The sequence below is a fragment of the Molossus molossus genome, unplaced genomic scaffold (genome assembly GCF_014108415.1).
Source record: "Molossus molossus isolate mMolMol1 unplaced genomic scaffold, mMolMol1.p scaffold_m16_p_2, whole genome shotgun sequence".
Lineage (NCBI taxonomy): Eukaryota > Metazoa > Chordata > Mammalia > Chiroptera > Molossidae > Molossus > Molossus molossus.
Genome location: NW_023425355.1, coordinates 18,592,100 through 19,745,532, shown reverse-complemented (window position 1 = coordinate 19,745,532; position 1,153,433 = coordinate 18,592,100). Strand labels below are relative to the sequence as shown.

Here is a 1,153,433-nt window from a genome sequence, read left to right as displayed (position 1 = left end):
CTGAGCACCCTCCGAATCCCGAGTGTTCCGACACAGTTCCAGTCCAGTCCGCCCTCCCTCTGCTGGAGCCCAAGGTGAGTGGCTGTGGCTGTTTCAGCCTCTGTCCCGGCTGAGCTGTGGAGCCGCCTGGGAGTGTGACTCGAGGGCGCTGCTCCCAGCTAAGGCCGCTGCCGAGCTGCCGACCGTGGGCTCCCAGCCCCCGTCTCGCGCCTTCGCAAGCCTACCGGGATGGAGTCAATGTCACTCGTTGTCTGGTCCTCCAAGCTGCTTTTCTGTTGGTTTTTCCTGTTGATTTGTTTGTGTTATAGTTGTAATTCCAGTTTGGTTCTGGGAAATGGTTTGTGTAGCTTCTGTACACTCCACCGCTATTTTGGAATCTCGTCTTATTCTTTTTCTTATTTATTCCTCACCCAAGGACCTTTTTGCATTTATGTTCCGATAGAGCGAGAGGGAGAGAGAAACATTGATGTGAGAGAGACACATCGAGTGGTTGCCACGCACACAACCTCAACCAGGGCTCAGGACAAACTGCAGCTGAGGTACGTGCCCTTAGCGGGAACCAAACCCGGGAATCTCTGGCCAGCATGTCGATGCTCTAATCGCTGAGCCAAACTGGCCAGGGCTCAGTTCTTATTCTTATTGAGGCTCATATTGTATATTGTTTGGCTAGTGAGTCTGTTTAAGTTGGCACTTGTGTCTTTTTGATGTAACTCTCATAGTCTTTTTTTAAAAAAAATTGTTTTCTTCATTAATTTTAGAGAGAGAGGGAGGGACTGAGAGATTGAAACATTGCTTAGAGTGAACACCGATTGGCCGCCTCCTGCATGCCCCCCACTGGGAATCAGGCCCACAACCTGGACATGTGCCCTGACTGGGAATCAAATTGGGGACCTCTTGGTGCATGGGTTGATGCTCAACCATTGAGCCACACCGGCAGGGCTGACTCTCAACGTCTTTGATAGTTTTCTTGCTATCTGGCATGTCTAGGTCGTCCAAACTCCTCACATATTTGCTGGTTCAAAATTTGAATCCACCATTTATCTAAGAAGTCTGGTTTATAAGTGGTATTTCTGGTATATGAAATGGTATTTGAACTTACAGTCTGGACTCTCGGAATGCTCATTGATAATAGGTCAGCCATTGTCTCTAGGCATTTTCATATAAAGGAGTTCTAGTAAGAGCAATGAGTTCTGTTGTCTGAGCTGATTTAGTTCATGTTTAAGTATCACCTTTTAATGGTAAAATGAAATCTGAAGTCATAGGTAGTCTGATCATTTCTTTTTTTCTTTTTGGTATGACCCCTCAATAAAAAGAATTAAATTTGGATTGTCTAAAGAAATTTCTAGTAAGTATACATGGAATATGGATGATTCTTAGGCAGAATCTAAAAGCTACATGTTTTACTGAGAATAGAAGTAATTGAAGTGGTCTAGTGAAGAATAGTAACATAGGAGGGAAGAAATATGAATTTCTCATTCAATGTAAGTTGGTTTTCCAAGGAATTGTCTTTTTTTCTTCAGCAAATAGCAAAGATTGTACATCATAATGGATTATTAGTTTCAAAGAAGAGCATAAAAGTATTAAGCAGAAGCCTCCACAAATATGTTGGTCGTTGCCATAGCGTTGAGAAAAGTAGGGTATCAAGAAAGAGCTTGTGATAAGCTATCAGTTTTGGTGGTTTCTATGTGGTCAAGTCAAAACACCAAGGACCTAATCAGATCATTCCTTAACAGGGTTAAAGGTTTACACGAGTAAGGCAGACTGGGCAAGGGGGTTGTTGAAGAGCTAACTTTTACTCTGTGAAATTCATATTTATGTTTAGGACTTCAATAGAGGACTTTTTAATTAAAATATATTTAGGTCATAAAAACAAAGCAATTTTAGAAAAGGTAGGATTTCACTGTCTAAAACAGACAGGAAGACCTAGAAATATCCTAACTTGTCTTTGAGTAACTAGCCTCGGGAAGATTTGGAGGGCTTATAGTTGATGACAAGTATGAGACATCACTCTGAGATAAATCATGCTCCAAATAATAAAACTTGCTGACAAAATTGTAATTTTTCCTTTGGCATCTTTTGTTCTTTATGGGGTAAAAGAATTCAAAGGTACATAGAATTCATTTTAAAAATACCTTTATTGCCCTGGCCGGTTTGGCTCAGCAATTAGAGCGACGGCCTGTGGTCCAGAGAGACCCAGGTTCGGTTCCCGCTAAGGGCATGTACCTCGATTGCAGTTTGTCCCCGGCCCTGGTTGGGTTGTGTGGGTGGCAGCCACTCGATGTGTACCTTTCCTGTGGATGTTTCTCTCTATCTCTCTCTTCCTCTCTCTCCCTCTCACTCTATGTTTACAAAAAATGAGAAAATGTCCTTGGGTGAGGATAAAAAAAGTAAATAAATAAATAAAATAAAATAAAAATATCTTTATTTCTGGAGCCTAGTAAATCATCATTCACATATTTTGTGAGGGGAAAATTATGAAAGAATTAGAGATCTTTCAGAACCTGTAAAAATAAGCAATAATCTAAGTGAATCCTTGGGCCATGAAAGTCCATTTGTAATGTTTCTTCCAAGTGAAGGTGAATAAGTATTGACTGTCTGAAAACATGAGGACATTCAAAAAACCAGAATGTATATGTGTGTGTGTGTGTGTGTGTGTATGTGTGTGTGTGTGTGTGTGTATTCCTCCTCAACTCTGAAATTGGTGTCCTTAGGTGAGATCATGGAAAAAATAGCATTTGTCTTTAGCACCAATGGAAAGAAGGCTGTACCTATCCTTTTGATAGCCTTAATATCTTAAATGATTCTGAACTCTTGCCCATTGGGTTTCTCAACTGGCAGGACAGGATTATCACAAGCACCAATGTAAACTATAATGGGCTTCATTTTTTTTGTTTGTTTGTTTGTTTAGTTCATCTACTGTGAGCCTTAATTCTTTTCCATGGGGTATTTTATGCAGTTTGTGATAAAAGTATAGATGGGTTAAACTGAACCTTGTTGGGATCAGTCTCATTAATTTTGCCAAATATGTAGAATTTTTAATCCATGCAGAATCTCTTTCTCCTGAAGATCTTCAAATTGTGTCTGACTTAGTCATAAGGATACCAGTAATTCTGCATTCAAATTAGCTAGGGTCTGATTATGATCTCATAAATCCTTGGGAATTTCAAGTGGCCTACCAAATTACATTGATTAGTGTGGAATCACAAAAAAAGAAAAATCTGTTTTTCAGTCAAAGGCTTGGAGACAGGTGGTAGATGAGATATTTTTGGCTATGGTACCATTTGGCACCATTGGCTCCAAGTAATGGACACAGTGGTAGGTTTACTGTACAAAGTGTAAGAAGTGTAACTGCAGGAGACCTAGGAACTTAGATGTCAACAGTGAATGACAAATCTCCTTACAAATTTAAGGGAAAAAATGGAAGCTTGGTGCTACATTCTCTTTCTGACCCATTATTTTTATTGGATTTATCTTTGCCTATTAATTTTTAGCCAACACTGGGAAGTTGTTTGTTTAGTACCCAATTTGTTTAGAGTAACAGCTAGTATCCTTATCAAGAGACCCTTGTTGGGGGAAGAAAACAGGAGGATATGGGGTCATCCTATTGTTTGATTTGTGAAGCTATTAACTTATTTTTTTTTTTCTCAAAATAAGTTTGATTTTATTGTAATACATTTTTGAAGGTTCCAGATCAAGTGTGTTATGTGAACTATTTCCTATTCTGGCCTATGGTTATAGGTACTCCAATTTTAGCTTAAATTTTAAGGGGAACAGAATATACCACCCCAAAATATGCCTCTTTGGAATATTGCTTGTCTTGAACTTTTTGAAAAAAAATAGTAGACATAGGAGAAGCTCTGAAAATTGTGTAGAAGTTACCCTTTTGTAAGAGACCTTTTACATTTATAAAGGAAATATCTATTTGTAAGGGTGTCTTCCCCTCTGAATCAGGAAAAGGAGGATACATGGCCATTTTAGCAATGGATAAAGCAGAGATTTAAGTCTGGAGAATAACCTTATTCTTGGTTAGTGAGCTCTTTCTGGTAATCAGCCATAATTGTCACCATCCTCCCAACATTTTCTATTGTCTGTAGCTGGAGATAGTATATAAAGTGATGGCTAGGTCATTTCAGGGACTAACTGGGTTTTCCTGAGTCTCACCCATGTATACAAGAGATATACATGTTACTAACCTTCTGTTTGCTTTTCTCCTGTTCATCTATCTTTTTATTACAGTGGGGTCTCAGCCAAGAACCTAGAAGGGTAGAGGAAAAATATTTTTTCCCCTATAGACAGTTTACCAAAAAAACAAAAATGAAGACAGTGTGGCAGAAGCATCTGCTTCTTTATATTCTCTAGAATGTTTCTGAAGGTATTAAAAAAGACATTCATTAAAATATCCAATGGATTTGTCTTTTGTTTGCTTGCAAGACTGGGATAATGCTGGCTTGGTTTTTTTTTTTTCCTTCTTTTAATTGAGGTAAAATGTACTTATGATGAAATTCACAGATCATAAAGTATTTTATGACTTTTGACAAGTGTATACACTCATGTAACTCTAGACATAGTTTGAAAACCCCAGATATTCCCTGAATGCCCCATCCCAGTCAATTATCATCCCTCATTATTCTGACTTTTGTTGGCAAATATTAGTTTTGCCTCTTCTTGGGATTTAAATAAATGACATCACACACTAAAGCACCCTTTTGATTCTGCCTCCTTTTGCTCAGCATGATGTTTTTGAGATTTATTCATTCTGTTGCTTTAATCATTAATTCATCTCTTCGCATCTCTGAGTAATATTCCATTGAATGGATATACCACATTTAAAAAAAAATTGTTGTTTGAGAGAAAAAGAAGAGATTCAAGATGATTAGAAATGATGAAAGTCAGGGGAAAAGATGTGATAATTTTTAAGAAAGGGAGAAGATTTATTGGCAGTTGGGGAGTATAAGGAGAAAGAAATATTGTTTGATAAAGGGAATGACTAGAGCAATATATCTACAATGGAACCAAACGCCAGATTATCAGGCTGTAGCTAAACATCTTTTTCTTTATTATTAATTTATTTTTGTTACAGATGTTTCTCCTTGTCCCCCCTAGACACCCTCCACCCCATCTTGCGCCTCACTGTCCCAGCATTGTTGTCTATGTCCATTGGTTATTCATACCTGGGTGTAAGTTCTTTGGCTTATTTCAACCATCTCCCGCTTCCTCTGAGGTTTGTCAGTTTGAACTCCTAAAAATCTTTTAATGAAACTGTTTTGCAATTCAATTTTATTTAGAATCTTCTTTTTTTTATTTATTTATTTATGTTTAATTAATTAATTTATTTTTGTTACAGATGTTTCTCCTTTTTCCCCCACTGATTCCCCCCTCTCCCTCCCTCCCCACCCTGTCCCAAGTTTTGTTGTCCATGTCCACTGTTCATGCATACATGCATATAAGTACTGTGGTTTATCTCTTCCCCACCACCCCTCTTCTGGGGATTGTTAGTATGTACCCCACTTCCATGTCTCTGGGACTACCCCATTCCTCAGACTGTTATGTACATTATATTCCACAAATAACTGAGATCATATGATACTTGTCTTTCTCTGTTTGGCTTGTTTTGCTTAGGAAAATATTTTCCAGGTCCCTCCATGTGGTCTCAAAGGATAAGAGATCTTTCTTTCTTACAGCTGCATAGTACTCCATTGTGTATATGAACCAGTGCTTTTTTATCCCTTCATCTACTGATGGATATTTGGGCTGTTTTCAGATCTTAGCTATTGTAGATAGTGCTGCTATGAACATGAGGGTACATATATTCTTCCTGATTGGTGTTTCAGGCTTCTTATGGTATTTTTCTAGAAGTGAGACCACTGGGTCAAATGGAAGTTCAAGTTTTAATTTTTTGAGGTAACACCATAGTGTTTTCTATAGTGGCTGCACCAGTCTGCATTCCCATCAGCAGTGTACAAGAGTTCCTTTCTCTCCACACCCTCACCAACACTTGTTTGATGATTTGTTGATGGTGGCCATTCTGACAGGTGTGAGGTGATACCTCATTGTTGTTTTAATTTGCATCTCTCTGATGATTAGTGATGTTGAGCATTTCTTCATATGTCTTTTAGCCATTTATATGTCCTGTTTGAAGTGCTGTCTAATTCCTCTGCCCATTTTTTAATTGGGTTCTTTGTCTTCCTTTTGTGGAGTTGTATGAGCACTCTATATATTTTGGAAATTAACCCCTTATCTGATATATCATTGGCAATTATGCTCTCCCATTCAGTGGGTTGCCTTTTCGTTTTGATGATTGTATCTTTTGCTGTGCAGAAGCTTTTGAGTTTGATGTAGTCCCATGTGTTCATTTATTCCTTTGTTTCTGTTGCCTTAGGTGATGTATCAGTGGAATTCTGCTGCATATGATGTCTGAAATTTTGTTGCCTACATTTTCTTCTAGGATTTTTATGGATTCATGAGTCACATTTAAGTCTTTTATCCATTTTGACTTTATTCTTGTGTAGGGTGTAAGTTGATGGTCTAGTTTTAATTTTTTTGTATGTAGCTGTCCAGTTTTCCCAGCACTATTTGTTAAAGAGGCTGTCTTTACTCCATTGTATGCTCTTGCCACTTTTGTCAAATATTAATTGAGCATATTGCCTTGGGTCCATTTCTGGGATCTCTATTCTCTTCACTGGTCTATCTGCCTGTTCTTATGCCAGTACCAGGCTGTTTTGATTACAGTGGCTTTGTAGTATAACATGAAATCTAGTAATGTGATCCCTCCAACTTTGTTCTTCTTTTTCAAGATTGCTGTGGCTATTCGAGATCTATTTTGGTTTCATATGAACTTTTGAAGTATTTGTTCTAGTTCTGTAAAGTATGTCATTGGCATTTTGATGGTGATTGCATTGAATGAATAGATTGCTTTGGGTAGTATAAACATTTTGATGATGTTAATTCTTCCAGTTAATGAACAAGGTATGTGCTTCCACTTTTTTATATCTTCCTCTATTTCTTTTTTCAATGACCTGTAGTTTTCTGCGAATAGTCCTTTATTTCTTTGGTTAAGTTTATTCCTAGGTATCTTAATTTTTTTGTCGCAATGGTAAATGGGATTGTTTTCTTAGTTTCTCTTTCTGTGAGTTCATCATTGGTGTATAAGAATGCCATTGATTTCTCGATGTTAATTTTGTATTCTGCTACTTTGCCAAATTCATTTATTAAGTCTAGTAGATTTTTTATGGAATCTTTGGGGTATTCTACGTATAGTATCATGTCATCTGTGAATAATGACAGTTTCACTTCCTCCTTTCCAGTTTGAATCCCATTTATTTTTTCTTCCTGTCTGATTGCTGTGGCTAAGACTTCCAGTACTATGTTAAATAAGAGTGGTGAAAGTGGGCATCCTTGTCTTGTTTCTGTTCTTAAGGGAAATGCTTTTATTTTTGCCCATTGAGTATGATGTTGCTGTAAGTCTTTCATATATGGCCTTTATTATGTTGAGATATGATCTCTCTATTCCCACATTGTTGAGCGTTTTTATCAGAAATGGGTGCTTTATTTTGTTGAATGCTTTGTCAGCATCTATTGATATGATCATATCATTGTTATCTTTCATTTTGTTTATGTGGTGTATCACATTTATTGATTTGCGAATATTATACCAATCTTGCAACCCTGGGATCATTGCCACTTGGTCATGGTGAATAATATTTTTGATGTATTGCTGGATTCGATTTGCTAATATTTTGTTCAGGAATTTGGCATCTCTGTTCATCAGGGTTATTGGCCTGTAATTTTCTTTCTTTGTAGTGTCTTTTTCTGGTTTTGGAAATAGAATTATGCTGGCCTCATAAAACGAGTTTGGGAGTCTTCCTTCTTTTTGAATTTTTTGAAATAGTTTGAGAAGAATGTGTATTAGTTCTTCTTTGAATGTTCAGTAAAATTCCCCCATGAAGCTGTCTGGGCCTGGGCTTTTATTAGCTGGGAGAGTCTTGATTACATTTTCAATTTTTTTTATTGTTATTGGTTTGTTCAAATTTTCTATCTCTTCCTGGTCCAGTTTTGGGAGACTATGTGCTTCTAGAAATTTGTCCATTTTGCTTAGATTATCAAATTTTTGCCGTAGAATTGTTCATAATTTTTCTAAACATTTTTTTTTTTATTTCTGTGGTGTCAGTTATTATTTCTCCTCTTTCATTTCTGATTTTGTGTATTTGGGATCTTTCTCTTTGCTTCTTGGTGCGTCTAGCTCAGCGTCCATCAAGCATTTTCATCTTTTCAAAGAACCATCTCTTTGTTTCATTGATCCTTTGAAATTTTTTTTTTTGGTCTCCATGTCATTTATTTCTGCTCTGATCTTTACTATTTCCTTCCTTCTACTTGCTCTGGGGTTTTTCTTTTTGTTTGCTTTGTAGTTCTTTAAGTTTTGAGGTTGGATAGTCTACTAGGGATTTTTCTTGTTTCTTGAGGTAGACCTGTATTGCTATGAACTTCCCTCTCAGATCTGCTTTCGCTGCATCCCATAGATTTTGTGTTGTTGTGTGTTCATTTTCCTTGGTTTCCAGAAAGTTTTCAATTTCTTCCTTGATTTCATTGGTAACCCATTCATAGTTCAATAACAAGCTATTTAGCCTTCATTTGTTCAAATGTCTTTGCATATTCTTATTGCAATTTATTTCTAGTTTCATGCCATTGTGATCTGAGAAGATACTTGATATGATTTCAATAATCTTGAACTTGTAGAAACTCAGTTTGTGCCCTAACATGTGGTCTATCTTTGAGAATGTCCTATGTGCACTTGAGAAGAATGTGAATTGTGTGGTTTTGGAATGTAATTCTCTGTAGATATCTATGAAATCCATTTGATGTAGTGCCTCATTTAGAGTCTGTGTTTCCTTGTTAATTTTTTGTCTAGAAGATCTATCCAGTGATGTCAGCAGAATATTGAAGTCCCGTGATATGATTGTATTGCTGTTTATTTCTCCTTTGAAGTCCTCTAGAAGATTTTTAATATATGTTGGTGCTCCTATATTGAGTGCATATATGTTTACCAAGGTTATATCTTCCTGTTCGAGAGATCCTTTCACAATTCTGTAGTGGCCGTCTTTGTCTCTAGTTATGGCCCTCATTTTGAAATTTACTTTATCAGATATGAGTATTGCTACCCCAGCTTTTTTTTGCTTGAAAGATTTTTATCTATTCCTTCACCTTTAACCTACCTGAGTCTTTTGCTGTGAGGTGGGTCTCTTGTAAACAACACATATATGAGTCATGCTTTCTTATCAAGTCAGCTACTCTGTGTCTTTTTATCAGAGCATTCAAACCATTCACATTTAAGGTGATAATCGATATGTACTTTTTATTGCCATTTTTGTTTCGTGTGGTTCTATTTTTTTTTTTTTCTATTTCTTCTACTAATTACAGCAGTCCTTTTAGCATACTTTGCAGTGCTGGTTTGGTATTAATATATTCCCTTAGCCTTTTTTTTTTTTGTCTGGAAAGTTCTTTATTTGACCTTCTAATTTGAATGATAGCCTTGCTGGATAGAGTATTCTTGGATTTAAATCCTTGTTTTTCATGATCTTGATTACTTCATGCCACTCCCTTCTGGCCTGTAGTGTTTCTGTTAAGAAGTCAGCTGAAAGCCTTATGGGGTTTCCTTTGTAGGTAACCTGTTGCTTATCTCTTGCTGCTTTTAGGATCCTCTCTTTGTCTTTAGTCTTTGGCATGCTAATTACTATGTGTCTTGGTGTGGACCTGTTTGGGTTCTTCTTAGTTGGGGTTGTCTGTGCTTCTTGAACTTGAATGGCTTCTTCCTTCACAAAGTTAGGAATGTTTTCTCTATTTCTTCAAATATATTTTCTAACCCTTGCCCATTTTCTTCCTCTTTGTGGACTCCTATAATGCGAATGTTACTACGTTTCCAGTTGTCCCACAGTTTTCTTAAGCTGTCTTTCTGTTTTTTAGTTGTTTTTTCCTTTTGGTTTTCTGATTGGTTGATTTTTTTCTACCCTGTCTTCTAATTTGGTGATCTGATCCACAGCTTTCTCAACTCCGCTGGTTATTCGTTCCAATATGTTCTTTATTTCTGCTATGTCATTCTTCATGTCCACTTGGTTGGTTTTCAATGTTTCTATATCTTTACTCATGGTGCTGATGTCCTTACTCATGCTGTTCAGTTTCCTCAAGATCACGGCTCTGAACTCTACCTCTGGTAATTTGCTTAGCTGCATTTCATGGATCTCATGTTTGATAGAATTCTCTTGTTCTTTCATTTGGGATTTGTTTCTTTGTTTCACCATTTTGGCTATTTCAGTGGGTTTTGGAGCCTGCCAAATTTTCCCTGTTTGTTTGGTGTTCTTGTGTTTGTGGCTCTCTCTAATGGGTTTGGATGATCCTGGGTGGGCCCATGTAGACACCACTATCAAATCTTACTTTCCTGGGTAGATTTGCAAGCCCAGGAAAGGTTCAGTTATCCTCTAGCTTTTTCCTGGTGGCTAGAAGTCTCAGTTAGTCAGTGCCTTGGAATATATCCCTGGTGTTCTGCATAAGATAGATGCTGGTTGTTAATGAGCCTCAATTTGTATTTTTTTTTTTTTTTTGCCTCACCTGGGAAAGAATGAATCTCTGAGGTGGGTGCTGCTGCTTTTCCCCACAGCTCTGGAAAGGAGCACACAGGTCACAGTCCTTTGTGGCTGCAACTCAGCGAAAACTCTGAGTGCCCTCCAAATCCCGGATTTCCCCACAGAGTTCCAGCCCAGTCTGCCCTCCCTCTGCCATATCCCCCAGGGGAGAGGCTGTGGCCATTTTAGTGCTCTGTCCATGTTCTCTATGCTGTGGAACATGCTTCATCTTTATTCCCCAAGGGTGCTGCTCACAGCTAAGACTGCTGCTTTCCATGGGCTCCCAGCCCACCACCCTCTCACGCCTCCACAGATCCTACAAGTGTCCCTGGTTATATGGTCCTGTCCTGTCCTTGTTCCGTTACTGTTGCTTTATTCTGAGGATTTGTCTTTATTGTAGTTGTAATTCCCATTTGGTCCTGCGAAATTGTCTGTGCAGCTTCCATTCATTCCACCTCCATTTTCACATCCTCTATGCCTATCTTGTGCGCAGCTGGGTTGCACATGTTTCTCTGGTGTCCCCGCACCCTTCAGGTTCTACCGGTACCTGGATAGCACAGTCCTTTTGGGGACCCGGCTCTATACCTATGTTATGGGCTCTTGGGTCACAGAGGCCTCTCTGGTGCTCTAGCACCCCACAGGTCCCGTGGGTAACTAGATGGCACAGTCCCTGTTGGGTCACACAGGCCTCTGTGGTTCCCTTGCACCCTGCAGGTCCTGTTGGCAGGCAGCTGGATCGCACCAGTCCCTCTCAGTCTCTGGCTTCCCACCATTGTTGTGGGCTGCTGGGTAGCACAGGCTTCTCTGGTGCCCCAGCACCCCACAGGACCTATGGATGGCTGGATGGCACCACTCCTTCTAGGGCTCTTGCTTCGCACTGTACCTGTGAGCTGCTGAACAGCACAGGCCTCTGTGGAGTCCCCAGTCCCGCTGTTGGTGGCTTGGGAGTGCTGCTGCCCTGTGGGACTCAAGTCCTGCTCAGCTATTGCTGTAGTTTTTGGAGATGGGTCTCAGTTGCTGGTCTGTGCTTCTGTTGCCTAGAGATGGATGTCTGGTCCCCAGCCTCTGTTGCTCAGGGTATATCTGGACTCTGATTGGACTGCTACTATGGGGGATGGTGCTGGGCTCTGGGCTGTCCATTGCTTCCGTGACTGGCACCTTGGGAGCTCCACTACTGTGCACTGGTCTGTGTTGACATAGAGTGTCCACTCGTCTGATGGTGCCAGGTACACTGGTGGGTTCAGGTTGCTGGGCCCTAGCGGCTCCCTCTGCCTCCTCTCTTGGTGGGACCTCCCCGCGGTGCAGGGAGAAGCGCCCCGAAGGGCTGCTTACCATGGTAGCTCACCGCTCTGGTCCACATCACAGGAACCTTCTGCTCTGTGGCTCTGCACTGCTGGGGTTTGGTTGTCCACCTTCACATCCACTCACACTCTCTCACACATTCACTCACTCTTGTACACACTCACCCTCCCTCTGGTCCTGCCTGCCATCATCTTCTGTTTTTATTCTTGAATCTTGTTTACAGCAACTTAGAAAAACAGACCATTGAATGGAATAGTCTGGCTTGGACTGAGGTAGCTCAAAGAATGTTATTTATTTATTTATTTATTTTTTGAGAGGCAATAAGCATTTATTGAGATAAGTTGAATAACTATTCAGAAATCATTATTTCAGGCAGAAGCCTAAATAATCTTTTGATTAGGAGGCAAAGGCAATGGGTATTTATGAGAGTGAGAAGGGAGACAATTATATCAGTAGAAGGAAGGCATTTAGATTAGTGCAGATAACATAACAGTGATGTTAATTATAAACAATTTTTAAAAAATTTTTAGGCCAGTAATCATTAGTCTAGTAGTCTAGTAGTTATAATAACTGTTTTCTTATTATCTTTGTGAACAGTTGTTTTGTTTTGTTTATGAGAAACAAGAGTGTTTAGTCCCAGTCCAAAGGTTATTTTCCCCTGTTTTTTTAACATTTCAATGAATGATACATAGGACATACAAGACTGTTCCTATGGCATGGCCGTTCTGGTTCCATTTTAAAGGGGCTCCTTCTATATTATTGTTTACAAGAAAAAGGGGAAAAATTGAATGTTGCATTCACAGTTACGCAGTGGCCTGAAGATGCTGACCAGTCACCTTTGAGGTCAAAGTATGTTGATAATGGTCACTTGAAGGTATTGCTTTTGTGTCTTATATCTCAGGTCCCTTACCAGAAGTCAGGCATCTCTAAACACAGACCAAATAATCTGTGTCCCCTAAAAGATCTAGTGTTTTAAGGTTTTGTCACAGAAATGGGATCAAAAAAGAAAAAAAAAAGACAGAGTTTTCAGGCTTTTGGATGGTGGCCCTGTGCAAATTCCAGCTGTACAATGGCCTGGCTAACTCTTCAACTTGTGAGTGTTTATGCCCAGTGTTCGGTCATTGACTTACAATTCTGTGTGTTTACCTTTATCTGGTCCTTTTTAACTTTGTAGACTAATGGGTGTCACAACAAGATAACATAAGACAAATTTGAGATTAGATGAAGAATGCCATTTCTACCAAGTTTTAGGAAGATAAGTCTGATGAAAACAATAATGAATTTAATGAGTAATGTCTAATTTTCCTTGGCTAAGATAAAGCTCAGTAATTGTGACCTTCAGCAAAATCTTATCTCACAGACAGCATATGATTCCTCTATCTGCCTTGAATTGGGACTTCAAGTGGAAGAGATGCAAAGGTCCTCAAGATACATGCACAGAAGGGGTCTGAATCAAAGTTTCCAGTCTAAAGCAAGGGTCTTGAAAGTAGAAAGTAGCACTGTTTACAGTTGCTAAAATCTTGAAACAGCCCAAGTGTCCATCAGTAGATAAGTGGATGAAAAAGCAGTGGTATATATACACAATGGAGAACTATGCAGCTGTAAGAAAGAAAGATCTCTTACCTTTTGAGATGACATAGAGGGGCCTGGAGAGTATTATGCTAAGCGAAATAAGCCAGTCAGAGAAAGACAAATAGCACATGATCTCACTTATTTGTGGAATATAATGAACAAAGTAAGCTGATGAACAAAATAGACCCAGAGACATAGAAAGGAGTACAGTTCAGACTGACAGACCTCAGAGGAGGAGGGTGGGGGGTATGGATGCAGTAAACCAAAGAACTTATATGCATGTGTGCGTAACCAATGGACATAGACAACAATGCTAGGGGGGGAAAAGGAGAACCATCTGTAACAAAAAGAAATTAATAAAAATTGAAAAAAAAAGAAATTAAAACAAAAATTTGCATATATACTTATTAATTTATTTTAAAATAATAAGTCTGTTAAATGTTAGCAATGATAACATATGTTTATTAAAAATAACTGTATATTTTTTAAAAAAGTAAGTTGAAAGTTGGGTTAGACAAATTTTGAAAATCCCCCCCTCAAAGTAATAATTATATAATGAAATCAGCAAACTGATTTTATTCACTTACTTTAGTAAGGGAGAACACTATACCAAAAATTCTGAGATGATCTCTTTAAAAAAGTATTTACGATAATGAGTTTTCACATTTTTTCTCGTTATTTTTGGTCAAAAAATTATCAAATAAAGCTATTTCATACAAGTTGCCAGGGAGGAAAAATAACTTCCCTTCTACATTTCTGAATTCTTTTGGATAGACCAATAACCAAAATAACACAAGACAGATTAAGAGGAGAAAATGCCCAAATTTATTACATATGGTAGACAAGAGGGTGCCATGAAGACGCATTGAACCTGTACCCTTAAAGATTATATGCCATCTTGAGCTAAAGAGAAGTGTGGGGAGTTAGGGTTTATGACTTCAGAGGACAGGAAGGCAATTCATATGGTAATAGAAAAGCAAATGTTTGGTAAATAAATGTTTGCTGAACCGCCTTTACCAATGTGCCACCAGAGAGGACTGTGATCAAATGAACCCTGCTGGGTTCCTTCCTGTCTAGCACACAGAATTCATATGTAATTATAGTTATCTCTGATAATAGCTCCCTTTCTGGAGCAGGTCCTCCATCTAAATTCTTTTCAGTAGTAAGGAGGAAGGACATTCAGAGGTTGTAATTGCATAAATGATAGGAATGGTTATTTGAGTTATCTAGAGTTAGACATTGAAGAAATGAGGGGGACACTATGAATTATTCTGGACAGCTGCTTATAAATGGCCTCAATAAAGTGAAATGTGAGCAGAGACCTAAATACTATGAAGGAGACAGCCTTTCAAACATCTGTGGCAAGAGTTTTCACGGTATGTAAACCCAATTAAGATCAGTGTGGCTAGAGTATAGTTAGCAAGGGAAAGAGTGGTAGCAGACGAAGTCTGAGCATTAGAAGCCAGATCTAGCAGAGTCTTGTAAGCCAGAGTAAAAGCTTTCAATTTTACTGTTTAGCTCAGTGGGGGAATTATTAGAAGGTATTGAGGTGAGGATTGATGTGATCTGCCTTACATCTTATATGGACAATTCTAGCTGTTATATTAAGAATAAATACAGGGCCCTGGCCAGTCTGACTCAGCGGTTAGAGCATTGGTCCATGGTCCTGAGAGACCTGGGTTCGGTTCCGCTAAGGGCACGTACCTTGGTTGCAGTTTGTCCCCGGCCTGGTTGGGGTTGTGTGGAAGGCAGCCACTCGATGTGTTCCTTTCATGTCGATGTTTCGCTCTCTGTCTCTCTCTTTCTCTCTTTCCCTCCCACTCTGTCTGAGCAAAAATGGACAAATGTCCTCAGGTGAAGATAAAAAAAAAAAAAAGAATAAATACAGGAAGACTTGTTAAGAGTTGTATCCATCAGAGTACCAACAGAAAACTAATGGCACGATCTTAGGGTTTGATTACAGAGATATTTATTTATTTTATTTTTAAATATTTTTTCTTTATTGATTTTAGAGAGAGAGAACGTGAGAGGGAGAGAAAGATAGAAACATCGATGAGAGAGAACATTGACTGGCTGCCTCCTGCATGCCCCCACTGAGGATTGGGCCTACAACCTGGGCATATGCCTTGACCTGGAATCAAATTGATGACCTCTTGGTACGTGGGTTGATGCTCAACCAGTGAACCACACTGGCCAGGCCTAATTGCAGAGACATTTAAAGAGATGTGGATGGGTTTCAGGAGACCAAAATGAGTTGGTGAAGCACCCACTGAATGGCAGTAGCAAAAAGACATCACCACTCTGTGCTGATATTTTTTATTTATCTCTTCAAATGGACTCTCGAATCTTTTCCACCCAGCTTTGTATCCTATGCATCTGGTCTATATAAACTCTAATCAACAAGCTATCTTGTTCCGTAGCCTCTGTTTGGCAGATGGGTGGCAATGGTAAAAATCCAGGAAACAAGAGAAGCACATGATGGAGGTATCTGTTCCCCCGGCCTTTCATTTACTGCCCACCCCCAACTCCCACTGAACCAAATGTTAGTGGTGGCTACATTCCTCTTCGGGTTACAATCTCTTACTAATTCAGGGATTATGCTACATCCCTTGTTGATTTCCATATACACTAAAAACAGCTTTGCAAATAGTCCCATGTAATAATACCCATTATTGAACTGACATTAAATTCCCGAATTTGAATGTATTCTTTCTTGCTGAGTGCATCCCAGCCCTGTAGTGTTAATAACAGAATATTTTACTGGAACACAGACTTACAGATGATAAGGAGCTGTGATCCTAGAGAAATATAGTCACTGATAAAATCTTGGAAGAGTAGAAAAGGATTCCAAGTCATGTATATCCCGACTTCTCTCCCTTTCTACCATACAATCTCTTGCTCATGTCTCTCATAGGGTGAAACCAACTTGAAACTCAGGGAAAAGAGGGCCCAGGCAATGGCATTCATAGTAGTCAGTCCCCTGATATCGTAAAGAGGGCTCAGAAAGTGAGAGAACGACTCTGGGAGAGGCAAATGGTAATTAACCTCTCACAAAACTACTGTAGTAGGCTAGATATCAAGTATACAAGACAATCGCATATTGTGATGGGAACTGCAAAAGAAATAAATCTGGTGATGATACAGAGTAACAGAAGGGTGCCATTTTTAGGAAAGATAGAGAATGCCTTTTTTCAGAGGAAGCATTTGCGTTAAAACTTGAATGATGAGAATGAGCAAGTTTTACATACAGCTTGAAGAAGAATATTGTAGGCAGAGGGAACGGTAAGGGCAAAGGCTTGATGATAGAAAAATGAATTGGAACTGCTCTAGGTCTTTGGGATACAGTGGTGAACACAACAAAGGCCTGGTCTTTATGGAGTTTCAATCTAATGAGGATGGCAGAGATTAAACAATAAAAAGATTAAGCTCCAGTAAAATGTCAGATAGTAATGAGTGCTCCGGATAAAATGAAAATTGGGCCAGAAGACAGAGAATAATGAAGGCGGTGGTGACTAGGTGGTCAGGGACAGCCTTTCGGAAAAGGCTACATTTGAGCAGATTATAAAATTAAGTAAAAGTTCAATTAAAATGATCAAATTGGCCACAGTCATAAATAGAGAAATGAGAAAATGGGTAAAATATACAAGCAAACACCAGAGTTTGCTGTTCGAGATGCAACTGGTCAAAGCTTTTCTCCCTACTTCAAAGGAGTTAGAACAGTGATTCTCGGTTGGTTGCACATTTGAATCACCTAGAATTAAAAAACAAAACAAAAAACTTACTGATGTCTGGGTTTCACTCATAGAAATTGATTTCATTGGGCTGGGAAGCTGCCTGGAAATTAGGGTCTTTAAAAGCTCCCCAGTCCATTATAATGTGCAGCCAAGGCTGAGAACTTTTGAATTCTAAAGGACTCAAGAAACTACAACTGAGATTGTTATATTTAACATTAATCACTTCTCTCCATTCCAATCTGCTTTCTGGTGAAGATACTAATGATAGGTAAAGTAGACCAAATATAGATCAAGTCTGTAGAAGGATATAAAGATGCTTAGATAATTACCTGGAACAATTAAGAATTAACCACACTGTAAACTTTATCTTTTAAACACAGAAGCAATAACATAGAAGCAAAACCCAACACTGAATATTGTTGCCACATGTCTTGAATGTCCTTAAGTGACATCTGCCTTATTTGATTCAGTTCCAAACGATCAAGACAATGACTTTGTCCATCTTACTATTATTGTTCTTCATCTTGAGTCTATCCCAGGGGCTTTAGGGACTTTGTGCTCATTGGAATCTTTGAATCTTTTGGCACTCACTGAAAAATCAAAGTAGTCTATAATCTGAAAAAGGTCATTATTATTATTTTTCAAATATTTTTTCTTTATTGATTTTTAGAGAGAGAGGAAAGGAGAGAGAGAAACATCAATGAGAGAGAAACATCAATGAGAGAGAACATCGACCAGTTGCCTCCTGCATGTCCCCACTGGGGATCGGGCCCACAACCTGGGCATGTGCCCTGACCGGGAATCGAACCAGTGACCTCTTGGTGCATGGGTCAACGCTCAACCACTGAGCCACACTGGCTGGGCAAGGTCATTATTTTTTCAAGACACTATTCTTTTTCACCCAAGACCAGACTCTAGAGTACAGATGGCTAGAACATCATTTCAGACAAGTCATGTGTCACACATAGAGCATGTGCAGTTTTCAAAATCTGTTTTCACATGTTTGGAGAAAAGTGATTTGAAGATGGGCAGCACCTGGTTTAAACTTGCATCATTAGCTCTAACTTTCTGAGTGATTATCTCAATCAGGCATAGGATGGGGAGAAAATTGACTCTAATATTCCAGTGGGTGGGAGAAAAAGATGGAAAACAGCTGGAAAACAGCTGTTTTTTCTATAGGCTTCTTAAACCAATGGATTCATTGAAAGCTTTCTGATATTTCAGAAAGATGTCCAAGGTATCGCCCAAACAAAATGAGATGTTATTAGCATCTTTATTTGACTAAATGCACGTTGCCAAGATAGTAACATAACACTATATTTTAAGGTATACCATGAATATCTCTTAAGCGATGTTTTCAAGATAGAGCCTATGATTATTCTGAATAAAAAGAAAAACTCATCTCTTCAGATGTGCTTTGATGTCAAAAGAAGTGAAGTTTAAAAATGTAAACATATAATCATTCTCAGTAGTACCCATCAGTCTTGAAAATGTCAGATATAGACTGTACTTATTTTTAAACCAATTAATAACCTTTCTCTTTCAAGCTAGTTAATTAAAAGGAAGTCTGTGAGTTTTTTTTTTCCTTTTAAAGACTATTTTGAGCTTAGTTAGTAAAATGCTAAGAAAAAAAAAATATATATATATATATATATTGCTTTTCTGACTGCATTTCTCTCCTGCTGTGCAGAAAATATGTTGTAGCTCAGCAACTGGGTTCTCTAGCTTTTCCTCTCCCATCTCTTTATCTGGGACTTAAGACTTTCAAAATACATTTTTTTTTTAAATCCTCACCTGAGGATATTTTTTACATTAATCTTCAGATAGAGCTGGAGAGAGAGAGAGAGAAAGAGAGAGAGAGAAAGAAAGAAAGAAAGAAAGAAAGAAAGAAAGAAAGAAAGAAAGAAAGAAAGAAAGAAAGAAAGAAAGAAAGAAAGGAAGAAAGGAAGAAAGAAGGAAAGAAAGATCTATGAGAGACATCGATTGGTTGCCACCCACATGACCCCAACCGGGGCCAGGGACAAACTGCAACCAAGATAAGTGCCCTTATTGGAAACCGAACCTGGGACTCTGGTCTGCGGGCCGATGCTCTAACCACTGAGCCAAACAGGCCAGGGCTCAAAATTCATTTTTTAATGAAACATATCCAGAACATTAACTAAAACCTGTAACTATGTTCAACCCAAAATATATTACCTTAGAAATCTGTAGAATCAACAGAACAGAATAAACAAACAAACAAAGTAGAAACAGACTCATAAATACAGAGAACAGACTGACAACTGTCAGAGGGGAGGCGGTTGGGGGCCTGGGTGAAAAAGGTGAAGAGTTTAAGCAAAGAAAACAACAACAACAACAATTCATAGACAGAGACAACAGAATGGTGATTACCAGAGGGGAAGAGGAGCTAGGGGAGGTAGAAGAGGATAAAGGGGTAATAAATGGTGATGGAAAGAGACCTGACTTGCAGTGGTTAGCATATAATACAGTGTACAGTTGATGTATTATAGAATTGTATCCCCCAAACCTATATAATTTTATTAACCAATGTCACCCCAATAAATTCAATTCAAAATTTATTTTTCTTCTACAGTGATAGAGGCATCTGGACAAAAGAATGAACAGTTATCGATCACTTATTCATTTTAAATTTTTATTTAATAGGTGAGGAAACTAAGACTCAGAAAATATATCTTATCCAAGGTTCCACAGTCAGTAACTGGTAGAAATAACATTCAAACTCAGATCGAATGGGCTCCAAAGCCCAAACTGATGCTCCTTCCATTGTACCACAGGATCTTTGAATATCTTTTTAATTTCACTGGCAAACTCTGGGTAGATTAGGAGGAGAGGAGTGGATCCTAAATACATACAACCATTGCAATTCTTAAATTGATTCTGATTTTATTCCCTACCAATCTAGAGATATGTATCCTGTTTTGACATCATACTTGTTAAAATGTGTTATAAAGTCTATTTTTTTCCTTCTTTTTGTACACACACACAAACACACACATATGTATATTTGGCTTTTAATGCCAGTTGTATTTGTCTACTGTATCTTTTACAATGAAAATTTAAGTCTTTTACTTTTTCTCAGTATTGCTTCCAACAAAATTGAAGTCTAAGTTAATTGAGATCTAATACCATTTAAAATAGTTTTTGAAGTATTAAAAAAAATTTTTTTAAATTGATTTTAGAGAGAGAGGAAGGGAGAGCGAGAGAGAGATAGAAACAGCGATGAGAGAGAACATCGATTAGCCGCCTCCTGCATGCCCCCTACTGGGAATCGGTCCCATAACCTGGGCATGTGCCCTGACCAGGAATCAAACCAGTGACCTCTTGTTGCACGGGTCAACACTCAACAACTGAGCCACACCAGCTGCAGTAAATTAGTTTTTGTATGTGCGGTTATCAGAACAATGGCTGTGGTAGTTGATAAACATACGGATGTACAAACACACAACTTCCTTCACATTTGAGTGAAACCACTAAGATTCTATTAAGACAAGCGATCAACTGTTGATCAAAGTACATCTAGACATTCTTTGCTCTGCACTAATTATTGATGGTTTTCTTAAGAAAAAAACATCTTCTGCCCGGCTGGTGTGGCTCAGTGGCTGAGTGTCGACCCATGTACCAAGAGGTCGCCGGTTCGATTCCCGGGCAAGGCACATGCCCAAGATGTGGGCCAAATCCCCAGTGGGGGTCATGCAGGAGGTGGCCAGTCAATGTTCTCTCTCATTCATGTTTCTATCTCTCTCTCTCTCCCTTCCTCCCTCTCTCTCTCTCTCTTTCTCTCTCTCTCTCATATCTATAAAGAAAGGAAAAAAGAAAAAAAAAAAACTTCTATTTAATACTTTCCAAGAATTCAAACAGCATAACAACATAATTATGTCAATTAGTTGGAAATTAGTATTCTGCTTCATATAACTGCAGGGTGGGGCAAAAGTAGGTCTTCAGTTGTGAGTACACAAAACACAGTGTTTATTCTTGTATTATTATTTATTATTATATTATTTTTCACAGAAACAACTGTAAACCTAGTTTTGTCCCACCCCGTATATTAAAAATGTTAAATTTTGTATTCACCACAAAAATTTTCTAGTGATATAAAAGGCCAAAAATGTAACATTGCTGTATTAAATTGGTCATTTTAAACACATTTTTTTCTGGTATAAGCTATAGTGAACAAAATTAAACATTTCCCTAGATTAATAATAAAAAAATCTTTAGTTGCAAAATATGTAACTGTGTTTTATAAATAAAAATCATGAAAACACTTCACAAAAAATACTACAATAGCCTGGCCGGTGTGGCTCAGTGGTTGATCATTGACCCATGTACCAAGAGGTCGCTGGTTTGATTCCTGGTCAGGGCACATGCCCAGGTTGTGGGCCTGATCCCCTGTGGGGAGCATGCAAGAGGCGGTCAGTCGATGTCCTCTCTCATTGATGTTTCTCTCTCTCTCCTTCTCCCTTCTTCTGTCTCTAAAATCAATATAGAAATTTTTTTTTAATTTCTTCAATTATTCGCAAGACAAGTTTCTAAACTGAAGTACTGCATATGTTGACCCTTCAGATAACTTTATTATTAACAAAACTGTGACCATATTAACTTGCAGCAATGGTGACAAACAGGCACATTTTCACCTGATCCTTTTTATAGTTTCATATTTTTTTCCTAATTCAAGAGCATTATTCTAGGTTTTTATTCTTTTTTTTTTTTTCTTCACATTTTCCCAAGTTGCTATGAATTTACTGCCTATGTTGCTGTGGTAAACCCACACAGCTAATTTTATTTCATATATAAATAGCATGTTCACATATTTCAAAATTCAAAAAGGGAAAAGTGGTATAATGATCATTTTCTTCTCCTGTCCCCACTTACCCTCTCTCCTCACATGGTACAGATATTATTGTCACTTGATTTATGTCATTCCAGTAATATTTACTTCAAATAAAAGCAAGTTTATGCTTCTATATCTTAATCTCATTCCCCACAGTTTTTATACAAGTGGCCATATACGAATCACACTGTTCTGTACCCACTTTTTCTACTTAATCTCTTTTGGAGATCTTGCTACTGCCACACAAAAAGCATCCCCCATTCTATTTTATGGTTGTACAATATTCCATTATACATATGTATGATAATTTATTTAACCAATACTCTCTTGATGACTGTAATGAATAACTTTTTATATTAGGTATTTCACACATATATAATTATATCTATAGAATAAATTATCTGAAGGACATTGCTGGGTATAAGGTTAAATGCAATTATAACTTGCCAAGTTGGTTTTCATCCATGTTATCTCAATTAATACTCTCTCGAGTCATGTATGAGAGTCTGTTCCTCAACCCAAAGGCAGCACATCTTTGCTGGTCTTATAACTAATTCCTTTAGCTATTCATCTGAAATTATTGAATTATCTTTGACAACTCCTTTTCATTTATGCATCACATGAAATTCGTCAGGAACTTCTGTTTGCTCTATGTACCTTAAAATTATAGGAACGATCTGACCACTCCTTACCACCTCCACCCTGAGCCAAGCAACCATACATTCTTATTTAGATCCCTGGGAATGACTCATCATTGGTTTCTCTGTATGTCTCAACCACCTACACAAGTCTTTTCTTAGAATAGCTGGGATGATTTAAGCCTAATCATATACATTTCTTGTGAAAAACCCTTAACTTGCTTACAATATTCCTCAGAAGAGTTAGTTTTTTGAAAAATGGCCTCCGTGATATTTATAAGGACCAAATCTAGCTATTATCCCTCTTTTGGACCACCTGCTCTTTTATGTGTTTCTCTTCAACATCTGCTTTTTTCTCCTGTTTTTCTATGTAGATATTCCTTCTTCTCATCAATGCACATGGCCTAAAAATTGATGCCTCAGTTCTTGTAAAGATTCTGCTATTAGCAGCCTACAAATTGATTAGTTTAGATTATAAGGAAAGAATTATATTGGCTTGCCTATATAAAGGGGTGAAAACTATCTCTTAACTGGAGGTATGAAGTAGACTTCCAAAGGAAAAAACACATGAATTTGGCAGGCATTCCTTCCATGTCCACCACAGACTGAGGCATACTATCAAATCATGATTTCTTCCGTGATTCTAAAATGGTTTTAATTAAAAATGCCTCATCTCGCCCTGGCCAGTTTGGCTCAGCGGTTGGAGCGTCGGCCTGCGGTACAGAGAGACCCGGGTTCGGTTCCCGCTAAGGGCACGTACCTCGGTTGCAGTTTGTCCCCGGCCCTGGTTGGTCGTGCGGGTGGCAGCCACTCGATGTGTCCCTTCGCGTCGGGGTTTCTCTCTCTCTCTCTTCCTCCCTCTCCCTCCCGCTCTATCTGAACAAAAAATGGAAGGGTGTCCTCGGGTGAGGATAAAAAAAAAAAAAAAAATGCCTCATCTCTATATATAGCTCTTTCAGAAACTTCTGCATTTTACCATGTTCTTACCTCAAAAGAGCTATTATCATAGAAAAATAAGGTATTATGAAACAATCAGGAAAAAGCAATAAGACTTAAGACTGGAGAAAGTTTAGTTGATTTTTCTATAACCTCCACTGTACATAGGAATTGATGATCACTAATATGACAAAATATGCTGTGTGTCTGATTTTCACAAAAATGTGTAAGAAATTCATTGGCTTTTACAGTGTGGATTTGGTATGATGTTGCCTAGAGTTGGGGGAAATAGAGATAATCTTTCAAGTCATTTCTTTTTATTATTATTATTTTATTTTACCGTTTACATTCAATATTATTTTGTGTTAGTTTCAGGTGTACAGCATAGAGGTAAGACAATTCAAGTAATTTATGATTCCACTGATTTAGGCAACATTTGAAAATATGTATTATGAATTATTTAAGATATTTAAAGAAGTATAAAGGATGATTAAATGAACCTCCATTTATTACCTTAGAAATAAAATACTATAAATAGAGTTGAAAGCCCTTCTGTCCTCCCCTCCAGTTCCTAATACCTGCCCTCCTCCTGGAACCAGGGTAATCACTATTCTGAATTTATTTATTTATGTTTATTATGCAATCTTTGTAGAAAGAGACCATTGTTTATCACTATAGATTTGTTTTTTCCTTGCATCAGCCTATTTTATCAGAATATATTTCTCTTTCCACTTTGAAATGAAAATCATCTTTTAAAATTAGCTTTACTCATTTTTTCTTTTAACACCTTTTAAAAAACACAAAGTTATTGCAATAAATTGTAATTATAAAAAAATATTTTTCTTTCTCTGCTTGGCTTGTTTCACTTAGGATAATACTCTCCAGGTCCCTCTATGTCATCTCAAAGGATAAGAGATCTTTCTTTCTTACAGCTGCATAGTACTCCATTGTGTATATGTACCACAGTTTTTTTATTCATTTGTCTACTGATGGACATTTGGGATATAATTTCATCTATTGGTTATTGTTTCCTTTTGGTCTCAGCTTAAATGAAAGTAGGAGAGACACAAGCGGTTTATTGGACTGACTGAGATTTACATTTTATACTTATTGGGTGAGATGTGATAACTCAGAAGAGGCAATAAGAAGAGTTAGTAATTGAATTTTTTTTCTGTCCTGTAGGATAAATAAAATTTTTATTCTAGTACACCATAAAAAGTATATTTTTTCCAGAATATAAGAACTAGGTTCCAATTTTTCTTTACTCTTTTGTAAAAGCTATATTTTTGGTTGTGTTTTGTTTGAAGGTATCATTGACGATTATATTGTTTTGCCTAAATATGTTGTATTTTTAAAGCTTTGTTTACTGGTTTGCATAATGGTTTAGTTTAGATAACTTTTTATTTACTATGTTTTTTTTTAATCCAAAAATGATCAATTTACTAAACTGTTTAATTCACATTGTCATTATTTTCTTGGATTGGAAAAATAATATTTCTGTTTTTATATAATAAGCAATAGATATACAAATGTAAATATGTGCTTTATAGCTATGAAGAGGCTTATGATGATGATGATGATTATATTTATGTCCTGTAAAAGGTTATAACCAAGATATATTATAGATATTCTAAATTAAGATTTCCATGTAAATAAGACATCATTTACTTTTGCAAATTTTTTCAGTCTCTAAGAAACAATATCCTGGTCTGTTGCTATTTAGAATGTTCATATTCAACACACAATTTTCATTTCCGATCATATGGTAAACTTTCACTCTTTAAGATTGTCAAAGATGAATTTCCACTCCAGCATGTCAAGAGCTTAGAACTTGCCATTCCAACATAACAAGTAAAAAGCTAACCAAACCAAGAAATCAACAAGTATTTTAGATCTATCAGAGAAGTGAAGTTACAGGGCAAATTGCTTCTCTAAAAATTGGAAAGATGGAAAGGTGGATACAAAGAATCCTAATTTATGACAGCAGAAAACCACAAGCAGAAATCTCCACAGGGACAAGACATGGGATAGGAAAACGAACTGAACTGATGAATTGGTGTAGGCTCAGTGTGGACAACTCTGGGAAATAAAAGTTCCAAAGAAAGCCAATATTAAGTGGGGGCCCCCATGCTTTTGTGACTTTTACCACTAGGAGCTCTATCAGGTCTGTATGGTTAATATTGGAGAAATATCCCCATGTGTCCCTGACAGTGAGAGTAGAGAAACAACCATTATGAAATATGCCAGAGTATTCTGTTCTTCTAAAGATGGCTTGCCCTCAGAAAATAAAACTATTTTACCAGAATCTAACCTGCTAGGGTTTTATCAGAAGCTAACCTAACAAGGGGAAAAGAAATACTCATCTCCAGTTCCATCTAGCCTCTCATATGAGGAAAAAGTAATACTCTCAACTTCAGTCCCCTCCAGGCATCCAGTCCCATATAAGAGGAAGGAAATCAAGCAGAAAGCATGTTTGAAGTTCACAGATCAGGGGCACAGGCTCAACAAAAGAAAGACATAATCACAGGACTGTAGAATGCTTCCTTTACCCCCACACCCTACTACTACATTACTAAATGTCTTTTTACAGCAGTTCTTTTATTACATGTCCACATTTCAACAAAAAATTAAAAGGCATACTATAAGGCAAAAAACACAGTTTGAATACACTGAAAAAGCAACAGACCTAGAGTCATATATATAAGGAGTGTTAGAATTATCAGACAATGAATTTAAAAAAAATATATAATTAATACACTAGGGATTTTAATGGAAAAGAGTAGACAGCATGCAGGAACAGATGGATGAAGTAAACAGAGAGATGAAAATTCTAAGAATGAATCATAAATAAATGCTAGAGATCAAAAACACTGTAACAGAAATGAAGAATGTCTTTTACGAGTTCTTTACTAGACTGGATATAGATAGGGGAAGAATCTCTGAGGATATGACAGTAGAATCTTACAAAACTGAAAATCAATGAGAAAAATTGCTGAAACAACAGAATAAAATATACAAGAACTGTAGGACAACTATAAAATGTGTAACATACTTGTATTAGGAATATAAAAAGGAGAAGAAGGAAACACAAGTAATATATGAAATAAGAATGACTGAGAATTTCTCCAAAATAATGTCAGACTCCAAACCACACCTTCCAGAACCTCAGAGTATATCAAGCAGGATAAATGCAAAACAGCTACACCTAGGCATATCATATTGAAATTTCAGGAAGTCTAATAAAAAGACAAATCTTAGAAGATTATTTTAATCATACATCATTAAAATGTCCATACTACCTAAAGCAATCTATAGATGCAATATAATTCCTATCAAGATACCAATAGCATATTTCACAGAACTAGTATAAATACTTCAAAAATTTATATGGAACCAAAAAAAGACCCTGAATAGCCTCAGCAATCTTTAAAAAAAGATACAAAATGGGAGGTATCACAATACCTGATATCAAACTATACTACAAAGCCACTGTAATCAAAACAACCTGGTACTGCTCAAGAACAGGCATATAGATCAATGGAATAGAACAGAGAGCCCAGAAATAAACAAACACTTTATGATCAATTAATATTTGAAAAAGGAGGCAAGAGCATACAATGGAGTAAAGATAGTTTCTTCAGTAGATGGTATTGGGAAAATTGGACAGGTACATGTAAAAAAAAAAAAATGAAATTAGACCACCAACTTATAACATACCCAAGAATAAACTCAAAATGGACAGAAGATTTAAATGTAAGTCACAAAACCATAAAAATCCTAGAAGAAAACAGACAGTAAAATCTCACACATCTCACATAGCAGTATTTTCACTGATACATCTCCTAGAGCAAGAGAAACAAAGGAAAACATAGATAAATGGGACTGCATCAAACTAAAAAGCTTTAGCACAGCAAAAGAAACTATCAACAAAATGAAAAGGGAACCCACTCAATGGGAGAACATATTTGCCAATGATAATCAGGTAAGGGGTAATTTCCAAAAAAATATAAAGAGCTTATATAACTCAACACCAGGAAGAAAAATAATCAAATTAAAAGATGGACAAAGGACATGAATAGACACTTCTCCAAAGACGACATACAGATGGCCAATAGATATATGAAAAAAAAAAAAAAAAAAAGCTCAATAGAATGCTATGTGGCTTAAAAAAAAAAAAGGCAATCTTAACTTTTGTGACAGCATAAAGGGGCCTGGGGATTATTATGCTCAGTGAAATATGCCAGTCAGATAAAGACAAATACCTTATCATCTCATTTATATGTGGAATTTAATGAACAAAATAAACTGAGGAACAAAATATAACCAGAGGCATGGATACATGGAACAGACTGACAGCTGTCAGAAGGAAGGGGTGTTGGGGGATGGGAAGAAATAAGGTGAAGGGATTAAGCAAAAACAAAACAAAACAAAAACAAAAACCTAGAAATATTTATATATAACACAGACACAGACAACAGTGCGGTGATAGCCAAAGGGAAAGGAAGGTGGGACATTAGTGAAAGTGGAAAAATGGGAGAAAATGGGGACAGAGACTTTGCTTGGGGTGATGGGTACATGAGGCAGTGTGCAGATGATGTTTTATTGAGTTGAACACTTGAAACCAATAAATTCAATTAAAATAATAAAATAAAAAACAAAAAAATGCTGGGAATAGAATAAAGAAGAGCACACTAAACATAAAGCAAGCAAATGGAAGGAATTAATAAAGTCTATACTGGAAATTAATAAAATAGAGAGTAGGAAAAAAACAACAAAAAAACAGAAAAAAGCAACAAAACCAAAAGTGAGTTCTTTGAAAAGTTCACCAAAATTTAAAAACTTTGAGGTAGATTAACCAGGAATAAAAGAAAAAACATTAGATTATCTAAATTAGAAATATAAAAAAGGACAATACTATAAAATATGCAGAAATTTAGAGAAAGACTTAATAAAGAATACTATAAACAACCGTACGCCAACAAATTCCAAATAGATAGAATGAAAAAAGTCCCTAGACAGACACAAACTACAGAAAGTGATGCAAGAAAAAGTAAATAATCTGAATAGAAAAATAACCTATCCAGAAATTGCATTAATAACCAAAAATATACTCACAAAGCAAAGTCATAGTCAAATGGCTTTACTGTATATTTTACCAAACATTGTACAGAATTGATACCAATTGCCACAAACTCTTCCAAAAACAGAATAAGAAGGGACAATTCACAACTCATTTTTTTTGCTTATATTTTATTTTATTTTTTAAATTTAAATTTATTGGTGTGATTTGTTAATAAAATTATATAGGTTTTAAGTGTACAATTCCATAATACATCATCTATATATTGCATGGTGTGGCCACCACCCAAAATCAGGTCTTCTCTCATTACCATATATTTGACCCTTTTTATCCTTGACTACCCTCCATCCCCCTTCCCTCTGGTAACTACCATATTGTCATCTATGTCTATGAGTTTTTGTTTGTTTTTCTTGTTTGTTCCTTTCAGCGTTATGTCCCACACATAAAGTGAAATTATAAGGTTTAATTTTTTCTGTCTGACTTATTTTACTTGAGATCCTAATATATGAACCAAAGACACCACAAACAAAACTAAAAAAAAAAGACTACAGACCAATATCAGATTTTAAAAAGCGTCAAGAAAGTACTAGCCAAGTGAACCCAACGGCATATTAAATGAATTATATACCATGATCAGCCGGGATTCATCCCAGGAATTCAAGGTAGTTTTGTCATCCAAATATTCACTCAATTTAATACACCAAACTAATAGTTTACAAACAGAAACACACAATCAGCCACAGAATTAAAAAAGCATTTGATAAAATGTAGTACTGTTTCATGATAAAAAGCACTGAACAAATTAAAAATGGAGAATCCTATGACTTGACAAAGCTATCTACAAAAAACCCATAGCTAATATCATACTTGATGGTGAAAGACTGCATCCAAATCCCCCAGGATCAGGAATAAGTCAAGAAGGTGTGCTCTTACCACTTCCATTCAGCAATGTCCTGGAGAGTCTCATTGGGGCAATTAGTCAAGAAAAAGACATAACAGGCATCCAGATTGGAAATGAAGAAGTAAAATATCTCTGTAAAGGACCTGATCTTGTATCTAAACATCTCAGGGAATCTAATTAAAAGTATTAGAACTAACAAACGAATTCAGTGAGTTTTCAAGACATAGGATCAATAAAGAAAAATCAATTGTATTTCTATACACTATCAATGAACAAATGGACAGTGGAATTAAGAAAACAATTGTATGTACAATATAATACATTACAATAATTTTAACAGAAGTGCCAAATTTGTACCATGAAAGGTACAGAATTTCTTTGAAATAATTTAGAGATTTAAATAAATGGGAAAATGTTTGAAATCCATTGATCAGAAGACTTAATATTGTTAATATTGTAATCCTCCCCAATCAACAGAGCTAATGTCACCCTACCGGATTCTAAAACAGCTCAATTATAGAAACTGACAAGCTAATTCTAAAATTCATCTGGAGTTAAAGGAAGCCCATAAAATCCAAAACTATCCAGAAAAGAAAAAATAACATTTGAGGACTCACAATTCTAATATATATATACAACATAAAGCAAAGAAAATATAATCACAACCTTGTGGTATTGACATAAGAATAGAAATATAGATCGGTGGCTGATCAAAAATATAGATCAGCCCATGTGGCTCAGTGGTTGTTTGTCGACCCACGCACCAAGAGGTTGCAGTTTGATTCCAGATCGGGGCACATGCCCAGGTTGTGGGCCTGATCCCCAGTGGGGGGCATGCAGGAGGCGGCCAATCGATGTTCTCTCTCATCAGTGTTTCTATCTCTCTCTCCCTCTCCCTTCCTCTCTCTCAAAAAATCAATAAAGAAAAAAATTGAAGAAATATAGATCATTGGAATAGAACCGAGAGTCCAGAAATAAATCCTTACATTTACAGTCAACTGATTTTCAACAAGGGTGCCAAGATAATCCAATGGAAAAATAAGTCTCCTCAGCAAATGGTAACAGAACAGTTGGACATCCACATGCCAAATAATAAAGTTGGACCCCTTACTTAACACCATATTAAAAAATAAACTCAAAATGGATCACAGACATTAATGTCTGGGCTAAATGTATACAATTTTTAGAAGAAAATATAAGTAAATGTATGCAATCTTGGATTAGGCATTGGTTTCTTAGATGTGACATCTAAATCACAAGCAACCAAAGAAAAAATAAATTGGACTTCATCAAAATTAATTTTTTTTATTGGAGTGACATTGGTTAATAAAATTATATTGATTTCAGGTGTACAGTTCTATAACACAGCATCTGTATATTGTATTGCGTTTTCATCACCCAAGAAAATTAAAATTTTTGTACATCAAAGGACACTATCATAAAAGTGAAAAGACAACCTACAATATGGAAAAAGTATTTGCAAATAATATAATATATCTGATAAGAAACTTATGTCTAAAATATATGGAGACTTTTTTATAACTCAATAATGAAACGCAACCAACCAAATTAAAAATGGGCAAAAGATCTGAGTAGGCCTTTCTCCAAATAAGAATGACATATAACAAATAAGCACATAAAAATATGTTCTAGATTACTAAGATATATCTCTATCTATCATCTATCTATCTATCTATCTATCTATCTATCTATCTATCTGTATATCTATATCTATATCTATATCTATATCTATATCTATATCTATATCTATATCTATATCTATATCTATATCTATATCATCTATATCTATATCTATATACCTTCAATAGAAAACATGGGCTGAAACAAATGCTTCTACACCAATGTTTATTATTAACTAAAGCCAAAATATGGAATCAAGCCATGTGTCCATCAACAGATGAATGGATAAACAATTTTTTTCTCTACATTCAATGGAATATTACTAAAGATATTTGGGGTTATTTCTGGACGCTAAATTTGATTCCATTTATATGTGTCTATCCTTATTTAGTACCACATTGTCCTGATTACTATAGCTCTAGAATATGTTTTAAATTTTTAAAAATTCAGACACAACTCACATATATTAAGTTTAACATTTTATCACATGCAAGTTAATAGTTTTTAGTATATCACAGGATTATGCAACTATCACCATAACCTAAATCCAGAATATTTTTATCACTCTAAAAAGAAATCACAAACGTACTAAAAGTCACTTTCCATTCCCACCTCCCCCAACTCCTGGTACCACCATTAATGTACTTTTTGTCTCTATGGATTTACCTATTCTGGACATCTCATGTAAATACAATCGTGTAATATGCAGCCTTCTGCTCTGGTTTCTCTCAATTAGCAAAATGTTTTTGAGGTTCATTCATGTTGCAGCATGTATCAGTACTTTATTACCTTTTACAAGTAAATAATATCCCATTATATGGATATACCATATTCACTTTATCTATTATCAGTTCATACACATTTGAATTGTTTCTACATTTTGCCCATTATGAATAATGCTGTTTATGAAATTTTTCATGAACATATTTTAAAAGTTTGGGGCACTTTGCCTAAAAGTGGCGATACTCTTGCCCTGGCCGGTTTGGCTCAGCGGTTAGAGCATTGGCATGCGGTTCAGAGAGACCCGGGTTTGGTTCCCGCTAAGGGCACGTACCTCAGTTGCAGTTTGTCCCCGGCCATGGTTGGGTCGTGTGGGTGGCAGCCACTCGAAGTGTCTCTTTCACGTCGATGTTTCTCTCTCTCTCTCTGTTCCTCTCTCTCCCTCTCACTCTATCTGTACAAAAAATGGAAAAATGTCCTCGGGTGAGGATAAAAAAATAAATAAATAAAATAAAATAAAAGTGGCAACACTCTTGGTTCACATGGTAACATTATGTTTAAGTTTTTGAGGAACTACTGATCAGTTATATACATAGTCTGTGCCATTTCACATTCACACTAACATCTTTTCTCTACTATTGTTAACAAATTTTATGGTCTGTCTTTATGAATATAGGCACCCTAATGTTTGTGAAGTGGTATTTAATTGTAGTTTAATCTGCATTTCCCTCTTGACTAATGATTTTCAGCAACAACTTTTGTACTTAGAGTCACCTTTATATCTTATTTGGAGAAATGTGAACTCAAATATTTGTCCATTTTTGAATTTATTAGTTGGCTTTATTTTACCTTTGTTGAGTTGTATATATATATTCTCAATAAGAGTTCCTTATTAGATATATAATTCACAAAAATCAAATATCTTCTATCATTCCATAGGTTGCCTTCTTTCGTTTTTAATTCTCAACCAAGGATATGTTTTATTGACTTTTTTAGAGACAGGAGGAGAGAGAGAGAGAGAGAGAGAGAGAGAGAGAGAGAGAGAGAGAGAGAGAGAGAGACATCAATCTGTGGCCTCCTAGACACATCCTAGAAAGAGATCAAACCCATAACCTAGGTGTATGCAATGACTAGAAATTGAACCTATAACTTTTCAGTGTATGGGATGATGCTCTAGCCAACTAAGCCACCAGCCAGGGCTATAAGTTTTCTTTTGACACATGATTGTGTCCTTTGATGTACAAAAGTAGTTCATTTTGATGAAGTCCAATTTATCTACTTTTTCTTTGATGGCTTGTGTTTTAGGCATCATATGAAAGAAATCATTGCTAAATTCAAGGTCATGGTGATGTATCTCTATTTTTTTTTTATGAGTAACATAATTTTAGCTCTTAAATTTCTTTGACCCATTTCATGGTAATTTTTGTACATGATAAGATGGAGTAGTACAGCCCGGCCAGTGTGGATTAGTGATTGAGCATTGACCGACCCATGCATCAAGAGGTCACTGGCTTGATTCCCAGTCAAGGCACATGCGCAGGTTGTGGGCCTGATCCCTTGTGGGGGGCATCCAGGAGGTAGTAAATCGATGTTCTCTTTCATCGATGTTTTTATCTCTCTCTCCCTGTACCGTCCTCTCTCTCTGAAAATCAATAAGGAAAAATTTTTTTCAAAAAAAGAAGTAATAGTACAACATCATTATTTTACATGTGAAAATCCAGTTGTCTAGGCACTATTTCTTAAAAAAAAATATTCTTTTTGATTTATTAATTAATTTTTGTTACAGATGTTTCTCCTTTTCCCCCCACTGATTCCCCCCTCCACCTCCCTCCCTGCCCTGCCCCCAGCTTTGTTGTCCATGTCCAGTGTTCATGCATACATGAATATAAGTTCTGTGGTCTATCTCTCCCCAACCACCCCCTCTTCTGGGGATTGTCAGTCTGTACCCAACTTCCATGTCTCTGGGACTACCCCATTCCTCAGACTGTTATGTTCATTATATTCCACAAATAAGTGAGATCATATGATACTTATCTTTCTCGGTTTGGCTTGTTTCACTTAGGATGATACTTTCCAGGTCCCTCCATGTCGTTTCAAAGGACAAGAGATCTTTCTTTTTTATAGCTGCGTAGTACTCCATTGTGTATATGTACCACTGCTTTTTTATCCATTTGTCTACTGATGGACACTTGGGCTGTTTCCAGATCTTAGCTGTTGTAAATAGTGCTGCTACAAACATGGGGGGTACATATATTTTTTCTGATTGGTGTTTCAGGCTTCTTAGGGTATATTCCTAGAAGTGGGATCACTGGGTCAAATGGAAGTTCAATTTTTAATTTCTTGAGGTAACACCATATTGTTTTCTACAGTGGCTGCACCAGTCTGCATTCCCACCAGCAGTGTACTAGAGTCCCCTTTTCTCCACACCCTCGCCAACACTTGTTGTTTGATGACTTGTTGATGGCGGCTATTCTGACAGGTATGAGGTGATACCTCATTGTTGTTTTAATTTGCATCTCTCTGATGATTAATGATGTTGAGCATTTCTCCAGATGTCTCTTAGCCATTTGTATGTCCTGTTTGGAGAGGTGTCTATTTAGTTCCTCTGCCTATTTTTTAATTGGGTTCTTTATCTTCCTTTTGTGGAGTTGAATGAGCACTCTATATATATTGGAAATTAACCCCTTATCTGATAATATCATTGGCAATTATGCTCTCCCATACAGTAGGTAGCCTTTCCATTATGATGATTGTATCTTTTGCTGTGCAGAAGCTTTTGAGTTTGATGTAGTCCCATGTGTTCATTTTCTTCTTTGTTTCTGTTGCCTTAGGTGATGTATCAGTGAAAATTCTGCTGCGTATGATGTCTGAAATTTTGTTGCCGGCATTTTCTTCTATGATTTTTATGGATTCATGAGTCACATTTAAATCTTTTATCCATTTTGAATTTATTCTTATTTAGGGTGTAAATTGATGGTCTAGTTTCATGTTTTTTGCATGTAGCTGTTCAATTTTCCCAACGCCATTTATTGAAGAGGCTGTCCTTACTCCACTGTATGCTCTTGCCACTTTTGTCAAATATTAATTGAGCATATTGCCTTGGGTCCTTTTCTGGGTTCTCTGTTCTGTTGCACTGGTCTATATGCCTGTTCTTGTGCCAGTACCAGGTTGTTTTGATTATAGTGGCTTTGTAGTATAACCTGAAATCTGGTAATGTGATCCCTCCAACTTTGTTCTTCTTTTTCAAGATTACTGTGGCTATTCAAGGTCTTTTTTGGTTGCATATGAACTTCTGAATTACTTGTTCTAATTCTGCAAAGTATGCCGTTGGTATTTTGATGGGAATTGCATTGAATCTATAGATTGCTTTGGGTAATATGGACATTTTAATGATGTTAATTCATCCAATCCGTGAGCAGGGGATGTACTTCCACTTTTTTATATCTTTCTCTATTTCTTTTTTCAATGACCTGTAGTTTTCTGCAAATATGTCCTTTATTTCTTTGGTTAAGTTTATTCCTAGGTATCTTACTTTTTTTGCTGCAATGGTAAATGGGATTGTTTTCTTAGTTTCTCTTTCTGTGAGTTCATCATTGGTGTATAAGAATGCCATCGATTTCTTGATGTTAATTTTGTATCCTGCTACTTTTCCAAATTCATTTATTAAGTCTAGTAAATTTTTGATGGAGTCTTTGCGGTTTTCTACGTGTAGTATCATGCCATCTGCAAAAAATGACAGTTTCACTTCCTCCTTTCCAATTTGGATCCCTTTTATTTTTTCTTCCTGTCTGATTACTGTGGCTAAGACTTCCAGTAGTATGTTAAATAAGAGTGGTGAAAGTGGGCATCCTTGTCTTGTTTCAGTTCTTAAGGGAAATGCTTTTAGTTTCTGTCCTTTGAGTATAATGTTGTCTGTAGGTCTTTCATATATGTCCTTTATTATTTGGAGATATAATCCCTCTATTTCCACATTGCTGAGCGTTTTTATCAGAAATGGATGCTGGATTTTGTCGAATGCTTTTTCAGCATCTATTGATATGATCATGTGGTTTCTATTCTTCATTTTATTTATGTGGTGTATCACATTTATTGATTTGCGAATATTGTACCAGCCTTGCATCCCTGGGATGAATTCCACGTGGTCATGGTGCATAATTTTTTTGGTGTATTGCTGGATCCGATTTGCTAGTCTTTTGTTCAGGATTTTGGCGTCTATATTCATCAGGGATATTGGCCTGTAATTTTCTTTCTTTATAGTGTCTTTTTCTGGTTTTGGAATTAGAATTATGCTGGCTTCATAAAATGAGTTTGGAAGTCTTCCTTCTTCTTGAATTTTTTGAAATAGTTTGAGGAGAATGGGTGTTAGTTCTTCTTTGAATGTTCGGTAAAACTCCCCCGTGAAGTCATCGGGGCCTGGGCTTTTGTTTGTTGGGAGAGTCTTGATTCTTCAATTTCTTCCGTTGTTATTGGTTTGTTCATGTTTTCTATCTCTTCCTGGTCCAGTTTTTGGAGACTATGTGTTTCTAGAAATTTGTCCATTTTGCTTAGATTGTTGAATATGTTGCCATGTAATTGTTCATAGTAGTTGTTAATGATCTTTTGTATTTCTGTGGTGTCAGTTGTTACTTCTCCTCTTTCATTTCTGATTTTGTGTATTTGGGTTCTCTCTCTGTTTCTTGGTGAGTCTAGCTAAGTTTTCATCCATCTTGCTAATCTTTTTGAAAAACCAGCTCTTTGTTTCATTGATCTTTTGAATTGTTTTTTTTTTTTTTTTTTTTTTTGGACTCTATGTCGTTTATTTCTGCTGTGATATTTATTATTTCCTTCCTTCTACTTGCTCTGGGGTTTTCATTTTTTTGCTCTCTAGTTCTTTAAGTTGTGAGGTTAGATTGTCTATTAGAGATTTTTCTTGTTTTTTGAGGTAGGCCTGTAGTGCTATGAACTTCCCTCTCAGAACTGCTTTCACTGCATCCCATAGATTTTGTCTTGTTGTGTCTTCATTTTCATTGGTTTCCAGGAAGTTTTCAGTTTCTTCCTTAATGTCCTCAGTAACCCATTCATTGTTCAATAACATGCTATTTAGCTTCTATGTGTTCAAATGTCTTTGTATGTTCTTCTTGCAATTGATTTCTAGTTTCACGCTATTGTGATCTGAGAAGATGCTTGATATGATTTCAGTCTTCTTGAACTTGTAGAGACTTAGTTTGTGTCCTAACATGTGGTCTATCTTTGAAAAAATCCCATATGCACTTGAGAAGAATGTGAATTCTGTAGTTTTGGGCTGTAATTTTCTGTAGATAGCCACTAAATCCATTTGGTCTCATGCTTCATTTAGCGTCTCTGTTTCCTTGCTAAATTTTTGTCTAGAGGATCTATCCAGTGACGTCAGCAGGGTGTTGAAGTCCCCTGCTATGATTATATTGCTATTGATTTCTCCTTTGAAGTCCTCCAGAAGATTTTTGATATATTTTGGTGCTCCTGTATTGGGTGCATATATGTTTATGAAGGTTATATCTTCCTGTTGGATAGATCCTTTCAATATTATGTAGTTGTCTTCTTTGTCTCTAGTTATGGCCTTCATTGTGAAATCTATTTTATCAGATATGGGTATTGCTAACCCAGCTTTTTTTTCCTTTCTGTTTGCTTGTAAGAATTTTTTCCATCCCTTCACTTTCAACCTATGTGAGTCTTTTGTTGTGAGGTGGATCTCTTGTAAACAACATATAGATGAGTCATGTTTCTTATCCAATCAGCTACTCTGTGTCTTTTTATGGGAGCATTCAAACCATTTACATTTAAGGTGATTATTGATATGTACTTATTTATTGCCATTTTTGTTTAGTGTGGTTATATTAAAAGAATATTGTTGCCTTGGCCAGTTTGGCTCAGCGTTTTGAGCATTGGCCTGCATAACAGGATGCTCTGTTTTGGTTCCTGCTAAGGGCACATACCTCTGTTGCAGTTTGTCCCTGGCCCCTGTTGGGGTCGTGTGGGTGGCAATCAGTTGATGTGTCTCTTTCACATTGATATTTCTTTCTCTCCTCCTCCCTCTCTTCCTCTTGCTCTGTCTGAAGGTGAATGCAAAAATGTCCTTGGCTGAGGATAAAAAAAAAAAAGACTATTCTTTCTCCCTTGAAATTTTTTGACACTCTTATGGAATATCAATTGAGCATAGATATATTGGTTTATTTATATAATTACAATTGTATTCCATTAATATATACCAATTATTTATTTGATGATATTAGCCGTGGGTTCATCATACTTGAACTTTATTATGTTGCAGTAATTTTTTTTATTTCCAGTTTTTTGACAAGATTTACAATGAAATGGTATTTAATTTAGGCAAGCTTGTTGGAAAAATGTTTAATTGTTTGATTATTTTATATAAGAGGTTGACAAACATATGGTATAGGTAAAATCTCACCTGTTTTTGTATGCCACGGAAATAAAGATTTTTACAATATTCAAGGTTGTAAAACAAAAGCAATAGGAAAACAAGACAAATAGCAAGGAGAATATAGGCTGGAGGCCATATGGCTTTTAAGAGTTTAAAGTATTTGTTATCTGTCGGCACTTTACAGAAATAGTTAGCTGATCCTTGTTTGATACACATTAAGGTATATTCCTGTATTCAGCTATATTACAAAATATGCTTTACAATTGCTGGTAGAAAGTTTAAGCCACATTTGCAGCCTGTTTCTAAAAAATATAGCACATAATTTTAGCATGTATTTATATAAAAATCACATTTCTGATTTCTTATTTCTTTATCATTTTTTCAACACTATTCCAATTTCAAATATCATCTCGCCATATTTATTTAAGGTATGATAATTTTAGTTAATTAGTTTGAGCCTCTACGTCTCAGTGCCTGACAGATTATGGATTAATAGTATTGCAAAATTTTATGACCTATGAAAAGGTATGAGTGTGCTCAAATGAATCTTCTCTTTTTGTGGTTAGACAATCTATACAGAATCTATTATATCTGTACCAAATGGAAATCCAACACAGGGGAAACAAGGAAGGGCTGATATATGAATCTTCTCATGCAATTCCAAATTCTTCTTCTTCATCAAATATTGAATATTCTTAACCTGGGTTCCATGCATGTTTAGGGGTATAATAATGGATGGTGTCTAATCTGTGAACTACCCTGATATTGTGTGCAAAAGTTGTTATATACTTGAGTATTTTTCTAGAAAAATGGCTCATAATAGAGTTTCCCAAAGAAGTCTGAAACTCAGAACATTTATTTAGAAGTCAGATTACGATAAAAAGTTGCCAGTCAAAGCCATAAGATCCCACCTCTCAAGCAGAAATTAAGAACATTCTTGAGGTTCTCTGTCTGAACTGGCCTCAGAGTCCTGACAATAAGAAAACCTTTATTTTAGACTTGGAATCAGATTATAGAAGGCTTCAAACTGCAGGAATTTTCTTGTCTGTAGATTCTCTTGGGAGTAGGAAATAACACATGTTTGGATTATTATTTTTCTTTTCTCCAGTATGAGTTCTTCTATTTGTTACAAGTGATAACATTCTGTTGTGGTGGTGGGATATTAAGGTATTTCATATGTTTTGGTCATAAACTCATCCTCAGGGTACTCATTTTCCTTTTTTTTTTTCTTTTTTAAATTTTTTTCCATTTATTGATTTTAGAGTGAGAACAAGTGAGAGGGAGAGAAAAATAGAAACATCGATGAGAGAGAACATCGATTGGTCGCCTCCACCATGCCCCCTACTTAGGATTTGACCCACAACCTGGGCATGTGTCCTGACCAGTTTCATCCCTGGTGCATGGGTTGATGCTCAACCACTGAGCCACACCGTCCAGACAAGGTACTGATTCCCTTAGTTTCTTAGCCCAGGTTTTCCATATCGGTGGGTAGTTTTAACACTCAGCCACAAATGATGAAGCTAGGGCTAATGATCCTTACAGATGACTTACTGACATCCAGGTTTCAATAAAGATTTTCACTTTTAACACATTGTTTGGGGGCCAGAAAACAGAGTCTTTTCTATCCATATGTAGGGTCTTACATGTGAGAGCTTTTTCCAGGTTTTTTGTTTCCTGTAGAAAATCAGTTTTAGCAACCTGATGCGCAGAGACTGCAGTCTCAATTACCATTCCCACATATATGTAAAAAGCCCTTTCCCGTAAGTTATTGTTTCTCAGTTGGAAATATGATTTATCAGCACAAAGAAGTAGTAGAGTATGTCACTATGTTATGGGTAGATTGGGCTATCATCTTCCCCACTGAGTGCTGGGGGTGTAGTCCTTAATGATATCTCGAGAAAAACAATTTTCTGAGACTCTCATGGGAGAGTGAGTGATTTTTATTTGCGCGGAATTCTACTTCTGCATTTCCAAAGTCCCATTTTCCTTAATCCAGTCCTGGAAGAAGTGTAGCTGGGATTCAGTAGAGCTAAAATCAAAACCAGTGTCTAGAATTTCTTTTCCACATTGCAGCTGGGTCCAGTTCAGCATCAGGCTAGTTGCAGTCCATTAGTCAGTCCGTTGTGCATGGGGGTCGGCATGGCTGTGGGCCATGTGGGAAAATGCCAGGAAGCAGGAGCAAAAGCCCTGCAAGCCAGGAGTCAACTGAGACAGTGAACTCCTTTGTTTAGGGAATTAAATATCTCAAATGTCATGCAATGACCTGTTCCCAGGTGTGACTGACAGCAGAAACTTTGCTAGTCCCCCCAACTTTACTCGGTATGCATCTACATCTCCCTGTCCAGTTCCTTCCCCCAGCGATCAGCAGGGAATGGATGGGTGGCTCCCTGGGGAGTATAAAGCTTTAGCTTCCTGGTGACGGTGCCAGAATCACATGCCTAGAATATTGGCCTTCTTTTTGCTCCTTTCTTGTTATGAATAACTAAGTGAATCACAATGCTATCAGCTACAGAAACCCAGAGTTGAGAAATCGGTGAGCTGCTAATGCTGAAACTAAGACAGGAGAAAACGGAAGAACCTAACATTCATAGAAGCCCCTGTGAGACAAGCCCTGCAAACTCCCTAAAGTCTTTTAGAGAAATCAAAAGGCAGCCATGATGACAAAAACAAAACAAAACAAAAAACAGAGAAATGCTGCATTCTTACAATTATTTTTACCTCATTGTAAGTTTGAGGGGCAGAGGATCACAGCTTAAATGAGAGAGGAATTAAGGAGGTAGGGAGTATGTGGACTCAATGTAGCAGTTCATGTTTTTGATATGATTATAATGCTAAAATGTGCATGTAGGCCCAAATGCCAGGAACCATTTATTTATTTATTTATTTAAAATTTTTCCCTTCACTGATTTTAGAGAGAGGAAAAGAGAGAGAGAGAGAGAGAAACATTGATGAGAGAGAACATCAATTGGCCGCCTCTGCACGCCCCCCACTGAGGATTGGGCCCACAACCTGGGCATGTGCCCTGACCAGGAATCGAACCAGTGACCTCTTAGTGCATTAGTTGATGTTCCATCACTGAGCCACACCGGCCGGGCAACCAGGAATCATTTAGAAATAATTAAAATTCTACTATAATAAAGTTAAAATAGTAGGACACACTTCAGAATTATAATTGCAGTAGCCCTGGAGTATGCAGGATTATTTTTTGGATATACATTTCTTCCCATTGTGCTTCTAAAATATTTTCATGATAAACACATTCTGTTTTCACTGTGAAAATAAATTTTTATTCTGATTCAAAACCTAAGCTGTAGCCTTACACTCTAAAATCCAAATGCCCTGTATTTTTAATGACCTCGTTATTCCTTTAGCTTTTTTTAATGAAATATTATTTTAATGAGAATTTTCATTTTTAACACACAATCTTCAACTTGGTTCAGTCAAATCAGCATTCTGTGCTACTGTGACTCAATAAAATGTCAGGGAATTTGGGCAACTCTATTCGTTGAGACAGAATTGAGGCGGATAGAGGGAGAGGAAATTTCAACCTCCCTTATCTAGAGTCAACCTTTATAAAAAAATTAAAAATAAAAATATATTGAGTGTCTGTCAAGTAGTTTTCATTTATATAAATCATAAAATCTAGACATGAGCCCAGCCAGTGTGGCTCAGTTGTTGAGCATCCATTCATGCCTCAAGAGGTTACCAATTTGACTCCCAATCAGGGCACATACACAAGTTGTGGGCCACATCCCCGGTGGGGGGCATGCAGGAGGCGGCCAATCAACGTTCTCTTTCATCAATGTTTCTGTCTCTCCCTCTCCCTTTCTCTCTCTCTCTCTAATATCAATGAGAAAATAAATAAATAAATAAATCCCTTCACCTTAAAAAAAATCTAGACACGATTATGACACAATTCTCAAATGTTTTGCTGTGAGGTATGTTAAAACACATCTAAGACAAAATTTATTTAATAATTATAATGTCATTGATGTACTTTTTAAAATCCTCACCTTTTATTGTTTTTTAGAGAGAGGAAAAGGGAGAGAGAGAGAAAGAGAAACACCAATGTGAAAGAGAAACATCAATTATACAAGCCTTGACTGGGGATCGAACCTGCAACCTAAGTATGTGACCTGACTGGGAAATAAATCTGAAACCTCTTGGTGTATCGGATGATGCTCCAACCAACTGAGCCACCTGGCCAGGACTAATGTCATTGATTTTCAACTACCCAAAGGTACTGAATGCGTTTATGGCATTGATTGTGGTGATAGTTTTACAGATGCAACTTATCTTTAAACTTGTCAAATTACATATATTAAATATGCACAGCCATTTATATGTTAATCATACCTGAATAAAATGGCTTATAAAAATGAAGAAGAAAAAAAACCTGAGGAACTGCAGAGCCTTTCAACCAAGGCAACTCTTGTATTATGCAAAACAACTTTATCAGATCTTTTCCTACCTCCTTAAAAATCTTTACAATGACTATAACTCTAGCACTTCTCAGGATTTGAACAAAAGAAGTCTTTAATGACAACTTCAAGTGCAGAATCCCACTGGTAGCTAGATAAATTATTGCTTAAGATTAACTCTGCAGTCAAATTTGGTTAGTTATAGACTCAACACAGCACTTTAAATTATACTGGGTAAATTGAAGAATGATTCTTTTACTGTAAAATAACATAAAAGAAAAAGAAATTGTGAGCCTCCAGTGAGGATGTCAATGAAACAATCAGTTATGGCTCCTGGGCCAACCCAAGGTGTTTGCTGATTGTGATCAAAGGCTGAATTATAGCTTTATTGCTCATTGACCTGGGCTCATTGTCAGTTGAGAGCTATCCTTCAGAGAAGTCTCTCACAATCACCTTGTAATAACCATGAGGCATTTTTTCTTTTAAATACAACAAGAACTCACAGCCTATTGTGGCCTGATCAAGACTGGCACTGGTACAGTATTTTAGCTGAAAATGTCTCGTGACCAGTAAAGAAAAGAAAACTTATACAGTATAATAAAGATCACATATATTAGAAATTGGTCTTATATGCCTTATCTTGTCATTTCTAAACATTGATCTCAATGTTTCTATTTTACCCCCATTCTTTCCTAATTCCTCTCACTATCCCCTTTGTTGTCCTCAATCTGTACCTGCCTTAGTTCTGATTCTTTTTTTTTCTCTTTATTGATTTTAAAGAGAGAAGGGAGAGGGAGAGAGAGAGAAACATCGATGAGAGAAAACGTTGATTGGCTGCCACTTGCATGTCCCCCACTAGGGATCAGGCCCACAATCTGGGCATGTACCCTCACCAGGAATCGAACCGGTGACCTCTTGGTGTATGGGTCATTACTCAACCACTGTGCCACACTGGCTGGGCAGTTCTGCTTTTTAAGGATTCTATTCTCACATGCTTTATATGACAAAAAGTAGCACGTTGAATGGATTAATTAACATTGTCCTAGGTAACACACATTTTAAAAGAGATCTCCTGAAATCAATAACTTAGATATAGAAAACTAACCAAAAAACTGTTACATTTTAAACTAATCAGAACACAAGTTTTAGCGCTATATACTAAGAGGAGGTTGAAAAATCTATAAAATGCATAAAAGAGGTCAAGGAGGATAATAAAACTCTAAATTCCATATCTGATTCCAATGCAAACTAGTTATATGAACTTGGGTTCTTTACTTCTTTGAGTTCCCTCTCTGTAAAATATAATTAATAATGGTACTTAGTCATCATATCAAATTGTTGGTAAGAACTGAATAAAAATATTTACTCAGCTCTCTCCTGCTACTGTTTCTTGAAAGTAGTAGGTGCTAAATTCTCATAGTTTCCCTTTCCATGTCACTGAAAATGATCATCAAAAGTTGAATGATTATTATTTTTATACTCTTTTTGTTAAATATTTTTCCCCTTTACTTATTTTAGAGAGAGAGGAAGGGAGAGGGAAAGAGAGAGAGAAACGTCGATCAGAGAAAACATCGATTGGCTGCCTCCTGCATACCTCCCACTGGGGATCTGGTCCACAACCTGAGCATGTGCCCTGACCAAGAATCAAACCAGCAACATCTTGGTGCATGGGTCGATGCTCAACCACTAAGCCACATCAGCCAGGGCAAAAGTTGATTGATTATTAAAACTGGAAGTAGAACCAAGGTGTGTGATCTAATGACAAACCAGAGAACAAAGGAGGAATGTGCTTTTATAGAGGAAAGAGGAGGATCAGAGGGGCTGTTTTGAACAAAGAGTTCATTGAAGAGAACTGCGAGTTTGAAGTCTAGTGGTTTTCATTGGCTGAATTGTAACAGTCATTCATTGGCTGAGTGGTTGCTAGATGAGTGGTTCCTTCCTGTTGGAGCAGGGGAGTAGAAAAACACCTTCCTATTGGAGATGGAAAGTTCATCTCTTCTCGTTTGGGGTAACTGACATGAGTATTAGGGTGTGAGAGCTCCCCTTACAGGCCTTCCCAACTTCAATTTAAGTGAGGCTTCTATTTGTTATTTTCCTCACAACATTTATTTGCCACACTCAACTTTGTTTGTCCTGCTCCAGTTCCAAACTCTCTTTGGCAACCTGGCTCACTATTGAATTGTGTGTTTATGAAATATTACTGTCAGTACGTACTCTCTTCTTCATCCAGTCCCTGCTTCAAAAGCATTAATAGGCTCTTTCAGGTGTTTGGTACAGGGATTCCTTGTTATGGGTCAAATTTCAGAAGATGATTCCTAAAACTTTTCTGTATACCTTTCATATTTTATATAAATATATCAGTATGTACTATATACATATATTACTATGTACTATTTAGTGACTAAGAAAGACACTTGGAGTTAGAGAGACCTTATTATGCTTCTTATATTATTCTGCATGGATAGGAATTTATTGTATTATAGATACGCACAGGCTCATACTGTGTAGAAATAGCATGCTGTTCCTGAATAGGGATAAAATCCATTGCCCAAGGTAGTGGTTTCCAAATGATTTTTAAGTAGAACAAATCTTTATTCTAGTGAAAAGTTAAGTGAAAATAAATCGACTAAACACATAAAAAATTATGCTTTGTTGTCAAAGAGGGAGAGAAGTCAAGCTCCCAAACACTTGGCTCCCACTTTAACATTGTCCCTCAAAGGGAATGGTTACTTCTAGGAACATTGTATCTCCCAGAGCCATCTGGGAATATGAGGCATTCTTGAGGATCAATGCTAGGGTTATGGCTAGTAGAAGAGAATTATAGCAGGAATATGAATCCCAGATAATTAATTTTAAAGCCTCTATCTATATGAGCCAGAGATAGCCTATATATGAGGTCTTAATTGAGAGAGAATTATTTTATTTCAGCCTCCATTACTTGATATTTTTGTTTTATATACCTGAATAAAATCTGTCTGATATAGATCTAGGCATTTATAAGTGGAAGTCTGCAAATAACAAAGCCTGAATATGGAATTGACTCAATGGAAGAAATGTGGCAACCAAGATTACTCTATCCTGCAAAGCTATCATTTAGAATCTATGGACATATAAAGAGCGTCCCAGACAAGAAAAAGCTAAAGGAGTTCATCACCCATCACCACCAAACCCGTATTATATGAAATGTTGAAGGGCCTTCTTGAAGGAGAAGAAGAACAAAATATGAACAATAAAATGGCAATTAATACATATCTATCAACAATTGAATTGACAAACAAAATGAGCGAGCAGAACAGAAACAAACTCATAGATACAGAGAACCTTTTGTTGCTTGCCAGATGGGTGGGGGCTAGGGGGATGGGTAAAAAAATTGAAGGAATGAAGAAGTAGAAATTGGTTGTTAGACTGAGGAACCTCAAAGGGAAGGGGGAGGGAGGGTGGGAAGATAAACCAAAGACCTTATATGCACACATGCATAACCAACGGACACAAAAAATAGTGTGAGGAAGGCAAGAGGGCGGCGGAATTGGGGAGGAGGGAGTCAATAGGGGGAAAGAGGAGGGACATCTGTAATACATTCAACAATAAAGATAAGTTTAAAAATAAAAAATAAATAAATAATAAATAAATAAATAAATAAATAAATAAATAAATAAATAAATAAAATAGTTAAAAAGGAGAAAAACAATTTTTAGATAAACAGGAAAGCCCTGTACGGCAATGGCAAAGCATTTGGTTCATCAGTTGCCTGTTTTTCCTTGGGAAGTAGACTGTGTGCCAATTGAGATTGTAGGTTTAGAAGGGATAGTAAAAAAAAAATTAAATTGTGGTTTGAATATTTCAGGCTCTTTCTTCCTACTTTCAGCAATGTCCTGAACTTATAAGTTCTGGCATCATAAACTTAGACTAGAGCTAGCCAATCCAGTGTTTCTGTTAAGAAAGATGCTCTGCTAAAGGAGGAACTCTTGCTGAAGTGTACAGTGGAAGTTGACACAGGCTTGTGATTTGAAATTTTGCACAGTTGAAAAAGCCAACTGTGTCTATACCACAAGCTGAAAGAGTTTTAAAATAGTGGTTGCTATAGAGCAGCCTTAGCAGGAGATGTAGTTGAGACACTAACCATGTAAAAAAGCATCTTCTGCCCTGACCAGTTTGGCTCAGTGGTTAGAATGTCGGCCCACAGACCAAAGAGTCTCAGGTTCAATTCCCATCAAGGGCACATACATCAGTTGCAGTTCAGTCCCCGGCCCTTATCAGGGTCATGCGGGAGGCAACCAGTCAATGTGTCTCTCTCACATCGATATTTCTCTCCCTCTCTTCCACCCTCATTCTGCCTGAAAATAAATGAAAAAAATATCCTCGGGTGAGAATTTAAAAAATAAATAATTAAAAAGGCAATTTCTGTTAAGTGTTCTCTGGTGGAATGTTGGAGTAAGTCCAGCTGCAAATATCAGAATAAGTTTTATTTCTAGTGCAAACAGTATCTTTTGTCGCAGTGAATTTTTAATTGGTTAATTGCTATTTTCTGTATGTTAACATTGTATCATGCCAACCCATTTCTTTCTTCTTCATGTCTTCAATATCCTTTTTGGCTGCTTCGTTAACCAAAAGCGATTTAAAATAAAATCATTATTTTTAATTTCCTCTGTATGTGTGTGTGTGTGAAATGTCTTTTGTTAATCATTCAGATGATGTAATTTTGTGTAACTTCTAGATTTATTGGGTTTTGGTCAGGGAATGTGTTCTGGAAGATATTTTACTTTTGGGGATTTACTGAGATTTTATTTATTTAATTAATTAAAATTAATAAATGGTTTTATTCAGTGATCTAAAGGAAATCTATTGAGATGCTAATTTGTGGCAGTTATTGTGTAAGATGTTAGGTAAACAAGGATGAACATTATGGGTTTCCAGTGCTGTTTCTTCTGCCTCATGTAGTCTGCTTGTTTGCCTTTCTCCTCTGTTTGAGCAGAGAACACCTACTTATTTTTAAAATCTGTGTACAGCCTGACGTGTGGCTCAGTGGTTGAGCATAGACCCATGCACCAAGAGGTCGCCGGTTCGATTTCCGGTCAGGACACATGCCCAGGTTGTGGGACAGATCCCCAGTGGGGGGCGTGTAGGAGGCGGCCAGTCGGTATTCTCTTTCATCGATGTTTCTATCTCTCTCTCCCTCTCCCTTCCTCTCTCTCTGTAATATCAATAAAAAAAATTAAGTATGTGTACCTGTTAGACTTCTCTCATTCTCCCAGGGGAAAACCAATAATAATGTTTCAATCTGTAGCGTCTCCATAAGACCTTATGCTTACACATACAGTATTATATTTATTTTTGAATATTGAGAGTTTAGTAAATACTTGTCAAGAAGAAAATCCAATCTCAGATAGATTAGATCATAGTTGAACAAGAGAAATACATAAACAACCAATTAAAAATTTTTAAGTGCTAAAACCAAGGTGGGTACAAATCCTACTCTTCCCCTCATCTATATATATTTTCTTTGCTATTTTTCCAAGCTCATCTCACAGAATATGCAATTGTACAGATTTGAATAATTAGGATTGATTTCTTTATGGGGGTTGGTGAGAAGACAAAATCTCTTCATAGAGAAGGCAGTATCTATGCTGGTCATTCCTAGGTGGAGAAGGGATATATCCTCTGTGAAAGACCATGTTCCAGGGTCCAAGGGGAATGGGATGGTGGGAAAAAGGGAGCCTGGAGGAAAATGGGAAACATCTGTAATAATGTCAACAATAAAAAAAAAAAAAAAAAAAAAAAGGAAATCTGGGTCAAGTTTCAAAGTCTTGTTAGGGAATTTGTAATTGTAATTTATTCTTTTTTTTTTTTTCTTTATTGATTTTTTTTGTGGAGAGGGAGAGAGATAGAAACATGGATGAGAGAGAACATTGATTGGCCGCCTCCTGCAAGCCTCCCACTGGGGATCGGGCCCACAACCTGGGCATGTGCCCTGACCAGGAATCAAACCTGTGACCTCTCAGTCCATGGGTATAGATGCTCAACCACTGAGCCACACTGGCGGTATGGAATTTATCCTTTAAACAAAACAGAGCCATTAAAATTGTCTGACTAGTTGTGAAACTAAATAGGCAAAGGAATACTCCAGAGTGAAATTTGTTACTTCAGTGTGCCTGATTTTCCAGTGAAGCTTTTACAGAGGGTAACACCGTTCTGTTTTTCCCTCAAAGTGTAGCCGGATTATGTTGTTTTGTTTAAAGTATTGATTTGCTCTTGGGCACAGCCAGTTGGGTGTCAAACTGGAACTTCGCTTTAGCAGTGACAGAAAAGAAGGAGATTCATATTCCAAAGTGACAATTCACTAAGTGTGGTTCAATGTTTTAAGTGAATAATTTAAGGAACAGGAAGTACCTACGGCTTATTGCACATCCAGGCAAGCCCTTCAGGACTGGAGTGGCTTTTATATTCTTACTTCCCTCTAAAAGGACAAACGTATCTGGAAGCATATTGCAGGGATATATATAGTGACCATATGGGGACTGTTGGTTCAAATCAAACCATCTTTCATCCCCACCCAATTTCCACCTACTTCTAACCTTATAAAACTCTAAGAAGAATATAATGCTTAAAGGTGCCTAAAGTAGTTAAGTAACATAGCAGTTAGAGGCAGTCAGTCATTACTCATGATTGCCCCATGCCAACTACGCTCCTGTACAGTGTTGCTTGTCACTTTACAGCCAACCCATGGCACTTGCAAATTGCTGGCTATAAAGAGGCAGAAGTGAATTCATAATACAAACTCTGATCATTTTTTTTATAAAAAAGTTTGATATCCAAGTTTTCTTTTGAGTAAGTGATTTTAAGACAATTTATGGGGTAAAAAGAATGTACAATTCTTTCTTTGCCTTGAAGATTATTACATATGCCTTAGAAGAGAAGTACCACACTTATAGGCACTTTAAAAGCAGTAAAAGCCATTTATACAGAACCAGTGACATTAGTTTGTGAAAAAGAGCTTAAATGAGCTCTTTTGCCAGTTTAAAATCTTATCAACTATGTATTTGTAGGATTAGTATTCATCTGAGTATTCTTTTCAAAATCCACCCATATATCTAGAATGAACATGTTGTAATTATACATTTAGATAATAGGAAAATAAGATAATACCATGAATATGGTTTCAAAAGACACAATTAAGTTATCCAAACAGTTCCTCTAGGCTTACAATCCCCCAAATATAATTTGGTGCATATATTTTCTTTGCTATTTTCCAAACTCATCTCACAGAATATGCTATTGTACAGATTTGAATAATTAGGTCACTGGAAGCCCGAAGGGAGACCGGATATTAGAGACAAGTTTATGTAGTAAAGAAGATTGTCTTTTTTGTACTCTGGTACATTTAGGGAAAAACAAAGACCCTTATTTTTCTTTTAATTCAGGAAAATATGTCTGTGTGTGTCACGTGGCCACACTAAAGTGGATTTCAATGTTGTGTATACTCTTCCCTAGGGAGCCATCTATAAAACGCATTTGTGTGTTTGTGTGTGTGTGTTTCTTTCCTAGTTCTGCAGTGTGAGTTTGTGAAGTGCATTTGCAACACCAAAAACCTTATATTGCAAGGAATATTTGCTCTGAAACAAATGCATGAGAGGGAAACAAAAACATTTCTTCTCTGCCATCTGGGCTGACTGCCTGCCAAAGTAGGAAATAGGCGCCTTATCCTGAATGCCTTCCCATCTGAGGGCACCTACTGATATGTTAGAGCTTTCAAAAAAGTCTCCGTGTTCTGGCCTTTGCCCCATTTCTCTTCTGCATTCCATTGTCTTGTATAAGAAACTCCTGTTTGCCCAACCAATGTGGCTCAGTGGTTGAGCACCAACCCATGCACCAAGAGGTCGCTGGTTTGATTCCCAGTCAGGGCACAGGCCCAGGTTGTGGGTCCGATCCCCAGTGGGGGGCATGCAGGAGGCAGCCAATCGATGTTCTCTCTCATCCATGTTTCTATATCTCCCTCCCACTTCCTCTCTCTCTCTGAAATCAATAAAGAAAAAAATTAAAAAAAAAAAAAAGAAACTCCTGCCCTGGCCAGTTTGGCTCAGCGGTTAGAGCGTTGGCCTGCAGTCTAGAGAGACCCGGGTTCGGTTCCTGCTAAGGGCACGTACCTTGGTTGCAGTTTGTCCCTGGCCCTGGTTGGTCGTGTGGGTGGCAGCCACTCGATGTGTCCCTTTCACGTCGATGTTTCTCTCTCTCTCTCTGTTCCTCTCTCTCCCTCCCACTCTATCTGAAAAATAAAATAAAAAATGTCCTCAGATGAGGATAAAAAAAAAAAAGAAAGAAACTCCTTTCTCTCTGTTAGTTTCTCTTACATTCTACTATCTGACAGTGGGTGTTACTCTGCTGACATGATGTTTAATATATCAGGATGCATTTAATAACAAGAAAGGGTCATCCAACTTAAATAACAGGACAACTTTCAGTCTCTCATAACCAGAATTTCAGTTAGGAAGTGTTTCAGGGTGTGCTCAATGTTGTCATCAAAGACCTGGGTTCTCTTTCTTGTCTTGTTATAACGTGCCAGTGAGACAGTCAGAGAGGTACAGCTGAATTGTAAATGAGAGGAGCACTTTATTCACCGGCAGGCTGCAGGGGAATAGTCTCCCAAATCAACAGCAATGAGCATTCTTACAGTCTGCTTACAAAGACCAATACCACATCCTCTTGACTCTGCCTTGGCATCATTAGGGAAAAACTGATACAGATAGGGGGCATGAGGAGCTGTTACTAAGGTCAGGGCAATCATTACTCACAGTATTTTTATGTTTTTTCTGGGTTTCCCAAGGCTATTACCAATCCCTTTATCTATATGGTTCCAGTTCCCTAAGGCTATGGTGTTTAGATGAGTCAGGGTGTGTACATGCATCAGCTGCTGATCAGAATGGAGTTACTTAAGTAATCTAGTTCAGTCTTTGTGATGTTATGGAAAGCATTTGTAGGGGTGTTGTACTGTGTCAAGTTAGTTAGGCTGGCAGTGTGCTTCCCAGAATTTCCTTCCCTGCATAGGTCTGAGTTAGCAAGGGTCACAAGTCATTTTTGTGTGAGATTTGAAAGGCAGAAATAAAGTAGCAGCCAAATTACTTTTATACTTGGGAGATTGATGCCAGGGCACCAGGGCTATTGCATTTTACACATGTTGTCATTTATCTATCGATGAATCATTTTGGCAGGGGCCAGGGATGGGTCTTCAGTTGTTTCTCCTCACCCTGGGTCCTCAAGGTTCTCTGACTGTTGGACCAGATGAGTGTTTAGCTCCTTGATGAGGGGCACCAGCTTCTTCTGTGTAATACCCACATCATAGACATTGGAAGCAATGAGAGACCAACATGAAATCTAGTTCATCTTCATAGATTCCGGCATGACCTTGCTGTCTCCCACTTCATATTCATCCCCTTCCCAGATGACTTTGCTGCAGATTTCAAAGTCCAACACCAAAAGACATAAAGAGACTGTTTAATACGGTTCCACAATTGTATATGTATGAAGTCAACAATTAGCAAACATTAGATTCTGTCTGAAATGTCCGCTAAGATATTTGGTCCATGCCAAAAGGTACTTGATATTTGGTCCTGTCAACGACATCTATGTCGATATTTGGTCCATGCCAAATGGTCGTTGATACTTGGTGTTGTCCTAAATGTCTGCTCTTAGGAAATGTTCTTGGATTCAAACAGCCCATATTGTGTATTTCTACTTTTGGTTTATAGGGTTAATATACTAAAAATGCTATCATATTTTTGATTCAATAATTGTGTTGTGGCTGTATTGCCAGTAGTAACCTTTCTTGCCTTGGTAGCCTACCTGGTAATGCTGACACGTAGTGTTAGCTTGATGGCTAAGTGTGGATCAAATGTGTCCATGGACATTTTAGACAGGACCAAATTTTTTTTTTTAATTTCTTTTTGTTACAGATGTTTCTCCTTTTTCCCCCATTGACGTCCTCCTCTCCATCCCCCTCCCTGCCTGGTTCCCAGGATTGTTGTCTATGTCCATTGGTTATACATACATGCATATAAGTTCTGTAGTTTATGTCTCCCCCCCCCCACCCCCTCTTCTAGGTTTGACAGTCTGTACCCTACCTCTATGTCTCTGGGTCTATTTTGTTCATCAGTTTGTTTAGTTCATTATATTCCACATATAAATGAGATCATGTGATATTTGTCTTTCTCTGCTTGACTTTTTTTCGCTTAAGATAATACTTTCCAGGTCCCTCCATGTCATCTCAAAGGATAAGAGATCTTTCCTTCTTACAGATACATAGTACTCCGTTGTGTATAAGTACCACAGCTTTTTTATCCATTCGTCTACTGATGGACATGTGAGCTGTTTCCAGATCTTAGCTATTGTAAATAGTGCTGCTATGAACAAGGGGGGACATATATTCTTTGAAAGCACTACATTTCAAGGACCTTTTGGTGTGGACTAAATATCTCCATGAATGTTTTAGATAGGACTAAATGTCCTGCAAAGGGTCAAACATACATACAGAAATATCTATAGATATAAAATATATCTATATAGTCACTACTGGTCGTGGTTTAGTTTCTCTGATCGAACCCTAATTAATGTAATGTGGCTTTAATCTTAAGATCATCATAATTATAAGTAGATGTTGCACAGGATTTCTTAAGCTGAAAAATATGAGAGTCTGAGACAATGATAAATACAAGAATGAAAAAAAGACACAATAACTCTCTACTTAGTATGGCAAGAGCCTAAAAATGTTTGAAGTAAAAATAGTAGATGGGCTCGATGGGGAAAGTGCAGACACAATGAAAGAGAAGCAGTGTAGCCCAGTCTATGTGGCTCAGTGGTTGAGCGTCGACCCATGCACTAAGAGGTCGCTAGTTTGATTCCCGGTCAGGACACATGCCCAGGTTGTGGGCCCGATTCCCAGTGGGGGGCATGCAGGAGGCGGCCAATCAGTGTTCTCTCTCATCAGTGTTTCTCTCTCTCTCTCATATTTCATCTCTCTCTCTAACATCAATAAAGAAAAAAAAGTTTTTTAAAGAAAGAGGATCTGTGTCGTGTAGGGACTAACATAGGTTCTCGCATCAGATTTCTTGGGCTCAAATTCTGGCTCCAACCTTTACTGGCTGTTATCTTGGAAACATTGTTTCACCACTCTTGAGCCTTAATTTTCTCATTTAAACAAAAAATCTCACCAGAGGATATTTTCCCATTTATCTTCAGATAGAGTGAGAGAGAAGGAGACAGAGAGAGAGAGAGAGAGAAAGAGAGAGAGAGAGAGAGAGATTGATTGATTGCCTCCTGCATGAACCTGACCAGGGCTAGAGACAAAACCACAACTGAGGTTATGTGCCTTTGACTGGAATCAAACCCTCAATTCTTTGGTCTGAGGACTGACGCTCTAACTGCTGAGCCAAACTAGCCAGGGCAATATTCTCATTTTTAATATAGGGATAATGATATTAGGTCTTCATTGGATTATTGGAAAGATTATATCAGATAATATGCATGATGCAGAGAAAGTATTCAATAAATGCTAGCTATAATAATTATAATGATGATAATAACCATAATAACATGAATTCACTATCAAGTTAGCTTGAGCAACCCTAAGTGTGTGAGAAAGTGTATCTTCCCAGTATTATTAAAAATTAAATTTAAGGAAATACATATAATCAATAATATGACTAGAAAGTAAAAAATTACATTGTAACTTAACTGCTATGTTTTCAAAAATTTCATTAATTTAGGCTAGATCAAACCCTACCTTCTTCCTGAACAACAATCTGTTATAAATGATATATGCCTCAGAATATTGGTATAATTGGTATGACATAATTTGTACAGAGAAATTCTGTTTTTGAGACCATTACAAAGAAGTAATTGACTTTATTGTCATGACATTTAAAATTTTTTTTACAGTTGCATAGTATTCCATTGTATAAATATACAACAGCTTTTTTTATCCACTCATCTACTGATGGGCACTTGGGCTGTTTCCAGATCTTAGCTATTGTAAATAGCTCTGCTATGAACATAAGGGTGGATATAATCTTTCTGATTGGTGTTTCAGGAGATCTATTACCCTTTGAGATGACATGGAGGGACCTGGGGAGTATTATGCTAAGCAAAATAAGTCAGAGAAATACAAGTACCATATGATCTCACTTATTTGTGGAACATAATGAACAAAATAAGCTGTTGACCAAATGAGATCCAGAGTCACGGAAGTAGGGAACAGACTGACAAACCTTAGAAAGATGGGGTTGGGAGGGGTTAAAAGAGATAAACCAAAGAACTTATATGCATATATACACAACCAACTGACATAGACACTAGGCTGGGGAAGGCAGGAGGGGGGTGTGAGTGGGAGGGGGGGGTGAATGGGGGGGAAAGCAGGCATCTGTAACACTGTCAAAAAAATAATAATAAAATAAAATTTTTATGGAGAATACACTCTCTTTTTGCCTTTGTTGGAGATGGACTGTTCCCACTACCCTCAAGGAGCTTACAGTCTTGGGGTATAGAACATGGGTGTGAAATTTTACAAAGCATTACAAGATAATTTATAAGTAAATGCCAACTGAAAAAAAAAATTGCATATAATCTAGGACTTAAAAGGAAGAGCTCATTGTGGACCTAAGTTGTTAAGAAAGGATAATTAATGAAGATGCTATTTCAACGCATCTTAAAAGAGAAGTGAGGTGTAAATAGGTGGAGAGGTTAGATAAAAGAGTTTTGGAATTGAAAGGTAAACTTGAAATAACTGGTTAATACATTGTTTAATGTTGAACAAAAGGCACATAAAGTTTAATTTTTATGACCCACATTTTTCTAGAATATAAAAGATTTCAAAATAGATACTAGATTTATGAACCTTATTGAGATAAAAAATAACTTTGTGAGTCCAGCCAGTGTGGCTCAGTGGTTGAGCTTCGACCTATGCACCAAGAGGTCACTGGTTCAATTTCCGGTCAGGGCATATGCCCAGGTTGTGGGCCTGATCCCCAGTGGGGGGCATGCAGGAGGTGGCCAATCGATAATCTCTCTCATCGATGTTTCTATCACTCTATCCCTCTCACTTCCTCTCTCTGTAAAATCAATAAAGGGAAAAAAATAAAATAAAAATAAACTGTGAAAGGCAGAAAAAAAGAATGACAGATTTGATGTTAGCAGATTTTGGTTGAAGACCAGGCTTGGCACTTGCTATCTGTAGCATTAAGGGAAGTTATTGAGCATTTCCAAGCCTCTGTCTGCTCAACTGTGAAGAAACCGGATAACAATAGCTTCTTCACAAGATCATATGAGCAAATGTATGTAAACAACAAGCGCCTAATTACTCGAACTTCAAAGTTAAATTAACAGTCCACCTATTTTTCTCCCATGCTTTTTCTACACTTTCCTGTTTTAGCTGTTGCTGCTGAGACAATTCTCTACAGTTTGACTTTCCTGGGCCAGAGGTATGAATAGATGAAATCCAAGACGTAATTCTAACCAATCAGAAGCACAAACAGGAAAGGGGCTTTATCTAAATAGAAAACAAATAAAATGAAACTGAACGTTTGGTTTTTAAAAGATGATGGGTTTATGAGCAGCTTTTCTCATGTGCTTTCCCAAGTTGCCCTTGGGATCAATATAAAATACTCAGCTTGGCTTAAGACTATGAGAGGTTTTCATGAAGAAATGTTTCCCAGTGGAAACCAATTGGAGTTTAAGAGTTCTGAATTGCATCCTTGGTCTTCTTAGCACTATGCTGCAACCAGTGGAGGAAAAACGAGAGCTGGCAGAAAGAATATAGGACAAATATATTGGATAGCTCTGTGCTGGGAAAATACAGCTCTTTGTAGACTAAATCCCACTCTAGGAACTTTAAGTTGACATTGTAACAACAGAAAATAAGGAGCTATTACTCTTTTCTAGGCTTCTGAGGATAATGGTCTGTTCCTTAAGTATACTTAAATTCTGTTTTAGAAAACTGCTCTAGCACTATTGTAAATAGGGAGGCGCTGGCTCATAGATTGAGTTCCTCTTGAAGGGTTATTGTTGAATAAATTAATAAATGTAACTAGGAGATACTGGGTATTATAAATGAGTTTGGCTAGAAAGATTGAGAAAGCATTGTTGGGTTTTAGGGAGGTTTGGTGGGGTTTTTCTACACTTTCCTGAATTAGTTCTCAATTTGTCTTTTAATATCTTCTTGAAACTATGTACTACATAGTTGTTTGTGGCTTAATATCCCAATACTTAGGGACTTTCCAAATAAGTTTTTGTTATGTCTTAGTTTAAATAGATTATACTGTCTTTTATTCGTGTTTCTTCTGTTACATAGAATCTGTTATTAAGATTACTCAGTTATTTTGTCCAGGCAGATACTGAATATTTTAGCCCTGGAACATGTGTACTTTTTATACTTTTAATTGCTCTAATGAGATTCCTTGTTTGATTCTCATTATATTTAAGTTTTCCTCTAACCCTTAAACAAATTCATAATAGCTACTTTCTTTTCCTTTTTTATATTGGTAGTACTAGAGATGCCCCCCCATTACCGCCTAACCCAGCCCCTGCCCTACCCCAGGCCTCCACCACACTGTGTCCATGGGCTATGCATAGGTGCATGTAAGTTCTTTGACTAATCTCTCCTTTCCACCCCTCTGCTGAGATTTGTCAGTCTGTTCCATGCATCCGTGCCTCTGGACCTACTTTTTGTTTTTCCGTTATTTTATTATTCTATTCTATTTTATTTTTTCCATCACCATTTATCCCCTCTGTGCCTTCTTCAACCTAATCCCCTGCAATCACTACACTGTTGTCTATGAGAAATGCAAATTAAAACCACAGTGAGCCCTGGCCAGTTTGGCTCAGCAGTTAGAGCGCTGGCCTGCGGTTCGGAGAGACCTGGGTTCGGTTCCAGCTAAGGGCACGTACCTCGATTGCAGTTTGTCCCCAGCCCTGATTGGGTTTTGCGGGTGGCAGCCACTCGAAGTGTCCGTTTCACGTCGATGTTTCTCTCTCTCTTTCTCTTCCTCTCTCTTCCTCCCACTCTATCTGAACAAAAAATGGAAAAATGTCCTCAGGTGAGGATTAAAAAAAACAAAAACACAGTGTGATATCACCTCACACCTGTCAGAATGACTGTCATCAATAAATCAACGAACAACAAGTGTTGGGAGGATATGGCGAAAAGGGAACCCTCATGCACTGCTGGTAGGAATGCAGACCGGTGCAGCCACTGTGGAAAGCAGTATGGAGTTTCCTAAAACAATTGGAAATGAAACTGCCTTATGATCCAGAAATTCCACTTCTGGGAATTTATCCAGAGAAACCACACACACTAATTTAAAAGAATATATTTACCCCTATGTTAATTGGAGCATTATTTACAATAGCCAAAATTTGGAAACAGCCCAAGTGTCCATCAGTAGATGAGTGGATAAAAAGCTGTGGTACATATACACAATGGAGTACTACTCTGCCATAAAAAGAAATAAAATTTTACCCTTTGCAACAGCATGGATGGACCTGGAGAACATTATGCTAAGTGAAATAAGCCAGTCAGAGAAAGACAAGTACCATATGATCTTACTCATATGTGAAATTTAATGAACATACTGAACTACCAAGTAAAATAGAAACAGACTCATAAATAGAGAGCAGGCAGACAGTTCTGGTGGGAGGGTGTTGGGGGCAGTGAAGAAATTGAGCAAAATATAAAAATAAAAAAGAGAAAGATCTCAATTCCATTATATCTGTCATATCTGGGTTGCTTTTCATTTTTGATTTTTTTTTTTTTTTTTTTAGAGAGGAAGGAAGGGAGAAGGAGAGAGAGATAGAAACATCAATAAGAGAGAACATCAATTGGCCGCCTCCTGCATGCCCCACATTGGGGATCAGGCCCACAACCTGGGTATGTACCCTGACTGGGAATCGAACCAGTGACCTCTTGGTGCATGGATGATGCTCAACCACTGAGCCACCCGACCGGGCACAGGCTGCTTTTCTTTTGATTAATTATTTCTTGTTATAGGTCACATATTTTTACTGCCCCTTTTTTATGAAATATTTTTTTGCATGTTGAACATTATAGCTGCTACATAGTTGAGTGCCTGGGCTTTTTTTTCTTCATTATCTTTATCCATTAATAGAATGATAAATGTGTTTTGGCAGAAAGTTAACTTATTTGCAGATCACCTCTACCCTTTTGAGGCTTGTTTTTAAAGCGTATTATGGTGAGCCTGACCAGTGTGGCTCAGTGGTTGAGCGTCGACCCGTGCATCAAGAGATCTCCAGTTTGATTCCTGGTCAGGGCACATGCCCAGGTTATGGGTCCAATCCCCAGTGGGGGGCATGCGGGAGGCGGCCAGTCAATGTTCTCTCTCATCGATGTTTATCTCTCTCTCTCCCTCTCCCTTCCCCTCTCTCTAAAAAAAATCAATAAAGAAAAAAAAAAAAAAGCTTATTATGGTGAGCCCAGGGTAGCCCTTACTCTAGAACTATATCAGTTCTATTCATAGAGCGAGGCCTTGTGAGGTATCCACTGAGCTCCCAGGGTGTTCAAAATGTCTCTCCTTTGTTAATGGTCAACAATCACACATATGCCAGTCCTTTGGAAGCTCCTGTAATCACACATGACTCCCTGGTAGTTCTGTATTCTCAGATCATTCTTGCTCAGCCTGGAGGATTCTCACTGTGCCCCTGCAAATGCACATCTTAGTTTTTGAGCAGAATAAAAATAAAATAAATAAATAAATAAGCCAAAGACTCAAGGGGTCTCCTGTGCAGCTTTTTAAGACACTTCCTGTACATACCTGTCCTCTCTCTGATAACCTGCCCTAGAAAGTCTAGTTACTTTGGTGGCCTAAAGCTCTGATTTCTGTCTCCTCCTATCGCTGAGATAACAGTGCTCTTGGGGGGCTTTCTATTTCTGCAAAACAGAATGCTGGAGGCATCGTGGACTTCACCTTGTTTGTTTCCCATTTTTTGTGTGGATCGTTGTCCTTTGCCCCCTGTTGTCCAACATCTGAAAAACAGTTATTTCATAGATTTCTTTCTGTTTCTACATTTCTATAGTTGTTTATGGGGGAAAGAATATCTCAGAAGTAGATAAGCTTTCACAGCCAGAAGCAGAAGTTTGAATCATTCATCAAAATAAATGTTTTAACCTCGATATTAACTTGGCAATTGAAATCAGTGGGGAAAATGTGGATCATACAATAAATGATGTTTTCACAAATGGGCTGTCATCTGGAAAAAAAGCTATATGGTATACCTACCTCAAATCTTACACTGAAATAAATTCCAGATGTATTAAAATTGAAAAATAAATCAATGAAATTTTAAAATTTGTAAAAATGGAAGAATTAAAAATAATTCATGCTAGTAAGCGTTTTTCTTTTAAAAATGTTTGAGTATGCCTGGCCAGTGTGGCTCAGTGGTTGAATGTCTACCCACGCACCAAGAGGTTGCCAGTTTGATTCCTGGTCAGGATACATGCCCAGGTTGTGGGTCTGATCCCCAGTGGGGGGCATGCAGGAGGCAGACAGTCAATGTTCTTTTTCATCGATGTTTATATCTCTCTTTCTCTCCCTTCCTCCCTCTATAAAATTGATAAAGAAAAATACATTTTTAGTTGGTTAAAAAATGTTTGAATATGAAAAACTTAAATATATACAAAAGTAGAGAGACTAGTATAATGAGTCACTGTGTACACGTAATTCAGCTTCAACAATTTGCAACTCATAAGCAATCTTGTTTTAGCTATCTATCATCCTCCAGTCCCTACTATGACCCCTACCACACACAGAAGAGATTATTTTAAAGCAAATTCAGACACCATATATTTTTATTCATAAATATTCCAGTGTGTATACATAAAAGATAAGGCCACATTAACAATATAAGTTTTGAAACTTTATCACACCTAAAAAATATATCTCCTTATTATTGAAAAAAAAAAAAATACTATCCATTTTTTTTTTTTTTTTTAGTATTTGTTTAAAACAGGATCCAAACAATGTCATTTGGTTTACATGTCTCTATGTTCCCCATCCCTCTTTTTTTTTTTTTCTCTTGCAATTTATTTGTTGAAGCAACTAAGTAATTTGTCCTACAGCATTTAATTCCATTCTAGATTTTGCTGATTGCATTCCCATGATGTTATTTTACTGATCCTTCTGTCCTTTGCATTTCCTGTAAACAGATGGTTAATAGGACAGCATCAGTCAGATTTGGTTCCAAAGTATGGTAAGAAGAGGTTATAGATGATGTAGACTTCATCAGTATGCAAAGAATGCCTAGTTGCCATTTGGGATGTTAAGTCTGATTGATGGGTTGAGATGTTGCTGCTCTGAACCATCCAGTGTGAAGTCCCAGTGGGCTTTTCATTCACTGTTTTCAACAACCATAATCATAATTGCCTAGACATTTTATTACATGTTAAAATGGCAATATTCTAATTTGATGATTTCTTCACTTATTAGCTAAAAAACTTCTTTGAAGAAGTTTCTCTAATCCACTAAATATTGATGGTACTGTTTGTATTATTGATGTGAAATAAATGCTTGATGTTCCCTTCTTTGTCAGGTCTCAGAATAACAGATCGGTTCTTTGCATCCTCGAAAGGTGATCAATGAGATTGGTATACTATCATGAACTTACACATTTTCCCATATTTTGTGTGCTGCGATCATTGCAGTCTTTTTTTTAATGCTGAAATTTTACCATAATTATCCAGTTAGAGCCCCTTTAAACTGAATAGGGCTCGTGAGTCATTTTTACATCACCCAAGTAGTGTTTAATAGTTTCTTTACTCCTTATTTTGAGAGGTGTTTTAAACTCATTTTATACATTTCTTACAGCAGACTTTGAATTAGCCATTTTTCCAAGTGTTACGGTTCCTTTATGTGGAAAATTATATTTAGAGACCACAATCTATGAGATTATTAATGCTGCATTGGTTAAGGTTTTTGCTCCCCCCACCCACCCAAAGAATAAAGTTAAGAAATGTGCATCATTTAAATAAAATATGTTATGACACACGTATATAGACATACTGATAACTCTAAAGCAAATCTAGAATTACAGGTTTTTTCCCCTTCACTTCTTCAATTCTACTTTTATATCTCTTTATCCTGAAGCTGAAAACTGTCACATTAAATCACTACTTATTTGTTTAAACTTCAAACGCTACCTAATGGTTTCAAAATAACAATATCAACATCATGACTAGCAACATGATTGCTTTAAAAATGAAGATTTATTTTTATTCAAAGATGTGACAACTTAAAACAGGGCACCTGAGTCTCTTACACATGCCAGCATGAGGAGCTTAAACATAGAAACGTTTATGGCAGGGACAGGAGCCCTACAGTTTTAGGTACTATACATAGTTCAGTTAATTTTTCTTTCAATTAAATAAATGTCTACCTGTGTGTTTTCAAAATTCGGATTACATTTTGCATTATTATTATAAAAAATTTACAACGCTAGGTATATTCAGAGAATTCTTTTTTTTTTTTTTTTTTTTTTATCCTCACCCGAGGACATTTTTTGATATTTTGTTCAGATAGAATGACAGGGAGAGAGAGAGAGAGAAACATCGACGTGAAAGCGACACATCGAGTGGTTGCCACCCACACCACCCAACCAGGGCCGGGGACAAACTGCAACCAAAGTACGTGCCCTTAGCGGGAACCGAACCCGGGTCTCTCTGGACCGCAGGCCGACACTCTAACCGCTGAGCCAAACCAGCCAGGGCTATTCAGAGAATTCTAAAACCAATCCTTGTTTCCTCCACCCTATCACTTCTCCTTCCCTCCGTGTATGTGTAAGGTTTGGGGTTTAACCTTACATTTAAAAATATTATTGATTTTTTATTGAATTTATTGGGGTGACATTGCATAAAAACATATATAGGTTTTAGGTGTACAATTCTACAGTACATCATCTGTACATTGTATTGTGTGTTTATCACCCCAAATCAAGTCTCCTTCTATCACCATTTATCCTCCTTTTACCTTCTCCTATCTCACTCTGCCTCAATTCTCTCTGGCAATCACAATATTGTTGTCTGTGTCCATGAGTCTTCCTTTTTTTTCTTTGTTTAATCCCTTCATCAATGTCACCTAGCATCAATGATCACTTACTATGTCCACTAAGTCATGGAATAGCAGTATATATAGGGTCCTCCTTGTTAGGAGGCTGCAGGGGATGGCACAGACCCAGAGCCCTAGGCCACAAGTAGGAACTCCCAGCCCCATAGCCTCTCTCTAAAAGCAATTTAAAAAAGTATTTAAAGAAACAACAACAATAACAAAAACAAGCTCATGGATAAGGAAAATAGATTGGTGGTTATCAGAGGCATGGGGTGGTGGTTGGGTAAAATATATGTAGAAGGTCAAAAGGTACAAACTTGCATTTGTAAAATGAATGTCATGGGGATGTAATGTATAGCATGACAACTATAGTTAATAATACTGTGTTGCAAATTGAAAGTTGCATAAAATCATAAAAGTTCTAGTTATAAGAAAAATTTTTTTGTAACTTTACATGGTGACGAATATAAACTACACTTATTTTTATGATTGTTTCACAATTTATACAAATATAAAATCATTTGCTTTATGTATGAAATTAATATAATATGTCAATTAAACCTCCATGAAAATAAATTGAAACCATCTCTATATACTGCTATTCAATAATTTAATGGACATAGTAACTGAAAAAGCAAGGTAAGGAAATTGTGTATTATATTATATATCAAATAAAAGGGAGTATGGATTCATGTACATATGCCAAAAATTTATATTAAAAATCAATAATTTTTTTTCACTAATTCAAAAAAATATATACACCCTTATGTTTATTGCAGCATTATTTATAATAACCAAGATCTGGAAACAGCCCAAATGCCCATCAGTAGATGAGTAGATAAGAAAGCTGTGGTACATCTACACAGTGGAATACTATGTGGCCATAAAAAAGAAAATCTTACCGTTTGCAACAGCATGGATGAACTTGGAGATTATTATGCTAACCTAGATAAACCAGTCAGGGAAGGACAAATACCACATGATCTCACTTATGTGTGGAATCTAATTTACAAATAAACTGATGAAAAAAATAGAAACAGAGATATAGATACCTGGAAAAGACTGACAGCTGTCTAAGGGGTAGGGGGTTGAAGAAATGGATGAAAGGCCCTGGCCAGTTTGGCTAATTGGTTGGAGCGTTGGCCTGCGGACGAGAGAGTCCCAGTTTTGGTTCCCACTAGGGGCATGTACCAAAAAAAAACACAAAAACTTAAATTATAAAAAAAAGAAATGGATGAAAGAAGGTCAAGGGATTAACCAAAAAACCTATATACATAACACATAGACTCAGACAACAGTGTGGTGATAGGCAGAAGGAAAGGAGTTGTGAGGTAGGTGGAGGTGAGCAAAGCGGAGGGGGGGGGAATGGGGACACAGAGAGACTTTGCTTAGATTGATGGGCACACAAAGCAGTGTGAAGATGATGTTTTATTGAGTTTTAATGTAACCCCAATAAATTCAATAAAAAACTACATACAAATGTACATTAAAAATTTTTTAACAAAGTACAAGTAAGTCACATTTTTCGGTATATATAAGGAATATACATAATAAATGAGCATTGTTCTTACCTGGAATGCTAGGATGTTATAACATGCAAAACTTTAAAAAAAAATTTCCCTTTATTGATTTTAGAGAGAGAGGAAGGAGAGGGAGAGAGAGATAGAAACATCAGTGAGAGAGAACATTGATTGGCCACCTCCTGTATGCCCACCATTGGGGATTGGGCCCATAACCTGCACATGTGCCCTGATCAGGAATCAAACTCTTGGTGTATGGGTTAACACTCAACCACTGAGCCACACCGGCCAAGCACAACATGCAAAACAATATAATAAAACACAGTAACAGAAAAATATACCCTGTATAATCTCAATTGATACAGTAAAAGTCTTTAAAATATTCAATACTCTTCCTTGATGAAAACAACACACAGGAAAAGAAGGAAACTACCTTTATAAATATAGGCTATTTATAAAAAACCCATAGCTAGAATCATACTCAATGGTAAAAAACTAGAAGCTTTTCCTCTAAATCAGAAACAAGACAAGAATGCCTGAATTTACCTCATCTATTCAGCACAATATTGGAAGTTTAGCCAGAGCAATTTTCCATGTAAAAGTAAAAGTTAAATTATTTCTGTACTCAGATGACATGAACTTATGTGTAGAAAACAATAAAAATTCCACAAAATACTGTTAGATTCAACAATAAATTGAGCAATGCTGCAAGGTACAAAATCAACACAAAAATAAGTTGTGTTTCTATACAATGGACAATGTGAAAAGAAAATTAATAAAACAATTCTATTTATAATAGCATCAAAATAATAAAATAAATATAAACTCAAACAAGGAATCAAAATACATATACACTTAAAGCTACAAAACATTGGGTAAATGGCAGTTCAATACCCTAAGAAACCTGAAACACCAATCAGAAAGAATATATGTACCCCTATGTTCATAGCAGCACTATTTACAATTGCTAAGATCTGGAAACAACCTGAGTGTCCATCAGTAGATGAGTGAATAAAAAAAGCTGTGGTACATGTACACAATGGAGTACTATGCAACTGTAAGAAAGAAAGATCGCTTATCCTTTGAGATGGCATGGAAGGACCTGGAGAATATTATGCTAAGTGAAACAAGCCAAGCAGAGAAAGACAAATATCACATGATCTCACGTATTTGTGCAATATAATGAACTAAACAAACTTTTGAACAAAATTAACCCAGAGACATAGAGGTGGGGTACAGACTGACAAGCCTCAGGAGAGGCAGTGTTGAGGGGGGGAGATAAACCACAGAACTTACATGCATGTATGCATAACCAATGAACATAGACAACAAAGCTGGGGATGGGGCGTGGGGGAAGGGGAGGAGGGTGTCAGTAGGGGAAAATGAGAAACATCTGTAACAAAAACAAATTAATAAATAAAAAAATTAAAAAAAAAACTGCAAAACATTGTGAAAAAATTTTAAAGACAGATACATAGAGAGATATCCCATGTTCGTGAATTGGAAAACCTGATTTCATTGAGATGTCAATAATCTCCAAAGTGGTCAACAGACTCAATGTGATACAAACTCTATCAAAATCCAAATGTTGCTTTTTGCAAAAATATAAAACTGTCTATCCAAAAATTCATAAGGAATCTCAAAGGAATCAGAAACAAAATTATTTTTGTTCTCAGATGACATAATCTTGTATGTGGACAACAACAAAGATTTCACAAAATACTGTGGATTGATTTGCCAAACGAATCTCAATAAAGACAAATTTGCAAGGGTCACACTTCCTGATTTAATCCTTGTTTCAAAGCTCTAGTAATAAAAACAGTGCGGTACTGGCTTTAAGACAGACACATCAACCAGTGGAATAGAATAGAAAGCACAGAAATAAACCTTCACATAAATATTTGAATTGTTTTGATAAGATGCTAAAACAGTTTTGTGGGGGAAGAATAGTCTTTTTAGTAACTGGTGCTTGAGAAACTGGATATCCACATGCAAAAAAAAAAAAAAAATTAGGTTGACCCTTATACCATGTATAATATTCAACTCAATATGCACCAAAACCAAAATGTATGAGCTAAAATATAAAACTTTTCATGGAAATATAGGAGAAATATTTTATGACATTGGGTTTGGTAAAATTTCTTGGATATGACACAAAAAACATAAGCAACAAAAGAAAAATAAATAAAATGTACTTCATCAAAATTAAATATTTTGTACATTGAAGAACAATATCAAGAAAGTGGCAAAGCAACAGAATGGGAAAAATATTTGTAAATCATATATCTGATAAGGGATTATTAACCAGAGTATATAAATAACTTCTACTGCTCAACAACAAAACAACTTAATTCAAAAATGGACAACAGACTCAAACATTCTCCAAAGAAGATATACAAATGGCCCATAAGCACATACAAAGATGATCAACATCCCTGGTCACGACAATTAGGGAATGATCAATGAGATATCTCTTCACATTCATTTCAATGGTTGTTATTAAAAAAATAGTTATAGAAAATAACAATTGTTGAAAGGGAAGTGGAGAAATTGAAACCCTGTTCACCATGGATATAAATGTAAAATGATTCAACATCTTTGTAAAACAGTATGATGGTTCCTCAAAATCTTACACATAAAATGTTCATATAATATATCAATTCCACTTCTTGGTATATATTCAAAAGAATTGAAAGCAGAGATTAAAACAGATCTCTGTACACCAATGTTCATAGCAGCAATATTCCCAATTAGCAGCATAATTTCCAATATCCAAGGATGAAAACAACCCCAGTCAATCTGCAAGTGAATGGATAATCAATATCTGGTGCGTATATATACACAGTGGAATATTACTAAGGAACAAAAAGGAATGAATTAATTGTTCACCCAACAGAACAGGTAAATCTCAAAAACCATATACTGAGCAAAAGAAGCCAGACACAAAAGGCTACTGAAGATATAATTTTATTTATTAGAATTTCAAAAACAGGAAACTGATATTTATTGACAGTGTAGGGTGAGAAATGACTGGGGTGGGACACGTGGAAAATTTTGTATGCCAATATTCATAGCAGCATTATTCACAATAGCCACATGAGAAAACAACTCAAATGCACATTTTTTGATGTATGAACAATGAGAATTTGGTGTATACATTTAATAGAATATTATTCTGCTTTAAAAAGGAGTGAAATTCTGGTGCATGCTAAAATACAAATAGAAATTAAAAACATTATGCTAAGTGAAATAAGTCATTCACAAAACAACAAATATTATATAATACCACTTACATAAAGTACCAGGAAGAGTCAAATTCATATATACAGAGAGCAGAATAGTGGTTACGGGGGCCGAGGGGAGAAAGAATGGGGTGTTGCCCTGGCCGGTTTGGCTCAGCGGTTAGAGCGCCCGCCTGCGGTCCGGAGAGACCCGGGTTCGGTTCCCGCTAAGGGCACGTACTTCGGTTGCAGTTTGTCCCCGGCCCTGGTTAGTCTTGCGGGTGGCAGCCACTCGATGTGTCCCTTTCACATCGATGTTTCCCTCTCTCTCTCTTTCTCTCTCCCTCCTACTCTGTCTGTACAAAAAAAAAAAAAAATGGAAAAATGTCCTCGGATGAGGATTAAAAAAAAAAGAATGGGGTGTTACATTGTAATGGGTATATTGTTTCAGTTTGGGATGATGAATAAAACTCTCCAAATAGTGGTAATGTTTGCACTATAATGTGAATGTATTTAATGCTGCTGAATGGCTACACTTAAAATGGTTAAACAGTAAATTACATATTATGTATATTTTAGGACTGTTAAAAAATTATCAAGCACTTGCCCTACCCTTGATCGTATGTTGCATTGGGCTCCGGACCCAAAGAAATACTAGTCTTTTGAGTGAAATGGAAATATATGCCTCTACTATACTCTCATGTATCCTTTTCATGGTATCTTCTTGACAAGAAATTGATATTTGGGAAGGGATTAAAACACTATACATCAATTTGATCATTTTTTAGCTTTTTTTCCTATTCATATATTCTGCCCCAAGGAGAAGTTTTATGATTGTTTTGTCATTCATTTACCATCAGATTCATAGTTGTTGGGTGCTACACTGCTTTTTCATGGGAGATATTCTTACTCTGCATTGTCTGTAGATGTTTCTCTAGGGAAATTGTACTGGAGGAAAAACAAAATAAATTTAGGATCAACCAACAACAAGTATAGATGCCTTTACTGCATACAGACCCTGAATCCCCATATGCAGGTATATAATATATTAAAATAGTTATTTCTGCAGTGTATTTGACACTAATCAGACTGATGTCAACGTATTGTGAAACTGTAACATTTATCATTCAAGATAGAACACATAATCTGACATATTAACACTACTTCAATAATTAAATGTTTTAATCAAACATTGCATTTTAAGATCTTACATCAAATAGTACATTAACTGGGACAAAAAATGTTGCCAAATATGGAAAGGCTGGGTCTCCGGAAAAGCAATTATTTGCATGATACCTGATTAAGTTGATACATTTAGGCAGTCATCCAAAATGTGATTTGGCCATCTACACTGATCAAATTAATCACTATACTCAGTGTAGACAAAGTCAATAACTCTTGCTCTAAGAGAAAAGAAGTTAATCTCCAGATGCCACCAAATGTTAATAAATCTACCTGAATCCAGGAGATGAAAAACAGAATGACAGGAGAGAATATATTACCAACCTGTTATATCATCCAAGCAATCAGAGAAGCTTTTCAGGACTCACCTAAGAGGTTTTTTTGAAATATAAGGTTCTGTCTTCTGATTTGTAACTGTAGCAACTATGTTTTTCCCATAGTCTTACATTTCATGAATTAAATGATGTACTCTTTTATTTCGCAATTATAACTAAACGACGAATTTGATGTGTGAATATAGAGCAGCACATTTTTTTTATTTTTCAATTTTTAGTATTGAACATTCATAACTTCTACTTGTGATTTCATAAATATGTATAACTCCACAGGGATTGAGCTAACAGATGAAACTGAGCCCCGGTATATTCATAAACAAAGATATGACATCACGTCTCCATTGAACATTCAACTTGATTTTTTATGAGCCACTGGTTAGAAAGTACTTTGTGATTTATACTCCCAGATTTAAATTATCCTTCAAGTAATGGTATAAAATATTATGATACATGAATGTGTACAAAACGTTTTTCCTTGATGAACTATTTTCCCCAACTTGGTAGTTTGGAATTAAAAAAAAAATTCTGGGCTCCAGTTTTATTTCTGGGATAAGAAATTCTTATCTTTAGGAGAGAATCATTTTGTCATGCCATGGTGTATTTTTTCTTAATACATATGTGTACAAAATGTAAGCAGCGCAGACGTTATAGAGTAAAAATAAAATTTGTCCCATACCCTTATCTTTGATCTCTTGGTTTCTTCTGTATTTTTTTTAGATATTCTATGCCCATACAAACATAGTATATAGCTTCTTCTTTATTTTACACAAATACACATGGTTTTTAAATTGAACATTTCTTGTTAGTGAATGGGTCTCATTTTCCTTCTACAGCAAATTAGAACCATATTCTGTATATTTATCATACTTTAACAAGTCTTACACCCCTATTTGTCAACAGTTAGATAAGTTAGATAGATCATATCAGCAAAGGAGGGTATGAAACAAAGAGGCACTATGCCACTTGGTAACTGTGACTTTTGGAAGGTCACTTTCTATTTAGTTATCGAAATGAGAAAGTGTTGGACATAATCCCTGCCCTTGAGGAACTCTTATAAACTATTTAGGAGAAAAGATATAGGTATATGAAATAAAAAAATAATACAAAACTGGATTGCTAAAAAATAAAATATATTAAAGAATCCCTTCCATGTACATAATACAATAGAGGTGCTATGTATGGTTTAAAAAGATTATCACTGTTGGCTGAATTTACTTTTCCCTAGGGAGATACATTTTGAAAATGACACTTAAAATGGACCTCAAGCGTGACAGACTTTCAAAAGACATAAAAGAGGGGAAAGGCATTTTGGAAAAATTAGTCAATTATTTACCATATTTTGGACTATGATACTTGAGGAATTTACATTATTAAATGCAAAGGCTTTCTCACATTTAAAAAATTCACTTGACATTTTATTTCCAACTAGAATAAGTTTCCAAACAGTGTTAGACTCTGAAGTAGGCTATTACCAAAATTCTCTCTGTTAACCCTGCAAATTTCCTTCCTAGAGACAGCAATTAAGCAATAATTTTGAAGTCCATGTGGAAGCGGTTTGCAAATTTTCTTTAGTGTTATACAAATCATACCATCTTAAGCACAAATGTCTTCATAAAAAAAAAAAATCACTGAATAAAAAATATTCAAACAACATCAGTAACAGGACATGTGCATATTGCATTAAATAAAACATCAGTGGGGGATCAATTCCAGTGTAATTATCTATTTATATTCAACTATTAGTGATATTAGAACAGTGGTTTTCAACCTTCCTAATGTCATGACCCTTTAATACAGTTCCTTATGTTGTAGTGACACCCAACCACAAAATTATTTTTGTTGCTACTTCATAACTGTAATTTTGCTACTGTTATGTCTTAGGCGACCCCTGTGAAAGGGTCGTTTGACCCCCAAAGTGGTCGCGACCCACAGATTGAGAACCACTGTATTAGAACTCGCAGTTTCAGTGCTATAAGCTTTTCTCAAAAATCACAACTCCTTTCTTCCTCTCTTATAAATTATAGCTGTCTATCTAGTGAGTCAAGAATTAACGTATGTACATGCAAGCTTGTATACTTTGTTTAGTTATTTTGGCAATGGTCCTTGTTTCATAGGATACATTGCATTCTTATTATCCACTTTGGAAGAGTAAATATGACATGTAGCTTTTTCCAATAGTATAAACTACAGGAAATTAGTTAAATGGCATATATGTATGTCTTTACTAGAAAACGATGTTCAGCTAAATAAATTTAGGAAATTTGGGGTTAAAGAAAGGTCTTGTAATTTTTAATTCATGTTTTATTGAGATAATTGTAAGTTCCATGCGATTGTAAGATATAATGCAAAGATATGTAGTGTATTCTTTACCCATTTTTCCCCGATGTTGACTTGTTACAAAACTGCAGTACAATATCAACTATAGTACTGACATGAACACAATCAAGATAGAGAATAGTCCATTAACTATGATACTTCCTCTTATTGACCTGATATAGCCACACCTCACTCCCTCCTTCATGCCTCCCCATTGCCAACCCTGATCCTCGACAACCACTAACCTGTTCTCCATTTATATAATTTTATCATTTCACATAGTTATATACATGGGATCATATAGCACATGACCTTGTGGCATTGCCTTTTATTTCACTCAATATAATTCTCAGAACATTCATTCATTCATGTGTGTATCAATAGTTTGTTCTTTTTTATTGCTGAGTAGTATTCTATTATAAGATGTACTATAATTTGTTTAACCATTTACCCATTGAAAGATTGGATTGCTTCCAGTTTGCAGTTATTATAAATAAAATGGTCATAAACATTTATATATAGGTTTTTGTGTGAACATATCTTTATTTCCCTGGGATAAATGTTCTGGAGCACAGTTGCTGAGTGATATGGTACTTGCATTTTTAGCTTTTTTAAAAAAATATGTTTTTTTGCCCTGGCCGGTTTGGCTCAGCGGTTAGAGCGTCGGCCTGTGGTCCGGAGAGACCCGGGTTCGGTTCCTGCTAAGGGCACGTACTTCGGTTGCAGTTTGTCCCCGGCCCTGGTTGGTCGTGCGGGTGGCAGCCACTCGATGTGTCCCTTCACGTCGATGTTTCTCTCTCTCTCTCTCTTACTCTCTCTCCCTCCCACTCTATCTGTACAAAGAATGGAAAAATGTCCTCAGATGAGGATAAAAAATAAAAAAATAAAAAAAAAAATATGTTTTTAATGATATTTTTAGAGAGAGATAGAAACATTGATCAGAAACATCCATCAGCTGCCTCCTGCATGCCCCCTACTGGGGATCAAGCCCACAACTCGGGCATGTACCCTGCCAGAAATCAAACTGGGACTTCTGAATCCACAGGATGATGCTCAGTCAACTAAGCCACACTAGACGACCATAGTTTTTTTTTTTTAGACATTGTCATGCTCTTTATCAGAGTGACTGCACCATATTACATTCCTACCAGTTATACATAATTAGTCCAGTTTCTCCTCATTCTTGATTACCTCAAACAAATTCTGTTTGGTCATTCTTTTCTTTATTTTTATTTATTTATTTATTTATTTATTTATTTATTTATTTATTTATTGTTTTGTCTTTGCTTGTTTTGGAAATAGGGTAATTCTCTCCTCCTAAAGTGAATAAGGAAATGTTTCCTCCTCTTTTTCTGGAAGATATTGTGTATGATTGGCAGTAATTTCTTTAAATGTTTGGTAGAATTACACAGAGAAATCACCTGGAGCTAGAGATATTTTTTTGTGGGTGCCTTTAATTACAAATTTAATTTCTTTAATGATTATAGGACTATTTACGTTATCTATTTCATTGCACTTGAATTTTGGCAAATTGTTTTTGAGAAATGTATCTATTTCTTCTAAGTTGTCAAAATTGTTAACATTATTCAAAATATTCTCATTTTTTAATGACTGCAGAATCTATGAAGATATTCCATCACATTCATAATATTGGTGATTTGCGTCTTCTCTTTTTATCTTTGTTGCTCTTCCTAGAGGCTCATTCAGTTTAATGATTTTATTAAAGATTTAGCTTTTCATATTAATAATTTTATCTGTTGGTTTCCTATTTTCAATTTCATTGATTTTTACTTTTGTCTTTCATAGTTTCTTCTTGTAGCTTTGAGTTTATTTTGCTCTTCTATTTCTAGTTTCTTGATGTACTAACATATTGTTGCTTTGAGACCTTCCTACTTTCCTAACTGAAAACATTTATCATTATAATTTTTTCTCACAGCACTGACTTAACTGTATTAAAAAAATATTTATTTGTTGTGTTTTTATTTTCATTAAGGTTCAATGTATTTACATTTTTTTTTGAAATTTCCTCTGAATCAGGGGTAATTTAAAAGTGTGTTCCATAATTTCAAAATTTCTAGAGATTCTCATGTTACATGTTATTTATTTTTACTTTAATTCCACTATATCTCTATAACAAATCATTATATTTCAATTATGTTAAATTTAGTGAGATTTGTTTTATGGCCAAGGGCATGGTCTTTCTTGGTGAATATTCTATAGATTCATGAAAAAAAATGTACATTTCCCTCTTATTGTGTGGACTGTTCTACATGTCAATTATTAAATAGTATTTTTATTAAAGGATTTCTAAGAATCATTAATATGCTTATGCATCCAATTTTTACAAAATTTTAGACCAAGTAGAGAATAATTATTTTATTTTCTCTTATGCAACTATTTTTTATTTATTTATTTATTTTTAATTTTATTTTTTGTTACAGATATTTCTCCTTTTTTACCCCATTGACACCCTCCTCCACATCACCCCTGCCCTGTCCCTGGCTGTGTTGTCCTTGTACATTGGTTATGCATACATGCATATAAGTTCTGTGGTTTATCTCTTCCCTCCCCCACGACCCTATCTTCTGAGGGTTGTCAGTCTGTACCCTACTTCCATGTTTCTGGGTCTACCCTATTCCTCAGAGTTATGTCCATTATATTCCATAAATAAGAGAGATCATGTGGTATTTGTCTTTTTCTGCTTGGCTTGTTTAACTTAGGATAATACTTTCCAGGTCCCTCCATGTTGTCTCAAAGGATAAGAGATCTTTCTTTCTTACAGCTGCATAGTACTCCATTGTGTATATGTACCACTGCTTTTTTATCCATTCATCTACTGTTGGACACTTGGGCTATTTCCAGATCTTAGCTATTGTAAATAATGCTACTACAAACATGGGGGTACATATATTCTTTCTGATTGGTGTTTCAGGATTCCTAGGGTATATTCCTAGAAGTGGTATCACTGGGTCAAATGGAAATTCAATTTTTAATTTTCTGAGGTAACACCATATTGTTTTTCCATAGTGGCTGCACTGGTCTGCATTCCCACCAGCAGTGTACTAGAGTCCCCTTTTCTCCACACCCTCGCCAACACTTGTTGTTTGATGATTTGTTGATGGTGGCCATTGTAACAGGTGTGAGATGGTACCTCATTGTTGTTTTAATTTGCATCTCTCTTATGATTAGTGATGTTGAGCATTTCTTTGTATGTCTCTTGGCCATTTGTATGTCTTGTTTGGAGAGGTGTCTATTCAGCTCTTCTACCCATTTTTTAATTGGGTTATTTGTCTTCCTTTTGTGGAGTTGTGTGAGCACTCTATACATTTTGGAAATTAACCCCTTATCTGATGTATCATTGGCAATCATGTTCTCCCATACAGTGGGTTGCCTTTCCATTTTTATGGTTGTTTCTTCCGCTTTGCAGAAGCTTTTTAGTTTGAAGTAGTCCCATGTGTTCATTTTTACCTTTTTTTTCTGTTGCCTTAGGTGATATATCAATGAAAATTTTGCTGCATATGATGTCTGAAATTTTGTTGCCTACATTTTCTTGAGAATTTTTATGGATTCATGGGTCACATTTAAGTCTTTTATACATTTTGAGTTTATTTTTGTGTATGGTGTAAGTTGATGGTCTAGTTTCTTTCTTTTTTTTTTTTTTTTTTGCATGTAGTTGTCGAATTTTCCCCACACCATTTATTGAAGATGCTGTCTTTACTCCACTGTATGCTCTTGCCACCTTTGTCAAATATTAATTGAGCATATTGCCTTGTGTCCATTTCTGGGTTCTCTGTTCTGTTCCACTGGGCTATATGCCTGTTCTTGTGCCAATACCAGGCTGTTTTGATTACAGTCGCTTTGTAGTATAACCTGCTTTCTGGTATTGTGATCCCACCTACTTTGTCCTTCTTTTTCAAAATTGCTGTGGCTATTCAGGGTCTCTTTTTGTTCCATATGAACTTTTAAAGTATTTGTTTAGTTCTGTGAAATATGTCATTGGTATTTTGATGGGAATTGCATTGAATCTATAGATTGCTTTGGGTAATATGGACATTTCAATGATGTTAATTCTTCCAATCCATGAACAAGGTATGTGCTTCCACTTTTTCATATCTTCCTCTATTTCTATTTTCAATGTTCTGTAGTTTTCTGCAAATAGGTCCTTTATGTCTTTGGTTAAGTTTATTCCTAGGTATCTTTTTTTTTTTTTTTTGCAGCAATGGTAAATGGGATTGTTTTCTTAGTTTCTCTTTCTTTGAGTTCATCATTGGTGTATAAGAATGTCATCGATTTCTTGACGTTAATTTTGCATCCTGCTACTTTGCCAAATTCATTTATTAAGACTAGTAGATTTTTGATGGAGTCTTTGGGGTTTTCTATGTATAGTATCATGTCATCTGCAAATAATGACAGTTTAACTTCCTCCTTTCCAATTTGGATCCCTTTTATTTTTTCTTCCTGTCTGATTGCTGTGGCTAAGACTTCCAGTACAATGTTAAATAATAGTGGCAAAAGAGGGCATCCCTGTCTTGTTCCTGTTCTTAAGGGAAATGTTTTTAGTTTCTGCCCATTGAGTATGACGTAGGCTGTAGGTCTTTCATATATGGCCTTTATTATGTCAAGATATGATCCCTCTATTACTACATTGCTTACTGTTTTTATCAGAAATGGATGCTGGATTTTGTTGAATGCATTTTCAGCACCTATTGATATGATCATGTGGTTTTTATTCTTCATTTTGTTTATGTGGTGTATCACATTTATTGATTTGCGAATATTGTACCAGCCTTGCATCCCTGGAATGAATCCCACTTGGTCATGGTGAATAATTTTTTTTGGTGTATTGCTGGATCCGATTTGCTAGTATTCTGTTCAGGATTTTAGCATCAATGTTCATCAGGGATATTGGCCTGTAGTTTTCTTTCTTTGTAGTGTCTTTTTTTTGGTTTTGCAATTAGAATTATGCTGGTCTCATAAAACAAGTTTGGAAGTCTTCCTTCTTCTTGAATTTTTTGAAATAGTTTGAGGAGAATGGGTGTTAGTTCTTTTTTGCATGTTAAGTAAAACTCCCCTATGAAGCCATCCAGGCCTGGGCTTTTGTTTGCTGGGCGAGTCTTGATTGCCTCTTCAATTTCCTTAGTTGTCATTGGTTTTTTCAAGTTTTCTATCTCTTCCCGGTCCAGTTTTGGGAGACTGTGTGTTTCTAGAAATTTATCCATTTTCCTTATATTGTTAAATTTGTTGCCATATAATTGTTCATAGTAGCTGTTAACAATCTTTTGTATTTCTGTGGTGTCAGTTGTTACTTCTCCTCTTTCATTTCTGATTTTGTGTATTTGGGTTCTCTCTCTTTGTTTCTTGATGAGTCTAGGTAAGGGTCCATCAATCTTGTTTATCTTTTCGAAAAACCAGCTCTTTGTTTCATTGATCCCTTGAATTGTTTTTTTTGAACTCTATGTCATTTATTTCTGCTCTGATCTTTACTATTTCCTTCCTTCTACTTGCTCTGGGGTTTTCTTTTTGTTTGTTCTCTAGTTCTTTAAGTTGTGAGGTAAAATAGTCTATTAACGATGTTTCTTGTTTCTTGAGGTAGGCCTGTAGGGATATGAACTTCCTTCTCAGAACTGCTTCAGCTGCATCCCATAGATTGTGTGTGGTTATGTGTTCATTTTCATTGGTTTCCAGGAAATTTTTAATTTCTCCCATGATGTCCTCTGTAACCCATTCATTGTTTAATAACATGCTTTTTAGCCTCCATGTGATCAAATGTCTTTGCATGTTTTTGTTGAAATTGATTTCTAGTGGCATGCCATTGTGATCTGTGAAGATGCTTGATATGATTTCAGTCTTTTTGAAGTTGTATAGATTTAGCTTGTATCCTATCAGGTTGTCTATCTTTGAGAATGTCCCATGTGACCTTGAGAAGAATGTGAATTCTGTACTTTTGAGGTGTAATTCTCTGTAGATAGCTATTAAATCCATTTGGGCTAGTGCTTCATTTGGAGTCCTTGCTAATTTTTTGTCTAGAGGATCTATTCAGTGGTTTCAACGGGGTGTTGAAGTCCCCTGCTATGATTGTATTGCTGTTGATTTCTCCTTTGAAGTCCTCCAGAAGATTTTTAATATATTTTGGTGCTCCTATATTGGCCACATATATGTTTATCAAGGTTATATCTTCCTGTTGGATAGATCCTTTCAATATTATGTAGTGGCCTTCTTTTTCTCCAGTTATGGTCTTCATTTTGAAATCTATTTTATCAGATATGAGTATTGCTACCCCAGCTTTTTTTTTGCTTTCCGTTTTCTTTGAAAAATTTTTTTCATCCCTTCACTTTCAACCTATGTGAGTTTTTTGTTGTGAGGTGGGTATCCTGGAAACAACATATGGATGAGTCATGCTTTCTTATCCAATCAGCTACTCTATGTTTTTTTATCAGAGCATTCAGTCCATTTACATTTAAGGTGATTATTGATATGTACTTATTTATTGCCTTTTTTGTTTAGTTTGGTTATATTTTTCTTCCTATTTCTCCTACTAAGTACACCAGTCCTTTTAACATTTCTTGCAGTGCTGGTTTGGTGCTAATGTATTCCCTTAGCCTTATTTTGTCTGGGAAGCTCTTTATTTTACCTTCTATTTTGAATGACAGCCTTGGTGGGTATGGTAGTCTTGGATTCAGATCCTTGTTTTTCATGACCTTGTTTACTTCATGCCATTCCCTTCTGGCTTAGAGTGTTTCTTGTGAGAAGTCAGCTGAGAGCCTTATGGGGTTTTCTTTGTAGGCAACTTGTTGCTTATCTCTTGCTGCTTTTAGGATTCTCTCTTTGTCTTTAATTTTTGGCATTTTAATTACTATGTGTCTTGGTGTGGGCATGTTTGGGTTCTTCTTACTTGGGGATCTCTGTGCTTCTTGAACTTCAATGCCTTCTTCCTTCACCAAGTTAAGGAAGTTTTCTGTCACTGTTTCTTCAAATATATTCTCTAACCCTTACTCATTTTTTTTTTTTTTTTCGGGGATTCCTATGATGCAAATATTATTACGTTTCCAGTTGTCTCACAGTTCTCTTAAGCTGTCTTCCTGTTTTTTAATTGCTTTTTCATTTTGGTTTTCTGATTGGTTGATTTTTTTCTGTCCTGTCTTCTAATTCACTGATCCGGTCCTTAGCTTCCTCTACTCGCTATTTAGACCTTTTAATGTGTTCTTTATTTCTGATATGTCATTCTTGATTTCTTCTTGGTGGTATTTAATTTTCAATTGGTTGATTTTCAACAACTCTATGTCCTTACTCATGCTGTTTTCTTTCTCACGTTCATGGCTCTGAATTCTAGCTCTGTTAACTTGCCTAACTGCTCCACATTGATCTCATTTTTGGTGGAGGACTCTTGTTCTTTCATTTGGCTTTTATATCTGTGTTTCACCAATTTGTCTATCACAATGGGCTTTGGAGACTGCGAAGTTTTTCCTATGGGTGCTGGTGCTCTGCTGTTTGTGTCTCCCTCTACTGGGTTTGGATGAGTGAGGGAGGAACCACGTTAAGCCCCACTGTCAAGTCTTAGTTTCCTGGTTACAGTTGCTAGCCCAGGAATCCTACTGTTTTTTGCCTGGAGGCTCTCAGTCGATGTTTCTTGAAGAGTTTTGGGTTGTCACTTGATTGAAAAACTCCCTCAGGTGCTCAGGGTAAGGGGATTTTCCAAGGGTGGGGCAGATGCTGGGTGTTAGTGAGCCTTATTTTGCATTTCAATGGCCCACAGGTTTGGGTTGAATCTCCTAGGAAGGGGCTGCTGCCTCTCCCCAGAGCCCTGGGAAGCAGCAAGATGGCCACCATACTGCATGGCCGCAACTCAGCAAAAGCTCTGAGCACCCTCCAAATCCCGAGTGTCCCCACAGTTTCAGTCCAGTCTGCCTTCCCTCTGCCGGAGCCCAAGGTGAGTGGCTGTGGCTGTTTTAGCATCTGTCCCGGTGCTGCACTCTGGAGCCAATGGGAGTTTAACCTGAGGGTGCTGGTCTCAGCTAAGGCGACTGCTGACCGTGGGCTTTCAGGACTCCCCCTCGCGCCTCCCCATCCTACCAGGATCGAGTCAGTGTCCCTGGTTATATGATCAGTGCAAGCTGCTTTTCTGTTGCTTTTTTCCGTCAATTTGTTTGTGTTTTAGTTGTAATTCCAGTTTGGTCCTAGGAGACGGTCTCTGTAGCTTCCATTCACTCTGCAGCCATTTTGGAATCTCACCTCTTACGCAACCATTTATTATTTATTTTACTTACCAGGTACATGCCTCTTTGTAATTGGACATTATTAAAAGATAGCCTGTGTAAAACTCCAAGCTGGATACAAATTACATAGTCAATATTTTTTAAGTATTCCCCATTTTAAACTTTAGCATACTTTATTAGAAGGTTAAAATCTTACCTTTTGCCCTATTATTTAAAAAGTATCATAGTGTCTCAATATCATAAGTTTAAACTTCATGAATTATCTTCTGAATCAGATAGTGATATAACTGTTAAATTTGATCTCCAAATACATATCTTACTTTATATTTTATTTACTATTTTCTGCTAAATGCCCCTCTATTTTATTTGTCTCCTTTTTACTGAACAGGGTGACTTGTTACTACCAAACCTTTGCCAATAGCATTCTATTAACATGGAATTCCTCTAGTTTTTTCTAGCGTCAATCCAAATTAAACTCTCCAAGAGAAAGTTCAAGTCTCATAACCTTTAGGATGTGGTTTATCATTAAGCATATAATTTATCCATTAATTTGACATTATTTATCTTACTTTTGCTTTTTCTTATTCACTCTACCTAGGTCAATGGCTTTAAAACATTTCTAATTGCAACCCACACCAAATAGTACATTTCATATTCTGACCAAATATACACATACACATACTCCTAAAGTATAATTTTTCAGTAAATAATACCTATACCAAGAATGATGCAATTTGATCTTTTCTATTCCATTTTCTTTATCTTATTATATTAACACAATTTTTTCCTTTATTGATTTTAGAGAGAGTGGAAAGGAGAGGGAGAGAGAGATAGAAACATTGATGAGAGAGAACAGTGATAGGCCACCTCCTGCATACCCCTCACTGGGGATTGGGTCCACAAACTGAGCATGGGCCCAGACCAGAAATCGAACTGGCAACCTCTTTGGTGCATGGGTCAATGCTCAACCACTGAGCCACACTAGCCGGGCTATTACATTTTGTTTTTTTAAAAATTACTTGTCACAACCAACTGAATTTATTTTACAATGCTATAACCCTGGGAGTTAGCATCTACTTTTGTAACTTTAAATATACTGTCTTATCTATATATATGAGTAACTCCCAATCTTATAAGTCCTAACACAACCTATCACTGAGCTCCATATTCATTTACCTAGTTTCCTACTTGACTTCCAACCTGAAATTCTGATCTCAAAATTAGCATATCCTAGCCCAACCTGTGTGGCTCAGTGGTTGAATGTCGACCCATGCACCAAGAGGTCATCAGTTTGATTTCCGGTCAGGGCACATTCCCAGGTTGTGGGCCAAATCCCCAGTGGGGGACATGCAGGAGGCAGCCAGTCAATATTCTCTCTTATCAATGTCTCTCTCTCTCTCTCTCTCTCTCTCTCTCTCTCTCTCTCTCTCTCCCTTCCTCTCTCTCTCAAATCAATAAAGAAAAAAATAAAAATATCTTAAACAAAGGTCTTGATTTCTCTCCTACATCCACTGATCCATTCATCCTAAAGATACCTCAACTCACAAACTAACATGATTCCTCTACCTACTAGCTCAAACCCAAAACTTAGTTACTATCCTTCATTTTACTTTTTTATTTACATCTCCCACAAGTTCCTTTATTAAGTCTTGTCCACTCTTCTTTCAAAATGTATTAGAAAACAGTCCACTTCTTTTCATTTCCACTTGTTAAAATACTACCATTTGTTAAAATACTACCAAATGTTTCCATTTGTTAAAATACTACCATCTTTTACATGAACTATTGAAATAAAATTTCAACTAACCTTCCTTCTGACACCACTGTGCCCCCACAGTAATTAGCATCCAATGAGATCTTTTAAAAAATGTAAATCTGTTTATGTCACTTATCTGCTTAAAACATTTCCCTTTGCACTTAAAATTCTATTTCTTTGCCAGGTGTATCAGCTTAAGTTCCCTAGAAAACAGAGCCTAGGACAAAATCTTATTTAAAGCTACTTGGAAGTGCAATCCAGGGAAACACAAATGAGGAAAAAGGGGGAGAGATAAAAGTAAGAAGAGTGGATATAAAAGGTGTATGCCCAAACTGGCTACAATTTTGTATAAGTTGACTACTCTCGCATTAAGTCTTGCTCAATCTCTTAAAATGTCTTCAGAGAAGCTGCATGAACTACTGTATCTCAGAAAAGTTTATCTTAGGGGAAAAAGAACATATTTCCCATTCTTTAAACTTTGCCCAGTGGCAAACCCAACTTCTAGTTTGCATCATCTAAGGTCACTAGAAACCTGCAGCAGAAGTCAATATTTCTATGGGTACATTCGCCATCGATTAAGCAAAATAGTCCTGCTTTGCCAGTTAATGTCATGCATAGAGATGGTTGATCTGTAACAACTTGGCTTCATGACTACAGAAAAAGTACAAGCCATTACTAGGGCTGTGCCAGTCAGAAAGCAAGGTAAATTCATGGATCCTCGATAATCCTTAAACTGAGCCTCTAACACATAGGTTATAAGGTTTTACATGACCAACTGTGTGCCTTTTCTTTGACCCGCTCTCTTTAAATTTTTTTTTCTTTATTGATTTGAGAGAGAGGAATGGAGAGGGAGAGAGAGACATCAATAAGAGAGAACATCGATTGACCACCTCTTGCATGCCCCCCACTGAGAACAGGGCCCAAAACCTGGGCATATGCCCTGACCGGGAATCAAACCAGCAACCTCTTAGTGCATGGGTCAATGCCCAACCACTGAGCCACAACAGCCAGGCTCCTTGACCCTCTCTTTATCATTATTCTTCTCCTAGGCTATACTTTGTCTACATTGTTCCTCAGATAGCAAAGTTTCTAATGGCTTTAGGACAATTTAACTTCCTTTTCCCTCTGTGTAGGATATTTGCTAAATATTTGCAGGGGTTACTCCCTCTTTCCTCTTATAACTCGGCTCAACTAAGACCTCGTCAAAGACCATCCTGGATTCCACAGATAAAACTAGTTTACCAGGAGCTTTCCAGGATTTTATCTAGTTTTATTTTCTCCAAAGCACTCATCACAGTCTTATTTATTTTTGTTTTTCTACCCCTGAAACATAAGTCCATGAAAATAGTGATACTTTTTTCTGTTGACTGCTGCCTTTATAGTATTTATCACAAATCTGGCACATCGTAATCATTATCATCAACAACTATATTTTAAAATCTAATTAATATATTTTTAGTTGATACATGGTGAGCTACTTAGATTTCCCTTCAAGACAAAGTCACTCATTCTTTCACTGGAAATTTTTACTGCTGAAGGCTTACATTAAATTCCATTTCTGGAATTCCTGTCTGCTGAGGAAAGATGCTTCACCCAGGTCATGTCCCCTCCCCAGATGTAGCCTTTGTCCTATCATGTCAATGCAAGAATAAAAGTACCCAGCCTTATTACCTCACTGCACCACATTTCTGAGTGGCCATACCAAGTTCAGAGATCTTTCTAAGATTAATCTTTTTTTTTTTTTTTTTTTAATCCTCACCCAAAGATATTTTTCCATTTATCTGCAGGTTGAGAGTGAGGGAGAGACAGGGAGAGAGAGAGAGAGAAACATTGGCGTGAGAGGGACATATTGGCTGGTTGCCTCCTGCATGACCTGACCAGGGCCGAGGACAAACTGCAACCGAGGTACATGCCCTTGGCTGGAACCAAACCCAGAACTCATTGGTTCGAGGTCCGACACTCTATTGCTGAGCCAAACTAGCCAGGGCGATCTTTCTAAGATTAGATGAGACCTCTTGTAATTGTATTACAGCTAGACTCCCGCCTCTACCCAGTCCTGCTTCTTTTAGTATGTTACAAGGTTGTTTCTAAGAATACTTGCCAACAAACCTCTTGAATGCAAATCTGTCTCATATTTCATTGCTAAGATACACACACACATATATTTAAATCTAGCCTCTCCATCTCAACTGCCACTGACATGTTCTCAGCTTTCTTTTTCCCACTTGGACTATTTCAAGAATCTCCAAATTGTTCTTTTGTCATCTATACCTTATTTTCACCACTTTTAGCATTTTTAGGCCTGAAATTCTAACACAGTATTAGTTAAATGTTATAAGGTCATGGACATCTCTGTAAATATGACAAAGAACTTGTATGCTCCCTCACCCCATTCCCATCAAATAAATGCACTTTAGCACCTATATATAAATTGTTGCGTATAATATTTTGTCTAAGACATCCTAAAACTCATCTGTGAAACTTACCCTAAGAAGAACATCTGTCCAAAGTTTTAATTACAGGAATTGAGAAAGCAAAATAAGTAATTATTATTATTTAAAAACAAATTTTTATTGATTTTGGAGAAAGAGGAAGGGAAAGAGAGATAGAGACATCGATGAGAGAGAACATTGACTGGCTGCCTCCTGCATGCCCCCCACTGGGGATCGGGCCCACAACCTGGGCCTGTGCCCTGACCAGGAATCGAACTGGTGACCTCTTGGTGCATGGGTCAACACTGAGCCACTAGCCAGGCAAATATGTAATTATTTAAGCACTTATTGCTAAGAAAAATTGAACAATAAAAATTGTTTCGTATCTATTGATTCCTTTTTTTTTTTTTTTCTTGTTTTTGTTTAAGCACAGGAGCAACATGAAAAATTACCTAAGGAAAAGAATGGAAAGCCAGGCAAGAATAAGGAAGAGAACGTCAAGAGGTAGGAAAAGGCAGTGATGTTCTTTGGTTAGTAACACTAGGGGGAAGATTGTGTAAACCATGCTTGGAAAAGTCTCATTACTGGGAAATTAGTACTTTTTTAGATCAAACTCTAAGGAGATATTTAATTTGTTTTACTGAGATATAATTGACATATAACATTGTATTTGTTTGAGGTGTACAACATAATGATTTGATGTATATATTGTGAAATGATCTGCACAATAATTCTAGTTAATATCCATCACCACACATAGTTACATTATTTTTTATTGTCACAAGCATTTTTAAGATGTAATCTCTTAGCAATTTTCAAATATACAGTACAATGTTATTCACTATAGTACCAGGCTGTGCATCACATCTCCAGGACTTATTTATTTCATAACTAGAAGTTTGTGTATTTTGACAACTTCCACCCATTGTATTCACCACACACCCTCCACCTCTGGCAACCACCAATCTGTTCTCTGTGTGAGTTCAGTATTTTGTTTAATTTTTGCTTTTAGATTCCACATATAAGTGAGATTATACAATATTTATCTTTCTTTGCCTGGCTTATTTCATTTGGGTAATGACCTTTATTTATTTATTTATTTTTATTGATTTTTTTTTTTTTTTTTAGAGAGAGAGGAAGGGAGAGGGAGAGAGATAGAAACATTGATGAGAGAGAACATCAATTGGCCTCATCCTGCATGCCCCACACCGAGGATTGGGCCCACAACCTGGGCATGTGCCCTGACTAGGAATCAAACCGGTGACCTCTTGGTGCATGGGTCGATGCTCAACCACTGAGCCACACCGGCCGGGCTAGGTACTAACCTTTAAGGTCCACCCATGTTGTCACATAAATTTACCCTTATAAACTTGTCAAGCTTTTAAAGAGGTTTTTTTCTCTCTGAAGGACATTGGTAGTACAGCAGTAATCCTAATCTTTTTACATCAGTAAATAATTCTTCCCTAATTAATTATGTATAATGTAAAACTCATGAATAGTACAGACGGACTAATAAGACACCATTACAAATGGATATTCAATCTAGTAAAAATATAGTTATAATAAACCTGCAGGCCAGCTTTGCTTACCAGGAATGTAGTGGAAGAACAATTTACATAAAAAGTTAGTACAGCCCTGCCGGTGCGGCTCAGTGGTTGAGTGGCGACCCATGAACCAAGAGGTCACTGGTCCGATTTCCCATCAGGGCACAAGCCCAGGTTGTGGGCCCGATCCCCACTGTGGGGCATGCAGGAGGCGGCCAATCTATGTCCTCTCTTATTGATGTTTCTTTTTAAATGTGAGTCTCTTATTGATGTTTCTTTCTCTAAAGTTAATATAATGATATTTAATACATTGAAGTATATGTCTGCCTGACTCATAGTTATTGACTCAAAATCAATGAAAATCTAGCAATTATTGTAGAATATTGAGACCCAACTTGGTTTTTACTATGAAGATGAACTCTTTAGGTACCAAATCAATTAAAAATTATTCAAGAAGCCCTGGCCAATTTGGCTCAGTGGTTAAGCATTGGCCTGCAGACCAGAGAATTAGGGTTCATTTCCTGCTAGTGGCATGTACCACAAAAAAAAAAAAAAAAAAAAAAAATTAATCAAGGAAACCATCTTGTTAACAGTCTGAGAAATTTTATTTGTAATGCACATCTTAATAATAACATTCTGCATTTATTCAGCATTGGTTAGGTTTCAAGAAGTTTGCTACACAGTTTAAATCAACTAATCTTTTTAAGCTTTACAACTACCCTGAAAAGTAGTTTTATAACTCATATTCCTGATGAAGAAAGACTTAATGATTATGTAATTTGCTTAAGATCACACTGGCAGTACGTGAAGAGCCAAGACTCAAACTCAAGACTACTGTATTTCTATTATGTAAAAATCCTTTAAAGAGATCCATATCAATATGCACATTCTATTGTATCAGAATATATATTTTTATGATCCCTGTATCAGTTAACTAGGACTGTAAGACTAACCACCTCAAAACTTAGTGACTTAAAATTATCATTCATTTGTTCACAATTCTGTAGATCAGCAATTTGGATCAGGCTCGACCAGGATAGTTTACCTCTGCTCTATGAGGTGTTGGTTGGGCTCAATATTAAGTCTGGAGCCATAGTTGAGATAACTAAAGTGGCTGATTTTACTGGCCCTCTTTCCTCACTTAGTCTCTTTCCATCCAAACGAAATGAAATATCTAAGCATTGTGGTGCTTGTTGTTAGCAAACTAAAATGGAATAGAATGGACTTTCCAGTCAGGCAACTACAAAGTGTTTTACTCAGAAAATGATGAAATCAGAAAAAATGGATGGCTTTAATACTGAGACAAGATGCCCTGGCCGGTTTGGCTCAGCGGTTGGAGCGTCGGCCTGCGGTCCAGAGAGACCCGGGTTCGGTTCCCGCTAAGGGCACGTACCTCGGATGCAGTTTGTCCCCGGCCCTGGTCGGTTGTGCGGGTGGCAACCACTTGATGTGTCCCTTCACATCGATGTTTCTCTCTCTCTCTGTTCCTCTCTCTCTCTCTCCCACTCTACCTGAACAAAAAATGGAAAAATGTCCTTGGGTGAGGATAAAAAAAAAAAAAAATACTGAGACAAGAGGTAGCACAGGCAGTTAAGACCTACAATGGAAGGCCTGACCAAATAATATCAATCAGACTTCTAGGAAAACCTATGAGCGTAACCATCATTCAAGTCTATGTTCCAACTAGAGGCTGAAGAAAAAAAAAATTAAATTTCTTAAAGATGTTTCCAAGAAGAAATTGTTCACAAACCAAAACAAGACATGCTAGTAATTATAAGTGACTAGAACACAAAAGTAGGAAATAAAATAGAATCAAATGTCATCAGAAAGTTTGGACTACAGGTCAGAAATGATGGAGATTGGCTCGTGGATTTCTGTGAAGTCAACAACTTGTCCATCATGACTACAGAAGAAATATATAGACATTGAAATTGTTAAGGATTTTTATTACTTTGGTTCAGTCATCTAATCAAAAGGAGATTGAAACCAAGAAATCATGAAAATGCTGAGACTAGGAAGGACAGTGATGGAAGAATTAGTAAAAGTCACCAAGAGCAAAACTTTGTCATTAGAGATCAAGGCTAAGATCATCCACACCCTCGTATTCCCAATTGCTGTATATGGATGTGAAGCTGGACAAGGAAAAGATAGGGCAAAAATGATACATTTGAAATATGATATTGGAGGAGATCTCCATGGATACTTTGGACCACCAGAAAGATGAACAAGTGGGTCCCAGAGCAAATTAAGCCTGAATGATTGCTAAAGGCAATGATGAAGAAATTGAAGCTGTCTTTCTTCAGCACATCATGAGAACACCGGATTCTTTGAAAAAGACAATAATGCTGGGAAAAACAGAAGGGAACAGGAAAAAAGGAAGACTAAAGATAAGATATATAGACTCCATCCAACAAGCCACAGGCATGAGTCTACAGGAGCTGAGTGGAGCTGTTGAGGACAGGAAATTGTGGACATCACTCACTCATGGGGTCAACAGGAGTTCACAGCTGACTCAATGGCTTGTAACACACACACTTGACAATTAATGTAGTAATCAAAGTAAAGAGTCTTGACATGATCAAGATAAAAGTACAGCTATCTAAGAAATGCTATCAGTAAATTAATATGCTAGACAAATGTAGTTACTTTGTTCAGTTCTTCAGAATATATTCTCTAGCAAAAATTATTTTTTAAGTTTTGTGTCTTATTTTTGAAGCAACTTTAGAAAATACGTTTTTTATAACCAGTTTCTAATATTTAAGGAAAAAACCATAGGATTTCAAATTTATCACTGCTCTGTGACAGAGTTACAAATTCTTCATCTTTGGAATGCACATTTGAATACTTTGAATTCAGAGAACAGAAGCCGAGATTGAAAAACTGATGCAATTATTTTACTACTAAGTTACAGAAAATGAGACCTTTCTTTAAAACACTTATACTCTGGGAAATTCATTTTTCTTTTAAAGTTTTCCAGTAGGTCAACAAATCACAGTTGACAAAAATTGGTGGTAAAGAAAATATAATTTTTTCTTCATAAAATATATAAATTGGTTTAACTTTTAATATACAAATATTATTAGTCTTTATTTCCCTTGTAGAAATAGTTTTCTACTAAATCAAATGAAAACATTTGGTACAAAGTATTAGCAGTTAGCAAGCCAATATTGCTTTGTTTTCCAATAATTAAGATTAGCCATTCAGATGGTTTCTATTAGAATTTCTTTTCCAGAGGTTAAAAGAGAACTTTGTTTATAAAGTCAAATACTAAGCTTTCTCTTCAGCCTGAATATTGACTTCATCCTTTGTCTAATGGAGAGCAGTAACTTCTATACCACAGGAAGAATACCAAGCATAAGATAATCAAACTGATAAATTGCTGTACTTGTTCTTTATTTATTGACTATCAGTGTTCAGCCAAGATCCAATTAAAGCCCCACATAAAAGAAGAAGAAAAATTAAGAACAGATCAGCAAATACACAAAACTTCTTATAGGATCTAAATAGAGAGATTTGGTTCTGATATCTTGTGCTTAACCATTTGTGAAAAATATATAAGCTATCTTCTCACTCTAGGAAATTAATAGGTTTTAATTTGTAGAATGATTGTATCTTAAACTAAATTAATGTTGGTAATTTCCAACTGAAATCATCAGTGCCCACAATACATGCCCTTTCAAGTGGTAGACATGCTGATAATTTACTTGGTTTTTGTTACTTAGGATAGCTAGTACCAAGGTCATGGGAGGACTGAATGAAGACTCTTGATGCACAATTTAAATTATTTTCAGGGAACAGAGTTTACCAAAAATGATGGGACATTTTTTTTCAAACAGCCTGAAAAACAGTAACACACTAAGAGTAATAGTATTAATATTTATAAAATATCAGGCCCTGTACTGGACACATTTTACTTAATCTTAACTGAAATTACAATTTCCATTACTCACTTTTAAAAAAAACAACTGAGGTTCCAAGAATTCAGTCAGTAGTTATGAAGCTAATATTTAACTTAATTCTCTTTCAAGACTTAGGAGTTCCTTGGGTAGCAAATTATACCAGAGGTTAAGGTATTAGGTTTCACATGAGGGCTTTACCCATGGAAAACATCTAAAGCAGGGTATAAGTCTATTCATGTACACTAAGTCTAAAGAGGAAATTGAAACAAATCTTAGCTCCATGCCCCACTGAGTTCTCAAAATTGACCAGCACATCTTCTCATCTTTGAATGTACATTCTTGTGCATGTCTCTGTGTGCATGTGTTGATCTCTTTTGACCGAGCAAAATACTTCATTAACTATGAGTAAAGTGTAAACCAGAAAACTGAAGTGATTGGGATAAAAATCAGATAATATGCCTGGCCAGTGTGACTCCGTGGATTGAGCATGGTCCCATGGACTGAGAGGTCCTGGTTCAATTCCCAGTCAGGGCACATGCCCAGGTTTTAGGCTCGATCCCCAGTAGGTGATGTGCAGGAGGTAGCCGATTGATGTTTCTCTCTCACATCAATGTTTCTATCTCTCTCCCTTCCTGTCTCTCTAAAAAATCAATAAAAACATTAAAATCATATAATAGTCATAAATTTTAGTTCATTAATTTAATTAAAGATGTCATATCTTTGTATCACTTGGATTTAATTCACACATTGAATTCAAACAGTTCTTTAAGAAAAAAAAAAAGAAAATATTTCTTAGAGTATCCAATATTTCTTAGAGTACGGCAAAGTTCTTAAAAAGTTATAATTATCTTTGCATCCCCGTGACTACTTTGTAACTACCAATCTGTACTTTTCAATCCCTTGGCCCTTTTTACCCAGACCCTCAAATCTCTGCCCCTCTGGCATCCATCATTCTGTTCTCTGTATCTATGAGTCTATTTCTGTTTTGTTTGTTCATTCATATTGTTCTCTAGTAATGGAAACTGGATTAATTCGTTCCAAGCCCCAGAAAATGCCTATTTACTGGCCTAATTTGTATATAATATGTAGAAAAACATAAGTCTCAACAAGAAATAAAAGTGTACAGTATGTCTAAGGGTTAAATTCAGTGTAAAGCGTGACTCTCTCCACAAAGCGTGACTCTCTCCACAAAGCGTGACTCTCTCTCTGCACTCACACTGAGGACGCAAGCAAGGCGCGCTGGGCCGAATGAATGCCATTCGCCTCAACTCGGCTCATCTCGGAAGTTCGAGTTCCAAATATTTGTTCGGATTCCAAGACAAAATTTCTCGAATCTCCTGGTCGAATACCGATTTGGTCGAAATCTGAGGCGTTCGAGAACCGAGGTATCACTGTATAAGTGAGATCATGTGGTATTTGTCTTTCTCTGACTGACTTATTTCACTTAGAATAATACCCTCTAGGTCTATGCATGCTGTCGCAAATGGTAAAATTCATTCTTTTTTATGGCTGAATAATATTCCATTGTTTATATGTACTACTTCTTTTTTTTTCTTTTCATTTTTATGAAATTTATTGGGGTGGCACAGGTTAACAAAATCATACCACTTCTTTTTAGTTCACTCATCTACTGATGAGCACTTGGCTTGCTTCCAAATTTTGTCTATTCTAAATAATGCAACAATAAACCTAGGAGTGCACACATTCTTTCAAATTACTGTTTCAGGTTTCTTCGGATATATTTCCAGAAGTGGAATTGCTGGGTCATAAGGCAGCTCCATTTTTAATTTTTTGAGGAAACACCATACTGTTTTGCATAGTGGCTGCACCAGTCTCATGCCCACCAACAGTGTACTAGGGTTCCCTTTTCTCCACACCCTCGCCAGCACTTGTTGTTTGTGGATTTACGAATGATAGCCATTCTGACATGTGTGAGGTGGTATCTCATTGTGGTTACAAAATAGCCATGGGGAAGCAAACTACAGAATAGGCATATGGTCAATAATATTGTAATAACGATGTGTGAGTACTGGAAATATCAGGGGAGCACATTGTAAAGTATATGACTATCTAACCCCTATGCTGAGAATGGGAAACTCATACAAAATAATACTGAATACAAACTATAATTGAAAAGTATTTTTAAAAATTTAAGAAGTTAGAATTATCCGCATAACTTTCTTTGTGCACTGCTGTTTATATATTTTAGAGTAGGCTATATTTAAGCATACAATACCACTTATAAAAACTATTATTGAACACCTTTTCTCAAAACTCTTATAATTGTAAATGCCAACTTTACATACAAAACCTTCTTCAATACAATTTACACTTTGATATTTTAAATGTCAGCCGCCCATCTTTGATGAGCAGCTTAACAATTCTAGAACAGCATGTGCATTTATAAAAAAAAAAAAAAAGGAAAAATCAGTATGCAGACCAATGTTAATAGTTGATTCTACTGCGTACAAAATGGCTAGTCTTAAAAAAGGTGAGTTGAAACCTAGGCTAGTTAGTGTCCTTTTTCAACCTATAATAATGTCCTAGTTAGTTTAACTATAAAGTATTTAAACTACTGAAGACTCACTGATGCCAAAGCATGAAAAGAATATTGATGCAGCACAGAAAGATGAAATATGAGCATCAGCATGATGTTCTTTTCCTGTAGACATTATATCATATGAACAGATGGCCTGCTTTTTTGCAGAAGAGATTTTCTACTGCCACACAAAATACTCATGGTATAAATGGAAATGCGTTGGACCGGGAATGAGGAGACGTGGTTTTAGTTCAAGCTTTCTCATCATTCTATACCTATGTGATCTGAGGTGAATTAGCTTTAGAAACTGATGAATTTTGGGGAACAGCACTTTAGAGGACCGTTAAATCAGTTAAGTGGAATATAATTAACATACATGTTAAATTTAATTTAATTTAATATTTTCCATCACCATTTATCACCTCTATGCCCTCTTCTACCTCCACCCACCAACTTCTCCACCTCAATCACTACACTGTTGCACTGTTGTTCATGTCCATGAGTTTTCTCTTCCCTTTTGCTCAATCCCTTTATCCCTCCAATACCCCCCACCCATCAGAACTGTATGCCTGCTCTCTATCAGTCTGTTTCTATTTTGCTTGGTAGTTGAGTTTATTCATTAAATTCCACATATGAGCGAAACCATATGGTACTCATCTTTCTTTGACTGGCTTATTTCACTTAGCATAATGTTCTCCAGGTCCATCCATGCTGTAGCAAAGGATAAAGTTTCTTTCCTTTTTATAGCAGAATAGTATTCCATTGTGTATATGTACCACAGCTTTTGTACCCACTCAGCTACTGATGGACACTTGGGCTGTTTCTAAACCTTGAAAGAAAGAAATAAAGTACAGTCAAATAGAAATATTTGTGTCTCACAAATGACAAATAGACACCCTCTGTGAAAGTTCAGTTCAGTAATATAGATATCTTGTGGTCTTTTATAGAGTGTAGAGTCAACCTTTTGCCCCAAGAATTTGGTTCAAACACTGAAACAGCAAGAAAATTTGTGAAAATGTTTATTATTTACATAATGAGGTTTTCTCTGAAGAGTAGTACAGGCTCCCAAGTGAGTCTACTTCTGCTAAAATACTTTAGTGTGTAAATTACCCCTTAAAGTGCTAGTCCCTCTACACTTATTTTGTATTGCCTTATATGATAAAGAAGCAATCTTTTAAGAATAATCGTTTTATGAAAAAGTGTTTCTTGTGGGGGCATTTCAGTATTGCAAGTAACTTTTATTATTGTGGTTGACTAAACTCTGTACTTTATCAATTTGTTTATTTTTTAAAAAATGATCATTTTATGTTTCAAGGTCTCATCCTGTATACCACCTTTATTTAGTTGTCATGTCTTCTTAGGCTCCGCTGCTCTGTGACAGTTTCTTAGATTTTGTTTTTTTGTAAGCTTGACAGCGTTGAGGAGTACTGATCAAGTATATTGTAGACTATTCCTCCATGTAGCTGTATCTGCTCTTTTCTTATGATTAGTCTGGGGTTATGGGTTTTGGGAGATAAAGTATCATTTTCAACACATCACATAAGAAGAACGTGCGATCAAAATGACTTATTGCTAGTAACGTTAACCTTGATTAATTGACTGAAGTAGATTTTGCCATATTTTTTTACTCTGAAGTACTTCTTTCCTTTTCCAGTGAGAAAGTCAAGCCCATAATTTACGATTGGGAGGGAGGTATGCTCCACCTTATTGAGAGGTTACTATACACATTATTTGAAATTCTTCTGGTTGGGAAATGTGTGTGTGTGTGTGTGTGTGTGTGTGTATGTGTGTGTGTGTTACCTCATTTATTAGTCTACATCAGTATGGACATATAGATATTCTACAATATTTATTTTATTGTTGAAATTTTTCCAAATGTGGCCCTTGGGAGCTTTTTCAGTGGCTTCTGGTGTCCCTGTGACATATCCCCATTATTTTAGTTACTTTTTTTTTCTTGATTGATTTTAGAGAGAGAGGGAGAGAGCTAGAAAGATCAATGAGACAGAACATCAGTTGGCTGCCTCCTGCATGCCCCCCACTGGGGATCGGGACCACAACCTGGGCATGTGCCCTGACCAGGAATCAAACTGGCAACCTCTTGGTGTATGGGTCAACGCTCAACCACTGAGCCACACGTCGGGCTCCTTTAGGTACTTTTATGAGCACTTCCTTACTCCCTGGCACTACAAGATATCCCAGACTCCTCTCATATATTCCCTGCCCCAAACCTAGAATCAAGATGTTTCTCCAAGGACCTTTGGGTCCTCTTACTGGAGAATGGAATTAGAAACCACTATCTCGACACTGGATGTGTTTGTTGCTACTGGGTGTCATTGCTTCTAAGCCCTTTTAGCAGATAGAACCAGGAAATATATGTGTATATACTGACTTATGTATACACATATATCTATAAATAATATATATACATATTCAATTATATCTATATTTAGCTTGTATCTATATTGAACTAATCATGAATTTATACTGATGTCTTCAACTCTAATTCAGTACTAAAAGGTTCATTCTAGCTTTTTCTCCTTGCTTATATATAACTTCTCACTCACTCCCACAGTATAATATTTGGTTCCCACTATCCACCAATCATTAGGTTATTTGTTCAATTCCAGTATACATGTGTAATGCTGTTGTAATTGAAAACTCTTATGCACATGGGAGATGCCTTTTTCTTTTTTTATTCATTTTTTTCTTTGCTGATTTTTAGAGAGAGAGGAAGGGAGAGGGAGAGAGATATAGAAACATCAATGAGAGAGAACATCAATCGGCCGCCTCCTGCATGCGCTGCACTGGGGATCAGGCTCATAACCTGGGCATGTGCCCTGACTGGGAATCAAACCGGCAACCTCTTGGTGCATGGGTTAACTCTCAAGCACTGAGCCACACCGGCCTGGCTGGAGATTACATTTTCAATCAAGATACAGTGCTTGTGTGCCATTTCTTTGTCTTTAGTCTTACAGGTTCTATTCATTTCCAATGTTATTTGGGTCAACATCCCCTCCCCTCTCCCCCTGCTACTCTTCAATGAGGTTATGTAATAAATGTGTAATGCAGTTCAGTCTTACTGTCACAGTCTGCATTTCATCCTAGGTCCTTCCAAAGCCCTAGTTGATTTTTAAAATTAACATACTTTAGGGTTTATTCTTTGTGCTGTAAAGTTCTTTGAATTTGACAAATGGATAATGTCATGTATCTGCCAGTAGATACATGGCAGTATTATTAGCCTAAAAAAATCACCTATGAGCCCTGGCCGGTTTTGCTCAGTGGTTAGAGCATTGGCCTGCAGTCCAGAGAAACCCGGGTTCGGTTCCCGCTGAGGGCACGTGCCTTGGTTGCAGTTTGTCCCCGGCCCTGGTTGGTCGTGCGGGTGGCAGCCATTCTATGTGTCCTTTTCACGTCGATGTTTTTCTCTCTCTCTTCCTCTCTCTCCTTCCCACTCTATCTGAACAAAAACTGGAGGAATGTCCTCAGGTCAGGATTTAAAAAAACAAAAAAAATCACCTATGATTCATCTCGTCCTTCTACCCCATCTCAAATCCTGGACAACCATTGATCTGTTTGCCGTCTCTACAGTTTTTTGTTTTCCAGAATGTTATGTAGATGGAATCGCACAGTGTGTAGTCTTCTCATCCTGAATTCTTTTACTGAGCAATAGGTATTTACAAGTCATCCATACTGGAGAGTGAATTAATACCTTGTTTATTTTCATCAGTAATTAGTGTTACATAGTATGAATGTACTAGTTTGTTTATCCATTCTTCTTTAAAAGAATATCTTTTTTGCTCCCAGTTTTTGTTGATCATAAATAAACACTTTTAATATTTACATGCAGGTTTTTATATAGACATGAATTTTCAAATCAGTTGGGTAAGTATCCAGGAGTTATATTACTGGATTGCATGGTAAAAGTATGCTTAACTATGTAAATAACTCCCAAAATGTCTTCCAAAGTAGCTGTGCCATTTGTCATTCTTACCAGAAATGAGTGAGAGGTTTTTTGCTTCATATTCTTTCCAACAATTGGTATTTTCAGATATTAGGTATTTAAGTCATTTTAATAGGTGTGTAATGGTATCTCCTTGCTTTAATTTGCATTTCCCTAATGGAAAATGATGTTGAACATCTTTTTATGTGTTCATTTGCCATCTGTATATCTTCTTTTGTGAACTGTTCAAATATTTCTCCATTTCTAAATAGGCTATTTATTTTCTTATTGTTGAGTCTTAAGAGTTTTTCATATATTTTGGATACAAGTCCTTTATCAGTCATATATTTTACAAATGCACTCTGAGGTCTGCCTTTTCATTATCTTATCAGAATCTTTCACAGAGTAGAAGTTTTTAATTTTAATAAAATCCAACTTACAGATTTTTTCTTTTATGGATCATGCTTTTGGTATCATATATAAACACTCATCACTAAAGCTAAGATCGTGCAGATTTTTCTCTAATGTTTTTATCCAGAAGTTTCATAGCTTTGCATTTCATATTTACATCTATAAAAAGTGCATGCTGTAATGGTTTTTTAACACTGCATATAACTTTTGCATTAAATAGCTGAAAGTACTTTAAAGGGGAATCTATCTAATAATAGTGTGAACAATTTTGCAAAGTGACATACGGATATTAGACTTGGTGTGGTGATCACATCGCAAAATATATAATCATTATGTTGTACAACTGAAATTAGTATTACCAACTATAGTTCAGTAAAAAATGTGACCAGTCTATCACAAGGAATATTGTCTGTATACTTCAGTCTACATAGATCACAACCTTGAACCGTCTTCCCAACCCCTTTCTTCTTTCTGTGTTCATTTATAACATGCAGATATTATAGACTTTTTATATATATGTAACAATCATTTCTGGAAGCACTAAATATATTTATCTTCACAAACCTTATAAGTTAATTGCTATTCTTCTCATTTTACAGAAATGAAAAAGGAAGCACAAAAGAGGTAGTTAAACAGCTTTGCCATAGCCATATATTGGGTTAATAGTAGATTTAAAATTTAAACCTAGTCTTTTTTTTTCTTAATTTCTCCACTCTGATAAAAATATACTGTGATGACATAATAAACCAAAAGCATATTAATATGGTTTATATAATAATAATTATATAATTTAAAATATAATAATGAAAGAAAGTTTTTTAGTGAATCAATGTGTCAATCATTAAACATATATTTTCTGGTCCGGCCAGTGTGGCTCAGTGAATTGAGCATTGGCCCATGGACTAAAAGGTCCTGGTTTGATTCCTGGTCAAGGCACATGTCCGGGCTGCAGGCTCAATCCCCAGTAGGGGGCATGCAGGAGGCAGCCAATCGATGTTTCTCTCTCGTCAATGTTTCTATCTCTCTTTCCCTTCCTCTGTCTCTAAAAAAATCAATAAAAACATATTTTTAAAAAAACCACGTATTTTCTGGTGATACACAACATTTATAAGAATTGACCCTATTCTGGATCATAAAGCAGGTTTCAACAATTCTTAAATGTCTCAAATGTCATAGGAATATGTTCTTTTTGACCACAGTAAATTTAAATTATAAATCCATCAAAAGGAAGCTAAATATAAAATTCCCATATTATTGGAACATAAACAGTATACTTTTAAACAAGTCGTGGATCAAGGACTCAATCATAATGTGGATGGTAAGATATCTTAGCCTGAATAATGATGGACATGAGATTTTTAAAACCTTGCGGGATGGAGCTAAATGTTCGATTAGAGAGAAACTGAAAGCCTTAAATATACATTTTAGAAGTGAATAAAACTTAACATCATTTATTTAAGCATCTATCATAAAGAGTTTTACAAATAACAAACTTAAACCAAAAGCAAGTAAAAGAAAGAAAAGTTAAAAAGTAGACATTTATGAAACAGAAAACAAATAAAACACAATGCTAAATTTTTGATGTTTGAAATAACTCATTATAAGTTCCACTGAGCATGGTCAAGGGGAAAAAAAAGAAAGCAATTCATATGAAATGCAAAAAGTATATCACTGCAAAATAGACATATATTGAAAAGATCATAAATTGTGAACCACTTTATATCAATCAATTAGAAAATTATGCTAAAAGTGGGAAATTCCTAGATAGTACTACTTTCCATACTAGATACAAGAGGAAAGAGAGACTTTAAAAACACCCATGAAGTATTTAATATATTAAAACTGTAATTAAAATCATTTCAACAACAACAACAAAAAACCCACCCTAAATGGTCTGAAGCATAAATTATAAAATATCTGTAGAAGAAATAACACCAATCATAAAAATAATTCTAAGAACAAAAAGACCAAAAACACTTCTCAACACACCTGTTTTATCAAGCCATGTTGATATCAACATTCTTTAAGAAATTTACTCGACAGGAAAATTACAGGTCAGTCATACTTTTGAGCCTAGATGCAAACACTTACAAATAAGATATATGGTATTAAATAGCAATATAATTCAGCAACAACCTTCACAAAGCAAAAATTATAATATGTACAAGGAAAAATATAAACGATAACAGTTGATTTTAGTGCATCTCTCAAAGTGAAAGCCAAGTCAACTTGACAATAATAAGAATTTAGAAGACTTCAACAATACAACCAATAAAATATGATTTTATAGATACATAGCAAACAGTATGTGCCAGTATAGCAGATATGTCTATAAGGCACATTGAATATTTACAAAATGAACAACATATTAGGTCAGAAAGAAAATCTGAAATTCCTCAAAGGAAAAGCAATATAAATAATATTATCTGATCACATTGCAACAAAATTCAAAATTTATGACAAAAACAAAATGGCCCTTCATGCTGAAAATGTATGAATGTGTGTGTAAAAATCTTTTGAGTGAAATAGGTAATATAACCCCAAATTTACCTGTTAAAAGGGGTGATCATTGTGTTATAAGAATTGAGCTATGTACTTCAAAAGGACACAGACTATTTGAAAGAAAAAATGGAGAAGAGAGACTGAACAAATATTAACTGAAAAACGTTGATGAGTTATATTAATATTGTATTAAAGTGAATCGAGACAGAATATTATATTAGGAAAAATGATGAGAGGAAAAATTCACCAGAGTTCAATTTTAATCTTATTTGCAGTTGATTAAAAATAGACTAAGAAATATATGAAGCAAACTACAATATTACCAAGTTAATTTGACAAACCCGCAAGTATAGAGATTTTTATTACATTTCTTTCTGAAATTGATAAATCAAGCAGATGAAAAATAACTATGACTTTAAAAGATTTTAACATTATGATCATGCTTGATTTAATTCTTGAACCCACTAAGGATGATTGAATCAATGTAAAGGGCCTTCATCAAATAGTCACGGCCTCTCTTTACCTTTTCCTCACTCTTCCCAAGGTGAGGTCACTTGACATTTGATTATTGATTTGGAATGAAGAACTGGGTAAACATATTCCAAATGTTTATTTTCTTTTCCTTTTGGGATCCAACCTGCTCCCAGAGCACATACATTTTCTACTCTTCTGTCTATACAGGGTAAGACTGAAATCTTCTACTATTGTTTGATACTGAATTGGTAAGTCTTATTTTGAGGTTCTGCCATCAGGAAGCTGACTTTGCCCAAGTTGTTTATCATATTTTCCGTATCATCTTTACTGATAACAAAAGTTATATTTTATTTGCACTCTAATTTTATCTTTGTCTTTTAAGAGAAGAATGAATGTTATATATTTGGCCTTCCCAAGACTGCAATAACAGTAATTAGAAAATACACAATGCTTTCAAACAAATATACATTAATAAAATAATTGACATTGAACCAGATCACAAAGTCTAAAGATGCTATTATTAAAACTTTATTCTCTAACTATAATGAAATTAACTTAGAAACATATTACAAAATGATTTTTAAAATCCCTCTTATACATCTGAAAGTAAGAAAACAGATTTTATGCATCTTACAAGTCATAAAAATCACAATGTACATTATAAAAATATGTAGAAATACTGTCAAAAATATTTCACTCCTGGTGGAATGCAGCTAATACCACAAATAGGAGGATTTATAGCTTTACATTTTACATTATAAAAAAGATAATTTGAAAATTAGTGATTTAATTGTTCAACTCAAGAAGTTAGAAGTAGGACAGTTGGGTAAATCTAAGGAAACTAGAAGAAAGAGAATGATACAAGGAAATAAATTAACAAAACAAATAAAAATATAGTAGATTGCATTAAAAAAGCTATATGTTGGTACTTCCAAAAGGCAAAAGAGCTAAACCCCTGGCAATACTAATTATGAGAAATATAGAACTAATAGAAATAATGTTAATAAAGCAAAAATGTATGTAAATATATAAATAGATATTTTAAAAAGAAGATGAATCTGTTACCTGAGAATCAAATTCTTCCCTTGCTAGTGCGAGTGGGGTTGTTGCAGGGAAGTCAGAATAAGCATATTCAGAAGCCCCCATGGGAGGATGACATGTGGTAGAAGACTTTATTTGTGTGAAATTATACTCCTTGGCTTTCAATGTCCCATTTTCCTCAATCCAGTCTTGAAAGAGGCGTAGCTGAGGTTTTAATAAGACCAAAAGCAAAGCCAGCAACCAGAGTTTCCTTTCTATGGCGCAGCTGGGTCTGATGTGGCATCAGTCCAGATTCAGTCCATGAATCCATTGTGTGGAGTCCACATAGCTATGGGCCACATGGGGAATGTAGGGCATGGGAGACTTGCAAGCCAGAAGTATGGCGCGGGCAGAGAGAGAGAGAGAGAGAGAGAGAGAGAGAGAGAGAAAGAGAGAGAGGGAGAGAGAGTTTTTCTTTGTCTAGGAGATTGAAAATTCAGGTTTCTCCTGCTTGCAGTTGCCATGCCTCTTCTGGCCACCAACTGGCTTCCAAGGGGAATAGACCTGGAATGTGTTAAACTGTTAGTTTCCCCTTTACTTTTTTCCTATTATATAATAACCAGATTATTGCAACAGCGTCATTACTATGCATGGCCTTGTCTAAGAGTTTTCATAAATAATTACACAAACATGTAATTTGATTGACACACTTCTAGAGGAATCACATCTTTAGACAGTTAATTTGACAAGGAATAATTGGGCCAATTTCTGTCCACTAATATCAGTTTCCAGGTCTGAAATAGATGTTCTAAACTTCTCAAATTTGAGTCAATTACTAAGGTCCAAAAGTTTCATTAATTTAAAAATGTTTAAATAATCTAACATTGTTTCAGTTCACTCAAATCAATTGATATTGATAGTGTGAATGTAAAATGGCAAATGGGAGTTATTGAACTATAATTTGGAAGTTATTGAAGCTTTAATGGTAATATTGTGTTGACTTAAATACAAAAACTAAAGTGCAAATATTTTTGTCCAGGGTTGTAAACATCTATGTTTATAAACAGTGGTTTCTGTTGTGTAACAAGAATAAAACAAAATACTGTCCTCAGATAAATAATTTTTTAAATTTTGTACTATACATTATGATGTGAAATTTAAATTTTCAGGTTTTTAGTTTTGACTTAAATCAAAGTTAATAAATATTCTCATTCTCAAAGGCATATGTCTTTAAATTAAAAAAATTTAATCTCCAATATCAAATATTTTTGCTTTATGATTCATACCTATATTTTGCATTAGTGAAGAATGTTTCTGGCAGTTGATTAAAAAAGAAAATCTAACCCAGTTAGTGCATCTTTGTTAGACTTTGTTGTTCTCTTTCAACCTGGAGTTTGAAATCATGAAAAGCCCCTTTAGACTGAGTGAATCACATTTATGGGCAAATGGGATTTAAATCAACTAATTGTTAAACTACAAAAGATTTGACTCTCTTTACTCTAACAGTGTAAAGAGAATCATATTGATTTGTTTTCCTACTGAAATATGATATGAAAACAAAACTTGTATTTACCAAATCTGGAATAGCCAGTAAAAGCAAGCAAGCAAACAAACAAAAACCAAAAATATACATTAAGGCCAAAGTATATAAATATGCAAAATATATTTGTCTTAGGTTGAGTTCCCTAAAACCAGACCCTGAGATGATTCTTCTTTTTTAAAGGAGAGCATTTAAGGAAACGAGGAAAACAGGAAAGGAAAGGATGGGGAGCTGGGTAAAGAGTTTTGCAATTAAATCTACACGAAATTTGATCCCATGGGGAGATCTGAATTAAAATATCACCTCTGCATCATCTCCAGAATCTTAAGGCAAGGGAGTAAAGATTTCATAGGCCTGTGCCATCAACTAAGTGCTCACCTGGGTGGAAGCCCCTATGCTGGAGCTGGCTTCAATCTTTCAAGGACAATCTTCCAATTAAGGTTTTAGGTCAGAGATGTTAGCACAGGTTGCAACTGGTAAAAGGCATTGTCATACCATCAACAAAGTCTGCTACAGAAGATAGACATCATACGCAGCAGAATTTTCACTGATACATCCCCTAAGGCAACAGAAACAAAGGACAAAATGAACACATGGGACTACATCAAACTCAAAAGCTTCTGCACAGCAAAAGATACAGTCATCAAAACAGAAAGGCTACCCACTGTATGGGAGAACATCATTGCCAGTGATATATCAGATAAGGGGTTAATTTCCAATATATGTAGAGTGCTCATATAACTCAACAAAAGGAAGACAAAGAACCCAATTAAAAAATAGGCAGAGGAACTAAGTAGACACCTCTCCAAAATGGACATGCAAATGGCTAAGAGACATATGAAGAAATGCTCAACATCACTAACCATCAGAGAGATGCAAATTAAAACAACAATGAGGTATCACCTCACACCTGTCAGAATGGCCACCATCAACAAATCATCAAAGAACAAGTGTTGGCGAGGGTGTGGAGAAAAGGGGACTCTAGTGCACTGCTGGTGGGAATGCAGACTGGTGCAGCCACTATGGAAAACAATATGATGTTACCTCAAAAAATTAAAAATTGAACTTCCATTTGACCCATTGATCCCACTTCTAGGAATATACCCTAAGAAGCCTGAAACCCCAATCAGAAAGAATATATGTACCCCCATATTCATAACAGCACTGTTTATAATAGCTAAGATCTGGAAATAGCCCAAGTGTCCATTAGTAGACGAATCGATAAAAAAGTGGTGGTACATATATACAGTGGAGTACTATGCAGCTGTAAGAAAGAAAGATCTCTTATCCTTTGAGACGACATGGAGGGACCTGAAAAGTATTATCCTAAGTGAAACAAGCCTAACAGAGAAAGGCAGGTATCATATGATCTCACTTATTTGTGGAATACAATGACCATAACAGTCTGAGGAATGGGGTTGTCCCAGAGCTGTGGAAGTGGGGTACAGACCGACAATCCCCAGAAGAGGGGTGGTAGGGGAGAGATAAACCACAGAACTTATATGCATGTATGCATGAACAATGGACATGAACTACAAAGCTGGGAACAGGGCAGGGAGGGAGCGGGGAATCAGTGGGGGAAAAAGGCGAAACATTTGTAACAAAAATATATTAATTAATTAAATAAAAATAAATTAATTAATTTAAAAAAAGAAAAGAAGAAGATAAAAGTATTACAGTAAAGAAAAAATATCAAAACATGTTTAGCCTTATAAGAAAGGAAAACATGGGAACTAAAATGAGAATGCAATATCTCCACTTTTTTAAAAACAATTTTTCTTTATTGATTTTAGAGAGAGAAGGGAGAGGAAGAGAGAGATAAAAACTTCAATGAAAGATAACATCAATTGGCCACCTCCTACATGACCCCCTCTGTGGATCAGGCCCACAAGCTGGGCGTGTCCCCTGACAAAGAATTGAACTGGGGACCTCTTGGTGAATGGGTCAACGCTCAACCACTGAGCCATGCCGGCCCGGCAGTATCTCCACTTTTTTATCAATAACATTAGCATGCTTTTAAAAATGATAGTTTGCATTACTGGAATGTGGCAAAGAAGGTGGTGACTCACATCCCTGACATTGTCATAATTATTTGAAACATTTGGGGAGAATATATATTAAGAACTTTAAAATGTTTAAAACTTTCAACCTAGTAATACCATGTTTGGTATTATTGACCTTAACCAATAGTCTAAAATATAAAAGGATGTGGTTGTTCAACACAGTATTACTTATAATGATATAAAATGGAAAACAATTTAAGTCTTTAATAACAATGGAATCACTAAATAAATCTTTTGTACATTTTCTGTGCAGACAATTTTTAGCCTTTAAAAAATGCAGTTGTGTGAATTAAGTTGCAAAATGAAATGGTGCTTATTGTGCAAAGGGAAGTGAAAAAAATGTATATTAAATTGCAAGGGCACTTTGTTTTCCAAAATATCAGTGACTACGTGTAGGTGATTGATTTTGAGTGATCTGTTTTTTGTTTCTCGAATTCCTTTCAACATAAATTTATTTCCATGATTCCAGTAAGTTTATTTGAAAATGAATAGAAAATTTTCTTTTAAAATGAAATCGAGTTCTAATCCATGAACAAGGTATGTGCTTCCACTTTTTAATATCTTCCTCTATTTCTTTTTTCAATGACCTGTAGTTTTCTGCAAATACGTCCTTTATTTCTTTGGTTAAGTTTATTCCTAGGTAACTTATTTTTTTTTTGCTGCAATGGAAAATGGGATCATTTTCTTAGTTTCTCTTTCTGTGAGTTCATCATTGGTGTATAAGAATGCCATCGATTTCTTGACGTTAATTTTGTATCTTGCTACTTTGCCAAATTCATTTATTAAGTCTACTAAATATTTGATGGAGTCTTTGAGGTTTTCTACATATAGTATCATGTCATCTGCGAATAATGACAGTTTCACTTCCTCCTTTCCAATTTAGATCCCTTTTATTTTTTTCTTTCTGTCTGATTGCTGTGGCTAAGACTTCCAGTGTTATGTTAAATAAGAGTGGTGAAAGTGGGCATCCTTGCCTTGTTCCTGTTCTTAAGGGGAATGCTTTTAGTTTTTACCCATTGAGTATGATGTTGGCTGTAGGTATTTCATATATGGCCTTTATTATGTTGAGATATGATCCCTCTATTCCCCCATTGCTGTGCGTTTTTATCAGAAATAGATGCTGGGTTTTGTCAAATGCTTTTTCGGCATCTATTGATATGATCATGTGTTTTTTATTCTTCATTTTATTTAGGTGGTGTATCACAGTTATTTATTTGTGAATATTGTATCAGTCTTGCATCCCTGGGATCAATCCCACTTAGCAATGGTGAATAATTTTTTTGATGTATTGCTGGATCCGATTTGCTAGTATTTTGTTCAGGATTTTGGCATCTATGTTTATCAGGGATATTAGCCTGTAGTTTTCTTTCTTTGTAGTGTCTCTTTCCGGTTTTGGAATTAGAATTATGGTGGCCTCATAAGACAAGTTTGGAAGTCTTCCTTCTTCTTGAATTTTTTTGAAATAGTTTGAGGAGAATGGGTGTTAGTTCTTTTTTGAATGTTCGGTAAAACTCCCCCATGAAGACATCCGGACGTGGGCCTTTGTTTGTTGGAAGAGTCTTGATTACATCTTCAATTTCTTTTGTTGTTATTGGTCTGTTTAAGTTTCCTATCTCTTCCCTGTCCAGTTTTGGGAGACTGTGTGTTTCTAGAAATTTGTCCATTTCACTTATAATTAGCATCATTAACATATCCATACTACCCAAAGCAATCTATAGATTCAATGCAATCTCCATCAAAATACCAACTACATACTTTACAGAACTAGAACAAATACTTCAAAAGTTCATATGGAACCAAAAATCACCTCGAATAGCAATAGCAATCTTGAAAAAGAAGAACAAAGTTGGAGGGATCACATTACCAGATTTCAGGTTATACTACAAAGCCACTGTAATCAAAACAGCCTGGTACTGGCACAAGAACAGGCACATAGACCAGTAGAACAGAACAGAGAACCCAGAAATGGACCCCAGGCAATATGCTCAATTAATTAGTCAACAAAGGTGGTAAGAGCATACAGTGGAGTAAAGACAGCCTCTTTAATAAATGGTGTTGGGAAAATTGGACAGCTACATGCAAAAAACATGAAACTAGACCATCAACTTACACCATATACAAGAATAAACTCAAAATGGATAAAAGACTTTAATGTGACTCATGAATCCATAAAAATCCTAGAAGAAAATGCAGGCAACAAAATTTCAGACATCATACGCAGCAGAATTTTCACTGATACATTACATAAGGCAATAGAAACAAAAGACTAAATAAACACATGGGACTATATCAAACTCAAAAGCTTCTGCACAGCAAAAGATACAGTCATCAAAATGGAAAGGCAACCCACTGTATGGGAGAACATAATTGCCAATGATATATCAGATAAGAGGTTAATTTCCAATATATGTAGAGTGCTCATACAACTCAAAAAAAAAGGAAGACAAAGAACCCAATTAAAAAATAGGCAGTGAAACTAAATAGACACCTCTCCAAACAGGACATACAAATGGCTAAGAGACATATGAAGAAATGCTCAACATCACTAATCATCAGAGAGATGCAAATTAAAACAACAATGAGGTATCACCTCACACCTGTCAGAATGGCCACCATCAACAAATCATCAAACAACAAGTGTTAGTGAGGGTGTGGAGAAAAGTGGACTCTATCAAGCTGCTGGTGAGAATGCAGACTGGTGCAGCCACTGTGGCAAACAATATGGTGTTACCTCAAAAAATTAAAAATTAAACTGCCATTTGACCCAGTGATCTCACTTCTAGGAATATACCCTAAGAAGCCTGAAACACCAATCAGAAAGAATATATGTACCCCCATGTTCATAGCAGCACTATTTACAATACCTAAGATCTGGAAATAGCCCAAGTGTCTATCAGTAGAAAAATGGATAAAAAAGCAGTGATACATATACACAATGGAGTACTATGCAGCTGTAAGAAAGAAAGATCTCTTATCCTTTGAGATGACATGGAGGGACCTGAACAGTATTATCCTAAGTGAAACAAGCCAAACAGAGAAAGACAGGTATCATATGATCTCACTTATTTGTGGAATATAATGAACATAACAGTCTGATGAATGGGATAGTCCCAGAGACATGGAAGTGGGGTACAGACTGACAATCCCCAGAAGAGGGGTGGTGGGGGAGAGATAAACCACAGAACTTATATGCATATGTGCACGAAAAATGGACATGGACAACAAAGCTGGAGATAGGGCGGGGAGGAGGGAGGGGTGAATATTTGGGGGGAAAGGAGAAACATCTGTAACAAAAATAAATTAATAATTTTAAAAAGAAAATAACCTGTAATAAAATAAATAAATTAAAATAAAATGAAATCGAGTTCTTATTTTTTTTTTTCTTTATTGATTTTTAGAGAAAGAGGAAGGGGGGAGAGAGAGAGGGGGAGGATTTAGAGAGAGAGAGAAAGAAGTATTGATAAGAGAGAGAACATTGATTGGCCGCCTCCTGCATGCTCCCCACTGGGGATCGGGGCCACAACCTGGGCATGTGTCCTGGTCGGGAATCAGACTTGCGGTGTCTTGGTGCAGGGGTCGACACTCAACCACTGAACCACACCTACCGGGCTGGAAATGAGTTCTTAAATGTTTAATTTCCTTTACCTTTTAGTGAGTGATTAAGATTTGTTCTTAAAACTTTCTCAAAATTAGTTCTTTGAACCAGTTCTTTTGTAACCACTGTGCTGAAGGATAACGTGAGACAGTCTCTTCTCAGTCCAATCTAGCACACAGAAAATTCTCACTCCTCTCTGCAGAGGATACTGTTAGATTAATACCTACAGAAAGTCTTGGGGGGGAAAAAAAAAACTCCTATATATTAGGTAGGGTTTTTTTGTTTGTTTGTTTATACATAATAGAAAACAGTTCAAAATGACTTCAAAAAGTAAACGTTATATATGGGGTTAGAGATAGGGTGGGTTGCAGAGATGGTTTGAACTGGAGATTTCAGATGCCATCAGGATTGCAGCTAAGTTTTCCTGTAATTATCTTGTTTCTTCCTTTCTCTATGTTGGCTGCATTTTCAGGCTGGCTACCTTCATTTAACTGGGTGGCTGCCAGCAGTTCTCAGATCTATATGCCTTCTTATTCTCATCAAGGGGGGAAGGGAAAAGCATCTCTCCTCCAGATATTGAACAAAAGTCCTAGACTTCCTTGTGATTAGACTTTCTCAGTTTTGTGTTCACAATGAACAAATAACATTAACAAAGTAAATGACTTAAAATATATCAACATTCATAGTTAGGACTAGGTGTAGGTGAAACTGGACAACAAATAGATCCGGGCTGCCTGTCACTGCTTGAGCCAATTAAGCAGAGACAAGGTTGAATCATATATGAGTGTTTATTCCAAAATTGCTGGTAGTATGGGAGAGCAGCCAGGTCATTCTACAAAAATCTGTGCATTCCCTCCATAACCAGTTGCTTATATTGGGTATTGCATGGGGGTGTAGCCAAAGGGAACATCAATGGGTAAAATGGTTGGGGAAATAGGCAAAGGGAATGTCAATGGATAGAATGGTTGGGGAAGTAGCAAAGGGAACATCCATGGGTAAAACAGTCACAGATCGCAGGCATGGGGAAGTAATGGGAGCTGGGAATGTGGGCTGTCTCCAGTGCACGCCTCCAAGGCTCCAAGGGTGTTAGTCTTTCCATGCTGGGGGGGGTGGGGGGGTGGGAGGGAGCTCTCAGGTAAGGAGCATGGACAGCATTCCTGAGGTAAACTCCCAGGGCGTACAGCTCCCAGCTAGGTCAGATGGGCTTTCTTTGATCAGAACAAAGTAATCATGATTAACAGAGCAAGGATGTTCAACAATTTCTTATAACTATGGCTAGCAACTCACCATGTCAGCTCTCCATTATTCTCTCCTGCCCCTTTCATAGGGTTAATCCCATCTAAATCAAATAGCTGCGACCAAATGAAAAGGAATAAAATGCATATTAAGGTGATGACTAATCTGCCTAATAGAAAATGACAGAGTATTTGATACATACTGAGTGCTCAATAACTATATACTTTTTACTTAATTTCCAATACATATCAAATGCTTTCAACACTAAAGAGAAAAAAAAATGATCTTCAAAGGGAATAAAAAAACTTTCTAATTATGCAATGCTACATAAAAGCAAACTATTGGTTAACATTTTATGACTTCATTTATACATCTATTGTTCTTTTGGGTTCTGATGTTAATGTATGTCAAGTGTAAGAGAAAAAGATTCAGAAGACATGTGGGAAAAGGGTGGGTTGCATGCTATTTCCCAAACAGAACATATTTTCAGTCTCTGCTAGCCACCAATGTGGAGAGTCTTTTTCTGAGTAGAATTTTCAATTTCCTTTTCAATCTGTGCACTTAATCAGTGCTTTCTCTCCGTACTACAAGTTGAAGTTTGACATGTTGAAGTTTCTGTATTACATTTTTTATAATATTATATTATGTTCGATAGAATCAGGTGAACTCTCTGATGCACCATACAAATGCCTGGCAACTCTGTAATATGCGAGAATGTTTATAATACCGTATCATTACTCAACATCCATTTCCCTGGAGTTTCCTGCCAACTTACTCTGAAATCATTAAGAAAAGGGTAGTCATTAGTTAGATTGTACTTTTATTTTCTTGATATAATTGCTTAAATGTGTCACTTATGATTTGCCTAAGGGTACAACCAAATGAAGTCATTTTATCCACTTTTCCTGATGACCCAAGTCTGAAAACTTTAAGTCTATGCAAATGTAGTATTTATAACAAATTATTTTAGGCAAGCACCTTCTGAAAAAGATGCGATGAATTTCAGCCTTAGGAATTTTGAGCTATTAGGAAGTCTGGCATAGCACTAATAAAATACAAACACTTATAGTCAAATCTTATTTCTGATGCCGCTAAATGGGAACTTACAGCTTAACATAATAGGCAATTTAGCATATAAATGTGTCCCATAAAAGCAAGATGTTGGCAGTTCAAGGCAATAAATGTTAACCTTCGGGCAGGCTGTTACTGAGGTGTTAAAGGCCCCTGAAATTTTAATGAACTTGTTTATACTAAGAATTTCCTACACTTAGTATCTTGCCTAAATTTACCCACTCGTCCTCATGCCCAATACAGACGGAGATATTCAAAAAGTCAGATCTAAAGTAACTGACTTTTTATTGGATTCTTTTGGAAAAAGTTTTAATTCAACCTTTTTCCTGAACTTTTATGTTTGCATCTGTCATCTATTCTGATAACTTTCTAAGTACATTCTAGTGGCAGTCTATTCCCCAGGATCAAAAGGAGGAAAAAAAAAGTCTTTTTGGACTTGGAGAGCGATTTTCTGTGCAGGTATATCACAACATTTTTTATAATCCAAACAATACAAAGATGGTTTATTTATTTCTCATTTTTCTAAGAAGATATAGATCATGGGCACATCTACCCAAAAGACCTCTGCCAGCTGCTCTAACCCTCAGGAGAGATAAAACTATCTTGACAGTGGAATTCATTGCAAGGGGAACCCGGTTTAAAATAGATTAAATCAGGTCTCCAGAGGAGATACTTCCATGTAGACAGAAACTCTACAACTCCAAAGAATCTAGCAAAAAATGCCCAGCCTCTGCAGCCATTCATTTTGTTGACCAGCCATTTCTTGTCAAACTTTTCTCTTGTTTTTTTGATTCTTCACTGTCCTGTTAGTTCTCTTAACGACCTTACAGATATTTTTCTGTATTTTAGTGGGCTCTTTTTCTGTAGTTTTCTGGTTCCCTAGTTCCTAAAGTTAGATAGTCTCCCAATTTCCCCCTTGTCCCTCTTTGTCCCATTTGTTTCTTGCTATGTTTATTCCCACAGAATTTCTAGTTACTCCTATGAAATGTACCTCAAAATCTACATATTAAGCCGTCCTTATCATTTGAGCTCCAAATACCATTTTCAACTTCCAGCTTTTCACTACTTAGGTAGATTATTAATAAACCAAACATTTCCAAACTCAGCATATCATCTTTCTTTTAAAACCAGTAAATAATAATACATAACATATCAGGTATTATACTAGGTGCTTTACAGAAAAGAAGGCACTATATTCTCACAACAACCTTCTGAAGCAGGTGTGATTTTTACCACCATTCTTGTTTGAAAAAGAATGAAACCAAGGCATAAAAAGTTTCAGTGGCTGCCCATAGCTGGTAAACAGGAGAACCAAGATTTGAGCTTGAAAAAAGCCAGTGCTGGGGTCCTTGCCCTTAATTACTTTGCTTTGCTCTGTTGTATGGTTTCTCTTACCCATTTTCTATTGATTTTACCTCTGTTCTCCTCACTTAACCCTTGTAATCTTTTTTGACTTTTTATTTTAACTTCCTACCCTTCTCCCACATCAGATCAGTTGCAAGTATGAAAATGACTAAAGGGAAACCTCACAAAAATGAAATCAAGCAGTGGAATGGGATTTTCTACACAGTACTGTTACTGGAGGGATGACGGGGCCAGATCCCCCCAAGACTTGTGGAAAGGAAGTTCTTGGGGTGCAGTCTGAATAAGCTTATTCAGGAGCCCTCATGGGACAATGAATGGTTTTTAGTGGTGTGGAATTATATTTCTGGGGTTCCCTTAGTCCAATCCTGGAAGAGAGGCAGTTGTGGATTTAGCAAGGCTAGAAATAAAGCCAGAGTTCAGAGTGTCCATTCCATGATATAGCTGGGTCCAGATTAGGCATCAAGCTAGATTCATCCCACCAGTCTCTGGTGTGGAGTCCACATGGCCATGGGCCACATGGCAATGCAGGGCATTGAGCAAGCAGTCTGGCGCAGGCAGCAAACAAGAGACAAGAGAGAGAGAGAGAGAGAGAGAGAGAGAGAGAGAGCGAGCCTTCCTATATCTAGGAGATTAAATATTCAGGTTTCACTCACTTATAGTAGCCACGCCTATTCTGGCCACTGACACGCTCCCCGGTGCCACAGACAGGTAGTCATCCCCCATGTCAGTCAGACCTCACTGGGCATGTAAACTGCCTTTGTCTAGTCTGGCCAGTGTTGCTCAGTGGTTGAGCGTCGACCCATGAACCAAGAGGTCGCCAGTTCGATTCCTGGTCAGGGCACATGCCCAGGTTGTGGGACCGATCTCCAGTGGGGGACATGCAGGAGGCAGCCAATTGATGTTCTCTCTCATCGATGTTTCTATCTCTCTCTCCATTCTTCTCTCTTTAAAATCAATAAAGGAAAAATAAATAAATAAATAAATAAATGAATAAATGAATAAATAAATAAATTGCCTTTCTCCAGTCCTTTTCCCCATAGATTGGGTGAGGAATAGACCTGGAACATTAAACTAGAGCTTTCTGGCACACCTGTATAAATGTCATGCCCATATCTAATCTCCCCTTTATTCCTTTTCTGTTAAATAATAACCAGATTATTGTAACTGTATCAATTCCACTCCTTGTCAATTACAGATTGTCAGTTACAGTCCCCCACAGAAGAATTTTCAAAATGACAGTATTATCACTTATAGGCCCTAACAGGAATAGGCGTACATTGCATCTCCTACAAGAAATCAGCTAGCCCTGGCCAGTTTGGCTAAGTGGTTAGAGCATCAGCCTGTGGATCAGGGAGACCTGGGTTCGGTTCCCACTAAGGGCACGTACCTCAGTTGCAGTTTGTCCCCGGCCCCAGGTGGGGTCATGTGAGTGGCAACCAGTCAATGTGTCTCTCTCACGTCAGTGTTTCTCTCTCTTTCTTCTTCCCTCTGTCTCTCCTGCTCTATCTGAAGATAAATGCAAAAATGTCCTCGGGTGAGGATAAACAACAAAAATAAAATCAGCTATACCAGTAACTCAGCCAATGAGAAACTGTTACCTTCTCAAAGTCTCTCTTCTCTCCAATGGACTTTTTTCAAAATAACCCCTCCCACCTTCCTCCTTTTCTCCGTAAATAACATTTCTCTCTCTCACTCTGTCTTTCTCTCTCTCTGTCTCTTTTAATTTGGTGAGACTTTCCAATGGCTTTGTTATATCTTGATTATCCTAACCTGCAGTTTTTTTCTGTTCCCAAATAAACCCTTTCTTGCTGGTAAAATAACTGCCTGTTTTATTTTATTTTAAGCTTTTTCTTTATTAATTTTTAAAGAAAGAAGAAAGGAGAGGGAGAAAGAGATAGAAATATAGATGAGAGAGAACATCAATTGGCTGCCTCCTACATACCCTCCACTGGGAATTGGGCCCACAACCTGGGCATGTGCCCTGACCGGGAATCGAACTCGCAACCTCCTGGTGCATAGGTCAACGTTCAACCACTGAGCCACACTGGCTGGGCAACCTGTTTTACTTTTTAAAGTCAAAATTACTTGGTGATCTGAAGTGGGATTCAGAGAAGACCCCCAACAACTCTGAGGCTGGAGACCAAAAAGTTTTCTGTACCCACATAGCCCATAGGATTCCTGCTTTCTCTCTGACCCCGGAGTTTCAGGGTAAGTCTCTCCTGGATTTTAATCTCTCCTCTCTTTGTTTTTTTGAGTTCTTTAGGCCTTATTTGGGATCTACTTAAAGGCTTTGTCCTTTATGAGAGGGCTGGTTTGGCCTTTAGCCTGATTCCTTTTGTAACCAGGCTGTTCCTATTGGACCTATGCCTATTAGAATTGTGCTGGACTTGGTCTGATTCCAGGCTCTTTCTATTGGAACTGTAATGGACGTTGATTCCATTCCTTTTGGAACCGGGCTGTTCTTATAGAAACTGTGCTGTTTAGGAATTCTTCTGCTCTAGAGAAAAAGTGTCTGAGAAATGTGATCCCAGTCATCAAAATACTTTGAGGGTGCCACCAGTTCGGGGACTCCAGCTATTCTTGTTTCAAACCTACAGTTGTTCCACGTGTCCATTTCTAACTAAATGGACCGATTTAACCAAAAGCAATTTAGAATACCAAGGGATGTTATGGGAAATGTCTGAACTCCCTAAATGTATCTTTTCTTAAAACTGAACTGAACAGCCGTGGCTCTCATGTCAAAACTGAATGGGACGCTTATTTCGTTTGGTGTTTTGAACCTTCCAACTAATCAGGAGCCTAAAATTGCCTTTATGCAAAATATAACTTCCAAATTAACTGAGGCAAACAATTAAAGGCAAAAAGCCATCTGAAGCCACTCTCTCCCCTCCCCCATTTTCTTTGTCTCCAGACATACTGCATCTCCCTTATGCTCAAGCCCCACCTCTGGTATCATTATCCTTCTTCCCTTCTGCATCAATTCCACCTCCTCTATATCCTCAGTTTCCCCATTTTAATTCCTTCATCAAACTTCCCTCTTTCCCTGAATTTCTCCTCCCTCCCTGCTCTCTTGAACCTGTCAGAATCTAGCCCTTTAAACTTGAGACTTCTGAAGATCTTAATAAACCCATTCCTTATGTTTCCTGGACTAAGGCTGAATTGTGAGCCATAATTAAAGAGTTTCCTTTAAATAACTGAGGACCCCTATAGTTGTGGTAAATAATTTAACATAATTATTCAAACCTACCAGCCTGCCCAGCTGGTGTGGCTCAGTGGTTGAGCATTGACCCATACACCAAGAGGTCGCTGGTTCTATTCCTGGTCAGGCACATGCCCAGGTTGTAGGCCTGATCCCCAGTGCGGGGCATGTAGGAGGCGGCCAGTCTATGTTCTCTCTCATCGATGTTTCTATCTCTCTCTTGCTCTCCCTTCCTCTCTCTCTCAAATCAATAGAGAAAAACAAAAAACAAAAAACAAAAAAAACTACCAACCTGGTATCTCAGATTTATATCAGTTAGTCCATGATTGTTGGTGACAGTCAAGCCAAACACTGGATGAAACTCGCTTGACGGGAACATCCTGAACAGGATTCAAAAAACAAGCCACTACATTTTGACAAAGTGCAAGAACACTGCTGAAGATCTCCACTGAGCAATCACAGTAGCTTTTCCTACATCGGTTGATTGGAATAAAATTGCGATTTGTGCTCAAAACTTGATGAACTTGTCCATAACTATTATAATAGACTTCAGGTTGTTTACAAAGAAAATTATTATTATCTTTTTTCCGATATTGAAACCACTTGAATAGCCTTTAACTATATGTTTATTAATGGGCTAAACCAAGATCTTAGGTAAAAGGATCAAGATGAAGTGGAAAACATTGACTACTCTAGATTTATTTAATTTAGTTAATCACACCCTAGATAGATTACCTAAAAGAAAGAGCAGTGTGGCTGGTGTGGCTCAGTGGTTGAGCATCAACCCATGCACCAAGAGGTCACTGGTTCAATTTCAGGTCAGGGCACATGCCCAAGTTGTGGGCCTGATCCCCAGTGGGGGGCATGCAGGAGGCGGCCAATCGATGTTCTCTCTCATCAATGTTTCTACCTCTCTCTCTCAAATCAATAAAGAAAATTTTTTTTTTAATCACCAAGAAAGAGCAGTAAAAATTTTCATTTTCCAGTCTGATAAATAAAGGCCCATAAACAAAACCAAAAACTTTACTTCTGGTATTATTGCAAAGAGCCAGAACAATGGGAAAATGATCGTTACAAACTTAAGTTCTGCTCTGTAACCAGCCTTTCCAAGTTTCTCCAAATATCCAATGCCAGGGCTCTGAGGAACCACAGGGGCCCTTCCCAATCCTTTTGTTTTCCTTTTTTTTTTTTTCCTTTTATTGAATTTTAGAGGGAGAGGGAGAGAGAGATAGAAACATCGATGACAGAGAACATCAATTGGCTGCCTCCTGCATGCCCCCCACTGGGATCAGGCCCACAACCTGGGCATGTGGCCTGACCGGGAATCCAACTGGCAACCTCCTGAACCTCACTGGCCGGGCTCCAATCTTTTCTTTTAGTTGGCTTAGAGAAACCACTCTTCAGATTGCTAATGAATCTCTGTCCTGACTGACACTGGAAGTATACTTTTGGTGTTCAACCCTTGCCTTGAAGTACTGAAACAGTCTAAGTAATGGGTTTCTCTAATAAACGTCTAAAGGTTTCTGTCTCTGAACCTATTCCATTTTGTTTAGGCCCTCTGAAAGATATTCATTCTTTTCTGCTTAGTTCTCCTACAACCCGATTCATTCATTGACCTGAGACTTCTTAGAAAATTATCATGTTGAAATTTCTCTTGAAAGTGGGAAATATCTCTAGAACTTGACAATATCAAAATAGTCAGGTGAATTAAATGACACCCTTGGCATCTTTTATTTGCTCCATCTCTGACAACACTACAGCTGAGTCAGGAGTCCTGATCATTTGTCCCCATTGGAACAGGTGCCATCCTCTTTATAGGTCGAATCTTCAACTGATATTGGCAGAGTACCTCCTGTCAAGATCCAAATAGATACCTCAAAATCCCTTTAAAGAATAAATTAATACCCATAAGTAAAGAAGCCCTTCAAGTTCTCAAGCCCATAGTAGAGGATTAAAATGCTCAGGGCCCCCTTATTCCCTACCCTAGTCCCTATAATACGCCTACTCTGCCTGTGAGAAAATCCAATGGCTGGGAATAGAGGTCTGTCTAGGATTTCTGGGCAATAAATAATATTGTTATCCCTCAACACGCTGTTATCCCTAACCACCACGCACTAGTAACATCTATTCCCACTAAAAGTAAAATTTTCACTGTAATTGATTTATGCCATGCATTCTTTACTATTCCGGTTGCGAAGGTTAGCCCATTCCTTTTTGCTTTCACATGGGAAGAAAAGGCAAAATACTTGCACAGTAATGCGACAGAGTCTCACAGAAAGCCCCTCTTCCTTTTCACTAATCTTGAAAGCTGATTCGGATGATATAAAGTTTTCTGCAGGTGCTGCTTTGTAGGAATACGTAGGTGATTTGTTTCTCTGCTCCCATTCTCAAACTTCTTTTGGCCTCAAAGAAATGTAAATCTTAAGGAAAAATTGCAGTTTGCTCAAGCTCAGGTTTGATACTGAGGGCACCCGATCTCAGAACAAGGACTACACATGGATCCTGGTAGGTTTTGTGGCATTCTGAACTTCTGAAAACTGAACACTAAGTGCTAAATGTAAGGCTTTCCCAGGCTAGCTGGCTACTGTGGAAATTGTATTCCACGCATACCTCTTATGGCTCAGTCTCTATTTTTTTTTACTACAAATCAACAAAGCTGACCTTATTATTTGGAGGATTAAGATGACATAGTCTTTGAGAACTTGAAGAAAAGCTTAATGAGACCACCTGCCTTTTGTATGTGAAAAAAAGGGGGGATGTTCTTAGTGTACTCACCCGAAAATGTGGAGACCATCATTGACCCATAAGGTATTTCAGCCAATAAACAGACCCTGTGACATGAGGATACGCCCTTGCCTCAGAGCCATTTTTGCCACTGCCCTTTTGGTTAAGGTCATAGGGTCCATTTTAACCATCTTTATGCTCCCCCCTCATGCAGTAGAACCACTCATCAATTCTGATCACACTCATCACTTCTCAGTTGGTAGTCTCACCTCGCATGAAATCTTCTTGCTAACTGTTCCTTATATAAAGTAACTCTTTTTCATTATAATAAGCTCGATCCTGCTACTCTCCTTCCTTTCTTTACTGATCAAACACCTCATGCTTAACACTGACAGATAACCTTCTGATTCCCCATAATAAAGTCTAATCAATGCATCTTTTTCATAGTTTATAATGATTCTTTTTTTAAAACTTTTTTTTTTACTTCACTGATTTTAGAGAGAGAGGAAGTGAGAAGGAGAGAGAAATAGAAACATTGATGAAAGAGAACATCAACTGGCCACCTCCTGCATGCCACCCACTGGGGATCAGGCCCATAACCTGGGCATGTGTCCTGACTGGGAATCAAACCAGCCACCTCTTGGTACATGGGTCGACACTCAACCACTGAGCCACACCAGCCAGACTACTAATGATTCTTATTTAAAGGGTTAAAAAGGTAAATAGTGTGGTGAGTATGCCATTGTAAAACCTTTTGAAGTTCTTGAAACAGTACTTTAAATTTTGGATTCTTCAGCTCAATATATATTCAATGCTATATACTCTTGCCAGCCACCTTGGACGTTGTTAAACTCCCTGGATGTTTGAAACTTGACTTCCTAGAGGTTAAAGGAAACTACCTCAGTGATAGTTCCACCAATAATTCTGCCCACAAAGGAACCAATGACTAGATCTCTGTCATGGTCCAAAGGGATGCTCCCAAAGATGAAATCTAGAAAAACTTATTAGAAATGCTCAGTCATTGACCCCGGGGGGCGGGGGGGGGGGCATTGGAAAATGTCCAACAGTTGGTTTAATGATAAGAGGGAACTCTGGTTTGGGCCAAATAATAAACAATTCCTTCCAGAAATTCTAAAATCCCTGTTCCTTAACAATGTACATGCAATAAACCTTTGGCCTACTGACAAAATAATGGCATTGGTAAACAAATATTGGTGGGAAAATACTAATAAAGCTGCAAAAAGTGCCTAGCTAGCTATTTCATCAGTCCAAAGTACAATTGGGGAAACCTGTTTGCATGGCTTCTGGAAACTTGAAATTACCTAATGGGTCATTCATTGTTTGGCAAATGGATTTCTAACTAGACAGCTTTCCCAAGATACTTGGACCAGGCCTGTTACAAGTTTCAGGATTCACAGAAGTCTCTCTTTTCAGCTGCACTATGACCTGACTATGAATTCCAGTCCAAATGCATGGTCTCTGAAATTGTAACATTACAGGCTATGTTATGAACACATTTGGTTCAAAATAGTTTTTTTGAAATAATAATAGTGTTTTTAAACATCTTTAAAGTTTTGCTCTTTTTAAAAAAGCTCATCAGCTGTTGCTTCATGTTTGTACCTGCACTGTATTTTCCCTAAGGTACCCAGTTCATTGCTTGTTTCCACGTGCTCTTGCAAATTCTCTATTCTGCTTTCATGGCCACTGTAAGCAAGAACTTCCAGGAGACATGCATGACCGCAGGCTTGCTTCCACAGGAAGCACATTTGCTGCTAAGTAGGCAGAAGTGCCAACAAGCATTCTTCCAGTTGGATACCTTTGGTCCTAGGGTTTTGGTTTACAACCATCATACAAGTTGAAATTGTCATGTTACTTTTTTTTCCCCTATTGATTTTAGAGAGAGAGAGGAAGGGAGGGGGAGAGAGAGATGGAAACATCGATGAGAGAGAACATCGATTGGCCGCCTCCTTCATGCCCCCCATGGGGGATCGGGCCGACAACCTGGGCATATGCCCTGATCGGGAATCAACTGGCCACCTCTTGGTGCATGGGTCAATGCTCAACCACTGTGCCACACGGGCCGGGCTTTATTTTTTAGAGTGGACTCAATTTTTTACCTGACTTGAACCTTTTTCCACTCTAGTTTGGGAGTGAAGAGATTCATTTTCCCATATCACAGTTCTAACGCAGCGTATTAAAGGGTTCTTTCTACTTATCGGGGCGGGGGGGGGGGGCTTTCAAGTTGAAATTTATGGCCCTCCACAATATATGGCCACAAAACACTTTTATAAGCTTGTTATATTTCTAATACATGAGAACCATATATATGCTTCTTACAAGTGCACCTGTGTAACTCTGCTGCAGTTCCCTAGAAATGGCCTTCAAATGCATGGCCTTTCAGAAGCAACCCCCCCTCTCCCCCTGTAAACTCTCCCATTTCCCACTGCTGGCAGTAGGCTTCTCTGAAGTGGGTCACAGGGGAGACCCTATTAAACCAATGGTTATTCAAGTCAATTGCAGCCTTTTCCACATCCTTTTTCCTGGAGAAACGGCCTACACATTTCCAATGAGGTGAGCTCCAAGGTTATCACAGACTTTCATCTCCTCAATTTAAGCATACTTCTCCATTTCTGTAAAAACCTCTTCAAAAATGTCATCAAATGAATGGATAAAAAAGCTGTGGTACAAATACAAAATTGAATACTATGTGGCTGTAAGAAAGAAAAATCTCTATTCTTTGAGACGACATGGAAGGACCTGTAAAGTATCACCTAAGTGAAACAAGCCAACCAGAGAAAGACAAATATCACATGATCTCACTTATTTGTGGAATATAATGAACACAATAATCTGAGGAATAGAGTAGACCCAGAGACGTGGAAGTAGGGTACAGACTGACAACCCTCAGAAGAGGAGGTGGTGGGAATAGGAAGAGATAAACCACAGAACTTATATGCGTGTATGCATAACTGATGGACATGGACAACAAAGCCGGGTATGGGGTGGGGGGGATGGGGAGAAGGGTGTCAATGGGGAAAAAAGGAGAAACATCTGTAACAAAAATAAATTAATAAAAAAATTTTAAAAAATGTATAAAGAAAAAAAATGTTATCATAATGTTCCTGAATTTTGATATCCCTAACAGCACACACAAAAAAAACGATCAGAGACTGAGTTTTGAAGGTTATGGTCAATATTTAAGAGGGCAATAGTCAGGCTAAATGTGGGTTATTGTGCAACGGGCGCATCCGTCTCCATGACAACATGCTCCAATTCTGATATAAAATAAACATTTGCCTATATTGGTGCCTAAGAAGGAGGTCAAGTACTCCATCATTGCCTACCCATTTTTGCGGATTTTGCTGACCTCACAGCCCATCTTCTACAATGGGAATTTAAATTGGCACAACTTTTGGAAAACAGTTGATCAATTTACAACAAAAGCTTATAGCAAACAAATAGAAAACAACTTAAATATTCATCACTATAACAATCACCAAATTAAATATGGTATATCCATTCTATTGAATGCTGTACGTCACTTAAGAATAATTTATATTTATGTGTACTGAGATAGGTCTCAAAGATATATTGCCAAGTGAAAAGTTGAAGAATGATACACATTATATTTTCATGAAAATATACAGATAAAATTCCTAGTACTCTATATTTCTATAGCTAGATTTAGTTTTGTATTATTATTATTTTTTTAATCCTCACTCGAGGATATTTTTTTATTGATCTTCAGACAGAGTGGCAGGGAGGGAGAGAGAGAGAGAAACACTTGTGCAAGAGAGACACACTAATTGGTTGCCTCCTGCACAACCCCAACCAGGGCCAGTGAATAAACCACAACCAGGGTATGTGCCCTTGACCTGAATCAAACCTGGGACTCTTTGGTCTGTGGGCCGTTGCTCTAATCACTGAGCCAAACCTGTCAAGGCTAGGGTTACATTTATTGATATGCAAATATACCAAAAAACTTAGTAATATTAAAATTATATTTTTGTTTTTTTTTTTGTTGTTTTTTTTTTATCCTCACCCGAGGACATTTTTCCATTTTTTGTTCAGATAGAGTGAGAGGGAGAGAGAGAGAGAGAAACATCGACATGAAAGCGACACATCGAGTGGTTGCCACCCACACAACCCAACCAGGGCTGGGGACAAACTGCAACCAAGGTACGTGCCCTTAGCGGGAACCGAACCCGGGTCTCTCCGAACCACAGGCCGACGCTCTAACCGTTGAGCCAAACCGGCCAGGGCTAAAATTATATTTTTAATGCTTATATGCTTTTTGGGGGTTGTTCTTACTCTAAGAGAATATTTTTGGAAGATAATCAGAGAATATGCAAAAATGTATATACAGTTATGTGTGAATTACAATGTGGTAGCTCTAAGGTCTAATATTAGTGCAATTTTGGATAAATTTTGGTACATCCATATGATGCTTTGAAATGCATGTGTAAATGTTTATAATATAACATTACATAAATAAAGTAGGTTATAGTTTCTATCTTCAGTAGCAAACACAGTATCTGTCAAATGAATGTTGAATGAATAAATGTGTATATATTATAATATTAATTAAATAAAGAAGAGATGGTGTTTAGAAGGAAGTTGACAAAAATTAACAATGACTATGGTTATGGGCATAAAAAATATATATTTTTAAATCCTCACCCAAAGATATTTATTTATCTTCAGATAGAGTAGGAGAGAGACAGAAACAGCAATATGAGAGAGATACATGGGTTGGTTGCCTCCCATATGACCCCGACCAGGACCAGGGACCGAACCCTTGACTGGAATCGAACCCGTGATTCTTTGGTCCAAGGGCTGACACTCCAAGAGCTGAGCCAAACTGGCCAGGGCCATAAGAATACTTTTTAAATATTACCCCATACATATTTCTCTCTCACAAATGGCCATTTGTTGTGGTAAGCAGAATAATGGTCCCCCAAATATGTCCAGATTCTAATTCCTGAAACTGGTGGATATGCTGTGTACATACTACAAGGGACTATACTCATATGAATAAGGTTAAGATATTGAAGCAGGAGATTATTCTAGGTTTTCCAGGTGGGCCTCATCTCGCTACATGAGTGTTTTTAAAAAATTTTTAAAAATTTTTTCTTTATTGATTTTAAAGAGAAAGAAAGGGAGAGCAAGGGAGAGAGAAACATCGATTGGCCGCCGCCTGCATGCCCCTACTGGGATTCGGGCCCACACCCTGGGCATGTGCCCTGACCAGGAATCAAACTGGCGAACTCTTGGTGCGTGGGTCGACGCTCAACCACTGTGCCACAGCAGCCGGTCCGACCTGAGTCTTTAAACGGGGAGATCCTTTCCCAGCTGAGGTCATACACTTGTGACAACGTCAGAGGGATTTGACAATACCGGCTTTAAAGAAGGGGAAAGGGAACCACAAACAAAAGAAAGTGGGTGATCTTCAGATGTTGGAAATTAATGCTCACCTAGAGCCTCCAGAAAGGGATGCACCCTTGCTGACACCTGTATTTTAGCTCAGTGAGACCTCTGTTATTCTACTAACCTACAGAATGATAAGATGATCATCTGTGTTGTTTTAAGCCAGTAAATTTGTGGTAATTTCTTATGGCTGTAATAGAATATCAATACACTTGTTGAATAAAAATTCAAAGTATAGATACACAAAACATACTTCAAAACATTTTCCTATATAAGAATGATGCATCTGAGTAAAAGGCAACAATGTTCTTCCAGTTGCTCAGGCCAAATACCTTGGGATCATAATTGACGCCCCCCCCCCCCCCCCCCCACATACACACATCACATTGAAATAATCAGCTCTACATTCATAATAGTCTGACCATTCTTACCACCTTCAAATATTACCTGCTCCAAATCACCACTAGCTCTCACTGGGATTGTGCTTTGATTGCCTCCAAAGTTTCTCCCTGCATCCACATTTATCCTGCTAGTCTGTTCACCACAGAGCAGCCGGAATAATCCATTACAAATATTTATCAGTCACCTTCTAAAGATGCCTGATCTCATTTAGAGTAAAAGCTAAATTTCTCACAGTTGCTTGCAAGTCTCTGCAAGGATGTGGCCCTCAGCTGCTTCTTTGGTCTCATTTCCTTTCTCTGTGGCTCTCAGTCACTCCATTTCAGGCATAATATCCTCTGTGTCCCCGCAGTGTCAATGATGTTCATGAAACAGGATCTTTCCCCTTTGATTCTTTGGCCTACAATATTTTTTTCTTAAAGATGTTTATATGGCTCACTTTTATTTTCCTTAGGCTCCTGCTCAAATATCAGAGTGTCTTTTTGTGACCTTCCTCTATAAAATAACTTTATCCGTCCCATAGTCTCTAGTCCCCACCCTGGTTTATTTTCTCTTGTAACACTCATCACTTCCTGGAACATATTATATATATTTGTCAGATATTTTGTGTGAAATTGTATTTCTTTTTCTTTTTTTTTAAACAGAGAGAAACCCACCTCTTATCCCTCACCATCCTTGGTCTCTTTACCTCCATATCATCCTACCCTTTCCCCTCTTGCTTGAATCTCAGGCATTCTTTTTAAAATATTTTTTTTCTTTCTTGATTTTAGAGAGAGAAGAACGGAGAGAGAGATAGGGATAGAAACATCAATGAGAGAGAACATCAATTGGCCGCCTCCTGCATGCCCCCACTGGGGATCAGGCCCACAACCTGGGCATGTGCCCTGACCAGGAACAGAACCGTGAGCTCAGAACCGTGCATGGGTCGACGCTCAACCACTGAACCACTCTGGCTGGGCATGAAATTGTATATGCATTTTATAAGCATTTGTATGTTTTTTTCTTCTCTTTCCAAAATATTGAAATCCGTTTCCAGGATATTGAAATCTTATAGATATGTGATTGATTACGTATATATCTAAGTTCGTTCATTTACTCTTTAAACTGTGTCCCTCTTGTGCATGGGCTTTAATTATTTTTTTCCTAGATCAAGTCTTTTTATTTTTGTAGATAAGCTAATTACTCTTATATTTATCATTTTATTACATATGTGATCTGACAAGCGTCATTTGAATTTGTTCTCTACTTTTATATTTCCTTGATATTTTCTATGATTTCTCTGTGTTAATTTTTGTTCTTTTTCTAAGAATCTTCCTCTATTCAAAACTTGTAAAGTCTACTTTAAGTTGTGATAACTGTATGTTACTGTCGTTGGGTGCAAACAATAGAAACTGTCTTTTACTAAATTGATCAGAATATGTAATTTTTGGGATGGCATCAGCTGGATCATAAAACCAGTAAGAAAGCTACAGAACTAGAATCACAAAAAAAATATATAGTTTCCAGGGAAGAAATTGGGATCTAGGGATAGATCATACCGACTCAAACTAGAGAAAAAGAAGATGTATAAAAACGTTGCCATTTTATATAGCTACTATCTCATTCTAAAATTGATAACCAAAGAAAAATAAATTTAAGTATTATTTTATTTAAAAATTTATTTTTCATTAAATTTATTGGGATAACATTGGTTAATAAGATTACATAGGTTTCAAGTGTACATTTTTTTTTAGTTTGTTTTTATTGATCTTTTAGAGGGAGAGGAAGGGAGAGAGATAGAAACATCAATGTGAGAGAGAAACAACTACTGGCTGCCTACACGCCCCCTACAGGGGATCGAGCCCACAACTCCAGGCATGTGCCCTGACCAGGAATTGAACAGGGACCTCTCAGTCCATGGGAGGACACTCAATCCACTGAGCCACACCACCCAGGCTCAAGTGTACACTTCTGTGATACATGATGTATATATTGCATTGTGTATCCACCACCCAAAGTCAAATGATCTTCCATCACCCTTTACTACCCTACTGCCTACCTTCCCTCTGGTAACCACCATACATCTTGGCCACTGTGAATAACACTGCAATGAACATAGGGGTGCATATTTCTTTGTGAATAAATATTTTCAAATTTTTCAGGTAGATACCCAGAAGAGGGGTTGCTGGTTCATATGGTAACCCTAATCTTTATTTTTTGAGGAACCTCCATACTGTTTCCATAGTGGCTTTACCAGTTTACATTCCCACCAGCAGTGAATGAGAGTCCTTTTTCTCCACAACCTCCCCAACAATTATTACTTGTCTTATTGACAATAGCCATTCTAACCAATGTGAGGGTCATATCATATCATATAATTTTGACATGAATTTCTCTAATAGCTAGTGACATTGAACATCTTTTCATATATGTGTTGGCTATTTTCATATCTTCTTGGGAGAAGTGTTTTTTTTTTTTTAATCTTTATTGTTGAATGTAAAATGTATTACAGATGTTCCACATTTTTCCCCCATTGACCCCCTCCTCCCCACTCCCGTCCCCCTCCCGCCTTTTCCCACACTATTGTCTGTATCCATTGGTTATGTATATAAGTTCTTTGGTTTATTTCTTCCCACCCCCCGAACCCCTTTCCCTTTGAGGTTTGTCAGTCTAGCAATGAATTTATACTTCTTAATCTCTTCACCTTTTTCACCCATTCCCCCAACCCCCCTCCCAACTGGCAACCAACAAAATGTTCTCTGTATCTATGAGAATGTTTCTGTTCTACCTGTTCATTTTGTTTGTAGATTCCATTGTTTTTTTTTTTTTATGAATTTTTATTTATTTTTTTGTTACAGATATTTTACCTTTTTACCCCATTGGCACCCCCCACCCCACCCCCTCCACCCTGTCCCCGGCTTAGTTGTCCATGTCCATTGGTCATGCATACATGCATATAAGTTCTGTGGTTTATCTCTTCCCACCCCCCCACTCCCCATCCCCTCTTCTGAGGGATGTCAGTCTGTGCCCTACTTCCATGTGTCTGGGTCTACTGTATTCCTCAGACTGTTATGTTCATTATATTCCGTATATAAGTGAGATCATGTGGTATTTGTCTTTTTCTGCTTGGCTTCTTTCACTTAGGATAATACTTTCCAGGTCCCTCCATGTCGTCTCAAAGGATAAGAGATCTTTCTTTCTTACCGCTGCATAGTACTCCATTGTGTATATGTACCACAGCTTTTTGATCCATTCGTCTACTGGTGGACACTTGGGCTGTTTCCAGATCTTAGCTATTGTAAATAGTGCTGCTATGAACATGGGGGTACATATATTCTTCCTGATTGGTGTTTCAGGCTTCTTAGGGTATATTCCCAGCAGTGGGATCACTGGGTCAAATGGAAGTTCAATTTTTAATTTTTTGAGGTAGCACCATATTGTTTTCCATAGCGGCTGCACCAGTCTGCATTCCCACCAGCAGTGTATTAGAGTCCCCTTTTCTCCACACCCTCGCCAACACTTGTTGTTTGATGATTTGTTGATGGCGGCCATTCTGACAGGTGTGAGGTGATACCTCATTGTTGTTTTAATTTGCATGTAGATTCCATTGTTGATAGATATGTATTCATTGCCATTTTGTTTGTTCATATATTTTATCTTTTCCTTCAAAAAGACACTTCATGATTTCATATAATAACGGTTTGGTGGTGATGAACTCCTTTAACTTTTTCTTGTCTGGGAAAGTCTTTATATGGCCATCAATTCTAAATGACAGCTTTGCAGGATAGAGTAATCTCGGTTGTAGGTTCTTGGTTTTCATCACTCTGGATATTTCTTGCCACTCCCTTCTTGCCTTCAAAGTTTCTTTTGAGAAATCAGCTGACAGTCTTATGGGAACTCCCTTGTAGGTAACTAGCTGCCTTTCTCTTGCTGCTTTTAAGATTCTCTCTTTGTCTTGAACCTTTTGCATTAAGATGATGATGTGTCTTGATGTGGGCCTCTTGGGGTTCATCTTGTTTGGGGCTCTCTGTGTTTCCTGGACTTGTATGTCTGTTTCCTTCACCAAGTTAGGAAAGTTTTCTGCCATTGTTGTTTCAAACAGGTTTTCGATTCCTTGTTCTCGCTCTTCTCCTTCTGGCACCCCCAAGATGCGAATGTTGGCACGCTTGAAGTTGTCCCAGAGGCTCCTTACACTATCCTCATTTTTTTGGATTCTTTTTCCTTTTTGCTGTTCTGATTGGGTGTTTTTTGCTTCCTTATATTCCAAATCGATAGTTTTTTCCTTGGATTTATGTTCTCTATTATTGAAGCTGTGTAAATTATTCTTTATTTCAGTTAATGCCTCCTTCAAATCTAACTGCATCCATAATTTCTGACTGGTCCTTTGTTATGCTCTTGAGGCCCACACTAAGTTTACTGAGGTTCTCACTAAGTTCATTGAGCATCCTTATAAGCAGTATTTTGAACTCAGCATCTGTTAGGTTGCTTATCTCCATTCTGCTTAGTTCTTTTCCTAGGGTTTTGTTCTGTTCTTTCATTTGGGACCTGTTTCTTTGTCTCTTCATTTTGGTTGCCTTCCTGTGTTTGTTTCAGTGTATTACTTAATGAGAGGTATGGGGCTCGCTGAGACCAGATGCTGCTTGTTTGAAAGAATTTAGGAAAAACCTGAAGCAGGATCTAAGACAGGCCAAGCCTATGGTTAAGCAAGTGGCAACAGCTTGGGTGGGCCTGAAAGTTGGGTGGGGTGGGGCGGGGGCTTAGGGAGTCACCAGGGCGGGGTTACCAGTGTGAGCCAGGTTGCTGGAGTCCCAGATATGGCTTCTGTCTGCTGCCCCAGGGAAGGGCTCACCAAAGGAACAAAGGCCTCTGACAGCATGTTTGTCCCGGAGAAAGCCCCCTCTCCAGCCCTCGCTCCAGTGCCAAACAGCTCAGTTCTTCCCTGTGTGTCTCTGGTGCCCCTCAAGCTGCTTCCCCTCCAAGCTTAGAGGGAGAGAGTCTGATAAGTTCGTGTGTGGGCCCTTTAAGGAGCTGCCTGGGGCTCCAGCCGCATCAGCCTCCCTGAGCCTCAGTTCCCGTTGGTCTCTCCAGCCAGAAGTGATGGGGATTCTCTTCCTGGCACTGGAACCCTGAGCGGGGCACCTGTTGTGGGACGAGGACTCCTCAGTCCTCAGGAAGGACCTTCCCAGACGAGGTGTCCTCCTGATTTTTATCCATCACACATGGGTGTGGGACCAGCCCGTCCCCTCCGCCCCTCCTACCAGTCTCCTGTGGCTGCTGCTGTGATCCCGTAGCTGTAGGACTGCCATTCAGCTTGATTTCAGGCAGTTTTGAATGATGGTTGTTCTGTAGTTTAGTTGTAACTTTGATGTGGTTGTGTGAGGACGCGATACCGCGTTTACCTATGCAGCCATCTTGACCGGGAGTCAAGAAGTGTTTGTTAAAGTTGAAATTAGCCTCATACAAGTGAATATATTTTTGTCATTGATGGCAGTGGCTTTATGATACAGTATAACAGCTGCTAAAGCAGTTCCTCACTATTTGTATTTTTTATTATTTTACTAGGTATACCCAGGGTTTTACTCTTTTATATGATTAAATTATTTTATATAATCTTTTAAATGATTTTAAACCAATTTTAAGAATTCCAGCCCCAGGACATCTAAGATACTTTCAACAAAAAAAAAAAAAAAAAAAAGAATTCCAGACCCAAATATTTGTATTCTAAATGTAAGTTCATTAAATGCTAAATTAATTTTGTCAGAATTAAAATTTCCTGGTATTGAGTTCCCTTCTAAATCCATGGCATTCTATTCTAGTTTTTTGATATGGTTTTATGTTCTTCAATTTATTTGTGGTAACAGTTCTATTGAGATATAATTTATATACTGTACAATTTACTGTTAGTTTAGTATATTCACAGTTGTGCAACCATCACCACAATCAATTTTAGAATATTTTCATCAACCTAAAAACAACATCATTAAGTGCAGGAATCTCACTGTAGTCTCCCCAACTACCCTAGATGCAAGTAACCAATTCTGTATGTATAAATTTACCTATTGTGAATAGCCAATATAAATAAAATCATACTATATGTAGACTTTTGCAGTTCTTTCCCTTAATATAACATTTTCAAGGTTCAGCCTAGTTGTAGTACGTATCAGTATGTCATTTGTTTTTATTGCTGAGTAATATTCCATTGTATAGACATACCACCTTTTGATTATTCGTTCATAAGTTGATGAATGATTGGGTTGTTTTCACTTTTGGGTTATTATGAATATTATGAATACTCATAGACAAATTTTTATTTGGACATAGGTTTTCATCTCTTTGGGGTATATACCTTGGAGTAGATTTTCTGGGTCACATGGTAAATCTATGTTTAAGGTTTTGACAAACTGTCAGACTACATTCCCACCAACAGTTTATAAGGGTCCCAATTTTTTCACATCCTTGTCAATACTTATCTTTTTGACGACAGCAATTCTATTGGTTGTAAAATGGAATCTCACTGTGGTTTTAATTCACATAATCCTAATGATTACTTATGATGAGAATCTTTTCACATCCTTTTTGACCATTTGTATATCTTCTTTTGAGAAATGTCTACTCAAATTCTTTGCCCATTTAAAAATTATATTATTTGTCTCATTATTAAGTTATAACGGGTATGATTTACAAATAGCCTCTTTCATATTTTATTCCATGCTGTGAATTGTATTTTCATTTTATTGATGGTATCAGTTGCAGCACAAAATTTTAATTTTGATAAAATCCAATGTATCTATTTATTTCTGGGCTTGTGCACAATTGGTACAGTAGAGTCTCCATTAATAAAGGAGGCCATGCTTCAATGTGTGAATACTTTTTAGGACTCTGCTTGTATTTTATTTCACAATGTTCTGTTAGCCAAAGCAATTAACATGACAAGGTAAAGCTCAGATTGTAGAAGGATACACTTATTAACAGGAGAATTTGAAAAGTATTGTGGCTTATTTTGGCATCTATCTCATCCTTAATTACATGAAATGTCTACTGTGATTTTTCACTCCATAAGTACCAACCAGGACTCTGAAACATTTCTAAGCCCATTTCGCAATGCTTTTTTGGACCCTCAAAATTACACTTTAGGCCTTTCAATTTAAAACACATCTATAACTAGCTTGTTTTACTACCTGGCACTAAGGATCCAGAATACTTTCAGGCTGATCTACCCTAGATATAACAGCTTCTAATCACCAGACTTTTTTAGGATACTGGACTTGCTTTAGCTTGTCTTATACTTGTCTTTGCTATTAGATCATAAATTACCCAAGGAAAGGAAAGATGTATAATTTATCTTTGACAGCCTTTCACAAGACCTTGTGTCTTGTATTTTCTCTATATTTTAGAAATCATTGAACGAGGGCCAGATTCTCATTGTATTTTGATTGTTTGCTTAACTTTGTCATATTTCCAGGTCTAAGATTTGGCTATATAGATGTCCCATAAGTCATTGTTAATCACAGTTACAGTTTAGATTAGTCCAGTGTTTGTTGCTATAGATTCCCCATACCTATGGGAAACCTCATTCAACAAACTGGTTCAGGAAGAATATCTGACTATTATATATGTAGACTTTATATACACTGCTGTTCTATATATTTATTTGAAGCAATCACCTTATTGTAGATTATTCAGATGAAGTACAGATGAGAAAATTTTAATGACTGGGTTTCTAATTTTATTTTTCTTAAGGTATTGTTCTTCATTATTGGTTGCTGATGATTTTCTCTATTATTATCATTATTTTAATACACAAATTGCACTATCTTTTGTCAGTGTGAGTCCCTTCAAGTTGACTTCTGTGTTTTTGACATGATCTGAATATTTTTGATAGCTTACTAGCTTTTAGTCATGACAAGATGTTCTAAACCCATTTTGTACATTACTTAATCCATATTAGAATTAGCTGTTTCTCCAAGGATACCTTCTTTTGGTAGTTTAATCACTTTAAATGTAAATAAATTATATCCTCTAATTAAAAGACAAAAGACAATTGAATAGATAAGAAAATAAGAGCCATATATACTGTCTTCAAGAGACACATTGCAGAACAACAACAAAAAGACATACACAGACTAAAGTAAAAGATGGAAATAGATATTTTATACAAATGGAAATTTAAAAAAACTGGGATAGCTATATTTATATGAAACAACATAGACTTTAAACTAAAGTCTATAATAACAGACAAGGGACATTACATAATAATAAATATATCAATTTAATAAGAGAATATAATCCTTGTAAACATTTATGTACTCAACATAGGAGTGCCTATAAATATAAAGCAAATATTGATGGACATAAAGAGAATATCAACTGTAATACAGTCATAGTAGGGCATGTTATCACCCCGTTTCTATTAATGGATACATCTTCCAGAAGAAAAAAAATCAACACGGAAAAAGAAGCCTTAAATGATACACTAAACCAGATGGATTTAGTTGATATTTTCAGAGCATATCACCTCAAAAGCAGCAGAATATACATTCTTTTCAAGTGCACATGGAACATTTTTCAGGATAGACCATATGTCAGGATACAAAACTGGTATCAATAAATTTACGAAGATTGAAATCAAATCAAGCATCTTTTCTGACAATGATATGAAACTAAAAATTATTCACAATAAAAAAAGAAAATAAAAAAATACACGAAAGTTAAATGGCATGCTTCTAAATAGTAAATTGGTTAACAATTAGATAAGAGAAAAATATCAAAAGATACTTTGAGACAAATGAAAGTTCAAACAAAACAACTCAAAATATGTGGGACACAGCTAAAGCAGTCCTAAGAGGGAAATTCATGGCATTATAGGCCTAACTCAAAAAATAAGAAAAATTTCAAATAAGTAACCTAACCTTACACCTAAAGGAACTTGAAAAAGAACAACAAAGCTAAAAGTGAGTAGAAGGAAGGAAATAATAAGATCAGAGCAGAAATCAATGAAATAGAGTGTAAAAAAATGCAAAAGATCAATGAAACCAAGAGTTGGTTCTTTGAAAAGATAAACAAGATTGTTAAATAAATTCTGTGATGTAGTAGAATACAAAATAAATATTCAGAAATTGGTTGCTTTTTTATACACTAATAATGAACGATCAGAAAGGGAAACTAAGAAAACAATTCCATTTATAATTGCATCAAAATAAATAAAACACCTAAGAATAAATTTAAGAAGGATGTAAAAGACCTGTATTTTAAAAATTAACACCAAAGAAAGAAATTAAAGAAGATACAAATACATGGCATCACATACCATGCTCAAGGACAGGAAGAATTAATATTGTTAAAATGTCCATATTACCAAGGCAATCTATAGATTCAAAATAATTCATATCAAAATATCAATGGTATATTTCACAAAAAATACAACAAATAATACAAAAATTTATATGGAACTACAAAAGACCCAACTAGCCACAGCAATATTGAGAAAGAAAAACAAAGTTGGATGTATCATGCTCCTGATATCAAACTATATACTACAAGGCTATAGTAATCAAAACAGCATGCTACTAGCATTACAAAAAACATATAGATCAATGGATCAGAAAAGAAAGCCAAAGCCTTGACCAGGTAGCTCAGTTGGTTGAACTATTGTCCTGATGTGCCAACGTTGCAAGTTCCATCCCCAGCCAGGCACATATAAGAATCAACCAATGAGAACATAAATAACTGAAAAAACAAATCATTGTTTCTCTTTCTTTCCCTTCCTCTCTCTCTAAAAAAAAATCAATAAAGATAAAAATTTAAAAAAGATAAAACACTTGAATAATCCCATGCCTATATGGTCAATTACTATTTGACAAAGGAAACAAGAACACACAATGTGGTAAAGATAGTCCATTCAATAAATAGTGTTGAGGAAATTGGACAGATACATGCAAAAAATGAAAATATACCACCTTCTTACACCATATACAAGAAGAATTCAAAATAGTTTAAAGAGGAACCGAAAAATGGCGGCGGAGTGAACGGAGCTACACACACCGTCTCCCAGAACCAAACTGGAATTTCAACTATAACACAGACAAATCGACGGGAAAAACCAACAGAAAAGCAGCTTGCGAGGACCATACAACGAGGGACACTGACTCCATCCCGGTAGGCTTGCGAAGGCGCGAGACGGGGCTGGGAGCCCACGGTCGGCAGCTCGGCAGCGGCCTCAGCTGGGAGAGGCGCCCTCGGGTCACACTCCCAGGCGACTCCATAGCGCAGCCGGGACAGAGGCTGAAACAGCCACAGCCACTCACCTTGGGCTCCGGCAGAGGGAGGGCGGACTGGACTAGAGCTTTGTCGGGACACTCCGGGTTTGGAGGGTGCTCAGAGCTTTGGCTGAGTTGCTGCCACCCAGGACAGTGGCCACATTGCTCCTTCCCAGGGCTCTGAGGAGAGGCAGCAGCCCCTCCCTCCGAGATCCAACCCCACCCTGTGGGCCATTGAAGTGCTAATTGAGGCTCACTAACAACCAGCATCTGCCCCACCCTCGTGAAAGCCCCTTGGCTGAGCACCAGAGGGTGTTTTTCAATCAACTGACAACCCAAAACTCTTCAAGTAACCTGGACTGCTAGCCTCAGGCAAAAAGCTAGAGGATAACAGTACCTTTCCTGGGCTGGCAACTTGAACCAGGAAAGTAAGACTTGACAGTGGTGTTCAACGTGGGTCCTCCCTCGCTCATCTAAACACAGGAGAGGGAGCCACACCCACAGGGAGAACTTGACAGGCTCCAAAGCCCACAGTGATAGCCAAAATGGTGAAACACAGAAACAGAAGCCAAATGAAAGAGCAAGAGACCTCCACCGAAGATGAGATCAATGTGGAGCACTTAGGCATGTTAACAGACCTAGAATTCAGAGCCATGATCTTGAGGAAGCTGAACAGCATGAGTAAGGACATAGAGACACGGAAAATAAGCCAATTGGAAATTATAAACCAACAAGAAGAGATAAAAAAGAACATATCAGAAATGAAAAACACATTGGAAGGTTTAAAAAGCAGAGTAGAGGAAGCTGAGGACCGGATCAGTGAATTAGAAGACAGGGTAGAAAAAATCAACCAATCAGAAAAACAAAAGGAAAAAACTATTAAAAAACAGGAAGACAGCTTAAGATAACTGTGGGACAACTGGAAACGTAATAATATTCACATCATAGGAGTCCCCGAAGAAGAAGAAAATGAGCAAGGGATAGAGAATATATTCAAAAAATAGTGAGAGAAAACTTCCCTAATTTGGTGAAGGAAGAAGGCATTCAAGTTCAAGAAGCACACAGAGTCCCAAGTAAGAAGAACCCAAACAGGCCCACACCAAGACACATAGTAATTAAAATGCCACAAATTAAACACAAAGAGAGAATCCTAAAAGCAGCAAGAGATAAACTACAGGTTACCTACAAAGGGAACCCCATAAGGCTCTCAGCTGACTTCTCACAAGAAACACTACAGGCCAGAAGGGAATGGCATGAAGTAATCAAGGTAATAAAAACAAGAATCTGAATCCAAGACTACTCTACCCAGCAAGGCTATCATTCAAAATGGAAGCTCAAATAAAGAGCTTCCCAGACAAAAAAAGGCTAAGGGAATACATTAGCACCAAACCAGCACTGCAAGAAATGTTAAAAGGACTGCTGTAATTAGCAGTAGAAAAGGGAAGAAAAATAGAACCACACTAAACAAAAATTGCAATAAATAACTACATATCAATAATCACCTTAAACGTAAATGGATTGAATGCTCCCATAAAGAGACACAGAGTAGCTGATTGGATAAGAAAGCATGACTCATCTATATGTTGCTTACAAGAGACCCACCTCTCAACAAAAGACTCACATAGGTTGAAAGTGAAGGGATGGAAAAAATTTTTCCAAGCAAATGGAAAGCAAAAAAAAGCTGGGGTAGAAATTCTCATATCTGATAAAATAGATTTCAAAATGAAGACCATAACTAGAGACAAAGAAGGCCACTATATAATATTGAAAGGATCTATCCAACAGGAAGATATAACCTTGATAAACATATATGCACCCAATATAGGAGCACCAAAATATATTAAAAATCTTCTGGAGGACTTCCAAGGAGAAATCAACAACAATACAATCATAGCAGGGGACTTCAACACCCCATTGACAGCACTGGATAGATCCTCCAGGCCAAAAATTAGCAAGGAAACAGAGAATCTAAATGAAGCACTAGACCAAATGGATTTAATAGATATCTACAGAGAATTACACCCCAAAACTACAGAATACACATTCTTCTCAAGTGCACATGGGACATTCTCAAAGATAGACCACATGATAGGACACAAACTAAATCTCTACAAGGTCAAGAAGATTGAAATCATATCAAGCATCTTCTTAGATCACAATGGCATAAAACTAGAAATCAATTGCAACAAGAACATGCAAAGACATTTCAACACATGGAGGCTAAATAGCATGTTATTAAACAATGAATGGGTCACCGAGGAGATCAAGGAAGAAATTAAAAACTTCCTGGAAACCAATGAAAATGAACACACAACAACACAAAATCTATGGGATACAGCGAAAGCAGTTCTGAGAGGGAAGTTCATAGCACTACAAGCCTACCTCAAAAAACAAGAAAAATTTCTAATTGACTGTCTAACCTCACAACTTAAAGAATTAGAAAGCAAACAAAAAGAAAACCCCAGAGCAAGTAGAAGGAAGGAAATAGTAAAGATCAGAGCAGAAATAAATGACATAGAGACCAAAAAAACAATTCAAAGGATCAATGAAACAAAGAGCTGGTTTTTCGAAAAGATAAACAAGATTGATGGACCCTTAGCTAGACTCACCAAGAAACAAAGAGAGAGAACCCAAATACACAAAATCAGAAATGAAAGAGGAAAAGTAACAACCAACACCACGGAAATACAAAAGATCGTTAACAACTACTATGAACAACTATATGGCAACAAATTCGACAATCTAAGCAAAATGGACAAATTTCTAGAAACATACAGTCTCCCAAAACTATTCCCAGAAGAGATAGAAAACTTGAACAGACCAATAACAACTAAGGAAATTGAAGAAGTAATCAAGACTCTCCCAGCAAACAAAAGCCCAGGCCCAGATGGCTTCTCAGGGGAGTTTTACCGAACATTCAAAAAAGAACTAACACCCATTCTCCACAAACTCTTTCAAAAAATTCAAGAAGAAGGAATACTTCCAAACACGTTCTATGAAGCCAGCATAATTCTAATTCTAAAACCAGAAAAAGACACTACAAAGAAAGAAAACTACAGGCCAATATCCCTGATGAACATAGACGCCAATATCCTGAACAAAATATTAGCAAATCGGATCCAGAAATACATCAAAAAAATTATTCACCATGACCAAGTGGGATTCATTCCAGGGATGCAAGGCTGGTACAATATTCGCAAATCAGTAAACATCATACACCACATAAACAAAATGAAGAATAAAAACCACGTGATCATATCAATAGATGCTGAAAAAGCATTCGACAAAATCCAACATCCATTTCTGATAAAAACGCTCAGCAATGTAGGAATAGAGGGATCATATCTCCACATAATAAAGGCCATATATGAAAGACCTACAGTCAACATCATACTCAATGGACAGAAACCAAAAACATTTCCATTAAGAACAGGAACAAGACAGGGATGTCCACTTTCGCCACTCTTATTTAACATTGCACTGGAAGTCTTAGCCACAGCAATCAGACATGAAGAAAAAATAAAAAGGATCCAAATTGGAAAGGAGGAAGAGAAACTGTCATTATTTGCAGATGACATGATATTGTACATAGAAAACCCTAAAGACTCCATCAAAAATCTATTAGACTTAATAAATGAATTTGGCAAAGTAGCAGGATACAAAATTAACATCAAGAAATCGACGGCATTCGTATACACCAATGATGAACTAACAGAAAGAGAAACTGAAAAAACAATCCCATTTACCATCGCGCCAAAAAAATTACGATACCTAGGAATAAACTTAACCAAAGAAGTAAAGGACCTATTTGCAGAAAACTACAGGTCATTTAAAAAAGAAATAGAGGAAGATATAAAAAAGTGGAAGCACATACCCTGTTCATGGATTGGAAGAATTAACATCATCAAATGTCCATACTACCCAAAGCAATCTATAGATTCAATGCAATCCCCATCAAAATACCAATGACATATTTCATAGAACTAGAACAAATACTTCAAAAGTTCATATGGATCCAAAAAAGACCCCTAATAGCCACAGCAATCTTGAAAAAGAAGAACAAAGTAGGTGGGATCACAATACCAGATATCAGGTTATACTACAAAGCGACTGTAACCAAAACAGCCTGGTACTGGCACAAGAACAGGCATATAGACCAGTGGAACAGAACTGAAAACCCAGAAATGGACCCAAGGCAATACGCTCAATTAATATTTGACAAAGGTGGCAAGAGCATACAGTGGAGTAAAGACAGCCTCTTTAATAAATGGTGTTGGAAAAATTGGACAGCTACATGCAAAAAAATGAAACTAGACCACCAACTTACACCATACACCAAAATAAACTCAAAATGGATAAAAGACTTAAATGTGACCCGTGAATCCATAAAAATTCTAGAAGAAAATGTAGGCAACAAAATTTCGGACATCATACAGAGCACAATTTTCACTGATACATCACCTAAGGCAACAGAAACAAAGGAAAAAATGAACACTTGGGACTACATCAAACTTAAAAGCTTCTGCGCAGCAAAAGAAACAACCATTAAAATGGAAAGGCAACCCACGCTATGGGAGAGCATCATTGCCAATGATATATCAGATAAGGGATTAATTTCCAAAATATATATTCATATAACTCCACAAAAGGAAGACAAAGAACCCAATTAAAAAATGGGCAGAGGAGCTGAATAGACACCTCTCCAAACAGGACATACAAATGGCCAAAAGACATATGAAGAAATGCTCAACATCACTAATCATCAGAGAGATGCAAATTAAAACAACAATGAGGTATCACCTCACACCTGTCAGAATGGCCGCCATCAACAAATCATCAAACAACAAGTGTTGGCGAGGATGTGGAGAAAAGGGAACTCTAATACACTGCTGGTGGGAATGCAGACTGGTGCAGCCGCTATGGAAAACAATATGGTGCTACCTCAAAAAATTAAAAATTGAACTTCCATTTGACCCAGTGATCCCACTGCTGGGAATATACCCTAAGAAGCCTGAAACACCAATCAGGAAGAATATATGTACCCCCATGTTCATAGCAGCACTATTTACAATAGCTAAGATCTGGAAACAGCCCAAGTGTCCAGCAGTAGACGAATGGATAAAAAAGTGGTGGTACATATACACAATGGAGTACTATGCAGCGGTAAGAAAGAAAGATCTCTTATCCTTTGAGACGACATGGAGGGACCTGGAAAGTATTATCCTAAGTGAAAGAAGCCAAGCAGAAAAAGACAAATACCACATGATCTCACTTATATATGGAATATAATGAACATAACAGTCTGAGGAATACAGTAGACCCAGACACATGGAAGTAGGGCACAGACTGACATCCCTCAGAAGAGGGGATGGGGGGGTTGGGTGGTGGGAAGAGATAAACCACAGAACTTATATGCATGTATGCATGACCAATGGACGTGGACAACTAAGCTGGGGACGGGTCGGAGGTGGGGTGGGGTGGGGGGTGTCAATGGGGTAAAAAGTTAAAATATCTGTAAAAAAAAAATAAATAAAAATTCATAAAAAAATAGATTAAAGACTTAAATGTAACACTCAAAATCATAAAACACCAAGAAAAAAACATAGGCAGTAAAATACCTGACATTTCTCTTAGCAATGTTTTTTTCTGATATATTTCCTTGGGCAATCAAAACAAAAGAAAAAGTGAACAAGTGAGAATACATTAAACTAAAATGTTTTTGCACAGCAAAGGAACCCATCAACAAATGAAAAGAAAACCTACTGAATTGGTGAAGTAAACAACTTTAGTGACACATATGATAAGGGGTTAATATCCAAAATTTATAAAGTTTTTATGTAACTTGACAATCAAATAATTCAATTAAAAAATAGGCAAAGGACTGTCCTTGCCGGTTTTGCTCAGCGGTTAGAGCTTCAGCCTGCAGTCCAGAGACACCCAGGTTCAGTTCCCACATACCTCGATGGTAGTTTATACCCAGCCCTGGTTGGGTCATGTGAGAGGCAGCCACTTGATGTGTCTCTTTCACATTGATGTTTCTCTCTCTCTCCCTTCACCCTATCCGAACAAAAAAAAAAAAAAAAGGAAAAAGGCAGAGGACTTGAATAGACACTTCTCCAAAGAGAACATGCACATATGAAAAATGCTCAACATCACTAATCATCAGGGAAATAAAAACTGAAACTGCAGTGAGCTATCACCTCACACCTGTCAGAATGGTTATCATCAAAAAAATCAACAAACATCAAGTGTCAGTAAGGATGTGGAAAAAATGGAACACTCATTCACTGTTCGTGGGAATGCAGATTGGTGCAGATACTGTGGAAAACAGCATGGGGTTTCCTCTATAAATTAAAAATAGAACTGCATTATGACCCAGTGGTTCCACTTCTGGGTATATATCTGAAGAAACCCAAAACACTAATACAAGGAATATATGCACCCCTATGTTTAGTGCAGTGTTATTTATAATAGCCAAAATATGGAAACAATCGAAGTGCCCATCATTAGGCAAGTGGATAAAAAATTGGGGGTACATTTACACAATGGAATATTACTTGGCCATGGAAAAGAATGAAATTTTACCATTTATGACAGCATTGACACATCTAGAGGGTATTATACTAGGTGAAATAAGTCAGTCAGAGACAGGCAAATACCATATAATTTCACTTATATGTGGATTCTAAAGAAAAATATAAACAAACAAAACAAAAACAGACTCATAGATGCAGAGAATAAATTGATGGTTGTTAGGGGGAGGGGGTTGGGGGGTTGGGTAAAAAGGTGAAGCAATTGAGAAATACAAATTAATAGTTATAGAATAGTCGTGGGGATATTAAGTACAGCATTGGCAATATAGTCAATAATATTGTAATAAGAACTACATCAAACTAAAAAGCTTCTGTATAGCAAAAGCAACAAGCATCAAAATAAAGAGGGAAGCTACTATATGGGAGAACATAATTGCCAATGATACATCAGATAAGAGGTTAATTTCTAAAATATATAGAGTACTCATACAACTCAAAAAAAGGAAGACATAGTACCCAATTAAAAAAATGGGCAGAGGACATAAATAGACACCTCTCCACACAGGACATACAAATGGCCAAGAGACATATAAAAACAATGCTCAATGTTACTAATCATCAGAGAGATGTAAATTAAAACAACAATGAGGTATCACCTCACACCTGTCAGAATGGCCATCAACAAATCATCAAACAACAAGTGTTAGCAAGGGTGTGGAGAAAAGGGGACTCTAGTACACTGCTGGTGGGAATGCAGACTGGTGCAGGCACTATGGAAAACAATATGGTGTTTCCTCAAAAAATTAAAAATTGATCTGCCATTAGACCCAGAGATCCCACTTCTAGGAATATATCCCAAGAAGCCTGAAACACCAATCAGAAAGAATATATGTACCCCTATGTTCACAGCAGCACTATTTACAATTGCTGAGATCTGAAAACAGCCCAGTGTCCATCAGTAGATGAGTGGATAAAATAGCTGTGGTACATATACACAATGGAGTACTATGCAGCTGTAAGAAAAAAAGATCTCTTATCCTTTGAGACAACATGGAGGAACCTGTAGAACATTATGCTAAGTGAAATAAGCCAATCAGAGAAAGACAAATACCACATGATCTCACCTATTTTCGGAATATAATGAACAAAATAAGCTGATGAACAAAATGGATCCATAGATATGGATGTAGTAAAGGTGTGTGAGAGGAGGAAAGAGATAACCCAAATAACTTATATGCATATATGCATACCAGTGGACACAGACATCAGTGCGATGAATGTGGAGGTGGGATCAGGAAGGAGAGGGCCAGTGTGTGTGTGGGGGGACATCTGTAATACTTTAAACAAGAAAGATAAAATAATATTAATAGAGGCTATACATGAAAAGCTTACAGCTAACATTATACACAATAGTAAAAAGCTGGAAGCTTTACTTCTTATATATATGGAGAGAGAGTATAATTTCCTTTTTTTAGTGCTAAATGCATTTTTATTATTAGTCTCACTTTATTACATTTTGCATAATTTTACTTGGCATAATACTCTCTAGGTCTCTCCATGTTGTCTCAAAGGGTAAGAGATTTTCTTTCTTACAGCTGCATAAGCTAATTTCTTTCTATTCCTACATTGTTGCAAGCTTTTATCGCAAATTAAGTTGAATTTCGTCAAATACTTTTCTCTGTTTCTTGAGATGACCATATCATTTTTATCCTTGGTTGTGTTGATGTGATTATTACATTCATTGTTTTGCAGATATTCATCCATCCTTGGATCTCTGGTGCAAATCCCACTTGATCATGGTTTGTAATCTTTTTAATGTCTTGTGGAATTTGGTTTGCTAGTATTTTGTTGAGAATTTGACATCTATGTTCATTGTGAATATTACCTTTTAATTCTCTTTTTTATAATGTGTTTGCCAGGTTTTTATATCAGCATAATATTAGCCTCATCAAATAAGTTTGGAAGCATTTCTTCCTCTTCAATATTTTTTTTTTTTTGGGGGGGGGATAACTTGATAATGATAAATACTAATTCTACTTTAAGTGTTTGTTAGAATGTATCTGTGAAACGTCTGCTCTTGGGCTTTTGTTTGTTGAAAGTTCTTTGATAATGGGTTCAGTTGCATTGCTAATAATAGGTTTGTTCAGATTTTCTGTTTCTTCCTAATTTTTTCTTAGAAGGTGCTGTGTTACCAGAAATTTGCCCATTTCTTCTAGATTGTTCAATTTGTTGGCAGGTAATTGTTCATGATATTCTTTAATGATCCTTTGTATTTCTGTGGTGTCAGTGGTAATCTATTTTATTCATGGTTTTATTTATTTGAGCTCTCTTTTTTTTCTTAATGTGTCTAAATAGAGGTTTGTTCATTTATTTATCATTTGGAAGAACCAGCTCTTAGTTTCATCAGTTTTTTTAAATTGTTTTTATATTCTTTATTTCATTTACTTTTCTCTGATCTTTATTATTTCCTTTGCTCTACTTATTTTGGTTTTCTCTATTTTTCTTTTTTCCATCCTTTAGGTGCTTATTTGGGAAGTCTTCTCTTTCTTGATGTAAGCTTGTATAGCTATGAACTTCCCTCTTAGAACTGCTTTTGCTACATACCATAAATTTTGTAAAGTTGTGCTTTTATTTTTATTTGTCTCAAGGTGATTTTTAATTTCCTGTTTGATTTCTTCTTTTATCCTTTGGTTGTTTAGCAGTATGTTGCTCATTCTATACATATCTGTGGGATTTTTTTCCAGTTTTCTTTCCATAGTGATTTCTAGTTTTATTCTATTATAGTTGGTATTATGCTTCATATAACTTCAATCATCTTGAATTTCTCGAGGTTTGTTTTATGCATTAATATGTAGTTTATTCTGAAAAATGTTCCATGTGCACTTCAGAAATATGTGTGTTATGAATTTTTGGGATGAAGTGTTCTATAAATGCCTTTTAAGTTGATGTGATCTAATGTGACATTGAAGGCCATTTCCTTACTAATTTTCTCTCTGAATAATCTATCCATTAAGGGAAATTTGTTATCGAAGTCTTAAGCTACAGTTTGTATTACTATTAATTTCTGCCTTTATGTTCATTACTATTTGCTTTATAAACGTAGGTTCTGTAATGTTGAATACACAGGTATTTAAAATTGTTATATTATTTTCTTAGATTGACCACTTTACCATTATAAAATGTCCTTTGACTATTTTTTACATTCTTTATTTTAAAGTCTATTTTGTATATGAGTATTGCTACCCCAGATTTTTTTCATTTTTCTTTGCATGGAATATTGTTTTCCATCCTTCACTTTCAGTTTATGTATGTCTTTTCATCTAAAATGTGTCTGTTCCCACCAAGAAACAAAGAGAGAGAACCCAAATACATAAAATCAGAAATGAAAGAGGAAGATAATAACTGACACCACAGAAATACAAAGGATTGCTAATAAATATTATGAACAATTACATGGCAACAAATTCAACAATCTAAACAAAATGGGCAAATTTCTAGACACACATAGTCCCCAAAAACTAGACCAGGAAGAGATAGAAAACTTGAACAAACCAATAACGACAAAAGAAATTGAAGATGTAATCAAGACTCTCCCAGCAAACAAAAACCCAGGCCTGGATGGCTTCACAGGGGAATTTAACCTAACATTCAAAGAAGAACTAATACCCATTCTCCTCAAACTATTTAAAAAATTCAAGAAGAAGGAAGACTTCCAAACTTGTCTTATGAGGCCAGCATAATTCTAATTCCAAAACCAGAAAAAGACACTACAAAGAAAGAAAATTACAGGCCAATATCCCTGATGAACATAGATTCCAAAATCCTGAAAAAAATACTAACAAATCAAATCCAGCAATACATCAAAAACATTTTTCACCATTACCAATTGGGATTGATCTCAGGGATGCAAGGCTGGTACAATATTCACAAATCAATAAATGTGATACACCACATAAACAAAATAAAAGATAAAAATCATATGATCATATAAATACATGCTGAAAAAGCATTCAACGCAATCCAGCACCCATTTTTGGTAAAAATTCTCAGCAATCTAGGAATAGAGGGATATCTCGACATAATAAAGGACATGTAGGAAAGACCTACAGCCAACATCATACTCAATGGGCAAAAACTAAATGCATTTCCCTTAAGAACAGGAACAAGACAAGGATGCCCACTTTTGCCACTCTTATTTAACATAGTACTGGAAGTCCTAGCTACAGCAATCAGACAAGAAGAAAAAATAAAAGGGATCCAAATTGGAAAGGAGGAAAGGAAACTGTCATTATTCACAGATGACATGATACTATATGTAGAAAACCTCAAAGACTCCATCAAAAATTTACTAGACTTAATAAATGAATTTGGCAAAGTATCAGGATACAAAATTAATCTCAAGAAATCGATGAAATTCTTATACACCAATGATGAAGTCACAGAAAGAGAAACTAGAAAGAACAACAACAACAAAAAAAACCAAAAACAAATCCCACTTACCATCGCAGCAAAAAAATTAAGATACAGAGGAATAAACTTAACCAAAGAAATAAAGGACCTTTTTCATGGAAAACTACAGGTCATTGAAAAAAGAAATAGAGGAAGATATAAAAAAGTGAAAGCACATACCTTGTTCATGGATTGGATAAATTAACATCATTAAAATGTCCATACTACCCAAGCAATCTATAGATTGAATGCAACCCCCATGAAAATATCAACAACATACTTCACATAACTAAAACAAATACTTCAAAACTTCATATGAAACCAAAAATGACCTCGAATAGCAACAACAATCTTGAAAAAGAAGAACAAAGTTAGAGGGATCACATTACCAGATTTCAGGTTATACTACAAAGCCACTGTAATCAAAACAGCCTGGTACTGGCAAAAGAACAGGCAGATAGATCAATGGAAAAGAATAGAAAACCCAGAAATGGACCCAAGGCAATATGTTCAATTAATATTTGACAAAAGTGGCAAGAGCATACAGTGGAGTCAAGACAGCCTCTTTAATAAATGGTGTTGGGAAAATTGGACACAGCTAAATGCAGAAAAATGAAACTAGACCATCAACTTACACCATATACAAGAATAAACTCAAAATGGATAAAATACTTAAATGTGACTCATAAATCCATAAAAATCCTAGAAGAAAATGTAGGCAACAAAATTTCAGACATGATATGCAGCAGAATTTTCACTGATACATCACCTAAGGCAACAGAAACAAAGGACAAAATAAACACATGGGACTACATCAAATTCAAAAGCTTCTGCACAGCAAAAGATACAATCATCAAAATGGAAAGGCAACCCACTCTATGGGAGAGCATCATTGCCAATGATATATCAGATAAGAGGTTAATTTCCAATATATGTAGAGTGCTGATACAACTCAACAAAAGGAAGATAAAGAACCCAATTAAAAAATAGGCAGAGCAACTAAATAGACACCTCTCCAAACAGTACACACAAGTGGCTAAGAGACATATGAAGAAATGCTCAACATCACTAGTCATCAGAGAGATGCAAATTAAAACCACAATGAGGTATCACCTGACACCTCTCAGAATGGCCACCATCAACAAATCATCAAAGAACATGTGTTGGCGAGGGTGTGGAGAAAAGGGGACTCTAGTACACTGCTGGTGGGAATGCAGACTGGTGCAGCCACTATGGAAAACAATATGGTGTTACCTCAGAAAGTTAAAAATTGAACTTCCATTTGACCCAGTGATCCCACGTTTAGGAATATATCCTAAGAAGCCTGAAACACCCATCAGAAAGAATATATGTACCCTCATGTTCGTAGCAGCACTATTTACAATAGCTAAGATCTGGAAACAGCCCAAGTGTCCATCAGTAGAATGGATAAAAAAGTGGTTGTACATATACACAATGGAGTACTATGCAGCTGTAAGAAAGAACGGTCTCTTATCCTTTGAGACAACATGGAGGGACCTGGAAAGTATTCTCCTAAGCAAAACAAGCCAAAGAGAGAAAGACAAGTATCATATGATCTCACTTATTTGTGGAATATAATGAATGTAACAGTCTGAGGAATGGGGTAGTCCTAGAGAAGGTGGAAGTGGGGTACAGACTGACAATCCCCAGAAGAGGGGGTGGTGGGGGAGAGATAAACCACAAAACTTATATGCATGTATGCATGAACAATGGACATGGACAACAAAGCTGGGACAGGGTGGGGAGGGTGGGGGAGGGGTGAATCAGTGGGGGGGAAAGGAGAAACTTCAGTAACAAAAATAAATTAAATAATTAAAAAAATTAAAAATTAAAAAAATTAAAGCTTCCCAAAGTATAAAAAATAAATAAAGAAAATAAAATAAAATGTGTTTGTTGTAGGAACCACATAGACGAGTTTTTAATCCAATCATCAGCCGTTTTACTTTTTAGTGCAATATTTCCATTTACAATCAAATTAAATATTGATGGGTATGTGGTTACTGCTATTTTGTCATTTTTCATTTTATTTTTTGTAGTTCTCTGTTCTTTTCTTCTCTTGATCTCTTTTCAGTTTGTGTGATGGTTTTTTGTTGTATTTTGTTTGGATTCCTTTTGCTTTTTTTTTTTTTCAATACTTTTTTTTTTATCCTCACCCGAGGACATTTTTTCGTTTTTTGTTCAGCTAGAGTGGGAGGGAGATATATATATATATATATATATATATATATATATATATATATAGAGAGAGAGAGAGAGAGAGAGAGAAACATCGACGTGAAAGGGACACATTGAGTGGCTGCCACCCGCACAACCCAACCAGGGCCAGGGACAAACTGCAACTGAGGTACGTGCCTTTAGCAGGAACCGAACCGGGGTCTCTCTGGACCGCAGGCCGACGCTCTAACTGCTGAGCCAAACAGGCCAGGGCTCCTTTTGCTTTTTTGTGTGTGTATTTTTTGTTTGCTTTTAGTTGTGGTTACCATAAATTCATACACATCCATCTATATCTATAGCAGTCTATTTAAGCTGATAGGCATTTAAGTGTAAAGCACTACATTTTTACCACCCATCAGTGCTTTATGCTTTTGACATCATATTACATATATACATATATATTATTGTGTATTTCCAGATTATTGCCGTTATAGTTATTTTTACTAATTTTATCTTTGAACCTTTATATTTGCTTTATAAGTGTTTGATTTATTGTGTTTATTGTAAATTTCCCTTTTCTATTGAGATTTTTTTCTTTCCTTTATTGTCTTTTGGTATGCCCTTCTTTTTTCTCCATAAAAAAACTCTTTAACATTCTAGTAAGGCCCATTTAGAAGTTGTGAACTCCTTTAGATTTTGCTTGTCTGGGAAACTCTTGATCTCTGCTTCATTTCTAAATGATAACTTTGGTGGAAATAGTATTTTAGTTGTAGGTTCCTTTCTTATTTCATTTTTAACATCTCTTTGTTGAAGTGTTCTTTGTGTTCCCCTATTCTACATTAAAGTTTGTTGACCAATCTTATGACCTTTACTTTGAATTGTTTATTAGGCAAATTTCTTATCTTCATTTCATGAAGGTTTTCATTTAGGGTTTTTCTTCTTCCTTCTGAGTTGGTTTCTACGAGTTAGATGAAAGTGCTGTCTTGCCCAATCTTGAAAAAGTTACCTCTGTGTAGAATGTTTGCCAGATGCTTTTGGCATGCCAGTTGTAGCTGGGCGGTGGGGTGCATGTATGGTGCCTGGTCTGTCACCTGGTTGGCAGAAGTGAGCTCCAGGCAGAGAAGATAGGTGTAAACCTGTGTCTAGTAGAGCCCCGTTGATCTATTTGGCTGTCGAGGTGTATCAGAGTGATATGTGGGCAATTTCCTAACCTTGTGATCTGGATGAGGCTGTACAGTGTGCTCGTGGCACACTATGTTGCTTTAATTATCTGTTGTCCAAGGCAGGTCTGAGCTGGGCTGTCCTGATTGAACATATTGCAGCTCCCTACTAGTCCTGCACTTTCTCTGGATGGGGCATCCCTTTGTACATGCACCATAACACATAAGTAGTTTCTCACTTTCTCTGCACAGGGGAGTCCTAATGGCTCATGCAGTCACTTCCCACCAATTCTGCACCCTCTATGGATGGGGTAGTCCTGTGGGTGCTCACTACAGTGCCCCTCTATCTCCACATTTTCTCTGGATGGGATAGCCCTGGATGTAGGTACTGCAGCGCTTTCCTAGTTCTGCTTCCTACTAGCTGGGGAGCCCATTGTGAGCATGCAGCCCAGTGCATTCATGAAGCAGCAACCTGCTGGAATAATATCTGTTTCAAGGAGCTCCATGCATGGGCACTATGGTACCCTTTTGTTCCTGCTGCTACCAGCTCTGAGAAGGGTATCTAGATATGCATTACAGAGGCCCTGCAAATCAGCCAGAGAGCATGAATAGAGCTCTGGCCACAATACAAGTGCAGGGGAAACTTCAACAATGAAACTCACAGCTCTTCTGGTACAGGAGAGTTTCCTCAGTTCCCAAAGAGCTTTTGTGCTTTTCTAACCTTCTCTATGTAGTCTATCTATCTTGTTTGTTGTGCGGAAGCTGTTCAACTGGCTCTCTGTTGTCTTTCAGAAGGAATTGATGTAAATATAGGTGTGTTCTTGGGAGGAGTTGAGCTCAGCATCCCCCTATGTTCCATCTTAGTCTCATCTTGAGACAAGATTAATTAACCACAAGATTAATTAACCAGTTAATATCTGTAGGCCCACTAACAAAAGACTGGTCATGCTCAGCTGGTATGACTCAGTGGTTGAGCATCAACCCATGCACCAAGAGGTCACCAGTTTGATTCCAAGTCAGGGCACATGCCCAGTTTGTAGGCCCAATCCCCAATGGGAGGCATCCAGGAGGCGGCCAATCGATGTTCTCTCTCATCAATGTCTCTCTCTCTCTCTCTCTCTCTCTCTCTCTCCCTCTTCCTTCCTCTCTCTCTAAAATGAATTAAAAAAAATTGGCCCAGCAAACATTTAAAGAAACAAAAAACAGAAGACTGGTCACATTTCTGAAGGTATGTTGGAGCTTTTCATTAACTTTCTGGTGGCCATCTAAAAAGAAATAATTGACCACCAGACACCGCAGCATCCTCCTTATACATGAACTCTCCTGACTATTGCCCACAACCAGTGAAAAGTAGTAGAGATTACTTCCGCATATTGTGCACCAATCCTAGAACTACCTCCACTTTACCTTTTCCTGCTCCCTTTATTTATAGAGAATCTAAATTATTTTCAATCAAGTTACATCGGTCTTCTCAAAAACATGATGTATAAAAGAGCTCATCCACTCAGGGTTGGTGGAAATGTTGTCTTTCCCTTCTAGCCCCTCTGCTGCTGATTCAAACTGCTTAGTTATGTGATTATGAGTCTTAGTTTTCTCCTCTGTAACCTGGGATAATAAAACATATTTCAGTATTGGTTTTGAGAATGTGTTCTTTCATGTAACAGATATTTCTTAAATCTTTATACTTTCAGGCTGTGTGGTAGGTACCTGGTTAAATAAGACGATATAAAAAATACACTTGGTAAATGGCAGACGCTCAGGAAAAGACAACCATATACAAGGGGCCTTGATTAGTAATAATAAGCTAACAAAAATAACAGTTATATTTTATTGAATATTTTCTATGTGACATATGTTGTATCACTTACTGGCAATGACCAAAGGAGAAAGTAGATATATTTTAGGTGCTAATCTGGAACTTTATTATTGGGAATTGTTTCCCAGAACTCCTAAAATCAAGGTTATTATTTTCTTTATTATATTGATGTCCTATCAATATATTAAATGTTATTATATTAATATAGTCTGTTATCAACTATATAATATATAATATTTATAATGTACATAACAATTTTTTCTTCTACAAGTTAACCGAAAGTTGAACTTTTCTCCCTAAAGTAACATAAGCTAAAGTACTTGTCTGCTGAAACTGAGCCTAATATTTCTTATAATGGAACATGCTCTTTTGATAAATAATATTTTTAGCTTCTTAACTAAAGACATAGATTCAGGTCTAAAGTGTAATTTCATTTTTACTATCATAAAACTGAAGTAATTTTTAATGGTTGCAAATTCCTACCCATCATTCCCCAAATTTGTCATTTAAATGAATGATCTTGAGGAAAAGTAACTGGAAAATATTATTACCCTATCCAACATTTTTATTTTTTTAACCAATATTATCTTGGTTTATTGGTTCCTTTGATTTTCTACATTTTTTTTTTCAAGTAAGAAATCCAAAGTAATTTCTAAACAAACTATAGGCTATATAGCAGTTTAGAATAAATGATCTTCTTTTTAAATTCTTATCCTCAAATAAACTGCTGACCTTTTATTTTCTAAAGTAGGTACATTAAAGCCTTGCACAGTATGTTTAATTTCTTAAAAAATAAAATAAAATGCTGCCCTGACCACTTTGACTCAGAGGTTAGAGCATCAGCGCACAGACCAAAAGGTTGCAGGTCTGATTCCTGGTCAACGGCACATACCTGGGTTGCAGGTTCAATCCCCAGCCCCAGTGAGGTCGTGCAGGAAGCAACCAATGGATGTATCTCTCTCTCATTTATGTTTCTCTCTTTCTCCCCTCCCTCTCTTCCATTCTATCTAAAACTCAATGGAAAAATATCCTCAGATGAGAATTAACAAAAATAAAAATGCTGCTATTGTAAGATATTCACATTCATTTGTATAAGATAATTTTAAATACGTAATGAGTTGAAGATAAATAAAAGAAGATATGAATGCCCAATATTTGCACAAGCAAATTAAAGCACTTCTAGCTCTCTGAAAAAAAATCCCTCTTTATTAAAAACACTCCATGCTAGAAATACAGGCATACTTTGTTTTATGGTGCTTAAATTCATTGTGCTCCACTGATGTTGTATTGTTTACAAATTGAAGGCAAGACCCTCCACCAGCAAAAAGAAAGATTATGACTCGCTTATTTGTGATACTCTATTATGTTGGTATGCAACTGTATCTGCACTACCTCTGAAATATGCTTGTAAATGATTACCAATGATTTTCTAATTTTATTGTGGTTCCTCAAAAATCTATTGTTGCTGATTGGCTGTGAAATTGCACCCATTTAAATTCAATAGCGACAGAAGATTAATATTAAATCACAATTATTGCAAAAAATCATATCAACAATCAACTTCTCGCATCAAAAGTAAAATATTATCACAAAATATTCACAGTTTAGTTGATTGCATGCAGGAAAATATTAATCATGTAGAGCATGAGTTTGCAAACTTTTTCTAGGAAGGACCTGATAATAACTCTTTCAGACTTTGTGGACCCTATAGTCTCTTGGGAAAGCTATTAATCACCTCTGCCTTTGTAGTGTGAAGATAACTGGGCACAATGTATAAACAAATGGGCATGGATGTGTTTTAATAAAATTTTATTTATTAACACTGATATTTTAATTTTATATATTTTTTTATGTCACAATATATTATTCTGTTATTATTTTAACCACTTAAAAATGTAGAAAACATTCTTAGGTCAGGGCTGTAGAAAAAACAAGTGAAAGGACATATTTTGCCCACAGGATGTAATTTTCTGACCCCTAACTTACTTTCCACAGCAGGACACTCTACATTTATCGAAACAGCAGCTGATGAGATTTAATATAAGATCACACAATTAACCATAAATGACTATAGATTCTAAAGACGGCAGTATGCAATGAATTTATAATCAGAAATAAAGTGGAAATATCACTAGAGTCTCTGGGCTAGCAACATCTCCCTCATCAGGACGCAAAAGCCTGATTGTCAACTTTTGTTTTTCTACAGAATGTAATGGGTGATAAAAATCCCTATTTCCATTTTATGGAAATGAATTTTTACTACAGGCAAAAATTCAAATAATGTCCTCAAGAAATTTTATAGAAGCTGCCAATTATAGGGAAATTAAGTTATTCAAATATTTCTTTTTCTTACCAACTTTCATGAAATTGCTAAGTTATGCAGGCAAGAGATGACTAGTATAGGACATAAATTTGAGGTTTAGAACTATCTACCAATAGGTCACTCAACTGAAAAACAAAAAAAGTGGGCTATGATTGAATCTATTTGCAGAAAAAATAATTAAAAATATAGGGAACTACCCTGGCCAGTTTGGCTCAGCGGTTAGAGCGTCGGCCTGCGGTCCAGAGAAACCCGGGTTCGGTTCCCACTAAGGGCATGTACCTCAGTTGCAGTTTGTTCCCAGCCCTGGTTGGGTCGTGTGGGTGGCAACCACTCCATGTGTCCCTTTTATGTTGATGTTTCTCTCTCTCTCTCTCTCTCTCCCTCCCACTCTATCTGAACAAAATATCAAAAAAAAAATGCCCTCGGGTGAGGACTAAAATAAAGAAAATATATATAGGGAACCATTATGCAACAGAGTTATAAGTGTCTATTATGCTGTGTAATGATTATAAAAAACTAGTTTTGGATGCAGTACCAAACAATCCCAAAATCTCATTGTTTTAAAGCAACAAAAGTTTATTTTTTGCTCATGCTACAAGTCTATCACAAAATGGCTGGAATCCATGTTTCATTTTGTCTTTACTCCGGGACCCAGGCTAAAAAAGAAGCTACCATCTGGGATGATGATGCTAGTCATTGAGATCATGGTTAACAGAACATGGCAAAACCATGTGCTGCCTCTTTTTTTTGTTGTTTGTTTTAGTTAATCCTCACCTGAGGATATTTTTTCCACTGATTTTTTTAGAGAAGGTGGAAGGGAAGGAGGGGAAGAGTGGGAGAGAGAGAGAGAGAGACAGACATCAATGTGAGAGAGACACATCAACTCGTCGCCTCCTTCACATGCCCCAGATTGGGCCGGGGATCAAACCTGCAACCCAGGCATGTGCCCTTGACCAAGAATCAAACCTGAGACCCTTTGATGCTTGGACCGATGCTCTAACCATTGAGCAACATTGACCAGGACACCTGTGCTGCCTCTTAAAGCTTCTACTCAGAAATGAAATAGCATATCTCTTCGCATCTTATTGGTTAAAGCTAGTCCAGTGGCCACATGTAACTTCGTGGGGATGGGGAAGTACAATCTCATACAACTGGAATGGATGAGGAAAACCTGAAATAAATAGTGAAGGACAAGAAGACTACTATACTGTCCTTTGGTTTGCAAAAAATTTAGCTCATTTCCTTCTGACATACACAGTAGCTTCACTACCACCCTAAGGAGGGCAACATAACTATTGCATCTAGTGACTACATCAAACTCAAAGTCCAAGATCTCTGAATTAGGTACTCTCACTCCCTGTATCAGACCCAGATATGACTCTTCCTTATGTGAAAAAAAAAATTGAAATATAAAGAAACATGAAATATAAAAAAAAAATATTTGCTTCCTATGTGTACTCAAATACAATGATCAAGAGAGACAAGATGAGTGTCAATGGGAGGAAAAGAAGGGTCATCTGTAATAAAAATAAATTAATTTTAAAAAGAGAGCCTGGCTGGTATAGCTCAGTGGATTGAGCGTTGTCCCATGGACTGAGAGGTACTGGTTTGATTCCAAGTCAGGGCACATGCCAGGATTGTGGGCTCAATCCCGAGTAGGGGACCATGTGGTAGGTAGCCAATCAGTGTTTCTCCCTCACATTGACATTTCTATCTATCTCTAAAAAAACATTAATAAAAACATATTTTAATTTAAAAAAGTGAGAGAGAGAGAGAGAGAGAGAGAGAGAGAAGATAATACCATTAAACACCTTCATTTGAAAGGGGGAGAATGGGAAACATACCCATGCTGGCTGTAGAAGCTGGCACCTAGAAGTAATATATATCACTTCTGTTCATGTGTCATTGGCCAAGCCGAGTCACATGGCTATATATAACTTAAGGGATTTGGGAAAATGCAATTCTGATGTGATCCTAGTAAAAGAGAAAATCCAAAATAGTGTGCAACACTAATGATTACTATAAATAAAAACATAAGGATATTTGAAGCCACATTAAAAAAAAGAAAAAAGAAGTCTTAAGAACTGTGTTCTTCTATTCCCTGAAATGCAGGCCTTACTTGTCAGACAGTGAGTACATTCAGTCTTTTGATCGGACCACAAGGAGAAATGATGAGTTTATTTCATTATATAAGGCTACTCGCAGGTGTGTTTTGCACGATATTTTTATATCCTATATTAGAGGAACTCTACACAAAAGACAAGATGCTGTGCTAATTACAACCAAGAAAACATCAAGTTTAGAGTGCATCATAAAGTTATTTTTTATATTTAGAAAAACTTTATATTTTTTCTTCTTTGTTTTAATATATCTTCTTAATAACATTTCAGAGTTTTTGAATTTTATAAAACATTACATTGAGCATAAAGATCAGCTTGGATTCTTGTTACATATTCAGCTATTGAACCTACTCTTTGTATGGTGCATCTAAGGAATAGAAACTTTTAGTAAACATTGCTGATTTTTCTGAAGTAGGTGTTCTATGAAAACCTCATTTATAAATGAATGAAATGAGATAACTAAAGTCAAAATAATCAAGGAATTTCTGAACTATTTTGCAGTTGCAGTGATAATCTATGTTATTAATAATAAAATTCATATCCTATATAAATAATTAAATAAATAACTTACAGAACTTAGCATAGTTTATGCTAAAAATAGATAAATCAGTTATGAATAACATTAATTGCCCATTGGAAAATGTAGATCACATTTTGAATCTGATCTATTAGCTTTTGAATTACATATATCACCTCCTATATCAGATACATCATGCATTGAGTAAGTTACATCACCTGCCGAAATAGATGTTCTGCTTGAATCAGATACATTACTTCTTGAATCAGAAACAGAGCCTTTGAAATTAGGTACATAATTTACTGAATCTAATGTATAATACAATCAGTTACCACCCACTAATTCATGAATACTAAAATGAATGTATTCTCAGGTTGCATATATCTTTAAAGAACTAGTATGTGCTCTGGCCGTTGTGGCTTATTGGTTAGAGCATTGGCCCATGAAATGGAGGGTCATGGGCTCAATTCTCAGTCAAGGGCCCGTACCTGGGTTACAGATTTTATCTCCAGCCTGAGTCAGGGTGTGTGTGGGAGGCAACCAATCGATGTTTCTCTCTTTCTTTATTTCTCTTCCCCTCCCTCCCTCCCTCTCTCTCTAAAACAAAATCAATGGAAAAAATATTCTAGGGTGAGAATTAACAACAACAAAAAATCGAATAGTATGTTCCCTGAGTTGTTGCTATGTGAGATTTTACGTGAGCAAACCCTTAGAGACTTTCATTTTATTTAAAACTTGGGTCAGTTTTCTTCTATTTGATGTTTCTAAGGACACCTGTTACCAAGAGGATAAAGAGATTCGTCTCTGCATGAATTACACAAATATATATTTCTAGCTCGGGAATCTAAATGAAGACAATATTGACTGGGTTCTGTTTACTAAAGTTACTCCTGTGTTTTATGTAAAGACTATATCTAAAGTGCAGAAAATGAGTAGAAACTTGTCAGTTACCTGTTTGTTTAATAAAATGTATTTAGTTCGGCTGGTGTGGCTCAGTGGTTGAGCATCACCCCTGCAATAAGAGGTCGCTGGTTTAATTCCTGGTCAGGACACATGCCCAGGTTGTGGGCCCAGTCTCCATCGAGGGGCATGCAGGAGGCAGCCAATGGATGTTCTCTGTCATCAATGTTTCTATCTCTCTCTCCCTCTTACTTCCTCTCTCTCTAAACTCAATAAAGAAAAAAATAATAATAAAATAAAAATAAAATGTATTTAAAGTAGTGATATTTTGGTGGTTGGTAAAGATCTTCTAGGTAGGGTTGTGACTAGTTTAAAACTCAGATGGAAAGAAAATATTGCTATTTAATCAATATATTTAAATGTATGGGTGTGTCTTTAATGTAATTAAAATTGTATCTTAAATTAATGTGATTGTAAATTCAGACCTACTGCATTTGGCCAAAACATAATCTATGCAACTATGCCTAGTTGTCTCTGTATTTTATGATTAATGGTTTTTCAATTATGCAGACTACCTAGGCTTAGCAAGAGTTTCAATAACATCACAATATTCTAATGTAATTTTTGGCAGTATATAGGAATTAATTGGTGTATTTAAATGAAATAATTATAATAAATATTTTTTCAAATATATCACCTGCTATATATTGTATTGCAGTCAATGTTTAATAATTTAAGTTTTTGTGAACTATTTTAAAACATCATTTCAAACAGAAAACAGGAACAGATTTTTAATAAAAAATAATTTTAAACAAAGGAAATAATTTTCTAGGAAAAACCACAAGTAAATCACTTTAATATTAAATTACCAAAAATCTTATTATTCCCATAGTACTCTTGTCATTACTCAGATATTTTCTGTGAAAATCTATACACTGAACTTATCCTTGTAGTCATGTTAACAAACATCACAATCTAAGGTTGATTTGAAGTATTGAAATTTTGCATGCTTATGCTTAGTAACTTAATTACTTCTCATAGAAATCTCCTAAGTTAAGTTAGGAAACATTGTGTCTTTCATTTTATAGATAAATAAAGGATAGAGACATATTTTCATGTTGGCTTATTGATAATATTTTAAATAGGTTGATCTGTTAAAAAACCTTCATATATGATTAAAATATTAAAAAGTAAAAAATGAATTATTATCAAGTTTTTGTCAAGGCAAACTCTCTTCTTTCTTGATCAGGAATTGTACCTTTAAAAATATTTTTAGTTTATTTCTCAATGTGAGAATAATGCTTTTTGCTTCATCTTCTCTCAATTCCATAAATCAACCTTAATTTTACCATAACTCTGTCTCATTTACTAGAAATTCCCTTCAAGCCTATGGGTTCTCTGAACACCTCTTGTATTACTTAACAAATGTAGTAATGGATCTATAGCATGAGTAGGGGAAACCCGAGGCATGAAAGATTATGATTCAAAGCACGGGTGGAAATGTAGGTGGTGAGAAGGCACCTGGTGTTAGAATGGGGAAATCAGACCAGATGTTGATTAAGCAACCTCAGTACTTGAGTTTTGGCTAGGAAGGAATTCAAAGACAAGACTCAAACTATAAGAGATAGTTTATTTAGAAAGTCACAGAGGTAGAAGAAGAGAGCAGCAAAAGAATGGGCCCAGGAAACAAATTACAGAGACCAATGAAGGGGCCCTTGGAGCTTAGGAGAGAAATGGGTAAAGGTAACATGAATGAGGAAGAGAAGGGGTAAGGGAAAGGCACAGGCATGCTTCCGCAAGGAAGAGTGAGCTCAGTCCTTGGTCCTAAGGGCTTTTAAAGGTGGGGATTTTTGGAGAGGTCACAGGAGAGGATCTCAATATAATATTCATTAGGTTTCCAGTTGTGTCCTTTTAGGGTTGTGGACTCCCTACCCTAGGGAGTTATTGGTCGGCACCAGGGCAGAAAGTCATTAATCAATGCAGCTGGTCCTGAGGTCAGCCATGGCATTGCTTATCTGGTTTTGCTGCTTTTCTGGACCTGGTGCTGAAGCACAGCTGAAGCCTAGACTTATCCCTAGGGGTTAATGCTTAAGGGAGTGGTTGTGCAAGGGTCTCCTATGGTGTTGTATGATTGGCCACTCTTTGGCCCCTTGTTCCTCCTCTAAAGGGGTCTACCATATGACTAGTAACATGCCAAGGGAGGAAAGGTCAGGAGAGTGTCCCAACAACATAACCATTGATATAAAACATCATGACCAGTGATATGCTAGGGTAGGAAAGGTTACCCTGGTGGCAAGGTTCTTGTTTTCCCAGTTTTGCCCATTGCAAGAATGTTAGTTTTCTTTATACAGAAAAGGCCATAACCAAAAGTAAGAAAATAAAAAAAATAAATGAATTTTAAAATCTCAGTGGTAAAGGCAAATACACAATAAACACAGTGAACCAGCCACTTATTGCTTATTGTAGCAAAACTAACTACAACAACAATAAGTAACCTAGAGATACACAATTAAAAAAATAGAAAACATGACATCAAAAACAAAGAGTGGGAGGGGGAATAAAAATATAGGGCTTTTATAATGTGATTGAACTTAAATGCTAATCAGCTTAAATAGACTCCTCTTGATATAGATAGATATAAACCTCATGGTGATCACAAACCAAAAACATATAAAAATATATAAAATACAAAGGAACCCAATTAAAACATTAAAGAGAGAAACCAAAAGGAAAGACATCAAGAAAAGAATAGCACAGAGAAGAACTACAAAAACAACCAAAAAAAATGATCAAAATGGGAATAAGCACATAACTATCAATAATTACCTTATATGTAAATGTACTAAATGCTCCAATCAAAAGACATAGGGTGGCAGAAAGTATAAAAAACAACATCCACCTATATGCTGTCTATAAGAAACTCAGTTTATATTGAAAGACATACACAGACTGAAAACAAAAGGATGTAAAAAGATATTCCATGCAAATGAAAAACAAAACAAAACAAAACACTGGGGTAGGAATATTCATATCAGAAATGATAAATATATTTATGTATTTATTTATTTATTCTTTATTTTTAAAATCCTCACCCAAGGATATTTTTCCATTTATTTTCAGACAGAGTAGGAGGGAGGGAGAGAAAAACATCAATGTGAGAGAGACACATTGATTGGCTGCCTCCTGTACTACGCCAACCAGGGCCAGGAACTGAAACACAACCAAGGTACATGCCCTTGAGCAGAATTGAACCCATGACTCTTTGGTCTGAGGGTCAATGCTCTATCCACTGAGCAAAGCTGGCCAGGGAAGAAATGATAAACTTTAAAACAAAGAATGGAAAAAGTCAAAGGAGAACATTACATAATTTTAAAGAAGGTCAATACAAGAAGAGAATATAGCAATTGTAAATATCTGTGCACCCAACATGGGAACATCAAAGTTAATAAAGCAAATATTACTGTATATTAGGCATAAATTAATAGTAACACAATAATATTTAGGGACTTCAATACTCCACTGGACAATCTCAAAGAAATTGATAAATTTCTGGAAACATACTACCTTCTAAGACTAAATCAGGAAGAAACAGAGAAGCTGAACAAACTCACTACTAACAATGATATTGAAGAAGTAATAAAAACTTGCAATAAACAAAAACCCAGGACAAGAGGGCTTCACAGATATATTCACAAAACACTTAGAAAATAAGTAATACCCATCCTATTCAAACTACTCTAAAAATTGAATAGGAGGGAATGATTCCAAGCTCATTCTGTGAAGCCAGCATAATGCTGATACCAGAACCAGGCAAAAGCACTATAAAAAGAATTACAGGCCAATACCCCTGAAGACTATAGATGGCAATTTTTTTTCCAATAAAATACTAGAAAACCAAAGTCCACAACCATTAAAATGGATTGCAAACCACGAACAAGTGGAATTTATACTAGGGATGCAAGTGTTGTTCAACATCTGCAAAAGGATTAATATGATTGACCACAACAACAAAACCAAATATAAAAATAGAATTATCCACAATAGATTGAGAAAGAGCATTAGCAAAATTCAACACCCGTTTATGATAAAAACACTCAACAAAGTTGATTTAGATGGATATTACTTTAAAATGATAAAAGTTATGTATGACAAGCCCACAGCTAAAATCATACTCAATTGTGAAAAGCTAAAAGCATTTTCTTTAAGATTAGGAACAAAACAGGGATGTCCACTTTGGAAACTCTTATTCAACATAGTGCTGGAAGTCTTAACCATAGCAATCAGACAAGAAGAAGAAATAGAAGGCATCCAAATTGGAAAGGAAGAAATAAAATGTGATTACTTGCAGATGACATGATACTATATAGAGAGAACCCTGAAGATTCCACCAAAAAGCTACAAGAACTGATAAAAAAAAATCAGTAAAGTAGCAAACTGAAAAATTAATATTTAGAAATTAGTTGCATTTTATACAATAATGAATTGTCAGAAAGAGAAATTATAAAAACAAACCCATTAACAATTGCATCAAAAAATAAAATACCTAGGAATAAATTTAACTAAGGATGTAAAGACCAATACTCAAAAAATTATAAGACACTGAAAAAAGAAATGTAAGAAGATAAAAATAAATGGAAGCCTATACTGTACTCATGAATAAAAAGAATTAACGTTGTTAAAATTTCCATACTACCCAAAGCAATCTATAGATTCAGTGCAACATTTATCAAAACACCAATGACCTTTTTCACAGAACTAGAACAAATAAACCTAAAGTTTGCATAGAAGCACAAAAGATACCAAATAGCCACAGCAATCTTCAGAAATAAGAACAAAGTTGGAGGTATCATGCTACCTAATACCAAACTTTACTACAAAGTTATAGTAATCAAAACAGCATGGTACTGACATAAAAACAGACACATAGGTCAATGGAACAGAATAGAAAGCCCAGAAATAAACTCACACCTTTAAGGTTAATTAATCTATGACAAAGGGGGCAAGGGCATACAATAGGGTAAAGATAGTTTCTTCAATAAATGGTGTTGAGAAAACTGGAGAGACACATGCCAAAATAAAACTAGACCAATTTCTTTCAGCATATACAAGAACAAACTCAAAATGCATTCAAGACTTAACTGTAAGACTCAAAAGCATAAAACTCCAAGAAGAAAACAGGCAGTAAGCTCTTTGACATTGTCAGTAATATTTTTTTATATATCTCCTTAGACAATAAAAACAAACTAAAAAGTTTGCATAGCAAAGGAAATCATCAGCAAAATGTAAGAAAACCTAATACATGTGTGGAGATATTCACCAATTATTCATCTGATAAGAGGTTAATATCCAAAATATATAAAAAACTCTTATAACTTAACATTGAAAAAGTAAACAATCTGGTTTAAAAATGGGCAGAGAACCTGAATAGTCATTTCTCTAAGGAGGGAACACAGGTGGCCAATAAACAGATGAAAAGATGTTCCATATGACTAATCATCAGAGAGATACACATTAAAACCACAATGAGATATTACCTCACAGATGTCAGAATATCTATCATCAATAAATCAACATAAAGTATTGGCGAGGATGTAGACAAAAGGGAACACTTGTGCACTGTGATAGTGTTACAAATTGGTGCAGTCTCTATGGAAAATGGTATAGAAGTTCATTCAAACATTAAGAATGGAAGTGGGTTATGACCCAACAATTCCACTTCTGGTTATTATCCGAAAAACTTGAAACACTAATTTAAAAGAATATATGCACGCTTATGTTCATTGCAGTCTTATTTACATTAGCCAAGATATCCAGAAATAGACAACTGGATAAAAATTAAAAAAAGCAGTGGAATATATATAAAATGAAATATTACTTGGCCATTGAAAGAACAATGAAATCTTACCATTTACAACAGCATGGATGGACCTAGACGAGATTATGCTAAATGAAATAAGTCAGACAGAGAAAGATAAATACCATATGATTTCACTTATATGCAGAATCTTAGAAACAAAATAAAAAACAAGCAAAACAGAAACCCACTCAGACACAGAGAACAAACTCATGGTTACCATAGAGGAAGGAGTTTGGGGGGCTGAGTGAAAAAGGTGAACAGATGAAGAAATCCAAATGGACAGTTACAAAATAGTCATGGGGATGTAAAGTACAGCCTAAGGAATATAATCAGTAACATTGTAATAACTCTGTATGGTGCCAGGTGAGTACTAGACTTATCAAGGGGATCAGGGTCATAAGTTAAATGTCTAACCACCAAGCTATACACCTCAAACTAATGCAATAATGAATGCCATTTGTCATTGAAAAATAAAAATAAGAGGAAAAAATGAATGACCGTTATCTTTCACTATGTACAAAAACAAACTCAAAATGAACTAAAAGGCTTAAATGTAAGTCCTGAAACTTTAACACTCTTAGAAGAAAGCAGAGATAATAAACTCTTTGATATCAGTCTGAGTAACATCTTTATGGATATGTCCTCTCAAGCCAGCAAAACAAAAGCAAATATGAACAAATAGCACTTCATCACACTAAAAAACTTCTGCACAGGGAAGAAAACAATCAACAAAACAAAAAGACAACCTATTGAATGGGAGAAAATATTTGCAAATGACATATTCAATAAGGGCTTGCTATCCAAAATAGACAAAGAACTTATATAACTCAATAACAAAAAATAAACAACCAATCAAAAATTGGCAGAAGACATGAATCGACATTTCTCCAAAGACATACAGTTGTCCAACCGAACATTACTATCATCAGAGAAATTTAAATCAATACAACAATGAGATACTACCTCACACTAATCAGAATGGCTACTATCAAATTGTCAACAAATAACATGTGTTGGCCAGGATGTGCTGAAAAAAAGAACACTTGTGTTCTGCTGTTGGGACTAAAAATTGTTGCAGACAGTGTTGAAAACATTATGGCAATTCTTCAAAATACATCTACCATATGACCCTCATATTTAACTTCTGGGTATTTACCCAAAGGAAAAAAATATATATAATTTGACTTTGGGTGGTGGGCATACAATGCAATTTACAGATGATGTATCATAGAATTGTACATTTTAAACCTATGTAATCTTTTTATTAATTTTTTCCTTTATTGATTTTAGAGAGAAAGCAAGGGAGAGAGAGAAAAAAACATCAATGAGAGAGAACGTCGGTTGACCACCTCCTGCATGTCCCCCACTGGGGATCGGTCCCACAACCTGGGCATGTGTCCTACTGGGAATAGAACCAGTGACCTCTTGGTGCATGGGTAGACACTCAACTACTGAGCCACACTGACCGGACTAACCTATATAATCTTATTAACCAATGTTATCCAATAAATTTAATTAAAAATAATACATATATCCACACCTATGTTCATTGCCACCTTATTTACAATAGCCAAGATGAATTGACAAATGCACTATAATATTCTGTTGGTGGAAGTGTAAACTTTTACATTTTGTAGGCAGAATATCTATATTTTTTGTACTCAGTAATTATAAGAATTTATTCTATGAATATATCTCTATATATGTGCAAAGAATAGCATATGAACTATGCATTGCAGTATTTTGGTAATGGCATAATATTGGAAATAATTCAAAATTCCATTAACAGAGTCGGCTTAAATAAAGTATGATATAGCTAGCTAGTAGAAAGATATGCATCCTTAACAACACCTTCTCCCCAAATAAGGTTTTCTGTTGACTGAGATAGAAAAATAATCAAGGGAAATTATTAAGTAAAAAAGGCATTGAAAAAACTTGTATAGTATGAGACAGTTTATGGAAGAAAATATATGCTTATAAGCAGACAGACTATCTCTGGAAAAATACACAAGAAAGTGGTAATGTTTGTGGAAACATGATCACTGTATTAGTAGTGAAGGGGCTCAGAATGTTCTACTTCAGAAGATGCCACATTAGTAGAAAGATTACTTTGAGCTCAATGTAATTGAGAAAAAACAGATACAGGTAAAGCTCTGCACTTTCCCTATCTGCCTAAGAGCAGAACATAAATTTCCTTTATGAGGGTGTCTTCTTCTCCTGTACCAGGAAGGGAAGACAACCTTTATCCCCAGAGATGTATATAGTGCCAAGATTAGTCTACATAAACACAACCTTACTAAATGACCCTTGTCTTCCATTAGTTCCTCCATATATTTACAATCACAAAATTTGCTGCTTCTAGAGCCCAATTTCTTTTTCTTGTCTTATCACTTCTCTATAATTTATCACCCTTTAAGATAGTATATAAGGCCCCTTCTTGACCCCTTGACCCCAACTGAACTGCTTCTTTTGGTCTTCATTTCTTTTTCTGTGAAAGCCTCTGTACATGTAATAAAAAAAATGAAATATTAACATCAAGTAAACTTTGTAAACTTTTTCTCCTATAAATCTTTCTTTTGTCATCTAAGTCATAGGTCCCAAGCAAAGAATATAAAGGTAGAAGAAAAAATTTTTTCTTTATGATACACAAATTTTAAAAAATGAATGAATATATTCATATTCATACTCATGCATATGGCACATACTGGGCAACAAATAGTAATTTAGTTCTCAGATAAATACTCTCTTAAAATAAGTATAGATTTTTTTTGCTTGAATATGTGTTTCACTTCCAGTGACTCCAATAGGACTGGAGAATGTATCAACAAACTATAGTTCTTGGTCCTAATCCAACCCATCAACTGTTTCTGTAATTAAAATGTATTAGAACAGAACCACGCCTCTTGCTTTAGTTACTCATACAAATCAACAAAAGGAAGAGAAACAATCCAATTAAAACTGGGCAGAGGACCTGAGTAGACACATCTCTAAACAGGACATACAAATGGCCAGGAGACATATGAAAAATTGCTCAACATCTCTAATCGTCAGAGAGATGCAAATTAAAATGAGTAGGAGGTATCACCTTGTACCTGCTAGAATGGTAGCCATCAATAAAATCCTCAAACAAGTTCTGGTGAGGGTGTCGAGAAAAGTGAATCCTTGTGCACTGTTAGTGGGAATGCAGACTGGTGCAGCCCTGTGGCAAACAATATGGTGTTTCCTCAAAAAATTAAAAATGAAACTGCCACTTGACCCAGTGATCCCAATTCTGGGAGTATATCCCAAGAAGTCTGAAACACTAGTCAGAAAGAATATATGCACCCTTATGTTCATAGCAGTGCTATTTACAATTGTTAAGATCTGGAAACAGCCCAGTTGTCCATCAGTAGATGAGTGTAAGAAAGCTGTGGTACATTTACACCATGGAACACTATGCAGCTGTAAAAAAGAAGGATCTCTTACCCTTTGAGATGACATGGATGAGCCTGGAGAGTATTATGTGAAGTGAAATAATCCAATCAGAGAAATACAAGTACCACATGATCTCACTTATTTATGGAACATAATATATAAAATAAGCTGTTGACCAAAAAAGACCTAGAGTCTTAGAAGTAGGGAACAGACTGACAAAACTCAGAGGAAATGGGGGTGGGAGGAGTGGGAAGAGATAAACCAAAAAATGTATGTACATATATGCACAACCAATGAACACAGACATTAGGTTGGGGAAAGCAGAATTTTCAGTGAGAGAGGAAGTGAGAAGGAGAGAGAGAGAGAAACATCAGTGAGAGAGAACATCGATTGGCCGCCTCCTGCATGCCCCCACTGGGGATTGGGCCCACAACTGGGGCATGTGCCCTGACCAGGAATAGAACCAGTGACCTCTTGGTGCATGGGTCAACCACTGAGCTACACTGGCTGGATTCAACAACTTTCTTTTTTTAAAGTCATGTTTGACTTGAGTTCCTATTTTTGTTTGATTTGTATTTCATTTTATACACAGTAAAATGTACTTTTAATGCTCTATAGCTATATGTTTTTATAATGCATAGTCATGTAACCACCACTGCAAAGTATAAAATAGTTTCTTCACTCCAAAAACTTTGTTTTGCTGCTACTTTGTAATAAAATGCTGCCCTTTCCCAATCCTGACCTATGGTTACCACTAACCCGTTCTCCATCTCTCTTGTGTTACCTTAGCCAGAATATCATATAAGGGAAATCAAAACATAGGTATCCTTTTGGGACTGCTTTCCTTCCCTTCGCATAACACCTTTGAGGTGTGTCCACGTTTTGTGAACCAGTAGTTCATAACTGGAGGGCAATGAGTTGCTTTCGGTCTGTGATAGCTATGTATAAAGCTGCTATAAAAATTGTTGTGACACTTTTTTTGTGAAGGCATTTTAAAAAATATGTTTTTATTGATTTCTAAGAGAGAGAGAAATAGAAACATCAATGTGAGAGACACATAGACTAGCTGCCTCCTACATACCCCCTACTGGGGACTGAGCCCGAAACCCCAGCATGTGCCCTGACCAGAATTAAACTAGGACCTCTCAATCCATGGGATAATGCTCAATCCACTGAGCCACACTAGCCAGGCATTGTGAAGATATTATTTCCTTTGTACAAATACCCTGTGAGTTGGATTGCTGGGTCATAAGGAAAGTGTAAGTTTGCCTTTATAAAAACAAAAAAACGGTCATACTTTCCTGGAGTGTTACTTTGCCTTCCCTTCGGAAATAAATGACATTTACAATGTCTTTGCAGTCTTGACAGCAGTAGGTATTGTCACATTTTATTTTAATCTATTTGGTATGTAGCAGTAAGTACTTGTGGTTTTAATTTAGTTTACCTTAATAAACTACTTTTATTTCATTTATTTTTTTATTGAATTTACTTGGGTGACTGGTTAATAAAATTGTATAGGTTTCAGGTGTACAATTGTAAAACATATCATCCGTATATTGTATTGTGTGTTCACCACCCAAACTCAAGTCTCCCTCCATCATGATTTATCCTCCATTTACCCTCTTCCATCTCCCCCACCCTCTTTCCTTCTGGTAATCACCATACTGTTGTCTGTGTCAGAATTTTTGTTTTTTTCTTAATTCCCTCAACATTTTCACCAAGCCCTGTATCCCCCCTTAATAAACTAATTTTAAAAAAATCTCTTATTCGGTCTGCAATATTTGATACATACAAATGAACAAAGGTAACAGAAGTGTAATTTATAAAATAGGACCCAAAACATTCTTAATATAATTGCACCTTCCTGTGTTTCTCCATCTATCTGGGTGCACTCCTTCCTTTCAAAATAACCTGCACTATTGAATTTGGTTTTTATCATTGCCTTCCTTTTTAAAAATACATATTTGTTATCATTTTCACCATCTTTCAAAAAATAGTTTTGATGTATGTTATTTATTATTTGCATATGCTTTTTTCAATTACTGCTTTTATCTTTCATGTGGAAAAAGCACATAACATGTATTTTACTATCTAAATCATTTCTAAGTGTACAGTTCAGTGGTTTTAAGTGCATTCACATTGTTGTGCTACAATTATTATCATCTTTAGAATTCTTGCATCTGACAAAATTGAAATTCTGCACCCATTAAAATCTATCTCTTCTCAGGCCCGGGCAACAACCATTCTATTTTCTGTCTCTATAAACTGACCAATTTAGGTACCTCTTTTATAATTTTTTTTTTTTTTTTTTTTATCCTCACCCGAGGACATTTTTTCATTTTTTGTTCAGGTAGAGTGGGAGAGAGAGGAACAGAGAGAGAGAGAAACATCGATGTGAAAGGAACACATCGAGTGGTTGCCACCCGCACAACCGACCAGGGCCAGGGACAAACTGCAACCGAGGTACGTGCCCTTAGCGGGAACCGAACCCGGGTCTCTCAGGACCGCAGGCCGACGCTCTAACCGCTGAGCCAAACCGGCCAGGGCTAGGTACCTCTTTTAAGTGGAATCATGCAATAGTTCTCTTTTTGTGAGTTGTCATTTTGTAATATAATATGCTTAGTATACTTACTATGATGTCCTCAAGGTTTGTTCATGTTGTAACATGTGTCAGAATTTCATTCTTTTTAAGGCAGAAGGATATTCCATTGTATGCATACATGACATTTTGTTCATACATTTGTGTTCTTTCATGTTTTAGCTATTGTACATAATGCTGCTATGAACATGGATATACACATATTTTGGGGATTGCACTTTCAATTCTTTAGGTATATAGCCAGAAGTGGAATTTCTGGATCATATATTAATTTTATTTTTTTAACTCATCTTTATTGTTGAATGCATTACAGATGTCCCCCCTCTTTTCCCCATTGACCTCCTCCTCCCCAATCCCATTCCCCTCCTGCCTTCTCCACACTATTGTCTGTGTCCATTGGTTATGCATACATGCATAGAAGTTGTTTGGTTTTTCTCATCCCACCCTCCCTACTCCCTTCCCTTTGAAGTTCATAAACCAATTTGTACTTCTTAATTCCTTCATCTTTTTTTCCTTACCCCCAGCCCCCACCTACCTGGCAAGCAACAAAAAGTTCTCTATATCTAGGAGTCTATTTCTGTTCTGTTTGCTCATTTTGTTTGTAGATTCAGTTCTTGATAGATATGTATTAATTGCCATTTTATTGTTCATATTTTTGTTCTTCTCCTTCAATAAGACTGGTTTGATGATGATGAACTCCTTTATCTTTTTCTTACCTGGGAAACTCTTGATACGTCTATCAATTCTAAATGATAGCTTTGCAGGATAGAGTAATCTTGGTTTTAGGTCGTTGCTTTTTATTACCTTGAATATCTCTTGCCACTTCTTTCTGGCCTGCAAAGTTTCTTTTGAGAAATCAGCTGACAGTCATGGGAGCTCCTTAGTAGGTTACAAACTGCTTTTCTCTTGCTGCTTTTAAGATTCTCTCTTTGCATTTAGCCTTTGGCATTTTGATGATGATGTGTCTTGGTGTGGGCCTCTTTGGGTTCATCTTGTTTGGGACTCTCTGTGCTTCCTGGACTTCTATGTCTGTTTCCTCCACCAAGTTAGGGAAGCTTTCTGTCATTATTGTTTCAAACAGGTTTTCAATTTCTTGTTTTCTTTCTTCTTTTTCTGGCACCCCTATGATGCAAATGTTGGCACACCTGAAGTTGTCCCGGAGGCTCCTTACACTATCCTCATTTTTTTTTTTTTTATTATTCTTTTTATTTTTGCTGTTCTGATTGGGTGTTTTGTGCTTCCTCATATTCCAAATAGATGGTTTTCTTCTTGGCTTTACCTACTCTACTATTGATTCCCTGTAAATTATTCTTTATTTCAGTTAGTGCATCCTTCATTTCTGACTGGTCCTTTTTTATGTTGTTGATGTTCTCACTAAGTTCCTTGAAGGTCTCACTAAGTTCCTTGAATGTCTCATAATGTCCCTTGAGCAACCTTATAACCAGTGTTTTGAACTCTGCATCTGATTGATTGTTTATCTCTATTTTGTTTAATTCTTTTCCTGTAGTTTTTTTCTTTTCTTTCATTTGGGATATGTTTCTTTGTCTCCTAATTTTGGCTGCTTCCCTGTAACTGTTTCTATGCACTAGGTAGAGTTGCTATGTCTCCTAGGCTTCATAGGGTGGCCTATTGTTATAGATGTCCTGTAGGATTCAGTGGCACAGCCTTCCTGATCACCCAGCTGGGCCCTCAAAGTGCACCCCTGGTGTGGACTGTACACCCTTCTGTTGTAATTGAGTCTTGATTGCTGTTGGCACGTCAATGGGAGAGATTTACTCAGGCTGATCAGCTGCAAGGACTGGCTGTGCCCACTAACCACTGGCCTTTGACTACCTTAGAGGATCAGCTCTACCACACAGAGCAAGACTTACTTCATCAGGGCTCTGGTACCCATTTAGTCTGCTCATTAAGTGTGTCACTTGTGGAGGTGATTGGATGGTGGTGTTTCGATGTGGTATGAAGCTGTCCACTCGGTGTGCTGACTCTGGAGCAAGGTCAGCCACTGCCTGTGTGCTATCCAGGGCCACCCGGCATTAGCTAAAGAGTGATCTGCAGATGGCTGCTTCTTGTGCTGGGCTTGGAGGTGCCCAGGAAAAGCCAAGTTGTGAACCAAGGCTGGCTGCTTCTAGCTCCAGGCCTGGGGCAACTCAACAAGAAGCATGGGACTTTCTGAGACCAGATGCTGCTTGTTTGAGAGATTTTTAGGAAACTGAGTCAGAAGCCAAGACAGGCCAATATTATGGTAAATTCAGCCTTTGGAAACAGCTTGGGTGGACCCAAAAGTTGGTGGGGTGGGGCCTCAGAAAATCAGGAGGGCGGGGCCAACAGTGTGAGCCAGGTTGCTGGAGTCCCAGATATGGCTGTTGTCTGCCGCTCCAGGGAAGGGCTCACCAGAGGAACATCAGCATCCACCAGCACGTCTGTCCAGGAGAAAGCTGCCCCTTCAGCCCTCATCCTGAGGCCAAATAACTCAGTTCTTCCCCGTAATTCTCTGGCGCCCCTCAAGCTGCCTCCCGCCTGAGCTCAGAGGGAGGAAGACTGAGTAAGTCCATGTGCAGGCCCTTTAAGAGGAGCTGCCTGGGGCTCCAGAAGCTTCAGCCTCCCTGAGCCTCAGTTCCCGCTGGTTTTCCAGCCAGAAGTTATGGGGATTCTCTTCCTGGCACTGAGACCCTGAGCGGTGCGCCTGGTGGGGGACGGGGACCCCTCACTCCTAAGGCAAGACCTTCCCAGCCGAGGTCTCCTCCTGATTTTTATCCGCCACACGTGGGTGTGGGACCAGCCCGTCCACCTCCGCCCTCCTGCCAGTCTCCATGTGGCTGCTTCTTTAATTTTGTAGTTGTAGGACTTCCATTCAGCTTGATGTCAGGCAGTTCTGAATGATGATTGTGTTGTGGTTTAGTTGTAATTTAATGTGGTTGTGGGAGGAGGCTAGACCACATTTACCTACGCTGCCATCTTGACCAGAAGTTCTGTTAATTCTATTTTTAATTTTTGAGGAACTTTCATACTTTGTTCCCGAGTGGCTGCACCAATTTCCATTTCTCCTGAAGTGCACAAGAGTTCCAATTTCTTCTCAAACACCATTGTAATTTTCTGTTTGTTTATTAAATGTCTGTGATAATAACCATCCTAATGGGTTGTGAGGGTTTCCCATTGTGATTTTTTGTGTGTGTTTACCTGTTATTACTGATATTAGGCACCTTTTCATGTGATTATTGCTGAATTGTATGCCTTACGGATAAATGTCTGTTCAAGTTCTTTGCCCATTTTTAAATTGGGTTATTTGTTGTTATTGAGTTATAAGAGTTTTTTTTTTTTAATGTATGAGGATATAAATGTCTTATCAGATATATGATGTTCAATATTTTCTCCCATTCTGTGGGTTGCCTTTTCACTCTGTTAATTGTGTCCTTTGCACAGAAAAGTTTAATTTTTATATAATCCAACTTTTATTGCCTATGCTTTAAATATCATAGCCCCCCCCCCCAAAAAAAAATCATTGTCAAATCCAATGTCATGAAGTTTTTCATCTCTGTTTTCTTCTAAGAGAGTTATAGTTTTGGCTCTTAAATTTTTTAACTGTCTGATGTATTTCTGAATTAATTTCTTTATAAGGTAAAGATCCAACTTCATTCTTTTGTATGTACATATCCAGTTCCCCTAGCACAATTTATTAAAAAGCCTGTCCTTTCTCCACTGAATTATTTTGGCACCCTGTCAAAAAACATTTGAACATATATGTAAGAGTTTATTTCTGGACTCCTTATTCTATTCCATTAGTCTATATGTCTATCTTTTGGCCAGTATTAATTTGATCATTGTAGACTTGCAACAAGTTTTTAAATCAAGATCTGTGAGTCCTACAAATTTGCCCATTTTTATTAAGATTGTTTTGGCTATTTGGGGACTTGGGAGAGTCCCTATGAATTTTGGGATGCATTTTTCTGTTTCTGCAAAACAACATTGGGATTTTGATAGGGGTTTTATTGATTTTTTTAGATAACTTTGGGTTGTACTGACATCTTAATGTTGTCTTCCAATCCATGAATACAGATTTTCCATGTTTGTGTGTCTAATTTAATATTTTCCAGTAAGATTTCATGATTTTTAATTTATAAGTCTTTTATCTCCTTGGTTAAGTTTATTTCTAAGTGTTTTTTATGCTATTGTAAGTATTGGGGAAGAGCCCCAGAAGTCTAAAATCAGGATCAATTCCAAAGAACTGACATGTAGCCTTATTCAAATTTATAAAAGCTTTAATAGGAGAAAGTTATACACATTGGCAAGGCAGCTGCTGCCAGTGGTGGACAGCCGGAAAATAAAAATGCATCCCTCTCAGGACAGTATCTTTTTATAGGGGATTAATAGTAATCATAGCATGGGTAGTCACATGGACCACCAAAAAGAACAACGCATTCCTGAATTAACATATAACGTCAGGCAGTTATCACACTCTGTACATTCATTGACCTCCTTTTTGTCGGCATGATGATTATCTCTGGGTGGCATTCTTGCTTTCTGGGTAATCAGCCAACCCTGAGGCTACAGAGAATTGAGAGTCCAACGTTTCCCAGATGCCTTTGCTGCTGGATCCATATTGCATCTCAGTGAATTCCCCTATAGTAAATATAACATTTTTTCTAATTTTCTTTTGGATTGTACATTGTTAATTTGTAGAAACAGTGGAATTTTGTGTGTTGGCTTTGCATTTTGCAACTTTACTGAACTTTTTAGTTCTAACAGGTTGTTGTTTTTTGTAGACTCTTTGGTGTTTTATTTTTTTTCTTTAATTTTTTTCTTTATTTATTTTTAGAGACAGAAAAAGAGAGAAGGAGATAGAAACATGGATGAGAGAGAACATTGATTGGCTGCTCCTGCATGCACCCCACTGAGGATGGGGCCCACAAACTGGGCCTGTGCCCTGACCGGGAATTGAACTGGGGACTTCTTGGTCCATGGGTCAATGCTCAACCACTGAACCACACCAATCGGGTGGTGTTTTCTATTTTTAAGATTATGTCATCTGTGAATAGAAATAAGTTTATATTTCTTTCTAATTTGGATGCCTCTTTTTTCTCTTTCTTTCTTAATTGCTCTGGCTAGGACTCCCAGTACTGTGTTGAATAGAAGTAGCAAAGGCAAGTGTCCTTTTTAAGTTCCTGATCTGAGTTTTGAACCACTCAGTATGGTGTTAGTTGTGAGTATTTAACATATGTCTTTTATTATTTTGAGGTAGGATCCTTCTGCTTGTAGTTGTTGGGCATTTTGTTTTGTTTTATGAAAAGGTGTTGAGTTTTTTTGAATGCTATTCCTGCATCATATGATCATATTTTTCCCCCTTTATTTTGGTAATGTCATGTATTCCATTGATCAATTTTTGTATGCTGAACAATCCTTTCATAACCAGAATAAATCCCACTTGTTAATGGCGTATAATCCTTTTAATGTGGTGTTAAATTTTGTTTGCTAGTGTTTTGTTGAAAATTTCTGCATCAGTATCCATCAGGTATACCAGTCAGGATTTTCTTTATGGCTTTAATGTCAGAGTAATGCTAGCCTCATAGAATGAGGTTGGAAATGTTCCTTTCTCTTCAATTTTTTGGAAGAGTTTGTAAAGGATTGGGGTTAATTCTTTAAATGTTTGTGAGAATTCACCAGTGAAGCCATCTAGTTATGAGTTTCACTTTATTGGGAGTGTGTGTGTGTGTGTGTGTGTGTATTCAATCTCTTTAATAGTTGTAAATCTGTTCAAATTTTCTATTTGTTCATGATTCAGTCTTGTTAGACTGTGTGTTTCAAGAAATTTCTCAATTTCATCTAGATTGTCCAATTTGTTGAATAATTGTTCATAGTAAAGTATTGAAAATATTTTATTTCTGTAAAAGTAGTGGTAATGTCCTCTCTTTTAGTTCTGATTTTAGTAATTTAAGAATTTTCTTTTTCCTTAGTTAACATAGCTAATTTTTTAATTCTTTTGAAGAACCAACCCTTGCTTTTACTTATTATCTTTGTTGTGTTTTTATTCTCTTTTTTGTTTATCTCTCCTCTAATTTTTATTGTTTTCCTTCTGTTAGCTTTAGGTTTAAACTTTCTTCCTTATCCAAATTCTTAAAGTTAAAATTCATTTGAGATACATATTTTTTCTTAATTTTTTTCTTCATTGACTTTAAAGAGAGAGGAAGGGAGAGGGAGAGAGAGATAGAAACATTGATGAGAGAGATCGATTGTCTGCCTCCTGCATGCACTCCATGGGGGATCAGGCCCACAACCTGGGCATGTGCCCTGTCCGGGAATCGAACTGGTGACCTCTTGGTGCATGGGTCCATGCTCAACCAGTGAGCCAAATTGGCTGGGCTTCCCTACTATTATTGTAGTGCTATGTATTTCTCTCTTCAATTTTGTCAATGTTTCCTTTATATATTTTGGAGCTTAGATGTTTAGACCATACAGGGTGGGGCAAAATAGGTTTGCATTTGTGAATATGCAAAACACAGTTTATTATTTATTAATTATTTTTCTATTTTCCAAATGAATGTGAGCCTACCTTTGATCCATCCTGTATATGTTCATAATTGTTGTATCCCCTTATTATATTAACCCTTTTATCATTATATAATGTTTTTCCTTTTCTCTTGTAATAGTTTTTAACTCCAAGTCTATTTTGTCTCATGTTAGTATAACCAACTCTCTTCCCTTTAGCTACTATTGACCTGAAATATCTTTTTTGTACTTTCACTTTCAACTAACATGTGGCACAATATCTAAAGTGAGCCTCTTGTGGACAGTGTATAGTTGAATCTTGTTTATTTTTTGTTTTATTTATAATCCATTCTGTCACTCTCTATATTTTTTCACTCTATATCTTTTGATTGGATATTTTAATCCATATACATTTAAAGTAATGATGATAGAGAAGAACTTACTAATGCCATTTATTTAACTGTGTACTGTATATGTTATACAATTTTTGTCCTTTATTTTCTTTTTTACTGTCTTCCTTTGTGTTTAGTGATTTTTTTTCAGCACTTCATTTTGATTCTTTTTTTTTTCCCTTTTGTGTATATTTTGTAGAGATTTTTCTGTGATTACAATGGGGGTTACATAAACATCGTAAACTTAAAATAATCTAGTTTTTCCTTTTTATTAAATTTATTAGGTGACATTAGTTAACAAAATTATACAGGTTTCAGATACACAGTTCTAAAACACATCATCTGTACACTGTATTGTGTGTTCACCATCCCAAGTCAAGTCTCTGTCCATTAACATTTATCTTTCCTATATCCTCTTCCACCTCCCTCACACTCCTCCTTTAAAACTGATATTAATTTAACTTCAATTGCCTTACAAAATTTCTGTGCTTACGGCTCTGCTTCTCATTTTGTTATTAATTTCAGAAAGCACATATTTAAGTATTGTGTACCCTTTAACATGCACTCACAAATATTTTTATAGTCTTGTCATTTAAACCTTACAAAATAATAAAAAATAGTGTTATAAACCAAAATACAATACACAACTTTAATATTTATCTATATATTTACCTTTAACATGTAACTTCATATTTTCATATTGTTTTGAGTTATACAGTACTGTCCCTTTGTTTCAAGTTCAGGAATTCCTTTGCGTTTTTGTGTAGGGCAAGTCAGGTGGTAATGAATACCCTTTGGTTTATTTAAGAATGTTTTGCCTGGCTGGCATGGCTCAGTGGTTGAGCATCAATCCATGCACCAAGAGGTTGCCAGTTCGATTCCTGGTCAGGGCACATGCCCAGGTTGTGGGCCTAGTCCCCAGTGGGGGGCATGCAGGAGGCAGCCAGTTGATGTTCTCTCCCCTCGATACTTCTCTCTCTCTCTCCCTCTCTTTTCCCCCCTCTCTCTCTAGTATCAATAAAGAAAAACAAACAACAAAAAAGAATGTCTTAATTTCCCCCTCATTTTTGGTAGTTTTGCCTGGTATAGAATTGCTGAGTGACAGTTTTATTTGTTTGTTTGTTTCAGCACGTTAAATATATCATCTCATATCCTTCTAGCCCCCAAAAGTATTGCTGAGAAATCTGCAAATATTTTATTGAAGAGCTCTTATATGTTACAAGTCACTTCTGTCTTGTTGCTTTCGAGATTTTGTCTTCATCTTTGACTTTAGGAGTCTTTTGGAGTTTTTACTATTTAGATATTATTGATTTTTTTTATATTTATATTTCCATGTTTTTTCTCAAATTTGGGGAATTTTAGGCCAATACTTCTTTTTTAATTACATTTATTGGGGTGACATTGGTTAATAAGATCATATAGGTTTCAAGCACACATTTCTATGATCCATGATCTGTATATTGCATTGTGTGCCCACCACCTAAAGTAAAATAATCTTTTGTCACCATATATTTGTTCCCCTTTAGCCTTTACAACCTCCAATCCTTTCCTCTGGTAACCCTCATACTGTTGTCTGTGTCTATGTGTTTCAGTTTTATATCCCACATATGAGTGAAATCAATATTTCTTTAAATACGCTCTCTGCCTCTTTCTCTTGCCTTATTCTGAGACTCCCATAATGCATACTTTGTTTTTACTTAATGGTTTCTCATAGTCCCTTAAGCTTTGTTTACTCTTCTTCATTGTTTTTATAGCTCAGACTCAATAATTTCATTTTTATCATTTTTAAATTTAATTTTATTTTTTCCATCACCATTTATCCCTGCTATGCTCTCTTCTACTTCCACCTACCCCCCTCACCCTGCAATCACCACACTGTTGTCCGTGTCTATGAGTTCTCTCTCTCTCTTTTTTTTTCTTTTTTAACTCAAGCCCTCCACCTTCCTCCCACCCCAACATACACACACACAGCTGTCTTCCTGCTCTCTATCTATGAGTCTGTCTTTGTTTTGCTTGGTAGTTTAGTTTGTTCTTTAAATTACTCATATGAGTGGGAAATCATATTCAGGCTCAATAATTTTAAATGAGCTCTCTTCAAGTGTGCTCATTTTTTTCCTGCTTACTCAAGTCTGCTATTGAAACTTGTGTCATTTAGTTCTTTCATTTTGCATCTCTAGAATTTATGGTTTATTTTTTTTAAATAGTATTTCTTTGTTTGATATTCTCATTTTGTCTGTTACTCATTTTCCTTACTTGCTTTAGTTAACTTTCTATGTTCTCCTTTACCTTTTTGAGTATATTTAAGAAACTTGTTTTAAAAATCTTTGCCAATTTAAAGCCCTTGTTACTTACAGTTGGTTTCTGGAGATTTAACTTACTCTTTGAAATGGGCTCTGATTTTCTGTTCCTTTGCTTACCTTGTTATCTGTTGTTTAATTCCTATGCTTTTGAATAAATCACCACCTTTTCCTGTGTTTATGAAATGACTCTCAATAGAGGAACATCTTCACTAATCATTCCTGCAGGAAGGTTCAAGGTCTGCTCTGAACTTTTCTTAGGACGTATATTCTCTGGGCCTGTGAATGTGCCCTTTTGCTGAATTATCCCATTTACACAGCTTTTTTTTTAAAGTCAGCATTTCTCTAAGAGCCTCATCCTTGTTACTGGCTCGTTGCTATTCTTTTAAAAAAAATTTTTTTCTTTATTGATTTTAGAGAGAGAAGAAAGGAAAGAGAGAGAGAGGTAGAAACATCGATGAGAGAGAACATTGACTGACCGCCTCCTGCATGCTCCCCACTGGGGATATGGCCCACAACCTCTGCATGTGTCCTGATTGGGAATCAAACTGGCGACCTCTTGGTGCGTGGGTTGATGCTCAACCACTGAGCCACACCAGCCGGGTGGTTCATTGATGTTCTATGTATCCCTTTGCCTCTAATCTCTTGTCTCCAGGAGCTGCTAGTCTACAGGCCTCCTGTAGTTCTCATGCCCCATTCTGCCCACAACTACTTTCTTGGCCTCCAACCTGATATCCAAACAATGCCACTCTTCCCATAAATTCCCCATGTCAGGCAATGTTCAAGAGAAACCAGTCTTTGGGGAGTCCCAAGACAAGCCAGATCATTGCAAAGAAGTTCAACTCTTTTCCTTCCACCCTAAGGGAGAAACCAGGAATTAGGGGACTTGCTCTAAACCATGCTGAACTATGCCAGGGATGAAGTGAGACATGGGTAAGCATAAATGCCACAAAATTTATTTTATTTCAATTATGAATTTTTCTTTTGGAGGGTTTGCTTGGTTAGTGAAGCTCCTTAACTGGTTTCTAGAATTTCCACAAGGCTACTTTGGTCTATGTTATATAGTAGTTGGTATTTTCAATGTGGTTGTGAGCCTCTGGATCTTTCTAATCCATCATCTTGCTTATATTACTTGCTTGCATTTGTCTCTTATGTTATTGAAAAAGTGGCATAAAACTTAAATTTTTCTTCTGTTTTTCTTCTATTTAAATTAAAAATTATGTCTTTGAAATCCATCAGTAGTATTGTTGGTTGTAGTTATATTTCATTAGTTGTCACTATTGAATAATATTCATAGGGTGAATATACCAACAAATATATAAATAAATATATAAATATATACACACACACACACACACACACACACACACACACATATATATATCCATTATACTATTACAATATTTATGTTAGTCTATGTTTTACTATTTCAAACTTTCCTAATATCCTGTGTACAATGGCTCTCAGCTTAGTTTTTTAGGTTGCTTCATGAGTACATTATAATGAAATGTCTGGGTCAAAAATAATGTCAATGTTCAACTTTAGGAGTTAATGACTGATACTTTTCCAAAGAACCATTGCTAATGTAAGCTCTTTCCAACAGATTATGAAAGTTTTCATGGATCATGTCATTGCTAACAATTGTTAATAGTTGCCAGATTAATGGCTATAAAATGATACAGGTTTCTCCTACTATTAGAAAGTAGAACATTCCAATGAAAACTTTTGTAAGCTGAAATGGTATAAAGCAAAGAGTATCTCCTGCTACCTAAAAGTTTCCATTATACTTCTTCTTAAATACATACATTGTTACTTATTTTCATTAACTGAAAGGAATCTTAAGAGAATTTTCACTTTTACAAAGAAAACCATTACTGTATAACCAAATGATAAACAGCTATGTTGGCTTTTTGATAAAACAACTTGGCTAGGCTGAATTACAATTCCAATGGTCCATTACAGTGAATTCATTTAAAGAAGACTACAAAAAATATTATCTTGTGAGATTTGAAGAACTGAAGGAAGAGCAGTGGACATTTATTTGCATATACACACCTGCTCCTAGTTATTCTATCTAACATTATTCTAGGTATTGCCGTGATGGGTTTTTCAGATTTGATTCAAATCCCTAACCCATTGACTTTAACAATCAAACTAGGAGACTATCCTGAGTGGAACTGACTTAACTAAAAATCCTTTAAAAGTGATCATAGGCATTCTTTGTGAAAAAAAAAAAAAATCCAAACTCCTCTCTTCCTCTTAGACCTTTCTTTCTGATAGCCACATGTGTATAAAAAAAAAAAGAAAAAGAAAGAGAGAAAGAAAGAAAGAAAAAAATACAGTCCATGCCAATGAACTTCCATCCTGAGCACGACCTTCCCTTCTTGACTGCAAGTACAATGGATTTTGTGCTTGCTTAACCCGTCTCCACAATTGCATGACATTCCCTGTACAAAATAAATGTATAGTGTATATATCATAACCTATAAGTTCTACTTCTCTGGTTGAAACCTCACTGATACAGAATTTATGCAGCAATAGATAGATAATACAGAATTTGGTTTCTGTAGTGTGGTGCTGCTGTATAACAAGTATCTAAAAATGTGACAACAGTTTATTTAATTGAGGAGATTTTCAAACAAAATGGTGAAAGTACAGTGTGATTCTTCTTTTTACTTACAGTAAAATGTAAGGGGAAAGAGATAATTTGAGGGAAAACTATTATCACAAATGGAATTAGGACTTGAGGATTTTGGAAATCTCTAGCGTATAGATATGTCAAAAGACACTAAATTAATAGGTTAACGGTTAGAAAATTGTGTCCCAGAGAAAAGGCTGAAGGTGAGTCTACAAATCTTTTCTGAAACCTCAGGGAGATCACACATCAGTGTATTTAGCTACCCAAAAAGCTCTTTGAAGAGATAAAAAGTGTGCCTCACAGATCCTTTTAACAAAATCAGAGGACCACTTGGAAGTTGAAGGGTATTGTTCCTCATTTATATAGCAGGAACCAGCATTATAAAAGGAATTATCTTGAAAAGATTGGTGGGTTTATCTTTTTTCTAATGGAATAAATCCCTATGAAATACATGGAATACTCACAAAGTTCCTAAGAAATTTATTTTAGCAGAAACACTGTCAGCTTGGACTGACAGAGATAGAGAATTGAAAATAAAAATGTTTCCTGGACCCCAAACATTCTACTTGCAGGAAGCAGGCTGAGTTGCAAACAATGCTACTTTACATTTTAAAAGAATGGTTCAGAAGGTAGAAATGAAATGAAAAGTGATGGACAGAGCCTAGAGCCAAAACAGGTTATCCCTCCTCATTGAACCTAATCAAGGAACTTTGGCTGGAGTTTGCCTGTCTAGATTACATAGCTGCCATGGAGCAATGACTGTTTTCACTTGCTAGTTCTTCCTTGTTTGAATTGGGATGTCCATAATTGTTATCCTATACTTTTCACATCACTGTGTGTTGGGTGTTGTATTAGTCTGGATTTTCTAGAGATAAAGCAAAACCAGTAAGATATGGTATGTGTGTGTGTGTGTGTGTGTGTGTGTGTATCTATCTATATATAGATAGATGATTGATAGATGATAGATATAGATATATAGATATACACTCTACCTATATGTATAGTATATGAATACATATGGTATATTTCTATATATGGTACATATGTATATATTTACATAGTATTGCATATACTGTAGTATATGTATACACTCTAATACATATAGATATACTATAGATATAAATAGACAATATATTATACTTATATCTATATTAAAAGGCAGTGATTTTCCACTGGAGCTCAGCAAGAATTTTTAGAACATGCAATACCTGACTATTTAGTCAGGGGACACTGACCTCTTTTCCCTTAGATTGTCAAATAAAAAAAAAAAAAATGACAACAGCCAACACAACAATGCTATCTGTGTGAATGAATCAAAATTACACCAATTTTTTTTTTGGTCAAATCAGCACAAAATATATCTTGTGGTGTGCCACAGAATTTTAGCAATTAGTTTATATGCATCGCGAGACAAAAAAGGTTGAAAGTCTCTGCTCTAAGGAATTAACTCATGTGATTATGAAGGCTAAGAAATCCATGATCTGCAGGCAGCAAGCTGGAGACCATGCAAACTGATGGTATAGTTTTAATCAAAGTCGGAAGACCTGAGAAGCAGGTGAGTCAATGGTGTAAATGCCAATACAAGTGTGATGGCAGGAGAAGACTTCTTTCTGAGCTTGAAAACAATCAGCCCGAGAAAAAGAATTCTTTCCTACTCATCCTTTTATTCTATTCAGGCCTCCATGGCATTGAATGAAACCCTCCCACATGGAGGAGGGAAATCTGCTTGACTCAGTCTACCAGTTCAAATATTAATCTCATCCAGAAACATTCTCACAAATATATTCAAGAAATAATGTTTCGTCAAATTTTTGGAAACCTCACAGCTCATCAGCTCAACACGTAAAATTGTGTACCTTCACATGTCCTCAAGAGAGAGAGGAATTTTGCCTCAGGAAAAAAATAATGGACTAGATGTATGAGACGTTTCTGCACCTGGTCTAGATTTGGTGATGAAATTTTGAACTTTGACTTAATGCTTAAATGGTATGAGACTTTTGAAGATCTTGGAATAGCGGTGAATATATTTTACATGTGAGAGAGACAGAGATCATCAGGAACAAGAAGGTGGACTTTGGCAAGAACATCCCAAGGTAACCCACAATGATTCATGCCTTATGTAATGCCTTCCAATGAGTGTGGCAAAACTGACTTACTTCTAGACAATAGAATCTGGCAAAGTTGATGAGACAGTCATGGACATGATTGTGTTATATAAGGAAGGGGCTTTCTTAGCTTAGTAGAAAAAGAGATTCCTTCTCTGGTTGTGAAGTATGGGAGTAGTTTGATACATAGCAGGAGATTACTGATATTTAGATAGACATAAATATTAATACATAGATACAAATCCTTTTTAAAAAGTCTTCTACATATATCCAGATATTTAATCTTTTTGTTGTTCTTCATTACTTCCTGAAAATCTGAAATTCCATCTGTTTCCATCTGCTGTCCTCAGCCCGGAAAGCTTGTTTTAGCATTTCTTATAGGGCAGATCTGCCGGAGACAAATTGTTTTGTATTTTATCTGTCTCAAAATGTCTTTAACTTCTCTTTAATTTTATAAAAATAAACTATTGATATATAATTTCACATAATAAAATTCTTATACTTAATTTATTGTGTGATAATTTTGTCATAACTATACAACCATATACTATGTTTATCACCATAAATAAAGTAGAATCATTTTCCATCATCTCAAAAGTTTACCATACCCCTTCGCATTAAAACTCTGCTCCCATCCCAGAAAGTAGACAACACTGATCTGCTTTCTCTCACTTGATTAGAATAATCCTTCCTAGAGTTTCATACAAAAGTAATCTTACATCATATTCTCTTTAGTGCTTGGAATATAGTGATCCTGATGGTCATCCATGTTACTGTGTATATCAGAACTTTGTTCTTTTTTACTACTGGGTAGTGTTCCTTTCTCTCGTTGATAGATACTTGGGTAGTTTTCAGTTTTTTCTTATTAGAACTAAAACTACTATTAACATTTATAAACAAGTCTATTTATGCAATTATGTTTTATGTATCTTGGGTGAGTACCAAAGATTGGAGTTGCTGAGTAATAGGTAAGTGTGTATTTAAACTAAGAAATGAGAAGACCGTTTTCCAAAAGAGTTGTATTATTTTCTATTCCCATCAGCATTATCAAGAGAGGCCCTATTGTACCATATCCTTGCTAACACACATTATAGTCTAGTATTTTTTTACTTTAACTTTTCTAGTACATGCATAGTGTCACACCATTTTGGTTTTGATTTACATTCCCCCAAGTGACTGATAATGTTGAACACCGCTGTAGGCAGAACAATGTTATCTCAAAGATGTCCACATCCCAATCCCCAGAATTTATGAATATGTTAGTTTACATGGCATAAGGGTTATACAAGTGTGATTATGTTTTAAGGACCTTTAGAAGAGATTATCTCAGATCATCTGAATGGTTACAACCTAAGCCCATGAGTCCTTCAAAGTGGAGAACATTTCCCAGCTGAGGTCAGGCTCAGGGAGATGTGACTATAGGAGGATGGATAAAGAGATTTAAGGCTGCTGACTTTGAAGAAGGAGAAAGGGGGCCCTACAGTAAGGAAGTGGTTGTCTTTAGACACTAAAAAGGGGGGGAAGGAGTCTTTCCTAGAGCTTGTAGGAAGAAACGCATCCCTGTATATATGTATTAATTTTAGCTCAGAAAGATCCATGTAAGATTTCTAACCAACAGAACTCTGAGATAGCAAATGTGTGTTTCTTTAAACCACTAACTGGTCATTTGCTATAACAGCCATGGGAAATTAATGCCAGTATGTTTGATTGTGTTTATTTACTATCCATATGTCTTCTTTGGTCAAGTTTTTGTTCAAATATTCTATTCCAATATTAGATTGTATAAATTTTTATAACTGGTTTTTAAAAATTGTTTATAATCACTGGACATAAGTCTTTTGTCAATCATGTTGCTATTATTTTTTATTGCTGCATAAGTTATCAAAACTGATCAACTTAAATGAACTTGAATTTTTTTATCTTACAATGTCCACAGGCCAAGAATTTGTGAACACCTTACCTGGGTCTACTTTTCAGGCTAAAATCAAAGTGTTATATGGGGCTGTAATTCTTACCTAAGGCTCAGTGTTATCTTTTATGATTATTGGTTGTTGGAAAAATCTATTTCCTTGTGGCTATAGAACTGAGGTCCCTGTTTTCTTGTTAGTTGTTTTTCAAGAACCACTCTGTGTGCCTAGAGAAAATCCATAGTTCCTTGACATGTGGCTGCTATAAGCAGTTTAAAACATATAAGTTTGCTTTCTTCCAGGTAGCAGGAGCACATCTGCTGCTGATTTTTGTTTGTTTTAAAGATTTACTCATTTTATGGATAGAGGACATGAATAGACATTTCTCCAAAGAGGACATTCAGATCACCAATAAACATATGCAAAGATGCACAAAATCACTAATCATCAGAGAAATGCAAATTAAAACCACAATGAAATATCATTGCATACCTGTCAGAATGGCTATCACCAACAAACAAACACAAACAAGTGTTAGTGAGGATGTAGAGAAAAGGGAACCTTCATGCATTGTCGGTGAGAGTGCAGACTGGTGCAGCCTCTATGGAAACAATATGAAGTTCCTCAAAAAAATTAAAAATGGAACTGCTATATGATCCAGCAATTCCATTACTGGGTATATATCTGAAGAAACCCATAACACTAGTTCAAGAGGATATATGCACCTCTATGTTAATTGCAGTGTTATTTACAATAGCCAAGATATGTAAGAAACCCAATTGCCCATCAATAGATGATTGAACAAAGAAAAGTGGACATATATACAATGAAATATTACTTGACCATAAAAAAGAATAAAATCTTACCATTTGTAGCAGCATGGGTTGATGCAGAGGGTAATATGCTAAGTAAAATAAAATGAGCCAGTCAGAGAAAGAGAAATACCATTATGACTTTACTTATATGTGAAATTTAAAAGATAAAATAAACAAAATTAAAACAGACTCATGAATACAGAGAACAAACTGAAGGTTGCCAGAGGGGAAAGGTTTAGTCATGGTGATACAAAGTATAACATAGAGAATATCGTCAATACTATTGTAATAAATATGTCTGGTGCCTGGTGAGTACTTGAGACATTGAGGGGAACATAATATAAAGTACATAATTATCTAACGATTGTGCTATACACCTGAAACTAATACCAAAGAATCATAAATGTAAACTGTAATTAAAAAAATTTTTTTAATCCTCACCCGAGGACATTTTTCTATTTTTTGTTCAGATAGAGTGGGAGGGAGAGAGAGAGAGAGAGAGAGAGAGAGAGAGAGAGAGAGAGAGAGAGAGATAGAGAGAGAGAGAGAGAGAGAGAGAGAGAGAGAGAGAGAGAGAGAAACATCAATGTGAAAGGGACACATCAAGTGGTTGCCACCCACATGACCCAACCAGGGTTGAGGACAAACTGCAACCAAGGTATATGTCCTTAGCGGGAACTGAACCCAAGTCTCTCTGGACCACAAGCCAATGCTCTAACCACTGAGAAAAACCGGCCAGGGCTAAAAAAATTTTTTTTTTAAAGAATATTTCAATCACAAGATTTGTTGAAGTCAGCTAGGGAATAATACCAAGGTTAGTGTTGAGTTTTAATTTTCCAAAACGAAAAAAAATAAGAAAACCACATTCTTAGTGTCTGCTAGTAAACTTTGTGCAGTGATCCATTTATTTATTTATTTATTTATTTATTTATTTATTTATTTATTTATTTAGCTTCAAGGTGACTATTGGAAAATGAGGAAGTTTTAAGATGGCAGCAGAGTAGGAAAAAGCTGCACTCATCTCCTCCCAGACCCAAACTAGAATTACAACTGAATTGTAGAACAAGTGACTGGAATAACCAACAGAAAAAAAGCTGAACAGAAGTCCTATAGCCAAGGATTTACGGAAATCACATGGAGACTGGTAGGAACGCTGGAGAGACACAAGGAAAGCTGGCCCTTTCATCCACGTGTGGCAGCTGGGTAGCCAGTGGGATATCTCAGCTGCAAAGTCCTCTGCTGACAAAAGTGGAATCTCAACCCCAAACTGGTCACTCCAGCCCCGAGCAACAGAGCCTAGAGGAGGTGCTAACATTGCATCTGGCAGTGGATATCACTGGAGTTTCTGTCCACCAGGGAAAGAGAGAAAACTGTTAGAGACCCAGGTGCCCTCCTGAAGGGCCAGTGCATAGGATTTCCTTTGTAGCCATTTTCCCTGGGATCCTATGGAGGGAGTGCAAGTCAGAAGGGACTAGAGTCTTTTGAGAATGGACTTGGCTCTGTGGCTTTGGAGGGAGAGCTGAGGGGATGGCCACCGAGGTCCTTGTGTTGAGTCCCACTCCCATACCACCGAAAGATGCCATCTTTCCTGGAGGGACCACTCCCCTCCAATCTGCATCTGTATAGGAGGACTGCATAAGCCCCACTCTTGTGGCGCACTGTCACCCCACCTGAGCTCACACCTGTGAAGAAATTTTCTGCCTGAACCTGTGATATAGACTCCTTGAAGGGATTTTGAGGACAAACCAAAGACAGAGCTGTGTTGCTCTGGGGCAGAAACCAGTTCCCCTCCCCACCTACTGTGGGCCAAGGAAGCCCTGTGGAACTACCTGCCACCAGGAGCACCCTAACCCACAGGCTTAGCAGCAGAGCCCACTGCAGGCCTGGAGTACCCCATCAGGAGAGAAATGTTAGCTCGAACCTCTTAACTCCTGGTGACCCCACCTGGCTGAGCTTGTGCTACTCAGTATTGCCAGCCAGGTTCTTTAGTGCAGAAAACTCTACAGAAGATCTGGGCAGGTTCTGGGAAAAACCTATGGGGCACAACAAAAGCCGTCCTAAGAGGGAAATTCTTAGCTATAAAGGTCTACTGCAAGAAGAAGAAAAAAATTCAAATAGAAAATCTAAACTTATACCTAAAAGAACGACAAAAAGAATAAAAAAGCAACACCCAAAGTGAGTAGAAGAAAAGAAACAATAAAGATTAGAGCAGATATAAATGACACAGAGACTTAAAAAAATTTAAAATGTCAATAAAACGAAGTGTTAATTCTTTGAAAAGCTAAACATCGTTGAAAAACTACTAACCAGACTCATAAAGAAAAAAAAAAAGAGAAGTCTTAAATAAATAAAATTAAAAATAAAATAGGAGAAGCATTGACACCACAGAAACACAAAGAATTCTAAGAAAACATTATGAAGAACTATATGACAACAAATGGGACAACTTGGACAAAATGAATAAATTCCTACAAACATACAATCTTCCAAAGATGAATCAGAAAAAAATTGGAAAATATAAGCAAACCAGTGGAAATTAATTGAATCAAAGTGGTAATCAAAAAACTACCAGCAAACAAAAGTCCTGGACCAAGTGGCTTCACACATGAATGTTTACCAAGCTTCGTAGAGGAAACAACACCTATCCTTACGAACTTATTCTAAAAATTTCAAGAAACAGAAAGACTCCTGGGCTCATTTTATGAGGCCAGAATTATCCTAATTCTGAAACCAAATAAAAACACTACAAAGAAAAAAAATTATAGGCTAATATCCCTGAAAAACATAGATGATAAAATCCCTAACAAAATATTAACAAACTGGCTCCAGCAATACATTAAGAAGATCATACACCATGATCAAGTGGGATTTATTCCTAGGACTCAAGGTTGGTACAATATCTGCAAATCAATTAATATGTTATACCATATAAACAAAATGAAATACAAAAATCACATAATTACATCAATAGATGATGAAAAAGCACTTGATGAAGTCCAGCATCCATTTGTGATAAAAACTGTCATCAAAGTGGGAATAGAGGGAACATATTTCATCACAATAAAGGCCATATAGGACAAATGCACAGGTAACATTTTACTCAATGGGGAATAACTAAAAGCATTTCACTTAAGATCAGGAATAAGACAGGGGAGGTCTGCTTTTACCACTCTTATTCAACATCATGCTGGAAGTCATAGTCAAAGCTATCAGACAGGAGGAAAAAACATAAAACAAAAGGCATCCAAATTGGAAAGAAAGAAGTAAAGCTCTCATTATTTGCAGATGACATGATTCTGTTTATAGATAACACCAAGGACTCTATCAAGAAACCACTAAAACTGATAAACGAATTCTGTAAAGTGACAAAATACAAAATTAATATTCCCAAACCAGTTGCATTTTTATATACCAATAATGAAATATCAGAAAGGGAAAAAAATCATTTACAATTGCACTAAAAAAGTAAAATACCTAGGAATAAACATAACCAAGGAAGTAAAAGAACTGTACTCAGAAAACTATAAGGCACTGAAAAAAGAAGTCAAAGAAGATACAAATTAATGGAAGAATATACCATGTTCATGGATAAAAAGACTTAACATTAAACTGTCCATACTACCCAAAGCAATCTATAGATTCAGTGCAATCCTTGCCAAAATACCAATGGTGTATTTCACAGAAGTAGAACTAATAATTGAAAAGTGCATATGAAACCACAAAAAAACCTAGAATCCCCTCAGCAATACTGAGAAAGAACAAAGTTGGTGGTATCACACTACCTGATATAAAACTATCCTGCAAGGCCATAGTAATCAAAACAGCATGGTACTGGCATAAAACAGCCATATAGATCAGTGGAAAAAGATAGAGAACCCAGAATAATTCCACAATTATATGGTCAATTAATATTTGACAAACGAAGCAAGAAGATGCATTGGGGTAGAGACAGTGTATTCAATAAATGGTGATGGGAAAATTGGACAGATGTGTGCAAAAAACTGAAACTACACCAACTCCTTATACCTTATATGAAAATAAACTCAAAATGGATTATAGACTTAAATGTAAGACTTGAAACAATAAAAATCCTAGAAGAAAACAGATAGTAAGGTCTCGGACATTTCTTTTTTTTTTTTTATTAATTCTTTTTATTAATTTGTTTTTGTTACAGATGTTTTTCTTTTTTCTCCTATTGACACCATTCTCCCCATTTCCTTCGCCACTTCCCCAGCTTTTTTGTCTATGTCCATTGGTTATGCATACATGCATATAAGTTCTGTGGTTTACCTCTTCCCCCCAACCCTCCCTATTCAGGGGATTGTCAGTCTGTACCCTACCTCTATGTCTGCATCAATTGTGTTCATCAGTTTGTTTAGTTCATTATATTTCACAAATAAGTGAGGTCATATGATATTTGTCTTACTCTATTTGGCTTGTTTTGCTCCACGTCATTTCAAATGAAAGAGATCTTTTTTTCTTACGGCTGCATAGTATTCCATTGTGTACATGTACCACTGCTTTTTTATCCACTCATTTACTGATGGACACTTGGGTTGTTTCCAGATCTTAGCTATTGTAAACAGTGCTACTATGAACATGGGGGTACATATATTCTTCCTGATTGGTGTTTCACGCTTCTTAGGGTATATTCCTATAAGTGGGATCACTGGGTCAAATGGCAGTTCAATTTTTAACTTTATGAGGTAACACCATAGTATTTTCTATAGCGGCTGTACCAGTCTGCATTCCCACCAGCAGTGTACTAGAGTCCCCTTTTCTCCACACGCTTGCCAACACTTGTTTGATGATTTGTTGATGGCAGCCATTCTGACAGGTGTGAAGTGATACCTCATTGTTGTTTTAATTTGCATCTCTCTGATGATTAGTGACTTTGAGCATCATTTTTATATGTCTCTTGGCCATCTGTATGTCCTGTTTTAAAAAGTGTCTATTTAGGTCTTCTGCCCATTTTTTTTTTTTTTTTTTGTACAGATAGAGTGGGAGGAAGAGAGAGGAAGAGAGAGAGAGGGAAACATCGATGTGAAAGGGACACATTGAGTGGCTGCCACCCGCACGACCAACCAGGGCCGGGGACAAACTACAACCGAGGCACGTGCCCTCAGCGGGAACCGAACCTGGGTCTCTCCGGACCGCAGGTGGACGCCCCAACCACTGAGCCAAACCGGCCTACTCTGCCCATTTTTTAATTGGGTTCTTTGTCTTCCTTTTGTTGAGTTGCAAGAGTATTCTATATATTTTGGAAATTAATCCCTTATCTGATGCATCATCAGCAATTATGGTCTCTCATATGGTGGGTTCCCTTTCTATTTTGATGATTGTATCTTTTGCTGTGCAGAAGCTTTTTAGTTTAATGTAGTCCCATGTGTTCATTTTTTACTTTGTTTCTCTTGCGTTAGGTGTGGTATCAGTGAAAATTCTGTGTATGATGTCTAAAATTTTGTTGCCTACATTTTCTTCTAGAATTTTTATGGATTCACAAGTTACATTTAAGTCTTTTATCCATTTTGAGTTTATTCTTGTATAGGGTGTAAGTTGATGGTCTAGCTTCATTTTTTTGCAAGTAGCTGTCCAATTTTCCCAACACCATTTATTAAAGAGGCTGTCTTGACTCCACTGTATGCTCTTGCCACCTTTGTCAAATATTAATTGGGCATATTGTCTTGGGTCAATTTCTGGGTTCTCTGTTCTGTTCCATTGATCTATCTATCTGTTCTTGTGCCTGTAGCAGGCTGTTTTGATTACAGTTGCTTTGTAATATAACCTGATATCTGGTAATGTGATCCCTCCTACTTTGTTCTTTGTTTTTTCAAGATTGGTGTGGCTATTTGGGGTCTTTTTGGTTTTGTATAAACTTTTGCAGTGTTTGTTCTAGTTCTGTGAAATATGTCATTGATATTTTGATGGGGATTGCATTGGATCTGTAGACTGCTTTGGGTAGTATGAACATTTTAATGATGTTAATTCTTCTATCCACATTTTTATATCTTTCTCTACTTCTTTTTTCAATGACCTGTAGTTTTCTGCAAATAGGTCCTTTATTTCTTTAGTTAAGTTTATTCCTAGGTATCTTAAAGTTGCTTCTATGGTAAATGGGATTGTTTCCTTAGTTTCTCTTTCCTGTGAGTTCATCATTAGTGTATAAGAATGCCATCGATTTTTTGACATTAATTTTGGATCCTGCTACTTTGCCAAATTCATTAATTAACTCTAATAGATTTTTGATGGAGTCTTTAGGGTTTTCTATGTACAATATCATGTCATCTACAAATGATGACAGTTTTACTTCCTCCTTTCCAATTTGGATCCCTTTTATTTTTTCTTCATGTCTAATTGCTGTGGCTAAGACTTCCAGTACTATGTTGAATAAGAGTGGCAAAAGTGGGCATCTCTGTCTTGGTCTCATTCATAGTTTTTGCCCATTGAGTATGATGTTGTCTGTAGGTTTTTCATAGCAACTATTGATATGATCGTATGATTTTTAACTTTTATTTTGTTTATATGGTGTATCACATTTATTGATTTGTGAATATGGTACCATCCTTGCATCCTTGGGATCAATCCCACTTGGTCATGATGAATATTTTTTTTTGATGTATTGCTGAATTTGATTTGCTAATATTTTGTTGAGGAATTTGGCATCTGTGTTCATCAGGGATATCGGCCTGTAGTTTTTTTTCTTTGCAGTGTCTTTATCCAGTTATGGCATTAAGATTTTGCTGGCTTCATAAAATAAGTTTGGAAGTAGTCCGTCTTCTTGCATTTTATGGAATAGTTTGAGGAGAATAGGTATTACATCTTCTTTGAATATTCGGTAAAGCTCCCTCATGAAGCCATCTGGGCCTAGTCTTTTGTTTTCTGGGAGTTTCTTAATTACATCTTCAATTTCCTTTGTTGTTATTGGTCTGTTCAAGTTTTCTATTTCTTCCTAATTCAGTTTTGGGAGGCTGTGTGTTTCTAGAAATTTGTCCATTTCTCCTAGATTTTTCAACTTGTTGGGGTATAATTGTTTATAGTCTGTTTCGATGATCCTTTGTATTTCTGTGAAGTCAGTTGTTACTTCTCCTTTTTTGTTTCTGATTTTGTTTATTTAGTTTCTCTCTCTTTGTTTCTTGATGAGTCTGGCTAAAGGTTCATCAATCTTGTTTATCTTTTCAAAAAAACAGCTTTTTGTTTCATTGATCTTTTGAATTGTCTTTTTGATCTCTATGTCGTTTACTTCTGCTCTGACCTTTACTATTTCCTTCCTTCTACTGGCTCTGGGTTTTTTCTTTTTGTTTACTTTCTAGTTCTTTAAGTTGTAGGGTTAGAAAGTCAATTAGAGATTTTTCTTGTTTCTTGAAAGGCCTGTAGTGCTATGAACTTCTCTCTCAGGAGTACTTTCGCTGTGTCACATAGATTTTATATTCTTGTGTGTTTGTTTTCATTGGTACCCAGGAAGTTTTTAATTTCTTCCTTGATCTCGATAGCAACCCATTTGTTGTTTAATAACATGCCATTTAGCCTCCAACTGTTCAAATGTTTTTGTGTGTTATTATTGTAATTGAGTTCTAGTTTCATGCCACTGTGATCTAAGAAGATACTTGATATGATTTCAATCTTCTTGAATTTGTAGAGACTTACTTTGTGCCCTAACATGTGGTCTATCTTTGAGAATGTCCCATGTGCACTTGAGAAGAATGTATATTCTGGAGCATTGGGGTGAAATGTTATTTAAATATCAATAAAGTCCAACTGATCTAGTTTGTCTTGTAAGAACTCTATTTCCTTGTTAATTTTTTGTCTAGAAATTCTATCCAGTTGTGCCAGTGGTGTGTTAAAGTTGCTCACTATGATCGTATTGCTAATGATCTCTTCCTTGAAGTCCTCCAGAAGTTTTTAAATATATTTTGGTGCTCCCATATTTGGTGTGTATATGTTTACCAGGATTATATCCTCTTGTTGGATTGATCCTTTTAATATTATGTAGTGACCTCTGTCTCTTATTAGGGCCCTCATTTTGAAGTCTATCTGGTCAAATATGAGTATTGCTACATCAGCTTTTTTCCATTTCCAGTTACTTGGAAATTTTTTTTTCATCCTTTCACTTTTAGCCTGTGTGTCTGTTGTTGTGAGGTGGGTCTCTTGTAGACAGCATATATATGGGTCATGTTTTCTTATCCAATCAGCTACCCTATGTCTTTTGATTGGAGAATTAAAGCCATTTACATTTAAGGTAATTATTAATAGATAGTTATTAGTTGCCATTTTAATTTTATGCCCGTTTTCCTCTCTCTCTCTCTCTCTCTCTCTCTCTCTCTCTCTCTCTCTCTCTCCCTCCCTCTTTATTTTTCTTCTTACAACAGTCCCTTCAGCAGTTCTTGCAGTGCTGGATAGGTGGTGGTAAATTCCTTTCATTTATTGTTATCCATGAAGTTCTTTATTTCTCCTTTAATTTTGAATGATAGCCTTGCTGGATTGAGTAGTCTTGGACTCAGACTCTTGCCTTGCATTACTTTATACACTTCATGCCACTCCATTCTGGCCTACAGTGTTTCTATTGAGAAATCAGCTGACAGTCTAATGGGAGCTCCCTTGTAGGTAACTTTCTGTATCTCTTTTGCTTCCTTTAAGATTCTTTCTTTGTCTTTGAGGTTTGTCATTTTTATTATGATGTGTCTAGCTCTGGGTCTTCTGAGGTTTATCTTGCTTGGGACTCTGTGTTTCTTGGACTTGTGTGACGTTTTTCCTTATCAGTTTAGGAAAGTTTTCTGTCATTATTTCTTAAAACAGGTTCTCTGTTTCTTTCTCTGATTCTTCTCCTTCTGGTACCCCTATAATGTGAATGTTGTTACATTTTGTATTGTCCCACAGCTCCCTTAAACTCTCCTCCTGCTTTTTAAACTTTTTTTTCCCATTTGCTGCTCTATCTGGGTGTTTTTCTCTCCCTTGTCTTCTAAGTTGGTGATTTGTCTTCAGCTTCTTCTAATCTACTATTGAACCCTTCTAAGGTATTTTTCATAACAACTATGTCATTCTTTATTTCCTCTTGATTTTTATGCATAGTTTCTACCTCTTTTTTTTTTTAAGTTAAAGTAGTTCCCAGTGAGCTCTTCATAATTCTTGTTAAGTTGCTTGTAGTTCTCACCAAATTGTTTGAGCACCCTTAAAATCATTGCTTTGAATTCTTTATCTGATACATTGTTTACTTCCTTTTCTTGTAGTTCCTTTTCTAGCGATTCCTCTTTTTTTTTTCCTTTGGGTGTTGCTTCTTTATCTCCCCATTTCAGCTGTCTGGTAGCTCTACAGCTGATGAGGGATGTTTGTATGTGTAGGTAGCTCACTGTATATCAAATAAGGTTTCTGTGCCTCACAGACTGTTCTGTTGCGTGTTGCCTCTTGCCTGCTGTGGATCCTGGAGGATTGACTGTTGGAGGCTGGTATTGGTGTGTCCTGGAAGGTGCTGCTGCTGGATTTCATGGGCCACTCTTAAGCTGTGTTTCCCACTGGCTCCTGGTGCCACCTATAGATGTATTGCTCAGGCCCTGCTGGAGCAACACTCCCTGCCTGCACTTTGGGTGGCTGGGTCACATAGTTCCCTGTGGATCACTGGTTCCACACCACTCTTGTAGGCTGCTAGGTAACACAGGTCCATCTGGCACCCCGGATCTGCACTGCTCTTGTGTGCTGCTGGGTAGCATAGGTCCTTCTAGATCCCTGGCTTCCCATTGCTCTTGTGGGCCACTGGGTCACACAGGCCCATATGGATCCCCATTTTCCCACCTCTCTTGTGGGTAGCAGTGTTTCACAGGCCCTGATGAAGTCCCAGGTCCCACTGCTGGTGGCTGGGGAGTGCTGCTGTCCAGTGGGGCTCAGCTCCTGCAAAGCCTTTGCTGTAGTTTTGGGGGATGGGTCTCAGCTGCTGGTCTGTGCTACTGTGGTTTGGGGGGTGGATGTCTTCTCCCCTGGCTCTGTTGCTGGGGGTATATCTCGACTATGATCAGGCTTCTACTGTGGGGGATGATGCTAGGCTCCCAGCCGTTCAGCCGTTTGTGGTTTCCACAACTGGCACCTTGGCAGCTCCACTACTGTTCACTGGTCTGTGTTGACACAGTGTCCACTGGTCCGATGGTGCCAAGTGCAGTGGTGGGCTCAGGTTGCAGGGCCCTAGGCACTCCCACTGCCTCCTCCCAGGGAAGACCTAGGATCTTCCAAAATGTTGGGACCTCATGGCAGCGCAGGGAGAAGCGCCCTGAAGGGCCGCTTACCACAGTAGCCAGCTGTTCTGTCCACAGCACAGGAACTTTCTGCTCCATTTCTCTGCACTGCGTGAGTTTGGTTGTCCACCTTCATGTCCACTCACATTCTCTCACACACTCGCTCACTCTCTCACACACTCACCCTCTCTCCAGTCCTGCCTGCCACCATCTTTGTGTTATCTCGCAGTATCTCGGACATTTCTTATACCAATATTTTTTTGCTATATCTCCTCGGGCTTGGGAAACTAAAGAAAAAATAACCAAATGGGACAACATGAAACTAAAAACTTTTATACAGCAAAGGAAATGAGCAGCAAAATGAAAAGACAACCCTCTGAATGGAAGAACATATTCACCAGTGGTACATCTGATAAGGGGTTACCATTCAAAATTTGTAAACAACCCGTATTACTCAACATCTAATACACAAAAGTTTAATTAAAAATGGGCAGAGTACCTAAATAGACTCCTCTCCAAAAAAAGGCCTACACATGGCCAATAGATATATTCTTTTCAAAAATCTTTATTGTTGAGAGTGTTAAAGATGCCCCCCTTTTTTCCCCATTGCTTCTTCCACCCAGTTTCTGCCATACCCCAGGCCTTCACCACCCTGTTGTCTCTGTTAATGGGTAATGCATAGATGCATATAAGTTCTTTGGCTAATCTCTTCCTATCCCCCACCCCCACTTCCCTCTGAGATTTGTCAGTCTGTTCCATTTTCCCATACCTCTGGTTCTTTTTTATTCATCAGTTTATTTTGTTCATTAGATTCCACATATAAATGAGGTCATATGATATTTGTCTTTCTCTGATTGACTTATTTCACTTAGCATAATAATCTCTAGGTCCCTCTATGTTGTCTCAAAGGGTAATAGATCCTTCTTTTTTACAGCTGTATAGTATCCCATTGTATAAATGTACCACAGCATTTTTATCCACTCATCTACTGATGGGCACTTGGGCTGTTTCCAAAAGTTATATGCTTTTTTTTTTTTAAAGTGAACTGTCACAACTCAATATTAGTGTGCATATACTATCAATCTGAATTTTTGTGTGTGTGTGTGTTTTTTTTTTTTTTTTTGTAGATACTTGGACAAGTTGGTCAGAATACTCAAGATTAAGTCTGGAAGAGCAGGTTGGGGAGGGTCTTAATTCCTGCACAAACATAAGGCAGTTAGATATAGTACTTTCAATTCAACCAAAATATTTGTCCCACGAGACACTGAGGAACAGAAATTTGCAGTTCCAAAGCTCAAAGGGAAGCAACAGAATCAATGTAAATGAGAGAGTGGTCTACCAGTAAACAATCAGGGTGGCACTGCATTAAAAGAGGAACAGTTCAGAAACAAGTATAATCGTTTTTAGACAATTGGTATAAACATTCTGTGATGTCTCTTATTTGTAGTTATGGAACACAGTTGAATTGATTTCTCACACTTGCATAAATGCCTAGGACAAGAAAGGGCTGTGTTCCCATATTCTCTAATACACATTTTCCATTGATAGTGTTACAGGAAAACATTAGTTCATTCTTATTGCAGAGAAAACTGGTCATTCACTAATACACTTTCTCTTCTTTCTTTCTTTTTTTTTAAAACTTTTTTTTTATTTATTTATTTCAGAGAGAGAGGAAGGGAGAGGGTGAGAGAGATAGAAACATCAATGAGAGAGAACATAGATTGGCCGCCTCCTGCATGTCCCCCACTGGAGATCGATCGGGCCCACAACCTGGGCACGTGCCCTAACTGGGAATCGAACTGGTGACCTCTTGGTGCATGGGTTGACGCTCAACCACTGAGCCACACTGGCTGGGCTCTCTTCTTTCTTTAACAAAGAGAATTCAAGTTTTATCTTGCCACACAATCAGTCAACAGATGAAGGCAGAGTCCTAGTCCCCTTTATAGTTTGGTGTTTTTGCATGACAAAGGCATGTCACTTCAGAATTATGCACTTAAAAGGAAAAAAATATGATCCCCTTGCCTTTTATTCTTTCTGAGGAGTAGAGTGCAAACAGGGAAGAGTTGAAGGAATCATATGAAACCACAAGTTGGAATCTAAGCATTGAGGGTAGCAAGAAAAGATAGAATGATACTGGTTCTCTCAGCAAATTTCAGAAGCAGCACTTTTGTACAATATTTACACTTTCTACCCCAGGACTATTTTATGGAACATAAGCAAATTTCTATTTCATTTATTTATTTATTCATTTATTTATTTATCATTATTTATTTATTTATTAGAGAGACAGAGGAAGAGAGAGAGAGAGAGAGAGAGAGAGAGAGAGAGACATCCATCAGAGCGAACATTGATTGACTGCCTCCTGCACGCCCCTCACTGGGGATTGGGCCCACAACCTGGGCATGTGCCCTGACTGGGAATCGAACCAGCAACCTCTTGGTGCATGGGTCAATGCTCAACCACTGAGCCAGGCTCTATTTTATTTAAACCATAATATTTCATTTCTTTTCTTCAGAGATTTAGCCTCTCTGCTAATACACCTGGGATATCTTCTGTTAAAACAAAAACCTCCACAGTCAAAGAAATTTAAATGTTGGATGAAACAAAGTGGAACAGAACACACACACATATGTATACACATACACATACAAAATAACTTTCAACATGCTAATAATATGCATTGTGATTCTCCAATAGAGGAGTACAGTATGCTGAGCATTTTAAATGTCATGAAACATGGAACCCCATTTTTGGAAAAATTTTAAATTTTTTCATGAAGCAAACTAGCAAAATGCTGTGCAAAAAAAAAAAAAAAATGTATCTGGGAGAACCACAGCATTTAGCAGGCACATTTTCTGTCCATCACAGAACCGTGGAAAGAGTTTTATAGTATGCCAAGGGAAAAACAGCAAGAGAGTTATTTATAGAGTAGCTGTAGTGATGACCTACTAAATAATGAAATATTCAGTTCATTGGTAGAAGAGAGAATTATATTTATAACACACCACATACTACACAAAAGTACATACTACACACACACACACTCACACATTGTATATTTGCATATGCATGCACACATACATACACATACAGATATGGATATACTTTAATCCTCACAACAAGTCTTCAGATTAAGCCTCATTGAACCCATTTTATAGCTGACAAAACCAATTTTCACTTAATGAGATGTTAAAATGATATTGGGTAACACCACTAGTGGGGTTGATAAGGGACAATAATAAGTATCTTCTTATCAAGGTCCTTATGGAAAGCTTTTAACTATTTACACCTGCTTTTCACTGAGTGAATTATATAAAATTATGAGCTCCCGAAATCCAATAATAGATCCCTTCTTGGATCACCACTCATAGATAAAAACAGAGACATAAAGTAATGGAAAATGAGGCAGGAAAATTTTGACAGGGCATCAAAAGAGGATGATGTGGTTGTTAGGTCCTGGAAAAGATGGTGAGGAGAGCCATGAGGTCATGGGAAACAAAAAAGTAGACCATTAGAATTGGGAAAATATCCGACCTCTAAAAAGACTAATGTCTTCATCATACTTTTGCTTTGGGTGACTCCAAATAGTTGCCAGTCTCTGTGTTCAAACAAAATGCCGGTCCAACTATCAATCCCGTTGTTTTTATTGTTTCCAGACTGGCTTTTTAAAAAATAATATTGATTTAGTTAAGTAATAGACTGTTCAGTGTCTTTAATAAATTGATTTGTTAGTTAAGTGTATTGATCTGTTTCCTGAGTTTATAGGTTTGTGAAAATTTGATTTGTGTAATAAATACATGGGTGCCTTGGCATTTTAATTATTTTCTGTATGAAACCTATTGATTTATGATTAGGGAGTATTTCTTGGATTATGTATTAAGCAGTGATTACACTTTGTAGGCAGTATCTTGTAATTTGCCTTATGTACTAGTGGGAGGTACATAAATATTCACATAAACACACACATATACCCACACATGTTTCAGTTATAATTAAGGCATCAATTTAAAAAGAACGTACTACAGTGTTATGCATTAAGAAGCCAAAGCTAAGGTCCAGTCACTTTCTTCAAAGCATAGCTGGGGAATAAACATATAAACACATAACCATAGAATGATAAGACCTGTTACAATAAAAGTCTATCATATGTGGTATGAAAGAGGGAACAATTGTTCTCACTGGGAAGAGTTCAGGAAAAATATTTGAATTAAACCTTAAGAACAATTAGCATTTCAACAAACCTTAAAGGTCATTTAGGTGGTGGAAACATAAAATGTTGTTGAATGCCTATCTTTGTAAAGCCACAAAAAAACTGAGGCACCTAATCACGTAATAAAATATTTTGTTCTTAAACATGAATAATCTTTGACCACTTCCCCCAAATTCTTTCATGTTATTTTTTATTAATTAATTATTTTTTTGTTACAGATGTTTCTCCTTTCCCCCCCCTAGACACGCTCCTCCTAATCTACCCCCCCCACCAGGATCATTGTCTATGTCCATTGGTTATGCATACATACATATAAGTTCTTTGGTTTATCTCACACTCCCGCCCCCCGCCCAAGGTTTGTCAGCCTGTACCCTATTTCTATGTCTCTGGGTCTATTTTGTTCATCAGCTTATTTTGTTCAGTATATTCCACAAATAAGTGAGATAGCGTGGTATTCGTCTTTCTCTGATTGGCTTATTTCACTTAGCATAACACTCTCCAGGTCCCTCCATGTCATCTCAAAGGGTAAGAGATCTTTCTTTCTTACAGCTGCATAGTATTCCATTGTGTACATGTACAACTGCTTTGTTATACATTTGTCTACTGATGGACATTTGGGCTGTGTACAGATCTTAGCAATTGTAAATAGTGCTGCTATGAACATAGGGGTACATATATTCTTTGTGACTGGTGTTTCAGGCTTCTTAGGATATATTTATAGAAGTTTCCTCCAAATTCTTAAATTATAATACCACATGCTGGTCTTTTCTTCATATAATTTTGATTCCTTGGTTAAAATATGAAACAATAAAAGTTTTATCCATAGTTAATACACTGTGTTGTCTATCCACTATATATTTATTTATCGAACCGACAACTTTTGGTGCACAGGAAGACATTCAACCAACTGAGCCACTTTGGCCAGACTCCATTTACTGTATTATAGTATTCTTCAAATGTGAGATCTAGAAATAATGACTAGTATGTTTCCAGTTTCATCTCATCAATAAAAATACTTATTGTCCTTCACCTATGCATACAGAACTCTTCAAGGTTGGAGGAAAACTTTATAAAGAAAAAAATGTAAGGCATGATTACAACATTGATTATTTTAGAGTCCTCTTATTGCAAACAAAGTAAACATATATGTAACATTCAGAGAATATAAAAATCCTAATCCAGTATTTAGGATTCATACGTATTACCACCAAGACTTACATTAAATTTCAAGACATTTTGAAGAAGAAATATCATAATATAATGGAGAGAACACTGGATCACACATCATAAAGCTTGGGATTAACCTAACTGCTGTCACGAACATATAATGTTACCTTGATAAATCATTATGAAGTTTCCTCCAGCCCAGCTGGTGTGGCTCAGTGGACTGAGCATCATCCCATGGACTGAAAGGTCCCATTTTTATTCCTGGTCAGAACACATGCCAGGATTACAGGTTCAATCACCACTTGGGGGCATGTAGGAGGCAGTCGGTCAATTTTTCTCTCACATCAGTGTTTCTCTCTCTTTCTTTCCCTCCTCTCTTTCTAAAAAATCAATAAAAACATATATTAAAAAAGAAGTTTCCTTAGATGAGCTTTAATTCTAGTTCAGATATAATATTCTAATATAGACAGAATTTTAGTTCAATTGTTTGATGAATCTATGATTCTAAAATATTGGTTGTTTTAAAGTAAGTCATATATTGTACTAAACCATAGGGGTTCTTGGCCTACTGGGAAAATAAACTTAATGGAATATAAGAAGATCCATAACTTGTATAATATGGAATGGAGCTAGTATTAGTATCAAAGATAAAATAAGTTTAAACAGGTGGGTTAAACCCAGCACGTGGAAGACCATGATAATCAGGGCAGTACTCAGATGCTAGCTAGAATAATATTGTGCTAATCTAGGAAGAAGAGATGGAGAGCCTGACCAGTCAAAGGAGTAGGAAGATATTTAGGAAAAGTGCCCTATCACAGAATCTTAGGCAGCTGCAAAGAACTTACTATTTGTACAACTACATGAAATATAAAGAAGTACTTAGTTTCAAAAATGCCGCTAATGTTGACTTGTATGAGATTGTTTCGTGTTTTGAGGAATATATATATATATATATATATATATATATATATATATATATATATATATTTGGAAAAGGATCCCGAATAGATATTTCTCAAAATCAAAGACATATAAAGGGTTAACAGATATAGGGAAAGGTGCTAAACATCACTAATCATCAAGGAAATGCAAATCGAAACCACAATGAGATATCATCTCACACCTATTAGAATAACTATTATGGAAAAGATGAAAGATAACAAGTAGTAATAAACATATGTAGAAAAGGCAATCCTTGTAGTATTGGTGGGGATGCAAATGGGTACAGCCACTATGGCAAACAGTGTGGAAGTTCCTCAAAAATTAAAATCAGAAAAAAATATTCCAGCCATCACACACACACACACACACACACACACACACACACAATGGAATATTATTCAGTCTTAAAAAGGAAGGAACTCCTGCCATGTGCAATAACATGATTGAACCTGAAGGATGTTGGGCTAAGTGAAATGTCAGACACAGAGCGAAAGTCTGCATAATATCACTTATAGGTGAATCTAAAATAGTCAAACTTATAAAAGCAGAGAATAAGAAGAGGGGTTTCCAGGGACAATATGGTGTGAGAAATGAGGAAGTGTTTGAAAGAGTACAATTTTGCCCGGCCATTCTGGCTCAGCAGTTGAGAATTGACCTATGCACCAAGAGGTCGCTGGTTCGATTCCGGTCAGGGCCCATTCCCAGGTTGTGGGCCCGATCCCCAGTGGGGGGCATGCAGGAGGCGGCCAACCGATGTTCTCTCTCATTGATGTTTCTATCTCTCTCTCCCTCTCTCTTCCTCTCTCTCTCTAAAAATCAATAAAGAAAAAAAGTTTTTAAAAAGTGTTCAAATTTTTAGGTATGCAAGATAAGATTTAGAGATTAATAATACTACACTGAATATTTAAAATTTTCTAAGAGGATCCATCTTAAATGTTCTTACCACACATAGCAAAAAAAAAAAAAAAAGAAAAAGAAAAAGAAAAATAGTAACCATGTGCAGTGATGAATATGTTAATTTGCTCGATTGTGCTGGTCATTGCATACTATATACACATATCAAGACATGAAGTTGCATACCTTAAATAGGTAAAATTCTTATTTGTCAATTATACCCTAATAGAACTAGAAGATAAAAGAATGCTGTAATAATTGGGAATAGGGGACACAAATATGTAAATTGTTATCTGTGGTAAATTATATTTCCCAAAGTAATGATATAGATAAGAAGTGCTAAAAGATAACAAAGAAGATTTTTTTTTTTCTAGGTGAGTCAATCAACCCCAGATTTCTCCTTTTGTTTCTTGCTGAATGTTTTCTGTTTTGTTTTGTTTTTTTAATCCCATCTATCCCTTTGGCAATCATCAACTTACCTCGCTTTTTTATCTAGGGGTCTGTTTTTGTTTCATTTTTTTATTCATTTATTTTCTTTTATTAGATTTTACATATGTGATATCACATGGTAGTTTTTTTTTCTCTGTTTGACTTATTTCACTTAGCATAATAGCCTTTAGGTCTATCCAGGTTGTCAAAAATGTTAAAAATTTATTGTTTTTTATTGCTGAATACTATTCCATTTTATGTATATACATACACACACACACACACACACACACACACACACAGAATAGATATATACTCTAATTCAAAAAGATATATGCACTCTTATATTCATTGTTTACATATCTTGTCCATTACTAATTGTGCTGCAATAAATATAGGAGTGTATATATATCTTTTTAAAATAGTTTTTGTTTTCTTCAGATAAATACCCAGAAATGAAATTATTAGACCATATGGCAGTTATATTTTTAATTTTTTGAGGAATCTCCATACTGTTTTCCACAATGGATACACTAATTTACAGTCTTACCAACATTGTGTTAAGGTTCCCTTTTCTCCACATCCTCACCAATACTTGTTTGTTGATTTATTGATAGTAGCCATTCTGACAGGTGCAAAGTGATAGCTTATTGTGGTCTTAATTTGCATTTATCTGATGATTAGTGACATTGAGCATCTTTTCATATGTCCATTGGCCATTTGTATGTTCTTTTTGGAGAAATGTCTATTCAGGTCCTCTAGCCATTTTTTAATTGGATTGTTTTCTGGTGTTAAGTTGTATGAGTTCTTTATATATTTTAGATACTAACCCCTTATTGGATGTATCATTTGTGAATAGCATCTCTAGTTCATTAAGTTGTTTTTTGCTTTGTTGATGGTTTCCTTCTCTGTGCTGTCTCTTATAAATTGCATATAGATGGGCCATGTTTTTAATCCATTTAGCCACTCTACCCTTTTTATTTGAGCATTTAATCCATTATTTTTAGAGCAATTATTGACAAGAATGTACCAATGGCCATTTTGTTCATTATTTTCATTTTATTTTATCTTTATTTTTTGTTGTTGGTTTTAGAGAGAGAGGAGGGGAGAGGAAGAGAGAGATAGAAACATTGATGAGAGGGAACATCGACTGACCACCTCTTGCATGCCCCCCAGTGAGGATATGGCCCACAACCTGGGCATGTACCCTGACAAGGAATCGAACCAGTGACACCCTGGTGCATGGGTCGATGCTCAACCTGTGAGCCACATTGGCCGGGATTAGGTTGTTTTTATAGTTGTTCTCTGTTCCTTTCTTCTTGGTATCTTTCCTTGTGGTTTTATTTTTCTTTTGTGTTTTGTTTAGGTTCATTTTTCTTTGTTCTTTGTATATCTTTTGTAGGTTTTTGGTTTGTGGTTATCATGAGGTAAATGTATATTATTCTTTATGTATAGCAGTCTATTTTAAGTCAGTAGACATTTAAGTTCAATATATTCTAAAAAAGGAAATATATTTTTTATGTTATACTTTTGATATTTCTGTTTTGTGTCTAACGACTAATCTCCTAATGACTCATTGCATTTGTATTGAGTTTGGCAATGTTTTCCTTTGTAATAGATTTTTAAATGTCTGATTCCCTGTGCTTCCTGAACTTGGATGTCTGTTTCCTTTCCTGGGTTTTCAGCCATTGTTTCTTTAAATAAAATTTCTGTTCCTTTCTCTTTTTCTTCTCTGTCTGGAATCCTTATAAGGCAAATGTTTGAGCACTTACTGTTATCCCAAAGGTCTCCTAAATCATATTCCTTTTTTTATATTCCTTTTTTTCCCCTGTTGTTCTGATTGGCTTGCTCTAGTCTGTCTACCAGGTCACTGATATTTTCTTCTTTGTTAGCTAATCTGCTGTTTATTCTTTCTAATGTGATTTTTATTTTACTTAATGTATTCTTCAGGTCTTCTTGCTTCTTATATTTCCTAACTCTTTATTGAAGTTCTCCCTAAGTTCCTCTGTTTCACTTTAAATTTTTGTGAGCATCTTTATGACTATTTTTTAAAATTCTTTATCAGGCCAAATACTTGTTTGCTTAGAGATTTTTTTTCTGCAGTTTTCCTGTTTCTTTATTTGAAAGATATTCCTTTTTTTTTAACTTTCTTTGTTAAAGAAACTAACAGTGCCACTCTTGTTAGTTTTACCAAAAGTGGTCCCATGTAGGGGCAGCCTGTGTGTAGGCTCTGTGTGCTGGGTAGTTTTGGTGGGTCGCTTGGAGCCCATCAGGCACACATAGCATCTTGAGGTACTAGTCTGCTGGGCTGGAGCAGCTCTTGGTAGGGAGTCCAGGTAGGTGTGGTGATGCCCTGTTTGCTCCCTTTGTGTGGAGGCAAAAGGCTCCAGACAATGTAACTGTGAACACACTATAATAATCTTCTAGGTAGGCCAAACTCCAAAATAAAGCTCCTGCCCACCCTATCAAAGCAGAGGGGAAGGTAAGCAATGCTGTTCCCTGGCTCTTCCAGCCCCAGAGAGTCCTGCATCTCCCAACGGGCTTCCTTGGATTCCAAGCCTTCTCTACTTCATTACTTTTTCTCATTTGTCATTCATTCAGTGCTCACTTATCTCAAAGAGTCATTGCTATTTATATACATGTAATTTTTTATTTTGCTCATGGGAGGAAAGAAGTCCAGCGTCCTCCTACATCACCACCATCGTGAACCTCTCTGAGAAATTCTTCATAAGCTAGATTGAGCTTTGTAAAATGGGTATATATCTAAGAGATATCTAAATAATTGACAATAGATGAAAAGAAGACTATGAACAAAAGTAAAGTTAGAAAAAGTTAAGTAGTGATACAATGATAGTGTGTAACAAAGCACCTCAAAATCCAGTGGCCTAAAACAGAAATCACTTCTTCTCATTAATGCATTTGTGGGTCAACTAGAAGTTGGCTGTTCTCAGCTTGCTTAGCTGGCCTTGTCCAGAAGCTGTACCTTCCCTAGACCAGTACAAAAAATGAAATATTATGGTGATAATGGAAACATAACAGAAAAAGCACAACTTTGCAAACATATCTCAAGCCACTCCTTGTGGGACATCTGCTTATTCACATATTTTAACATCTCCTAGACAAAGCAAGTTATAAATAAAGGCCAAGGCCAAAGTCAACTGGTAGGTAAGCATACACTGAATGAGGTGTGGGAAACTGCAAAATTACATGTTAAACATTATGGATTCAAGGTAGGTGAAGAATAGAGCCAATTATTCAACCTGCTATAGGTGAGAATGCACTGAGCATTTGGAGGTCTGTGATTTTTTCAGGCTACTTTGAATGATGCAAAAGATTCTTATAGGGAAATAGTGGGAAAATCATCTTGAATGATAAGTTGGGACCACACAGCATAATCCATGGATGACAGGCTAAGGAATTTGTATCTTATAAGTAGTGGAGAACCAATAAATATTAATGAGCATTGTAAGAGCTTTATGAAAGTGATATTTTATGAAGATTGCTCTGGAAGTGTTATTCAGATGTGATTAGAGTAAAAAGAGACTATGGTATGGAAAATCGAATAGAGATCAAAAACTCTAATCTTAAAAAAGCTCGAGAGGCTATATTGATATCCGAGAAAGTAGGTTTCAGGGCACTGTATATTAAAATAGAGAAAAAGAAATATTTCACAATGATAAAAGTTAAATTCATCAATAATACATCCGAAGTGTGTGTTTAACAAATAACAGAGTTTTAAAACACATGAAACAAAATATAACTAAAATAAAGGGAGAAAAAAAATATAGTTGACAATTTCCATGTTCCCCGCCCAGGAACTAATAGAACAAGTAGACAGAAAATCAGAAGAATATAGAAAACTTGAACAACACTATCAGCAATTTAAAACTAATATTCATAGATAGAATAATACACCCAACAAAAAAAAAAATACGCACTTTTCAAGAGTACATGGAACATTCACTAAGGTAAACCATATAATTTGCTATAAGCAAGACTCCTTTTAAAGGATTGAAATCATTCAGATTATATTTTCTCACCTAAATGCAACTAAATTAGACATCACAAAAGAAGGCATGTAGAAAATATAAATATTTTGAAATTAAGCAACATAATTTCAAAGAATCCGTGTTTCATATATAAAATACTAAGAGAGCCTGGCCAGCGCGGCTCAGTGGTTGAGTGTCAACCCATGCACCAGGAGGTATCCAGGTTTGATTCCGGTCAAGGCACATGCCCACGTTGTGGGCCCAATACCCAGTGGGGAGCATGCAGGAGGTGGTCAATTAGTGTTCTCTCTCATCAATGTTTCTATGTCTCTCTTCCTTTCTCTCTAAAATCAATAAAGAAAAAAAAATTTTAAATAATAAGAGAAGTTAGAAAAATTTAAGATAAATGTGAAGACCCTGCATATCAAAATGCATAGAATACACCTGGAGGAATAAATATAGGGAAATGTATAACTCTGCATGCTTGCATGAGCAACAGTATTAAAAAAGAAAAGATTTACAGATTTTTGCTTATTAACAAGATGTGGTGAAAGGTACCAGATTTATTCTCCCAACTCTTAGAAAAACTACAAAATCAGTCAAAACTATGTGATTAGTGCCCAGCCGTTTTGGCTCAATGGTTGAGCATCAACCCATGCACCAAGAGGTCGCCAGTTCGATTCCCGGGCAGGGTACATGCCCAAGTTGTGGGCCCAATCCCCAATGGTGGGCATGCAGGAGGCAACCAATCGATGTTCTCTCTCATCGATGTTTCTCTCTCTCTCTCTCTTCCTCTCTCTAAAGATCAATAAAGAAAAAGAAAAAAAATGTTAATAGAAAAAAATGTGATTAGGGCCTGTTCTCATCTTTATGGTTAGAAAACATCAATATTTACAGGAAATTGGGTAGGGTCTTGTCTCAGGAGTGACAAATAACTAGCTGACAACTAACACTGTTCTGACTATCTGGACACCAATGAGAAATAAGTGCTGGAAAAGTCCTCAGTATCACTGATCACCAGGGAAAGGTAAATTCAAACCACAATGGTATTTAGAATGGTTAAAATAAACAAAATAATGACAACATTAAATGTGACAAATACATAAAACAACTGGGACGATCATACATCGATGGGGGGAGTATAAATTGTTTAACTGCTGTCAACTCTCAGTTCTCAAATGTCTCCCATCTCCAACAGTTCAGTTCTTGACCAAGTTGTTCACAAAAAAAAAAAAAAAAAAAATGTCTCATTCTTTTTTTAAAAAAAAAATACTTTCTTTTTAATTTAAAATTGATTTTATAGAGAAAGGAAGGAGAGGGAGAGAGAGATAGAAACATCGATGAGAGAGAACGTCAATTGGCTGCCTCCTGCATGCCCCCCACTGGGGATCAGGCCCACAACCTGGGCATGTGTCCTGACCGGGAATCAAACTGGCAACTTCTTCATGCATGGGTCAATGCTCAATCACTGAGCCACACTGGCTGGACAAAATGTCTCATTCTTTGAACAAAACTTTGGTTGTTGACCAGAGAACCCTTTCATGCTGATACATCAGCATGACAAAAAGTGACTCTCGGGACACATAGGAGAATGTGAGTCAGTTTACCTCTAAACTTCATGCTGTGTACATCTCAGGAAATTGTGCTGTGACTATATTTGTGGGTTTTTTTTTTTGTTTTGTATTTTTGTTTTTGCTTTTGTTGCTGGCAAAATGGACAATTAACACAATTGTAAAACATGAAGAGGCCTTCAAGAGTGCTCATGTTCTTAGGGTGTGAAAGAAACAATGATCACAGGCAATGGAAGAGGTAGAAAAACTGTTGTTGATTTGGATAAAGGAAAAGCACTTAGCCAATGACAGCATTTCAGCGGCTGTAATATGTGAAAAAAGAGAAGATGCTACAGATTGACTCCCTGAAAGACACCCCTGGAACAGTGCTGAATGTGATACCTTTAAAGCTAGTAGGGGGTGGTTCGATCAATTTAAGAAAAAAAGTGTTTGTTTATAGATCAAACAGTACATTAGACATGTACTGTATCTAAGAAAGGTTAAAACTGGGAATCGTTTGGTAGTCTGGAACGAATGAATTCAACTTACATTATTTCTAATGGGAAAAAAAAAAGATTTGGTTTTTGAACAAATCGCTTCTGGAACAGCCTTCAGGAACAAATTAAGTTTGAGAGCTTTTTCTTGGTTTTAAAAATAATTTTCTCATTATCATTTGCATTTTGTGAGCACTAGGTGTAATTAATAAGATAGGTGTTCTATACATACAAAGCTCTGGATACACCATTGTTGTATGCAAGGATCGTGTTTACCCGTACACATTGACAGTCCACGATAGAGTTAATTTTAGATGAAATGGGATAAAACTTGAAATAAGTGCTTTCATTTCTTTCACAAATTGCTGGAAAATTCCTGGTTCATCTTACCATTTGCTATTTTAATGCAGCGACAAGCAAAATGGTACGTTCCTGGTGAGAAACATGTCATCAGTGATAAACAACCCTAAACTCAGTCAAGCAGGTAATGCATTGCAGGTCAAAAACTACACATCTCACAAGACTGCACTTGCAGGTAATACACCGCATGTCATATTTGAAAGAGGGGATGCTTTTTCTACTCCTACATCCTCCACAAATTGTAGTACTTGCTGATGTAGAAATCCAAAGGATTTGCAGAGGTAAGGGAATGCAGTTACAAGTCATATGAAATGCAGCACAGCAAACAGGGAATGCAATTAGGAACCCAAACTCATCAGGAATATTAGCCAAACAATAAATCATAGTAGAATTTAATTATAAATGAGAGTCAATGTTCACTGTAACTGAAGATTAGGTCCTATGGGCAGGAAGACTCCAAATTCAAAGTCTATAAAATTGCACTTGATATTGGTTGAAAGAACATGGACAGGGGATTCTTCATTCTTGATTTGAGCTCATTCTATTTTCTCTCTACTCAACTGTAGATGAATTAATCATGAATATAATAATATACTCCCACTCCACCCCACTCAACTAATACAGATGCAAAAGCAGTGGGAGGGTATTACCTTTAGTGTTTAATTATTTAAACAAACAGAGCTATAACACTTGAATAAAAAAATCTAGACATAGAGGTTATCTATAGCTATCATCTTTCCAAGTAAAATCTGATGGCATTCCACTGAATATATTGGTGGACAAGAGGACTCTATTATTTTTTTCTACTAATAGGCCAGGAAATAGCCATATGCAATGATTTCACAGATTTGGGGCACACCAGATGTTTCTGCCTAGCCTATTTTGGCATAATCACCCTGTAAATCATCAATCATATTGACATGTTTTTAGAAGCTATATAATTGGTATCTTTTATTCCCTAAAATCTATAGAAAATGTAAAAGACAGTTTAGGCAGAATTTATGCATTATTTCTCCAGGAAATTCCTAGAACTACCCACAGAACTGAGAGAAGCTTAGAATTATTAAATTATGTTTACCTATTCTGCTTTAAAAGCAAAATGTAGAAGCAACAGGAAATAAGAACTTTTGTAATAACTAAACCATATGCAGTTTTTCCTTTACTCTAGACACTATTTTAATGTGCCACATAAATTTTATCCTAAAAACTGGCTGTGAAATAAATATTATGACAATCCCCAAGTTATAAATGAGGAATCTTAAGCATAAAGAGGTTACGTATCTTGTTCAAGGTCAAAATCCCAGTTAATGATAGGAACATGATTAGAAGCTGAGGAGCCTGGTTCCAGAGTGTGCATTCTTAACCATTACACTATAGTTTTAAAAGATAAAATACTAAGGAATGACAGGAAACAGCAACAGAGAAATATCAACAACAATCTATTCTCCACTCTAAGACCAGTTTGCTGCACACAGAACAGAAGACTCTGAGAGTTTCACTGTGTCACCTCACAGAAATAGTAAGAGGTAATGACAGTCACTTCTTGGACACAACTACACTACAGATGCTTTCACAGTGTTATTTGCTTTATTTAATTCTCAGAACCTCCCAAAGTGGGTTAAAACCTTGTTAGTAAGTTAAATAAATAAATTTGAATCAAGGACTATCTTCTTCAAATGACATGATTTCGAATCAGGCATGCTGGCCAGTGAGACATATTTTTAAATAATGTTTTCATTGATTTTTAGAGAGAAAGTAAGTGAGAGGGAGAGAGAGATAGAAACATTGATGAGAGAGAACATCGATTGGCTGCCTCCTGCATGCCTCCCACTGGGGATCAAGCCCACAACCCGGGCATGTGCCCTGACCAGAAATTGAATCAGTGACTTCTTGATGCATGGGATGACTCTCAACAAACTAAGCCACACTGACCAGGGCAAAATATATTTTTTCACTGGCCATAGAAGGCCATGATTTTCCAAAAGAAAAGAAAATTGTTCTACTCTATTAAAATGGGATCTGCATAAATTCAGTTTATATATTGTTTTTCTTAAAACTTAATTTAACCTAATTTAATTCAACAAGGATTTGCTTCATGTATTGAAGGTACCAGATTTTGTTATTCAGGGAAAACAGAAATGAATAAGCAATGAGACATCCTGTCTTCACAGAGTTTATAGTCTACTGAAGAAGTTAAAATGGCTGTGCAGAAAAGGATACTGCATAAAAGCATGTACACTTCCCAGAAATACAAAATTAGGGTTTGAATTTCAGTCCAACCAACTGGGAAAGTAAATGCATCATTTTAAATATAGGTAGATAAAAATGGGGGTGGGGGGTAGCCAGGGTTATGTGGCTCAGTGGTTGAGCATCGACCCATGCACCAAGAGGTCTCCAGTTCAATTCCCAGTCAGGACACATGCCCAGGTTGTGGGCCCGATCCCCAGTGGGGGGCATGCAGGAGGTAGCCAATCAATGCTCTCTCTCATCGATGTTTTTATCTCTCTCTCTCTTTCTCTCTCTCTCTCTCTCTCTCTCTCTCTCTCTCTCTCTCTCTCTCTCCCTTCCTCTCTCTCTCAAATCAATAAAGAAAAAAATTTTTACTGGGAGGGTATTCAATTTTAGATATAAAACTTTCAGTGGTAAAGTAAATGTAAAATATTTTTTAAATATATAAATTATATAAACTGACAAAATAGAAGTAGAGGCATGGATACATGGAACAGACTGACTGCTTTCAAAGGAAAAAGGTTTGGGGGCACAGGATGAAAAAGGGTGAAGGAGTTAAGCAACTAAAACATATATATGTATATAAAATACACAGACACAGACACAGACAACAGTGTGATGATAGCCAGAGGGAAATGAGGGTGGATTGTAGGTAGAAGTGGGCAAAGGTGGTGAAATGAGAACAGAAAGAGACTTTGCTTAGGGTGATGGGTGCACGATGCAGTGTGCAGATGATGTTTTTGTTGACTCGTGCATTTGAAACCTGTATGATTTTGTTAACCAATGTCACCTCAATAAACAAATATACAAATGAATAAATAAATATTACTTTGTATTTGTTTCAGGTTGTATAGTATAATGGTTAGATGATCACATACTTTACAAAGTGTTTCCCCTGATGTTTCCATTGCCCGCCTGGTACCATACATAGTTACTACAGTATTATTGACTATATTCTCTATGCTGTACTTTACATCCCTGTGATTATTCTGTAACTACCATTCTATACCTCTCAATCCCTTCACCTTTTCACCCAGTCCCCCAAACCCCTCCCCTCTGGCTACCATCAGTCTGTTCTCTGTGTCTATGAATCTGTTTTAATTTTGTGTGTTTATTTTGTTCTTTGAATTTCACATATAAGTGAAATCACACAGTATTTGTCTTTCTATGACAGACTTATTTCACTTAGTGTAATACCCTGTAGGTCCATTTATGCTGTCACAAGTGGTAAGGTTTCATTCTTTTTAATGGCTGAGTAATAGTCCATTGTATATAATACTTACCTTGCAGGAGAAATACCATGATCACACACACACACAAATAACATTTAAATATCTTAGAGACAAGAGAAGAATAAAAGTCCATATTAGAACTTAACCACATTAGTACTTAATCCAGGACAAGAAGAAAATATTCTGGAGAATAACATCAGTGTCATGCAGCAATAGGATGTTCCTCCTCTATGCCTCCCCCCATTTACAACTAAAATGTGGTCTTTATGCTTGAACCACACTGCATCTGTGTGAGTTATGGCATTCAGTGTCATGCTCTGAGAGACTCAGAGGGTTCTTGCACAGCTGTATATCAGGTCCTAGGCAGGCAGACCTTGCTGTGCACTATGGGTACAGCAGGAGCCTGTCAATCAGCTTCGGTCCCTTCTCCTAACAGTCTGGGAGTAACTAGGGAACTCTGACTTGGGCAGACACCCATAGATTAGGAAACCTTTGTAGAAGGAGAGGTTTTACAACACTCTTTTGAGCCAAAAAACCAAAAATACAAGTTTAGACTTACTGCAGTAGGTAAGAGGAAGTTGGCCCATATCCTTCTCCCAAGGCAGCGAAACTGAGAGCTGTAGAAGGCCAGGGATCTTTCCAACTGAGGTAAACAGAGAGTGGTTGGTGATTGCCCAGCTTTCCCAGATGTGCGAGATGCTATTAAGAAAACCCACCTCCCAGAGTATGAAATCAAGAGCTCTATAGCTGGGGGTTAGCAGGGATGGGGAGAGGGGAGATTGGAAAAGAGGCAGATAAGAATGTTAGAGTGGCCCTGGCCGGTTTGGCTCAGCGGTTAGAGCATCGGCCCACGGACTGGAGAGTCCCAGGTTCGGTTCCCGCTAAGGGCACGTACCTCGGTTGCAGTTTGTCCCCATCCCTGGTTGGGTTGTGTGGGTGGCAGCCCCTATATGTGTCCCTTTCATGTCAATGTTTTTCTCTCTCTCTTCCTCTCTCTCACTCCTACTCTATCTGAACACAAATGGAAAAATGTCTTCAGGTGAGGATAAAAAAAAAAAATATTAGAGTGGTCCGGTCTGTGTGGCTCAGTGGTTGAGCGTTGACTCATGCACCAAGAGGTCACCAGTTCGATTCCTAGTCAGGGCACATGCCCAGGTTGTGGGCCCGATCCCCAGTAGGGGGCATGCAGGAGGTGGCCAGTCAATGTTCTCTATCATTGATATTTCTATCTCTCTCACTCCTCTCCTCTCTCTCTAAAATCAATAAAGGAAAAAAAATTTTTTTAAAGAATATTAGAGTGCATTAAATGGATGGAGTTTCTGCTGACTGCATTTGAACTGCAGAGGCTAGACCACCCATGAGTCACTGGGAATATCTTATCTGAGGATACCCTCACCTGGCCTGCAGGCATCCCCCAATGCCTAAGTCCCAAACTCACACTTTCCACTACTCTGTGGCTGGGTCCTTGTACATGCAGCTAAGGGTGGTGGCTTGTGTGAGCTTGAGTAGATAGGGAGTGTGCAAAAAAATAATAATAATCTAGGGTCTGTGGTAAGGGAGAAACCACAATCTTGAACTGTAGCTCTACCTTCTGGAAAATACAAGAGAGATTTTCAAAAACCAGCCTGGTGAATTATAACATTGAGAAAAACATACAAACTTAACAATTCTGCCACAAGAGGGAGCAGAAAATATGGAGCAAGAATATCCAAACAAGATGGGAGAATACCCCAGATATGAACAAGACCCATGAAAAGTATCTTCTACTGAAGGTAGCTATTATGTATTGGAGGAGGGGACTATTACTTTAAATGCAAAAACAGCAATGCAAAACTTCAAGGAACATGAGGAATCAAGGAACCATGATATCATCAAAAAGTCACAACTACCCTATAGTAACTGAACCCAGTGATATAATCCATTATTTAGTCGATGATGAACTCAAAATAGCTGTTTTGAGGAAGGTCAGTGAGCCACAAGAAAACATAGAATGATAATTTAACAAAATCAGGAAGACAATACACAAATACAAAAGAAAAATGTAGCAAAGAGATAGAAATCATTGAAGAGAACCATGAGAAAATTTTAGTGCTGAAGAATTCAATGAATAAAACAAAAATGCAATAGAGAACATCAAATTCAGAATAGACTGAATAGAAGATTGAATCACTGAGGTAAAGGAAAGGAACTTGGAAATAACCCAGTTGAAGGAGAACCAAGCAAAAAGAATGGGAAAGCAAAGAAAGCTTATATGATCTATGGGTTATCATCAGAAAAATGAATATCAGAATCATTAAAGTTACAGAAGGAGAAAAGAAGGAAATGGGGCAGAAAGTTTAGTTAAAGAAATAATAACTGAGAACTTTCTAAACCTGTAGAGAGACTTGGATATCCAAGTTCATGAAGCTTACAAACCACCCTATTATTTCAATTCAAAGTGGTCTCCAAAATATATTACAATAAAACTCAAAAATCAAAGTCAATGGGAGAATTCTAAACATAGCAAGATAAAAAGATTGTAACCAACAAAGGAACCCCAACACGGCTATCATCAGATGTCTAAGCAGATTCTTTATAGGCCAGGAAAGAATGGAATGGTATATTCAAAGTGGTGAAACAAACAAACAAAAAGCCAGACAAATATACTTTATCCTACAAACTTATCCTTCAGAAATGAAAAACTAAAGACTTCCCCAGACCAACAAAAACTGAATGAATTCAACACTAGATCTGCCATACCAAAAAAAAAAGTGCTTAAAGAATGTCTTGCAGATGAAATGAATATATAATAATTAGTAACATGAAAATATGTATAATACACTAGTAAAGTGAATACACAGATTTAGAAAACACAAATTTTGTAATATATGTTAATTATTCAACTATGCTAGAAAGGTTAAAGGAAAGTATTAACAATAGCTATAGCAAACACAATGTGTTAATGATACACAATATAATATAAAAAAGGTAAATTATTATATGAAAAAATAAAAGAGGTGAGTTACAAGTAAAGTTTTTTTTTTTCTTTATTGATTTTAGAGAAGAAGGGAGAGGGAGAGAGAGATAGCAACATCGATGAGAGAGAACATCTATTGGCCGCCTCCTGCATGCCCCCCACTGGGGATCAGGCCCACAACCTGGGCATGTGCCCTGACCGGGAATCGGACCAGCAACCTCTTGGTACATGGGTTGATGCTCAACCAGTGAACCACAAAGGCCAGGCCTCTTAAAGTTTTAATATGTAATCAAAGTTCAGTTGCTATTAGAATATAATGTACTATTTATCTATAAGATGTTTTATGTAAGCCTCGTGATAACTACAAAGCAAAAACCTATAGTAAATTTGCAAAAGATAAAGCGAGAAGGGAATCAAAGGAGACCGCCACATAAAGTCACTAATTCATAAAGGTGGAGAGCAAGGGAGGAAAAAGGAATAATGGAAATAAAAAAAATAGCCAAAAAGCCCTGCTGGTGTGGTTCAGTGGTTCAGCGTCAACCCACACACCAAGAGGCTGCCAGTTCAATTTCTGGTCAGGGCACATGCCCAGGTTGTGGGCCTGATCCCCAGTGGGGGGCATGCAGGAGGCGGCCAATCGACGTTCTCTCTCATCGATGTTTCTCTCTCTCTCCTTCTCCCTTCCTCTCTCTCTAAAATCAAAACAGTAAAATTATTTTTTTAAAAGCCTGAAAGTAATGATAAGATACCATTTGTAAGTTTCTACATATCAATAATTACTCTAAATGTACATGAAATGAATTTCTCAATCAGAAAGCACAGAGTGGCTGAATGGATTTAAAAAAAAAAAAAGACCACATGATCTCACTTATTTGTGGAATATAATGATCATAACAGTCTGAGGAATAGGGTAGACCCAGAGACGTGGAAGTAGGGTACAGACTGACAACCCTCAGAAGAGGGGGCAGTGGGGGGAGGGAAGAGATAAACCACAGAACTTATATGCATGTACGCATAACCGATGGACATGGACAACAAAGCCGGGGACGAGGTGGGGGGGGGATGGGGAGGAGGGTGTCAATGGGGTAAAAAAGGAGAAACATCTGTAACAACAATTAAAATAATAAATAAATAAAAAAGACCCAACTATATGCTGCTGACAGAAGACTTTAGCTTTAAGCTCAAAGTGAGAGGATGAAAAATGTATTCCATGTAAGTGGAAATGAAAGCAAGTGAGAGTAACTATATTCATGTCAGACAAGTTATATTTTAATCTAAACATGGCAACAAGAGACAAAAAGGGTCACTATATAATAATAAAACTGTTAACTCATCAAGGAGATATAATCACACATATATATGCACCTAACTATATTAAGCATATACTAATAGATCTTAAGGGAGGTATAGATAACAATACAATAAAGTAGAAAACTTTAATATCTACTTTCAGCAAAAGATAAATCATCCGGACAGAAAATCAATGAGAAAACATTAGACTTTAATCATAATTTAGACCAAATGGATCTAATATATGTATGTATATATACTTATATATATAAGTCTATATATAAGTATATATATATAAGTATATATAGATACATATAGATATAGATATATAAGAATACACGTTCTTCTCAATGCAATGTTTTTGGAAATTTAATTGGTGCAGCTCCTCTGGAAAACAGTATAGAGGTTCCTTAAAAAATTAAAAATAGAAGTGAAATATGATCCAGCAAAATCCCACCTCCAGATACATATTTAAAGGAAATGAAAACAAACAAAAAATTATGTACGCTCCCGTGTTTACTGCAGCATCACTCTCAATTGCCAAGATACAGAAACAACTGGAGTGTCTTGCTAATAGGTGAATGGATAAAGAATATGTAGTATATATATACAATGGAATATTTTTCAACCATGAGAAAGGTTATCTTGCCTTTATTGACCGCATAGATGGACTTTGAGGAAGGCATCATGCTGAGATATGTCAGAAAGAGAAAGACAACTAGTGTATGATCTCACTTATGTGTGGAATTGAAAAAAGCCAAATTCTTAGAAACAGACAGTAAAGCAGTGGTTCCCAGGTATTGGGGGCTGGGGAATTGTAGTGATGTGGTTCAAATGGTGGAAACATAAAGTTAGAAGGTGAGTAAGTTCTGGAGATCTAATGCACAGACAGCATTGTGATTATAGTCAACAATACTGCACCATATGCTCAGTTGCTAAGAGGCTAGATCTAAAATGTTCTCAGGACAAAAAAAGAGATGATCATTATGTGCTGTGATGGAGGTATTAACTAATGCTATGATGATAATCATATTGCAATATAGAAATATATCAAATCAACTTGTACAACTAAACATTATACAATAGTTATATATCAATTATATCTTTATTTAAAAAAAAATGTCTGGGGGGTCAATGTTGCCAGATTTAGCAAATAAAAATATAGGAAACCCAGTTAAATTAAAGATGCACATACACAATTAATAATTTGATTTAGTATGGAACATACTTTTACTAATATTGCATGAGACATATTTATACTAAAATTATTTAGTGTTTATGAAACACAAATATAACTGGACATCTTTTATTTCATCTGGAAACCTCCAAATGTTAAGAATTTGTGGAGCCCTGAGTATCTCTAAAAGATTAAGCAATGTCAGTGACAAGTCTCCGATAAAGTAAGGACCAGAAGAGAAACAGGACAGAAGAAAGAGTATAAAATAAGCAGTGGATTTGAAAAGAAGAAAAAAAAAAAGAAATAGAGCCCGGCTGGTGTGGCTCAGTGGTTGAGCATCAACCCATGCACCAAGAGGTCACCGGTTCAATTCCTGGTCAGGACACATGCCCAGGTTGTGGGCCTGATCCCCAGTGGGGGGCATGCAGGAGGCGGCCAATCAATGTTCTCTCTCATCGATGTTTCTATCTCTCCCTCTTTCTTCCTCTTTCTCTAAAAATCAATAAAGAAAAAAGAAAAGAAAAGAAATAGAAAAAAAAACAAGGACTGAGATAAAGGAATACAGATGGTGGAGAATGATATACCATCATGAACTTATGGGAGAGGACCTTATGGGATTCATTCAACCAATGTTGTTAAGCAGCCTTAGAATAGCTAGTCCTTGGTTTGTTCTGAGATAAACTACATGAAGCTGATGTACTTGTCATAGAGAATTAGCTACAATTTAGAAGCTGAAGCTACTAAATTAACTGAATAAATATATACTGTATTTTCCCCAGTTTACCTCTGAAGTAAATGTCCTGGATGGTCAACATGGAAGATAAATGAACTGAGTAGCTGAAACATGCCCCAGCTCATATAGTGTTTTAGAAAGTTAACTAGAACCAGAGCCTAGGTTTTCTGATTGCTGCTTTTTTTTAACCTAGACTTTGACACCTCAGTAGTTCATAAAGAAAAAAAATAACTCAGAACAAAATTAAACAAAGAACAGAAAAGAATTTGATATCTCTGTCATATAGACAAGATAAAACAATCCTCGGAGTTTAATTTCTAGTGACAGGATATAAATAAACCATTGAGCCAAGATAATGATTAACTGGTAAGCTCTGCTAAAGTAGGAATCAAGCTTCAATTCATTATTTTATCCCAAGAACTGAGCACATGAGCTTACACATACTAGGTACTCGATGCCCACTGAAACAGCAAAGTAAGATTTGTTTATTTTCAGTGAATATTAAAGTTTATATCAACTTAGTTAGAAATTTTATAATACTGACAACTAACTCAATAAATATAGACCACATAAAATTTCTGAAAGATAAATTTATGTGTATCATTATATATAAATATATATAAATCATTAGAAAATGATATATCATATATCAGATATGAAAGATTCATGGCCCTCAGTACATGAGCCAGAACTAAAATAGGACTCATGAAGCTATGTTGAATTAATGTGTCATTTTGAAAATCAACACGTTAAAACATCTTTAAAAGGTCTCAAATCCAAAATAAGGTGTGCAGAATTTTGACTTGCCGTCCCATACATTCTTTCTCAAGCATCACCTTTTGTTTGATCCGTGAGATACATAAGGCTTTATTGAGAATTAGAGGGATAAAGAATGTTTCGGCTAAAAAGGATGACAGGTCCATTTACAATAATGAACTGTTATTTGAAAACTTAAGCATGTCCTTATTATGTCTGAAGCCAAAGAAAGACCTGGGGCGTTCTGAAACCTCATTTGTCATACTCAGGAGGTAATTCTCCTAATGACTTTAAGTCCAAACTTTATGCAGTGTGCTTTAAGTGTGTTTTAAGGATCATTTGGTTAAACAATTTCCTAAGGACAACAGATTAAAACTGGCTGAGTGCAACTAAAATTGACATTCGGTTAGCAACAACTTTCATCCACAGTGGATTTGGCAATATCTTTTCCTGGTGGACACTTGTTTTGGGAGCGCAGACTGATCAATGATTATCTCAAAACAAGTAGTCTTGCTTGGTTAGCACCGGATTGTAGCCTACAAGAGGAAAAAATGCTCAAGGTATCAACTGGAAGATATTTTGCTTATGTCTTTGTACTGTAGCATTTGGTTTATCTCAGCCTCTAACCCAAAGGATTGCATTACATAGGATATATGAGAAAACTTGGATCATTTCTCATAAGCCTGTAACTATGGTAGAAACCTACAAGAATCTTAAGCAAGAATGAGGCAGATGTTGCTTTTACAAAGGCCATAATAATCCAACTTATATGAAAAACATAATTATGGTTCCAAAGATCAAATACTGATTATTTACTTCACAGATGTATTATGTATACAGCATGGAAGACACAGTTGCTTCTAATTACTCAAATCTCTCCCACACTGCACATAGGAAAAGAGAATACACATGTCTTTGGGAATTCTCTTTGTTACTAGTGTTATTAGTATGGGACGGGCTAGTCAATAAATGACCATCAAGAAACTCCACATCTAGCAGAGAACTAATTAATAGAGTGTATTTCAATATTGGGCAATGCTATTTGTTAGAAACAGCTGTTCAGTATGGCATTTCTCATGGCGAAATTAGGACTATACTACACTATGAACAAAGGATTTCACCGATTAGGGCTTCTTCGCTGTCACACAAGAGAAATGAGGAACACGTTCAGAATGTAGTATTTAAATGGGTATATCTGAAAATTGCCAGTTTTCAAATCCCAGCTTTCAACTTAAATCTACTCAAGTTTAAGCGACTTCTCTCAATTTCTTCATCTACAAATGGACATGGATTTAGAACCTATCTCATAAATCCACAGAGAGAACTAGGTGAGATAATGTATGTGAAGTGCTTAGCACTGTCAGGGCCAATTCATGTTAGCTATTGCTATTGTTATTATTATGACACTTATGTACCTTACAACATGCTAGGCATTTTACATTTCTTATTTTTTTAACATGACAAGGTGAGAACCTTGTCAGGACAATATTATTCATCGCTTTGTCATATAAGACCTATGATCGCAAGGCAAAAAATGGAATTTGGATAACAGTCCCAACCCAGACACACACAATAGATATTGCACTACTCTCGGAAGTAAAATAGTTCTGAATACAAGAGCTGAAAGAATAGATACAAAAAAAGGTAGAGAAACCACAATGATTCTAGTGATTCACATAACAGGTATGATATACTACTTCTGCTGGGGTGAATTAAAATATTTTTTCCTTTATTGATTTTAGAGAGAGAAAGAGAGAGATAGAAACATCGATAAGAGAGAACATTGATTGTCTGCCTCCTGCATGCCCCCCACTGAGGATCGGACCCACCACCTGGGCATGTGCCCTGACCTGGAATCGAACCAGCAACCTCTTGGTGCATGAGTCGACGCTCAACCACTGAGCCACACTGGTTGGGCCATAGTACTTATGCTAAATAGTCATAAAGGAGGAATGATTTTAAAGTTACATAGTATACTATCGCTTTAAGTCAGACACAAATGCTCCAAATTAAAGTGGTCCATTTACAGCAACACAAAACCGAAGGAAGTTTTAAATGGTAGGATGACAGACGGCCTGCTTAACAAGGAGCCTGCTTCAAAAGCCCCGGGTTCTTTGAAAATGTATATACATCATAACATTTCTAAAACTGTGCATTTAAAACTACTGGCACTGAAGACCACTGGCTTCCAGAAATGAAGCCTTGCTTGTGCCATAAGCACACTCTAAGCACTGCATTTCAGCTCTACACATAATTAGGATTTAACAACATGAACACGGCAAAAATTATAAAGTAGTACCATCAGAAGTATAATAAAGTTGTCCAGTAAGAATAAATACACTTACACTTGTATTAACTGAGGAGCTCAGGGAGTCTCCATAGCCAATGATTTGTATCAAACTAGCCCTGCAAGAGATTTCCATGTTATCCACTTTCTTTGTGTTAAACTAAATTAATCCTCCTCCATCAGATGGTGTATATATTCTGAAAGTAGAACATTCAGCCATTAAATGTAAACTTCCAATTGCTTAAATGTAAGGAAATGAGACTACAGCTCATTTAGGTTTTTTTTTTCTTTTTATTGAGGTGACATTAACAGAAAATAAAATTGACCATTTTAAAGTGAATAATTTAGTGTATGTATTACATTTATATCACCCCAGAATAAGATCCCATACACATTAGGCAGTTATTCCACCTTCCTCCTTCCTCTGGTCCCTGAAAACCACCTACTTGCTCTTTATGTCTATGGATTAACCCGTTCTGGATACTTTATATAAATGAAATTGTACAATATGTAACCTTTTGTGTCCGACTTATTCCACTTAGCATAAATGCTTTTGAGGCATGTATCAGTACTTCATACCTTCATAAGGTTGAATATTTTCCATTTTATGTATGTTTCCCAATTTCATTTTCCATTTAGCCAGTTATGAACATTTGAATTGCTTCAGACTTGTCTATTGTGAATATGATATGATGATCATTTGTATACAAGTATTTTTTGAGACCTGTTTTTAATTCTTTTGAGTACATAATGAGGAGTAGAATTGCTAAATCATATGGTAATTCTGTCTAATTTTTTGAGAAACCTCCAAACTTTACACAGCTATAGAACAATTTACATTCCAATCAGCAAGGTATGAGGGTTGCGATTTCTCCACATCATTGACAACTTTACTTATTTTTGCATTAAAAAAAAACCTTATAATAGTCATCCTAATGGGTGTGAAGTGGTATCTCACTGTGGTTTTAATTTGCATTTACCTCATGACTAATAATGTTGGGCATGTTTTCATGTGCTTATTGGTCATTTGCATATCTTTAGAAAAACTTGTATTCATGTCCTTGGATTGGTTATCTTTGGGTTGTTTTGTGTTGTTGAGTTTTAAAAATTTGAATTGTTTGTCTTTTTTTAATTGAGTTATGAGTTCTTTCCATATTCTAGATACTAGACCATTATCACATACAGGGGTGGGCAAAAGTAAGTTTAAAGTTGTTTGAAAAAAATAGTAGATAGTATTTTAAATTCTTCCTACCTATTTTATTACAACTGAGTTGAAACTGTTTTCACTTTGATTTATAAGGACAGAAATCAAAGGCTAGAACCCTCAATTTCACAGTTGCTTTTCTTTTTTCAGGCATCTCTGAATAAAGATGAGCAGAAAATGATCCAAGTATAGGTCGCTCTAATCCACTATTCAATTTCTACCTCATAAAAGAATGCCAGTAGATGAAATAAATTGCTAGTTTGATCATTTGATTCTCACCTACCAACTTGATGAAATTTTAACCCTATTCTTTAATGTACTTATTTGGCACATCAAATGATGTCCTGACCTAAAAAAACCCAGCTCTTTCTGAACACCTTTCTCTCAGTTCTCACCTGCATTTAATTGATCAGCAAGTCCTGCAATTTCTAAGTCCAAAATATATCCCACATGTCTGTTTTTCTTCCTTCCCGCTGTCACCAGCCTAGGGAATACAATCCTCACCTCTTGGCTTCATTTTGAAATATCTTCATATTTAGTGTCCCCGCATCTAATCTCTCTAGCAATCTGATTTCATTTCCCACACAGCAGTTGGAATAATCTTTTTTTTTAAAATCCTCACCACAGGACATTTTTGCATTTGTCTTCAGATACAGGAAGAGGGAGACAGGAGGAAGAGAGAAAGAGAAACATCGATGTGAGAGAGACACACCAAGTGGCTGCCACCCACACGACCCAAACCCCAAACCCGGGACTCTCTCATCTGTGGGCAGACACTCTAACTGCTGAGCCGAACCGCCCAGGGCTGGAGTAATCTTTTAAAAATGTAAATCAGCTAAATTTACTGTGTGTTTAATCCTCCAATGCCCTCCCATTCACATTTAAAAGGTAATGTCCTTATCACAATTTACAAAGCTCTGCATGAGCTGATCCTCCACTGACTTGCTCAGACCTTCTACTTGATCCCTCCACAGTATGCTCCAGCCCCACTGGTCATCTTTGAAGTCTCAATATGACAAACTTGTTCCCTTTTCAGAGCCTTTTTGCCTCCTATTATCTCTACTTAGAATGCTTTCCTACAATTTCAGCACCTCCATTCATTTGAATCCATAGATTAAGTTCTCAACTCTAATGAAAGTTCCTAAAGCAGACCTTCCTTGACAAACTTGATCTAAATTGATCCCCTGATCCATGACCTGCTTTTTTTTTTTTTAGTGTCCAATTCTTTTCCACAGAAGACTCCACAACATTTATTTGTTTATTTCTTCCATACTAGATAGTCTACTTTATGAAAGTAAAACTCTGTATGTATGTATTGCCACTCTATAGTATGCACATAAGCATATTAACAATTGTCCATGGTAGTGCTGGCTGGGGCTCAGTGGTTAGAGCATCGGCCTGTGGACAGGAGAGACCCAGGTTCGGTTCCCACTAAGGGCACATACCTTGGTTGCAGTTTGTCCCTGACCCCAGATGTGTCTCTCTCACATCAATGTTTCTCTCTCTCTCTTGCTCCCTCTCTCCCTCCCCCTCTATCTGAAGATAAATGCAAAAATGTCCTTGGGTGAGGATAAAAAATAAAATAAATAAATAAAAATTGTCGACTGTATAAATAATTTTTATCTTGTTAATAAAATGGAAAGTGTCATCTTAACTTTATTTCTTCCCACTTAATTTATTATTTCCCTCCCTGAATTTTATAATTTCTCTTGAATGTTTAATGCTTTTACTCAAATATTCCTTTCCCCTCTGTCATACATAAACTCAGAATGGCTTTAACAAAACCAAATTATAAACTCACCTACTTTGTTAAAACATAGTTTATTCCTTAGCCTCTGCCTTGACTGCTAGTCTCAGTTAGATATCTCTGATCTACAAGATTGATCATTAGCGAAGTCCAATGGATATGAACATTGTATCAATGACTTTAGCGCTCCTTCTTGTGAGATGTGTAAGAATAGCTATATATAAATATATTGCCTCCCACTCCAGTCTTACTCCCAAACAACCTTGATTTTAAATTACTGATAGATAATCCTCAGATTTATGAATTGTCCTGAATATACAGTTATCTTGTCCATCCCCAGGTTAGTTCATTCAGTAGAGCTGGGTTTCTGTGTTGGCCTCTATTTGTTGATTCTCACAGATTAGTTTGTTCTCTCAAATTTGTATTCAGGTACTGGAGCCCTGCAATGTTTTTGTTCACTGACTAGTCTCCCTGTTGTTTTGACTTACGTGGACCTTCTGTTTGCTAGAACTGGAGACCTACTCTTTAGTTCAATCTAAGGCCTAGAAAATGAAGAATTAATTATTTCCATTCTATGGAAAAATGTCCTATACAAGAGCTGACAATTCCATAAATGTCCTACAGTTGAGATACTTCTGTTTGAGTTATCTTCTCTTGACCAGTTGTTTAAAAAATTATCATTAGACTTCAGTGAATGGTACAACATTATCACCATTCCATTAATCCTATTCTCATGAAGAATTTTTTTTTTAATTTTTATTTTTGTTACAGATGTTTCTCCTTTTTTACCCCATTGACACTCTCCTCCCCATCCCCCCACCTCTTTCCCGGTTTTGTTGTCCATGTCCATCGGTTATACGTACATGCACATAAGTTCTGTGGTTTATCTCCTCCTTCCCCCCACCACTCCCTCTTCTGAGGTTTGTCAGTCTGTATCCTACCTCCACGTCTCTGGATCTACACCATTCCTCAGACTGTTATGTTCATTATATTCTACAAATAAGTGAGATCATGTGGTATTTGTCTTTCTCTGCTTGGCTTGTTTTGCTTAGGATAATACTCTCCAGATCCCTCCATGTCATCTCAAAGGATAAGAGATCTTTCTTTCTTATAGCTGCATAGTACTCCATTGTGTATATGTACCACAGCTTTTTTCCCTCTGTATTGGCAATATCAACCTGCTCTTTAATTCTTTGTAATATAATTCCTTTCTCTCCCTCAATACCAAAACTATTCTCTAGAATGATCTCCAAATAATAAAACCAATTTCTTAGTTCTCACTAAATGGATTTTCCTGCAGTCAATGATTAACCAACCTGATTTTATTGAAATGTCCTTAAACTTCATGGCCATTCATTGCTGCTTCTTTCCTCTCATCTTTTCAATTGAGCTTTTGTTATTTTTCTAATAATCTCTTTCTTTCCTGCTCTTTAAATATAAGATGCTGTCTTGCTTTCACTTTACTTTGTTTCTTAGAGAATTAATTTACCTCAATATTTCAATTATCACCTCTACATAGTTTATGTACTTAATTAAAACCTTTCTGAAACATTCTTCTCATATTTCTCTTTGGTAGTTGGTTGTTTCATCAAGACCTCACTTTCAATATGTCGAAAAGCTGAACCCCATAATCTAATGACCAAAACCTCATTTCTCCTAATGATTACTACTATTTTTTTTTCAGTTTTAATTATTTTTACATGTTTCTATATCACTCTTTACATCCAACTACTCAGTATTATCAGTTTTTTCAATTACATTGTTTCTCACATAAGACTATATCTAGAGTACATTCTAGAAACCTAGTTTAATCTTTCATAACATATGTATGAACAATAAACAAAATAGAAACAGACTAATAGATACAAAAAACAAACTGAGAGCTATTAGAAGGGAAGGGGGTTGAGAGGCTGGATGCAAAAGGAGAAAGGATTAAGCAAAAAAAAAAAAAAAAAACAAAATTTATACACACAGACAACAGTATGGTGACTACCAAAGGGTAAGGGGGAAGGGAGGTGAGGAGAGGTAGAAGAGGGTCAAGTGTCAATAGATGGTGACAGAAGGAGACTTGACTTGGGGTCGTGAACACACAATACAATGTACAGATGATTTATTATAGAATTATACATCTAAAACCTACATAATTTTTTTAACCAATGTCAGTCATCCCAATAAATTCAGTAAAAAAATTTAAAATCTGCGTAATTGTTTCCTTTATTTTCTATGGTATTTGCTCTAAGGAAGTAATTTCCATATTGATATGCAATAACCCACAAGTACTCCAAATGGTCCATTAGAATTCAGAACAGACCATTAGATATTTTATTTATATTAATTTCATATCTTAAATTAATTGACGTTGGCCTCCTACTCGATTCATATGACATATGTTTATTTGACAATGTCGGGAGTCTTGTTATCTTGGAAAAGAGTGAGTGCCACACTATGGAGGGCTTGGTGCCTTCACTCTTCATGTGCCTTCAGCTTTTATTAGATATTGCTGTTCACCTGTTCAAGTTCAGTGTATTTAGATATTATGTTATCTATTTTTAATGAAATGAATAATCAAGCAATGGCCAAGGGGCCTAAAAATATTTCTGGGATGATACTGAAGATGGAAAATTATATTAATATTACAAATACAGATGAATAATATGAAAACGCAGCACTGACACTTCTAGAAGAAGCACTTCTTCAGTCTTATTACAAGGTCAAAATGGCAATAATTGGATCAGAAATAGGATCATATTAATTTTGTTAATGTTAATACAAATACCCACTACTGTTAATGATGAACCTTTGCCTAAACATGTATATGCTTTGAGGTATTGGACAGTGATAGTGTAAAGCATCAGTTAAAAATACATTGTAAAGTATTATTTATATCATTTAAATATCATTGTTCTTAAATATATATTGTTGAGTATACTTTATAATGTGCATATGTACTATGACAGGAAATATATATAGGTATATATCACTTATACATACTTATATAACCATATATATATATAGATATATATAGATATATATAGATATATAGATATATATACACACACACACACTTTATAACCAAATAGGTATCTGTACATAATCAGTTTTGTTAAGTGTATGACCAAAAACATTAGAGACCACTGTTTTAGTATTATCTATCATATCACAAGCTGATTGTTATTCATGAAGCACTGCTTAAATCTTACCACTTCCATGTCAAAAGTATCCAAAATTTTCCCATCGTTGATTGAATAAACTGTAACCCTTCAGCAAGGCTTCTAGTGTCTGGTACTAGCTAATATTTTCAACCTTTTTAAAAACTATTTTCCATTAGGACACACTTTTATGTACATCAGAAGTCACCAACTATTAGGCAAAATCTTCCCCATAGACCTTGATAATTTGATGCTAACAACATTAAATTGCACAGTATTATTTTAAAGTTCTTTATTTCATGCCAAAAATAATATTTCTTTGAAACATCTGGATTTGGGGCTTGTCTTCAGTATCAGAATATGTGTCAACACTGGGCTTTTACTGTTAAATGGCAACAGGAGACTGGAGCCAAATGTCAAGTGTTCCCTTTGTTCTAAATGCATGTCCTAGCCTTGGCCGGTGTGGCTCAGTTGATTGGGCATCGTCCCATGCACCAGGAGGTTGCCACTCTCAAATAGATATTTCTCTCTTTCTCTCCTTCTCCTTTCCTCTCTCTCTAAAAATCAATAAACTATTCTTTAAAAATAAATGAATAAATAAATGTATGTCCTACAGGTCATCAAATGTACAACCTCTCTCTTTTGTGTCTGTGACTCAAAGGCTAAATGCCAATTGATATGTTCCCAATCTTTTTGTAGTAGTAAAATAAATAAGAAGATTGTAATGTGTTTTGAGAGAAATGGAATAGGGCACCTAAGTGTGTGGAAGAAAAGTATTTCCAGAGTCCTCTAGGCATTTGTAGCTCTTAACGCCTATTTCCAAAAAACATAGTCAATTCAGAATTACATGAAGCAGGTTTAGTTTTCTCATCCTTGTATTTTTATTTATGCTGCTTTTGTTGTCCAGAGAACATTTCTCTTTAATAATTAAAAGATCTATGTAACACTTTTCTTTTTCATTGTAATTAGGTCTTCCAAAAGACACTGCAGCTCTATAAAATCTAAAAGTGTGCAGGGTATTATTTGTGAGATATTGAAGGTCTCGCAAAAGATAGACAAAGGGAAGAAATGCTCATCATCACTAATCATAAGAGAGATGCAAATTAAAACAATAATGAGGTATCACCTCACACCTGTCAGAATGGCCGCCATCAACAAATCATCAAACAACAAGTGTTGGCGAGGGTGTGGAGAAAAGGAGACTCTAGTACACTGCTGGTGGGAATGCAGACTGGTGCATCCACTATGGAAAACAATATGGTGTTACCTCAAAAAATTAAAAATTGAATTTCCATTTGACCCAGTGATCCCACTTCTAGGAATATACCCTAAGAAGTCTGAAACACCAATCAGAAAGAATATACCTACCCCTATGTTCATAGCAGCACTATTTACAATAGCTAAGATCTGGAAACAGCCCAAGTGTCCATCAGTAGGTGAATGGATAAAAAAGCAGTGGTACATATACGCAATGGAGTACTATGCAGCTGTAAGAAAGAAAGATCTCTTATCCTTTGAGATGACAAAAAGGGACCTAGAAAGTATTATCCTAAGCAAAACAAGCCAAGCATAAAAGACAAATATCATCTGATCTCACTTATTTGTGGAATATAATAAACATAACAGTCTGAGGAACAAGGTAGACCCAGAGACGTGGAAGTAGGGTACAGACTGGCAATCCTCAGAAGAGGGAGTGGGGGGGGTGATAAACCACAGAACTTATATGCATGTATGCATAACTGATGGACATGGACAACAAAGCTGGGGATGGGGTGGGGGGTGGAGAGAAGGGTGTCAATGGGGAAAAAAAGTAGAAACATTTGTAACAAAAATAAATTAATTTAATAAAAAGGTGGAGAAAGGTTGAAAGTATTCCTTACCCTTAAAACAGAGAAAGAAAGAAGAAAGAAAAAGAAAAAGAAAGAAAGAAAGAAAGAAAGAAAGAAAGAAAGAAAGAAAGAAAGAAAGAAAGAGAAGAAAGGAGACCTTCAACTGGGAAATAACAAAACACTGTGGTCCAGTTAGGGCCAGAACTAAAGCACAGGGAAGTCACAGATGCCTGAGGCAGAGTTGTTATCTGAAAACTGATTCCTAGGCTGCAAAGTAAAAGGTAAATTTAGACTTAACCTATGAGCTGAGAACCTATAAGGAAGGCTCGTTGGGTCCAGTTTAGTGGTCTAGATTACTGCCTGAATAGAAAAGAATCAAATCACTTCTGCAAGAACAATTCCTCATCTGCATTTAGAAATCCAGAAAATTAATAGGTAGTATAAAGACCTCATAATCAAAGGTTATATTACATAAGATAAAATTAATCAATTTAAATCTAGAATGACTTTAGATATTGGATTATTCCAATATAGAATATACATAGATAATGCATATAATAGTTAAAAAATAAATGACACAATCATAGAAGTCACTAATCAACTCCAGAGTATTGAAAATTGACATATAACTTTGAAACACAAAAGGAACTTCTAAGTATCAAACACAATATCATTACTCAAATTTAAAAACTCATCTGACAGGAGAAAAAGCAGAATAGAAAACTCTACACAGTGTTAATAAAGTAGAAGATGTATCAGTAGAAATTACCCAAATATGAGTTCAGAAAAACAAAGATGTGGTTAAAATATAGACTTGAATAAAAATATTTTTCATATGTCTAATAAAAATAACAAAAAGAGAGGATAAAGTTAATTGAATAAGAGAAAATAATTAAAGTGATAATTGCTGAAAAATTTTCAGAACAACTAAAAATAAAACAGAAACTATAGCATATTTCAGCATCTAGAGAGAAGAACAGAACATCTAAAATAGAGCAAGTACAACATCTTAAAATGTTGAAGCTAGAATACAGTGGAATCATACCTTTATTATTATTTTTAAGTACATTTCATTTATTTATTTATTTATTTATTTATTTATTTATTTATTTATTTATTTTTCTCCTTTATTGATTTTAGAGAGGGAGGAAGGGAGAGGGAGAGAGATAGAAACATCAATGAGAGAGAACATCGATTGGCCGCCTCCTGCATGCCCCCACTGGGGATCAGGCCCACAACCTGGGCATGTGTTCTGACCGGGAATTGAACTGGAAACCTCTTGGTGCATGGGTTTACGCTCAACCACTGATCCACACAGGCCAGAATGAAATCATACCTTTAAAGTTCTGAGAGAAAATAACTGCACCTTGATTATTATGCCATGTTAGATTTTCAGTAATTACCCCAAAATATTTTTTTTTCCTTCCTGTAACCATGTTCTTGTAGTCCTCATCTACTTTGATTTTGGTCCTGTGAATTGTTTTTGCCAAGAGGACATTATCAAATCTGAATCTTAAAAAGTACTTGGACATTGGGGCTTGGCCTCTTGCTTCTTGAAACCCGGCCACTATTATATGAAGAAGATTTAATATAGCTTCCTGGAAGATTAAAACATGTGGAGCAGAGGTAAATCATCTCAAGTGAAGTCATCCTAGATCAATTGTAGTAGGCCAAAAAAAGTCTACGTATTATTTTCAGGTCTGTGTGAATATGTTATCTTACAAGAAAAAAGGCATTTTCCATGCAAATGTGATTAAGTTAAGGACCTTAAGATGGAGATATTATCCTGGATTATCTGGATATCATCACAAAGATCCTTAAAAGAGTCAAAGAAAGAGATGTAAAAATGGAGAAAGAGAGAAGGAGAAAGAAAAGGAGAAAGAGGAGAAGGAGAAGGGGAAGAAAAAGAAGAAGAAGAAGAAAAGGAGAAGAAGGGAGCTGCAGCAGCTACTACTGGCTACATGTGCTACAATGCAGGCTTGAAGAGACAGGAAAGGGCCACAAGGCAAGGAATTCAGACAGCCTCTACAAGCTAAAAAGTAAAGAAATAGATTCTTTCCTAGAGCCTTTTATACATATTTACCTCCACCAATATATTGATTTTTGCCCAGTAAGATTCATTTTGGACTTCTGAGCTCCAGAGCTGTGAGATAATAAATTTCACTTGTTTTAAATGACCAAGATTGTGTTAATTTGTTATGGCAACAGTGGGAAACTAATACATAAGTGTTTCCCAACCAGAGATAATTTTGTCTCCCAAGGGACATTTGTTATATCTGAAGACAAGTTTGGTTATAACAACTTTGGAAGTTCTATTATCATCTAATAGATAGAGACCATGGATACTCTAGACGTCCTAAAATGTACAGGAAAGCCCCGCAAAACAGACTTATTTAATTCAAAATTTCCAAACTGTTATATTTTAACCCTATTAGACCAACAAGCTCATGCTAGTGCTCAAGGTAAATGTAGCCACATGAATGAGCCCTGACAGGGCCAACAGAAGAATCATCCAGTTGAGCATAACCAAATTCATGACTTACCGAATTATCATCAAATAAAATAAATGGTGTTTTGTTATATGGCAGTAGATAATTGACACACACTCACAGAAAATCAATAAATTAAGAATGAAGTTGGAATAAAGACACTTTCAGATGAAGAAAAAAGGGAGTTTACCAATAAGAGATCGGTACTAACAAGAGACCTATACTCAAGTAACTTCTAAGGATGAACAAATGATGTGAGAAGAATAGTCTGAGATTCATGATATTGAGCAAATTAACAGAATAATAAACAAGTATGCAAACTCAATGTTTCCTTTTTAAATTAATGAAAATAATTTATAGTGTATGGTTTAGAAAACAAAATAAATAAAATAACATGCAAAAGTGGCATGTGAGTAAGAATGAAGGTACAGTATTTGAGATTAACGCATTCTAAATTCTTTTCACTATTCAGAAAGTGTGGTAAGACAAATGTACCAAATGTACTTTTTCATATCTATTTTGTTCTGCAGTTAGAAAGAAAATTTAATGGCTGTAAATGTTTACACTAAAAAGAAAGGTCTCAAATCAGCAAACTACTTAATTTTTTTTTCTTTATTGATTTTAAAGAAAGAGGAAGTGAGAGGGAGAGAGAGATAGAAATATCAATGAGAGAGAACATCAACTGGCCGCCTCCTGCATGCCCCCCACTGGGGATTGGGCCCACAACCTGGGCATGTGTCCTGACTGGTAATTGAACTGGCGACCTCTTGGTCGACGTTCAACCACTGAGCCACACTGGCCAGACAGCAACCTACTTTTATACTTTAAAGAACTGGAAAAGAAGAACAAACATAACCCAAAGCCAGCAAAGTCTATGTCTGTTTGTCTATCTATCTATCATCTATCTATCTAAAAGGTAAGGGCAGATATACACAAATTAGATCATGCAAAAATAATAGATGACCAAAGATTTGGTTCATTGAAAAGATCAATAAAATTGAAAAAAAAAATTAGCAGAATTGAATAAGAAAAAAAGAGACAAGACTCAGATAATTAAAATCAGAAACAAAAGTGGGGAAAATACTATCATAACTACAGAAATAAAAGGGTTATATGAGAGTACTGTGAACAATCATTTGCCAAAAAATTGAATGCCTTAAGTAAAATAAATAAATTTCTAGAAAAATAAACCATGAAGACTAAATCATGGAGAAATAGAAAATCTAAACAAATCTCCAACGAATAGGGGTATTGAATCAGTAATCAGAGTGTCCCTACAAGGAAAGTTCCAGAACGTCTGGGTTTCATTGGTGAATTCTGACTATAGTTGATAAAAATGTAGTGTAGTTGCTGTTTAATCCCTCCATTAAATTTTCATTTCATTTACCACATTCTTCAGTTCTATGATTTCTGTTTAGTACTTTAATATATTTTTATTTGTTCAGTGAAATTTTTGCTCTGTTTATGTATTGTTCTCCTGATCTTGATGAGCATCGTTGTGTCCATTATTTTGAACTCTCTTATCAGAAATGACCTTATCTCAGTTTGATGAATGTCTGTTTCTAAAGTTATACCTTGTTCCTTTATTTCTAACACATTCCTTTGCTTCTCCTTTATTCCCCCTCTTTGTGTGGGTTTTGGAACATTAGATAAAACAGCAACCTGTCCCAGTCTTGATGGAGTGGTCTTGTGTAGATCAACTTTGCAAATCAGCCCATTCCTGGTCCTCTCTCAAATCTTTTTGATTGTTTAAGCCACCTCCTTTGTTCTTAGTGGCTCCCAATAGTTGAGAGTGCACCAAGACTTCTTAGTGTCCCAAAGAGGAGAATTACATTCAGCATCTAGATGAATGCTTAGAATCTAGATATCTAAGCAGCAGCTGGAAAAGTATGTAGTTAAGACCCTTCCAGAAAGAAACTGGGTGATGGAAATTTTTGTCTATTTCTGTGCTGAGTCCATTTTAAACCACCTCCCCCCCCACCCCACCCCCACTGTCCTATGGGACTCATGTCTGCAAGCCCCATTCACTATCAGAGCCAGGTGATTTGGGGGCCAGTTTCTCATGCTGCATCCATAAAAAGTAGGCACCAGACATATGTACAACTTCTTTCCAGGGAGACACTGGAAACTTGGAGAGGGAAAAGTCAGGGTATGTATTCATAGCTTCTCCTCTCTTTGAAAAAAAAAAATCATACCTAGCCCTTAGATACACGCTAAATTAAAAGCCTGGCCCTCATGCTGCAGTATTTAAAGTACATAGATGGATTCCTTTCAAGGAAAAACTGAGAAATGGGAGTTTTGACTGTTCCCTTTGTGCTGAGCCCTGGGAGAATAGTCCTGGCAACTGCTCACACCTTATGAAAATTGCTTGCTTCTTTGTTTGCTACTGTCTTGTGGGACTCATGAATGGAAGCTCCATTGGCTATCAGAGTAGACAATCTGGAGTCCTTTCCCTTGGGCATGAGCCATAAAATCTGGGGCACAGACATATGTACAATCTCCTTTCAGAGAGATACTGGCCATTTGGAGGAGGCTCAAAAGAGAAGGTGAGGAACGTGTCTGCCAGTTTCCCCAGTGCCAGAGGAGCATCAAAGCTAGCCTCTAGATGTGTGATAAATTAGAAGCCTGACCCTTATGGATCTGCTTTTAGAGTACGCAGATGGACACCTCTTGAATGGAAATACTGGTAGATGTGAGTTTCTACCTATTCCTTCTGCACTGAGCCCTGGGGAGATATCTATTGTGAGTGCCATCCTTTAACAACTGATCCTTTGCTTGCTATAGTCTTATGAGTTTTCTAAATGCAAACCTAATTGGGCTTCAAAGCCAGGTGTTTTGGGGACTCATCTTTCTGTTTGGAGTCTTAAAAGTTGGGTACCAAATATATGTTCTAAACCCTTTGCACCTCAGGGAGAAACTTAGAGCTAAGGGTCCACTTTCAATTGTATGGCAGTGTGCCAGGGTTGGGGTTCATGGTGCTAGTGTACCTCACTCTTTCCTACCCATTTTGATATGGGTATTTATTATTTGCCTGATGTGTAGTTGTTGTTCAGCTAGTTTCAGGATTATTTTCAGAGGTAATTGCTGTGTACATTCACTGTTTCCATGGAAACAGAAGAGTTCAAGAGACTCCTGTGTCACGGACTTGATCAACCCAAACCCATCCCTCCTATAAACTTGTTTTATTTAAACTCCATTTTTGCTATTTGTTTCCCACCTGCCCCTTTCTCTTTCGATTACTATATGCATGAAATCTTTCTTCATCAATTTCCTTTCAACCTATTTGTGTCTTTGGACAAAAGTGAGTCTTTTGTAGGCAGCGTAGAGTTGGATTTTTAAAATCCATTCTGTCAATCTTTGTCTTTTTATTAGAAAATTTGATCTACTTATATTTAAAGTTATTACTGATAATGAGGGGCCTACTTCTGTAATTTTGCTCTTTATTTTGTGTGCCTTATACCTTCCCTTCATCATTTCCTGCCTTAATGTTCAAGATTATTTCAATTCCCTTCTCATTTCCTTGATGTACATTCTGTAGATGTTTTCCTTTTGGTTACCAGGAAATAAGATTTAACATTTCAAAGTTATAAAACAAATATAAATTTATTGCAGGTTAACTTCAATAACATACAGAAACTTTCTCCAACCTATTCAGCTTTATCTAAAACTTTTACTAGTTATTAATGGCACAAAATTCTGTCTTTATACATCGTGTGTCTAAAACATAGACTAATAACTATTTTTATGCATTAGTCTCTTAAATCATATAAAAGAGAAAATGTAACCTTACAAACCAAAGTACAGTAATACTAGTTTGTATAATTTTCTATGTATTTACCTTTACTAGATTGCTTTATTTCTTTATAGAATTTCAAGTGACTGTCTAGTCTCCCGGCATTTCAAACTGAAGGATTCCCTGTAACATTTCTTGAAGAGTTGGCCTAATAGTAATGAATTCCCTAAGTTTTTGTTTATCTGAAAGGTCTTAATTTTTCTCTCATTTTTGAAGCACAATTTTGCCAGATGAATGATTCGTGGTTGACAGGATTCCTGCTTCAGTTATTATATGTTTTAGTTCTAAAATTACCATTCGGTTCTTTTTTTATAAAGTTTTTATTTGTTTGGAGCATGTTTTTAATTGCCTGTTGATACATTTTTAGATGATGCTTTAAAATGTTTGTCAGATAATTCTAACACATCTTTCATCATGGTGTTCACACATTTCAATTATTTTTACATTTGAGATTTCCCTGATTCTTGTTATGCTGATGCTGTGTGATTTTTAAAAAAATCCTCACCTGAGGACAGGCTGAGAGAGAGAGACAGAGAGAGAAATACTAATATGAGAGAGAAAAATTGATTGGTTGCCCTCTATATGCTCCCTGACTAGGGATCAAACCCATAACCCACCTTATATGCTTTGTGTGGGAATCAAACCAGCAAGTTTCCATGCACTGGGCTACACTCAACCAACTGAGCCACTCCGGCTGGGCTTCTATGTGATTTCCAATTGAAGGCTGAATTTTTTGGCTATTATGTTATGATAGTCTGGATATCATTTTTACTTTCTGTTTTAACTAAGCTTCTCTGCACTACTCCAACAGAAAAATAATGAGGGAGCAATCTCTTGGAAGTAGAAGTGCAGTTTCCTTACCTGGTCTTTCCGTTACTGCTGGGCAGGGGTTGATGTTTTGTATACCCATTAGGGTGTACGGATATATCTCTGTCTGTGAAAGATACAAGTACCTTGATACTGCTCCCCAGGTAGCTTCTACTGGCATCCTGAGTGAAGACAGCCCTATAGTTCTGGACCATGGTAAATGTCCTGATTCTCTACTAGCATTCCTCTGACCCTACTCCAGTAGAAAGGAGGAAGAGTGCTTCCCATCTCCAACCCCTTTTCTTTTTCCTGAACCTGTTGAGATGTATGGGTTCCAGACTTCTTAAACTCAAATCTTGGATATCTGAGGTAAAATAATAATAATAATTCCGGAAACAAGCCACCATGTTTTTCTTTGGATTTTGAGATCCTTAAGCAGTCTGCTTTTTTCTCTTCATATTTTATAGTTTTGTTATATTTGTTTCATATAGAAGGTTTGTAGTATTTTTCTTCTTAGTGAAAGACCTGAGGAAAAATATCTCTATTCTATCTTCTTAGAAATATATTTTAATATATTGAGATTTTAATGTGATATGTTTTTTTCTATTAATCTGGCGTATGGTCTTTATTTATTTTTATTAATATATTTTTATTACAGATGTTTCTTCTTTTTTTCCCCATTGACAGCCTCCTCCCCATCCCCCCGACCCCATACCCGGCTTTGTTGTCCATGTCCATCGGTTATGCGTACTTGCATATAAGTTCTGTGGTTTATCTCTTCCCTCCCCCACTACCCCCTCTTCTAAGGGTTGTCAGTCTGTACCCTACTTCCATGTGTCTGGGTCTACTCTATTCCTCAGATTGCTTTGTTCATTATATTCTACGAATAAATGAGATCATATGATATTTGTCTTTCTCTGCTTGGCTTGTTTAGCTTAGGATAATACTTTCCAGGTCCTTCCATGTTGTCTCAAAGGATAAGAGTTCTTTCTTTCTTACAGCTGCATAGCACTCCATTGTGTATATGTACAAACATTTTTCTATACATTCGTCTACTGATGCACACTTGGGCTGTTTCCAGATCTTAGCTATTGTAAATAATGCTGCTATGAACGTGGGGGTACATCTATTCTTTCTGATTGGTGTTACAGGCTTCTTAGGGTATATTCCTAGAAGTGGGATCACTGGCTCAAATAGCAATTCAATTTTCAATTTTTTAGGTAACAACATAGTGTTTTCCATAGTGGCTGCACCAGTCTGCATTCCCACCAGCAGTGTACTAGAGTCCGCTTTTCCCCACACCCTTGTCAACACTTGTTGTTTGATGATTTGTTGATGGCGGCCATTCTGACAGGTGTGGGGTGATACCTCATTGTTGTTTTAATTTGCATCTCTCTGATGATTAGTGATGTTCAGTATTTCTTCATATGACTCTTGGCCATTTGTATGTCTTGTTTGCAGAGGTGTCTATTCAGCTTCTCTGCCCATTTTTTTTTTTTTATCCTCACCCGAGGATATTTTTCCATTTTTTTGTACAGATAGAGTGGGAGGGAGAGAGAGGAAGGGAGAGAGAGAGAGAGAGAAACATCAATGTGAAAGGGACACATCGAGTGGCTGCCACCCCCACAACCAACCAGGGCCGGGGTCACACTGCAACCAAAGTACGTGCCCTTAGCGGGAACTGAACCCGGGTCTCTCCGGACCGCAGGCTGACGCTCTAACCGCTGAGCCAAACTGGCCAGGGCTCTCTGCCCATTTTTAATTGGATTCTTTGTCTTCCTTTTGTTGAGTTGTATGAGTATTCTATATATATTTTGAAATTAACCTCTTATCTGGTGTATCATTGGCAATTATGCTCTCCCATACAGTAGGTTCCCTTTCCATTTTGATGATTGTATCTTTTGCTGTGCAAAAGCTTTTTAGTTTGATGTAGTCCCATGTGTTCATTTTCTCCTGTGTTTCTGTTGCCTTAGGTGATTTTTCAGTGAAAATTCTGCTGCATATGATGTCCAAAATTTTGTTGCCCACATTTTCTTCTAGGATTTTAAAGGATTCACAGATTACATTTAAGTCTTTTATCCATTTTGAGTTTATTCTTGTGTATGGTGTAAGTTGATGGTCTAGTTCAATTTTTTTGCATGTAGCTGCCCAATTTTCCCAACAACATTTATTAAAGAGGCTGTCTTTACTCTATTCTATGCTCTTGCATCCTTTGTCAAATATTAATTGAGCATAATGTCTTGGGTCCATTTCTGGGTTCTCTGTTCTGTTCCACTGGTCTATATGTCTGTTCTTGTGCCAGTACCAGGCTGTTTCTTTGTAGTATAACCTAATATCCAGTTTTGTGATTCCACCTGCTTTGTCCTTTTTTTTTTTCTTCCCAAGATTGCTGTGGCTATTCAGGGTCTTTTTTGGATCCATATGAACTTTTGAAGTATTTGTTCTAATTCTGTGAAATATGTCATTGGTATTTTGATGGGGATGGCATTTAATCTACAGATTACTTTGGGTAATATGGACATTTTAATAATGTTAATTCTTCCAATCCATGAACAAGGTATTTGCTTCCACTTTTTTATATCTTCCTCTCTTTCTTTTTTTCAATGTCCTGTAGTTTTCTACAAATAGGTCCTTTACTTCTTTAGTTAAGTTTATTCCTATGTATCTTAATTTATTTGCCACAATGGTAAATGGGATTGTTTTTTCAGTTTCTCTTTCTGTGATTTCATCATTAGTGTATAAGAATGCATCAATTTCTCGATGTTAATTTTGTATCCTGCTACTTTGCCAAATTCATTTATTAAGTCCAGTAGATTTTTGATGGAGTCTTTAGGGTTTTCTATGTATAATATCATGTCATCTGTAAATGACAGTTTCACTTCTTCCTTTCCAGTTTGAATTACTTTTATTTTTTCTTCCTGTCTGATTGCTATGGCTAAGACTTCCAGTACTGTGTTAAATAAGAGTGGCAAAAGTGGGCATCCCTGTCTTGTTCTTGTTCTTAAGGGAAATGTTTTAATTTCTGCACATTGAATATGATGTTGGCTGTATGTCTTCCATATCTAGCCATTATTATGTTGAGATATGATCCCTCTATTCCCACAGAGCTGACCATTTTTATCAGAAATGGATGCTGGATTTTGTCAAACGCCTTTTCAGCATCTATTTATATGATCATGTGGTTTTTATATTCTTCATTTTGTTTATGTGGTGTATCACATTTGTTGATTTGTGAATATTGTACCATCCTTGCATCCCTGGGATAAATAAATCCCACTTGGTCATGAATAATTTTTTTGATGTATTGCTGCATCTGATTTACTAGTATTTTATTCAGGATTTTGGCATCTTAAGTTCATCAGGGATATTGGCCTGTAGTTTTCTTTCTTTGTAGTGTCTTTTTCTGGTTTTGGAATTAGAATTATGCTGGCCTCGTAAAACGAGTTTGGAAGTCTTTCTTCTTCTTGAGTTTTTGGAAGTAGTTTGAGGAGAATGGGTGTTATTTCTTCTTTGAATGTTCGGTAAAACTCCCCTGTGAAGCCATCTGGGCCTGGGTTTTTGTTTTCTGGAGAGACTTGATTACATCTTCAATTTCTTCTGTTGATATTGGTCTGTTCAAATTTTCTATCTTTTCTCAGGCCAGTTTTTGGAGACAATGTGTTTCTAGAAATTTATCCATTTTGCTTAGATTGTCGAATTTTTGCCATATAATTGTTCATAGTATTTATTAACGATCCTTTGTATTTCTGTGGTGTCAGTTGTTACTCCTCCTCTTCCATTTCTGATTTTGTGTATTTGGGTTCTCTCTCTTTGTTTCTTGGTGAGTCTAGCTAAGGGTCCATCAATCTTGTTTATCTTTTTGAAACCACAGGTCTTTGTTTCATTGATCCTTTCAATTGTTTTTTGGTCTCTATGTCATTTATTTCTGCTCTGATCTTTACTATTTATTTTCTTCTGCTTTCTCTAGGGTTTCTTTTTGTTTGCTTTCTAGTTCTTTAAGTTGTGAAGCTAGGTAGTCTATTAGAGATTTTTTTTTGCTTCTTGAGGTAGGCCTGTAGTGCTATAAACTTCCCTCTCAGAACTGCTTTCGCTGTATCCCACAGGTTCTGTGTTGTTGTGTGTTCATTTTCATTGGATTCCAGGAAATTTTTTATTTCTTCCTTGCTCTCTTCATTGACCCATTTGTTGTTTAATAACATGCTATTTTGCTTCCATGTGTTCAAATGTCTTCCCATGTTCTTGTTGCCATTGACTTCTAGTTTCATGCCATTGTGATCTGAGAAGATGCTTGATATGATTTCAGTTTTCTTGAACTTGTAGAGACTTAGTTTGTGTCCTAACATGTGGTCTGTCTTTGAGAATGTCCCATGTGCACTTGAGAAGAATGTGAATTCTGTAGTTTTGGGGTGTAATTCTCTGTAGATATCGATTAAATCCATTTGGTCTAGTGTTTTATTCAGAGTGTCTGTTTTCTTGATAATTTTTTGTCTAGAGGATCTATCCAGTGGTGTCAGTGGGGTGTTGAAGTCCTCTGCTATGATTGTATTGCTATCGATTTCTCCTTTGAAGTCCTACAGAAGATTTTTCCTATATTTTGGTGCTCCTATATTGGGTGCATATATATTTATCAAGGTTATATCTTCCTGTTGGATAGATTCTTTCAATATTATGTAGTGGTCTTCTTTGTCTGTAGTTATGGTCTTCATTTTGAAATCTACTTTATCAGATATGAGTATTGCTACCCCAGCTTTTTTTTCCTTTCCGTTTGCTTCGAAGATTTTTTCCATCCCTTCACTTTCAACCTATGTGAGTCTTTTGTTGTGAGGTGGGTCTCTTGTAAAGAACATATAGATGAGTCATGCTTTCTTATCCACTCAGCCACTCTGTGTCTTTTTATCGGAATATTCAATCCATTTACATTTAAGTTGATTATTGATATGTATTTATTTATTGCTATTTTTGTTTAGTGTAGTTATATTTTTCTTCCTATATCTCCTGCTAATTACAGCAGTCCTTTTGATGTTTCTTGCAGTTCTGGTTTGGTGCTAATATATTCCTTTAGCCTTTTTTTGTGTGTCTGGGAAGCTCTTTATTTGACCTTCTATTTTGAATGATAGCCTTGTTCGGTAGAGTAGTCTTGGATTCAGATCCTTGTTTTTCATGACCTTGATTACCTCATGCCATTCCCTTCTGTCCTGCAGTGTTTCTGTTGAGAAGTCAACTGAGAGCCTTATGGGGTTTCCTTTGTAGGTAACCTGTTGCTTACCTCTTGCTGTTTTTAGGATTCTCTCTTTGTCTTTAATTTTTGGCAGTTTGATTACCATGTGTCTTGGTGTGGGCCTGTTTGTGGTTTTCTTACTTGGGGCTCTCTGTGCTTCTTGAACTTGAATGCCTTCTTTCTTCACCAAATTAGGGAAGTCTTCTGTCACTATTTCTTCAAATATATTCTCTAACCCTTGCTCATTTTCTTCTTCTTCGGGGTCTTTTATGATGCAAATATTATTGTGTTTCTAGTTGTCCCACAGTTTTCTTAAGCTGTCTTCCTGTTTTTTTAATTGTTTTTTTTTTCCTTTTGGTTTTCTGATTGTTTGACTTTTTCTACCCTATCTTCTAATTCACTGATCCAGTCCGCAGCTTCCTCTACTCTGCTATTTAGACTTTCCAATGTGTTTTTTATTTCTGCTATGCCATTCTTCATTTCTTCTTGGTGATTTTTAATTCCCAGCTGGTTGATTTTCAACATTTCTGTCTTTACTCATGGTGCTCATGTCTTTACACATTCTGTTGAGCTTCCTTAAGATCATGGCCCTGAATTCTAGTTCTGTTAACTTGCTTAACTGCAACTCATTTATCTCTTCTCTCTTGTTCTTTCATTTGGCTATTGTTTCTGTGTTTCACCATTTTGGCTATCACAGTGGGCTTTGGAGCCTGCCAAATTTTCCCTGTGGGTATTGGTGTTCTGCTGTTTGTGGCTCCCTCTCCTGGGTTTGGATGAGCCAGGGAGGGCCCATGTTACACACCACTCTCAAGTCTTACTTTCTGGGTTAAAGTTGCTAGCCCAGGGAATGGTACAGTTATCCTCTAGCTTTTTGCCTGGAGGCTATCAGTAGTGGTTACCTGAAGAACCTTGGGTTCTCAGTTGAATGAAAAACTCTCTCAGGTGCTCAGCCTAAGAGGATTTCCAGAGGGTGGGGCAGATGCTGGTTGTTAATGGGCCTCAATTAGCATTTCAATGGCCACCAGGTGGGGTTGCATCTCTGATGGTGGGCAGTGGCCTCTCCCCAGAGCCCTAGGAAGGAGGAGTAAGATGACCACAGTCCTGCATGGCTGCAACTAAGCAAAAGCTCTTAGCGCCCTCCAAATCCTGAGTGACCCCACACAGTTCCAGTCCAGTCTGCCCTCCCTCTGCCGGAGCCCAAAGTAAGTGGCTGCTGCTATTTTAGCCTCGGTCCAGGCTCTGCGCTGTGGAACTGTTTGGGAGTTCAACCCAACGGCGCCACTGACAGCCAAGGCCGCTGCTCCCAGCTAAGGTTGCTGTCGACCGTGGGCTCCCAGCCCTCCCCTCACGTCTCTGCAAACCTACCAGGATTGAGTCAGTGTCCCTGGTTATGTGGTCCTTAAAGCTGCTTTTCTGTTGCTTTTCTTGACAATTTGTCTTCATTTTCGTTGTAATTCCAGTTTGGTCCTGGGAGATGGTCTGTGTAGCTTCCATTCACTCCGCTGCCATTTTGGAATCAATATCATGATTTTTGATATGTAGTATCTGGGTATTAAAGAAAGACGAAAGAAATACAGAGTAAACTCTATATCTTAAAAAGAAAGTGTTGCCATGGAAGTAGGGCACAGACTGACATCCCTCAGAAGAGGGGATGGGGGGTGGGGGGTGGGAAGAGATAAACCACAGAACTTATATGCATGTATGCATGACCAATGGACATGGACAACTAAGCCGGGGATGGGGCGGAGGTGGGGTGGGGTGGGGGGTGCCAATGGGGTAAAAAGGTAAAATATCTGTAACAAAAAATAAATAAAAATTCATAAAAAAAAGTGTTGCATTACCAATGTGACAATAAACACACATTTATGCTTTGTTTGTTAAAAACAATTCTTCATTCATATCATTTTAATAAAGTACAAGTCTCATTGTTAAATTATTTTGTGAACATAAGAGGACAATTTTCAGGGCTTTGACCTCTGACATAGTGCAATGTATTTGGTTACACATCTTTGGAATGTTTATTTGATATTAACCCTAGAACAAAATGTGAAACACATGAGAGTGGCACTTGATAATCACACACAAAAAAGGAAAAGCAAAGTTTCAGGAAGATCTCAGAGCACTTGCCATCAAGTTGTTCAGATATTAATAAATATGTAATTAGATCTATAACATGAGGTGGGGAGTATGTCTTTCTTTCATTCATAAAACTTATTTAGAAGGATTGAGAGGCATACAATAGTAATCTTTGTGGTTGTGGAATTAGTTAAGGATTGTATTATAGAGGTTTTTTTTTTCATTACAACCATAATTCAAACAATCAGAAACCACCCTTTTGCATCAGGTCTGCCAAAATTTTAAAAATTAAAAGACAGCCCAGCCAGTGTGGCTCAGTGGTTGAGTGTTGACCCATGTACCAAGAGGTCACCGGTTTGATTTCCGGTCAGGGCACATGCCCAGTATGTGGGCCCAATCCCCAGTGGGAACATGAAGGAGGCGGCCAAGCAATGCTCTCTCTCATCAATGTTTCTATCTCTCTCTCCCTCTGCCTTTCTCTCTGTAAATCAATAAAGAAAAAAAGTTAAAAAGTAAAAGGAAATCTTTATCAAGTCATAAATAACACATCTTATAAGTTATTCCAGAACCAGTGTTTACATATATAAACTATTTGGCTACAATTAATGTACTTCACCAGAAAGTGATTGTTGTTATCAGCCACACTCAGTTCCTGGAGATAAGAAAATCACTACTAGTTGGATTTACTTTTATTTTCCAAAACTTTCAATGTGTTTCAAATGTCTCTAATTCTGGTATCAGAAAATCATTTAGAAAATGGTAATTCTCTTCCAAGTACGTCTATCCTTTTAGTATATTAAAAAAACATTGTATGAAAGATTTAGAAAACTGTCTTAAGTTGACAGAGTATTTACTGTAAATACATCACACTTCTCTTCCAATATTAAAACTCCTTGAGAGCAAAAGAAACATATTTTTCACTGGTGTTCTTTTAGTTAGTACTGGAAAAACCTAAAGTTTATTAGTTACTCTAAGAAAAAAGCAAGAAAGAAAATCACTCCATAGTCATAAAAGTATACTTTGACATGAAATCAAAATCACATATAAAGATGCAGTACAATTGTTGAAATTATTTTTAAAAATATCTCCATATTATGTAGATCTGATAGTAATTAAATGTGACTGTCAAATCTAAAAAAAATATACCTGTTATATACCAAACATAATGGCTAATTAACTTTTGCGACTGCCAGGCAAAATACCAAAAACTTTTCAGGTATATTTTATTTAATTTCTTTAAATATTTATGGAGCAGATAAAATTGTTATTACATTTTACAAGTTGAAAAATTGAAGCAGAGGTTATATAACTTTTATAAATCTTTTTGCCAGTAAGGCTTAAATCTAGATGACTGTTCTGAATCCACAGTGTGTACTTTTAATCTCTATTACTATACTACCTCCTCAGTTGTATAATATACTCAATAAGAAGAACTCAGTTAGCATAATACTCTCCAGGGTAATGCATGATGTCACAAAGGGAAGAAGGTGGTAAAGGGATTAAGCACACACACAAACACACAAAGAAGAAGGAGGAGGAGGGGGAAGGAGGAGGAGGAAGAAGAGGAGGAAAAGGAGAAAGAGAAGCTTCGAGAAGAAGGAGAACAAGAAGAATAAGAAGGAAAAGAAGAAGGAGGAGAGGGAGAAGAAGAGGAAGACCTCATAGACATACAACAATGTGATTACCAGAGGGAAAGGGGGGTAGGGGAGGTAGGAGAGGGTAAAAAGGGATAAATGGACATGGAAGGAGACTTGACTTGGCTAATGAACACACAATACAATATACAGATGACGTATTATAGAATTGTATCCAGAAACTTACATAATTTGATTAACCAACATCACCCCAATAAACTCAATAAAAAAGTAAAAAAAAAGAATACAGGACATACACTGGCACTGATTTGAAAGAATTGAGGTTTTATACAATAGCACAATAACCCAATTCTTTACGTACCAAATCAACTCAATATTTTGTCACAGCTCTGAAGCAAAAGAAGCTTATTATATAATTCTCTATCAAGTAGAGACTAGAATTTAGTATGCTACTAAAAGAATACCTGATACTAATTTAGTATCTAACAAAAATAATATATTTTTCAATGGAAAATGGAATGCATTTTCTTCAAAACTCTATGATCCAAGGATCAACTTTAACCCTGAGAAAACATAACTCAGTAACATTCTCTGCTAGTCTGATTGCCTGTGTACAACTCTGCCATACTCATTCCATTCTTACTTGAGATTCCATCTGCGGAAACTTGACATCTGTTTCCCTGTAACCACAAAGAAAATGTATCTGCATGTTCACATAAACAATTTGAAGGAGGGAATAAATTATCACAGAGAGCACAAGCTGTAATTGAGGCAGTGACATCTGTAGAAATATATAACAAAAAAATTAACTCTCTGATTTTCCGACAGGAATTTTTACTATTTTATTACTATCATTTATTTTCAAAGTATTTTACATGAATTAATTCAAAACACATTTTTAACCCACGACCCCTGATGCTGACAAGTCAACTCCAAAGAACATGAGAGTCGTTCCAAATTTAAGTCATTAAAATATTGTTTTCACAGTAAAACGAGGCCTAATTAAATGGAAATAAAGCATGCTGTGTAAAGAGTTAACTGGAATTATCCTTTGGTTTAGTCCACGTATCAACTGGATGCTTCTCTTCCATAGCTATATTAAATCCATGAAGTCATTCGATGAAAGAAAAAAGTGACAGTTGATTCACAAATGACACCAATACCAATAATAGAAATTGAAAATTCAGAAAACACAAGAAAAAACTAAAAATAAAGTTTTAGCCCAGCTGGTGTGACTCAGTGGATTGAGCATTGTCTCATGGACGGAGAGGTCCTGGTTTGATTCCCGGTCAGGGCACATGCCCAGGATGCGGGCTGGATCCCCAGTACAGGGCATGCAGGAGGTAGCCAATCAATGTTTCTCTCACACATTGATGTTTCTCTCTCTCCCTTCCTCTCTCTCTAAAAAAATCAATAAAAATGTATTTAAAAATAAATAAAGTTATAAAAATTAAGAGGGACAATCTGAGTTCTCTTAAAATATGTCTAGATAGATTCTCTATGACATCCATCACTGGGACATAAAAGTATTCACTGGAAAGTTTAGGATTAACTAAGCATTGAAGAGAATCTGAAGAAAAAATCTTGTGTAAGGGAAGGGATGTAGATGGGTGTGGTATACAATCCAGAGAAAACACATCATGCATTCTGATATCTTTTGACATTGCTATTTAGAACCATTATGAGAATAAGTATAAGTTCACTTATGTCAAAAGCAATTAAACAAGGCTTGAAAGAAATCACATTCTGGGGTAGATTTCTTAAATATCATCATAAATCTCAGTAATGGTGCTGCAGTTCTTTAAGCAAGATTCTAAACTGTCCGATGCCATTATTGTAACATTGACATAATTATAATATTGATATGTTGGATGGGGTAAGAGGAGTTCATCAAAATTATCAAAACTGGTTGATAATTCCTCAAACTTAAAATACAGTCTAGTGTTACTGGTTTAACACGAATGCAAGGCCACTTTACAGGACAGGTGGAATAACAGGAATTTGAGGTTACTTACCCTGCAAAGTTCTTACAAAATATGTTAAATATCATGATCTACAGTGTTTTAATTACAGAAATAATGTCCATGGCCCTGGAGCTAACAGATTCTTCAAACATATTAGAATGCTCGGAGTAACTGGTGTACAGATGAAAATCAATTATGGGCACTATAACCTGAGCCCTAGTGAAGCTGAAATGTCATAGAACAGGAAAAGAAGGTGAATATGGAGAACATATGATAGAAAAAAACCATGTGAATGACAGAAATTATGAGATATGCGGTCATTATCATCACAGTCAAATGTGAATAGGAAGAAAAATATAGAGAGAAGATGTCTGTGATGTGTGGTATAGAAGTCCTTGAGAAATTTTAGTGTAAATATTAGTGGATCATTTAAGGTTGCTGGACAGAGGCAGTTCTTTTAGAAGGTAGAGCATTCTTGGAATTGTAGTCAGGCAGATGAATAAAACCTGCTCCATTGGTAGGTGTGAAAGAACACATTAAAAAGAAAAGGCCATGCCCGGCTGGTGTGGCTCAGTGGTTGAGTATCAACCCATGCACCAAGAGACCAAGAGGTCACCGGTTCAATTCCTGGTCAGGACACATGCCCAGGTTGTGGGCTCGATCCCCAGTGGGGGGCATGCAGGAGGCGGCCAGTCCATGTTCTCTCTCATCGATGTTTCTATCTCTCTCCCTCTCCCTTCCTCTCTCTCTAAAGTCAATAAAGAAAAAAAAAGAAAAGGCCACTCATTGACTACTTTGCCCATACACATCATATCTGGTTTTAATATTGTTTTATCTGATGGCTTTTCAGCAAAATTGCAGAGGTCACTTAACATATTTAACATGGGTGAAAATATTACACAACTTACTAAGTCCTTCCTTCCAGTTACACACACGCTGCCACTGTTCTGGAAGTTCTAGCCATCCACAAGGCCCAGGATTATCTTATTAGATCATGAAACCATGCTGAAATGACAGGCAAAATTTGCATAGATTTAGAACTTGCCACTGGAACTCCAGAAATTTATACTAGCTGAAGAGTTTGCCCAGGTGATTTATTTAATTTTGCATGAATGTGTCCCATAATCGTAGTGACTAAATAGTTTATATATCACAAAGTTATTGTAGAAGGTTTTTACTTTATTGCAGATGGTTTTCACTCAAGTATTATATCCCTGTCCCTCAAATACCATCACCACACACACACACACACACACACACACACACACACACACTGGGTGCTGTGATAAGAGGTTTTGTATGTGTTTAACTCTCCTTGTTGCACTTTATCCTCAACCTCCTGGAATTCTTTTGAATAATCTTAAACCATTTTTCTAACTACTGTTATTTGATTGCTTCAGATTGTGCTTTCTACATCTCAAGAAATTATTCTGCACAATAATTACATTCAACAATCCTACTAGTCATCTCCAATTTAGATTTAACTTTCAACCATTTTTGGTTTACTTTGTCTTTTTCTATCCTGAGATTTTTCCCTCCTGATTTAATTTTAAGTATTGGCAACCATCCGTTTACTGCCTGTATCTATGAGTCTCTTTCTGTTTTGTTTGTACATTTATTTTGTTTGTTAGATTCCACAAATTAATGAAACTATATGGTATTTGTCTTTCTCTTTTTGACTTACTTCACTTAACATAAGACCCTCTAGGTCAGCGGTTCTCAACTTGTGGGTCACGACCCCTTTGGGGGTCGAATGACCCTTTCACAGGGGTCGCCTAAGGCCATCAGAAAACATATTTCTGATGGCGATTCATAACGGTAGTAAAATTACAGTTATGAAATAGCAACGAAAATAATTTTATGGTTGGGGGTCACCACAACTTGAGGAACTGTATTAAAGGGGTGCAGCATTAGGAAGGTTGAGAACCACTGCTGTAGGTCTATCTATGTTGTTGTAAATTGTAAGATTTCATTCTTTTTGTGGCCAAATAATATTTCATTGCATGTGTGTACTATTTATTCTTTATCCAGTTATCTGTTGATGGACATTTAGGTTGCTTTCATGGCTTGGCTATTGTAAATAGTGTTACAATTAACATAGGAATGCATATATGTTTTCGAATTACTGTTTTGGATTTTTTTTTTTTTCAGATAAATACCCAGAAGTAGAATTGCTGGGTCATAGGATAGTTATATTTTAAATTTTTTGTGGAAGTTCCATGCTGTTTTCTGCAGTGGCTGAACCAGTACATTCCCACCAACAGTGCACGAGGGTTCATTCCCTTTTCTCCACATCCTCATCAGCACTTGTTTTTGTTTGATTTATTGATGATAGCCATTCTGACAAGTATGAAGTGATATGTCATTTTGGTTACAAAATAGTCACAAGGAAGTAAGGTACAGAATAGGGAATATATTCAATAATATTTTAACAACTATGTATGATGCCAGGTTAGTACTGGATTATTAAGGTTTGGGGGAATTAGTCTATAAATGTCTAACCACTATGCTTACACCTAAAATTGATATAATATTGCATGTCAACTGTAATTGGGGAAAAAAAATGAATCTTAGGAAAAAAGAGTAAATTGGACCACCACTCATCACGAAGGTAAAGGTGACTATATTTAGAGAATAGGAGATCTCTTTCATGTCTCTTAATATCACTATGCCCTGTGTTTAAGATTAGATAAAAACTACTCAGTCCATTTTAAGCAGGGATGTTAATGGCCCAGACCTTTCAGGAAGAAGGGTTTGGTTTACTCCACCAGATTGGAATAACAACTAGCAGAGTTGCTTGCTGGAGGCAAAGGGAATACTAAATGGGTAGTGGAAGAAGGTAGTTATAAATACCAGCTACAATCACAGGACCAGTGATAGAAATGAAGATTGTGATTGCCATAGATATTTCTCATTATTTTCTTATGAATATCTTTATGTATGTGTAAAAAAAACATTTTGTTTCTTCCCTCTTTTGTAATGCTATTTATTTATTTTTATTATTTCATTAATTTATTTTTGTTACAGATGTTTCTCCTTTTTCCCCCTTAGACACCCTCCTCCCATCTCCCCCACACACATACCCACAGCATTGTTGTCTGTGTCTATTGGTTATGCTTATATGCATAAGTTCTTTGGTTTATCGCTTCCACCCCCATCCACCCTCCTCCTCTGAGGTTTGTCAGTCTGAAACCTACTTCTATGTCTCTGGGTCTATTTTGTTCATCAGCTTATTTTGTTCATAATATTCCACAAATAAGTGAGATCATGTGTTACTTGTCTTTCTCTGACTGGCTTATTTCACTTAGCATAATACTCTCCAGGTCCCTCCATGTCATCTCGAAGAATAAGAGATCTTCTTTCTTACAGCTGCATAGTACTCCATTGTGTATATGTACCACAGCTTTTTTATCCATTCGTCTACTGATTGACATTTGGGCTGTTTCCAGGTCTTAGCTATTGTAAATAGTCCTGCTATGAACGTAGGGGTACATATATTCTCTCTGATTGGTATTTAAGGCTTCTTAGGGTATATTCCTAGAAGTGGAATCACTGAGTCAAATGGAAGTTCAATTTTTATTTTTTTAGTAAGCATCATATTGTTTTCCATAGTGACTGCACCAGTCTGCATTCCCACCAGCAGTGTACTAGAGTCCCCTTTTCTCCACATCCTCACCAGCACTTGTTGTTTGATAATTTGTTGATGGCAGGTGTGAGGTGATACCTCATAGTCATTTTAATTTGCATCTTTCTGATGATTAGTGACGTTGAGCATTTTTTCATATGTCTCTTGCCCATTTTTTATGTCCTGTATGGAGAGGTGTCTATTTAGTTCCTGTGCCCATACTTAATTGAATTATTTGTCTTCCTTTTGTTGAGTTATATGAGAACTCTCTATATTTTGGAAATTAACCCTTTATCTGATGTATCATTGGCAATTATGCTCTCCCATATAGTGGTTTTCCTTTCCATTTTGATGGTTGTTTCTTTTGCTGTGCAGAAACTTTTTAGTTTGATGTAGTTCCATGTGTTAATTTTTTTCCTTTGTTTCTCTTACCTTAGGCATTGTTTCAGTGAAAATTCTGCTGTGAGTGATGTCTGAAATTTTGTTGTCTCATGAGTTACATTTAAGTATTTTATTCATTTTGAGTTTATTATTGTGTTTAGTATAAGTTGGTGGTCTAGATTCATTTATTTGCATGCAGCTATCAAATTTTCCCAACACCATTTATTAAAGGAGGCCGTCTTCACTCCATTTTATGCTCTTGCCACCTTTGTCAAATATTAATTGAACATAATGTCTTGGGTCAATTTCTGGGTTTTCTGTTCTGTTCCCTTGATTTATAGGCCTGTTCTTGTGCCAGTACCAGGCTGTTTGAATTACTATGGCTTTGTAGGATAACTTAATATCCCGTATTGTGATCCCTCCTACTTTGTTCTTCTTTTTCAAGATTTCTGTAGCTATTTGGAGTTTTTTGGGGGGTCCATATTAACTTTTGGAGTGTTTGCTCTGGTTCTGTGAAATATGTCATAGATATTTTAATGGGGATTGCATTGAATCTATAGATTGCTCTGGGTAGTATGAACAGTTTAAATGACTTTGTATGTTCTTCTTGCAATTGATTTCTAGTTTCATGCCATTGTGATCTGAGAAGATGCTTGATATGGTTTCAGTCTTCTTGAACTTGTAGAGACTTAGTTTGTGCCCTAATATGTGGTCTATCTTTGAAAATGTCCCATGTGCACTTGAGAAGAATGTGAATTCTGTAGTTTTGGGGTGTAGTTCTCTGTAGATTTCTATTAAATCCACTTGGTCTAGTGCTTCATTTAGAGTCTCTGTTTCCTTGCTAATTTTTTTGTCTAGAGGATCTATCCAGTAATGTCAGCGGGGTGTTGAAGTCCCCTACTATGATTGTATTGCTATTGATTTATCCTTTGAAGTCCTTCAGAAGGATTTTACTATATTTTGGTGCTCCTATATTGGGTGTATATATGTTTATCAAGGTTATATCTTCCTGTTGGATAGATTATTTCAATATTATGTAGTGGCCTTCTTTGTCTCAAGTTATGGCCTTCATTTTGAAGTCTATTTTATCAGATATCAGTATTGCTACCCCAACTTTTTTTTCCTTTTCGTTTGCTTGGAAGATTTTTTTCCATCCCTTCCCTTTCAACCTATGTGAGTCTTTTGTTGTGAGGTGGGTCTCTTGTAAACAACATATAGATGAGTCATGCTTTCTTATCCAATCAGCTACTCTGTGTCTTTTTATGGGAGCATTCAATCCATTTACATTTAAGGTGATTATTGATATGTACTTATTTATTGCCATTTTTGTTTACTGTGGTTCTATTTTTCTTCCCATTTCTCCTGCTAATTACAGCAGTCCTGTTAACATTTCTTGCAGTGCTGGTTTGGTGCTAATGAATTCCCTTAGCCTGTTTTTGTCTGGGAAGCTCTTTATTTGACCTTCCATTTTGAATGATAGCCTTGCTGGGTAGAGTAGTCTTGGATTCAGATCCTTGTTTTTCATGACCTTGATTACTTCATGCCATTCCCTTCTGGCCTGTAGTGTTTCTGTTGAGAAGTCAGCTGAGAGCCTTATGGGGTTTCCTTTGTAGGTAACCTGTTGCATATCTCTTGCTGCTTTTAGGATTCTCCCTTTGTCTATAATTTTTGGCAGTTTGATTACTATGTGTCTTGGTGTGGGCCTGTTTGCGTTTTTATTACTTGGGACTCTCTGTGCTTCTTGAACTTGAATGCCTTCTTTCTTCACCAAATTAGGGAAGTTTCTGTCACTATTTTTTGAATATATTCTCTAACCCTTGCTCATTTTCTTCTTCTTTGGGGACTCCTATGATGCAAATGTTATTATGTTTTCAGTTGTCCCACAATTCTCTTAAGCTGTCTTCCTGTTTTTTAATTGTTTTTTTTTTCCTTTTGGTTTTCTGATTGTTTGATTTTTTCTACCCTATCTTCTAATTCACTGATCCGGTCCGCAGCTTCCTCTACTCTGCTATTTAGACTTTCCAATGTGTTTTTCATTTCTGATATGTCATTCTTCATTTCTTCTTGGTGGTTTTTAATTTCCAACTGGTTGATTTTCAACATTTCTATTTGGTGCTCATTTACTCATGGTGCTCATGTCCTTACAAATGCTGTTGAGCTTCCTCAATATCATGGCTCTGAATTCTAGTTCTGTTAACTTGCTTTACTGAACCTCATTTATCTCATCTTTGATAGAGGTCTCTTGTTCTTTCATTTGGCTTTTGTTTCTGTTTTCACCATTTTGGCTATCACAGTGGGCTTTGGAGTCTTCCAAGTTTTCCCTGTGGGTGTTGGTGTTCTGCTGTTTGTGGCTCCCTCTCCTGGGTTTGGATGAGGCAGGGAGGACCCACTTTAAACACCACTGTCAAGTCTTAACTTTTCTGGTTAGAGTTGCTAGCCCAGGGAATGGTAGTTATCCTCTAGCTTTTTTTTGCCTGGAGGCTATTATTAGAGGTCACCTGAAGAACCTTGGTTTCTGAGTTGCCTGAAAAACTCCCTCAGGTGCTCAGTGTAAGAGGATTTCCTGAGGGTGGGGCAGATGCTGTTGTTAATGAGCCTCAATTAGCATTTCAGTGGCTGCCAGGTGGGGTTGAATCTCTGAGGGAGGGGCTGCCGCCTCTCCACAGGTCCCTGGGAAGGAGGAAAATGACCACAGTCCTGCGTGGCCGCACTCAGCAAAAGCTCTGGGCACCCTCCAAATCCCGAGTGACCCCACACAGTTCCATTCCAGTCTGCCTTCCCTCTGCCGGAGCCCAAGGTGAGTGGCTGCTGCCAATTTAGCCTCTGTCCTGACTCTGCGTCATGGAGCCGCCTGGGACTTTTAACCCGATGGCGCTGTTCCCAGCTAAGGGCGGCCAAGTCTGCGGCACCAGCCGAGGGTGTAGCACTCAGCCGAGTTCACAGGACTTAGCCGCGGTTGCAGCCAGGGCAGCAGCAGCTTCCAGCTGAGTCCCCTGGTCCCAGCCGAGTTCGCTGGCCCCAGCCCAGGCTGCTGCGGACGATGGGCTCCTGGCCCCCTCTCGCGTCCTCGCAAGCCTACCAGGATTGAGTCAGTGTCCCTGGTTATGTGGTCCTCCAGGATGCCTTTAGGTTGTTCTTTCCTGACGATTTGTCTTTATTTTCGTTGTAAATCCAGTTTGGTCTTGGGAGATGGTTTGTGTAGCTCCATTCACTCTGCTGCCATTTTTTTTTTTTCTAGTATGGACATTCTAATGATGTTAATTCTTCCAATCCATAAACAAGCTATGTGCTTCCACTTTTTTATATCTTCCTCTGTTTCTTTTTTCAATGCCCTGTACTGTTTCTTCCCTCTTTGTTCCTTATGTATCATAATGTTATTGGAGAAAAGTATGGATAGTCTTCTCCATTGCTAGTGGAAGTGGGATCCTCACAATATCTCAAGAAAATGAATTTTCTGAGACTCACATGGAAGGATGAGTGATTTTAATTTCTGTGGAATTACATCCTTGGATTTCTAAAGTCCCATTTCCCTTAATCCAGTCCTGGAAAATGTACAGCTGTAGATTTCGCAGAGCTAGAAGCAAAGCCAGTGTCCAAAGTTTCTGTTCCATGCTGGAATTGGGTTCAGTTTAACATTAAGCTAGTTTTAGTCCATTAGTCCATTGTGTGGGGGGATCTCATGGCTGTGGTCCATGCAGATGAATGCAGGAACATAAGAGCCCTGACAGCCAAGAATCAGGCATGCACAACTAAGAGGCAAGAGAGAGAACCAAGAAGGTGAATTTCTTTGTTCAGATTCTTAACTTTAGAAGATTAAATATCTCAAGTCTTTCAGTGCTTGCAGTGGCCATGCCTGCTCTGGCCAATGACCTGTTCCCAGGTGTGACTGACAGGCAAGTACCTTTCCTATGTCACCCAGATTTTACTGGGCATGCATCTAAACTGCCGTTTCCTGGCAAAACTGCACAAATGGCATGCCTATACTATTTGGCCTTCCCTTTGCTCCTTTCTAGTTATTACTAATTGGGTTAAATTACAGTGGTATCAATAAGATATATAGAACTAATATTAAATATTATTAATTTTACATCATAGTATTTCAGTTACAGATATCAAGGAGAAGACTAAATTTCACTCAAGGACTGTGCCTTCTAGGAAAAGGATCAGTTAGCACCTTTTTAGTCACATGCAAGTTAGTTGTATCATGTTGGATAGAATTATGGATTTGTTATTGTCTTTTTTTGGACATTAACTTTAGTTTAAGGAGATGTATATTGGTGCCAAGTTGACAAGAGGTGGACTTGTGATCATGTTTCATAAGTCAAATTTACTTGGGCACAGGCTTGCCACATGCTTGGTCAAACATCATGGGTGTGTCTCTAGATGAGATTAACATTTGAATTGATACACTGAGTAAAAATCACCCTCTTTTATATGGGAGGATCTCTTCCAATCAGTTGAAAATCTGAATAAAACAAAAAGCCTAAGATTTCCATAAGAGAGAATTCCTTTTGCCAAACTGCCTTCAAACTAGAACATTGTTTTTCTTCTGCCTTCAGATTAGAATTGAAACACCAGTTATTGCTGGGTCTTTCAACTTCTGGCTTTTGGACTGAAATGCATTCTCCTGGTTTTCTAGCCTTTGGATAACCTCTCACCTTCTCTTATTTGATGACTATGGTCAAGACAACCTCATCTTCCACTGAAGAACTGGGCACCAACCCATGCTCAGCTAATCAGATACTCATTGTAATCAGTTCAGTGATGTGAGCATGACCCAGTTTGGAGTGATTATAGTCATGCTTGGGACTTCTTTAGGAAGAGTGAGAAAAAGTGCTCTCTTTCCACTGAGGTCATAATTTCCAATTGCTGTGGCTATGTTGCAACTATAAAAGTCTTTCTGAGAATAATGCAAACACAGAACTGCAATATGGAGATAATAAAATGCTTTAAAAAAAACAACAAAAAAAAACTGAGTTCCTCAATATAGCCATTCTTTAAGTCTACCTTTGAATTTTTAGTACCATAAACTATTTTGGACGGGTTTCTGTCACTTATAACCAAGAAAGTCCTGTTCAATACAACTTGCACAGCTAAAAATATTACTTTTGATCTTCCATATAAATGCTGCCTCGCATGGGTTTCTTCCCTTACAATCACTTTTTTTTTATTCTTTAGATATTCTCACATGTTATAACTTACACTTACACAAATGGGAAATTCAATGACAGCATGAATCTCTTTCTTTCATAGTTATTGTGCTTTTCTTCTCTGTGGGAGATGAGCAGAGTTTCTTTTTTTCCTTGTCGTTTAAAATTTTTTGACATCACATGTGTAAGTGCAGGTATTATTATTTTTATTTTATTATAATTTTTATGATTATTTTTAAATCCTCACCCAAGGACATGCTTAGAGGGAGGAAGGGGGAAAATAAAGAGAAATATTGATATGAGAGAGAACCATCAATCGCCTTCTATACATGCCCTGACTGGGGATTGAACCCACAATCCAAGTATGTGCCATGATCAGTAATTGAATCAACAATCTTTTGGTGCACAGGACTACGCTTAAACAACTGAGCCATTCTAGTCTGGCTGGTGTGGCTCAGTGGCTGAGCATCGACCCATGCACCAAGAGGGCACCAGTTAGATTCCCAGTCAGGGCACATGCCCAGGTTGTGGGCCCGATCCTCAGTGGGGGGTATGCAGGAGGCGGACAACCGATGTTCTCTCTCATTGATGTTTTTCTCTCTCTCTCTCTCTCCCTTGCTTTGTCTCTAAAATCAATAAAGGAAAAAAAAATTTCTAAAACAACAGAGCCATTCTAGCCAGATGCAGGTCTTTATAAATACTACTTCCTGTGATTGTGTGTGTTCTGTAAAGTGAAAATACAATTTTTAAGTTATTTTGGTTCAAAATTCAGTGAAGGTTCATTTGAACTATTATTGCTTTGAAGATAGATTTTTATTCCTCCTTTCCTTCCTTCCTTCCTTTCTCCCCCTATAAATTCACACCCTATTTTATCCACATAATTTTATCATTAACAGTAATGTTAACAGAGATAATAGAATATTAATTCAGCCTTCATTCATTGTAATATAGCCATTACATTAATTTTATTGAAAGACTACATTTATTGATCAAACAAAGATATGACTTCGTGTTACACCCAAAGGCTATCCTCCTTTTTTAGATGAAATTTTGAAATTGGATACTATGACTGATGAGGAAATATGCTGTAAAATGTTATCTGCTATTTTAGTCCCAGATTACTGCGAGTCATAAATGTCACTTTGTGTGTTTCCGAGACAGTAAGAAAGCTTGGCATTGTGGTATCTAAACGTTCATCTAACCTTCAATGGTGCAGTTCACGATAGTGGAACATTTATCACCGTGTCTCTGGGTCATTGCGCTGAGCTACAGAAATTGGGCAGTGTTTGTAGCTGCAGTATAGCCTAGCCTACTCTGACAAATACAATATTTAATGTGATTTTAGGTACATTCTGTGACAAAATAAAATAAAACAGTATAATGGAGTCTGAATAGATAGCTATCTATAACGTACAATGACAAAACATTTGGAAATACTGTCATCTTGGATAAATTGTGAAGCAGAACAAATGAATTTGTAGCAAAGAGAAGAGATTGGAAAGCAAAATAGAAAACCAAAGTGTCAGCAACATGTTAGTTATTTGCTGTGTTCTCACAGTCCAGTATTACAAGAAAAGGGGGAGTCCAGAAATAATTGGCTGGTTTCCAAGCAAAAAAAAAGGAAAGAATAAGGAGGATAAAGAAGTCTGGAAATTGTGGTCCTTTCAGTGCTTGAAAAAACTACTGTTTCTGGGCTCTAAACATAAACGATAACAGTGATAAAGGCTTTAAGGTACAAATTCCCAATACAACCTTTAATCTGACTAAAATTGCCTCTGGGAAGTTCTATGTGTGCAGCAACCAATAGAATCTTTCAATTAAACAAAGTAACTCAGAACAATGATTCCATTAAGAGTGTGTGTTTCCAAGAGAGACTAAGAGCCTCAAGTTAGTCCCTTTTACATTGAGGAAGAGAGAGGTGCAAGAAGAATATATACACATATTTATTTACACGTATAGGAATATATACTTTTATATATTATTTTAGGGTCGGTCAAAAATAATTAATAATATAATTGCTAAGTTTTCCTTTTCTTTTATTACAGCTGTTTCTCCTCCCCATCTCCCTCCCCCAGCATTGTTGTCTATGTCCATGGTTATACATACATGCGTATAAGTTATAGCTACTAGATTTTAAAGTCAATTATTTTAGAAAATTTCAACCATATAGATAATCAGAGAGAATCATATAAAAACACTGTTTTCAGCATCCATCTTATAATTTAACCAACAATTTTTGTTTGTTTGTTTGTTTTGGTTTTATCCTCACCCGAGGACATTTTTGCATTTATCTTCAGATAAAGAAGTAGGGAAAGAGGAAGAAAGAGAGAGAAAAACATCGATGTGAGAGAGAGACATCGACTGACTGCCACCCACATGACCGCTACCAGGGCCGGGGACAAACTGCAACGGTGGTACGTGCCCTTAGGAACCGAACCCTGGTCTCTCTGGTCCACGGGCCAGCGCTCTAATTTCTGAGCCAAACCAGCCAAGGCAACAATGTTTTAATATTTATCTTTAAGATACACACTTTAAAAAAACACATCAAGCACAAAACCTCTTGATCACATATAAATATTTAACAATTTTTTCGGATATCAAATATTGGTGATATAATTTGGATCGAGATCCGAACAGGATCCACACATGATATTTTGCTGGCATGTTTTTCAAATGTATTTTAATCTGTAGGTTCTACATATTTTTTAAAAAGTATAGTATACATTGCCCAGCCAGTGGCTCAGTGGTTGAGCATCGACCCATGCACCGAGGGGTCACCAGTTTGATTCCCACTCAGGGCATATGCCCAGGTTGTGGGCCTGATCCCCAGTGGGGGGACATACAGGAGGCAGCTAATCGATGTTCTCTCTCATCGATGTCTCTCTCTCTCTCCTTCTCCCTTCTTCTCTCTCTAAACTCAATAAAGGAAAAAATATATATCGTATACAAACCTGCAGCATCAGCATCACCTGGGAATTTAAAAATGCAAATTTCTGGGGCCTACCCCACATCTATTATGTAAGAAACTCTGAGGGAGAAGCCCAACAATCTGCTGCTGTACCTCAAAGTTTGAGACCAACCACTGTAATCATATACACTCAAGATTTTCTAGGTTGTATTTTCATGATATCATTTAATATGTTCCTCTCCTATATTTCATGCAAACTATAGTACCCTTAGGTGCATAAGATCTAAAGCCTTATCAGGTACACTGTTTTGGCAATAATATTTCATAGACAATGGGTTTCATTTATTTCACATCAAATCATATTTTAAGGCTCAATGTTTTTTATCTCTGATGAGAAGATTGAGCAATAGGTCAGGTGTGTCAGCTTGGTCCAATCATTAAAAAATTCTCCATCTTCCCTGGCTCGTTTGGCTCAGCGGTTAGAGCGTCAGCCTGCAGTCCAGAGAGACCTGGGTTCAGTTCCTGCTAAGGGCACATGCCTCAGTTGCAGTTTGTCCCCAGCCCTAGTTGGGTTGTGTGGGTGGCAGCCACTCAATGTGTCTCTCTCACGTCGATGTTTCTCTCTCACTCTCTCTCACTCCCTCCCACTCTATCTGAACAACAACAACAACAACAAAATGGAAAAATGTCCTCGGGTGAGGATAAAAAAAAAAAATTCTCCATCAGTGGCCTTGACCAGGTTGCTGAGTTAGTTAGAATATTGTCCTGATAAGCCAAGAAGGAGGGTTCAATCCCTGGTCAGGGCACATACAAGAAGCAACCAATGAATGCATAAATAAGTGGAATAACGAATTAATGTTTCTCTCTCTCTCTCCCTAAAATAAATGAGTAAATAAATAAATAAATAAATAAATAAATAAATAAATAAATAAGTCCTCCAGCAGCTATTCACATAATAGTTTCCAAAGCCCCAATCCATTATTTCACTAGGGTTTGCCACATGGTGAAGTACTAATTCTGTCATTTCTTCATTTATTAGCTGAGGTAATTCTAAAGATGAGAAAATTTCTGCCTTAACTATTTTGTTACCCTTGGGTACATTTTTTCAGAAGAAGCAGGATAAATACCTGACTCTTTTCTTTTATATAACAGTTTTCAGAATAATGTTTGGCTCCCTAGAAATCTGTAAATTAAACCAGTACCAGTTTTTTTTTATTAAATTTATTTTATTTTTTCCATCATCTTTTATCCCCTCTATGCCCTCTACCACCTCCACCCACCCCCTTTAGCCCATAGTCGCCACACTGTTGTCCATGAGTTCCCTCTCTTTTTTGCTCAATCCCTCCATGCCCCCTCAAGCTGTCAGCTTTTTCTCTATCTATAAGTCCGTCTCTATTTTGCCTCAGAGTTCAGTTTGTTCATTAAATTGCACAGGTACCACAGCTTTTTTTTTATCCACTCATCTACTGATGGACACTTGGGCTGCTTCAAAATCTTGGCTATTGTAAGTAGTGCTGCAATGAACATAGGGGTGTACATATTCTTCAAATTTGTGTTTGGGGTTGCTTTGGATATGTTCCCAGAAGTGGCTGGGTGAAAAGGGTGAAGGTATTAAGCAGAGAAATAAAAACCTGTAGACACAGACAATGGTACAGTGATTAGCAGAGGGAAAGGAGGGGAGGGGGAATAGAGGAGGGTAAAGGAGGAAAAAATGGTGATGGAAGAAGACTGGACTTGGGGTGGCTAACACACAATAAAACATACAGATGAATATTAAAAAAGAAATTGTCTTAACAAAAACAAACAAACAAAGTACCTTACTAAGTTTATAAGAGTTGTACTGCCATAGATATCAGAAAGCAGCACTAAAACATGTATAATATTTTGAGTTTTAAAATGTACCTTGGACCATCTGTATTTAGGAAGAAGACTGGAAATGACATATTTCCCAGCTCTCACTTAGCATAGAGCCAGAAGGAAATGATAAATGGAGACTATTCCAGAGTTGAGAGACAAGTCTGTGAAGAATGGTGGACAAAAGAGCTGAAGGCGGGCCTAACCAAGGAGCATTGCCCAACTCCAAGTGAGCTTTATTCCATTTCAGAATTTCTATGCATCAATGACTTTGTATGTATTTATTTCCATTTTTTTCGGTGGGAACAACTATTGCTATTATTCTTTGTTTTTCCACCAGTGTATGTTTGGATGTTTAGTCCAAAACCCTCCGGAATAAGAGTAGCCACATATGATCATGATATAGAGACTATTACATATAAAACAAATTCTGGACTTGAAGAGGAACAACGTACGTTCCACGTGGAAAGAAAATAAACCTGACATTTGGTAGAGAGAAGAAGGGAACCCTGCATGGACTTCTCTGCCACCTATAATCAATTATTCTCCATTTATGAGAGCACACAGGATTAACTTTTCCACCTCTTGTAATGAATGGGATTGGTTGTTACCATGACATGTACAAATGTATTTTGACTTACACATAGGGACTGTACATTTTCTTTTTTGTATCTCTTGTTCTATATTACATTACATAAATACTTAGAAAATAAGTAGAAGTTATTAAAAAACTAGAAGTTACATCTGCCCAGTGTGGCTCAGTGGTTGAGCATCAACCCATGCACCAAGAGGTCACCGGTTTGATTCCTGGTCTGGGAACCTGCCCAGGTTGTGGGCCCGATCCCCAGTGGGGGGCATGCAGGAGGCAGCCAATCGATGTTCTCTCTCATCCATGTTTCTCTCTCTCTCTTCCTCTCCCTTTCTCTCTAAAACCAATAAACAAAAATTGTTTTTAATAATAAAATCTATAAGTTATCATATCAGAAATTCTAGCAGTATCATCACATTGCTTTATGTATTTTCACATTGTAAATATTAAATTTCCAAAGTTTTGAGACCTCTTTTTTTTATTACCATCTAATTTTTTGATCATTTCTAAATAGCCATCTGAAAAGACGGTTTTATTTATTTTTTCTCTATTGGACTTATCCTTTAAAAATTCAATTCTTACTCTACCAATCTTAGTCATGTCTAGGTATTTTAGTGCTTTAAAAATAATACATAAAATGAAAGATGGTTTTGTTTTTCAGCAGTAAAACCCAGCACCTATTTTGCTGAGATGAGTCCCATAATCAGGTGAAGAGCAGCAACAATTAGAAATGGATTAACTGTGCCCATGAGGATCATTCTACTTCCGTGTAATGGTCTGTTTATTCAACTGACAGCTAGTGTTTCCTTTTACAGTGTTTTATACAGAAATACATACAATTTGAGCTTGGTGAAGTACTGATGGTATGACAGAGACAAATGTGTTAATCACTGGTAGCTATATTTAAGAGAAGAGTTTGCATGACATTTCCCAAATTCTATGCTTTTTGAGAGATGCCATTCCTTAAAGTGAGTGTGGTACAAGGGAAGCGGTCATTAAAGCTTGCTGATCCAGACCTGGCCAGTTTTGCTCAGTGGTTAGAAAGTTGGCCCGCGGTCCAGAGAGTCCCGGGTTTCATTCCCGCTAAGGGCACGTACCTCAGTTGTAGTGTGTCCCCGGCCATGGTTGGGGTTGTATGGGTGGGAAGCATGCGATGTGTCTCTCTCATGTCAATGTTTCTCTCTCTTTCTTCCTCTCTCCCTTCTGCTCTATCTGAAGATAAATGCAAAAATGTCTTCAGGCGAGAATTAAAAAATTAAAAAAGCTTGTTGATCCAAAGACACCTGGACTTATATAATATGTAAAGGACTACATATGCAATAGTATTTAATCTTGGGGTAAAAACAGCTGTTCTTTCAAAGTCCTTACATCTAATTTTAAATTAAAAAAGAAAACACATTTGCTCAAACCGTCCTTTAGATTTCCAGAACACTTACTATTTCAAAACTAATTTTCTACGAACAAGATACAGAGTGTTCTGGTCTTAAGCAGACATTCAGTAATTTTGACCTGGTATTGTAAAATGGTACTTTTAAGTTACCTAGTTTCAGAAATCACCTGAAAAAAACTTAGAACTGAAAATCACATGGAGACAACTGCCATGGGGTATTATATTACAGCAAAACTTTTCTTTTTTTTTCCCTAAAAGAAATAGAAGTTGACAACATAATTAAAAAGTTCCATATACTACTTATACTAAGGAAATCACATAGCAAACTTATGATTAACCACTGTAATGGAGTCCAGGAAAAAAAATAAAATTAAACTCCACAGATAAGCATTTTCACCATGAGTTTCAACCATCTAAGCTATTAGTATGTAGCCAATTTTTATTTCACTACAACCCTGGCTTTCCTTTCCAGAATCACAAAAAGACATAGCCAATGTTGAGGAACAAGAGTGAGTTATTAACCAAGCAACACATTTTATTATTATTATTTTCTTTTTTTATCCTCACCCGAAGACATTTTTGCATCTATCTTCAGATAGAGCAGGAGGAGAGAGCGAGGAAAAGAGGGAAACATCGATGTGAGAGAGACACATCAAGTGGTTGCCACGACCCCAACCAAGGCCGGGAATAAACTGAAACCGACATACGGGCCCTTAGTGGGAACCGAACCAGGCACTCTCTGGTCCGTGGGCCAATGCTCTAACCGCTGAGCCAAGCAGGCCAGGGCCAAACAACACATTTTAAACCTGAATGATCTACTGTATAATGTAGGATTCATGATGCTTCTTAATTGAGAAACATGGTTTATGTATGGGGTCAGAAGAGAAAGGATTTGTTGAAAGGACTTTACTTGAGGGCCAGAGAGGGACCCAAGTAAAACTTGCCAGCGTAATAAATGGACAAAAACTAAACATTCCTATCATTTTTACCTGCATGGAAGGTTGAAAATCTTTCAGGAATTCACTGCATCCTTGATGTTTCTATAGACTAGAAACATGATTTTTTAAAATTGTCATTGACCTCTGAAGGTTTATAAATTAATTGATTACATGATTATTATGCTTAATCACATATCATGAATGGAAAAGACTATTTTTTTTTAAATCCTCACTCCAGGATATTTTTCTACTGCTTTTTGGATAGAGTGGGAAGGAGGAAGGGAGACAGAGAGAGAGAAACATCGATATGAGAGAGACATATAGAGTGGTTGCCTCCCGCACGACCCCAACAGGGGCTGGGGACTGAACCTGCAACAAAGGTACATGTCCTTGACTGGGAATCAAACCCATGACCCCTTGGTCCTTAGGCCAACCCTCCAACCACTGAATCAAACTGGCCAGGGCTGGAAAGATTATTTTATTTCAATTACAATTAACATTTAATATTATTTTATATTAATTTTAGGTATATAGCATAGTGGTTAGACAATTATATAATTTACAAAATGATCCCCCAAACAAGTACACACCTGGCACTATACATAGTTATTACAATATTATTGACTATATTCCCTATATTGTAATTCACACACCAATGACTATTCTGTAACTACCAATTTATACTTCTTAACCCCTTCTCCTTTTTCACTCAGCCCCCAAAACACTTTCCCATCTGGCAACCATAGTTTGGAAAGACTATTTTTTTAATTTTTATAATATTGTAACCAGCTTGAAATTTTAGTGACTACTTCTTGTACATTATTTTCTCCTTTTGGAAACTTCAAATTGGTTCTTTTCCTGATATTTAGTTCATTCCAAAAATGATCACTTAACTTTCACCAGTAGCATATTTTACCCTAATTGATTCAAGATAGTATGTCAAAGGGTGATTTAAAATCTTACCATCCATGTCAGAAATACAAGAAGTGGTGAAGATTGGGGTTGGCTAGAGAACACATGTTTTACCCTAATAATACAACTGTTAAATATTTACATCAAAAGCATAAGGCCAGAGTTGCCAGATCTTCCTCTATTTTGAAAAAAGCCATTAATTATCATAGTTACACTGATTAATAGTTTCATCATTTTTGTGTTCTTTATACTTAAAGAATATAATGGCATGGTGTAGGTTTTCTATTCCTTAAATTTTTACTTTTCTTTTTTTTTTTTAGTTTTTTTTTTCTTTATTGGTTTTAGAGAGAGAGAGAGAGAGAAATATTGATAAGAGAGAATATCGATTGGCCGCCTCCTGCATGCCCCCCCCTTGGGGATCGGGCCCACAACCTGGGCATGTATCCTGACCAAAAATCAAACTGGCGACCTCTTAGTGCAAGGGTCGATGCGCAACCACTGAGCCACACCAGCTGAGCTATTCCTTAAAATTTTAAACAGGATTTTAAGGCAACCACTTAGTTTTCATATCTTGCTTCATTAAATAACTATATTTTTAAATTGCCCTTTCTCATTGTCATGTTCTATGTAGACCACAAAGACAAAACATGGTTACTTAGAAGATGTTATTATACAAAATAATTAATTAATGTCATTTTGAATCAGATGACTGATAAATTCTATTTCTAGAATACTCTCTGAACAAACCCTATGATGCTAAGTAGAGAAAGTAAACATAAAATAAATATGCTCTCCCGAGGATATTGATTCCCTTATATCTTAGTGAGCACATACACTGTTGGTGATAAAATAGCACACGGAAACTATGTGTGTATGTTAGAGAGATAGAGAACTCTCTTTTGAAAGCTGTAAAAGAGAAGCCAAATAGTTGATCTTTTATATGTGCATGAATGGAAACACACAGCATTTGATTTTCATGTAGTACCTTTTGTAACAACATGTTACAGAAGTGGCTATCAGTACAAGATTGCAAGATCCAAGCCCTGGCTGGTTTAACTCAGACGTTAGAGCATCGGCCTGCGGACCAGAGAGTCCTGGGTTCGGTTCACACTAAGGGCACGTACCTCGGTTGCAGTTTGTCCCCGGGGCCATGTGGGTGGCAACCACGCGATGTGTCTCTCTCATATCGATGTTTCTTCCTTTCTCCCTCCCACTCTGTCTGAAGATAAATGCAAAAATGTCCTCGGGTGAGGATTAAAAAAAAAAAAAAAAGATTGCAAGATTCAGGAAAAATATTATAACATTTTTGAAGAGTTTCTTTATAAAACTAGCTGGTATTCTGTATACTAGGTAAAGATTGTTTAGCTAAACTTCTGTAATTCAAACATTGAAGAGAATAAAAGATTAAACAGAGAAAGATTTTAAGTCTAGATGATACTAGTTCTCTTTTAAATCCTTAACATGGGAGAAAATGGATTTTTAAATGGGTTTTTATTGATTTTAGAGAGAGAAACATTTGTGTGAGAGAGATACATGAATTGGCTGCCTCCTACATGGACCCCACTGGGATTGAGCCTGCATGTGTCCTGACCTGGAATTGAACCAGCAACCTTTTGGTGCACAAGATGATGCCCAACCAACTGACCCACACTGCCCAGGGCGAGAATAGATTTTTTAGCATATTAAGAAACATAGCAATATTCAATATTAATTTAAGATGCCCATGGAACAGAAATAATAATTCCCTCTCCCCCATGTAATGGCTAACAGGGGCTGATGCTACAGCCTAACTGGACAGAAGAAGATAGATCTTAGAAACACCTGAAAACTAAACTCCCATGTTTTAATTAAAATCAAACAATGTCCCACATTTTTTGTTGTTGTTGCTGTTAATATTCACCCAAGGATATTTTTTTCCATTGATTTTTAGAGAGAGTGGAAGGAAGGGAAGGCCAGAGAGAGAAAAAGAGAGAAACATTGATGGGAGAGATACACATAAGATACTGGTTGCCTCTAGCACATGCCCTACATCAGGGAACAAACTTATAACCCAGGCATGTGCCCTTGACCAGGAGTCAAACTTGTGATCCTTTGGTACATGAGCTGATGTTCTAACCACTGAGCACATCAGCCAGGGCAGCATGTCCCACGTTTTCAGAAACAATATCATGCTCAATATATGAGATTTGGGGCTAAGCAGAACAATTTGACACATGATAATATTAAACTTCTCATTGGTGATAGCAGAGAGCCTAGAATCAAGACAGTTTGCCTGTTGTTTTAGGCTTGGCATTTATGTTATTTGTCATGGAAAAAAAATGACTATGCCAATATATAATTTATTTCTTATCTGAGTATGCTCATAGACCAGATACAATCATTTATAAAGCTGTGAGACAGAAAGAAATTCCCAGTCAAGAGGAACTTCTTAAACTAGGTTATCAATACACAAAAGGGAAACTAACAGTATAATGATAGCCAGCAAACACAGTAAATAAACTAATTTACTTCAGAGGAAATAGAAATAATAAAACAATCTGAAAATGACTTTAAAATGAATGTTTGTTATCTACCATAAAAATGGAAAATGTTGATATCCCAAGGAGAAGAATAAATCGTTAAACCAAAGAAAAGACTAATATTAAAAGTCAGATCTCAATAATTATAATACTTTCAGTTTAATCTGTAATCATTGAAATACAAAATATAATAATATCTAATCAATTTTAGAACCCAGATGAATAAAGAATCAGGATTAGAAGACAGTACTGAAAAACTGGCATGGAATGCATTACAGAGCAAAAAAAGATATTTAAACTGTAAAAAATAAACTAAAAATTATAGAGAATAGTTCAAGATTAATTTCATGACTAAAAGGAATTCCAAATAGAGAGAATGGGGGAAATGACTTAAAGTTATTACTTAGAGTTAATAGTGAAATATTTTTAGAATTGAAGATATGAGTGATGAACTTGAAAAATCACACCAAATGTTGAACTAGATTGTTTTTATTTTAACATAATAAACTGCAGATCATCATGGATGAAGACCAAATCTCAAATTCTATCTGCAAGTCATAATGGCCCAAATCTGGAAATTATCTAGATATCTATCAAGAGTTATGTGCACAAATAATTGTGTTTTAATTACACATTTAAACGTGATCTAGAAATGACAATGAATGAACTAAAATCACATGAAATATTATAAAATCTTTTTTTTAAAGGTGTTTTATTTATTTATTTATTTTGGGGGGGGGCTCCAAATCTAGCTTGTTTTTATTCTTTTTTTTTATTAATTAATTTTTGTTACAGATGTTTCTCCTTTTTCCCCCACTGATTTCCTCCTCCACCTCCCTTCCCGCCCTGTCCCCAGCTTTGTTGTCCATGCCCATTGTTCATGCATACATGCATATAAGTTCTGTGGTTTATCTCTCCCCCACCACCCCCTCTTCTGGGAATTGTCAGTCTGTACCCCACTTCCACGTCTCTGGGACTACCCCATTCCTCAGACTGTTATGTTCATTATATTCCACAAATAAGTGAGATCATATGAATGTTTTTATTGTCTTTTTATAGACAGAGGAAGGAAGAGAGAGATAGAAACATCTATGTGAGAGAGAAACATAGATCGGCTGCCTCCTGCATGCCCCTTAGGAGGGATCAAGACCAGAACCCAGGCATGTACCCTGATCAGGAATCAAACCAGGACCTCTCAGTCCATGGGACATCTCTCAGTCCACTGAGCTACACTGGTCAGGCAAAATATTATAAATTCTTAAAATGGCAACTATTTATTTCTTACTCATGTTGCATGTATATACAGGTGAGTAGGGGAACTGTATTTCATTATAGTCGCTTGGAAGCATCCCTAAATGTGGGAAGTTGGTGGATAATTATCCTAGCTTTCTCACTCCTTGGTTGGTATAACTAAAGGGTTTGTTCCTCACTATCTCCCAGAGATTCTCAGTGTCATTAAAACTGTAGTTGTCATAGGGATAACTGATAATATAAATGTTCTTGGTTTGCTTTCCTTCTCTGTCTTGCAATTCCCTGCTGCTGTTTACCAAGATCACCTTCCAAATAAACTATGAGTACTCAAATTCTTTTTTCAGCATCTGATTCTATGGGAAACTGGTTCAAAGAAGTTTCCCTTCTAGGTAAAAAATGTTATTAAAAAAACGCACCCCTATAGGAAGACCAATTAGAAAGTCATGCTTCCCTCAAGTTTATGTGGCTGGTCACTAGATGATAGGCTTAGTGAGCAAAGTACAGGTTAGATTTATGTTTCCTCTTGCCTTTGTCCATCTTTTTCCTTATGTGGAGTATACTACCTAAAACACACTGGAATTTTGCCCTGGGGAAGGTGGTCCCTTTGATTATCCTCTTCAGTAGGACTACCCGCTAAACCAGCTCAATTATTTTTGTTAACAGGTTATAGAGAGATTCCCATGGAGCAATTAGAAGTTGAAAAAACGTGAGGCTGTAGTACATTTACAAAATGAACTAGTACGTGGCTATGAAAAAGAAGGATCTCTTACCGTTTGAGACAACATGGAGGGACCTGGAGAGTATTATGCTAAACAAAATCAGCCAATCAGAGAAAGACAGTACCATATGATCTCACTTATATGTGGAGCCTAATGAACAAAATAATCTGATAAGCAAAATAGGACCAGAGATATGAATATGTGGAACAGACTGACAGCTGTCAGAGAGGAGGGGGAAGTGGGGACTGGATGAAGGAAGGTGAAGAGATTAGCCAAAGAACATATAAGCGTAGCCCATGGACAGAGACAACAGTATGTTAAATGCCAAGGGTGGGGACCTTGGTGGAGGTGGACAAAGGGAGGGGAGAATGGAGGACATATGTAATAATGTCAACAATAAAAATACAATTTTCAAAATGTTGACTCTGTTGAATGGATGCTAAAGTGTAAGTGGCAAAGCTGCTCACCTAACTTAAGTCATTCTGAAGAGCATTTGATTCTTGGGCTTCAGTCAAAAAAGTCAGCTTTATTGGTCACTTACAAATGGGTTGAAGTAAACACAAATGTACAATACATTGCCTAAAAAATAAAAAAAAAATAAAGATATCCACAACTGTTTATGTTTCTTAGTGGAAGAGGTATAAGGTACAGCAACTCATCATTCATGAAGTTGAGATTCACAGATCTGAACCAATCATGGGGTTGAATTTAGCTCATTTGTTGAAGGATGGCATAAAGAGAAAATTGGCAGGTTTTCTAACCCAAGTATAACCACTTTGATGGAAAACCTCAATGTGAACCTGCCGAATTATGAGCAGCAAAATTAATTTTTGTGACTTCCCAATACTTTTCTTTATTTAAACATGCTTTTCACAATATTGTGAAATGCAAATTGAATGTACTTGGACAACTGTATTAGTCCATGAGGACTGCCATAACAAAAACTGGGTGGTTCAAATAACAGAAATTTATTTCCCCACAGTTCTGGAGACTGGCAGTTCAAGACCAAGATGTTGTCAGAGTTAGTTTTTCCTGAAGCCTTTCTCCTTGGCTTGCAGATGGCCATCTTCTCACTGTCCCTGGTCTTTTTTCTGTACATGTGATTTCTTTTTTTTTTTTTTTAACTTTTTTTCCTTTGTTGATTTTTAGAGAGAGAGGAAGTGAGAGTAGAGAGAGATAGAAACATCGATGAGAGAGAACATTGATTGGCTGCCACCTGCATGGCCCCCACTGGGGATCAGGCCCACAACCTGGGCATGTGTCCTGACTGAGAATCGAACCAGTGACCTCTTGATGCATGGGTCGATGCTCAACCACTGACCCACACCAGCTGGAATGTGCGTGTGATTTCATTGTCTCTTCTTATAAGGACAGTAGTGCCATTAGATTAGGGCCCTTATAACTTCACTCAACCGCAACTGCATTTTGAAAGGTACTATCTCCTATTACAGTGACATTGAGGGTTAAGGTTTGAATATATATGATTTATGCAAGAACACAATTCAGTCCACAGCAGTAACTCATCAGCTCTCAATGGTAGGTGCTCACTTAGGTTCGTTTAAATTCCTTTGTCCTAGGGCATAATGATTGACATTTTCATGAATATAAATACTCTCGATCAATATTAAAATTAGTTTAAAAATAGTTGTGAGTTATTTTTACATTAATCACTTAATGCACATGTACAGGTATTGTTATGGACTGAATAGGTTGAAGTTCTTACACTCAGTGCCTCAAAATATGATTGTATTTGAAGATAGAGCTTTTAAAGGGGTAATTCAGGCTGAATAAGGTCATTGGGGTGGGCCTTATTCAAATAAGACTGGTGTCTTTATAAGAGAATATTAAGACAAAGACACACACAGTGGGAACATCATGTACAGACACAGAGAGAAGAGAGCCATCCACAAACAAAGAGAGACCTTTTAAATGAACAACCCTGTCAACACCTTGACCTTGGACTTTTGTTAGAAAATAAATTCATGCTATTTAAGCTACCCAGGCTATAATACTGTGTTATGGCAATCCTCACAAACTAATACAGATATCTAGTTCTTATAGGATTTTTTGACATTTGACCCAAGCCCCTGTCCCTCTCCTTACCTGGTCATTGTCTGCAAATGTATCTGCTATGGGATTGAGATTCACACCCCTCAATCAACCAGACATTGATGGCAACTAAATTTGGGGGCCGTATGCCCAGATGACAACCTTGCAGGAACTCTGTCTCAAGCACACCAGATTAGGTACAAACTTTAGAGAAATTCTGTGCCATTTATTCCTTTCATATTCTGTCAATTCACTCAAAATGTCTTAGTAACCCAGTAATGATTGAAAAATCTCCCAGAAAAACCTCAATTCCCTTGTCAGTGTTCAGATAAACCCTCTCATTTAAAGTCTTGTTTTGCACAATTGACAGTGAAAGGAAATGTGGAATGCATTTTGGGAACTGAGAATCTCTCTCAATTTGACACGCGCTTATGTTTTAGCCATTTCCTCTGACTAGGGTTGTGAATTGCCTTCTCTCTGTGCCTAACTGTCCTTCCTCTTTTTAAAATGAGTATCTAAAAAAGAAATAAGCCCGGCCGGTGTGGCTCAGTATATTGAGTGCCGTCCCATGGACTGAAATGTCTCAGTTTGATTCCCAGTCAGGGCACATGCCCGGGTTGTGGGTTCCATCCCCAGTAGGGGGCGTGCAGGAGGCAGCTGATCAATGTTTCTCTCTCACGTCAATGTTTCTATCTCTCTCTAAGAAATCAATATAAACATATTAAAAATAAAATAAAAAAGGTATAACATACAGACAATGATACAAAATCATAAGGGTATAGGTTGATGAATTGACTATTTAAATCAATGCATGGTGAATTGCTTCCAATATGTAAGCCTTTTTTGTGTCCCATACATATCACTATTCACACCTGTTTTTGAAATCTTTATCAATTAAGTCATAAAATATATATTCTCTTTACTTTTTTGGTTCAGCATTATATTTGCGAAATGTATCCATGTTGTTGCATGTGGGAACTTGTTCCTCTTTTTAATTCTTTTTAGTATTCCATTGTATAAACCTCCTACAAATGAACTTACTCATTGCTCATTCTACTTATATTGGCAATTAAGATAAATTCTAATTTATAGACATTATAAATAGTTGTGCTTTGGACATTTTTGCATTTGACTTCTGGTGCGTATACGCACCGTTTCCGTTGGTCGTATACCCATGAGTGGAATTGCTGATTCAAAGACTTTTCATATGTTCAGTTTTAATAGAGATTCATTAACAGTTTTTACAATGCAATTTACCACATTGCCTCAATAAATGGTTTCCCATTTTCCTTTTAGGTTGCAGGCTTTTATTAATTTCTAAGAAAAGTGTTATATCTTATAAACATGAGCACCTTTTGTACACAATATATATGTCCAGTTGAAAGTATTTCAAATGTTAGGTCAGACTTGTTGGCTTGCATTTTCTTTATCTGAATGGTATGTTTTGATTAAAAGACATTCTTAATTTTAATGTAGTTAAATTTATCAATCACTACCTTTATGGCTAGTGCTATCTGTCTTCCTTTTCATGAACCTTTGCCTATCACAATGTCATGAAGATATTTTCCTATATTATATTCCAAATGCATTCTTGTTTTAAACTTCGCATTTGGAGTTTGCAGGATCTTGTTAAGAATCACCAGGAAAAAACCAGTAGTCTCAGATAATCAGATGTGTGGACTGACACTACAAGGGCAGGGTATTTCAGAGGAACTATGGAATGTCATTTGACAAGAAGGAGGAGGTAAGAGTCTTTTTATAAGGTTTGGATTACTACTGAAGGATATTGAGGTCAGTCTAAAGAAAGCATGGATGGATTCTAAAGCAGTTGTTATTTCTGAGTTTGGATTAGAAGAAATGCAGAATAAAAAGAAGTGACAAGAGATTTGGCAAGAAGTGACAAAAGTTTAATATTTGGGTTTACCGAGTAACAAACAGAAAATCTAGCTTGGGGGCTTCAATAAATAAAAAAGTAGCAGTCACTCAAAAAGGTGATCTTATGTCATGTTACAGCTATTGTATGACCTTATAACAATGTTTCCTTTTAACTGTAACTGACCTTAACCTGTGTCTGTCCTCCTAGTCTGATTAGCAACAGAAATGCCTGCCCCCTCCCCCCATTTTTTATACCCAGTTGGCTTGATATCAATGTTGGAAGAAAATTTCTTACCCCATTATTCTGATGGGTTAACTTTGAAGTAAATCAGATGACATTATGTGGGTCTGTTTCTGGGCTCTAGAATCTTTACTTTGTTCCAGTGATCTATTCTTTTTTTTATCCTCACCTGAGGACATTTTTCCATTTTTTTGTTCAGATAGAGTGGGCAGGAGAGAGAGGAAGAGAGAGAGAGGGAAACATCGATGTGAAAGGGACACATCGAGTGGCTGCCACCTGCACGACCCAACCAGGGCCGGGGACAAACTGCAACTGAGGTACATGCTCTCAGTGGAAACCGAACCCGGGTCTCTCTAGACTGCAGGCTGACGCTCTAACCGCTGAGCCACACCGGCCAGAGCCAGTGATCTATTCTCATAAAAAAAAATACATCATCTTAACTATTATATCTTTTTAATAAAACATGATTTTCTTTCTCAAACTATTAGGTATTCTTGACCCCTTACAAATGCATATACATTTATAATCACATTGTCAATTTCCAAAAACAACTGGATTTTGATTAGGACTGCTTTGAATCTATACATTGTTTTAGGAAGAGACAACAGTAAACGAAAACTAGATGACTGTATAATGTCAGCAGTTGGATCCATGTTACTCAGGTTGAATGGTTGGCTCATCAGTATTTTGTTACAGTGCCAGGTGGGTGGGGTCAATTTATTAGTGGGAAGGCCAAACAATGTGATGTTGAAATTACCAGTTAAAATTGAAGTTGATGCTTTTAAGTCAGAAATGTTGTTCAGTACAGAAAATCTATTATAAGAAAATAATGCAAAATACTTAGGATTGATACTGTTATAATAACCTGGTTCTTTTTTAACAGGAAAGGAGTAAAGGGGAGACTAGATAATATAGATATACCATTTATACAACTTTGCTACAAAGCTATAGTTAAACACTCCAGGTCTGTTTCCCTCTGATTGATGTGGGAAGGCACTGGACAAAGGCAGTTTAGATGCATGCCCAGTAAGGTCTGAGTAACTTGAGGAGGTGCTTACCTGTCAATCACTCCTGGGAACAGGTAATTGGCCAAAAGAGTTGTGGCCACTGCAAGTATTCAAAACCTGAATATTTAAACTTCTGGAGAAAGGAAGGTTCTTCTTTTGGCCCTTCCTCGTGCTGCTCTCCCATCAGATTCCTGGCTTGCAGGGCTCTCACGTTCTGCATAGTGCATGTGGTCCACGGCCATGTGGACTCTACACAATGGACTAATGCTGCACTGGACGTGGCCACAACATGGAAAGGAAACTGCACAATGGCCCTGCTTATGGCTCTGCTAAAGCCCCAGATACCGCTCTTTTAGGACTGGCTTGAGGGAAATGGGACATTGAAAACCGAGGAATGTTAATTCCACACAAATAAAGCCTTCTATCACATCTCATCCTCCCATGGGGGCCTCTGAATAAGCTTATTTCAGCTGCACCCCAAGAACCTCACTCCCACTAGCGAGGAAATTTGATTTTCCAGTAACAGGATGAGCATGAAAATAGCAGATACTAGCAGGAAAATAAACAAAACAGGAGTCCTGGCCAATTTGGTCTAGTGGTTAGAGCATCAGCCCATGGACCAGAGTCTCGGGTTTGATTCCCAGTCTAGGGTTTGATCCCAGCCTTGGTAGGTGTCATGCAGGAGGCAACCCATCCATGTTTCTCTCTCACATTGATGTTTCTCTCTCCCCTTCTCTCCCTTCTACTCTATCTGAAAATTAATGGAAATACATAAATAAATAAACAAAACAGAAAACTCTGGAAAAGGTGGATATCTTTGCAAACTAAGCATTTACAGATCATTTTGAATATCAGCGAATCAAAAGACTTGGTGCCAAGAATTCAGCTGAAGAAATTTGTATGGTTATGTTAGAATTTTATCTGATATTGGGTCCAATGAGATTGTTTTTCTTTTTAGTTCTCTTCTAATTATCTGAGATCTTATCTCCTACCATTTTCCTCTAGTCATTATTTCTATACTTAACTTTTATCCTTGCTCTCTTCCATAAGAAAACTCCTTCCACCTATCCTTACATACTAGCATAACTTTTCATCAGTGTTCTACTAGGAATCCTGTGTCAGCAGGATATGTCTCACTAGAACACATATAATAAGCAGCATTCAGAGCTCTGTAATGACTCAAAGTATCTGTCTTCTGCTAACACTGAAAGTACTTTAGAGCTAGAGACCAGTTAATGCAAAATACTTGTCTTATTCATCTGCCTTCTTTATCACTAAAGAAGTTTCATATCAGTAAAGTAATTACAGTTCAATGTGATACGATTTATGATAAATCACAAACATTAAGATCACTCATGACCTTTTTTTCTTTGAATTACATAAAGTTGTATGATTTGGTACCACCTAAATCTGCCCATCTTTTCATGTAGCAATATTTCCCACTGTCCTCTTATAGTGACATATTTTAGAAAAATTTAACCCATTAAATGTATCCCACCACCCTGTCAGTTTGCAGTTTTCTACCTCCAAGTCTCCCAGAAAGGAAATTTCGTTGAAAAACATTATCAAATTCTTTGATCAAACATGAATGTCAAAATTGATGTTTTTTAATTATTTAGCAAGAAAAAGGTTGTTAAAGATTAGACAGGAGGAAAGGATTGTTTAAATAACTTCCATTCCCATTTAAGAAATCAAGAGACAGACAGCTGATCTGATTATGAAGTTTTTATGTAACAATATTCCTAAAATGGAGGAAACTAGGAATGCCAGCTCATTCTGGTCCCAGTAAATACTGGGACCAGTAAATATTGGAGAGGAAAGTTGAGACAGAAGGAGAACTAAGAAATCAGATATTAGGACTTTTACCACCCTTATTAGAACAAACAGATAGGATGGAGGACTCAGATGGATAAAAAGATTAGGAGTATTGGAACCCTAGGCAGAGATTGCAAACTTCTAGAAGACTCCTTTCATGCCTTTAAATTCAACACAATTTTTGAGCTGTGATGTTGAAGTGTGAGTATTAGGCAAGTAGTTTAAAAAGTGAAATTCCATGAGCAACTTCCACAGATGTTCTTGGAACCGTATCAGAACTACATTACAATTCCTGTCTCTGAAATTGGGCTACTCTATGGCTCAAAGTTTTCCCGTATTTCTTTTTATATTAGTGCCTATAACTTAAACTCTTTAAAGACAGACCCTGTTTCATGCAACTAGAAAAAACATATATAAAATAAGAAAGCTTTTATCTGTCTGTTCTTGTTTATGATCCATTTATTAGTTCCTCTTTTGCTTGGATTTTTAATATGTTCTAGTGTTGGGTTTTCCTCCTGTGTCTATAAACATGGCTCAACCCTCTCTAAACCAAAAATGTATTTATGTCTTTTTGTCACCTCTTCAACATACTAGCTTGTCTATTTTTCTTCCATATTTCCTTCAGAAATTTCACAATTGTCTTACCTTCTTCAACACCTCTTCACAATTCATTTCTTAAAATAAGTCCCTTTAGCCCTGGCGGGTTTGGCTCAGAGGTTAGAGCATCAGCCTGCGGTCCAGAGAGACCCTGGTTTGGTTCCCGCTAAGGGCATGTACTTTGGTTGCAGTTTGTCCCTGGCCCTGGTTGGGTCATGTGGGTGGCAGCCAGTCGATATGTCCCTTTCACGTCAATGTTTCTCTCTCTCTCTCTTTCTCCCTCCTGCTCTGTCTGAATAAAAAATGGAAAAATGTCCTCGGTGAGGATAAAAAAAAAGTCCCTTTACAAAAGCATTCTACTGAAACTAATTTACTGAATATTACAAATAGACTTCTGGTTTCCAAATTTACTCACCTATGTCAATATTCCTTCTTCCTGACATTTCTGCTGTATTTGAAGTTGTTGATAACTCCATACTTCTTCAAATTCCTTCTCTTTTGGCTTCTGTAAAACTATACGCTCCTCATGTCTACCCAACTAGTTCTTCTATATCCTTGTCATCTTATCTTATTCTTCCAGTGTGCTAGATAATATATACCCCAAATTTTACTACCTTGTTATCCCACTTGCTGACAAATTTTACTCCTGCCCCTTTACAATGGCTATCCTCATTATTGCTCAGCTTGGAGGAATAAGGTCGGTACTATACTCTCAATGTATCTTCGTTGTGCTATTAGGTGTTATAGTCACCCTGCCATTCAGTTAGGACAATAGTACTCTAAGTTTAATGGCTGTTGCTCTGCATAGTATAGCAGGCATTACTCTGATGTGGTAAGTCAGACTGTTGCTTCTAATTTGTTCCTGTTTTTGAAGATACTGGATTCTTTCTACTTGGTCCGCTTGGTATACAGTTATCTCTTCTTGTTGCCAAAGCTGAAAGGGTTTGTGTGACAGTGAGATGGAGAGTAACTCCCTTTCCTTTATTTTACAATTTTAAAATGAATCTCAAAAAAGTGTTCTTATGCTTCCATATATTGAAGAATATTTAGTGAACTATCTATCCATTGGTCTCAGAAAATCCAACTGGAGCTGAGATAATAGACCCAACATAACAAATAATAGTAAGTCTCAAAAACTGTTCTATATACCTACTACATTTAAACTTCTTTAATGACTAAAACAAACTTAAAAAGTAACATTGTTTTCTCAATTATGCTTTTGAAGATGCTGAGGCACTGAGAGCTTAAGATACTTGCACAAAACCGCAGAGCTAGTGAGTGTCAGGGCAGGGCTTCAAACCCACATAATCTGGTTCTAGACACTCTATTTTTAAATTAAATTTATTGGGGTGATGTTGGTTAATAAGATTATAGAGGTTACAAGTATACACTTCTGAGATACATTATCTATATATTGCATTATATGCCTACCACCCAAAATCAAATTATCTAAACTCTACCATCTTATAAAGTCCATGGTGTAGTCCATGTGTGGTATTTGTCCTAGGTTGTCCTTCCCTAAATTAACTAAGGTTTGGTACGAGGTCAAGCAGAGCATTATTTTTTAATTTTTTTATTAATTAATTAATTTTTGTTACAGCTGTTTCTCCTTTTCCCATGAAAACACCCTCCTCCCTATCCCGCTCTACCTCCAAGCATTGTTGTCTATGTCTATTGGTTACAGTATTTTTAAAACTTCTTGCAAGAAGACTTATGTTAGAAGAGCCCACCAGTTAGCTAGACATGTCTAGTTATATCTAAATTATTTCTCCTAATTTTTTTCATGTGGTTTACTTTGCGGGTCCTTCCCATGAGTTATATAACTATTTATAGTTCCTCCTAATCACTTTTACCTATAAGTTGGATCCAGTTACTTTTATATACACCTTAAGATTCTGTTCATGACCTTCTAGTAATTTTTTCTTTAAAATCGATCCTTGGTAAATTCATCTACATCCATAGATTCAACTATCACTTCTATGCAAGTGACCCTTAAATCCGTATCTTCAGTCCTAACATCTCTTTAGAACAGAAGATCAGCAAACATAACTGCTTCACTGATATTTCCAACTCACTGACAGTACAAATCTAACATTTTGAGAATTGAATTCCTCATTTTCTTGCTCAAGACAATTTATTTTCCTGACATTTAATTTATTCCAACAATCCTATTCAGGCATGAATTCTCTATATCATTTTTGATTCCTCCCTCTCTCCTATTCCCTATGGCCAACCAGTTGCTGAATTGTATTAATTTTGGTTTCCACGGGACATCTTTTATCCATGTTTTCTATCTGTTTCCTCTGCTACTGATTGAGTTCAGGCTTGATTACCTAAATCTGGTGCTTTCATAAGGCCTACTTATCTCATTCTCTTCTCTTCAGCTTTTTCATGTCCAAATTACCCTACTGTTCTATTAGAAATTTCATCTTTCAGTAAAGCTTTATATATTTTATTTTTCTACTTGAAAAGTATCTATTGCTCCTCCCCAGCTAACTATCACATTGATTTGAAATTGCTCAACCTTGCATCAAAGACTCTCATCATTTTGTTTCAAATGACCTTTCTTTGGCTTTTATTCATCTAATCTGCTAGACCATCCACAAATTATTACTCCACAGGCATTCTGGTTTGCTTACTGACTGATACTTTTGATTCATCCATGATTATTTCACTCCATCTTTCTGGAATGCCTTCTATATCCACCTCCAATTCCACATTTTAAAATTCTACAATTCTACCTCACTACCTCTGTAATGAAACCTATTCTGATGCCTCTAATTAGATGTGATTTTTATTCATTTGTTCCCACACCATTTCATACCTATTTTAATGCAATTGTCACATCCTGAGTTTTTTTTTAGACATTTTTTATTTATCTCCCTTTCATCCCCATCTTATTATAGCTCCACTTTCAACTTCATCCCAACTACTGTGTAGGCAATTTAAGATCATAGATCATTTTTCTTGTGTTTGTATTCCTTGTAGTAATTTACAGATTGCCTACACATAGAAAGTACTCAGTAAAACCACTTAGTTGAATTAAAATTTAAAATAAGTTATAATTCCTAATGTATGTGATAGAGGTATCTGTTAGTGGACATGAAGGAGAAGGAAGTTTACTAGATTCTACAGTAGGTCACGTGTGACAATAAATACAGCTACACCATGGACTGCCCTCTAATACATTTTGGAGGACACAAAAAAATGCATCATAGACCTTTATTGCACATTAAGTGACTGGCTGTGAAATAATAGACAATCAAATATCTAGAACAACCTGTAAAGCCCCTGAGGGCAGCACATCTTTATTTCCTTCACCATTGCATCCTCTAAGACTGGTGGACTACTTGATGCATTCTATTCCTCAAATATTTATAGAATGAATAAATAAAGAAAATAATAAAAATTGAATGAAGAAAGTGAGAGAATACCATGAGGTAAGTAGTTTCCTTTGTCATACCATTTACATGTTTTTTCTTAGCTTGGTGGGAGGTTAGACAGGGGTAGGGAACTTTGAGTAGAGTGAGGGTAAGGAAAAAAGCCATAAGAAAATTTTAAATATAGTAATTATTAGAATTTCAAAATTTACTGATATAGTTGGTCATCTTTATTCAAATAAAATCAACACATAAATACAAAATTGTATTAAAATTTATTATGATTACATAAAATGTGTAATTTTTTTTTTTATTCTACCAAATGTAATAAAATGGAAAGAGAAAATAGAACTGGTAGTGAAAGGAACTTAGAAATCACCACTTTGTACTAATGTCAGTCTTTTTGTTCTCTATTTCATTCGATTCAGCTGTAATTTTTATTTCCTTTCTTCTGTTGACTTTGGGTTGCTCTTTCTCTTCTTTTTCTAGTTCTTTACCATATAATATTAGGTTGTTTACTTGAACTTCTTTTTGTTTTTTTTGCAATAAGCTTGTAATGACATAGATTTCCTTCTTACCACTGTTTTTGCTGCATCCCAGAAGTTTTGATATGTCATAATGTCATTCTCATTGTCTCTCTATATATTTGATCTCATTTTTCATTTCTTTTTTGACCTAGTCATATTTTTAGTAGTATATGGTTTAATCTCCACGTACTTGTGGGTTTCTCTACTTCCCTTTTGCAGCTGATTTCTAATTTCAGAGCACTGTTTTCAGAGAATATGCTTAGTATAATTTCAATCTTCTTCAATTTGTTGAGGCTATTTTGTGACCCATCATATGGTCTGTCCTTGAGAACATTGCACGTGCACTAGAGATGAATGTATAATCTGATGTTCTGAGATAAAATGCTCCGTAAATGTCAATTATGTCCATTTCTAATGTGTCATTTAAGGTTGATAGTTCTTTATTTATTTTTTGTTTGAAGGATCTATCTAGAGCTGTCAATGGAGTATTAACTTCCCCAAATATGATTGTGTTTTTGTCTGCTTCTACTTTTAGTTCTTTCAGTAGTTGCTTCGTATATTTGATGCTGCCTGATTGGGTGTATATATATTAAGACATGTTATGTCTTCTTGATGTAGTATCCCCTTCATCATTATAAAATGTCTGTCTTTGTCTCTTGTTACCTTTTTACCTTGAAATCTATTTTGTCAGATGTAAGTATAGCTACACCTGCTTTTCTGTGGATGCTATTTACTTGGAGAATCATTTCCCACTCTTTCATTTTGAGTGTAACTTTGTTTTTGCAGCTTAGATGTGTCTCCTAAAAGCATCATAGGGTTTTGTTTTGTTTTTTTATCTAATCTGCTACTCTGTGCCTTTTTATTGGTGAATTCAGCCCATTTACACTTAGGGGAAGTATTGATGTATGAGGCTTTCCTATGGCCATTTTATCTTTTGTTTTCTGGTAGCTCCATGCTCCATTGGTTGTTATCCTTTCTGTTTCTTTTTTCTTTTGTTTAGAGATATTATATACTTATTTCCTCTGTTTCCTCTTTTTTTTTTTTTTTTTTTTAGGTTATGTGTCTCAGTTTTGGGTTTTTGTATGTGGCTACAATTAGGCTTATCAAAAAGAAAGTTTTATATATTCAGTAGTTTGTTTGTTTGTTCCTTTGAATGCATTTGATCTCCATCCTACTTTGCAAATTCAGACCTTCACCCACTCCCCTTATATGTTTTTGTTGTCACAAATTATCCTTGTTTATGCTGCCAATTTGTTGGTGATCTTGGTCATAATTTTGCTACCTTCTGTTATTTGTTTCTGGTGAGATAATGCCCTGTATATTTCCTGCAATAGAAGTCTTCTGGGGATAAATTCTCTCAGCTTCTGTATGTCTGGAAACGTTTTTATTTTATTTCTCCTTCAAAGCTAAAGGATAATTTGCTGGATATATTATTCCTGGCTGGTAATTTTTCTCTTTCAGTAGTTTGAGTATTTGGTTCCATTCTCTTCTAGCTCATAAAGTTTCTGCTGAGAAGTTTGATGATAAACTAATAGGTGCTCCTTTATAGGTTAGTTTCGTCTTTGTCCTGACTGCCCTGAGAATTATTTCTATGTCATGAATTTTTGACAGTTTTAATACAATGTGTTCTGGAGAAGGCCTTTTTGGATTGAGGTAATTAGGTGTTCTGTTTGCTCTTGGATTCAAGGATCTAGCTCTTTCTGTAGGTTTGAGAAGTTCTCATAAATCATTTATTTGAGTAGGCGTTCTTTTCCTTTCTTCCTCTCTTCTTCTGGTATGCCTGTTATTTTTATATTGTTCTTTCTGGTGAAGCCAGATAGTTCTTATAGAGTTCTTTTACATTTTTTTATACTCAAGTCTCTCACTTCTTCCCTCTGAATCATTTCCAGATTTCTATTTTTGATATCACTAATTCTTTTTTATTTGGTCAGCTCTATTTCCTACACTCACTAGTTTATTCTTATTCTCTTTTATTTAGTTCTTTATCTCCAGAATTTCTGTTTGGTTCTTTTTAAAAGTTTTAATCTTTGTGGTAAGGTACTCATCTTGTTTGTTGATTTATTTTCTGATTTCATTAAATTGCCTATCAGTATTTTCTTGAGTTTTCAGAAGTGTAATCTTGAATTCCCCATTATTTATATCACATATTTCCATGTTCTTAAGTTTGTTTTCTAGAGATATTTCATTTTCTTTCTGAGCTGCCTCACTACCTTGGTTATTCATGGGATTTGATGAATTCTTTCTCTGCCTAGGTATCTGTGCATGAGTGACACTTCTCTGGAAGATTAATACAAAGAGGTCTTTCTATTTTTTTTTCCATTGGGTGGTGCTGAATCACAAGTGTTTTAGCTCTCTTGTACTTCCTTGCTTTTCAGATCTCCAAGGGGTGGTACTCCCTGGGTAGGTGGTTTCCTCCCCTGTGCTCTGGTCACACTGGTCCTGGCAGACCAACCCTGTAGGGTATTGTGTTGGAGGATGGGTCCCAAATCTGTGAAATCGTAGTGTAGTACACCACATCCACATGCTGCTGTCAGTATAACACAATGCATTGGGGTGGAGTGGACTGGGAAAACCTGACCAACTTCTTTGTTGTTTTGCTCTCTTGGTAACTGTGACCTTGGACCTTTGCAGAGTCCCCCATGAACTCTAAACCCAGGGCTAGTCACAGAATGCACCCTTCACTCAGAAAAAAGTGATTCTGTACTAGAAGTTCTCAGGATTGCATATGACGTGCTCCACAACCTGACACCAAGGGTGAAGGAAGGCGAGATCTAGGAGGTTAGGATGTGGTCAGCTCCATGCCTTTGTTTCTAGAATGCATACCACCTGACAACTGTGTTTGCAAGGTGCTGTATCCTTACCCAGGTATAGGCTCAACAGAAGCTTATAGTGCCCACACCTGCAGGAATGCCCACCAAATATCTTTGCTCTCCCCCACTGAAGGGAGTGCTGGCCATAGACGGCTTCCTCCTCTCTCTGGGTTGAGACCACCTCAAACTTGCGGCTGCTGGGCTGCATTCCTGACTTGACTCAGCTTTTCTCCCTTCTTGTTTCCCAAGTTTGTTTCCACTTGCCCACCTTTAGATGTTTCAATGCATGGATCTCTCAAGCATGTCTGGGCATCAAGGATGGAATTTTGTTGAATTCTAGCTGTTCAAATTGTTGAAACTTCAAGAAGAGAGACCAAGGAGATTTTTTATGCTGCCATTCTTATAAGATCACTCCTATTGGTGACTTTTTAGATACAACATCAAAAACACCATCTGTGGAGAATTGCCTTGTTTTTGATGGCCTTAGTCTTGATGACCTGCTGTTGTCATTTTACCAGTTCAAGAGGAGTGCGGAAACCTCCTTTCATAGCTCTTCACCATTAATAATAGAATTGCCCTTGGCAGAGATTCCAAAATGGCAGCAGAGTGAATGGGAGCTACACAGACCGTCTCCCAGAATCGAACTGGAATTACAACTATAACACAGACAAATCGACGGGAAAAAGCAAAGAAAAGCAGCGTGCAAGGACCATATAACAAGGGACACTGATTCCATCCTGGTAGGATTGTGAAGGCAAGAGTCAGGGGCTGGGAGCCCACAGACAGCACCGGCCTTATCTGGGAGCAGCGCACTAGGGTTAAACTCCCAAGCGGCTCCACAGCGCAGAGCTGGGACAGAGGCTAAAAAAGCCAGAGCCACTCACCTTGGGCTCTGGCAGAGGGAGGGCAGACTATTCTGGAACTGTGTGGGGACACTCGGGATTTGGAGGGCACTCAGAGCTTTTGCTGAGTTACTGCCACGCAGGACGGTGGCCATCTTGCTCCTTCCAAGGGCTCTGGGAAGAGGCAGAAGCCCCTCGCTCAGAGATCCAACCCCACCCTGTGGGCCATTGAAATGCTAATTGAGGCTCATTAACAACCAGCATCTGCCTCACCCTCAGGAAATCCCCTTTGCTGAGCACCTGAGGGAGTTTTTAAATCAACTGACAACCCAAAACTCTTCAAGTAACCTCCACTTCTAGCCTCCAGGCAAAAAGATAGAGAATAACAGTACCTTTCCTGGGCTGGCAACTTTAACCAGGAAAGTAAGACTTGACAGTGGTGTTTAACATGGGTTGTCCCTAGCTCATCTAAACCCAGGAGAGGGAGCCACAAACAGCAGAACACCAACACCCACAGGGAAAACTTGACAGGCTCCAAAGCCCACTGTGATAGCCAAAATGGTGAAACACAGACACAGAAGCCGAATAAAAGAACAAGAGTCCTTCACCAAAGATGAGATCAATGTGGAGCAGTTAGGCAAGTTAACAGAGCTACAATTCAGAGCCATGATCTTGAGGAAGCTCAACAGCATGAGTAAGGAATAGAGATGCTGAAAATAAACCAATTGGAAATTAAAAACCACAAATAAGAGATCAAAAATGACATATCAGAAATGAAAAACACATTGGAAGGTCTAAAAGGCAGAGTAGAGGAAGCTGAGGACTGGATCAGTGAATTAGAAGACAGGGTAGAAAAATCAACCAATCAGAAAACAAAAAGGAAAAAAGATTGAAAAACAGGAAGACAGCTTAAGAGAACTGTGGGACAACTGAAAAAGTAATAATATTCGAATCATAGGAGTCCCCGAAGAAGAAGAAAATGAGCAAAGGTTAGAGAATATATTCAAAGAAAGAGTGACAGAAAACTTCCCTAATTTGGTGAAGGAAGGAGGCATTCAAGTTCAAGAAGCACAGAGAGTCCCAAGTAAGAAGAACCCAAACAGGCCCACACCAACACACATAGTAATTAAAATGCCAAAAATTAAAGAAAAAGAGAATCCTAAAAGCAGCAAGAGATAAGGAAAAGGTTACCTACAAAGGGAACCCCATAAAGCTTTCAGCTGACCTCTCAACAGAAACACTACAGGCCAGAAGGGAATGGCATGAAGTAATCAAGGTCATGAAAAACAAGGATCTGAATCCAAGACTACTCTACCCAGCAAGGTTATTATTCAAAATAGAAGGTCAAATAAAGAGCTTCCCAGACAAAAAAAGGCTAACGGAATACATTAGCACCAAACCAGCACTGCAAGAAATGTTAAAAGGACTACTGTTTTTAGTAGAAGAAATAGGAAGAAAAATATAACCACACTAAACAAAAATGGCAATAAACAAGCACATATCAATAATCACCTTAAATGTACATGGATTGAATGCTCCCATAAAAAGACACAGAGTAGCTCATTGGATAAGAAAGCATGTCTAATTTATATGTTGTTTACCAAAGACCCACCTCACAACAAAAGACTCACATAGGTTGAAAGTGAAGGGATGGAAAAAAATTTCCCAAGCAAATGGAAAGCAAAAAAAAGCTGGAGTAGCAATATGCATATCTGATAAAATAGAATTCAAAATGAAGGCCATAACTAGAGACAAAGAAGGCCACTACATAATATTGAAAGGATCTATCCAACAGAAAGATATAACCTTGATAAACATATATGCACCCAATTTAGGAGCACCATAATATAGTAAAAATCATCTGGAGGCCGTCCAAGGAGAAATGGACAGCAATACAACATAGCAGGGGAATCCAACGCCCCGTTGACACCACTGGACAGATGCTCTAGACAAAAAAAATTAGCAAGGAAACAGAGACACTAAATGAAGCACTTGACAAAATGGATTTAATAGATATCTACAGAGAATTACACCCCAAAACTACAGAATACACATTCTTCTCAAGTGCACATGGGACATTCTCAAAGACAGACCACATGATAGGACACAAACTAAATCTCTACAAGTTCAAGAAGATTGAAATCATATCAAGCATCTTCTCAGATCACAATGGCATGAAACTAGAAATCAATTGCAACAAGAACATGCAAAGACATTTCAACACATGGAGGCTAAATAGCATGTTATTAAACAATGAATGGGTCACCGAGGAGATCAAGGAAGAAATTAAAAACTTCCTGGAAACCAATGAAAATGAACACACAACAACACAAAATCTATGGGATGCAGCGAAAGCTGTTCTGAGAGGGAAGTTCATAGCACTACAGGCCTACCTCAAAAAAACAAGAAAAATTTCTAATTGACTGTCTAACCTCACAACTTAAAGAATTAGAAAGCAAACAAAAAGAAAACCCCAGAGGAAGTAGAAGGAAGGAAATAATAAAGATCAGAGCAGAAATAAATGACATAGAGACCCAAAAAAGCAATTCAAAGTATCAATGAAACATAGAGCTGGTTTTTCGAAAAGATAAACAAGATTGATGGACCCTAAGCTAGACTCACGAAGAAACAAAGAGAGAGAACCCAAATACACAAAATCAGAAATGAAAGAGGAGAAGTAACAACCAACACCACGGAAATACAAAAGATTGTTAACAACTACTATGAACAATTGTATGGCAACAAATTCGACAATCTAAGCGAAATGGACAAATTTCTAGAAACACACAGTCTCTCAAAAATGGACCAGGAAGAGATAGAAAACTTGAACAGACCAATAACAACTAAGGAAATTGAAGAGGTAATCAAGACTCTCCCAGCAAACAAAAGCCCAGGCCCAGATGGTTTCACGGGGGAGTTTTACCGAACATTCAAAAAAGAACTAACACCCATTCTCCTCAAACTATTTCAAAAAATTCAAGAAGAAGGAAGACTTCCAAACACGTTCTATGAGGTCAGCATAATCCTAATTCCAAAACCAGAAAAAGACACTACGAAGAAAGAAAACTACCGGCCAATATTCCTGATGAACATAGACGCCAGAATCTTGAACAAAATATTAGCAAATCGGATCCAGAAATACATCAAAAAAATTATTCACCATGACCAAGTGGGATTCATTCCAGGGATGCAAGGCTGGTACAATATTCAAAAATCAATAAACGTGATACACCACATAAATAACATGAAGAATAAAAACCACATGATCATATCAATAGATGCTGAAAAGGCATTCGACAAAATCCAGCATCCATTTCTGATAAAAAAAGCTCAGCAATGTGGGAATAGAGGTATCATATCTCGACATAATAAAGGCCATATATGAAAGACCTACAGCCAATATCATACTCAATGGACAAAAACTAAAAACATCTCCAATAAGAACAGGAACAGGACAGGGATGTCCACTTTTGCCACTCTTATTTAACATTGTACTGGAAGTCTTAGCCACAGCAATCAGACATGAAGAAAAAATAAAAGGGATCCAAATTGAAATGGAGGAATTGAAACTGTCATTATTTGCAGATGACATGATATTATACATAGAAAACCCTAAAGACTCCATCAAAAATCTACTAGACTTAATAAATGAATTTGGCAAAGTAGCAGGATACAAAATTAACGTCAGGAAATTGACGGCATTCTTGTACACCAATGATGAACTCACAGAAAGAGAAACTGAAAAAAACAATCCCATTTACCATCGCACCAAAAAAATTAAGATACCTAGGAATAAACTTTACCAAAGAAGTAAAGGACCTATTCGCAGAAAAGTACTGGTCATTGAAAAAAGAAATAGAGGAAGATATAAAAAAAGTGGAAGCACATACCCTGTTCATGGATTGGAAGAATTAACATCATTAAAATGTCCATACTACCCAAAGCAATCTATAGATTCAATGCAATCCCCATCAAAATACCAACGACATATTTCATAGAACTAGAACAAATACTTCAAAAGTTCATATGGAAACAAAAAAGACCCCGAATAGCCACAGCAATCTTGAAAAAGAAGGACAAAGTAGGTGGGATCACAATACCAGATATGAGGTTATACAACAAAGCGACTGTAACCAAAACAGCCTGGTACTGGCACAAGAACAGGCATATAGACCAGTGGAACAGAACTGAAAACCCAGAAATGGACCCAAGGCAATACGCTCAATTAATATTTGACAAAGGTGGCAAGAGCATACAGTGGAGTAAAGACAGCCTCTTTAATAAATGGTGTTGGGAAAATTGGACAGCTACATCCAAAAAAATGAAACTAGACCATCAACTTACACCATACACAAAAATAAACTCAAAATGGATAAAAGACTTAAATGTGACCCTTGAATCCATAAAAATTCTAGAAGAAAATGTAGGCAACAAAATTTCGGACATCATACGGAGCAGAATTTTCACTGATACATCTCCTAAGGCAACAGAAACAAAGGACAAAATGAACACATGGGACTACATCTAACTAAAAAGCTTCTTCACAGCAAAAGAAACAATTATCAAAATGGAAAGGCAACCCACTATATGGGAGAACATCATTGCCAATGATGTATCAGATAAGGGGTTAATTTCCAATATATAGAGAGTGCTCATACAACTCAACAAAAGAAAGACAAAGAACCCAATTAAAAAATGGGCAGAGGAGCTGAATAGACACTTCTCCAAACAGGACATACAAATGGCCAAGAGACATATGAAGAAATGCTCAACATCACTAATCATCAGAGAGATGCAAATTAAAAAAACAACGAGGTATCACCTCACACCTGTCAGAATAGCCGCCATCAACAAATAATCAAACATCAAGTGTTGGTGAGGGTGTGGAGAAAAGGGGACTCTAATACACTGCTGGTGGGAATGCAGACTGGTGCAGCCACTATGGAAAACAATATGGTGTTACCTCAAAAAATTAAAAATTGAACTTCCATTTGACCCAGTAATCCCACTTCTAGGAATATACCCTAAGAAGCCTGAAACACCGATCAGGAAGAATATATGTACCCCCATGTTCATAGCAGCACTATTTACAATAGCTAAGATCTGGAAACAGCCCAAGTGTCCATCAGTAGACGAATGGATAAAAAAGCAGTGGTACATATACACAATGGAGTACTATGCAGCAGTAAGAAAGAAAGATCTCTTATCCTTTGAGACGACATGGAGGGACCTGGAAAGTATTATCCTAAGTGAAATAAGCCAAGCAGAAAAAGACAAATACCACATGATCTCACTTATATACGGAATATAATGAACATAACAGTCTGAGGAATACAGTAGACCCAGAAACATGGAAGTAGGGCACAGACTGACATCCCTCAGAAGAGGGGGTGGGGGGGTGGGAAGAGATAAATCACAGAACTTATATGCATGTATGCATGACCAATGGACATGGACAACTAAGCCGGGGACGGGGCAGAGATGGGGTGGGGAGGGGGGTGCCAATGGGGTAAAAAAGGTGAAATATCTGTAACAAAAAAATAAATAAAATTTTTTTAAAAAAATTAAAAGAATATAAATAAAATAAAGAACTAATCTCAAATTAGCCAGAGAGTAATATTGCTACCTAGAGAGAAACAGCAAATTAAATGAAAGCATATTATTCATCTCAAACAATAGAGATCAGAAGAAAGTGACACAATATTTTTCAAGTGCTAAAGAACAAACTGTCATCCATAAATTATTTATATAGCTGGTGAAACTTTTGGTCAGGAAATAGGGGGATTTAAAACATTTTCAGATAAAAGAGGAGTAAAATAATTTGTCATTAGAACTACCAGAATCCATTAAAAAAAAAAAAAAAAGAGTAAAATAAGTTACAGCAAAAAAAAATACACGATCTTATTTTATGCATAATATATAGTAAAATAGTGCATAAAATAAATAGAACAAATTTCAATACAATTGATAACAAAAATCAATTTGAAAATAAATTAAATTTTTATCCTTTGAAAAGATCAGTAAATTTAACAGACCTCTCTAGTGAAGCTGACAAGGAATCAAGTGAGAAAAAATCAAAATTATTAATATCACCATCAAATCAAAAGATATCACTAGAGATTGCATGAATCTAAAAAAAACAAAAAAGGAATAGTATAAGAAACTATATGTACAAAAATTTGACAACTTAAGTGAAAGGAATGAATTCCTCAAAAAATATAAACTACCACTACTCATCCAATGTGAAATAGTCTTATAACTATTAAAGCAATTTTATTCATAATTAAATAGTTCCCAAAAATGGAATATGTAAGCCCAGTGCCTTCTCTGGTAAATTTCTCCATACTTCTTTATTATATATATATTTTTTATTTTTTTAAATTGATTTTAGAGAGAGAAGAATGAAGAGGGAGAGAGAGAGAGAAACATCGACGATAGAGAACATCAAATGGTGGCCTCCTGCATGCCCCCCTCTGGGGATAGGGCCCACAGCCTGGGCATGTGCCCTGACCAGGAATCAAACTAGCGATCTGTTAGTGCATGGGTCAACGCCCAACAAGTGAGCCACACTGGTTGGGCAATTTTCGCAAACTTTTAATGAAGAATTAACATCTACTCTACAGAGTATCTTTCACACAGACCAATATATCTCATGAATATAAAAGTAAAAGCCATTGGTAAAATAATAACAAATTGAATTAAAAAATATGAAAAGAATTATAAAACAAACAAATGGGATATATTCCAAGGATAAAGGCTGGTTCAATATTTGAAAATCAATCAATCCACCATGATAATAGGTTAGGGAAAAATTATATGATCCTATAATAGATGCAAAAAAATTTAATGAAATGCAAAACTTACTCAACATAAGAAAGTTTCAGGAACTTGGTATAGAGGGAGAAACACCATTACATGATAAAAAGTTTGTACAATAATCTTACAACTAACATTATTTAAACAATTATTCAACAAAAACTCAACATCTGTTCATGATAACAGCTTTCAGAAAAATAATAATAGAGGGGTCTTTTACACTTGATAAAAGGCATCTACAAGGAACCTACAACTAACATTTCTTAAATTTTTTTTGTTCTTTATTGATTTTAGAGAGAGAAGAAGGAAAGGAAGAGAGAGATAGAAACATCAATTGGCCGCCTCCTGCATGCCCCCCACTGTGGATCAGCCCACAACCTGGGCATGTGTCCTGACCAGGAATCAAACCGGTGACCTCTTGGTGCATGAGACGACACTCAATCACTCAGCCACACCAGCTGAGCATTTAATGGTTAAGTATTATATGCTTTTCTGTTAAGTTTGGGAACAAGGAAAAGATGTCTACTGTCACCACTATTATCTAACAAAGTACTGAATGTTCCAGTATATGCAATAGGCAAAAAAATGAATTGAATATATTTTCATTTGGAAGGAAAAAAATAAAATTGTCAGTATTTGATCATAACATGATAGTACACATAGAAAATCACAAGTAATCTACTAAAACCTCCTAAAATTTATGAGTCAGTTTAGCAAGTTTGCAAAATACAAGATCAAAAAATTAAAATAAATTGCATTTCTGTATACTAACAATGAACATTTAATAACTAATATTAAAATCAAAATCTTATTCACAATCACTCTGAAGAATATTCAGTACTTAGGTATTTATGTCACAAAAATATCCACAGGTTCTTAAAATCTTTTTGAAAATACAAAATTGATTAAATAAATCAAAGAAGAATTAAATAAATGGAAAGACATGCCATACCCATAGATTGGAAAAGTTGGCATAGACATTATGTCAGTTCTCTGCAAATGGATCTATAGGTCTAATGCAATTCTAATCAAAATCAGAGCAAAGATTTTAAAAGACTAAAACAAGCTTATTCTAAAATAGACGGGTGGGTAAAAGTACTTTACAGTTATTTGTGTGGAAATGCAATAATTAATAAACTTATTTTTATGGAAATACAATAAGTAATTAATAAACTGTGTTTTGTATACTCACAACTGCAAACCTACTTTTTGGAAAGGCACAGGATTTAGAAAAACTCAAATACTCTTGGAAAGAGAAATTAAATGGGAAGCACCAGTTCACTCTATAGTGACATTGCTCAAGACAGTGTAAAATTGCTATAGAGAGATAGACGCAAAATTAATAGAACAGAATAGATAACTCGTAAATAGACCCACGCAAATATTCCCAACAGATTTTTGACAAAACTGAAAAGGCAATTCAGTGGAAGAAAATTAACCTTTTCTGCAAATGGTTATGGAGCAATTAGACATCCATAGACAATTTCATTTATTTATTTTTTGTTGATCCTCACCCAAGGATCTTTTCCCACTGATATTTAGAGAGAGTGGAAGGGAGAGGGAGAGACAAAGAAACATCAGTGTGAGAGAGAGACATCAATTGGTTGCCTCCTGCACAACCCTGACCAAAGCTGGGGACTGAACTGCAGCCAAGGTACGTGCCCTTGACAGGCAATCGAACTTGAACCCCTTCAGTCCTTGGGCCCATGCTCCAACCACTGAGCCAAACTGGCTAAGGACATAGACAATTTTTAAAAATAAACTCAAGTCCAGCTGGTGTGGCTCAGTGGTTGAACATCAACCCATGAACCTAGAGGTTGCTGGTTCAATTCCTGGTCAGGACTCATGCCCAGGTTGTGGGCCCGATCCCTAGTGGGGGGCATGCAGGAGGCGGCCAGTTGATGTTCTCGCTCATTGATGTTTCTATCTCTCTATCTCTCTTCCTTCCTCTCTCTGTAAAATCAATAAAGAAAAATTATTAAAAATAAATAAACTCTGGTGTTACCTCAAAAGGTTAAAAATTGAACTGCCATTTGACCCAGTGATCCCACTTCTAGGAATATACCCTAAGAAGCCTGAAACACCAATCAGAAAGAATATATGTACCCCCATGTTCATAGCAGCACTATTTACAATAGCTAAGATCTGGAAACAGCCCAAATGTCCATCAGTAGATGAGTGGATTAAAAAGCTGTGGTACATGTACACAAAGGAATGCTATACAGCTGTATGAAAGAAAGATCTCTTACCCTTTGAGATGGCTTAGAAGGACCTGGAGAGTATTATGCTCAGTGAGACAAGCCAAGCAGAGAAACACAAATGTCACATGATCTCAGTTATTTGTGGAATATAATGAACTAAACAAACTGCTGAACAAAATTAACCCAGAGACATAGAGGTGGGGTACAGACTGACAAGCCTCAGAGGAGGGGGTTTGTGGGGGAAGAGATAAACGACAGAACTTACATGCATGTGTGCATGACCAATGAACATAGACAACAAAGCTGGGGATGGGGCAGAGGGAAGGGGTGGAGGGTGTCAATGGGGCAAAAATGAGAAACATCTGTAACAAAAACAAATTAATTAATTAAAAAAAGAATGTAATAAAGATTTTCACTTTTAACTCAAAAATAAATAAATAAACTCAAAACTGATTTCAGATATAAATGTAAAACTATAAAATTTTAGAAAAATCATAGGAGAATATCTTTATGATTTATAGCTAGGCCAAGAGATTTTAGACTTGACACCAAAAGCATAATTAATAAAAAAGATAAGTTAATTAATTGGACCTGATCAAATAAAAAACAAACATTTTTTTTTGAAAGCCCATGTGAATATGATGAAAAGGCAAATCACAGATTTGGGGAAAACATTTGCAATCCACATATCCTGCAAAGGACTAGTATAAACAAAGAATTCTTGAAACAAAACATCAGGGAGTATATGGGAAATCTCTGTACCGTCCTCTCAAATTAGCTGTGAACCTAAAACTGCTCTTAAAAAAAAAAAGTCTTTAAAAAAGTATTAAAAATAAGCAAAGGACTTTAGCAAACATTTCACTAAAAAAGATGTGTACATGAAAAGTAAGTATATTAAAATATGTTCCACAACATTAGTCATCAGCAAAATGCAAGTCAAAAACTACAATAAGGTATCACCATACACTTATTAGAATAACTGAAACAAAAAAATGGTGACACCATCAAATTCTGGCACACATACAGAAAAACTGGATCACATATACATTGCAAATGTGAAATGATATACCCAATATTAGAGAATTTGGAAGATTCTGATAAAAATGACCATGCAATTACCAAACAATCCAGAAATTCAACTGGAGCATTTGTCTAGAGACATGACAACTCATTTCACAGAAAAGCCTGTACATGAATGTGCATAGCAGCTTAATTTGCAAAAGCCAAAAATTTTGGACAACCCAGATGTCCTTCAACTGGTGAATGGTTAAAAACTGTGGTGCATGCATATTATGGAACACTACATCTGCAATTAAAGCAGACTATTGATGCATACAAATACTACTCAGCAATCTAAACAAATAAACATATTGACTCAACTTAACTGCATCTCCTTGGAGTTACGTAGAGTGAAAAAATGAATACCAAAAGGTTACATACCATTTGACTCCATGTATATTCAATTTTTTCAAATAAAAATTTTAGAAATAGAGGACAAATGACATTTTCCAGGAGTTATGGACAAGCACAGTAAGGGAGGTGGATGCATTTACAAAAGGGCAATATCAGGGACACTATCAAGGATTCTTCTGTTGATTGAAATGTTCAGTGTTTTGACTATGGTGGTAGATTCACAAATTCTAGTTGTGATAAAATGTCATAGAACTACCCAACCAGTATGGCTTAGTGGTTAAGCGTCGATCCATGCTCCAAGAGGTCAGGACACATGCCCTGGTTGTGGGCCCAATCCCCAGTGAGGGGCATGCAGGAGGCAGCCAATTGATGTTCTGTGTCATCAATGTTTCTATCTCTTTCTCTCCCTTCCTCTATCTCTAAAATCAATAAAGGAAACAATTTTTTTTTTAAGTCGGTGAACTAAATACAAACATACACACACAAACACACACACTCACAAATGAATACAAGTAAACCCAGTGATACCTGAATAAGATCGGTGGCTTTTATTGTCAATATTCTCATGTGATATTGTATACTTTTGCAAATGTTACTTTTGTGGAAATCAGGTGAAAATGCACAGTATATTTTTGCATTGTTCCTTGTAAATGTGTGTGGATCTGTAATTATCTCATTAAAATTATCTTTCTTCTTTGAGGAAACTAAATCTTTGTTTCTAGTTTTAGCATTAACAGTGGAAGATAACCAAACACCTAGGGAAATAATGAAAAGCTCATTCTGCTGTATGAATACAAAGCATTAGCATCGTGTCTTCTTGCAACACAGAGTGAATGCTCCATAAATGCTACCAACATGCTCAATGACCCTACCTCAGTGAGAGAAGAATGATTCCTGGTAGTCTAATTTGAAATTCTGAACATGTTTTTCAACAGAAACCTTTTTAAACATAATATAATGCTTCATGCTGCAATATATTTAAAATAATACTTAAGGGATCTTAGAAGTTAAGTAAGATGTTCCTGGAGTGCCATAGATATCATTTAGCATACTAAATATTCCCGTGGGGTAAACAATTGATCTTCAAACAATTTACTTACAAATGAACTTTGCAACCATCTCATAAATATTATCTATTTATTTATTTTTACTATTTTTTAATTGATTTTAGAGAGAGAGGAAGGGAGAGAAAGAGATAGAAACATCGATGAGAGAGAACATCAATTGCCCTACCTCCTGCATGCCCCCCACTGGGGTTCGGGCCCACAACCTGGGCATGTACCCTGACTGGGAATTGAACCGGTGACTTCTTGGTGCATGGGTCAACACTAAACCACTGAGCCACACTGGCCAGGCCATCTCATAAATTTTAAACTGTTATATTTTAAAAGCTATTTTGTAAATAATTGTAATGCACATAAATTTTCATATCCAAATATATATGGAAATTTTACTTCAAGAATCATCATCAGCACGTTCATTATTTACATTGCCAATAAAAATTTGATCTATCTCTAAAACATGCACCAATTATTTTTATACATATATTGTCATTTTTAACTGATTTTCTTTCCATATATCTCTATTCTATATTTGTCCTCATTAATTGTTTTCTTTCTCCTTTTTCTACTTACTCAAGTAAAGACTTGGATGTCTTTGAATCAAGTGTCTAGATCTGAAGAGAGAAATGTTTCCTAAAAAAGCTATTGAATATTAGGAAAATCGAAAAAAACATAAGAGATGAACATCCAGACACTTAAATCATGAGAATTTTTGTGACAAAAATACAAATTAGAGTTAAAATAAGAAATATCTTAAAATTATACTGTGGTTATTTTACGTTGGGGAATGTATAAAGAAAAACAAATCAGTTTTGTTTGTTTGTTTTTTTCATACCTGCAAATATTATGACAAAGTAAAACATACACTGTATACTAGTCATATGGCCTATAGAATATTTTAGTTACTGGTATTACTAAACTTCCCTTTACTAAGCAACATAAAAGAGTTGAATCTGTAAGACTTGGGCACCTGCTTCAAAACAGGGTAGTTTAAATAGCCCATTGAAAATGTAGCCCTTCATTCTGATGTAAAAACTTTGGGGATTATAAATCAAGGAGAAGCAGACCCAACTTCTAGTAAAATGAATAGGATGTATATAATCTTATGAACAGTGTCACCACAATAAGTTTAACAAAAAATTAAGTTGGTTACCCCAAGTAAATTGTCTTGTTTTTTTTTCATTCTAGACCTCTTTATTCTGTTTGTTTCTATTACAAGTGTCTACAGAAATACTGTATTAATGTGGCAGTGATATCATTTCAGGTATTTAAGCTTAAAAGGATTATTGGTGATCTTATGGTAACCTAAAGTATGATTAAATATTATCTCTTTCTTTGCCTTTGTTTCTTATATAAAAATAATTCCCAGTTTTTTTGTTTTTGTTTTTAAAGGAATAAAGAGAGAGAGGGTAGATACCTACAAACACTGACCATTTTAAGGCTCATATCATGCTAGTTTGCATGATACATTGAAAACTAACTGAAACTATCAGCTTTTCAATTTTGTATGAGTAACTTAAGATGAGGGTCCGCTGCAGCAAAGATGTACCCCAAGATCAGTCATTCTCAACCTTCCTAATGCCGCTACCCTTTAATACAGTTCCTCATGTTGTATGCAGGCATATCTGCATGTGGGCAGACCTGCCTGGAGACGGATAGAGGAGCGGTGTCTCTGTTCCTAAGACCATCAGAAACATGTGTTTTCCGATGGTCTTAGGCGACCCCTATGAAAGGGTCATTCGACTCCCAAAGTGGTCACGACCCACAGTTTGAGAACCGCTGCCCAAGATGATTTAATAGCAAGAGTGGTTAGATACATCTATCCAATGGAAGAATGCATTGCGTAGATGTAAACCCAGAATCCTTTCTAAGTTCAAAAGTAGGAGAATAAGGGGCATGTGATTTTGCAAGAATGTAGTCCTTCTTTGCCTAAATTAATTAGATTATTTTGTTTTGTTTTTTGCAATTTTTATTAATTTATTTTTGTTACAGATGTTTCTCCTTTTTCCCCCATTGACACCCTCCTCCCAATCCCCCCCCCCCCAGCATTGTTGTCCATGTTCATTTGCTTACACATACATGCATACAAGTTCTGTGGTCGTTCTCTTCCCTTCCTCCCGTACTCCCCCTCTGAGGTTTGTCAGTCTGTACCCCACTACCACATTTCTGGGTCTATCCTGTTCATCGTCCTGTATTATTCACTACATTCCACAAATAAGTGAGATCAATGATATTTGTCTTTCTGTGATTGTTTTTTTTTTTTCACTTAGGATAGTACTCTTCTGTTTTGTTTTGTTTTTAAGAGTCTGGTATTGTATGCTGGTTTTGAAGTTACCCATTAAATGGCAGGAATTAACTGTTTACTTCTCCCTGTAATATTTCTAAATAACTATGAAACCAGCTAGAATGGTTAGTAACCAACAGCATGTGCAACCTCTCTTAATTCAGAAATGATTTATATGAACATGTCTATTTTGATTAATTGCATTTCTTTTGAATGAATGTAACAAGTTTAGTATATCTACTAAGATAAACATGACATCAACTAACACAATAATTCTCATTCCAAGAAAAGAGAAACACAAGTATAGATAGATCAAAAATTCAAGAGGAAGTTGAAATTCGGTTTCCTGAAATTATCCCATTAACATACATTAGATAGAATGATTTTTAACAAATCAACTGATTTAAGTTTTGACACTATCAAAAGCTACCAGTTTAATTTCCTAAATTATGTTGACTCTTTATATATTCTCCCCTTACCCCCACCCAAGGTAGAGTTTGTCTTTTCTTTTTTAATTAATTTTTTTTTATTAATTAATATTTTTTTTCAGATGTTTCTCTTTTCCCCCCCACTGATTCCCCCTTACCCTTCCTCCCCAACCTGTCCCCAGCTTTGTTTTCCATGTCCACTGTTCATGCATACATGCATATAAGTTCTGTGGTTTATCTCTCCCCCACCACACCCTCTTCTGGGGATTGTCAGTCTGTACCCCACTTCCACATCTCTGGGACTACCCCATTCTTCAGACTGTTATGTTCATCATATTCCACAAATAAGTGAGATCATATGATACTTGTCTTTCTCTGTTTGGCTTGTTTCGCTTAGGCTAATACTTTCCAGGTCCCTCCATGTTGTCTCAAAGGATAAGAGATCTTTCTTTCTTACCGCTGCATAGTACTCCATTGTGTATATGTACCATTGCTTTTTTATCCATTTGTCTACTGATGGACATTTGAGTTGTTTCCAGATCTTAGCTATTGTAAATAGTGCTGCTATGAACATGGGGGTACATATATTCTTTCTGATTGGAGTTTCAGGCTTCTTAGGGTATATTCCTAGAAGTGGGGTCACTAGGTCAAATAGAAGTTCAATTTTTAATTTTTTGAGGTAATACCATATCGTTTGCCGTAGTGGCTACTGCATTCCCACCAGCAGTGTACTAGAGTGCCCTTTTCTCCATACCCTTGCCAACACTTGTAATCAAAACAGCCTGGTACTGGCACAAAAACAGGCATATAGACCAGTGGAACAGAACAGAGAACCCAGAAATGGACCCAAGGCAATATGCTCAATTAATATTTGACAAAGAGGGCAAGAGCATACAGTGGAGTAAAGACAACCTCTTTAATAAATGGTGTTGGGAAAATTGGACAGCTACATGCAAAAAAAAAAAAATGACATTAGACCATCATCTTACACCATATACAAGAATAAACTCAAAATGGATAAAAGACTTAAATGTGACTCATGAATCCATAAAAATCCTAGAAGAAAATGTAGGCAACAAAATTTCAGACATCATACGCAGCAGAATTTTCACTGATACATCACCTAAGGCAACAGAAACAAAGGAGAAAATAAACTCAAACTCAAAAGCTTCTGCACAGCAAAAGATACAATCATCAAAATTGAAAGGCAAACCACTGTATGGGAGAACATCATTGCCAATGATATATCAGATAAGGGGTTAATTTCCAATGTATATAGAGTGCTCATACAACTCAACAAAAGGAAGACAAAGAACCCAATTGAAAAAAATGGTCAGAGGAACTAAATAGACACCTCTCCAAACAGGACATACAAATGGCCAAGAGACATATGAAGAAATGCTCAACATCACTAATCATCAGAGATGCAAAGTAAAACAACAAGGTATCACCTCACACCTTGTTTGTTTTTGTGTGACAGTTAAATAATTATTCATGCATTTAAGAATTATACCTTCTCCTTTCCCATATCCATACTAAACTCATCCTTCCCCCAGAAAAATTCTGCGTTCTCCTATACAGCTAGGTTTTGGGACACTGTGCAAACATCACAATAGGTGAAGAAAACACATGAGCGGAGTCCAAAAATACTGCAATGGCCTATAGAATAATATATAGATCTCTAACCAAATGGAAAAAATAGATTGGAATTCAAAAATTTATAGTAACCCTTGGGAAAGCCGAGGTGGTAGTAAGTATAGAGGACTTTGGGGAAAGCATTGTGAAGAGAAACACCTTGAGATGAGACATGAGTTAGCACATTTAGATGTGTGTCATGCACATACCTTACTCTAAAATCATTCAATAATAATTTAAATTGCTTTTCAGCAGTTTGTAGTAGTTGACATTGGGTTTTTGTCTAATGTCACATCATGATAAGGGTGACCATAGTGATTCAGACAAATTTAGATTATGCATATTTTAATTTGTTATAAGTTTTATTTATTTTTTTGTAAATATGGAAGTTGTACCTGCTTATTCTACTAAATGAAAATAACTACAGAAATGTAGAAGTGGCCAGGTCAGTTTGGCTCAGTGGGTTGAGTGTTGTCCCATAGACTGAGAGGTCCTGGTTCGACTCCTATCAGAGCACATGCCCAGATTATGGGCTCGATCCCCAGTAGGGAGAGTGCAGGAGGCAGCCAAACAATGTATCTCTCTCACATTGATATTTCTATCTTTCCCTCCCTTCTTCTACCTCTAAAAAATCAGTTAAAAAAAAAGAAATATAGAAAGTGAATGTTGAAAGAAATATAGTGTTCTCATACATTCTAGTAAGTGTATAAAATATTAAAAGTACATCAGAAAGCCTCTTAACATGGTGAAAATTGTTACATCAATTGTACTATATAATACTTACAATTATTAAACGATGTATTGACATAGAAAAATCTGTAAAGCATGATAACCAAAAAAGAGTTTGCACAAAGTTATGCCCTGTATGATAATTGAGGTGGTAGGCAGCCACTGAGATTACTTCTAATGATTCCCAACTCCTAATATTTATGTCCTTCTGTAATATTATCCCCTCGAGTGTGGGCTGAACATAATAATTTGTTTCTAATGAATAGAATATGACAAAATGAAAAAGGTGAATGGATTAAGAAGTACAAATTGGTAGTTGCAGAATAGGCTCAGGAGATGTAAAGTACAGCACAGGGAATATAGTCAATAATATTGTAATAACTATGTATGGTGTCAGATGGGTACTAGATTTATCAGGATGATCACACAGTAAGATATATAATGTCTCATCACTGGGCTATACGCTTGAAACTAATATAATATTGTATGACAATTATAGTTGAAAAATTAAAAATTATTTTAAAACAATAACATGACAGCATTAATGTGATATTACTTCCTAAGGTAGACTACAAAAAGACTCTGGCTTTGGTTTTACTTGCTCCCTCTTGCTAGCTCTGAGGGAAGTCAGCTGCCATGTTGTAAGCTGCCCTATGGAAAGGCGCATGTGGCAAGAATCTTCAGGAGATGTGATGCTGCCATCTCTCTTGGCCTGCCAGGGGTCGGTGCAATGCAATGAACTACAAGCACATGCTGGTAGGAGTGATGGGGAGCATTGCAAGAGAGAAAAAATGCTCCAGATCGCTGGATGCAGCCCAATTTATTTGTAGAGTGGTTCCCCAGGTTACATATTGATTTAGGTAAATTATTTCCTTGAGATGGAGCCTCTACTGACCATACAGACAAGCCTTGTCTCTTGCTTTTTATGGCAAAAGAGACATCAAAGATAAAAATTAACAAATTCATCCTCACCTGGGCAAGGCCCATTATCCTCTCAGGGTGGTCTTCCAACTCCTTGTCATGCAAACCTTATCTATTCACATGCAAACAAAACATTCAGTACCAAATAGGGCAGTCTTCCTGTCCTCCAAGCAAACCTGTCTGTCCACACACGTTTTGATCCTAGGCTGGCCAGATCATAAGAATGCACATCACAAGGTTACAATTTGTTCATCCACCAAATCCCCATCCCTACATGATGCCTAATTTTATGTGGCAACTTCGGTGGGCTAAGGGATGCCCACATAAATGGTAAAATGTTACATGTGAGTGTGTCTATCAGGGTGTTCCAGAAGATATTAGCATTTGATTTGGTATACTGAGTTAAGAAGATTGCCCTTTCCAGTGTGGGTAGGCATCTTCCAATCCCTTGAAAGCCTGAATGGAACAGAAAGGTGGAGGAAAGGCCAATTGACTTTTTTTGCCTGAGGTAGGACATTTATCTTCTGACCCAGAAATCTGTACTCCTGGTTGTCAGGCCTTAAACTTGGACTGAATTATACCAGTGGCCTTCCTGGTCCTCCAGCTTGCAGGCAGCAGATTGTGGAACTTCTTGGTCCATAATTGTGTAAACTAGTTCCTATAATGATTAACATCATATATTTATAACTATCTCTGTAATACACACCCATCTTATTGGTTCAGTTTCTTTGGAGAACCCAACTATTACAGGAGGCTTCTAGTCAACAGCCAGTGAGGACCCTACTAACAAACATGTGAATGAGCTTGGAGTCAGATGTTGTCTGATGAGGCTGCAGGGTGAGACCACAGCTGTAGTTACCAATATCTTGATTGCAGCTTTATGAGAGACCTTGAGGTAGAAGCATGCAGTCAAACCACACCCAGATTCCTAACCCACAGAAAGGGTGAGATAATAAATGTTTGTTCTTTATATAACTAAGTGTTGGTGAAACCTGATACACAGCAATAGATAACTAATATAATATCACTTATATAAAATTTTAAAGCACAATAAGTTACATTTTTTTTATGAACACAAACATATGTACGACATGAAAAAAATGAATAGGAACAATAAGGCTTACTTTTTGGAATAAAAGAAGAGAAAGTGATTTGGGTGGGAGCGTGCATTGGCAACGCATGAGTGATTTTCAACTGTACCTCTAACAATTTATTTATTAAAAAGTACTTCAGCCTGGCTGGGATGGCTCAGTTGATTGGAGCATCATCCTGTATACCAAAAGGTGGTGGGTTCAATTCCTGGTCCAGAAACATGTGAGAAGCAACCAATTCATGTTTCTCTCTCACATCAATGTCTCTCTCTCTGCCTCCCTCTCTCACTCTCTCTTTCTCTCCTCCTTCCTCTCTCTAAATATCAATTTTATAAAAAGTATTTCAGAAGCAAATATATTAAATCTAGGAGGTAAGTAATTGAGCTATCTCATTCTCTGTTTTCTCTATATTTTGAAAATATATCATGTTAAAATAACAGTAATAATACGGTAAAAATTCTAGATATTTTTGTTTATAAAAACTTATGCTAATCTGTAACTTGATTGTGTGCTTATGAATATAAACTGGACCTTTTATAATGACATCTGTCTTATAATTGCAGAGTGGTCCATTATATGGAGGTACCATAATTTAGACATCGAAATTGATAAGCATTTAATTGCTTCCAATATTTCATTAAAACATTGTCTCTAAATATTATTCACATTTGTGCAAATGCTTTTTAAGATAAATTTGAAGAAATGGATTTTATAATTTATGGTTTTGTGCAATTTACATTTTAATTAATATTTCCATTGGTCCTCTGAATACTCTCCACAAATTTATCCTTGCAACAACGTTATATGAATATGTTCTCACTAACATTTTATATGTTTTATATTTTAATTTACATCTCTTTGATTAGCAATTTTGAAGAGCTTTTTTCCTATTTTATGAGCAATTTACAGTTCTTTTGCTAATTCTTCTTGTGTTCATTTATTTTTATGAGATTTTTTAATTGGTTTATAAATTCTCATATATTATAGATACTACTCTTTCTTCTGCCACATATATTGGTACATGTATTCCCCAGTTTGATACTTGTTTTCTAAATTTGTTTATGGTGTCTTTTGTCACATATATTTTTTAAAAAGTACATTGACACCTGCCTAAATTTCTTTAATATTTTTAATCTTTGAATCATGTTTAAGTACATACTCTCATATTTTCCTTTAATACTGAAAAAATTATAATTCTTTTGTTTTACATTTAAATCTTTTTATCTTCTGTAATCTATTTCTGAAATGGTGATGTGAGATAAATATGTAGCTGTATTATTTTTCCAAATGGCTAATTATTCAAACAATTTATTGAATAATTCATTCTTTCTTTACAATTACTTGAGACACTACCTTTTCTATACAAATTCTTATATATACTTTGATTTCACTTCTAGGCTCTTTTCCATTGATTAGTCTTTCTATATCAGTTAAATACTCTTGACTTTGGAGATTTAAAGTAAGTTCTGATATATTTTATGAAGGTCCTAAAAATGTTTTTCTCCAAATTCCCTATCTATGCCCACACTTTTATTAAGCTATTAATCTAATAAATATTTGACTTTCTAACATGTGTCAAGTACTGCATTATTAGACATATAGTAGTGAAAAAGCTATTTGTGGACATTTCTAAATAGTTTTCTAATTAATATTACATTAGTTAATGTTATTTTTGGTACCTAGAACACAGCCTTGCACTTCATAGAAAGTCAAATTATATCAAACAAATAAGAAACTTCTATTCATAAATGAGACAAGGCTATTGCTAACTTTTTTTTCCTAAATTGAACATGTTTTATTATCAATGTTACTCTAGATTGATAACTAAATTCTGTGGTTTCCTTCTCTATCTATGCTATACAACAATGTAAATAACATATGAATTATTTATTACTTAAAATAAATTGGACTCATATTAAATGTAATTTGGTCTCAGAATATTGAATTTAGGGGTAGCTCTTTGACAAGCTTCCAAATTTTGGGGGGTTTGGGCAAGGTTTAAATTAGATCTGCTCTTTAGCTCTGTGTCTAGGACAAGTATTTTTTAAGTCTTATTTCTAAATGCAGAGAATAATAGTATCAAACATACTTTTTTTTAATATTTAAGAAAATATTATGTGAAAAACACTTAACAAGTGTTTAGAAAACAGTAATTGTATTTGTGATTTAACTAGATGATTACTATTTAAATTGTTTGTCATGAATACTTGAGACTATACATTTTCTGTTTAAAAAATACTGGATAAAGGAAATTCCAAAATGGCAGCAGATTAGGTAGAAGCTACACTGATCTTCCCCCAGGACCAAACTGGAATTAGAACTAAAATATAGAAATCATCCTGAATAATCAATTCAAGCCTAGCTGGAGAAAAGCTTTATACCCAAGGACATAAAGAGGAGGCTACATAAAGATTGGTAGGAATTGCAGAGGTGTGAGAGGACTGGCTGGGTTCCCACAGGCAGCAGCTGAAGCTCCAGAGGGATATCTCATCTACAGGGGGTTCCCTCTGAGAAGCCTGGGCTCTAAACCCCAAATTGGGCTCTGCCGCCCAGAGCACCAGAACTGGGAAAGGTGCCCACATAACATCTGGCTGTGAAAAGAAGCAAGGATTCTGTTCTCCAGGGAGAGATGGCTAGAAATGAGGTCATCCTCTTAAAAGGCCAACACACAAAATTTCATTTGCAGCCGCTCACCTTAGGCTCTGGCAGAAGGAGGGCAAAGTGGACTAGAGCTGTGAGGAGAGTCTGGTGTTGGTGGCTCTTGGAAGAGAGCTGGGAGGACAGTTGCCAGGATCCCTGTGCTGAATCATTCTCCCATCTGCAGAAGCCATCTTTATCAGGTAGACATTTCCCATCCATGCAGCATTGACCTGGTGGAAATCAATAGCTTCACCCACTGGCATCTCTCTCACCCCACCCTGTAGAGTTTATCAAATGCTGAAAGTTACAGCCAGAGGCTAGTAAAGTGACTGAGACTAACAAACAACCTCCAGGCAGAGGCAGATTCCTGGGTGCTTTAAGTTTGTTTATGACATACTCCTGGGGCTGGGACTAGTAAAATCAGATCTTGGTGTACAGCTTGGTCCTTTTCACAAGCACCCAGGCCCAACAGAGGGAGCCCCAAGCTATGGATTGCTAATTGTTCCAAATAGGCTGCTCAGGGCCAAGCACAGATAATGTCTGAAATTGGCATGCATCAGAGACCCTCCTAAAAGGCCCAGAAAGAATATGACCAGTGGCCAGTTTCAAACAACAACTGAGAAGGATCCGATAAGCATCACAAGCAGCATAACCACAGGACACTGTTGAGGCAAATTCTGTTTCATGTGATCAGCAGCTACACAGCAGCCTGTATGTTGTGTTGGGGTTTGAGCCTCAATGTCAGCCAGCCTGAGGGTAGAGCCCATGTATGAATGGGCAAATAGTAATCAAGACTCACTTGCACAATGTGCACAAGGGACATTCTTAAAGTACACAACTCTGGTGATTAAGGAGTCTATGCCACTGGGTCTCACAGGTCATCTACTACATAAGGCTGCCCTACCAAGACTGGGAGTCATAGCAGATCTACCTAACACATAAAACAAAACAAAACACACACACACACACACACACACACACACACACACACACAGCCAAAATGAGAAGACAAAGAAACAGGCCCCAATGAAGGAGCAAGAGTATTACCCGGAGAACTAAATGAAGTGGAGGTAAGCAATGTATCAGATATAGAGTTCAGAGTAATATGATAAGGATGCTCAACAGCATGAAAAAGGATGTAGAAACCATAAAAAAGGCCAATCAGAAATAAAGAATGCCATATCTGAAATAAAGAATACACTGGAAGGAATGAACATCGGGCTCAGTGAAGCAGTGGATCAAATCAATGATTTGGAAGACAAGGTAGAAAAAATACCCAATCAGAGCAACAACAACAAAAAAAGACTTTTAAAAATGAGGATAGTTTAAAGGACCTTTGAGACAACTGAAGCATAACAACATCCACATGATTGGTGTACTAGAAGGAGAAGAGAGAGGGAGCAAGGAATCAAGAACCTATTTGAAGAAATAATGTCTGAAAATTTCCCTAACCTGGTGAAGGAAATAGACATACAAGTCCAGGAAGTACAGAGAATCCCAAACAAGATGGATTCAAAAAGGCCCACATTAACATGCATCATGACTAAAATGCCAAAAGTTAAAGACAAAGAGAAAATCTAAAAGCTACAAGAGAAAGGCAGTCAGTTATCTACAAGGTAGCTCCCAAAAGACTGTCAGCTGATTTCTCAAAAGAAATATTTCAGGCCAGAAGATTTTGGCATAAAGTATTCAAAGTGATGAACAGCAAGGACCTACAACCAAGATTATTTTTTTCAGCAAGGCTATCATTCAAATTGAAGTAGCAATAAAGAGCTTCCCAGACAAGAAAAAGCTAAAGGTGTTTGTTACTATCAAATCAGTATTACAAGAAATGTTAAAGGGTTTCCTTTAACAAACAGAAGAAAAAGAAGAAGGAAAAAAAAAACACAGAAAAACGTAGTTAAAAAAAAAAAATGGCCTGGCCGGTGTGGCTCAGTGGTTGAGCATCAACCCATGCACCAAGAGGTTGCCGGTTCGATTCCCGGTCAGGACATATGCCCAGGTTGTGGGCCTGATCCCCAGTGGGGGGGCATGCAAGAGGTAGCCAATTGATGTTCTCTCTCATTGATGTTTCTATCTCTCTCTCCCTCTCCTTTGCTCTCTCTCTAATATCAATGAAGAAAAACAAATTTAAAAAATAAAATGACAATAAACATATACTATCAATAATCACTTTAAATGTTAATGTCCTAAATACTCCAATCAAAACACATCAAGATTGCTGAATCATAAGAAAACAAGTTCTATGTATTTGCTGTCTTCAAGAGACCCACTTCAAAAAGAAAGATACACACAGACTAAAAGTAAAGAGATGGGAAAAGCTATTTCATGCACATGGAAAGTGGTGAAAAAGCTGGAGTAGAAATACTTATATCCGACAAAATAGACTTCAAAACCAAGGATATAGTAAGAGACAAAGAAGAACACTACATAATGATAAAAGGATCAATCCAACAAGATGTTATAACCCTTGTAAACATGTATGCACCCAACATAGGAGTATTTAAATATGTAAAGCAAATCTTGATGGACATAAAGGGAGAGATTGACAGTAATACAGTTATAATGAGGGATTTTAACACCCCTTTGACACCAATGGAAAGATCTTCCAGACAGAAAAACAAGGAGTGGCAGCCTTGAATGACACACCAAATCAAATAAATTTCATTGACATATTCAGAGCATTCCACCCAAAATACAACAGAATATATACTCTTTTGAAGTGCACATGGAACGTTTTCTAGGATAGATCACATACTAGGACACAAAACAAGTCTCAATAAATATAAGAAGATTGAAATCATATCAAGCACATTCTCTGACCATAATGCAATGAAACTTGAAATCAATCACAAAAAAAAAACTGAAAAACACCCAAACACATAGAAGCTAAATAACTTGTTATTAGGCAATGCATGGGTTAACAATAAAATCAAGGAAGAAGTCAAAAGATACCTTGAAACAAATGAAAATGAGAACAAACAGTCCGATATCTGTGGGACACAGGGAAAGTAGTCCTAAGAAGGAAATATATAACATTATAGGCCTATCTCAAGAAATAAGAAAAAGCTCAAATAAACATTCTAACTTTACACTTAAAGGAACTTGAAAAAGACAACAAACCAAGCCCAGAGTGAGTAGGCGGAAGAAAATAATAAATATCAGAGCAGAAATAAATGACATAAAAACTTAAAAAACAATAAAAAGGTCAATGAAACCAAGAACTGGTTCTTTGAAAAGAGAAAGATTGACAAACCTTTAACCAGACACATCAATGGAAAAAGAGAGAGTATCCAAATAAATAAAATCATAAGTGAGAGAGGACAAGTAACAACTGACACCTAAGAAACACAAAGAATTGTAAGAAAATATTACAAACAACTATATGCCAACAAATTGGACAATGTGGAAGAAATGGATAAATTCCTAGAAACACACAACCTTCTAAAACTAAATCAGGAACAATCAGAAAATCTGAATAGACAGATTACAACTAATGAAATTAAAGCAGTAATAAAAAAAAACTCCCAACAAACCAATGCCCTGGGATGGATGGTTTTATAGGTGAATTTTACCAAACATTCAAAGAAGGACTAACAACTAATCTCAAATTATTCCAAAAATGTCAAAAAGAGTGAATGAAGATTCCCAAGCTCAGTTTATGAGGCCAGCATTATCCTAATTCCAAAATCAACAAAGAAAGAAAATTATAGGCCAATATCCTTGATGAACATAGATGCTAAATTCCTTAACAATATATTAGCAAACAGAATCCAGCAATACATTAAAAATACCTGGAGAGTATTCTGCTAAGTGAAATAAGCCAGTCAGAGAAAAATAAATACCATATGGTTTCACTCATATGTGGAATTTAATGAAGAAACTGAATTACCAAGCAGAATAGAGACAGACTCACAGGTAGACAGCAGGCAAATAGATTTGGTGTGAGGAGGGAGTGGAGGGGTGGAGGGATTGAGAAAAAAAAAGGTGGAATTCATGGGCATGGACAAGTTTGGTGATGGGGGGGGGGGTTGGGTGGATGTGGAAGAGAGCATAGAGGGGATAAATGGTGATGAAAAACTATTTTATTATTTTTTAATTTTTTTCTTTATTGACCTTAGAGAGAGAGAGAGGAAGGGAGAAGGAGAGAGAAATATAAACATTGATAGGGGAAAACATTGATTGGCCGCCTCCTGCATGCCCCCTACTGGGGATCGGGCCCACAACCTAGGCATGTGCCTTGACCGGGAATCAAACCGGCGACCTCTTGGTGAATGGATCCACGCTCAACCACTGGGCCACACCAGCCAGGCATGGAAAGCTATTTTAAATACTAGATAGATGATAGACAGATAATAACTATTCTGCAACTGAATGAATCTCTTCTTATAATATTGGAAAATAAAAAAATTCTACAACACTGGGGACAATTCCTTTTATGTGGAAACCTGAACTTAATTTGACCCTGTATTTCAGAATAAGAGCCTAGAATTTTTTTTTTTTTATCCTCACCCGAGGACATTTTTTCCATTTTTTATTCAGATAGAGCAGGTGGGAGAGAGAGGAAGAGAGAGAGAGCGAGAAACATCAAAGTAAAAGAAACACATCAAGTGGCTGCCACCCGGGGACTAACCGCAACTGAGGTACATGCCCTTAGCAGGAACCGAACCCGGGTCTCTCTGGACCTCAGGCCAACGCTCTAACCGTTGAGCCAAACTGGCCAGGGTATAGAGCCTAGAATTTTTTCAAAAGCTCTATCTTTTTTCTCTATGAACTACTGTTAGGTTGGTCGATTTGACCTGAATTGTGAATTTGAATTCTCTCTTTTGAGCTACTTATATATTGACATATACAGTGATTTCAATTTTGTATTTTATTCCAGATCAATAAAGCCGTAACCTGGGGACTATAGCTCAGTACAATAGATTCCATTTCTAGTTCACCACAGTCCCCATAATCACTTAATGTCTTTCACCCAAAGGGCTTCACATACTTAGCTTCCTGCTTGTTGCCTGATGATTTTGCTACCCCTGGCCTAAATGAATCAGCATTATTAGGGGGTATACGTTCCTTTCTTATATAAATAAATTATTTTTCACATTCTGCCCTGAAATAGATAATCCCTCAACAAGGGCAGGTGGAGACCAGTGATGGGATGGCATATTTTTTTTCGATGCCTGAAGGCTTTGACAGAAATGGAGAGAAATGGCTGTGGATGACTAACTAAGCAAGGTTGAGTGGGTAGGATTTTCCAACAATGTATGTGTGTGCTTTTGGGGAATACTGTTGTATATCTATCTATTCCAGAAGGAGTAAGTGTTAGGGGGGCATAGGCCCCCCTCTTGCTATATAGCTGGGAAGAAAGTTTCCAAAATGAGAGGCTTTGGAGAAATCTCATTATGCCGCTTTTGAAGCTTTCTTATTTAGAATGTCTGCTAATAGGTGTTTGAGAGATAGAACCCTTTTGAGATCTCGAATTGATTTCTTTATATAATTAACCTGATGCATTCCCCAGGAGAACTAAACAAAAGTGTACAGAAGTATTTCCTCATGCTTTGTTTTGGGCGACAGGAGTAGAACTCTTTACAGCTACTGTTCACGATGCACAGTAGGCTCTGAAGCCTATAAATAGGAAAACAAGTGTATTAGGACATTTTCCAAAACAAAAGATTTGTCTATTGAGGTCATAAGAAACTTAAACTACACAAAGAACTGCAGCAGATTTGAGATTACAGTTATTTTCAACACACCCAGCTCAAATTCTTAGATGTGATTTCTTTCTCATAGCAAATACATTTGCTTTGCTTTTCTTGTTCAGAGAATACCTCGGGCATGGTGGATATTTTTCCCAATTTTACACATAAAGAAAGACATAGATGGGAAAAACACATGTAGATATACAGATAAACACACACCGAGTCAACTCCATACGCTTTTTGTTACCTAAAAAAATAAAAAATAAAATAAAAATCAAGACTAGATGAAAATGGTTCAAAGATTTGTTTGCTTAGCATCTGTCATTGTCTAGTAAAGAGCCTTGAAAATGATGGGAGTAGTAGGTGGTGAACGCCTGCTTGACCCTTAAGCCACAGTGAATAAACTGCACAATAAACAAGCAAAAGTCTGTGAACGTAGCTCCAGGGTCCTCCATCCTGTGAGTTCCCGCTTCCCTGTCCTTCCTCTCTGCTTTAGGACAAATTATGCTGTTGAGAAAGGGCATTGTAACCACTTGAGATGATTTTAAAGCAATAGCATGTACACTATTTCCAACCTGCTTTATTACAAGGCTACCACCAAGTTCCTCAGGAATTGATCAAGCAGGAAAAAAGGGAATATCCATTTTCAATGTTTGATTGTATAAAATGTTGACCTCCAAATGAATAATAATCTCTAAGCAATCTCAGGCTTACCAAAAATAAATGTGCAGGAGCTGGGGAAGTTGTCTAGTGGGTATCAAGTGTCACTTATACAAGATGAGTAAGTCTTAGACATCCACTGCAGAACAGTCACTATTGTTAGCAATACCCATAAAATTTGTTAAGAGGATAGATCTCATATTAAGTGTCTTTATCAAACAACAAAAAATAAAAATAAATGTACAAAATTGTAAATTCCACCAAAAGTCATGAGTCCTTTCTTATATGTATGATAAATATATGAAAATGCAAAAATCAATTCTAAAATACATGGATATGATAAAGTTGCATGTTTCCATTTATGGTTTGTGTGCTTCTAATAAATTATCATTTGTTTTGGATAATAATTTGCATTTTTTTTTCAGTGAGAAGGATTAAATACGTTTGCCTTAACTACTTTTGTTTTTCACATCTCAGGAAATAATGCAAATAAGGCAATTTATCTAGCATCCAGAATAAATAAGTAAAAGACAGAAGTCTAGGGCATGAAATCCAAATAAGGCAATATCTAACGAAACGTGTAGAGCTACTTAAGAAACAATTTTTCTTGGACAACATTTATCTTTGTCAATAGATTTTTTCATATAAATCAAAAATTAATTTTCCTTTTTCTTTTCAATTTTAGTTCTACAAACCATGAGGCAGAATATAGAAGGAATGACCCAATTATTATTTGTTCATTTGTTACTACTAATGAATCAATGTACTAATAAAGCAAATAATTGATCGATTAAAATAAACCTTTTTACATAAGTGCTTTAAACTATCTATTGCTTTAACTATCTATTGATACATAATAAATCTCTCCAAGCTAATGATACCAAAGATAATTTATCATCATCATGTTCATCATCGTTCATACTTCAGAGGGTTGATTTAGATGGGATAAACAATTCTTTTTCTCATTCTCCCAGGTTACAATCAGTTGGTGACTGGGATTTGAGTCATTTAGAAGACTCCCTCTAGACACACTCCCTCTTGATACCCACTAGACATCACATGGATGGTAGTTGTTGCTGGCTTGGACCTCAGTAATCACTGCCAGTTGAAGAATATGGCCATGGCTTCTTCACATGGTCTGGGCATCTTCACAGACTGGCAGGTACTTTCCAGGAACTACTGTCTCAAGAAGGAGACAGGTAGAAATGCTGTTATGTTGTCAAAGATATGAAATCTTATCAAGTCTATGACCTATCCTTGAACCTCATATAACATCACTTACACTATAACTGCGCTTCCCCTGAGGCACATAACATCAGTCAAGAATCAACAGCCCAGCTAATTCAAGAGGAGGAACTATAGGTTCTGCCTCTTGGTATGGTAGTTGTGAGAATAGGGAAGAGCATGTGGGAATGTAAATAGTGTCGCAGTTATTGTTGAAAAACACAATCTTCGCCCTGGCCAGTTTGGCTCAGCGGTTAGAGTGTCGGCCTGCGGTCCGGAGAGACCCGGGTTCGGTTCCTGCTAAGGGCATGTACCATGGTTGCAGTTTGTCCCCGGCCCTGGTTGGTCGTGCGGGTGGCAGCCACTCGATGTGTCCCTTTCACATCGATGTTTCTCTCTCTCTCTCTCCCTCCCACTCTATCTGTACAAAAATTAGGAAACATGTCTTCGGGTGAGGATTAAAAAAAAAAAAAAAAAAGAAAAGAAAAGAAAAACACAATTTTCTATAGGCATCTAAAGAAATCAATAAAAGAGATTAGTTAAATCCAGTCCAGTCTCTGACATTTGCTATAAGTATGAGCTTAATAGATAAATTGTTCTCCTTTTCTAAGTTTTGTTTTGTTTTCTATCTGGGAACATAACTCCAAATTTATAGAGCTACTATGAGGATGAAATGGGATAATGAATTAAAAATGCTTAGCAGCCCAACCAGTATGGCTCAGTGGTTGATCATTGACCCATGCATCAAGAGGTCGCCAGTTCGATTCCTAGTCAGGGTGCATGCCCAGGTTGTGGACCCGATTCCCAGTGAGGGGCATGCAGGAGGTGGCCAATTGATGTTCTCTCTCATCGATGTTTCTATCTCTCTCTCCCTCTCTCTTCCTCTCTCTCTAAACAATAAAAAAACTTTTTAAGTGATTAGCATATTGTAGATATTTAATAAATATTAGCTACTACTATTATTATTAGTCATTATTGTTACTTTATAATATAGAGCTACTCTATCCAATATCATTTTCTTTATTGATGGAAATATTCTATATTTTCACTATAAAATATGACTATTGGATTTTTGAAAGCTGACTAGTGCCCCCTTATAAATTAAATTAAAATAATCACTGTTGGGAGAATATTTTCATGGACTTCTTCAGTTTCTACATCTCTTATGAGGGAAGCACTTACTTCCTCTTATTTCGAACTAACTTTTTAAGGATGTTTGTATAGAGAACAGCCTTGGACGGCTGAAGTAGTGTCTCCCTCCAGAGAAAAGGGCAGGAATATTTAGGGCTTATTGTAAAAGATTTGACTTCCTTAAACTCAAAGTTCATCTCCTGTAATGCATCCCATTGTGTTTGCAGGTTTCAGCTGGCTTTCTTTGTATTGCCCTGTGGGAACTGGGGCTCAGGAAACCAGTGTAAAATGTTATATTCTGGTTACTGGTCTTACTATGAGTAATCTACTATTCTTTGTCTCTGATACAGGAGTTTCAGGAGGTAGAATAATATTCTATTCTATTCATATACTACATCTTCTTTATCCATTCATCCATCTACAAATATTTACATTATTTTCTTGTCTTGGCTATTGTGAATAATGTTGCAATAACTATGGGATTGCAGATATCTATTCAAGATCCCAATTTCAATTATTTAGGTATATACTGAGAAGTAGAATCATATAGGAGTTCACTAATTCTTTTTTCTGCCTGGTGAAGTCTGTTATTGAAATCCTCTGGTGAAGTTTTCAGTTCAGTTATTATGTCTTTCAGCTCTAGACCTTCTATTTGGTTCTTTTTTATAGTTTATCTTTGTTGATGTTCTCAATTAAATGCATGTGTTGCTTTCCTGATTTTGTTTCATTGTCTACCTGTGTTTTATTATAGCTCACTGAGCTTTTGGATGATGATTATTTTGCATTCTTTGTCAGAAAATTTATAGACCTGCCTTTCTTAAGTTTAATTATTGGAGACTGTTGTTGTTGTTGTTCCTTTGATTGTGTCAGTTTACTGGATTCTTTGTGTCCCTTAAAGCTTTTCTTTGATGTCTGCACTTTTGATGAAACTGCTGCCTCTTCGAGTCTTTACAGCCTGGCTTTGACATGGAAAGACCTTTAACAATCAGCATGGCTATAGATGCTGGGAGCCATTCAAATATTTTCTGTGGATGTATGTTCTCTGTCCCTTTGGATATAGATTGTGAATTAGAGTGATTTAATGATTTCTTCTTTTTAAAAATTTTTTCTTTATTGATTTTTGAGAGAGAGGAAGGGAGAGGGAGAGAGAGATAAAAACATCGATGAGAGAGAACATCGATTGGCCATCTCCTGCATGCTCCCCACTGGGGACCAGGCCCACAACCTGGGGCATGTGCCCTGACCAGGAATTGAACTGGCGATCTCTTGATGCATGGGTCAACACTCAACCACTGAGCCACACCATCCAAGCTGATTTCTTCTTTTTTCAACAGCCTGTGATACCTTGTTCCTTCTCATGGCTCATTCACTATGGAAAAATCTTGAAATCTGCCCCTCTTTTCCAATTTTGCAGAACAGTGTCAGTCACAACAAGACCCTTTTCACTTAAATTTTTTTTTAGTTTTCTCCACCAAATTAGGTGTGTTCCATCCAAGCTCTAGGTAAGGTGAAACAGAACCCAGCTCCTCTGGCAGCATAGTGAAAGGCCAGGATGTCAGAGGCATTCTCCACTCCTCTCCTTTTCTCCCAGGGGAGAAGGTTCAGGTTCTTCCCTTTCCTGCGATTTCACAGAGCTGTGCCAGCCACAGCAGGCTGTCTGCCCCTTTTCCTTTATTCTTAACTGCTACTTGGCATCAGAACTATGCTAATTCTACCAGCACGCCATATAAGGCAAAACAGAAACCAATTTAAGACAATGCATATAAAGGCCAAGATGTTTCTCTATTCTCTTCTTTCCACCTTTGAAGAAGTTACAGGCCAAGGTGATCTCTCCAAGCCTAGTTGTCCTGGTTTGGAGAAGGGGCTGGCTCAGGTGAAAAGAAATCGTTTTCCTTTCTCATTTCAATATGGCTGTTCTTGGTTTTGTGCTCATCTGGAGTACAGAGACTTATAACTGTATCCTAGACCACAAAGGTAATTTGTTCCATATATTATTGTTAAACTGGAGGGTTTTTTTTTGGGGGGGGGCAGGCTGGGACTTTCTATTTCTCTGTCTTACAGAGACTCCCTTGTTGTTTGAGTTGATGATTTATATTCTGATTTTCCTAAAAATTCACAATTGTTATCTGAAGTGCAGAAAGAGGATCTAAAACCTATTTAGAAGCTCTGTTTAGGTTGATGGGGCTAGTTTGCTGGTGAGCTTTAGAGAGAGCCTTTTGGATTGAACTCAGATTTGGCCAGTATGTATACCCAAATGTTAGAACTCAGAAAATTTTATTCTGTGATAGTTCAATTTCTTTTGATTAGAAAATGTTTTCGTGTTGAAAATAGACTTTGGGAGGTAATACTTCTTTTTTTAGAATAAAGGGAGAAAATGAGAAATTTATCCTTCAGTATTCATTCTTTCAACCAATTCCCTGTTTTCAGCCTGATGTTGTTCTCTAAAATCTCTTACCTAGTAGAAAAGGTAAAAATAAGCATTTCAGAATTCCAAAAGAGCATACATGATGGAAACTTGTTAACCTGACAGAGACATGCAGGTTCTGTCTACAGGTACACCAATAACTTCTTTTTAAATTTTTTCTTTATTGATTTTAGAGAGAGAGGAAGTGAGCATGAGAGAGAGTTAAAAACATTGATGAAAGAGAACATCAATTGGCTGCCTTCTACATGCCCCCCACCCACTGGGGATCGGGCCCACAACCTGGGCATGTGCCCTGACCAGGAATCAAACCGGTGACCTCTTGGTGCATGGGTCGACGCTCAACCACTGAGCCACACTGGCTGGACAATAACCTCTTCAAATATAAATGTGAACATGGGCACTCCAAGATATTTTCTGATTTTGAATGACATCTTAAAATTTTTGTTGCTTTACAGGTTTGGTTATGAAAGGAGTGTGTGTGTGTGTGTGTGTGTGTGTGTGTGTATGTATGCGTTTTTAAATCAATTTGGAAGAACCAATAAAAAGAGACAGAGAATTCTCACAGAAATGGAATTCTTGTTGTGGAAGGAATGGAAGAAACATGTCTTGTCAGGTACAGATAGTGGACTTTTAAGGGATGGCAGAACTGTAATATGTAAATGTAGATAAATGAATTATAATTATGAAAAGGTCTGAGCCGGCAGGGGATCACATCCACAGCACAAAGCCATTGTAGAGCAAAACAGCTTTATTGCATTTGCCTGGGTGCAGGTGGGCTGAGCCGAGAAGGGTTCAGCCTTGAATCAGGGTTGGGTTTCTGTTATATACTCTACTTCTAGCTTCCTCCAGTTCCTGCTGACGTACTCTGCCTGGTCCATTGCCCACTTTGCAGTAGGATTGGTCTGGTATCTTTTCCTGCATCTGCTGGGTGATTCATTGTCTTGTGGATAATCCAGATAATCCTTGTCCTCACTCAACAGAAGGCTGCGCAAAGGTCATGCAAGCAACACAATTTCCACAGTTTCTGCTTTTTGCAAACTTTTACTTTTACCCTTAAAACATTACTAACCCTTTCATTTTCAAGTATAAAAGTAAGCATGGGCACTCCAAGATATTTTCTGATTTTGAATGGCATTTTAAAATTTTTGTTGCTTTACAGGATTGGTTATGAAAGGAAGAGTTTTTTAAAAATATCAATTTGGAAGAACCAATAAAAAGAGACAGAGAATTCTCACCGAAATAGAATTCCTATCATGAAAGGAATGGAAGAAACTTGTTCTGTACAGATACTGGACTTTTAAGAAGTGGCAGAACTATTGTGTAAATGTAGATGAGTGAATTATAGTTATAATGGCACTAGCTAACATTATTGGTTTTCAAGCACTGTGATTTGCATACTATAAATAATTTAATCTCAAGAATAATCCTCTATTTTACTCTAACTCAAAAAACTTTTAATCCTAAACATGATTTTTTTTCTTCAGCATACTGAAATTCAACTCATTTTGCAACTAAAACACATTATGGAATTAACCAGTACCAACCTCAACTCCATTAAGACACATTAGCACATTCATTCCCTAGGTTGAAGACCTGGATCAAAATAAAAACTAGACATTATAAAAGTAGGTTACTTCTAACCCTAGATTCCTAATAGCCTGTAGACGGGAGGCTAACTTCTCTTTTCCTAACATGGTTATGATACAAGTCTAGAACTTCATAAGTGAAACAGACCAAATCAAGTCACTGGTGTTTAATGTGTAGCATTTTCAGAAGGCTACACAATATTCATTTGTTTATTAGCCATTTAAAACCACAAAGAATTAGCCCTGGCCAGTTTGACTCAGCAGTTAGAGCCCTGGACCATGGACCAATGAGTCATGGGTTAGATTCCAGTCAAGGGCACGTACCTGTTGAGGTTCGTCCCTGGCCCTCCCTGGTCGGGTCGGTCGTGTGACATGGAGGCAACCAGTCAATGTGGCTCTATCACATCAATGTTTCTCTCTTTCTCTGTCTCTCTCCTTCCCACTCTATCTGATGATAAGTAGAAAAATATCCTTGGATAAGGAATAAAAAATAAAACGGCCAAGAATTAACAAACATTACTTAATATAAAAAGCTATTCCATTATCGTGGTTTCGTTGATTGAAGTTTGGCATAAAGTCTGGAATGAGATGCTTCGGAATCTGACCCCTTGAGGTTCATTTTAGCACAATAACCTTTTAATGTCAAAGTAGCAGACTTTCTAGTCTGCGTTTGATGTAAATTTTCTAATTTACAAGGCATTCTTTTTATTTTAATTCATAGAGAATGCACCGTTAAGTATTTCATGTAAGAACCTGACTGGTACCTTGTAAAGTATAAGTTAGTGTGAAGAGTGATCTCTTTTGTTAGATTTTTGAATAGAATATTCAAAATATTCAATTTGGGTACAATTTGTATAATTTTAGGTTCTTTGAATAATTCAGATGCATTCATTTGTTCTTGATTAGTAAATCAAGACCTGAAAAAGAGTATATTTTATTTTATGACATGTGGCATTAATAATTTATTACTTCACTCACAAATCTTTCTTTCAGAAAAGTAATAGGAAATATTCAGGGAAAGTAATTCTCAAAATCATTGACATACTAATACCAGGTAGCCACAGCATGTCATGAAGAGTGAACTTGTTGGAATTTACAAGAGAAGTTAGTATTCTGACAAGTATAACCATGTAAAAATAACCTTGTTCTTTGCATTTAGAATAATCCCCCCACCCCGGATTTATCTAGGTAATACTATCTGTGTAAAATGTCTTCTAGATTATGTTTTCTTTTCATAGTGTGCTTAGATACAATTTAATGTTTCTATGCCTTCCATATATATATTATTAATATATATATTATTCCTTACCTGAGGATATTTTTCTATTTATCATCAGATAGAGTGAGAGGGAGGGAGGGAGGGAGGGAGGGAGGGGGGAGAGAGAGAGAAACATCAATGTGGTAGAGCCACATTGACAGGTTGCCTCCCACACGACCCGACCAGGGCCCAGGACGAACCACAACCTAGGTACATGTCCTTGACCAGAATCAAACCTGCAATTCAGTGGTCTACAGGCCAAAGCTATAACTGCTGAGCCAAACTGGCCAGGGCTGCCTTCCTAATATTTTTAACATAGTTGTGCTTCTATGACTGACCAGGCACATTAAATAAAATATAGCCAATCTGTTGCTCTTAGACACCTTAGTAAACAATCAAAAGAGACATCTACAATGACCAAAGTAAGTTAAATTCCATCACTAAGACACAGATTCAAATCCAGTTATATGTGCCTTAAACCTTTCCTAATGTGTTCCAAATATTTGTCAAAGTATATGTTTTATTTTTGTTATAACACAGAATGCATACTTTATGGCAAAATCTGCCAAAAGAAATACAAATCTGAGCAGTTCTTAGATGCATTATAAGAAGGAAGAGATATCGAAAACATCAAGCAATTGTCAGAGAAAAATCTTTTCTTCAGTGAAACGTCAGTGAAATTTGCTTCAGAGGTATACAAGAGAGTAAGGTCAGGTGAGTGAAAAACGATTTCAATGTAACTAAAGTGAACAGAAAAGTAAATAGGATGATACGTGTTGATATGTAGATGTTCTGAGGTAATGTTGCACTGCACTAATGACTGTTTTATGGACTAGAGACTTGTTTAGTGTTTGTTTTGATATTTGTGATTTCTACAAGTCTGTCACTCACAATTCTAACATTACACAAGCATTTTGTGAGGCTTCCTGATGGAAACTGAACACATATGTTTGTCTTCTTGCTCTCTTGAGCTAATATTGCTATGGGATTCATGAGTCTCTGAGAAGATTTTACCTATGATTCAATGAAGATACTGGCAATTCCAAGTTTAGATCGTTGGAGAGGGCCCTGTTTGCCAAAGGAGCAGAATAGTTCAATATATGAGGGCTTCTCTGAAAAATAAACAAATCCATGCCAGATTTATAACAAAAATATTTCCTTTAAAAACCAATAACACATGGTAATAAATGAGCTCATTGATTTTACATTTAAATTTTTTTTTAAATTTATTTTAGATAAAGAAGAAGAGAGAAAGAGAGAAACATCAATGATAGAGAACATGGACTGGCTGCCTCCTGCATGCCCCCCACTGGGGATTGGGCCCACAACCTGGTCATGTGTCCTGACCGGGAATTAAACCAGTGCATGGGTGATGTTCAACCACTGAGCCACAGCAGCCAGGCTGATTTTACATTTACACATATTTTTATAATGATAAGTTTCAAACCTATGGAGAAAGTAAGAGAATTTTATAATAAAACCACAGGGTCTCATTACCAAATCTAAACACTATTCAACATTGGCCTATCTTGTTTAATCTATACATCCACACAGTCCTCTGCCTCCACCACACCTATATTATTTTGACACAATTGGCATGATTATATTATTTCTTATTTAAGTATATACCTCTGCAAGTTAAGGATTTAAAAAAAAATACAACCAGAGTGCAATTATTACACTTAAAATTAACAATAGTTCAGCCCAGCTGGTGTGGCTCAGTGGTTGAGTGTCAACTCCTGCACCAAGAGGTCTCCAGTTTGATTCCTGGTCAGGGCACATGCCCAGGTTGTGGGCCCGATCCCCAGTGGGGGGCATGCAGGAGGTGGCCAGTCGATGTTCTCTCTCATTGATGTTTCCATCTCTCTCTCCCTCTCCCTTCCTCTCTCTCTAAATCAATAAAGAAAAAAAATTAACAATAGTTTCTTAGTATTATCAAATAGCCACTAAGTGTTATCTACTAACTTTTTATTAACCTTTTTGTAAATGTTATAAGACATTTTTAAAGGCTTTTATTTTTAATTCAAAGGTTTGAACACTCTTGAGCTTATTCAAGGTTTGCTTTAGTACAAAAATATCTATAATTTTGTTTTCATTTGCTCTTACTATTTTGCCTGTGCACAGATTATTTCAATTACCTATATGAAGTATGTAGCACAGTGAGAGAAAAAATAATTAAGCAGAAAACAGAAACATTTCTCTGACAGTGTGGTGCTTAATGAAGGGATAATTGAGAGAGAAAGAAAAATGAAACGCTCTTTCTATAGATGTTCTTTTCCTGTTAATTTTTAATAAAGGCTCAACAATATTGCAAGCCAAATCAAGAGCCATTGGAGTAATACTTGCTGAAAAAATTATTTCTCTTTGTTCTTCAATTAAAAAAAATGATTTTCTTTATTGATTTTAGAGAGAGAGGAAGGGAGAGGAAGAAAAAGATAGAAACATCAATGAATGAGAACATCGATTGGCCGGCTCCTGCATGCCCCACACTGAGGATCTGGCCCACAACCTGGACATGTGTCCTGACTGGGAATCGAACCGGCAACCTGTCGGTCCATGGGTCGATGCTCAACCACTAAGCCACACAAGCCGGGCCCTTTGTTCTTTAATTTACTGACATTATCCTCCACCCATTTCACTCATGTATCAGAATATAAATCCTAGGCTTCCTGTGACCAAGTCTGAACTAAAAATGCAAGTATTATTGGGGCCAAACTAAAAGCCAAGATGTTTTGAGTGAATTCCTCTCTGTGCACGCTAATTTTGATCCTCAGCTTTTACTTTACTTACATTCAATAACTTTGCCTTCCCCCACCACCACCACTAAAGCAGAGAGCTGAGATTGCTGACTTGAGTAGAATTCATTTTAAGCAAATGTATCATAATTGGGAAATTAACAGAATGTTAGACTTTTTAAATTATGCACATTATAACATTAGTTTCTGAAAAGCCTGGCGTGCTTTCAAAAATCTCTATATGAAGTAGTTTTGCCATCACTATTACCTCCTGCGTCCCACACAATGACCTCATATATCTAATGAGTCTTTAGTGATTATTCCATTACAGAGATTCTGATGTCTTTGTAAAAATAATTATTTTAAAAGGAATAAGGAGAGCCCTGGCCACTTTGGCTCAGCAGTTAGAGCATTGGCCCTCAGACCAAAGAGTTGCAGGTTTGATTTCAGTCAAGGACACGTACCTTGGTTGTGGTTCAGTTTCCAGCCCTGGTCTGGATCATGTGGGAGGCAAGCAGTTGATGTGTCTCTTTCACATCAATGTTTCTCTCTCTCTATTTCTTCCTCCCTCATGTTCTGTCTGAAGACAACTAGAAAAGTATCCTTGAGTGAGGATTAAAAAAAAAAGAGTGAGGAGAAATTTATTTTTTATTTCTTTACATAATATTCTAAAATATATTTTACTTTTTAAAAAAAGTATGTTTTCATTGATTTTTTTGGAGGAAGGGAGAGAGAGAGAAACATTGATGAGCAAGAAACATTGATTGAGAAAAGAGATGGCGGTGGGCAGGAATGGAGGGAGGGTGAGTGTGTGAGAGAATGACCTAGTGTGTGAAAGAGTGTGAGTGGACGTGAAGGTGGACGACCAAACTCCTGCAGTGCAGAGACGCAGAGCAGAAGGTTCCTGTGCTGTGGACCTGAGCAGCTGGCTACCTCGGTAAGTGGCCCTTCAGGGTGCTTCTCCCTGCACCATGGGGAGGTCCCACAATTTTAGAAGATGCCAGGTATTCCCCGAGAGGAGGCAGTGGGGGCGGCTAAGGCCCAGCAATGTGAGCCCACCAGCCCACCTGGCACCATCAGACCAGTGGACACCCGGTGTCAACACAGACCAGTGCACAGTAGTGGAGCTCCCAAGGTGCTGGTCACAGAAGCCGCAGACAGCCAGGAGCCCACCACCATCCCCCATAGTAGCAGCCTGATCAGAGTCGAGATATACCCCCAGCAACAGAGGCTGGGAAGCAGACATCCACCCCCAGGCCACAAAAGCACAGACCAGCAGATGAGACCCATCTCCAAAAACTACAGCAAAAGCTGAGTAGGAGTTGAGCCTCACAGGACAGCAGCATTCCCCAGCCCCCAGCAGTGGGACCTGGGGCTCCACAGAGGCCTGTGTGGTCCAGCAGCTCACAAGAGCAGAGGGGAGGCCGAGCCCAAGTGGGACTGATGTAATCCAGCTGCCTGCCTGCGGGACCTGTGGGGTGCTGAAGCACAAGAGAGGCCTGTGTGACCCAGCAGCCCATAACATAGGCGTAGAGCCGGGTCCCCAAAGGGACTGTACGATCCAGTTACCCGTCAGACCTGCAGAGTGCGGGGGCACCAGAGAGGACTGTGTGACCCAGCTGCTCACAAGATAGGCTTGGAGGATGTGAAAATGGGCGCGGAGTGAATGGAAGCTACACAGATGATCTCCCAGGACCAAATGGGAATTACAACTAAAATAAAGACAAATCCTCAGAAAAAAGCAACAGAAAAGCAGCAGGACAGGACCATATAACCAGGGACGCTGGTAGGATCTTTAGAGGTACGAGATGGTGGCGGGCTGGGAGCCCAAGGACAGCAGCAGTCTTAAGCTGAGAGCAGTGCCCTTCGGGAATAAAGACCAAGACAACTCCACAGCGCACAGAGCTGGGACAGAGTGCTAAAATAGCCATGACAGAAGGAGGACAGACTGGGCTGGAACTCTGTGGGGACAAATGGTATTTGGAGGGCATTGAGAGATTTTGCTGAGTTGAGGCAACAAAGGATGGTCGCCAGAGTGCTCCTTCCCAGAACTGTGGGGAAAAGCAACAGCCCCCCCCCCCTCCAATCAGAGATTCAGCCTTTCCCAGGTAAGGCAAAAAATGCAAATTGAGGCTCATTAACAACCAGCATCTATCCCACCCTCTGGAAATCCTCTTATGCAGAACACCAGGGCTACATTCCAAGGCATTGAGTAACTGAGACTTCTAGCCTCCAGGAAAAAACTAGAAGATAACTGAACCTTTCCTGGGCTTGCAAATCTACCCAGGAAAGAAAGACTTGACAGTGGTTCTTAATGTTGGCCCACCCAAGCTCATCCAAACCCAGTAGAGGGAGTCACAAACAGCAGAACACCAACACCCAGAGGCAAAATTTGCGAGGCTCCAAAACCCACTGAAATAGCCAAAATAATGACACAAAAAAACAAATCCCAAATGAAAAAACAAGAGAACTCTATCGAAGATGAGATCAATGAAATGCAGCTAAGCAAATTATCAGAGGTAGAGTTCAGAACCAAGATCTTGAGGAAGCTCAACAGCAGAAGTAAGGACATCAGCACCATGAGTTAAGACATAGGAACACTGAAAACCAACCAAGTGGAAATGAAGAATGACATAGCCGAAATTAAGAACACATTGGAAGAACTAACCAGCAGAATAGAGGAAGCTGAGGACCAGATCAGTGAATTAGAAGACAGGGAAGAAAAAATCAACCAATCAGAACACCAAAAGGAAAAAACAATTAAAAAACAGGAAGATAGCTTAGGAGAACTGTGGGACAACTGGAAACATAATAACATTTGCATCATAGGAGTCCCCAAAAAGGAAGAAAATAGGCAAGGGTTAGAGAATACATTTGAAGAAATAGTGACAGAAAACTTTCCTAACTTGATGAAGGAAGAAGGCATTCAAGTTCAAGAAGCACAGAGAACCCCAAGTAAGAAGAACCCAAACAGGCCCACACCAAGACACATAGTATTTAAAATGCCAAAAATTAAAGACAAAGAGAGAATCCTAAAGGCAGCAAGAGATAAGCAACAGGTTACCTACAAAGGAAACCCCATAAGGCTCTCAGCTGACTTCTTAACAGAAACACTACAGGCCAGAAGGGAGTGGCATGAAGTCATCAAGGTCAGGAAAAACAAGGATCTAAATCCAAGACTTCTCTATCCAGCAACGCTATCATTCAAAATAGAAGATCAAATAAAAAGCTTCCCAGACAACAAAAAGGCTAAGGGAATATATTAACACCAAACCAGCACTGCAAGATATGCTAAAAGAGCTGCAGTAATTAGTAGAAAAATAGGAAGAAAAATAGAACCACAAAACAAAAATGGCAATAAATAAGTACATATCAATTATCACCTTAAATGTGAATGGTTTGAATGCTCCGATAAAAAGGCACAGAGTAGCTGACTGAATAAGAAAGCATGACTCACATATATGTTCTTTACAAGAGACCCACCTCACAACAAAAGACTCATATAGGTTGAAAGTGAAGGAATGGAAAAAATCTTTCAAGCAAACGGAAAGCAAAAAAAGCTGGCGTAGCAATACTCATATCTGATAAAGCAGATTTCAAAATGAAGACCATAAATACAGACAAAGAAGGCCACTACAAAATATTGAAAGCACTTATCCAACAAGAAATGACCTTGGTAAACATATATGCAACTATATAGGAGGACCAACATATATTAAAAATCTTTTGGAGGACTTCAAAGGAGAAATTGACAGCAATACAATCATAGTAGGGCACTTCAATACCCCGCTGACATCACTGGATAGATCATCTAGACAAAAAATTAACGAGGAAACACAGACCTTAAATGAAGCACTAGATCAAATGGATTTAATAGATATCTACAGAGAATTACACCCCAAAACTACAGAATTGACATTCTTCTCAAGTGCACATGTTCAAAGATAGACCACATGTTAGGGCACAAACTAAGTTTCTACAAGTTCAAGAAGATTGAAATCATATCAAGCTTCTTCTCAGATTAAAATGGCTTGAAACTAGAAATCAACTGCAACAAAAACATGCAAAGATTTGAAAACAGGAAGGCTAAATAGTATTTTATTAAACAATGAGTGGGTTACTATGGAGATTGAGGAAGAAATTAAAAACTTTCTGGGAACAAATAAAAATGAAGAAACAACAACACAAAATCTATGGGATACAGTGAAAGTAGTTCTGAGAGGGAAGTTTATAGCACTACAGGCCTACCTCATGAAGAGAGAAAAATTTCTAATAGACTATTTAACTTCACAACGTAAAGAACTAGAAAACAAACAGAAAGAAACCCCATAGCAAGTAGAAGGAAGAAAATAGTAAAGATCAGAGCAGAAATTAATGATATGGAGACCAAAAAAACAATTTAAAAGATCAATAAAACAAAGAGCTGGTTCTTTGGAAAGATAAACAAGATTGATGGGCCTTTAACTAGACTCACCAAGAAACAAAGAGAGAGAACCCAAATACACAAAATCAGAAATGAAAGAGGAGAAATGATAACTGACACCACAGAAATACAAAGTATTGTTAACAGATATTATGAACAATTATACGGCAACAAATTTTACAATCTAAGCGAAATGGACAAATTTCTAGAAACACATAGTCTCCCAAAACTGAACCAGGAAGAGATAGAATACTTGAACAGACCAAAAATAACAAAATAAATTGAAGATGTAATCAAGACTCTCCAGCCAACAAACGCCCAGGCCCGGACTGTTTCATGGGGGAATTTTACCAAACATTCAAAGATGAACTAATACCCATTCTCCTCAAACTATTTTAAAAAATTCAAAAAGAAGGAAGTCTTCCAAACTTGTTTTATGAGGCCAACATAATTCTAATTCCAAAACCATAAAAAGACACTACAAAGAAAGAAAACTACAGGCCAATATCCCTTATGAACATAGATGCCAAAACCCTGAACAAAATACTAGCATATCGAATCCAGCAATACGTCAAAAAAATTATTCACCATGAACAAATGGGATTCATTCCAGGGATACAATGCTGGTACAGTATTCGCAAAACAATAAATGTGATACATCACATAAACAAAATGAAAGATAAAAATCATATGATCATATCACTCGACAATGAAAAAGGATTTGACAAAATCCAGCACCCATTTCTGATAAAAATGCTCAGTGATCTGGGAATAAAGCTGTCATATCTCGACATAATAAAGGCCATATATGAAAGACCTACAGCCAACATCATACTGAATGGACAAAAACTAAAAGCATTTCCCTTAAGAACAGGAACAAGACAAGGATGCCCACTTTCGCCACTCTTATTTAACATAGTACTGGAAGTCTTCACCACAACAATCAAACAGGAAGAAAAAATAAATGGGATCCAAATTGGAAAGGAGGAAGTGAAACACGTTATTCGCAGATGACATGATACTATATGTAGAAAACCCCAAAGACTCCATCAAAAATTCACTAGACTTAATAAATGAATTTGGCAAAGTAGCAGGATACAAAATTAATGTCAAGAAATCAACATCATTCTTATACACTAATGATGAACTCTCAGAAAGAGAAACTAAAAAAAATCCCATTTACCATCGCAGCAAAAAATTTAAGACACTTAGGAATAAACTTAACCAAAAAAATAAAGGACCTATTTACAGAAAACTACAGGTCATTGAAAAAGAAATAGAGGAAGATATAAAAAAGTGGAAGCACATACCTTGTTCATAGATTGGAAGAATTAATATCATTAAAATGTCCATAATGCCGAAAGCAATCTATAGATTCAATGCAACCCCCATCAAAATACCAATGACATACTTTACAGAACTACAACAAATACTTCAAAAGTTTATATGGAACCAAAAATGACCTCAAATAGCAACAGCAATCTTGGGAAAGAAGAACAAAGTTGCAGGGATCACATTACCAGATTTCAGGTTATACTACAAAGCTACTGTAATCAAAACAGTCTGATACTGGCACAAGAACAGGCAGATAAATCAATGTAATAGAATAGAGAACCCAGAAATGGATGCAAGACAATATGCTCAATTAATATTTGACAAAGGTGGCAAGAGCATACAGTTGAGTAAAGACAGCCTCTTTAATAAATGGTGTTGAGAAAATTGGACAGATACATGCAAAAAAATGAAACTAGACCATCAACTTACACCATACACGAGAATAAACTCAAAATGGATTAAAGACTTAAATGTGACTCGAATCCATAAAAATCCTGTAAGAATATGTAGGCAACAAAATTTGAGACATCATACACAGCAGAATTTTCACTGATACATCACCTAAGACAACAGAAACAAAGGAGAAAATGAACACATGAGACTACATCAAACTCAAAAGCTTCTGCACAGCAAAAGATACGATCATCAAAATGGAAAGGCAACCCACTCTATGGGAGAGCACAATTGCCAATGATACATCAGATAAGGGGTTAATTTCCAATATATAGAGAGTGCTCATACAGCTCAACAAAAGGAAGACAAAGAACCCAATTTAAAAATGAGCAGAGGAACTAAATAGACACCTCTCCAAACAGGACATACAAATGCCTAAGAGACATATGAAGAAATGCTCAACATCACTAATCATCAGAGAGATGTGAATTAAAACAACAATGAGGTATTACCTCACACCTGTCAGATTGGCCACCATCAAATCATCAACAACAAGGGTTGGCGAGGTTGTGGACAAAAGGGGACTCTAGTACACTGCTGGCGGGAATGCAGATTGGTGCAGCCACTATGGAAAACAATATTGTGTTATCTCAAAAAATGAAACCTTGAACTTCCATTTGACCCAGTGATCCCACTTCTAGGAATATATCCTAAGAAGCCTGAAACACCAATCAGGAAGAATATATGTACCCCCTTGTTCATAGCAGCACCATTTACAATAACTAAGATCTGGAAACAACTCAAATGTCCATCAGTAGACGAATGGATAAAAAAGCAGTGGTACATATACACAATGGAGTACTATGCAGCTGTGAGAAAGAAAGATCTCTTATCCTTTGAGACGACATGGAGGAACCTGGAGAGTATTATCCTAAGTCAAACAAGCCAAGCAGAGAAAGACAAATATCACACGATCTCACTTATTTGTGGAATATAATGAACATAACAGTCTGAGGAATGGGGTATTCCCAGAGACGTGGAACTGAGGTACAGACTGACAATCCCCAGAAGAGGGTGTGGTGGGGGAGAGATAAATCACAGAACATATATGCACGTATGCATGAGCAATAGACATGGACATCAAAACTGGGGACAGGTCGGGGAGGGAGGGGGAGTGGGTATCAGTGGGGGTAAAGGAGAGACATCTGTAACAAAAATAAATAAATTAATTAAATTAAAAAAATTGAATCTACAAACAAAATGAACAAGCAGTACAGAAACTGACTCATAGATACAGAGTAATTTTGATGGTTGCCAGATGGGAGGTGGGTTAGTGGGATGGTTGAAAAAGGTGAAGGGATTAAGAACTTCAAATTTGGTTGTTAGGCTGAGAAACCTCAATGGGAAGGGGAGGTGGAAAAAAGAGAAACCACAGAACTTGTATGCATATATGCATTAGCAGTGGACACAGGCTGTAGTGTGGGGAAGGCAGGAGGGGGCAGGAGTGGGGAGGAGGGGGGTCAAGGGGAAAAAAGGGGAGACATCTGTAATACATTCAACAATAAAGATAGATTTAAAAAAAAATTATTAACTGCCTCCTGTACGCCCCCTACTGGGGATAGAGCCTGTAACCCGAGCATGTACCCTGACCAGGAATCCAACTGAGACCTCACAGTCCATGGGAAGATGCTCAATCCAGTGAGCCACACTGGTCAGGCTATTTTTTATCTTTTATTTGACAACTTTATAACCTTAGATAGTTTTTCTTCTCTGCATCTATTCATGTGATATTAAAACAAAAATTCATTTCATATTCAGTTATTTCCTATAGCATTTACCTTCCCATACAAATATGTAAATAACTGAGATGGCAACATAACCATACCTGTATTTTATTTGCTTCTCCAATGAAAGGCATTGAAATAAATCAGAATCTTAAAACATAAATAAACTTCACAGTTTGCTCTGTATGTTTTCAGTTTTAAAGGCTCTTCTTTTTTGACAAATCTCATCCCCATTCAAATTCTACTCACTTTTCAGATAAGAGGAAAGGAAGTGACATTTTTTGCTTGAATGTGAAGGTCCTTCTCTTCATCTGTCTCTGTATAGCTGCTTCACTCACATGATCATCTCCTTCATGCATGAGGAAAATGAGGGCCAGAGCAAATGTCTGTATCAGAAACAGGAAAGAAACCTAGCGTTGATCCTAAGGTTCGTGTTCCTTATTAATTATATCCTTCTTTTTCCTTTCTTACCTATTATCTTACTCCCAAGAGAGAAAGTGAAATTAACTTTGTTTGGAAATTACAGAGTCTGAAGGTAATACCATGTTCAGAAAAGGTGCTTTATAATGCAAAACCTTCTGGTCCACGTTTTTCGTCTGAAATAGCTTTTTCTGATCCTTCTCAGCATCTAGGCTAAAATTAGAAAAGGACAAAACAGAAAAAATATGGAATGGGGAAATTTAGAAATATTTCACATTATTACTTTTAATTGTGATAAAATACACAGTCTAAAATTTACCATCTTAACTATTTTTTTTTCTTTATTGCTTTTAGTAGAGAGAAAGGGAGAGGGAGAGAGAGACAGAAACATTGACGAGAGAGAACATCAATTGGCAGCCTCCTGCATGCCCCCCACTGGGGATCGGGTCCACAACCTGGGCATGTTCCCTGACCAGGAATCGAACCGGCGACCTCTTGGTGCATGGGTTGACACTCAACTACTGAGCCACACCGGCCAGGCCCATCTTAACCATTTTTATTATGTTGATTGAGGTGCCATTGTTTAATAAGATCATATAGGTTTCATGTGTACATTTCTATGATACATGATCTGTATATTGCATTGTGTGCCCATCACCCAAAGTCAAATCATTAACAGTTTATATGTACGGTTTAATGGAATTAAGTACATTCACATTTTCCTGCAACTATCACCACCATCCATCCCCAGAGATTTTTTTTTCACATGGAAAACTGAAACTTTTTGCCCATTAAATTTTCCATTTCCAACTTCTCCTCAGTCCATGATAGCAACACTTCTACTTTTTAAAAAAATTTTCTTAATATGCTTTTACTGATTTGTTTAGAGAGAAAGGGAGAGAGAAATTGAAACATTTATGTGAGAAACATCAATTATCTGCCTCCTGCATGCCCCCTACTGGGCATCGATAATGAATAATATTTCCGTGGGTAAATATACCACATCTTGTTTACCCGTTCATCTGTTGATGGTCATTTTTGATTGAATTTATTGAGGTGATGTTGTTTAATAAAATTATACATTTCAGGTATACAGTTCTGCAATATATCATCTGTATATTGTACTGTGTGATCACCACCCTGAGTCAAGTACATAGACACTTAGAGTTGCTTTCATTTTTGGCCATTGTGAATAATTCTGCTTGAATGGGAGTCTATGAATAGCTTTCCAGACCTGGCTTTCAATTATTGTGAATATATTACCCAGAGAAGAATTACTAGATTATGTGGTAACATTTTGTTTCATTTTTTGAGTAGCTGACATACTGTTTTCCACAATGACTGCACTATTTTGCATTCCCACCAATGTACACAATGGTTCCAATTTCTGCAAATTTTCCTCAACACTTGTTATATTGTTTTTGTCATAGTAGTCATCCTAATGAACGCGAGGTGGTATCTCGTTGTGGTTTTGATTTGCATTCCCCTAATGATTAATAATGTTGAACATTTTTTCATGTGCTTATTTGTCATTTGCATATCATCTTTGGAGAAATGTCAATTCTAGTCCTTTGTTCATTTTTAAATTGGGTTGCTTGTGATATTTTTTTGGTGTTGAGTTATAGGTGTTCTTTATATATTCTTGATAATACCCCTTATCATATATATGATTTACAAATATTTTCTCCCATTCTGTGGGTTGAATCTTCACTATGTTGAGTGTGTCCTTTGATGTACAATTTTTTAAAAAATTTTGATAAAGTCCAATTTATTGTTTTGAAATTTTATTGCCTCTACTTTTGGTGACATCGCCATGAAATCATTGCCATATCTAATGTCACTAAATGTCTCTTATGTTTTCTTCACAGTTTTATACTTTTACCTGTTACATTTAGGAGTTTGATTCCTTTTATGTTAATTGTGCATATGGTGTAAGTTAAAGGTTGAAATTCATTCTTTTGTATGTCACATCCAGTTATTCCAGCACCATTTGTTGAAAAGACTGTCTTTTCCTCCATGGAATGTCATAGCAACCTTGTCAAAAATCATTTGACCATATATGTGCAGGTTTATTTCTGAACTCTCTAATCTATTCACTAGTCCAACTATCTTTAGGTATTATGATCCTGATTTTATTACTGGAACTCTGCAGTAAGTTTTGAAATCAGGAAATGTCAAAACTCAACTTTGTTCTTCAAAATTACTTTGGGTCTTTAGGACTCCTAGGGACTCCATAGGAAACAATATATTTATATATTGTTTTTATTGATTGGAGAGAGAGGAAGGGAGAGGGAGAGAGAGATAGAAACATCTATAAGAGAGAACATTGATTGGCTGCCTCCTGCATGCCCACCACTGGGGATCGGGCCCACAACTTGGGCATGTGCCCTGACCGGGAATCGAACTGATGACCTCTTAGTGCATGGGTCAATGCTCAACCACTGAGCCACACCAGCCAGGATCCATATGAGTTTTGTGGCGAATTTTTCTTCTTCTGAAAAAATCTTCATTGAGATATTTATAAAACTGCATTGTATATGTAGATCACTTTGACTAGTACTGACATTTTAACAGTAGAAGGTCTTCCATTTCGTGAACACAGATGTCTATACATTTTTTGTGTCTTTAATTAATTTTATAAAGTTTGTAGTTTTCAGTGTACAAGTCTTTTACCTCTTTGGTTAAGTTTATTCCTTAGTGTCTTATTATTTTTATACTACTATAAATGGAATTGTTTTCTTAATTTCTTTAGAAGGTTCTTTATTGCTAGTGCATACAAATTTTGCATGTTGATTTTATCCTGTAACTTTGTTGAATTAACTATTTCTGAAAGTATTTTTTAATCTTTAGGATTTTTTTACATATAAAATCACATTATCTATGAACAGAGATAATTTTACCGCTTCCTTTACAATTTGGATGTCTCATTTATCATTCTTCCCTAACTCTGTCTAGCACTTCCAGTCCAATGTTTAAAGAAATTATGAAAGCAGATCTTCTTGTCTTGTTCTTGATCTTAAAGAAAAAAGTTTCAGTATTTCAACATTGATTATGATATTATCTCCAGGCTTTTGATATATGACTTTTATTATAGTAATATGGTTTCCTTCTAGTCCTAGCTTTTGTTTATTTTAATAATTATCACTATCAAATATTATCTAATTATTTTTCTGGATCAATTGAAATGATCATGTGTTTTTTCTTTATTATGTTAATTTGGTATATTACAGTGTTTTCTTTTGTTTTGGTATGTTGACTCACCCTTGCATTCAAGGAATACATGCCTCTTGGTGATGGGGTATAATCCTTTTAACATACTTTTAAATTTGGTTTACTGGTGTTTTATTTCATATTTTTGCATCAATATTTATTAGGGACTTTCATCTGTAGTTTTCCTTATATTATCTTTGTCTAGCTTTGACATCATGTCATGATAATACTGAACTCATAGATGACTTAGCATGTGTTACCTTCTCTTCAATATTTTGGAAGAGATTGAGAAGGGTTGGTGTTAGTTCTATTTTAAAGATCTTATGGAATTCACTGGTGAAGTGGTCTCCTTCCCAATGATAGGTCTGTTTAGATTTTCTATCTATTTATGAGTCAGTTTGTGTAGATTGTATATTTATTGGAATTTATTCATTTTATTTAGATGGCATAGCAATATCCATAATACTCTTTCATCATCCTTTCAGTTTCTGTAAAATTGTTTGTAATATTTCCTTTTTCATTTCTGTTTTTATTTGGGCTTCTATATTTTTTTTCTTAGTCAATTTAGCTAAAGGTTTGTCAATTTTGTTGACCTGTTTAAGGATCCAACTCTTGGTTTTATTCATGTTCCCTATTGCTTTTGTATTTTTGATTTCTATGTCTTTTTTTTTTTTTTTCTTTCTTGATTTTAGAAAGAGAAGAAGGGAGAGGGAGAGAGAGATAGATAGAAACATTGATGAGAGAGAACACTGATTGACTGCCTCCTGCACACCCCCCACTGGGGATTGAGCCCACAACTTGGGCATGTGTCCTGACCAGAAATCCGACAGGTGACCCAGTGAGCCACACCAGCGGGGTGATACTCAATATGGCAACTCAATATGATCTTCAATATGGCAACACTAGACTCTCATTCCCACCAAGTAAAGACCCTTTAGAGTTAAATAGCAGTTGTTCCCTCCCCCTTTTTAATCTTTATTTTGGAGATTATTACAGATGTCCCCTCTTTTTTCCCCTATTGTCCCCCTCTACCCAGTTCCCACCCTGCCTCAAGCCTTCACCATTCCATTGTTTGTGTCTATGGGAAATGCATAAATTCATGTAAATTCTTTGGTTAATCACTTGCCACCCTCCTTCCCCCCTTCCCTCTGAGATTTGTCAGTCTGTTCCATGTTTCCATGTTTCTGGGTCTATTTTATTTATCAGTTTATTTTGTTCATTAGATTCCACATAAGAGTGAGATCATGTGATACTTGTCTTTCTCTAACTGGTTAAGTTTGTTTAGCATAATACTCTCCAGGTCCCTCTATGCTGAGTTAAAGGGTAAAAGAGCCCTGGCCGGTTTGGCTCAGCGGTTAGAGCGTCGGCCTGCGGTCCTGAGAGACCCGGGTTCGGTTCCCGCTAAGGGCGCGTACCTCGGTTGCAGTTTGTCCCAGGCCCTGGTCGGTTGTGCGGGTGGCAGCCACTCGATGTGTTCCTTTCACGTCGATGTTTCTCTCTCTCTCTCTGTTCCTCTCTCTCCCTCCCACTCTACCTGAACAAAAAATGGAAAAATGTCCTCAGGGGAGGATAAAAAAATAAATAAATAAAGGTAAAAGAACCTGCTTTTTCATAGCTGCATAGTATTTCATTGTGTAACTGAACCACAGCTTTTTAAATCCATTCATCTGCCATTGGGCACTTGAGCTGTTTCCAGATCTTAGCTATTATCAATAGCTGCTATGAACACAGAGGTTCATATATTCTTTCTGACCTGTGTTTTAGGATTTTTTGGATATATTTCTACAAGTGGTATCACTGGGTCAAATGGCAGTTCCATTTTTAATTTTTTTGAGGAAACTCCACACTGTTTTCCACACTGGCTGCACCAGTCTGCATTCCCACCAACAGTGTACTAGAGTCCCCTTTTCTCCATACCCTCGCCAGATTTTATTATTTGATGATTTGTTTATGGCAGCCATTCTAGCAGGTGTAAAGTGATACCTCATTGTTGTTTTTTTGTTTGTTTGTTTTTTAATCCTCACCTGAGGATATTTTTTTTCTATTTATCTTCAGATACAGTGGGAGGGGGAGAGAGAGAGAAACATCGATGTGAGAGAGACACATCCACTGGTTGCTTCCCACACGACCCCCACCAGGGCCAGGAACTGAACCACAACCAAGGTACGTGTCCTTGACCAGAATCAAACCCGAGACTCTTTGGTCTGCAGACTGATGCTATAACCACTGAGCAGAACCAACCAGGGCCCTCATTGTCATTTTAATCTGCATCTTTCTGATTATTAGTGACGTTTAGCATTTTTTCATGTCTCTTGGCCATTTGTATGTCCTCTTTGGAGAAGTGTCTATTCAGGTTTTCCGCCCATTTTTAATAGGATTATTTGTCTTCCTTTTGTTGAGTTGTATGAGTACTTTATATATTTTGGAAATTAACCCCTTATCCAATGTATCATTATCAAATATGTTCTCCCATGAAGTGGGTTCCCTTTTCATTTTGAGGATGGCTTTTATTTGCTCTACAGAAGCTTTTTCGCTTGATATAGTCCCATTTGTGTATTTTTTCCTTTGTTTCTCTTACCCTAGGAGACGTATCAGTGAAAATTCTGCTATGTTGATATCTGAGATTTTTCTGCCTACGTTTTCTTCTATGGTTTTTATGGTTTCATGACTTACATTTAAGTATTTTATCCATTTTGAGTTTATTCTTGAGTATGGTGTAAGTTTGTGGTCGAATTTCATTTTTATGTATGTACTTGTCCAATTTTTCCAATACCACTTATTGAAGAGACTATCTTTTCTTCATTGTATGCTCTTGCCTTCTTTGTCAAATATTAATTGAGCATAATGTTTGGGTCAATTTCTGGGTTTTCTGTTCTGTTCCATTTAACTTTATGACCATTTTTTTGCCAGTACCAGGCTATTTTGATTACATTCATTTTGTGAACTTGATATCCAGGCTTATGATTCCTCCCACTTTGTTCTTCTTTCTCAAGATTGCTGTGGCTATTTGGGGTTTTTTTTGTTTGTTTGTTTGTTTGGGTTTTTTTTTTTTTTTGGTTACATATAAACTTTTGGAATATTTGTTCTAGATCTGTAAAATATATCATTGGTATTTTAATAAAGATTGCATTGAGTCTATAGATTGCTTTGGATCCATGAACACATTATATTCTTCCACTTGCTTATATCTTCTTTTATTTCTTTTTAATACATTTTTAAAAAGTCTTCAGCTAGTGTGGAAAAGCTACCAGAAGCATCATGAGTGGGCCCACAGGTTGGGTATGTTGGGTTCCAGGTAAACCCAAAGGTGCGGCAAATGGTGTGAACCAGGTTGATGGAGACTCAGATTTGGCACCCACCAGTGCCTTCAGGTTGAGAATGGGGAGGGCTCAACAAGGGAACAATTGCTTCTGCCAACACTTCTGTCTAGGGAAAAGTTCTCCTTCCAACCCTGGTCCTGAAGCCAGACAATTCTGTTCTTCCCCATATGATCCTGGCACTTTTTGAGCTGCTGCCTCAGCTCCAGGGCTCTGAACAAGTGGTTCATCAGCCAGTAAGTTTATGTGTGGGCCCTTTAAGAGGAATGTCTTCCCCAGTAGCTGTGGCTCAGTGGTTGAGCATCGGATACCGATGCACCAAGAGAGGTCCCAGTTTGATTTCCAGTCAGGGCACATGCCCAGGTTGTGGGCCTGATCTCCAGTGGGGGGCTTGCAGGAGGCGACCAATCAATGTCATCTCTCATCGATGTTTCTCTCTCTCTATCCCTCTCCCTTCCTTTCTCTAAATCAATAAAGAAAAAAATTGTTTAAGAGGAATGTCTGGGACTCCAGAGCCCTCTATCTCACTCAGCCACAATCTCCACTGGCTTTCACATCCAGAAGTTAAGGGGACTTCTTTTCCCATCACTGAGACCATGAGCTGGACAGCCTGGCATGGGGCTGGGATCCCTCACTCTTCTGGGGGGACCTCAGTAGCTGAGAAACCCCTTTTCATTTTCAACTTCCACACATGGGTGTGGGACCAGCCCATTCTGTGTCTCTGCTCTTCTAAATCTATAAATTTTAAAATTTCCATTGCCTAAGATTTTATATTTACATATTTAATCTGTCAGGAATTTAGTTCTGAATGCAATAATTTCTTGAAGTCCAACTTTGTTTTCCTCCATTATATTTATTGAATAAAATATATTTTAACCACTTGAATAGCATAGCATACAATCTCTCTGATATATTTTGATCTATAGTAAGATCTATGTCTGGGCTTTCTTTCTGTTCCATTCATATTTTTGCCAGTATCATACTGTTTTAGTATGTTGGAAAATTGAAGTTCTTCCTCTGTTTTTCTAAGTTTCTATATTTCTATGTTTTTGGCTACTCTAAGCTATGTGATTTTCCATTTAACTTTAAAATTATTTTCCCAACTTTTGTCTTAAACCTTTGTGGTAGGTTATAATTTCAAAAGATGGCCAATCCACAAGTGCTTCTTATAGTTTTCTTACAATGTCTTTGATTCGCCTTTTGACTATGTTAGATGTGACAATATGTGACTTTCAAAGCTATGCCATAAAATGTGATAACACACTTATTTGCTTTGCTTGAGTTTCTTGTTCTTAGAATCTGGTCAACATAACTATGATACAGTCCAACCAGCTATGTAGGGAGACCCACTTGGGGAGGAACCAAAGGACCAAAGGACCTGGCCAACTGCCCAGCTGAGCTCAGGGCCAAAAGTCAGCACCAACTTACCAACTATTTGAGCAAACAACTTTAAATTGGATCCTCCAGGAAATTCTAATTAATATCCAACTTTAGATAGGTCAGAAATTAGAGAAAAAATGACTTTGAATTTCTTATGGAAAAATAAATATCTGGAGATAATCAGTAACGATTTTTAAGCAAAACTATTTATGTTTACACAATGAAATATTGTATATATAGATTTGGAGTAAAGCAAACAGACTAAAGCCTACTTATTAAGATTAAGTGATGAACTTTTTTTACACATCATTACTATTTACCAATACCCGTTTATGTCCTAACACATTGGAGTATTGCATCACCCCATTCAATTAAAGTGAAACATAGTCAGGTAAAATATTTTTAGCCAGTGATGTTTGAGCTTTCATTTTCCAGTGGAATATTTAATTACCTGTACTGAACTCTCTAGCTTGCTATTCCATTACCATGATGTTTACATAATAGTTGTATAAAGGGAAGAGTAAGGAAGCCTGGAATGATAAAGCAATCCATAACAGAATGCTACCCTAGAGTCACTTGGATCCTCAACACATTTGGTATGCTTTTTAATTTTTTTTTCTTTATTGATTTTAAAGAGAGAGGAAAGGAGAGGGAGAGAGAGATAGAAACATTGATGAGAGAGAACATCGATTGGCCACCTCCTGCACGCCCCCCACTGGGGATCGGGCCCACAACCTGGGCATGTGCCCTGACCGGGAATCAAACCAATGACGTCCTGGTGCATGGGTCGACGCTCAACCACTGAGCCACACTGGCAGGGCCAGGCTTCATGTGTTTTAAACTGCTGAGATATTAAGACTGTTGGTTCACTCAGCATAACTTACCCTCGTCTGAGTATTCTGGTACTGGTACATCATAGAAATAAAGTTATTTTATCTAGTATAATTTATTTTCTTTGCACAGTTTTGAACAAGTAATTGAAAAAAAATAGTTGACCAATAGAACAAAGACTTAAATAACCTGTCTATAAGAAGTATAAATATGTTTACATTTCAGACACATTAGGCTGCCGAACTATCTTAAAACTGATTCTGATTATTCAATAGCATAACCTGAAAACATCAATGTTTCAGACAAAAGAAATATGAAAAATAACAGTGTTAAGAAGAAAAGATGTAAAAGCTATTACGAAAAAAGATAAATTCAACCAGGCAAAAAAGCTTATGAAAACATATTTTTATTTAACATTTGATTACCATATAAATTCCATATTGTTATTCCATACAAAAGCAATCCATGGAACTTGGTTTTATCTGGAATTTCAGGTACTTTTTTTATTGTTTCTAAAACATACAGTTTTCTAATAAAAGTGATTACATATTTTAAATTTGGTAGGTTTTCAAAAAAAGAAAATTAAGTTAAAAACTGTACGTGACAGGACAGATGCCCAAATCTTAGCTGCCAGAACTGCCAAACTGTTAAAAATAACACATGTGAACAAGATCAAATAAATTTAACATTAATTTTACTTAGAAAATTACACAGAGATCTGTATAAAATTTAACGTCTGTGACCTTAACTGATGGCAACTGAAAAATATTGGAATGAACCATGGGTTTATAAATCACATGGGCGACAATAAGATACCTTTAAATTTGTTTCAAATTATTCAAAACCTAACCCTAGCCTAGCCAGTGTGGCTCAGTGGTTGAGCGTTGACCCATGTACCAAGAGGTCGCTGTTTGATTCCCTGTCAGGGCACATGCCCAGGTTGTGGGCCTGATCCCCAGTGGGGGGCGTGCGAGAGGCGGTCAGTCGATGTTCTCTCTAATCCATATTTCTGTCTCTCTCTCCCTCTCCCTTCTTCTGGCTCTAAAAATCAATAAAGAAAAAAAAAAAAAAACCAGCAACCTAACTTTCATCTTTAGTTTCAAAATGTATGATTATTCCTATTCCAATACTCAAGGCTATAGATCATAAAGTTCTAGATTAGCAAGAAAAATAATATTCTTCCACTGGATTTCACAGGAATTATCCTTCCAATCTACCCCTTTATCCATACCAAACTAGTCAGTGCATTCACTTTTTTTTCTTTTCAATTCTAGTTGACCCATGTTACCAGCTACATATATCCTGGTACAATTGAAAAAGATAATTCCATTTTTTAAAACAAGCCTTGATTATTTTGCAATACAGTATTTATATCAGGAAAAATCAATAATCTCTCTATACAAATAACCATTACTGACATAAAATTTAAAACTATGTTACATAGATGCTGAGGCACCCATTTTACTTTCAAACACTAAGATATTTAAAAATAGGCTGCAACTTGTAAATGAGAGTTTTTCCAATTACCTTTGTCCAGGAAGCAATCGTGGCATAGTTGTTATTGACTGTACACGTTCAAATGCAGACAAACAACTGTTCATATTGTCATCACTCAAACTGAGTTATAGACATTACTGTATTATAGACATAGAGGTAAACATTTTTCCATTTTTTTTTTTTTTTTGCATTCATCTTCAGATAGAGCAGGAGGGAGAGAGGGAGTAAGCGAGAGAGAGAAACATCGACGTGAGAGAGACACATCGAGTGGCTGCCACCCATACGACCCCAACTGGGGCCGGGGACAAACTGCAACCAAGGTACATGCCCTTAGCAGGAACGAACCCAGGACTCTCTAGTCCTCTGGTCGACACTCTAACTGCTGAGCCAAACCGACCAGGGCAAAGATTTTTCAAAGTTTTTTAATTGATCACATTATAATTTAACATTAAAATAAAAATTTATTACATGTGCAGAAAAGCATAGAAACAGATCAGGGGTCTTGAATATTATAACAATGAAGTAAACAATCTCATTAATGAAATGAACCCTTTGTAAGTTTAATTACCCATTAGCAGACTGTGAGATGGATGTCAGTGGGCAAGATATTTATTAGGGGGTATCCTTTTTTTATTAATTTATTTTGTTACAGGTGTTTCTCCTTTTTTCCCCATTGACAACCTCTTCCCCATCTCCCTCATCCTGTCCCCAGCTCTGCTGCCCATGTCCATCAGTTATGCATACATGCATATAAGTTCTGTGGTTTATCTCTTTCCTCTCCCCTTTACCCCCTCTTCTGAGGGTTGTCAGTCTGTACCCTACTTCCACATCTCTGGATCTACCCTGTTCCTCAGACTGTTATGTTCATTATATTCCACAAATAAGTGTGATCACGTGATATTTGTCTTTCTCTGTTTGGCTTGTTTCGCTTAGAATAATACTTTCCAGGTCCCTCCATATCCTCTCAAAGGGTAAGAGATCTTTCTTTCTTACTGCTGCATAGTCTCCATTGTGTATATGTACCACTGCTTTTTTATCCATTCGTCTACTGATGGACATTTGGGCTGTTTCCAGATCTTAGCTATTGTAAATAGTGCTGCTACAAACATGGGGGTATATATATTCTTTCTGATTGGTGTTTCAGGCTTCTTAGGGTATATTCCTAGAAGTGGGATCACTGGGTCAAATGGAAGATCAATTTTTAATTTTTTGAGGTAACACAATATTGTTTTCCATAGTGGCTGCCCCAGTCTGCATTCCCACCAGCAGTGTGCTAGAGTGCCCTTTTCTCCACACCCTCGCCAACACTTGTTGTTTGATGATTTGTTGATGGCGGCCATTCTGACAGGTGTGAGGTGATACCTCATTGTTGTTTTAATTTGCATCTCTCTGATGATTAGTGATGTTGAGCATTTCTTCATATGTCTCTTGGCTATTTGTATGTTTAGGGGGTATTATTCTTGGGATCAACATCTGTTGAAAGAAAACAAAGAAAGAGAATTGGACAGAAGAATTTGGGACAAAATTTGCATCTTTGAAAATGCCTCAGCTGTACTCAAAAAGAGATCTGAACCTGGGCTGGTCCTTTAGAATCATTAAAAGTTGGACTAAAGAGAAAGGTCTTTAGGCATTTAGTACAACTCGCCCCAGAAATGGAGTGTACCCTTAAATGCAGGAACTCACTTGAGCCACACAATTCAGAAGAAAGTGACAGCTGAAAGCTGTCTGTCTAGTGGCAATACTCATAGTAGTTGGGAGATTACATCCTCCTTTCCTGAAAGAGAATCAGAAGTGGCATTCTAGTGTCCACCACAGAGTTCATTTTTCTTCCAGTGCAGAAGCAAGGTATTTTAAAAGAGCAAAGGAAGAACACTCCGAGTAAATGAACGTAAGTTTTATTACTGAGATATAGGCAAGGAGTTTGCCAATCACATGATAAGCAATGCAACTGAAGGCAAGAAAATTTCCATATTCCTTGTAATAAATAAAAGAAAATTCTATACAATGAGAGGCTGATATAACCCATTAATATGTAGTGCAGGAATATTATTAAAGCATTGGGTTATCCACAATCATCATTACATTCTTGGGGCATAGTCTAATCGGCAGAATATTTTTTCTTAAAAGTATATAAAATAATATTGCACCTAAGAGTCAATGGCATCTTATATCTGATGAAGTAAGGTATATATATATGTATGTGTGTGATTTTAAAAATCTAAACACTATTGCCCTGGCCGGTTTGGCTCAGCAGTTGGAGCGTCAGCCTGCGATACAGAGAGACCCGGGTTCGGTTCCCGCTAAGGGCACGTACCTCGGTTGCAGTTTGTCCCCGGCTCTGGTTGGTCGTGCAGGTGGCAGCCACTTGATGTGTCCCTTCACATCGATGTTTCTCTCTCTCTCTCTTCCTCTCTCTCCCTCCCTCTCTATCTGAACAAAAAATGGAAAAATGTCCTTGGGTGAGGATAAGAAAAAAAAATTCTAAACATTATTAAGATATAAAATGTAAAGAAAATATCAACTTTTCTCTTCTTTGCCTATTCATAAATCCCTTTCCATATTTTCAGATTTGAGCAAATTATAATTTTTTTTTAATTCTTTACACCAGGTGTGTTCTTCTTCTGGTGGCCTCTTAGGGAAGAAAACAGATACTAAGGCTTGTGAAGGTTATATGGGAGAGCAACATGTGTGTGTGTATGTGTGTGTGTGTGTGTGTGTGTGTGTGTATACACATATTTCCTATGGTGTTCGAAAGTTTGATTCCCCTCTAGTTCCTAAAATGTAATTTCTTATATTCGTTCAGAAAATTAAAATAGCATAAAAATAACCCAATCCATGAATCTTCAGCAGTGTTCAAATTTTTATGAAAGACAAGAAGATTCCAAAACCAAATTTAAAAATTCTTCTAAATAGAGCCTGTCCTGATTTCTCGTCTCCACAAATGTGTGACACTTTTTTCATTGGTCTCCTCTCCTTCTTTCTTCCAGAGAAGTTGTTAAATGGTTAAAAGAATCCTCGACAAAATAGGAATCAACGATTTCTACTTATTTTAACCTGTCTTGGGATTTCAGTCTCCTAAATAAAAATCTCAATGATGCCCAGCCAGTGTGGCTCAGCAGTTGAGCGTCGACCCATGCACCAAGAAGTTGCCAGTTCGATTCCTGGTCAGAGCACATACCCAGGTTGTGGGCCTGATCCCCAGTGGGGGGCATGCAGGAGGCGGCCAATCGATGTTCTCTCATCGATGTTCCTATCTCTCTCCCTCTCCTTTCCTCTCTCTCTCAAATCAATAAAAAATATTTTTTAAACATCTCAGTGACCTTCAAATGGTTAGGTAGGCTCAGTTCCCATGGCTAAAGTGGCAGTCTGTGGGTCAGGCATGATACACAGGCTTTAGCATTAACAACCTTGCTGGCTCACCCTGGACAACTTCTCTGCATTTAATTTGCCTTAATTCCTGTGTAATATGATTAACAAGGTGACCTCCCTCTTTTCTCTTCCCACAAGACTGTAATTTGAATACTGAGTTTAGGGTGAGTATTTACAATTACAGTATTATAATTGCCACTGAGATAAATGCTATGAAAAAGAGCTTGTGATTTTATTAGAGTATAAAATACGGTTGTTAGGCCTAGTATGGGAGGTCAAGGGAGACGATCAATCCTTTTCATCGCCTGTCTTCCCTGGGCTCCATCCAATCCTCTCCGTGTCTTTTCCATCTTCACATGGATAGTGTTTGCATTCTCTTCTCTAGACAGTGACTCACAAACCTTACATGTACCTTCCAGCCCCTGTTCTGTCTCCTGGCTCACACTTCCATCTGTCCCAGGAAGCTCCAGTTCTTGCTTCTCAGGGAAGGAGAAACTGGGCTTCTCCCACCCTCATAATACGTCATATCACACGATCAGACAGAGTTCCTAACAATAAAAAATACTGTCTTATTTTTCTTCATTGATTTGAGAGAGAGGGGAAGAGAGAGGGAGAGAGAAATAGAAACATCGATGAGAGAGAACATCAATTAGCTGCCTCCTGCATGCCCCCCACTGGAGATCAGGCCCACAACCTGGGCATGTGCCCTGACCGGAAATCGAACCAGCAACCTCTTGGTGCATGGGTTGACGCTCAACCACTGAGACACGCCGGCTGAGCCACTCTTTTCTTTTCTTTTGGTGACTGGCTTCTTTTACTCAGCAGTATGTTATAAATCTTGCTCTTCAGAAAAATGAGCATTATTGCACTTCACAGATGTTTCATTTTATTTTACAAATCGAGGGCAAGACCCTCCACAACCAAAAAGACTACAACTCACGTTTATTGTCATACTCACTTTATTGCAGTGATCTGAAACCAAAGCTACAATATCTCTGAGATATGACAGTGATAACTTTTAAGAGGCTATTTTTTCTCTAGAATTAGTTAAATTTGAAATTGTTCAATCTTTCAGAAAAAGTTATAATACAAGGAGCACACACCAATCAATCAATCAATCAATCAATGTTTCTCTCTCTCTCTCTCTCTCTCTCTCTACACACACACACACACACACACATTTGACAGGGCAGATAAATCATTTGAAAATATGTTTCAGACATCTTGATATTTTACCAGTATATACTTCAACATGTCTCATTGAAAACAATGACAAACATAATACCATATATTATACCCCAAATATCTAGAACTGAAACAATAATCATATCAAAAATACAATTTGCATTGAAATTTCTTCAAAATTCAAAAAATATCCTATTAAGTTGTTTCACCTGTCAGAAGGAAATTGCATTAGGCAGAAATGGCAAGAAAGATTTTATTCCAGTTAACTGCAGTAGCGGGAGAGACATGAATACAGAATATTTGAGTTCAACTTCAAATATAACAGGGGCAGCCTGGCCAGTGTGGCTCAGTGGTTGAGCATCGACCCATGCAACAAGAGGTCGCTGGTTCAATTCCCGGTCAGGGCACATATCCAGGTTGTGGGCCCAATCTCCATTGGGAGACATGCAGGAGGTGGCCAATCGATGTTTTCTCTATCGGTGTTTCTATCTCTCACTCCCTCTCCCTTCCTTTCTCTCTGAAATAAAAATAATAAAATTAAAATAACAAATATAACACGAGCAGAGGTGGATTTATAGTCAATGGGAGGGTGAGGGACTCATTGAATAGACGATAACTACGAGAAATTTGACTGGATATTAAGGGGGTGGGGCATTGTCCCTAAACTGTCTTACCAGGAGTCTTGCTGAAATTGGGATTAACTGAATTCTATGACCAAACAGGGCTCAGCAGACCAAGGACAAGCCTCTTAGTTGAAAGAAGGCTTACAGGAGCCTGGCTAAAATTTGATCAAAGAATGAGCCCTTGTCAACCCTCATACCCAAACCAGAATCTAATCAAGAAACACACGTTGCACTTGGTTGTCATTAGGTTCCCTTTTTCAGGTATAGTTACTCTTTACTTACATATCTTTTATTATATTGATATTTGGAAAAGTCCAGGCAAGTTTTATTATTATTTTTTTTATTAATATTTTAATTGATTTTATTTTAGAGACAGAGGAAGGGAGAGAGAGAAAGAGAGAAACATTGATGTAACAGTGAAACATCAATTGGCTGCCTCCTGCACACCCCTTACTGGAGATCAAGTCCACAACAAGGGCATGTGCCCTGACCAGGAATAGAACCAGGATTTCTCACTTCATGGGATGACGCTCAGTCCACTGAGCCATACGGCTGAGCAAGCAAATTTTATTTCAGAATTCCCTCTAATCTAGATATAACTGGTTGTTTTTATGATTAAACTTAGATTAAACATTTCAGTAAAACTATTACCGAGATCATGCTTCCCGGGCACTTAGAAGTTAAGAAACAAGAGTTATCTTTAAAGAACATTATGTAGGAAATAAGAGAGAAGATATTATTCATTGGGAAAATACTAATTTCCTCCTAAAATAAGCACGGCGATTTGGAGAAATTAACGTGTATTTTGGGGTTTATATTCCAAACACAACAAAATCTGTGAAAGCTTCCTATTTCCTTTGTTATACACTAAAATCAACAACTCTGCTACATCCTGAGATATGGTGGCCAACTGGTCAGTGTTGCACAGAAGCATCCCTCAGCAGAGACAGGATGTCAATTGAGGTGACTCAGGAATATTCAGCTAATAACTGGCCCTGTTTGGAGGATCCCAGATGGCCTTACTCACATGTCCATCACCTTGGAGGTCATGGCTGGAAAGTTACATTTATTTGGGCTTCTCGATGCAATCTCAGAACTTCTGCATGTCACCTCCAAAACAGGGTAGTACCATTTCTAATCTAATGAATTCAGGGCTCCAAGAGCAAGTGTACTGCCATGAAGGAAGGAGAAGCTGACAGTCTTTTAAAAATTGGGCCTAGAGTCTGCACAGCATCCCTTCTGCTGTATTCTAATGACCGAAGCCATCAGGAAGCTACTCAAATTCCTGGGCAATGTCATAAACCTCCCTCTCAATGGAATTAATATCGAATTTGTGTGGGCATCTTGAGCCTGTCATATTCCACTGGGGAGATTGTAATATTTTTTCAAATTACAATGAGATGAAAAATGTAGGAAAGCAGGAAATAGGTACTGGCCAAGTTTTATCACCCTTAGAGTTCTTTTCAATGAACAACACCAGTTTTTGATCTCTCTCTAAATCTAAGAAATACCGGATGTTTAAATGTGTCTGGTCATCAAAGCTTACTTATGATGGAAGTAGATGACAGCACTCTGAATTTATCCAGGAGTTAATACTCCGCAAGAAATTTTCAGAGTATGGTCTTAGTGAGTGAAGGGACTATTCTGACACTTGCATATTTTTTGATTGAATTGTCTTTTAATACCCTTTTTCAATTTTTAACAATTCTCTTCAAGTTTAGGATCTCTTTGTATATTATTGTTATTAACTGTGGCTCTGTTAGATGTTTTACAAATATTTATTCTCAGACTATTGTTTATATTTTGACCTTGTTTATGGTATTTTCTCCAAATTACTTTTTCTAGGCAATCAAAATATCCATATTTTGCTTTATGGGTTATGGATTCACTTCCTAGCTTAATACATTTTTCATCTTTAGCTTATACAAAATATTTTACTAAATTTTCTCCGACTATTAATGATAATATTATATTTTATATTTAATTATTTTATGATACCATTAATTATATGATGTGTCATTCTTTTATGCATACAAAGAAGGAAAATGGCATTGTCAATTCAACTTACACAATCTTTTCTTACCACTCAAAACTTTATATTAATGTAGATGTAGATATTATGCTATATCACTCTTGTGGATTTATAAAAAGAGAAATATAAGTAAAATAAATTTAATAAAATATTTCTTATATTTCTTGATTGTGAAGGTACAACTGTTCTCAACTGATTTTCAAATCGAAATTGTAGATTTATATATTTTTCCATATAATATTGACCTCTGTGCCATCAAGAGTATTCCACTATTGTCTTCTGGATTTTCCTAGTAACCTCAGGCACCCAGTGTATATGTTTTAATGAGTGTTTGTTAAATAGCTTTATCACTATTTATCAATAGACTCATATTCTTTCATCAAATGATTTTATATGGTTTATTGAATCAATATTGAAGGAATGTAGCTATGTGGTAATTATATGAGAAATGATAATCAAACGCATACATGTGCAATCAATGGTAACTATGCCATGACTGGTCCTCGGGCTGCCGCTCTAACCACTGAGCCAAACCGGCCAGGGCCCATGACTGTCATTTGTCTACAAGCAACTGTAGGAAACTGAATTGTAAGACACATCTTTTTTTTACTATGTTTTTATTGATTTTAGAGAGAAAGGAAGGGAGAGGGAGAGAGAGAGAAACATCAATAAAAGAGAAATATCTGTTAGGTATCTCCTGCATACCCCCTACTGGAAATCAAGCCCACAACCCAGGCATGGGCCCTGACTGGTAATCGAACTAGCAACCTCTTAGTGCATGGGTCAACGCTCAACCACTGAGCCACACCGGCCGGGCTGTAAGACACATCTTATTTCAGATAAGTTAGAATGTGAAAAATAAATATTTATCTTAAAATAGATGAATTCTACTGTCTTTTTCTTTTTAAGCCTCACTTGAGGATATTTTTCCATTTATTTTCAGACAGAGTGGGAGGGAGAAAGAGACAGAAACATCGATGTGAGAGAGACACATTGGTTGGTTGCCTCCTGCATGATCCCAACCAGGGCCGGGGACTAAACTGCAACCATGGTACGTACACTTGACCAGAATCAAACCCACAACTCTTTGGTCCTTGGGCTAACACTCTAACTGCTGAGCCAAACTCTCCAGGACTATACTGTATTTTTATTACTTGGCATTTAACCCAAATGGTGAATGGCTTCTATATGTGATAAGACTTGGAGATCTTGCTACATTTTTGTCCTGATGAACACTACTGAATTTTAAAAGATCCTTGCATAACACTTCTTCATTCCTCTCTGAACTTAGGAAGCAATTGAGAGATGGATGCAAGATATATACACCTAGTGATAAAAATGTCAACCTTATTACTAACTCAGATAATAAAAAAGAAAAATTCTAGCCCTGGCTCGTTTTGCTCAGCTGTTAGAGCATCGGCCCGCAGACCAATGGGTTCCATTTTGATCAAGGGCACGTACCTTGGTTGCGGTTTGTCCCCGGCCCTGGTTGGGGTCATGCGGGAAGTGGCCACTCAATGTGTCCCTTTCATGTTGATGTTTCTCTTTCTCTTTCTCTCTCTCTCTCTCTCCCTCCCACTCTCTCTGAACAAAAATGAAGGAAGGTTCTCAGGTGAGGATTAAAAAAAGAGAGAGAAAAAAATTCTATAGTTCTTTGGCCAAAAGATCTTTCTAATATTCTCTGCCTCACATCCTCACCCCTGCTGTATATAGATCCTCGCTATCCCATAAAACACTATGTAATGATACAATTATACGTATTTGCACTCTCCAATGGGGTAGCCACTCCTCCACGTGACTGTTGAGCGCTTGAAATATGGCTAGTGTGAATAAAGAAATAAATTTTTAATGTAATTTAATTTTGCCTAATTTAAAAATACATTGCAACATGTTCTAGTGACTATTATATTGGACAGTTTAGATCTAAATTATGCCATTAGCTTATTTCTTTCATTATATTCCACAAATGAGATCATGTGATACTTGTCTTTCTCTGACTGGCTTATTTCACTTACGATAATACTCTCCAGGTCCCTCCATGTCAAAATAGACCCAGAGACAGAGAAGTAGGGTTCAGACTGACAAACTTTAGAAGAGTGAGTGAGGGGAAAGGGAATTGATAAACCAAAGAACTTACACATATAAGCATAACCCATGGACAGATAACAATGCGGGGGGGGGGGGGGGGCAGGAACAGAAGGATGGTGTCAATGGGGAAAAAGGGAGAAACATCTGTAACAAAAATGAATTAATTAAATAAAAGATTATGCCATTAGCTCCACTCAGGCCTGGTAACCACCATACTGTTGTCTGTGTATATGAGTTTGCATTATTTGTATTGTTTGTTCATTTGTTGCTTGAAGTTTTATATACCAGTTATAAGTGAAATCATGTGGTTCTTCCCTTTTCCCTCACACTTTGTTTTGCTTAGCACAATATTCTGAGATTCATCCATGTTGTTGCAAATGGCAGTATTTCATCTTTCCTTGTGACTGAGGAGTATACCACTGTCTATATATGTACTATAATTTCTTTATCCCATTATCTATCGAAGGAAACTTTGGTTGTTTCCATGTTTTGGCCACTGGGAATAATGCTGTAATCAAATGAGGGGTGCATGTATCTTTGGAAATATTTTTTCCCAAAATTTTTAGGGTAGATGCCCAGAAGAGGGGTTGCTGGTTCTTATGAAAACTGTAGTCTTAATGTTTCAGGGAAGCTCCCTAATGTTTGCATAGTTGCTATTCCAGTTTACATTCTGACTGTAAGAAACTGTCCGGCAGGTGTGGCTCAGTGGTTGAGCATTGACCCATGCACCAAGAGGTTGCCTGTTCAATTCCCGGTCAGGGCACATGCCCAGATTGTGGGCCCGATCCCCAGTGGGGGCATGCAGGAGGCAACCAATAAGTGTTTTGTCTCATCGATGTTTCTGTCTCTCTCTCCCTCTCCTTCCTCTCTCTAAAATCAAAGGGTAATTTTTTTTTTTAATTTAACAAATTAAAAACAAATATTTAAATGTTTCAGCAAGGAGTGTAGCCTCCTCCTCAGGCCAGGGTTCAGCCACTGATGCTGAGATATTAAGGGGCATCAGCTGCTCTGCTCCTAGGACTGGTCACTCAGCTTGTTGAGGTCCTTCATCAAGAAAACAACCAGTTCTAGGGATGCAGGGGAAGAAGGAGGTTGGAAGAGGATGACTACAGGACCGTTCCACCAAAAGGAAGATGGCTGCGGTGGAGCAAGAGGATGAATGCCCTTGGTCCCAGCCACGGACTGGATGCACAGCTAAAATCCTGCAGGATCAGCTTGAAAAAAAGGGGAGAAATGTAGTTGATTGGACATATTTTGTCTAAAGGGCACTGTAGAAACAACGTAGAGAGTGGAAAGAGAGGGGGAGTCACAGAACCGGGAGCCCCCCTGGAACTGCTGCTCGGCCCCAATGTTACTGGCTGTAAAGCTCCCTCCCCTTGAGAACCTGGGCACACATCCACACGCAAGGATCTCAAACCCTCAACAGCAGAGACTGGAAGGAGAGCCTGTGAAACATCGGGCACAGAGATCTAGGAAATCTGTCTGCCTGGGAGGGTGGGTCTGGACCTCCCGGATGAAAGAGCATGCCTACTGTCAGCAGTCCCAGCCAGAGTGGCTCACCCGGCCTCTGACTGCTGGAAAGGCTGTGCCACAGTCTGTGGCTCCCGGATAGAAAGGTGCCTGAGGGATGCGCCCAGCAGTGACTTAGACAGACCTTCTGTTTTCCTGAAAGGCACTGTACAGATCCCCAGACAGTGACTAACCTGTGTGGCGTGGGGAAGAGGAAGAGGACTTTCCCACCTCCAGTGCAGGACTGGAACCCCTGCCCCCACCTGTGGAGCACAGGGACTGCTCCCTCCTGTAGAACTGGCTGCAGGGCAGATGGGGATTTTTGACTGGTGCTGAGCAGAGGTGGGGGTAGTGCAAGTGGAGCTGGGATGCTTGGCCCTCGCTTTACTGAGACCAGATGTGTAAAGAGATAAGAGTCCTGCCTTGGCCGGTTTGTCTCAGTGGTTAGAGCATCGGCTTGCGAAGCAGAGAGTCCCGGGTTCGGTTCCCAATAATGGCACGTACCTCCGTTGCAGTTTGTCCCCACCCCCTTGGGGTCAGGTGGGTGGCAGCCACCTGATGTGTCTCTCTCACATTGATGTTTCTCTCTCTCTCTTCCCCCCTCTCTCCCTCCTGCTCTATCTGAAGATAAATGCATAAATGTTCTCTGGTGAGGATAAGGGGAAAAAAAAGATAAGAGTCCTATGTGGGGCTGTCTTTGTAAGTACTTCTGCTTGTATCTGTGGCACAAGCATGCCAGGTCCTCACAAAGCAATGAATGGGGGGGTTGCTTATTTTTAATTTTAGACGGCATCTTATGACATCCCCCAGGAAGGCTTGTATTAGGGAAATGGATGAGAGAGGGCTGGGATTTGTGGCTGCATTGTGGGAGACTGATCTGAACACCCTATGAGATCAGCTAGCCAGTCCTGGGAAGGAGGGGTGGAGCAGGTCTATCTCTATTGCATGTTGGGAACACCACTCCCAACAGGAAAAGGTTTGGATCAGGTCTGTGAAACCCCAGATAACTCCACTGGGTGTTGTCTGGTGGGGTAGGGCGAACAGCTCAGAGGAGGACATTCTAAGAGAAAGACCCTCAGAGGCTATTGTCTGGGACCAGGAAGAAATGTTTAGCCCCCTTTTGTGGGTTGGGGAGACAACATGCTCACTGGAGACTCTTTTTTTTTTTTTTTTAATCCTCATCTGAGGACATTTTTCCATTTTTTGTACAGACAGAGTGGGAGGGAGAGAGAGGAAGAGAGAGAGAGGGAAACATCGATGTGAAAGGGACACATCGAGTGGCTGCCACCCGCACGACCAACCAGGGCCGGGGACAAACTGCAACCGAGGTACATGCCCTCAGCGAGAACCGAACCCGGGCCTCTCTGGACCGCAGGTGGATGCTCTAACCGCTGAGCCAAACCGGCCAGGGCTCACTGGAGACTCTTTAGATCAATTTCACTGACTACCTCCAGGGCAGCTGAAACTTCTGCAGAAAAGGCAGCAGGCTGTACCCATCTGAACCTGCACCAAGACAACTTAGGGGAAATTAAAGTTGGAATTTCTGATAGAGACTGAGGAGTTTGACTTTGAAGCAGAAATTAAATTTCCCTCATTGAGTGCCTGATGGCAAAATCTCTAAGTAGGGAGCCAACTAGCCCTAGCTATGCTAGCCTGGTTCCACCCTAAAGATTCTCTTCAGAAGATATTGGAAGAAGACCAGACAACCTTAAGTGGAAAACAAAATAGCTGACAGGTAGAGGTGGTCCTCAGAGAGCCTCGGACTCACCACAGCTACAACAGGAGGCCAAGAACCAAACTTGAACAGCTCCGGACATTGGCTAAAACAAAAGTATCTCACAGGAGACCTGAAATCAACATACAAAACAGTGAACCAACCCCAGACAACATAAGCTGCCCAGATGAACTTTAATTGGCTGACTTTGAAAATTTTTTGTTTGTTTCTAAGTTATTTTTTTAATATAATTTTAATTTTTTCTGTTTTATTGCTTTGATATTATTTCATATTATTATTGTTGTTGATAAGATTTTTGCTATTTTCTCTCGTTTCTTTCATATCTCTTATTGACTTCCTTCCTTTTCTTACTCTTTTTTTTCTTTCCCTTTTTCTTTTTCTTTCTTTTGCTTTAATTTTCTCTCTCTTCTTTTTACCTTTGCACAACTTTTTTTCTTTCTTTCTCTGTCTTCTTGTCCTTTTTTTATCATTTCCTTTTTCTACTCTCTAATCTTATTTTTGGGGGGCTCCCTTCTTTCTTTTCAAAATCTTTTCCCTACCCCTTTTCTCTACCAGTATCTTTATTTTTTATTTTATTATTAACAATATTATCTTTTTCTCTTTCTTTTTTGTTTATTATTTGTGCTCTTTTTTCTCTTTTCTAATTCTTTTTTCTTTTGTTGTTGTTTTCTCTGTTGTTGTTGGGATCTCTTGTATATTCCTGTTTGTTTGGTTTTGTTTCATTTTACCCTGTCAGCACCTGAACAACAGCTCACAAGATGTAGTAGTGACTGAGCTTTACAGTTGGCCAACCTGAGAGGAGAGCCCACCCACAAATGGGACAACAACAACCAAGACTCAATTACAACAGGAGAGCCCAATAACCCACAGAAAATGGTCATACCTAGAGCATATAGGTCAGTAGTATAAGGAATCTGTACCCTTGGATCCCACAGGACATTTACTACAAAAGCCCACCCCATGAAGACTGGAGTCAACAAAAAGTATATCCAATACATAGATACAATCACAAAAAGGCAACTAAAATAGGGAGACAAATAAACAGTTCTCATATTAAAGAAAAGGAAGACTAGCCAGAAACAGACCTAAACAAAATGGAGGTAAGCAAGTTATCAGACATAAAGTTCAAAGTAATGGTTATAACGATGTTCAAGGAACATAGTGAGAACTATAAGAAACTTAATGAGAACTACAAGGAACTTAGTGGAAGCTACATCAGCATGAAAAAAGATATAGAAATTATTAATAATAACTAGGCAGAAATGAAGACTACTATATCTGATATCAAGAATATGGTGGATGAAATTAAAAGCAGGCTTAAAAGAGCAGAGGATTGATAATTGAATTAGAATAAAAAAGGTAGAAAAAATACTCAAAGCAGCAAAAAGAAAAATATATATATATTTAAAAGCATGAGGACAGTTTAAGGGAATATTGGGACAATATGAAACAGAACAATATCCACATTATACAGGTACCAGAGAGAAAAGAAAGTGACTAAGGGATAGAGAACTTGTTTGAAGAAATAATGTCAGAAAACTTCCTTAACCTGTTGAAGGAAAATGCCACACAAGTTTAATAAGCATAGAAGTTACCAATATAGATGAATCCAAAGATACCCACTCTGAGATACATCATAATTAAAATGGCAAATATTAAAGACAAAGAGAGAATCTTAAGGGCAGCAAAAGAGAGACAGTCAGTGGCCTACAAGGGAGCTCCCATAAGGCTGTCAGTTGGTTTCTCAATAGAAACACCACAGTCAAGAAGGAAATGGCATGAACTACTTAAAGTAATGAAAAACAAGGATCTAAAACCAAGACTACTCTATCCATCAAAGCTATCATTCAAAACTGAAAGTGAAATAAAGAGCTTTCCAGACCAAAATAAAAAGCCAAAGATTATCATCACCAAATCTGCAATGCAAGAAATATTAAAGAAACTGCTGTAAGAAGAAGAAATAGAGAGATGAATATAGACATAAAGAATAAAATGGTGGTAAATAAGTACCTATTAATAATAGCCTTAAATGTAAATGGATTAAATGCTCCAATCAAAAACATATATTAAAAAGATCATAGCCCTGGCCGGTTTGGCTCAGCGGTTAAAGCGTTGGCCTGCGGTCCGGAGAGACCCAGGTTCGGTTCCCGCTAAGGGCATGTACCTCGGTTGCGGTTTGTCCCCAGCCCTTGTTGGTCGTGCGGGTGGCGGCCACTCGATGTGTCCCTTTCACATCGATGTTTCTCTCTCTCTCTCTCCCTTCTGCTCTATCTGAACAGAGAATGGAAAAGTGTCCTCGGGTGAGGATAAAAAAAAAAAAAAAAAAAAAGATCATACACCATGACCAAGTGAGATTTATTCCAGGGATGCAAGACTGGTACATTATTCTCAAATCAATACATGTGATACATCACATAAACATGTTGAAAGATAAAAATTACATGATCATATCAATAGATGCAGAAAAAGCATTTGACGAAAGCCAACATCAATTTTGATAAAAACTCTTAGCAAAGTGGGAATAGAAGGATAATACCTCAACATAATAAAGGCCATATATGAAAACTTACAGCTAGCATCATACTCAATGGACATAAACAAAAATCATTTTGTCTAAGAATAGGAACAAGACAGGGATGTTCGCTTTCACCACTCTTATTTAACATAATGCTGGAAGTCTTAGCCATGGTGATCAGACAAGAAGAAAAATAAAAGATATCCAAATTGGAAAGGAGGAAGTAAAACTGTCATTATTCTCAGATGACATGCTTTTGTACATAAAAAACCCTAAAGACTCCACCAAAATACTACTAGATTTAATAAATTAAAAAAAAATAGGAGGATACAAAATTAACATCCAGAAATTGATGGTATTTTTATACAACAATAATGAACTCACAAAAAAAAGGAACTAAAAAAAAAATCTCATTTATCATTGCAACAACAACAACAAAAAAATAAGAAACTTAGAAATAACTTAACAAAGGAAATAAAAGACCTGTACTTAGAAAACTATAGGATTTTGGGAAAATAGATTGAGGAAGATACAAACAAGAAGAATATACTGTGTTCATGGACTGGAAGAATTACCATCATTAAAATGTCCATACTACCCAAAGCAATCTATAGATTCAATGCAATCCTTATTAAAATACCAACAGCATATTCCAGAGTCTAGACCAAATACTCCCAAAATTTATATGGAATCAAAAATGACCCCAAATACCACAGCAATCTTGAGAAAGAAGAATAGATTTGGAGGGATTACAATACCAAATATCAAGTTATAGTACAGAGCCATTGCAATCAAAACAGCCCAGTACTGGCACAAGAACAGGCATATAGATCAATGGAATAAGACAGAGAACCCAGAAATTGACTCAAGACATTATGCTTAATTAATATTTGACAAAGGAGACAAGAGCATACAATGGAGTAAAGACAGTCTCTTTAATAAGTGGTGTTGGGAAAATTAGACAGGTACATACAAAAAAAAAAAAAAAGAATCTAGACCACCAACTTATGTCATACAAAAGAGTGAACTCAATATGGATAATACCGTTAAATGTAACTCATGGAAACATAAAAATCCTAGAGGAAAATGCAAGCGGCAAAATCTCAGACATTTTATGTAGCAGAATTTTCACTGACATGTCTCCTAAGGCAAGAGAAGCTAAATAAATAAATAAACAAACAAACAAACAAACAAATGGGACTACATCAAAATAAAAAGCTTCTGCACAGCAAAAAAAAAAAACAAAAAAAAACAACCATCAAAATGAAAGAGGAACCTAGTGTATACTAGAACATATTTGCAAATGATACATCTGATAAGGGGTTAATTTCCAAAATACATAAAGTACTCACACAATTCAACAAAAGGAATACAAACAATCCTATTAAAAAATGGGTAGAGGATTTGAATAGATATTTCTCCAAAGAGGACATACAAATGGCCAAGAGACATATGAAGAAATGCTCAACATCATTAATCATCAGAGTGATGCAAATTAAAACAACTATGAGGTATCACCTCACACCTGTCAGAATGGTGGCCATCAATAAATCAACAAACAACAAGTGCTGGCGAGGGTGTGGAGAAAAAGAAACCCTAGTACACTGCTGGTGGGAATGCAGACTGGTGCAGCCACTATGGAAAACAATGTGGAGTTTCCTAAAAAAATTAGAAATGTAACTGCCATTTGACCCAGTGATCCCACTTCTAGAAATATAGCCTAAGAATCCTAAAGCACCACTCAGGAGGAATGTATGCAGCTCTATTTCATAGCAGAATTATTTACAAGAGCTAAGGTCTGGAAATAGCTCAAGTGCCCATCAGCAGATGAATGGATAAAAAAGCTGTGGTACATATACATAGTGGAATACTATGCAGCTGTAAAAAAAAGAATCTATTACTTTTTGAGACACTGTTGAGGGAACCTAAAGAATATTGTGCTAAGTAAAATAAGCCAGTCAGAGAAAGACAAATATCACATTATCTCACTTATATGTGGAATCTAATGAACGACATAAACTAAAGAATAAAGTAGAACCAGAGGCATGGAAACATGGAACAGACTGAGGAATCTCAGAGGGAAAGGTAGAGAAAGGCAAGAGGAGATTAACCAAAGAACTTATATGCATATATGCATTTCCCATGGACACCAACAATAGCTTGAGATGGAGGTGGAAATGGGTGGAAGGGGCAATGGAAGATAAAAGGGGGGGGGGCATCTGTATATACTCTCTACAATAAATATTTTTTAAAAGTATTATTTCTCAGTTTCTCTGAGTGAACTTTCTGGTTTTGGCTTAACTGAGTATTCTGTAAGAGTACAGTCAAGGTTTTGGCTAAAACTGGGCACTTATCACAAAGTTTCACTAGGAGTGGTTCTGATCCCAAGATCATATAGTTGCTGATAACATTCATTTTCTTGAAGGTTATTAGGCTAAGAGCCCTATTTTTTTTTTCCTGGCTAGCAACCAGGGTATGCTTGCAGTCTCTTCTCATGTGGCCCTTCCCATGAAGCAGCTCACAGAATGGCAGCTTGCTTCTTTAAATCCAAGGAGAGAGAGTGTCTCTTTCCAAGACGTAAGTCATAATCATATATAGCATCAACATGGACAAAATAATTCCATATATCCCATCTCTTTTGCATATTGTATTGCTTAGAATTAAGTCACAGGCCCTTTCATCAATCAAGAGAGGGAATTTCACAAAAAAGTGAACAATAGTTAGTGGTGACTTATTAGTGGGGTCCACCTTAAAGTTTATCTCACTGGGGAACTTGTTGAGAATGCAAATTTGGGGCTTTATCTTATTTTATTTTACTTTTGTTTTTATTGATTTTTTTCTTAGAGAGAGAGAAAGTGAGAGAGAGACAGAAACATCCATGTGAGAGAGAAACATCCATCAGCTGCCTCTTGCACGCCCCCTACTGGTGATCAAGCCTGCAACCCGGGCATATGCCCTGACAGGGAATCGAATCAAGACCTCTCAGTCCATAGGACGATGCTCAATCCACTGAGTTGTGCCCACCGGGCTATTCTATTTTTAATTGCATTTTATATTCAATATTATTCTGTATTAATATCAGGTGTAAAGCACAGTGGTCAGACAATACATATACAAAGTAGCCCCTCTGATATTTTCAGTACCCACCTGGCACTAAACATAGTTATTGCAATATTATTGACTATATTCCCTATGCTGTACTTTACATCCCCATGACTATTCTGTAACTACTAATTTTACTTTTTAATCCCTTCACCTTCTTTCATCTAGTCACCCAACCCACCTCCCTTGTGGCAATGGTCAGTCTGTTCTCTGCATCTATGAGTCTATTTCCATTATGTTTATTTGTTTATTTTATTCTTTATATTCCTCATATAAGTAAAATCGTATGGTCGTTGCCTTTCTCTGACTGACTTATTTCACATAGCATTACACCACCCAGGTCCATTCATGCTGTTGCAAAAGGTAAGATTTCCTTCTTTTTTATGGCTGAGTAGTATTCTATTTTGTATATGTACCACCTTTTTTATTCACTTGTCTGATGATAAGATCTTGGGTTGCTTTCATATCTTGGCTATTGAAAATAATGCTGCAACAGAAATGGGGTGCATATTTTTTTCAACTTAGTGTTTTGGGTTTCTTTGAATATATACCCAGAAGTGGAATCACTAGATCATAAGCCAATTCCATTAAAAAATTCTTGAGGAACCTCCACACTGTTTTCCATAGTGGTTGCCCCAAACTGCATTCCCAACAACAGTGCACGAGGGTTCCCTTTTCTCCACATCCTTGCCAACATATGTTGTTTGCTGATTCATTGATAATGGCCATTTTTACAGGGATGAGGTGATATCTCATTGTGGTTCTGATTCACATTTCTCTGATGATTAGTGATGTTGAGCAACTTTTCATATATCTATTGGCCATCTATATGTCTTCTTTGAAGAAGTGTCTATTCAGGTGTTCTGCCACATTATAATTGGGTTGTCTTATTCTGGTGTTGCAATGCCTGAGTTTTTAAAAATGTGGATATTGTGTATATGTACCACAGCTTTTTAATCCATTCGTCTACTGATGGGCACTTGGGCTGTTTCCAGATCTTAGCGATTGTAAATAGTGCTGCTACAAAGATGGGGGTACATATACACAATGGAGTACTACGCAGCGGTAAGAAAGAAAGATCTCTTATCCTTTGAGACTACATGGAGGGACCTGGAAAGTATCATCCTAAGTGAAACAAGCCAAACAGAGAAAGACAAATTTCATATGATCTCACTGATTTGTGGAATATAATGAACATAACAGTTTGAGGACAATCCCCTAAGGAGTGGGGAGGTGAGAGAGGGATGAACCACAGAACTTATACGCATGTATGCATGAACAGTGGACATGGACAACAATCTGGGGAAGGGGCAAGGAGGGAAGGGGGAGGGGGGAATCAGTGGGGGAAAAAAGGAGAATCATTTGTAACAAAAATTAATCACTAAAAAAATAAAAATAAAAAAAATAAAAATGTGGATATTAACCTCATATAGAATGTATCATTGATGAATATCTTTTTCCTTTTTAGTAGATTATCTTTCTGCTTTGTTGATGGTTTCCCTTGCTCTGCAAAAACTTTAGCTTGCTGTAGTACCATTTGTTTATTTTATCTTTTGTTTCTCTTGTTCAAGGAGATATATCAGAAAAAAAAAATTCATACAAGATATTTCTGAGATTTTACTGCCTATGTTTTCCTCTAGGAATTTTATGGTTTCAGGTCTTACATTTAAATTTTTATTTCATTTTGAATATATTTTTATATATGGTGTAGGAAGGTGATCTAGTTTAATTTTTTTGCACGTATCTGTCCAATTTTCCCACCATGTTATTGAATAGACTGTCTTTACCCCATTGTATGTTCTTGCCTCCTTTGTCATATATGAATTGACCATATAGAAGTGGGTTTATTTCTGGGCTATCTGTCCTGTTCCATTGATCTCTGTATCTACTTTTATGACAGTATCATGTTGTTTTCATTACTATAGCCTTGTAATATAGTTTGATATCAGGTAGTATGATACCTCACACTTTGATCTTTTTCAAGATTGCTCTCACTATTTGGGGTCTCTGTGTTTTGAAACAAATTTGAGGATTATTTGCTCTAGTTTTGTGAAAAATGGCCACTGGTATTTTGATAGAAATTGTTTTGAATCTCTAGATTGCTTTGAGTGTTATGCACATTTTAATGAGATTTATTTTTCCTATCCATGAGGAAGGTATATGCTTCTATTTATTAGTATCTTCTTTGATTTCTTTCTTGAATGTCTTCTAATTTTCTGAGTATAGATCTTTTACTTCCTTGGTTAAATTTATTCCTAGGTATTTTTTTTTAATGTTATTGTAAAAGTGATTGTTTTTTAGTTTAACTTTCTGATAGTTTATTATTGGTATATAAAAATGCAATGGATTTCTGAATAATTATTTTGCATTCTACTACTTTACTGAATTTAGTTATCATTAGTTATCAGTTCTAGTAGCTTTTTTTTGGTGGAATCTTTAAAGTTCTCTATATACAGTATCATGTCATCTGCAAATAATGACAATTTTACTTCTTTTTTTTACAATTTAGATAGCTTTTATTTCTTGTGTTTTTTGTTTTGTTTTGTTTTTGTTTTGTCTGATTGTTCTGGCTAGGACTTCCAGCACTATGTCGAATCAGAGTGGTGAGAGTGGACATTCCTGTCTCGTTCCTGATCTTAAGGAAAAAAACTTAGTTTTTCCCTGTTGAATATGATGCTGGTTGTTGGTTTGTCATATATAACTTTTATTATACTGAAATATGTTCTCTTTATTTCCCCTCTTCTGAGAGTTTATTTCATACATTGGTACTGGATTTTGTCATATGATTTTCCAGCACCTATTTATATAATCATATGATTTTTATCCTTCATTTTGTTTATGATATTTGTCACATTAATTGACTTGTGGATGTTGAACCATCCTTGCATACCAGGAAAATCCAACTTGATTATGGTATATGATCTTTTTACTATTGCTAAATTTGAATTGCTAATATTTTGTTGAGAATTTTTGCATCTATGTTCATCAGGGATATTGCCTATCATTTTCTTTGTTTGTTGTGTTTCTATCTGGTGTTTGAATTAGGACAATGCTAGCCTTATAAGAGGAACTTGGGATTCTTTCCTTCTCTTGTGTATTTTGGAATAGTTTGAGAAGTATAGGTGATAGTTCTTCTTTGAAAGTTTGGCAAAATTTATCCAGTCCAAGACTTTTCTTTGTGGGATTTTTTTATTACTGCTTTGATATCTTTGAATGTAATTGGTCAGTTCAGATTTTCTGATTCCTATTGATTCTGTCTTGAGAGTGTCTGTTCCTAGGAAAGTATTAATTTCTTTCTGATACCCAATTTGTTGGCATATAATTGTTCATAGTATTTTCTTATAGCCCTTTCTATTTCTGTGGTGTCAGATGTTACCTTTTCTCTTTCATTTCTGATTTTATTTATTTGGGTCCTCTTTTCCCTTGATGATTCTGACTAAAGGTTTATCAATTACTTTTATCTTTTCAAATAACCAGCTCATGCTTTTATTGACGTTTCTTTATTGTTATTTTTAGACTATTTTATTTATTTCCACTCAGATCTTTAGTATTTTCTTCCTTCTACTCACTTTGGGCTTTGTTTGTTTCTTTTGTATTCCCTAGGCTTGGTTAAATTGTTAATTTGAGATTTTTCTTGTTTCTTGAGGAAGGCCTCTCTTGCTATTAATATCCACCTTAAAACTGGTTTTGCTGTGTCACCTACATTTGGATTGTTATGTTGTCAGTCTCATTTGTCTCAAGGTATCTTTTGATTAATTCCTTGATCTCATTAATCCATTTATTGTTTAACAACATGTTATTTAGTCTCCATGTGTTTGTGTGTTTTTCAGGTGTTTTTATTTTTATTTTTTGTAATTAATTTTTAATTTTATGGCATTGTGTTCAGAAAATATGTTTGCAATGGATTCAGTTTTCTTAAATGTTTGAGGCTTGTTTTATGACCTAATATGTGGTCTATCCTAGAAAATGTTTTATGTGAAATTGAAAAAAAATAATACCTGCAATTTTAGGGTGTAATGATGTGAAAATATCAATTAAATCCATCTGTCTAGTGTGTCACTTAAGGCTGCTATTTCCTCATTGATTTTTTTATCTGGAAGATATCTCCATTGATGCCAATGTGGTATTAACTTTTTTTACTGTGATTGTATTACTGTTGTTATCTCCCTTTATGTATATCAATATTTGCTTTATATATTTAGGTTCTCCTATGTTGGTTGCATTAATGTATACAAGAATAATTTCCTCTTGTTGGATTGATTCTTTTATCATTATGTAATTACTTTCTTTGTCTCTTGTTAGATTTGTTTTACAGTCTATTTTGTTTAATATATACATTGCTACTTGGGGCCTTATTTTAGACCTTCTGAATCAGAAACTCTAGGGGTGAGCCCAGCAATCTGTGATTTAACAAACCCTATAGGTGATAATGTTACATGCTCAAGTTTCAGAATCACTGAAATAACCCACATTTTACCCCCACCAATTTGAAATGCTAACCTTGTCATATATGTATTAGCTATTGCTAGCTATCTGTCAATGTCTGTTTTACCTTTCATCTTTTGTTGTATATCCTTCATTTTTCAGCTGAACACATGGCTACCTAATAAATATTTTATCTTTTAACTTCTTTTGTACTAGGTGTGGCCAGGTGACTAAATTCTGGGTCAGTAGAAGAGGTATGTGTGACTTGTCAGAAAGTGATCTTAAAAGAAGGGATTTTTGCTTTGATTTTTTTCTTTTCTCTTTTTTGCTGACTGTAATCCAGGTGGGATTACTAGAGCAGAAACAGCTATATTGATCATACATGACCTTGAAAATGGAGACTACACAATATGAAACAGTAAAACAGAAGAAGTCAGTACCACTAATACAGTGGAATTGCATATCAGCACTAAATTATTTCCTCCAGAATTATGAGAGAAATAAAATTGTCTCTTTTAAAAACACTGATATTTTGGGCCTCTTGCAATTAAACTTAAGTATAACTAACATTATGTATACACTTGGATCTATTTCTGAACATCCTAATTGTTCCCTTTCAAAGATCTATTTTTCTATTTCTGTCTCAGAGTCATTGCATATGGAGTAAATAGTATATTTTACCATCTGGTGAGGCAAGTCCTCTTGTTACTTTTCTTTATAAAAAATACTTACTTGAACTTTAAAATAATTTTATGTGGTTTCCCTAAAATATATTTCCATTGAGATTATTTCTTGATGCACTAAAAAAATGCACTAACTTATGAAGTAATTATATTTTGGTGGTATTTTGTCTGCCCACCTGAGAACAAGGCTTGGGTCTCTATTTACACATTGATTTTATGTTCTTCTATGAGATTTTCTAGTCTTATTCATATAGAGACTACTTTATTTCTATTACACTTATTACAAATTATTTTGTGGTGATAGCACTAGTGTGAATGAGATATTTTTCTTTTCTATTGGTAATTGTATTGTCTATAGAAAATCTATTGACTTTCTAATTTGATTCTAAACATGTTTTCAACTTGTCTTATTTTTACTAGTTTGTAGAAGAGTCTGTGGGATTCCTAGAATGTTTTTGATATAACTTTAAGTTTTTAGTATTTATTTTAAATAACTTAACATTTTTTTCAATATTTTATTTTATTATAAGTTTTATTTTATTATCTAATTGTACTGTATAAAATCTCCAGAAACAATGTTTACTAATACTGAGTATAACATCTGTCTTCTGACAATAATAAAAATTACTTTTTCATTATTATTTATATTTGCTGTTTAGTGTTATGCAAAATGCATTAATCATATTTTGTAGTTCCTTTAATTTCTATGTACCTACATTTCATTTTAGTTGGATGTTTAATTTCAGCATCTATTGATACAATCATATATTTTCCCTTTAAGTTATTGATAGAGTAAATTCTGTTGATATATTTCTTTAAGAAAAAAGAGAGTTTGATTTACAATGTAAAATAAACTTAGTCATCATTGGACTCTGTTCTCTCAATTTATTTCATAATTTTGTTAACTAATTTTAAAATTATTTTTATATTTATAATTTAAAGTTGTTTAATATTTTCTTCTTTTGTGCTACTTTTGAGGTTTAACATTTAAGTAGTAAGGTTTTCTTTGTTTTATAACATGACTTATAAATATTTTTATCTTTTTCTATTGATGAATGAGTTTGAAAACTATAAGATATTTATGTGTCTTAAAAATCATGTAAAACTGGAAGTGGGGTACAGACTGACAATCCCCAGAGGAGGGGGTGGTGGGGGAGAGATAAACCACAGAACTTATATGCATATGTGCATGAACAGTGGACATGGACAACAAACTGGGGACAGGGCGGGGAGGGAGGGAGAATCAGTGGGGGGAAAAGGAGAAACATCTGTAATAAAAATTAATTAATAAAAAATAAATAAATAATATTTGAATAAGCAAAAAAAAAAAAATCATGTAAAACTGAATTGGAAAAGCATTTAAGCCTGGTCTCTTCCTAAATAAGTTGGTCTCTTATGGTTTTTTTGTCTGTTTTCTATTATTGCTTTTATGTATAGGTATTTGTCCATTTTTGGGTAATTTTTGTTAGCAATAAAATAATTTATTTCCTTCAGATTTTGAAATTATTTCAGGAGTGTACACATTAATTTTTTAAATAACTTCTACATCTGTGATATCTTTTTTTCTCATTTCTCGTATGACATATTTTTAATTTCTGGATTATCCTTACTAAATTTGCACAGAGGTTTATCTGTTTGATTTGTATTTTGTAAATACTGACTTTTGGTTTTACTTGTCATTTCTTTAGTGTTTAAGATTAAATGTTCAAAGAGCTGATTCCAGAATGGCACTGTGAAGACCTTACTCTAATAAAAACAACCATAACTGGTAAAAGTTGTTAATAAAACAAGGAACCATTTAAAATAACTTGAAATTATTCTAAAGGCATACAATAAAACTTGCTTTTTTTTTTTTCAGAAAATCTACTAATTCTTGGTTTAAGAAAAAAAAAAAGAATATGTATATAACATTTGAGATACAAGCCACTTTCTCTTCCCTACCCCAGCTCAGCATCATGAGACCACTTATGGTGGGATCATCCAAGAACATAGGTTTCCCTCTTCCTCCAACTTCCAATCTAATGTTACAGTGTCTTCTTAGGGAGGAAAGAGCTATCAGTATTGTTCTTCCTCCAAGTTTATTTTTTCAAGATTCTTTTTATTGATTTTTTAGAGAGAGATGAAGGGAGAGGGAAAGAAAGGGAGAAACATGGATGTGAGAGTAAAACATAGATCAGCTGTCTCCTGAATGCCCCTACATGTCCTCTACTGGGCATGGAGCCCACAACCTAGACATGTGCCCTGACCAAGAATCTAACTGGTAACCTTTTGCTGAATGGGACGACACTCAACCAACAAAGCCACACCAGCCAGAACTCATTCAAGTTTTTTGTTACAGAATCTTTATTCCAGGCAAGAGTGTCTGAAAGTTCTGAGAGTCTCTTTCTCCACCCATCTTTCACTCATGAGGTGGGTACAAGCCCTTCTCCAGGTATGGTAGTCTGAGGGGACCAGGTTATATTGTCATAATATCAGATGACACATAATATGGAGGTTTCATACCAAGGGAGGCAAACTGAGAAAACCTGATGTTACTATCAAGCAATATTAGGCATAAAATAGGAACCTCAGAGAGTAGTGAGCCACTGTCATCATCACAAGCTCTGGAATGAAGCGGAGCAAAGTTTGCTACCCCCAGTATCTCTTTCTGGTAGTTATTTTCAGCTGGTTATTTTTTTTAATTAATTAATTTATTTTTGTTACAGATGTTTCTCCTTTTCCCCCCACTGATTCCCCCCCTCCCCGCCCTGTCCCCAGCTTTGTTGTCCGTGTCCATTGTTCATAGATACACGCATATAAATTCTGTGGTTTATCTCTCCCCCACGACCCCCTCTTCTGGGGACTGTCAGTCTGTACCCCACTTCCACGTCTCTGGGACTACCCCATTCCACAGACTGTTATGTTCATTATATTCCACAAATAAGTGAGATCATGTGATATTGGTATTTCTCTGCTTGGCTTGTTTTGCTTAGGATAATACTTTCCAGGTGCCTCTATGTCTTCTCAAAGGATAAGAGATCTTTCTTTCTTACCGCTGCATAGTACTCCATTGTGTATATGTACCACTGCTTTTTTATCCATTCGTCTACTAATGGACACTTGGGCAGTTTCCAGATCTTAGCTATTGTAAATAGTGTTGCTATGAACATGGGGGTACATATATTCTTTCTGATTGGTGTTTCAGGTTTCTTAAGGTATATTCCTAGAAGTGGGATCACTGGGTCAAATGGCAATTCAATTTTTAATTTTTTGAGGTACCACCATAGTGTTTTCCATAGTGGCTGCACCAGTCTGCATTCCCACCAGCAAGGACAGAGTAGAACTGAATAGTTCATTCTATGATTTCCTTCTCCATTGATTAGTAAATGATAATAGCTCATAGATGTGAAATATATATAGGTAGGTGTCACTCCAAAGAAAATCTTTTCTCACTTTCTTCTTCATCACACAGTTCTTTCTTTCTCCAATCATAAATTTTAAGTCACATATTGCCATTATTCCCTACAATGTACCTAATATTAACCCTATTTTACAAATGAGAAAAAAGAGGGTTTAAAATTGGCCAGTGGTAATCTAGTTTTCAGATGGAAGAACTCGATTTGAATGTAGGTCATTATGATTTTAGAGTCTGAGAATTCAACCACTGACAATACTGGAGACAGATAATGTTCTAGCTAAATCCACTTATATATCGAAAGAACATCCTTTTCTTAGAACACATATACTGGATGGAACAGCACTTCATTAGGTCTGATGTCGTATGACAGATGATCTTGGTTAAGAATTTTTTGTAAATTAAAATATGTATTAAGTTTCTCAAAAAAAAGTACCAATGTATTATTATATATATATATATATATATATATATATATATATATATATATAATATTATGAAGCTATAAAAAAGAATGAAATCTTTGGGATAGACCTAGGGGGGTATTATGTTAAGTGAAATAAATCAGAAAGAGAAAGACACGTACTATTGGTTTCACTTATATGGGGAATCTAAGAAAACAAACAAACAGATGAACAAACAAAACAAAAAGAGACTCATAGAAACAGAGATCGAATGGATGGTTGCCAGAGGAAAGAGGAATGGGGGAATGGATGAAGAGGGTGAAGGGGAATCTAGTCAATAACAATTGTGATAAATTTGCATGGTGGCAGATGATTACTAGAATTAGCGTGGTGATCAGATTGTAAGGTTAAATCACTGTACACCTATTGTACACCTGAAACTAACATAATATTGTATACCAACTGTATTTAAATTTTTTAAAATTTGTTAAAATTATCACATGTAGTCAAGCCAGTGTGGCTCACTGGTTGAGGGTCAACTCATGCACCAAGAGGTCGCTGGTTCGATTCCCGGTCAAGGCACATAACCAGGTTTTGGGCCTGATCTCCAGTGGGGGGCATGCAGGAGGCAGCCAATCAATGTTCTCTCTCATCAATGTTTCTATCTGTCTCTTCCTCTCTGTTTTCCTTCCTCTCTCTCTAAACAATAATGAAAAAAATAATCACATGTAGAAAATACTTTGACAACAACATCCAGACCAGTACTTGACTAGATATCTGGTACTGTAACATACCCAAGGTTACACATAAAATTAACCATCACAGATTCTCAGTGCTCTTCCTTGGTTATCTGCCAACTCTAATCACTTGAGTTGACTCTATTGTGAAATCTAGTGTGCTATATTTTCACCTAACTGGAAACAATAAGATATTCTACATAAAGAATCCAATCCAATTCATGGATTTCTCCTATTGCTCAGTGGTACATGAAGATTAGCATACTAGGATGATTGGATGCTTCCACCAATGGTGTGGCCAGGAAGGCAAGTACTTGTATTCTTACTCTTTATGCTTAAAGTTCAATTGCTTTCCACTTCATTACTGGGTAAGAAACACATTTGTGTGTAATAAACATTTTCTGGAAACCCTACTGGATATAACTAGGTAAACTCAAATTATTTAGGAAGTTGATGGCTGATTCAATAAATGAATGCTCCCTTCTAGCATGTAACTGAATCATAACATGTTGGAGAAATATTTGCAGTGTTGGAAAATAGGCGGTGTATGACTTGAGCTCTTAGCTTTATTCGGTTTGATCCCATGAATACGTTCAGAAAAAATATCCAGTGACACGCATTATTATCTTTGCACCTAAAAGGCACTCACATGTGTCATCCAGTAATTGATTTCTTTTCTGTTCCTATGAATAAAGAATGCAGTGGAAAAATTTACCTTGGGCTATTGCAGTGTAATTTGCTCTATAAATTTGAACTGTTCTTATAGAAGCATTCTAAATTGAAAGCCACATCTCTTACTTCTTTTGTTTATGAAAAATCACTTCCCTCTGTATATTGTTTGCTAATCCATTTTTTAACTGGTGTCAAAAAGCCAATTGGCTTTGTGTAAAATTAAAAAAAGAGTTAAGGAAAAGGCCAACAGTTTCCCTCATTAGATAAATCTTCAATAGCATTTCTCCTATGACACTGTATAGTGAATATCTCCTAATAGATGAACTTCAAAACATCCATTTTTCGGCCTGGCTGAGTAGCTCAGTTGTTTAGTGCATTGTTCAGATACGTCAAAGTTGCATGCTCAATCCCCAGTCAGGGCACGTACAATAACCAACCAATGAATGAACAAATAAGTGGAACAACAATAAATAAATGTGTAAATAAATAAAGTACCAATCAAATAATAATAAATTTATGTACATTTCTCCACAACTCCAAAACAAGTTAAGCTAGAACCCAGCATTTTTGGTCCTCAACCCCAGAAATAAGGGATATGTACCTATCACATATATTGTATTTGTCCTCTGTCCTCTAGATGCTTAAATTCTCCTTTTACTTGCCATTACAAAAGGAAAAATCTCAGTTCATCTCTTTCTGTGTTTCTCTTTCTTGTGTGTCGCCTTTGCTACTTACACAGAGCAATTCATTTCTGACACATCTGGCCACCAAATGTATGGATGATTTTCCCCACACCAAGCAATTTTTTGTGACCCCAGCTGGCCGTCCAACAATTCATCTCTATTTTGAGACTATGTACCCAGAGATAGCATCAGATTTCACAGGTTAAGGGTTCAGTCCTACATGACTATCCCCCGCCCCTCACGGCATTACTTAGGCATGATGGATTATTAACTTAATTTTTAGTCCTCCTTCCTCAAAAGAATGGAGGGCAGGGCTGAAAAGTCCAATCTTCTTGTCCTGGCTTAGCTTATCTGGTGACTAGCCCTCATCTCAGGGCTATCCAGGACCCATCCCAGAGTCACCTGACTAGAACAAAAGACACTTTTATCACCCAGGAATTACCGGGCTTTAGGGAACCCTGTGTTAGGAACTAGGTCCAAGACCAAATATTCTAACAGAAGATGCTCCAAGTGCTCTTGTCACTTAAAAATTTACAAGGATTTTAGGGACACTGCCAAAAACTAGGACCAGAGACATATACATACATTTACTTATTATTTTCTAGTAATACTGTAGTCAAAATTACCCTATTAGAGACTGACAAATTAAAACAAAACATGAGACCCCCCTAATCTTTGTGATAGGTGAAAATTTGAGAAGAGGCATATCCCGAATTGTCCCAGGGACTTCAAACTCAGAAGAGTCACACTGTGGGGATGTCCTGAGCCTGAGTGCAATGAACCCTTGAAACTGTGTGAGTATCTGATTCAATGGTGAAGAATGAACCGCAAACATAATGTGAGATGATGCCAAACACTATCTGTATAGGTTAAATAATGTCCTAGCATGCACACCTGATGAAATAGGAGGAAACAGGTATGTTGCTTCTGTGGTCTTCCATTCCAAAACCTATAACCCCAGCCTAATCAAGAGAAAAAAAATCACCACTTAAGGGACACCCTGCAAAATATCTCACCAATATTCCTCAACACTGTCAAGGTCATCATTAAGGAGAATCTGATGGGTGGATAAAAAAGTTGTGGTGCATATAGACAGTGGAATATTACTCGACCATAATAAAGAAGGGAATTTTACCATTTGCAACAGCGTGGATGGACCTAGAGGGTATTATGCTAAGTGAAGTAAGTCAAAGAAGTACAAGTACCATATTATTTCACTTCTATGTGGAATCTAAAGAACAAAACAGACAAACAAAATAGAAACAAACTCATCGAAGCAGGGAACAGACTGATGGATGCCAGAGGGGAGACAGCTGGGGAGTGGAATTAAAAGGTGAAGGGACTGAGAAGTACAGATTAATAGTTAGAGAATAGTCATGAGGATGTAAAATACAGCATAGGGAATATAGTCAATAGTATTGTCATAATTATGTACAGAGCCAGATGGGTACTGGAAATATCAGGGAAGCACTTTGTAAAGCATATGATTGTCTAACCACAATGCTGTACACATGAAACTCATACAAAATAATGTTGAATGTAAAGTGTATTTGAAAAATAAAATTTAAATTAAAGAGACATGATGACTAAATGTGATGTAGAATCCTGAAATGGCATCCTGGAACAGAAAAAGAACATTGAGAAAACTACATTTGAATAAACTATAGACTTTTGTTGATAATAATGTATCAATATTGGCTTATTACTTATAACAAATATGGAATGTTAATAATAGAGAAAGCTGGGAGTGGGGTCTTTGGGAATTGTATTATCTTTGCAATTTTAAAATTTTTTATCTTCACCCAAGGACATTTTGCAGAAGGGAGAGAAGGGGGAAGAGAGAGAGAGAAATGTCAATGTGAGAGAGACACATTGAGTGGCTGCCACCTACATGACCCCAACCGGGGCTGGGGACAAACTGCAACCGAGTTATGTGCCCTTACCGGGAACAGAACCAGGACTCACTGGTCTGCTGGCCAATGCTCTAACAACTGAGCAAAACCGACCAGAGCTAGCTTTGCAGTTTTTTTTGGTAAATCTAATACTTTTCCAAAAATGTTTATGAAAAAAATGTAGTATGAGTAGATCCCTGAGTCACTTAAGTCATTTAAAGAATTATTATTTTGATTTTTGCCTTTTGTTTTATTTCTCCCAATTAATTTTAGGGTGCTTTGATAGACAAGATAGGAAGTTAGCCTGTGCACGGGTTAAACTTTAATTGTTTCTATGCAGGTATGGTTAATCAGATACTTGATTGGAAATGGAGTTTGTAACCCAAAATGCAGAGGTTAAATTCTGAACCTACTTGCCTGCTTCATAGGTATTTTGTATTGTTTTTCTCTTGCATTGTTTTGTTTGAAGTTATTTTTATTACACCATCAGCAACTTATTTCATAAATGAGTGTGATTATTTCTGCCAATAAGATCAACAAGTTCAATTATGTTTTTAGTCAATCTAAATATTAGCTCACTATTTTATTCTTATTGAAATATTAGAGACGTTCAACATTCTTTCCCCATATAGCCCTTTTTCCCATTCACAGAATACATATTTATCATATTCACTTTTTCAAGTTTTTAGCATTCTGGCCCAGGTTGTTATGATAATGTTTATATGTAATCTGGTGATTTCTAATCTACATATTATTCACTGCAGTTTGAATTGAGTTTTTTTCACACATGGCTGGAGTTAGGATGAGAAATAATACAAATTAACTTACACATATATTATACTTCTAAAAATGTCCAATCTTTTTTTTTTTTTTTGGCAGAGGTTACATTTTTGCTTGATTTAAATTTTGACTTTTTCTTCCTTCATCAGCTAACCCTTGGTGATAACAAATAAATCAATATCACAATAATAGAAAGGTGGGTAAGCAAAGAAAGAAGACCAAAAGCATCACATTGCATGCTCTGCAAATCTTATCAAACTTCAGGACTAAGGAAAATGCCAAATGCAGTTGAATATTAAGTAATCCTGTGCAGCTTGAGAGGTTTCAGTGTATTGAGATTCTCTCCATTCAGCCAGAGTACAAATGAAGCCAGGAGTGAAGTGATTTTGTTCCACCAATTATTATCAACATTCTCCAGAAACTTATTTCACTTGGATCCTGAAAGATTGCATAGAGAAATTCTTAGGTGGCTTTTACATTAAATGAAGCAAGTAATAGGCTTTTTTTTTTTTTTTTTAATGTGTTGTTATTGATTTTAAAGAAAGAGGAAGGGAGAGGGAGAGAAACATTGATTGGCTGTCTCTTGCACGCCCCCTACTGGCGATGATGGAGGCCACAACCCAAGCTGTGTCCTGACTGTGAATCAAACCCGAACCTCTCAGTCCATGGGAGGACCTTCAATCTACTGAGCCACACCAGGCAGGGCAGCTTATTGTCAAATACAGGTTGGGGCAAAAGTAGGTTTGTAGTTGTGTGTATGTGAAATAGAGAGTTCGTTCTTGTATTATTATTTATTCTTGCATTATTTTCCATACGAACAACTGTAAGCCTAATTTTGTCCCACCCTGTAAATACATATCTCTTAACTTAATCTTGAAAGATGTAAAATAAATATTCTAAAACACCAGAATATTGTTTACTAACTTTGAAAAGGGAGAGAAATGATGTTCATTCAAATAATATATTGAAGAGCCTAACCGAGTAAACAAAAAAGGAAGTTAACACCCAGCCGGTGTGGCTCAGTGGTTGAGCATCGATCCATGCACCAAGAGGTCACCGGTTCGATTTCCAGTCAGGGCACATGCCCAGGTTGTGGGCCCGATCCTCAGTGGGGGGCATGCAGGAGGCGGCCAATCGATGTTCTCTCTCATCGATGTTTCTATCTCTCTTTCCTTCTCCCTTCCTCTCTTTTTAAAATCAATAAAGAAAAAAAAAGTTTAAAAAAAAGCAAACTCATAGAAGTGTACCAACAACAAGGTGTATCTTACTCTATATAAATTTAAAAATCACCTTAAAATGAAATAAAACTGTTGGCTTTTGAATGAACAAACACAGACAATAAAAAGGCACCTTTATTTTTTAGAACTTTATTAATACTTATATTAATGAATATAATAAAGCATGCAATACAGAACCTGAAATAGAACAATTAATACACATTTGCCACTGGACTACATACTGCCATCCTGGGCCACACATATCCAACCTTCTCCCTTCCAAAGCAGGGCTAGAGCTGCTTTGGGATACTGTTCCCTTTCAAATGCTGTATGATGTCACAGAGGAGGGATCTTCTCCAAATACAAACATAAATCTATATTTTCATAAAATTCCAAGTATTTTAAGCAGAGATAGCATAAATTTCACAAATTGTATTTCTACGAATATCACGTACAATCACTAAACAATTGCCTTCATTTTTGTCATTTGTGCACACACATTTTTCTGAGTAGCCTTTTCCTTACTACTTCCGCTGTTGTCAATCTACACTGCTTTTAAAAATCACATTTACTGAAAGCACATGGATTGTTAATGTACAAAAGCTACTATGAATGAATATTTTAAGGCCTCTGCATAAAATTACTCTGGTGTGATAATTGGCACACAATGTTATAAAGGTTTTGTCCAAATACGGTTCAGCTTCTCTTGCTCGTATCTAATGATTATGATAAAAACTTTATCTAAACATAACTATAAATTTGATTGAAAACCAATATGAAAGAAGAAAAGCAAGACATGATAAGCATACTGGAAAATAGGAATCAGAAGAGTAAAAGAAAAAAAAAGCCTAAACAACTAGATATTCATAAATATATACTAGGAGACATATGCACATTCAGTCTTAATGTACACAACAAAAACTAATGTTGAAATATACATGTGGGTGAAATTGACTTGACTTTCCCATGACTGAAAAAGATTTGTGTGTGTGTGTGTGTGTGACATGATTACATTATAAGGACTGCACAATTTGTGATTTTTTTTTAAGTCTACTTTTATCCATTTTAATGAAAGTGTGTGACAAATATTAGTTTGGGAAGGCAGAGGCGCTTCATAACTGTCACCAATACACAATAGCACTAATCTTTTAACAACCATTTTTGCTAACCAAATTTACATTACCAGAAAGAAAATGTTAAAGAACTAAATGAGACTACACAAAATGTACTCTCTAAATTGATTACATTGTTTGTATCATATGTAAGATTGTTTTTAATACACCCACACAGTATTAGCTAAAACTTGAAGATAAAGTTCAAGGAAAAAATGTGTATGCACTTTGCATATAAGATACACAGTGTCTGAATACATACTTATAAATGTGATATAGTAACGCTATAGCTAGTAAATTATTAACCACAGGTAACTGAACATGGCCACAGAAATTGAATAACCAGTCTCACTGAACATATTAGCATACTTGTCATTCAATTTGAAGTGCTAATTACAAACTAAATCAAATCTCTCTCTCTCTTTTTTTTTTTTCAAGGGAATTCTTTTCAACTGATGGTCAAACAAGACTTCTAGTTCTGGGACGAAAATGTTGCACATCAGAATAGCCACCTTTGAGCTTTTTCAACCTATGGCTCCGTCCATCCATGCAAAGAAAGAATTTGTAACGTGATGAGAAAGATCTCATCAGATCTGAAGCCTTGAAAGTCACAAGTTTGCAAGGCCAGACCTGTGGAAGCTTGGAAAGAGAATGCATAGGGGTGAATAACTGGGCTCACACCCCTTGCCTCTTTGGCTACTCCTAGCCTGCTTCCAGCCAAAGCCTCTCTGGTATAAACCCAGAAGAGGGTGCCCAGTCTTTTAGTATTCCGAACACTGTCTAACTCTGACCATATAATCAGAGTTAGAAAGGGCAATAAAAGCATATTTGTTCATTCCTATATCACTAGGAAAGGTATCAAAACTTCACCAATTTTTAGATATGACGATTTAAGAGCCACACTTAAAATTCAGTAAATCACACTATCAGAAAAAATTCCCATAGATGTAATTTTGGTTCCTATTCTGAGTTTCATTAACATCATAATCAATCACATTCCTAACATGTTATTTAATTTTTTAGTTTCTTTTTTATCTCTTTTTTATTTAGTTAATTTTGTGTGTGTAGTTCTTAATGAAAATGTAGAGAGGAAAAAAATGTGAAAAGAACTAAGATAGAAGAAAAAATTCTCACACATTATCTTCGTAAGTTTTAAGAGAAAAAAACAGCCTACATTCTACTGGAAGCTCTGATTTTGTCATTCTGGGTTTCTTTATCTTCCCCAGGTTTAAAATCTTCATTATCAACAATATCAACAGTAATATCAACACCGATGCGTGGTCCTATTTCAATAAACTTTCAAAGATCGTCAGTCCTTCAGGACTGACATGCACCTGGACGACCAGTATGCTCCAAATTCCTCTGAATATTAACAAACACAACCAGAGAAAAAAATATGAATCGTCCTAACTAATTTGAAATGTCACTAATTAACCTCTTGTCATTAAAAGTTCCGAAGTTATTCTACACACCAAATCAAATATGATTGAGAGTTTCACAATGGGAATAATATATTCTCAAAACGCTACGTAATCTGCTGGGCAAAAGAGAAGCTTTCTCAACATTCAGTGGAAACCTTCACCAGGGAAATTATACATTTACCACAGTTTATATTACAACATTTACACACAGTTTAATCATAAATTACATATCTTCAAGTTACACATTACAAAGTCTACATCTAATTTAATTAACAAGAAATAGTCACTTCCCCCACCCCCAATTAATACATCAATTGTCTCTTGGTTTTAGTGTAATACTGAAACAAGACGTTTTCTTGGTTTTGCTATGGAGGCAAATTAAGTCGGTGCTGTTTCTGAAAATTTGGTGAAATGTGCACATAGATGATCATGGCCAGTTAGAAGGACAAAAAAAAGAAAAAGAAAAGAAAAAACAGACAACAGAAGGAAACGAATGTTCCCCAGGAATACAACTGTATTCTTTGCTTAGAACATAGTTTGTTTTCATAGATGAGATTTTTTTTTGGGGGGGGGGTTGTGTGTGTGTGTTTGTGTGTGTGTGTGTTATAGGGGTATTTCTTATCTACCCCAAGAAGCAATCATGAACCTCATTTCTCCCTCTGCACATCTCCTTAAAATGTTATACAGTAACACCTTTCATGTAGATTTATAATTACATCTCTTGAAAAGTTCCTTCCTGACTCTCATCTTGTTATCAGTGGTTTTCTTCAGTAAGTTGAGCTAGAATGACAAAAAATCCCTTAGTCGTATAGGTTTATTATGTGGTTTTATCTACAGTTATATTAATTTGCTTTTTTTTTTTACTGAACATCTTTTGGTATCAGCCTATTCAGCTATCCTATCAACACATAAATCTTCCTGATCGTCTTTAGAAAATAGCAGTTTCCAGCCATAGTTGTCAATAAAACTTGCCTCCAATGCATCCACTGTCCTTGTGATTTTCTAGGCTGTTATATACAAATTTCAGAAGATAAACAGCCAATTAATAATGGGACACAGGCTTAGAATGGCAGATATAATATGATTTCTGATGCACTTTCCACTAAATTACAAAGACACATTTTTTATAGAAAGAGGCCCTTTTAGCAAATACTTGCTTAATTTGGGCACAGCTATTGCACTTCACTGTCTCGAACTCTACTAAAGAGTAGAGAATAGGTTATCTGTACACTGTATATATATTCTTTACTGAAAATGTATATACAAATTATATCAACAATATATTCTTCAAATAAAGGTAGAAAACATAAAAAAGACAGAGACAAAAATATAAGAGATATTTACACTCCTTACTGTGCATTTTTGTACAAACACTAATAACAAAAAAACTAGAGACCAACAACAAATATCAAATAGAAAGACAGACAAAAATATGACCCTACTTATACCTTCTAATGTTATCTGAACAAAAGTTGAGATAAACTAAAGGTATGCTTGGAAAATCAGATAGTTGCTCGTTTTCCATTTGCTACCTACTAGGTCCACAAAAATCAGAATGGAAAAAAATCAGTAATATTGCACATTTTGGTAAAAAATAAATGAAAAAAATCACAGTGCATCAGAAACACTATACATTACATATTAATATCTATCATGATAAGCCTTTCTGTACAAAGGGTGTGAATTGTTCAATTTGTTTTCTTTTTCAATGTACATTCTAAATTAAACCAATTAGACATGTCTTTTTAGCTTTTGACTAAGGGTCTAGCTCGAGTTTATTCTGGTATCTGTTTCTATTTACATAGCTATTTACAAACCTAACAATTTGGACTATTCACTGAAATTGGATCTTCAGTTTTGATTATATACATTCTGTTGAAAAATGTGAATGAGCCATTGGAGCTTTCTTTATAAGGGATGTTCTTCCATAGTGGGAGAATCACCCCGGGAGGGTCTGGCCTTCTGGCCTGGAGTGAAGGTTTTCAAGGGGATGACTTTAATTGCGTCATCACTAGGATGAAGTCTTTCAGACATAGTGTAAAACTGAGACCTTGCACTCCCTTGCACTCCCTGATCGAGACACAGCAGTCCTTCAGGTCCAGCCCCTTCCCCCCAGCCCTGCTGCAGGGTAATGGGGGGCTGTGCAGGGCTGTGGTGGATCGCAGTGGCCTGTGCCAGGGGAGGGCTGAAGCTGACCGCTGGAGCCTGCGCAGGTGGGGGGCTATGGCGCAGAGCGGTAGCCTGAGCTAGAGGCGGACTGTGGTGGAGAGCAGAGACCTGTATTGGTGGAGGGCTATGGCACAGTGCGACAGCCTGGGTCACCGGAGGACTGTGGCAGAGAGCAATGGTCTGTGTCACCGGAGGGCTGCGGCGGCGGCGAGAAGAGGCAGGTGTCAGAGGTGGGCTGTGGCACAGAGCGGAGGCCTGTGCGTGTGAAGGGCTGGCGTGAGTCAGAGAAGCTGGCATCCAGCAGGCATCAGAGTGGCCCAAGATGAGACATTCTTGAGTGCAGTTATCAGAGGCCTCTTCCACAGTCGGTTGAACAGTTATTTCTGCAGCTGTTAGGGAGGGAAACAAATGATAACGTTTATATTACAAAGGTATCATTTGATGAGCTGCTTAGTATAAATCTTATTGTTACAGGAAAAAAAATATATAAATCTCCATATAAATAAACACATTAGAGACTTCCAATACTTTAACAATTGGTTCTTGATTTGTCAAGAAAAAAATCCTAGAGAAACAGAAATAACCAGCAGTGGGTGGATGGGGTCTCATTTGCATAATTAGGATACTCTGACTGAGTCTCTGAATGTAGACATTTTTAATTGTGTTTGTGACTATAAATGAAAACTCTGATCATAGCTCAATAGTGAAAGTCAGTTGATAGATGGCTCCTAACTAAACAGAGTAAGGACATAAGTAAAATGAATGGGAACACCAGTCATAGAAACATATAATGAACTAACCAATTATAGCTAACCATTTGGTTAAGAATCTAATTAATGAACTTGAGCATAAACGAAAGAATAAATTAGATTAATTTGAAAACATAGTGTATTGAACTCTAAAATGACTTTTTGTTTCAAGAATGAAATACAGCTACAATTATCTCAAAGATCATTGATTTCTGTATTTCTCATTTTCTGAAATCAGGACAAATCAGTTTAGCAATATAATAAACAACAGATATAAAGTACTTAGCATTAAACTTGAACACTTTCCAAAAGTACTTTATAAGGTTTTTATGAAGTTTTCAAATGCCAATAGATATCAAATATCAATAAGCACACCATACAAAGACTAGCAAAATGAAAATAGAATAGCTATATCGACATAAAAAATAACTTTAGAATAATGAATATTATTAGCTACAATGAAGGACACTGCGTCATGATAAAAAGGTTTAATTCTCTAAGAAGACATAATCCAAAAATTGAAAATATAAATTCCTGATCCTATTAATCTTCCAAAAGATATAGAATCCAAGTACTATCATTATCCTATTGCACTTACAGCTAAAGAATAAGATGTATAAGAACTGACTTTCACTAAGACTAAATATCTCTATTGGATAACCATTTACTTTTCTTCATTTAAAAAATGTCCTGATGAGCCTGGCCAGTGTGGCTCAGTGGTTAAACATCGACCCATGCACCAAGAGTTCGATTCCCGGTCAGGGCACATGCCCAGCTTGTGGGCCCGATCCCCAGCGGGGGGCATGCAGGAGGCAGCCAATTGATGTTCTCTCTCATCGATATTTCTATCTCTCTCTCTCTCTCTCCCTTCCACTCTCTCTAAAATCAATTAATGTATTTTTTAATGTCCTGATGAGATTAAAATGTAAAATATCCTATATTTCTATGCAGTTGGCAAGGTAGAGTTTTATGTATTTTGAGTGATACTGAATTATAAAGTATGTATGGAATTATGTGAATGCACATGTAACTACATTTTAAAGCAAAATTTACTTTCCTGGTCATCATAAAAGCAATTGACCTGGCGGCCTGAAATTTCACAACAAAATAACCCCTTATAGTTTCAACACTGAGTCACTTGCCTATTTATGATAAGGAAATTGATATAAAGTCATTTTCACTGAAAGAAGATATGATGTATATACATTGTTTTTAACAGCTTTATTGAGATATAATTCACCCATTTAAAGTGAACAATTTAATAGTTTTTATTATATTCATAAACTTGTGCAGCTATCATCAACATCAAAATAAATCTTTAATACATTGGCAGTCTCAACACATTTCCCCCAAACTCAGTGACCATTAATCTACCATTTTCTTTTATAGACTGGCCAAATCTAAATATACAATATAAATGAAATCCTTCAACTGGAGTCTTTTGTGATGGGCTTGTTTCATTTAGCAAAATGTTTTTAAGGTTCATTTATATTGCAGTATATACTAGTATTTCAATTATTTTTTATTGCCCCAGCTTATAATTTCTATACATATAAGACATTTTTTTTAACCAATTGTCAGTTGGGGGACATTTCAGTTGTTTCCACTTTTTGGCTCTCATAAATAATACTGTTATAAAGATTATTGTAAACATATTTGTCTAGACACAATTATTCATCTCTTGTGGGAATATAGCTAGGTATGGAGTTGCTAGGTAATAAGGCAACTCTATGTTTAACTTTTGAGGAACTGCCGAATCATTTTCCAAATTAGGTTCAGAACTTGACATCACCACCAGCAGTGCATGGAGGACTCAATCCCTTGACTCACTTTCTGCAAAAATTCAGCTTGGATTTTGATAGGGATTGTGTTGAATCTGAAGATCAACTTATAAAGTATTGAACTTTAACAATATTAAATCTCCTGGTCTTTGAACATGGGATGTGTTTCCACGTATATAGATAGATCTGTGATCTTTAAGTTCTTTCAAAAGTATTTCAGAATTTCCTGAATACAACCGTGCACTTCTTTTGCTAAATTTGTTCCTCTGTCATTACATTTTATTCTGTTATAAATTGGATTGTTTTCTTAATTTGGGGAGACATTGTTTACTGCTAAAGTGTGAAATACTCTTGATTTTACATATATATTTTTTCTTTATTGATTTTTTATTTATTTATTTATGAATTTTTATTTATTTTTTTGGTACAGATATTTTACCTTTTTACCCCATTGGCACCCCCCACCCTACCCCCCTCCACCCTGTCCCCGGCTTAGTTGTCCATGTCCATTGGTCATGCATACATGCATATAAGTTCTGTGGTTTATCTCTTCCCACCCCCCCACCCCCCATCCCCTCTTCTGAGGTATGTCAGTCTGTGCCCTACTTCCATGTGTCTGGGTCTACTGTATTGATTTTTTAAAGAGAGGAAGGGAGAGGGAGAGAGAGATAGAAACATTGATGAGAGAGAACATTGACTGGCTGCCTCCTGCATGACCCCCGCCCCCGGGGATCAGGCCCACAACCTGGGCATGTGCCCTGAACGGGAATCGAACTGGTGACCTCTTGGTGCATGGGTCAATGATCAACCACTGAGCTATACCAGCCTGGCTGATTTTACATATTGATCTCATAGCTCTCAATATTGCTAAGCTTCTTAATTAGTTGTAATAAGGTTTTAGTGCATTTCTTAGAATTGTCTCTATATAAGATGATATCTGCATACAGAGTTAATTTTACTCTTTTCTTTGCAATATGGATATATTTTATATCTTTTCTTGTCTAATTAACCTGGATAAAGCCTCCAGTATAATTTTTAAGGAGAGTGGTGAAAGTAAATACCTTATGTCTTGCTTTTGATCTTAGGGGAAAACACTGAATATTTCATCATTAAAGTATTTTCTAATTACTCTTGTGGTTTCTTCCTCCTGTTATTCATTTCTAATTTTATTCCACTGTGTCCAGGGAATATACTCTGTATGAGTACAATTCTTTCAATTTATTGAGGCTTGTATTATAGCCTTACATACAGTCCATCTTGTAGAATGTTGCATGTGCACTTGAAAAGAATGTGTATTCTGCTTTTGTTTGATGAAGTATTCTACAGATGTCTGTTAAGTCTAGCTGGTTTAGAATACTGCTCATGTCTTCTATTTCCTTATTGGTCTCTTGCCTAGTTGTTCTATCTAGTATAGAAAGTAGAACATTGACTTTCCCAAACGTTATTGTTGCATTGTCTATGTCTCACTTCAATTCTTTCAGTTTTTGTTTCATGATTTTTGGAACACTTGTTAGATCAATATGTGTTTATAATATTTATGTCTTCCTGAATTGTTGGCCTCATTATCATAACAAAAGGTCACCCTTTACCTCTACTACCATTTTTAATTTAATTGTTTTTATTTATATATGTCTTATACTAGTGTAGTCACTTTAACTTTATAATGGTTTCTGCTTGCATGATAGAACTTTTCCACAAATTTGACAATCTAAGAGAAATGGACAAATGTCTAGAAACACATAGTCTCCCAAAACAGAACCAGAAAGAGATAGAAAACTTGAACAGACCAATAACAACAAAAGAAATTGAAGATGTAATCAAGACTCTCCCAGCAAACAAAAGCCCAGGCCTGGACGGCTTCACGGGGGAATTTTACCAAACATTCAAAGAAGAACTAATATCCATTCTCCTCAAACTATTTCAAAAAATTCAAGAAGAAGGAAGTCTTCTAAACTTGTTTTATGAGGCCAGCATAATTCTAATTCCAAAACCAGAAAAAGACTTTACAAAGAAAGAAAACTACAGGCCAATATCCCTGATGAACACAGATGCCAAAATCCTGAACAAAATACTAGCAAATCAGATCCAGCAATACATCAAAAACATTATCCACCATGACCAAGTGGGATTCATCTCAGGAATGCAAGGCTGGTACACTTTTCCCAAATCAATAAATGTGATACATCACATAAACAAAATGAAAGATAAAAATCATATGATCATATCAATAGACGCTGAAAAAGCATTTGACAAAATCCAGCACCCATTTTTGATAAAAACACTCAGCAATCTGGGAATAGAGGGATCATATCTCAACATAATAAAGGCCATATATGAAAGTCCTACAGCCAACATCATACTCAATGGACAAAAACTAAAAGTATTTCCCTTAAGAACAGGAACAAGGCAAGGATGCCAACTTTCGCCATTCTTATTTAACATAGTACTGGAAGTATTAGCCACAGCTATCAGACATGAAGAAAAAATAAAAGGGATCCAAATGGGAAACTGTCATTATTCGCAGATCACATGATACTATACGTAGAAAACTCCAAAGACTCCATCAAAATTTTACTAGACTTAATAAATGAATTTGGCAAAGTAGCAGCATACAAAATTAACCTCAAGAAATCGATGGCATTCTTATACACCAATGATGAACTCACAGAAAGAGAAACTAAAAAAAAAATCCCATTTACCATCACAGAAAAATAATTAAGATACCTAGGAATAAACTTAACAAAGAAATAAAGGACGTATTTGCAGAAAACTACAGGTCATTTGAAAAAGAAATAGAGGAAGATATAAAAAATTAGAAGCACATTCCTTGTTCATGGATTGGAAGAATGAACATCATTAAAAAGTCCATACTACCCAAAGCAATCTATAGATTTAATGCAATCCCCATAAAAATACTAATGACACACTTCACAGAACTATATATTCAATCTATTTGTATCTTTGAATCCAAGATCCAAATCCTATAGGTATACATTTGAAATTTTTTCTCAGTCTGACAATATCTGCTTTATTTTGTATTTTTAATCCATTCATTTAAAATATTATTATTGATATAATGGATTTAAATGTACCATTTTGCTTTTTTTTTAGATTTTTTTTCTTTATTTATTTTCAGAGAGAGAAGGGAGAGGGAGAGAGAGATAGAAACATCGATTGGCAGCCTCCTGCATGCCCCCAGTTGGGGATCTGGCCCACAACCTGGGCATGTTCCCTGACAGGGAATTAAACCAGTGACCTCTCCGTGCATGGATCAATGCTCAACAACTGAGTCACACCGGCCGGGCTTACTTTTTGTTTTCTATGCGTATCATGTATTTTTTGTCTTCCTTTATAGCTTATTTAGCACTAGGTGAATACTTTCTAGTCTAATACTGTAATTTTTAATAATTTTTGCACTATATGTGCATATAATGTGTGTGTGTGTGTGTGTGTGTGTGTGTGCATACCATGCAGGTATATGTTATTCTCTTATTGATTTCTAGGACTTGTGATCTTAACTTATCAAAATTACTTCAGCATTTTCCTTAAGATTGGGAACAAGACAGGATTCTCTGCCTTTACCACTCTTATGCAACATAGTACTAGGAATCGTAGTCACAGCAATCAGACAAGAATGAGAAATAAAAGGCAACCAAATAGGAGAGGAAGAAGTAAAACTGTCATCAAAGAAATGTGAAGATTCCACCAAAAAGCTACTAGAACTGATAAATGAATTCAGTAAAGTAGCAAGATACAAAATAAATATTCATAAATTAGTTGCATTTTATAAACCAATAATGGACTAACAGAAAGGGAAATTAAGAAAACAACCCGATTTACAAATTTTATCAAAAAATTTCTGGGAATAAATTTAACCACAAAGGTAAAAGACCTGTGCTTGTAAAATTATAAGACTCTAAAGAAAAGAAGTAAAGAAATTATAATAAATGAAAGAATATATGATGCTCATGGATAGAAAGAATTAACATAATCAAAATGTCACTTCTACCTAATCTATAGATTCAATGCAATTCCTATCAAAATAGTAATGATGTTTTTTACAGAACTAGGACAAATAATCCTAAAATGTATATGGAACCACAAAAGACCCTGAAGAGTTCCAGCAGTCGTGAGAAAGAAAAACAAATTTGGAGGTATTATACTACCTGATAGCAAACTATACTACTAGGCTGTAGTAATAGAAAAAGCCTGGTACTGACATAAAAAACATCCACATAGATAAAAGGAATAGAATAGAGAGCCTAGGAATACAACCAAACCTTTAAGGTAAATTAATATTTGACAAAGGAGGGAAGAATAGACAATGGAGTAAAGACTCTGTTCAATAAATGGTGTTGGAAAAATTGGACATATACATGCAAAAAAAAATTAAACAAGACCACCTTTTTAAATCATATATAAGAATTAACTCAAAATAGATTACAAATTTAAATGTAAGACTCAACACCATAAAACTCCTATAAGAAAGCACAGGCAGTAAAATCTCGATCATTTCTTATAGCCATACTTTTTCTGACATATCTCCTCAGGCAAGGGAAACAAAAGGAAAAATAAACAAATGGGACTACATTAAACTAAAAAGATTTTGTACAACAAAAAATTAAATAAATTATATATATATATATATATATATATATAATCAACAAAACAGAAAGAAAACCTACTGAAGTGGGAAAATATATTCACCAATGATATATCCCATAAGAGATTAATATCCAAAATTATAAATAATTCATACAACTCAACACCAAAAAACAATCCAAATTAAAAATGGACAGAGAACCTAAATAACAGAATGTAATTCTTATACACAGTTTTGTGTACAAAATATTGTCCACAATATGTGTGTGCATGTGTACAATTTATAAAATCTAAATCTTTTAATCTCAATAATTCAGGATACCTTGGAAGAAAATCCTAGTTTTATTTGTTAAAAGTTTTATAATACACTTCTTTGTTGCATGTCTAAGTACATCAATATTCACTAACTACTAGTGAATCAATATTAAATAAATGCACAAAAACAGAAGTGTAATTGATATTCTGAAAGTTTCTGTTTAAATGAGTCCTGCTAAAATATTTTTTAAAGAATATTTTTGTTAGTGGACTGTACGGTCTCCCTTAATATTACTAAGATCATTTAATTAACTTAACAAACTATTTCCCAGAGAGATAGTATGAGACAAGCACAGATTAACTCAGTACAAGTTCAAAATAGCGTGCATTGTGAATCAGTGGAGTTAAAATTAATTACACTTAAAACAACATTCTCTGAGGGTTTCTGTAACTCATTAATAACATTTAACTTTGACAAAAATGAATATTTTTTTCCTAGGGAAACATATTATTCTCACGCATCAACAAAATACCCTGTGGATATCACCGTAGTCTTCTGTAGGGAAAATGTGATGTAGTCATATAGTTGACCATTTTATCATACTGAAAAGGCAACTTGAATTAAAGTTATGATTTTAATTCATATCAATCAAGTATACTGGAAATATGGAATATACAGCAGGATAAATTTTAAAAAAAAAAACCTATTCACAAAGAATATATTGCAGAGAAGACTGTCCCAGTATCTCTCCTTGAAAATCACTTAAAAGAACTGTTACCATCTGCAGTTGTTATGGAGTGAGGAAAATGGCAGTATATTGAAATGTATTTTTAGCACAATGAAATGAAGATTCCTGTTAGAGTATAATTCATATGCTTTGTCTCAGAGAGAAAAATGTGCTCTTATGAGGTTATACAAATTCATTTGGACAATCTTTTCCTTCATTCTAAATTCTTACTCTTATGTGATCTTTCACTTGCTTTTGAGAACCATCTATTAACTCATATTTATTTAATTGGCTGATATATAATATGTATTTCAAGAAATAGAGGTGCAAATCCCAGTCTTTCAATATTCAGATGTCAAATTCATATATGTGATTAAATGTGCTCAGGTGATGGTCCCTATCACCCTCCAACCTTTATCAATTTGAGGACAAATGCATATGTTATACAAGTTTTCCTTGGTGCTATTCCAAAGTTGGATTGAGTGTTCATTATACAGAAATTTCCAGTCAAACTGTTCCATTTAATGTATGTGTTAATCTCTGATAACAAATTTCATGTGATAGAGGTCTTATTCAGGTCATTTGATTAATGATAAAAGCTGAACTCCCATGAAAATGAATAAGATGCTGTAAATTTGCTTTGATATCTCTCTTGCTCTTTCACTAGCTTCCCAATTGTACCCCAGAAGATTTTGAGTGTTGTGTTTTAGGGGAATATCAGGTTGTAATTGATACATTCATTTCACCAAAAAATGCAGCTTTCCTGAATAATTCCTCATTTTGTCTTCTCAAGCCAATATCTGGAAATTATAGGACTTGCCTAGTAGGTTGACAGGCCAGGGTTTGGTTTAATGTGGTCCATGTGCAGAGTGAAGGTATTTGAAACATTCAGCCCAGATTTTAACTATTTTATTTTATTTTTTTCAGACAGAGTGGGAGGGAGAGAGAGAAAAACATCAACGTGAGAGAGACACATGGAGTGGCTGTCTCCCACACGACCCCAACCAGGGCCGGGAACTGAACTGCAACCGAGGTAAGTGCCCTTGAACGAAATCGAACCTGAGACTCTATGGTCCTCAGGCTGACGCTCTAACCACTGAACCAAACCGGCCAGGGATTATTTTATTTTTTTAATCCTCACCCAAGGATATATTTTTTATATTGATTTGAGAGAGATGAGAAACATCAGTGTGAGAGAAACACCCACCAGTAGTCTTCTGCACTCTCCCAACCAGGGATCTAACCTGCAACCCATGCATGTAACCTCCTCGGTAATCGAACCCATAACCTTTTTGGTACACAGGCTGAGCCACCCAGCTGGGGCTGGATTTTCATTTTTTATTTGAGAGTTTTGTGTGACAAAGTTTTACTATTATTTTTTAAGATACTCTGTTGCAAATTGAGAGCTTCAATCTTTTTTTAAAAAATTTACCTTTATTGTTGGAAGTATTACAGATGTCCCCCCTTTCTCTCCATTGACACTCTCCACCCTGCTCCTGTCCTCCACCAGGCCTTCACTGCACTATTATCGGTGTCCATGGATTATGCATACATGCACATAAATTCTTCGTAAGTAAACTAGCCAGAGCAGTTAAAGGATACATTAGAAACAAATGTCATATTAGAGTAGTCCTATTTTCTTTTTTTAATTTTTTTCCTTTATTGATTTTACATAGAGAGGAAATGAGAGAGAGAAAGATAGAAACATTGATGAGAGAGAACATTGATTGGCTGCCTCCCGCATGCCCCTCACTGGGGATCTGGCCCACCACCTGGGCATCTGTCTTGACCAAGAATCGAACCTGCGACCTTTTAGTGCATGGGTTGACGCTCAACCACTGAGCCACACTGGCCGGACGAGTAATCTTATTTTCACCTGGCATCTCTCCAATATACTCTGGGATTTGTTGGAAACTAATTCAGAGAAGTCATCCTCACCCAAATGATAATCTGATACCTATAGAGGTAGGCAAATGTCTGAAAATCAATAGGGTTGAAAGGTTTACTATGAAAATGTGAGCGTTGGCTACCTTATAGCTACAAATATACATACACTGTATGTTAATAAATTATGTTTAGCCCTGGCTGGTTTGGCTCAGTGGTTAGAGGGTCAGCCTGCATACTAGAGTCCCAGGTTCAATTCCCGCTAAGGGCACGTACCTTGGTTGCAGTTTGTCCCCAGCCCCGGTTGGGGTAATGTGGGTGGTGACCACTTGATGTATCTCTCTCACATCAATGTTTCTCTCTCTCTCTTTCACCCGCTCTATGTAAAGATAAATGCAAAAATGTTCTCAGGTGAGGATAAAAAATAAAATAAAATAAAATAAAATAAAATAAATAAAATAAAATAAAATATGTTTATTTTACCCCAGACCTTTAATTAATCCATGGTTTCATGATCATATTTTAGTTTCAATTATTACACTTCCCAGGATTTTCTTCCTATATTCCTAAAGTCTAAAATAAATAAGTTGCCTAGCTTAACAAAGAACAGCTTTTATATTGAACAAATTCTTCATATTAGCAATCTAGGATTGCATTTAGAAAAAAATAAAAAAATAAGCAAAATTCTCACACAACTAAACAACTCTCCATAATTAAACAGATATTTTTTTGTATTTCAAAACCCTACTCATATCAACACATAGCTTGTGATACCAAGAACCATTAAGCAATGAGAAGTATCTTCCATTTGTTATAGCATTTTTTTTTCTTTTTTTGGTACATGCCCCTATACGGAACCCAACCCAGACTCTCTGATCCGCAGGCCGATGCTCCAACCCTGAGCCAAACCAGGCAGGGCTAGCATTTCTGATTAATCAACAAGTGTACCACACACTACATCATCAGGTTATCAGGGCCTCAGCCAAACGATACTGGTGACAACCTTACACTGGTTCTGTTACAATATTCTCTAAGAAAAGTCATTTTTTCTCATTTAAAAGTAGTATTTGCCGAAAATAGTGATTCAGGCCTGGCATTTCATAAAAACCTCTGAACTACCTCAGCAACCCGAATTAATCCAATGGATAACACTGGAGAATAAATTTTGTTTAATATCTATCTGAAATACTTTGAAAGAATTAAAACTGATATGCTTGATAAAATGTTATGATGTTTTTTTAAAAAAAATTCTGTGGACATATTATTGTGCATCATGACTAAATTATGTTAAATTTTTTTTTTCTTTATTGATTTTAGAGAGAGAGGAAGGGAGAGGAAGAGAGATATGGAAACATCGATGAGAAAGAACATCGACTGGCTTCCTCCTGCATGCCCCCCACTGGGGATCGGGCCCACAACCTGGGCTTGTGTACTGACCGGGAATCGAACTGGTGACCTCTTGGTGCATGGGTCGACATTCCACCACTGAAGCACACCAGCCTGGCTAGTTTAATAGAGAATTTATCAGACATAGTTTTCCTTTTGGGAGATGGAAAAAGTTCCTTTTGGTCTACAGTCACAGACATTACAAAAAGCATAACAATTATTAATGAGCAGTAAATGTAGCCAATGCCATTCATCCAGTAATCTTGGCCTATTTATGCAAATAAAGTGGGTTTGGTAAGAACTATTGGTACTCTATAAAGCAGGATACCTGTATTTATTTAGATCGGAAAAACTGGGACACAGCTGCCTTGTGCAAGAACTCATTTGGCAAAATGTTCACTGTTAAGTTTGAATCCATTCTGCCCTTTTGAATAAATTTCACAAGACACAGAAGTTGCTCTTTTCATTTAAAAATTAGTAATTCTACCATTATAAACTTCTCCTTTCATAAATTCTAGCAATTTCTTGTAATCATGTTAAAGCCTTCAAATAGTTGTTTTAGAATCCTGAGTCATTAATAAAAAGTACTGTCCAGTTTCTTTATTACCAGAGACTATTCCAGTTACATGTAAACACATGTTATTTCAGAAACGCCTATGTGACTATGAACATAAAATCATTCATAATGTTATAATGATTCTTTTGGGAAAATATTTGTTTATAAACTTACTATCTGTGACTTATTCAAGAAATGCATTTGGCCAAAGTGAAGTTAATGTTTATAAAAAATACAAAATCAATAAATTGATATTTTAAAATAGAATTAATTTAAAATTATATGCCATTTAAATATGCCTTTCAATACAGAATTGGTATCGTTTACTTTGACATAAAAATAACATGTATGAAAAAGGTAGATATTCAAAGATCCTGAAAAAGTCCCATTCCATGCTTATTAAAAACAGGGTTAGCTCAACCGGTGTGGTTCAGTGGTTGAGTGCTGACCCCTGCACCAAGAGGTTGCCAGTTTGATTCCCAGTCAGGACACATACCCAGGTTGTGGGCAAAATCCCCAGTGGGGGGCATGCAAGAGGTGGCCAATTGATGTTCTCTCTCAACGATGTTCCCTTTTTAAAAAAAACATCTTTCTTTATTGATTTTAGAGAGAGAGCAAGGGAGAGTGAGAGAGAGATAGAAACATCAATGAGAGAGAGCATCGATTGGCCGCCTCCTGCATGCCCCCCACTGGGGATCGGGCCCACAACCTGGGCATGTGCCATGACCAGGAATCAAACCAGCAACCTCTTGGTGCATGGGTCAACGCTCAACCACTGAGCCACATCAACCGGGCTCATTGATGTTTCTATCTCTCTCTCCCTCTCCCTTCATCTCTCTCTAAAAATCAATAAAGAAAAAAAAATTAAAAAACAAAACAAAACAGACCTAAATGCTAAGTCTGTCTTAGGTAATACAATGAAACATTGATAAAAGATGTAGATAGAAAAATCAAGTATCTAAATTACTTTGGATATATAAATAATTTCATTCATATAAATTTGATTTTTATACTGACAATATATAAAATATATACCACAGAGAAAGTGTGAGCTGGCACTCTGATCACTGGCAATGATTTACGATCTGCAGGGCACTAATAAGAGTAAAGGTGAAGAGCAGGGGGACCACATATTTCTACTGCTGGGATCACCGCTATGTCTTTATGGGCTAGTATTTGGAAATGTCAAAGCATATAATAAAACAAATGTGAAAACATTTATTTGTAACTTAGACTAAATTGGTCCAAATGTGAGCGAAGTCATGAATGCTATCCCTCACAACAATCTTCTTACTCCTGTTATAGTGTTTATGATGTATTTTTCATAACGTAGGTGTGTAGGAATTGACCATTTGGGGTTAAGTGTGACATACTATTTGAATAGAATATTCAATAAATTCAGATTTATTTTAACCAAATATTACATCTATGAGTATGTATTCTAAATACATTCATAAAAAGCACTTTGAATTGTAATTAGTCAAACTCATGTTCCTGGTATCTACATGCTGATTACCTTTGAGCAGGATAAACTTGTTACCTTCTTTTTCTGAAGTAGAGAATGCCTGGTTCTTGTTTTTCTAGTAACACTTGTATTGATTTGCATAAAGGCAGATCATTAAAATAACACTTTATATAATTTTATACTAACCATGTAAGTGCATTTTAATTGGCCAAGAGATAAAGCTAATATCTTGCTTTTATTAATGCAGATAACATTACTGTATTGTAACTGTCAATTTTTTCTTAAGAAATGGCAATTGGTGTTCCAGGTGTATTAGGCATATTATATATTCAATATGGTTTCAAGCTTTGTAATGAGGAAGTATTAGAATGTTTGTATAGATGTAAAATGGACAAGCAATTAATCAAAATTTATCTAATAAACCATAACTTTGATGTTTGCACTGCAGACAGCTTGTATTTGAAATACTCTGTACAACATTTCTAAGGCAAGTGTGCATACTATGAAAACATATAAAGAATTAGAGGATATGCTTTTCACCAACAATACCCTTTCTTCACAGCAAACTCGTTTTGATTAACAATATAGATAAACTGTAATAATATATAGGACCAATCATATGTTACTTTCAAAATGGCAAAAAAGAGGATTTTTTAAAAAATATATTTGATCCAAACTTCTACATGTAATTTATGAATGACAGCCAATTTAACTGTTCCACTTAAGTGGAAGATGATAAATAAAGTATGGGTTGTGTTAAAAGATTGTGTGTGTGTGTGCATGTGGTTTGTAAAGATAGGGAGAATGTGACTGTAGTGGGCATTTTGGGGAGAGTGTAACATCTAGATATCAGTAAAGGAAAGGAGACAAATAGGTAGAGAGAGATTTGCAGTGAGCTCGTGTTAATACTGTTTGGACAGACAGAGTTTTGGGACCTTAAGACAAGAGGAAGTCCCAGAGGCAGTACTCTTTCTCAGTTGAGAAAAATGAACCAAAATGATCCTGATAAATTGACACAGAATTAAATGAAACACATGAACTATATGTAGATTAAGATAGAATATAAGGTAAAATATAGGACTAGTCTCTGAATTAAACAGAATACTTATTTCAATACATTTTTCACTAAAATTGTCTTTCTTCTCTATTAACATGTATCCCCTTTTCCAAATACGAATTTATTGTACATACATACATATATAATTAAGTGTAATTTACTACATATGTGTGCACTTTCTTTTAATTAGTAAAGATTAACTTCAGATTTTTATTATCCCATCAACTCTTTAAGTTTCCTTGTCACCTTCACCACATAGCATACTATGTTTACTATGTTACTGGGCTGAATTACATACACATATTTCTGAATGTTAAATAAACCATAAATTCCTGGTGAGGAAATAGAGGTAGGTTAGTCAGTGAGGGACAGGACCATGGGAAGGGAAGGCTGAGACATGTGGGAAGTTTGAGACGACTTGAAGCTCAGCACACAGTCTGTGAACCTCATCCCAGTACATAGTAGATCTGGAGGTTTATTCGGACTCTACAGATCTCAAAATAAAACTAAAATCAACATGGGAATTGTGCCTCCAAGGCCAGTAACTCCCTGCCCCTATATATAGAAATGCAAATTAGAAGCTCCTAGAAGGAACACAGGTCAATTACATGGCAAAAAAAACCACAGAAACGCTGGTTTCAGGCATTTCCTTTTTCTGGGACCCTAATGGATTTGCAAATGAATTTTATTTACTGTTAAAGAATCCAGTGCTGGCAAATCTGACCTATTCCAATTAACATACCTACTGGTTTCTGGGAGCAAGGCAACAGGATTGCTGAATGAGTACTGCTGCAAAGCTATAGAGTGTGTTAAATTACAGAAAGTCAGCTTACCTTAAAAAGGATTATAGGAAACCAAAATTAGATTTAGAAAAGAAACCAAAAGCAAGCATTTCCCCTCATCCTCACTAATAGTCTGAGAGAAGTTGAAATTAACATAAAAAGGGAAGCTCCTAAGGCCCCCATAGATACCTGGGGCTACTTTAGTTGTTCTTAACCACACCCAACTAAATTGTCTCCTGACTGGGGGTAAAGTTTCTGTGCAAATGTCACAATAGCTAATCAATGCCTGTTTTCAAATCAGAACATGTCCACTTTCAACTAGGAAATGTTAAGGGATAATATATATCTTTGCTGATCAAATTTGCCCCAATTCACAAGGTAGGGCGAGCTTTTTTAAATCATTGATGCCCACATATGCTTTTTCCAGAATGGTAATATGAATTTAGAGCTAGATGGCCTAGAGCTAAACCCAGATAGGTGAGAAACACAAGCTTTAAAATGTATGGATGTTGCTAAGGCAGAATTCCTTGAAATGACAAATCAGAGGCTAGCAAGGCACACATCTACCCCTAGACACAGGAGCCTTACTGGCAACCCACTTGGGCCCCCTCTCTGCTGCGAGGAGTCTGTCTATTTTTCAAATAAACTCTCCTTTAACTTGCCCCTTTGTCCATGAACTCATTCTTCAATTTTGTGACACAATGAACCCGATCACCACTGCTTGGTTTCACTGGGATGCAACTCATTCCTTAACATATATTGCACATTTGATATATTGTTAGATATGATTTGCTACTATATTTTAAGGACTTTTGTGTCTATATTCATGAGGGATATTGTCTGTTGTTTTTATCCTTTTCTTTCTCTTTTCATTATATTTTTGCTGTCTTTTGGTATCAGAATAATGCTGGTCCCTTAAGTGAATTGTAAAGCATTCCTTCCATTTGTATTTTCTTTTAAAAAATTGTGTAGAATCATGATTCTTTCTGCATAAAACATATGGTAAAATACACCTTTGATGCCATCTGTGCCTGTTGTGATTTTTGTGGGAAGATTTTTAACAAATGTAAATATTTTAAATAGATATAGAACTATTCAGATTATGTAATTTCTTTTTGAGAGAGCTTTAGTAGCTTGTGTCTTTCAAGGAATTTGCATTTTCTAAATTGTCTAATTTGTTGGGAAAATGTTGTGCATAATTATTCTCTTATTATTTTTTACTGTCTGTAGGATCTGTAGAGATGACTATTCTTTTGTTCCTGATATTGATTATTATTTTTCCCTTATTTCTTTTTTTGATCAATCTATTTAGGAATATATCAACTTTGTTAAAGTTTTTAAGGGATAAACTTTTGGCTTATTCATTTCCTTGACTGTTTTCTACTTTGTTGAGTTATGATTTTTTTCTTTATTATTTTCTTCTACTTGCTTTGGATTTACTTACATTTATTTTCCTAGCTTCTTAAGGTAATATTCAGCCATTAACCTTAGACTTCTCATCTAATAAACTATTTAGAACTATAAAAATTTCTTCTGAACACAGCTTTAGTTAGTTGCATCTCATTAATTTTGATACGTTGTATTTTATTATCATCCAGTTTGAAATATTTTCTACCTTTCTTTTTTATTTCTTTTTTTTGTGTCATGGAAGTATGTGTTTAATTTCCAAATATTGAGATTTTTCTAGATATCTTATTGTTATTTATAACTTAATTTCATTAAGTTATATAAAGGTCAATGAACATATTCTGTGTTTCAATCTTTTTAACCATATTAAGATTTGTTTGGCCCAGCAAATGGTCTACCTTAGTTAATGTACTATGTGTATTTAGAAAAAAATGCATATCCTGCAGTTTTAGGATTTAATGTTCTGTATATAAGTATCAAGAAGGTCAATGTGGTTGATTGTGTTGTTTTATCTACTTAATATATTAACACTTTTAGTGGTATGAAATAGTCTTCTTTATCTGAGGTAAAGTTTTTTTGTCTTGTAAACTATTTTCTAGTATTGATAAAGCCACTCTCACCTCCTTACATTTACTGTGAAATGATATATCTTTTCACATATATTTATATTCAAGGTCTTTGGATCTTTATATTTAAAATGCATCTCTTGTCCGGGCCAGTTTGGCTCAGCAGTTAGAGTGTCTGCCCACAGACCAGAGAGTCTTGGGTTTGGTTCCCATTAAAGGGCACGAACCTCGGTTGCAGTTTGTCCCTGGCCCCAGTTGGGGTAGTGTGGGTGATAACCAGTCTATGTTTCTCTCTCTTTCTTCCTCCCTCTCTCCCTCCTGCGCTATCTGAACATGAATTCAAAAATGTCCTCGGGTGAGGATAAAAAAATAATAATAAAGTGCATCTCTTCTAGACATTAAAAAGTTAGATCTTGCTTTCTGTCTTCACTTGGAGGGTTCACTTCATTAACACTTAATGTAACTGTTGGTATGATTTAATTTGGTTTCCTATTTTATTATTAATTTTCTATGTATCCTCTTTTTTAAGCATCTGTTCTATTTTTTCTACTTTTATTGGGTTATTTGAGTTATTCAAATTTCCAGTTTCATTTCTGTGTTGGCTTTTTAGCTATATGTTTTCGCATATTTTTAGTGATTGCTCTGGGAATTAGAAGATATATCTTTATATCTCTACAATCTGTTTAAAATTAATGTTGTATTGTCAAACAAAAACAAAATGTAACACGTTAAAATTATCAGGAAGCCTGGCTGGTATGGCTCAGTTGTTGAGCGTCAACCTATGCACCAAGAGGTCGCTGGTTCGATTTCTGGTCAGGGCACATGCCCAGGTTGTGGGCCCGATCCCCAGTGGGGGCATGCAGGAGGTGGCCAATCGATGTTCTCTCTCATCAGTGTTTCTGTCTCTCTCTCCCTCTCCCTTCCTCTCTCTCTAAAATCAATAAAGAAAAATATATATTTTTAATTATCAGGAAGACTTTATTCAGAAATATTGCCATAGGTATCAAGGCAATCTCAATAGAGAGAAAGATTGCGCTCAACTCCGAATACAGTAAAGACAGCTGGAGGTTTATAGCTAAAGAGCCAAGTAAGGAGGAGGTGGGCAGATAGGAGGAAAATAACTAAGAGGAGAAAATAAGAGGAGGGGGATTCTTGCAGAATCAACTCAATAAGAATCTTACTGAAGGCAGCAGGTTAGGGTGATCATATATTGAGGGCATGTGATTCTCTCTAAACTGAATTAGCTGGATTCTTGCTAAAACTGAACTTGACGGGCCAGACACACAGGCCAATGATGAGGCCTAATCAACGAGAAGACTCACAGGAGTCTGTCTAACATTTGGCCATAGAGAGTCTTTGCAAGTATCACTGCAAATAAAATGTGATCACTTCCTCTGTTACCTCCAATGTATTATTTGGAAAACACTCCAAAATATAGGGTATTAATCAAGAATTTGTAAGCTTTTTCACATGACAATGTTTTTTGAATACTCACTTTGTCATGATTCTACAGATTTCTCTGGAAGAGACTTAAAGCATATTCTTTTTGTTGTTGTTATCAAAAAAGACAATTAATATTGGGAAGGAAGAAAAGTATGTGATGAAAACTGTTCTGCTCATTGGATTAAGACAATCTAAAATAGATTAATTGTGCTTATAATTTAAGTAGAAGATTTTAAATGTCTCTGTTTCTTTGTCGCTTTTGTGGGCAGATTGAGCAATAACTCATTAATAATAATCATGATATTAAATCCTGCAGGTATATTACCAAAAAAACGTTTCAATGATTTTTAGTTAATACAAATATAAGCAATAACAGAGAGTGTTCTAAGCCCATGTTCTTATATTTAACACAAAGGATTTTAAGGATCCTTTTTAACTAGGATTGCCAGATTTTACAAATAAAAACAGGGGATTGCCATACTTAATTTTGGATTTCATATAAACTAGAATTAATTTTTAGTCTAAATATGCCTCATTCACTATTTGGAACTAAGTATACTAACAATGTGCTGTTGATCTGAAATACAAATTTATCTGGACATCCTATATGTCTGGCAGCCCTATTCTTATTACGATGCTCCAATATATCCATGAGTTTTCTCTAAGTGTAAAATAACTGAAAATAACATCAATGGTCATTTACTTTCAAGCATATGCTAAAATAATAACTTTAACCCCTGTATATGCATAGGTAAATATTTTAAAGAACAAATTTAGGATATATTTCTTATAAACATCCTAACATTATAAGACATGTACTTGAGCAGGGGGTAGAGAAGAAGTTTAATTTAAATGACCAGTTCTTGTCATTTTCTTTTTATTAATTTATGAAATGGACCCTTCCCTATTCTTGTAATTTGTTTTGCATTTTTCCAGGGAATATGCTATATTATTATAAATAACACATATTAGGCTCTGATATTTATGGAGCCTAGGCCACACAGCTATATTTTGGTAAATCTGTTGTTTTTAATTTTGTGACCCAATCTCTTTCAACTCATGCCTAAAAACAACGTTTGCCCTGGCCGGTTTGGTTCAGAGATTAGAGTGTCGCCCGTGGATCAGAGAGTCCCAGGTTCAGTTCCCACTAAGGGCAAATACCTCAGTTGCAGTTTGTCCCCGGCCCTGGTTGGGATTGTGTGGGTGGCAGCCAGTCGATGTGTCTCTCTCTCTCTCACTCTGTCTCCCTCTCTCCCTCCCGCTCTGTCTGAAGATAAATGCCCTCAAGTGAGGATAAAAAACAAAACAAAACAAAACAAAAAACCCACAATGTTCAAGGAAGTATGTTCACTTATTCCGGTCATCTTAATATTAACTAATAAAGTACTATTCACTTCTGAATATTACTGTAATGATTCAAAGTTAATAAAGGCAGGGATGCGAGGTCTTTCTGAGGGCAGTCATGAATTTATAATGTTATAGTCACACTTTCTTGTTTGGCCCTGCCTGTGACCAGGGATCCACATTTGCAAGAAAGATAAACCTATTTTTGTTTTTTTATCGCATAGAGTATGGGGAGATTTTTGAACTATTGTACAATAAAAGTGTGTTTTATACACAAGTATGTAGCTATATTATTTATTTTTACCAAAGCTATTAAAAGTAAAATTGCATCTAAAAATGTCAATAAATATGAAGTATGTCTCTATATTTATATTTATCCCTAAAGTGTTTCAATTTCAACCATAAGCACCTTTTCCCCAAGGTGTGGATTATCTTTCAATTTCACAGAGCAATCACATAAGTAAAACGTGAAGATTTTGGAATTAGACATTTTTTGAGATTGTGTGGTTTCGTCAGTTCTAAAATGAAACTTACTATTAAAACTATTTAAATTTTTATCAAATCAATTTAAGACAGTCAAGGTACCATCATAGTCCTCTTTTTGAAAATACACTTTATACCCTAATGATTACACATTTAAAAGTTTATTATAGCTCTGTAGTGGTGCATGCTATTTACTTAGGTAAAAAATATATACTTTCCAAACCTAAATTGCTCTGATAATATTATACCTCCAGGAACAATACAGTGCAAGCAGCTTTCAATACTCAACTACTATGTTTATTCCCAGCTAGTCTTGCCAATTATTTTCAATATTGTAGAGTTAGTAAAATATAATTGAATTCTAGTTCATGTCCCTTTACTGAGTACATTTTGTATATTGTATAATTTAGAAATTTTATTAGATCCCATTAGTCGTGTTCCAAAGACTACAAACCCAACTAATATAAAAAAATGTATATTAGGATTTATAATACCAGTGACTCACATTTACGCCATTCCAAATAATGATGGAAAAGATGTCACACACATACATTTAAATGCATGCAAAAGTGTGTCAACAATAGATTTTTATTTTGTAGTTAATATCTGATTTTCATGGGCTTTTAAAGTTTGTTCTCTATATTATCAAATGTAATAATTACTTTCTGTCACTTAAAAACAAATAGTTTGTTTTTTACAGAAAATTTAAATCATTCTTGTCTAAATTAAATATAGTTATAAGTAGATATGAATGTTGAAAAATGTATACTAATGTCCTATACAATAAAACGGGTGAAAGCAATGATACATTCTACTGTTAGGTGGTTGGTTGCACCAGAAGGTATAAACATAAAATAAAACATTCTTTGAAGCAATCATTTTATATTTTAAATGAAGGGAAAATGCCTAGTCAAACTGAGAACTAGAAATAATATGAGCTCTACAATTTTCACATCAGTCTCGGGTAGAACTGTTTTGAATTACAGTCATTTTAATTCTACCTGATAAAGAAAATGATTTCAAATGTATGATCATTTAAAATAGCATGATCCTGATTTCACTGTGCCCGTATCAAATTGAATAGTCTCAGAACATGTTTCTAAATAATGTATATTATCTGGCATTTCTGCAAAACAGTTTAGTTGTTTCTTCTTAGAAGGGTGCATTGGGTGTCCTGTTAGTTGACTGCTGACTTGCAGGCTTATTTATTTATTTTTTTAAATCCTCACCTGAGGACATTTTTGCATTTATCTTCAAATAGAGTGGGAGGGAGAGAAGGAGGAAAAGAGAGAGAGAAACATTGATGTGGAAGATACACATCGACTGGTTGCCACACACATGACCCCAACCAGGGCTGGGGACAGACCACAGCCGAGGCACGTGCCCTTAGCAGGAACCGAACCCGGGACTCTCTGGTCTGCGGGCTGATGCTCTAACCACTGAACCAAACCGGCCAGGGCAGAATCTTATTTCTTTATTGTTTTCAGAAAATGTTTGCAGAAATGTGTGGGGGTCATTGAGTTATTAGGTGAATATAGTAACAATTTAAATTGTATTAAGTTAGAGGTACAACATCATCATTTACTTCAGTCATAATTCTACACAAACATAAAAGTAGACATCAGTTTTCTTTAATAATTCACTTATGATATGTTTTTTACAAAGTCACCTGTAGCCTAAGACAAAACAGAAAATGAACGCTGAAAACAATGTCAAATATTGTACCTCACATTATTTTAAATAAATTACAGCATTTCTTTCATTCTATAAAATATAAATTAAAAGCAAACCCTGAAAAATGTTAAAACGTTGTAGTGGAGGCAAGAGCACCAATATGGATTTTTGAATGATAGTAAGAGGGAAAAAACATAGCCTGTGGTACTAGTTAGTTTGGAATAAGTAAGATAGTGTAAGTAAATTAGCTATGAAATCTAAATTATGCAGGCATTTATTTATTGGCATACATATCATAACATATTTTTATAAAACTATGTTTTACATACATATGCCCAAATTTAAGCAACTTGAAAATATATACAAATACATATATATGCAAATGCTTGACTATTTGTAAACAAAACAATGTAGCAAGCTAAAAAATATGATGAACTGATAAAAAGATTATAAATCTGCCTTTCTTAAATTTTAAGCATTGTGGAGTATTTAAATGATCTAAAATACCAAAAATATGTACTTTTGCACTTCTATTTAAGATATCACGTCTGGCTCAGCGGTTAGAGCGTCGGCCTGCGGTCTGGAGAGACCTGGGTTCGGTTCCTGCTAAGGGCACGTACCTCGGTTGCAGTTTGTCCCCAGCCCTGGTTGGTCATGTGGATGGCAGCCACTCGATGTGTCTCTTTCACGTCGATGTTTCTCTCTCTCTCTCTCTCTTCCTCTTTCTCCCTCCCACTCTATCTGTACAAAAAATGGAAAAATGTTCTCGGGTGAGGATAAAAAAAATAAAATAAAATAAGATATCACCTTATGCTTGAAAACATTTTTCTCAGTGTTTTACCACTTCTTAAGTAGTATTCATGTTAAATTACTCAACCAAACTTCCAAGGGTTAAGAGAAATAACTATCAAATGAAATACTAAACATTTTTATGATAATCTTCCAATATAAAAAACCCTGCTTATCAGGCTATCAAATATAGATGACGACTTCTAAAATCTATAAACCTCTCAAAGTGATCCCCCAATATTTAAAGTAACCACTATGCTGTACCCTGAAACTAGTATAAAGTAATACTGCATTAAACTCTAATTGAAAAAAAAAATTTTAAAACATATAAACTTTTATAAGTTTATAAGCAGTCACCGAAAATCATATAAACCACTATTTATCTTAGTTGTCACTAAATCTAATCAGTTCATCTCTTTGCACTTGATATGGGGGAAGAGGAAATAAAGCAATTGATTTCATCAGACGATAACATTAAAAAGACTTGAAGGACATTTTAATAACTGAAATGAACTAAAGGTCTTATTCTATTTGTTTGAAAAACTAAATTAATGATTTCCTGACTTCTGTATATTATATTCATGACTTGAGTAGATTATAGCAGGACCTTAAAAGTAGAATTTGAATTTTGGCAAAGGATTTTCATCTCTCTCACTACATGAAACCCTATATTTCTACCTTAATGACCTCAGGATGTGGGTATTATGAGGATGAGTTAATGCGTCATGATGAAGACATTACACGTTAATTGGTCTTGATAAATTGAGGATAAATCATCATAGTGAACAGCTTCTACCTCCTATAAAGAAAATGTAACTATTTCTTCTCAAAATAACTTGGAGGAAAATTAATGAGGCCACCATTCACTAATTTTACTGAAACGTTCAGTATGGAATTTAACAAAAAGCAGCCTCTTGAAATAGCAGTTAATAGCATTGAAGATGTACTTCCCAAGGTATGGTGACAAAAATGCTTTTAGCATTTAAAAGTGAACCTCTTTACAAAGGGAAGGAAAAGTCTATTTATCTTAACTCTCCATATTATGATGCAAATAATTTAGAAGTTATTCCTACCCTACAAAGTGAATATGGAATGCACTCTATGTACAGTATAGGAAAGGCTTTGAGCATTCTAAATACTTTAATTATATAGGGAAAAGACACCCGCAGTCTTAAATGGGACATAGGAGTTAAACCCAACAGCATTACAAACTACCTAACTTTGCATGAATGTGCATTAAACTGTAGTTTGGCTTTGGAATGTGGAATGCTTAATTTTAACTAAGATAATGTGCATCAAAAAAGGACTAATTTGTATTCTTTTGACTATTTCTATTATTGTCTTCTTAAGTACATATTTTTTAATCATGGAAAGCCATCCAATTTTCTTTATAGTAAAAATTTACAAAACCTTACCTTAATCTCTACTTACATCTATTATTATTCTATCCAAGAAAATTTAAAAGCCAAATGGGTATGTGTTAAATATATATAGTGGTGTCTAGGGAACTAAATTTATGTAAAGGATTTTACAAACATGAATCAAAACTTCAGTTCCTTTTCAGTTGGAATGGTGTACATTTGTATACTACCACATTATGAATTATTCATGTGGTTCACTACATGTTGAATAAATGTTCTTCCAGAGTTCAAGGATGAGCTTGTCAATTTTCAGTAGACCCTGTAGAGGGCATGGAACTGAATAATAACTCTTTTTCTCTATTGTTTTATTTTCCTATGGATTGGTCACAAAATTCCAGGTCAATTCTTTCACTCCAACCTCAATTCCCTTAAATGGATTTTTGCCTTTTTGTAAAGAACTGAAGATGCCTTAGAGATCACATGGTCATATTGCAGAATAGCAAACCAAGGCAAAGAAAAGTTAAGTGAACTGCCTAGATTCACAGAGCTAGCCATAGAGACAGACCTAGAATATTATTATCTTTACACCTGATTCATTGTTTTTCTAATTACCTTTTGCTCCCGTGGAGTCATGAGTACAACATGTAATATGCTATATTCTAAATTCAGAAATATTTGATTCATATTTTTAGGATTGGCAGTAGAATACAATGTTTCAGAAGTGTATTATTGCATGTTGTGTTCTGCTTCTTTCTTGAAAATAATGTACACATTGTCCTGATTTCTGAACCTTTTATAAAAATTTTATTCTAGCTCAGCCAGTGTTGCTCAGTGGATTGAGCGTCATCCCATGGACTGAGAGGTCTCGGTTCCATTCCCGGTCAGGGCACATGCCTGGGTTGCAGGCTCCATCACCAGTAGGGGACATGCAGGAGATTGATTGCCATTTTTTTTTTAATGAATAAATCCTTTTTGCCGACAGAATACCTGATCAACTTCTTGTTTACAGTTGACAAGCATAAGCATTATTTTGAGCTGAAGGCAATCAAGGACCTATGGGCTCAAGAGAAACTTTTACCTCTCCTGTAAATATTTAAAATTAAGGGCCTTGATCATAATAAGAGTTATTACCAGAAATAACTTTTTATGACCTATCTGTAAGACAAGGAAAACACCTCAATACTGAACATCTGCTCTTCTTATCATCCTGTGAATTACCCTCCTCCCCTCTGAAGCCCAGGCCCTTATCCCATTCTTTGGCTAGAGAGTGTGCATTTTACCTTTCTGTCTTTGAACCTCTCAAGTATGTGGGTTTCCCGTATGTACAGAATTAAATTTGGTTTTCTCCTATTAGTCTGTTTCATGTCAATTTGATTATTATTTCATCCAAGAGAAGCTTTGCAAGGTAGAGAAAAATTCTGTCTCCCCAACACCATTCCTTCATCCTTTCTGAAGATCTTAGTGATAAAAACTTGAAACAGCCCTGGCCAGTTCGCTCAGTAGTTAGAGCATTGGCCTGCAGACCAGAGAGTCCCGAGTTCAGGTCTCGCTAAGGGCACATACCTCAGCTGCAGTATGTCCCCGGCCCCAGTTGGGGTGTGTGGGTGGCAGCCAGTCGATGTGTCTCTCTCACATCGATGCTTCTCTCTTTTTCTTCCTCCCTCTCTCCCTCCTGCTCTATCTGAAGATGATTGCAAAAATGTCTTCAGGTGAGGATTAAAAAAAAGACTTGAAGCAGTGTAGGTGGTGGTGGGTGAATAAGAGATTAATCCTACAATACGGATTTTTTCTCAGTAGAAATTCCTATTTAAACCTAGCCTAACTCAAATGAAATGACCAGATCATATACAGTATATCGTTTTTCTTCTAGAATAGCCGTTGTTATAAGCCATCATAGCAATTCTTACATCTAAGGCCTTTTCTACATCAACACTATTTATAATGCCAAAAAGTTAATTAAGAAAACAAATTTATTTCTTTTTGTAAATGTTTGAGTTACAGTCCAAGAGACTAGGCAATTTAATTGCATGTTATAATAATACAAAACATTAACTCTGTACTTTTCCATCAAATAAGTTCCCTTAATACCAACTTAATAGTTAATTACTGATTACTATTATATTTTGATTTTCACTTATTTTTAATTTACTAAACTATTAATTTAATAGTAATTAAATATTTAATGGGCAATAATAGCTAGACTTGTGTTGTCTGGCCATAAAACTAAACAGACCAATCACACCTTGCTCCTCATAATATGTGAATGGAAATTATAAGCATCTGGTCAAACTCTTCCCAGAAAGAACTGCCATAGGAAGAAGTGGGTGCTAATTTATTATACTTATTCTGTTTTTCACCCACAATATGTGCCTGGGAATTAAAAGTAAAAATGATTTCTGGTTTTATAAAACTTTAAATTAATTCTGCCATTCATTTGAAAAATGTGAGGTAATTTATGTAAAATCAGAAAATTTGCCAAAGATAGTCCTTATTATCTTTACCACTCAATGAATCCATGTAAATGAAAACAAAGAGGCCTTGTGAGGAGTGTTAAATATCTAGTTGTTTATTATTTGTTCTCTGCTTTTATTTATTTTCTAATCTGCCTTCCCAAGAAAATACCATTTATAGTCTATAGTTAATTCATTATAGCTCAGTGCTTTTTTGAAACCGATGATAACACAATATAGTCATAAAAAATAATCAGATTTGAAGTGATGGATATAAATTCTGACAGTGAATAATTTATCATGGATGAGAATAATCTTCCCACCAACTAGGCTGTATGTGGTTGAGAAAATGAAAATGTAATGTTGAAGTATTCCATTGCAGTGGCAATTAGAAAATAGAGGAAAATGAAGTTAAAATATGCGTATTTCACAATATTAAATTTGATTACATTTTAAAAATTCTCCCCCCTGTCTCTGCCACTATAAGGCTATAATGATCAGTAAGGTCACTGAATTACTTTTGCATACAGTGAAGAATTATAGTTTTTCAATGGCACCTCAAAGGAGTAACTTGATTGACAGTGAGCCATTTAGCTTTTCAGAGATGCTATTGATTCACTGGGAAATACAAGATGTTAATCAATAGATTAACACAGTCAAGTGATTCTTGTTAGACAATGTATTTTTCTCTCTTGATATACTATCTATAATAGTATTTCATAAAATATGAATTAATACAGTTCCAAGATATGGCAATAATAACTATTAATTAAAATCATGTACATGTCAATAGAGAAAATATTGTTATTGCATATGGTAAAAGTTAAACTGCATCATTTAAAACCAACAGAGTATATGAAAGTAAGCTCACTGATATAATATAGTTATTGCAAAACATCAATGATTAATACTAGAGTTAAATTGATGTTGAACATGTGAAAGTGCATAATATGCTGTGATATATTTCAATGAATATATGATGTCAAATGTTAATTTATTCAAAAGGAATGAAATAAGACCTGGCCAGTATGGTTCAGTGGTTAGAGCATTGAGCAGTGGACCGAAGGGTCACAGGTTTGATTCTGGGTCAAGGGCACATACCTGAGTTATAGGTTTTATCCCCAGTCCCAGTCAGTGTTGTGCAAGAGGCAACCAATCAATGGGTCTCTCTCACATTGATGTTTCTCTCTCTCTCTCTCTTTCTCTCTCTCCCCCTTCCTCCCACCCTTCCACTCTATCTAAAAATCTATGGAAAAATATCCTTGGGTGAGATTAACAAACAAAAAAAGAATGAAATACAATGGAGGGCACAATATATAAAAGATCCACTAAAAATAAAACTTCAAAGAATAATGACATTGAAAGCACTAATAGTATAAAGCTAACTTAAAAACATGAAGACATCAAATAGATTAGCATCCCAATGTTTTAAAACCAAAGCAAAAAAAAACATATATTATGAAATTTTTTAAATGATTGGAATAAATCAGTATCATGTCAACATTTTAACAGTAGTTATGCCTAAGTGTTTTTTAATTTTAATGTTTTCTACATGTTTATATTTCACAAATTTCTGAGTGTGTGTCAATGCATGAATAAAGTAACTTTTAAGTGTGTGTGTGTGTGTGTGTGTTGTTATGTTGCACAGTATTCAACATATAGTTTGACAGACAATTAAAGATTAATAACATTTATTAGGAACCAACTACATGCCAGATGCAATGTCTGCTATATTTTATATGATATTTTATCTAATTGTTACAGCAACCTTATAAAGTAGGAAATAGTAATGATGTTAACAGTAAATTTTTTAAAAAAGTCAAGTTAAAAAATTAGTCTGTATTTTAAAAAAATTAATTATATGATTCATAATTTCTCAAAAAAATTTAATGCTTAAAAATAAAAATCTTAGAAACCTAGCAAGGACAATTATATTTGACTGTTATTTGACATGACAGTTAACTACAAACTGTATGAGACTAACTAATCAAGAAGAATTTATCAAGTTGAGATACCACTAACTTCTCCTGAAGCTATCCATAATTTTCTAATGACTAAAACAAATATAAATAAAACATATCTATAGGATGGCAAACATATTTGGATAGAAAGTTAATCATTTCAAATTGGTTCTCATATTTTCCACATACACTTTATTTTACTTTTTAAGATTTTTAAAATTGACTTCTAGAGAAGAAGGAAGGGAGAGGAAGAGAAACATTAATGTGTGCAAAATATCAGTAGGCTGCCTATATTAAAATAATATTTTTCTCATGAGTGTCAGTATAGTTTCTGATACTTTAAAAATGATTTATCCTGTATCACTTCAGTAAAACTTGCCACATCACTTATGTCATTTATTAGTTGAGTGCAATGGTGGAAGGCCTTAATTTTTTTATAAGGTGTTGCAAGTACCTAAGCCTTAATATATCTTTAGCCCCTTCCCTCTATATTTCTACATCCTTATAGAAGAATATTTGATATATTCTTTGATATTATGGTATTAGTAACAATTTATCAACTCTCTTAAGAACATGTACATTTTTAAAAGACGATTCATTGCCCTGGCCGGTTTGGTTCAGCGGTTAGAGCGTCGGCCTGCGATCCTGAGAGACCCGGGTTCGGTTCCCACTAAGGCCGCGTATCTCTGTTGCAGTTTGTCCCCGGCCCTGGTCGGTTGTGCGGGTGGCAGCCACTCGATGTGTCCCTTTCACATCGATGTTTCTGTTCTCTGTTCTTCTCTCTCCCTCTCCGTCTACCTGAACAAAAAATGGAAAACTGTCCTCAGGTGAGGATAAAAAAAAATAATAGTAAAAAATAAAAGACAATTCATTATTCATCTCTTGATTCATCAAATTGGTTCATTTTCTATAAAATGTCTGAGGGAAAGAACACAGAGCCTACAGGAAAATGGGTAGGAAAGAAAAGATAAGTGCTATGATAGCCGTGTGTACAAAGAAAGGGCAATGCCAAGACTAAAGGGTGATGTTTTGAATGTTTAAATATTGAGTCATCTGGGAAACAAGTACATTTCTAGGCAAAGGGACTATCCAGGAGCCTCTAACATAATAGACTATGAACTAAAGCTTCTTATCAATCAGTATTTTCACTAGGACAAAGACAGAACCTTGCAAAATCCATTAAAAGCACGTCCACCTCTTCTGCGGTTTGTCAGCCCCCACTTCCATGTCTCTGGGTCTATTTTGTTCCGCAGCCTGTTTTGTTCATTATATTCCACAAATAAGTGAGATCATGTGATACTTGTCATTCTTTGATTGGCTTGTTTCACTTAAGATAATACTCTCTAGGTCCCTCCATGTCATCTCAAAGGATAAGAGACTCTCTTTCTTACATCTGCATAGAATCCCATTGTGTATATTGTAGGCATTAAAGAATCACTCGACTTGTGATGGTAAACACACAATACAATATACAGATGATGTATTGAAAAGTTAAAAATGAAAAGCAGATAAGAGGTTAAATTGAAATATTGTTAATAATAATATATTAATTTAAACATTAAGAGCAGAGAAGAGCTTTAGGATGAAAAAAAACCAGTTTATTTGAAATGGATGATTATTGAAGCAGTGATAGTCGGATATACATGTTTAAACTGAGTAAATAATATGGTCTCTTCGATTTTCAAGGATCTTAAGTTTTCCCTGGCTGGTTTGTCCCAGTGGTTATAGTGTCAGCCCATGGACCAGAGAGACCCAGGTTCAGTTCCCGCTAAGGGCATGTACCTGGGTTGCAGTTTGTCCCCAGCCCTGGTTGGGGTCGTGTGGGTGTCTCTCTCACATCGATGTTTCTCTCTCTCTTTTCCTCCCTCTCTCCCTCCTGCTCGATCTGAATATAAGTGCAAAAAAGTGTCCTTGGGTGAGAATTAAAATAAACAAACAAACAAATTAATAAATAAAATAAAGGTTCTTAAGTTTTTAACCAGGCTAAACCCAGATACTAAAGGTCCTTGAATGCCAGGCTAAATTTGAGTATTTTGATGTGGGCAGTGAAAGACCTTTTGCTGATTCTAATTTAACAACAGTGGCATAAAATCATATGGCATAAAAAAGTTAAAAAAAAATTTTTTTTCTTTATTGATTTTAGACAGAGAGGAGGTGAGAGGGAGAGAGAGAAACATCAGTGAGAAAGAACATTGATTGGCCGCCTCCTGCATGCCCCACACTGGAGATGGGGCCCACAACCTGGGCATGTGCCCTGACCGGGAATTGAACTGGTGACCTCTTGGTGCATGGGTCGATGCACAACCACTGAGCCACACCGAGTGGACAAAAGGAAAAGTTGTTCATTTTAATGAATATGTGCAAACACTGAGGAGTGGAATGTAAATGTTCTTGTTTTTCAACAATTAAAACATAGTACTTAAAAGAAATATGTTTTGAGGGACTCCCAGGTCATTGGAGTGGCCGGTCCAGGTCCCTCTATTTTGGTAATGGCAGCGTTTGGTGGAAAATGTTGAGAAAAATCAGGAATAGTGATCTCTAAAGTATAGTCCACCTCTAAAATCGACTGCTCTATTATTGCAAACACAGCATGCTTAGTAGTAGGCTTTAATCTCTTTTCATTGATATTTCAGTGCGATGATTTGGCTTTATTTAATCTAAAGCATAGATTTCTTTCTACTCTTTTGCTCTCATAAAAAGAATGTCAGAGAAATATTAAATGATTCATTAAAGGTAGGTTCAGAATAGATTAACCACAGGAACAAAGGCACTACTCATAGTGTGTGAAATATATTTTTTCTTCAAGAGCATTTTATATAAAAAATTAAGGAATCTGAAGTTATATATCACAAATTTGAAAATATCCATCAATTTGCATAGCTTCTGATTTCATCCATCACTTTATTTTTTTAACTTATCTTTATTGTTGAATATATTACAGATGTTCCTCATTTTCCCCCCATTGACGCCCTCCTCCCCACTACTGCTCCCCTCCTGCCTTTCCCCACATTGTTGTCTGTGTCCATTGGTTATGCATATAAGTTCTTTAGTTTATTACTTCTCACCTCACCCCCCAACCCCCTTCCCTTTGAGGTTTGTCAGTCTAGCAACCAATTTGTACTTCTTAGTCCCTTCACCTTTTTCACCCATTCCGCCAACCTCCCTCCCATCTGGCAACCAACAAAATTTCTCTGTATCTATGAGAATGTTTCTGTTCTGCTTGCTCATTTTGTTTATAGATTCAATTGTCAATAGATATGTATTCATTGCCATTTTGTTTGTTCATATATTATTTTTTGTTCTCACCTGAGGACATTTTTTTTTTTTTTTGCATTTCTCTTGAGAGACAGAGGAGTGAGAGAGAGAGAAACATCGACGTGTGAGAGACACATGGAGTGGTTGCCACCCACACAACCCCAACCAGGGCCGGGGACAAATTGCAACCAAGGTACATGCCCTTAGTGGGAACCATACCAGGGTGTCTCTGGTCCGCGGGCCTATGCTTTAACCACTGAGCCAAACTGGCCAGGGCTGTTCATATTTTTTATCTTGTTCTTCAAGAAGACCCTTCAACATGTCATATAATAATGGTTTGGTGGTGATGAACTCCTTTAGCTTTTTCTTTTGTGGGAAAATCTTTATATGGCCATCGATTCTAAATGATAACTTTGTAGGATAGAGTAATCTTGGTTGTAGGTTCTTGGTTTTCATAACTGAATATTTCTTGCCACTCCCTTCTGGCCTGCAAAGTTTCTTTTAAGAAATCAGCTGACAGTCTTATGGGAACTCCCTTGCAGGTAACTAACTGCTTTTCTCTTGCTGCTTTTAAGATTCTCTCTTTGTCTAGAACCTTTTGTATTTTGATGATGATGTGTCTTGGTGTGGGCCTCTTGGGGTTCATCTTGTTTGGGACTCTCTGTGCTTCCTGGACTTGGATGTCTGTTTCCTTCACCATGTTAGGGAAGTATTCTGCCATTATTGTTTCAAATAGGTTTTTGATTTCTTGTTCTCTCTCTTCTCCTTCTGGCACCCCCAAGATGTGAATGTTAGCACTCATCTATCATTTTAGAACTCATTTTCACACATTAAGAGAATGGGTTGAAGGTCAATAAAAGCATTGGAGAGAGACACTAAATTCCAGATCAAACAGTATTTCCTTGCATTGACCCCAAATCACAATACTGTCTAAGTAAGCAATCAGCAAATGAAATAAAAGGAAAATCCACTTAATGTTCAAGATGAAATTACATACTGTATGTGGAAGTCATTATAAACTAGAAACAACTGCTCTAAAATAAGGCAATGTAACATACCAAATTTAAATTTAAATTAGGAAAGCAAAGTCAAACATATAGGTATGTAATTCTGAATTAAACGTGATTGTCAGATTTGGCAATTATAGCTTCATATCCTCGTACTTTGTGAGAATATATGAATCTAATTGTTTTATAGTATCTCGTTCCATTGTGGTCAGATATATCTGTTATATGGTTTCAATACTGAGTGGGACACTTTAAACCTGATTTTAACAAATGACAATCACACTTTTTTCCCACACATTAAGGATATAAATTAGTAGACATTTCTAAAGATATTCTGACCATTGGCTTATGTTTTATTGTTGCTTCATTTAATATCATTTCAGTAACTGTGGCAATGCTTACAATATTCTCTAATAATGGGTCAAACAGCTCACTATAAAAAGTTTACTTCTTTTTCTATGATCCTATGAACAAACATTTCAAATATACTTTATGCCATTTGGTGTTGGTTCTGTCATCTTTTTTTTATTCTCATTGACTCTGTCCTCTTTTTTTTTAATCCTTACCCGAGGATATTTTTACATTTATCTTCAGACAGAGTGGGAGGGAGGGAGAGAGAGAGAAAGAGAAACATCAATGTGAGAGAGACACATTGATTGATTGCCACCCACACGACCCCAACCAGGGCCGGGGACGAACTGCAACTAACATGTGTGCCCTTGACTGGGATTGAACCCAGGACTCTGGTCCATGGGCCGACGTTCTATCCGCTGATCCAAACCAGCCAGGGCAACTCTGTCATATTTTAAGGTGACTATTTTCCATAGCATTCTGGGAGATAAGGGAAAGATTATTGGAAACAAAATTTGACATTGCAGTATTTGATTAGGCTTGCATTCCAGAAGGTGCTAGTCTTTGGGGATGCTCATCATGTTACCATAAGTTTGTCAAGATTCACAAGTGGTATTGTGAATACTGATGAAAAGATACCAGAAGGGTTGATAAAAGAATAAAAAATAAATACTCCGTCCTTTAGGAGTATCTTATAATGATGCAGAATTTAAATTTGGATTGTGTAGGGAGGAGGAATCCAGATTGTCTCTTCTCAATAAAAGCTTTTGGTCTTAATCAACTTTTACATATATTAAAGCTATTGGCATCTGACATAAATAGAGTTAAGAGTTTTAATGTACTTTCTGTACTGCCAAATGATATTTTAAGGGATACTAAAAATCTTGCAAACAGTTCACTGTCTTTCCAATGGTGATGAAATAGAATATTTTTGCAAGGTTTAGTATAATTTGACTTATTATTCACATATGGAACTCATTAAACTATATAGCAATTACAGAATCAGTTTAATATCAAGAAAAAGCTCATTAGAATAAAAATGACCAACTATCTTTTTGCTCAAGGTAAGTATATAACTTCTAAAAGTTTTAATAGGGAACAGCAACTCTAAATGTAAATCTAGCAACATTCACAATGTTAAGGGGGAAGGAGCGAGGAAAGAATGCAGGTAGAGAGAAAGAAAGAGAGGAGTTCATATTCACATCTCTTCTTGAGATTACACCTTAATCTTCATTTAAAAACCCTAAATGGGAAATAAAGTCTGCATTTAAACAGCATTATGTTCCCAAATAAGGAATATCGCCTTAAGCAACACTAAAAATAAACCTGCTGTGCCCTGGCCAGTTTTGCTCAGTGGTTAGAACATTGGCCCATAAACCAGAGTCACTGGTTTGATTTCGGTCAAGGGCATGTACCTCAGTTGGGGTTCATCCCTGGCCTGGTTGGGGTTGTGTGGGAGGCAGCCCAAGTCGATGTGTCTTCTCACATTGATGTTTCTCTCTCTCTCTCTCTTTCTTCCACTCTATCTGAAGATAAATAGAAAAATATCCTCGGCGAGGATTTAAACAAACAAACAAATAAAATAAATGAACCTGCTGTTATTTCACCATGTTTTATTTTATAACCAGTTCCCTTTATCACTGATCTCTCACCTTTAATGCCATTTTTTGAATAGTTTGTAAAAATTCTTGATAGTTCTGAATTAAATGAGAAATAAACTACTAATTTTTTAATTGTTGAAAGCACTACAGTTGTCCTCCCTTTTTCCCCTATTGACCCCCTCCTCACTGCTCCCACCTCCCTCCTGCTTTCCTCAAACTAATGTCTGTGTCCATTGGCTGTAATTTTTAAAGTTCTTGCCAAATCACGATGATGCTTCCCTAATTCACAGAAAAAGTTAACACTTCCTGAAAAGGGTTTTATGTAGAAAATTTGGTGGTAATAGTGCTTTCTCTTTAAAAAATTTATTTTCCTTTATTAAGTTTAGAGAGAGAGGAAGTAAGAAGAAGAGAGAGATACAAACATTGATGAGCGAGAACATTGATTGGCCGCCTCCTGCATGCTCCCTTCTGGGGATCAGGCCCACAACCTGGGCATGTGCCCTGACCAGGAATCGAACCAGTGACCTATTGGTACATGGATCGGCGCTCAACCACTGAGCCACACCAGCTGGACAGTAATAGTATTTTCTAATAGAACCATCTAGAAGCTAGTTCTTTTTCTCTGGGCTTTCCTAAAGGGCAATAAATATGTGCACTCAGAAGAAAAAGTATTTTGCTGCACTTTTTGTTCAACAGAGCCAATATGTTTGTCTCTTCTCCAATATCTATGTTCTTCATAGAATCATCAGCGAGATGCAAATTAAAACCACAGTAAGATATCTCCTCACACTTATCAGAATGGCCATCATCAACAAATTATCAAACAACAAGTGTTGGCGAGGGTGTGGAGAAAAGGGGACTCTAGTACACTGCTGGTGGGAATGCAGACTGGGGTAGCCACTGTGGAAAACAATATTGTGTTACCTCAAAAAATTAAAAAATGAACTTCCATTTGACTCAGTGATCCCACTTCTAGGAATATACCCTAGGAAGCCTGAAACACCAATCAGAAAGAATACATGTACCCCCATGTTCATAGCAGCACTATTTACAATAGCTAAGATCTGGAAGCATCCCAAGTGTCCATTAATAGATGAGTGGATAAAAAAGCTATTGTACATACACACATTGGAGTACTATGCAACTGTAAGAAAGAAGGATTTCTTATTTTTTAGACAACATGGAGGGACCTGGAGAATATTATGCTAAATTAAAAAAGCTAGTCAGAGAAAGACAGGTACTACATGATCTAACTTATTTGTGGAATCTAAGGAACAAAATAAACTGATGAAAGAAATAGATCCACAGACATGGAAGCAGGAAACAGATTGACAAACCTCAGAGGGAAGGGAGGAGGGGTGATGGGAGGAGTTTAACCAAAGAACTTGTATACAGACATTAATAATCTATGGACACAGACAATAGACAGGTGAAGGCCTTGGGGGTGGGGGTGATGCATGGAGGGGGGTAAGTTGGAAAAAATTGGGGATATCTGTGATACCCTTAACAATAAAATAAATTTTAAATAATGGAATCTATTTTAGAGAAGAATGTAGTCATATTTTCTGCAAGGGTAACTTTTCCACCTGTGAAAAGAGCAAACATCTTAAAATAATACACTCCTTTCAGATATTTTGCTATGTTACTCAACCAGTTGATAGGAAAATGTAAAATATGTAAAATCACGCCCACAAAAGGAAATTCAATAATGAAATTGTACCTACTTGAATCTCAGGATTTTCTTCCAATGATTTATGGAGGCCATAGTGAGGAAGGTGTTTAACATGTGCCCTATGCTGACCTCCCAAACATAACCATTTTATCCAAAAGGGAAATAAAATTGTTAGAATGCTGTTGCTTTTGAAATTTCCTTTTTCCCTTCCTTCCTTCCTTCCTTCCTTCCTTCCTTTCCTCTTTCTTTCCTTCCTTCCTTCCTTCCATTGTCTGTCATCTATGCTATTAATATATATTTTTTTAATCTTAGCATCTCTATATTCCCTTTTATCTTTCACATTTTTGGAAAATAAGATTGGCTTTGGTGACTTCCTTTAATAAAATTTAGATGATTTGAGTATAAAATAGCTTTCTGTTCTCTTAGACTGAATTATGGTAAAACTTTTTTTCCAAATAATGACACTGATTCTGATCTCATGAATGCATGATAGCTTCTAGCCTATTTTGAAATATTTTTGAAATGAGTTAGCTAGAAAGTTTATTCTACTTTCTAATTAGTAGGGATTACTGAGGAGGTGACGATTGAAAGCTAAGTCTATCACCGTCTACCTTCCTAACATGTCTTTATTTTCAAAATAGGTGGCCTAAAAATGTTGATTTTAATAACAATGTAGTGCTGTGTTAATAACTGCAGATCATATTAATAGTATTAAAGTCAATATTATGTAATATTTTCCTCTTGGAAGGATTTAGATAATGTACATGTGTCTACAGTAAATCATGACAATCTTTAAAAGTAAAGTTTCAGCCCTGGCAGGTTTGGCTCAGTGGTTGGAGCATCGACCTGTGGACCAGAGAGTCCCGTGTTTGGTTCCCACTAAGGGCATGTACCAAAATAAATAAATTAATTAAGTAATACATAAATAAATAAAGTTTCAAAGTTATTAGGGGCCAACATTTCAAAGGCTGCATAATTAGTATAATATAAAAGGATTGCAGGATCCTGATATTCATGAGAATTTAAACTGAGTAATGATTTTAGAATTTCTTAGAACAGAATCATAACCTTTTAAAATATCTGTAGTAATCTGATAATCTCATTAATTCCTCATATTCTAAATGAACAAGAAAATGGAAATGAGTGGTTTTATAGTCTAGATTTAAAGAAAACATTTTTTGAAAGATAAATTATATGTTGAGGAATTTTGATATCTTATAATGAATACTTGTGTTCAGCATCATTAATAATAAAATTGGTTGAAACACTTCATTTTTCTTCTGTACTTGGAAGTACCTAGAAAGACGGCTCTCTAAGAGGTTAACATTTCCCTTATTGCATTTTTATAAAAGAAAATTATTTATTCTTTTAATTAGAATTACATTGAACTATGTAGTTTTCTGCCACTCAAAAAGCTTTAGGTTTTTCATAGGGGATACTAGTAACCAAGAAATAAATGACAATGTGCTTTTAATGGTAAAAAGATTCTATTTGATGATGTCATATTGTCTACTTTCATAGAAAACAATGTTTTATTTTTCATTTAAAAGAAGAATGCTTTGCATCTCATGCATACATTGGTTTCAACTAATTTCTTTATAAATTATTAAAAAAAAACATACAGTGAGTCACACAATATTGTCCCTTATTATGCAAATGATTTTCTTATACTTTAATTATAATTCATGAACATGTTGGCAGATGCTAATAGTCCTCTTAGTCAAACAATGAAATATAGAATATGGTAATATTAAAAAAATACTTTTAAAATCAAAATACGTTTGAAAAATGTCTGAATTAAAATTTGTATCTGTACGAAAACAACTCACAGAGTTTATTAATCTCTTCATAAATAATTACTTATTAGGATTTCCTAATATTGATGCAAAAATAATATTTCTGAGTTCTTTATAAGAGGAAGTTATTTTTATACAATGTTAAAACAGCAATTTTAAAAAACAGATAACTCAATAAATGGGCATTGAATTCTAATGCCTTTAATTCAATTGTTTTTTAGCTAAATTTAGTCACATTTATTTAATCATAATCATGTAATCTGAAGATATACTAAGAATTATATAACATAAATTTATTTATTTATTTTATTTTTTTATCCTCACTCGAGGACATTTTTTTTTTTTTTTTTTTTTTTGCATTTATCTTCAGATAGAGCGGGAGGGACAGAGGGAGGAACAGAGAGAGAGAAACATTGATGTGAGAGAGACACATCGAGTGGTTGCCACCCACACAACCCCAACCAGGGTCGGGGCAAACTGCTACTGAGGTACGTGCCCTTAGTGGAAACCAAACCAGGGCCTCTCTGGTCCATGGGCTGATGCTCTAACCCTGAGCCAAACCGGCCAGGGCACATAACATAAATTTAAAAGAAATATAAATTAACATCTCCTTGAAAAAGAAGTAAAATAAATTTTTATTTAAACTAGAAAATTTTGGTGTATTGTAATAATTTTTAGAATTAGACTTCTAATAGAAAAAAGTGGTAGGTTTCAAAAAAAATTCAGTCCCATTTTAAAAGAAAACAAAATCTGAGACATCATAGAAAATGAAGGCTTCATACTGTGAAAATGGCTTTGCATTGGGTAATAAGTACGTTCATAAGAATGACAGATAACTCTGTACATGAAACCTACGTCAAGCCACATATTTGCTTATTACAAGATTTTTATTTTCCTTTATTGATTTTAGAAAGAGAGAAAGGGAGAATGAGACAGAGAGAGAAACATCTATGAGGGAGAACATCAATTGGCCGCCTCCCTCATGCCCCCCACTGGGGATCGGGCCCACAACCTAGACATGTGCCCTGACCGGCAATCGAACCGGCAACCTCTTGGTGCATGGGTCAACGCTCAACCACTGAGCCACACCGGCTGGACAAGTCTAATTTCTTAAGGAGAATGCAAGTTTAACTGAAATTTAGGTTGATTTAATCACCTTTGTTTGAAAAGATTTTCCTATTAAATGTCTTTACTCCTCTATTATTGACCACTTTGGGACAATGGACATTATGTTTATCAGCAGCCAATCTTTACAGAATCAGCTAAGTAATGAAAACTTGAATTCTAAGAAAAAAGACCAGTTACTTTCAAGATACCATAAGTTCTACTACCATTAAAATATATTATTTTGTAACTTTGAAGTTGTTGCTTTACTCACTGGTTTTGAGATTTTGTTGTTCATTTACTAATACAAACATTTAAGACCATATGTTCCCCATGAATATTACTTAAGCTTTAGCTCACAATTTTGGATATTTAGTATTTTATTATTGTTTAATTGAAATATTTTTTAATTTTCAAAAGAAAATATATAATTACTGGTATATCTTTCTTCTATAAATTCCATATATTAGGCTTCATTTTCTCCAGTGTCTACAATGTGGACTAATTATATATATTTTAATATTTTTTTCTTTATTGATTTTAGAGAGAGGAGAGAGAGATAAAAACATCAGTGAGAGAAAACAACTGGTTGCCTCCTGCATGCCCCCTAGTGGGTATCAGGCCCACAACCTGGGCATGTGTCCTGACCGGGAATCGAACTGGAGACCTCTTGACACTCAACCACTGAGCCACAATGGCCGGGCAAGACTGATTCTTGAGTTGCCTCTGTGGTATCATTATTGATACATTACAGCAGTGTGACAAAAAAAAATCTCGTTTATCCTTAGAATATCAATGAAAAAATAGGTTTTATATTATCCACAGTAGTGAAATTAATGAATTCAAAGATCTTTTTATTTCCAGTCCCTCAGGCACACTGTTAGGTCATGATCTTTCATGATTTTCTCTCTGTAAAAGATAATTGACTTTATTTTTTTACAACACAAGGCTCTCACTAAACTCAGAGAAGCTCACAGCTAAGGATGATCACATAAATGGGTCAGTCATTTAATATTAATATTTTCCAAGTTTAGTGTTCAGGTACATCAAATATTGTCAAGATTAGATTTCTCAGTCTTAGTATAGATATTTATCTGTTTATTTAATACATTCATAAAACCTTCCTATGTCTATCTTTCATAAAATGTGATTGAGCAGATTTTAAGAGCATGATATATAATGCGCTAATAGCAAATGAGAAGGTAAGTACTATGTAGGAACATATTTATGAATCAAACAAATTCACTAAGGGTACATGCACAGAGTTTAGGGCTTCAGAAAACAGCACATTTCTGTCAAAGACTTATATTACAGGAAATTTCATTCACTTATGGGGGTACTAACTTTGACATCTAAAGTTAAAATAATTGGAACACTGACATTGTGCTAAAAGAGGTAGCTTTGGTAGTTTTTATACTCCTTATAGATGTCTTACCACTGTTCTTGGGCCACAGGAGATAGAGTTTTATTTACAGAGTTGGTTTTAATTTAAGATATTACATCTAAACCTAAATCCTTAAAAGATACTTCAGAGGAGTTGAATTAACTAAGACTCTGTGTGTGCACACACTTTTAAACTGGAGCTTTACTCCTACTAAAGTGATATATATATAAATTCTTGGCTCAAAAAAATGTTTCCATTTTGAGTGTTTTTCTCACACGTGGGAGTGCCACAGATGTGTTTCTCCCAACATAAGAGAAATCGTTTTAGAAATCATGTATTAACTTGAAATTTTTTTAAAAAGTACCTTCTACATCTCTTTTTGCTACCAATATACCTTAAAACCAACTGCAACTACCATAAACTACAGTATATTAGTTTCCATCTATGAAAGGATAATTTAAAATGTTTGACTTGAAATTCTGTGAGCAACCTGATGACTATATCAGATGACTCCATGACGAATAGAATTGTTTTTATGGTAATCAGTTGTCAAGAGAGATTAAAAGAAAAAAAATTACTTGAGCTAAAAACAGTTGATTCATATACACATCCCCTAAGTGATCTCATATTCTATCTTTGACACGCTTGAGTCTGAGGCATTTCTTGTATGCCATATTAAAGTTCTACAATCTTATATTTTAAGCACAAACCATTGTGAAGCATTACTATAATTTATGTACTAAGAAACCACAGGGTTTTTAAAAATAACATGCATGACAAAGTGTTAGGAAAGTGCTAAATATGTTGGTAACACTGTACACATCTTTTTGATTTCTACTGCCTAATAACTATAAGTTGTATCTATTATTGGGGAAAAGATTCATATATTTTATAGTTAGTACGATAACAATGTGGGGCTTGTTTTTTGTTTTTGTTTTTAATTCTTTTTCTTTATTGATTTCAGAAAGAGAAAAAGAAAGAGGGAGAGAGAGATAGAAACATGGATGAGAGAGAATATCAAATGGCCGCCTCCTGCAAGCCTCCCACTGGGGATCGGGCTCACAACCTGGGCATGTACCTTGACCGGGAATCGAACCGGTGACCTCTTGGTGCATGGGTTGAGGCTCAACCATTGAGCCACACCAGCCAGGCAATGTGAGGCTTGTTTTGGTGGAGGTGGATGCTCTCCCCATCTCTTCCCAGGAAGTTTTGCATTTGTACACATTACAGAGGAAAGGAGGAGTCAAGCTAAGTTTGAGAAATAGTCAATATTCAAATGATGTTAAGTCTTGTTATGACAATTGCTACTTCCCCATTGACGAAGGCTACTTAAGCAATCTATTTTTTTATTATTTTTATTTGTTTATTTTTTTATCTTCACCTGAGGACATTTTTGCATTTATCTTCAGATAGAGTAGGAGGGAGAGAGAGAGAGAAAGAGAGAGAGAAACATCAATGTAAAAGAGACACATCGAGTGGTTTCTACCCACACGAACACAACCGGGCCAGGAACAAACTGCAGCCGAGGTAGGTGCCCTTAGCGGGAACCGAACCTGGGACTCCCTGGTCCGCAAGCCAACACTCTAACCACTGAGCAAAACTGGCCCGGGCTACTTAAGCAGTCTAATATATATATTAAAAAAAATTTCCTTTATTGATTTTAGAGAGGAAGGGAGAAGGAGAGAGAGATAGAAATATCAGTGAGAGAGAACATAGGTTGGCTGCCTCCGAATCTCACAAAGAAGTCCTTTGGCTATACATTCTCCAGTAAGTTCTTATATAAAGTAATTTGCAATTATTATTTCTACCAAATCTAGAAAAGAACTACAGTCAATGACAGACCCCATTATTGACTCAAGTTATATGTACTTGCAGTTTTCCTTTTACATTCATAAACATGATTGACCACAGAACATGTACTTATTTACTTTTAATTTTGTTTTGTTTTTAAGTTTTTTGATTGATTTTAGAGAGAGAGAAAAGGAGAGGGAGAGAGAGATGGAAACATCGATGAGAGAGAACATCAATTGGCTGCCTCCTGCATGCCCCCCACTGGGGATCAGACCCACAACCTGGGCATGTGCCCTGACCAGGAATCAAATCAATGACCTCTTGGTACATGGGTCGATGCTCAACCACTGAGCCACACCAGCCGGGCTATTTACTTTTTTGAAAAAAAATCTCTTTAATAGCATTTCATAGAACATAAAATGGCTACTCTTCACTTACATACCTTTGCGTCAGCTAATTCTATTTTCTCTTCAACCAATGAAACCCAGAGAATGGATGTGTGGTTTCTTTTCAGCTACATATATCTAATTATTCATGATTTTAAATTCATTAATCCTCTGCACATTCACTGACTAGAGCCTAGACTGACTATTGCTCCTGTATTTGTTCTTCCTTATTACAGGGTAAGGGCTATAATGCATCACCAAAACCTATGAACATGAATAAATAACAGAGAAATAAAAATATGGCAAGTTCTAGGTGTGGTCATGGCACTAAATAAGGCAGTTGGAATCAGTGGACCATGATTAGCATTTCTCTGAAAAGTATCACAACCATGTTCTGCTGTTAGAACAACACTTGCAACTGTGAAATAAATCTAAATTAACACTAGAAACCTTGACTAATGTATCTAGTATAAATAACCCATTCAGAAACAAGCAATGGTATTTTGCTCGTTATAGCAACACAGATTGCACACTAATCACTGCCTATTCTGTAAACATCAATTCAACTGTGTTCCTCTGATTTCCTTTAAAAAAGTCATTCATCTTATCCACATGTAAGAAGAGCAGCCTCCCACAGTGTGAAGTATAACACTTCTTACCTTCACCCATCACTTACATCTATTCATCTGGAATGAAGAATGTCTTTCACGCTAAAAGAATTATCTGTCAACCTGTCAGATCGTGGTTCGTTTCATTTAATTGTGCATTTTTACATTTGTTCATAATAATCAATAAGTGCTTTTTAAATACAGTCATGCACTACTTAACAATTGGGTTAAATTCTGAGAAATGCATCATTAAGTGATTTTGTCTTTGTGCGAACATCATAGGGTGTACTTACACAAACCTAGATAGTATAGTCTACTACACCTATGCTATATGGTATAGGTTATTGCTCCTAGGCTATAAACCTGTTTAACATATTATAGCTCAAAACAACACGAGATTAAATCAAGCACAAGAAAAAGAAAAGATCCAATCAAGATATGCGGTAAACACAAGATATATGAGGCTGCTACAGGCATAACATGGGATACTTTTTTACAGAAAACTATTTTTTAATAGGTAGAAAAAGTACAATCTAAAATAATAATAAAAAGTATAGTATAGTGAATACATAAACCAGTAACACAGTCGATTATTATCATGATTGAGTACTTTGGACTGTACATCATAGTAGGTGCTTTTATTCAGGCAGTGTAATAGGTTTATTTACACCAGCATCACCAAATACACATGCGTAATGTATTGCATTATGGTTTTATGATGGTTACGAAATCACTAGGTGATAGGAATTTTCAGCTCCATTATAATCTTATGGTACCACCATCATATACGCACTTTATCATCAATCAAAACATGATTATGTGCCACATGACTGTATACTTGACATTACTGACTAAAAGGAAGGAATCTGGCTTTCTATGTGAAGTAAAATTCATATATTTGGATTAAATAATTTAGATGTGTCTTAAAGGAAAGAATGAATGTCCTTCCAAAGAAATAGTCAACTATATTAGATAACTTTTCCTGAGCAGGATTCTTGAATAAAATTTTATATATTTGTCCTTCTGAAAGTGTTTTCTTTTTAAGTTTAGGGTGATAAATTTCTTAAAATGAATTAATATCATAGCTAATTTCCCAGCCTGTGTTAGATAACACAAGCCAGTTTGTCAAAACGCCCAGCATTTTTTGTTTTGTTTTTTATCCTCACCCAAGGACATTTTTGCATTTATCTTCAGATACAGTGGGAGGGAGGGAGGGAGGAAGAGAGAGAGAGAAAAAAACATCAACTGGTTGCCACCCACAAGTTGAGGTCAGGAAGGAACCACAACCGAGGTGTGCACCCTTAGTGGGACCCGAACCCGGGACTCTCTGGTCCATGGGCCGATGCTCTAACCTCTGAGCCAAACCAGCCAGGGCAAATGCCCAGCATTGTAATACAGGTTATAAGCTTTCTAAAGATATAGAAATAACACCATGTATAATGAAAGAAGAAAAAAAGGTGTCCAGTGATTTGAAATAATCCTTTGTAAAAAGTGTACTTTTATAGTACTTTTAAATAGATACATTGATTTCATTTTCATCTATTATAATGTCTTCATTTATGCATGTGTTCTGTCAAAGGCATTTCTAAGATTTATAACAAAATTAATTGAATCTTGTATTCTATCTATTCAGGCACTATATAAAATTATTTTCCAAGCTTTACACTCAGCAAATACATTACATCAGATATTACAGTGCTTGTGTAGTTAAATATATAAAGATTTCAATAATAATGTTGTAAATATTTGGAAATTATGCATGTCACATTAGCCAAAAATGAAAACCAAAATGTTCAAGTTTTACTAGGAGAATAAAACACATTTGGTTTTTACTCTGAATGTAAACATGCATGTGTATTTGCTTTCACTCTGATTAAATTCAACTCAACTTAAACTTTTATCATATGATCAGAATTTTTTCAGTAAAAATATCTCTCTCTCTACCCAATTCCATAGCATAAAAACTCTAATTTTCAGAAAATGCAGGGTTTTGTTTTCAAATGTGATGGTATATTTTCATAAACTAGAACAAAGTAGACCAGAACAATGACTCCCCCATGTAAACATGAGCTATTAAGTGAGCAGAATAGAGCTCATAAAAAACACAATAACACACAAAAAAACACAATTTATCTAAAGTCTCAGTGTCATGAAAGAAATACAGATTACTTATTTTTCCCCCTCAGCTTCTACCACCTATAGTACTCCAAAATCTGCTAATGACCATAGAAATGGGAGCATATATCAAATTGCTCAGGTGGTAAAAGAAGAAAGGAAGGCAATGCTAAGGTCGGTCTACAAGAATATAAACCTCCTGTGATGAATACAGAATGACTTTTATTTCAAGGACAGGTACACACTTCAAAGTTCAGATGCTGACCTATTGTATTCTGACACCTGAGAAATATTTGGCTACAGGGAACAGCAAGGAATCTATTTCTTAATCTTGTATCCCTATTAATTCTTAGGTCCCCTCTGTGCTTTATCTTTTCATTTAAAAAATCAGAAAAAGGAATTCGGAAATGACTTAATGAATAAATTCTATGCTCTAGCTAATATTGCATTATCATTGTAATATTTTTCTTTTAAATGATTGTCAGTTAAAACTTAATAGAGTAGCTTTGAGAAAAGTTAGGGTTAGGATATTTTTAGGACAAGGTTCATAGACAATGTATTAATTTTTTTTTAATCCTCATCTGAGGATATTTTTCTGTTTATCTTCACGTAGAGTAGGAAGGCAGGAGAGAGAAAGAAACATCAAAGTGAGAGAGAGACATAGACTGATTTTCTCCCTCAGGACCCCGACCAGGGATGAACTGCAACTGAGGTACGTGCCCTTGACCAGAATCAAACCTGACACTCATTGGTCTGCAGGCCGACGCTCTAATCACTGAGCCAACCTGGCCAGGGCTGTCTTAATTTTTAAAGAAGCAGTTGTGTATCTGATTGACCAAAACCTGACAAGATAATGACTCCATGTTTTTTAAAAAATCTTATTTTTGGTAATTATAAGCAGTCCCACTTTTGCTAATAACTTGAATTATTTTTATCTTTTTCTTGACATCAGGCCTGTGTCTATAAAAGAAAAAAAAAAAAACACTCAGCTTCTTGTCAAGTTGAAAAGAAGACAGAATTCAGGAAAGAAAAGTTAGCTATTATCAACATGGATAAAAATTCAAAAATTCAAAAGGAATAAAAAAGATCTGATCATATTAATCATAACACGAGACAAAAACTAAGTTTAAGTTCATTTTTGTCTGTTAAAGACATGTAATATATATATATTTTTTAAATAGTCTATACTGCTTCCATTTAAGGACACTCTTCTGGCACTGTTTTTCATTAACTGAGTAAGAAAAAGCTTTACAAGGCTGTTTCTCATTGTTAGATTTAATTTTTGTGCAAATTGTGGGTCAGTCATCAAGAATCATGAAGTTCCTCATTGAAGAAAAACAAGGTCCTGGTGACAGACATGAGCGCACACCCTGTGGCCCCATGCTGGACTTGAATTTTTACCAATACGCCCTTCTAATAGAAGACACTAATCTTTTTTTTGAAAGCTCAGAGATAACTTTTTTTTTTTCCATTATTGATTTTTAGAGACAGAGGGAGAGAGAAATAAAAGCATCAATGAGAGAGAACATCAATTGGCTGCCTCCTGCATGCCCCCCACTGGGGATCAGGTCCTCAACCTGGGCATGTGCCCTGACCAGGAATTGAACCGGCAACATCTTGGTGCATGGGTCAACACTCAACCACTGAGCCACACTGGTCGGGCTAGAAGACTCTAAACTTTTTTTGTTGTTGTTCAGATAGAGTGGGAGGGAGAGAGAGGAAAAGAGAGAGAGAGAAACATCGAAGTGAAAGGGACACATCGAGTGGTTGCCACCCGCACAGGCCAACCAAGGCCGGGGACAAACTGCAACCGAAGTACGTGCCCTTAGCGGGAACTGAACCCAGGTCTCTCTGGACCACAGGCTGACGCTCTAACTGCTGAGCCAAACCGGCCAGGGCTAGAAGACACTAATCTTACCTATCTTCCTGTTAAGTTACTTTTGGTCAGTTTGCAGACCTCAAGGGAATGAGAAGGCACAAAATGGCATTACATTGAAACAATTGTCTATTATATAGACAGAGCATGAATGTCAGAAGTTACATTTAATCTATATATAGTTTTAGAAAAGACAGGGTCAAATGGACCCTGAAAACTACTGCTCCAATGGAAACTAAACAAGAATTGTTTGTAAGGGTCCAAAAATAAGGATGAGGAAACTGATAGGTGGAAGTGGATACCCATAATGAAAGAATGTAATAAATGAAAACAGAATTTTGGTTCAACATATGCTTGCACTTGAAATCGTCTTCTAGAAATTCTAAAACACCAAACCTTTGTTGTCTTCTTTGATAATGGTTTACTCACATGCCTTTTATCTTTCTTTTTATTTTATTTTATTTATTATTATTATTTTGTAATCTTCACCCAAAGATAAAGTTTTATTAGTTTTAGAGAGAGAGAAAAGGTAAGATCAAGCGCAAGAGAGAAACATAGATTGGTTGCTTCCACATGCTCCCCAATTGGGGATCAAACCCGCAACCTGGGTATGTGCCCTGACTAGGAGTCAAACCCACGACCCTTCAGTGCACAGGACAATGCTCCAACCAACTGAGCCACACTGGCCAGGGCTATTGTCCCTTTTATTTATTTATTTATTTATTTTTAATTTTCTTTTTTTATTGATTTGAGAGAGAGAGGAAGGGAGAACGAAAGAGAGAGAGAGAAACATTGATGAGAGAGAACATCGAATCGCCACCTCCTGCATGCCCCCACTGGGGATCTGGCCTACAACCTGGACATGTGTCCTGACCGGTAATCGAACCGGCGACCTCTTGGTGAATTGGTCGATGCTCAACCACTGAGCCACACTGGCCGGGCCTATCTTCCCTTGTAAAACATACTGAAAAAAGATCTGCTTTGCTGAGAGAGAGAGGAAAGGGAGGGGGAGAGAGAGAGATAGCTCACCTTAACTCAAAAATGAAATCATTGAAAAAGGATCAAGAAACAGGGTCTATTCATTTGAAAAAATGGTAAAAATAAACATTAAAACAAATGTACGATGACTTGTGAGGTCAAAGACATGTTTGAAAATAAAAACAAGAGTGCCAATGTCTGATTCAAGATGAAAGAAAAGTGATTGTGAGTGAATAAGAGAAAGAACTTCATGATGATGTGAGCTCTTAAGTACTAGAAAGGCTGATTCGATGCTGTAAAATCTCTTTGTCTGAAAGTCTTTAAAAGTGAAGGTAAGTTGCCCGGCCGGTGTGGCTCAGGGGTTGAGTATCGATCCATGCACCAAGAGGTCACTGGTTCAATTCCCGGTCAGGGCACATGCCCAGGTTGTGGGCCCGTTCCACAGTGGGGGGCATGCAGGAGGCAGCCAATCGATGTTCTCTCTCATTGATGTTTTTATCTCTTTTTCCCTCTCCCTTGCTCTCTCTAAAATCAATAAAGAAAAAAAAAAGAGAGAAGGTAAGTTTGCATTAGAGTACATACCCCTTCCTTGAGGGAGGTCATGTGAACTTTAAGGGCAAGGTGGCCAAAGCAGAGACAGAGGAAGTTGCTTCTGAGTCCCAGAGTGTACTCTGGTGCTCACATAGTTAAGATCATGATAGCACTAGTTAATGTCAGATTTCAATCTTTATTCAGTATGTCTTTTCTTCTGAGATGTGAGAAATGCCCAACATTAGTCTTACTATTTATAGAAAGAAAATGTAGCTCACAGCTATCTAGCACATTATGAGGGAAAAATAATGAGGAGATGAGTGGATAAAACATTTGTGGACCAATTTAATAATATGAAATTGTAGAGAGAGACCAACTATAATTCTGTGTATATCTAGAAAGTAATTCAAAAGAGCCTGTGGGCAGAGTAGTAAGCAAAAGAGGTGACTCATCCAAACTAATAAATATCATCATTTTATCGAAAATCTGTGCATCATTGAGAAAAGTTGATGTGACATTGGATAGCAATGACAAAATGGATTGCCAGTTTCTGTGATGTTACTCTGGGGGAAAAGACTTTAAACGAGACACCTTTTAAGAAATATTCATATTTATACGAGTCTACATGAGCTGAAAAATACTCCAGACCAAATCATCTCCAACCAAATTTTTAGTTTTCTAAAACAGTCTAAGTTTTGCATTGCTACCTTCAGCACTTTTGCCCCTAAATGCAACATTTAATTTAGTGATCATTAAAATAGTGCAGAAGGCATGCTCTGCCAGTGTGGCTCAGTGGTTGAGCATTGACCCATGCACCAAAAGGTCACTGGTTGGATTCCTGGTCAGGACACATGCCCAGGTTGTGGGCCCGATCCCCAGTGGGGGGCATGCAGGAGGCGGCCAATTGATTTTCTCTCTCATCCATGTTTCTTTCTCTCTCTCCCTCTCCCTTCCTCTTTCTCTAAAATCAATAAAAAGAAAAAGATTTACAAAAACAATAGTGCAAAACGCTTGATCCATCAGTTGCTTTGCTACGTTTTATTTCACGCTCTGACTGGCCCATCCCTGGCAGATCTGTCAGAGGGTCTTACTTTCTGAATGGTCAAAATAGTAACTGCCTAGACCAAGTCTTGGATACACTGCATCCAGTGGTGTGAAGTTGTGAGTAAAGCATGCAATTAGGGTCAGACAGATCTGGGCTGGAATCTGTGTTTGGGCCCTTTGTAATTTTGATCTTGAGAGAGATAATTAGCTCTCTCAGGGCCCTTTATGCCCCTTTTCAACAGCTCCATAGTGCATTTATAATTCTTATCCCTCAAAAGTACTGTTTAGAAAATTAGACATAAGGTATGTAAATTTCTTAACACAAGACCCACTAAATACATGAAAATAACATTTATTATAAATACAATAAATATTAATGTTGATTCCTTTGTATTTCTTGCCCCCACCGCCAAGATATTTGTATTTGTCAGCAATGTCTCAGTACATTGAATCTTCTTTACGAATGATGTGCAATTATCCTATTTCTTTTTTTTTTCTGTTTCAGTTACATTCTTTTTCTTATTTTATTTTTTATTAATTAATTTTTGTTAAAGATGTTTCTCCTTATTCCTCCACTGATTCCCCCCTCCCCCTCCCTCCCTGCCCTGCCCCCAGCTTTGTTGTCCATGCCCAATGTTCATGCATACATGCATATAAGTTCTGTGGTTTATCTCTCCCACAACACCCACTCTTCCGCTCTTCTGGGGATTGTCAGTCTGTACCCCACTTCCACGTCTCTGGGACTATCCTATTAATAAGACTGATATTTTCATTATATTCCATAAATAAGTGTGATCATATGATACCTATCTTTCTCTGTTTGGCTTGTTTCACTTAGGATGATACTTTCCAGATCCCTCCATATAGTCTCAGAGGATAAGAGATCTTTCTTTCTTACAGCTGCGTAGTACTCCATTGTGTATATGTACCACAGCTTTTTTATCCATTCGTCTACTGATGGACACTTGGGCTGTTTCCAGATCTTAGCTGTTGTAAATAGTGCTACTACAAGCATGGGGGTACATATATTCTTTCTGATTGGTGTTTCAGGCTTCTTAAGGTGTATTCCTAGAAGTGGGATCACTGGGTCAAATGGAAGTTCAATTTTTAACTTTTTGAGGTAACGCCATATTGTTTTCTATAGTGGCTGCACCAGTCTGCATTCCCACCAGCATTGTACTGGAGTCCCCTTTCCTCCAAACCCTCGCCAACCCTTGTTTGATGATTTGTTGATGGCAGCCATTCTGACAGGTGTGAGGTGATACCTCATTGTTGTTTTAATTTGCATCTCTCTGATGATTAGTGATGATGAGCATTTCTTCATATGTCTCTTAGCCATTTGTATGTCCTGTTTGGAGAGGTGTTTATTTAGTTCCTTTGCCTATTTTTTAATTGGGTTCTTTGTCTTCCTTTTGTGGAGTTGTATGAGCACTCTATACATATTGGAAATTAACCCCTTATCTGATGTGTCATTGGCAGTTATGCTCTCCCATACAGTGGGTAGCCTTTACGTTTTGATGATTGTATCTTTCGCTGTGCAGAAGCTTTTGAGTTTGATGTAGTCCCATGTGTTCATTTCCTCCTTTGTCTCTATTGCTTTAGGTGATGTATCAGTGAAAATTCTGCTGCATATGATGTCTGAAATTTTGTTGCCTACAGTTTCTTCTAGGATTTTTATGGATTCATGAGTCACATTTAAGCCTTTTATCCATTTTGAGTTTATTCTTGTGTAGGGTGTAAGATGATGGTCTAGTTTCATTTTTCCGCATGTACTGTCCAATTTTCCCATCACCATTTATGAAAGAGGTTGTACTTACTCCACTGTATGCTCTTGCCACCATGGTCAAATATTAATTGAGCATATTGCCTTGGGTTCATTTCTGGGTTCTCTGTTCTGTTCCACTGGTCTATATGCCTGTTCTTGTGCCAGTACCAGGCTGTTTTGATTACGGTGGCTTTGTAGTATAACCTGAAATCTGGTAATGTGATCCCTCCAACTTTGTTCTTCCTTTTCAAGATTGCTGTGGCTATTCGAGGTCTTTTTTGGTTCCATATGAACTTTTGAAGTATTTGTTCTAGTTCTGTCAAGTATGCCGTTGGTATATTGATGGGGATTGCATTGAATCTATAGATTGCTTTGGATAGTATGGACATTTTAATGCTGTTAATTCTTCCAATCCATGAACAGGGTATGTGCTTCCACTTTTTTATATCTTCCTCTATTTCTTTTTTCAATGACCTGTAGTTTTCTGCAAATACATCCTTTATTTCTTTGTTAAGTTTATTCCTAGTTATCTTATTTTTTTTTTGCCACAATGGTAAATGGGATTGTTTTCTTAGTTTCTCTTTCTGTGAGTTCATCATTGGTGTATAAGAATGCCATCGATTTCTTGAGGTTAATTTTGTATCCTGCTACTTTGCCAAATTCATTTATTAAGTCTAGTAAGTTTTTGATGGAGTCTTTGAGGTTTTCTACATATAGTATCATGTCATCTGCAAATAATGACAGTTTCACTTCCTCCTTTCCAATTTGGATCCCTTTTATTTTTTCTTCCTGCCTGATTGCTGTGGCTAAGACTTCCAGTACTATGTTAAATAAGAGTGGCGAAAGTAGGCATCCTTGCCTTGTTCCTATTCTTCAGGGAAATGCTTTAGTTTATGCCCATTGAGTATGATGTTGGCTGTAGGTCTTTCGTATATGGCCTTTATTATGTCTAGATGTGATCCCTCTATTCCCACATTGCTGAGCGTTCTTATCAGAAATGGATGCTGGATTTTGTCGAAGGCTTTTTCGGCATCTATTGATATGATCATGTGGTTTTTATTCTTCATTTTATTTATGTGGTGTATTACGTTTATTGATTAGTGAATATTGTACCAGCCTTGCATTCCTGGGATGAATCCCACTTGGTCATGGTGGATAATTTTTTTGGTGTATTGCTGGAGCGGATTTGCTAGTATTTTGTTCAGGATTTTGGCGTCTATGTTCATCAGGGATATTGGCCTGTAGTTTTATTTCTTTGTACTGTCTTTTTCGGGTTTGGGAATTAGAATTATACTGGCTTCATAAAATGAGTTTGGAAGTCTTCCTTCTTCTCGAATTTTTTGAAATAGTTTGTGGAGAATAGGTGTTAGTTCTTCTTTGGATGTTCGGTGAAACTCCCCCGTGAAGCCATCCGGGCCTGGGCTTTTGTTTGCTGGGAGAATCTTGAATACATCTTCAATTTCCTCTGTTGTTATTGGTCTGTTCAAGTTTTCTATCTCTTCCGGGTCTAGTTTTAAGAGACTATGTGTTTCTATAAATTTGTCCATTTTGCTTAGATTGTCGAATTTGTTTCCATATAATTGTTCATAGTAGTAGTTAACAATCTTTTGTATTTCTGTAGTGTCAGTTGTTACTTCTTTCATTTCTGATTTTGTGTATTTGGGTTCTCTCTCTGTTTCTTTGTGAGTCTAGCTAAGTGTCCATCAATCTTGTTTACCTTTTCGAAAAACCAGCTCTTTGTTTCATTGGTCTTTTGAATTGTTTTTTTTTTTCCTCTATGTCGTTCATTTCTGCTCTGATCTTTACCATTTCCTTCTTTCTACTTGCTCTGGGGTTTTCTTTTTGTTTGCTCTCTAGTTCTTTAAGTTGTGAGGTTAGATAGTCTATTAGAGATTTTTCTTGTTTTTTTTTTTTTTTTTTTTTTTTTTTTTTTTTGAGGTAGCCTTGTATTGCTATGAACTTCCCTCTCAGAACTGCTTTTCCTGCCTCCCATAGATTTTGTGTTGTTGTGTCTTCATTTTCATTGGTTTCCAGGAAGTTTTTGATTTCTTCCTTGATCTCCTCGGTGACCCATTGATTGTTTAATAACATGCTGTTTATCTTCCATGTGTTCAAATGTCTTTGTATGTTCTTCTTGCAATTGATTTCTAGTTTCATGCCATTGTGATCTGAGAAGATACTTGATATGATTTCAGTCTTCTTGAACTTGTAGAGACTTAGTTTGTGCCCTAACATGTGGTCTATCTTTGAGAATGTCCCATGTGCACTTGAAAAGAATGTGAATTCTGTAGTTTTGGGGTGTAATTCTCTGTAGATATCTATTAAATCCATTTGGTCTAGTGCTTCATTTAGAGTCTCTGTTTCCTTGCTAATTTTTTGTCTAGAGGATCAATCCAGTGATGTCAGTGGGGTGTTGAAGTCCCCTGCTATCACTGTATTGCTATTGATTTATCCTTTGAAGTCCTCCAGAAGATTTTTACTATATTTTGGTACTCCTATATTGGGTGCACATATGTTTATCAAGGTTATATCTTCCTGTTGGATAGATCCTTTCAATATTATGTAGTGGCCTTCTTTGTTTCTAGTTATGGCCTTCATTTTGAAATCTGTTTTTTCAGATATGAGTATTGCTACCCCTGCTTTTTTTCCCTTTCTGTTTGCTTCGAAGATTTTTTTCCATCCCTTCACTTTCAATCTATGCGAGTCTTTTGTTGTGAGGTCTGTCTCTTGTAACAACATATAGATGAGTCATGCTTTCTTATCCAATCAGCTACTCTGTGTCTTTTTATGGGAGCATTCAATCCATTTACATTTAAGGTAATTATTGATATGTACTTATTTATTGCCATTTTTGTTTAGTGTGGTTCTATTTTTCTTCCCATTTCTCCTGCTAATTACAGCAGTCCTTTTAGCATTTGTTGCAGTGCTGGTTTGGTGCTAATGTATTCCCTTAGCCTTTTTTTTTTTTTTTTTTTGTCTGGGAAGCTCTTTTGACCTTCCATTTTGAATGATAGCCTTGCTGGATAGAGTAGTCTTGCATTCAGATCCTTGTTTTTCATGACCTTGATTACTTCATGTCATTCCCTTCTGGCCTGTAGTGTTTCTTGTGAGAAGTCATCTGAGAGCCTTATGGGGTTTCCTATGTAGGTAACCTGTTGCTTATCTCTTGCTGCTTTTAGAATTCTCTCTTTGTGTTTAATTTTTGGAAGTTTGATTACTATGTGTCTTGGTGTGGGCCTGTTTGGGTTATTCTTACTTGGGGCTCTCTGTGCTTCTTGAACTTGAATGACTTCTTTCTTCACCAAATTAGAGAAGTTTTCTCTCACTATTTTTTTGAATATATTCTCTAACCCTTGCTCAATTTCTTCTTCTTCGGGGACTCCTATGATGCAAATGTTTTTACATTTCCAGTTGTCCCACAGTTTTCTTAAGCTGTCTTCCTGTTTTTTAATCGTTTTTTCCTTTTGGTTTTCTGTTTGGTTGAATATTTCTACCCTGTTTTCACATGCACTGATCTGGTCCTCAGCTTCCTCTACTCTGCTTTTTAGACCTTCCAATGTGTTTTCATTTCTGATATGTCATTCTTCATTTCTTCTTGGTGGCTTTTAATTTCCAACTGGTTGATTTTCAACATTTCTATGTCTTTACTCATGGTGGTCATGTCCTTACAAATGCTGTTGAGCTTCCTCAAGATCATGGCTCTGAATTCTAGTTCTATTAACTTGCTTAACTGCACCTCATTTATCTCATCTTCTGTAGAGGTCTCTTGTTCTTTCATTTGGCTTTTATTTCTGTTTTTCAACATTTTGGCTATCACAGTGGGCTTTGAAGTCTGCCAAATTATCCCTGTGGGTGTTGGTGTTCTGCTGTTTGTGGCTTCCTCTCCTGGATTTGGATGAGGCAGGGAGGACCCACTTTAAACACCACTGTCAAGTCTTAACTTTCCTGGTTAGAGTTGCTAGTCCAGGGAATGATAATTATCCTCTAGCTTTTTTGCCTGGAGGCTATGAGTAGAGGTCACCTGAAGAACCTTGGTTTCTGAGTTGACTGAAAAACTCCCTCAAGTGCTCAGTGTAAGAGGATTTTCCGAGGGTGGGGCAGTTTCTCGTTGTCAATGGGCCTAAATTAGCATTTCAATGGCCACCAGCTGGGGTTGAATCTCTGAGCGAGGGGTGGGGGGGGGGGAGGCACCACCTCTCCCCAGGGCCCTGGGAAGGAGTAAGATGACCCCAGTCCTGCGTGGCTGCACTCAGCACAACCTCTGAGCACCCTCCAAATCCTGAGTGTCACCACACAGTTCCAGTCCAGTCTGCCTTCCCTCTGCCGGAGTCCAAGGTGAGTGGCTGCTGTCAGTTTAGCCTCTGTCCAAACTCTGCATCGTGGAGCTGCCTGGGACTATTAACCTGAGGACGCTGCTCCCAAATAAGGGCCGCCGAGGCTATGGCACCAGCCGGGGGCGTAGCACCCAGCCGAGTTCGCAGGACCCAGCTGAGGGCATAGCACCCAGTCGAGGTCGCAGGACCCAGCCGAAGTGGCCGCTGGTCTCAGCCGAGGCCACAGGACCCAGCCGCGGGCACAGCTTCCAGCCGAGTCCCCTGGCCCCAGCCCAGGCCGCTGCGGACCGTGGGCTCCCGGCCCCCTCTGGCGTCCTCGCAAGCCTACCAGGATTGAGTCAGTGCCCCTGGTTATGTGGTCCTCCAAGCTGCCTTTTGGTTGCCCCTTCCTGACGATTTGTCTTTATATTCGTTGTAATTCCAATTTGGTCCTGGGAGATGGTCTATGTAGCTTCCATTCACTCCGCCGCCATTTTTCTCTCCTCTCTGTTCCTATTTCTTCTCTCATTTATACAACGAAAAGCCAGTCAACTGCTCCTTGAACCCTACCCCAAGGGCAAAGAAATCCTTACTATTTGTCAGTATAAATCCACAACTATTATGGTAAACATTCAAATCTACAAAGATGTAGCTATTGATGTTATTGTTATCTCTGGCCACAAACCCTCAAAAGTCCCCCAAATCATGTAAAGAAACAATCATTTCTTATTAATATGTACTGAAAGGGGGCATATCAAAGTGAAAGAGAGAGTGAGGGGCAGAAAGATAAACAATATTACTGTAATAATGACATGCTGAAGAACTAAAATATACTATTTGAATATATTTTGACTATTAAAAATTAACTAATGATAAAGGCATGATTTTGTAAGTCAGTCAGAGAGAGACAAATACCACATGATTTCATTTATATATGGAATCTAAAGAACAAAATAAATGAACAAAGAAAATGAAACACTCATAGATACAGAAAGAGAATGGGTGATTGCCAGAGGGAAGGTGGGTTGGGGGACTGGATGAAAGAGGTGAAGGGATTACAAAGTACAAATTGGTAGCTACAAAACAGTCACTGGGATGTAAGCGAAGCATAGGGAATATAGTCAGTGATGTTGTAATAATTATGTATAGTGCCAGTTGGGGTCCCGGAAATATCATGGAAAACATTATGTAAAGTATATGATCGTGTAACAACTGAGCTGTACACCTGAAACCAATAATAAATAAATAAATAAACAAACAAACAACAGCTACCTGTAAAATAAGATATAACTGATTTATTTCCTGTCATAAGGAAAATCAAAGTAAAAAAAACAATGACAATGATGTCATTATGGTATTTCTGCTTTGCCATGCCAACAATAAACCGAACTAATTACAATTGATAGGTTAATATTGCCTCTTAATATATGAGTCCATAGTCATTAATAATACTTTTATCTCTAGCAAAGAAAGAGTAATCATTAATTAACATAAGCACTTTGCAAGACAGAAAGTGGTTCTAGTTTGATCATAAAGTGAAACAAACACAAAGCACATGTTGCCTGTTTTAGGGTGAAGGAGGAGGTCAAACCTTTATCATGTTTTTATAGAGATGATAAATCTATTTGCTACGGTAATATTGGGATAAATACAAGCTTGGCTTCAATTATGAATGAGTAAACTCCCAGTCCCCGTATTCCCTAGCCATATGAGCTTTGGTGAGTTATCCAGCTTCTGCACACCTATTTTATCTGCGAATGCACTTGCCATGCATTGTTTTTTGTTTTCTTAGACAAAATTAAGTAGTTGGCATTGTCAGCCTCATTTTATTATTTTATTTATTTGTTTGTTTTTAAAGAATGTATATGCATGCATACATAACCAAAGGACATGGACAACAATGCTGGGAAGGTTGTGGGGGGGCAGGGAGGAAGGTGTCTAGGAGGGGAAAGGAGAAACATCTGTAACAAATATAAATTAATAAAAAATTGAAAAAAATAAAAAATAAATAAAATGAGGATGACAATGTAAACTACTCATTTTAAAAATGAAGAAATAGGGCTGAGAGTGTGTGAGACCTGCCCAAGTTCATGCAGTAAGCAGTAGCATCCTGAACGTTCCCTACAAGATCGGTTTGGTATCTAACCAAGTCCGCTTTTGCTAATATGCTCCCAGAAGGTCTTCAACGGGCCATGTTAAAATATAATTCTGAAGGGTTTACTCATTCTAGCTTTTGTGATATTGAGGAAATAGACCAAGTGGAGAACACAAAACATCAGCTCTTTTCCATAGTCATGAAGGGTCTATTGTAATGTTCTTTCAAGAGAATAATTTGCTCAGTTGAACTGATCCAGGTCATATTCCCTAGAAATCACTCGACTGAGTCTAGTGTGTATATAAACCTCAGTTAAAGTGAGGTAGGGAAAGCTCTCATGCCCCTGTGCTGATAGCAAATCACAACAGGAGAAACTCTTTGTTTATAATGGCCCTTCCTAGCTTCCTCTTCCGCGATATAAAGGAAAGTCCTCTCCTTTCTTTTAGCACACTTAGATGTGTCTTGCCAGAGTTACACATACCAGATTGCATTTTCTTGTTGTTCCTGAAGAAACTTATTTTTTTATTATTATTATTTTTTTCTTTATTGATTTTAGAGAGAGAGATAGAAACATCGATGAGAGCGCACATCGATTGGCCGCCTCCTGCATGCCTCCCACTGGGGATTAGGCCCACAACCTGGGTATGTGTCCTGACTGGGAATCAAACCAGTGACCTCTCGGTGCATGGGTCGACGCTCAACCACTGAGCCACACTGGCAGGGGTCATTTATACTTCTTAATCCCCTCCTCTTTTTCACCCAGTCCTGGAACTCCCCTCTCTTCTATGCTCCATCAATCTGTTCTCTGCCCTGTGAGTCTGTTTCTGGCAAACTTACTTTTTAAATCCATGAATTGGACAACCATCGTTCGAAATTGGCATGCCTGAATGGAATGTGTATTTCAATTGGTATTTTGAGGCTTCCAAATGTTAGGAGGAATCCAAAAGCACCTTTGGCAAAAATAAAGTTCTAAGATTAACCAAGGCAAAAAAGCACTTGAAATAAAGATAGCTTCCCAAGCCTTGTGCTCTTCTCTCCTGACATCCTTGTCTGAGGCTTCATCCTGGGGGCATTGTGCTCCTCTCCCGAGTTCTCTGTCTCTGGCTCTGCCTTTAGTGCCATCTAGATCCTCTTGTGAACCTCTCCTTACTTTCTCTTCCTCTGCACTATCAGTACTTGTCTCTTTAAAGATTAGTCTTCTGCCCAGCCAGTGTGGCTCAGTGGTTGAGCGTCGACCCATGCACCAAAAGGTCACCAGTTCAATTCCTGGTCAAGGCATATGCCCAAGTTATGGGCCCGATCCCCAGTGGGGGGTTTGCAGGAGGCGGCCAATCCATGTTCTCTCTCATCGATGTTTCTATCTCTCTACCTCTTCCTTCCTCTCTCTCTAAAATCAATAAAGGAAAAAGAAAAAAAATTAAAATTCATCCTGGGGGCATTATGCCTGGGGGCATTAAGTCTTCTGAGGATCCTAATACTAAGTTTCTTATTTTCCCTGAACTAAGGTTGATTTGTGAGTCATGGTTAAAGGGTTTCTTGAAGTAACCGAGGAGCCTTGGAGATGATAAGAGTTAGCCATGAGAATAGAGTTACTCAGACCTGTCAGCCTGCTTTCTTTGGCTTCTATCAGCTAGTTCATAGGCTTTTCAGTGAAGGCCAGGCTCAGCATCGAAAGACACTCTTCCAATGGGAACATTCTGAAAGGAACTTAGTAAAACCCACCCCTAAGTTTTGGGGAAATGCTAGAACATTCACTGGCAACCTCCACCGAGTAATTTCAGTACCTTTCCCAAGCCCATGGATTGGAGCAAAATTCAGGCTTGTTCATAAAAGCCCCATAAAACTGATCATGAGTATTATAATTCACTTCAGATGGTTTTCAAAGAAATTTCTGAACTTCCTTCAAACACTGATTCCACTCAGGCAGACTTTAACTCTATGTTTCTTAACTGACTGAGCTGAGATCTTTTGCTTTTAGTTAAAAGAACCAGAATGGGATGGGAGACCATGTCCACCCATGGGTTTAGTTCTTTAGCAAATCAGCTTACTCACACCCTAGATGAGTCAACTAGAAGTAAGACAGCTAAAATTCTTATGTATTCCTCACCTGAGGATATTTTTTCTATTTATTATCAGATAGAGTGGGAGGGAGGGAGGAAGAGTGAGCGAGAGAGAGAGAGAGAGAGAGAGAGAGAGAGAAACATCAATGTGATAGAGCCACATTGACTAGTTGCCTCCAGCATGACCTGACCAGAGCCATGGAAAAACTGCAACAGAGGTACATGCTCTTGACTGGACTTGAACCCATGACTCATTGGTCCGGGGACCAACACTCTAACCAATGAGCAAAAACCGGCCAGAGCAAACATAAACTTCTTAATTGGCAACTCTGGCAAATGAAAGCCTTTATGCAAAACCCAAAACCTCCTAACTTTTGCCAGTATTGCAAAGACCCAAGACTTGTTGGAAAACAGGTTGTCCCAAATTAAGCACGCCAGGAGCCTTACATTCCAAGGTCCTCCAAATACCCAATGAGAAGGCTCAAAAAAATGGCAGGGGCTTTTCTCAATCTTCCCTCTTGATCAGTTCAGGAAAAGTTTTCTTCAAATTGGGAATGAACCTCTCTCTATTCTTATTGATATGGGAGCCACACTCTTGAGTTATAACTCAACTCCACTGTTATAAAGTACTACCTACCGTCGAGCTGGTGTGGCTCAGTGATTGAGCATCAACCCAGGCACCAAGAGGTCCCAGTTCGATTCCTGGTCAGGGCACATGCTCACGTTGTGAGCCCGATCCCCAGTGTGGGGCATGCAGGAGGCAGCCAATCGATGTTCTCTCTCATCGATGTGTCTCTCTCTCTCCCCCTCTAAAATCAATAAAGGAAAAACAAAAAAGTAACTCCTGCCTCGGAGCACTAAGATTGTTCAAACAGTGGGAATGGGTAATAAACCTTCACAAGTCCCTGTCTCTGAACCCACCCTTTTTGTTCGAGCCTTTTGATAAATCCCCTTTGTCTTTAGTTCTTTGACCTCTATTCATTCATTAGGCCAAGACTTCTTTTTTTTCTTTATTGATTTTAGAGAGAGAGGAAGGGAGAGGGAGAGAGAGATGGAAACATCAATGAGAAAGAACATTGATTGGCTGCCTCCTTCATGCCCCACACTGGGAATCAGGCCCACAACCTGGGCATGTGCCCCGACCAGGAATCGAACTGGCAGTGCATGGGTCGCTGCTCAACCACTGAGCCACACTGGCAGGGTAGGCCAAGACTTCTTAGAAAATTATTATGCCAGAATCTTTTCTCCCAAAAGGGGGTCATAATTTTAGAATTGACAGTAGCCATGAGAATAGCTAAACAGGTAAATTGAATGACTCTCAACATCTTTTATTTGGTCCCTTTCTAATGGCACTGTAGCTGAATCTGACACTGACATTGGTCCCTAATAAACCAGCTGCCATTCTCTTCATGGCCAAAATCTTCAACTGGTATCTCCTATCATGATTGAAATAGACACCTGAAAATCCCTCCCCACAATCAATCAATATCCCATAAATAAAGAGGCTTTCAAGGTATAAAGCCCATCATAAAAGATTACAAAACCCAAGGTCTCATTATCCCTTGTATTAGCTCCTATAAGACTCCCAATTGATCTGTAAAAAAACCCTGTTCCTCTTCTCCCCTCCATTTCCAGTGAAATCCCTCACAATTGATTAAAACTGATAGAATACCTCCTGACTCCCTGGGATGATTTTCAGGAAACTCCTATGAGTGAGGCAGATTTTTCATCGTTTACTGATGATTCATATTTAAAGGGTGAAAATGATAAGTACTGTGCTACGTACAGTGGTACAGTGTTGTACTCCTTTTTTTTTTTAATCCTCACCCAAGAATATTTTTCCATTGATTTTTTTTTTTTAGATAGAGTAGGAGGAAGGGAGAGAGAGAAACATCGATGTGAGAGAAACACATCGATTGATATTGGTTGCCTCCTGCATGACCCAGACTGGGCTGGGGAATCAAACATGTCCTTGACCAGGAATCAAACCGATGACTCCTTGGTCCGCAGGCCAAACCTCTAACCACTGAGCTAAACTGGCAAGGATGAGATGTTGTAACTCCTTTAAAAGTTGTCAAGAAAACACTTTTACCTTTAACTACTTCAATTCAACAGTCTGAATTATATGCTTATACTTGAGCTGGTACTTTAGCTACGAGCAAACCTGCCCACTTTTGTACGAGTAGTAGAGAAGCTTTCAGAGCAAATAAAATTGAAAATGACCCCTAAGTACAGGAAATATTGGATGCTATACTTTTACCTGCTACTTTAGCTAACTTTAAGACCTCCAGGCATTCTAAAATGGACTCGCTAGAAGCTAGGGGAAATGGCCTTACTGACAATTCCACCAGGAGTGCTACCCTTAAAGAAACTAACAGCAGTCAAACCTTTGTCATGGTCCAAAGGGATATTTCTGCAGCTGATGACTGAGACATTTTCAATTGCCTAATGGACCGTTCAAGGTCTAGCAAATGGATTTCGTACAGCTTCCCCCATCTCGGAGATATAAATATGTTTCAGTCATGGTCTGTATGTGTTTTCACTGAACTGAAGCTTTTCTTTGTAGACCATCAACAGAAACTTCTGTAGCTCAATTCCTTTGAGAAAGGATGCTTTCCAGCTGGGGATCCCCACTCAAACGCCATCGCGATTGGGAAATCTATTTCACTTGGCAGATGCTTCAATAAGTGTGTGCCATTTGGCCACTTTTACAACAGACATTTCCACTGAGTTTTCCAACTCTTAATCCTCAGGTTTAGTCATATGTAATAACAACATTATTAAGAATCAACTGGCAACATTTGTAGACACTTTCCAAATACCCTGACTGAAAGCACCATCATCAGTCCTATTAAATCTCAGATCCACCTCCTTTTGGAGCTCATTAGCTTCCCTCTGCGACAGTTACAGGACATCCCACGTCCTTGACTCCTGCCTCTTTCCATTCCACAGTTGATATAAAGAAACATATTTCAATATTGTAAAGGTCTAATTGCTTCTATTAAAATCAACCATGCCCTGGCCAGTTTGGCTCAGCGGTTAGAGAGTCGGCCTGCGGACCAGAGAGTCCCGGGTTCGGTTCCTGCTAAGGGCACGTATCTCGGTTGCAGTTTGTCCCCGGCCCTGGTTGGGGTTGTGTGGGTGGCAACCAGTCAATATGTCTTTCTCACATCGTATTTCTCTCTCTCTTCCCCCTCTCTCCCTCCCGCTCTATCTGAAAATAAATGCAGAAATGTCCTCAGGTGAGGATTATAAAAATGGTGTGCAAAAGGAAACATTTTGTTTTGTGCAAAATCTTGTGCAAAAGGAAAATCTTTTCCTTTATTATGACCTTCTAGAAACAATGTTATCCCAATCCTGTGACAAATTAATGTTTTCACCTGCTTTTCTAAAGAGTTAAAAGTATTAAAATTCACAAAGTTTTGTTTATCTCTTCCTACCCGCCCCCATCAATGGAAAAAAAAAAATCACAAAGTTTTTTTTTTAAATTTAGACTATTAATGTGTTTTAGACACTTACCAAAATTAGGTCACTGATTTTTCAATGTACAGGCTACATTATTGATAAGACATCCTTTCCAAATATTTTTTTAAGATAACAATGCTGCTTTATTACGTCATGTTTTATTGCTGCTTTATGTCCTCCAGAGCCCTTTTTTTTTTCTTTATTGATTTCAGAGAGAGAGGAGGGAAGAGGGAGAGAGAGATAGAAACATCGATGAGAGAGAACATTGACTGGCCGCCTCCTGCATACCCTCACTGGGGATTGGGCCCACAAGCTAGGCATGTGCCCTGACCGGGAATTGAACCAGTGACCTCCTGGTGCATGGGTCGATGCTCAACCACTGAGCCACACTGGCCGGGCTCATAACAATTTCTTTTAAGAGCTAATCAATTAAATTTTAGCACAAGCAGAAAGAAAAACAAACAAAAACCTGTGAGTGTCAATAAGAAAGGTAGAAAAAATATCCCATTTTATATGTGCTTTTCCCTTTCCTCTTCTCTGTAATAAGAATTTGTTGTACTTAATTACATAGGCAGAATAAAAGTTTTTACTCAATAAACTGGTAATGAAAGAAGTTTTCAAAAATACAATATAAATACCTTGGTCAGGAAACAGATAAAATCTTAAATTCTAAGCTAATTGTAATAAACTATTATAAACCATAGTTTAATGATATGATAATGTTTTTCTTACCTCAGAATTTTTTAATCAACTTTAACACTATGTGCTAAAAAATAAAATTGTTAAACTGTGTGGATTGGAAAAAATTTTTCAAAATACTTTTCTCCTTTAGAAGGTAAATCCTATTCTCCTCCTCTTCTACTTCTTTTAACAATAGCAACAAAAAGCTCATAAGTCAAACTGTAATCAAGCTGAAAAATCCCAATTTTCTTTCTTCTTCTCCCCAGGGGGTAGCAGGACATTTCCCAGAATCTTTTATTTTCAACCTTTTGATATCAAGACTTTTGTTTAGTCCTGTTGCTTTTTCATTTAGAATTATCATCTTCTCTCTGTGTCTTTTTTTGAAATCCACGTGCTTTTTCAACCTCCTGTGACTAGAAATATTTTGAGCTCAGCAATCAAGTTGGCACAAACATGATTGTGAGGGATTAACAACCCCTCCATTCAATAGGCAGAATTATACTCACACAGCCCAAAGGATATTAATCTGACACTTCTTTCATTTTGTTCCAAGGCTGGTGAAATTCTCAAGACTTTCCTTGGCATAAGAGAAATGTATGGAGAGATACTGGTCTATGGGTCTTTCTTCTTTAGTTAAACAAGATATGAGCTATGCACATTTACTGAATGACAGGCAGTGTAACACTGCAGGAAACCAATTTCTTCCGCATTTGCTCTGTTGCTTATCCAGATAATTGCAAATGAAGGGGATTTTTCAATAGAAAATATTGGACATAGGTATTCAAGCTGTTGTTAATAACACTAAATTTGTAATATTTGCTTGGACCAATGAAGTATTATTGTTGTACAGAAAAAAAATTGTTACATCTTTTAGTATGGTGCATAACTTCTTCAGATAAGAAAATTTTAGTTAGACTGTTTAAATTCAGATTAGGACATTAGGAAGGCTATTGAATGGTCAGTTTATTAACTTAGGGTATTTGCTAATATCTTCTTTATGAAATAGTAAGAAATGAGGATTAAATTAGTCAATAAATGAAAGATACATTCATTACATATTTTCCTGAAACATTTACCATAATGCCTAGATTCTTCACTAATTGATAAAGTTGGCTTTATAATATCATTTGAAGATTAACTTTTTCCTTTTTTTTTAAGATTCACTTTTTCAGTCCAGCCAGTGTGGCTCAGTGGTTGAGCGTCGACCCATGCACCAAGAGGTTGCCGGTTCAATTCCCAGTCAGGACACATGCCCAGGTTGTGGGCCTGATCCCCAGTGGGGGGCATGCAGGAGGCGGCCAGTCAATGTTCTCTCTCATCGATGTTGTGTCTCTCTCTCTCTTCCTCTCCTTTCCTCTCTCTCTAAAACCAATAAAGGAAAAAAATTATTTTAAAAAGATTCACTTTTTCATATGAGAAAAAAACTATGCCTGTGACAAGAGTTAAAATCAATTTTGAAGGACGAGGGTGATTTATAGGTATTAATTTTGTTTATCATTTCAAACTGTTAAACTAGATGTTCTCACATAATGATAACTAAAACCAACTTGACAGTAACAAACCTTGTCTGAGCTTATCCAGCCTCTTTAGTTGCAAAATACTGATGAAAACGTAAAACAGTGCAACTGCCTTAGAAAACAGTTTGGCAAACTAAGCTAAATAAAAAGTTTCTATATGACCCAGCAATTCTACTCTTAGGCATATACTCTGGATAAATGAAAACATATAGCCACATAGAAACTTGAACATGAATGTTTATAGCAGCATTACTCATAATAGCCAAAAAGTGGAACCAAATCAAATGTCCATGGACTGAAGAATGGTTAAACAAAAAGTGGTATGTTAATCAAATTAGATATTATTCATCCATAAAAAAGAGTAGAGTACTGCCTGGCCGGTGTGGCTCAGTGGTTGAGCATCGACCCATGCACCAAGAGGTCGCTGGTTCGATTCCTGGTCAGGGCACATACCCAGGTTGTGGGCCCGATCCCCAGTGGGGAGCATGCAGGAGGCGGCCAATTGATGTTCTCTCTCATCGATGTTTCTCTCTCTCTCTCCCTCTCTCTCTCTAAAACCCTAAAAAATTATTAAAAAAAAAAAAAGAGTAGAGTACTAATACATGCTATAACAGAGATGAATCTTGGACACATTATGCTAAGTGAAACAAGCTATACCAGATATTATATATTCCATTTATACTAAAAGCCATTTATACTAAAAATAAGACAACAGAGACAGAAAGTAGATTAGTGGTCCCCTGAAGTTAGGTGTGGCACAAAGAATCATTTTGGGGATGATGAAAATATTCTAAAACTAGATTGTGGTGATGAAGGTTTCACAACTCTAAATTTTGCTGAAAATCATTGAGTTGTACATTTAATGGGTGAATTTTATGGTATGTCAATTATATTTCAGTGGATCTGTAAAAGTAAAGATAAATCATTAAAAAATCAATGTAAGGGATCTTATGAGAATAAAAATATAAAAAATAAAAAGTACTTTTCAAATTATAAAGCTCAAATGCAGGAAATAAAAATGTCTAAATAACTGAACCTTCAGAAGTGTTAACCTTCATTTCAAGTGTGACTGGCTAAGGTCTTCAATAATTGATAGAATAATCATATATTAGAATTCTTGTGCTTAAAAAAACGAAGAAATGTCATATTATATGGTGACCAGAATTTGAATATTCTCATTATTGTTTTGTACAAAATATTAAGAATTTCCTCACTATGCCTTTTTAATAAATTTTCATCAATTTCAATTCTCCTTTTTATTTACAAATTTTTATTTTTGACAGTAACATTTTAGCATCCTCACAACATAAAGGTTGCTACTTTCTTAGTGGGAAACACTATTTTCCACCCTCAGTTAATGGAGTACTATGCAGCTGTAAGAAAGAAGGATCTCTTATCCTTTGAGATGAATTGGAGGGACGTGGAAAGTATTATCCTAAGTGAAACAAGCCAAACAGAGAAAGACAAGTATCATATGATCTCACTTATCTGTGGAATATAATGAACATAACAGTCTGAGGAATGGGGTAGACCCAGAGATGTGGAAGTGGGGTACAGACTGACAATCCCCAGAAGAGGGGGGTGGTGGGGGAGAGATAAGCCACAGAACTTATATGCATGTGTGCATGAACAATGGACATGGACAACAAACTGGGGAAAGGGCAGGGAGGGAGGGGGAGGAGGGAATCAGTGGGGAAAAAAGAAGAAACATCTGTAACAAAAATTAATTAATAAAAAAAAAAGACCAATTTGCCATTGTTTTTTTCGAAATAAGGAACAAAACTTCAAGTTCATCAAGTTGCAATAGGTATATGTATACACGTGTGATAAAAATGGATTCACTATTAAGCCCCCACTTTTTAAATTGAGTTTTTTTTAGAGAGAGAAACATCGATGTGAGAAACATCAATTAGCTGCCTCCTGCACATCCCCTACTGAGGATCAAGCCCAGGCATGTGCCCTGACCAGGAATTGAACTGGGACCTCTCAGTCCATGGGACACTGTTCAATCCACTGAACCATGCTGGCCAAGCTTGTGCTTCCTGCTTTGTATTAACTTTTCAAGCTCACATTTCAAAATAATATAAAATATTTTGACTTAAGACATGAATTCAAAATTATTCTTCCCATGTGTTTCAGCACTCTGCACACCCACTATGAGATGATGGCCTAGTTTTATGGCCTGTAGTTACAAGACTAATTGTGGCTTTAATTGAACACTTTTCTTTCTTTCGTATATCATCCTTTAAACAGTCCTCTAGTAATTTCATCCTAGTTAAACAATTAAATTCTCAGGAGAAACGTATCTCAATTCCATATTTCACCAACGGAGTCTCCTCAAAATATTTTCTTTGGTTCTGTAAGAATGTTTTAACATAGGTAGAATATTCTGATGAACTCAATATAATTATATTGAACCCCCAATAGTTCCCAGAATTTATATGCTACTACTATCTCTTGGAAATGTTGCAGTCATCAAAGGCTGTTGAGCTTTCCAGTGACTTGTCTGTCTGGGCTTCATATGAGGAAGCACTGATTCGATTCAATGAACCACAGAGGTAGTATTATTTTGCTTTTCAAAGCACAGATAGATGGACAGGTATCTGCATGAATGTATTGATGCCTTGCAGAAATAGACAATTATGCTAGTATGTCCTTCACCCAGCAGATGGTATGTGAAACCAACTTCATGGATGCTGACGCTTCTAAAGGTTCTGCTGTGAAACCCATTGCTTTAACAACAACAATCCACTATTCAGGGAAGAGGTTCCCCACAGCAACATTTTATATTAATCCATATTTCAGGGATATCTTCAAAGAGAAGCACAGATAAGCAATAGACTTGGCTATGTGATGCCATAGATAAAGGTCCTACTGAAGTTTTTCTCAGTTTGCCATGAAGAAGCTGGAACTGTCACCTTTTTATGTGCCCCGTTATCTTCCAATGTAGATGCTTCTTGAAAGCTTTTGATTACACAAAGTACACCATCAAGAAGCAAAGAACAGCCCTGGCTGGTTTAACTCAGCAGTTAGAGCGTTGGCCTGCGGTCCAGAGAGCCCCGGGTTTGGTTCCTGCTAAGGGCACATACCTGGGTTGCAGTTTGTCCCCACCCCGGTTGGGGTCATGTGCTTGGCAGCTAGTCGATGTGTCTCTCTCACATCAATGTTTCTCTCTCTGTCTCTTCCCCCCCCCTCCCTCCTGCTCTATCTGAAGATAAATGCAAAAATGTCCTCAGGTGAGGATTAAAAAAGAAGCAAAGAACACATTGTGGTGTTTCATGGTTTTTGGCTGCTGCCTTGGGTTATTTCTTAGAAAATATAGAGAAATCTTATCACAAATGGTCTTTCCTTTGCTTTTTTTAAAATTTATTTTTATTAATTTATTTTTGTTACAGATGTTTCTCCTTTTCCCCCCATTGACACCTTCTTCACAATTCCCCGCCCATCTGCAGCATTGTTGTCTATGTCCATGGTTACGCATACATGCATATAAGTTCTGTGGTTTATCTCTTTCCTCTGTCCTCAACCCTCTTCTGAGGTTTGTCAGTGTGTACCCTACTTCCATATCTTTCTATCACAAAGATGCATCAAGGAAAAAAATGCACTGAATTAAGATCAGGTTTCAGACTCATCTACTCTCATTAGCATCTCTGTACCTCCTTTTGTCTATCCATGGACCAATAATGCCAACAGCAACAATAACAACTACAATAGCTATAGTGTATATGGAAGACACTCTTTTACAGGCACTGTGTTTACTGTATGAACACATATTATTTCATTAAACTTGATATAATTATATCCACTTTAGAGCCGAAACATATTAGGTTAGTAACAAGTGAGAACAATATTCAAACCCAGACTCACTCTGGCTAAGCTGCACTCTCCACTTTAACCTAGCCTAACTATTCGCCCTCCTTATTTAAAAAGAATGGGATTTTGAGTTTATTGTCTTGGGTCAATTTCTGGGTCCTCTGTTCTGTTCCATTGATCTATCTGCCTGTTCTTGTGCCAGTACCAGGCTGTTTTGATTACAGTAACTTTGTAGTATACTTCAAAAAGTTAAAAATTGCACTACTATTTGACCCAGTGATCCCACTTCTAGGAATATACCCTAAGAAGCCTGATACACCAATCATAAAGAATATATGTACCCCATGTTCATAGCAGCACCATTTACAATAGCTAAGATCTGGAAACAGCCCAAATGTCCATCAGTAGACGAACGGATAAAAAAGCTGTGGTACATATACACAATGGAGTACTATGCAGCTGTAAGAAAGAAAGATCTCTTATCCTTTGAGATGACATGGAGGGACCTGGAAAGTATTATGCTAAGTGAAACAAGCCAAGCAGAGAAAGACAAATATCATGTGATCTCACTTATTTGTGGCATATAATGAACTAAACAAACTGATGAAGAAAATAGATCCAGAGACACAGAAGTAGGGTACAGACTGACAACCTCAGAAGAAGGGTTGGGGGGATGGAAGAGATAAACCAAAGAAGTTATATGCATGTATGTGTAACCAACGGACATAGACAACAAAGCTGAGGATGGGATGAGAGGGGTGGGAATGGGAGGAGGGTGTCAATGGGGGGAAATAGAGAAACATCTGTAACAGAAAATAAATTACTAAAAATAATTTTAAAAAAGGAATAGAATTTTGAATTTTAAAACTCTCTGTCGTTTCTTTTGATATCAGTAAATCCTAGCAACATGTTCTAAGAATACTCTGCAACCATTTTTTTCTGGGGTCATTACAGTTACTTAGAATCCTAACATCACACAGCAGCCACAGAAATGCCTCTCAGACCTGGATCACAGACAGCAGCAAATGTCAGGTATATTTTTCTCTCCAGAAGAGATAGCACAAACATAGAGACTGGCCCCATGTGAGGACACAGCATCTGGTGAGAAAGTGGAATCTCTGCAGGCCACCCTTTTCTACTCGTAAATTGCATCTAGGGGACCTGGCCTTTAGCGCTGCCCAGCAGTCAGTGTTGTGTGTGTGGTCTGAATATCCAGCAAGCTGGAAGGGTAGTGCTAAACCTGCACTTGTTAGAGATAAATACTTCAGATCATTGAAAGCCTGAGAATGGATTTCCACAGTTTAAGAATACCTTACATGCACAGTCATTGAAAAGCAGAGTCAATCTGGTGTGCTTGGGGAAGCTGTATTTTACAATCAAGAGATGGGTTAGGAATATATGTGCTGAATTTCTTTCTTTTTTTTTTTTTTTTCATTTATCCTCACCTGAGGACATTTTTGCATTTATCTTCAGATAGAGTGGGAGGGAGAGAGAGAGGATGAGAGAGAGAGAGAAACATTGACGTGAGAGAGACACATCAACTAGCTGCCACCCACATGACCCCAACTGGGGACAAAATGCAACCGAGGTACATGCCCTTAGTGGGAACCAAACCCGGGTCTCTCTGGCCCGCGGGTCAATGCTCAAACCTCTGAGCCAAACTGGCCAGGGCTGTGCTGAATTTCTCAACAATCTTATAAAATGCACAAGCTGGAATTTTCCAGAATGCCCAAAATACAGTTTGTCGATTAGGGAGGCATTGTTAAGAATGCTTAGATTCTCCAATTGCTGAATCACTCTCAGGTAATAAGTTAGGTTGCTAGGCCAGCATAGTTAGTCTGAAGGATTCTTCAGGACAGTTTAGTGCCTTGAAAACTGGCAGTAATGCATGAAATGCCCTCAGGTTGCATCTTCATGGTTAATCAGAGATTATTACATCAGGGCAATTCAGAGGAAAACCCTTTTTCCAAATTTATACTGAGAGTTAATTTAAAAGAATCAGAGACTGGTATTTGCAAGATTGTTGCTGTGTTATTGAATTCCTTTAACCTTGTCCACCCAGCTCAAGTGTTTATCTTCTCGCCAAGTTATTATTCAGGATTAGGGAAAAACAGCCTTCATTGGCTATTACTAAAGCAATGAAATAAAGTAATCTGCTGAGCACAAGTCTGTAGAAAGATGGGATAGTCTGGCAATGGTCCTTATTAATAAAATAGTTCACTGTTGTCCTCAATAAGTTATAAATTCCAGTTACATGAAGACTGAGGTTTGTCTGCAATGGGGAGATTATTTCATTTGATTTGCCCTCAAGCTTTATGCTGAGTGTTTAATTTCATACAAGCATGACAAAGAAAACTTTACAACTTCAAATGTCTGAAACGGCAACATTATTACATTATTACATATCCTATAATTTTAAAAATCAGGTTCTGACTATGTTTATTTTTAATCGTGGCATATTGCATGGGTCAACACTCAACCACTGAGCCACACGGGCCGGGCTTTCAACATGAGTCTCAAGAAAGAAAGAGGAAAGATACTAAGGCTCCAATGAGAACATGACTTAATAAGAAAATTGACAGGTTATCTCAAAGAGCAATAGTGATTTTTTTCCTACCATTGCTTCCATATGTTGCACAATGGAGCTTTTATGAATTTGATCTTTGTCTAGCCAAACAATTCTTTAGCTAGGGATAGGGGTAGAAACTAATAGCTATTATACATCTTCTATACACTAGGATCTAGACTAGTAACTGACTCACCTAACTTCCAGCCCCATATTTCCCCCAAATTCCAAAATGCAGAAGGATCAAACAAGAAAATACAACTGAGGCAATATTAGCTCTTATAATGGATAACTAGGAAGTTGTCATCAATCAGTCTGTAGACTTCTCTCAAATTACATTGATCTAAAAGAGGAGGAGAACGTTAAGTGGAAACCATTTTGCAGAATTAGAATAAGAATGTGTCTCAAAAAAGAAAATAGTTCTTGTCACTCTTAATAACATTTTGTTTCTCTCTGACCTTTTTGTCCTTAAAGAATCAGGATACCCTGATTCCTCAGTTAGAATTCCTTTGAAGAAACTATATGTCAAGTGCCAGACTGTCCATCACTTTAGGACTTACATGTGGACAAATCTGATATGCTCATTCTCCCCCACCCCCACCCAACCCTCATAGACACAGCACAATTCCCATCCCATCAGTTCAGCGAAGGAGCAAATCTGACAACTTATTACAGCCCTCCTGCGCCAGATAATGGTCCAATTGATGGTATGTGACAGAGCAGCTTAGCTTAGTAAACGATTTTCTTGCTGCTGTTTTAATTTGGAATATGTCTTGTTTCCCTGGGAAATTGCTATGAAAGTGAATAAAAATAGGTGGCTCTGATGTATTTTCCCAATACGTACATCAATTTTTGTCTAACATAATCAGAAGAGCAGAGCACTGCCTCCCATCAGACATGCACTTTTTTCTAGACAATATGAATAAACAGGTACTCTTTTTTTTACCCTCACCTGAGGAGGTTTTTGCATTTATCTTCAGATAGGGTAGGAGGAAGAGAGGAAAGAAGAGAGAGAGAGAAACATCGATATCAGAGAGACACATCAAGTGGCTGTCACCCAAACGACCCCAACCAGGGCCGGGGACAAACTGCAACTGAGGTACGTGCCCTTAGCGGGATCCAAACCCGGGAATCTCTGGACCGCAGGCCGATGCTCTAACCGCTGAGCCAAACTGGCCAGAGCTAAAACAGGCTCTCTTGACTGGGGGCAAAACTTCTGACTTCTCAGGTATGAAGGCAGAAGAAAAAAGGATCGAAAAAATCATTTTTTTTTTTTAATCCTCACCCGAGGACTTTTTTTTTTTTTTTTTCCATTTTTCGTTCAGATAGAGTGGAAGGGAGAGAGAAGAAGAGAGAGAGAGAGAGAAACATCGACGTGAAAGGGACACATTGAGTGGCTGCCACCCGCACAACCAACCAGGGCCGGGGACAAACTGCAACCAAGGTACATGCCCTTAGCGGGAACCGAACCCAGGTTTCTGGACCGCAGGCCAATGGTCTAACCGCTGAGCCAAACCAACCAGGGCCAGAGTTTTGATCTTAATATGAAATAAGAAAATTCGATGTTCTTCGGGCAAAGTAAAAGTACGTTCTGTTGCAACTTCTTTGTATATACAAAGTTATGTTCAAGTCCATGTTAAAATGAAAGGTGGATTTCAGTCCCAAATGCTAGTTTTAATTTTGCTATCATCACAGTTATTTTATTATTATATTGATTTGTTGGAATGGGATTTATGTCAGTCTTAACTTTACATCATTTGTAAGATATCAATAAAATGTTATACATCCGGAGAGGGTTGCTATGTGCTGAAAATCCTGTGGTTCAATGTTAAATTTCATGTTTCTTCTGAAATGTCCCTTCACTTTTAGATCGTTTTGAATCCACATGCTTTTGGGATCATGATAGCTCACAACAGCGCTACCGCTAGTAAGGCTCTTGTTCCAGGCCCAGGGCTTCACTGCCACTCCGACACCACTTAAATATCAGCTTACACATTCAGAGTTTTTCCTTAGGTGCAAATCAAATATTTACTATCATATATAAACCTTGATGATTCATAAGTTTGTGCCATGTTGATTTTAAATGAATAAAATGTCTGTTTCTAAAGAAATTTGTCTCACTTAAAATGCATATTTCTTGCCCAGCCAGTGTGGCTCAGTGGACTGAGTGTGATCCCATGGACTGAGAGGTCAAGGTTCGATTCTTGCTCAGGGCACACACCCGGGTTGCGGGCTCGATCCCCAGTAGGGAGCGTGCAGGAGGCAGCTGATGGATGTGTCTCTCTCACATTGATATTTCTATCCCTTTCTCCCTTCCTTTCTCCATAAAAAAATCAGTAAAAAAATATGTATATTTTTAAATGCATATTTCTCACTGTAAAGAAATTAACTAGAGACAGCTCTCACCAATCTGGTCCTAAAGAGGACAGTAACAATAATAATCCCCACGCACTTATGCTTAGTTTTATAATCCATTTTTTTATCCTCACCGGAGGACATTTTTGCATTTATCTTCAGATAGAGCGGGAGGGAGAGGGGGAGGAAGAGAGAGAGAGAAAGATCGATGTGAGAGAGACACATCGACTGGTTGCCACCCACACGACCTCAATAGGAGTCGGGGACAAACTACAATCGAGGTACATGCCCTGAGCGGGAACTGACCCCGGGACTCTCTGGTCCGTGGGCCGACACTCTAACGGCTGAGCCAAACCGGCGAGGGCTATAATGCATTTTTGACGAAGTATTTTTGCACTTGGGTGTTTTCTGATTTGAAGCCCTTAACTAAAACAAAGTAATTCAAAGACATTGCGAATGTATAATTCTGAAACTGCTGAAAAGCTGCTCTGAGCTGGACCCCAGAACTATCCCTCGTCCCACATATTCTCCTCTTTCCTGCCTAAATCCTCTGCACATCTCTTAGGCCTCTATGCTGGTCACAGGTTTCTGGCATCGCTCCTTAGAGTTGTCGGATCTCCCTTTAGCTCATCTTAGGTGGAAAACATGTTTGACACTTTTTCTCAAGGAAAAACAGCTAGAAATATATTTACGACCTCCGTATACATTTTACCTTTGCAGATGATGTTGTAGAAAGGAAAGTAGGAAAAATCACTTGTTTTTTAAAGATTCAGGTAATTAAAAAAATTAAACACCATTAATTAGGGAGATCTACAAAAGGATCTTGATTCCTGGAATTTAAATCATTTGAAAGATAGTTTGTTTGAATAAGCATATATAAAAGTGAATTGCAACCACTTTAAAACATTTTACAACTTGATTACATTTTAAGTCTCATTTTCATTCTTTATCTCAAAGAATATTTTAGCTGAGTATCAGTTACAAGAAAAGTTTTTAAGCCCCAGGATTTTTCATAAATCAATAACCCCTACACAGATACAACAGATGCATTAGAAACATGTTACAAAGCAAATCCAGAGAGGAGCTGGATTCACAGTTGGAGAAAATTATATATATTACAGTGACAGCCAGGACTAGCTTTAGAAAGGCCAGAGAAAGATTGGAATTACTTGATCTTCTCATTCAATAGTGATCGGAAGATAGTGGAAACAATAAATATCCACTGTCTTTGTGAAAATCTAAAGAAAGAGATGTACTTTTCTTTCTTTTTATTTAAATCCTCACCAGAGGCTATTTTTCCATTTATCTTCAGGTACAGTGGGAAGGGGAGAGAGAAACATCGATGTGAGAGAGACACATAGATTGGTTGCCTCCCGCATGACCTGACCAGGGCCGGGACCAAACTGCAACCTAGGTACATGCCCTTGACCAAAATCGAACCCGCAACTCATTGGGCCAATGCTCTAACCACTGAGAAAAACCAGCTCTCTCTTTTTTTTTAAATTCAGAGTTTCTATTTAGACAAAAATCAGTACAAAAAATGTGTGAATACAGATTTAGGTATTTGCTTTGTATTTCTTTGTGTGAACTAAAGAGAAATAAATCTAAATTGATTTAGTATCATATTGATGATGAGTAAATTTTTCATCTAAGTAAATAGCCATTGATTCTGAGAAAATTTCACAAAATCTTTATATTCTGATTTTAAAAGTTTGTTTCTCAGTGTATTGAAGTGATTTAAATTTAATAAAAAGAGATAAGATACAAAATGAAGCAGAATGAAATGTATTAGGAGCTATTTAGTAGAATTAGGAAAAAAATTTCAGAGCAGTAAAATGATATAAAACTGTTTGAGGACTTCTTTTCAGGCAGATTATAAAGAATTACCAAAAAAAGATGCTATTTTTCAGCTCCCCAAGTTATCTTTATAATATATTCAAGATACTTGTAATTTTGTTACAACATCTAATTTATCACTGATGTGTAATAAGTATTAAGTAACTATGCAAGACTGAAAAGAGGCTGCTGTTCAAGAAGTGAAGAAATTTATCTTCCACCGAGAATTTTACAATCACTGTTTCAGGTTTATATTTTTCCTTCCATATCTTTTTTTTTAAAAATTTTTTTCTTCATTGATTTTAGAGAGAGAGGAAGGGAGAGGGAGAGAGATAGAAACATGGATGAGTGAGAACATCGACTGGCCGCCTCCTGCATGCCCCCCACGGGGATTAGGCCCACAACCTGGGCATGTGTCCTGACCAGGAATCGAACCAGCGACCTCTTGATACATGGGTTGACAATCAACCACTGAGCCACAGTGGCCAGGTTCCTTCTATATCTTAAGGTTCCATTTCATGTATATGAGTGAGAACTTTATTTTTAAACATTTTATGATTCAAGTGAAATCTATTACATTAGTATACAATACATGGGTTTGGAACTGTTTCATAATCACCATATTGTTTGATTGACTTAATAGTACATTATAAGGCTAACTATGTAGCTAATGTAATAAGCAGGCTTGAAGTTTCATTTTTATGTCATGGTATTTACTTTTTTTAAAAATATTTTTTCCTTTATTGATTTTTGAGAGAGAGGAAGAGAGAGGGAGAAAGAGATAGAAACATCGATAAGGGAGAATATTGATGGGCCGCCTCCTGCATGCCCCCCAATGGGGATCGGGCCCACAACCTGGGCATGTGTCCTGACCGGGAATAGAACCGGCGACTTCTTGGTACATGGGTCGATGCTCAACCTGTGAGCCACACTGGCCGGGCATGGTATTTACTTTTAATAAATTGGGCAGCAGAATGTTTGAGGGAAAAAGCTTTACTGTAATAATAGAACAGATTTGTTTTAGACTAGCAGAAGACTGTATATTTAGTGATAATCACCATATTCTATTAGTGAATCACAGGTGTTTCTAAAGAGTGGGTAATTGGGCATACCATATGTCATGACATGCTGTCCCAACAGGATACCATCTTTGCTGTAGAAACTTTGCAATTTAGCATTATGCTTTTGTCACTTTTGTAGGTGGGCTAATTTTACTCAATGTAAGACAAACTAAACTCTCTCTTTGAAAGAGAAGACAGACATAAAATCACTTTAAAATAGAGAAGTGAAAAATGCTCAGGGTATGTTTAAATTGAGGACATCTGAGTTAATGGTCCAATTTCGAAGTTCCATTATGCTCTATTCAAATGCTTGCTATATTTTGCAGTTTAAACCAAAAAGAAATGTATCTTTATACATTGACAAGACAATAAATTAAAAAAATAAAAACAATCTAATCCACTTGATGTTTGACTTTTCCCCACAACACACATTAATCAGACGTTTTTCATCATGTGGATATTATACTTAAGTTATCAATATCTGCATGGATTATCTAAGGGCATATCAACCTTTACAAAATCATACCAGATAAAATTTTGATAACTTGGAATACTGATATATTTGGCAAATAACTTGAGACCTGTATCTAGTCCTATCTTAGCCTCGTTTCTAATACGAACAAGATCTTCTCTGTTATGGTAATTAATGATTTGGAACAAAGATATACCAAAAGTTTTCATGATAGATCAAATAGTCAACTACAATAAAGAGTCCTCATTTTTATAATTACTAAATATATTATAAACATTTTGTCCAAACTTTCTAATTTAAAGGACTTAGCATTTAATTGTAGAATCCCAGGGTGCAAATCCTAATGAATGTCTTAAACTAATGCTATATTTTTTTAAATTGTAGTTGATATTTATCTTATGCTCTGCACTTTAAAAGTTAATTTCATACACCACAGAACTTATATGCATGTATGCGTAACCAATAAACATAGAGGACAATGCTGAGGTTAGCGTGGGGGGGGGGGGGTTGGGAGGAGGGTGTCAATGGGGGAAAAAGGAGAAACATCTGTAACAAAAATAAATTAATAAAAAAATAAAATAAATAAAATAAAAGTTAATTTCAATTCAATAAACATTTATTGATTGCTTCCTATGTGACAGGCATTGTACTATTTGTGAGTAATATAACATTAAAGCAAAATGATCTCTACTTTCAGTCTAGTAGGGGATATTCAAAAGTTGTTTTACAAGGTATTTCAGTTCAGTGTGATAAAAGTTGTAATAAGAACAACGACTGCCCTTGACCAAACTTTGGTTGGGCTCTTATAAGCCCTTTGGTCAACCTGAACTAATACTTCGGCTTTGTCCTCAAGTTGGCATAGCTGAGTTTTAGCAAGAATTCTTAAACCTCTCCTCTGATCAACCAGGCCTTTCTTCAACAAGAATTTTGTTAGGTCAATTTAGCAAGAATTTTTCCTACACTTGATGCCTCCTCTTAGTAATTTTCTATCCACCAACCCTCTCTCCTAAACTGCATCTTTGTTCTAAATCCCCACTTGTCCTTGCTGTATTCAGAGTTGAGCCTAGTCCCATAGTGAGATCTCTCTTCTCCCATTGCAGTATTTCCTTGATAAAATCTGTTTTTACCACTTTAACTACTGTCCAGCTCTGGTTATCATTAACAATAGCTCAGATTGTAGTGAAATACAAAGGTAAGTCTCCCAACTAGCTCAGCCAGAAATGTCTTCTTACAGACAATAACTAAAAAATTGGAGCTAAAGACTGAGAGTTAACTGGGTAAAAGAATTTGAGAATGGGTGAAAAATATTCTAGGAAAGGGTAAAATAAAGCCATGAAAATTAGGAAAGAGTATAGTGTATTCTTGGAATTATTAATTGCTTAGGATACCTGCAGAGAAAATTTTAGAAAGCCAACAGTAAAAGGTAAATGTAAACAGGTAGGCAGTATGTTGATGAGCCTGGACCTATTCCCAAAGATGAGGAACTGCTTTAGCTTCTACATTAATGTAACTTTGCTCTTACCATACACCATGAGATTCATGGACATCTTCACAGAACATTTACCATGCAGGCATACCTGATAGGAGGCCCAAAGGCAAAGAGTTCACATCTTTGAACAAAAAGCTTGCACAACTATCTTCACCTATCTGATTGATGTCTGCTATGAATTACACAACCTACTGTCTGTTACTGTTGCTCTGAAACTAAGCAATTAATTTTCCTCCAACAATAAATTCCTAGAAAATCTATGAGAGTTGTTTAATCTTGATCACTACATTTTCATTCAGGTTACAAAATTCTTTGTTAGTTAACCAGCCAACATTCTAAATCTTGTTTTAAAAAACACTAAGGCCTCAACTACAGGAATTTTTTCCCTTTGGTTCTCCCCCCTCCCCCCTCATTGATTTTAGAGAGAGAGAGAGAAACATTGACAAGAGAGAACATCGACTGGCCACCTCCTGCTGGGGTTCAGGTGCACAACCTGGGCATGTGCCCTGACCAGGAATCGAACTGGCGACCTCTTAGTACATGGGTCAACGCTCAACCACTGAGCCACACCAGCTGGCCTCCTTTGGTTCTTTCTTTGCATTTTTGAAGGAATTAATAGTTCTCAACATAAAAAGAGTAAGTAGATATGTTGCCTCCTAGACTTCTTAAGTTTTATTTACATTTTTAAAAATCTTTATTGTTGAGAATATTACAGATATCCTCAAGAGTCTCGTAAGAATTTTTGATTTGTAGATAATGAAACCAATCTAACCTACATCATGGACAATGAATCATGAGTTTATATAGCCTACAAAAGTATACTGCCTAAGAAAGTCATTTCAATCAATGCATAGTTACTGATTAATTATTAAAATAAAAATTACAGTTAATACGGTAGGTATTGGGGTTTTACAGTTGATAAAGATATGTACTTTGTCTTTACAGAGCATAAAGACTAGAAGGAAAATATATAAAGCCAAATACATATATAAAAATAATAAGGAACCTCCACTTCCAAGATGGAGAAAAAGGAACCTGATTTACCATTCTGCTTAAAACAAAAATAACAAAAACAAAAAGAAACATAGAAAAAAAGGTGAAACAATGGTTTTTAAAATATTAGATATCAGCCCGGCCGGTGTGGCTCAGCGGTTGAGCACCGACCCATGCACCAAGAGATCGCCGGTTCAATTCCTGGTCAGGACACATGCCCAGGTTGTGGGCAAGGTCCCCAGTGGGGGGCATGCAGGAGGCGGCCAATCCATGTTCTCTCTTATCCATGTTTCTATCTCTCTCTCCCTTTCATCTCCTCTCTCTCTAAAATCAATAAAGGAAAAAAAAATTAAAAGACTATATAGAACCCTTCACCTCCCCGCCATACCACTACTTTTATAATAGCCCACTTATTGCAATTTTTTTACCCAGTACATTATGTTTTGCTATCATGAAAAAAATTACCGAGAAAAAAAACAACAACTCACAGTAAAGGGAAAGAGGGTGGGGTGCAGGGGGAGGTTGAAGAGTATGTAGGGGGGATAAATGGTGATGGAAGGAGACTTGACTTGAGGTGGTGAACACAGAATACAATATACAGTTGATGTATTAGAGAATTATACACATGAAACCTATATAATTTTTAAACACGATTGATTTTTATTTTCTTACTTTTATTGTTGACACTATTACAGATGTCCCCATTTTCCTTCCTTTGCCTACCTTCTCCACCTTACCCACGACCCCCTCCCTTCTGGCCATTAGCACACTGTTGTCTGTGTCTTTGGGTTACACATACATGTCTTTTGGCTAATTGTATTAATCAACATCACCATAATAAAGTCAATAATAAAGGGGAAAAAAAAGAAAAAAATTACAAGACATACTAAAAGGCAAAAACACAGTTTGAAGCAACAGAGCAAGCCTCAGAAGCAGATTCAGTTACAATATGGATGTTGAAATGATCAGACTAGTCATTTAAAGCAACAATGATTAATATGCTAAGAACTCTAATGAATAAAGTAGACAGCATGCAAAAAAACAGATGGGCAATGTAAGAAAAGAAATGGAAAGAAGCAAAAAGAAATGCTAGAGATCAAAAGCTCTAAAAGTGAAATGGTTTTGTGTTTTAGTTTTGAATGATTTTGAGCCTGGCCAGTGTGGCTCAGTGGTTGAGGGTCATCGACCTATGCATCAAGAGGTCGCTGGTTCAATTACTGGTCAGGGCACATGCCCAGATTGTGGGTCCGATCCCCAGTGGGGAGCATGCAGGCAGCAGCCAATTAATGTTCTCTCTCATTGATGTTTCTATCTCTCTCTCCCTCTCACTTCCTCTCTCTCTAAAAACCAATAAAGAAAAAAAAACGTTTTTAAATAAATAAAAAGTAAACTGTAAAATGAGAACTCAGAAAGGCAAATGATTATTTACTGACAATACAGGGGAACCATTCCCAAGTCCGATGCATTTACTAATAGCTCAAGATAGAGAAAAATGTTTCTCCAGCTGTTCATCCCGAGCTTTATTCTAGCAAGAGGACGTGGTTGTAGATCGACGTATTTTCTTGAGTGCATTATGTACATTCAATATTGTCAGCAAGAAAGGATGGGTTACAGTGGTACTGGCCTGTAATATTCACTGGAGAAACAAGGCTGAATTAAAAAAAAAAAATCAAATGTCAGACTTTCTCTAAACAGAGTGAAAGGTGAAGTGTTTATACACGTGGCATGACAGCCCCGCCAACACATACTTCATTTTTCATAGGATAAACTGACAGTGACATTTAATACTCCTAACAAGGGACAGATGTTCTGATCTGGGAAATTGCCTGATGGTTCATGCAGAGGAGACAAAAGTGCACTGATATGCTATTGAAAGGCCAGGAAAAAATACACCTCTTCTATCACAAATGACGTGAAAAAGATTTAGAACACCTATTTTGGCACGATCTCCAGGTTATTGTATAATAACAGGTTCGGAACAATTTATACTTCTTTACTGTTTCAGGTGGAATACTTTGACCCTGGTTTTCTCTAGGGGAATTGTTAAATTGTGCATGAGTTCAGGGTGTGGCTTTCCCAACTTCCTTTAGAATAGTAGTGGATAAAATAGCAAAATGGATTTTTGGTATGGGTATGTGTTTGGCCATTTATTTATTTATTTACTTTTTTTAATCATCACCCGAGGATATTTTTATATTTACCTTCAGACAGAGTGGGAGGGAGGGAGGAAGAGAGAGAGAGAGAGAGAGAGAGAGAGAGAGAGACATCAACGTGAAAGAGACACATTAACTGGTTGCCACCCACATGACTCCAACTGGGGTCAGGGACTAACAGCAACCAAGGCACATGTCCTTAGCCATAATTGAACCCAGGACTCTTTGGTCCGCAGGCTGACGCTCTACTGCTGACAGTGTTTGGCCATTTAGCACCTCTCTCCCTCCCTCTAACTCCGTCCCTCTGTCTCTCTGTCTCTCTCTGTCTCTACTTAGCCTTGTAAAAGAAAAGAAAACCTTTTCTTTTTTTTTTATCCTCACCCAAGGGCCTTTTTGTATTTATCTTCAAAAAGAGTGGAAGGAAGTGGGGGGGAAGGAAGAGGGTGGAGAAGAGAGAGAGAGAAACATCGATGTGAGAGAGACACATCGAGTGGTTGCCACCCACACAACCCCAGCCTGGGCCGGGGACAAACTGCAACCGAGGTACGTGCCCTTAGCGGGAACCGAACCTGTGACTCTCTGGTCCATGGGTGGACGCTCTAACCACTGAGCTAAACTGGCCAGGGTGGAAAACCTTTTCTTAAAATGTTATAATAAGGATATAAAAATCAAAGGGGCAAATATATTGCTTTTACTGCTTTAGTTTGCCAGTTGCGGTGTTATGCAGAATCAAAGTGTTGAATAAAAGCTTCCCATCTCTTTGGTCGTATGGATGGATTCTGTAATGGAAATGAACACATTGCTGCCTTATTGGCATCTAGTGAGACTGAAACAGACAACGGTGTGGATTTCCCTGGTTTATTACATTGTAATGCCAATGTTATCATTTATTTATGACTGTTTTGATGTACATACTGAAACAAACTTTAGAAGTTCATTTTTTAAAAGTACCTTTCCCATAAAAACTACAATACCTTATGGACAATATTGTCACATAAAGAGATCTTCACTTATGACCTTTTAACATGTTCAATTTGCATTCATATATCCATGTCATATGTATATTTTATATAGATTTTTCAGAAATATATGTTTCAAGAGTCTGATTTTGAATAAAGAAAACATTACAAATCAATTAATAGCTTACATTTAGAGAAATCATAACTTATACAATAACAAATATTGGGCTCTCAGATGTGTGTTATAAAGATGTTTGTAAATTCCAGAGTTTTTACTCAGCTCTAAGCTACTACTTGCTATTGTGGTAGAGGAGTTAAAGAAATTTACTAGTAGACTTTTTAGGAAATGAAAGAAGACATTATTGCCCAGCCGGTGTGGATCAGTTGTTGAGCATCGACCCATGCACCAAGAGGTCGCTGGTTCGATTCCTGGTCAGGGCACATGCCCAGGTTGTAGGCCCGACCCCAGTGGGGGGCATGCAGGCGGCGGTAAGTTGATGTTCTCCCTCATCGATGTTTCTATCTCTCTCTCCTTCTCCCTTCCTCTCTAAAGTCAATGAAGGAAAAAAAATTTAAAAAAAAAAAACGAGAAAAGAGGACATTATCATAAGAAACAGAAAAGGAAAGATTGGAAAGTTTTGTTCTGATGCTCTATATAAATTCAGTCCCCAAACACCTGTTTCAAAAGTTCCATTTATCACCAGCACTTACCAGTGCTTTCAGATTTGCACATAGATTGTCTGACGAGTGACATACACATTGATACATACAACTGCTGTGCCTTATCTATTGACATCTTTACACAGTAATATGATATATCAAGTATTATTGGCAGGTGCCTTAACTAATGACATTCTTTAGGTTCATTTTCCAGATAAAACTCACTGAGGTTAAGGACTTCACAGAAGGACACACAGGCAAGATCTGGCCCCTGGGATTTAAATATTTAAGTGTTCCTGGAATACTATTCATTTTTGTAAAGTGCCTCAAGGTAGATGTATTCAGACAGTTTTCATAGAGTCTAATTGTATTCTAAGCAAGTTAAAGCCTAGTGGTCTCTATTTTCACACTAATGAACATGTTCTACTACTCCCATGGTATGCCAATGTTTAAAAATGAACTGAAGTCGCCCAGCTGGTGTGGCTCAGTGGTTGAGCATCGACCCATGCACCAGCAGGTCACTGGTTCGATTCCTGGTCAGGGCACATGCCCAGGTTGTGGGCCCGATCCCCAGTGGGGGACATGCAGGAGGCGGTCAGTCGATGTTCGCCCTCATTGATGTTTCTCTCTCTCTCTCCCTCTCCTTTCCTCTCTCTCTAAGAATCAATAAAGGAAGAAAAATTTAAAAATAAATAAAATAAAAATGAACTGAAGATCTCAAAACCTGAAGAGTAGAAATAGTTTGACTAAGTTCACAAGTGAGTCACTGAGAAGTACTTCTTTGCCCAGTATGTTCATAGTGTTTCCAATTTTCATAATGTCTCCGACCTCCCATCTGTGTGTCAAAAGCCAGATAGTGAGGCAGGGAGGGGCTGATCCTCCCCCATCTGACATGGGAGCAGTTGATCCATGTACAGTTTGTAGAATTTTTCTCAAAGTAAATGACAGAAGAAAAGCTAGGACTATAATGCAAATCTCCAGGTCCCCAGCCTCAGACACATTGAAGTTCCTAAACAGCTGATGTAGCCACCTTGCCATTGTGTTATTAGGGTTAACAGAGGAAATCAGCTTAAAATATACAGTGTGTTTTCAATAATCAAAACACATCTATTTTCACCCAGAAGGAATGTTAAGCAAGAACAAAGCTGATCGTTAAATTGAAACACTGATAGATTGACCCGGCCAGATCTATTGCATTTTTTTGTGGGAAGACTGTAAAAAAAAAGCTGTGACATCGCCATAAAAGTGTTAGCTTGTATCCAGGCATATCTCGATATTGCAGGTTTCGTTCCAGACCACCGCAATAAAGCGAGTGTCAAAATGAAGTGAGCTGTCATTTTTTTTGCTGGTGGAGAGTCTTGCTTTCAATTTGTGAAAGAAATGCCATGTCTGCGAAGCGCAGCAAAGCGAAGCACAATAAAACGACTTATGCCCATACTTAGCATGCACGATCTGGATAAAGTACTTTCCCTTTTATGGGTGCAATTACATCTGAAGCACACTTTCCCCTCAGTTGTGCACCCATTTAGAGAAAAATCTCACTACCTGAATTTCTAATCAATGACAATAGTAGTTTGGATGGAGTTTAACAATGGACAGAAAAAAAGCAGCTTTCTCCAAAGAAAATATATTTTGCTCTGAAAATTGCAAGAAAGAGCAAAATAAAATGATTATCTGAAGTGAAGAAATATGCAGAGCAAGTTATGTGAATATTTGGTACGTAGCTGTTCTGTAGTGAAGATAATATCACACTAAACATTGCTCTGCTTGAAAACGTGAATTCAGATGAGCTGAATTATAACAGCTTATTTGTATAGACAGCCATTGTAAAAACACTGTTTTCTAACATGATGTAGATTACCTTAAAGTTTAAGTGGCTTATTATTGTATTGTAGAAATATAAGTAGCTGCTCATCCTTCAAGTTGTTCCCAGAGGCTTGGAACTAATTAGCAAAAAATTTATAAATACATACAATTTTTTAAAAATTAAAAAGCTAATTAATCACCGCTCATTTTAAGTTTTGGAAACAGCTAACATCGAGTAGGTCTGAGGACAAAACCCAAACTTAAAGAGCACATAACTTGTTACCACTAAAGACTGTGCTTTATCCAATTTCAAAACTGATGAGTTTTTTGACATTTGGGTAGAGATACTGCCAACACATGCCACATGAATTATACTATTAATAATTATAGACTTGCCCAGTAGGTGTGACTCAGTGGTTGAGCGTTGACCCACGCACCAAGAGGTCACTGGTTCGATTCCCTGTCAGGGCACATGCCCAGGTTGTAGGTCTGATCCCCAGTGGGGGGCATGCAGGAGGCAGCCAATCGATGTTCTCTCTCATCAATGTTTCTATCTCTCTCCCTCTGCCTTCCTGTCTCTCTCTAATAGCAATAAAGAAAATGAATAAATAATTATAGACTTAATATAAGACATTGGTACACCAAGTCTCTTCTGTTAAGTCATTTGAATTGTATAACAGCATCTTGGAAATGTAACACATGAGGGAATGGCCAATATTTTCTCTATTTCATTTGTTGTTTCTATTACACTGGAAGAATTGTGGAATTTTTAAAGTGTAATTTATTATGTAACATAAACTGTTTTCTCCCTCTTTCTCCTCCTGTTTCCCTTTTTAGACTGTTTTAACAAAATTTGAATTAGGATTCTGGTAATACATTATATGTCTTATTCTCAAAGAAATTTGAAGAAAAAATACTCTCACTCATACTATACACATCTCTCTTCCTTTTAAAAGACCTGCTTCAGTTCCTACTAACAGAGATCACAAAACAGATCACAAGAGAAACTTCACAAGGTCCTTCTGAGGCCTGTGCTTTGTTTTTCAATTGATAGTTTGTAGTTAATTACAGTCATTCAACTGTCAACATTCCCAGCTTAGAATTCCCTTAGACTCTGCATCAGAAAACATTGTCATTAATTTCTCTCTTAGTTGTCATTTCAGTAAATGTGCCAAATAGTGAATGGCCCAATGAAGACTGAATGTCTGTCTCTCTCCTAGAACCAGGTCTCCAGGGCGATCATGTCGGTGAGATAGGGCACAGATGTTCAGTCTGTGCATTGCATAGACAATCGTGGTCTCCGGGGCCCCTCTCTGTGAAATGTGACTTAAGTCTTATTGGTGACAGATTTATTATAAACACACAGACATAGCTTCCATGATCATTGGAAGGGAATGTAGCATTTTACTTCCGAGAATTGCAGAACTTCAGCCTACATCCATCTTCGCACTGTAGGTTTTGTTAATTGGAAATACCGATTTCCGACATAAACCTGACAACTTCATCACCATAGATGCAAAGAGGAAAAATACTCCAGAGTATAGGAGATAAACATACGTAGAGGGAAAAAAGATCTATCGAGTTTAGGTAATGCAAACAACATTTGCTGTTTTATTGCTATAAAGCACATGATTAAATTTCCACTTTAAAGATAATCCATGTCCTCACATCTCTAACAATTTGCTTCTGATTCTTTTTTTTTTTTAACCTCACCCGAGGACATTTTTCCAGTTTTTTGTTCAGATAGAGTAGGAGGGAGAGGGAGGAAGAGAGAGAGAGAGAGAAACAGCGACGTGAAAGGGACACATCATGTGGCTGCCACCCTCAGGACCCAACCAGGGCCGGGGACAAACTGCAACCAAGGTACGTGCCCTGAGCGGGAACCGAACCCGGGTCTCTCTGGACCACAGGCCAATGCTCTAACCGCTGAGCCAAACTGGCCAGGGTTGTTGTACAAGTTTTTAATATCAGAAGTACTGAGATTGTATTGGCTATCATTTCATCCAGGAGTATCAGTTCTAAAGAATTCATTGTTTATGGATCAACAGAACCTTTCTCCACTTCTGTGTGGTACAAGGTTTGGCATTGCTTTACCATTCTCCCAAAGTTTTGTCAATATCTGTCTACTTTGAAGAGTAATTTCATTTAGAAAAGCTGTTATGTTACTGTTTTAACTGTTATTATAACAATATGTTAATTATTATTACAGAATTACAGATGCTAAAAGCAACATCCCATAATGAATACTTATTGAGTTCAAATAAGATCGCCTTGTTTAATACAGCACCTTGTATAAAAATGTTAGTAATTTTAATAATAGAAAAATTATATATATATGTATATATATATATGTAAAATTCTGTAGCACGATTCCTCTTATTTCAATAAATGAATGGGCCAGAGTTAGAGAATAAGTCTATGGAAATACAGATTGTTGAAAGGATATTTTTTCTTGGTTTTAGAGAGAGAGAAATGGAGAAGAAAAGAGATAGAAACACTGATGAGAGAGAACATCAATTGGCCGCCTCCTGCATGCCCCCCACTGGGGATCAGGCCCACAACCTGGGCATGTGCCCCGACTGGGAATCGAACCAGGAACTTCTTGGTGCATGGGTCAACACTCAACCACTGAGCCACACTGGCCAGGCTATTAAAAGGATTCTTAATAGCAAGAACAGAAAGCAATGAGACAGAGGTATATTATTCTGCCCTCAGTTTAGCTCTATGGGTTTCTGAAGGGGGAAATAAAAGGAGTGGAGATACCTATAGAAATTGCCTAAGTTAACTAACAAATTTTGACTCTGACCAAGAAGAAAATAAACATTGAGAGAGAAGAGATAAGAGATAAGAGACAAATATATTTTGTAGTGAATGAACATACAACTGTAAATATGTCTGGATTTCTGAGTGGAGGTCTCTAAGAAGCCATTGTCTTTCCCAAACCTCACTTGGGCATTGCTGTGATGGTTTTTCTGACAGTGGCAACTGTTTTGGCTCGGAGTTGATGATGAGTGCCTTTCCCCCGAAAACAATGCCACAGACACTATATCCTCATATCTTTGTTTCTTCAGACATAGGAGCAATGCAGTAGAGTCCAAAAGTGAGTGAAATGTCTTGTTTACATTTATATTTCTAGCGCTATAATACTACCATAACTATACTCATAATAAATGACCATCTATTGTAATGTTAAAATTTAAATGAATCCATCACTGATGTTTATAGATTAGAAGTCCTAGTCAAAGCTAAATAATCAGTTCGGATATAAAACTATGCTGTTGAGCAGCATATATAAAAATACTTGCTGGATGTAGTTCCATATTCAGGATCTGGGTTCATCTAGACATTTGGAACAGATACAAATGAGCAGGTTTCACTTCCTGGAAAATTGAGCTGGAATTACTGATTCCAAATCATCATCTTAAAAGTTGGTCTTATCAGCCATGCTTGTTTTTTTTTCCCTTCCTGTCCATATGAACATAAAATCTGGGAGAATCCACATATCATGGCTTGTGAAACAGTGTTCTTTCTGCAGATTAGAGTTTGAATGTATATACCTGCTCTGTAGCAATAACAATTTTACTATATTTACATTAGATTGACTAGAGTTTTTTGCACGCCACATTGAAACTATTTTGAATATAAATATTGAAACACAAATAATAGCTTCTTCAAGCCTGCCTGAGTCTAGCAATTAAGATTTCTAGTAATTAACTCGCTAAAAAACATAAATTTAACATTGTTTACAGTGCGAGGGTCTTGTATATATTTGTAAGACATTTAGAATAATTATATTCTACTGAAGAAATAGACAAATATTGCTACACTTGAGTAAAAATTTACTGAACAAGTATTTATTGAAAAACTTCTAAGGGCCAAGTACTGCTAATATTTAAAACATTAAATATAACTCTCTAAAGAACAGAGGGCTCCTGTTCCTTTTTACAACCTGCAGAAGCTATCACAACTTAAGAAGATGCTACTGATGCTTAGAGCTTAACCAAAAAGATGACATAGTTCTAATAATACATTAACCAAGCTTGTCCTTACTGTTATTCAGCATTGAAGATTAATTGGAAGGTAATCCAAAGTATTGCAAGGTGTTCACTGAAGGATGACGTCTTCTTGCCAATGATGCAAACGCATCATAAATTTGCCAATATTATTTTTTTTCCTTTATTGATTTTATAGAGAGAGGAAGTGAGAGGGAGAGAAAGATAGAAACATCTATCTTACCTGGGCATGTGACCTGAATGGGAATCGAACTGGTGACCTCTTGGTGCATGAGTCAATGTTTAACCACTGAGCCACACTGGCCGGACATAAGTTTGCCAGTATTAAAGGTCCTGAGAGAAACATGTTAGTGCATAAGAGACAAAAAGGACCTTATTTCTTCGGAATGGAAGCCTTTCCATAACTATATCTTCACTTAATATATTATATTGAAATCCTATATTTTGATTCTAAGTCTCTCCTGGAATCAGAGAACCCCAGGTCCTACTACAATGCCTGACACAGCACTAGGAAACAGACTGCTAATTGAACTATCACTGAACAAGCACAGTTGTTACGTGTTGAAATTATATCTTAGATATATGATGTTAAATAAAGTATATTAAAATTAATTTCACCTGTTTCTTTTTACTTTTTTTAATGGGACTACAAGACAATTCTAAATCACATATGTGGATTACATCTGCACCTCTCTTATTTTTTTTACAATGCTGTTGTAGAAGGAAGGAACAGGATACTGAGGACTTACTGATCAGAAGCAGGTGACTCAATAAAAAGCAAGTCCCAGAAACCGTGTGATCTCCCTGAGGTCTCATTTAGAGGAAAAGGGTGCTAATTGATCTTTTTTATGTACAATAATTTATTTTTATTTTTATTTATTCATTTTTTTAAAAAAATGCACCCTAAAGAGTACATGTTAACTGCAATGAGGGTAAAGGCATTTTTAAATATTTTTTCTTTATTAATTTTTAGAGAGAGGAAGGAAGACGAAGAGAAAGATAGAAACATTGAAGAGAGAGAACATCGATTGGCCGCCTCCTGCATGACCTCCACTGGGGATCGGGCCCACAACCTGGGCATGTGCCCTGACCAGGAATCGAACTGGTGACCTCCTGGTGCATGGGTTGATGCTCAACCACTGGGACACACCAGCCGGGCTAATAATTTATTTAAAAAACACATTAGAGCCCCGGCTGATTTGGCTCAGCAATTGGAGCGTCAGCCTCGGGACCAGAGAGTCCTGGGTTCAGTTTCCATTAAGGGCACATACCAAAAAATAAAAATAAAAAATAAAAACACATTAGAGGAGGCATCTTTTGCAGATGTTTCTGAAGGGCTGGATAATTCTTTCATGTTAAGCAGCATCCCAGTTCTCTATTCCTTGTCAAGGGATGTTAATACTAACTGCACACTCACCCTGAGTTGTGACAACCAGAAATGCATCTAGACATTACTAGATCTCACTGCTGAGATCATGAATCCAATGCCTTTTTCATCTTGTATTTGAGCTAATACAAGACAGTAATACCGTTTTCTAATGATCAGTTATAAAATATTAAGTATTTAGTACTTGATTATGCCATGTTATTCTGCATACAGAAAAATTGCATAAAAATGATTCATGAGATAGTTTTCATTTTTAGCACTATGACTTTAAAACCTTATCTGTATTTTATTTACACTTAGGAACATATATATCTATTTGTGCTAGCCACATGTCGCTAGTGGTTACCATATTGGGCAATACAGGCCTAGATATTAATTCTTTTTTTGTTTGTTTATCCTCACCCGAGGACATTTTTGCATTCATGTTCAGATAGAGTAGGAGAGAGAGAAAGAGGGAGAGAGAGAGAGAAACATCGACGTGAGAGAGACACATCGGTTGGCTGCCACCCACACATCCCCAACCGCAGCGGGGGACAAACTGCAGCCAAGGTACGTGCCCTTAGCAGGAACTAAACCGGCCAGGGCTAGATATTCACTCTTAAATTTGCCCATAGGGGCTTGAAGAAAGGGAAAGAAAAAATAAAAACTTATAATGGTCTTGTCACTATTAACAAGTTTTAGTAATAATTCTCTCTTATCCCCTTTCTGTGACTCTTGTGATAAGGGCTATACCTAGAAACATAGTTGCTTTTCTTTTCATTTGGGGGCATTATTAGGTAATTGAGTGTAACATACAACCTGGAATATTTGTTTTATTTATTTATTTATTTATTTATTTATTTATTTATTTATTTATTTATTTATTTTTGGTACGTGCCCCTAGCCGCTAGGGCCTAGTGAGAACTGAACCTGGGTCTCTCTGGTCCTCAGGCCAACACTCCAACCGCTGAGCCAAACCAGCCAGGGCCTGGAATGTTTGTTTTAGAATCTAAAGAAAGTTAGGATGGGTGTGTTCATACATCTTTCAAGACATTCTCTGGTAACAATAGCCAGAGACATTCACTAAGCAAACTGAATCGGAGTCATAACTCTGTAATGGCAGGAAAATTAACAACAGTAAGCAGTATCTCTGCAATCTTTTCTTTCTTAAGCCTTTCCAAAATGTTTAATAAACTAACCAAATTGGGAAGTTGCACTCTTTAAAGTTCAAGTTAAGCAAAATAGAGAAAGCATATTTATTGGAAGTGAAAAAAACTATGTATTCATCATGTCACTAAAGCTTTGCTAAGGAAAGTACTTTATCCACAATCATCCATAAAGTTCTAAGGCTTCACAATGTAATACTTCAATTTAATACTTAACACAGGATTATATGACAGTTGGAAAACTGTAATATCTCTAAGAGGATATATGAAAATCCTTTTCAATATAATGATGATCTTCCCATGGCTTAAAGATGCATGCTAAAAGTGTTGTTCTCAATTTGTGCACTTAATTGTATAAAAAATAAAACAAAATTGGAAATGTTTGGCATGTTTGTTTGCTCATATTAATATATTTGCAAAAGCAAAATAGTTCCCTAAGAAAAAATGAAATGGGTAGGGCAAAGAAAGTAAAAGAATTATGAATATGATGGAACTGGGTTTGGAACACACTGGCTAAAATTGGTATATTTTTTTCTAGAAAAGAAATTGAGCCTGTCCGGTGTGGCTCAGTGGTTGAGCATTGACCCATGCACCAAGAGGTCACCGGTTCGATTCCCGGTCAGGGCACATGCCCAGGTTGTGGGCCTGATCCCCAGTGGGGGGCATGCAGGAGGCGGCCAATCGATGTTCTCTCTTATCGATGTTTCTGTCTCTCTCTCCCTCTCCCTTCCTCTCTCTCAAAAATCAATAAAGAAAAAAAATTGCATATAATAGTATACAGATATTGGAATTAACTGTAAGAGTCACTTTATATTTTAGCTTTGCATAATATGTCCATGATTTTGAGCTTTCACAAGTCTAAGTATATTGGAAGGAGTAATTAACATATATTGAGTGTTTATGATATCAGAGGTGTTTTTGAAAACACTAGTTTTAACATACTATTGTCCCACATTTTCTGAGGAAGAAATATAAGCTATTGGAGTTTCGAACTATGAGGATTAATAGGAGATAAATAAGTCATAAGTGCCCTGATTATTCTTTAATGTATTTACACAGGATTATTTTTATGAAAGCCTGTACTAGTGGAGAAATTTATAAATAAAATTTTTATAAACTTACAATACTTGCCATGTTAAATATAATGTCTTTTGTGTCATTCAATCAATGTATCTCACCCACTTCCACAACCCAATTAACAGTTAAAATAATGTAATTGATATTTTCTTATCCTTTGAGTATTGGGGGAATCAATGTCACTTTACTTAATAATAATAACAATTCTGTCTGGCCAGTGTGGCTCAGTGGCTAAGCATTGACCCATGCACCAAAAAGTCACTGGTTCAATTCCCGGTCAGGGCATATGCTCAAGTTATGGGCCGGATCCCCAGTGGGGGCCATGTAGGAGGCAGCCAATCCATGTTCTCTCTCATCGCTGTTTCTATCTCTCTCTCCCTCTCTAAAATCAATAAAGGAGAAAAATAAAAACATAATAATAACAATTCATATACTTCATTTTCCTTGTTTTTCAACTGGTGAGATGCATCTAGATATCTAACACTTGATCTTTATAATATGTTCTGCATTTTGATAGTATTTTTTAATCTGGTAACCTAGGATAAGGAAGAGTCTCCAAATCCAAGCTTGAACCTTTGTGTTCTACTACATAAAGAATGAGCACTTAGACTCTCCACCAAGCCCAATTTTAATAAAGTTATCGAAATCTTCTCGTCTGATTCTTTGACAGGGAAGCATCAAGGCACTCGACTGATACTTGCTAATTCAAAAGGCAGCGTGAAAAGGTTTTCAGCTCTACATTTAATGGAATAATAAGGCTTTTTACATACTTTCAATTTTTGCACTGTTGACAGAAAAAAAAAATGAGATTTGAGAACTACGAGACTTTCTTCCATTGTAAAAAAAATGTTTCTTCTAACTTTAACATTACTGATCATTTCATCAATCTTTATGTTATTATGCAAGTTTGTACCTTAGGGGAATAGAACACCTATTATCACAAGTAATTAAAACTTTACTGACTTTTCAAAATAATGAATTGGCCTATATTCTTCAGGCTTTAAAAACAGTTTCAGCCCTGACTGTTGGCTCAGTTGACTGGGCCATTGTCCCATACACCAAAAGGTTGAGGATTCTATTCCAGGTGGGGATGCATACCAGAGGAAACCGATCAATGTTTCTTTCTCACACTGATGTTTCTCTCTCTCTCTCTCCCTCCCTCACTCTAAGGTAAAAAAAAAAGATCAATAAAAACATGTCTTTGGGTGAAGATTAAAAAAACAGTGTATTATTTTATTACCTTTATAAAGAAAATGTATATGGAAATTGAATAACTTTGCATCTTGTTATAATATTAACCCTTTTTATTATTAAAGACACAATTTTCATTGTAAATGTGCTTCTTATAATGTGTAAAAAATATGAGCATTTTTGACATAATGGGTGAAGACTTCCTGACCTTCTCCTGTGCATTATCATTAGTTTTCATTGGGGGGGGGGGGTGATGGTAAATGCATTGTAATATGTTTATGTGTATAATCTTTTTATGTATTTGTAATGATTTTAGGAATATGACCAATGAATGAAATGCTCCAAATATGACTGCTTACAATATTGATGATTTTTACTATTATAATAATTATAAAATAACTCCAAAAGCAGATTTCATTTGGAAAATCTCAGCACTAACTTGACAAATAAATATGTATTAACCATTTTTAAGTTGAAAATTTGTATTGGCCTTTGATGAAAATTGGGCAGTTTTAATAAAATCCAAGGGTACTCATCCAAAATAAATCTTAAATTATATACATGTTGGTTTTTTACATGTCTCTTCTTCATTTAATATAGTTATATCATTTAAAGTACTAATTTATGAAAATTTATGGAATTTCTCTCATGTATATTATCTTTATATGTATCAATACCACATATTCCAAGTTTTGGTCCTTATTAATGTTGGAAGTTTGGTTGCCCAAAATTGAACTTTATTAGTCAATGAGAAAAGGAAGTGCACAAAAATTGTAAAATAGTATTATAACTACATTACTCTGACCTTGACTGTGTGAAATACTAATTTGGTATTAGATAGAACCTGTCTATGAATGAAAATAAAATTCCCCAATATAGGTTATCATCTAAGACAGTATTTCTCATTTTAAGGAAAACAGGTTCTCACCATTCAGGGAATGGGAAAGAAGCAAAACAAAACACGTATTAATATCAAGATACCTTTTGGTACCTGGACACAGTGGAAACTTGCCTAACAAATGATTGACACTTTCATATCAGTCATTTCTAATTCTTTATGTTTTTTTAATGGTGATTTGTAACTTATATATTACTTTTTACAAGTATAGAAACTGGCTCATAATTCAGCACTTGAAGGGTAATCACAGTACAAGGTTGTGACCTCTGAAGTCTAATTTAGTGTACTTTCTATTGGACTATAGTCCCTCTCTAAGTAGCAATGCTCAGAGGGGTACAGTTACGTATTATACTGTAATGCTCTTTCATCCTCAGCAGTTCACATTCTCTAGCAGAAATGATATAAAATCAGAAATAACCTCACACTGAAATAGGGACTTTGATTTGTAAGCAACATGTCAAATGCAAAATATTGCTTGAATGTTTAAACCAACACTCTATTATGAAGAAGTCATTTTCTTTTGGAGTGGATTATGAATGAATAAAATAAAGATAAGCTCGTATTTCTGAGGATAGGGATTTACATTTAACTGATGCTTATATGTGCACAGGGCTGAGGATACAGCTACAAGGAGTTTGAATTGCTAACTATTTGTAAGTTTCCTAGAGTTTATCATATCTATTGGTTTTTTACCAGAATAACTGGAGCTAGACAAATAATGCAGACCAATTTCATGAACATTTCTGTCAATTTCCCTAATAGATCTGATATATAAATGAAATTATTTTTAAATGGATCATGACTTAAATGGTGCTGTAACTGAAAAGAAATATTATTTAGGGCTGAAAAAATTTAGAAGTACAATACATAACAGGAAAGAGATAAAGAAAACCACTTTCTTCTAAACACTGTATCAAATTAACATTGTATGAATTGAACTTCCCTTAAAAGCCAAAAGCTCTTGTTTTTTCATCTAAGTCAAATGTCAAAATCAATAAATAAGATTTTCAGGAGTATTCCTTAAAGTTCATGTTACTGAGGAAAAATAGAATAAATAAATATGTGTATAAATAAGTACTGACTCATATTCTGATAAAGTAGAAGTACCTAAACACGTAGTTATAAATTTGTGTGCAAAATATGCTGTTATGAAATGTGCATAACATTTCATTCATAAACACTTCTGAAGCTTGGTCTAAATCATCTGTAGGGGAGGCTCTCTTGCATTTGTGAACACATTCATTTCTAAAACCCTTAACTGCAAATTTCAATTGTAGCAATAACCTCTGATGACAAAAAGAACTACTTCTCACTGTATCTATTTTCCAGTTCTGTTCATGTCATACCTCCCTTTCCCTCAACCCCCCCCCACCCACAAATTTTAATTATAGTTCCTGGAAGATACTTGTTTCACATGCTCTCATTATATGTCCAAAGCACTGTGATGTTACCTTCAGCTCAGAACATTTTCCAAATTGACACCCACTTGTGATACAGCTTCATGTAATGTAGCGTCATTGAACCCACCCACTTGGACTCAGAACATCCACAGATACTTGGCATATGAGTTTAGAGGAAACCATAAAATAAAAACAGTAAAAATAACTCAGTCGGTTGTTTCTCAAGCTATACACAATGCTAAAAGGTCAGTATCAAGTGTACTTACAACCTTGCATATGTATAATTCTATCTATTCCAAAACAGTTCTCATCTTTTTTGATATGACATAGAATCTGGAATTTCTTTAAGATTTTGTAAAATAATTTTAAAGTGTGCACATATTTTTTTTAAATGGTGTTGCCAAGTATTACATTATTTACCTTCTTTCTATCATTTATTGTATCTTTTGGAGAGCATACAATAGAACGGGAAAGGAGTTAACAAAAAGGTTGACTGGGTTTAAACTGTAAGGCTGCACAAAGAAATTAAGACCAGCCGGTGTGGCTCAGTGGTAGAGCATCGGCCCATGCACCAAGAGGTCACTAATTCGATTCCTGGTCCAGGCACATGCCCAGGTTGTGGGCCTAATCCCCAGTGGGGGGGGGGGCATGCAGGAGGCGGCCAATCCCTGTTCTCTTTCATTGATATTTCCATCTCTCTCTCCCTCTCTCCTCCTCTCTCTCTAAAATCAATAAAGAGAAAAGAGTATACATATGAAAAAGAAATTAAGTGACTTGTCGCAGTGGTAAACAGCAAGTGGCATTATCTGGCAAATAAAGTCTACAAGTGACAGAGTTGTATTTTTACTACTAACATATGGCAGATTCAGTGCAAATTAATAGATAATATTATAGTTCTGTTAAATGATCTGTGTCTACTTTATACTTTAAGAACATATTATATTCATGTATTCAGAATACGGTATTATGTAAATCATGTAGCAATGTACCTGACAGACAGAAGGTGTTAAAAATTTTTAGATATTCTAACACTGTACAGTAAATTGGAATATGCTACAAAGTTCTAGCTAAGAAAGTGAAGAACAGACAAAAAGAAAATGAATGCAATTTGGAGGTTGGTTAGGTCATGGAATACATTCCATTTCTCTTCATGTCACTACAGGGTTCCAGATGGATATCTTACTGAAAACCACCATGTCCCCTCCTTCATAACACCCCGGAGTATCAGGTAGGATCATTGTTCAGTAATGATTGCTTTTATTTATTTAATTTTTTTTTTCTTTATTGGTTTTAAAGAGGGAGAGAGAGATAGAAACAGCGATGAGAGAGAACATCGATGGGCCGCCTCCTGCATGCCCCTCACTGGGGATGGGGCCCACAACCTGGGCATGTGCCCTGACTGGGAATCAAACCAGTCACCTCTTGGTGCATGGGTCGATGCTCAACCACTGAGCCACACCGGCTGGGCAGTACTGATTGCTTTTAGGGCAATGCACCCCTCTTATCTGTGTACATATTTTCATGTCCCTGTTTAACTCACTTACCATTCAAGTTCAATATTGTAAGCCTCAAAATACTACAGCTGACCAAAAACAACAGTTTTGATAGAATTCAGATGTTAGGTAGATTCAGTCTATTAATATATTTTTAAGTATAATATGCCAATATAGTTCAATGCGGGGAGCAAGACATAGTATTTTTAACAAATTGTATTAGATATCCACATGCAAAAGAAGATGGACCCCTAACTCACACCATAAACAAAATGAACTTAAAATACATTATAGAATTAAATGTAAGACCTAACCTTACATATCTCTTAGATTTAACAGTGGTTCTCAACCTTCCTAATGCGGCGACCCTTTAATACAGTTCATGTTGCGGTGACCCCCAACCATAAAATTATTTGCGTTGCTACTTTATAACTGTAATTTTGCTACTGTTATGTCTTAGGTGACCCCTGTGCAATGGTGGTTTGACCCCTTAAGGGGTCACATCCCACAGGTTTAGAACCACTGTCTTAGAAGAAAATGTTGGAGCAAATTGTGGCTTGGATTTGGCAATTTCTTAGATGTGCCACCAAAAGTACAAACAACAACAACAAAATTGGACTTTATCAAATTTTAAAACTTCGCTTTAAGAAAAGTCCTATTAAAAGGATTAAAAACCCTATTAAAAGAACAAAAACAATAAGCGATATACTGGTACAAAGTACTTGCAAATCATATATCTGACAAGGGAATGTATCCAGAATACACAGAAAACTCTTAATCTCAGCAATAAAAACACAAACAACCCAATTAAAATTGGGCAAAGGATTTGAGTAGACATTTATATAGCTAAAATATACGAATGACCAATAAGCACATAAAAAGATGCTCAACATTATTCGTGATTTGGAAAATTCAAATCAAAATCACAAGATGTAGCCTGCCCTATGTGGCTCAGTGGACTAAGTATTGTCCCATGGACTGTCAGATTCTGATTGTAATCCAGGTCAGGACACACGCCTGGGCTCAATCCCCAGTAGGGGGCGTGCAGGAGGTCCATGTTCTCTCTCATCGTTGTTTCTATCTCTCTCTCCCTTTCTCTCGCTCTAAAAAATCAATGAAAACATATAAAAAAAAATCACAAGATATTGCTTCACACCCACTATGATAACCATAATAAAAAAGACAAGATATACAACAAAGAGAATTGAAAATATATGTCCACACACAATTAATGATAGCAGCATTATTTCTAATGACCAAAAAATGGGAAAAAGCCCAGCCAGTGTGGCTCAGTGGTTGAGCATCGACCCATGCACCAAGAGGTCACAGGTTCGATTCCTGGTCAGGGCACATGCCCAGGTTGTGGGCCCAATCCCCAGTGGGGGGCATGCAGGAGGCAGCCAATCGATGTTCTCTCTCATCAATGTTTCTATCTCTCTCTCTCCCTTTCCCTTGCTCTCTCTCTAAAAAAAAAACAAAAACAATAAAGAAAACAAATTTAAAAAAAAAAATGGGAAAAAAATAGCAATCAAATGTGACTGGCTAAACAATATTTGGTATATAGATATGATGAGATATTATTTATCAATAAAACTCTACTGAACTGTACACTTAAAATGGTTAAGACGATATATTTTGTGTAAATTTTTTGTCACAATAAAAAAAAACACAAAACCCACAGGAATTGAAGTACTGATATACATGCTATAATGGGGATGAAACTTGAATGTATCTTGCTAATTTAAAGAAGACAGTAACTGAAGATTCCAAATAAATAATTTCCTTTTATTAAATGTTCAGAATAACCCTGGCTGGTTTGGCTCAGCGGTAGAGTGTCAGCCTGCAGGCCAATGAGTGGTGGGTTTGATTTCAGCTAAGGGCACGTACCTTGGTTGTGGTTGGTCCTCGGCCTTGGTCGGGGTCATGGGGAGGCAACCAGGTGATGTGTCTCTCTCACATCCATGTTTCTCTCCCTCTCTCTCTCTCCCTCTCTCCCTCTATCTCCCTCCCACTCTGTCTGAAGATAAATAGAAAAATATCCTCAGGTGGGGATTAAAAAAAAAAAGTCCAGAATAGGCAAGACAATAGGGACAGAAGTAGATTAACGGTTGCCTAAAGCAAGGGGACGTAGACTGGAGTTATTAGAGGTGAATGCTAGTGGATATAGAGTTTCTTTCTGGGGGTGAGGAAAATGTTCTTAAGTTAGATTTTGATGATGATTGCACAACTCTGTAAATATACTGAAAACCACCAAATTGAATATTTTAAATGAGCAAATTTTATAGTATGTAAATTATATCCCAGTGAAGCTGCTAAAATTTATCTATCATCTATCTATCATCTATCTATCTATCATCTATCTATCTATTATCTATCTGTCTCTCCATGCATCTGTCTTACAGACTCACTTTTCAAAAAAAACCTTTTTCTTTATTGATCTTAGAGAGAGAGGAAGGGAGAGGGAGAGAGAGATAGAAACATTCGATGAGCAAGAACATTGATTGGCCACCTCCTGCATGCCCCCCACTGGGGATCGGGTCCACAACTTGGGCATGTGCCCTGACTGGGAATCGAACTGATGACCTCTTTATGCATGGGTCAATGCTCAACCACTGAGCCACACTGGCTTGGTCAGACTCAACTCTAAAGAGTAAAGTATGGAAAGGGAAAAACAGCAACTTTGCAAAGCTGGCAGAAATCACCTTAAGCAAACATTCAAGATAATAAAACCAGTGATGTCATATGGATATCATGGACTCCCTGGTATAATGTGTCACAAACAGGCATTTCAGCCTTGTTATTCTTCCCCAGAACCCATAACTACAGCATAATCATAAGACAGACATCAGACAAACCCAAACAGAGGGTCAGTCTAGAAAAAACAGACCAGCACCCTTCAGAATTATTAAGTTTATGAGAAATTGTTACAGATGATTGGAAAAGACAAAAGAAACAGGACAGCTACACAGGCACTCTGTATTATCTTCACAGATTTTCTTTAAATAAAAATTATTCCAAAATAATCAACAAGTTTCATGATAATAAAATATGAGAAATATAGTACATGTGACTCTTACACTTCCAATTCACAAATCATTTGATTAAACAAATACAGCCCTGGCCGGTTTGGCTCAGTGGTTAGAGCATTGGCCTGCAGACCAGAGAGACCAAGGTTCGGTTCCCACTAAGGGCACGTACCTTGGTTGCAGTTCATCCCCAGCACTGGTTAGGGTTTTGTGGGTGGCAACCAGTCGATGTGTCTCTCTCACGTCGATGTTTCTCTCTTCCGCCCTCTCGCCCTCCCCCTCTATCCGAAGATAAAGACAAAAATGTCCTCGGGTGAGGATAAAAAAACAAACAAAAAAACCAAATACAAACTGATTATTTCAGTGCAGTGGTAAAATTATAGATAGTAAAATATAGCTTTTGCTCTTAAAATGTATATATGATAAACATGTTTTCATTTCATGCTTTCCCCCTCCCATGATAAAACATATTCATGTTAAATTAGCGGCACCATCAAAGTACAGAATGTAAGAGGCAGTATCACTTGTGTTAGAATTTGGGGTGATACATTTTAGCAACATGTTGGATATAATGTAATGACTGCAATAACTTGTATAATATACAACACAGAAATATATCAGTTATGCAAATTAGATTGAGATTTTATGTAAGAAGAATACACAGCTTATTTGCAGTGTATTGTTGGCTCCTCAGTGTTCTAAGCCTTTGTAAACTAACTCGACGTCCAGTTTTCTGGTCTTGAAGAACTACTTTTCTATTTATGTACTCACACCCCCCTTCAATGCAAAACTGTTCATATGCATCATGATCATGAAAAAGCAATACCTGTATCACACGTGAAAGACAGACACATTTTTTCGAAGCCAAGGGCAGTCTGTTGGTCAAACAGCAACACAGCCCCATTTCCCACCGCAGGAACTTTGACTTTGCCGAATACCTCAAACTCTAAAGCATTGAGAAAATGCCATTTTCCCAGTAATCCTTCACTAACTCTGACTGTCGCCTATAAAAGGTAATGAATCGTTTAGCTGCAGAGAATGTCAAACTAGGCACATGCGTAATAGTAAGGATTCTCTTTGTCTTTATGTAATTATGGTAATCCACGTGTCAGTGTAAATTTATAAATTCACCCTGTCGTTTTTTTTGTTTTTGTTTTTTTAAAAACAGATTTGGGATTATCATAATGTCATACAGAAAGCCTACAAGAGCCAGAGAATTAAGTTTGAGTTTAGTTGCATGTCATAGGACTTCAGAGAATTTAATAAACACCCTAATAAAAGGATAGGGAAAAAAAGACAATTAATGTACATGTTTCACATCTTTCTTCGACACACCACATACACTAAAAAGTATCAAAGGATGAGATCAGAAAGAAAATGCTATGTTTAATGCTTAGTGTCAAGTTCTGAATTTAGAAACAATACGGTGTTCCCGTTAAAATGCAAATATTGCTGCCTGATTCCTAAAATGACGTTCTTCTGTATAATTAACAATCAAGTTGACACTATGTATAAGGAATCCATACACATAAAAGCTTGGAGACTAAGAAAAACAGAATAAAGGAAGAAAGTCACTATAAGCTTAATAAAACATACATGAGTATGAGAGATAGTATAACCACAGATTTATATGCATTAATTTCCATCAAAAATTTGCTTACATTTAAAAATATGCACAATTATGCAAATTAAACCTTGCTACCTGGCTGATCATCTTTAGAGTTAGACATTAATTGAGTTAACAGAGAAGCTAACTTAGTTAAATATAAAAGCCAAATGGTATACAGTTACAAGACTAAAGGGTTCAAAATACATTTAATGGTTATAAGTTTCTGTGATAAACTCATTAAAAATTATCTCTCCTGATTTTTACCTTAAATATATATGCCTAAAAATATGGATAATGGTAAAAAAAAACAAAAAACACAAACAAACAGAATCACACATCCAACTTTATTTTTAAATGTCATAGAAAAATATTTCATGGATTAATGAAACACAAGGCACCTCTTTATTTATATTTGGAAAAAAATACAATAAAATAATAATTTTTGCCTAAAAGTTAAGAAAGCATCCAGTAAAAGGAATAGTAACAGGAAAATAATAATTTGATCTTTATATTAGCATAATATTGAACACCAATAATGTCCAAAGGATGATACTAAGTTTTTTGATGCATTAATTCATTATATCCTCAACACACTGTATGAGGTATTTGCTACTGGTATTTATATTTTACAAGTGAGGAAACAGACGTTAAGAGGTTAAATGGGCCTCTGCTAAGGAGAAAGATGAGTGTCTATCTGTATTTTGAAACGCAAAGGAAAGGAAATACTTGTACAGCAAGTCAGATTGTAAATTGGTAATGAGTCATTGAAAATTGATCAGGATTTACTATTCTAAAAGCCTGAATGAACCTGCAGTGTCAGAAATTATCCCAATTTCCAAGAGAGTTCTTGACTTTCTGGGATAGATCTCAAAGGTAAGGAAATTGTCCTGGGTTATCGCAAGGACCCAATGTAGTCTCAAGGGTTCTTAAATGGAGAAGAGGGAGGAAGAAGAGTCAAAGCTAGAGAGATGACATCATGAGAAAAACTCAATCAGCTTCTGAGGGCTTTGAAAATGGAAAGGGATTGTCAGTCTGTACCCCACTTCCACGTCTCTGGGACTACCCCATTACTCAGACTGTTATGTTCATTATATTCTGTATATAAGTGAGATCATGTGGTATTTGTCTTTTTCTGCTTGGCTTGTTTCACTTAGGATAATACTTTCCAGGTCCCTCCATGTCGTCTCAAAGGATAAGAGATCTTTCTTTCTTACAGCTGCATAGTAATCTATTGTGTATATGTACCACTGCTTTTTTATCCATTTGTCTACTGATGGACATTTGGGCTGTTTTCAGACCTTAGCTATTGTAAATAGTGCTGCTATGAACATGGGGGTACATTTGTTCTTTCTGATTGGTGTTTCAGGTTTTTAGGGTATATTCCTAGAAGTGGGATTACTGGGTCAAATGGCAGTTCACTTTTTAACTTTTTGAGGTAACCCCATATTGTTTTCCATAGTGGCTGCACCAGTCTGCATTCCCACCAGCAGTGTACTAGAGTCCCCTTTTCTCCACACCCTCACCAACACTTGTTGTTGGATGATGTGTTGATGGCGGACATTTTGACAGGTGTGAGGTGGTACCTCATACTGACATCCCTCAGAAGAGGGGATGGGGGGGGGTGGGAAGAGATAAACCACAGAACTTATATGCATGTATGCATGAACAATGGACATGGACAACAAACTGGGGACAGGGCAGGGAGGGGTGGAGGGGGGAATCAGTGGGGGGAAAAGGTGAAACATCTGTAACAAAAATAAATCAATTAAGTATAAAAATAAATAAATAAAATGAATTAGGAAAAATAAAATAAAATACTTTTCTCAACTTCAAAAAAAGAAAAGAAAATGGAAAGAGGTCGGGTCATGACCCAAGAGTTCTGGCAATCTCAAAAAACAGGGAAAGGGAAAGAAAATGGATTCTCCTCTAGAACTTCCAGAATGCAACACAGTCTAACCGATACCTTAATTTTATCCAAGTGATATACATTTGGGACTTCTGCCCTCAAGAACTGGAAAACAATAAATTGATGTTTAAAGACACTAAGATGGTGATAATTTGTTATAGCATTAATAAGAAATTAATACCAGTGAAAAGTTGCCCTAATGTGCTTGATTATTGTACTAGAAATCAAAATGTTATTTAAAATGTTGCTCATATGTCGACCCATGCACCAAGAGGTCACCAGTTCAATTCCCGGTCAGGACACATGCCCAGGTTGTGGGCCTGATCCCAGTTGGGGGCATGCAGGAGGCGGCCAATCGATGTTCTCTCTCATCGATGTTTCTATCTCTCTCTCTATCTCTCTCGCTAAAATCAATAAAGAAAAATTATAAAAAAATAAAATGTTGCTCACAGATATTCATTAGAAATCTGTTAATAAATTGACTTTAAAACAGAGAAAGTATGCAACTCCTGAAAAGATTGGTAAAATTTACATCCATCTATCTGTATCTATATCATCTAGATCTATATATGCAAGAATATATCCATAGCAAATAGACAAATAAATATTCAAGAATTAGTGAGCAGCTACGAAAACATAATTCCAAAAGCATGACCAGTTTTCTACGTGCCTGCTTATTTGAAGAAAACACTAGTAGGTCTAACATGCTCTTTTCCAAACCACTGAAGGGACAGTGTCATTTGGTTTGAATCACCTGTGTTATTCATGTGACTATTAAGTTACATTTTTAAATCTTAAAGACTAAACTAAATTGTAAAGAGAATGTAATCTAATTTCTTGTTATTACCTGATTGGTTAACATTGTTGGAGACTGTAGTCCTATCAAATTCATTTATAAACCACTTAGATGACTAAATTTTTAATAGTCACCTTCAATCAATTTAAGACACTTAAAATTTGTCTTTCCTAACCATACTTCAAGATTTTTATTTTTTAAAACTTAAATTTAATTATAGTGATAGTAATAAACTGTTTTATGTGAAAAATCTCTAAAAATAGCTCCAACTACATCAAAGCATATCATGCCCAAAACCCTAAAAGATGGTTTGCCCGGCCAGAGTGGCTCAGTGGTTGAGTGCTGACCCATGCACCAAGAGGTTACCAGTTCGATTCCTGGTCAGGACACATGCCCAGGTTGTGGGCCCGATTCCCAGTGGGGGGCATGCAGGAGGTGGCCAATCCATGTTCTCTCTCATCAATGTTTCTATCTCTCTCTCCCTCTCCCTTCTTCTCTCTAAAATCAATGAAGGAAAAAAAAAAAAAAAAACAACTCTAAAAGACTGTCTGATTATCAATGAAAGCCTAATGCTGTAGAAAATTTATATTCACAAACAAAACAGCCTTATAAAATTTTCTGAGACATGAACCTTTTTTTATTGACATGAAACTTTTTCATGTTATTGATATAGCAGAGATAACAAATGTGATTAATTATACATGTAAAACCAAAATACCCTACATGAATTGGGTATTCTATGTATCTAAGATATACAAATTAACATTTTTTAAGGAAAATGAGAAATTTCCTTCAGGATGCTATAGTATTGTTAGTTGAAGTAGAAATTAATGATAAAAGACATTTATAGTAATATAATTTAATATAAGGTTCATTTTGTAGCAAAAAAATCCAAGGTGAAACTCCTTTTATTCTAGTTCTGGTGATTATGCTTTCTACTTAAATTTCGGGTAAAATACACTGCATGAGAATGACATCTAGATTTCTCCGACTTCTTACCCTGTCATTATTTTCTTCATTTTATTTATAAGGAACTTATCATAATGAGATGAATAGATTTATCCTTGAATTGACTTTTATTTAATAAATTGTCATTTTCCATTATTGCAGATCTATGAACTTTTAACATCAGAAAAAAACTCTCAGTAAACTGTGTTCAATGCATTATATCTATTTTCCATATGGATGTTTACATTTTAAAATATAAGTGATGTTATATGCATGTATGCACAACCAATCGACATGGGCAGTAGGCTGGGGAAGACAGGAGAGGGAATGGGAGCGGGAAGGGGGAAAAGGGGGGGCATCTGTAATACTTTCAACAATAAAAAAATAAAATTAAAAAATATATATAAGTGATGTCAAAACTCTTTAAAGTTTAATTTTCCTTTTTATTAAGTGCCTTTAGGGCATATTAGAGAAAATAAGAGAGCAGCTGTTATGGATTAACTTTTCCATTTCTTTCAATTATCCTTAATCGATATTTTATTTCCTTTCTGAAAAAAATGTGTAGACTTTATAACCTCAATAAGTGTATTTTACACCAACTTTCTCATGTTACTTTTTTGCAATTCCCATATTTTTATATTACCTGTAATTTTAATTCTGTGCTGTTATAAAGAATCCACACATTAATTGGTACAATAAAACATGAACATTTGTTGAATCATATATCTCAGTTAATTATGAACATTTTTTCTCAGATATGTTATATTGTTATAACATATTCAATCACTACAAATAATGAAAATAAAACAATTCAGTAAATACTTACCTATTAATAGTTTAAAAATCTATATAAATTCATTCATATATAATTGATTTATTCTGTTCCAGATACTGCTCTAGGTATTGGAGATAAATCAGTAAACATGATAATACAGCTAGTCTTACCTAGTAAGATGATATAATTTATTAAACTTAACATAAACATAGTCTAATTGTTTTGTTTCCCTATTTCACAATTTATTTTTTTAACTTATTGAGGTGGCATTGGTTAATAAATTCATGTAGGTTTAAAGTGTACATCTCTGTGATTCATGATTTATACATGGCATTGTGTGCCCATCACCAAAATTCAAATCTTCTTCCGTCACCATATATTCGGTCCACTTTACTACCCCCATGTCCTTCCTTCTGGTAACCACCATACTAATGTCTGTATCTACGAGTTTCAATTTTATATCCCATATATAAGTGAAATTTTATGGTTTTTAGCTTTTTCTGATTGCTTTATTTCTCACGCTCTACCCATGTTGTAGCAAATAGCAGTGGCTCATCTTTTCTTATGACTGAGTAGTATTCCATTGTGTATATGTACCACATCTTCTTTATCCAGTCATCTACAGAAGGACACTCTGCTTGTCTCCATGACTTGGCCACCGTGAATAATGCTGCAATGAACACGGGGGTGCCTAGATCTTTGTAAATAAAAGTTTTCCAGTTTTTCAAGTAGTTACTCAAAAGAGGGATTGCTGAGTTATACGGTAACTCTATTCTTAATTATTTGAAGAATCACCAGACTGTTTTCCATAATGGCTGTACCAGTCTACATTCCCACCAGCAGTGAATAAGCTTTCCTTTTTCTCCACAACCTCCCAAACATTTGTTATTACCTGGCTTGTTGATAACAGCCATTTTAACAATTGTGAGATGTTATCTCATTGAGGTTTTGATTTGCATTTTGCTAATAGCTAGTGAAGTTGAACATCTTTTCATGTATCTGTTGGCCATTTGTATGTCTTCTTGGGAGCGGTGTCTGCTCAGGTCCTCTGCTCATTTTTTTAACTTTATTTTTATTGTTGGCATTATTGCAGATGTCCCCATTAACCCTCCTCCTTTGCCCACCTCTACCCAGTCCCCTCTCCCCTTCACTCTGGCCTTCACCACACTATTGTCTATGTCTATGGGTTGTGCATATATGTTCTTTGGCTAATCCCATCACCTCTGCCCATTTAAAAAAATATTTTTTATTGATTTTTAGAGAGAGAGGAAGGGAGAGAAAGAGAGAGAGAAATATAAAAAGTGAAACGTTTACTTCTTCCTTCTCAATTTGCATGCATTTTATTTCATTCTTTGTTTTGTTACTGTGGCGTATTACATTGATTGATTTGTGTATGTTAAACCATCCTTGTGCCCCTGGAATGAAAACCGCTTGATCATGATATGTTATTTTTTTAAGGCACTATTGTATTTGATTTGCTAGTATTTTTGTTCAGGATTTTTGCATCTGTATTTATCAGAAATATTGGTCTGCATTTTTATTTTTTGCATGTTATCCTTGTCAGTTTTTATTATCCATGTCAGGGTTATGTTGGCCTCATAAAATGTGTTAGGAAGTATTACATATTCAAATTTTTGGAAGAGTTTGAGAAGGATAGATATCAAATAGATCTATTAATAGTAAGGAAAATGGAAATAATTTTTTGTTCTATATTTCATTCAATTTTGCTCTAATTTTTATTATTTCCTTTCTTGTGCTGAGTTTGGGTTGCTTTTGTTCTTTTACTTGAAATTTTTCTTATTTTTTGAGATAAGCTTATAATAATATAAACTTCCCTCTTATTACTGCTTTTGTTGGATCCTAGAAGTTTCTATATGACGTATTGTCACTCTCATTTGTCTCTACATATATTTTGATCTCAGCTTTTGTTTCTTCTTTGACCCAGTCATTTTTTAGTAGTATGTTGTTTAATCTCCACATATTTGTGGATTTCTTTACTTCCTTTTTTGTGGTTGATTTCTAATTTTAAGACATCGTGGTCAGAGAATATGCTTGGCATAATTTCAATCTTCTTAAATTTGTTGAGGCTAGTTTTGTGACCTAACATATGGTCTGTTTTGAGAATGTTCGCTGTGTACTGGAGAAAAATGTGTAATCTGATGATCTGGGATGAAAGGCTTTGTAAACGTCAATGATGTTCCTTTGGTCTAATGTGTCAATTAAGGCCGATATGTCTTTGTTGATTTTCTGTGTGAATGCTCTATCTAGAACTGTCAATGGAACATAAAGGTCTCCAAGTATAATTGTGTTTCTGCCTGTTTCTCTATTTAGTTCTCTTAGTAGTTGCTTTATATATTTCAGTGCTCAATGATAGGGTGTTCATATATTGAGAAGTGTCATGTCTTCTTGATGTGGTGTCCCCTTTCTCATTATAAAATGTCCATCTTTGCCTCTTGTTACCTTTGTTATCTTGAAATATGTTTTGTCAGATATAGGTATGGCTACGCATGCTTTTCTATGGATGCTATTTGTATGGAGAATCATTTTCCATCCTTTCACTTTGAATCTAACTTTGTCTTTACAGCTTAGATGTGTCTCCTGAACACAATATATGGTTGGGTTTTGTTTGCTGATGCAATCTGCTACTCTGTGTGCCTTCTATACGCTCCTTGACTGAGCATCAAAACTTCAGTCCAGATATGTGCCCTGACTGGGAATCGAACTCGCAACTCTTTGGTGAATGATACAATACTCAACCAACTGAGTCACTCTGGCCAGGATTCCTATAGCTATTTTATCTTCTGTTTTCTGTGCTTCATTTGTTCTCTTCCTTTGGGTTTCTGGCTTTTGTTTGTTTGTTTGCTTTTTTCCTATATTCCATACTTCTTTACTCTATTACCTCTTTTTCTATGCTATGTGTCTCAATTCTGTTTTTTTGTGTGTGGTTACCATTAGGTTTATGAAAAATAAAATTTGACATTTTCAGTAGTTCTTTTTCTTTTTAATGCATTTGATCTCCATCCTTCTTTGCAAACTCAGACTTTCAACTCTTCCCCTTTTATGTTGTCACAAAGTATCCCTGTTTATGCAGTAAGTTTGTTGGTCAATTTACTCATAGTTTTGTGTTGTTTTGTTCATTGTTTCAAGTAGAATAACCCTCTTGAGTATTTCCTGCAATGGAGGTCTTCTTGTGATAGATACTCTCAGCTTCTGTATGTCTGGAAAAGTCTTCATTTCTCCTTCATATCTAAACATAGCTTTGTTCAATAGTAGTTTGAATATTTGGTTTCACTCTAGCTTGTAGAATTTCTGCTGAGAAGTCTTCTGATAACCTAGTGAGCTTTCTTTTATAGGTTAGTTACTTCTTTTCCTTGGCTGCCTTGAGAATTCTTTCTTTGTCATTAATTTTTCACAGTTTTAATAAAATGTGCCATGGAGGCCTTTTTGGATTGAGGTAATTAGATGTTCTGATTTTTCTGGATTGGAGGACATGGCTCTCTTCATAGATTTGGAAAGTTTATCAATTTTTTGTTTGATTAGGCTCTCCATTCCTTTCTCCCTGTCTTCTTCTTTGGGTATGCCTATTATTCTTATATTGCTTTTTCTGATGGAGTCAGATAGTTATCATAGAGTTCTTTCATTTTTTATGCTCAAGCCTTTCTCTTCTTCTGCTGCATCATTTCTAGATTTCTATCTTCAGTATCACTAATCCTTTCCTCCATCTCGTCAGCTCTATTTCCTACGCTTGCTAGTTCATCCTTGATCTCTTTTATTGAGCTCTTCATCTCCAGAATTTCTGTTTGGCACTTTTTAAAAGTTTCCATCTCTGCGGTAAAGTACTCATTTTGTTTGTTGATTTGCTTTCTGAACTAATTAAGCTGCCTATTTTCTTGTATCTTGATGAGTTTTTCAGAACTGCAATCTTAAATTGTCTGTCATTTATATTACATATTCCCATCTTTCTAAGTTTGTTTTCTGTAGATTTTTAAATGTTTTCTTTCTGAGCTGCCTCGCTACCTTGGTTTTTCATGGTATTTGATGGATTCTTTCACTCTCCAGGCATCAATGTATATGTGGCACTTCTCTAGCAGATTAATACAAAGAGATATTTTTATTATTTTCCAGTAGGTGGTGCTGAATCACAAGTTTCTTAGCTGTCTTGCACATCGCTGACTTTTTAGATCCCCATGGGGTTGGAGGCTAAGTCAGGATTGTGCAAGACTTAGGAAACATACATTTGAAATATTTTATCATTAAAAGAACAATAGGACTACAACTACAAATACAGAGACAATTTGATCAAATAGTGTTAGAAGAAATCATGCAACTACCTATTTAAAAATAACCCTTTGTTTCAAAGTGACTTCATCTCTAGCTGCTTTGAAATTCAAACAATTGTTTTATACCTGTCCATCAAAAGTTGATGATTACTATTATCATGATCATCAAAATCAATATTTAATAAAGAGAAAATTCTTACTTAATATCACACACCCTGCCTTCTACGAGCACCCTTTCTTTCAAGAGCTATGTCAAAATTAATAAGAAAACCATTATATAATTGAAACATTTTGTGAAACTAACTAGAAGTAATAGTAATTTCTTTTTTTAAAATTTATTTTTCTTTATTGATTTTAGAGAGAGAGGAAGGGAGAGGGAGAGAGAGATAGAAACATCAATGGGAGAGAACATCGATTGGCCACCTCTTGCATGCCCCCCACTGGGGATTGGGCCCACAACCTGGGCATGTGCCCTGACCGGGAATTGAACCGGTGACCTCTTGGTGCATGGGTCGAGGCTCAACCACTGAGCCACACCAGCCGGGCAATAATGGTAATTTCTATAGTGTATGATGAGAATTAATTTCAGTAATCTAGTGCAACTAATTATTTGTATTAGAACTCTTTAGGACTAGTGTTTCCACTAATGATACTGATATTCAAAAGTAAATATTAAAGTAAGGCATATTTCTTTGATGGGTTAATATTTACCTATATTGTCTTCTAAATTGTATGTCCCCAGGTTTATAGTCATATCTTTGATCTGTTATAAAGTTCTTGTAAATATATTTTGGAGTAATAATATTTTTCCAAATACTTTGCAAATTTTTCCAGCACCATTTGTTCAATAATCATTCTAGTATCTCCCATCTTGATTATTTTCAAATTATATATTAACGTTAGATATGCATTATGGTCAGCTTTAGTACTATTTCATTTTACCAAAATGGTCTACCAGTTTCTGCATAGCTACCATCTTGATGTTTATTGTTAATGCTTTATATATTCTGACATTTGTTAACAAGAATCTTTCTCTTTTTTGTTAATCTTCAAAATATTTGGACTCTTTATATTTTAAATACATTAGAAAAAGCTTAAGAAGGCCTGAGTAAATATATTTAGAAAATGTTTAATGTGGTTTCTCTAATGTTTCCTATCTCTTCCTAGTTTTCTTGTGGGCTATTATTAAATTCAGAGAACAGCAGCAACTACTGACAGCAAAGAAAATACAGATTGTTAATGTGGTGTAAATTCAAACCCTATGAAGCATCAACAGTAGCTTTCTCCAAGCTACAAACTGTGAAAATATATTTTCTAACTCTCACTTGGATTTTGACTAATAGCTAAATATTGTATTTCACACCTTTACCAATAAGCCGTGATATAATTAAATTTGATTGTAGTTAAAATATAAAGCATTTATCAATGTATTTGAATGTTACTCTATTAAATAAGCATTGAATTTCATAACTTTGGAAGGTGTTTTCTGTTTTTAGTTTGGTGATATTTTGAATCACTAATAAGTGATTATCAAGTGACTAAACAATGTTTAAAATTGACTCTGGCACACCACACTATTTGGAATATAGCTGGTATGTCTCAGAAATATATCCTGTGAGCATGCGCACCATGAATACCCCATGTAGATGTTTGTTATATAAATATTTTCCATTTGTTTAGGATATTATAGGCTCTTATTTAATAGACTTAGAAATTCAGATTCTTACATTCACATTGTAAATTATATTACTAATCTTTAAAAAATTTTTTTTTCTTTATTGATTTTAGAGGGAGAGGAAAGGAGAGGAAAAGAGAGACGAAAACATTGATGCGAGAGAATATCGATTGGCCGCCTCCTTCATGCCCTCCACTGGGGATCGGGCCCACAACCTGGGCATGTGCCCTGACTGGGAACGGAACCAGCGACCTCTTGGTCCATGGGTAGACGTTCAACCACTGAGCTACACCTGCCGGATACTAATCTTTTAAAATTGGCCCTGGCCAGTTTGGCTCAGCAATTAGAGCATCGGCCCATGGATCAGAGAGTCCCGGGTTCAGTTCCTGCTAAGGGCACGTACCTCAGTTGCAGTGTGTCCCGGCCCTGATTGGGGTTGTGTGGGTGGCAGCCACTCGATGTGTCTCTCTCACATCGATGTTTCTCTCTCTCTTTTCCTCCCTCTCTCCCTCCTGCTCTATCTGAAGACAAATGCAAAAATATCCTCAGGTGAGGATAAAAAAAATAAAATAAAATTGAAAGTACTATATTTTATATGCACTGGGAGATAGACACTTTGCAGCCTTTTGCTCCAGTTCTGCAGTGATACCTACTGACTATTATAAAACACTATACGATACACTTTCAAATATCATTCATGTCTGCATGGCCTCTAGATTAACTAATGCCAATCAGTATTCTCTTCTAAGGGCTCCTCTTGAAAACTCCTCAAGAGACTCAAGGAGCAAACGGCACTAGGTTGAGCTTCTAAAGAGCCTCCAACATATTACACAAAGTCTGCAATTAAAAGTGTTGACTTTGATCTATACAATTCTTTGCTGCTTCACATTCAACTTTTTTTTTTTTTTTTCATCGCTCATGGCAGTAAAAATCAAGTAGAGTATTTTTTCCAAATGTTTTTTGTTTTCCTTTGAACTTTGACCAGCCAGGGGGAAAAGAGTCTCAGATGAGCAAGCATAAATTCAAGGGCTTCAAGGGCTTTCGCTTGTTTGTTTGTTTTTCTCCAAGGTATAATATCAAACAAATATATACCAAGGCCCCTTTTCTCTCTGCAGCCCAAACACAGCAATTAATCTTTGATATTTGAGAAGGATCTAAAGCTGTCTTGATATAGTAGCCACTACCCACACATAGCTATTGAGCACTTGAAATTAGGTTAGTTGAACTTGAGATGCATACCAGATTGCAAGGCTTCTTATAAAACAAAATCTAAAATGCCTCATTAATTAGTTTTATACTGATTACATGGAGGAATGATGATATTTTGGATATATTTGGTTAAATAAAATATATTACTAAAATTAATTTCACCTGTTTGAAAAAGCATTTTTAAATGCTTACCCCTAGACTAGCAGTTCTCAACCTGTGGGTCACGACCCCTTTGGGGGTCAAACGACCCTTTCACAGGGGTCACCTAAGACCATCGAAAAACACATATTTCCTATGGTGATTCGTAACAGTAGCAACATTACAGTTATGAAGTAGCAATGAAAATAATTTTATGGTTGGGGGTCACCACAACATGAGGAACTGTATTAAAGGGTCATGGCATTAGGAAGGTTGAGAACCACTGCCCTAGACAATTGCAAATGACAAATATGTCTTCCATTGTATTTTCATTGGCAGTTTAAATCAAAATCAACGGTAATAAACCACTTGAAATTCAAGACTCCTGGGCTATATTCTTTTTTTTTTTATTATTGATTTTAGAGAGAGAGGAAGGGAGAGGGAGAGAGACAGAAACATCTATGAGAGAGAACATTGACTGGCCGCCTCCTGCATGCCCCCCATTGGGGATTGGGCCCACAACCTGGGCATGTGCCCTGACCAGGAATGGAACCAGCAACCTCTTGGTGCATGGGTCGACGCTCAACCATGGAGCCATACCAGATGGGCCTGGGCTATATTCTTAGATTGACATTTAACTCAACAAGAAAGTTGCCTTTTCAACAATCAGTTTTTGTGTGTATCCTAGAAGAAAAAAAAAAAGCCTATTTGTAAAGCATCTTTCACCAAAATTTTCTGTCTCGTAAGAGACTCAAATTTTGACGTGGCATCTGCAAACGTAAGTAAAAAAATGTAATCTTTTACCTTTATTCATGCCAGTCAAATAGAATCAATTTTAGGACAATTCAGAGAAAAGTGATGTATATCAAACTTATGCTTCATCAAATGAAGATTCCTATTATAATCAGATAGAGCAAAAGTAAGTATTTAGAACTTTATAATGTTTATGGCTCCAGTTTGAGGCACGTTTTGCCAACAAGCAGCTGACTAATATGTCACGTAGAAAAGTCATGCATTTCACCTACAGGGATTTTAAAAAGATAAACAATATAAACCCAGAATACATGGTTTAAAGAATGCCTTTTCTATTCACAGATTTTTTTTTTTATCCTCACCCAAGGACATTTTTTACATTTAGTTTCAGATAAAGCGGAAAGGAGAGAAGGAGAAAGAGAGAGAGAGAAACATGGATGTGAGAGAGACACATCGACTGGTTGACACCCACATGACCCCAACCAGGGCCGAGGACAAACAGCAACCGAGGTACGTGCCCTTAGCGGCAACTTAACCCGGGACTCTCTGGACCACGGGCCAACACTCTAACTGCTGAACCAAATCAACCAGGCCTATATCCACAGATTATACACCGTTTCTAAACTATGTGAAGAGTTTTCATCAGAATGTCAACACTGCAGCACACCACCCATTTGCTAACTTTAACAACATGGCATTGCCTCAAAAATATACTAATTTCCCCCTTAGTCTACTTTTTTGTGATAAATAATATCAAATTTGTTTCTTTATTTCTTCATTATAAAAATAACATCAAAAAGCAATACAGCCCGGCCGGTGTGGCTCAGTGGTTGAGCACTGACCCATGCACCAAGAGGTCGCCGGTTCGATTCCCAGTCAGGACACATGCCCAGGTTGTGGGCCCGATCCCCAGTGGGGGGCATGCAGGAGGCAGCCAATCGATGTTCCCTCTCATCGATGTTTTTTTCTCTCTCTCCTCCTCTCTCTCTAAAATCAGTGAAGAAAAAAAAAAATTTTAATAAAATAAAACAAAACTGCATGTTGATTCAGTCCCATGGCCGGAGAACTTAATGAGATATTAAATTAGCATGAAGGAATTAATATCATGGCCTGTGCTATAAATTTGTCATTTGGAAACTTACATATGCATTTTCATTAACTCCTGGCCACGGGGAAAAATAATTTGTGGAAAAGCATTAATTTTCTTATTAGTGGACATATGAAAAACTTCATCTATGTCATGCATAAGGATGAATCATGGTTTATGTTCAGGAAGTCTTATTAACTAAGTAGTCAGATGAAGATAGGTAAAGAGGTTCATTTGGCTGAGAGACCATTTATTTTGCCCGTCTATTCTAAAATTTTCAACTTGACCTGCTTTCCTTCGACACTCTCATCCCTAAACAGTTTCTCCTGACTCAAAAATCAACAATTCAAGTCTAAAGTAATGAACTCCTGAGTTACAGCTGACCCTTAAGTACAAACAATAAATACTGAAATCTGGCTCACGAACAGATCTCTGAGTCATCTGAGGGCCAGAAGGGTAAGGGTTGTTTAATAAAACACTAACCATATGCCAAAAATCAGCTTGGATAACAGCACCACTATGGACAACAGACAAATGACTGCGGCTAGACACACCAGTTAGCATTCTACTGCTCAAACCCGAGACATCAAGGAAAACAGAAAATGCAATAGCTCAAACTCTCCCTCTGATGCTAAAACATGTTTCTCCCAAAAAGGAAAGAACACTTGCAAACAAATTCAATGAAAATTATTAATTTATAAATGTTTGTTCATGTATATTTTCCTTAGGAGGAGAGACAAAAGAATTTGCTCTGAACGAATCCATAAGTATATACAGGATTTGGCAAAAGTAGGTTTACAGTTGTGTGTACATGAAACAGAATTTATTCTTTTTTAATTATTGTATGATTTTCTGTACAAACAATTGCAAACCTACTTTTACCCCACCCTGTATTTGCAATTTCTTCTCCAGAAGTAGAGGCAATTCTCTTACTACTAAGAACTTCCATGTATCTATGTAATTTATTATGAAAGAAAGAACCTACTTTCTTATATTTAAGAAAATAATGTCATTCCTGGTAATCAGTCAGCTTTCAATAGAAAAGCTGAATGAATGAAATAATCTTTGTTTTATAAATTTATGATTAGGGTCACAGAGGGCTTTTTTCTCTTATGTACTAACATTTAATAATATGAAATGTGCCTAAGAAATTGTATAATGTGAGGTAAATAATAGCAAGTCTACTTCAAATGGAAAGCAGTTATACAAAATATGGCATGAAAATTGCTGTAAAATATAACCACAAAAGGTATTATGATGTTTCAGTGCAGCTTCACGTCAAAGCCCAACTGTATTATGAATATACTAAGTAAATTAGAGTAACATTTAAAGTATAATTGTAATCATCATTATGCATTGGTGTACTGAAGAAGGTTAAAAAAATCTAAGTAATATTAATGTCTCACCCAGTGAATTCTTATATTGTTTAACCTTTCTTTGCTTTAGTTCCCACCTCTGCAAAAATGGGGAAAATAATAAAACTTGCAGATGAAAATCTTGCAAGTATTAAAATAAAAACACTTATAGATTATTAGGGACAGTGTTTAGAAAATAGTATACACTCAAATAACTGTTGTTGGGTTTTGTTTATTATTATTATTATTATGTCCATGTTTCAGCATTGTGATTTTTCTGTGAGGCTTAAATCTAAATGGAGACTCAGAGTTAAATGACTTGGCCAGACGTACACATCTAGTCAGGTGCAGAACTATCTTTAGATATCTTTAAATTTTTTTTTTTGCCTTTATTGACTTTAGAGAGAGAGGAAGGGAGAGGGAGAAAGAGATAGAGACATCGATGCGAGAGAACATCGATTGACTGCCTCCTGCATGCCCCTCACTGGGGATCAGGCCCACAAACTGGGCATGTGACCTGACTGGAAATCGAACCGGTGACCTCTTGGTGCATGGGTCAGTGCTCAACCACTGAGCCATGCCAGCTGGACTCATTAGATGTCTTGACACAAGTTCAAATGCTCTTTCCAGTATACCCATAGATAGTTATGATCGAAACACCTTGAATTTGTATCACAGCTACAAACACATCCCCATGACTATGATATAGCTATAGTTCCTGAAGTATTGGTCAGGGGGCACCTAGAAACTACCAAGAAAAGAAGAGACGAAAAGAAAAGCACACGCCATGCATTCACTTTCATCGTTACACATATAAACACTGAATACCAAGACTTTCAAGAATCAGATATTTAGCTTGAAATTCCACTGGTTAGGTGACAGTCAAAAGTTTGCAATGGGCATTAGAACTTATTATATAAGATCTCAAAAGAGCTACCCCAACACAATATAGACGAGACCAAAGCAACATTTTCCAAACATTTAAAATACCAAAAAATAATAAAGTATGCCGTTAAGTACTGACGATATGTCAAAATAAAAGATTAAAAGTGAGGTTCTTTACATAATAATTTGGGTTTTTATGAGTAATTCCAGGAAGATTTATTCTTTGAGTACTATTTCTACTTGGTCAAAATATTAATGGATTATAAACTACATTCAAAATAAGTGTATGAAGCAAAATAAATTCTTTTTTTAAATAGTCAATGAACAATATGACAGATCCATCCCCAAATATGAAGTAGATGATAAGTAAATGGATACATATTTACAAGTGCAAATACACAAAATATACTGCAGCATTTTTCAAACAATAAAATTTTACACATTTAAACTGTTTAAATTTTATATTTAAAAAATTTATTTTCTATCAATCTTAACAGTATATATTCACAGGTAATCTACACATTATAAATTGGCAAAGAATATTCATATTATTTACAAGTTCACAAAGAATGTAAACTTTGATTATTTTGTGAGGCATGTACACGAGTATAATTAAGAGATCAAATTTCAGTAAACTAAAGAAAAGTAGAATTAAATCTTTAATACCTCCTCAGACAAAATGCTGAATATGCTTACTGTGTCAGAGGGAAAAAATGACTAATTAAATCCATAGATAATTTGAAAGTAACCACTGTAAATAAAAAAATGACTGACTGTAGGGTTATGGTAATTTTGCTTTCTAAAGATTAATCACACATAACGTGAACAAAGCATTATACAACCAACTAAATATCTTTCCTAGATATCAGTTCATTTTAAGCATACTAAAAAATGTGTTTGAAGTAAACAGTTGAAATTGCAATGTTTTATGAGAAATGAAAAGACCAAAAGTTCTTAAAACAAACACAAATCAACAATACATTTGAAAATGAAACATGCACCATGGTTATGGTTTGTGGTGATGTGTACCATACCTTTCTTTAGTCCAGGAATGAAAGCTAAAAAGAGAGTTTAATAAAGTTAAATGCATTATATTCATTTCAGTAAACAAAAATAAATTATATTACAATATAAATTCAACATCATCTTGCAGAGAATGAATGACGGTAGAAGACTGATAGACCATGAAATCTGCCTCCTGTAATATGTTTTTCTAAACTCAGAACAAGCCTATACTATATGCTGGCCTCCTGGGAAACAATGATGGGTCCTTAACCCAAAGGCACTGCATTGTTGAACACAACATTTTGTAAGAACTCAGTAGAATTTTTAGCTTCATTTCCTATAATAGCAAAGTATAGTCCCATATTAAAATTTCAGTTTTTCTCATTGACCCTCTTACAGGAAATGTAGTATAAGTAAAAAATATGTTTTTGGTTTAACAGTTTGCTCTGCCAACAGATCTGATGTGGAAAAAAGTGGTGGAAAAAAAACAAGAATCAACACACACTAATGCAAGGATCGCCCAATAGAAGTATGTTTTTCTTGGTTAAGTCACTTTTTCTATAATGCAACTATTTTCATAACTAGCATTTCATGTTTTTCACAATTAGAATATGGGAGATTGGAAATCATTTGCTACATAAATACATTTAGGCATTGCATTATGTGACTTCCTTCAAATCACTGTGAGATGATGCTTGACTTAGGACCAATGACGAAGTCCATTGTTAAAGAAAACAACTATGTGTTTATAAAAACTTGGATATATATTGATCTGGCCAAAAGATTCTCTGATTTATACTTCATAAAATTTCAGACCAGCACTAAAATATTATTTCCTGATAGATTTAGTAATATGCATCTAAGGATCGAAACTTTAAAGAGAAACATTTTGAACTTGTTTCAAAATCTTTTTTAAATAAAATTCAAATACTATGAAACTAAAGACATATTAAATGCTCAGAGAGAAGAAATAGGTCAGAGATAGCAAAATGAAGGTGAAAGTAGTATCCATGCAATGATGAGGATTAATGAAAGAATGCTATAAAACATTTTAAGTGTCACTGACATGGACTATACATTTATAGTTTATCAGAAAGTGTTTTATCTATAAGCAATGTAATTTAGTGGTAATACAAGCAGAAGTATAATAAACACTGCCTTTATAAGACACTATAGGTAGCATTGATTATTTAAATTTCACAACCCCTACCCCTCAAATATTGATTCTACTTCAACAAGTACTGTGAGTGCATGCGAACACACACACAACATATTGTGATTTATTATTGAAATTAATAATTAATTCTTGGAATATTTTATTTATTCATTTATTTATTTTAAATTAGACTTTTTTTTTCTTTCTTTATTGATTTCAGGGAGAGAGGAAGGGAGAGGGAGAGAGAGACAGAAACATGGATGAGAAAGAACATCGATTGGCCACCTCCTGCATGCCCCCCACTGGGGATCGGGCCCACAACCTGGGCATGTGCCCTGACCGGGAATCGAACAAGCAACCTCTTGGTGCATGGATCGACGCTCAACCAGTGAGCCACACCGGCCGGGCTATTCTTGGAATATTTAAATATAGAGTTTTCAGATATACTGAAGTGAAAAAGAAAGGCTACATTAGGGAGAGAAGTAATAAAGTGCTTGCTTTCATTTTTAAGACTGCAATTTCTGTGTAGTCTAAACCTTAGTTATCATATCCTTTCTAATTAGGAAACTGAAAAGGTCAGAAAAAAATGAATGTGATGAGTCTAGACTTATTTCTAAGGGTAAAGAGGTTCAAATGAAAGAAGCAAAACAAGGGACATGATAACAATAAAAAGGAAAAGAAACATTTAAAAAAACTATCTTTTGCCTGGCCGGTGTGGCTCAATGGATTGAACATTGTCCCATGGACTGAGAGGTCCCGGTTCCATTCCCAGTCAGGGCACATGCCCGGGTTGCGGGCTTGATCCCCAGTAGGGGATGAGCAGAAGGCAGCCAATGGATATTTCTCTCTCTCACATTACTATTTCTAACTGTCTCTCTTAAAAATCAATAAAAACATATTAAAAAAAGAAACATTTTATAATAAAAATGCAGCTCCTATTTAAGTCACATAAATTGCTAAAATTTATCATGATAACAATACCAAAACATGCTGTATTATTCTATACAGACATATTTTAATATTTTCTTTTTAATACTAACACAAATATTTAAGTACCTAATGCACACTAGAGACATCTGCCTAAATGTGAAAGAAAGAATTGCTAATAAATAGATAATGCTTGACTAGCTTAAAGGTCAACAGAGCACACCACAAAATTGATAGTGTTAGTATGATGTTTGTTGATGAATTATCATGCATCAATCTATAATTGCCATTTACTTCAGTAGTAACAATTGCAGTTATTTTATCATGTATAATTTTTGAGTCACATAATAAAGCTACTTTAATGAAATTTTAAAAGGTCATAATGTTGGTGGGTAAATAAAATTTAAAATCATTTTTAAGGCCATTTATTGGGAAATCGTCAGACATCTTTGCCACTAGAGTCAATTGAAGGATAATGTTTTAGGTAAGTATTAATTAAATAATTTTTTTTTTTTTTATCCTCACCTGAGGATATTTTTCCATTTTTTTGTACAGATAGAATGGGAGGGAGAGAAAGGAAGGGAGAGAGAGTGAGAAACATCGACGTGAAGGGACACATCGAGTGGCTGCCACCCGCACGACCAACCAGGGCCGGGGACAAACTGCAAATGAAGTACGTGCCCTTAGCGGGAACCGAACCCGGGTCTCTCCGGACCGCAGGCCGATGCTCTAACCGCTGAGCCAAACTGGCCAGGGCAATTAAATAAATATTTAAATATTTATTCAATATATCATCTATGTCTCCTTAACCAAGTACATCACAGTATTTACTATGCTTCCCGATACAGAGGAAAATCTGATAAGTCAAGTTTCAGTTCGCCTAAAACCTAACACCTGTTCTAAGTTATTATAGGTTAACTTCTGAGAACAAGTTCCTCAATTATTTTCTTATGCCAGCCCCACAGGAGTTTGTTCTGATATCACAGAACATTCCAAAATCAGTATGAAAAAACAAAACAAAACACAACAATGTACTTGAAGATTGTAAAGCCAAATGAATATGCCAATACCTACTTTTCTTTGAATAATGCTAATTTTAAAGCATTCTACAAAATGTGCTGAAAGATCCAATTCTTCTTGATGTATAATTCAAATCACCCGAGTGCATCTCCTGTTGATTGCAAAACTAATAAGCACTGGCATTATTGTGCCACAAAAACAGTGAAGCTCAAATCAGATTTTCTGTTTAAGTTGGGTGAAAGGTTAAGGCTACAAATGCAAAGGCTTCAAGGCGATCAATATAATTAGCATCTTATTTACATTGAAAGCAATGTTGCAAACAAAATAAATTTCTCATCTCTGTATATTAAAATTTCCATTAAAATATCTCTCTGGGTCCTGAGTTTCTATAAAAGTTAAGTTACTACTAGATCAAAGAAATAGCCATTTCAAAATTGACAGCAACTAAAGTCATAGTGTTGGCTTTATTATGGAGGTCACTAAAATCTTCGAAATTTGAATGAAATATTGTAATTAAATACGTTATTACCATTTTCGGCATCAATAGAATACGGGTTGACAAAACTCCTGCTGTGCCATAGCAAATGGTTGCATTTCTTTTATAGCCAAGAGTTGTATGTCGTTTTAAATTTCTGAAATGAGCTCATTTTTCCTATTCATCACAAGATCTTTCTAATCCATCGGCTACTGGCTCCATATGCTATGCGTTCATTTACGGGATATCTATGGTAACACTATAACAGTGTTATAGCACTTTTAAGAACAAAGAGGTACAAGAAGTACAACTGAAATTTTTTCTAGAATAAATAAGTTCACAGGCCAAGGACCAGAGCCTTTAGAAAGTCATCTTGTTAGCACAGTTAGCTAGATATTAATGAAGAAAAGGAAGAAAAGGGGAGTTCAGACACTGAGCCTCTGTTTCACCAGGAAGCAACAGCTTCACCAAAAAAAAAAATCACACCATTGTCCTTCCAAAGTGATTAGCATCCCTCCTTTCTCCCCTCTAGCTCTGGATTGTGTGCGTGGGAGGGGAAGCTGGGGGAGATAAGCACATGCGCAATAAAATCAACATAGCACATGGCAGAGGGGGGAGGGTGGCTCAACCATAGAAGCCTGTCATTCTAATCTGGCAAAAAAATTTTTGGGTAGGGGGTGGATCCCAGTGCGAGCTTAAGAAAGTCTAGGAAGTCGATTAGTTATTTTGAATATACTTTTGTTTCCTCCCAAGCTTCAGAATATGAGAATACATAATGTCAAGAGAAAAAAAAACTCTCTTTCTGTTTTAAAGAAAATGTTTTTCCTTTATTGATTTTAGAGAGAGAGGAAGTGAGAGTGACAGAGAGATAGAAACATTGATGAGAAAGAATATCGATTTACTGCCTCCTGCACACTCCCCAATGGGGATCTGGCCCACAACCTGGGCATGTGCCCTGACTGGGAATCGAACCAGCAACCTCTTGTTACATGGGTTGACACTCAACCACTGATCCACACCGGCCGGACTCTCTCTCTTCCTCTCTCCCCAGACTGGCACTTACCCTATTTGTTCTTGAGTTCTCCCCTGCCCAAGAGCGGGGACATGTAGGTTCAGTGACCACTGGGAGCCTGCAGACTGTGTGAGCTCCTAAGGACTAGGAAGCAGAAATTCTGGGCGCTGGTGTTTATTTTGGCCCTGCTGAAGACAGAGTGGACTTTTTCCATGGTTGGACAAAGGGAAATGAAACATCAGAACCCAGGGACAGAAGCAACCATCACCAGTGAACCACCTTGCCACATCACAATCACCTGCATGTGGGTCCTTGGAATTCTCTCCTCGAGATCCCATGGAAGAGCCTCATCTCCACCAACAGCAATCTCATTCCACATCCTCAGTGTGTGTGTGTGTGGGGGGGGGGGTGGAGATCAAGAGAAAGGGAGTAAGTTCTGGAGATCTAAGGAACAGCCTGGTGATCACATTGTATTATATACTTTAAGATTGCTAAGAGATGCCCTGGCCAGTTTGGCTCAGCGGTTAGAGCGCAGCCCGTGGACCAGAGAGACCCAGGTTTGGTTCCCACTAAGGGCACGTACCTAGGTTGCAGTTTGTCCTTGGCCCCAGTTAGGGTCATATGGGTGGCAGCCACCCGATGTGTCTCTCTCATGACGATGTTTCTCTTTCTCTCTCTTACCCGTCTCTCCCTCCCACTCTATCTAAAGATAAATTCAAAAATGTCCTTGGGTGAGGATAAAAAAAAAAAAAAAAGATTGCCAAGAGATTAGATCGTAAATATTCTCTGTTGAAAAAAAATGACAATTATATGATGTGATAGAGGTGGTAGTCAAAGCTACAGTGGCAATCATATTGCAATATATAAGTGTATCAAAGCAACACATTGGATACCTTAGACTTACACAATGTTATATGTTAATTATATCTCAATAAAAATAAATTTAAATAGTAAAAGTAAATGAAGTTACTTGTCTAAGAGCCACAAAACTAATTAGAAGTAGAATTAGAATTCATGTTTTTTCTACCAAGAAACTTATACATTATGAAACACAATTTCAAGAGATGGAAACACTATGTATGTCCAAACATATTTGCCAAGGCAAAAAGTTATTGTAGAAAGTTATCAAAAGATCAGTGGTTCTAGAACATATTTTTAGGAAATTCCACCTTAGATGAACATTAAACATAATTTACCTATTCACATACACACCAGTTGATAATGGTGTGACAAGAAAAGATGATACTATAAGAATAAAAATGATGCCCAACCAGCGTGGCTCAGTGGACTGAGCATCGTCCCATGGCCTGAGAGGTCCCGGTTTGATTCCCGGTCAGGGCACATTTCCAGGTTGCAGGTTCGATTCGCAGTAGGAGGGGTGCAGGGGGCAACCAATCAATGTTTGTTTCTCATGTCGATGTTTCTATCTTTCTCTCCTTTCTTCTCTCTCTCTAAAAATTCAATAAGCACATATTAAAAACAAAAGAATTAAAATGTTGATTTGACAAATCTAAAAAAAATGATAATGTCGATTAAAAGTAGTAATTTGTCATTTATCTTGGTCCTAAAGAGAAATGGAATACAATTCCTTCTTTTCCCGAAAGATTTAAGGCAAAATGTTTCATCTTAAAATCTGACCTTAATGTTTTAAATGATTCAAAACCACATGAAGTGAATCTGCCCAATCAACATAACTCCTTTTGTCAGTTACAATTAAGAGAAGAAAAATTCTGAGATATAAAGGACTGGATATCTCAGAGAGGGAAAAAACAACAAAACACACGCATACAAACACATTATTTTGTCATCTGTTTTTCTTCAAAGATTTGCCTTCCTTAATCACACTGTAAACTATTCTAAACAGCACAAATGCTCATTTCAAAACCTCAGGTTTAGTTTAGTTATTTAAGCGAGAAGATCAAACATTTCCATTAGGCAATTAAAAGAATGAATTAAAGCTCAAATCGATGTTTGCCTGATATCAAGAGAAGTATGCCTTTTTAGTTGTCCCAAATTATTTTAAAGTCTAGTGTTTAATGGCAATACCCATGAATAAGTGTTATTCATAGAATTATTTAATTTTATATTTCAAATATCAATGGATAAACCTGACATATGGAAATCTGGCTATAGATTTTAGTAAGAAACAGGAAGAGACATTTCCATGTGATGAAACATTGGGTGTCTACTGTGGAGAACCAATCAGATGATATGTTGATAAATATTTTATGTCAGCAAAGAACAAAGTGTAAAAAAACAGTACCATAAACATAAAGAGGGAATGAAAAGTAGAAACACACTATCTCCAACTGAATTCAATGACAGTTTATGTGCACAGGAAGAGGGGAAGTATGAAGGCCTTATTTTATCACTCTGACAGATTAACTGACTGCACAAGACATGTTAAAAGGATTTTTGAGTAAACCAAATGCTATCCGCTTTAGAAATCATCTGCAGTTTATGATTAGAAGACACAGAGTCGAGATAATGGCTCTTTGGATACCCAAAGTATAAATATTATATTTTTGGTATTTGTAAAAGGAGAGCCTATCATTAAGAAATAAAATATTGCTTAAGATCTCCTTTTTTGCATAATAAGGAAGGAAATATAAATCTTTCATACAGTATAAATTTGATTTCGTATTCACTTGAATTCCTAAGTATTAATCTCTCCCTTACTTAGCTAAGTTTCTTCAAACGTAAAATTATAATGTTTCTGCTAGCCAGGATGGGGAATTGATACACCAATTAGGTAAAATATGCAGATTAGTATTGCTAAGAATCTGACGGAAATTCAGCCTGAGAGAATCTAAACCATGACCAACCAAGGCATTTATCAAACAGCTGTGCTAGTCCTTTCTAGTCCTCTAATGCTCATTGGGCTCAAGTGAAACTTTACAACACAGTGTTATACCAGAAAGGACAATCCCGACCTTCTAGGCAGGTGCCCTGATGCCGAAATATATAACAAATAAGAATGGTGCCACAAAAACTAAAAAAATTCAAAGGTATGTGCGACTTCTTGAATAAAAAATAGTCTTTAAGAATAGACTTTCTTATTCTGTTTCTACATATGTACTGGATCATATAGAGAAACTACCAGTGTTCATTCATTTACATAGTCACAACACACTGAAAAAATTCTAAAAGTGATTCTCCTTTACTTAAATCTTTTTTTCACATAGAATTAACTCCAAGTGCTATCTGTACTTTTATTTGTAAAAATAAAAAATAAAACATTTTTTACACTTTTATTTGTAAAAATGAAAAGAAAATATTTAACCATTGTGGTTGAATACCCAAACCACAATGTGTATTTCCAAAAATACAGCAATCACTTACTTTGATGTGTTCCTTTTTTTTTAAATCCTCACTGAGGACATTTTTGCATTTATCTTCAGATAGAGTGGGAGGGAGAGAGGGAGAAAGAGAGAGAGAAACATCGATGTGAGAGAGATACATTGAGTGGTTGCCACCCACACAACCCCAGCTGGGGCGGGGACAAACTGCAACCAAGGTACGTGCCCTGAGCGCCAACCGAACCCGGGTTTCTTTTGACCGCTAGCCGATGCTCTAACCGCTGAGCCAAACTGGCCAGGGCTTGATATGTTCCTTATAATTTGAATTATTATTCCAGGATTTCAGGTGTCAAGAGAGAGAGACATACTCATGTTTTAAATAATAGATACAATGTGATTTGAATAAAATCAAAAAATTGTTTTGTTTTCTACTGGAAGAGATTTTTTTTAAAAGAGTATAGATTATCCCGATATGTTGATTAAGCAAATATTTTAATATGTAGTTTTGAACTAAATATGCATGACTTAATAATTATTTTATTTTTTTAACTTTCGTTATATACTATATATAGTTAATTGAATAATATCAAAAAGAGCCAAAGGTAGCGCATCATTACATTTTTTTCAACATAAAACCATATTATGCAAATGTAAAGATTTATCAAAAAACACTCATGCCCTGGCCGGTTTGGCTCAGCGGTTGGAGCGTCGGCCTGCGGTCCAGAGAGGCCCGGGTTCGGTTCCTGCTAAGGGCACGTACCTCGGTTGCAGTTTGTCCCCGGCCCTGGTTGGGTCGTGCGGGTGGCAACCGCTCGATGTGTCCCTTTCACGTCGATGTTTCTCTCTCTCTCTCTTCCTCTCTCTCCCTCCCACTCTATCTGTGCAAAAAATGGAAAAATGTCCTCGGGTGAGGATAAAAACAAACAAACAAACAAAAAAACCACTCATTTTGAAAAATGGGCACTTTTGGGAATGTATACACATTCCCAGCTATCACTTTGTGTTTAGTTCAAGTAATTTAAACAAGATACATTAGAAAGGAGATGTCATTAGCAGTTAATTATATAATCTAAGTCAAAGATTTAGGAGTCATCAGAGAATATAGCAGTTATGCTAATAAGTAAGCACAGTGCCACTAAAAACATTAAAAAGTATGTGTGACTGCTAGCCCTGGCCGGTTTTGCTCAGTGGTTAGAGCATTGACTTGCAGACCAGAGAGTCCTGGGTTTGGTTCCCGCTGAGGGCACATACCAAAAATAAATAAATAAATAAATAAATAAATAAATAAATAAATAAATAAATAAATAAGAAGTATGTGCGACTTCTTGACCAAAAAAAAAAAATGTAAGAATAAAATGTAAGAATAAATCTTTTATAAGTGAAACCATTTTTACACCATTTATAATCAAAACCAAACATATTCTGATGGGCAAAAAGATACAATCTATGCAGGAGAATATAATAATTTATTAATAAATGTGTCACAATATTTTGATAAATACTTTTCTTTGTTTAAAGCTAATGTAGTCTGGTATATTTCAGAAAAAAAGTAACAAAAAGAGTAACCCAGAATAGTGTCTGGCACTAATCAGCACTTGATAAATATTTATTGAATGAATGAAAACAAGGGGAATAGTTGACTGTTAATAGGCCACAGTTACTCGGTAACACGCCTTCCAGCTCAGTGAAAAGGAACAAAACCAAAGCTAAGGATCAAAGAAGAAAGTCTTTAGTGCATGTCCATATCTAACCCATTTGTCATCCTCTTTAGGCAAATTTCTAAAAGGCTTTTGTTGTTAGACTTTTGTATAACCTATTTCTGTTATAATGAACATTCTTCTGCATCCTTCATGATTTTTAATCTTAAAATAAGGAAGGATACTTTAGGCTAACTTTCCTTTTTGGGACAAAACTCCCAAATCTGAAACACCAAATAATGAATCTTTGATATCCATTGAGACAAAAAAGTGTTTATCGTTCATTACTTTTCACAACCTTTATACGTATTGAAAATTCTTTGGTGAAAAGAGAACAGGCTCGCAGACCACCTGATGCTTATAATAAAAAAAAAATTTCTATCAAGTGGAAGACGTGCTAATATACAGACATCCATTTACCATTTTTTGAGCAGTTTTGTTGTTCTGTCATTCGTATGCTGTCTAAATGGTTTAACTGCAGTGAATAACTTCATTTACTTTTTCAACCACAGGTTGCATTCAATACCATTCAATATCATCCCGCATCAGGTTCAGTTGTACAGCAAAGATAAATGAGTCACTTTATTTTATTTCTTTTTTTCTAAAGAAATTTTTAAATTTATTTTGTACAGAGAGAAAGGGAGAGGGAGAGAGATGGAAAGATCGGGAGTGAGAGAGAACACCGATTGGCTGCCTCCAGCATGCCCCCCACTGGGGATCGGGCCCACAACCTGGGCATGTGCCCTGACTGGGAATCGAACCAGCAACCTCTTGGTGCATGGGTCCATGCTCAACCACTGAGCCACACAGGCTGGGCTGAAATGAGTTACTTTAAAATGGACAGTTTTTAAGGTGAGATGACATTTTCTTACAGTTTACTAATTCAAATTACTTTTATGTAAGTACAGATACAGATCATAGAACATCAGCTCATTGACACTATTCTTAGTACCTTAAATTTTAGAATATAATGAAAAGGCTAGTATCTTTCTCCCTCTTCATATATATTGCAAGTAGGAAAGGTTATCATTGACAATGTTGATAATATTACAAGGTTCAAAAAACTAGAATACATACAAATTTCACCTGATTTGCAGGTAGCTGCATATCACTTTACAAACTATTACATTTAAGAATGTAAATATTTTGACCGGCTGGTGTGGCTCAGTGGTTGAGTGCTGACCCATGCACCAAGAGGTCTCCGGTTCAATTTCCAGTCAGGGCACATGCCCAGGTTGTGGGTCTGATCCCCACTGCGGGGCATGCAGGAGGCAGTCAATCGATGTTCTCTCTCATCGATGTTTTTATCTCTCTCTCTTTTCTCATCTCTCTAAAATTAATAGAGAAAAATATTTAACAAAAAAGAATATAAATATTTTAAACATGATTTCAAATGGAAGAAATGCCTTCTTTTGTTTTCAAAGGACATCTAAATCACAGATTGTCTCAGTAGAAAGAGTTATTCAACAACAATTAGACAATAAAGAAATGTCTAAAAGATATCTATGTAGTAGCAGAGAATAGAAAACAAATTTCATTCTGTTGACTAAATAGTTTGGATATATTCACTTTATGGCTTTTGAACTGTTTGTTTTCAATCCTCACCTGAGGATATTTTTCCATTGATTTTTATTTTATTTTATTTTTTTTATCCTCACCCGAGGACATTTTTCCATTTTTTGTTCAGATAGAGCGGGAGGGAGAGAGAGGAAGAGAGAGAGAGAGAGACATCGATGTGAAGGGACACATCAAGTGGCTGCCACCCACACGACCAACCAGGGCCGGGGACAAACTGCAACCGAGGTACATTCCCTTAGCGGGAACTAAACCCGGGTCTCTCTGTACCGCAGGCCAATGCTCCAACCGCTGGGCCAAACCGGCCAGGGCTTTCCATTGATTTTTAGATCAAGTGGAAGGGGGATAGAGAGAGAGAAACACTGATGTTAGAGAGACACATGGACTGGTTGCCTCCCTCATGATCCCCACCAGGGCTGGGGATCGAACCTGCAACCCAGGTACATGCCCTTGACCAGGAATCAAACCAAAGAACTTTGGTCCACAAGCCAATGCTCTAACTGCTGAGCCAAGGATTTTGAATTTGCTAACATATTTAAAGTACCTAAATTTGACTACTGAGTAGAAAGATATCTGACTCTATTTCCCAGTATCCACCATTACATAGCTTATTTGGTATGTAACCGCCACTGACTTAATGTACTTTGCAAAGTTGATACATAATTATATTTCAAACAATTTAGAGTAGAATTCATCTTCTTATATTTTCATAAAGTTATGTTGATTAGGATGAAATTTAGAATTATTACTCATAACTATATTTGCAATCACTTCTCTATACTGCAGTTATGTGGGATGTGGAAGTACAAATGAAATGTTCATCACAGGGCTAGAAAACTGTCATTTCACCAGTGTACATTGACTTAGCAATCAAGGAAGTCACTTGGTCTATAGCATTAATGTATAATCTCAAATTAATATTTAATACTGCATAAGATGTATCATTACCGGTCACATTTATAAGATAGATTTAGGAGAGGAACTTATGTACCTCAGATACTATTATAAATATCGGCATACCCATAAATGTGCAGCATAATTATAATTTCACATAGGTCATTCTCTAAGTATGTAAGGAAACTTGTAAAAGAAGGGCAGAAGAGAATAACAAAAACAAAAACAAAAATATGGAAGTAAAAGAAGGAAGGCATATAAATACCTCAAATTATTGTGTCATAATCTATTAAATATTACATAACATATGTACATAATTTTGTTTTGATTTTAGATTTGTTTTGCACTATCGTACTGAAATACCATTTCCATACTCATTCTATCAGGATGGTTTCATCTTTGATCTTACAGGAAGTTTTGTTGTACATGTAAGAAAACTCAAAAAATGAGTTGTTGGCCTGGCCAGTGTGGCTCAGTGGTTGAGCGTCGACCCATGCACCAAGAGGTCGCCAGTTCGATTCCTGGTCAGGACACATGCCCAGGTTGTGGGCCCAATCTCTGGTTGGGGGCATGCAGGAGGCGGCCAATTGATGTTCTCTCTCATCAATGTTTCTCTCTCTCTCTCTCTCTCTCTCTCTCTCTCTCCCCCTCTCCCTTCCTCTCTCTCTAAAATCAATAAAGAAGAAAACAATTTTTTTAAAAAAGAAAAGAACTTGCCTAAAACTATTAATATTTGGACTCAGAAAATCTGATTTTGATGTCTATATTCTTTGTTACAATGCATGTTTTGTTTTAATATATGAATCTACATATTAATCACCATGCTCAGAAGGCATTTATCCTGGATGTGAATATATGTATATTTATCTATCACTGTCTATCTAATCAAGCTATCAATACATAGCTACACACAGATAATACAAGTATACAATAGAATTCACACATTCACATAAATTAAAATATCATTTCTAATAGTTTCTCTGTTTTCGTATCATTTCTATGACTACCCTCAGATTAAAAAAATATTGTGATATAATTGGGAGATGAAAATTTTTTTAATCCTCACCGGAGGATATTTTTCTATTTATCTTCAGATAGAGTGGGAGGCAGGGAGGGAGGAAGGGAGGGAGGGAGGGAGGGAGGGAGGGAGGGAGGGAGGGAGGAAGAGAAAGATAGAGAGAAACATCGATGTGAGAGACATCCACTGGTTACCTCATGCATAACCCTGACCAGGGCTGGGTACGAACTGCAACTAAGGTACATGTCCTTGACCGGAATCAAACCCGCGACTCTCTGGTCCTTGGGCCAACGCTCTAACCACTGAGCCAACCCGGCCAGGGCCAAGGAGATGAAATTTTAGTACTCATTTGAATAATCATTTTAAAAAAAAAATATTTTCTTTATTGAGTTTAGAGAGAGAGGAAGGGAGAGGGAGAGAGAGATAGAAACATCAATGAAAGAGAACATTGATTAGTTGCCTGCTGCATGCCCCCCATGGGGGATCAGATCCACAACCTGGGCATGTGCGCTGACTGGGAATCGAACCAGCAACCTCTTGGTGCATGAGTCGATGCTCAACCACTGAGCCACACCAGCCAGATAATTTGAATAATTATTGATTGCCTTCCTGTTTTCTTTTATTTTGACCATTTAGAAATCTTTGAATTTAGCCTAAGAAAAATCTGACAAGATTAAAATAAAATTTTTACTTTTTGTCTAGTATTCTGTGATCTTCAAACTAATACTGTTAAATGTAGTTAAACATAAACAAATGAGAGTACCAGGAATTTGTGGCTCTTTACTAAATTAATTGTTATCAATCAGATTTCTTTGCTTTTCTTATCATGAAGCCTTTTCAATGATGCATTCAGCCCTAACAAAGTTTTGAGAATGTGCCTACTAAGTAAACACATTTTATTTTCTCTGGCAAAAGGAATTGATGAAATCAAAGATAAAAGTTGACTTTTTAAAAAAATATTTTTTTTCTTTATTGATTTTAGAGAGGAAGAGAGAAATAGAAACATCTGTGAGAGAGAACATCGATTGGCCGCCTCCTGCATGCCCCCCACTGGGGATCGAGCCCACAACCTGGGCATGTGTCCTGACCAGGAATCAAACCAGCAACCTCTTGGTGCATGGGTCGACGCTCAACCACTGAGCCACACTGGCTGAGCTAAAACTTGACTTTTATTCTTACCAGACGTCAAATGCTTAATGACTAAAAGGTATTTTAAGTTTTTCCACTTAAAGAAGTGGTTCTCTAGTTTGCGTATGCATAGAATGAACTGGACAACTTTATGAAAATATCATTTTAGGCTTCATTCCCAGAGTAAATTATAATATTGGCCTGGAGAGGAGCATAGTACCAATATATTTTTTGCCTTCTTATTGTGATAAAATATATACAAAATCAAAATGTACTGATCAAGAATGTCCACTAATAAGATCCCACAGGTAACGCACATGAAAATTCGAGATGCACTAATTTTAACGACACTAAAAATCATTTGTATGTACATTTTTATTCAGAAACGTGTATCTTGTGATGAAAGGGTTGTGCTGCTGCCATGTGGAAGTCAAGCAACTGTGAAGGACACATGTAGACTGCAAAAGAACTTCTTAACATATTAGAATGATGAAATGGATTGTCCTGTCTTCTCATCCAAGTTTCAGTTTATTTATTTATTTTATCTTATTTTATTTTTTCCATCATCATTTATCCCCTCTAGGCCCTTATCCACCTCCACCACCTCCCACAATCACCACACTGCTGTCTGTGTCCACGAGTTCTCTCCCTGATTCTTTAAAATAAACATAGCCTTAATGAGCATTAATTTTTTATTATTATTTTTTTTTACTCCTCACCTGAGGATATTTTTGCATGTATCTTCAGACAGTGTGGAAGGGGGAGACAGAGAGAAACATTGATGTGAGAGAGAGAGACATCGACTGGTTGCCACCCATACGACTCTAACCGGGGCCGGGGACAAACTGCAACCAAGGTACGTGCCTTTAGCTGGAATTGAACTGGAGACTGTGTGGTCTGCGGGTCAATGCTCTAATCGCTGAGCCAAACCAGCCAGGGCTCTCCCTCTTTTTATCAATCTCTCCACCCTCCTTAAGCCCCCCAGTTTAGATTTGTAAGTATAGTGACATATTATAGTAGAATCTACCATAATTGTATGTCTTATTTTGATCTAGCAAATATATTCATATTAATAAACTAAAAACATTTTTGACAGATCTACTTAGCCAATTCATTGGTCAAAATGTGTTATTCTCTCCATGAATAAAAAGTATCGACTTGTTGAACTCAATAAGCTGTGTTCTTGCATTTGCTGCCAAAATGAGTTTTATGCTTAGGAAAATTTAGATATTTAATCATAGATATGTTTATATCAGCTGATTTTGCTTCTAAATTGTTTTGCTTAATTAAAACCTGTTAACTAATGAAATATAGATGCAAAATAAATGCTTCAGAGAAGATTAAATTTTTCCAAAAAATTTATTAAAGGCAGGTTGCACAAAAACCGATCACAGAATTATGTCTGAGCAAGGTAACTGAGGCAGATTCAGGGAAAGTACCTTAAAACTCTCAAATCATTTCCTACTCAGAATGTTTAAATATACACTGTAATTGATGGGAACCAAAACTGGAAATCACAGGTAATGTGTTAGGGGTGTGGTTTGTATAATAAAAATTATGTGTGGCTATAATCAGTGAACATATATCAAAAAAAAAAAAAAAGAAAAAGGCAAAGGCCCTAATATCAAATAATGGAAGATCAATGCACACTTATTTCTTTCAATTCTTTGTGTATCACACATATACGGCATATACGCGTTTAAAAAAAAAGTTATTGATTTTAGAGGGAGAAAGGGAGAGGGAGAGAGAGAGAGACACACCAATGAGAGAGAACATTAATTGGCCGCCTCCTGCATGCCCTCCACTGGGGATCCGGCCCACAACCTGGGCATGTGTCCTGACCGGGAATCGAACCGGCGACCTCATGGGTCGACACTCAACCACTGAGCCACACCATCCGGGTAAAATATGCATTTTTAAACAATTTACTTTTTCATCTCCTTTCTTTAATAAAAACCATCCTATTACTGGTTGCTATTAAATCTGTTAAAATGTTTCTTATTAGAATTGAATGTGGTTATATTCTTGTAGATAAAAACCCTTCTAACCAAAGGTTTGTTAAACTTGTGAATAAACTTTAGCTCCGATTTCTAGTCTTTATGGTTTAATTCTTTGTGTGTGCACATGAATGTATAGTCATGTGAAGGAATTTTTCTCAATGATCTGAAATACATATAATGTAGCAGACTATTTTTGCCATCACATGAGCATTGTGACAAATAAGTTATGTATTTGATGTGATATGAAATACTATTTTTTAAAATTACACAAGTCCAGCCGGTGTGGCTCATTGGTTGAGCATCGACCCATGCACCAAGAGGTTGCCGGTTTGATTCTCAATGAGGACACATGCCCAGGTCGTGGGCCCCACCCCCAGTGGGGGGGCATGCAGGAAGCAGCCAATCCATGTTTTTTCTATCTCTCCCTCTCCCTTCTTCTCCCTCTAAAATTAATAGAAATAAAAAATAAAATAAAATAAATTACACGAGTATAAATTTCCAAATAAAAAACACTATAATACACTTGTGTTAGTTACACATACTATGTACCAAGAACTCTTTTTTGGCATGCATTTTATCCCTTCGACAACTATCTGTGGTAAATACTATTTCATTCCTATTGAATGGATGAGGAACCTGGCTTTCAGCTAAGAAGGTAAGGGGCAGAGCTGAGATTCAAAGGAAGCTGCCCCTGGCCCTTGAGCCCTTTGTGGGTTTAATCACTGCATGACAATGCGCCTCCAGAATGTTCCCTGGCAGAATGAGCAGGGCACAAGGCAAACAGCTCTCCTGTACGATTCATAGAATTGTGAGACTCTGGGTTGTAACCTATATGCTATCATTACTTTTTTGTGTAACTTTGGTCAAGTAATCTATCCTTGAACCTCAAATTATACATCTGTACAATGGAGTGTATATGATCTTAAGTATTCATTTTAACATTTATACTCTCAAAGGAAGGACAAGAGCCATGGCCGGTTTGTCTTAGTGGTTAGAGCGTCGACCCATGGACCAGAGAGTCCTGGGTTCAGTTCCCACTAAGGGCACATACCTCGGTTGCTGTTTGGCCCCGGTTCTGGTTGGGGTCATGCCGGTGGCAGCCACTCGATGTGTCTCTCTCACATTGATGCCTCTCTCTCTCTCTCCCTCCCAGTCTATCTGAAGATGAATGCAAAAGTGTCCTCAGGTGAGGATAAAAAAAAAAGGACAAAAAAATTTCTTAGTTGATCTTAAAGTCAGGAAGGGAGGGAGAAAGACAGAGGTAAAAAGAGAGAGAGAGACATTGATATGAGAAACATCAATCATCTACCGCATGTGCCCCGACCAGGGATGGCACTCACAACCTAGGTATGTTTCCTGACCAGGAATCGAACCGGGAACATTTTGGTGTACAGAACAAGGCTCCAACCAACTAAGCCACACTGGCCAGGGCAGGACACATTTTTCAATCAGCTGGTTGACCAGAGATCCAGTTTCTCCTTCTCTTTCTTGATATTTGTTCTTGGTTTTCTACTTCTCATGAGAATAGCTCCCTTAGAAGGGTATGGAGTCAAACAAAACAATTCAATGGAATAGTTTATTAAAATTTATGGTAGAGAAAATTGAAGCTATTATATTTAAAGTTAACTAGGAAGTGTTTCTACTTTTCAAATATCTGTTTTGCCCTGATTCTGTTTACTTAATTATCATTTTCTGTTCATATCATGTACATATGAAATGTCTAAATACAATCCTTATGCTATTGACTAATATTTTTCTCTAAAATTAAAATTATATGCCTTACTGGCAGGTTAATTATTATAGTCCAAAACGAATTAGCAAAAAATTCAAAGTACGCCTGTGTTGAAATTTCTATTCCCAACTAATTTAGTTAGTAGATGAATGTTAAACATTTATTTGTTAAGCTTGGAAAATTAAAGTAATGACTTATGTTTCATTTGGAGAGAAGTTTAGAAAAGTCCTGTAAGTTACATCAGATTTAAATGGTGCCTATCTGAGAAATGTCAAAGCCATCTGCAAACAAAGATTTTATGTGAGTCGTCCTTAAAGGATATGGAAATCTGTTGTTATATTTTTTAAATGCAATGCTTTTGCCAGATAATGAACAATAAAATTCAGGCTATAAGACGTTACTGAAAATGAATTACCTAAGCCAATACTTATAGATACTCTGCACAAAGTTCTATTTTTTTCAAATTCTCAAACTGAAAATGGTTAATTAAATCCTGCTTCCTCGCCTCCCCTGCAATTTTTTTGGCCTATACGCTCATTCTTTTTAGTTCTCTTTGTAAAAAGATAGGAACAATTACATAGGATAAATTCAAGGCAATTTTATAAAATATTCTAGTCTGCATGTGCTCACTCCTGGATCTATTTAATCTGGAAAAAAAAAAAAAAAAAAAGCACATTGTTTGCACACGACATAGAAAAGAGGAGAGGCTGAAATGTATCTAAAGTCAAATACGCTGTGAGATTTAAGAAATAAAAAGTATTCTTCCTTGTTCTTTTGTTAATTCTGCTTCATGATCCCTTGAAGATGACTTTCTAAGATTAAAATCTAGGTGTGATTAAGTAATTATATGAACTTTAAATTGTAACCTAGCTTTGCTAAAATGTTGAGCCATGACAATAAAATAATATGAGGTTAAATTAAGAACTTCAATGAAGTTGAAAGCATTTGATAATATGTTTTTTTTTGTTGTTTTTTTTTTTTTTTTTTTTTTTCCCTTCAGGATTATCATGGAATCAAAGAGAAGGGACAAAATAATAGTTCTTCTAATCCAGTCCTTCTACCTCATTACCAAACTAAATTTTAGTTATTTGTGACAGTACTTCAAGTCTTACTTTTAATTGTATTCAAGAGAAGTGATTTCATAATTTACCAGAGACACTTTTTCTAATGGTCTCCCTTATTCTAAAGAAACTATTCCTTAGAGCTAGCATAATCTCTAATTATATCTTAATTCAGTGTCCTTCTCTATCTTCGTGAAAATAAAGAGTACTTGATCTTCAAATATTCTATTTTCACTAAATAATGACGTGCTTGCAAATAGTTTGAAAATCGCTTTTCATTCTTTCTTTCTCCCAATTCCTTAAAACTTGTCTCATGGGTTATGTTCTCACACCCTGCTTGTTTTCTTCCTCTACTATGAATACTGGTTTGTTTGCTGTTTTCAACAACCTTCATAGCTCATGGTACCCTAAAGCTTAATGTTCTCCCAGTGATAAAGGGATGATGGCAAAGCTTTTCTGTTTCCTGTAACCTGTCACTTATAAGACTAACAAGTTCCACATGTCCAGGTTGTGGGTCCGATCCCCAGTGGGGGGCATGCAGGAGGCGGGCAATCAATGTTCTCTCTCATCAATGTTTCTATCTCTCTCTCCCTCTCCCTTCCTCTCTTTCTAAAATTAATAAAAAAAAATTTTTTAAAAAAAGACTGACAACTTCCTAACTTGGTACAAAGTTGATGGTCCTACTGTGTTGTAAATTAAGGTTTGGGCATCATTCAATCTGTGCTGTAGTTTGGTGATATTTAAATCTTTTTGCCAAATCGTCATATGGAGAACGACCTTGTGCTCTTCCACAGTGAGGTCACATTTTGTGTCCCTTTTTAAGCTCCTGCATTATTTCAATATAACATAAATGATCACAATCAAAGGTGATCACTGGGACAATAAATGAGCTAAGTTATTTTTATTATTGCAGCCCACTTGGTATTATTACCTTTAGAAGAGTGATCCTAAAGACACTCCTCTTTCTTTCCTGATTTTCATGAGAGTTCATACCATCAGTTTAATTATGTAAATGCCATGAGTCCATGATAGAACCTAAGAAGCCCAAATGAGGTTTGGATTATATATTTATGCACAATCTGCTATCTATTAAAATTCCAGATTTCTCCTGTGCATTTTGTTATCATAAAAATGAACAAGTGTTAAAGTGCTTCAGGGAATGACCATTTAAATAGCATGCATCTTAGGAAGGAAGAGAGAGAGAGAGATAGAAACATTGATGAGAGAGAACATCGATTGGCCACCTCCTGCATGCCCCCCACTGGGGATCAGGCCCACAACCCGGGCATGTGCCCTGACCGGGCATCGAACCGGCGACCTCTTGGGGCATGGGGTCGGCGCTCAACCACCGAGCCACACAAGCCAGGCAATAACATGTGTCTTTTAACCATGCATTTCTTTTGGCAGAGTCCTGATATATGTTCAGGTGCATCAGGTTTATCTCAGCAAATGTTTGATGCATAATTCACTTTTTAAAATTAAATGCAACAAAACCATCAACTCCCTTAACTGATAACTGCATTGGGTAAGAACAACAGCACTGGCCCGCTTTGTTACTGCAATGTGTGGCATGTGTTTTATAATATATGAGCCCATACAATCTTTGAGACAATGAAAAGAATCTTCCAGGTAGTTATTTGACTAGTTTTGTCATCACTGTAGGATAATAAAAAGGACACTATGTAGATTACGCTGCTTGACTGAGTATGAAGATGGAATATCTGACCCCTAAATTTCCTTACAAGACTAAATTTTTGAAGGTTCTAAAATATGGCCTTTTGCTTATGTGTCTACTACCTATCAGATTAAGTTCAAACCCTACAGTATGTCATTTAGGTGCCACCCAGCTTATTTTCAATCTTATCTTCAATTACTTAGCATCAGTCCCCATACTGTTTCCGATACACCTAAATCACATTTCCATTCAACCTGTTATCTGTACCTGTAATATTATTACTTTTCTCACCGTTCTTTCTGCAAGCTATACTTTAATCAGTGCTTACAGCAGGGTCTTTTTTGATCTTCCAATTCTTTCAGACTAATTATAAGTTACCATTTCTCTCTTTCAGGGGTATCTTATGTACACAACAATCGTGTGTAATAACTACCACCTAAGAAAACGTTTGCACCTGTTATGGAATATCTGATTCCATATAAAACTGTGGACCATTCCATGTGAGAAATTTCTTTTGCTTCTTTAAAAGCCTTAAAGGCAATAATAGTACATTGACAGAGCACTTGACACAACTAACAAAGCCAGTGAAATTAATTAATGTTAGGTTTAAAGAGAGAAGGGAGGGCACAAGTGGACAACTAACAAATTAATTGTAGTCATTTTTATACTTTTGTTATTAAGGTTAATACATATTCATTTTATTTTATTTATTTTTTCTTTATTGATTTTAGAGAGGAAGGGAGAGGAAAAGAGAGAGAAAAACATCAATGAGAGAGAACATCAATTGGCCGCCTCCTGCATGCCCCACACTGGGGATTTGGCCCACAACCTGGGCATGTGTCCTGACCGAGAATTGAACCGGCGACCTCTTGGTGCATGGGTCGATGCTCAACCACTGAGTCACACTGGCTAGGCAATATGTATTTATTTTAAATATGGTAATTTATTCTTTATTATCAGTATCTTACCTTCCAAACTTAATTTTATCTTCCAAATATGTGGATTTTCTTACTGATCCACCCAAATTTAGAGTACAAAACAGTACTGGAATTTGTAGAACAAGTATGGAAATTTACTGAAATCATTGTATGGTTATCTTTAAGTGGAATTTAAAACAGAATCTTGACTTAGTATTTTGCTAACCATCCATGTTGATCTTGAGCCATAATGTAAATAATAAACCACTACATTTGTCTCTTTATTTATTTTTTAATGTGATATATGTATTTTAGGTTAGTGACTCATGAATAACAATACTATACATTTTTCAAAGCCCATCTTTGAAAATTCTCATCTAAAACTCCCATATTTTAAGCCCATATTGTTTCAAACATTTTTTTACCTATGTTTGTTGATAGTAAGTTCAAATGTTTATTTTTACTTACCACTTAATTTAGGAGCTGGCTCTGTGTGTAATCTAACTGGCGATATATTAGCAACCTGAATAAAACCCTTGCTACGACACACACTAAAATTTGATAATTCTCCTCTATTTGATGAGAAAATGTCAGGCAAAAAGCTGAGACACAAATTATATTAGAATTAAAATTAGAAGATATTAAAAAAGAGAAGATATAAATCCTCAAATCTCAGACATTTTAACTAGATTAAACTACTTTTAATATTTATTTTTATTGGTGGACAGTCGAGTCTTATATCGAATAGGAAATTCCCAGTGATCGGGTTTGCTTTTTGAAAAATACATGCCTGGCCGGTGTGGCTCAGTGGTTGAGTGTTGACCCACGCACCAAGAGGTTGCCAGTTCAATTCCCAATCAAAGCACATGCTCAGGTTGTGGGCCAAATCCTCAGGGGGAGGCATGCAGGAGGTGGCCAATCGATATTCTCTCTCATCCACATTTCTGTCTCTTTCTCCCTCTCTCTTCCTCTCTCTCTAAAAATCAATAAAGAAAAAATCTAAAAATAAAATAAAACAAAAATACCTATACACAGCTAGCTCATACTCAGACAGGCAACAATAAGTGTGCCAAAACACAATTCTGAAGAGAATCACTGTGGATATACCCATGCTATGTCCTTCTGGAGTTATCCTGTGATAAGAAACAGCTATTAAGCACTACAGTGGACAAACACACTATCACCATTGGCTTTTAAGTTGGTTGACAGTGGTATACTGTTAATCATTTTGTAGTTACAGAAAACAATGAAATATCAGACTTAGCGCTTACTGTTATGCCCTGATTAGGTACACCCATAAGTCTATGGAAGCAAGGAGATGGATAGTAAGATAAGACCATGTAAGGACACTGGCTGTTTAATCTGGAGAATTCAGGATCTTATGCATATTTATAGTTTCTGGAATTATTAATTTTTTTGCTTGATTCTTTTATTTAATTGTCTTTAATTGAATTTATCAGAGTGACATTAGTTATTAAGATTATACAGATTTCAAATGTGCAATTCTATAATACAGTATCTGTATATTGCATTGTGTGTTCACCAACCTAAATCAAAGCTCCTTCTATCACCATATATTCGATCCCCTTTACCTTTCCTCCTTTCCTCTGGTACCCTCCATACTGTTGTCTATATGAGATTTTGTTTGTTTGTCTTGCTTGTTCATTTCAGTTTTATATCCCAGATATGAGTTAAATCATATGGTTCTTAACTTTTTTCTGTCCAATTTATTTTACTTAGCATGATATTCTCAAGATCTATCCTGTTGTTGCAAACTCCAGTATTTTATTTTTTCTTATGGCTGACTAGTATTCCGTTGCATATATGTACCACATCTTTATCCAATGACCTATTAAAGGGCATTTCGGTTGTTTCCATGTCTTGGCCACCATGAATAACACTGCAATGAACACAGGGGTACATATATTTTTATTAATAAATGTTTTCAAGTTTTTTGAGTAGATACCCAGAAGAGGGGTTGCTGGGTCATACGATAACTCTATTCTTTATTTTTTGTGGAAACTCCATGCTATTTTCCATAGTGACCTCCTAATTCTTCTTAAAATTTGCATTAAGTCCATGTTTTTCCTATTGTGTTTATTACCTTAATGACAATATATCTCAGTTATATATCTCCATTATAGTTTCTATTATTATTTTGTTCATTTATTTAGAACTTACTTTTTTATCCTTTAATTTTTTCCATGCAGATTTTATTCAAATTAAAATGTGAGGGTTTTAGTTTACACCAAAATTTAATATTTAAAATGTTACATTTCAAACAGTTTTCCTTCTTTAGACATAAGATGCTATTGCTTTTCTTTCAAAAAATTTTAAGATTCTTTACTTTTTTTAGCCTCCAAGTTATTTTCCCTATGAATTAATGGGTTTTAATGTGAGTCTTAGCCGATGGTATTTTTTTTTTCCTTTATTGATTTCAGAAAGAGAGGAAGGGAGATGGAGAGAGAGAGAACATTGATTGGCCACTTCTTGCATGCCCCCGACTGGGGGTCGGGCCCACAATCTGGGCATGTGCCCTGACCGGGAATCAAACTGGTGACCTCTTAGTGCATGTGTCGATGCTCAACCACTAAGCCACACCAGCCGGAGTAATGGCCATTTTTTCCTCTTAAATTGGCACTAGAAAACCCGTCCAGAAAATGAGGAGGTTTCGATTTTCAATATGGCCATACACCATTACTTAAGGTATCCATTAACTGAATTTATGTTTTTAAAAATTCAGTTATATTTTGCCATTGGTATTTTTTATCCACTATGAGTAAAGATATTTAATACACTCTGTCAAAGACTGACACTTCCATTTTGTCTTTTTCTTTTTTCCATAAGCTAGGCCAACAAAAAAGTAATATCATCAAATTATGAAATCTTGTGATGATTTTTGAAAATATATATGTGTAGCAGTTATAAAAGATGGCTCATTATTTCCTTTTTATTTGCTTTTTGTTGTTGTTGAACCAAATGTTAAGCAGTGTACTGGTAAATGCCAAAACTCAATTTGCGCATCATGGTATGAATGTATAAATAGAAAAAATAGATAGGTAAATAGATAGACAGATAGATAGATAGATAGATAGATAGATAGATAGATAGATGATAGATAGAGATAGATAGATAGAAATGCTTTTATTCATATTTGTTGGGCGGTACATTTTTGAGCCCATAATATGTTTTAAAATGTATTTTCAAGCCATTCTTTAATTTATATTGAAATTCTAATTAATTTCTAGGTTAATGCAAATTTAATCTAAGATTTAGAGGTAGTATTTCCTTTATAATGTTTCTTTAAAGAAAGTTTAAAAAAAATTATGATTCTAACCTTATGTAATTTTCGGAGGAGTGAAAAACAGATGGACTCTCAGATATAAGCTAATTAATTTCTGTATGGGAGCTACACAGTGCGATAATTCAGTTCTTAAGAAATATGCAGCTTCCCAAATGAATGTCGCAACTCTATACTGTAAGTTGCTGATTTCAGGCAGAAAAAGATATGGGCAGACAAGGAGTTAATTCTCACACCATTCGAAGATAATGGAATTAAGCTGGTTGAGTGTGGATGGAATAGGCATATTAGTCATGATTGATAATAATAATAATGATAATGTCCCATACCAATCCCTCACCCCTCCAAAATATATATCTTTAGGTTTTGTGTGTTTATAAATGCTTTGATTACTTGTTAAGTACAAGTAAGTCTTGACCTTAAATAAAATTCTGTTAAATCCTAAATGTTTCCTCTGTATCATAGGGCTAATCCAATAACAATATTATCATCTAGAAAAATACTGCCCCCTTTTAAAAAGTACAGTAATCTAAAGGTTAGACACTGTTGATGAAAAGTGCCTGTCTACAGATGTTATAAACGCATTGTTTCCACCACACAAAATATCAACAAGACATGTTCTTCACAAGTACGGAGACTTGCATGTCTGAAACTTTGAGCCTCAGGTGTTAAACTAGGAGGAAAAATCACTGTTTTCAGTTCCATTCTGAGGGAGAATGTTAAGAATTCTATACCTTTTATTTTCTTTCTAGAAGATAATATTATTATATAATATAAGGTACAACTGGCTTTTGTCACATTTTCATCTTTTAAAAAAAGGAATGCCAGCTTGGCCAGTGTGGCTCAGTGGTTGAGCGTTGACCCATGCACCAAAAGGTCACCAGTTCAATTCTCAGTCAGGGCACATGCCCAGGTTGTGGGCCCGGTCCCCAGTGGGGGGCATGCAGGAGGCGGCCAATCAATGTTCTCTCTCATCGATGTTTCTATCTCTCTCTCCTTTCCTCTCTCTCTAAAACCAATAAAGAAACAAAATTATAAAAAAAAGAATGTCTTCTGTAGATACATCTGTATTTTTTTTCAGAATCAGTAGGTTAGAAGATTAAGTACAATGAAATTCACTTCAGTTTTTAATTCTCAAGCATTAATTTCTTATGAGCAAAGAAATTTCAAGTCCAGGTTTTGAAAATAAAAAGATATACTTTCCTCATCATTGCACTATAAAACATAGGCTATCGTGCATTACAGATGGATGCAAACAGTTGTAAACCTGACTTTTTGTTTTACGCACCATATATAATGCTGCCTCTGACAACTGGCAATAAACCGCAGATGACAAATTTCTATTACAGTACATTGTGTTTTCAGAGTATTTCTAACAAATATTTTAAACCACAACAGAAATAACACAACTTTTTTCCTCTTTGACTTTTATATATCTTTTCTTGATATCATTAATGACATCGATTTAAGATTGATCCTGGTGGAGATTTCTTTTTTTTTTTTTAAGGAGAAATGTTGAAAGTTCAACTACATGGACAAGACGTGAACAGTCACTGAAAAGACAAAACTACTTAGAAGTGAAATTGACGTGTCGGCAAGTTATCTCTTGCTCAGACATAATTAGGGTAAAAAGATTAAAATTATGATCACCCCAAAAATGAGCACTCTGAAGTAAAATGAATAAGCTGCTCAATTGACACTGAAAATAAAATTCTAATCAAAGAACTGGGCCAAGCTAATACACAAACATGCAGTTAATTGCCATGGAAAATAATGTACTATTACTTCTTAACTGTTAGTCCTCGCATTTAATATTTTTCTTCTGGACATTAGTCAGCCTTAGCTTTATCCTCAGATAAAAAAATTGAACACAGCCCTGGTTGGCTTGACTCAGCGGTTAGAGCATCAGCCCGTGGACCTATGAGTCGCGGGTTCGACTCCGGTCAAGGGCAGGTACCTCGGTTACAGTTCATCCTCGGCCCTGGTCAGGTTGTGCGGGAGGCAACCAGTCAATGTGGCTCTATCACATTCATGTTTCTTTCTGTCTCTCTCTCTCCCTCCCTCTCATTCTGTCCGATGATGAACAGAAAAATATCCTTGGGTAAGAAAGAAAAAAAAGAAATTGAACATAAAATTTCAAAACTGGACTGAGGACAGAAATCCCATGCATTTTAAGATGAACTGTTACAAAATTCCACAAAAAGGACTAAAATCTGGCAGAATGCCATTTGGAAGATATTTTCACAATGGGCAAAATCTGAAGGATGCTCACAGTGCAATCAGCTCGAGTCTCTGAATGATAACCCGGGAAATAAGTCATTGGTAACTGTTCTCCGAAGACATGAAAGCAGATGGTAAGTCTCCTATTCTCCCAGGAGGGATACTTTATGTTTTTATACTGACAGCGCTGCGAAAATTGAAAGAGCTTCTCTTTTGTTGAACAATACCCTGGAAGTTTCCAAACTTATTGCGGAGGAAGCAAAGTTATGTTACTTCTCAACTTGTCTTCCATGTTAACAAACGTGAGTGTAGTATTATCTGTCAGCGAAGCTCACAGACAGCGATTCTCAGGGCTCTGCACCCTTAAAGTGTTCAGAGAATCCGGGCAGCGAGAAGGTGTAATCTGAAAGAGCCCATCAGTTATCATGATCTGAGTCCCTTACAGGCGCATGACCACCCACGCATCCTCCTTAAAAACCACTGATTTCTCTTCCCCTATCAGGCATAAAATATTCTGAAAAAGGGCTTGTGGATAAAGCTTCTAAAACTTGACCCAGCCTCACTTTTCATTAGCCATGTGTGGATTATTCTTTTAAACTTTCACTACCTTCCTGACATTGGCTTTTGATGGCCTATTCAATTCCCAAAAGATGTGTGTGGCAGATCTTATCAACAGAAAATAAAGTTATCTGTGCCACTGATCATCAGGCTGCTAGCTGTCACATCTGTGCTATCTGGGCAGAATGATTTTGTAGGAGGGTCTGCCTGCCACTACAGACTACTCCAGTGGCTTCTTTTTTACGTACCGATTGTCACTTGGAGATCTCATTCTGCCCCTTATCCCTCCAGAAGTTTCTTTTCAGATACTGTTGAATTTGTCATTAGTCAAGGTAAGCTTTGTCATAGAGGTGAAAAGGGGAAAGTCACTTAGCATTCAGAGTTTTCATCCCCTGAAAAATGCAAAAGGTGGCTTAGGCTGGTACAAGTCATTGACCACTGAGAAGAAAATTATTTATTTTCCTAATAAGCTAATATTGTAATTTTTATTTTTCCTGAAATATTTAGGACTGAAGAAAAAAAAAAAACCGCCTGGAAGCATCTAACATCAATTTGGTTGGACACAACCATCGCCTGGTGCAGAGCACATTCAGTACAGTAGCCTCGACAAAGTGGTGTCTGGGTTCTGTGCAGTGTCCCCCTTGCTTTATTGGAAGCCATACTACATAAGTCCATCTGCTCCAGATTCACCCTACCATATGTGTTACAAAAGCTCTCCTGCCTCAGAAGATAGGGTAGAACTGGCCGGTGTGGCTCAGTGGTTGAGCATCAACCCATACACCAAGAGGTTGCCGGTTCGAATCCCGGTCAGGACATATGCCCAGGTTGTGGGCCTGATCCCCAGTGGGGGGCATGCAGGAGGCAGCCAATCGATGTTCTCTCTCATCAGTGTTTCTGTCTCTCCTTTCCTCTCTCTCTAAAATCAATGAAGAAAAAAAAAAAAAGATAGGATAGAAATATAAATACTCAAGTGCCTCAACAGCTGGATTTATTTTGTTCATGTTCATTAGACCATCAAAGAAGCTAAAAGGCTGCATTTTCATTTTTGTTTATTTTATTAAATCTATTTTAATGTAATAACATAGTAAGATTTACTTTATTATTATTATTATTTTTTTCTTTATTGATTTTACAGAGAGAGTAAGGGAGAGGGAGAGAGAGATAGAAACATGGATGAGAGAGAACATCGATTGGCCACCTCCTGCATGCCCCCCACTGGGGATCGGGCCCACAACTTGGGCATGTGTCATGACCAGGAATCAAGCCGGTGACCTGTTGGTGCATGGGTCGACGCTCAGCCACTGAGCCACACTGGCTGGGCACTAGCTGAATTTTAAGTAGACAAACTTCATAATAGTTCACCGGTCCTACTTATGGCTATTGTTTGAATCCTTGACTATTAATATGTTCATCAGTTTTCAGACAGGTTTTTCCCATTTGAATAGTATTGTTAATGATAACATTGATAATACTAATAAAATAATTAATACTTATGAGTATTTATACTATACCATGTGTACAGTTTAAAGCCAGCAACAGCATTATAAGGTAGGCATTACTACCATCTTATTTTCTAGATTAGTATACCGAGGATCTCAGGTGTTAAATCACTTGCAAATGTTGAAAGATTGATTGCCGTGAAAAGTGGAATTCAAAACCGTGGCTGTCTGCACTCTGCAACCAATAATTTTTACACATATTGGTCAATAGCCCAGGGAAAAGAGAAACCTCAGAACGTGACTGCTTTGAAGTTCATAAAATGAATCTGTAGGGCTACTGTAATTTCTTTCTGTCCCTGGAAACATGGGCTATTTTGTTTTCTGAAATAATAGAGGTTATTTTTTACAAAATACAAAGAATTGAGAATGTTAGAGCTCTTTGTGTTATGTCTTCCAAATGATTATAGAGGTGTGTGTGTGTGTGTGTGTGTGTGTGCGCGCGCGATTGTGTATGTGGAAGTTAAACATTAGAAGAAAAGTACTAGAATAGATCTTGTCTTTAAACTTTTTTCCACATTGTTAACACTCAAATCTTATTTTCTTAAAGGCGAGGAATAAGAAAAAGGGTACAGGAAGTAGGGAGAAAAGAAGGGAGAGGAGAAAAAGAGAAAGGCAGGTGATGAAGAAGAGGAGATAAGAAAGACATTTCCCTTATATGTTGAATTCTTTTTCTCTAATGTGATTCTGAATAGTCAAATGGCAAGAATATTGCCAGCCAGGCAATACCAAACTGTCCAAATTAGCTGCGTTACCTTGGCCGACTCATTATATACACTGCATTTCAATTTTTACATTTATCAAAACAGAAACGTGGACTAGATCACCTCCAGGGTCCCTTCCAAATAAAAGTATGTTATTTTCTCTAATAATGTCCCCTTAGGTTATAAAATACTATAAAAAAGAATATTAAACATAAGCAGTATTCTGTTTTTACACTTTCAACATATATTCAACTTCATGAATATAAACAAATAATGTGTCATTTTTTAATAAAATAATACTATTGTACATACCAGTATATAAGCATTGATATTAGGTATGACATTGTTGAAACTGAGCCTTTATAGTGTTCCTTATACTTGTTTTTATCATCTCTATGAAAGTATAGTTTGATACAAATTCTTCCTTGTTGTAATATATATATACACATATATATCCTAAATGTGTTATTACACAATTTCTGAAATTGATCAAAATACATTTCTTGTTAATTTCAGGTTGCATTGCCCTTTTAATATAGGACAGCAGCGTTTCAAAGTGCTCACAGCAACGCCTAAAGTTTAGAACTATTGAAATGGCCTTTTAGCTCTATAAATATTATTTATGCTCTATTTATTAAAAGTAAAACATTTCGGTCAATTCCATTATACTTAGAGGTTAATAGGTATCTATTGATTTTTTTCAATAGCTTAATCATAAAAAAATAGAAAAATAAAGGCAATCGCTAAAAGAAGCAACATGTCTTTTAAAAAAATCATAATCTTTTACCAAAATACAAACATTCCAGATTTCCATTCTTTGGAAAATCTTGCTGCTGAACTCACACAATTTCTCTGCTTCTCTTTTAGCAGACTCTTCAAAATAATTGCTTATACAAGATGCATCCAATTTCTCTCCTCTCATTCTGTCTGAAATGCATTTGATCCAGATTGTCACTTCCAACACTATTCTGAGAACTCTCTTATCAAGGTACAAATAACTTCCACATAAAATAAAACAGTCAATTCTCAGATAGCATTTTCTTGATGTGACATTTGATACTGTGGATCACGCGTCTCCTTCTTGAAATCTTTCTTCCAGTCTCTCATCGATTCCTAGTTTCTCTCTTACATCATACTGCTCTTTCTTCATCTATTTTGTGACTGTTTTTCATCTCCATTTTTAAGGAGTAAAGGTTGTAATGTCCTAGGGATCCGTCTTTAGACCTTTTCGTTTCTCCATCTCTACTAATTCCTTCAGTTTCTGCAACCATTTTCATAGTTTTAATTTCTATCTATGTATTCTTAACTTTAAGGCAAGACACTTTGCCTAAAATCCAGTCTTGTATATCTAAGTACCAATTTAACACCTTTCTTTGCATATGAAAGAGGCATCACAAAGCAAATGTGACCAGCAAAATTTCCTGTTACCCACACTTGCTTCTCCGCAACCTAATCATTTCAATTTTAAAACTACAAACTTCTAGCCCTGGCTGTTTTGGTTCAGCTGTTAGAGTGTCTGCCCACGGACCAAAGAGTAGCGGGTTTGATTCTGGTCAAGGGCAGGTAACTCAGGTGTGATTCATCCCTGGCCTTGATTGGGGTTGTGTGGGAGGCTGCCACTTGATATGTCCCTTTCACATTGATGTTTCTCTCTTCCTCTCTCTCTCCCTCCCACTCTATCGGAAAAAAAAGTGGGAAAAGGTCCTCGGGTGAGGATAAAGAATAAATAAATAAAACTACAAACTTCTATATCCTTAGTTAAATAATACCAGAGTCACCTTTGATTTCTTTATTATTCTTAAATTGCATATGCAATATATTTTAAATTTCTGTTGGATTTATCTTCTAAATATACCTGCAATGTGAGAACTACCCTCCATATGGACTGCTATAATCCTAGTATAATAATTCACCTAAATTATTGTCATCCTTTTAAACTGGTCCCCTCCATTTTGTTCTAGTTTCATTGAGTCTGTTCTCTAAAGAGAAAACAGAGTGATTATATTAAAACCAGCATTAAATCATGCCACATTTCTTCTCAAAACACTTCTTTGGGTCCAGCCAGCGTGGCACAGTGGTTGAGTGTCAACCCATGCACTAAGAGGTCACCGGTTCAATTCCCGGCCTGGGAACATGCCCAGGTTGTTGGCCAGATCCCCAGTGGGGGCATGCAGGAGGCGGCCAATTGATGTTCTCTCTCATCAATGTTTCTATCTCTCTCTCCCTCTCCCCTCCTCTCTCTCTAAAATCAATAAGGAAAAAAAACAAAAAAACTCCTCTGGGATTATTCCCAGTCTTATTTCTTCATGCTGATAATACCTTGTCTGAGAAACCACTGCTGAAAACAGCTAGCAGTATTTTTAATACTTGAAGAACCAATTGGATCACATACTCCCCCTTAGACATACAAGTACCAGTTGGCCAACATCTGATTTCAAGGTCAGAGTCTCATGCTTTCAGAACACTCCTCTGTGCTCATCAGACATAAGCACCAACGGAGATGCATCCCCTTCTCAGAGGGTTTCAGCAGAGCCCAGTATAGTCTCCATTTATCATTAATTTTAACTAAAAGGTCTAGAAAGTATTTAAGAAACAACTGTTAGAGAACTCTGAAATAGAAACAAAAGGAGGGTACATTGTTGAGAGGAGTGAAAACATACAGAAGAAACCCGTTCAAGGATGAGATTCCCATACATGTTTTTTCCCTTTCATCTCACAAATTTGTTCAGAGTCCCAGTTGCAAAGCTGGGCAAAAGTATGGAGTTGACAACAAAATCTCTGATGGAAATTGTGCTTTTCTGGCTAGAGGAACCATAAAAGAGTGAGAAAATGTAAGGGAAGTTCTAGAAACAGAAATGTTAAAAACAAAACAAAACCAGAGTCTGACCGGTGTGGCTCAGTGGTTGAGCGTTGACCCATGCACCAAGAGGTCGCTGGTTTGATTCCCGGTCAGTGCACATGCCCAGGTCATGGGCCTGATCCCCAGTGCGGGGCATGCAGGAGGTGGTCAATTGATGTTCTCTCTCATTGATGTTTCTCTCTATCTCCCTTGTTCTCTCTCTAAAAATCAATAAAGAAATTGAAATAAAAACAAAAAACAAAACAAAACCTAGAAACTCTAGGGGATTCCGAGATGGCCACAGAATAAGTGGAAGCTGCAGCCACCTGCTCCCAGCCCCAAACCAGATTGACAGCTAAATTACAGAACAATCAACATGAACAACCAACTAAAGGCTAGCTGAACTGCAATATTATGATGAAGGATTACAGAAGAAGCCTCATGGAGACTGGTAAGAAGGGAAGAGACACAGAAAGGGATGCCCCCCCCACACACACACACACACAAACAGGTGTGGTGACTGCTGATAAGTCACAGGGATATCACAGCTTCAAAATCCCCTCCCCCTAGGAGCATCAGGTCTCCACTCCATGCAAGGATTCCCCAACACACAGCACCAGAGACAGGAAGAGGAGCCCACAGAGGATTCAGGGTTGAAAATCAGGAAGGATTCAGTCTACCTGGGAGACAGCTTCCCACAGAAGAGCATTTCTATTGTTACAGCACCAGTGTGGGGAGTTCATGGGTTGGACTCCAGCTGCTGGTGAGGCCACACTGCTGTACTCAGATCCTGCAGAGGGGTTGGTTAGTTACAGCAGTGACTTTAAGGGGAGCCTTTTGGCAGAGACCCAGACAGTAACTAAATTGTATGGCTTGGGAAAGCAAACCAGTCTCCCCCACCTGAAGCACACAGCTTGCTCCCCTCCTGTAAAGTGTTGAACCACTTGGTCTGCCCATGCTGATGAGTTTGGCAGCTCATAGCTGGAATGTTCAGCCTTATCCTGCTGAGAAAAGCCACCTAGAGAATCCAGAATGGCACACAGGGCTGGGATCTTCAGCCCCATCCTGCTTGGCTCGACGTTGTGTGTGTGTGTGTGTGTGTGTGTGTGTGTGTGTGTGTGTGTGTGTGACTGGGAAGCCCTGCAGAGCTTGGATTTTTGGACTGTGTCTCCCAGGGAAGCTTCTGTCCGGAAGCCCGATGAGTGAGTGCTGGGCTGAGTGGCTACATTGCAGGGAAGCAAATCCAATCTCCCCCACAAGTTCAGCCTGTGCTACCTCAGGAAAGATAAGTGACTGCCCCCCTCCTATAAGCTTGCAGGTAGCACCCGCAATGGGAGACTGTTTTGATCAGTGCTGCCAAGTCCTGGACACCTCATGGGGCACAGTTCTGTGGGAGAAAGGAAGAGTGGCTCAGAGTAGAAACATTGAAAGAGCGAGACCCCAGAAGCTATTGTCTGGGAACAGGATGAAGTGATTTTCTTCCTGTTGCAGGCTGGGCAAACATCCCCAATGAGAGACTCTTTTGATCTATCCCCCTGAGCCCAGGGCAGCTAAGCTTGCTCCCACATGGGAGACTGCTGGCTATACACAACCTGACCCTGCAGAAAGAACCCCTAGGAAGAACTATTCCTAGAGACCCTGACAGAGAATGAGGGGTTTGGCTTTGAAGCAGGGGTTGTTTTCCCCTCTTGAGTGCCTGACTAGGGGACCCATTAGCCCTTTCCCCATGAATGCAGCTGCTCTGCCCTACTTCAAGAAGTCTCGGTCCTTTTACAGATCCCCCAGCTCTAAGCTGGAAGAAGCTGACCCTTCAACATAGATTGGATCTTCCATGCATACCCAGGTTTAATGAATGCAGGTACAAAGAGTGAACTGCGTGGTAGCTACAGAAGGGTAGCCCAAAGCTGTTTACACACATCTGACAGCGATCTAGACCTGAACCCCTCCTAAGTGGACTCAGAACCAAATCAACAAGGGGTGAACGTCAGACTACATCAGAGCCCAACCCAACTAGTCAAGCAAGTGCACACCCAAAGGAAGATTTGGGTAGGCATCAGACCCTGCTGGAAACAACCCTGCCTCAGGGGGCAGCCCCTGCACAGAGTCTCATACACAGTGATTGAAGTTTACCTTTAGAGTCACCCAGCCTGAAGGGTTAACTCCACCCATGAATGGAATAGGAGCATTCAAGACTCAGATACAACAGGGAGTACACATAATCCACAAGAAACATTCCTGAACCATGGATGTTGCGTGATCTGGAAAAGTGTGCCACTGAGCCCAATAAGATACCTTCATCAAATAGCCATCAAAACAAGTTGGGGAGTCATAGCAGATCTACCTAACACACAAAGACAAGATAGAGAGACAAAAAAAGAAATGTTGCAAACAAAAGAACACAAGAAATCCACAGAAAAAGAATTAAATGAAAAGGATGAAATGGAAACAAACAAAAGACCAGATGCAGAGTTTAAAACAAAGAATATGAGACACTCAAGGACCTTAGGGGAAGAATGAATGATCTCAATGAGAACTTGAAGGAAAAGATAGTAATCATTAAAAAGAACATAGAAACAATAAAAAGAACCAGTCAGAAATGAAGAATGCACTAGAAGAAATCAACTGCAGGTTAGATGAAACAAAGGATCAAATCAGGGAATCAGAGGACAAGATAACAGTAAGCATCCAAGCAGAGTATTAAAAAAGAAAAGATAATTAAGAGCGATGAGGAAGGTCTAAGGGACCTCTGGGACAATATCAAGTGTAACAAAAAGATCAATTCACCAGGAAGATTTAACAACACTAAATATATGTGTTCTATGCAACAGAGCTTTGAAATACAAGAAGCAAAAACTGATGGAATGGAAAATAGAAAATAAACACTTTTAAATAATGTATGGTCCAAAAAGGAAGTTGAAATGGAAATCAGAAATATTTTGAGTTGAATGAAAATAAAGTCACAATGCCCCATCATTTTTATTGTGTAGCTGAAGCAGTGGTTAGAAGGACAATTACAGCATTAAATGCTATGAAATGTAAAAGAAGAGACTTCTCAATTCGTTCTTCTAAATTTCTACCTTTAGAAATGATAAAGAAGAGCTAATTACACTGAAGGCAAACAAAAAGAAGAAATAACAAAGAAAAGAAGAGAAATCAATAAAATTGAAAACAAAAAGTAGAAAATACAATGAAACCAGAAGCTGGCCATTTATTTGAAAAGTCCAAAATGGGACAGAAGAAAAAGAAGCAACACATAGGATTCTTGTAATGATACTTTTACATGGACAATTTGATTTTAGGTCATTCTATTTCTGTAGAAGTGATGAAAATCACTATGATTATATAAGCCAAATCATAAATGAGGCATGATCATGGACACTGTCTTTATCAGTTTATCAAAACTGGATAATCTAGTACCACATAGCAGGCAATCAGAGACAACATTTGGAAACTACAGGATCTCATTCTCCAGTGTTTTTCAAATATCTCAAAGTATATTTGGTAAGAAAATAAATATTAGTGGTGGATTCCCAATATGCAGCTGGAGTTGTGAGAAGCCCAGTTTGAGCCCCTCAGAAAAACTAGATTGTGTTAAGGATAAATGTACACTATGTACAAATCCACATATATTCCAAAGAGATGTCATTTTGCTCTTAATTGTTTTAAGAGTAAGATATTCTGAACATAATAATCACAAATGAATAATAGATATGAAACTTTTAGAAATGTCTTGCAAGCTGTTGTAAATTTTTTGTTTTTTGAAGTCCAAATAAGAGCTGTTTATTAGCCGGCCGGCATGTGATTCTGAACACTCCTGTGACAGAGTCTTTGGAGATCAGCCTGTTGTAAATTAATACGATTTGAGATTTAATAAAGAGATGATAGCTGTGAAAGCCTTGATCACACATGTTTTGGTGACTTCAATGGTGATCTAATTACCTCTCTGTAAACATAATGGAGTCTTTTCGAAAAAGGGCTCAAGTTAATGGGGAAAAGAATAATGCCATATATATTGCAGTGGAGGAAATTTTTAAAAAATCTATAAATGTATTTATTTTTCTTCATATAGTTTATTTGGTATTTTGTTTCTCTCATCATTGTATTGGATTTCCTTTCTATATCAACTTTCCTCTAAAAATGGAATTTACTCTGGCTATGTCTGGTAATACTCATACTGCAATAGCAAAGTGTAAAGCCCTTATTAAATTTATCAGGCTTTGTAGAAAGTTGAATGTTTGTACTTATTAGACTCTGACTTGTTGCCCCAGGAACCTAGGTCCATGAAATGGCATTTGTCTGTCAGCAGTTTCCTTAGAAAGCAAATTATTAAATGAATTATGACAGGAAGTGAACGCAGGGAAATGATAATGAGAAGGTGAAAAGGTACAAACCCCTGCTAAATAGATCATAAAATTTTGTTCTTTGGTGGCATTTTCCCACTATTCGAAATATGTCATATTGCGCTAAGAAATACAATTTACATAATTATCATTCCTGTTGAAGTCCTTTATACAGACAGTACAAGGTAATTTGATGCTATTCTAGGTGGGTAATATGAATAATTTATGAAAAATCTCCTGGGGATTAATCGTATGTTATTCAAGGTTACACATCCCTCTCTCTCTTCCTTCAGTTATTGGCCTGATTCTCTAAAGAATTTTTTGATCTTAGAGACTATTATAAAAATAGGAACATTCATCAGTATTTAACAAATCGGTATGAAAAATCAATAGAAGGTCAGATTTGGTAAACATTTTATTCCCTGAATGCAACCTGTGTGCAGAACAATTATTTCCTTTTCCCAATAGCACACTGATTTCTATATGTTCTGACAGGCAAGTAAGAAGGTAAGAACAAGTGATTTTATTGTGTGCTAAATGTACATAAAGTGCTTGGCAAAATCCTAAAAGTTGCTTTACTTCACTAATACTTTTCTTCTACAGGAATAATTTATGATTATCAAAGGATAAGAGACACCTAAAGTTTGATATTTTTGTCTCAGTAGGCAACAAAACTTAATAGTAATGATTTCACACAAACTAGTAAGAACTTCTAGTAATATCAACAGTGTGAAAATAGAAAAACAAATATATATATATATATATATATATATATATATATATATATATATATATAAACTAGTCGACATGGAAGAGCCCTGGCTTCAGGCAATAGGAGCATGGTGGAAGCAGAGGTGATAAGTAGTTCAGGTATATGCAAATGTACCTCTGCTGAAGGTTAGGTGAAGTTTATTCAACATCGTATTGAAAACCTTTATCCAATGAAAAGCTCGTTATATTAAAAGTGAACAAACTGGCCTAGCCAGTGTGGCTCAGTGGTTGAGCATCAACCCATGCACCAAGAGGTCGCCGGTTCGATTCCAGGTCAGGACACATGCCCAGGTTGTATGGGCTCGATCCCCAGTGGGGGAGCATGCAGGAGGCTGCCAATTGATGTTCTCTTTCATCGATGTTTCTATCTCTCTCGCCCTCTCCCTGCCTTTCTCTCTAAAATCAATAAAGAAGAAAAAAAAGTGAGCAAACTGAACACATACACAGTAAACCAATCCATCAGAAATGGCTTATTCAAGGCTTAGCCTTCTAGTGCAGATAATAAGAACAGGTTTTTGCATAAGAAAGACATAGAAAAAAAGGAACAGAATAAAAAAAGAAAGCAAAAGTGTGTGACCGTGGATATAAGCCAAAGTAACTTGGCAGTTTTTCAATAGTAATTAAACACATTATGCAACCAGCTAATCCTCTGTAATATTCATAGCCTATACCAGTTTTGTAGTCTCCTTAACCAATCATCATTGACTTTCCATTTAAAGTGAGCAAGGAGCAGAAACAAAATTTAACAGAAATTACATGTATGGATTAAAGCTCCCTAAACATTGAAAGATATTTTTCAAATCCATATTGAGTATTCCTTCTCAAGGTCTTTATTTTATTTTTTTTTAAATATTTTTTCTTTATTGATTTTAGAGAGAGAGGAAAGGGAGGGAGAGAGAGAGAGATAGAAACATTGATGAGAGAGAACATAGACTGGCCGCCTCCTGCATGCCCCCCACTGGGGATCAGGCCCACAACCTGGGCATGTGCCCTGACTGGGAATTGAACCAGCAAACTTTTGGTGCATGGGTCAATGCTCAACCACTGAGCCACACTGGTCGGGCTCAAGTATCTTTCTTGAAAGAAAATTAGAATAGCATTCTATTTTAATATTGTAAGTAATTAAAAGATTTGTTCGAAGGCTAATAAAGGATCTGTAATTCAAATACGGACACTTTTGGGAGCCATGCCAACTGTGACCAACACAGAAGACATATCATTTGTTCTAACACTGACCAAATTTATAAAAACCTAAAGAATAATACTAATTTGGCAGCTAAGTGCCTGGTAAGATATTAGCACTGTATTAGAAAAAAAAAACACTGAAAAAAATATTAATATTTTGGAAATACCAATTCATAGAAAATGCCACAACTCTCTTTTATTTGCTTTGCAATGTTAAACTAATTCTATTGTTAGATTCTACTAGGATTTTTGTTTATTGCTACCTTTAGTTTAACAAACCATTAATTGGTTACAGATGGCATTTATTCCATGCATAATACACACTACAACATACTCAGAAAAAGGACTACAATAGCTAAAAATAATGCCTCTGACTATCAGCCACCCAACTCTGTCATTGCTAAATCAGTGAGATGCGTTTATGTGAAATGGAGTAATTGTCCACTATACTGCATCTATAATTATGAGATCATGTTCAACAAACAAAATGATGCCGATGTGGCTTGGATTCTAAAAACAATTATTTATGTATAACAGTTATTCATTTTTTACAAATATTCAGTTACTAGAATAGAAGCACTAGGTTTTAAGGTTTTCAAAGAGAAATATACACAATGCCCCCCCCCCCCCGAGGAATCAACTTTCTAACTTCCAGCATAAATTAAACCCAGATCTTCTGTTTAAACATATTTTCTTCATTTTCCAACCTTTAAATTGAATGTACAGGAGTTTTGTATACTAAACATTCATATGTTGACTTAAGGAAACACGCACACACACACACACACACACACACACAATAACACCTGTGGCTTTTAACTGGTTAGAAAACATTAGAAATATTTTGAAAAGTCACTTGGGAAGCTTCATTATACATACATTCAGTATAGCACAGTGAAAAATAAAACAAAAATAGTCTTTACCTTCCTACAAACAATATATTAAGGCATTATTCTAATAGTGTAAAGTGAAAAAGAAATATATATATATTTAGTCTTCCCTAATAATACAAACTTTGGAAAATAAAAAAAAATACTTTGTATCAAGTCAGTTGTAGAATGTAAATATTTTAATTGTGAATTTTGTAATTTGTGCCATCTCACCTATTAGTGAAAACATGCATTCAGCATAAATTGTGTCTTGAAATTCACATTTGCATGATTACTATTTAGTGAAGTATCTAAATAGGTGAAGCATACCTCTCATTGTAGTAATAAACAGAAATTATCTTTCTTCTCTTCAAATTCTATACAATTCACATTTAAAATCACTAAAATAGTTTTTATTGAAAATGTTTTCAAGTTGTCTATACTACATGATCCAATTATGTTTGTATTTGCAAATAAAATGCTAGTGCCTTGAATACAGTAAGAATATGATAAAATACACTAACATCATTATTCATTAGTAGGAGTAGTCTTTAAACATTTAGTTTGCCATAGTTTTCAAATTTCCCACAATGATTACTGTCTGATTCATTCTGTCATGATATATTAAAAGAATCTCAGTAGAGATGTCATAAACAACTGATTCACCAGACTTAGCTTGTAGTAAGAACTTTCTTAGATAAATGTGTGCACCAAATAATAGTGTTTGATTTATCTCAGAGAAGTAGCAATAGAACTTTTTGAGTTCATGCGAGAATGATAAGCTTATATAGATCCAAAAGTTGCCAAATTCTTCTTAATAAATTCTTGATTGTTTATGCTGTAGAAAATAATCAAAGACTATTTATTATAATCTTTGTAAATTTCTTTGTAAAACAATAATAAATTAACATAAAGATGTGAGGACTTGATCAGGAAAATTAAAACTAGGTTTCAACAAAGAAAATGTGAAAAGAATTATCAAACTGAATATATGATTATACATAATTGACAATTTATATCAATCTTAACTTAGAGATATATATAAATAAAAAGAATTAATATAAATACTGTTGGCTGGTTAAACATTTTGTAGATGCAAAAACTGATTTTTAAACTTTGGAAGTTAGATAGAGTTTTCTGATCAATATTCTAAATCTGTTTTAAAGTTTGTCATATCATGTTTGCTCCAACCAAAAAGGCGATGATACATAAACTAAGAAAAGTAACTATAGTCAATAGATATTGGTTTAAAAATTTATTTAAAAATTAATTTTTGGAATTTTTATAGAAGAGATAATGTCCTAAGTTTTTTCTTTTAATTATTATTTAAAGATGTTTCAAACACTACATTATTTTCAGGAATGCAAAGAAAAGTGATCTAAGAAGATGAAAATAAGTAGGACAGTGAAAAATGATATCAAATTGTGATTGGATGCAAAATTTGACCAAAAGGACAACCTTCAGTTTTCACTTTGATATGTCAGGAGCTTCAAACTCATCACTTGCAAACTTACAAGAAAAACCTGAACAAGCTGAAAACCAATTACTTTTCTTGGACCTATCAGAAAATGGAATTTGAAGGGCAAACTGCGGGCCTCAAATCTGGAAAAGTCAGATTTCCAGAGTCAGATTTCCTAAGTAATAAGAACCCAAACAGGCTCACACCAAGATACACAGTAATCAAAATGCCAAAAATTAAAGACAAAGAGAGAATCCTATAAGAAGCAAGAAATAAGCAACAGGTTACATAACAAAAAAACCCGATAAGGCTCTCAGCTGACTTCTCAAAGCCAATGGTGACATACCCGGCATTCCTGGGGAGGAAGCCACTAGAATTCTAAACTGGTGAAAACACTGAAATGGTACTGTATATGAATTGCTGGAGGCTAAGTGTGGACTATCTCGAGAGTTAAAAACTGCCAAGGACCTGTATTTCTAGGGAGGAGCCCACAATTTCATGGATTTTACCTCTACGAAACCCACCCAGTTCTCATGCCTCTGGTAGGACAGGGGAAGAGATATCCTTGTGACACATTGCGATTCTTCTCTATAATAAAAGCCAGAGGAAAAGACTTTACCAAGGTCTTAGCTCTACTGGAGGCAGAACATTTCTTCTACTTCAGGCCCCTGAAACCTTCCTATCTCGTTGAGAGGTTAGTAGGAGGAGACATACCACTTGAGCAACACTTGTGAAGGTTGAGGCCCTGGGATGTAGACCCTCTGAAAGAATAAAATTTACACCTAAAAGTATAGAATGCTCCTCTTCCCCATACCTTAACACCACATCCAAGAGTATTGGAAATTCTCTAGTAAAATAGTATTGGACTACAGCTGGAAAAGTTGCAAGATGCTCCAGGCATCTTGAATAGAAGTACTTAGGAAAGCCCAAGGTCAAGAAGGGAGACAACAACAGGACTTTAATGGAATTTAAAACTTTTGGAATCTACAGATACATCAAATATTAAACACAGCTCATATCATAGCCAGATTAATTTAAATCTTTAAATCTTTACAATAAGTGCCTATTTACCTCAGTTCCTATTAGTCAATACAACGGGTCCATTTTTTAACAAAAACTAACAAAGTATGCCAAAAGGCAAGTAAAATCATAGTCTGCAGAGACAAAGAAATCCTTAGAGCCAGACTCAGATATGACACAGATGTTGGAATTATCATGCAGAAAATTTAAAACAATGATGATTCATATATTGAGGATTCTAATTAAATAAAGCAGACAATACGGAAAAGCAAATGGTTATTGAAAGGTGGGAGATGCAAACTGCAAGAAAAATCAAAAGGAAATGCTAGAAATCAAACACACTAAGAGAAATGAAGAATGCCTTTGATGGGCTGATCAGTCATCTAGACATAGTTGAGGAAAGAATCAGTGAACTTGAAGATCTGCCAATAAAAAATGTCTCAAACTGACATGCAAAGAGAAATAAATAAATAAATAAGCCTAGAGCACCTTGTAGTGCCACAAATTAGGGAAATTTGTGCTTCTAAAAGTGACAAAGATGTCCAGCCAGTTTGGCTCAGTAGTTGAGCGTCGACCCATGCACCAGGAGGTCACCAGTTTGATTCCCGGTCAGAACACATGCCCAGGTTGTGGAGCTGATCCCCAGTGGGGGGCATGCAGGAGGTGGTCATTTGATGTTCTCTCTCATCGATGCTTCTATCTCTCTCTCCCTCTCACTTCCTCTCTCAAATGAATAAAGGAAAAAAAAATGAAAATGAAAAAATAGAAGTGACAATGATGAGTATATATAAAAGGATGCAAAAGCCAACTTCAAAGAACTCCCAATGGCCGAAAATAGAATGATTTGAGCAACCAAATAAAGTAGTATTTATTTATATCCCAAAGTATAAATTAAACATCCACTAGTCTATACTGATATAAATAAAGGACTCAATATAAATAAAGAGGTGACAAATCTCTAATATAGAAAAATTCTAAATAATTTATGTAGACACTCTTCCTTCAAAGAAGTAGAGTATAACTCCTCATTCCTGAAGTGTATGCTGTGCAGAGGATGCAAAAAGAAATCAAGGAATAATTTTACAGTAAATAAATCTGACAAACACTACCTAGGTCAAGTGATAAAGGTTAACATCATCAGTGATAAGTTTTGTGGATAATGTGTAATCTTGATAGGATGTGATGGCAATGATACTTCACCTCTATAGCCTTCCCCAAATCCCATCAATTAATTCCAATCATGAGCAAATCTTCAGAGAAAATCCAAATTGCAGGACATTTTACAAAATACCTGAGCAGTAATCCTAAAATTCTTATCAAAAACAAAGAAAGCATGAGAAACTTACAGCCAAGAGTAGCCTAAAGAGACATGACAACTAAATGCAATGTGGTGTCTCTGATTGGATCTTAGAACAGAAAAGTGCATGAGGATAAGAACTGAGAAAATCTGAATCAAATATGAATAATGTAGAAATATTCATTCATTCATTATAACAAATGTGCTATACAAATGTCAAATATTCATAATAGGGGAAAATGGGAGGCAGAGTATAAAGGAAGTCTTGGTTCTATCTTCACAACTATTCTGTAAATATAAAATATTTCTAAATTTAAAAGTTCATTTAAAAAATGATATCCACCCTGGCCAGTGTGGCTCAGTTGGTTGGAGCGTCATCCTGTACACCAAAAGGTCACTGGTTAAATTCCTGGTCCAGGCAACTACTCGGGTTGTAGGTTTGATCTCTGGTCAGGGTGTGCACAAGGGGCAACCAATCCACATTTCTCTCTCACATCAATGTCTCTCTCTCTCTCTCTCTGTCTCTGTCTCTCTGTCTCTCCTTCTCCCTCTCCCTTCCTCTCTCTCTAAAATCAATTTTTTTTTAAAAGTTTAAAAAAAAATGATATCAGACTGCCAATTACTACATTTGAATTAATATGCTTAAACACAAACATGTCTTACCCTAGGTTCCTTGGTTACAGTGCTGACAATAAACTACATGAAAATAAGAGTTATTTGTTAATTTATAAGTAAGACTTTGCCTAACTTTGCAATTCAGAAAATTGTCATTTTAAGAACATAATTTCCCAGTGTGTGTTCCTGTTAGGAAATGTAAGACATGTGCAATTTATAACTACTTATAAAATTAAAATATATTTTATTTTATTAAAGGGTAGTCCTTTGCATAATAAAATACAGTAAACTACAAGCAGGCATGCGTCACATGAATTAAAAATATGATTGTTTGAAATAGAAATGTAAACATAAACCTATATATAAAAGAAATATGGCACATATCCCGATTATTGGGCTAAAGGAGCGATAGACAGTAAAACTCTATTGGACTAAAGAAGAGACAAACAGTAAGGGTTTTTGCTTTATTTTGCACAGCTCCTAAGACAATGCCAGTAATGTATCAGTTGAACAATGAATATATGTGAAATGTATGAATGAGCCTGGCTAGTGTGGCTCAGTGGATTGAGCATCATCCTATGGACTGAGAGGTCCTGGTTTGATTCCAGGTCAGGGCACATGCCCGCGTTGCAGGCTTGATTCCCAGTAGGGGGCGTGTAGGAGGCAGCTGATCAGTGTTTCTCACATGGATGTTTCTGTCTCTCTCTCCCTTCCTCTTTCTCTAAAAAATCAATAAAAACAGATTTTAAAAATTAATTAGTTAATAAATGGATGGATGAACACTATGGCTAAAATAATGTATCATCAGTATGATTTTGCAAATAATTAGATTTGAATAAGGTTATTATTGCTGTTACTCTAGAAAGTTCAGAAACCTAAAATAATATTTTACACTGCCCACATTCTTTTCTACTGCTGCCCTCTCTCTTCTAGATTAACCACCTACAATAATACAGAACATCAGAGATATGTTCTCTGTATTCTTTAGTAATAGATGCCTTTTCTTAAATAGGGCTCTGGGGAATTAAAAGTGCTTTTAAATGACAGGACTTGGCTTGATTTTCTTGCTGTATTAGAAAACAACTCTAAAACCCAGTTTATTATCAACAAGGTAATCATGCCTAACTGATGGCAAAGTAAGCCACCTTGTGAAAATCCCCCTGTTCCATGGCATCTGAGAGATGACTGGGATTATGGCATGTATATATTACTACTCTTTAAACACTCAGTCAAATATGAACTGCTCTTAAAGTTCAAAGGACCGAAGGACCCGCATTTAGTGGGTGTCAACATGGTCAAATACCTCGTATTGATCTGCATGTTTTTCACCTAACAATGGCCAAAATTCTTCTCCTCAGCACTAATCAAAACCAAATAGATGAGGAAGAAACTTAATATACAACAAAATGGAATAAAATTCAAAAGAAGGAAGGGAAAATGAAGGCACATTTAAATTAATCTAGGAATGATAGCAAAGTAACAATTAAATGCTATCTCCTTACTTTATATGGGCCACAATCTGAGCTCTGTGCTTTACAGGAAAAATTTAAAGAAAGAAACATCAGTAGTATATAGATTTTCTGTTAACTCTTAACTGCCCTGAAAAAACATGTAACCACATAATTTTGCCAATGTATTCAACTTGAAGAGAAATATATGTGTAATGTGTTTTCAAAGCACTGACTTAGACTATCTGACAATAATCTCTTGCAATACTGTATATTTGAATTTTAAAATCATTCTGCTCATATATTTATTAGTTTTAAAAAATTAGAGATACAAAACAACAAGGAATAAAGAAAACATTGAAGTTATTTAGACCATAACCTGTGACTTGATCTACCTCCACAGCTAATCACAGAATCTAAATGGCTTTTCTTGAAATAAGAACTTTTCCTTACTAACTGATACCACCTAGATCTAAATTGCTTTTTAGAGAGTATACATATACTCTACTTCTTTCATACCCCCAAGGCGCAGAATTTTTTCCCCTTAAATAGAATATCAGTATCCTTTGATGTCCTCAAACACCAGCTGACTCTTCTGAGATCCCTCAAGGAAGCAGTCTTTACTACTTATGCAGGTTCTCTTATGTTACATTGTCTCTTCTAAATGTTTGACATTGTTGATTCAAAATATGACTTCTAAAATCTTAATATTCCTGATTATATTTTATAATAATTAATATTACGCTTAGGCTTCTGGATACACAGGCTATGAAGTCCTTGAAGGCAATTTGGCAAAAGATAATGAAAATCACAAATTTATATTTTCCTTCATATTTTGAATAAATCTACATTTTTCAAAACTATATCCTCTTCTCCTCCATTTTTAGTCTCCCTTTCACATAGGTATGACATTGAAATCCTCTTACTTGGTATTGCAGGGGCATTTCTGCATGAAGGTACTCAAGTACCAATTTCACCTTGAAAATATCCTAAGAATATATCTTTTGTTGCTGTGCAGCTAATTCTCAACATTGACAGTATGCCATCAGGAAAGTCACTCTCCATATGTACTAAGAAAGTGACTCACTCTATCTCTAGCTAAACACCTGGAGGGATGCCTACCAGCAAGCCATGGGAAGAGAAGAGATAATCACCCATGGTAATTCCTAAGTGTGACTTTCCTCCCTTAATTATGTTTCTTCCTACCAATTTTCCCAATAACAATGATTGGGGTGGGGGAGGAACCCGAAATGCATAAAGGATGGTTTTTAAAACTAACTTATATAATGCTATTAGAGGGAAAGAAACCTTTATTCCCACGTAGATACAACCTCTAAATTCTTCACAAAGTAATTTAAGCTACTACTACAGTCATATTTCTATTTTAAATTCTGCTATCATCAGTTTTATGTATAAATATGTGTTTATTTTTAAATGTTAAAACTGTTGGGGAAAGATAAATATTTCACACTTCAAAGCATACGTCTTAAATCAGCAATTTCCCGGCATTGGTTTTCAGTAAATACAAATGTTGAGAGTCCACTTATTGGAATAGACAAAGCACAGCGAAATGAGGCAGAGTAAAGAAATAAACTAAGAGTAAGGTGAATCAAATAGACTTATGGACCAAATCTGCACTTGAGTTTAGCCATTGTTACTTTTTAGCCCTATTATTAAAAAGCATGATTTCAATACAATGCATTTCTTGCAATTTTATGGACCACAGAGTTTAACATTTTTCTTTTTTGAGTTCAGAGAATAAAATGCTTATAATGACAAGAACAATGTTTTATCTTCTAGCTCTTTAACTCAAAGCAATTAAGACTGGGGAAAATGTACCATTTGACATGACACGGTCTTTAAACAGAATGTTAAACCGAGTTCTAGTTTAAATATTGTGTGGTATGTTTATGTCTAGATGAGATAGCTGCTATTTAAGACTGTCCTCTGCTGAACTATGACAACATCAGGCATATTATTGGATGATAGATAATTTATGTTAATTCTAAAAACCCATTTGGTATTGTAAATAGCATCTCTCAAATTGGTCCTGCATGATTAAAATAAGTATAGCCACAATCAGAGGAAGTCATGCTAGAAAAATAAATTCTACCAAACTACTTTAAAACTTATTTCACATTAACAAATGATGTCCTTTCCCCCTTCAGGAAATATATAATATACAACATATTCATGTAATGTAGACATTTCCCAGCTTAAACTCTATTCTTCTAAACATAATTAGCCAAATATCTTTAAAAAATATGTTAGTGCTAGACATGCTTTTATATAGATAAAATCTATATAGATTTATATAAAAATATAATCCTGTAAAGAAAAGTAATAGAAGTCATTTCACATAAATGCATGCATTCTAGTAAACTACGGGAAACACTAACATTTTGGTTGTTTCTTCAGCCTTCTGTATGAACTTAACAATGCAAGTTCCTCTCTATGCATCCAGCTTTATGTAATTGCAAATTTTGACAATTTACTTTAAAAAAGCTTCAGTAATTGGTTAAAGTCCCACATGTTTACAGCATTACAATATATGTCCAAGAATATTAAAATATATGTTCAAGGATATCCTTGCAGCATTGTTTATTTTACCAAAAAGTACATACTTCCTAAATGTCTACCAATAGGCAAAACTCTGCAGTCATTAAAATATAAGATAGATAAGTTATTTTTTAATGCAGAATATTCAGTAAGACATATTTTAAGAAAAAAAAAAGGCACATACACTATATTAGTGGATAGCAGTTCTCATTTGTGTAGCATTTAAAAATCATTTATACACATATGCATAAATGTTGGTACATGAATCGGTGGGAGGGGACAGACAAAAACCTTTTAACAGCAGTTCTCAATAGTAAGAGATCATCATGACCAGTGAAGAGAGTTGGTGAAGAAGACACTGACTTTCCATTTCATGCCTTGCAGGTGGTATTTATCCTCACCTGAGGACTTTTTTGTTTGTTTGTTTTTGTTTTTTGCCTTTATCTTCAGATAGAGTAGGAGGGAGAGAGGGGGGAAGAGAGAGAAACATCAATGTGAGAGAGACACATCGACTGGTTGCCTCTCACACGACCCCAACCAGGGCTGGGGACAAACCACAACCAAGGTACATGCCCTTAGCGGAAACCGAACCCGGGACTCTCTAGCCCGTGGGCCGACGCTCTAATCGCTGAGCCAAACTGGCCAGGGTACAGGTGGTATTTAAATGCTCATATATATCTTTGATTTTTAATATAGCTGGTATTACATCTAGTACTGACATTATGGTCATTTTATTCTCTTCATTATTTCAAAACCCAAAATAATATTCTTCATAATAGAAAGTAGAGACATTAAAAAAGGGGGGAGGGTGAAGGTGGAGGAGGATATGGAGAGGGGAATAAACAATGATGGGAAAGCCCAGCTGGTGTGGCTCAGTGGATTCAACTTTGTCCCAGGGACTGAGAGGTCCTGGTTCAATTCCTGGTCAGGTCACATGCCTAGGTTGCAGGTATCGATCCCCACTAGGGGGCATGCAGGAGGTAGCCAGTTGATGTTTCTATCTCACCCTCCCTTCCTTTCTCTCTTTAAAAAAAAATCAATCAAAACATATTTTAGAAAAAAAAATGATGGCAAAAATATAATAAAAATCAAGTAAGCAAAAAAAAAAAAAAAGAAAGAAAGAAAGAAAGAAAGAAAGAAAGAAAGAAAGAAAGAAAGAAAGAAAGAAATGCAATTAAAGCTCTATATATAAGAAAATAAAATAATTAGTTAACTCATTCATTTAGTTCAACAACAATCATCTTCTATAAAAACCTGGAGAGACCACTTATTTACTAGCATGGACTAGTCTGTGAATACAAACTGGTAAATGAAGCTTCCTCTAACTGAGTAGACTATATCTATGGCCTCTTTTGTTCTGGTCAAAGACAAATGAATCTCAAAAGGGTTCATGGACTCTGTGAAATCATATGCCACACATTGCATATATGTGCATCATTCTGAGGAGGGGTTTACAGCTTGACTCTGATTAGAAAAGTATCCATTATTAATATTAACACTCACTGAATTGTTCAGGATGTGTGAGATGTGGTATTAAGTGTTTTTGCACTACTTATGTCATTTGATCCTCAAAACAATCCAATGACATAGGTTTGATCATTATACACCTCTATATAAAGAGGCTTGATGGACCGTGAGTATGTAATTCTCTCAATGTCACAACCAAACACCGTACATTAATGCACATCTTTAAATTTCATAGGACGTGTGGGGGAAATAACAGGATATTATTTACATGTGTTGAAAATTACTCTGTCACAACAAATCATTTGTGTCCCTAAAATTCTTCAGTTTTGTTTTTGCTTAGACAAAATGGCATAGGTCAGAGCTGGCTGTACTTTATGTAGTGAAGTCCATTCTCCAATATTGGCCTACCTCACCGATGCACCAGATGGAGTAGTATAATTCAGTGATTAATTTTAAAAATTAACCTATTTGCCTTTCTCTGTCTGACTTATTTCACTTAGCGTAATACTCTCTAGGTCCATCCATGCTGTTGTAAAAGGTTAGATTTCTTTCTTTTTTTTTTTTCTTTTTTTTTTTTTGAAGGCAAAGTTTTATTTTACTAGTAGGAAATTGTTAAATGTATTCCTCTGTAAAATATAGTAATCTGTCATTTTATGTAAAGAAAGGCAAATACCTAATTCAATAATATTGTTTGACATCAAACAATCAAATTGATCAAATATTTCAGTGAAGAAAGTTTTATACTTGGTGTTGGTGTCCAATGGTGTCTGCATTTGAAAATCTTTTTCAGCCCAGTCAGTGTGGCTCAATGGTTGAGCATTGACCCATGCACCAAGAGGTCACTGGTTCGATTCTCGGTCAGGGCACATGCCCAGGTTGTGGGCCCGATCCCCAGTGGGGGGCATGCAGGAGGCAGCCAATCGATGTTTTCTCTCATCAATGTTTCTATCTCCTCCCTCTCTCTTTAAAATCAATAAAGTAAAACATTAGAAAATTCCTTTCATATTAATTCAGTATGTCATTGATGCCTCTTTTTGGATTTGTAGTTTATTGAATTTATTGGAGTGACATTGGTTAATACAATTATATAGGTTTCAGGTGTACAATTCTATAACACATCATCTGCATCTTATACTGTGTGTTCACCACCTAAAGTCAAGACTCCTTCCATCATCATTTATCCCCCTATTCCCCCTTTACCTTGTCCTACCTTTCCCCACCTCCTTTCCTTCTGGTAATCACCATAGTGTTGTCTGTCTATGAGTTTCTTTCTCTCTCTCTCTCTTTTTTTTTTTTTGCTTAATCCCTTCAACTTTTTCAGCCAGCATCCAAAACCCTTCCCCTCCGACATCTCTCAGTCTGTTTTCTGTATCTGTAACTCTGTTTCTTTTTTTTTTTTGGTACGTGCCCCTAGCGGGAACTGAACCCGGGACTCTCTGGTCCACAGGCCAATGTTACAACTGCTGAGCCAAACCGGCCAGGGCACTCTGTTTCTATTTTGTTTGTTTACTGTGTTCATTAGATTCACACAAAAGTGAAATTACATGGTATTTGTTTTTCTCTGACTGGCTTATTTCACTTCACATAATAATCTCCAGGTCCATCCATGCTGTCTCAAAAGGTAAGATTTCTTTCCTTTTCATCACTGCATAGTATTTCATTATGTAAATGTACTACAGATTTTTAACCACTCATCTACTGATGGGCACTTGGGTTGCTTCCATATCTTGGCTTTTTATTGTTAATAATATTGCAATGGAGATAGGGGTGCATATATTCTTTTGATTTTCCATATGATTTTACTTATATGTGGAATATGACGAACAAAATGAGCAAACCAACAAAATAGAAACAGAGTCATAGATACAGAGAATAGGCTAACAGCTGTCAGAGAGGAGGGGATTTACAGGGCAGGGTGAAAGAGGTGAAGGGATTTAGCAGTACAGATGGGTAGTTACAGAATAGCTACAGAGATGTAGATTACAGCATAGAGAATATAGTCAATAATATGGAGACAAACATGTATGGTACCAGGTCGGTACTTCAAGGAACAGGGGGCCCTTTCTGCAAAGTACATAATTTTCTAACCACTTTTCTGTACATCTGAAGCTACCACAGAATAATATGGAATGTAAAATGTAATTGAAAATTTAAAAAATATTAATTTAAAAAATCACACTATTTGCCTAGTCACAGAGAGTACTAGTTAAATTCTGCTAGGAAAAAAAGTTCAAAGTTTGTACGAAGGAAGACTACAGTAAGTTGTCATCTCGTTTCAGCTCTTCTATTTGTTTTATCACTTTAAAATAAAATTTTTTTTTTATTTACAGAAGAATAGGGTTCCTATCCTTACACACACAACTTTAAGAAAAATAATAAACAGTAGTATATTTTCTCTACAGATTAAAGCTTGAAGATACAGTAATGCTAAATCTCTTATATATATTTTTGTTAATTAATAAAGAGAGTAAATATAACAGAAATTTTCATTCTACATTTCTATGTAACCCAGCTAAATATAACTTATCTATATAAATAATTTGAGCATAAATGAGGATAGATTGAAAATCCATTCATTCATTTAGCTCAGAAAACAATGTAATATGTAAGTATTTTTAAATCTGTTTTTATCTTCTTTTATAACTTGTGATCCCTATGAGGGTAGAATTACTATTTCTTTCGATTTTTTTAATTTAAGTATTAGTGAAAGAAGGTTAGGTCAATTTGAAAATGTGCAAATATCACATGACATTTGTAAAGTTCATTTTATCCAAAGGAATTATGCTTTCAATATTAAATAGTGAAACTTTGGTGAAGTCCTCTTAGTTAAATTCTGCCAGTATCTACATCATGCAGAATTTATTTCAGTCATCACCTTAAAGATAAGCTAGTGACTCAGATCCAATGAATTACTCAGTCCTATTTACCATTTTCGAAAAGTATTGTTCCAACCAGGGAAATTAAATCCTACAAAAGAAAGGTGATAATGTGAGTCATTTTGATTTTGTTTTTTTTTTTTAGTTAGATTTTATCTAGGAGACAAAGCTTTGCTTATCAGCCAGTCTTTTATTTTCTTGATTGCAATCTCATTTCACTTGCCCTTGATAAGACATGTTTGCAGTGACCTCCAGCTTGTTAAATATTCAGCAGAAAGTTTATGGACTTTCCCATAACCTTGATTAAAAGCCTTTTGGGAAACTAAATGCTGAAACAAGAACTTTATTTGAAAAGCAACTCGAGTGCTCCACGCTGATTTCTGTTTCACTAATAGTACTTATAATCAGCAGTCACTGGCATAAGATGAGGCCAGAGGTAAAATATGAAAAAACAACCTTTCTCTTCTTATGAGTTACTGGAGTAGCCCGCTAAATGAGGTATCTACAACTTGATTTAACAAGCAGGAGAGATTTATTTTTAAACTCAAGGGAGGAATACAGGAAATGACTTCCAAATTTACATTCTACAAAATAAATAACAAGTATATATATATATCTTACACATATCTCTGTACACATATATAAACAGATATCATGTACTCAAAGACACACTACTCATGCTGTTTTAAACTAAAAGAAAGAAGATATTTGTGAAGTTGAATATTTATGTAGAAATTAATAATTCACACTGATTTGAGTTCATATAAAACCCGGGAAAATGTCTAAGTTATGAGGAAGCTCCATTTTCTCAGGAGAGATGGTCACCCTCTTCCAAAATGTCTGAGTAAGTCATCTTTATCTTCAATTTGATAAAAATGGACTTGTACTTTATTTGTGACTTATGGTTTATCATTTCTTCAATGTATAATTTTGTTCTGGAAGTTCTCTATTATAGTAACTCAAGAGGCATTGCAGTAAAATTTCCTGGATTTAAATACACTATTCACCTTTAATAAGAATCTATGAAAATCTAGTACATTTAGTTTTCGATTTGCTGTCCTTTGAGTATGTTTTGTTTTGTTATACATATAAAATAAGTTACTAAAATTATTCAGCATAACTAGATCACTGTCTTCAATGCTTAGATTGCAAAAGGTAATCTAGAAGCACAGAAATAAATTTAGTGCTTACATAACATTTAAAAATAGAAATAAATACCATAGTTTGATCTTCTTAATGTATATTTTAACTGTAATTCTTCTTTCCTTTATTTATCCTTCCTTTTAAAAGTAAGCTTTCCATCCAAGGAATTTATTTCTTACATTATTTGTAAAAAATCTTTGTCAGGTAAGGATTTTAATGTAAAACCTGACACTTTTTTAATAAGTCATAAAATAAGCAGCAGAAGAAAAAATTTTCAGATGATGGGATTTAAGGAACTATTTGTATTTTTTTGGAATGTATCCTTTTCTGTTATATTGTCCAATTTGTTGGCATATAGCTGTTTGTAATATTTTCTTATAATCTTTTGTATTACTGCAGTGTGAGCTGAATTAAGAATAACCAGAAAATCTGAAACGACAGATTACAACTAACGAAATCAAAGCGGTAATCATAAAACTCCCTGCAAACTAAAGGCCTGGACCAGATGGCTTCACAGGTAAATTTTTTTTATCCTCACCTGAGGACATTCTTGTATTTATCTTCAGATAGAGAGGAAATGGGGGTGGGAAGAGAAACATCAATATGAGAGAGACACATCAAGTGGTTGCCACCCACACAACCCCAACTGGGGCCGGGGACAATCTGCAACCGAGGTACGTGCCCCTAGCAGGAACCGAACCCGGGTCTCTCCGGTTCACAGGCCGACACTCCAACCTCTGAGCCAAACCAGCCAGGGCTTCACAGGTAAATTTTACCAAACATTCAAAGAAGAACTAAAACCTAGCCTTCAAAACTATTCCAAAAAATTTAAGAGGAGAGAAGACTCTAAAGCACATTTTAGGAGGCCAACATTATCCTAATTCCAAAACCATAAAAAGACATTGCAAAGAAACAATAGGCCAACGTCCCTGATTAACATAGGCATAAATATCTTCAACAAAATATTTAGCAAACCTCATCCAGCAATACATTAAAAATATCATACACCAGGATCAAGTGGAATTTAATCCAGGGTTTCAAGGTCAGTGCAATATAAAGAAATCAATTAATGTGAGACACCACATAAACAAATTGAAGGTTAAAAATCACATAATCATATCAATAGATGCTGTTGGGAGCCAGCTATGTGTCTGACAGAGTCCAAGGAGCCTGGAGGTCTTGTGTCAGAGACTCGACCTCCCCCATAATATCAAGGAATTAGGTTTGCATTGTGTTTGTGCAGCTCGGAGCTAAGTGTGACCCAATGCATCTTGAAATATCTGAGATAACAGACTGGGTGTTCTGGGTACTCCACAAGGCAAACCAATTCTATACAGCATTTTTGTAGCCCTGGACATTATATCAAGAAGATCTTATTTTCTTATATCACTAAATTTTTGCTGTAAGGTATAAAAGGCATGTAATAAAGCATATCGAGGCTGATCCCGCTGAGGACAGTCCTCCTGATCCCATATCCGTGTCTTCGTCTTCATTTCCATCGCTTGAACTCAGGGACTCTGCTCTCCAGGCTGGTTCCTGGCAAAGTGGTGTCCGAACGGGGCCCTGAGTACTCGAGATGCAACTAAAGGTAAGGCGAGGAACTCCTCTAATGTGTTGTGCGCAGTAAGGAAAGGGAAAAGAGGAGCAATAGATCGAATAGTCAGGAGTAAAAGAAAATGGGACGAGCAGGGTCATCTCAGTGCCTTTTTGCACAGTTAATTTGGTCTATGCTCCAGGCAAGGGAAACCAAGACATCTGAGGAGAAAATACTTAAATTTATAAAGTTTATTGAACGGGTTTGTCCTTGGTTTCCAGAGGAAGGAACGGTTAACTTGAAAACATGGGAAAGGTAGGAGAAAAATTAAGAGAATGGTATACTGCTCATGGCCCAGACAAAGTTCCTATAGATACATTTTCTCTGTAAAGTTTAGTGAGGGATTCGTTGGACCCCACTCATGAAGCTGAGCGATCCCAGAGAGAAGTGTAAAAGCCTCTTAAGGCAGAGAATGAAGACACGGATTCTGAATGGGATACAGAGGAATTAAGCCCCAAAGATCAGGAGGAGTTAGATAATGCTGCAGCTCATTATCATGATGAGGGCTTGGGGAAGCCTCCTACAGATATTGTGGGGCAGCTTACTCATTTGGTACAGTTCTTAAAAAAGCCCTCATATACTGAGGCCTATCCCTCTGCTCCTGTTGCTCCTGAGCCTGCTCCTGCTTATTTCCCCTCAAAAGGAAGTGGGAGGATTATGACTACTGGGGACAGTCCCTCGCCACTGCAACGAGCTCTAATGTGAGTGGAAGAACGAGGGGAGGATGTCTGGGATTCGGGATTTCACTTATTCCTAGTAGTAGAAGCACATGATCCTAATAATCCTGATCAACTGCAAAGGTCATATTCTCCTCTATCTATGAAGTTATTAAGAGAGCTGATCCTGCTGAGGACAGTCCTACTGATTCCCATATCCATGTTGTCTTCATTCCCACCACTCAAACTCAGGGACTCTGCTGTCCAGGCTGGTTCCTGGCAAAATGCAAAAAAGCTTTTGACAAAATCCATCACCCATTTATGATAAAAACTCTCAGCAAAGTGGGAATAGAGGGAATATACTTCAACACAATAAAGGCCATATATGACAAACCCACAGCCAACATCATACAGGAAAAAATTAAAGTGTTTCCCTTAAGATCAGGAACAAGGCAGAGATGTCCATTTTCACCACTCGTATTTAACATAGTACTGGAAGTACTAGCCAAAGCAATCATACAAGAAGAACAAATAAAAGGCATCCAAATTGTAAAGGAAGAAGTAAGATTGTCATTATTTTCAGATGGCATAATACTGTATACAGAGAACCCTAAAGACTCCACCAAAAAACTACTAGAACTGATAAATGAATTCAGTAAAGTAGCAGGATTCAAAAATTGGTTGCATTTTTATATAGCAATAATGAACTATTAGAAAGGGAAACTAAGAACACAATACCATTTACAGTCATACAAAAAAGAATTAAATACCTAGAAATAAATTTAACCAAGGAGGTCAATGACTTGTATTTGGAAAATTGTAAGATCCTGAAGAAAGAAATAGAAGAAGATACAAAGAAATGGAAGCATATGTCACGTTCATGGACAGGAAGAATTAACATCATTAAAATACCCATACTAGCCAAAGCAATCTACAGAGTCAACACAATTCTTATCAAAATACCAATGGCATATTTCACAGAACTACAATAAATAATCTAAAAAAAAGTTCTATGGAACCACACACACACACAAAAAAGTCCTATGGAATATCATTCAGTGGTCATTCTTATAAGTAATGTTGACAACAGAATTATGCCATAATCTCAGAGAAAAAGTGATTTTGTTGTTTAATATTGATTTATTAGGAAATAATTACAGTCTAGTTATCATTCTACAGTACAAATAAAAAAGAAGATATTATATCAAGCTAAATTTTATTCACAGATTTAAAAATTTTATTATATGAAGGTCACCATCATTTCCATAGTGCCTTGGGTTTTCAACATGATAATGAACCTAACTTAGATGAAAGTTCCAAGATCTTTAAGGACATAAATTATAAATACTCCATTAAACCAAAGTGATGGCAATGGAAGTGCTCTCTGTATTAGTTTTTGTATGCTAGGCATTAAGGATATCAAAACTTATGTTTGAAACTCAAGACTTCAACAGATAATCATCATATTAATGGCCTTAGAACAAAATATGAGTTCTTGTAGTATACTGTAAATGTTGTAGTTCTTAGAAACTATATTTTAATATATTTAAGATATGTTACAATATTTGGCTTCAAGGATATGCCAGATATGTGGTATAAGTCTTTAATATAATATTTCCATGGGCTCTTAAGAACTTCATGGATCATTGAAGAAATAGCACAAAATACACAACATTATTGGAAAAACTCTATATGTGTGAGTATATGCGTTGTATAAATAGATTACCTAATTGCTCCCAAGGAGACACTATGTTTACATAAGGGTACTCATTATCTTCTCTTACCTGTACTATATCTTCTAACAAAAATACAATCATTAAACATTATCACTAGGCCTGTGCTGAACAAAGCAAGTCTTTTCTATTATTGTATATTAAAAAAAGAAAGATGTAATTAACTTTACCTACACACATCCTCACTTCCCACGGCTAATGAAATCTAATGAAATAATAATCTCTCTTCACCAACCCACAGGTGGGAGGTAAGGCTCCTCGTTAACCCATAAAAAGCATAAGCCCTCAGCAGGTTCACAGGGAGAAAAATGTTTCATCTTAACATTTAACTAGATGATATTTTCTTCGACTAATTAAAACAACTCTAAACAATCATATTAGATATATATGTGTGTGTGTGTGTGTGTGTGTGTGTATATATACACACACACACACCTGTATATACTCTTGGCCAATGTATGAAACTATAAACATCCATAAAAATGAAACATAATAGAATCGGTTAAAAATGTATTGTTAATGATTTTATTTTGTGTTTGTCTAAGAAGCAATTTTGAGTTTTGGTGTTATTAAGGAATGATGTAAAAATAACCACAGGAAAAAACATAAAAACCCTCAGGCATTTCTGATAAGATAGTGGACAGTAGTGGAAAGGCCTTTTTCATGAGCCGAATCTGCATGGCAGGTAATAGATTAACACTATCATCTGGGCTAATTAGTTAACACTCCACCAACAACTCCTCCCTCCACTCTTAAAGCTTCACTAGAGTGTCACCTATATTTGTAAATAGATTACATAGTGCATAAAAAAAATTATTATCCTTTGGATCACTCAAATTACCCTTTAAAATGTTCAAATGAAAAAAGATTAACATTGTTTAAGTTATAATGATTTTCCTTAGGTAACATTTACTTCGATCCCCCTGTGTTTTATCAAAATTCTCTAGGAAATATTCTATTGTCTCTCGAAAGGTACATGTGATTGATTCAGTACTTATGAATCAACGACAGTGAATCAACATGTAGAACATAATACTTTAGTGATCTTTTTAAAAAAATTGTGTTTTACTGCTGCTTGTGATCATTTGAAATGTTTTTTTTTTTTTTAATTTTCTCTAATATTTCTTAAAGTTATATCACATCTATTTGTCTACCAGAACATCCTTTGAGGCTCAAACTGAGTAAGATATTCTCCTAGGTATTTAGCTGGTGAATTTTTGAAGTATTCTAAGGTTTTCGCCTTCATTTTGAAGTTATTACATTTTTAACACTGCACATCATTTTGTTAGCTCAAAGAGAAAATTCAGATTCAATCCTTTGGGATGAAAAACAGGTACTAGTGATAGCTATTATTCAACATTAAGAAATTAAGGTAATGTAACAGAAACAAAAGGAATTTTAAAACTGCTATTTAAATAAAGTATAATGTTATATGTGGGAATACTGAACCACAAAATTGTAGAGCTATTCCAAGCTTATTATTTCATAAACATGTGGCATAGGCCTAAAAAGAATAACTGACTTCTTCAAGGTGAAAAAGATTTATTTACGGAATCTAAACTACATCTCAGTTCCCCTTATCTTTAACAATGTTCTTTCCACTGAATAAACCCTACCAAGTAGATATGTATCTATTAATTTGATAAGAAAATTATACTTTTCTTCAAAAACAGGAAGAAGTGATTTAAAGAGGACACTAAGGATTAATTCATGTATCTCTCTAAGGGCCATTTACTTTTCCATACAAATGAGGATTTCTTTTAAAAGCCATTTATATATTTGCTTAAAGATCTACATTCAAGAATGAGGAGGAAGAATACAAATGAGGCATTATCATTCGATCTACAATCATTTGTCACACAGCAAATCATTGCTTCAAGAACTCTCAGGCATGCCTAACACTATCTTCATTAGATAATTGCTTGTAAGTCAGCACAAGCTGAAGTCTAATAGGGCATTCAGCATTCCAGATGAATAGCAGTTTCTTTAACCTCAATATAAAATACTTGAAAATAAATTTCATTGAGTAACAACATTTTTGTGCTCACCACTATTTTTTAGTAAAAAATGGCATTTTTCCCATGAAGTTTCTTGAACTAAATTATGTTAAAATATTTCAATAAATGCTTGGTCTCATATAATACAGCCACTGTACAAAGCATTTTAAAAAACCTTATATTTTATAATAAAATGCCTGTGATAGAGTAAAAAAGGGGGGCTGCCATGTCCATAAAATAAAAACATAATATTAAAGATGATTTATGTCACCCTGGCCGGTTTGGCTCAGCAGTTAGAGTGTCGGCCAGCGGACCAGAGAGTCCCGGGTTCGGTTCCCGCTAAGGGCACGTACCTCGGTTGCAGTTTGTCCCCAGCCCTGGTTGGGTCGTGTGGGTGTCAACCAGTCGATGTGTCTCTCTCACATCGATGTTTCTCTCTCTCTTCTCTCTCTCCCTCCCACTCCATCTGAAGATAGATGCAAAAATGTCCTTCAGTGAGGATAGGGAAAAAAAAAAAAGATGGTTTATGTCTCTGAAAATTGTGGAAAGTTATAAAAATGGCAAGTATTCTTTGTATCACTTCTTGCTGAGAGTAAGTCTGGTTTACCTTCAGCATGTTCAATCCTCACCCAGGGCAGAGATTTTATTTGCATGTATGCCTGCAGAGTATGAAGGTAAAGTTGACTTACAAATCAGCAATAACATATTCTTAGTCTACCCCTTCTAACAAATCTACCCACTTAACAAAGAAAAGTAGACCATCTGCAAATTTAAACATGAATATTTTATTTCTGACTATATGATTATTGCTGCTGCTGCTGTTGTTAATATCCTAAATTATTCATGTCTAGAAATAATTCTGATGGTTCATTTGAGAATTCTAAAATAATTTGAAATAAAAAGGTAATTAATACATTTTAAACTGTTGATTTTTTAAGGTCATTTTTAAATATGTTTTTATTGACTTTTTAGAGAGAGAGCAAAGGAGAGAGACAGAAACATTTTTGTGAGAAACATTGATCGGCTGCCTCTTGCATGCCCCCTACTGGGGACCAAGCTTGCAACCTGGGCATGTGTCCTGACCGGGAATCAAACCAGGACCTGTCAGTCCATGAGGTGATGCTCAATCCACTGAGCCACACTGGACAGGCTGAAGTTTTAATTTGAATAAGCCACAATGTTGACTAGGACTTGGCTACCTTAATTCTTATTACTGAATAGAAAAAGCCATATACTCTGAGAGATGAAAACACATCTGCCTACAATTTCTCTAAATATCTATATTCAGACAGCATCATGCATACTAAAAACACAGACCTCCCTTCATTTTATGTCCATTAGACTTGAGGCATAGAGCCTCCTAAAACATACTGGGAGGGGGAGATTAAGGGGAAAGATTGCAAAAAAAAAAATGATGATAATAAAACAAGATGCAAGAACAAATAATCAGTCAATAATTCTTCACTCTTTCAAACTAAACTAGCAATGAGATAAAGAAAGAAATAAAACTCACACATAATCAGCAGTTATCCAATTAAAGTTCCTATCACAGAACACATCTACACTGAATTGCTAAGCAAATATGCTTTCTCAAAACTATTAGGACTTTAACAACAGGAGATTTCTTTTTATGACTCTATAGGCACACACAAAAAGCAGATTCCTCGGAACACTTGCAAAAGTAGTCAAATAAGACAGTCCAGCACCCCACATTCAATAGGAAACATCTCTCTCCTTCTTTGCATTTGCTTTCTGTGACTTTCTAGGCTTCTTAATTCACCTTTCTTTCTTCCCTATTCTGATAACACTTCACAGAAAGCAAAACATCAACACTAGCAATGCTCCGGAAGGATCCTGAATCAGCTTGTGTGTAATGGGGAACGTAACGGCTTCATGTGCATAGAAGATGTTTGCTGACTCTATTATTTGGCTCCGCAGCTAGTACTCCACTTAGCTAATGCCCTATCTGTTCTGTTCCGATTCATTTCCTAGAAGAGAAGAGCCAGTGTATATAGCTGCATGTCTAGAATAAAGACAGCATTTATCCTAACCTAGATGGCACAGTGACATATAAATGGAACGCACTATTTGTCAAATAGTAATTGTCCCAAATGAGATGTTGTGTGCCCTTGTGTGTGTGTACACATGAGTGTATCAGGAGATAGTAAGAAAAAAATGTCTTTTTGTTGGAGAACTGAGGACACAGGAACCCTTCAGATCTATATGGAAGGCTTTTCTACACTTCAGTGCAAGATTGATCCCAAAGTGTTTATAATATAAACTCTAGTACAATACATTTTTATACAGCTTAAAATATAACATCCTTTGAGGTTTTATCACAGATCATCATGAGTTATTTTAGTGCCTTAATTCATCATGGCCAACCCTTGCACTATGCTCCCTCATCTCTATTTTGGTCAGCTACTCAACACATTTGTTAGGACTTGGCTTCATACAGCGTGGTTCCCAGACTAGCACCATTGACATCACCTGGGCGCTTGTTAGAAATGCAGAATCTCAGGTGCCCACATTACACTACTGAGTTCACTTTAAAAAAAAACAACAAAAAAAAACAAAAAAACAAGCTCTCCAGGTGGTGCGTGTGCACATGAAAGTTTCAAAAGTTCTGACTGAGAATATGCATTATCTGAAGAAAAAATAGTATAAAATGCTATAAATCTATGGATACGCTTGGATACATGGGCACACACTCCTTTGAATCAACAATGCTATGAGGCAGCTGTTATCATTGCCCTTTTAAAGATAGGCAAACTGCCTGGCTGGTGGGGCTCAATGGATTGAGCTTCGTCCTGTGGTCTGAGAGGTCCCGGGTTTGATTCCCGGTCAGGGCACATGCCCAGGTTGCAAGCTCGATCCGCAATAGGGGGTATGCAGGAGGCAGCTGATGGATGTTACTCTCACATAGATGTTTCTATCTCTCTCTCCCTAAAAAATCAATAAAAACACATTTAAAAAAAATAAAATAGAGATAGGAAGATTGAGACACAGGGAACTTATTTTTATTTTTTTTTCTTTATTGATTTTTAGATAGACAGGAAGGGAGCGGGAGAGAGATAGAAACATGGATGAGAGAGAACATCAATTGGCCGCCTTCTGCATGCCCCACACTGAGGATCTGGTCCACAACCTGGGAATGTGCCCTGACCGGGAATCAAACCAGCAACCTCTTGGTGCATGGGTCAATGCTCAACCACTGCCACACCGGCTGGGCTTAAATATCTTGTCAAATGTCACATCACCAGTAAGTGGCAGAACTGAGAGTCTAACAAGGCAGTCTGCACCCCCAAACCCTTTAGAATGCTTCTCTTCCCAACTAATTATTTAACCATACATATTGCAACAGCAACCAGCCAGGCTCACTTTTGTAGATTTGAAACTAAAAACAGAACTCGAAGAGGAAAAACATATCTGCACCTCCTACACCTTAATGCATTTTTAAAAACTTTATGAAGGTTAAAATTCTTCAATTTCAGAGAAAAGTCTGTTGGGGAGTGGGAAAACAAAGAAAATCGATGTGTTTTAAAATCACGGACTCTTAATGTTTTAGCTTGAATTCGCTACAATATTTTATTTTATTTTTTATTTTGCAAAACTAATATTGCTGAAACATCTCAGAAGACATGGTGTAGACTATGTGATTAATTTCACCTATCCAGAGGTTGTCACTCTCAGCCCTGAAAGCAGTCTGCTTTTATGCTATATTGAGTGATAATGTATAGATAGATTAACTTCCGACTGTTGGGCATTATGGGATCTTTCTAGATGAAAGGTTTTTTTACTTAGCTACAGTTCATATCCTTTGAAACCCTGAGGGGATATTTCAGAGAGTTACATGGATATTGAATTGGGTTCAGTCTGTTTAAGATATTTCCCCATGATATTTGGATTTCAGATATTTTAGAAGCTAAGCTGTTCTGCAAAAAGATAATGGCTAGTTCTTTCAGAATGGAAGACTTAATAGTTCAATACGATGGAGCTTTTAATTGGAATTTCAATATATGGACTTCATTCTGGTTGAATCCTGAAACTCCAATTTTCTGCTTGAATAAAAACAGATATTTGTGTGATGTTTTTCAATATATCCTGCTCTCCTGTCCATTTCAATTCAGAATCAACCCTGGGATACAGGACTAAACATTAAAAGCCATTAGTATTGCAATGTTGGCAGTAGCTCTAAACTATTAAAACTAGCTTTTATAGAAAACCATCTCTAGAAAAGAATAGGCAGTTGAAGTCAAAATATGATAATCTCACAACTGCCAAGGCCTTTGGTGCATTGACATTTCCAAAATATCACTGATGAGTACTGCATCCTTATATCTAAGTCAGAATTAAGCAAAGTATCCCTGAATTCCTTAAGTTTTCAATTTAGTCTTTTAAAATAAATTTTTTCCCTTTATTGATTTTGGAGAGAGAAGAAGGGAGAGAGAGAGAGAGAGAGAGAGAGAGAGAGAGAGAGAGAGAGAGAGAGAGAGAGAGAAACAGTGATGAGAGAGGACATTGATGGGCCGCCTCCTGCATGCCCCCCACTGGGGATCGGGCCCACAACCTGGTCATGTGCCCTGACCGGGAATCCAACCAGCGACCTCTTGGTGCATGGGTCAATGCTCAACCACTGAGCCACACTAGCTGGGCAATTTAGTCTTAAATAATGAGATTAATTTGCTACATTCTTTAAAAAGAAGTATGTGTCTCTGTCAAATTGGCTCCTCCTTCAAATCAAAGCCAAGAAGTATTTATACATTGTGAGGACACATAATTTTCAAAGAAATAAGTAGTGTACAGTTAAATAGATCTCTCAATTAGGGACAGATTGTGCAGTTCAGTTTGGGATTAATTTACATACATAGATCTAAAGGAAAGTCTCATCCCAACTCTAGAAAACTATATCGGGTGAAGGGATTAAGCAAAAAACAAATACACAAACAAAAAATCCCTCATAAGACAATGACAACAGTATGGTGATTACCAGAGGGAAAGGGGAGTGAGGGGGGTATAAGCGGGTAAACAGGGGATAAATGGTGATGAAAGGAGATTTGACTTGCTGTGGTGAACACACAATACAACATACATCTGAAACCTATATAATTTTATTAACCAATGTTACTGAAACAAATTCAAATAAAAAGAAATGTAAAAAAAGCTATAGTGTGTCAGTGAGCCTGGCAATATACCACTGATGAGCTGAGGAATAGTAGTAGGATGTTCTAGAAGTTTATTGAAAATTGTTTTTGGACATTTTAGATAACTTTGTGCTGTAAAAACAATGCTACTTTTGAGATGAAATATTATTTTTCTCAAAATATACATTTTTTAATTAGCATGAGTTTCGCAATCCAGACAATTAGCTTTCCTGTCATGAATCTATTATTACTGAATATATTTTAATCTTCAGCAAACTATTATTTTTTATTTACTTTTGTTACAGATATTTCTCCTTATTTCTCCCATTGACATGCTCCTCCCAATATCCCCCATCATTATTGTCTATGTCCTTGTTTTCTCATACATGCATATAAATTCTGTGGTTTATCTCTTCCCTCCCCCCAAATTCCCCTCTTCTGAGGTTTGTCAATCTGCACCCCACTTCCATGTCTCTGGGTCTATTTTGTTCCTCAGCTTGTTTCGTTCATTATATTCCACAAATAACTGAGATCTTATCTCCAGTTCTAATCATTGTCTGTAAAAGATGATTATAATGTTTACTCCAAACATGTTTACTCCATGGCACATTATTGACTCAGTAGAATTGAGTCTACTAAAGTCACTTCCTTGTTAATTGTAACTTCACCTTTCTACCAGAAAACTGAAATTGGCCCTGGCCAGTTTGGCTCAGAGAGTAGAGCGTTGGCCTGCGGTCCAGAGAGACCTGGGTTCCGTTCCCGCTAAGGGCACGTACCTTGGTTGCAGTTTGTCCCTGGCCCTGGTTGGGTCGTTTGGGTGGCAACCAGTTGGTGTGTCCCTTTCACATCGATGTTTCTCTCTCTCTCTCTCTTCCTCTCTCCCTCCCACTCTATCTGAACAAAAAAATGGAAAAATGTCCTCAAGTGAGGATAAAAAAAAATTGAATTTGGGTAGAATGACAGAAATTTGAGAATGGAGAGTTGAGTTTTCAGTAGATTAGATGAGGAATGTATATATATATACACACATATATATATACACATATTCATTTTGTGTTTCACCTTCTTAATATTCATTTTACATTCTTTTTGAAATATTCAGAGGAAATTTGCCTTCCATCATTTATTTCAATCAAGATTTTTTTGGAAGTAGTGTACAAAATAAATAAATAATAAATTGTCTATATTAGATAACAATAGTAAAATTTAGCTAGCTTTCCTGACATAATGATCATTAACGTTCAGCATGATTGCCATTTTCCCTACGAAAGGTTCACTGTTTAAGACTAATAGTAGTTTTAGAAATCTGCATAAAAACATGTTTTGCCAATATGGATATATTAAAACAACATTACTACTTTGTTCTCCCTATATACATGACTTTGATTCCATTTTGTCTGTTCATTTATTTTGTTTTTTAGATTCCACATATAAGTGAAATAAAATGGCAGGTGATCACTTCTAAGGTATGTAAATGTCTAATCACTATGTTGTATTCCTGAAACTAACACAATATTATATACTAACTATAATTAAAAACTAAATTTTTAAAAGAAGACTGTAAATAATCCCCCGAAATCAACATTCCCCTTGAGGGAAGGTATATATTTAAATTGTATACTTTGTTTATTTCTTTTTTTTATCCTCACCAGAGGACATTTTTTGATATTTTGTTCAGATAGAGTGGGAGGGAGAGAGAGAGAGAAACATCGACGTGAAAGGGACACATCGAGTAGTTGTCACCCGCACAACCCAACCAGGGCTGGGGACAAACTGCAACCAAGGTACGTGCCCTTAGCGGGAACCGAACCCGGGTCTCTGGGGACTGCAGGCTGATGCTCTAACTGCTGAGCCAAACCGGCCAGGGCTACTTTGTCTATTCTTAACAAATTGTTTTATTGATTGCAAAAGGTTGCTGTTTATCAACATTAATGACTGATCTAGCTTAGCACATGATAAACATTTTGGTTTAGGACATTAAGTCATTGCTTAAAAGGGCTAAATTTCAGTTCTCTCATTTGCATAACGAGGGAGTTGGACTAGATGGCATTTAGGTCACTTTAGCTTTAAAATTCAAAGACTAGCCCAGCCACTGTGGCTCAGTGGTTGAGCATCAACTCATGCACCAAGACGTCACCAGTTCGATTCCTGGTCAGGGCACACGCCCAGATTGTGGGCCCGATCCCCAGTGGGGGGCATGCAGGAGGCGGCCAATCGATGTTTTCTCTCATCGATGTTTCTATCTCTCTCTCCCTCTCCCTTCCTCTCTCTCTAAAATCAATTTTTAAAAAATGTTTTAATTCAAAGACTACATAAAAGGCAACACCTTAACATGTACATTTCTGAATTGTAACAGTTAGAAAATTATGACCCTAGAAGGGGCATTACAGATCAGTATAATTTCCTCATTTTATAGCCAAGGAAAAGAAGATACAATGAGGTTAAAAGGTCTATGCAAGGCCACATAGCCAGTTAATTGCAGTGTCTGAATTAGGACCCTGAAATAGGCAAAATGATGGCCTACAGGAGATGATCTGTTATGGTCTGCGGTGAGGAGATTTTATGACTAGCGATTACAAAATGAAGTGTTACAATAAAATTATGAGTTAGCATCCAAATTTTTTAAAGTATGGTTTAAATAGATAAGCAAAATTAATATTTATTTATTTTTCCTTTATTGATTTTAGAGAGAGAGGAAGGGGGAGAGAGAGAGAAACATCGATGAGAGAGAACATCGACTGGCCGCCTCCTGCATGCCCCCCACTGGGGATCTGGCCCACAACCTGGGCATGTGCCCTGACCGGGAATCAAACTAGCAACCTCTTGGTGCATGGTTTGATGCTCAACTACTGAGCCACACCGGCTGGACCGAAATTAATATTTAAAATCACCTGCTTTCTCATTGCTTTTGAGAGCTATACAAATGACAGGGAAAACATTTCGGAGGGGAAAAAAAAAAAAAAAAAAAACTTTTAGAGGATTTCATGAATACTATTTAGAGGAACTTCTCTATGTAACCTACAAATTGTTCTGATCTCACTTTGATAAAAAGGAAGTGACAGACTAAGATTGTGTTCTTTATTTTCATTTCAATGGAACTTAAAGAACAATTGCCAAGATTACTAATTAAATGAGGAGAAATTGGGTTCAGCAAACACTATCACTTTTATTCTCTATTAGGTGGCTTCAACATTCAATAAAGATAGTAATTTGTTTGATATATATTTTACTGTTGAAGGTGTTACAGATGTCCCCCTTAATTTTTAAAAATGCAAGAATCCTGTAAAATTGTCTAGAATTATTCATTATTTAATGAATTCCTTGATACTCACTACTTGTTGAGTGTTCCGTCGATGAAATCAATTATGAGAATTGTAAGATACTCTATAATCTAAAAGTGTCATAGAGAGAAATTTATTGCTATATTGTCCCTCACTCATTAAAATATAGAAATTATTTTAAAACAAGAAATGGGTGTGTGAATAATGTTGTTAAATATCCCAAGTCACCCTGGCCTGCTTGGCTCAGCGGTTAGAGTGTTGGTCTGCGGACTAGAGAGTCCCGGGTTTGGTTCCTGCTAAGGGCACGTACCTCTATTGCAGTTTGTCCCCGGCCCCGGTTGGGGTCTTGTGAGTGGCAGCCATTCGATGTGTCTCTCTCACATCGATGTTTCTCTCTCTCTCTCTTCCCCCCTCTCTCCCTCCCACTCTATCTGAAGATGTATGCAAAAGTGCCCTTGGGTGAGGATAAAAAAATAATAAAAATAAATAAATAAATATCCCAAGTCACCCAAAAGTTGCATTTCACATGACTGATTATATTGTCTTTCAAAGGGCTACAGAAAAAAAAAGCGAATGACACAGTCTTATAGGCAAAGAAAAGTGAGGAATGAGAGTTTGATGAAAGACAGAAGAAGGTCATAAAAAAAAAAAAAAACCTGTCTCCTGACTCATAAATAATAGAAGTATAAATGTCAAATGAACTTTATTATATGGCGTAGGCAGCCCAATAAAAATTTAGAGGCAAAGGAAGGGTTATTGTGAAGAGAAGGCCACCTAGCCTGTCACTGAAGGCGGTTATTCAAGTTTACTAACATTCCAGATCTATGGCATTGGCTTTCCATTGCCAGCCTGTGCCAAGCTCCTCGTGTTTGTTATTTTCAGACGGAAAAGACAACGGAAGCGATCGCTTTGCTTCGAGTGCCTGCTTTTGACTGATAAACCTCTATCTAATCCATATCAGATTTAAGATACTAAAGATACAGTCATCTTAGACGCTGTCACCCAAAGGGAATCCTGTAAATGTTGTCCAGTCTCCAGCTTTAGAGATATACTTTCATTTTGATCCATGACTTTTGGACTTTTTTTTTTCAAAGACTACCTGTAGTATAAATCCTTCATTGCCTTCACAAAGCCTAAGAAACTGCAAATTATAAGTCATTTTTCAACTGGTGTATGTTGTGATGGCATTTCCTATATAGGAAAGTTGGATATGATAGGATAGTATAGTCAGATTTGTTCCACCCATTTTCTTATTATGATAGATGTGTTTCAACTTTCATAAGCTTGAAGAGAGCAAAACTGACTTTGCAAAAGCATGTCAGTTTAAGTGATAAAATTAATATATATTTCAGAGCATCTGCCACTATATCATGGTTTATATCTGCCTAAGCTCGTTTAGCATACAAACTACTATCAAGTGTACTTTATTCTTTCCCAAGCAATGGAAGACAGCTGAACTCTTGGGTAAAACCATTCTTTGTAATCTATTTATATGCTCTTTTATTTATATAACATATCAAGGACTAAAATAAGCTGATAGTCACCGACAGTATTCATGACTGCAATGATTTTCCTTTGAGAATGAAAGAAAGTGATTTTGATATTGTTAGCTTAAAATATATTACTCTACTTGATGAATTTTCTTTTCTTTTCTTTTTTTCCCATTTCAATAGAAGTATAAAGCTATATGTCGTTGTCCCTTGGCAAGGCAATGGAAGTTGGCAGGCATTTGTCTTATACCTCCCAAATCCAGGACCTTTCACTCAAGTCCCTTTCATTAAGTGGGACATAATAGAAATAATAACTGATAATATCAGTCCTTAGAAATACTGATTAATTTCTCTTTCAATAGATGTGACTTCAGTTTTGCTGAGGGGATGGAAATTATCTATTTCATTATTTTGTTCCCTTCACCCCTATGGACCGACGACAATACTTTGCAGGCTAAGAATGTACACAGTTTAGGAAGCTACTTTTCCAATTCATAGCCAGCAGAGGTAGAATGTGCCTGGCTTCATAATTAATAATAAAGAGTATAAGTTCTCTTTCTTCCATTCAACGCAGTTCCAATTTGTTCCACATAACAATATCAACCAAATGACAGCCTTCAGTTTTCTTTTTGTTATAATATAAGAATTGATGTGTGGGTTCCTACAAAAATACATGTTGAAGAAATAGGGAGGACCTATGAAGTCAAATATCCTGGGTATTTGACAACCAACAAAAATAATTAACACTTATCTGAGTAACACTTGCTGAACTGTGGATTTATTTATTTATTTTTTTGTTAAATTTTTTTTTTTCTTTATTGATTTTAGAGAAAGAGGAAGGGAGAGGGAGAGAGATAGAAACATTCATGAGAGAGAATATCGACTGGTCACCTCCTGCATGCCCCTCACTGGGGATCAGGCCCACAACCTGGGCATGTGCCCTGATCAGGAATTGAACCGATAACCTCTTGGTGCATAGGTCTATGCTCAACCACTGAGCCACACCAGCCAGGCCTAAACTGTGGATTTAGATCATTTTCTGTGACACCCTCTTGATGAGTAAGCACTACCATCCCCATAAAATACATAAAGCACTATTATGTTTTTAGACAAACTGAATGGTATTTTCTTGTTGAATTTTTCAGAAGGATAATTTACACATACATGTGTATCATCATTTACCTGGGAAAATATTTGGACAGTTTTATTTTGTCTTCAGGTACCTGACCTCTAATGTTCTTAATTCTGAATGGGTGGGATTTTAATGATCTATTATTAGGTGATTCTTTGAAAGTTTTATGTTTTTTATTTTTTAATTTTCCCAATTATCTACATTCACAATGAGATATTTTATTAATCAAACGTTCAATTAATAATTACTCTAATATTATTCATGCCAACAGTTTCAGCAGATCAAGACAAAATTTTGCATTTCTCTGAGTAGTACTCTAGTCAATCAAATTGGTCTTCCACTTTTTATAACATGTAATTATATTACTGGTAGAGGATCAATGAAAGTGTTGCCAGGGAAAGATTAATTACTTCCTTTTAGTGAATTAATTAATACCATATTAGAGTGCTAAGCAAACCTGATCTAGTGAAAGAAAAATGAATGTCAAAGAGATGTTAAGTTAAAATATAGTCTAGCAGAGAGATTTATCATTTTTATATCAATGAAAAAATATATTCCTCCTTATTTTAAATGTAGAACTCTTTTTTTTTTTGATATCTCAGAAATTTATAATGTGAAAGAAAAGCATTCACATTTTTTAAAGTGGATGAAATTTTACACATAAGTATTGCTACTTTAAGCTCATATTTTAGACACTAGACCAAGTGAAACATTTTCAGATAGAGTGACTTACATGTGTGAAATGACCATATCCAGTGGAAGGTTTTAAAAAATACAGATAACTTTATCAGTTAAAGACAATTAAAACACTGATTAAACCAAGACACCCCCCCCCCCCTTAGGAGAATTCTCTTTGAAAATGAACTGATTTACAGCTGGTAAACTGAAGACTGACTTACTGACTTGAATCTCTTTAAAATCATTGTATTTCACCATTTCTCTTCCCAAGCAACAGGGATGTTACCTATGACAATTCGAATTATAATATGCCAGTTGATTTTTAGAAATTTAGAAGGTACCCTTTTCTCTCTAACTCACACATAGTGAGAGAATAGCAATGCATTCTTTACTTCGGAGAAAACATACACATACATCTGACTTCATATATATGAACTTGTAAAAAGATCTCTGAAGTTTTGCATGGTAGACCTTTGCTAATATTTCCATGTGTATCCAAACTTAGCCTGAATTATAATATCAGAGCAATGTTTTACAAAAGAAAGTTGGAAAGTATTTTTTGCTCTTCTCTTCATGAATTATATTTTACCTAATGCTACTTATAAACAAGTGGATATGAACACAGAGCCATGTGTAGTTTAGTGTGTTTAGTGTATTCCCAAGAGGATCACACTGTTCCCAGATCTCTCAATAAATATTAAATCTTGATATATAAAATTCCCAGCAGGACACAGATACACCCTGTTCTCTACTAGGGCTACACCCTTGTGTGTCTCCACAAAGTCTTGGAAAATGCAAGGACATTACCTGTTAGAGTATCCACCATAAACCAGCAGCAACCGATAATGCTATTTGTGAATTGGATTTCTGTTTGCTTTTTGCTTTTTTTTTATCCTCACCTGAGGACATTTTTCCATTTTTTGTTCAGGTAGAGCGGGAGGGAGAGAGAGAGAGAAACATCGACGTGAAAGGGACACATCGAGTGGCTGCCACCCGCATGACCCAACCAGGGCCGGGGACAAACTGCAACCGAGGTACGTGCCCTTAGCGGGAACCGAACCCGGGTCTCTCTGGACCGCAGGCCAATGTTCTAACTGCTGAGCCAAACCGGCCAGGGCTCTGTTTGTTTTTTTCTATCAAAATAGCTAGCTTCAAAGACAGGAAATGGTACACATTACTTGATGGGGTCATAGTGGGAGGAAAGCTCTGGGACAGAAGCTGTTAACTGACAAAGACAAACACTCATAGAATGACATGAAGTGACTCTCATACCAAAGGCTAAAGTCAGAAGATTGCAATTATGAAAGTGAAAAATTCAAAAAGTGCCCTGGCCAGTTTGGCTAAGTGGTTGAGCGTCGGCCTACGACCAGAGAGTCCCGGGTTCGGTTCCCGCTAGGGAAACATAGTACAAAAAACAAAAACTCAAAAAGCTTTCCAATGGAATGGAAGAGAATGTTGCATTAGAGGGAAAGAAAGATAGAAACATTGATAAGAGAGAAACATGTATCTGAGCATATGCCCTGACCAGGAATCGAACCGGGGACTTCCTGGTGCAATGGATGACGCTCATACAACTGAGCCACACCAGTCGGGCTAATCTGCAAAATTTTATCAACCTGGGAAATGTATGTTAAAGTTGTATTAATAAATCCCTTTATTGCCCAGCCAGTGTGGCTCAGTGGTTGAGCACTGACCCATGCACCAAGAGGTCGCTGGTTCAATTCCTGGTCAGGGCACATGCCCAGGTTATGGGCTCGATCCCCAGTGGGGGGCATGCAGGAGGTGGCCAATCCATGTTCTCTCTCATCGATGTTTCCATCTCTCTCTTCCTCTAAACATCAATAAAGAAAATAAAAAATAATAATAAATCCCTTTATCGCATTTTTAGGAAAATCTTATTCACAAAAGTTGTGTTTCTACCTGTTTCTACGAAGTAACAAGAAATTTTCAGAACTGTGTACTATTTAGGGCAATTCATTAGCAGAAAAGAAAGCAGATTGCAGATATAATGCATTTCAAAATATGAAATGGGATCTACATAAATTAATTCCATCGCTTAAGGACAGCATTTATTTCCTCTACCAGTTTCCATTCGGACTTGTGGTGCTATTGACTAACACTGCACAGTTTATTGGCATCTGCTCCACATCACAAAACCCATTATTATGTACTGTTTCGGAGCTATAGAGTTTCTTTTGGGAAAATCAATGTACCTTATCATCTGCATTAGCCTAAAGAGATTATTTTGCTAGGGCAAATCTTGCCTCAGCGATTTTTTTTCTTTTTAATCAAAACAAAACATACACACACATACTATGTTAGAAATCTCACTAGGATGCCATTTTAGGATCACACAACTTCTTAAAGTGAAATATTGTGCTTCTTGCACTTGTGATAATTAGGTCCTGTATTGTCCAAAATGGAGCACCTGATCCAAAAATTCTTTTATTTTTTTTATCCTCACCCAAGGACATTTTTGCATTTATCTTCAGATAGAGTGGGAGGGAGAGAGAGAGAAACATCGACATGAGAGAGAGACATTGACTGGTTGCCACCCACACAACCCCAACCAGGGCCAGGGACAAACTGCAACCGAGGTATGTGATCTTACTGGGAATCGAACCTGGGACTCTCTGGTCCATGGGCCACCCTCAAACTGCTGAGCCAAACTGGCCAGGGCCAAAAATTCTTTTGGAACCTGGTTTAGAGGGAAGTTCCAGGTCCAATGGGTGAGTAGCTAGTTAATATCACTCATAGTAAAAATAAACCTTAAACATTGACCCATGAATATTGTTAAGCATATATAGAAATGGACGTTAATTTTTAATTATCTCTACCTTTTGCATAAGCTTATTAAAATACCAAGTCACAAAATATATTATTTGTATTACTATTATTATTGCCTAGAGTCTTCCTAATTTTAAAATAAATCCCAATTAATAAAGAACTTTAATAACTTACATTTTGCCATTGCTTCATCCTGTAATTATGAATAAAATATTTAATGATCAAAATAATGGTATCAATATGATTAGGAGAGAGACATGTTTAGTTCCTGATAGAAACAAACTTTATTTTATTTATTTATTTTTGGGGTACATGCCCCTAGCAGGAACTGAACACAGGACTCTTTGGTCCACAGGCCAATGCTCCAACCGCTGAGCCAAACCAGCCAGGGGAAAACAAACTAAAAATACAGCTCTTAAGTATGTTAGCTCATACATCGTTGCTAACACTTACACTGTCAACACAGGTCCAATAAAGAACTCTTCATCTGAATATTTTTAAAACAGCTACTTCATATCATATATCATTTGTTATATGTGATTGGAATTAATAAACCTGCATTGCATTTTAAATGTTTCATAATTTCTAACACATACCAATCCTTCCCCTTTTACTATCAATAACATTCCACCTTTGTCTCATTCAATTTGAAAGTTTATTTTAGGGTTACTCTGAGTTTATTCTTCCATGGCTGCTGTGCAATCCTCTAAGAAAATGATTTAGTAACATGGCATATACAAAGGAATCAACTCTCTGTAGTTTATAGAAATGATGCTCATTTCAACTCTCTATTATTATCTGTTAAGCAGGAAGTGATAGGCCTATAATTGAAACAGTAAATGATGGCATGAAAAAGAGCAAGGACACCTTGCTAATGCATATTTGTTGCTTGTGACCACATTCTTAGAGGTTGACTCTAAATGTATTGTAGTGGTGGATATAGTCATAACTTTGCATCTCTACTAGCAGTCATGATGTCCTCTTGTACATAGTAAATGAAAGGTAGATTTAGTGTTGGATATTACAGAATTTTTCATCCTCAGAATGAATATTGATAAATTATTCTAAGTATCATAGTGAACACAAGGAGAGCAGATGTTTAGGACTTTCTGAATTTGGTGTCTAAAAAGTCTTTAAAGTGTGTATGTTAAAACACTTTTAATATCTGATATCTACTTTCTTTTTTTTAACAGCCTTTTATACACTGATCTTCAAATACATACTACATTGGGCACACACACACAAACATATTACAATCACATATGTACATGCGTTTTCTATACACCAATATCTACCCTTGCAGAGAGAAAATGGTTTATGTTATGCTGTCATTGGTTCTGTATATTTAGTCTTAGGTTACATCTTGATGTTCAACTAATTGATTTCCCTTATTTTGGGGGGTTTCAAAAATAGGGGATTAAAACATTGTGGTGGGGAAGCCATTTTGTTCTCAGAACTAGATGCTTTATTTAAAGTATGCACCCCTACAAACCTTCATGCTCAAAATAACTTTTCAAAATTTCCATTTTATATTGTTATTTCATATGTTTTTGCTCATTACTTGGTCTCTTTTTTTTCATATTGGTTTATACCTATGTCTCTTCTCTATCACATATATGGTATACTTTTTTGTACCTACACACTTGTATGTATAGAAAACATCACTGGAGCAAATTCTAATTCTTGGAACACAAGAATCTTTTGAGATATGTCTAACCTTACCAATTTTGTACCTTCTAAATTATCAGGAAGCAGGATGTTCAATACATTTGAAAGGTAATACATTTAATGAAGTTCTCTATTTAGTATCAGCTTCATAATTCTTTTTTTAAGAATTGACATCTTTGCATTTTATAAATTATAGCCTCTTCTGCCCTTAGTCTGGAGACCAAAGCTGAATATCTTTTTAAACAGTAACATGGCACAAGACATGTGGGTTCAGTACGTTATTGACAACCTAAGACCAACTCCTTTGCGTTGGAGTCAGGATCTCTTATTCCCTTCAAAAGAAAATTTCCTATAGTTCTTATTTATTAGAAAAAAGAAAACGAAAAAAAAATTTTTCATGAATTTTAAAAATAATTCATATGTATACAAACAAATGAATAACATTAAATGAAATGACTGGTTATGTACATATAAATACATGGATATGCAGATCTAAATAGAAAATCCTAGCTATTCTTAAACACAAGGACTGTATTAAATTTCATAATAAATTTTACTCAAAGTAGATAGGATCACACATTTTAAATACAGTAACTGAAGATATATGGGCCCTCCAGCTAATTTTGTATTTTTCCCTTTTAAAAATGTGGAACTCATGTTAACATAATTCAATGGCCAATGTTATATGGCTACAGTTGTTTGATTTGCAAACAATAAGCCCACTTATACTGCAGGACAAGAGAGGAATAACTTACTGGATTCGGGATCAGAGTTGCCATCCCCTTCAGTGCGGTTGTTGGGTGCAGTGTGATCGAAGTACTCCTCCTGAGGATAGCCAAGAGGCAGAGCATGGGATGCGCTGGGAAGGCTGCCTGCATCATGGTCTCCCAGTCCACCATCACTGCTGCTTTCCTGAGAGCCTTCTGGTAGGTGAAATGTGACACGTCGCTGGGACTGAAAGGAAGAAAGAAAATTACAGGGTTTCAGCTATGATCTGAATAATTGCTTAATGCATCCAATTTAGAAAATACATTATTTCAACTATCTAGTGAAGTCACATTAACATTATGTTGATTTGGGAACAATTTCAGGCTTTTGTGAACCTGCTTCACCTGGCAGCAGAGTTGCTTTCATTATATTGTGAAACAAGGCACATCCAGATGCAGAATAAAGTGAAATTTTTCTAAAGCAAGAGGCTGTCAGCCTTTATAGACATTCAAGCGCAATGGAAATTTTGATCATCATTTCAACATTGATTTATTGAGAGACGGTTTGACAAGAATTCACTTTTTTGAATACAAACCATGAATAAATTTAACAACATTTTATTGCTTTTTCTGTAAAATTCTAGTGAGCTAAAACTGTAAATAACAACAAATGTATTCAATCATGTAGGCTTAGACAATTTAAAGTAGAAATCATCTTTTCAAAGAATCTTAGGGGTAATATTTTGAATTGGAATTCATTTAAATCAATCCTACATTCTAAAATATAAAAAAAAAAGTAGTTACATGTTATAGATAGTAGTTGATGGTAATTATAATAGCAAAGTATAGGTATCATCTTAAATGGTGATTTTAGCAGAATGTTATATATATATATATATATATATATATATATTTGTGTGTGTGTGTGTATATATATATATGTCAAATGAATGTTATATATATATATATATATATATATATATTTGTATATATGTGTGTGTGTGTGTGTGTGTGTCAAATATAAGGATGAAACATTTAGTTTCCAAAACGAAAGGTTCAAGATGTCCAGTAAATGTGATAACTCCACCAGAAATAGCAGTATTTTGGTTGCAGCGTTGCTATATATATATAGTAGCTGGTCTACAAAGACATCTTCTGCAATGGACCTCACTTCTTCATATTAATACCCTATGTAGTCCTCTACCACACTAAATATGGGTAGGCCCTCTGTAACCAAATCTTGAAGCTTCTGTCTTGCTCCCTTAGAACTCTCACTCTGGGGAAAACCAGCTGCATTGAAAGGAGTCTGACTACTAGGAGACCACCATACTGTGAGGAAGCTCAAGATAGCCAGAGACATCCAGCTGTTGCAGTTACTCTAGTTCAGGTGTTAGATATGAACATGAAGAACCCATTGTGTTGATTATAGTTTTGGGCCTCATTTGAGTCACCCCAGCCATCTCTAGACATTTAAACCATCCCATTTTAGTCTCCAGTCATTGTGGAGCAGAGATAGTTATCTCTTCTGTGTACTATCCCTATTCCTGACCGAAAAAAATATACCGTACAATTGTTTTTTTGTTTTAGGCTCCAAAGATTAGGGATAGTTTGCTATGTAACAACAGATCAACCAAAATTCTTCACTACTAGCAGTGTGCAATATACAATTAAGAGATAATTATGTAGGAAATTTATACAAAGCTAATTGAAATAAACCAGTCAGAGAAAGACAAATACCATATGATTTCACTTATATGTAGAATCTAATGAATAAAATAAATAAACAAAATAGAAGCAGAGTCATAAATACAGAGAATAGACAAGCAACTGTCAGAGGGGAGGGGTTTGGGGGGTTGGGTGAAAAAGGTGAAGAGGTTAAGCAAAAAAAAAAGACAAAAAACTCATAGATACAGACAACAGGATGGTGATTACCAGAGGGGTGGGGGAGGTAGAGGAGGATAAAAGGGGATAAATGAGGATGAAAGGAAACTTGACTATGGGTGGTGAATACACAATACAGTATACAGATGCTGTATTATATAATTATACACTTCACACCTATATAATTTTATTAACCAATGTCACCCTAGTAAAGTCAATAAAAAATCGAGAAAATAAAAAAACTAATAATTTCTATGACAGGATAAGGATACTTTCACAAATTCAGGTTTGACAGTCAGCAATCTCTTCAGATGGAGATGTGAAAACATTTGAAGATCCTTGCTATATATGTTATACTCTGATGTAAGGGGAATGGAGTTTTGTGTTCACTTGCTTATCTATGCATAAAAAAACAAGGCAATTTAGTTTTAAAAGTATTTTTTCTTTATTGATTTTAGAGAGGAAGGAAGAGAGAGGGAGAGAGAGAGAGAAACATCAATGAGAGAGAACATCGACTGACCGGCTCTTGCACGCCCCCCACTGGGGATCAGGCCCACAACTTGGGCATGTGCCCTGACCGGGAATGGAACCGCCCACCTCTTGGTGCATGGGTTGACTCTCAACCACTGAGCCACACCGGCCAGGCTAGTTTAAAAATTTTTTATCCCATCCTAGGACACCTATACTACTAGCGTAACTAAAAGCCCTTGCCAAAAAAAATAAAAAGCCCTAGAATTTATCTGTAATTCGCCTGGTCATGTACTCATCCTCAACCCTCTTGACCCTCATAAATTGAACTCACTTGGGGTAAATCCAGAGAATTAAAGGGTTTCTAAGGACTCTTTTAGTCAACAATACTGTTTCTTGTCCCTTCTTAAATGTGCATAAAAACACTACCAGCACTAGTACCATGTTCCTGAAATACAACTCTCCTATTTGAAATGATCACATATACACCTTTGAGGTTTCTAAAGCAAAACTGTCATATTAAACAGAAGGCCTCAAGTGGAGATCAAGTTATGTTGTTTGGTCATTGATGGCTCTATATCATTTTAAAATCATATAAAGTTCAATGACATTTGGGATTTGATACCTTTCTCATTCACAGTTTCAAAGTTTACAGTTTGAACCACCGTCTTACCTATTTCTATAATCCATAGAAGGCATTCAAATATCATTATTTAAATATAAGTATTCTATTTCTTTATTTAATGAACTTGCAAAAGGCTCTATATTTGCACATCTGTGAATAACCAGGCTATGCATCGCTTTATAAATATCCATAAAATATTCCTGTAAGTCAAATTATTAGAATTTAATTTTTAAGGAATTGTTTCAAAAGGCTTCTGAAATTTTATCTTTTAATGAGAAAAGAACAGTTAACTATTTCTTCCATGGTGACTCCAATAATTGCTACCTACGTTTGCATTTTGCAATTTGTGACACTTCCAGATAGAACTGAACATAAATTAATTATATGAACTTAACAATTTATGAATCCTTTGTAGTAAATTTTAGAAACCTGGTTTAACTCACTTTCCCTTTACTTGTTCATGGACAAATCCTTTCTCTGTGATGGTTCCTTTCTGCTCGGGTTCATCATATGAAGACATTCAAAATACGGAGGTATTTTTCTTAGCCAGTGCGTTTAGAAATATTAACCATTCCATGAAAACCAGTCCTTAAGTCTCTCAAAGAGAAGGATAAATAATTTTATTTTCTGAAGTGTTGAAGGTGATTACTGTGCAATATATAACAAATACTATGCTAACGACCATGTCATAATTTGTCTGTCTGCAGCTTTTCAAGGAAGCTATGGCATACAAATTAAACAATTTATTGACTGTAATGGTGACTTTATAGGATGGAAATAAACCCTGGACCATTCAGGAATAAATGTCTTACTGAATGGCTAGTTATTTTTCTGCCAGTAGGAGAAAATTCACAGGGTGTCTCCCTTTCATCTACATGTTACATGACTTGTTTTTAGCTCAAATCAATCAAAATTCCAGAAAATACGAATGCGCAGAAATAATACTGCTGTCACCTAGATGAATCATTTGCAAGCAAACTATCAAATTCCCAACATTCTTATGTCCATTATAATACCTCAAGAAGGCAGAAGTCCATGCTAAACATCAAATGAATATCATTACATTTCCATAACATGATGTAAATGGCACCTTAGAAAGGTTAAGCTGGCAGCAAAGAGGTTGCATGCAGACAGGCCAGCCTGTGAATCTCATTATGCAATGCTTGAGCATCGTGTACCAGAGGGCTCATTAAAATGACCTGTCAAAGTGTTCAAACTAATCATACAACCTTGCATTCCCCCTGACTCCAATTCTAATACACCCTGACCCAGCCTACCTTAGATTCTCTGCCATTGCCAGTAACTGATTGGAAACGGTAATCATAGGGGGGATTACTACTTTTTGAGGATTGCCATGTCTGTGCAAGGTTGTTTTTGATTCATATGTAAAACATTCTCGATATCAAACTAGTAAAGCATATTTTAAGTTCGGAGTTTCCATATATTATCATAATGAACAACTTCTTTCTGGATGTTGAAAGTCGTCTGCATTTTCCCATGGGTACTATCTCTTATCGAAAGAATTGATAATATTGAATATATCATAAATTAAAATGTGGAAAAAATTTTAGGATCTAAACTTGAGATTTTTATGTGCATTATATGACCTGCACATAAATGTCACTTGTAACTCATAATTTACAGTGTAAAATATCCTAGATGGCATATTATATACCAGGTCCATGCTATTTGACCCTATGTTTTGTTAAGCTTCCTCCTTTTATCAATTCAAGTCATCTTGCAAGATAGATCAGTTCACCTAATTTTTTTTTTTACTGTTCCATTTCATAAAATTTGAATGGTCTGTCTCATTTCTCATATTCTCTTTTGCATTCTGTTCCGGACGTTTTTATGCTTTAAATCTTTTTAAAAATATCATCACATATTAGTATTATTTGCAAAAAGTTCTTCATGGTTCTCAGTTAACCCAGAATCAGATCTTCCCTTAGCTCTGACTATTTTCCTCTTCAATCTTTCATGGCACTTAGCAATTTTTTTAAAAAATTTATTTTACTTAATCAATTTTTGACAAATGAGTCAGGCTTTTTTTGTTGTTTTTAGAGAGAGAAACATCCATGTGTGTAAGAAACATTGATCAGTTTTTTCCCACAGCAGCCCTGACCAGGGATGGAACCCGGAACCTTTTGTTTTAAGGGGCGTTGCTCCAACCATCTGCACCACACAGACCAGAGCTAGACATATTTTTTTGATGTCTACATGGTATTACATGAGGACATCTTTCCTTGAGTCATGATTAATTTCAGATCAATCAAAATTGAAGTAATCTATTTGTAGATATGTAGGATAAAGCTTCGTCTTTCTAGAAGGTTGCTGATTATAAATTGTGAAATTGGCAATTGCTAGAGTTCTGTGACTTTTTTTTTTTTTTATCCTCAACTGAGGAGATTTTTCCATTTTGTGTTCAGACACAGCGGGAAGGAGAGACAAGAAGAGAGAGAGAGAAACATCGACGTGAAAGGGACACATCAAGTGGTTGCCACCCACATGACCCAACCAGGGCCGGGGACAAACTGCAACCGAGGTACGTGCCCTTAGCGGGAACTGAATCCGGGTCTCTCTGGACTGCAGGCCGAAGCTCTAACCACTGAGCAAAACTAGCCAGGGAAGAGTTCTCTGAACTTTTAAATGAAATAACATTATTACAAATGTTTGAGAAAGTACAGTTGCATAAGTAGCAATTAAAATTGCACAAATCTGAAACTGAACATGCTTTGATCCTGGCATGTGTCCAAAAATGGCATTAAGTAATAATAAAACCAGATAGTAAACTAGAAGCAGACCACTGTTATGGTCTTGAAGATAAAATCAAATACTAATTTAAACAAAGAAAAAGAAGAAACATCTACATTATTGTTGGCGTTAACCATATCTAGGTTTAGCGACTTATGTTAACATTTATAAGTTACCATAGGACCTTCATTACCCAGAACCAGTTCTCTGGCAGCCTCAAACTATATTTTTTAAAAAATCAGTCATACCAGAAGTAAGGGAGAGGTAAAAGGCATGCAAATTGCTAAAATATTTATCATTAAGTTAAGTATATGCTCAGAATCATATCTACCTTCTGGGCTTTAACAACTTTGGTTATCTATTTCTTCAACTCAAAATGTGTTAGAAGAGTTAGTAGCTGCTATAAATGAAAACCCTGACAGAAAGAAAAATTTCCACCAACTATCCCTAGATCTGCCTTCTGTAACTATGTGTAACTGTGATTCCTTTTCTACATGACAAGCCTTTCAGTTTCTGAAGATGCTTAAGCCTCACGTACGAAGATTCCAATTCCATGTGAAAATTCCCATCTTTGGCATGGTTTTCGGGTCTTTTACCATCTTTCTAACTCTTTTCCTCTTTGCCCACGTAATTTATTTACATAATTAACAAAGTCAGATCTTAAGTATTTAATTCTTTATTACTGCTGATGTATGAACTGGAGAGATGATGGATTTCGAGATCACATATGACGCACATAATCATGTTTTATAATATTAGTCAATCCTTAACATTTTCTAGTTGGTAAATTATTTGGAAATTTGTTTCCATGAGAGAAGCAACAAGTTTTGTTTTGAACAGTGCTTTGTCTCAGATGTCACTTCTTTATATTTGCAAAATATTTCTTTCATTGCCATAGTTACACATGTCTGTTTAATTGATGCATTTTAAACAAACCAAATGTCATTCAAGAAGCAGATGGTTTCTGACTCGAATTGTATAGGTTGGGATAATTATGCAATGTACAGCAAAAGATAAAAAACTTGGCATTGTTATTAATTGCATAAACACTTGGAACAAAACATTCTCTTGTTTAATGTTAACAGACTTCACAACAAAAAATATGTGATCGCAGACAACAGTATGGTGGTTACAAAAGGAAAGAGTGGGTGGTGGAAAGATGAGGAGGGTAAAGAGTCAAATATGTGGTGACAGAAGGAGGGTGGTGGGCACACAATGAAACGTACAGATAATGTATCATGGCATTGTACACTGGAAACCTATATAATATTATTAACCAATGTCACCTCCAATGAATTCCATTTAAGCAAAAATAGATAAATAAAGGAATCAAATGGGGAAAAGTATGTGATAGGGATCCTACACCAGTTTAAAAATGACAATGACTAGAACATTTTCTTAATAAAATGAAAGAGTGTGAACATCAACTAACATGCTAACGATGTCTTCGGCGTACTGAACCAAACATGGGTAACCTGTTTGCTTTAGAACCTGTTTAAAATTTTTCGTTTCTTTATTGATTTTAGAGAGAATATCGATTGGCCGCCTCCTGCATGCCCCCCACTGGGGATCGGGCCCACAACCTGGGCATGTATCCTAACCGGGAATCAAAACGGCAATTTTTTGGTGCATGGGTCTGCGCTCAACCACTGAGCCACACAGGCCCAGCTTGCTTTGCATTTTAAAGCTCTCCAGGCACAATTCAGGATCTGTTCAGAGGCTTCTGACTTATCCGTCCAAAGCCCTGTTTGTCTGTAATAATTGTTTTGGATCTTCAGCCTCACTCTCTTGGGATCAGGCTGTTTCTTGAGACTGTGTCCATCTTCCACCCAATTACCTTTAGAAACAGACCGTTTTGTTGTTGTTGTTGTTTGTTTGTTTGTTTTTTAATCCCCCCCTTTATTGATTTAAGAGAGAGGAAGGGAGAGGGAGAGAGATAGAAACATCGATGAGAGAGAACATCGATTGGCCACCTCCTGAAGGCCCCCCACTGGTCATATTCTACAATTTAATTTAATTTATTTTTTTTAATTTTTAAATCCTCACTCGAGGATATTTTTTCATGTATTTTCAGACAGAGTGGGAGGGAGGTGGAGAGAGAGAGAGAGAGAGAGAGAGAGAGAGAGATGTGAGAGGGACACATCGACTGGCTGCCACCCGCACGATCCAACCAGAGCCAGGGACAAACTGCAACCGAAGTATGTGCCGTTAGCGGGAACCAAACCCAGGACTCTGGTCCCCAGGCAGACGCTCAAACCGCTGAGACAAACTGGCCAGAGCAAATTCTACAATTCTACATGAGGAGAGTTATCTCTAGAGCTTTGAGGTTCCTGCATTTCAAAATAATGCCTTCTAGTGTTTTCCACTTAAACCTTGACAATTCTTCAATAAGTGAATATTGCATAGAATAATTATAATTGCACTTAGAAATTGTATAGAATGTTTTCTCAGATGTCTGAAATGTTTTTAACATTTTTTTACTTTCATCAATACTGTGCAAAGATCTGTTTCTGAAATGAATAATTCTGAACATTTTTTTTAAATTTTTTAAGAAAAATATAAGTAATAAGTAAATGGCATAATAATCATGAAGATAATGAGTAAGAACTGGTGACACTTTAAGAAATGCCATTAGATAATGTTTAAATTTAGATAAAGTGTTAAAGCTCTTGCAACATTGTTATTGCTATAAATAAGTAAATAGATTTTTTTTTCCCAAAAAAATTAACACTGAGAAAAGTTAGGAGTAACCAACTGCTATTTCTTTTACTGCCAGGAGGATGTAGTGGAATCCTAACATTTATTATCATTTTGACATCAGTCACTGGAAAATATTTTGCTAATCAGGACCACTTTAGCACCGCCAGTGTGGCTCAATGGATTGAGGGTTGTTCTGTGGACTGAGAAGTCCTGGTTCAATTGCTGGTCAGGGCACATGCCCAGTTGCAGGCTTGATCCCCAGTAGGGGGTGTGCAGGAGGCAGCCAATCAATGTTTCTGCCTCACGTGGATGTTTCTGTTGCTATCTCCCTCCCTCTCTCTCTCTCTAAAAAATTAATAAAAAATATTTTTTTTCTAAAAAATTAATAAAAACATATATATATTTTTTAAAAAGACCACTTTCACTTAGCAACTTTGGACAACCAAGCACTTAAAATCTTTCACAGCTTCCTTATGTAAATATAGCATAGAAGAATTAATTTAGCTTTATTGTTGAAAGATGAATTTGCTGTATATTGGTGCTGCTGGAATTTTTTTGTTCAATGGCATCATGGAGCTGCAAATCTTCAAATCTGTTCAGTGTGTTTTGATTAAAATAGGTTAGTTTGCATGTTCCTTTATAATGGCTTACCCATAAACCTATTCAAAAGTTCTGCTAATAAAGCAAAAGTATTACACCACTTGAGAAAATAAGTAAATGGTTAACTCTAAGGTTAGAAGTTGGTCATAAGAAGTGGGATAAATTCAAATGAAAGAAAATTGCTCGTTTCACAATTCATTTTTGTAAACAAGTTTGAAATGCTTATTTGTGGTTCATTTTATAGAAGAGACTTTACTCTGGTCTAAATGATAACAAGTAATAAACTGTTACGTTTAAACTTTAAAATATAACGTCAGACTTGATAGGCATGAGGAGGGCAAAGCAGAGACAATCTTGAGTTACAAAGGAGACATGTGTGGGCATACATACACACACATACACGCAAACATTTTTCGAAAATTTAAGTACATAAATATCTTACTTTTCCTTCTGGGGTTATTAAAGGTAATTTTAAAATTACCTTAAGCAAATTGACTTTAAAAAATTATTTTACTTTATTGATTTTAAAGAAGAAGGGAGAGGGAGAGAGAGATAGAAACATCGATGAGAGAGAACATTGATTGGCTGCCTCCTTCATGCCCCCCACTGGGGATCAGGCCCACAACCTGGGCATGTGCCCTGACCAGGAATCTAACCGGTGACCTCTTGGTGCATGGGTTGACACTCAACCACTGAGCCACACTGGCTAGACCAAATTGACATATTAAAACTCACAAACAGGTACTGGTAATCATAAACTTCAAATTGTGAATATTCTCTAGCTAGATAATATTTGTTATATTGTTTAAAGTAATAATAATTTCTAACAAATAGAAATTTAAGCTAATTCTTAAAAATATAAACTAATGCAATGATTCAAAAGAAAGTGAAGTATAGACTCAGACAACAGTATGGTGATTACCAGAGGGAAAGAGTGGATGAAGGGAGATGGGAGAGGGTATGGGGGGGATGAACAATAATAGAAGGAGACTTGACTTGGGATGGTGAACACACAATACTGTGTATAGATGATATATTATAGAATTGTCCATTTGAAACTTATATAATTTTATTAACCAATGTCATCTCAATAAATTCAATTAAAAATTAAAATAACAAAGTAAATTCTAAAAAATATGCATGTTTAATTTGATATTTAATAATCTCAAATATTTAGCTTATATTTATTAATCTTTTCTTTTTAAATATTTTGTGATGCTGATGTTTTATGAAGAAATCACATCTAAGTTTGTTCATACATGCATTAATATTAACATTAACCAAAATTACTAGAATGCATCACATCAGTAATTTCAAGATAAATACTGATAATTCAATTTGATAGCCCTTTTGCAGAATATTTTTTTCTTATACACACTTTAAATGTGGATAAGCGCCCAGGCCAGGTGGTCCAGTTGGTTGGACGAAAGTCCTGTACACCAAAAGTTTGCAGATTTGATTCTCTGTCAGGGCACATACCCAGGTTGCAGGTTTCATCCCTGGTCAAGTGCGTAAGGGAGGCAACTGATAGATGTTTCTCAATTCGATGTCTCTCTCTCGCCCGCTTCCTCTCTCTCTAAAATCTATAGACATATCTTCAGGTGAGGAATACACACACACACACACACACACACACACACACACACACACAGACATATGTACACACACGTACATAGAAATTGCCTAAAAATAAGAAATATATATGATTTCCCTGATTTTTTAAAATTTGTGATATCTAGAGAGAGGGAATCAGGACAATAGAGAAGTATGAAAGTTGAATGTGAAAATATGCACAGAATATTTTAAATATAAATTGAAGTTATTTTTCCACTATAACATAAATGGAATAGAAATCTCCTGAGTCTCAGGGCATTTATGTGCCGTGTTCCATGATAACAGTTCCATAAGAAACGTTAGGCTCTGTTCTCAGGTCTAGACATAATAAAGATCGGGATCTTCCTGACTTTTTTGTCATTCTGTCTCTCTAATTCAATTATATGGTATACACTACCCTATCAAAGTTAAATGTTATAATTAGTTAATTCCAATATACTACCAATAAATGCATGTATATGGCATTATAAAAAATAGAGTTGCAATAGTTACAATAAGCAATAAATTGGAAGCATACTGGAAATTACTTCTAAATGCAAAATAAAGTATTAGGAATTATTTATATGAGTTACAGTACCTATGTTGTAAAATGGAAAGAATACCCATTTTTAATATTTAAAACTAATATTTTATCATCACATCTCTAATACTTGATTGCATATTTATATGTTTCTCTCCTCCAACTAAATTGTAAACTTGTGGATGGCAAGAACAGCTCATAAGGTATAAATCTCAGTGCGCGCTGCCCTGCACAGTCAACAGTGAGAATTATAGAAATAAAAATGAAATCCACCGCCTTCACAGTGGAAATGAAAGCAGTCCAGAAACACTACATTTTTATTGCATCCTTTGTGTGACCACTAATTAAACAATATATTGCCTGTATTTAATTCTAACTAATACTGATTTTTTTCTGATGATATGCTCTCATCCCAGGAGAGTATGTTTGTCCTCCTGATGGTATTCTTGATTTCTATGATGGATGTGTGCATTATCACTAGGTATTGAATTCACCAATTTAACAGTCCCGCACTGGGCCTCTTTATCCCCTGAATCTGTTGACTCAGGGGAAGTTCTAATATCATATAATTTCATTTTTCAGAAAGATATTGCAAAATAAATGATAGCTTCAGCTGAATAATAGTTTGCATAGAGCTTAATGTTAACTAAAAACTAATGATGTCTGGCCTGTGTGGCTCAGTGGTTGAGCATCGACCCATGCACCAAGAGGTCGCTGGTTCAATTCCCAGTCAGGGCACATGCCCAGGTTGTGGGCCTGATCCCCAGTGAGGGGCATGCAGGAGGCGGCCAATCGATGTTCTCTCCCATTCATGTTTTCATCTCTCTCTCATTCTCCCTTCCTCCCTCTCTAAAATCAATCAATAAATAATAATAATAAAAAAACATTAACAGCAATTCTCCTGAAACTTTCCCCCAAAATTGAAAAGGAGGCAACACCTGCCAACTCATTCTGTGAGGAAAGCTTTACCTTGACACCAAAGCCAGCCAGACAGAAGACACCGCAAGTCACACACACACACACACACACACACACAGCAGCAGCAGCAATATTCCCAAAAACTACTGATAAAGAAATTCTTAACAAAATCCTAGCAAATGGCATTCAATAGCACATTAAGCAGTTTACTCATCAAGACTAAACAGGAATTATTCCTGATTTGCAAGATGTTTCAACATACAAAAACCAATCGATGTAATACACCACATTAACAAAACAAAGGGAAAATAAATATATGATTATCTTGATTTGAAAAAAGAATTTGATAAAATTCTACATTCATGCATGATAAAAATCACTCAAGCCCTGGCCAGTTTGGCTCAGCGGTTAGAGTGTTGGCCCGCAGACTGGAGAGTCCCGGGTTCGGTTCCCGCTAAGGACATGTACTTTGGTTGCAGTTTGTCCCCGGCCCCAGTTGGGGTCGTGTGGGTGCCAACCACTTGATGTGTCTCTCTCACATTCATGTTTCTCTCTCTCTCTTCCCCCATCTCTCCCTTCCGCTCTATCTGAAGATAAATGCAAAAAAATGTCCTCGGGGGAGGATAAAAAATCACTCTAATATATGGAAACGATCTCAGTGTAATAAAGGCCACATATGGAAATCTAACAGCTGACATCGTACTCAATAATAAACATCTATCAGCTTTCCCTCTAAAATAAGGAACAAGTAAAAATGCCTGTTTCCACCATTTTTATTCAATATAGTACTGTAATTCTTTTTTATATTATTTTTATTACTATTTAAAAATTTTTTTCTTTACTGATTTTAGAGAGAGAAAGGGAGAGGGAGAGATAGAGAGAAACATCGATGAGAGAGAACATCTATTGGCCGCCTCTTGCATGCCCCCCTCTGGGTATCAGGCCCACAACCTGGATAAGTGCACTGACCAGGAATCGAACTGGCATGGATCCACGCTCAACCACTAAGCCACACCGGCCAGGTGTAATTCTTTTTTGTTTTTTAATTTATTGTTAAAAGTATTACAAATGTCTCCCTTTTTTCACCATTAACAGTTGACATTGGTAAACATAATTTCCTTTCAGAATATAATAAAACTGTGAAAAATAACTCCAGGTTTCAAGAAGTTAAAAGGTTAATGTCTTTTAAGAGTGGTTATAGAATGATCCCTTAAATAATTTGAGGGCAAAAAATTATTTTGGGGGGGGCATATGTCTGAGAGAAAAGCAGATGTTAAGATGTTTCGAATTTTTTATTTGTTTTTTAAAAATAATGCAAAACTGATCATGCATAAAGATATAGGAAGCCAAAGAGAAAAATGACTGAAAGATGCAAAATGAGTGAATTGAAAGCAGAGAAAAAAACAGTGAAAGGAAAGATTTAATAATATTCTGAAGTGTACAGGAGGGAAAGTAAGAAAACACAGGTTAAATTATCTTAATTTCCTTTAAAAACAGTAGGTGAGATAATATCTGGCTTTTAAGTAGCATGGGGTGGGATTAGGATTTGAAGAGACTGAAAAAGTTGGGAGTCAGCTTCTGAGGATAATGTGTTAAGAAATAATAATAAGATAATGAAAATACTGCCCAAAGGCACCAAAAGCTCTGATAATTAGAAAGTATAACTTGGTAGTGGCCCAAGTCAGGCTAATTTAAAGATCTATTGTCCAGCATTTCTCAGACATCTGGAGACAGGAAAGCAAAATGCTCACTTTTATATGATGCAGCTCATTAGTTTTAGTATGAATGACACTTTAGTGACCTAATGGAGACCTACAGTGCCCAGAATGGTGCCTGGAGCATCTAGACAGTAAACAGATTTTGTTGGTTGATTAAGGATGTAACTTCTTTAAAAATATGGTTGATGTAGTAGAAAATTTTTAAAAAGTTAGACAAAAGCAGTTTTGCTGATATTAAAAAATAAAATTTGCAAAATAAAGCGAGAAATAAAAGGTTTAGTTTAGACCGGAAATACTAAAATAAGATTTTGAGTTGAATGATGTCCAATTTTGTTCTCAGCTATATTTTTAAATAATTTTTGCCATTTGAGTATTGCTTACGTGATTCATGGACATCAATTTAGATAACCTCAATTCTTATTAAAAAAAAAATAAAACTATTTTATTCATTTATTTTTTGTGCAATATATTCCACAAACTCAAAATATTCTCAATATCAAAATATTACAGTTTTTCATATGTTATAGAAATAGAAATGATGTTATCACCCGAAAATAAGTTTTCAATGTAAGGGGAAAGTAACATTGAAAAAGCAAGAGAGCCCGGCTTGTGTGGCTCAGGGGTTGAGCGTCGACCCATGCATCAAGAGGTCTCCAGTTCGATTCCTAGTCAGGGCACATGCCCAGGTTATGGGCCCGATCCCCAGTGCAGGGCATGCAGGAGGCGGCCAATTGATGTTCTCTCTCATTGATGTTTCTATCTCCCTCTCCCTTCCTCTCTTTCTAAAATCAATAAAGAAAAAAATTTAAAAAAAAGAAAAAGTAATTGCTAAAGCTATATTTTACTTTCACAAAATGATAAAATTTTATACAACCACTTCAAAGAAGGAAACAATTAGAATCAATATAGTTTTAAAATAAAGAATAATTTTAAACTTTATGAAACTTACACTTTAGATAGTTTGAATTCAAATTTGTAAGAAATATTACGTAAGGAGTGAGAAACTAAGGATGTTAGCAATAAAACTTGATGGTGATTTTTTCTTTTTTTAATTCTTAGACATGAAGATGTGGTTGCTCTTACAGACAACTTATTTCAAAAGACATACGAAGTATGTGCTCGGTGCCAGGAACTGAGGAGGACCAGGATAACTATTTTTTTTTTTAATGAAGCAATATTGTGTTTTAAGAAAAAATTATAAAATTAAAGGCAGCATTAAAATGGCCAAGAGACATATGAAAATATGCTCAATGTCACTAATCATCAGCAATATGCAAATTAAAACAACTATGAGGTATCACCTCACACCTGTCAGATTGACCACCATCAACAAATCATCAAACAACAAGTGTTGGCGAGGGTGTGAAGAAAAGGGGACTCTAGTACACTGCTGATGGGAACGCAGACTGGTGTAGCCACTATGGAAAACACTATGGTGTTACCTCAAAAAATTAAAAATTGAACTTCCATTTGACCCAATGATCCCACTTCTAGGAATATACCCTAAGAAGCCTGAAACACCAATCAGAAAGAACGTATGTACCCCCATGTTCATAGCAGCACTATTTACAGTCGCTAAGATCTGGAAACAGCCCAAGTGTCCATCAGTAGATGAGTGGATAAAAAAGCTGTGGTACATATACACAATGGAGTACTATGCAGCTGTAAGAAAGAAAGAGCTGTTATCCTTTGAGAAGACATGAGGGACCTGGAGAGCATTATGCTAAGAGAAACAAGCCAATCAGAGAAAGACAAATACCACATGATCTTTCTGATTTGTGGAATATAACGAACAAAGCTGATGGACAAAATAGACCCAGAGACATAGAAAGGAGTATGGTTCAATCTGACAAACCTCAGAGCAGGGGTGCGGAGGGGATGGATGAGATCAACCAAAGAACTTATATGCATGTATGTGTAACCAATGGACACAGACAACAATGCTGGGGGGTGTGGGGGCAGGATGAGGAGGAGGATGTCTAGGGGGGAAAAAGGTGAAACATCTGTAACAAAAATAAATAAATGAAAATTGAAAAAATATTTCAAAAAACTTTAAATGATTGTCTATGAGAAAATATCCTAGTTCTTTCCTTGTTTTACTTGCTACCATGCACATAGCCCCAAATGCAGTGATGGAGAGTTTTCTTAGCGTGCAGCCACTGAATTACAGTCATTTCCCATTTATCACGGTTAATCGTCCCAGACTGTAGCGGTTGTACCTGTCATTGAAGGATTTGTGGGGGTGCTCAAATACATAGGCCTACAGTCCATACGTACAGTAATTTTAATTTTAATTGTAATACAAGAGTATATAATTGACTCAGACAACCGAGCGTGCACTGTATCATTTTCACTGTCTCGATCAACTTTTTAATGAATAAATTTGAAAAAACTGCGATAGAGTGAAGCCGCGAAAGTTGAAGTGCGAAGTGGCGAGGGATGACTGTATACATATTTTAGTTTATTTGCTGGCTCTGTATATTAAAGAGATCGGTATATTAAAGACATACAGAGCCAATCAAATCCACTGTGCTGTGAAATGAGTCAGATGTTGTCAGCTAGAAACACTGGTTTTTGATCCACTGAATTGTATCACAGAGGCATGAACTTTGCTTTAAACTAAAGTTTAACTTCAATTAGTTTGCCTTTATTTTACTGTGCAAAAATTGAATACAACAATCCAAGCTGTTCATTGTGTCTATGTACCAAGGGATACATTTATCCTTAATTATTGTGAGAAATCTATTTAGATGTTTTAAGCTAATGTAGTACCCTATAGACTTTTAATTACAATTCGTTCTCACAGCGCTTTTTCTTTCCTGGTGATCAATAACTTTAAATAATGAGATACCGAATCTGACTTTATTAGTGGTGATTACAAATAACCAATCCCTTATGAACAACCCAAAAGGTGGAGATAATTCACACATACAAAATGTATGCTTCCCTTCTTTGTTCCCAAACTAATCAAGTGAATATATATTGTTTTCTATCAAAGGAAAGTTAGTATCAAAGAACACAAATGAGATAAGATGAAAAATAGCCCTTCTTGCCCCAGGCACAAGGCACCACCACTGAACAATGTATGACAATCAATTTCCTGGTAAAAGGTACACTTTAGCTACTGCCTTCCAATGACAGCTGTACACAAGAATCAGATTATAAGGCTGAAGGACTGCAGGTTAGTGAGAATTGATGAAACCATAAATGTTCTTTCTTTATTAGGACTCTACAGACTGAAGAAAAAACTTCCTATATGACTAATAGCAGTTCTCTTATGCGTAGAAGTTCTAATAAATGAACATAAGAACATATAGATCTCAGTTTCTAGATGCTGAAAGAAAATAAAAGGAACTATTGAGGGTGGGAGAATGCCATTCTGTTTGCCCAAGATCACACTTGATCTCTATTTGGGAGCAGAACAGAGGCTTTTCTCATGTCTGTGGGTCTCCAGATTGCATCTTTGGTAACTAGAGCTAAGAGGAAGATTGAGTTTATGTAAGTCCCAATAAACCATGGGTGATTATGGCGAGACAAGGAAATATCCAAATAATCAAATGTCTGTGTTAGAACAAAGTTCAGTGAAACAAACAACCTGAGGTATGTAACATAAATACATACATAACTTACCAGAAGTGTTATAACAATTGCGGTTTTTGATTTTTTTTCTTTTTTTCAGAAAAGCCTGAAAAATGTAAATCTAAGACCTAAAAGGATCTGGCAACGGCCCAAGATATAGACTCTACTTTCCATGAATACACACTTTCAATATCTTTGTGTTTTCTATATGAAAGTTACTTTTCTCTCACCATTTGTGTGTGGTACTCAAAATTATTTGTGGGGTATATGAATATATATATTATATATATGTGTATATATATATATATATAAAGATTATCTAGAATCTTTACTCCACAACAACTTCAATTATAACTTCAATTATAACCACTAACCAACGGTTTCCAAATATTTGCCTTCAGCTTAGTCAGATCTCTCTTCTGAGATTTAGACCTATGTTTTGTTCTTCCAACTATGTACTAAAAGATCTCCAAGTGACTGCTCATAGACATTTCAAAGTCAACATAAAAACAGAATCCACATTGCCTTTGTACTTTCTGTTTTACATCCTTTGAGGACCTTGACCCCATATACAACACATTACCAATTCTTGTTCATTCTAAACTCTCTACCTGCCCCAAATAACTCCCTCCCCCCTCCCTCCAGACGTCTTGCTTTATTCTTACACTCACTGCCTGTGATCAAATCTATCTGCAGGTTAAAAGATAAAAATAAAAATAAAATACATCCCTGTCCAGCTGGTGGGTCTCAGTGGTTGATCATCAACCCATGCACCAAGAGGTCGCCGGTTTGATTTTCAGTCAGGACACATGCCCAGGTTGTGGGCCCGATCCCTAGTCTGGGGCATGCAGGAGGCGACCAATCGATGTTCTCTCTCATAAATGTTTCTATCTTTCTCTCTCCCTCTCCCTTCCTCTCTCTCTAAAAAAAATCAATAAAGAAAAAAAAAAAACTTAAAATATATATATATACCCGGTGCCACATTTCTAATAGTTTGAGCTAAATTTACTCTATTAGGGTTGAAACACATGTAATTCAAGCTATTTAATTTTCTTACTCAGTGATTATGGAAACAGTACCAAAATGGTAATACAATAAACAAATGTCATTATCTCATCTACAAAAGGCACCTATTGCAATCAAACCTGTTTTCTGCATTTACTCATGCTATTTATTCTTGCCTCATTTATGTTTACTGTATTGAAGGTGAGTATATGGATTTTTAATTTTATTCTTATAAGGTGATTCTATTCTAAATTATGTTGTAACTATAGGGAAAATATTTTGAAGAGTGAATCACTTAATAATTGTACGGTTAGGATACATAGTTAACTTAATGGAATCTATATGGCACATAGCCAGTTATATTAGAGCTAAATTTGGTATTTTTTTCTTCTTTAAATAATTCAGTATTAGGTAATTACATACCACAGTTTTAGAGACATGAAACTTTTTAATGTTGTTAATGGATCCTTTTTATAAAGCAATATAAATTGTAGTTTCTTTGCTGGCAAAGAAAGGCCAGTCTTTGAATAAAGTAAATTAATTCTTAGTGCATCAAAGAAGCAGAAAAAAAAATGTTACAACTTCTGCTTTGCTCTCCAAATTATCTCCTAGGGTTCTTTCTAGGGAATTCAAGTTGAAGCATTTACCAGGATCAAAATCCTGGTGGTCTAATCAAAAGAAACAACATGAATTATTCTTTCCTTCTTTATATGGATTGTTTGGCCAGCTGAAATATGGAGTGATAGAAATAGCAGCACTTGGGTGAATTTAAGGCAACATTTAAAGAGTTTTTCTGAATTCTCAATAATAATATGTAGATTTGGGAAACAGCGTTATCTTTGCACAGTCTCAAGATCAGGTAGCACCTTTCTCTGATGGCAGTGATCACTTGCAAATGTTCAAAAAACATTGCAATATGAATCTATATCCTCTCCCGGTATCCTAAGTGGATGCGTAGGCTGCTAATGCTTAGTCTTGACCGAACTAGAGCCAGATAAAGAATATGGAATATCTATATTAGATCATATGATATTTTCGACAAAAGCCAAGGATTCTCAGAAATTTACAATGATAATTTAAAGCACAGTCAATAAATGTGAAAACCACGCACAAGGGCATGTTTTCATAAAGTATATTGGCAATAAAACTTGACAGTATATCCTTTATTTGTAGCCTTCAGATATAGTAAAGAGGGTTTTTGTTTGTTTGTTTTTGCATTATTTTTAATGGAAGAGATTAATCAACATTTTTTTTTTATCCTGAAAAGTAATCAGGCTAGATTCTATCAGATGTGAAAGGAGATAAAGATTAAAAGAATAACAGTTCCTTTGAAAAAGGGAAATCAATAAAAATTACTAATTAATTAGAATGCTAATGGCAGGCTAACATAAATAGGGATTATTTATTTCAATGTCACTGCTATTGTTCACGTCTTGCTGTTTCTCTTTCAGACTGAACTTCAGTGCTAGCCTTTTAGCCACATAAAATGACCATTGTCATTATTTTACTGATTGACCTCATCTTTATCAAGGCTATCAAAACTACCAAGCTGAATTCCTTTTTCTCTTTTCAATAAGCAGCTTACTAATGCTGGATGATTTTCCTCAGTGCCTTTATCATAAATTCGGCTAATTTCAAACATTTTATTTTCTCTTTGACTATATACATCAACAACACCCGTCTTAGTGATGAAAAAAATCCTACACTGAATCCTTTATGTATACTAAAATTTTCAGGACATAGTTCATAATAAAGGGAGTCTAATGGAGCAGAGAATGCCATAGATTGTGAATTGAGAGGCCCATATCCCAGGTCCACTTCCATCTCATGTAAATTGGGTAATCAAAATTCATGTGGTATCAGTTTTCTCATCTGTCAAATGAAAAGGTTGGGTCACTAGTCCAGCCAGTGTGGCTCAGTGGTTGAGCATCGACCCATGCACCAAAAGGTCATCAGTTCGATTCCCAGTCAGGACATATGCCTAGGTTGTGAGCCCGATCCCCAGTGGGGGGCGTGCAGGAGTTGGCCAATCAATGTTCTCTCTCATTGATGTTTCTATTGCTCTCTCTCTCTCACTTCCTCTCTCTCTAAAACCAATAAAGAAAAAAAATTAAAAAAAAAAAAGGTTGGGTCACTGTATAGTTACTTCCTAATGTCCTTTCCTTCCTAAAATCTCATGGTATTTATAGAAATAGGTTAACTGTAGGCAAAAGCCCCAGTTAATTTAAGGTGTAAGGTCAATAGAGTATGAAAACAACATACTGTACCTACCAAATTAGTATATGTTATTGTATAAACTAGAAAATTTTGATAATAATAAAATGACTCTGTCCATTGTCAGGCAACTGGAAATCACGATCCCTCCAATTGAAGGTGAGGTCTTGTAGTTGGATTGAGTACTCCCCAGAATTTGAAAATGACAGAAGTTTCCACATAAACACTCCACAGCTCTCCTTCATTACCTATGTGATGCTGTATAGGCAACAGATGATCTTAAGGAACCATAGCATCCTTTCAACAAGTCAATAGTTGATATGTCAGTAAATCGGGGTAATGAATCTCTCCTGTACCCAACACCGTGGGAGCTCCATTTCAGTCACATTCGCCCGGGGTAAGGGGAATCACTGTGCAGATTTATAATAGCAGTTGAAGAAGTGTGCATTTCATCCCATATAAATCTGACTCATGATACTTGCAGTAAATGAGCGTTCAGTGTTTGATTGCTGTGTTACCAAATCTGGCCCAAGCCCAGTTTATGCTATTCAAATGTAAAAGTAATATAATTAGTATTACATTACAAATAACATTGATAGCACTTAAGATGAAATTGTGCATAGCATCGTTATAAATCTCAGAAAATTGCTCAATTTGAATTTTAAAGATAGATAAAGAAATGGAGGAAAGCTTACTATTAAGTGCACTTCATAGATTTGGGTGAAACGAAATCTTTTTTATTAAAATTGAATATCATTAGTTTACATGAAGCTAAATGAGGACATCCTTTATTTGAACCCAGTCTGACTTGCTCTTTGGTGATTTATGCTGAAGGCAAAGAAATTTAAAATTATTTGTTTGTAAACCAACACAAAAGAGCTTTGCAGGGGTAGAATCCAGTTGAAAGGATGGTTCAAAGGAAGTGAGTCTCATAAAATAGAGGTAATTTTAGTTCTTGAAACAGATGTATCTGATTACGGATTATTGTCTCCTAGGACTGAAGAACAATGGCCCTGTGATCACAGTAAGTAAACATCGGACTGAACTGAGGTTACTGAGAAGTTGGAAATCAGCTCCCAAGTTCTTTCTTACCCTTTGAATTGCAAAGTAGTCTACATACATGCAAAAGCTTCCAGCAGTGAAATGGAAAACCAACAGAAATATGCCAATTTTCATTGTCTATCAGTGCACAAATATTTCATGACAAAAAAAGAGAATAATAGACGGTGTGGGTGGAATAGATATGTTTTGACCTACGATAGCACAAAAATAAATGTAAACCACAGAACAAATAGTCACAGGTCTACAATTTTTACACACATACTGATAAGCTCTTCTGCTTCATTTCTGCTCATGTTAGAAATGTATATCTACAGAAATTGATACACAGCACAATTTTTTTCTGAAGGAAAGGGATAGGAAATGTTTACGGATGTTAGCAAAATCATTATATAAGCACATAAATTATAATTGTCATGCAGAACAGCTTTGTTTCAATTATCATACAGTTTATTTTAGAGTGAATTGTTAAATAAGGATATATGTTTATATTGTTAAATAAGGACACATATTTAACTTAATCATTGACTAAACTCCATAAAACATTCATTCATATTTAGTTAATAAATGTCTATTCAACATTTAGTGTCTGTTGTAAACTGTTTTGTGCAGTGAGGATTCATCAGTTAAGGACAAAACAAAATAAAACAAAATTTTGTGGTTTGATAAAACTGATAGTGTAGCTGAGGGAGACAAAATAAATATAGATACATATATTTATATCTACATCTGTATCAATATAGGTATAGATATGCAATAGATAGTGTGAACGCTATGGGAAAAACAAAGCAGAAAATCACGTAAGGAGTGTTAGGCAATGAAAATTTAAAATAGAATCTACAAGACAGATTTTACTGAAAATGGGACATTTTTTAGTAGAGACCTGAAAGAACTAAGGACAGTGTATTAGTTTCCATGGCTGCTGTAAAAAAATGATCACAAATGCCCGGCTGGTGTGGCTCAGTGGTTGAGCGCCGACCCATGCACCAAGAGGTCGCCGGTTCAATTCCCAGTCAGGGCACATGCCCAGGTTGTGGACCCGATCCCCAGTGGGGGGCATGCAGGAGGCGGCCAATCGATGTTCTCTCTCATTGATGTTTCTCTCTCTAAAATTAATTTTATTTTATTTTTTTAATGACCACAAACATGGTAGCTTATAACAACACACATTTATCACATTACAGTTCTGTTGGTCATCACTCTGACATGAGTTATACTGGGCTACAATCAATGTATCAGTGGGGCTGTGTTCCCTTCTGAAAGCTCATGGGAGAATCACCTCCTGACTGCATCCAGTAAAGATTCGTGCTTTTAAGGAATCTGGATTTACCCAGCTAATCCACCATAATCTCCCCCTCTGAAGGCCCATTGCTGTAATCACATCTGCAAAGTCTATCTTGCTACATAAAAAAAGTTTGTTTACTGGTTCCAGGGATCAGGACTCAGGAATTTTTGGAGGTTCATTATTTCATCACAGGTATCACCATGAATTGCTTTTGGGGAAAAGCATTCTGGGATAGTAAACAGAGAGCACAGACCTTGAAATTGTAGTGTGCATATTAAAAAAATAGCAAGCATGCCTGGCCGGTGTGGCTCAGTGATTGAGCTTCGGCCCATGCACCAAGAGGTCACCAGTTCGATTCCCGGTCAGGACACATGCCTAGGTTGTGGGCCCGATCCCCAGTGGGGAGCGTGCAGGAGGCGGCCAATCGATGTTCCCTCTCATCAATGTTTCTATCTCTCTCTCCCTCTCCCTTCCTCTCTCTCTATAGTCAATAAAAAAAATTAAATAAATAGCAAGCAGGTCAGTGTGGCTGGACCTAGCAAGGTGAGGAGGAAGTACTAAGAAAGAAGGTCAGAGAAGGAATGGGAAGAAGACGGGGCAAATTGTGGAGGACTTTGTAGGTCCTGGAAAAGTCTTTCAGCTTCCTTTGAGAAGAACTGGAAGAAATTGTTGGTTTGTGAGAAGTGTAATGTGGTGTGACTTTGGTTTTTAAAAGATGGCTTTGGTGGCTTTATTAAGAAATGAGTAAACAGACAAAGCTGAATGACTGCGATCACTCTTATGTAAACATATGCCAAAATATATTTACTTTTAGGTAAATAAATAAGTAGATAAACTTCAAGCAGGAAAGTACATTTTATTTTGACCATTTGGAATATATTATTTTTAATTTGCCTTAGGTTGGCCATTATTTTATAAAGAGTTAACCAGGAATTGTTAGAAATATTGAAAAGAATGAATTATTTCTTTTTTCATAATTTATAAAATTTAAGCTTACAAACAAGAAATTGTCATTTTTAAGACTATATGCTTCACCCTGGCCGGTTTGGCTCAGCGGTTAGAGCATTGGCCCGCAGACCAATGAGTCGCGGGTTTGATTCCAGTCAAGGGCACGTACCTCCGTTGCAGTTCGTCCTTGGCCCTGGTCGTGGTCATGTGGGAAGCAACCAATTGATGTGTCCCTCTCACACCGATGTTTCTCTCCGTCTCTCTCTCCCTTCCTCCCACTCTATATAATGATAAATAGAAAAATATCCTCAGGTGAGGAATAAAAAAAAAGACTATATACTTCATTTAAGGATTAGTAAATAAATACACAGTGGTTTTGATCATCTAAATATATGCAATCATGTCCACTTCACAAAGGTCTAGGCAAATAGTTACTTTGTTGAGATCCTATGAAGTCTACCAGCTATAGCCACATGTATTGAGTTGCAATTATGCACTAATCCCCCCCATATATGTCAGATGCTTAAAGATATTTTTAGAATAAATGCTTCATTTTAGGAGGGCAAATCTGCAGAATATTTTGACTGTCAAAAAGCCAGTGGTGCTGACTGTGATCCGTGTCCTGTACTTTATTTGTCATTATCATTTGATGATTTTGATTTCCCTGAGTTAAAACATTTCATAGATACCCGGCCAATGTTGCTCAGTGGATCAAGCATAGTCCCATGGACTGGGAGGTCCGGGTTCGATTCCCAGTCAGGGAACATGCTCAGGTTGTGGGCTTGATCCCCAGTAGGGGGTGTGCAGGAGGCAACCAATCAATGTTTCTCACATCAATGTTTCTCTCTCTCCCTTCCTCTCTCTCTAAAATATCAATAAAAAAGAAACAGATTAAAAAACAAACAAAAAAATTTCATAGTTGAGTGATGGAGTCAAATAGACTAGAATTAGATTCCTACTTCTGCTTTTACTAGCTTAGCAGAGCCCTTGGCTTAAAATGCTTAATATTTATTCTTGTATTTTGCTTTAGTTTCTTTTTGATTTTGTGAACAAGCCAGGGGCAGAATCACTGGTTCCTGGTATCCTACAGCTTCACCATCAGAGATTGTCAGAAGTGAAATGACAATCCTGTTTCAATTACTTTAAGCAACCTCTTTGCTTGAGCTGGAGGAATCCAGATGAGAGTGGTGAACAAATAGACAAATGCCTGGTGGGGAAGAGTGGAAACTATATATCACGCTAACAAAAATACCCACGGCTCGGGGGTGAAAACGAGACCCTGAGTGACATCAGCCATTGCTTTCATTCAAAATCTCTCTCTGGCTCATGTATATAATAATCTCTTCCTGTTTCATGTAATCCTTACGGCCATAACCTAATCTAACGTTTGTCTTCAAGGATATTATTGAGCACCAAGATGATGCCACTCAAAGGAAATGAGAAAAATATAGATAATCTGTGACTTACAGGTCAATTATAGATTCAGATATTTCTGTGGAAGCTATTATGTTTATATTACAATGTAGATGATGAGCATAAATTGTAAAACTTTCTTTTCTCATATGAGAAGATACGGAGGCAGGCTATTAAAGAAAAGAAGGATCTCTGAAGTCCTAAAGGAGGATGTACATCTGATCTCACGCAAATGTAGACATCTAGGACCTTCAGCTGCAAGCTGGGGAAACACATTGTGATGCAAATCCAGTGACATGAACCTGAGTACATGACTTGGGTATAAATGGCTTAGGATGTTCCTGAGGGTCAGCTGTTTGCCTTAACACACAGCTGGATTTAGCAAACCCATTTAGACCCAGAAGCCCCTCAGATTTCAGATGATGATTTCAAGCATCCTTTGTTTTTTTTAAGACTATTTTATCCTTTGCTTCCCACTGTCAGATTTTTGTTACATTAGAAGACTCTAAAAGCATCCTGAAGGGGAAAAATCATCTTCGTTAACTAATAATATAATGTTTAACATCATACATTTTATTAAATACAACTATGTGAATGTATAATGAAATCTAATCTTCTATAATTTCTTAAATTATTTAATAGGTAATTTGTATACAAATAAGTTGTTAATACAATCATTGATTAATTTGACATATATCACTAGCAGTGACATGGTTTATGGCTGAGCTTGGACACACACACCTACACACACACACACACACACACACACACACACATGACCACATATACAGATGCTTAAAATATCTATTTTCTAAATCAAGGTAATTGACTATATAATTAAGAATGTAAATGACAATTTCTAGCACACCTAAAGATAAAAAGATTATTTTAGCACAAAACACACATATATAAGTAGATAATGCAAGTGAATTAAGTTGAAAGTGATTTCATAAAACCTAGGCCTTCTTACTCCTAACTAACATAAAATTAGAACAAAGCTGATTAGAAAAATATCATATCTTAATGATTGTGACATAAAATATTTGGTATCAGAAAAATAGATTGTCTTGTTCTTTAAGATTTGAATACCTGTAAAACGATGTATGTCAAAAACTGTGACATAGCAATGAATTAAAATGCTATTTTTTCATATAAGAACTAAATATTTATGACTATCACCATAAGGATGGACTAAAATAGGCTTCTTGACTAGAATGAATTATTAAACATCAAGTAAACAGACCTAATAGAATTGTTTGAATACATCATTGTTAAAAAGTAAAGATACATAAGCATTTATTGTTAAATGTGGATTATGGTCTACTATGTATGCCTATGTTTTCACTTAAACTTATAATTTTATGTGTCACTGGTAAATTTTTAATGCAAAGCTTCACTTTCTCAGAAGACAGTTAGATAAGGCTCTTAGTTCCTGGATCTGTACAGACTTTATTAATATTTATTGGAGGAGGAGGCTTGGAGAGTAGAAATAACTTATCTCGCACCAAGGATCCATCTGGTAAGTGACTGAGTATTCTATAATTTTCAAGTTTAAAGGAATATAGCCTCGATGTTTAAAGTGAGCTAAAGATGTTTTGCCCCAACAAATAATACGTGAGTCCCCATCTGAGCTGTTCACAGACATTTCTATTTTACAAGACAATATGATTGATAAAAATTATATGACCTTTCCTTTTCCTCCTTTCTCCCACAACAAAAATGGTCTACTTCGAAATGTCATGGAAGGTATGAGAACTTAATCTTGATTCCGTCATGTGAGTTGACAAATTCATTGCTAATATAGCACTGGTTGTTTTTACTACACGCAATAATCCCATTAATATTTATTGCTTTGGTTAAATAAAGAAAAAAGACCCAAACTTGTCATTAGAGATTCAAAACAATATTTTATTTTAAAGATGGAGTTCTATGTATTTTCACTTAGATTTTATATTGTAGGTTTCTTTTGAAATATTATTATTCATACATTAGAAGTTATCCATTTTATCAGAAAAAAGTAAAAATACAGATACTAACCCTTTAACCCTAGTTTGGTATATGCTCAGGAGTGACCAATTAGCTACCAATACCGTATCAGGTATGTTCACTTATTCTGGAAAACAATGAATGAGTTTATTTTGGTGAGTTGCAGAGTAACTCCAAAGGACAGATTCTGACGACAGAAATAACTTGTTGAATTTCTATAATTTGAGAAAGAAGATGAATAACTACTAAGACCATGAGCTTATTTTATAAAGCAATTCTTTTTTTTTTTATCCTCACCCGAGGACATTTTTCCTTTTTTTTTTTTTTTGTTCAGGTAGAATTGGAGGGAGAGGTAGAGAGAGAGAGAGAGAGAGAGAGAGAGAGAGAGAGAGAGAGAGAGAGAAACATCGACGTGAAAGGGACACATCGAGTGGTTGCCACCTGTATGATCCATCCAGGGCCCAGGACAAACTGCAACCAAGGTACGCGCCCTTAGCGGGAACTGAACCCTGGTCTCTCTGGACCGCAGGCCGACGTTCTAACCACTGAGCCAAACTGGCCAGGGCTATAAAGCAATTCTATTTTGTTTGAGATTTCTTGTGAAATTACTACAGTTCTGAAAACTAATATAAATTAACAGCATTCTGGATTTAATAAAATCTCTTTAAAATATTTATTAAAACATTTCTTTAAAAAGGTTTGAAGGCATCTTCTAATAGTCTAATAGTGTATGTTGAGACTATTTGTATTGTATAGTTGGAAGCAGTGGCAGAAAGGGAAGAAAGGTTCACACCCTAAGTGAGTTTTTCTGTGGTTTTTCTCATTGTAATCCATCCACGTTTACTACAAGCCAGTAAAAATTTCTATTGTCAAGACTGAACAACCAGTTTCCCTGGATCCAAGACAAACTGACGTTTGATGTGTGTATGTACTTGGCTTGTATAAATTAGTAGCTATGGCCCTGGCCAATTTGGCTCAGTAGTTAGAGCATCGGCCCATGGACCAGAGAGGCCCAGGTTCGCTTCCCGCTAAGGGCACATGCCTCGGTTGCAGTTTGTCCCCGGCCCTGGTTGAGTCGTGCGGGTGGCAGCCACTCGATGTGTCTCTCTCACGTTGATATTTCTCTTTCTCTCTCTCTCTCTCTCTCTCTCTCTCTCTCTCTCTCTCTCTCCCTCCCTCCCACTCTTTCTGAAGATAAATATAAAAATATCCTTGTGTGAGGATTAAAAAGAAAAGGATAGTAGCTATAGTTAACTTCAATCAGGTAATTAAAAATCAACTAGTTACACACAACAGGGAAATTGTGCACTACTGAACAGATCTTTGTTATTTGTATCTGTTTTAGCTTTGTCCCAATAAACCTATATTACTGTATTTTCATATTTTCTCCTTTTTGGTTAATAAGATTTATAAACAACTTGTCCTTTAAAGAGATTAAAAAAATAAATAAATAAAAATAAAATGGAACCAAGTGGAACGGAACTAAACATCCAGAGACAGAGACATGGAAAAATCAAAGGAAGGAAAGAGGCAAAGGAACAGCAACAACAACAAATAGAAATGATGAAGAACAAGAATTTCCACCTTTCTCTCTTTTTTTTTTATCCTCACCCGAGGACATTTTTGCATTTATTTTCAGATAGAACGGGAGGGAAAGAGAGAGGAAGAGAGAGAGAAACATCGAAGTGAGAGAGACACATCGACTGGCTGCCGCCCACAGGGACAAACTGCAACAGAGGTACATGCCCGTAGCGGGAACTGAACCCAGGAATCTCTGGACCACGGGCCACAGTTCTAACCACTGAGAAAACTGGCCAGGGCAAGGATTTCCACCTCTTCATCATATAAACTAGGAGCAATATGTGGGAATAAAGTGTCCTTTTCCTGCTTTCTGAAGAGACAGCAGACAACCCTCTATTATGTCCCTGTATTCTCTTCCAAGATTTACACCCATTATTTTATTGTTTCCTTTCCAATCAACATTATAATTTGAATATTCTTTGTTGTTATTACTTCTGCCATTAGCCCTTTTCTTCATTTCTTATTCAAAATTGAGTTTATTGTATAAACTTTGATGTTGAGAAAGAATACAGGAATAGCTTATAATCAACATGTTCTTGACAAATAAATCCTTTTTATTTTCTTATTAAATGTCATTAGGTTTCTTTGCCTTGGTGATGTATTTATACAATCTATGAAAGTTATGACTAATAGAATTTCTGTAATACAATTCTATAGTACAATTGTGGGAAAATGTAAAGAATAAGATTTTATATTTGCAAGTGTTTAGCACTCCATATAAATTTCTTTTGACATATTCATCACCTTTTCTTATAAAGTGGAAGAGAACAGCAGCTTATTACAAGGTAGAATGGAGACTAAGAAAGAAGAATTAGATCATGTTTTGCTATCTGCCTTGCTATATCCCCTGGATGAATAATAGCCATATTATTCATTGGTTTATAAAATAGAATTAACAGTACTTTCTAGCTTCTTGCTCCCTGCTCATTATTGAAATAATACTTTTAATTTGCTTCTAAAGGCACGAAGAAAGGGCCAGATGGACATAATTCACAAACATTATCATTCATTAGCCTCATATTCTGTAAGTTAGAAATTATTTATTGTTGAGTATGTATTATGTGATGAATATCATGCTAAAACTTGAGGAGCCAAAGAACTTGTTGTTCAGAGGGAAAAAAGAAAAATGTCATGTAACCAGCCTTCAAGGAATCTACGATTTGATAGAGAGGTAGAATACACAAAGTAAAATTTTCTCATGTAACTAAGTTCTTAAATACTTAATTGTACAGTATTCACATTGTCCAGACTGAAGATAAGACCCAATTTAGTTATATATAATATATAACTAAATGTCCCAAAACAATATTGAATGTTATCGAGTTAGGTATTAAATTTAGTAGCATTACTTTCCCAGTCTTATTCATTAAAAGCTATTTTTTTTAGCTCAGCTGGTGTGGTTCAGTGGATTGAGCATCATCCCACGGATGTAGAGGTCCCAGTTCGATTCTGGTCAGGGAGCGTGCAGGGGTTATGGGCTCAATCACCAGTAGGGGGCATGCAGGAGGGAGCTGATTGATGTTTCTTTCTCACATAGGTATTTCTAGCTCTCTCTTCCTTCCTCTCTCTCTCAAAATAAAATCAATACAATATTTTTAAACCATTTTTTAAAATGTTATTGCTAAAGGCACAAATTATGGATTTTTTAAACTATGGACTGACAAGAGCCATCAGATAATTCAAAACAAGTTTGACAGCATTAAAAATCATATTTACTGTGAATCTTTTTTTCCTCTAAAGACATAAAGAATATGTCTTTTATATGAAGAATCATACCTAGAGATATAGCCTTAGGCAGAACATTTCATGTACATTCTCTTATTTTCATATTCAGTATGAGTGATTGTGAATAAAATTTGTTTTACTGCAGGTTTAAGAATTATTGTTCCCTTTCCCCACCCTTGACTATAATCTCACCTGTCTTACTAAAGAGAGAGGTGAAAAGCTACTCTGCAAGTGAGTCTGAATTTCCAAATGCTTTTGGTTGGTTTCTAAAGTGGTAGAACTATATAGGTTTATATCATTAGTGTTCAACTGATTTGTGCTAAAATCTATTCTAACATTCAAGGCAGATAATATTTTGAAAACAAATCCCATCTTAAACTTTACTTTTCCAAATGGCTTTGATGCAAAACCATCTTGAAAATGGACTTTGCCTGAACTCGGTTTAATATACATTTACAATGGGACAGTTATTTGAGTTTCAAGTAAAGATGTTTAGTCCCAAGCCAAATTCCTAAATCAAGTCTTCATTCTGATTCTGATTCTGATTAAATAAAACACCCACTCTGATTAGAAATAGTCTTACATTTAGCCAGTTGTTTGTCTTGAAAAATGTTTCAGATTAGCTACTAAGAAGCATGCAATAGAAAGAATCAGCAGAATAATATAATTAACTTCAAATAATTTTATTGAGTTTTTTCTAACTGTCTTAACAAAGTAAATAAATTCAAATTTACAGGTCTGATCAGACCACTAGTGATTGTAAATACAGAGAAAACAAACCAAACACTTCAAATTCAGTACTTATGCTTGAGCTTCAGGACATCAAACATGGCCCAACCACTTTACTGCAAAGGAATTGGTAGTAATACAAACCAACAGTTTAATCTAATTAACTGAGTTATTTAGATTTAGCACTTAATATCCTTCTGTGTTTCTATATTTCTAAGGTACTTGAAGGACAATATCCTGGGGTCTAAATCCAACAATTATCCAAGGCAAGAAAACAGTATTAGGTGTTGGAGTGCTTCCAATATTAATAAAGATGTAAATTTATTTCTATTATTTTTTCATTAATTTATTTTTGTTACAGATGTTTCTCCTTTTTTCCCTCATTGACACCCTCCTCCCCATCCCGTACCCAGCTTTGTTGTCAATGTCCATCGGTTATGCATACATGCATATAAGTTCTGTGGTTTATCTCCCCCCCCTCCCTCTTCTGAGGTTTGTCAGTCTGTATGCTACTTCTATGTCTCTGGGTCTACCTTGTTCCTCAGACTGTTATTTTTGTACAATCTCATGAATTTGATTATGGTAAAGGAAATTAACTACAGATTCCCTGCTTAAAAGTGCTTGTAGTTCTTTTTGTATATATTCCTTTCTTTTTTTTTTATCCTCACCCAAGGACACTTTTCTATGTTTTGTTCAGATAGAGTGGGAGGGGGAGAGAGAGAGAGAAACATCAACGTGAAAGGGACATATCGAGTGGTTGCCACCCACATGACCCAACCAGGGCCGGGGACAAACTGCAACCGAGGTACGTGCCCTTAGCAGGAACTGAACTTGGGTCTCTCCGGACCACAGGCCGATGCTCTAACTGCTGAGCCAAACCAGCCAGGGCTGTATATATTCCTTTCTGTCTCCATATTCAAATTAGTCCATTTTTTAAAAAAGGAATATTGTAACAGCCCTCCACAGCTGCAAATTCTGCACTCTGCTATCCTAACATGGATTAGCTAATCAATACAGAGTGTAGTCTACATTCTCTAAAACAGTAGAAAATAATTCATTAACTTTACCTAACTGAGATGTGAGAAATCCATATAATAGGATAATCATGGGAACCATTTGAAAACGAAGCTTCTATGTGAAAAGGCCGTCAACCTGGTGTATTGTTTTATTTGAAAAAGTGATGTGAATTTGAGAAAATGGAATCGTGTCTTTTGTGTGTGAATATATGTTTTTCATTTAAAAACAGTTTTAGTCCAGCCAGTGTGACTCAGTGGTTGAGTGTCGACCCATGCACCAAGAGGTCACCAGTTCGATTCCTGGTCAGAGCACACGTCCAGTTTGTGGGCCCGATCCCCAGTGCGGGGCATGCAGGAGGCAGCCAATCGATGTTCTCTCTCATCCATGTTTCTATCTCTCTCTCCCTTGCCCTTCCTCACTCTCTCAAATCAATAAAGAAAAAAATAAATAAAAATAAAAGCAGTTTTTAAAAAACTTCACGGTCAAAAATAATTTTAGATGTTAGATATAGAAATGAAGACCTAAGAAGGAACAATATAATGTAGAAGTTAAGAATCTAATTAAAAAACAAAACAAAACAGTTGGAGGCACAAATACTTAACTAACTGTGACTGTAGGCAAGTATTTTGAACTCTTTAAGCCTATTTTCCTAATTTTTTAGGACACAATTATATATTTTTTTAAATTTCAATATTCATATTTGAAGGGTTTTTTTGTTTGTATGTGTTTAATTATAACTATGTTCCTTAGTACGTTTCCTAGAACATACTAAAGATTATTAATAGTGGGTATACATACAGATATTTATTATTTTCATAGTAATCACCACTTTTTATACATTTACCTATATTTAACAACCTTAAGAAATCCTTCAGATAATCTTTCTGGAATCAAGACTGCTTATATTGATTAATCTTTAGAAATCTACTCTAATTACTCAGACCAATTTTACTTGTTTCCTCCTCTGTTAACTGGTAGGTTCTCATATTAATGAATATCTCTACTATACAATTTATTCACATTGTATTAGATCTTTAAATTTTCATGTCTGTCTCTCTTAAATAATTATGGACTTCACTCCAGCTGGAAGCTTATCTTATTCAGCTCTATCTTCATGGTGGAGAACAATGAATGCATTGAGGATATTCAATAAAAGTTTGTTGAAGAATAAATGACCTATAGATGTCAGCAGTTTTTTTGCAGTGATGTTAATGAGAACAATGAAATACTTTCGCTGAAAAACTATTGACTGCAAACATAAGAAGTCTGTTAACTTTCCAAAGGGAATGAGAACTCACATTGACTTATTATCTACCATGAGCAAGACACAGGGCTAGGTTCTTCAAAGAGAACTTGAGTAATTCATCAATATGCCAGACATGCAACACATTGGGATCTTGAAGAGCATTTTGAGAGCTTCCTAGTTCCCAAATGCAAATTTCACACCTTCAAAGACAAACTATAGAAATCGCATCACACTGTGATGCAGGTTCACTGTTTCAATTGTTTCCACTCATTTTTTAGCCATATAAAAAGAATTATAGATGGTTTTACTATACACTGCCAAATAGGTATAGTTTAAATAAGAGTAAAGTCACTTGTGGAAAAGTTGAAGAATAACTTCTCATCTCCATTTATTTTGTGATGAGCCCCCTGTCCGTTCAGGTGAAAAGTCAAATATTGTGATTCCATCAATACCACCTTATGTATATTTAAAGCTAAGTGATGGCATTGTAAGAAACTGAATCCAAAAGTGTGTTGTATGATTTGTTTGGTAAGGTTGAGTTCATGATCAGACACTCTGTTTCTTTTCTTTTAAAAAAAAATATGTTTTTATTGGTTTTTGAGAGAGAGAGGAAGGGAGAGATAGAAACATCAATCTGAGACAGAAACATTGATCAGCTGCCTCCTGCATGCCCCTTTCTGGGGATGGAGCCCGCAACTGGGCTTGTGCCCTGACCAGAAATCGAACCAGGACCTCTCAGTCCATGGGATGGCGCTCAATCCACTGAGCCACACTGGTTGGGCTCTGTTTATTTTCTTAAAACAACTTATGTTGAAGACTTTGCCATGACCCTTACTAGAAGAGACTCAGATGTAAAGAGATAAGTATGTTAATGAAGTTGTCCATGAATTGTGTGTTTCATAAATGTAATGAATGTTTGTAAAATTGGAAAAGTTTGAGTGAATTTGATGTAGTGCAATTGTGTAGCATACAGTTTTCACTACAACACACATGGTGAAAATCAATAAGTTCACAGTTCAACCACACACACAAAAGAGGCCCTAACCAAAAACACATTGGAAATATATTGTTGAAATAGTTCCCTCCAGTCAAGATGGCAGAGTAGGTAAACCCTATACTTTTTCCATGACCACTTCAAAATTACAACTAAACTACAGATCAATCAACATTGAGAACTGCCTGAAATCTAGCTGAACAGAAGTTCTATAATGAAAATATACAGGAGAAACCACATCAAGACTAGTAGGAGGGGCAGAGTGTGGAACCAGAAAATAGTCACAAACAAGATGGACCCAAAGAAGCCCACACCAAGATACACAATAATTAAAATGTCAAATGTTAAAGACAAACAGAGAATCGTAGAAGCAGCAAGAGAAAAGATAAAAAATATGAATAATAAAATGTTAAAAACTACATATCTATCAAGTTACTTTAAATGTAAATGAATTAAATGTTAAAATCAAAAGAGATAGGGTAGCTGAATGGATAAAACACAAGACCTTTATGTATGTGTCTACAAGAGATTCACTTCAGATCGAAAGACACACATAGACTGAAAGTAAAGTGATAGAAAAAGATATTTCATGAAAATAGAAATGAAAAGAAAAAAGCTGGTATAGCAATAATTATACCAGACAAAATAGACTTTAAAACAAAGGCTATAACAAGAGACAAAGAAGGAGCCAGTAATTCTCCTTCTAGAAATTTATTCGAAAAAACCCAAAATATTAATTTGAAAAGACATATGCATCCATATGTTCACTGCATTATTTACAATAGCCAATATATGGAAGCAACCTAAGTGTCCATCAATAGATAAACTGATAAAAAGGAAGGGATGTATATATACAGTGGAATATGACTCAGCCATAATAAAGAATGAAATCTTGCCATCTGCAACACATGGATGGACCTAGAAGGTATTGTGCTGAGTACAATAAGTCAGACAAAGACAAATGCCGTATGATTTCACTTACATGTGGAATCTAAAAAACCAAAACAAACTCATAGATACAGAGAACATTTTGATGGTTACCAGATGGAAGTGGGGTTGGTGAAAGAGGGAAAGGGATTAAGAAGTACGAATTAGCAGTTACAGACTAGTCATGGGGATGTAATGGACAGCATAGGATATGTCGTTAATAATATTATAATAACTATGTTGTGGTGTCAAGTGCGTACTGCACTTAGAGGGATAGCTTAGTAAGTCAGAAATGTCTAATCATTATGTTATGTACCTGAAACGAATGTAATATTATATGTCAGTTGTAGTTTTGAAATTATTTACAAAAGAAATATAGTGTTGATTTCTAATGGGAAAGTGTCAGAAATTAGATTTTGATATTTACAAGTTCAGAATCGTGAACAATAATTAATTAATTAATTAAAGGTTTTGGAAATATTTTCTGGTATATAACACTCTTTTTTAATATTTATTTTCAAAATCATATAGTTATGCCTTGTTTTAATAAATATTAACTACTTCAGCATTGCAACTAAATCTTGCAAATATTTCAAGATTCAATCTGATTATGACCTTGAGGGTACCTTTATTTCCAAATAATTCTGTGCATGCATGTTCTTGAAAAATTTATTGGAAAATGAACCTTCCCTGCATGTGAGAAATAATATGATAAATAAAATTATTTTTCATATGATTGTCATTATATAATTGGGACATATTTAGATGACAGTCTCCTTATAATTGTAATATAATGGCCACATCAAAACCACTAAGATAATTTCTGTAGTCATTCTAAGATTAGACCTTAGCTGTTATGAATGTTTTATAAACAAACCCTAATGCTCAGTGTCTTGCAATCTATATACATACATGCATAAACCTTTGTTAAGATACTGGCTAGAAATAAGTGATCTCATTTGAATAATGTTTTAGGCTAACCAACAAAGTACATGTAAAGAAATCTTCTGCACAGTGTCCCTAGTAGATACTTTCTGTTACTCATTTAATTTTTATTATTATTTTTTGTACATTTTCACACAGTTTGGAAAACTCAAGAGTGCTGGCCTACTCTATTAACAGATGGAGTGTTATTGATCCGGTATTTGCCGATCAAGAGGAGCTCATTTTCACTTTTAAGATATGTTATCATTTCGTTGCTTCCAGTCCAACAATGGTTTGGAAAACACGCCTATGCATGCAAAGCCATCTGAGATTAATACATTTCAATTGCCTACAAATGCCTTGATTTTTGCTTATTTTCAGACAACTTTCAGGAATCAAAGCCTGTTGTACATTCATATTCCTGATAATAGATGCAAGTATGATTTAAACATAAGTTGCCGCTTACAAGTGAACCAAACAGAAAAGCAATCTCTCATGTTGGATCAAGACTTACTAGAGGTCTAAAATTATGAATTTTGGTGTTCATCTAGAATTGAAAATAGTTATTTCTATGCTTAGGGGGGAAAAGAAAAAGATTTAACACAGAATAAAGGTGGTTACATGCATCCAGTGGTGGGAAAATAATTTATTGTCTTCAAACTGAAAAAAAAGGAGGTTACTGCATGTTAAGAATACAATGAATTTTGTTTTTTCCTTTATTGAAACTGATTGACCTGAAGCCACTAACCCTGAGAGACAGAACAAAATAGTCTGAAAACAAAGGGTGTTTGCAGAGCCTGAAATATAAATGCAAGCTTTCTAATGCAGTTGAAATGCAAAAGCACAAAGTTAATATAGATTCCAAGTCCAGTTTTAACACTGATAATAATTTGCAAGTTATTTATTAAGGTAAAAGACTACGTTTTTCTGTCACTAAAGATGCTAATAAATATACCTTGCTTAATTGAGTCTTTTAAAAAATTTTTTTCTTGATTTTAGAGAGAGAGAAAGGGAGAAGGAAAGAGAGATGGAAACATGGAATGAGAGAGAACATGGATTGGCCGCCCCCTGCATGCCCCCCACTTGGGATCAGGCCCATAACCTGGGCATGTGCCCTGACTGGGAATCGAACCAGTGACCTCTTGGTGCATGGGTCCACGCTCAACCACTGAGCCACACTAGCCGGGCTGCTTAATTGATTCTTTACTTTCTAGAAATATAAAATATAATTTATGAATGTTAAATTGATATCAAAAGAATGAATAAAACAGAAAGTATTTAAACCATATTAGACAAATTGTCAAGTAAAACCTAGCAAGTGATCTGTGCTGGGCGACTACAGCCTCTGTTCAGAACATGAAACTTGCTCCTTTGCCCACCTTCCTTCAGGAAATGTTTCCAGGTGAGTCCTTTCAATATATTTACTCATGTGGGAATGTGGTCTTACAGAGAAAAATTCACTTCAAGTGAATTCATGAAGAGTGAAAAATTACTTCCAAAGCAATCTTTGGAAATTTAATGCTTGATAAAACATTAGTTCTTCAGTGCAAAAGGCGTTCTCAAACAGGTAGGAATGATTTAATCACCCCATAACTCATATACAGACATTGTCAGCTGTATAACATAAGCCATTTTTAAAAAAACAAAAAACAAAAACAAAAGTTTTTCTCATGCAAAATCTTAGGATTTAAATCTCCTGCAATTCAAATCCTTTATATGTATTTACCTATTTAATCCTCATGAAATGCCATTCATCAGGTCCTAGAATCATCATCCTCATTTTGCATATATGAAATTCAAGCACGGAACTTCTAAAGGAGTATGGTTCAGACTGATAAGCCTCAGAGGAGGGGTGGGAAGGAGGGGTGAGATAAACCAAAGAATGTATAAGCATGTATGTGTACCAATGGACACAGGCAACAATGCTGGGGTGAGAATTGAGAGGAGGGTGTCTGGGAGGGAAAAGGAGAAACATCTGTAATAAAAATATATTAATAAAAATGAATGCATAACTTAAGATTTTATAACTACGTCTATTTTATGACTACTTGGCAACACTGGGCATTAAACATTAGCAGTTTCAAATTATTTTTTCCTTTATTGGTTTTAGAGAGAGAGGAAGGGAGAGGGAGAGAGAGATAGAAACATCGATGAGAGAGAACATCAGTTGGCTACCTCCTGCATGCCCCCCACTGGGGATCAGGCCCACAACCTGGGCATGTGTCCTGACCGGAAATTGAACCCGTGACTTCTTGGTGCATGGGTCGACGCTCAACCACTGAGCCACAATGGCTGGGCTTAACAGGGCATTTAAAAAAACAGTCTGTAATTGTAAACTTCAAATTGTATATAGTAAAACCCTAGTTATGGCACATATTATAATTAAAGTGTGCCAGATAATGTTAGTTATTTGAATGCCTATTCAGGGAACACTGGATTAAGCAAGGAGGCACACCAAAGAAGTGAAAAATAAGATCCATATTCACAAACGATTTAAGTTATAGATGTCATGCTGTAAGCAAGAAGATTGATTTAGAAAAACTGAGCTCAACATGTTTGAAAGGTACTGTATCAAAGCCCGGGGATAAGTGACAGGAAATTAATAACAGAGGACTTTAGAGAGGAGATGGTTTTAAAACAAGGTTTTAAAGAAAGGTATAGGTTGGCTAAGAATGGAAAGAACCATTTGAATGATATATCACAGCTAACACAGGCATCTAGGCAGCGAGCACAAGACTGAGGATATTTGAGAAAATTTTAAAAGAAGAGAAAAGAAGGAACAAGCCATGAATGACATCCATATTAAACAGGCATCTGAGGATTATTTTTTGCAGGGTATCAAGGCTGTCCTAAGATACCAAATTGTGATTTGATGATATTATTTAAAATGTAGCATACCAGGCTCGGCTGGTGTGGCTCAGTGGTTGAGTGTCGACCCATGCACCAAGAGGTCACCGGTCCGATTCCCTGTCAGGGCACATACCCAGGTTGAGGGCCCGATCCCCAGTGGGGGGCATGCAGGAGGTGGTCAATCAATGTTCTGTGTCATTGATGTCTCTATCTCTCTCTCTCTCCCTCTACCTCTCTCTCTAAAAATCAATTAAGAAAAAAATTTTTTTTAAATACAAAATTAAAATAAAATAAAATGTAGCATACCAGAATCATCTGTAAAAACTATTATTAAATTATTTAATTGAGGTATAATTGACATACAACAAACTGCACACATTTAAAGTTCACAACATAAGTTATGACATATGTGTATATTCAGGAAACCATCACCACAATCAGAATAGTGAACATATCCATGCCTCTGTTTCTATTTTGTTTGTTGGTTGATTTTGTTCATTAGATTCCACATATTAGTGAGATCAGATGATACTTGTCTTCCCTGACTGGCTTATTTCACTTAGCATAATACTCTCCAGGTCCACAAAGGGTAAGATTTCCTTCGTTTTTACAGCTGCATACTATTCCATTCTGTAAATGTACCACAGCTTTTTTATCCACTCATCTACTGATGGAAAGGGATTAGCCAAAGAACATATACATATAACCCATAGACACAGACAACAGTATGATGATGGCCAGAGTGAAGAGGTTGGAGGCTGGGTGGAGGAGAGTATGGGGGGTGAGAAATAGGAACATCTGTAATAGTGTCAAAAAAATAAAGTTAAAGGAAAAAGATAGTGAACATATAGTCACACCTTCAACAGTTTTCATTTGCCTCCTCACCCACCTCCCTCAGGAAAGCACTAATTAGCTTTCTGTCAAAATAGGTTAATTTTCATTCTCAAGAATTTTACATGAATCTTATACGCACATTTTTGTCTGTCTTATTTCACTCAGGATCATTACTTTGCAACTCAACTTTGTTGCACGAATCAATGGCACTTACTTTTTATTGAGGTGGAGAACTCTATCGTATTGATTTACCATAATTTGTTTATCCATTTTGCCATTGATGGACATTGAGATGTTTCTAGATTTTGGCTACAATAAACAAAGCTGCCATGAACATGTCCACACAAGTCTTTTTATGGACCCCTGGTTTCATTTCTCTTGAGCAAATGACTAAGGGTAGAATGACTGGGTCATATAATAGGAGTATGTTTACCTTGATAAAAACCTGCCAACTGTTTTTAAACATGTTTCTTCAATTTTATGTTTCCACCAGCAATACATGAAAGTTCCAGTTGCTTCACATCCTCACTAATGCTTTGTACAGAGAGTTTTTAATTTCAAGTATTGTAAATGCTTTTTGTTTTATTTTCCATTTCTCTAGTGACCAGTATGTGTATTTTAATGTGCTTGTTTGCTGCCCATGTATCTTCTTTTTCAAAGTGTCTGTTCAAATTTTGTTTTGACCATGTTCAATTAGGTTGTTTTTTTTTCTATTACTGAGTTTTGAGAGTTTTTTATATATTGTATATACAACTCTTTTGTCACATGATATTTGTAAAAAAAAAAAATTATCTTTGTGTGGCTTGTCCTTTTATTCTCTTGAGTAAGACTTCTATTTATTTATTTTCATTTTTTTTTCCTTATTGATTTTAGAGAGAGAAGAAAGGAGAGGGAGAGACAGAAACAGTGATGAGAGAGAACATTGATTGGCTGCCTCTTGCATGCCCCCCACTGGGGATCGGGCCCACAACCTGGGCATGTGTCCTGACCGGGAATGGAACTGACGACCCCTTGGTGCATGGGTCGATGCTCAATTACTGAGCAACATCAGTTGGGCAAGTAAGACTTTTTAAAAAGATGAAATCCTTCACTGTGATGAAATACAATCTTGTGTGTGTGTGTGTGTGTGTGTGTGTGTGTGTGTGTGTGTGGCATATAAGAAATTATTATATAACCCAAAGTAAGAAAAATCTTCTCACATGTTTTTGGGAGGTCTATACTTTTAGGCTTTGCATTTAGGTTGATGTCCCATTTTGAGTTAATTTTTGTATATTGATATACAGTGTGAGATAGAAATTTGAAGTTCATTCTTTCATATGTGGATATACAAGTATTTCAGTGCCATGTATTGGCCAAACAATACTTTCTTCACTGAATGGTTTCTGTAGCTTTGGTAAAAATCAGTTGTTTATACATGTCTAAGTCTATTACTGGACTCTCCTATTCCATGGATCTATTTGTCTAATTTTTCCAAAATAACACTGTATTGGTTGCTGTAGTGTTAAGTCTTGGCGACAGGTGTTTTAAATGTTTAACATTGTTCTTTTTCAAAAGTTGTTCATGTTGTTCTAGTTTCTTAGCATTGGCATATGAACTTTAGAATCAGTTTGTCAAGTTCTCCAGAAATAAAACTTACAGAACTTTTATTGGGATTTGAGAGACATTGTAAATCATTTGGGGAAAACTGACATCTTAACAATAGTGAGAGTTTCAATCCATGATTGGTATTTTGGTTATTCTTTGATAGTATCTAGAAATACAATTGCCATTTGTATGTTGATCTTGTATTCTATAGCCTTGAGAAAGTCATGTGTTAGTTATAGGAGGGTTCTGTTTTTGTTTTGTTTTTTTGCAGGATTTTTCTACATAGACAATCATGTGATCTGTGAAAAGAGAATTTTAGCCCTGGCCACTGTGGCTCAGTTGGTTGAATGTCAACCCATGCACCAAAAGGTCTGTGGTTCAATTCCCGGTCAGGGCACATGCCCAGGTTGTGGGTTCAATCCCCAGGTTGGGGTGCGTGAGAGGGGCAACCAATTGATGTTACACACTCTCCCTCTGCCTCTTCCTTACTCTCTCTCTCTGAAAAACTAACTAAATAAATGAAAACATTTTTAAAAGAAAAGAGAGACAATTTTACTTCTTTCTAATGTCGTTTATTTTTCTTACTTCAAGCATTGGCTAATACCTTCCGTGCACATTCAATCAAAGTGGTGATAAGTGGAGAGAATTCTTGCCTTGTTCCTAACCCTAAGGAGAAATCATCCATTCTTTCATCATTTTGTCTGAGGTTAATCATAGGTTTTCATAGATGTAATTTATCAAGTTGCAAAACTTCTAGTCCTAATCTATTGATAATTTTTATAACAAATACATGCTAGATCTTGTCATAATTTTTCTATATCAATTGAAATGCTCATGTGATTTTCCTTTTTTACTCTATTAATATCATGAATTATGCCAACTAATTTTGAATGTTTAAATCAATCTTGCATTTCAGGGATATGCCTCACTAGTTCATGAGATATTACAGTTTTACTATATCATTGGATCTGACTCACTAAATTTTTGTTAAGAATTTTTGTTTCTATGTTCATGAAGTATATTGGTGTGTACATTTTCTTGTTGTCTAATATCTGTTTCTGGCATTAATATCAGAGTAATTCCAGCCTCGAAGAATGAGTTGAAATATAATTTCTGCCCTTCACTTTTCTCAGCATTTGTATAGAACTGGTCTTGTTCAGTTCTTAAGTTTTGGGTAGAATTCCCTATTGAAGTCATCCACACTTGGATTATTCTTGAATCTCAAGACATTCTTTTAAACCACAAATTCAAATTCTTTAATTGACATAGAGGTATTCAGGTTTCTGTTTTATCCTGTGTGGGCTCTGGTATTATTTTCTTTTCCTAGTAATTTATATATTTCATCAAATTGTCAAAAGTACAGGTATAATTATGACTACTTCTCTTTTAAACTTTTAATATCTGGCAAGGCCAGTGTGGCTCAGTGGATGAGTGTTGACCCATGCACCAAGATGTCATTGGTTTGATTCCAGGTCAGGGCAAATGCCCAGGTTGTGGGCCCGATCCCCAGTGGGGAGCATGCAGGAGGCGGCCAATCAATGTTCTCGCTCATTGAGGTTTCCTCTCCCTTCTTTCTCTAAAATCAATAAAGAAAAAAATTAAAATAAAATAAAAGAAGCATGTGTCTAGCATTTTATTTTTCATCCAATCCAAGATTTCTCTGCTTTGCTTTCTCCTGCCTCCCTAATCAATCACCAGTGGATTTCCTGGAACCCAATTATGTCTCCTCTTTTTGTAGTAATGAACAAATTAAGGCGCAAACTATCATTCTCCAGAGCATTATTTCTACCTCTTGAGGTTTTGCTTCCTGGCATTTGTCCACAGTTCAGCTCAAATAAACTCACAAAATTCCTCAGTTTTGAATGTTTCTTATGTTGACAGTTTCATTGATTTTCTCCATTGTTTTCTGTTTTTCATTTCATTGACTTCTTCTCTAATGTTTATAATTTCCTTTCTTCTGCTTGTTTTTTCCCTTTGTTTGTTTGTTTTTCTCTTCTCTTACTAATTTCTTAGTGTGAAAACTTAAAAACCTTTTTCCTAAGAATTGTATGCTATAAACTTCCCTTTAACACTGCTCTGGGCCTCTAGTCATCTTAGCCTCCCTGGACTCACAATAGCAGAAGAGTCAACCATGCTCTGCCTTGGTTCCCTCTCCCTGTGCTACAACCTGGAAATGCTGCACAAGCAGTGAGCTAAAACAATAACAGGGTCACACCGATTGTCATCCATCTCTTAGTATCACTACCCTTGTAACTTTATGCATAATATTTTGAAAAATATTGTTTCATATTGGTTTTTTTTATTGATCTTTAGAGAGAGAGGAAGGGAGAAGGAGAGAGATAGAAACATCGATGAGAGAGAACATCAACTGGCTGCCTCCTGCATGCCCCCCACTGGGAATTGGGCCCACAACCTGGGCATGTGCCCTGACTGGGAATTGAACCAGTGACCTCTTGGTGCATGGGTCGACGCTCAGCTACTTAACTACACCGGCCGGGTGTTTCATACATTTTTGTTTGGTTTCTTTGTTGTTTCAGGTGGAGGATAAATCCTCTTGCTATTACTTAATTCTGCATGAAGGCAGAAGTCTCAAGTCATTTTATTGATTGTTTTATTTCAATATGATTGTTACCTTATGTATCTGGCTTACTGAAAAAATATTTAAAACAGAGCATTCTTAGTAACACATTCTATGTCTCAGAATCATCTAACTTATGTTTTGGAGAATATATATATATATATATATATATATATATATATATATATATATATCTTTATGTTGAAAGTATTACAGATGTCCCCCTTTTCCCCTCCATTGACCCCCATCCTCCATGCCCACCCCCCGCCCCGCATCACCACACTATTGCCTGTCCATGTTACAGGCCTAATCTCAGATCTTATTTACATGTTAATTACCAATATCTTAGTTGCTCAAAAAGAGACTTTCTATTGAAGCAAGTCCCTTCAAGGAGAATTAAAATATATTTTGAATAAAAGTCCCACCATGTATATTAATGCAAGGTACATACTATATGGAAAGTTTTAGGTGTCCTCAATCATTAAATTTTGTAAAAGCCACAATCAGAAGTTGCCAGGAGCCAAAGTAAAATAATGAGATCAATTATTTCTTTTCAAAATAAAAATGATTAATTGTCACACAATCAATGTTATTTTTTCCAGTAGCAAAGAGTATATGGCAGCCGTGCAGATAGTCTACAGAAAGCCTTTTATGGGTTCTTTCTAATAAACTCACTTAAAGCTTCAGAATATAGCTCAATATGTAGCCATTTAGACTGCCCAAGTGCAGGTGACAAATGAGAAATGTTGAGGACAACTGAGCACTGTGAAGCCACGTAATGGAGTAACATAAGGTTATTTATTACAGTTGCTTTTGAAACAATATAAGTCAAACACTCAAAATGTTGAACGGCTTCCAAGTTCATTGTTTGACTCTGTAATGTATGATTTTCAGGTCTAGTGTTAATATTTCTATTTCTACAGTAATAATAATAATTTCCTGCAGATATGGCCTTTGAATGAATATAATTCCGGGCTGAAGATATATAGAATATACATGCTCTAGTTTTTCTGACCATTGAAACAGATAACAAGGAAGACTGGTGAGAGACTTTATATAGAAATGTTTCCAGTTTTTCACTGCATTACATTTGTAAAATCATGAGATAAAGGTTTGGCATTCCTAATAATTTCTACAAATTGTCCTAATATTCTTCAAGGAGACTCTGACTTTTAATACATTCAAATAAGTAACAATTTCTTTATTAAACATGGAAAATATAAGTAAGTATTTACGTGTTTTTAGTTGGGTAGCCTTCCTTGGGGGAGGGGGGGAATAAAAAAAAAAATTTCCAAGTGGCAATCAGTCAACGCTCCTATGATTTTATTTTACATTATACAATGATAAAGATTTATCCAAAATAACTGAATATAACATGTTATATAGTAAATCTAATAAAGGCCAAAAATGTCCATATTTCTCACTTTGGCAGATTTCTATTTTCCAATGATGGTGATAAAAATATCTGCTATAGCCCAGCCAGTGTGGCTCAGTGGTTGAGCATCGACCCATGCACCAAGAGGTTGCCAGTTTGATTCCAGGTCAGGGCACATGCCCGGGTTGTGGGCCAGATCCCCAGTGGGGGGTGTGCAGGAGGTGGCCAATCGATGTTCTCTCTCATTGATGTTTCTATCTCTCCCTCTCCCTTTCTCTCTCTCTAAAATCAATAAAGAAAAAAAAAAAACCCTGCTATATCCTACATGTCTCTCTAGAACCTTTCCTCTCTACCATCAAATGATGGAGTCTGTGTCACCCCTTCCTGAACCTGGGTGGGCTTTGTGACTCCCTGCACTAACAGAGGGAAGGAGAAATGCTGCCATATGAGTTCCAGTGATACGTCATCACAATGCTGTGCACCTCTGCCAGTTTTACTCTCGGATCCGTTATCCTCCCCGTAAGCCATCCAAGTTCCCAGAGGCTGCCATACTGCAAGGAAGCCCAAACTGCTCTTCATAGAGAAGCCCGGAATCTAGTCCAGAAAAACCTGCCCTGCCAGTCCACCCAGACACCCACTAGCTTTTCCAGACACCCACTTTTGCAAGTCTAGTCAATTTCTGATTTCAAACACACAAGTCTTTGAAACAAAACTGCCCCATCCAGCCATGTCTGAATTCCTGACCCATGGATACTGTGAGATGTAAAATGATAATAATAATGATAATAATAATAATAATAATAATAATAATTGATGTTCTTTAAAGCCACATAGAAATAGATCATCAGAGTATTTATTCATTTGATTTATTTGAAAACATTGATAGCTGAAAGGGTTAACATGTTTTGCTATCATCAGTGATTAATGCTGTGGTATTGATTTCTCTCTCTCTTTTTTTTTTTTTCTTGGTACATGCCCCTAGCGGGAACCGAACCCGGGACTCTCTGGTCTGCAGGCTGACGCTCTAAATGCTGAGCCAAACTGGCCAGGGCTCTTTTTTTTTCTTTCTTAATTTCTTTTCTTTATTGATTTTAGAGAGCGAGAAAGGGAGAGGGAGAGAGAAACATCAGTGAGAGAGAACATTGATTGGTCACCTCCTGCATGCCCCCCACTGGGGATCAGGCCCACAACCTGGGCATGTGTCCTGACCGGGAATCAAACTGGCGACCTCTTGGTGCATGAGTCAGCGCTCAACCATTGAGCCACTCCAGCTGGGCAATAATTGATGTTCTTTAAAGCCGCATAGAAATAGATCGTTGAAGTATTTATTCCTTTGATTTACTTGAAAACATTGACATCTGAAAGGGATAACATGTTTTGCAATCATCAGTGATTAACACTGTAGTATTGATTTCTCTGAGGAGCAGGTGATTATAGAGGGGAGTAACAGGGGCAGGTTAGCTTTCATAGGGGAGTGGAGCTCAGAAAGACTTTGGAGCAGCAAATGAAACTCATATAAGATGGGCAACCAGGGTACATCATGAGGACAAGAGCTAGATTAATGGATGTACTGGAGGCAGAGATAAGCTTTGTCTGCTGAATCAGGTTGTTATTAAAGTGTAAGTCAGGGTTGTGCTGACTCTGCATGGTTACGATCTGCCTCCTCTACAGCAAGGGGAAGAAATTGGAACAATGTAAGTAAAAATGTAGCTTTTTTCTTTCATTTAACTGAAGACAACCTTTAAAATCAAGTTTGCTCCTTAAATTGGAAAGATGAATTCCCTAAAATGTATTTGTTAAAATGTTGTTTGCCTTGATGTCAGAATGATTTCATATGGGACTACCTTAATACAATTTTGATTGCCCTCATGGTTACTGCTTTTTGAAATTTGAAATGTATAGAAATTTTGTGAGAAGAGGAAGAGTTGTTGGTCATTTTTTTTCCTGCTTTTATTTATTTGATTTAAGGTAAGAGAATGTGTAGTGTGAAAAAGAGTGAAAATCATTACTTTTCTAAAAGCTTTTTTTTTTCTTTTTTTTAGAGAAAGAAAAAGGGAGAAGGAGAGAGAGATGGAAACATCGATGAAAGAGAACATCGATTGGCCGCCTCCTGCATGCCCCCACTGGGGATCGGGCCCATAACCTGGGCATGTGCCCTGACTGGGAATCGAACTGGCGACCTCTTGGTGCATGGGTCATCACTCAACCACTGAGCCACACCAGCTGGCTGAGAATCATTACTTTTCAAATTCTTAGCCATACAAAGTTGTTAAGTTTTGGAATGTACAACACCATCCCTAAAGATTAGTTGCATAGCCAGGCCAGTATGGCTCAGTGGATTGAGCATTGTCCCATGGACTGAAAAGTCCTGGTTCAATTCCCAGTCAGGGCACATGCCTACTGGGCTCAATCCCCAGTAGGCTGCTGATAGACGTTTGTTTCTCTTACCCTTTCTCTCTCTCTAAAAAATTAACAATAAAATAAATAAAAGATTGGTTGCTCAGTTTCTATCCAAATTGGCGACCTCTTGGTTCATGGGTCGACGCTCAACAACTGTGCCACACTGGCCGGGCTGCAGTAGGTTAATAATGACACTTATTTTGATGCTGATAAACAATATTATGGTGTACTACATCATTATCTTTCCTACATTAGAAACTTAATTCAGCAATATATTTTACATAAACATTTCTCAGGATAATCTACCTTCTTGTTACCTGAAGGTATTGAAAGAAAAAGAAAATTATGTCACCGAGTTATGTCAATAACTCTACAGAGTGCTTGCAAAGCTCTAAAGCTATAAATGAAGGTAAACTTATCTGACCTGTGAAGTCAGATGGTTCACCCTGTTGACACTGCAGAAAAGGACTGCTCAGTTGATTTGTAAGTCCTATGGACACCACCAAATTAATTCACTGCCTTCCAGCAACAGGTTGTCAGGTCGACACAGAAGACCTTCTGCACTGGGATGGCCTCATGTGTGACCCGAATGTTCTACCTAACAGGGCAGAGCGGATATTAATGACTTTAGCACAGCTTGTCAAAAATTTTAACTGTCCTAAAGATCTCACATTCCTACTTATCCAAAAAAGTACATGAGCGTTGTTTTTTAATGCTTCTACCTTTTATAAACCAGGGTATTTCCTCCCTATGCTAGCCTGACCCTAAACCACGAGCTTATAGCAGAAACACACTTATCATTGTTCTCAAGATAATTTAATAAAGAAATACAGAATATATGATCATGAGCTAAAACACCTCTCTGGAATGTTAGCTGAATTTTATTTTTAACATAATTTATCTTGGATTGGCCATAAGTCTGTTATTATAGCCTGGAGAAATTGAAAAATGTATAAAATGATCTCATTTTCTTTCTGTTATTGAACAGAAACCCATATATCTATAAGAAATTAATTTGACACTTTTAGAAGCAGGGTAAATCTGATGAGGGGTCCTGGGGTGTGATAAGAAACCCCCTTTCCACAGAGGCACACATCTGTGTTCCTAGTAAAATATACTATCTGAACGTTAAGGAGAATGGGCTAGACTCCAAGATCAGCTCAGAACGTTCTCCTAGGGGCTCAGCAGACCACCCGTGAAGAGGATTGTATGGAGCCAGAGTTCAACGGATTTGTGGATTTATTGCTTTGTTATTCATTTTATGGTGTGAGGTAAGTAACAAATCCTACAGTTATCCCTCTTTCTGGTCCTGTAGCAGTTTGATTACCAGCCTATCTAGATAGTATAATAACAAGGGGGGAAAAATCACTGCCTGATAGCTTTTCTGATTAGTTTTTATAGCGTATCATCCTTTTAATTGAATCTATAGAAGTCCTTATTTCGCCTTTAAAACAAAAGCTTTATTATTTTCTGTTCACATAGCATAGTGATCACATTAAATAGAAAGAAATAGGCTTTTTTCCCCTATGAAACCTTTATGAAGTATTTGTTTATTACAATGAACTTGCTTGTTAATTGGTTAGTTTCTTGCTTAAGCAAGCAAATAACCTAGAAAGGGTAGCGTCATTACTCAGCAACTAAATGAAGTAGCTGTAAACGTATCATCAATTTCAAGTTAATAGTCTTTCCCACTGGTTCCAATGAGAGGACAATATAAAACCGAGAGAGCAAACACAAGCTATTTGACAGATCTAAAAGACATAATACCACTAAAATAGACTAAAACTTCTGTTAAAATAAAATTGTATTAAGCATGTGCTTCATCATTTCAGTCTTAATCTTGCTCTTTGATTCCAAGCTAGTTATAACTCTGTCACTCTTTTATCCTGAAAAGCACAACATTCCCATTGCAATAGCTTATGTTAGTGTTGCGAATAGTATTGTTATTAATATCATCGTGGTATCCATTGAATTAGTACTGTTACCTTGGAAACAACTCTTGTAACTAATTTTCTTTGTCAAGAACTAATTTTAGAGTCACTTGTTTATATAATGTTCATATATGTTTGTACTAAGATGAGTAGAAATTTGATCAAATTCAAGTAAATAAGATATAAAGACTTCATAAAACCCTGAAACCATACTTATGTCTCTATGATGAACCCACTTTCCGTATGTTGTTTGCATTGTACTTAACCCCTCTCAGCCTCAGTTTTGCCATCTATTAAATATTGTTAAAAATAACTGTCTTCTGTGGTTATTTTGAAGTATATAAAATAATAAATGGGAAGTACATTGTAAATACTGAGTAAATGTGTTTTTTTTTGGGGGGGGAGTTCTTTTGTTAATATTAGTATTTTTCTTCATACATATTTGATTCATCCACCTGTGCATTTGAAGAATATTGCATATAATTCTGAAAAAATGTTGGTAGTAATTACCTAGGGTCAAATTAATTATATTTAAGGTAATACTGAATATTTAGTATTCTTGATTTATAGTAAATATGTATATTTAGCACCTGGGATTAGTATGTAAGATCATATTACTGTGGTATATAATTGACTAAATTAGCCTTCAGGGAATATCAATAGAAAGTGATACAGAAATTAATTATAATTTACTAAGCTCCATATCAACAAAGTATATATTTTTCTGCTATGAAACCTCAAGAAAAATAGAAAATACATTATATACCATATGTGCAATTATATGAAAACTATATGTGACTATAGTAAAAAACTGTAATATTACAAAACATGATGTTTGAGTAATGGGTATCACAAGATTGTAAGTAAATTATTTACTTCTGCCTAATATCTTCATATATTGTTATAATTAACTATGGACAATGAATCATAATGAGTCAAAAAACCTGTAATACCATTTATTTATTTACTTGATAATGATATGAACAAGTCTAATGATTTATGGGTCATATATTCTCCATATGTTTGATTTGATTGAATAAAAAAGAGTGTGTGTGTGTGTGTGTGTGTGTGTGTGTATGGGTGTGTGAGAGAGGGCAGGGATGGAGGGAGAAATTGAAGGAAAAACCCTATTCTTTTAACAAATAGAAATGTCCATATTTATATAGCTTAGAGTTTGGGGATGTTTAAAGAAATTAGTAGAATGCTGAAGAAATCTGAGGAGGGAATGTAGAAATATTCTTCAGAGATTAAAAGAAGATGGTTAAAGACCCTTTAAAGACATATCACACCATTTTTGTCTATCAGTATGTCCTCAAACAGATTTTATTTCAGTGGGGAGGAGAACAATTTCAAAACAATTGATAACAATACATTATATTTAATTTACATTTCTTTACTCTTATTCCTATCATATTTCCACTCTCTAACTCCAACATTTAAAACCTAACAGTTTTACAGATGACTTTTTTTCTTTTCTGTCCTTGACTGCAATTGTTTTTGATGGTATTTGTTTGCTAATCCTTGAGACACAAACATTTTAATTAGATTTTTGGCCCTGAAGACCCGAACTGAGCTTTTCAATGTAGAAAGACACAGTGAATAAATACCTATCAGAAATTGTTTTTTTTTGTTGTTGTTGTTTTTTTTTTAGTGAACATATGGATTAAAAATTCAGAGAAGTTCCTAAGTTTAGCAGAACCAAGAAGAGAACAGTTTTCCAAATCTACCAATTCTGACTCCCTTATAACTTGAAATACCGAGTAACTTCATTTTTTCTCTAATTTCTTTCTCATATCAGTCTCAGATAAGTTTTGACCCCAGTAATTTAGTTGTGAAGAGTTCCAAATTAAAGAAACTAAAACTATTAGGTCTATAACAACAATTATAAAACCACATCACTGTTTTCATAATTATGTCTTTCACAATGACACTAAAGATCCCTAATAGCATTTAATTAGACTTCAAAATTGAATAAATTATTAGGTACAAAACACAGAGAATGCCTTTTTATGAAAAGAAGTTTCATATTATTTTAAATTGCCTTGGATATAAAGCAGAAGCCAATTGGGGACTACTTTTGAAAAATAAATTTTGTCTAACTGATTAATCAAATTTAGTATTTACTGTTCTATTTAAGAGAGATTTCTCTGCACCTTAAGCAATTTCCTGATGGGAATTATAAAATTACTTTCATTCAATGTGTCAGCAGATAGAAAGCATGATATAGACTAAACATACCATTTCTTTGGTTTATATGATGATGTTCCCTTAAAATAAAATCAGAGGAAGTGAGTGAGATATGATCTAGGTGCACAAGGTTCAAATTACAATTGTTCAAAGAGGTTTTAGATGTAGTGGAATTATTCAAGAGTAATTTTATTTTATTTTTTATCCTCACCCAAGGACTTTTTTTTTTTTTTTTTTATCCTCACCCGAGGACATTTTTTTTCCATTTTTTGGTCAGATAGAGTGGGAGGGAGAACGAGGAAGAAGAGAGAAATATTAATGTGAAAGGGACACATCGAGTGGCTGCCACCCGCATGACCCAACCAGGGCCGGGACAAACTGCAACCGAGGTACGTGCCCTTAGTGGGAACTGAACACGGGTCTCTCTGGACCGCAGGCCAATGCTCTAACCGCTGAGCCAAAACGGCCAGGGCCCAAGGACATTTTTGCATTTATCTTCAGATAGAGCAGGAGGGAGAGAGGGAGGAAGAGAGAGAGAGAAAAATCGATGTGAGAGACACACATCGACTGGTTGCCACCCATACGACCCCAACTGGGGCCGAGGACAAACTGCAACTGAGGTACGTGCCCTTAATGGGAACCAAACCAGGAACTCTCTGGTCTGCGGGCCGACGTGATAACCACTGAGCAAAACTCACCAGGGCAAAAGATCATTTCTTAACTAAGTATTTATAGGCCTGAGAAACCACTTCCCCAAGCAGTGTGTGTGTGTGTGTGTGTGTGTGTGTGTGTGTGTGTAGAGAGAGAGAGAGACAGAGACAGAGAACAGAGACAGAGACAGAAACAGAGACAGAGAGAGATTTTCTGTCTGCATCAGCTCTCTTTACTATCTACCTAAATCCCCACCACATGAGGAAGTGAAGCTGAACACTGTTATTTAATGATTATTTAGTAAATGCAAAGCATGTAACATTCTTGAAGAAGCTTTAACAGAACTAGACCTAGCCTCACCCTTCCCAATTTCCCTATCAGTTGATAACCTAAATTAAATGTCATTATATATTAATACCCTTATTTTTTTCTCTATCTATTAAAATATTTCTACTTTTTAAAAAAAAATTTTCTTTCCTTTATTGATTTTAGAGAAAGAGGGAGGGAGAGGGAGAGAGAGATAGAAACATTGATGAGAGAGAACATCGATTGGCCGCCTCCTGCATGCCCCCCACTGGGGATCGGGCCCACAACCCGGGCATGTGCCTTGACCGGGAATTGAACCGGTGCCCTCTTGGTGCATGGGTTGACACTCAACCACTGAGCCACAGCGACCGGACAAATATTTCTACTTTTATCTAGCACTTGGTTTTATCCCAGAGGTACCACAAAAAAGTATTACTCTGTTCCTCACTCCTTTATATGCTCCCATGTATTTGACCTCAGCTGATTCTAAAACAAAAGTCTAGTCAATCCCAAAGTCTGCATTGTTATACCTCTGCTATTACTTTTGCCTACAAAGCCCTTCCCTCTGCTTCTCTTCCTTAAAATGCCTAATTATTCTTCCAAATCAAATCCAAAATATATACTTGCATGATTTTCTCAGCCATTCTCATAGTATTATTTGCCTAGCATTTGGTAAGGCATTCAATATATCGTTTTATAATTTAGGGTTGCTTCGTCTTATTTTCCACTACTATGAGTTTGTCCAGAGCAAGCAGCATGACAGCTTGTCTATCATCTTCAGCATCTAGCCCAGTTCCAGGCACAACAGAAAAAAAAAAAATGGATGTTTAGCCATGGCTGGTTTGGCTCAGCAGTTAGAGTGCTGGCCCATGGACCAGGGAGTCCCGGGTTCAGTTCCTGCTAAGGGCACGTACCTTGGTTGCAGTTTGTCCCCGGCCCTGGTTGGGGTCATGCAGGTGGCAACCACTCGATGTTTCTCTCTCTCTCTTCCTCTGTCTCCCTCCTGCTCTATCTGAAGAGAGATGCAAAGATATCCTTGGGAGAGGATAAAAAAAACATTGATGATTAAATCATATGGGGTTCAATACATTTCTTGACATGAGTTTGGAAGCAACATTTATGTTGATTGAATTTATTTGCCAAATCCACCTGGGAAATAAATAAACAGATAAATAAATAAATAAACAAACAGATAAAGTGCATTCTTATTTGGGTTGTTATATATTTTAATTAATTGTCGAAGTTGTTTCTCAACTCTCTCCTGGCTTTGGTTAAGAGGGTATAGTGAGAAGAAGTGAAAAACAACACCCCCCAGAGGAGAAAATTCTATTATCTCCAACATAGATGTTATGGCTCAAGGTCACCTCACTGAAGCCAGTCCTGTGGATGTGAAATTATTCAGATGATTCCAGTCAATAATTAAGCAAGCAATCTAGCTTGCAAACAAAACAGACTGAAAAAAAAAAAAAAAGCTGTTAAAAAGAGAGATTGAAATATCTAAACTGGCTCTGTGTTGATTAAAATGTATCAGGCAGGTGCCAGTCTTGCACTGCGGTTCATGCTAGATGGGTATGGCGTGAGTAAATGAGACATTACGGAATATTCGAGGATGGCATGGAGCGTATAGCTTATATTGCTGTGCATCCATGTGCATGTGTCAAGTTCAAGGATTTGAAAGGTGTGCAGTAATTCAACCTGCTCAGGGCTCTCTGGGAAGTGTACATATTGACTGCACTCTTCCTGGGACATGCACTTCCCAGGGGCAAGGACAAAGATTCACAAAGTTCATGCTGGTACTTGAAAGGAAAATCAATTCAATGGAAACCCAAATCATGGCCTATTATAAGACATTCAGCTTTAAACATATAGAAATCTGAACCTGTAGAGGCTTTCATAAAAATATGAATGTATCCTGGTCTCCAGTCATTATACTTTCCATTTTTCATAGACTGATAAACAGTCTTAGGCCCTATTTATATAACGAACACACTGAATATGTCAGTGTTTTAGGTTTTGTGAAAAAACAATCTAGCATTCTGTGTTAATGTATTTAATTAGATTGTGCAGAAAACATTATTGGGCATTTGTGAGCTGGTATCATTTAAATGAAAATTATACTATTATAATTTTTTCAAAAAATTACTTAACAAATATTCAAATGTAAGGACCACAAGAAATTAGTCATATTTTTTCTTTTCTTTTTTTTTTAATATTTTGAATATTTTTTCCTTGCATTGATATTATAGAAAGAGGCAGGGAGAGGGAGAGAGCGATGGAAACATCGATGAGAGAAAACACTGATCTGCCGCCTCCTGCATGCCCCGCACTGGGGATCGGGCCCACAATATGGGCATGTGTCCTGACCGGGAATCGAACCAGCCACCTCTTGGTGCATGGGTCCATGCTCAACCACTGAGCCACACCGGCCCGGACTCTCATCGATGTTTCTCTCTCTCTCTCTCTCCCTCTCCCTTCCTCTCTCTAAAATCAATAAAGGAAACAAAATTTTGTTTTTAATAATACAATTTTAAATATATATATATATATATGGAAAGCCATATTTTCATCTTCCCAAACAAAACCCCCTATCAATTAAACATTAACTTCTCATTCCTCTTTCTCCTCAGCTTTTGGAAACCACTATTCCTCTTTCTATCTCCATGGATCTGATTATTTACATAAATGGAATCATACAGTATTCGCCATTTCATCTAGCATAATGTCTTCAAGCTTCATCCATGTTGTGTGATCTGTCAGAATTTCCTTCTGGTTTTAAGGCTAAACGATATTCTATTGTGTGTATATACCACATTTTCCCCATGCACCCATCAATAAACAGTTGGGTTTCTTTCACCTTTTAGCTGTTGTAAAAATATTGCTATGAACATGCCTATACCCATATTCATTTGAGTCTCTGTTTTCAATTATTTTGGATATATATATATATACCCAGAAGTAAAATAGCTGGATTATATAGTAATTTCATTTTCAATTTTTTGAGCAACCACCGTATTGTTTGCCATAGTGCCTGTAGCATTTTGCATTCCCACCAACAATGCACAAGGATTTCAATTTAACCACATCCTGCCCAACATGTTTTGATAACAGCCATGCTGATGGTTATGAAGTAGTATCTCATGATGGTTTTGAGTTCTATTTCTCTAAAAAATAGTAATGTTGAGAATCTTTTCATGTACTTACTGGCCATTTTTAGATTATCTTTAAAGAAATGCCTATTCGCCCTGGCAGGTTTGGCTCAGCGGTTAGAGCGTCGGCCTGCGGTCCTGAGAGACCCGGGTTTGGTTCCCGCTAAGGGCATGTACTTCGGTTGCAGTTTGTCCCCGGCCCTGGTTGGTTGTGCGGGTGGCAACCACTCGATGTGTCCCTTCACGTCGATGTTTCTCTCTCTCTCTGTTCCTCTCTCTCCCTCCCACTCTACCTGAACAAAAATGGAAAAATGTCCTCGGGTGAGGATAAAAAAAAAAAGAAATGCCTATTCAAGTGTTCTGCTAAAGTTTTAGTCAGATTGTTTAGGGTTTTTGTTGTGGAAGAAGTTCTTTATATATTCTATTAACCCTTAAGCAGATATATGATTTGTAAATCTGTAAATTTGTAAACCCATTCCATGGGTTGCCTTTTCATTCTGTTAATACTGCCTTTTGATGCAAAAAAAAAAAAAAAAGTTTTACATTTTAATGAAGTCCAATTTATCTTTCCATTTTTGTTTTTTTGTTTTGATTTGTTTTTAACCTGTGCTTTTGGTGTCATATTTTAGAAATCATTGCCAAATCCAATGTCATGAAGCATTTCCACTATGTTTACTTCTGAAAACTACATTCAATACCTCTTATGTTTAAGGCTTTAATTCATTTTGAGCTAACTTTGCACATTGTGTAAGATAAAGGTCCAAATTCATACTTTTGCATGTGGATATGTAGTTTTTCCAACATCACTGTTGAAAAGACTATTGATTTCCCCATTGAACTATTTGGGCATCCTTGTCAAAAATCACTTGACAATATATTTGAGATTTTTTTTTTATTGGACTCTCTATTCTATTCCATTGGTCTTTATATCTGTATCAACAACACATTCTTGATTACTGTAGCTTTATAGTAAGTATTGAAATCAGGAAGTGTGAGACCTCCAACTTTGTTCTTTCTCAAGATTGTTTTGGTTATTCAAGGCCACTTGAGACTCTACATCCATTTCAGGATGGATTTCCCTATTTGTGCAAAAAGTGTTGAGATTTTGATAGGGATTACATTAAATCTGCAGATCACTTTGTGCATATATGTTCTTAAATGCTTTTATTGATTTTTTAGAGAGAGAAGAAGGGAGAGAGAGATAAAAACATTGATGTGAGAGAGAAACATCTATCGGCTGCCTCCTGCACACCCCCCACTGGGAATTGAGCCCCAAACCCGGGCATGTGCCCTGACCAGGAATTGAACCGCGACCTCTCAGTCCATGGGATAATGCTCAATCCACTGAGCCACGCTGCCCAGGCTGCAGATCACTTTGAATAGTATTGATATCTTAACAATATTACATTTCCATTCCATGAAAACAGGAAATCTTTTTATGTATCTGTGTCTTTAATTTCAGCACCATTTCATAATGGTTTCTTTGATATTCTCTCTTGTTTTTCTATTGTCTATTTTATTTATTGCTGCTGTAATCTTTATCAGTACCTTCCTGTGGGTATAATTTGTTATTCTTTTTCTACTTTCTGAACACGTAAATGTAGGTAGTTAATTTGAGATTCTTTCACTTTTTTAATGTGTTTACAGGTATAAATATATCATTTAGACTTCTTTCACTGCATCCCATAAGTTTTGGTATATTATATTTTCATTTTCATTTACATCAAGATATGTTCTAATTTCCCTTGTGATTTCTTCTTTGACACATTAGTTAAAAAAATTTCTATGTATTGTGTAATTTCCTTTTGCTGTTGATTCTAGTTTTATTCCATTGTGATTGGAAAATATACTTTCTATAATTTTAATCTCTGAAGATTTATTAAGACTTTTTTGTGGCCTAACATAGTATTACCTTCTCTGGAAAGTATTCTATATGTTTTTGAGAAAAATGTGTATTCTGTTGTTGTTGGGTGGGATGTTCTGTATACATCTTTAGTCTAATTTTTCCATAGTGTTGTTCAAGTTCTCTATTTCCTCATTGATCTTCTGGTCATTGCAGGTTTGAGTTTTTTAATTTCTTGCCCTCACTGACTGATTCGGTAAAATTTATTATATACATCTTAATCCAAGAATAAAAGGCATTACTAGGAAATGGGTTCACACATAGAAAATGATCAAATTTTCCATTCTTATGCATTTTTGAGTTATCATCAACTTTTAGCTTCGGACATTTATTTACACAGAGCTTTCTCTTTATTAACATTGGAATACCTAAACATAACTACTGTACACTGAAACAGTACCATACTTGGTTTGTATATTCTCTCTTTTCCTCTCTCTCTTCCAAAAAGTTTCTATCCAAAAAAAAGTGCTTCCATCCAAACAAAAGCTTTGCTTCTGTATCACTGAAACAGCGTAATGCCTACTTCCTTAGGTAGTGGAATGGAAACATTCTTAATAATTAATGTGCTTATTGCTTCATATTCAAATAAAATTGGCCCACAAAGACAACATCTTATTAAGGGTTTCCTTATAAGGGTCTAAAAATAATGTCTTTACCCACCTTGGAAATCCTTTCATTCTATTGTGTTCCAAATGGTCACTACATACAAAACTTATGAAATACTGACAGTAAAGCTAAATTTATTTTATAATAATTTTACAAAAAATTGAAAAACAAACTAATACCATTGTCACCTATTTTAGTTTAGTTTAGAATTCTTCAGAAATATATATTTTTTACTGTTCTATGTTGGTTAAATATTGTTCTGAATAAGTGTACCCAAAAAGCAACAAATGTAATTGTGTGACCAGTTTGAATGTACAGTGTCACTCAATCACATGTCGTTGTATCTGTAACATAAACGCATGGGCCACCATTTTCTAGGTAGATTCCACTTTAAAGGTTTATAAATAGCAAAGGTGCGGCAATAAAGCAACAGCAAATTGTTATGTTTAAAAAGCGTGATGGCCCGGCCGGTGTGGCTCAGTGGTTGAGCATCGACCCATGCACCAAGAGGTCGCTTGTTTGATTCCCAGTCAGAACACATGCCCAGGTTGTGGACCCGATCCCCAGTGGGGGGCATGCAGGAGGCGGCCAGTCAATGTTCTCTCTCATCGATGTTTCTCTCTCTTTTCCTCTCCCTTCCTCTCTCTCTGAAATCAATAAAGAAAAATATTTAAAAAATAAATAAAAATAAAAATAAAAGATGTTATAGACTGGATTGTATATCCCCAAAGTTCCTATGTTGAAACTGTAATCCCCAATTATAATTGGATTTGGAGATAGTGCCTTTAGGCAGATAGGTAAGCTTTAATAAGGTCATAATGGCAGTGTCCTAATTCAATCGGACTTGTGCCTTATAAGAAGAGGAAGAGACACCAGAGACCTCTTTCTTGCACTTGTGCATATAAAAGAGGCCATTTGAAGACAGAAAGAAAGCTGTTGTCTATAAACCAGGAAGAGTTCTCACCAAAAAAACAGCTCTGACACCACCTGGACCTTGGACTTCTAACGTCCAGAATTTTGAGAAAATAAATTCCTATCATTTAAGCTTCCTAGTCTGTGGTAGTTTGTTATAGCAACCCTACCAGCAGGTTTTCAGATATGTCTATGTGTGACACCATTATCGAGAATTGGGGATTTATTGAAGACCTTTTATTGAGTATCTGATGCAATCTGCTCCTAAGGGATTGCATCGACTCAGTCCTGGCCAGTTTGGCTCAGCAGTTGGAGAGTCAGCCTGCAGACCAGAGAGTCCCAGGTTCGGTTCACCCTAGGGGCATGTACACCCCCCCAAAAAAATATCAACTCAACAATAAAAATTGATTCATTTGACTTAAGGTAGGCAGCTGGAACTGTAACAGATTGTTTTCAAATATTCCCATTTTCTGTATCATATGCTGGGGCACACACACAAAAAAATGCTGCAATGATATTCATTCAATCATGACTAACAGAAGAGGGCCGAGAAACCGTCATTTTTCTAGGTTTATTTCTACTCAACATCATCTTAGTTCCATCGCAAATTCACTAGAAGAATTGATCAGTATAGCAATTTTATTTTATTGTTCTTTGATCAAAGATTATTATGATATTTAACATATCGTTAGTCTTGTAAAATGGAAGGTATGGTAGAGAGAAGTCAGCACATAAGGCTAGTAGCCCTGTTCCTGACAATAGTACTTTCTGTGAATCAGGGAATATCACTTAATGTTCTTGAACCTCATTTTAATTATCTGGAAAATGGGGGTTGGTGAGTAAGCTAGATCATGTCCAAGGATTTCCCCAGTTCTGAAAATATATTATCCTAATTTTAAGGATATATTATCCTTACATAATGTGTTCTCTTTATTTTACTTGAATTGAATTACATCAGTCATAAGTGAACACAATTAACATAGATACGGACATCACAAGTGACATATTTTCACCATTAGATGGTTCTTTTCCAATGTCATAAATACATAGCAATTAAAAATAAAACTAATATCTTTTCTACATTTTTGTCAACTAAATACGTAAATTCTAGTGAATTAGAATCACTTTCTGTTTTTGCTTAATATAATAGACTTCAAGGCATTCAATGATAACACGATCAACTTTTTTATATATCATGTTAAAGGTATATACGTGTATTTTCTAAATGAATGTAGTAAGAAAAAAAAACTTCAGTGAAAACAAGTTTTACTCAGTTGTTTTGGTCAAAATTAAATCTAAAGCTAAATTGGGAAACATGACAGAAGAATTTTGCAAGTATCTGATTAACATTATCAGTTTAACAAACCAACCAAGATAATCTTTGGTAGGTACAACCTAAACATAACACAGGAATAAAACAGTCTTTTTTTGTGATTTAACTTTAAATATTCTTCCTGTTTGTTTTCTCTAAACATCATTTCTGACAGAATTTCTCATTCCACTAGGAATTAAGAATTCTCATGTTGCTAACATATTTATCTCCTTGTAAGACAGACTCTAAAACACTAATATCAATGGCATTACAAGGAACTGCCTTGGATCTTAATGGCAAACATTAGCGTTAGTGATATTCATGACAGGAATAAAGAGCTTCTCAGCATGAAAATTACTGTGCAGAAATTACCTTTAAAAATGAGAATGGAATTTTACTCTCCTAAAGATTTGACTGATATCACTTCTTAAATATCTGGGAGCCTGACAAATATTTAAACATTTGTTTACAGGTACCAAACAAATGCAAATATATTCATAGTTTAAAATACAAAATGGGACTTGTACACAAGACATTCAGTAGCTAACCAAAGCTTTTATCAGGCAGTGTTACTTTAAATGAAATAGACATATATACTATCAAGATTGTTCCTTTTGTCAGATTTATCTCACTTGAGGGTCCTAGATAACACTATATAAATGACAATCTTAGAGGAAGAAATAGAAATATCCGGTGTTTAGAATTGTAGACTTGAAACCTATGTAAATGTATTAACCAATGTTACCTCAATACATTTAATTAAAAAAACAAAAATGAATTCTGTATAGAAATGTTGACCATACCTCTCCCCTTTCTGAAACCATTTGCTTTGCAACACTGTTATCTTCTGTTCTATCCCATTATCTTCCTCCCTGAGAGCAGAATTTTTGGGCTCCTCTTTTTCTAATCATGTCATTGAACATGTATTGTCATATATGTTATTTTCTTCTATGTGTTCTGGGATAATGTAATCGGTTCTAGTTACTTGAAATACTGTATATCCTGTCATGACTCCCACATCTCTACTTTAAGTTCAAATTCTTCCAGAACTCAAGATCTATATTTCTAGCTGTCTCCTGATCATCTTCATCATGATGTTCTGCAGTTATAGCAAAGCATTATCTTCAATTCCATTACCTTCCACCTCAACTTTCTTGCTACTCCTACTTATCTTGAAACCAGAACTTAGCTGGAAACTGTTTTTCCATCATCAAATTTTTACTTTTCCTTTATTAAATCTCCATATTCAATCAATAATTTCTTACACTTCTCATATATTTTTCTTGAATGTGTTCTCTAGCTGTTTTCACTCTTGGGGTCCTGGTTTAGGCTCTTAAGAAATTCAATGTGTACATCTGTGCTTAGCTTACTTTAATACTTGTTCCATAAAGCTGTTGGAATGATTTTTAAACCCAAATCTGGTCATATTACTCAAGATCTTAGAGCGTATTATATTTCCTAAAGGTCCTTTACAATCTATAATAGCCTCATGCCTTAATCTCTACCCTATTTAAAAACAAAACAAAAAAACTGTTCTATTTAATAAACTCTGATTTAGATTCCTTTATCTTAAATCATGGGGTAAGAACTGACTTTCAGCATGACACCTGAGTAGCTCCATAGACTCACTCCCAAACAAAACTGGTAAAAATTATAAAAGAATAACATTTAAAGTCTCTGGAAATGGTCTTTGGGCATCCAACAGATGAAGAAATATGTATTTAAGACAATCTACTAAAGTTTGTCAAGAACAATAAGAGTCTTTAGTTTTTGAATGAAGACACATGTCTTCCCTTCCCTTCCCTTCCCACATCAGAAATACTAAAACTTCATTGAATACTGGAGCAACCAAGACCATAGCACTAGCTATTTTCTGGTTTTTAATTGTAATATTCTTTGTCGAAGAGTCAAAAGGTCAGCATTTCTTATCTGGCCCCCATGTAGCTGCCCATTGCCGATGCTAAGTTCTAGGTGAATGTAGCTGAGAGATATGGGCTTCCTTCTCCCTTCCAGACCTCACTCATGGCACAGAGGCTCTACTTTGGACTAGACACCTCTGTAAATATTAGGGCCCCAATCTGCCCTGCCCTGACTTATAAGAGAGTGGTTCCATGCCCAGAGAGAAGGCTGAGATCTGAAGCTACATTGACTGCCCATTCTCTCCATTAATGAGCCTACAGCTTCTAAAGCAAGAGTATCACTCAGAGAGAACTGCACCAATCCAAGATCAGATAGCTTCACTGTCGAATTCTACCAAACACTTAAAGGAGAATTGACACTAATTCTTCAGAAACACTTTCAAAACTAGAAGAGCCAAGGAGCACTTCCTAACTTGAGGACAACATAACCTGATACTAAAATGAGACAAGACTATTACACGAAAACTACAGAACAGTATCTCTTATGATTCTGAATACAAAATTTCTGAGAGAATATTATCAAACCAATACAACAACATATAAAAATAATTGTAGCCCGGACAGTGCAGCTCAGTGGTTGGGCATTGACCAATGCACCACAAGGTAGCCAGTTTGATTCCCACTCAGGGCACAGGCCCAGGTTGTGGGCCAAATCCCCAGTGGGAGGCGTGCAGGAGGCGGCCAATTGGTGTTCTCTCTCATCGATGTTTCTCGCTCTCTCTCCCTCTCCCTTCCTCTGTTTCTAAAATCAATTAAGAAAAAAAAAATGTTTTTAAAATAATTGTACACCATGACCAAGTGAGAGTCATCCCAGAAATACAAGAGTAGTTCAATATACAAAAATCAATTGTGCATCAATGAAACAACAACCTAAATTACCATTAATAGATGCAGAACATTGTTTTGATAAAATCCAACACCTTTAATGGCAAAAATAGTCAACAAACTAGGAATAGAAGGGAACTTCCTTAACCTAATAAAGGGCATTTATGAAAAACCCACAGCTAACATTGTAAGTAATGATGAAAGATTGGGTGCATTCTCACTAAGATCAGGAATACAACAATGCTGTTGACTCTTGCCATTTCTATTCAACAGTGTACCATAGATTCTTGCTAGGATAATTATGCAAAATAAAATAAATACATTCAGATTCTAAAGAAAGAAAGAAAACTTTGTTTATTTGCATATGACATGATCTTGTATATAAAAAATCCTAAGTAATGCACTAAACAATAATTAGAACTAATAAAAAAAAGTTCAGCAAGGTTGCAGGATACAAGATCAATATATAAAAATCAGTTGTATTCATCAATACATTTATTTTTGTTTGCTTTTAGATAGGACAAATATAAGCAGCATCATGTATTTAACTTTCAGACTATCATTTGTTATGTTTTCTGAGTTCTACGAATGCTTGCAATTCAGTGGATATTTTACCATTTTATTCATGAATCATATATTTTGGCTTTTTTAAAAATATTAGCTACTATTCATGTTTATTTTCTCTGTAGTCTTGGTTTCAGTAAAGGTTTTCTTATTTACTCTTGAAATTATATTCATCCATTTATTCCAATTAATTAAGGAACACAATAGTTGACTTCCTTTTAGGCAGTTACCATTATGCCTTCCAGAGAATAGTTTAAAATAGCTAAATGAGAAAGAGAAACTTCAGGATTTGTATGGCTCCCTTAGCTTTTACAATGTGAGGTGTTTCATTGTACAAAACTCAAGATAATAATAGCATCGTGCTCACGAAAGATGGAAGGCACATGTTTCTCTAGAGACTGCAATCTAATAATTACAATCCATTTTCATGTATCTCTAAACAGTAGTTGTCTGAGAGGATGGACTTATTTTACAAGAGAAAACAGCAAGGTATTCTTCATGAGAATTAATATAGAGTAATTGCAGGAAAATGGTTTATGAAAATCTCTCTTTGTCATCACTGTGGGTCCACTTGTTTTTTTCTCAGGACCACAGCTCCTAAAATGTATGGAAAAAAATTGGAATATCCATTACCTTGGATGTTGGAATGTTTGGAGTAGCTGTGTCCATAAGTAATGGGCAAATTCCTTAAAAAGGCTGGGGGCTACTTAAGCAGATTGAGTGAAAATCATTCATACCGTGGGAATTGTTAGGACAAAACTCTCTAAAATTTTTAATAAACTTTTATTTTGGAGTCATTTTAGATTTCCAGAGAAATTGAAAAGCTGTTACAGATAGGTCCTCTATATTCCACATACATTTGGCCTCTTACATGAGTATGATAAATTTTCTTGCAACTAATCAGCCAATATAATATACACGATTATAAGCTGATTTATGTTTTATTGGGATTTCCTAATGCCTTCTTCTGTCCCAGTATCTCACCAAGGGTTCCACATTACAATTGCTCATGTATCCTTTAGCTTCCTCTTATCTGTGACAGTTTGTCACACTCTCCTTGTTTTCGTTGTTTTTTGTTTTTTTTGTTTTTTTTTTTCAGAGAGAGAGAAAGGAAAGGAGGAGAGAGGGACAGAAACATCAATGAGAGAGAACATCAATCCGCCGCCCGCCTCCTGCATGCCCCCCACTGGGGATCAGGCCCGAAACCTGGGCATGTGCCCTGACAGGGAATCAAACTGGTGACCTCTTGGTGCATGGGACTACGCTCCAACCACTGAGCCACACCAGCCGGGCCAGACTTTCCTTGTTTTTGATGATTTTGATACTTTTGAAGGTTATTGGTCAGGTATTTTGTAGAATTTGGGAAAAACCCAGTGGTTTTTTTTTTTTTAATTCAGATTTCATAGCAGAAGACAAAAAGATGTGTTTCTACATATCAAAATAGCCTTTGAGAATGTATTTACAGCTTTAGTTCTAAGTTCAAAAGAGACCAGATAAGTGACATACATTTTCAACTTTCAATTATAGACCTAGGCATGTCAACTTTAATTGATTAGACCCTTCTATTTCTAAAGCTGATAAAACCAGGGTCCTTTAATGTTTTGTGTTTGATTTTTATTAGATGACCATACCAAGTGTCTCCTCATTTGAATTTGCACTCATTGTCTGTTTATATGTTTTTCACTTGTTGATTTTTCCTTTGTACAACATGATTGAAAAGTTATTATTTTTGCATAAAGATATCTTATGGCTAGAAATATAATTAGAACTATATAAAAAAGTGTAAAATGCTGACCAAAATTCCCAACTCCTCGGAATTTCTTTTTATACCTTAGACATTTTAAGAAAAATACATGCATCACAATAAAAATAAACTTAAAGCAGGGATTTATTCCCCGAATAACTCTAAGTTATATTCTTTTTTTTTTTATCCTCACCCTAGGACATTTTTCCATTTTTTGTTCAGATAGAGTGGGAGGAAGAGAGAGAGAGAGAGAAACATCGACGTGAAAGGGACACATCGAGTGGCTGCCACCTGCACGACCAACCAGGGCCGGGGACAAACTGCAACCGAGATACGTGCCCTTAGCGGGAACCAAACCCAGGTCTCTCTGGACCACAGGCTGATGCTCTAACCACTGAGCCAGACCGACCAGGGCCCAAGTTATGTTCTTAATCATAAAGGATTCTTCTCATTATTCTGCACTTTGCACACCTAATTTACCATGATATCCTTGTTTGGTTTGGCCATATTAAATCTGAAAAAATCATTTTAAAATATATGTGTTGTTAAAATGATACTTTTCTTATAAATGACTATCTTAATGTATCAAGAAATGTAGTACGTGGCTAATTTACATGTATTTTATGCAAAAAATTTTGTCACTAAATTTAATGTTTTCAGGGTTACTGATTACGTGTTATTCTCTATAAAGAGGTAGCAATGACGTCAGGGTAAAAAAAAAATGTGAAAAGTTCAAAGGTACCTGCCTGACTCCTTTGCCCTTATTAATTAATTTACAAGATCCATATTTTACGGCAAGTGTGACCAAGTAATTGATCAACCAATTGAACAGATGGGATTCTAAAGATCAAGAAAAATGACATGGCCTTTGTATCTTGAGTTCCCCATTTCCAAAATAAGCCTCATATCTTCCCTTGTGCATCCAGTGAGGGGACCAAGAACAGGCAGACTAAAGGGCTTGGGATCACTTAGAACAAAATAAATATAGACATACACAAAGAAAATAAAACAAAATATTGTTTTTACTATCACTAGACTATAAATGGAATCTTAAATTTAGAAAGGTGACTGTATCCATTCTAATTCCAAAGTGACTCATTAAATTTTATTCAATGTTGCATTACATTTTACTTTTATTCACAATGAAATATTTTACTTAAATGAAAATCTGTTGTATGCCACTTACCACACACTTTTTTTTTTTTTAACTTGGCATCAAAAATGACATTTTGGTGTCATTGGGAACTGTCTGTGCTTAATTTTTCTCCTTTATTTTACATAGAAGAATCTTTCATGCAATGACATCTTAGTTGGTGCAAAGTTCCTGGTCAATTAGAGCTTTCTTCATTGTTAACCCACTTAAGAACACTGAGAAATCCAATAGTATATCTTTCCAGAAATTCCTGGAATGTAACATAAAATGCATATTTAAATTCTTTCTTGTCAAGTAACTTTTTTTTTTTCCTATCTGTTGAATTCATTGGGGTGACCCTGGTTAACAAAATTATATAGGTTTCAGGTGCACAATCCCACAGTACTGAGCAAATAAGACATCCAATGTTGCTCTTTGTTGAGCGTTTTTCGCCATGAGATATAATAACCATGATAAAAGCCATCCAGTTCACAAATCCTTAAAGGAAAAGAACATTTTAATTCTATTAGCTCTCAAAAATTGTTTGGTAATTATTGCAGACACAGTAGAGGAATGCACCAGCTGTAATTATAGCATTGGACAGTTTAACAAATTACACATTATATTCCTCAACATTTACCAAGCATGTTCTGTTTCCTTTCTTTCAAGGGACAAATTTAAAAATCTCTGCACAGATGCACACATGTACGGCATGACAACTGCCTTGGCAAGAGGCTCTTTGTTTTTCTGAATGGTTCCATTACGATCTTCAGTCACTGGCCGTTATTGATTCCTGACACAAATATGATTCTTTCTTGGTTTTATTAGGCGGGCTCTCTCTCCTTAATCATGCTTAGTTCAGATCACTTTGTATTTCATTTAAGGTGAACACATTGGAGGAATTAAATAAATAATGCATGCTGTACTCTCACTGCGGTTATCTTTCCCCTCCTTTTCAGTTCTTTGAATACTAATAAAAAGAAAGTTGTTTTCCTCTTTTCCTGTTTTTCGCAATGATACTCTGTGTGTGTGTATGTGTGTGTGTGTGTGTGTGTGTGTGTGTCAGAGAGAGAGAAGGCAGATGGTTTAGTGTTAAACTGCACCAACAGTAAGATTTCATAGTAAGTGGTAGGAAGACACTATCTGCCTTGAGCATTTTTGTACATATATTTTATATATTTAATTGATATATGTTTATATATTTAATTAATATTTATAAATATATTTTATATTCAATTAATGTATTTATATATATATTTAATTTATTTATTTTTATTACAGATGTCTCTCCTTTTTCCCCCATTGACACCCTCCGCCCATTCCCACCCCACTCCCCAGCATTGTTGTCTACATCCATTGGTTATGCTTATATGCATATAAGTTCTTTGGTTGATCTCTGCCCCTCAACCCCGTTCTCTGAAGTTTGTCAGTCTGTACCCTACTTCTATGTCTCTGGGTCTATTTTGTTTGTCTTGTATTCCTTTTCAAAAAGTAGTTGCTCCTGTCAGTGACATTTTCACTTTATTATCCAGAGATGCATTTACTTACTGTTATCCTCCTCTATGTGCCAAACTCTAAGTAGTCTCCTGAACATTTTCAACTAAAATAGAATAAAATGTAATGTGACCTAGCAGGTAGTAAACAGAAATGACTTCCATCAAAAGATTGCATAAGTAAAAATAAAATGAGAGTGGAAACATTTGAAGGACAGTGTGCAGGTGATATGCTCCAGCAAATACAAATCCATTAAGGATGTATCTTTTGCATAAAGTTTCCAATGTTTTCAGTAGAAAAGTTACCTGTTGACTGTTAAGGCACTTATAATGTTTCTAAAGTGGAAAAAGTTTCTTTCTTTTTTTTTTTTCTGCTGCAGAATCTAAGTCTCCATTCATTGATCAAGCAAGATCAGCCTTTTTTTTTTTTTTTAATCCTCATCTGAGGACATTTTTGCATTTAATTTCTGATAGAGCAGGAGGGAGAGACGGGGGAGAGAGAGAGAGAAACATTGATGTGAGAGACACACATCGACTGGTTGCCACCCACATGACCCCAACCAGGGCCGGGGACAAACTGCAACCGAGGTACATGCCCTTAGCGGGAACTGAACCTGGGCCTCTCTAGTCCGCAGGCCGACGCTCTAACCGCTAAGCCAAACCGGCCAGGGCAAGATCAGCCATTTTATTTGTTCTAAAATGGAAATGACTCAATGCAGCCATAATCCACAGAGAAAAGATTAAAGAATGTGGTTTATATATCTTATATAACTATAGTATGTAAAACAGTATTATATATAATGGCTTATCTTTTCTTGCAATGCATATGGTCGTATACTAATACTTAACCAAAGAGTTATAATTGACTTTACATTCTTTCAATTCAAAGCTGATTTTCCAAATAGTCTCTAGGATAGATAGTTAAAACAATATTCTTGCTCTTATTGGCATTTATGCTTTCTAAAATAATGAGAAATTCAAAACCTGAATTATTGTTTGTCAAAGAGAAAACTTGATTTATGAATAGCTGATTAAAATAAACTTGATTTGTAGTCCTAAAACAAATTAGCCTTAATATAATCAATAATACACTGTAACACTTTCTTTTATGAATTTAAATCAGGGAATGCATTTTCAAATGAACACACTCTCCAAGATGGGTATTTTACAAAAAATTGCAAAACAGATTTAAGTGACAATTTTCAAATCTACCTTATGTAGATACAACAGTATACTTATCTACCCATCCTCAATTTAAATATATATATCTGACAGTCAGAAATATCCAAGAGGAAAAATAAAAGAACTTTCTATTTCTTAACAGAATGAGATGATGTATTCCTAGAAGTTTATATTATATTTTCACCTGAATAACTCCAAACGTGCAGTTTTATTTTATTCCATTTGACATTTTTTCCCCTGAATAACATCATCTTTACATTTCTGAACACTTAATAAACTAAATATCAGTAACAATGACCACATCCTGTAACCACAGGTAAGTTGGAGGAGGAGGAATGATGCTTTCAGACATTCATTTGTGGCCCAGCTCTGCTGTTAGACAAGCAGACAGAACATATGTTCTCTCTAGGTCCAGTCACTAATGGACATGTCAAAAAAATATTCTCTTCTTTACTTTTCTGATTTCCTCCTTCTATTCAATTTTTTTTTTATAACTGTTCAGTAAATTCCCTTAGAAAAATCAGCCGAAGAGTTAAACAACAAGGTACAAGATACTCTATCTGTTACTTTATACCTGCTATCAGACAGTCTTAGTCACTTCCTGGAGCATAATGAGAATAAAAATTCTCATCAAAATTGCAAATAACCTCTTGCATTCTATGCTCAGAAATAGTTTTACACACAGAAGACAGTGAATGCGTAAGTGATACAATGGATGAATGCAGGAGGAAAACAGCTTGTTAAATAACCACCTCTATCCTTTCATACCCACAGTGCCCCATGAGAACTAACTACAGTTATTAGAGATTCATTCTTTTGCTAAAGCCCATGTATTTAGAGCAATCCTGAAATAAAATGCAATTTCACCTGTACAGGTAAAAATTAAGCCAAAATATAGGCATAGGATTACAACGAAGAAGACTAAATGAATAGAATCTCATTAGATTCAAAGCCAATGAGTGAGATAAAGAGCATTATAAAGGTAGGAGATAGGATAGAACTAAAGTGTAACTTGGTGTATTTCAAATTTAGTATCATCTTCTGAGAGAAATGTCACTGAGCTGCCAGTCAATAGATTTTGGTTCTAGTCTTGCCTCTGATATGAACAGTTGTTAACTCCCCTTCCTAAGCCTCGGGTTCCTCATCAGAAAAATGATGCGTATGAAACAGGTGATCTCTAAATGATCTACTAGCTGTAAGGTTTCAGAAGCAATACCTCAAAAAAACCTCTCTATTACACAATGGCACTAAATATGCTTCACGGGAGATGACACTCCTTAAAGTGAATAGGTTTTGTCAGTTTATCATCTGCTTTTGTAACTAAAGTTCTGTCTCTGCTGATGTTAGACACAGCAGGGAGATGAATCTGGTTAGATGTGCAATAACCTACAGTAACATATTATCCTTTCTGTAACAAGTGCTCCATGAAATACTCAAACAAAAGTAATTTTTCCTTTCGTTTGTGAAGAAGAAAGAATTTAAAACAATTCTTAATATCTCATTCTGATATCACTTATGCTTTTCTCCACTGAACTTTCAAACTTGATGATACTGGTAAACATGGTTGAGTATAGGGATGCAGAACAAAGGTGTTGACTTTGAACAAAACAGCCAAGCTTGGGAATATGGAGTAAGTCCTGCAGTTTGGGCTCAGAAGGTTACATCTTTTTCATATCAAAGCTAATACGTTTAGTATTAGGTATCCTTTTTGAAAAGTGTTTAAAATCCTATAGTTTCTGCCCAGCCAGTGTGGTTCAGTGGTTGAGCGTCGACCCATGCACCAAGAAGTGGTCAGTTTGATTCCTGGTCAGGGCACATGCTCAGGTTGTGGGCCTGATCCCCAGTGGGGGGCATGCAGAGGCGGCCAATTGATGTTTCTATCTCCCAATCCCTCTCCCTTCCTCTCTCTGTAAAATCAATAAAGAAAAAGAAAAAAAAAATCATTACTTTTTGTCCTAATGAATCCAGTATATAGAAGAGAAAATTAGAACCAAATAATTTAGAAATGTGAATATTTGTTTTTTCTTCTTTAGGGAAAAAAAGAGGAGGGGAGAAGTGAAGGGAAAGTAAAGAACGATATTGATAGTTTTGAAGGGAAGCCAGAAAGAGAAGGAAAAGGAAGGGCAATCAGGGGAAGAAAAGACTGAAGGAAAACGGGGTTTCAGATTTTTAGTATTGTTATAAGTCCATTCCTACCCTTGCCACTTACCCCCAATAAAAATAAAAATAAAAACCCTCTCAAGTTCATTGTGACCAATAAGCTCACTACCTTTTATCCCATCTGCAATCCCAATCCCAAAATCATAGTAACCATATCAAAGATATTGTTGTTAATAGAGATTTGTAGTAGATAGAATTGTAAGCAGGTAGCATTTATCCTAAATGTCACTGAGAAGTGTTGGCAAAGATCTTTTCCTTAGTTCCAGTTTTCAGTTCTGAAGGAAGAGCCAGCAGCAAAACGTCATCACGGAAAATGATCATGACAACCTGAGTCATATAAACGCCAGAGTTCAAAATTATCCTTTTTTTTTTGGAGGGAGAGCGGGAGGAAGAGAGAGAGAGAAACATCAATGTTAGAGAGATATGTCGAGTGGTTGCCACCTACACATCCCCAACTGGGGCCTGGGACAAGCTGCAACTGAGGTATGTGCCCTTAGCAGAACCGAACTCGGGACTCTCCAGTCCACGGGCCAACGCTCCAACCGCTGAGCCAAACCAGCCAGGGCATTATCCTTCTTTTTTTAAAAATATGCTTTTTATTGATTTTTTAGAGAAAGAAGAAGGGAGAGAGAGATAGAAACATGGATATGAGAAACATCGATTGGCCGCCTCCTGCACGCCTCCTACTGGGGATCGAGCCCACAACCCAGGCATGTGACCTGACCAGGAATCAAACCAGGACCTCTCAGTCCATGGGATGACACTGAATTCACTGAGCCACACCAGCCGAGCAAAAATTATCCTTCTTTTCTTGCAATCCAACCTGAGATCCAAGGAAGGGATTGCTTTTTACATAAAGATTATTCAAAAAAATAAAATCTCTTCTTAAATATATTATTTCCATCCATCCATTCAATATCCCTGTGCCTGCTACCCCCCTTTCCCAGTCCCGTGCCTGGATTTCAGGTTGGGAATGTGAAGAGGGAAACGTTCCTTTCCACGCTCAGCCTTTATATGACTTCAAAATACCCTGATCTTTGCCAACACTTCTGGATGAAATTTATAGTAAACACTGCCTGCCTATAATTCTGTCTACTGCAAATCTCCATTAACCACAATTTAGCCATCTTGCCAGTAGAGGAATGATTGGTATTCACGATTCCCCTCAATCACTGAATCTCAAATGGACCTCGGAATTTTTAAAAAAGGGGTAAAATTATATTTGCTATGATGTTAGTGTCTACTACTGAATATTGCATTCTAATGCTTTAGAAATGATCATCAAAGGATGAAATCTATAACTGGTAACTTTAAACAAGTATAACACCTTTCTTCCTCATTGTGATGAAAAAAAAAAAAAAAAACACACAGTAACTACTGCACAAAACCCTTAGTGCCTGATGTAAAGAAGCAGTCTGAAAGGCAGGGGCAAAACACAGACAACCACAGCTGTATTGTTCTATAGCCAAGGAATAGCTCTGTTGAATGTGTGGCTTCAGATCTTCCTATTTTTCAAACTCTGTCCTATTCACCGAAATAAATGGTGCAGTGTATCGGTGCTTTCAAAGGATTGAATGCGGACACGAGAAAGAAGGCTGAATTCATCTGAGTTCTACACTGCTTTTTACTCAGAAGGCTATTTCTTGTTATCTCAAAAGAGTGCTGTTAATATTCTGTAAAGCCTCATATATGTTATTTTCCGCAATTTCCATTTTCATAATGCTACACAGGAGACTAAGTCATGATTTAAAAGTATTTGTGAAAGTCGTACATCGTGACGCTGATGCTTTTTGTCCAAGAAAGGATTTTCTGCTTCTGTGTGATCAGGTACATAAACACTGTTTGATTCATTTCCAAAGATGAAAAATAAAAGTGAAGCATATAATTTTAGTAATAGCTTATGGAATTTGTTCAAAAGGAAGAGACACACAACAGAACTAAAAGCTAATTATCCTTAATATATTTTAAGCAACAGCAACTAGCTAGTTCATTTTGCCAGCCTGAGATCCCCATAACCATTTTTATCCTATATTGGCTGCACGCATAGGCTTTAAAAGGTTGGAATTGGGTTAGAGCAGATGTGTATTATATTTTACTGAGCCTTAAAAGTTACAAATGTGGTGGATCCATCTGTGAGTTTTCGCTGGATGGTAGGAAGGCAAATCTGTGATTTCAACCAAAAAAAAAAAGCATTCCATTTTTTTCTGAAAATGGTGTTAATTATTTAAAGCTACCAAACATGCATGTAGGCCACAGGATATATTTCTCTTCACCGTAAACATACACAGAGACTTATTTAGCATTCCACAACCAAAAAACAAAGACAACGTTATACCAGTGTCTTTTAACAAATGATACATTACGCTTAGTTTATCCTTCATCTACTGATTACATCCTCTATGCACATTACTTTGAGACTCTAAAAGTATAAATCATGTAATTAGTAAATACTGTGATGTGTACATTTTTTTATTAATTTACAAATATTACTATATATAATAAATGCCTGCTGAAATTATGTGACTAAGAAAATCGATTCAATAAATTCAGATTTATTTATTTTGAAAATATTTGCACACTCAGTTATGCCACTGATTAGTAATTGAAAAAGATTCAACTTTTATTCAGATTAGCATGATAACATAAGAAGTCAATTTCCTCAAACTCTTGATTTTCCACTTTTACAAATAACAAACTCAGTTTCTCCACAAGTCAACACACTGATATGCTTTCTATAAAAAAACTGGACGTATCTTTATTATGACTTCCCTTGATGGTACCAAAATAATAGAATGTGTTATTTCAAAAGTGAAATTTTAATTAAGGTTAAAATATGTGCTTGCGAAGCGAGAGATTAGAAATTAATTATTGTTTTTCTGGTTATTTCATTGAACACCCTTGACAATGCATTTAAATATTTTTCCCTCTTTATTGATTTTAGAGAGAGAGGAAGTGAGAGGGAGAGAGAGATAGAAACATCTATGAGAGAGAACATTGATTGGCCACCTCCTGCATGCCCCCCACTGGGGATCGGGCCTACAATCTGGGCATGTGCCCCGACCAGAATCGAACCGTTGACCTCCTGGTGCATGGGTCAGTGCTCAACCACTGAGCTACACCGGTGGGACGAGAATGCATAATCAAATTACTACAAAAATAATCAACAAAATCTACAGCTATATTTAATGACAATTTTCAATGGCATCTCCGTCATTATACCTACTACTCGTTTTTTACATATGTTTTTATTGATTTTTTTACAGAAAGAAGAAGAAAGAGAGAGATAGAAACATCAATTGGCAGCACCCTGCACGCCCCCTACTAGGGATGAAGCTTGCAGCCCGGGCATGTGCCCTGCCGGGGAATGGAACCGGGACCTCTCAGTCCATGGGACGATGATCAAGCCACTGAGCCACACCAGCCAGGCACGACTACTATTCTTATATAAAAGAAGTGTTTTAGACTAATGTGTTTCAGATTCCTATGAATCAATTCCTTTAAAAATAGGTTAAAACAAAGTATAATGGAAGAAAACTTCATAAATGATAAACTTGCCTAAGAAATCTTTATTAAGTAAGCTAATACAGAGTTCTAGGAAATTTCAGAAGGATCATGATGTTATTTTTTAATTTTTTTTTTAGAGAGAAAAAAAGGGTGAGATAGAAACCTCAATCAGCTGCCTCTCTTACACCCCCTACTGGGGATCAACCCTGAAACCCTGTATGTGCCCTGACCGGGAATCCAGCGCGGACCTCTCAGCCCATAAGATGATGCTCAATCCATTGAGCCACACTGGCCGGGCAGATCATGATGTTATTAATTAGTTAAAAGAAAAAAATTTCTGAAGCGAATTGACTTTTGTGTATTAAATTATGCTTTTTTCCCCCTAGAACGCCCCTCTAATTACTGAGTCTACACAGTATAAAAGATAGTTGTATTTATTTAGTTGAATCTAAGTGTCTGACCTAGCCATGACCATGTTTGCTATGTATTTACATGTGGATAACCTCACAGTTATTTTTCCTTTTATTCTCACTCAATAGTACTCAGTGCTTAATTCACTAAAATTAATTAAAATAATATTTACCTTTTCCATTTTAAGTACATTTGTTTATATTCATCAGTACATAAGCACTTATAATAATTGAAAGCTGAAATAAGTTAGGCTGTAATTTAAATTACAAAAATACAATTGTTTGACTTCATAATGCTTCAGAAACTATGTTTGAACCCTGGCTATATCAAGTTAGAAAAAAAGAGTCCCATTTTCATCAGCACAAACCACTTTAATAAAGAGATAATGTTGGTACCACACATTGCATTCATTTAGAAGGTAGCAGAGATATAATTCCATATGTAATTTTAAGTATATAGCCTTAAATTCAGATAAAAACTTCACTGCAGTCATTAATATAATATAGATATAAGAGTGATCATTTACATTTCATATAAATTTTAATTATATAAACAAAAGACTGCCCAGCCGGTGTGGCTCAGTGTATTGAGCGTCGTCCCATGGGCTGAGAGGTCCTGGTTCGATTCCCGGTCAAGGCACATGCCTTGGTTTCGGGCTCGATCCCCAGTAGGGGGCGTGCAAGAGGCAGCTGATCCATGTTTCTCTCTTACATCAATGTTTTATATATATATATAAATATATATATCTCCTTTCCTCTCTCTAAAAAGTCAATAAAAATATATAAAATAAATAAATAAAGTACTATTAATACACATTGAAGGAATTTCAGTATATAGACCTTAGTTATGCAGTGGATAAAGAGTAGCTATAAATACTGAACTAGGGGGTAGACTTCCAGTCAAGATGACAGAGTAGATAAACACTGTGCTCACCTCCTTCCTACCAGAACCACCTCAAAATTACAACTAAATCATAGAACAACTATCACCGAGAATCACCTGAAGACCAGCTGGACCGAAGTCCTATAACTAAGGATATAAAGAAGCAGCCACTTTGAGGCTGGTAGGAGGAGTGGAGGCAAGGACTGGTTAGGTCCCTTACACACATTGTGGTAATTAAGAATCTGGAGGGCTATCTAGGCTGTGGAGATGCCCCCTGAATAACGAGGGGTCTCAAACCCGCACCGGGCTCCCCAGCATGAGGCATCAGTGTCATAACATCTGGTTGTGCAAACCAGCAAGGATTGCAGCTCAATGAGACGTAAGGCTACTGGAGTCCCAGGTGTTCCTCTTCAGGGGCTTTAAGTCTCCCAGTGACTTAAAAAGATTCTTTGATAACTGAATAAAACATTCCTTCCCATAGGTAGGATAAGAGCCTACTGGCTAGTGAAAGGGCAAACCCAGACCTCTGGTTACAGGCCTAAAATTTCCATGAGCAGCCATTAATTTTTGCCTGTGCGATCTCCCCACCAAAAAGGAAAGCGCATTTCTGAGAGTGGTAATACATTAAATCCAATAGTATACATTTATTTTGTAGAATTAGCTGGCTATCCGTTTATTAGGTAGAGAACGAAGCCTGGAGAAATAAAAGATTGGGCAAGAACATGTTGATGTAGGAAAATTTAAAGAAAGAGACAGGAGGAATCAATTCTAGATTCCAGCACGTTGCCCAAATAGTATCAGATCATTTGGAACATGCAACACAAGTATCCACGCTGCTGGTTGATTGAATGAGGACATGAAGTGCTGGAGTGGAGAGACAGACAATGCAGATGGTGGATACTGCAATGGAGATGTATTGGGATAGGTAGAACAGTAGCACTATTTTCACATTCTATTTTTTTAATGACAGTCAATTCCAATAACAAGTTACTAGTATCCAATGTTTGTTTGTTTTTGAATTAATTTTTTTTTCTTTATTGATTTTAGAGAGAGAGGAAGTGAGACGGAGAGAGAGATAGAAACATGGATGAGCGAGAACATCGACTGGCCGCCTCCTGCATGACCCCCACTGGGGATCGGGCCCACAACCTGGGCATGTGCTCTGACTGGGAATCAAACCGGCAACCTCTTGGTGCATGGGTCAACACTCAATCACTGAACTACACTGGCCAGGCTAGTATCCATTGTGTTAAAGTCATATAAATACAGTGTATTGAATCTTACTATCACTACCACTAATAATAATAGCACTTTATATGCCAGGCACTGTTAAAATTAATTTAAGATGCATAAACATATTTAATGTATACTTATTTAATCCTTACAACAACTCAATGAAGTAGGATTATAACCTCCATTTTACTACCTTATTTGATCACTTAAACTAATTTCATGATTGTAGATATGAATATGTGATTGTTTTAAGAAAACCAATATATATAGATTATAACCCCTTTCTTGCTCTATTTTCAGATTTTCATTCATTGCTACTTTACACTTTACAAAATAAATAAATAAAATAGAGACAGACTCACAGATACCTAGAACAGACTGACAGTTGTCAGAGGGGAGGGGTTTGGGTGATGCGTGAAAAAGGTGAAGGGACTGAGAAGTACAGATTGGTAGTTACAGAACAGTCACAGGGATGTTGAGTACAGCATAGGGAATAGAGTCAAGAATATCGTGATAACTCTGTGTGGGGGGGCCAGGTCGATGCTTGAAGCATCAGGAAGATGACTTTGCAAAGTATATTCTTGTCTAACCACTTTGCTGTACATCTAAAACTAATTCAGAATAATATTGAATATAAGCTGTAATTGAAAAATAAATAAAAATCTTTCAATAGCACTAAAAAGTAAACTAAATCATCTAATAGAGAATCTCCAGAGTTGGCAACTAGTAAGATCATTTAAAAAAAGTTTTTTTCCCTTTATTGATTTCAGAGAGAGATGATGGGAGAGTAAGACAGAAATAGAAACATTAATGAGAGAGAACATCGATTGGCTGCCTCCTGCATGCCCCCCACTGGGGATCAGGCCCACAACCTGGGCATGTGCCCTGAGCGGGAATCAAACTGGTGACCTCTTGATGCATAGGTTGCCGTTCAACCGCTGAGCCACACCAGCCAGACTAGTAGGATCATTTAGAAGAACACACGTTTGTCTAAACATCAATTTGAAACTACGGAAGCCCATTTAATTTAGAATGAGGTAAATGTTCTCTTCTAAGGAGGCTATATCCATACTATATGCATTTGTTTTTCCTTTCATTTATTTTATTTATTTATTTGTTTTACTTTTTGAATTGTATTTAAAGCACTAAAGAGCACTGCTTAACATCCTACTCTATTTTTTGAAAATGTCAAGTCGACTTTCTGATAGCCATCAATATTCCTCAATTAAGGACAATTCTGATTCTTCTGTGAGAGCTGGAATATTTTTGCGCACCAACAGCACAGAACTAATTTTAGGCTCAGTAATGAGAGTAAAGCAAAAAAAAGCAAAACAAAACAACTATGTATGATAAAGCAGTGTGAAACCCTTTTTTTCCTAGTGACCATTTCATCTATATGAATAAAAAATACACAATTTGCGTCAATATATTTTCTTGTTTTTTTCCTCCGACTTTAGTTCTCGAACAAAACTCTAACTTAAAGCATAAAGATAGAATATTCCATACATAGATGAATGTACTACTTTTCTTAAAATACGCTGCAGGCCCTGGTCGGTTTGGCTCAGCAGTTAAAGCGTCGGCCCGCAGGCCAGAGAGTCCCGTGTTCGGTTCCCTCTAAGGGCACGCCCGGCCCCGGTTGGGGTCGTGTGGGTGGCAGCCACTCGATGTGTCTCTCTCATGTTGATGTTTCTCTCTCTCTTCTTCCTTCTCTCCCTCCCAGTTTATCTGAAGATAAATGCAAAATTGTCCTGGGTGAGGATAAAATACATATATATCCTGCAGTCTGCCAGAACATTCGTACTCAATAATAACATGGGACCAGTACCACAGATTTAGCTGGCACATCTGTATCACATTGCATACTGATATAATAATAATAATATTATTATTAATAATAATGAACTGAGTACTGACTAAATGTTATCTTTCATCACAATAAATTGCATTCGTTCTTGTGTCTTCATTACAATATCAGTATAGAGTCACATGTATACAATCTGCAGTTATGTGGAGTGGAAAAAGAGGGAAAAACAAGAAAGAAAAGTGCCTTCTATGTCTATGGGCCTCCAGATACCACAATTCAGTAGCTGCCCAAATTATTTTCAGGCAGTTTGGCATATCTTATCAAGCCCTTCAGATTAAATTTGAAATGCATTCCCAGATGTGAAAAGATAGAACTTCACACAATGGATCCCAGAGTTCCAGCTCATTTTTACATGAATTTCTGCAAAAAGCCATTGAAAGTTGACACCAGATTATCCCCTAAATAAAACCTATATAATGCATTGGAAAATCTCTTGTACCAACAAAAAATAAACTATATTTTTCAGGGAGTTGACATATTATTGTACACAAACAATTTTAGCTTCCTTTAAAGCTTCTGAAAAAGTGGCCCTACTTCTCAGCAAAAACTGTTCAGTTCTTATCCTTTGTTTGCCGGCAGTCAATTTTCTCCAATTTTCAGAATGATCCTGAATTGTGGACATTCATGGTGGATTAAAATATTGTCTGATGTGTTTTATGCTGGGGAAGTATAACAGAATAAGTGTTACAGCAGATATCAACATCATTTTCCCCCCTTTGGGTGTTACATAATTGCGTCAAAAGCACATGGTAATTTGCAATGTCTAATAGCTTGATCCAGTCTTACACACATTCTGTTCTGTACATGTAGCTTTGATTTTTTTCCTTGTCTTTTTAAAAATGCAATTTATAACTACAACTTTAGAGCTAGCAGGAATAAGTATGAGCCATTTCTCCCGAGTATAGTAAAAGAAAAGAATATTTTATATTGGTCATTTAAGTTACATAAATATGTTCATGTTAACAGTATTTGACTAAATTGGCTATAAATATAACTCTAAATAGAATTCACTTATATCATATTTGAATTTTATTAGGAAAAAGTTAACTGTAACAATCAGTTGAATATGGCCAGTTCAATCAATTTATCACTGCATAGAGAGTCTGAAAATTTGAACCCACTAAAAGAAATGTGGGTAGCCCTGGCTGATTTGGCTCAGCAGTTAGAGTGGTGGCCCGTGGTCCATAGATACCCGGGTTTGGTTCCCGCTCGGGGCATGAACCTCAGTTGCAGTTTGTCTCCGGCCCCCAGTTGGGGTTGTGTGAGTGGCAGCCAGTCAATGTGTCTCTCTCACATCAATGTTTCTCTCTCTCTCTCTTCCTCTCTCCCTCTCACTCTATCTGAAGATGAATATAAAAATGTCCTCCAGTGAGGATAAAAAAGAAACGTGGGCAGTTTAGTCAACTAATAAGAAAAGGTAACTTGTCCAAAATGAGAAGTTTAAAATCAGTTGAGGAACACTGTATAATATTCATCAAAAAAATAATAATCTGATACTTGTCTTTTGCTGACTTATGTCACTTACCATAATATCCTCTAGGAAAAAACAATACAATTGAAGATATAATCCTTTATTCCATACTCAAGTTCATGTAAAAAGAAACATTTAATCTAAAAAGTCCAAGAATGTGCCTCAAATAAAACGAGTTATATGAAGCTCTATGGCTAATGAAAGGTAAATGAATGGAATAAACATGCTTAGAAACACTGGGTATATTACATAATAAGATAGCATTTTATGTAGCCATAGGTGTAAAATTGTTCATCATATCATAACAAATGTAAACGGTTTTGTACTAGAAAAGAATATGATTCGTGAAACTTGAAATAAAATCATGTAAGACAAAATAAGGCATTACAAATCAAAACATCGTTGTAAAAAGCAAAACTAAATTACATGAAATCACTGATTCATCAATGTTGACCATGAAACAAAAATCAGATTAAAAGAAAACTTGGAATTCTTTTTTTTACATTTTTATAGAACTTTATTTTTTATTTTTTGCCTTTTTTTTATTTTGAAATTTTTCTATTTAAGTTATCACTAAATATTATTTTGTATTACTTTCTCAAAGACAAATATCCTATGATTTTACTTATATGAAGAATATAAAGAACACAATAAATGACTAGACAAAGCAGAAACAGATTCATAGACAAGAGAACAAACTGAGGGTTGCCAGATGGGAGGTGGTTGGGGGGGGGGGGGCTTAGCAAGGTGAAGAGATTAAGTAGTACAAATTGCTAGTTACAAAATAGTCATGGAGATGTAAAGTACAGCATAGGGAATATAGTCAATAATACTGAAAACCTGCAGTTGTGATAGGGAAAATATATCAATCTGAACTTCATTGCATTCTGCTTTAATCATGCTGCAACAACGTATACTCATGCTTAGGACATTAAAGTAGCAATAAATAAAGGAAGAGCATTTTACTTTATTATTTTTTTTTGTTCTGACAGAGTGGGAGGGAGAGAGGGGAAGAGAGAGAGAGAAACATCAATGTGAAAGGGACACATCGAGTGGCTGCCACCTGCACAACCAACCAGGGTCACGGATAAACTGCAACCGAGGTACGTGCCCTTAGCGGGAACCGAACCCGGGTCTCTCTGTACCGCAGGCGTACGCTCTCACCGCTGAGCCAAACCGGCCAGGGCAAGAAATACCATTTTAATAAAAACTGTACAAAATTCCTTATTAACGTAGTTGTTCTTGTCATTAAGAAGAATAGGGCAAGCAATTAATAACTGTTTTCTATGCCTCCAAAGGCAGTATAACTTAGTTAATTTATTTAGCTTAAAATATCTGCTTTTATGCCATGTTAAATATTGCCATAGGTGTTGCTAAAATGATTAATCCCAGTTGGAATTATCATTTAGTGATGTAGGGATATTGATTGCCCTATTCTGTCAATTTAATTATTAACTCAAGAAATCTGGCTTTAGTGTCATATTGAGTCTTCAGATCACAGTTTCACATACTTCTTGACACATGGTATATGCTCAATAAGTTTGAGGAATGTTATATCTATGAAGAGTTAAATATTTTTATTAGTTTTGGTCTGCTTTTTCTAGTATTAAGATATGTGATTAATTTTATAATTGTCATTTTAAATTCACCTTTCAGTGACTGAGTCTGACAGGCAAAGGCCGATCTCAGGGTGCCTGAGGTTTGCTGACCTGCCATCAGGAGTGGTGCTGGTAAAAGCTGATCCAGCCAACCCCAGCAGAAGCAGCTGCAAACTGTGGGTCGCTTGGAGCTTAAAACATATTGTCGAATGCCAGGCACAGAGAGCGTCTGACATTGGTGTGCACCAGAGTCCATCCCTAGAGGCCCAGAACCAACACACCAAGTGGTCAGATTCAGACAATATCAGAACAGGATCCAATAAACTTCACAAACAGTATATCTAAAGGGCAATTGCAGCAGGCACTAAATTCTGTTGAGGTGAATTCTGCTTTTTTGCTTTGATTTTCTTTTTTTCCTATTCTTTCTTTTTATTTTTTCCCTTTTAATTTTCTTCACCTTTTTTTTTTTTTTACTTTAATTTCCTTTTTCTATCTTCTTATTTATTTATTTATTTATTTATTTATTTATTTATTGTCAACACTTATAAAGGATTCCACACCAAGGTGAGGGTTGAATCTCACAATCAGCCAGCCTGAAGGTCCATCCCATACACAAACAGGCCAATAGCAATCAAGGTCCAAATAACCCACACAAGGCACATTCTTAGAGCACCCAGCTCAGGAGATCAAGGAGACCGCACCACTGGGTCTGACAAGACACTTACTGCAGAAGGGACTCATAGTAGATCTATCAAATACATAGAAACAAACACAAATAGACAGCTAAAATGAGGATAGAGACCCCAAAAGAAAGAACAGGAAGAATCTCCAGAAAAAGAGCTAAATGAAATGGAGGCAAGCAATCTATCAGATATAGAATTAAAAAATAATGGTTATAATGATGCCCCTGGAACTTAATGAGACATACAACAGCATGAAAAAAATATATATAGAAACCATAAAAAAGAACCAGTCAGAAATGAAGAATACCTTATCTGGCATCAAGAGCACACTGAAATCAATAAAAGGTAAGTTAGATGAAGCAGAGGATCAAATCATCAATTTGGAAGACAAGTTAGAATAAAATACCCCATCAGAGCACCACAAAACAAAAAAACAGATAAAAAGAATGAGGATAGTTTAAGGGAACTTTGGGACAACACAAAGGGTAGCACTGTCTACACTATAGGGGTACCAGAAGGAGAACAGAGTGAGCCAGGGATCTAGAATCTACTTGAAGAAATGAATGAAAATTTTCCTAACCTGGTAAAAGAAAAAGATGCACAAGTCCAGGAAGCACAGAGAGCCCCAACCAAGATGAACTCAAAGAGGCCTGTACAAAGACACATCATAACTTAAATGCAAAGATTAAAGAGAAAAAAAAAAGAGAGAGAGAATCTTAAAAGAGCAAGATAAAAGCAGTTAATTACCTACAAGGGAGCTCCCATTAAGACTGTCAGCTGATTCCTCAACAGAAACATTTAAGGCCAGAAGGGACTGGCATGAAATATTCAAAGTGATGAAAAGCAAGAACCTATAACCAAGACTACTTTACCCAGCAGGGCTATCATTTAAAATTGAAGGAGAAATAAAGAACTTTGCAGACAAGTTAAAGCAAAAGGAGTTTATAACCACCAAATCTGTATTACAAGAACTGTTAAAGGGCCTATTTTTAAAAAGTATATAGAGAAGAAGAGAAAAAAAAACAAAAAAACAATAAACAGGAACAGAGTTAAAATAATAAAATGACAATAGATATGTAACTACCAATAATCACTTTAAATGTAAATGGCTTAAGTGCTCCAATCAAAAAGAATGGATAAGAAAGTAAGACCCTATAGATGCTGCCTAAAATAGACTCAGCTCAGAATGAAAGATACACAGGCTAAAAGCAAAGGGATAGAAAAAGAAATTTCATGCAAAAGAAAAAAAACTGGGGTAGCAATACTTATACTGACAAAATAGAATTTAAAACAAAGGTCATATTAAGAGACAAAGAAGGACACTACATAATGATAAAAGAATCAATTCAGCAAGAGGATATAACTCTTGTAAATATTTATACACCCAACATAGGAGCATCTAAATATGTAAAGCAAATCTTGATGGACATAAGGGGAAAGAATGACAGTAATACAGTCATAGTAGGGTATTATAAACACCCCATTGATATCAATGGATCGATCTTCCAGACAGAAAAATCAACAAGTAAACAGTGGCCTTACATGACATTAGATCAGATAGATTTAACTAATATCGTCAGAGCATTTTACCCCGATGCAGTAGAATATACATTCTTTTCAAGCTTACATGGAAAATTTTCTAGGATAGACCACATGTTAGAACACAAAGAAGTCTCAATGAATTTTAAAACATTGAAATCATATCAAGCATCCTCCATGACTATAATGTTATGAACCTAGAAATCAACCCCAGGAAAAAAAAAAACAACACACTAAGTCTTGGAGGCTAAATAAGATCTTACTAAACAATGAATGAGTTACCAATTAAATCAAGAAAGAAATTAAAAGTTACCTTGAAACAAATGAAAATGAGAGCACAACAACCCAAAATCTATGGGACACAGGGAAAGCAGTCCTAAGAGAGAAATTCATAGAATTACAGGTCTACCTCAGGAAAACAGAAAAATAAATCTCAAATAAACAATCTAATTTTATACTTGAAGAAATTGAAAAAACAACAACAAAGCCCACAGTGAGTAGAAGAAAGAAAATAATAATAATAAAAAAATCAGAGCAGAAATAGACAAAATAGAGTCTAAAAAAAAAAAATAACAAAAGGTCAATGAAACCAAGAGCTGGTCCTTAAAAAGATAAGCAAGATTGAAAAACCTTTAACCAGACTCATCAAGAGAAAAAGAGAGTCTGGCTAGTGTGAGGTCAATGGTTGAGCATTGACCCATGCACTAAGAGGTCGCTGGTTTGATTCCTGGTCAGGACACATGCCCAGGTTGTGGGCCAAATCCCCAGTGGAGGGCATGCAGGAGGCGGTCAACTGATGTTCTCATTCATCAATGTTTCTATTTCTCTCTCCCTCTCACTTCCTCTCTCTATAAAATGGATTAAGAAAAAAGAAAAGAGAGAGAGAGAGAGAGAGAGAGAGGACCCAAATAAATAAAATCAGAAATACAAGAGAAGAAACAACAACTGACACAAAAGGAAAACAAAGAATTATAACAAAATATTATGAACAACTATATGCCCACAAATTGGACAATCTGGAAGGAATGGATACATTCCTAGAAACATACAATCTTTAAAAACTGAATCAGGAAGAATCAGAGAATCTGAATAGACAGACTAAAACTAGTGAAATTGAAGCAGTAATCAAAAAACTTCCAACAAACAACTCCTGGAATGGACAGCATCACAAATGAATTTTACTAAACATTCAAAGAAGAACAACAACTATCCTTCTCAAACTATTCCAAAAAATTCAAGAAAAGGGAAAACTCTTAAGATTATTTGACAAGGCCAGCATTATCCCAATTTTAAAAAGAGATAAAGACACTACAAAGAAAAAATATTACAGGCCAAAATGTTTGATGAACATGGATGCTAAAATCCTCAACAAATATTAGCAAGCCAGATTCAGTAATACAAAAAAAAAAAAATTCTACACTATGATCAAGTGTGATTTATTCTAGAGATGTAAGGTCGGTACAATAGCCATAAATCAACAAACATGATAAACCACATAAAATTTTTTTGGGGATAAAACCACAAGATAATATCAATAGATGCAGAAAAAGCATTTGATAAATTTTGGTACCCATTTATAATAAAAACTCAGGAAAGTGTCAATAGAGGGAACATACCTCAATGCAATAAAGGCCATATATGACAAACCCACAGCCAACATCACACTCAGTGGGAAAAACGAAAATTGTTTCCCTTAAGATCAGGAACAAGACAGAGATGTCCACTTTTATAACTCTTATTCAACATAGTTATGGAAGTCCTAGCCACAGCAATCAGAAAAGAAGAAGAAATAAAAGGCATTTAATTTGGAAGAGAGGAAATAAAATTGTCATTATTCTCAGATAACATGATATTATACATAAAAGACCCTGAAGACTCCACCAAAATGCTACTAGATCTAATAAATAAATAAATTTGACAGAGTGGCAGGATCCAAAATTAATATTCAGACATCAGTGGCATGTCTATACACCAATAATGAACTATCAGAAAGAAAAACTAAGAAAAAAAATTCATTTACTATTGCAACAAAATAATGTACCTAGGAATAAACTAAACCAAGAACTGCACGTAGAAAACTATATGACTTTGAAGAAAGTAATTGCAGAAGATAAAAACAAATATAAGCGTATACGATGTTCATGGATTGGAAGAATTGATATAATTTAAATGTCCATATTACCCAAAGCAATTTATAGATTCAATACAATTTCTATTAAAATACCAATGGCATATCTCACAAATCGAGAACAAATATCACAACATTTTATATGGAACTAAAAATGACCCTGAATAACCTCAGCAATCTTGAGAAAGAACAGAGTTGAAGGTATCGCAATACATGATATCAAACTATACTACCAGGCCATAGTAATCTAAACAGCATGGTACTGGCATAAGAACAAGCATATGGATCAATAGGACAGAGAACCAAGAAATAAACTTATGCCAGTATGGTCAATTAATATTTGATAAAGGAGGCAAGAGCACACAGTGAAGACAGTCTATTCAATAAATGGTGTTGGTAAAATTGGGCAGGCACATGCCAAAATATGAAACTAGACCACCAAGTTACACCATACACAAGAATAAACTCAAAATGGATAAAAGACTTAAATGTAAGTCATGAACCCATAAAAATCCTAGAAGAAATCATAGGCAGTTAAATCTCAGACATGTCTCGTAGCAATATTTTTGTCGATATGTCTCCTAGGACAAGAGAAACAAAGGAAAAAATTAACAAATGAGACTACATCAAACTTAAAAGATACTGCAGAGCAAAAGAAACCATCAACAAAATGAAAAGGGAATCCACTGTATGGAAGAACACATCCTTCAATGACACATCTAACAAGGGGTTAATTTTCAATATATATAAAGAACTTATACAACTCAACACCATCAGGAAGACAAACAATCCACTAAAAAATGGTCAAAGGACCTGAATAGACGCTTCTCCAAAGAGGACATACAAATGGCCAAGAGATATATGAAAAAATGCTCATCATCACTAATCATCAGAGAGATTCAATTTAAAATGACAATGAGGTATCACCTCACACCTGCCAGAATGGCCGCCATCAATAAGTCAACAAAAAAAAGTGCTGGAAAGGATGTGGAGAAAGGAGGACTCTAGTACACTACTGGTGGGAATGCAGACTGGTGCAGCCACTATGGAAAACAATATTGTGTTTCCTCAAAAAATTAAAAATTGATCTGCCAATTGACCCAGTGATCGCACTTCTAGGTATATACCCTAAGAAGCCTGAAACACCAATCAGAAAGAATATACATAACCCTATGTTCATATCAGCACTATTTACAATAGCTAAGATCTGGAAACAACCCAAGTGTCCATTAGTAGATGAGTGGATAAAAAAGCTGTGGTTTATATATACAATGGAATACTACGCAGCTGTAAGAAAGAAAGATCTTTTATCCTTTGAGACAACGTGGAGGGACTAGGAGAGCATTATGCTAAGCAAAATAAGCCAATCAGAAAAAGACAAATACCACATGATCTTGCTTATTTGTGGAATATAATGAACAAAATAAGCTGATGAATAAAACAGACCCAGTGACATTGAAAGGAGGAAGGTTCAGACTGACAGACCTCAGAGGAGCGGGGCAGGGAGGATGGATGAAATAAACCACAGAACTTACATACGTGTATGCTTAACCAATGGACATAGACAACAATGCTGGGGGGGGGGAGGCGCGGGATGGGAAGGAGGGTGTCTGGGGGGGAAAGGAGAAACATCTGTAACAAAAATAAATTTTAAAAAATAACAAAATAAAATAAATAAATAATTAAGACAGAACTGCCTTTTGCCTCAGGGATCCCACTTCTGGGACTATATCCAGGAATACTAAAACACCAATTTGAAAGAATGTATGCACCCCTATGTTCCTAACAGCACTATTCACAATAGCCAAGATCTGGAAATAGCCCAAGTGCCCACTGGTAGATGAGTGGATAAAAGAGCAGTGGCACATTACACGATGGAGTACTACACTGCTGTAAAAAGGAAGAGAATCTTACCTTTGTGGACAGCATGGACGGATCTGTAGAATATTACTCTAAGTAAAATAAGACAGTCAGAGACAAGTGCCATATGATCTCACTAATATGTGGAATCTAATGAACAAAACGAAGTGATAAACAAAATAGAAAGAGGCATGGATATATGGAACAGACTGAAAGTTCTCAGATGGGAGCAGGGGAAGGGGGACTGGATGAAAGAAGGTGAAGAGATTAGGCAAAGAATATATATGCATAACCATAGACATAGACAACAATGTGGTGATGACCAGAGGGAAGGGGGTGCGGTGGTGGGGTAGAGGTGGACAAACAGGGAGAAAACAGGGCTATTTGTAATAGTGTCAACAATAAAATTAATAGAAAAAAAAAGAAATCCAAATATACCCATAAAACAGAGTCTCCCAAAGTTTACTGACCATGACAATCACCTGAAAGACATTAGGTCCCTGTAAATTTCTAGGTCTCAACCCTGAAGATTCTGATCAGGTAGGTCTTTGGAAACCCATTTTCCCAAATAACTTTATGCCTATGATTCCCCTTAAGGATAGGAATCTAGCATTTTCAAAAGATTTCTTGGGTTAGCTCTCTTTTTAAATATTACCAGCCATCAGAACATTTAGAAAGGAACAGTAAATGCAAAGAAGATTGGGGTAAAGTCTATATTTTGGGGGACCTCAAAAGTGTGTGTCTTTATATAGCACTTTGATGAGATACAGGTCATGACTAAAGAGAACAAGGGCAGAAAAATCTGAAGGGAGAACATGGAGGAGGGGTGATTGACCAAGGTTTTTTTGTGTAGAGAAGGTGTCAGAATGGATCAGGTAGGCAAAAACCGAAACAAAAGAAAAGAAAAGGAACTAACACTCATAATTTCCCAATTACATAAAATCTCTTGACATTCTGCCCTTGCCTTCCCATCAGAAATAATGGAACTACTATACACTAGGGCAGATTCCATTCTTGTTATTCACTGTGGTCAAAGTGCATTAGTAGTGAAATTAAGTATTGAGATTTGATCACAAAATTGACCTCTTACCTTATAAGCCATCTAGCTCATAAATACTGAACCTTGACCAAAAAAAGAATATATGCAAAAATTATTTTATTTAGCATAATTCATTGTAAAAGTTTTAGTATACCTCTTTTGCATTTTTTTTTTTTTTTTGGTACGTGCCCCTACTGAGAACCGAACCCAGGACTCTCTGGTCCACAGGCCAATGCTCCAACCGCTGAGCCAAACCGGCCAGGGCAGTTTGTGTTTTTAATAACACCTATACTATTCTATGTTTTCATTTTCATTTTAGAACATTTATTATGGCACATTGTTCTTAACCTCATCACGCAATGGTGTTCTACCCTAGTGTTTATATAATTGGGTGATACAGGCTTCGTAAATAATAATGAACCATGTCCTCTCTCAGTCTATTTATACAATGTCTTCATACTAAATCCTATAAATGCAATTTCTATATCCTTTTCAAAAATTGAAGTAAGGCATTATTGTAGGAGCACATTAAATATGTAAAATTTAAAATCCTCTAAGTTTCATCTATTTGCAAGAAAATTTTTGAATATGAACACTAGTAAATGTAAACTTAGTAATTCATTAGAAATCTTTCAAACAACCATTTGCTGCACAGCTTCGGTGGAATAAAATGACAAAATCCAAAAACATTCTTTTAGAACTTCTCCTTCATGTGTCCTTTTCCCTCCTTCTTCTCTCTGTTTTCTGTCTTTTCCTTCACCTCCTCCCTCCCCTGTTGCTCTTCTTTCTCCCTGTTGTCCTGTGACCCTTCTCTTTCTTTTTATTGTCTCAAAGAAATTCATGTCCCAAAAGTTTAAATGACTTAACAAGTGTCTACATCTGAATGTATATGTCACAACCTAACAACTAGCCCAGTTCCAGCCCCATAATGAGCCTTACAGAAGAAATGTCTGTTGAATTAATGAACTTGAATCTCCATAGCATATAACAATGTGTATTTCATACACCGCATGCTAATTCTCATTCCGCCTCCAGATTAGTCTAAGAGTATGAGACCATCATATAAGATCCAGATGAGTTGAAAAAATGGGGTAGCCCGGCCGGTGTGGCTCAGTGGTTGAGTGCCGACTCATGCACCAAGAAGTTGCTGGTTCGATTCCCAGTCAGGACACATGCCCAGGTTGTGGGCCCGATCCCCAGTGGGGGGCATGCAGGAGGCGGCCTATCGATGTTCTCTCTCATTGATGTTTCTGTCTCTCTCTCCCTCTCACTTCTTCTTTCTCTAAAATCAATAAAAAAAAATAAGTAAAAAGAAAATATGGGGTAATTACTGGGTCAATAATCTAAATTCATTTGTTTTTAATTTGGGTTCTTGCTGTTTGAAGGAAAAACTATGTGACAAGGGAGTCAGAAAACACAACCACCAGAGATTCCGATTCTATGCCTCATAACTTAGGACATTTTCATTTTCCCAATACATTGTATATCACTCAGCCACTTTGATATCTGTTCTTGTTTCACATTGACTATTTTCATCTGCTAATCATCTTGTGAGGTCCAACTTTGCAATTTTAAATATAAGCTGCCTAAGTATGTTTTATTTACCTTTTTCGCCATTTTTTTTTGCACAATACATACATGCAAACACACAAATTAAAGTTGGATAGATCAGAATAAAGATGCAACTGTGTATCCAAATGCGTTACCTTATCAAAATAACCATTTATTCAGAAATGGTAAAGAGATTAAGTTGCTGTGCAGATAAGCAGAGTCTGACCATAGAGACAGCCAGTAAGACGCTGAGAAACATGCTTTCTTGGCATGTCATCATTTGGTCAATTTAGTCCAATGAGCTCAGTGCAAAAATGGTTGTCATTCATCGTCACCATCCAACTGTATTGCCAACACTGATACATAAAAATCAGTTAGATAAGAAAACAGATGCTCATGCTTACAATACTATAGAGGAAACGCAAACTGAACTTTAAAATATATTTTGTCAGTTCCTTGGTTCATTTCCTGGAAAACTTTTTTATTCTTTCTATTTCAGAGGTTTATTTTCGGCAGTAATTTTAGACTAGTTTTCCCCCGCAATTAATACTAAACCTGATAAAGAGCTACTTCGTACTATAATGTTTAAAAAGGTATGAGATAAATAGACTCCTTAGGTAGAAAACTATACTTGTATTAATAGAGTAAAGCAAATTTAAGATCATTGGTATTGTTTCTAACTCCTTGGGATGGAGCATTCCCAGGGGGTTAATAATTCTCAGCTAATACACTATTCTATCACACACGGATTTCCTTCCTCTTTTTTTTATTGATAGGTACATATTTATTGCCATTTTATTCTCTTTTTTGTTGTTGTTGACACTATTAGAGATGTCCCTCATCTCCCCACTTTGACCCCCTCTACCCAGCCACCCCCTGGCCATCACCACGTTGTTGTTCGTGTCCATGGGTTATGCATATATGTTCTTTGGCTAATCTATTCCTGCCCCCCCCCACTCCCCTTCTCCTCTGAGATCTGTCAGTCATATGGGTTAATGTATGGCTGAAAGGTGTTCAGTGAACTTAGTTGAGACCATTTTTCAACGGCCAATGTCTGAATTATATTTTTGATATGAGAAACACTTGAAAGTCTATTCTTGGGCACTACACTATTCTCAATATAGTATTACTTCGACTTGAAAAGTCCATAAGACAGATTTAAAAAAATGGCAATGTCTGCTTTCTCTTGATGAGAATGACCTACGCTAAATATCAGCTTAAACATGGTTAGTAGTTGGTATAGTGTCCCAGTGAGGTTGGATTTCTGGCGTTTCGTATTAAAATGTCAACAGGGATCCTGAAACAGCAGTAATATTCTCTGCTAGAAAAAGTGTTAATAATGGAGTGTTGTAACAACTCAAAGCACAATGAATATATATCTCTTAAGAATATTCTTGTGTGTCACGTAAAGAGGTTTTACATATTAAATAGCTATGTGCTAGGCAGATAATGACACTTAACGTTAAAAAAGTTTATACCTAAGAAATTTCTCTAATCTTCTATTGTACTGCATCAAGGATTCGTGGGGGACTATGCACATTTAAACAGATTACTTTATAACAGCCACTTAAATAATGAATTCAGAGTAAAAAAATCAAAGATTCACAGTTCACACTCTTCAGGGAAGAGACATATAATCTTGGCTTTTTGCACATTTGATAAATGGGTCAAAGAATACTCACATCGGTCTACAGAGCTTTATCCCTTTCATGCCCAATATTATCTCGCCATCCAGTTCCTATATACTTATTTTTTTAAATATTTTTTTCTTTATTGGTTTTAGAGAGAGGAAGGGAGAGGGGGAGAGGGATAGAAACATCGATGAGAGAGAACACTGATAGACCGCCTCCTGCAAACACCCACTGGGGATCGGGCCCATAACCTGGGCATGTGCCCTGACCGGGAATCGAACTGGTAACCCCTTGGTGCTTGGGTTGACGCTCAACCACTGAGCCACACCAGCCAGGTTCCTACATACTTCTTTTATTACCACTGCTTTCATTCATCCCACCATCCATTTGAGCTCCACTTTTTGCTAGCTACCTCTTACTCTGGTAATTTTCTTGAAATCTTTTTGGTTTGGCAAAGTTTTTACCTATCTAGCAGTACTACAATATAGCCATAGAAAGTGTGGACATGTTATTCAGCTGTTATGTGTTTCTAGATTTCAAATGAGTATATTTAACCCACGAATACCTTAAATGGGGAGAGCATCATAAAGCAATACTATTTGAATATTTCATCCAATAACAACAAAATATGGAAAATTACACATTCCATAGTGGTTATTCGGATCAACATAAATTGTGAAATTACTATCCTTTATTCAATACCTAGATTTGAAATCTAGTCTGCTAAAATAATCGTAGAATCTTTTAAATATTTCTCAGTTGTGAAGTTGGAAAAACTATCTAACTGAGGTTTATTAACCAGGGATTGAGGAAACATGTTGAAGACACATGCTGCTTTTTTCATATTTTTATTTTTTTATCCTCACCTGAGGACATTTTTTGCATTTATCTTCATATAGAGTGGGAAGAAGAGAAGGAGGAGGAGAGAGAGAAACATCAATGTGAGAGAGACACATGGAGTGGCTGCCACCCGCACGACCCCAACTGGGGCCGGGGACAAACTGCAACCAAGGTACATGCCCTTAGCGGGAACCGAACCCTGGACTCTCTGGTCCGTAGGCCAACGCTGTAACCGCTGAACCAAACAGGCCAGGGCTATGCTGCTTTTTCAAAAGGTTTTATATCATTCACAGTCACATGTGCATATTTTCAATAATGTTGATTAACTTCATGGGCAAATACATTACTGGCCATTGCTGGCCTTTCACCTGGCGGCTGGTCCTACATTGGCATGTGAACGATATTTTACATCACAATGAAATTATGGCAATATTTTACCAAAATTCAAAAAGAGACCAACCGCTACAGTTTCTTTTCTCAGTGATACTTTGGATTTAATACAGAGGCTTTGCCATAGAAACAAATTAACTCCATCTAAATTAAAAACTAAGAACTGAATAAAGGAGTTTCCAAGTTTGGCTACATATTTGCAACTTCTAGGAAGCTTGAAAAAGTATAGATGCCAGGGCCCTACCCCGGAGATGCTGATATAATTGGTCTGGGATGCAAACTGGGCATTGCAGGTTTGAAAGGCCCCCAGGTGATTTGAACATGCAGCCAGAGTCGAGAAGCACTACAAACGCCCTCTCTCCAGTTAAGAATCCCTATGCAGTGAGCCACATTAATTGATGAGTATTAAGACATGGCAGAAGCAGCTGGACTAATGAGCATTCGTTATCTCCTCTTTTCACAAAGCCCAACCCAAGCCAACAATTTTGCCCCCTAAGAACTTTTGTTTACTAAATTTAGCCTCGGTGATTTCTGCCATGAATTGTGAATTTTCATTCCTACTGCAGGTAGCTTCTGTGCTCAGTCTTTTAATGGGATTTCCTGTTTTGCAATCGCCACTGCAATTTTTATGACGAATCTGAAGCATAATGTTTTAAATCAATTTAACGCCCAAACAACTTTGCCCAGGCATTACAGAGATGGTATCTGATCATCAATAAAAATGATACACAACTTGTTCCAGAGTTAAACAACAAACAATTCCCAGCAATCACCTTTATTGCAGAATATGAAATGGAGCTCAGAGACAGCTGCTTGAATGCTAGAGATTTACCGCACTGCATTTACAACTGCTTACTATGGAAAAGACGGAAGGTCAGTATTTAAGATTTGCTCCACTACACATCTTGTTTTTACGAAAATAAGGAGGGTAATCTGTCATGTTAGTAAAGAGACGTGCTGTTCGAAGCATTATGCACTTCAAGGAGAAAACCCAACTCCTAAATCAATGTTTAAAGTATATTTGGGTAACCGTAGCTCTCTTTCATAAATAATAAAACAAGCTGTTAAAGGGTATCTGATAAATACTTCAGGCCAAGAGGAATCAAATATAATGGGAAGAGGGATGCCGTTGAACAAAATAAAAATGCAATGGCTTATGTGACTGACATAGGATCAAAAGAGATCAAAGTGCAGATATGGTTCAAAACATGAAGATCAAGAAGAAGCCATTCTATTTTAAAGAAAGTTTAGTGCTTTATGGAAGCCCTTGCTTCTACATGAGTAAGCCTGATGGAAAACCTAAGTACAATTGAGTGGAATTAAATTTATTCAAGAAGCCTCAGCCGGTGTGGCTCGGTGGTTGAGCATTGACCCATGCACCAAGAAGTCGCTGGTTCGATTCCTGGTCAGGGCACATGCCCAGGTTGTGGGCCTGATCCCCAGTGGGGGGCGTGCAGGAAGCGGCCCATCGATGTTCTCTCTCATCTCATCGACATTTCCATCTCTCTCCCCCTTCCTCTCTTTCTAAAATCAAAAAAGAAAATTTATTTTAAAAAAATTATTCAAGAATAATATCATATATTAGGTTATTATAGGAAACTGAGCTAGTTATATAAGATTGAATTTTGGTGTTATGTATCTGTTTCCCTTATGATCCAGATGGACCTTTAAGGTTAAATAGCTTATCTCTTTCCTTTAGATCTTTTCATCACCAACCACATATTCTGATACATAGAATCCATTCCACATAGGTTTGCTAAATAAATGGCAACAAATTTTCATTAAATATTTACTAGGTTTCAAGTAGTCTGTTAGGCATAGGCTAAAGGAACTTATAAGACATCTTGAATTTTTCATTCTCTATATCTCAACATTGGACTGTAAAATTTATTACTTTAATGTCTCTAATTCAAAGCATTAAAGTCTAGCAACTTTTTTTAAACAATAAAGGAATAATTCAGGTAAATGAGGAAGACGAGTTGCACCGTGACTCTCAGGAAGTAGGCTAGAAAATTTACTAAATTTATGATCCTTTGGTAAAATCACACCTGATAATAAATTTTCAGAGGCTTCCTGGTGATTATTCTGTGAGTTAAGTAGGATACTTGCTTGCCCACCTTAAAAAGGAAATGCATGATGAGAGGCCGTATGTGAGAAGTAAATGAATACAGGGAAGTATGCCAAACAGAATGTATCTAACCTAATGGTCACAAGATATGAGACTTTAAAATCTCAATTCTTATTTATAAATGTCTCACTATCTGACTCAGCAACCCTAACAAGCTCTATTAGAGAAACACATGTTCAGGAAAAAGGGATTAACCTTTCAATATAAATGTGGCTTAATGAAACGGAGATGACTTTAAGTCACTATTACCAAAGATTCTACATATATTGGACTCTGATATCCAGATATTTGTCATAGAAATAGACAAAATATTTAAATCAGTACTGTCTTGCATTGTTAAACTTCATCCATTTCCATCGGTCCAATCTATTTATAACATTTCTTTATAAATTAATGAATGCTTGTTCTAGTCCTCAAACCACAAGGCTTAAAGAACATAATATGTACCCCTAGCCTGTGTGGCTCAGTTGGTTGAGCGTTGCCCTGTGCACTGAAAGGTCAATGGTGCAATTCCCAGTGAGGGCACATACCCAGGTTGCAGGTTCCCGGGTATGTGTGGGAGGCAACCAAGGCAACCAATCAATGTTTCTCTCACACTTTTCCTCTCCCTCCCTCTCTCTCTAAAAACCAGTGTAAATATATATATTTTTTAAAAAAAGAACATAATAGTCGGGCCAGTGTGGCTCGGTGGATTGAGCAACATCCCATGGATTGAGAGGTCCCGGTTCAATTCCCGGTCAGTGCACATGCCTGGTTGCAGGCTTGATCCCCTGTAGGGGGCGTGCAGGAGGCAGTCGATCCATGTTTCTCTGACACATGGATGTTTCTATCTCCCCTTCCCTTCCTCTCTCTTTCTAAAAAATAAATAAATAAAAAATATTTAAGAAAAAAGAACGTAACGTGCATAAGTCTTTAAGATAATTAAAGAGTAGATGTTTGAAATACTCAATGAAAGTCCTATGTATGTTATTATTATAAAGATTAAACATTATGAATATTAAAATACTATGAAAAACTGGAATCATTGCAAAACAAAACAAAACACTATGGTATATGACTTGTACATTCAGTAGTGAAAAACATTCTGTCCCCTAATGTTGGCAAGCAAACAATAGATCATGGAGTAACTAAACCTTAGCTCAACCAAGAAGAAAAACATGATTTGATGGAATAAACATGGTTTGTTACCTAGTAGTGCAAAAGAGAGAGGTCGGTAGATATTTCTAGACAAATAATACTGGCAAATTTTATTAGCAACATTATCCAATAAATCCCCTAAGAAAGTTTCCTCTAGTAGTTACTTTCAGAAATAAAGATATAGGAATTGAGAAGGTGAGAGCAAAATGATTTCCACTCCTAAAATAAAGGATTTTCTATTTCTAAAGTGTAATTGATTTAGCAGTGAGGACATCTATGTATATGAAAATCTAAGTTTAGAATAGAAGTATAATTACTGCAACTGTTTGGTTGAGATAAGAAACATACATTCTAATGAAAGCTCTATAGATTTAGGGTATGGCTTTCAATGTATCAGGTGTTGACTTAGTCATAGACAGCACCAAAATAGGCTTCTAAATTATGTACTGACTCAGATGGCACTGAATGAAGAGAAGCAATGACTCTCAATAATTGCTAGGGAAAAATGAACAGAAAACCACCCTATCTGTGAAAGTGTATATATGCAAAAGGCTGAATTTGTAACTACACCTAGAATTATTGTAAAGCTAAAGATCTGGGACCATTGTATTTAATACACAGAAGAGTGCTATTCAAACAAGTCTTTAAAATGTTTTCTTCTTTTCTACTGCTTTTAATAAAATATATTTCAAAACCTTTTAAAACCTTATTTTACTTAAGATGTCACTATCTCTTTTTTTTCCCATATACTTAGAATAGGGCACAGAGTGAATATGAATATGTATGATTTTATTTCAGAATGTCTTCACGTCTTCCCTACTAGATCACACAGAGAGTGAAAACATCTGTTTTTCAGAGATATAATGGGTGAATTTTGATGCTACGAGAGGGAGACAATGGTAGGTACGAGGACTTAAAACCTTTCCAGGGAGGTTTAGAGTTTTTAGTAAAGGATGAAAAAAGGGATACAGTGCGGTCATATAGACTCCCCTGTCCCCTCCCCCAATTTTGCATTAAGAGTGAAGAAAATAACATTTTAAAAGAAGCTAAGAGTCCAGATTGGAAAATTCAGCCAATTAGAACCTTATAGAAAAATACTTGAAAAATATTAAGAACATTTCAGAATATTTCTTCAGACACCAAAAAAAAAAACAAGATTACAAGTGCCTGAATTAAGTCTAATGAATAGCTCACCATTCATGACACATATTTCTTTCTGTTTTACATGAATTCAGAGGACCCTGAAAAGAAGATGTTTAAATCCCTACATAATCAGCATGTCCTATTACATTATTAAAATAGTCTACATTTTATTCTGGAAAATTAGAAAGAAAGTGCTCTTTAGATTAAGTCAAATCTCTTAAACATAAGAAATAAAAATAAGACTAAGTGTTTATAAAAAGTGAAATATGATACCGTGCCTGGGATTGAGGAGATACAGAAGAAACATGTACTTGATTAACAAGAACTCATAATCCACACCCGGCCAGTGTGGCTCAGTGGATTGAGCATCCTTTCATGGACTGAGAGGTCCTGGTTCGATTCCTGGTCAGAGCACATGCCCGGGTTGCAGGCTCAATCCCCAGTAGGGGGCGTGCAGGAGGCGGCCGATCAACGTTTCTTTCTCATTGATGTTTCTATCTCTCTCTCCCTGACACTTCCTCTCTCTCTTAAAAAAAAAGAATAAAAATATATTTAAAAAATTTTAAAAAATAATTTACAATCCAGGTATGAACATTATTACTCATGTGTAAAAATGGTTGAACACATGACAGAGGCTTTATGGAAGAGAGATGAACCGTAGTTAAAATGTCAAATGTAACAGACATTTCTGGATATACAAAGCAGAAAATCTTGGGCAAATGATAAAAAATTTCTTTTATAGTTGTCAGGTAAAGACAATAAATTATAGATGGAAATGTGTAACGAGAAGATGCAGTTGATAGGGGGACATGCCTCCTATTTAGTACTGAACTGCAATGATATCTAAAGAGAATAGTCTACTTAAGGGGGGACTTTTTATTTCATATTTCCATTGACAAATGACATTTATATGTTTCCAAATCAACAACAACAAAAAAATGGCATGCAGAAAGAGACTAAAGAACTAGATATTTCAATAATTGAAAAGGAATAAATGAGAGACTAGAAAGGAACTCAAATATATTGTGGTAATAATGATGGTTTCTATTTTAATATGGTAGGACTTCAAGGAATCTGCTGATAATTCAGTGTAGGAAATTGTGAAAGGAATTTAAAGTTGGCTGAAAAGGTTTCACACACCATTCTTAAGACCTGAGATAGAAAGGTAATAAAAGGAGAATAAAAAGACTTCTGAACAATACCTACAACTTCATACTATGAACATGTAGTAAGCTCAGTCTTTCCACCCAAACAGTGTTCGGTGGTCTGTGGAGAATGCGACGTGTGAGGGGACTACAGCTGGAAAGTGGCACTGTAAACAGAGATGGGGAGCCCGGCTCAGTGGTTGAGCATCGACCCATGCACCAAGAGGTCACCAGTTCGATTCCTGGTCAGGGCACATGCCCAGGTTGTGGGCCCGATCCCCAGTGGGGGGCATGCAGGAGGCGGCCAATCAGTGTTCTCTCTCATTGATGTTTCTATCTCTCTTTCCCTCTTCCTTCCTCTCTCTCTCAAAACCAATAAAGAAAAAAGAAAAAAAAAAGGTAAAAAGAAAAGAGAGAGAGAGAGATGAGGAGATAAATGTGACCAGGAAGAAATATCATAAAGTGGGTAAAATGGAAAAGGATTCAGCAATTAGAGGACCTAGTGAAGGGAAATCTCAACTTAACCAGAGAGGATAATACAAAGCAGATAATAAAGTTATCATCTTAAAAAAAGAGGCCAGGGTTTAAAACCATGAAATCCTTGTAATCACATGAAAATCAGATCCAAGAGCCCTGGCCGGTTTGGCTCAGTGGTTAGAGCGTCGGCCTGTGGACTAGAGAGTCCCGGGTTCAGTTCCTGCTAGGCCCTAGCGGCTAGGGGCATGTACGAAAAAAAAAAAAAGAATAATAAATAAATAAATAAGATCCAAGAAATGCATATATGTACATATAAAGGTCACAGAATCAAAGAAAACAGAAACAAAGTCAACAACAACAACAAAATCAACACAAACAAATAAGACAAAACATATGTATCTGGGGTGATGGCTACATTAACAGTTGCAACACTGAATTCCAGGTGCAAGCAGAAGTCTTGAAGGAGCACTGAAGGAGAATCCAAAGAGATAAAAGAAGTGTCCTTCAAATCATTTGCCACTTTTTTTAATCCTCACAAGATGACATGTTTATTAATTTTAGAGACACCAGAAGAGAGAGAGAGAAAGAGACAGACAGAGAGAGAGAGAGAGAGAGAGAAACATTGATGTGAGAGAGAAAGATTGATCAGTTGCCTCCCATACTTGCTGCAACCTGGAATCGAACTTGCAACCTTGGTATGCACCCTGACTGGGAATTGAACTTGCAAACTTTTTCGTGTACAGGATGATGCTCCAACCAACTGAGCCACTTGGTGGGGCTATTTGCCACTTTTTGCCACTGACCAACTTTTTAGTCGTTACCCACTGAATTAAATAAAGAATCTATTCCAAAGCAAAATAAAAAGCTGTTAAGACTCTACCAGGGGCTTCACAAGGTACCTTCAGTGCAATGTGCCTGGAAGAGCCTATCTATGGAACTTATGTAGGAAGAAGGTAAATGGGTTTCCTTGCAGGTGGCAATGCTAAATTGGAGCTCTTATTGTGATTTAATTTTCAGATAGCATTATTAACACACAAGTACATATTCAATAAGAAATCTGGATAAAATAGAAGAAATGGCATTCACAATTGCTGTAGATTTAGCCTGATGCATTGGCTCCAAAAAGTCATGTATGGAAATAATCCCTCACTTTATAAAGCCAAGGCAGGTAGAAACGTCTCTTCAGAAATGTACCCTTAGAATTAGTCTTATCTGGATATCACTTTTTAATTTTTTCTTTATTGATTAGAGCAAGAGAGGAAGGGAGAAGGAGAGATAGAAACATTAATAAGTGAGAACATTGATTGGCTGCCTCCTACATGCCCCCCACTGGGGATCAAGCCCACAACCTGGGCATGTGCCCTGACCAGGAATCGAACCAGCGACCTCTTGGTGCATGGGTCAATGCTCAACCACACCAGCTGGGCTGGATATCACTTTTTTTTTTTAAATATGTTTTTATTGACTTTTTAGAGAGAGAGATAGAAACATTGATGTGAGAGAGAAACATCCATCAGCCACTTCCTGCACGCCCCCTACTGGGGATCGAGCGCAAAACTCAGGCATGTGCCCTGACAGGGAATCAAACCGGGACTTCACAGTCCATGGACTGTGCTCAATCCAGTGAGCCCCACCGGCCAGGCTCTAGATATCACCTTTTAAAATAACTCAATGTGTCCGGCCAGTGTGGTTCAGTGGTTGAGCACAGTCCCATGAGCTGACCCATGCATCAAGAGGTTGTCTGTTCGATTCCCAGTCAGGGCACATGCCCAGGTTGTGGGCCAAATCCCCAGTGGGGGGCATGCAGGAGGCAGCTAACTGATGTTCTCTCTCATAGATGTTTCTATCTCTCTCTCCCTCTCACTTCCTCTCTCTCTAAAATCAATAAATGGGGGGGGGGGGGAAGTTCTTTAAAATAACCCCATGTGCCAGTCCATATGCAAACTCCAAAATTACACGTTTAGAAGAATTTCTGAAGCAAGGTCTTCCAAACACTCTGGATTGTTCACTAGGACAAGGGATGCAGAAGTCCCTTGTAGACACCAGTAAAGCGAGTACTGTAATGTATGGTCACTCCAACATTCCCACCTGCCTCTCCTTCATGTGTAGCCTTGGAGCAAATGATTACTGTACACATATGACAGGAGTCTGGAAGAAGATAGGCCCAGGACAGAAAATGACTTTTGCTCGCTTTGCTGCTATCGTTACTCTTTCTGTTACCCAGGAGCTTAGTCTGAAAGAAGCCACTTTGTAAATTCACCTCGGGCAAACACAAAGAAATAAGAAATGAACTCCTTTGAGAATCTGTCGGGTCCGTTTCTGCCATGTTCAGGTTAGCACTTTGGTGAACATACTCTTTAACAAGATTGGCCATTTGTGCAAACCCTAAGGGCAGTTTAGACTGGGACTTAGCCACAGGGGCACAGATCTCGAAGAAAAATATCTACACAGAAAATTTCAGGTCACTGCTAACGAAGAGAACCAGTTTGTGTTGAAACAAGAAATGATGTTTTAAAAAATATATGAACCAGGTTCAAAACTTTGTACTTCTCTGTTTTAGTGGAATAGAAACATTGCTTACACTAATTTATTCAATCACAGGTGGCTGAAATGTGTTGAAATGCCACCACCAATTATCTGGTTAAAGAATGAATGAATTATGGAGTGTATCAGTTGCTTTTACTCTGCTCCTTGAATGCCACTAGCTTCTCTGTGAAACAGAAAAGATCTCATAGGAAGAAAGGAGGGAAAAAAAGTGTCCGTCTTTGTAACTTAACTTCTGATTTGAAATATGAAAATGGATCCTGTTGGTTGAGACCTCTGAAGTCCTTTAAATTTAAATAAACGGGGAAATCAGTGTGAAATGCTAGGTCCTTTGATGTTTTAGACTCTAAAAGGCAATAAAGCATTCATTTAGATGCTTTATTTTTAGCTAGGATCATGTGTTGCCCCTCCCCTTGTTTTACAAATGCAGGATCCTTATATTTTTCACTTACTCTGAATGAAATTGAACATAAAAGCTGCATTTTACCATTTATACTAACAAAACCTAAATAGGTGAAGTTCAGGAGTTCAAGAGATGAATTCGACGTTTTATGGAAACATTTGCAATAAATCCAAAGTAAATGAACATTCTGACACAATATATTTAAGGTTTATAGGTTCTTGAATTTAATATCCAAAATACCCTTCAAATGTATACATAAATGCAATGAACCAAAAATCAAGGATATCAGAGGACAGACCCAATCTCCTTGGTATATGTTCACCGTATTATATCAGCTAAGAATGTGTACAGACCTGTGAAAACTGCCTCATGTGTCTGTAGTATCATTGTAGTTGACAGAAATAAAACCTTATTCTTCCATAAATATCTTATAGCATTTAATATATTCACTATAACTACTAAAACACAATAAAACAATTATTTTGAGATAGAAGTATTTGTTTTATAATTTCAAATTTTATTTTCTTTTTCTTTTTTTTTATCCTCACTCGAGGACATTTTTGCATTTATCCTCAGATAGAGCGAGAGGGATAGAAGGAGAAAGAGAGAGAGAAACATCCATGTGAGAGAGACACATTGAGTGGTTGCCACCCACACAACCCCAACTGGGGCTGGGGACAAACTGCAACCAAGGTATGGGCCCTTAGCAGGAACCGAACCCGGGACTCTCTGGTCTGCGGGCCAATGCTCTAACCACTGAGCCAAACTGGTCAGGGCTCTTTTCTTTTTTAAAAGATATATTTTGGACCAATTGGCTGCATTCAAACCATGGTTCTTCCATTTGTGAGCTCTGTAGCCTTAGGTAAATCACTATGTATCATGGTTACTTCATTTGTTTTTTGTTTTAATTTTTTTTTTCTTTATTGATTTTAGATAGAGAGGAAGAGAGAGGGAGAAAAAGGTAGAAACATAGATGAGAGACAACATTGACTGGCTGCCTCCTGCATGCCCCCCACTGGGGATCAGGCTCACCACCTGGGCATGTGCCCTGACCAGGAATCAAACCAGCAACCTCTTGGTGAATGGGTCTATGCTCAACCACTGAGCTACACCAGCTGGGCTGGTTTCCTCATTTGTAAAAGTATTTTTAAAGTTACTGTTATGACTAATTATGTGTGTATATGTGTACATGTATATGCATATATTCATATATACATACACACACATATATGTATAACACACAGTGCTTGGAACAGAGTAAGCAAAATATTAATAAGTTAGTTTTATTGTTCTTACTTTGGAATAGAAAGACAGCAGAGAAAAGAAACAAATGTTTACAACTGTGCTTTTTTTACCCTCTGTTTTGTCTTCACCAAACTTAAATCAGGTATCTTTCTTCCCTACAGGCAGCTGAGTTCTGCTTGCCTTCAAGCAATGAGCAACCACTAGAAAAGTGGATCATGCCCCTTATATAATGGTCTCCTAAAAATTAGCTGACCACAAGGAGAGATTTTTTCCTAGTGAATCCCATTATTTCTCTTGCTTGTCTTGTTTCTTCTTTAAAAAATTTTATCTCTGTCTGCCCTCTTTATCCTAAAGGAGAAACACCTTTTTCTTTGTTAGATTTTAAGACCCTTGCAGATTTCAGAGATCAGCACCCCATTCTGAATGTCTCTCCCTAAGTCCAGGTTTGCTTTTATTTGAAAAAATATATATATATTTTTCACTAAGAACCACATTTTCCATCGCTCCTCATATTGTGATATTACTTGTTTAATATCTACTCTTGATATGTTTTATGTTAAAATTTCATGACCCAGATGTTTTCTGAACAAGAAAATGAGTTTACCCCAGAGTGCTATATACAGTCTTTATTTTTGAAACAAAAACATTTTTCTATTTATCATAAGTATACTAGATAAAGTTTCTAATATTTCTGTTCTTCAAAATTTCAACATTTTAAAAAACATTTTTATTTATTGATTGATTTTAGAAAGAGAGGAAGTGAGAGGGAGAGAGAGGTAGAAACATCGATGAGAGAGAACATCGATTGGCCGCCTTCTGCATGCCCCACACTGGGGATCAGGCCCACAACCTGGGCATGTGCCCTGACTGGGAATCAAACCAGCGTCCTCTTGGTGCATGGGTCGATGTTCAACTAGTGAGTCACACTGGTTGGGCCATAATTCCAACTTTTAAATAACTGAGCAATGCATCTCTTTCTAAATTTGCCAGAACGTTATAACATCTAAAATTTGGAAAGCCTCTCTCTCTCTTTCTCTCTCTCTCTTTTTGTTTCACTTCATACAGTTATTTGACATTTTACTACCCTTATGTCCCTCCTTTTAATTGGAGAACTCTTCTATGGTCTTTTGCTTTCTGGGAGAAGCTGATTTTCAAAAAGTCATCACTTCAAGGTCACACTGATAAGATAGTTCAGAGAGGCATTTTGAAAACTCTCAGGAAGGTGTATTGATTGAAAACAATCTATGTCATTAGTTTAGTTTATCTTTCCAATATTAGTGAAAATTCAGTTTGACATTCTAGTCATGCTCCGTTTTCAGGTATTTCTTCCGCTTGATAGAGACACGCAGGGCTAACAGATTACTTCTGTCACAGAGGAAAACACCCTTTGGCAAGTTCTTTTTCAAACAAAATTTGAACCCTCAAACTAGAATAGGATAATTCATCTTGCATATTGCACTCACATTTAACCAAGACCACAGTTACAATAACATTTTGTTTTCTAATATAGACAGCACTTAAGACTAAATTTAATTTTCGAAATAGCTTACGTCAGAATCTTCAAAGAATCTCATGTCCTTCAACCCCAAAACATGTTCAGGAAACTAGGGTATAAATTCTAGGAAAGAACTGTCAATGAACAGCTGAGCGACGATTTATTTTAGTGGTGGTACAATTTAACTAATAAGGACACAAAAATTTAACAGTATGTGTAAGATAATATATATATTTTTAAAAAATGTATTCATTGATTTTAGAGGGAGAGGAAGGAAGAGGGAGAAACAGATAGAAACATCAGTGAGAGAGAACATCAACTGGCCACCTCCTGCATGCCCCACACTGGGGATCGGGCCCACAACTTGGGCATGTGCCCTGACTGGAAATTGAACTGGTGGCCTGTTGGTGATTGGGTCAACGCTCCACCACTGAGCTGCACTGGCCAGACAAGATAGTATCTTTTTGGTAGTAGAAAACCAAGGTTTTCTAAAAAGCCAGATTAGCCATATATACGTAAGCAGAACTTAAAATTTTTACATGAAAGATGATATTCTAAAGCCCAGTTTCTCCAAGAACATCAATTTGCTGATTAACCATATTTAGTTTAGTTACAGCCTTTTTCCCTTTGACCCCGCCAGACATCATCATGCTACATATTCACTAGCTTTTGCTGTCACTGCTAAATTGTGAATTGATATCAAAATAGTTTCTCTTATTGCTAAAATTTATCATAAAATAACTATATTACCAGAACATTCACAAAGTGATGCTGTCAGCAGTATGATATTTTGGCACCGTGGGAAAAGAAAGTGTTGGTGAAAAATAAAATAAAGTAAGACTTGAAAATTGCTTCCAGGACTGTGTAAGTGATACAAAATGTGGAGACAGCTCAGCTTGAAGCTCTTTTAAGGGAGAAACATAACATATGTCATCTTAAATACTTAGTTTTAACTCCTGGTAATAACTACTGTAGCTTCAGAAATCCACGAAAAAATAGCACAACATAGTTTGAAATCAATTTTCTTTGAAATGTCCAATCTTACCTTTCCTGCCTTTTTCCCCTCAGATTTCCGCTGATTTAGGATAAAATGGAGGCAAAGGAAGCAAAGGAAAACAAAACAAAAAACAAAAATCAGCTCCAATTTGTTACTGCAAGTATATATTTTTTAAAAATACAAATTAATCCCATGTCACTATTCCTAGTGCAACAGTACACAATTTGGGTCTTCTGTTAAAACTGTTTCCACCTGCTGCATTCATTCTTCAGTGGTTTCAGTGAAGGGATATAACAACACTGTAAGTCTCATGCAACAATATGAAGAGCCATGTAAAAAAACTTTGATCACTATCAAAAAATTAAATTATACACTTAGTCCACATAGGCATTGGCCAAGGAAAGGCATCCTTCCAATGAGATATTTTATTATATCATGTATTTTTCCATCCATTTTTAAATGAATGGACCTTGATCTCCAGCATGAACATATTTCTTAATCAAAACCAGGCTAGTAGGAAATTCATAAATTAACAATAAACAAGAAATATTTACACCGTATTGGATACTATCTCAAAATGTTAATTTTGATGGTTCCTAGGAGCACTTTAATTCACCTTGGTTCTACTAAATTTTTTTTGAAGTTATCCTGGTAAAGTCATTTTGTTCATTTTTATTTACAAACTTGTTATCCCCACCCCCCATCCAACCCCAGGAGACAGGGTAAATTAATTTTCAAGATTCTAAAACATTTATGCCATTTATTCTTTAAATCCATTCTTCTTTTTAGAAGGTGAATACATCATATGATAAAAGGATCAAATGTCTACCTTTCTAGCTAATTATGCTCCCAAGTCCTTTTCCCCCAAATTTTCTCTCAGTTCTCTGTCATCTCTACAGTTATGCAAAAGTTTCTTTGAGAGTCTTTTTTGATACAAAGAATGCCTGAAAACTTGGGTGGAGATAGGCTTGATTTTGAAATAGGGTGACTATAAAAAGAAATACAATTAATATAGTAAGAGGATGGATGCTCTCTATTTTGTTAATCCCATGACATTTTCCCAAATCAAGAGGGTCTATTTTTTTTTTTCGTCATTTTAATATAACTTGAGTTTCCAAAATTGACATTGAAACAAGTATCCAGACATGGGAGAATTCTGTTATCCAAGAAAATCAGACTGTGCTTTCTTCTCTTCCATATTGGGTATTTATTTTTAGCTTATGATATTCATATTGTCCTTATGTGACCAAATTCAACCACCAATGACTCGATGTTAAAATTCTATTTGTCTTTGAAGGCATAGCCTGAGGATAATGCCTTGAGTAATCTCTTTCAAGAAAGTGTCCTTGAATGATTTTAATGTCTTTAAACAATCGAGATTTATATCTCCATTATGAATGGTAATTCTTAAATAACAGGTTTAAAATGTCAAATTAAAAAAAAAAATCTCATGGACAAAAAAACCCCACATAACTGTTTTCCATATCTAAGAATATAGCATTTAAAAAACATCATTCTTTACTTTGCAGAACCACAATGGATCTTTTTATGTTTGTGCCATGAGGGGGTCGTACTGAATGACAACTAGGTACTAGGATATATTGGCAAGCAAGTGAGTAGGTTGGCAAATTGATGCCAGATTTGAAGATAAAAACATTTTTTTTTTTTAAATCAGTGCTGGAAGGGGGAAAACATGCTGAAAAGCAGCTGTTTTTGTCACGGAGACATGAATATTTATTCCCTTATTTTATCTAATATTTTTTTATTCTTTTTTTAGAGAGAGAGGAAGAGAGAGACAGAAACATCGATGTGAGAGAGAAACACGGATCAGCTGCCTCCAGCATGCCACCTACTGGGGACTGAGCCGACAACCCAGACATGTGCCCTGACCTGGAATCGAACCAAGACCTCTCACTCCATTAGACAATCAATGCTCAATCCACTGAGCCACACCAGCCAGGCCTTATTCTCTCATTTTAAAACTGGCCTTAAAATGATCAACATTCAATAAACAAAATTATTGTCCAAACTAAATTAAATGCACTAAGGGAGGGAGAAAAGTTAATGTGTCTGATGTTATGGGCTCAGAATTTTCCATCATATACATTTGTCACATAAATTCATATGTTCTTATTAACCTGGTGTAAATATACACCTTTTTAATCTTCTGCCAGTGAATAAACATTTCTCCTATTATATCTAATTTTCTAGATAGATAAAGCTGATTGAATATAATTGATGAAAAAGAGGAGCAAGACATGGTGCAGAAGAGAGGTAATGAAGTTTGTTAATGTCAAGAGTATGATCCAGTTGACCCATGCACCAAGAGGTCGCTGGTTCAATTCCTGGTTAAGGCACATGTCCAGGTTGTGGGCCTGATCCTCAGTGGGGGCGTGCAGGAGGCGGCCAATCGATGTTCTCTCTCATCGATGTTTCTCTCTCTCTCTCTCTCAAAATTGATAAAGGGAAAAAAATCTTAAAAAAACAAAAAGAGTATGATCCAACTAGAAGAACATCCTACATTTTTAGTCTGTTCTCTTCTACACCACACAATATTGGTCAGCCTAGTAGGCAATGGTGACAGATAATCACTCCAGTGAAGGCTTACTCGTGTATACATTGAGGCTGTAGCTTTATCGGTACAGTGGAAAGACATAAGATCAAATTATTTTGGTATTCCTCAGTATCTCTGTGCTGAATATCTATGACTGATGGGAACCAGATGTTTTATTTATTATTTTTATTTATTTAAAAATATTTTTATATGTTGTTATTGATTTTTTATGTTTTAGAGAGAGATAGAAACAAAGATAGAAACATCAATGCAAAAGAGAAACATCAGCCCTGGCCGCTTTGGCTCAGCGGTTAGAGCATCAGCCTGCTGTCCAGAGAGACCGGGGTTCGGTTGCCGCTAAGGGCATGTACCTCACTTGCAGTTTGTCCCTGGCCCTGGTTGGGTTGTGTGGGTGGCAGCCACTCAATGTGTCCCTTTCACGTCGATGTTTCTCTTTCCTTTCCTCTCTCTCCCTCCTACTCTATCTGAACAAAAAGTGAAAAAGTGTCCTCGGGTGAGGATAAAAAAAAAGAGAGAGAGAAACATCAATCGGCTGCCTTGTGCACACCCCCTTCTGGGGATGTGCCCTGACCGGGAATCAAGCCCGGACCTCTCAGTCTACGGGACAACATGCAATCCACTGAGCCACACCAGCTGGGCCGAACCAGAGGTTTTTAGCTTAGTCAGTTCTGGGTCTGTGCATTCAAAAAGAACACACCAGGTACACAGGGTGAGGTCAATACAAGAACATTTCTAGAACCCCCAAAAATATTTCTGTGTGCAGTCTCTGGGAATTTCTAACTCCTTTTTTCCACACCTTCAGGTTTACAACTTCTGTTTTCCTTTTCTTACCTGTGGAAAGTAGAACTGTTTTCTTCCTACTGGCTTCAGGTAGGCTATTGCTGCCTACAGAGTAACCGTCCTCATGCATAGAACTGTTAGAGATTTCTGATCACTAAGATTAATGAGAGTGTCAAGGAAGCAAAACTAGGGTCAGAAGTCAAGTAAGCCACGTCGTTACTTACAGGTAAGGAAAAGGAGGAATCCCACTAAAGGACAAAACGCTAAAGCTCTACCATGACTGCCGTGGTCAAAATAATATTTACCAAGGTGAACACATCGTAGCTCTTGAATAAATATTTGTGTCATAGATGGATGAAACTTGGAACAAAAGGTCATTTCTGCTTGCATGTATGTGAGCATGTATGTGCATGTGTGCTTATAACATAACAAAGTAGAAGCCTGTGGAGTCAAGTTTCTAATACTACACCAATGGGGAATACCTCCCTTCTTCCCCTGAGTCTGCACTTAAAATATATCAAAACTTTTTTTTTTTTTTTTATTGGTACATGCCACTAGCGGGAACGGAACCTGGGACTCTCTGGTACATAGGCAGATGCTCCAACCGCTGAGCCAAACCAGCTAGGGCTAATATATATCAAAAGTTTAAGTGCAATTAATTTGTACTTGGCTTCAATCTCCACATAATGACCATAGCCTGGTAAATTTTTTAGTATACTGTAAAAAATTAAGAGACCTTGCCCAAGATTGAAATGGGGAGGGTTTGTAGGGGAGCTCTCACACCTCCTTCAAGAGAAACCCTACAGGAAGAACTCTTTCTTCCTAACAGCCCTCCTGACTTCCCTTCTATTAAAAAATCCCTCTTCATCCAGCCGGTGTGGCTCAGCGGTTGAGCATTGACCCATACACCATGCGGTCGCTGGTTCAAATCCCAGTCAGGGCTCATGCCCAAATTGTGGGCCCGATCCCCAGTGGGTGACGTGCAGAAGGCGGCCAATCGATGTTCTCTCTCATCGATGTTTCTCTCCCTCCCCCTCTCCCTTCCCTTCTCTCTAAAGTAGATAAAGAAGAAAGAAATTTCTTTAAAAATCAAAGTAGAACTTCAATAAATATTTATAGGCTGAATCCAATAACAAGATACTCTGGTATTCTTTAATTGTGTGATTATAGATCATTAAAGCCAGAGTACAATAATTAACTATGAATGTTGTAAAAAGCACAAATTCTAGAGCTATATTGCCTGGATTCAACTGCTGTCTCTAACACTTACCATGTATGTGACCCTGGGCCTATTTCTTCTTGTTCTTTGGTCTTGTTTCATCATCTGTAGAGAAATAGCAGTTCCTACTTCATTAGCAAATGTGCCACTGTAAGGACATCAATAGTGGGGATATATGGGAACTCTGTGCTTTCTGCTTAATTTTGCTATAAATCTAATACTGCCCTAAAAAAATAAAATTGTATTAAAACTGAAAATAGAAAAATAAATTTTAAAAAATTGCAAAAATTAAATAAATAAAAACTAAGAATAGCTTGGTCAGTGTGGCTCAATGCATTGAGCATCATCCCATGGACTGAGAGGTGCCAGTTCGATTCCCAGTCAGGGCACAAGCCTGGGTTGTGGGCTCGATCCCCAGTGCAGGAGGCAGCTGATGGATGTTTCTCACACTGATGTTTCAGTCTCTCTCTCCCTTCCTCTCTCTCTGAAAAAAGGGGGGAAAAATCAATAAGAATATATTTTAAGTAAATAATTAAATAAAAACAAGGGTTAAATGAGTAAATTAAGTGCTTCAAATAATAGCTGCCATTTTAATGGTAATTTATTTTAACACTTTTATTGATATATAATTCACACCATTAAAGTGTAAATTCAAGGTTTTTTTTATTTTTTTAGTGTATTCACAGATATCTGTTAATCATCACCATAGTCAATTTTAGAACATTTTTATTACCTCACAAAGAAGAAACTTCACACTCTGTGGCTATCACCTCCTTCTCTTCCCATTCCACCCAAGCTTTCAACAACCTTTAATCCATTTTGTTGTCTCTTCAAATCTCTCTGTTCTGGATATATGAATGAAATCATGTATGTTCTTTTGTGGCTAGATTCTTTCATTTCTAATGATTTCAAGGTTAATTCATGTTTCATAATGTTCCAGTAAGCCATTTCTTTTTATGGCCCAATAATATTCCATCTCATGGATATATCACTTTTACTTACACATTCATCATTTGGACATTTGGGTTGTTTACACCTTTGGCTATTATAAATAATGTGACTGTAAACATTCGTATATAAGTGTTTGCATGGACATCTTTTCATTAATCTTGAGTATATAGCTAGGAGTGAAGTTGCTGGGTTACACAGCAGTTCTATGTTTTATCATCTCAGGAACTGCCAGACTGTTTTCCAAAGCAGCTGTGCCATTGTATATTCTGTCCAGCTGTGTACAAGGGTTCCAATTTCTTTACATCCTTGCTAACAAGATGACTTATCCTGAACTCTTTACCTTTAGAATTAAAGACTAAATATTCTTGTCTAAATATGTTTCTAGTAACTACATACTGGTGTCCAAAATTAGTTTAAATATATTAATACATTTACATAGCATGAACTATTCTACTATTTGAGCTTAGTATACTATTCCATGACACTGAGATAGCAGTGAACAAATTGCCACTCATCCTTTCAAAGGGTTGAAAAGTTACCTATTTACTATCTGAATTTAGCCATAATTTCAAATACATATTTTAAACAAATTGCTCTGCTAAAGTGAATGAAACTTAAAAACCATTATCAGATTATTATTTATTAAAATACAAAGTACCTTACATCACTGATAAAGTCTGAAATGAAGGATAGTTGCAATAAGACACAGGATATCATTGTACAATGACATTGCATTTGTTGTACAAGAAGTAAAGGTATTGAAAGTACTGGATTAAATTCAGTTGAAATAGTTTTCATGAATTCTGAGTTTTAGAATTAGAACATGCAGAGATTATATTATAAAGTATTAGTATAAGAGTCAAATTAAGGGGGGGCAATGCTTTATTCAAGATTCATTTTAGAATGGATCTAACAAAGCTAAACAAGAACCAGACACTCTTAAAATGACCCAGAAGAAGGACATTGTGGATATTACCAAATTCCCAGGTTCTTACCAGAAGCCAAGATCTAGTTAGAATACAATTGCATTTGTTCTCACATCATCTTTGTGGCTTATTCAAAACCCTAAATTTGTCCCAGAACATTCTTATACTATGACAGCAACAAAAGCAATGTGACAGACACATCTGCTTTCTGAAAATATTGCATGTCAGTTGAAATAATGTTTCATTTTTAAGTGTCTGAATTTTGCATAAAGATACCTTTGTTTGCTGCTAAAGACGTATGTAATTGTCTCCAACATCACTTTAAATTACAGATCATCTTAATGTGTCATTCTCGAGAAATGCGCAAATCTGACTGAGAATGTTGCCTGGTGTCTATTAAAGCTTGTAGATGTTTGCAAAACAAACATCAAAGTAATAAAGTGATTATGATAATAAACATCAGAATACAAATGATCTTCCTTATTTTGTAGAAGAATAACACTTTTAAAAAATGCAATAGCACCCTGGCCAGTTTGGCTCAGTAGTTAGAGCATTGGCCTCTGGTCCAGAGAGTCCCAGGTTCGGTTCCCGCTAAGGGCACGTGCGTCACTTGCAGTTTGTCCCCGGCCCTGGTTGGGTCGTGAGGGTGGCCACCACTAGATGTGTCCCTTTCATGTCAAAGTTTTTTTCCTCTCTCTCTCTCTCTCTCTCTCTCTCTCCCTCCCACTCTATCTGAACAAAAAATGGAAAAATGTCCTCGGGTGAGGATAAAAACATAAATAAATAAAAAATAAAAAATGCAATAGCAACCAAAGCACATAATTCTGTGAATACATGGTTTTTATATGAAATGAAAACATTACAAACTAGATGTATGATTAAAACATGAAAATGAAAAAGTGATCTATGTGTTTGCCTTTATATCAAACTCAAGGATAGACAGAGTATTTTAAAATAATATTCACTGGTTCAAAACCATGGATCTCAAGTGAAAGTTAAATGCTGATATAGTAGTCTTCCTACATAAATACCACTTAAGTATGTAACTTCCTAATAGTGAATTGGATCTAGGATATAGTTGTATTTCTCTTCATTTATTTCTAAACTTTAGTTTTAATCTATTATTATCTAGCTTGTAAGAGATTAAGTTATTTTAATTACTAATGCCCATTGTCATCTCTTACTTATTTCCTATGTGGGAAAAAGTATTGTCTTCTGGGGTTAGCATATGGTTTTCCTGAGTTCTTAGTTGATTATTGATACATCTCTTCAATTTCAAACTCCTCCAGCAATTCCATGCTGAACATCCACTTTCACTGCATTTTCTGTGGACTTCTCAACTTTATTGCACATCATCTAAGAGAACAAACTCAAAGCTCTTAATTTTTTTTTTTCCCAATTGAATTCATAATTTTTAGACTTGTGAGGTTTCATTCAACCCATCATGACATTATCAACAAAAATGACACAGTATAGTCTCAAAAAATGCATGTCCACTCGAAACTCAAAATTTGATCTTATTTGGAAATAGGATCTCTAGAGATGTAATGAATTAAGGATCTTGAGATTATGTCATCCTGGATTCAGGTGTGCCCTAAAACCAATGACTGAAGTCCTCATAAGAGGACACACATAGGCATAAAAAAGGCCACGTGATGATGGAGACAGAGACCAGAACTGAGGCAGCTATGCCTAGGGAATAACAAAGACTGTCCCCATGCCACCAGAAGCTGGAAGAAGCAAGGAGTATTCCCTAGAGCTTTCAGAAGGAACACAGCCCTGAGGACACTTAGTTAAAAGTCCAGTTAGCCAGAGGAATATACTTCTATTTCAGGAAAAGCATGAGCTAGGATATAAAATGTGTTGATTATAAGTAAGCATGGTACAATAGAAAGAGAACACAGTTGTGAATAAGTAGACAGGAGTTCTAGTTCCAGACCACTCATTCATTTGTATAAATCTATAGTTACAATATAACACTTTAAGTATTATAATGGGCATATAAATAAAATGCTATCCACTAGGAGGCAAAGAGTTGTATGACACTGAGCAAGTCCTTTGATCTCTGATTCTCAGTTTATTAATCTGTAAAATGGAGAGAACAGTAACAATTCATATTCTTCCCATCTTTAGAGATTCTTTTGAAGGTCGAATAAAATTCTCTTTCTCCCCATCCCAACTTCTTCTTTCTTCTCCTCTCCCAACTACTTTTGACATGTACTATTTTGTGTCCTCTGAATCAGACACTTTCTTATTTAATATACATTATCTGACTTAATCATGAAAATAGTTCATGGTAAATACAAGTATAGTAATTTTACATATGTAGAATTGAGGTACAGAGATTTATATTTTGTGCCAAAATTGTGTAGACTTTAAATCAGGAAGTAAATATTCTTTTCACCAGGGCCTGTGGTATGTCTTAGATATAAATACATCAAAAATAAATATTGTAATGCTATGAGTTAATGTCCTATGTGCCCCGATATCTGGCCATAAATAATGTTGAATAATGATGAATAATGTTTCAAATATGCATGAATAATTCTGAATAGATAAATATTATATACTCCCAATGCTACTTCATTTCCTAACTAATAACTATCAGTGCTAGAGTCAGAACATTCAGATTTTTTTTTATAATGTAGTACAGATTTTATTTTATTTTTTTATTTTTTTATCTTCACCCGAGGACATTTTTGCATTTATCTTCAGATTGAGTGGGAGGGAGAGAGGTGGGGAGAGAGCGAGAAACATTGATGTGAGATAGATATATCCACTGGTTGCCACCCACACGACCCCAACTGGGGCTAGGGACAAACTGCAACCAACGTACATACCCTTAGTGGGACTCTGGTCTGCGGGCCAACGCTCTAACCACTGAACCAAACCAGCCAGGGCTGTAGTGCAGATTTAATGTTAGGCAATACTCAGTGTTTTTACATACACAAGTTTTATGACCAGCTCCACAATTCGGAGCGTGTTCTATAATGTAGGCAAACCAGGAAATTGAAAAATGGATCAGTTTCCCAATTCAGACATTTTAGTTCTTTGCCCAGTTTCATTCTGGTGAATTCAAATGCATCATGTGAAGAGCACATTTTATGTGTGGGGAAAAGACCAAGGTTTCACAATTAGCTTCCCTTCAGAGCAAGAAGAAGTGCCTAGTGTGACAACACTAAGGAAATACAGCCTAGAATAAACTTTGTTTCCTACGCCATTTCTAACTTCATTCATTCATTCATTCATTCATTCATTCATTCACCAGACTACTTACTAAGGATACAATGGTTGCCAAGATAGAAACAGTCACCTTTCCCCATGAATTATAGTCTTTATAATGAAATAGAGAGAAGAACATAAGGTAACTACAGTATGTTGGTATTTAAATAGTTTGGCAGCTTTTTCTTCATTGATAGAGGTTTCCTTATATAATTTAATCTCCCAGAAAATAATTTCGAATCATTTAGTTATAGCTGTAGCAGAGAGAGAAAGTGAATATTAATTAAAAGCACAATTTAATATTTACTGCAGCTCAAATCCAAAATCAGTGATGCTGCCAGACTTCTATAATACAGAAATAAAAGCACTTCCCGTGAGTGACCTATGAAGTCCTGAATTATCAAAGACTTACATTAAAAGTGCATAAGATAGGGTCTGTGCTTCATTTAAAAGGTATTTCATTCCCCTAGAGGCTCATTCGCCTCAGGCATCTTCCCAGTATTTAGGTCTTAAAGTATCTAAAATATTTTAGGCTTGTACATTTTTTACTGCTTTGTGGATCTGTCATGTAGATTTTTATTTTTTTTCGAATTTACCAAATTGACATTGTTCTTTTCATCTTCCAATTCAACATAAAATAGCATATAGTTCCATTTATCTCTCTCTGGCTGAGTTTATTCACAGCAGAGTCCTGTATTCAAGACATTTTTTTTTATTATTATTATTGGTAATGTATCATTAGTATTTTCAGAAGAATGAGAGAGTTGTAATTCCTGGAAGCTTTAACTATGGAATTTTATCAGTCAACAAATATTCATTGAGCATCTAGTATGTGACAAGCATAGTACTTAAGATGAAGGGTTAACTCAAAATTCAGCTTCACCACTTATTAACTGTGTGACCTTGAGCAAGTTGCTTAACTACTCTATTTGGTGTTTAAGTCTGTATATCCGCAAAAAAAAACATTGATGTTAAAAATAACAGCTATAGTATGCGATGTCTGTGAAGACTGAATTAATACAGTAAATCACTTAACAGTCATATGCGTAGTAAGCTCTCAACAAATACTGTCTGCTATTGTTATTATCATCATCATCATTATTTTAACCATGCACTGTGTGAAACCTTGAGAACACTATGCTAAACAAGGAAGAATTTTATAATCGACTGACCACGTCAGCTACTAAAAAAAATGCTCAGAGATGATCCATGAATTAATTGCTGATTTATAGAAAAGTGCCTTGAGTGGCAGTGAACGATTGTGAGAGAGAACAGTTTGCTTTGGGGTCCCATGGAAATCACTACTTCATGAAAATGAATTAAAGAAAACTGTATAATACTGATCTAGTTTGCCTGAAGCAATTATATTTTATATAAAATACAGTCCCAGTTTAAAAAAATATCAGACATTTTATTCAGCCAGTGACTGTGGTCCAGAAGTAAAAAGCTAAGTTTATTAAAGGCTTTAAACATTTATAAATCTTTAGAGGCACATGACTTAATGCATAGCCCTTAATGTTAAATCAGTAGTGAAACAGAGTTTTCTATCTTGGGCTCATGGGATCAGAATCTTGGTCCGGATGATGAGCTCTTTATGATATTCATTCTAATTGTGGCTCATCTTGAAATGATTAGATATTGTCAGAAAGATACCTCATCAGCACTAAGTATGCAGTGATTAATAGAAAATTTGGTATGATTCCTTTAGATATATGTATAAAGTCTCAACTGAGCCATGGACCCACATTATTAAGTGATTAAAGATACTGTAATTTCCACTCTTTATTCATATGCATCATTTAGCTAGAATTAATCATTGTATGCAAAGACTAGCACAGTGCAAAATAGTTTATAATTAGTACTATACAGATAAATAGCACAACTTAAAAATTGCTGTAGGAACAATGTTTGATACAAGAATCCAGATCAAAAGCAAATTATTAGAAATTCTCTAAGAAAACCTAGTTTAATTTCAGATGCAGGTCAAATTTACCTTTTCTGTTTCTTTCAGTGTTGTGGAAAGCTTAGTTATTTCCTTTTACTCCAAGAAATGGCAGAAAATGCATTCCTGTCAGCCCTGCCTAATAATCACCAAAAGTTTTATCTCAATAGGATCCTGTTCCTAGGTGAGTTATCACTCTGATTTTTTTTGTTCATCACAAAGATATGTTTTCAAGTTGTAGCATATCAACCTTAAAAGATCGGGCCTGGCCCTGGCTGGTTTGGCTCAGCAGTTAGAGCATCAGCCCTTGGACCAAAGAGTCGTGGGTTAAATTCCAGTCAAGGGCACGTGCCTTGGTTGCAGTTCAGTCCCCGGCCCTGGTCAGGGGTCAACCACTCAATGTGGCTCTCTCACTTCGATGTTTCTCTTTTGCTGCCCTACCCCTCCCTCTCTCCCTCCCTACTACTCTGTCTGAAAATAAATGGAAAATATCCTTGGGTGAGGATTTAAAAAAAAAAAAGGATTGGACTGTCCCATTGTTTCTATAAATAAGGTATGGTTAATATAAGCAGAATTTAAGGTAGGTACACTTCCTTGGAATGAGGGAATATATCAAAATAAGAGTCAAATGAAGGGGGAAAGTTCTGCTAGTTAAAAATTATAGTTGTGTAATTAGACTGCTAGAGCATCCTGCCAAACACTAAAAAGAAAAATTGATTCCAATTATATTCCAAGAAAAAGAAGAGGAGGGTTGCTTTACAATTCATTTATAAGGTTGGTATTAGCCTGATTCTAACACTAGACAAAGACAGTATAAAAGAGAAAACTACAGCCCTGACTGGTTTTGCTCAGCAGTTAGAGCACTGGCCCAAGGACCAAGTAGTCACAGGTTTGACTCAGGTCAAGGGCACATACTTCAGTTGCAGTTCAGTCCCTGGTCCTATGTCTCTCTCTCTCACCCCCTCTCCCTCTCTCTCCCTCCCTCCCTTCCACTCTATCTGAAGATAAATTCCCCAGATAAGAAATTAAAAAAAAAAAGAAAACTACTGACCAAGATCAATAATATCTCACCTGAACATAGAAGCTAACATCCTAAACAAAACATTAGTAAATAAAATTCAAAAGTGTATAAATATAATTATAACCATGACCAAGAGCATTTCAACTATGCAAGACTTGATCAACATTGGAGAAAAATGTAATTCACCATATGACCAAGCTAAGGAGGAAAGTTATATGGTTCTATCTCAACTGATGCAGAAAAAGCATTTGAAAAAAAACCAATACCCACACATGATAAAAAATAAACCAGTAGATTAAGAATAAGAGGGTACTATTTCCACTAGATAAAAAGCACATACAAGAAAATCAGTACCTAACATAATTTTTAATTGGAAAAGACTAAATGCTATTTCCTTAAACTGGGAACAGGCAAAGATGTCCATTCTCAGCACTCTTACTTAATAGTACTGGAAGTTCTAGCCCTGCAATAAGGCAAGAAAATAAAATAAGAGCATATAGATCAGAAATAAATAAATAAAACAATCTTTATTTGTGGATTACATGATTGTCTACCTAGAGAATTCCAAGGAATAATAATAAAAAAAAACCTCCCAGAACTAAATGAGTTTAGTAATATCACCAAATATAAGATGAATGCACAAAAAAATCAATTACATTTCTATATTCCAAAATTGAGTATGTATAAACCAAGGCCTGGCCAGTGTGGCTCACTGGTTGAGTGTCAACCCATGCACCAAGAGGTTTCCAGTTCAACTCCCAGTCAGGGTACATGCCCAGGTTGTGAGCCCAGTCCCCAGTGGGGGGCATGTGGGAGGTGGCCAATTGATGTTCTCACTCATTGATGTTGCTATCTCTCTCTCCAAAATCAATAAAGAAAAAGATATTTAAAAAAGAATCAAGTATAATTTCTTTAAAGATAATGAAATAATTATATATAAATACATACAACATCTGTATGCTTAAAAATACAAACTGCTGATGAAATAAACCAACGACAAATAGAGAAACATACTGTGTTCATGGATTAGAAGACTGACCCTAGCAAATTTATCAGCTCTCCACCACGTGATACAAAGGTTTAATGAACCCTTATCAAATTCCCAGGAAAGCTTTGGAGACAATGGTTAAAGTAGAATAAATGGGAAGAACAATTCTATCTGATATTAAACCTTACCATACAGCTCCAGTAATCAAGACAGTGATATACTAAGACAAAGGAATAGAAACAGATACCATTGGAACAATTAGACACCTCAGAAATAGACTCAAATAAGGTACAAAAGTAACTCAGTGAAGATAGGGTAGCCTTTGTGATAAATGTTCTTTAAGCAATTGAACATCTATAGGAAAAATAATGAATATTGACCTAAACCTCACACTTTTACAAAAATGAATTCAAAGTAGATCATGAACTGACATGTAAGATATAACATTAGGAAACTTACAGAAAAAATAGATAAAAGAACATTTTCAAGATTCAAGGCTAGGCAAAGTAACCAAAAGCACAATTCTCTAAAAGATAAAATTGATTATATTTCATCAAAGTGAGAAATGTTTGCTTTGAAAGACCCTGTGAGGAGGATGAAAATAAATACAAGCTACAGTCTGGGAAAATATAATTTTAATTCATGTATCTGACAAAAGAATAGTATCTAAAATATGTAAAGAACTCTCAAAATGCAACCACAAGGATAGCACAAACAATCCATTCAGAACATGAACAAAAGATATGAACAGTTATTTCACTGAAGAGGATATGTAGATTGCAAATGAAAAGATGTTCAACATCATTAGTGTCTCAGTTTGTTTGCTATAAGTAAATGTTATTAAATACATAAGTAATAAATAAATACATACATACTATATAGTGAATAGTTTATTCCTCACAATTCTCAAGGCTGAGAAGTCTAACATCAAGGCCCTGGCTGACTAAGTTTCTTGTGAGAGGTTACTTCCTGGTCCATAAAAACTACCTCTTGGTGTATCCTCATGAGAAGATAGAGGCAAATTAGGCAGTGAGGGACCAGACCATGGGAAGGGAAGGCTGAGACACATGGAAAGTTTGTGAGGATTTGGAGCTCAGCACACAGGCAGAACCTAGTACACAAAGTATCTGGAAGTTTATTTGGACTCTATATCACAAAATAAAACTAAAATCAACATGGAAAATTGTGCCTCAGAGGCCAAAAACTTCCAGCCCCCATTTATAGAAATGCAAATTAGAAGCTCCTGGAAGGAGCACAGGTAAATTACATAACAACAACAACAACAAAAACAGAAGAATGGGTGGGAAGAGATAAACCAAAGAATTTATATGCATATATGCACAAGCAACCAACAAAGCCATTAGGCTGGGGAAGGCAGGAGGGGCTGGGTGCTGGAAGAAGGAGGTCAATAGGGAAAAGGGGGACATTTGTTATACTTTCAACAACAACAAAAAACAGAAAGGCTAGTTTCAAGCAAGGTTAACAGGATTGCTGAATGAGTTCTGCTGCGAAACTAGAGAGTGTGTTTCTATTGCAGAAAGCCAGGTCACTTTAGAAAGGATTATAGGAAACGGAAAACAAGGTTGGATTTGGGGGAGAAACCAAAAGCAAGCATTGCATTGCTCCAAGGGTGTTTCCCCTCCTCCTCACTAAGAGTCATGGAGTTTTTTGACATGATCAAAAAACGGAAGCCAATGAGGCCCCTATAGATGATCTAGGGCTGAACTCATTTAAGTGTGAAGCATAAGCTTTAAAATGTATGGACGTAGCTAAGGCAGAATTCCTTGACAGGACCAATCAGAAGCTAGCAAAGATATATTTTTACCCCTAGACAACAGAGCCTCCCCAGCAGGCCACTTGGTTCCCCTCCCCACTGCAGGGAGCCTGCCTATCTTTCAAATAAACTTTCCTTTTGCTTACCCTTCTGTCTGTGAACTCATTCTTCAAGACAACAAACCCGAACCCAAACACTGCCGCTTGGTTCCACTCACATTGTGAAATGGGCAAAGTAGCTTTCTCAGGCCTCTTTTCTAAGGACACTAATTCCATTCATGGAGGCTCTGACTTCATGACCTAACCACCTCCCACATGCCTGATCTAATACCATCACTTAAAGGGTTAGGATTACAGCATATGCAGTACACAAACATTAAGACTACAGCAATTAACCATCAGGGAAATATAAAATTAAACCACAATAAGGGATCGCTTAGACATCTGTAAGAATGGCTAAAATTTTAGAAAAAATTAGTAACACCAAATACTAGAGAAATTTCAGAGACAATAAATCATGTATTATCAATGGGAATAAAACATGGTATAGATGCTGTGGAAGACAGTTTGGCAGTTTCTTAGAAAACTAAATGTATGACCTAGCAAACACACTGTTACATTTATCTCAGAGAAATGAAAACTTATATCCACACCAAACTTGAACAATGATATTCATAGCACCTTTATTAATAAAATCCAAAAATTGTAAACAGCTCAGATGTCCTTCAATAGGTAAATGGGTAGACAAACTATTGCAAATGGGTAGTCCATACTATGGAATACTACTCAACAATAAAAAAGAATGAATGATTGATACACCAACAACTTGGGTAAACCTCCAGGGAATTATGTTAAGTGAAAAAAGTCAATCCTAAAAGGTTATAAACTGTATGATTTAATTTATATACATTCTTAAAATCACAAAATTGTAAAAATTGAAAACAAATTAGTGGCTACCACAGATTAAGCATAGGGAGGAGCAGCATAAGAGAGATGAATATGATAATAAAAAGTCAACAAGAAAGAAAGTTTTGGTGATGGAACTGTTCAGTAGCTTGACTGCAGTGGTAGATCCATGAACACACACATGTGATAAGGTGCTTTAGAACTAAATACACACATACACACAAATGAGTGTATGAAAATCTAGTAAAATGTAAAAGAGGTTCATGGATAATATGTATATTGATATTCTAGTTTTGATATTATATTATCCTGTTGCAAGATGTCTCCACTGGGAGAAAACAGGTAAAAATACAGAGGATATGTCTGTATTATTCCTTACAGCTTCACGTAAATCTAGAATTATCTCAATCACATTTTCAATTTATTTTTTAAAATATTTTTCCCTTTATTGATTTTAGAGAGAGAGGAAGGGAGAGGAAGAAATAGAAACATCGATGAGAGAGAACATCGATTGGCTGCCTCCTGCATGCCCCCCACTGGGGATCAGGACCACAACCTGGGCATGTGTCCTGACCAGGAATTGAACCGGCAACCTCTTGGTGCATGGGTCGACACTCAACCACTGAGCCACACCGGCTGGACTCAAATTTTCAATTTAAAAACAAAGCCTCCTTGAGTTCAAAAGAAACTAACCAAGGAAAAGCATCATTTTTAGGAAGCATACGTTCCCATATTGGGCACAGAATATATTGGGTATAAACATTAGTTTTGGTGCAACAGACTTGCACTCACAGGTATGTTCTCTTTTTATAGTCATAACAAATTCGCAGTTCTTAGTGACGAGATTTTTATAATGTTCAGTTCTTTTAAAGATATGACAAGGGAAAATAAGAAGTCGAAAATGAAATAAAATCTAACCAGAAAACAGCAAAGATCTCATCACCATGGAAAAGATTGAATTTGGGCACCATTGTAGCCCATCTTTCATGTGTACTATAAGTGACAAGATTAACTATATTGAGCAAAATATATTGTTTTTCATAAGTCACTGCACACCATTTCTTTGTTGATGCATTCGTTCTGTTCTTTCTCATTTTATTTATCAGTTTAAGAAAAAATAATAGGGTATGTATCTACAGGTTTTTTTAGAGCTATACTCATTTGTATTGGTCCCCAATAAATATCAGAGTCAACCAGTCTTCTTTATTACCTTTTGCAAGGTGACTCTAATTTATAATAACTCTGTTCAAAATATGATGAAATTTATTTGGACTACTTTTCTCATTTATATTTAAATGTATACCATTAAAATCAGTACCACTTTATCATTGCTATTTCAATATCAATTCCTCTATATCATCACATAAATATATACTGAGCAACAATCTTCTTAAGCAGAGTAAACTGTATTAAAAATGCATATACATCTTACATCAAGATGATATTTGTGTTGAGTTCAAGATTTTCATGGACTAAAGATCACACAGTACTTGAGGTCAAATAAAATGTATACACAAATTATCTTATTCATAATTTCAACATTTTTGCTGAGATTAATAAAAACAAAAACACCATAGGCCAGCATTAAATTGGAGACATTTTAAGCTTGGTTCTAGTCAAATGCTAAACTTCGAGTGATTGAGAAAAGGTAACTATTAAAAAAAAAATGTAATTCTGCAGCAACTTCAAAAAACAGACTTACATAATTTTATATTACCAGAGTCACATATTTAACCATTATGCCAACATTATAATTAGAAAAATTAACCAAATTATTACTTTTTAAAAGAATAGTTTCTTGATGGTTAGAGAAAAAGGAAGGGAGAGAGAGAGAGAAACATCTATGTGAGAGTGCAACATTGGTCGGCTGCCTCCTGCATGCCCCCTACCAGGAATCAAGCCCACAACCTGGGAAGCCCATTCCCTGACTGGGAATCGAACCAGCAACCTCTCGGTGCACCAACCAACTGAGCCACACCGGCCAGGTCAACCAAATGATTATTTATTATTATTTTTTAATGTTTTTTTTTTTTTCCTATTGAGTTTAGAGAGAGAGGAAGGGAGAGAAAGAGAGAGATAAAAACATTGATGAGAGCAAACATTGATTGGCCACCTCCTGCATGCCCCCCCTGGGGATCGGGCCCACAACCTGGGCATGTGCCCTGACAGGGAATTGAACCAGTTCTTGGCGCATGGGTTGATGCTCAACCACTGAGCCACAGTGGCTGGGCATTTTTTTCTTTTTTTGTTTCTTGATTTTAGAGAGAGAGAGAGATAGGATGTATATTTAAGTCACTGAGTAATGTGGTAACTAGCAATAGAAACCCAATAAATAGTTATCCAAGTATTCACTGTAATATTATTTCAACTTCATTGTATATTTAAATATTCTTTTAATTAAATGTTGAGATTGAAAAAAAAAACTGAAAGGGTGAACGGTATTGGAGAAATGGCTTGTAAATCTTCACAACAATAAGCTTTGGTCTCAGTGGAAAAATAAAGGATGCTACTAACTAATCTTAGGCATAATTCATCTGAGTATGTACCAGAGGGTACAGACATGGGTAATGGAGGGTAATAAATAACCACAGTGAATGGTGCATGATGGAGTAGAAATAAAGTGCTCTGAGATACATTACAATGTTCAATCATACAGTTGGGTCAGTTAATGTATGAGCTAAAGGTTGGTATATCAATCTCCTTAGTTGTCCAGGAGGAGATTAATGTGTGTAGTCAGTAATACCAAGCTGCAAGAATCAGTGAGGATCTTTGAAAAAGTCCCATAGACAAAATATATATATATCTATTTTTTTTTCAATTGCAGTTCTTCTATATCTGTACTCTCAAGCTAATTTACATGATTAGGTATACTAAAATCGAAAGCAAAATGCACCATGGATATTGCAAAGCATATGTGATTCCCACTTGAGACCCATTTATTTCTCGACAGAATGGGTTTTAAATGTGGCATCTGAATAACACTAACCATCTATACTACCGTTAAATCTATGCCTGGTAGACTCCAAAACCACAATCTATATGTGAATTAACTAAACAAGAAAAAGAAATGGTCCAATGTCAGTGATGCCCAGAATCCTTTTTGGATAACACACTACATATTCAACGTAAAATGCAGGTTTCATCGTCTTGCTTCTGGAATCAGTATATAAAGAGTGATCCACTCATTTCATAAACGTGTACTCCAAAATCCAATACATGTTAACACGTGGAAAATAAATGAATGAGGAATAAATAATGTATGCAAATAAAAGCAGATGATATCTGGTGAGATAAAGTGAAATGACTCCAAGTAAGATAGATAAAGCACGTGTCAAAGACATGCAGAAAGGTAACAGATTATATATATATATATATATATATATATATATATAAAATGAAGCAAACCAATGAATTTATTTGCCTAGAATAATCACTGGTGTGCTCTGTTGTGCGTACATGTGAGTCACCAGCCACAGATTAGGCAGGTGAGACTCTCCACCAATAATTGCTAAAGACTATATACGTGTAAGGAATGTGCAGTATTCATCATATTTGAAATACAGATTGGGCACTTATTATTTATTAAGCATTATACTTTACATATATTTAATATGTATTATTCACATATGGTAAGAGAGACACAGCAATTGGTTGCCTACTGCACAATGCCTGCCAGAGCGGGGGTCAAACCTGTAAGCCAGGTATGTGCCCTTGACTGGGAATCAAATCCTTGGGTCCGAGGGCTGACACTCTAACCGCTGAGCCAAATCAGCCAGGGCTGGGGTCAATTTATTTCAAGGATCAATTTGGAAACATATGTAGTGGGATCATGTTGAGAGGAATCCAGCTTTGCACTTGCTTGAAGGCATCTTAAAATCAAATGATTGTTGACAAACAAAAGCTTGCATTGCAGGTGCGAATCGGCTGCCATCCCTCACATACAGTTCTGTGTAGGATTTTGGTTTCCTTCATCTAAAACACTTGTCAATTCAGGATTGTATTGATGTGTGTGTTTTTTTTTGTTTGTTTGTTTGTTTGTTTTTAAGAAATACATACAATATTGGTTTAGATGATGTAACCAACTTCCACAGATTAATTTATGCTGATATATCCATATGCTAAGGTAAGTATAATAAAAATGTCTCTCTTTTTAGATACAAAGATGCTAACAATCTGTATTAAAGACAGCGTACTTCTCACAATTTGAACCAAGAACTTTGAGACTTTTGCTCTGCGATGTACATGTTTAGTAGTTTTAGTACTGTAACTACTCTGAACATCCCGAAGATCAAGGAATTCCTATACCATGGTGATTAATCAAGTTAAATCAAGGTCAGCTGAGATCTGAGAAACAATTCCAGACCCTTTACGTGAAGCCTTGACTAAATAGTATTAATGAGTGGGATTTGAAACTTCGAGATGAGGAAGTGTTTTTTCTATGAAAAATGATTTTGGAAATGATCTATATTCATTTGCATTCTGAGAGAACACGCAGATAAAACAAAATTACATCTTAATTATCTTGTATACTTTTAAAAAATATGTATTTTAAAAATTATAAAGGTGCTCCTTGTGTTATGTTACTCTCATGACTCACTGACTTATTTTTCAGTTTCTAAAATTCCCTGTGACTGCAGGGACACCCCACTACAATGATCAAAGAATGGGATAGTCATAGCAGCATACAAGATAAAGAAGAAACATATTTTTAAAGGTTAAAAATCATTTACCTAGGAACTAATGAGAACTAATCTGGCAAAGAAGAGAAACCTGACAGGTACTGGAAGGGTGACTCTGGTGATAGTGGCCATTCTTACTATGTTGCCACACATGAAGGTCTAGAAAAAAATTAATTTATTATTGAAATGTCATAGCTAATGCCAACCAGTGTGGCTCAGTGGTTGAGCATCGACCCATGCACCAAGAGATCGCCAGTTCGATTCCTGGTCAGGGCACATGCCCAGGTTGTGGGCCTGATCCCCAGTGGGGGGCATGCAGGAGGCGGCCAATCAATGTTCTCTCTCATCGATGTTTCTATCTCTCTCTCCCTCTCACTTCCTCTCTCTCTAAAATCAATAAAGAAAAAATAATTTTAAAAAAATCATAGCTAAGATAAATTATTTTATCTGGTTACTATTTTGGTACTGTGTATAGGACCATAAAGATAAAATAAATTTTCATAAAATGATCTTAACTATAAATTGTCTAAAATATCCACATGAAATCCCTATTTAAATAGCTTGACACCCACTGAGACTATAAATTTGGGGACCTATTTATTTATTACTTTTTTTTCATTTTTTATTATTGTCATCAAATGAGAAAAGACTATGTGCAACTAAGTACAAAGTATGACAATAGGAGAAAGAAATGAAAATAATCAATGAGGTCATAGTTTATTACCATAGTATAATATTACTAAGTGTAAGGACGCAATACACAATATGAGTTATTACCCAAGAGAGTACAACTAAGTGAGGCTTTAGAAGTTATTAGGTGGGGTTACAGTGTACAGAATAAAGAGAAGCAATGGTTGGGAATAGGTAAAGAGTTGGGGTCACATTTTACTACTGAACTATATTTAGGGCAATCCTGAATGTCAGGATTGGCTTTTCTCCTAGTTGTGAGTCTCTGAACTACATTGTCAACCTTGGACTCAATGTGCATATCTATATGACCAGGGAGGGAAAAAAAGTGATTGTATGAACCTACACATGCACCTGTGTAATTCCCCCAGAGGCAAGAAAATTGTATTAGTGATTAAGTAGAGTTGTATGCAATAACATTTAGAGAGTTCCTGGTAAAATAGATACTGTGTATTTCTGGAAATTTCACAAGGAACATTTAAAAAGTTTATATACCCAGGGCTTTTGGGGTAGATTTCATAATTTGGGAGAATGTGCAATCAACAAAATTGCATAGTGCACCATCTAGTGGTTCAGTGTGGTATATGACAACATATACTCTAGTGAAGGGCTCTGACTACAGTGTTCTTGCTTTGCAATTTTGCTTCACAATTGTGTGACCCTTCTTTATGTCTGTCTTGTCACCGACCATTCCATTCCATCATTTTTAAGAAAAATGAACACAATGAGCACAGCCTTTGTAATATTGACTGTCATCAATCTGTTTCATGTCATGGTTCATCTTAAACTATAGAAACTTTGCATCACTGACACTTGATTTATGCAACAATAATAGCTGTAATATAGATCATGATCAAAGAAAGGGTGAATCCCAAATGTACTTATCTATGTTTTCTCATAAATCCAGTATTGCATTTGGAGGTCTTCGCCCTGATACTTACTCAAATCTCCAAGTGTGGCTTACATTGTAAGTTGCTCTACATAGTCACATTGGAATAACATGAGTCTTCTTTGTTCTTTTCAGCCCAAAGAGGTATTCAAGAGATTGCCTATGACACCCCATGACCCTTTTGCACAATAATACAGCATTATATTTTGGGACCTCCTATGGTACACTGGGGGAAAAGTGTACCTTACTAGCCTATGCCCATAAGAACTTAAAATCGACATATACCTACTTATCTTTAACCTGACATCAATATTCATACACCAGATGATCTTGTTGTGTGAGAATCTGATTCAACTCATTGTAAGGGACTGAAGAACAGATACCACATATTTAACTGTCCCAGTATATCATTAGATCTCTACACAGCTGTAAAGGGCAAATGCAAACATATGAAAGGCCCTGTAGGCTTCATACAAGTAATCTTGTTAGCATTTGGTTTCCCTCTAACGAATGGAATTTCCCCACTTTGCCTATTTAGCCTCTTACTGATATTGTATTGCTGTAGTTAAAATTGTTTGAAATGACAAAAAAAATAAAAAAGAAATGGGAATTTTCAGGATGCCCTTTCTTACAGATAATCTGGCTCTCTACCCCACCCACCAGAGACTCCACCTATAAAATAGCAAATATTATACACTAGAATTAAAATATTTTATGACTGAAGTCCCCCCCCCATCCCTTTTTTCAGTTAAGAAACAATAAAAAAGAGCTTATTTCTGACTCTTCTACTCCAAAATGCGCACATTTTGGAAAACATACTGAAAAAAATCAAATGTTCTTCTCTACTCAGAAGCACTTAATAAAGAGAATTAGAGTTCTCCTTCTATTTCTACTCTGGTTAAGGTTATCTATGATACATAGACAAATTCTCTGCTAGAAGTGAAGTTATTTATTGAAAACTGCCTAAAGCTGCTATCTTGCTTTCCATACTCACAGATGTTATTGAAGAATTGCAGTGATTGTACCGATTATTCCCTATTGCCACCTTCTACACTTCCAGACTACACTTGATCCTTGTGGCAGATTGAAAATAAGTCCCTGAAACAGTGACTAATGTACTTCATGGCCTTTCTGAAGAGCCATATTCTCCTGTGGTAAGACTAGCAACAAAGAATCCAATTGGAACATCCCTGCAGTGTGTGGCTTCTCTGGTATATTTGCTGACAGTGACAGAACATTTGTCAACATCTCTGGCAAGTTGTTCAGCAACGTTTTCCTCTTGTCTCTTTGTCACCAAAAAGGAAAGGAATGAAAGTTCCCTAGACACCAACTCAATGGTTGACTCCAGCAGCATCCATATTCACCCAAACGAGAGGAATTCTGGGCAGGGAAACACAACATGAGAGAGATGTATGTTCATATGCACAGGTAAAAACTCTTTAGGACAGCCCGGCTGGTGTGACTCAGTGGTTGAACATCGACCCCTGCACCAAGAGGTTGCCAGTTCTATTCCCAGTCAGGGCACATGCCCAGGTTGTGGGCCTGATCCCCAGTGGGGGGCATGCAGGAGGCGGCCAATCCATGTTCTCTCCCATCAATGTTTCTATCTCTCTCTCTCTCTCCCTTCCCCTCTCTCTAGAAAGTAATAAAGGAAAAAAATTAAAAAAAAAAAACTCTTTAGGACAAAATTGAGATATATACAACAAAAATAAGTCAATGAGAGAACAATTTGAGTTCCAGGGGACACTAAGTATTTATGTACAAACTGTCTTAAAGATATGTTTTTACTTTACCTGGTGTACAAATTAGGGGGGCGGGAGAGCTCATATTTTCTGTTCATGAATATTATTCTTCTAAAACAATTTTCCTTATACTTAACAGTGGTTTAGAAATAGTTTTAGCATAAATATATTTCAGACTATGACCAGGATTTTTGCCACACAAAGGTGGGATATTGTTTTACTTTAAGATTATTCAAATTTTGCCCGGGCAGTGTTGCTCAGTTAGTTGGGTGTTGTCCTGTGCTCTGCAAGGTTGCTGGTTCAATTTCCTGTCAAGGCACATGCCCCCGTTATGGGCTTGAACCCAAGTGGGGGGCGTGCAGGAAGCAGCCGCTCAATGTTTTGCTGTCACATCGATGTCTCTCTCTCTCTCTCTCTCTCTCTCTCTCTCTCTCTCTCTCCCCCCCTCCATTCTTCTGTCTTTAAAAAGCAATAAAAAATAATTCAAATTTTTAGTGATTACCCTCCATTGACTTTGATTACCCAGTGAAATCCATAGCATAGTACTTCAAAGCAATAAAGTCATTAACATCTCTGATTGTTAAAACTTGAAGATTGTTTTAATGCATTTTTACAAAGTACTGTAAACTACTTAACTAAGCACTTGTATTTTTTAGAAGTCATTTCTAAGAGTGGCCAGAAAATTGCTTTCCAAAAAAGTGAGACTGTAAACCTAAATCACTTAATTTCATTCACTGACTGTATCAGGGCCTAGGCTGTAGAGTAACCGATACCATGCTTGAAGACATAAATAAGCTTACTTACAACCTTCTTTATTTTTTCCATTTCAATTTATCCAGAATAAATATTAAAATCTTATTTTAGACTTGTCAATGGTCTGAATGGCTAATGACTTCAGACAAAATAGGAAAAGTTATGAAATAATTACACCCAGAAAAAAGCGCTTGTCAACTCTGCCACCCCTCTGATATTAACTAACAATTTATTTCAGGTGCTGTCATGAAAGTTTCAAGTCTTGAGTTTTTCTCTTCTCTAGGCTGTTAATGCATTCTGACATTATTAATGGCTCCCTTATGGAATCACACAGTAAGCAGAAAGCGCAACTCTCTAGGCGTTAGCATTTATATTTCAGAATCACTTAGCAGGGAGGAAAACAAATTTCAACTCTTCTGTGCCAAGCAATTTTGCCACTCAGTCATCTTTGGGAATTGTCTGAGAAGAAAAATGACACCTTTGCAAAATGACGAGAGACCTGATGGCTGCTACAGGTTGTCCCTCATAATCTGATGGCTCTTCCCACCCCACAAATGCCATGTTGTTTCCCCTATTAGGGTTTTGCTAACTCTGTTGACAATTTCTCCACTTTACAGCCCAATAGAATATTGTATTTTTTCCTTCTATCTAAATCATAATGATGTCTGAAGGCCCAGCTCGAATCTGTGGACGAAAAGGGGCCACATGCTAACCTGACAGCTCTGGGAAGGCCTGCATGACAGCCTGGAAAACTCAGAGACCTAAAGTCACCACAAAGGATGGTCTGAAATGTAAACTTTTTAACTAAAAGAAGTTTATGGCAGGCAGTCACTTCTTAGGCCAGCATCTTCCCTGACAAAGGTCAATTTTCACTTTAATAGAGCCTCTTGTATTTTTTCATCTAAGATAACAAATCTTGCCCACGGGTGTGGCTCAGTGGTTGAGCGTGACCCATGCACCAAGAGGTCACCAGTTCAATTCTCGGTCAAGGTACATGCCCAGGTTGTGGGCTCGATCCCCAGTGGGGGGCATGCAGGAGGCAGCCAATGGATGTTCTCTCTCATTGATGTTTCTATCTCTCTCTCCCTCTCACTTCCTCTCTATCTAAAATAAAGAAAGAAAACAAATTTTAAAAAGAAGATAACAAACCTTTAGAATGTGGGTAACTTCCTTTTTCCCAGACCTTTCAGGGCACAAACTATGCACCAGGGCAGAGACCACAAATCCCCTCATTGTTATTATCATGTGAATTGTTGACTGTTAACTATCCTGTGCCCCCCCCCCCATGTAAAAGAAGCAAATGTCTATCATTTTATTTTGTATCCAATCCCAGAGTTTTCCCACTTTGCTTTCTCCCGCCTCCCTAATCTGTCACCTAGGGATTTCATGTAACCCACTTAGGCCTTCTCTTTTGACTGTAATGTACAAATTAAAGTGCAAAACAGATATTCTCTGGAGCGTTATCTCAATCCATTGAGGTTTTGCTTCCTGGCATTTGTTGACAGCTCGGCTCAAATATACTCACAAAATCCTTCACAGGTTTTTACATTTCCTACATTGACGAATTTGTTTTCCAACAACTACAGCACACATCACTCACACCAGTTTCTAACTTCTGGAGTACCTGTAGTCTTCAGTGCACAACTAAATCTCAATTAAAGCAGATGTGAGACTTTTAAATGACTCTTGTCCACATCTAAGCCATAGGTTTGTTTGAAGAAAAAAGTGTTCTTAAATATCTGTGTAATCCCTTAGACTGTACAATGCACATCTGAAATGTTGATTACTTGCTTTGGGTGAGATATCTATAAGGATTAACACGCCTTCAAAGTGAAAAACTTAATCACTATTTTTCAGTGAAAAAAAAAAAATATATATATAGCCCTGGCCAGTTTTCTCAGTGGTTAGAGCATTGGCCCACAGTCCAGAGAGTCCCAGGTTCGGTTCCCACTAAGGGCACGCACCTCGGTTGTAGTTTGTCCCCGGCCCTGGTTGGGGTCGTGTGGTTGGCAGCCACTAGATGTGTTCCTTTCATGTCAATGTTTTTTTCTCTCTCTCTCCCTCCCACTCTAGCTGAGAATAAATGGAAAAATGTCCTCAGGTGAGGATATGAAAAAAAAAGTATATATATATATATATATATATATATATATATATATATATATACACACCCATATACATATACCTATATACATATATATATGTGTGTGTGTGTGTGTGTGTGTGTGTGGATGTATATAGACTATTGCTAGTGCAAACAACTGTTTCTAAGATGTAAAAATAAATAACAACTGACACCACAGAAATACAAAAGATCGTTAACAACTACTATGAACAATTGTATGGCAACAAATGCGACAATCTAAATGAAATGGACAAATTTCTAGAAACACATAGTCTCCCAAAACTGGACCAGGAAGAGATAGAAAACTTGAACAGACCAATAACAACTAAGGAAATTGAAGAGGTAATCAAGACTCTCCCAGCAAACAAAAGCCCAGGCCCGGATGGCTTCACGGGGGAGTTTTAACAAACATTCAAAGAAGAACTAATACCCATTCTCCTCAAACTATTTCAAAAAATTCAAGAAGAAGTAAGCCTTCCAAACTCATTTTATGAAGCCAGCATAATTCTAATTCCAAAACCATAAAAGACACTCCAAAGAAAGAAAACTACAGGCCGATATCCCTGATGAACATAGACGCCAAAATCCTGAACAAAATACTAGCAAATCGAATGCAGCAATACACCAAAAATTTTTTCACCATGACCGAGTGGGATTCATCCCAGGGATGCAAGGCTTGTATAATATTCACAAATCAATAAATGTGATACACGACATAAATTAAATGAAGAATAAAAACCACACGATCATATCAATAAATACCAAAAAAGCCTTCGACAAAATCCAGCATCCATTTCTGATAAAAACACTCAGCAATGTGGAAATAGAGGGATCATATCTCGACATAATAAAGGCCATATATGAAAGGCCTACAGCCAACATCATACTCAATGGGCAGAAATTAAAAGCATTTCCCTTAAGAACAGGAACAAGGCAATGATGGCCACTTTCACCATTCATATTTAACATAGTACTGGAAGTCTTAGCCACAGCAATCGGACAGGAAGAAAAAATAAAAGGGATCCAAATTGGAAAGGAGAAAGTGAAACTCTCATTATCCGCAGATGACATGATACTATATGTAGAAAACCCCAAAGACTCCATCAAAAATTTACTAGACTTAAGAAATGAATTTGGCAAAGTAGCAGGATACAAAATTAACCTCAAGAAATCGATGGCATTCGTATACACCAATGATGAACTCACAGAAAGAGAAACTACGAAAACAATCCCACTTACCATTGTGGCAAAAAAATTAAGATACCTAGGAATAAACTTAACCAAAGAAATAAAGGACCTATTCACAGAAAACTATAGGTCATTGAAAAAAGAAATAGAGGAAGATATAAAAAAGTGGAACCACATACCCTGTTCATGGATTGGAAGAATTAACATCATTAAAATGTCCATACTACCCAAAGCAATCCATAGATTCAATGCAATCCCCATCAATATACCAATGACATACTTCACAGAACTAGAACAAATATTTCAAAAGTTTATATGGAACCAAATAAGACCTCGAATAGCCACAGTAATCTTGAAAAATAAGAACAAAGTTGGAGGGATCACATTACCAGATTTCAAGTTATACTACAAAGCAACTATACTCAGAACAGCCTGGTACTGGCACAAGAACAGACATATAGACCAGTGGAACAGAATAGAGAACCCAGAAATGGACCCAAGGCAATATGCTCAATTAATATTTGACAAAGGTGGCAAGAGCATACAGTGGGGTGAGGACAGCCCCTGTAATAAATGGTGTTTGAAAAACTGAATAGCTACATGCAAAAAAAATGGAACAAGACCATCAACTTACACCCTACACAAGAATAAACTCCAAGTGGATAAAAGACTTCAATGTGACTCATGAATCCATAAAAATCCTAGAAGAAACTGTAGGCAACAAAATTTCAGACATCATACACAGCAGAATTTTCACTGATACATCACCTAAGGCAATAGAAACAAAGGAGGAAATGAACACATGGGACTACATCAAACTCAAAAGCTTCTGCACAGCAAAAGATACAGTCATCAAAACGGAAAGACTACCCACTGTATGGGAGAGCATAATTGCCAATGATACATCAGATAAGCGGTTAATTTCCAATATATAGAGAGTGCTCATACAACTCAACAAAAGGAAGTCAAAGAACCCAATTAAAAAATGGGCAGAGGAACTAAATAGACCCCTCTCCAAACAGGACATACAAATGGCTAAGAGACATATGAATAAATGCTGATCATCACAAATCATCAGAGAGATGCAAATTAAAACAACAATGAGGTATCTCCTCACATCTGTCAGAATGGCCGCCATCAACAAATCTTCAAACAACAAGTGTTGGTGAGGGTGTGGAGAAAAGGGGACTCTAGTACACTGCTGGTGGGAATGCAGACTGGTGCAGCCACTATGGAAAACAATATGGTGTTACCTCAAAAAGTTAAAAATTGACCTGTCATTTGACCCAGTGATCCCACTTCTAGGAATATACCCTAAGAAGCCTGAAACACCAATCAGAAAGAATATATGTATCCCCATGTTTGTAGCAGCATTATTTACAATAGCTAAGATCTGGAAACAGCCCAAGTGTCCATCAGTAGATGAATGGATAAAAAAGCTGTGGTACATATACACAATGGAGTACTATGTAGCTGTAAGAAAGAAAGATCTCTTATCCTTTGAGACAACTTGGAGGGACCTGGAAAGTATTATCCTAAGTGAAACAAGCCAAACAGAGAAAGACAAGTATCATATGATCTCACTTATTTGTGGAATATAATGAACATAACAGTCTGAGGAATGGGATAGTCCCAGAGACCTGAAAGTGGAGTACAGACTGACAATCCCCAGAAGAGGGGATGGTGGAGGAGAGATAAACCACAGAACTCATATGCATGTATGCAAGAACAGTGGACATGGACAACAAACTGGGGAAAGGGCAGGGAGGGAGGTAGAGGGGGGAATCAGTGGGGGAAAATGGAGAAACATCTCTAACAAAAATTAATTAATTACATAAGAAAATAAATAAAAAATAAAAATTAACAATGGGAAAAAAAATCAAAGAAAATCAGTTTGTAGACTCATATCAGGCCACATTGTACTTTAGTATAAAAATAGATAAACCTTTAGAAAAATGAAGAGTTCCATGATTTGTCATAAATGCAAATTTATCTCTAAAGTGTAATTATATTTTGATATCATAAATAAATAAATAAAATAAAGATTTAAGTAATATTAATAGGTACTGTTTTAGAGCTTTTATTATATCCTAGGACTTGCTCAATTGCTTGATTGTTTTACACTCATTCTTGAATTTAATCTTTTCAACAACCCTATGCAGTAGGTACAATTTTATCATCTTCATTTTACTGATGAGAACACTGAGACTTAGAGACATTAACTATTTTGTCCATTGTTCTAGAGGGCAAGTAGGATTTTTGCCAACTCAAAATATATTTTTTGGAATATTGATCATTTTAAGCTGCTTTTTTAAAAGAAATATTTTTTATTGAGTTTTTAGAGAGAGAGAGAGAAACTTCAATATGAGAGAGAAACATTGATTGGCTGCCTCCTCCATGCCCCCTACTGAGAATCAAGCCCGCAACCCTGGACATGTGCCCTGACCGGGAATCAAACCAGGACCTCTCAGTCCATGGGACGATGCTCAATCCACTGAGCCACACCCCAGCTGGGCTAAACTTCTTATTTATTTATGTACTTTATCCTCACCTGAGGATATTTTTGCATTTATCTTCAGATAGAGCAGGAGGGAGAGAGGGAGGACGAGAGAGAGAGAAACATCGATGTGAGAGAGAAACATCAAGTGGTTGCCACCCACACGACCCCAACCGGGGCCAGGGCCAAACTGCAAATGAGGTACATGCCCTTAGTGGAAACCAAACCCGGGACTCTCTGGTCTGCGGGCCGACACTCTAACTGCTGCCCCAAACCGGCCAGGGCTAAACTTCTTATTTTTAAGAAACAAAAGACTCGGAAAGAAACCTTTGAATCTCCCCCTGTATCTGCCTAAAGAACTTCAGATAGAAAAACTTGCTTAAAGAAAGGAACCTATCACCTTAACATCATAATCTGAACTTAAATGGGGCAGACAAGTGTAGAAGAAAACAAAAACAAAAACAAAACACACAGAAAAAAGATTTTCTGTGGAAAGTAACTTTCACAGGGTGATCTGATCATAAATTCCTAACCGGGAAAGTCCTGATGGGTAGTCACAACCCAGGCCTATAATTTTTTTAGTGCAAGTTTTTAAACAAGCCCAAGCCACTGTCTTTGTGCGTCTAGGTTGACGCATCTTTGAAATACCAGGTGTCAAGTCTCTGAAAGAGGGTATCAACCCTCAAGAGAGCACATATTCTTGTTAGCTATCCTGGAGTCCAATCCCTGCCTTGCTTTCTCCAATCCTTTCCTAATTTAAAATGCACAAAAGAAGCTGCAAAACATTTTAATCCAGAGCATTTCAGATCTTGCTCCCCAAAGTGAGTTTGGCTCAAATAAACTCCTAAAATTTCTCTACAGGTTTGGATGTTTCTTAGGTCAACACAAGGAAGAACCTAGCAAAATCTGTTTGTTAGATTACCTTCTGTGTCCCCTGGTTTCAGGGTGGTCTGCCAAGAATTTGTTTACCAAAAGTTTGCTCTTTCTCTCCACTTGTGTCTTGCCTACTTTCCCTCTGAAGTCCCATTCCCTGCCTCCCTCTTCTCCCTAATCTCTCACAGTGCAGAATAGCATATAAGCCTCAATTGCCAATTAGTTCAAGGGTCCCATATTTTACGAAATTGTTATAGGATAGTATGAAGCTAGAAAAATTCCAGGACTATAAAAATAGGGAAACTAAGTTAAACAGCAGTTGAAGCCACCTAGTAAATCCTGTCTTTTCTAAACCAAGGACACTTAAGAGTAAATGGTTTGTACTTCTGGTCCCCAACCAGAGGGTAAAAAGCCTAAATCACCCTACTCAGGGAAACAGATAACCGAAATCCAATTAGTACTATTTGCCAACTGCACCCAAGGAGAGACAAATTGAGAGTAAATCTCATTTTGGTACATCAGCATAAAGATGATGAATATTCTATTGATCCTCCCCTAAGACCTCCCTTAAAGCACAGCCCTTCAAACCTATGAAAACCAAGGTCCCAGTGCGCTTCTCCCTCTAGGGAGCCCTTGCTATTCCCTTCCCCCTCTCCTTCCCCGAGAGGCACGGATCTTCTGAATTCCAGGGTACCCCGGGAGACTTGCAACCAGGGGAGCAATGGGCAGTGGAAGCTGGTCCCATTCTAACCCCATGAACCTGTCTCCTATGCCCCTTTTTCTCTGACTTTCCAGTGAGCCAAAGTAGCCCAGCCTGGGCTCTCCTAGGTAATCTCCCTCCAGGGAGCATGACCTTGACATTCCCTTCCCTATCTTCTCTGACAAGCACGGATCTCCTGAACTCCAAGGTACTCTGGGAGACTTGCAATCAGGGAAGCAACGGGCAGCAGCAGCTCATCCTGATCTAACCCCCTGAAGCTGTTTCCTAGGCCCCCTTTTCTATGACTTCCCAGTGAGCCAAAGCAGCCCAGCCTGGGTTCTCCTGTTGCTTCTTCTATGCCCTTCCTTGATTCACGGTCCTAAGTGTGCTCTTGCTGCGGCCAATACATTCTTGCTTGTTTTTCTACACTTTGTTTCTTGATTAAAGTCTTTCCCTCAAGAAGACAAGAACCTAGGTCTCATCATCTCACTGGTAACATATTCCCTGTAAGTTCTGTTTGCCACCCCAAAATATGCCTATTTGAGATACTGATTATTTTAGGCTGGTCGATTGTAAAAAAAACAACAGACTTGGGAGAAGCTCTGAAAACCAAGTAGAAGTTACCCTTTGTAAAAGACATTTGCATTTGTAAAGGAAATCTCCATTGGTCAGGGTGTTTTTTAATCCTCACCCTAGGATATTTTTCCATTTTTCTTCAGAAAGAGTGGGAGGGGGGTGAGGGAGAAAAACATTGATGTGAGAGAGACACATGGATTGGTTGCCTCCCTTCGGGTTCTCTACAATTATACCAGAGGTATATATGTTATTAAACTTTAACTTGTTTTCCTCTACTAAATGTAAGGAATACGTTTCATTATTAGTCCACCCGGAAGAACCTTAAAAGGATAGTATACATAATACGTTTGGTTACTTTTCCTGTTAATTTGTCTCAGGTTTATTTAATTATTAGATCTGCCAGAAGAACTTAGAAGGGTAGATATAAAATTTATTTTTTCTTCCCCACTTTTTTTTTTATCCTCACCTGAGGACATTTTTCCATTTTTTGTTCAGATAGAGTGGGAGGGAGAGAGAGGAAGAGAGAGAGAGGGAAACATCGACGTGAAGGGACACATCGAGTGGCTGCCACCCGCACGACCAACCAGAGCCGGGGACAAACTGCAACCGAGGTACGTGCCCTTTGCAGGAACTGAACCCGGGTCTGTCTGGACCGCAGGCTGACGCTCTACCACTGAGCCAAACTGGCCAGGGCTCTTCGCCACATTTTATAGTAAATAAGAACTGAACTAAGTTTCAAATGTGGGTGTTGCTTGTTTATACAGTTTATATATTTTTTAAAATTTTCTTTTCTTTATTGATTTTAGAGAGAGAAGAAGGGAGAGGGAGAGAGATATAGAAACAATGATGACAGAGAACATGGATTGGCTGCCTCCTGCATGCTGTCCACTGGGGATCAGGCCCACAACCTGGATATGTGCCAGTGACCTCTTGGTGTATGGTCGACACTCAACCACTGAGCCACACCGGCAGGGCCACAGTTTATATATTTTAAGCACTATGTTTTACTGCTTCCCCAAAGTGAAATCAAATTCATTGGAGAGCCAGCAAATACAAAAATATTGCTTTTAAATTTGAATATAGATGGAATCACAGGGGCAGAACTTAGGGATATCCTGTCGTCTCCCGGCCTCAATCTTTTTTTCTTTTGGCATTTCAAAAGCAGGCCCTGAATTTCCCATCTGAGTGTGACTTAACTGTTAGCTTCTCGATTTGAAATATTTAAAAAGGAAGGAAGACAAACAGGGCAGTCTTCTCTGTTAACTCCTTCTTTCATAATTACAAAAACCTTCAACAGTTAGTTAATCTGACTATTAGTATGCACAAGATTAGCTGACTGTAGCAAGGTTGCTTAAGCACCAAAGAAAAAAAGATTATTGAATTTCTTAGGCATTGTTTAAGATGTCAAATGACTGAACAGTAGTGTCAATTACCTCTGTTTTCAAGCATGATCTAAATAGAAAAGGTTTGAATTCCTTTTAGAATTTTTTTTTTATTTTATGCCCACTTCTATTACTTTATATTGTCTCAAAGCTTGTGCCTCCAGCAGTAAAGAACAAGTTTATTCTTTTCATTTGTTGAATAGTTTGAGCTCAATAAAAATAAAAGTATAAGAGATCCACAAAGAAAAAAAGTCTATTCCTAGCCCTTCCCATTGGGACAAGATAAATTCCTCCTTTAGCTATTGCTGTCTTCTGAATCTATCACTGTCCTGCTGGTACATATCTCGTGGGTTGTCCTACAAAAAAAAAAAGTTCAACCTCACAATTTTTAGATTAAGTGCAGACTACTTAAATTCTCTTTGCACAAATTGTAGTACATTTACAGTAAATTTTCTTAAATCTAAAAATATTTTCTTAACAATTTCCCTTTATCCTTTTTATGGCTTGATTCTATAGTAATTTAACAATATGTAAAGGAACATGATAATGTAAATTGAAACTTCCACCAGATGTTAGACTTTGGTCCTTGCGTTCAGGCTAAGAAAGAATTCAGAGGCAAGACTCGAATACAAGCATAATGTCTTTTAAAAGTCACAAAGGTAGAAAAAGTGAGCCAGCTAGGCTGCATGGACTCATGAAACAAGTTATAGAGGCAAAGAAAGGCCTTTGGAGCTTAGGAGAAAGAAAGGAAAAGAAAATATACCTGAGGGAAAGAGAGGGGTAATACGAAGGTTTGCTCTAGAAAGAAAGTGTGCTTACACCAAGGAAAGAATAGGGTGGGGAAAGGAATGCCTGTGCTAGCGAGAGAGCTGCAAACTGGGTCCTCCATCCTAAGAGTTTTTATCTCCTCTCTAAAGGCAGAATATTAGGGGAGGTCCCAGGAGAGGATCTCAGTAGAATATTCATCAGCTTTTCAGGTGTGTTATTTAAGGGTCATGGTCTCCACTGATTGATCCGCACCAGGGCAGAGGGTCATTAGACATGCAGCTGATGTGAGCCATGGTGTCACCCTGCCTGGCTTTGCTGCTTTTCTGGGCCTGCAGCTGAAACACAACTGAGGCCTAGATGTTATCTCCAGGGCTTAATGCTTAAGGGAGTAGTTGTGCAAGGGCTTGTACGGGAGTTATCTGGCCCCCCTGTTCCTCCTCTAAGGGTGTCTACCATATGATTAGTGACATGCCAGGGGAGGAAAAGGTCAGGAGGTCGGAACCTCATGACCAGCAATATGAAAGGTCAGGATGTCTAAACCTCATGACCAGTAATATGATAGGGAAGAAAAGTCACCCTGGGGGTGAGGTTCCACCTTATAATTTTCCATTGTTAGGCATCCTAGGCTTTCTACACTGGTGACCTTCCATACCTGGCTTATTGTTCTTACTCTGCTCATGTGTAACTGCTTATTATATCAATTAAATATGTTTTCTGCCTATCATTTGCACATATAGTATATTAATATAAGACTAGTACCACTACAGCCCGCCAGTGTGGCTCAGTGGTTGAGCATTGACCCATGCACCAAGAGGTCGCTGGTTCGATGCCTGGTCAGGGCACATGTCCAGGTTGTGGGCCCAACCCCCAGTGGGGGACATGCAGTAGGCAGCCAATGGATGTTCTCTCTCATTGATGTTTCCATCTCTCTCTCCCTCTCCCTTCCTCTCTCTCTAAAAATCAATAAAGAAAAAGAAAAAAAAAAAGACTAGTACCACTACATAATAACAGTGCATCAAATAACTAATGAGCATTCAATGAGTCTTGATCCTCAAAATATAAGCACCCATATTCTCTTGCTTTCTAGGTTTTAAGTATTTGCCAAGTACATTTTAGAGAACATGGGGAACATCATTAATTTCTCTGAGGTCATTAGATCATTCAATTGATCAATATACATTTCTTGCTTGAGTATTACAAGGTAACAAGAAACAATGTTTGATTTTTTAATCACGAGTGTCAATGTCCAACTAGCTAGCAAACATTAGAAAATAAAAATCGAAATCACCATGTTTTGACTGTAGGTTGATAAGACTACATTATCTTAAACACTGAGAACACCAAAATAGAAATGTAAATAAATTGATTATATTTCAGTAAATGGTATAACATAGTTTTCTTGTCTTTTTTTAGTCAATATGTATTTTATTTAATTATAGTATGGTTTTTACTATCTTGCTATAACTTCTTATTTACATGTTTCACTTTTAAGGATACAGTCTTTTTGACAAAGTATACATATCTATTTTTCATTTTCTGATAGAGCAATGTTCTTCTTGTTCATTGCTAAATGATATACTTGTATCTTTTTCTAAAATAGAATGATTAGCAGAATTTTTCTACAGGCTGCTACTTTACCTTAATACTGTCTATACTATAATATCTATGAAAGTATAAAAGTGAATTCAAAGCTCTCATGTCTGAATCATTAAAATCCCCACACAGTTACACATTTCTTTCTCTCCCCAAGGAATACAGACACTCAGAAATGCAACAGTTTGAATTATAGATTCGATTATTTAAAGCACCACAGTAATATTATTTAAATTTAGGTGGTATTTCTTCCTAAAAATATGATGCACAACCTTTAAATTATGTTCAGGAGAATATAAAACATGCTAAACAATCACTAAGGAATTTTATTGCAATGAACAAAAAACACAGGTTTGCTTGTTCAAAATTTTAAAGCAAATAATAATGTATGTCAGGAAAGTCGATAGTGCTAGGATTGTGACACATAACCAGGAGCATTGTCACATTATCTTAGAGAATACACGTCTGAACAGAAAATAAAAATGAGTGAATACAAATGACTATAATTTATTGAAATTTGCATCACGTTTGTAGATCTTGACACATTAAGTGATGCCAGGGGGAAAAAAAAATCCAGAAAAAGGAGTTAAAACTAGCATATTTTTCAGGATCAATGCCAAGATCAGGTGTTATATTTGACAATGAAATAAAAGAAACAGAGAAAAGCTGGGGAAAGCCAAGGAGTAGAATTCAAATGTGGGAGTTCTAAGTGAACTCTATGGAGGAAGTTGATATCATATGTAGGTCAGGGAAAAATAAAATATATACAACCACTTGCAAACTTGCTGATGCTCAGAATGTATACTTTAACTATTCATTATTAAAACTAAAGGTGCTTGTCCTGACTGGTTAGGTCAGTGGTTAGAGCAAATTCTCAGTCAAGGGCATGTGCCTGGGTTGCAGGTTCAATCCCTGATCCCAGTTGGGGTCATGTAGGAGGCAACCAATTGATGTGTCTCTCTCACATCAATCTTTCTCACTCTCTTTCTTTCTCCTTCCCTCCCTTTCACTCTATCTAAAAATCAATCAATGGAAAACTAGCCTCTGGTGAGGATTGACCAAAAATAAAATAAAACTAAATGTGCTCCTAAATTATATTCACAATGTAGATTAACTGGGGACATTTATTTGCCTGATTCAAAAATTTCTTCTAAGGATTAAATTTTTAAAAAAAGAAAGAAAGAAAAATCCACTTGCAAGTTTACCTGTTTTGGCCTCTTTATCTCTAAAATTTTGATGTGTACCCATGATAAAAGGTCAGAAACAAAATATTGTTAATGACACATAGTGTGTGCGCACGTGTGTGTGTGTGTGTGTGTCTGTCTGTCTGTCTGTGTTTAATATTCGCCAAAGGTTACTGTGATTATTTTCCTGAATTTTGGTTCAAGTAATCATTTACTACCTGCCAATCAAGAATGGTTTTTGAGAAGAATGAAATCTTACCATTTACAACAGCATTCATAGACTTAGAGGGTAGTATGCTAAGTGAAATAAATTGGTCAGAGAAAGACAAATACCGCATGAGTTCACTTACATTTGTAATATAAAGAACAATATAAATGAACAGATAAAACAGAAACAGAATCATTAATACAGAGAAGGGACTAATGGTTGCCAGAGAGGAGGGGAGTTGGTGGGCTGCATGAAAAACTTGAAGAGATTAAGTACTAATTGGTAGTTACTGAATAGTCAAGGTGATGCGAAGTACAGCACAGGGAATATTGCCAATAATATTCTCATAACTATGTCTGGTACCAGGTGGGTTCTGGAAATATAAAAACACTTTGTAAAGTATATAATTGTCTGACCACTGTACTGTACAGCTGAAACTAATACAAAATAATATTTAATATAAATTTTAATTGAAAAAAAAATTAAAAACAAGAAGTCAACAAGGAAGGGTTTTTGATCTTCATCCTGTTACTTTCATGTACTTGTTCCCCAAAATGAAAGTTCTCAAGGTAATCCAGTTCAGTCTAAATTGATCCAGTTTAGCACAAAGATGAAACTAGACCACCAACTTACACCATACACAAGAACAAACTCAAAATGGATAAAAGACTTAAATATGACTAGTGAATCCATAAAACTCCTAGAAGAAAGTGTAGGCAACAAAATTTCGGACATCACACGCAGCAGAATTTTCACTACAATGCCTAAGGCAAGAGAAACAAAGGAAAAAATGAATACATGGGACTACCTCAAACTAAAAAGCTTCTGCACAGCAAAAAAAACAACCATCAATATGGAAAAAGAACCCACTATATGGGAGAGCATGATTGCCAACAATACATCTGATAAGGGGCTAATTTCCAAAATATATAGAGTGCTCATACAACTCAACAAAAGGAAGACAAAGAATCCAATTTAAAAATGGGCAGAGGACCTAAACAGACACCTCTCCAAACAGGACATACAAATGGGTAAGAGGCATATGTAAAAATGCTCAACATCACTAATCATCAGAGAGTTGCAAATTAAAACAACAATGAGGTATCACCTCACACCTGTCAGAATGGCCACCATCAACAAATCATCAAACAACAAGTGTTGGCGAGGGTGTGGAGAAAAGGGGACTCTAGTACACTGCTGATTGGAATGCAGACTGGTGCAGCCACTATGGAAAACAATATGGTGTTACCTCAAAAAGTTAAAAATTGAACTGCCATTTGACCCAGTGATCCCACTTCTAGGAATATACCCTAAGAAGCCTGAAACACCAAATCAGAAAGAATATATGTACCCCCATGTTCATAGCAGCACTATTTACAATAGCTAAGATCTGGAAACAGCCCACGTGTCCATCAGTAGATGAGTGGATAAAAAAGTGGTGGTACATATACACAATGGAGTACTATGCAGCTATAAGAAAAAAAGATTTCTTATCCTTTGAGATGACATGGAGGGACCTAGAGAGTATTATGCTAAGGGCAATAAGCCAGTCGGAGAAAGACAAGTATCACGTGATCTCACATATTTGTGGAATATAATGAACAAAATAAGGTGATGAACCAAATAGACCCAGAGACATAGAAATAGGATTTAGACTGATAAACTTCAGAGGAGGAGGCGGGGGTAGGAAAGAGATAAACCAAAGATTTATGCATAAAGCATAACCAATGGTCATAGGGGGCAGGGGAGGACAGGAACAGAAGAGGGTGTCAATGGGAGAAGAAAGAGAAACATCTGCAACAAAAATACATTAATTAAATAATTTTTAAAAGTTAGCCTCCCCCCCCCCCAAAAAAAAAAAATTGACCCAGTTTAATTTACATTTTTTTCTACTGGTATTAAGATAACTGTTAATCAGAGCATACTAGTTTTGGGGAGAAAAATATTGTGGGAAGTCATTATTTTGTAAAACAGGAGATTTGGTTTCCAATTCTGCCATTTACTACTGTTACCAACAAAAGAGATCATCTACCTGGCAGTAGCAGAGCCAAAACCTAGACACCGAGAACTGCAGTAGAAGACTAGCTGTTTTATAGTGAATGGGACTACCCTGCAGAACAGAAAGCTAATGCTGGAAATCCTGAATTCCCTGGGTTGAGGGCATGTTATTGTTTGTTTTCAAAACACTATTCTTTTCTAAAAAAAAGAATATGTTTTTATCCATTTTTTGAGAGAGAGAGAGGAAGGCAGAGAGAGATAGAAACATTGACGTGAGAGAGAAACATCGACCAGCTGCCTTCTGCACGCCCCCTACTGGGGATCAAGCCCACAACCCGGGCATGTGTCCTGACCAGGAATCAAACCAGGACCTCTCAGTCCATGGGATGATGCGCCATCCACTGAGCCACACTGGCCAGGTGGGGGCAGGTGTTTTTTGTTTTTGTTTTGTTTTGGTACGTGCCCCTAGTGGGAACCGAACCTGGGACTCTCTGGTCCACACACCAATGCTCCAAACGCTGAGACAAACCGGCCAGGGCGGGGGCGGGTTTTTAAGGGGCTAAGAGGAACAGGTGTGCAGAAGTGTTGGTGGGTCAAGTTTCAATTGGAGGCCCTTGGAGCGTGGCCATTTATGGTAAGGGGCATCAATACCATATCTTCCTGGACAATGAACTCTTCACTTCAAAAAGTGTTCCATTGTTCAAGTTCTTCTGGTTATACCCTGGTTCTTTGGTTCCACGTGTGTGGGAAGGGAGACATTTTGGTTATGGATGCAGCCAAAGGTCAAGGTTTTCTCTTTTGCACATGCTTTGGCTGCATGACTTGCTGTTTTGGCCTGTTGTCTCTGAAAAGCAACTAGCAAATCAGTGTCTTGTTAAACAGGATAGGAACATTTTGAGTTGGTTCAGTGTTTACACTACCTATGTGAGTTTGGGAACTAATAACTACTATGAGGGTCAGCTGAATACAAAGCCCTGTTTTTGTTTTGTTTTGTTTTTAAAAAATTTGAATAAGTGTGTCACCGATCCTGAGCATTGTCATCTTTGAATTTTAGCTCCAGTGCCCCTATGAACCAGAAATCTCTCCTGATTTCCACTTTCAGCAAAATGCAATCATTTCCTTTGCATGATCATGACATTTTACTTACTCAAACATGTAGCGCTATTTATTTCGATCTTATTTTTTAATTGGGGTTTGGCACTTTTTTTCTTACTAAACTGTGAGCTCACAGATAGTAAGTAGCACAATTAGAAACCAGGGCTTGCATTTTTTTTTCTTATTTTATTTTTCATGGTTATATTTCTAGTATCTGCCTCAGGACTTAGCACAAACTAAACACTCAATAAATCCTTTATTTATTTATTTTTTTGAATTATTGTGTTAAGTGACAATAAAGCAAGAAAGAAATGGTACAAACAGCTTTCTCTGGAAAATATTAGAGCTAGAAGAAAGAGTAGGACATATGGTACAAATAATTTATTTGCCTTCATTTAGAGCAAAGTGCATTTTGTACAGGTGTAAATTATATCGCCTCAGAAGAGCTAACTCTCAAAGACACTTTTATTAGAATATTAAAATAAAAAATTTGCATTTAACATGTTGCCAAACTCCCTTTCAAACTAACAACAGAGCATTTAAAAGTTGCTGTAATAGAAAAATATCAGCAGAAGCTCAATATGTTCCTAAGCTACATATTAACAACAATGCCAAACAATGCAAAGGAGAAGAGGAAGAAGGATAATTGTGTTGGTAGAGGACACCACAGAATTCTCAAAGTGAGATCATTTTAACTATGCTAGTTATTAATAACAGGGAAGGAGCAAAGGGAAGGCCAGACATTATAGGCATGGGCAGCTTCACCAGGAAGCTGCAACTTCACACTCCCCAGGGAACAACCAGCCTATTCCCTGCAGATTGGGGGAAGGGACTGGACAAAAGGGGAGATGAAGCATACACAGTGAAGGTGGGGTGACTAGGGAAGGTGCCTGTCAGTCAAACCTGGGAACAGAGATCATTGGCCAGAATGGGTGGAGACAATGCAAGCCCACAAAAATTTGGGGATACATAATCCACAGACAAAGGAGTCCGCTTTCTTGTTGCTTTTGCTGCTCTTAGTTCATGGGGCTCTCTCGTTCCTGCTCCTTTGCATTTGTCTGTGTTTCCTCCGCAGCCATGTGGCCCTGTAGAGTGCAAGCAATGGACAGATGGACTGCAGCAGGGAAACACGAACTAAGCTATTCTGATGCCGGATTGGACTGTGCCCTGACATGCAATGGAAACTCTGGACAATGACTCTGATACTTGCTCTCTTGAAACCACAGCTGTACTTCTTCGTTGTGGGACAAAGGGAAATGGGACTTTGGAAACTCAGGGGTGTAATTCCACAAAAATAAAGTTTTCTATGATATAGCATCCTCCCGTGCAAGTCTCAGAAAATTAATTTTCTCAGGGTATCACAGGAAATCCACCCCAACAAGCAACAAGTGGGAACAAAGACCTTTTCCCACCAGTAGCACAAGCACAACCATTTTAGACAGAGTAAAGGTAAATGATGCCTAAGGTGCATTTTCTGTGAATAATTATGACTTTTAACAGATTGCTGCAGTTGTTCATTTAATTATTTTCTTGTGGGAATGAATATACTTAGACACCTTCAAGGATCAAAAAATCTGCAATTTTTAAAAATCATTCTTCTCCTATATATATTTTCTACTACAATATCATTAAAGTATCAAGGAAAAGACATGCTATGCTGGTTAAATGACTCCAATGTTGCCTTTAAGTGACAGAAACCTAAAAAAGCACCACTTTCTCAAAGAAGAATCAGTGCAGCCTGACCAGTGTAGCTCAGTGGTTGAGCATCAACCCATGCACCAAGAGGTCCCTGGTTGGATTCCCTGTCAGGGCACATGCCCAGGTTGTGGGCCTGATCCCCAGTGGGGGGCATGCAGGAGACGACGGCCTATCGATGTTCTCTCTCATCAATGTTTCTATCTCTCTCTCCCTCTACTTCCTCTCTCTCTAAAATCAATAAAGGAAAAAAATGTTTTTTAAAGAAAGAAGAGTCAATGCAGATCTGTGACCAAGGACATTATTTATCTTGCCTTAACTGTCAACATTCCATGATTATACACTTCTTCAGGAAGCCCCGTGGTCTACGGGGAGGGAGGTGCAGAGTAGAAGGCAGAGCTGCTGCAGTTCTATTTTTTTGCATCAGAACAATTGAGACACTTCCTTACTGTTACCAATTTTTTTCTGAACATAAAGGACACCTTAAACTTATACAATGTTATATATCAATTATATGTCAATAAAGCTGAGATTAAAAAGGGAAATGGCCATAGAGGTCCTCACAGTTTTCTCTCATGCTACATATAACAAGTGCATTAGAGAGGCAGATCACTAAATCTCCTTCTGTGTGCTTCAGCAGTTATGCATAGCAAGCAGATTCTCATCTTTTTGTAAATACACAAAACATAAAAGTAGCTCATTAACAGATACTTTAGAAATAACCCAGCTCCAAAATTCTTTTATAGGGTCTTTTAAGAGATCACTTGATAGTCTTGAGTAAATTAGTTATAGCTGCTTTTTTCAATGTAGCTTTCATTAGGATGTCAATTATTGAGGCCTCCAAGCAGCAAAGTTCATTTGATCATGTTGCAGATTTAGCCTCATGTACCAAGAACATTGATGGAATTCTGAGGAGCAGCAATGATAATAGACAAAAAATAAAACTGTCAACTTTGCTACATGGATATCTTGTTCTATTAAGCCCTACGATTTGACCCCTTGCCAAAAAAGGGCAGAGTTTAATGAATTCATTATTTTAGAAGCTAAGTAATCTTCTTCTTTAGAGACTTTGAAATAAAAATAGAAATCTCTATGTGAAGACATAGGTTTATAGAAAGGCACCATGGACTTTTTTGAGAATGAATAGATAAAGAAAGGGATAACACTGCACTACACTATAAAACACTGATTTGTGGGCTAGAGCTCAATCAGTGAAACAGCATTGAAATAAAATTAAATACACATTATTACATAATGTCATTAACATTTATTAAATATTTACTATGTGCCAGATATTGTACTAAGAACTTTATATAGAACCACAGAACTTATGCACATATATGCATGAAGAGTGGACATGGACAACAATCTGGGGAAGGGGCAGGGAGGGGAGGGGGAGGGGGGAATCAGTGGGGGAAAAAAGGAGAATCATCTGTAACAAAAATTAATCACTAAAAAAATAAATAAATAAATTTTAAAAAAAAGAAAAAAAAGAACTTTATATAAGTTATATATATATAAAATCATCCACATCAATTCTTGATTAAAGAGGTGTATTTTTATTGTTATGACAAATGATGAAAATAAAACTCAGAGCTATTAGTTTTGTGAAGATTACATAGCTAGTCAGTGGCAATGCCGGATTTTAAACCCAGAATTATCTGACTCTAAAAGGCAAGCTCTTTCCCTGGCCAGTGAGGCTCAGTGGTTGAGTGTCGACCCATGAACCGAAAGGTCACTGGTTCGATTCTCAGACAGGGCACATGCCCAAATTATGAGTTTGATCCTCAGTCATGGTGCGTACAGGGGGCAACTGATTGATGTTTCTCTCTCACATTGATGTTTGTCTCTCTCTCTCTCTCTCTTTCTCTCTCTCTCACTCTTGCTCTCTCTCTCCCTGCCCCTTTCTCTCTCTCTAAAAAAAAAAAATCAATGAAAACACATTTAAAAAATAATACAATACCAGTGTCTAAGTGAGAGAAAAATGTTGTGCCTGGGACTGAAGAACAAACACATAGTGAATGCAGGATATTATACGAAGTGTGGAATCATAAGTTGAAAAACATCACTGTTTTCAAAGAACAAATACTGTTGTGGGAGAGTAAGATATAGGCACAAATATTTGAAATGTAAGCTTGTGACACAGTGCTATGGAAGCTCAGAGAATGGACAGATAATAGACAGTTGGGTGGATTATAAAGTATTTAATGTGCTACTTTACGAAATGAGTACTAATGCCAATAGTTAAGCACAGGGAGATGTAAGGGAGGAACATTGTTTGGAAAGAGAGAAACATATATGTAAATAAATGGATATGAAAGAGTAAGGAATCTAATTTGATTGGAATAGAAGTGTGCATTAATCAATCAGCCAAAGAGAGAAGTGTAGAAAGATCCAAAAGAAAGTATGGGCTACAACACGGTGAAGTGTGAATGTAACTTCTTTCAATAAGTGATGGGAGCTATCTGAAGATTTTTAATGGTAGGACACCTCGATTGCAGTTTGTCCCCAGCCCCGGTTGGGGTCGTGTGGGTGGCAACCACTTGTGTGTCTCTCTCACATCGATGTTTCTCTCTCTCTTCCTCCCTCTCTCCCTCCTACTCTATATGAAGATAAATGCAAAAATGTCCTCTGGTGAGGATTTAAAAAAAAAAGAATATGCAGATGAGCCCAGCTTGTGTGGCTAAGTGGTTGAGCATCGATGCACCAAGAGGTCACCAGTTCGATTTCCGGTCAGGACACATGCCCAGGTTGTGGGTTCGATCCCCAATGGAGGGGCATGCAGGAGGTGGCCAGTCTATGTTCTCTCTTATCGATGTTTCTGTCTCTCCCTCTGCCTTTCTTTCTCTCTAAATATCAATAAAGAAAAAAATATTTGAAAAAAAAAAGAATATACAGGTGAAATATATTCAGAAAATAACTCGTGTGAATTCTTTCTAAAGTAACTCAAATCTGACCAAAGATCTGCAGAAACCTGATGGGAGTTTCAATATGAGCAGTGAGGGGAAAGAGTTTTGCCACCCCCAAATATGCCTTTTTGGGATGTTGATTATTTTAAGCTGATTATTTTTAGAAAAACAAAAGACTCAAGAAGACCTTTTACCTCCCCATTACCTACCTAAAGGAATTCAGATAGAAAAACCTCCTCCAGGCAGGGAACTATCACCTGAGTATAATATGAACTAAGTGTGGCAGACCTGAAGGAACCTAGCAATGTTTGTTACACGTCCCTGAGTCCCATTGTTTCTGGAGGTCCCAGCAAGAATTAGTTTACAGCCCTGGCCAGTTTGGCTCAGCATTTAGAGAGTCGGCCTGCAGACTAATGAGACCCAGGTTCAATTCTGGCCAAGGGCATGCACCTCGGTTGTGGTTGGTCCTCGGCCTTGGTCAGGGTCGCACGCGATGCAGCCAGTCAATGTGTCTCTCTCACATCGTTGTTTCTCTCTCTACTAATCTGTCTGAAGTTAAATGGAAAAATATCTTTGGGTGAGGATAAAAAAAATAAAAAGAATTTGTTTACAAAATGTTTGATTCTTCCCAAAATGTTTGATCTGTCTCTGAATTGCCTACCTTTCTGTTGAAGTCCAAACCACTACCCTTCTTTCTCCTATATGTCTCAACTGTCCAATTTGTCCTGGAGTCCCAGGTATCCCTATATGTACATACATAATAAATTCACTAATTTTCTTCTGTTAATCTATCTCATGTCAATTTAATTATTAGACCAGCCAGAAGAGCTTAGAAGGGTAGAATGAAAATTACTTTTCTTCCCCTACAGTAGAAATTGTTCAGTTCTCCTACTCTTCTTTCAATACCTTTTCTTAGGACTTACACGGCAATATAATTCTTAACAGCCAGTTTGCAAACTTCCCCACTACAGGAGAACAAAGACCAAACTTCCTGACACAGGAGAACTGGCAGAACAAGAAATGCAGGACACAAGGAATCAAACCATATAAGGAACTAAAACTTCAAAAGAAGCACCTGATCGCATTTCCGCATTCCTGTAGTCCCAACCACCTTGCCCAAACCCACCAATCAGGACTCTCAAAACCCACCGAGGACAAAAGCTTCCCACCTGTGGATGCATATAAGGATGAAACTCCAGCTCCTGAGGGCTGCGATCATGGACCCAAAACCCCATGTCTTAGGGATGTATAGCCCTTCCCTTTGGATATCCCCATCCCCCATCCCACTTATCTTTAAATAAAACCAATTTTTTAAAAGTATGTTTTTTATTGATTTTTTAGAGAATAGAGGAAAGGAGAGACAGAAATATTGATATGGGAGAAAAACATCAATCATCTGCCTCCTGCATGCCCCCTACTGGGGATCGAGCCTGCAACCTGGGCATGTGCCCTGACCGGGAATCGAACTGGGACCTCTCAAGAGTTCATGGGAAGATGCTCAACCCACTGAGCCACACCAGCTGGACTAAACCCAATGTTTCTTTATTCACTGTCTGAGATTGCTATTTAGCACGCCTGCACACTGTGAACCACCAATTTTAACCTTTCATTTTGGTGGCCCATACAGGGATATCCAGAAGGGAAGCTTTCACTTCTCCTCCTCTTCCCTCTCCCCCTTACTTCCTACTCCCTTCCACTCCAAACCCCTAGAGACTTTTGGTCTCAGGGTCCAACATGACCAAGGTCTTCCGGACTCCTAAGTGGCAGCAGGAATGCCAGATGGTTAGACACCCTGATTTCTACTAATGGGTGAGTCATTTTATTCTTGGGAAGAGGGCACTAGAGACTGAGGGTCTCAGTTCCCCACAGAGCCATCACTTGTGGGCACAGGTCACCTATGTAATACCACTAGGGCAGTTATCACTAGAAAACTCCTGTGACAGGCTAAACCAGGCTCAGAAAGGGCAAGATTGCATTAGGCAACCTGCCAGTCTCAAGCAAACGTCCAAGCAACTGAGGTACACTATGAAAACACACACACTTACCCAAACCCTGGCCCGAAACACCTGGTAGGGTCTTATTTCATGAACTGTGAGCACTGTCATTGCCAATTCCAGCATTTTAGGGGGAGATAGCTCACTGGTTGACTAGTCAAGACATAATAGTGTTTCACTGGCAAATCCCAGTGCTCTGTCCAACCAGTCTCACTCATCCTAGGAATTAAATACAGAGGATGCTTCTATTTTTCCCTAGGGGACCAATTCGGTCCAACCTGAACCTTTATTAGCAAAAAGATATCTCCTCAGCCCAAGCAATGATGCAGAACAAAGGTCAGGTGCCAGCTCTTGGTTTCTCCCTCTCACAAGCCACTCGCTACTCTCCCTTCTGCAATAGCCTTTTCATAGTACCTCCACGGGCAACTCAATGTCTACTCCTCCCAAGAATTCACCACTGGACTGACTTTTAAAGCAATACAGCATGGCCACAATATAAATTAAACAATCAGGAGATCTGGCTCCAAAATGCCACTCTCAAATAGAACACCATTCTCCAGTTGGATTTATACAGCACCGCCTAGCCAAATGGTCTGAGATTCCCTATGTTCAGGCCTTCTCTGAACTCCACTGTCACCCTGAACTTTGCTCATCCTACCACACCTTCTCTGCCTCCATCCCTCAGCCTCCAAAACCAAGAGACACCCACCTCTAACCTCTCGTTACCCTTTACCATCAAACCCTACCCTTCTCCTTCCAGCTGAAATCTCAGGCATTCTTAGGCAACTGCTGAATCTTTGTGGAGGGGCAAGGGAAGGCTGAGACTCGTAGGAAGTTTGAGATGTCTTGGAGCTCAACACACAGACCGTGCACCTCAACCCAGGACATAGTATAATTGCAGGTATATTTGGACTCTACAGATCTCAAAATAAAACTAAAATCAACATATGAAATTATGTCCCCAAGGTCAGAAACTCCCAAACCCCATTAACACTCCTGACTTACAGAGATGGAAAGGTTTAACTAGAAGTGATATCAACTTAAGATGGCTGAAATGTAACTTTTTTTGATGCCTAAATCAATTTTTTTGCATACAAATGAGAAAAAAGTGGCTTTAGAATTAAAACTGAATAAGCAGGAAGAAAATTGATTGCAAATTAGAAGCACAGGTCACCTACATAACAACAACAACAACAACAACAAAAACTGAAAGGCCTGTTTCAGATATCAGGGGAACAGCTATTGTAAAGTTCCTTTCTCTGGGGCCCTGATGGGTTTGCAAATGAATTTGATTTACTGTTAAGGAATATAGAGTAGGTGATTCTGACCAATTCCAATTAATATATCTACTGGTTTCTGGGTGAGAGGCAACAGGATTTCTGAATGAGTTCTGCTGCAAAACTATAGAAAGCCAGGTCACCATAAAAAGGATTATAGGAAACCAAAACTGGACTTAGAAAAGAAACTAAAAGCAAGCAGAGGGTTGCTGCAAGGGCATTTCCCCTCCTTCTCACTGATAGTTTGGGATGAGTTGAAATTATCATAAAAAGGAAGCTACTAAGGCCCCTATAGAAACCGGAGGCTACTTTATTCTTTTTTTAAAAAATTAATTTGTTTTTGTTACTGATGTTTCTCCTTTTTCCCCCATTGACACCCTCCTCCCCATCCCCCCTGCCCCATCCCCAGCTTTGTTGTCTATGTCCATTGGTCATACATATAAGTTCTGTGGTTTATGCCCCCCAAACCCTCTTTTCTGAGGCTTGTCAGTCTGTACCCCACCTCTATGTCTCTGGCTCAGTTTTGTTCATCAGTTTGTTTAGTTCATTATATTCCACAAATAAGTGCGATCATAAGATATTTGTCTTTTTCTGCTTGGCTTGTTTCACTTAGCATAATATTCTCCAGGTCCTTCCACGGCATCTCAAAGGATAAGAGATCTTTCTTTCTTACAGCTGCATAGTATCCCATTGTGTACATGTACCACAGCTTTTTTACCCACTCATCTACTGATGGACATTTGGGTTGTTTTCAGATCTTAGCTATTGTAAATAGTGCTGCTATCAACATAGGGGTACATATATTCTTTCTGATTGGTGTTTCAGGCTTCTTAGGGTATATTTCTAGAAGTGGGATCACTGGGTCAAATGGCAGTTCAATTTTTAACTTTTTGAGGTAACACCACATTGTTTTCCATAGTGGCTGAACCAGTCTGCATTCTCACCAGCAGTGTATTAGAGTCCCCTTTTCTCCACAACCTCACCAACACATTGTTTGATGATTTGTTGATGGTGGCCATTCTGACAGGTGTGAGGGGATACTTCATAGTTGTTTTAATTTGCATCTCTCTGATAATTAGTGACATTGAGCATCTTTCATATGTCTCTTGGCCATTTGTATGTCCTGTTTGGAGAGGTGTCAATTTAGGTCCTCTGCCCATTTTTTAATTGGGATCTTTGTCTTCCTTTTGTTATGGTCTCCCATATAGTGGGATCCCTTTCCATTTTGATGGTTGTTTCTTTTGCTGTGCAAGAGCTTTTCAGTTTGATGTAGTCCCATGTGTTCATTTTTTCTTTTGTTTCTCTTGCCTTAAGTGTTGTATCAGTGAAAATTCTGCTGCATATGATGTCTGAAATTTTGTCGCCTGCATTTTCTTCTAGAATTTTTATGGTTTCACGAGTTACATTTAAGTCTGTTATCTGTTTTGAGTGTATTCTTTTGTATGGTGTACGTTGGTAGTCTATGGTATGGTGTACGTTGGTAGTCTTTCTTTCTTTCTTTCTTTCTTTCTTTCTTTCTTTCTTTCTTTCTTTCTTTCTTTCTTGCTTTCTTTCTTGCTTTCTTTCTTGCTTTTTTTTGTATTTACCCACATATTCTTTAATCTACCATTGCATGTGAACATAAATGACCTCAAAATATCACTGGAATCTAGGATCAAATATTGTCTTCTATATAGTGTCTGTTTAACCATTGGCTTTTTTTCTTTTAACTCTTCTTTATTGTTGAATGTATTTTGGATGTTTCTCCCTTTTTTCCCCCATTGACACCCTCTTCCCCACTTGCACCCCCTCCTGCCTTCCCCACACCACTGTAGGTGTCCATTGGTTATGCGTATATGCATAGAAATTCCTTGATTTATTTCATCCCACTCTCCCTCCCCCTTTCCCTTTGAGGTTCATCAGTCTAACAACCAATTTGTACTTCTTAATTCCTTCATCTTTTTCACCCATCCCCCTAGCTCCCACTCATCTGAAAAGCAACAAAATGTTCTCTGTATCTATGAGTCTGTTTCTGTTCTGCTTGCTCATTTTGTTTGTAGATTCAATTATTGATAGATATGTATTAATTGCCATTTTCTTGTTCATATTTTTGTTCTTCTTTGCCTTCAAGAAGACCCTTCAACATTTCATATAATACTGGTTTGGTGGTGATGAGTTCCTTTAGCTTTTTCTTGTCTGGGAAACTCTTGATATGTCTATCGATTCTAAATGATAGTTCTGCAGGATAGAGTAATCTTGGTTGTAGGTCATTGCTTTTCATCATCTTGAATATCTCTTGCCACTCCTTTCTGGAGTGCAAAGTTTCTTTTGAGAAATCAGCTGACATTCTTATGGGAGCTCCTTTGTAGGTAAGAGTGCTTTTCCCTTGCTGCTTTTAAGATTCTCTCTTTGTATTTAACATTTGGCATTTTGATGATGATGTGTCTTGAGGTGGATCTCTTTGGGTTCAACTTGTTTAGTACTCTCTGTACTTCCTGGACTTGTATGTCTGTTTTTTTAACCAAGTTAGGGAAGTTTTCTGTCATTATTGTTTCAAACAGTTTTTCAATTTCTTGCTCTCTATCTTCTCCTTCAGGCACCCCTATGATGCGAATGTCAGCACCCTTGAAGTTGTCTCAGAGGTTTCCTACACTATCCTCCTTTTTTTTAATTCTTTTTTCTTTTTACTTTTCTGATTGGGTGTTTTCTACTTCCTTATATTCCAAATCGGTGGTTTGCTTCTTGGCTTTACCTACTCCACTATTGATTCCTTGTAAATTATTCTTTATTTCAGTTAGTGCATCCTTAATTTCTGAGTGGCCCTTTTTTATGTTGTTGATGTTCTCACTAAGTTCCTCAGAGGTCTTCTTAAGTTCCTTGAAGGTCTCATTAAGTCCCTTAAATGTCTCACCAAGTTCCCTGAGCAACCTTATAACTTGTGTTCTGAACTCTGCATCTGTTAGATTGCTTATCTCCATTTTGTTTAGTTCTTTTCCTGGAGTTTTGTTCTTTTCTTTCATTTGGGACACATTTCTTTGTTTCCTCATTTTGGCTGCTTCCCTGTAATTGTTTCTATGTATTAGGCAGAGTTGCTATGCCTCCTAGGCTTCATAGGTTGGCGTATTGTTGTAGGTGTCCTGTAGGATCCAGTGGTACAGTCTCCCTGGTCACCCCAGCTGGGCCCTCGTGGTGCACCCCTTGGGTGGACTGTACACCCTTCTGTTGTAATTGAGTCTTGATTGCTGTTGGCACATCAATGGAAGGGGTTTACTTAGGTTGATCAGCTCCAAGGACTGGCTGTGCCCACTGACCACTGGCCTCTGACTACCTTGGATGATCAGCTGTGCAGGGTCCCGCCACACAGAGAAAGACTCACTTCATCAGGGCTCTGGTATCCACTGAGTCCACTCATTGAGTGTGTCACTTGTGGGGGTGGTTGGGTGGTAGTGTTTCGATGTGGTCTGAAGCTGTCCACTGGATGTGCTGGCTCTGGGGCAAGGTCAGCCACTGCCTGTGCTCTATCCAGGGCCACCTGGCATAAGCTACAAGTGAACTACAGATGGCTGCTTCTTGTGCTGGGCTTGGAGGTGTCCAGGAAATGCCAAGTTGTGAACTAAGGCTAGTTATTTCTAGTGTCAGGCCTGTGGCCACTTAACGAGAGGTATGAGGCTCCCTGAGACTGGCCCTTTTTGAGCCCCAGCTCCACATCGCTCTTGTGGGCCACTGGGTCGCACAGGTTCCTCTGAATTCCCAGCTTCCCACCGCTCTGTGGGCAGCTGTGTTGCACAGGACCTATGGAGCCCCCAGTCCCACTGCTGGTGGCTGGGGAGTGCTGTTACCCCGTTGGGCTCAGCTCCTGCTCAGCCTTTGCTGTAGTTTTTGAGGATGAGTCTCAGGTGCTGGTCTGTGCTTCTGTTGCCTGGGGATGGATGTCTGCTCCCCAGCCTCTGTTGCTGGGGGTATAGCTGGACACTCATTGGGCTGCTACTGCGGGGGATGGTGCTGGGCTCCTGGTCATTTGCGGTTTCTGCAATTGGCACCTTGGGAGCTCTGCTACTGTGCACTAGGCTGTGTTGAGACAGAGTGTCCACTGGTCCGACGGTGCCAGGTGTGCTGGTGGGCTCAGGTTGCTGGGCCTTAGCCGCTTCCACTGCCTCCTCCCAGGAAAGACCTTGGATCTTTCAAAATGGTGGGACCTCCCCATGGTGCAGGGAGAAGCGCCCTGAAGGGCCGCTGACCGCGGTAGCCGGCTGCTCAGTCCACAGCAGAGGAACCTTCTGCTCCGAGTCTCTGCACTGTTTGGGTTTGGTCGTCCACCTTCACGTCCACTCACACTCTCTCATGCACTCGCTCACTCTCTCACACACTCACCCTCCCTCCGGTCCTGCCTGCTGCCATCTTCTACTTTCTTTGTTCTTAACTACACCCAACTAAGTTATCTCCTGTCTGGAAGTAAAGCTTCTGTGTAAATGTCAAGAATACCTAATCGATGTCTATTTTTAAATCAGAACCTGTCCACTTCCAATTAGGGAATGTTATGGGACAATATATATCTTTGCTAATCAAATACCTCAAGGTTTTATTCCCTCTCCTTATAAAAATTTTAAAACTAATCAGGCCTATTTAATACACTTGAAATTACATGGGAAGCTTTGCCAAATAAAAATTAGTAGTAATAACTATGTTCTATTTTTATACATATATTTTTATTAAAACGGATGTTCTAGAAATCTTAGTCTGCTCTAGGTAGGAACTTACAAAGATTCAAAGCCAAGTTTAAACAGGAAACTCTCAGGGGTAGCAGTTGTCCCGGCAGTGACACCAGGCAAGCCAAAAGGGATGGTTCCCTGTGGGGTCATCCGAGTATTTGTGATCCACACATGGGGATGTTTATGGATTGTTTCAATGCTCAGTGAACACCTCCAATGAGCCATGTACAGTGTTTTTAAGTCTTTCATATATAATTTGTTCTTTATATATTGAAATTGTGTATTGAATCTGGAAATGTAAGCTTTATATTATTCTTTTATATCATTTCATAATTATTATTTACCAAGAAATTGTTATCTTGGAAAGTTATATTTTACAGAAAAGCAAAGTTCTTTATCAGTTGTATTATAATCAAGTCTATAACCATGTCATTTTAAATTTCATCATTTATAGGCAGCCAATGTTTTACTCTGATGCTTTTGCAAATTATGTTGCATCTTTGGAAAGGTTTGTGAAAAGGACTCTGACCTACTCTAGATTACAGATTTCTAATCAGGTCATCTCTTTGAAATATAAAATAACTGGAGTCATGGAAAAATCATTTTGTTTTCTAGATATAAGGAAGCTTGTTGTTATTTCCCTAAAACAATTTGGTAAATTATATCCTCAAACAATATTGAAGCATTTATATTTTTCTCCCTCCCTAATCCCTTTAGAACTTGGCAACTCTCAATGAGTGAGTATAATTTTCATGACAATATATTTATTTGCATAAATGCAATAAGAATCTGTTCTCTTTAAATTAGAACGCATAAAACCAGGTTCCAAATGTGGTTTTGTTAAGCAAGACTTTGCCTGGAATGTCATGGTCAAGAGAGACATGTCTGGACTCTGGATGTCACCAAAAAACCTATAGAAATTGGAATTGACTCTCAAGACTGATTGAGGCCCATCAGAAGCATTTGTAGGCAATGGCCTGTTACCTTGCTTGGTCAATGTTTCATGACAATCTTTTGAGGTAAGGAACGAAGGTTGTTTTCTTGAAAGATGGCAGAAAAGGAACCTCAACACATTGGGAACCTCCAGGACCCAAATCTGCAGGTATTCCAGGCACAGCCTGATGGCAATCGTGAAGTTGGCTTCTTCTCCCTGAGAGGCAGACTGCTGACTGCCCCTTAGAGCTCAATCTAAAGATTCCTGTGGACAACTGACATTCCAGCCAAACAAATTTGAGGAAGCTTATCAATTGCTAATTCTTCTTATGTTTATGCAAATAATCAGACCCAATTAAAACCAGACCTAGTGTAGTCTCTTTAATAAAAATGAGGGTGGTTTTTGTTGTTGTTGTTGTTGTTGTTGTTGTTAGGGAGAGAAATTGTGTTTCAGTGAAAATCACAATGCTCAATTGTGAATATTGGATTCTAGCTCAGTTGATTGTCTTCAAAGTTTAAAGTTCTGTTTTTATCTGTAAAGTAAACTGGTTCCTGAATTCTTCTAGTTGTCTTCTACCCTCCAAACTATTTCATTTTTTTCTCCCATCCTTTGAGTTGGAATTATTAAAAACTACTGACTTGATGTGCACCATACATAAGTTACCTGAGCATCAGATGCTATCCAGTTGTCACTGCTTGCTTTCAGTCCAGCAAAATAAACTTTAAGCCTTTTCAACTGACAGTCTTCCAGCCTCAGAAACTGGTTTATAATTTGCTTTGATCATTAACCCTTATTTGTTTCTTGTTTTCATAGGCATACTTCTTATTAAATACTTGATTAAGTATTTACACAATATTGTTCTCCCTTTGGAAGCCCATTCGTGCCTTCCTTCCCTGTCTCCTAAATTGTATACGAACTATTTCGTGCAAGCAGATAGCCTTGACCATGGCCTATAGAACGTATCCCTACCCTTATTCCCCAATTCCCCAAAATACTAACACAGCTTAGGGTCAGCTCTACACCCACAAACCAGCAGTAAGCAGCTACAGAAGAAAGAGACCTCTGTCCCAATTCCATAAGACTATTTACTAACAAATAGAAAGAGAAGGGAAATGTTAGAACTTACTTGGCAATATAACTCCTAACAGCCAGTTTGTAAACTTCCCACCACAGTAGAACAAAAAACCAGGAGAACTGGTTGGACAAGAAATGCTGGACACCAAGAATTACACCATATAAGGAACTAAAATTGCTAAAGAAGCACCTGATCGCACATTCGCATTATTGTAGTCCCAACCTGCCTGCCCAAACCCACCAAGCAAGGTCCCCAAATCCCACTGAAGACAAAAGATTCCCACCAGTGGACAAATATAAGGAGGAAACTCCAGCTCCTAGGGTCTGCCGTCATCAACCCAATACCCCATGGCTCAGTGATGTGTACCCCTTCCCTTTGGATATCTCCACCCCCTATCCCCTTTCCTTTAAATAAAACCAATTTTCTTTATGTCTGAGATGGCTACTTAGCATGACCATGCATTGTGAACCACTGACTTTCAACTTTAGTTAACAAATAAAGAGCTCTATATCTCACAGAAGGGCTGAAAACTGCAGAGGGACCAGGATGCTCCACAATGTATGCTAATATGATTTATCAGGAGGAATTATCAGCAGGGAGAAGGACTATCTACTATACAGTAAAAGAAAACAGAAAACAAAACAAAAATCTTTAAATTCTCAGAGGCATGCAACGTGCTATATTGTTCTAGCATTGCTTCTCTGACATTTGGGCACTGACCTTTAGTGCTATTTGACATTGTCACATGTGAGACAGAATGTGTTCTAAACAAACAAGTCCTGGAAGGGCAAATTCACTATTCAGAGTCTTATCCGCCAAAATTATGGCATAAAATATGTCCACATCATACTATGAAGCTCCCTGCCATTATATATTTCTTAATTTTTATTTTAATCCTCACATGAGGATATTTTTCTATTTACCTTCAGAGAGAGAGGGAGGGAGAGAGAGAAGGAGAAACATCGATGTGAAAGAGACACATCAGTTGGTTGCCTCCTGCATCACCTCGACCAGGGCCAGGGACCGAACCACAACCAGGTACGTGCCCTTGGCTGGAATCAAACCCCAATTCTTTGGTCTGTGGGCCAACACTCTAACCCTGAGCCAAACTGGCCATAATTTATTCCTTAAATATATTCAGACTGAAAAACAGCATATTGTGAAAGCTAACCCTACCTGGGGCAGGAAATGATGTGCACCATATGTGGGACTATTTTAAGGTGCCCAGTCATCACAATACCTAAGAGCAGAACCTAATGTGCTGGGGTGGGAAATGCTCACCGGAGCGTTCTTACTTGCTAATACTAGATTCATTTGCCCAGCTCACTTGCCTAGAATTTTTCTTTGCTTCCACTTTTACCTTCTAATTTTTAGATGAGATTGGAGAAAGTTATCTTCTTATTGTACACCTATGTGCTTGCTTTAGAATCAATTGTGTTAGCTTTCTTTTCAAACAAAAATTTTCTTTATTGATTTTAGAGAGAGAGGAAGGGAGTGGGAGAGAGATAGAAACATCGATGAGAGAGAACATCGATTGGCCACCTCCTGCATGCCCCTCACTGGGGATCAGACCCACAACCTAGGCATGTGCCTTGACCAAGAATCGAACCAGCAACCTTTTGGTACATGGGTCCATGCTCAACCACTGAGCCACACCAGCTGGGCTATGTGTTAGTTTTCATACCAATTTTATGAGAATTAAATAAATATCCCCATGTTACAGATATTGAAGCCAATTCAAATACTTTATCACTGTTCCAAGGCTTCACATATAGCTAAAGGGAGAGCCACTGGCTTAGTCTTACTACAAAGAGAATCCAATAATATGGTTGCCTGACCATGAGTATCAGCACTGCTTAAATATCTTTTATACACAATCCCTCACACCAGTTCAGGATCTTTGACTTCAGGAAGTTAATCCAAGTTTACTGTATCCCGCTTTGGGCATTCTAACTTGCTCTGCTGACAAGTCTTCTTTGAGGATCATACCTTCACTCTGCATGGTATCCCCAGCTCTAGCCCTATCTATTCCTGATGTACATTCCTCTCTCATGTGGCCTACATTTCATTCCCAACGTGCCTTACTTGTGAGTCCACATGATAAACCAAGCGATAAGCTTTTAGCACTTTGGTTTCACTGCCACCAAAAAGGTTTCATCTGTGATCACAAACAATTTGTTTTAGCTTCAGTGACAGGCATTGCAATAGGACTCATGCAGGCAGACGAATCATAATTCAAACTCCATGTAAAGAAATGATTCAGATGATGAAGTATTTTCATCCTTGATGTCTTCCTTACATTTAGAAAACCAAGAATCTGTATTTTATTCATTTGAATTACTGTTGTTCTGAATGCTGTTTAAAGTATATATTTATTTTCCACTTTAAAGCCTGTAACAAAGAACCAGTAGATATTAACATCATAGTTATCAAATTCTCTTCAAAACTGGTTGCTGCCCAGCTGGTGTGGCTCAGTGGTTGAGCATCAACCCTTGCACCAAGAGGTCACTGGTTAGATTCCCAGTCAGGGCACATGCCCAGGCTGTGGGCCTGATCCCCAGTGGGGGGCATGCGGGAGGCAGCCAATCGATATTCTCTCTTATCGATGTTTCTCTCTCTCCCTCTCCCTTCCTCTCTTTCTAAAAATCAATAAAGGAAGAAAAAAGAAAAACTGGTTGCTAATGTTTTGTTGTCCAAAAACTCCAAAAGAATGGTCCCCATCTGCTGTGGGTGCTCACGGGCCTTTTATTTATAGACATGGCACAAATCAATGCTGCCTGAGATTCACTGTCAGACCACAGGAATCAGGGGGATGGTAGGTCACACTTGGGGTGCCAGTTCACTGAAGAGACCTTTTTTTGTGAAGGTTAAAACTAATGATTTTTCTCCCAACTTACAAATTCTTCTAGCTAGACTAATAATAAAATTAATAGAGACAGAATAACAAGACAAAATATACAAGGTTTATTAAGGAAACAGGCAATTACAGGTGGCTGAGGAAGACGAACACACATTGTAGGAAAATTCCTGCTAGGCATCCCAGCCACAGTGGAACGCGGTGGGGTAGTTCACAGACCCCTGCTTGGAGCCGTCGTATGTACCATACAAAGATGAGAACGTTAACATTCCTTTCCTGGAGCAGACTTTTCTATCTGAATCTCTTAGGCAGGAAAAGGGGAGGGTCAAAGGTTTTTCTAGGTATTTTATTTCTCAAAAAACAGCTTAAAAATCAATATCCCAAAAGGCATGGTTTTGTGGTGGCCAAATGTTGTTCCCCTTCATTATAACTAATTGTAAGAAAGAGTAGCAATGTGTTGTCGGGGAAAGCCGACTGACTTTAGAATCAGAACCTTTATCTCTGAACCGCCATCTAACACTCGCAATGTGTGCAACGTTATGCACATTATTTAACCTCTCTAAACCTCAGTTTGCTCAGCTTAAAAAGGGGATATTAATAGCTACAACTCAGCAAAACTGCCATAAGGAGTGAAGAAAAGGAAACCATTCCTCTAGAGAACCTGTCATGATGCCTTTAGTAGTCACATACAAATAGAATTATTAATGTGTAAAAGTAAATTATGTGCACCACTAAAGGTCAAGGACAATGGCTAAATCTTAGGACACTGACCAGAAAACAATGTTGAGTACATTGCATGACTATATGTAAAATCCTACACATATGTAATGTCACATTAGTGCATGCATGTTGTTGTTGTTTTTTTTTAATCCTCACCTGAGGACATTTTTTTTGCATTTATCTTTAGACAGCGCGAGAGGGAGAGAGGGAGGAAGAGAGAGAGAAGCATCGACGTGAGAGAGACACATCCAGTGGTTGCCACCCACATAACCCCAACCAGGGCTGGGGACAAACTGCAACTGAGATACGTGCCCTTAGTGGGAACCGAACCTGGGACTCTCTGGTCTGTGGGCTGACGCTCCAAATGCTGAGCATAATCGGCCAGGGCGTATGTTGATTTTTTTTTCTTTCTTTAAATTAGGCTTCCTGTTGTGTAAACAGTTATATTTAAACTCAGCTTGACATTTTAAGGCCTTCCACAACACACCCTTGAAGGTGAAAATGACTCTCAGAAGTTCCCAGATTGAGGTTTGGAAAAATTCTGATGTCAGATCCTTCCATAATAGTTAGCTTACATTCCTACAAAACACACATAGAGAAATCATCACAACAACAACAACCAAAACATTTCTTGAATTTCCAGCAAAAAGATAAGCGCTTTGGGCTTTCATGAAAACATCAATTATGAAGTGTATCAAAAATCTTGAATAAGTGCATATCTTGAAAACATCATCAAAAGTAGCATCTGACCTCTGCTGTGCGCCATGAAGGGGAGCAGCACCCTCCTGCTGGTGGCTGTCACCTGGCCACAGGGGAGGACAACAGTGAGTTTTCCATGGATTTCCTACAAATGCTGCTAGTAGGGTCCCCAGAGGAGCTCTACGAGGGGCCCCTGAGCAATCACACCATCAGTGCAGATTCCAAGGTGGCGCTGACTGAGCCCAAGTGCTGCAGAGACAGCCCACAGCCTGTGCACAAGGCGGAGCTGGTCAAGCTGCCATTACAAGTCCTGGGCAATGGGGACAGCACCTAGCGGACCCCAGATGTAGCTGCAAGCACCACAGGACCAGCTACACAAGCAGCCATGGCCAGGCCACCCACTGCCACTTCCCCATGCATGAATCTATCCTCAACTGTTCGATAAATAAAGACTCCTGGAAAAAAAGTAGCATCTGAGGCTGGCAACTGAAGGAAGATAATGCTGTGTGCACCCTGCAAACTGGTACGTGGTTTCCTGACTCCAATGAATTTTTTCAAAACTCTTTCATTGCTAAGGAAGAAACAAGCAAGTAGCCCACCAAGTAGCCACATATCGAAATCAATGCAAAAGGTTGCCCAAACGTAGTCGAACATTTGAGGCTTCAATTATGCATAGTCTATGAAGGCAGTTTTCTTGAATTAAATTATTTTCTTTTCTTGGGAAAAGAAGCAAAGACACTGGGTTTCACCCTTAACCTGAGCATCTAAACTTTCTTTGCAGTTGTTTTATTTAAAAAGAAATCAAAACCAAAAATTCAAACTTGTGTGACTTCCTCTGTCAGGATTGTAGGTCATTTAGAATATGAAAGAATTATAAGAGCTAATTTTACTTTATGAAAACTGATTAGCCAAACCCCTGTGGATTTCTTCACTGTGCTGTGGTAAAATATAAGATTAGTGTAGCAATTCCTTCATCAAATGAATTTACTGTTAACATATTGAATTAGTGATCCTGTTAGCCACTATTCCAAGATTACAAGATAATTCTTTAAAACTGTGGGAATTCTATTACTGTTAATTAGCCTTTCTCATCCTGCAGAAATGTTTTCATTAAGGATTATCATAGGAGATTTAACACTTCTAAAAACTGCATTTTCCTGCGTGTTTCCATACTTCATATTCTTTATGGTCCCATGTTTTATTGTTCTTTCATTTTCATGCCAGCATCATAAAGGGGTAATCTTAATTTATCATATGCAAATATGTGCAATTGTTCTAGCTGAATAGAAAATTATGTTAGTTTAAAACCAGAAAGAGACTTCTTTTAAAGTATTTCTTGTTGCCCTGCAGGTGTGGCTCAGTGGTTGAGCATAGACCCATGCACCAAGAGGTTGCCGGTTTGATTCCTCGTCAGGGCACATGCCCAGGTTGTGGGCCCGATCCCCAGTGGGGGGCATGCAGGAGGCAGCCAATCAATGTTCTCGCTCATCGATGTTTCTATCTCTCTCCCTTTCCTTCTTCTCTCTCTAAAATCAATAAAGGAAAAAAATGTTTTAATAAAAGTATTTCTTGTCTCAGAGATCACCTTCCATTTTGGCTATTCACTCTTGCTGAGAAATTATTATATGGTTGTGAAGAAAAGGAGCTTTGAAGCCAGGTCCAAGTAGTTTGCATCCTGACTTTGGTACTTGCTAGGCTCTCTGTATCCCAACTTCCTCATTCTAAATCAGGGGTAATAATAGGTATAAAAATAGTCATGGCTTCATTTTTTTATTTTTCTTATTTATTTTTTATTCTCACCCGATGACATTTTTGCATTTTTTTGTTTATCCTCACCCGAGGACATTTTTCCACTTTTGGTTCAGATAGAGCGGGAGGGAGAGAGAGACAGAAGCATCGACGTGAAAGGGACACATCGAGTGATTGTCACCTGCACGACCCAACCAGGGCCCGAGACAAACTGCAACTGAGGCACGTGCCCTTATTGGAAACTGAACTCGGGTCTCTCTGGACTGCAGGCTGACACTCTTAACAGCTGAGCCAAACTGGCCAGGGCGACATTTTTGCATTTATTTCCAGAGAGAGCAGGAGGGAGAGAGGGAGGAAGAGAAAGAGAAACATCAACGTGAGAGAGACACATCAAGTGGCTACTACCCACACGACCCCAACAGGGGTGGGGACCAACTGCAACCAAGGTACATGCCCTTAGCGGGAACTGAACCCAGGACTCTCCAGTCCATAGGCCGACGCTCTAACCACTGAGCCAAACCGGCCAGGGCTAGTCATGGGTTTATAATGAGAATTAAGTGAGTTAATATTTTAATTGTTTAGGAGACTACTTGGTACATAGAAAGCTTATATAAGTTTTGGTAAATGCAATAAATTCTGAGGCAGGATACTAAGAAGCTAGGAAAATTCCTTGGCAAGTACAATGGGCAAACTGAGACAGACAGGCCAACAAACTGGCCCAAGCAATTTACAGCCAGATTCACAAGGTCACCTCTCTAGAGATGAAATCTAAGCCTCAGCTGTATTTCAGCCCCAGGCCCAGAAAAGCAGCAAAACATTGATGACAGCTCCACTAAAATTCTGCCCATAAAAACCTTTAGGACTAGGATCCAGGGCTCACTCCCTTCTGGGAACAGGCCCAAGTCTTTACCCTCCTCCTCTCCATCCCCCTTCAGGAGCATTACCTCCTGAGTCCATTTCTCACTTCTTCTACCCTTGTGACTTCTTATAGACACTTTCTCTTATAGTTTGAGTCTTGCTTCTGAATTCTTTCTTAGCTAGAACTCAAGTACTGAAGTTGCTGAACCAAGGTCTGCTCTGACCCTAGCAACAATTCTCTGGTCATATATAACTTCCATCATCTTTTCAAAGTAAATATTTGCTCTCCTTTCCTTAATTTTCTTGTGTCACTTCACCGTAATTACACTATTTTATTTTCTTCTTGTGCAAGAGGTCAACTATGTTCTTTATGGGACACATATGATTCACTAGCTGTAGGTGTGAAGATTTGGGGATTAATGTTAAGCAATCGGTCCATTCCCCACTCTTATGCATCCCATAGCAGTTTCCTAATATTATTCCACTGAGCTACTTATTTCTCAATGAATATAAGTCATGATCACAATATATCTGTACTTAATAAATATAGTCGTAGTCAAGTTAATGTCTATATTCATAATCAGAATGTTATCTTAGTAAAAGAATATTTTTCACAAGCAAAGCAGTTGCTATTGAACATCATAGAAAACCATGAAAAGACCCTAACAATATACTAGTTTTATTTTTTGATAGAATATTATTGTTTTAGACTTGTGATCTCACTGAGCACTGCAATTACTAAGAATGCAGGCAGGGAAAGTATGTGTGTGGAGCAGAATGTATTACTAAAAGGGAGAAGACTGAATCATTATAAATTGGGGCATTACAAAAAAAGTAAGATTTCTGTGTGAACTGGCGTATGTACACAGCATGTGCAGAGCTAGGTAAGGGGGAGCAGATTTTGCTACTCCACACATGACATTTTGGGGAGATTTATTATGTTGAGCGGGTTATTTTTAAGAAACAATAGACGCAACATGAGCTATTACCTCCCTCTTACCTACCTAAAATAATTCAGAGAGAGAGAATTTTGAGGGATATTTTTTCATTGATTTTTTTAGAGAGACTGGAAGAGAGAGAGAGAGAGAGAGAGAGAGAGAGAGAGAGAGAGAGAGAGAGAGAAACATCGATGTAAGAAAGACACATCAATTGGTTGCCTCCCACACGACCCCAGCCGGGCCCAGGGATTGAACCTGCAACCCAGGTACATGCTTTTGTCTGGGAATAAAGCCCACAACCCTTTAGTCAACAAGCCAACACTCTAACCGCTGAGCCAAACCAGCCAGGACAGTGTGCCATATTTTTTAAGAGCATGTGAGAATTTTTATCATATCTGTAGCAAAAGAAAAAAGAAAGAAAAGGTTCCCTTTTTTTCTACAGATGCTCCTTCAAAGCAAAACACTTAACTGTTTCCATAATGAGTAGAGATTTTTCTCTTTGTTCCAGAAAGCATTTATTCCCATTTTTGATTATTCCCTTAGCATACTTTCTTAGAAGGAAAAGTAGTGGGTCAGAAGATGACTATTCTAAGACTTGATACCTATTGCCAAATAAGAACACTTTGGAGTACAGAGTTGAGTTGGGTGAAGGGAGGAAGAAAAAACTTTTCTAGGCCACTTGCATACTCCAGGAATTGCTCCTGCCCATAGGACCTCAGGAATAAAATGTATGTTTATAGTCTTGCAAGTACAGACTATCTGCTGCATTTTTTTTTCCTTTGCTTTTGGACTTCACCAGGATTGAGTAAAAACTTAGTCATTGACTAAGGAAAAAGTGAGCACTGGTACAGCACATCACAAAACCCGCAAGTTCAAATACACACCCAAGACTAGAAGATGTCTTCCTACACTAATGGAATCATCTGTGTTAGGTTATAAATCCCTTGAGGGATTTTCCAGAACAGAACCCCAACCCCACTTCCTCTATAAGACTTCCTGTGTTCACACATAGTTTCTGATCTGTTGTGCCAGTCTCCATTGTGAATTCCATAAGCCACATGTATCTAACCAAGACCTCAATTATTCCATAGTGTTTATCAATTGCCTACTTAGTGTCAGGCACTATATATTTCATATATATATATATATATATATATATATATATATATATATATATATGGAATAAACATCATGCTTTATAATGTCAAACTTAAAAAATAAAAAAAAAGAATTCAGATAGAAAAACCTGCTCCAGGCAGGGAACTATCACCTTAGGATAATATGAAGTAAGAATAGCAGACTGAAGGAACCCAGCAATGTCTGTTTGTTGGATCCCCTCTGTGCCCATTGTTTCTGGGTAGCCAGGCAAGAATTTGTTTACCAAATGTTTGCTCCTTCTCGTTTACTTCTGAATTGCCTACCTTCCTTTTGATTTTTTAATTAATTTTTAGAGAAAGAGAAAGTGAGAGGGAGAGAGAACATCTATTGGCCACCTCCTGCATGCCCTGCACTGGGGATCGAGCCCACAAACTGGGCATGTGCCCTGACCGGGAATCGAACTGGTAACCTCTTGGTGAATGGATTCAATGCTCAACCACTGAGCCACACCAGCGTGGCATGATTTATTTTCCAATGTTATTTAAAAATCATGTTAATTAAAAAAAATCTAACTTGGAACTTTAAGGTATGTACCCTATTTCTGTACATAAATATTTTCTAAAGAGTCTAACAAACAATGATTTAAAAAAATGGACTTATAAGGATATTTATTATAAGAAAATGGACAATACTTTTATTTTCTTCACTCAAGGAATAAGTTGACCTATGATTTTATGGTTCAAAAGTTACTTTAATTCATTGAATAGTTGGCTTTTACAACTAACAACCACTCCGCTTAATGGGAAACCATTTTACATTTGCCCATTTAAAAAAATTAATAAACTCTCAAAGTCACTATCTGCATAATGAATTTTAATTAGTTGGCATCTGAATGGTTGAGGGACATTATTAAAGACATTCATGATTTTAATGGAAGAATAGAAATAATGGAATTTTCAGCTTGCACTGACTCCATTTTCAGTAGTTTTTACATTTCTATTTTTAGTTCGTTTCTATTTAAATCTTGCAAATGAATATTGAATATCTTGCTCAATATAAGATATTTCCCAAGGAAGTGTAAAAACTTATTTATAAGACAAATATTTTCTTTAAACTTCTTAGAGGCAAGTACAATGTTTATCAATAACAAGATAGAGCCTGCGGTGTGGCTCAGTGGTTGAGCATCAACCCATGCACCGAGAGGTTGCCAGTTTGATTCCCAGTCAGGACACATGCCCAGGTTGTGGGCTCAATCCCCAGGGGGGACATGCAGGAGGCGGCCAATAGATGTTCTTGTTCATCGACATTTCTATCTCTCTCTCCCTCTCCCTCTTTTTCTAAAATCAATAAAGAAAAATAAAATAAAATAAAAACAAGACTGAAAAGTCCCTATCTGTATCATATGCGTAGTAATGCTATACAGTGTAGTTCACAACTCTATGTTGTATCTTAGATTTCATTTGAACTCTCAGGCAGTAAGGACAATCAAGGCTGTCAGATACTTAAAATACTTATCTAATAAAATAACCTCAAGCAAAAAGCACCAACTATGGAAGAAACTATTGTACCTCTAACAAGATTTGTGGTTAATAAACCAATAAATAAACCAGTCATTGACAAGAAGCGAGTAGAGCCCTGGCCGGTTTGGCTCTGCGGTTAGAGCATTGGCCTGCCGTCCAGAGGGACACAGGTTCGGTTCCCACTAAGGGTGCATACCACGGTTGCAGTTTGTCCCCAGCCCTGGTTGGGTCATGCAGGAGGCAGCCACTCCATGTGTCCCTTTCATGTCGATGTTTGTCTCTCTTTCTCTCTCTCTTCCTCTCTCTCCCTCCCATTCTATCTGAACCAAAAAAAAAAAAAAAGAAAAATGTCCTCGGGTGAGGATAAAAGAAAAAAAAAAAAAGTGAGTAGAGTTAATTATACTGTTCTCCATTTAGTAGAATGCACTCAGAAGTAAATGGCTAGATGAAAAATATTATTGATAGATCATTTTATTCACAGAAGAAATTATGTTACCTACCAATGTCCAGTTCAATATGACAACTATTCCAGTCATACCTCCTCTCACACTGGAAGTTCAGACTTTTGGATTTTAAAGTACATATTTTAAAATTGTATGCTTTTCCTCAAAACTGCACTCTGAAGACTACAGTCGCTTTTCAATCAAGGATATAGATGGTAAGTGTATCACTTTGCATACCACCTCCTCTCCACTTTTCCTGAGACTGAATCAGAGGTGCAAGACTTGAAAGTTAGTTTGAAATTTAGCCAAACTTCACTAATTCAGCCTGGAAAAATTTAAAACTTGTAACAATTTGGATAATTCCTAGGTTGAAACATACCTTTTTAAAATCAATTTCTTCCCACTGTGCATATATTAATTTTGTAATTCTTCCCCTAAAGCATCAATTAATGCTGGAAAATACTGTAAAATGTTATCATTATTGAACACGTGACTTTCATGAATTTCAGAAGCACACATGAAATGATAAACAATAAACAGATGTGATTTTTTTTTCATTCCATTTGGGTTGTTTTTCTACTACTGGAGATGTGTATTTATCTATCTATAATTTCTAAAATTATATACTTTAGGACAAATAAAAGGCATTTGAAAATAACAGGTTAGAACACAATTTATGGATCTTAATTTGATAGCCAAGGGGTCAGATTTAGGACCTTTACTTTATTAACAACATTAATTTAATCAGTCACAGAATAACAAATAGCATATGAATGTTTAGACACTGGCCTCCTCAGTCTTGTTAAAAGTCCTCTTAAAGCCTTTCCTAAGAAAACAAATTTGATTGTATTTGTTAGTCACATCTTGAGCTGTCCAGACTGAAATAAGTAAAAGTGGATCATTCAAAATACCTTATTTTAATTTCAAACGGGTTTCCCTCTGAATTAATTTGTTTTAATGAGACTTTACTAAAAGGCACCTAATTAGCATAAAATAAATTGCTTCATACTATGCTGTTAAAAAAACAAAATTTAATGGAGTAAATTTGAAAATCTAATTGGCTTAATCAAGAAATTCATTCCCTAGCCAGTATGGCTCAGTTGGTTGAGTCTTGCCCTGTGTACCAATAGATCACTGGTTCGGTGCCCAGTCAGGACACATGTGGGAGGCCATCGATCCATGTTTCCCTCTCACATCGATGTTTCTCTCTTCTTCTCCTTTCCTTTCTGTCTAAAATCAATAAAAACATTTTTAAGAAAAAGAAAATGATGTAGTATTTGCCCATAACCTAGTCACATCCTGATGTATGCTTTAAAACAGCAACAACAACAAAAAAACGAACTTCATGAATCGGGCAGCATCCCCTGTAGCAAGAAGAAGGTGAAACCAAGGGTCTTGATTTAATGTATAGTTTTGATTTAATATGTAGCCCCAGCACTCTATTCAGTTTTTTTTACAGCATGCCCTGTAAACTTGACCCTTTCCTTTACTAACCCCTGAGGTAGCCAGAAACAATACTGATGGTTGACTAAGGGTCACAAGTTATGGGTTTCTCTTAAGCTAAAGATAACATCAAGCTTAAATTGTGTTTCAGCTCCTGAGCCCTAAAACAGAACACACCTACCCAACATGACCGTGAAACCAGACCTAGGGATGCCAAGCTGAATACAAGACTGAGATAATGATTTATTGCCCTCACCTCGCTCTTGACCAATCAGCAAGATCCACAACTCTAAACTCCTTACTCATGATGACTGGAGATTTTGCTTTATAAAACCCCTTGTCTGAAAGCCATCCTGGAGTTTGGGTTTTTGAACATTAGCTTCCCGTTCTCCTGGATGGTCCCATTCATAACAAAATAGCTGGTCTGGCCTGGCCAGTGTGGCTCAGTGGTTGAGCGTTGACCCATGCACCAAGAGGTTGCTGGTTCTATTCCCAGTCAGGGCACATGCCCAGGTTGTGGGCCCGATCCCCAGTGGGGGGCGTGCAGGAGGCGGCCAATCAATGTTCTCTCTCATCGATGTTTCTATCTCTCTACTTCTTTCCTCTCTCTCTAAAATCAATAAAGAAAAAAAAATAAAAAATAAAAAAGTTGGTCTTTCTCCACTACAGTTCTTGGTGTTTAGTATTTAACTCTGCTAATACCAGGTGGAGGACCTCTTTCTACTCAGTAACAAAGGGCTCCCCAAGGGGTTGCACAAACTGGAATATTTTTATAAGAAGAAGGGTGTCATAGTAAAGGCACTATTAACAAAACAAAAAAAAGAATTATTTTTGGTCTAGGGCATCTCTTCTTCTGGGGAAGAGAACAGCAAGGGTTTTTATCATGCAGATTGCCTCTACTTTCTCTGGGGGATAGAGACTGATCAGTTTACTAGTGCTTGATCAGAAAATTCCAGACTGGTTGATTGTTTTTGGAAGTGGTCGAAACTGTCACTAGATCAAGTTTTGTTTTTTGTTTTTTTTTTTATCCTCACCCGAGGACATTTTTGCATTTATCCTCAGATAGAGCGGGAGGGAGAAAGAGAGAGAGAGAAACATTGACTAGAGAGAGACACATCGAATGGCTGCCACCCACATGGCCCTAACCAGGGCTGGAGGCAAACTGCAACAGAGGTACATGCCCTTAGCGAGAACCGAACCCGGGACTCTCTGGTCCGCGGGCCGACATTTTAACCGCTGAGCCAAACCAACCAGGGCTAGGTCAAGTTTTAAGTTCAGGTTTAGTATCAGGGGCTTTTAGCATGAGTGATGCCATTTTTGTTATCATAATTAGCTTGTTTATTAATATTAACAACAGGAAGAGAGCAAAGGGGGGGGGGCAGACATTATAAGTATGGTCATCTGCGAAGCTTCACCAGGAAGCTACAGCTTCACACAGGATTGTTTCTTGAAGGGAATTTACACCCACCCCTTCCCTGATCCCATATTGAATTGTTGGGAAGAGAAGGCGGAGATGGGCACATGCACAGTGAAGTTGGGGTGACAGGAAAGGTGCTTGCTTGTCAGTTTAGCCTGGGGAAAAGTGGATTGGCTTGTGGATGGACCCCATCAGAAATGGTGAAATGTTGAAAGTGACAACCCCAAACAGAGCTCCCTCTCTCTCGTTTTGCACTTGTGCTCACTTGCTCCAAGCATGACCCATGGCTGTGCAGAACCCACACGCAGTGTACTGCAGCTGTGAACACGAGCTAAGCAGGCCAGATGCTGGACTGGACTGTGCTTTATTTCTTTTTATGTATTTCTTTTTTTTCCCCTTGAATTCTTTTTTTAATTAATTAATTTATTTTTGTTACAGATGTTTCTCCTTTTTGCCCCCAGACACCCTCCTCCCCATCCTGCCCCACCCCCAGCATTGTTGTCTATGTCCATTGGTTATGCATACATGTATATCAGTTCTTTGCTTTATCTCATCCCTCCCCCCCACCCCCATCCTCTGAGGTTTGTCAGTCTGATTCATACTCCTTTCTATGTTTCTGGGTCTACTTTATTCCTCAGCTTTTTTGTTCATTATATTCCATAATAAATGAGATCATGTGGTATTTGTCCATCTCTGATTGGCCTATTTCAGTTAGCATAATACTCTCCCAGGTCCTTCCATGTCATCTCAAAGGGTAAGAGATCTTTCTCTCTTACTACTGCATATTATTCCATTGTGTACATGTACAGCTTTTTATCTACTCATCTATTGATGGACACTTGGGCTGCGCTTTAATATGAAACAAATTCTGGGCAGTGAAATTCTGGCCCTGAGAAGACCAGACTGGACTTCTTCCATGGTGAGACCAAGGGAGATAGGATGTTGGAGGGGAATCCCCTTAATTTTACATCATTAATAAACCTTTCCATGAAACCCCATCCTCCCATGGAGGCCTAAGGAAATTCTTTTTTTTTTTTCGTGGCTCCCCAAGAACTCCATTTCCACTGATAACATTTTGGGCCTGTGTTTTTTTCTTTAACAAGGTTAAACCTTAAATTTAAGTAATATTATTAAAAAAAAAAAAAAGAGTTCTCAACTTTTTCAATATATGATCTCAGAAGTAAACTTAAACATGAATGGAATAGACAATCGTTTAGAATATATTTTTTGAGGAATGCTTATATCTGATCTAGAAAATAAACTAACTTCATTATTATAATCAATCCATACTAGGAGGAACTATGCATGTACTCTCATATTGCCACTTTGAAATTCAGCACCAAACCACCTAACCAAACTTCATAGAAAACACATTGAGAAACACAAATGAAGACTATTTCTCACAAATTCAAGAACTTGGCTGGGTAGCTCAGTTGGTTGGAGCACCATCCTGATGCACCAAGGTTGTGGGTTACATCCTCAGTCAAGGTACATACAAGAGTCAACCAATAAATGCATAAGTAAGTGGATTAACAAATTTATTGTTTCTCTCTCACACACACACGTGCGCACACACACACAAATCAATAAAATCACTAAATACAAATTAGAAAAGAATACTTCTGATACATTCAGAAAAATAAATGAAATAATAAATGAAAGAAAATTAACAGGAAATATCAAGTCTTTCCCTTCATACCTGTGGCTGGGGATGCATCCAGATCTCCACAGTTGTCTCTTTCATGGGAGTGCGGGATCTTACAACCTCCTTCATTGGCTTTAAAAGGGATAAAAACAGAAATGTGTTTAAGTGGTTTGTTAAAAAATAAAAAACATAGTGCGTTGCATACATGCATCAAATATAGGTAAATCGTGCCTGGGTAAATATCATTTCCTAGATATCATAATGATTTAGAATTTATAGTGTGATTGGCACAGCTCTATGTGCTGGGAATAAAAAAAAAAAAAAAAAAAGAAATCCCTTCTCTCATTGAGCTTACATTCCAGTGTTACATTTTTGAGGTCCATTAGACATATGAATAGAATTGTCAAAAACAATTTCAAATATTTAAATGGTTGAAATGTAAGCTGGGGGGCTTTTCATTCAATGTTGTTACAATTCGATTGCTTCAACAGCTTGTATTTAGCAATTCACCATTGTCTGAAATGAAAATCTATTCTATGCGTGCCTTCACATCACAAATTTGCTGTAGTGCAAAGATATTTAATGAATGTTACAAATGCCAATACATTTATAAACTGATACACAGATCCAAACCTACCAACGCAGAACAATTATCAAGGTCTTGAAAATATTATGTCTTTATCCATTTAATTTTCCTCAGGACATACAATATGTTCTCTGTGTTTCAAATATTAAATGTATGCCATAACATTTTCTACATATGCAATTTTCATATACAGGATAGAGCATTTGGTAAATATCATTTGATCTATGAAAGATATTTTTCAAGGAAGCTAAGAAAACCCACTCAGTGACTGTTAGAAGTTTTCTTGCTATAATAAGCATAGTTAGGAGTAGTGACAGAGATCATATGTCTCTCTCAGGACATCCTACTGTTGTTTGGTGTACTTCGATATATAGTTATGCAAGGTCTTGAAGAAGATCAAAAAGTAGCACTGCAAAATGTGTCTCTTTGATACAAGGATTATTAGAGGTTGATTCTTTTTAAGAAACAGACATAGAAAAAGCTCTGAAACCAAGTCAAGTAGAAGTTACCCTTTTGTAAAGCACATTTACATTTTAAAAGGAACATTTTCTTTTGTAAGGATGTCTCCCTCTCTGTACCAGGAGGAGAAGGATGGTTAAATTGTAGAAACTCTGATTATTTTATTCATTTATTTATTTGTATTACTAGTGCATGCCCATTCTCTCAAATCAAGAAAATAAGAGATGATCAGATTTGGAACATCACACTTTGAAGTCCCAGGCGAGCAAACTTTACCTTGCTATCAAATGAAATGTCAAGTTGTGTTTATTAGGCAAGGGCACTGTATCTGTGACAAAAAGAATGCAATACCCATTGATATTAACAGAGCAATACCCCAACTCACGAGAAAGCAACAGTCAGAAGAATTAGGAAATTCAAAGGAAACATCTCTTCACAGCAGAATCTCTTGACAAAAATAAGAAAAGAAGGCTGTGATCAAAGTAAGTCTCTGAAAAGGCCTCTTTGTTCACCATTCAGAGAAAACCACTTATTAATGGTGAGTTAATTAAATTATGTTTGGTTAAAACAGCCACAGAAAATGTGTCAAGAGAAAAGAAACTGAAGACTGTTAGCCTCAGCAAGTCCAGTTCCTCAAAAAGTTGAGGACATTGACAGCTACATCAGTAGTGAATTAGAAACAAACAAAAGCAAAGAATCTTGAGTGGTTTTCCTTGTCTTCCTCAAGAGATAACAGATGTTACAAAAATATTTAGTTGTTGTTATTAACTGGAGGAAGCAATGCCAAGTTTGAAATGGCTGAAGAATTCTTCTCTATGAATATATAAAAGAAAATTAGATAAAATAGAACAGGGTAGAAAAGAATGGGATGGGGTTGGGGTGGGATGGGGTAGGATGGGGTTGGGATGGGATGGGGTTAGGGTGAGATGAGGTTGGGATGGGGTGGAATGGGATGGGGTCGAATGGGATGGGATAGGGTTGGGATGGGATGGGATAGGTAGGGTGAAATGAGATGGGGTTGGGATAAGGTGGGGTGGGATGGGATGGGATACGATGGGATGGGATGGGATGGGGAGGGATGGGATGAGATAGGATAGGATAGGATAGTCTGTTTGGAACAAAAAGGGGGAGATTATTTTTAAAAATCTGAGAAAACAGTAATTCAGTAAAATCTGAAGTGGGATCTGCTAAGAAGTGTTACACGGAATAAAGTTCAGTTGGACAAATTTACAAGGCTTGGGAAAATGTATGATGGTCAAAGCCTATGGTTATTAATGGTATTATACATTAGCCTATACTTTGTGGAGAATATTTGAGTATCATGTGTTATTGAATTTCATTCACTGCTGTTAATAAAACCATTGTCATTCTGTAACCTTTTGTCAAAAACACAGCTGAAGCCCAGCCAGTGCGGCTCAGGGGTTGAGCAACAACCCATGCACCCAGAGGTCACCAGTTCAGTTCCTGGTCAGGGCACATGCCCAGGTTGTAGGCCCGATCCCCAGTGGGGGGCATGCAGGAGGCGGCCAATCGATGTTCTCTCTCATCGATGTTTCTATCTCTCTCTCCCTCTCCCTTCCTCTCTCTCTAACATCAATAAAGAAAAAAAAAAAAAAAACACAGCTGGAAATCCAGACATGCCCTAACACACAAGCAGTTGGGTGGCTTAGTTGTGACAAATTTGTATTGAGATTTTTTGCACTTAGAGCCCAGATTGAAATTTCACTGAGTAAGAAGCACCCTTGAACACCCTTACAGAATACTGAATCCCTTTTCCAATGAGTTTTTGTTGCAGACTTAATAATGTCTCTTAAAAAAACAAATTAATATTATAAGGTAAAAACAATGTTTATATGCAAAACTTATACTGCAGTAATTTTGATGATAAATACAACTGTTTGCATCAAATTACATTATATGCTCTAGCACTATAGAAGTTAAAACAAGAAGCAAAGTCTCCCTCCACATATGAATTTGCATTGGGTCACAACAAATATATAATTGAAAACCTTCCGCCCTAACCTTCAATTACAAATGATTCATCTTCAGTTTAATGGAATGCTAAATGGCACCTCTAAAGAAAATAATTTTATAGAAATTTTTACATGCCTTCCAAGACATAAATATGCTGAACTAAAGCTACATGCTTGTAGTCCAGCTGGTGTGGTTCAGTGGTTGTGCGTTGATTCATGTACCAAGAGGTCACCAGTTTGATTCCCAGTCAGGGCACATGCCCAGGTTGTGGGCCCGATCCCCAGTGGGGGGCATGCAGGAGGCAGCCAATTGATGTTCTCTCATCGATGTTTCCATCTCTCTCTCCCTCTCCCTTCTTCTCTCTCTAAAATCAATAAAGAAAAAAAAAAACCTATATGCTTGTAGATAGATATCAGTATTTAACAGTACCCATCTGGATGAAAAGATGCTGTCAGAGATCAGCTACAAAAATCCATTCATCTCATGAGTAGGTCTGTGTTACATAAAAATTGTACTTATTATTACTAGAATTGATGATTTGACTATCTTTAATTGAGATTTTGTTTGAATATTTTTTTTCACATTTCTTCCTACTTTAATTAAAAGTTATACTTGGTTAAAGACAAACACTTCTGTTCCTGGTTTAATTTCCTACATGGGACTAATAAACAGAACGATTTGAAATATAAACTCTCTTTAAATTTATTTTATTTTATTTTTCTTTATTGATTTTAAAGAGAGAGGAAGGGAGGAGGAGAGAGAAATGAAAACATGGATGAGAGAGAACATGGATTGGCCGCCTCCTGTATGCCCCCCACTGGGCAGCGAGCCCACAACCTGGGCATGTGCCCTGACAGGGAATCAAACTGGCAGCCTCTTGGTGCTTGACTCAATGCTCAACCACTGAGCCACACTTGCTGGGTTTACTTTATTTTTATTAAGTATTTTTTTTTTAAATGTCCCTCCTTTTTCCCCCATGGACACTCTCCACCTGCTCCCGTCCCTGACCCACTGCACGTCATTGTACTATTTTCTGTGTCCATTGGTTACACATATACGCATATAAATTCTTGGGTTTAACTGTTCCCCACCCCCCTATCCCGCTCCCTCTGAGGTTTGTCAGTCTGTTCCCTACTTTCAGGTCTCTGGATCTATTTTATTCATTAGCTTATTTTCTTCATCATATTCCAGAAATACTTTGAAATGTATTTTCCCTTTTGTTATATAAATATATATTCTGACCCTTTACAAAAAGTTTGCTGACCCCTGATTTAGGGAAAAAGGAGAGACCGACTAAGAACTATGATGAATGGACAAGCCTATGAAATAAGTAAAGTCGGGTAGACTTAGATGTTTCTCCTCCCCGCCCCCCCAGAAGAGGTGTTTTTTTGATTGTTTGGTTGTATTAACAAGGCAGGGAAGCCCAGGATGCGGTCAGTATGACTGGAGGGCTACGAAGATGAAGCTTAATGGTGGGACAAATACAGGAGGAAATGAACTAAGCACATAATCTTGGTGGAATTGCAAGTTAGCTGGTGATTTCTATAGTTTTACAATGAGCAAGGTAGAAATGCTCAAATGTATGTGAGCAAAGTCTCTTGTACTACCAGAGTTTCTAAGCAGATTTGTGCTCAGGTTTCAGATTTCACGTTATTTTTAAACCTTGTCTATTAGAGTTGCATTTCCATGCACATGTGAAGCGCCTGCTTGAAACATTTTTTTTTTTTTTTGTCAACTGTGAGCAGTTTGATGCCAGTCTCGACTGCCTTCTGTCAAATGTAAAATGCCAATTTTGAATATCCATTTAATTAAGTAGGGATAGCATTTTAGGTGGTTAAATGTCTCATGCTATGTGGATGTATCTTGTCCATTTCAATTTGGCAACTAAATGTCTTGATTGCATAATATGCTTTAATATTGTAGGGTTTCAGAATGAGTCACCCCTAAATGTGTCTCTGTGGTGTGCAGATGGGTTTGATCTGAAGGCAACTAACACCCCGCAGGCTCAAGAGTAACTTCTGCTCCCACTTAACTACCTAGAAACCTTAAATTAAGAGCCTTGCTCATAATAAGAGATTATCAGATATAACCTTTTTGTCTCATCTTTTTAAAAAAAAAATTTTTTTCTTTATTGATTTTAGAGAGCGAGAGGAAGGGGAGAGAGAGAGAGAGAGAGAGAGAGAGAGAGAGAGAGAGAGAGAGAAACATGGATGAGAGAGAACATCGATCAGCCGCCTCCTGCATGCCCCCTACTGGGGATGGGGCCCACAACCCTGACTGGGAATTGAACTGGAGACCTCTTGGTGCATGGGTTGATACTCAACCACTGAGTCACATCGACTGGGTTGTCTTATCTTTATGGCCGGGAAAACTACTAATTACTGACCGTCTTCCTATGGTGGTGCTTTGACCCTCCGAAATCCCAAGATGCCTCATCTCATCCTTAGCTCAGAGTGCCCTGTACATTTCACTTTTCCTTCCTGTCTCTGAGCCTCTCATGTATGTGGGGTCTCTGACTCTCTCATATATGGGGGGTTCTCATACATACCTATGTAAGTAAATGTGGTTATTTCTCTTGTATAACTGTCCCATGTAGATTTAATTATTATAGAAGCCAAAAGAACCTAGGAGGGTAGAGAAAAGATTCTTCCTCCTCTGCAATATCTAAATATTAGAAATGTGTTGAATTTTGTTCTGTTCAGAAATAAAATTTTAAAGGTAAAATAAAAATGAATAAATAAAATAAAAATAATTAAAAAATAAAAATTAAATTAAAAAAAAGAAATAAAGGTAAAATAACACTTCCATCCTTACAATGTTCTTTCCATTACTCCTCCCCCTTTCACCAAATCCCACAGTTATTTCTTTTTTTATCCTCACCCGAGGATATCTTTTTCCAGTTTTTGTTTAGATGGAGTGGGAGGGAGAGAGAGGACGAGAGAGAGAGAGAAACATCGACGTGAAAGGGACACATCGAGTGGCTGCCACCCACACGACCCAACCAGGGCCGGGGACAAACTGCAACCGAGGTATGTGCCCTTAGCAGGAACCGAACCCAGGTCTCTCTGGACCACAGACCGACGCTCTAACCGCTGAGCCAAACCGGCCAAGGCCAAATCCCACAGTTATAATATCAACAGCTAGGAAATTGCCTAATAGAATAGCTCCAATACACAAAACTGCTGAGAGTTAACTATCGTGCAAGTGAGAGAAATGGCAATTCTAGGGAATATCAGTGCTCTAAAACTTTTATGAACTATTTTAAGAAAATGAAATATGGTTCATCAGTGACACCTAAGAAATAAAATGCAGATTTGCATTTCTGTTTCCTTACATGCACCATGTACTGAACCCAACGGTATCTTCCCTTTTAAGGAATGAGATGTCAAACTGTCGAGAGAAAAGTAAAGTGCTTTATAATAATCACAGGCTTTACAGATTTAAGCCTCATTTTAATCCAGTTCTTATTAAGGCAGGGCTCAAAACTGAAAAGTGAAAAGTGTGTCTTATCATTGATCTGATAGCCTTTTAAGAAGTCCCTGGCATTATTGCTAAAAATAAATAAATAAAAATAACACTTCCCAGAGAAGGAAAGATCGATATTGGATCTTCTTACTTTTCCCGATTTAGATATTATTAGTTCATAGTTAGACATTGAAAGAAAATTCAACAATGTTTAAAATCTATTAACACTGTTTAAAAAATCTATTAAATCTGCTAAGCGTTGTCCTACGGTCTGAGAGTTCCCGGTTCGATTCCCGGTCAGGGCACATGCCTGGGTTGGGGGCTCGATCCCCAGTAGAGGGTGTGCAAGAGGCAGCCTATGGATGTTTCTCCCTCACATCAATGTTTCTATCTCTCTCTTTCTTCCTCTCTCTCTAAAAGAATCAATAACAACATATTTAAAATAAATAAAAAAAAATATATTAAATCTTTTAAGCACAAATACATTATTTTACTTGTGATGCCCTGTTGGCCTAATTCAATAGACATACATGAAAGAAAAAGATGTTCATTTATATAATTTTACATTTCAGAATCCAGAAAAAGTCATGCTTCAATAAAATTGTCTATAGTCTGCTTGAATGATTTTGCTTATGGATGTAGGAAGAGGCTGGTTCATAATAAGCATCCATTCAGACTAAAAGCCCCAAAATTGATTAAATCTCTCCCAATATTTTCTCTGAAGCAAGAAGTAAGAAAATTGTCAACTAAATTTCCATGCACAGAAATGTGAATAATAGCTCAATAAATACAGTGATACAGCTTTTGTGATAAATGGGAAAATAGTTTCAGCTTTCAAAAGATTTAGTCTTTCAGGACAATAACAAGGAACTGTTATAGGTGACCAAAAAAACTAAAATTCACTTCCCAAAATATAACCTTATGAAGCAGCATAATTTAATTGAAACTCCTAAATCTAGCCAGACCTTCTAACTGTTCTTCTCGAATGTTTCCCGAGTGTGGAATAGAATCTGGGCTTCAGCGACCTGACGTATTAATTCATTCTTTAACCTAATTAATTCCAAGACTACTGTGTGAAGTAAACCCAGACTGGTTCCGTGGTAGTTTCAAAGAGAAATGTGAAATGCATCACTTATTCTCCCACTTGGAAATTTAATTGTCACTCAAACCTAATGGAAATAAAAATCCCAGTTAGAATAAGATCATGACATTTCTAACTATAGTCTCAACATTACATTATTGTTTCAAAATCTAGCAGAATGAGAAAGCAGAGGAATTTCAATGTATTCAGCAATCAGATTTCTTTCTCCAATGTAGCTGATTTTCCACTAGAAGTGTAAGCATGCTTCTGTGTTCTTGGTAACTAGCCACACTCCAGGAATCTTGAGTTTTGCAGAAATGTGACATTCTAAATGGTCACAGACATCACTTTATTTTAGCTTATCAAAGACTACAAGTGACTTTAACTGATAGATTATGGATATTTTATTGACATATTGACAGATTAAGGGAAAAAAATATTCTCCAACAAGCATAGAAGACATTTTTGTTGGAGTCCTATGTAATTTCTACCACAATGATATATACCTAAAGACATATCAATATGTAAGTGCTGTTTTTCATGATTACATTTATGAAAACTTTCTCTCATTGTCATTTCCTTATAAAAATCAAGACATTTACTATAGAAGTAATATCCATCAAAACTATGACAAAGTTTACAAAATATGAAGTGGAATCTGGAGCTTATATTTGCCCACAATATATTTTGGCCCCGCTGGTGTTGCTCAATGGTTGAATGTAGACCCACGCACCAAGAGGTTGCTAGTTCGATTTCTAGTCGGGGCACATGCCCAGGTTGTGGGCCCGATCCCCAGTGGGGGGGCATGCAGGAGGCGGCCAGTCGATGTTCTCTCTTCTCGATGTTTCTCTCTCTCAATTTCTCTCTCTCTGAAATCAATAAAGGAAAAAAAATAAAAATTATATATATATTTTGTTGAAGGATTTCATGTTAAAAGCCTTGGCAAAAATATCAATTTTAATTTTTATAATAAATTACAGGGCAGTTTGCAACTGCAGGGAATATACTTCAGAGATTTTCAGAAATCAAAAAGGCCCTTAGTTAATCCATATTCTCCCTAACCTTTCTTAAGGTCCTTCTGCCGTGGGTTTCTGTATTACAATGAGCAGAAGTGGTAGTCAATATCTGAGGAAAAGTCAGGTGTTTAAAAGAGACTAAAATCTACTCAAGCAACAGCGGAAAAGGCGGGGCCCATCAAATCTGCATCTGGCTTCATTTATTTATTCTTTATTGATATTAGAGAGAAAGAGAGGAAGTGAGAGGGAGAGAGAGATAGAAACATGAATTGGCCGCCTCCTGCATGCCCCCTACTGGGGATGGGGCCCACAACCTGGGCATGTGCCCTGACCGGGAATCGAACCAGTGAACTCTTGGTGCATGGGTCGACGCTCAACCACTGAGCCACACCAGCTGGGCTAGCTTTATTTATATCTTCCTAATTTTATGAACTCTGTCAACTTAAAGACAACTCTTAGTTTCATCATCTGTGAAATGAGTATAATAATATAAGCCCCTTAGGATCATTGTATTATATTGAGTTCCTATAGTCAAGTGCCTGGCACTTAACAATCATCTCCTTCACTTGAACTATTACAGATCTATCTTCCCATTAACACAAAGTGGAAGCTTTCTAGAGCTGTCTGCCACATGGTTCCCTCTCTAACTCTCTCTCCTTTCACCTCAGCATTTTCAAACTAGAAATTCTAATTCCTTACAAAATGTTTTTGTAGCTCTCAAAAAATAAGAAAATGACCAACTGCTCCAATTACTAGCACAGTACTGTGAGGGGGAAGGGAACAGAGAAGTCAGACATTAATTATTCTTTACTTTAAAAAATTATTATATACCCTCTAATTGGAAAAACCTCTTTTGATTATAGATAAATTAATTCATAAAGGTAAATGAAAAAGAGCACAAGCCTAAGTAAGTATTGAAACATTTAAAAGAAATTGACTAATTAAAATGTTAAAGAATGCATTTAAATTTGCTTAAAAATCAATGAAAACATCTTTGGATGGACGCAAGAAGCATAGGGGTTGGATTGAGTAAATTCAAATGTCGGGTTTGAGATTTGATATCCATTTAAACTTTTCAAGTATCCTTAAGATATTGTTTCCTAAAAGTGATGTATAGATTACATGCTTGGAGAAATAAGACAAATTTAAGTTTGCCTAATAAGTTATACAAAGTACAGTATTCCTGGATAAACTCACAAGCTGAATTTATACCATGACTTTTGGAGATGATGCCACTCCAGAAAACATACAATGTATTGATGTTTCCTGTCCACAGGGTAATTAGGAGACATTTGTCAGAATCAAATGGACATGCAAACCTATGTTTATCAGCACTCTGGCAAGGCAGGACATAGTGAATCTGGAACACCCATGTTTTATGATTAATCCTCCTTTATTGTTTGCGTGTTTTGGGTTTTTTTTTTTTTTTCTTTGTTTACATTGTTTTGTCAAACTGGTGTCAAGAGAAATGGATTTCTGAAAGCAAACCACAAACTGCTGGTGGTAAAAGGCATGGTGCAGAAACAATTTAACACCAGTTTAATAAAACTACAACGTTCTTTAAAGATGGTACTTTTTCTGGGATAACTGCCACCATCAAAGCTCAAGTGATGAGCTATTTAGGAAAACAGTGTTGGGTAATTTCATAGATTTGTCCAATATTTTCCACACTGGTCTGAGTTCCTTTGAAGTGGTTTCATTTCACACCTATATACTGACCCTCCTTCTGCATTTAATTAGACCGAAGAGACGTGTGGTAAAAAGAGGAGAGTAATTTGGGAAGAATACATTCATGTATCTATAGGATTTTCAGGATTTTGCCAAAAGCAAACAGCTATTTTGAAATTGTCTTCAAGGGCAACAAATCACCAGGTGGAAAACTCAACAAGCTTGGAGCATTTAATTAGATCTTTTATCTTAATCATCAACAAGTCGAGTGTATGTGGATATGTTTAGGGCAGGAGGAATGTTAGGGAAGGGGGATGAATTAACACTTAGAAAGCTCAGAGGTTTAAAACCTGACATGAGCTTTGCCAGATGGTTTGGTACCGGATTGTAAAACTTGAAACTAATCTTCATTTAAGAGTTTTAATGGTTGTATCTTTCTTATAAAGCGTCTTGCTTTTCTGCTGGGGTGATTCTGCAAAATTATAGATCAGGCTTTTAAAGAACAGCTTTTATGAACAGTCTCCTTAAATCTCAGCTAAACTGAGCAAGAAGATTACATGTTATTATGATGTAACACAGCAGGATTTTCCCCCAGCAAACATAATGATGTCAAAAAGGATAAAGCTATCACTCCGCGCAAAGAGGTCATCCATAGAAGAACAATACCTATCACACAGATTACCGTACAAGCTGAAATGTTCCTATTGCAAAAGCTTTTTTCTTAATGTTTCTGTGAAGAGATCTGATCTTGACAAGCATCCAGATCTAGATAGAGATCATATATTTCTATGAAGTGGCCTGTCCCAGAGAACTTGGATTAGGTTGTATCTGTTACAGATATTGTCGGAAAGTCTGATCGGTGTGGTTTAGTGGTTGAGCATTGGCCCATGGACCAAGAGGTCGCCAGTTCGATTCCCAGTCAGGACACATGCCCAGGTTGTGGGCTCGATCCCCAGTGGGGGGCATGTAGGAGGCGGCCAACTGATATTCTCTCTTCTTGACATTTCTCCCTCTCTCTCCCTTTCCCTTCCTCTCTCTCTAAAATCAATAAAGGAAAAAAGAAATTTAAAAAAAAGAAATTATCAGAAAAAATAAAATATTACATAATTTATATTTAGTTCTAGCTTATCAAATGTAATTGAAGACATTTTCTCATTTTTACATAATTTAAATGCACTACATTGAACAAACACATATTTTTATTAACACATGAAAGACCAAAAAGTAACTACACAACACTATAATTCTTTGTATTTTTACATTTCAATATTTGTACTAAAAGCCAGTGAAGGTCCATAGCCATAATACAGAGCCTCAGATATTCAGTGGAATAGTTATACAGTCATCAAAGTATTTCACACCAGATCATTTAAACTTCCATATTGTAATTCTCAACTCTCATCAGAAATTATCACTAAGTTACATTTAACAATCTAAAAGAACAATTTATGTTTTGCATTCAGTGGCTGAAATATTTCAAAGTAATGGCTTACAAATAAGTTTTTTAAGAATTAGGTCCAAATAAAGACACCTGTATGCACAAGCATATACAGGCACCACTATAAACTTCATTTGGTCCTCATTTTCAAAGTAATTCTTGTCACTGCTGCTACCATGAATTATTAAGAGTGTACTGTGGCCCTGGCTGGTTTGGCTCAGTGAATAGAACGTCAGCCTGCGGACCAATGACTCACAGGTTCGATTCTGGTCAAGGGCACATCCCTCTGTTGCGGTTTGTCCCTGGCCCTGGTTAGTGTCGTGTGGGAGGCAACCAATCGACATGTCTCTCGCACGTTGATGTCTCTCTCTCTCTCTCTCTTTCCCTCCTACTCTATCTGAAGATAAATGGAAAAATATCCTTGGGTGAGGATTAAAAACATAAAAATAAGAGTGCACTGTGTAATTAGCATGTGGGTTAATATATTACATAGGTTATAATTCTTTTTTTCTTTTTTTATCCTCACCGGAGGACATTTTTCTTTTTTCTTTTTTTTTTTTTTTTTTGGTTCAGATAGAGTGGGAGGGAGAGAGAGAGAGAAACATCGATGTGAAAGGGACACATCGAGTGGTCGCCACCGGCACGACCCAACCAGGGCCGGGGACAAGCTGCAAGTGAGGTACATGCTCTTAGCAGGAACCAAACCCGGGTCTCTCTGGACTGCAGGTCGATGCTCCAACCATTGAGCCAAACTGGCCAGGGTGGTGGTTATAATTCTTTAAAGATGGTTATAAAAGCATTAAAATGATCCTAAACATAAATCCCAAAAATAGTAATACATTTTTAAAGCTTTTATAAATTGTTAGAACAGAAATGGGATGGTGGTAAAACTTTGCTTCTTAACACATTTTTTCCCCAAATAGGAATTGAAAGAGGTCAAAAGAGTAAGATCAATTGATTATTTAGCAGTTTAATATAGGGTGATTTTTTTTTTTTACATAAACATTTTTTCACGATTGTGGAACCATTTAATTCTCAAATATGCCATGAGGGCTGCTTAGACATTCAATGAGAGTGGGCATTAGAATTAGTTTTACTTCAATCAAATTTGTGTTATTGTTTTGGTCATTTTCCATTTTCTCTGTTCTCATTACAATAATTATAAACTTTTACTATTCTCTCAAACTGTTTAATCTCTTTGGTTCCTCTTATTTTCATTATAATACCTTTCTTTTTCTTCATTTTTTTTTTTTGGTTGTTGTTAATCCTCACCCAAGGAGAGGGAACGGAGGGAGAGAGAGAGAGAGACATCGATGTGACAGAGACACATTGATTGGTTGCCTCCCGCATGACCCTGACCGGGGCTGGGGATCGAACCTGCAACCCAGCTACATGCTCTTGACCAGGTATTGAACCTGAGACCCTTTAGTCCTCAGGCCAATGCTCTAACCACTGCGCCAAACTGACCAGGGCTATAACACCTTTCTTTATGGTTTAAAGCATAAACAGAAGACAATGCGGTTTCCATGTCACACATTAATACTTCCCTGCTTTTGTCCTGAATGATGAAATGGTCTTTTCAACCAATGGTCTTGATCCCACTCTTTCTGACATCGTCTGGAACTTTGCTCCATGTATCCTGCCTTCCTACTAAACCCTGCCCATCTTTTAAAATCTCCCTCACCTTTGTTCATTCAGCCCCTACTCAACTTCATCTTTTAGAAAGAAAGCAAACATACATGTCCAATATCCTAACAGGATCCTTAATACAAAATTACTTTAATTCTGCCTTATTCTTCCCTGCTTTTTTTTTGGTTTGGCTTGTTTATTTATTTTTTGAATTTATCGGGTGACATTGTTTACTTTTAAAATGTTCTAAGATATGTGAGATTAGAAATAATTCATGCATTTACTGCACACTTTTAGAAGTGTGTCTTTCACAAAAAGAAATTTAAAAAATTCTATCATCATGGATTGGAAGAACTAACATTTTTTAAATGTCCATATTACCTAAAGCAATTTAAAGATTCAATGTAATTCTTATCAAATCACAAATGGCAATAGAACAAAATACCTTAAAAATTTGTATGGAACTACAAAAAACTGACTAGCCAAAGCAATCTTGAGAAAAAAGAACAAAGCAGGAGGTATCACACGTCCTGATTTCAAACTATACTACAAAGCTATAATAATTGAAACTGTATGGCACAGGCAGTAAAACAGACACACAGATCACTGGAAGAGAATTGAGAACCTAGAAATAAATTCACACAAAAATTACAAACTAATTTCCAACAAAGGAATCAAGAACGTATAATGGAAAACGAAAGATCCTGCAATAGTGAGTGTTGGGAAAACTGGACAGCCAAAAGAACAAAACTAGACCACCATTGTATATCATACACACAAAATAATTCAAAATAGATTAAATACTTGAATATAAGATCTAAAACAATAAAATACATAGAAGAAAACACAGCACTAAGCTTCTGGACATTAGCCTCAGTGGGGTTTTTGTAAATTTGACTCCAAAGGTGAGGGTAACAAAAGCTAAAATAAATGGGGACTACATCACACTAAAAACTTGGGCACAGGAAGGAAAACCATCAATGAAACAAGAAAGCAACCAACAAAATGGGAGGAGATATTTTGAACTGTTATTTCTGATAAGGGATTAATATGCAAACTATATAAAGAACTCATATAACTCAACAACAAAGAAAAACAGCAATTTAATTAAAAAAGTGGGAAGAAAATCTAAATAAGCATATTTCTGAGGAAGACATACGGATAGCCAAAAGACATATGAAAATATGTTCAACATCACTAATTTTAAGGAAATGCAAATCAAAATCATGTCTGTTAAAATGGCTGTCATCAAAAGATAAGAAATAACAAGTGTTGGACAAGATGTGGAGAAAAGGAAACCCTTGTGCATTATTAGTACAATCACTATGGAAAAAAGTATAAAGTTTCCTTAAATAAAGAATAAAGCTACCATTTAATCCAACAATTACTGTTTTGGGTCTTTACCCAAAGAATATGAAAATGCTAATTTAAAAAGTTATATGTACCCCTATGTTTAATGCATTATTTACAATAGACAAGATATGGAAACAACTTGAGTGTCAATCAACAGATATATGGATAAAGAAGGCGTAGTGGTCCAGCTGGTGTGGCTCAGTGGTTGAGCGTCGACCCATGCACCAAGAGGTTACTGGTTCAATTCCCAATCAGGACACATGCCTAGGTTGTGGGCCTGATCTCCAGTTGGGGGCATGCAGGAGGCAGCCAATCGATGTTCTCTCTCATCAATATTTCTATGTCTCTCTTCCTCTCACTCAAAAAAAAAAAACAAAAGACATAGTGTACATACACAAACATACAATGGAATACTACTCAGTCATTAAAAATATGAAATAGTTTCATTTGTGACAACATGGATGGATGTTGAGGGTATTAAGTGAAATAAGCCAGATGGAAAAAACACATATGATTCCACTCATTTGTGGAATCTGAAACAAAAATAGCAAATGAATTAACTAAACAAAAGCAAACTCACAGAAACAGATATCAGAGAGGAAGGAGGATGGAAAGAGAGCAAAATGGGTAAAGGCAGGAAATTGGAAAAGTGGGTCAGGTAAAATATATGGTAATGTAAAGAAACTAGACTTTTGGTGGACGGCATGCAATAAAGTATACAGACATTGAATTATAATGCTGCACACCTAAAATTTACATAATTCTGTTAATCAATATTGCACCAATAAAAATTTAAATAACCAAACAAACAAATAAAAATGTATCTTTCCTTTGGAAACATTCCCACACATACATGTCTTTAATGAAGAAATGTATGATTCTTTATTACATGTTATAGTAATGTTTAACTTGAAATATAAAAGTATTAATTAGAAATTGCAAAGGAAAATACAACAATAGTTTGCCAAATGTATACTCAAAATACTAAAGGTGATTGCAATTAAGGCTAAGTGAAATAAACTAGTCAGAGAAAGACAAATACCATGTGATTTCACTTATATGTAGAATCCAATGAACAAAATAAACTAACAAACAAAACAGAAACAGACTCAGAGAACAGACTGACAGCTGTCAGAGGAGAGGAGGTGGGGGGGGGGGCTGGGTAAAAAGGAATTAAGCTGCCAAAAAAACCTCATAAAAATGGTGATGTCCCTATTATCAATAGACATAATTACCATATAGCTGAAGATAAACTGAAGATTTAACTACTCTCTGCAATGAAAAATGTGCCACAATAAGGACACTTCAGGTTATTGGCATTAATTCTTGGCTCTACTAAAAGAAATATTCAGGTTCTACTGTATATAAACTGGATGCCATCATGAGGAGGATCTGCTGTACATGAATAGTACTAATATCACCCACTCATACCTACAATTTATGGTGGAGATGACTATACCTTTCTCCAAAACATACATACAAAATAATGTTTATATCACTACCATCAGTCTGCAATTTTGCTTCTAGGGATTCTTTCTAATGATGTGTCAAGTGAAAAACCTCTCTTTCAGTTACATATTAAAATCCGGACTGGTAATTTCTAAATGTTAAACAGGTTTACTCTTAACTATAGTGAATTGTATCATCTGTGTCGACTCCAGCTTGCTATCATTCAGACATCACAATGACTCCAGTCATTTAAATAGAGAATGGAATTACGGATTTATAGTTTTATCTTCTCTAGTTCAATTTCCAAATTGCACACAAAATTTGTGCAGAAATCTTTGTCAGTGAGCTGGTAGCCACAGAAATTCTGAATTAGCTTTCTCTGTCAAAAATCAAGGACAAGTCATGAATTAAAGAATTATATACCTATTGCCTCCTAATATCAGGACATTAGGTTCGAGTGTGGGCAGGAAGAGGGAGCAGTCCTGTTTTATTATTACAATTATGAATACCTCAAGATTCATATCCAAAAACACAAGAAGGCACTTTCTCCCAGCTTGAGTATTTGGTAAAGATATGTTAAAATTTTAGAAAATCAATGTTTTCAACTCCTATCAAAATTCACAAACTAGGTAGAAACAAAGTCTTAATAGATTTTATATTAAAAAACAAAACAAAAAACTATTCTGTGAGTTATTGTCTTGAAAGTCCTCTGAGTTTTTCAAAGTTGCTACTGATAAATTATTGACAACATAAACATGTCCAAATAGGGGCCCTCATTGCTACTATGAGAGATTGGTTTGTAAGTGTACATTCAATATCAAATAAATAAAAGCAGCCCTGGCCAGTTTGGCTCAGCGGTTAGAGCGTCAGCCTCTGGTCCAGAGAGACCCGGGTTCGGTTCCTGTTAAGGGCACGTACCTCGGTTGCAGTTTGTCCCCAATCCACTTGATGGGTCACAGCCACTTGATGTGGGAGGCAGCCACTTGATGTGTCCCTTTCACGTCGATTCTCTCTTCCTCTCTCTCCTCCCCACTCTATCCGAACAAAAAATGGAAAAAAGTCCTCGGGTGAGGATAAAAAATAAAAGAGATAAAAACAATCATGAAGGTACACTATTTAAGCTATAATTTAAAATTGGTTTGCAGCACAAAAAAACTTACTAATTAACCACTTTAAAAACATTCACTAATGTTGCTTCCTGAACATAGATATCTGTATTTCCTAAGTTGATATCAATAAACCAGTAAAGAAATGTGTTAAGATGATTTTTTATAGTTTAAAAAAAAAATGTGTTGAACTAAGGTACTGGTAAACCTAATTTCTTTTTGTAATAAGCTGCAGAATATTCATTATTATTATATTAAAGCCCTTTATATAATAATGACATTTATAATTCCTCAAAAGACATTCTTCTAGGAATCTCAAGGGATACACTAAGAATTAGTCCACACTCTACATCACTCAGCTAAGAATCTGAAACATAGAATAAATGGAGAAATAGAGAGGAATTTAAATAAGAATGAAAAATGAAAAAATAATAAATATAATTAGTAAAAAAAAAGAAAACTATTAGCTGTCTCAAATAGGACTAGAGAAATTGAAGGTAAAAAAATCAGATGTGACCTATATAACTACACTCCTATCCTCACCAATTCCAATTATCATTTTAATTAGATCAAACTTACCCTGACCAAAACAAAAAGAATAACAAGCAACGATAAAAACAGAATTTTAAAATTGAAACTAATTTACAAAGGGTAGAAAAAAATAACACTGCTTATTTTTGCATTCGTGCTTTAGAAAAGAGTATGCCATTATACCAGAAAATAAAAACCTCAACAAAACGCCAACATCACAATCATGTCTCTTACATTTTCTAAACTTCAGAAGCTAGATTAAAAGCTCTTCAGTTTATCTCACAGCAGATTTTATAGTAAGTGGACTTTAAAGAGTAGTTAAAATGGGATAAAAAAGATGAATTACCTATATTTCTGAGAAAGCAACATTTCATAAATACAATATTTATCTTCACTGTATTATTAATTTCTCATCAAATGTATTGAGGAAATATCAAGGAATTTATTTACTACACTCATTGGAATTTTATCTTTAAAGAAATGCACATTCAGTTTTGGCTGGTAGCTCAGTTGGTTGGAGCACCATCCCATACACCAAAAGGTTGCAGGTTCAATTCCCAGTCAGGGCACATACCCAGGTTGCAGGTTTGATCCCAGGTCGGGGTGAGTGCGGGAGGCATCCACTCGATGTTCCTCTCTCCCATTGATGTTTTTCTTTCTCTCTCTCTCTCAAATCAATAAAATGAAATGAAATTTTTAAAAGAAATGTATATTCATTATATTCATACATAGAAACAATATCGACACTAATGAGGTAGAAATATCAAAATCCTTTTGAATGTCAAGGGAAAACACAATTGCTTGCATTGTTGACCAGATACAGTGATTGAAAAAATGAACTTAATAGCAAAGGTTTGTCAGCTATTATTTCTTAAACTGCATACTTTACCCTGAGCCTACATAATTAAATAATACGTTAAACAGGGGTTTCAAATGATGTATGAAGATAAAAGATTCTTCTAGTTCAAGCCCTTCAGATTGTCTTCTAAGATTTAAATACCTAATTAATTGGGCTTTTTATTTGTAATTATATATATTGTTTGAGTAGATGGGTCAAAATAACACAGAATTTATAAACACAGGCTTTCATTTCACATTGACCAGAATTCAAATGCCATTTGTGCGAGCTAATTTGTTCTCAAACTGTGTATTAGTTAGTTACCTTACTTGAATCTTAGTTTCCTCATCCTTAAAAAAAAATGAAGCCTGGCCAGTGTGGTTCAGTGGTTGAGTGTTGACCCATGCACCAAGAAATTGCCGGTTTGATTCCCGGTCAGGGCACATGCCCAGGTTGTGGGCCCGATCCCCAGTGGGGGGCATGCAGGAGTCAGTCAATCGATGTTCTCTCTCATCAATGTTTCTATTTCTCTCTCCCTTTCCCTGCCTCTCAATAAAAAATTTAAAAAATATGCCTGGCCAGTGTGGCTCACTGGTTGATCATCCACCAATGCACCAAGAGGTCGCCGGTTCGATTCCCGGTCATGGCACATGCCCAGGTTGTGGGCCCGATCCCCAGTTGGGGGCATGCAAGAGGCAGCCAGTCGATGTTCTTTCTCATCGATGTTTTCATCTCTCTCTTTCTCTCCCATCCTCTCTCTCTAAAATCAATTTAAAAAAAGATTCTTTACTATAAAAAAATATATAATAATTTTTAAAAAGGAAATGAAAACACCTCTCTCATGGGATTGTTATGAGGATTAAACAGGTCTCTATGCACAGCAATTAGAGTAGTGCCTGGCATATATCGTTAGTATTCAATAAATGTTACCATCTATTTCTTGTTAGTCCATAGTAAATATAATCACCCTTATTGACAGTCAATGTTTGGGCACAAGAGTGTTTATTTTAACTTCCTATAAATTGCACGCAGAAAAACATAGTTCCATAGAATACTTCGTTTATAACACTGCTTCATGGTGCATCACCTTCTACCAAGTCACATCTCATTGTGTATAACCTCACCTACGAGATACCCTTATGAAGCAGCCTCAGGGCTAGTTACTGATCGTGTTTTCCTCTGTCTGCCCTTGCTCATACTGGCCATCCACAGTCCTTCCTGCTGCTCCTTCAGTGTATAACCATGTTCTGGCCTCTTGCTCTTTGCATCGGAAAATATCTTCTAGATTTCTATATGGCTCAGCTCCTTACCTCTCTTAGATATCTGACCAAATGTCATCTACTCCCACACTTAAACTTTTAGGTTTTTTTCCCCGTATGCTCACAATCTCTAACTTCCATTTGTATTTTTCTAAATTCAATAGTGCTTCTCAGCATCTCAATTGTGCTAGTTTTTTCAGGCTTCTCTAGAAATTGCCACAATCTCAACTGTTGAAACAACAGAAAATTCTACTTTAACAGTTCGGGAGGCCATAACTTCAAAATCAGTGTTGGTGGAACTGACCCTCTCTGGAGGCTGAGGGAGAATCTGTTTCATGCCTCCTCTCTCCAGCTTCTGGTGCTACCCAAACCTTGGACATTCCTTGGCTTGGGGTTTCGTAACTCCAACTTTAGTCTCCTTCACATGGCTTTCTTTCCTTTTTAAATTTTTTTTTTCTTTATTGATTTTAGAGAGGGAGAGGAAGGGAGACGGAGAGAGACAGAAATGTCAATGAGAGAGAACATCAATTGGCCGCCTCCTGCATGCCCCCCACTGGGGATCGGGCCCACAACCTGGGCATGTGCCCTGACCGGGAATCGAACCAGCAACCTCTTGGTGCATGGGTCGACGCTCAACCACTGAGCCACACCGGCCAGGCAACATGGCTTTCTTTCTGTGTCTCTGTGTCTTCCTCTTCTCTCATAAAGACTCCTCTCATTAGATTTAGACCTTGCTCCTACCCAATCCAAGATGATCCCATCTTGAGATAGTTAACTTAATTATATCTGCAAATGGTTTTATCAAATAAGGTCATATTTATATGTACTGTGGATTAGGACTTAGATATATCTTTTGGGGGGATGAGCACATATCAACCCAATAGATTAACTTGGTATAAATTTATTTATTTATTTATTTATTTATTTATTTATTTATTTATTTATCTGTTTGTTAATTTGCAATCTCCCTCCATTAAAATGTCAAGCCCATGGAAACAAAGATTACATACATTTGTGCCTTCACCAATTTCTGGTACATAATGGGAGCTTAGTACATATGTGTTGAATACATAAAAAAGTAAAAATGTTGATGAGACAGAAGGGTTTCAACAAAATTGGAGTTGAAGGTAAAAATATAAGGAAGGAAAATTTGAACAAGGAATCTGACTTGTGTGAAGAAATAGGAAAAAGATTGGTGCCTCTGAAATCAAGAGTATTTGTGTAAAAAAATGAGGAGAGGAGAGGAAGGGAGGGGAGGGGAGGGGAGGGGAGGGGAGGGGAGGGGAGGGGAGGGGAGGGGAGGGGAGGGGAGGGGAGGGGAGGGGATGTAAGAGAAAAGCAAAGCATAGTTATTTCATTCCCTGGAGTGAGTGACTGGTATTGGTTATTTATTTTTTAAAAATGAACAGCTAATGTTAAGGTTACTGGGGTAAAAAGAAGTAGGATCTTTTCCTTTAATTACTCAATCAACATTAACTGCGGACCTACTATGTGTAAGATGTAGGGTAAAAGAAAAAAGCTCTCTGAGATTGTCATTTCTATCAAATGATTTTTAGTGTGTTCACATTTAATGTAATTGTCTCAAAGCTCTAGAGACATTTGAAAAACTGACTAATATACCCTCTCATTTTCATTAAGATCTTTAGTATTTTATAAATACAGCCAAACCACTGAGTGTCAAGAATAAGACATCAAAATAAATGTGTAAGGTTGGGGAGATGATTACACTAAAAGCATGACAGTTATAAAAAAAAAAAAATCACATAAAATTTTAACTGAAATTATTAAGGGAGATAGTAAAAAAAACAAAAATTATATGTTTAGTGATATAGACTTTAAAAGTCTGTTTGATATAAAAATGAAGTGGTATCTGTTAATTAACACATATTTTCTCAACCAAGAAGTTCATTAACAGAAGAATTTGCTACAGTGCCAAAATTTTAAAGATAATTTCTATAACATGGATGTATATAATGTAATAGGGTCACAAAATTTAACCAGTCATGTTAGTATCTGTATAATATTTGCAGAAGTAATAAATATAATTCTCTTGTTGTATTAAAATTGCAAATGTTCCTATTCCCTAATACCATTTCTATAGACCTTAAGAGACATTGTACATGTATGCCAAGTGCTAAGATAATTTAATATATAAACACTACTTTTAGACACCCCACACACACAGGTTTTAGAGTCTGTCATGTAACTAGATTTAAATTCCTTATATTTATGGCTTTATGCCAACCAATTTGAATGTGCCAAATTATATTCCAAATATCCATAATTATGGTAAAAAAATCATATAAATATGTGATTACGTTGAAGATGTACATTGCTGCAAATAAAGACTTTCCATTGCTCAAGTTTCTCCCTTGAGATGTCACAGAATCAACACCTTTGGAATCATCTTTGAGATCATTTTTGTGTATAAATTTTTTTTCTTTGATTTTTAGAGAGAGAGGAAGGGAGAGAGAGAGAAAGATAAAGAAGTAATTGATTGAAAAAAGGAGAATCATCTGTAACAAAAATTAATCAATTAAAAAAAAAAAGTAATTGATGAGAGAGAACATCAATTGGATTGGCTGCCTCCTGCATGCCCCCCACTGGGGATCAGGCCCACAACCTGGCCATGTGTCCTGACTGGGAATCAAACTGGAGACCTCTTGGTGCATGGGTCAACGTTCAATCACCAAGCCACACCGGCCGGGCTTTTGTGTATAAATTTAATAAATGTGAATGTCTTAGTAAGTTGTCTGAAAGCATAGAGACTTGCAAAGATGTTTCACTTAACCTACTTTCTTAAGACCTTTAAGATTCTCCAGAATTACTTTCAGTCTCATCTCATCCATACTGTCTCATAGTCAAATATAAATGCAATGTCCTCCTGCTATCCAATATTCTCCACCTACTGTCAATGATGCCATTTTCTTCTCATCACACAGAACAGCTTGGATGGCTGCCCCCAAATCTCCTTCACTGAAGTATCCCATTTAGAAGTATTCCCATTCAGCAGGTCTCCATTCATCTTTTTTTTTTTTTTTTCTAAAATTACATCAAATAGATTTTAGTGCTTTGTTTTCTCAGGACTTTTCACAGTGAATCACAGGCTAATTTGATTAATATATCCTAAAGTTTCACACTTATATGCTAATTCCACACAGGCTTAATTTGCACTTGTGGAGACCTAATGTATTAATCCAATAAGATAACTGTAATAATGAGAAATGCAAAGGCTGGGACAGACCAACAAGGGAAGAACCTAGAAAGAAGGAAAAGGTAGGTGGGAGATGCTGAGAAGCCAGCCCCTCCATAGTCCTGTCTCATCATTTCATCAATCATTCTGTTTATAATATCTAGTCACAGCTTTCTTGACCTCTGCCACACAGATCACAGGAATGTCTATTCAGTCCAATGGGCAAATATGAGGAGGTGAGACTTGTCTCAGTTAGATGTTTGGCTTCTTGGGCTTTGCAAGAGCTTCATGTGATCAGTTCTCATGTGAGTTTCACTCTCCCTAGGCAGTTCATCCAAGTTCTCACTTTCAGCTTTGTTTTTACTAACTATAAAAATCAATACAGAGGATTTTCATGTCTATGATAACACAGAGAAGAACAAATACCCTTATGTGTATATTCAGGATTAGCCAAGATTTAGACCAAATAAAAATCACTTGAACCTTCATCCCAGACTAGAAACAAACCAGTTTGCTATTTAATAAAGACATGGTAGTGTTTTAAATCATATTTACATAAGTATCAGCATTTCCTTCTTGGCTAAGAAGAAAACCTGAACTTGCAGACTAGTTTGCAGAATATATTCTTTTAACAGCACAGGCAGGATCATGAACAACATGAAAAAATTTTACTTTTATACCTAATGTTCTCATATTAAGATCCATATATTACCTTGGGAATTATTTCATTCTTTGCTTAGATTTTGATGTGTCTTCTATCACCACTTTAAATTCATTCTGTTAAAAATTCAACCTTGGGGGATGTGGAGGAGGGTGTCAATGGGGAAAAAAGGAGAAACATCTGTAACAAAAATAAGTTAAAAAAAAAAATTCAACCTTATGTGGTAGGCAGAATAATGACCCTTCAAAGGTGTCTACATCCTAAACACAGAACTTGTGAATATGTTAAATTGCAGATGTGATTAAATTAATAATTTTGAAATAATGGATTATCCATGGGCATTCAGTGTAATCCTGAGGGTGCTTATAAGGGACAAAAGGAGGAAGGAGAGTCAGAAAAAGACATCTGAAGAGGAGAGTGGCTTCAAATTGATGGGGGAATGAGCCAATGGATGTGGAAAGCTATTTAGAAGCTGGAAAAGACAAGAAAACTGATTCATCCCAAGAGCCTCCAGGAGGAATGCAACCTGGATAACACCTTGGTTTTACACTCAAAAGAACCATTTTGGACTTTTGACTCCTATAACCATAAACTAATATATTTTTGTTGTTTTAAGCCACTAATTTTGTGTTATATGTTACAACAGCAATACACCTACTAAACATTTAGTTAAATTAAAACCATGGATATTCTGCCCTGGCCATGTGACTCAGTTGGTTGGAGCATCATCTGATACACCAAAAGGTCTGAGGCTCAATTTCCTGACAGAGCACATAATTAGGTTGCTGGTTCAGTCCCCTGTTGGAGCTCATATTGGAGGCAACAGATCAATATTTCTTTCTCTCTCCCTTTCTCTCTCTCTAATCAATAAAAATATCCTCAGGTAAGGATTTTAAAAATGGATATTCTGAAACATGTAAATAAATAAGTTAAACACAAAACATTTTTTTTTCTTTATTGATGTTAGCAAGAGAGGGAGAGAGAGAGAAACATCAATGAGAGAGAACATCAATTGGCCGCCTCCTGCATGCCCCACACTGAGGATCTGGTCCACAACCTGGGCATGTGTCCTGACCGGGAATCAAACCAGTGACCTCTTGGTGCATGGGTCGATGCTCAACTGCTGAGCTGCACCAGCCGGGCTCTCCAAACATTTTTTATGTTTCTACAATCGTATTCTCTCTCATTGTTTTCTGCATAAGTTCAAAAGGATTCCATGAGGGAAGTATGCAACTCATTTTTACACTACCTATTTCATTAAGTAAACTATAAACTATGTGCAAATAAGCACTTTTCTGATGAGCATCTGTGACTTTTTATTATTATACCAAAGCTTTTTCAGTAAAACTGAACTTTTTTTTTAATCCTTACCCAAGGATACGTTTTTTAAAAATTAATTTTAGAGAGAGAGGAAAGTAGAGAGGGAGAGATTCAAAGAAAGAGAGAGAGAAACATGGATGTAAGAGAGAAACATCATCAACTACCTTCCATATATGCCCCAACTGTGGATTGAACCTACAACCTAGGTAAGCACTCTGACCAGGAACCAAACCAGCAATCCTTTGGTATACGGGATGATGCTCCAACCAACTGAGCAACCCAGCCAGGGAAAAACTGAACATTTTTATTTCACTTGCTCTATGTCATTCCAATATATGGTTGAGAAGCCTAAACATATGCCTTCTTTTTTAATTCATTGGGGTGAAATTGGTTAATAAAACCATATAGCTTTCGAGTGTGTAAGTCTAGAACACACTGCTTGCATACTGCATAGTGAGCTCACCACACAAAGTCAAGTCTCTTTCTTTCCCTCTTATCCCTCCTTTGCCCACTTCTACCTCCCCTAACTCCCCTTTCCCTCTATCACAACACAGTTGTCCGAGTCTATGTGTCATATAAATATTTTTTTGCTTAATCCCTTCACCGTTTTTCATCCAGTCCCCCAAACCCCCACCCCTCTGACTACTGTCAGTCTGTTCTATATATCTAAGCATCTGTTTCTATTTTGTTTGTTAAATTATTTTGTGGATTAGATTCCACATAAAGTGAGATCATATGGTATTTGTCTTTCTCTGACTGGCTTATTTTACTTAGCATAATACGCTCCAGGTCCAGCCATGCTGTCACAAAAGATAAGATTTTCTTCCTTTTTACTGCCGAGTAGTATTTCATTGTGTAAGTGTACCACACAATTGGGCTGTTTCTAGATCTTCTGTGTTTTTAATATAAATGTTCTTACAGTCATGGGTAATATGTATGTTACACCTATTTTTTGAAATTCAGATGGTTTAAAAATTTCAAATCTTGGTGTTATTAGAGATTGATATATAAAATAAAATGAATGTAAAGCAAAAATGCTTCTGAAAAGAGCATTATTTGAAATATTCTACCTTTTGGGAAATTGAACCCAATGCCTTTATGTCTATATCTTTTATAAAAAGGCATACTGTAATTTTAATATTCACTTGCTTTAAATGGTCCTTGTCTGTTTTCATGGGAAAAGTAAAATAAAAAATTAAAATAATAATTCAGCCCAGCAGATGTTGCTCAGTGGATTGAGTGTCGTCCCACAGACTGAGAGGTCCTGGTTCAATTCCTAGTCAGGGCATGTGCCCAGTTGCTGGCTTGATCCACAGTAGGGGGCGTGCAGGAGGCAGCTGATCAATGTTTCTCTCTCACATCAATGTTTCTATCTCTCTCTCCCTTCCTCTTTCTCTAAAAAAAAAAATCAATAAAAACATATTTTTTTTAAAAAGAAATAAAATAAATCAAGTAATAATTTGAAAACACTTCATCTAAATCCATGTGTCTAGGTAGTACAGTACTACTGGGAGCAAAAAAATGTCCTTGTAGACATTTCATAAAATATTTCATTTAATTCTCAAACATTCTTTGACTTAGATTTGAAACCAAAAAAATCCTCTTTTTTATAACTTTTATTCTAAATGACAGTGAATTTTGTGTGACATGTAATAATTAGTTAAATTTATTATTGAAATTATTAGGTGAAACTTTCAAACTTGGAAAGATCTGTCAATACAAAAAAATATTCTCCCTCATCCTTGGAAAATCAAAATAAAGTTTAATAAAGGTGAATTATTGACAAGCTTTAGAACAGAAAAACCATGGAATACAGGACATGGAAAATGAAAGTCTGCACAAATATTTAATAAATTTTAAGCAAGGTAAACACTCAAATTAGAGATCATGCATTTATAATACACATTTTTCCCAGCCAGTCAGTGTAGCTCAGTGGTTGAGCATCAACCCATGCACCAAGAGGTCACAGGTTCAATTCCTGGTCAGGGCACATGCCCAGGTTGTGGGCCTGATCCCCAGTGGGGGGCATGCAGGAGGCAGCCAGTCGATGTTCTCTCTCATCAATGTTTCTATCTTTCTGTCTCCCTTCCTCTCTCTCTCTAATATCAATTATATATATATACATATATATATCTATATCTATCTATCTATATATACATACACACACACATATATACACACACACACATATACACACATTTCCCAAATTGTATGAATTCATTATAATATTTTGCCACTTTCATAAATTTTAAAGTATGGAGGCATGTTTTTAGGCCCCTGCTTGAGGTAATACAGAATAATACCACAAAAATGTGAATTTCAAATAAATTCATTTTTTAATTCTTGTCATATGTCTTCAGCTAGATGCAATTCTATGGTTATAGGCTATCTAAAGCACAAAGGAAAAATGCTAATAACGAACATAAATTGAACATCTGCAGCCATCCTATTTAACTGAATAATATTCACTCTTCTGTGTTTACGATAGCTTCAAAATCCAGACATTATTCTTCAATTTTCATTACTCTGAGTCACGGGGGGGGGGGGGGGGGGGCTTCAGATTTTATAGCAAGAATTTAAATGCTTTCCCTCTACCTGGGATTTCTACTGTTCACCAAATAGTTTTCAAATTATTTCTGTACAAGTGTCTTTGGTTCTGCGCTTGTGAATTCTTATCTTGAAAATCATGGGAAAATAAATCACACTGAATTTCTCCCACAACTCATTTATCCATGTCTTATAATCTCTCTTTGGAACACAGGAAGCCTCCATGGAAAGACATTCATGAGTAAAAAGTGAGTAGTGATGGAGGCTAGTTAGAGGTGTTTCAGTAAAACAGGGAAACAAAACAAGCCACATATGAAGTACTATCAAACAGAGAACATTTTGCAAATTGTGTGTGTGTGTGTGTGTGTGTGTGTGTGTGTGTGTGTAGGTAATTATCTATTATTTAAAAATTGTCAAGTAATTGTGATTGCATACAATCCTCACACACCATCTCAAAACATGTATAAAAAATGATTTCAATTAAAACAGTCTAGGTTTGCCCTGGCCGGTTTGGCTCAGCGGTTAGAGCATCGGCCCATGGTCCAGAGAGTACCGGGTTTGGTTCCCGCTAAGGGCACGTACCTCGGTTGCAGTTCGTCCCTGGCCCCGGCTGGAGTCACGTGGGTGGCAGCCGGTAGATGTGCCTCTTTCACATCGATGGATGTTTCTCTCTCTCTTACTCCCTCTCTCCCTCCTGCTCTATTTGACACTGAATACTAAAAAAAAAAAAAAAGAAAGAAAACAACAACAACAAAAAACAGTCTAGGTTTTGTTTGAATGTTGCAGTGAAATTCAGAAATGTTACTTGCAAAACGTCTGTTGTGTTCATGCATCTTCCAGTATGTTAAAGACATCAAAATAGGTTTCCAAAATTTGTGGAGACAAGCACTAAAGGATAATTTTTTTGGGGGCTAAATAATGACAAACTTAGAAATGTCCCCATAATTCAACTAACGTGTAAGCTTCACTGCTTATTAGGAAATAGGCCACCTCCAGGGTGAGAGGGTTATAGATCATCTAAATTCTGGATACTAGCCTCAAAGAAACTTTTATAATAAAGTCAGAATATGCTGTTCTCAATTTGCCGAGTTTTTAACCTAATATTGAGGCTCATTGCTTGTGTAAGAATTTCCCCACTCTGCCCCAAACTAAATTTGGAATAAGAATCACTGACTTGTGGTTTACAGCTTAAAAAAGCCACAGTGAGGTACATGCTTCCACATCCTTCCCAGGAAAAAAAAAAAAGCAAAACACAAAATCATGGAAACCTATTTTAAGCATCTGTGATGTATGCCCTAGAGAACAGTCAAGAACATGGCCCAAGCTATTAACCCAGGTAGGGAAATTACAATATCTCCCTGTACACAATTTTCCGCTTCTTCCACTCCCATGTAAAAGTAGAAGGCTTGAATTACAGAACTGCATATGGTTTGATGAACAACGATATAAAGGTTAACTTACAAAATTGACAAATGTTCTGCATGTTGAATCTGGATCTCATTCTTGAAACAATATCCCCTGCTATATTGGACACTGAATGAATGTATGTGTTGGCAGGTGTTGTCGGTACTGCAGAAAGTTAAACTTGGAAGATTAAGGAAGCTTTACTTTTCAAGCAACTCAGCACATTGCCTGAAAATATCTAGGAGCCTGTGATTTGACTAATCCATTAAATTCCTGTGGCATTTTCAGTGAGGGATTTAAAGCTCGAATGAAATCCATTAGGATGAATAATAAGAATCAAGTTAAAAGTATCTCTAAATCTACTCATTTTTGTCCAGAAAGAGTAGGAGGAATGAGTTCCTAGGTAGATCCTAAATTTTGGAAAGCCAAGGTGACATTCCAATCGTGAACCAACCATATGGCAGCTACTCGTGTTCACTGGGCTTCATTCTAGAAAGCTGGTAATGTGGCAGTGTATTAGTGTGGAAAAAAGTACATAAAAATTCAGGAGTCTGGTACCCTGGCTGGTTTGGCTTGGCAGTTAGAACATTGACCTGCGGACCAGAGAGTCCTAGGTTCGATTCCGGCCAAGGGCACGTACTATAGTTGTGGTTCAGACCCTGGCCCTGGTGGGGGTCATGTAGGTGGCAACCAGTCGATGTGTGTCTTCCTTACATCGATGTCTCTACCTCTCTCTCTCTCTTTTTTTCTTTCTCTCTCTCTCTCCCTCCCACTCTGTGTGAAGATAAATGTAAAAATACCCTTGAGGGAGGATTAAAAAAAATTCAGGAGTTTGGGTTCTGGGTTGATTTTTGTCACTAGCTTCCACATTATTAAGACTGTTAAATGAAAAAATTGTAATATTTCACTAAATGAGAAAAACAATCTGAATAATTTCCCTTCATAGGATTATAGATGGGAAAGTTCTTCTTGTAAGGATTTTAGATTAGCACACAAGTGTGTGGACACCTAGGGTATACAAGTATATATATATTTTAAATACATATATATTTTTTAAAATATATACTTTTTTATTTTTTAGATAGAGAGGAGAAGGGGAGATAAAAACATTGATGAGAGAGAAACATCAATCAGCTGTCCCCTGCACACCCCCTACTGGAGATCGAGCCCGCAACCCAGGCATGTGCCCTGACTGGGAATCAAACTGGGACCTCTTGGTCCATGGGACTATGCTCAATCCACTGAGCCACACAAGTATATTTTGAGCCTGGCACAAGTACAGTCGACCCTCGCCACTTCACACTTGGACTTTCACGGCTTCACTCTATTGCAGTTTTTTCAAATACAGTCATTAAAAAGTTGATCAAGACAGTAAAAATGATACAGCATGCACTCAGTTGTCTGAGTCAATTATATACCCCTGTACTACAATTAAAATAAAAATTACTGTACGTATGGACTGTAGGCCTATGTATTCAAGCACCCCAGGAATCCTTCAACGCCAGGTGCAACCGCTAGAGTCTGGAATGGATTAACCGCGATAAACGAGGGATGACTGCATATTTTTATGTATTATGTGTGTCCTTTTCAGGGGAGAATATCTTCTTCATTTAGTACTAATTTGATGTATAATTCATACTGGCTTCAAAAAGGTAGAAACTTAAAAAATAATTTTTTTTCTTTATTGATTTTAGAGAGAAGGGAAGGAAGAGGGAGAGAGAGATGGAAACATCGATGAGAGAGAACATGGATTGGCCGCCTCCTGCACGCCCCCCACTGGGGATCGGGCCCACAACCAGGCCATGAGCCCTGACCAGGAATTGAACCAGTGACCTCTTGGTGCATGGGTCAACGCTCAACCACTGAGCCACACTGGTTGGGCAAAAAGTTAGAAACTTTTAACTAAAGTTGCTAACATTGGAATCTTATTTACCCAACAGGGCCATTTAATGAATCATCCTAAATGATGGCTTATACTTCATGTTACCTTGAAAAATCAGACTATTTTCACCATAAAATTAACTTCATGCTAGGTTGTGGTGGTTTTTCAGGGAAGCTGCAGATGTACAATATCTACTTTTCTTCACCCCCAATGATTAAATGACATTTTAAAAGTTTTGTATATTTTAGATGCTTTTATGCTGGAACTAAGTTTCGTAGGATTGTTCTGTTGTGGTTAACCACATTTAATAGCTTCTGGGAAACTATCTTTTTTTTTATCATTGAGGCACAAGAAACTATGTAATTATAGTATTGCACCCTTTGCAGAACAAAAAATGGTAAAGATTCTAGATCTTACCATCAAGTAATAACATTTATTTTGGTCAGTGTTAAGGACTTAACTAATTATATTCAACAGACCTTGGGATTATATGTGAACGATGAATGGTATTCAGACCTATACATTTCATCATATATTTGTGGGATGTACCAAAAACGGTCATTCGTAAACAATTAAATCTTCTTTTTTAAAAAGTCAAAGACTCTTTTGGTGGCAGCATGAAATTATGTCAAATCTACATTTCAGCTAGGACCTAGATCTTTTTTTTACATCCTCACTCAAGGACATTTTTGGATTTATCTTCAGATAGAGCAGGAAGGAGAGAGGGAGGAAGAGAGAGAAAGAAACACCGATGTGAGAGAAACACATCGACTGGCTGCCATCCACACAACCACAACTAGAGCCGGGGACAAACTGCAACTGAGATACGTGCCCTTATCGGGAACCGAACCCAGGATTCTCTGGTTCGCAGGCTGACACTTTAACCGCTGAGCCAAACCGGCCAGGGCTAGGACCTAGATCTTTATTCAGCATTTGATTCTCTCCATTTTCTGATTCTCACATGCAGGTGCCATTGATACTTGCAACCTAACAAAAACTGCACTCATGCCCTGGCCGGTGTGGCTAAGTGGTTAGAGTGTCTTCCCAAAGGATTACAGGTTCGATTCCCAGTCAAGGGCATGTACCTGGGATTCAGGTTCAATCCCACCCTGGTGGGGTTATGTACGGGAGGCAACCAATGGATGTGTCTCTCACATTTATGTCTCTCGCGCGCACGTGCTCTCTCCCTTTCTCCCTCCCTTCTACTCTCTCAAAAAATCAATGGAAAAATATCTTCAGGTGAGGATTAACAAAACAAGAAACTGTACTCATCATGGTCTATCAATACTCAATCATTTCCCCTTTTTCCAAAACCATCACGATTAGTATCATTATCAAACAGTAGAAATGTCACTTTGGTAGCCAACATTCCAAAGTGTGAACACAAATTCAAGGAAGACTCCAGCAAATTCCTCACATTCTCCCCCAAGCCAACTAACAAGATTTTCACCTTTTGCTTTTTATCCCTCTTTGCCTAATTAAAGCTGGGTATTACGAGTTTATCATCTCCTTCATTATTCTTTTTAGTCATTAGTGTCTGTAGTCTATTTTTAGGATAACCTTTGCCACTAAAAATAAAAGTAGTTTCTCCTTTGTCCTGATTTCCTTCCAAGAGTCTATAGATCATTGTGTTTGTCCCACTCCTTAATAAGTTTGCTCTAATCTTTATTTTTATTTTACCAAAGCCTCTTGCTTAGGTGAGCAATTGGTTTCCTGCCAATTAAGTAGGAAAGTAGGATCTCTAAATATACCTTTTTCTATGTGCCTATTTCCCTGGTGTATATTGAAGTAATGTATGACCTGATCAATGCTGGCTACATGTTTTCAAGAAAAAGCTAAATAGCATTATTTGCCTTGTCAGATTATATCGTTATCTTCTACCAAATTCAGAACTTACAAGAAGAAATTTAAATCAATGGCTGCCACAAACAAATACAATGAATGGCTCTTTTCACCTATTTATTTGAAAAAAATCATATATTAGGGATTATTTCATGATTGAATTGACCAGCACTGAGTCAGAACAGACCTGCCTTTAATAAGTCCTAGACTCTCAGGCTATGTCATCTAAAAGCAATCTAATCTCAAAGTCAATACCTATATTCTTAATGTTTTAGGATCCTGTAAAGAAAGGTTAATAATGCCTTTTCTGGCATTATTTCAGTGAAATAGTTCTTCAATTACAGCATACATGCAGAAAATATGATTTGAGATATTCTGTCTTGTTATGGAAGATGAAGACAATGGAACTATTTCTTGTAGAGAAAATTTAAGTGTGAACACTTTAAATTTTAATTAACTGAGGCAATTTTCTGTATATTTCAAAATTAAATGTGTGAATCATTTGGATATTTTATGGAAAGCAATCTTAGAAAGGAAATTGATGACCAAAATGATGTGGACAGTTGCCTTAAACACTTTTGGAGTAAACATAGAATGGACAGTTATGGCACTGTTTCCAAACCTGTAAAGATGAGACTCATTCATTTAAAACATAGAAAGATAGTCTATTAGAGATTTTTCTTCTTTTTTGAGGTAGGCCTGTAGTGCTATGAACTTCCCTCTCAGAACTGCTTTCCCTGCATCCCATAGATTTTGTGTTGTTGTGTCTTCATTTTCATTGGTTTCCAGGAAGTTTTTGATTTCTTCCTTGATCTCCTCAGTGACCCATTCATTGTTTAATAACATGCTATTTAGCTTCCATGTGTTCAAATGTCTTTGTATGTTCTTCTTGCAATTGATTTCTAGTTGTGATCTGAGAAGATGCTTGATATAATTTCAATCTTCTTGAACTTGTAGAGACTTAGTTTGTGCCCTAACATGTGGTCTATCTTTGAGAATGTCCCACGTGCACTTGAGAAGAATGTCAATTCTGTAGAAAGAAATCTATCTTCCTTTCAGAAGAATCTCAGACTTGTTCTAAGCAACTGATTTTCTTTGGATACCATTCACTGCCCAGACCAGTGTTCTACACTTAACCATTAGTAACTTTGTGTGTGGATTAAACATTTTGCTCACAAGGTTTTTTGTTTTGTTTTGCTTCTCTTTTAGTGAATTTTGAGCAATGGTATATATAGGTTCACTAGTAATTGAAAGTCAATTAAATGTTTTAAATAAAATTGCGATGACATCAACATACCATGGTGATGAAAATGATAAGGAAACTTTCTCAACATGATAAAGGGCAACTATGAAATAACCACAGATAGCAACATATTTAATGGTGAAAGACTAAATGCTTCCTTGTTAAGATCAAGGATCTCTGTTCTCACACTTCAATTAAACATTGTACCTGAGATTCTAGCTATAAGATGTAAGCAAGAAAAAGAAACAAATGGCATCCATATTGGAAAAGTAGTAATACGACTACCTCTATTTGAAGATGATAGGATCTTTTTTAAATCCTCACCCGAGGACCTTTTTCCATTTATTATCAGATAGAATGGGGGGGGGGACATCAATGTGAGAGAGATACATTGATTGGTTACCTTCCACACAACCTCGACCAGGGCTGGGGACGGACGAACTACAACCGAGGTTCATGCCCTTGACAGGAATCAAACCCGTGACTCTCTGGTCCTTGGGCCAATGCTCCAACCACAGAGTCAAACTGGCCAGGGCATGACAGGGTTTTGTATATAAAAAATCTTATCTGAATATCTATATAGTAGCAATGACAACTTAAAAATGAAATTAAGAAAATAATTTCATTTACAATAGCAGCTAAAGGATAAAATATATAGGAATAAATTTAAGAAGTGCAAATCTTGTACAGTGGAAATTCAAAATAGTGTTAAAATAAATCAAAGAAGTCCCAAATAAATGGAAATATACCCCATGTTCATGGATCAAGATATTTAATAGTGTTAAGATGGTAAAACTATTTAAATCGAACTACAGACTCAGCATAATTCTTATCATAACACGAACTGCATTTTTTAATAACTTGATAAGCTGATCAGAAACTTCATATGGAAGTACACAGAATCCAGAATAGCCAAAATAATCTTTGAAAATAAAAAAGAAAAAGAACAACATTGGAGGGCTCATAATTCTCAATTTTAAAACTTATTATTGCCCTGGCCGGGTTGGCTCAGTGGTTTAGAGCGTCGGCCTGCAGACCAGAGAGTCCTGGGTTCAGTTCCCTCTAAGGGCATGTACCTGGGTTGCAGTTTGTCCCTGGTCCCAGTTGGGATCGTGTGTGTGTGGCAGCCACTTGATGTGTTTCTCTCACATCAATGTTTTTTTCTCTCTCTCCCTCTCTCTCTCCCTCCTGCTCTATCTGAAGATAAATGCAAAAATGTCCTCGGGTGAGGATAAAAAACAAAAACAAAAACAAAAACCTTACTAGAAATCAGGAACATCAAGACAGTGTGGTACTAAAAATAACAGATAGACATATAGATCCATGAAAAATAATTAGGAGTCCATAATAAACCCTCACATTTACAGTTTATTTTGGACAAGGGTACCAAGACAACTCAATGGGGGACAACAGTCTTCTTACACAAATGCTGCTAGAAAAACTGGACACCACATATTTAAAATATTGGACTCCTTTCTCACATTATAGAGAAAAAGTAACACAAAATAGATCACAAACCTACATTTAAGAACTAAAACTACAAACTATTAAAAGAAAATATGAGGAAAAGTTCATGATCTTGGGTTGAGCAAGACCTTTTTAGATATGCCACTAAAAGCACAAGTATCAAAAGAAAAATAAGTAAATTAGAATTCATTAAAATTAAACCCTTTTTTGTTTCAAATTATACCACCAATAAATTGAAAAGACAACTCAAAGAATCAAGAAAAATTCACAATTCACATATTTAATGATAGAATAGTGTCCACAATTTATAAAGAACTCTTGTTAGTAAAAAAGCCCTGGCCAGTTTGGCTCAGTGGTTAGAGCATTGGCCTGCGGTACAGAGAGACCCAGGTTCGGTTCCTGCTAAGGGCACATACCTCGGTTGCAGTTTGTCCCCGGTCCTGGTTGGGTCGTGCGGGTGGCAGCCACTCGATGTGTCCCTTTCACATCGATGTTTCTCTCTCTCTACCTCTCACTCTATCTGAACAAAATATCAAAAAATGTCCTGGGGTGAGGATAAAAAATAAATAAATAAATAAAAAGTTAGTAAGAAAAAAAAAAGAATAATTCAGAAGAGTGATTTTCCAGAGATGATATACAAATGGACAAAAAGTGCACGAAAACTTGCTGAATGCCTTTAGCCATCAGGGAAATGCAAATGAAAACTACAGTGAGAGACCACTTCACATCCACTTGGATGACTATAATAAAAAAGACACATAATAACATGTGTTTTCTAGGATGTGAAGGAATTGAAACCCTCAAACGTTGCTGTTGGGAATGTGAAATGGTGCAGCTGCTTTGGAAAATAATTTCGTTCAAAAGGTTAAACGTAGAGTTACCATATGACTCATCAATTCCACTTCTAGAAAATTGAAAACATATGTCTATACAACAATGGTTACATATATTCAGAGTATTATTCATAGAAGTCATAAAGTGGAAATAATCAAAATGTCCATCAGTTGATGAATGGATTAAAATGTGCCATATTGATACAATGCGGTCTTATTCGACCATAGAGAGAATGAAGTATTGCAAATGCTAAAATGTGGATGAACTTTGAAAATATTATCCTAAGTGAATGAAGTCAGACACAAAAGACCACTTATTGTTTGGTTACATTTATAGAGAATGTCCAGAATAAGCATATCTATAGAGACAGAAAGTAAATTAATGGCTTAGGCATGTAAGGGTTTGGGGGAAATGATGACTGATTGTTAATTGGTACTAAGTTTCTTTTTTCGGGGGGGGGGGCATGTGCCCCTACAGGGAACCGAGCTCGGGACTCTCTGGTCCATAGGCCAATGCTCCAACCGCTGAACCAAACTGGCCAGGGCAGTATTGGGTTTCTTTCTGGGGTGATAAAAATGTTCTAAAATTGTTTGTAATGATGGTTGGGAATATACTAAAAACACCGAATTGTACACTCCATATGAATGAGTTTTACAGTATGTGATTTGTATCTCAATAAAGCTGTTATAAAGAAACAATTTAAAAAATTATTTATCATTCATTCAACAACCATTTATTTGAACTCCTACTTTAGAGTTCTCAACCTTCAGTGCACATTAAAATCACATAGAGTTAATTTAAGAATCCCAAAACCCAGTCTCTCAAACTAAGTCCATTAAAATCTCTGGGGGTTAGGAACAAGGTAACAGTGTTTTTATTTTTTTTTATTTTTCTCTCTATTGATGTTTAGAGAGAGAGGAAGGGAGAAAGAGAGAGAGATAGAAACATCGGTGAGAGAGAACATTGACTGCCCGCCTCCCGCATGTCCCCCACTGGGGGTTGGGCCCACAACCTGGGCATGTGCCCTGACTGGGAATCGAACCAGTGACCTCTTGGTGCACGGCTTGATGCTCAACCACTGAGCCATACTGGACAGGCAATCCTAGACTATTCTTTAACAACAGAATTAAACTTCTCTAGATGTATAATTCACACACATGTATTTAAATGTATAACATCCTTTGACTAGAAAAGCATAGATAAATCATAGAATACTCATAAAACTAACATCTTGCCTTAAGTTTATCTTTAATATTAGGTAGGTGAAGAGAGTGTAATAGTTTATGCATGTTAGCCCTCAATATTTTCAGACAATTATAAATACAGCTTTCGGTTTGAAATTGAGGGGGATATGAAATATATAAAGAAGTATTTTTATTTTATTTCAATGTCCATATTTTCTTGCAAAATATATCTTCATCTAAGTGACGTGATGTTAACCATAGAATGATTAGTCTGGAAAACACTTTGTATTAATTTCTCCAGCCTAAGTCAATTAATTGCTACTACCTCTGGGTCTATACTGCCTTCTGTTCCTATTTCATGCTATATAAAGCGGCTATTACAATTCATGATTTTTATTTAAGTATGTCTGACTCCACTAGACTGGGAGTCCCTTGAAGGCAAGAAATGTATCACTGTATCACCAGTTCATATTTTTCTGGGTATTTATTTCCCACCAGATACCATACTAGGTGGCAGGATTTCAGTGAACTTACGGTTTACCACAGTTCATAGCTTAGAGTGAGCACTGAATAAATGTTTATGAAACTTCAAGAAGGAATAAATGTAATATATTCCAGTACATCATCAACACAAAATAGGGGTTATATTAAGACACCATCTAGGCATTTATTCAAGGAGTCAGTGAGGCTAAGCATAAGGAATGGATGCTACAGTCTCTTTCTAAAGCTATTGGTCCAGAAATATTTGGGGAGGTGGAATTCACAATAGTTATCATTCGCCATTTGAATTAACACCTAAATCCAAGAAGATCACTAGCGCTTTTCTTGTGAAGTGGATACTCAGTTTCATTCTCCATCGGTTGTGAGCATTGTGGATGAAAACATTCAGAAGAGTAAGGATGCTTCTGAAAGTCATTCTTAGCTCTACTCTTATTTTGTTGTATTATTGTACTATTGAAAAGTAAAAAAATGTGTGTGTGTGTGTGTAAAACATTTTCTATATTTTGGCTTTTGTTTTCACCTTAAGGCAACATAGGAAATTAATAGTTATGGAGACAAACAAAATAAATAAAAGCAAAATATGGAAAGTGAAATTTTGACTCTTCCCAGAACCACATAGTTCCCTGAAGTTAGATATCATTAGATTTTTGTCTATGAAATGGGAACTTACAAAAAATTATTAAAATAAATTATTATGCTTTTATTTTTTATTGAGACATGAATAAATATTTCCTTTAATGATTACATGGTTTGATGGTCTCTAGGTTGCTTATTTTCTGGTCTAGACTACTTAACTGCAGTGTTATTCAATGTCGATTTCAATAGTCTTTCAGAGAAGATTCCCTATCAGTAATAGAACTTCCAATTTTATAGTTTTTAGATAATCCCTTAATATATACCTTAAGGATTAATATAGCACTTTATGTTAAGTGAGGAAAAGGAAACAAGAATTAGCTAGTAAAACTACAGCATACAACTGAGGTTAGGGTATTTCAGTAAAGAGAAATGTAGGTGCAGGGATAAGTGACAGGAAAGTAATCATTTTAATGTTCATAATAAGGAGAGTTGCCAACATGATAATGAATAGAATCATCAATTTACGACCACTGGTGACATTTCCTGTTGTCATTCACCAAACTAATTGCCTCTTTTGTCAGATGAATTTCTTATAACAGAAATGTTACAGGAAATTCTATTTGGGCAAAAAAGTTTTGGTATTTAAAAACTTCTGCTTAGATAATTTATTTTAATGTATGGTTAGTGTTAAGATGATTGAGGTAGGAATTAGTAGCAAGAGCTCCATCTGAAATGTTACACATGATATAAGGTTGTGAAGTCTGTGGAAAACCCACATTTTAAAAAAAGGTTCATAATATTAGAAACTATTTTCTGATATTGAAAGGCGTAGTCATAACTGAATCTACAAAAAATTACATAGCAAAATAACATCAAACTATAAATAGAATGTAATTTTGTAAAAATAAAATTGATTCAAGAATTACAGTAATGGAACAAAAGTGAAGTATGTGTATTTTCTGAACAAAATTGCATAAGTGCTAATATATACCATTGATAACTTTTTTCTTTTGAAAATATAATTCATTATAGTATGATGAAGTAAAACAATAGAGTGTTTACCTGCAGAACATTAATAGGAGAAATAGAAGGTGTACAAAGGAGTTAGAAACTCTATATTCAGAAATTAATATTACTGTATATTATATTTAGTTATACATTTAGAAACTATTTTTGTTTTTTTAATTCTCACCCAAGGATATATTTTTTATTGATTTTTAGAGAGAGAGGAATGGGGGGGGAGAGAGAGAAACATTGATGTGAGAGACAAACTTTGATTGGTTGCCTACCATAACTGCCCAACAGGAAGTCAAACCCACAACCTTTTTGGTGTATGGGATGACACTTCAACCAACTGACCCACCTGGCCAGGGAACAAAAGATTTTCATAAAACTAGACAAGGGAAGTGATGTTATTCATAAATTCTATCAATACACTAACTAAAAGAATAAGTAAATGCCCTTCTGCTAGTGTTTAGTATTCAAGTTTCTTCTGTATATCCCCCTTTTTAAAAATATGTTCTTATTGATTATTTAGAGAGAGGGGAAGGGAGAGACAGAGAGAAACATTGATGTGAGAGAAACACCAATCAGCTGCCTCCTGCACGCCCCCTACTGGGGATCGGGCCCACAACCTGGGCTCGTACCCTGAACCGGAATTGAACTGGGATCTCTCAGTCCGAGGGATGACGCTCAATCCATTGAGCCACACCGGCTGGGCTGTATATCACTTTTTTGGCAAAATTCCCCTTGCAGATCTTGTGTATCTAGTAATTGTCATGTAATCCATTTCTGAATGTTATAAAAATTATTTTCTGCTATGGTAGATGCATTTATAACAGGAAGTGCTAGAAACACAAAAGTGCAAACAATGGTTTTTCATTAGCTGGAAAACAATCCTTAAGCATTTAAATATAACATAGACACATTACCAAAGCAATTACAGTGTACATAGCTATTCAAATCTGAACATGGACCAGTTCTAAATTGCTTTAAAATCATTAACATATACCACTGGTCATAATTGCAGAACATCAGAAGCAATGTAGGGTTGTGTATAATTATGGTACATCCATGGCGCTTGACAGCAAAGCCAATAGCCTCTTCAACTGAATCTCTTTCACTTGTGCTGCCTAATTCTGTTTAAGTGGGGGCATTACATATGTAATGGAGCAAGGGAAAAAACAGATTTTATCATGACAAATATCCTGTATAGAGATCAAAATCCCATAGCAAGATTACTTGAGCATACATTAAGGTATTGCAAAGTCTCCTTTATTTGAGGGGGTTCATGTTCATTGTCAACATTACAACCAAATAGAAAAACAGTGTGATTGCAACTCATTTTCATTTTTCAAATTATACGTAGAGATGGTTGCTTGTCAGAACATCTTTAAAATACAAAGATTTTTGCATTGAATCTACAATAAGATTATCTTTCTGTTCATATATAGCAGGAACTCTTCACTATATCTATTTACAATATTTTTAAATTATTACCTTATTTTTATCAAGTCAATTACTCTTAATCCTAACATACCATCATGAGGATAATTTATCATACATCATACTATGAACGGAGTTCTTCCATCACAGCTAGCTAGAATGCCACTCTTTAATTTAACTGAAGAATTCTTTGTGGTGAAGTGTATTTGTATTCATTTTAAGCAGTTGTCTGTGTTTTATGTCTTATTCACATTTCCATTGCTCTTTTACATGCATTCACACTTTCCTCCAAAGCTTATTTCAGATGTGTCTCAGACAATTTCTAATTAACTAATAAACAACAAACTAGAATTACTCATAATTAATAAGACAAATGAAGAAAAAAATAGTTATCTTAGAGCTTAAATAACATCAAGTTTTTAGATGGCGGTGTATTTGTCCCTAACCAGCTTTTCATGTTGCTGTCTTTATATGAGCTAAACTGTACTTTTCTAACATTCTGATTCAATAATAAAGTCCTTCTGTTTTACAAGCCAAAACAAAACAAAACAAAACAAAACAAACAATAAAAAATTTAAAAAACATCCATCAGGTTCTTTATTAGTATATCTCAGTAACTAGAAGGTAGTGCCTTAGATAATGACATTTCTAACTTTCTGCAAGATAAATATACCATTGCAGGGTACTTGGAAACTAGATAATTATTCTGATCAAAAAGTATTTCCTGCCTGGCCAGTGAGGCTCACTTGTTAAGCGTCGACCCACACACCAACAGGTCACCAGTTTGATTCCCAATCAAGACACATGCCCAGGTTGTGGGCCTGATCCCCAGTGGGGGCATGCAGGAGGTGGCCAATCGATGTTCTCTCTCATCGATGTTTCTTTTTTTTATTATTAATTAATTTTTGTTACAGATGTTTCTCCTTTCCCCCACCACTGATTCCCCCTTCCCCTCCCTCCCTGCCCTTTCCCCAGTTTGTTGTCCATGTCCACTGTTCATGCATACATGCATATAAGTTCTGTGGTTTATCTCTTCGCCACCACCCCCCTATTTAGGGGATTGTCAGTCTGTATCCCACTTCCACGTCTCTGGGACTACCCCATTCCTCAGACTGTTATGTTCATTATATTCCACAAATAAGTGAGATCATATGAAACTTGTCTTTCTCTGTTTGGCTTGTTTCACTTAGGATGATACTTTCCAGGTCCCTCCATGTAGGCAGCAGCGGCGGGAAGTTGCTGCTAAAGCCTCCGCTGTGACCCCGCCCCAGTCCTGGGAACTCTCCTGTGGGAACTCTCCTGCCTCCCAAATCGATGTTTCTATCTCTCTCTCCCTCTCCCTTCCTCTCTCTCTAAAATCAATAAAGGAAAAAAAATTTTAAATGATAATGTGATGAATTCATTCTATGCAAATTAAGAATTCATAGGTGTGACTCTTCCTCACTGTGAAGGGTGTTTTTCTCCATTAAACACTTGTTGAATCTTTTACAGTGGCTTCCCTGAGAAAGAATGCAGCAAGCCTACACTCTTAATCCGCATCTGAAACCAGAGCAGACTCAGAGGTTCTACCGATGTATTTATCCAATGAGTAGGGTTTCCAAACTTCATCCATTCATTGTTACATCATATATCTCTGTATACTACTTAACTATCCCTTCTAAAGTTTCTGTACTTCTAGACATTCATATTACTTATATTAGAAGAGCGAAGTTTGGGTTATTAGTATGTTAATTTGATAAAGACTACAATTTCCTTGAGATATTAAGTTCTTTTTAATGTGTACTTGCTTTCTTCCTCAAAATCTCACAGGCAGAACAATGAAGGCAAAGAAAGCACGTGTAGTTGCTAAATATAAAACTGATCAATTGCAAAGTAAAGACTAAAGTACATTAATAGTTAGGCAGTCTTGAAATCCAATCTATGGTCATAATGATACATAAGGTGAACAGAGTCAACTATCTATGAAATGCATTTTCTATGAAGTACAACGATGTGCCCCGGTTGATTAGAGCATCGGCCCACAGATCAAAGAGTCGCGGGTTCGATTCTGGTCAAAGGCACATATCTCAGTTGTGGTTCGGCCCGGGCCCTGGTTGGGGTCATGCAGGAGGCAACCTATTGATGTCTCTCTTGCATTGATGTTTTCTTCTCTCTCTTTGCCTCCCACTCTATCTGAAAATCAATGAGAAAATATCCTTTGGTGAAAATGAAAAAAAAAAAAAGTAAATGAAGTGCAACTATGTTAGGATTTAAATATTATAAACTATTAAAAGAACATTTGATATTCTCTAACTTCTAATAGAAAGCCATTGATGAATTGGCTTTCAATATATGTCTTTCCATGTTAAAAGGAACAAGTGCTATTATTGATATTATTCAAATATTTATTTATATTATAAAAATGAACATAAGAAAACTCTAAAATAGAGTTGGTATAATAAAAATATAAACCTAGTAAGAGTAATATATGCATAACTTCTAATTTAGCTTCTGAATAGATGCTGATATTAAGACCAATAACACCAGTAATAAAAAAGTGAATATCTGAGTTTATCAACAATTATTTATTCCTTTTTATTGTAAATGCCATTTTTAACTGAAATAAGCATATTGCCACAAATGGTTTCATTTTAAATAGTACCCTGATGTGCTTTAAAATGGTTTTATTACAGCAATTGACCATATATTGTAACAACTTTTTTTATACTCTGTCATTTTTATTTGGTTAATAGACCAATGCTTCTAGCTTATGACATTAAATGATTCTATATTTTCCATTTTTGCTCTTGCCTAGTAATTAATGGCAAATGATATTAATCCTTAACAGGAAAAAAGTATAGACTAGTTGTAAGTTGTACACTGTGCAATTAAACCAGTATCTGCCACGATCAGCAGAGAACAAAAGACAAGCCATTTGATAAGTTGAAGGAGAAGGATAGTCCCTTTATCTCAGTAACAGAAAACTATTTTAACTCAGACATTCATAAAAGCCACAATACCACACCAGAAAGGCACCTTATTATATGGTTTTCAAAGCTCAGGGACCTTGGGTAGATGACCCTTCTGAGTTTTAGGTTTGAAAAATGTGCTCGACTGGTCTTCCAAATAATTAGACCTATGAATTGATATAGAACATATTTCAACCACTGGACTTCGTATTTGTAGAGACAGATTTTTGGAAGTGGTAATGCATGAGCTAAATAAAGCCCTTGTCTTATTTTACTTATTTTTATTGATTTGAGACAGAGAGAAACAAACATAGATTTGTTGTTCAACTTATTTTTGGATTCATTGGTTGAATCTTGAATGTGCCCTGACCAGGGATCAAACCCGCAATGTTGTCATATTATAATTTAAAGTACATTAAAACATCTCTTATGGAATAATTTTAAACCTATCAAAAAATAAAATTTAAGTACTGTTGCTATCCTTCAACTTACCAAAAGATATGTTAGGACACTTATTATTTGTGTGTGAACTTATTCTTTGTGTATGATTTTGAAACAGTAAAGTCCACATATATACAAAAATATGATGAGTATATAAATGGTAAATAAGTTAAATTATGTGATTTAACCACTACAGAAATAGAATAAAAAACTCTAACACAATGGCAATATGGGTACAGATTCTTAATTACATTTTTTTATTCAAGAAATATTTATTGAGCACCTATTACAAGCCATTCATTTAATTAGGTGCTGGCAATACAGCAATGTCTACTCTCATGGTGATTTTAGTAGGCAAGAGCATGAAACATATAAATTAACAATTAGTGCATTACATAGTATGTTAGATGATAATAGTGCTATGACAAAAATCAGGAAAAGGTCATGTGGATGTAAGGGGGGGTTGCAATTTCAAATAGCATGATCAAGGAAGGTTTCATTGAAAGAGTCACATTTAAGCAAAATATTGAAGGGGCAAGGGACTACATTAGAGAAATATTTTGTGAATAGAGTTCTGTGCAATAGGAGCAGTTGGTACAAAGGTCCTAAGGCAGAATCATATTTAGCATCTTCAAGAAACAAGGAGAGGGTGGTTGAGGCTATGTGAGCAAAGAAGGTAGGAGTGAGAGATGAAGCCAAAAAGGATAGATTGTGTAAGCCCTATACCACCAGGAAAACTATTTTAAACACTTTTTCCTTTGCTCTGTGTGAGTTCAGAAACCATAAGAGCCCAGCCAGTGTGGCTCAGTGGTTGAGCGGTGACCCATGCACCAAGAGGTCACTGGTTCGATTCCCGGTGACGGCACATGCCCAGGTTGTGGGCCTGATCCCCAGTGGGGGGCATGCAGGAGGCAGCCAACTGATGTTCTCTCTCATCGATGTTTCTCTCTCTCCCTCTCCCTTTCTCTCTCTCTAAAATCAATAAAGAAAAAAATATTTTAAAATAAATAAGTAAATAGTTGACATGGAGGGTTAGGAGTGGAAGCTGGGAGACCAGTTAGGAGACTACTGGAGTAACGGATGTGACAGTCAGTGCAAGTTTGGATCACAGAGGTAGTGATAGAGGCAATAAAACATGAGAAGTTTCTGGGTATGTTTTGAAAAGTAAAAGCCACTGGAACTTTTGATAGAGTAAATGTGGGTATGAAAGAAAGAGGATAACTTCAGCCCTGGCCAGTTTGGCTCAGCAGTTAGAGCGTTGGCCCGCAGACCAGAGAGTCCCAGTTCGATTCCCACTAAGGGCACGTACCTCCGTTCCGGTTCGTCCGGTTCATCCCTGCCCCCAGTTGGGGTCATGTGGCTGGCAGCCGGTCGATGTGCCTCTTTCACATCAATATTTCTCTCTCTCTTCCTCCCTCTCTCCCTCCCGCTCTGTCTGAAGATAAATGCAAAAAATGTCCTCGGGTGAGGAAAATAAATAAATAAATAAATACAAAAATAAATAAATAAAAGATAAAAGAGGATTACTTCAAGGTTTCTGTTTTGAGCAACTGGAAAGATGCTGTTGACATTTGCTGAATAAAGAAAATAATGAAAAAATACAGGTTTGAGGGTAAAATGCTAACTTTTAGAATTATTTCCCCTAGAGTTAAGCCTCCGTGACATGTTGGACCATTGGTCCTCCCCTGTAGCATTTTCTGACAACAAAATAACAAAGAGGATATATAATCAATCCTACTAGCAGTATACTCTTCAGAGTGAAAGGTATCGTTCATATATTATACCATAAGAACAGGCATAAACCACACTACCCTAGAAAACCAAGAGAAGTAGATTAAGACAAAGCCTAACAACTTAGAATTTGACTTTTATTTGTCATGTACCAAATGGAATTGTTCTTCATGGCATATAACAGATTTTATATAGAAACTTCTTAAATATTTTATCCTGAAGTCTCTTCAATCAAACTATTTTATACCAATGTATAAGAGTGATGAATAATGGAATGAATCTTGAGAAAACTGGTGGTCAAGTTTCCTACTTCTAAATCCATAGATAGGTAGATGGATTTCCATTTATAAATACACAACTAGCCACAGTAGAGTCGTTTATCAAAGCTGAATAACAAATTTATGGTTCAGCTCCCACACAGTATTCTCAACCCAAATATTATGAAGCTTTATTTAAATATACTTAGGCTGCTTATTTATAAACTGTTTTTTAAAAAAGTCCACAGCCATTAATTGTGGGTGTTTTCTTTTCTTACCTTATGTCTACCTTTTTGTTGTTTGTTGCTATGGTATTTTTATCCTGTTTTGTTATTTGTTTTCATTAAAAAAAATTAAAGAAGTCTGTAATAAAACAGCTTGAAGCAAGGACACTTTGTTATAATCTTCTGCTATGACTGCTGATTCTTATAAAATAACTGTTAGTATTAAAAGCATACAATCCTTACAAAATCCTAGATTTATTTAGTGATAGAAATGTTGTAGTCCCTGCTATGCTCACAATCCCAATACATGCCTGTCCCTTCTGAACTTCCCAGTTTTAGTGGAAGAGGGAAATCTTTTAAGTAATAAAAACCATACACAATTTGAAATATAAATAAACAGCTAGAGCCCAGCCAGTGTGGCTCAGTGGATTGAGTATCGTCCCATGGACTGAGAGGTCCTGGCTGGATTCCTGGTCAGGGCACATGCCCGGGTTGTGGGTTCGATCCCCAGTAGGGAGAATGCAGGAGGCAGCCAATCAATGTTTCTCTCTCACATCAATGTTTCTATCTCTATCTCCCTTCCTTTCTCTCTAAAAAAATCAATAAAAACAGATTTTAAATAAACACATAGATAACATGAAAAATGCTCCCAGTCTCTAGATAGAATAATCACCTGTAAGACAAGTGGCTGGGATTTCAATATACCCCTAATTGTACTTAAACTTGTTCTTGTATTATTTAAGTGGTCAACTTAATAAAAATAAATCACAGGAAACAACTGAAAAACATTTATTATTTTCAAAATGCATACAAAGTCCAATGAGGCTCTGTTTTAAAGAATTTTTGTCCTTGTGTATACACCATATGAAATGGCTTCACAGTGTATGATAGGAATGGCATTTTTGTTGTTGTGGTTGTTAATCCTTACCCGAGGATATTTTTCCATTGATATTTAGAGTGGAAGGGAGGGAGGGTGAGAGAGAGAGAGAAACATCTATGTGAGACAGACACACCAATTGGCTGCCTCCTGCACAAACCCGACCGGGGCCAGGGCTTGAATCTGCAACCCAGGTATGAGCCCTTGACCAGTAATTGAATCCACAATCCTTTGGTCTGTAGGCCAGCGCTCTAACCACTGAGCCACAGAGGTCAGGGCAGGAATGGCATTTTATTCCAACTGGATTTTGTTCATGGAAAATGATAGTAAGGATTCCACATAAAGGAACTGTACAGATATATTCCCTTGCATGTCTAATATCAGATCTTGTGATATAGTTTTTAATGTGCCCCGCCAAGTACATCCTTGGAGGAAAAACCATATTCTCAAAACAATTTTACTGTATTTAGTTATTAGTTGTAGTATTATTATTAATACCAAAAGAGATGCAATGGATCTCTACAATTTTTAGACTTTTTATTTTTATTTTATCCTCACCCAAGGACATTTCTTCCATTTTTTTTGTTGTTGTTCAGATAGAGTGAGAAGGAGAGAGAGGAAGAGAGAGAGAGAGAAACATCAATGTGAAAGGGACACATCGAGTGGTTGCCACCCATACAACCAACCAGGGCCGGGGACAGACTGCAACCAAGTTATGCACCCCTTGCAGGAACCGAACCCAGGTCTCTCTGGACCACAGGTCGACGCTCTAGCCACTGAGCAAAACTGGCCAGGGCTAGACTTTTTAAAATAAAACTTGAATAAAGCTTTGACATTCTGAAGTGAGCTTCATAAGATTATTCTCTCAGATTTTGCAGATGTGTATATATATAAGCATATAAAAACATTTATCTATTTTAAATAAGCAAAAACTCTTCAAATAAAAGTTTAAAGTACAATTCTAAAACACATCGTCTTTATGACTTTTCTTCTACCATTTGAAACATTTTAGCATTCCAAGTAGTCACAAAATGTTCATGAAGTGTAACTGAAGCTAAACAAGAAAATATCAGTTTGCTCTAGAGTATAAACTTTTGGGAAAAGAGCTTCCTACTTTGAACTACAATTGAAAAGTACATATCAATGCAGGCCTGCCTCAAGAAACAAGAAAGCCCTAGCTGGTGTTGCTCAGTTGGTTGGCTGTCGTTCCATGCACTGAAAAGTTGCTGGTTCGAGTCCCGGTCAGGGCACATGCCCAGGTAGAGGGCTCCATCCCTGGTAAGGGATGTGCAGGAGGCAGCTGACTGATGTTTCACTCACATTGATGTGTTTCTCTCTCCCTCATTCTTTCTCTCTCTATCTCTAAAAATCAATGAAAACATCTTTAAAAAAAGGAAACAAGAAAAATCTCAAATTACAATCATACTTGACATTAAAAGAAACTAGAAAAAGAAAAACAAATGAAACCCAAAATTAGTAGAAGGAAAATAATAAATATTAGAGTAGAAATAAGTGAAATAGAGCCTAAAATGACAATAAAATAAAAAAGGAAACTAAAAGCTGATTCTATGAAAAGATAAACAAAATTTACAAACTTAAAAAAAATTATTTTCTTTATTGATTTTTTTAGAGAGGGAGAGAGAAATAGAAACAACAATGAGTGAGAACATCAACTAGCTGCCTGCTACATGCCTCCTATGAGAAATTTTGCCTGCAACCTGGGCATGTGCCCTGACCAGGAATCAAATTGTTGACCTCTGGGTACATTGATTGATGCTCAACCACTGAACCACACTGGCCGGGCCAAAATTTATAAACTTTTAGATAGACTAACCAAGAAAACCCTAGGGAGAGCTCACATAAATAAAACCAGAAATGAAAAAGAAGTTATATCTGATACTCCAGAAATAGAAGGGTTCATAAGAGACTAATACAAGTAATTATTCAGCAATAATTTAGACAACCTAGAAGAAATATGTAAATTTCTAGAAACATACAATCTTCTAAGATTGAATCATGAAAATATGGAACACCTGAATAGATTGACCATAGTAAGGATATTGAATCAATAATCAAAAATATCCCAATAAATAAAAGTCTAGGGTCACATAGCTTCTGTGATGAATTCATCAAAACATTCAACATGACTTACTACCTATCCTTCCTGAACTCTTATAAAGAAATTGAAAAGAACACTTCCAAACACATTTTATGGGGCCAGTATTACTCTGATACCAAAACCAGACAAAGACACCACAACAATGAAAATTACAGGCCAATATATATTTGATGACCAGAGATGCAATAATCCTCAACAAAATATTAGCAAACTGAATACAATACATTAAGAGAGTCATGCACCATGATCGAGTGAAATTTATTCCAGTGATGCAGGGATGATTCAACACCGACAAATCAATCAATATGATATACCACTTTAACAAAATGAATGATAAAAATTATATGATCATCTCTAAAGATGCAGAAAAGGCAATCAATAAAATTCAACATCCATTCATCATAAAAAACCTCAATAAAGTGGGTATAGAAGAAACACAACTCAATGTAATAAAGGCCATATATGACAAAACCACAACTAACATCATACTCAATGGTGAAAAGCTAAAATTTTTCTCTCTAAGGTCAGGAACAAGACAAAGATGCCCACTCTCACCATTTTTATTCAACATAGTATTAGAAGTGTTAGCCAGAGGAATTAGGCAAGAAAATTAAATAAAAAGCACCCAAATAAAAAAGAAAAGAAGTAAAATTGTTACTATTTGCAAATTTAATGTAACTATGTGTAGAAAGCCCTCAAGGCTACAAAAAAGCAAAACGAAAAGCAGTTAGAACTAATAAGTGAATTCGGAAAAATTGCAGTATGAAAAATCAACATGCACAAATCTGTGATGTTTCTATACACTGATAACAAACTAACAGAAATAGAAATTAAAAAACAAAATCTCATTTCCAGCTGCATCAAAAGAATAAAATACCTGAGAATAAATTTAACCAAAAGTGTGAAAAATCAATACACTAAAAACAAATAAGACAGCCCAGCTGGTGTGGCTCAGTGGCTGAGCATCGATCCATGCACCAAGAGATCGCTGGTTGGATTCCGGTCAGGTCACATTCCCAGGTTGTGGGCCAAATCCCCAGTGGGAGGCTTGAAGGAAGCAGCCAATCGATGTTCTCTCTCATCCAAGTTTCTATCTCTCTCCCCCTCTCCCTTCCTCTCTCTCTAAAATCAATAAAGAAAACAACAACAACAACAACAACAACAACAATAAGACACTGATGGAAAATTGAAGAAGGCATAAAAGAAAATATATTCTGTGCTCATGAATAAAGAGAATTAATACTATTAAGATGACAATATCCCACAAAGTAATCTATAGATTCATTACAATCCCTATCAAAATTCTAGTGGCATATTTCTCAGAACTAAAACAAATAAATCTAAAGTTTGTATGAAACCACTAAAAAATCCTGAATAGCCAAAGCAATCTTGAGAAAGAAGAACAAAGCTAGAGACATCACAGTCAATGAGTTTAAATTATACTACATAGATACAGTAATCAACCAGTATGATACTGGCACAAAAGCAGACACACAGACTAATGTAACATAATTCAGAGCCCAGAAGTAAACCCACACATATATGGGTAGTTAATTTACAGCAAAAACCAAGAACATAAAGTGGAAAAAGAGTAGTCTTTTCAATAACTAGTACTGGGGAAACTTGACAGCCATATATAAAAGAATAAATCTAAACCATTACTTTATACCATGCACAAAAATGAACTCAAAATGTATTAAAAACTTGAATGTAAGATCTGAAACCATAAAATTTCTAGAAGTAAACAGTGGCAGTGGCATCTTTAACATTGGTCTTAGTAGTGTTTTTGTGGATCTGATTCCAAACACAAGGGAAATAACAGCCAAAAATAAGGTGACTAGATCAAACTAACAAGCTTCCATAATCAGAACAAAAAGTAACCTACTGAATGGAAGATAATATTTTCAAATCATACATCTGATAAGAAGTTAATATCCAATATATATAAATAACGCACACGACTAAAAAAATATTTAATTGGGCATTTTTCCCAATATTTAAATAGACATTTTCCCAAAGAGGACATACAGATGACCAACCGGTACATAAAAAGATATTGAACATTATTATTTAGTAGGGAAATACAAACCAAAACCACAATGAGCTATCACCTCACTCCTGATAGAATGGCTATTAATAAAAAGAGAAGAAATGGCAAATGCTGGCGGGGATGTGGAGAAAAGGGAACTCTTGTGCACTGCTGGTGAATTTGTAACTGGCTATAGCCATTATGGAAAACAATGGAGATTCCTCAAAAAATTAAGAATAGAACTATATCATCCACCTATTTAACTTCTGGGTATCTATCTGAAGAGTAAGAAAACACATTCAAAAACATATATGCATACTTATGTTTATTGCAACATTATTTACAATAAACAAGATACGGAAACAACTTAAGTGTCCATCAGTGGATGAACAAATAAAGAAAATATGTGTTTGTGTGTGTAATAGAATACTACTTAGCTATAAAAAAATAATAAAATGTTGCTATTAGCAACAACATGAATGGACATTGGGGTATAATGCTAAGTCAAATAAGTCAAAAATAGAAAGACAAATACTATTTAATTTAACTATTATGTGGAATCTAAAACCAAACAAATTAAACAAAAACAAACATACAGATACAGAAATCAGATCAGTGGGTACCAAAGGAAAATAGAGTTGGGGGTTGGGCTAAAGGGGGAAGGAGGTCAATTGTATGGTTATGGATAATAGCTAGACTTTTGAGAGGTGGTCACTTTGTAGTGTATATAGATGTGGAATTATAATGCTGTACACCTGAAATTCATATAATAATAAAAAAGACAATATTAAGTGAAAAAAATCATGATCTTAATGACAGTAACAATTTAGGACAAAAAGAAATGTACATAAAGCTAAAGAATATTTACTAGATCATCTGGCTCCTATTGAAAATAAGCCATAACTAGGTGATATCTTAAGTTTCCAGCATAATATGACTTTGTGTTCTGACTTCAGTACTGAATATAACTATTCAAATATAGAAATGTGCAGATTGATGTTTGTAGAGCCATTTCTATATTACAGTGCATTTCTCTTAATCACTCATACAAACTCTTTTTTGCTTTAAATACATTCTGCTTCATTGGTGGCTCCACACAATCAACACATCTGTTAGAATGGCATCCTGCCCACCCAAAAGCTGTAATGCCAGAGTTAAAAGCTACAGGTGCCAAACAAAATAGGTGCGGTTTTAGAGTATATCTACAGATAAAAATTCTGTTTTATCACCTATATGCTTTCCTTGCTTGTTTGTGTAATGTTGTAGTATCTTATTCTTGATTGTTATGAAATTTGCCTCCTGAAATAGTAGAACTATAATGTTAAAAGCACATGGTAGGATGTAGTCCCAGGCAAATGGTCTCATTTTCAAACAAATAGTTCTATAGAAATTTAATGGACTAATAATATACATATTAATACATAAATGAACTCTAAGATTTGCTTGTAAAGGCAAAAAACTTTTTTTCTCGAGTAATGTCTACAAAACATGATGAAACAAAATAAACATAACAATAATAAATGTTACCCCCTAATAAATACTAGAGTGAAGTTTATTTTTGTTCACATGTCTTCAAACAGAAAACACTAGAATTAATATGTTACAGATTATAGCATATTAACAAAATGAAAGCAAGACCATTATTTCAGCAAATGCAGAAAAATCATTTAGCAAAATTCAACATCCATTCATATTAAAAATGAAACTCGGAAGAAACTAGCACTGGTAGATATATTCCTTCAATTGAAAAAAGGCATCAAGAAAAAAATTACAGCTCAGATAAAACTTAAATTTGAAAGATTGCATGTTTTCTCTCTGAGATTTGGATCAAAGCAAGGAAGCCTGGTATTGTCATTTTTATTCAACATGTTCTGGAGGTTATAACAACTAGACTAAGGCCAAAGTAAATAAACAAATAAATAAAACCCAAAGAAACAAAATAGAACAATAAAGATCAGAAAGAGAGAGAGAAAAGTAGAACTGACCCTATCTGCAAACGATCCGATTGCTTATGTAAAACATCTCAGGGAACTTACAAAACAACTATGAGAATAAATTAGTGAGGTTGCAGGATACAACATTAATATCCATAAATCAATTGTATTCTTATATATGAACAGAAAAGAGTTGAAACATGAAATTAACAAATAACATTTATGGTAATGCCAAAAACCTGAATACCTTAGGAATAAATCTAACAAAGTTGCCCAAGGTTTCTGCATTAAAAACTACAAAATATTGTCAAAAGAAATTAAATAAGATTTAAATATATGAACTATAAACTTTGTTCATGGTTCTATCTAGACATAATTGGAAAAAACAAAAATGTTTATTAACTATAAATGGATAAATAAAATGTGGTTTATAAATAGCATGGAATATTATTCAGCAAAAAGAAATCATAAAGTACATGCTAAAGTAAATGGATAAACATTTAAAATATCACAATAACTTAAAGCTGGTATACATAAAAACATATTTGTAAGACCCCATTCATATAAACTTGGAAATGCTCACTAAAATATAATGACATAAAGCAGATCAGTGGTTGCTCAGGTAAAGGTGGAGAGAAGTAGAAAGTTATTAAAAGGTGGTTGTGGGAACTTTTGGGTATGAGGCATATGTTAATTTTCTTCATGTTGGCAATGTTTTCACATATGTCAAAACTGGTAAAAATATATATTTAAAATTTTAAATATTTACAGTTCATTCTTCTTCAATTATACCTTAATAAATATATTTTGTAAAAGAATTCCTGGGATTGCCCAGCCAGTGTGGCCCAGTGGTTGAGCATCTACTCATGCACCAAGAGGTCGCCAGTTCGATTCCTGGTCAGGGCACATGCCCAGGTTATGGGCCTGATCCCCAGTGGGGGGCATGCAGGAGGCGTCCAATCGATGTTCTGTCTCGTCGAAGTTTCTAGCTCTCTCTCCCTCTCCCTTCCTCTCTCTCTAAAACCAATAAAGAAAAAAAAATTGCTGGGATCTTGCTTGTGAACATGCTTTTAAAAAAATCTGCATTGTCTCTCATTACAACCTATATCTTTGGCACAAAAATGGTTTAATTAGCTGAACTTTATGAAAAGTCTGGAGATTGTTCTTATTGTGCTAATCTTTCTCTGGTATGACCAAGTTAAATGAATCCAATTTTGTGCATCTATGTATATAAATTTGTACATAAATGTACATAGATTTGTATATTTAGTATCTATCTATATGTTAATGGAAAATAGACATTACATAGCAATGTAGAGCTCCTTTAGTTGCTATGTCACGTCCAGCTTTCATTAGTGTAATAGACCATTGCAGAGATATTAATCTCAGTTACCCTTAGCTATAATTAGAAATGACAGGTACCCATTGGCATTGCCAAGAAACTTTCAGATCCACAGTTTTGGGGCTTATGGTTTAAAATATTGATTTACTCTTGTTTCTGGAATATGAGGGTGGCACAGTTGAAGTAATTTTGTTAACTGAAATGCCATCACCAACCATAATGTAAACAACATAAAAAACAATGTCACACAAAATATGAAGTGAGGAAAAATGTCCATGTCTGTGATGTACCTCTGACATCCAGGTAAATCTAGTGCACTTGCAAAGCATTCTCCAAACTCTTGAGAGCAAATTCTCTAAATATGCAATATATACAAAGCAAGATGTAACAGTAGTTTTCCAGGTTACAGATTTTTTACTCCAAAAAACATTTATATATATATTAAAATTATTAGATATTATTTGCATGCATATATCAATTTATCCAAAGCAATTTCCTGAAATTATGCTTGTAGATGAATTTACAAGGACAAAATGTATTGAAGAGGCTGAAGAATATGTATTTGAAAGAAAATAATAATTCCCTAATGTATATATTATATAAAACTAGATGTCCCTATACTACATGTGCTAAGTAGGTGGTTCTAATATATTCTATCAGGTGTTATTCCTGTACATTTAGAAAAATGAGTAAATGAGCAGTGTAACTACATAGTTGGGGGGGGGGACAGAAAATCTTGAGAGGGTTTATGCTAGGGGAACACATACCATCAATTTTTAAATTTCCTCACCCAAGGATACTTTTCTATTTATCATCAGATAGAGTGGGAAGGAGGGAGAGAGACAGAGAGAAACATTAATGTGATAGAACTACATGGATTGGTTGTCTCCTGCACAACCTGACCAGGGTTGGGGACAAACTGCAACCAGAATCGAACCCACAACTCATTGGACCACAGAGTGATGTTCGAATTCCTGAGCCAAACCAGCCAGGGTGGGAACACATACAATTTTTAAAGCAAATTATTAGAAATTGTCTAAATATTTTTAAAACACACAATGACATTCCATAGTCTCTTCTGTGCTAACAGACAACTATTTGGCCATTTTCAAGACAATTAAATAAGTAAAGTTCCCAAACAAGTTGCTCTGTTCTGAAGTAAAAAACAAATATATGAAAATAAAACTTTATTTAATATAAAATGTTATAAAAACAGAGTCGAGATACACTTCAAAATATCAAATTAAAACTAGTAATACTAGTTGGTTGCATTTCATACCATGCACCAAGAGGTTGCAGGTTCTATTCCTGGTCAGGGCACATACCCGGGTTACAGGCTTGATCCACAGTGTGGGGCATGCAGGAGGCAGCCAATTGATGTTTCTATCTCTCCCTATCCCTCTAAAAATCCATTTTAAAATAAACAGAAATTCCAAAATGGCGGCGGAGTGAATGGAAGCTACACAGACGATCTCCCATGACCAAACTGGAATTACAACTAAAATAAAGACAAGCATCAGAAAAAAGCAACAGAAAAGCAGCTTGTGAGGACCATATAACCAGGGATACTGAACCAATCCTGGTAGAATTGCAGAGGTGTGAGAGGGAGGCTGGGAGCCCACAAACAGGAGCACCCTTGGGGTTAAAGACCCAAGTGGCTTCACAGCACAGAGCCAGGGCAGAGCGCTAAAATAGCCACAGCCACTCACCTTGGCTTCCGGCAGAGAGAGGGCAGACTGGACTGGAACTGAGTGGGGACACTCGGGATTTGGAGGGGGCACAGAGCTTTTGCTGAGTTGCAGCCACACAGGACTGTGGTCATCTTACTCCTTCCCAGGGCTCTGGGGAGAGGTGGTGACCCCTCCCTTGGAGATTCAACCCCACCCCTTGGGCTACTGAAATGCAAATGGAGGCTCATTAACAACCATCATCTACCCTACCCTCTGGAGATCCCCTTACACTGAACACCTGAAGGAGTTTTTCATTAAACTGAGAAGTGAAGGCTCTTCAAGTAGACAAGACTTATAGCCCATTGGCAAAAAGCTAGAGAATAACTGAACCTTTCCTGAACTTGCAACTGTACCCAAAAAAGTAAGACTTGACAGTGGTGTTTAAAATGGGTCCTCCCATGCTCACCCAAACCCAGTAGAGAGAGCCACAAACAGCAGAACATCAACACCCACAGGGAAAATTTGGCAAGCTCCAAAGCCCACTGAGAGAGCCAAAATGGTGAAACAAAGAAACAAATGCCAAATGAAAGAACAAGAACCTCTACTGATGATGAGATAAATGAGGTGCAGTTAAACAAGTTAACAGAGCTGGAATTCAGAGCCATGATCTTGAGGACGCTCAACAGCATGAGTAAGGTCATCGATACATGAGTAAAGACATAGAAATGTTGAAAATCAACCAGTTGGAAATGAAAAACCACCAAGAAGAAATGAAGAATGACATAGCAGAAATTAAGAACACATTGGAAGGACTAACCAGCAGAGTAGAGGAAGCTGAGGACCAGATCAGTAAATTAGAATACAGGGTAGAAAAAATCAACCAATAAGAAAACAAAAAAGGAAAAAACAATTAAAAAACAGGAAGACAGCTTAAGAGAACTGTGAGACAACTGGAAACGTAATAATATTTGCATCATAGGAGTCCCTGAAGAAGAAGTAAATGAGCAAGTGTTAGAGAATATATTTGAAGAAATAGTGACAGAAAACTTCCCTAATTTGGTGAAGGAAGAAGGCATTCAAGTTCAAGAAGCACAGAGATCCCACCTAAGAAGAACCCAAACAGGCCCACACCAAGACATATAGTAATTAAAATGCCAAAATTAAAGACAAAGAGAGAATTGTAAAGGCAACAAGAGATAAGCAACAGGTTACCTACGAAGGAACCCCCATAAGGCTATCAGCTTACTTCTCAACAGAAACACTACAGGCCAGAAGAGAATGGCATGAAGTAAGCAAGGTCATGAAAAACAAGGATCTGAATCCAAGACAGCTTTATCCAGCAAGGATATCACTCAAAATAGAAGGTCAAATAGCTTCCCAGACAAAAAAAAAAAAAAAAAAAAGACTAAAAGAATACATTAGAACCAAACCAGCACTGCAAGAAATGTTAAAAGGACTGCTGTAATTAGTAGAAGAAATAGAAAGAAAAACAGAACCACACTAAACAAAAATGGCAATAAATAAGTACATACCAATTATCACCTTAAATGTGAATGGGTTGAAAGCTCCGATAAAAAGACACAGAGTAGCTGACTGGGTAAAAAAGCATGACTCATCTATATGTTGTTTACAACAGATACACCTCACATGGGTTGAAAAGGAATGGATGAAAAAAAAAAATCTTCCAAGCAAACGCAAAGGAAAAAAAGCTGGGGGAGCAATACTGATATCTGCTAAATAAGATTTCAAAATGAAGACGATAACTAGAGACAAAGAAGGCCACTACATAATATAGAAAGGATCTATCCAACAGGAAGATATAACCTTGGAAAACATATATGCACCCAATATAGGAGCACCAACATATATTAAAAATCTACTGGAGGACTTCAAAGGAGAATCAACAGCAATACAATCATAGCAGAGGACTCAACACCCCACTGACATCACTGGATAGATCCTCTAGACAAAAAATTAGCAAGGAAACAGCGACTCTAAATGAAGTACTAGACCAAATGGATTTAATAGATATCTATTGAGAATTACAACCCAAAACTAGAGAATTCAAATTCTTCTCAAGTGCACGTGGGACATTCTCAAAGACAGACCAAGTCTCTACAAGTTCAAGAAGATTGAAATCATATCAAGCATCTCAGATCACAATGGCATGAAACTAGAAATCAATTGCAACAAGAACATGCAAAGACATTTGAAAACATGGAGGCTAAATAGCATGTTATTAAACAATGAATGAGTTACTGAGGATATCAAGGATGAAATTAAAAACCTCCTGGAAACCAATGAAAATGAACACACAACAACACAAAATCTATGGGATACAGCGAAAGCAATTCTGAAAAGGAAGTTCATAGCACTACAGGCTTACCTCAAGAAACAAGAAACATTACTAATAGACTATCTAACCTCACAACTTAAAGAACTAGAAAGCAAACAAAAAGAAAACCCCAGAGAAAGTAGAAGGAAGGAAATAGTAAAGATCAGAGCAGAAATAAATGACATAGAGAACAACAACAAAAAAAAAACGAAACAATTCAAAGGATCAAGAAAACAAAGAGCTGGTTTTTTGAAAAGATAAACAAGATTGATGGACCCTTAGCTAGACTCACCAAGAAACAAAGAGAGAGAACCCAAATACACAAAATCAGAAATGAAAGAGGAGAAGTAACAACTGACACCACAGAAATACAAAAGATTGTTAACAACTACTATTAACAATTATATGGCAACAAATTAGACAATTTAAGCGAAACGAACACATTTCTAGAAACACATAGTCTCCCAAATCTAGACCAGGAAGAGATAGAAAACTTGAACAGACAAAAAACAACTAAGGAAATTGAAGAGGTAATTGAGACTCTCCCAGCAAATAAAAGCCCAGGCCCCCATGGCTTCCTGGGGGAGTTTTACCGAACATTCAAAGAACTAACACCCATTCTCCTCAAACTATTTCAAAAAATTCAAGAAGAAGAAAGACTTCCAAACTCATTTTATGAGGCTAGCATAATTCTAATTCCAAAACCAGAAAAAGACAGTACAATGAAAAAAAACTACAGGCCAATATCCCTGATGAACATAGATGCCAAAATCCTGAACAAAATACTAGCAAATCGGATCCAACAATACATCCAAGAAATTATTCACCATGACTAAGTGGGATTCATCCCAGGGATGCAAGGCTGGTACAATATTCACAAATCAATAAATGTGCTATACCACATAAATAAATTGAAGAATAAAAACCACATGACCATATCAATAGATGCTGAAAAAGCATTCGAAAAAATCCAGCATTAATTTCTGATAAAAACTGTCAGCAATGTGGAAATAGAGGCATTATATCTCAACATGATAAAAGCCATATATCAAAGACCCACAACTAACATCATACTCAACGGGCAAATACTAAAAGCATTTCCCTTAAGAACAGGAACAAGACAGGGATGCCCACTTTCACCACTCTTATTTAACATAGTACTGGAAGTCTTAGCCACAGCAATCAGACAAGAAGTAAAAATAAAAGGGGTCCAAATTGGAAAGGAGAAAGTGAAACTGTCATTATTTGCAGATGACATAATATTATACATAGAAAATCCTAACCACTTCATCAAAAATAGACTAGACTTAATAAATGAATTTGGCAAAGTAGCAGGATACAAAATTAACATCAAGAAATCGACGGCATTCTTGTACACCAATGATGAACTCACAGAAAGAGAAACTGAAAAAACAATCCCATTTACCATCGCGCCAAAAAAATTACGATACCTAGGAATAAACTTAACCAAAGAAGTAAAGGACCTATTTGCAGAAAACTACAGGTCATTGAAAAAAGAAATAGAGGAAGATATAAAAAAGTGGAAGCATCCCTGGCCGGTTTGCTCAGTGGTTAGAGCGTCGGCCTGCGGTCCTGAGAGACCCGGGTTCGGTTCCCGCTAAGGGCAGGTACCTCGGTTGCAGTTTGTCCCCGGCCCTGGTCGGTTGTGTGGGTGGCAGCCACTCGATGTGTTCCTTTCACGTTGATGTCTCTCTCTCTCTCTCTCTCTCTCTCTCTCTCTCTCTCTCTCTCTCTCCCTCCCACTCTACCTGAACAAGAAGATGGAAAAATGTCCTTGGGTGAGGATTAAAAAAAAAAAAAAGTGGAAGCACATACCCTGTTCATGGATTGGAAGAATTAACATCATTAAAATGTCCATACTACACAAAGCAATCTATAGATTCAATGCAATCCCCATCAAAATACCAACGACATATTTCATAGAACTAGAACAAATACTTCAAAATTTCATATGGAACCAAAAAAGACCCCGAATAGCCACAGCAATCTTGAAAAAGAAGAACAAAGTAGGTGGGATCACAATACCAGATATCAGATTATACTACAAAACGACTGTAACCAAAACAGCCTGGTACTGGCACAAGAACAGGCATATAGACCAGTGGAACAGAACTGAAAACCCAGAAATGGACCCAAGGCAATATGCTCAATTAATATTTGACAAAGGTGGCAAGAGCATACAGTGGAGTAAAGACAGCCTCTTTAATAAATGGTGTTGGGGAAATTGGACAGCTACAAGCAAAATAATGAAACTAGACAATCAACTTACACCGTACACAAGAATAACTCAAAATGGATAAAAGACTTAAATGTGACCAGTGAATCCATAAAAATCCTAGAAGAAACTGTAGGCAACAAATTTTGGACATTATACGCAGCAGAATTTTCACTGATACATCACCTAAGGCAACAGAAACAAAGGAGAAATTGAACACATGGGAGTACATCAAACTAAAAAGCTTCTACACAGCAAAAGAAACAACCATCAAAATGGAAAGGCAACCCACTGTATGGGAGAGCATCACTGCCAATGATACATCAAATAAGGGTTAATTTCCAAAATATATAGAGTATTCATACAACTCAAGAACAGGAAGACAAAGAACCCAATTAAAAATGGGCAGAGGAACTAAATAGACACCTCTCCAAACAGGACATACAAATGGCCAAGAGACATATGAAGAAATGCTCATCATCACTAATCATCAGAGAGATGCAAATTAAAACAACAATGAGGTATCACCTCACACCTGTCAGAATGGCCGCCATCAACAAATCATCAAACAAGTGTTGGCGAGGGTGTGGAGAAAAGGGGACTCTAGTACACTGCTGGTGGAAATGCAGACTGGTATAGCCACTATGGTTTTACCTCAAAAAATTAAAAATTGACCTGCCATTTGACCTAGTGATCCCACTTCTAGGAATATACCCTAAGAAGCTTGAAACACCAATCATAAAGAATACATGTACCCCCATGTTTATAGAAGCACCATTTACAATAGCTAAGATCTGGAAACAGCCCAAATGTCCATTAGTAGATGATTGGATAACAAAGCAGTGGTACATATACACAATGGAGTACTATGCAGTTTTAAGAAGGAAAGATCTCTTATCCTTTGAGATGACATGGCGGGACCTGGAGAATATTATCTTAAGATAAACAAGGCAAACAGAGAAAGACAAATATTTTATTATCTCACTTATTTGTGGAATATAACGAACATAACAGCCTGAGGAATAGAGTAGACCCAGAGACGTGGAAGTAGGGTACAAACTGACAATCCTCAGAAGAGGGAGTGGTGGGGGGAGGGAAGAGATAAACCAAAGAACTTACATGCATCTATACATAACCAATGGACATGGACAACAAAGCTGGGGATAGGGTGGCGGGGATGAAGAGGATGGTGTCAATGGGGAAAAAAGGAGAAAAATCTGTAACAAAACAAAAAAAAACTTATAATACTGTAAAATTTCATTATAATTAGGCACATAAATGGTCTTTGTTGTAACAACTGTTTAGATTCAAGATCCAATAATGTGAAGAGGAACTGAGTTTCTTAGATTCATGTTTTTAAAAGTTTCTTACCAAAGAAACCTGTTTCGGACACGTGTTTGGTTCTGTCCATAATGATTGCCACAATCTCTCAAGCTGCCAGCTGCTACCTGCCCTCATTTGTGCTTGCCCATTTTTGTTATTTCTTCATGTCTCCTTGGGCCTCACCTGTGCCGACTATGCCTCTAATTTACAAAGCACAGATAAATACTTCCCAATATCCAAAACTGTCCTACAGATCTCCTATTCAGCCCTGGCCAGTTTGGCTCAGCGGTTACAGCATCGGCCTGAGGTCTGGAGAGACCTGGGTTCGGTTCCCGCTAAGGGCATGTACCTTGGTTGCAGTTTGTCCCCGGCCCTGGTTGGGTTGTGCGATTGGCAACCACTCGATGTGTTCCTTTCATGTCGATGTTTCTCTCTCTCCCCACTCTCTCTCCACTCTATCTGAAAAAAAAAAAAAAAAAAAAAGGAAAAAATGTCCTCTGGAGAGGATAAAAAAAAAAAAACTTCTCTTCATTACAAGTTTTATGACCTTAGAAAAGTCCGTTTACGTTTTCAGACTAGGACTGTCCAGTAGAAATATAATGTAAACTTTAAATGTAAGCCATGTATGTAATTTTAAATTTTCTGGTAGCCACATTATAAAATTTTTAAAAACTGGAAATTTTTTTTCTTTATTGATTTAGAGAGAGAGGAAGGGAGAGGGAGAGAGAAATAGAAACATCGATGAGAGAGAACATCGATTAGCCACCTCCTGCATGCCCCCCGCTGGGGATCGGGCCCATGACCTGGGCAAATGCCCTGACCGGGAATCGAACCTGAGACCTCTTGGTGCATGGGTCGACGCTCAGCCACTGAGCCAGACCGGCTGGGTTGAAATTAATTTTAATAATATACTTTTTATCTAATATAAACAACGTATTATTTCAACACTTAATCAATATGAAAATTATTTTATATCATTTAAAAAAATTATTGTTGAAAGTATTACAGATATCTCCCTTCTTTCCCTACTGACCCCCTCCTTCCCGCTCCCACCCCCCTCCTGCCTTCTCTAGCCTAATGTCCCTGTAGATTGGTTATGCATATATGCATATAAGTTCTTTGCTTTATTTCTTCCCACCTCTCCCACCCCCCATCCCTCTGAAGTTTTTTAGTCTGTTCCCTACTTCCATGACTCTGGATCTCTTTTGGTCAACAACTTATTTTGTTCATTATGTTCCACATAAAGTGAGATCATGTTGTACTTGTCTTTCTCTGACTAGCTTATTTCGCTTAGCATAATACTCGCCATGAAAATTATTAATGAGATATTTTATATTTCTTACACTAAATCTTTATATCCTATGCGTATCTTACACACATAGGACATTTCAACTCTGACCATCCTAATCTCAAATGTTCAATAGCCACATGAGGCTAGTGGCTTCAGTCCTGCCCAGATGTCAAAGGTTTTCAGAATTCTTCCTGCCCTAAAGACCCTGAACTATGATAGAGCACTTACTACATACAAATCATAATGTCAGGTACTACAAGTAAAACAGACATAGAGCCTAAAATTTAATGGAAAGGACGTCACAAGTATAATATTTTACTGTTAACTTACAAAAACTTGTACTTGTTTGTAGTTATCTAATATCTGTGATTCTGTGAGTTCTGGAAACATTACAAATTTTATTTATCTCAAAGTAAGAGTAGAAAATGAGTCATTTTCTTTCATCACAGGTCTGACACTTCACTATTCTGCTCCAAAGATGCCCACATGCCTTGGCAATCTTGTTCATTTCCCTCTTTAACACATAGGTGTTTAGCAAATTAATCACTGATTTATTGGTGGAAGAAGTTAAACTGCAATCTGCAATCAAGTTCTCTGTTGGATATTAGAAAGACCTCAGGACATCTTGCCAATTGATTAAACAATGGTAGGATTTCAAAGAAGCCCTCCTTTTCCTTCTCCCCACCCCTCCAACGATAAGTCATTGTGCTGTCAAGCTTCGCTGGCCCAAAGCCTAACCAACCAAAGGCAAAGTCTTCCTTTCAAATATACATCAGAGCAGAATCTGTAAAGAAGGCCCCTAGGAATGAAATTTGAAGTTTCATTAAAAAATCTAAAGACATAATATAAAGACACTCAGAAAATGTTGCAACTAGAGATTGCAATCAAATAAAAGTATTAACTTTGTCAGGTGATATTTCCATTTAAAAAATAAATCATTACTTTAAACCTAAAGTGTTCAACAGTCCCTTTCTCGATTTTGTTTTTGCTGATGATTTTTTAAATTTATCATTCCAGCCAGGCCAGTGTGGCTCAGTGCATTGAGCATCATCCCATAGACTAAGAGGTCCCAGTTCAATTCCTGGTCAGGACACATGCCCAGGATGCAGGTTCTATTCCCAGTAGGGGGCGTGCAGGAGGCAGTCTATTGATATTTCTCTCACACATAGATGTCTCTCTCTTTCTCGTCTTTTTCTGAAAAATCAATAAAAACGTTTTTAAAGAAATACATAAAAAATTATCATTCCAAATTCCATTTTTTTCCTCTCAAAATAAACTAATGTTCACAATAATGAAGCTTCTAATGATAGCCATATATTTCCCATTTAAGAGAAATCAAAATGTACCCTATATCCTATACCGTTACATCTATTAGCAACATTCTCTGAGTATACATCACTAAAGTTACATTTTACCTCCAAATTATCCACGCCTCAAATTCTATGTGACATTTGTAGGTACAGAAATAGGTTTCTACAATTTTAAGAGTGTACTTTAGCATTGAACTATTACCAGGGGATTTCTGCAATGTAGAAGTGCTAATGGACACCCCAAACATCCACCCCAAAAAGCTTAATGTTGTTTTGCAAAAAAAAAAAAAATGCATTTGGAGAACATAAGGACCTCAATTAGTGAGAAAAAACATTATCCTGCCTTGTTGCTTTCTAAGAGACATTTTGACTTTTAGCTTTGGCACAAACTCCACATCCATACATAAGGGCTGTCCATCGTCCCTCCCATGCACAAACAGCAAGCGGGTTTACGCAGCAGCAGAGTTTTCCAATTTAATAGTCTCCCAGGGTGAAAGGAAAGATGGTTGTACCTGACTGGAATATCTTCAGGGATTTTCAGTTGTCCAAATTAAATTTCAAACTAACAGTTCAGTTTTTATTGGCCTCTTCTTCGTCAGAGTCAGGAAGAAAAGAAGAGTATACTAAAACACCCTGTAAATGTGATGTTTATGAAAAATATTACTCATGGCAGTTCTGTAGCATGTTTCCGAGGTCTCATGATTTTGATGAGAGAAAAATATTCAGGGATTGTCTGCTATGTGCAAAGCACATTCGCAAGGCGCTAGACCAGAAGCGATGCAACAATGGAGTGTTTCTGCATTTTCCAAATGAATATATTATACATTTATATAAACAAAAAAACTTTGGAACAGCTTAACATTTTTCTTTGAAAAATAATTTCTAAGCATGTGAATCTGAACCATCTCTCAAGAGATGATTAAAACTGGTGGAAAAAAAAAACAACATTATTAAGTCATCATGAAGTAGACTCAAAAGTCCCATGGGGTGGGGGGAGCTATACAAATCTAAATCTGACCTTCAAGTATCTATTTGCCAAGGAAATGAATGAATTTTTGTAATAACAGTTTAAGTGAATAAGTCCAGTTCAGTCATCTATTTATTTTCAAAATTTGAGAACCTGCCTTGGTCACTGATCGATCCTGAGGGTTTTGGTACTGTTACAGCTGACAATATTGAAAAGCAGTTTCAGACTGCCACCTCTCATTAAAATGCATATTCTAAAAATAAAAATCTAACCACTGTAATATCTTTTTTAAATAAAATATTTTAGCTATTCTTACACACGCAGTTGATAAAACAGAGACATCTTATTTGATGCAACAGCCTTTGCCAATACATTTTTAAATCTCGATAAAATGTTGCTTTTATTTGCCCTGTCAGACTGAGACAGGCCAGTAAGCCAGGACAAGTGGAAAAGGGAAACAGACAGATAGCTGAACAAACTGGCCGAGCAATTTACAGCAGATACAGAGGTCACCTCCCTAGAGATAACATCTAGGTCTCAGTTGTATTTCAGCTCCAGGCTCAGAAAAGCAGCAAAACCAGGGAGGTGACACAGGACCAGCTGCAATTACTAACAATCCCCTGCCCTGACACAGACCAATCAGTGGGGACCACGGCCCTGGAGGACCACACCTAGAAAACTGATGCATCTTCTGTTAAAACACTCACCTGAGACCATCCTTAAGATACCTGCCTACAACAGACAGATAAAAGCCTCAAGACAAAGGACCCAGCTCGTCCTCTTCCTCTGGTGAGCAACCCACACCATCCTCTTTCCTCTCTTTTTTCCTCCCTTCTTCCCCCACAGACCTGCATCTCCTAGACTCTGAAAGACCCCATGAGGCTTGCAACCAGGGCAGCAATGGGCAACAGAAGTTTATCCCAGGCAAACCCCCTGAACCTGTCCCCAAGGCCCCCTTTCCTCTGACTTCTTAGCGAGCCAAAGCAGACCAGTCCAGGCTCATTTCCCCAGCCCTTCCTTGTTTCACTGTCCCCAGCTTTAATAAATGTCCTCTAAAATTCACCTGGACTCATGTTGTGAAACTTTTCCTGCTGTAGCTATTTGGATTCATCAAGTGACTATAGCAACAATTCTCTGGAAGTTCCAATTATTTTTAGTCTGCTAGAGGACTGCCCTCACATTGGATGTATATTTGAGTTAAACACATGCAGCTATTTACTTTGCACAATAATCTCACTGTCTGCCGGTTATGTTGTTTTGAAAACCAACCTTATTTTGCAGACAGACACTATGGTGATCATGCAATGGTTTTAATAGATTAAACAATTGAAACAGAAGGATCAATAGAGCTTAGCAGAATAAATGTTAGGTAGCATTTAGGTTTTGTATATGCAACAAGCAAATCTGTAGATGGAGTTCAAAGATTAGAAATTGAGTTCCCTTTTCTCCACACCCTTGCCAACACTTGTTGTTTTATGATTTGTTGATGGTGGCCATTCTGACAAGTGTGAGGTGATACCTCATTGAAATCAATCAGCCAAAATATAAATAAATGATGTTATAGAATCATACACTTGGAACTTTTATAATGTTATTAACCAATATCACCCCAATAAATTTATTTTAAAAAATTAGCCAAGCTCGGCCGGTGTGGCTCAGTGGTTGAGCGTCAACCCATGCACCAAGAGGTCACCTGTTCGAGTCCCGGTCAGGGCACATGCCCAGGTTGTGGGCCCGATCCCCAGTGGGGGGCGTGCAGGAGGCGGCTAGTCAATGTCTCTCTCATCAATGTTTCTATCTCTCTCTCCCTCTCCCTTCCTCTCTAAAAATCAATAAAGAAAATAAAAATTTAAATCAGCCAAAAGTATACAGAAAGATTATCAATGCCTAAAATTTCAGCATATGTGAATGTTATTCCTTCCATCTTTCTCCACTGGTTTCATGAAGCAGAAAGAAAAAGTCAGAGCTAAAAAATATAATCCTGTGAATGTGTAGTAGCAATGACATTATAATAGCTGGATATACAGTATTGTAGAATAGGAGGAGAACGTATCTGAAGTATTTGGTGATACTGTCTGAAAATGTCCAAGTGCCAAAAGGCCAAATAACCAAAAGAGAGTGGCAGCCAAGTATAACTGAATCTTTAATGGTATTTTAAAACACCACGTATGTATTTATGTACAGAACTAATAGAGCAACAGCAATTTATTTTCCCATGTATAGGGTGTGTAATGTCATAGGAAGGTCATAGTATCCTGCCACCCTTGATGAGTAAACCAAATTGCTATTTTTTAATTGATTTTTAGAGAGAAAGAAAATGAGAGGAAGAGAGAGATAGAAACATCGATGAGAGAGAATATTGATTAGGGGCCTCCTGCAAGCCCCCCACTAGGGATCGGTCCCACAACTTGGGCATGTGCCCTGACCAGGAATCCAACTGGTGACCTCTTGGTGCATCAGTTGACACTCAACCGCTGAGCAGCACCAGCCCGGCAACCAAGTTGCTTTTGGATGGTTGTAAACAAAGGAGCCATTTTACAGGCTCCCTGCTCTGAACATTCCCCAACAGCGATTCTTGAAATGAGCTTTGTAAACTGCCAATTCTATCAATTTTTTTCTATTCTTTCCTTCCCCTCGATTAATTGGATTTACTTGAGCATTTTTACGTATTTTATGTTGCTCTATCTATGACTGGCTGAAGCAGTTACAATGTTTGTGGGTTTCAGGGTCCTGCATTATAAAAAAGCAGAACACTAAAATATGACTTCTGTGTTATCACATCAAAATAAACCAAAACTGTTTCTGAAGTAGATTGCAACTCTACTGGCTTCTGGGAGAGAATGAAAATTTGAGAAAATTGCTTTTCCTGTCCTGCTATAGAAAAGGAAAAGTTGTGGCGATTGAAGTGGCCTCTCTGGAGGTTGCTTTGTGAATCCATTGGTATCACTGTTAAAACACTGGAACCAGAACATAAACTTACAGAATTAATAGCAACACGTGTGCCACTAACTGGTTTTCATTGTCAGTACGTAATTTGCATTTTGAGACCAGTGTGAGCTCATGCAGCAATCCCATTTTTTTATTAAAAATTTTTCTATGATGATGATAACTAAATTTTCTTCTATGATCATAATTTTTTGAAAACCTCACAACATGGAAAGGCATTCTTTTGGACGAGTGTTTTAAATTTTTATAATGACTCTGCTCAAGTGAAAAAAGCAGAGACAAACATATCCATATAATCTTTGTACACTGTACAAAATAATAATAATATTAAACTAAACCATAAAATTAATATATAATGTTTTATATTGAAATAATCTGTAATATTACTATGTCCTATTTTATCAAACAATTGGTTATGGGTAAGAGGAAGAAAGAAAAAAAAAATGATCAATAGTATGGTAGACAAAATAAGTTGCACATAATTTTAAATGCATATACAGGTGTGTGTATGTGTTTGTGTCTGTATATATATAGATGTATATATTTAGAATAAATTTTTTTTTTGTCACCCAAGGATTTATTTTTTCATTGATTTTTAGAGACAGACTAGAAGGAAGAGAGAGAGAGAGAGAGAATTGATTGGTTGTCTACCATACACTTCCCAACTGGGATCGATAACACTACCTAGGTGTGTTCTATGACTGGGAAATTGAACCGAACCGGAGACCTTTTGGTGTACAGAAAGATGCTCCAACCAACTGAACCACCTGGTGGCCAGGGCTAGATAAACTTTTGAAATACAGATCAAAACCATCCTACATAAGGTTGTGAAGATTAAAAAATCAAAGGACAGTAAATACAGATGGCACAATAATTCACTACCAAAAAAAATTACAAGTTATCTGTATTTGTAAAATAGACTGTTTTGAAGGTATATTGTGCATACATGCATTTGTGTGTGTGTGTGTGTGTATGTATGCAGCTGTGTAAATCCTAAATAGCTTATGCCCAATGCTTTAGTTAAGTGCTAAAACTATGAAATACTAGGACTGCTAAATTGGGCTTTGATTATTTCAGTTATTAAACTAGACTCATTCAATCCCTATCTCTATGTTTAAACTTTATATCAAAGAATTGAGCCACTTAATTACTGAAAGCACCTTGTGTTCACAGCCATAGTAGGACAGGACTGTTTTATAATTATCTGGTGAATTTGAGACGATCTCTAAAATGTATTCAGTTAAATGTATACAGCTTGTATTTAATGTAAAATTTTATAAATTATACACATCTGCCAGGTCTATTAAGACATATAGAACAATATTTTACAAATATGCCGAAATTTATGGAGTGAAGAGTTGTATTTTCAAACATACATACGGTTTTGGGACCAATAGATGAAATAAGCAAATTATAAGGAAATAGAAACATATTGTCAAATATAGAGCTATTATCAAAATTAATTTTGTGCCCTGGCCGGTTTGGCTCAGTGGTTGAGCATCGGCCCGCGGACCAGAGAGACCCGGGTTCGGTTCCCGCTAAGGGCATGTACCTTGGTTGCAGTTTGTCCCCGGCCCTGGTTGAGGTCGTGTGGGTGGCAACAAGTCAATGTGTCTCTCTCACACCGGTGTTTCTCTCTCTCTCCCTCCCACTCTCCCTCCCGCTGTGTCTGATGATAAATGCAAAAATGTCCTCAGGTAAGGATAAAAAAAAATTTACTTTGCGTGGTTTCCCATTCGAACACTTATCTATGCTGTCACTTGATATCTTAGACTACTATATATATAATAAATGCACTGTGGAAATATGGCAAATTATTAAAAATAAATTGCCAATTTCTTTAACAAAAGCACATGGGTTTAATACAAATATAAAAACTGTAATGCAATTGTGGCAAGAAAAAAGTGGTATTTGAAAACCAACATTGTATTTAAATGGTCTTTTGGTTGTATCAAGCATCTTACCCAACAATATGAAATTTAAAATGGAAAGGAAAAGCTTCATTTTTAATGTAGCCTATGGCTTCACTTCTTAATATTAAAGCACTTGTTTTTGTCCAGCTTAAATTAAGATGTGATCATCTTTGAACAGTATTCCCTTGTTTTGTTTTCAAGTTGTTTTTTTTTAATAAACCAAGTAATTCATCATGTTCCACTTTACACTTGCTGATCCAGCAATCAGTCAAGCTGCGGTCCCATACTAATATGACATACTAATTTGCAATGTTAACATGTTGGTAAATGACACGAACAAAAAAAAAAATGGGATATAGAATTTTTAAAATGTATGTAAAATTCAATGTTACTGATTACCAATAAAATCCTGCATGCCATTCAAATCAAATTTCTATTTAATTCATTTTTGTGAGAAGACTGTTAAGAAAAATGGACAAAGTTAAATCAAGTCAGTGCAATTTTCTACCTCCAACTCTTTCTCCTTCTGTGAATAATAACTATAAGAATTCTATAGAAGGGGGCATTTGTATTCAGACACAAATTAAATAGATGATGATGCCCAAATTCCCAGGGAAAATTAATGGTAGAGTAATAATAAATAGATGTATATTGGTTATGTTATATAAGAAAAAAATTTTAATCTGCTAAGATATTGAACACAAAATCAATACTGATAAAACATCTTTGGGAACAATCATCGAACTGATGTCTGCTCTGTTTATTACACATATATGCATAATAAATATATACATCCATATATACACACGTTCATGCATAAATATGTTTATAGTTATTCCATATATACATACATATTTATATTGTGCATTTCAAAATTTTATTTTTGAAGCTATCTTTAGAAACATTAAAATAATGTTTTTACATCTGTACTTTAAAATTATTCTCTCTTTTTTTTTTTTAATCCTCACCTGAGGACATTTCTCCATTTTTTGTACAGATAGAGTGGGAGGGAGAGAGAGAGAGAGAAACATCGATGTGAAAGGGGCACATCGAGTGGCTGCCACCCGCACGACCAACCAGGGCCGGGGACAAACTGCAACCGAAGTACGTGTCCTTAGCGGGAACCGAACCCGGGTCTCTCCGGACCGCAGGACGACGCTCCAACCGCTGAGCCAAACCGGCCAGGGCAAATTATTCTCTTTTTAATATGTATTAATCCTGGATATTACTGCCTTTCACATTTTACCCCTGAGGGCAAAGAAAAATATGAACAAAGTAGAAGGGCAGTACATTAAAACAAATATAAATAACTAAGAACAATATAGATATATTGTCCTCTCTTTATTAATAGATCATAGACACTAATAGCATTTCTTTTTCTTTATTGATTTTTAGAGAGGAAGGGAGAGAGAGAGAAAGAAACATCATTGAGAGAGAACATTGATTTGCTGCCTCCTGCATGTCCCCCGCTGGGGATCGGGCCCAAAACCTGGGCATGTGCCCCGACCAGGAATCGAACCAGCGACCTCTTGGTACATGGTTTGACACTCAACCACTGAGCCACACTGGCTGGGAGACACTAATAGAATTTTAATAATGAAGTTACATATCACATACCCTGCTGAATCATGGCACATAAACACTAGTTTTTACATGTGTGCAAATATTAACTATGATCAAAGTATTAATAAGTTTTTGACATATAAAGAAATACTCAACATCACTAATCATCAGAGAGATGCAATTTAAAACAGCAATGAGGTTATCACCTCACACCTGTCAGAATGGCCGCCATCAACAAATCATCAAACAAGTGTTGGCGAGGGTGTGGAGAAAAGGGGACTCTAGTACACTGCTGGTGGGAATGCAGACTGGTGCAGCCGCTATGGAAAACAATATGGTGCTACCTCAAAAAGTTAAAAATTGACCTGTCATTTGACCCAGTGATCCCACTTCTAGGAATATACCCTAAGAAGCCTGAAACACCAATGAGAAAATATATATGTACCCCCATGTTCATAGCAGCACTATTTACAATAGCTAAGATCTAGAAACAGCCCAAGTGTCCATCAGTAGATGAGTGGAAAACAAAGCTGTGGTACATATACACAATGGAATACTATGCAGCTGTAAGAAAGAAAGATCTCTTATCCTTTGAGACGACATGGAGGGACCTGAAAAGTATTATCCTAAGTGAAACAAGCCAAGCAGAGAAAGACAAATATCACATGATCTTATTTATTTGTGGAATATAACGAACATAATAGTCTGAGGAACAGGGTAGTCCCAGAGACGTGGAAGTGGGGTACAGACTGACAATCCCCAGAAGAGGGGGTGGGGGCTAGAGAAAAACCACAGAACTTATATGCATGTATGTATGAACAATGGACATGGACAACAAAGGTGGGGACAGGGTAAGGAGGGTGGGGGTAGCGGGGAATCAGTGGGTGAAAAAGGGGAAACGTTTGTAACAAAAATAAATATATTAATTTTTAAAAAGTTTCTGAAATGGCTCTCACAGCTACACTGCATATATTAACTATCTTTCTGATGAAGGTTTCTTATTCTTTCATGAATAAATAGTTCAGAGGGAATGACTACAGGTTTTATTTTAGTAAGGTACATGTGCACGTAGATACTGTTATCCTGACTGAAACTTTTTAAAAGTAAAATTGACTTTCTTCTCACAAAAGTACCAAATATTAACTGTAGATAATCTAATGTTATGTATATGCAAAAGGAAAAATAAAACTGAGCTGAATTTTCATCAAAAGTCATAATGTTGACAACTAAACCACAGAACAACCAGCATTTAGACCCACCTGATATCGAGCTGAATGGAAGTCCTACAACTACCTAATTAAAGAAGCAGCCCCAAGGAGACTGGTAGGAGGGCTGGAGGTGGACAGGCTGATCCCACACCCATGTGTGGCAGATAAAAATCAGGAGGACACCTCAGCTGGGAAGGTCCTCCTGAGGAGTGAGGGGTCCCTGTCCCACACCAGGTGCCCCGCTCAGGGTTCCAGTGCCAGGAAGAGAATCCCCATCACTTCTGGCTGTAAAACCAGTAGGAACTGAGGCTGAGGGAGGCTGCAGCTGCGGGAGCCCCAGGCAGCTCCTCTTAAAGGGCCCGTGCACGGACTTACTTGGACTTGCTCTCTCCAGACTCCAGCATGGGGGAGGCAGCATGAAAGGTACCAGAGACATATGGGGAAGAACTGAGTTCTTGGCATCAGGGCAAGGGCTGGCGAGGCAGCTTTCTCCCAGATATACTGGAGGAGGCTGTTGTTCTTTGATGAGCCCTTCCATGGGGGCTGGCATCCAGCCACTATATCTGGGACTCCAGCAACCTGACTCATACACTTGGTCCCGTCCTGGTCATTCTCTGAGGCCCCGCCCCACCCAACTTTTGGGCCCACCCAAGCTGTGGCCAGTGGCTTTACCATTGGATTGGCCTGTCTTGGCTCCTGTTTCAGATTTTCCTAAATTCTCTCTAATAAGCAGCATTTGGTCTCAGCGAAACCCATACCTTTAGTTAAGTGGCTCCAGGCCCTGCACTAGAAGCAGCCAGCCTTGGTTCACATCTTAGCTTTGCCTGGGCACCTCCAAGCCCAGCACAACAAGCAGCCATCTGCTTGGTAGCCCAGAACAGAACACCAGGAAGCGGCTGACCTTGCCCCAGGGCCAGCTCACCCAGTGGACAGCCTCAGGCCACATCGAAACACCACCATGCAAATACCTCCACAAGCAACACACTCAAGGAAGAGACTCAGTGGGTACCAGACCCCTGGTGAAATAAGGTTAATTCTGTGTGGTGGGCTCCTGCACAGATGATCCTCCAAGGCAGTCAGAGGTCAGTGGGCACAGCCAGTCCTTGCAGCTGATCAGCTTGTGTAAATCCCTCCCATTGACATGCCAGCAGCAATCAAGACTCAATTACCACAGAAAGGTGTACAGTCCACATGAGGGTGTACCTCAAGGGCCCAGCTAGAGTGATCAGGGAGGCTGTGACACTGGATCCTACAGGACACCTACAACAATATGCCACCATATGAAGCCTGGGAGTACATAAAAACAAACACAGGAAGGCAGCTAAAATGAGGAGAGAAAGAAACATGTCCCAAATGAAATAACAGAACAAAACTCCAGGAAAAGAATGACATGAAATGGAGATAAACAATTTAACAGATGCAGAGTTCAAAGCACTGGTTATAAGAATGCTCAAGGAACTTAGTGAAGACTTCAAGAGGATAAACAAGGATGAATTGGAAATGAAGGGTGCATGAACTGAAATAAAGAAGAATTTACAGGGAATGAATAGTAGAGTAGGAAAAGCCAAGAAGAAAACCATCAATTTGGAATATAAGGAAGCAAAAAACAACCAATCAGAACAGTAAAAAGAAAAAAATAATCCAAAAAATATGAGGATAGTGTAAGGAGCCTCTGGGGCAATTTCAAGCATACCAACATTCACATCATGGAAGTACAAGAAGGAGAAGAAAGAGAACAAGACATTGGAAACCTTTTTGAAAAACTAATGATAGAAAACTTCCTTAACTCAGTGAAGGAAACAGACATACAAGTCCAGGAAGTACAAATAGTCCCAAACAAGGTGAACCTGAAGAGGCCCACACCAAGACACATCATCATCAAAATGAAAAAGTTTGAAGACTAAGAGAGAATCTTAAAAGCAGCAAGAGAAAAGCAGTTAGTTACTTACAAAGGAGCTCCCATAAGACTGTCAGCTGATTTCTCAAAAGAAACTTTGCAGGCCAGAAGGAAGTGGCAAGAAATACTCAAAATAATGAAAAGCAAGGACTTAAAACCAAGATCACTCTGTGCTGCAAAGCTATCATTTAGAATCGATGGACTTACAGTTTTTTAGACAATAAAAAGCTAGAGTTCATCACCACCAAACCGTATTATATGAAATGTTAAAGGGTCTTCTTGAAAAAGAACATAAAAAATATGGACAATAAAATGACAATAAATACATATCTATCAACAATTGAATCTACAAATGAAATGAACAAACAGAACAGGAACAGACTCATAGATGAAACTTTTTGTGCGTTGCCAGATGGGAAGGGGTTTGGGGAGGATGGTCAGAAAAAGTGAAGGGATTAAGAGGTACAAATCAGTTGTTTGACTGAGGAACCTCAAAGGGAAGAGATAAACCTAAGAACTTCTATGCATATGTACATAACCAATGGACACAGACAATAGCGTGGGGGAGGCAGGAGGAGGGCAGGAGCAGAGAGGAAGGGGTCAGTTGGGGGGAAAAGGGAGGATATCTGTAATACATTCAACAATAAAGATTTTTTTTTCAAAAAATCACGGTTTATTTGCTATTTCTGTATTACCAGTCAAAGAGGAAAGGTGAAAATAATCTCTATGTCAATTAATTTTCAATGACATATGCCCTACAATGCCATTATCAATTAGCAAAAACATCTGTATCCAGAGTGAACATTCTTCTTTGTCCAATAAAACTCAAATGTGTTGTGCATGTGTAAGAAGCCTAGGAAATTGGTTGGTGAAGAAAATAATATCGATGGTAAACCTCACCCTAAGATGTTATTTTGCACACTGTCCTAAATGTGTTAGAAAATTAGAACAGCAGCATAATTATAGAAACTAATTAGATAAATTAATATTAAGCTAAAGACTTAGATCTGAGTATAGTACTACAAATGATTGCCCATTATATATTATAAATATATTGTATGTTACTTTTATTTCTGGGTTCTGGTACATTATATACTTCTATAAGCCAGGACTCAGATAAGAACTAACAATTACAATGTGCTTTGACACCCTAGGCTATTTCAATATGCACAGAGTATATGATAAACCACATTTGATACTATATTTCCAAAGCACATATTAAAGGATATTTCTACCCAAGTGCCTATGCCTATGCTGAGACAATTTATGGAAATAAAAATAGATTCTGATGCTAGGGTAATACTGAGGGCATACCAGTTCTCAGAACTTGACATGCCCCTAAAAAGCCATCACAAAACATTATGCTAAGTAAAAGAAACCAGTGACAAGACCACATATTGTATGATTTCATTTATATGAAATGTTTAGAATAATCTATAGAGACAAAACAAAGATTACTGGTGGCCTGCAGCTGGGTAGGGGATTGGTGGGATGACTGTTAATGGGTATTGTGTTTCTTTTCGGGGGTAAAGAGCACATTATAAAATTAATTGTGATGATGATTGCACAACTCTGTGAATATAATAAAAACCATTGAATTTTTTTATTAATTAATTTTTGTTACAGATGTTTCTCCTTTTCCCCCACTGATTTCCCCCTCCCCCTCCCTCCCTGCCCTGTCCCCAGCTTTGGTGTCCATAAAACCATTGAGTTTTGCATTGCACACTAAGTGTGTAAATTAAATGGTATGCAATTTATATCTCAATGAATCTGTTACCAGAAAAAGAACTTCATATACTCAAGCATATATGGAAACATGTATCCTTCATTCTATCATTTAACAAAAATCAACTTGGTATTTTGTAATTATATTTCATATACGCAGACTTGTGTCAATATTTTTATGCATGTGAATGTATATGTATGTAAAAGGGAGACCTATTAGAAGATTCATTTTTCTGTTGTGAAGATAAACATTTTTAGGAAAAATAAAAATAGGAAGCTACTACCCATCACCCCCCCAAGTTATTAACATAGGTGGTACCAGACAAAGGGATCTTGTTTTGAAAAGAATATATACTGATATCACTTCTCTGCTCAAAAACCATCCAGGGGTTTCTCATCTCACTCAGATTAAAAGTTGATGTCTTTAGAATGGCCTGCAAGGACCTACAACAGCAGTGGGTTGGCAAACAGTTTCTTAAAGTGACAGATAGTAGATATTTCAGGTTTTGCTGGGCATTCAGGTGAATGCTGTAACTGCTCATTTTGGCCCTTGAGGCATGAAAGCAGCCGAAGGAAGGACATAAAAGGATAAGCATAACTGTGTGCCAATAAAGCTTTATTTACGGACCTGAAATTTGAAATTCATAAGCTCTCCACGTATGAAGTAATAGTATTATTCTTGGAATTTTTGCTAACCCTTTAGCTTTTGGGCTGTTCAAAAACAGGCACTGTTTGCTAACTTCTGCTGTCTCTCTTCCCCTAGCTCCTTCTGCTCTTCTTGGTAGGCTGGCTTTAGAGAAGCTGATCTTGCTGTCTACCTGAGGCATGTATCTGGTACCTTTGCAGTTTTTTATTTTGTTTTGTTTTATCCTCAACCAAAGACACTTTTGCATTCATCTTCAGATAGAGCAGGAGGGAGAGAGGGAGGAAGAGAGAGAGAAACATCAATGTGAGAGAGACACATTGACTGGCTGCCACCCACACTACCCCAACTGGGGCCGGGGACAAACTGCAATTGAGGTATGTGCCCTTAGTGGGAACCGAACCCGGGACTCTGGTCCGTGGGCTGATGCTCTAACTGCTGAACCAAACCGGCCAGGGCCCTTTGCAGTTTTGTTCCTTCTGCATGGAATCAGCCCTTCCAAGGTCACATGGTTTTCTCCCTCATCTCTTTCAAATCTTTGCTCAGATGTCACCTATAATATCCAAAAGAAGGTGTTTGACTTGTTTCTTTGCTTTGCTAATGAATAGTGCTTAAGAGCGAATGTGGGACTAATTAGCATTCTAGTGTCTTAATTTGAAGATAGAAGAAGACTTTTTGCCATGTGCTTGTAATTTGTAAATGAAAACCAATTATTGACTAAATAATTACAAGTGAGCAACCTATTACCCACTCTCAAATATTTTTGTTTAGAGCTAATGACATTTTTTGCATATGTCGTCTTCAAATTACAGTATGTGCTCTCAGCTCAATTATTTCTTTCTCATTACCAAATATAGACGGCCCAGATTTTCTTCACCAAGATTATAATTTTAATTCCAATTAGAAAACCAACTTTCCAATCGACTTAATGTATTCCACTACACACATAAACACACAATACATCATAATCACAAACGTACTATCTGAGCTTTGGGGTAAGTACAATTAGTTTTTTATAAGTATACTATTCTCCCCAAGAAACATGATCATTTCCTTCAGCAGTGTTCAAACTAATATTGATATTATAACATAAACCTTATTCTTGCAACCACTTGAGGGATGTATTTTACCACTCTTACTGGAAACACAAAACAGAATATTAATGAAATGTAGTGCCTTCCTTGCAAAAAAAATTTGCCTTTCACACAGGACTTTTTATTGGACAAAGTAACCATGCCCTAATAATAAAGAGCACTGTCATTATACTTGAAAAAATTATTCATTCTTAGATATGATATTCATGTAATGGAAATAATGTACTTGTTATCATTGTAGCAAATTGGTTTTGATTAAAAATATGAATGACGCTAAATTCTCTCTTTTTTTAAAATATTTTTATTGATTTTTTTTCTAGAGAAAGAAGAAGGGGGAGAGAGATAGAAACATCCATGTGAGAGAGAAACATCTATTGGCCGCCTCCTGCACGCCCCCTATTTGGCATCGAGCCCACAACTGGGGCATGTGACCTGACCAGGAATCGAACTGGGACCTCTCGGTCCATGGGAGGATGCTCAATCCACTGAGCCACACTGGCTCGGCAAGAACTGTTTCACATTAAATTAAAATGAGGGAAAGAAATTTTCCTTTAAAAAAAACCCTCAAAAAATCAAAATCAAGTTCATTGAATTCTTGTTGTTTTGCTTCTAAACATGCACTTACTTATGTTATAAATGTAAAGAAGTGGTAGATTTTTAAATTAATTTTAAAAAACATAAATTATTCCTAATCCAAAAGAAGTTTATTTCCCTATTAATTCTTTAGATTACAGCAAACTGTGGATGAAGTTGGATGTTATAAAAATAAAAATTATTCCATGTCACAGTAGGTTATTTTCTCACCTGATGGAGGAGAAAGTTTACAACTTTTGCTGTGTTTCATATAAGTAAGTCCTCCTTGACCTTTATTTATTTTTCCAGTCTCTTGATTTAACATTTGAATCCATAAAAAATTTAGCCTGACCTTAGGACTTGTAAAGTTAAAATGAACACTGTATATATTTTTAAACTCAATAAATATTAATAGAACTTAACAAATATAAAACCATTCATTTTTAAATGCTATACAACATTAGAAAATCATCTTGTCCAGATGATGATTCAGTGAGATCAGTTCAAATGCATATTGTGATTTAGATGTGTATTGTTTTCAATATTATAAGGACATTATGGTAAATGGTAATATATTTTGCACTCACAACTAAAATCTTTCCAGGAAGTTCATAAAAGCATAGAAAATCTTCCAACTTGACACTTGAACCCTATATTATAATTGTTTTAGCTCTAAAAATCTTAAAATAACCTTAATTTCTCTAGCCTAACAACTACACCCAGGGTTGATATATACAACATATGATAGTTTTGAAGCTACAATTTTCCCCCAATCTCCATGGAAACTATATAATAATTCACTTGTTCAATAAATCTTTAGAAATACCAGTCATAAACCAGGCATGCTGCTTGTTCCTAAAGATTTAGGGATAAACCAAGTATGTCATCCTCACCCTCATTTTCCCGATTACTATGTACGAGTGTGAAAGTTGGAAAATAAATAAGGTTGATAGGGGGGAAAATGATTCATTTAAAATACGGTGTTAGGGAAGAGTTCTATGGATACCCTAGACCACCAACAAGATGAACTGGAACAAATTAAGTCTGAATCATTACTGGAGGCAAAATGTCAAAACTGAAGCTGTCCTACTTCAAGCCCACCATGAGAAGGCAGGGTTCTTTGGAAAAGACAATAATGCTGGGAAAAATAGAAGGCAGCCGGAAAAGAAGATGACCAAATATGAGATGGCCTGACTCATAAAAGAAGCCCTAAGCATGAGTCTACAGGAGCTGAGCAGGGTTGTTGAGGACAGAACAGTGTGGACATCACACATTCATAGGGTCCCCAGTCGTCAGAGCCAACACAATGACATGTAACACACAGAGACAGATAATGTTCTTGTCTTCATTAACTATTTTTTTAAAGAAGGGTAGGAGAATGAATTCCAGCATATAGTCCAGTAAGCAGATGGATGAGTTTCTTCTACATGTTTCCATGAACATTTATTTATTTTTTTATTCCTCACCCGAGGATACTTTTGTCTATTTATTATCAGATAGAGTGGGAGGGAGGGGGAGAGAGAGACAGAGAGAAACATCAATGTGATGGAGCCACATCGACTTGTTGCCTCCCCCATGCTCCGACCAGGGCCAGGGATGAACTGCAACAAAGGTACATGCCCTTGACCAGAATCAAATCCATGACTCATTGGTTCATGGGCCGATGCTCTAACCGCTAAGCCAAACTGGCCAGGGCTGTTTACATGAACATTTATACTCTACAAGTTGTAGCAGGGCATCTGTGTACTAAATGAGTTAGAATTATTTATCTAGGTGATTGTAGCTCTGCATCACAAAAAGAAATGTTGATTATATCAAACAGTAATAATGTAAAATAGCTTTTATCAACAAAAAATGTATATTATGATCACAAAGTATTGGATGTGCTAATCATAATTAACATAATACAGATATAAAAGGTAAGTATCCCAAGGAAAATTGAAATGCCAAATTTTTTCTTTAATAATTTTTAAATTGATTTAATAGTAAAAATTTTAAAAGGATGTACACTGATAACAATTTATCTACTGATATAGTAGGAAGATGCAAGCATACCTTATTTTATATTATTATACTTTGCAGACATTGTTCTTTTTACAAACTAAAGATTTATGGCAACCTTTTGTTGGGCAAGTCTATTGGCACCATTTTTCTATCAACATTTGCTCAATTAATGTGCCTATGCCATTTTGGTATTCTTGCAATATTTCACACATTTTAATCACTATTATATTTGTTATGTTGCTCTGTGGTCAGTGATCTTTGACTTTACTATTTTAATTGTTTTGGAGCACCACGAACTGTGCCCTTATAAGACAGTGAACTTAATAAATGTGTGTGTTCTGGCTCCTCCCAAAACTTGCCGTCCCCCTAGCTCTCTCCCTCTCCGCAGGCCTTCCTATTCTGCGAGACACAACAATACTGAAATTAGGGCAATTAATAGCCCTATAATGGCCGCAAAGTGATCAATTGAAAGGAAGGGTTGCATGTCTCTCGCTTTAAAGCAAAAGATGAAAATGATTAAACTTAGTGAGGAAGGCATGTCAAAAGCCCAGAGAAGCCAAAATTTAGGTCTCTGAGCAAGACAGTTAGCTAAGTTGTGAGTGCAAAGAAAAAGGTTTTGCAGGAAATTATTACTCCAGTGAACATATGAATAATAAGTAAGTGAAACAGCCTTATTGGTGATATAAAGAAAATTTTAGTGGTCTGGATAGAAGATCAAATTAGCTACAACATTTCCTTAAAGCCTAATCCAGAGCAATGCCCTAACTCTCTTCAATTCTGTGAAGGTTAAGAGAGGTGCGGAAGGTGCGAACGAATAGTTGAAAGCTAGCAGAAGTTGGTTCATGAGACTAAAACTATAAAGCTGTCTCCATAACATAGAGTGTAACATGAAGCATGAAGTGCTGATGTAGTATCTGCAGCAAGTTATCCAGAAGATCTAACTAAGATAATGAATGAAGTTGGCTACATTAAACAATGAATTTTCAAAGTAGAAAAACAGTCTTATATTGGAAGAAGATGGCATCTATGACTTTCATAGCTACAGAGCAGAAGTCAATCACTGGCTTCAAAGCTTCAAAGGACAGGCTGACTTCCTTATTACAGGCTAATGCAGTTGGTGACTAAATTCAAACAAATACTCATTTATTATTTCAAAATCATAGGACCCTTAAGAATTATGCTAAATCTACACTGCCTTGTTTTATAAATAGAACAACAAATCCTGGATCGCAGCACATTTATTTACAACATGGTTTACTGAATAGTTTAAGCCCACAGTTGACACCAACTGCTCAGAAAAAAGATTTCCTTTCAAAAGATTACTGCTCATTGACAAGCCGCTTCATCACCCAATTGCTCTGATGGAGATGTAAAACAATATTAAAGTTGTTTTAATGCTTCTTAGCACTACACCCATCGTGCAGCCTATGGATAAAGAAGTGCTTTTGACTTTCAAGCCTTATTATTTAAGAAATACATTTGGTAAGGCTTTAGCTGCCATAGTTAGTGATTCTGCTGATGGGTCTGGGCAAAGTAAATTGAAAACCTTCTGGAAAGGATTCACCAGTCTAGATGACATGAAAATAATTTGTGATTCAAAAGAAGAGGTCAAAATATTAACATGAACAGGAGTTTGGAAGAAGTTGATTGCAACCCTCATGGATGACATTAAGGAATTCAAGAGTTCTGTGGAGGAAGTAACTGCAGATGTGCTGGAAATAGCAAGAGAACTAGAATTAGACAAGGAGCTTATAGACGGGACTGAATTGCTGCAGTCTCATGATAAACTTTAACAGATGAGCAGTTGCTTCTTTTGGATGAGCAAAGAAAGTGGTTTCTTGAAATGGAACCTACTCCTGGTGAAGAATCTGTGAAGACTGTTGAAATAAGTATTATGGTAAGTGAAATAAGCCAGTCAGAGAAAGGCAAGTATCGCATGATCTCACTTGCTTGTGAAATATAATGAACAAAATAATGTGAAGAACAAAATAGACCCAGAAACATAGAAGTAGGGCTCAGTATGACAAACTTCAGAGGAGTGGGGGGAAGGAAGAGATAAACCAAAGAACGTATGCATATAAGCATACCCTATAGACACAGACAACCATGCCTGGGGGAGGGGGGAACTGGATCGGGAGGAGGGTGCCAATGGGGGGAAAAGGAGAAACATCTGTAACAAAAATTAATTAAATTTTTTAAAATATTGTAAATAGTGCTGCTATGAACATGGGGGTACATATATTCTTTCTGATTGGTGTTTCAGGCTTCTTAGGGTATATTCCTAGAAGCAGGATCCCTGGGTCAAAAAGAAGTTCAATTTTTAATTTTTTGAGGTAACACCATATGGTTTTCCATAGTGGCTGCACCAGTCTGCATTCCCACCAGCAGTGCACTAGCACTATTTACGATAGCTAAGATCTGGAAACAGCCCAAGTGTCCATCAATAGATAAGTGGATAAAAAAATGTGGTACATATACACAATGGAGTACTATGCAGCTATAAGAAAGAAAGAGCTCTTATCCTTTGAGACGACATGGAGGGACCTGGAGAGCATTATCCTAAGCAAAACAAGCCAAGCAGAAAAAGACAAATACCACATGATCTCACTTATATATGGAATATAATGAATATAACAGTCTGAGGAATAGGGTAGACCCAGAAACACGGAAGTAGGGTACAGACTGACAACCCTCAGAAGAGGGGGTGGTGGGGGGTGGGAAGAGATAAACCACAGAACTTATATGCATGTATGCAAAACCAATGGACATGGACGGGGATGGGGCGGGGACGGATGGAGAGGAGGGTGTCAATGGGGTAAAAAAGGAGAAACATCTGTAACAAAAATAAAATTTAAAAAAAGATTGTTGAAATGACAACAAAGTTTTTTTTTTTTTTCCTTCATTGATTTTAGAGAGAGAGAGAGAGAAAGTGAAAGAGAAAGAGAGATAGAAACATCGATGAGAGAGAACATCCTGCATGCCCCCCACTGGGGATCGGGCCCACAACCTGGGCATGTGCACTGACTGAGAATCGAACTGGCCACCTCTTGGTGCATGGGTTGACGCTTAACCACTGAGCCACACCAAAGCTGGACAACAGCAAAGGGTATAGAATATCACATACACTTAGTTGCTAAAGCAGCAGCGGGGTTTGAGAGGACTGATTCCAATTTTGAAAGAAGTTCTATTGTTTGTAAAAGGCTATTAAGCAGCATCACAGTTTGATGATGGTTAGGAGTTCTTAGGAATAAATTATTCTTTTAATTAAGGTATATGCATTGCTTTTTGAGATGCAATGCTATTACACACTTAACAAAGTGCAGTATAAACATAACTTTTATATACACTGGAAAACCCAAAGATTAATGTGACTCATTTTATTGTGATAGTTATTTTATCGAAGTGGTCTGGAACCAAACCTGCACTACCTCTGAGGCATGCTTGTAGAATTTTATTCAAGGGTTTCTTGTAGAAACAGGAACACAGAAGTTAATATGTGCAATGATTTTTAATAATAATAATGCGAAAAAGAATCTTGCCAAAATGTGCAACATTTTTACTTAATGAGTAGATTAGCAATCTTCACATTTTTTTCTTCTGAGTTTCCTAGTATTAAATACATGTATATATTATATATATTCTTATAGAGGTGTATATAATATTAGAAAAACCACCTTAAAATTGAAAATATATAGACATATATGAGCTACATGTTTCATAAAATGGTTGTATGTTAATAGTACAAAACTGGCCCTGGCCAGTTTGGCTCAGCGGTTAGAGCGTCGGCCTGTGGTCCTGAGAGACCCGGGTTCGGTTCCCGCTAAGGGCACGTACTTCGGTTGCAGTTTGTCCCCGGCCCTGGTTGGTCGTGCGGGTGGCAGCCACTCGATGTGTCCCTTCACATCGATGTTTCTCTCTCTCTCTCCTTTCCTCTCTCTCCCTCCCACTCTATCTGTACAAAAAATGGAAAAATATCCTCTGGTGAGGATTAAAAAAAAAAAAATAGTACAAAACTGTCTTAAAGAATGATGTTAAGGAATCAATTAAAAAGATCCTCTTTAATTGCATTCACTTCTTTATAAGAACTGGATAAAAATAAGAATTCATTATTTTAATTAATGAATTTATTTTCTGGATATGTAGGGCACCATCAATTCCAACAATGATAACTATTACAGTTAAAATGTACTGTCTGCGCTGTTTGGAACATTATGCTCTTCTAATACTTTTTATAACACCCACAAAAATATGTTCTATTAATATTAACTCATTGTATTAGAAAATGTGAAATGAATTTTGATACATCATCTGCTTTCTGTCCAATTATTTATCTGGTAAATAAATATTTTCTGATGAACCAAGAATCATCTTTTAAAAACTAATACTGAGAGATTTTGATAAAGATGCTATTTTTAGTTATCTGTATCTCTCTTCCCTGTCCAAGGCATGCACAATTCCTAGAACATAATTTCTTCATCAACTATTTTTCTGACTGAGACCCAGGAGAGTAAATTCAGGATGTCAGATCAATGATTTCTTTTCTATTTCTGTAAATCCTACTTAGCTCATACTCCCACTAGCCTAATATTTTACATTTGTGTATCAGTTAACAGTGTCTCCAATTGCTTCCACATTCATTATAATTAATTGTAGCACCTTACTTGGTAGAGCCATTGGTGGAGGAGTTTGAAGACTAGAGATTTTTAAAAGCTACTTACAAATAGCTACATACCAAACACAGAATAAATGAGCCTGATTCTGATCAAAATACCCTCTTAATGAGACCAAATTACTCTTTTGGTTATTTACTCTTTTTAACCAGAAAGTAGCAAAGATTTGAAACAACTTCTGATGAAAGAAGAAAATGCCAAGGCAGAACTGCATTTGAACAGCAAGAAGACAAAAATCATGACCACAGAAGAAACACACAACTCTAACACAGACAAGGAAGACATCCAAATTGTTGAAGATTTTGCTTACGTTGGTTCAGTCATCAATTCAAATGGTGGCTGCAGCCAAGAAATGCAGAGAAGACTTGGACTGAGAAGAGCAGCAATGGGAAAATTAGGAGAAATCACAATGGGCAAAGATGAGTCATTAGAGACCAAGGCTAAGATCATTCACACTCTTATATTCCAAGTCTCTATCTGTATACAGATGTGCAAGTTGGACAGTGAAGGAGGCTGATAGGAAAAAAAAATGATTCATTTGAAATATGATGTTGGAGGGGAGCTCTATGGATACTCTGGACCACCAGAAAGATGAACAAGTGGGTCCCAGAGCAAATTAAGCCTGGAACATCACTGGAGGCAAAAATGACTAAACTGAAGCTGTTCATGAGAAGGCAGGGCTCCTTGGAAAAGACAATAAATAATTCTGCGGGAAACAGACAGCAGCAGAAAAAGAAGATCAAATACGAGATGGACTGATTTAATAAAAGAAGCCATTGGCACGAGTCTACAGGAGCTGAGCGGGCCTCTTGAAGACAGGACATTGTGGACATCGTTCATTCATAGGGTGGCCAGAAGTGAGAGTCCACTCAATGGCACTTAACACACAATAACCAGATCCCCACTTCTGAGTCTAATCTGATTCAACAATCACAACAACAAGAACATAAAACTAGTAGTTCTATACTGACAGTATTTGACATTTGGCTTGAGGTTTGCAACTAAAAGTGAAAAAGAAAGGGGGATGGTTAAATATGTGACTCTCCTGATGTGACATTTAAATTACGTTTTAAAAACCCGTCCTTATTCCACAAAGGATGTAAGGATAGTGTTTCAACTCTCAAAGTAAATTAACAACATATGTACAACCAAATATAGTAAAGAAAATCAATCTAATCCAAGGGTGGAGGGCCTAAAACAAATGAATCCAGGACTAGGGAGATCCAAAACTCTTACAATTTAGGTGAGTCACTCAGCAACAATGTCTATAGAATGAGAACACTAATAAATTACATGGACTATGTTAGGTACTTACTAATATAAAATGATTTATCAACTTACACATTTTACTAATAAAAATGCTTGGAAATCTGGCAATAAATGCATTGTATAAAACATATATGTTTCATAAAAGCAGTAATTAATTAAGTCCATATATTTCATTTGATCACACCATCTTGTAAAAGTTTCATCCATTACATGGAATCAGTTTTCAAACAGTTATGAACATTTCTATATCAGATATGCCCATCAAGGATAGTTAAAATGAAAAAGAAAAGACATTGTGGATTAGAATTGAATCAAATAATGTATCAAAAAGTATTTTTCACCCTGACCGGTTTGGCTCAGCTGTTGGAGCGTCGGCCTGTGGACTAGAGAGTCCCAGGTTCAGTTCCTGCTAGGGGCACATACCAAAAAAAAAAGTATTTTTCTACTCAGCAGCAAAATTCAGCTTCCTTCATTTGAAATTCTGAATCATGAGTAGAGAAATTTTAAAAATATATTCCTAACAAAAGCAAAGAAGCATATCACTCCTAAAGCATCGATTTTAAGTTATTAGTTTTTAAATTATATTTTCCCATACATTAAACATTTTTCTCCTTAAAATATAACCTACTGCACACACACACACACACACACACACACACACACCCCTTCATTCTAGTGAAAATTCTATTCCAAATCAAAAGAGGTATGATTTATATTTTTAATGTTTAATTTAAAAATCTGTGATTATCCAAATATATTTAATAAAATACAATTTTAAAAACAGCATAAAATGCAGATATGCTTAGAAAACAGCTATTTCTCTTTTTCAAGATATGAGGTGAAACGTACTCCTAAAAATCACTTTATTGAGGTATAATTGACATATATACTATTCCTCTTTAATTATGAAAATGTATCTGGTGCCTTCTTGAAATAATTCAGAAATTTCAGATTATAATCAAACTTACTTTTAAAAAATGAGCAAATACCCTATAAGTTAGTTTATTGTAATATCCATTGTAAATATCAGGCATTTATCATTAGGTTAAAAATAGATTTGTTCATTCCAAAAACCTTCAAGATATTTGTAATAACTACTGTTGACTACTGCTATACACTGTGTCTATAAAGCAATGAGAGAGAATTCAATAACTAAGTTATTGACACTAGTCCCATTACTTATAGTTATACCTTGTAGAATAATGACAAATAGAACTTTCCTTTGAGTACAGAACAGTATGTGTATGGTACTATTTGAGATTTTTATAGAAACATAAAACACATATAACCAATATGAATAACTTTTACTGATGCATACATCATTGTAATTTTACTAATTCTATTGTTTTGACTACACTGAAAAGGCACAATATTATTTATATTGAAGATATCATATTAATGAACATTGTGTTATATTTTTACACATAATTGGAACCATTCATCATGGATCATAAAATTAAATGTTGCCTGCCTCTACTACATTGTGGTTTTCAAATGATTCAGCATTAAATTTCATTCATTAAATTAGAAAACATGATTAAAATGTATGTGCCTAAAATTTAAATATATCTATCCATTCATGTAATAAATGTTTACTGAGTTCATGCTGTGTGTCAGATACTTGTTAGGCACTGGAGATGCAAATATGAACAAGACATGCATGTTCCCTGTCCCACACAGAGCATACAGTCCATCAGGCAAAACAGGAAACCAACAGTAAAAAAATGGGTAAGTGAATCAGAGGTCATAAACTGGAGGTCTAAGGCCAGACATGGTCAGGAAACATGTTTGTTTGGTCTAAGCAGTGTTTCAAAAATATTCTTTTACATCCCTGGGCGGTTTGGCTCAGCAGTTGGAGTGTCAGCCTGTGGATGGAAGGGTCAAGGGCATGTACCCGGGTTGCAGGTTCTATCCTCTGCCTGGGTTGGCGTCATGCAGGGGGCAACTAAACGATGTGTCTCCTTCACATCAATGTTTTTCTCTCTCTACCTCCCTCTCCCACACTATCTAGAAAAAATATCTTCAGGCGAGGACTAACAACAAAATATTCTTTTACATGAATGAAAACATACGGAACATTTACATAAATATTTAGACTCCCTGTTTTTCTTGAAGACCTTTGTATATTTCCAACATTACAGCCCTACTTCCAAATGACTTGGACTAATAGCCATTGCCCATTTTTTTAAATGTATTTATTTTTCTTTTTATTGAATTTATTGGAATGATACTGGTTCACAAAATTATACACGTTCTAAGTGACAATTACACAACACATCAACTGTACGCTATATTGTGTGTTCACACCCCAAGTCAAGTCTCCTTCCATCACCATTTATTTCCCATACACCTTCCTCCACCTCCTCCCATTGTCCATCTTAGACCCAGAATGTCATCTCCAGTCAGACAGAATTCTTGCCATACCACATAGTTTATATCAGGCCCTTTTTACTCATTTATTTTATCTGTCTGGCCGCTGTAGTACTTGAGTTTGTAACACTTGAAGTGCATACAATAGAGGGGAAAATGAATGTGGTATTAGGAGGTGTACTGAATCAATAGCAGTACTGTAAACAGCATGTTTTGGGATGCTGCAACCTAAAATATGATAAGAGTGGAGGGTGTCTGGCCAGTGTGGCTCAGTGGCTGAGCATCGACCCATGCACCAAGAGGTCGCCGGTTTGATTCTGGGTCAGGGCACATGCCCAGGTTGTGGGTCCGATCCCCAGTGGGGGGCGTGCAGGAGGCAGCCAATCGATGTTCTCTTCTCATCAATGTTTCTATCTCCCTCTCCCTCTCCCTTCCTCTCTCTCTAAAATAAATAAAAGGAAAAAAAAATTTTAAAAAAGAGAAAAGTGGAGGGTGTGCAGTAGCAGTGTCCTAGGCAAAGAGCATATAGCAAGGCAAAGATACTGGGACAGGACAGAGCTTGCCTTGTTTCACAAAACCTGAAAAGGAAGACTGGTGTGCCTGGAATATATACTGAGCACGGAGGAAAGTGGAATGAAATGAGGTTAATGACATAGACAAGAGTCAAATTATGTAGGATATTGTGGGTCATGGTACAAATTTGACATGTATTCTAAATGCACTGGGAAGTCATCATAATCTGATTTATAGTTTTCAACATCATTCTAACTCTACATGCAGAAAAGAGTGTAATTAAAGAAATATGAGAATGGTAGCTGGGGATGCTGTTTAGAAGACTGGTAAAATGATGTGTGATGGATGGGCAATGGCCTGTGTAATGTGAAAGCAGCGCAGATGGTAAGAACTGGATGAGTAACAGAATTCTGAGGCAGAACCAATAGGATTTGGTGATGGACTGAATGGAGGCTGGCTAGGGGAAATAATGAGTTAAACCGAGCTGATGTTAGCATCATTTATTGAGACAGGGATGATGAAGAAGGAACTAGGGTTGGTGCAGCACAAAGGCAGTTGAAGTTTAAGGTTCCTGTTACTTATGACAGTTTAGATATAAAGTGAGTAGTTAGATATAAGCATTCAGAGATGAAAAGGAGCCATTAGCATATAGATGTTATCTAACCCCTTAGACATGATAACACCAAGAGAGAGATTATAGCCCTGGCTGGGTAGCTCAACTGGATAGAGCATTGTCCTGATATGCAGAGGTTGTGAGTTCAATTCCTGGTCAGATCACAGACAAGAATCAACCAATGATGCATAAATAAATGAAACAACAAATCAATGTCTCTCACTGAATATATATATATATATATATTCAAAAGAGGGAGATGATAGAAGAAAAGTAGAATGTAGCCTATCATTGAGATCCGAGGATCTACAATGTTTACAGGTTGAGTAGATGCTGTGACAATAACACATTGTATGCTTCCTGCTCACGAAGTGCTTACAGTCTAAGTTCATATGAATCACTGTATTATAAACTGAGGAACATGCTGTTCAGATAAGAGAAGAAATATTCATCTAATTGGGGATATTCGAAGGAGAATACTTAGTAGAGAAAGTGGATTTGACATTAAAGAAAAAAATTACACAGGTCGACACGCAGAGGGGAGGACTGGAGGAGGGAAGGGAAAGGATTTCAGATGAGAATGAACTTTCCCCCCAAATGAGGATGCAGGACAAAGTTGTTCACGTTGCAAGAACCACAGGTTGCTCAATTGGTTAAAGCATAGAGTGAATGAAGGGCGATACTTTGAGATTATAATTTTCTTAAATGTAAACATTAAGTACTCAAGAGTATCGCTTGGCCTTCATTCTCACTATACCACCATTTTATGTGACATTCGTTGACTCCTTTTAGTTCTTTTCCTTATAGAGGAATTTATAGCTGGGTTCACAAATACAGCAGGCATTTTTAACGACAAAAGGAACAAAGATGATTAAGAAATAGAGACGTCTTATGCAACTGTTTTTTGGATTTTTAAAAATTTTATTTTTCAATTACACTTTGCATTCAACTTTATTTTGTATTTACTTTAGATGTACAGCACAGCGGTTAGACATCATACACTTTGAAACTAGTTACGAGCAGAGCAAGAAAACACCAACCAGTTCACAGTTCAACAATTTCAAAAATTGTTTCAGAAATGGTCCTATTATGTTGATTTTTAGGCATAGGAAAAAAATGGTTAAAATTCTAGCTGGATTTGTTTTTTCAAGAAGTGACTGCTTCTTTTATCAGTTTGGCAGTGTTATTTTTAATTTAAAAAAATTGTTTTCGTGTAGGTGGGAGAGGTGGGAGATTATAAAGGAAGAAGCTACTGCATTTTGTCCTTTGTCATTTAAAATTGTAAGTATTTGGGTACAAAGTAAATTGAGATAAAAATAATTATTTTCTCCCAATCATATATCCCCCCACAAAAGGTAATTTTCAGTTTTCTTTCATTTCTAAACATTTAAAAACAAATGAGTTAAAATTTAAAGACATTTAAGAATGGGAAAAAAATGTGGTGTTCTCCTTATTTATAAAAGGGTTATATTTTGCCCCTACTATTCAATTATTTCTAAAGAGCTCCAAGAGATAAAAGAAGCATTGCGTATGTAACAGATTACATACAGATCAGGAAAAATATGTATTGATAACACAGGTGCTCCAGTAACGTGACTTAATATGACCTAGGTTACATAATAAAGTGTCAGAGTTAATTTTAAAAGCTAGAAAATATGTTTGAAAATAAATGTCATGTTATTAACATTTAAGAATGTATAACCCATAAAAAACTAATTAGCATAAAAATGATAGATAAACTTCATTACTGGCCAATGCTACATGCTCATACTATCAAGACAATGAAATAGGGTCAGAAAATTTGATGATTCGCTACAACAAAAATGTATATAAATGTGTATTAGATCTTTAAATACTTAAAAAATCAGTACTTAGAAGGAGTCATAATCCAGTGTGCACACACTACAGATAACCATAGTTAGTAATTTTGTTCAGCTAAAACATTTATGCCTGAGAAGAGAAATGAATGTTTATTTTATTTTCACTTGTCATAGTCATGTCACTTGCTGAAAGATAAGTTGTTTTCTGCAACAAGACATTAGTTTCCAACTACATATGTCTTCCTTCATTCATCTATCTTAAAGGCATCACTGTTTAACTATAATGTCACTGTAAAACTATGAGGCTTACGATTTTTTTCAAAAAGTGTAAAATAAGAATTTGGTGATTAGAATCTACAACTATTTAGTTAAAAATGAAAATTTAGCCCTGGCCATTGTAGATCAATGGTTAGAGCACTTGCCTGCACACCAAAGGGTCGCAGATTCGATTCCTGGTCAAGGGCACGTACCTGGGTTGCATGTTCAATCCCCAGCCTTGGTCAGGGTCCTGTGGGAGGCAACCAGTGGGATGTATCTTTCTCACATCCATGTTTCTCCCTCTCTTCCCTTCTCCCCATCCTTTCCACTCTCTCTAAAAAAAGATTATATATATATATATATATATATATATCCTCATGTGAGTATTAACAAAATTAATTTTACTTATTCTTTTTTTTATCCTCACCCGAGGACATTTTTTTTTTTCCATTTTTTGTTCAGGTAGAGTGGGAGGGAGAGAGAGGAACAGAGAGAGAGAAACATCGATGTGAAAGGAACACATCGAGTGGCTGCCCCCCTCACGACCGACCAGGGCCGGGGACAAACTGCAACCGAAGTACGTGCCCTTAGCGGGAACCAAACCCAGGTCTCTCTGGACCACAGGCCGACGCTCTAACCGCTGAGCCAAACCGGCCAGGGCAATTTTACTTATTCTTAATTTCCATTTTAACTACACTTCTTTTATTTTACCCAAACATCTTAGAAAAATTAGATGTTGTCATTCTCTAAGTCGTTTTCTTTACTTCATAGTATATATGTGTATGGTATAGTGAAAACTTTGCATTATTTGAAAACTAACCTGGTATACCCTTCCTGTCCCTTCTCGTCATACTCTGGCAGTGTGTTTTGAAGCAGTTACATTATATCATGTTAATGCAACTCACAGTCAAGACCAAAGCTATTCCTTCTCTCAGAAAGTCCAAGAAGGCATAGAAAGGGAAAGCCCCTCTCCACCTCCTTCCCCCTGAGAGTGTGGCATCTGAACCTCACGAGGGGATCCCCAACTCAGAGCAAGAGAGACAAGACAAAAAGCCAGCAGAACATTGGGCAGAGGGAATCAGGGGAATTCTCTCCGCCTGGGACACTCCCTTCCCAGCGAAGGAGTGTACTATTGTTAGCCGCTGAGAAGTTCCCTTTGGACTTCAACTGCTGGAGAGGCTGTGCAGCTGTGTTTGGTTCCGGTGGAGGGGTCTGTGGGCTGTACCCATCAGTGACTTTGTGGGACCCTCTACTTTCTGGAAGGGTGCAAGGTGAAGCCCCAGTGGCTTGGGTAAAAAGGAGTGATCTCTCCTATTAAAATAACAATGGCCTGTTTCACAGATATAGAACAAATGTTCCAAAAATGTATATGGGACTAAAAAAGATCCAAATAGCCTCAATAATCTTGAGAATGAAGAACAAAGTTGGAGGGATCACAGTATTGGATATCAAACTATACTACAAAGCCACTGCAATCAAAATTGCCTGGTACTGGCATAAGAACAGGCATATAGACCAGTGGAACAGAACAGAGAACCCAGAAATGGACCCAAGCCATCACGGTCAATTAATATTTGATAAAGGAGGCAAGAGTGTACAATGGTGTAAAGACAGTCTCTAAAATAAATGGTGATAAAAGAAATTGAACAGATACATGCCAAAAAAAAAAAAAAAAAAGGAACTAGACTACCAACTTATACCATAAAAAAGAATAAACTCAAAATGGATTATAAGACTTAATGTAAGTCACAAAACCATAAAAATCCTAGAAGAAAACATAGGTAGTAAAATCTCACACATGTCACGTAGCAGTATTTTTGCTGATACATCTCCTAGGGCAAGTGAAACAAAGGGAAAAAAATAAACAAATGAGACTACATCAAACTAAAAAGCTTCTTCACAGCAAAAGAAATAATCAACAAAATGAAAAGAGAATCCACTGTGTGAGAGAACATATTCATCAATGATACATCTGATGAGGGCTTACTTTCTAAAATATATTTAAAATCTCATACAGTACAACACCAAGAAGACAATCCAATTAAAAAATAGGCAAAGGACTTGAATTGACACTTCTCACACTTCTCCAAAGAGGACATACAGATGGTCAATAGACATATGAAAAAATGCTCAAGGTCACTAATCATCAGAGAGATGCAAATTAAAACTACAATGAGCTATCACCTCACACCTGCCAGAATGGCTACATGCTAGTGGGAATACACACTGGTGCAGCCACTTTGGAGAACAGTATAAAATTTCTGCAAAAAATTAAAAATGAAATTGCCTTTTGACCCAGCTATTCCACTTTCTGGAATATATTCTAGGAATGCTGAAACACCAATCAGAAAGAATATATGCACCCCTATGTTTATAGCAGCATTATTTATAATAGCCAGGATCTGGAAACAACCAAGTGTTCATCAATAAATGAATGGATAAAAAAGATGTGACACATTACACAATGAAATACTACGCAGCTGTGAAAAAGAAGGATCTCTTATCCTTTGAGACAGCATGGAGAGACCTGGAGGTATTTATGCTAAGTGAAATAAGTCAGTCAGAGAAAGACAAATATCACATGATCTCACTTATATGTAGAATCTAATGAATAAAATAAACTGACTAACAAAATAGGTCCAGAGACATGGATGCATGGAACAGACTGACAGATCTCAGAGGAGAGGGGGAGTTGGGGGGACAGGAAAAGACTAACCAAAAAACATATATGCATGTATGTATAGTCCATGGATGCAGATGATAGTGTGGTGAAGGCCTGGGGTGGGGCAGGGTCTTGGTGGAAGATGGTTACAGGGGGAAAATGGGAGACATCTGTAATACTGTAAACAATAAAATTTTTAAAAGTACAAGAAGAGCCTGACTGGTGTGGCTTAGTGGTTTAGCATCAACCCATGCACCAAGAGGTCACCAGTTTGGTTCCTGGTCAGGACACATGCCCAGGTTGTGGGTCCAATCCCCAGTGGGGGGCGTGTAGGAGGCAGCCAGTCGACGTTCTCTATCTTCCATGTTTCTATCTCTCTCTCCCTCTCCCTTCCTCTCTTTCTCAAATCAATAAAGAAAAAAAATAGTACAAGAAGACAAAAACCTTATTGTGTAAAAGTCTCAAGTTAGATTTTGCAAAAAAGTTAAATAGAAATATGTTTTCCTTCAGAGATAAACAAACAAATATAAAAAATATAAACAGAAAATACATAAATACATCTTAGATATTAGACATGCATTTAAGAGCCTGTACAATTTGCTAAGCTATGTGCTAGCTGATCAGCCTGGCTTAAATACATATCGTCTATAAAGAAGTTCATTTGGAAATAACAGAAATCATGAAACAATGGAAATTATAGCAGAAAACAATGAGCTAGAGGCCTAATGTTTTGACTTCATTTAACAAAGTTATTGAATTGCTTTGGACCTTCCACAATTCCATCTATAGTTTTCTAATTTCCTATTCATTCTACTAAAGTGATTTTGGTTACTGTGGAATATCTATACCAAATACTGTACTCCCAAAAGTCACGCCATATAGGTAATTTGCTACTGATAAGGTCTGGTTGCACCATATCATTTTGATTTATTAAATAATTTATCAGCTTTTTGTAGTATTTTATTACAAAACCAAAAATATACAAGCTTAGTTTGCATACAAAACATGCAATACATTTTGAAATGAGATAAATCTGTACGAAAATGTTATGGGACTATTAATTTTTGAAGATATATGTTTAATTCATAATGTAATATATATATGGAGGAGAATTCTAAGGGTGAGCTGGTCAGGCAAGAATTTTAGAAACAGAGGAGATAGCTAAATTATTGATATGTGTTGTTTTCTTATTTTAAAATGTTTAAAAATGCGTAGAAATGAATGAATAATTGTGTATATCCTCCTCTCTTCCCTTCTTGTTGGCTTAGAGTGTTTATATTAAAGAGATCTCATGCTGCTAGTAAAACAGGAAACCATTATTTTTATTTCAGCACTTAGAGTCTTGTTTAGTTACATGTTATCTGCCTTTTTTAACCTGACATCTTGCTTTGCCCCTTTAAATGAAAGATTATTATGAAACATTAGGAGAATGTACATTATTATAGCAGGAAAAGCAAAATTACATTGTTTCTGAAGGGCATATGGCTTCATAAAACTGTTGGTGGTAGATCTGTGTTATAGGTCGGAAATCTACAGCAGAAGTAATCCGTGGCTCAAGAAATAAGGTAGGTAGGTGCCAAGTACCTGCATATAAATAGGGCATTTGTGGCTGTTAAGAGACTACTGTTTTAAAACAGCGGTATGCATGACCATAAATCCATTTGACATTTATATAGCCCAGCTCTAATCTCAATGTTCCCTGCATGTGGAACAGCAAGAGCCATAAATGTTATTACACATCGCTCATTAATATGCAAAGGTGAGCCTGTATACTTGGTGCATATTGCCTCAGCTTGTTAATGAGCATTTCATGGACTGGGTAACTGCTGAACTACATTTTGATAGAAACATTGAATTGTTTCTGCAGGCCTTATGTTTCAGCATGCTTGTTCTCACTTTGATGTATAAATTACAGCACTCCATTGAAAGGACCCAGGGGTTACTAGCGATGTTGAATCTTTCCTGTGAAATTGAATATCGCTCTCTTAAAGTGCACTTCTGAGGCATTTTTTTTTTTTTTTCTGCCTCTGTTTAATGCATGGAGGAATTTCTGCTGCCACAGACATCAACTTCTGGATTTAAAATTACTTTTATTTTCTTTATTTAACAAAAAGTTGATAAAGCATCTTTCCCATGCATGACACGAAGAAGCAAATACTGAATTCTGAAGAACAACTTTCATGAGTATATACAGACCTTTTGTATTCGTTCTTCTGGAGAATATTTGTGTCAACATGATATTACTTTTGGGGGACTTTTCCTACATTGTGTAAGTCTAACGATATAAAAGGATCAAAGTAGAGGAAACACCTTATATATCTACAAGTTCCAAAACCATCATTCTACAGAACTGATAATTTCAGGTACATATAGGGGAAGAGACTTTCTCAAAGACACACAGCTAATTACTACTCAGGATCCCTCACACTATTCAGGATAGTATCCCATGTACTACTATACAACACTGTCCCTCTAAAATGGGTATTTTAAAACATAAAATTTATTTGCTGAAAGAAGAAAACAGGCAGAATGATTTTTTTAAGAATTTACTTTTCCTGTACATTTCTACATCTGTCCAGAACTGCATCAATGTTAGTGTATTATTATTGGTTTTGACCACCAATGTTGTTCAAGTTGGAACAGGTTAATCAGATTATCCAAAAAGATGATAGAAAAAGATATTTCTTGATTCTTTCTTCAGTTCAATAATTTAGACGAGATGTCCTCATGTATCAATTTTAAAATTAAAAACTATTTTTAAATTAAATAACAGATTATAATTTATAAGAAATACATACCTTCAAGATGAATACAAGACCTATGTCTTAATGGATTAATACTAGGTTTAGGAAAATTCTCAAGAAAAATTAGAAATATATTTCAGGTATGCCATTCTAATTATTAGAAAGTAAAGTTTTGAAGGACTAATTAAAAAAACACATCAACGATTCATACAAAATACACTGCTTCAGAGAAATGAATTTTAAATTTTAAATTATAGGCAACTATCATTCAGAAAAACTCCGAATCTGAGACGATAGGATCATTATAGACTCCTAGAGTTATAACATTACATGATAGCTATTTAGTTAAATACATAGATTTTATTTTCTTAGTGTTTAAAACTTGAAAAACAATAAAACTTTATTACTTTTGCAAAACTTGTGATGCATGAAAAATTCACTAATTTTTCCTTCGTTCAACACATATTAACTGAAAAGTAAGGACATTTTATTTATTTTTAAATTTTTTTTTCTTTATTGATTTTTTAGAGAGAGAAGAAGTGAGACGGAGAGAGAGATGGAAACATCAATGAGAGAGAACATTGATTGGCCGCCTCCTGCATGCCCCCCACTGGGGATTTGGCCCACAACCTGGGCTTGTGCCCTGACCGGGAATCAAACTGGCGACCTTCTGGTTCATCAGTCAATGCTCAACCACTGAGCCACATCAGCCGGACAAAAAGTAAGGACATTTAAATCTAGTCTACATAGATGACTATAATATAAAGTAGTGATAAGAATGAGTGATAAATGGTACTGTTGTGCCATGAATAGAGCGGTAGCTTCATGCTACCATGATTTAGAAGACTTCATGGGAGAAGTTTAACTTAAATCAACCATTGAAAGGACACTGACATTTTGTTAGGAGTGTAGGGATTGGGGGGCAGTAAATGAAGACATTCAAGGTGGAGCTTGCAAAGCTACAGAAAGGCACAGAGAGCAAGGAAACCACAAGGTAAGTTCAGATAATGTCTGGGAAATAAGCTTGGCTGACACAAGTTGCTTAGAGGAAAAAGAAGCAGAAAATAAAATGAGGATGTGGAGAACGCTGAATAATGTTGTTCTTTGTCCTTTCAACAAGGGATTTTCAAAAATTTGAAAAGTATAAACTTTGTAAGATATCTCCCAACCTTTTAATGAAAATTTAACAGAATCAAAGCCACAACAGAGACAATACCCAAAGGGGCAGCTATTGCGATTTACATAGGAGTAGCAGCTCAGTGCACCTAACCCACATACACTCACTGACCTTCCTCAAACATATGGGAAGTGCAAATAGTTTTAAAATGCTGGTTTAGCCCTGGCCAGTTTGGCTCAGCGGTTAGAGCGTCGGCCTGCGGTCCGGAGAGACCCGGGTTCGGTTCCCGCTAAGGGCACGTACTTCGGTTGCAGTTTGTCCCCGGCCCTGGTTGGTCGTGCGGGTGGCAGCCACTCGATGTGTCCCTTTCACACCGATGTTTCCCTCTCTCTCTTTCCCACTCTATCTGTGCAAAAAATGGAAAAATGTCCTCGGGTGAGGATAAAAAATAAATAAAAAATAAAAAATAAAATGCTGGTTTAAGCTGAGTGTTACTAGAGGTTCTTTTAGTTTTCTGTTTTTTTTTATCCTCACCCGAGGACATTTTTGCTTTTTTTGTTCAGACAGAGCGGGAGGGAGAGAGAGGAAGAGAGAGGAAGAGAGAGAGAGAGAGAAACATCGACGTGTCTTCACATCGAGCGGCTGCCACCCACACGACCAACCAGGGCCGGGGACAAACTGCAACCGAGGTACGTGCCCTTAGCGGGAACCGAACCCGGGTCTCTCCGGACCGCAGGCCGACACTCTAACCGCTGAGCCAAACCTGCCAGGGCACTAGAGGTTCTTTTAAAAAAAATTCATAGATATTATTTTTAGAGCAGTTTTACATTCACAGCAAAATTAATTTTTCTGTGTTGTTTCTCTAGTTTTATTTGTTTCTTAAAACATACACACAGTGCAAAAAATTAAACAATAAGTCTCAGATAAAAATAATTTATCCCTGATGTTAATTACTTGCACCAAAAATACAAACTATAAATAACTGTCTCCTTTAAAGTCAAGTAATTTACACTGAAACAGCTTAAGTAATTCTTTCAGGAATCTCCAAATGATCAACTTAAACAATTATCATTAGAACTCAGGTATCCTGAATTTTTTATAAAGGGAAAAACATGGCTAAACAAATTAATGGCAAAGATTTTTAAATACATTATTAGAAGCTTAATAATGGTGGATTAATTTCTGAATGGAATATTGTGGTGGAATGAATAAAGGAGAGAGATAAGTATTTTTTAAATAATATAAGTGCACAACATGATTATATAAAAATAGCCTATGAAAATATAATCCCCTTAGCTAAAAAGAAAAACGTGGTTAATCAGATTATCCATACAAATTATGGTAATTAGCAATTATATGATCAAAATGATCAATATTATAATTAATTTGCATTTTGCATTGGAAAAAAAGAACAATGAACCAAAGTTTTTGGGAAATTATTTAAAATTTTCAAACAGTAGGACACTATAACAAATATAAAATTTCTTATCACAGTCTCACCTTACCCTCAGATATTGCCCGTTTATCAAGCCTCTCCTAACCCTACAAGTGCACCATGATATTTGTCCATGTTCCTTCTGGACAAATAGTGCACCTCTTACCTGTCATGATCATGGGCAGATTTTATTTTATGTATGTTTCTGCTGCTAAATTACAAGTTCCAAGAGAGCAAGAATTAGAGTTTATATCTTTGTTCTGCATTCCGCACAATAATTGGTTAGGTATCAGTGCAGTTTAGTGAAATGAGCATTTAGAGTGGTGGTTCCAAGACAGTTTAACCTAGTTCTGTCATTAACTATGTGATTAGGAAAAATTATCTTTCAGGATTTCAATTTCCCCTCTTGTAAAACGATGGCATTGGACTGCATATTCTAGGGTTCTTTCAACTTAGTGATTCTATGATTAAACAAAACATTAAATATCTGATGGTTGTTTTGTTTTCTTCATTTTGCATTTTCTACTTACTTGTTCCCTTAAATTGAAATATATATATATTTACATATATATATATATATAATATTGATCATAACTTGAGGAAATTTGCTTTCACCAAGGAGCATTACATTTTTGTTTGAGACTAGTAGACAGAGCTCATTTGAGTAGTTTCTTAAGGAGGAACAACTACATTTTTGTGAAAAAATCCTTTCTTATCAATAATTAGAAACATTGCTCTGGCTGATTTGACTCAGTGGTTGGAACATCGGCCTGCAGACCAGATAGTCCTGGGTTCGGTTCCCGCAAAGGGCACGTACCTCGGTTGCAGTTTGTCCCCGGCCCTGGTTGGTCGTGCGGGTGGCAACTAGATGTGTCTCTCTTACGTCGATGTTTCTCTCTCTCTCTTCCTCCCCCTCTCCCTCCTTCTCTATCTGAAGATAAATGCAGGAATGTTCTTGGGTTAGGATAAAAAAAATTAGAAACATTAAAGTAAGATATGAAATTTTTAAGTCTATATTTTTTAATTATTGTTATTCTGAATACACACATATTCCTAACAATCTCGGGAAGAGGTATACTAACTTTCTGAGCAGTTGAAGCAGATATATATTATATATATATATATGTATATATATATATATATATATATACATATATATATATATATATATATATATATATTTACATCTTCAGTGATTCAAATCCAGTTTATAAAATTTAAGGAAAATATAGAGCTTACTTTCATAGGCTCCCAACCTACAGAGAGAATGCTAGTAATAAAATATCATGGATGTAGATTAAATTAAATCAGACTCATGACAATATTTCTTTTGCCAAGAAGACTAGGATTTAGGTACTTTCTCCAAGTGACGATATTTTCTGTTTGTTCAGCTACCAAAGTCCCCGAATACCCCAGATGCTGACTGGAATTATAGATTAACCTACCTTTTTTTTTTTTTTTTTTTTTAAAAAAAGGGTGATCTGGATATTCTGGTCCCACGAGAAAACAAAGCAGAGCCTGACAGGAAAATTTGGAGCTGCCAGAAATATGATGTCATCTGACATTCAAAAATTTCTCTTTTATTTTGATATATTTAGTGTATACTGATATTCTCGCTGTGAAGTCTTAATCTAGAATTTAATTTTTTTCTTTCTTTAGAAGATCCAAAGAGTTTAAAATTCTAACTGAATTACTAAAGTGACACAAAAAACTCTCTTCATTTTCAATAAGCCAAAACTTCTCATTTGTTGTATCCACAAGCTTCCATGGGTAAGTTTAAAATTAAAACCCCTTTAAACATATTATTTGTTTATATTAAGGGATTCATCAATTTATTAAAAATAGCTATCTCATTTATGAAGTAACTGATTTATTTTATATTTTTTCTTTATTGATTTGAGACAGAGAGTAAGGGAGAGGGAGAGAGAGATAGAAACATCGATGAGAGAGAACATTGATTGGCCACCTCCTGCATGCCCCGCACTGGGGATCCAGCCCACAACCTGGGCATGTGCCCTGACAGGGAATTGAACAAGCGACCTCTTTGTGTGTAGGTCAATGCTCAACCACGGAGCCACACCAGCGGTGCATACAAAGGAACTTCTAGAAAAGATGAACTGTTGAAAGGAATTACAGCTCCACTGACCAATTGCTGAATTATAGTGTCTTCAATAAATGGACCTTCACAGACTAACTTTCTAACATTATAAAGCTCTTAATAATAATACAATATTTTATATAGCACTATCCAATATTTAGAAATGCACATTTTAGATTAATCTTAGGTAATTCTAATCATAATTACCTTTGCATTTTAATTTTATGTCCCTACTTAGAACTTATTCAAAAACCAAAGGAAACACATTTTATAGCAAGGTTAACACTCAGTAGTTCAAAGGATAGAGGTTATGTTTACAAATGCATTATTGGAACTCTATTAAAAAAAAAATTTCCTCCCACAATCTGCTATTAAAAAGCACACAATAGTTTTGTGGTAAAGGTTACAGTGGGAAACAAAACACTGCATTATATTCATACCATAATGGTGAAACATTAATCTATATTGATAGACTGAGGGAAAGTTTTTATCATATTGACATATGGAAAGTAAAACTCAATGCAGCAGAAAACCAACCTCAGGATGATAGTGTTTTGTACTTTTCTAAGCCTCTATTAAATATTTGCTTCAGTTCTATTCTTAATATTCACAGTGATGCATGCTGATTTAAAGTACAGTGTCTTCTCAAGGCAGTCAGACTTGGAAATATTGAATTCCATTTATTTATTTAAAAATTAAAAAAAATTAAATCTATTGGGATGACAATGGTTAATAAGATTACATAGAGTTCAAGTATACATTTCTATGATACATGATCCATATATTGTATTGTGTGTTCACCACCCAAAGTCAAATAATCTTCCTTCACCATATGTTTGAACCCCTTTACCCCTTACCCCCTTCCCTCTGGTAACCACCATACTGTTGTCTGTGTCTATCCGTTTTTGTTCATTTTATTTGTTTTTCTTGTTTGTTCATTTGCTGCTTTCAGTTTTATAGCCCACATATGAGCAAAATCATATGGTTCTTAACTTTTTCTGTAACACTTATTTCACTTAGCATGATATTCTCAAGGTCCATCCGTGTTGTCGCAAATGGCAGTGATCTTTTTTATGGCTGAGTAGTATTCCATTGTGTATTGAGAAAAGACGTCAGATGCAAAAGAATGAAGCTAGACTACTTTTTGTCTGTATATACAAAAATTAATTCTAAATGGAACAAAAATCTAAATAGAAGACCTTAATCAATAAATTACATAGAAGAAAACATAGTTGTTAAACTTGTGTGCCTGGGTAATACAGAAGATTTTATGTATTTGACTACCATGGAAAGGGAAGTAAAAGCAAAAATAAATGAATGGGACTATGTCACACCAAAAAGGTTTGACACAGCAAAAGAAACCACCAACATAACAAAAAGGCAACCAACTAAATGGGAGAAGATATTTGCAAACATCAGCTCCATCAAAGGGTTAATATCCAAAATAGAGGGGTGGGCAAAAGTGCGTTTACAGTTGTTTATATGGAAAAAGACATGCAGATTATGATTATACAACAGCTTTTTAAAATCTGTTTTGCATACTCCCAACTATACACCTATATTTTCCCACCCCTCTATATAAAGAACTCATACAGGTGAACACCAAACAAACAAAACAACCCAATTAAAAATGAGCAGAGGTCCTGAACAGACATTTCTCCCAAGAGGATGCACAAATGGCCAATAGATATGTGAAAAGATGCTCAACTTCACTAACTATTAGGGAAATGCAAATCAAATCTAAAATGATATACCACCTCAAATCTGTTAGAACGGTTATTATCAGCAAGACAAATAATAAGTGTTAGGGAGGTTGTGGAGGAAAAGGACCCTCATTCACTGCTGGTGGGAATTTAAACTGGTGTAGCCACTGTGGAAACCAGTATGGCGGTTCCTCAAAAAATTAAGAATAGAGTTACCATATGACCCAGCAATCCCTCTTCTGAGAATATAGCTAAAAATGTTTTAAATATTTATTTTAAAAAACTGTATATATATATATGCACATTTATGTTCATGGCAGCACTATTCATGGTGGCCAATACATGGAAATAACTGAAGTGTCCTTTGATAAAAGAAGATATGGATAAAGAAGATATGGATCATATATGCAATGGAATAGTACAAAATTAATTTTATTTATTTTCTTATCATAATGTTAAATTCTCCTGAATGACTCACAAGTCCAAGGTAGCTGAGTACATTGTGAGAAAATCTCTTAAAAATTTTTATTTTTCTTTATTGATTTTAGAGAGAGAGGAAGGGAGGAGAGAGAGATAGAAACATCAATGAGAGAGAACATCGATTGGCTGCCTCCTACATGCCCCTCACTGGGGATTTGGCCCACAACCTGGGCATGTGCCCTGACCGGGAATCGAACTGATGATCTCTTGGTGCATGAGTTGACGCTCAACCACTGAGCCACACCAGCCAGGTAAAAAATATCTTTTTTGAACCTAGTGTATTTGCAGAGAGAGATCTTGGACTGCATGATACTTAGAAAGTAAAGGACATCTAGGATACCTTTACTATTTACTTTTCACTCACTGGGCTTGTCAAGAAACTGCATTCTGACATATGAATTAAAAAATTTCTATATGAGGTTATACTGCTTACACACAAAGAAATTTTGCAAACTATCAAATAACGCTAATAAATTAATTTGACTAGTATATTTCTATGCACATTATCATGGTTAATAGCTTATGGAAGTTATACTTTTAGAATCTGATAATATAGTCTGGTTGGTGTGGCTCAGTGGTTGAACATCAACCCATGCACCAGGAGGTTGCCAGTTTGATTCCTGGTCAGGGCATATGCCTAGGTTGTGGGCCAAATCCCCAGTGGGGGCCATGCAGGAGGTGGCTAATTGATGTTCTCTCTCATTGATGTTTCTCTCTCTCTCTCTTCTTTCCTCTCTCTCTCTCAAATCAATATAAATAAATAAAAATATTTGAAAAATAAAATCTGATAATATGAAATTGTATGTATCTAAACATTATGCTTCAGTTATTTCATAACTTAATTAAGCTTTGCCCTTATATCACTTCCTTGGGCCACCATCCTCTCCCTTCTCCTAAAAGTACTATATTATTAAGATTACTCTTGCTTCCAATTTTTTTGTATGGGAAAATGTTTGTTAAGAATAAATAAAATAGTCAAAAGTATGGCTTATAACATGAAATAAATTCTCTTTTAAATTGCTTTTTAATTTTGTAGTCTCTACTTAAATAACTAGAGAGGGTCTGAGTTATTCTACAGCAGAAGCTGGGAAAGATATAAAAAAAGGGATAAGTTAAGTCTAGCAGATATGAGCCTGTCCAGGCTAGCTCGTGGGTGAGGTATCTCAGAGCAAGCATTGTTACACACCGCTAGGTTCCTACATTCATTTTCTGCATCAGGTTTTTTACTTCTGACTTGGTCTGTGCCTGAATCCAACAGCAGTTCAGTCAAATAGCTACCTTGTCTTTTAATCTTGTGACTTGGCCTCAGCATTTTACTGTCCATCTGCTAAAATGAACGTAAAATTATTTACTTCCTTTATACAGATGTTACAGTTCATGATTTAACGGTGTTTTAATGATGAAAAGTGCTCAATATTACTAATGTTTATATATATATATATATGAAATGAAATAAATTTAAAAAACTGTAAAAAGACCGCAGCTGTGACATTATTGTCTCACAGTCATGTGAAAGTTCCAAGCTGCTCATAAGGATTTAAGCAATGGATCAAATTGACATCAAAGGGTATCACACAGCTAAATCCGAGTGACCAGAGTAGAAAACGTCAATGATGCCTGGTCGCTGTGGCTCAGTGGTTGAGCGTCAACCCATGCACCAAGAGGTCACCGGTTCTCGGTCAGGGCACATGCCCAGGTTGTGGGCCTGATGCCCAGTGGGGGGCATGCAGGAAGCGGACAATCGATGTTCTCTCTCATCGATGTTTCTATCTCTCTCTCCCTCTCCCTTCCTCTCTCTCTAAATTTCATAACAAGGAAAAAAACTAATTTAAAAAAAGAAAAGAAAATGGCAATGAAATCTTGTTAACTATAGAGTCAATTCAGTATTTGAATTTTTTAAAAACAGATAAATCACTAATTGATAAAAAAAAAAGCCCTTTTTATTTTCTCCAATTCGAAACATTTTATAATATATTAGTCTGCAGGTGTGTGAGGAATGCCCAGTCCTATACTGTGGTATCATAAACTTAGTAAAAGAAAAAAAAATTATGTATTAAATATCAGTGAAAATAAAGTATTTGGTCCTGGCCAGTAGCTCTGTGGTTAGAGCATTGGCTTGTGGACCAGAGAGTCCCGGATTTGGTTCTCGCTAAGGGCACGTACCTCAGTTATAGTTTGTCCTCGGCCCGGGTGGGGTAGTGTGGGTGGCAGCCAGTTGACGTGTCTCTCTCACATCGATGTTTCGCTTTCTCTCTTCCTCCCTCCCTCCCTCCTGCTCTACCTTAAGATGAATGCAAAAATGTCCTCGGGTGAGGATGAAAAAATAAAATAAAAAAATAAAAGATAAATAAAGTAATTGATCAGCATATATTTTAGAAAAACAAACTGTGTGCTACTTCTAATTTTGTTCATTATCTTATTTATTACATTTGCAGAAATTACTTTGCTAAAACTGCAAGGGCATTTCCAATAGCAACAATAAGAAGATGAAATACCTAGGAATAAACATAATTGGAATTATGCAATGGTCATAAGAAAACAATTTAAAATAGTTCAGGACAGAAACATAAAGTAGAAGAATAGAATAGACATGCTGTAATCTTAGATAGGAAGACTCGACATCATAAAGCGGATGTTTCTCCCTAAGTTAATATTAAATTTGGCGCTATACTCAAAACAATAATAGCATTTTTCTAGAACTAGATTAATTGATTGTAAAGTACATTTGACCCAATAATCACACTTCCAGGAATATGTGAATGATATCTGTGCAATGTTATTCATTACAACACTGCTTACCATTTTAAAAGTATAGATAAATTCCGGTATCCACCTATAGGGGACTATTCATAACAACTAAGGTATATTTAGGGATATTTACTTATATCGACATAAAGTAACCCTGGAAGCATATGTGAGAAAATAGTGAAAGTAATTACCTCCAGACACAGGGATAGTGGGATAGACCGGGATGGGCACAGAAGGAAGGCTTCTAGATGTGCACCTTGTTACATGGTTTTGATATTTTATTTTAAATACAGTTTTATTGCCCTGGTCACTTTGCTCAGCAGTTAGAGCATTGGCCTGCAAACTGGAGAGACTTGGGTTTCTCTCCTGCTAAGGGCACGTGGTTCATCCCCGGCCCCAGTTGGGGTCATGTGGATGGCAACCACTCGAGGTGTCTCTCTCACATTGATGTTTCTCTCTCTCTCTTCCTCCCTCTCTCCCTCCCACTCTATCTGAAGATAAATGCAAAAATGTCCTCTGGTGAGGATAAAAAAATACATTTTATTGATTTTAGAGAGAGAGAGGAAGGGAGAGGGAGAGAGAGAGAGAAACATCGATGAGAGAGAACATCCATTGGCCACCTCCTGCATGCTCCCTACTGAGGATTGGGCCCACAACCTGTGCATGTGTCCTGACCGGGAATCGAACTGGGACCTCTTGGTTCATGGGATGACACTCAATCCAGTGAGCCACACTGGCCAGGCACATGGTTTTGATTTTTGAACCATTCCAATACATTACCTATTCAAACCCACCAAAACAAAATTAAAAAAAAAAATTAAACACCCGAGAAAAAGGAAAAGTATACAGAATATGCATATGCTGTACTAATAGTATAAATGGCTGTCCTGTAAACATAGAGGAAATATTTAGAACTCATATTTGCTTCACTCAGAATTTGAATTCGTTTGTTGAGTTCAGCCATCATTTATTTTTGGCTACTTACAAGTGTAAATACAAACAGATTTTGCCCAGCCAGTGTGGCTCAGTGGTTGAGTATCAACCCATGCACCAAGAGGTCGCTGGTTCGATTTCCAGTCAGGGCACATGCCAGGGTTGTGAGCCCGATCCCCAATGGGGGGCATGCAGGAGGCAGTCAATTGATGTTCTCTCTCATTGATGTTTCACTCTCTCTTCCTCTCTAAAATCAATAAAGAAAAAAATAATTTTAAAAATATATGAACAGATTTTCACTGAGTAACAGCGGGATGTATAGCAATAGAGTAAAGGCTTAAGTTTCATATAAAAGTGAGGTTCCGGCCCTTGCTCTCAAGGTGCTAACAGTATACATTTACTTAACACACACATTGCCTTCATCCTACAGGCAGCAACTGTGCTTTTTCTTTCCCTGTGGTTATTCCAGGCAGAAGATGCGAAAATTCAAGAGTGGGAGAATAAAGAACTTCTTAGCAACCACAGTTTCCCTGAGAATAAGGTTACTCGATTTGTGTGAATTTTATTCAAAAGATTAAAATGATTAATGTAGCTCAGCATATGACCTGCAATTGAAGACACCTGGCTCACAGCTTGCTATAAGTTTGATACATGAGGTTCTTCGGCATTTACGGCCATGAAGTTTGAAAGGAGCATACTGAAAAGAAGACGCAGCAATAAACTTTTGGCAATCATTTCTCTCTCACAGTTTCTGCCAAGCTGGAAAGAAATGTCATTTATATTTCTTAATTGGATTCATTTCCAAACAAACACAGACTTTCAGTAAAAGTTTCTAAACAGCTGTACATATGGAATTAATAACAACACAAAGCATTTAGTGAGCCAAGTTGTGAATGAACAATTCTAGCAGAGAAATGACAAAGAAAGCCAAGAACAACAACAACAACAACAAAAAATGAATCAGAAGAGGAGATTTTAGAAATGGTTCTGTAAAATAGATGTGAATGACAAGGTAGTCATTCGTTTGATGTGTCCCAATATGGCATTAGGTATTAGGCTTTCAGGAACACACAGATCCATATGTATCTGCAATTATTAAATAAAAGAGGGCATTTGGAGCTTCTCTGGACAAGTACAGCCAGCTCAGCTGATTGCTGGCAATCCTGAGAACACTTCCAGAATTGTGTCTGTGCTTTAACCACAAATGAGATTTTAGCTGGTGGCCCAAGGGAAGAAAAATGAGATGAGCCAATTCAAACATGATGTTTCAGTTTAGCCTTTTTGTTTAAATGCCAGCTCTATGTGTATTTAAATAAGAGTTTATATTATTTCATGAAAACAAAGTAGAAATGAAGATGGATGCTATTTCAATCATTGATTGTATTAGGCCTGTGTTCTACCTTTGAAATACATTTAATGAGTACTTACTTATCACTGGCACTGAGTCTAATCCACCTACATTTGTTCTTGTACTCAAGCTCTGCTCACATAACGTCACAGCATAAAATGTGGTTTTTCACTATTTTTTTAAAAACATGTTCTCATTGAATTTTAGAGACAGAGACAGAGAGACACATCGATGTGAGAGAGAAACATGGATCGGCTGCCTCCTGCACGCCCCCCATTTAAGATCAAGCCCACAACCCGGGCGTGTGCCCTGATTGGGAAACGAACTGAGATCTCTCAGTCCATGGGAGGACGCTCAATCCACTGAGCCACACTAGCCAGGGACACTAGTTTGATTGTGTAGGTCAGGTGTAAGAAGAAATAAAGTAAATATTTAGGATAAATGAGATATTATCTGCTACATTACTTTTTTGTTTTTGTTTTCATTTTAATTTTTCCTTTATTGATTTTAGCGAGAGAGGAAGGGAGAGGGAGAGATAGAAACATTGATGAGAGAGAACATCGATTGGCCACCTCCTGCATGCCCCCCCACTGGGGATCGGGCCCACAACCTGGGCATGTGCCCTGACTGGGAATCGAACCGGCAGCCTCTTGGTGCATGGGTCGATGCTCAACCACTGAGCCACACTGGCCAGGCTACATTATATTTTTTGTAAACGTATGTGCTTTGACGTTGATTTGATTGAATATATACAATATATATTACGTATTTATATATTAATATATGGAATTACACATGAATAAATATATAAACATAAAATACATTATCTATGGATAACCATCTAGTCATATCTATAATACAGAAAGCACACACACGAATAAAATGAAGATTCATGCCTCGAAATTCAGTGTAGTTCTGCTTAACATATTTTAGGTGTGTAATCATAATCTATACTTTGTATATCAACTGAGCTTCAGTTATGCTAAATAATGATTTTTTTTCGCATGGATATACACTATAATTAGAATCATAAAGACTTAGAGCAAAAGTAAAAAGAAAAAAGGTGTTGGGGGAATGGAGCAGTGAAATGTATTTCCATACTTCTTCCTTGAGGACCTCTAAAATTTTGCTCTCTAATCTGAGTGGAGAAAATAAATAGAATTCTAGAAAGATGGAAACAACATTAGCAACATTTTACACCTTGCTATTAATTAAAATATGATCACAAGATGGACATCTGTCCAATTGTGATTAACTTGCATTTGGTTGACCTATGAAGTTCAGTTCTCAAGTTAATTCCAATTTGTCCCAGGTAAAAATTATCCAAACACACGCTCTCATACTTCTAAACAATGTGAAAGCTTAGCTGCTCATTCAGCACTCTCACATAGTCTCTATGAGAGCAAATACATGTAATGTTCCTCATGTCCAAAATGCCTTATATATTAGTTCATAATGGTGAAAGGAGCCTTCATATATATCATTCAGAATGAACCTCACTTCTTCAGTCCATGAATGAGATGAGGCGCTCTCTCGATTACCTTAAATTTGAATGAAGATTGATCTTCTAGCAGGTGACTTTATTAAAGAATATATAAAGCAATATTTGAAGTCTGCCTTATTGTTGCTTTAAGGAAAATTCTTTGTAAGGAAATTTTTTTGTCTTTGATTCCCTCTGTGATCATGTCTGTTGGTAACTAATTCTATTATTTGCACTTTTATTTTCCTTATTTTATTGTAACATAGCTTTCAAGAATTTGCCAAAAATGTGGAACTCCTTAAATTTTTTCTGAAGAACATATTCCTAATGGTCAGCCTAAAAGCACTCAATTATCCTCTTTGTCCAGGAAATTGAATGGTAAAAACTAATTCTGAGTCAATTTTATTGCCATTGGAAGAACATTTCAAAATTTCCCAGGAAAAGAAAAATTTTCCCAGTGTAAAGTTTTCTGGTTTGTCAATATCCATAAATAATTTTAAAATGTGTACAAATTTAATTATTCAGAAGTACAAAATCACTACCATTGATGTGTAGGACACAATGTTTAAATGGAACAACTTTTCATATTATGGGTCATTAAAATTTCCAATTTAGATATGAGGAACTTCCAAGTAATCACTCAGTTAGGAGTTCTCATTATTTTAAACTTTGAATTAGAATTAGTTTAGAACTATACAGATCATTGCATGAAAAAGAGATTGCATCTACATTAAAAATCCCACAAAAATTACAGTGTGAGGGTGAAATGCAAATTTCATTCCTAGGGATATGGCACACTAATGCCAGAATAAAATATTTTTATTTTATTAAATATACATTTAAAGGCATAACTTATTTTGGGGGCATATATTTCTGAAAAATAACATGATGTTCTGAAATAAATTGTTATTGGAAAATAAAAAATAAAAAACATACTGTATTAAGAATAGAATTTTTGCCCAGCCGGTGTCTCAGTGGATTGAACGTTGTCCTATGGACTGAGAGATCTTGGTTAGATTCCCAATCAGGGCTCATGCCCAGGTTGTGGGCTTGATCCCCAGTAGGGGTGTGCAGGAGTCAACCAATCAATGTTTCTCTCTCACATCAATGTTTCTATCTCTCCCTTCCTCTCTCACTAAAAACAAAAACAAAACAAAACAAAAAAATAAATAAAAACATATTTAAAAAAGAATAGAATTTGTAAGACACATATTACAATCTTTCATAAAAGTTACCATAGAAAAATACTAGGTAAGCAAGCAAAAAGAAAGATATGAAATACAGAAAAAGCCTGAAAAAAATAGTGGGGAATGGGAGAACAAACACATCAGCTTTTTTCACAACACTAATGATAACCTAGGTATTTCTGCAGTGAAAATGCCTTGTTGGAGTGGGAAGGGTGTGGGATTGAAAAGATACCAACAGAGAAACATTTAAGTACAGATTTAGGATTTGACCTTGCATTTTCATTAGAGTGAAATCCCCACAGAATTCAGTTGTTACTCTATGCTCATTAGGTGATGCTAAAATTGTTACCATGTGTACTGCAATGAAAAGGCTTCACTCTTGTATATTGCGTTTTTAATGTACTTAAGAATAATGTGTGTTTGCTTGTGTGTGTGTGTGTGTCATAGTAAACAATCAAATCAAAGAAGCATTTTAATACGTTTAAATTCTAGATTTTAGAAATTACTGATATATATTTCAAAACCCATTCTAAGCATATTTTAAAAAGCATTCAACCTTTTCTTTCTATATCCAGGAAGTGTTCAGGATGGCAGAGCATATTGTCCTAGTGAATCCTCTTGGCAAACTCTAACTGTTCTAAATGCTGAATTACTAGGGGCTAGGAGAATTGGAAAGTTGATCATCCAATTGGCAGACAGCCTGGTAATGGAGATGATAGAACAGTTGGAAGCTAGTCCAGGAGTTTCAAATTGCCCTCTGGTATAAAATGGGGGAGAAAAAAAGACAGATTTCCATACCCTTGTCTTTTGTATATTCCTTTAGGAAGAAAGGAAGAAGTGGGCTATTACTCAAATGGAGCTAGATATCTACAAAGTTAGATATGAGCAATTAAAGCTGAATAACATATTGCATATCATAAGACATCAGAGGATTTTTTTAACAAGAGATGATGGTTCAAGATTAAATTTTCATTTCAAATCTCTATTAGAAATAGATTCTATAATGATGATTAAACTTATTTCTACTCATTTTATGTATATATTTCAACTTTTTTTAAAGGAAAAGTTTGATAAAATGTTAGTGTCAATTTTTTCATTTATTTGAGCCAATATGTGTGGAATGTTAACCAAATATGCTGAGTATTTTTGAATAGCAAAATGTAAATAAGTAGAAAAGAATAAAGCTTTATGAATAAAACCTCATATATAATTTACATTTAATCAAAACACATAGATATAGGACAAAAATGAAGTCATGAGTTTTACCAAATGTGTATTAAATTATTTATACTAATAACCTGACTAAGTGAAGAATGCGGACATTTTAATATACTAGACGAAAATGACTTTTAAAAAAATTTTGGAGGGTTAATGTCTTGCATATTACTATATATTTGTTCTACAAATGCTGATACACTGGGAAATTGAGTCACTTTCTCAGATGAATCAGAGGATACTTTATATCCCCTTTTTGCTTCACTAGATACTTACCATTCTTACAGGCAAATCTGCAACTAATTTTCCAAGGCTGCTGCTTATCACACAGATATGGTGTTGAAGAATTCCCAGTAGAAAGGTTGTGTACACATGGATGAGTCTTTAGAACGAACAGTGATGAGGTATGAAATCATGTGAGACATTTGTGCCTATTCAGTTCTCCCCAGGGGAACTCCGTCCCAATAATAAGGGTAGTTTCACTGGGGGCTTCTTACTACCAATGTGGAACCCTGTGCTTATATATTATATAATCTATTCAAATAGGGTCCAGCTCACATTGCCATAGTAATGAATTTTTTTTCTACAACTCAAACTGTAAAGAAAATTATATCATAATTAATCATGATTTCTTCTTCCTTAAATAGTTACCTGGTTTAAAATGTGCAAATTGCCCTGGCCGGTTTGGCTCAGTGGCTTAGAATGTCTGCCTGCGGATGAAAGGGTCTTAGGTTCGATTCCAGTCAAGGGCACGTACCTCAGTTGTGGTTTGATCCCCTCGCCCATGTCAGGGTCCTGTAGGAGACAACCAATTGGTGTGTCTCTCTCACATTGATGTTCTTCTCTCTCTCTCTCTCCCTCCCTCCCATTCTATCAGAAAGTCAATGGAAAAATATCCTCAGGGGAAATGCAAACAGTTGTAAGGATGTATTTCACAGCCTTCTGCTATCAGTGTCGTTGTATTCATAACTCGGCAGTCTTCTACATAAATAAATAAATAAATACATACATACAAATAAAAATTAAAATGTGCAAATTATGTTGAGAAAGAAAAGCTGTGAAAATTATACCTATTCATCAAAGCACATTCTCAAATGGATTCTTCTTCTCATTCTTCAACACGTGAAGATGAAAACCTTTCCCTCTGCCACAAAATAGTCACATCGCTCCATATCCATGGAGATCACTACTATCTCCATTTGTACTCCTTAGAGAACCACTGATGTGCCCTGGCCAGTTTGGCTCAGAGGTTAGAGCATCAGCCCATGGTCCAGAGAGACCTGGGTTCGGTTCCCACTAAGGGCGCGTACCTCGGTTGCAGTTTGTCCCCGGTCCCGGTTGGTCGTGTGGGTGGCAGCCACTTGATGTGTCCCTTTAACATTGGTGTTTCTCTCTCTCTCTCTCTCTCTCTCTCTCTCTCTCTCTCTCTCTCTCCCTCTCTCCCCCTCCCACTCTGTCTGAACAAAAAATGGAAAAATGCCCTCGGGTGAGGATATAAAAAAAAAAGAGAGAGAGAGGGAGAACCACTGATGTCTTCAGTGCATTACCTTGTCAGGTCCTGGAGGACAGAAATTATATTTCCTTGTCTGCTGACATATTGGGCAATTATAACCCCATCAACCTATCTAGATTTGAGAAGAATTTTGTATGGAGTTAAAAAATACAAAGATAGACAGATCTGACAACAGAGAAGACAAGAAGTCTGAGAACAAATCTATACTGGCAACCTAATCTGGGAGCTTAAATGGAAATGCAAACAGTTGTAAGGATGTAGTTCACAGCCTTCTGCTATCACTGTCGTTGGATTCATAACTCGGCAGTCTTCTAAATTGACTTCCTGTTCTAAGAACTAGAAATGCCTGAACCACTTGATAGACTGTCGAAAAGAAAGAAAAAGCAAAAACCTCACTAAAGCATTACTACTTATGTTAATATGATAGCAACTCAATTTATTCAAGTGCTGATCAATGCTAACAATCAGAGAGGTTCATGCATTATGTATTTCAAAAGAACTTGGTGCTTTTTAGTGGAATGTCACAAGGTTAACCAACTGGTAGACATGGGTTCCCTTGGGCACAATTTCAGCTGCAGTGCTTACTACTCCAGTCGATGGAAGAACAATAGCAACATAGAGCTTTGTTTGAAATACATAATGAACTGCTCTCATAAACCTCAACCTTCAAAAATCATTATACATGAGAGTTTGATACTGCAGACAATTACCGGACCTCCATTTGTCTGAAATATCATCTCTTGTTTTGTCTATTCCTTAACCATGTCTCAGTAATTATTGATAGCACAAATTGGCATAGATTGCCCTGTTAATACAAATGCATTAGCAATTAAAACAACTTGTTAGGTATTTCCTACTTCAGGATTCTCTAGTCTGGGTCAAAGCTGTCTCTATTCGTCTATGATGCTTACCTTGGAAAAACGTGAAAGCCTGGCTTCCATTTTCCTATGTCTGTCTCATTTATGCAACTATTTCCACAATTTTCATTTCTATTAGTATTCATAGCAGTATCCCTTTGCCCTACTGTTTTAAAATCTAGGACAATTAACTTTGAAGCTAAAGTTGGAATACTAATGTCAAAACTGGCATTTTTCTAGATGTTTGTAAAAGCTGTCTATACTGATGATAGGGTTAGAAACCTAATCCATTGACTCTAAGACTCTTTGGAATCCATTTTTGCAAGGAGTTTTTCTCATGCAGCCCTTGGTATTAAAAAATATTGCCATTAGTCAGAACTCGTTGAAAAACTGCATTATCGTAAGCTCACCTTGCCCTCAATAAAAAAGTGGCAATGTATCTAAACACACCTGAAAATACTAAATTCTCTGTGTAGCTCTTTATTTTATTTTATTTTTTTAATCCTCACCCGAGGACATTTTTTCCCATTTTTTTGTTCAGATAGAGTATGAGGGAGAGAGAGGAAGAGAGAGAGAGGAACATCAACGTGAAAGGGACACATCAAGTGGCTGCCACCCACAGGACCCAACCAGGGCCGGGGACAAAATGCAACCGAGGTATGTGCCCTTAGCGGGAACCAAACCCGGGTCTCTCTGGACCGCAGGCCGACGCTCTAACCGCTGAACCACACTGGCCAGGGCTCTGTGTAGCTCTTTATATACTCAGTGGTAAATGTTGACATTTCTACCATCTACGACTAACTTAACCATGTCATACAATCCTAACTCCTTAGGAACTGAGTCCACTCTTTAAAAATGTGGTTCAAATTATGGACTGGAAAAAAAGTAAATGCAGTAGCTATGTGACTTCACCGAAATTACAATGGAGATGCTGATCTTGAAGCAAAATAAGAGCAAATTGCAAAAGACTTATTGCAATAACATTACAATGCTGAATGAGGCTCTGAGCAGTCTGTCAGTTCATTTCAGCAAATCCCAAATTACCTGCTGCCACAAATTCATGCTACATCTCTTTCTAAACAAGCAAGAAAAGGCTTTAATAAAGCTTACTTAACGTAGGTATGGCCACATTCCACCAAAGGAATGTTGATTGTGGGCTTTCATTTTTTTTTTTTTTTATTGATTTGAGAGAGAGAGGAACTGAGAGGGAGAGAGAGACAGAAGCATCGACTGGCCACTTCCTGCACGCCCCCCACTGGAAATCAGGCCCACAACCTGGGCATGTGCCCTGACCGGGAATCGAACCAGTGACCTCTTGGTGCATCAGTCGACAGTCAACCACTGAGCCACACCAGCCGGACTCATTTTATTTTTGATAAAGCTAAATTAAAGCGACCCTGAAACATTAAAAAATATAACGACACTGATACCATATAATTGTATATGACCATAGAATGCAAAAATGATTTAACATCTACTGAGATAACGCTGTTCAGAAAACAAATTAATAAATAATATTTAAATTATGAATTATTTAGGTAGATTGCACAATTTCCAGTTAAATGAATAGATGCCACAATTTTCTCCATATTAAATCATGTTAGTTCTATATTTTTTGTATAGTGATATCACTGATTATAATTGACTTGCAAATGTTTTATATTCAAGGTATGAAATGAGAAGACCAGTGTTTATGCTGTTATGAGCATTACTTATGCTATATCTGTAAATACATGAAAAAACTGTTGCACACTGCAAGGGTTATTTTCGTCTACACTCTTTTTCCCTCAAGTAAAACAACTTGTGTTAGGTTTTGTTTAGTTTTGTTTAGGTAATTTCTTTCCTTCTGGGATCTGAGCATAACAAAGTGAAACTATTATTAGGAAACTTATATATGAATGTGTTACCTTTAAGATGATAGTGTTTTGTGGTACACTGCAAGGATCTCCAACTTTAATGGATATGCCAAAAAATAAATAGTCCTAAAGAGGTAGAGAGAAAGAAATCCCAATTCTGATAGAATTGTGGAAAGAAAATAATGTAAAAAGTTATTGGAAGATTTTCCATTCAATTCAAAGAAAGAAACACACTTTGCACTGGGGAAATCTAGTCAGTTACTATCTCTCTGCTTTGACATTCTGATTTGAATCTGTATGATATCTCCCAGATGTCTGCTGGCTCCTCCAATCACACACCAGCTAATAAATCGAAAGTGTCTTTGAGCTTTAGAGCATAATTTTGGGGTACTGTAATAAGCAAAAGTAATTTCTCTTCTTATAGCACATTCCCTACTTATTTAAAATGAGAATTGTCAGAAAATTCAGGACTAACTAAATGAGCAGACGTGTATATAAGTTCCTAATGATTTCCCAGGACACAGGATCAAAGCATTGAAAAAAAATAAAAGAATTCCTTAAAGGAGGAATATTTAATACTTCATCTAAAACAGCGACATAATTGTTACTATTGCTTTTTAAATTTATTAACCAGAAAGAGAATAGGCTGCTATAACTATTATGACAATTGAAAACAATATTCAAAAGAAAAAAATGTGTTTCTCAGAATTACATAGCCTAATAGTTCTATAACCATTCAAATTTATTAAATCTATGTAGTCTGTTACTTTAAATGTAGTTGTTCTATATGTTTCCTTATTTAATTATACTGACTATACCTGGGATAACTTCAGATTTCAAAGAACTGAGCTCAAACCGGAAACCGTGCACTCAAAACTATTAGAGCTTTAAGAGAACCCAAGTGATCAAGATCTTATTTATACAGTGAAATCACTTATTAAGCCAGTAAGAAATATTTAAACTAGCTAAAATCTGCATTCTTTAACTCTCATTAATCATCTAGCATAATTGTTTGCCATTGCAAGTGAAGAAGACTTGCTGGACCAAATAACCGTAGTCATGCTATAATACAATGAATACCTGTTTCAACTGGCATGGTCACGATTCCAACAGTAAATAATAAAGGAGACTTTCAGCAAGCATTTGAAAGAATTATTATTTGATTAGATATGAATTATGTGCAAATTTATGTGTTGCAAATACACTTAATATATTAGCTCAGCCAGTGTGGCTCAGTGGATTGAGCGTCGTCCCACGGACTGAGAGGTCCCGGTTTGATTCCCAGTCAGGGCACGTGCCCGGGTTACGGGCTCAATATCCAGTGGGGGTTATGCAGGAGGCGGCCGATCAATGTTCTCTCTCATCGATGTTTCTATCTCTCTCTTCAGGCTCTATCTCTTATCTCTCTCTCTCCAAAAAAAAAAAATATATATATATATATAAAATATATATAGATATATATTTTGACATATATATATGTAATGAAATCTGTGTGGCTGTTTTTCTCATAATTCAGAAAACTTAAAAAAACAGTTTATACTTTTGAGTGTAGCAAAATATGACACACAATGGGCTAGAATGAGTATGTCCTCTGTTACAAAAAAAAAAAAAAAAACCCATAGTCTTTATGAAACATCTATCTACTCTCCATTTAGCATTGTGTCTTTATATAACCTATGTAGTATAGGTTATTTATTATTTTGAGGTTTAGATAGCTTCTTATGATCACTAGAAAAACTTTTCATAAACATTGCTTTTAATTAGGCAGTTATCACTATTTCTGTGGCCTAAAGAATAATACCCTTTTATTTATTTTTATCCTCACCCGAGAACATTCTTTGATATTTTGTTCAGATAGAGTGGGAGGGAGAGAGGGAGAGAGAAACATCCACTTGAAAGGGACACATAGAGTGGTTGCTACCCACACGACCCAACCAGGGCCGGGGACAAACTGCAACCGAGGTACACACCCTTAGCAGGAACCTAACCCAGGTCTCTCCGGACCGCAGGCTGACGCTCTAACCGCTGAGCCAAACTGGTCAGGGCTATTTTTTTAATATGTTTTTATTGATGTTTTTAGAGAAAGAGGAAGGAAGAGAGAGAAACATCAATGTGAGAGAGAAACATTGATCAGCAGCTTCCTGCATGCCCCCTACTGGGGATCACGCTGGCAACCCCAGGCATGTGCCCTGACCAGGAATCGACCCTGGACCTCTCAGTCCATGGAATGTTGCTCAATCCACTGAGCCACACTGGTCAGACAAGAATAATCTCTTTTTTAAAGATATTGTGAAAAGAGGTGAAGTCCCTAATTCACTTTCAGGTTTCTGGATTCTGAAAAACATACTTAATGTCACTGTACAAACAATTAATAATAATTTTATATTAATATTTAATATTAAAGTCCATAAATAGTGCATGCTCTTCTTATTATATCTTTAATCAGCCACAACATAAGAAACAAGAAAGCCAAACATGTTAGTATCAAGCAACCTTTAGATAAAATCTTCCTAATTTGTGTATAAAAGAGAGCTGTTAATAAAAAAGTAAGACAAGCTACATATGGAATTTCTAGTAGCCACAGTAAAGAAAGTGATCAGAAACAGGTGATTAATTTAATACACTTAACCCAGTATATCTAAAATATTCTCATTTCAACATGCAATCAATATAAAAATTATCAATGGTGTTTTACATTCATTTATCCATACTAAGTGATTAAAACGTAGTATATATTGTACTTAGAGTACATTGCAGTTCAGACTAGATGTATTTCAAGTGCTCAGGAGTCACACATGGCTACTAGCTACTATACTGGCTACACACACACACACACACACACACACACACACACACTTTTTCCTTGCATAGGTGTTATTTGGAAAGAAAAAAAAAGTTCTGACCATAACTTAATATTCCTTCTTTAGTTTTCAAAAATCTCAGTATGGCAGATGGTAGAATTTCTTAGGACTATTTTTTTTTTCTTTGATTCTACAATATGAGGGTGGGGGTTGTAAAGATTTAACATATTACATAGCTGAGCACATACTGTTAAGGAATGGCAGAATTCCAGGGTAAAAACACACAGGCAGCCATGGCACATGGGTGTTTTTTATGTTTTTTGTTTTTTTTTTTGGAACCAAGTTAAGAAGAGACTTTTAGGGAATGCATTTCTAGCACAAGGAGCAGTTTTAAATTGAGTCTGCAGGACCCAGTGAAAGGTTCATTTTAACTCCAAACAGTAAGAGCTACATGTAACAATATTTACCCTATATCAATAAAGAAACCTATGGCCAAATGAATAATGGATTCAGATACTATAAAAGAGAGTGGGCTAAGCTCATTTATAACCAGACTATGATTTCAAGCCATTATATTACTACATTGACTAATGTGTCATTGTGTAAGAACCACTTAAATTTTTTTTCGTTTATTGATTTTAGAGAGAGAGGAAGAAAGATATGGAAATATCGATGAGAGAACATTGATTGGCCGCCTCCTTCAGGCTCCCCAATGGGGATCGGGCCCACATCCTGGGCATGTGCCCTGACCAGGAATCGAACCGGTGATCTCTTGGTGCATGGGTCGATGCTCAACCACTGAGTCACACCAGCCGGCACAACCACTTTTTAAAAAACACTCTTCAACATGAGGTAGTCCAACTTTGGTAGTCTAACCAAGTACCTGTAATCCTCTAGAGGCGCAATGACTGCATGCTAGCTACAACCTCCCTGGAGTTTCCTTCTTACTATAATCAAATTGCTTTTAATTTTATATGTAAATGAATTAAGTCAAAATATTTGATCTCCTGTTAATATTAGAGTATCTCAATGAAGTGAGATATTCAGAACTTAATGTATCGTTATTAACTGAGCTCTTCCAAGTTCTCCCAGGAAAACCTAGACTATTTTACTTAAAAAAGGGTAACAACAAACATGTTATAGTAAACTGTATAAATAAAGTAAGCTATTTCATTTTATTTTTTTTATCCTCATCCAAGGACATTTTTGCATTTGTCTTCAGATAGAGCAAGAGGGAAAGGAGGAAGAGTGAGAGAAACATCGATGTGAGAGACACATCAACTGGTTGCCACCCACACGACCCAAACCGGGGCCAGGGACAAACTGAACTGAGGTGCATGCCCTTAGTGGGAACTGAACCCGGGACTCTCTGGTCTGCGAGGTGATGCTCTAACCACTGAGCCAAACCAGACAGGTCTAAAGTAAGCTATTTAAATGATAGCTTTTTCCTAGCTGCTTCTTTCCTCTGCAAGATATCTTTATAAAATGGTGATTTGAGATTTTCAGATTTTGAAATTATTCATTAAGTAAAACAAAATTTGATTTGGGGTTCAGAAAGATGCCTTTTGAGTCTAAAAGGAATATAGTGTTTAACCCAACCCAAAACAATGGTAAGGCAACTTTTTGGAGTTCTTTTGACCTTTGTTAATGAAAATGTGAGAAATAGTGCTGTGTAAGGGTATTGAATATTTAAAATGTGTACACTTCCTAGTTTGTAGTATACATGACTATGTATTCAAATACTCTTCTCATATTGAAAATAGAGAAACTGCAATGCATTTTTTCTGAACTTCAAAACAATGTAGAACAAGTATTAGACTCATTTCAAAGCCAAAGATTCCTTGAAGTTGCAATTTCCTAAGTTTGCTTTAATGTATTTCTTGGGTTTATCCTGTCCTGTTCTTCAAAGGGCACACAGTTTAAGTTAGGCCCAGCTTTCAAGGTTGGAATGCATTTCTCTTCACCAATAGGGTAAATCAAGATACAATTACAGTAAGGTGTTTGTAAGACATGGTGCCCACACTTAGTAAAATTTAAAAGTAAATAACATACAGTAAACTAAAGAATTGTATGTTTTACATAAATTTCTGGTAGCAGCTTCCAGTTCTAACAGGGTTCCACTCAACCATATATTTCCTAGATAAATGTATTATCTCTGATAAGATATCATCTTCTAATGTTATAGTAGTTGCCCTGGCTAGTGTGGCTCAATTGTTACTGCCTCGGCCCATGCAATGAAGGGTCACGGTCACAGGTTCAATTCCAGGTCAAGGGGAGTACCTGGGTTACAGGCCAGATCCCCTGCCCCAGTCAGAGGTTGTGCGCGAGGCAACCAATCGATGTGTCTCTCTCACATCAATGATTCTCTCTCTCTCCCCCCCTACCCCTTCCTCCCTTCTACTCTAAAAATCAATGGAAAACATATCCTCAGGTGAGGATTAAAAAATATGTATTATTGTCTAGCCAGTGTGGCTCAGTGGTTGAGTGTCAACCCATGCACTGAGAGGTCGCCAGTTGGATTCCCGTTCAGGGCACATACCCAGGTTGTGGGCCCGATCCCCAGTGGGGGGCATGCAGAAGACGGCCAATTGATGTTCTCTCTCATCCATGTTTCTATCTCTCTCTCCCTCTCCCTTCCTCTCTCTTTAAAATCAAAAAAGAAAAAAAAAATATATATATATATTATGGTAGTATAGTGTTAACTGTGGTAATTCGCAACGTTGATACTATCTACACCTGCAACCATACTAAGGCCCTCTCATCTAAACACTGCTGTGGTCCTGACACATTTTATATCTATATTCTTATAAAATTACTTAGTAATAAAAGTGTTATCACATAACTTAGTATTTCAAGACGTAATATTTGAAATAACTAATTATGTCTGTTATTCTCCTTCATTTCTTCTTGCAAGTATTAGTTTATAATTTCTATTAACATTTAATATCTGAGAAAAGTATGATCTTTTACTAACACAGAAGAGATAAATGCGTCTACTTTACCTTTCCAAATACAGCCAACTGCATCTAATCATCTTACTGAAAATGTGTAATACTTTAGTTATAGCCAATGTCAAATCAAAGGACCTTACAATTTTAGTGCAAAAACTACACTGGATAAAAATCGAATCAACCACCTAACTCTAAAGATGAAAAAATTAGGTTAGTAGAATGGAAAAGTCCATTTTTCAAGGTCACACAAGTTAGAAGCTGGGACTATACTAAGCGACAAGAGTTCCAATACTAAAATCAAGACACAATATTGGTTGTTCACTCTGAAAACAGCAAATCTTAATGGCTCATGTCAATGATCTTACTTAAATTGAGTAGCTGTATTTGTTTAATTTTAGTAGTAAATATATTGACTTAAAACAAACAATTTAACTACTCAGGACTTTTTTTCCTATTGCATGAAAATACAAACAGAAAATTGACAGCACTTTTTAAATTTACATATAACACTAGTGTTCCCAAAGATTTATGACAAACTGTATTATTTAATATACTTCATTCCTTTAATTTTTAATGAGTTCTAATTAATCACATATCAGACTTAATGTATTCAGTTATGCATTTCAGATCCCACTGCATCTTTTTTAAATTCTGCAGTAGTTGTGCTATTAAAATATGCATATTTGTAGCCCTGGCTGGCTTGGCTCAGCGGTTAGAGCATCATCCTGCAAAACAGAGAGTCCCGGGTTCTGTTCCCGCTAAGGGCACGTACCTCAGGTGCAGTTTGTCCCCCGCCCCAGATGGGGTCGTGTGGGTGGTAACCAGTCGATGTGTCTCTTTCACATTGATGTTTCTCTCTCTTCCTCCCTCTCTCCCACTCTATCTGAAGATAAATGCCAAAAAAAAAAAAAATGTCCTTGGGTGAGGATAAAAATAAATAAAAATGAATAATGCATATATGTGAAGGTAATGCTCAGTTTGTTTAAGGTAAGTGAAAAAAAGCTGGAAAGCCAAGGAAAGCTGCTGGTTGTCACAAGATATTTTTCTTCCAAGTATTTTCAACCTCAGGTTAATAGTATGTGCCATCACCTGTTAATGTCTCTATAATTATTGAGAAACTTAATGAAATTTTGTGCACTGTTCTAAGGCATTTCATATTGAATCTTAAATCATATCTCAAATCTGTATAGATTCTGAGTCATGCACTAGCTTTCACATGTAGTGAAATTACTCCAATTCAAGTCATCTGCCCACTTGCTTTAAGTATCACCAATTGACATTTCTTCACTTCTAAAAAAGCAATGCCCCTAAGCACACTCATCATATTTTTAGTATTACTTAGAAAGTATTTAATGTAACATAACTATCCTATCATATTACATATTTTGAAGTACTCCATATTATTCTTGTGATAACAAGAGCAGTCTATCACACCATTAACTTCATTTCCGCGACACTCAGACAAATTATTTTAGATGTTAACGTGTACTGCAGCAATTTACATAGCGATGTCAAAGTAATACAGACGCCTCCTGGAGATTGCTAGTTTAATCTTAGGTTTGTATCTATGCAAAGATATGCCTCATAGATAGGGAAGTTCTATCAAAGATCAGCTGAATGAAGTCTACCTTAAGCATTTACACCTGCCTAGTCTTATTTTCTCTTTAGAGTCCGACTCCTCAAGAGTGTGAATCGTATTTATTTAATTTTAGTAGTCGTTCCAATCTTGGCTTTGTCACACAATACATCTGTGACACTGGGAACATTCTTGAAGCAGCTTAAGTTTCCCCATCAATGAAACAAGGAAAGTAAGTGCCGACCTCAAAGGATTGTTTCAAAGATAAAATAAAATACATGATATAGGGCACTCAGCCTGTCAGATATTTTGATTTTCTCCAATCAAGCCATTCCTTATTGCATTCATAAGACAACTGTGTTACATTTATTGTGACATTATTTGAGTCACTGCTGTAAATGAACAACATATCATAAAATAGTCACCTCATAAAACCAAGTTCAGATTTCAGCTCTTCTATGAAACTAATATCCAATTCTGCGTGTGTGTGTGCGCGCGTACGTGTGTGTGTCTTACTGGTTCAGCTAAAGCTGTACCTTATCATGTTATTCTCTGATTTCCAGTGTCTTATATATTAGCGCTTAATTATGTATTACATCATACTAATGATGATGTGTCTGTGTGCTTTATCTTCTCAATTAGACTGTAAGTTATTAGTGAAATTATAATGAGTCATAGATGTCTCTTGTAGCCCACAATGATTAGCCACGTAGTAAGTGCTTAATTGATCAACACTAGATGAATTATGTATTTGGTACCAGTTCCCTATCTCTATGGCACTATTCATATGTCATTGTCATATGCTCCCCTCGTGATAAAAAATGTATTTTGAGAGGAAAACATGCACAGGTGTACATGACACACAGGTGTTCCATCTTGCTGACATTTTATTATGGTCAGAGTCAATTTCCCTCTCTGTCTAAATATCCTGATGATGCATTCAAACCTAGATGCATGTAGGTTTTCTGGGCCCTGAAAATTATATGAGATGCACTCTCTCTTACCTCATTGTTTTTATTTTAATAATGTCATTTTTGAAATTTTACAAAGATATATCTTCCCTATGATACATTGATAAGAGACCCACCCCTCTGGGACTTGAAATAGTATGTATTTTATATATATATATATATATATATATATATATATATATATATATATTTTTTTTTTTTTTTTTCTTTTTTGATGTTAGAGAGAGAGGAAGGGAGAGGGAGAAAGATAGAAACATCAATGAGAGAGAACATCTATTGGCCGCCTCCTGCATGCCCCCCACTGGGGATTGGGCCCACAACCTGGGCATGTGCCCTGACCGGGAATCGAACCGATGACCTCTTGATGCATGGGTCGACGCTCAACCACTGAGCCACACCAGCCGGGTGAGGAGTGCGTATTTTATTTGTATCAAAGTAAATCATCTATGTAACCAATAGTTGCTCCTGGTAAAGTTCCCAACTTGTGCTGTCATTTCTAACCTTTTCTACCCTATGATGACAAGTGCTATTGAAGGGGAATTTTTTTTTTTTTCAGTTTAAAGATTGTTCTCATTTGACTCTTTTTTAGTACCAGGTCCATTTTTTCATTTTAACAAAAAATAACATCAACAGTAGTGAAAAGTATCGATTTATAATTAAAATATATCTGTATTTGTTTTCTTTTTTTGTTTTTTTTTTTTATATCCTCACCCGAGGACATTTTTCCATTTTTTGTTCAGGTAGAGTGGGAGGGAGAGAGAGGAACAGAGAGAGAGACAGAAACATCGATGTGAAAGGAACACATCGAGTGGCTGCCACCCACACAACCGACCAGGGCCGGGGACAAACTGCAACCGAGGTACGTGCCCTTAGTGGAAACCGAACCCAGGTCTCTCAGGACCGCAGGCCGACGCTCTAACCGCTGAGCCAAACCGGCCTGGGCTCTGTATTTGTTTTCTATCCCTACTGGAAAAATGACTAGAGATGGGCCTTTAAAAACACAGATTTATTCTCGTACAGTTGTGAAGGTCAGAATTCTGAAATGGATCTCACAGGCACAGCATCAAGATGTCAGCAAGACTGTATTCCTCTCTGGAAATTCTAAAGGAAGATCTGTTTCCTTGTTTTTTCCAGCTCCCAGAGGTCACATATTATTCCTTGAATCATGGTTTCCCAGCAATTCCATAGTCAGCAGCGTTGGGTCAAGTCTTTGTCAGACCGACATTGCTGTGGTTCTCCTTCTGCTGCCCTTTTCCATGTAAGGCCCTTTGTGATTACATTGGGTGCAACATGATCATCCAAAATGATCTCCCTGTTCTAAGGTCAGCTGAAAAGCTTGTTTAATTACATTTGTACATAATCCTCCTTTGCCATGTAACTTAACATGTTCACATGTCCCAAGGATTAGAATGCAGACATCTTTGGGGCACCATTATTCTGCCAACTACAGCATTCTTTGAGAAATCATTAGCGATCATTAGAATCCATTCATGTGAAATAGTCATAAAATAAAAAATATATATATATATGAGTTACAGTTTCTGGGCCAGCGATTCATTCAACAAACACAGTCAATTGTCCTTATTTGCAGAGTTCTGTTCTATGAAGTTGTTGCAAACACTGAACTAGCCAATAATGAATCATTTCTAGGTGGAACACAGATGTTTATATATAAATTTTAAAGCCTAAAAAACAATTCTTCCTGGTATATTTGATTTATTTTACAGAAGAGGAAATGACATTCATACATGCAAAATGACTTGCCTGAGGATACCTCCTTAACAGGTACCAGAGCTAAGATTTAAACCTCATTCAACTGGCCCCAGAGTCAGAGCTTTGTATACTACACTGTCCTGTCCCCTCATGTCCCCATCTTCTGGTCACTTCTGTCTTTGAGCTGGAAAAAGGTAGAGCAGCATCAGGTGGATCTCAGCTGGGAATGCGCACAAGAGACAACTCAAAATTTTCACTGCTCTCCACATGTCTGTTAAAAACAACTGTGAAATTCTACAAGTATTGATTTAGGAGTTAATGAGTTAACTTTTCTCTTATTTTTTTTTCCCTTTATTGATTTTAGAGAGAGAAGAACAGAGAGGGAAAGAGAGATAGAAAATCCATGAGACAGAACATCGATTGACCGCCTCCTGCATGCCCCCCACTGGGGATCGGGCTCACAACCTAGGCATGTGCCCTGACCGGGAATCGAATTGGAGACCTCTTGGTGCATGGGTCGACACTCAACCACTGAGCCACACCGCCAGACATTAATTTTCATGAGTAAGCGAATTTGCAAATACTGAACTCAAACACAATGACGATCAACAGAACACTGCTCTAGGTTCTGGAGACAGAGACAGACTCCCTTTAGTCTTTTAACAAGGTGGGTAGGTCAGACAATTAAAAAGTATTTAGATATCTATAGATAGACATAGATATTCATGATAGTTTCATATAGAGATGTGTGTGTGTGTGTGTGTGTGTGTGTGTGTGTGTGTAAGATCATGAAAGAGCTATAGTCAGACCAAGGTCTCCAGAAATACAAACATGCAGGAATACACTGAATGACAACACCAATGAAACAGCCATGTAATCTCATTTTCCCTGACCTTGAAAAATTTCATTTCTCTTGCTATTCCTGGCAAGTAGGCTTGGGGGGGGGGGGATGAGTAAGGCTTAACATAACCGAAGAATTAGCATAGTCAGCTGGTCAACTGAGCAAAAGTTTTAATGTAAAATACTGTTAATCGGGAGAGTGGTACAATACTATAAAGACAGTGTCGCTGTTTCTTTTTATAACTGCCCTCATTCTGCCAAAATTCCTCAGAATCACTCATTAGCGTCTTTAAAACAACTTAAAACTGATACCCCCTGCAAATATTACAAGCAAGTCTCAAGAAAACTGATCTTAATCAACACGTTTGTAAACACATATTTAATGCTGAGTTTCAAAAAGTAGAGCAAATCGTGCCTAAAATGAGTATATTATCTGTACAAGTAAAAAGGGAGAAGAAATGAAGGATTTAAGCTTTCTGTGCTATTGAGATTTAATTACATTAGACAAATCATTTCATAAATATGTTCCAATGTGAGCATATCTTTGCAATGCTTAAACTGGAATATTGTAAGGATTCAAAATCTTCCAGCATCATCATTTAAAAAAAAACCAAAACAACAAAACCTTGAAGTTCAATTCTCAGTAAATAAGGAGACAAATGTATTCATAACTGACTATAATTATTGCAAAAATTAAAATAAAGATGAAAGCTTAGCAGAATATATATTTCTGTTCAAGCGTTCAATGAGAATATTAATTTTATTAAGTGTACAGGAAAGACCCAAAATAGTTTTAATAATCTATTGAGTCCACAGGGAAAAAACTACTCTACTTTGTTTCCAGGAAAAAGCATAGTGCTAAAGCGAACAGTAATATTTATAAGGCATTTATTTTCCCTACTGAGGCACTGAAGGTATAACAGATTAAATATGATCATAAATAAAAAATTAACCATTATCATTATTATAATATAAATTTTTGAAAATGTTTAATTAAGTTATTGGAGGTCCAAAGTACTACCAGAAATAAAACTATTCCTGATTTCTTTTTCTTTTTATTAAATTTATTGGGGCAACACTGGTTAATAAAATTATACAGGTTTCAGGTGCAAAATTCTACAACATACCATCTGTGTACTGTATTGTGTATTCACCACCTTGAGTCAATTCTCCTTCCATCACCATTTATCCATCACTATTTATCACTCCTCCACCTTCCCACCCCTTGGCAATCACAGCACTGTTGTCCACGTCCATGAGTTTTTCTATCTTTGTTTTTTCTCTTTTGCTCAATCCCTCCACCCTCACACTCATCACACCCTGCCCCCAACCAGTGGTCAGCCTGCTCTCTATCTATAAGTATGTCTCTATTTTGCTTGTTAATTCATTTTGTTCATTAGATTTCACATATAAGTGAAATTATATGATACTTGTCTTTCACTGACTGGCTGATTTCACTTAGCATAATGCTCTCCAGGTCCATCCATGCTGTCACAAAGGGTAGAATTTCTTTCTTTTGTTAAATGGCTGAGAGTATTCCATTGTGTACATGTATCACAGTTTTTTTTTCTTTGCCAAACAGAAAATATTTAGCTGTAAGCTTTAATTTAAATTCCTTCACTTCACTAAGCTAGCACATAAATAGCCCTATATGTTTCTTATTTTTTAGGAGTTAATATAGTATATACTAAGGTGAGATTTATGTGATCGGTTTGTTTTTACTTGAAATCTTTGTTTCTCCACTCTTCGTTTCTCTTTCTGTTCTCCTTCCCACTGCCCTCAATTCTTTCTTCTCTCTCTGTTTTTAAAACATTGAATATAATCAGTCAAAAAGAATAAGAATTCCTATGGAAGCAATGAGAAATATCTTCCTTCATACATTTTATTTATTTTTTTCCTTTATTGATTAGAGAGAGAGAGGAAAGGAGAGAGAGAGAGAAACATCAATGAGAGAGAACATTGATTGGCCGCCTCCTGCATGCCCCCCACTGGGGATTGGGCCCACAACCTGGGCATGTGTCCTGACCAGGAATTGAACCAGCGGCCTCTTGGTGCATGGGGTCGACGCTCAACCACTGAGCCACACCAGCTGGGCTCCTTCATACATTTTAAAAATGACACTCTTAGTATTATTTAGTTATATTTTGGTGGAGATAGAAGGAAACAAATTTCATGAAGTCAACTACACTGACATTATAGTTAAAGAAATTGAAGCCCTTGAAGTTGAAACAATTTTTCAGCATCTCATAATAATACAATAGGGTTAAAGTTAGAATTAATATTTCCTTATTCTTGCTCAGGTGTTCTTTCTCTTACATTATGCCGTCTTCTGTTCATGCAAGAGGTATGCACTGCCTACCTACTACAGTCCAAAATCACGTGAAAACTGTGGGGAAAAAAACACATGGGTTTTCTATGATTGTAGAACTAGCTCATCTCTTTGTTTTCAAAGATCCCAGGTTATGATTTCAAATGATAGTGATTCGAATTTAATTTTAGGCATGTGAAGGAACTGCTGATGAGTTGATATATATGAATTTACCAAAAGTTGTTGTATGCTAGGGTAATTTTTCTGGCCATAATACTAGCTATATGTAACTAGATATATATGTCAGAAAAAGACTCTTTTTGTCATAATACTTAACCTCAATAAAAATATGATAGCACTTAATGGCTGTGGAGATTTCTGAAAAGCTGTCTGGGATAGTATATAAAATATATGAGGGCCTGGCTGTTATGGCTCAGTGGATTGAGCATCATCCCACAAACTGAGAGGTCCTGGTTTGATTCCCAGTCGGGGTACACGCCCAGGTTGTGGGTTCCATCCCCAGTAGAGGGCGTGCAGGAGGAAGCCGATCGATGTTTCTCACATTAATGTTTCTATCTCTCTCTCCCTTCCTCTGTCTCTAAGAAATCAATAAAAACATATAAAAAATATGAAGGCCAGCACCATTTTTTGTCTTGTTTGCCATTATTCCTTTGCACTAGTGGAATATTCTGCCCATGTTGGTGCTAAAGACTTTTGTAGTATGAATTTTGTGTTCAAAAGGGTACACTAGCCAGAAGAATGAGAAATGATGAGCCTGTTTCATTGAACACCACTGTTTCAGAACCCAGAGGGATTTTATAAAGTTATATCTAATATTTCAACTACAAAGAGCTTTCTTTGTCCAATAAATCTATTCTTCCCCAATGATTTTCAGCACATGCTTCTAATACCGAGATCTAACTTGGTGTGTAGGAGATCATTTGAATGCACAGAAACGTTTTTGTGATTTTTAATGCCAGAAAATAAAAACTGGGGATCTAGAAATTTTGAGTAAACCCAGCTGGGCAGATGTCAGCTTTATTGTATTTATGTATTCAGTTCAGAATATTGTGTTAGCTGGCAGGAAACAAAAAAATCCAAATGCCGATAAAAATAAATGACTCAAATTGGGTTTTACTGAAATAATGTAATTTGAAGATTTTACATATTTGATGAGGGAACCCTCAGTCCCACAAAGGCTATAGGGCTTCAGTTATTTTTCCCTTTTGGTGTAATTCTGCCTTCATGACACTGATTCCTTTCCAACTCTTTTAGTGCGTCTGTTCCACATTGTGAGCATCAAAGTCTGATCTCAGTAAAATCCAACAGAGGAACCACTTAATTGATCACAGACCTTACTGGAAGCATTCCCGAACAAACTATAGCTGAGTCTTTTGCTTCCCTTTCTGGGTGATAAACATCAGCTTCTCACTACAGTGCACTAGGAATGATTTCTATGTTTGGCTCATTTTCATTTGATCATGAAAATGACGAACACTAGCTGTGTTCTCATTGGTTTCCTCTCAGAGACAGAAAAAAAAATGTTAGAAAAAGAATTCAAGTAAAATGATGCATGACCTTTTTAGAGACCATAAACCTGCTGTCATTGGAACAATGTTTGGGCTAGAGGCTAACATATTTCCTTACAGAGACTTCCTTTCAGTTCATCTTTCACCAGCAAGTCCTAATATCTTCTGTGCTCATTCAGATAAATAGTCGCAGTCACCAGAATGGTGCCAGCAAGTCTTCCAAATGAATTAATTTCACTGATGTCTTCTTACTCCCTCATTTCCATAATAAAGAATGGCATACCAACAATAAGTCACTCACACCTTCCCCACAGCCTCTGATTATAAATTGTTTATCTACTATCTTTTTACACTAATGCTTAATATGGTGGAAAGAGAGTCATGGCCAAAGTGAATATATCTGAAGTGTGGAGATGTTTTTACTAATGCACATCCTGAGGAAATTGGTCACAGTGAAGTTCCATTTACCCATTTGTAAAATGAAAAAGTGATAGTTGCTCTCATCAAGTTTTGTGATGGTTAAATCAGGTAAAAATATAGTTAAAACTTCAAGTCCATGAAAACAAAAATACTGTTGGAAAAAAGTCGTTTGCTCAAAGAGTTAATGAAATTGATAAAGTATTGTTTAGTCAGAGTCATTCGCTTTGTAGAAGTGTGTCCCCTTGTTAGGTTTTACACAGTTTTTTATACTGTGGTCATGATTTGTTCATTCGAGTAGAAATTCCTTACAAATTCACTCAGGATAGGCATGATCTGAACCAGTGCTTTTCAGAGTGAACTCCAAGAGCCATTCAAAGGTGCCATGGCACATGTTTACAATGCAGTTTCCTAAACATTACCTCTGAGCTACTAATTTATCGTCTCTGGGTGTGGTACCTACACATCATCAAGATTCTTCGGTTATTTTTCTAAACATTAAAGGTTTGACACCCACTGGCCTATGGAAATAAAATGACTAGTTATTATAGAATTCCAACTTAGGTCTTTTTGAGACCTAGATAAATACTAGAAGAATGATTTCAAGAATTTTTTCAAATGTTCTTTATAGATTTTTTTGTAGAGACAGAGCAAGGGAGAGGGGGAGAGAGAAAGAGAAACATCAATGAGAGAGAACATCAAATGGCTGCCTCCTGCATGCCCCCCACTGAGGATTTGGCCCACAACCTGGGCATGTGCCCTGACCGGGAATCGAACTGAAGACCTCTTCGTGCATGGGTCGACACTCAACCACTGAGCCACACTGGCCAGGCTGATTTCAAGGATTTTTGATTCTAGAGTCCAGCATTGCATGAGAAGAAATGAACCCCTCCTTGGAATCACTATCAAGAGTGGAAATATTCCCATGCATTTATTGAACAACTTTGTTTTGCTTCATTATTTATATTGATTTTTACCCTAAGACATGTCCTTTGAATGCAAAGATACAGAGACAGGACTGGGAAAGGCTGCTAACATGGCCAAGGTCTGAGGCTGTGGTTTAACACACCCAATTGCCTTTAACACCCGAGTAAAGAGAATTAAGAGCAATGCAATGATATTAGGAAAGAAAACCTAGAAAGGAGAGAACAAAAATAATTTTTCTAAATGCAGAAAATCAAATAGTGATATTAGTTGGAATTAATACCCTTCCAGATTAATAGATGATTCATTACAAATGAAATTAAATATTGGGTAAGTAAAATTCTCAAAGGTGCATTCTATGAAAAGATATTGACTATTTAGAAATGGAACAGGTGATTTATTACGTTGTTTCCATCACAGATTTATGTCTCTATAACAGCAATTTCACACAGAGATATGTTTTCCAATAAAGTAAACTGAGGGGTAAATAGGTAAATAAAAGGAGCAGTTTTGCCCTAGCCAGTTTGGCTCAACAGTTAGAGCATCAGCCTGTGGACCAAAGGGTCGCAGGTTCAATTCCAGTTAAGAGCACATACCGTGATTGCAGGTTCAAATCCTGGCCTGGATCAGAATCATGTAGGAGGCATCCAATTGATGTGTCTCTCCTACATCAATCTCTCTCTCTCTCTCTCTCTCTCTCTCTCTCTCTCTCTCTCCATCTCCTTTTCTTCCATACTTTCTAAAAAGCAATGGAAGACTATCCTTGGGTAAGGATAAAAAAAAGAGAGAACAGTTTTATTCCGATAACATGTAACATACAGGTTGTGCAGAAGAAGGACTGAAACATACCGAAAAATATAATTCTATTATTAAAGATACACTAATACATTTAGAGTTTATAGAAGTCGGTCAGGGTATATAATAAGCAAAATGAATTATCTGTATTTCCTCTTTAGTTTCATACTGAAGTTCATAAATATGTTCATTGAAATTTCCTGAAAATAGTCAACTTGACTTCCACAAGCTTTACTTTCCATGTGAAACTAAATTATGTGTTTTAATCTGTCCTCATTTTAACTTCAGTTTATTGAAATACAAAATAATTGTCATGATTTCTGTTCTTTTCCATTGCCCAAAAGGGTAGGTTTCTTTCTTTCCTTCTTCTTTCTTTCTTTCTTTCTTTCTTTCTTTCTTTCTTTCTTTCTTTCTTTCTTTCTTTCTTTCTCTCTCTCTCTCTCTCTCTCTCTCTTTCCTTCCCTCCCTCCCTCCCTCCCTCCCTCCCTCCCTCCCTCCCTCCCTCCCTCCCTCCCTCCCTCCCTCCCTTCCTTCCTTCCTTCCTTCCTTCCTTCCTTCCTTCCTTCCTTCCTTCCTTCCTTCCTTGATTTTAAAGAGAGAGGAAGGGAGAGGGAGCGAGAGATAGAAACATCGATGAGAGAGAACATCTACTGGCCGCCTCCTGCATGCCCCCCACTGGCGATCTGGCCCACAACCTGGGCATGTGCCCTGACTGGGAATCAAACTGGCGACCTCTTGGTGCATGGGTCAACGCTCAACCACTGAGCCACTCTGGCCTGACTGAGGGTAGTTTTCTTTTAAAATAATTTTAATTACAATTTTGGCTGGGTGGTTCATTTGGTTGGAGCAATGTCCCATATACTAAAAAGGTTGTTGGTTCGATTCCTGGTCAGGGCGCATCATAAGAAAATAAGAAAATACTTGAACCCAGTGAGCTGAGCATCAGATTGTATTCTATTATACAGACACAAAGCACTTGGAATGAGCACCTTAACATTGTCCCATACATATTTATAGCGTGCTTTGCCCCAACTAGATGGGTTGACATATTGCTCACCTGCCACAGTTCTAAAGTGGTACAGCTTCCCTATATTCTAGTCACCAAACTGGTTTTCTATAAAAAACAAACACAAAAACAAAAAACAAATAAACAAACAAAAAAACACTTTAACCTTTTCAAAAACTTACTGATTAACTATCCCATCATTATAGTGGCTACCAACCTCATCTAGGCCCCTACTGCACCTTAAACTGACCCCTTTGAGAAGCACCATAAAATACCTGCTGATCTCACAATGAGTCCTTCTCTCTACACACAGTCTCTGCCTTCCCATCACCTCTAGCTTTCAATTTAATTGCTCTACAGATATTTAGAAAATACAAAGTATGATGGATAAACCATGGTAATAGAGCATTTTATTATCACTCCTTCTACCGGTTAGCTTTCCAGATTTAGGATTGGTTTAAAGTGAAAGAAGCATGCTACCACTTTTCTTTTTTTATTTTTTGTCTTTATTGATTTTATAGAGAGAGGAAGGGAGAGGGAGAGAGAGATAGAAACATCAATGAGAGAGAACATTGATTGGCCACCTCCTGCACGCCCCTCACTGGGGATCGGGCCCACAACATGGGCATATATCCTGACCAGGAATCGAACCAGCAACCTCTTGGTGCATGGATCGATGCTCAACCACTAAGCCACACCAGCTGGGTAATACTTTTCTTTAAGAAAAACATTACCATCTTTGCTGATCTCAGTAGGCAGAGTCAATCTAGTCCTACATAACCACTCTTCTTCGGCCTAAATTTTATTTCTGAAAAATTTCTGACAGTTTATCTCAGAGAAATGGCCATATTTTGAAAAATCAAAGCACATTTGAGACCTGAAAATGTATCATAAACTGGATTTTGCAATGTTATAAAGCATTGTCCTAAGGCATGTCTAACTGTATATAAGACAATTTTTCATGACACTAACATTTCTAAATGTCAGTGAGTCTTCTTAGACACTTTAAACTTATTTTTTAAACAATACACACTAACCAATTTTTAAAGAAGTATGGAGATTGAAACTTCCATTATTTTAATGTACTTTTAGGCATTCAATTACAGATAAACAGTAGCTAAAGTAAGCATTACTTTTGTAATGCTTAGAAAAGAAAACAAATTTGATTAACAGTAATGGCAGGTGTGCAGTAGCAATTGTATTAATTAACATTAAAAAAAAATCCTTCTTTTCCATGGGCGAATGAGGGACACAGATAATCACAGGGATAATATTAAATGAAATTTAGTTCAATGTATTTTTCTAAGAGTAGTAAGCTTACATCATTTTCTACTGATTATCATTTCCTGGCAGGTGTACACTAAATTAAAATTATCCATTAGGGAATTGAGTTCATCAACAGCCATTTTAAGATAATTCAGAAGTTTTCCCTTTGTAAGTAAATATTCAGATGTGTACCTCTCAATAAGAAGAGGTAGGTAACAACAGTCTTGAAAATTTTCAAGCTTTGTTCAATAGAAATAACATTAATGTAAATATGCAGACACATACCTTCCTAATACAGAATTGAATGTAATTTCTTCTTAATTTTTTTCCTTTACTGATTTTAGAGAGAGCAGAAATGAGAGGGAGAGAGAGATAGAAACATTGATGAGAGAAAACATCGACTGGCCATCTCCTGCATGCCCCCCACTGGGGATCAGGCCCACAACCTGGGCATGTGCCCTGAACAGGAGTTGAACTGGCAACCTCTTGGTGCATGGGTCAATGCTCAACCACTGAGCCACACTGGCTGCACCAGAATTGAATGTAATTCTAAGAACAACCTCCTTAAGAAAGCATAATGGGTTATTACTTTAGCCCTTAATAGAGAAGAGGTGAATGTTTTGTGGATAAGGCAAATGATCAGGCTAGGATTGAATTCATGACCCCTGAAAGGCACCAGTGCGTACCCTACCATTGCCAAACTACATGGCACATCTTCGGTTGTTCCTTTCTTCTAAATATTTTTTTTTTAAAATTAATCAGAAGTATCATCTGATAATTAATACTAAATATTGCAGCATTATTTTAGGAAATATTGTACATTTTCTGTCCCATGAAGATTATTTCTTCTTTCTGATATTAAACAACTTGTCAAAGCTCAGGTGGATCCAAGTCTTTTGATTTTATCTATTCGTCTTTCTATAATATTATAACAATAGAGATCTAAACTGGGGGGTATGAATTACTTTCTCTGAGTTCTGTTCTAAACCCACCAAAGATCACTGGGGCTTGTTATAGTGGTTAGATCCATGATTCTCATGCGTGGCTCTATATTGGAATGACTGAAGGACCTTCATTACTTTTTAATGCACCCAAGAAATGCCAAAGTACAGCCCGGGGATCACTGTTGTAAGAAGCAAACCAGTGGTATGAAGGCAAGTTCCAAGTGTAACTCATCTGCCTTCTCCAATTTTGAAAACTATATAAGGTATTAAAATATTTTTCCTGTCCAGCCAGTGGGGCTCAGTGGTTGATCATTGACCCATGCACAAAGAGGTCGCCAGTTTGATACCTAGTCAGGGCACATGCCCAGGTTGTGGGCCCGATCCCCATGGGGGTGGCATGAAGGAGGCAGCCGATTGATGTTCTCTCTCCTCGATGTTTCTCTCTCTCTCTCTCCCTCTCTCTTCCTCTCTCTCTAAAAGCAATAAAGGAAAAAAAAACTATACTTACATAAAACTTTAAATTAATGTGTGATTTAGCTCTTGATAAATCATAACATATTAATATTTTTCTTTGAATATGGAATATACTCATAATTTTTCAATTTTTGGACTTAAGTATTAAAGGCACAGAAGCTATCAAATAGCTTTTATCTTTTGGTACCTTGAAGTGCTACTGAGATATTTACTGTAGACGTTTTAATTCTACAGAAACTTCAGCACAAAAAAGGGCACTGAAGTGTAGCTAATTTGGAAGTTTGGGTGGACTTGTACTTTGCATGAAATTCTCAGTCTTTTCTGTAGAGTAGTGGTACTAGAATTATATATGCTGCCTAAAAAATGAAATTTGAAATGTCAAACATCCTCAGCTATAGGATTTTACTTTATTACTAAACCTCAAGAGTAATTTCCTTTTATAAACATTACTGTACAGTTCAATTTAGAACTAATAAGTTCCTTAATTATCACGCAGTCACAAATCTATAATTTTTGTGTGATTCCACTTATATGAAATTCCAGGATAAAAAACCCACTAACCTATAGTGACGGAAAGTAGATCAGTAGTTGCCTAGGACAAGGTAAAGGAGAAGTGACTCAAAAGAGGCATGAGGAGCCCAGCCTGTGGAACTCAGTGGTTGAGCATCGACCCATGCACCAAGAGGTGGCCAGTTCGATTCCCAGTCAGGGCATGCTGGAGGCAGCCAGTTGATGTATTCTCTCATCAATCTTTCTATCTCTCTCTCCTTGTCCCTTCCTCTCTCTAAAATCAGCAAAGAAAAAATATTTTTCAATTGGTGCATTTTATAATATATAAAGTATATTGAAATAATGTTAGATTTTCAAAAGGACAAAAAACAAAAAAAAAAAGAGTGCATAGTAGTAACTCTTCCAAAGATTTATAAATAAAATGACCATACAATTATTTGACCACATGAAACTGAGAGAAACTATCCCACATCCTAAAGAATTCCTTTTATTTTAAGACACATAGAATAGAATAAAGCTATAATATTTATTTAAATAATTTTTCAGTATTTTTAAAGTGAGAGTTAATCAGGGTATGGATGAAATTGTCCCAAAGTGCCAAATAATTAGCTAATCCAGGATTTTAGAGTCAAACTGTTTCTCAATGATGCTATTTCAGTGCTCGCCACAATCTATACCTTGGAATAAAACAGAAAAGCCTAATTGGATGAAGAAAAATTCATATATATTCAATTAGTTATACATATCACATTGCATATGCAAGATGAGCAAATGCATTTAGCTGTGGCTAAACTGTATGTAATCTTTCGCAAATGATGAATGAATCAACATTAAATACCTGGGAAATAGGTAAGCAGAGGTGTTAAGTAGTAGCTTCCCCCAGGCTTGGAGAGTTATCATAAAATTATCATATTGAAGAAGTCTGAATTACAGGATTGTAATTCTTGAATCAGAAGTTTGATTTTGTTCCCCATCCTAGAAATAGAAATTAAATGTGTTATGCTTTCTTCCATGTAGGTCAATGTGTGTGTTTGTGTGTGTGTGTGTGTGTTCCCAAATGTGATATTTACATAATTGTTCTCTATTGAAAATAGGTATGGAATTGACATAAAAAAAAACTTTGTTGAAAGAATTTTTATGGCTTATAATGTATTTGATATATACCAGCCTCATTCTCACTACTGAACTTTTATATCTACATACATATTATAAGAATATATAGACCTAGAACCATTCTAATTTTACAACTGTTCCTTACCCTCAATTAAGTGAAAATATGATTCAGAATACTCAGAAGCAATGTGGAGTTCTAAAAATATCACCGGACTTAAAATTAGAACCCTAGAAAAGTAAAATACCTTCTTAAAGTACAGTTTTCTCATTTTTTAAAATCCTCACCTAAGGATATTTTTTTCCCATCGATTTAAAAGGGGGTAGGGAGGGAGAGAGAGACATTGATTTGAGAAGAGGCACCCCACAGGGCAGGGGATCCAACCTGAAACCCAGGTACCTCTCTTGATGGGGATTTGAACCCACGGCCCTCTGGCACACAGGATGACACTATAACCCACTGAGTCACACCAATGGGCAGATTTCTCATTTTATTTTATTTAAAAAAATTTTTCTCCTTTATTCATTTTAGAGAGAAAAGAAGTGAGAGAGAGAGAGAGATATAAAAACATCAATGAGAGAGAACATAGTCTGGCCGCATCTTGCATGCCCTCACTGGGGATTGGGCCCACAACCTGGGCATGTGTCCTGACTGGTAATCAAACCAACCGGCAACCTCTTGCTGCATGGGTCGACGCTCAACCACTGAGCCACACCAGCCGGACAGTTTTCTCATTTTAAATGGGGATTAATAATCCTTGTCTTTGCTAATTCACAAGGGTTTTGAGGATTGCATAATGTAATTTATGGGGAAGTACTGTATAAACATGAGGCAGTATCATTTTGCTTCAGTTTTCTGGCACACAATGTTTATTGTCAAAAAGTACACTTTAGATTTCTTCTGTAAATATATTGCAAAAATGAATAAACAGAAACCTCATTTAAAATACAGTTGGGAAAAACAATTCAAAGGATCAATGAAACAAAGAGCTGGTTTTTCGAAAAGATAAACAAGATTGATGGACCCTTAGCTAGACTCACCAAGAAACAAAGAGAGAGAACCCAAATACACAAAATCAGAAATGAAAGAGGAGAAGTAACAACTGACACAACAGAAATACAAAAGACCGTTAACAACTACTAAGAACAATTATATGGCAACAAATTCGACAATCTAAGTGAAATGGACAAATTTCTAGAAACACATAGTCTCCCAAAACTGAACCAGGAAGAGATAGAAAACTTGAACAGACTAATAACAACAGAAGAAATTGAAGATGGAATCAAGACTCTCCCAGCAAACAAAAGCCCAGGCCCGGATGACTTCACGGGAGAGTTTTACCGAACATTCAAAGAAGAACTAACAGCCATTCTCCTCAAACTATTTCAAAAAATAAAAGAAGAAGGAAGACTTCCAAACTTGTTTTATGAAGCCAGCATAATTTAATTCCAAAACCAGAAAAAGACACTACAAAGAAAGAAAACTACAGGCCAATATCCCTGATGAACATAGACGCCAAAATCCTGAAGAAAATACTAGCAAATCGGCTCCAGCAATACACCAAAACAATTTTCCACCATGACCAAGTGGGATTCATCCCAGGGATGCAAGGCTGGTACAATATTCGCAAATAAATAAACAAACGTAATACACCACATAAATAAAATGAAGAATAAAAACCACATGATCATATCAATAGATGCTGAAAAAGCCTTCGACAAAATCGAGCATCCATTTCTGATAAAAACGCTCAGCAATGTGGGAATAGAGGGATCATATCTAAACATAATAAAGGCCATATATGAAAGCCCTACAGCCAACATCATACTCAAAGGGCAAAAACTAAAAGCATTTCCCTTAAGAACAGGAACAAGACAGGGATGCCCACTTTCGCAACTCTTATTTAACATAGTACTGGAAGTCTTTGCCACAGCAATCAGACAGGAAGAAAAAAATAAAAGGGATCCAAAATGGAAAGGAGGAAGTGAAACTGTCATTATTTGCAGATGACATGATACTATACGTAGAAAACGCCAAAGACTCCATCAAAAAATTACTAGACTTAATAAATGAATTTGGCAAAGTAGCAGGATACAAAATTAACGTCAAGAAATTGATGGCATTCTTATACACCAAGGACGAACTCACAGAAAGAGAAACTAAAAGAACAATCCCATTTAGCATTGCGGCAAAAAAATGAAGATACCTAGGAATAAAGTTAACCAAAGAAATAAAGTACCTATTCACAGAAAACTACAGGTCATTGAAAAAAAAAAAAAATAGAGGAACATATAAAAAAGTGGAAGCACATGCCCTGTTCATGGATTGAGAGAATTAACATTATTAAAATGTCCATATTACCCAAAGCAATCTATAGATTCAATGCAATCCCCATCAAAATACCAACGACATACTTCACAGAATTAGAACAAGTACTTCAAAAGTTCATATGGAACCAAAAAGACCTCGAATAGCCACAGCAATCTTGAAAAGGAAGAACAAAGTTGGAGGGATCACATTACCAGATTTCAGCTTATACTACAAAGCCACCATAATCAAAACAGCCTGGTACTGGCACAAGAACAGTCATATAGACCAGTGGAACAGAACAAAGAACCCCGAAATGGACCCAAGGCAATATGCTCAATTAATATTTGACAAAGGTGGCAAGAGCATACAGTGGAGTAAGGACAGCCTCTTTAATAAATGGTGCTGGGAAAATTGGACAGCTACATGCAGAAAAATGAAACTAGACCATCAACTTATACCCTACACAAGAATAAACTCAAAATGGATAAAAGACTTCAATGTGACTCCTGAATCCATAAAAATCCTAGAAGATACTGTAGGCAACAAAATTTCAGACATCATACTCAGCAGAATTTTCACTGATACATCACCTAAGGCAATAGAAACAAAGGAGAAAATGAACACATGGGACTACATCAAACTAAAAAGCTTCTGCACAGCAAAAGATACAATCATCAAAACGGAAAGGCTACCCACTGTATTGGAGAGCATAATTGCCAATGGTATATCAAATAAGGGGTTGATTTCCAATATATATAGAGTGCTCATACAACTCCAAAAAAGGAAGACAAAGAACCCAAGTAAAAAATGGACAGAGGAACTAAATAGACACCTCTCCAAACAGGACATACAAATGGCTAAGAGACATATGAAGAAATGCTCATCATCACTAATCATCAGAGAGATGCAAATTAAAACAGCAATGAGGTATCACCTCACACCTATGAGAATGGCCGCCATCAACAAATCATCAAACAAGTGTTGGCGAGGGTGTGGAGAAAAGGGGATCTAATACACTGCTGGTGGGAATGCAGACTTGTGCAGCCACTATGGAAAACAGTATGGTGTTACCTCAAAAAATTGAAAATTGAACTTCTATTTGACCCAGTGATCCCACTTTTAGGATTATACCCTCAGAAGCCTGAAACGCCAATCAGAAAGAATATATGTACCCACATGTTTGTAGCAGCACTATTTATAATAGCTAAGTTCTGGAAACAGCCCAAGTGTCCATAAGTAGACGAATGGATAAAAAAGCTGTGGTAAATATACACAGTGGAGTACTACGCAGCTGTAAGAACGAAAGATCTCTTATCCTTTCAGACTACACCGAGGGACCTGGAAAGTATCATCCTAAGTGAAACAAGCCAAACAGAGAAAGACAAGTATCATATGATCTCACTTATTTGTGGAATATAATGAACATAACAGTCTGAGGAATGGGGTAGTCTCAGAGATGTGGAAGTGGGGTACAGACTGACAATCCCCAGAAGAGTTGGTGGTGGGGGGAGAGATAAACCACAGAACTTATATGCATGTATGCATGAACAGTGGACATGGACAACAAACTGGGAACAGAGCAGGGAGGGAGGTGGAGGGGGGACTCAGTGGGGGGGGGGAGGAGAAATATCTGTAACAAAAATTAATTAATAAAAAATAAATAAATAAAAATAAATAAAATACAGTTGGGAGGCCAGAAGTCAAAACTCTCACACATGTGTCACTCAATGCACACTACTGACCCAAACAGGAAAAGATATGCCAATATCCCCAACAGGAGGTGATACTATATTAGCACCTCAGCAGGAGGAAATAAAGATTCCTTCTGCCCAGTAACACCTCAGCCAATGGGAGGCTGCCATAACTCAGCCAATGACAAGTCACTATACTTAGAACTTTCAGTGTCCTCTAATGGACTCTTTTTGTACAATAGCTCCTCCCAAGTCCATAAAAGATCTTCCCCCCCTTTGTTTCTCTGGACTTGCATTTGGTTTGCCTATAGACCTTATGTATCTATTTTAGTTTTTTGTTATTCCTGAACAAACCCATTTTTTGTGGAGAAATATCTGGCTATTTATTTATGGTCAAGAATATTATTTGGAACTTCAATTTAGTCATTCCTTTTAAGGTATAAAACTAAAACATTCGTGTCATACAGCTAAATGTTTATAGATACATAGAATCAGCATTTTAATAGCTTTTAATAGCTCTACACTGACAGCATCACCACAATTCAAGCTTCAATTTAACTTTGGTCCAAAACCTAATTCAACCCTTGGGAATTTTATTTTTTAGAAACACTTAAGGGCGTCAATTTTCTTTAGTCCTCCAAGAGCTTGCCAATGTTAATGAAGATGGAAATAATTCAGACAAGAGAAGAATATATATACTTTGAAGTGTGATATAAAATTCAATTATCTATTATAATTTCTGGATATTATAAATCATGGGTACAATACAACATTAAAATGAAGATCGATATTTTCAATCTGAATATTTATTAAGGTTTTTTTTTTCATGTAAACCTGAATTCGGATCATATTTCATAAACATAAACATACATGTATAAATATATTAAATTATAAAATATAGTACTAATACCAATTACTAAGTATAATATCTCTTACTTGGTTCAAAATATTTTATAAAGGTATGTCTTACAAACACATGATAATTTATCTGTGATCACGGTATAAACACTGTGACCTGGTCATGTTTATAGACTAATTAGGCACACAATTAAAATATACATATATGTGCCCTGGCCAGTTTGGCTCAGCGGTTAGAGCTTCGGCCCATGGACCAGAGAGTCCTGGGTTCAGTTCCTGCTAAGGGCACGTACCTCGGTTGCAGTTTGTCCCCACCCTGTTTGGGATCGTGTGGGTGGCAGCTACTCAATGTGTCTTTCTCACATTGATGTTTCTCTCTCTCTCTTCCTCCCTCTCTCCTTCCCGCTCTATCTGAAGATAAATGCAAAAGTGTCCTCGAGTGAGGTTAAAAAAATATATGTATATACACATATGTGCTTATGTATATGTAAATGACTTTACTAATAACACTTGTAACCTCTAATGGCCCATTTAGGTAGGTTTACAAAATACATCCCAGAGATAGTTTATAGACACTTGTCATCTCTCACCACCAACCCTTTACCTTGGTCACCAGTATTCACTGATATAAACAGGAAGGTAGATATCTTACCTAATTTGAAAACACAAAGCCATGTGACTAGAGACTCCAGGAGACTGAATTACAATGAGTAGACTTGAAAGAAGTGGAGAAAGATCACTGGGAAATTATGTCCTAAGATTTGAGTATCCAAGACAAACATTGAAGTGAGAACAGCATGAATATGGAAAGAATTAAAGCAGATTAACTGGACTATTCAATTTTATTATATATGGCTCTGAAATCACCAACTATCATCATGATAGTGGCTCAGTTGGTTGGGCGTTGTCCCATGCACCCAAAAGTTGCCTGTTCGATTCCCGGTCTGTTCACACACCAGAGTTTTGGGCTCATCCCCACTATGGGGTGTGCAAGATGCAGCTGATCTATGTTTAGCTCTCAGATTGATGTTTCTTTCTCTCTTTCTCTCTCCCTCTCTCTAAAAATCAATAAAAATATAAAAAAATAACTTCAACTGTAATGGAAAGTACCTAACTTCACTATTGAATCTACAATATAATAAGCAAAACGTCTACTCTCTAAAGAGTGCCAGTATACTCATGAAGTTCACTTGCCTATAAAGATAAGCAATAAATCATGTCCTCAATATATTTGAATGACATAACTGTATAAAAATGGGTCATCATATGTAAGTTCAAGAACCCATGGCAAACAATGTAAATGAAGAATCGAAAAATCAATTTTCAAAGTTATAATGTTGGTATTTTAATAAATGAATTAAGGCACCATTAATGTTATTAATATTATTTTATTTTATTTGTGTTGTTAGAGCTTTAGTTTCAGTTTAATAACAAAATGAAAATTTACTATAAATGGAAAGATACCTTGATATACCTGAAATATATTAAGGTAACACAATTTTCAATTTTCAAAGTAAAATTAGCTTCCATATCAGCCATTGATAAAGGCTGGCAGATTCACTACAGTGTTTTTGATATATTACATGGTATCTTAAATCACCTTATGTAGAAACCTCCTATGACGAGATTCTGTGGCCATAAAGATAGACTATCAACTGTAGTTCCCACTTAGTTGGGACAAAATGAATACTCACTATAAAGAGTAGGGGTTGACTGTTCAAAACGATTCAAAACAGAGGATTCCAAGACCTTATCTATAATTACAAATGCCAATATGCCCCCATATAATCCCCCAAGTAGATATTCATATCTTCCTTTAATATTGACTGATTTATTAAGTGAAATCCTTTTTTACATAATAGAACATCATGCTTCTCCTCTGAGTTCAGTGTCTTATCATAGTAAAGTATAATTTACACCTATAGATATAGCTAGACATCTTTGCCCAGAATGAAATAAGAGTTCACAAATGTAGTATAACAATATAAATGCATATGAAAGCAAGAATGAATTATGTTATCCTTCTAAACATCAGAATACCAAACACTTTTCTATATATGAACAGTACTCAATTCCTCAGTATGTGCTATTTCTTTACAGGTAGAAATCAAAGAAGTACAAGTAATTTAGTTTTTAGAATAGGATTACAAATTTATTTATTTTTTTTAATTTTTCCCTTTATTGATTTTTAGAGAGAGAGGAAGTGAGAGGAAGAGAGAGAGAAACATGGATGAGAGAGAACATTGATTGGCTGTCTCCTGCATACTCCCCACTGGAGATAGGGCCTACAACCTGGGCATGTGCCCTGACCGGGAATTGACCTGGGACTTCTTGGTGCATGGGTCGACACTCCACCACTGAGCCACACTGACCGGACTAGGATTACAAAGTTTTAAAAGTCCATCTAAATACATTCACATAAATTTAAATAACTGCTTACACGATTCTTATGTAAAGCACAAAACACAAGTGATAGAAATATATTCAGTAAAAATAACATACTGACATTTGGTAACATTTCAAATACCCCACATAAACTTCAACAAAAGATTCATAGTCCTTTCCATTCCAGTATTCTTTTATGGCCAGTTTTCCACATTGTCTGGTTTTGTTTCAGTATTGATTTTCTGTTTAAAAATAAATTCTAAATTGGGTGTTAATGGATGGATCTTAACTCGTCTTTTTATAACTGAAACATAGTAATGTAATGGTCCTGCAATGTCTACACAAGCATGTACCAAGTGGCAGTATAAATCAAAGTATATATCAATGTAAAGGAAACTAGTTCAAATTTTATTCAAGCACATTTATCAGGACATCTCATGCCAACATATTTCTGCCGGTCTATCTGTTATTCCTAGCCACTTTCCTCTAAGAAAAGTTAAAATGATGATTACTTAAAAAATTCCACCTTACCTTTTGTGGAATAGGAAATTCAAGTCTTCTGGGAGACAGGTAAGTGCTTGATAACCACAAAATGGATATTTTATACTCATTTGAAAGACAAACGCCATTTCTCTCAGGCAGGCGTGAGGAAACTTTTTCTGCCAAGGGCCATTTGGATATTTATAACATCATTCGTGGGCCATACAAAATTATCAACTTAAAAATGAGCCTGCTACGTTTGGTCAGGCTAATGTGGTGAGGTGTGTGATGTTAGCTGGTATTGATTTCACAGCCTTACACAGCCCGAGGACCCCCTGCAAGTATACTTTATACACTTTGATCATTTCTCTTGTGCAACGGGTTCCTTTAGAGACTTCGCTTTATTTTGAGTTTCGAAGCCTAACACAAAGAGTACACTGAGCTTGCTTTTTAATTCCAAGTATTTACTTCAACTTTCAACTTCAGGAGAAGGAGCAATGACTACATTAAACCTGGAATAAGGCAGATGTTTCTTACTGACAAGTGTTTAAATGATGAAGTAAAAGTTTTCATATGAAATGTTTCATTGGATTCACACCAAACACTGTGAATTCATCATACATCATCCTCATCAGCCACTTAAATAGATAAAGTGACTTTAAAAAGTTTACACAGTCAGGAAATGACAAGAATAGTGATCTTGTTCATTCCTTTTTAAATTACACTCCTTTACTTCTAGGTTCAAACTATAGATTGAGATATACCTAAGCTAATTTTACTGATTATAAGTGATTTAGGAATTAATTAGGCATCTATGTGAGTTCTTGACACATTTCAAATTATCATCATAGCAATGTTGAGTGCTGAAAGGTTAGAAATTTTCAATTAAATGGTCAGCTGTGAAATGAAATCAGGTCTACATGAGTATGAGCCAAGGTTCAACTAAGTATGAGTTCTGTGACCTTGGCCAAGTAACATACTAGTTCTGAGCTTTCATTTCCCCATTTGGAGAATGGGAAAAAATAGTACCAACCTCAACTAACTATTCTGAAAATTAAATGATGTAGTAAGTGCAGATGAAATTATTTAACAAGTGGCTTAAAAGATATTAGACTGTCAATTCAATGTTAGCCCCGCCTTTTGCCTCCTATCTGGAAAATAATAACCATAAGAATGCTAGTTCGCCCAGCCAGTGTAGCTCAGTGGTTGAACATTGACCCATCCACCAAGAGGTCACTGGTTCGATTCCTGATCAGGGCACATGCCCAGGTTGTGGGCCTGATCCCCAGTGGAGGGCATGCAGGAGGTGGCCAGTTGATGTTCTCTCTGATAGATGTTTCTACCTCTCTCTCCCTCTCCCTTTCTCTCTCTCTCAAAACAAATCAATAAAGAAAAAAAAATTTTACAAAAAAAAAAAAAAAAGGATGCTAGTTAACCAAACCTCTTAGGCTTTGATGATCACCAATACATCCTTCATCATACTATATTATGAATTTTTTTAATAATGACAGAAGGTATAAGTCATTAATTATGAATTACCATTATAAAGAATATAAAATCTTAAAGATCTGATATAAAGTCCATTTTATAGCTATTTTTTTTAAATCATAAATTGATACCTGGGGTTTATTATCATACCATTGTCTGTTGAGTTAATGTGGTTTGTGGCCCTGTGCCTCATGACGCACTTAAAGCGTGTATTCATATGCCAATAAAATATCAATTGTCTTCTGCTAATGCAATAAAGCACACTCAGGAGATTTGGGAAACACCTGAAATGTAATGAAGTTTTTTCTAATAACTTCCTAAAATCAAATTACAACTCAACTATGTAAATATATGACTGGAATTGTATTTAATATTAGCACACATGAAATAAGGACTCCTGTGAGTAAAATGCATTTATTATTCAATGAACATATATTAGCAACTAAATATATGCAGATCGGTTTTTTTGTTGTTGTTGTTTGTTTTTTCACAGTGGAAAATAGTTCTGCATCTAATCCCAGCAGAAAAATTATAATTTTATTTTTTAATGTCCTTTTTTTTTTTTTTACTTTAGTTCAAACAAGTCTATAGTAAATAATAAAACTGTCTTACTTAAGAAAACTTTTGATAGTGTGTATGCCAGGGAGCCTGAATGCAGAGGAGAAAGCTAAGGATTCTGGGAAAATAATAAATGTTTTAGAGAATTAAAATAACAAATATAATGAAGTTCAAATAAGGTCACAAGTAGATAAAATATATCTTCAAATTTATGATGTTAACATACAATGCTTGCTATGATGTGGACAACAATGAATTGAGTAAAATATAGGGAAATCTATACCTATCAAGTTGATTGGAATTGTGTGGAATGTGTGTGTCCTGGAATTCAGTTTCTATTCTATGTAGGTGGCTTTCCTATAAACTCAGAACTTCACTGAGAGACAGGCAGAGGAAGAGGAGACAGAATAAGGGAGAGAAGGAAAGGGAAAGAAGGGGAAGGGAAGGGAAAGGAAGGGAAGAGAAAAGCGAGGGAGGGAGAGAGGTAATGAATTATAACTGGGCTATATATATGATACTATTTTTTTCATAGTTTTTATCTCAGAACTTTATAACGTCTTCACAATGATTTTTATTCCTCTGTGATTTATAATATATCAAAGAGAGCAAATCAATCAATGTGACTTGAAAATTAGCACAAGTTTATACATACTTTCTAAAACAAATCATTTCAATGAATAGTATTACCCATTCTAACAAAACTAATTTGTATATAAAGATATACAGAGTTCAGTAAACTAACCCTTATAAGTATTATCTTGATTTTTCTTGCAGATCAACTCTTGAAATATATTGTGACTTCTATAGTTTCTTTAATCATATGTAATTTAAATTTCAAAACTCAACTCAATTCATACTAGCAAAGCAAGAAGATTTACTGAGGCAGGAGAAATGGGAGATGAGATATTCATTCCACCTTCTATGTGTTACTTAAGGGGAGTGTCCTTCGATAAATGATTGGATAAAGAAGATGTGGCACATATATGTATACACTGGTATACTACTCAGCCATAAGAAAAGATGAAATACTGCCATTTGTGACAACATGGTTGAACCTTGAGAAAATCATGCTTAGTGGAATAAGGCAGTTAGAAAATGTCAAGAACCATATGATGTCACTCTTATGTGGGATATAAAACTGAAAGCAACAAAGGAACAAACAAGAAAAACAAACAAAAACTCATAGACATAGACAACAGTATGGTGGTTACCAGAGGGAAGGAATAGGAGGTAGTAAAAGGGTCAAATATAGGGTGATGGGAGAAGATTTGACTTTGGGTGGTGGGCACAAAATGCAATATACAGGTCATGTATCATAGAAATGTACACTTGAAACCTATATAATCTCATTAACCAATGTCACCCCAATAAATTTAATAAATAAAAAGTTTTAAAAAAATAGAATAATGTGAGGAGCAAATTTAGAAGAAGAATGGAAACAGGATTTTACCACTTTGTTACTCCTTAGTGTGTAGTGGTGACTTTTATTGAAGTTGGATGGAGAGACTAAGGTAAAATATACTGTATGAGAGTTGAATTAAAAATGTTCAGGACAGATTCTACAATACTTTTTTCTTTTTTTAAACTGAAATTTTAGGGGTGACATTGGTTAATATAAGTATGTAGCTTTCAGGTGTACAATTCTACAATACATCATCTGCATATTGTCATGTGTGTTTACCACCCCAATTCCCCTCTCACCATTTATCCCACTTTAATCTTTTCTACCTCTCCCCACTCCTTTCTCCTGGAAATCATCATACTGATGTCTGCAAGGTTGGGTTTTTTACTGAATCCCTTCACCTTTTTCACCCAGATCCTCTACTTCCTCCCCTCTGACAGCTGTCAGTCTGTTCTCGGTATCTATGAGTCTGTTTCTATTTTGTGTTTTGGTTTATTTTATTAACTTATTTCACTTAGCACAATACTCTCCAGGTTCATTCATTGTGTCGCAAAAGTTAAGATTTTCTTGTTTTATGGCCAAGTAGCATTCTATTGTGTATGTGTACCACAGCTTTTTTATCCACTCATCTACTGATGAACACTTGGGTTGATTCCCAAATTTAAATTGTTTACATGACTATTTGAACAGATTTGTTAAGATATAAGAAAAATTTTGCATTTTAAAACATATAATTTATTCATTTTTTGCATATTCAGAGTTTTGCAATCAGCACTACCAGCCATGCTTGTTTGGTTATTTCCTTGAATGCTTAGAGTTAGTTATTTACCCAGATTCTAACTTTTTACAAATTTTTAATATACTTCAGCTTTAGAAACATTTACCCTAACAGCCATTTGATGTTTTGGAGATATATTAAAACCAACATTGTACAATCTTACTAATGAAATCCCAATACATCCTCACATCTTTCTGTACAGCACATTTTTCATTGTATTGTTACTAGTACAAGAAAAATAAGAATGTCTCCTACACATCAACATGAGTCTCAAAATGGATGATATATTTTTCTAACCATAAATAATAAATACTTAATTAACATATGGGTATATTTCTGCCAGCTTGAAATTTAAGGCATACTGTGTTTGAAATCATTTCTGGATCATTTATCATAACACAATCATATAGATACCTTTTCTCTTTCGAAGCACCAATTCTTTTAATATGAAAGTTTTAACAACAATTTTAATTATCTAATTTTCAGCAGTGAATAGGGGCAATGGCAATTGTAAATCAACATTGGGAATGTAGAAAAGAGAGAGACAGAAAGATTTATTGTATTCTGATAAAGGAAATTGGAAGAAATGGAAAATGTATCTCACTGGCTTAGAGTTTGGAATTGAATGGGCAGCAACATTTTCTAACTATATTCTATACAATTTATCTGGTTATGCATTCTCTCATCCATCATTTTATCCCTCCATTTATGCATCTGTTAACCTATGATGTAGTCCCATTGAATTGTGGAAATCGTGAAAAAAGGGAAAAGATGCAGATGTACAAATTTCCAGTTATAAAAACAGTCATGGAGATGTAACATACAGCATAAGGAATATAGTCAACAATATTGTAATAATTATGTATGGTGCCAGATGAGTACCACAATTATCATAGTTGTATAAATGTCTAATCACTATGATGTACAACTGAAACTAATATAATATTGTATATCAACAGTAACTGAGCGTGGCTGGTGTGGCTCAGTGGTTGAGCATCGACTCATGCACCAAGAGGTCGCTGGTTCAATTCCCAGTCAGGGCACATGCCCAGGTTGTGGGCCCGATCCCGTGTGGGGCATGCAGGAGGTGGCCAATCGATGTTCTCTCTCATCGATGTTTCTATCTCTCTCTCCCTCTCTCTAAAATCAATAAAGAAAAATATTTTTTTAAAAAACAGTGATTGAAAAATTATTTAATGTTTTTTTAAAGAATTGTGGAACGTTAACTTTCACACTGTAGAAATTTCTAACAAATTCTTGAACATGTGTTGTACAATAAAAGAATATCATCTAACAGGGTAAATATGAACAGAAAAAAAGGGGACACCTTGTTATACTGTTCTTTCAACATATATTTCTTACATTGCAACCTTGAAAACCAGCAACAGACTTGGTCTAATACAATTTCACATTGGATTACAGTGTAATCTGGGCCAGAAATTCTAAGGAAATTATAATCAACTTCCAACATATAAAAGGATATTTATTTTCACTCAAAACATTTATTATTTGCTTAGTATAACTGGTAGGCTCTCTCCTAGGTACTGAGAATATACAGATATATTTTTTTTCTTTATTGACTTTAGAGAGAGAGGAAGGCAGAGGGAGAGAGAGATAGAAACATCGATGAGAAAGAACATTGATTGGCCGCCTCCTGCATGCCCCCCACTGGGGATTGGGCCTACACCCTGGGCATGTGCCCTGAGTGGGAATCGAACCCGTGACCTCTTGGCGCATGGGTCAATGCTCAACCACTGAGCCACACCAGCCAGGCTACAGATACTTATAAACCTTACACTTTAGAAGTTCACAATCTACTGTCCAGGTACTTGGGGTAACTACTCTTTAAGTCAGTGGTTCTCAACCTTCCTAATACCGCGACCTTTTAATACAGTTCCTCATGTTGTATGTGGGTGTATCTGCATGTGGGCGGACCCCTGTGAAAGGGTTGTTTGACCCACAAAGGGGTTGCAACCCATAAGTTGAGAACCGTTGCTTAAGGTAATTCTGTTGTTATTAACTCCATTAAACAATATGATGAAACTGAGGCACAGAACCACCAGTTGACTTGTCCCAGATCACAGAGCTAAAAGCATCAAGCAGCAAGAATTCAAACCCAGTCTAGCTCCGAAGTCTATACTCCTACAAAATGTGTTGTATTAATGTTTTTATAGTAAATACTAAATAAATGAACAAAGTATAAGAACATAATTTTAGTTGACTATGAGTTTTATGTTGGGAAATCATTCTACCATCTTTCATATTTATGTCAATAAAATAATAAGCAATACAGGAAAATAAAACAAAAGTTCAAATTATATCAATATCTTATATGCTATGAAAATATTTTTCTTGAGGTATGAATTCTCGCTTTCCTAAGAACTAAAGATAATTTTATTTCTTATAACTATAACACAAAATTTTGCATGTAACTGAAAAATGGAAAATGAATCAAAGCATGTTTCTGGGTCATCAAAATATTGGCATGAAGGGATTAAGCAAAACAACAACAACAAAACCAAAAACAAAACTGATAGACAGACAAGAGTATGTTCATTACCAGAAAGAAATGGGTGTGGAGGGAGGCAGGAGAGGGTAAACGGGGGATAAATGATGATGGAAAGATACACAATTTGGGGTGGTGAACACACAACACAATATACAGATGATGTATTATAAAACAGTACACCTGAAACCTATATAACTTTATTAATCAAAGTAACCCCAATAAATATTGGTATGTATATATCTATAAGACCTCTATTTTTACACCAAATATTTAAAAAATTTTTCCCCTTTATTGATTTTAGGGAGGGATGAAGAGAGAGGGAGAGAGAGAGATAGAAACATCCATGAGAGAAAACATCAATTGGCAGCCTCCTGCGTGCCCCCCACTGGGGATCGGGCCCACAACCTGGGCATGTGTCCTGACTGGGAATCCAACTGGCGACCACTGAGCCACACTGGCCAGGCTACACCAAATACTTAAGTTTGGAAATTAAATCACACCAACAACGACTTGTGTTAGGATAAAACTTAACATAATGAATAAAATACTTTTCAATTGTTCTAAAATTAGTAATTTTGTATAATAAAGTGTGGAATATCATATAATAACTAAATATGGGAAGAAATAATCACTTTAGTAAATATAAAATATTGGTGCTATATTTATTTTGAATGAAGAATGTATATTTCTCTACAAATCCTATTTGTTTGTTTTTTCATCTATGAGTGCAGTTTGAATCCATCAAAGGTCAATTCAATATTACTATGATAGAATTTCAAATCATGTGAATAGCCTTCATAGAAGAGCCTTTAAAACAGCATTGATTGTGAATGTATAATTGTCAATGCGGTAAAATGAATTAATTTTCTAATAGATATTTTACACATAACACTTTTAATTTAAAAAGTGTTATTTTTAACTGAGAAATGTAGGTATTTTGCCACATTTAGCTTCTTCAAGTAACTGCATAAAGAAGGTGTATTTTTTTTTTTTTTTTTTTTTTAGCAATTAATATAACTAAACTTTGAATTGTTTGGTAATGAATTATCTGGCTTGTGAATGTAAAGTGCCTTGAATTTAGTCATTGAAAGCTGATGGTATGTTTACCAAAAAAGAGTTTTTTTGTTTGTTTTTATCCTCACCCGAGGATATTTTTCCATTTTTTGTTCAGATAGAGCGGGAGGGAGAGAGAGGAAGGGAGAGAGAGAGAGAAACATCGACATGAAGGGACACATCGAGTGGCTGCCACCCGCACGACCAACCAGGGCCGGGGACAAACTGCAACCGAAGTACGTGCCCTTAGCGGGAACTGAACCCGGGTTTCTCTGGACCGCAGGCCGACGCTCTAACCGCTGAGCCAAACTGGCCAGGGCCCAAAAAAGAGTTTTTATTTCATTTATTTCTATTTGTATCCTATAAAGCAAAGGTCCTGTAGTCTCAAAGTTTTAAGAAGTATGCGAGAGAAAGAACACTTTGAATATGGCCTAAGTGAGAAAGTAGTTGTTGAAGAAGACAGAAAAAGTTTTCTTCTTGAAAATGAAAGTTTCGTGTCATTTCACAAGCAATAATTATTTGTATTTTGAAATGATGTGTTCTCAGATGTTCATATGACACTTCCAAACCTCAGTTAAGTTATTCTGAACCATGAAAGTCCTGCATTTGAAAACATTCACAAGCACAGTATATAAATAACTAGGTAAAATTCTACATCTTGCCCTGGCCAGTTTGGCTCAGCGGTTGGAGCGTCGGCCTGCAGTACAGAGAGACCCGGGTTCGGTTCCCGCTAAGGGCATGTACCTCGGTTGCAGTTAGTCCCCGGCCCTGGTTGGTCGTGCGGGTGGCAAACACTCGATGTGTCCCTTCACATCGATGTTTCTCTCTCTCTCTCTTCCTCTCTCTCCCTCCTGCTCTGTCTGAACAAAAAATGCAAAAATGTCCTCGGGTGAGGATAAAAAATAAAATAAAATTAAAATCTACATCTTGCCCTGGCCGGTTTGGCTCAGTGGTTAGAGTGTCAGCCCGTGGACGAGAGTCCTGGGTTCAGTTCCCACTAAGGGCACGTACCTGGGTTGCAGTTTGTCCCTGGCCCCAGTTGGGGTTGTGTGGGTGGCAACCACTCGATGTGTCTCTCTCTCATCGATGTTTCTCTCTCTCTCTTCCTCTTTATCTCCCTCCCGCTGTATCTGAAGATAAACGCAAAAAAAAAAAAATCTACATCTTGCCAGTGTGGGTCAGGGGTTGGAGCATTGGCCCACACACCAAAGGGTCGATGGTTCCATTCCTGGTCAAGGGCATGTACCTGGGTTGCAGGTTCAATCCACATGCGGGAGGCAACCAATCAATATGTCTCTCCCACATTCTCTCTCTCTCCCTTCCTTTCCCTCCCTGCCTTCTACTCTCTTGAAAAATCAACGGAAAAAAAATGTCCTTGGGTGAGGATTTAAAAAAAAGAATCTCCATCTTGTATTGATATAAATTACCTGAAAAAAGTAGTCAACAAATATTCTTGTCCCGCTCGTGCATTTGAAATATTCTTGTCCCTCTCGTACATTTGAATGCAGCTCGCACTTAAGTTTCACCCATAAAAGGAATATGCAGCTAAAGTGGCTCCTGTGAATATATCTGCTTTGATTTTGACAATTCACTGAACTGGATAATGCTTGCTTTTTTCAGGGCTGTTAAAACCTTTTCTAGCTGCTTGAAAATACATTGCATGAACGTTCCTAAATTAGACTTCCAAAAATCTGTCTCTGGATTCTTCTTACCACAATGGATTTCAAATTTCTGTCTGAAAGATGAGAAGATGAGGGGGAACTGTTTACTCTGACTTCTTAGAAACAACAACAACCAAAAGGAAATGCTGCTCACCCTTCTATACATTTGGGGGAAGTTTAAGCCTTAAATATATTCTATTTGGGTTACACTGTGCCACATATCAGCTTTTATTTATTATTTTTAAAATATGTTTTTATTGATTTTTTAGAAAGATCCATGTGAGAGAGACACATTGATCAGCTGCCTCTTGCATGTCCCCTACTGGGGATTGAGCCTGCAACCCAGGCATGTGCCCTGACCGGGAATCGAACTGGGACCTCTCAGTTTATGGGACAATGTTCAATCCACTGAGCCACACCAGCGGGGCCACATATCAGCTTTTAATACACATCACAATTACATTGTATCCCAGACCAAGTGAAAATATAGCTAAACAAATAGTCAAAGTGAAAGTAGAACAGAATCATCTTAAATTAACTAATTATCAAAAGGGGCTAGATACTGTATTAACCCAGCAGCTCATTAGTGCCTCTGTCCATGTGTACAGAATAAGATCAATCAAGACAGACAGAAAACTGCTGGGGTGGAATCCTAGTTTTTCCAGGTTACACACATGAACGATAGAGACCAAAAATGTTTGTTTCAAGGAATACCAGAAAAAAGGAGAAAACTGAAACACAAAGGAAATTACTTCTAAAGATAAACTATACAATGTTATTATTGCTATAATCAATTTAGTATATTTTCTATAGCCTTATACTTCATATTATAATAGAAAATACATTTTATGCTTCATATTATAATAGAAGATACATTATGCAAAGGAGATGATGTTTTTTAAGTAATCACCAAAATGTAAGATATCCTCAGAAACATATCTTACTACTTTCAAAATACACCCTAAAGAAGGGAAAATAAAAACAAATAAATCATTGTTCTTTCCCTTTTTTCTGCTTTATTTTTTTTTATTTTTATTTATTTATTTATTTATTTTTATACTCACCCGAGGATATTTTTCCATTTTTTGTTCAGATAGAGTGGGAGGGAGAGAGAGGGAGAGAGAGAGAGAGACAGAGAGAAAGAAACATCAACATGAAAGGGACACATCGAGTGGCTGCCACCCACACGCCCCAACCAGGGCCGGGGACAAACTGCAACCCAGGTACATGCCCTTAGCAGGAACCGAACCCGGGTCTCTCCATACCACAGGCCAACTCTCTAACAGCTGAGCCAAACCGGCCAGGGCTGTTTTATTTTATTTATTTTTAATTTATGTATTTATTTATTTATTTTTGTTAATTAATTTTTATTACAGATGTTTCTCCTTTTCCCCCCACTGATTCCCCCCTCCCTCTCCCTTCCCGCCCTGTCCCCAGCTTTGTTGTCCATGTCCACTGTTCATGCACACATGCATATAAGTTCTGTGGTTCATCTCTCCCCCACCACACCCTCTTCTGAGGATTGTCAGTCTGTACCCCACTTCCATGTCTCTGGACCACCCCGTTCCTCAGACTGTTATGTTCATTATAGTCCATAAATAAGTGAGATCATGTGATACTTGTCCTTCTCTGCTTGGCTTATCTCGCACAGGATAATGCTCTCCAGATCCCTCCATGTTGTCTCAAAGGATAAGAGATCTTTCTTACAGCTGTATAGTACTCCATCGTGTATATTTAACACAGCTTTTTTATCCATTCGTCTACTGTTGGACACTTGGGCTGATTCCAGATCTTAGCTTTTTTTTTCCTTTATTGGTTTTTCTCAGGGAGAGAGAGAGAGAGATAGAAACAGCGATGAGAGAGAACATCGACTGGCCGCCTCCTGCATGCCCCTCACTGGGGATCAGGCCCACAATCTGGGCGTGTGTCCTGACCAGGAATCGAACCAGTGACCTCTTGGTGCTTGGGTAGACACTCAACCACTGCACCACACCGGCCAGGCATTCAGGCAGTTTTTTTATTTGTACCCCTGGCCAAACTTGCTGAAGTATACAGTCCTGACTCTCCCACGCCAAAATTATAAATGTCAAGAGAGCTCCTTTACCGGGCAACCAAGACCCAAATCTAACATTCCAAACATTCTTCCAATGGCTCTATATCATACATTTAAGAAAGAAAAGAAAAAAAAGCCATCAAAAACCCTGAACTATACTATGTATATCAGAGTATGTGAGGAATTTCCTTTTTGTCCCTTTAATGGATCTGTTATTACACCTTTTTTTAATTTTTTTTTTCTTTATTGATATCAGATGGGGGGGTAGAGGGAGAGGAAGATAGAAACATCGATGAGAGATGAAAGAGAACATTGATTGGCCGCCTCCTGCATGCCCCCCACTGGGGATCGGGCCCACAACCTGGGTATGCGCCCTGACTGGGAATCGAACCAGTGACCTCTTGGTGCATTGGTCAACGCTCAACCACTGAGCCACACCGGCTGGGCTGTTATTACATCTTAAACACACGTTTATTGATGACTCACATGTCTAAATTTGATCTTTCAACAATTTGCTCAAGCGCCACCTGGACTAAGAATCTTCACTTGAGTGAATATATCTCTTCTCCCTTACCTCTGATCTCTCATTGCTTTGACAATCTCCTTTCTGTGATCAATTTGTCTATTTCCTATCTTCCCTAATTGGAGCTTCCTAAGGCCAACCATCAGCTATAATTTATCTTTATATTTCCCAGAGCTTTAGGGCACTATGCACTCATTGAAATAAGTACCTGCACCTAATTCATTTATTAGAGCACAGGAATCCAGAAACCAGTCCTGGTCATTTTAGGAAAAGCATTATTAGTTTTACCAAAATGTAATTTATAGCTTATCTTTCTGGGTCATTCCCATGTCGCTTTCTCCCTAGGAACCCCTTCTATAATTCAGTGAGAAAAATAATGAGTGGTAGAGGGCCGAGAACACATGACCATATAGGTGTATTATATAGTATGCACATTACCTGATGCAAATAAAGGACATCCTCCAAATAACTAATTTTTCTATTTAATGCTTTAATTTTAGCTTTATCATACTTGACATCATTCAGAAAACATTGTAATAGCACCACTTAACTAAGTCCAAAGACATTTCTCTTTTTAGTTACTGTTGCCACTCTTACAGATGCCCCCCCCCCCCGCTTTTACTCACCTCTACCCAGCCCCCTTACCCGCTCCCTCTGACCACCATGGCACTGTTGTTTGTGTCCATGGTCTATGCATATATGTTTTTGGGCTAATCTCTCCACCTTCTTACATCCAGTTCCCCGACTCCTTCCCCTCTGACCTCTGTCAGCCTGTTCCATGTATCTATGCCTCTGGTTCTATTTTGCTTGTCAGTTTATTTTGTTCCTTAGATTCCACATATAGGTGAGGTCATATGGTATTTGTCTTTCTCTGACTGGCTTGCATTTCTCTTAATAACAAAGAGTCCAAGAGTGTGGTATTGACCAAAGAATGCTAAGGAACACAACTAAGTTTTAAGATTTAAAACCTCGGAATAATCGTTGCAAATATGACTGTTAGCAGGTAGATAACCTCCATGCAGAGAATAACACCAACAAACACAGCAAGAAACCCTGTATAATCAAAATGCATAAGTCAGATGCTGAAATTTTACATATTTAAAACTGCCATATATTTATGTTTTAAAAGTCTATGCTTATTTACCAATACAATAAAGACATGGAAAAGTTCTGCCTTGCATTACCTGTATCATGAGTTATATGTTAAGAAATCCAGGATTCCTTTTGTAAGCTTTTTGTTACTATATATGCTCATTAAATATGCATATATGTAATCTCATTACTTATCTGGAAAGGGAGATATTGGCAAGATTATAAAGAATTTAAAAGTAAATTTTCTTTCTGGAAAACAAATAAAAATGAAAACAAATCCTCTACACAACAGTAAATACATTCATCTCAACTCTGCTTTCAGCTCCTGTTAGTGAAAACTTTAATAGAAAACACAGTCATCAGAATTCTACAATTCTACAGAGATTTCACTACTTTTTTTCAAGTCCATTTCATTAGTTAAAAAAAATAAATATTTAAAAAGTCAAATCCTGATTTAATAAAAGGGAGATTTGAATAAATTACATCCTTCCCATATTCAATGAACTTTAAATGAATTTCACTACAACCCATTGCCAGGCAACTAGGCATCATCCTTAGGAATTTCAACAACATACTTATATGAAATTGACAAGTTGAACAAATAGTTTACTGAGTATTTCAGCCTTGCAAGATTTTAAATAAGTGGGATTTTTCTCATTAACTTTATCAATCATTCATAAATGCAAGATTATACCTAATACATTGATGCTGTTATTTTAAACCTCAAGAAAGTTATGCCTATGATGTATGATTGTCAATGAAGCTAAAACCATTTAAAGACAAATTAAAGTTTTATCTTAGGATTTGTATATGATTGAACTTCTGTGGAGATTATACTTCATTTTGACTGATAAATTGACAACTTGCTCTTTCTGTGAAGTTTTTTTTTTATATATTCAGGGAACATTTGCTTATAAATTATAGCAGCTGAGAGATTATCTTTCTGCATGTATTAATTTTCATTTCTATCTCCAGGTTTTCGCTTCATCACTATGGACCAATGGTCCATGAAAGCTTGAAAGGGAAAGATCATTTAATACTCTGATGAAGGACTAAGAGAATATCAGTATAAGTATTTTGGAAAATGTTCATTCCTAAACACAAGCTTTGAAATATTTTAGAAATTATGGGCCTTATGGGATAACAGCCCTAACAATCTGCTGGAGATTTTTAGGGCCTCGGCTGTTCATAGATTCAATGATTTGGACCACAGTACCCTACGTTTTACCCAACCATGCTTTACTTGCACTGACAGGGAAAAAAATACAGCAATAGCCCTGGCTGGTTTGGCTCGGCGGTTGAAGCGTCAGCCTGCAGACCAGAGAGTCCCGGGTTCGATTTCCGCTAGGGGCACATACCAAACAAAATAAAATAAAATAAAATACAGCAATAATCACTAATTGCAGAAATTACAATAAAACTTCACTGAAACACAGCTAATAGAAGTAAAATATGTTAGAGAAATTATGTTTATATTTAAACACTGTTATTCTTTTTTTTTTTTAAATCCTCATCTGAGGACAATTTTCCATTTTTGTTCAGATATAGTGGGGGAGAAACATCGATGTGAAAGGGACACGTCGAGTGGCTGCCACCCGCATGACCCAACCAGGGCCCGGGACAAACTGCAACCAAGGTACGTGCCCTTAGCGGAAACCGAACCTGGGTCTCTCTGGACTACAGGCTGACGTTCTAACCTTTGAGCCAAACTGGCCAGGGCTGTTATTCTTTCTTTTTTAAGTTTACTTTTTATTGTTGACATTATTACAGATGTCCCCTATTTCTCTCCCACTTCCATTCTCCACCCCCCCCCATTCCACCTCAGGCATCACCACACTATTGTTTGTTCTTATATGCCAATATACCAGAGGCAATATTTAAATAATATACTGCGTTACTTCTAATCACATATATATAGGGTGTCCCAAAAAATGTATATACAAAAAAGTGTAATTATAAAGCCAGTGTTTATTAAAATACATTTCATTTTCAAAATAGAATCTACAGACACCTTGTATATATAGTTTGGGGAGGCACCGTTTGTGTGTGTGTGTGTGTGTGTGTGTGTGTGTGTGTGTGTTAACTCTTTCAAGAAAAAGGGTACCTCTCTTCAATAACAATATAAAGATATCTAATATATGAAAAATACATAATTATATGTAAGTCACCTATAGTGGTATAATAAACTGAAAGATCACTGAAATGTACTCTTACAAAATGAGCAACTACTTTATATCTTCCTGAACCACAATCTTTTTCCATAGAGTTTTGTGTTGGAAACAGACATTCAATAGCAAAATGTGCTTCATTGATAGAAAATAGATGCATATATGTCACTATCAAACTCATAAGAGTTGTTCAATAGAAAAATATAATAAATTATATTATTTGTCAAAAGATTTTATACTCAGAAATGGTATATTATTTAAAATATGTTTTAATCTGAGTCATATATTTCACATACAAAAATCTTCAGAAATATATATACATTCAATATAGATGGATTTCTACTAACAGGCATGCATTTAATGAAAGTAAATGTGCTTAGTTGATAATTTATTCAATATAAAATTTCTGACTGTTCAGTAAAGAAAGTGGCAGCACCCTCCACAGTATATTTTAACTCAATAACTAAATATTTTAAGGTATTATAGACTATTTAAAGACAGGGCTTCTTAATTTTGAATGTTAAATTTTAATGGATTATGCAGGAAATATTCACACTCATGTTCTTATCATATTTCAATTAAAAATAAATTATGTTTCGATAACCTCTTTGCTTTAGACTTGTTACATTTATTAACATTGATATAGTAAGAATCCCTGTGGGATGAGAACTAGTGAGAGATTTTTTAAAAACTGTAAAACTGGTTATGTGGTACTCATTCACCCTTTTGCAACTGCAATGTATATACGTGGGGTATTAAAATCAATATAAGTTCAAAGAATGGAACCCAGAATTATTTATCCCTTTTCAGATCTACTACCAAAACATGGCATCTTATATTGCCTTTTTAAATGTGGAAATTTAGGAAGAAGCAGATACCCTGGACCGTGATTTCAAAACCCTGTATGTTTATATAACCAAATTATGTGATTATGGTTTGCACTGAATTATCATGAGGCAAAGTATCAAGGCCAAAACAGAAAAATGCTCTTACAGAACAGTACCAATAAAGTGCTTGTATATGAAAATCACTTTACTTGTGTTTTATAATTTAGAGTCTACTGTATGAACAGGTCTACTTCTCAGTCATTTTCTTAAATGAACAATAATATAAGCAGTAACTCCTAAAACATTCAAAATGATTTTGAACCATGATTTTGTCTTAATGGCAAAATTCTGAAACTATTGAAAAAGAAAATGTTTCTGTTATTTTCAAAATGCATTCATCTTTGGTAAAATCTTTGTTCTACTAGAAAATATTGTGAAAATATAAAACATCTCAGTTACTATGTAGAAATACTAAATTATTAAAATGTACTTATTGACATGATTTTTCAGTATCAATCAGGACCCAAGTATGAAATGAAAAAACAAATCAGGTAAGATTCCTTTTTATGTAATAGCTGATAAAATAAGGTTTTACCATGCAAAATTATAATGAATTAAATGTTCATTATGGAACATTTTTGAAAATCCAGTTTTCTCTTGCATTTCAGAAACACTTAATGCTATCTAATGGCAGTAACAGTTTTGACATGGACTCCCCCTTCTCTGTTTCTTTGCAAGGAAGAGACCTAAAATAGCATATGCTACAGTAAGTCTAAAGAATACCTCTCTTAAAGGCAGACTGAATTGGCAACCTAGAGAAATGGATTTGGGAATTTCTCAAATATGAAGAATTTGGACAAATTATGACAAAAGAATCTGAATGACATTGGAGGCCCCACAGACTCATATCCATTTGAAATGCCTGATCTCCTCCAATCTCTGATGATGTCACTTATTTCAGATTTTAACTGCATAGAGGGAGACATTTCAGCCTCCCTTCTGGACTGCTCAAAGTGAAGTGGAGAGATGAGTAGTAATCCAGTGAACTGAGATGGAAAAGCAGCTAAAAGTAATGGGGAGAGGATCTGAGCGTATAAAATAATGCCGATTATGTTCATTTAATTACTTGTGTGAAGGAGTGATAAAATGCACATTGGACATTGACTATAATCCTTAAGCACTTTGTAATCAGAGTCACTGAAGTCTCCTTCAATCAGCGGTTGTCCCTATCCTGTCCTATAGCAGATGTGCATTTTACCAATAAACTAAGCCAGATTCTCCTAATGCATACGCTACTCCTGGGGAGTTTAATAAGCATTTCTGGAAGCTACATTAACTCTTTCAAGCACTGAAGCAGTAATTTTCAATGGTACCCTCTGGCCCACCAAAAAGACAAGAAAATGTCAAAACCAACAGTGTGTGTAGGTTGCTCACAGTGGCTCATTGAGTCTGCATTCCAACCTGACATAATTTGCAATTTAACCAAAACATCTCAGAAGGAGATCAAAAACAGGTTGTTGATGTGCTTTGTACCGCCTTTGTACCAATGTTTACACCTGTTGAGTCCCAGGAAACTACTCAGAGGACAACAAACTAGAAAGTAGTGCAAAGATATTTCTGCTTTCCAGGATTTTAAAACAGGAAATGTGAATACTCTCCAGGTCCATCCATGCAGTCAGAGAAAGATGATAGCATATTATTTCCTTTATATGTGGAGTCTCATGAACAAAATAACAAAATAGAAACAGAGTCATAGATACAGAGGATTGATTGACAGCTGTCAGAGGGAAGAGAGTTGGAGGGCTGGGTGAAAAAGATGAAGGGATTAAGCAAAGAAAATAAAAACCCATAGACACAGACCACACTATAGTGATTACCAGAGGGTATGGGGGGTGGGGAAGGTAGAAGAGGATAAAGTGGGGGGTAAATGGTGATGGAAGGAGACTTGACTTGGGGTAATGAACACACAATACAATATACAGATGATGTGTTATAGAACTGTACACCGGAAACCTATATAATTTTATTAATCAATGGCCCCTCAACAAATTCAATAAATATTAAAAAATAAAATATAAAGGAAATGTGAAAAGAACCCATATATGATAATTCATAGAGAAATTAGGTCAGTTTGAATGAAGAAAATGTAATAGAAGGTAAGTAGAAGTGAGGGCAGATCTTATTGGGTCTTATAGACTGTTGTAAGGACCTTGGATTTAACTCCAAATGAGAGGGGAGCTAATTAGAGATTTGAGCAGAAGGTTTAGCTGGCTTCCTATTTTTTCTTTATTGATTTTAGAGAGAGAGAAAGGGAGAGGGAGAGAGAGATAGGAACATCAGTGAGAGAGAACATCGATTGGCCACCTTCTACATGCCCCCCACTGGGGATCGGGCCCACAACCTGGGCATATTCCCTGACAGGGAATCGAACCAACAACCTCTTGGTGCATAGGTTGATGCTCAACCACTGAGTCATACCGGCCGGCCTGGCTTCCTTTTTAACAGTTCTTTTCTGGCTGCTATGTTGAAAATCGAGTGTGGGACAGTAAGATAATTATAGATATTATTGGAATAATTCAGGTGAGAGATAATGATAGGGGCTCGGACTAGTGTATAAATCACGAAGGTGGTGAGAAATGATTTTTTAATAATCCAAGTTTGACTTCAAGTCACAAGTAGGAAGCTTATAAATGAGGACGCCACTTCTAAGCAATGGAACCCACAGATAGAGGCTTGGAGTAGTTTCAGTCAAATTTTCAGACTGCCTCATTGTGTGATCTTTAAATAAATTTTAACATTTACTTTTGTTTCTCTTAATTAGTTAATAAGCTTTTGATGGCACTGACTGTGCAGTGAGCATTACACTAGACACTGTGAGATAATTAAATAATAATATTTAGAAAACTGTAGCTAGATGAGAGTGGGAAGGTTAGATTCAGGAAAACTGGTAGAAGAACAATTAAGGTACTTAATGAGTCAGGACTCATCTATGACAAATAATATGAGAAAATAATGTTAAATGATAAAGGGCTTATAATTTTTTAGCAAGAAACAATAAATATTAAATATGCATGATTTGGATGGTAAGAAAATTATATATTAATGTCAATTTCCTTGCAATTCAATGACATTGAAATGGTCACATACAGGTCTATAACAATAACTTAGGTCTAATGTCCGGTCTGAAACATTGAATGAGTCAGTTCCCTTTGGAATATTATAGTTTGATTTATATAAATAACTGTCAGATACTAAATTATATTTTCACAGCTAGAGTATAGGATAATATAGATTTTATAATGTCTCTTTCATGCATGGACTAAGCGCAAAGCATAATTGATAAATCTAATATGCATAGATGAATTAAAAAAAAGAGTGATATGCTATCCCTTTCATGCTTCTCTTGCTATACCATATACAAGATGTAATAAACCTAATTTATGACTCACATTTCTGTCTTTCTTGGCCATCCTACACACAGTCCCTAGGGCTATTTAACTTGTTCTGCATATTTCCTATCCTTGAACTAAGAAGCAATCAGTGAAAATTGCTTTGGCCCCTTATGCTCTATATTATTTGGCTTCTATAAAGCTAGTAGATGGAAATTTAGCTACTATAAGGACATTTTAGATACCAATTAGGAGTTTTCCTGTACAGATCCACAAGCCACTTGGCAACTGTATTCTAATGAAATAAGAAAGCTAAGTTTTCTTCCATCATACTAATCATTATCATGTTTCTAGAGCAGTGACACTAACATTGGGACACATGCATGCATACATGTAATATGCAAATGTGTATGCATACACTAATGTGTGTAGTATGTGTGTGTGTGTATATATATATACATGTGTATGGTTTGTTCCTATGTGTGTATAATGCGAATACACACACACACTGATTTTAGTACAAGAAAGAAATTTAAGGCATATTTCTCAACAAAAGATTAGATAGAGTCACAAAGTGGCAATATAGAAGTTTGATGATTCTGAACAAGAAAGACTCATCACAGTCACATTTCCATGAAACTAAGAACAAGGGCTGATCAACCAGGCCAAATTCCAAGCAGATAAAATTCTCCCCTTTGAGTCTAGAAATGTTTCCTTTATGACTTCAGAGGAGCCATTTGCTTCCTTGCACCTGCATTCTAGTCAGGGATTAGGACCCCCAGGTAGCAACCATGCTCATCTGGAAGCAGAAACAATGTCTCCCATTCCGTGAAGGAAGAAGAAGCAAGCTGGCAATGAGATAGAATCACGAGCTGTCTTTTCTTCTTTCTCCCCATGTCTGACCCTAGATCATGTTTCATGTCAGAACCACCACACTCAGAAACACAAGCTCACTGGGGTTTAATGCCTAAGTATTCCTCCTTTGAGGTCCCAGGAAAACCGACAAAGATAATCTTTTCCTTCGATTATATTATTGGTCAACCCAGATAATTTTTATCTGAAGATGGAAAAATGAACGTTCCTTGAGTCTTGTGAGAACTGCACTCCCTCTGACTCACATGGTTTCCTAAGTGGATGATTTACAGCAAAGATCAGCAATTTTTTTCTATAAAAGGCTAGATAGTAAATAATTTAGGCTTTGTGGACCATATGGTTTCTGTTGCAAATATTCAGCTCTACCATTGTATTTGGAAAGAAGCCATAGGCAATACGCAAACGAGTGTGGCTGTGTTCCAATTAAACTTTATTTATTGACATTGAAATTTGAATTTCGTATCCTTTTCACACATAATGAAACATTATTTTTCTTTGGTTTTTCTTTCAACCTTTAAAAACTGTGGAAACTGACCTTCGCTGACAGGCAGGCTGAATGTAGCTCAAGAGTCAAAATTTGTTGTCCTGGATTTACAGTACAAGGTCCTTTCTTGTATGTGTAAGATTATGAATAAAGGGATAGTGGAACTGGTAGACAGGCAAGGAGGTTTTTCTTTTCATTTCCAGCTGGGCAGAAAATAAATTCCCATGTGTGTGTGTGTGTGTGTATGCAGAAAATAAATTTCCATGTGTGTGTGTGTGTATGCACACGAACAAAAAATAAAATCGTGTGTGTGCAGAAAACAAAGTCCATGTGTGTGTGTGTGTACACGAACAAAAAATAAAATCCTGTGTATGTATAAAGAAAACAAAGCCCCGTGTGTGCATGCACACAAAAAATAAAATCCTGTGTGTGTGTGCAGAAAAAAAAGTCCCGTGTGTGTGTGCATATGCACATACATGCATACATGAGCATGCTTCTGTACATACAATACAGTTAGATACTACATGAGACACGGCTACACAGTAACTGAAGTGGTTTATAACAGAAAGATCTGTGACACACATATTGGAACAAATGCTAAGCCGTTATTTGAGAGGCTATATTCATTTCTCACAAAGAGGCTTCTATTGTTCACACCATTTTTGGAATATTCTATTTGAAATGACATTTCAAGGTAACTACCGTGAAGGCAATGACATTTTGGACCTCAAACATTCTGGTAAATTTGTTTAAACACTGGCAACATTACCTTTATAACAATGTCCTACCTGGTGATGCACGTTAATCATAATTCCATTTAAGATTTTAAGGTATTAACATTTAAGTATTCATTCTTTTAACTACCTTAAGTTTTTATTATTTTTTTAAAAACCAAACTCATCTACTCAATTTTATTGATTTATTTAATGAATACTTGAAAAACTAACTTTAATATCATTTGAGGTTGAGACTCAACTAGTGCATAATGATTTCAAATAATCTTTCTCCAATTATTCCTATGATAAACCTCATTCACTCCCCACTGGCTCTGGTGACAGAGTGAAAACAAGAGAAATAGATGGTAAACAGCTGGTCAAGCATCTAGTTGTCTCATTCTAACCATTTGGTTGCTTGTTGTGGCTGCTGGTATCCATACATTTCATAATCCGATCAAGTGTACATATCTAATATTTGACATAAAGTATAAATATCTATTTTTTTAATCCTCACCCAAGGATACTTTTGCATTTATATTCAGATAGAGCGGGAGGGAGAGAGGGAGAAAGAGAGAGAGAGAAAAATCGACATGCGAGAAACACAGAGTGGCTACCACCCACACGACCCGAACTGGGGCCGGGGACGAACTGTAACCAAGGTACGTGCCCTTAGCGGGAACCGAACCCATGACTCTCTGGTCCATGGGCTGATGCTCTAATCTCTGAGCCAAACCGGCCAGGGCCAAATATCTATTCTTTACTATAAAAAGCATGCAATAGCCCTGGCCGGTTTGGCTCAGCAGTTAGAGCGTCCGCCTGCGGTCCAGAGAGACCTGGGTTCGGTTCCCGCTAAGGGCATGTACCTCGGTTGCAGTTTGTCCAAGGCCCTGGTTGGTCGTGCGGGTGGCAGCCACTTGATGTGTCCCTTTCACATCGATGTTTCCCTCTCTCTCTCTTCCTCTCTCTCCCTCCCACTCTGTCTGTACAAAAAATGGAAAAATGTCCTCGAATGAGGATAAAAAAAAAAAAAGTATGCAATAAAATTTTCTTAAATCCAAATTATTGTTTTCCAAGAAGACTATGGACTTGTACCAGGTTTACCTTTTAAAGCCCACAAGTGACTTTAAACAAGGATTTTATAAGGCATATGCTAATTTGATTATTTGACTACTTAACCCTGACTGTACCTAGTTCTGTTCAAATACTAGCATAAATTTATAATCTCAAGAAGATCCCATTTGCCACATTTGTTTTTAAAACCTTCATTCCAATTATTTTAAAACATTTTGTACAAATTCAGATTTCTACATTTTATTTTCAAGTGAAAAACAACTTCTTATAGAAGCCAATTACAAAGAGAATATGGTTCCTAAAGCACTACAGATGTGCAGAACAATTTTACATATGGGATAACTTCTCTTTGCCCATTTAAGGAGGTATCATATATTCACAGCTGGAATTTCTTTAGTAAGAGGTCTTCTAGGGTAAAACCAGCTGCCATTTTACTGTCTCCCAAAGACAAGCCACTCAGCAGCACATCAAAACATTACTACATAAAACAAAAATAACACATGGTCTTTATAAACACACAGCTGTTCGATGTATTCACCATCACTTCATTATATTCATATAAAGCAAAGAATCAAGTTGTGTCTGAAGTTTTCAGAGTAAAAAGAATATAGGCTAGATTTACCAATGAGGTTGTTGTAATATCCAAATGTGTCAATTATCTTTTTTCAAGCTTTCACACAAAAACAGGAATTGCCTATTAGATATTAGACAACTCACATAAAATCTATCAGAATTATTGCATGGGGCAAATATCTGACCAAGAGTGAGGAGGCCTAGATTCTAAGGCTGGTTCTATCAACAAGACTTTACGCTCTAGGCAAGTATCTGTTCTCCAGGTTTCAGCTCTAAGGCTGGTTTTCACGAAATGAGTTTTACAGTCCCTTCCAGTGCTTGCTGATTCTAAAATCTAGGTAGCGTCGTCCTTCTTGTTTTAGCAATAAATGTTTCTATCTCTATCTATGTGTTTATCTCTCTATCACCTAGATCTCTAATTTACTTTATACAGTAAACAGTTATCCTGGGGATTATGGAAATGGGGAATTATATAATCTAAATGTTTTAGAAAATATTTTTTCGCATATAGAGTTTATACCTTCTTCAGGTTTTAAAATCCTTTAAGACCATAAAGCTTCCTTTCTAACATACTACTGCATACTTTCTATATTTAATCCATCTCCTAAACACGGAAGTTGCTCAAGCAAGTGGAGCCCATTTATTTTCAGAAATATTTTCCCTCTCCAGATTAAAACACATTTTACTTTTTATTTATATTTTTTAAATGTTTATTGTTGAGAATATTACAGATGTCCCCCATTTTTCCCCCATTGCCCTCCTCCACCCAGTTCCCATCCCACCCCAGGTCTTCTCAACACTATTGTCTGTGTCCACAGTTTATGCATATATGTTCTTTGGTTATTCTCTGCCCACCTTCTCACCTTCCCTCTGAGATTTGTCAATCTCTTCCATGCTTCCATGACTCTGGACCTATTTTGTTTGTTGGTTTATTTAGTTCATTATATTTCACATATAAGTATGATTATGTGATAATTGTCTTTCTCTGTCTGGCTTATTTCACTTAGCATAATACTCTTCAGATCCCATCAGGCTGTCTCAAAGGGTAAGAGATCCTTCCTTTATGTAGCTGTATAGTACTCCATTGTGTAAATGTACTACAGCTTTTTTATCCACTCATCTATTGATGGATACTTGAGGTGTTTCCAGATCTTAGCTATTGTGAATAGCACAGCTATGAACATAGAGGTACATATATTCTTTCTGATTGGTGTTCCAGGGCGGTTAAGATATATTCTTAAAAGTGAGAACAATGGGTCAAAGGGCAGTTAGATTTTTAAGTTTTTGAGGAAATTCCATACTGTTTTCCATAGTGGCTGCACCTGTTGGCAAGGATGTAGAGAAAAGAAAACCCTAGCACACTCCTGGTGGGAAACACATTTTATATTAAGTTAGTTAAGTAATAACCTTGAAACTAGGACCTTGGATAAAATTAGTGGCTGCTGCCTTTTTACTAAATTAAATTTTTTTTTTCCTTTATTGTTTTTTTGAGAGAGAGGACGGGAGAGGGAGAGAGAGAAAGATAAAAACATCGATGAGAGAGAACATCAACTGGACACCTCCTGCATGCCCCCCACTGGTGATCTGGCCTACAACCTGGGCATGTGCCCTGATCGGGAATAGAATTGACGATCTCCTGGTGCATGGGTTGACACTCAACCATTGAGCCACACCAGCCGGGCTTGACTAACTTTTTTTTTTTTTTTTTTTTTATCCTCACCCGAGTACATTTTTCCATTTTTTGTTCAGATAGAGTGGGAAGGGGAGAGAGAGAGAGAAAAAAAATACATCAATGCAAAAGGGACACATCGAGTGGCTGCCACCCACATGACCCAACCAGTGTCGGGAACAAACTGCAACGGAGGTACGTACCCTTAGTGGGAACCAAACCTGGGTCTCTCTGGAATGCAGGCCGATGCTCTAACTGCTGAGCCAAACCGGCCAGGGCTAGAACCCCTTTTTGACATGACAAATTTGTAAGACGCTAGGGAACAGATTAGGTTCTAATTAACTGAGGTATGTACATTAATTAAGGAGTATAACTTCAGAGTAGCCTATGTGTACTCTAACGCTGATCATATATAATCATTACTTTCTTACCCAGGGCAGGTAGAATATGTTTGCCTGCCAGTTGTCTCATGCTGTTAAAATTTATATACATAAAGAAAACTATTTCTTCAGTCATTAACTTAAGGATAGTTCATTAGCGAAGAGAACCAGAGTCAATGTTAGATTATTTCTTTTGTAATTTAGATGTATGTTTTAATGCTTTCTCTTTAATCCTGCTTGCTCTGATGTACTGGAAACAAGGTCACTACTCCTATAGTCTTACCACAAGGACGTGCAGCTTTGGTAGGAATAAAAAAAGAAAAAAATGAGAGATAAAGATATGCCACACTAGATTATTTGAATCAATAGTAGCAATGAAATCACAGTTGTTATAAATGGTACTCTTCTAGCCATCTGATTCCATGCATAATTTCTAATGTTGTCAGATTCAAGAAGAACCAATGCTAGCTTTATACACTTCATGTAATCAGTTGGAAGCTGTCATTATTTTTTAAATTTTAAAATATGTTTTTATTGATATTTTAGAGAAAGAGGAAGGGAGAGAGAGAAAAAACAAAAAAACAAAACAAAACAAAAACACTGATCGGCTGCTTCCTGCATGCTCCCTACTGGGGATCGAGCCCTCAACCCAGGCATGTGCCCTGACTGGGAATCGAACCGGGACCTCTCAGTCCATGGGATGATGCTTAATCCACTGAGCCACACTGGTTGGGCTGAAGCTGTCATCACTGATGAAGCTCTATTGTCTGTACTATACTAAATCACATGCATTTTAGAGAAAATATATCAACTTCCTTGGAAGTTTATCATTTTTATGTAATGTTTTCAGTAGACTTTTGAATATTTTTATGTGGCCTCTTTCCAAGCATATTGCTCTGATTGAAGTTTCATGAGAAACAAAGAAGTCTTCCAAAAGTAAGAGATAATTAAGAATACAAGCAAGTATCAAAACACAAATCTGAGTGTTTTCGTGGTTGATCCTAATATTCTATTCAGGGAATCTCCTACCTTAAAGAATTACACAGCATAAAAGGATGAAAACCATTAAAAGAAAAACTCATTGACAAAAGACCATATTCACTAACATGACAGTTAACTGAACTGTTACTGTGTTAATCTTTTACAGAAACATGCATTAATCAGGCAACAGATTTACTGATCCCTTTAAATGTTAATACTGTATTAGGCATGATGATAATTCAGTTAAGATACAGTGGGATTGTGTGAGATGTGAGACTTCTGTGATATTTACAAATACGACTGTAGCGATACAGGAACAATAACAGAGATGAGAGAAAAAAATACTTACAAAATTATTTTAACCATATATTACTCATTAATTAAAGAAAGACTGAAATGTGCTACGTCAATGGCCTGCGGCTTCTTAAGACCTTCAATTCGAAAATGTAACATTATACCCAAGAAGTATAATATATGCAAATACTTTTAATTTGGTAAAATAGATACAACAAAAATATTTTTTATTTATTTATTTGTTTTTATCCTCACTCGAGGACATTTTTGCATTTATCTTCAGATAGAGCAGGAGAGAGAGAGGGAGGAAGAGAGATAGAGACTCATCGATGTAAGAGAGACACATCGAGTGCTGCCACCCACACAACCCCAACCAGGGCCGGGGACAAACTGCAACCGAGGTATGTGCCCTTAGTGGGAACCGAACCCGGGACTCTCTGGTCCACGGGCTGATGCTCTAACCGCTGAGCCAAACCAGCCAAGGCCAAAATTATGTTTTAAAGATTGCAATTCAATGATAATCAATGCATTTGCAATGTTGTGCAGCCATCACCAGCACCTAACCTTCAGAACCTTTTCCTCACCTCAAATGGAACCCTCATATCTATTAAGCAGTCATTTCTCATTCCTTCTTTCCCCAAGCTACTGGTAACCAATAATATGTTTTTTTTCTCCATTTGATTATACTTAATATTTCATATAAATAGAATCATACAGGGTCCGGCCGGTGTGGCTCAGTGGTTGAGCGTTGACCCATGCACCAGGAGGTCGCCAGTTCGATTCCCAGTCAGGGCACATGCCCAGGTTGTGGGTCCGATCCCCAGTGGGGGGCATGCAGGAGGTGGCCAGTCGATGTTCTCTCTCATCAATGTTTCTATCTCTCTCTCCCTCTCCCTTCCTCTCTATAGAATTAATAAAGAAAAAAAATAGAATTGTACAGGTATGTGGGTTCTTGTGACTGTTTTCTTTCAACTGGCATAATGTTTTTTTAATGTTCATTCATACTGTAGCATATATGTGTACTTCATTTCTTTCTTACGGCTGAATAATATTCCATTCATGAATAAACCATGTTTTTTTTATCCACTAATCAGTTGATAGACATTTGGTTTGTTTCCAACTTTTGGCTATGTAATAGCATATATGATATATTAATCAATGTAGTGATTATATATGACAAACACACAAGCATTCCATTATTTCTGCTTATATTGATTGTTAGTATTTGGTTTAGGTAATTTTGATAAAGAGGTAATGGGGAAAGCTAGTTGTTTTGTGTTACATACTCTGGGAACACTAGGATACAGGTTTAAATGGGCAGTCTTATGGCATATTAATGCAGTGTTTCTGCTCATAATCTGAGCTTGCTAAAATTAGACAAATAGACAAGACACCACCTCCTATATCAAGATATAACTAAGATATAAATGTAGATCTCATAATCCTTCATGCAAAAGCTTTCTCTTATACATTTTCTCCTCAGTAAACATTTATTTAACTTACAGCATTTAAAAATGTCATCTCTTTGTAATTTCACTTTACCACATACAAACTTAAAATATACCCTTGGGACTTCAAAAGCTTTAGTTCACATGTTTTCCTTTGTATAATAAAGGTTAATATTTTGATGCAAGTCTTCATTAGTAAAAAAACAAACAAAAAAGAAAATAGTTAAATTTAAACTTATATACTAAATCGAAAGTCCTCAAATAAAAAAAGATGATGAGAGAGTTATACACATAGAACACTATATTCATATTCTGCCAGCTTTACTAATAAAAACTAGAGAAGATAAAAATTCATATTCAGAATTCAGTGTCATTTTAATACACCAATAATGAACTATCAGAAGGAGAAACTAAGAAAACAATCACATTCACTACTGCAACAACAAAAAATGAGTTAACTAGGAATAAATTTAATGAAGGAAGTAAAAGACCTATATTAAGAAAACTACAGATTATTGAAGAAAGAAATTAGTAAGATACAAATAAGTAGAAGCATACACCATGTTTATGGATTGAAAGAATTAATATCATTAAAATGTCCATACTACCCAAAGCAATCTATAGAATCAATGCAATTCCCATTAAAATACCATTGGCATATCTCACAGATATACAATAAATATTCCAAAAAAAGTATATGGAAACAAAGAGACCCCAAATAACCTTAGCAATCTTGAAAAGGGAGAACAAAGTTGGAGGGATCACAATAATGGATATCAGGTTATACTACAAAGCCACTGTAATCAAAACAGCCTGGTACTGGCATAAGAACAGGCACATAGATCAATGAAACAAAATAGGGAGCCCAGAAATAAACCCAGGCTTTTATAGTCAATTAATATTTGAAAAAGGAGACAACATACAATGGACTAAAAACACTCTCTTCAAAAAATAGTGCTGGGAAAATTGGATAGGTACATGCAAATAAATGAAAGTAGACTACCAACTTACACCATATGCAAGAATAAACTCAAAATGAATGAAAGATTTAAATTTCAGTCACAAAACCATAAAAATCTAAGAAGTAAACATAGGCAGTAAAATTTCAGACATCTCACGTAGTGGTATTTTTGCCAATATATCTCCTAGGACAAGGGAAACAAAGGAAAAAAATGAACAAATGGAACTACATCAAACTAAAAAGCTTCTGCACAGCAAAAGAAACTATCAACAACATGAAAAGGGAACCAACACACTGTATGGAAGAACACATTTGCCAATGATTCATCTGATAAGGGATTAATTTCCAAAATATATAAAGGACTTATAAAACTCAACACCAGGAAAACAAACCATCCAATTGAAAAATGGGCAAAGGACCTGAATAGACACTCCTCCAAACAGGACATATAAATGGACAAGAGACATATGAAGAAATGCTCAACATCACTAATCATCAGAGAGATGCAAATTAAAACAACAATGAAGTATCACCTCACACCTGTCAGAATGGCTGCCATCAACAATCATCAAACAACAAATGTTGTCGAGGGTGCAGAGAAAAGGGGACTCTAGTACACTGCTGGTGGGAATGCAGACTGGTGCAACCAGTGTGGAAAACAGTGTGGCGTTTCCTTAAAAAATTGAAAATGGAAATGCCTTATGACCCAGCAATTCTACTTCTGGGAATACATCCTAAAATGTATTGAACACTAATTCAAAAGAATATATACACCCCTATGTTCATAGTGTTATTTGCAATAGCCATGATCTGGAAACAGCCCAAGTGCTCATTAGTAGATGAGTGGATAAAAATGTTATGGTACATGTACACAATGGAATACAACGAAGCTGTAAAAAAGAACGAAATCTTACTTTTGGAGACAGCATGGATGGTCCTAGAGATTATTACACTAAGTGAAATAAGCCAGTCAGAGAAAGACAAATACCATATGATCTCACTTATATGTGAAATCTAATGAACAAAATAAACTGATGCACAAAATAGAACCAGAGCCATGGATACATGGAACACACTGACAGCTGTCAGAAAGAAGAGGAGAGTGGGGGACTGGATGAAAGGAGTTGAAGGGATTAGTCAAAGAACATATAACACATCGACACAGACAACAGTGTAGTGATGGCCAGAGGGAAGAGAGGGTGGGGACTGGGTGCAAGTGTCAAAGGCCGGGAAAATGGGGACACCTGTAACAGTGTGAACAATAAAAATAATGTTAAAAAAAAAAAACTAAAGAAAATACTGGACAGTAATTGACCAAATGTTATAGAGTATCAGTTTACAATGAATATGTGCAGTAATAGAACATTTTATTCTTGAAATGAATAATGAATATAAGTATGAATGAAGTCAGACTAATTACCAGAAAGAAGCATTACTCCTATAGGTAAGAGTGAAGAATACCCAAACAACCCAAAGGTCCATCTCTTTATATTCCCTGAAATCAGCCTTCTTAAGTAGTTTTGTCAGTCTTCCTACAGATTTTCAGGTCCTGGGGAAAATTAGATTTTTTCTCATTTCATCAGCTCTACATTTATCACTTCATAGGAACACAATTTTAATGTCCTAGCGTTCCTCCACCCCCCTCTTTTTCTCAAAGAATATGAGAGAAACAAAAGATTCTAATCTGAATTTTAGCAGAATTTGTAGCATAAAGTTTAAAAAAATATGCATATTATTCATTTAACCTGCAGCTTCCCATCTGTAAAAGGATCATTCAAAACAGTGGTAGTCATAGCAACTTTTCTCCAATATCTGAAATAAATCACAGCCCTTATAGGTGAGGATAAAGTTAATAAAAGATACACTGTTCCAATTTATGTTTGAGTGCTAAAAGCACTAGGTAATGTATATTCAAAATTACTTTTCATAAAATACAAACTACTGTTAACATATCACATTGTAAAACTAATTAACAAGAACACAGACTTGGCAAACTTGTTAATCTGAAAAGACTCTAAACTTAAACAAATTTCACCTTGGTGTACTCAGTATGTTAATCTTTGAAAACAGATTTAAGCTCATTTGCAAAATGTTTAGTTATTCCTGCAAATGAACATTGGTACAACTTTTATGTGGCCAATTTCATCTGCTGATTTAAAGAATTTTATTGCTTCTTGATAACAAGAACTCTACCACTAATATTTACCTTTGAGCCCAATACCTAGCATATGATGTTGATTAAATGTTTGATGTATTCATAAGTTAATTAATGAATTCCATAGATTATTGTCCCCAAGCTCTGTCCCAAACTAGATCCCTATTTACACCAGTGAAGAAGTAGTCTCTATAAAATTAAAAGCACAGATTTAATGTCTACCAGACTTGAGTCCTTGGGCTGTGTTGTTAAATCACTCAGATTCCATTTTCTTATCTAATAATAATAATACTTGATTCATAGGGTTAGTGTGAGACCAAGATAAGATCATCTTTCTCAACCTGTGAGTGCAGAGTCAGTATAATAGAAAACAATGCTGGAAAGATGGTGGTTATGGCAGTTTTTTAAAATCCAGAATCCCCACAGAAAAAAAGACAGAACACCTAGATTACAAAGCAAAACAAAACAAAAACGAAGCGGGCAGAAGCAATAAGATGGCTAATGAAACTGAGAACCGGACAACTCCCAAAACTAGCAAAGAAGAATACACTTGAGAGCGCAGTGAGCAAAGTAGAGAGAGAGGTTGAAATTGACAAAGGTTTACTCCACTCCAAAAGCAAGGGAGTGCAAGATGCCAGAATTTGTGATTGAAGGAATTAGCAAAGCCTGATAAACTTGGGGAAATGTCCAGTTAGGGCTCCCTTCCAGGAAAGCACCTTACCTCGAGACGGCATGGACAAACCTGGAGAGTATTATGCTCAGTGAAATAAGCCGGCCAGAGAAAGACAAATACCATGTGATCTCTCCTATGTGGGATCTAATGAATAAAATAAACTGATGAACAAAATAGAACCAGAGGCATAGATACATGGAACAGACTGACACCTGTCAGAGGGGAGGGGTGAAGGAGGAAGTGGATGAACAAAGGTGAGGGGATTAGCCAGAGAACATATATAATGCATAAATACAGACAACAACAGTGTGTTGATGGCCAGAGCGAAGGAGGGGCCTGGGTTTAAGTGGCAAAGGGGGGTAGGGTATGGGGATATCTCTAATAGTGTTAACAATAAAAGTAAAGTTAAAAAGAAAGATTATAAAAAAGCAAGACCATACCATAACACCACATGCCTAAAAACATCAACCCAGAATCACTAACCCCAGTATATAGTCTTTAAATATTACTAGAGTTAACAGAAGAAGAGTAAAAAATTCCTTTGGACATCTAAGAGGGTGACTTATTAGGGACTATAACATATTGCCATAACACTTTTAAGTAGAAATTTTGCCAGAAGCAACTGGAGTATTTGGTGATGTTATAGTCAGAAAATAGACTTGCAATTTTGAAACAACACAACTACTATTACTATGAAAGAATTCAGAAAGATTATTTTCATGAGTTATCCAAGATTCCATTGGAGGATGAGTACCATACAACCAAAATGAATGGAGACAAAAAATAAACTCTAGTAGAATGCATTAAACATACAGTTACTGTAGAAAAAGACTAAATTAGAACTAAAACAAAGAGAATGTAGCACTTATATTTATGTACTATATCAATGTAGATATAGTACAACTATTTTTAAATTGGTGCACAATGAGAGAGCATAGCCAAAAATATTTCAATCTTTTTTCTCTGATTATATGTCATCTTAGTATATGTATTATTACTCTAAAACTACTGAAGGTATAATATGGGATGAAGCAAATGATAACTATAAATAATTATGATTCTTTCATATCTTATGTCCTTGAGAACCAAGATTATAGATCTAAAAGAAAGAAGGTACACATATAATACAGAAAACAATATATAAATTTTTTTCTACTATATTTGAAATATCAGTGTGAATCTATAAAGTGTTTTATCTTTAAATATTTATGTCAGCATACACATATATATTTCATATCTTTGCCCACTGAAGAAGCCTATAAAAATGACTCAACTAGTAGCAGTGAGAATCCCTAGTACCTAGATTATGGTTTCAAAATAGTACCCACTCAAAAAAAGAGACCCTCTTTGAATAATGACAAATTCAAGGTCTAAGGCATGAAATACACAAGGTTATCCTTGATCATTTTCTCTCGCCAGGTGGCAAATAGCTGTCATGATGATTAGGGTCTTTTCAAAAGGACTCAAGAGCCAACTTGAAGAAGCTCTCACCAGCCAAAAATTGGACAATTTGATTATCAATAAGGATAAGAATTATTACAGAATACAACATATTAAATATGCTTAAATCTATAAAGTCATAATGATATGAAAATCTACCTGTTTTCTCTGAGGATGACAGAATCGATTCATTATCTTAGAAACCAGTAAGTAGAGTAAGAGAATCATAAAATTTTCCTACTTTTCTTATATGAATTGTACCAATGGGAAACCAAGTAATAAATGAGGGGAAACATCTCTTTATAAAAGTGTTCTAGTTTGTAACCACCAGTGTATTAATGGATCTGGACACTGAGCATCAAAATTTCTTAAATCACAAAAAGAAGATACACCAAAAGATGGAGTATATATACTTTTCCCTATTTTTTTTTATTAACTACAGCTAAAAACAACCCTTGGCATTATATATAAGACAATCTGAAGAGACTCTGAACGGTAGAGAGAGGGCTGACCAGTGGCCAGGGTCCTCAGCACCCAAGGAAAGACATGATGATGAGGTCCCTAAGGTTTTCTTTTTGCCTCATGTATTCAGATTGGGTAGTGAGGAAGTCAGTAACCAGGAAACACCAACACAAAATTTAAAAAAAAGTCTCATCAAAAGCCTGTTCAACCATAGACCACAAGGGAAAATACATGTGGGCCCATCGCTACACATACTAGCCTAGTGGAGGCCCTAGCCTTGTACCTTTGCCAGATTGTAACAAGGTGCTTTAACTGCTCTCTCCACATCTCCCACCACTATCACCTCCTGTCATCTTCCCACAGTAATGTCAGACAAGGTTGCATGGGGGGCAGTACTGAGTCACCCCAACCTCTCCCAGCCAGGGAGACATCAGAAGACCAGTTGAGAGCTGGAATTCCCACTCAATTTAGCAGTAACAAAGACTCACTCCTCCTCAGAGGCAAAGTGCAGAACCTAGAATTATTTTCACCACACCCAGCTGTAACAAGACGTCCCTCTCACTCTCCACTGGGATACACAGTGTCAGGGAAGACCTAGTGAAATGTCAGGTCACCCAGGGTTATTCAAGACCCCCTCAGTGTTAGTGAAGGTCACATGAGCAGTAGTAATAAGGCAACCCTAACTCTCCCAATAGAGTGGCATGAGCAGAGGTCTAGTGGGGAAAAGAGACTCCTAACTCCACCAAGGGGGAAGCCCCTGCACCCACTGGGTCTTGATGAAGGCTGAGTAGGAAACCAGAACTTCCCCTGCCACCTGGCAGTATTGGGGCATGCATGCTCCCTTTTCCACTGCAGTGGTGTCAGACAAGGCTCTCTAAAACAAACATTTTAAATAAAATCCAGTGTTTCTTAACATAATGTTCAAAATGTCCACATTTCTATGGAAAATCATCCATCATACCAAAAATCAGGAAAATCTCCACTTGGATGAGAAAGGATAACAGCCACCAACATCAGAATGACAGAGTTGTTAGAAATACCTAAAAATAATTCCTAAGCAACCATCATAAAAATTTTCTACCAAGCAATAACAAACAAGTTCAGAACATTGGAAAAACGGAAAGCCTCTGTAGAGGTACAGAAAGTCTCAACAACAAATAAAACATGTAAAAAAGAGCCAGATCACCCAGCTGGTGTGGCTCAGTGGTTGAGCACTGACCCATGCACCAAGGGGTCACCAGTTCGATTCCAGGCAGGACACATGCCCAGGTTGTGGGCCCGATCCCCAGTGGGGGGCATGCAGGAGGCGGCCAATCAATGTTCTCTCTCATTGGTGTTTCTATCTCTCTCTCCTTTCCTCTTTCTCTAAAAATTGATAAGGAAAGAAAAAAGAAAAAGAAGAGCCACATGGAACCTCTAGAACTGAAAAATACAGTAACCAAAAGAAAAAGCTCAATGGGTGGCTTTGACACCAGAACAGAGGGGACTGAAGACAGAATCAGAGAATTTTAGGACAGACAGAATAAATTTACTTAATTTGAACAACAGAGAGAAAATCAACTTAAAAAACAAAAAAAAACAGAGCCTCAGGAACTTGTAGGACTAGAACAAAATATCTGACATTCATATCATCAGAGTTCTGCACGGGGAGAAGAGGACAGGCGTGAAAAAGTATCTGAAGAAATAATAGTAGAAAATTTCCAAATTTAGTAAAAATACATAATTTTACAGATTCAAGAAGCAGAGTAAACACATTTACATCTATTTTTCCAGGACTTCTCAGAACCTTGAATATGCTAATATGGATTATGAAATCAGAATTTTAAAAATTGATTAGATATGCAACCATTTTTTTCCTAACTGTATTTATGGGTCATACCATCATCTCCCACCTGGAATTAACTTACAGGCTTCGTCATTTCCTTTCCTTTTTCTTTAACTAAAAGTGTTGGCAAATCAATTAGAGTAGCTTTTTAAATTTGAGCAATGTAAGCAATGTTAACATCAAGAAGGGTGTGTGAGAAACAATTTTGTCTAATAAAACAGGGTCTAATCAGGTCACTGTGTTTTGAAAAGCTGTCTAACCTCCAATAGTAGATTTCTGGATAGTGAAGGTGGTGATGAATCCTTGGAAGCCCATGTATAGGTAGCCTAGACAGATAAGCTAATTAGCACTATGTAGTATGATTCTTTTTGCAAGAACCCTAAGAGATTGTGCTAAGATCTAGATCTACACTATCCCATCACAGCATTGCTCTGTGTCGTCTACCAGACTGTGTAGGACTACTGTGCAATGACAGCATTAAACAGCAACCAGCAGCAATGGCCATAGTGAACTGATCAAATTTTACTTCTTGGATTTAAAATACTTTGGCACTGCACAGGATGCCAAAGTATTATTGGTCCATTTGAGGTGGAGACAGGCAGAGGACCTCAATTAGAAAAATGTAAACGTAAGTGACCTCATTTCCATATGTTATATGTGGGGACAGTTTACACTGTCTATACTGAGGAATATTTATCACTCTGCCAACTCATTCTGATGTTCAAATAGAACTTCATTCAATAAATACTGAGCCTGCCCTGGCCAGTTTGGCTCAGCAGTTAGAGCGTCAACCTGCGGTCCAGAGAGATCCTGGTTCGGTTCCCGCTAAGGTCACGTATCTCAGTTGCAGTTTGTCCCCGGCCCTGGTTGGGTCGTGTAGGTGGCAGCCACTCAATGTGTACCTTTCACATCGATGTTTCTCACTCTGTCTTCCTCTCTCTCCCTCCCACTCTATCTGAACAAAAAATGAAAAAATGTCCTCAGGTAAAGATAAAAAAAATAAATACTGAGCCTACTATGTGTGCTTTGGGCACAGTACAATAAATGGGAAATGTTAATACAATTAATATATTTCATAGACATTTATTGACCGACAGGCAGATATTACAGAAATTAATGTCATAATCACTATCCCCAAAGTGTTCAAAATATACTAAGACAGATATACATGAAAATACATAAATTTCAGTATAGTTTGATAAGTACTATAACAGAGGTATGGATGAATTACAGTGAAAATGTAAAAAAAGCAATGCTTTTCTCTGCCTATGGGACTAACTGTAAAAAAATGTTTCATAAAGGCTGTGGAAAGGATCCCAGACAGATCCACATACAAATTTATGTCATAATTTTTGCATTTTAAAATAATTATAACATTGAGAAATCAGATAACATCTTTTCTGAATAGGTATATTTTATAGCAAACACTTCATAAATGAATATAAAAGATATTTTCTTACCACAAAAGATACTACTTTTGGACTTTAGTACAAATATGAATTTCCAAGGTGACTAAAAATTCTGAATTTAAAACAAAGCTCAGTGAGTACAAAACTACCTAGAGGTCCTATTTTTCACCTTCAGTATTCTTTCTATCAAGGACTTTAATCACCTTATTAAAAATCAAACTTTGAGAAGCAACCATAATTTATTACCGTCAATCCTGATTAATCCATCAAGTTTACCGGCTTTCTTATTCATTCTTGAATATGTTGCTGTATATTACAATTAAAATAAAAATGTGCTCAAAATGTTATCAACTGCTTTTAATTATGTGGTATTTTAATGCTGTATTCTACTGTTTCTAAAGAGAACACATCAGTGTTTCTATTAAGTAAGATATTCACAAATTAAATTTTCAAATGAAGTACTCTGATACCTTCAGTACTAATCCCCCAACTTAAAATAGTTTAAAAGACAATGGCAAATTGAGGAGATAGAGGCAGGTTAGGCAGTGAGGGACAGGACCATGGGGAGGGGAGGCTGAGACACAAGGGGAGGTTTGCAAGGACTTGGAGCTCAGCACACAGGCACAACCCAGTACACAGTAGAACTGGAGGTTTATTTGGACTCTATATATCTCAAAATACAACTAAAATCAACATGGGAAACTGTGCTTCCAAGGCCAGAAACTCCCAGCCCCCATTAATACTCCTGACTTATAGAAATGAAAGCTTATCTTGATTGAAAATTAGAAGCTCCTGGAAGGAGCACAGGTTAATTATATAACAACAACAACAACAACAAAAGATACCAAAAAGGTTGGCTTCAGGCAAGAGGGGCACAGTGATTGTATATTTCCTTTTTGTGGGACCCTGATATGTTTGCAAATGACTATTATTTGCTGTTAAAGAATACAGTGCTGGTGACCCTGACATATTCCTATTAATATACCTACTGGTTTCTGGGAGCAAGGCAACAGGACTGCTGAATGACTTCTGCTGCAAAACTATAGAGTGTGTTTCTACTGCAGAAAGCCAGGTCACCTTAAAAATGATTATAGGAAACCAAAATTTAATTTAGAAAAGAAACCAAAAGCAAGCATAAGGTTACTCCAAGGGCTTTTCCCCTCCTCTTCACTAACAGTCTGGGAGAAGTTGAAATTATCATAAAAAAAGGAAGCTACTAAGGCCCCTATAGATACCTGGGGTTACTTTGTTCTTAACCACACCCAACTAAGTAGTCTCTTCCCTGGGAGTAAAGCTTCGGTACAAATATCAGAATCGCTAATCAATGTCTGTTTTTAAATCAGAACCTATCCACTTTCAACTAGGGACTGTTATGGGGTAATATATATCTTGCTAATCAAATCTGCCCCAATTCACCTGATAGGGCAAGCTTTAAAAAACAAAAAAATTGGTGATGCCCACATGCTTTTTCCGGAAGGGTAATATGAATTTAGAGCTAGATGACCTAGGGTTAAATCCAGTCGGGCAGGAAACAGGAAACAAAAGCTTTACAAGGTATGGGATGTTGCTAAGGCAGACTTCCTTGAAAGGACCAATCAGAGGCTAGCAGAGTATAAATCTACCCCTAGGCAACAGAGCCCCACCAGCAACCCACTTGGGTCCCCTCCCCACTAAGGGGACTCTGTCTATTTTTCAAATAAAACTTTTATTTCACTTGCCCCTTTGTCTGTGAACTCATTCTTTGATTTTATGAGACAACGAACCTGGGCCCGTACACCACCGCTTAGTTTCAAAATGACTTAATTTAAAAAAGAAATTAGTGAAAACATAAGTTATACTGACCATTTCACTGAAATGAATGTTACCTAACTCTGTAGATATATTTTTCATCTTTATTCTCTGATATTTGACAAAAAAGATACTAGGAAGTACACAGAGGTTCTATATCATGAGAATTCCTTCAAGAAATGATAACAGATCTGCAAAGATGAAATGACTGTGATTTTATTTTCTTTATTGATTTTAGAGAGAAAGGAAGGGAGAGGGAGAGAGAGATAGAAACATCGATGAGAGAACATAGACTGGCCGCCTCCTGCATGCCCCCCACTGGGGATCTGGCCCACAACCTGGGTATGTGCCCAGACCGGTGATTGAACCCGCCACCTCTTGGTGCATGGGTCGACATTCAAACTCTGAGCCACACTGGCCAGGCTGACTATGATTTTTAAATTTAGATTTGTAATAAAGTACTTTCTATTTTGCAGATCAAAAGTACTTGCAGAGAACCTGGCTGGGTAGTTCAGTTTGTTGGAGTGTCATCCCCATATTCCAAGGATGCTGGTTTCAAGCCTGGTCAGGGCACATATAACAATCAACCCATGAATACATCAATAAGTGGAACAACAAATCAATCTCTTTCTCTCAAAAATTAATAAGTAAAAACAATTCAAAAGTTGTTGCAAATCTCTAAGCAGTTCATTCAATCAAATACCACCTAATCTTTGATCACTTGAACAGGTAATCAGCTTCACATTTTTCCCATTTTAGAATTATTGATTCTTCCTATTAAAATAAATATAGGTCCAGGTGATACATATAATGCTCACAGCTAATGTGATTACTGTATGTAAATTGATAACTGTAATTACAATATGGTTATTTATATGAAAGAAGGAGTAGTAAATTGTCTGCAGGGTTTTAGAGAAAAGATTAAGACAGCACATTCCTCAGCAACCAAATGAAGGGAATACACATTAAGATTATATGTCACTATTACATATGTTTTAAGATATATTAACTAACCATTTTTAAGTAACAGGTTTTGAATGACTTTAGAATGAGAAAGGGGGAGGGCTAGTTATCTGGAAAGAGAGAAAGAGAAAATTGAGGAAGTAAAGAGTAATGGAAAGAGGGGAAAGAAAAAGAAGGAAAAAAAGAGGAAAAGGGTATGGCTCAGTGATTGAGCATTGACCCATGCACTAAGAGGCCGCTGGTGCGATTCCTAGTCAGGGCACATGCCCAGGTTATGGGCCCGATCCCCAGTGGGGGGCATGCAGGAGGCGGCCAATCGATGTTCTCTCTCATCGATGTTTCTCTCTCTCTCTCCCTTTCCCTTCCTCTCTCTCTAAAATCAATAAAGAAAAACATTTAAAAAAAAGAAGAGGGAAAGGAAGGATAAGGTGGAGAGAAGTAAAGGAATATGGCCCTATTGCACCCATGATTTTAGCTCACTGAGATCTGTATTGGACTTCTATAAAATAATTTGTTTTATTTTAATCCACTAAGTTTGTGATAATTTGTTACAAGAAGAAAAACTACCACATACTCACATACGCACACACATGCACACAATTCAGTTGCTGCATGCTGACGTTAACATAGAATCAATGACATACATAGAAAACATGTTGCAAAATGCTTGACTCATACATAATTTAACATAAAGTTGGCACATTTATGATTCAATTAATTTAAATTATATGAACCTTATTTCCCTAAGGTAATTTGAATGCTTAGATTGGGGGGGGTGCGTAGTTTAAAATGATACGCAAGGAAAAATTGGCAGTTGGAGCTGCTAACATTTTCAGATGAGTTGGTCTACTTCTTCCTTACCTCAGCCCATAAAATCTACTTTTAAGAAGAGGCTGAGGTTAACTGTGCTGAAATAAGCTTATTTGAGCTAATCACTGAAATAAATAGATTCCCAAGAAAAGGAGCCAGATAAGAAAGTGGGAGAAGAGGCATCTGCCGTCCTCACTGTGGTGGGGTATATCCCTGTGGGAGGCTGGAAAAACATCTGTGCTTCATGAATCGTTTCGTGAAAGAATTATGCTTCTTCACCAGACATTTCAAGCTCTTGAAAAAAAAGATGCATTTAAAAAAGATGATTTTTCATACTAGCATTTAACTTATTTTTATTCCAAATTAATTTAAATTTTTCTATAGAATAGATTTCAAGTTAGATGTGTTTTTTTTTTTCTAGTTTTATAAAGAGTACCCTTTCCTTCTGAAATGGAAATGATGTGACTTAGAACACAAGAAAGAAGAAGAATATATTTAAAAGTTAAGTCTAGATGTAAAGGAAACAAACAAAAATCTCAGAGAAGTCCTCACATTGCTGTTAAGTATGACAATATTTTTTTAAGAAAGCAAACACAAGGGACAAACAGATTTTGAGTGTTTTTCACCTCACAAATGAAACTTCTGAGTGTGTAAACCAAGTAGACTTCCATTTCTGTTAATATGGAAGAAGAAATAATCTGGAGAATCTTGTTACATAAGTCATAGAATTGTGTGATAAAATATAACATCCCTTTTGCCCAGCCAGTATGGTTCAGTGGATTGAGAATCAGTCCCATGGACTGAGAGATCCCGGCTCAGTTCCCAGTCAGGGCACATGCCTGGGTTGCAGGCTTGATCCCCAGTAAGGGGCGTGCAGGAGGCAGCTGATCGATGTTTCTGTCTCACATCTATATTTCTATCTCTCTCTTTCTTTCTCTCTCTCTAAAAAAAATCAATAAAAAAAATTAAAAAAAGAAATAGAACCTATACTTTTTTATTTAATTTGTAAAAATTAATTCATCATTTTATGCAACACCAACAGTCCAAGGAGGGCTTACCAATTAGCTACTCATGCTTTTTATTGGGTCTTGTGTCATGGTAGACGCCCAGACCACTTAAGGCACCACAACTATAAATCTCTATTGAATCTTTGATTTTTACAAGGGCAAGTTTAGTTTCTGTTGGGTTAAAAATATTAACTGAGATAGTGATGAGTTAGATGGAACTTCATTCTCCTTCATTTTTCCTTATTCAATTCTTCATTCAGAGATTGAACGTGGAGGGAGGTGTAATAATAAAAAGATAACCTGTCAGTTTTAGCACCGGAGAACCTACTACCAAACATTTACTAATTATAAGACTTTCACTATACTATGAGCTTCTCAAAGACATGGAACCAACACTGCCTACTATAAATACCTTCAGACTAGCACAGAACTTCGAATATAGTAGACAATGATATTTACTGAATTAAAAAAATTAACGAGTTTCAACTGTTCATCCCTACTTCCTTTCTTTTTAACATAAAATACGTACTAATACGTTTCATCGTTTTTACATATATCCTTCATCAAGGCAACACAAAATACTCTATAAAATCCCTAGCTTTTTGTAGTTGTGACTTGTTCAAATTGCTTTCCTAAAATACCCATGACATACATATAAAGAGCTAGAATAAACCTTGAATATTGTTGAGAAAACTTTCAAGTAGAGTGTGATTGGTCAAGGATACATTATTGCTTTGGGTCAACTTGACTCTGCTTTGAAAGAAATGCTACAGGTCATTGATGGAAAAATCCGTGGAGGGCAGTCCATCAAGAAACAGTGGTGTAACCTAAGATCCCAGAACTATTTTAGATAATAAATACTTTTGGTTGAGGTTAAAGCTGTCAGCTTTTAAAATGTTAAAATTTCACCTTGGCTAGTTTGGCTCAGTGGTTAGACCATCAGTCCGCAGATCAAAGAGAAACGGGTTTGGTTCTTGGCAAGGGCAAGTACCTTGGTTGCATTTTGATTCTGGGCCCTGGTTGGAGTCATTTGGGAAGCAACCAATCAATGTGTCTCTCTCAAGTCGATGTTTCTCTCCCTCTCTCTTTCTCCTTCCCTCTCTCCTACTCTATCTGAAAATCAATGGAAAAATATCCTCTGGTGAGAATTAAAATAATAATAATAATAATAATAATAATAAATAATAAATAAATAAATAAATAAATAAAATGTTAAAATTTCTATTCCACTTCTCACTTTTATTCAGTTCAATTTTGTCCTAAACTTAGGGTAAATAACCACAGTTGTCTTCACTTCTTAGAAATTAGAGACCAAGCACATTCTTGCTAATTTTAAACCAGGGCAATTCAAGATAAAACATCCCATTTGGTAACCTCCACAGTGGCTGCTCAGTTTCTGATGTACTGCTCCAACCACTGGCAGTTGAGAACTTCAGTTCTTATTTGATGAGTCAGAATTTGGAAAATTGTATTGATTCACTGTTTTTACAAAAAAAAATATTTGCCTTTAGATAGCACATTCAAAATTAGATCGGTTGCTACATGGTTCTTTCGTTATTCAATAATTACCATTTGATTATACTGCCATTAGCTGTAAAGATAAGGCATTTTCATTATTTTGTATTTCAATTATTTGTGGGAACAACTACGTTGACTGTAATTCCACACAATTCGCAATCACTTTATAGAAAAATACAGCATCTTTTCTGTGGAGTAAATAAAACTGCTTACACTCTGGAAAAATCTGTCAAATGGAGGGGAAGAGCATAGAAAAGGGAAAAAATCCCCTGCGTGCCAGTCAAGAGACCTTGACTTTACTCCCAGCTTTGCTAACTAGTTGCATGTCTTTAAGCCAGCCGTTTATGTATTTATCTTTTTTTTCTTTATTGATTTTAGAGAGAGAGAGGAAGAGAGAAGGAGAGAGAGAGATGGAAACATCGATGAGAGAGAACATGGATTGGCTGCCTCCTGCATGCCCCCCACTGGGGATCTGGCCCACAACCTGGGCATGTGCCCTGACCGGGAATCGAACCAGCGACCTCTTAGTGCGTGGGTCGACGTTCACCAATGAGCCACACAGGCTGGGCGAGCAAGTCGTTTAGACCCCCCTGAGTTTCTGTTTCCTTATCTATAAAACTGCATGCTCTGTTTTCACAGGAAAAGAATATAATCTGGATGTTGTTGAAAGGAAGGAGACACAGAAATACACTAAAGAGGACAATTGAAAAAACAGCCTGTGCCCTGGCCGGTTTGGCTCAGTGGTTAGAGCGTCGGCCTGAGGTCCAGAGAGACCCAGGTTCAGTTCCCGCTAGGGGCACGTACCTCGGTTGCAGTTTGTCCCTGGCCCTGGTTGGTCGTGCGGGTGGCAGCCACTCGATGTGTCCGTTTCACGTTGATGTCGCTCTCTCTCTCTCTTCCTCTCTGTCCCTCCTACTCTATCTGAACAAAGAATGGAAAAGTATCCTCGGGTGAGGATTAAAAAAAAAATAACAACAACAAACAGCCCGTGATTATTCTTTCTTATTTTGCACTGACACGTAACAAACGTGTTTACTTGCCTTAACATTCTAAAGCAACGCACGTTATTTCATATTAATGTAAACCCTAGCAAACCAACTTTGTCGGATTCCTATGCCATATCTCACCAAATAGCAGGTTTGTTGTTTTAGGATTTGTGTAATCTCACTCTCAAGAATAATCCTACTAATTCTTACTATGGTTATTTATTCCCAACTGATACCCTGCTCATGTTTGTTACATGCATATAAACAAGATGTCATTAGTACAGGGTTTTCAAACTCCATTTCATCTGAATGGTGTTCAAATATTTTCACCATAACGCATCCACATATACAGAGCATTCAATATCTTTGATTTGTTGTTAAGTTTGAAACTGACAAAACTGACCTTTATGGGAGTTTTATTTTAGATAATAAATGCAGACCCAAAGTACCAAATTACACATACCATAAGCCTCAAATCATCAGAGAGAGCTCTAGAAGTACACTATGCCCTAAGACATTGGAAGAAATCCTGGAAATTGAGAAAAATGATGGCAGCTGCTGTCACGGATGCTGGAGCCAAACCAAACTGCAGTGTCTGCACATAATCAATCACAGAGCCCTGGGCCCTGCCTTTATCACCATCTCCAAAATCAGAGGTTACGGATGGAAGATGAATAAGCGCAATGTCACGAAGGAGTTTGAGTGGTCCTGAGTGGAAGAGATTAAGGGTCGGGTAGACCAACAGCCTGATAGCAACTGCTTCTAGAACATAAGTAGGGATAAATAGGGAGATCACTACCTAACCTATTCAAGAAACATCCCTTGTGCACTTATTATGTTCCACATACTACCAGTTGGTAGGAATGCAAAAAATAAATTAGACCCAAACTTTGCTTATGAGAGAGCTCCCTGTATAACAAGAGAAGCAGAGACACGTGAATGTTAAATCACACTGTGATAGGTGCTACAATAAAACTATGTGCGAAGTATGATTTGTAGCCTGAAAAAAGAATCTACTGTTAAGAGACTCAGGAAACTTTTCACAAGGGAATTGTCACCTGATAAGGGGGGTTAGTAGGAGAATAGGAATTTTCTAGTTGGAGGAGGAAGTCAGAGACAGTATAGGCAGAGGAAAGAAAGGGACATGAAGAACCTTTCAGGCCACAGAGACTAGGTTTCGTGTGCTCTGCTCAAGCTCTTGGTGTTTATTGTGGAGGCAGGAGGTTAAGAAAAAGTAGAAATGACTAAAAAAAAAAAAGCAGATTGGAACCAGCAATGAAATTTCTCATCTGCCATGTTAAAGAGTCTGGATCTTATCCTGCATTCAACAAGGGATTCGACGAGGTTTATAAAGAAGAGTAATATGATCAGAAGTGTTTTTTAGAATGTTATATCTGGGGAAATTGTGTAGGGGTAATTTGATAGGGAGGGCTGGAGGGAAAAAGGGGGAGATACCAATTAGGAGACTGGGTTACAATAGTCTAGACAAGGATTACAAATCCAAATGCTTTTGAAGGCCCAGCAAATAATACAAATGTGAAGCTGTCCCCCCACCCCCCAACCTGGCATTAAATTCAAGGAAAAGAAAAACTGTCTTGGCCATATATCACTTAGGATAGAATTTGGTTTAGGGATGCCAGTTTTTTAAATCATATGCAGGAGAAAAGATGATAACATTTTGAATAAATGGAATGGAGAAACAAAAAAGAGGATGAATTCCAGATCTATTTGAGTGGGGAATAAAACTGTTTCAGTTATTCCTGAATCACTAGGATATCAGAATACACACTAAAAGTGCCATGTGTTTGAGCTGACTCCACCCAGTAACAAGGAAGGAGAAAGGAAGAGAGAAAACTCTGCCCCTTACATGCTGCCAATGAAAAAAAAAATTATGTGTAGATACTTACAGGTATAAATCAATGCCATTTTTAAACATATTGATACTGCAGTTTGGTCCTAGCAATATAGAACATTGCTTAGCCTTTGCCAGAGGCTAGTTTATTTTTCTATATTAGCTGTTTTGTAAGGTGGACAGTGGCTAGTTTAAGTAGCTGGGCAAAAAACAAAACAGACTAACCAAAAAAAAATATATATATATGCCATAGCATTGACAGAGGTCAAAATGACTATATAATTAATAGTGATTTTCTATTGCAATTCAGCTATAACTTAATTTTTTTTCTTTATTGATTTTAGAGAGAGAGGAAAGGAGAGAGAGAGAGAAACATCAATGAGAGAGAACATGGATTGGCTGCCTCCTGCATGCCGCCCACTGGGGATCGGGCCCACAACCTGGTCATGTGCCCTGACCGGGATTCGAACCGGCGACCTCTTGGTGCATGGGTCGACGCTCAACCACTGAGCCACACCAGCTGAGTAATTCTGCTGTAACTTTATACATTTAATCCTTTTGCTCCTGCAATCTATATTGAAGTAGACATATTTAGATGTATTATCTAAAACCATGGTGTGGCAGGAAAGATTACAGACATGGAGTCTACTTAGATTTCAAGTGAGGGAAATAAACGAAGAAGCACAGAGACTTGATTCTAAGGGTTGAACAATTTCTGAACAAAAAAGAAATCGTAATAGACAATAAGAATAATGGATTTTATACAGGTGGTTATCTCAAGACCAAAGTGGAACATTAAAATCATTTCCCCCACTTAAGCTAACCCAATCATAAATTATTACTGAGGAAATATGGATAAATATTATCTTAAAAACTAATATATGTGATTTAAAAAGCACCATATGCAGTTCTGATATATTTAAGCATGCAATTTAAGTGCATTTCCTGGTTTCAAAAATGATGGCAACTTACATGTATCACTTGCATAAACATAGTATCTCTCATATATGGCAGATGATTAATGAATAGTTTAATTGAACAAGTGGTTTGATAACATAATAAAAAAATGGCAAACCTCATGTCAAAAAACCAATATGATATACTTAAAAATCTCAAGGGCTGTGTGAGGATTCAGAGTCTTGATCATATCACAGCTGGCCATTTGATGTCCAACCTTACTCAAGACACTGAACCTCTGTGTTCAAATTCCTTTGTTGTGAAGAAGAGAACAAAGGAAGGAAGAACAAACTACAAGTCAAGAGTTTCTACTCAAATCATTCCATCATTCAATGTCCTTGTTAAAAAAAGTATGTCTGGCCTTGAAAAGGAATATAAATTTGGATGAAAACTTTAAGGATATCAGGGATACATATATGAATGGAAATAACTGTACCTTCACAATTACATTTGATCATTGTAATCAAATGTTCAAATCGGTGATCAAATTGAAGTTCTCTCTCATTGATGTTTCTCTCTCCCTCTCTCTCCCTCTCTCGGTGTGAAAGCAAAAGTAGACGTAATATTTTCGTGTCACAAATTCAAAAGCCTCCAAGGGCCAAGCAAAAGTCATAAATATATGAAGATTCCCAAGTACAAGAACATACATGATACAGAGTCTATGATCAATAGGAGAATACATATTCCCAATAGCTTTCACATTCAATTTCTTTTTTTTCCCCTAAATGTTGCTTGTCCGTGGCTACCTTTGGCTACTTTGGGGCACTAGGTCATAAGATTGTGACCTCTAAACCCTAATAGATGACTTTCTATTATTAATGGCATTAACGTATCTTTTTTTTTTCACTTGGGTAGTCATGTTGTTTCTACAAGTCAGTAAACTGTCTTATCAATGGTCAGTTTTTTCTTCATTTTATTTGATGCGATCAACTGCATTTAACCCAGGGGACCACTCCCTCCTTTGATAGCTTTAATTACCTGGCTCCCCAGACACAACATACTCAAGTTTTCCTCTTATCTTTGGATCCACGTCTCATTCTCCTTGAGTAGTTTCCTCTTTCTTCTTACATCTCCAAAAGTTGGAGTACTCTAAGGTTTCTTCCCTTCTGTATGTACTATCTACTCATTCATTCCTTTGGTGATATCCAGTCTTACATCTTTAAATAACAACAATATGGCTCAGCTGGTATGGCTCAGTGGTTGAGCACTGACCCATGCACCAAGAGGTCGCTGGTTCAATTCCCAGTCAGGGCACATGCCCAGGTTGTGGGCCCGATCCCCAGTGGGGGGCATGCAGGAGGTGGCCAATTGATGTTCTCTCTCATTGATGCTTCTTTCTCTCTCTCCCTCTCCCTTCTTCTCTCTCTAAAAAAAAAAAAAAAAAAAAAATCAATAAAGAAAAAATAAATAAGTAAATATCAACAATATGCTGTCAAACACCAAATTGATATTTCCAGCCCAGACCTCTCTCCCGAACTCCAGATCACTCCCTCTACCCAACTGCCTGCTTCACATCTCACATAAGTGTCTAATAGACACCTAACCGTAAGTTGCTTCAAATGGACTTCTTCCACAAATATGCCCCAATTTCATTCTTTCCAATCTCAGTTAATACTGTCTCTGTTATTTCAGTTACTAAAGCCAAAAATCTTGATGTCATCTTGACATTTATTTTTCTCACACCTTGTATTTTATTTTATCAGGGAATCATTCTAGTTTTACTTGAAATAAATATACAATCTGACTTACTTTTCACCACCATCTGTGTTTCCATTCTGTTCCAAGCTACTTGTGTCTCCTGGAGATCACTGCAAAGGTCTCCACTGGCCTCATCACCCCATTTACTCTATTCTCAACACAGTGGCCAAAGTGATCTCTTTCAATCCAAGGAAAATGTTTTCACTCCTGAGTGAAAGCTTGCTATGACTCCCTGTTTTACTCTGAGTTAAACCACTGTCTTCACAGTAGCTTCTTGCAAGACCCTTCAAGATTTCTCAGCTGCTGCCATCAACATCCCCTCCCCCTCTGTCCTCTCCTAACATTCCTCCTTATTTCAAGCTGCTTTAGACACACTGGCCTCTTTACAACTCCAGAAACATACTTGTCATATTTTCATGTAAGAACATAATTATTTCCTCTAGGCACAAAATTCTTCCCTTAGATATTCCTTAGAAAACGCCCTCACCACATTCAGTATTTGCTCAAATATATCTTCTCAATGAATGAAATCTTGACCACCTGCAAAACTACTACCACCCTAAATGCTGGCCTCCCTAGTCCCATTCACATTGCTCCAAAAGAATATTACTTTCTAATAGTTTATGCAATTCGGTAATTTGATTAGCTTTTAATATGTTCTTTCCCTTTGCTAGATTGAAAATTCTATGAGGACAGGCATTTTCATTGTTGTTATTTTCATTAACATATCATTTCAAGCATCTTAGAAGAATGTCTGGAACACCAACACTCAACACATATTTGTTGTATTTTATGAAATTATCAGAAAATAATTTTATCGGTATTTTAATTCAATTTTAAGTGTCTTGATATTAGCCTGGCTGGTGTGGCTCAGTGGTTGAGCATTAACCCAAGCACCAAGTGGTCACCAGTTCGATTCCTAATCATGTCCAGATTGTGGGCCCAATCACTAGTGAGGAGCATGCAGGAGGTGGCCAATCGATGTTCTCTCTCATTGAGTTTTCTTTCTCTCCTTCTCCCTTCCTCTCTCTGTAAAAGCAGTAAAGAAAAAAAAATTGTTTAAGTGTCTTGATATTATTTATTTATTTAATCCTCACCTGAGCATATTTTCCCATTTTTCTTCAGATGGAGTGGGAGGGAAGGAGAGAGAGAGAGAAACATCGATGTCAGAGAGACACCTCAATTGCTTGCCTCCCACACAACCCCAACTAGGGCCAGGGACCGAACCACAACCAAGGTATGTGCCCTTGACCAGAATCGAACCCGAGACTCATTTGTCTTGGTCCGATGCTCTAACCACTGAGTCAAACCTGTTAGAGCCATGTTACTTCTTTTCAAGGTATATGTAGATAACAGGTGGTCTATGGCTGATAAAATATATAGAAAAAATATATACTAGAAACAGTAAAATAAGTTTTCTTCCAATTTCCCTTGAACGATCAATGCTTAAAGTTAAATAGACCAGCTACTTGAAGAAATGGCAAGGGTTTATCTGACAGCTTTTGTTCACAGTCAAAATTCTGCCATCCAGTTTTTAGAACAGGCAAAAAATATGTCACAGCCCTGGCCAGTTTGGCTCAGCGGTTGAGCGTCAGCCTGCGGATCAGAAAGTCCCGGGTTTGGTTCCCTCTAGGGGCATGTACCACAAAAAAAGGAAAAAAGAAAAAAAAAAAATATGTCACATAAGAGGCTAATGCATGAAGTCTAAAAGACAAATTGTTCACTAAAGATGAGGTAATGGTTTTCCAGAAGAAACATTTGTATTATCATTAGAGGTAAAGTTCTCGTGATCACAGGGCTGCTTATATCAGAAATTCAGCCACCTTTACATCAGTGGATAATTTGTCTCCCAGACTGGATTCATTGTCTATGTAACTGACAAACTCCCTGGTTTAGAGCTTATTTACATGCTGAAAACTGAGTAACATGTTCGTACAGATAGAAACGTTTATAAAACCACTGTCAACAACAGAAGTCAGTGTCCTTTCCAATCTTGCTAAAACACTGAGTAAGCTTAATTGAATTGTTTTGTTTCATCAAAGTATGCAAAGTTGTTCAGTTTCTTTTCTTTTGTATTAATCGTAACCTCAGGCTCTCACAAATGAATTTGCTGCTCCCTTTGAAGAAAAAGATCAAGAAAATTCCCCAAGTGCAAAATCAAAAAGGAAAGAAAGCTTCCTTTGCTTACTTGAACTATATATCTTGTCTTACTCTTGCTTTAATGTTTTTTTAAATAATGAAAGTGAGTACAGAACAAGTAGTTAGGCTTTTGTCTCCCTTACCCATTCTTCTACAGAAACAACTTTATGATGATTTCAATGTTTTTTTCAATGATGATAATACTAAGTAGCCTTTACAGGACACTGCAATTTATAATGCCTCACACCTACACTTGCATTGAGATTTAACAATTCATTCAAAATTGGAAAGTAACTGACACTCTTTGGAAGTTAAAGGGGCCAAACACTTTTGGGTGCGTTCACCAACCATATCACATCATTTTATTCTCAACGAACTTGGTAGTTTTACATCTCGGTGTTTAGTTGCAGAAACCGAGTCAAGGGAAATCAGGTAAATCACATAGGATCATGCAAGAAATGAGAAAGAAGTAGGATTCATACCCTCATAAATTCTTTGCTGTGTAGTCTGCAAGGTATTCTCAGTGACAAAGTTAGGCACCTACTATTTTGTTAAAGTTAGGTACCTACTATTTTGTTAAAGTTAGGTACCTACTATTTTGTTAAAGTTAGGTACCTACTATTTTGTTTTTCTCTGATCTGAAGGTATTTATTTTGCATCATGCTTTATGGTACTTGATGTTTTTTTAAACAGCAGAATAATCGAAACTGTCTTTATTACATGCCTTCTAGGTCCTGCACTATGAACTTTACCTTACAGCTAATTTTCACTAAAACCATGCAAGGTAAGTCTGATTAAACCTATTTTATGGATGAAGAAACAGAGCCTCAGTGAGGTTTAAAAAATTACCGCATTAAGAACTGGGTGAATCAGGAATCTAGGCCAGTCTCTGTCCATCAGACCAAACTGCCAAACAAAATTACTGTCCTTTGAACATCCTTACTACCTGGACGCTTAGAGAATTCGAAGCAACATGTCTTGAATTTTCAAATGCGACGCTATGTTTTGAAACAATCACAATTACTTTATACTAAGAAGACATTATTTTCCAAGAAATGCACATAAAATGAACAAAGTCTTGTTTGGATACTAATTTTATGGTGCAAATTGGTGCAGGAAAAGCTGCTTTGACATGTGGATATATTTGTAAATGTTGCCCTTGGACTTGCAAAGTATTTTTCTCTGGAGTCAATAAAATGCAAATATAATTAAGCTGCTCTTTCAGAAGTGACCACTTTTTAACCAACTATTTTTATACCAACTGCATTCCTTTGGGTAATGATGGGAGATCTGGTATTATGCAAATATGCTGTATAGTGTTTTAATTAAAAGATGTATCACTGAATACTTAAACATTCTGTGTCTGCCAGAACCTATAATCATTATGCAAATGAAAGGGAGCCGGGAAAGAAAATACAGATTTCTTTTCTGTTTCTGTTTCAATTAGATTGTGAAAGTTTATTGCTGAAACTTCAGATTTCATATTATCTAACAGATAGAGAAAGTACAGGCATGTCCTTTTTTAGTTCTAAGTTGCACTGAAACCCACCAATTTAATTATTACAGTTTAATAATTTCATGTTATACATCTATGTTGTATCTGAATCCACAGAGAACTATTGAACTAGGCCATCCATTTTTAGATTATAACAATATAGTGTCATAAATCACAAAGTTTTGTTGTAATATTTCAATGTAGCATGATAAACTAGATCCTTCCAAATTCATCCGTTCTTCTGGAGTTGAAAGTAATACTTAACACACACACAGACACACATTTTTCAGGTAATCAGGGCATTTGATAACAACATACAATGGTAGTTGTTTACACATCACTGAAACATATTAAAGTCCTATGAGACTAGGAAAAATTAAGCTAAGACTACAAAAGAGGAGACTTTTGAGAGAAATTAAAAAGTACTGTTTTTATAAAAAGAACTCTGGCCTAGAAACATGAGGTTGGTGCTGTACACAAACTAGCTGTGAGACCTTGGGCAACAACTCTTTACAACACTCTTGATTTGTTTGTGACAGTTGCTGTAACTGTTAAATGGGTAAAAAACAATAGGTGTGGCCCTGGCCAGTGTAGCTGAATTGGTTCGGCTTTGTCCCGTGCACCGAAAGGTTGTTGGTTCCATTCCCGGCCAGGGCCAATCGATGTTTCTCTCTCTTTCCTTCTCCCTTCCTCTCTCTCTAAAAATCAATAAAATATCTTATATAAAAAAACCAGATGTGGTAGTACTTATTATACACAAATACTATATATTAAACACTATACATACAAACCTAGGATACTTATATTGTTATTTTATTTTTATAATGCAGATAGATTGAATATAAATACCTAACTGTGTGAAACCATTGGAAAACTATTAACATGGCACAGAAGAGCATTTAAAGAAAGGTGAACTCCCTATCTGAAATCTACTGTCCAGAAATCATCACTGCTAACAAGTTTTTCTCTCACCAGGTTTTGAAAAATAGATGCTAAAGTTTTCTATTAGAATGAAGAGTCAATTTTCAAAAATTAGCTCATATTTAAAGGCTTGCTTTTTCAATCCACTGCATAATTCTAAATTTTTATTAACTTTGCAGTTAAATGTAAAAAATAAAGAAATAAAACAGGTAGCTTGTAGTCAAAAGACCTTGTTCAGGCCCTGGCATTGTACCTTCTCAGCTGGATTTCTGGGTAAAAAGTTAAAACTCTTTGAATATAAATTTCCTCCTCACTAAAATAATAATAATAATGATAATAATGATATTTCCTTTCAGAATTGTTAAGGAAATAAGAACATGAAAATGCTCTTTAAACTAGGAAGTGAAATACTAAGTTGTTATTGTTAGCATAGTTTTTAGAAAGGTTACATATTGATCTTTCCACATAGGGACCATGGAATAAAGGTCCCTGACTTAAATTCAAGGTGTCTACTCATGTCATAATTCTAAGGGGTTCTGCCTCTACTCTATTTTGTCAGCTCTCTGGGGATGTTAAAAACTGGCTATGAAACTTAGTTAATATTTATGCTTATCTCCTTTTCCCAAAGCTTTCTCACTCATCCAGCCTGTTTACACCCTTCCAACAAGCACACACAGGTAACTGAGAAAAGAGAGGAAGGAAACTAACACCAAAGACAGTTTTCTCCAACATCTCTCCCTTAAATTTAATTTCCCTTTACCCAGCAAACTGTTAAAAGCAATAGGAAAAAAATAGGAGAAAATCTTCAGATGAGAGACACATCTTCTTTATATTCTAGGAAATAATATTCTTTTTTTTTTTAACATAATTTTTTTTTCTTTATTGATTTTAGAGAGAGAGGAAGGGAGACGGAGAGAAAGATAGAAACATCAATGAGAGAGAACATCGATTGGCTGCCTCCTGCATGCCCCCCACTGGGGATCGGGGCCACAACCTGGGCATGTGTCCTGACCTGGAATCAAACTGGTGACCTCTTGGAGCATGGGTCAATGCCCAACCACTGAGCCACACTGGCTGGATGGAAATAATATTCTGAATAACTTAATTTAGCTCCCAAAACATCAAATATCCATGCATTCAACTCACAGAATGTCACTTCTTAAAGCAGAGAATCAAAATATCATTGTATAGACTTTCCTTGTCTTACAATTCAATGTGTTTAACTTCTGAGAGTGTAACTAACACTTACAGCTTAAAGAACTTTCTTAATTGAAGCAGGACTTTTTAAAAGAGATGTACTGTAAGGAAACAGGGAGGGGAGAATTCATATATTATAAAGTGAAATAAAGAAATTAGATTCCAGCCCGGCTGGTGTGGCTCCCTGGTTAAGCATCAACCCATGCATCCAGAGGTCACCGGTTCAATTCTCTGTCAGGGTACATGCCCAGGTTGTGGGCCTGATCCCCAGTGGGGGGCATGCAGCAGGTGGCCAGTCGATGTTTTTCTCTCATTGATATTTCTATCTCTCTCTCCCTCTCACTTCCTCTCCCTTTAAAATCAATAAAGAAAAAAAAATTATCTAAAAAATAGAAGAAATCAGATTCCATGAATTGTGGAACTTTGTGTTCTCTGTTAAGTCCCCTCATTGTCTGGTTCCTTGCTTACACAACTATAAATTAAATTGGACTCACAGATGTGTCTCAAGGTACTGCGCTAAATGCCTGCTGTCAACAACGTCAAAGCTAAGAATCACATATCTGGTATGCACGGACTCTTCATCCTATTTAAGTCATGGAAGCAGAGGGAAAAGAAAATGTCAAAAACTGAGTTTGCGAAGAGCCCATCAGCTTGCTTTAACATGTAAGAATGATAAATTAGGTTTGTATGAATGTACTGCATTTCTACTCTCATGCGTCCTCTAATGTAACTTAATCTTCCAAACAGAATAAAATGAAGAACAATCTTTCAGCCATTTTATTTTCACCTCTCATAACATATTCTCCTTTCCCATTCACTGTCCTTCATTTTCTCTTCCACTCTCATAACTCATTAAAATCGAGGATTAACATAACTGCATCCTTGATCATTCCCTCTGTTTGCAATAACTTCAAGTTCATCCTCTGTTTCTTTAAAGAGCTGAATGCACTTTCAAGTACTGAAAACAGTAGTGATACAATATTTCTCTTTTCATGCATCTTTAAAAATTCAAGATTACTTAAACTCAGTCTCTGTCATCTTTCTGGAAAAAAGAAAGAAAGAAAGAAAGAAAGAAAGAAAGAAAGAAAGGAAGGAAGGAAGGAAGGAAGGAAGGAAGGAAGGAAGGAAGGAAGGAAGGAAGGAAGGAAGGAAGGAAAGAAAGAAAGAAAGAAAGAAAGAAAGAAAGAAAGAAAGAAAGAAAGAAAGAAAGAAAGAAAGAAAGAAAGAAAGAAGTTTTAAATAAAAATGATATTGTTTAGCTGGCCAGTGTGGCTTAGTGGTTGAGTATCGACCCATGCACTAAGAGGTCGCCATTTCAATTCCCAATCAGGGCACATCCCCAGGTCTGTAAGAAAGAAACTCAGCCACCCACAGATGATAATTATTATTTGGCACCATTTTAAACCAAATGCAAGCAGTTTCCTTCAGCCTTGTGCTTATCTATTTTTTCTTGTTTTTAAGAGCTGCCTGCAGCTGCTGCTGATCCTAATAGTCTAAGCCTGTACCCTATTTACTTCAGGTCATCTCATATTGCATGTTGCTAGGCCACCGAGGCACAGATATGAGATGACATATGATCTAGGACAATCTGTCAGTTCCCTGAACAAAGCAGTGTACATCCAGCTGCTGGAGGTTGGTCTAGAAGAGGAAACCACACTTCAGCAGGAGAATTTTCAATTAGAAAAGATGATGTAAAAACATTACTTAAAATCAGTGAGAATAAAGTTCTAAGGTATAACCATCATGATTCTTTAAGTGGCCTTCATGCGGCTGTAGGAACTGAAGTTTCAAATAAAAATGATATTGTTCAGCTGACCAGTGTGGCTTAGTGGTTGAGTATCGACCCATGCACTAAGAGGTCGCCATTTCAATTCCCAGTCAGGGCACATGCCCAGGTTGTGGGCCCGATCCTCAGTGGGGGGCATGCAGGAGGCGGCCAATCGATGTTCTCTCTCATCAATGTTTCTATCTCTCTCTCCCTCTCCCTTCCTCTCTCTAAAGAAAAAAAAAAAAAAGGATATTGCTCACAAATGTAACATGGCCTGATCACATTAACACTCGACATGCAATTTTTTCTAGCTAAACATCTGGATAAAGCCTTGCAGTATAAGGAAAGAGTCTTGGACTAGACTTGATAACTTTATAGGCAACTTACTAATAAAAAAGTAACATTGTGAAAAATTTACATTTTTAACCAAAATTAGGTTGAACTTCTCTAAATTATTTCAGGGAGAAAAAAATTAAGTAAGCCTTATGAATTTTTTAAGATTGCCATGGATGCTATCAATAACATATTAATAAACGTATATTATCTGTTTACTTAGAACAGTATCACTGTGTACTTGAGGTTCACCTCACTAGCATTTCTATCTAATATATTTCATTATTAATATCAACACGTATGTCAAGATTGATAGCTACACTGTTTCCAACACCGTCAGATTTTCTATAATGCTTCCATTTCTGTATATAAAAAACAATCATGTATTTTTTTAAATATGTTTTTATTGATATTTTAGAGAGAGAGGAAGAGAAAGAGAGATGGAAACATTGATGTGAGAGAGAACATCAATCAGCTGCCTCCTGCATGCCCCTCACTGGGGATCGAGCCCACAACCTGGGCATGTGTTCTGACCGGGAATTGAACGAGGACCTCTCAGCCCATGGGACACTGCTCAATCTGCTGAGCCACACAGGCTGGGCAGAGAATTCATTTTACTTTAGTTAGAATATCCAGCCTGATACTTCTTCAAGATCCCTCAGCATATCCTCAGTACAGATTGTGATTAGATCCCTTACTGGTTGATATGTCCCCAAACAATGTTTCTCTTTTCCTTCCAACACAGTTATACAAACAATGCACCAAAAGTGCTGTTGTATTCAGTTTTTCCAAGTTGAAAAATGGTAACTTCTTTTCTGAAAAAAATGAGAAATCTTTAAACTGACCCAAGAAATGGAGTAAGTAGAAAAATATTGCTTGTTGCTGAACTTACATAGTTAACAAGTCATAACATGTATTTTTCAACTTACATCAAACATTACGTCCCAAAGTGAAACTCCTGTTACAATATTTACATTAAAAAAGAGTACTGATTAATAATTCATCCATGGGTAAACCAACTCTAATCTGAAACAAGTTTACCTAATTCCTCTATTATAGCTATTCTTTTTTGTTACAGATGTTTCTCCTTTTTCCCCCACTGACACCCTCCTCCTGATCCCTCCCCCCCACCCCCCGCAGCACTGTTGTCTATATCAAATGGTTACCCATACATGCATATAAGTTGTTTGGTTCATCTCATCCCTTCCCTCCCACCTCCCTCCTCTGAGGTTTGTCAGTCTGTTCCCTACATCCACGTTTCTGAGTCTATTTTGTTCATCAGCTTGTTTTGTTCATTATATTCCACAAATATGTGAGACCAATGTGATATTTGTCTTTTTCTGATTGGCTTCTTCTGCTTTATTATAGCTATTCTTAACGGCAAAAGTAATGGCATTAGAAAGTATATTCATTGCATCCATTGTTTGTTGCCGGGTATTCTGGAAAGTTTGCTACAAGATGAATTTCCATGAAGCATATTTTCTTATAGAAAGGAGTGACAGAACGGTAGAGAATGTTGTTGGGATACTTTGGGGAGTTTTGTTTTTGGCATCAGTTCTGATGACTAATAGCATTTCTAAGAAGTATGGAAGGATGAAGTATCAAGAGTTACAACACTCATGATGCTGCCATAGTAGCAGCCATACCAACGAGCAGGTCTAAGCTTTACTGCTACAACTTCCAATGCAACTTCAGCGGGCAAGGGCTCCTGAAAGAGCCACTGGAAACTTTCCTTCCCACACTGCTGGTGGGTAATCCCACATCTATAACAATGACATTCCAAAAACCATAGATGAGAATAATCGGATAATGGAATTTACTCCATGGCTTTCTTATTTCGATGAGAGAAAAAGTCATGTATACTGATTTACTGTGTATTATGTGATTGTTGGACTGGGGCAATTATGAAAACATATACCAACAGGTCAGAAGTCACAATAATGCCATTGAAAGTGATGTCTTGCTAAAAAATAAATTTTCAGCATTTGGGCCCAACCAATGTGGGTCAGTGGTTGAGCATCAATCCATGTACCGAAAGATCACTGGTTCGATTCCCAGTCAGGGCGCATGCCCAGATTGTGGGCCTGATCCCCAGTGGGGGGCATGAAGGCCAATTGACATTCTCTCTCATTGATGTTTCTATCTCTCTCCCTCTCCCTTCCTCTCTAAAAACAATAAGGAAGAAATTTCTTTTAAATTTTTTCGGCATTTGGGAGATTTGATGCACGAAGGGAAAAAAACATTCAACACCAATAACATTTATTTCAAATGGAAATTCAGTTCATACTATGAAGAAATTTAGTAACCCTCTAGGATTCTACTTTGGGTCCAAAAACAAAGCCTGCTTCTTTCTTCTTAATAATGATAATGCCAGTTAGTTCTAGATAGATTATAAATATTTAAATATTAGAATTGGGACTTTAAAATCACAGAGAAGAAGAGAAAGACTACTCTCCAAGCAGAAAATGAAGTGCACACAGATTCTGTTACTGTGAGGGGCACTGCTGTCCTGCTGTTTTCAATTGTTTCACATAATATTCTCTACTCAGCATTCCAGAGCATTGCCCTGCAAATCACACTTGCAGGTGTGCTGACTTTTCTTTCTTTCTTTCTTTCTTTCTTTCTTTCTTTCTTTCTTTCTTTCTTTCTTTCTTTCTTTCTTTCTTTCTTTCTTTCTTTCTTTCTTCTCCTCACCCAAGGACATTTTTTTTTTCCAGTTTTTTGTTCAGATAGAGTGCAAGGAAGAGAGAGAGAGAGAAACATCAATGTGAAAGAAACACACTGAGTGGTCGCCACCCGCACAACCCAACCAGGGCCGGGGACAAACTGCAACCGAGGTACATGCCCTTAGCGGGAACCGAACCCGGGTCTCTCTGGACTGCAGGCCGACGCTCTAACTGCTGAGCCAAACCAGCCAGGGCTTTTCTTCTTTTTTCAAAAAATTAAATTTACCGGGGTGAACATTGATTAATATCATATAGGTTTCAACTGTAAAATTCTATGATATGTAAAATTCTGTATACTGTATTGTGTCCACCACCCAAAATCAAATCACCTTCTGTCACCATGCATTTGACCTCTGTTACCCTTTGCTACTCCCCATCCCCTCCCTTCTGTTGATCACCATACTGTTGTTTGTGTATTGGAGTTTCAGCTTTATATACCATGTATGAGTGAAATCCTATACTTCTTAGCTTTTTCTCAGTGATTTATTTCTCTTAGCTTCATATTTTCACTGTCTATCCATGTTGTCACCAGCAAATGGCAGTATTTCATCTTTTGTTATGGCTGAGTAGTATTCCATTGTGTATATGTACCACATCTTTTTATCCAATGCTCTATTGCAGGACACATCTGTTGGTTGTTTCCATGTCCTGGCTACCATGAATAATGCTTCAATGAACACAGGGGTGCATATGTCTTGGCAAATATGTATTTTCTGGTAGATACCAGAAGAGCGATTCCTGAGTCATATGGTAACTCTTTTTTTTTTTTTTTCTTTATTGATGGTAGAGAGAGGAAGGGAGAAGGAAAGAGATAGAGACACTAATGAGAGAGAGCATCGATTGGCCGCCTCCTGCATGCCCGCCACTGGGGATCAGGCCCACAATCTGGGCATGTGCCCTGACCGGGAATCAAACTGGTGATCTCTTGGCGCATGGGTCGAGGCTCAACCACTGAGCCACAGCAGCTGGGCCATTCTTAATTGTTTGAGGAAACTCCATACTGTTTTCCCTAGTGGCCGTACCAGTTTATATTCCCACCAACTGTAAATGAGGGTTCCTTTTTCTCCACAACCTCTCCAATAACTCTTATAACCTGTTTTGTAGATAATAGCCATTCTAACAGATGTGAAGTGGTATCTCACTGTAGTTTGGATTTGCATTTCCCTAATAGCTAGTGAAGTTGAACATCCCTTCATATCTCTGTTGGCCATTTTTATGTCTTCTTGGGCGAGATCTGCTCAGGTTCTCTGCCCAGCAAGTATTCTCACACAGCATAGCACTTGTAATCATGCTGACTTTCAAATGGCTTTCACTCTAGTGGCAAGGGCTGTTTCACAGTCCAGGTACACTGGCATTTAACACAGTGCCCTGAGAGTAAAATAATAAACCATGATGACTAGTTACGATTTCTACCTGAAAAATGAAAATCCATTATTTACTGATGCTGAGGATGTACTCACAAATGCCTTAAGCAGAAAAGCTACAAAAACGTCTAGATCTCCTTTTGAAGAATTAATAAGGCTGCTCAGAGCAATTGTATCTACTTTATATCTCTGTGGGAGTGATTTCACAAGGCTCCTTTAATGTGCAATATTCCATTTTTCAACCTGTGAAAACCAGTTTTCGTTTTCAAAACCAAATTTGAACATGGGTAAAATGGATTGAAATTCCAGGCACTATTTTAAATGCTGGAGAGCAAAAAAAAACCTCAATAATCCCACAGAACTTCAGTCCTAATGGAGACAGCAAAATATTCTACCTCATGATGGTGTCTTTTAATATTTTATGTTTGGAAATATATTTTGAAAGTTTGAAATATATTTGGTTCTTGAAATATATTCCATGAGAATTTAACATACTAGCATAAATCGCCAAATCTTTCAATTTTGTCTCACGTGCCATTTTGGACCTGCTACTCCTGTCAGGCTCATCTCTCTAACCATCCAGTCACAAAATATGCTCCTTCCTCCCAAATACACCCATACTACTCCCCATCACTCAAGTTATTCCTCTTACTAGTACCCACACTGGGATTTTATTCCTCTCTGCCTGTAAAAGCCCAGCCAGCTTTTTAAGCAACTAGGATAAATGTAGTTTAAAATCTGCCTTATCCATCAACCCCATGCTCCCTCTCCCAATCATTCCAGCCTTTGATTATTTCTTCCTCTTTTGAACTTTTATAGTACCACTTAATTAAGTAATTATTGGTGGTTCTGATTACATTTTCAACTATAAAACCATTCAAATATATCTCAAATGGAATTTTAAAAATCATCTACTCTAACCTCATTTTATAGCAAAGCAAACTGAATCCTAGAGGCTCGGTGATTTCCTCACAGTCGCCCTGGTTACAAAGGCAGAACTGGGTCTAAACATCAGCACTTGACTCCCAGTAAATGATTTTTCCACTGTACCAAATTGCTTATATATGTTTATTTTTATTTTTATTTTTTCCTGATAACTAATATGTATTTTACAATGATAAGATGCCATCAAATCCCAAATGCTTTAGGCTATAGAAATATTATCTCTCAGGATCAGCTCACCTATTTGGAAAGCACAGTATTTTCTATCATTGATTTAACCCACTAAATCTGCCTAACTAAAAATATACTTGAATGTTTTTATCTGATTAACTATAAATTGGATGTTTTAGTCATCTCTTGGACTTGTTGAGTTGCTGTTGTTTCAACTCATCTTTTTTTTTTTTTCAATCCTCACCTGAGGATATTTTTACATTTATTATTATTATTACAGACAGAGTGGGAGGGAGAGAGAGAAACATCGATGTGAGAGAGACACATCGACTGGTTGTCACCCATACAACCACAGCAGAAGACAGGGACAAATCGCAACAAAGGTACGTGTCCTTGGCTGGAATCAAATCCAGGACTCTGGCCCGTAGGCCAATGCTTTAACCACTGAGCCAAGTAGGCCAGGGATCAACTCATCTTTTTGAGAATTTTGCTTGAGGTAATCAATCCCCAAAGGTCATAATACCTTCTTACTACCCACTCCATGCACTCTAACCTTGTAGCAATAAACACATTTCCTAGTAATGTATTCTCAGTTTCCCCAATAATATGAAAAGTGCTAAGCTACAAAGTGAAGACTAGTGATATGTTGTCACATATTCAACTGATATAAAGGTACCAGCTGATAGGCACATCTTAGTATAGGACAAAGCACAGTAAATATAGTCATAACATCTACTTTTTAAATTCCAAACCTAAGGTAATTCTCTGAGTACCTATGTAGTCTTATATTTCTTCTGCATATTAGTTACTCCATCACCCACAGCCCCTGGCACTCCAGAATAAGCAGCATCCCATTCAGTTTCCATTGAGGGGCTGCAACAGAACATGGAGTTGGCAATAATATGGGGGGCAAAATCTCCAACTGTTATTTCAACAAAGCTTTTTTCTTTGCTTCGCTTGCTGATTTTATCCTCTTTATTTTTTCAGCAGTATTTTGTTTTTTAAAGATACTATGACTCTTGGCCATTTGTAAGCCCTTTGTCTTCCTTTTGTTGAGTTGACATATGAAGAAATGCTCAACATCACTAATCATCAGAGAGATGCAAATTAAAACAACAGTGAGGTATCACCTCACATCTGTCAGAATGGCCGCCAACAACAAATCATCAAACAACAAGTGTTGGCGAGGGTGTGGAGAAAAAGGGGACTCTAGTACACTGCTGGTGGGAATGCAGACTGCTGCAGCCACTGTGGAAAACACTATTGTGTTACCTCAAAAAATTAAAAATTGAACTTCCCTTTGACCCAGTGATCCCACTTCTAGGAATATACCTTAAGAAGCCTGAAACACCAATCTAAAAGAATATATGTACCCCTATGTTCATAACAGCACTATTTACAATTGCTAAGATCTGGAAACAGCTCAAGTGTCTATTAGTAGAAGAGTGGATAAAAAAACTGTGGTACATATACACAATGGAATACTATGAAGCTGTAACAAAGAAAGATCTCTTATCCTTTGACATAACACGGAGGGACCTGGAGTGAAACAAGCCAATCAGAGAAAGAAAAATATCACATGAGCTCACTTATTTGTGGTATATAATGAACAAAACAAGCTGATGAACAAAATAGACTCAGAGACATAGCAGTAGAGTACAGACTGACAAACCTCAGAAGGAGGGGGCAGGGAAGGGAAGAGATAAACCACAGAACTTATATGCATGTATGCATAACCACGGACATAGACAACAGTGCTGGGGACGGTGCGGGGGCCGAATCGGGAGGAGGGGGTCAATGGGGGAAAAAGCAGAAACATTTGTAACAAAAAGAAATTAATAATTAAAAAAAGATATTATGTTGGTTTAGTATTTCCTTGGTAGAAACATTAATATCTCATTTAAAAATAATGGTATTCTAATAACAGTTGAAAACTCCTAGTGGAAGCACCTTACTGGAAGCTAAGAATCCGAGAATAGAAAGACTGTTTACATGTAAATGAATTATATACAGAGCAAGCACCTTAGGCTTTCTCCTAGGAAATTCTATAACGAAGGTTGGCATATAGCAAAATTTAAACCATTTCAGGGGCCTTGGGAGCCTACATTAGGAAGATGACAGGGGTCAAGTGGAATGACTCAGTGGAATGCCTAGAAGGCACTTTTACCCAAGTGGTTGGGTCTGATTTTATTTTATTAAATTTTTTTTTTCTTTATTGATTTTTAGAGAGAGAAGAAGAGACAGGGAGAGAGAGATAGAAACATCAGTGAGAGAGAACATCTACTGGCCGCCTCCTGCATGCCCCACACTGGGGATCGGGCATGTGTCCTGACCAGGAATCCAACTGGTGACCTCTTGGTGCGTGGGTCGATGCTCAACCACTGAGCCACACCGGCCAGACTTGGAAAAATCTTTATAGGCATTTCCTCCTCCCTGAGATTTCTTTTGTTTTCAACCCGTAGCTGCAAAATTATATTTAAATCTCTAACAAAATTATATTGCAAATCTTTAACTGCAAAATTTTATCAATCTCTGGCTGCAAAAATTATCAATTGCATCGAAAATAAACAGAGAACATATGAGTTTCAAACATAAATCTCCCTCTAACTACAAAGTGTATGGAAAAACAATGGCATTTTTTGTAGAGAAGAGTTATGCAAAACATATCATGCAATCATGCCTATATTTCCTAAATGTGAGGAGAGAGAAATGAATGACTTCTGTCCTCCCTATTCTTAAATTGCTTGTTACCTGCTGTTTCTTGTATCTCATTTACATCAAGTTCACCTAAGTGAGGTCGAGACAACTATTTCAGGTACCCAAATATCAAGGTTTTTTTCCACTGCTATTTCCCTCCCCCACACACTCACCTCTCCCTAGTTTGCAGGCTCAAGTGCACGCACACACATACAACTTAGTGTCAAGATTTTAGCAGTGTGTTCCATTGTGGGTATAAGGTCTTCCTGAAGAATTCTTTGATAATACAATTTTTATGGTGACTGCACCCCTTGGTTAACCACTACCCCAAATCAGCTTCGTGCATGCAGGGCCCTGGGATTTATCATTCTCTATGGATATGGTTGCATTAGGTGTTCCAGAGTTAAATTACACGCTCTTCACCTCAATAACTGAAACATGAATTCAGATGAAAAACACACGCGCACATTAAGTAAAATGAAGAATGTTTTGAGGTCCATCTTTGGAAATTTTTATCTGACCTGCTTTAGTAAATAGCTACAAGTATATCTTATCGAACGCTCTTTATAAATATGGAAGAAATTTGAATAGCCATAGTGAATCAATGCAAAGGAAGAAAAGCATGCTAATTGGTCAGAGAGAGAGAGGGTAAGAGAATGAAAATCAGAATTAATGATATGCAAATTGCTGCTAAATTTAAAAAATGCACATTGCTTCTCGTAAAGATATAGATATGACAAGCCTCTCCTAACTGAATATTTTAAATAGCAAAAAATAGAACAAGGAAACAGGTTTGAGTCCAAATCCAAACTCTAGACATCAAGCATGGGTGACAGAAACACAGTTTCCTTATTATTTTTAGGGTAATTTACAATACTTGCAGTCAAATACAGTACAGTTTTTTCCTAACCTCGGTGGGATTCCTATATTATTTCAGTTAAAAAATGAGATGTTATGAACCAGATCAAGTAGATGAGAAAGCCTCTTTAGCATCAATACATTAATTGTATAATATTTAAAGTATAACTTATAATATTCCCAATAATATGAGTGTGAAAAAGCAAAGTATAATATTTAGTTGAAGACAAATAATGTGGATGTTCATTTTCAACATGCCTTTTAGACCCTGAGCTAGTAATTTAATATATTTTTGCCTTCTTTTCTGTTAAATGTGAGTAACAATAATACCTTTAGCAAAAGAGGTATTGTTGGGTTTGTGAGGATCATAATCATTATAAAATACCCAAACACCCTAGTGTACTAAATAAAATAATTCAGAGTAACTAATTTCAACATGGAAATGAGTGTGTGTGTGTGTAAAATCTTCCTCATCCATTATATATGTTGTGTGCTCCATTGAAAAACATTGTTAGATACAGAAATGACATACTAAAAATTGTTTAGTTAGTGCCTGAATAATTAGTTCATACCAACAATAGTTCCTACCAAATGTCTAACCTGAAACCTGATGACACATTTAGAAACAGAATTGGAAGTTAGGGTGTAGAAAATCCAAGGTGAACCCAGCGGGCGTGGCTCAGTGGTTGAGCATCTACCCATGCACCAAGAGGTCACTTGTTCGATTCCCAGTCAGGGCACATGCCCAGGTTGTGGGCCCAATTCCCCAGTGGAGGCCATGCAAGAGGCGGGCAATCGATGTTCTCTCTCATCGCTGTTTCTATCTCTCTCCCTCTCCCTTCCTCTCTCTCTAAAACCAATAAAGGAAAAAAAATTAAAAAAAAAAATCCAAGGTAGGTTTGGAAAGATGTAGTCATTTCAAAATGGCTAAAGATTCAGTTTCATCCACCCATTATCTAAATTTAGAAGACAAATTTTAGTTTTCATCAAAGGCTAATACAATTCTTTCTCTGTAACCAAAGTGTAAATTTGCCATTAGTTTGAACTTACAGTACTTATGAGATAATGTTGCAAACAGGCTGAATTTTCTGAACATCAGAAAATACATATTTTGGCCTTAAAATATCAGAGATTTATTATAATGTCTTCTGATTTAAAAAAGATGTTTAAAATAATGAAGATAATGACATTGTTAATACAAGGACATCGTGCATCTTGTTCATCATTACAGATTAAAGAGGCCCTGGAAAATGAGGGATTTCATTAGGGCTGTGTTTGACTATAACTGTAAAGACCAGAGTTATTTATATCTTCTCACCACCATAAAATCTTCATCTTTCAGTTCTGTCTCCTAGCATATGATAGCAAAATGAATTGACAAGGCACTCAAATATTGTCCTGATATTTATTTGCATGGGTTAGGGATGGAATTTAAAGATTTACTCCTGAAAGGTTACAAATTAGAAATAAAATTAGTCACTTTATACAGATTTTTTATTACCTGAATAGTATTTTCCCTTAATCTAAACTTCCAGAGATGGATTTTTAAAGGAACAGTGTATTTTTAAAAAGCTTAGTTATTTTCTATAAAAATGGTGACACCATTCTGACACTTCAAAAGATATACATACGTTCTATGAAGACTTAGCAAAAAATAATTGAAAGAGTTGCAGGGGTAAGTAGTTAATATAAAGGCTTTAAGAGAATAGGGATTTTAAGAATGAGCTTATAGTACTATGTGTCATGTGATGATTTTGACCTAATTATTGATGTGATCCCAATTAATGGATTACTGTACTTCACTTGAGTTTTGAAAACTATTTATTTTTAATAGTATTAAACACCTTTTTAAAAATTCTACAAGTGTTTATTTTCAGTAAACCAATAATAACATTATGCTAAGTAATAAACACCCCAGTTTCATATTACATGGGTTCATTAATTTTATCAGTCCATTTCAAAAGTAAACCCACACATAATTCTTTGTCTATTACTGAGGGATTTTGAGAAATCAACTAAAATAAACTGTTTTAATTTGTATCCTGTAAGAGTATTTCCCTTCCAAACTATTTTCACTGATAGAGCCAGTATATAAATATCCAAGAAAAATGAGGAAATGTCAAAGGATTTTTGATGTTACATAATACACGACATGCTCCCTCTGAAAATTACGTCCTTCATATATTTATTCATTAATATTTTAAAATGATTTATGTCTAGATTTTTTGTGAATATCCCTATTGTCTAAAGTCAGATACAGTATTTTTAATAGTTCTTGAGGTACTGTAGGACACTACTTTTCACAAGTTTCAATGCATCTATGTTTTTATTGAGTATAGATAACTTAAATTATATTTACAAGTATTACAAAACTCTGTGTTAGGATTTCAAACTGAACCACTTTTGTGAGCACATCTTACCTATTAAATTCAGTCACTCTTACTCATTTCACATATTAGTATCGATTTCCTCTTTTGTGCAACTATCATGTGATCAAGAAAGTTCTAATTGTGTATTAAAAAAGCAAAGCTGCTGTAGGTCTGTTACTAAGCAATGAATAAAAACGGCAACAACACCAAAAACATCCAGAAAGAGATAACTTTTTGGACCACCCAGTTCTAATAGAAGAAAAGCAGTTAAACAAGCCAAGGTGAAATCACAGATGTTTCTCACCAAATAACTCAGATATTTTCATGGTTATATAAAAAAATGGAAATAAGCCCAAGGCTAGTTGTTGTTATTTTTCAGTCTGAAAGAAAAGTTGAGTATCATGGTTAGCATAATTCATGTGTTCTCTCTTAAGTATGTCCCTACTGTTTTTCTGTTGTTAAATGTCAGATGGGAAACACTGACAGATTAACACTTGCATTGTTAGCTTCTTAATATAGTTGTTGCAAAAATACATTTAAGCAACTATTTATGTAGGCATCAAATATAATTTAGCCAAAACAGTTACAAATCTAAACCTTTGCTTTAACAATAGTTTTAAATCTTGAGGAAAATATCAACAAAGAAATGCCATAATGCAGAAAAATATACTAAAAACATCTAATGGGGGGAAATGAGCAGCATATCTTTTTAAACGTTAATTGTTTTGTTGTCTAACTCAAATATGACTTAATAGTGTGGTTTTAATGAGAAAAAAATTATTAAATTGACTTAATTTTTAAATATCTGTAACAGCTTTATTGAGGTATGAGTGTTATATAATAAATTGCACACATGTGAAGTGCACAATTTGATAAGATTTTAAATATGTATGCATCCTTTTTTTTTTTTTTAATCCTCACCCAAGAATACTTTTTCAAATATCTTCAGACAGAGTGGGAGGGGAGAGAGAGAGAAACATCGATGTGAGAGAGACATCAACTGGTTGCCTCCCACACAACAGTGACCAGGGCTGGGGACAAACTGCAAGTAAGGTACGTGCCCTTGTCCAGAATCGAACCCAGGACTCATTGGTTTGTTGGCCGATGCTCTAATTGCTGAACCAAACCAGCCAGGGCATATTTATACATTCTTGAAACCAAGGACATAGTTAAAGTAGTGAACTTATTTATCACTGTACAAGATCCCTGTTACTTCCTACACTTCCACTTTGTAGGTAACCACTGCTTTTTGCTTTTTGTCACTATAGGTTAGTTTGTATTTTTTAGAATTTTATGTAAATAGACCAAACAGTATGTAGTCTTATTTTATTCATTTATTTATTTATTTTTCTTTATTGATTTTAGAGAGAGAGGAAGGGAGAGGGAGAGAGAGAGAGAAACATCGATGAGAGAGAACATTGATTGGCCGCCTCCTGCATGCCCCCCACTGGGGACCGGGCCCACAATCTGGACATGTGCCCTGGCCTGGAATGGAACTGGCGACCTCTTGGTGCATGGGTCAATGCTCAACCACTGAGCAACACTAGCTGAGTATGTACTCTTTTTTAATCTAGATTCTTTCACTCATCATAATTGAAATTCATCCACATTATACATTTTTTAAATTAATTAATTCTTTTTTGTATTGCGAAATAGTATTCTATTGTATGGATTATCAATGTGTATTTATCCATTCTTTTATTGATGGGCATTTGCATTGTTTACATTTTGATTATTAAAATATAAAGCTGCTATGAACATCCCTATACAAATCTTTTCACAGACATAAACTTTCATATTTTGGGGTAAATATGCACTGATGAGTAGATCATATGGTAGCTGTATATTTAATCTTTTTTTTTAATCCTTACCCGAGGACACTTTTACATTCATCTTCAGATAGAGTGAGAGGCAGAGAGGGAGGAAGCGAGCGAGAAGCATCGACATGAGAGAGACACATTGAGTGGTCACCACCTGCACGACCCAACCGGGGCCTGGGACAAACTGCAACCGAGGTACATGCCCATAGCGGGAAAGGTATACCCGAACCCGGGTCTCTCTGGTCCACGGGCTGACGCTTTAACTGCTGAGCCAAACCGGCTAGAGTGTATATTTATCATTTTAAGGGATGTCCAAACTGTGTACCAAAATGTTCATACCATTTACATTTCAACTGGCAGTGTTCCAGTTCCTTCACGTCCTCACCAACACTTTGGTCAACAATTGGTTGGTATGGTCAATTTTAATATTTAGCTTTTCTCACTGGGGCGTACGGACAGTTTTAATTTGTTTTTCCTTAATGACTAAGATACTGATCATCTTCTCATTTGCTTTTTGGCCATCTGCATATCATCTTTGGTGCACTGTCTGTTCAAATATTTTGCTTATTTTCAAATTGAGTTGATGGCATTCTTATTTTTGAGTTTTGAATGTTCTTCTACAAATTGTGCATCCAGGTCCTTTTTCAGATATACACATTTTTTTCTGAATCAATGGCATACCTTTTCATTCAATTAAAAGTCTTTCAAAGAGATTTTTAATTTTATTTAAATTTATCAACTTGATCTTTTACACATTATGCTTTTGATTTCATATTTAATAACAGTGCCTAATTATTAGGCAAAATGGTTTCTAGTCCTCGATTTGACCAATGCCATTGTTAGAAATAATTTGCTCTTATACCACCATTTTACCCCAGGAGGGGTGGGCCCGTATCATCTGAAAAGAGGGTCCTACATGGAGAAGTGGGCGCATTACTGTGTTAACTGCTTTGGAATATACAGCTTTTGACAACCATGTGCCACTTGCCTAAAAGCTACCTATGTTCATGGAGGCTGTGTATATCAAGACCCACCACTTTCCCTGCAGAGATCCACTGTCTTGCTGTCACCAAAGACTGCCTCTGTCCGTAAATTCCCTTAATAAACTCTTTAATTCTGGAATTCCCAGCCTCTTTCTCTGGTCTCGTGGCCTCATCCTCCTTTGAAGACTGGTTCCAGTACACCTTGGAAAATTTTCCCAACACTAATCCAAAGTCATAAAACTTTTCTCCTATTTTCACACACACCAAAGATTCCTTATAGTATTCAGTTAATTAGGATTGAGTTCATTTTTGTAAATGTGGCAAGTTATGAATTAACATTCTTTTTTTTTGCACCTTGACATCCAATGTTTAGTACAATTTATTGAAAATACTATCCTTTCTCCTTTCAATTGCCTTTGCAACTTTGCCAAAATTCATTTGTCCATAAATATGTAGGTTTATTTCTAGACTATCTTTTCCATTCTACTGACCTACGTGTGTATCCCTCCATGAATGCTATATACACATTTTTACTGTAACTTTATTATAAATTTTGAAATGAGAATGGTTAGCTGTCTAAATTTGTTCCTCTTTTTCACAGTTGTTTAGACCTGTTGATTTCCATATCAGTTTTAGATTAGTTTGTCAATTTCAAAATATCTGTTGGAATTTTGAAAGGAGTTGTGTTAATCTATAGACCAATTTGGAGAATTAGTACCTTAACAATAACCCGTCTTCCATGCACAAAGAAGTTGCTGGTTCGATTCCCCGGTCAGGACACATGCCCAGGTTGTGGGCCCGATCCCCAGTGGGGGGCATGCAGGAGGTGGCCAAACGATGTTCTCTCTCATCGATGTTTCTATCTCTCTCTCCCTCTCTCTAAAAAAAATCAATAAAGAAAAAAAATAAAAAACAAAAACAATAACCAGTCTTTGGATTCATGAACAAAGTATATACTTATTTAGATCGTCTTTCATTTGCCATTGTCTTGCTTGTTTCAGTGTACCCATCTTTCACAACTTCTGGCAATTTCATCCCTATTTAATATTTAATGCTACAGTAAATGGTATTGTCTTATTTTTCATTTTAATTTCTGATTATTTCTTGCAAGTGTACGGAAGTGCAATCGATTTTCATATTGATCTTGTATCCTGTAAACTTGCTAAATTCACTTAGTTCAAGCAGCTTTTATGTAGATTCAATAGGACTTTCTACATAGAGAATCAGATTGTCTGTGGACAGTCTTACTCCTTCATTTCCAACCTGCATGACTTTTATTCCTTTCTCTTGTCTAAACGCCCTGGGAAAAACCTCCAGAATAATGTTTAAAGAAGTGCTGAGAATGGATACCATTGCCTTGTTTTTGAATTTCAGGGGAAAGCATTCTGATTTTCACTGTCATTATGATGTGCTGTAGTTTTGTCACAGATGTTGTATATCAGGTTGTGGAAGTTCCTTTCCATTCTTATGTTGCTGAGAATTTGTATAAGTATCAGATGACAGGTTTTGTCAAATGTCTTTTTGTCAACTGTTTTGATGATCAAGTTTTTTTTCAAGTATTTTAAAAATGGTACAGTACACAGGATGTCCCCCAAAATGTATACAGGGTCTCTGTAGATTCTATAACATTTTTAAAGTAGAATGTATTTTAATAAATACTGGCTTTAAAATTATTCAAAGTGTGTATACATTTTTTGGGACATCCTATATTGATTAATTTTTTGAGAGTTAAACCATTCCTTCATTCTAGAATAAACTTCACTTGCCCATGATGAATATTATGTTGGGTTTCATTTGTTATCATTTTGTTCCAAATTTTGTAGCTATACCTATTAAGGAGATTGCTCTTTAGTTTTTAGTTTGTTGTTGTATTTTCTTTCTTTTTTTTTAAATCAAGATGATGATGACCTGACAGAATTAAGTGAGGAATATTCTCAAATATTTTTTTGGTGGAATTAATAGTTTGTCTTCCTAAAAACTTTGTAGAATTCACAAGTGAAGTTATCTGGTCTTGCTTCCTGTGTTAAAGACTTTTAACCATAATGTTTATCTTTAATAAGTGTAAGGGTATTCATTTTATCTATTTCTCCTTTAGTGAGCTTTGGTAGTTTGTGTTTCCCAAGTACTTGGTAAAATATTTCATCAAATTTGTTGTATTTACAGGCATAAAGTTGTTCATAATATCCCCCTTTTATCTTTTAACATCTTTTGAATTTATAGTGATGTCATCTCTCTTATTGCTCATGTTCGTAAGTTGTATTTTCTCTGTTGTTGTTGTTGTTGTTGTTTTAAATGATCAGTCTGGCTAGTGATTTATCAATTTAAATTTATTGATTTTGGTTTGACTGATGATTTTATGTATTTTCAATTTCATTGATTTTGCCTTTGATCTTTGTTATTTCTTCATCTATTTTTTTATCTTTATTGCTTTTTTCTGGTTACTTTGAGTTTAATTTGTTCTTTTTTTAGTTTCTTAAAGTAAAGACTGAGTTAATTGATTTTATACCTTGCTTTTCTAATAAATGTCTATAAATGTCTTGCCTGGTCGGTTTGGTTCAGTGGTTAGAGCGTTGGCCCACGGTCCGGAGAGACCCAGGTTCGGTTCCCGCTAAGGGCACGTACCTCCGTTGCAGTTTGTCCCCGGCCCTGGTTGGGTCGTGTGGGTGGCAACCACTTGATGTGTCCCTTTCACGTCGATGTTTCTCTCTCTCTCTCCCCCTCCCACTCTATCTGAACAAAAAATAAATAAATAAAAAATAAATGTCTTATCTCCTGGTTTAGTAGCATCCCATAAAATCTGAAAAAAAAAATGTTGTTTTCATTCAGTTCAAAACATTTTTTTCTTGGAGCCATGATTTACTTAGAGCTGTGTTACTAAGTTTTCAATTTGGGGGGTATCTTTCTAAATATCATATCCTGACTGATGCATAACTTAAGTTTACTGTAGTCACAAAACATAATTCATATGACTGGAATTATTTTAAATTTATTTTTTAAAGGTTTTATAGCCTATCTTAATAAATTCTCCAGGAGCACTTGAAAAGAATGAATTCTGCTGTTGTTGGCAGAATGTTCAATAAAGCTCAATTAGGAATCATCAGAGAAATGCAAATTAACACCACAATTAGATATCACCTCACACCTATCAGAGTGGCTATCATCAATTAATCCATAAATCATAAGTGTTGGGGAGGATGTGGAGACAAAGGAACCTTTGTGTACTGTTGGTAGGAATGTAAATTGGTGCAGCCACTGTGGAAAACAGTATAGAGTTACTGCAAAAAATAAAAAATAGAATGGCCTTATGACCCAGCGATTCCACTTCTGGGAATATAGTTGAAGAAACCTAAACCACTAATTCAAAAGAATATATGCACTCTTATGTTCATTGCCATCTTATTTATAATAGCCAATATTTGGAAGCAGCTCAAGTGCCTATAAGTAGATTAGTGGATTCAAAAGCTGTGGTACATTTACACAATGGAATACTACTAGGCCGTCAAAATGAAGGAAATCTTACCTTTTTCCACAGCATGGATGGACCTGGAGAATATTATGTTAAGTGAAATAAGCCAGTCAGAGAAAGACAAGTACCACATGATCTCCCTTATATGTGGAATCTAATGAATAAAATAAACTAATACACAAAATAGAAACAGACTCACAGGCATAGAGAACAAACTATCACTGTGATATGAGGGGGGGTTGGGGAACTGGGTGAAAGAAGTGAAGGGATTAAGCACAAATAAAAATGTAACTCATAGGTGAAATAGGTGCAGAGAACAGCATGATAATTATTAGAGGGAAAGGGGGTTGGGGAGAAGTAGCAGAGGGCAAATGGGAGATAAATGTTGATAGGAGACTTGACTTTGAGTGGTGAACACAGAATACAATCTACAGATGATATATTATAGAACTGTATACCTAATATCTGTATATTTTTTTTTAGCCTATGTCACCCCCATCAATTCAATTAAAAAAATTTATAAAATTGTTTGAAAACAAGAAAAAGGCCTTAATTCAAGTGGTTGATAGTGATGTTCAATTCTACTATATTCTATCTTATTTTCACTTTATTTGCTGTATCAATTAATGAGGGAGGAATATTGAAATCTCCAATTAAAATTTTCGATTTGTCTATATCTACCTGATAGTCTATCAGTTTTTGCTTAACATAAACATGTGAGATGATTATGTCCTCTGAATGTATTAATGTATTAATGTGTTTATAATTATGCAATATTTTCCTTTAGCCTTATTACTATTCTTTGCTATGCATTCTGTTTATCTGATATTAAAATAGCCATTCCATTTTATTTTGACTATTGTGTACATGGTATTTCATTTTCTATCATTTCAGTTTTAACTTATTTGTAGCTTTATATATTTAAAAAATACAATTTTTTTTTGTAGCAGCATATAGTAGTATTTTTTTAAAAAAATCAAACCTGAAAATCTCTTCATTTTATTTGAGGTGTTTAGACCCATTACAGTTAATATGATTATTAACATGTTTAGGATTAAGTTGATAACTGAGTTGCTTTTTTTCCCTTTGTCCTACATTGTTCCTACTTAACTATTCTGCCTTTTATAGATTGTGCATTTTTTATAATTTAATGTATCTTGTTTGTTTTCTTGTTAGATTTTTTTTACACTTTAAATATCTTACAATTTTATGTGTTAATTATACTTTAATAAAGCTGAAAAATATATATGATATTCCCGTCTCAAAATTCATTAGATTTTACACACCACACTCATTATTTCTAGCTTCTGCTTTTTATAAAGCAAGAATTCAAGAATTAAATGTGAGTCTTCCTTTCATTTAAGAAGCCAAAAACCACTATTTTTGGAAATGTTGGTCCTCTCCCAATAAATATGCTTTGGAGACTTTATTTTCCAAGATAGTTTTTCCATGACAACTTTCACATACCTAATGAATTTGTGCTAACGCCTTACATTTTATCACGGGTTTTTAATTATCTCCTAAAAAATATTAAAATATTTGCCATGTTTCTAAATATAAGTGAATCATTACTTCCACCAGTTTTTTGGGGGGAGTCTCATGTAATTATGTTAATTCTCATTTACCAACTAGTATCTGAAAATATTTTGAGAGTCTTTGTAAGACAGATATTTTTTTCAAGATATTCCTATTGATAAATCCATAAGATAGTAAATAAGAGTTCTACCTCTTGGCATTTAAGTCATAATGCCTATTTTATAACAATAAAATAATTGTTCAGATATAGAATTGGGAACCCTTTGTCTTTAATTTACTATTTAATCGCTTTTCTCTGAAAGCCTTTATATTTGATTATTACATATCTTAAAAACATTTAGTAATTAATTTCCTAAAGCCATTTATTTTTTTACTATTGAAGTTTGGCTTTTATGAATTACATCAGAAGTTCAATAGAGTATTTAACACTTTTAACTTCTTTAATTAATTTCATCATTTTAGTACCAGAAATTTACAGTGTTCCCTCAGGTCTTCATTCATTTGTACATAATTCACTATGACAATGCAACAGAGCAGAGGCCAGGGTGAGCCCACAGGAAAGGAGATAATGGATCAGGCCCCCAGGGTATGGGCTAGTGGGAGGAGGAAATGTTTCCGCTTTCTTTTCTGACATGAACTAAATCCTGATACAAGGAGAGAAGCCTAGGGTAGATATTTTTTAATTAATTAATTTTCGGATTATCAGCTTTGTATTTTTACGTTTTTTTCAATTACAGTTTTCAATTCAATATTATTTTGCATTACTTTCAGGAGCACAGAATAGTGGTTAGACAATCATGTATTTTGCAAAGTGTTATCTCTGATATTTCCAGTACCCACCTATCCCCATACAGAGTTATTATAGTATTATTGACTATATTCCCTATGCTTTACTTTACATCCCTGTGACTGTTCTGTAACTACCGATCTGTACTTCTCAATCTATTCACAGTTTTCCCCCAGTCCTCCAAACTCTCTCCCCTAAGGCAATCACCAATCTGTTCTATCTATGAGTCTGTTTCTGTTTTGTTTATGTATATTGTTCTATATTTTTAAAATTATTATTTGAGTGGTTATTTTAGGATTAATTCCATATACCTTTAAAGCACAGATTATCTTCAAGTCATACTATACTACTTTACACATAATATAAAAATCTTACAATAATACACTTCCATTTTTCCTCTCCCAGTCTTTAAGCTATTATTGAAATACATTTTACTTGTGTATGCTATGAACTCCAAAATATACTGTCACTAGTTTTATATGGTTGAATTACTTTAAAAAAGAAGTAAATAAAAATATATCTTCTATATTTGCCTGAAAATCATCACTTTTATTCATTCTTCTGTGTATAAACCACATTTTTATCTCGTGCTTTTTTTCCTTTCTAATCAAATGACTTCTTTTAACATTTCTTGTAGTGCAAGTCTACTGGTGATAAATTCTTTCAGCTTTTGTATGTAAGAAGTATTTTCATTTGGTCTTCAGTTTTAAAAGATATTTTCACTGGCCATAAAATTCTTCACTGGCTTTTTTTTTTTTCCTCCTTCAGTACTTCAAAGATGTTTCTCCACCATATTTTCACTAGTATTTTTTCAGACAAGAATTCTATTGTCATCTTTGCTGCTCTCTACATAATGTGTCTCATTTGTCTGGCTGCTTTAAAATTCTTTTCTCTATCACTAATTTTAAGAAATTTGATTGTGATAAGCTTTGGTGTAGCTTTCTCTATGTTTGTTGTGTATGGGGTTAATTAACCTTCTTGATTCTATGCATTAAAAATTGTCATAAATTTTGCAAAAGTTTACTGTTGTTAATCCTAATACTTTTTTCTCCTGTACCATAACTTCTTTCCTTCCTGAACTTCAGTTCCATGTATTTAAGGCTGATCAAAGTTTTCCTGAGGTTCAGTTACTTATTTTATTATACTTAATTCATTTTTCTTTTTCATTTTGAAAAGTTTGAATTGCTATGTCTTCACATTCACTAATCTTTCTTCTTTTCTGTCTAATCAGACATTAATCCCATCCTATGCATTTTGCCATCTCATACATTGTGGTTTTCATCTCTAGAAGTTTGATCTGAGTTTTTTTAATATCTTCCATATCTTTACTTAATATTTTGAACATATAGAATATAATTATAATAACTGCTTAAAATGTCACTTTATGGTAATTCTAGCATCTGCATCAGTTCCGAGTCAGTTTCTGTTGATTATTCTCCTGATTATAGGTTATGTTTCCCTGCCTTTTTGTATGCCTGGTAATATTTCTTTGGATGTCATTCATTTTGAATTCCACTTTGCTTGCTGCTGGATATTTTTCTATTCCTATAAATATTATTGAACTTTTATCTGGGATGCATCTAAGTTACTTGGAAATAGTTTGGTCCTTTCAGATCTTCCTTTTATTATTTGTTAGATTGGTAAAGTAATACTCCATTGAGGGCTAATAAGTCCCCACTACTGAGCAAGATATAGTTGAGTGTTCTACCTAATGACCCAGAAGTATGAGTTTTTCCAGTCTGGTTGTTGGAAACAAATACGATTCCTATCTTTGTGTAAACACCTGGCATTACTTTCTAATACTAGTTGATGATTTTTCACTGGCCTCATATAGGTTCCTCATATGTTCAATGACAAATAAACTGAGAAATACCCTAAAGAGACCCACCACTAATGCTCAGGATTTCCTGCTGTGTCTCTATCTTCCCTTCAGCACTGTGTCCTAGAAACTCTAGTCACCTTGGTCTCTATGGACTCTCATCTCTGTCTCCTCAACTCAGGTATTTCTCCAGGATCCACCTGAATCACCTGTCCCTGTGTTGTACCCTGGCAACTCCGTCAAGAGTGTAAACTTTGGAAATCTTAGTGGTTAGTTACCACGCTCGTTTCCTATCTCTAAGAAATCACTGTCTTTCATTACCTGAGGCTCACAGTTTTAGAAACGTCGTTTCACATATTTTGTCTTGCATTCTCATACTCATTCTCTTTCTCCCTATCCCTCTCCCTCTCTCTTTATCTCAGGACTGTTTCAGAAATTAGGATCAATCTGGTTCCTGTTATTCCATTTTCGGCAGAGGGAGAAATATTTAAGTAGCTTTAAAAACCATAAATGTGCTTTTGAAGGCATACCTTGCAGGTTACAGTTTATAAATTTCAGGCAACTTGGACTCTTTGATACTTTGGATATTAAAGGGAAGATGTAGTACTTTGATACAAGACAATATTTATTTATACATGCTATCTTTCTTTTGAAAATTTAACATGAAGGTTTATACATAATAAAAGCTTATGTATTTTTAAAAGGAATTGACAGTTTCATTATGCCATGTTCTAGTGTTAGTGTTCTCAATTAGAAAGGAATTGCATAACATCAAATAGTCAACTTAAAATTAATGGTGACTTTACTAGCTCAACCAGGCAAGTAGACATTCATAATAAATTTAATTCAATTGCATGAGATAAAAAGTTCATATTTGTATAAGGGTATTGAACTTAATTTTTAAAAATGATGAAGAAATGAAAAATGGCTGAAATTATATCATATGTTGTAATTACCCTATAAATGAAGAAAAATCTTATAGAGTCACTAAAGGCAAAGATAGTGTAATGTTTAAACTAATGAGACATAACTAATAAAGTAATCACTATTCTTCTCATATAGTAAAAACTATGTATATTAGAGTCAAAATTAGAAATCAGAGGATTTTGTATTACTAAAAGTAATACATGATTATCAAATACATTTTCTCATATTAGTGTTTTAGATTCATAAGAACTCAAACTAAATGAATTACTAAAGCAGATAGAAGTAATTTTAAGAGAAGCTTATATGCAGACCTCCTAAATTTTAACTATATGATGTTTGATTTTTTTTCATAATGCATCAGTTTTGGACATTTAATATTTGTTTCCATCTAAGACACAATAACATTTATCCTGACGTCATTTACTAGGCAAGTTCATTTTACAACCTGTATAATTTTACAAACTGTACAAAGACCTTGAGAATATACTACTAGTATCTATTATTATTTAAAAGGAAAAATAATCATGCATACTGAGTTATAAACATAACAAAATGCTCATTTTACAATTTTCCTCCTCACTGTGTATATAAACAGTGAAATTAAAAAGTTGATGAGTTTAAACTCATCTCAATGTAGAAAATCTCTATTTCAGTCTTTGAAAGACATATTCATATTAGTTGGCATTTATATAATCAGTTATATAGCATTTCGATGTAAACTCTAAAAATTTATTGTAGTTTAACAAAAGTGATTATTTTGCCAGTTGTGACCTTGAAGTAAACTACTTAAGTAGCCCTGGCCGGTTTCACTCAGTGGTTAGAGCGTCGGCCTGAGGTCTGTGGTTCCCACTAAGGGCACGTGCCTCGGTTGCAGTTTGTCCCTGGCCCTGGTTGGGTCATGTGGGTGGCGACCACTCGATGTATCCCTTTCACGTCGATGTTTTTTTTCTCTCTCTCGCTCCCTCCCACTCTATCTGAACAAAATATCGAAAAATGTCCTCAGGTGAGGATAAAAAAACAAAACAAAACAAATAAACTACTTAAGTAATTACCTACCAGTGACTGAGCCCGCAACCCAGGCATGTGCACTGACTTGGAATCAAACTGGCAATCTGCAGTCTTCCAGTGCATGGGATGACACCCAACCAACTGAGCTACATCTACCAAGACAATGTATAATATTATTTTAGCTGATTGAAATAACAAAGGTAAATCTAACAAAATGAGAAAATAGTAAGCATCCACATTGAATTAGAAACCAGAAGGAAGGTGGGGTGGAGAGGAGGTAGAAGAGGGTATAGGAGGGATCAATGGAGATGGAAGGAGACTTGACTTGGCATGGTGAACACACAATACAGTGTACAGATGATGTATTGTAGAATTTGATTTGTCACCCCAACATATTCAATAATAAAGCAATAATTTTACAAAGATAAAATATTAAGCTCATATAATAATTATTTTAATAATAGTATGATATCAACAAGCAATGAGCTTCATTCATGTATGACTTGATGCCATGATAATACAAAAATTTAGCCTACATCTAAAGTTAAATCATAAATCAATCATAAATCATTCCTTTTAGGATTTTCAAAGACCAAAAACAACTTAAAATGGTACCTTTAAGTTAATGACAAATGACAAAAACCATAGGCATGGAACCATTCTCAACGTTACTCAAACTGTACAATATAAGAGGCAGGCTATATGTTTGAAAGAGGAGCTATATGTTTCAAAAAAAACTATTTGTTTCAGAGAGGAACAAATCTGGAGTGAAAATACAATTGTAATTGCTAGGGGTATGAGCTAATTATAAGATATCAAATATGTTTCTATCTTGTATGCATCAGCTAAATGTGAAGAAGGCTAACATTACTCAAACAAATCACATTTTCATCACAGAGGACTTCCAATTACTCTTTAACTCTAACTTCAATGATTTCCAACTTTTTAGGCACCATTGATTGAGTACTAAAGAGAAATATTATCCCAGTAGATACCAGCCTGCTGAAACAATCTAATTCCTCCTGGATCTTATATAACTTAATTGAAAAACATAAGGTACCTGGGTAAGACAAAGAAACTGATGTTCCCCCCAAAAGGGACAGTAACAAAAAATGTGACATGGTCTGATAGATTTCAGCACTGGGTTACTATGAAGACTTAATTAAATCGTTAAATTAACGAAGCTATTGATAATATAAAATAGCATACACGTTTAGGAACAAATGCTGCTTAGGGAAAATTATTTACCTTTAGAATAAGTGACAATGTAAAGTGGGCCAATTTCAGTGTAAAGAGAAGTACAAAATTATAAATTATGAAAAATACTTTAGCAATCTAGAAAAACTGATCACTAGACTACCTGAAATATTTTCTTTTATCTCTCTCTTATTTCATGATGTCTATTTCACTTATACCTTTAGAAACATTCTTCACTCAATATGTCTTCAAGCTTTTTATATTAGATCTTCTACAGTAAAAGACGTTTCTTATATCTATAGCCATGATAAACTGAAAACATGTTTCAATATTCTTTCTCACTTGCATAGTTCATTTTTTAATACAAGGTGTTTTTTTTAAACCTGAATTTCAGAGGCTTGATAAATTATTGGGATAACATATCTTGCTGAATATTTTCTTTATTTTTTTAAAAAATATGTTTTTATTGATTTTTTTAGAGAGAGAGGAAGGGAGAGAGATAGAAACATCAATGTGAGAGACAAATATCAATTGGCTGTCTCTTGCACGCCCCCTACTGGGGATTGAGCCTGCAACACAGGCATGTGCGTTGACCGGGAATCAAACTGGGACCTCCAGGATGCTCAGTCCACTCACCCACACTGGCTGGGTTCGCTGAATATTTTCTACCTGAATTAGTATACCTTGAAAAATTCTTGTTTCCCTTTCAAATTTCTGATCTTCATTAAGCTGTGTCAGTTACTTGTTCTCTTAACATTCCAATAACTGTCCCTATTTATTGTCCAGTTTCGGGATTATTTATTTTAGACAGTGTTATTCTAGTTTAAATTTACTAACAGATTTGCAATGGGATTCTATTCTAATTTCTATAATTTGTCTAGGATTCTCAGGAGCGAAATGGCCAAACTCAAGCTTCCTTTAATTTAATAGAGAACCAAGGACAGTAACAAAAGGCCTTTGTTGATGAAAAATGGGCATGACCTACTTGGAATTGTGACATACACATATGAACAACAACAATTTGATGGATAGAACAAAATTATTAAGATTTTGTGGAAAGGATGAATTGAATAAGTATACTCCAAAGTGAATTTTTTAAATTCTATACTGACTTAAAATTTGATTTAAACTGTTTTTATATAGTTCTAAAGAAGTGGATAATAAGGTCATCCTAACCTATTTTAGAGTATCCCAAAAGACACAAGGAAGGCATCCTATAACTAATGTCTATAAACCTTACTACAGTCAGAAAAAATAACCTCGGTAATAGTGGAGTACTATGCCAAGAACTTCCAATTTTAGAAAAGAATAAATGTTGACCTATAAGTCTCAGTGGGAAAAAAAAAAAAAGTTAGATTCTCAAAAAGAGCAGGTTATGCTTTTAGCAAGTTAGGTCTAGAGCACGTGACAGACATCTTTAATTGTGGGTGCTATTCTAACCAAGCCTGAAGAAACTAAAATTCCCCTCCAGCTGGTAAAATTTGAATGCCACTAATCAATGATCCTTTTTTTTTTTTTTTTATCCTCACCCAAGGACATTTTTGCATTTATCTTCAGATAGAGTGGGAGGGAGAGAGGGAGGAAGAGGGAGAGAGAGGGAAACATCGACACGAGAGACACATCCAGTGATTGCCACCTACACGACCCCAACAGGGTCCTGGGACAAACTGCAACCGAGGTACGTGCCTTTAGCGGGAACCGAACCCGGGACTCTCTGGTCCGCAGGCCGACGCTCTAACCCCTGAGCCTAACCTGCCAGGGCTAATCAATGATTCTTATCACTTGGGCTGTGCAATTCTTTTACAATATCATTCCCATGGTTAGGGACAATGAACAAAGGGAACAGCAAAGAGAAAAACAGAGACAATGCCCATTTAAAATGAATTAAAGATTTAAATAGCTGACATGAAATATTCAGTGATCATTTAAGAAAAGAAGAATGTATCTGGCTGTCTGGGATGTTAGTTTCTCCTGTTGCTCCTAACGAACAGACTGAAAATGTTTTCTTTGGATGGAGACATATCCTTAACCACGACTTTGCTATCTCTCTTTCTCTGAAGCACACTTCACAAAAAGGCCAGTACAAATGTTTCAACTTAGAAACCTGATTTTTTTGTTTATTGTTCACAAGTTGTGGTTGTTATTTACTTTCTCACTAGAAACTTTTTGAAGGGGAGAATTTAACACTGATTTCCAGCAAAAAGCGATTTGCTTATGCATGCCTGGCACCTAAAATGCTCCCTTATTCACACTGACTATCCCACTCAGCAATTCTTATTCACTGACAAATTGAGAAATAATTGCTTACTACCTAAGCAGTTCATAAATATGCATCGATTTGATCAACAGACTAGGAAACTAGAGTGTATTTTAATAAAAAATGCATCTAAATACATCAAGGTTACAAGCTCACATTAATGTTGTCTTTCCTATATAAGCTGGGTTCTTTTTTCTTCCTAAGAGAAATGTGCTTTAAAATACATCAAGGGTGGAAATATCCCCAAATATTTGCATAGAGAAATGTGCTAAATTGTGTTTGAAGTTTGAAATAATGTATTGTAGGTATTGGAATGGCCTATACTGAAATAAAAATCCACTAACAGGAAGTAATACTGTACATGAAAACACTCATATTTCACTAAGTGTAGTTCATTATTTCTTTAAGAAACCTGGTCACTGAGTAGCCCATTCTCGCTCCCTTGGCGAACAGTAGCAGAGGACAAAATAATTTCTTTTCTGATTGTGTCTGAACTTGATGAATACAGCTGGGTCTTTTAATTACTTTTGTCTTTCAATGGGCACTTCAGAATTAGTAACTGCTTTGCAAGACACAGATCTGCTTTTACCAGTTAGAGGGGATTTGCAAAATAGTTCAATCAAGGCTCCACTTGATTATCCTAAAATAATCTTATAATCAAATCAGTGATGTTTGGAAAGTCATGAAGTGAAATAATGTTTTTCATGCCACTTTTTTTTATGACATCTGCAGAAAATGCATTATTTCAATGTTTGATCATTTAAAAAAGGATTTTCCATTCAAAGGTGAAGGCGTGAGGATTAATAACAGGTGTGTAATCCCAGAAACACTACACTCCTGTAAGATTTGGGGCAGAGCCCGGCTGGTGTGGCTCAGTGGTTGAGCATCTACCCATGCACCAAGAGGTCACTGGGTTGATTTCCGATCAGGGCACATGCCTAGGTTGTGGGTCCGATCCCCAGTGGGGGACATGCAGGAGACAGCTAATCAATGTCCTCTCTCATTGATGTTTCTATCGCGCTCTCTCTCTAAAATCAATAAAGAGAAAACAAAAACTTGACCTTCTCTCCCTCCCCTTTTCCTTTTCCCATGTTTCCGCACTTCAGCTTTGCTGTACTCCTGCCCAGTTTTTTATTCCCTTTCTCTCTCCCACCTCTCCCCATCCGTTTCCTTCCTACCCCTCTTTCTCTCTCCCCTTTCTCCCCATTTCTCTGTCCAAAAATCACAAACTGCAGGCCATTTTTGTGTCTTTTCTTTTTCACCTACACACATAACCACATACAGTGTTCTACCTCCACAATCATTGTGTGGCTGAACTTTGGTCCGGAACAGACCGTAAAATAATAAAACGGTGTATTTTTCTATAGAGTGGAGAATTTTTAACTCCCTGAAGTATGCCTTCTCTGTGGGATATAATTGCATTCATCAGCCAAGAAAAAATATTCTTTTAAATATCTTTTGCTGAACTCAACCTTTGATGAAAGACTGGATAATACACGATTAAAATGCTTTGTTTCTTTTGCAACTCGAAGCGTTGAAATAAATCCTAAAATTTAAAAACACAGGCATATGTAGCCTTAGAATTCCTTTACAGTACAACCCACAGGGAACAGCTTCAATGCAATTGTCTTTAAGAGGCCGTCTATCCTTTGCTTTTTCAACTCCAGTGCCGGGAATCTCATACCTCATTAGATAGCTCATTCCACTTTATTAGAAAATTCTGCCTTTTAATGAAATAAAGTCTGTCTGTGTAAACTCCTCTCATAAGTTACTACTAATTACTCCTAGTCCATTAGCAGACTGTTTCAACATAATTAATTCTGCCTTTTATAATTTTTTTTCTGGCATCTCAACATGCACAGAGTTACTGCATCTTATTATATAAAAGTTCATTTGAATTAGCTGAAAAAAAGTTTCAGAAAGGTTTGCTTTCAGGCCAACATAGGTTGACAATTGATTCAAGGTCAACAATCACGCATGTGCACATATACCACTTGTAATTTCGTGGAGCAAGAGATGTGAACATGTTACCTATGATGAACCCCAAACAGTAAATTCACCTAAGCTTCCTTTCCTGAACCCTGTTTCTAAATATTCCTTCTAGAATTACTCGGGTTTAAGTCTATTTTAGATTTACTATAAGAGTGGCCACACAGAAATTTTTTCTCTGTGTGTGTGAATCTTAGATTTCATATCTGAACATCATAAGCACAATGAAATTTACACTGAAATGACCTACTGTGGGAAGATACTAGGCCACCCTCAAAGCTTACACCCCATGCCCTCTGGTGCCAGCATCAAAGGCCAAACTAAGCCATCTAACCTATACCCAAGTCAAAATGACAACTGTCTTCGTATAGGGAATTTTACATAAAACTTAGCTCTCTGGTGTATCTGGTAGATAAGGGTTACTGACTTCACTTCTCACTTTTAGTGACCACAAGTTGGATTCCAAAATTTTCTTTTGAAGAAGATCTCTCTCTTTTTCCTTTTTGCTCCTACTCCCCCCTCATATTGTCTAGTCTGTTATTTTACAAAATTATATGATTGTATCTCCTCACATTGCTTTAGGAGAAATTATTTTCTTTTCATAACCTCTCCCTCTCGCTCATGTTCACACACACACACACAAGAACACACCTCGATTTAACACTATGATCAGATATGCTTCTGAATTTGGTTTTTTAAAATATTTAAAATAGATTTCTACCTTTCTCTACCATTTTCTACCACTTTAATCCACTGAATGGTCTATATTTCAGAGCTATCTATAAACATTTGGGCTGGATCTCATAACCTTAAAAAAGTGTTTTGGCTTGAAGAAACTTCTTTCATTTGGGCCTGTTGTCTTTTATTGTCTAATTTCTTGAATTATTTGGAAATCATGTATATGTACTAATATATTGTTAATCAATTTTCTTACTTCTTACTGGATTTCAACTTGCTTTCTATAGTTTCTAACATCCTCTTTTTAATTGTTTTTCTTCTTTATTGAGAGAGAGGAAGGGAGAGGAAGAGAGAGATAGAAACATTGATGAGAGAGAACATCGACTGGCCACCTCCTGCATGCCCACATTAGGGATCAGGCCCACAACTGGGCATGTGCCCTGACCAGGAATAGAACTGGTGACCTCTTGGTGTGTGGGTCGACGCTCAACCACTGAGCCACACTGGCCTGGCACATCTTCTTTTTAAATAAATCACTCTACTGTTTTCCTCAATGGAGACTGCTTGTCAGCCTGCCAGTTATCTGCAGAACACATAATGACTAACATATGAATTTGCATAATACTGATAGTGGTCAAGTAGTACTAAAAATGAATCAACTTTCTGGGAATGAAGCTAGGGTAGGCTAAATCTTTATCATATATCTTTCCACATAGATTATTGGAATATGTTTGAACAAGTGAAGTCATTAAACATGATGATTTCTATATCGCTTCTTTTGTATTTTCTATACTATGAAATTATTTTCATGAATTCTCCCAGGTTTTTACTTTTCATAGAAAGTCTGAATCTATTATAAAAGAACTAGCAAGAATGGTATCTGCTTTTCTGACCAACCAGGCATAGTAACCAATTAAGACAGTTAAAACTGGATTTTTCCAGCCAGAATGTCTGGGTTTGAATCTTAACTCCATTACTTCCTAGGTTGGTGATCTTGGAAAATTTATTAGTGTTTCTGAGTTTTAGTTTCATTATGTAGAAAACAGGATAAAAAAGAAACGTATTTCATAGGGCTCATGTGTTATAGATGTTTAAGTACTTACATTAGTACCTGTCATGTAGTAAGAAATCAATAAACGTTATTGATCCTCTTTTTAGACTCTCTATATACATGCTCATCAGAGGGACTATAAATGTAACATGTTAGTTATAACTGCATATAAATCAAATAATTTACAAATAATTATCTCTCCATATCAAAATGTGTTTATGAAATAAAGGAATAACTGCTCACTTTATTTTTCAGAAGAAAATTGCTAAACAGAATTAATTTTGTCAGAATTTGAATTTATTACTTTATCTTATCATTCAAATTTACTTCCTAAACTGTTTAGAAAGTAGACTCTTCATTACCATTCTAGGCAAGGTACCATTTATTCTGATTCAGTTTATGGTTTTTAAGGTTTCTAATTCATAAAAACATTTTTAAATGCCCTAAGACATCTATATATAGGGGATCACCTAAACAAAAATTAATTTATATACATATACTATACCTAAATCTTTGATTCATTGGCTTTTATTTAATTTTTGTACACATGTGTATGCAAATCATTTGTTCCCCTAATTTATCTATAGCATTCAATTATTTCTATAATATCTCAGAACAATGATTTCCATCACATCAATGTATCTCTCTTTCTCTCTCTCTCTCTCTCTGTTTTCCTTCCTGTCTAAAATTAATTTTTAAAAAATATGCTATTTAATGTCCATCTCAAGGATATTATATCAGATCACAACATTTTAAAAGAAAGTATCTCTCCGTATCATTTTCAGAACATGTATCATTCATTATGAACTCTTACTCATGACATTTACATTTTCAGCTAAGCTATACCATCCACTCATTTCCTGCTATACAGACATTTGCTCACATACCAAACCACTAAATGTTGAAATGCAATTTGTGGGTGTCTGAGAATGTACCATCTGGGCAAACTCCTGTTAAATTTAAAGTTCAGTAAATGTAATAAATTCTGTATTTTCTTTCTCTTAGAGTAATATTTATTTGCATCCAATTTACGCTCCATATCTGTTTCTTGATTTACAGTAATTATTTGTATATCTCACTATGTCTGATATAAGTAATCAGAGCCTTTTGAGCATCTTCTCTGTTCAAAGCAACCACTTTTTATATAATATAAATGAGTAAATGATGCTCCTCAGCATGATAAAAAGCTATGTTTTTACGATGGGTGCCTGCAACAAATACAAACCACGAGAGCCAAGTTTCATTAGGTTGTTCATTTTACAAATCCCCAAGACAAAGAGTTGAGTCTTTTTTATATGCACAGTGAGGGAAGTGTTATGCATGGCAACAGTCAAGAACATATTCACAGTCTACAGTCAGGAGTGAGTACAGATATGGAGAATCACTAAAATAAAACTTGAAACTGAATTTCTAGTCTAAGTGTATGTTTGTCTCAACTTGTCTATTTTTAAATGAAAAACAGGTGCAGAGAAATATATGTACTTTTATCTGGTTGTTTATTTGGACTATAAATAAGTCTGCATTTTAACACTGGACAAATTATTAATGTTCCTCTAGTAACGTGATACCTTGAGTACAATTCTTCCTCCTTGAGTACAATTCTTCCTCCTTGAGTACAATTAGCACCCCTGTGAATTTTGAAGCCAACTCATGTCAAAGCCAATAAGTAAGTAGCAGATCAGAACCTACAAACAGATTCTGTAGGTGTTACATTGACTCAGTTTTCTCAGTATGTTTTTCCCCTGTCTACCCTATCCACCATCAGCAATGAAGAAAAGGCCATTTTAGTTATGTGAGTCTAAAATCTCTACTATTTGCATTGTTTATAATATTAATCACATCACAACAATTTTTTTTTTAAATCTTTGAAAGGAAGTATGGTTAAGAGCATGGCCTCTAGAGCCAAAAAAAAAAAAAAAAAAACCTGGATTCCATACTAGTTCTTAAATCGTCAACAAGTGATCTAAACTGTTCCTCAGGAATTTATATCATGAAGTTATGGTGAGAAATAAATGATTTAGCATATGTAAAACACATAGAAAAGTCTTTGACACTTAGTTACACAGTGAATTTGTTTTCTGCCAATAACAACTACCGGAATCACATTGGCTACATCATCACTATATATTTTTTTTTTTTGGTACATGCCCCTAGCAGGAACCAAACCTGGGACTCTCTAGTCCACAGGCCAATTCTCCAATCGCTGAGCCAAACCGGCCAGGGCCATCATCAATATTTTTTATGAGCATCTCTGAAATAGTTTTTTTTTTGCATTGAAGACCATTCAGATATTCAAAACCTGTGTGTGTGTGTGTGTGTGTGTGTGTGTGTGTGTGTGTGTGAATTTCCAATCACAGCCGAACATACTGCCAGGGACCAGTGGCCTAACACAAGAAAAATCTATATTCTAGGTCTGGAGGTCAGAAGTCTGCAATGTGTCTTGCTGAGCTAAAAAATCAAGGTTTCAGCAGTGTTCTGTTTCTTTCTGGAAGCTCTAGGGAAGAATTGCTTTCCATCTTTGTGTGGCCACTTACATTCTCTTTAACTACAGCCTTTTCCCTCCACCTTCAAAGCGACCAGCAGTCAGTGCATCTAACTTCCCATAACTATGACCTCTTGGTCTGCCCCTCTCTTCCACACTGAAGGAGCTTTTTGATTATACTGGACCTTCCCCGGTAACTCAGGCTAAATATCTATGTTAAATTCAGCTTTTTAACAACCTTAATTCCCTCTGTTAACTTAATTCTCCTTTGCCACTTGGGGTATATCATTTTCACAAGTTCCATGGATTACAACATGGGACATCTTTCAGAAGACATTATTCTTCAGAGAACAGTGTGCATTTTTTGAGATCGAAGACCACAAATGTGATTTAAAAAATAGTCATTAATTCAAGAGCCTGTTTCTTTTGATTTAGAATTTCTCAAAGTGTTTTTCTTAGTGTCTCTGTGCAATTACACATCCTCTGAATCTGATTTCAGAGTTAGTAAGAGATACTTTCCATTGCTTGCTTCTGCAGGAGGTCACATGTTGCAATAGTGCTTTTGAAATCTGAAAGATATTTACAATAGAAACCTAAGATGCTGTCATCTAAAGTATCTTTATCATTGCTACTAGTCTCAAAATTAGGAGCATGGACTCTAGAGCGCAAATGATTCAGTTTAAATCTAAGCGTTACCATAGGCTAATTGTCATCATGAACCAGTCACTTAACAATGTTATGCTTCAATTTTCTAATCTGTAAAATAGAATTCAAAATATTACCTAAATGTGATAATACATGTCAATAGAAGAGGACCTGACACTCAGTTAAGTGTTATATACTTGTTAGCTATTATTAAAGAGTTATAATAAATTTAGAAATTATCTTTTTAAAAGTATAATTTAAACGCCTGGCCAGTGTGGCTCAGTGGTTGAGCGTTGACCCATGCACCAAGAGGTCCCTGGTTCAGTTTCCGGTCAGGGCACAAGCACAGGTTGTGGACCCAATCCCCACTGGGGGGCATGCAGGCGGCAGCCAATTGATGTTCTCTCTCATCAATATTTCTATCTCTCTCTCCCTCTCCCTTCCTCTCTTTCTAACATCAATAAAGAAAAACTATTTAAAAATGTCTCAATTGTCAAGAAAGCATTGCAAAACAATAACCACAACAACACTGAAGATCAAAGCCTTTCATTTTTTTTGTTTGTTTGTTTTGGAGAGTGCCAGATTTCTCTGCCTTTATTATCACTCCCAGAAAGTCCATAGGCAATCTGGGATCATTCTACATATTCATTCCCCTTGTAAATGGAAAGAAATACACTGATTGAGCAAAACTCCTTTTAAAATAGCAGTGCATTTTGTTTTCAGTTGTTTACTGAATGCAAAATATAACTTTGATTTATCTAGCATAGAAGGGACTTATTGCAGACGTTAGAGAAAACACTTCTGGTACAATCTAGTGCATCCCAAATTCAGCCACCACGGCACAAAACATCTATAAATGGCCCCGGTGCTTGCCCAGGGCTACAGGGCTCATTCCCATGATCTCTGAGCTGTGGTTACTTCAAATGCTCTGCTAATCGTTCTGCGCTCTAACATGCTCTGGAGGAAAATCTAAATGTTCTCCCAAAGTCAAAGAGGAGCCCCACTAATGAAATTAAGTGAAGGGAAGAAAATGTGTTTTTGTCAGTGTAGGCCCCTTAAGCTAAACTTTGGAAGGTGATGCATATGGATTATGCAGTAGAAAAAGCTTTTAATTAGTGTTACTTTACACTGACTCCCGTAAAGGGCACAGATAATCAAAACAGTCCACCAGGCTTGCTGTATGTATAACTAAAGTTTGCAACAAGCTCAGTTCCCATCATTTGTCTATTTGAAAAGTACCTTGAAGTTAATGTATGACAAATCACAGGGAAAGGCTAATTGAGTTCTTTCAGAGGAAACATACTTTGTTCTTTTAATACCTATAATAAGAGTTATTATTATTATTGTTATTTTAATCTTCACCGAGGATATTTTTCCATTTATCATCAGATAGTGTGGGAGGGGGAGGGAGAGAGAAACATCGAGGTAAGAGAGATACATTGACTGGTTACCTCCCACACAACCCCAACCAAGGCCAGAGACAAACCGCAACCATAGTACGTGCCCTTGACCCGAATCAAACCCGTGACTCATTGCTCCAAGGGCTGACGCTCTACTGCTGAGCCACACTGGTCATTGCATAAGAGTTACTTTTATGAAACTTAAACTCTACTCTTTTTTTTTTTTTTTTTAATGCTTATTTCTTTCTCTTCCTAACAGGCTTCTCTTTTTCCTTGCTACCTTATTCTTTAAGTCCTGGTTGTGGAGTGTCAGGTGTGTTGAAAACAACAATTTCCAAAGGCTTTCATGAGGACATAATGATAGAAAACAATGTACAAATAGTCTGCCTCTGCGTCATTATTGATTTCTTTTTTTCATTTTATTGAATTTTGGGAGTGACACTGGTTAACGAAATGATAGAGGTATTAGGTGCACAATCCCACAACACATCATCTGCACACTGTATTATGTGTTCACCACCCCAAGCCAAGTCTCCGTCCAGCACCATTTATCCCCCGTCCCCTCAGCAGTGATTATTATTTCTCCCCAGCAGAATATGACAATGTGCCAGTGTCATTGTTTAAATGGATAATTGTCTACCACTCATAAACTTGGATCAACTCACATCACTCTTTCACTGCAGCACCCAAAACATTATTGATTCAAATATTGTCTCTAAAAACGAGGATAATCCTTTTTGGAGACTTCAAATTTAATTTAAAGACTGTGTAAGTGACACTAGGTCAGTGCTGTCATCAGCTGAACACCAACTGACCTCGACAGCTCTGACATTTTAAACAGGCAGTTGGTAGTGATTGACTCACCAGAGAACAGCTCATTATTTATAGAGCTATCTCTTACTGAACTGACTTGCTTCTGACCTGAGTAGTTTTCATCTGCACCGGAGCAGTGTGAAATTACAGATCCCTACTGAATTGAATAGTAATCAGTCCCTTTGTATTCCCTAATTTTATGGCTTTCATTTTTTTTTAGTCTCCCCGAAGGGTTTGTATCCCCTCCTGTGGGTGATATCATATCTACACTGTCCCAGTGGGAAGTACTGCTGGTACATGCACTTCTCTTAAGTCTATATTGTCCTGATTTCTATTCTTTGGATTACAATTCTTTTTTAATATTTGAAAAAAGCCGGAGCCAGAATACCAATGGTTGTTTAAGGAAGTCATTTATCATATGTTCATGGCAAATTTAAAAAGAAAACTCGTCCATGAATCTGAAAAAACTCGGGTTGATTTTCCAGGAGGTTCAATAAAGTAAAAATTCCCTGAAGTAATTGAGAGCTTTCCTTTATTAAAAGTGGAAAATCCACCATTATACAAAATGTGAACAAAAATTTTTGCAGTAAATATCCCTAGAGAAATATTCCCCGAACACATTTCAGACCCAGGAGAATGCCTCTGTATCAACTACACCATGATCCGCACCAAGTTGATAATTATCTATCATTATTAGATTTCTTCGTCCTCTTTCCTGCCAATTTTTAGGTGCCAAGTAAACTTACAGTATTCTTGGGATATCAGCATACATCCATGCTTGGTGCTGTAAAAAGTATGCTTAAAATAAGCCTTTGAAATGAAATTTCAATTAAAAATATGTAGCATTCTACTTCTGCTATGGTTTAGTTAATGCAAAATGCTTTTATACGTGATCTCTCTTTAAGATCAAAACAACACAGTGAGAAGTTAAGGTAAATATTAAAAAACACATGTGATCCCAAGAAAGGAAACAGTCTAAGAGACTGAAACACTTGACAGAATTCACAGTGCTAGAAGTGGCAGTCAGAACTAAACTCAATCTTAACAGGTTCTAAATTCAATGCCCCTTTTTGTACATAACGCTCCAACTTAAGGGCAAGTGTGGTGTCATGTACACTGAGATTTTAAGCAACAATAATCATTATAAGAATAATAACTATGACACTTTCTATACCTCTCCACCCCAACTCCTCATGCACACACACACACACACACACACACACACACACACACCATTGTGAAACTCAAGATTCACTACTCCATAGTAACTTCCTTAGGAAGGACAAAAAGCTGACCAAAATGTTGTAATGATATATCATCATAAAAGCAATTGGGTAAAAATGTAAATCGCAACTAAGTAGTAAGGAAGAAACCTGGGAAGAGAGATGATCAACCTTGGTTAACTACAGCTATGACTGAATCAACAAATTTAGTTCAACTATGTCTAAGAATCAAATATCTCAAGGCACTCTCCCTGAAAAACAACTAATTCCAGATATTAAAGGTAACTCTCCTCATATTGTAAGGTCAGCTCTCTAGAACAAGGCTCTGTCCTCAATAATATTCCATAGATACCCCATTCTCCCTGCAAGATAAGTTTAGGAACAAACATTGTATTTGATTATGTTCTTTCATTTGCTAACGCATCCAGGATTAATGAAAAAACAGCAATCAAAGTATGATAGCAAGACAAACAATAATTTTGCACTTAATACTCTATTAACAAAAAGGTCTTTAGGTCTTTAACTCCCTAGAAGTTTCTGAATAAGGACCTCACTTCTGGATTTACAATGGGAAACTAGAAAAAGTTTTTGTTTCCTAATAAAAACATATTAACATCAAAAATTCTAGAAAATATATTGAGTTTTACACATAAAATATTCTCTTACTAATTACATACCATTTCCCAGGTTAATATGATTCTAGCTGAATACTTTATAGAAGTATAACTTAACTTTTATATAAAAATACACACACTTCATAAAAAAGAGATTCTCATAAGTTTCAGTAAAAATGATTTGGTGCCTTCATTGTATAATGAACCAAGCTTTCATTAGTATACAATACTATTAAAAAATAAATGTGTTGCATCAAATTGTTATTCTGTCATCAAGTTTAAAGAGTTCCTATAAATGTCTTTCTTGGCTGATGTGGCTCAGTGGTTTTTGCATTAACCCATGCACCAATAGGTCGTCGGTTCAATTCCTGGTCAGGGCACATGCCCATGTTGTGGGCCTGATGCCCAGTGGGGGGCATGCAGGAGGAAGCCAATCAATGTTCTCCTTTATGGATGTTTCTCTCTCTCTCTCTCTCTCCCTCTCCCTTCCTCTATCTCTAAGAAAAAAAAATTAAAAAATAAAGAGTTACTATAAATGTCTTAATATTTTCAGCTCAAATTAGCTATAATAATCCTACAATCAAATTCTAAACTCTATAACTTCTATAGAATAATACTCTGGTAAATAAGTTTAATTGTCTCTGGAAGAATATACTCTACAGATTACATCTATTACAATTTGGTCGTATGTTACAGAAGATAAGGTGATCTCAAGAAATGAGTTGCAAATTTCAGGTTGGAGCCAGTCCGCAGAATGTTTTAAATGCAAGGTGAAGATGTTTAAATTCTCTTCATTAAGTGATAAGTTTGGAATAGAGGATGATGTTGTCAGAACATAACTATGGGAGGATGATTCTGATACCAAATGTTTGGATAGGCTGAAAAGGAGACAGTTTGGAACTGGGGAAGTCATTTAGGAAATGATTTTAGTAGTTAAGATGAAAGGTAATAAAAGTGTATGTTTTATTTCAATACTTCAATACAACAAATTTACCAAAAAAGAAGAAAATAAGTGACTGCATTAAAATTGTGGCACTGGTAATGGAAAGATATGGACTACTTTGGAGTTCGAATCAAGAGAAAATGGACTTAGGTAGATATGAAGGAGGATTTTCATCATTAGTAATTATTATTACTTTTAGTATTATTTCAATGATATCAGAAACACATTAAGTTTATAATTAAATTTCTATAAATGAAATAAGTAAATATACACAAACATTTGAAGAAAAGTTAAACATATAGGTAGGCATCCCAAATTAACTTTCTATCTTCATACAAATGAATACATCTTGGTTGGATGACTGTTGTCCTTTTGGTCTCCTACATGTAAACAATTCACAGAATGTTTAAGGCTAATTAAGATAATTTGAACTCAGATCACTTGAGGCTTAAAGCAAGATAATTTCTTACATTTAATTCAAGGATGATTTTCAATTCAGTGCTAATATCAGAAATTTATAGTTACTTGTTTTACTCAAAAGTAACTTCAGTAATAACTGAAAGATGAAACAGCTTACAGAAAACCAAGGTTAAAGGAAATCTCATTGGGCCAAATGCATATGTGTGTGTGCATATATATATATATAGTTGTTGTTGTTGTTGTTGTTGTTGTTGTTGTTTTGGTGGTACGTGCCCCTAGCGGGAACTGAACCCAGGACTCTCTGGTCCACAGGTCAATGCTCAACCGCTGAGCCAAACTGGCCAGGGCCAAATGTATATATTCAATGACTTTACAGGAATTCATCATGCCAACTCTCAGTGGTAAAGAAACTCTCTTAGAGAAAATAGATGATAGATGGCAGCAGTTTAACTATTTGCATAATGTTACTTGCTTTTTACACCATGATTGTAGAGTAATATTTGATTATGTTTGATACTTCACCAGCTGAAAATAAATCTACTTTAAAATACACATTGGAATGCCTAAGCTCTATTTATCCCCAAGTATGTTTGTTTTTCATTAATATTTCATTAAAATGATAATTTCTTGTTATTTGATCATAATTTTAGTATATTTCCATTGAATTCATAGCATTTAAACAGATTTTGTTCTAGGAATGTCTTTTAGATTCAATTCGCGAAGTTCTAACCCATGGCATAGTTTTGGAGCTATTTTCATAACTGCTGTAGCCTCCAAATAAACTTGCCCTTTTAGTTTGTTATCAAAAACAGCTAGATAACTTTAAAAAATAATTAGCCTCCTCAAGCAGAATATTAAAAGCTATCAAAACATTTTAAAAGTTGCTGTATAAAAGAGGAAAAAGCCATTAAACTAATAGATCTTGTACCTTACGATTGTTTATTGGAATGTCAACTCAGTTAGGGAGGCCCACAATGGGTATATATTTTTGTATTCTTAGAACCAGACATAGTACCTGGTATAAAACAAATCTTCAAAACATATCTTAGTTGTTTTTCAATGACACACAATTATCCAAGTAATTTTCAATCTAACAGAATGTACATTATCAGACAAAAAATTTGCTCCAGTTTTTTCTGTGGGGCAGATTTATCTCCAGAACATTACTAAACAATTAATAAAGATATAAAACTTATGAAGTGCCATAAATGTCTTGCCGTTGTTTTGAGAATGTTGATTTTAATCACTGACAATTTCTAAATCATTTGATTAGAAGATTTAAAAGTCTGGTTACAGCCCTGGCCGGTTTGGCTCAGCGGTTAGAGCATCGGCCTGCGGTCTGGAGAGACCCGGGTTCAGTTCCCGCTAAGGGCACGTACCTCGGTTGCAGTTTGTCCCCGGCCCTGGTTGGTCGTGCGGGTGGCAGCCACTCGATGTGTTCCTTTCACGTCGATGTTTCTCTCTCTCTCTGTTCCTCTCTCTCCCTCCCACTCTACCTGAATAAAAGATGGAAAAATGTCCTCGGGTGAGGATAAAAAATAAATAAATAAATAAAAATAAATAAATAAATAAAAGTCTGGTTACATTGCTACATGAAATAATTCAAAAAATGTATTGCATTTTCCAAATAATTTTGTACATTATCTAATTAATCATGGTGTGAGACTGTTCAAAGAACTGGAACAGATATAATTACCTAAAGATTCATGATCACTCTATACTAGGTATAGTCACTTCTTTAAAATTACTGCTTCAGAACACTTAGTTTCATTATTTTAATAGTGGTTTCTCCATTTCTATTTTCTTGGTAAGTTAGCAAGTGTTATAAATATAGTGGTTATATATATAAAAGCCTAAGGTATGTAAAATCAGTTTCTGATAATTATAATATAGTTTATTTTTACTTGTTACATCATACTTAAATATAAAGCACTAAATGAAAATGACAGGAAGATTTAACAAGAGCATTGTAAATTATTTCAGTAGAAAATAAATGAGTTAATATATATATATATATATATTTAATTTGATATATATATTTAATTTGTTACATCAATCAGCTGTTCCCTATACATCCCCTACTGGGGATCAAGCCTGCAACTTGGACATGTGACCTGACCAGGAATCGAACTGGGACCTCTCAGTCCATGGGATGACACTCAATCCACTGAGCCACACCGGCCAGGCGAATAATAGCAGATTTTTCTAACAGAAAAGTTGTGTAGCTTTAGAATTTCATAAATTTATATAAATGTAGCAAAATCGCTAATAAAATCTGTACATATAATTTTATGTAATTTTTACCAAATAGTGTCACTAGATAAATACACATTTACATGTAATCAAGTATCTCAAATATCTCAAAACATACCGCAAATCATGTGATTTTATGCTCTACTTGGGTAATACAATTAAAAATACCCAAATAATCTTTTATGTTCCATAATACAAAACAAAATTTCAATGCTTAGGGCTATCAAGAATTTTATCAGTCCACTAGCAAAGCATTATTCATCCAACCTATTAGATGTTATATACTGAGGACTTAGAAAAAATAAAAGACAAAATCAGGAGACTCCATAGATGAGTACTACTAACACCATGCTTAATGAAAATGAAACGCTTTTGCTTTCCATTCTTTCTTTTCTTGAATACTTATTTTACAGACTATAGTTTATTTGCGTAGGTAACATTATCTTCGGGTAGGGCTGAAAATGCTGTTCCTTAATAAGGGAGGAAAGTACTTATCCTTCCTACCACTTGCAGTGGTAACTGTTGGACTAAATCTTTTAACTTAGCTAGAGAACACACAATGCTGCATTTTGTTTTTTTCTTTCTTTACCTGTGATAGAAATAAAATGGTAAACCCTTAATAATGAATGGTACATATACTGTATTATCTGGAGTGCACCTTACCTTCAGAGACTAGTTTGGTTAAAAACAGAATATTTAGACTTCCGGTCAAGATATAGGTAAACACAGTATCACAACCACATCAAAATTACAATTAAATTACAGAACAACCATCATTCAAAACTACCTGACATCAAGCTGAATAGAAGTCCTACAACTACAAAATTAAAGAAGCAGCCACATTGAGACTGGTATGAGGGTGGAGGTGTGGAGGGGCTGGACCCACACCCACGTGTAGTGGATAAAATTCAGGAGGACACCTCGGCTGGGAAGGTCCTCCCTGAGGAGTGAGGAGTCCCCATCCCATATCAGGTGCCCAGCTCAGGGTTCCAGTGCCAGAAAAAGAATCCCCATTACGTCTGGCTGGAAAAACCAGTGGTAACTGAGGCTGAGGGAGGCTGCTGGAGCCCCGGGGCGTTCCTCTTATAGGGCCCGTGCTGGGACTTACTCAGATTTTCTCCCTCTAAGCTCTCAGAGGGGAGGCAGCTTGAGGGGCACCAGAGAACAAGAAAGAACTGAAATGTTTGGCCTCAATACGAAGGCTGTAGGAGCAGCTGTCTCCTGGACAGACGTGCTGGCGGAGGCCTTTGTTCCTTTGGTGAGCCCTTCCCTAGGGCAGCAGACAGGCCCCATATCTGGGACTCCATCAACCTGGCTCACACAGTTGGCTCTACCCTGGTGATTCCCTGAGGCACTGCCCCCCCTCAACTTTTGGGCCCACCCAAGCTGTTTCCAAAGGCTTTACTATAGGATTGGCCTGTCTTAGCTCCTTCTTCAGAGTTTCCTAAAATCTCTCAAACAAGCAGCATCTGGTCTCAGCAAGCTCCATACCTCCGGTACCTCAATAGTAGAGTAGGTAAAACCAAGAAGCAAATCATTGATTTGGAATATAAGGAAGCATAAAACACTCAATCAGAACAGCCAAAAGAAAAAAAAATCCAAAAAAAATGAGGATAGTGTAAGGAACCTCTGGGACAACTTCAAGCGTGCCAACATTTGCATCATAGGGGTGCCAGAAGAAGAGAGAGAACAAGAAATTGAAAACCTATTTGAAACAATAATCACAGAAACTTCCCTAACTTGGTGAAGGAAACAGACATACAAGTCCAGGAAGCACAAGAGAGTCCCAAACAAGATGAACTCAAAGAGGTCCACACAAAGACATATAATCATCAAAATGTCAAAGGTTAAATACAAAGAGAGAATCTTAAAAGCAGCAAGAGAAAAGCAGTTCATAACCTACAAATGAGCTCCCATAAGACTGTCAGCTGATTTCTCAAAAGAAACTTTGCAGGCTAGAAAGGAGTGGCAAGAGATATTCAAGGTGATGAAAAACAACGACCTACAACCAAAACTACTCTATCCTGCAAAGCTATCCTTTAGAATCGATGGACATATCAAGAGTTTCCCAGACAAGAAAAAGCTAAAGGAGTTCATCACCCATCACCACCAAACCAGTATTATATGAAATGTTGAAGGGCCTTCTTGAAGGAGAAGAAGAACAAAAATATGAACATTAAAATGGCAATACATATTTATCAACAACTGAATCTACAAACAAAATGAGCAAGCAGAACAAAAACAGACTCATAGATACAGATAACTTTTTGTTGCTTGCCAGATGGGTGGGGACTGGGGGGATGGGTGAAAAAGATGAAGGAATTAAGAAGTACAAATTTGTTGTTAAACTGATGAACCTCAAAGGGAAGGGGGGAAGGAGGGCGGGAAGAGCTAAACCAAAGAACATCTATGCTTATATGCATAACCAATGGACATCAACAATAGTGGGAGGAAGGCAGGAGGGGGGCGGGATTGAGGAGGAGGGGGTCAATAGGGGAGAAAAGGGGGGACATCTGTAATACATTCAACAATAAAGATGATATTTAAAACATTAGAATATTTAGAACTGAATAGATAATTCTCATCCAACAGCTTTGTGTTAGGCAGAATTCTAAAATGCTCCTTTTTAGAGATATATATCCTAATCTCTGTGACTGGAAATATGACGAGATGCCCAGCCAACACCTTAAATGTGGCTCGTGAGACCCTAGGTGAGAACCCAATCAAGTTTACCAAACTACTGACTGACATAATTGTGAGATAATAAATGAGTAGTTTTAAGCAGATGAATTAATGGTGATGTATTATAAAACCACAAAGACTAATGCAGCATTTATTTTTTATAGATAAGGAGACTGAGTCCCAGAGACGCCTACAAATATAAAATGATACACGTCTCTTCATTTTTCATATCTCACCCAATGCTCTGTTTCTGTTCCTCTGCTAGCAACTATCTGTGAATCTCACAAAATAAAAATATCTAATTATTTTAAAATAGTCAAATATACATAAAACTTCAAAATCTGAGTTATCAAATATACTAATGTGGGAATTATTGTTATATATCTCCATACTTTAATTAACTGAAAGAATTTTTCTTTTAGCCTTGTCAATAATAAACTGATTTAACTCCCCATTTTTAATAAGTCCAGAATCCTTGGGTGTCCATATAGATTGTACACATATATATGCATTTACTTACTTTAAAAACCTCTAGCGATAAACTTCATTACTCTGACTTAGTTCCATAATTTTATATTGAATAAATGTGCAAAGCCTCTATAGGGTGTTGTAACTGTAAGATATAAGCATAAAATCAACTACCTTTGTATAGACCTAAATGAGTTTTAAAACTACATCATATCGAATTAGTAAAGTTTCAGTGATCCTATTAAGGAAGAGAGAAAATACTGATATGACTCTGGAATCCGTCATTTGTTTGAGTTATCAAGTATTTATTCTTGATTGTCAAGCATAAGAAAAAATATCAAACTACGGTTACGTGCAAATCCTACAACCAAGTAAACTGCAAAATTTTAAGTAAACTTTCAGATAATGTCCAAATACCAGACCATTAGACATTATGTGTGTGTGTGTGTGTGTGTGTGTGCATTCACATGTATGCGTCTTGGCATTATCAGTGGTAAGATACAGAAGTAAGTGATATGAATCACGGAGTTAGGTTAGTATCTAAGAAAAAAAACATTGAGCTGGGTCAGGAGATTTGAATAGTTTCTCATAAACCCTGGTTCCCAACCTCTTTTCTCCCACATGATCTATAATGCCCCTTTCACTTTATGGGTACATTTTACAGGGGAGTCAAATAAGCTGCTTTTGCAAATATATGTGTATTTATATATTTATACACACACACACACATATATATCCTTTCAACTATATGTCCCATTCATTCATACTCTGTAATTATAACATTTATAATCATTATATTATAATGATGAAGATTATAAGAAGAATGCGCCTGTAATGGTTAACCGGTGGAACTTGAGTCTGAACTATTTATCTCTTTTTTGATTCTAAACTCCCGCAACACAAACTGTCTTATTTTATTCAAATTGGTTAAGCTCTCAGTTCATCTTTATGATCTCGAATATCCACTTTCATGGACCATGACAACACAGAGGGGTTTGACTTTTGCAACAAGAAACGATCATTTTTGAGAAAATATTTTCCACTGTTAGGTGCATCTGTATTGTGGTGCTTGGTACACATGAATATACTGGTATACTTTGTGTCGAGTATACTGATTTATTAACTGAGAATACTTATCTACAGTAGTCATCTTCTTCAGTCAAGTATGAGCATTTGCTCTGATAAGATTAAAATTATTTTTTAAGCCTGGCCGGTGTGGCTCAGTGGTTGAGCATCATCCCATGTACCAAGAGGTCATGGGTTTGATTCCTGGTCAGGGCACATGTCCAGGTTGTGGGCCCAATCCCCATTGGGGGGCATGTAGGAGGCGGCCAATTGATGTTCTCTCATCAATGTTTCTATCTCTCTCTCCCTCTCATGTCCTCTCTCTCTAAAATCAATAAAGAAAAAATGTTTTTTAAGTAAAGCAATGAAATAATTTTCTATATGTCGGCTTCAATGTACCAGGGTCAGGACCGCAGTGAAACAAGGGGGTTTCTCTATCAGGGTACTTGCAAATCTTTGAGAGTGAGAACCTCTAACCTCCACCTAGTCTTAGCCCTGTCATGTACCTTAACTGATTTTTATATTATTTAGTTTTGCATCACTTTTTCTGTTCAGATGCTATGTTGTATGATAATTAAGGATGTATAAAATTGCCATGTGTGTATGTATTTTCAATACTTGAAACAAAATAAAGGGCAAAATGCAATATCTTATACAAAATGTGTTTGCCAGGCCCAATAAATATGCTCATCAAATGCTATTTTTCAAGTGATGGAACATTTAATTTTTGGTATAAATAATAGGGTAACAGATTTAACCCAAGACCTGAGAAATAGATTTAACTTAATAATTGAAATGATCACACATGTGCAGTAGCAATAAAGAAAGGATCATATCAAGCATCTTCTCAGATCACAATGGCATGCAATGATAAGTCAATTGCAACAACAACATGAAAAAAACATTTGAACACATGGAGGCAAAATAGCATGTTATTAAACAATGAATGGGTTACTGAGGAGATCAAGGGAGAAATAATACACTTATTGGAATGCAATGAAAATGAACACACAACAACACAAAATCTATGGGCTTCAGTGAAAGCAGTTCTGAGAAGGAAGTTCATAGCACTACAGGCCTACCTCAAGAAACAAGAAAAATTTCTAATAGACTATCAAACCTCACAACTTAAAGAACTAGAAAGCAAACAAAAAGAAAACCCCAGAGCAAACAGAAGGAAGGAAATAGTAAAGATCAGAGCAGAAATAAATGACACAGAGACCAAAAAAAAAAAAAAAAAAAAAAACAATTCAAAAGATAAATGAAACAAAGAGCTGGTTTTTCGAAAAGATAAACAAGATTGATGGACCCTTAGCTAGACTCACCAAGAAACAAAGAGAGAGAACCCAAATACACAAAATCAGAAATGAAAGAGGAGAAGTAACAACTGACACCACAGAAAAGCAAAGGATTGTTAACAAATACTATGAACAATTATATGACAACAAATTTGACAATCTAAGCAAAACGGACAAATTTCTAGAAACACATCGTCTCCCAATACTGGATCAGGAAGAGATAGAAAACTTGAAGAGACCAATCACAACTAAGAAAATTGAAGATGTAGTCAAGACTCTCCCAGCAAACAAAAGCCCAGGCCCAGATGGTTTCACGGGGGAGTTTTACCGAACATTCAAAGAACTAACACCCATTCTTCTGAAACTATTCCAAAAAATTCAACAAGAAGAATGGCTTCCAAACTCGTTTTATGAGGCCAGCATAATTCTAATTCTAAAACCAGAAAAAGACACTACAACGAAAGAATACTATAGGCCAATATCCCTGGTGAACATAGATGCCAAAATCCTCAACAAAATATGAGCAAATCAGATCCAGCAATACACCAAAACAATTTTCCACCATGACCAAGTGGGATTCATCCCAGGGATGCAAGGCTGGTACAATATTCACAAATCAATAAATGTGATACACCACATAAACAAAATGAAGGATAAAAACCACATGATCATATCAAAAGATGCTGAAAAAGCATTAGACAAAATCCAGCACCCATTTCTGATAAAAAAGCTCAGCAGCGTGGGAATAGAGGGGTCATATCTCATCATAATAAAGGCCATATTTGAAAGACCTACAGCCAACATCATACTCAATGGGCAAAAACTAAAAGCATTTCCCTTAAAAACAAGAACAAGACAGGGACTCCCACTTTCGGCACTCTTATTTAACATAGTACTGGAGGACTTAGCCATAGCAATCAGACACGAAGAAAAAATAAAAGGGATCCAAATTGGAGGAAGTGAAACTGTCATTATTTGCAGATTACATGATATTATACATAGAAAACCCTAAAGACTCCATCAAAAATCTACTAGACTTAATAAATGAATTTGGCAAAAAAGCAGGATACAAAATTAATGTCAAGAAATGGACGGCATTGTTATACACCAATGATGAACTCACAGAAAGAGAAAGTGAAAAAAAAAAATCCCATTTACAATCACAGCAAAAAAATGGAGATACCTAGGAATAAACTCATCCAAAGAAGTAAAAGAACTGTTTGCAGAAAACTATAGGATGTTAAAAAAAGAAATAGCGGAAGACATAAAAAAGTGGAAGCACGTACCTTGTTCATGGATTGGAAGAATTAGTATCATTAAAATGTCCATATTACCCAAAGCAAGCTATAGATTCAATGCAATCCCCATCAAAATAACAATGACATATTTCACAGAACTAGAACAAATACTTCAAAAGTTCATATGGAACCAAAAAAGACCCCGAATAGCCACAGCAATCTTGAAAAAGAAGGACAAAGTAGGTGGGATCACAATACCGAATATCAGGTTATACTACCAAGCTACTATAATCAAAACAGCCTGGTACTGGCACAAGAATAGACATATAGACCAGTGGAACAGAACAGAGAACCCAGAAATGGACCCAATACATTATCCTCAATTAATATTTGACAAAGGTGGCAAGAGCATACAGTGGAGTAAAGACAACCTCTTTAATATATGGTCTTGGGAAAATTGGACAGCTATATGCAAAAAAATGAAACTAGACCATCAACTTACACCATACACAAGGAAAAACTCAAAATGGATAAAAGACTTAGATGTGACCAGTGAATCCATAAAAGTTCTAGAAGAAATTGTAGGCAACAAAATTTCGGACATCATACAGAGCAGAATTTTCACTGATACATCACCTAAGGCAACAGAAACAAAGGAGAAAATGAACACATGGGACTACATCAAACTAAAAAGCTTCTGCACAGCAAAAGCAACAACCATCAAAATGGAACGGGAACCCACCGTATGGGAGAGCATCATTGCCAATGATGCATTAGATAAGGAGTTGATTTCCAAAATATATAGAGTGCTCATACAACTCAGCAAAAGGAAGACAACGAACCCAATTAAAAAAATGGGTAGAGGAGCTGAATAGACACCACTCCAAAAAGGACATACAAATGGCCAAGAGACATATGAAGAAATGCTCAACATCACTAATCATCAGAGAGATGCAAATTAAAACAACAATGAGGTATCACCTCACACCTCTCAGAATGGCTGCCATCAGCAAATCATCAAACAACAAGTGTTGGCGAGGGTGTGGAGAAAAGGGGACTCTAGTACACTGCTGGTGGGAATGCAGACTGGTGCAGCCACTATGGAAAACAATATGGTGTTACCTAAAAAAAATTAAAAATTGAATTGCCATTTGACCCATTGATCCCACTTCTAGGAATATACCCTAAGAAGCCTGAAACACCAATCAGAAAGAATATTTGTACCCCCATGTTCATAGCAGCAGTGTTTACAATGGCTAAGACCTGGAAACAGCCCAAGTGTCCATCAGTAGACGAATGGATAAGAAAGCTGTGGTACATATACACAATGGAGTACTATGCAGCTGTAAGAAAGAAAGAACTCTTATCCTTTGAGAAGACATGGAGGGACCTGAAGAGTATTATCCTAAGTGAAACAAGCCAAGCAGAGAAAGACAAATATCACATGATCTCACGTATTTGTGGAATATAATTAACACAACAGTCTGAGGAACAGGGTAGACCCAGAGATGTGGAAGTAGGGTACAGACTGACAACCCTCAGAAGAGGAGGTGGGGGGGGAGGAAAGAGATAAACCACACAACTTATATGCATGTACGAGTAACCGAGGGACTTGGACAATAAAGCCAGGGACAGGGTGGGAGGGTGGGGGGGGGGGAGGGTGTCAATGGAAAAAAAAAGGAGAAACATCTGTAACAAAAATAAATCAATAAATAAAAAAAAGAAAGGATCTAACGCTGATCAGATTGGATTAGCTTTAGAGTACCTTTGGTATTTTGTGATTTTAATTCCAAATCAATATCTATATAAAGGTTATAAAGTTAAACTATCTTTGAAATTTAGATAATAAACTTTAATTAATATAGAATTTCTGAATGGACATATACCTTTAGAATCTTTCAAAATATGCTGGCTTTGATTCTATTTTTAGATTATCTAAAATAAGTTGCAAATAAATTATAGTTGTATGAGGCCAATATTGAACTATGTTGAGAGGGTTTTATGAATTTTATCTCATAACTATGTATGGGGTAAAAACAAAGCTAGCCAAACTTCTTTATACATTATTAACTGAACTAATTATTATTTAGAGATTAATATGAGTGACCTTTTAAGCAGAGGTCAGATACTTTCACAGAAAACAAAATGTGAATTTGACACCACTACAAATTAGACAATGCAAACTAAACAATGATCATCATTTACTATCCTCTGTGAGGTTTGCAAATGCCTATATTGTGATGCAACTTATTTTAAGAAGTCAACTAGTTTTTATCCAAAGCTCGTGAAAATGGTCTTTTTTGTTTGTTTGTTTGTTTTGTTTTTGTGAATATGTGTATGAAGAATTAAGAAGTTGATTAAATGTGTAGATGAATGTTTCTACACAAGGCAACTGGAGGATCCCTATAATAACATTCATTGTTCACAGAAATCACCAAGTTCAAATAGCGAGATGTTTGGCTGGGCCTATAAAAGAACTGTAAACCATAGTTCAAGCCCAGGCCAGGTAGCTCAGTTGATTAGAGCATTGTTTATATATGTCAAAGTTGTGGGTTCCATCCTGGTCAGGAAACATGCAAGAATCAACCAGTGGCCCAACTAGTATGGCTCAATGGTTGAGTTTCGACCCAAGCACCAAGAGGTCGCTGGTTCAATTCCCGGTCAGGGCACATGTCCAGGTAGTGGGCCCGATCCCCAGTGAGGGGCATGCAGGAGGCGGCCAATCGCTATTCTCTCTTCCTCTCCCTTCCTCTCTCTAATATCAATAAAGGGAAAAAAATAATCAACCAATGAATGCATAAATAAGTGGAACAACAAATCAATGTTTCTCTCTCTCTCTCAAAATCAATCAATAATTTTTTAAAAAAATGTTATAGTTCAATTTTTTTTTATCCTCACCTGAGGACACTTCCTGATATTGTGTTCATATAGAGTGGGAGGGAGAGAGAGAGAGAGAGAGAAACATTGACGTGAAAGGGACACATCGAGTGGTTGTCACCCCCACAGCCCAACCAGAGCCGGGGACAAACTGCAACAGAGGTCCGTGCCCTTATAGGTAACCAAACCAGTGTCTCTCTGGAGCACAAGCCGACGCTCTAACCGCTGAGCCAAACTGGCCAGGGCTATAGTTCAATATTAATGTCAACCTTTTCCAACTTCTAATTTCTTTTCTCCCCACCTTAAGTAGATTTTAATGAGAATAGTAAGACCCAACCAGAGAAACCGAAGTGTTGTTAATGGTATTGCTTCACATAAACTGAAACCTTATCATGGTGATATCCATAGAGAAACCAGACAAAGAAAGGCTGATGTGCTCACCAGCAGTTCTTTCAGATTAATTGGAACACTTTTTCCACTGACAGATGTAAAAAAAAAAAAAAAAAAGTATATTCCAGGCATCCTATCTTAATAAAACTGATTAGGCAATGACTCTCTGCTAGCTGAAAACAGAAGGTGTTATAAAAAAGCATTACTAAAGAGTGAAATTACCTTAGAACTGGCAAGGTAATCCCAATTTGCCATCTTTAGAGACAAATTAGGAATGAATATGACAGCAGTTTCCAAGGGCACTGTTAAACTGAAGCTTTTAACTATTAATTAGTCAATGCCAGGTAAGATTCTGAATCTAGCAAGGCATCAAAAAGATCACTAAAACCAATTTTTTTTTAGCCCGAATTACCCTCCTTTGAAGTTAGTAAGTCATAAAAAATGCCTGCACCTTCTTTCCTTATATCAGTGAGACTTTAAAATCAGCAAAAGACTGCCAAACCTTTAAGGGAATTCTTTCAACCTGTGGGATGCCATATACATTTTTAATGCATTTCCCTTTGGGTGCATTGGCTTCTCATGACTGTGGATGTTGTGGGACATATCTTTTATGAGCTACCTAAAACAGGATCAGAGAGGAAAAATGGCGGTGGAGTGAACGGAAGCTACACAGACCGTCTCCCAGAACCAAACTGGAATTACAACTATAACACAGACAAATCGACGGGAAAAAGCAACAGAAAAGCAGCTTGCGAGGACCATACAACGAGGGACACTGACTCCATCCCGGTAGGCTTGCGAAGGCGTGAGACGGGGGCTGGGAGCCCCCGGTCAGCAGCTCGGCAGCGGCCTCAGCTGGGAGCAGCGCCCTCGGGTTACACTCCCAGGCGGCCCCACAGCGCAGAGCGGGACAGAGGCTGAAACAGCCACAGCCACTCACCTTGGGCTCCAGCAGAGGGAGGGCAGACTGGACTGGAGCTGTGTCGGGACACTCGGGGTTTGGAGGGCGCTCACAGCTTTGGCTGAATGCAGCCACGCAGGACGGTGGCCACATTGCTCCTTCCCAGGGCTCTGAGAGAGGCAGCAGCCCCTCCCTCGGAGATCCAACCCCACCTTGTGGGCCATTGAAGTGCTAATTGAGGCTCACTAACTACCAGCATCTGCCCCACCCTCGGGAAAGCCCCTTGTGCTAAGCACCTGAGGGAGCTTTTCAATCAACTGACAACCCAAAACTCATCAAGTAACCTAGACTGCTAGCCTCCAGGCAAAAAGCTAGAGGACAACAGTACCTTTCCTGGGCCAGCAACTTTAACCAGGAAAGCAAGACTTGACAGTGGTGTTCAACGTGGGTCCTCCCTCGCTCATCTAAACACAGGAGAGGGAGCCACAAACAGCAGAACAGCAACACCCACAGGGAAAACATGACAGGCTCCAAAGCCCACAGTGATAGCCAAAATGGTGAAACACAGAAACAGAAGCCAAATGAAAGAGCAAGAGACCTCCACCGAAGATGAGATCAATGTGGAGCAATTAGGCATGTTAACAGAGCTAGAATTCAGAGCCATGATCTTGAGGAAGCTGAACAGCATGAGTAAGGACATAGAGACACTGAAAATAAGCCAATTGGAAATTAAAAACCAACAAGAAGAGATAAAAAATGACATATCCGAAATGAAAAACACATTGGAAGGTTTAAAAAGCAGAGTAGGGGAAGCTGAGGACCGGATCAGTGAATTAGAAGACAGGGTAGAAAAAATCAACCAATCAGAAAAACAAAAGGAAAAAACTATTAAAAAACAGGAAGACAGCTTAAGAGAACTATGGGACAACTGGAAACGTAATAATATTCGCATCATAGGAGTCCCCGAAGAAGAAGAAAATGAGCAAGGGATAGAGAATATATTCAAAAAAATAGTGACAGAAAACTTCCCTAATTTGGTGAAGGAAGAAGGCATTCAAGTTCAAGAAGCACAGAGAGTCCCAAGTAAGAAGAACCCAAACAGGCCCACACCAAGACACATAGTAATTAAAATGCCACAAATTAAAGATAAAGAGAGAATCCTAAAAGCAGCAAGAGATAAGCAACAGGTTACCTACAAAGGGAACCCCATAAGGCTCTCAGCTGACTTCTCACAAGAAACACTACAGGCCAGAAGAGAATGGCATGAAGTAATCAAAGTCATGAAAAACAAGAATCTGAATCCAAGACTACTCTACCCAGCAAGGCTATCATTCAAAATAGAAGATCAAATAAAGAGCTTCCCAGACAAAAAAAGGCTAAGGGAATACATTAGCACCAAACCAGCACTGCAAGAAATGTTAAAAGGACTGCTGTAATTAGCAGTAGAAATGGAAAGAAAAATAGAACCACACTAAACAAAAATGGCAATAAATAAGTACATATCAATAATCACCTTAAACGTAAATGAATTGAATGCTCCCATAAAGAGACACAGAGTAGCTGATTGGATAAGAAAGCATGACTCATCTATATGTTGTTCACAAGAGACCCACCTCTCAACAAAAGACTCACATAGGTTGAAAGTAAAGGGATGGAAAGAATTTTTCCAAGCAAATGGAAAGCAAAAAAAAGCTGGGGTAGCAATTCTCATATCTGACAAAATAGATTTCAAAATAAAGACCATAACTAGAGACAAAGACGGCCACTACATAATATTGAAAGGATCTATCCAACAGGAAGATATAACCTTGATAAACATATATGCACCCAATATAGGAGCACCAAAATATATTAAAAATCTTCTGGAGGACTTCCAAGGAGAAATCGACAACAATACAATCATAGCAGGGGACTTCAACACCCCGTTGACAGCACTGGATAGATCCTCTAGGCAAAAAATTAGCAAGGAAACAGAGACTCTTAATGAAGCACTAGACCAAATGGATTTAATAGATATCTACAGAGAATTACACCCCAAAACTACAGAATACACATTCTTCTCAAGTGCACATGGGACATTCTCAAAGATAGACCACATGATAGGACACAAACTAAATCTCTACAAGTTCAAGAAGATTGAAATCATATCAAGCATCTTCTCAGATCACAATGGCATGAAACTAGAAATCAATTGCAACAAGAACATGCAAAGACATTTCAACACAGGGAGGCTAAATAGCATGTTATTAAACAATGAATGGGTCACCGAGGAGATCAAGGAAGGAATTAAAAATTTCCTGGAAACCAATGAAATTGAACACACAACAAAACAAAATCTATGGGATGCAGCGAAAGCAGTTCTGAGAGGGAAGTTCATAGCACTACAGGCCTACCTCAAAAAACAAGAAAAATTTCTAATTGACTGTCTAATCTCACAACTTAAAGAATTAGAAAGCAAACAAACAAACAAACAAACAAAAACCCAGAGCAAGTAGAAGGAAGGAAATAGTAAAGATCAGAGCAGAAATAAATGACATAGAGACCAAAAAAAACAATTCAAAGGATCAATGAAACAAAGAGCTGGTTTTTCGAAAACATAAACATGATTGATGGACCCTTAGCTAGACTCACCAAGAAACAAGGAGAGAGAACCCAAATACACAAAATCAGAAATGAAATAGGAGAAGTAACAACCAACACCACGGAAATACAAAAGATCATTAACAACTACTATGAACAACTATATGGCAACAAATTCGACAATTTAAGCAAAATGGACAAATTTCTAGAAACACACAGTGTCCCAAAACTATTCCGGGAAGAGATAGAAAACTTGAACAGACCAATAACAACTAAGGAAATTGAAGAGGTAATCAAGACTCTCCCAGCAAACAAAAGCCCAGGCCCAGATGGCTTCACGGGGGAGTTTTACCGAACATTCAAAAAAGAACTAACACCCATTCTCCTCAAACTATTTCAAAAAATTCAAGAAGAAGGAAGACTTCCAAACACGTTCTATGAGGCCAGCATAATTCTAATTCCAAAACCAGAAAAAGACACTATGAAGAAAGAAAACTACAGGCCAATATCCCTGATGAACATAGACGCCAAAATCCTGAACAAAATATTACCAAATCGGATCCAGAAATACATCAAAAAATTATTCACCATGACCAAGTGGGATTCATTCCAGGGATGCAAGGCTGGTACAATATTTGCAAATCAATAAACGTGATACACCACATAAACAAAATGAAGAATAAAAACCACATGATCATATCAATAGATGCTGAAAAAGCATTCGACAAAATCCAGCATCCATTTCTGATAAAAACGCTCAGCAATGTAGGAATAGAGGGATCATATCTCGACATAATAAAGGCCATATATGAAAGACCTACAGCCAACATTATACTCAATGGACAGAAACTAAAAACATTTCCATTAAGAACAGGAACAAGACAGGGATGTCCACTTTCGCCACTCTTATTTAACATTATACTGGAAGTCTTAGCCACAGCAATCAGACATGAAGACAAAATAAAAGGGATCCAAATTGGAAAGGAGGAAGTGAAACTGTCATTATTTGCAGATGACATGGTATTATACATAGAAAACCCTGAAGACTCCATCAAAAATCTACTGACTTAATAAATGAATTTGGCAAAGTAGCAGGATACAAAATTAACGTCAAGAAATCGACGGTATTCTTGTACACCAATGATGAACTCATAGAAAGAGAAACTGAAAAAACAATCCCATTTACCATCGCGCCAAAAAAATTACGATACCTAGGAATAAACTTAACCAAAGAAGTAAAGGACCTATTTGCAGAAAACTACAGTTCATTGAAAAAAGAAATAGAGGATGATATAAAAAAGTGGAAGCACATACCCTGTTCATGGATTGGAAAAATTAACATCATTAAAATGTCCATACTACCCAAAGCAATCTATAGATTCAATGTAATCCCCATCAAAATACCAAGGACATATTTCATAGAACTAGAACAAATACTTCAAAAGTTCATGTGGAACCAAAAAAGACCCCAAATAGCCACAGCAATCTTGAAAAAAAAGAACAAAGTAGGTGGGATCACAACACCAGATATCAGGTTATACTACAAAGCGACTGTAACCAAAACAGCCTGATACTGGCACAAGAACAGGCATATAGACCAGTGGAACAGAACTGAAAACCCAGAAATGGACCCAAGGCAATATGCTCAATTAATATTTGACAAAGGTGGCAAGAGCATACAGCGGAGTAAAGACAGCCTCTTTAATAAATGGTGTTGGGAAAATTGGACAGCTACATGCAAAAAAATGAAACTAGACCATCAACTTACACCATACACAAAAATAAACTCAAAATGGATAAAAGACTTAAATGTGACCCGTGACTCCATAAAAATTCTAGAAGAAAATGTAGGCAACAAAATTTCGGACATCATACGGAGCAGAATTTTCACTGATACATCACCTAAGGCAACAGAAATAAAGGAGAATATGAACACATGGGACTACATCAAACTAAAAAGCTTCTGCACAGCAAAAGAAACAATCATCAAAATGGAAAGGCAACCAACTGTATGGGAGAACATCATTGCCAATGATGTATCAGATAAGGGGTTAATTTCCAATATATATAGAGTGCTCATACAACACAACAAAGGGAAGACAAAGAAACCAATTAAAAAATGGGCAGAGGAGCTGAATAGACACCTCTCCAAACAGGACATACAAATGGCCAAGAGACATATGAAGAAATGCTCAACATCACTAATCATCAGAGAGATGCAAATTAAAACAACAACGAGGTATCATCTCACACCTGTCAGAATGGCCGCCATCAACAAATCATCAAACAACAAGTGTTGGCGAGGGTGTGGAGAAAAGGGGACTCTAATACACTGCTGGTGGGAATGCAGACTTGTGCAGCTGCTATGGAAAACAATACGGTGCTACCTCAAAAAATTAAAAATTGAACTTCCATTTGACCCAGTGATCCCACTTCTAGGAATATACCCTAAGAAGCCTGAAACACCAATCAGGAAGAATATATGTACCCCCATGTTCATAGCAGCACTATTTACAATAGCTAAGATCTGGAAACAGCCCAAGTGTCCACCAGTAGACGAATGGATAAGAAAGCCGTGGTACATATACACAGTGGAGTACTATACAGCGGTAAGAAAGAAAGAACTCTTATCCTTTGAGACGACATGGAGGGACCTGGAAAGTATTATCCTAAGTGAAAGAAGCCAAGCAGAAAAAGACAAATACCACATGATCTCACTTATATACGGAATATAATGAACATACAGTAGACCCAGACACATGGAAGTAGGGCACAGACTGACATCCCTCAGAAGAGGGGGTAGGGGGATGGGGGTGTGGGAAGAGATAAACCACAGAACTTATATGCATGTATGCATGACCAATGGACATGGACAACTAAGCCGGGGACGGGGCGGAGGTGGGGTGGGGTGGGGGGTGCCAATGGGGAAAAAGGTAAAATATCTGTAACAAAAAAATAAATAAAAAATTCATAAAAAAATAAATAAATAAATAAAACAGGATCAGAAAGGAGAGATTGATATTTTTCCAAAGTAATTGTGGATGGCACCATGTAATTGTTCAAAATGTTTTTTTCTTTAAATACATCATTTTAAAGTTTTTTAAGAAGTATTTTAGCTAAATGGAAGCAATAATTTTTCTAGTAAGCTTTAACTTGGATACATATATTTTTTTTTTTTTATCCTCACCCAAGGATATTTTTCCATTTTTTGTACAGATAGAGTGGGAGGGAGAAAGAGGAAGGGAGAGAGAGAGAGAGAAACATCGATGTGAAGAGACACATCGAGTGGCTGCTACCCGCACGACCAACCAGGGCCGGGGACAAACTGCAACCGAAGTACGTGCCCTTAGCGGGAACCGAACCCGTGTCTCTCCAGACCGCAGGCCGACGCTCTAACCGCTGAGCCAAACCGGCCAGGGCTGGATACATATTTTTGAGCAAACCATTTAGAAGAGCTTGTTTTGAACAGGCCTGCGTAAGACTGCCCCTTTTCAAATGAATGAAATGACTTTACAATGTGGTATTTTCTACTTTATCTTGAATGTTTTGTTCACTTTATTTTATTTATTTATTTATTTATTTATTTATTTATTTTTTAATCCTCACCCGAGGACATTTTTCCATTTTTTGTTCAGGTAGAGTGGGAGGGAGAGAGAGGAACAGAGAGAGAGAGAGAAACATCGATGGGAAAGGAACACATCGAGTGGCTGCCACCCGCACAACCGACCAGGGCCGGGGACAAACTGCAACCGAGGTACGCGCCCTTAGCGGGAACCGAACCCGGGTCTCTCAGGACCGCAGGCCGACGCTCTAACCGCTGAGCCAAACCGGCCAGGGCTGTACACTTTATTTTAGAATTATATAACCATGTGTGATTGTCTGAAGAACTGGTCAAGAAATAACTAAAATAAATAAAGTTGTTTTTTACATCTGCTATATATTATGTTTGATTTTTTAAAAATATAAATTGAAAAGCATCAGTATGGCAGCTTGAAAACTTGTATTTGTCTATAACAATAAATTTGGGTGTGTGTGTGTGTGTGTGTGTGTGTGTGTGTGTTTTCAATGTGATGTGTACCTGTATGTACATGTGTATATCTATGGCTGCTCTTTGGAGAAGTAAAAATATAGACATTCAGAAGCCACTCAACAGATAAAAAGTAAGTACCAGATTCACCTTACCTCTATCTACACATCAGCTATTTAAAAAACCACTAAAATCAGTTTATTACATGCTCATGTTTTAAGATCATACTAGTGAAAATTATTTGGTAGTGCACATGATTTTTATTCTTCCACTTGCTATACTATTTTAAAGGTTGAATTACACAATGTATATTGTCTGGTTGTCAATGAGTTAACAGAACTACCAAAAATATATTTCTTAGGAAATAGTGTGTCTATTAACACATTAATAGTGAAAATGCTTTTCTAGCAAAATTATCCTTTATTTTCCTCAAGGAGACTTACACTTTTTAGAAAAACAAAAACAATTAAAGACCAGTGTCAATTTTTGTTCCAAAGTAGTTTGTGTTTGATTTTTAAATAGAGATTTCATAAACATTTTATTTGTCTAACCAATGGCATGATTCTTCACCGACTTAATGAGTTCCTATAACTACATTAAACTAACAAACAAACAAACATTTTCTGAGTGCCTCTGTGCTGAAAACTGAGCTAGTTACTGGGGATACAAAACTAATAAAGACATTGTATCTGCCATTGAAAAGCTTAGTCAAGTTAGTGTGTTTATTAATGAGCAATGTTTCAGATATGTGGATGAGGATTCATCTAATGGAGGTATGTCGGTGTTCACTGATTATCATCCCTATTTTTACATTAAAATGACCTGTTAAGCTGATAAAAAATAAAGATAGCTAGGCTTCAAATCAGACTTACTCTATTAGAATCTCATGGGAAAGATTCTGAACTCCACATACAATTTTAATGCACAGCTACTGTTGTGAGTCACTGGTCTAGACAGTGATCAAATAAAAGGTCACATTTATCAAAGTGGTCAATATACTGGGTCAATGATGATGCAGCTTGTCTTATTCTAATAGCAGGAAAGGGTGAAGTCCCTTTTCAGTAAAAATAAATTGGAGAGATGCTGAAGAATCTTTAATATATAATTGTTTATTAGATAGTTTAACTGCCCATGCTCAACATAGAAACAAACATTTCAATGTGCAGAATTTCATTCAAATAAGATTTGAAGTTATCTCTACATATTGGTGGTAAGTTAATGTCAATTTCTAGAGCTATTTTAAATCTAGAAATGTCTTCTTTATACATAATAAATATATAGATCAACTGCATTATACTTTCTGGTCTTGAATATGCTAGTCTTTATATTAAATATGGCCCAAAAATTTAAAGATATTGCATGTACAATGAAAACCATATCATACTTACATACGAATGTCTGAAACTTTAGTTTTGAGATATAAAACTGGTAAGTGATTAGGTACATATTTAATGATTAAGAACTAATGCATTGTAAACATGTTTAATTTATATAGTACTTACGCAGAAAATGCAGTATAAAGTAGGAAGATCATTTTTTCTTTTCTGAAATTGTACCATGGCACAATTGAGCACATTGAAAAAAGCACAATTAAGTATACACTTTTAGGAATAAAAATTTCAAATCCTGAAAAAATTAATTTTTATGTTACTTTTAACCATTAAGTAAAAATGTGTAAAATTGATAAAAGGGGATAAAATCACAAAAAAGAAAAAAAATATTGTTCTATCTAAAAAACTTGATTTATTATACATTGTTTTCCAACCAGACATAACAATGTAAATAAATACAAAAAAACTATCAATTTAAATTTTGTAAACTGTTTCTCTATAAAAACCCTTTATGTACAAATAGCACCTATCATGTAATAAGCAAAATTATTCAATACTTATATGTTATCTATTAGAACAATTGACAACTAATAGGGTGATATACAAAATGTTTTAAAATTTAGTCACTTAAGCTGACGAACAAAATAGATCCAGAGACATGGAAGTAGGGAACACACTAACAAACCTCAGATGGAAGGGGGGGAGAGAAAAACCAAATAACTGCCCTGGCCGGTTTGGCTCAGCGGTTAGAGCGTCGGCCTGCGGTCCTGAGAGACCCGGGTTCGGTTCCGCTAAGGGCGCGTACCTCGGTTGCAGTTTGTCCCCTGCCCTGGTCGGTTGTGCGGGTGGCAGCCACTCGATGTGTCCCTTTCCCATCGATGTTTCTCTCTCTCTCTCTGTTCCTCTCTCTCCCTCCCACTCTACCTGAACAAAAAATGGAAAAAATGTCCTCTGGTGAGGATAAAAAAAAAAAAGAAAAACCAAAGAACTTACATGCATGTATGCACAATCAATAGATACAATAGTGTGGGGAAGGCAGGAGTGGGGGGGGGCAGGAGCAAGGAGAAGGTGGTCTGGGGGGAAAGGGGGGGCATCTGTAATACTTTCAACAGTAAAGATAAATAAATAAACAATAATAATAATAATAACAAAATGATTAAATAAATAAAATACAATTCCGTCCCTTAAATTTTGTTTCTTTTTTATGCAAACAATAAATTCCTGAAAATGTAATATATAAAGATTTTCAAAGTTATAGACTTTGGTACACATTACCAAAATTTACTTCTATAAGCTGTTCCTTTACATACTACCACAAGTTTCTCTTGGAGTTTCTCAGAAGATTGCTATTAATAACAAATATCAATAGCACTATATTCTCTTTTTCAATGTTTATTATTTTTCCATATTAGTGTTTTGATTGAAGTATCCAAAACAATTTTAAACATATAGTGAGCTAAGATTATTACTGATTTTAATGGAATCTCTTCCAGTGTTTCTCTGAGAATTATAATGTTGGCTGTTGGACCAGTGTACAAAGAGATTTATGTTCAGTAAGGTTCATTATAGCATTATTTGTAACAGCATATATTGAAACATCAATAATACTAGATAACTAAATGTATTATGAAATGTCTATAAATGCAATATTATATAGCCATCAAAATTTTTGTTTTATACTTAATACCATAGGAAAATGATAATTCCCATTGTATAAAAATAATCACCAGAGTATATACATAAAAAAAAAAAATATGCACTAAAATAACAAAGTTTATTATCACTAAGTTGGAGGGATTTTTATGTAATTTAAATTTTTCTTATTTTATTTTGCAAATTTTCTACAATTAATGCATGATATTTTATAGTCAGAAAAGTGTCAATGACCAACAAGTAGAGATTATTTTGGGGAAACACAATATCCAACTTGTATGACCATTAAACTGTTTGCTCACTACTTATGCAGTCATACTTGGTTCATTTCCACTACACTATACAGTAAAGAAATATAAACACATATTGTACTGTTGACTATAACTCTTGAATATATTGCCATCATATGTAAAACTGTGCTAAATACCTATTTATGATGTAATACTTTCATATATGCCATATTCACCTCAAAATATTTAATCCATTGCATCCATATTCTCACTGGTGTTTTTGCCACAGATAAACGAAATAGTCTCCATCATTTTTTGTTTTAATATTTTTTTTCTTTATTGATTCTAGAGAGAGAGGAAGAGAGATGGAGAGAGAGATAGAAACATGGATAAAAGAGAACATTGATTGGCCACTTCCTGCATGCCCCCCATTGGGGATTGGGCCCACAACCAGGGCAGATGCCCTGGCCAGGAATATAACCAGAGACCTCTTGGTGCATGGGTCGATGCACAACCACTGAGCCACACCGGCCAGACAAGAGTCTCCATCTTTATGTGGAAAACACATACATATTTGTCCTCCATTACCTCAAATTCCAATTCTTTACAAAACGTGTGCTCTTAATTATCTTAGTTCAAACTCCAATGAATTGCCTTAAATTTTGGAATCAGGTTTGAAACGTTATTCACTTTGACCTCACCATCTCATTTATCAGGTCCAATTTTCATTCCCAACTTTACCATCTTAGCCTTGGCCCTTATCTTGTCTTTTGATTTTAACACAACATTCTCCTGGCTGATTTCCCTATTTCAAATTTGACTTCCACCTTCCATTATGATGCTTAATTCCTTGATTAGTTGTCTCAATTTTTTTTTAATCCTCACCCGAGGACATTTTTCGATATTTTGTTCAGATACAGTGGGAGGGAGGGAGGGAGAGAGAGAGAGAGAGAGAGAGAGAGAGAGAGAGAAACATTGACGTGAAAGGGACACATTGACTGGTTGCCGCCCACACAACCCAACCAGGGCCTGGGACAAACTGCAACGGAGGTACGTGCCCTTAGAGGGAACCGAACCTGGGTCTCTCCAGACCGTAGGTCGACGTTCTAACTGCTGAGCCAAACCGGCCAGGGCTCAAATAGTTTTTCTACTAAAAAATTATATAGGCATTTTATTTCAAGATACTGAGCAGTTGTGGGTGGAGACAAGATTAAATGTTTTGAGGAGTGAATGAAAATTGAGGAAGTGTAGATAATAAATGGAATTTTCCTATTTGAGAAGGATATGCAAGAAATTGTGTTCTAAAAATAAATATCACAACTTCTTTAATTGGATATTATTGCCTCCACAAAGTTGTCCATAATATAACCCCAAAATATCTTCCCAAACTTATCTCAAAGGTAGCTGAAAACCGTATTGCAAAAATATGTCATGTGCTTTAGCGCTTTTCATTCCTGCAAATTGGGACTTTTCTAGCCTTATGATTTTTTTCAAATCTTACTATAAGAACCAAGTCATTTTCAAGCTTCTGCATGAGTCCTCTCTCATTCTACTCTAGTCCACTGTGGTTTCTCTCTTCAAACTCAAAATGACAATTATTCCTATACTGTCTTCTATTTTAAACACTTATTTTCATGGGTGTACAACTTAAAGGCCTAAATAATGCGTTTCAGTTCTTAAATGAGTTTTTGACTGATTTAAGTTTCAAATCAAAAGTCAAAAAAAATCATTTAGAAAGTGATAGTATGCTGTCATTTTGAAAAATATACAAGTTTTTTAAATACATAAGTTTATGCTTAGAAAAAAATGAAGACTTCATCAAAATGCTAAATGAAGATGATTTCTGAATGGCAGGGTCATAAAATGACTCCCAGTTTCACCACTGGACTTTTTATTTTCTATCATAAACTTTTATAATCAGAAAAAATGATCAAAGTACAAATAAAATCACACTCCTGAACTGAAAATCTATAAACTACTCATTTAAAATTTGATGCATGTATTATTTGGTTTGCTTGGGGAGGCTGGGTGGAAAAGTGAAGGGATTGAGCAAAATGTATATTTTAATAAACACTGGCTTTATAATTATTCAAAGTTGTGTATACATTTTTTGGGGACACTCTATATACAGACAACAGCACGGTGATTTCCAGAGGAAGAGAGGAGGTGGAAGAAGGTAGAAGAGGGTAAAGGGGGGATAAATGATGATGGAAGAAGACTTGACTTGGGGTAATGAACACACAATACAATCTACAGACAAAATATTAGAGTTGTACACTTGATCCTATATAATCTAGTTAGTTAATGTCACCCCAATAAATTCAATAAAAAAGAACTGAAATAACATTACAAGTATAATGGAAATACAACACTTTAATTGAAATGTTATTTAACAGATTCTAGACAATATGTGACACAATCTGAAGTTTCAAACTATTTTTTAGGCAATTTGGTTTCTATAGCTTTGGCTCTACTAACATTTTTGTTTTAATGTTTTATCTCTGGATATCTACTTTAATGAACTATCCTTTGTAAGATGGCCATTCACGTATAAGAAGGTAATATAGTCATATGGTTAATATTAAAACCACATATTAAGTCAGATTCTTATCATTATATTATAAACTTTGCCCCTAAAGTCATTTATTAATAGTTTAGAAAACAGAGTCCTCCTCATATCATATCTCCAAAGGCCTAAGGAAAAAATTGTGGAACATGGGTTTATTTAATGCCATGCATAAAAACTGGAATTTTTGGAGTTTGTAAACTACCTCTGCACAGAGGTATTTTTCTTGTGCTGGAGGCAGAATGGTGGATAGGAAAAGACTTGGAATTGAGGGTTAGGTCAGTCTTGATGAAATTCCAGACAGTTACCCAAGCTTGAGCAAATCACTGAAACGCTGACACTCGGTCTCCCAATTTAGTTTGTGACATGAAAATGACGTTAATAATTTGTTCACTGGGTAGTTGGGTGAATTGGTTGAGACAATCGATCAAGGGCCCTAGTACTTAATGACATGAAAATGACGTGAATAATATCTTGTTCACTGGGTAGTTGGGTGAATTAGTTGAGACGATCGATCAAGGGCCCTAGTACTTACTAAGTGACTGTTATGTGCCAGTCACATTTTATAGGTTATCTCATTTGATTCTTACAACTTTATAAGTTTGACTTTTTTTTTTTTTTTGGCTATTTTTATGGATGAAGATCCTGAGACTCAGAAACATTAAAAGGTTTTATTCAAGATCCAACAGCTAAGACCAAAAAGTCAGTGTTGGAACCCACACTGCCTGATTCAGAGAAGGTCATCACTTTCCTGCTGTCTCAGTGTGACTAAGACAGAGCAAGCACACAATAACAGTTTTCTCCCTTCTTCTTCTTTCCTCTTCTCCTTATCCCTCTCCCTCGTCCTCCTCTTCCTCTTCCTTCTTCTCCTCCTTTTTTGATAGCTCTACAATTTCTAAAATAGTCCTTACTTGGCACTGAGCGCTGTCTCAGCTTCCTTAACTAAGTACCACACAAAACTTCTGTTTTTTAGGAATTTGATTCCATGTGCTTATGAGCTATTCTAAGAAATACTTGATATAATTTGGTTCATGAATTAGAAATTGCATTTCAGAAACACAGGAGTCTCCCAGTCTCTCCCATATAATCATAAGATGGCCATTTTGGGCACTTGCATGAAATATTAATAAGGACTTTGTAATCAAGAACCCATCATTTTCAGCATCTTGTGAAGGAAGAAACTTGATTGTGGAGCAGTTTAAAGGCTTTTTTAGTTACATAGTATTGATAACAATTTTCATTTATGTGGAGCTCTCATTTCTTCAGATGTTTTTTGAAAAATCATCTCATTTAAGGTTCTAAAAAACTTCTCACCATTTTACACACGAAGAAATTGAATCTCAGCGAGGATAAGCGATCTTCCAAGGTCACACTAGATTTATTAGATAAGAAAGCTAAACCTCAACCATGGTCTGATTCCCACAACAGTTCTATTTTTGTTAGTGTCACGTTTCCCTTCCATTTTAATACTGTTCAACATCTCTTCATACAGTTGTTATTCAGGACACAAAACCATCACAAACTAAATAGAGTTGTGTGTGTAGTAGAAAGAATCCTGAAGCGAAAGTCAGCAGATTTATACTCATGACTTGATTCTTTGAAAATCTAACTGTCTGACCCAGGGCAAATCACCCTCACATTCTGAGTCTCACCTTCTTCATCTGACATTTTAGGATTCTGACACTAAATCAGCCTTGTCAATTGTTTTCACAGTCATTCAAACCAAAACTTTATTTCCACCAGCTGGATTTAAAAATCTATTCACTTACAACTGAAAGGGTTTTAAAGTTAATGCTCCTGCCCAGAGCCACACTCAGTACTTCCATTCAGGCTCCTATAAAGTACACGCAATAATAGGGTTCAAAAGGCAAAAGTACTTTATGGGTCATCTTTAATTAAGCAGTTAATAAAAAGAGGGTTCCTAGACTTTAATTTTTTTTTCTTTACTGATTTTAGAGAGAGAGGAAAGGAGAGGGAGAGAGAGATAGAAACATCGACGAGAGAGAACATCCATCGGCCGCCTCCTGCCTTGCCCCCCGCCCCCCACCCTGGGAATCAGGCCCACAACCTGGGCATGTGTCCTGACCGGGAATCAAACTGGTGACCTCTTGGTGCTTGGGTTGATGCTCAACTGCTGGCTACACCAGCTGGGCTAGACTTTTTTAATCTTAAACAGCTTTGGTAGGGGAAAACCATTTAAATTGGTTAAATTGAGCTTGGGCAAATGTCTGCTTTATGCCAGACATTATCTCGTTGAATCCTCACAATCCTGTTAATTGGACGTCTTGATATCACTGGAAAGATGAAGATACTGAGCCTCAAAGAGGATTAAAAACATACAGCTAAACCTGAAAACCCAGATTTGGTAACCAAGACCATCTGACTCTAATGCCAAATCACGCCCCACTACAACTTGCTTCCCAGTGTGCCTAGCACCTAGCAGGTACTCTCAAAATTCTCCTTGAACACTCCCTTCCCTTCCTTTCTTTCTTTTTTCCAATCCTTATTTTCAGGACTTAATGAAGCACCGGCATCCTATATATGTTCCCTAAGTAGTCCTAAGGAGTGAATGGAGCTTCCTAAATAAGGGCTGAAACTTTCCCATTTGGAACCAAATGTATTATAAAATATTGGACACTATTAAAAATTGATGTTCTTATAGCTATATATGGATTGGTTAAATTAGGAGCCTAACCCAGAAACAAAATATTCTTTCAAAGTTAGTAAGTATGAATGACTAAAGTAAAAATTCATGTTGTACTTGAATTGGTTATTTTTAATACTTTTGAATAAATATCTGGTGGTGCATATTTGATATATATTTCTGGTTATTACCAATATGTCTCATCACATTAGTTAGAAATTCATATCTATACAAAAATGTTTCTTTTTATTGTAAATTGATGTGGAAATTACATTTATATTTGGTGATACATATATATATATACTCCTCTATTTCAAACTCATTTTATGGTTACCAAACTGTAGAACATTAGAACTGTATAATATCTTAAATATTGGAAAAGCAGAATGGAAAGGGGAGGAGGTCTTTCAACATGAACATACTGTCTGCTAATGTGCAATTTGCTTAAATGCTCCGTGAAGAGCCACTATTTTCAAAGTTTGTTCTGGGGTTCATATACTGAGAGTGGAGCTTGATGGAAGAAGAGAGACCTCACTGCCTATAATATTTTCATTTTTCCAACTGACCAGTTCAGAGGAAATTATGTCCCACGGCCTATATCTGCTAAAAGTAGTAATTTCCAGAATGAATACAGTGCTTGCCAGCCTTATGAAAATCTAACAAGAATCACCTAAAAGATCATCTACCGGAGTTTAAATGCATGAGAGTCAGTCTAGGAAGAGGCAAAGAGAGTTGGGAAAGTCTACTTGAACTGGGTGTTGATTTGTAGAGCAGAGGGGAAATCTCATAGGAACATGGCTTTCCCAGACATGTGATGGGATGTAGAGGAAGGGGAATTTGAGAGTTAATGATGTAGCCATAGATTCTTTCTCTGCCTCTTACTGTGTAACCTTTCTGAGATAAAGAACTGTCATGTGTAAGGTGCCCAGCATGCCCAGCATACTGCCTGACATGAAATAGGTGCTCCATTAAGGTGGGTTTTCTCTCTGGCCTTGGTTCCATCATCAATCAAATAATACAGACAGACTAGGGTACCACATGATCTCTAAGGTTCCATTCTATCTCTAAAATAAATGCATATCACAGATGAAACAATATCTCTCATAGAGATTATAGGAAATATTACAATTATATTGGTCAGTATAATAGAACCAGAAGAGCATAAATCATTTTCAATAATTCAGGTAAAATGTTTATCTAAATCTAAAACAGAAATATTACCATTAGAAGAACATTATCTTCATCTCGTTAGTTTTCTTTTTAAATTTGAATTTAAATTTAAGTTTTGTTAACTCTATTTTAGTATATGTCTATGTATATGTGTATAAGTATGTCATTAGAAATACCATTAGAAATGATCACTTGTACAAAAGCCAATAGTAATCTTTATATAATATAGCTCTAGATCTATATGGAAATTGAACCTATATGGAGATCTCTCTGGACTATTAGATTCCTTTAGGCAATGGGAAACCTCAGGGTGAATATATATGACTGTCTGATGCTTTTGCTTAAGGGGAGAAAAAAAGAAAAAAGCTTGGGGGATGAACACCATTAGAAATGATCACTTGTATGAAGGCAATAGTAGTCCTTATCAGTGACATGCCAATTAAGAAAGATGTAAGTTGATGAAATTGAGGCAATGTTAGAGAGAAATTATGGGTTTAACCCTTTGGCTCCTACCATCTCTTTCTGTTTTCCTGTTAGGCTTTTTGTTTTGTTTTCAGCAAGCACTAGCACGCACTCTCCCTATCTCAATCTCTTTTCATAAGACTCAAACACCTTGTTGCTTTAACTATGCAAACTATCCTTCCCTCAATGTGAAAATGTAATTACAGGATGTGAGTAAATGAACTTTGTTCTTCACATAGGGCATATTGACATTGTAATGAGTGCAGTTTTCATTGCTCAGGGACTATGAGCATTCAGGTGATTTGATTAAAACACATCCAAGAGTGATATGACGAAGACTTATAAAAATGTATTATCAGGACGGGATGTTCAGAGACCCGTTTTCCAGGGTAAAAGGGGCCACATTGTTCGAAAAGATGACAACATGCAAAACACAGTTGCAGAAAGTGTCTAGGTAACTGATGCTGTCTCTCTTATCAGATTGATCTAGGTCAGAGACAAGACATGTGTCCCTATGTGAACACGAGGCCACAAAAGTTTCCCAGCGAATATGGAGATCTGACCTACAGCATGTTTTCTTTCTGTGCTAAGAGAACAGCTCTCAGTGGATCCAATACTTCCTGTGCCCATATATGGCAGTCACCCTAAGGTTCTCACATTTCACATGCCAGACCAACCAAAGGAAGAGAGGGAATGTTGATGTCTATTTTCAGAGTTTTCTCTGAAGTTGCCATATGAAAAGGGATATGGAATTTTTCTCCACGGAAACAAAAATGCACCATGAAATCTGAAATTTCACACACAAGCACACAGACAGCTGTGGTAGGAATAGAGTTAAGGCAGATTTGGCATACAGCCATGGTACTTTTTAAGTTAGATTCATTACACATAGGATTGTTCCTAAGAAATAAATCAGAGAGAAAAAAATCCCCTTTCACTCTATGAGATTCAAACAGAACAAAAGAGGTGGGTTTTATGAATAGGATCTTCCCCCAGCCCTGAGAGAAGCCCTTCCAAACATATTAAAAAATATAAATGTGAGGGGAAAGTTTATTCACTATAAATGGACTACTCTTGAAAGGGTTGCATGTTTTTGAGTCCTTATCCTTGTCTTTATATCAAATTTCCAATTTATTACCCTTTTATAAGGTCCCTGTTACTAACGGGTATACACTGAAGAAAAACTGCTAGAAGTTGCTTTCATTTTCTCTGGGATGGTTGGAAAAATTCTCAATAATTATCACTGAGCTAAATAAACATTATTTGCCTGCTCATTATGAGGTTCATTCATTCCTTTGACAAAAAGAGGTGAACTAAGTAATGAATTTTGGTAAACTAGCATCAGGTTACACAGAAATGTTTGTAGTACATGTTGGCGTTCCAGCATCCTGATATAAGGCTGTTTAGTGATTGATCTTAGCCAAAAGGCCAAGAAGCAATAGATTTCTTCTACACTTCAGGATCCAAGCCCAAAGTGTCTAGCAAAGAATAAACAAACACGCAAATCCAGGGCTAGGGCTAAGCACAGTGGGAGAGTGGGTGTGGCTCGGCTGCACTGAGAGGGAGGCTGTGGCCTCTCCAGAAGGCACAGAACGCTAATGACTGTACTTCGTGGTTATCCACGTGGGCTCAGAGGCAGATCTGTGACATATCCACTCACCTCTTTTCGAAAAGGTGCCAACATGTGCAACACAGTTGCAGAAAATGGCATCAGAAATTATGCAAAGAACATATATCATATAGATCTTTGGCTGCTTTAGATAAATGTAATGTTTTTGTAGACTAAATGTAGACATCGTTATATGTCTATGCATTTCTAGTACTTTTTTTTTTTAATTCCTCATCTGAGGATACTTTTTTATTTATCATTAGATAAAGTGGGAGGGAAAGAGAGAGACAGACAGACAGAAAGAAACATCGATGTAATACAGACATATCGACTGGTTGCCTCCCGCACGACTCCCACCAGGGCCAGGATGAACCGAAATCGAGGTATGTGCCCTTGACTGGAATCGAACCCACAACTAATTGGTCCATGGGCTGACGCTCTAACTGCTTAGCCAAACTGGTCAGGGCCATTTCTAGTACATTTCTTACCAAAGAAAGCAGTTATTTCCATCGTAATATGTGATAACACACGTAACCATGGAAAATTAATTTATAAATACAATTTGAGTTTCTTAGTCAACACATTTCCTAAAAAGATCCGTTTGTGTAGGCTTGCATGTATGTGTTCATTTTTTGCCTGTCATAGAATTTTCCTGATATATAATTCACTGTTTCTTAGTTAAGGCAGTGGAATAAAATGAGTTTAAACTTAAAAAAAAAAAAAAATAGACTGTTTAGCAAAGATATGAAAGAGAAACTAACCAAAGTAAAACCCAATCTCCAAGGATGTTTCCTGCATATAACTTACAAAGACATTTTCTGTCATAATAAGGACAAATAAAACACAGGTCTACTTAAAAACAAAACAAAACAAAACAAAAAACTTTGTGGTATATTTTAATCTCATCTATTTTGAGGTAGCAGGTGGTATATTTGCTTTCAGTATGTGTGCCAAGAAGTATATTCCTTAAATATATGTACATTCCTCTCTCTCTCTTTCTTTCACACACACACACACACACAGTTTTGAGTAGGGATATATGGTTTCTAAATTTTCAGAGTAACTCTACCATGCTATAATTTAGACACTGTCTATATTTGATAACCCATGGTTTTCTCCAACTGTTCCTGTTTTCACAAAATCGATAACTTTGATTTTCAGCAAGGGGAGAAAGGGATAACATTATTTCCAGTATTTAGGATGACCATATCACCTCAGTACTTCAGTGACAGTATTTATGTACATACAAGCACACTTTAATCCGAATGATCCATATTTGTTTGTTTTAATTCTCTATCGCAAATGTTCTTGTATTGAAGATCAGAATAACTTTCTCTTGCCAATATTTTTTTCTTTAAAGAAATGTCATACTGAGATGCTTCTTTTGCTAAAATGCCTGTAAAAACTGTGTGCTCCGGTCTCTTTCTATATGGACTATATTAAGATACACAAATGTATTTTTTCTTTTGATACTTTTGATTTCAAGTACAAATCACAAGTCATGGACAAAAAATGTAACAAGAATCAAAACATCAAAGGTAAATGTTTAAATTTTTTTCTAGGATTAAGAAAAATGATGTAGCATCAATTTGCTGGTAATAGTTTCAAGAGGCTAATGTTTGAAAGGTTGCATGACCTACTCATATGCTTGAGGATTTTAATTTTACAAGAATTACAGAAAGTTAATGTCAGTAAATAGGAAGGAATTTTTTTTTTTAAAAGGATATCATCCAGGCTTCTTTTATTTTTAATAGAAAAACAAAAAGTAGCACTCTTTCATTAAAGGTGTCTGTTTTCTTGCCTTATGTCCACAATTACACTTCTACTTCACTGACCACAGTTTAAAAAAAAATTTTCCTTTATTGATTTTTAGAGAGAGAGGAAGGGAGAGAGAGAGAAAGAGATAGAAACATCGATGAGAGAGAACATCGACTGGCCGCCTCCTGCATGCCCCGCACTGGGGATCGGGCCCACAACCTGGGCATGTGTCCTGACCCGGAATCGAACCAGCGACCTATTGGTGCATGGGTTGATACTCAACCACTGAGCTAAACCGGCCGGAACCATGGATTAATTATTGCTGTTGACCTCATAGCAAAGTCTTAACCAAAGCAAGTGCTCAATAAAATGCAGGTAAATTTTTTAGACTTATAGAAGTATCGAATCCCATGGCATGGTCAAGGTGCCAGGAGTAGTAGGTATGACAAATCTGTGAGGTGTATGGTGTAGGAGGAGACAGGACTGAACAATGAGAACTGGTTAAAATAGGAAAATCCCTTGAAAAATACAGTGATAAATGTTTCGTTCTACATGCAATGGGAAAGATTCGGATGTTCTTCTGTCACAGGCTTCACATGGTCAGGTCTGTGATTTGCAAAGAGTATTCTGAGTACAGGGTGCAACATGGATTGAACAAATGAAAGTAGGAAGCAGGATTAGCTGTCAGCAGTTGAACAGGTAAGTCAAGAGCTGAATGAGAATGTGACAAGGGGACAAAAGTCAGAGGTATTTTAGAAGCAAGGTCAACAGGATTTGGTTGCTACTTGGATGTGAATGAGGAAAGATGAAAGTGTTGATGACTTGAAGATGCTTCCTGAAATAGGTTAGGTATATCCTTGCTCAGTTCAGATTTCAAGAAATTTGAAATGAGTCCCTAATACATACTTAATGGGTAAATAAGTAGTGATATTCACACACACACATTCCTAATTATTATGATAAAAAATGTTGTTTTTGTATTTTCTCATTTTGATATGCTCTTATTTTCTTTTTCTTTTTTTATCCTCACCCAAGGACATTTTTGCATTTATTTTCACATAAAGCAGGAGGGAGAGCGGGGGGAAAGAGAGAAACGTGGAAGTGAGAGAGACACATCGACTGGCTGCCACCCACACAACCCCAACCGGGGCCGGGGACAAACTGCAACCGAGGTACGTGCCCTTAGTGGGAACTGAACCCGGGTCTCTCTGGTCCATGAGCTGATGCTCTAATTGCTGAGCCAAACCAGCCAGGGCTCTTATTTTTTCTTTTAATGTTTTTTAACCCTGGTATACTCAGCGAACTTCTGCACTGGAGAAAATGAAATAATTTTTGAAAAGATTTTTTTAAATCTTTCTGTTAAGCCCTGCCGGTGTGGTTCAGTGGTTGAGTGTCGACCGGTTGGATTCCCAGTCAGGGCACATGCCCAGGTTGTGGGCCTGATCCCCTGTGGGGAGCATGCAGGAGGTGACCGATAGATGTTCTCTCTCATTAATGTTCCTATCTCTCTCCCTTTCTCTCTCTTTCAAATCAATAAAGAAAAAATAAAATAAAAAAAAAACCTTTCAGTTAAATTCCTCAGGTATGAGGCTTTTTACACTAATAGCAAGCAGAGGAGAACATTGATTGTCTCACATGATTCCTCTCTCCCTAGAACTACAATCATTCTCCACATTGCTGTCTTATAGTAGGAGTTTGAGAAATATTTAATCTCATTTGAGCTCATGGTAAATTCCATCATCTAGCACATTCTATGAAATACAGTAGTTAATAAATGATAGCATTTTTTTTCTTTATTGATTTTTAGACAGAGAGGAAGGGAGAAGAAGAGAGATATAAAAACATCAATGAGAGAGAAGATCGATTGTCTGCCTCCTTCATGCCTCCTACTGGGGATCAGGCCCACAACCTGGGCATGTGCCCTGACCGGGAATCGAACCAGCAACCTCTTGGTGCATGAGTCGATGCTCAACCACTGAGCCACACTGGTCGGGCAAATGATAGCCTATTAGCAGTGTTCAAATAATTTGAGTTCAATAAATGCACAAAACTAAAACTTAAGTAAATATGAGTCACTTCTATCTGCTTCATCGATTTGGGTTAATTGAAGAAGACTAGTTACCTCCCAGTGGGTCTGCAGTAATGCCAATATATGAAGCTTTGATTAATACAAAACAAATAATGATTTATACCTTGAAATTGTAGGATGTAAATGTGTGAAACAATAATTTTAGGTTCCTTGATGATGCTAATGAAATTGGTAGCCCCTGTTGACAAAAAGCGCTTCAAAAAATATCAGAAGATATGTTATTGCAATGCAGAAAAAACTTTATTTATAGGTATTCACTTAATACAGATTACACATACTTTACGCACTGAAATTACATCAAATATAACCAGTTTTAGTATCTATACTATTCCAGTTGAAGATGCGCTATAGTATTCATTCTAATATAGTCACACAAAAACCTGTTCTTTTTTAAAATTGCAGCTACAAATAACAAAGCAAAAACAGAAATTGATAAGCGACCATTGTGAATGACCTTGTATTGTAAATCTTCACATTTTAAATGTTACACAGCTTTTCCTCAGTTTTTGTTCCTAGTACTACAGTATTATTTTCAAGTAGTATGATTTATTAAAAGTAGTATTATTTAAGACCTTTTTTGATTATTTAATAAAAATATTGTTATCTAATATTTTATCAAGTATTAAAAGAAATGAAAATGATTTAACTTCATTTCGAAAAGAATAATATTTTATGAGATAAATCAATGAATAAGTGATAAATATAAGGCTCCAGGACAAGGGATAAAAGTGCAAATATTTCTATAATATCCATTAAAATAGTTCAATTTCTTTATTATATCAATGTGACAATCTGAAACCTAATGAGATGTGATTTTTTTCACTTGACAATAAAAGTTTTATACCTAATTGAATAGTTCCTGTATATGTGCGTATAATTAAATATAATTAATCACTTAAAAAGGGACAGTTAAAATGATTTGAATTGAGAATATCTAGAATATAAAAATGGTAAGAGTTGGATATGAGACTTCTTGGAAATAACTAACGTGGTTGTTCGTTCTAAGAGAACATTAGGCAGAAATTTAGATAGCATTCTTTTTAACTAAGAAAGGTTTTTCATTAAGACTTGATATTTTCACTGAGGGGAGGTTATATATGTCGTGGTAGAGATATACAATATGCCTCTGTATGACACTATCTGCTAATCAAACAATACTATCACATGAATTTGTGCAATCATAGATCTATAAAAATAAACACAATACATAATAAATAAGTCAAGTACCATTGTGTAAAAATGTTTGCACGTGTAATTTATAACATATAAAGAACAGAGCATTTCTGTAATTTTAAAGTGCACCACTTCCAAAGTTATAGAGCCTTTACAAAGAATTACTCAGTGAGTTATGAAGAAAAACTTACTGATATCACTTGAAATAAAACAAAATACATTTCATTTTTCATCTAAAATCTACAATTTTCTAAATCTTTCTACAACGGATGTATTATATAGCACATGCAATAAAAATAAAAGCCTGTGACTACTCTAGAATTTGAAAAGTCTACATCGAATTCTAAATACTACATAAAACCATGAATAAACACATATAAGACATGAAAAACAAATTGCACAATAGATATTTTTAAAACAGTAATTATACACAACACATACAATTTTATAGTATCACAGCACCTTCAAATATGCTAAAAATCTAAATCTAAATATTTAAAATAAAAAACATTCAACTTCACAATATCTAAGAAAACATGTCTGTTTCACAAGAACACCTACAGGAAGCATTTACAGTGTGTGGCTTAAGTTTGTGTACGATTTCTTAAGATCTGCTTGTCTTGAAGAACTTCCATTAAGATTAGGCTTTGTATTACACCTAGTTTGACACACAGTTACAAAATCAAATTAAACAGTGATGAGTGCAGGCAGAAAAATAGTAAAATGAAGCAGTATTATTTTGTGTGGAAAAATGAAAAATCAGTAAACATATTGCACAGAATCATGGTTGATTGGATCTAAATTAATTTTTCCCTTTTAAAAATATTTTTCTTGATTTCTTTTTAGAGAGATAGAGGAAGGGAGAGGGAGAGAGAGATAGAAACATTAATGTGAGAGAGAAACATCGATCAGCTTGCCCCCTACTGGGGATCGAGCTCACAACCCAGGCATGTGTCCTGACCAGGAACTGAACTGGGACCTCTCAGTTCATGGGACTGATGCTCAATCCACTGAGCCCCATGGGCTGGGCTATCACTCTTAGTCTTAAGATTTGCTTTCCTTCTGTCTTTCTCTATACACCGACTAGAATAAGAGCCAGAGAAACCATGAAGGTCATTTCACTGGGAATATTCCAGGAGTCCATTAATGCCAATGCAAAAGATGGGAAGATATCTGAGACCCAGTAAACCAAACATGTAATAACAATTAAATTTAAAATGCCACCAAAGCAACTGATAAGAATGAATCAAGTAAAAAAAAAAAAATGTGTTCTCTATGGCTTTTGTGGAAAACTAGTTTCAAAGCTGTCCATAGTGTTCTCAAATGGTAATATTATCTCCTCAAGCATAAGCAAACAGCAGGTCAAGGGTAGGTAATAGTCCAAACTGTAATCCATTCTCATCTATGGCCTCATTTTAAATATGGTTAAATCTCAATCATCATTGATTTATATTGGTAAATATCTTAGCGTCAAAAACAGGAAAGAAATCAATGTAGAAGTTCCTTTCTCACAGAAACGGTCTTCTGAGAAATAGTTTCTTACAGCTTTAAAAATAAAGTTTCGATGTTTATCTTCTGAAAATATGAGACCCACCAAACTATTGAGGAATGTTTTTTTTAGAGATTGTGGAAAACTATTACAAGACATTGTCATCTTCATATATGCAAAGAAGTGGTCAGGAGTTTTTCTTATTACGGTCATATTGGAAAGGGGAATTCTCCCTTTGTTCATAGAGTGTGCAGTAAAGGAGAAAGGACAGTGGTTATGACACAAGGATTTTAAATGCATTTATGGAATAATTACATGTAATGGTCATGAAGCCACAGTAGTTTATTATGGGACATTTGAAGTACTGGTTTATTTTCTTGGGCATCATTTTTTAAAATTTATTATCTTTATTGATTTTAGAGAGAGAGGAAGGGAGAGGGAGCAAGAAGAGAGAAACATCGATGAGAGAGAACATCAATTGGCTGCCTCCTGCATGTCCCCCATTGGGGATTTGGCCCACAACCCGGGCATGTGCCCTGACCAGGAATTGAACTGGTCTTGAACTGGCGACCTCTTGGTGTATGGGTCAATGCTCAACCATTGAGCCACACCGGCCGAGCTCTTGGGCATTATTTTATTCACAATTAAATCAAGACTGGATTTTGGAAAGTCTTACTCTTAGTACATCTTGCTACCTGCAGAACACTAACTTTAGGCACCAGTAAGTTGGTTCAGTTTTGACTATCTTTGGAACAATTAGAATTAAACCTGAAATACCTAATGTATCAGGAAGAAATGGAAGAGGAATTGTAAAGTTATTCTATATGAATACCTTTCACAAAGGTAAGGTTTAATTTTAAGTATTTTCTACAGCAGTTGTTTATAAGTATGTAAGACAATATTGCAAGTTATATGACATTTCTCATAACCAGTAAAAGAGCTACACTCCCAGTCATTATAACCAAGTAACGTTTAAAAAGTCAGATAGTAAGTATGTTCAATAAAACCTGCATGATTGGAGGTACAAGGAATTCCATATTGAGTACATAGGAACACTGAGTTTTAACAATAACCTGTTTAAAATATTACCTATATATAAAAAATGTAATAACTACACTAATTTCAAGTGCTAAATAGACCACAGACTTCTTCCAAATACCTTTACATCAAAGAACACTTCAAATAATACCCTAATTTAGTGCACATACATATTTGACCAAATCCTAGTCACACTTTCCAAGGTAAAAGGATACACAATAAAGCATTTGAATGAAAATCTAGGAAACCTATGTTGTATCTTGATTATAAGGGTCCTTTATACTCCATTTATATCCCAAGAAATTGTGTTTGTTTGTTTTTTAAATTCTGTTAGTAGTGTTAAAAGGTCATAAGTAGGTTAAAGAATATAGCAGAAAATTGGACACATCTTTTTTCCCTCAAAAAATGTAATTTACATCCAATTTGAAGCATTTAGTCATTTGTATAGGAAATGAATTAATATACCCATTGTGAAAAAAAATGAGTTAATTTTAAAGGGCAAATTACTCAAAACAGTAACATATATTCAGTAATTTAATGCCAGAGAAATAAATTAGATCTATTTAGATATGACTCTAGTAACATATTTTTCTAAGTAGTTTCAAAATTGATAAAAATCTTTTAAAATACAGTACCTGAATCCTTGTTTCTATTCTCATATGACTGAAGTTATGTTTCATTACACAAGAAATATCAATACTTTTATTCAAAATATCAGGGAGTATAAAGAACTTGGCATGTTATTTTGATAGATACAATTTTTTTAAAAAACCCTTTTTCAGTATTTATAGAAAAAAGAAACATAATTACATAAAAAAAGAAATTTCAATGATTGAAGTAGTGGAACAACATGATAATAAACATAAAATAAAAACTCAGTATGATTATTTTATAACTCTGACTTTTAACCAGAGTAATGGGTAAAAATAACTTTTTCAGCAACAGTATATTAGTGAATTTTTTAAAAAATAACTAAAGTGGTTTATCTTGTTGTTAATTTTGGTCTTAAAAAAATATTTCGCCCTGGATACTTTTCCAAACTCACCAAGATGATGATAAACTTCAGCAATCAGATAGGGCAAGTAATTCCATGTTTCATGACTGATATATTAATAATCAGTTTGTACACAAGGACAGCATTACATTACATCACAGTTGTTGACATTCAGAGCCAGCAAAGAGAGAAACAACATGATCAAACTCTTTTATTACACTGCACTGTTTCTTCCACAAATTTTATATTTTGATTGCTAGATTACTGCTATTGAAAGCATAAGGTTCAATGGGGCAACGTTTTAAGTTGTTTTTTGTTTTGCTTGCCTTTATAATGAAAATTCCAAATTAAAATTTCATTATCTTAACCAAATTTTGAAATCATAAATCATTGGAATTTTTTGGAAGGGGAATGAAATTAGGTTGTTCCTAGAAAGTTATATCTCACTGCAGATTTCAATAGTTGATGTCCTGGAATCAGTCTAGGATAAGAAAAATAACACATTATCAAAATCAGTTGGCTGTGTTTCTTGGAGTCTTAGTTGCCAAGCATGCTATATGGTAAAATACACATTACTGAGATATAGATGCACAAATTCAAACTTACTGAATTTAACAACAGTGAATACCAATCCTATTTCAAGCTAACTCAGACTCCCATTACCATGTTGAATCCATGTGTAATACCTACAGGCAGGGTTACATCCATGAATTCTTTTATAACCATCCAAACCTTCTGGTTACCTCATTTCTGAAACGGCAAGATATTCCAACTCCAATCAGAGAATTTTGTTAGTATTCATTTTTCTTTCTTTTTTGGGAAATGAAGTGCCTCAAATACATGTCTAAGATAGTGACCAGACCAGTACACAGAAGGCCTTCAAAAATCACACTTTCATTGTTATTTTCCTCTCTTTTTCAAGTGTATAGTCTTTACAATGTTATCATGGCAGATCTGTGTTAAGTGAGATTTGGTTTTGGCAGTATATCTCTTTTATAAAACAATGATCAACACTGATTCTAAAATGGTATTACTTACTGTTTTCTTAGTCATACCAACCTAAAGTTATCTGCTTGCTCTGAAAGATGTTCATTGAAGTTAAATTGTACTTCATCTTAATATTTCATGTGTTTAATTTCCACTAATATATCCAGAATACTTATAAAGTTTTGTACCAAAGAACAGGTTCACATTCTCCAAGTGTAAATTATTTTACGCAATATAAACATTTCTAGCTCATAAATGTTCCATATTGTTTTCTGATCACCAGTGTCATAAAATTATAGAAAATATTTGATTCCTTTTAAAACACAAAATTTCTGATAAATCCCCTTATATCTTACAGCCTAACAAAATCATTTCATTTCTTCACTTTCACTTTCAGATGAGTAATGAACAAAATGTAAATAGAATCCTCAACTCTGCTTTTGAAAATTGCCTCTCTTATTTTGTTTAAAATCCACTGGAATGTTTCTGCCTTCTGCGAACAGTAATATTTTATTCCACTGTCAAAATTTCCTTAAGAAAAATAAATTTTTATGTTATTGGCTGACATTTTCCCCCATTTGTATGATGTTTAAGAAGACACCTACTGTATTTGAATTTTTATATACACTAGTTCTTTTTCAGTGCTCACTTATTTTGTTAGCATTCTGCAACATCAGTGAATATAAGATGCCTTTCCTGGCATTAATCAGAAATTGAAGAGTATATAGATAAGATGAAGAACATTGCAAGTGTAGCACAAAATATAAGAAATCACATTATTTTTAGTATCTTATTAATCTGCCTAAATTCTCCAATTCGTGTACAGAAAATATTTAGTAATTAATCTACAACAACTATGAACCAAATACATAAAATATACACTTAAACTATTTTTTAAGATGCGAGAAATAATAGAATAACTCATTCGAGAACTCACTGATTCTAAGATAGCCCTTTTAGCTAATAAAAAGGTAATGAGAACCAAAAACTTCTCATTAACATTTACTTTACATATTTTGCCTATCTCATGAAGTTATTTGTTCTGTGTCTAAAAAAATATATCTTAGCTAAATAAAATAAAATGCCATCATGGAAAAAGTTATTAATTTTATTGCCTTTTTAAAGATTACCACATACCAAAAAAGAGAGAGAGAGAGAAAGGGAGAGAGAGAGAGAGAGAGAGGATATTTTGAAAATACTTCAATTTTTTCCTTCATCCATGCCTTGCTTACTGTATATACTCAAGTAAAATAAATCTATCTCATAAAACATCTCCATACCTTCCAAAACAGTTAAAACCAGAATTTACCCCTATAACAAATTTCATTAAACAATCTATTAAAAATGATGATGTACAAATGTAATGCACAAACATCACTTTTTTTTTTTTTACATTTTTAAGTGAATCACAAATTTAGTCTAGGGAGAAGTGCTATTAAAGATACAAAACACCCATAAAATGTTATTCATAAAGAATGTTTTCCTATTGAGAAATGTTTCCAATAAACAGAGTAAGAGCAACAAAAATCAGAAGATAAGAGAGCTCCATTTTCAGTGGTTAAATACTAACAAAACCACACCCTGAGGAGACGTCAGGCTTATTGTGTTTGTCACCCATCTAAGACCCACTGATGTACAAAAACATGGGACTCGTTCGTATTGGAGAAACAACCACTGCCCTGTAAACTCATTCAAAGCATAACAGCAACTTTCTACAAAGAGACTAAGGTTTTATTTTATCATTTGCAATAGCATAACTAGGGCCCTGTAGTAACAAACATGCACCCACATCTTAATTACTAATAGCTTACCTTCACTGTGTGCTAAAGAGAGAAAAATAAATGTTATTTGTAAAATTAAACTATGCATATCTTTGAGTGACTGTGATTCTTAGAACAATTTATTAAAATGTGGTAGATTATTTTGTTCTTTTGAATCCTGACAGACTTCTTTAATATTTCTAACCTTGTTGAGAGGACACCTATACTCACTTTCACATCACTACCATTTCATTAGCCCTGAATAGGTTTCAAAAGTTTTCATTCACTGAAACTGAGATGAGAACCTTTTAAGAGTAACAAAGACAAAATAATAAAGTCAACGTGGGGCATGATTTTGAAAAAAAAAAAGTAGATAAATTCCATCACTTGACTTTATTAAGGAAATAACCACATTTAAATAATTGAATTTACTTATGAATTTCTAAACACATTTTTCTTCTCCATGGGATACAGATAAAAAGCACTGTATAGACTCTTTTCATAAATGTATTTGGGGTTTTCAATTACTGTACACAGATTTCTTGGGTCTTACCATGCTCTATTTCCCTTTAGTTCCATTAGAGAGAGCAAACATTTTTCATTTTCCAAAGTCATTAGCTTTCAAGAATGTGCCCTCTATGGGATTAAAAAAAAAGAATGTGCTCTGAAGGGCTCTAAAATACCTTGCATAAATATGCAAATACTTAAATGAATATCTAAAATAGAGATTTTATATATATTTCATTCTCTAGCTTGAAGATGAGAGTGAGTAGCAAGACTTCATTTTTCTAATCCCATTCTTGTCACATTGTGTGAATACAGACTTTAGGAACCAGAATAATGGTGAGTACTTAATCTGAAAAGGATCCTGTTTTCATTGTGTGGGTTTGGGGACATGATGGGTAGGAAGGGTGTCTTGATGTTATTTGAATATCTTGGGCAGACACAGGTTTTCCCAAGTGAAGGTGGAATTCTCTTCACCATTAACACCTGCTTATCAGATTCTAAAAAGCTTTCCTGGGATGGATCTAGCCCCAACTGTTCTGATGCTCATGCACACAATGGTACTGAGGACACTGTCAGGACCCCTTTATTTTATTTTTTCCAGTATATTCTATAGCAAGAAGTATCATACTGCCATCTACAGACAACCTTGGCCCTATTATAATCATGGTTCTGACCAAGTTTTCCTACATTCAAGAATTATTTGTTCTCATTTTCTACCAAACTTGAAGTGAATCCATATATCTGTTTAGATACTTCTGCAGAGTATGATCATTTCGATGCCTTATTGAGTTAATAGATACTGTAAAGTTCTATTTTAACTTAAAATAATTTTTAGTTAGAAACTGGGAATACCTACCGGTCTGGTGTGTACTGACACGGGGGTCTTGAAAGTTGTCACTGGATAGCTGCACTCAGAAACGCTGTAGGGATCAGAGCTGCTGGAGGAACACTTGGAGATGGAATCACAGGCCACAAAGGTATTATCAAGAGGCAGTTCCTGGATGATGTGGTGCTTTGAATTCAGGGGAGTTTCTGGCTGGATCTGGAAAGCAGGCTGTGGAGAGGCAGATTTGTAGTGCCGGGCCAAATCAGGGCTGTCAGGCTTGAAAGTAGTAGGTGTAGTGGCCCAGTTGTACTTGCCCATGGTTTGCTCTTCGAGCTCAATGGGAAGGTCTAGTGTGACGCTGTTTCCATCATTGTCAGCATCATCTGCCTTGGTTTCCTCAATAGTGACAAAGTTAAGCAGCAAGTTCTTAGGAGTATGCTTCTTCTTCTTCTTCTTCTTTTTCTTCATCATTATCATCTGCCGGTTTTCTGGGTTTGGAGTAACCCATTCAGAATTCTGCTTGTTTTTCTGAGCAGCCTTCAGGTGTGGTGATTGGCGGCATCTTACTACAGCAGTGATGAAAATAACGAGGATGACAGTTATGGTGCCAGCAACAATGGCAACCATGATCTTGACATAGTCACTGGTTGGGGAGGATGCATCAGTTGTCTCAATATTTTGGGTTACTGGTGTTTCAATGTTCTTGCGCACCAGTTCACGAATCAGTGTAGCATTGGCCACTGACTCATTCACAAACAGATTAACTACTATGACATTGAAGAGAGAATCAGGCTGTCCTAAATCATTAGCTTTGACTACCAGTCGGTGTAATCCAAGATCCGCAACAACACATTTCTCCTTCATTGTAATGTTGCCTGTTGCTTGGTCAATTATAAACAGACCTCTTGTGTTTCCTCCTACAATGCTGTAATGAAGCTCTGCATTCATGCCGGTGTCATTGTCAATAGCAACTACTGTGAAGACCACTGTGCCTGGAGTGGTAGATGGCAGAACCAATTCATAGGAATAGTTGGAAGATGGGACCAGAAAAACTGGTTTGTTGTCATTGACATCAACCACATTTATGGTCACTTTGGCAGTTGAAGAACGTGAGACCCTACCTCCATCTTCAGCCTTTACATAGAAAGTATAAGACTCTTGTTTTTCCCTGTCAAATGAAATATTCGGTCGAATGACACCAGTCTGTGGATCGATGGTGAACTCATCGTTCACATCTAAAATAGAGAGAGTGACTGCAGAATTTTCTCCATAATCAGGATCAGTTACAGTTATTAGTCCTACTGTGCCATGTCTTGGAAGGTTTTCTGGGACATAGAAATTGTATTCATTGTGAGTGAAAATTGGACTGTTATCATTTTGATCAAGAACCGTCACTAAGACTGTGGCATTGGTTATTAAGGGTGGAATCCCATTATCTTTTGCCAGAACTGTGAAGTAATATTTTTCTTGTTTTTCTCGATCCAGTTTCTTCATTGCGGTCAGAATGCCTGTGCGCTGATCCAGGTGAAATTCAGGTGGAGCGTCGGCGCCTAGCAGGTAACTGATATCAGCGTTGCGTCCAGTGTCTGCATCTGTTGCACTTATTTTTGTCAACTGGGACCCAGGAGAGTTATTCTCAGGAACAGAAATACTTATGAAAGGCTGGGTAAAAACTGGAGCATTGTCATTTTCATCTTTTATTTTGACCAGGAGCATAGATGACTGATTCAATGGAGGTTTGCCAGCGTCAGCAGCCAGTAATTTAACAGCATATTCTCTTGTGGACTCATAGTCAAGATATGCAGCAGTCTCCAGGAGAAACTGATTACTAAACACTGGCCTTAATCTGAAAGGGACATCATGATCTGTGAAGCATGTCACCCTACCGTTATGGTCAGCATCCTTATCTGTCACAGTTATGAGAGCAATTTTGGTGTTGAGGGAAGCATTTTCTGAGAGAACCACAGTGCCATTGATTGGATTGATGATGTATCTGATATCAATTGATGGAACATTATCATTGATATCTGTAACATTTACTAGCACCATTGCTCTCGCCGGCATCAATCCCCCATCACTTGCCAAAACCAGTAACTTGTGGTTTGGTGATTCCTCCCGATCCAGTGGTTCTTTGATTGTGATGAGTCCAGTGGTGGTGTTAAGGTAAAACAGCCTCTTGGCGATGTTTGAAACCAGATTGCTGAAATAGAAGTGAATTTTGGCATTTTCACCGATGTCAGCATCGGTGGCGTGGAGCTGCGTCACTGACGTACCTACGGGGGCATTTTCAGGTATACTGACTTCAATTTCGTTCTCTGTGAAGACCGGGTGGTTGTCATTTGTGTCGGCGACACTTACTTGCAAAATAGCAGTACTGGATCTTTGAGGAAAGCCGCCATCTTCGACCTTTACTTTCATCACATATGTATCTTTCTCTTCCCTATCCAACTCCTTTTGAACAATCAATTGCGGCATCTTGTCTCCTTCTGGTGTTTCAATGACATCGAGCCCAAAAATACTTTGACCCTGGAAAATACAGAAAGAAACATTTAACTTACATTACTATGGAATGAGATCAATGTTCAATTTCTCAATGCCATGCGATAGGATTAGCTCAAAAATAGATGCCAGAAAACGGGTTCTAAGTCCTAACTCTGCCTATAACTATTATGACCACAAGCAAGCTGCTTACCGTCTGTAAGCATCTTATAAATGAAAAAGTTCTGCTAGAAAATGTTCTGAGGGTTTTAAAGGTTGCAGCATTTTATGATAATGACTGTGAACTCATTTATGTTAACTATTTAAATTTCAAGAGGAAGAAATAGGTATAATATTGAAAATAAATTGTCTCTGCCCGGCCAGTATGGTTCAGCAGTTGAGCATCAACCCATGCACCAAGAGGTCGCAGGTTCAATTCCCGGTCAGGGCACATGCCCAGGTTGTGGGCCTGATCTCCAGTTGGAGGTGTGCAGGAGGTGGCCAATCAATGTTCTCCTTCATTGATGTTTCTATCTCTCTCTCCCTCCCACTCTTTCTAAAATCAATAAAGAAAAAAAATTTAAAAAAAAGAATTGTCACTAAATTTCACATGGTGAATGAAGTTATAGTGAATTCACCATGGTTACTCCACATAAATTAAATATTTTACTGTAGATTTCAGTTGTACAGAAGCCTTTTCATCACCGTAACAATTAAGTACAGAATATTCATCCAAGATAGTAGCACATATATCACATCTAATAAATACAGCGAAGACCTTTGCTAAAGTGAGAAAAGGAAACTCACATGAAAATAGGACCTTGTATAAAATACACAGACTTTATTTGTTCTGTAAGAACAAGTGTAAAAAATAAAATTTTCTTAGAGATTAAAAACACATTCTTTTTTTTTTTTTTTATCCTCACCAGAGGAAATTTTTTTGCATTTATTTTCAGATAGAGCGGGATGGAGAGACAGAGGGAGAGAGAGAAAAACATCGATGTGAGAGAGACACATACAGTGGTCGCCACCCACACAACCCCAACCGAGGCCGGGAACAAACTGCAACTGAGGTACATGCCCTTAGTGGGAACTGAACCTGGGACTCTCTGGTCCATGGGCCAACGCTCTAATTGCTGAGACAAACTGACCATGGCTATAAACACAGTTTTTAATTAACTTTTTTAAATGAGTAAGCACAGTGGAATCAAGTCACATGCCAAAATGTCACATTGGAAATAGTACCTATATTATTTTCATGCATATGGAGTCAGAGGAAAAAATGTTTAAAGAGCCCAGCCAGTGTGGCTCAGTGGTTGAGTGTCATACCATGCACCAAGAGATCTCAGGTTTGATTCCATCAGGGCACATGCCCAGGTTGTGGGCCCGATCCCCAGTGGGGGGCATTCAGTAGGCAGCCAATCGATGTTCTTTCTCATTGATGTTCTTATCTCTCTCTCCCTCTCCCTTCCTCTCCCTCTAAAAATGAATAAAGGAAAAGAAAATTAAAAAATGTTTAAGGAACAGTCTCTGGCAGTTGAACCACCCAAGGAGGTTCAAGCAATATAAAATTGTAAAATACTTAGTCAGTGTGTATGAGGTCTCTTAGGTGTTACTGCTTATCAGTACACAAAAGGTCTCATACTCTTAACAAGTCTTTTAAATAGTCAAATATCTTAATGTTGATTAAGTCTAATTTATCAAAATAAAATAAAATAAAATGTTTAAAAAGTTGCCTCTGAATTACAATAAGATAAAGCCTTGCACAGATATATAGTGATCTCACAACTAGTCAATGGTACTCTTTAGTCAGCTCACAAGATCATATGAAGTAATCCCTGTGTTGTTATCTTGTTTTTATTTATACAGCTGAAATGAATATCCTATTAATATTTTAATCATATAAGCCAATAAGCAATCTGCCTTTTCTTTGAATAAAATATATAGCAAGGGAAATATTTGCTATGTCACAGCTACTTAGTAATGTGAAAATGAACAAACTGAAACTTACCTTTCAGTTGTGTATTTTTTAAAGAATTTTATAACAATGATATTAAATATACATTATTGACTATTATAATTGGATATAATTAGTTATTAATGATAATTTAATTCTTGTAATAATATTTCAAAAGGTTTTTTAGAAAAGTTCAAACCTAGAATGTCTCACTGGTGGGAGAAAAATAGTTTCTAAATTGCATTTCATAAAAACCCATGTTACTTCTTGGCAATGCCAGTATTGAGAGGCAAATATGGTTACAGCAATCTTCTACGCACTGGAGATATGGTGGTGTGTGAACACATTTTACTAATGTAATGGAAACTAAATTCTACCTAAGATGAGAGAAGTACAATGACAATCTAAGTATTTAATGACGGAATTAATATTAACAGACGTATACTAATTAAGAGAATAATTACATTTTTAATAAGTGCTATAAAGGGAGATTAGAAAGTATTTTCGCAGGTTATATAAGGCAAAACTAGCATAGATGATATATTATAAAAAGAACAAGAAAATTATCTTATGCTCTTGATTTTCAGAGACCCAATTGTCTAATTTATGACTATGCTACATCTGGGAAATAGATTATGCTAGTTTTAATTTCTAATTTTATGTGTTTATGTTTATGGATTTTGTGTTTGTCTCTTTAGATTTCAGTCTTGAATATTTGCCTGAATTCTGAGTTGACCTTTGCTTTCCCAAGCAAAGGAAGGCAAGTTTATGTCAGTTGAAAAGTCCATGAACAGCATGTTTACGGCCTTTTAATTATTTTATGTGACGTGGCAGTAATTTCAAAAAATAAATGGTTCAAATTTTCAAGGTCATAATGAGATATACATTTCAGATAATGGATAATGTCCGTATTGCTCTTCTGTCTTCCATGAGTGCTCTGTCCGATACAATAACGATTAGCCACAAGTATTTAAATTTACATTTTAATTAATCAAAAGTAGATCCAAATCTAAAAACAGTTCCTCAGTCTTACTAGGCACATTTAAAATTCTCATAGTTAAATGTGGGTTGTGGCTGCTGAGTTAGTGCAGAACAACATCTCCATTATGGGACAATGCTCTACTGAACTGTATTGTTCCAAGATGTCATATTTCTCTTTAACAAAAATCTATGTTCACCCTTTCCAGTGGTGATGACCTCCCATGACAATGTGTCTCTGGCTAAGGATGACTTTCATCCCTCTAAAGAAGAGGAAAAGAGAACACACAGGAAAAATCACCTGGTGCAGAGCCCCAGTTCCTACATCAAAAATAGGAAATGCCCAGAGTGCTATACAATCACCCTGCCTGGCAGGTGTGGCTCAGTAGTTGAGCATCGACCCAAGTACCAAGAGGTCACCAGTTTGATTCCCAGTCAGGACACATGCCCAGGGTGTGGGCCCGATCCCCAGTGGGGGGGCATGCAGGAGGCGGCCAACCAATGTTCTCTCTCATCGATGTTTCTATCTCTCTCTCCCTCTCCCTTTCTCTCTCTCTAAAATCAATAAAGAAAAAAAAAAAAAAAACTTAAAAAAAATCAGCCTCATTTCAGCCCTGCGCCATCAGTAGTTTTGTGTGTTGGCTACTCCACTCTCCTCTGTCAGCCTATAGGAGGAAGAGCAAGGCTTACAGATGGATGTTCCTTCAGAAGGAAGGGGCACTAAAAGTGCCCCGAATCAAGATGAGTGGGGAACCATCCCACTAAATACAATTTGAATGAAAAGCAATTTATATTCAACTCAGTTGACTGCATATATATCTTTCCCGGATATTTAGAACTCTACAAATGACTTGGTGGTTTACATATTTAAATTTTATATGGTCCAAGGAATTTGTAGAGGAGTTGTCCACATGTACGACATAAATAATTTTCAGCAAAGTATGGTTTGATATCTGAGTTTGATGCCAAAGTATAGCGCCAATAAGATCTTACTACCATTCTTATTGAACGTGTATTCCAAGGCTGTTTCTCTGGCTTGTCTCCTTCAGGAATAAAGGGTAACTTAACACACGGGTCCAATAAGCTAAAGTGTCCATCTCTGGGAAAAATTTACAACCTAGGTGTAAACCTTTATTTTCAAAAGAAATGATGACAAATACTAAGTGTGGTAAGTGGGCCAGCACACTACTTATAAAGTACAAAACCCCATATCTGTCAAACACAAATATACACAAATGATAGAAAGAGAAAACAAAAACTCAGAGAGGAAAACAATATAGAATATAAATTGGATGCAACGCATTATATATTGATTTTGGATTCTGACATCTTAAAAGACATCGATGTTAAGTACACAGAGTTGCCAAGTCCAGTTCAGGTTAAGAAAAACTTATGGACATTCTACTAATACCTCAAGTAATGCAAAAGGTTTAATTTCCTTTGTGAATGCTATTTCTTCCTAAATTAAAAAAAAATAAAAATAAGTTTTAAGTTTGCAAACCCAGGACAAAAACTGCTGAAATAAGCAAGATGTTAAGTTCATCTGAGACTTGAATTTTTCGTAGGGATTTGTAAAATCAAAGAAGAGAAAGTTGCTGTTGGATATCAAAATTCCAAGAAGTATTTTGCTTTAGAAATAAATTAGTAAAATATATTTGCTTTCAAATTAAAAGCTATATTTTTGCTTATTGTTCTGGGAAAGAATTAACAGATCTGTTTTTCCAAACTTTAACATTTTTGACATATGCATGTGCAAGACATCACTTCATTGCTTGCTGGAAGGTAATAAATAACATAGCACTTCCAGAGCTATAAATCTGGTACAGTTGCTCAGAAAATGCATACAGTGCCAGTAAGGACTAAAAATAGTTCCAAAGAGATTGGATGTTGAAACTAATGAAATAAAAGCTGTTTCTGTTTATTCTGTAGATCGAGGAATGCTGGGGAAAAGACTAAAAAATTATTTCTGAGCTTTACCTTTGCTCAATTTATCAAGAACCAACCTAATTTTTTTTAAAAAATGTTTAATTTTCTTCTTTCTGTTACTGATACATTTTTGGGGCCATAAAAATGCAGGAACATTGTTTCAAATGGATAAAATCACAGAGATATGGCTATTTTAGAAAACAGTAGGAAAATGAATTTTAATGTTTTCAATACAAAGGTAATAGGTACTATAATAAATTAATTTTATTCCATTAAAACTTTCTTTGTTTACTACAGGCTGCCTAGAACTGCTGGAGAGAATAGCAATTGTTTCTTAAATATTCAATATCGTGGTATCATTAAGATTCTATGAACTATTTCTAGAACATTTATTTCACAATTCATTTGCAGCATTGTCAAAGGGAAAAACGATAAAAAATGGATTACATATAAAATGACCTGAGCTGTTTAGTCACAAATTTGGCAATAACCTTGAAGTCACTGAGTCCCTCCTTACTTTAAAGTTACATAAGGTAAAGGAGAGCCTTGTGTCTAAGAAAACACAAAATCTTTTTGAAATAAATAAATTTACAGTGCAATATTAATACCAAGGATGTTAATTTTGGCAAAGCCATGCATAGGGTTTAAGATATCACACATATTGTTCATTTTTATCGACTGTGATGTACTAAAGCCTATTTAGTAGAACAGTGATATTTGTATTATAGGGTTCTTCTTCTTCTTCTTCTTCTTCTTCTTCTTCTTCTTCTTCTTCTTCTTCTTCTTCTTCTAGAACAGTGATATTTGTATTATAGGGTTCTTCTTCTTCTTCTTCTTCTTCTTCTTCTTCTTCTTCTTTTCCTCCTCCTCCTCCTCCTCCTCCTCCTCCTCCTCCTCCTCCTCCTCCTCTTCTTCTTCTTCTTCTTCTTCTTCTTCTTCTTCTTCTTCTTCTTCTTCTTTTTTGTTCCAAGAAAAGCAGCAATTTAGTCCATTTAACTTTTTTTTTCTCTTTTATCAGATTTCAACACTAGGGAAGTTTGTTCGTCCTCTCAGACAAAAAAGTAGTCACTTAAGAAGTTTCTTGAAAATGGTAACAGTTTTGGACTAAATTCTGTCTTAAAGTGTAGTCCTGCCTTTAGGATTTTTTGAATAATATATGATAAATACTGTCTATTACATTTTTTATCACATCAACAAAACCAAGGATAAAAATCATATGATTATCTCAATAGATGTAGAAAAAGCATTTGACAAAATTCAACATCCTTTTATAATAAAAAGAAAACCTCTCAACAAAGTAGGTATAGAAAGATGTTACCTCAACTTGATAAAGGCTGTATATGACTTGCCTGCAGCTAACATACTCAATGGTGAAAAGCTGACAATTTTTCCTCTAAGATCAGGAACAAGACAAGGATGCCCATTTTTACCATTATTATACAACATAGTACTGGAAAGCCTAGCCACAGCAAACACACACACACACACACACACACACACACACACACACACAAATAAAAAGCATCCAAATAGAAAAGGTAGAAGCAAAACTGTCACTATTTGCTGATGACATGATACTATATATAGAAAACCTTAGAGAAGTAATAAAAATTTAGTCAAGTAGCAGGAAACAAAATTAATATACAGAAATCTGTACCATTCATATGCACTAATAACAAACAATCAGATGGAGAAATGAAGCAAGGAATCCCATTCACAATTGTATCCAAAAGAATAAATAACTAAGAGTAAACTTAATCAAGGAGGTGAAAGACCTTTACTCTTAAAACTCTAAGACATTGAAGAAAGAAACTGAAGGGGGGATCCGAAGATGGATGTGGGCAGGACCTGAGGGAGGGTGAGTGTGTGAGAGAGTGAGCTAGTGTGTCAGAGAGTGTGAGTGGACGTGAAGGTGGACAAACAAACTCGAACAGTGCAGAGCTATGGAGCAAAAAGTTCCTGTGCTCTGGATTGGAGCAGCCGGCTACCACAGTAAGTGGTCCTTCAGGGCGCTTCTCCCTGCACCATGGGGGGTCCCACCATTTTGGAAGATCCCAGGTCTTCCCTGGGAGGAGGCAGTGGGAGCAGCTAGGGCCCAGCAACCTGAGCCCACCAGCACACCTGGCATCATCGGAACAGTGGACACCCTGTATCAACACAGACCAGTGCACAGAGTGGAGCTCCCAAGGTGCTGGTCATGGAAACCCCAGACAGCCCAGAGCCCAGCACCATCCAACCTAGTAGCAGCCCTATCAGAGTCTGGATATACCCCAACAACATCCCCAGGCAACAGAAGCACAGACCCGCAACTGAGACCCATCCCCAAAAACTACAGCAAAAGCTGAGCAGGAGTTGAGCCCCATGGGGCAGCAGCACTCCACAGCCGCCAGCAGCAGGACCTGGGGCTCCACAGAGGCCTGTGCAGTCCAGTAGCTCACAAGAGTAGTGGGAAGCCAGAGCCCAAGAGAGACTGGTGCTATCCAGCTGCCCGCCCCCTGGAACTGCAGGAAGCAAGGGCACCAGAGAGGCCTGTGCGACCCAGCAGAGACTGTGCGATACAGTTACCCACTGGCCCTGTGGGGTGCTGAAGCACCAGAGAGGCCTGTGCCACCCAGCAGCCCATAATATAGGCATAGAGCCAAATACCTAAAGAGACTGTGCGATCCAGTTACCCTAGGACCTGTAGGGTGCGGGGGCACTAGGAAGGCCTGTGCAACCCAGCCACACACAAGATAGGCATAGAGGATGTGAAAATGGAGGCAGAGTGAATAGAAGGTATGCAGACGATCTCCCAGGACCAAACAGGAATTACAACTAAAAGAAAGACAAATCCTCAGAAGAAAGCAACAGAAAAGCAGCAGGACAGGACCATATAACCAGGGACACTGGTAGGATCTGCGGAGGCGCGAGAGGGTAGCAGTGGTGCATATACACAATGGGGTACAATGCAGCTGTAAGAAAGAAGGATCTCTTATCCTTTGAGATGAATTGGAGGGACGTGGAAAGTATTATCCTAAGTGAAACAAACCAAACAGAGAAGACAAGTATCATATGATCTCACTTATTTGTGGAATATAATGAACATAACAGTCTGAGAAATGGGGTAGTCCCAGAGACGTGGAAGTGGGGTACAAACTGACAACCCTCAGAAAACGGGCTGGTGGGAGGAGGGAAGAGATAAACCACAGAACTTATATGCATGTATGCATGAACAATGGACACGGACAACAAAGCTGGGGATGGGGGGGACGGCAGAGGAGGGGGGATCAGTGGGGGAAAAAAAGAGAAACATCTGTAACAAAAATAAATAAATTAATTAATTTTTTAAAAAAGAAAGAAATTGAAGAAGTCACAACTAAATGGAAGGATATACCATGCTCATGGATTGAAAGGTTTAATATTGTTAAAATGATTATAATACCCAAGCCAATTTAAAATTCAATGCAGTTCCCTATCAAAAACCAATATCACTCCTTTTATTGGACAAATAATTCTAAAATGTATATCGAACCACCAAAATCTCTGAATAGAGAAAGCAATATTGAGAAAGAAGAACCAAATTGGAGTTATCAAGCTCCCTAATCTTAAACTATATTACAAATCTATAATAACCAAAACAGCATGCCATTGACACAAAAACAGACACATATATCAATGAAATAGAATAGAAAGCCCAGAAATAACATCTCACATAATATGGTCAACTAATCTATGACAAAGAAAGTAAAAATATACACTGGAATAATGACAGCCTCTTCAACAAGTGGTGTTGGGAATATTGGATAGATGTATTTTAAAAAAAAATGAAACCGGACTACTCTCTTACACCATGTATAAAAAATAAACGCAATAAGCTGATTGATGTTTCACTCTCACCTCTCTCTCTCTCTCCTTTTCTCTCTCTCTCAAATCAATAAAAAAAAAAAAAAGGCAACCTATCTATTACCTTTTTGATGGTCATGTGTCATGGACACTATTCTGTCCCCTCTATCTGGGGTAATAATTAAACTACTTGATTATATTATTTGGAAAAAGTACTCAGATTGAAAAGTCTTAAAGTGTTAAGTTAAATTCATAATGTTATGAGCTGGAACAAAAAAAGATTTAATTGAAGATATCAGAATGGTTATATCCGTGAGAACAGATGGATATTTAAATGAATCCATGCATTAGGTTTCCACATCTTCAGTCTATTCCTCACTTAGTTTTGAAAAGCCAGACTTTTACATTCAGAAGTAAAAGGGAAAATTTCAAACAAATGACTGAATACCAGATATATAAATGAAACAAGACATAATCTGATTAATTCTCACTTCCTAAGAGGAAACCAATCATTTTTACTGTATGTATAATAATTTGGCTGCTTGCTCTCTCTTCTCTGTCTCTCTCCCTGCACTTTCTAAGACTTGCAAAGACTAAGCATGCCTTATAACATAGACATACTCTTTAATACTAGACAAATGTTTAAAATACAAATTGGACTTGATCCCAGAGATTTTAATGTTTTACATTTTAACTGAAAATATTTTCATTTAAGGAATATATTTTCAAGCATGTAATTTGAATCACTAACTGCTTTTAATTGAAAAGACATGCAAAACAAATGAAATGTCACTCCTAATTGTTGTTAATCAGCTCTTTTTAGCAGCTGCTCCCTTGTGCTCAAGTCAGATGAGCTGGATTCATAAGAAAATACGAATACAGTAGACTGAATTACTGAATATTAGCACTAGAAGGGACTTCAGATATTATTTAGCTTTCATTCTCCTTCTATGAAAAGAACACTGAGACTCAGTGAGGTTCGGTGAATTGCTCATGATCTCGCAGCTAGTTTAATGCAGCTAGTTTGAAAGCCAAGTCTCTTGACCTTGAGTTCAATAGTTTTAACTAAGGTTACCCCTCAAAAGAGAGGCCTTATTGATAACTGGCAAGAACTCTTATACTGTGGAGAGCTCTTGGGCATGAGATAATCATCAGAAAATCCTTACATCCGAAGAGCAAAAAGGGAACAAAAATCTGTGTTTCTTGATTTCCATTGAGTCACTGACAATAAGGCTGCTTCCATGTTCCTTTCAAATCTACCCTACTATCTTAAGGAGCAATATTTAGTGAATAAGGAAACCAAAGAAACACCATTTAAAATATAAAGGGTACAGTTATTTTTATGCATAAATTAAGATCAGCCGAATTCTTAAAAGGGAATTTACCATCACTCTTTTGACATAGTATAAAATATTTTATATTCTATGAAAGATTTTCTTTAAAAAAAATATTCTTGAAAAACTTTCTAGGAAAAAAAATACAAAAACATTTCATGTAGTTGCATACTTTACCTGAACTATTATTGTTTAAGAAAAGTAAGGTAATAATTTTTAAAATTTTATTAAATTAATTGGAGACACATTGGTTAATAAATTTATATGGGTTTCCAGTGTACAACTGTAAATATACACCATCTGTATATTTAATTAAAATTCATGATTAGGTCAGACCATACCTGAAAATCAGTCATCAAAAATGGAAAATACAATCTTTCACTGACAGACACTCTTGCAAAACTAAGTGATTGCTTATTAATATCAGGAAGATAAATTTCAAGATGTTTCTGGTGTATTGTGTCAAAAACTTTAGGTAAAGGCAATCAGTACATAACTGAGAGGGGATGATGTTACAAAATTTAAGGTCTCATGAGAGCAATTTGTCTTTTTTTAATTGATTTTTTATTTTATTTTTTAGAGAGAGAGGAAGAAAAAGGAGAGAAACATTGATGCGTAACAACATCAACTGGCCGCCTCCTGCATGTCCCCCACTGGGGATCGGGCCCACAACCTGGGCATATGCCCTGATCAAGAATTGAACCAGCAACCTCTTGGTGCATGGGTCAACGCTCAACCACTGAGCAACACCAGCCAGGCATATTTTGTCTTTTAAGTCTCTGAACTGTTAAAAGTTCTCAATTTCTGTTGAATTTAATCCTCAAAGTCCAGAAATCTCTCTCTCTTTTTTTTATTCCTCCCGAAAAGGATTTCCGCTTTTGTATCATATGGGAAGGCCATTTCTCCTTTGTGTCAGGGCCTCTGAATACTGATTAAATGCAAATCATAATAAAGATGGTGGCACATTTTCTTGAGAGAAGTTGAGTCAACGACACATTTGACCATGGATCACAGTCTCTTGAAAATGGGTTATAATTACAAGAATGGCTCAGATCCTTTGCTCTTTGGGGCAAACGGAGTTTCAAAAAGGCAATAACTAGTCAGAGATAGTTCATTCTAATCAAAGCCTTGCTGAGTAATTGGAAGTTCCTAATGCCAACATGGATGAACAGCCCAACCCTGTGGATAATATATACATATATATTTTTTTAACTGTTGTTCACTAAAACATTGCTCATATTGATGAATGGATTTCTCAGTGATCTGGTTTTTTTCAGAGGTAGACTGTAGCCCAATACTTAGTTATATCTCAATGGGCTGGAGGGGGGTTGTCAGATGACAGCATGGGGGTAGCAGCAAACCTGAGTCTCTATTTCCCCTGCACATTTCTAATGGTCCAAAATAGTATGTTTTTTCCCCCAGTGGAAATGAAGGATTGGGAATCTTAAGCATGGTTTTTCACAATCTAGACGTGAACTCAAATGCATATTCTCCTTTGTTGGAGGTAAGAAATGAGGAGCATAGGATAACTGTAAATTACATCTGGGATAAGGGATAATGAAGGAGAGAAAAGGTCAGGGCAGACAATACCAGGTCAGGCCAGAGGGGAGTATCTTGTCCATGGAATCACAGAAAGCTTCAGGTGAGGCAATTGATAGAGTTATTTTCATAATCCAAAGCCTACTCAGTATTAACTGACACCATGAGCTATATCTCAAGATGTCAAAAGGGTCTTATCCCTGTCCAATGCTTTCCCCTTTTTAATTTAAGAGAACGGGGAACTCATTCTCAGTTGTCTAAATGTTTTCTGATTCTATTTTAGAAGAAATGATCGTGTCCTCAGAGATGATTTGCGATTCTTCATCATCGCCTATGTTTTCAGCAAGATGGGAAAGGAGAGGCCCAAACGTCTCTGATGTTAAACAATTCATGTCTATCATTTATTTTTTTCCTTTATTGATTTTAATTTTTTAATTTTTTAATTTTTTTTTTTTTTTATCCTCACCCGAGGATATTTTTCCATTTTTTGTACAGATAGAGTGGGAGGGAGAGAGAGGAAGGGAGAGAGAGAGAGAAACATCGACGTGAAAGGACACATCGAGTGACTGCCACCCGTACGACCAACCAGGGCCGGGGACAAACTGCAACCGAAGTACGTGCCCTTAGCGGAAACCGAACCCGGGTCTCTCCAGACCGCAGCCGACGCTCTAACCGCTGAGCCAAACTGGCCAGGGCTCCTTTATTGATTTTAGAGAGAGACGAAGGGAGAGGGAGAGAGAAATGGAAACATCAATGAGAGAGAACATTGACTGGCCACCTCCTTCATGCCCCCCACTGGGGATCAGGCCCACAACCTGGGCATGTGCCCTGACTGGGAATTGAACCAGTGACCTCTTGGTGCATGGGTCAGTGCTCAACCACTGAGCCACACCAGCCTGGCATGACTATCATTTTTTTAAAAAAATCATCAAATAAGGTACATCATTAGAAAATTCATTATGTTCATCACCAACAGTATCATCATCATTGCCATTATCCTCATCATATACATCCTCATTATGACTGCTGTAGTAATTTTTATCCTCTGATAGCACTACCTCTTCTGGGTAGGTAGCAGACGCCTGAACAGGTCCACAGGGCAAGTTGGGTATTGTTTACATAAACACAAGAAACCAACCAAGTCAAAATAAATGTAAATATCTATTCACTTTATATATATATATATATATATATATATATATATATATATATATATTCACCTGAGGACATTTTTCCATTTTTTTGTTCAGACAGAGTGGGAGGGAGAGAGAGGGAGAAACATCTACGTGAAAGGGACACATTGAGTGGCTGCCACCTGCACAACACAACAAGGGCCAGGGACAAACTGCAACTGAGGTACGTGTCCTTAGCGGGAACTGAACCTGGGTCTCTTTGGACCACAAGCCGACGCTCTAACCGCTGAGCCAAACCGGCCAGGGCTCTATTCACTTTTGAAAGATAAAACACACAAGCCTTTACTATCTAAAAGAATTATTGGCAGGGTAAATGACAAAACTATTATTACTACTACCTTCCAAATAAAAACACTGATTCTTCTTAAAGTAGCTCCTCAACAAGAAAAAGAAGCCATCCGAGCTGTATAACAGTGTTTATATATTTAAAGAATCTTAACCTACTCAAATACACCAGAAGTATTTCATATCAGCAAATACTAAGCTCCATGGTACTGATTCTGGGAGTGATTTAAACTATGTCTGGAATGAATTTGAATTAGGAGAGACAACGGTTATCTTCGGACTGCTAAGTAATTTCTTCCCTTCATGTTCACTGAATCACACTCTTTAATCAGGGCATCAATACAATATAATATCTAATCGCCATCCAGAGAATAGTAATGTTCATGAGAGTTCTCCAAAATTAATTAAGGTGATGCCTGAAGAGGCATGACCAGTACTTCAATGCTGCAGTATGAACCAACTATGTCAATCAATCAAACAACTACAACTTCCAGCCTTATTCAATTCATCAGTTCTTCACAGACCCAGCTAGTGACAAGCTTAACCAAACTGGTCTCCGTTTTGTTGGTTGAAGCACTGACATGTTTTTTTTTTCTTTCTTTATTGATATGAGAGAGAGAGGAAGGGAGAGGGAGAGAGAAATAGAAACATCAAAGAGAGATTACAACGATTAGCTGCCTCCTGCATGCCCCTCACTGGGGATCTGGCCGACAACCTGGGCAACTGCCCTGACCAGGAATCAAACCAGTGACCTCTTGGTGCATGGGTCAACGCACAACCACTAAGTCACAATGGCCGAGAGAAGCACTGACATTTTCAATGAGCCATAGCATTTTATATAAAATGATTATAGATATGTGATAAAGAATATTTTTCATGTCCCACAATATTTTAAAAAAAATGTTTTAAGAGCCAAGAAGAATAAATAAATAAGCCAATTAATAAAATATTAGCATAATAAATGCTCCTATTAAACAAGATAGCCATATTAATGTTATTGTACACCAATGCAAACTGTTCCATTCATATACAGTATCTTCAACTGATTTTTAATTTGCCTAATTCTAGATGTTAATTTTTATCACTTTTATCCTTATTAAAAATTGCAGTACTATTTACAATTACTAAGATCTGGAAACGTCCCAAGTGTCCATCAATAGATGAGTGGATAAAAAAGCTGTGGTACATATACACAATGGAATACTATGCAGCTGTAAGAAAGAAAGATTTCTCATCCTTTGAGATGACATGAAGGGACATGGAGAGTATTATCCTAGGCAAAACAAGCCAATCAGAGACAGACAAATACCACATGATCTCACTTATTTGTGGAATATAATGAACAAAATAAGCTGGTGAACAAAATATACCCAGAGACATAGAAGTAGGGTACAGACTGACAAACCTCAGAGGAGGGGGTGGTGGGGGAAGGAAGAGATAAACCACAGAATTTATATGCATATATGAGTAACCACAGACATAGATAACAATGCTGGTGTGGGGGGGTGCAGGATCGGGAAGAGGGCATCAATGGGGGAAAAAGGAGAAACATCTGTAACCAAAATAAATTAATGAAAAAAAATTGTGAATGTTTTTTCTAAAGTTTATTATACTAACATTATTAATGATTCTTATATAACCATAAAATCAAATTAGAAAACTGATTTTACTAATAAAAAATAAACATTTCTTTACTAGCTGAGTTCTTATAATTTATTATTCTTTTACAAACATAGTCATACATATCAATTTTTTCATTCTAGTTTTTTATTCTAAGGTTCAAAATTAATTTGACAAAGACTACACAGATTTGCTTAATATAAATATTCTATTTATGAAATGGATTCATTGCCCAAGTTAAGATTCTGCTAGTGTTAATAATGTTTTTTGAGGCAATAAATAAATACTTAAATATTTGTATAATTAATGAATTGTTTATCCCACCTAAAATTAGAAGAAGAAAACCATCTCAGGTTACCCTGCCTAAACACTTAGCATTGTGTTCCTTTTGATCTGCATAGATAAGAAAGTGCTTTTTACATTTAAAATTATCATAACTCTTCGCAAACTAAAACAAGATAACTATTATTTCATGAAATCTCTTTCTACGAAAGGACTTGTTATGTGTGTTAATACTATTCCACGCCGGACACCTAAGGTTTAAGAAACTGTTCAAATTGCATATATTGTTTAAACCTTTGTGAAGAGTTTTCTCATCTTGAAATGCTCATCATTTGAAAGTTTGGGGAAGTGTTCAAAACAATCTGATTTGTCCTTGGATTTACTAAAAGAAGATGAACCTGTTCCTAACTACACTAAGATGTGCAATAATGAACCAAATTGTTAGTTTTCTAATGGGAAAACCCATCCTTTCACATGAGAGATATTTAGCAGTCTGAAGATATTTGTGGTTGTCATAACTAAGTAGGAGGGTAACAGTAGGTAGAGGCCAGGTATACTGATAAATGTCCTATATAATACACAGGACAGCCTCAGCCTCCATCTCACCCTATTCCACAATAAAGAATTATCCAGCTCCAAACAAAATTTTGCCAAGGCTGAGAAACCCTAGGCTAACACATTGAGAATTAAAATCATAAAAGAACACTGAATTTTAGACCCAAATAAAAAATTTTACTCTCAAATCAGTATAATTACAGTTATACTTGTGAGGTCCAACAAATAAACAGAAAAGATGCTCAGAAATATAAATGTGAAGAAAATAACCACATTTGTGCATTAGAATCATTTGTACAACTATCACTTTTCCATGGCAGTAAGCAGACTATAACAAAATATGTTTTTGTATTAACGTTCTTATTCTGTGGTTAATTATACTTTCATTTATTTATTTTTCACAAGAGAGTAACTTCTATTTTTTTTTTTTCTTTATTGATTTTAGAAAGAGAGGAAAGGAGAGGGAGAAAGAGATAGAAACATAGATGAGAGAGAACATCGACTGGCTGGTTGCCTCCTGCATGCCCCCTACTGGGGATTTGGCCCACAGCCTGGGCATGTGCCCTGACCGCGAATTGAACCAGTGAACTCTTTGAATATGGGTCTACACTCAGCACTGAGCCACACTGGCAGGGTGGTTAATTACACTTTGAACAACACTGAAATCACAAATAAGTAATACCTCATTATTTATAAATTTAAATGAATTAAATGTTTCTAGGAGGAAATGGTTTTGACTTTGATTATTTGGATTCTAGGCCAGAATAGCAACAAACTAATTTCTATTTGTTATAAATAGAAGTGCCATTTCAAAGCTACAAGATTTTTGCCCTGGCCAGTTTGGCTCAGCGATTGGAGCATCATCCCGCGGACCAGAGAGGCCCAGGTTCAGTTCCCGCTAAGGGCACGTACCTCAGTTGCAGTTTGTCCACGGCCCTGGTTGGGGTTGTGTGGGTGGCAGCCACTCAATGTGTCTCTCTCATGTCTATGTTTCTCTCTCTCTCTCTTCCTCTCTCCCTCCTGCTCTATCTGAAAATAAATGCAAAAAATAAAATAAAATAAAATGTACTTTATTTAAATAAAATAAAAGCTCCAAGATTTATATAATAGTGTGAAATTATAGGTAATAAATTCAGTACATATATAAAATAAATTATTTGAACTTAAGTGAATCCAATTATTCTCCAATGATGAGATTATGTGAAAAAAGCAACAAATGAATAAACAGGAAAAACAATCAAACCCAAACTCAAAGACACAGACAACAGTATGGTGGTTACCAGAGGGGGTGGGGTAAGTAGTAAAGGATAAAGGGGATCAAATATATTGTGACAGAAGATTTTACTTTGGGTGGTGGACACACAATGCAAGATAAAGATAATGTATCATAGAATTGTACACTTGAATCCTATATGATCTTATTAACCAATGTCACCCCAATAATTTTTTTCCTATGGAATTAATCAGTACTGTTATACAAATTTCATTCATTTTTTTTTTTTTTTGGTTTCTTTTTTGTTTTGTTTTATTGTTTACACTCTCACAAGTGTCCTCATTACACCACCACTTTGCCCTCCTCCACCCAGCCCTCACCAACCCCTACCCTGGCCAACACCAAACTGGCCAACATCAAACTGTTGTCTGTGTCTATGGGCTACGCATATATGTTCTATGGCTAATCACTGCACCTTTTTTCATCCAGTCGCCCCCTCCCACCACCCTTCTGACATCTGTCAGTCTGTTCCATGTATCCATGACTCTGTTTCTGTTTTGTCAGTTTATTTTGTTCATTAGATTTTACTTATAAGTGAGATCATACAGTATTTGTCTTTCTCTGACTGGCTTATTTCACTTAGCACAATAATCTTTAAGTCCATCCATGCTATCACAAAAGATATGATGTCCTCCTTCTGTACAGCCGAGTAGTACTCTACTGTGTATATGTACCACAGTGTTTTTATCCACTTATCTACTGATGAACACTTGGGCTGTTTACAGATCTTAGCGATTGTAAATAGTGCTGCTATGAACACAGGGGTTCACATATTCTTTTAAATTGGTGTTTCAGTAATCTTAGGATATATTCCCAGAAGTGGGATCACTGGGTCAAAAAGCAGTTCCATTTAAAATTTTTTAAGGAAACTCCGTATTTTCCATAGTGGCTGCAGCAATCTGCATTCCCACTAGCAGTATACGTGGGTTCCCTTTCTCCACATCCTCACCAGTACTTGTTGTTTGTTGATTTATTGATGGTTGCCATTCTGGCAGGCGTGAGGAGATATCTCACTGTGGTTTTAATTTGCAACTCTCTAATGATTAGTGATGCTGAGCATTTTTTCATATGTCTATTGGCCATCTATATGTCCTCTTTGGAGACATGTCTATTCAGGTCTTCTGGCCATTTTTAAATTGGACTGTTTGTCTTCCTCGTGTTGAGTTGTATATGTTCTTTATGTATTTTGGAAATAAACTCCTTATCAGATGTCTCATTGGCAAATATGTTCTCCAATACAGTGGGTTCCCTTTTCACTTGGTTGATGGTTTCTTTATCTGTGCAGATGCTTTTTAGTTTGATATAGTTCCTTGCTTATTTTTCCTTTGTTTCCCTTGCCCTAGGAGATAAATCGGCAAAAATATTGCTACAAGACATGTTTGAGATTTTGCTGCCTATGTTTTCTGCTAGGATTTTTATGGTTTTATGACGTACTGTTAAGTCTTTTACTCATTTTGAGTTTATTGTTTATGGTGTAAGTTGGCACTCTAGTTTCATTTTTTTAATGCACCTGTCCAATTTTCCCAAGACCATTTATTGAAGAGAGTGTCTCTACTTCATTGTATGCTCTTGTCTCCTTTGTAAAATATTAATTGAGCATAAAGGTGTGGGTTTATTTCTGGGCTCTCTATTCTGTTCCATTGATCTATATGTCTGTCCTTTTGCCAGTACCAGGCTGTTTTTATTACAATGCCCTTTTAGTATATTTGATATCAGGTAATGCGATTCCTCCAACTTTGTTCTTCTTTCTCAAGATTGTTGAGACCATTTGGGGTCTTGTTTGGTTCCATATACATTTTTGGAATATTTGTTCTAGGTCTTTGAAATATGCCATTTGTATCTTAATAGATTGCTTTGGGTAGTGTGGACATTTTCATGCTAATTTTTCTAATCCATGAACATGGTATATCTTTCCACTTATTTTTATCTTCCTCAATTTGTTTCTTCAATGTCCTATAGTTTTCTGAGTTCAGGTATTTTACCTCCTTGGTTAAATTTATTCCCTTTGTTGTTGCTATTGTTGCAATAGTAAATGGGATTATTTTCTTAGTTTTTCTTACTGAGAGTTCATTATAGGTATATAAAAATGTCACTGATTGCTGAATATTAATTTTGTATCCTGCTATTTTGCCAAATTCATTTATTAGCCTAAACACATTTAATTTAAAGAAATAAAAAAATTGAAGAGATCTTGATTTTTTCAGCAGACCTTTGGTTATCAATTAAAATTTTTAAATCAAGTTTTGATTTTCTCTCCAAGGCAGATTTTTATTCAATCAGAGCTAAAGCTACAGATTACAATGAAAAACTGAAAACATGGGCAATATATATACATTCAAGACATTATTCTATTTATCTTACATAAATAAATGCCCAATCATTTTTATTTTACATTTCTGTAAATTTAACTGTTTATTTCTTTAAAATGGTAAGTATATTTGACCTGTGACAATATTGTATTAAAAAACACAGTAGTATAAATAAGTCGTTTTTACAGATAACGTCATAATATTCTAATGCAATTTTTAGCATTTCATTCACACTAATTGATTTTGAAGTGCAATCAGTAAACATAGTTTTATGAGAAAATATAGGATATTTTTCATGGCTCACTATCTTAATTTTTTTATCATATTGGGTAATAATAGATAATATAGTTTACAGTACAAGAAAATATCAAAACAGCAGAATTATCACCATTTTTAATTTACCAGAAAGTTGGCCTAGTACATCACTTACTTATTATAACAATGACTTTCCCTTATCTAAAAGAGCTGTCATGAATGTCAAAAGATATAACAATTGCTACAGAAATATAAAAACGGTAGAAAATAAATTTTAATTTAACTCTCTTTCGAATTGGGACATTTTGGAGGTTTTGTCTCCTTTTTTATGACCCATATTAAATAAAGTTTATCAACTAAGTTCATAAATATACATACCTATTTTCACTCTGTGTGAATTTACAAGTCTTAGTTTAAAAGGTGGGAACAGAAAGAGGTACAGTTTTAACAATAATAGGAAAATAGGTTATATTTCGAAAATCACATGTTGATAATATTTTTTAAATAAAATATTTTCAAAATTGAGTGTCAAACTATAATTCTCATTAAAACAGTGTGTAGCATTAATAAGTTAATGTAATTTAAGGATGATAACTGGGAAATGAGGTAAAAATAAGACATTTATTTTTATATTGACTTAAATTTAATGTAAAGGTCTTTGCATGTTAAATTCAGTCTGTTTATACTTTCTCTCTGGAAATCAAAGCCAAAGTTCAAATTGTATGTATGTTATCACAGCTTCAGCAATAAGCCACTAATTATAAAAGAAATGGTTTAAGGAAATGTATACAACTACTGAAAATCTTCTAACAGAATATAGCTGCACCAAAATGAATTGTTGAAAGAGGAATCTTTTTACCAATGATGTCCATTACATTGAGGTTTGTAATAGCTACAAATTCCAATCTAAAATTCCCTTTACTACGATTCTAAGGTGGGGTACTGGAAATATCAAAGGTAATACTATCTATGTAAAGTATATGATTCGCTAACCACTAAGCAATACACCTGAAACCAATATAAAATAAAATCGGTAGAAAAAAAATTCCTTACCAGTCTAAACAAACCCACTAATTAGCTTTGACCTATGTATCCTCTTAGAAAAGGGAAGATGCTCCTCTTTGTACAATACTATATGTGTAATGGAAACCAAGAATAAGGTGCTACAACACTGATTTGCACGAAAAAGATGAGTACTAATAACTGAAAAAAAAACATCTAACGGAAATGTGAGTTTATCCAACCCCATGAATAATTGTGGAATTTAATGCTTCCTGGGAGTCTTGGTAACATTTGTGAAAGTAGAAACTTTCTAGGAAGTATTTTTTCTTTTTTTAAATCCTCACCTGAGGACATTTTCCTTTTTTTGTTGTTGTTCAGATAGAGTGGGAGGGAGAGAGAGAAAAACATCAACATGTAAGGGACACATCGAGTGGTTGCCTCCAGCACGACCCCAACCACGGCTGGGGACAAATCGCAACCGAGGTACATGCCCTTGACCGGAATTGAACCCACTACTCATTGGTCTGCAGGCCAACGCTCTAACCTCTAAGTCAAACTGGCCAGGGCATGTAGGAGGTATTTTTAAAGTATTTTGAAAAAAAGTAAAATTGGATTGAAAAAATATGATTCAGTCAAATTTGATTATTGACTACTGAATAACAAAGTGTTGAGTTGGTTATGAATGAATGAATTGTATAGAATTATGCACATAATAGCATGCACAAAGAAACATGCTCAGGTAATAGGCTTTGAACTTATGTTTTGATTGTCAAACTCTAATTTAATGAAATCACAATTTCTCAAAAATTCACAACAGTGGGCTATATTTTTTAAATATCATAAAGCCCTATCAGTGATAGTATAATGGCAAACCTTTAGTAAATACTGATTTCATCTTCTAAAAAATACATTTTCTTGATCAAAATCATTTGTGATTTGTCAAACTTCCAAGAGGTGGAAGAAAAACACTTAATATAAAGTTCAGGAACATGATAATCAGCAATTTGCATTTTACAACACCATTAAAGTCTAATGCATACTACAAACCATTGGATTATTAAGCTAACTGAACTCTAGACCACATTTTGTATTTAAATTGAATTTTATTATCACCAGAATTATTTAGGTTTGTAGCATTTGCTATTAACTCTATTAACTAGATACTTGAATGTAATTCAATTATTTTTATTAGGAACTGTTCTAAAACAGTCAAGCTATTCTAAGAATTAAAGGCGAGTTTCAAAATAAATATACTTGAAATGTGTTTACTAATTCACTTAATCACTGTACTTTTCATGAATAATGTCATATAAAAGATCAGTGACCCTTATATGCACAAACTTTTAAAGTACAGTTCTACATCATATTTGGTTCAGTCCATGTATAACAGTTTTGGAGGAAAATTTTAAATTTATCTTTAGAAAAATGATTAGCTCTACTAGAAGAGGATACAAGCATGATCTGAGCATCATGCATTTTCTGATGCTGACTTACGTGCCAAGAATCTCCAAAATCCTGAGTGAAAAAATCCTGTCAAATCCATAAACAAAACTAAAGCATATGATGCAAAAACAATGAAATGATTATTGGTGATGTCATGTTTTTTACTGTTGGTAGGTGGAGAAACACCAAAAGGATACAAATTTGGTATCACACGGGTATCAATTATTCTCAAACCAGTGTAATGAAGGAAAATTGAAACTGTTCGATTAAAAGTATTTATGAAGAATACATCCATGCAAATAAAGTCACTATTCTTCTACAGAGACCATTCAAGGCTCTTGACTACAAACCAATTCTTATATGAACAAAAGAATGTGTAGCATATCCTCTTTTAGACTATACCCAGGTAGCCTTCAAATAAATAGTTATTTAGGGAAAACTGTGTAGAAAAGTAGAAACTGGGTAACACATTTGGCTTCTTAACCTTAATTGTTTAGGACATTGGTTAAAAGTCTAATCCCTCTTAACTTTTGTCCATAAGTGCATGGAAGTGAAGAACAGCTATCTTAATATGTTTGAATAATGATCAAGGAAATCCTGTCCACAATAAAGGAATTTTTAATGAAATTGTGTCTGTTTTCCATACCCTGTATAGATTTGATGACAGAATGTCTGTTGTCAAATAATTCTTTACAAGCTAATGTTTTACCAATTGAGCTAGCTCAGCCTGAGAGTTGTTCAGCTAAAATAAATGGAGAATGCAGTTTGAGTTTATCCAAGTAATAGCTGATTTCACTGGTTTATGCAGGTAGCCGCAGCTCTCTGGCACAAGGTAGACCAACCTTCAGGAAGAAGAATGTAAGATGTCAAATAAGGAACTAGTCTAGATATTTTGGGTCTTAGATATTGTGACTATATATTCTGGTTGTCCCTGCTAAATTATTAACAGGGGCCCTTTCACTTTCAAAATTATACTTATATAGAGGATAACTACTATGGTCATCCTCATACAATGCAAATAGATGACAGAAAACCAGATTAAAATAAAATAGAGTTAAAAATTATACACAAAGTTATATACCAAGCACACACACATAATTCTTCTTGAATGTACAGATTGAATCTGAATTCTACAGGTCAACCCATTTGTCCACTAACTCTGTGGAAATTATTTGAGAAAGCAACACTTCAAATAACTACAAATATTGCCTATGCAATAAAAAAAAATAAGCAGTTATCTTTTAATGCAATTACTTATAACTGCAACTCGAAGAACAATTCTTGTTATTTGTGAAACAAGTTACTAACCATGTGTGAAAACACAGAGTTATCTAGTCAGTTATTTATGAGGAAAAAGAAACAATGAAAAAAGCTTTCAATATCACCCTAACACAAAACTCAAAAGCTGTTGTCAGTAGAAAGAACTGTTAATAACTCATTGTGGCAATGCACTGCAAATATAGTGAATCAACTATCACTAACTCATTGAAGCAGTCATAAGTTTGAGAAACCCTTAACAGCTGCAGCAGATGAAAGAATTGTTAATAAGTTGTGCAGTAAAGCATGGCGATGTTTTAAAATAACTCTTGAGGCTATGAGACAATAGTTTATGTTGAATTAGCTGTAGCTAATCTAATTAAGTTATTCTGCCTTAAGATGAAAAGATGAGAATACAAAACTAATTGCTTCACCCAATTCCACAGTTGTCTGGTAGTGTCAGAGAGTTATTTGTTAAAATGCTATTTTTACATTCATTATTACCTAAATAAGGCTGGCTGCTATTTTGTGGGGTGTGTAGAATATAGTATCTAAGACAGGAGCCAGTTTAGTAGTCTGGATTATAGAAGACCAGGCATAATTAAAAAGAGATTAGTATTTACAAAATATCCACAAACAAGTGGAGAAAATTGTAAATTACTTTAAATGACTTACATTTACTATAGTATAATTATATTTGTGTAGACATCTATAGCTCACTAAGTCATGTATACTAGATAAATAATTAAAAATAAGATTGATATTTCTATGAGTTAAAGAGATTAAAACCTCTGTTTTATTATTCTGGTTATGTTGAATGTAAAGTAGTTTTCTATGTGACACCTCTAGCTTTATGTATTTTCATTATACCACTTTGGTATTTGATCCAAAGCATCATTTGAGGGACTAAGGCAAAACTCCAGGTACTTAAATATGCCTGAAAACTGGAAAAATAGATTTTAGAGATATGTCTAGAATCCTAAATGCTACAGGTGGATAAATGAGTTCTAAGTAGAAGCCAACCAACAATGTTCCAACTAAGCACCTTATCCACCAACCCCAAGAAGGAAATTTTCACTTTTCCTATTCTCAAGTATTCTACTTAAAGTGCATCCCCATACCATAACAATGGTTGGGAAAGGCTTAAAAATTATAGGATGCTCATTGCTACTTCTTCCACTTATAAAATTCTAGACTGGGTTTGGAATCTAGAATGATGTATTTGAGGGGGTGACATGGTGTTGAAAATAATGGTATGGTTATCCATACCTGATCCTTTAGGAATTTATTTCCTCACAGTGAAAAGTTACATGCCTCCTGAAATATGAAATATCTGTTAAATACAGCAGCTCTCCCTTATCCTCAGGGGATTTGTTCCAGGACCCCCAGTGGATGCCTGAAACCACAAATAGTACCAAACCCTATGGATATGTTTTTCTCCTATACCTACATATCTATAACAAAGTGTAATTTATAAATTAGGCACAGTAAGAGATTAACAATAACTAATTAAAAAATGGAACAAGTATAACAATATAGTGTAATATGAGATATATATAACCCTGGCTGGTGTGGCTAAGTGGATAGAGCATCAACCCACACACCAAAGGGTCTTGGGTTCGATTCCCAGTCAAGGGCACATACCTGGGTTGCAGGTTCAACTACTGGCCTCAGTCAGGGCACATGCGGAAGGCAACCAATCAATGTGTTTCTTTCAAATTGATGTTTCTCCCTCTCTCCCTTCCCTCTCCTACCCTTCCACTCACTCTAAAAATTAATGAAAAAATTTCCTCAGGTGAGGATTAATAAAAAAGAAATAAATAAGATACATGAATCTAGCCTCTCTCAGCAAACGACTGTACATTTCTTTTTCCTTCACAATTGCATGGATAAAAGATTCATTTTTACTGTAGATCTTTGCAACCTCAGCATATACTTTTTTTTTCTTTCCTTATTCAGGTGAGCACTCTCACCCTTTCACTTGAAGGAAGCACCTGATAGCTTATTTTTGGCATATCTGAATGACCAGCATCTCTACTCTTATGCTTTTGGACCATTATTAAGTACAATAAAGGTTACTTGAACACAAGCACTGAGATACTGCTAGGTTCATTTGCTAAGCAAGATGGATGCTAAGTGTCTAATGGGTGAGAAGAGCATATATCTTGAATACACTGGACAAAGGGAGAACTCAAGTCATGTTACTCAGAATGGCAGGCAATTTATTTTTGGAATTTCTTGAATTGTTTATTTCTGGATTTTTTATTTTGATATTTGTGGACTGAGGTTGACCATGGGTAACTGAAATCACAGAAAATAAAACTGCGGATAAGGGGTGACTACTGTGTGCTAAAATTTTCAGAGAAAAAGCATGCAACACCATTAAATGAATTATAGAATATAATAATTAACATCAGAATCTCATAATAATTTTGTGTATTCAAGTGGCTTTATTTTTTAAAATTTTTTCTTTATTGATTTTTTAGAGAGAGCAGGAAGGAGAGGGAGAGAAAGAAACATCGATGAGAATGAACATCAATGAGAGAGAACATCGATGTGAGAGAATATCATTTGGCCGCCTACTGCATGCCCCCCACTGGGGATCGGGCCCACAACCTGAGCATGTGCATTGACTGGGAATCAATCAAACTGGCGATCTCTTGGTGCGAGGGTCGATGCCCAACCACTGAGCCACACCGGCCGGGCAAATGGCTTTCTTTTTACATTTATTTATTTATCCATCCAAGGCAGTTGGATTATCAGGGAGATGGTTTTCAACTAAACATAATTATATTTTCCAGCTTTTCGATAGCTATATACACTCTTATATTCATCCATATAATCATTTGGTGACTTAAAATAGTATGTTCAACTAAAAATAATCTATAAAGTTCTACACTTCTTAATTTATTTATAACCCATTAAATTGTTGTTGTTTTTAATTACACATCCCTGGGTTTTTTGGAGCATCACTTTGTTCTTCTGTTAACCATTTACTTCATTATAATATCATTACCAACAGCAAAGCTCTCCTTGTCCCTGGCCAAGCTCTTATTTCTTAATGCATGATTCTAAACAAACTCATCTTCAAAGGATAGCTTCTTTCCTTCGTACAGCAGAAAATTATACTAGCATCCATGAATACCTTGTCCTAGCAAATCCCCTGCTTAAAAAAATATATTTAAAACCCAGTAAATTTAGAATGATTAAAAATTTAAAATATTTAAATTTATTATTGCATATCTATCCTACAGAACCCACTACGTAAAGGCAATCGTGATTCACATACAAGAAAAGAAATAAGGAAATAGAAAATGATTTCAGCGTGAAAAAGAAAAGACAAGATGGGAAATTTTAATTTTTAATGGCATATGAATGAGATGTAAATAAAGCAATTCCAGATGGTAGAAGTTGTATATGAGAAAATATTCACATTAGCAGTACCATAGTCATATGGAGGGCCAGGAGGAGGCAAAGACAAATGAAGAGAAGGAAACCTTTGATTCAAGAGATAGCTAAAGAAAGTAAATGGAAGATTGTTTGTCTGTTTGTTTTTAAATTAACTTGGTCCAGAAATAAATGTGGAGCCAGTGGCATTGATTGAAAAAGAATAATGCTTTCAGATTATTCTCTCTATACGTGTATAAAACATGTATGAAAAGAGGTTTAGGTTGTAAAATAAGCTTTTGAAAGGGTATAAGGCATAATTTTAGAGAAATTGGGGAACACCATAATTAATCTTAGACTGTAGAGTTAAACCAGTAACTATTGTTTATAGAATATTTTTCTTTAAGGCACTCAGCAAATTTCTTACTTTAATTCTTACATAAATTTTAGAATGTCCATACTGATAGAAAAGGATCATTTTAATTTTGTCCAATATACTGGAGAGGAATTGGAAACAGTGTGAAATTAAGGTAATAGAAAGACTTGTATAAAAAGTTTCCTTGACAAAAAAAGGCTAAAGGAGTTTATTGCCAACAAATTAGCATTGCAAGAAATGATAAAGGGACTGCTGTAAGAAGAAAGAGAGAGGGAGAGAGGAACATAGGCATGAAGAGTAAAAATGGTAATAAATAAAAACCTATCAATATTAACCTTAAATTTAAATGGGTTAAATGCTCCAATCAAAAGACAATGGGTAGCTGAACTGATAAGAAAACATGACCCATATATATGCTGTCTATGGAAGACTCACTTCAGAACAAGACTCACACAGTATGAAAGTAAAAGGATGGAAACAAATTTCCATACAAATGAGAACAATAAAAAGTTGGGGTAGCAATACTCATATCTGACAAAACTGACTTTAAAACAAAGTCCATAGCCTGGCTGGTGTGGCTCAGTGGTAGAGCATTGACCCATGCACCAAGAGGTCACCGGTTCAATTCCCGGACAGGGTACATGCCCAGGTTGTTGGCCAAATTCCCAGTCGGGGGCATGCAGGAGGCGGCCAATCGATATTCTCTCTCATCAATGTTTCCATTTCTCTCTCCCTCTCCCTTTCTCTCTCTCTAAAAAATCAATAAAGAAAAAAATTTTTTTAAATAAAATAAAACAAAGTCCATAACAAGAGACAAAGAATATAACACTAAAGGGATCTATCCAACAAGAGGATATAATGCTGGTAAACATATGCACCCTAAATGTAAGAGCACCTAAATATACATATATAACTCTTGGAGGACTTTAAGGGAGAGATTGACAGCAATACATTCATAGTAAGGGATTTTAATACACCACTGTCATCAATGGATAGGACTTCCAGACAAAGAAATTAACAAGGAAAAAGTGACCTTAAATGACACACTAAATCAGATATATTTAAATTGATATTTATAGAACATTTCACCATAAATCTGCAGAATATACATTCTTCTCAAGTGCACATGGGACAGTCTCAAAGACAGATCACATGTTAGGACACAAAATAACTCTCTACAAGTTCAAGAAGATTGAAATCTTATCACGGATCTTCTCAGATCACAATGGCATGAAACTAGAAATCAACTATAATGAAAACACTCAAAAACATTCAGACACATGAAGGTCAGATAGTATGTTATTAAACAATCAAGGGGTTACCAACAAGATCAAGGAAAAAATAAAAAACTTCACAACAAATGAAATGATCACAACAACACAAAATCCATTATGGGACACAGTGAATGCAGTCCAGAGAGGGGATGTTCATAGCATTATAGAACTACCTTAAGAAAAATAGAAAAATCACAAATAAATGATTTAACCCTAAAACTAAAAGAACTAGAAAAAGAACAATAAAAGCCCAGAATAAGTATAAGGAAATAATAAAGGTCAGAGCAGAAATAAAGGACATAGAGACTAAAAAAAACAATAAAAAAAAAAAAAAACAATAAAAAAGATCAATGATGCCCAACTGGTGTGGCTCAGTGGATTGAGTGTCATCCAATGGACTAAGAGAGATTCCTGGTCAGGGCACATGCTTGGGTTTCAGGCTTGATCCCCAGTAGGGAGTGTACAGAAGGCAGCTGATTGATGTTTCTCTCTCACATCAATGTTTCTATCTCTCTCCCTCCCTTTCTAAAACAATTAATAAGTGTGGAACATACACAATGGAATACTATGACGTTGTAACAAAAAAAAAGGATCTCTTACCCTTGAGGCAGCATGGATGAACCTGGAGATTATTAGGTTCAGCAAAATAAGCCAATCAGAGGAATACGGATATCACATGATCTCACTTGTATGTGGAATGTAATGAACAAAATATGTCCGGAGGCATGACTTCAAGGAATAGATTGATAAATCTCAGAGGGGAAGGGGAGGAGGTGGGTGAGGAAAAGAGAGTAACCAAAGAATTTATAGGCATATATGCATAGCCCTTGGACACAGACAATAGTGTGGTGAATGCCAGGTAGGGTGCAGGGGCTGGCGAGTGGGTAAAGAGAGGGAAAATGAAGAACATCTGTAATACTATCAACAACAATAATAATAATAATAACAGAAAGACCAGTGTAATTACCATCACTAGCACAGGAATTACCATTTTTTTCAAAAAGGTTTTATTTCTGATCTCAAAACAGTTTTGCTGATAAGTCTTGGCAAAAGGTATTAATGTTGTAATTGCAGACCTAGTAAAAAATAATTAATGAAGGTGCTTGGTAAAAATGTATTAAAAGTATATTTGGAAGTTTTAATTTTTCTGAAATTATGAAGACTTAAAATAATTCCATGTTTTTTAATTGAATGACCAAAGCAAGATAAGAATTTCAAATATAAGAAATGTTTCCTTCCTTACTTTCATTAGTGTAAAAATATATTCTCTATAATGCATATTATTAAGCTCCTTGGAGACAGTACAATTTTTCAAACATTTTTTTTCCCTCAAGATTTTGCATAGTTGACACTCATTAAGTATACATTAAATTTAGATGACTGTAATTAAACTAACATATTAGTTAGCAATCAGTTATTGTTACAAATAAGATACAAATAAGACAAGATTTAGTAAAACAGATTCTATTTTTTAGAATTTTACATCATTTTATTGGAGAAACTTAAAATAATGGGATTTCTATATTTAAAATAAACAGGATGACGAGGAATGTTTATGAGAATACCCTCCCCCATAGAATAAAATCCTGATTAAATGAGATCTCAAGGACAAATGTAATTTAGTTTAGATAATCCAAAGCTTCATTTCATAATAGTCAACTTTTAAAAACTGTTTTCTTTATCAAAACAAAGTTTACAATTACATTTTCAAAAGATCTCTCATTTGCATTTCCTATTATGTAACTTTGTACTACTTTTCTTAGTTTATCTGCAAGTATAGTAATGCCTACACGTAGTAATTAAAATATAATACTAGTAACATCTTTCGATGTATAATAAAAAGCAATATTTTTCTTATGACTTGTATGTAGAATTGCCTATTTTATTTCCCAGCAAATGAAAAACATGGAGCTCTAGTTTTGTTTTAGTTTCTAAAAGACACATATTTGTTTCTATGTGCACCTGGATATTCTATTTTGGGTCACAGAGCTCTCTAGTAATAAATATTTAACATTATATGGAGAAAATACATTATCACATTTTTGTAGAATGAGACTGATGAAGCTATAATAACTTTGCAAACAAAAAGAAAAACAATGCATAAAGAGCATTTCAGAAATAGTTAAGAAAATTTAGCTTTGTTTTATAATTAAAGTGAAGTAATATTTTCCTTCCACTGGTAACCTCTATCTACACTTAGAAACTAAAAGACATTTCAAGAAAGACATACTAAAATTTAATTTGTGGTCAAAGCAACTAATTTGATTTATTATGCTATTACATTATTTAATTATCCACACATTTTAATTGATTTATGAAGATTGTAAACTGATAAATGCAAAGGGAGAATATTAATTTCTCTAGTATTTGATTTTGAAGTGAGAACTCCTGTTCATGTGCATTTTATATTTTTTGCTAAATAATTCCTTCAAAAATTGAGGCTTGATAAAGGTATAAAGCTATATGAATTATTTCATAGATCAAATTAAAACAAAATCAGAAAGTTTCCCCAAAAATGACCTTATTGCTTTTATCATCAGTTCTAAACAGGAAGTCATCACCTCTGGTATGAAACCATTTCCAAACACATTAATTTTTTTGGTCTAAGATTAAATGAAAAATGATGCTTCAGTTCATTAAGAAGGTACCTCGCCCTGGTTGGTTTGGCTGAGCTGTTAGAGCGTCGGCCTGCAGTCCAGAGAGACCTGGGTTCGGTTACCGCTAAGGGCACGAACCTCAGTTGCAGTTTGTCCCCAGCCCTGGTTGGTCGTGTGGGTGGGAGCCCCTCGATGTGTCCTTTCATGTTGATGATTCTCTCTCTCTCTTCCTCTCTCTCCCTCCCACTCTATCTGAACAAAAAATGGAAAAATGTCCTCAGGTGAGGATAAAAAAAAAAAAAAGAAGGTACCTCCATAGCACAGTGTTGCTATAATATAAAGCGGTATAGACAAAAAGAATAATTTATGACAAACATACTATCCACCTCAATACACTTATTATTATTTTTTTTTAATCCTCATCCGAGGACATTTTTCCATTTTTTGTACAGACAGAGTGGGAGGGAGAGAGAGGAAGAGAGAGAGAGGGAAACATCGATGTGAAAGGGACACATCGAGTGGCTGCCACCCGCACGACCAACCAGGGCCGGGGACAAACTGCAACCGAGGTACGTGCCCTTAGCGGGAACCAAACCCGGGTCTCTCCGGACCGCAGGCGGACGCTCTAACCGCTGAGCCAAACCGGCCAGGGCTCAATACACTTATTATCTTAGATTATTTGCACTGATGAGAATTATAAAACCCAAGTAGGTTTGTATAATGAAACCCCGTGTTTTCATTAAAGAGGTCTATTTCAAATTATTTGTCTGTATAAATACATATTTCCGTTGGGTTTTTAAGTCATACCATTTGGCAGGCACAAAATTAAGCACCATATTGGTTTTTATTTAGATACAGTGAATGGAATAGCAGATAAATAAGTCTGTACCTAATAATTAACATTAAAATTCAGCAGCATTTCTTATAGTTAATTGGTATTATCAGGTCAAAGGGCAGGATGTGAGTAAATTAATCAACCTTGGAAACATGTTTGGTTCCTCAGAGTCTCAATTTATAAATTCTAAAATTGAGCTATCTAAAATGTCCCACATATATGTGTTCCATGTGGGAATACTAGTAACAGGTGTATTTAACGAAAGGTATTAGTGAACTCTGAATATTAACCAGGACTGTGATAACAGCAATGAAGCCAAAAGAAACTTAATCCTGTTAGTGTCACGCTCTAATTTTAGTAAGACCTGACAGCGATAATCAAGATCCATTTGTGAAGAGTATGAGCTGCATGTTGCCATCACCTCCTCCCCTACTGGATGTACTTTGATAATAATCACCTGCTTTCAGGGACCTAATAGTCATTAGCATTTGATCATCATCTCTTTGGCTTTTTAGAGTAGATAAAAATGTTAATCAGCATATCATAGAATTCAAAAAATATAAAATCAAGTTATTGTAAAGTTGAAAGGTTGAACTTCTAAGTAGAATTTCATTTTGTACTTGAAAAAATTAAAAACTCACTGTAATCTTTTGGGAGCCTCTTAGAGGCAACTATGCTACCTAAAACAATTAACTATACTGTTTATTATAGCATGATCTGCCTGCAAGGGCATTAATGAATCTTTACCCACTCCTCCTGATATTACACAACATTTTGAGCTATGGTTACTTAAGATAAAGAAATATTAACTCCTTCAGATTAATACAGCATTCTTGATCTTTTTCTATACAATATATTATTTAATGCCTCATTCTTGGTGATTTGATCCAAGATTAACAAATCTAATGATAGATTAATATTTTCAAAATTTGGATTTTCTAATTTAAGATTTCAAAACAACTCTAACTCTAATCTTAGTTTCATAAGTCCAAAACATTTTTTCATTCACAACATTTCATATTAATCGACACTGCATTTTCTACATCTCAGTTTACAAATATATCCATTTTTAAAATTTTTATTTTTATTGTTGAAAGTATTACAAAACTCTTGATCAACAGGGAAGATATTTTGTTCTCATTTAGTTTAAAAAATAAAGATCAAATTTATCTTGTTTTAAATTAAAAAAAATAGAAACATGTGCCCCAAACTTTGACTATGAGAAAAGACCCTACCCAAGATAAAATGTTGAAATTGTTGGAAAATATGAGGCTGCTTTATGAGATGGGCAAAAATGGGTGAGGACTTTGAGTGGAGTCACCAGTCTGGGAAACACTTGATCTTCATGCTCTGTCTACATAAACTGTCAGCCTTTGAAACATCACCATGCCTGCCACAAGGGAACCAATCAACACACTGTCACTGAACTTGTATAGAACTATTACTGCTCATGTATATAAAGGAAGATGAAAATCTGAAGCAGAAAACAAAGACATATGTGACAAATTAATTTCCCCTGAATTTCAACCATGGGAAGAAGTAGACCCTTGCGGTTTATATCTATATCCTGAGTCAGACTAAGGTTCTTAATGTATATTTTTATTTGTGAAAATATTGGCTTCGCAGTCTACAAGACTTAAAATATGAAAAAGAAATAATTCATAGATAACATGCTATAAGAATAATAGAGTGACAGTTAAAGAGATATTGTAATTTCTAATTCCTGGCCAAAAGGTGTCAAATATTGCTCAATAGTATATATATATATATATATATATATATATATATATACACATATATATTAGATAAATGATAGATTAAGATAATTATATACACACAGTAACAGTATGTATGATGTAAACTATACACCATACATATTATTTAATAACATTTAATAAAATGATATATTTATAATATATGCAATAATATACATTTATGATATACAAAATGGTATATGTATACCAAAAATATATAAATTTACACATCTTTAGATAGGTAGTCCAAATTAATAGAAATTATATCAAAATATCATGGGATGTTAGTTTTGTATCCTGCAACTTTGCCAAATTCATTTATTAAGTCTAGTAAATTTTTGATGGAGTGTTTGGGGTTTTCTACGTATAGTATCATGTCGTCTGCGAATAATGACAGTTTCACTTCCTCCTTTCCAATTTGGATCCCTTTTTATTTTTTCTTCCTGTCTGATTGCTATGGCTAAGACTTGCAGTATTATGCTAAATAAGAGTGGCGAAGTCCTTGTCTTGTTCCTGTTCTTAAGGGAAATGCTTTTAGTTTTTGCCCATTGAGTATGATGTTGGCTGTAGGTCTTTCATATCTGGCCTTTATTATGTCGAGATATGATCCCTCTATTCCCACACTGATGAGTGTTTTTATCAGAAATGGCTGCTGGATTTTGTCAAATGCTTTTTCAGCATCTATTGATATGATCATATGATTTTTATCTCTCATTTTATGTGGTGTATCACATTTATTGATTTGCGAATATTGTACCAGCCTTGCATCCCTGGGATGAATCCCACTTGGTCATGGTGAATAATTTTTTTGATGTATTGCTGGATTCGATTTGCTAGTATTTTGTTCAGGATTTTGGCATCTATGTTCACCAGGGATATTGGTCTGTAGTTTTCTTTCTTTGTAGTGTCTTTTTCTGGTTTTGGAATTAGAATCATAAAATGAATTTGGAATTCTTTCTTCTTCTTGAATTTTTTGAGATAGTTTGAGGAGAACGGGTATTAGTTTTTCTTTGAATGTTCGGTAAAATTCCTTGGTGAAGCTGTCCGGGCCTGGGCTTTTGTTTGGTGAGAGAGTCTTGATTAAATCTTCAATTTCTTTTGTTGCTATTGGTCTGTTCAAGTTTTCTATCTCTTCCCGGTTCAGTTTTGGGAGACTATGTGTTTCTAGAAATTTGTCCATTTCGCTTAGATTGTCGAATTTGTTGCCATATAATTGTTCATAATATTTGTTAACAATCCTTTGTATTTCTGTGGTGTCAGTTATTATTTCTCCTCTTTCATTTCTGATTTGTGTATTTGGGTTCTCTCTCTTTGTTTTTTGGTGAGTCTAGCTAAGGGTCCATCAATCTGGTTTATCTTTTCAAAGAACCAGTTCTTTGTTTCATTGATCTTTTGAACTGTTTTTTTTGGTCTCCGTGTCATTTATTTCTGCTCTGATCTTTACTATTTGCTTCCTTCTACTTGCTCTGGGGCTTTCTTTTTGTTTGCTTTCTAGTTCTTTAAGTTGTGAGGTTAGATAATCTGGGAATTTTTTTTTATAGCATTATTTACTTAAAACACAGAGAAGAGAAATTTCACCTCTGGCTATTTTTTTTTTTTTTTATCCTCACCCGAGGACATTTTTCCATTTTTTGTTCAGGTAGAGTGGGAGGGAGAGAGAGGAACAGAGAGAGAGAGAGAAACATCGATGTGAAGGGACACATCGAGTGGCTGCCACCCACACGACCGACCAGGGCCGGGGACAAACGGCAACCGAGGTACCTGCCCTTAGCGGGAACCGAACCCGGGTCTCTCAGGACCGCAGGCCGACGCTCTAATCGCTGAGCCAAACCGGCCAGGGCACCTCTAGCTATTTTTTAAGTGACAACCAAACATCATGATTTTTTATAGATGAATCATTTTTACTTACAGAGTAACCTCATCTCTAAAAAAGTTGAAAATTAACTTAATCAAGGTCACGTAAATAAGTTTTATTTAAATATAACTTTCTTGGTGCTAAGCAAAATCAATTGTTAATGACTTTATTCTTTCAATACTTTCTCCACCTTTTTCTTCTTTTTCTTTTTTTCTTCCTTTATCTTATATCATGAACCTGCTGTAATTCCTGCCCCCAAGATTATCAATCTGTCTATCTGTCTGTTTATCAATCAAATCTCAGTTAGAAGACCATATGCTGGTTTCCAGATCTATACTAGTCAAAAGAAAAATTAAGTATTATTCTGAAATTCATTTTACCAGTATTTAAAATGTGAAATATTAATGCTTTTCAAAGCATTATGCCAAAGCATACCTAATACAAAAATGCATAAACTAATTTAAAACATTTATATATTCAATTTTTAAAATAAATATTATGTTTTAAGTCTTATGCTACTTTATATAATACATATTTTTAAAACATTTCATAAATCTTTTCTACTACCACCTTTATTTTTTTATAGACACATTTATTTTTTAATTAAATTTATCGAGGTGACACTGGTCAGGTTTCAAGAGTACACTTCTGTGATACATGATCTGTATCTTGCATTGTTTTCCTACCACCTTAAATCAAATCTTCTTCTGTCACCATATATTTGGGTCCCTTTACTCTTTACTCCTCCTCTGCCCACTTCCTTTTGTTAACCACCACATTTTTTTCTGTGTCAATGAGTTTCAGTTTTATATCCCACATAAGAGTGAAATAATATGGTTCTTAGCTTTTTCTGATTGACTTACTTTGCTTATAATATTCTCAAGGTCTATCCGTGTTGCCGCAAATGGCAGTTATTTCATCTTTTTTATGGCTGAGTAGTATTCCATAGTATTTATATACCACATCTTCTTTATCCAATCCTCTACAAAAGGACACTTTGGTTGTCTCCATGTCTTGGCCATCACGAATAATGTTGCAATGAACATAGGGGAGATATATCTTTGCGAATAAGTGTTTTCGAGTTTTGGGGGTAGATACCAAGAAGAGGGATTGCTGGGTCATATGGTAACTCTATTCTTAATGTTTTGAAGAACCACCAGGCTGTTTTCCATAGTGACTGTACCAGTTTACATTCCCACCAGCAGTGAATGAAGGTTCCTATTTCTCCACAACCTCCCCAACACTTGTTATTGCCTGTCTTGTTGATAATATCCATTCTAATGGGTGTCTCATTGTAGTTTTGGTTTGCATTTCCCTAATACAGCAGTTCTCAACCTGTGGGTCACGACTCCTTTGGGGGTTGAACGACTCTTTCACAGGGGTCACCTAAGACCATAGGAAAACACATATTTCTGATGGCGATTCATAACAGTAGCAAAATTACAGTTATGAAGTAGCAACGAAAATAATTTTATGGTTGGGGGTCACCACCACATGAGGAACTGTATTAAAGGACCGCAGCATTAGGAAGGTTGAGAACCACTGCCCTAATAGCTAGTGAAGTTGAACATCTTTTCATATATTTCTTGGTTGTTGGTATGTCTTATTGGGAGAGATGTCTGTTCAGGTCCTCTGCTCATTTTTTTAAACGTTTTATTGTTGATATTATTACAGATGTCCCCAGTTCCCCTTCCCCCTTGGCCCACCTCTACCCAACCCCCACCTCATAAAATGTGTTAGGAGGTACTGCCTCGTCTTCAATTTTTTGGGAAGAGTTTGAGAAGCATAGGTATCACACCTCCTTTGAATGCTTGTTAGAATTCACCAGTGAAGCCATCTGGTCCTGGACCTTTATTTTTTGGGGAGGTTTTGATGGTTGTTTCAATTTCTTCCCTGTTGATCAGTCTATTTAGATTTCCCAATACTTCATTATTCAGTCTAGGAAGGTTATATATTTCTCAGAACTTATCCATTTCTTCCAGGTTATAAATTTGGTGGCATATAGTGTTTTACAGTATTCTAGTATGATCCTTTGTATATCTGTGATGTCTGTGGTAACCTCTCCTCTTTCATGTCTGATTTCATTCATATGAATCTTTTCTTTTTTCCTTAGTAAGTCTAGCCAGGAGATTATCAATTTTATTAATCTTTTCAACGAACCAGCTCTTTGTTGTATAATTTTTGTATAGTCATTTAGTTCTCTATTTCATTCAATTCTGCTCCAATTTTTATTATTTCCTTTCTTCTGCTGACTTTAGGTGGATTTTGTTCTGTTTCTAGTTCTTTAAGATAGAATAATAGGTTGTTTACTTAGGATTTCTTGTTTCTTTTTTATAATTAAATTTATTGGTGTGAAATTAGTTAATTATACCGGTTTTAGGAATACAATTCTACAATACATTATCTATATATTGTATTGTGTGTTTATCACCCCACACCAGCTGGGCAGTAGGCCTTTATATTTAGTTTGGCAGTGGATGGACACTCTGCCAAATACATAACAAGTGTTTAAGGATTGGCTCCCGGTTCACTCACACTTGCCCACTGCGTAGTTCTCTCAGGATCACGCTCAATGCATAATCACCCATGTTTGTGCATTGAGCATGGAATCCTTTGTTGAGATACAGCTGTTCAAATAGTTGAAACTTCGTCTAGCCGGTGTGGCTCAGTGGTTGAGGGTCGACCCATGCACCAAGAGGTTGCCGATTCGATTCCCATTCAGGGCACATACCCAGGTTGTAGGTCCGATCCCCAGTGGGGGACATGCAAGAGGCAGCCAGGCAATGTTCTCTCTCATTGATGTTTCTATTTCTCTCTCCCTCTCCCTTCCTATCTCTCTAAAATCAACAAAGAAAAAAAGAAAACAGAAATTGTTGAAACTTCAAGGGGAGAAACCAAGAAGTTCTCTACCACTGCTTTTATTTTTAGCTAATTAATAAACAACTGTCAATAGCAGAACCTTTCCATGTGTAAGTTGAACTGCTTTTTGCCTAGGATTTTTCTTTATATCTCCCTCTTTTCTCCCATTGTTATGTGATATTCCCATGCACATTTTATATTACCCTAGTAATATAAGGTAAACTATGATTTTGTTAGTTTTGTCTACTCAACAAAAATAGAACAAATAAGGGTTAATTAAATTCTTATTTTAGCCCTGGCTGGTTTGGCTCAGCAGTTAGAGCATCGGCCCATGGACCAAAGAGTCACAGGTTTGATTCTGGCCAAGGGCACGTACCTTGGTTGTGGTTCAGTAGGCAGCCAATTGATGTGTCTCTCTCATGTTGATGTTTCTCTTTCTGTCTCTCTCTCTCTACACACCTCCCACTCTGTCTGAACATATATGAAAAAATATCTTCGGGTGAGGATTAAAAAATAAATAAGAAAAAATAAATTCTTATTTTATTCTGCAGGACAGAGGGCCTTTTAAAATAAATTATTATGGCCCTGGCCAGTTTGACTCAGCAGTTGAACGTCGGCCTGCGGACCAGAGAGTCCCGGGTTTGGTTTCTGCTAGGGGCATGTACTACAAAAAATAAATAGATAAATAAATAAATAAATAAATACATAAATCATTATGGTTAACCTACTTTCTTTCAAATTGTAACATTTATTGAAGTTTATGGATGAATCAAAACATGTTTCTTTCTTTTTATCTAGCTTTTCTCTCCTGCCAGCATACCTACTACTTTCATGACAGGGCCTCTTTGTAAGTCAAAGTGCACTCAGTTAATAGCACCCATGCCATGGCCCTCTGCATGCCCGGGGATATGCTTTGTATTCCATACTCATTATTGTTAACAGAGTCAGGACAGTATTTGTACATGGAGATGTACAAATGCCCCAGTACTTTAGGTGCATCATATAGTTCACTTTTGGCTTAATCACACATTCTAAAGCAGAATACTTTTTAAAAAATATGTTTTGATTGGATTTATTTATTTATTTTTTTTTAGAAAGAGAGGAAGGGAGAGAGAGAGAGAAATATCAATGTGACAGAGAAACATTGATCGGCCGCCTCCTGCATACCCTCCACTGGGGATTGAGCCTGCAACCCGGGCATGTGCCCTGACTAGGAATTGAACCCGGACCGCTCAACCCAAGGGACGACACTCAGTCCACTGATCCACACCAGCAGGTGACCATGTCTATTTCTAAGACACACCTAAGAACTTCTAGTGAGCTTGTCTTTGTGTCATTTCCTGACAATCTCTCAAACGATTTCAAACAATAGCAGATTTTAATTAAGTTAAAATTATGCTGGTAGGTTGTTTTATTTGAATCTTGTAAGCAGCTTTCAAGACAAATCAGAAATATTTAGGAAGTATATTAAGCTGCCTTAAGACATGACAAAATTATTATTTAAGTAAAGCACTGCCTTTCAAAACAACACATTTTTTTTTTTTTCAGGATGGCTGGGTGGAGAAACCTTCTAACTAACACATCATGTTAATTTGGTAAGTCTTTGATTTTACCCATTAATTTTCACTTTCCAATTAAACTTGTTTTTGTTTAGGCTGTACTTTCCAATATGGTAGTCACCACCACATGTGGCTATTCAAGTTAAGATTAATTAAAATTTAAAATTTAGTTCAATGGTAACCCTTAACCCTGTTTCAGGTATTCAACAGCCACATGTGGCCAGGACAAAATATATTGGATATCACAGATCATAGAAATGTAGTCATTGCAGAAAGTTCTATCAGACAGTGTGCTTTGCTGCTTTAAAGATAGTATTCACTAAGCATCACATTTCTATAAATATCCAAATGTTTTAAAGCATCTCCAGAAATCTTCTATGCAGGTATATCTACTGTCTAGTTAGTGCTTATTCTTTCCACTTCTTCCCCTGTGACATGTATATCATCATCCTCATGTTATGATAGAGAAACTATGATAGATAAAGGTCAGAAATGATAAGCTAGAGGTGGCATGTCTAGTTTTGCTCAATACAAAATTGTGATCTATAACATTCTGACTCCCCCATCTTTTCCCATTTCATCAGTTAAGGACATATCTAAAAATATTCATTTATAAATAATAGATCACTTCTCTTTCTGTTTTTACTTCCCATACACATAAATCTGCATGTCACTCAAATTCCCTCAGGAGTCCTGTAGCCTTCAACTCCTAAATGTATTTATAAACAAATATATCTTCACAACATATTGGCATCAGCTGAGAGGTTTCCCAATATCTTACATCCTTCAGGACAAAACCTTCAGGTAACATACATCAAAATGCCTTATTTATGTGTGCTTTGAATAATTTTAACATTGACCATTATGTTAATCGTAATCTGGCAATGCTTTGTCACAAAATGTTTATAAAATTTTGAAAATCCTTTGACTGTATCTATATTAAATCTATACATTTCTATACATTTGTTCTTTTACACATTTTCCAAGATCATTCAAACACATTGCACTATTTCACATACCAAAATCGGACTTTTCTATTACTCTATATACCATCTAGGTAATGAAAATATTTTGAAAAATACCAAATATTCCATTTAATCTTACCTCTGCCTTCCCCACCCCAGAACCCAACTCAAGCCAAAATAGGTTCTTCAGATAAATTAAAGCTTTTTCAATAAAAGGTAATTTACCTTCTACAGCAAATAAATGCTCTGTGTTTTCAAAGAATTGGAACAAAATGGAAATATTTAACATTAATAGCACATTGGCTAAAATGCACTCTCATTTTGATGACACAAAATGCCTAAAGTTCTTACCTTGACTTGAAAATCATTATGAAAAATATTTATTATTATTCTGTATATATAGAGAAACGCTAATAAAAAATGTTCTACTCACTTCTCAAATACATTTATTTGGCATATTTTCAAAAGGCAAGATATAGCTTCCTATATAAAGTAATCACTGATAAAAATTGACAGGTTTGTGGATTCATTCCTACCTTTTAGATTTACATGTTTAGGTCAAATCTGTGGCAGTCATAACCAGACAGATTAAAAGTAAAATACAAGGTTGTTTATTGACTTGTAAGTAGTAAGGTTGAGTACCTTGTCTGACCACTGTAGTGGATTAAAGGAAACACAAACAACTGCTTGCAAATGAATATACATCAAATGAATATTCAGATTCATAAAAAACCCTATGCAAACTGCAAAAACTGCAGTGATGAATTTTCTCCACAATACTTTGCTTAGACTTGAAAAATTAAGGTAATGACTTACTCCAAATTTGAGGTACCCTAAAAAATTTTTTTGTCTTTAAAAAATGAGCTAGCTGTAGCAAAATGTTTTGAAAACGCACCTTAATGAGTTGGTAGTTTTGAACTCCGTTTATTCCTGCGTCAGGATCAATGGCCGCTGGGAGAGCATATCGAGAGTTTATAGCTGAGTTCTCTGGGATTGATATGTTGATAACTGTTGCTGGGAATAACGGTGCATTATCATTTATATCTTCTATCAGAAAACGTATCTTGACCAGTCTAAATATTTCATCCGGCAAAACGGCTACTTCCACTTCATAAAAGCAACTGGCATCTACCAAGATACCAGCACATAATTTCTCACGATCAATGCGGGCTCCAGTAGTGAAGATCTCACCAGTACCTTCTTCGATTCGGATCAGTGGCACATCCCCGGTCTTGTACACTAGCTTGAATTGCATGGGGGTTGTTAAGGACTTGTCTGGAATTAGCGACAAGTTGAGGTCTTTCAGCAAGTCGCCTATCAGGACGTTTTCTGGCATTTCTTCTCGAACGGTATAGTTTTTCTCCTGGGCGCCAGACTGAAACACGACGCATGCTAACAGGACCGCAAATATATACGTCCCGGACAACAAGTCCATACCAGTCACAATTATAACAGTTCTTTGTATCGCCCCGCAGAGTACTATCAAAAAGAAAAGAAGAAGAAAAAAAAAAAAAAGAAGAAAAAGAGAAGAGAAAGAGGAAGAAGAAATTAGTAAAGCTGACAATGAAAGATTAACTAATTGCTCATTTTAAAATTAAAAGCATTAAATTATAATACTGGCACAGTCAACATTAGTAAATAACCTGACAGATTTGTTTTGAATAAAATATGATGCATTTTTACATTAAAATAAAAGGTAAATGAAACAAGCTATCTACAGTAATTATGAGGCCTGAAAATTTATAAAAGTGTTCATCATTGATTAAATATATAAAAGATAATATAATATACCAAGAGAGTTCAAGGTAATAAAATAATTAACATATTTAATTCAGTGGCTAAGGAAAAGTAAAGGAATATGTTATCAATTACAAAAATATGATCATTATTCTTTGTTATAGTATGGATTTCAAATGCAATTCTTCTGTTGATAATGAAGATATTACACAGTATTTTAGGTGTTCTGTTCTGGGTATCAAAATGTAAAATCTGCCCTGGCAAGTTTTGCTAAGTGGTTAGAGCGTGGGCCTGCGGACCAATGAGTTGCAGGTTCAATTCTGATCAAGGGCACGTACCTCGATTGTGGTTGGTCTCTGGCCCTTGTAGGGTCATGCGGGAGGCAACCAGTCGATGTGTCCCTCTCACACTGATGTTTCTCTCTCTCTCTTTCTCTTTCTATCTCTATCTCTATCCCTCCCATTCTGTCTGAAAATAAATAGAAAAATATCCTTGGGTGAGGATTTAAAAAAACAAACTAAAATCTATCTAAAAACAGGAAATAAAGAATCATGATATATTTAGGACTTGAGAAGTTTGGATTAAAGAAAAGTCTTTTCAGAGAAAAGAGTGGTCAATATGAGAAATACCTAAACATGGGAAGAAATAGCAGGCGAAAAGCACATTGTTTTCTTTCTTTGAATGAGAGGAGCAAGAAATAGGGAAAAATTACAGGGAGGAAGCTTTCAGACCAGCACAAATAAATGCCTATTAAAACATTTTAGAAAAACAGTGTTTTTCAGGAGAGAATGAGTTCCACATATTTGTAGATACTGATAGAGAAGATGCATCACCAGGTTAGCTCTACATATTTATGATTTGGCAGATGATATCCAAACATTCAGTGGGAGACCTGAACCAGAAGACATCTCAACTCTGAAAAGTTGTGTTTATACATCGTAGAAAGTAGAAAGTAGCCGATATAAAATGGGTTTTCACATCTACAAACTGAAATAAAAATTACCCAATGACAAGGAAAAGCTTGACTAGGGCTTAAAAATAAGAAAGGCATGTGAAAACACTTTGCTGAGTTAAAACAGTGAGTCAAAAAACGAACAATCTCTCTGGCTGCTTTATTGTCCATGGCTTATTATTAATAACTCACAAAAACCTGCCAAATTATTTCAGTTCTATAGTCAGTTCTATAGTTTTTCTGACTAAATTCAATAAGGAATTTTTATTCTTTAAAATTTACAACTTTCTCCCGGCCAGTGTGGCTCAGTTGGTTGAGCCTTGACCCATGTACCAAGAGGTCACTGGTTCAATTCCCAGTCAGGGCACATGCCCAGGTTACAGGTTTGATCCCCAGTAGAGGGTGTGCAGGAAGCAGCTGATCAATGTTTCTCTCTCACATTGATGTTTCTATCTCTCTCTCCCTCTAAAAAAAAAAAAAAAAAAAAACATTAAAAAATTAAAATGAAAGTTGAAACTTTTTTCATTTCCCTTTATTAATTTTCAAGTTTCATTCTGAATTTGATTGTTTGATATAGCCTCAATTTGGTGTATTATCTTTTAATATCTAGCATCATGAACATTAGATGTTATTTGTAGTTAATGTTATACAAACACAATGAAATCTGTATTACACTGCAGTAAACCCTATTAGATGTTATATTTTTATAATTAAAGAGGGATTAATGCAGCTATCACTGAATTCAGAAGTTTTAAAAGATCAGCTGACAAATGGTGATATAAAAATCCATTAAGAAAAACTATTAATGCACATAGGTATCTAATTCAGGAAATTCTCAATATTGATTGGTAATCAGTAACATTAACAAACTTTTAGTAAAAACAGGACTCATGAAATCATATATGTTGCTATAGACATTATGTTCTGATTATGCCAGATGTTGTATTATGTTAAATAATTTCCCCAATATATACCTGTGTATCTGTATTAAAAAATATGCATATGGACAGGTCAAAAAAACACAAAAGTAGAAATAAGGATGCCTTCCTACTTGCAATCAGTAACAAAATGAATCCATTTGTTAGAACAATTGAGATGGTTTAGGTCAAGAAATAAACTAGATATCACTGGCAATAGTATTTTTCTGTTGTTTACTAAGATAGAGAATGTCTTTAGTATTTGGATTGCCAGTGATATCTTTAGCATCATTTGCTCAATGATGAGCATTGGGATTACATAACATAGAAACCTCAAGATTGATTCTCTAGTGAATTACTGGCCTTATATTCCTCTATGAATATGAGAATAATTTACCTTGTTTATACATACCATGAGTTAATATGCATATACATGTGTACTATACACTGTAAATCTAGGACATCTGAAAAAATGAGTATCTATGCGTGTGAATTTATAATGTCACGCAAACATAAGCAAAACAAAAAACGGGACACTGCCGAATGGAATTAAAACTACCACTCTATTTTTATCTTACCCTTAGGTATTACACATTATTACAACTGGCAGAAGACTACTACAGACCATTTTTTTAAAACACTGCATGCATGTTGCAATATCTCTACACAAGAGGAGGAATTCAGAAAGTGACCTAATTCTAAGCAGTTCCCCTCTTCCAAGTCATTCTAAATCTGGTCCACTCTGGTATTTAATAGCATCATCCAATAAAACATTTTAAACTGTGTTTTATTATTGGAAATTCATTTGGAGGCTTTAAAAAACAGGAAAAAAATTGAAAAAATAAAACTATTCCATTTCTAAAACTGACATGAAAATGCATATTGCAAATCTGAAAGGAATATTTACTCTCTAGTTAGTAATTACTATCACACAGTTTAGTCACTTGTCCAACAGATATTTATGTAGCAATTTTAATATTCCAGGCACTGTTCTAGGTACTGAGAATAAATCACTGAACAACACAGAAAAACATACTTGTCCTTACAGAGATTAAATATGAAAATATACATATTCCAATATGTCTTTAATTCAGCATTGAACCAATACATAACAAACTCAACTCTGCCTCTATCATGATGTAAATGTATGTGATTAAATAACCTCAGTCTCCATGACTTGATTCTAAACCTTGTAATTGCCAATTGAAAATGTATTGTTATCTTAAAATTAAAATGGTTTTCTTTTAAAATGCTGAGTTTAATTCTTTGAATTACCAGTACAGACATTTAGCTACTAAATATGACAATAAAGAGTCATTGCTTGGTTTTAGAGAAGCATGATGAATTTACATCAGATATTCTGGGAAAATATTCCTAACACATACCTTTGCTTGGCTCTAATTTTCTCTCTCTCTCATGAAGTAAGATGACTTTAATTTTTTTTTAAACGTTCTTCCACATTCCACTCCTACTATAACTTAAGGTTAGTTTGTAAATTTATAGGACAAGCAAAATGAAAGCAGATACAGAGAATTAAATTTTTCTATAGGTTTTAGTATTGCCAGTGCTGTTTAAATCATGTTTTTATAGGCGGTACATAGTTGTTGGGTAGGCAACAGCCATAGTCTGAGGGACAGAATCATGATAATTAGAGAAAAGCAAAAACAGAATTAAAAGAAGCAACTCTGAAATTTTAAGATATTAAAAGCAAAAGCTTAAGTTCATTTCATAGTCTCTGAACAATTTAGTCCTAAAAAGGTAAGTAAGGGAAGTCTTTATTCTGCAATTCTAGAGGTGACACCACAAAAGTGATTTTGAAATGCTTTGTCAGAAAAATTTCAAGGCATCATTTCCCTGTCATACTTGTTATTATTTCCTTCATTATATTGCAGTGCTTACTTTGTGATACACTTAAATTAATTCTATATGATTGAATATATTACATGCTACAATCACAAATTATTAAAATAGTACAAATTGAAGTATTACATGAAAATAAAAAAAAAATCTATATATTGTCCATAATCCTAATTCCACTTGGCCCCTATCATTCTAATTACATTAATGTCTCTTTAAGTAAAAAATATACCATTAAACAACCGCAATTTAGTCATTTCCATGTTCTTGTTCTCATGCAGTCAAAGCTTCTTTCACAGCCTGGGAAAGGGATCAGGTAGTTCTTAAGGTTGACAGGAAAAAGTCTAGGACTTTGCAAGAAAAGTAACCAATCTGGAGAAAAACAAGCTGGAGAAACTGCTACAAGTAGTACTTCCAAAGAGACTGACCACAGTGCAAGTGGGGGAGATGCATTGGCATCCTGTTTGACTTAACTACTTCCTATGTATTCTTTTTTTTTCTGCTGTAAGATTTTTTTCATTTTTAAAAATTAATTTATATTTGTTACAGATGTTTCTCTTTTTTTCCCCATTGACAAACTCCTTTCAATCCCCCACACTTCTCCCCCCACCCCGCCCCGTCCTCAGCTTTGTTGTCTATGTCCATGGTTATGCATACATGTGTATAAGTTCTGCAGTTTATCTCTTCCCTCCCCTGCATCCCCACCGCCTCTTCTGTCAGTCCGTAACCAACTTCTGTTTCATGTCAAAATGAAGGATTTAATAATGTCCTTTAATTCTATAAAACGTATTTTACTGAATTTTTTTCCACAATGGCCTCATTGATTGCATTTACTTTTCATGGGTCTAATTTTCATCTTTGGGTCTAATCTTCTCCAAGAAGTGGAGTCCATCAGTGTTACTTCCTTCTTTCAAATGTTTACACTTTGTTAACTCATTCGAACCCACAAACTTTTGGTGTACTGGACAACACTTCAACCAACAAACTGAGCTACCCAGCCAGGCTATATTTTGTTGATTCATTCTAACTCTCCACAAGAGTTAGTGCAGTGTTCTCTACCAGGGTTTCAAATCCGCTAATAATCAATGCTCCTACAGCGCTTATAGGACAATTTATGAAGACTTCCGGTCAAGATGGCAGTGTAGGTAAACGCGGAATCGCCTCTCCCCACAAACACATCAAAATGGCAACTAAACTACAACACAACCATCATTCAGAACTGCCTGACAACGATATGAATGGAAGTCCTACAACTACAAAATTAAAGAAGCAGCCCCATGGAGACTGGTAGGAGGGGCGGAGGCGAATGTGCTGGTCCCACACCCATGGGTGGTGAATAAAAATCAGGAGATACCACAGTTGTGAAGGTCCTCCCTGAGGACTGAGGGGACCCTGTCCCACACCAGATGCCCAGCTTGGGGTTCCAGTGCCAGGAAGAGAAATCCCATAACTTCGGGTGGGGAAAACCAACTAAAACTGAGGTGGAGGGAGGGTGTGGCTTCCGGAGCTCCGGGAAGTTCACTTAAAGGGCCTGCATGAATTTAGTCAGACTTCGTCCTTCTAAGCTCGGAGAGGAGGCAGCTTTAGGGGCGCCAGAGACATACATGGAAGAACGGAGCTGTTTGGCCTCCGATAAGGGCTGGAGACGTGGCTTTCTCCTGGACAGACGTGCTGGTGGAGGCTGATGTTCCTTTGGTGTGCCCTTCCCTGGGGCCGCACATGGCCGCCATATCTGGGATCCAGCAACGTGGCTCACACTGTTTGCCCCGCCCTGGTGATTCCCTGAGGCCCCACCCCACCCAACTTTCGGGCCCACCTAGGCTTTACCATAGGATCAGCCTGCTTCAGTTTCCTAAAATCTTTCAAACAAGCAACATCTGGTCTCAGCGAGCCCATTCCTCTCGTTAAGTGACCCCAAGCCTGGCAATAGAAACAACCAGCCTTGGTTCACAACTTGGCTTTTCCTGGATACCTCCAAGCCAAGCACAAGAAGCAGCCATCTGCAGATCACTTTGTAGCTTATGCCAGGTGGGCCTGGGTGGAACACAGGAAGTGGCTGACCTTGTCCAAGAGCCAGCACACCCAGTGGAGAGCTTCAGACCACATCGAAACACCACCACCCAACCACCTCCACAAGTGACACACTCCAGGAAAAGATTTAAACAAAATGGAGAGAAGCAATAAACCAGATGCAGAGTTCAAAACACTGGTTATAAGGTTGCTCAAGGAACGTGGTGAGACATTCAAGGAACTTAGTGAGACCTTCAATGAACTTAAGAAGACCTCCAAGGAACTTAGTGAGAACATCAACAACATAAAAAAGGACCAGTCAGTAATGAAGGATGCACTAAATGAAATAAAGAATAATTTACAGGGAATCAATAGTAGAGTAGGTAAAGCCAAGAAGCAAACCATCGATTTGGAATATAAGGAAGCAAAAAACATCCAATCAAAACAACAGAAAGATAAAGGAATCCAAAGAAATGAGGATAGTGTAAGGAGCCTCTGGGACAATTTCAGGCATGCCAACATTTGCATCATTGGGGTGCCAGGAGGAGAAGAAAGGGAACAATAAATTGAATACCCATTTGAAACAATAATGACAGAAAACCTCCCTAACTTGGTGAAGGAAACAGACATACAGGTCCAGGAAGCACAGAGTCCCAAACAAGATGAACCCAAAGAGGACCACACCAAGACACATCATCATCAAAATGCCAAAGGTTAAATACAAGGAAAGAATCTTAAAAGCAGCAAGAGAAAAGCAGTTTGTAACCTATAAAGGAGCTTCCGTAAGACTGTCAGCTGATTTCTCAATAGAAACTTTGCAGGCCAGAAAGGAGTGGCAAGAGATATTTATGGTGATGAAAAGCAATGACCTACAACCATGATTACTCTACTCTGCAAAGCTATCATTTAGAATTGATGGACAAATCAAGAGTTTCCCAGACAAGAAAAAGCTAAAGAAGTTCATCACCCATCACCACCAAACCAGTAGTATATGAAATGTTGAAGGGCCTTCTTGAAGGAGAACAAAAATATGAACAATAAAAAGGCAATTAATACATATCTATCAACAATTGAATCTACAAACAAAATGAGCAAGCAGCACAGAAACAGACTCATAGATACAGGGAACTTTTTGTTGCTTGCCAGATGGGTGGGGGCTGGGGAGATAGGTGAAAAAGAAGGAATTAAGAAGTACAAATTGGTTGTTAGACTGACGAACCTCAAAGGGAAGGGGGGAGGGAGGGTGAGATGAAATAAACCAAAGTACTTCTATGCATACATGCATAACTAATGGACACCGACAATACTGTCTGGAAGGCAGGAGGGGGCGGGATTGAGGAGGAGGGGGTCAATGGCCATGACTTTAGGGTGACATAAATCCACAATGTAATACATTCAACAATAAAGGTGACTTAAAAAAGATACTTTAGGTAGGTTGCTCTTTTATACAAATTATTCTAGATTTTTGATAGATGATTTAGGGAGAATTTGTAATGTGATATTAAAGATTATTCAAGAAAGAATTGTACTCTATATGACAAATATTTTTATCACTTTGGGGTGAATTTAATTATGATTATTTCAGTATCTATTAATTATTTTGATATATTTGGTCATTAAGTGTCATATTAGTTTTGATGTTCTCTCTCATTGATGTTTCTATCTCTCTCTCTCCCACTCTCTGTCTCTAAAATCAATAAAGATAAATTATTAAAAAAATAAAAAATAAAGGCCTACTAATAAATGTTGCTAAATCTCTGAAATAATTCATTTGCATTCAGAGTAAGGAACCACACTATAAAATATTATGGATCTGTACTATTGTTTCAATTTAAAGCATATTTTATGGAAGATGAATTTTATACCCAAGTTTTATTTTTGAAGAGGTAAATCTTCATGTATTCTGTAGGTTTTTACACATAAAATTCCCACCTTTTATTGCCGATTTGGTACATTTTGAAAGATACTAATACTATTGAAATAGTTAATAATAATAACTAATTAATACATAAAAATTTAGTATTAATGTATTAATACTAAATAAATCTTAGATTCACCAAAAGTAAAAGGATAATTTCCATTCTGTATAGCATTGTAACTGCTCTAAATGATTTCAAAACAGTTGTTTCATTTAACCTTTATAACAATTATATACTACATCTGAATCTGTGGGCAATTATGTATCTGTTAAAATTTTATATCAAATAGGCATTAAGTTCATGCCCTATATGTCTTCTAGATGATCATGTTTTCAGAATAAACAAATGGTATAAATTCATGACTTTCCTGTGAGTTTGTTAAATAACTCATTTTGATTTTTAGATATGTAAAGATAAATGATTATTACTTTCATTCCTGTGATGACTTAGTAGAATTTTCATTTGTGTCACCTGCTTATTTATCACAATCATGATGTAATAACAACAACACTTAAAGGCAAATAAAATATACCACCATAATCTTGGAAATGATGATTGGAAGCTAGATCCAGTTGATAGTCTAAAAAATGAATCAAGGTAAGATATTAGATATCAGAAAATGAATAGTGTCTATCACTTATTGTTCCAAAGAACAGGGAGAAGACTTTCTTCCTTAATAGCTTCCTTCATTCACCCAGGGAGAATTTAAGTTCTTCATGGAACCATGACTTTAGGGTGACATAAATCCACAATTAGTAGCTACACATCATAGAACACTAAGCAATAATGTTGTAGCAATTTTTTTTTAAACCAATCTTGCTACTTCGTGTATCAACTGCTTAATAATAAGTGCTTCAGACTAAAGATTCAGCAAAAAAATCCCTTCTTTTAAAAATTCTTATTCTTTTACCCATATTTTAATATAGTTCTGTGACTTTCATTTTGTGTCACTTCAAAACCAAAAGAAACTGGATGGCAAATTAAAAATGACATCAATGGCCCTGGCAGCTCTGGTTCAGGGGTTACAGCATCAGCCCACACACCAAAGGGTCATTGGTACAAATCCTGGTCAAGGGCACGTACCTGGGTGGCAGGTTTGATTCCAGGCCATGGTCAAGAGTCTTGCAGGAGGCAACCAATCAATGTGTCTCTTTCACATTGATGTTTTTCTATCTCTCTTCCTCTCTCCCTTCCACTCTATCTAAACATTAATGGAAAAATATCCACAAGTGAGGATTAACAAAACAAAACAAAAAAATGATATCAAAGAACAAATGGATAGAAAAATATTTGAACCATAAAGGGACATATACAGGCCATATCTTAATAAATTTAATTTAGGATAGAAAATAATTATGCATTATTCTGGTTTGAAAAACTGCATTAACATTTATAGTTAAATGAAACACCATTTTTGCCTGTTCTTAATTTGTATGAAAGAATTATGTCTATAACCCATGCAATTCAAAGGTATTTACAAATAGTGCATACAAAGACAAATTATACATGTTAGTATTTCTACTATTTTTGCTTTCTATTTTTTCTAAGTTAATACATAAAAATGTTTTGTTGATTTACTAATATCCCTCAAACCTGTGAGTTATTTCAACTTTGTCTTAACTCATTTTAATTCCAAATATAAATGTAATACTAATCATTCACATTCCAATTTGGGCATTCAAAAACACCTTGCTATGTTAGAGAAATCCTAATTTTAGAGAAGATCTGTTGGGTCCTATTTCAATAGTATTAGTATCTTTCAAAATGTACCAAATCGGCAATAAAAGGTGGGAATTTTATGTGTAAAAACCTACAGAATACATGAAGATTTACCTCTTCAAAAATAAAACTTGGGTATAAAATTCATCTTCCATAAAATATGCTTTAAATTGAAACAATAGTACAGATCCATAATATTTTATAGTGTGGTTCCTTACTCTGAATGCAAATGAATTATTTCAGAGATTTAGCAACATTTATTAGTAGGCCTTTATTTTTTATTTTTTTAATAATTTATCTTTATTGATTTTAGAGACAGAGAGTGGGAGAGAGAGAGATAGAAACATCAATGAGAGAGAACATCGATTGGCTGCCTCCTGCATGCCCCCCACTGGGGATCGGGCCCACAACCTGGGCATGTGCCCTGACTGGGAATCGAACCAGTGACCTCTTGGTGCATGTGTCCACGCTCAACCACTGAGCCACACCAGCTGGGCAGTAGGCCTTTATATTTAGTTTGGCAGTGGATGCCACTGCCACTATGCAAAATACATAACAAGTGTTTAAGGATTGTTTATTAGATCTTTGGGTTTGTAATTATTTTGTTTCAAACTCTGTTTTTTCAAGATCACATCACTACAAGGACTGGCAAAGACTCCAAGAAATAAGAGATGTGTTATAAAATAACCTGGAGTGTTCTTTATTTCATGCATTCTGCTTTATTAAAAGACCTACATTTTTCTGATGAGTATATTTTAAGCATAATCTTCTCCTGCCGGTAATTTCATTACTAATTACACTAAATTATTCTTAGGCAAGCAGTTTTTCCAACTAGAAGTAAAGGGATATTTATATTAATTCTAATCTTGTGTGTTTTCAAAATACTTATAGATTCTTATTTAATATTGTAGGTTTTTGCCCTGGCCTGTTTGGTTCAGTGGTTAGAGTGTCAGCCCGTGAACCAATGATTCGCGGGTTCGATTCTGGTCAAGGGCATGTACCTCAGTTGCAGTTCGTCCCCGGCCCTGGTCCGGTCATGCGGGAGGCAGTCCATATGTCTCTCTCATGTTGATGTTTCTCTCTCCCCCCACCCCTCCCACACTATCTGATGAGAAATGAAAAAACAGCCTCAGGTGAGGATTTAAAAAAAAAAAAATGTGGGTTTATATTCCTTTTTATCCTGTTTCCTACTTTGGATACCACAGATCTCACTTAGGTTCATAAAAATTATTAAAAGTGATTTCTTGCCTCAGTAGCCTTCATCCACATACTCCATGCTGTCTCACAAATGAACAGTCTTCCCTCTATATAATAAGAGACTAGTAGCCCTGGCAGATTTGGTTCAGTGGTTAGAGCATCGGCCCGCGGACCCCAGAATCCCGGGTTGGGTTCCCCCTACGGCACGTACCTCGGTTGCAGTTTGTTCCCGGCGCCGGTTGGTGTCGTGTGGGTGCCAGCCACTCAATGTGTCTCTCTCACACTGATGTTTTTCTCTCTCTCTTCCTCTCTCTCTCCCTCCTGCCTTTATCTGAAGATAAATGCAAAAATGTCCCTTGGGTGATGATAAAAAATAAAAATAATAGACTAGCAAACTGTAAGAATTTTATGCTACTTTTTAATAAATCAAGCAGTGCATTAACCTCACAGTGACCTTAACTGTTAAATGGGAAATCAAGTACAGTGATACCTCGGTTCTCGAACGCCTCGGTTTTCGACCAAATCGGGATTCGAGAAACTTTTGTCTCGGAATCTGAACAAATATTTGGAACTCGAACTTCCGAGATGAGCCGAGTTGAGCCGAATGGCGTTCATTCGGCCCAGCGCGCCTTGCTTGCGTCATCAGTGTGAGTGCAGAGAGAGAGTCACGCTTTGTGGAGTCACGCTTTCCTATTGGGTTTCATTGCTTCGGTTCTCGAACAATTCGGTTCTCGACCGTCCTCCTTGAACGAATTATGTTCGAGAACCGAGGTATCACTGTATATACAAGTTTCAACTTCACAGAGTTGGAGACAGTTTTGCCCTTGGAACCAGCAAGCCATAGCTAAACACTAACTTTGGGATATTCATGAGATACTTCATTTTTTTTTATTAAAATAATAATCTTCATGTTCTTGTATATATGTGTGTTCACAATCAAAGTTTTAAAGAAAAAAATGCCATTTGATATATACCCAGAAGTGGAATCGCTGAGTCATAAGACAGTTTCATTATTATTTTTTTCTTTATTGATTTTTAGAAAGAGAGGAAGGGAGAGGTAGGGAGAGGTAGAAATGTCAATGAGAGAGAGAACATGGACTGGCCGCCTCCTGCATGCCCCCCACTGGGGATCGGGCCCACAACCTGGGCATGTGCCCAGACCGGGAGTCTAACCAGCGACCTCTTGGTGCATGGGTCAATGTTCAACCACTGAGCCACACCGGCCGGGCGGCAGTTGCATTTTTAATTTTTTGGAGGAAACTCCATACTGTTTTCCACAGTAAGTACAGATTGGAAGTTACAAAACAGTCATGGGGATGTAAAGTATAGCATAGGAAATATAGTCAGTAATATTATAATAACTATGTATGGTGCCCATTGGGTACTGAAAATATCAGAGGGAACAATTTGTAAAATATATGTCTGGCTAATAACTATACTATACAATTGAAACTAATACAAAATAATATAGAACATAAAGTAATTAAAATTTTTTTAAAGTTAATTTAACAAAATGCCAATTGAAATGCCATTACATTAAACATAAATGAAAATGGAAGTGCTGTGGTCAGTTACTCTCATATTAAGGCAGTCCCAAAATGCAGTACTTTTACAAAGTTCCAAAGCTAATGCATGTGGAAACCAAAAGATATTTATTTTTCTTAATTTACCTATTGCACTTACTTTATTAATTTATCCATTGCACTGCTTATGAAAATAGTTTTAACTTTATTTATGGAAGTTTGCAAAACAAAACACTTAAATGTATCTTCTAAAAACTAGATTTCACATTGGTTTTGAAAAAGAGTTTGTCAAAGAAGGTATATAAAGACATCATTCTTCCCATTAGGTACTGGAGGCCCAAATTATTGTGTTACTTTACCTCCCAAAAGGTTTGTTTTTTAGAATTACAAGTACAACTTACTGTGATGATTTCAACTTGAAATACAGTGTGAAATAGGCGAACATTGCCATTGTCCCATCTTAGGTATGTTACAATTCCTATATAGATGATAACTGTATAATGTTGTCTTCAAATTTTATTATTCCAAGAAATACTAGAATTACTGAAAGATTTTTTTTTCTTTTTCAAAGATATTCAAAACCTGGTTGGTGTTGTTCAGATGAATGGACATCATCTTCGGCACCTAAAGGTTGCTGGTTTGATTACCAGTTCAGGCACCTGCCTAGGTTGAGGGCTTGGTCCAAGAAGGGGGCGTGCAGGAGAAAGCCATGTTTCGCTCTCACATTGGTGTTTCTCTCTCCCTCTCCCTCTCTTTCTTTAATAATCAATTTTAAAAATCTTAAAAAAAGATATTTAAATCCTAAATGGAAATCAAAGGATGAGTTATCATAACCAGAACTATTTCACACTTGCTATAATTGGCACTCATTCTAGGAAATTGAGATCACATGCTGCATTGATTCTTTCTATAAACTGACACCCATGGAAAATAAAGGCCTGTGGTGCTATTCATGGTAAAATTAATTTGTGTCAGGACTTGATATTAAAAACAGCACAAGAACAATAATTTAAAAGCAAGCATGATTATGCTCTAAAAAAAGAAGTCACTTTTTGCACAGGATAGTCATATTTATTTTTTTATTTTTTATCCTCACCCGAGGACATTTTTGCATTTATTTTCAGATAGAGCAAGAAAGAGAGAGGGAGGAAGAGAGAGAGAGAGAAACATTGATGTGTGAGAGACGTATCGAGTGGCTGCCACCCACACGACTTCAACCGGGGCCAGAGACAAACTGCAACCGAGGTACGTGCCTTTAGCGGGAACCAAACCCGGGACTCTCTGGTCCGCGGGCCAACGTTCTAACCACTGAGCAAACTGGCCAGGACCAGGATAGTCATATTTAGACTATAAATAAGCATCTGGAGCTGTGCAGTCCAATACAGTAGCTTTGCCATAGGTAGCTATAAAAATTAAAATGATATTAAATTAAAAATTCAAGTGCTTACTTTCGTTAGCCACACTTCAATTGTTCAATACGCAAATATAGTTAAAGAGTTCAGTATTGGACAGTGCACATTATAGAACATTTCTATAACCACAGAAAGTTCTATTAGACAGTTGGACAGTACTGATCTAGAGCAAGAGGAAAAGAATCTTGAGCTATGCATAGATCCAGGAATGTTAAATGATGGCTGGAGCCCCCAATTCATAGTCAGAGGATGGAAAAAATATATAAAATAAATTGATGCAGTCAAGTTTACTTCTGAATAATTTAGGAATAAATATTATTTTATTATAATAAATCTTGAAACTGTTAGGTAGCAAATATTTTTAAGAGATTGGTAACCTGTTCACTCAAGGAGAAACAATTAAATTTCCTCTCAGTTTAAATCGGAATCACACTGCTTGAGATTTTGAGACAAAAAAATGTGCAGTTTTATAGCTATAAATAAATAGCATCTTAAATTTAATTATTTTCATAAAACATAATATGATCTCAATAAAACCTATGAGAAATGCTATTTAAATAAATACACTGTATCAGAGACACTAAAATTCATAATGAGATAATATACCAATACAATTACCCACTTGATAGTTTTTAGTATATTGGACAGAGTCAATAGAAATGTGGAGTATTCACAACATTCTCTTGATATACCACCATCATACTGCCAGTATTAGGAATATGATGCATAATAGAAATAATCAATTATTCAAATCATCACACAGGAAACTGAAGTGTATGTTGTAAATATCCTAATACACAATTGTGTGAGTTTATCTTGCTTTATATCAGAAATTCATGCATACTATAAATAAGTACCTATCATGTAGAACAATGCAATGCAAGCCACTGTTTTCTAATATATCTAATTATCATCTTACTCTTAATTCTTCTCTGTAGTCCTCAAGTCCACGTTGCTCTCCTCATTCTCTGAGCACACAATTAAAGCACTGATATGCCCTGGCTGCTAGTTTACAAATTTCCTCATATTTCTGTTTTTGTGCGGACTTCACCCTTTACTTCGAAGTTCTCAACAGTGCTGGATACAGTCTTAATCAATGTGGCTGATTTCTCCTTTTATGTATGTATATATATAAATTGTAGTAAAGAAGTAATGTGTAATAAAGAAAAGGTTCTGAGAGTATAAAGAACATAGACAAAGTGCATTATACCCCCAGTAAAGGCCATTACCCACTGAAATAGAAAAATTCCTTTAGTTTCTCTATGGCATATCGAGCGTTAGTCCTAGTTCCCTTTTTTCCTTAAAATTCTTATTTCATCTGAGTCAGTTATTTTATTTATTTATTTTTCTTTTTATTAATTTATTTTTGTTATAGATGTTTTTCCTTTTTCCCCCCATTGACACCCTCCTCCTCCTCCTCTTCCCCACCACCCTTTCCCCGGCTTTGTTGTCCGTGTCCATTGGGCTTTGTTGTCCGTGTCCATTGGTTATGCATACATGAATATAAGTTCTGTGGTTTATCTCTTCCCTCCCCCATCACCCCCTCTTGCGAGGGTTGTCAGTCTGCACCCTACTTCCATGTCTCTGGGTCTACCCTATTCCTCAGGCTATTATGTTCATTATATCTTATACTTCACAAATAAGTGAGATCATGTGGTATTTGTCTTTTTCTGCTTGGCTTGTTTCGCTTAGGATAATACTTTCCAGGTAGCTGCATGTCGTCTCAAAGGATAAGAGATCTTTCTTTCTTACAGCTGCATAGTACTCCATTGTGTATATGTACCACAGCTTTCTTATCCATTCGTCTACTGATGGATACTTGGTTTCCAGATCTTAGCTATTGCAAATAGTGCTGCTATGAACATGGGGGTACATATATTCTTTCTGATTGGTGTTTCAGGCTTCTTAGGGTATATTCCTAGAAGTGGAATCACTGGGTCAAATGGCAGTTCAACCTTTTTTTTTTTTTTTTTTATCCTCACCCGAGGACATTTTTCCATATTTTGTTCAGATAGAGTGGGAGTGAGAGAGAGAAACATCTACATGAAAAGGACACATAGAGTGGCTGCCACCCGCACGACCCAACCAAGGCCCGGGACAAACTGCAAACGAGGTATCTGCCCTTAGTGGGAACCGAACCCAGGTCTATCTGGACCAAAGGCCGACGCTCTAACTGCTGAGCCAAACCGGCCAGGGCTCAATTTTTAATTTTTTGAGGGAACACCATACTGTTTTCCACAGTGGCTGCACCAGTCTGCATTCCCACCAGCAGTGTACTAGAGTCCTCTTTTATCCACACCCTCGCCAACACTATTTGTTTGATGATTTGTTGATGGCAGCCATTCTCACAGGTGTGAGGTGATACCTCATTGTTGTTTTAATTTGCATCTCTCTGATGATTAGTGATGTTGAACCTTTCTTCATATGTCTCTTGACCGTTTGTATCTCCTCTTTGGAGAGGTGTCTATTTAGCTCCTCTGCCCATTTTTCAATTGGGTTCTTTGTCTTCCTTTTGTTGAGTTGTATGAGTACTCTATATATTTTGGAAATTAACCCCTTAAGTGATGTATCATTGGCAATTATGCTCTCCCATATAGTGGGTTGCCTTTCCATTTTGATGGTTGTTTCTTTTGCTGTGCAGAATCTTTTGAGTTTGATGTAGTCCTATGTGTTCATTTTTTCCTTTGTTTCTGTTGCCTTAGGTGATATATCAGTGAAAATTCTGCTGCGTATGATGTCTGAAATTTTGTTGCCTACATTTTCTTCTAGGATTTTTATGGATTCACAGGTCACATTTAAGTCTTTTTCCATTTTGAGTTTATTCTTGTGTATGGTGTAAGTTCATGGTCCAGTTTCTTTTTCTTTTTTTTTTTTTGCATATAGCTGTCCAATTTTCCCAAGACCATTTATTAAAGAGGCTGTCTTTACTCCATTGTATGCTCTTGCCTCCTTTGCCAAATATTAATTGAGCATAATGTATTGGGTCCATTTCTGGGTTCTCTGTTCTATTCCACTGGTCTATATGCCTGTTCCTGTGCCAGTACCAGGCTGTTTTGATTACAGTGGCTTTATAGTATAACCTGATATCCAGTATTTTGATCACAATTATTTTTGTCCTTCTTTTTCAAGATTGCTGTGGCTATTCGGGATCTTTTTTGGTTTCATATCAACTTTTGAAGTATTTGTTCTAGTTCTGTGAAATATGTTGTTGGTATTTTGATGGGGATTGCATTGAATCTATAGATTGCTTTGGGTAATATGGACATTTTTATTATGTTAATTCTTCCAATCCACGAACATTTCTATGTCTTTACTCATGGTGTTGTTGTCCATACTCATGCTGTTGAGCTTCCTCAAGATCATGGATCTGAATTCTAGCTCTGTTAACTTGCTTAACTGCACCTCATTTATCTCATCTTCGGTAGAGGTCTCTTTTTCTTTCATGTGGCATTTGTTTCTTTGTTTCACCATTTTGGCTATCTCAGTGGGCTTTGGAGCCTGCCAAATTTTCCCTGTGGGTGTTGGTGTTCTGTTTGTGTCTCTCTCTAGTGGATTTGGGTGAGCATGGGAGGACCCACGTTAAACACCACTGTCAAGTCTTACTTTTCTGGGTAGAGTTGCAAGCCCAGGAATGGTTCAGTTACTCTCTAGCTTTTTGCCTCGAGTCTATTAGTCTTGGTTACTTGAAGAGCCTTGGGTTCTCAGTTGAATGAAAAGCTCCCTCAGGTGTTCAGTGTAAGGGGATTTCCCCTAGTGTGAGGCAGATGCTGGTTGTTAATGAGCCTCAATTTTCATTTCAGTGGCCCACCGGGTGGGGTTGAATCTCCGAGGGAAGGGCCACTGTCTGTCCCCAGAGCCCTGGGAAGGAGTAAGATGACCACCCACCATCATGCATAGCCGCAACTCAGCAAAAGCTCTGAGCGCCCTCCAAATCCCAAGTGTCTTCACACAGTTCCCGTCCAGTCTGCCCTCCCTCTGCCAGAGCCCAAGGTGAGTGGCTGTGGCTATTTTAGCCGCTATCCCAGCTCTGTGCTGTGGAGCCGCTTGGGAGTTTAACCCCGAGAGTGGTGCTCACAGCAAAGACGGCTGCTGTCCATAGGCTCCCAGCTCCCTCTCACGCCTCCACAATCTTACCAGGATCGATTCAGTGTCCCTAGTTATATAGTCCTCGTAAGCTGCTTTTCTGTTGCTTTTTCCTCATGATTTGTCTTTTCTTTATTTTAGTTGTAATTTCAGTTTGGTCCTGGGAGATGGTCTATGTAGCTTCCATTCACTGCCTCCATTTTGGAATTCTTGAGTCAGTTATTTTAAATTTTATTTTATTTAATTTTTTTTTCTTTTTGATTTTAGAGAGAGAGAGGAAGGTAGAGGGAGAAATATAGAAATATCTATGAGAGAGAACATCGATTGGTTGCCTCCTACATGCCCCCCACTGGGTATAGGGCCCACAACCTGGGCATGTACCCTGACTGGCAATCAAGCTGGAGACCTCTTGGTGCATGGGTCGATGCTCAAACACTGAGCCACACCTGCTGGGCTATTTTCTTTTTTAAAAATTCTATTTTTAAAAATGTGACAACCAGAAGGAATGTGTGGAGGAAGATCTAATATTTTAATGTCATTTAAATTTTTATAATAGATTTCAAAATTTATATACATAAAATAGTACATTTACATGGGTATATTATGCATTAGGTATTGATTTTTACCTTTTCCACATCCACTATATAATGTTGCTCTAATTGTTTTTTTAATTATTTTTATTAATTCGTTTTTGTTACAGATATTTCTCCTTTTTCTCCCATTGACACCCTCCTTCCCAACCCCCTCCCACCCCATCCCCAGCTTTGTTGTCTATATCCTTGGGTTATGCATAATTATTTTTTGTGTACTTGTACATATTTCTTTCCCATGTGTCAATATGTTCACATATCAATGTCAAAACATGCTCTCTTTTATAGGGTAAGATTTTACCCTATATTATTTTGAAACCAACAATTGAGTCCACAGACAAAAACAAGATAGGAAAAAAAAAATAGGGCTTTTATTTCTGTGCTGTGGGCCATATTCATGAGAAAATGTAAAATCAATTCTGCTTAATTAGTCATTATCAAGTGTATGAAAAAATATTATTTGATAGCTAATTCCACCATGTTCAGAAAAAGGAGGCATTTCTTAGAGGCATTATTTAAATATACATTTGGTTTGCTCTTCTAGTTTGAAAAATAAGTGAAAATGTTCCATATGCAAGAATGAACTAAAGGACTGCATATAGATCCATTCCTGCAACTGTTTTAATGACCAGCACTGATGACTTCAGATAAATCATTCATTTAGGGATTCACATACACTAAAGCAAACCATTCATTCAAAGCTATCGCTAAGTACATTTGTCACAGAAACTGAGACAATCATTGATTTCCCTACTGAAAAAATCAAAGTTATAAAACTTACTATACCTTATTTAAAAATTAAAATTATAAAATGTTATTATATCCAAATATAAACTGCCCTGGCAAAATAAAAATTTTTTAAAAGCATTTTATTTAAGATCTTGTAGCATGAACTATGGAGACAGATTGCCTGGTTTGAATACATGATCGATTACTTATTAGCTGTGTAATTTTATGCAAGTTTTTAAAATTCTCTGTGTTCTCAGTATAAAATAGAGATAATAATGTAAAACTCTTAGAACAGTTAGTTCCTGCAACCACAATAATTATTGTATTTGTTTGTAATTGTTGCTGTTATTATTAAACTAAAGAAAATAAAAGTGTTTATCCTGCCCTCGCTCATAAAGACAAATAAATAAGTCAAATTTTGTGGGGGAAAATTAGACATAAATTCTAGTATTAACTCTGCCTTTAAGTAGCTATGACTTTGGAGAAGTCATTTAATTACTCTGTGCCTTATTTTCCTCATTAAGGTGAGTCAAGTTCAGGTTCTCCTCTAAGATTCTTTCTTGTTCTGGCATTGAAATAAGCTTTATTCATAAATCCATAATCATTTGCATGATGAATCTCAATTATGAACAATGTTAACAGCTTTAAAGAATTTTATACCACAACTGCATATGTAAAGTCAAAATGTCTTACTGTCATCAACGATATATTTCACACAATTTTAACTGATTTCAGATTATATCTGTTAGGTGCATGCTGTGTTTTTAGTAGATAGTGATTTTATGGTTGTTTCTAGCTTGGCAACAAGTACTTTTAAAATATAATTTACAATGGAAACCTTGTTTTTAAAAGAGTATTTTAATGATATTTTCCTTTTTCAAAGTTTTGTGTATTATTATTATTATTATTATTATTATTATTTGGATAACAGAATTTCCTGTCAAAATTTTACAACTCTTGATAACAAATGACCTGTATTTGCAGATGTTACAACTAGTTTTGAAATGCTTAAATTGACCAATTTATTCCTTTGAGTAAATAGAAAACATATATTGACTCATTGGTTGATTTTAATTAATATTTGTATGTTTTTAAGAACAAGTATAAGTTAGGGAAAGGAGGTAGCTATTTTAGTTAGCAATTGTAATACATCTTGAAGCCCTGTAATCCAGCACTGTCTTGAAAATATTGAAACCAACACATCTAACAAAACCATGTGATTTTTAAATACAATTTCCAAGTCAAATGTAACATGATGAGTTTGCATTGAAAATGATCAAAATTCAAACTCTGTAAAGTTGATCACTTTAGAATAATTCAAATCTGTTACAGCTGACAACCACAACATTGCACCTTTCAATTTTTCCACTGATCACAGGTGTTAATTTTCAAGAGAAACTGTTAAACCTCCACCTCTTTTTTTTTTTTCTTTTAATTCAAGAGAATGTTATTTTTAGAATTATTTTTTAAAAACAAAGCATTTCCAAATATATTATGTATCCATCCATTACTTTTTTAATGGAATATTTTTATTTCTTTTTGATGTTATAAAATAAATATAATTTTGTAAAACATTATATACAACTAAACCAAAAACAAAACAAAAGTAAATTTAAAAAAAAACTAAATGTGTTACCTATTAAAATGTATAGAATCTAAACTCTCAGGCCTAGCATCTGAAGTCCTTATCAGTTGCTTTCAACATTAAATTCGCCCATTAAATTCGCCTCTTCAGCCAAACCAATACCCACTCTCTACCCACAGCATTTCTAATTGTCTGGTCATCCAAGGTCATCATCTACTTCAGGACATTTCAGGACTAATTTCCTCTAAGAAACTCTTGCAGGTTAACATCACTGGGAGGACATCTAAGTAAGCATCAGAGTAAGGATAAATGTAAATACTTAAGAGACTTGAGACTTATAGTAAAAATAGGACAACTATGAAGAAGGCAATCAGGCAAGTTTTAGAGCAATGCATTTTGGTTTTATTAACTTTCTATTTGACCCCCTCTACCCTTTACGACCCTCATCCCCCTTCTCTACAGCAACCACCATATTGTTGTCTGTGTCTATGAATTTTTGTTTTTCTTGTTTGTTCATTTGTTGCTTTCAGTTTTATATCCCATAAGTGAGTGAAATAATATGGTTCTTGACATTTGTGTCTGTTTTACTTAGGGTATTTTTAAGTTCCATGTCATTGCAAATGGCAGTATTTCATCATTTTTTATGGCTGAGTAGTATTCCATTGTACATATGTACCACATCTTCATTATCCAATCATCTATCAAAGGACCCTTCGTTGAAAGCAAGCTTGGTAGAAATAACAGCTCATTAAAATGTCATATGAATGGTAATGGTCAATAAAAATAAAATTAAATAAAACTGGCAATGATTAAACTACAAACTGTTTTGTTCACAGTAGTTTGTAAACTCAAGCTGTTTGTCAATGAGCAGCAGAGAATATGAAAGTGGCGGTAGAGAAAACTTGAAAAGATGGAGGATACTATAAACAGTAAACAAATGGGACTACATCAAACTAAAAAGCTTTTGTACAGCAAAGGAAATCATCAACAAAACGAAAAGACAAGGTAATGAATGGGAGAAGATATTTGCCAACTATACATCTAATAAAGGTTTAATATCCAAAATTTATAAAGAACTTGGACAAGTCAACAACAACAAAAACAAACAAAAAATCCAATTAAAATTGAGCAGAAGACCTGTATAGACACTTCTCCAAGGAGGACATACAGATGGCCAATATACATATGAAAGAATGCTCAAAGTCACTAATCATCAGAGAGATGTAAATTAAACCATAATGGGACGTCACATCATACCTGTCAGAATAGCTGTTATCAATAAATCAATACACGTGTGTTGGTGAGGAAGTAGAGAAAAGGGAACCCTCGTGCACTGCTGGTGGGAATGTAGACTGGTGTAACCACTGTGGAAATCAGTATGGTGTTTCCTCAAAAAATTGGAAATGGAACTGCCTTATGACCTAGTGATTCCACTTCTGGGTATATATACAAACAAACCCAAAACATTAATTTGATAAAATATATGCATCTCTATGTTCACTGAAGCATTATTTACAACAGCCAATATATGTAAGTAGTCCAAGTGCCCATCAATAGACAAGTAGATATACAAGTAGTGGTGTGTGTGTGTGTGTGTGTGTGTGTGTGTGTGTGTGTATGACATATATAATGGAATATTACTTGGCCATAGTAAAGAATGAAATCTTGCCATTTGAAACAACATGGATGGACCAAGAAGGTATTATGATATGTGAAATACCAGAAAAAAACAAGTACAATATGATTTCACTCATAGGCAGAATCTAAAGAACAAAATAAACTGACAAACAAAATAGAAACAGACTCACAGATACAGAGAATAGACTGATGGTTGCCAAATGGGAGGGAGTTGGGGGAGTGGGTGAAAAGTTTAATAAGTAGAAATTGTTACAAAACAGTCATGGAGATGTAAAGTACAGCATAAGGAAGACAGTCAATAGTATAATAATAATTATGTACGGTGCCAAGTGGGTACTGTAAATATCAGGGGGAGCACTTGGTAAAGTATATGATTATCTAACCACTATGCTGTACACCTAAACCAATACAAAATAATATTGAATGTAAACTGTAATTGAAAAATAAAAAATCATTTAAAAAGAATGGGGCTCCTAAGGAGAAGCAAGGAATGATTTTGAGGATTGTTAATGGACAAGGAGAATAAGAAGTATTCATAGAGTCTAGGAAGGACAATGATGGATGAAAACTAATTGGCAGAAATTAGAGTGAAGGAGATATGAAACCTAAGGAGTGGGTAGAGACATGGAAGAATTACCAAAGCTCAAAAGTATAGTGAGGAATTTGGCAAAACAGTAGTAGAACTGAGAATGACTTCAATGAATGGGAGACTTGAAAGACTGAGTACAGGGAAGGTGTGGGGAGATTTGATGGGTATGGGTGGCCCTGAGTACTACTGAGAGTGGTTTCAGTACCTGAAGAGAATGGTGGGAAGAGACAGAGAAGTAATGGAGATAACGGAAGGGAATAATGAAAATAATGACCAAAAAGAGTAAAAGAAGGGATTAGAAGCCCAAAATGATGAAGAAAGCCCTTGAGCTAAAGCTGACCCTGGCAGGGGTGGGAAACATCTGTTCCCCTATAAAGCCCAAGAAAACAATCCCAGCTAACATCACACGCCTCACCAAATTAGCCTGATCAAATACAGCAGGCTAATTTTTAAGTTGATAATTTTGTATGGCCCAAGTGATGTTATAAATATCCAAATGGCTGTTGGCAAAAAAAAAGGTTCCCACCCCTGCAGGGGGATAAATTACAAAAGTGAAGGGCAGTAAGATACAAACTTCTAGTTATAAAATAAATAAACCACAAGAACATAGTGTACAAAATGGGGCATAAAGTCAATAATATTGTAATCACCTTGCAAGGTAATTGGCGGTTAATGGACTATTCATGATCATATAATAATGTATATAGATATCGAATCACTATGTTGCATACCTGAAATATATACAATATTGTATACCAATTATACTTTAATATTTTTTTTTTTGAGTAAAAGAAGGCTTTCCACAGCAGCTGCACCAGTCTGCATTCACACTGGCACTGTACTAGAGTCCCCTTTTCTCCACACCCTCACCAACACTTGTTGTTTGAAGCCACTATGGAAAACAATATGGTGTTTCCTCAAAAAATTAAAAATTGAACTGCCATTTGACCCAGTGATCCCACTTCTAGGAATATATTCTAAGAAGCTGAAACACCAATCAGAAAGAATATATGTACCCCCATGTTCACAGCAGCACTATTTACAATAGCTAAGATCTGGAAACAGCCCAAATGTCCATCAGTAGACGAGTGGTTAAAAAATCTGTAGTACATATACACAATGGAGAACTATGCAGCTGTAAGAAAGAAAGATCTCTTATCCTTTGAAACGACATGGAGGGACCTGGAGAGCATTATGCTAAGCGAAATAAGCCAATCAGAGAAAGACAAATATCATATGATCTCACTTATTTGTGGAATATAATGAACAAAATAAGCTGATGAACAAAACACACCCAGAGACATAGAAAGGAGTACGGTTCAGACTGACAAACCTCAGAGAGGGGTGAGGGGGGAGGATAGAAATTAGATAAATCAAAGAACTTATATGCATGTATGCATAACCAATGAGCATAGACAACAATGTTGGTAGGGGGCGGGATTGGGAGGAGGGTGTCTGTGGGGAAAAGGAGAAACATCTGTTACAAAAATAAATTAATTCATAAAAAATGTAAAATAAGGCTGTTTAAATCTTTTCTTCCCTAAGTAAAGATTAAAGTGCCTGAGCCCTGGCTGGGTAATTCAGTTTGTTAGAGCATTGTCCCCCATAGGCCCAGGTTTGGGATTCACTCTCTGGTCAGGACTCATACAAGAATCAACCAATGAAGGCATAAACAAATGGGACAACAAATTGATGCTTCTCTCTGTCTTTCTCTTTCTCATTCTTCTTCCTCTTTCTCTCTAAAAATCAATAAAAAATATGGGGGGGGGAGAGGCATATATTTCACTCGTTTTTTTCTTCTGCCACATGGAAGAGAGAAACTGAGAATGAGAATTTTTGACAAGATAACTTAAATTCATTATTTTAAAATACAAAATATATTGTATTAGTATCTCACAAACACTGTCAAAAGGTGAAGTTTACATTTGAGGACATGTTAAAAAATTACAAATTTGAATTCTTTTTAAAAATAAAATCTCCCATAACACTCTGAACATTATTTCAAGTTTTAATTGCTTAGACTATTAAACAATGTTTATTCGTTTAACTGGAGATTGGGGGGATATACCACTAGCTCATTTAATTGAATCATCACCTTATCATTTGAAGAAATTCCATACATTATTCATTAGAATAACCTCTTGGTGGCTAGTTCAGTATATACTTGTTGAGTATTTTCTATGTACCAAGCATTGGCAATGCAAAAATAAAGAACTGTCCCTCTATCCAGGGTGCTCATACTTCACAAAAAAGTTATTTGTTCTGAAAATAGGTACTTCTGGCCCTGGCCAGTTTTGCTCAGTGGTTAGAGCATTGGCCTGTGAACCAAAGGGTCACAGGTTCAATTCCTGCCAAGGGCAAGTACCTCGGTTTCAGTTCATCCCCGGCCCTGTTGGGATTGTTCGAGTGGCAACCAATCGATGTGTCTCTCTCACATCAATGTTTATCTCTCTCTCTCTCTCTCTCTCCCCCCCCCCCTACTGTGAAGATAAATGTATAAATATCCTCGGGTGAGGATTAAAAAAATGAAAATAGGTATTTCTGTTATTTATCACTACATGAATAACTAATGGACCTAATAACATCTCAGGATAATCCAGAAGAACCTTCAAGTGTTCTTGGGTTACCATCAGTATGGCTGTAGTGTTGTACCTTTCTCATAATTGATTCATTAGAAGTTGACAATATATGGATGACATATGTAGTCACCCAAGCCAACAGAAATATTTACTGTAATCTGGGGGATTTTTTGATGTTGCTTTATCTCTCTCCCCACATGATACAAACCAGTATATTGAAATATTGAAACATTGGCCTTCCCTTTTCCTTCCCTCATTCTGACTGTTAACATTTTTTTTTAAGTAGATCCATTTTCTTTTTAATTTTTTTTTCTTTTATTGATTTTACAGAGAGAGAAAGGGAGAGGGAGAGATAGAAACATTGATGAGTGAGAACATCGATTGGCCACCTCCTGCATGCCCCCCACTGGGAATCAGGCCCACAACCGGGGCATGTGCCCTGACCTGGAATCGAACCAGCGACCTCTTGGTGCATGGGTCTACGCTCAACCACTGAGCCACACCGGCCGGGCTGACTGTTAACATTTTAAGCTTGACACAAATCATTTAAGAAAAGGAAATGTTCAAACACTAAAAATGGTAGTTCCAATAAAATTTGTAGTCTTGAAAAGACCCAGAGGAAGTGTGACTTCTATGGTATTTAACACATGTAAAACTCACCTTGAAGTATCTGAATAAAACCCACTTTTGTACAGTCCTCTGCAATCAGCTGTAGCATGGAGGATGGAAAGGGAAGAAAAAGACCTTTGCCTCCAGTACAATGTAATCAGTTGAAACTTAAGTAAAATAGATGCAGTAAAAAGAGAGGGCTTCAATAACCCAATGCTACTCTAGGTAGGAGTTTCCACAGCAGGACCTCCAAGATCCCATTCTTTAGTGTCAAGGATGCAAGGATTTTGTATTCCCTGATGGATAAAGTGCTGTTGGCAGAAAATCACTCATGTCTCTGAAATGTAAGCACAAAATATTCTAGGAATTCAAATGAGGCAAAGATTCTGCTACTCTTATTTGTTGGGTAAAGGAAGGTTAAATAAAAATGTCACTAATTGGGCTTTCTCCCTTGAACTGTTAGAACACTTCTATAAACCTGACACATGGAATATTGAATCTACAGCAGATTATGGAAACAGAAAGCACAGATTCAAGGCACTCTACATATATAGTAGGTGGGAATCTAGCCCCATTGCTTAGTAGTATTATTTTCTGAAGCTGAGAAAAATGTTCATGCCTTTACTTTTTTAAAAAATAATTTTTCTTTACTGATTTTAGAGAGAGAAGAGAGAGATAGAAACACCTATGAGAGAGAACATTGACTGGCCGCCTCCTGCATGTACCCCACTGGGGATCGGGCCCCCAACCTGGGCATGTGCCCTAACTGAGAATTGAGCAGGCAACCTCTTGGTGCATGGGTCAACGCTTAACCAGTGAGCCATACCAGCCGGGCATGCTTTGACTATTAATCATATATTATGTCATTAAGAATTCATAATTACCTACACATTAATATCAATTTTCTTCAGTTATAAAATTGATCTTAGCTATAGTGCTTCTGATACCAATTTATACCATCTTAAAGGTAAATTTCTAATTTTTAAGGAGGGTAGCAAAGCATTGTTTCACCCAAGCTTGTCAGCTTCTTCACAAGACTACAAAGTTGACTTGTACAAACAGATGAAGCAATACCTCTACAACATGGAATCTGTGGAATCCTTCTTCTTCTTTTTCTTTTAAATAAATTGTACATTTTATTTTATATTTTTTCTTCATTGATTTTAAAGACAGAGGAAGGGAGAGGGAGAGAGACGTGGAAACATTGATGAGAGAGAACATCGATTGACCACCTCCTACATGTCTCCCCACTGGGGATCGGGACCACAACCTGGGCATGTGCCCTGTCTGGGAATTGAACTGGCGACCTCTTGGTGCATGGGTTGATTCTCAACCACTGAGTCACACCAGCAGGGCTATGGAAACCTTCATTTTCACAAAAGGGTTTTCCTGCGGCAGGTCAAACACTTTGAGTTGGATTTCAAGAAACCACAAATCTAAATTCAACAAGTAGATAACACGTGACAGGGGTCCATCATTATATGGCTAGATCCTCTAATTCACTGTAATAGCTACAAATGAAGAAATGGTTAATGATTTTTCACACAATTTCAGATTTTAGAAAAGGGGAAGCAAGGCATATAAAGTGTGTTTTCAATATGATTTTATGGATCTCGGGTTAAAAAACAAAATGTCCACATATTTTTGGAAATAGGGTATGTTGGCAAGGTACTTCAAGGCTTTAGAATACAAGAAGCTTTTAAATTTTTGAAAAGCCAGCTTACACTGCTGCATTCTTAATTCTAATGAAATCATTTGCTAAATTATTTAAAGTATATATATGTGGAAAATATGGCAAATTCCCACCTATTTATATTATATTTGAGATTTATATTGGTGATGATAAAATTATAATTTAAATGAAAATGTGATTCGAATGATAGTGACATAAACGTCCTCTTTAGGGGATAAAATTGTTTACATTGTACATGGCCTTAAATTCTGGTTTTTAATATGAGAAATGATTTCATGATCATGACAGTCCCAGAATTCTAGAGACTTTGTTTCTTTCTAGAGCAATACTGTTTAATAGAACTTCCTGTGATAAAAAATATTCTACATCTGCATGGTCCAATATGGTAGACAATGTGAATATTCACCACTTAAAATATGGCTAGTGAAATTGAAAAAACAAATTATTAATTTTATTTCATTTTAATTTTGATAGCCATAGGTAGCCAGTAACTACCATATTGGACAGCACAGTTCAGAGGTGCTTCATATTCTGTATTCACTTAAGGAAAATGTGCTTCATCAGGATACTCCATTCCCTTCCATCCATCCATCCATGCAGTTGATTAATTTTTAAGCACCTGTAGTGTGTAAAGTACTATGTTAGGTTTATATAATAGAGTATCTTTACATTGTGTTAAGTTTATAGAGTGGAGGAAATAAGACAAGACTTGTACAAGATAAATGATACACTGAATAGGTTGACAAAAAAAAAAAAAGAGAGAAAAAGAGTTAATGCTATGGGAATATCAAAGAATGAAATTGTAGAGAACGGTATTAGGAACAGCATCGTGGAAGAAGCAGTTCTTTCAATGATTTTGTTGAGTGGTACAAGATATAGGAAGAAGGATTGTAAAGTAAAAAGATTGCAAGACAGAAAAGTCTGAACTTTAGTTTGGAAAGTGAGGATAAAGAAGAAGGGATACGTCAAAGCTTTTATAGTCTGAGTGATTGAAAAAGTTAGTGCCAAGAACAAATAACGCAAAGTCAGGGAATGAATGTGTTTTGTAAGAAAACTTTGAGGATAAATAAAATTATTAAATATATATATATTTAATTGTTGACACTATTGCAGATGTCCTGTATGCCCCCCCCCTTTACCTGTCTTCACCCAGCCCCACCCCCTCCTTCTGGCCATCACCACATGATTGTCTGTGACAATGTATTTTAATCTAAGAGTTTATGAAAGTTGTTTGATTATAAAAAGTTAATTAAATTGAGTTAAACTAGTAGTCATCAAACTAACTTTATATGTTAATTGTAATGGTATTAATGATAAATAAGATTAAGGTGGAGGTCAGATATACTTAAAGAGATCTCTAATGAAGTGTGATCATCAATCATCTACCTGAATTTCCACCTTGGCGTCTATATTTAAAGACTAAAGATTAAGATAGCTACATTAAGGGTAGTTAAATGCAAGTGTATGTCAATTTTCCCTTAATCCCTGTATGGAATAATTATTGGGCAGTGACATATAACCTAAGAAATATCGAAAAATGTTCATGCCCTAACAGAGTACCTTCAATTCCTCAGGTAGTTTTGCATTCTGTGTTCATCTAAAAGCAAAGATCAAACCACTAAGTGGAACCAGACATCCTTATAATGTGATCTAGGTAGATAATCAAATGCCATAATATAAAACCTTAGTGATGGGTTTACTGATGTTCAGATCCACTACATTTCTTCTGAATCTAAAAGTTAAATAAAAAAATAACATTGATCTACATAGATCACTGTTATTTTATTTTACCTCTCTGAATGAATGTTCATTATTTTGACCAGAGAATACATTTTGCTTCCTTTAAAAATAAAAAATAGCAGATTTCCATAGTTTGAATGACTATGATTTTAAATAAAGAATCAGGTATTTAATATCAACAACTAGTTGAATGTGCAGTCAAGTGCAGAACATAGTTAAGGTTATATATCTGTTTTTAATAAACCCCAAGCCAGTAATAGGCTAAAGTTATTGTCATAGGTGAATTTCCACCTCTGGGTCCATAAATTGAACATATACAGGTGTTATTTCTTTTTAGGCAATTAAGATTTTCAAGAATTAGATTAAAATGAGTGCTTATTTTTTCCATTAAATGAGAAATTTGAAAGTTGAAAAATTGTGCCGCTTTATATTTAATACTTGATAAACCAGCGGGTATACTTTATGTCCTACAGGCTATGTCTATGTAGGTAATTTTCTTCTTAATAAAATGATATATGAGGATCAAGAGGTTGTGAATATGCAGTTTGCTGACACATGGATGGATTCTTACTTCCTGGAATTTCTACCCCTTAATCCAAAACTATCTCTATTAGCTTCTCCAGTAAAATGTTATTTTGGTGGGTTAATTAAAATACTAGCTTTCTGACTCTCCACCCCCCCCCCACATACACACACACACCATTTTTATTATTAATTAATAGCATAAATCACAAATTTCTGAGAACTAAATCATAATTTTCTCCTCACATTACTCTTGGCTCTTGGTAATGCAACATGTCAATGTGCATAATTCATTCCAAACAAAACAATGACAATAAAATTGTCAACGAGAATGATTTTCATCAGTAATTGACACATTCGGGATATGTGTATTTTAAAGGTAGTTGTTCTGACATTCAAGAGGCCATGCTTTATACAATGAAAGTCAAAATACAGCTTACTATAGTTGACCTCTTCTCAAAGAATAGCTTCCTCCTTGATAAATTCTGTTACAATAAAGCCAGGGTGTCCAATATTTAATGCTTTGAGTTCTTTTATTTTAATCCTGCTGGCTGGATGACTTACCAGTAAATTTGCATAGCTGCAAAGTGACACAAAAGTTACTTTAAAGCCTAAGCACATTTACTGTAGAAAAATTGGATATTGAGTACAATACCAAATTTCAGGTGCAGTATTGCTATGATGAGCTACCTGCCAAGTATTGATTCCAGCAATACAAACCTTAGTGTGTGCTGTACAGAGAAGCAAAAGGTTATGTGAGTTTTCAGGTGTAAGAAAAAAATAGAGACTGCAGGTATATTACAGGATGTTCGAAAAGTTAATACTTTCATAAGTTACTTTCTTCTGCTTCACCGACATATTTTTACTACTACTGATAATGAAATTCCCTGATTTTTGTCCATGAGACTTGAAGAACTTGCTACAGATTACTTAGAATAAAACAAATGTCATATTTAAAAGAAGTGTTATTATAGGGGTAAGAAAGTTATTCTAATATTTTTAAGATTAAGAGAGAGTCAAGCAAACGACCACATGGCTAAAAGAGGTTAAAAGTTCTGACTTAAAATTTTGCTAATATAGAAAGAAAGAGTGATGGAGCAAAAAGAAAAAAAAGAGAGAGAACTCATGGACATGGACAACAGTGTGGTGATTCCAGGAAGGGAAGGGGGTGAGGGGAGGTGGAATAGGGCACAGAGAGGATAAATGATGATGGGAAAAATAAAATTTAATTTATAAAAGGAAAGACAAAAATCAGAGAAAGATGACTGGGGAAAGAAGAAACTAACACATCAGCTACAGGAAACAACAGTCTCCAGTAGAAAACCATCTTCATTGGTCGATTCAAGCTTATGAGATAATTCATCAGGTCCAGTCTGCCTTTGGTATTGATTCTCCCTGTTCACCTTTATATCCATAAGGGTTATACAGAAGTTTCTGTTAAAAGTGAAACTATTTGAACTATGTTGAAATAGGAATATATATCTCATTGCTTCTCTCTGATCCTTAGATGCATAGATCTGTAAGACCACATCCTTGGTGTTTTTGATAGTAGAAAGCCTTCATCTCTTTTTAGATTTCACAGACACTATGAGTAAAATGTTTACTCTCTGCTCTTCTGTGCATGTTCAGATGTCACTTCATGGATACAGCTGGTTAAGGGAAAACAACAAGGAATATAGACACTAGCTCCTATCAACAGCAGGGGAGTTTCTATTTTGTTGTTGTATTTTTCTTGCACTCAATAACTGTGGTTAAGTACCAAATTCCACATTGCCTATTATCTTTCCACCAGTTTAAGCCTAAGCCTAAATTCAAAATTAACTTGCATACAGGCATTACGTCCTTCGGTGCTATTAACATTCCCTTCACCTGGGTGCCTTATTAGATGAGCAGTAAGAAATTCCCACAGGTGAGACAACTGAAATTTACACGCCTTGTGACTTATCTTGAGAAACGTTTCTGTTGTCGTTTCAGATTTCTGTGGGCCACAATTTTTTAAACAGGTGTATTGTGAAGATTATGACAAACCTCCACTTAAAGAATTTGAGATATCTAAGAGAATTGTCACAACCATGAAAGGTGAGAAACATCAAATGCCCATTTTATCCTTTTAAAACAAAACAACCTTTTCTAGTGGAAATCAAGCCTTTTAAGTGGCTGTGCTTAGCAAACAAAAGACATTCCTCCACTTGCATTCTTATTTTTCCAGTAAGTTTTATTTGGGAGATACTTCAAGCAAGAGGAAACACATGTCATCACAAAGGCAATCCACTTGAATCGTGTTTGAATAGCAACCTTACTTCTCCTCCCTCACTTGTACAGTTGTGCTTATCTCTCCACTTTATAGTCCCTTAAATTATTCACATAAAATATACTAAATTGTTCAAGAAAAAAATCCTAGGTATTCACTGATTCAATGTCAATTTCTTATCACCAAACTTTGTTTTCCTTTTATTCCAATTTCTTATCACCAAACATTGAGCATTCTGTTTATTTTGCCCTATATCTATTAATCATGATCACTTATTTTAGTGTAAAACTTTTCTAAAATATAGTACCTGTCACCAATGAACATTATTGTGAATATAATGTTTCTATCCCAATATTAAAGTGTTTTGATGTTTGAAATTTCTTTTGGAGATAAGTTACTACAAATGTTGATTTAAGAAATAAACACTGTCTGGCTGGTGTGGCTCAGTGCTCAAGCGTCGACCCATGCATCAATTCCCTCCAGGTCAGGACAAATGCCCAGGTTGTGGGCCATCCCCAGTGGGGGCATGCAGGAGGCGGCCAATCAATGTTCTCTCTCATCAATGTTTTTATTCTCTCTCTCCTCACTTCCTCTCTCTCTAAAATCAATAAAGGAAAAAATAAATAAAAATAAACACATATAACTTATGTATGCATGTATGAAATATACAATGTCTAGATAAAAACTGTCCGGGGTCTAGTTTAAAGAATGCCAAAAGACTGTATGATGAAACTACATTTTGGAGAGAAGCAGAATTTGGGGCCTCAAAATTCATCTTCTGTATATTTCTTTTTTTATTATTTTTTAAAATTTAATTTTATTTATTTTATTAAATTTTTTTCCTTTATTGATTTTTAGAGAGCGGGGAAGGGAGAGGGAGAGAGAGATAGAAACATCGATGTGAGAGAATATCAATTGGCCACCTCTTGCATGCCCCCCACTGGGGATCGGGCCCACAACCTGGGCATGTGCCCTGAGTGGGAATTGAACCTGCGACCTCTTGGTACATAGGTCGACACTCAGACACTGAGCCACATTGGCCAGGCTTCTTCTGTGTATTTCTTTATCTGAGGAGAAGGTAGGACTAAAATTCTGCAAAACAACTGCTACATTTAAATATATTGTTAAAACCATTTAAAAAATAAATCAAGTGAGTAAAAATCAAATTAATAAAAAAATGTAAATCTGATTATTATATTTTATGTTAACAAAAATAATCTTAAAATAAAGTTTGGTCTATTCATCATTTTTAATATATCACAAAGGGAAACTACAACTTCTAGGAGTAATGGCAGTTAAGTGATTTTATCAGTCATTTTCTCACTTCAGTTTCCATAAATGAAAATTGAGTATTATTCTTAACCATTTTTCTATTTTATATCTGCTTGTTTCCAAAGCTTTCTGACTTTATCATGTTAAAATAGAAAAAAAAAACCTTATTCTTGGGTCCGTTCCTAGGACTGAATAAAGTTCATCAACAAAATTGGCCTTTTTAAGTAGGATCAAGTAATATATGTTTAAACAAATGTCTTTTAACATGATAAACTATGCCTATGTGTACTATTATGTGAATCTTTTAAAAACTTGCATAATTACCTGGGTTATTTCCATATCTGGTGGCTCAAATCTAAAATATTTGAAAATATTCAATTTTATAATAAATAATATCTTCTTTGACCACACAAAATGATCAGTTTAGAAGTAAAATATCACTTAGAGCATAAAAAAAAAAAAGGCAGCCCACAACAACATACATGTCGGCTGAACAGTCATTGGAGAATGAACTAACATATTTATTTTGAAATAGAATTTTCTCAAATAAGCCAATAAATGCATTATTAAAGACTTAGAAACAAGTTAAAATAAATTTAAAGTGTTATCTAATAAATAGATAATATTTTATTTCATTATTTTTTAATCCTCATCCCAGGATATTTTTCCATTAATTTTCAGATAGAGTGGGAGGGAGGGAAGGAAGGAGAGAGAGAGGGAGAGAAACATCAATGTGAGAGAGATACACTGATTAGTTGCCTCCCACACAACCCCAACCAGGGACGGGGCTCGAACCCTTGAACCACAACCAAGGTACATGCCCTTGACTCAAATCCACGACTCTTTGGTCCACGGGCCAATGATCCAACCACTTAGCCAAACCGGCCAGGGCAATAAATAATATTTTAAAGTATTTAATATTTTCTTACATCTTCACTGGTTAATTATAAATGAGCAGAACCACTTAGAGAAAGCTATTTCATGATTTGTGTGTGGTATTCTTGTTGATAATATTCTGAATCACCATAAAAATCCAAATTAACAATGGCAACTTTAATTATATACTATCGTTTAAAACAATTTTCATACATTTTTTAAAGGAATTGGGGTTAATTTTTTTTTTTTATCCTCACCGGAGGACATTTTTGCATTTATTTTCAGACAGAGCAGGAAGGAGAGAGGGAGGAAGAGAGAGAGAAACATCGATGTGAGTGAGACACATCGACTGGCTGCCACTCATATGACCCCATGGGGCCGGGGACCAACTGCAACCGAGGTACATGCCCTTAGTGGGAACCAAACTGGGAGTCTCTGGTCCACGGGCCGATGCTCTAACTGCTGAGCCAAACTGGCCAGGGCAAATTGGGGTTAATTTTACTAAGGTGAAGACTTGCATTTGGTAAAAGGGAAGATCATATCATATTAACATTGCTTAAGTTGTCAAGAACAATATTCTTTATTTATACTGACTGCTATGGCCAGCACTGCCACCAATCCAAGAAGGGTAAAATTTCCACCATTTAGCAAAGAGTAGGCTTTATCAGTAATCACACTATCAATAAGTGATTGAAAATAATCTAGGAAATTGGATAGTTCTCACTCAGGCTATTTGAATTCCTGCTTCCAAGATTATATACACACTGGTAAATTCCTGCAAGTCATAATCTTATTAAAATAAACTATAAAGGAAATAAAGATCCATGCTTCTGTGAATTAATATGGTGACAAATATCTTGATACACTCAGTAATTAGCTTCATCTTAATACAACTTCTAAAGTTTATAATCAGTTATTAAAATAATAGTAGTTACCATTTTATTGAGTTCTTACTGAATACCAAGCACTGTGCTCAGTACATTTAATAACTACCCTATGTACTGTTATTGTCACTTTTATTTATATATGAGAGCATAAGTCTCTAAGAGTTTAAGAAAATTGCCCAAGGTGTCAGAGCAATTAAGGTATTCAGTTACAATTTGAAAGCAGATTTATCTGACTCCAAAGTTAAAGCTCTTAACTACTACACAGACTTTATATAAGACAAAATATGTTCGTGTTCATTTATATTAAAACAAACTCAACCTAGCAATGTCTTGGAATTTGAATCTAAATCAAGTTTATTAAGGGGATCACTCAGTAAAGATCTGATCTCTATGACAATGTGACTAGGAAAAATTGGAAAGGCATTTGATGGCAAATGATTTTGTTAATTTAAGTTTTCCTTGGAATACAATTTTTTCAATTTTCTGATAATGGGTAAATAATTATATGCAGGTCTTATTCTATGTGTTTTTATAATCCATATCAAAGTACAAACACTATAAATCTTCTATAGAAAGAATCAAATACAATATTTTGATCCAAATGCCTATCTCCTTATTAGAAAAATGTCCGCTCATTCAATAAGTAATTGAATTGGAAAATAGATTTGCTTGATGCTACATCTCATTGAAATTGATGTTGCATAATTGGGTAATTTGTACTAAGGACACTTAATGGAACTATGTTTCATTTTCGGGAACTCGTGTGAAAATTAGGTCAAAGTCCCAACTTTACAAATCTCACATTCTCCAGAAATATGCATTATTCATAAAGCTTCTCCAACACTAATTTTTACTTAAGTCTTATGTAATGATCTTAACAAATCTGCATATGTGAGGACTATATTCAGGAACTGTCTCCACGGATAACATTGTAACTTGGGAGTTAGTAACAGTCAAGTTATGATTTCTGCCTTTCAGTACATCTCCTGGACTGTGGCTTTTGAATATTAGATTTAACCATATAAAATTGCTGATATTATACCAATTTTGACCTGAAAAAATAGCAATTCTATATGGTTCTACTTTATATATTCAGCCTAGGTATCTCAGTCAGACTTTCCACTGCTATTCAATTCTCTATATAAGTCACTTATATACATACAGAAAATTAATTCTAAACATTTGGAGAATATATAAATTGGGTGGACAGAAAAACTTACTTAGAAAATCACCAAAATAGGTGGGCCTCTTAATAATGTAAGTTGCATCTGGAGTGAGCAGAAGATTGCCTAAGTTAAGAAAAATTAGTTACCTGAGACTTGATAAAAAGACAGATAATATAAAAGGTGGGGCAGTGAGAAGCAGAAAATAAAGGGGCTCAAAAAAAGATGAGTTTTAGTCAACATAATTAATTGAATCTAAACTATGTACAGTATACCCTACTAACACAGGTAACTGTAAAGAAAAAACAACTAAGGTAACACAAAGATAAGCTGGAAGAAAAGTAAAAAAGAAAATTGCCTCTATGTAATTTGTAGATTTCCTCTGCAATGGAACACAGACTGTCAATAAAAGCTTGGATAGACAGGTTACTCCATCTCTCCTAATGCACATATGCAGGGATAACATTTGCACGTGAATGATTGTTCTTACATCATATACAAAGCAAAAAAGGACAGGAAGAGATCTACCCCACTTGAAGAAAGACCAGTGTTGTGAATTCCCTCAGTTAAGTCTTTTCCCTAGTCACCACTTGTTCGCGAAAGCACATTGTTAACGTGATCAGTAGATTTTAAAAATCACTCAGGATTTTATTCTCTCATATAAAAAGTTCTTTAACATATCTTGACAACCCAGATTCTTGCCTCTATCTCTTAAGCATCTTTCACTTATATTGCTGACAAAGGCTGTTATGTAGGTAAAACCTGGAGGACTCATAACAAGTGTAATTTTTTAAAAATATGTTTTCATTGATTTTAGAAAAACAGAAAGGGTGAGGGAGAAACATAGATGTGAGAAAGAAACATGGATTGGCTGCCTCCTGCACGCCCCCTGCTGGGGATCGAGCCTGAAACCTGGGCATGTGACCTGACCAGGAACCGAACCTTTGCCTCTCAGTCCATGGGATGATGCTCAATCCACTGAGCCACACCAGCTGAGCTAAAATGTCATTTTTAAAAAAGTGTGGGAGGCTGATATTTATTAATATGTTTTTATTGAGTTTTAGAGAGAGAAAAAGGGAGAGATAGAAACATCGATGGATGTGAGAGACAAACATCCATCTGCTACCTCCTGCACGCCCCGTACTGGGGATCAAACCCACAACCCCGGGCATGTGCCCTGACCAAGAATCGAACCAGGATTTCTCAGTTCATGGGAAGATGCTCAATCCACTGAGCCACACCAGCCAGGCTTGGGAGTCTGATATTTAAAGAGTCTATGATGACCTAAATAGACACCTTACCAAACAGGACCTACAAATGGCCAAGAGACATATGAAAAAATGCTTAACGTCATTAATCATCAAAGAAATGCAAATTAAACAGCTCTGAGGTATTACTTCACACCTGCCAGAATGGCCGCCATCAACAAATCATCAAACAACAAGTGTTGGCGAGGGTGTGGAGAAAAGGGGACTCTAAAACACTGCTGGTGGGAATGCAGACTGGTGCAGCCACTATGGAAAACACTATGGTGTTACCTCAAAAAGTTAAAAATTGATCTGTCATTTGACCCAGTGATCCCACTGCTAGGAATATACCCTAAGAAGCCTGAAACACAAATCAGAAAGAATATATGTACCCCATGTTCATAGCAGCACTATTTACAATAACTAAGATCTGGAAACAGCCCAAGTATCCATCAGTAGATAAGTGGATAAAAAAGCTGTGGTTCATGTACACAATGGGGTGCTATGCAGCTGTAAGAAAGAAAGATCTCTTATCCTTTGAGACGACATGGAAGAACCTAGGAAGTATTATCCTAAGTGAAACAAGGCAAACAGAGAAAGACAAATATCACATGATCTCACTTATTTGTGGAATATAATGAACTAAAAAAACTGATGAACAAAATTGACCCAGAGATATAGAGTTAGGGTACAGATTGACAAACCTCAGAAGAGGGGGTGTTGTAGGGGGAAGAGATAAACCACAGAACTTACATGCATGTATGCATGACCAATGGATATAGATAACAAAGCTGGGGATAGGGCGGGGGGATGGGGAGGAGGGTGTGAATGGGGGAAAAAGGAGAAACATCTGTAACAAAAACAAATTAATAAATAATTTATAATTAATTATAAAATTAATAAATATTTTATAATAAATAATTATAAAAATAAAAAATAAAAGAATCTGGAAACACACACACACAAAAAGAGTCTATGATGAATCTACACAATGAAAATCATTTTGAAAAACAAATAATTGATGTTAAATGTTTTAATATGTTAACATCACATACAATTTTAGCTTTAAGTTATGTCAAAATATTTCTTGTTGTAAAATATATAATTTTATATAAATTTACCTTTTAGATAAGTTTTACAACCATGCTGGGCTATTTCCTTCCTTTTGAAAATAATTAAACGTAAAACTACCATTTCTATACAAATGATTTCAATCAGTTTATGTTAAAATAATGTGTATTATTAGGTACAATATGCAGCCCATATCTTACCTTTTGTTAATAACTTGAAAATGAAGAAACTCATATTGCAATCCAGAGCCTCTTTTATATTGACTAACAGTATAAAATAAATGTTTCTCTTGAAAAATCTAAGTTTTATTTGTTTTAAATTCTTCTGAGTTAAATATATCACTGCCTTATTTATGAAAATCACTTTACTTGAAGCCCAGATGGGGTAATGAACTTTTTGAAAAACAGCATTTCTATGTTTTTTTTTTTTAATGAATAAATTTTTAATTTAAACTAGATATTCCTAAAAATTGAATTAAATGATTAACTGAATACTTTTATGATAGGTTAGTTTGTTTTTAGTGTTGCCTTTTTCCAAGAGTCAGTAACAGCAGCAGAAAGAGTCTTAGTTTTCAGAAAAAAGTTATTGGTGACTCATATACTTGATAAAAAACAAATGGGTATGCCCTAGCTGGTTTGGCTCAATGGTTAGAGCGTCAGCCTGTGGACAAGAGAGTCCTGGGTTCAGTTCCCACTAAGGGCAGCTATGTTGGTTGCAGTTCATCCCCAGCCCCAACAGGGCCGTGTGGGTGGCGACCAGTCGATGTGTCTCTCTCACATCGATGTTTATCTCTCTCTCTTCCTCCCTCTCTTCCTCCTGCTCCATCTAAAAATAAATGCAAAAATGTCCTCGGGTGAGGATAACAAACAAACAAAGAAATAAAAACAAAAACAAATGGGTACATAAACATAGTATTACACATAAAAATCATTTTTATTACAGAAAAATTATCTATTTATTCTCACCTCTCTTCAAAATGCTAGTCAAAAAGAAGAACATGTTTATATGTTTATTTTATTTATCAGGCAACATTTAGATATATAAATCAAAGCCTTATTCTCTTGAGCATATACTATTTTATTCTGCATCTACAAGACAAGTGAGAGTAAACAAATATGTATGGAACAAATATTTGCCTTAGCAGCCCAGGAACATATACTTATTTGTAATTTTTCTTTGGTTTTAGAAAAACAGATAATTTTATAACAACATAATAAAAGAGATTTTCAGACATTATTGTTTTGGGCATAGATAGATGCACTTGTGTAGAAGAACAGACATAGTAAACAGTGACATGAAAGTAAACTATTTAATCTTTCAACAAGTCACTTTATGAACAAAGAGAGGTGAAAATTCAGTGAAAAAAAAGAAAGAAAAAAATACAGTCAGCCCAGCCGATGTGGCTCAGTGGTTGAGCACTGACCCATGCACCAAGAGGTTACTGGTTCTATTCATGGTCAGGGTACATGCCCAAGTTGTGGGCCCGATTCCCAATGAGGGGCATGCAGGAGGCGGCCAATCAATGTTCTTGCTCATCAATGTTTCTATCTCTCTCTCCCTCTCCCTTTCTCTCTCTAAAATCAATAAAGAAAAGAAATTTAAAATAGAGTCAAAGGAAAGAATAAGGTGATGGAAAGTGGAAGGTTATGAAAACTATTCGGCAAAAACCCTGATAAGGTATCAGATCACTCTCCCTACTTTTTGAACTTGGCAACTTTCTCTGACCTGGATGGAATACGGTGATCCTTGTTACTAATGAGTCAATAAAAAGTATATTTTATTTCCCATAAAAAAATATTTGGAATTGCTTATGTAGATGAAAACTTTAAAAATCTAGTTTGTTTTTCCATGACTACTATATATAATAATTATAAATTTGTATTTAAGATCATGTGTCGAATCATTACATTGCCATCTGTCAAAACAATAATATATGAATGTATGTATCCAGATATGCCTCTATGTAAATACTGTATAATATATGAATATATGCATATATCATAATTCTATAATTCCAAATTATGTTTAGAAAAATATATGACTTAGTTATGTATCAACATATCAGTTTTCATAATGTTATGCATAACATTTAATTTTGAAAATTTATTTATGAGCATGTCAGTATTTAGTATTTGTGATCATTTCTAAATATAAATGCACTTAAATATAAATATAGGTGTATACATGTAAAATATTTAAAGCCTCACATCTTTCAGTTCAGTTCTTCTGAGTAAGATAATTTTTTAATGTCTTATGCCTTACTTTCAATCTCTCAGAAAAAAATGTTCAGTGACCATTATTTTTATTTCACAACCAAGAAACTGTTTGGGTAGTTATGCAGGAATTCAGAGTAAATCAAGGGAATGGCCAGAAATCTTTCTTCTTGTGTGAATCTTTAAAAAACCTTATTAGGTTCAATTACATCGTTTACTACACTATATCAAAAAGATTAAGTGGCTCCTCATTACAAATAGTCCTGCAGTGAATATTTCACATTTACTCTTGTAAGCTGAGCACAATGCCCCAATAGAAATGGAGTCAGGCCCTGGCCGGTTTGGTTCAGCGGTTAGAGCGATGGCCTGTGGTCCAGAGAGAGCTGGGTTCGGTTCTCGCTAAGGGCACGTACCTCAGTTGCAGTTTGTCCCCGGCCTTGGTTGGGTCGTGTGGGTGGCAACCACTCGATGTGTCCCTTTCACTTCGATGTTTCTCTCTCTCTCTCTCTCTTCTTCTCTATCTGAACAAAAAAATGGAAAAATGTCCTCGGGTGTGAATAAAAAAAAAAAAAGAAAGAAATGGAGTCAGTAACTGAACAGAAGAACATTTGTTTATAGTTTTTTATTTAATTGAAAAGGATAATAGACATTTTAGTTGTAGATACGCCTTTTTAAAATCAGTCTGAAAATACAATAATTTGTGCCATAGAGGTCAGGGACGTAGTTTAAATCTCTGTTCCACTCTGTGGAGTAGTTGTCTAAAATTACTATTTAAATGTTTTGTTTGTTTGTTTATTGATTTTAGAGACAGAAGAAGGAAGAGGGAGAGAGAGAGAGAAACATTGATGAGAGAGAACATGGATTGGCTACCTCCTGCATGCCCCCCACTGGGGATCGGGCCCACAACCTGGGCATGTGCCCTGACCGAGAATCAAATCAGTGACCTCTTGGTGCATGGGTTGACTCTCAACCATTGAGCCACACCAGTTGGGCTAAAATTACTATTTTAAATTCCCATGATTGCAAGTTTTGTTAAAAAAAAAAATAGTTCAGGAAAATATTACAAAATGTGGAGTAAGCCAGGAATAAGCTAATCAAAGTCTCTGGAGAAGGTTAGGCATTGATTAAGTATTAATTAATGAAACATGTAAAGAAAAATATAGTAAGTTGGGCTTAACTATTTATTTTATTCAATGTTTTGAATATATACATAAATATGATTTCCTATGTAATTTCAGATATTAAATCAATTAAAGAAGAAATATGCCATGTCTGAGTACAACATATACCAATAAGAACTAAATTAGAAGATCCAGAAATAGAAAACAGTGACATTAAAGTAAAATCTTTAATCTTTCAACAAGTCACTTTCTGAAGTGACAATCCACTTTTATCTGGTGGTAACATATCCTGATATCAGGAAGACAATCTAAAATCTACAAAATAGGTTCTTTACTATGAATACCAGAATCTCAAGTAACAAAGTGGAATATTAGTAAGAGAAATACAATTTTTAGGAATTATTAAAGATTAACTTCTATTTTTCTATATCTAATTTGAAGACCGTTCTGTATCATCAATTTTGAAAGGTGTGTGTGTACTTGTACTTTTCAGAAGTGGTTCTATTTTTTCAAGATTTAAAAATATCACTATAATTAAACAATACATGATGTTTGTCTACTAAAATGAGAGTCTACTTAGGTAATATTCCACTATGCTAAGCTTTCCTTTTTGTATGAGTCAAGCAGAAGCATCCGTGTTCATCTGGTTTATTTTCGTACTACATGTACTTCATTGTTGCATTATAATCACTTATCTTTTAATTAATTAATTATTTATTTTTTTTATCCTCACCCGAGGACATTTTTCGATATTTTGTTCAGATAGAGTGGGAGGGAGGGAGAGAGAGAGAAACATCTACATGAAAGGGACACATCAAGTAGCTGCCACCCGCACAACCCAACAAGAGCCGGGGACAAACTGCAACCGAGATACGTGCCCTTAGTGGGAACCGAACCCGGGTCTCTCTGGACCGAAGACCGACGCTCTAACTGCTGAGCCAAACTGGCCAGGGCTATAATCACTTATTTAAAAATAAATCCAAATGAAGATAATTTATCTTTTGACTAATCTTTGATCAATATTCTTGAGTCACAGTCTTCCTTCCTGGCTGATAAGCCGTAAAGATATGGTTAAAGAAAAAGAAATCGCTGTTCTTTATTTGTCTGAAGTAGAACTATACACGGAGTTATTTAGACAATAATTCTAATGTCCAAGTTCTTGGATTATCTGCGTGCTATTTCCTTGTTTGGCAAGCTCTTGGCTCTTTGAAGTTGGTCCGTAGCTTCCAAAGTTATGTTAACAGCAACAGACTGATTAATATTGAAAAAAAGACTCATGTACACGTAAAAATAAAACTAGCAGTTCATTTGAGAAAAAGTCAGTTAAAGATCATTGATTGGTTCAAGGAGGTGTGATACTATGCAGTTGGGGACTGTAAATAAATTCAAGTCTCCCTTTGTGGGCCCAGTGAATGTGAGTGATTTAGCTGTTGAATGCAGTGAGGCGTTAGATCCTGCTAGTTTTATCCCAGCATTATGTATCAGGATTCTGAACAGACTAGAACTGAAAGCCATTATTTGAACTTTGGATTGTCCAGGCAAATCCATTAAAAAAAAAATCAAAATTGCTATATGCCTTTAGTCAAACCTGTCAAATTTATATATAAATGATATACAAATGCAACATTTTTAATGCAAAAGATAATGTCATCTATAATTTTAATTTGTTTACACTGACTATATAATCTGCAACAAAAATGCAGTTACCAAAGGAAAAAACTTAAGTTTTAAATCAGACCTATAAATTGTATGTGTCCACATTTTCCAGGCTGTAACTGAATTGTTAATGACAGTGGATTTTATAGATTGAATTTTTCTCCTAGCATTAAGGTGTCCAGAAGAAAAAAAATACCTTAATATTCAGTCTAACAGATGTAGATTTTTGTTTCCTCTAGGCATGGTGTTCACCTGCTCTAATAAAGTTAATAAAGCTGAGAAAGATATAAAACATTTGTCTAAAGATATCTAAAAATAAAATATCAATGTACATAGTCATTATTAATACAGCTAAATGATGTTTCAGAAATATAGACAAAAGTAAACTTCTATTTATCACTTTGGCTGAAAGCCTGGGCTGTGAAGTAAAAATATATATGTATCTGCATTTGGTTCCTGACATGGCTATTTAATATCTGTGTAACTTCGGGCAAGTTTCAATTTCCATATTTATAATGTGGAGATAATTAGAATACCTCCTACCTCACATGGCTACAGTTGTAGATGTCTAAGGTAAAGATTACTAGGGAACAAAGGAGTCTTTTGATTAATTCACACCAACTAAAATTATATATATTTGTAGTGCTATATATATGTGTGTGTGTGTGTGTGTGTGTAGTGATGTATCAAGTGTGCAAAAAATAATTACTGTGGGTAAATGTGCATTTATATTTTAACCATAATCTTCAATTAAATCATTTAATCTAGATTTTTCATTTACTGTGAACATGTTAAGTCTTGAGAACCAGCTAATCAAGTAAGCCTTTTCTAGAAGAACTAAGGAAAGGTTATTAACAATTTTTGTTCCCTTTTACTTAGTCTTTTAACAGTTTGCAACTTGACTAGTTTGTCTTTAACAGCTTCTGAAAAGAGACTCTTCTGTGCTTACTTTTTTTACCACATAGCTAATATTTCAAAATGTATCTGTACAGTAGCTTCAAAACACTCATGCTATTTAAAAAGTCTATCCTTAGAAATCTTTGAGATCAATTTAAGCTGAAGACATTCAAATTATTTCTTTAAAAAATTTAAGCTATGTAGAAGGAATATATGGCTTTGGTAAAAAAGAAATATATATAGATAAATAACTATGGGAGATAAAATGTTGTCTGTTCATAATGGAAACTCTTTAGGTGTTGAAATAAAAGATATCATCTCAGTTATGTAAAATAAATTTTCATTCAAACGAATACAACTAGAGCAAAATACAACTGAGGTTTCTGGCTTTTAGATGATTTCCTTGCATTGAACCACACTTGTTAATTTATATTTTGAAGAACAACATGACCTTTGAAGGTGTTTGCTAAGCAAAAGTGTGCAACTCTGTTCCATTAATCTATTAAAAGCCTAATGTGTTAGACATTTTTAGCAGGGGAGAAAACACCTTTAAAATAAACAGGGGGAATATCTAATTTTCTGTAAATAAGGAAAATATAAGTTTCATAAATTAGATAATTCATAGTTTTTATGGAACATTAAAATTTTACAGTAATGTATCTTTGGATATTAGGTAACAGAGACATGCTATTAAAGTGAAGGTGTCTATAAAACTGGTTTTATAATAGCTCTTCAAATCAAAATTCTTGGATTCAAAACAAATCTATGTTGCAATACAGCAGAGCAATATAGCAAAATTTCAGTAAAGCTTAAATTGCAGTAAACACATTTTATATAGAAGCTATATCTAATGTTTGAGATGGTAAGTCATTTAAAATATGTAATATTGCCTTATAAAATTTTGGTTTTATTCAGAAAAATTTTCAAACACTTCATAAATCTTACAGAGTCACCATTTTTGCTACTGAACACACTTTTGTTTGATATTTACTACCCAAATCTATAACCCACATTAGTTTTAGCACTTTGGAACATTTCAGGCCAAATGACCATTATACACCTAATGTTTTTTAAAAATCCTTACCCAAGGATCTTTCTCCATCTATCTTGAGATAGAGTGGGAAGAAGGGAGGGAGAGAGAGAGAGAGAAACATCATGTGATAGAGACACATCAATCGGTTGCCTCCAGCATGACCCCAAAGAGGGCTGGGGACCAAACCGCAACTGAGGTACGTGTCCTTGACTGGACTCAAACCTGTGACTCTTTGGTTTGTGGGGCCGATGCTTTAACCATTGAGAAAAACTGGCCAGAGCTATATATCTAATTTTGTAGTACTAATTTTGAGCCCTTTCACTGTTGAAAATTTTTATAGTGTGATATAGTGTAAAGCACACTGGCCAGAGACCTAAATGGTATTCCAGACTGTCACTAACTAGTTCTTTGTGACCTTGGGCAGGTCACTTTTAAAAGAATGGATCTTTATGGAAAACAACAAATCTTAGGTCAGTATAACTGATCACAGTTCACACTTAAACAGTATTTGTGTTTTTATTAAGTTACTTCAGAAAAAGTGTGTGTACTGCAGAAAGACAAAATTTCCCAAATGATGCAGGGAAAAAAAACTGAGTATACCAGAGATACAAGGGTATTCCACAAGGTCTATGAACATGCATTTCAGTGAAATATCCTCACTCTATTTGGAGGGAATAATAATGAGAACAGAAGGAAAATATTAACCGTGTACAAATTAAGTATTTTCATCGAAACATTGCTAGTCATGAGTGATCTCAGCATAGTTCCAGTTCAGTCAAATCTGAGCATCTCATCACAATTTGCCATTTTTCTGCAGAGAAATGTGAACCCAAAACTAGATTCCATATCTAAAAGGCACCTCTTTTCTCTCTCTTCCTTTATTGACAATAATTCAAATCACTGCATAATTCTCAGGATAAGTTATTTACACCAGTGCCCCCCTCTATATAGCATAGTGAAAAGCTCATGTAACTTGCAGCTACTCCTAACTAACCTGATGACCTTAGGCAAGGCATTTAGCTAATTCTGGCATAGTTTGAATCTTCATTTGGAAAAAAAAAAAAAAATGAAAAAAAGCCCAGCCCGTGTGTTTCAGTGGTTGAGTGTCGACCCATGCATCAAAAGGTCGCCAGTTCGATTCCTGGTCAGGGCACATTTCCAGGTTGTGGGCTGGATCCCTAGAGGAGGGCATGCGGGAGGCGGCCAATTAGTGTTCTCTCTCATCGATGCTTCTGTCTATCTCTCCCTTTCTCCCGTTCTCTCTCTAAAATCAATAAAGAAAAAGAAGAAGAAAACAGAGAAGGGGGTTAAAAATAACTGCTCCACCTAATTCACAGGGTTGTTTGGAATGTTTGGCATATCATAATTTTTTTAAACAAATATCAAATTCATGTAGAAGAACTGCAATTCTAAGGAAACACCACAATAACAAGAGTGTTTGCGTTTTATATTAAGCAGCACTCTGGCAGAATACGTGTCATCGTTTATATTTTTAAGTCTACTAATTTTCTCAGGAGATTCATTAAAGAAACTAAACAGGGCTCGCTTCTCTGACAACAAAAGATATTTTTGTGATACCTTCTAATAATCTAGTTCTTCCAAGGGAAAACAAAGTGTGATCTCCCAGTGGGTAAGACTAGTTAAGCCATGTGGTTAACTACTATTACAAAAATTTATCTTACGTAAATGCTTGAATGTAATTCAGACAAAATGAGAAACCTGAGACTTCCCAAAGTTCTGGTTTGCAAGCATTGCCAGGACTTAGCCAGAGCAATCCACCTTAGTTTAGTACTTAACATTCTATATCTAAGCCACCCCATAACTAATACATTTTCCTTTTTTCTCCCAAATACTGTCCTCTCCAGACCTATTCTCTCCAGCATTTTTTAAAAAAAATCTTCACAAATTTAAAAAAATCTTCGCAGAGAAAGAAAACTCCTATAAACTTCGCTCTGGTTTCTTTCTCTTTTTAAAAACAAAAAAATATGTTTTTCTTTATTGATTTTATTTTTTTTTCTTTTATTTATTTATTTATTTATTTATTTGTTTATTTATTTATTTATTTATTTATTTATTTATTTATTTATTTTTTTGTGGTACGTGCCCCTAGCGGGAACCGAACCTGGTACTCTCTGGTCCACAGGCCTACGCTCAACCGCTCAACCGCTGAGCCAAACTGGCCAGGGCTTCTTTATTGATTTTAGAGAGAGAGGGAGGGAGATGGAGAGAGAGATAGAAGCATTGATGACAGAGAGCATCAACTGGCCACCTCCTGCATGCCCCCCACTAGGTATCAGGCCCACAACCTAGGCATGTGCCCTGACTAGGAATCGAACCGGCGACCTCTTGGTGCATGGGTCAACGCTCAACCACTTAGCCACACCACCTGGGCTTAGTTCTGGTTTCTAAGCCTATTTTAAATTAGAACAAAATCATGATGTTTTTTTCCTAAAATGGCTTATCAATTTATCCATTCTGGTACTCCTCTCTCATTTAGCTTGATCACACCCTTATTTCTTAGTCCATGATAACTATTGTATCACTGTATGTTTATGTTAACAAGTGTTTCAAATGACAAAGACCAGAGATATTATCCTAATTGTGCCTAATAAGAGCCAATGAGTGCTCACCAAAATTTTCTATTACAAATTCAAAACTCTTAAAAGATTAAATATCATAAATACATTGCTAAATGTTTCCTTAGTAGTACCAGAAACTATAATTGTAGTACGCACATTGACTGATGGAACGGATATTTTTCAGGGGATCAGAAGAAAAAGGATCTAGTGCTGCCTGGCACTGAATAGGTTTATGATCTTCAAAAAGAAAAAAAAGCAACAACAACTTTTCTTTCTGTTTCCTTATGTCAAAATGGTGTAGCACCTGTTCACAGCACTGTTGTTGGATTCAGATGAGATCAAGTCTGTAATACCCTAAAATGTAATGAAAACAATTTAAAAAATGTTAACGTAGTCATTCACACAGTTAAAACCTAGTATATGCTCACCATCACTAATCATCAGAGTGATGCAAATTAAAACAACAATGAGGCATCACCTCACACCTGTCAGAATGGCCGCCATCAACAAATCATCAAACAACAAGTTGTTTGCCAAGGGTGTGGAGAAAAGGGGACTCTAGTACACTGCTGGTGGGAATGCAGACTGGTGCAGCCACTATGGAAAACAATATGGTGTTACCTCAAAAAATTAAAAATTGAACCGCCATTTGATCCAGTGATCCCACTTCTAGGAATATACCCTAAGAAGCCTGAAACACCAATCAGAGAGAATACGTGTACCCCCATGTTCATAGCAGCACTATTTACAATAACTAAGATCTGGAAACAGCCCAAGTGTCCATCAGTAGACAAATGGATAAAAAAGTAGTGGTACATATACACAATGGAGTACTATGCAGCTGTAAGAAAGAAAGATCTCTTATCCTTTTAGATGACATGGAGGGACCTGGGAAGTGTCATCCTAAGCGAAACAAGCCAAACAGAGAAAGACAAGTATCATATGGTCTCACTTATTTGTGGAATATAATGAACATAACAGTCTAAAGAACAGGGTAGTCCCAGAGACGTGGAAGTAGGGTACAGACTTACAATCCCCAGAAGGGAGGGGAGATAAACCACAGAACTTATAAACATGTATGCATAACCAATGGACATGGACAACAAAGCTGAGGACAGGGCGGGGAGGGAGAGGGAAAAGGGTGTAAATGGGGGAAAAAGGAGAAACATCTGTAACATAAATAAATAAATAAATAAATAAATAAATAAATAAATAAATAAAAACAAAAAAACCTGGTATAAGTGCCTTTCGCAGTTACTGAAATGTTCTATTCCAGGCAATTTCTTTCCATTTAATGCAGATTCATCTTTGTTTTTCAAATGGTTTTTGTTTTCAGAAATTCAGTTGTTTTAGCTACCACAAAAGCACATTCTTGGGTAATTTAGTTGCTATCATTAGTGTATGGTGTAAGGAAGATATAAAATGGAATGACATTTTCAAAGGAAATATTAAACATTATGTTCTCAGTGTGTCTTCCTATTCTTTGAATGATCATGTTGACTTAAGTTGTCAATCTTCATCCTGGAACCTAATCTTAACTTGGGAATTATGATTTTCTTCTAATGAATATAATCAATCCAGTTCTTCATTAACGCTTATTACTAATTTTTGTCATCCTGCTGTATTATTAGCAATTGTAAGTACTTTAAAATTTAATGTACATTACATGGCATTATCTACTGGCTACCTTCATGCCGTTTGTTTAAAATCATTACTAAAATTATATGAGATGATTGAAATTTTGTCACGTTAAACAATATTTTGCTATTTAATATCTCCAATATTTAAAAATCTCATTCTATTAAGATGTACGTTGCCTCTAAAAGAGGAAAAAGGAGAACTGACTTAAAGTTATGTAGTTGAATTTGATTACTCGAATTGACAGTTTTGTTTAATATTGTTAACATTCCAAGAGATTATATTTTTCTTCCAATTGTCACAACCCTGAAATAGTCTGATTGGTTTACATTGAATTCGACTTTATATAATTTTTTTAGTTCTAATGCCATTGGACATTAAGTCAATTTTTCTCATTTTTTCTTAAGGCATGAACAGCATATTTTCATAGAACTGAAAATTTCTATAGAGTGAGTTAACATCTCTAGTGTTTGAAAATAAAATTGAAAGAGGTCTGTGATTTTTCACGTTGCTTTGTTTTTCCTATTTCTTTTCTTTTTTGTATACTTTGGTATTTTCCCTCCCCGAAAAAAAAGAGATATGTGACATTTTGGCTGCTATGCGTGCCTCCTTGGGCACATTGAAACGGTCTATGCTTAACATTATTAAATAATGTTAAGAGTAATGAAGTCCAAGGCAATTTTGGCAGACACCCAAGTTCATTTAGCACTTACAAAAAACATTTTAATCCAATTGGCCCTTTTGTTCACTGGGATCCTCAAGTTGCCACCAAACAAGCTCTGCTGTTGTCATTGAGGTATCAGAGCTTAGAAAATACTAATTCAGTTTCATTGGGAAGACAGTGGCTTCTGAATCCCAATGCCACAGTGAAGACATGAATCCCAGCTTCAAAGTGACAACTTTTTCAGTTATTGCCCTAACCCTGCCAGAACCACGTTGAGCCCTCTAACACACACAGTTTAAACACTTAAACTTGACTTATTTCAATAGCTTCTTTCAGAGCTGTTTGTTTTCATTTGACACTGGTTCCAAACCAAGATGAACTGCGTAAATAAATAGAGCTGTGAAGATTTCCTAGACTGATCGTGAATGAAAAGTTCACTTAGATTAAACGGCTATTGTTCTGTAGTCTAAAAGGCTGGGTGAGAAGAAAATAGGCAGCATGGTGTCTAATTTAACATTTGTTCCTGCTTTGAGTGGAGTTTTTGGGGGATAGCAAATATAAAATAACCCCTACTGAGTCTCTTTTATTGGTGGTGGTGTTTCCCTGGGAAAAAATGTCGAATACTAACAAGAAAATAAAAACAATGGCTTCAAATTAGGTAAATAAAATTTAGTTGGTCATTTTATACTGAAATCGGAGTGATTACCTGAAATGTCCATTTTTAGTATTTCACAAACTAATGCTTTCAAGGCTCTATAGTAGATGACACTGCTTGGAACTTTTGGATCAGTCTGGAAAAATGTTTTGAAAAGGTTGGTCATCTATTGACACTGTGTGGCCAATAGTGTTCTTTTTTGAAATGGTACAAATATAGGTCTATAGTATTTGTAAAATAGATTTGACTATATCATGAACTTATTTTGTTTATTCTGAACTACAGTTTCAACTGATATAGTCGTACCAAAGATTAAAAGAAATTTTGATATGCAAGTGCAATAGTGGTATATCATAATTTTTTTAAATGTCATCCTTTGCAAAATAGCTACATTGAATTCTTTCCCTTTACTCTGCTGCTTTCCGCTTATTTCACCTTTTCTAAGCTTGTTTACCAGATTAGGAATTTACCCTTTGGGCTCAGTAGCATCTATATCCCCAGGAGCTTGGCAGAAATGCTGCATTTCAGGCCCCACCTAGACTCTTCTGAATCAGAATGTACATTTTAACAAGATTCCCTGATGACTGGTGTGCGCATTAAAGGTGGAGACCCACAGGGATAGAATCTAACTTCCTAGAAACTGATTTAAAATAAGTCATTAGCCTTGATGGTGATTGATTAGAAATTGTGTATTGGCCCTCTTTCTAAAGTGCTTTGATTCTGTTATAACTCTCCAGCTACATTTTTTTTTAATGCTCACCCAAAGACATTTTTGCATTTATCTTCAGATAGAGCAGGAGGAAGAAAGGGGGGAAGAGAGAGACAAACATTGATGTGAGAGAGACATATTGACTGGTTGCCACCTACACGACCCCACCTGGGGCCAGGGACAAACTGCAACTGAGGTACATGCCCTTAGCAGGGACTGAACCCTGGACTCTCTGGTCTGCAGGCCAACGCTCTAACCACTGAGCAAAACTGGCCAGGGCTCCAGCTATATTTTTAAAGCAATGGACTTACATTCCCCTATTTGTTTACTTGTGTGTGCTTATAAGGCATTCGTTAAGAATCCATATGCTATTTAATGCATTCAAACTCCCTCCCTCAAATAATCCTGCTTTGCTCTCATCACATTATAAAATAACCAGCATATATTGAAATTGTTTTATCTCCTTGGTATTAAAACTGAGTTCATGGGCTAAGAAAAGGTGCAAGACAAACAATGCTATAAGAACTGTAGAACCAGACTTAAGGCTAAAATATCATTGTTAGACTCAGCAAATATTTTCTTGCTGTTGAGGAAGACAATGAACATCCTGCCTATGACCATGGATCAAGCTCCCACGTAAAACATTTATTCTGTTAGTTTGTATGTTTCTGTGTGTGTGTTTATTGCCCATTTATAAGTCTCTCTTTTGCAAATGTAATGTATTTACAAGTTTTTAATTTTTTCGATGCTAGTAAAACTAACAAACACCTATCAAATAACAGTTATTTCAAAACAGTTATCTCAAATACACAGTATTTGAAGTGACAGAGAGAAGCCAGCCTAAGCAATTTCAAAGCCGTTGCGAATTTCACACTAAACTGAAAATCAAGTCCTATCACCAATCCCTCTCTTCTCTACTTGATTTCCCCTTTTCCTCCATTCCTTTCCCTTTGCCACAAAGTGAAATAAATCTGTGTAAGGTTATTCAGGGAATAAAGGAACACTTTGCTTTGGCATATTCTGTGTGCGTCCCTTTGCCTTACTCAGACTTCCTGACGCACACACGTACACCTCACCATGGGCAATACGATCATCCAGCAAACAGACCAAAGTTTAACTGGAAACTAATTTTAAATATTTTCCAAACTAGATTAAGCCTTCAAGGAAATGCAAATTTTAGACTTTAGTTAAATATGCATTTATAGAAATAAAACCATCCTTCAAGGAATGTATATTTCTTGCCATCTTAAGTAAACTGGCTTTTCAAGTCATTTTTAAAGAGTTAAACAATTTATATGATTGAATGCCTTGCTACTTTGGTTTATTTTCTTGGCCTTCATGTCAATACAACATTTTGCATGTTTTATGACATAATATGCACAAGAGGTGTTTTTAATAATCTACATTCAAAACAAAGTGTGGAAAACAGTAGTTTCTATATCTGAATAAGATTGGGAAATGCTTTAGGTTAATAAAGCCAAAGAAATAAACAAGTCTTGGATATATTGAACTTCCTGATAAGTTTCAAAACTGTTATTGTATTTGAGCAAAGTAGAGAACAGGTAAGGCCATGAAGTAAATTAATTAATGCTATCACCTAATACCTTACATGAGTTCATTTCACATCTCTAAGCCGTATTTTCTATAAAATGAAGGCGTGAACTAGATCATTCTGGTCCCTTCCACTTTCAGAGTTTATGAAACCTGGACCATACTCAGTGTACCATAATATACCACCTGGCGTAATATTTGTTTAATTTATTTTAATGTGACTATATATTACTTCGTTGTTGTTGATCGTTTTTGCCTAATCAGAATGTAAACTTCTTAAAGCAAGTATTCCCTTAAATTTCTTCACAACCCAGTTGAACTTTCATATCTAAAATATTGCAATGCTAGAAAAGCAATAGGTCTTTAGTTATTGGTCATTAATAGATCAAATGCAGTTAAACTGGTTATACCTGCAGAACCAAGGGAAAAGGAAAGAATACTTTAGATGTCTGCTGCTTTTGGTAAAACATTGCGTAAAGGTTTTTTTCATTTGAAAGCACCTTAAATAATTTATAATTTCTTCATTTTACTCTTGGGAAAACTGTATTCCAGGAAGATGAAGTTATTTGCCCGTGATCATTCTCTAAATACTAATAAAATATAAATCACAAAATACTTTTTATTTATACAATTTAAATAAACCTTCACTCTAACTTCCCCATACCAAAAACCAATGGATACAGGAGTTTAAAAACCTAGCAATAATAAATGATTGGCATTTGGGGAGCTTAATGTCATTTTGTTTGATGTGATGCAAACCTACATGCAATAGATTTCCCAAAACAAGTTACTTCAAAGATAGTATGTCAGAAGAATATCTGAAATATATTTAAAAATCATTGGCAAATATTCCTTAAAATAATTCGTATATAAAAATATAGATATCCTAAAAGAAAAATGAATTAAGCTATAACACTAAATATTTGCCACATTAAGTAAAATTAAACTTTACGGAGCGTCATTATGATGGGTCATAATTTTAATTATTCTTTTTAAAAATATTTTTTTATTGATTTTTTGAGAGAGAGAGATAGAAACATCCATGTGAGAGAGAAACATCCATTGGCTGCCTACTGCATGACCCCTTCTGGGGATCAAGCCTGAAACTCAGGCATGTGCCTTGACTGGGAATCGAACCACCACCTCTCAGTCCATGGGACGAAGCTCAATCCACGGAGCCACACCAGATGGGCTGAATTATTCTTATAAATAAAACAGAGAAAGTGTATAAACATCTATGATCGTGTACTGTTAAATTTCAATAGTCCTATTTTATCATATACTTTTTACAGGATTAGTGCAAAAAGGCTCAATAGGAGGACAATATGACACAAGTAGTCAGTTAATTGATAAACTTAAATAATCTTGAACATACTCATCTTTGAGATTTTTATTTTTCAATCCAAGGAACATTTTGTTTTATGTTTACGTTCAGAATTTTGAGAAAATATACGGCAAAAAATAAGAGAGAGGCAAGGCAGAGTATCAGGAAAAGCCCTGTTGTGGAAACTGAAAACCAACAATTCTGTGTAAGCTTCCCTTCTTGCTAACTGCAAAGCCTTAGAGATCTGATTTTACCCCTGTGACCTTCAGCTTTCCCATTAAAAAATAGGTATAACAATGCCTTCTTTTTCTATTCGAAGTTTTTATTAGAGTAAAATAATATATTTTCTTAAAAAATATATAACATAGAGGATATGGTAAAAATTAAAGATATTAAAGAGAATGAATTAAAATAAAAGTGTGGCAGAAAACTTAATTTTTGTTTTCATTTCATATGGCAGTAAATTAATTGCAAAATTAGTACAAATCTCGATTTGCATTCTCATCACTTAAGGATTTAAAAAAGAAATGAATTTCCATATATTTTAATTAAAATCCATCAGTAAATTAGTTTCATTATTGTCATGCTAAAATATACCTTACATTAATAAAATAGTTTGAATTGAGGAGAGAAAAATCCTCTCCCAGGATTTATTATCTTTTATCTCTCCTCTTTTTGTTTTCCCAAATCTACACATCCACTTTAAAGAGATTAGGTGGGGAAAAAAAAAACACTATTTCAGATCTGGGCTGGAAATGACAAACAGCTACTGTCACTCTCAGTTTCAAATGTTATTATAATGGCTTGATGCTTAATGTGTTAAAGACAATTAAAAGGGCAGCTTAAGTTCTTGATTACTTGAGAATTTTGAGTGCAAAAGATAATAGCAGCATTTATGATTTCTGCCAAGTCACTCTAATTTAAAAACCATCATTACAAAATGTTTTTTTTCTGTTTGATAATGAGAATGCAGTCTTTCCACAGGTGTAACCAAATCTTAAAAGACACTTTTCACCTTAAAAGAGCTTTCTCCATGTGATCAACCTGAGCTTTACAATCAATTTTGCACAGGGCATGAAAATGGAGGGACCGTGGCATATAGGTCATTTGATGTTTTCTCCTAACAAAAGATGAGCACGATTTAGAGACGGTGCCTTCCAGATGAGTTTTCTATTGAAAAGTGACACCATTTCAAATAGGATTGGATTAATTTAAACATTGCAAGCCAGTCTGAAATATCAAGGCATCTTACCTAGTTTTCTTCATTCTGGATACTGAATGGTCAATAAAGTCTTCAGATACTAGAACTCTGCTCAGATAATGACACGTAATTTGGAATGTTCTAATATACAGCAAATCCGATGAAATGTACTTACATATTTTATTTTTTTCCCAAAGGTAAAATGTGCATATGTCATTGATAAATGGTTGTATTGCTTATACTTATGGCATGCTCTTGCTTTCCTCCCCATTTCCCAGAAATGTTCAGACAACTCCACTACATGTAGAGAAAAAGATGCTCTGAGAATTGCCCCTTTTCCACACACACAAGATAACTTTCTAAGAAGGGAGTAAAAAAATAAGGGTTCCTCTGCCTCTGAAAATTGACATAGTAACTTTATACGTTGGTTTGAACATGCTTTGATAAGTCCTTAAAATCCTGTGTGTGGGAAAGTCCATCTAAGGGAAGCACACTCTAAAAATATTTAAATAGGAGCCACTATGACAATCCCACAAAGCAAAAGGAGAGGGGAATAAAAATAAGAAACTTTTACTGAAAACATAAAAGGAATGACCCATGGGAAGAAGACACACCAGAAGGAATGGGATGTAGAGAAAAAGATTTGGGAGTGTGGTGAGAAATTCAGACAATTTGGAAACACTCCTCGAAGTACAATATTTAAATCCTTAGTTGTATCCAAAGAAAAACAAACATTTGCAGGCATAATAAAAAAATATAACAAATCTGAAGAATTCCATTATAAATCTTGTTTGAAATAAGACAGCAAAAGACACACACAGACAAGCAAGAAATCTCCTTGGTGAGGAAAATTTGAAAAATCTGTGAGTTTGAAGTAGAGGTTCCTTTTTTTTTAAGCTTCTTTGAGGTCACTGAAGGGGAAGCTAGACCAATGTGGTTATTGGGAAAGATAAAATAAAATGGAAATGAATGAAGAAATTACCTAGGTAGTTAATGCAGGGAAGGAGCAGAGATGGAAGACTAATGAAAAGAAAAACAATAGAGATAGATGTGTTTTGCTAGTGTGTAAATGGAGGGAAAAACAAGATTAAGGACCTCTAATTGTTGGTAGAGGGAATTGAAGTGGTTACGGGTGGCTAAGATGATACAGGACACACAGATGATTGAGGGAGGTATGTGGAAAAAGGGGTGTGGCGGAGGTCAGTGTACTTGCAAGTGTCTGAAGGCAAGGCGTTTACTCTGATTGTAGAAGGCTGGGAATTTGAGATGAGTGCAGTACAAAGATTAAGTAAATTGATGACTATGCCTAAAAAAAAATTCTTCCCCAGAATAGTCTTCTTTCTTACTTCTACTGATTTACTTTAGGTCCTCTTTACTGATTTGTCCTCTTTTCTGTATGTTACAGTATCTTCTTAACTTTCCACTCTCCATTCCAATCCATTCGTTTATTCAAATATTCACTTAAAGACAAGCAACAACACTTTTTTTTTTCTGTTGTGTGCCACCAACTGCCCCATTTTCTCACCTTGTTTTATTGTTGTTTTTAAGATACCTGCTTCAAAAATCTTCAAAGGCGGCTGGCCTACGTTACCAAATAAACACATACTTCTAAACTCCACAGTGGGACAACAAGACCCCCCAACACTTTTCTTTACTTAATTATGTCAGGCTCTTCCAAATCTACGTCCTGGCTAGCCAGTACCTAAGGATGCCTATTTTTTAAGCCAGAGACACACCCCTTCTTGATGAATCTTTTCTCAGCTTCTTAGCACAAATTAATTCCTCCCTCCATTATGCTCAATTAGAGCCTTTATCACATTGTATCATAAATTTGTAAAAGTCTCTGGTCTCACAGAGGCCCAAGCCACGTTTCCATATTCTCTTTTTGTATCCCTGGAGCCTAGCACATTGTCTGGCACAGTAGGTGATTAATTAAGGTTTGTGGCTTTTTTGGCGAAATGGATGGCACCTTGAAAATATTCGAAGAAAGATTATTGGAGAAAATTAGGTTTCAGATTTTCAGTCCCTGAATAATATCCCTTCTCACTAACAGAAAACCCTGGCAGCCATACTATTTCATCAATGTAGCTTAAAGCCAGTGGTTTATATAAAGTCTCCTTGTCGGTGTGCCTCCCTTCCCTTCCCCAAGAACCTTATAAATCCTGGCTAAAAGCTCTCCTGGACTGCTTGCATAGAGAGGAGGAGAATTTTCTGCTTTCTAAATCTCTTACCAGATTTCTTCCTGCCACCAGCAGTCTGTAAGCTATCAGGAATTTCTATCTCGCAAAAAACATAAAGTTTTAATGTCAAGAGAAGAAATCATGTGAAACCTGCAGTCCGTTTTGTCAGGGCTCCCAGCTAACAAACCCACCATTACTTGGGGGCCCATGAGAATCTCATTCGGTTGATTAAAATAAAAAAGGGACTTCTTTCAACCCTTACCAAATGATTGAACGCTAGAAAATGATTGCGTGTTTATGCTAGGTCTGAGTTTCCTTCCCACTGAAATATTTCAAACGCAGAGCAACTTTAAGCTTGCAGCCTTTGCTGATACATCATCTAAGGGAAAGCCTTCCATCAAAGAGAAGGAAACAAAACCAATGGAAAGAATTCTTTGCTCCTGTTCCCTTTCCCCCAAGCCCCCTGCCCCCAAATCAAAGCACAATAAGAAAGCAGTTCGTTGCGATCCCTTCTGAATGGTATTTCCTTGGGAAGGTCACTCAGTTCCGAGGCCCAGTTGCCACTACGCGTCCGGCCTCCACCCCCTCCCTCTCGCCCTGTGCAACCTTCTCCTACTACTCCCCGCCGTAGTCCTTCTCTCCGAGCTAAAAAAAGAATTGTCCGCAATCAGGGACAACGGGCTAGCCTCAAATTCGGGAGAGCAGGGGTTGTTCCTTAAAACACCAAGAGCAAACTTAGGAGGGAAGCCGCAGAGGGCTTCGGTCTTGTAAAATCCCATTTCTGAATCTTCCCAATTTGGCGCGCGGTCGGTAGCAGGGAGTGCGCAGCCTTACAATAAAGGGCACGGTGGCCTCTCCCCTGCGGCAGCAGCTCCCGGGATCTTTTTGTCCGCAACTCCCAATTTCCAGTCCCTTCTTTCAGTGAAGGAGACTACCCACCCAGTGAAATCGCCTTCGACTGGTCCCATCCCCCACCGCACCACGTCTTTGGCTTCTAGGGCGCTTTCTCTGTTGCAAGCCAAGAGGCAGCCACGGGATTTTAAAAACGCCGGTCTTCTTGTCCCCCTGCCTGCTCACCGGGGGAGGAGAGAAAACAGCGGAAATTGAACGCTGGTAACTCTGATTATTTCATCTGACCAACTTGCCCTCCAAAATGCCGCTAAATAAGTAAATTTGCAGTGAACAGTGAAGGTGCAAAATGAAAAGAGGAGAGAACGGGGGCGGGGAAAGGGAGGAAAAGGGGGAAAAGGGTTCGGGAAGCCCCAAAATCTGTTTGATCGCCGGGTTCCAAACCGGCCGCGGCCCGGCCCGCAGTGGCCTCCCCCGCCTCCCGCGGGTCCGCGCGCCTCCCGGGAGCTAAGGGGCTGGAAGGCGGGGCCGAGGGTGCGAGCGCGGGAAGGAGGTCGAAAGGAAGCGAGGGCGGCTGCGCAGAGGGAGCGCGCCAGGCAGGGCTGCTCGCGCTCCCGGCCGGGGCGAGCCACCGGATCTCCCCTCGGCCCGTCGAGCCTCTCAGGGGCTGACATCATTGCCAGAAGGAGGGGCTGCCCGTGCAAAGGCGACTGGAGAACTGGGTTCTGGTGCCATGCTCGCGGAGACGCTCCCTGGCCGCTTGGGCAAGCGCAGCGCGGTGGCAGTGGCGGCTGGACTCAGACCGCGTGAGCTGAGCCCGGCAATTCTTTAATTTGGCCACGGGAGAAAGGTATCTTTAGACCTTAGCACGTCCGTCCCGGTTCATTCGTCAAAACGGCCCGCACGCAGTCCGCGCTTCCTCGGAGGAACCAGACAAAGGCAAGAAAGGGGGAAACATGTACAAATGCTATTACTTCGACTTGCTTTCAAATGTCCCCCCAACACACACACACACGCGCGTGCGCGTGCACGAAAGGGCAACCCTGAGACTGCTATTCCGCCGGTGATTGTGCAAGTTTGTTTCAAACAAGATTTAGAGTGGAATTCCACTTAGCCTGTACCAAGTTCATAAGGTACCCGCAAGGATCTTTTTGGAGTCACACCTCTTTCAAGCTGTTTTGGGAGGGGGACGAGTCACTTTAGTCCAAAAGCGCCGCTACCTTCACCGGTGTCATGCTCAGTGTTTAGAATTCTTCTCTGCACGCTCCTCAGGTTGTTTCCTTGTTGCAGCGCTTAGAGCATGCAAGCGGCTCTTTAACACCATCACCCCCTTCGCGTGCTTCCTGCCCCCTTCTCCGTCGATCCCCATTCTAAACACTTTGTTCGCCACACTTTCTTTTGTACAGAAACAGGTCCTGTGCCAGGTTTCAAGCCCTTTGGGGGATGCTTGCACACAAGGACTTGCTTTGGTTTTGTTCCTTCTGTTTAATTTTCGGTATTCTTTTGTCTTAGCCCTTTCCCCTCCTATCCTTGCTTTGTGGGTGTGTGCCGCAGTGGCGCAAGTTTCGATTCCCAGCCCCGGAGCCAACATTTTGGAAGGGTACCTGCTCGGAGATGCGAGGGCCCTCCCGCAGACGCGCGCTCACACGCACTCCACACACGCATTCCAGCGCCCCGCACCCCAAACTGCAAAGGCGGCCAAAGTAGCCAAGCGCGAAATAATGTATTCTGGAAGCCAAAAGGCCAGTTTTCAGTTGAGCTATAAAAGTCTTTCCTGTGGGGAGGAAAGGAAGTGGTTCCAACTATACACTCTTGGAAAGTGCCCCCTGCCCCCGTGTTTCTTTTTCTTTTCTTTCTTTTTTTCTTTGCGAGGGGAGGAAGACAAGTTGCAGGTAAGCGCTCCTAGATAAGACTTGTCTCCAGCCCAGGGCAGACTGCCTCTCTGTTCTTCTAAAGTCTCTAAAGAAAAGGATCCATTCGCGGCTACGCGCTTTTCAAAAGTCACCTTTTCCGAGGGCGCTCTTATTCAGAGGCCATTCTTTTCGGGAAAGGGGACCGTTTGATGGCTACGCACTTTTAAAATAATTCCTTTGTGGAGAGACCAACTGTTTTTTCTGTTCTATCTCAGTAAACGCCATTCATTTATGGGAAAGGTAGGCATTTTATGGCTAAGGGATTAAAAGTCATTGCTTTAGAAAAAGAGGAAACCTCTTACGTTCTGCTACGCTCTTAGAAAGTGTATATATATATATATATATATATATATATATATATATATATTTGTCAATGAGAAAAGAATGCCGTTTTTTTTTTGTTGTTTTTTTGTTTTTTAGCTAGGTAGAATTTTCCACACCTACTATTATTCCACATCCAGCAGGTACTGGCTGAGCACAACCCGGTAAGTAGGGCGGGAAGGAAGGGCGGGGAGGTGAACGCCAGGCAGAAGGGCCTGGGGGACACTGCGCGCTCCTTGGCGCGCTGCGCTCTCCATCGCTGTGCGCCAGGGGTCGGGTCCCCAAGGATTAGAGCCAGCCTGGCAAGGACCCAAACCTCAAAGCCCCAGAGGTAAGAGCCAGCGGGGCATAGCCGCGCGAGTTCCGAGAGGGGCGCAGGGCTCGGGGGCATTGCCTCTCAGCTCTGACCATTCCGACCAGCTAGCCCTAGAGGGATGTGATCTTTTCTCAGCACCTGCCCCAAGCTTAGAGTTTCTGTCAGCTTTCCTGAAGCTGGCTGTATCCGTTCAAGTCAAAGACCTTTTTGCACGGCCAATGTCGGGGAAATTCATGCGCGGACACTTTTTTGATGGAAGTAAGAGTTTTCGCAAAGTAACCAAGCCAAGCCAAGCGGCGGCAGTGCCAAAAATATATCCTATTTACGCTTCTTTCCGAGGTTTGCTCTTTCTCTTACCTCCAGGAAAGAGATGGGGTAGGGGGAAGGGAGGACACCAGAAGCGTCTCTGAAACCACTCTGGTTGCAGTCAAGACCCCAGGTACAGGCAGCAGGAAGCCTCCGCGCACTAAGTGCGGGACTCACGCCTCGCACGCCGCACTCTGCTGGCACCCGTCCCAATACTTACCCTGTGATTGTAGCCTCTAGAGTAGAATGAAGTGGGAAGTGAAAAAGAGAAAAAGGCTTGCGCCGGCTCCACGGAGACTGCGATTGCTGTAGCGGGCTCTACCGCCACAGCTCGCAGTCCGCGGAGCAGCCGGTGTTGTGGAGGTTGCTTCTGAGGTTGTTTGGGCAGCCCCGGGTGCCTGGGCTGCCTGTGCCGCCGGTGTCGCCTCTGCCACTGCCACTCAGTGCACTCTGTTCAGCTTGCTTTCTGCTTTGCCGCGCGGGCCGCTACGTGCAGCTGAGACTTACAGCTCCTCCCGCCCAGACAGTTCGCCGACTGCAAGGAGCCAGTGCCGAGCCAGCCCTTTTCAATGGCGAGTGGGAGGGACTAGATAGAGGGGGGAAAGGGGGGAAGGAAGGGGGGTGAGCGAGTGGAGCGCGGGGGCTGGGGAGTGGGAGAGAGAAATGAACCAGTGCTTGGGCCGCCTGCTGGGAGGGGATGGCGCAGCACCAACTGCTGGGTACCCCCCTCTGGTCCCCACTCCCTGCACCCCACATCTCCCACCGCTCTGGGGGCGGCCCCTCCCGGCTGACGGGGAACCGGGGAGAAGGGCGGGGGCGACAAGGAGGTAAGCTTAGGAAGTTACTGTTCCTCGCCCGAGAAGGCGGCAGAAGGCGTGCTGGCGGCACACTCGCGTGCGGGACCCGCTCCTGGGGAGAACGCGTGGCTTTTGGGGTGTCCGCTTTGCAGAGCAGACGCGAGGGCACACATGGTTCCGCTTGGTCCTCCGCTGGCTGCTCTCTTGGGCTTCTCTTTAAGTTGAACTCATTCACATTATCTTACAGAAGTTTGATTTTTCTTATTATGTGTGCTTTTCTCGTGATCCCGCTGACCGCCCTGACTCCAGTTAGAGAACAAGCATCCAACAGCTCCATTTTCTCATACAAAGGATACTTAAGGCAGACTGGTGGAAATAGGGGCAGGAGCCCGGCAAAGCCGCAGTTGGAGCAGAGAGACTGTGTCTCCTGCATATATCACACTCAACTGTGAGCCAGGTCTGGTACTTCGCTTGCCTTTCAGATTGATCTTCCGGGGAGGTTGGGAAGGGGGAGATGGAGTCTTTGGCTACCCGAGAGAGCAAGTACGAGAGAGCGTTAAGCGGGTCGGTGGCGTCGGACTGGTTCAGCCGGGTCCAGCCGCTTCGCTGCCTGGGATCGGGCAGCATCGCGGGTGTGGACAGCGCGTTTCCGAGGTAGTAAAGGAGGCGAGAGAGAGAAGAACCCTGCCCGGAGCCGCAAGACTGCTGCTTGCCAGCGCGCTCCAGCTGCCTAGTCGGCGACGCCCAGGCGGACATCGGGATGCCAGGTCTCAGAAGGCCACTAAACAACCAAGGGCAATGTGGCTGGTTTATGGCTCGGATAGGTCGTAGGTATCTAGAAGAAGGGGTAAATCCCCTGTTCTGTTTTGGAATTAAAACCAGAAAGCAACGACAACTAAAACCTTCCCAGTGGGTCCACTCTGATTCTTGCTCCAAGGTGCAAGTCTTTAAATTTGCCCAGAGGCCAGAGAATGAACCAGGTGAATTCTCTAAATTATTCTCCAGAAAGGTGCAGGGCTTTAGGGGAAAATATATTTTTCGTGCTTAACCAACAGAAAACAAAACAAAACAAAAACTTATCTTTCTAGTGCTCTGCTTGTTTTTGGAAGGAGACTCTCTTTCCTGAAATAAAAGGAGAAAAAGTAGATGATGTTTTTGGGTGCCAAGAGCACCATATTCATATTTATTTTTGTCTGCTAAATGGAAGGGGGGAATATATCTGCACAGGGATAGAACACCAAGAAAGAAAAATTTTAGCAATTATCATGAGTTGATTTTCTCTAATAGATTCGCCTTGGGAAGTTGTTTATTATTATTGAAGAGCAAATCTTTTTCCCCAGTAAATCCCTCTCCATATTCATAACTGCCATCTTTTCAATTCCTGATATTTTAACAGGTTAAAATCTTGCTTGAGATAATCCTCACATCACTTCTTTTTCCTTTTTTCTTTTCTGTTCTTGCTTTCTTTTCTTCCACCTACTGAGAGCAAGAGTGACATTAGCACTGCAGTTCGGTATGGTCTGCATGAAAAAGGACACAAGGAAATATTTACTATTACATTTTACTCCTGCAACTCTACCTCCATTATTCACAGTATCCAGCATATGCATTGTCCTCTTCCTGGGAGCCAGGAAATATCTTGTAGATGAAATCAGAAACTGTCAAATTATTACAGTTCTGACTCTTGGGGTTTGCACTGCTGGATGAGACTCTGTCATAGGGGATGGCAGGGACTCAAAGAAAATAAAACCACTGATTGATCCAGGACAGTGTGGCAAAGCAATGCCTTGGAGGCAATCACAGAGCACTAATAATCAAATCAGTTATAACATCCACATCAGACACCAATTAATTGATTTCTTAAGATTCCCATCTAAACCCAAGGCAGGGGGAGAAAACTATTCAGTGACTGTTCTGAAGTATTTAAATTATCATCATGATGGACTCATGAGGTTAATATTATTATCCACCTTTTACAATTCCCAAAACTGAAGCTCACACAGGACAGGTAATTTTCACAAGACCGTGAAGCTGGAGAATAACAGACTCCGGAATTCCATTCAGTGTGTATAACTCCTAAATTCAGCTACATGGCTGCTTTATAGATAATCTGGATTCTTCTATAATAGTAGCACAGCATTTTGTTTTAAGTGTCTATAGTCCAACAGAAAATGATATCTGTAGAAAAGAAACATTACTTACAGACCAAGGAGACCACTATTTGAACTAAGTAACCCAGATGATTATCTGAGAATTTGAGTTTGTTGATAAGACTGACAGAAATACACATCTGAAAATAATGAGAAAAAAAATGTTTTCCCACTTTCTCTTTTCCTGTGTTCTGTCTGATGGTGGCACCAATGAGCAATGAAATAACCAAAAGCCAAGACACCTGGCAAAACTCTCCTCTCAATGTTCTAACTCTAAAAGGACCTATGAGAACTCTACTCTGCTTACTTAACAGAGAGAAAGACTTCTTGATTGAATTCCTTTTATGCACCATGTGCATTATATACATGGTCCTGTTAATTCTCGAAATCATTCTGTGAGATAGATATTATTAGCTTAAATTTTTTTTTTTTTAACAAGGGAAGTGGAGATCCCCAGAGACTAGGTAAAATGTCCAAGGGTGCATAGCTGTAAAGTATATAGTTTGGAAATTTAAACGTAGGTCACTTCCAGTCCACTAGGCTGATCGTCAGCATGTGGTCCTCAGATTGTGTGGTTACACATTTTCAGAATATACGTCACATCAAATATTTTATAATTAACAAAAGCCCTCAAAAGTTAACAGGGAACTGTAGGAATTTATTTTTTGGAGGAGATGCCATGAAGGAACTGTGATATTTATTGCATTTTGTTTGTGCAGTGTTCCAATTTGGAACTTGAGCCAGGGTTCTGCTAACACCAGGAAAGGGAAATTATGGTAATGTCGACCCTATAAACATGGAAATGTGTCTAATCTCTGAGGATTCAACTCTCAAACCATTATATAATTGTAGAATGGGACAGATGAGGGATATCAAATACTTTGAGTAAGAATGTTTCTCAGGCCAGTAAGAATTGATTAAAACTGAGAAATAATGTGTTGATCTGAAAAAGAGTTGATGAGCCATGGAGACCTATTAAAAAAAGAATCAAAGAGGTGAGCATTGGTAGCTCCTATCCATATACATTTTCATCTCCCTGGCAAAACCACCCTTGATAAGAAATTAGTGAAGCCAATCAGATATTCTCGGATTTCGATTGCCCTTGCATTGGAACACCCTCTATTTAAGCAGTGTGCTGTCAGATTGTTATTTGTCTGCAGACAGAATGCACAGGTCATGCGGATGCATGAGAATGAGTATTTTGTGTCATATGACAGTTATTTGCGTCAAATTCCTTTTCTTGGTGTTTGCCACAACTTGCGACTTTCACCATACATTGCACTTCAACGTTACAGTCGATAAATCATCATTGTTATGGAGGAAAGAGGTGGGGGTGTGGGCACGAAACTATAAGACTGCATCAATTGTATTATTCTCCATGATAGTTTTCATATTTAGTATTAACCATCAGCAACAATTGCAATTAGCAGGAGGCAGTGACGCCCAGTGGTTCAGAAAAGGGCTTTGGTTTGAGATCACATTTAGAGTTCCAGCTCTGGCATTCCTAGCTGTGTGGCTGTGGGCATCTTCAGATCTGTATTGTATAATACGATAGTCACTATCTACATGTGGCTATTGAGCACTTGAAAGGTGGCTAATCCAAATTGAGATGCGTTGTGAGTGTAAAATACAGACCTTATTTTGGAGACTTAACACACACACATACATGTACAAGTATGTAAAATATATCGTTAATGTTTTCTAAGTTGCATGATGAGATGATAATATTTTGACTAAGTAAACGTATTATCCAAAATAACTTGTTTATTTTCAGTGTTTCTAATGTGGCTGCTAGACACTTTAAAATTACATATGTGGCTTGAATTATACTTTTTGCACAGGGCTATTCTAAAAACCTTCGGTTTCTTCATCAAAGAATGGGTGTAGTAACCTTATTCACTTCAAATTATTCTAATGATATTTAAATACGATAATGTACCTAAAATGCTTAGTGCCTGGCATTGTGCAAAAAGTTGTTCACGCTCCAGGAGTTAGGAAATAACAATGCTAAGTAAAATAAACAACAACAACAACAACAACCTAAACCCCAATGGGTTAGGACTATTTAAAGAGAAAGCTTTTGTTAAGAATTAATTTTCTTTATCCCAAGTGAAATCATTTTACTTCTCCCTCTAAAAACAACACATATACACAGGTGGTGGTGGAAGGAGGGACATTATTGTGACATAAAAATAATAATGTTCATGCCAGTGGTTGGAAGAGTTAAATGTACTTGCTCAATTCCAAGCATTTTTACTATTCATAATTTGTACATAAACTTTTACATGTAACAGGTAGATATTCTTAATGTTGAGGCATTGAAATTGCAAGTGAAAATAAGGCTGCAGCTGGTGCAATGATACAGAAGACAAACTTCTGCAGAAGCTAAAGATAGAGAAAAGGGAGAAAGTCTGGTAGTTACACAGCTTCATGTCCTCAGTAGTTGAATTGCAGAAACACTAGACCTAGTTGATGAGAAATTGCATGATTCAATTGAAGACACTAGAGGGTGCTATTAGTGAGAATTTAGAAGGATAACAAAGTCTTCCAACACCCCGTTCCACCAGAATAGAATATAAGAATTTGAAAAGGGCATACCCCTAAAATGTAACTAAGACTTCTTTATTCT

The 1,153,433-nt window shown here is 36.4% G+C and overlaps 1 protein-coding gene, 1 non-coding gene and 1 pseudogene across 5 annotated transcripts; all 3 read right to left on the bottom strand.

Annotated features, from left to right (window-relative positions):
• Positions 1 to 119,301: 119,301 nt before the first annotated feature.
• LOC118636113 lies at positions 119,302 to 120,331 on the bottom strand (annotated as a pseudogene).
• Positions 120,332 to 377,579: 257,248 nt separating this feature from the next.
• Positions 377,580 to 1,148,465, bottom strand: PCDH11X (protocadherin 11 X-linked). Of its 4 annotated transcripts, XM_036270518.1 has the most exons (13): positions 1,148,074 to 1,148,459; positions 1,132,635 to 1,132,640; positions 1,123,608 to 1,123,615; positions 1,120,531 to 1,120,538; positions 1,113,021 to 1,113,115; positions 1,112,061 to 1,112,109; positions 1,085,260 to 1,085,843; positions 1,041,426 to 1,043,921; positions 753,553 to 753,630; positions 682,348 to 682,377; positions 574,989 to 575,187; positions 498,350 to 498,373; positions 377,580 to 378,377 (listed from the first exon to the last, which is right to left on the bottom strand). In XM_036270518.1, the coding sequence occupies exons 7-13, from the start codon at positions 1,085,797 to 1,085,799 to the stop codon at positions 377,728 to 377,730; spliced, it is 4,017 nt and encodes a 1,338-aa protein (XP_036126411.1). In that variant the 5' UTR covers positions 1,085,800 to 1,085,843; positions 1,112,061 to 1,112,109; positions 1,113,021 to 1,113,115; positions 1,120,531 to 1,120,538; positions 1,123,608 to 1,123,615; positions 1,132,635 to 1,132,640; positions 1,148,074 to 1,148,459; the 3' UTR covers positions 377,580 to 377,727. The 4 variants fall into 4 exon arrangements, with proteins under 4 accessions (XP_036126411.1, XP_036126412.1, XP_036126413.1 ...); XM_036270520.1 differs by lacking the exons at positions 1,112,061 to 1,112,109; positions 1,113,021 to 1,113,115; positions 1,120,531 to 1,120,538; ... (1 more) ...; positions 1,132,635 to 1,132,640; positions 1,148,074 to 1,148,459 and adding exons at positions 916,578 to 916,592; positions 932,549 to 932,579; positions 955,136 to 955,156; positions 1,016,445 to 1,016,452; positions 1,023,637 to 1,023,647 and having other exon boundaries at positions 377,728 to 378,377; positions 1,041,422 to 1,043,921; positions 1,085,260 to 1,085,857; XM_036270521.1 differs by lacking the exons at positions 377,580 to 378,377; positions 498,350 to 498,373; positions 574,989 to 575,187; positions 682,348 to 682,377; positions 753,553 to 753,630 and adding an exon at positions 1,037,355 to 1,037,796 and having other exon boundaries at positions 1,148,074 to 1,148,465.
• LOC118636860 lies at positions 821,927 to 822,047 on the bottom strand. Its single transcript, XR_004960825.1, has one exon. It is a non-coding gene; the product is annotated as a small nucleolar RNA SNORA11 (small nucleolar RNA).
• Positions 1,148,466 to 1,153,433: the final 4,968 nt, after the last annotated feature.

What these genes read in the sequence shown, in the direction of transcription:
- PCDH11X (XM_036270520.1), bottom strand. Translation starts at nt 1,085,799, where the DNA reads ATGGACTTGTTGTCCGGGACGTATATATTTGCGGTCCTGTTAGCATGC. An exon ending in GGATGCATCCCCAGCCACAG is followed by an intron (nt 682,378 to 753,552) that starts GTATGAAGGGAA and finishes ATCCTAAATCAG; the next exon opens with CGGAAATCTGAGGGGAAAAA. An exon ending in CATTCCTGGACTAAAGAAAG is followed by an intron (nt 378,378 to 498,349) that starts GTATGGTACACA and finishes CCTCCCTAACAG; the next exon opens with CTGCAGAAATAACTGTTCAA.